Below are 1,028,414 nucleotides of genomic sequence, written 5' to 3'. Positions count from 1 at the left end.
GGAACCATTATCCCAAGGTAAAATTACCTCTTGCACTAGCCAGATTTCTTTGTTTATTGGAGCCACACACTCTGAAAAATTGTCCTTTTGTGTGACTGTCTGTACTTTTGCCCCATTGGTGTTGGGGTTACCCTGGTTAAGGGCCCACAATCCTCAATTTGACTGGGTCTCTGGGGAGATTCTTAGTTGGGGTACTGATTGTTTCAGGAGTTGCTTGAGCCTTCCAGTCAGGCTCTCGCAGCTAAGTTTGCCAGGATTGCCAGGGTGTTATGCAGATTTTGCGGACGTGTTCTCCAAAAAAGTTGCAGAGGTACTACCTCCCCATCGCCCCTATGACTGTGCCATTGATTTGTTGCCAAATGCTAAGCTTCCCAAGAGCAGGTTGTACTCCCTGTCACGTCCTGAGACTCAGGCTATGGCAGAGTACATTCAGGAGAACTTGGCTAAGGGATTTATCAGACCTTCACAGTCTCCAGTTGGGTCGGGGTTCTTCTTCGTGGGTAAAAAGGACGGTTCGTTGCGACCCTGCATCGACTTCAGGGAATTGAACCGTATCACGATTAAAAACTCATACCCACTGCCTCTCATTTCGGTCTTGTTTGACCAGCTTCGTACTGCCACAATTTTTTCTAAGATTGACCTACGCGGTGCGTACAATCTAATCCGAATAAGAGAGGGGGATGAATGGAAGACTGCCTTTAATACCCACTCAGGGCATTATGAATATTTGGTGATGCCTTTTGGGCTCTGTAATGCCCCGGCAGTCTTCCAGGATTTCATGAATGATGTGCTCAGGGAATATTTGGATAGATTCTTAGTTGTATACTTAGATGACATCCTAATCTTCTCCCATTCCCTGGAGGAACATCGGAAGCATGTACGCTTAGTCCTCCAGAAACTCAGAGACCACCGGCTTGGGGCGAAGCTGGAGAAGTGCGAATTTGAAGTTCAGCAAATCGCATTTCTAGGATATATTATCTCCCCAGAAGGTTTCCAAATGGAGGGTTCCAAGGTACAGGCAGTCCTGGATTGGGTGCAGCCCACTAGTTTGAAGGCGCTTCAGCGTTTCCTGGGCTTTGCGAATTTTTATAGACGATTTATCGCTGGATTTTCGTCTATAGTGGCGCCCTTGGTGGCACTCACTAAGAAAGGGGCGGATGTTGCTCACTGGTCTTGTGAGGCTAAAGCGGCTTTTGCCCGTCTCAAAAGGGCATTTGTTTCGGCCAAGGTGCTGCGACACCCAGATCCAGAGCGTCCTTTTGTGGTGGAGGTGGATGCCTCTGAGATGGGTATTGGGGCAGTGCTTTCTCAGATGGGAGTGTCTGATAATCGCCTTCATCCCTGTGCTTACTTTTCCCGTAAATTTTCGCCTGCCGAGATGAATTATGACGTGGGTAACCGGGAATTGTTGGCTATTAAGGATGCACTCGAGGAGTGGAGACACTGGCTTGAGGGGGCTAAGTTTGTGGTCTCAATTCTCACTGACCATAAGAATCTGGCATATTTAGAGTCAGCGAAGCGTCTCAATGCCAGGCAGGCACGATGGGCTTTGTTTTTTGCTCGCTTTAACTTTTTGATAACATATCGCCCTGGGTCAAAAAACATCAAGGCTGATGCGCTCTCGCGGAGTTTTGCTCCAATCCAGGAGACCACCGAGGAGCCGTTGCCCATTGTTTCCCCATCATGTATTAAAGTGGGCATTACCCAGGACCTCTTATCATTAGTCCTTAGAGCACAGGAGCAGGCTCCTCCAGACCTTCCGGTAGGTCTTTTGTTTGTGCCTCCTAGGTTAAGACAGCGAGTGTTCCTGGAATTCCATGCCAAGAAGTCGGCAGGTCACCCGGGTATTGCCAGAACTCGGGAGTTGCTATCTAGGGCGGTGTGGTGGCCCTCGGTGGCTAAGGATGTGGATCAGTGGGTTCGGGCATGTGACATCTGTGCCCGAAATAAGACTCCTAGAGGGGTTCCTGTTGGCCCATTACATCCACTCTCTATCCCATCTAAGCCATGGACCCACATTTCAATGGATTTTGTGGTGGACTTGCCCAAATCCTCGGGGATGACAGCCATCTGGGTTGTCGTTGACAGGTTTTCGAAGATGGCGCACTTCGTTCCACTGGTTGGGCTGCCATCAGCCAGACGCCTGTCTGAATTATTTATGCTGCATGTTGTGCGTCTCCACGGGTTGCCACTTGATGTGGTCTCTGACCGCGGATCCCAGTTTGTGGCCAAATTCTGGAGGGCATTTTGTTCCGATCTCCAGATTTCTGTCAGCTTGTCGTCAGGCTACCATCCGCAGTCTAATGGGCAGACTGAAAGGGTGAACCAGTCCTTGGAGCAGTTCCTCAGGTGTTATGTCTCCAAGTGTCAGACTGACTGGGTTGCTCATCTGTCCATGGCGGAGTTTGCCTATAACAACGCGGCTCACTCTGCTACAGGGATCTCTCCCTTCCTTTGTGTGTATGGGCATCATCCTAAGGCCAATTCTTTTGACCCCCTGGACTCCACGCCTGGTGGTTCCTCTGTGGTTTCGGTCCTTAGAGGTATTTGGCGGAAAGTGAAGAAAGCCCTTGTGTCTGTGTCATTAGTGACCAAAAGGGTTTTTGATAAGCGGAAAAGACCCTGCAGCTTCAAATTAGAAGACTTCGTCTGGTTGTCTACCAAGAATTTGAAGTTGAGACAGCCATCTCATAAGTTAGGGCCCCGGTTCATCGGCCCTTATAAGATCACCAGGGTTATCAATCCGGTGGCATTTCAGTTAGATCTGCCCCGTTCTTTGGGTATCAATAAAACATTTCATTGTTCCCTTTTAAAACGGGCGATTAGTAATCCTTCTTCCAGTGGAAGACCTTCCCCTCTTCTGATACGTGGCCAGAGGGAGTTTGTTGTTGAAAGGATTCTTGACTCCAAGGTGGTTCGGGGTCGGCTGTCATTTTTGGTGCACTGGAAGGGGTATGGCCCGGAGGAGCGGTCGTGGGTGCGCAGTTGTGATCTTCATGCCCCCAGACTGATACGCTCTTTCTTCTCGCAGTTCCCCGATAAACCCGGTGGTAGGGGTTCTTTGACCCCTCGTCAGAGGGGGGGTACTGTTAGGGTCTCCTGCCCTGTGCTGCCACGTCGTCATGGCAACCGGGAGACAAGTGCTAGTGGAGTAACCTGAGCGCAGCTGATACTCCGGTTCGGGTCTTTTGCTGTGCAGTGGTTATAGGCTCTGTGCACGGCAGGGGATCCGGTGCTGGTTTTTGTGCTCACAGTCTGTGAGGTCTGAGTGGGGCGTGGACAGCACCTGCTTTATAAGGCCTCTTTTCAGGGTAAGCAGATGCTGCTGAATCTCTGTTGGTTAGTCAGTTCATGAAAGTTAGCCAGTACTGTGTAGCTTTGTATTTGTTTGTTGCTTACTGCAAATAGGCCTGGGGATTTGGTATTACACTCTGCCAATCCAGACCTAGCAGTAAGACTGGAGTCAGTCGTTTAGCTTGCTGGGGTTCTGTTATTACTCTGTGAACTTAGCAAGTTTGCGGCTGTATTCGAACACTTGCCTGTCTAATCCTGTCTCACTGTGCTAGGTGTCAGGGGTCAGTTTAGTGGCAGTAAGCTTAAACCTGTGCACTGCAAGTGAGAATCAGGATTGTGGAGGCTCTCCTTGTGTCTATCATTCCATCTCTGACCAAGGAGTTTACTGCCACACCCGTTGGTAACCCTTTAGGGTTTTGCTGTTGCCCTTAGCAACAGCATTTCGGGTTCTCTACGTATTAAAACACAACATCTTGCTTTTTACATCTGAGCAGTTCTAATACAAGGGAGATACCCAGTTCCTTAGCCTCTGGGCTTCTCTGTTCACTGTGTGTGTATTTTGTTACCCTATCACCTTCTGTGTACGTTATGTCATATTCCCCAGTTTGTCTGTGAGTCCATTTGTTTTGCATAACAGTTCAAACACCAGTACATTCCTGCAGACACTGGAGTGCATAACAGTTCTGACACTAGTACTTTCCTGCAGGCACTGGTGTGCATAACAGTGCATGGGATGTAGTGACCAGGGTAGAGGAGAGGAGCTGGCTGTTGGCCGACCGGACAGGGCGGGAGGGAGTATATAGGGAGAGGAGGTTAGAGATGTAGGGAGCAGTGGAGTTAAAGAGGGTCTTGTATGTGAGAGTGATGGATGGGGGAAAGGTGATGAGTTTGAAAGATGAAGATTTGTACCAATGCATTACGAACAATGTGACTCCAAGTTATTGGTTTCACTGCAAAGTCACTTGCTCTGTCAATACTTTATAAAATTTAATTAAAGTATAATATTCATCCCAAATGTATATGACATGTAATACTTGAGATATAGAAGTATAATAATGACCTCTGAGTTATAATAAACACAATACTAACCCCTGAGCTAAGTTAAATACTGATCACTGAAACATAATTTTGATACATGGGGTATAAACACGTATAATACGGATACCTGTGGTTTCTTTTGTAGCTGTTCTTCCAGAGCTGCTGACATCTGTGTCTGCCAGTTCATCACACATTGCTCAAGTCTTTCCACAGCAGCTTCATCAGCTGCTAGAACAGCAGGTTCAACATCAAGATTGACCTCTGGCATCTCTAACTTAATTTCTCCTAAAGTTGAAATGCAAACAGAGAGAATATACAAGTATAAGAATCCTTTGACCAGGTATGCAGAATAGATACTCTATAAAGGTTTTTTTGTATTAGTAAATGGTTAGAACAGTGGTTCTCAAACTGTGTGCCATGAGGCTCCACAGGGGTGCCTTGGGTTGGTGGTCCAGGACCAAATCAAATTATTTATAGTCAAACTGATCGGCAAAACCAGTGCTAGCGGATGCCAATCATAGCACATGTGGATAGTCAGAAGCAAAATGTTTTTTTTCAAATTTATCAATAAAAAACTATTATCCTAGGGGTGCCATGAAAAAAAATTCTGACACTCTAGGGCGCAGTTATTGAAGAAAGTTTGGGAACCACTGGGCTAGAACCATCCCCAGGGGTGAGATAGTTTATGTGAAGCTGAATCAGTTACAAGGAAAGCCCTGGTATTTATTGTCTATTTGTAGCTGCGGTTTATTGTAAGTCATGGTCACCTAACCTAGCAAAGGCTCACTTCTTATCATTGTATTTACTGAAAAAAAATATCAGAAAGCATAGCCTACAGTAACCATAATCGATAGTAAGTGCTTTGTCTCGTATATGTTGTGGCATCTTTGTGAAGAGGTCCATTTTTCACATGTCTCTTTGAATGGAGTTATCATACTGTATGTAATACAATTAATTAAACTGTCCCTCTATAAAGTGATCTACATTTTCTCTGTTTCATTTAAAATATAAAATATATAATAGAAAGATTTACCATTTAATCTACTCAGTAAAACTTTTACATTTATAACGTAATGATAAAAAATATATATGTCCACATTAAATGGAAAAGAATTTTAAAAATACTTTACGGTCTGCTCATTTTACATAGTGATTTGTAAATGCTGTAAAAAGCAGGATGGAATTCTGTACATACCCTACAAAATGATATACAAAAAAAAAATTAAATGAAAGAAATACATATAGCAAAAAATAACTCTTAATAGGGGTGTAGCAGTCCCACAGCTCCATTTTTATAACACCTGTCAAAAATACTTCAATGAAAATGTGAATCACCAAGCAGCTGTGTCACACCATGAAAAAAATGTAATGACCGCCCACTATTGGAATCGAAGAGCACGAACAACACTTCTGACCTAAAACCAATGCCAAGTGTTTAAAAAGGATGACAACTTCACTTAACATTTAAATCTGCCAAATGCCATAAAGGGTATATAGGTGAGCAATTATACTGAACATGCTGCTACTTAATTAAACCTTTTGAAAAACTTACCCTCTAGCTGCTGAATTGTTTGCTGAATATGGTTCAAGAACTTCTGCATATTCATTAGGAATTCATCTCTAATTAGTTGAATGCTTATCCGTTCTGCAGCTGGTTGTTCCAACTTTGTGGAGTCTTTTTCAGTTGAATCTTCAGAAGAACCTGGTGGCCGACCAGGATCCTCTTGAAGGGAACCATCTCCGCTTTTGTGGTGATTGTAAGACAACAGAGGCATAAAAACCTAACAAAAACAAACAATGTATAACCAGAAATATATATATTTTTTTAAATCACCCTCTGCCCCCCTTGGTTTTCGCGGTTGCGATAGAACCTCTGCTGAATACATTAGAACCAATTCTGAGATAACAGGCCCAATTCTATTTGAACATCCTTACAAAATCTGCCTCTTCGCAGATGATGTACTGCTGACTCTCACGAATCCTGTTTCTTTCCTCCAGAAACTGCATGATTTGGTAAAGAATACTCTTCCGTATCATTTTAAAAAGTTGAATTGCTCTAAGACGGAAGTACTCCCCATCAATTTCCATCCAGTTTACTTGACTCACTGAAATCCGGTTATAATTATGCCTGGCAAGATAGAAGCCTTAAATATCTGGGAATCTAGCTCTCCCCAAAAGTTTCGGGTTTAATCTCCTGCAATTATCCCCCCTTATTAAACAAGTTTTCTTGTTTGATGAATGATTGTATGATGCAAAATGTCTCATGGTTAGGCCGTATAGCAGCCCTGAAAATGGTTCTACTCCTCAAATTGTTATATTTATTTAGAGCCATCCCTATTTTATGACCTAACTCTCTACTTGCTAAATTTTATAAGGTGCTGGTGAGATATATTTGTTAGGGGAAGAAACCAAGACTAGCACGTCATACATTAGCTCTTCCCAAATTGCAAGGGGGCTTATCTTTTCCAGATCTACCGTTTGGATGGAGACAGATAACCCTAAAGCATGGGTCCAACTTGAGCGCGGACTTACAGTATCTCCCCTTTCCCCCTGTTAGATATTCTATGGTTACCCTTTACGGAAGGAAAACACGTGGAGGCCCTATCCATTTCAATGCAGGCATCCCGTAAGGCTTGGTCAGTCCTGGTGCACAAAACCGAGGAGTTCTCCCTCCCTTCTGTGAAGCTCTCACTAAAAAGGTTTGGCGTGCTTGATTCCAAATTTAACCTTTGATTCTTGGTTACCCCAGGGCATCGTGAAGTTTCATGATATAATAGATTTGGGTACCCTGTTGTCATATACTCAAATTCAATCTAAGTTCTTCATTTCACACAGAGATTTCTATAAATATCTCCAGTTAAGACACTGGTTAAGGAGTGTATCACCACCCTCTCATAAATTGTCCTTTATCCCTAGATATTTATTTGATCTGATTGCTAAAGCAAAAAGTAGAGGTGCTATATTTAGATGGTACTCTCTTTTTTGATTACCTCAAAAACAACTACAAAATTCTCCTTGCTTTGCAAATGGGAAATTTACCTGGCCTGGACCATATCAGAGAACGAATGGCGGCCAGTATTCCATACTTGTTTCACTCTGTCTAAATGCATATCCCATAAAGAACAATTTTATAAAATTCTGCATAGACAAAATTTAACACCCGCTCTCCTTCACTGCATGTGGCCCTAATGAATGTTAGCGTAATTGTGGAAGGGTGGGCACCCTCTATCATATATTTTGGTCTTGTCTTCTGATTAAAAATTTTTGGAACCAGATTTTCTTGCTCATTTCAACGGTACTGGAACTTCCGCTACCTCCTAACCCAAAATAAGCATTGATACACTTGCTACCAGAAATTATTTCTCCCTCGGTCAGATATGTAATGGGTCATATATTAGCCTCTGCAAAGCTTCTCCTGGCACGAAACTGGCGTACACATTTAATTCCTGCATTTATCAAAGTTGAAATCGCTTTGCAAGTTGAAACGGCAGGTACCCCTTACTCTAGATCCTTTGCAAGGGCTTCCCCCCTAACAAAATGGTCTGCTTGGAGCAATTACAAAATACAACAATCCCTCTAAATATTAGCTACAGGGGGGGCTCAATGTCCGTGTAAATTTGTTGGCTTGTATAAGGTACTTCATTTACAATTTTTAAAGACCCCCCACAGGCTGAATCTTATCTTCTTTCTAATCAAAGAATACTGTGTTTTCTTCAATATTGTCATAACGGTTCATTCTCTTTTCGATGCATTGAATGTACCTGCTCCATTACCCTTCCCTTTTCCCTCCCCCATTTTTTTCTGCATTCTTTTCCCCATCCTATGTTTGTGTAACCATTGACAAATACTAATAAAAATTGTAATTTAAAAAAAAAAAATCTCACTATTTATACGTCAAACATAACTGTAAAGTCTTAAATAACAATCTGCTACCATTCATGAATCAAAAGGCAGCTGGCATGTTGAAGAGACTATATAGTAAGCATATATATGGACGTTACACTCACTTTTTTTAAACCTAATCATTTTAGCCATAGGATATTGTGGGTGGTGCCAATAATTTGATAAAACGGCGTACAAAAAGTCCAATGAAAATTTAAAAAAAAGAAATATTTTATTTAATCAACAATGACAACATTTCACCACCCCCATAGGGAACGATGGGAAAATGTTACTTTAATGAATGCATTTGACACCGTCCTTACCAAAAGGACTTTCTTTCTAATAGACACCTATCCAACTCCCCATTGTGAAGCCCCCTTGTGCAAATAGAAACAAGGGTAACATAATGAGGTCAAGCAACCTTGGATCAGTAAAGCTGGCATTATTAACACGTCCAGATCTTTATAAAGCTTCAGAATCCAACTCAATAATTTACAATGATTTCTAGACCTGTATGACACATGTATCAGTGTTCATTGTATTTCTACTCTACCTGGGAAAAGACTTGTTTAAGCATTAACAGCGGATGTCCATTCAAGATTCCATACTCCAAGAACATCGGCATAACATCACAGGCCTCCTGCGTATCACTGGGTTCTAGAATAGTTTCTACACAGAAAAGAACATCATTAACATCTGACCACAGATACAATAATATTAATAAAATGACTAGTTTCAGCAAAGTTGAAATCATATCCCCGATTCATAAACATGACCATATACTGATTAGCGTCTGTCTATTTTTCTGCCTGGAGCAGCAAGTGAAATAGCGTCATCCTACTGTATATACCAGAGGTTCTCAAACTATTGTGCTCTACGGCCCCCTGTGACAATATAATTTTTTTACAGAACATCAGCAGTTACCGTAGAATAGTTCCCTTGGGAAAATCACCACAATATAAAAAATAAGAATTTACTTACCGATAATTCTATTTCTCGGAGTCCGTAGTGGATGCTGGGGTTCCTGAAAGGACCATGGGGAATAGCGGCTCCGCAGGAGACAGGGCACAAAAGTAAAGCTTTCCGATCAGGTGGTGTGCACTGGCTCCTCCCCCTATGACCCTCCTCCAAGCCAGTTAGGTACTGTGCCCGGACGAGCGTACACAATAAGGGAGGAATTTTGAATCCCGGGTAAGACTCATACCAGCCACACCAATCACACCGTACAACTTGTGATCTAAACCCAGTTAACAGTATGATAACAGCGGAGCCTCTGAAAAGATGGCTCACAACAATAATAACCCGATTTTTGTAACTATGTACAAGTATTGCAGATAATCCGCACTTGGGATGGGCGCCCAGCATCCACTACGGACTCCGAGAAATAGAATTATCGGTAAGTAAATTCTTATTTTCTCTATCGTCCTAGTGGATGCTGGGGTTCCTGAAAGGACCATGGGGATTATACCAAAGCTCCCAAACGGGCGGGAGAGTGCGGATGACTCTGCAGCACCGAATGAGAGAACTCCAGGTCCTCCTTAGCCAGGGTATCAAATTTGTAGAATTTAGCAAACGTGTTTGCCCCTGACCAAGTAGCTGCTCGGCAAAGTTGTAAAGCCGAGACCCCTCGGGCAGCCGCCCAAGATGAGCCCACCTTCCTTGTGGAATGGGCATTTACATATTTTGGCTGTGGCAGGCCTGCCACAGAATGTGCAAGCTGAATTGTATTACACATCCAACTAGCAATAGTCTGCTTAGAAGCAAGAGCACCCAGTTTGTTGGGTGCATACAGGATAACAGCAAGTCAGTTTTCCTGACTCCAGCCGTCCTGGAACATATTGTCAGGGCCCTGACAACATCTAGCAACTTGGAGTCCTCCAAGTCCCTAGTAGGTGCAAGGCACCACAATAAGCTGGTTCAGGTAAAACACTGACACCACCTTAGGGAGAGAACTGGGGACGAGTCCGCAGCTCTGCCCTGTCCGAATGGACAAACAGATATGGGCTTTTTTGAGAAAAAACCACCAATTTGACACTCGCCTGGTCCAGGCCAGGGCCAAGAGCATGGTCACTTTTCCTGTGAGATGCTTCAAATCCACAGATTTGACTGGTTTTAAACCAATGTGATTTGAGGAATCCCAGAACTACGTTGAGATCCCACAGTGACACTGGAGGCACAAAAGGGGGTTGTATATGCAATACTCCCTTGACAACTTCTGGACTTCAGGAACTGAAGCCAATTCTTTCTGGAAGAAAATCGACAGGGCCGAAATTTGAACCTTAATGGACCCCAATTTGAGGCCCATAGACACTCCTGTTTGCAGGAAATGCAGGAAACGACCGAGTTGAAATTTCTTTGTGGGGCCTTCCTGGCCTCACACCACGCAACATATTTTCGCCACATGTGGTGATAATGTTGTGCGGTCACCTCCTTTCTGGCTTTGACCAGGGTAGGAATGACCTCTTCCGGAATGCCTTTTTCCCTTAGGATCCGGCTTTCCACCGCCATGCCGACAAACGCAGCTGCGGTAAGTCTTGGAACAGACATGGTACTTGCTGAAGCAAGTCCCTTCTTAGCGGCAGAGGCCATAAGACCTCTGTAAGCATCTCTTGAAGTTCCGGGTACCAAGTCCTTCTTGGCCAATCCGGAGCCATGAGTATAGTTCTTACTCCTCTACGTCTTATAATTCTCAGCACCTTAGGTATGAGAAGCAGAGGAGGGAACACATACACCGACTGGTACACCCACGGTGTTACCAGAACGTCCACAGCTATTGCCTGAGGGTCTCTTGACCTGGCGCAATACCTGTCCCGTTTTTTGTTCAGACGGGACGCCATCATGTCCACCTTTGGTATTTCCCAACGGTTTACAATCATGTGGAAAAAACTTCCCGATGAAGTTTCCACTCTCCCGGGTGGAGGTCGTGCCTGCTGAGGAAGTCTGCTTCCCAGTTTCCATTCCCGGGATGAAACACTGCTGACAGTGCTATCACATGATTTTCCGCCCAGCGAAAAGTCCTTGCAGTTTTTGCCATTGCCCTCCTGCTTCTTGTGTCGCCCTGTCTGTTTACGTGGGCGACTGCCGTGATGTTTTTCCCACTGGATAAATACCGGCTGACCCTGAAGCAGAGGTCTTGCTAAGCTTAGAGCATTATAAATTTACCCTTAGCTCCAGTATATTTATGTGGAGAAAAGTCTCCAGACTTGATCACACTCCCTGGAAATTTTTTCCCTGTGTGACTGCTCCCCAGCCTCTCGGGCTGGGCTCCGTGGTCACCAGCATCCAATCCTGAATGCCGAATCTGCGGCCCTCTAGAAGATGAGCACTCTATAACCACCACAGGAGAGACACCCTTGTCCTTGGATATAGGGTTATCCGCTGATGCATCTGAAGATGCGATCCGGGCCATTTGTCCAGCAGATCCCACTGAAAAGTTCTTGCGTGAAATCTGCCGAATGGAATTGCTTCGTAGGAAGCCACCATTTTTACCAGGACCCTTGTGCAATGATGCACTGTTTTTAGGAGGTTCCTGACTAACTCGGATAACTCCCTGGCTTTCTCTTCCGGGAGAAACACCTTTTTCTGGACTGTGTCCAGAATCATCCCTAGGCACAGCAGACGTGTCGTCGGATCAGCTGCGATTTTGGAATATTTAGAATCCACCCGTGCTGTTGTAGCAGTATCCGAGATAGTGCTACTCCGACCTCCAACTGTTCCCTGGACTATGCCCTTATCAGGAAATCGTCCAAGTAAGGGATACTTAAGACGCCTTTTCTTCGAAGAAGAATCATCATTTCGGCCATTACCTTGGTAAAGACCCGGGGTGCCGTGGACAATCCAAACGGCAGCGTCTGAAACTGACAGTGACAGTTCTGCACCACGAACCTGAGGTACCCTTAGTGAGAAGGGCAAATTTGGGACATAGAGGTAAGCATCCCTGATGTCCCGGGACACTATATAGTCCTCTTCTTCCTGGTTCGTTATCACTGCTCTGAGTGACTCCATCTTGATTTGAACCTTTGTAAGTGTTCAAAAAAATTTTTTAGAATAAGTCTCACCTAGCCTTCTGGCTTCAGTACCACAATATAGTGTGGAATAATACCCCTTTTCTTGTAGTAGGAGGGGTAATTTAGTTATCACCTGCTGGGAATACAGCTTGTGAATTTTTTTCCATACTGCCTCCTTGTCGGAGGGAGACCTTGGTAAAGCAGACTTCAGGAGCCTGCGAAGGGGAAACGTCTCGACCTTCCAATCTGTACCCCTGGGATACTACTTGTAGGATCCCGGGGTCCTGTACGGTCTCAGCGCCATGCTGAGAACTTGTCAGAAGCGGTGGAACGCTTCTGTTCCTGGGAATGGGCTGCCTGCTGCAGTCTTCTTCCCTTTCCTCTATCCCTGGGCAGATATGATCTTATAGGGACGAGAGGACTGAGGCTGAAAAGACGGTGTCTTTTTCTGCAGAGATGTGACTTAGGGTAAAAAACGGTGGATTTTCCAGCAGTTGCCGTGGCCACCAGGTCCGATGGACCGACCCCAAATAACTCCTCTTCCTTTATACGGCAATACACCTTTGTGCCGTTTGGAATCTGCATCACCTGACCACTGTCGTGTCCATAACATCTTTTGGCAGTTATGGACATCGCATTTACTCATGATGCCAGAGTGCAAATATCCCTCTGTGCATCTCGCATATATAGAAATGCATCCTTTAAATGCTCTATAGTCAATAAAATACTGTCCCTGTCAAGGGTATCAATATTTTTAGTCAGGGAATCCGACCAAGCCACCCCAGCTCTGCACATCCAGGCTGAGGCGATCGCTGGTCGCAGTATAACACCAGTATGTGTGTATATACTTTTTATGATATTTTTCCAGCCTCCTGTCAGCTGGTCCTTGAGGACGGCCCTATCTATAGACGGTACCGCCACTTGTTTTGATAAGCGTGTGAGCGCCTTATCCACCTTAAGGGGTGTTTCCCAACGCGCCCTAACTTCTGGCGGGAAAGGGTATACCGCCCATAATTTTCTATCGGGGGGAACCCACGCATCATCACACACTTTATTTAATTTATCTGATTCAGGAAAAACTATGGTAGTTTTTTCACATCCCACATAATACCCTCTTTTGTGGTACTTGTAGTATCAGAAATATGTAACACCTCCTTCATTGCCTTTAACATGTGGCCCTAATAAGGAATACGTTTGTTTATTCACCGTCGACACTGGATTCAGTGTCCCTGTCTGTGTCTGTGTCGACCGACTAAAGTAAACGGGCGTTTTAAAACCCCTGACGGTGTTTTTGAGACGTCTGGACCGGTACTAATTGTTTGTCGGCCGTCTCATGTCGTCAACCGACCTTGCAGCGTGTTGACATTATCACGTAATTTCCTAAATAAGCCATCCATTCCGGTGTCGACTCCCTAGAGAGTGACATCACCATTACAGGCAATTGCTCCGCCTCCTCACCAACATCGTCCTCCTACATGTCGACACAACGTACCGACACACAGCACACACACAGGGAATGCTCTGATAGAGGACAGGACCCACTAGCCCTTTGGAGAGACAGAGGGAGAGTTTGCCAGCACACACCAAAAACGCTATAATTATATAGGGACAACCTTATATAAGTGTTTTCCCTTATAGCATCTTAATATATAAGCATATCGCCAAATTAGTGCCCCCCCTCTCTGTTTTAACCCTGTTTCTGTAGTGCAGTGCAGGGGAGAGCCTGGGAGCCTTCCCTCCAGCCTTTCTGTGAGGGAAAATGGCGCTGTGTGCTGAGGAGATAGGCCCCGCCCCTTTTTCGGCGGCCTCGTCTCCCGCTCTTAACGGATTCTGGCAGGGGTTAAATATCTCCATATAGCCTCCGGAGGCTATATGTGAGGTATTTTTAGCCAAAATAGGTATTCATTTGCCTCCCAGGGCGCCCCCCTCCCAGCGCCCTGCACCCTCAGTGACTGCCGTGTGAAGTGTGATGAGAGGAAAATGGCGCACAGCTGCAGTGCTGTGCGCTACCTTTAGAAGACTGAGGAGTCTTCTGCCGCCGATTCTGGACCTCTTCTTACTTCAGCATCTGCAAGGGGGCCGGCGGCAAGGCTCCGGTGACCATCCAGGCTGTACCTGTGATCGTCCCTCTGGAGCTGATGTCCAGTAGCCAAGAAGCCAATCCATCCTGCACGCAGGTGAGTTCACTTCTTCTCCCCTCTGTCCCTCGTTGCAGTGATCCTGTTGCCAGCAGGACTCACTGTAAAGTAAAAAACCTAAGCTAAACTTTCTCTAAGCAGCTCTTTAGGAGAGCCACCTAGAATTGCACCCTTCTCCGCCGGGCACAAAAATCTAACTGGCTTGGAGGAGGGTCATAGGGGGAGGAGCCAGTGCACACCACCTGATCGGAAAGCTTTACTTTTGTGCCCTGTCTCCTGCGGAGCCGCTATTCCCCATGGTCCTTTCAGGAACCCCAGCATCCACTAGGACGATAGAGAAATAGCTATTTATCAACACTGATCTAGGACATCTAGTAAGGTTGATAAGTAGCTCGCTTTTATTTTGATGGTATTATCACTTTTCTCACTGAATGACTGGACAAATGGCAATTATATACCAGCAGACCCCACCATTTGCCACTTTGATACCATCAGATATCCTCACATGCCACGTACATGCCTTAACACATCTGCCACATACCCCTTACCTACCATCAGACATCCCCCACACGTCTCTTATATTCCTTCACACATCACATGTCTCTTACATACAATCACACATTGTACATGCCATTAGACTTCCTCCTTATATATCATCACACATCCTTTATGCGACTTTGATATGGCAGCAGATCCTCGCACATGCCATCATATGCACATCAGACCACTCCAACATTCACCTTACATGCCATTACACCCCAGCCCAACACATGACATCAGATCTTAAAAAACAGTATATACGGGGGGCGTGGCCTGGAGGCTGAACCGAGAGGAAGCACGGACAGTGAGCTCCACTGTCTCTGAGGGAATAAAACCCCTATATTCTTCCCCCTGTTCCGTAGGAGCCCTCTGAATTCAGCCCCTGTGACTGTGAGAACCCCCCACTGCGGTGGACTAGAGCTGCGGAATCGGGGAGCCGGTATACTGGCTCCCGCGGATTGCGGCCTATCCACCACTCTGAAGCCAGGGCCTAAATTTTGAACTTAACGCTGCCGGCCGTGCGGAGCATCAATCCCGGAGGCGTCTCCAGAATACCCTTGCTTGGGTCCCCTGGGACCGGACCCCCTCTTCGGGCTGCTGAGACCGGCTACGTTGCGGGAGAGAGGAGAAACGGACGGGGCGCGAACACTGAAAGCCCGGAGCTCCGGAGGCGGCGGCCACCTTAGGTCTCGGGACCCACGGAGCGACGCGAAGGACGTGAGGCCCGGCGACTCTTACATCTGAAGAGGTGAGCTGCTCCCCTGGCCTAATCCCCTCCACTGAAGCCCGCAATAACCATCGGCGGACGGCCGCCGCCAGCAGCCCTGAGCTAGACGCCGGGGGGGGGACAGTAATATCATATTGGCAGCCTTACCCTGGGGCTGGTCCTCAGTCCCCCTTCAGTTCTGCACGGTATTTACTGACTCCACCTGGATCGCTTATCTGAGTCTCCCTGAGCCACTGATATCCGTAGGCAGTGTGGGGGCCCTAGAGTCACTGATATCTGGAGACCACTGCTGAGAACCTGCTAATTAAGCCACCTGCAGTCGTGCTCTCAGGGATAGCTCCGCATTACACTGAATATCTGCCCACCTGAGACTAAGGGGCTGATCTTTGCGACTGATAACCTCGGATAGGGGCGAAAATTGCTGTTAGATCCCGTGCAAATGATCTGCCCGTGCTGTGCTGAGATGTGATCTTTTCACTCATAATGTCCTTTTAATACCTCCCCGCAACCATTTTAGCTGATACATACCTACACCGTGTCGTTACCCTGCTGGATTGAAGCAAGCTGTACCCCCCTTATACTGTATTAGGCACTTCTCTGTGAAATCAGAAGTCATGCCTCCAAAGAAGCATAAAGCCTCCAAACCGGTCAATCAAGTCGCCTTTTTTAAGCCTTCTCCTTTCCGTAACAAACCTCCAGAAGCTGGAACCCCTGTAGTAGGCTCCTCTCCTCAGACCATGCGGTCCTCTCCTTTGACCTCCGAGCCCCCTTCCAGTGACGCACCCTCTCCAACGCGTCTTGAGGATTCTGAAGCTTTAACAGTAGGCAGTATGAAGCTTTTGCTGCATCAGTTTAAAGACGACGTGACATCTGAGTTTAGAGCCATGTTGAAATCCTGCCAGAGCTCCATTGATGACTTAGGTGAGAGGACAGGCCAGCTGGAAACGAAGATGAGTGAAGTAGTCGGCTCACATAACTCACTGATAGACTCCCATGATACCTTGGAGGGTGAAGTGAATTTACTGCGCGATAAAGTGGCGGATTTGGAAGATCGCTCGCGCAGAAACAAACAATCTTAAACTCAGAGGGGTCCCCGACTCGATCTCTAATAGCAGTCTCCACGATTATACTATGGAGATCTTCAAAAAACTGCTGCCTTCCGCCAGCTCCTCAGATCTTCTATTGGATCGAATTCACCAAATCCCGAAGGCCCGGGGTGCCCCAGAGGGATCGTCTAGAGATGTTCTGATGCGGGTTCACTTTTTCCATATTAAAGAGTCCTTGCTCAAAGCGGCTAGACCCTCCTCTGACACAGCAGAAGCCTTGGGTAATCTTCAATTATATGGAGACTTGTCGCAGTACACTCTCAACAAAAGACGTTCTTTCCACCCGGTTACTACGGTTCTTCGGAAGGCTGGCATTCTTTATAGATGGGGCTTCCCCACTCGTCTGTTGATCTCCAGAGACGGTTCCACTATAGCCATCTCGTCAGCAGGTGAGGGTATGAAGCTTCTACGTAAATGGAATCTGGGGGGAGACCGCGGGCCCAGTTCCCCTGACCACCGACTCCAGCAGGACTGGTCGACGGTTGAGAAGTAGAGGTATACCGCTCACATTTACTTGCCATGAGTGCCCTTACCTGGAATACCGTCCCAGGTCCTGGACGTTAACTGCAGAGACTGTTACATTTAGTGTTTAAGTCGGCTACTGCCATTGTGATTGCTTTCCCTTGTTTTTGTTAGCTATTACATTCTAGTGTGCGCTTACTTATGTGAAGTACAGAGTTCATTTTATGTATTTTTCTTACTGACTGTCTGGTTCGTTAATCTACTTGCACTAGATCTCAAATATTTGACCAGCATTGTGTGTCTCTGCGGTTCTGTGCCTCCAGGCTATGAGTGTTGTATGCCGTGTGGGTGTACATACGCCGAGATATACAATCCTCGGCTGTTTGGTTGCGGGGAGGTTGGCACCAACCTCTCTATTCCATAGTGTGAGGCGCTGGATGTTTTGGCGCCTTACTATGGCCCCATATCTTTATGGGGTCTGTTTCCTTTCTCTCTTTCATAATTCTCTCTTGTCTATCCCTGTTTGTCTCCCCTATGTGTCTTGTCCCGCCAGGGTTCTGTTCCTAGCTATTGGCTTCAGCGGTTGCTATGTTCCCTTAATAATCAGTTATGGTCAGGTTAGTTTCACTAAATGTTAAAGGATTAAATTCCCCACAGAAACGTAAACTAGCGTTGTCCTCCTTCTATAAAATGAAGGCGAATGTGGTTGCGGTTCAAGAAACCCATTTTAGAAAATTGGATCCCCCTAAATTTCACGATAATCGTTTTCCTACTTGCTATATGGCCAATGGTCCTACAAAAAAGGCTGGGGTAGCGATACTCTTTTCCCTGAACTGCACTTTCACACTAGAATCCCAAATAGTAGACCCTGAGGGTCGATATCTCATATTAATAGGGCTATTGGAAAACACTATGGTCACCTTAGTCTCATGCTATGCCCCGAATTCTGGTCAGCTCACTTTCTGTATGAAGCTCTGTTCCTTGATACAAAAGCACACTAATGGGCGGTTATGATCTTGGGGGATTTTAATCTAGTTGTGGACCCTTTACTAGATAGATCTAGTACTACTAGGAGCACCCTGTCGCGAAATCGGAATGCTCGGGACGGGAGGCCTAACCTCCGCCAGTTACTGGGGGAATTCGATCTAAATGATGCATGGAGAACTAAACACCCCACAGAGCGAGATTATTCCTTCTACTCGCATGTTCACTGCTCATACTCCAGGATAGACCTTGCCCTGACGAATAAGGAGACCCTGACGGCCATCCGAGAAATTAACATATTGCCTATGACTTGGTCTGACCATTCCCCGGTATTGGTAGTTTGGGAGCTGGAAGCATGTGGGATCCCCTCAGGGCCCTGGAGACTGGGGAGGTTCTTACTCAATCACCCTGATGCCCTTCTCACTATTCGACGATCTATACAGTTATACCTTGATACTAACAAATCGGAAGATACCTCGATCTTTAATAATTGGTGCTCTCTTAAAGCGGTGATTCGAGGCTCTGCCATCCAGACTGCTGCCAGACTTAAACGCTCTCAACAGGCTGAACGCCTGCTTGCTGATAGGGAGGCTGCCAGACTGGAATTGTTGCATAAAGCGAATCCTCTCAATAAATCTACCCACAAGCTCTTATTGGCCGCCCCGGGAAAGGGTAAACGTTTTCTCACTTAGAGATGTGCAACGCAATATTGCTCTATTAAACCAGAGGTTTTATGCACTCGGTAATAAGGCGGGACGCCTCTTGGCTCGGAAGCTACAGAGTAAACGAGCTAGGGCTAGGATACACTATGTCTGTTCCTCTACGGGATCTAGAGTATCTGACCCCTATGATATTGCAAACACCTTTGCAGAGTATTACTCCCAACTCTACGATTTAAGATCTGACCCGACTACCCCCCAACCCAGAGAGGTGGATATTCAGTCTTTTCTGAAAGAGATTTCCCTCCCGGCGTTGGACTCCGCGGCCTGCCTGTCCCTTAGCTCCCCTTGGACATTAGAAGAACTAGATGCAGCTATCTCTGCTCTCCCGAGAGACAAGGCCCCTGGCCCCGATGGCTTCCCTTCCAATTTCTATAAATCATATAAGAATGACCTGGCCCCCTTACTGCTGTCTGTTTTCAATGAGGCATCGGGCGTGGGGAAGTTTCCCAGAGAAATGCTTGAGGCACAGATAGTTGCCATTCCAAAACCTGGCAAGCCCCCCACGGCAGTCCAAAATTATCGTCCCATAGCTTTGTTGAACACAGACGTCAAGCTTTTTGCAAAGCTAATCGCTAATCGCCTTTCCCCTCTGCTTCCTTCCCTCATAGCTGCTGACCAGGTGGGCTTTGTCCCGGGCAGGCAGGCCCCGGACAACACCCGAAGAGTGTTTAACTTATTAGAACATTGTGATGCACATAAAACGCCCCTTCTTATACTCTCACTCGATGCCGAAAAGGCATTTGATAGACTCCACTGGGGATATCTGAGAGCTGTTCTAGATAAATTTGGGTTTGTTGGGAGGTTCTTGGATTCCATTTTTGCTCTGTACTCTGCCCCCTCTGCAAGGGTGTTTGTCAACGGTTGTTTGTCAGGGGATTTTAATATCTCCAATGGAACTAGACAGGGCTGCCCCCTGTCACCCCTCATATTCGCCTTAGCTATTGAGCCGCTGGCTGAGACCATTAGGTCTGAGCCAACAATTACAGGCCCAGAAATAGGTGGTTTGACTCACAAGATCAGCATATTTGCCGACGACATCTTGCTCTGCTTAACTCGCCCAGATGCCTCACTTACTGCGCTCCATACTATCCTGGACCGATATTCCAGAATTTCATATTACAAGTTAAACACATCCAAAACGGAAGCCCTACCGCTTCACATATCGCCACGTACTGTGACCCTACTTAAGGACCGATACCGATATGCCTGGCAGGTCAGATCCATTAAGTACTTAGGAATTCATGTGGGAGGGATGGGGTGGCCCCCGTCACCCTTCCGGCCTCCCTACGCCTCAGACTGTCCTCCCCGGACCATGGCGGTGGGATATCTAAATGGTATCAGTATATAATTCTCCTCTCTAAACAGGGTAAGATTCCCTCGCAGCTGAAGTGGGAGAGGGATCTCTCCATTGACCTGCGGGAGGAGGAGTGGGACTCCATTTCCTCGAGGTGCTTTGGGATCTCGAGATGCCTTCAGCATTCTGAGATGTACTTTAAATTGTGCCAAAGGGCGTACTTTACTCCACAGCGGCTCCATACCATTTGGCCCTCGGTTTCCCGGCTTTGCTGGAGGAATTGTGGTCACGTGGGTAATATTTTACACATCTTTTGGGAATGCCCCGCTCTGAGGTCGCTGTGGACCGAAGTATTCTCTCTTCTCCGGGAGGTGTTGGGGGTGGAGGTCCCGATGAATCCTATGTTTGCTTTATTTCATTACACATCACCTGACCTATTACGTTGTGATAGATATATTGCTGGCCATATCCTCATATCCACCAAGGCTGCAATTGGACAGCTTTGGAAAACACCAAATGTACCCACTATCCAAGCCATTGTTAACAGCACACATAAACATTTCCTATTTGAAACGGCTGGAGGTATTTATTCTACCTCACCACCGTCAATACTGAACTCTTGGTTGAAATGGAAAGAATTTCGGGAGCGGAGGGGGCTGCCTATGGTTAATACTGGCTCTATAGAATTGTCACAATTACATTCTCCACAACCTGATGCTGCCTGAGTATTATTGCTATATATCAGATATATCATTTGTATTTTATATCTATACTTTATTAGTTGTATTGGGAACATTCCCATTAGTGGAACATGACCCGTATCTATATGATCCCCTGTGTGTGTCACTGTGTTGTCTCTCTTCTTGTCTTACTTTATTTCTTTCTCTATCTGTTGGTATGTTAGTTCTATATTTGTTTATCGCCGGATTTGGCAGTACATGATTAGGACATTGTATACACTGTTGTACTGTCATTGTATCGTTGTATTTCTGCTTGAAATTCAATTCAGTCAACTCCTATTCATGTTGGACTTCACATGTGCTGTTGTATCTGTCCTTGTTTGTTTGTGATCAAATAATAAAAACCATTGTTTAAAAAAAAAAACAGTATATACTGTATGTTAATCAGAATTCTTGCCCATGGTGTTGGAAAGTATTTAAACATCTATTGGGGGAATTCAACTGATATCACCGCAGGATCTCCCGTCTAAAGTGACATTCAACTGATGCTGTTTATTGTGCCCATTAGTGTTGGATTTAGCAGAGTAAAGCAGCTAAACCCAATTAAACTAATGGGAGCAATCGCAAAAAAAAAAAGCGCACTTTGGGGGTAATTCCAAGTTGATCGCAGCAGGAAATTTTTTAGCAGTTGGGCAAAACCATGTGCACTGCAGGGGAGGCAGATATAACATGTTGCAGAGACAGTTAGATTTGGGTGTGGTGTGTTCAATCTGCAATCTAAATTGCAGTGTAAAAATAAAGCAGCCAGTATTTACCCTGCACAGAAACAAAATAACCCACCCAAATCTAACTCTCTCTGCACCTCTGCACATGTTATATCTGCCTCCCCTGCAGTGCACATGGTTTTTCCCAACTGCTAAAAAATTTCCTGCCGCGATCAACTTGGAATTACCCCCTTTTGTGCACCCAAACAGGTCATTTTTTACACATTTCAGGGGAGCTGCAATGTCTCCCTACGGCTCAGTGTGGCCGAACTAAGTAACAATTGAATTGCTCCGTTGGTCAACATCTAGTGGCGGCTGCATGGAGAAAATATTTAATGTACGAGTTGCATGAATTTCAAAAGGCAAATACCGTAATTTCTAAGAATGGCTAGAGCTACTAAAAAGGTAAATACAATCAAAATGTATGTATCAAGAAACTGATAAATAATACAGTTTAAATTAATTTAGTTTATTTTGCTGGCAACACCTCAATGTAGGCACAACCCTGCAACTTGCATACATTTAGAAAAACAGATGCATTACCTTGGGTATTTCGCAGGAAAAATAAAGCACTGAAATCTGCAAACTCTTCAGGGATGCAATTGAATGAAACATAAAGAACAGTGCAGTACACCTTCTGTTTGATTGTTTTCTGAAAATAAAATACAATTTTTAAATAATTCATTAGATAATTGTTGCAAAATTCTGACTTCCTTGCTGTTTCTAGAGAGTAACTTTGTCAATTTTTGTATATTTTTCATTGTTTTATTATTATCTATTATATTAAATATTGTGTGTGAGAAACGTATATATGTTGAATACATGTTTGTATACATTGTAATGTACTGTATTTTGATGGTTTTTTTTATATATTGGTTCAAGCCATGTTAAATAATCCAATGTCAATGACCTTACTATTTACGTTTACTCTCTGTATGCATTTAATACTATATGAGTGTCTCAAATTAACCTTTATATGTCCTTTTTGAGTCAGAAGGGTTTGAAAACATCAAAAATCCTCAAATTTTGGAAAGTGAGCATATAAACACCTGAGCATATAAACACCTAAGGGTGTATTATATTATAATTTGAAAATAGTTTTCCCTGATATAAAAAATAAAATAAAAACCTGATAAATTATTTGGGCAATATTATAAATCGTCAGAGTGAATTATTTTAACAAATATAAGGGCAGGAAGATCCAGGGTTCTAGTGTTGGTAGAGACTTGGCCTAGCATGCATTGACCACAGTAGGTTCTAGTTATCATTTATCTAGTATGGTGAGATACAAACAATGCAATTAATGCTTTGTCCACCAGTCATTCCATTGCCAGTTTTCTGACTGCATAGAAGGCTGCAAGAGCAATAAAACATCCAGTAAAAACTAAAAAGTGCAAAGCAATTTACAACCATCAGCGGGATGTAATGATGTCTGAGATCGCCAGAGGTGTGAGATGCTGCCCGATATTTGACTTTTTCAAAAGGGGCAATCACTATAAAGCATGGTTTTGCCTTGTAAGTAATTGCCCCTTTAAAAAAACATCCAAGATCGGACAGCAATCTGCATCTCCGGTGATCTTGGACACCATTACATCCCGCCACATGTATGTGAAATGAAAAGCTCCATTTAGTTACATTATATCATTTCAAATGTTGCTTACAGTGTGAGAATTGGGGGCAACAGATGTTCCATGAGTTCTTTCTTCAATTGAATCTGAAACACTTTCTGTCTCCAAAATAGTGGAATCCTCTGATTTTCCATTTACTTCTGTAGGTAGAGACCCAATATCTCTGACAGCTGTGCTACCATTGTCTGAATATTGGAAAAAGCACAATATTAGCATTGACAATTTATCAACTTACAAATCAAAGATAACCATCGTGGATTAGTACCTGCATAGAAATGTACCAGGAAACAAAAGACAGAAGGAAGGTAGATTGGCTTTAATAAAAAAATAAATATGTCATAAACCATTGCCAAAGAAAGTCACAGAAAATGAGTGTGTGTGTGTGTGTGTGTGTGTGTGTGTGTGTGTGTGTGTGTGTGTGTGTGTGTGTGTGTGTGTGTGTGTGTGTGTGTGTGTGTGTGTGTGTGTGTGTGTGTGTGTGTGTGTGTGAAGCGGACACTCAAAAATGGCATTGAACAGTGGACCAAAGTGTCATCCCAAATTAATTAAAATGCTCCAACATAAAGGCGGCACTCTTGTAGATATATAATCAGTAATCCATACTTAAATCAATCTCATGTTTTGGTTTAATTTCAACCTGCATCAAGGATACTTTTTATATCCCTGACAAAGGTTGAAATTAAACCGAAACGTAGGATTGACTTAAGTATGGATTATTGATTATATATCTACAAGACTGCTCTCGTTGGAGTGTGTTTATATACCTTGTGTATATATACACGGAGTGGAGTGGTGTAACCCCTGTTTTTTATTTTTTGTGTTTTTGTTGGAATTGTTTTATGGAATAAATTCATTTTTATGGCGATCCAGTATTTGAGAATTCCTTGATACTGTCTGAAGATTCCGCTGGTGCAGTTAAAAAAAGAAACCTTTTGATGAACATAGGGCTCATAATAATGGTGAGTGAATTTTCATATGACCTTATGATGACCACTAAGATGACATAGGAAAAGATACCGTTACATGGGTGAATCTTACTGACCGTCGTTGAGTAAGGTACATCCAACGAGTGGAAATCTGATTCAGTTTACATTTTCCTGTGATGGTTAATTGATTGTCAAGTCTTCAATCAATGGTCTAGATATATCTTTTAAGAGTGATATACAATCAGCGCTGGTGGACCTTTACCGAACTCGGTAACGGCAATCCTGCCGTGGAATAAGCGTGCTGAATGGTACCTCTGATCCAGCGCGCAATATTCTGCTTAGAAGCAGGACCCCCAATCTTGTTGGGGTCATAGAGGACAAACAAAGATTCTGTTTTCCTTATCCAAGCCGTTCTTGCAACATAAGTCCTCAACGCTCTGACGACATCCAAGGACTTTGAAACGGTTGAGGTGTCAGAAGCCACTGGAACCACCACAGGTTGGTTGATACGGAAGGAAGACACAACCTTTGGAAGAAAATGCTGACGCGTCCGCAGTTCAGCTCTATCTTCCTGAAAAATCAAATAAGGACTCTTGTATGACAGAGTCCCTTATTCAGACACTCGTCTGCCTGAGTCCAAGGCCAACAGCATGACCACTTTCCAAGTGAGAAACTTCAACTCTACCTCTTGTAGAGGCTCAAACCAGTCCGATTTAAGGAACTGCAACACCACATTAAGATCCCATGGTGCCGCAGGAGGCACAAAGGGAGGTTGGATGCGCAGAACCCCCTTCACGAACGTCTGGACCTCAGGAAGGGAAGCCAACTGTTTCTGAAAGAAAATAGACAAGGCCGAAATTTGGACCTTGATAGACCCTAATCTCAAGCAAGCATCCATGCCCGCCTGTAGAAATAGGAGAAGACGTCCTAATTTAAACTCCACCGCAGGAGACTTCTTGGATTCACACCAAGATACATATTTTCTCCAAATACGATGGTAATGTTTGGACGTTACCCCTTTCCTGGCCAGAATAAGTGTGGGAATGACTTCATTGGGAATACACTTACGGGCTAGGATCTGGCGCTCAACAGCCATGCCGTCAAACGCAGCCGCGGTAAGTCTTGATAAACAAACGGCCCCTGCTGTAGCAGGTCCTCGCGAAGAGGAAGAGGCTGAGGATCTTCCAGTAATAACTCCTGACGATCTGGATACCAAGCTCTCCTTGGACAGTCTGGAGCAATGAGAATTGCTCGAACCCTTTTTCTTCTGATGATCTTGAGATCTTTTGGTATTAGTGGAAGTGGAGGGAACAGATACACCGACTGAAACACCCACTGGGTCACCAGTGCATCCATTGCTATTGCTTGTGGGTCTCTCGACCTGGAACAATATTTCTGAAGCTTCTTGTTGAGACGTGATGCTATCATATCTACTTGAGGAACGCCCCAACGGTCTGCTACCTCTGCAAAGACTTCTGGGTGGAGGCCCCATTCTCCTGGATGGAGATTGTGTCTGCTGAGGAAGTCTGCTTCCCAGTTGTCCACTCCCGGAATGAAAATTGCCGACACAGCTTTTGCATGTCTTTCTGCCCAGAGGAGTATCTTTGTCACATCTGCCATTGTCGCTCTGTTTTTTTGTTGTTGTTGTTCCGCCCTGGCGGTTTATGTAAGCTACTGCCGTTACATTGTCTGACTGGATCTGTATGGGACGACCTTGAAGAAGGTGTGCCGCTTGATGAAGGCTGTACACAGCTCTCAATTCCAGAATGTTTATGTGGAGGAGTAGTTCTTGACCTGACCATCGTCCTTGGAAGCTTTCCCCTTGCATGACTGCTCCCCAACCTCGGAGGCTTGCATCTGTGGTCACCAGGATCCAAGTCTGAATCCCGAACCTGCGTCCCTCCAGGAGGTGAGAACTTTGAAGCCACCACAAGAGTGAAATACTGGCTTTTGTTTACAGGATTATCCTCCGGTGCATGTGTAGGTGCGATCCGGACCACTTGTTCAGTAGGTTCCACCCTGGCGTGGAATCGGCCAAATTGTAGAGCCTTGTAGGCCACTACCATCTTCCCCAGCATGCGGATGCGCTGATGAATCGATACGCGTGCTGGTTTTTTTTTTTTTTTTAATTCTTTATTTTTCATTTTATAATATAAAACATTTTCCAAATGTGTCAACATATGTATCCAAAATAGAACGCATATAACAGTCATATGATTTATCAGCTGTAGTTATATATATCAGTAAATGTTTGCAGCAAAAAGAAATCAGCAGATTCATTTATATTATCTTAAACCGTGTAACGTTCAATAGAATTTACAAAATCTAAAATCAAAGGCAGCCCCATGATGGTATCGCTTAATAACATAGCATTTATATAGGGTATGAGGCATTCGACATTTGGAACAGATAGATAGAGAAGAGGACAAGGGGAAGAAGGGAGAGAGGGGGGAAGAAGAGTGGGGAGGAAAGTAAGTGGGCCACACACGTAGAATATCTCAAAGCTAGAGCGGAGGCCCTAAGAACCTCCGTCCGCAGTGTATAGTCAGGGATGCATAATCAGCATAGGTCTTATTAGTCTTGAATTCAATCCAAGGAAGCCAAGTAGCCATATAGTCTGAGTATTTGTCTAAGGCGGCAGAATAAACATCCTCCATATGCATGTAAAAATCAATGCGTTGGAACCACTCCCATAGTGTCGGTGGGTTTGTGGATCTCCAGTGCACCGGGATTACAGCTCTTGCTGCGTTGTTTAAGTGTTTAATGAGGGATTTCTTGTAGCGAGAGAGGGGTATATCCGAATGTGATAATAGCCAGAAATCTGGGCCCAGTGGGACTGGGCCACCCAAAATCTTTGTGGATATATCCATGATCGTTTTCCAGAATGGGGCAATCGACGGGCAGTCCCACCATATATGGATCAGTGTGCCTGTACCCGTACCACATCGCCAACACAGAGGGGAGACCAAGGGGTAAAATTTATGTAAAAGAGACGGGCATCTATACCATCTCGTCAGTAATTTGTATTGCGTTTCCACAACGTCCAGACTAGTGGAGCATTGTGCCATAACCTTGCAGTGTGTGTCCCAGTGGATCTTGATTCCCCGGTGTATTAAATCTTTATCCCATGCGTCACAGAAAGAGGGGACAGTAGGAAAGAAACTCTGTTGAAGAATCTTGTAGATACCGGACACTACGTGTGAGGGGTTTATCTCCTGATCACACATGGATTCAAAGGGAGTGAGAGCTTTATAAAAGTCTATCGCCTCTCGTTGTGAAGTAACAAAATGGTGTACCTGAAGGTAGAACCAATAATCTTTAGCGAGAATATCGCCTGCGCTCTGTATTTCAGAGAACGTTTTGATTTTACCATGTGTAAGCAAGTGACCCACCCTAGTCACACCCGCCCCTTCCCATCTAGAAGCAATCTTATTGGACTCTCCCGGGGGGAACAACGGGTTGTCGAAAATAGGCCTAAGGGATGTTCGTCTAGATGAAATTCCCATCTTGTAGCGAAGCGTCCGCCATAAGGCTAAAGTGGGCCCCACTGTGGGATGTGATGAGCGGCTAAATCTAGGAAGCCAGGGCACTGTCTGTAGGTTAAGATTGGTAGAAGACGATTCCAGTTCAACCCACTGCTTTCTATGTGGCATGGGACGGGACCAATCCACCACTCTATGCAGTAACGTGGCATGGTAGTATGCGGAAATCATAGGCAGTTGTTGTCCGCCTTGAGATTTCAGTCTAGATAAATGGCTATGCTTGAACCTAGGTTTCCGGCCCCCCCAAATAAAGTGGCTTATCGCCTTGTGTGCTTCAGCTAAAAATTGAGAGGAAAGTTTCAAAGGAATGGTTTGAAAAAGGTATAGCAACCTGGGAAGAATGTTCATCTTTATTATATTTATACGGCCTAGCCATGAGAACCTCTGTGTGAGCCAGTGCCTCATCTCCTGTCTCAGTTTACGGAGTAGAGGGGTATGATTAATAGCAGTCATAGTGGTAAGTGTCGCTGGAATCTGAATTCCTAGATATGTAATATGGGATTTTTGCCATGTGAATTGGAATGATTGCGATAAGAGGGATGCCGTGGCAGATGGAAGTGTGACATTCATTGCCATGGATTTCGAATAATTGATTTTAAAATTCGACATATCTCCGAACCGTGCGAATTCTTTCACAAGGTTGGGTAGTGAGATCAGGGGGTTCGTTATGACTGCCAATAAGTCATCAGCAAAGAGGGCCAGGCGATGGTCAGCTTTACCCACCCGCAGTCCCGCAATGTCAGGGTTGCGTCTAATCGCACGTGCCAGGGCCTCCATGCATAAAACAAAGATTAAGGGTGACAGCGGGCAACCCTGGCGTGTGCCGTTAGAGATTGATATGGATTCAGAAAGGACGCCATTCACCCTGACCCGAGCAGATGGGGCCCTATATAGTGAGAGGATCTTTTGTAGAAAAGCATCCCCCAGACCCAATCGCCGAAGTACTGCCTCCATAAAATCCCAATCCACCCGATCAAAGGCCTTTTCTGCGTCTGTGGAAAGGAGCATGAGAGGCGTATCAGTCATCTGCGCGTGAGCTATCAGATCGATGACTCTAATAGTATTATCTCTGGCCTCTCTGCCCATAACAAAGCCGACTTGATCAGGGTGGATTATATCTGGTAGCAGTGGCTTAAGGCGATTAGCCATGAGCTTTGCAAATAACTTAACATCTACATTTAATAGCGAAATCGGCCTATAGCTAGAAGGGAGCGTCGGGTCTTTAGAGTCTTTTGGAATGACAGTAATATGGGCGCTTAAGGACTGGCTTGAAAAAGGAGCCATTGATGATATGGCATTGCAGGCTTGCAGGAGAAGGGGGCTGAGTTTATCGTGGAAGGCCTTATAATATGTGACTGGGAAACCATCCGGCCCCGGGCTTTTACCATTGGGAGACGCTTTTAGGGCAGCCATCAGTTCATCCCCAGTAAAGGGGTCATCTAGTGCCCGAGTAATGTCCGATGGAAGAGTCGGGAAAGAGATCTCATCCAAAAATTCCTGTATTTTATGTTTGTGGTCAGCGCGTGCGGTTGTCGTCTGCTCAGAGGTCAAGTTGTATAAGGCTGAGTAATAAGTATGGAAGATCGCCGCTATCTCCGTATCAGAGGCCCGGGTTATCCCGTCAGCACCTGTGAGCTTGGGTATGTATGTCAAAGATCTCTGAGCTCTAAGAGCACGTGCTAGAAGTTTACCGGGTTTATTTCCCCATCTATGATATTTATGTCTACATTTACGGAACGCCCTACGGGTACCGTCACTAAGTAAGTTATTAAGGGCTTGTCTCGCTGTTTGGAGTTCAACATAAGTATCCGACGTCAACGTGGATTTATGAGTCAATTCTAGTATTTTGATTTTCTCTAATAAGGCATTTCTACATTCAGCTTTCTGTTTTTTCAGACGTGAGCCCATTTGTATGCACTGGCCTCTAATCACACATTTGTGTGCTTCCCATAATACAACCGGAGATATATCTCCAGTCGCGTTCAAAGAGACATAGTCGTCTATTGCTGTCTCAATTTGGCCTCGATAAACAGGATCTCGAAGGAGTTGTTCATTGAATCGCCAGCGCCAGTGTTTGGGGGGGGGATGACGGAGAACGAGGGTTAGCGTAATCGGTGCATGGTCTGACATCGTTATTTGGCCGATAGTTGCATCGACCAATAAATCTAGATGGGCATGGCTCACACAGAGGTAGTCTATTCGAGAATATGAGTTATGTGGGGGTGAGTAAAAGGTAAAATCCTTATCTACAGGGTGCAGAAGACGCCAGGCGTCAACCAATTGAAAATCATGTAAAACAGTCCTAAATCTCCTGGACTCTCTAAGAGTATTTCGTGGAGACCCAGAGGAAGAATCCAAGCGAGGTTCCAGGACCCAATTAAGATCCCCACCCACTACCAGAGTACCTAGTATGTTTTGCTCGATTAGTTCCAAAGATTCTCTAAGGAACCGGGTTTGGCCCTGGTTGGGAAGGTAGAGGTTTACGAAGGTGAATGTCTGATGGGCTATGGAAGCTCTAACCAGGATCCCTCTCCCGTCACCGATCAGTGTCACGGAGACATCCAGCAATCTCAAATGCTTGGCAAAAAGAATGGCAACCCCCCTAGCCTTCGCCCCCGAGTAGTCGTTAAAATAACCAGTGGGAAAATGACGAGAGCAAAGGCCGGGGGAGACCCCCTGCTTGAAATGTGTTTCCTGCAGGAAAACAACTTCCGCCCCATCAATATGTAAGGTATGTAGTAGGCCTGATCTCTTTTCAGGGATATTTAAACCCTTTACATTGTACGAAACAATTTTTAAGCTAGCCATATAGAAATGAAAGCAGGGATCGGCTTATTGAATGATACATCTCGACTATGACTCTGACACATTGTTGCATCATGAGATAGCTGAAAGTGGTAGTGGCACAGGGGGGGGGGGGAGGGCGGGTGGACACATGAGGAAGGAAAGGGAGACATAGGAATTGTAGCATATAGAAAGAGATGGGAAAAACCCAAAAAACAAAAAAGAAAAAGGAAACATATACAACAACATATAGTAGCTGTCTCTGCATTGATAGCCACGGGTATAGATTAAGCTTCCCATGGTCTAAAAAATATACAGCAGAGGAAGGGGGGTTTAAAGGGTGATATCGGGCTCAACAATTTTTAGTAAGTAAGTAAGGTAACAATCCCAAGGGATATATCCTGGTCGGTAAGGAAGTGGGTAGAAGGAAACAAAACAACCTCCTCCCCCCACTCTGTCACCTAATCCCGCACCACCTACAAGCAATCGCCCTGGTTAATTACGTAAATAATTTCTAACATTAAGAAAGAAGCATGTGCTCACAGGGCAGTTGAAGCTCACACATTAAACAACCAATAACAATATCAATGTGATCATGCAGTGGGGTAACCAGGAAAAAAAGAAGAAGATAACACAATTTAGGCTGGTCGACGGAATCAAGAAATTCCCGATGCTTCGTCAGGTTTCCCAGTCCGATTGCGTCGTCTGGAGGTGCCCACTGTTTTCCAAGGCTCCCTGCGGGCCTGTGTCGGAGTGGGAAGCTGCAGGGGGTCCATCCAATTTGGCAGTGAGATCAGCGGCAGACCCAGTGCGGTACAAAATGATGGGACACCATCATAGTCCTCCAGAACATGTCTGTTCCCATCTCGGGTGACTTGTATGCTCAAAGGGAAGCCCCAGCGGAATCTGATATCCTTCTTCCGAAGAGCTTCCGTGAGGGGATGGAGGAGTCGCCTTTGCTGTAGGGTCATCCAAGAGAGGTCCTGGAAAATCTGTATGTGGTGGCCATTAAAATCTATGGTCGGGGTCTGTCTTGATTTCTGTAGTATAGTCTCTTTCACTTGAAAGTAGTGCAACCGGCAGATGACATCTCTAGGCCGCTCCGTGGGTGCTCCTCTCGGCCGTAGTGCCCGATGTGCTCTATCAAACTCTATCTGAGAGCTGGGATCGACGCCAATGAGGTTGTTAAATATTGTAGTCAGTGTCGTCACTAGAGCCTGGGGCTGTACATCTTCAGGTAAACCTTTGACTCTTAAATTGTTCCGTCTACCTCTGTTGTCTATATCATCCAGCCTACGTCTCATTTCAGTTGTGGTACGTGAGTATCGAGATACTAGATCGTGGAGGTCAGCGAGTTTAGAGTCCGTTGCATCTCTGTGATCCTCCAGGTCGACCACTCTGTTTGCTACTTGCGTGAGATCAGATTGGATGGTGGATAGGCTCGCTTGTAAGGAATCATGGATTCTTTTTTCCATATTAGACAAATCTTGTTGGATGTCTTGGCGAGTCGGAAGAGAGCGTAGTTGTATGAGGACTGCCGTCATATCCGCAGTGTCCCTGCTCACAGGCCCGGCTTGTCGGTGTTTCGGAGAGGGCGGGGCCTCGGTCTCCTCCATTATGTTTGACGGCCAGGAGTCAGGGAGAGGTGTAGAGATGGCGGGGTCAGGAACAGGGGCGCCAAATAGAGTATGAAAGGCTGCAGCTTGTGTAGTCGCGGGTTTAGCTTTTGACGCGTTGCCAGATCGGCGCCGTCTTGTCATTTGTCTGAGTGAAGAGAGCAGAGTCCAGAGCGGTGCCCCGAGGAAGAAAACGTTTAGGACATATCCCAATCTGAAGTAGAGCCCGTTATCCCCTCTGCGTGGTTTGGTCTTGTTATAGCATAATATACATCAGGCGTGCTCCTGCAAGCGCCGTGGACTGCAGCATGGCATCATATAGAACACGGTGATTCATGTTCCGTTGTTGGTATTCACATAGCTCCGGTGGGAAGGCCGCACCGGCATCCGCGGTTATCCGGAGAATGGTTATCGCGGGGCCACAAGGGCTGCAGGTCAGGCACTGTGCCTTAGTTAGGCTTTGTAAATAAATCCCGGTTCGGAGGGGACTACAGCAGACTATAGGAGGGTCAAGGTGGCAGGTAGTCAACAGGAGGCCGCAGTGGTCTGTAGGCGGATAGAGGACGCCCAGGTCCCAGCCCAGTTTAGTCTCACTAGGCCTAGCGAGAGGTCACGAGTAGCTGTGTGGCCGCCCCTCTATCCTGAGATTGTGTGGGGCACTAGGCTCCTCACCGCCCGCGGCGTGCCCGAGCGGCACTGCCGTCCGGAGGCCTTACTCGTTCCGCCCTGATTCCGCGGGATCCCCCCAGAACACTCCAAGCCGGCTTGTATATAGTAAGGTAGAAGGGTAGGAGCTGGTAGGTGATTTTAAACGCACCAAAACGGGGTTTTAGTAAGGTGTCCTGCAGGAGCTCTCAGGCTGCACTTCTTTCCCCTTCAGCAGCCTAGCCACGCCTCCCCATTAATCTTTTAAAACAGTGAAAGGGGTCTACAGGAGAGCGTCCTGATTCACAACCCACTGTTCTGTGGGTAGGTGAAAAGTAGTGTAAGAAATAAATAAATAACAGCAGCTGCAGGGTTGGGATTCAGATTTGGTTCCCTGCTGAGATAGGGAGCTCGTTTCCTCACGAGTCCAGCAGGGGCAGCACAGAGCAGAGAAGAGAAGCTGATCCTGCCACCTCCAAGATGGCCGCCGCCAGCAGAGTTTAAGGTGCTCTTCCAAGGGCCTTCACAGCTATGCTATTAGGGGTCTAGAGCTCCACCTGTCCCCCCAGCGTTATCAGCCTGCCCCCCTCAGCGATATATCGTTGCCAGCGGGCTGCTCTGAGCGGTGCAGCGCCTATGTTCCTCCCGACGCCACATCCAATATGGCCGCCGCCACCGGACCTCCGCCGCTCGGCTTAGCCCCGGCCCTGCAACTCCAGGGGCACTTGTATTCTTCTCGGCTCCCCGTCCGGGTCTCCCTAGGTAAGGAGGATGTAGCGGGGCAAGCCGTGCAGCAGCGCGCGGCGTCCCGGAATTCGTCTGATCTCGGGCGGGGGTGACGTCAAATTTAGGCCCCGGCTTCACTACTGGGGGAAGGCCGCAACCCGCAAGCACAGGACAGGCCTGTGCTCCGGCTCTGCAGCTCACTCCCTCTATGCACAAGTTAGTAAGGGCTGCTGTGGGAAGGTATAGGGGAGAGACAGGTAGGATTAGGGCTGTGGAAAGGGGTCAAAAGGGTTTAATCTGGCAGGAGCTCTCCAGGGACACGTCCTCCCAGTCAGGCCACAAGCCACGCCCCCCACGCGTGCTGGTTTTAAAACTTGTTTGACCATCCTCTGGATCTCCAGAGCCTTTTCCACCGGTAGGAATACATTCTGTGCTTCCGTGTCCAATATCATTCCCAGAAATGATAACCTCATTGTGGGTTCCAATTGTGATTTTGGAAGGTTTATGATCCAACCGTGCTGTTGAAGCACTGTCAGGGAAAGTGCAAAGTTCTGCACTAGTTTCTCCCTGGATCTCACTTTTATGAGGAGATCGTCCAAGTATGGGATGACTTTGACTCCTTTCTTGTGAAGAAGAACCATCATCTCCGCCATCACCCTGGTGAATATTCTCGGAGCCATGGAGAGCCCGAAAGGCAATGTTTGGAACTGGTAGTGGCAGTCCTGCACAGCAAACCTCAGGTATGCCTGATGCGGCTGGTAGATGGGAACATGTAAATAAGCAACTTTGATGTCCATCGATACCAGAAAATTCCTTTTCCTCCAAGCTGGAGATCGCCGCTCTCAGGGATTCCATCTTGAATTTGAACCTTTTCAAATAAAGGTTCAGAGTCTTTAGGTTTAAAATCGGTCTGACCGAGCCATCCGGTTCCGGCACTACAAACAGGCTTGAATAAAACCCTTTTTCCTGTTGTGACACAGGAACTAAGGAAATTACGTTGTCTTGACAATTTCTGTATTGCGTTCAGCACTTTTGCTCTGTCCTGAACAGAAGATGGTAAGGCTGATTTGAAAAAATAAGAATTTACTTACCGATAATTCTATTTCTCGGAGTCCGTAGTGGATGCTGGGGTTCCTGAAAGGACCATGGGGAATAGCGGCTCCGCAGGAGACAGGGCACAAAAGTAAAGCTTTTACAGGTCAGGTGGTGTGTACTGGCTCCTCCCCCTATGACCCTCCTCCAGACTCCAGTTAGGTACTGTGCCCGGACGAGCGTACACAATAAGGGAGGATTTTGAATCCCGGGTAAGACTCATACCAGCCACACCAATCACACCGTACAACTTGTGATCTAAACCCAGTTAACAGTATGATAACAGAGGAGCCTCTGAAAGATGGCTTCCTAAACAATAACCCGAATTAGTTAACAATAACTATGTACAAGTATTGCAGATAATCCGCACTTGGGATGGGCGCCCAGCATCCACTACGGACTCCGAGAAATAGAATTATCGGTAAGTAAATTCTTATTTTCTCTATCGTCCTAAGTGGATGCTGGGGTTCCTGAAAGGACCATGGGGATTATACCAAAGCTCCCAAACGGGCGGGAGAGTGCGGATGACTCTGCAGCACCGAATGAGAGAACTCCAGGTCCTCCTTTGTAAATTTTTACAAATTTGATACCCTGGCAAACGTGTTCTCCCCTGACCACGTAGCTGCTCGGCAGAGTTGTAATGCCGAGACCCCTCGGGCAGCCGCCCAAGATGAGCCCACCTTCCTTGCGGAATGGGCCTTAACAGATTTAGGCTGTGGCAGGCCTGCCACAGAATGTACAAGTTGAATTTTGTTACAAATCCAACGAGCAATCGACTGCTTAGAAGCAGGTGCACCCAACTTGTTGGGTGCATACAGTATAAACAGCGAGTCAGATTTTCTGACTCCAGCCGTCCTTTAAATGTATATTTTTAAGGCTCTGACAACGTCCAACAACTTGGAGTCCTTCAAGTCGTCTGTAGCCGCAGGCACTACAATAGGCTGGTTCAGGTGAAACGCTGATACCACCTTAGGGAGAAAATGCGGACGCGTCCGCAGCTCTGCCCTATGTCGAATGGAAAATTAAATAAGGGCTTTTATAAAACAAAGCCGCCAGTTCAGATACTCTCCCGGCCGAAGCCAGGGCCAGTAACATAGTCACTTTCCATGTGAGATATTTCAAATCCACATTCTTTAGTGGTTCAAACCAATTGGATTTGAGGAAATCTAAAACTACATTTAGATCCCACGGTGCCACCTTAGGCACCACAGGAGGCTGTATATGCAGTACTCCTTTGATAAAAATCTGGACCTCAGGGACTGAGGCCAATTCTTTTTGGAAGAATATTGATAGGGCCGAAATTTGAACCTTAATAGATCCCAATTTGAGACCCATAGACAATCCTGATTGCAGGAAATGTAGGAAAACGACCCAGTTGAAATTCCTCCATCGGAGCACTCCGCTGCTCGCACCACGCAACATATTTTCGCCAAATACGGCGATAATGCTTCGCGGTGACTTCCTTCCTTGCCTTTATCAAGGTAGGAATGACTTCTTCTGGAATGCCTTTTCCTTTTAGGATCTGGCATTCAAACGCCATGCCGTCAAACGCAGCCGCGGTAAGTCTTGAAAAAGACAAGGACCCTGCTGAAGCAGGTCCCTTCTCAGAAGTAGAGGCCACGGATCGTCCGTGACCATCTCTTGAAGTTCCGGGTACCAAGTCCTTCTTGGCCAATCCGGAGCCACTAGTCTTACTCCTCTTTGCCGTATACTCCTCAATACCTTTGGTATGAGAGGCAGAGGAGGAAACACATATACCGACTGGTACACCCAAGGTGTTACCAGCGCGTCCACAGCTATTGCCTGCGGATCTCTTGACCTGGCGCAATACCTGTCCAGTGTTTTGTTGAGGCGAGACGCCATCATGTCCACCATTGGTTTTACCCAACGGTTTAATAGCATGTGGAAAACTTCTGGATGAAGTCTCCACTCTCCCGGGTGAAGGTCGTGTCTGCTGAGGAAGTCTGCTTCCCAGTTGTCCACGCCCGGGATGAATACTGCTGACAGTGCTATCACGTGATTCTCCGCCCAGCGAAGGATCCTGGCAGCTTCTGCCATTGCCCTCCTGCTTCTTGTGCCGCCCTGTCTGTTTACATGGGCGACTGCCGTGATGTTGTCCGACTGGATCAACACCGGTCTTCCTTGAAGCAGAGGTTCCGCCTGGCTTAGAGCATTGTAGATTGCTCTTAGTTCCAGAATGCTTATGTGAAGAGACTTTTTCAGGCTCGACCACACTCCCTGGAAATTTCTTCCCTGTGTGACTGCTCCCCAGCCTCTCAGGCTGGCATCCGTGGTCACCAGGATCCAATCCTGCATGCCGAATCTGCGGCCCTCCAATAGATGAGCCTCCTGCAACCACCACAGAAGGGATACCCTTGTCCTCGGCGACAGGGTTATCCGCAGGTGCATCTGAAGATGCGACCCTGACCATTTTTCCAACAGATCCCTTTGCATGGAATCTGCCGAAAGGGATTGCTTCGTAAGAAGCTACCATTTTTTCCCAGGACTCTTGTGCATTGATGTACAGACACCTTTCCTGGTTTTAGGAGGTTCCTGACCAGGTCAGATAACTCCTTGGCTTTTTCTTCGGGAAGAAAAACCTTTTTCTGAACTGTGTCCAGAATCATCCCCAGGAACAGCAGACGAGTTGTCGGCATTAATTGGGATTTTGGAATATTCAGAATCCATCCGTGCTGCTTTAGCACCTCTTGAGATAGTGCTAAACCCATCTCTAGCTGTTCTCTGGACCTTGCCCTTATTAGGAGATCGTCCAAGTATGGGATAATTAATACGCCTTTTCTTCGAAGAAGAAATATTATCTCGGCCATTACCTTTGTAAAGACCCGAGGTGCCGTGGACAAACCAAACGGCAGCGTCTGAAACTGATAGTGACAGTTTTGTACAACGAACCTGAGGTACCCCTGGTGTGAGGGGTAATTGGAACGTGGAGATACGCATCCTTGATGTCCAAGGATACCATAAAGTCCCCTTCTTCCAGGTTCGCTATCACTGCTCTGAGTGACTCCATCTTGAACTTGAACTTCTTTATGTACAGGTTCAAGGACTTCAGATTTAGAATAGGCCTTACCGAGCCATCCGGCTTCGGTACCACAAAAAGAGTGGAATAATACCCCTTCCCTTGTTGTAGAAGAGGTACCTTAACTATCACCTGCTGAGAATACAGCTTGTGAATGGCTTCCAAAACCGTCTCCCTTTCTGAGGGGGACGTTGGTAAAGCAGACTTCAGGAAACGGCGAGGTGGCTCTGTCTCTAATTTCAACCTGTACCCCTGAGATATTATCTGCAGGATCCAGGGATTTACCTGCGAGTGAGCCCACTGCGCGCTGTAATTCTTGAGACGACCGCCTACCGCCCCCGAGTCCGCTTGCGAAGCCCCAGCGTCATGCTGAGGCTTTTGTAGAAGCCGGGGAGGGCTTCTGTTCCTGGGAAGGAGCTGCCTGTTGCTGTCTCTTCCCTCGTCCTCTGCCTCGTGGCAGATATGAATAGCCCTTTGCTCTCTTATTTTTAAAGGAACGAAAGGGCTGCGGTTGAAAGGTCGGTGCCTTTTTCTGTTGGGGAGTGACTTGAGGTAGAAAGGTGGATTTCCCGGCCGTAGCCGTGGCCACCAAATCCGATAGACCGACCCCAAATAACTCCTCTACGCATCGCCTGTCCACTGTCGTGTCCATAAAGCTTTTCTGGCCGAAATGGACATAGCACTTACCCGTGATGCCAGTGTGCAGATATCTCTCTGTGCATCACGCATATAAAGAAATGCATCCTTTATTTGTTCTAACGACAGTAAAATATTGTCCCTGTCCAGGGTATCAATATTTTCGATCAGGGACTCTGACCAAACTACCCCAGCACTGCACATCCAGGCAGTCGCAATAGCTGGTCGTAGTATAACACCTGCATGTGTGTATATACCTTTTTGGATATTTTCCATCCTCCTATCTGATGGATCTTTAAGTGCGGCCGTCTCAGGAGAGGGTAACGCCACTTGTTTTGATAAGCGTGTTAGCGCTTTGTCCACCCTAGGAGGTGTTTCCCAGCGCTCCCTAACCTCTGGCGGGAAAGGGTATAAAGCCAATAACTTCTTTGAAATTAGCAGTTTTTTATCGGGGCACCCCACGCTTCATCACACACGTCATTTAATTCTTCTGATTTGGTAAAAACTACTGGTAGTTTTTTCACACCCCACATAATACCCTGTTTAGTGGTACCTGTAGTATCAGCTAAATGTAACATCTCCTTTATTGCCAAAATCATATAACGTGTGGCCCTACTGGAAAATACGGTTGATTCGTCACCTTCACCACCGGAATCAGTGCCTGTGTCTGGGTCTGTGTCGACCGACTGAGGCAAGGGGCGTTTTACAGCCCCTGACGGTGTTTGAGGCGCCTGGACAGGCACTAATTGAGTGTCCGGCCGCCTCATGTCGGCAAACGACTGCTTAAGCGAGTTGACGCTATCCCGTAATTCCACAAATAAAGGCATCCATTCTGGTGTCGACCCCCTAGGAGGTGACATCCTCATATTTGGCAATTGCTCCGCCTCCACACCAATAACGTCCTCATACATGTCGACACACACGTACCGACACACAGCAGACACACAGGGAATGCTCTATACGAAGACAGGACCCACTAGCCCTTTGGGGAGACAGAGGGAGAGTCTGCCAGCACACACCAAAAAACGCTATATATGACAGGGATAGCCTTATGATTAAGTGCTCCCTTATAGCTGCTTTTATATTAATATATTGCCATTTATTTTGCCCCCCCTCTCTGTTATACCCTGTTTCTGTAGTGCAGTGCAGGGGAGAGACCTGGGAGCCTTCCTGACCAGCGGAGCTGTGACAGAAAATGGCGCCGTGTGCTGAGGAGATAGGCCCCGCCCCTTTTTCGGCGGGCTCGTCTCCCGCTATTTAGTACATTTAGGCAGGGGTAAATATCTCCATATAGCCTCTGGGGCTATATGTGAGGTATTTTTAGCCTTTATAGGTATTCATTTGCCTCCCAGGGCGCCCCCCCCCCAGCGCCCTGCACCCTCAGTGACTGCCGTGTGAAGTGTGCTGAGAGGAAAATGGCGCACAGCTGCAGTGCTGTGCGCTACCTTAAGAAGACTGCAGGAGTCTTCAGCCGCCGATTCTGGACCTTCTTGCTTCAGCATCTGTGAGGGGGCCGGCGGCGTGGCTCCGGTGACCATCCAGGCTGTACCTGTGATCGTCCCTCTGGAGCTTCATGTCCAGTAGCCAAGAAGCCAATCCATCCTGCACGCAGGTGAGTTCACTTCTTCTCCCCTCTGTCCCTCGTTGCAGTGATCCTGTTGCCAGCAGGAATCACTGTAAAATAAAAAACCTAAGCTAAACTCTCTAAGCAGCTCTTTATGAGAGCCACCTAGAATTGCACCCTTCTCGGCCGGGCACAAAAATCTAACTGGAGTCTGGAGGAGGGTCATAGGGGGAGGAGCCAGTACACACCACCTGACCTGTAAAAGCTTTACTTTTGTGCCCTGTCTCCTGCGGAGCCGCTATTCCCCATGGTCCTTTCAGGAACCCCAGCATCCACTTAGGACGATAGAGAAATCGGCATGGGGGAAGGTCCTGAAATTCCAATTTGTACCCTTGGGATACTATCTGCAATACCCAAGGATCCAGATCTCAGTGAACCCAGACCTGGCTGAATGACAGTAGACGTGCCCCCACCTGATCGTACTCCCGCAGGGGAGCCCCAGCGTCATGCTGAGGTTTTAGCAGAAGTAGCTGTTGACTTCTGCTCCTGCGAGCCTGATGGTGTTGTAGATTTTTTACCTCTTCCTGCGAAGAAGGGGGTACCTTTTTGGACTTGTTGGGCCGAAAGGATTGCATTGTATGAGAATGAAATCCTTTCCTAGGTGGAGCAGCTGCGGAAGGCAGAAATGCTGACTTGCCTGATGTAGTTGTTGAAATCATGGCATCCAGCTTGTCTCCAAAGAGGGCTTCTCCATTGTGAGGAAGCGCCTCAATATTCTTTTTTGATTCCGCATCAGCATTCCATTGGCGGATCCACAGCACCTGCGGACTGAAATTGCCATAGCGGAGGATCTTGAACTCAGCAACCCAATATCCTTCCTAGCTTCAACTAAGTAACCTGCAGCATCTTTGATATGGCCGAGAGTTAGGACTATTTCATCCCTGTCAACTGTGTCTATGTTAACAAGCAAGTTGTCAGACCATTTTTCCACAGCGTTACCTACCCACGCACAAGCAATGGTGGGCCTGAGCACTGTTCTGTTAGCTGTATATATGGATTTTAGGGTTGTTTCTAATTTACGGTCAGCTGGATCTTTTAAAGAGGCAGAACCAGGGGCAGGCAAAACTATTTTCTTAGACAGCCGAGAAACTGAGGTGTCTATCATTGGGGTTGTCTCCCATTTGTGCCTGTCTTCCTCAGGGAAAGGGTACGCTACATGTATCCTTCTGGGAAGGGTACATTTATTCTCAGGGTTAGCCCAGGATTCTTCAAAGAACGCATTCAAATCCTTTGAAGGAGGAAAAGTCACAACCTGCTTTTTATTTAATTTAAAATAATCCTTTTCCTCTGGGACCAGTGTTGTTTCAGGAAACTCCAACACTTCCTTTATAGCAACTATCATAAATTGTATGCTTTTGGCTAATTTGGGGTCTACCCCTCTCAAATCCCCAGTGTTGACATCAGAGTCGGAATCTGTGCCTGTGTCCCCTTGCATTATCTGGGCCAGAGACCTTTTCTGGGAACTGGATGGGACCCGAGTGGATGATATGGAGGGGTCAGTAAACAGTGCATCCTCCACAGACTGCCTCCAATATTTAGTCTGTTGTTCAGACTCAGAGAATTTCTTTGCAAGCATTGACATATTCTTTTGCAACATTATCACCCACTCCGACTCCTTCTGAGAGGAAAGGGCTTAATTACCCTCTTGTGCATCTAAAATGGGTACTTCCTGGGAGGAACCCTCCTCAATGTCTGACATGTTACACACTTGTACACACTTGTACACACACACACACACACCTCTATCACACAGGGGAGCTATTTGGGGACAGACCCACAATAAAGTCTGTCAGAGAGACACAGAGGGATTTGCCAATCCACACACTGCGCCTTATTGTGAATTGTTAGAATATTACCCACTTACAGCGCATATACCAATAATAGGCTCACAGACCTAATTATAATGAACACTCTCTGCCCCTTCTATAACACCCTGTACTTGTATCAGCATTGCCATGAGGAGAAAGAGAGTTCAGGAGCTTCACACTGGAGTTTCTACAGGAGAAAATGGCACCCAGTGAGTGTTCTGGCAAGTCTGAGGAGAAGCCCCGCCCTTCAGCCTCAGCAATGTAATATTTATACTGGCTGGGGATGGCACATCAGTGGCTGTACATGTATGTACCCTTTTTGCCAGTGAGAGTAAGGTTTTAAAACATGCCCTCAGATCGCGCCCCCCCCCCCCCCCCCCACACGCGCTCTGCACCCTTGTGCTGAGAGACATGGCGCGCGCTGCGCGTGTACCTGTATGCCGCCAACGATGACTGGAGGATCCCCTCTCTGCAGGACTCCAGTAATATACTCACCAGCCTTCTGACTTCTGGCTCTGTTAGGGGGTGGCGGCAGTGCTGTGGGAGTGAACGCTGGCCAGGCTTGGGCTGTGTTCAGTACCCTTCAGGAGCTAATGGTGTCCTGTCAGCGGAAGCAGAACCATTAACTAATTGAGAAGTTGGTTCCTACTCCCCCCCCTAAGTCCCACGAAGCAGGGAAGCTGTTGCCAGCAGCTTCCCTGTAAAATAAAGAACATAAGAAAGTCTTTTTCCAGCAAAGCTCTGTAGAGCTCCACTAGTGTGCATCCAGTCTCCTGGGCACATTTTCTAAACTGAGGTCTGGAGGAGGGGCATAGAGGGAGGAGCCAATTCACACGGTTGAACAGTCTATACCCTATGGTACTAAAATGGACCCCAGCATCCTCTAGGACGTAAGAGAAACACAGCAATACGGGCAGTATGTATCGTACCTCACCCAGCCAGCATTATTTATAGACTTCCGAATACTGGCTGCTGCAGAGTTAGTGGGAGACGGAGGACCGGAGACAGTCACTGCCTCACTGGTTCAGCCTCCACTTCACCGCTACCCCGCCGCAGCGCGCCTCACCTAGATCAGTCTTGCAGCTTCAAGTTCACACGAGAAGTGCCTGAGAGGAGCTGCGCACTGCCACTGTGGCTCTCCCTACTTGCGGGCAGCGGCAGTCTCTCAGTGCAGCCACATTATAGATAGTGCCTGCCTCTCTCCTCCACATAAAAAATAAATAAATCGTTCAGCAGCGCTGAGTGATCGGCGGCCATGGGGGGGTTTCTTGGTACTCAGAAAGCCCCCCTGCGTGCACGTGTGACGTTCAGTGTACCCGCCCTGGAATATTTTGCTAGCCGGGTGGCATGAAGAACTTGCCAGGTGGGGGGCCTTTGTGCAAAACATGGAAGGGGTGTGTCCACATAATAGTACTAATTCCTATTATGCCCACACAGTATGGCCCCTTATTGCACATTATGGGCCTAATTCAGATCTGATCACAGCAGCAAATTTGTTAGCAGTTGGGCAAAACCATGTGCACTTCAGGGGGGGGGGGGGGGGGGCAGATATAACATGTGCAGAGAGAGTCAGTGTGAAATATGTGGCTGTGACAGAGGTGCTGACAGTGGGCTCCATAGTAATCAACCCACACCCAGCTCTTCTTGAATATGGCATCCCGGAGCCACTCCAGGCACTCCCGTAGGGTGACCTTATGATGGAAGGAGAAGGCCACGTGCAGAGATGCCATGGGGAAGTTCAGCAGCAATTCCTCCCCAGTCTACAGTCCTGCTCCAGGCCCCAAACAGTCACTCTATGCCCACGGCAGACAGCAGCAGGAGGCGGTACAGACACCCGGCAACTTCAAAGTTCTCACAGCTGAGAAACGCCAGGTAGACAATTGCTTGGACCTGGAGATCGAGTCATGAGGGTCCCCCCAGTAGCTGCTGCAGGTCGGACCCCCGTTCCTCACCCAGTCCATTGCCTCTTGTCTCATGCTCCAGCAGGTAGTGGCAGTCCTTACGGGTCATGTTCTCCAGGCAGGAGCCCAGGAAGCGCAATTAGCTCCATAGGGTTACACAGATCTTGCTTGTGATTGGATTCCTGTTCGCGAGCCAATCACGGCTCAAGAAGAAGCAGCCGATCACAAGCCGGATATGTGTAAACTGCTGGAGATGTGCTTCTTATGTTCCTGCCTGCAGGCCAGCTCGGCAGGGTAGTTTTGCCGGGCAGACCGCCCAAGAAAAATAAAGCATGGGGAGAACACTGCATGTTGTTTCATGATTTGCTACCATCATTGAAATGTCTCTTTTTAAATACATTTTTTTAATTTTTATTAAATATTTGAATTATTGATAATATCAGCTGACAATTGCTTGAATTCATTAAAACTGCATTAGAACCCAAACAATATATTTAAGTATATGGGGGGTTTACAACCTCTAGTGATGCGTCCAGCAGGCAGAATTGAATTCCCCCCTTTGACAGTAATAATACTTACTGTCACTAGATGGTTCTAGTGAGCCTGTATCTTCAGATTTTTTACTCAGGTCCTCGATTTCATTTCTTAGTAGAGGAATGTTAGCCTCCTCTTCTTGTGATACGTTTATTTTTAAAGAAAGTTCTTCAGGTTCTAAGAGAAAAAGAAGAAAACAAACTAGTCTGTGTACTGAAGCTTCTCAGCATAGCAAGGGCAATTTGTGCTATTTTCACCAAGTATAGGGAAATGGTAATTTTTGTTCTTACCTGTTAAATCTTTTCTGAGTCCAATAAGGACCCTGGAACCATGAGTATAATGGAGCTGCAGGAGTCCTGGGTACCAAATAGTTAACCTCATTTAGGACAGTAGCATACCTCCCAACATGATCCTCTCCAGGAGGGACACAATGCTCTGCTCCTAGACTTCCCTCTTAATTTATGATTGCAGTCACCTGTGCTTTCTTAGCCTTAACTTGTTCAAAACAGTTGCCGGCAATCATAAATTGAGGAAAAGTCCAGAAGCAGAGCATTGTGTCCCTCCTGGAGAGGGTCATGTTGGGAGGTATGCAGTAGCACAGGCTCCTACTCCCCTATACAGCGCCCCCAGCCCAGGGAAGCCAGTTATACGTAACAAGCCCAAGAGCCAGGAAATGGAGTAGAGAAGACCGGCACACATACACAACCAGGCACACCAGCTGCCGCAAAACTGGATGCTGGAACCAAGAAACCCCAGCCAAGCAGTGGTCGTCCAGTGTGCCCCATGAACTAAGAAAAAAGGATTTTAAAGGTAAGAACAAAAATTCCCTTTTTTTCTTTCATTAATGGGAGACACTGGCACAAGGGGATGTCCCAAAGCTGTCCCAAACCTGGCATCAGCAGAGGAAAAGGGTCAAAGCTGTAGAATTTGATGTAAGCGTGCAGAGGACCACGTAGCTGCCTTACAAAATTGTGGAATTTGTACAAAGTGCGGGCAGAGGACAACATGGCCGTCTTACAGAGCTTCTCCACATAGGCACCACAGTGAGTCACCAAAGAAGCCCCCACAGACATGGTGAAAATGAGCCCACAAAAGGTCTGGATCAGTTGATTTGCCAAAAATATAGGCTTGACGAATAGTAACTCACAACCAGCGAGGTCAAGGTCTATTTGGAAGATGGTCAGCCACGCTTGTTGAAGTCATAAAGGATGAAAAATTAATCTGACTCTGGTCGACGTAAGTATGGAGAGCACAGACCTCGTCCAGAGTGAGCAGAGATGGACCAGAGTCAATATCATCCGAAACCGGAAGATAAGGTACGTACCACAATTTCCTAATTGATATGGGAACAGGAGACAACCCTAGGATGATAGTTCAGTAGGGTACGTAGGACAGCATGATTAGGGTGGAAAATTAAGCAGGGGGAGTGGTGAAACAAAGCACCCAAGTCCGAAACCCTGCGTGACATTGCAATGGCCAATAAGAGTTTTCCACATTAGCCAATACAGGTCAATGGTTCAAAGGGGGAATCTTGAAGAGCCTGTAACACTAAGTTTAGACCCCATGGAGCTACCAGGGGAACAAAAAGAGGCTGAATGTGGAGGACCCCCTGCAGAAAAGTTTGTACTGCTGGCAAACAGGCCACCTTGCACTGGAAAAGAACCAAACGGGCCAACAGCTGCACTTTTAAAGAAAGAAACGAAGACCCAGATCCAAGGCAGCCTGCAAGAATGACAAAACTCTGGAAAGGTGAGAAACCAAAGGATTCCCTACCATGAGCAAAATACCGTTCAAAATAGGCACGCCAAACGAGGTAATAGATCTTTGTGGAGGAAGGCTTCCTGGAACAGAGCATGGTCTAAATAATTGAATCCAAAAATCCTCTAGCCCTTATGATCGAGGACTCAATAGTCACCCTGTTAAAGCCACATGGGCTAGGTCGGGGTAAAGGCATGGACACGGAGTGAGAAGATCCAGCTTGACAGGTAGGTACCATAGGGGTTTGATGGACAGACTGTATGGATCTGCAAACCATTTGTCTGATATTTCAGATGGAGGCGACAGTGGTTCTAGGAGTTCCAGTTGCAGAGGACTGGACAGGAAGTTTCAGCTATGTTGAAGGTTGAGACCAGAACACACATACTCAAGTGAATCGAGACTCTGCGCTATTAGAGAAAAGACCGGATCAGAGACTGGAGGGAAACCAGCTTGTTCTTTGGAAGAAACCCCCTCTGAGCATTGGAGTCCAGGTGAGCCCCCAGATGGAGCATTTCCTGAGATGGATAAAGCCAGCCATGGGATTGCAGCAAGGTCAGTGTGAGGTGCAGATGCTCCTGAAGAGTGTCCTGAGACTGGGCCAGCAGGAGGTCGTCCAGGTATGGCAGACTTTGGATCCCCCTGCGGCTAAGATGAGCTGCCATCAAGAGGTGACCTTCGTGAACATGAGGTGCCATAGAAAGTCCAAAAGGCAAAGCTCGAAACTGGAAGTGTTCCTTCTATACCGCAAACCAAAGGAACCGTTGATGATCCTCCTGTATGGGAATATGAAAGTAGGTATCCTGGATGTCCAAGGAGGCCATAAAATCACCTGGTTCCATGGTCTGCATGATGGAGCATAGCAATTCCATCCTGAACTTGGGAACCTGGAAAAACAGGTTGAATATTTGAACGAGAAACAGGTTGGAATAAAACCCTGTTCCTATCTGGGGAGGAAGATCTTGGACCATCAGTTTGGATGCCAGAAGGCTCTTCATGAAAGACAAAAAGACAGAATATCTCTGGTATATATGTGCGCCTAAACTACAAAAATAAATGAGAGAAAGAAAAAATGTACTCCCCTGACTTGTGTAGTTCTTTAAGATGTTCCACTTGTCTCTTTAAATGATGTATGACATACAGGTAGAAGAGAGAAAAAACACACAAATCTTCGTGTAATACTGTTGGGTAGATTTGCACATCAAAATGGGGAAACAACACCTTTGAATTGGTGATAAAAAATTTCAATTGTGATGTTATACCCCTGAGCCCATACGCTCAGAAATGATGGAATAAAAATGAGTTTTCTTATATATTGGAAAGCCGTCACCATATAAATTTCAGGGTATACCCCCTTTACTATACAACTCACAAATAAAGACTTGTATGTAGGCACGTAGAATAACTTAATCACATCAAATGCGGAATGTAGATTTTCTTATATATTGGAAAGCCGTCACCATATAAATTTCAGGGTATACCACCTTTACTATACAACTCACAAACAAAGACTTGTATGTAGGCACGTAGAATAACTTAATCACATCAAATGCGGAATGTAGATTTTCTTATATATTGGAAAGCTGTCACCATATAAATTTCAGGGTATACCACCTTTACTATACAACTCACAAACAAAGACTTGTATGTAGGCACGTAGAATAACTTAATCACATCAAATGCGGAATGTAGATTTTCTTATATATTGGAAAGCCGTCACCATATAAATTTCAGGGGATGCCCCTTTACTATACAACTCACAAGTAAAGACTTGTGGAAATATACACAAACACTTTTTCACAGCCGATTACATGTCACCTATAGAAACCATTGTAATTCGAAATCGCTGTTGAGCCCTAATGGTAACAAAGTTTTATATTTGTATATGTAAGTCATTTCCATTTTAGCAAGAATGCCCAGAAGGTCCTTAGATCTCTCGGTAGACTTAACTAATTTTATGCCATAAAAGTTTCTAATTTCATATAGAGCACATTTATGTTTATTTTTAAAATGACATGATAACGCATGGCTATCTAGGCCTTTTTTTATATTTCTACAGTGTTCGGATATTCGTATTTTTAAAGGTCTTGTCGTCCGGCCAATATAGAATTTATTGCATTTACATTCCACGGCATAAATAACATTAGCTGTATTACATGTTAGAAACTCTTCTATTTTGTGTTCAAACCCATTGATGACAATTTTGTCCACTTTAGAAGTGGTTAAGCCATTAATGTTCCTGCAACCAATACAGGAATTACATCTGTAGAAACCTTTCGACCTATTATAACTAAAACGTTCTTCTTTTTTCGGATATACACTTCTTACTAGCTGATTCTTGATATTTTGAGCCTTTCTGTATATGTGTATAGGTTTGTCAGGTAATAACTTTCCTAATACTGGGTCTCTTTGCAGAATGCACCAGTTTTTTCTAAAAACCCTCTCTATGTCCTTATGTTGAGAATTAAAATTAGTGGTAAATGCCCATTGAAACCTGTTATCATCCCTTTTATTCTCTTTACTCTGTAATAAATCCTTTCGATCAGTCCCTTGTGCTTTTATTAAACTATTTTCTACTTTACCCTAATCGTATCCACAAGCCAAAAAGGAATGTTTCATTTGTTCGGCTTGTTCTTTAAAGACAGAAACTTTTGTGCAATTACGCCCCCAGATTTTTGTTCTGCCAAACATATAACTCCTCCCAGAGTCCCATGAACATGTTTGCATAACTGGGGGCAAACCTGGTACCCATGGCGGTACCCATGTTCTGGATGAAGAAGTCAACCTTAAAAAGGAAGTAATTATGTTCCAAAATGAACACTATCCCTTCAATAAGAAAATTCTGTAGAGTCTGTTCCATTCCTGATCTAGATAAGAAGGTATTAACTGTCTCCATACCATGTGTGTGTGAGATAATAAGAATTTACTCACCGGTAATTCTATTTCTCGTAGTCCGTAGTGGATGCTGGGTACTCCGTAAGGACCATGGGGAATAGACGGGCTCCGCAGGAGACTGGGCACTCTTAAAGAAAGATTAGGTACTACATCTGGTGTGCACTGGCTCCTCCCTCTATGCCCCTCCTCCAGACCTCAGTTAGGGAAAGTGTGCCCGGAAGAGCTGACATTACTAGGAAAGGATTTGGAATCCAGGGTAAGACTCATACCAGCCACACCAATCACACCGTACAACTTGTGATAACTATACCCAGTTAACAGTATGAACAACAACTGAGCCTCATTCAACAGATGGCTCAGAACAATAACCCTTTAGTTAAGCAATAACTATATACAAGTATTGCAGAAAGTCCGCACTTGGGACGGGCTCCCAGCATCCACTACGGACTACGAGAAATAGAATTACCGGTGAGTAAATTCTTATTTTCTCTGACGTCCTAGTGGATGCTGGGAACTCGGTAAAGAGTAGACCATGGGGATTATACCAAAGCTCCCAAACGGGCGGGAGAGTGCGGATGACTCTGCAGCACCGAATGAGCAAACTCAAGGTCCTCCTCAGCCAGGGTATCAAACTTGTAGAATTTTGCAAAAGTGTTTGATCCCGACCAAGTAGCAGCTCTGCAAAGTTGTAAAGCCGAGACCCCTCGGGCAGCCGCCCAGGAAGAGCCCACCTTCCTCGTGGAATGGGCTTTTACCGATTTAGGATGCGGCAGTCCAGCCGCAGAATGTGCAAGTTGAATCGTGCTACAGATCCAGCGAGCAATAGTCTGCTTAGAAGCAGGAGCACCCAGCTTGTTGGGTGCATGCAGGATAAACAGCGAGTCAGTTTTTCTGACTCTAGCCGTCCTGGAAACATAGATTTTCAGGGCCCGGACTACGTCCAGCAACTTGGAATCCTCCAAGTCCCGAGTAGCCGCAGGCACCACAATAGGTTGGTTCAAATGAAACGCTGATACCACCTTTGGGAGAAATTGGGGACGAGTCCTCAATTCTGCCCTGTCCATATGGAAGATCAGATAAGGACTTTTACATGACAAAGCCGCCAATTCTGACACACGCCTAGCCGAAGCCAAGGCCAAAAGCATGACCACTTTCCACGTGAGATACTTCAACTCCACGGTCTGAAGTGGCTCAAACCAATGTGATTTTAGGAAATCCAACACTACGTTGAGATCCCAAGGTGCCACTGGAGGCACAAAAGGGGGCTGAATATGCAGCACTCCCTTAACAAACGTCTGAACTTCAGGCAGTGAAGCCAGTTCTTTTTGAAAGAAAATAGACAGGGCCGAAATCTGGACCTTAATGGATCCCAATTTTAGGCCCATAGTCACTCCTGACTGTAGGAAGTGCAGAAATCAACCCAGCTGAAATTCCTCTGTTGGGGCCTTCATGGCCTCACACCAAGCAACATATTTTCGCCATATGTGGTGATAATGTTTTGCTGTCACATCCTTCCTAGCTTTTATCAGCGTAGGAATGACTTCAACCGGAATGCCCTTTTCTATTAGGATCCGGCGTTCAACCGCCATGCCGTCAAACGCAGCCGTGGTAAGTCTTGGAACAGACAGGGCCCCTGCTGTAGCAGGTCCTGTCGGAGCGGCAGAGGCCAAGGGTCCTCTGAGATCATTTCTTGTAGTTCCGGGTACCAAGTTCTTCTTGGCCAATCCGGAACGATGAGTATAGTTCTTACTCCTCTCTTTCTTATTATCCTCAGTACCTTTGGTATGAGAGGAAGAGGAGGGAACACATAAACCGACTGGTACACCCACGGTGTCACTAGAGCGTCCACAGCTATCGCCTGAGGGTCCCTTGACCTGGCGCAATATCTTTTTAGCTTTTTGTTGAGGCGGGACGCCATCATGTCCACCTGTGGCCTTTCCCAACGATTTACAATCAGCAGGAACACTTCTGGATGAAGTCCCCACTCTCCCGGGTGGAGGTCGTGCCTGCTGAGGAAGTCTGCTTCCCAGTTGTCCACTCCCGGAATGAACACTGCTGACAGTGCTATCACGTGATTCTCCGCCCATCGGAGAATCCTTGTGGCTTCTGCCATCGCCATCCTGCTTCTTGTGCCGCCCTGTCGGTTTACGTGGGCGACCGCCGTGATGTTGTCTGACTGAATCAGCACCAGCTGGTTTTGAAGCAGAGGTTCTGCTTGACTTAGGGCATTGTAAATGGCCCTTAGTTCCAGAATATTTATGTGTAGGGAAGTCTCCTGACTCGACCATTGTCCTTGGAAGTTTCTTCCCTGAGTGACTGCCCCCCAACCTCGGAGGCTTGCATCCGTGGTCACCAGGACCCAATCCTGAATGCCGAATCTGCGGCCCTCGAGAAGATGAGCACTCTGCAGCCACCACAGCAGAGACACCCTGGCCCTCGGGGACAGGGTGATCAACCGATGCATCTGAAGATGCGATCCGGACCACTTGTCTAACAGATCCCACTGAAAGATCCTTGCATGGAACCTGCCGAAGGGAATTGCTTCGTAAGAAGCTACCATCTTTCCCAGGACTCGCGTGCAGTGATGCACTGACACCTGTTTTGGTTTCAGGAGGTCTCTGACCACAGATGACAACTCCTTGGCCTTCTCCTCCGGGAGAAACACCTTCTTCTGTTCTGTGTCCAGAATCATGCCCAAGAACAGCAGACGCGTCGTAGGAACCAGCTGCGACTTTGGGATATTCAGAATCCAGCCGTGCTGTTGTAGCACTTCCTGAGATAGTGCTACTCCGACCAACAACTGCTCCTTAGACCTTGCCTTTATCAGGAGATCGTCCAAGTACGGGATAATTATAACTCCCTTCTTTCGAAGGAGTATCATCATTTCGGCCATTACCTTGGTAAATACCCTCGGTGCCGTGGACAGACCAAACGGCAACGTCTGGAATTGGTAATGGCAGTCCTGTACCACAAACCGGAGGTACTCCTGGTGAGGTGGGTAAATGGGGACATGTAGGTAAGCATCCTTGATGTCCAGTGATACCATAAAATCCCCCTCTTCCAGGCTTGCAATAACCGCCCTGAGCGAATCCATTTTGAACTTGAACTTCCTTATATAAGTGTTCAAGGATTTCAAATTTAGAATGGGTCTTACCGAACCGTCTGGTTTCGGTACCACAAACATTGTGGAATAGTAACCCCGTCCCTGTTGAAGGAGGGGAACTTTGATTATCCCCTGCTGGAGGTACAGCTTGTGAATTGCCGCCAGTACTACCTCCCTTTCCTTGGGAGTAGCTGGCAAGGCTGATTTGAGGTAACGGCGAGGGGGAGACGTCTCGAACTCCAGCTTGTATCCCTGAGATACCACTTGTAGAACCCAGAGATCCACCTGTGAGCGAACCCACTGGTCGCTGAAGTTCCAGAGACGGGCCCCCACTGCACCTGGCTCCACCTGTGGAGCCCCAGCGTCATGCGGTGGACTTAGTGGAAGCAGGGGAGGATTTTTGTTCCTGGGAACTGGCTGTCTGGTGAAGCTTTTTCCCTCTACCCCTGCCTCTGGGCAGAAAGGACGCGCCTCTGACCCGCTTGCCTTTCTGGGGCCGAAAGGACTGTACTTGATAATACGGTGCTTTCTTAGGCTGTGAGGGAACCTGAGGTAAAAAAGTCGACTTCCCAGCTGTTGCTGTGGATACGAGGTCCGAGAGACCGTCCCCAAACAATTCCTCACCCTTATAAGGCAAAACTTCCATGTGCCTTTTAGAATCAGCATCACCTGTCCACTGCCGAGTCCATAATACTCTCCTGGCAGAAATGGACATTGCATTAATTCTAGATGCTAGCCGGCAAATGTCCCTCTGTGCATCCCTCATATATAAGACTACGTCTTTAATATGCTCTATGGTTAGCAAAATAGTATCCCTGTCAAGGGAATCAATGTTATCTGACAGGGAATCAGACCATGCTGCTGCAGCACTACACATCCATGCTGAAGCAATAGCAGGTCTCAGTATAGTACCTGAGTGTGTATACACAGACTTCAGGATAGCCTCCTGCTTTCTATCTGCAGGCTCCTTTAAGGCGGCCGTATCCTGAGACGGCAGTGCCACCTTTTTTGATAAGCGTGTGAGCGCCATGTCCACCCTAGGGGATGTTTCCCAACGCAACCTGTACGTTGGCGGGAAAGGGTACGCCATTAGTAACCGCTTAGAAATCACAAAATTCTTATCTGGGGAACACCACGCTTCTTCACACAATTCATTTAACTCATCAGATGGGGGAAAAGTCACTGGCTGCTTTTTCTCCCCAAACATAATACCCTTTTTAGTGGTAACCGGGTTAATGTCAGAAATGTGCAACACATTTTTCATTGCCGTAATCATGCATCGGATGGCCCTTGTGGATTGTACATTTGTCTCATCCTCGTCGACACTGGAGTCAGACTCCGTGTCGACATCTGTGTCTGCCATCTGAGGTAGCGGGCGTTTTTGAGCCCCTGATGGCCTCTGAGACGCTTGGGCAGGCGCGGGCTGAGATGCCGGCTGTCCCAAAGCTGTTACGTCATCGAACCTTTTATGCAAGGAGTTGACACTGTCGGTTAATACCTTCCACATATCCATCCACTCTGGTGTCGGCCCCGCAGGGGGCGACATCACACTTATCGGCTCCTGCTCTGCCTCCACGTAAGCATCCTCATCAAACATGTTGACACAGCCGTACCGACACACCGCACACACACACAGGGAATGCTCTGACTGAGGACAGGACCCCACAAAGTCCTTTGGGGAGACAGAGAGAGAGTATGCCAGCACACACCAGAGCGCTATATAACAGAGGGATTTACACTAATACAAAGTGAATTTTCCTCCCAATAGCTGCTTATATAACCTTTTGCGCCTAAATTTATGTGCCCCCCCTCTCTTTTTTACCCTTTCCGTAGTGTATACTGCAGGGGAGAGCCTGGGGAGCGTCCTTCCAGCGGAGCTGTGAAGAGAAAATGGCGCTGGCTGTGCTGAGGAAGATAGCCCCGCCCCTTCAGCGGCGGGCTTCTCCCGCTTTTTTTTAAATAATATTTATGGCGGGGGATTAGGCACATATACAGTTTATAACTGTATTATGTGCATTTTGCCAACTAAGGTATACATATTGCAGCCCAGGGCGCCCCCCCCCCAGCGCCCTGCACCCACCAGTGACCGGAGCGTGTGGTGTGCTGTGGGAGCAATGGCGCACAGCTGCAGTGCTGTGCGCTACCTTATTGAAGACCGGAGTCTTCAGCCGCCGATTTTCTCCTGGAATCTTCCGTCTTCTGGCTCTGCAAGGGGGACGGCGGCGCGGCTCCGGGAACGGACGATCGAGGTCGGGCCCTGTGTTCGATCCCTCTGGAGCTAATGGTGTCCAGTAGCCTTAGAAGCACAAGCTAGCTGCAAGCAGGTAGGTTTGCTTCTCTCCCCTCAGTCCCTCGTAGCAGTGAGTCTGTTGCCAGCAGATCTCACTGAAAATAAAAACCCTAACAAATACTTTCTTTTTTAGTGAACTCAGGAGAGCCCACTAAGTGCATCCAGCTCTGGCCGGGCACAGATTTTAACTGAGGTCTGGAGGAGGGGCATAGAGGGAGGAGCCAGTGCACACCAGATGTAGTACCTAATCTTTCTTGAAGAGTGCCCAGTCTCCTGCGGAGCCCGTCTATTCCCCATGGTCCTTACGGAGTACCCAGCATCCACTAGGACGTCAGAGAAAATAGTGTAGAGCGAGCTAACGTCCGCACTCACTAGTAGTGGGGGCAAACCTGGTATCATGGTCACGGTATATAGACAATATCTTGTTCATTTGGAAGGGAAATAGAGAGAGCTTAGAGACCTTTTGCTCTCATCTAAATAACAACACTCAAAATATCAAACTCACCTTCGATATTAGTGAATCTAGCTTGAATTTCTTGGATATCACCATATACATCAAGGAAGGCAGATTAGAAACGAAAACGTTTCAAAAACCAACTGACTCTGCAGCGTATATCCATATTGATAGTTGCCATCACAGGAACTGGCTTGATGCAATTCCGGGGGGTCAGTTTAAGCGACTCAAACGTATTTGTTTAATAAAAGCACAAGGGACTGATCGAAAGGATTTATTACAGAGTAAAGAGAATAAAAGGGATGATAACAGGTTTCAATGGGCATTTACCACTAATTTTAATTCTCAACATAAGGACATAGAGAGGGTTTTTAGAAAAAACTGGTGCATTCTGCAAAGAGACCCAGTATTAGGAAAGTTATTACCTGACAAACCTATACACATATACAGAAAGGCTCAAAATATCAAGAATCAGCTAGTAATTAGTGTATATCCGAAAAAAGAAGAACATTTTAGTTATAATAGGTCGAAAGGTTTCTACAGATGTAATTCCTGTATTGGTTGCAGGAACATTAATGGCTTAACCACTTCTAAAGTGGACAAAATTGTCATCAATGGGTTTGAACACAAAATAGAAGAGTTTATAACATGTAATACAGCTAATGTTATTTATGCCGTGGAATGTAAATGCAATAAATTCTATATTGGCCGGACGACAAGACCTTTAAAAATACGAATATCCGAACACTGTAGAAATATTAAAAAAGGCCTAGATAGCCATGCGTTATCATGTCATTTTAAAAATAAACATAAATGTGCTCTATATGAAATTAGAAACTTTTATGGTCTAAAATTAGTTAAGTCTACCGAGAGATCTAAGGACCTTCTGGGCATTCTTGCTAAAATGGAAATGACTTATATATACAAATATAAAACCTTGTTACCATTAGGGCTCAACAGCGATTTCGAATTACAATGGTTTCTATAGGTGACATGTAATCGGCTGTGAAAAAGTGTTTGTGTATATTTCCATAAGTGTATATTGATGGTAGCAGGATCTACAAGGATTATACACACGCTTTTTTTTTTTTTTTTCTCTCAAAGATTCCCTTTAGGTACTTGAAAATTACCATTACAACATCAAATAGGAAGTCAATGGGAATATACATATAAGATGGAACGATTGTGGGAGGATCGAAGTAGGAGAGGAATGAATTCCCGGGACACACTTCAGGCGGAAGTGTGGTAGCTCCGAGAGATCGAGGGAAGAAGATTGCGGGACAAACTTCCGGCGGAAGTGGGGCGGATGGCGCATCTTCCGGGGATGAAAGTCAGCGGCCGTGTTGGAGACTAGACCATTGCCGGAAGTGGGGAACACGACAGATTGCGTCTGGACGGAAGTTCATTGGCGGTCATATTGGGAGAGGCGTGCGTCGCTTCTCGGCCGGGACTATGGTTAATGTAGATAGGAGCCATGCATTTAAGAGAAGTTCATACTTGGTATACAGAGGGAGGGGTTGCTCTATCAATTGTACACACCTGTATTATATTGATAATTATTTTGGGTATTTATTGCACAGATCACAGGTTACCCCCTACACCTTGACAAAGATCCGTGAATGATTGAACCGCGTAGGTGGGGGTACCTGTGCCACGGAAAAGGACGCTATCCGGTGAGGAGAGATTTCTGGGACTTTGTTTAAACGGGGCCCCGTTTTTGCATAATTACCATCGTCTTCCTGCGATACCTCAAATCTGGGTATGCTCCTTAAAGTTTTTTTAAGAGAGTTGTTTTTAATAAATACATGTTTTTTTATGAGTGAAAAACGGCATATTGTCCCACTTTTTCTGAGGATTTACTTTGGGAGATGAGTGTGGAGTAAAACAACTATAAGGAAGAGAAAAGACCCACCTACTTTGCATTGATACAAGGTTTTGTGTGTGAGTGTCTCGTTGAAGGGGGCATCCCCTGATTTCTCATCTAACACTGGAGTTGGGTTATATGTTCACATACAAGTCTTTTCCTGTGAGTCCTTTGTTGAAGGGAGCATCCCCTGATTCCTACATTCTGCACTGATGTGATTAAGTCATTCTATGTGCCCACATACAAGTCTTTACTTGTGAGTTGTATAGTAAAGGGGGCATCCCCTGAAATTTATATGGTGACGGCTTTCCAATATATAAGAAAATCTACATTCCGCATTTGATGTGATTAAGTTATTCTACGTGCCTACATACAAGTCTTTGTTTGTGAGTTGTATAGTAAAGGTGGTATACCCTGAAATTTATATGGTGACGGCTTTCCAATATATAAGAAAACTCATTTTTATTCCATCATTTCTGAGCGTATGGGCTCAGGGGTATAACATCACGATTGAAATTTTTTATCACCAATTCAAAGGTGTTGTTTCCCCATTTTGATGTACAAATCTACCCAACAGTATTACACGAGGATTTGTGTGTTTTTTCTCTCTTCTATGTCATACATCATTTAAAGAGACAAGTGGAACATCTTAAAGAACTACACAAATCAGGGGAGTACATTTTTTCTTTCTCTCATTTATTTTTGTAGTTTAGGCGCACATATATACCAGAGATATTCTGTCTTTTTGTGTATCATTGTTCGGGATCTAGGGTGTGATCCCTTATCTCATGGTTATTTAGAGCTGCCTAATTGTGCGCACTAAGACATTATCATTGTATTTTCTTTTAGTTCTTCATGAAAGACGTTGAATGGCAAGCTGGTGGTAACTAACTGAACTGGAGGGAGTTCCTAGAAAATTAAGGAATGAACATGGACATGATGCGCCTTACCCAAGCATTGGAAGTTGTTTCCAGCCACACACTGGTGAAGAGCAGGAGACGGATGCCCACAGTGGAAAGTCCCAAATGGGGACCAGTCCCCTCTTGCTGCTGGTTTACCGCCCAGTTTGGAAGCATGATGTCCCATGGACTTTAGACTTTTAGAGGATAAGCCTTGAGATCCAAAGGAAGGCTGACCTATCACCTTTCCCTGTGGGTGTATGGAACCAAAGGGGGAGAAGATAAAATGTCAAGATCCTTTTTGAAACCAAGAATTTCTTGTTCAGATGTGACCAGGCCTCCGCCAGGAGATCCTCTAGCTGAGCAAAGGGCGAAAAAAACGCTCGTTCTTTTTTTTAAGAGGTTGGTGAGACATGGAATACTCTAGGTCCAAGAAGTTGTCTGAAATAGTCGTAGCCTGAATGGAGAGGCGTGGATCTATCTCAACTGCAGGGTTTGCACGTAGCCAATGGCTCCAGCATTTACAGTAAAGAGCTAGAGACCTGAAACAGACCCTGGATGGATTGGGACAAGCTCTGAACCCAGGCTGCCTCCTAGGTGTGGGGGTTGTACTGGAGTGGGCTGTGCTGTGGCTGCATGAACTCCACCTGTAACCGCTACCAATGGCGGAGGAGGCCAGGAGGCTGCAAGGAGAGATGGCAGCTCCAGCATAGCGAGTTTCATGATCCATCTTGTCTGGATCCGTGGAAGCTTGTATTTATCTGTGGACACAGGAAGGGGAAACCACTGGGTTATATTGATGAAGCTCTGAGATTAGCTAAGTACTTTAATGATGCAAGGCACAAGCAGACTGGAGGCTGGACTGGAACCAGATGACGGACTGGAACCGGATGACAGCATGGAACCAACTAGCTGGTTACCAGGCTGAAACCAGTTACACAGGATACCAGGCTGGGATTGACTACACAGGATGCTGGGTTGGGACTGAGAAGCTGGATACCAAGCTGGAGCTGGCAAAGCAGGATACCGGGCTGAGACCGGCTACTCATGACACCAGGCTGGAACAGAGAAGCTGGAACTTGCTATGCAAGATACTGGACTGGGACTGACTATGCAGAACACCAGGCTGGGATGAGCTACGCAGGATACCGGGCTGGGACTGGCTGGTGCTACTGGCTGGAACTAGTAATGCTGCAGAGCAACTGGGCTGGAGCTGCAACTGGAGTTTACTGGCTGGGACCAGTAGTGCTGCAGAGTAAGCTGGCTGCTTAACAGATATGGGATGAACTCTGCATTGTTTGACATCAGCAGACAAGATTCACCGAATTAACTCCAGAGTATCGGTTAGGCGCCGGGGTCCGCTCGTCTGCGCGGCCCGGCGCCTAGCAACTAGGGACGCCGTGCGCGTACAGCCGCCGGCTCCCTAGCAACGCTAGACGCCGGGCGCGCTGAGCCGCACGGACCCTAGCAACGGGGACGCCACTGGCGGACCGCGTTCCCCGTTGCTGGGTCCTGTTCAATTAATAGGTGCACCTGATCTCTGGCCGTGCAGCAAGGCAGCTGCACGGCATTCATTCTAATCAGCTCAGTCAGCAGCTGATTGGAGGACTCCTGTTTAAATACACTCTCAGGGCTTCTCACAGACGCTGGTAATAGCTTCCTGCATGCGGTCTTTGTTTGCTGAGAGTCTGTTTCCAGTCTTGCTGTATCCGGTCGTTCCAGTCCTCTGAAGTCCTGTACTCGGGAGTTATCATCTCGTCCCTGGAGTCCTGACCGATTACCGTTTAACATCCAGTGGTGTTCGTGAGTCGCGGCTCTGCCGTGTGTAGCGGCTCGGCCGCTTTACCCTTTATTATTTGTGTTTGGAGCATTTTGCGGAGGGTTCCGCTTCCACAGGTCCACTCTGGTATCCGGCGGTGCCGGGTAGGAGTATTGGACAAGTGGATTTTGGTTGTCCTTTTCCCTGGCGGTTTTTCCGCACATACTTTAGGTTTTTTTAGTTAGCTTGTAGCCCCTGGCCTGTTGTTAGCTAGAGGTCCTCTTGTTATCATCCTGCCTCGGATTTCCCTTTGTCTCTCATTAAGACCGGGGGGCATCGGAGTTGGGCAGACATAATCCGCCCTTCAAACGCGGCTGCCAAGGGCTCAAGAAACCATAGTCTCGCAAGGGATTTCCGATAGCACGGGTGAGACAACAGAGTTAGGGCGCCAGGGGCTATTATTCTTTCCTGCTCCCGTTCCCAGCATTCCATTCCAGTGCTCCGGTCATAGTCATAAGATCTCCTCTGGCCAGGAGTGCTGGAATCATAACATTATTACCGGCCATACCAAAACTTAAAATTAAACAGGGTTTAATTTTTTCTTATTGAGTTTTGTGAGAGTTTATCGGCCTCATGAATCCTACAGGTTTAGGGCCAAATCCTGGTCAGCTCTTAGTCAGCCAGATTCAAGAACTTACTCAGATGGTTCAGGATCTCTCTCTTCGGGTGAAGTCGCAGGAAGATCTTTTGCGAGCTTCCCCGAAGGTAGTTCCTGAACCAAAGATGCATTTGCCTGACCGTTTTTCTGGTGATAGGAAAGAGTTTTTTAATTTTAAAGAATCCTGTAAACTTTATTTTCGTTTAAGACCGATTTCCTCGGGTACTGAATCTCAGCGGGTCGGGATTATTATTTCTTTGCTCCAGGGGGATCCTCAGACCTGGGCATTTGGTTTAAAAGCAGAGGATCCGGCATTGTTGTCAGTGGACGCTTTTTTTGGGTCTTTAGGGCTCTTGTATGATGACCCTGATAGAGAGGCGTCCGCTGAAAGTCAGTTGCGCGCTCTCAGACAGGGTAGAAATCCTGCGGAGGTTTATTGTACGGAGTTTCGCCGTTGGTCGAACGACTGTGGCTGGAATGACCCAGCCCTGCGCAGTCAGTTTCGCCTCGGCTTATCAGAGTCTATAAAAGACAGTCTCCTTCAGTACCCCGCTCCTGAGACTCTCGATAAGCTCATGGAGCTTTCTATTAAGATAGATCGTCGTCTCAGAGAGCGGAGGGCTGAAAAAGGAGCACCTGTAAGGTCAAGTCCGTGTGTATATTCCATTCCTGAGGACGTAGAGGAGCCCATGCAGATGGGTCTCTCCCGGCTGTCTCCTGAAGAAAGAGCCAGAAGGCAAAATTCTGGTCTTTGCCTGTACTGTGGGGGTAAGGGACATTTTTCTCGTAATTGTCCGAACAAGTCGGGAAACGCTTTGACCAGGTGAATTGTGAGGGGGTTCACCTAGGTCTGCAGCTTATCTCCTCGAATAACTCCCTTTTAGTCCCAGTTAAAGTTTCCTTTGGCAGCCTCAGTTCTTCGGTGTCGGCTTTTGTTGACAGTGGAGCTGCAGGAAACTTTATGGATTTAACTTGGGCTAAGGCCTTAGGCATTCCTCAGTTACCTTTGGGTAGGTGTGTCACCATGCATGGCTTAGATGGGAGTCCACTGTCCAATGGGGTTATTTCTCTCCGTACACCCCCTGTATTACTTACAGTAGGAGCTCTACATTCTGAAAAAATCGAGTTCTTCCTTACTCATTGCCCAGCAGTTCCAGTAGTTCTGGGTCACCCTTGGCTGGCCTTTCATAATCCCACCATTGATTGGCGGTCGGGGGAGATTTCACAATGGGGTACCTTTTGTGATAGGGAATGTATTACGTTTCCAGTCAGAGTAGCAGCTGCCATTCCTGAACTCATTCCTGTGGAATACCAGGAATTTGCTGATGTGTTCTCCAAAGGCAATGCGGACATTCTGCCTCCTCATCGGCCGTATGATTGTGCTATTGAGCTTATTCCTGGTGCCGCATTACCAAAGGGAAGATTATATGCTTTATCCGGGCCAGAAACTGCGGCCATGAATGATTATGTTAAGGAGAGCCTAGGGAAAGGATTTATTAGACCATCAAAATCTCCTTTAAGTGCAGGTTTCTTCTTTGTGGAGAAAAAGGATGGCTCGCTTAGACCTTGCATTGACTTTAGAGCCCTGAATAAGATCTCAGTTAAAAATACTTATCCTTTGCCGCTGATATCTGTACTCTTTGATCAGCTACGTTCGGCTGTGATTTTTTCTAAAATTGACCTTAGAGGAGCGTACAACCTCATCCGAATCAAATCTGGAGATGAGTGGAAGACGGCCTTCAGTACTCAGTCAGGTCACTACGAGTACCTGGTGATGCCGTTCGGCTTGTCCAATGCTCCAGCAGTTTTTCAAGACCTCGTTAATGATGTGCTCCGTGACTTCCTAGGGAAATTCGGGGTCGTTTACTTAGACAACATCCTGATTTATTCTGAATCAATGGAACAACATGTTACCCAGGTGCGTCTGGTTCTTCAGAAGTTACGTGAGAATCATTTATATGCCAAGCTGGAGAAGTGTGAGTTTCATGTCACGGAGGTATCTTTTTTAGGGTACATTATTTCCCCTCAGGGATTTTCCATGGAACCAAAGAAGCTCCAGGCCATCCTTAGTTGGGCGCAACCCACCAATTTAAAAGCAATTCAGCGCTTTTTAGGGTTTGCGAATTATTATAGGAGGTTCATTTATTCTTTTTCTGACCTGGTTGCTCCCATTGTAGCTCTGACAAAGAAAGGAGCGGATCCTACCAACTGGTCGCGTGAAGCAGAGTTGTCCTTTCGGGCCTTGAAACAAGCCTTTGTCTCGGCTCCAGTCCTCAGACATCCCAATCCGGAATTGCCCTTTGTTGTGGAGGTTGATGCCTCGGAGGTTGGAGTGGGGGCTATCCTTTCTCAAAAGGATCCGGAGTCTCTGGAGTTACATCCTTGTGCCTTTATGTCCAGGAAATTCTCCTCCGCTGAATCCAACTATGACGTTGGTAATCGGGAGCTACTGGCGATAAAGTGGGCTTTCGAGGAGTGGAGGCATTGGCTGGAGGGAGCAAAACATACCATTTCAGTATTGACTGACCATAAAAACCTGCAATACATCGAATCAGCTAAGCGACTTAATGCCCGGCAGGCACGTTGGGCTTTATTTTTTACTCGTTTCAAATTCATAATCACTTTCAGGCCTGGTTCCAGGAATACCAAGGCTGATGCCCTGTCACGCAGTTTTCTTCCGGTTCACAATAACAGTCCTGTTACTCCCATACTTCCATCTTCGGTCATTTGGGCAGGCCTCACACAAGATTTATTTACCCAGTTAAAACAGCTTCAAAACCAAGCTCCTGGAAATACTCCTGCTGGTCGTCTTTACGTCCCTGAGTTTTTGAGAGCTACTGTTTTGACTGAATTCCATGATAACAAAGTTTCCGGGCATCCGGGAATCTCTAAGACTTTGGAGTTAGTCTCCCGCTCAGTATGGTGGCCTGGTCTTTCTAAAGACGTTAAGGAGTTTGTTTTTTCATGTCAGGTTTGTGCACAGCATAAGGTTCCCCGTTCCTTGCCTATCGGGGAACTTATGCCCTTAAATGTCCCTCTCAGGCCATGGTCTCATATTTCCATGGATTTTGTGGTAGACCTTCCCCTTTCAGCCGGATTCCGAGTCATATGGGTGGTAGTGGACCGTTTTAGCAAGATGGCTCATTTCATTGCTCTTCCCCGACTGCCATCTGCCCAAGGGTTGGCAGTTTTGTTTCTCCGCCATGTTTTCAGACTTCATGGGTTGCCTACTGATATTGTTTCTGATCGGGGTCCACAATTCATCGCACAATTCTGGAAGTGTTTTTGTGCTTCATTAAAGATGAAATTGTCGTTAACATCCGGTTACCACCCACAATCCAACGGGCAAACCGAGCGAGTTAACCAATCATTGAAACAGTATTTGCTTTGTATTCAGCCAAACTCCAGAATGATTGGTCCGAGTTTCTTCCGTTGGCGGAGTTTGCTTACAATAATTCCTGTCATTCCTCCACTAAAGTGTCTCCATTCTTTTCAGTTTTTGGTTTTCACCCCAGAGCTAATTCTTTTTTTCATCATTCCTCAGTCTCCCCGCTAACCTTAACCTCCCATCTCAGAGCCATTTGGAAAAAAGTGCACCTTGCTCTCAGAAAAGCGGCCTTTCGAGAGAAGAAATTTTCTGACAGGCTCCGACGTCCTTGCACTTTTAAGGTGGGAGATAGGGTATGGTTGTCGACTCGTAACATCAGGCTTCGACAATCCTCGGCTAGATTGGGACCCAAATTTATTGGGCCATTTCTTATTATTAAAAGAGTCAACCCAGTTGCCTTCCGGTTACGTTTACCAAGATCTCTTAGGATTGGAAATACGTTTCATTGCTCCCTGTTGAAACTATACGTTTCTTCCAGTAGATTTCCAAGGAGGATCTCTCAGGGTAGATCTCCGGTGGATGTACAGGGACAACAGGAGTTCTTGGTGGAGAAGGTTCTCGATTCCAAATTGTCCCGGGGCCGGCTTTATTTTCTGGTGCACTGGAGAGGCTATGGTCCAGAGGAAAGGTCTTGGGTCTTGGATAAGGATCTTCATGCCCCGAGGCTCAAGAGGGCATTTTTTCGGGAATTTCCTCGGAAACCTGGCTTTAGGGGTTCTTTGACCCCTCCTCAAGGGGGGGGGTACTGTTAGGCGCCGGGGTCCGCTCGTCTGCGCGGCCCGGCGCCTAGCAACTAGGGACGCCGTGCGCGTACAGCCGCCGGCTCCCTAGCAACGCTAGACGCCGGGCGCGCTGAGCCGCACGGACCCTAGCAACAGGGACGCCACTGGCGGACCGCGTTCCCCGTTGCTGGGTCCTGTTCAATTAATAGGTGCACCTGATCTCTGGCCGTGCAGCAAGGCAGCTGCACGGCATTCATTCTAATCAGCTCTGTCAGCAGCTGATTGGAGGACTCCTGTTTAAATACACTCTCAGGGCTTCTCACAGACGCCGGTAATAGCTTCCTGCATGCTGTCTTTGTTTGCTGAGAGTCTGTTTCCAGTCTTGCTGTATCCGGTCGTTCCAGTCCTCTGAAGTCCTGTACTCGGGAGTTATCATCTCGTCCCTGGAGTCCTGACCGATTACCGTTTAACATCCAGTGGTGTTCGTGAGTCGCGGCTCTGCCGTGTGTAGCGGCTCGGCCGCTTTACCCTTTATTATTTGTGTTTGGAGCATTTTGCGGAGGGTTCCGCTTCCACAGGTCCACTCTGGTATCCGGCGGTGCCGGGTAGGAGTATTGGACAAGTGGATTTTGGTTGTCCTTTTCCCTGGCGGTTTTTCCGCACATACTTTAGGTTTTTTTAGTTAGCTCGTAGCCCCTGGCCTGTTGTTAGCTAGAGGTCCTCTTGTTATCATCCTGCCTCGGATTTTCCTTTGTCTCTCATTAAGACCGGGGGGCATCGGAGTTGGGCAGACATAATCCGCCCTTCAAACGCGGCTGCCAAGGGCTCAAGAAACCATAGTCTCGCAAGGGATTTCCGATAGCACGGGTGAGACAACAGAGTTAGGGCGCCAGGGGCTATTATTCTTTCCTGCTCCCGTTCCCAGCATTCCATTCCAGTGCTCCGGTCATAGTCATAAGATCTCCTCTGGCCAGGAGTGCTGGAATCATAACAGTATCTTGTCTCTCCTTTGCTGTATACCTGTCCTGCAGGTCCGGTTTTCTAACTGTACTTGCTCTGTGAGCTTATGCATGGACATCAGCTGACTGCATCTCCTCCAGCCTGAATGCTTCTTTCCCTCAGCTGACTCTGGCAGCCAATCTGTGACCTGTAACTCCTATATAATCCCTTCATGTTCTCCATCTTAGGTATCCTGCACCGGAATGGGTAATTAATATAAGAAATATGTAACTAGTCTATCTGATGGTTCGTATGGCTATCAGCCCAGAAGGTAGATATAACTGGAGGTTCCCCAAGGATAGGAATAACAAGTACTCAAAAAATAATGGCAGGAGGCCCTATGAGGGCACTCTTTTTAGCTGTAATGCTAAATATTTTTATTTTTAAAATGTAACTTTTAATAAATGTTCCTCTATAAAAGGTAGGTATGAGTATATCAAGAAAGGCTGAGAAGGAATAAATAATAATCTCCTAACTGCCTGATAAATTCAAACATGTATTCACATGAATACATCAAAAAAAGGCATAAACAACCTCAATGATGAAAATATATTCAGCATCTAAATGTCCAAATGACAACAGCCATGGAAAGCATATATATAATTATTTTTTGCAACCACAAAAATAGCATAAAACACAGCTCGCTGCACTCGCAACGCTGCAGGCACGGTGGCTCACCACAGGTTATATATTCTCCCTCTATGGGTGTAGTGGATCCCGACTAGCGGTATTTTAACTGTTTCCCAGAATGGGAGGGAGAGCGCGGAGGCTCCTGCAGAACCAATTGACCAAACTTTAGGTCCTCAGAGGCCAAAGTATCGAACTTGTAGAACTTTTGCGAACGTGTTCGACCCCGACCAGGTAGCTGCTCGGCAAAGTTGCAATGCCGAGACACCCCGGGCAGCCACCCAGGAAGAACCCCCCTTGCGAGTAGAGTGGGCCTTAACAGATGTAGGACACGGCAATCCTGCCGTAGAATACACATGCTGGATAGTGAGCCTGATCCAGCGAAAGATCGTCTGCTTAGAAGCAGGACACCCAATTTTCTTGGGATCATATAGGACAGAGAGTCCGATTTTCTGTGACGAGCAGTCCTCCTCAAATAGATTTTTAGAGCCCTCACAACATCCAAAGACCTTGCTGAAATTGAGGAGTCAGTCGCAACTGGCACCACAATAGGTTGGTTGATATGAAATGCCGACCCAACCTTCGAAAGAAATTGCTGACGTATCCGAAGCTCAGCTCTATCTTCACGGAAGGTCAAGTATGGGCTTTTACATGACAAAGCCCCCAACTCTGACACATGTCTAGCAGAAGCTAAGGCCAACAAAGTGACAGCCTTCCACGTGAGAAACTTGACCTTAACCTCCCGTACAGGTTCAAACCAGTCCAACTGGAGGAACTGCAACACCAGGTTAAGATCCCAGGGCGCCATAGGCGGTACAAAGGGAGGTTGGATGTGCAGAGATCCCTTCAAAAAAGTCTGAACCTCAGGGAGGGCAGCCAACTGTTTCTGGAAGAAAATGGATAGAGCCAAAATCTGGACCTTTATGGATCCTAACCTCAGACCCATATCCACACCTGCTTGCAGGAAGAGGAAAAAACATCCCAGTTGAAACTCCACCGTAGGAAACCTCTTGGACTCACACCAAGACACATATTTTTTCCAAATACGATGGTAATGTTTAGACGTTACTCTTTCCTAGCCTGTATCAGGGTAGGAATGACCTTGTTCGGAATGCCCTTCCGAGCTAGTATCTGGCGTTCAACCTCCATGCCGTCAAACGTAGCTGTGGTAAGTCTGGATAGGCGAACGGCCCCTGCTGCAGCAGGTCCTCCCGAAGAGGAAGAGGCCTCTGCTCTTCTAGCAGTAGATCCAAAAGATCCGCGTACCAAGCCCTTCTTGGCCAGTCCGGAGCAATGAGTATTGCCTGAACTCCTGTTCTCTTTATGAGTTTGAGAACCCTTGGAATGAGTGGAAGTGGAGGAAACACGTACACCGACTGGAACACCCACGGAGTCACTAGGGCGTCCACTGCTTGCAGGTCCCTCGACCTGGAACAATACCGCCGAAGCTTCTTGTTCAGACGAGAGGCCATCATGTCGATTTGGGGTATGCCCCAAAGATCGGTTACCTCCTTGAACACCTCCGGATGGAGACCCCACTCCCCTGGATGGAGATCGCGTCTGCTGAGGAAGTCTGCTTCCCAGTTGACTACTCCCGGAATGAAGATTGCTGACAGCACCAACGCGTGTTTTTCTGCCCAGAGGATGATTCTTGTTACCTCTGACATTGCAGTTCTGCCCTTTGTTCCGCCTTGTCAGTTTATGTAATCCACTGTCGTTACATTGTCCGACTGTACTTGAATGGCCTGATTTCTCAGAAGATGGGCCGCTTGGAGAAGACCGTTGTAGACGGCTTAGTTCTAGAATGTTTATCGGCAAGCCGGCTTCCAGACTTGACCACCTTCCTTGGAAGGTTTCCCCTTGAGTGACTGCGCCCCAGCCCCGGAGACTTGCACCCGTGGTTAGAAGGATCCAGTCCTGAATCCCGAACCCTCGCCCCTCCAGAAGATTAGGTAATTGCAGCCGCCAGAGGAGTGAAATCCTTGTTTGCATCACCAACGCTTTTTCTTCTGGAAGAAACACCCTCTACACCTCCGTGTCGAGGATCATTTCCAGACAGGACAACCTCCTGGTTGGTTCCCATGAGATATTGGGATATTCAGGGTCCAACCCTGTTCCTTGAGAAGCAGGGTCATGAGAGCTATTAACTGAAAAAAGCTTCTCCTTGGACGATGCCTGTACCAGCAGATCGTCCAGATATGGAATTATCTTCACCCCCTGCCTGCGAATGAGAACCCTCATTTCCGCCATCACCTTGGTAAAAACCCTTGGTGCTGTGGAGAGGCCGAATGGTAGGGCCAGGAACTGAAAATGACAGTCCAACAGAGCCAATCGGAGATAAGCTTGATGCGGCAGCCAAATCGGAATGTGGAGGTACGCATCCTTGATATCCAGGGATACCAGGAATTCCCCCTCTTCCAGTTCTGATATCACTGCCCTTAGAGACTCCCTTTTGAACTTGAACTCCCTCAGAAAGGGGTTTAGTGTTTTTAAGTTCAGAATGGGCCTGACCAAACCATCCGGTTTCGGTACCACGAAAAGATTCTAATAGTAACCTGTGTTCTGCCTTTGAGGAGGGACTGGTACAATGACCTGTGCCTCCATCAACTTCTGGATGGCTCCCTGCAGGGTAGCCCACTCTGCCGGCAAAGCTGGCAAGCCCGATGTGAAGAACCTATGAGGAGGGAGATCTTGAAATTCCAGCCGGTACCCCTGGGACACAATATCTAGTACCCATGGGTCCAGGCTGGACGACACCCAGACGTGACTGGAACTTCTGTGTCTCGCCCCCACCGGCCCTACTTCCAGGATGTGCTGTCCACGGTCATGCGGAGGACTTAGGCGCACCTGAAACAGGCTTCTGTTCTTGGGAACCTGCCGCAACAGGTTTCCTGGATTTTGGTCGGCCCCCTCTAACGAAGGTGTTGGCCGGTTTGGTCTTTCTTGATTTAGAAACCCAAAAGGACTGAGATGCAGGTGAAGAAAAAGGTTTCCTCATAGCAGGTGCAGCTGAGGGAAGAAAAGGGGACTTACCCGCTGTAGCCGTGGCGATCCACGCATCCAATGCTTCCCCAAAGAGAGCCTGACCTGAGTAAGGGAGGGTCTCCACACCTCTCCTGGATTCCGCATCGGCAAACCACTGGCGCAGCCACAGTCCTCGATGAGCTGAGACGGACATGGAAGAAATTCCTGCAGCCGTCGAACCCAGGTCTTTCATGGATTCCACCGTAAATCTCGCAGAATCCTGTATGTTACATAAGAACAATTCAACATCACTTTCATCCATTGTAATCAATTACTCACGTGTCAGCTTTACTATAGCTTTAGAAATTCATACACAGGCAATGGTAGGTCGCAGTATCGCCCCCGAAGCCGTGTATATGGATTTGAGCATAGCGTCAATCCCGCGATCAGCCGATTCTTTCAACGCGGCAGAGCCCGGGACTGGTAAAACCACTATCCTTGACAGTCTGGACATAGATGTCCCAATTCATTCTATCCTCCTCTCAGGATATTACAACAGCGTTTAATACATTAGACGCAGGGAAGATCAGCGAGGCTTTCTTATTGTCAGTGAAGTAAGCCCCTCAGCAATATTTATCATATATAGCTAATGGCCTCCCACATGAGCTGCACCCCCTGCAAGGGGTGCCATCAACCTCTCAGCACGTCCCCATCACCGTTCGCAGTCTGTGCAATGTGGAGCTGCAGACGGAAAATGGAGCTGAACTCTGCTGGGTTCGCACTGAGAAGAAGCTCCACCCACCGAAGATGGCGCATCTTCCCACGCAACTTCTATATACTGGCCTGAGGATTCCGTCGCTAGCTGGGGGATTCAGTCCCCGGCCAGCGTCTGTGTACTGAGGATTCCGTCGCTAGCCTGGGGATTCAGTCCCCAGCTAGCGCCCGTGTACTGAGGATTCAGTCGCTAGTCTGGGGATTCAGTCTCCGGCTAGCGACTGTGACCAGTTTAGGGTATTTAGACACTGGTTTAGCAACGTGATTACATTTCTGTGTACATTAAATGGATTCCTCCTGAGAGGAAACCACTTCAGCAGCATATGACACCGAGTCCCTAGACATGGCTATGAAAGGTATTGAACACCCACATACACACATACATGGAATTGTCAGTCACAGCTTCCCCCCACCAAGTATGGCAGAGAGAGACACAGAGATTGGAGCCAACCCACACACAGCACTCCCTGAGGTAGAACAAATAAAACTACCAGCGCTATCTGCGTACCTTAATAGACTACACAGATTTTACACAGCCTCCCCCCCCCCCCCTTTCTACAACCCCCTGGTACCGCTAAGGATAGCTGGAGTGGAGGGACAGCCTCCTTGTACAGGAACTGCAGCCAGGAAAATGGCGCTGAACACTGCAGGGTCCGCTCTGAGGAGGTGCTCCGCCTCCTGAAGATGGCCTGTCTTCCCACACAATTCTTTATACTGGCCTGAGGATTCCGTCGCTAGCCGGGGCCAGTTAGCGTCTGTGTACTGCGGATTCTGTCGCTAGCATGGGGATTCAGTCTCCGGTTAGCGTCTGTGACCAGTGTAGGGTATTAAGTCGCTGGCTCAGGATGCCCCTCATAGCGCCAACATTGTGTGCCACTGAGTCTTCCCGGAGCGCAGCCGCTCAGCGTTGCACTCCTACCCTTGTGCCGCCATATCTCGCCATCTTCTGGCTCTGTAAGGGGGTGGTAAACTCTAAAAAAATAAGAATTTACTTACCGATAATTTTATTTCTCGGAGTCCGTAGTGGATGCTGGGGTTCCTGAAAGGACCATGGGGAATAGCGGCTCCGCAGGAGACAGGGCACAAAAAGTAAAGCTTTAGGATCAGGTGGTGTGCACTGGCTCCTCCCCCTATGACCCTCCTCCAAGCCTCAGTTAGGTACTGTGCCCGGACGAGCGTACACAATAAGGAAGGATTTATGAATCCCGGGTAAGACTCATACCAGCCACACCAATCACACTGTACAACCTGTGATCTGAACCCAGTTAACAGTATAATAACAGCGGAGCCTCTGAAAAGATGGCTCACAACAATAATAACCCGATTTTTGTAACTATGTACAAGTAATGCAGATAATCCGCACTTGGGATGGGCGCCCAGCATCCACTACGGACTCCGAGAAATAGAATTATCGGTAAGTAAATTCTTATTTTCTCTATCGTCCTAGTGGATGCTGGGGTTCCTGAAAGGACCATGGGGATTATACCAAAGCTCCCAAACGGGCGGGAGAGTGCGGATGACTCTGCAGCACCGAATGAGAGAACTCCAGGTCCTCCTTAGCCAGGGTATCAAATTTGTAGGATTTTACAAACGTGTTTGCCCCTGACTAAATAGCCGCTTGGCAAAGTTGTAAAGCCGAGACCCCTCGGGCAGCCGCCCAAGATGAGCCCACCTTCCTTGTGGAATGGGCATTTACATATTTTGGCTGTGGCAGGCCTGCCACAGAATGTGCAAGCTGAATTGTATTACACATCCAACTAGCAAAAGTCTGCTTAAAAGCAAGAGCACCCAGTTTGTTTGGTGCATACAGGATAACAGCAAGTCAGTTTTCCTGACTCCAGCCGTCCTGGAACCTATATTTTCAGGGCCCTGACCTCATCTAGCAACTTGGAGTCCTCCAAGTCCCTAGTAGGCGCAAGACACCACAATAAGCTGGTTCAGGTGAAACACTGACACCACCTTAGGGAGAGAACTGGGGACGAGTCCGCAGCTCTGCCCTGTCCGAATGGACAAACAGATATGGGCTTTTTTGAGAAAAAAACCACCAATTTGACACTCGCCTGGTCCAGGCCAGGTCCAAGAGCATGTTCACTTTTCATGTGAGATGCTTCAAATCCACAGATTTGACTGGTTTTAAACCAATGTGTTTTGAGGAATCCCAGAACTACGTTGAGATCCCACAGTGCCACTGGAGGCACAAAAGGGGGTTGTATATGCAATACTCCCTTGACAAACTTCTGGACTTCAGGAACTGAAGCCAATTCTTTCTGGAAGAAAAATCGACAGGGCCAAAATTTGAACCTTAATGGACCCCAATTTGAGGCCCATAGACACTCCTGTTTGCAAGAAATGCAGGAATCGACCGAGTTGAAATTTCTTCGTGGGGCCTTCCTGGCCTCACACCACGCAACATATTTTCGCCACATGTGGTGATAATGTTGTGCGGTCACCTCCTTTCTGGCTTTGACCAGGGTAGGAATGACCTCTTCCTGAATGCCTTTTCCCTTAGGATCCGGCGTTCCACCGCCATGCCGTCAAACGCAGCTGCGGTAAGTCTTGGAACAGACATGGTACTTGCTGAAACAAGTCCCTTCTTAGCGGCAGAGGCCATAAGTCCTCTGTGAGCATCTCTTGAAGTTCCGGGTACCAAGTCCTTCTTGGCCAATCCGGAGCCATGAGTATAGTTCTTACTCCTCTACGTCTTATAATTCTCAGTACCGTAGGTATGAAAAGCAGAGGATGGAACACATACACCGACTGGTACACCCACGGTGTTACCAGAACGTCCACAGCTATTGCCTGAGGGTCTCTTAACCTGGCGCAATACCTGTCCCGTTTTTTGTTCAGACGGGACGCCATCATGTCCACCTTTGGTAATTCCCAACGGTTTACAATTATGTGGAAAACTTCCCCATGAAGTTCCCACTCTGCCGGGTGGAGGTCGTGCCTACTGAGGAAGTCTGCTTCCCAGTTTCCATTCCCGGAATGAAACACTGCTGACAGTGCTATCACATGATTTTCCGCCCAGCGAAAAGTCCTTGCAGTTTTTGCCACTGCCCTCCTGCTTCTTGTGCCGCCCTGTCTATTTACGTGGGCGACTGCCGTGATGTTTTATCCCACTGGATCAATACCGGCTCACCTTGAAGCAGAGGTCTTGCTAAGCTTAGAGCATTATAAATTTACCCTTAGCTATATTTATGTGGAGAAAAATCTCCAGACTTGATCACACTCCCTGGAAATTTTTTCCTTGTGTGACTGCTCCCCAGCCTCTCGGGCTGGCCTCCGTGGTCACCAACATCCAAAACTGAATGCCGAATCTGCGGCCCTCTAGAAGATGAGCACTCTGTAACCACCACAGGAGAGACACCCTTGTCCTTGGATATAGGGTTATCCGCTGATGCATCTGAAGATGCGATCCGGACCATTTGTCCAGCAGATCCCACTGAAAAGTTCTTGCATGAAATCTGCCGACTGGAATTGCTTCGAAGGAAGTCACCATTTTTTTACCATGGCCCTTGTGCAATGATGCACTGATTTTAGGAGGTTCCTGACTAGCTCGGATAACTCCCTGGCTTTCTCTTCCGGGAGAAACACCTTTTTCTGGACTGTGTCCAGAATCATCCCTAAGCACAGGAGACTTGTTGTCGGGATCAGCTGCGATTTTGGAATATTTAGAATCCACTCCTGCTGTTGTAACAGTATCCGAGATAGTGCTACTCCGACCTCCAACTGTTCCCTGGACTTTGCCCTTATCAGGAGATCGTCCAAGTAAGGGATAATTAAGACGCCTTTTCTTCGAAGAAGAACCATCATTTCGGCCATTACCTTGGTAAAGACCCGGGGTGCCGTAGACAATCCAAACGGCAGCGTCTGAAACTGATAGTGACAGTTCTGTACCACGAACCTGAGGTACCCTTAGTGATAAGGGCAAATTTTGGACATGGAGGTAAGCATCCCTGATGTCTCGGGACACCAGATAGTCCCCTTCTTCCCGGTTCGTTATCACTGCTCTGAGTGACTCCATCTTGATTTGAACCTTTGTAAGTGTTCAAATTTTTTTAGATTTAGAATAGGTCTCACCTAGCCTTCTGGCTTCAGTACCACAATATAGTGTGGAATAATACCCCCTTTTCTTGTTGTAGGAGGGGTAATTTAATTATCACCTGCTGGGAATACAGCTCGTGAATTTTTTCCCATACTGCCTCCTTGTCGGAGGGAGACCTTGGTAAAGCAGACTTCAGGAGCCTGCGCAGGGGAAACGTCTCGACATTCCAAACTGTACCCCTGGGATACTACTTGTAGGATCCAGGGGTCCTGTACGGTCTCAGCGTCATGCTGAGAGCTTGTCAGAAGCGGTGGAACGCTTCTGTTCCTGGGAATGGGCTGCCTGCTGCAGTCTTCTTCCCTTTCCTCTATCCCTGGGCAGATATGACTCTTATAGGGACGAAAGGACTGAAGCTGAAAAGACGGTGTCTTTTTCTGCAGAGATGTGACTTAGGGTAAAAACTGTGGATTTTCCAGCAGTTGCCGTGGCCACCAGGTCCGATGGACCGACCCCAAATAACTCCTCTTCCTTTATACGGCAATACACCTTTGTGCCGTTTGGAATCTGCATCACCTGACCACTGTCGTGTCCATAAACATCTTCTGGCAGATATGGACATCGCACTTACTCTTGATGCCAGAGTGCAAATATCCCTCTGTGCATCTCGCATATATAGAAATACATCCTTTAAATGCTCTATAGTCAATAAAATACTGTCCCTGTCAAGGGTATCAATATTTTTAGTCAGGGAATCCGACCAAGCCACCCCAGCTCTGCACATCCAGGCTGAGGCGATCGCTGGTCGCAGTATAACACCAGTATGTGTGTATATACTTTTTATGATATTTTTCCAGCCTCCTGTCAGCTGGCTCCTTGAGGACGGCCCTATCTATAGACGGTACCGCCACTTGTTCTGATAAGCGTGTGAGCGCCTTATCCACCCTAAGGGGTGTTTCCCAACGCGCCCTAACTTCTGGCGGGAAAGGGTATACCGCCCATATTTTCTATCGGGGGGAACCCACGCATCATCACACACTTCATTTAATTTATCTGATTCAGGAAACACTACGGTAGTTTTTTCACATCCCACATAATACCCTCTTTTGTGGTACTTGTAGTATCAGAAATATGTAACACCTCCTTCATTGCCCTTAACGTGTGGCCCTAATAAGGAATACGTTTGTTTATTCACCGTCGACACTGGATTCAGTGTCCCTGTCTGTGTCTGTGTCGACCGACTAAAGTAAACGGGCGTTTTAAAAACCCCTGACGGTGTTTTTGAGACGTCTGGACCGGTACTAATTGTTTGTCGGCCGTCTCATGTCGTCAACCGACCTTGGCGCGTGTTGACATTATCACGTAATTCCCTAAATAAGCCATCCATTCCGGTGTCGACTCCCTAGAGAGTGACATCACCATTACAGGCAATTGCTCCGCCTCCTCACCAACATCGTCCTCATACATGTCGACACACACGTACCGACACACAGCACACACACAGGGAATGCTCTGATAGAGGACAGGACCCACTAGCCCTTTGGAGAGACAGAGGGAGAGTTTGCCAGCACACACCAAAAACGCTATAATTATATAGGGACAACCTTATATAAGTGTTTTCCCTTATAGCATCTTTTTTATATATTTCTAACGCCAAATTAGTGCCCCCCCTCTCTGTTTTAACCCTGTTTCTGTAGTGCAGTGCAGGGGAGAGCCTGAGAGCCTTCCCTCCAGCCTTTCTGTGAGGGAAAATGGCGCTGTGTGCTGAGGAGATAGGCCCCGCCCCTTTTTCGGCGGCCTCGTCTCCCGCTCTTAACGGATTCTGGCAGGGGTTAAATATCTCCATATAGCCCCCGGAGGCTATATGTGAGGTATTTTTAGCCAAAAAAGGTTTTCATTTGCCTCCCAGGGCGCCCCCCTCCCAGCGCCCTGCACCCTCAGTGACTGCCGTGTGAAGTGTGCTGAGAGGAAAATGGCGCACAGCTGCAGTGCTGTGCGCTACCTTAAGAAGACTGAGGAGTCTTCTGCCGCCGATTCTGGACCTCTTCTCGTTTCAGCATCTGCAAGGGGGCCGGCGGCGAGGCTCCGGTGACCATCCAGGCTGTACCTGTGATCGTCCCTCTGGAGCTAATGTCCAGTAGCCAAGAAGCCAATCCATCCTGCACGCAGGTGAGTTCACTTCTTCTCCCCTAAGTCCCTCGTTGCAGTGATCCTGTTGCCAGCAGGACTCACTGTAAAATAAAAAACCTAAGCTAAACTTTTCTAAGCAGCTCTTTAGGAGAGCCACCTAGATTGCACCCTTCTCGGCCGGGCACAAAAATCTAACTGAGGCTTGGAGGAGGGTCATAGGGGGAGGAGCCAGTGCACACCACCTGATCCTAAAGCTTTACTTTTTGTGCCCTGTCTCCTGCGGAGCCGCTATTCCCCATGGTCCTTTCAGGAACCCCAGCATCCACTAGGACGATAGAGAAATAACTTTACTAAAGAAACTCTGGAGAGCTCCCCTAGCTGTGACCGGTTCCTCCGGGCACATTTTCTAAACTGAGTCTGGTAGGAGGGGCATAGAGGGAGGAGCCTGCCCACACTCTCAAACTCTTAAAGTGCCAATGGCTCCTAGTGGACCCGTCTATACCCCATGGTACTAATGTGGACCTCAGCATCCTCTAGGACGTAAGAGAAAGGCTGAATATGGTGAAACCATCATTCTAAGAGTTACAGACAGATTACACACAGGGTCGGACTGGCCCACGGGGTACAGGAGCAACCCCCGGTAGGCCCCAATGCCTGTGGGCCCAATCATTCCTCTAGGGATTAGCTTCCAGACTGTGTACTTGAATTATACATTATGCAAATGTTACTGTACATTATACTGCACAGAAATATGGTGTATTTTCTACAGTGCATTGCTGTTATTAATCTGGTACATTACCATGCATGCACTAGCAGTATTTAATATATATTTATCAAGACATCCAGACCATGCACTCACTAATAGTTAGCCAAGCCTCTAAGCATGAGCCCCTACTACTGCATTACCTTGGTGGGCCCTTCATGCCCTTGTCTGACACTGACTATACGGCATTGTGACTACCAGTGGTGAATTTACCATTAGGCATGAGAGGCACGTACCTAGGGGCAGCACTTGTTAGGGGGTGGCACTTGGACACTTGTGTTGGTACTGTCAGCCTGAAATGTACCAGTAACTGCAAAATATTACCTCTGTACTGTACCATGGGCCTAATTCAGGTTGGATCACAATAAGCGATCCAACCGCAATTTCTGGAGGAAAAGATGCGGGCGGATGTGCAGCTCCCGACCTGCGCATGCACCCGAATTTTCTGCAGGGGGGACGCAGAAAATGCGATCGCCGGTGGTCACGGGGCGGGCAATGCTCAGCTTCCATGGAGAACACAAAGCGTGGCAGGGGCGGAGGTGGACGATCCAAGGCGTGATCACGAAGGCTGCTTGACGTCACACGTAGCCGCCACGATCAGGAAGATGGCGGCGAGTCTCCTGCGGCCGCAGCTAACCTGCTCCGGCAGGAGGCTTCCACAGTTTCTGCTAACAAGCAGAAATTGTGAACGCTTCACAATTTCTGCTTGTTGAACTGGGGGAGGCTCCGGTCAGCATGCTGGGCGGCCTTGCCCTGCGATGGGTGGCCCCCAGCATGCGATCCAAAGGATAGCAAATTCTGCTAATTAGCAGAATTTGCTATCCATACTGAATTAGGCTGCATATGCCATCTGGATTGAAGTGTAAATGGGTAGGACATGCCCCTGTAAGCTGTCTTACTTAGTACATATGTACACATACAGTAATTAACAATAAAAAAAAATGTCATAGTGGCTTTTTTATTATTCTGGCTATCATCAAATGAGAGCTTATAACCATTGAAATAAATTAAAATAATACATTCAGGGTGGCAGCCGTTGCTGTTGTGCCTAGGGGCGCCCTCACCCCTAAATCTGCATCTGGTCGCTACCACTTCGCCTCATTCTCAGGTACTTTCCCGATGCGGCGGACATCCCCTCCTGTGGCGCATTTGATCTCTGCAATGCTAGCAGTACTAACTACCATCTAACACAGAGGGCCTGATTCATTAAGGATTGTATTTTCAGTCCATCGCAATGCAAATGCAGGAGGAGGTGCATACCACCTCCTCCCTGCATTGCGATGCAATCGCATCTCAGATGAACAGCACGACCATTGGTCGCGATGTTTATCTGCGACCGCAGGCTAAGTAAGCTCCAGCTTACTCAGGCTTGCCATCGCAGGGTGTCTTGCGAGGCCAAGGAAACTGCGAGTTGTGACGCAGACCTTGGCGTCGCCACTCCCAGAAAACAGGGGTGACACACACCTATTTTCCCGTATATGTCGGCCATCCCTGACGCTCCCTGCGAACGCCTCTACCTGTCAATTCACATGCCTGAGCCGTGATTGCAGGACCCGCTAAGGATGCGCGGGTCCTACACACTGGCCGACCCGCCGCCGAGCTGCCCGACGGCGGATACAGCCGACGAGCGACCCGGCGGCAGGGGGGCAGTGACGGAGGGAGTGAAGTTTCTTCACTCCCCCCGTCACGCGGCTCCATTGAAGTGCAGGCAAATATGGACGAGATCGTCCATATTGGCCTGCATGCACAGCCGACGGGGGACCAGCGATGAACGAGCGCGGGGCCGCGCATCGTTCATCGCTGGAGCCTCCACACTGAAAGATATGAACGAGATCGTTCATATCTTTCAAAAAATCGGCATGTGTGTAGGGCCTAAAGGCCCATACACATTAGACGATGTCGCTCTGTGAGCGACATCGTCTAACGTTTCCCCCTCCCGGGCCGGCCGGTCGGCGGCCGCCTGTACGCACTGAGCGATATGACCGCTCATATCGCTCAGTGACGTCACGCCCCCGCCAGCCCTGCATGAAGGTCGTGGACGACAGTCCACATCCTTCATGCATGCCCTACCGACAGCGACGATCGTTGCCGACCCGCGGGGCCGCGCATCGGTCGTCGCTGGCGGCATACACACTTGATGATAAAATGAGCGATGTCGCTCAAGGAGGGGGAAAATGAGCGACGTCGCTCATTTTATCGTTAAGTGTGTATGGACCTTAAGACTGGGTAATTGCAGTAAGGATCGCTTATGAAGACATTGGACATCAGAAGGCAGCGGTGCTTAACATTGCTATACTTTTATGTATATCCATTTTCACGTTGGTTACTATTATAGAACTGATATACACAGTATTCATACACTCGGCACTACAACTACTTTGTACAGTATCATACCCTCCAACTGTACCTTTTTAATAGGTACAGTACCTTTTTTTAATGGTCTGTACCGATTTTTGGCTCTCCAAACTTCCATTGAAAGTATAGGAAAAGGGGCGTGGCCACGCCCCTTTACCCGTGACCACGCCCCTTTTTCGGATTTGTGCCGATTTTTCTGTGTAAAATGTTGGAGGGTATGTAGTATATCAATGTGTGGTATAAATGTGCGGGGAGAACGGGTGATGTATCTGATGGTCTGGATGCGCAAAGTTGGGCTTGGGTTACCACACTGATCACCCGTCCCCACCACACAGCACCGGATCACTTACCGACTGCTATTTGCACGTCCACTTCCTCCTCTCTGATACTTTGGAAGAAGAACAGCGCGGAGGGGGCCTCTTCGGTGGAGCTCTCGTTAAGAAAACGGAGCAGTTTGACTTCATGTTCTCCGTCGTTCCGGTTGAGGAGTTCTTCGAAGCAACTCGGGTCAGTCAGACTGAAGCCGCAGTACACTCGGTCCCGGATCCACTCCAAGCGTGGATCGTCCAGAGCCATGATATCTGCAGCAGGGGCCGGCTGTCAGTTTGTGGTAACTATGGCAATGCCGCCACGCTGCCGGCACTACAACCTGCTCACCAGCGACACACGCAACCTTCCATATGCTAGTTCACTATATCCATCCGCCCGTTCACCGCTGTACTGTAGCGTAGGAAGCTAACATCAGAGAAATAAACAATGCATCAACACCTGCAGTGACGCCGCAGGTGTTGTTTTATGAAGTCCTTAGATGTTACATTGCATATATACATTGTATTAAAAACTTATGATTAGGTATTCACTATTTAATGTTGAACGTTACAAAAAGTAAGTTCAATGAGGAAGTTCTCTAACTCGTTATGTTCATTAGGTCAGGTACACTTTTTGGTGAGTGTAACACGGCTGAGATTTGCTTTCTTTGCAAATACTTTTTAAATTACTGTAGCATAACTTTTCATGTCAAAAGAAATATCTCTAAATTTGAAGGAAAATAGGGTTAAGAAGCATGATGTAGCAAAAATTTCTATATATATTTTCTCTTGCTCTGTAGTTAGCATGTTTATTTTATTATTTATTATTTCTTTATTAACAGTTGTGCTTTACAATTAGAACAACAGTAATAGAACTGAGTAAAACCAAAGAGACATAAAGGGCTCGATTCAGCCTGATCGCTGTGCTGCAAATTTGCAGAGGTCTGTGTTCAGATAGTCGCCGCCCAGGGATAGTGAAAACCCGCCCCATACAAGTGTGTGAATGCATGCATATGCCTTGCGAAAATTCTGCCAGACTTAAGGTGCATACACACGGAGAGATTTTGACTATGAGAGATTTTGACTGAGAGATTTCCCTTGAACTGGCAGTAGGAGATTTTGACTACCTTTTCCAGCGATTTTGACTAACTTTTCCAGCGATTTTGACTAACTTTTCCAGCGATTTTGGCTATGAGCGATTTTGGCTAACTCATTTAAGCAAAGGGATGCTTTTTCTTTTCCAGCGACCTAGCCAAAATTGACTTGCCTGCACAGTCTATTTTTAGCAGCGATAGCGATCTGGCGGGGACGCGCATCGCTATCGCTGGCTGTGTACACATGGAGAGATATGCACTAACTTTCTGAGCGATTTTGACTATATAGTCAAAATTGCTCAGTTATTCGCTCCGTGTGTATGCACCTTTAGGACAGCTGTAAATCTGTTCGCAACTCACTCACCATCACCATCTAATGTTTTTTATCCAGTCTGTGCAGTCTGTGCGTAGCCCGAGACTTACTCCTAGAGTGCGATACAAACAGGTTGATCGGGGCCGGAGCTGACATCACATACCTGCCCTGAAAACGCTTGGAAACTCCTGCGTTTTTCCTGACACGCCCTGAAAACTGGCAGTTACCACCCATAAATGTCCTCTTCCTGTCAATCACCTTGTGAACTCCTTGCGATCAAAATTTTTGCACCATCCTGTCGCTGTTTAGCGACGCACCTGCGCATTGCGATGCATACACATGCGCAGTCATTCAATAGCGATCAGGTCTGAATCTGGCCCAAAATTAGCACATACACATGCGCAGTCATTCAATAGCGATCAGGTCTGAATCTGGCCCAAAATTAGCAAAGCCCTGCTTGCAAGCTTACAATCTATAGGGAAATAAGCATTGATACACAAGGATAGATGCTACCTATTAGATAATGGTCCACCAGTTTGCAAAGGTTGGCCAGAGCTGCATTAATGCTTGCTATATGTCAGATAGGATGCTTCAATCTGCTGTACAGTCAGCAGAGTGCCTGTCTGGAGTGTCTAAAGGGCTGCAGGGTGCCGGTGAGATAGGAACACCCTTATGGTGAAGTCACCACCTTTGCTCCACTTTTCCTCAAATTCTCAACAATCCCCAGCGTTGGATATAAATAAAAAGAAAGGAATGAGCCAGCGCTATGTTTCTCAGATACATTAGTCTCTTCTCAAATCTGGACAATCTCTGGCTCTCTCAAGAACAGAACTAACATTAAAATTCTGCCTCGAGTTCACATAGCAGTTTCTTTACACACATCAAACAAGGCTTTTCTTCATTTAAAATTAGAATAAAACTTACATTCAATTTCTTTCTAGTGTTCATATAAAGGTATCTTTCATCTGTGCAGAACGACCTTCACTCCAAACAAGGCTTGCATCCCAATAGAGGTTAGAAAAGGATTTATTTAAAATACACAGTCAATTTAAAAAATACCAGTTGGGTATATCACTTGCTTGTGGGGAAACACACAGTTCTTGTATAGTGTAGGTGGTGCAAATGTCCTGTGCTGCAGGATAAAAAGGAGGGTGCTCCTTGAAACGCGTTGAAGTTGCTGGAGAGACCACTTGATGCAGGAGGAAACCGGTAACATCGGCAAACATCGGAAGAAGCAGGTGTAACATAACATCACATCAAGTGACTGCAGCACTGGATGTTTGCACCACCTGCACTATCCAAGAACTGTGTTACCCAACAAGCAAGTGATATACCAAACTGGTATTTTTTAATACCAGTATTTTTTATAATCCAAATCCAAATTTATGCTTCAGAACAATGGAATAAGGAGGCTTTAATTTCGGCCTTTTGGAGTGGCCTGTACGACCGTTTGAAGGATGATTTGGCGACGCGTGACTTACCATCTAAACTGGATGACCTCATTTCATTGTGCAATAAGGTTGACTTACGATTCCGTGAGAGGCAAGCTAAGAAGAACAAGGGTGATCGCTATCGATTTTGACCTGCACCACTGGTACCCATCCCTCCTGCAGTGGATCCTCCTGAGGAACCCATGCAACTCAATTGGGCCTGGCTCACTCCTGAGGAGTGCCTGAAGTGGCTGCGGGAGAACTTTTGCCTATTTTGCGGAGCACTGGGGCATATGGTGGCATCAGGCACTCAGCGTCTGGGAAACTACTTCTCCTAACTGGGCTAGGAGACACCAGGTTAGGAGTATTGTCTCAGTCTCCAAATTCTGTTGAACCTACTCTGCTAGTTTCTCTTGAATTCCCACAAAGTACTAAGTCCGTTCTTTCTCTTCTAGATTCCGGAGCTGCAGAGAACTTCATCACGGCAGCCTTGGTCCAGCAATTTCAAATTCCTGTGCAGGACTTACCTCATTCAATTTCGTTATCTGTGGTTGATGGAAGCCACATTTCCAGTGGAATTATTACTCAATGTACTTTCCCTGTTTCAGTTGGTACTGGTGCCCTTCATAAAGAGAAATTAAAACTATTAGTTATACCCAAGCGTCACATGAAATTGTGCTGGGTTACCCTTGGTTAAGTAAGCACAATCCATATATTGATTGGCAGTCCATGCAAATCTTGTCGTAAGGAAAGACATGCTTTACCTCTTACCTGCCGTGTATTAAGCCGCTCAATAAAGTTCTTGTTACTTCTTCACCGCAGATTCCGTCTCAATACGCTTCCTTCTCTGACGTTTTTTGTAAACAGGGAGCCAATATTTTGCCACCCCATAGAAACTGGGACTGTCCTATAGACCTATTACCAGGGAAAGGTCCACCCAGAGGTCGGACCTACCCCCTATCAATTCCCAAAACAAAGGCTATGTCTGAGTATGTTCAAGAAAACCTGGCAAAGGGTTCCATTCGGCCATCAACCTCACCAGCAGAAGCTGGATTCTTCTTTGTCCAAAAAAAAGATGGAGTTCTAAGACCCTGCATAGATTACCAGAGCCTGAATAACATCACAGTAAAGAATCACTACCTGTTACCTCTCATTACAGATTTGATTGACCGAGTCAAGGGAGCTTCCATCTTCACCAAGCTGGACCTAAAGGGGCCTATAACCTTATCCTAATACAAGCAGGTGACAAGTGGAAAACCGCGTTCAACACCAGGGATGGCCGTTTCGAATATCACGTCATGCCATTTGGTCTGAGTAATGCCCCTACCATATTTAAAAATTTTGTCAACAAGATATTTCGAGATCTATTATATAAATCAGTTGTGGTTTATTTGGACGACATCCTAATTTTCTCCTCCAACCTGGAAGCACATCAGCAACACGTTCAGGAAGTACTACGTAGGCTGCGGGAGAATCGTATGTATTGTAAGTTGGAGAAATGCTTTTTCGAACAAACTTCAGTACCCTTTTTAGGATATATAATTTCAGGCTCTGGGTTGCAGATGGATCCGGAGAAAGTACAAGCTGTATTGAACTGGTCAAGACCCACATCTCTCAAGGCAGTACAGCGTTTTTTAGGGTTCTCCAACTACTACCGAAAGTTTATCATGGGGTTCTCTACTTTGGTAGCTCCCATCACCGCACTTACTCAGAAAGGAGCTGACCCAACTCAATGGTCACCAGAAGCAGAGTCTGCCTACCATCTACTAAAGCAAGTGTTCATATCGGCACCAATATTAAGACAACCAGACATTAACAAACCATTCTTTCTCGAAGTTGATGCCTCTTCGGAAGCCGTTGGTGCGGTGCTATTCCAAAGGTATGAGGACCACAAGCTTCACCCATGCGGTTACTTTTCAAAGAAATTCCTTCCCGCTGGGAAGAACTATACTATCGGGGAACATGAATTATTAGCAGTCAAACTAGCCTTGGAGGAGTGGCGATATCTCCTGGAGGGAGCCAACTTCCCAATCACTATCTATATACACCATCGGAACTTAATCTTCCTGAAGAATCTATAATGCCTTAGTCCTCGTTTGGCTCATTGGGCTATGCTTTGTACCCACTTTACCTTCGTCTTAACCTACCAGCCAGGTTCACAGAATCGAAAAGCAGATGCTCTGTCCTGATCTACTACTTCTCCAGAGTCTGTAATTCCTCCTCAAGCACATTCCGTTTTAGAATCAAAATTATTTGCCTCTACTCATTTGCAACCTCCTGCAGGGAAGACCTTTGTTTCTCCTCAATTACGAAAGAAGCTCATAACTTGGGCTCATGCCTCTCGATTTATGGGATATACTGGAATTCACAAGCAGTAGAATTTCTACAAAGATCTTATTGATGGCCCACATTAAAAGCAGATGTGACAGCTTTCGTTTCCACCTGTGTCAACACAAAATTTCTCGACAACCCCCGGCTGGGAAGTTGATGTCTCTCTCTGTTCCTCATCAACCGTGGTCCCATTTGTCAATGGACTTCATAACAGATCTACCACCTTCTGGGGGCTATATAACAATTTGGGTAGTGATTGACCGGTTTTCCAAAATGGCCCACTTCGTTCCATTGAAGAAGTTACCAACTGCATCAGAATTAGCTCGCCATTTAATCTCCGAAATCTTTAGGCTACATGGTCTTCCTACCGAAACAGTTTCAGATCGAGGGGTACAATTTGTGGCAAAGTTCTGTAGATCTCTTTGTTCAGCATTACAAGTCAATCTACGGTATTCCACAGCCTATCATCCGCAATTCAGTGGTTCTACGGAACGAGGTAACCAAGATTTGGAAACTTTTCTACGCATCCATCTTTCCTCTTCTCAAGATGACTGGGTAGAACACTTGCCTTGGGCAGAATTCGCCCATAACAATACTTATCATTCCTCCGCTGGTCTGACTCCCTTTCTCACTGTTTATGGAACCCATCCTAAAGTTCCTGTATTTCAAAGTTTACCTGCACTCGATCTACCAGCAGTCGAAAGTTCTTTGAAACATTTTTCTAACATCTGGAATCCGGTACATGCTAACCTTCAAAAGTCTTCTCTTCGTTACAAGACGTGGGCTGATAAAAAACGGAGAACGATTCCAAGTCTTAGGGTAGGAGATCAAGTCTGGCTCTCCACGCAGAATTTGCATCTACAATACCTTCTATGAAGTTTGCTTCTCGCTTTATTGGTCCTTTTCCGATTAAAGAGATAATTAATCCAGTGGCATATAGACTCAAACTGCCTCCTTACCTCAGAATACCTTCTTCATTTCATATTTCTTTACTAAAACCTTTAATTTTGAACCGGTTTTGGAAAGTATTGCCACGACCTCCAAAAGTACTCACCAAGAGTGGAGTTGAGTTTGAAGTGAAGATTCTCGAATCCGTTATGGTAGCTTACAGTATTTGTTAGACTGGAAAGGATATGGACCTGAAGAACGGTCCTGGGAGTACGCTGCGGATGTTCATGTTCCTGCATTAATGCGCAAATTAATGGGGGGGGCAGGACTTACCCATCCGGGTGCTTTGGAGGGGGCCATCCGGCAGGGGTGCAGGCTGCTGGTGCCGGGCGGGATATGCAGGCAGGGTGGTCAGGGAAGCTGGACTCCGTGTCCTGTGATGCAGCCTGGGAGCTGTGTCCTCGGTTCCGGGTTCCAACACCGCCATCTTGGTTATGGGCAAAAGCCCTGTCTTGCCCATACCTCTTCCAAATAGAGTGTTTCTTGCAGCCAATAGTGTTTGAGCGGCTGGTATAAGACTGGAAGGTCTGTAGAAGGGAGTTTGCCAGTGCAACGTCTCTCACAGTTTACTGTGACTCTAGTTCTCTGTGCTCCTCCACAGTATTTCCAGTATCTGGCTCCTATTAGCCGCATCGTCAGTCGCAGATGGCTCACGAACCCTGTCACTGTCACGTCTAGCAAGGTTTGAGGATCCAGCAGCTGAGACTTGCCCAAGGAGGTAGTTGTCTGTGGATGAACAAGACGAGGGGGTTGGATATAGTTCCTTCTCATGGGACAAGGGGCAATGAAGAACGTAGGCGGGGCTAAGAGTCAGTGGGTTGTAGTTCTTGTGGACAGGACTGAGGTAGAGAACTGTGGCTGGTGAATGATGATTTAAAGACGTAGTTGTAGACAAAGAACTGCGGTTTGTGGCTTGAAAGACGAGGTTGTAAATAATGAACTGCGGAACTGTGAATGGTGGTTAAAGACGTGGCTGGAGACGAAGAACTGTGGACTGTGATTTGAAAGACGAGGCTGTAGATAATGAACTGCGGAACTGTGAATGGTGGTTAAAGACGTGGCTGGAGACAAAGAACTGTGGACTGTGGTTTTAAAGATGAGGCTGGAGATATTGAGCTGCGGACTGTGGACGGTGGTACAAAGACGTGGCTGGAGACAAAGATCTGCGGACTGTGGCTTGAAAGACGAGGCAGGAGACCCCGGTCCGACCGTGCCCAAAGGGTCTTACTGGATCGGGTTTTCCAGGAGCGCTTCCACAGGCAGCAGCAGGTTAGGAACGGCAGGGATGCAGCAGCAACTGAGAACCGGCCAAGCAGGGTCAGGAGTAACCAGAATACGGCAAGAATCCTGGGAGCACAGGCTAAAGCACCTACAACAGGGTTGTAACTTGAAGCACTGGCGTCCCTGTCCTAAACCAGCCCCCTTTTATAGGGAGAACTTCCCCTGGATTGGCTGGAAGGAACAGGAAACAGGAATTATGCCTCAAACTTGGTCTCCAACATGGCGGCGCCCAGTAATGCATAGCCACACAGCTCACTACCCCAGGTCTCCTAGCAATGGCTCAGCAAGAGCGACCCGCTGCAGCGGCGTCCCGCCACCACGAGCGGACCCCCTCACCACCGCTACTGCTGCCCTCGGACCCGGCGCAGAAGCCCACCTCCGCCGCTGCCCCGCACGCCGCCTGAGAAGCCAGCCCCGCGGACCCAGCGGACCACTAAGACTCCGGACGCTGACAGTCACAGCTTCATACCGCTCTACTCAGCCAGCTGCCACAACTCCAGCTACCAATCTGGCTACCTGCTCTCAGATGCAACAGTAACAGAGACGCCGGGAGGGTAACCGGTGCCTTCCAGCCTCCTTCCGGACTAAAGTTTCCATAAACTTCAAGCAAACGCCATTGGCAAACTCGGTTGGTCATTTCCTATGTCACTGCAGCAATAAATCCATGCGCAAAACCTTCATCTGCCCCACTCGTTTGTTATTTAAAGATCCAAGTGCTCCCAAGCCTCCTGTACCAAAACAGGATCCACAGAATTCCTCAAATGTGACACGCTGGATTATGCACAAACACCAGGTAGCAGACATCATGGAGAACAAAGCTGTGACAGCTAGCAGCAGTAGTGGACACAATATAGTGCCGCTCACAGAGACTGCAGCAGCTGCAGAGACTTCACCTCAGAACTGCAGTGCACCCCTGCTTGAACAGGGAGCAATGCATGGAAGCGGAACGATCAGCCTTTGCGCCAATCAGGACAGACATCACAGAAACTTTTAGTACTCCGGAGTGTGTCAACACCCCCACCCCTTACGGGTGGCTCTAGGACATCTTTTTGGCTTTTGTGGAAACTTATTTGTAGCATCTGTCCAAGAACGCTCTTTTGAACCGTTGCCCTTCCAATTGAGCAGATATTGTAGTTTCCCAAAATGAATTTGAGAGTCCAGAATTTTGGAAACCTCATATTCAATGTCACGTTGGGTTTGAAAGTCAGGGGCTCTTGGCATCTTGGGATGAAACTGGTTAAGAATGGGAGGTTTGAGTAACGAGATGTGCAGCATGATGTAATGCTGCCCAAGTTTATTAGCAGTGCGGGATGCTGACCAAACTCCGACTTTTTTTAAAGGGGCAAACACTTACAAGGCATTGTTTTGCCTTGTAAGTGATTACCCCTTTAAAAAAACGTCCGAGTTCGGCCGGCATTCCCGCACAGCCGCCGGACTCGGGCGGCAATACATCTCGCCGATGGAATGTATTGGAAATCTTTAGAAATGGAGGCAACTTGAGCTTGTATGAGACTGGCTTGATGACTCGTTGAAGAGGAAAAGGCCCAATATAACGAGGTGCAAACTTCATCAATGGACCTGTAAGCCTTAAATTCTGTATAGATAGCCATACTCGATCACCAGCCTTGAGACTAGGGCTTGCTCGTCTCTTCCTGTCAGCAATTTTTTTGTACCTGACAGAAGCATTGAAAAGGGAAGAACGAACATCTGTCCAGATTTTTATAAACTGCTGCAATGTTTGATCAGCCGTTGGAATTTGAGATGCAGGAAGAGACTGGAAATATGGAACTCTGGTATGATGCCCATAATTGGCAAAAAAGGGTGTAGTTCCTGAAGATTAATGATATTGATTGTTGTGGCAGAATTCTGCCAAATTCAGCCCAGTTGTCTTATGAAGAAGATACATACAGTAATTATTCCAACTCCAGCTTAATTCTTTCTGTTTGACCTTTGGTTTGAGGATGATATGCAGCAGAAAATTTGAGCTGGATTTCTAAAGCAGTACATAAAGAGCGCCAGAACTTGGCAACAAATTGGACTCTCCGGTCAGAGACAATTTCCACTGGAAGACCATGAAGATGAAATATTTCTTGAATAAAAATTTGAGCAAGTTTGGATGCTGAAGGAAGGCCAGTGAGAGAAGCAAAGTGGGACATCTTGGTGAACCGGTCAACAAACACCAAGATGGTGTTGAATTTGTTTGAAAGAGGTAAGTCTATGATAAAGGGCCTCATTCAGACTGGATTGCTGCAGCTATCGCAGTCTGAAGCCCTTTGGGGAATGCGCACCCCGGGAGGCCCAGTGAGATGCTAAAAGCATCTCAGGGCTGCGATTGCCTAGACAGAGGCGGTCGTGGGGCGGGAGGGCGTTAGAACACCGTTGGTGGGGCGCGGTCTGGATGTGCCTGTTGCGGGTACGGGCCGCGGTGGCTGTGTGATATCACACGCAGCGGCTGCGACCCGGGACGTGGCAGGTAACCACCTTTCAGCGCAGCTAGGCTGCGTAGACAGGGAACTACTTGGCAGGTGCAAAAGCATCGCCGCTGTGCAATGCTTTCGCACCTGTGTTGGGGGGGGGGGGGGCCTGACATGCAGGGCGGACTAGCCCTGTGCTGGGCATCCCCCCGCATGTATGAGTAACTGATCATAGATGTGCTAGATTTAGCACATTTACGATCAGTTCTGAATGACCCCCAAAGTCCATTGATAAATGGTTGATATGGTATGAACAATGTTATTACCCACCCAGCAGGAGTTGGATGATTAATCTTGTGATGGGCACACTTGGAACATGAAGAAACAAAGCTTTGGATGTCCTTTTTTAAAAACGGCCACCAGTAGGACCTGGCAGTGAACTCAGTAGTCTTCTGCACTCCTGCATGACCTGAAAAATGGAAAGAGTGAGCCTATGGTAACTATTTTTTTGCATAACACAGGCTTGGCAAAAATTTCCCTTGCAGGAAGAGTGAGAAACTACTCCAACTGCAGAAAACATCACAGGATCAATGATTAAGTGTTTTTCAGTAGAAGTGACCTAATTTTCCTGCTCCATGCAATGAGAGAGAGCATCAGCTGTCCGATTCTGTACTCTAAGAGCAAAGACAACTTGCAATAAAAAAATGTGAGAAGAAAAGGGCCCATCTGGCTTGCCTTGGATTTTAACAGTGGGCTGACTTCAGGTTTAACAGATTCTTATGATCAGTCAGAATGGAAATACAGGGTTGAGTATCCCTTATCCAAAATCACACATTTTTGGTTCCCAAACTGAGCTAATGACACAAATATATAATATATCTATATATATACACATAATATATAATTTATATGTCATTATCTCAGTAGGGGACCCAAAAATATGGGATTTTGAATTTTGGATTAGGGATACTCAACCTGTAGGGTGAATAGCTCCATTTAGTAAATAGCGCCATTCTTCCAGAGCCAACTTTATAGCAAGCAATTCCTGATCTCAGATAGCATAGTTATACACTGCTGGTAGAAGCTTGGGGGAGAAGAAACCACAAGGGTAGAGATGACCATCGTGAGTTCACTGGGAGAGTACTGCACCAACACCTACAGAGGAAGCGTCTACTTCCAGAATGAATGGTTGAGAGTCATCAGTTTGGCATAATGCAAGAGCAGTGATGAACTTTTGTTTAAGTATGTGAAACGCTTTTTTGCCTCATCTAACCAGTGAGATTGATTAGCACCCTTCCGAGTTAGAGCAGTAATGGGTGCTGTGATGGTAGAAAAGTCTCTTATAAACTTCCGATAATAGTGAGCAAACCCGAGGAAGCATTGTAGTGCTTTACGGCTTGTTAGACAAGGTCACACTTGAATTGCTTGGAGCTTTTCAAAATCCATTTGTAGGCCTGAACCTGACATGATATATCCCAGGAAGGAAATTGACTTGACTTCAAAATACACTTTTTTCGAGCTTGCAGTATAGACAATTAATTCTGAGACGCGTGAGTACCTCTTTGACTCTCCGATGATGGTCAACCAGATTGTTGACAAATATCACAGTGTTGTCTAGGTATACTACTACATTCTTGTACAGTAAGTCACAGAAAATCTCATTGACATAATTCTGGAACATAGCAGGAGCGTTGCTGAGACCAAATTGCATGACACTCATTATCATCTCAAATGCGTATTACGTAAGTTTTAAGAACCAGGAAGGTCTAATTTGGTAAGATGGTAGCACCAGTGACTTGATCAAAAAGTTATGTAATTAGAGGTAAAAGATAACAATTCTTGACAGTAATATTGTTGAAATCTCTATAGTCAATGCAAGGACTTAATCCACCATCTTTCTTTTTCACAAGAAGAACCCCACGCCAGTGGGTGAGTTAGAAGATTTACCTGGATATATTCTGACTTGTGTCTCTGGTATAGAGAGTGGATAAGTGCGGCCTAGAGGTTAAGATTTTCCTGGGACTAGATCAATTGGACAATCCCATTCACGATGGGTAGGAAGAAGGTTTGCACTTGCTTTGCTGAACACATCTGTGAATTCTTCATATGGATGAAGAATGGATAATCCGGATGAGACGGAATAGTTGAACATGCTGGAAGCGGGACTTGAAAAAGGAGGGCCCCCAGGCAGTGATTTCAGAGGTTATCTAATCAATTTGAGGGTTATGCTGGCGGAGCCAGGGCAGGCCCAGGACTATGGAATGCGATGCCCTGGGTATAACAAGAAAATGTAAAAGTTCAGAATGCAAGACCCCAGTTTTGACTTGTAAAGGTTGAGTCTGGTGGGTAATGATGCCACCTGGAATACGACTCAAATCAACAGCGGTTAAGAATACTGAGCTAGGCAGTCTCTTGCTGTACTACAGCTGAGGTGATGAAATTTCCTGCAGCCCCAGAATCTAAAATACCAGGAACCTTTCTGAATCGCTTGGTGACTTGTAAACAAATTATAAGAATACAATCAGATTTTTGAGGATAAGAACTGAATACGCCTAATCTGATTTCTCCTTGCCGTACTATTAACTGGTGTTTCCCAAGCGCTTTGGACAAGAGTTGGTGGGAAGTAGCAGCTCAGCAGAGGCAAACATTCTCAGAGCATTGTCTTTGGCATCCTTGCTGTGACAAATGAGGATGGTTAAATTGCATTGGTTCTTCCTTAGGAGGAGAGACGTGACGAGGTACCAATTCTGCTTGAACTCTTAGATAAGAAGATTTTCCGCTTTTCAATAGTTTGCTCCCGGAAACATAATTCCACCTTGGTGCATAAGGAAACTAAGGGGTATATTCAATCAGTGTCAAATTTCTTTTTTTGTTGAAAAACGGGGCTTTTTCGACAAAAAACCATGTCGAATTTGATTCGACAATTCAATACGGCACTTATCGACAAAAAACCTGTTGGATCAGTTTAAACTTTTGACTATTCGACAGTCGAATGTCTGTAATGTTAAAAAGCCGGCATTTCGACAAAAGTATATTCAATTGAAGATTGTCGAATTGGTATCAGTGCTTTTTGACATTACTTTCGACATTTGAATTGTGCCAAGTTTTTCTGGCGTTAGCTGACAATTTTTTTTAAATACGTTCGTATTTTGGTGTTTTTTTTATTTCTAATAGCATATATATTTATATGTGAAGTAATTATCTAATTTGTTTTTGTATTTATGACCTGCATTATTATATTTTGATTTTTTTCCCCAAATATTTTTTTCTGTACTGGGCTGAGGGAAGAAATTTACCCATTTAAAAAAAAAAAAAAATTAATATTACCCCCCATTTTTCTTTTTTCCATAGGCGATGCGGGTTATCCGAACAAACCTTGGCTCTTGACCCCATTGTCTAATCCTGTAGGTGAAGCCCAAGAATGGTACCAAGAAACACACATTACATCGAGTAATTGAGCCTGCCTTCGGTATACTTAAAAGCCGGTTTTGAAGTTAAGACTCTTCTGGTGGTGCTCTTTTATACTCACCGGCGAAATGTTTGCGGCATAGTAAATGCATGTTGTTGTTATGATTCCAGCACTCTGGTCTGAGGAGATCTTATTGCAAGGACCGGAGCACTGGAACGTAATGCTGGGAAAGGGGAATGGAAAGGGAATAGCCCCTGGCGCCTATCTCCGTTGTCTCGCCCCTGCTGTCAGTACACTCTTGCGAGACTATGGTTGCTTGAGCCCATGGCAGCCGCGTTTGAAGGGCGGATTACGTCTGCCCAGCTTCGATGCCCCCTCAGGTCTTAATGAGAGACAAAGAGTGTACCGAGAAAGGGTGATAACAAGGGGCCCTCTTACTGAAACAACCAAAGCCAGGGGCTACTAACTAGCCTAAAACTAAGTGTATGTGCAGCTTGCCGCCAAAGGAAAAGAACAACAAAGGAAATGCTGACCACACGCCCACACAATACTTTTGTGTACCGGCGGTGACAGCATAAGCAGAACCCTCTGCAAAACACCAGTGACAGAAATAATAATGGAATACAGCGGCCTAGGCCGACGGACGCGGCAGACTGCTACTCACGGAACCGGTACGAATACTGGCAAATGGACAGGAACTCCCAATGCTGCTGACACAGACTCTTAGAACTGGAGGACAGGCAGAATCCCAAACGAAAAGACCGGTGGACACCAAGAAGCCAGAAACTTGACCAGGCACAGGCAAAGGCACTGGACCTCAGGACAGGAACGCCTCACGGCAGGACACGGGATCAGACATAGGAATCGACACAGGGACTGACTCAGGAATCGACACAGGAAGCTCAGGAACTAGCAGGAACCAAGCTCAGAACTCAAGCAGACCGGATACCCAGAAATATCATCAGCGTCTGTGAATTGCAGTCAGCCAGCATATAACAGAGAGGCCTAATTAATAATCTAATGCAGCTGCCCTGTTGCATGACTCCAAACTGACAAGATGCAATTAGCAGCCAGGTGAGGCTGAACACATGGGAACAAGCTGCAATTACACAGACTCACCAGCGGCAGCAGACAAGAGTATTCTAAAACAGAGCAACAGGAAATCCTGGCATGCAAGACAACTTTATAAACATAAAATAGGAATGAACCACTACCTGTGGTTCATAACAGTATCCCCTCCTTAAGGGTGAGCTCCGAGCACCCCATGACACCCACGGGGAACATGAACAGAAGTATAACATAAAATACATAACCAAAATGCAAAAATGGAAATGAGCCACAGCCGTGGCTCATAACATTACCCCCCCCCCTGAGGAGGGGTCAAAGGACCCCAAAATACAGACTATCCAAAACAAGGGATACACAAAAAAAAAAGCCTGACACACTGGTCTAACAGACACGAAAACAGAAACAAGCTGCAACCACAGCTTGTAACAGTGCCCTCCCCCTGACGGTGGCCACTGGACACAAGATAAGGAAGAAAAAAATTATTATTTTTTTTTTAATATCAAGGCAAGAGTCAAAAATTATTTCTTTTTCTTCTTCTTCTTTTTACAAAGCTCTTTAGGTCTGACCAAGGTAATTCCCCAAACATTGTCTGAACTGATGGTACCACCCAGCAAGGCTGCGTTCAAATCAGAGACAGGTTTCTTACCCTTGGGAGCTGAACTTTCTGGCAAAGTACTATTATTAGAAGAAGAAGAAGTCAGAAAAGCACATCCTGCAGTCAAAACAACGGGCTGGGACTCTTGTGCCGAGTTTACAGTATTTGGTGGACTCTCAGCAGACAAGACGGGTGACTTAGAGGAACCTGAACCAATTTCTTTGGAACCATATCTTTTAATAATTGCATCACTGAATGCTGGGGGATCCTGAAGAATGGGATCTTCAGCTTTCATTAGGCTGGTCGCCCACTCAAAAGGCTCTCCTCTAAAAGAATAAATCAGATAAAGCACAAGGTTCTCTGAAGTGATGCCCAGAAATAGTCTAGACAACATAATAATGTAATAGTGTTTGTAAAGCGCCAGAAAATGGGCTAAGTCCCCATCAAAGATTATGGATGTTGATATATCAGAGTCAGGATCTGTTTCCTTCCCATCTGACTGACTGGAGTGCTTTGCTAGGACCTGGTCACTATTGACCTTACTCGAGGCTGAGACTCTCTGAACCCCACCCGGGGCAGTGACTTTCTGAACCCCACCCGGGGCAGTGACTTTCTGAACCCCACCCGGGGCAGTGGCCTCCAGGAACCCCGCTGGGGCAGTGGCCTCCGGGAACCCCGCTGGGGCAGTGGCCTCCGGGAACCCCGCTGGGGCAGTGGCCTCCGGGAACCCCGCTGGGGCAGTGGCCTCCGGGAACCCCGCTGGGGCAGTGGCCTCCGATTCTTTTACTGGGACCGAGCCGTCGGCCTCCCCCACTGAGACCGAGCCATCGGCCTCCCTCTCTGAGTCGATAATTATCGAAACTTCTCCCGGGACTATGACTTCCGGAACTTTTGCTGAAGCTATAACCTTCAGCACCTCCACTAATGCTATACCTCTTAAGTTCTTTCCTGGGGAAGCGACCTCTAGACCCTTCTTAGAGGTTGCGTCTCTCGAGACCCCACTTGGGATATTACTTCAAAGATCCCTTCTGGGGTTTTGCTTCTCGAGTTCCCTTCTAGAACTATGGTTTCAGATACCCTTTCTGGGGTTGCGCTCTTCAAGTCCCTACCTGGAGTAACAGCTTCTGAGACCCCTTCTGGTATGGAAACCTGAGCTAAAATATTTGATGTCCCTCTATAAGCTAGAGCATCGGGTACCGCTCCAGCACTCTGGGCATCGGGTACCGCTCCAGCACTCTGGGCATCGGATACCGCTCCAGCACTCTGGGCATCGGATACCGCTCCAGCACTCTGGGCATCGGGTACCGCACCAAGATCCTGAGCATCGGGCACCTCTCCAGGACCCTGGGCAACGGGCACCACTCCAGGAACCTGGGCAACGGGCACCACTCCAGAAACCTGGGCAACTGGCACCACTCCAGAAACCTGGGCAACGGGCACCACTCCAGAAACCTGGGCAATGGGCACCACTCCAGGACCCTGGGCATCGGGCACCACTCCAGGACCCTGGGCATCGGGCACCACTCCAGGACCCTGGGCATCGGGCACCACTCCAGGGGCTTGCAACTCTGCTTCAACAGGAACCTCAAGAGAGGAGAGAAACATTCTCTTTTGATTCCTAAATCTATAATGGGGCTCCCTTGCCCAAGGACCCCAATTATAGGACAGAGAGCTTTTTAGTGTGGGTTGTGTGACAAGTACCTCTGCCACAGTAGAGACAGGAGTAGGTCTTGTATCCTGACTCAACTTGGCCAGAGGTCAAGACTCGTCACCACACTTTGGCTTGCGCAACTCACAGGTCTGCAGATAGTGGCCTAAACCCCCACAATGTAGGCATAAGTTTAAGTTTCTGCGACGCAGACGCTCCTCTTCTGAGAGCCTGGGCCGCAGAAAACTTTTAAACCTTTTCTCTTCAATTAAACCAGAGGATTCTCTTGTCACCATACTGTGAACAAGAGTCTCTTTAGAGATAGATGTACTCTCAACGACTTCTGGCAAGATGAGCAAGATTTTAGTCAGAAGGTTTTGCAGTTGCTTTAGGGATTGCTGCAAAACTTCTAGTCGCTCTAGTCTCAAAGCACTGAAAACAGAGTTCAGGGCTGCGAGAGATGCCTGCAGGGCTTGCATAGTAGACATAGGAGGATTTAAAACTAGACAAGACTAGACAAGGCAGGACTAGACAAGGCAGGACTAGACAAGGCAGGACTAAATTTTTGCTAAACAAAACAAGACTTTTTTTTTTTTTTTAAACACCGGACTGGATTTTTTTTTTTGTAAACACTGGACTGGATTCTAACACCGGACTGGATTCTAAACACCGGACTGGATTCTAGACTAGACACTGGGCCAAAAAAGAAAAAAAGTTTTATTTCTTTTTTGTGGTATGGCTGGTGATAATGTTATGATTCCAGCACTCTGGTCTGAGGAGATCTTATTGCAAGGACCGGAGCACTGGAACGTAATGCTGGGAAAGGGGAATGGAAAGGGAATAGCCCCTGGCGCCCTATCTCCGTTGTCTCGCCCGTGCTGTCAGTACACTCTTGCGAGACTATGGTTGCTTGAGCCCATGGCAGCCGCGTTTGAAGGGCAGATTACGTCTGCCCAACTTCGATGCCCCCTCAGGTCTTAATGAGAGACAAAGAGTGTACCAAGACAGGGTGATAACAAGGGGCCCTCTTACTGAAACAACCAAAGCCAGGGGCTACTAACTAGCCTAAAACTAAATGTATGTGCAGCTTGCCGCCAAAGGAAAAGAACAACAAAGGAAATGCTGACCACACGCCCACACAATACTTTTGTGTACCGGCGGTGACAGCATAAGCAGAACCCTCTGCAAAACACCAGTGACAGAAATAATAATGGAATACAGCGGCCTAGGCCGACGGACGCGGCAGAGCTGCTACTCACGGAACCGGTACGAATACTGGCAAACGGACAGGAACTCCCAATGCTGCTGACACAGACTCTTAGAACTGGAGGACAGGCAGAATCCCAAACGAAAAGACCGGTGGACACCAAGAAGCCAGAAACTTGACCAGGCACAGGCAAAGGCACTGGACCTCAGGACAGGAACGCCTCACGGCAGGACACGGGATCAGACATAGGAATCGACACAGGGACTGACTCAGGAATCGACACAGGAAGCTCAGGAACTAGCAGGAACCAAGCTCAGAACTCAAGCAGACCGGATACCCAGAAATATCATCAGCGTCTGTGAATTGCAGTCAGCCAGCATATAACAGAGAGGCCTAATTAATAATCTCATGCAGCTGCCCTGTTGCATGACTCCAAACTGACAAGATGCAATTAGCAGCCAGGTGAGGCTGAACACATGGGAACAAGCTGCAATTACACAGACTCACCAGCGGCAGCAGACAAGAGTATTCTAAAACAGAGTAACAGGAAATCCTGGCATGCAAGACAACTTTATAAACATAAAATAGGAATGAACCACTACCTGTGGTTCATAACAGTATCCCCTCCTTAAGGGTGAGCTCCGAGCACCCCATGACACCCACGGGGAACATGAACAGAAGTATAACATAAAATACATAACCAAAATGCAAAAATGGAAATAAGCCACAGCCGTGGCTCATAACATTTGTATTCTACACAACATTTGTGTTGCAAACCGTTTTCCGGTGACTATTTGTAGCAGGGCTTTGCTCCATCTGTGGGTATGGACGAAGGAGATGAAGCTAGAAGTCATTTAATCCAGACTTATTTTTCCTCAGCCTGTGAGTATACTTGTAAAATTTGTATTTTCATGTAAAATCAGTGTGTCATATTTTCCATTAAATCAATGTCTTTTATTTTTTTTTTTTATTCCAGAGTTTTGTCCTGTTGACAGTTTTATCCTCAAGTTGCATCCTGTTGATGGGTTGTCATTGATTTGTCAGTTTGGTTTGTTTACCCCTTTTTTGATTCCTGTTTACGGATTTCTTTTTGGATTCCTGTTCCTGTTGACGGCTTACTTGTGATGTGGACCTCCCCCACTGCCATGTTACAAAGATACCCTTCAGGTGAGATACAGGGACCCAACATCCGTCTTGTCGGTGGAATCTGTTGCTGGTACCTGTTGTTGCTTTTCAGGAGGGATGACACGATTCCAAGTACCTTGAAATTAATCCTATTTGTCTTCCACAGGTGTCATGGAGTAGACCTCCCAAGGTCAAAGTACCCTCTCCGGTGTAAAGTGATGCTACAGTCCCCCCTCTACCATGACGGCCTACTTGTGATGTGGACCTCCCCCACCGCCATGTTACAAAAAGACCCTTCAGGTGAGATGTATTGGCCCAATCTCCCTCTTGTCGGTGTAACCTGTGTGTTTGTGCATTGTTGCTGGTACCTGCTGTTCTTCTTTTACCGGATGGATAACACGCTTTCACATACCTTGAAATTAATCCTTTTTCTCTTCTGCAGGTTTCATGGAGTAGCCCTCCCAAAGTTAAAAGTACCCTCTCCGGATGTAAAGTGACGCTACAGTCCCCCCTCTACCATGACGGCCTACTTGTGATGTGGACCTCCCCCACCACCATGTTACAAAGAGACCCTTCAGGTGAGATGCAGGGACCCAACCTCCCTCTTGTCGGTGGAACCTGTGATTGTGTAATGTTGCTGGTACCTGTTGTTGTTTTTCTGGAGGGATGACACGTTTCCAAGTACCTTGAAATTAATCCTTTTTGTCTTCCACAGGTTTCATGGAGTAGCCCTCCCAAGGCCAAAGTACCCTCTCCTGTGTAAAGTGATGCTATAGTCCCCCCTCTACCATGGACGGCCTACTTGTGATGTGGACCTCCCCCACCGCCATGTTACAAAGAGACCCTTCAGGTGAAATGTATTGGCCCAACCTCCCTCTTGTCGGTGTAACCTGTGTGTTTGTGCAATGTTGCTGGTACCTGTTGTTCTTCTTTTCCAGGATGGATGACACGCTTTCAAATACCTTGAAATTAATTCTTTTTCTCTTCCGCAGGTTTCACGGAGTAGCCATCCCAAAGTTAAAAGTACCCTCTCAGGAAGTCAAGTGATGCTACAGTACCCCCCCCTCTACCATGGACGGCCTACTTGTGATGTGGACCTCCCCCACCACCATGTTACAAAGAGACCCTTCAGGTGAGCTGTATTGGCCCAACCTCCCTCTTGTAGGTGTAACCTGTTTGTTTGTGCAATGTTGCTGGTACCTGCTGTTATTCTTTTCCAGGATGGATGACACGCTTTCAAATACCTTGAAATGAATCCTTTATCTCTTCCGCAGGTTTCACGGAGTAGCCCTCCCAAAGATAAAAGTGCCCTCTCCAGTGTAAAGTGACGCTAAAGTACCCCCTCTACCATGACGGCCTACCTCAAGACCTTCAATACCACCGTATCCCTTAAATGCCCTATTGTAAATTACATTTACTATATTTTAAAGAAAAAACACAAAACTTCTAAAAATTGATAATTTTATTGAAGAAAATTAAACAGTTGTATTTTGTATTGTTCAGAAAAAAAAAATTGTAATAAAACAAAAAAAAAGTGTTTGTTCTTCATACATTCCTTGTTCTTGTGTAGATATCTAGAAAAAAAACAGAAATTCAGACTTAAGTAAAGGGCACTGTAATGATGTCACATTCACATTCTTTTTCCAAGAACATTTGTGGAACCACACAGTCCAGCAATGGGTTTTGCTGGACTGTGTGGTTCCCCAAGGGCAGGCGGGCCAAAGTGGAAGAGTCACGGTGTCAGTAGTCTGCACTTTGCCACGCCTGCACTTGTGGAACCACACAGTCCAGCAATGGGTTTTGCTGGACTGTGTGGTTCCCCAAGGGCAGGCGGGCCAAAGTGGAAGAGTCGTGGTGTCAGTAGTCTGCACTTTTACATGCCTGCACCTGTGCAACCACGCAGCCCAGAAAAACCCATTGCTGGACTGTGTGGTTCCCCAAGTGCAGGCGGGACAAGGTTTGTGTAAGTGTGTGTATAGTGAAACATGGCATTACTCACCTTTGCAAGCACAACACGAACAACGCTGTCCACGCCTCTTTGTCAACCATTCCTATAAAGAATTTAAAAAAATACTAGTGAATGCTCAAGCAACACAAAAATGTGTCACTGACCTGGGTTGGGGATGTTGTGGACTCGGGGGTTCTTTCGATGGTCGGGAATAGGAACCACAGGTGGGTCGGAGCAGGGATGGTCGGATATAGGATTTCCTCATACAAGACTCTAATAGTTAGGTTTGGTAAAAGAATGCTGAGGAACTTTATTAAAGAAAGGGAGCAATACAGCGGCACATGAAAGAGCGTGAACTTGTAGGCAATGTCAAAAAGTTACTGAAGAATTCATGAGCAAAGAAGAACACTGAAGAATTTGTGAGCGATGTTTAAAGACACAGATGAATGAAGAACTTGTGAGCGATGGTAAATGACACTGAAGAATTGGTGAGCGGTGTTTAAAGACACTGATGAATGAAGAACTTGTGAGCGATGATAAATGACACTGAAGAATTGGTGAGCGGTGTTTAAGGACTCTGATGAATGAAGAACTTGTGAGCGATGGTAATTGACACTGAACGCTGGAAGCACTAAGGTTGGTTTGGCCCGCAGGCCTTGCTGAATCCAGGGAGCGCTGGCAACTGCACTGCAGAGGAACACACTAGTTGCTCGGATCACTGGAGACTGTGCTGCAGGAAGTCACCCTGAATGCTAGGTGCAAAGGAGTATAGCTGCTGGGAAACACACTGCGTACGGGAGCCCTGGCATCCACTTCGGAAAAGAGACGATACTCAGGCACCGAGGCTCTGCCCGGCGTCTGACTTTGAATCTCCCGCCTCCGCTGGATTGGCGGAACAGTCTGATGATGTCACCTGCTCCCCGCCCACGTGATGCCGGGTGTCATGGCGGCTCTCCTGCCCCGGAGAACCGCCGGGAGCCGTGCCAGCCAGACGCCGGAGCCCGTGGACCACCGAAGGCGGAGGCCGCAACACAGACCAGCAAGCACGCAGGGGTAAGCGTGGCGTGTGACAGTACCCGCTCCTCCAGGAGTGGCCCCCGGACACTTCCCAGGTTTTGTTGGATGTCTGGAATGGAAGATCCGCACCAGTCGGGGAGCCATAACTTCCGTAGCCTTGACCCAGCTCCTCTCCTCGGGGCCAAAACCTTTCCACTCCACCAAATACTGTAGATTCTTGTGAAGATAACGAGAGTCAAGAATAGCTTTGATTTCAAAGTCCGTTCCAGCTTCAGTCTCTGCAGAGGTTGGCCTCGGGGACTTTGAATGGAACCGGTTTAAAATAAGGGGGCGAAGGAGAGACACATGGAAGGAATTTGGTATCCGGAGGTGGGAAGGCAATCCCAATTTGCAGACAACCGGGTTCAGGACTTGTAACACGGGATAAGGACCAATAAAACTCGGAGCGAACTTCATAGTGGGCACCCTTAACCGAAGATTGCGGGTAGAGAGCCATACCCCGTCACCAACCTTATATTGGGGAGCTGCTAGTCGCTTCCTATCCGCAAATAACTTATAACGGCTGGAGACTCTCTTGAGGTTAGCATGGACTCGACTCCAAATTTGACTGAAGTGCCGGAGAGTAGAGGCTGCAGCAGGAACATCCACCGGAGGACAAATGGGTAATTCTGGAACTTGGGGATGAAATCCATAATTAATGAAAAATTGGGACTCACCGGTCGAAGAGTGGTACAGATGATTATGGGCAAACTCGGCCCATGGCAACAGTTCCACCCAATCATCTTGCGAGGGAGATAGGTAAACATGGAGAAAAGTCTCTAAATCTTGATTGACGCGTTCAGTTTGCCCATTGGTTTGTGGATGGTAAGCGGATGAAAACTTGAGTTTTATTTGTAAGACTGTACAGAGGGCTCTCCAGAATCTTGCAGTGAACTGTACCCCCCGATCAGAGACGATTTCCTGTGGTAACCCGTGCAGGCGGAAATGTTCCCGGATAAATAACAAAGCCAACTTGGGAGCTGATGGTAACCCAGTCAAAGGTACAAAATGTGCCATCTTAGAGAAACGGTCAATAATTACCCAGACGGTATTGTGACCCTTGGAGAGGGGCAATTCAGTAACAAAGTCCATAGAGATATGGGTCCAAGGCCTCTTAGGAATGAACAGTGGATGCAACAACCCCGCAGGAGGCAAATGAAGAGTTTTGTGCTGAGCACACTGAGGACATGAGTTGACATAACTTTGAATATCCTTCTTCATAGTGTCCCACCAGTAAGATCTTCGTAGAAACTCCCACATCTTTTGAACTCCAGGATGACGGAAAACTTGGAAATATGAGCCCACTGCAACAACCTTGATCGGAATTTAGCTGGCACAGACATTCTCCCAGGAGGAGGACCCAGAGCGGTGGGAGCTGCTGAAATAGAAACTGGACTGAGAATCAAAGTCTTTCCAACGGGGTTCTCCTCATCTGAAGCAGTCAAGGAGCGAGATAAAGCATCAGCTTTGGTGTTAAGCATCCCGGACCGGTACTTAATGACAAATGAGAATCGAGTGAAGAAGAGTGCCCATCTAGCTTGACAGGGATTCAAGCACTGGGCTGTCTTGAGATACAGCAAGTTCTTGTGATCTGTATAAATCGTAATTAGGTGTTTAGCACCTTCCAATAGATATCTCCATTCTTCCAGGGCAGATTTTATTGCCAAGAGTTCCTGATCTCCGATGGTGTAGTTTCGTTCAGCAGGAGAGAACTTGCGAGAATGGAAACCACATGGATGCAACTTCCTGTCAGAGGAGTACTGTGAAAGCACGGCACCGATGCCGACCGAGGAAGTATCGACCTCCAAGAAGAATGGTTTTGAAAAATTCGGTTGCTGGAGTACCGGAGCGGACATAAAGGCTGCTGTCAACTGAGCGAACGCTGCGACAGCTTCAGAAGACCAGTGACTTGGGTCAGACCCCTTTTTGGTTAGAGCAGTAATAGGTGCCACAATGGTAGAGAATCCCTTTATGAATTTCCAGTAGTAATTTGCAAAACCCAGAAACCTTTGTACCGCTTTCAAAGAAAGAGGCTGAGTCAAGTCCCGAATAGCAGCGAGTTTTTCCGGATCCATGCGAAGCTCCGTACCTGAGATGACGTAACCAAGAAATGGAATTGAAGGAACCTCAAAGGTACATTTGGAGATCTTACCGTAGAGATGATTCCTTTGTAGATGAAGTACCTCCTTGACCTGAATTCTATGCTCCGTGAGATTCTTAGAAAATATCAGAATGTCATCCAAGTATACCACTACACTTAGGTATATCATATCTCGGAAGATTTCATTCACAAAACCTTGGAAGACGGCAGGGGCATTACTGAGCCCAAACGGCATTACCAGATATTCGTAATGCCCATCCCTGGTATTGAAGGCCGTCTTCCATTCGTCCCCCTGTCGAATACGAATCAAATTATAAGCTCCCCTTAAGTCGAGCTTCGTGAAGACATGGGCTCCGCGAACCCTATCAAATAGTTCTGTGATGAGCGGCAAAGGATATTTGTTCTTAATGGTGATCTCATTTAAGCCGTGGTAGTCAATGCATGGCCTCAACCCTCCGTCCTTCACAAGAAAGAAGCCTGCTCCCGCCGGGGAAGTAGAGGGGCGAATGAATCCTTTCTGCAGATTAGACTTGATATAGTCCGATATGGCTTGGGTCTCGGGCAATGACAAAGGATAAATGCGCCCCCGGGGTGGCATCTTACCTGGGATTAGCTCAATGGGACAGTCCCAGGGTCTATGGGGTGGTAACTGATCGGCCGCCTGTTCTGAAAACACGTCTGCGAACTCACGATAGGCCTCCGGAATGAGCTCCTCATCCGACTTGGAAGATACACGGAGCGGATAAACAGGAGTGAGACAATTAGAATGACAGAATGAACTCCAAGATACTATTTGTGACGACTTCCAGTCGACGTGGGGGTTGTGTACTTTAAGCCAAGGAAGACCAAGAACCAGATCGTGAGGCATCTCCCGAATCACTAGGAACTCCAGATGTTCTTGATGTAGAACTCCAACCTGCAGTTTGATTGGCACTGTGCGACTTGAAATAAGACCATTAGAAATTTGGGTACCATTGATGGCAGTCAGCGTAATAGGTCGTTCAACGGATTGTAACTGTAAACCCAGTTTTTGAACGCAAGAAAGAGAAACAAAATTTCCTGCAGCCCTGGAGTCCAGCAGGGCCTTAACAGGTTTGGCTATAGACCCAGAAAACAAGGACACGGAGAGTAAACAGTCCACTGTCGGAGAAGGTTTAGATGTAACCCCTAACTCGACTCCTCCGGAACAAGCTAGGACTGCCCGTTTTCCAGGATGGGACTTACAAAACTTGAGAAAGTGATCTGCAGCTCCACAGTAGAGGCAGAGTCTACCCTCACGACGGCGCTGTCGTTCTTCCGGGGACAGCCGAGATCGATTAATTTGCATAGGTTCGTCTGGACTTGGAGTAATCGTTTGCTTAGTCGGGAGAGACCGGAATCTGGATCGTTCAGTCCGACTACGTTCACCACCTCGTTCCTGCATACGAAGATTTACCTTTACACAGAGTGAGATCAACTCTTCTAAGGAATCTGGCAAGTCCCTAGTGATCAGTTCGTCCTTTAGACGGTCAGAGAGCCCATTCCAGAAAGCGGCCCAGAGAGCATCATTATTCCAGCGCAGTTCCGAAGCTATGGTTTGGAAATGAATCACATACTGTCCCACTGAACGGGAGCCTTGTCGGACTCGGAGCAAATCCGAAGAAGCAGCGGTCGTTCTGCCGGGCTCATCGAAGATCCTACGGAATGACGTGATAAAGCTGGTGTAACTGGACACCAACGGGTCAGAACACTCCCATAACGGAGACACCCAATCCAACGCTGAACCTTCAAGCAAGGAAATAATGTATGCCACCTTGGACCGATCTGTGGGGAAGTTGTGTGAGAGAAGTTCAAAATGTACCTCGCATTGGTTGAGAAAACCACGGCAATTCTTTGGATTCCCGTTATAGCGAGAAGGAGTGAGGAGCTGAAGGCGTGACCTGGTTCCGGGCAAGGATTGAACATTACCAGGGACAACTACGGGAGCGGGTACTGGAGCTGGAGCCGGGACTACTGAAGCCAGAGAAGCCTGAATTTGATCCAGCCGACCAGATAACTCCTGGAGATACTGCATCACTTGGCATTGTGCCGTCTCCTGACTTTGAACTCAGGAAACCAGATCCTGGATGGTACTTGCCTCTGGGTTCCGATCCCCCGGGTCCATGGGGCCTGAGTTTACTACTGTCACTGACCTGGGTTGGGGATGTTGTGGACTCGGGGGTTCTTCCGATGGTCGGGAATAGGAACCACAGGTGGGTCGGAGCAGGGATGGTCGGATATAGGATTTCCTCATACAAGACTCTAATAGTTAGGTTTGGTAAAAGAATGCCGAGGAACTTTATTAAAGAAAGGGAGCAATACAGCGGCACATGAAAGAGCGTGTACTTGTAGGCAATGTCAAAAAGTAACTGAAGAATTCATGAGCAAAGAAGAAGAACACTGAAGAATTTGTGAGCGATGTTTAAAGACACAGATCAATGAAGAACTTGTGAGCGATGGTAAATGACACTGAAGAATTGGTGAACAATGTTTTAAAGACACTGATGAAGGAAGAACTTGTGAGCGATGGTAAATGACATTGAAGAATTGGTGAGCGGTGTTTAAAGACACTGATGAATGAAGAACTTGTGAGTGATGATAAATGACACTGAAGAATTGGTGAGCGGTGTTTAAGGACTCTGATGAATGAAGAACTTGTGAGCGATGGTAATTGACACTGAACGCTGGAAGCACTAAGGTTGGTTTGGCCCGCAGGCCTTGCTGAATCCAGGGAGCGCTGGCAACTGCACTGCAGAGGAACACACTAGTTGCTCGGATCACTGGAGACTGTGCTGCAGGAAGTCACCCTGAATGCTAGGTGCAAAGGAGTATAGCTGCTGGGAAACACACTGCGTACGGGAGCTCTGGCATCCACTTCGGAAAAGAGACGATACTCAGGCACCGAGGCTCTGCCCGGCGTCTGACTTTGAATCTCCCGCCTCCGCTGGATTGGCGGAACAGTCTAATGACGTCACCTGCTCCCCGCCTACGTGATGCCGGGTGTCATGGCGGCGCCCCTACCCCGGAGAACCGCCGGGAGCCGCGCCAGCCAGACGCCGGAGCCTGTGGACCACCGAAGGCGGAGGCCGCAACACAGACCAGCAAGCACGCAGGGGTAAGCGCGGCGAACGCGCCTCTGGCGTGTGACAAAGTGAATGCTTAATTTACACAACTTTTCACCTAAGGGGTTTAAAAAAAAAAAAACATTTGGTATCAGATTTGCTCTTTGGCCCATCATATCTGTAACCACAAGGAGCTTTCATCAGTTACCACACTCATAAAATGCCCACGCATGTATGTCTAGACATAGCTCCTTGGTAGTACCTGGTCAGGGGTGGGGGGAATACATATTAAATTAAAACAATACAAAGAAAAAAAAAAACAAATTAGTGGGATGGAGAAAAGGGGAAGCAGGAAAAATAACATTTCAAATAATGAAATAATACAACCGTGCTATCGTGTGTGGGGGCTGTCCTGATCCTCTTCCTCCTGATGTGGTGACGGTGTCCTTGCGGCTGTTGCGTACATTGTACTGGCCTTGGTGGCCGCACTGGTGTAGATGTTGAGGTCGGTGTTAGTGGTGGAGGCATCTGGTAGATGGGGTGCATCCCTGTATACCCTTGGTACTGCTGTGACTGTCCATACCAGGGTTGTGGTGGAGCAAGGGCAGGAGGCGTCAGTGTGGCTTGTGGTGGCGGATGTGGTGGTTGACCAGCATGTTGTTGAGCTGGCTCTGGGAGTTTGTCGTAGATCATCTGGAGTGTTGTTGCAATGATCTGTGTGCTGGCTGCGGAATGTTGCTGGGTCTCCGACATGTTGTGAATACTCTGTGACTGGCATGCCGTGTTCTCCACCAGTCGGTTGATGGAAGTGACCAGAACGTGAAGGATGTCTATAGTCTCCCTGTGATCTGCCTGCCTGGTCTCTCATTTCTGCCGTGCTGTCGGCCATGGCCTTTTGCATTTCAACCTGATGTAGGGACCAATTCATGACGCCTATCCACTGCTGGTCCGTGGTACCTCTGTTTGCATAAGTACACCAAAAAAAGCGAAGGTCTTTGACATGATGGGGAAAGGGAGAGAAGACTCTTGGGTGGGTGCACTCTTTGTTTGTTTAATTAAGATAGATATGAAAAGTATATTATATAGTTTCAAACTTAAACTTTTATTATTTTTGATTATAACATGCTTACTGTATCCCATTGGCGGTAGACAAACATACACAAATTGTCTAAACAGAAAAATAAAGAGAATTTAATTAAAAATATTTGATGTATTCTGGTTTATCTATATCCATAGATTGGCAGGAGGATGTGTACACTGACAGTACTACATCCGTGTTCTGCCACACCAGTACAAGCTTGGCCTGTATTTTAATTGAGATCTAAATTGATCTTATAGATATATGTTATAATTTACTGTCTTGTATGTCCAGTTCATACTAGAGATGAGCGGGTTCGGTTCTCCGAGATCCGAACCCCCCCCCGTCCCCGAACTTCACCCATTTTACACGGTTCCGAGGCAGCCTTGGATCTTCCCGCCTTGCTTGGTTAACCCGAACGTCATCATCCCGCTGTCGGATTCTCGCGAGATTCGTATTCTATATAAAGAGCCGCGCGTCGCCGCCATTTTTACTCGTGCATTGGAGATTGAACGGCGAGGATGTGGCTGCGTTCTCTCCCTGAAAAGCTCCGTAATCTGTGCTCAGTGTGCTGCAAATATCTGTGCTCAGTGTGCTGCAAATATATGTGCTCAGTGTGCTGCAAATATCTACGTTCTCTGCCTGAAAACGCTCCATATCTGTCCTCAGTGTGCTGCAAATATCTGTGCTCAGTGTGCTTTATTGTGGGGACTGGGGACCACCAGTATAATAGTAGTACAGTACAGTAGCCCATTGCTGTATCTTGCAGCTCTGTGTCACTGCAAGTATCCATTCCATATCTGTGCAGCATTTTTGTGAGCAGTATATATAGTATTACAGTGCAGCATTTTGGTGACCCAACAGTATATAGTTGTGTACAGTAGGCCATTGCTGTATCTTGCAGCTCTGTGTCACTGCAAGTATCCATTCCATATCTGTGCTGCATTTTTGTGAGCAGTATATATAGTATTACAGTGCAGCATTTTGGTAAACCAACAGTATATAGTTGTGTACAGTAGGCCATTGCTTTATCTTACAGCTCTGTGTCACTGCAAGTATCCATTCCATATCTGTGCTGCATTTTTGTGAGCAGTATATATAGTATTACTTTGCAGCATTTTGGTGACCAACAGTATACATATATAGTACAGTACAGTAGGCCATTGCTATTGATATATTACTGGCATATAATTCCACACATTAAAAAATGGAGAACAAAAATGTGGAGGGTAAAACAGGGAAAGATCAAGATCCACTTCCACCTCGTGCTGAAGTTCCTGCCACTAGTCATGGCCGAGATGATGAAATGCCATCAACGTCGTCTGCCAAGGCCGATGCCCAATGTCATAGTAGAGAGCATGTAAAATCCAAAAAACGAAAGTTCAGTAAAATGACCCAAAACTCTTAATTAAAAGCGTCGGTGTGGAATTATTTTAACAGAAATGCAGACAACAGGTGTCAAGCCATGTGTTGCCTTTGTCAAGCTGTAATAAGAAGGGGTAAGGACGTTAACCACCTAGGAACATCCTCCCTTATACGTCACCTGGAGCGCATTCATCAGAAGTCATTGACAAGTTCAAAAACTTTGGGTGACAGCGGAAGCAGTCCACTGACAACTAAATCCCTTGCTCTTGTACCCAAGCTCCTGCAAACCACACCACCAACTCCCTCAGTGTCAATTTCCTCCTTAGACAGGAACGCCAATAGTCCTGCAGGCCATGTCACTGGCAAGTCTGACGAGTCCTCTCCTAACTGGGATTCCTCCGATGGATACTTGTGTAACGCCTACTGCTGCTGGTGCTGCTGCTGGGAGTCGATCGTCATCCCAGAGGGGAAGTCGGAGGACCACTTGTACTACTTCCAGTAAGCAATTGACTGTCCAACAGTCCTTTGCGAGGAAGATGAAATATCACAGCAGTTATCCTGCTGCAAAGTGGATTACTCAGGTCTTGGCAGCTGTGTTGGTGTTAAACGTGTGTCCGGTATCCACCGTTAATTCACAGGGAATTAGAGAATTGCTTGAGGTACTGTGTCCCCGGTACCAAATACCATCTAGGTTCCACTTCTCTAGGCAGGCGATACCGAGAATGTACACAGACGTCAGAAAAAGAGTCACCAGTGTCCTAAAAAAATGCAGTTGTACCCAATGTCCACTTAACCACGGACATGTGGACAAGTGGAGCAGGGAAGACTCAGGACTATATGACTGTAACAGCCCACTGGGTAGATGTATTGCCTCCCGCAGCAAGAACAGCAGTGGCGGCACCAGTAGCAGCATCTCGCAAACGCCAACTCGTTCCTAGGCAGGCTACGCTTTGTATCACTGTTTTCCATAAGAGGCACACAGCTGACAACCTCTTATGGAAACTGAGGAACATCATCGCAGAATAGCTTATCCCAATTGGACTCTCCTGGGGATTTGTGACATCGGTCAATGCCACCAATATTGTGCGTGCATTACATGTGGGAAAATTCCAGCATGTCCCATGTTTTGCACATACATTGAATTTGGTGGTGCAGAATTTTTAAAAAGAAGATGGGCGTGCAAGAGATGCTGTCGGTGGCCCAAAGAATTGCGGGCCACTTTCTGCATTCAGCCACCGCGTGCCGAAGACTGGAGCACCAGCAAACACTCCTGAACCTGTCCCGCCATCATCTGAAGCAAGAAGTGGTAACGAGGTGGAATTCAACCCTCTATATGCTTCAGAGGATGGAGGAACAGCAAAAGGCCATTCAAGCCTATACATCTGCCTACGATATAGGCAAAGGAGGGGGAATGCACCTGACTCAAGCGCAATGGAGAATGATTTCAACGTTGTGCAAGGTTCTGCAACCCGTGAAGTCAGTTCAGACACTGCCAGCCTGAGTCAGGTCATTCCCCTCATCAGGCTTTTGCAGAAGCAGCTGGAGAGATTGAAGGAGGAGCTAAAACGGAGCGATTCCGCTAGGCATGTGGATGGAGCCCTTAATTCGCTTAACCAGGATTCACAGGTGGTCAATCTGTTGTAATCAGAGCACTACATTTTGGCCACCGTGCTCGATCCTAGGTTTAAAGCCTACGTTGTATCTCTCTTTCCGGCAGACACAAGTCTGCACATGTTCAAAGACCTGCTGGTGAGACACTTGTCAAGTCAAGCGGAACGTGACCCGTCAACAGCTCCTCCTTCACATTCTCCCACAACTGGGGCTGCGAGGAAAAGGCTAAGAATTCCAAGCCCACCCGCTGGCGGTGATGCAGGGCAGTCTGGAGCGAGTGCCGACATCTGGTCCGGACTGAAGGACCTGCCAACGATTAATGACATGTCGTCTACTGTCACTGCATATGATTCTGTCACCATTGAAAGAATGGTGGAGGATTATATGAGTGACCGCATCCAAGTAGGCACGTCAGACAGTCCGTATGTATACTGGCAGGAAAAAGAGGCAATTTGGATGCCCTTGCACAAACTTGCTTTATTTTACCCAAGTTGCCCCCCCCCCCCCCCTCCAGTGTGTACTCCGAAAGAGTGTTTAGTGCAGCCGGTCACCTTGTCAGCAATCGGCGTACGAGGTTACTTCCAGAAAATGTGGAGAAGATGATGTTCATCAAAATGAATTATAATCAATTCCTCCGTGGAGACATTCAACAGCAATTGCCTCCAGAAAGTACACAGGGACCTGAGATGGTGGATTCCGGTGGGGACGAAGTAATAATACTCTGAGGAGGGGGATGTACACAGTGAAAGGGGTGATGAATCGGACGATGAGTAGGAGGTGGACATCTTGCCTCTGTAGAGCCAGTTTGTGCAAGGAGAGATTTAATGCTTCTTTTTTGGTGGGGGCCCAAACCAACCAGTCATTTCAGCCACAGTCGTGTGGCGACCCTGTGGCTAAAATGATGGGTTTGTTAAAGCGTGCATGTCCTGTTTATACAACATAAGGGTGGGTGGGAGGGCCCAAGGACAATTCCATCTTGCACCTCTTTGTTTTTTTAATTTATCTCTGCATCATGTGATGTTTGGGGCTAATTTTTTTAAGTGCCATCCTGTCTGACACTGCAGTGCCACTCCTAGATGGGCCAGGTGTTTGTGCCGCCCACTTGGGTCGCTTAGCTTAGTCATCTAGCGACCTTGGTGTAAATTTTAGGACTAAAAATAATATTGTGAGGTGTGAGGTGTTCAGAATAGACTGGAAATGAGTGTAAATTATGGTTATTGAGGTTGATAATACTATGGGATCAAAATGACCCCCAAATTCTATGATATAAGCTGTTTTTGAGGGTTTAAAAAAAAAAAAAAAACACCCGAATCCAAAACACACCCTAATCCGACAAAAAAATTTCAGGGAGGTTTTGCCAAAACGCGTCCGAATCCAAAAAACGGACGCGGAACCGAATCCAAAACCAAAACACAAAACCCGAAAAATTTCCGGTGCACATCTCTAGTTCATACATATGAGAGAGAGCCTAGTCAATTAACGTTGTCCTATATCAGAGGTTCTCAAACTCGGTCCTCGGGGGCCCACACAGTGCATGTTTTGCAGGTCTCCTCACAGAATCGCAAGTGAAATAATTAGCTCCACCTGTGGACCTTTTAAAATGTGTCAGTGAGTAATTAATACACTTGCTGGGTTACCTGCAAAACATGCACTGTGTGGGCTCCCGAGGACCGAGTTTGAGAACCTCTGTCCTATATTATTGCCGGACTACAATATATTGAAGGAAGATAGATTTTGGTGATCCTGCTGTTAGTGATTCCTCGGAATTTACCGATTGCCGTACTACTTAAACTTTGTATTCCCTGGGGGTCCCCTCTCCAGGTACTGACCTAGCCCACCACTGTTTAGCTTCCAAGATCGAACGAGGTAGGGCATAGGCGGTGAGGTATGGTCGTAGATCAATTGGCATAAGTTGTGTCTCCGATACACTAATGAGAGTGCACCTGGTAGGAAAAGGGGGATTGGACTGATAGAGGTGGATCTGATGTCCGTGTTAGATTGGGATTTCCCGGAATCACGGATGAGAGTCCGTAAATATAGAAAAAATTAGAAATTTAAATAGAATAGAATGAGTCACGGCAGGACAAAAACAGGATTTTGATACCTACCGGTAAATCCTTTTCTCCTAGTCCGTAGAGGATGCTGGGGTCCACTTCATGACCATGGGGTATAGACGGTTCCACAGGAGCCATGGGCACTCTTAAGACATTTCATTGGGTGTGAACAGGCTCCTCCCTCTATGCCCCTCCTCCAGACCTCAGTTATAGGAACTGTGCCCAGGGAGACGGACATTTCGAGGAAAGGATTTACTTTAAACTAGTGGTGAGATACATACCAGCTCACACCTCAACCATGCCGCACAACATGGCATTCAACAGAACACACGCCAACAGGCATGAACCAATTACAGCAACATGCTGAAACTAATATAACACAACTTGTGTAACTCTAATAACAAAACTGCAGGTAAAGTACGCACTGGGACGGGCGCCCAGCATCCTCTACGGACTAGGAGAAAAGGAGTTACCGGTAGGTATTAAAATCCTGTTTTCTCATACGTCCTAGAGGATGCTGGGGTCCACTTCATGACCATGGGGTTTATACCAAAGCTCCAGTACGGGCGGGAGAGTGCGGATGACCCTGCAGCACCGATTGACCGAACTTGAGGTCTTCATCGGCCAAGGTATCAAACTTGTAGAATTTAGCAAATGTGTTTGACCCCGACCAAGTAGCTGCTCGGCAAAGTTGCAATGCCGAAACCCCCCGGGCAGCCACCTAGGATGAGCCCACCTTCCTAGTGGAATGGGCCTTCACCGACGTTGGTAACGGAAATCCAGCCGTAGTATGAGCGTGCTGAATCGTACTTCTGATCCAACGCGCAATAGTCTGCTTGGAAGCAGGACACCCAATCTTGTTGGTAGCATACAGGACAAACAAAGACTCTGTTTTCCGTATTCGAGCTGTTCTAGCGACATAAATCTTCAAAGCCCTAACCACAGCTAGAGACTTTGACTCAGTGAACGTGTCAGTAACTACTGGCACCTCAATAGGTTAGTTTATGTGGAAAGATGAAACCACCTTCGGAAGAAAATGTTGACGAGTCCTCAACTCTGCCCTATCTTCATGGAAGATCAAGTAAGGGCTGTTGTGAGACAAGGCCCCCAATTCAGACACCCGCCGCGCGAATGCCAATGCCAAAAGCATCACCACTTTCCAAGTGAGAAACTTCAACTCTATGTCTTTTAGAGGCTCAAACCAATCTGATTGAAGGAACCGCAACACCACGTTAAGGTCCCATGGTGCCACTGGAGGCACAAATGGAGGCTGGATGTGCAGAACCCCTTTCACGATGGTCTGAACCCCTGGAAGAGAGGCCAATTGTTTTTGGAAGAACACTGATAAGGCCAAAATCTGGACCTTGATTGATCCCAATCGTAGGCCTGCCTCCACACCAGTCTGCAGAAAATGGAGAAAATGTCCCAACTCAAACTCTTCCGTAGGAGCCTTCTTGGATTCACACCAAGACACATATTTTCTCCAAATACGGTGGTAATTTTTCGACGTTACTCCTTTCCTGGCCTGAATAAGGGTGGGGATGACTTCCTTAGGAACACCCTTTTGGGCTAGGATCCGGCGCTCAGCCATGCAGTCAAACGTAGCCACGGTAAGTCTTGATACACGCACGGCCCCTGCTGCAGCAGGTCCTCGCGAAGAGGAAGAGGCCCAGGATCTTCTATGAGCAACTCCTGAAGATCTGGGTGCCAAGCCCTCCTTGGCCAGTCTGGGGCAATGAAGATTGCTCGAACTCTTGTTCTTCTTATGATCCTGAGCACTTTTGGGATCAGCGGAAGTGGAGGGAAGACATACACCGACTGGAACACCCACTGGGCCACCAGCGCATCCACTGCTATTGCTTGAGGGTCTCTCGACCTGGAACAATATTTCTGAAGCTTCTTGTTGAGACGAGATGCCATCATGTCTACTTGAGGAACTCCCCAAAGACTTGTAACCTCTGTGAAGACTTCTTGGTGGAGGCCCCACGCTCCTGGATGGAGATCGTTTCTGCTGAGGAAGGCTGCTTCCCAGTTGTCTACACCCGAAATGAAAATTGCTGACAGAGACTTTACATGTCTTTCTGCCCAGAGGAGGATCTTCGTCACCTCTGCCATTGCCGCTCTGCTTTTCGTTCCGCCCTGCCTGTTTATGTACGCGACTGCTGTTACATTGTCCGACTGGATCTGCACGGGATGATCTTGAAGAAGATGTACCGCTTGTTGAAGGCCGTCGTAAATGGCTCTCAATTCCAGCACATTTATGTGAAGGCAGGCTTCCTGACTTGACCATTTTCCCTGGAAGCTTTCTCCCTGAGTGACAGCTCCCCAGACTCTGAGACTTGCATCCGTGGTTACCAGGAGCCAGTCCTGAATCCCGAACCTGCGTCCCTCTAGTAGGTGAGAACTGTGTAGCCACCACAGTAGCGAAATCCTGGCTTTTGACAACAGGATTATTTTCCGGTGCATGTGTAGGTGGGATCCGGACCACTTGTCCAACAGGTCCCACTGGAATACCCTGGCATGGAACCTACCAAACTGTATGGCCTTGTAGGCCGCCACCATCTTCCCCAACAACCGAATGCACTGATGGATCGACACACTCGATGGTTTCAATATCTGTTTTACCAATTTCTGGATTTCCAGAGCCTTTTCCACTGGAAGAAATACTCTCTGAACTTCTGTGTCCAGAATCATCCCGAGAAAAGACAATCTTGTCGTCGGTTCCAACTGTGACTTTGGATAATTTATGATCCAACCGTGTTGTTGTATAGACAGGGAGTATAGACAGGGAGAGTGTGATGATTTGTAACAACTGCTCCCTGGATCTCGCCTTTATCAGGAGATCGTCTAGATAAGGAATTATATTGACTCCTTTTTGACGCAGGAGAACCATCATCTCCGCCATCAGCTTGGTGAATACCCTCGGCGCCGTGGATAGACCGAAAGGTAACGTCTGGAATTGGTAATGGCAATCCTGAACCGCAAATCTCAGATATGCCTGGTGAGAAGGATAAATGGGAAGATGCAGGTAAGCATCTTTTATGTCTATAGACACCATGTAGTCCCCCTCCTCCAGACTGGAAATCACTGCCCTCAGTGATTCAATTTTGTACTTGAATCGTTTCAAGTAGAGATTCAGATTTTTCAGGTTTAGGATCGGTCTGACCGAGCCGTTCGGCTTCGGAACTACAAAAAGGCTTGAATAAAACCCCTCCCCTTGTTGCGACAAAGGTTCCAGGACTATGACCTGATCCTGACAATTTTTGGATTGCTGCTGTTACTGCTTCCCTTTCTGGAAGAGAAGCTGGCAAGGTCGATTTGAAAAATCGACATGGGGGAACGTCTTGAAACTCCAGCTTGTATCCCTGGGACACTATTTGCAACACCCAGGGATCCAGGCCAGACAGAATCCAACCTTGGCTGAACAGTTTGAGATGTGGCCCCACCCGAGCGGCCTCCCGCAAAGGAGCCCAAGCGTCATGCTGAAGATTTGGCAGAAGTAGGGGTAGACTTCTGCTCCTGGGAACCTGAAGCTGCTGTGGACTTCTTTCCCTTTCCTCTTCCCCTACCCGCAAAGAAGGGGGAACCTCTCGCTTTTTTGTATTTAATGGGCCGAAAGGACTGCAGGTGCGGGTGATATGTCATTTTTGCCAATGCAGGCGCAGAGGGCAAAAATGTCGACTTACCTGCGGTAGCCGCCGAGACTAACGCATCCAGTCCATCGCCAAATAAGGCCTCACCTTTATATGGGAGAGCCTCCATATTTCTTTTGGAATCTGCATCCGCGTTCCACTGAAAAATCCACAACGCCCGCCGAGACGATACTGCCATGGTAGCGGCTTGTGAACTCAAGAGTCCAATATCTTTCATCGCTTCTAGCATGTATGCGGCAGCGTCTTTGATATTCCCTAACTTAAGGAGCATCTCATCTTTATCAATCGTGTCAATTTCTGATGACACGCTTTCTGACCATTTTTCAATAGCGCGACTCACCCACGCGCAAGCAATTGTGGGCCTGAGCAACGTACCATTGGCAACATAAATGGATTTCAATGTAGTTTCCATCTTTCGGTCTGCCGATTCTTTTAGTGAAGCCGTGCCAGGTGCAGGGAGAATTACCTTCTTTGTCAACCTGGACAGTGCACTGTCTAACACAGGGGGTGACTCCCATTTTTTCCTGTCCTCCACCGGGAAAGGATAAGCTATCTGAATTCTCTTGGGAATACGAAATTTCTTTTCGGGATTCACCCACATCCCTTCAAAGAGTGTATTAAGCTCGTGGGAAGGAGGGAAAGTGACCTTAGATTTCTTTTCTTTAAAGAAATAAGCCTTCTCCTGAGGTACAGGAGCGGCTTCCGTGACTTCCAGAACTTCCCTTATAGCCACAATCATATATTGTATATTTCTGCTGCGGGGTACACTGGGCTCCACAATGAATGGACAATGGGGTGTAGAGTAGGATCTTGATCCGAGGCACCAACAGGCTCAAAGCTTTGACTGTTCCCAGAATGCATAGTGCCGCCTCCTATATCACCCCGCCTCCCTGCACAGGATCTCAGTTTTGTAGTTGGTGCTGCAGTAGTAGGCACTTAACAGAGGGGCTGCTCCGGGCAGCCCTAAGAAGAGATTTTTTTCTGAGGAAAAAAGTAAAGACTTCAAGGGGAGCAGCAGTGTTACACGTCAGTGGACATTCACGGCTGCAGCTCCGGCTCTCCCCAGCGGCGCTGTACACTCCCGAGCCCTGGTTGCCGGGTAACTACAGCAGGAGGCTCCGGTTTTCTTCTTGTCAGGCACACACGACGGGGGCTCTCTGGGATCGCGTGTCCGCGCTTCGGGAGGTGGTAAGTGGGTCCCGCTTGCGGGACCCGGTCTTTATCGCGATCCGGCGCGGTCAGTGGGAGGCGGGCCGTGCGCGCTGGCGGTGGACACTGTGGCAGTACAGGCGATCCCACTAGATCACCAGGGCATGGGACAGGTCAGGTTTTCTCTATAAACCGTTTTATTAGAGCCTGCAGTACCCGGTGGTTTTGCCAGCAGGGGGATAGAGCTTGGACCTGAAGCCCCTCCCCCAGCCCCAGGACGCCATTTTCTGCAAATGTTCCCGCCCTGGAGCTGCATATCTGTCTCTCCCTCACTCCCTGGCAGTGTCTGCGGCGCCATTTTCCCTCAGCTCACTGTTCCTGGGAATGCTTGGGCAAATCCTCCTATGTAAAGCCGCCTGGTTGTCAGTGCTGTGACTTTACAAGACACTTAAGTATTCTACCTGCCTTTTTTGGTCAGTGTTCGTAAGAAAGTGCACTTAGTCAGGGTTTCCTAGTACAATTACCCTGTGATATACATCCAGTTCTTACTGTGTACTGTTATATCTATTGTTATATAGCTGTGTAAGCTAGTCCAGTGCAGTATTATTGTTAGTAATAACCTCTGCATTGTACAGACTGACTATTTGTGTGTGCATTTGATAGCTGAGTGTTGTCCATTTCGTGTCTTTCACTCAACCTGCTATCCCTATATTCTATAACCTGAGGGGGCTTGGTGCGTCAGGTTTTATCTAATATAGGATTTTCACAAAGATATACTGTATTACGTATTTTTCTCTGTGATTTAGTCACCATATCTCTCCTTTATCTCTGCTGGTGCTGACTACACTGCGCAGGGGTTTGGGCTAGGGGTATTGTGCTGCTGACAAATTGTACTGTGTTACCTGATACTGCAAGTTATATCATGTCTGCTTATAAGGGTAACGGTTCTGGGGCTGAACACACTGCCGCTGCTGCTGAAGCCGCAGATACCTATGGAGGAGAATATAGCAGCTGTGGGCTCTGGTTCTGGGGACTACTTGCCCCCCAGTGGGACGGTGGCAACGGGGGCAAATAATGACCCGCCGTGGGCCGCTTTTTCCACGCTTCTGCATACGCTAGTTCATAAACTAACACCCCCTATGGGACCCCCAATGCCGGTGCAACCGTTTGTGGTCCCTGCAGCTAACCCGCCGTGGGCGGACGATTTATCTGCTCAAATAAAGTTGAACCAGTCCCTGACTACTAAAAAGTCTGACCGTCGCTCGCCTACGTCCAAGGGGTCCTTTAAGCGAGCGCTTGTCTCCTCACAATCCACTGCTGTCACTGACACCTCGTCGGATGAAGACGGCACTTACACTGACCCCACAGGTTCTGACTCAGATACGGCTGATGGGGAGGGTGGTTCACATGTGGATGTTACTGATCTTTTGGAGGCTATTAAGTTAATTTTACAGATTACGGATGATCCCGAGCCATCCGTTCCTCCTAAGAAACCAGATAGGTTCAAGCGTCAAAAGGTGATTAAACAAGTTTTACCTCACTCTGACCACCTAATTGATATACGTCAGGAACCCTGGGTTTAAACCGGGTACGAAGTTTATGCCTCAAAAGAAGATGCTGGCTCGCTATCCCCTCGCGCCGGAGCTGTCTAAGAATTGGGAAACGCCTCCTCCAGTGGACTCACATGTAGCTAGGATGGTGGTTTCCTCAGCTCTATCGGTCACCACCGTCACGTCTCTGAAAGAGCCTACGGATAAACGCGTGGAGGGTTGTCTGAAAGCGATTTACACCCTCACGGGTGCTGCACAAAGGCCCACTATTGCAGCTACTTGGGCTGCAGAGGCCATTGAAGCATGGGCCTTGGAGTTAGATGCTGAAATCTCCTCTGACCATGCTAGACAATGCTTGTCTTATATTGTCACAGCTTCTCATTATATTAAAGAGGCGGCTTCTGATGCCAGTATCCTGGCAGCCAAGGCCTCTACTACGTCAGTCCTGGATCGCCGGATATTGTGGCTGAGATCCTGGTCTGTGGATCTGGACTCTAGAAAAACCCTGGAGGTACTCCCTTTTAAGGGAGATATTCTGTTTGGGGAGGATTTAAATAAGATTGTGGCTGACTTGGCTACTGCCAAAACTGCCTGTCTGCCAAGTACTGCTCCTTCTGTGTCGAAGGCTAAAGGTACTTCCTTTCGCCCCTTTCGTCCTTCAGGTAAAGCAAAAGGTCAGGCGTACAACAAGCAGGCCCGCACTTCCAAACCTGGTAAGCCTAAGCCCAAAAAAGCCTGGGCGGCCCGTCAGCCAGCTTCCAAGACAGATAAGCCTGCCGCATGACGGGGCGGGCCTCCCTCTGGGGGATCCCAGGGTGGGGGGCCGGCTTCTAGGGTATACCCAGGAATGGTTGAAGACCACTTCAGATGCCTGGGTACGGGAAGTCGTCACTCGAGGTTACGCCATAGCCTTCAAAAACCGACCCCTCATCGATTTTGCCAGACAGATGTCCTGTTGGACAAGACAAAGGCAAACACTCTACATTCGGTGGTACAAACCCTCCTGGATACAGGAGTCGTAGTACATGTGCCTCTTGCGCAGAGGGGCCGGGGGTACTATTCTCCGCTGTTTCTAGTCCCGAAACCGAATGGGTCCTCCCGGTCCATTCTCAACCTCAAGGCATTGAACAGGTTTGTGAAGGTTTCCAAGTTCCGGATGGAAACCCTTCGCTCTATAGTTCTGGCCTTGGAACCTGGGGACTTCATGGTCTCCCTGGATATACAGGATGCTTACCTGCATATTCCTATAGCAGTGTCTCATCAGCAATACCTGAGATTTGCGATTGTCAACTGCCATTACCAGTTTCGGGCATTACCTTTTGGTTTAACAACGGCTCCGCAAGTCTTTACAAAAGTCATGGCGGTGATGACGGTGGTACTCCGCCGTCAAGGGGTCAGGATACTGCCGTATTTGGACGACTTGTTAATCCTGGCAAATTCCCCAGAACTTCTCCTGCGTCATCTAGATGTGACGGTCCGGTTTCTGCAAGCCCACGGGTGGCTCCTCATCTGGAAGAAGTCATCCCTGATCCCTGCTCAGAGCATGGTGCATCTGGGAGCACTATTGGACACTCACAACCATCGGTTGTTCCTGTCTCAGGAGAAAGTCCTGAAACTTCAGGACAGGATTCGTTGCTTCCTATCTCATCCGCAAGTGTCGATACATTCGGCGATGCAGGTGCTGGGCCTCATGGTGTCAGCATTCGACATGGTGGAGTACACTCAATTTCACTCTCGCCCTCTCCAGAGGCTGATTCTAGCCAAATGGGACGGCCTGCCTCACCGGATCAGGCTCAAATGATCTCATTGACTCCGGAGGTCCGTCTGTCGCTGCTCTGGTGGCTCCGGGACCAACAACTGTGCAGGGGCCGTCCATTCTGGATATCCAACTGGGTCCTGTTGACGACAGATGCCAGTCTAAGAGGTTGGGGCGCGGTGCTGGAGCAACACTTCCTTCAGGGGCGGTGGACCAAGGAGGAGTCCCTCCTCTCGATCAATATTCTGGAGATGCGGGCGGTCTTAAACGCCTTGAACCTAGCCCAGCATTTAATTCAGAACCGTCCTGTTCAACAGTCGGACAACGCCACCACAGTGGCTTACATAAATCATCAAGGCGGAACTTGAAGCCGCCTAGCACTGAAGGAAGTCTCATGGATTCTACAGTGGGCAGAACGCCATCTACCGGCCATATCGGCAATATTCATTCCGGGAGTCCTGAATTGGGAAGCGGACTTTCTCAGTCGTCAGGACGTGCATGCCGGCGAGTGGGGCCTCCATCCAGAAGTGTTTCAACTGATAGTGGAAAGGTGGGGCCTTCCAAATGTAGATCTGATGGCGTCTCGACACAATCACAAGGTTCCGGTCTTCGGAGCAAGGACAAGGGATCCTCAAGCAGCATTCGTGGATGCGCTGGCGGTACCGTGGAGGTTTTTCGGCTGCCGTACGTGTTCCCTCCGGTGTCACTCCTGCCCAGGGTAATTCGTAAGTTCAAGCAAGAAAAAGGAATTCTGCTTCTCATAGCTCCAGCGTGGCCCAGACGGTACTGGTTCTCAGACCTGCAAGGCTTATCGTCAGAGCGTCCAATTCTACTTCCACAACGCCCAGACCTCCTCGTTCAGGGCCCCTGTGTCTACCAGGACCTAGCCCGGCTGTCTTTGACGGCGTGGCTCTTGAAGCTTCCGTCTTAAGGGCTAAAGTGTTTTCTGAGGCGGTCATTCAAACTATGTTGCGGGCCCGGAAACCGGCTTCGGCTCGGATTTACTATAGGGTCTGGCATTCTTACTTTGTTTGGTGCGCATCTAACGATTATGACGCTTCCAAGTTTAGTATAGCCCAGTTGTTGGCTTTTCTTCTGCAGGGCCTGGACTTAGGCCTGCGTCTGGCCTCCCTCAAGGTTCAAATATCTGCCTTGTCGGTGTGGTTTCAGAGAAAAATTGCGACCTTACCTGATGTGCATACCTTTACTCAGGGCGTGTTGCGTATCCAACCTCCCTATGTCCCGCCTGTGGCTCCTTGGGACTTGTCTGTGGTTTTGGAGGCGTTACAAGAGTCTCCGTTTGAACCTCTTGGTTCAGCTGACCTTAAGTGGCTTTCCCTTAAGGTGGTGTTTCTGCTGGCTATTGCTTCAGCTAGAAGAGTGTCGGATTTGGGTGCCTTGTCCTGTAGTTCCTCATATCTGATATTTCACCGTGACCGGGCGGTTCTTAGGACTCATCCCGGCTATCTACCTAAGGTGGTTTCTTCGTTCCACCTTAATCAGGAGATTGTAGTTCCGGCACTTGTTTCTCCTGATCTGTCTCCCAAAGAGCGGTCTTTGGATGTGATATGGGCTCTCCATATCTATGTGAAGAGAACTGCTCCTATTAGGAAATCTGATTCTCTCTTTGTACTGTTTGGATTTCACAAACGTGGCTGGCCTGCTCACAAGCAAACTTTGGCCAGATGGATTAGAATGGTGATTGCACATGCTTATGTAAAGGCTGGTCTCTCTGCTCCTGATCACATTAAGGCCCATTCTACTCGGTCTGTTGGACCTTCTTGGGCGGCCCAACGTGGTGCGACCCTTGAACAATTGTGCAAGGCGGCTACGTGGTCCTCTCTGAACACGTTCATAAGGTTCTATGCCTTCGATACTGCCGCTTCCCAGGATGCTTCCTTTGGACGCCGGGTTCTTGTGCCCGCTACAGTGCGTCCCCTCCCATAAGGAACTGCTTTAGGACATCCCCATTGTCCATTCCTTATGGAGCCCAGTGTACCCCGCAGCAGAAAACAAGTTTTATGGTAAGTACTTACCTTTGTTAAAACTCTTTCTGCGAGGTACACTGGGCTCCACAAGTCGCTCACCCTGACGCACTTAGCTTCTTTGGGTTGGTATGGCATTAGCCGCTGACACGTCTCCTGTCGTGTGAATGCGGTGTTGTGGCTACTAACCGTTGTTGTCTCTTTTCCTGCTACTGCATTGGACTGGTTAACTAAAAACTGAGATCCTGTGCAGGCAGGCGGGGTGATATAGGAGGCGGCGCTATGCATTCTGGGAACAGTCAAAGCTTTGAGCCTGTTGGTGCCTCGGATCAAGATCCTACTCTACACCCCATTGTCCATTCCTTGTGGAGCCCAGTGTACCTCGCAGAAAGAGTTTTAACAAAGGTAAGTTCTTACCATAAAACTCATTTTTTTGCCAATTTATGATCTATTTCTCTGGAGTCACTATCGTCGACACAAGAATCAGTGTCCGTGTCGGTATCAGTATTCACAATATTCGCAAATGGTCTCTTATGTGACCCAGAGGGGTCGCCTGCGGATGGAAGAACAGAGCCCTGAAAAATCACATCCTCCACCAATTTTCTCCAGCACTCAGCATGAGATTCAGACTTATCTAATCTCCTATTGATATGATGCATACTATCACGTATTTCTTTCACCCATGCAGGCTCTTGGTGTGCCGGCAGCGCCACCACATTACACTTCTGTGTCCCTAAAATGGTTTCCTCCGGGGAGGAACTCCCTGCCTCTGACATGTCTTACACACGTGTACAACACACACACAGACACACTAGGACTTATAGGGGACAGACCCACAGTAAAATCTGTCAGAGGGACACAGTTTAGGAGCAGCCAGTTCACAACCCCAGCGCCAGTATCTAATGCCTGTGAACACAGAATGCCCACTGACATGCAGCGCTTTTTACACAGTAAAACACACTTGTAAAGCACCAAATTCGCTTGTGCCCCCCCTGTTTTGCACCCTGATACTTGTAGTCAGAAGTGAAGGAGGACCAGCGATGTCTCTGCAGCCTGAGGAGAGAGAACATGGCACTGAGCAGTGTGCTGGCTGCCTGAGGAAGAAGCTCTGCCCTTTTTACCTCAGAAACTTTTCATAATATTTTACTGGCGGGGTAGGGCTGTGCCTGGGCATCTTATGCCCCCCTTTTTGCCAGTTTATAGAGGTGTTTTTGCTGCCCAGGGCACCCCCCCGCGTCCTGCACCCTGCAGTGCCTGTGTGTGTGGGCAGCAATGGCGCGCTGCGCTCTCGCCAGCCGCGCTGTACCTCAGCCATCACTTTTCTTGATAGAAGATCTGTCTTCTTCTACTCCCCTGTCTTCTGACTTCTGGCTCTGTGAGGGGGGTGACAGCGTGCTGTGGGAGTGAGCATCTAGGCACGGCTAGCGTTCAGTTCCCTTCAGGAGCTAATGGTGTCCTGTCAGCCAGAAGCAGAGCCATGAAACTCTTCAGGAAGTTGGTTCCTACTTCTGCCCCCTCCGTCCCATGAAGCAGGGAGTCTGTTGCCAGCAGTTGTCCCTGAAAATAAAAAACCTAACATAAGTCTTTTCAGAGAAACTCAGTAGAGCTCCTCAGAGTGCATCCAGTCTGCCTGGGCACATTTCTAAAACTGAGGTCTGGAGGAGGGGCATAGAGGGAGGTGCCAGTTCACACCCAATGAAAAGTCTTAAGAGTGCCCATGGCTCCTGCGGAACAGTCTATACCCCATGGTCATGAAGTGGACCCCAGCATCCTCTAGGACGTATGAGAAATGTACTTATGCCATATCTATAATGCCCCAATTGGGGTGTATCTGAAGACAACCATACTTAACTGTAATGATTTATCCAGAAAATCTCTTTTTCAAAACATATTAAAGGATATGCAGTTGATAGCCCAATTGTATCCTCTATACAAGTATCAGGATAGACCTGATCAGAATAGGTGCTGACAATAGTTATAATATCATTCTTTATAAGCAAGCTTGAATCATAGTGTTAACATACGCATGGTTCCATTCATTATAAGATCACATATGTTATGCCACAATGAGCCTATGTACTGGTACTAACAGACATAAATTGTCCTCACATAGCGGTATATAGTGGTCTATTTAATTTGATAAAAGATACAAAATACCGATAGCTGCCCAGGTCCCTGGGCAGACTTGTGATCAAGATTGGAATCCTGCTGTGGTTATGATGCATCCAGAAATGAAAAAGGAAGAAGCGTTTCCCCCGTCTAAAACGGGCTTGTTCACTTCCAAATGTAATCAGGCTGGTGCCCGGAAACTGTTTAAAAACTCTTGTGTCCCAAGGGCTAGCCAACCATTGCGGTGTCTGGTGCTAATTGTATGCGGACGGAAGTGGTAATGCACTGTGTAGCCCGATATAATCATGTACAGATATCCCGTGAATAAGCGTTCCCTTTGCTGCACCCGGCGGAAGTGAATCATCACCTCCGGTCGTTGCCAAGCAATGAGTAATGCTATCATCGCTGCCATGGCAACGCGGCACCACAGTAGAGCCCACCGGGAGTCCAGCGCATCGCTTGGAATGCGTTGCTAGGTTACCGACCACAACTGTGGTCATGTCCAATCAGTGGTATATTAGGCGTGTGCTGTACATATTTCTGTCAGTCTCTGGGCAGGAGACAAACTGTTGTGATGTTGCCCACAGCAACCAATCAGATGCTATAATTTCTCTATTGCAGTGGTTCTCAAACTCGGTCCTCAGGACCCCACGCAGTGCATGTTTTGCAGGTAACCTAGCAAGTGCACAGGTGTATTAATTACTCACTGGCACATTTTAAAAGGTCCACAGGTGGAGCTAATTATTTCACTTACAATTCTGTGAGGTGACCTGCAAAACATGTACTGTGTGGGGTCCTGAGGACCGAGTTTGAGAACCTGTGCTCTATTGTATCCTAGAACACAGGTTCTCAAACTCAGTCCTCAGGACCTCACACAGTGCATGTTTTGCAGCTTTCCACACAGAATCATAATAATAATAATAATAATTAGCTCCACCTCTGGATCTTTTAAAATGTCAGTGAGTAATAATTACACCTGTGCACCTGCTGGGTTACCTGGAAAATGCTTTTTGGGGTTCTGAAAACTGAGTTTGAGAACCCATGCCCTAGAAAATGATAGATGCATACCTACCAACTTTTAATTTTATAGGACACAAAAAGGCGTGGCCTCTGGTGGGATGGGCTTGGCGTCGGCCGAGTAAGCGTGGCAGCGCGTCATGGACCCGTTTTTCGTCACTTTGGGGGCGTGCCCAGCGCTCCCCTCCCAGCTCTGACTAGATGCCGTGCACGTGCAGAGCAGCAGGTGATCAAAGCCTCCCCCCCCTCGCCCGCAGGACAATGATGCCCGTGGGTGGGACAGCATCCGAATAGCGGGACTGCCCCACTGGAATCAGGACAGGTGGGAGGTATGTAGACAGAATCTGATTGATTGCTATGGGCAAAATCACCACTTTTCATTTTTAGGGGTGTATTTAATTAATCTGACAAGTCGGAAAAACTGCATTTTCTGACTTTTTTAGGTCGATTCTGGATTCGACCTATTCAAGTCTGTTGCCGTTTTTCCGACTTGTCGGAAAACACGTGGATTAGCGGATTAGCCGCGGATCCACGTATTTTGTCGAATTTGCGGGCGTTTCCAACAGGGTTTAAGCTCGTTTTTGACAATGCCGATTCGACTTTGAAAAAAGTCAGATCGGCATTGTCAAAAACGGGCAAAAACCTGTTGGAAATGCCAGCGAATTGAATACTGAAGTGGATCTGACACTAATCGAATACTGCTCTTAGAAGCTTTAGTAAATTTACCCCTTTGGCTCAGCAGGGACATTGGGATGGAAAGCCGTTTGCTTTGCTTAGTAGAGCAACAATGACAGAGTGTTTTGCGGTTGCGATCGCGCTGCTCGTACTGATCGCAGGGATGGACTCTAATCAGTTCTGGGCAATTCAGCAATCATATATTTAGGCGAATATGGGTTCCTTATTGCCACGAACTGCAGCAATAAGGAATTCTTATTATTGGGGGCTGGCCACAACAATTATTTAATATATATGCACTATAATCATACTTGCCTACCTGACCCTCTCCATGAGGGAGAAAATGCTCTGTTCCTGGACTTTCCTGGTAATGTATGATTGCCGTCACCTGTGGTGAGCTAGTTAATTGATAAGAAAATAAGAATTTACTCACCGGTAATTCTATTTCTCGTAGTCCGTAGTGGATGCTGGGAACTCCGTAAGGACCATGGGGAATAGCGGGCTCCGAAGGAGGCTGGGCACTCTAGAAAGATCTTAGACTACCTGGTGTGCACTGGCTCCTCCCACTATGACCCTCCTCCAAGCCTCAGTTAGGACACCGTGCCCGGACGAGCGTACACAATAAGGAAGGATTTTGAATCCCGGGTAAGACTCGTACCAGCCATACCAATCACACCGTATAACTCGTGATATGAAACCCAGTTAACAGTATGAAACAACTGAGCCTCTCAACAGATGGCTCAACAATAACCCGATTTAGTTAACAATAACTATGTACAAGTATTGCAGATACACCGCACTTGGGACGGGCGCGCAGCATCCACTACGGACTACGAGAAATAGAATTACCGGTGAGTAAATTCTTATTTCTCTAATGTCCTAGTGGATGCTGGGGACTCCGAAAGGACCATGGGAATAGCGGCTCCGCAGGAGACTGGGCACAAAAGTAAAAAGCTTTAGGACTACCTGGTGTGCACTGGCTCCTCCCCCTATGACCCTCCTCCAAGCCTCAGTTAGTTAGATTTTTGTGCCCGAACGAGACGGGTGCAGGCTAAGGGGCTCTCCTGAGCTGCTTAGTGTAAAAGTTTAAAGTAGGTTTTTTATTTTCAGTGAGACCTGCTGGCAACAGGCTCACTGCACCGAGGGACTAAGGGGAGAAGAAGCGAACTCACCTGCGTGCAGAGTGGATTGGGCTTCTTAGGCTACTGGACATTAGCTCCAGAGGGACGATCACAGGCCCAGCCATGGATGGGTCCCGGAGCCGCGCCGCCGTCCCCCTTACAGAGCCAGAAGAGTGAAGAGGTCCGGAAAATCGGCGGCAGAAGACGTCCTGTCTTCAATAAGGTAGCGCACAGCACCGCAGCTGTGCGCCATTGCTCTCAGCACACTTCACACTCCGGTCACTGAGGGTGCAGGGCGCTGGGGGGAGCGCCCTGAGACGCAATAAAAAACCTTTGTTTGGCAAAAAAAATACATCACATATAGCTCCTGGGCTATATGGATGCATTTAACCCCTGCCATTTTTCCATTAAAAAGCGGGAGAAAGGCCGCCGATAAGGGGGCGGAGCCTATCTCCTCAGCACACTGGCGTCATTTTTTCCTCACAGCTCCGTTGGAGGAAGGCTCCCTGACTCTCCCCTGCAGTCCTGCACTACAGAAACAGGGTAAAACAAGAGAGGGGGGGCACTAAATTGGCATAGTAATATATACAGCAGCTATATTAGGGAAAAACACTTATATAAGGTTATCCCTATATATATATATAGCGCTCTGGTGTGTGCTGGCAAACTCTCCCTCTGTCTCCCCAAAGGGCTAGTGGGGTCCTGTCCTCTATCAGAGCATTCCCTGTGTGTGTGCTGTGTGTCGGTACGCTGTGTCGACATGTATGAGGAGGAAAATGATGTGGAGGCGGAGCAATTGCCTGTGTTAGTGATGTCACCCCCTAGGGAGTCGACACCTGACTGGATGGTCTTATGGAAAGAATTACGTGATAGTGTCGGCACTTTACAAAAGACTGTTGACGACATGAGACAGCCGGCAAATCAGTTAATACCTGTACAGGCGTCTCAAACACCGTCAGGGGCTATAAAACGCCCGTTACCTCAGGTCGATACAGACACTGACACGGACACTGACTCCAGTGTCGACGGTGAGGAAACAAACGTATTTTCCAGTAGGGCCACACGTTACATGATCACGGCAATGAAGGAGGTTTTGAACATTTCTGATACTACAAATACCACAAAGAAGGGTATTACTGTATGTGGGGTGTGAAAAAACTACCCGTAGTTTTTCCTGAATCAGATGAATTAAATGAGGTGTGTGATGAAGCGTGGGTTTCCCCCGATAAAAAACTGCTAATTTCTAAAAAATTATTGGCATTATACCCTTTCCCGCCAGAGGTTAGGGCGCGTTGGGAAACACCCCCTAGAGTGGATAAGGCGCTCACACGCTTATCAAAACAAGTGGCGTTACCGTCTCCAGATACGGCCGCCCTCAAGGAACCAGCTGATAGGAAGCTGGAAAATATCCTAAAAAGTATATACACACATACTGGTATTATACTGCGACCAGCAATCGTCTCAGCCTGGATGTGCAGTGCTGGGGTGGCTTGGTCGGATTCCCTGACTGAAAATATTGATACCCTGGACAGGGACAATATATTATTGACTATAGAGCATTTAAAGGATGCATTTCTATATATGCGTGATGCACAGAGGGATATTTGCACTCTGGCATCAAGAGTAAGTGCGATGTCCATTTCTGCCAGAAGAGGGTTATGGACGCGACAGTGGTCAGGTGATGCGGATTCCAAACGGCATATGGAAGTATTGCCGTATAAAGGGGAGGAGTTATTTGGGGTCGGTCTATCGGACCTGGTGGCCACGGCAACGGCTGGGAAATCCACCTTTTTACCCCAAGTCACCTCGCAGCAGAAAAAGATACCGTCTTTTCAGGCTCAGTCCTTTCGTCCCCATAAGGGCAAGCGGGCAAAAGGCCACTCATATCTGCCCCGGGAAAAAGACTGCAGCAGACAGCCTCTTCCCACGAACAGAAGCCCTCCCCCGCTTCTGCCAAGTCCTCAGCATGATGCTGGGGCCTTACAAGCGGACTCAGGCACGGTGGGGGCCCGTCTCAAGTATTTCAGCGCGCAGTGGGCTCACTCGCAAGTGGACCCCTGGATCCTGCAGGTAGTATCTCAGGGGTACAAATTGGAATTCGAGACGTCTCCCCGTCGACGGTTCCTGAAGTCTGCTTTACCAACGTCTCTCCCCGACAGGGAGGCGGTATTGGAAGCCCTTCACAAGCTGTATTCCCAGCAAGTGATAATCAAGGTACCCCTCCTTCACCAGGGAAAGGGGTATTATTCCACGCTGTTTGTGGTACCGAAGCCGGACGGCTCGGTGAGACCCATTTTAAATCTGAAATCCTTGAACACTTACATAAAAAGGTTCAAGTTCAAGATGGAGTCACTCAGAGCAGTGATAGCGAACCTGGAAGAAGGGGACTATATGGTGTCTCTGGACATCAAGGATGCTTACCTCCATGTCCCAATTTGCCCTTCTCACCAAGGGTACCTCAGGTTTGTGGTACAGAACTGTCACTATCAGTTTCAGACGCTGCCGTTTGGATTGTCCACGGCACCCCGGGTCTTTACCAAGGTAATGGCCGAAATGATGATTCTTCTTCGAAGAAAAGGCGTCTTAATTATCCCTTACTTGGACGATCTCCTGATAAGGGCAAGGTCCAGGGAACAGTTAGAGGTCGGAGTAGCACTATCTCAAGTAGTACTACGACAGCACGGATGGATTCTAAAATCGCAGCTGATTCCGACGACACGTCTGCTGTTCCTAGGAATGATTCTGGACACAGTACAGAAAATAAGAATTTACTTACCGATAATTCTATTTCTCGTAGTCCGTAGTGGATGCTGGGGACTCCGTAAGGACCATGGGGAATAGCGGCTCCGCAGGAGACTGGGCACAAAAGTAAAGCTTTAGAACTACCTGGTGTGCACTGGCTCCTCCCCCTATGACCCTCCTCCAAGCCTCAGTTAGGATACTGTGCCCGGACGAGCGTACACAATAAGGAAGGATTTTGAATCCCGGGTAAGACTCATACCAGCCACACCAATCACACCATATAACTTGTGATCTAAACCCAGTTAACAGCATGATAACAGAGGAGCCTCTAGAAAAGATGGCTCACTACAGCAATAACCCGATTTTTTTGGTAACAATAAATATGTACCAGTATTGCAGACAATCCGCACTTGGGATGGGCGCCCAGCATCCACTACGGACTACGAGAAATAGAATTATCGGTAAGTAAATTCTTATTTTCTCTAACGTCCTAAGTAGATGCTGGGGACTCCGTAAGGACCATGGGGATTATACCAAAGCTCCCAAACGGGCGGGAGAGTGCGGATGACTCTGCAGCACCAAATGAGAGAACTCCAGGTCCTCCTCAGCCAGGGTATCAAATTTGTAGAATTTTACAAACGTATTTGCTCCTGACCAAGTAGCTGCTCGGCAAAGTTGTAAAGCCGAGACCCCTCGGGCAGCCGCCCAAGATGAGCCCACCTTCCTTGTGGAATGGGCTTTTACAGATTTTGGCTGTGGCAGGCCTGCCACAGAATGTGCAAGCTGAATTGTACTACAAATCCAACGAGCAATAGTCTGCTTAGAAGCAGGAGCACCCAGCTTGTTGGGTGCATACAGAATAAACAACGAGTCAGATTTTCTGACTCCAGCCGTCCTGGAAACCTATATTTCCAGGGCTCTGACAACGTCTAGCAACTTGGAGTCCTCCAAGTCCCTAGTAGCCGCAGGCACCACAATAGGTTGATTCAGGTGAAACGCTGAAAACCACCTTAGGGAGAAACTGAGGACAAGTCCTCAATTCCCCCTGTCCGAATGGAAAATCAGATGAGGGCTTTTACAGGATAAAGCCGCCAATTCTGACACGCACCTGGCCCAGGCCAGGGCCAACAGCATGACCACTTTCCATGTGAGATATTTTAACTCCACATATTTAAGTGGTTCAAACCAATGTGACTTTTGGAACCCAAAAACTACATTTAGATCCCAAGGTGCCACTGGAGGCACAAAAGGAGGCTGTATATACAGTACCCCTTTCACAAACGTCTGAACTTCAGGGACTGAAGCTAGTTCTTTTTGGAAGAAAATTGACAGGGCCGAAATTTGAACCTTAATGGACCCCCATTTCAGGCCCATAGACACTCCTGTTTGCAGGAAATGTAGGAATCGACCTGGTTGAAAATTCCTCCGTCGGGGCTTTACTGTCCTCGCACCACGCAACATATTTTCGCCAAATGCGGTGATAATGTTTTGCGGTTATATCTTTCCTGGCTTTGATCAGGATAGGGATGACTTCATCCGGAATGCCTTTTTCTCTATCGTCCTAGTGGATGCTGGGGTTCCTGAAAGGACCATGGGGAATAGCGGCTCCGCAGGAGACAGGGCACAAAAAGTAAAGCTTTTCCAGATCAGGTGGTGTGCACTGGCTCCTCCCCCTATGACCCTCCTCCAGACTCCAGTTAGATTTTTGTGCCCGGCCGAGAAGGGTGCAATCTAGGTGGCTCTCCTAAAGAGCTGCTTAGAAAAGGTTTAGCTAGGTTTTTTATTTTACAGTGATTCCTGCTGGCAACAGGATCACTGCAGCGAGGGACTGAGGGGAGAAGGAGTCAACTCACCTGCGTGCAGGATGGATTGGCTTCTTGGCTACTGGACATCAAGCTCCAGAGGGACGATCACAGGTACAGCCTGGATGGTCACCGGAGCCGCGCCGCCGGCCCCCTTGCAGATGCTGAAGTCAGAAGAGGTCCAGAATCGGCGGCTGAAGACTCCTGCAGTCTTCTAAAGGTAGCGCACAGCACTGCAGCTGTGCGCCATTTTCCTCTCAGCACACTTCACACGCGGTCACTGAGGGTGCAGGGCGCTGGGGGGGGCGCCCTGGGAGGCAAATGTAACCTATATAAAGGCTAAAAATACCTCACATATAGCCCCTAGAGGCTATATGGAGATATTTAACCCCTGCCTGATTTCTCTAAATAGCGGGAGACGAGCCCGCCAGAAAAGGGGCGGGGCCTATCTCCTCAGCACACGGCGCCATTTCCTCTCACAGCTCCGCTGGTCAGGACGGCTCCCAAGTCTCTCCCCTGCACTGCACTACAGAAACAGGGTAAAACAGAGAGGGGGGGGGCAAATTTATGGCGATATTTTGATATAACAAAGCAGCTATAAGGGAGCACTTATTATAAGGCTATCCCTGATATATATATAGCGCTTTTGGTGTGTGCTGGCAAACTCTCCCTCTGTCTCCCCAAAGGGCTAGTGGGTCCTGTCTTCGTTAGGAGCATTCCCTGTGTGTCTGCTGTGTGTCGGTACGTGTGTGTCGACATGTATGAGGACGATATTGGTGTGGAGGCGGAGCAATTGCCAAATATGAGGATGTCACCCCCTAGGGAGTCGACACCAGAATGGATGCCTTTATTTATGGAACTACGGGATAGTGTCAACACGCTAAAGCAGTCGTTTGACGACATGAGGCGGCCGGACAATCAATTAGTGCCTGTCCAGGCGACTCAAACACCGTCAGGGGCTGTGAAACGCCCTTTGCCTCAGTCGGTCGACACAGACCCAGACACAGGCACTGACTCCAGTGGTGACGGTGACGAATCAACCGTATTTTCCAGTAGGGCCACACGTTATATGATTTTGGCAATGAAGGAGGCGTTACATTTAGCTGATACTACAGGTACCACTAAACAGGGTATTATGTGGGGTGTGAAAAAACTACCTATAGTTTTTCCTGAATCAGAAGAATTAAATGACGTGTGTAATGAAGCGTGGGTTGCCCCTGATAAAAAGCTGATAATTTCAAAGAAATTATTGGCATTATACCCTTTCCCGCCAGAGGTTAGGGAGCGCTGGGAAACACCTCCTAGGGTGGACAAGGCGCTAACACGCTTATCTAAACAAGTGGCGTTACCCTCTCCTGAGACGGCCGCACTTAAAGATCCATCAGATAGGAGGATGGAAAATATCCAAAAAAGTATATACACACATGCAGGTGTTATACTACGACCAGCTGTAGCGACTGCCTGGATGTGCAGTGCTGGGGTAGTTTGGTCAGAGTCCCTGATTGAAAATATTGATACCCTGGACAGGGACAATATTTTACTGTCGTTAGAACAAATAAAGGATGCATTTCTTTATATGCGTGATGCACAGAGGGATATCTGCACACTGGCATCACGGGTAAGTGCTATGTCCATTTCGGCCAGAAGAGCTTTATGGACGCGACAGTGGACAGGCGATGCGGATTCAAAACGGCATATGGAAGTTTTGCCGTATAAAGGGGAGGAGTTATTTGGAGTCGGTCTATCAGATTTGGTGGCCACGGCTACAGCCGGGAAATCCACCTTTCTACCTCAAGTCACTCCCCAACAGAAAAAGGCACCGACTTTTCAACCGCAGCCCTTTCGTTCCTTTAAAAATAAGAGAGCAAAGGGCTATTCATATCTGCCACGAGGCAGAGGTCGAGGGAAGAGACAGCAACACGCAGCTCCTTCCCAGGAACAGAAGCCCTCCCCGGCTTCTACAAAAGCCTCAGCATGACGCTGGGGCTTCTCAAGCGGACTCGGGGACGGTGGGCGGTCGTCTCAAAAATTACAGCGTGCAGTGGGCTCACTCGCAGGTAGATCCCTGGATCCTGCAGATAATATCTCAAGGGTACAGGTTGGAATTAGAGACAGATCCACCTCGCCGTTTCCTGAAGTCTGCTTTACCAACGTCCCCCTCCGAAAGGGAGACGGTTTTGGAAGCCATTCACAAGCTGTACTCTCAGCAGGTGATAGTCAAGGTACCTCTTCTACAACAAGGGAAGGGGTATTATTCCACTCTTTTTGTGGTACCGAAGCCGGATGGCTCGGTAAGGCCTATTCTAAATCTGAAGTCCTTGAACCTGTACATAAAGAAGTTCAAGTTCAAGATGGAGTCACTCAGAGCAGTGATAGCGAACCTGGAAGAGGGGGACTTTATGGTATCCTTGGACATCAAGGATGCGTATCTCCACGTTCCAATTTACCCCTCACACCAGGGGTACCTCAGGTTCGTTGTACAAAACTGTCACTATCAGTTTCAGACGCTGCCGTTCGGATTGTCCACGGCACCTCGGATCTTTACAAAGGTAATGGCCGAGATGATGATTCTTCTTCGAAGAAAAGGCATATTAATTATCCCATACTTGGACGATCTCCTAATAAGGGCAAGGTCCAGAGAACAGCTAGAGATGGGATTAGCACTGTCTCAAGAAGTGCTAAAACAGCACGGGTGGATTCTGAATATTCCAAAATCCCAGTTAATGCCGACAACTCGGCTGCTGTTCCTAGGGATGATTCTGGACACGGTTCAGAAAAAGGTTTTTCTCCCGGAGGAAAAAGCCAAGGAGTTATCCGAGCTTGTCAGGAACCTCCTAAAACCAGGAAAGGTGTCTGTACATCAATGCACAAGAGTCCTGGGAAAAATGGTGGCTTCTTACGAAGCAATTCCATTCGGCAGATTCCACGCAAGAATTTTCCAAAGGGATCTGTTGGACAAATGGTCAGGGTCGCATCTTCAGATGCACCTACGGATAACCCTGTCTCCAAGGACAAGGGTGTCTCTTCTGTGGTGGTTGCAGAGTCCTCATCTATTAGAGGGCCGCAGATTCGGCATACAGGATTGGATCCTGGTGACCACGGACGCCAGCCTGAGAGGCTGGGGAGCAGTCACACAAGGAAGAAACTTCCAGGGAGTATGGACGAGTCTGGAAACGTCTCTTCACATAAACATTCTGGAACTAAGAGCAATATACAATGCTCTAAGCCAGGCAGAACCTCTGCTTCAGGGAAAACCGGTGTTGATCCAGTCGGACAACATCACGGCAGTCGCCCATGTGAACAGACAGGGCGGCACAAGAAGCAGGAGTGCAATGGCAGAAGCTGCAAGGATTCTTCGCTGGGCAGAGAATCATGTGATAGCACTGTCAGCAGTGTTCATCCCGGGAGTGGACAACTGGGAAGCAGACTTCCTCAGCAGACACGATCTTCACCCGGGAGAGTGGGGACTTCATCCAGAAGTCTTCCACATGCTGGTAACCCGTTGGGAAAGACCAATGGTGGACATGATGGCGTCTCGCCTCAACAAAAAACTGGACAGGTATTGCGCCAGGTCAAGAGATCCGCAGGCAATAGCTGTGGACGCGCTGGTAACGCCTTGGGTGTACCAGTCGGTGTATGTGTTTCCTCCTCTGCCTCTCATACCAAAAGTATTGAGAATTATACGGCAAAGAGGCGTAAGAACGATACTAGTGGTTCCGGATTGGCCAAGAAGGACTTGGTACCCGGAACTTCAAGAGATGATCACGGAGGATCCGTGGCCTCTACCTCTAAGGAGGGACTTGCTTCAGCAGGGTCCCTGTCTGTTTCAAGACTTACCGCGGCTGCGTTTGACGGCATGGCGGTTGAACGCCGGATCCTAAAGGAAAAAGGCATGCCGGAAGAAGTCATTCCTACTTTGATTAAAGCAAGGAAGGAAGTAACCGTGCAACATTATCACCGAATTTGGCGAAAATATGTTGCGTGGTGCGAAGATCGGAGTGCTCCGACGGAGGAATTTCAACTGGGTCGATTCCTACATTTCCTGCAATCAGGATTGTCTATGGGTCTCAAATTGGGATCTATTAAGGTTCAAATTTCGGCCCTGTCGATTTTCTTTCAAAAAGAATTGGCTTCAGTCCCTGAAGTCCAGACCTTTGTTAAGGGAGTGCTGCATATACAGCCTCCTGTGGTGCCTCCAGTGGCACCGTGGGATCTCAATGTGGTTTTGGACTTTCTAAAATCTCATTGGTTTGAACCACTAAAAAAGGTGGATTTGAAATATCTCACTTGGAAAGTGACCATGCTTCTAGCCCTGGCTTCTGCCAGGAGAGTATCAGAATTGGCAGCTTTATCTTACAAAAGCCCATATCTGATTTTCCATTCGGACAGGGCAGAACTGCGGACTCGTCCGCATTTTCTCCCTAAGGTGGTGTCAGCATTTCATCTGAACCAGCCTATTGTAGTGCCTGCGGCTACAAGTGACTTGGAGGACTCCAAGTTACTGGACGTTGTCAGAGCATTAAAAATATATATTGCAAGGACAGCTGGAGTCAGAAAATCTGACTCGTTGTTTATATTGTATGCACCCAACAAGATGGGTGCTCCTGCGTCTAAGCAGACGATTGCTCGTTGGATCTGTAGCACAATCCAACTTGCACATTCTGTGGCAGGCCTGCCACAGCCTAAATCTGTAAAGGCCCACTCCACAAGGAAGGTGGGCTCATCTTGGGCGGCTGCCCGAGGGGTCTCGGCATTACAACTTTGCCGAGCAGCTACGTGGTCAGGGGAGAACACGTTTGTAAAATTTTACAAATTTGATACTCTGGCTAAGGAGGACCTGGAGTTCTCTCATTCGGTGCTGCAGAGTCATCCGCACTCTCCCGCCCGTTTGGGAGCTTTGGTATAATCCCCATGGTCCTTTCAGGAACCCCAGCATCCACTAGGACGATAGAGAAAATAAGATTTTACTTACCGATAAATCTATTTCTCGGAGTCCGTAGTGGATGCTGGGCGCCCATCCCAAGTGCGGATTATCTGCATAAATTGTACATAGTTATTGTTAACTAATTCGGGTTATTGTTGAAGGAAGCCATCTTTCAGAGGCTCCGCTGTTATCATACTGTTAACTGGGTTTAGATCACAGGTTGTACGGTGTGATTGGTGTGGCTGGTATGAGTCTTACCCGGGATTCAAAATCCTCCCTTATTGTGTACGCTCGTCCGGGCACAGTACCTAACTGGAGTCTGGAGGAGGGTCATAGGGGGAGGAGCCAGTGCACACCACCTGATCTGGAAAAGCTTTACTTTTTGTGCCCTGTCTCCTGCGGAGCCGCTATTCCCCATGGTCCTTTCAGGAACCCCAGCATCCACTACGGACTCCGAGAAATAGATTTATCGGTAAGTAAAATCTTATTTTCTTTCAGGATCCGGCGTTCAACCGCCCTGCCGTTAAACGCAGCTGCGGTAAGTCTTGGAACAGACAGGGTCCTTGCTGGAGCAGGTCCCTTCTTAGAGGTAGAGGCCACGGATCCTCCGTGAGCATCTCTTGAAGTTCCGGTTACCAAGTCCTTCTTGGCCAATCCGGAGCCACGAATATAGTGCTTACTCCTCTCCATCTTATAATTCTCAGTACCTTGGTTATGAGAGGCAGAGGAGGGAACACATACACTGACTGGTACACCCACTGTGTTACCAGAGCGTCTACAGCTATTGCCTGAGGGTCCCTTGACCTGGCGCAATACTTGTCGAGTTTTATAAACATGTGGAAGACTTCTGGGTGAAGTCCCCACTCTCCCGGGTGGAGGTCGTGCCACTCCCGGAATGAATACTGCTGACAGTGCTATCACATGATTTTCCGCCCAGCGAAGAATCCTTGCAGCTTCTGCCATTGCCCTTCTGCTTCTTGTGTCACCCTGTCTGTTTACGTGGGTGACTGCCGTGATGTTGTCCGAATGGATCAACTCCGGGTGACCTTGAAGCAGAGGTCTTGCTGAGCTTAGAGCATTGTAAATGGCCCTTAGCTTCAGGATATTTATGTGAAGTGATGTCTCCAGGCTTGACCATAAGCTCTGGAAAATTCCTTCCCTGTGTGACTGCTCCCCAGCCTCGCAGGCTGGCATCCGTGGTCACCAGGACCCAGTCCTGAATGTGCGGCCCTCTAGAAGATGAGCACTCTGCAACCACCACAGGAGAGACACCCTTGTGCTTGGTGACAGGGTTATCCGCTGATGCATCTGAAGATGCGACCCAGACCATTTGTCCAGCAGGTCCCACTGGAAAGTTCTTGCGTGGAATCTGCCGCATGGGATTGCTTCATAGGAAGCCACCATTTTTCCCAGAACCATTTCATTGATGTACTGAGACTTGGCTCGGTTTTAGGAGGTTCCTGACTAGCTCGGATAACTCCCTGACTTTCTCCTCCGGGAGAAACACCTTTTTCTGGACAGTGTCCAGGATCATCCCTAAGAACAGAAGACGAGTCGTCGGAACCAGCTGCGATTTTGGAATATTGAGAATCCAATCGTGCTGCCGCAACACTACCTGAGATAGTGCTACACCGACCTCCAACTGTTCCCTGGATCTTACCCTTATCAGGGAATCGTCCAAGTAAGGGATAACTAAAATTCCCTTCCTTCGAAGGAGTATCATCATTTCGGCCATTACCTTGGTAAAGACCCGGGGTGCCGTGGACCATCCATACGGCAGCGTCTGAACTGATAGTGACAGTTCTGTACCATAAACCTGAGGTACCCTTGGTGAGAAGGGTAAATTGGGACATGAAGGTAAGCATCCTTGATGTCCCGAGACATCATGTAGTCCCCTTCTTCCAGGTTCGCAATCACTGCTCTGAGTGACTCAATCTTGAATTTGAACCTCTGTATGTAAGTGTTCAAAGATTTTAGATTTAGAATCGGTCTCACCGAGCCGTCCGGCTTCGGTACCACAACAGTGTGGAATAATACCCCGTTCCCTGTTGCAGGAGGGGTACCTTGATTATCACCTGCTGGGAATACAGCTTGTGAATGGCTTCCAAAACTGTCTCCCTGTCAGAAGGAGACATCGGTAAAGCCGACTTTAGGAAACGGCGAGGGGGAGACGTCTCGAATTCCAATTTGTACCCCTGAGATATCACCTGAAGGATCCAGGGGTCTACTTGCGAGTGAGCCCACTGCGCGCTGAAATTCATTGAGACGGGCCCCCACCGTGCCTGATTCTGCTTGTAAAGCCCCAGCGTCATACTGAGGGCTTGGCAGAGGCGGGAGAGGGTTTCTGTTCCCGGGAACGGCTGATTTCTGCAGCCTTTTTCCTCTCCCTCTGTTACGGGGCAGAAATGAGGAACCTTTCACCCGCTTGCCCACGAAAAGACTGCGCCTGATAATACGGCGTCTTCTCATGTTGAGAGGCGACCTGGGGTACAAACGTGGATTTCCCAGCTGTTGCCGTGGCCACCAGGTCTGAAAGACCGACCCCAAATAACTCCTCCCCTTAATAAGGCAATACTTCCAAATGCCGTTTGGAATCCGCATCACCTGACCACTGTCGTGTCCATAACCCTCTACTGGTAGAAATGGACAACGCACTTAGACTTGATGCCAGTCGGCAAATATTCCGCTGTGCATCACGCATATATAGAAATGCATCTTTCAAATGCTCTATAGGCAATAATATACTGTCCCTATCTAGGGTATCAATATTTTCAGTCAGGGAATCCGACCACGCCAACCCAGCACTGCACATCCAGGCTGAGGCGATTGCTGGTCGCAGAATAACACCAGTATGTGTGTAAATACATTTTAGGATACCCTCCTGCTTTCTATCAGCAGGATCCTTAAGGGCGGCCATCTCAGGAGAGGGTAGAGCCCTTGTTCTTACAAGCGTGTGAGCGCTTTATCCACCCTAGGGGGTGTTTCCCAACGCACCCTAACCTCTGGCGGGAAAGGATATAATGCCAATAACATTTTAGAAATTATCAGTTGTTATCGGGGGAAACCCACGCATCATCACACACCTCATTTAATTTCTCAGATTCAGGAAAACTACAGGTAGTTTTTCCTCACCGAACATAATACCCCTTTTTGGTGGTACTCGTATTATCAGAAATGTGTAAAACATTTTTCATTGCCTCAATCATGTAACGTGTGGCCCTACTGGAAGTCACATTTGTCTCTTCACCGTCGACACTGGAGTCAGTATCCGTGTCGGCGTCTATATCTGCCATCTGAGGTAACGGGCGCTTTAGAGCCCCTGACAGCCTATGAGACGTCTGGACAGGCACAAGCTGAGTAGCCGGCTGTCTCATGTCAACCACTGTCTTTTATACAGAGCTGACACTGTCACGTAATTCCTTCCAACAGTTCATCCACTCAGGTGTCGACCCCCTAGGGGGTGACATCACTATTACAGGCAATCTGCTCCGTCTCCACATCATTTTTCTCCTCATACATGTCGACACACAGCACACACACAGGGAATGCTCTGATAGAGGACAGGACCCCACTAGCCCTTTGGAGAGACAGAGGGAGAGTTTGCCAGCACACACCAGAGCGCTATATATATACAGGGATAACCTTATATAAGTGTTTTTCCCCTTATAGCTGCTGTATTGTTAATACTGCGCCTAATTAGTGCCCCCCTCTCTTTTTTAACCCTTTCTGTAGTGTAGTGACTGCAGGGGAGAGCCAAGGGAGCTTCCCTCCAACTGAGCTGTGAGGGAAAATGGCGCCAGTGTGCTGAGGAGATAGGCTCCGCCCCTTTTTCGCGGACTTTTCTCCTGCTTTTTTATGGATTCTGGCAGGGGTTAAAATTCATCCATATAGACCTGGGGGCTATATGTGATGTATTTTCGCCAGCCAAGGTGTTTTTATTGCTGCTCAGGGCGCCCCCCCCTAGCGCCCTGCACCCTCAGTGACCGAAGTGTGAAGTGTGCTGAGGAGCAATGGCGCACAGCTGCAGTGCTGTGCGCTACCTTGGTGAAGACAGGACGTCTTCTGCCGCCGATTTTCCGGACCTCTTCTGTCTTCTGGCTCTGTAAGGGGGCCGGCGGCGCGGCTCTGGGACCCATCCATGGCTGGGCCTGTGATCATCCCTCTGGAGCTAAAATCCAGTAGCCTAAGAAGCCCAATCCACTCTGCACGCAGGTGAGTTCGCTTCTTCTCCCCTTAGTCCCTCGATGCAGTGAGCCTGTTGCCAGCAGGTCTCACTGAAAATAAAAAACCTAAAACTAAACTTTTCACTAAGCAGCTCAGGAGAGCCACCTAGTGTGCACCCTTCTCGTTCGGGCACAAAAATCTAACTGAGGCTTGGAGGAGGGTCATAGGGGGAGGAGCCAGTGCACACCAGGTAGTTCTAAAGCTTTACTTTTGTGCCCAGTCTCCTGCGGAGCCGCTATTCCCCATGGTCCTTACGGAGTCCCCAGCATCCACTTAGGACGTTAGAGAAAAAGGTGTTTCTCCCGGAAGAGAAAGCCAGGGAGTTATCCGACCTAGTCAGGAACCTCCTAAGACCAGGCCAAGTGTCAGTACATCAACAAATGGTCCGGATCGCATCTTTAAATGCATCAGTGGATAACCCTGTCTCCAAGAACAAGGGTGTCTCTCCTGTGGTGGTTACAGAGTGCTCATCTCCTAGAGGGCCGCAGATTCGGCATTCAGGATTGGGTCCTGGTGACCACGGATGCCAGCCTGAGAGGCTGGGGAGCAGTCACACAGGGAAAAACTTTCCAGGGCTTGTGGTCAAGCATGGAAACGTCACTTCACATAAATATCCTGGAACTAAGGGCCATTTACAATGCCCTAAGTCAGGCGAGACCTCTGCTTCAGGGTCAGCCGGTGTTGATCCAGTCGGACAACATCACGGCAGTCGCCCACGTAAACAGACAGGGCGGCACAAGAAGCAGGGGGGCAATGACGGAAGTGGCAAGGATTCTTCGCTGGGCAGAAAATCATGTGATAGCACTGTCAGCAGTGTTCATTCCGGGAGTGGACAACTGGGAAGCAGACTTCCTCAGCAGGCACGATCTTCACCCGGGGGAGTGGGGACTTCACCCAGAAGTCTTCCACATGATTGTGAACCGTTGGGAAAAACCAAAGGTGGACATGATGGCGTCCCGCCTCAACAAAAAACTGGACAGGTATTGCGCCAGGTCAAGGGACCCTCAGGCAATAGCTGTGGACGCTCTGGTAACACCGTGGGTATACCAGTCAGTGTATGTGTTCCCTCCTCTTCCTCTCATACCAAAAGTACTGAGAATCATAAGAAGGAGAGGAGTAAAGACTATACTCGTGGCTCCGGATTGGCCAAGAAGGACTTGGTACCCGGAAATTCAAGAGATGCTCACGGAAGACCCGTGGCCTCTACCTCTAAGAAAGGACCTGCTCCAGCAGGGACCATGTCTGTTCCAAGACTTACCGCGGCTGCGTTTGACGGCATGGCGGTTGAACGCCGGATCCTGAAGGAAAAAGGCATTCCAGATGAAGTCATCCCTACCCTGATCAAAGCCAGGAAGGATGTGACCGTACAACATTATCACCGTATTTGGCGAAAATATGTTGCGTGGTGCGAGGCCAGGAAGGCCCCTACAGAAGAATTTCATCTGGGTCGATTCCTGCATTTCCTGCAAACAGGACTGTCTATGGGCCTCAAATTAGGGTCCATTAAGGTTCAAATTTTGGCCCTGTCAATATTCTTCCAAAAAGAACTAGCTTCTGTTCCTGAAGTTCAGACGTTTGTCAAGGGAGTACTGCATATACAGCCTCCTTTTGTGCCTCCAGTGGCACCTTGGGATCTCAATGTAGTGTTGGGATTCCTAAAATCACATTGGTTTGAACCACTCACCACTGTGGACTTAAAATATCTCACATGGAAAGTGGTAATGCTGTTAGCCCTGGCTTCAGCCAGGCGTGTTTCAGAATTGGCGGCTTTATCCTATAAAAGCCCTTACCTAATTTTTCATACGGACAGGGCAGAATTGAGGACTCGTCCTCAATTTCTCCCTAAGGTGGTTTCAGCTTTTCACTTAAACCAGCCTATTGTGTATCCTGCGGCTACTAGGGACTTGGAGGATTCCAAGTTGCTGGACGTAGTCAGGGCCCTGAAAATATATGTTTCCAGGACGGCTGGAGTCAGAAAATCTGACTCGCTGTTTATCCTGTATGCACCCAACAAGCTGGGTGCTCCTGCTTCTAAGCAGACGATTGCTCGTTGGATTTGTAGTACAATTCAGCTTGCACATTCTGTGGCAGGCCTGCCACAGCCAAAATCTGTAAAAGCCCATTCCACACGGAAAGTGGGCTCATCTTGGGTGGCTGCCCGAGGGGTCTCGGCTTTACAACTTTGCCGAGCAGCTACTTGGTCAGGGGCAAACACGTTTGCTAAATTCTACAAATTTGATACCCTGGCTGAGGAGGACCTGGAGTTCTCTCATTCGGTGCTGCAGAGTCATCCGCACTCTCCCGCCCGTTTGGGAGCTTTGGTATAATCCCCATGGTCCTTTCGGAGTCCCCAGCATCCACTAGGACGTTAGAGAAAATAAGAATTTACTTACCGATAATTCTATTTCTCATAGTCCGTAGTAGATGCTGGGCGCCCATCCCAAGTGCGGATTGTCTGCATTACTTGTACATAGTTATTGTTACAAAAATCGGGTTGTTGTTGTGAGCCATCTTTTCAGAGGCTCCTTCTGTTATCATGCTGTTAACTGGGTTCAGATCACAAGTTGTATGGTGTGATTGGTGTGGCTGGTATGAGTCTTACCCGGGATTCAAAATCCTTCCTTATTGTGTACGCTCGTCCGGGCACAGTATCCTAACTGAGGCTTGGAGGAGGGTCATAGGGGGAGGAGCCAGTGCACACCAGGTAGTCCTAAAGCTTTTTACTTTTGTGCCCAGTCTCCTGCGGAGCCGCTATTCCCATGGTCCTTTCGGAGTCCCCAGCATCCACTACGGACTATGAGAAATAGAATTATCGGTAAGTAAATTCTTATTTTTCTCTGACGTCCTAGTGGATGCTGGGAACTCCGTAAGGACCATGGGGATTATACCAAAGCTCCCAAACGGGCGGGAGAGTGCGGATGACTCTGCAACACCGAATGAGAGAACTCCAGGTCCTCCTCAGCCAGGGTATCAAATTCATAGAATTTTGCAACCGTGTTTGCCCCTGACCAAGTAGCAGCTCGGCAAAGTTGTAAAGCCGAGACCCCTCGGGCAGCCGCCCAAGATGAGCCCACCTTCCTTGTGGAATGGGCATTGACAGATTTTGTCTGTGGCAGGCCTGCCACAGAATGTGCAAGCTGAATTGTACTACAAATCCAACGAGCAATAGTCTGCTTAGAAGCAGGAGCACCCAGCTTGTTGGGTGCATATAGAATAAACAGCGAGTCAGATTTTCTGACTCCAGCCGTCCTGGAAACATATATTTTCAGGGCCCTGACCACGTCTAACAACTTGGAGTCCTCCAAGTCCCTAGTAGCCGCAGGCACCACAATAGGCTGGTTCAGGTGAAACGCTGACACCACCTTAGGGAGAAACTGGGGACGAGTCCTCAATTCTGCCCTATCCATATGGAAAATCAGATAAGGGCTTTTCCAGGACAAAGCCGCCAATTCTGATACTCGCCTGGCCGAAGCCAAGGCCAATAACATGACCACCTTCCACGTGAGATATTTCAGATCCACGGTTTTTAATGGTTCAAACCAATGTGATTTTAAGAAACTCAACACCACGTTGAGATCCCAAGGTGCCCCAGGGGGCACAAACGGGGGCTGAATATGCAGCACTCCCTTTACAAATGTCTGAACTTCAGGTACTGAAGCTAGTTCTTTTTGAAAGAAAATCGACAGAGCCGAGATCTGTACCTTAATGGAGCCCAGTTTTAGGCCCATATTCACTCCTGCTTGCAGGAAATGCAGAAATCGACCTAGTTGAAATTCCTCTGTTGGGGCCTTTTCGGCCTCACACCATGCAACATACTTCCGCCATATGCGGTGATAATGATTTGCTGTAACCTCTTTCCTAGCTTTAATAAGCGTAGGAATGTCCGGAATGCCCTTTTCCTTCAGGATCCGGCGTTCAACCGCCATGCCGTCAAACGCAGCCGCGGTAAGTTTTGGAACAGACAGGGCCCCTGCTGCCGCAGGTCCTGTCTGAGCGGCAGAGGCCATGGGTCCTCTGATATAATTTCTCGAAGTTCAGGGTACCAAGCTCTTCTTGGCCAAACCGGAACCACGAGTATCGTTCTTACTCCTCGCCTTCTTATTATTATTCTCAATACCTTTGGTATGAGGGGCAGAGGAGGGAACACATAACCGACTGGTACACCCACGGTGTTACCAGAGCGTCCACAACTATCGCCTGAGGGTCCCTTGACCTGGCGCAATATCTTTTATAGCTTTTTGTTGAGGCGGGACGCCATCATGTCCACCTGTGGCCTTTCCCAAAGGTGTACAATCCTTTGGAAGACTTCTGGATGAAGTCCCCACTCTCCCGGTTGGAGGTCGTGTCTGCTGAGAAGATCTGCTTCCCAGTTGTCCACTCCGGGAATGAACACTGCTGACAGTGCTAACACATGATTTTCCGCCCATCGGAGAATCCTTGTGGCTTCTGCCATCGCCATCCTGCTTCTTGTGTCGCCCTGTTGGTTTACATGGGCGACCGCCGTAATGTTGTCTGATTGGATCAGTACCGGCTGGTTTTGAAGCAGAGGCCTTGCCTGACCCAGGGCATTGTAACTGGCCCTCAGTTCCAGAATATTTTGTGTAGAGAAGTCACCTGACTTGACCAAAGTCCTTGGATTCTTGCATGGAACCTGCCGAATGGGATTGCTTCGTAGGAAGCTACCATTTTGTCTCAGGATTCGCGTGCAATGATGCACCGATACCTGTTTTGGCCTCTTGAGGTCTCTGACTAGAGACGACAGCTCCTTGGTTTCTCCTCCCGGAGAAACACTTATTTCTGGTCTGTGTCCAGAACCATCCCCAGGAACAGTAGATGTGTCATAGGAACCAGCTGTGACTTTGGACTGTTTAGAATCCAACCCTGCTGTTGTAGCACCTTCCAAAATAGTGCTACCCCGACTAGCAACTGCTCCTTGGACCTCGCCCTTATAAGGAGATTGTCCAAGTACGGGATAATTAAAACTCCTTTTTTTCGAAGGAGTATCATCATTTCGGCCATTACCCCGGTAAACACCCTCGGTGCCTTGTACAGTCCTGTCTGGACTTGGTAATGGTAATCCTGTACCACAAATCTGAGGTACTCCTGGCGAGGATGGTAAATGGGGACATGCAGGTAAGCATCCTTGATGTCCCGGGATACCATGTAATCCCCCTCGTCCAGGCTTGCAATAACCGCCCAGAGCGATTCCATCTTGAACTTGAATTTTTTTATGTATGTGTTCAAGGATTTTAATATAAATGGGTCACACCGAACCATGCGGTTTCGGTACCCCAACCCGTGTAGAATAGTAACCCCGTCCTTGTTGAAGTAGGGGCACTTGAGTATTACCTGTTGGGAATACTGCTTATTAATTGCCTCTAGTACAGCCTCCCTGCCTGAGGGAGTTGTCGGCAAGCCATAATCTAGGAAACGGCTGGGGGGAGATATCTCGAATTCCAGCTTGTACCCCTGACATACTTCTTGAAAGAAACAGGGATCCACCTGTGAGCGAGCCCACTGATCGCTGAAATTTTTGAGACGGCCCCCCACCGTACCTGGCTACACCTGTGGAGCCCCCGCGTCATGCTGTGGGCTCAGAGGAAGCGAGAGAAGAATTTTGATTCTGGGAACAGGCTGACTGGTGCAGCTTTTTCCCTCTTCCCTTGTCTCTGTACAGAAGGGAAACGCCTTTGACCCGCTTGCTTTTCTGAAGCCGAAAGGACTGTACCTGATAATACAGTGCTTTCTTAGTCTGTGAGGAAACCTGAGGTAACAATATTTCTTCCCAGCTGTGGCTGTGGATACGAGGTCCCAGAGACCATCCCCAAATAATTCCTCACCCTTATAAGGTAGAATCTTTTTAAAGTCAGTATCACCTGTCCCGTGACAGGTCTCTAATACCCTCCTGACAGAATGGACATTACATTCATTTTGGATGCCAGCCGGCAAAATATCCCTCTGTGCATCCCTCATATATAAGACGACGTCTTTAATATGTTCTCATGTTTGACAGGGTCACCGACCACGCTGCAGCAGCACGATCTGCAGGTCTCCGTCTAGTACCTGAGTGTGTAAATACAGACTTCAGGATAGCCTCCTGCTTTTTATCAACAGGTACCTTCAAAGTGGCCGTTCCTAAAACGGCAGTGCCACCTTTTTTGACAACCGTGTGAGCGCCTTATCCACCCTAGGGGATATCTCCCAGCGTAACTTATCCTCCTGGGTACGCCATCAGTAACTTTTTAGAAATTACCAGTTTCTAAACGGGGGAACACACGCTTTTCACACACTTCATTTATTCATCTGATGGGGGAACAAAACACTGCCTGTTTTTTCTCCCCAAACCTAAAAACCCATTTTTAGAGGTGCTTGGGTTAATGTCAGAAATGTGTAACACATTTTTTATTGCCGGGATCAAGTCACGGATGTTCCTAGTGGATTGTGTATATGTCTCAACCTTGTCGACACTGGAGTCAGACTCCGTGTCGACATCTGTGTCTGCCATCTGAGAGAGCGGGCGTTTTTGAGCCCCTGATGGCCTTTGAGACGCCTGGGCAGGCGCAGGCTGAGAAGCCGGCTGTCCCACAGCTGTTACGTCATCCACCCTTTTATGTAAGGAGTTGACACTGTCGGTTAATACCTTTCACCTATCCATCCACTCTGGTGTCGGCCCCACAGGGGGCTACATCACATATATCGGCCTCTGCTCCATCACCATATAAGTCTCCTCATTCAACATGTCGACACAGCCGTACCGACACACCGCAGACACACAGGGAATGCTCTAAACGAGGACAGGACCCACAAAAGCCCTTTGGGGGGACAGAGTGAGAGTATGCCAGCACACACCAGAGCGCTATATAATGCAGGGACTAACTGAGTTATGTCCCTAATAGCTGCTTTTCATATAATATATGTATATATACTGCCAAATTTAATGCCCCCCCTCTCTTTTCCCTCTTACTGGTACTGTAGAATGCAGGGAAGAGCCAGGGAGCTTCCCTCCAGCCGAGCTGTGAGGGAAAAATGGCGCCAGTGTGCTGAGGAGATAGGCTCCGCCCCTTTTTCGCGGCCTATTCTCCCGCTTTTTATGGAATTCTGGCAGGGGTATTTTCCTCATATATAGCCCCTGGGGCTATATATTGAGGTATTTTAGCCAGCCAAGGTGTTTTTATTGCTGCCTCAGGGCGCCCCCCCCCAGCGCCCTGCACCCTCAGTGACCGGAGTGTGAAGTGTGTGAGAGGAGCAATGGCGCACAGCTGCAGTGCTGTGCGCTACCTTGGTGAAGACAGAGTCCTCATGCCGCCGATTTTCCGGACCATCTTCTTGCTTCTGGCTCTGTAAGGGGGACGGCGGCGCGGCTCCGGGACCGAACACCAAGGACTGGGCCTGCGGTCGATCCCTCTGGAGCTAATGGTGTCCAGTAGCCTAAGAAGCCCAATCCGGCTGCAAGCAGGGGAGTTCGCTTCTTCTCCCCTTAGTCCCTCACTGCAGTGAGCCTGTTGCCAGCAGGTCTCACTGAAAATAAAAAAACCTAAGTCTATTCTTTCTAAGAGCTCAGGAGAGCCCCTAGTGTGCATCCAACCTCGGCCGGGCACGAAATCTAACTGAGGCTTGGAGGAGGGTCATAGTGGGAGGAGCCAGTGCACACCAAGGTAGTCTAAGATCTTTCTAGAGTGCCCAGCCTCCTTCGGAGCCCGCTATTCCCCATGGTCCTTACGGAGTTCCCAGCATCCACTAGGACGTCAGAGAAAGATGTTTCACCACAGGTGATGGGAATCATACATTACCAGGAAAGTCCAGGAACAGAGCATTTTCTCCCTCATGGAGAGGGTCAGGTAGGCAAGTATGACTATAATGTTGGGATAGATGGTCACAAACAGCTGTGATAAGTGGTTACGGCTTGTTATTAACTAGAGTCCTCAGTAAAGTCAAATGATAAAAACACAAAAAAAATCCCAGACTTAAATGACGCTGAAGATGACCATATGATTTAATCTCAGACAAAAGGGTGTAGCAAGATGGCGCCTGTGACATGGCGGAAGTAGGATCACATGCCGATGACAGCTGCCATTAGGCGACGGAAGTCCTGCAGGCGCAGCAGCAGAGAGTAGCAGAGCGATCGGCGATTTCCACGCGTTGGGGACGGAGCTATATTCTGCTGTTGCTGCATGTGACCGGGACACCAGCGGCTGAGAGCACAGTGGCGCCCGGCTGCCTGGGTAATGGAGGGCGGATGCTGTGTGAAAGGATCCCCCTGTTAGAGGGATGGGGGTGTGCGCACGGTGTGTGCTGGGGCTGATGGTGCCTGTGGCGCCAGCATATGACTCATACCGAGACCGGCTAATGTGCACACTCCTGGTGTAGAACAGTCTTCAGGCCAATTATTAGCCGGACTGTCACACCCTGCTGTCACACACTCATTATCCAGGACGCTGCTGCTGTCAGGATAACGGGCACCGTGTGGCTGTCCCCCCTACTGCACCACTCCCCCTGCTCTGCAAGTTAGCCACACTGTAGTTACTGTAGCCTAATTGGGCTAACAAAGTATAAAACAGACTATTAGGTAATCTAGTTAATTACTTGGACTTTATAGTACTGTTTGCCATTGAGTGGAACAGTTCTGTTGTGTATCTTATTGCAAGACTACTAATGACATTATCGGGGCTGGTTTATCACTGGCTGCGTTTTTTCACCTGATAAGCATGGTTTATTGCATCAATAAGAAATTATTTATAGGAGTATGTATCAAAAATCTTTTGCAGAGCCCATGTCCGTAAAGAGAAAAAAAGTTAAGTGATTCGATACCGGACCTTATTTTGCAATGTGGTGTTATTAGACATCCCATGTGTGAGTTTTAGTTAATGGGGTGGGATCCTTCGGAACCCTCTCCATAAAGATGTCCTGAAAATGTAAAGGTTACAGTCTTTAATGCCATGAAAAGCTTTATCTTTTGATTGTCAAGGTAAGCTTTCCAGAGCATGATACACTTGGCATTCACGTGGTTCAAATAGAACCTATGTGGACTACCTATGCAATCGATAACCAAGGGAAGGCAGCATATATTACTAATATCTGCTGTGGTACCCTTTCAATACATATCCCTATTACGTAATGTGTTCATATAGCTGTTTTCAGAGGATTTAATAAACACTGCACATCCACATGTATGTAAAGTAGCCTTATTTATTTTATTTTTTAATTATTATTAACTACTGTACTTCAGCTTTAAGGGTTCGATGCAATGGTTTTGGGCTCCCGTCTAAAGTGACCAGAAGCTATTCAAATCGTTCAGGTGCCCAGCCCTGAGGCTGCACGTATTGTGGATTTCTGCTCCTACTCCTGAGGTGCAAGCAGAAATCCGTGTAAAGTTGGGCTTTGGGGCTTGGCACTAGTATCACGCACACCTTTACTGCAGCACACCTGGCACTTAGCATGGGAGAAGCTACTTTATGCTGTTCATACTGTGTGTTTTGGGTGCAAGAATGTGGCCGCCAGGGCGAGTGAGGGGCTGGTTGCGCAAACAATTGAATAGCTCCTGTCACTTTAGATTGGAGCTATGGGCTCCCAGAACTGCTGAATCTCCACCAAAGATCTGAAATACTGTGGTGTGTACTTATTGTTATTATTAATGTTGACCTTCCAGTAGGCAGAGAGATGCTTAATTTGTAATGTTTTTGATTTAAAGAAATTAGCAAGTTTTCTTTGTAACAATATATTTTTTTTTAACTATTATAAAAAGTAATGTGAAAACATTTTTTGTTTTTTTTTGTTTTAATTATTACGTGTGTGTTGTGTTAATTTTAAATTAATTACTTTAGATCTCGGAGATGGCTAGTACAGCAACTGAGAATTTAGAGTCAATACCTGATTGTAAACCAGAAGTGAGAATCCCCAGGTTGGATGCTGATTATCCACTAAAAGTCCTTTACTGTGGAGGTAATTCAAAACATTTGTTTTATTTCCATGTTGCAAATTATACATCATATTTTTTTTATTAATTTGTATTTCTTTCTGAGGTCACTTATGTTTTTAGTGTGTACTTACTGCTTTAATATGGAAAACGCAAGTGTTGGTTAAATGAACATAATGGTGTGCTGTTCCATTCCAGTTTTTTCTTTACATTTAGAGGCAGATTCAGATAGCTGCAGCTCCAGGGTTTAAATCCCAGAGCTATACAATTATTTGGAATTTTTCACGTGTGGTAAGTTTACGGCTGACACACTTTAACTTATAGCTCCCAGGTTAAGTTCTCAGACCTGTGCAGTTAAAACGGTGCCCTTAACTCTGATTTCTCAGCGAGGAAAAATCAGAGTTCGAGATGTGTCCTCATAAATCTTTGCTGCAGTCGCGCCAAATAGCCCCTTCTTGGCACGCCAGGTTGCATGAGAATCTCTACTGATGGCATCTTTTTTTTGCTTCTTTTTTTTTTTGTGGAAAATGCATGTTAGTCTCAACACAATGTGACTAGGACGCACAAGGAGACTGCTGATTAATCTGATATGACACCTGTATATCTGTGTGCAACGGAGTCTCTGAATCTGTATGTGAAGTGCTACAGTGTAGCAGCTGCAGTTTTTTGTCAATACAAGTTCTGTTCTGCTCCATATACAGACTCTGTTATACAATAGACAAGTGTCGGATATTAAATTAATCAGCACAGTCTCCTCATGCGTCCTAGTCACATTGTGTTGCAACTAAGACGCATTTTCGGCAAAAAAGACACACGGCGTGGGCAGAGTTGCTCGGGACCTGCTGGCTCTCGCGCCAGGCATCTTGCGCTGCATGACGTATTGAGGCTGCATGTATGAGGACACGATCTGTAAGTGCACCCTCGGGACGTAGCATGCAGCTGTGTGGTAAATCTTGTGGCTGCCCCTTAGGTGGGTACCCACCTGCACGCCCGGCAATTGTGCCGATGGTCGAGACAATTTCCCTTCACCCCTGACCGTAGCAGATTGCTGGTACACATAACCTATTGTAATGAACGATCTCTCGTTCTGTCCTTCATTACAATGGACCGGGTCGCACATGGAATCTTTTGGTTTTTCGCATGCGACCCATGGTAACACGCATACACACCAGGTGATATTAAAAATTTGTTGTTCGGACACAGCAAGTCCTGCTGCTATCGCGCTAGTGTGTACCTGGCCTTTTGTTTTGAGCATTATTGTTTTGAGGATTACAATGCAGGAGCACCTTCATAAATATGAGATCAGTTTAGGGATGCTCCAGTGATCAATTTGCAGTGGTAGCTAAATGGCGTAGCCATCATTCTTTTCTCTCTGCATATTTGTTAGTAAAATGCCCTCAGTTTAAAAGTAGTAAATTACTACATATACTGATATTAAACATTTGTTTGTTCAAAAATGTATTTAAAATGTATTTACAACATGCAGATGCATTCAGACACCGTCTGTCTACTTCTGTGGCATCACAAGTTGGAGAGAAGTTGAATGGTCTGAAGAAAAAGTTGGTTAGGTGTGTGGAGCACTGTTTTAGTTGGACAGAATAAGTTGAATGGTTGGCATAAAGTTGGTGCAGCATTTTTTTTTTTTTTTTTTGTGCTTGCATTTAGGTGAAAAAAGTACAAATGTACAGTAATCCATAGCAAACAATACACGTCTAATGCTGGGCATATACGTGCATACAAAATGCCTGTCAGAGTGACAGGCCTTTTATCTCCGCCACAGACCTTGGGGAGAAGGTATTTCCCCGTTCCTTCTCACGTGAAGGAACAGGGGAAATGTCTGTTGGTTGGCCGTGGTTGGGCATACACTGCCCGATGCAGCTGACTTTCTCCTTAGAAAATATTGCATTTTACGGACATGCTGGATGATCTGGCATGCCCGACAGATTGCTATTTTCGGAACAGTCGCCCGCATACACTCTGCAATTATCTGGACAATCTGCTGATATTGGGCGAATCGGCCAGATAATTGTAGTGTGTGGCATACACACTACAATTATCTGGCCGATTCGCCCAATATCAGCAGATTGTCCAGCATAACTGATACAGATCATGTTGGATAATAAATGCAAATGTTGTAAACTTTGTAATTGCGTATTATTACTATTATTTTCTATTACGTCCTAGAGGATGCTGGGGACTCCGTAAGGACCATGGGGAATAGACGGGCTCCGCAGGAGACATGGGCACTAAAAAGAACTTTAGGTATGGGTGTGCACTGGCTCCTCCCTCTATGCCCCTCCTCCAGACCTCAGTTTAATACTGTGCCCAGAGGAGACTGGGTGCACTACAGGGAGCTCTCCTGAGCTTCCTGGAATAAAAGTATTTTGTTAGTTTTTTTTTATGTTCAGGGAGACCTGCTGGCAACAGGCTCCCTGCATCGTGGGACTGAGGAGAGAGAAGCAGACCTACTTAATTGTTAGGCTCTGCTTCTTAGGCTACTGGACACCATTGGCTCCAGAGGGAGTCAGAACGCAGGTCTCCCCTCGCGGTTCGTCCCGGAGCTGCGCCTCCGTCCTCCTCGCAGAGCCGGAAGATAGAAGCCAGGTGAGTATAAGAAGATAGAAGACTTAAGAGGCGGCAGAAGACTTCAGAGCTTCACTGAGGTAACGCGTAGCGGTAACGCTGCGCGCCATTGCTCCCACACAGAACACACACAGCGCACACTGTTGGGTGCAGGGCGCAGGGGGGGGTGCCCTGGGCAGCAATGTTAAAACCTCTAGGTCTGGCTAAATACTGTATATACACTTGGTTGTGGTATATTTAAGAGATCCCCGCCAGTTTGTTTAAAATAGAGCGGGACCGAAGCCTGCTGCTGAGGGGGCGGAGCTTGTACCTCAGCACTCACCAGCGCCATATTCCTCCACAGCACACGCTGAGAAGCTGGCTCCCCGGACTCTCCCCTGCTGATCACCGGTGACAGAGGGTTTTAAAGAAGGGGGGGGGGCACTTATTTGGCGCAGTGTATGTATATATATGTATGTGTGTGTGTGTATGTATATGTATATGTATGTATATATATATATATATATATATATATATATATATAATATTAGAAGGGGAAATCAGCGGCACTCAGCAGTCGAGATTATGCAGTATGAAGAACTTTTATTGTAGTCCTACGGCGTTTCGGGGAACAAGCCCCGTCTTCAGGGACAAACCATACATGAATACATATACACGTACAAGACATTTATACCCAGTGTAACAGGTAATCATTGACAGGATTACACTCACCTGTCCGATACCGCCGCAGACGCCGCGTCCGTCCGTGCTGTCCACGGATCGCAGGGCACTGACGTCAGCAGACGGCGCCGGGCAGGGAGCCGATCCCGGAAGTCACGTCTGTGTTGCCCAGCAACTACAAACAAACCAGATACAATACTGTGTCATTAAAGACATGGAAACAACAGTGCAAATACAGACAATAATACATAAAAAGACATACAAAGTGCGGTATAAAAATGAATACACTGATCATGTCAGTGCTGATCAAAGAGAAAATCCCTAATGGTTTTAGTCATATTGTAAATGAAACCAGTAAACATGTAGTGCGCTACCATTACGTGGTTGAATAAACATATGAGATGTCTTATAACAATAACTGGCAAACTGTGCAGTAGGAGACATATTAGCCGCAGGCTCTAATAGATATAATGCTACTATAGGCATGATAAGCTGAAGTATACAATCGCAATAATCATAAAAAGCATTGGAGACCTAAGGTCTCATTCAAACCACGTGGTGAGAGTGTGTTTAGAACAAAAATCCACCTGCTTTCACGTTGCAGTAGGATTTTGTTCCGATCCCCACCACGGTGTGATGCTGGCACCTGATCTATAATAATAGCTCGCATACTGGCTACCGTATGTCGAGCTAGTACACAATGTCGCGCAACTGGTTGCTCACTCGTGCCTTTCTCAATGGCCAATTTTATATATATATATATGTGTGTGTGCTTTATCTGGGTATTTTTTACCAGGGTTATTGGCGCTGGGTGTGTGCTGGCAGACTCTCTGTCTCTCCATAGGGCCTGGTGGGGGAACTGTCTCCAGATTAGAGATTTCCCGGAGTGTGTGGAGTGTCGGTACGTACGTGTCGGCATGTCTAAAGCAGAAGGCTCTTCTAAGGATGAGGTGGAGCGCATGAGTGTGGTGTCCCCGTCGGCAACGCCAACACCTGACTGGTTGGATATGTGGAATGTTTTAAATGCAAATGTGAATTTATTGCACAAACGGTTGGACAAAGCAGAGTCCAGGGAAGGTACAGGGGGTCATGCCCTGCCTTTCCCTATATCACAGGGGCCGTCTGGGTCTCAAAAACGTCCACTTTCTCCAGTAGTAGACATGGATACCGACACGGATTCTGACTCCAGTGTCGACTATGATGATGCGAGGTTGCAGCCAAAATTGGCTAAAAGTATTCATTATATGATTATGGCTATAAGGGATGTGCTACATATCACAGATGACCCCTCTGTACCTAACACGAGGCTCCACATGTTTAAAGAAAAGAAGCCTGAGGTTACTTTTCCATCTTCATATGAACTAAATGAGTTATTTGAGAGTGCTTGGGAAACTCCAGACAAGAAACTGCAGATTCCCAAAAGGATTCTTATGGCGTATCCTTTCCCTATAAAGGACAGGATACGGTGGGAATCCTCCCCAAGGGTGGACAAAGCGTTGACACGCCTTTCCAAAAAGGTAGCGCTGCCGTCTCAGGATACCGCAACCCTTGGGGATCCTGCTGATCGCAAGCAGGAGACTACCTTGAAGTCAATTTACACACATACTGGTACATTACTCAGACCGGCAATAGCGTCGGCTTGGGTTTGTAGTGCTGTAATAGCGTGGACTGATACCTTATCTGCTGATATGGATACGATGGATAAGGAAACTATTTTATTGACCCTGGGTCATATTAAGGATGCGGTCCTTTATATGAGAGATGCTCAGAGGGATGTGGGCATACTGGATTCCAGAGCGAACGCTATGGCGATTTCCACCAGGCGAGCCCTGTGGACCCGACAGTGGACGGGTGATGCTGACTCGAAACGGCATATGGAGGTTTTGCCTTACAAGGGTGAGGAATTGTTTGGGGAAGGTCTCACGGACCTAGTTTCCACGGCTACTGCAGGTAAATCAAATTTTTTGCCTTATGTTTCCTCACAGCCGAAGAAAGCGCCACATTATCAGATGCAGTCCTTTCGGTCGCATAAATCCAAGAGAGCTCGGGGATCTTCCTTTCTTGCCAGAGGTAAGGGCAAGGGGAAAAAAGCTGCCAGTTCCCAGGAACAGAAGTCCTCCCCGGCTTCTACTAAATCCACCGCATGACGCTGGGGCTCCGTTGAGGGAACCCGCCCCAGTGGGGGCACGTCTTCGACTTTTCAGCCATGTCTGGGTTCACTCTCAGGTGGATCCCTGGTCAATAGACATTGTTTCTCAGGGATACAGGCTGGAATTCGAATAGGTGCCTCCTCGCCGGTTTTTCAAATCGGTACTGCCGGCTTCTTCACCGGAGAGGGAGGTAGTTTTGGCGGCAATTCAAAAATTGTGCCTTCAGCAAGTGGTGGTCAAAGTTCCCCTGCTTCAGCAAGGGATGGGCTATTATTTAACCCTGTTTGTGGTCCCGAAGCCGGACAGTTCGGTCAGACCCATTCTGAATTTAAAATCCTTAAACCTATACTTAAAGAGGTTCAAGATGGAATCGCTCAGAGCGGTCATCGCCAGCCTGGAAGGGGGGGGATTATATGGTGTCCCTAGACATAAAGGATGCATACCTTCATGTCCCCATATATCCACCTCATCAGGCGTTCCTGAGGTTTGTGGTGCAGGATTGTCATTACTAATTTCAGACGTTGCCGTTTGGGCTTTCCACGGCCCCGAGGATTTTTACCAAATTAATGGCAGAAATGATGGTGCTCCTGCGCAAGCAGGGTGTCACAATTATCCCATACTTGGACGATCTCCTGATAAAAGCGAGATCGAGAGAACAGTTGCTGGACAGTGTATCACTCTCCCTGAGGGTGTTGCAACAGCACGGCTGGATTCTCAATCTCCTGAAGTCACAGTTAGTCCCAACGACCCGATTGCCTTTCTTAAGCATGATTCTGGACATGGAACAAAAGAGGGTCTTTCTCCCGATGGAAAAGGCCCAGGAACTTCAGGGCTTGGTCAGGGACCCGTTGAAGCCAGAAAGGGTGTCGGTGCATCACTGCACTCGAGTTCTGGGACAAATGGTGGCGTCTTACGAGGCCATTCCTTTCGGCAGGTTCCATGCGAGGACTTTTCAATGGGACCTTCTGGACAAGTGGTCCGGATCACATCTACAGATTCATCAAATGATCAGCCTGTCCCCCAGGGCCAGGGTATCTCTCCTGTGGTGGTTGTAGAGGGTCGCAGGTTCGGCATTCAGGACTGGGTTCTGGTAACCACGGACGCGAGCCTCCGAGGCTGGGGATCAGTCACCCAGGGAAGAAACTTCCAGGGTCTGTGGTCAAGCCAGGAAGCTTGTCTGCACATAAATGTGCTGGAATTAAGGGCCATATACAATGGCCTTCGGCAAGCAGAGACCTTACTTCGAGGTCTACCGGTTCTGATTCAGTCAGACAACATCACAGCAGTGGCTCATGTAAACCGCCAAGGCGGCACAAGGAGCAGAGTCGCAATGGCAGAAGCCTCAAAGATTCTTCGATGGGCGGAGAGTCATGTCAGCGCTCTGACAGCAGTCTTCATTCCAGGAGTGGACAACTGGGAAGCAGACTTCCTAAGCAGACACTATCTGCATCCCGAAGAGTGGGGACTTCATCAGGAAGTCTTCGCAGAAATTGTAAGTCAGTGGGGTCTGCCTCAAATAGACATGATGGCATCACGCCTCAACAAGAAACTTCCGAGATATTGCGCCAGGTCAAGGGACCCTCAGGCGGTTGCAGTGGACGCACTGGTGACACCGTGGGTGTTTCATTCGGTCTATGTGTTCCCTCGTCTTCCTCTCATCTCAAAAATACTGAGAATCATAAGACGAAGAGGTGTACAGACAATTCTCATTGCTACAGATTGGCCTCGAAGGGCCTGGTATCCGGATCTGCAGGAAATGCTCACAGAGGATCCGTGGCCTCTTCCTCTCAGGGAAGACCTGTTACAAGAAGGGCCTTGTCTGTTCCAGGACTTACCGCGTCTGCGTTTGACGGCATGGCGTTTGAACGCAGGATCCTAGCGGAGAAGAGCATTCCGGATGAGGTCATTCCTACTCTGATAAAGGCTAGGAAGGAGGTGACAGCGAAACATTATCACCGTATATGGAGGAAGTATGTGTCTAGGTGCGAAGCCAGGACTGCTCCTCCGGAAGAGTTCCATCTGGGCCGTTTTCTTCACTTCCTGCAAACTGGAGTGAATTTGGGCCTAAAATTAGGCTCCATTAAGGTTCAGATTTCGGCCCTATCCATTTTATTACAAAAGGAATTGGCTTCTCTTCCGGAAGTCCAGACTTTTGTGAAAGGGGTGCTGCATATACAGCCTCCTTTTGTGCCTCCGGTGGCACCATGGGACCTTAACGTGGTGTTACGTTTTCTTAAGTCTCACTGGTTTGAACCTTTTCAAACAGTTGAATTGAAGTATCTCACTTGGAAAGTGGTCATGTTGTTGGCCTTGGCCTCGGCACGGCGAGTGTCTGAGTTGGCGGCTTTGTCTCACAAAAGCCCTGATCTGATTTTCCATGTAGATAGAGCTGAGTTGCGGACTCGTCCTCAATTTTTGCGTAAGGTGGTTTCTTCTTTTCATATGAACCAACCTATTGTGGTGCCTGTGGCTACAAGGGACGTGAAGGATTCCGCGTCCCTGGATGTGGTCAGGGCATTGAAAATTTATGTGGCCAGAACCGCTCGGGTTAGGAAAACAGAGGCCCTGTTTGTCCTGTATGCAGCCAACAAGGTTGGCGCTCCTGCTTCTAAGCAGACTATTGCTCGCTGGATCTGTAACACGATTCAGCAGGCTCATGCTACGGCTGGATTGCCATTGCCAAATTCGGTAAAGGCCCATTCCACTAGGAAGGTGGGCTCTTCTTGGTCGGCTGCCCGAGGAGTCTCGGCATTACAGCTTTGCCGAGCAGCTACTTGGTCAGGTTCAAACACTTTTGCTAAGTTGTACAAGTTTGATACCTTGGCTGATGAGGACCTCATGTTTGCTCAATCGGTGCTGCAGAGTCATCCGCACTCTCCCGCCGGGCTGGAGCTTTGGTATAATCCCCATGGTCCTTACGGAGTCCCCAGCATCCTCTAGGACGTAACAGAAAATAAGATTTTAAACCTACCGGTAAATCTTTTTCTCCTAGTCCGTAGAGGATGCTGGGCGCCCGTCCCAGTGCGGACTTCATTCTGCAAGACTTGTATATGGTTATTGCTTGCACAAGGGTTTTTTGTTGCAGTTCTGATCGGTCTTTGACTGATGATGTTTTGTTTCATACTGTTGACTGGTTCGTATAGTCCAAGTTATACGGTGTGGCTGGTATGAATCTTGCCCTTAGATTTCCAAAATCCTTTACTCGTACTGTCCATCTCCTCTGGGCACAGTTTCTCTAACTGAGGTCTGGAGGAGGGGCATAGAGGGAGGAGCCAGTGCACACCCATACCTAAAGTTCTTTTTAGTGCCCATGTCTCCTGCGGAGCCCGTCTATTCCCCATGGTCCTTACGGAGTCCCCAGCATTCTCTACGGACTAGGAGAAAAAGATTTACCGGTAGGTTTAAAATCTTATTTTATTTTTGTTGTATGTATTTATTTATTTATTTAATGCTTCTGGCAGCCTTACTGGTAGTGACGTCTTTCTAGTATTATTTTGAAGTATTCATAGCATATGTGATATTGGATAGCTTTCGCAATGATGCGTCTAAACGCCTAAAGGTCCGTACACACTTTACGATAAAATGACCGACGTCGCTCATTTTCCCCCTCCTTGAGCGACGTCGCTCATTTTATCGTCAAGTGTGTATGCCGCCAGCGACGACCGATGCGCGGCCCCGCGGGTCGGCAACGATCGTCGCTGTCGGTATGGCATGCATGAAGGATGTGGACTGTCGTCCACGACCTTCATGCAGGGCTGGCGGGGGCGTGACGTCACTGAGCGATATGAGCAGTCCTATCGCTCAGTGTGTATAGTCGGCCGCCGGCCCGGGAGGGGGAAACATTAGACGATGTCGCTCACAGAGCGACATCGTCTAATGTGTATGGACCTTAACTCTGTTCCCACACTTGTTTTCCCTTCTAATTGTTTTCTTATTTGCTTTGAGTAAATATTACACCTTGGGGAAGATTGACTAAACTTCTAAAAAAGAAATGAAAGTTATTACCCATGTCAACCAATCGGTTTTTAGCTAACATTTTCTATGTAGTAGATAAAATGTTAGCTAGCATCTGGTTGCTATGGGAAACACCTTTACTTTTTAATTATAGAATCTTTAGTAAAGCTATTTCCTTGTGTGAAATACATTGCTTGGACTCTCATTTATACCTTTCCGCTTTTTTTCTGTCTTGCTCATCATATTTTGCGTAGTTTAATAATAATAATATATTTTCTTTATAGATTTGATGAATCTACATTCTTATCTGCATATTTATCTCTGTATATTATTTTTTTTTCCTCTATAGTGTGTTCATTGCCAACAGAGGTAAGAATTTTTTCCCTTAATAAATACTACATTCAGCAGTGGGTGTGACCTCTCAATTCATTTGTCGATATAACACCCCTTTCACACCAGCACCTCTGACCACAGGTTTTCGGCACATGAACGCGCATAACCCGTGTTCATGTGCGGTGTGAAAGGTACCAGGGTTGAAGTACCGGGTCGATTAACCTGGTATTTCAACCCTGCTCTTGAGCAGGGTTGTACTCGTGTTCAACCCAGCTCGCTGTGCGGTGTGAACGGGAGCCGGGTTGATGCGACCCGTTTCCCGTTCACTGTTTGAGTACGAGCGGCGCTTGGAGATCATGTAATCTCCAAGCGCCGTCACCACTGACGTCAGCAACATGCCGGTATGCTAACTGTGGTGTGAAAGGCACCTGAGGCGGGTCGCACCCTGGGAGCTCCCGTGTCAGGCTCCCGGGTGCGACCCGCCTCAGGCGGTGTGAAAGGGGTCTTAACACTTGTAATGTCACCCCCCGTCCTCCAGTTTTCTCAGGCCATTGATATGCAAGGCTACACCTTTTTGAGTTTTAATTGAAGAGCGATTAAACAGCTATTTGGGTGTATTGACAGTCCACACCCAGATTTTACGTAAGGGCTCAAAATAGGGGCATACACAGATAGGTGCCAGTAGCGGTTAGGAAAGGCCAACCCAACCTGTGGCTCTCCAGCTATTGTGAAACTACAAGTCCCAGCATGCCCTGCTACACTTTTGCTGTTACATAATGCTAAAACTGTGGCAGAGCATGCTGGGATGTGTAGTTTCGCGAGAGCTGGAGAGCCACAGGTCAGCCAGGCCTGGGCTAAGCTGTCCTAAAGAGCAGTATTCACTTCTGATAATAGGACACCGTTTTCCTGCCCAAAACAATAATACATTGATAATTAATGTTCTTTTTGACGATCTATAGGAAGATTGATATGTTTCTGAACCGGTTTACAGCATCAGAGGCTCTTAAACGTGGTCCTCAAACAGCCCAACGGTCCAGGTTTTAGGTATAGCCATAGCTCAGCACAGATGGCATGGAGGTTTGGCAGACCAGCTTTGTAAGGCCACAACTTGTTCCTCTGTTCACACAGTTTATTTACCTGATTCTATGATTTCATGTGTTTGAATCCAGGAAAGCCAGTTTTGGAAAGAATTTTTAGATTGGTCATATTCTTACAGTTCATTGGGGGACAATGGACGCCTGTTCTTTTCGCCACTGTCTATTGTTGTATTTATGATTTGATATTTCAGCATTGTCCATTTCTCCTCCTCATTCATTCTTCTCTATCCTCTCCTGTGGGGCTTGGTTAAATTTAACTGAGGGCTCCAGCTTGTACTCCTGCCCCCACCATACCCCAATATAATTAGTGTCCCCACACTAATTATAATAGAATTAAAGAGAGGATCTTGAACCAATCTTTTACAGTTGGGAGGCTCTCCAATTCCATTGAGCGCTGTAAATATTATTTTTTTGTATTTCTATGCTTCTGTAGTTAAATGACGCTGGTCACTTAGGAGTATATTTCTGTTTCAGTACTGTGAATATATGCCTGATGTCACAAAGTGCAGACAGTGGCTAGAGAAGAATTTCCCCAAAGAATTTGCTAAACTTACATTAGGTAAGAAAACATTGCATTGTATTATGTTCATTTTCTGCTACTTTCAATAACTTTTTTTTTTTTTTTTTTAATTATGAAAATCTGATACCAAGTTTGTATTATTTAAAGTATACTGTTATTTGATGTATGTGTCAGACTCTAAACTGTAATGGCAATTGCTGACCAGGTCTGCTCTGAAACTTTCTTGATTTGTACTTCACTATTTCTTACTAAAGACTGATGAGTGCATATTATGTCTAGAGCAATGGTTCCCAAACTCAGTCCTCAAGGACCCCCAAGAGTTCATGTTTTCCAGGTCACCTAGTAGGTGTACTCGTTACTCACTGACACATTTGAAAGATCAGGTTTGTGGAAAAAAGAGAAGAATCTGTTTTGTTGACGCACACAAAGAGAAATATTTGGAACATCTATAAATTATCCTTTATTATCTCAATATTAAAATGGGATGATGATTTATTTTCCCAGACTACATTTTAAAGATCCACAGATAAGAGATAATTATTTCACTTGTGAGGAGACCTGGAAAACATGAACAGTTGGGGCTCTTGAGGACCGAGTTTGGGAACCACTGCTCTAGAGATGAGAAAAGCTGCCTTTCGAAGACCACGCTAAACAGCCCTTGAAGTCGCACCATGCAGTGGCGGGAGTCGATAGCGCAGAACATTTTTTTTCTTTTTTTCTACAAAAATGTGTCTTGTAATAGGACGCACAAGCAGCTTCTGCCTATATTCTGTGTGTAATTGTGGGTCTATCTGCATCTGAAATGCCACAATAAAGCGTTTTCCATGAAAACACTGCAGTATAGCATTTTGTATGCAAATACAGTCGCAGTCACACACCAGAATATAGGCCTGCTGCATATCATTTTAATCAACAGAAGCTGCTTGTGCGTCACAATACTTTGCGGAAAAGAGCACAAAAAGATCCTTGGCGCTAAGGGGTATATTCAATTGAAGTCGGATCCATTCCGACCTGGGCTATTCAATGCAATCTCAATTCGACTTTAAAAAAAGTCGAATTGAGATGCGGGAGCTGAGACGTAGGAGAGCCGCGGGAAGACGGGGGAGAGCAGCGCTATAGCAGCGTAGCCGGAGGATGTCACAGCCGCCGCTCACAGCAGCATCCACCCGGCTCCAGCAAGCGAGGTCTCGCTGCTCTTGCGCGTCTCCCTCCTCCCCCCGTCTCCTCCTCTCCCCCGTCTCTGCTCCCGCAAGTCACCCGCCACTCACGGCAGCGTCCACCCGGCTCCAGCAAGCGGGGTCTCACTTGCTGGAGCCGGGTGGACGCTGCTGTGAGCAGCGGCTGTGACACATCCTCCGGCGCTGCTCTCCACCGTCTGCCCGCAGCTCTCCTCATCTCTGCTCCCGCATCTCACTTCTACTTTTTTTTTTTTTTTTTTAAAGTTGAATTGAGATGGTCGAAAAGGGGGCCAAAATCACACAAGCACGCAGATCGGCAGCTATTCCGCCGATCCACGTGCTTTTCGACAAGTCGAATTCCTCGACTTGTCGAATAATTTGGGGTTCGATTGAATAGGTCAGAACCCCTTCTGACCTAAAAAAGTTGAAAACTGCCGTCTTTTCGGCAGACTGCAGATTTCGGCTTCAATGGCATATACCCCTAAGTGTAGGGCCCATAACAATATGTACTACTATATCACACATTTTAAAACTACGTTGGATATGCCAAACCAAATTTTATTGTTTATATATGAGTACAGAATGCTAACCATACAGAAATGTAGGGTTGATTCAGAGGTGGATGTTAATGGCAGAGCCACTGGGGGTATACCATTCCAAGTTGATCACAGCAGGAAATTTTTTAGCAGTTGGGCAAAACCATGTGCACTGCAGGGGAGGCAAATATAACATGTGCAGAGAGAGATAGATTTGGGTGTGGTGTGTTCAATCTGCAATCTAAATTGCAGTTTAAAAATAAAGCAGCCAGTATTTACCCTGCACAGAAACAAAATAACCCACCCAAATCTTACTCTCTCTGCACATGTTATATCTGCCTCCCCTGCACTGCACATGGTTTTGTCCAACTGCTAAAAAATTTCCTGCTGCGATCAACTTGGAATGACCCCCACTGTGTCTTTGTACACGGCAGCTGTGCAAAATTATGCAAAAGTAGGAAGCTTCTTAAGTAAAAAGACACCCACTGCTGGATTCTCTGATTCGCTGCTGGTTTGAAGACGTAGCCCTTAGGTTACTCAAGATCTCCAGCAAAATCAAGCTACCTGGCCCAGTGCAGCGGCGTCCAAGGACACAGCCACTGGCTTCAGCACACCCAGAAAATGGGTCTGAAATGCCCCCAGTTTCTAGAACACTCCCTATTCCTGTCAACCAGTCTACGGCTTTTGGGGCACTGTGAGCGACATTGCAGTACCAGATCTGCACATGTGCAGTGCAACTCCTGTGCAGTGCACAGATCAATGTGTTAATCTCTGGATCAGGCCCTGTATCTCCTCATCTGATAATGTTGACAATTAATGGTAAAGGTGGTCAGTCCTATTCAAATCCATATGTGTATTGTTACTCTATTCCCTCCTATGGGTGTTATTTGCACAGATATTTGCAAGTTAACCAAGTATCATTTATACTAATACAGAGACCTTTAATCATTTGTGTTACTAACACTAAAGGTCCATACACACGTAGTGATATAGCTGAGAGATTTTGACTATATAGTCAAAATCGCTCAGAAAGTCATTGCATATCGCTCCGTGTGTACACAGCCAGCGATAGCGATGCGCGTCCCCGCCAGGTCACTATCGCTGCTAAAAATAGACTGTGCAGGCAAGTAAATTTTGGCTAGGTCGCTGGAAAAGAATAAGCATCCCCTTGCTTAAATGAGTTAGCCAAAATCGCCCATAGCCAAAATCGCTGGAAAAGTTAGTCAAAATCTCCTACTGCCAGTTCAAGGGAAAACGCTCCGTCAGAATCTCTCATAGTTAAAATCTCTCCGTGTGTATGCACCTTTAGACTTAAAGGACAAAAGGTTTTGCAAAATCACAGCAGCCTATGAACTTTCAATACGATCATCGTTCAGTTGATATTGCATGTTGGTTTACATATACTGAATCCCTGATTATCCTAGAGCGCCCATCTGATTCGTTAATACCTTGGTATTTATAAGGCTAGGACTCCTCATTTGATAGTGGCTGCTAAGACTAACCTCTTCATGAAACCTATTGAGCGCTGTACTACACTGCTTAGCTTCCTAGGTGTCATTTTTCTTAGCTTATTGAAAGCTATTCCAAACTACTTTATCAATTACAGATGTGCCCTCATACGTCTCAATACACCATGCAGTGGAGATGCCTGGCGTGAGTGAGCGGCCTGGTCATGTGCAACTCTGCTAACATCAGCTGTATTTTTTATTTTTTTTATTTTGAAGAAATTGCTTCTTAGTCGCAACACGATGTGACTAGGATACACCAGGAGATTGTGCTGAATACACTTGTGTATATACGGAGCATTACAAAACTTGCATTGTAAAAAAGCTGTGGCTGCTACATTGTAGCACTTCGTATACAGATTCAGAGACTCTGTTGCACACAGATATACAGGTGTCATATCACATTAATCAGCACAGTCTCCTGGTGCGTCCTATCCACATCGCATTGCGACAGACACATTTTCGGCAATAAAATAAAATAGGAATTTAATACCTACCGGTAATTCCTTTTCTCCTAGTCCATAGTGGATACTGGGGTCTTGTACTTTAGTACCATGGGGTATAGATCGGGTCCACTGGAGTCTGGCACTTTAAAACTTTTAGGGTACTGGCTCCTCCCCTCTATGCCCCTCCTACCAAACTCAGTCTAGGAAAACTGTGCCCGAGGAGACGGACATAACATGAGAGAAGAAATACAACCGTGATGAGGCAACAAGCCAACACACAACCAGAAATAAAAGGAGGGCACTAACCAGAACAGAGGATAGCAACACCAACCTAACCCGGATAGCATGGCTATCCCAACAACAGAATGGGACCGCAACGTTGGTCCAACCAAACACGTACACAGGTAAGCAGGAACGAAGCACTGAGGCGGGTGCCCACTATGGACTAGGAGAAAAGGAATTACCAGTAGGTATTAAATTCCTATTTACTTTTACGTGCTAGTGAATACTGGGGTCTTGTACTTTAGTACCATGGGGAAGTCACAAAGCTCCCAAACGGGCGGGAGAGTGTTGAGACCCCTGTAAAACCGCCTGACCAAACTGAAGGTCATCCCTGGCCAGAGTATTGAACCAATAGAATTTCTCTTACGTCCTAGAGGATGCTGGGGACTCAGTAAGGACCATGGGGAATAGACGGGCTCCGCAGGAGACATGGGCACTAAAAAAGAACTTTAGGTATGGGTGTGCACTGGCTCCTCCCTCTATGCCCCTCCTCCAGACCTCAGTGTAAGACTGTGCCCAGAGGAGACTGGGTGCACTACAGGGAGCTCTCCTGAGCTTCCTGAAAGTATTTTGTTAGGTTTTTTATTTTCAGGGAGACCTGCTGGCAACAGGCTCCCTGCATCGTGGGACTGAGGAGAGAGAAGCAGACCTATTTAATTGTTAGGCTCTGCTTCTTAGGCTACTGGACACCATTAGCTCCAGAGGGAGTCAGAACGCAAGTATCCCCTAGCGGTTCGTCCCGAAGCCGCGCCGCCGTCCTCCTCGCAGAGCCGGAAGATAGAAGCCGGGTGAGTATAGGAAGATGGAAGACTTCAAAGGCGGCAGAAGACTGCAGAGCTTCACTGAGGTAACGCACGGCGGTAACGCTGCGCGCCATTGCTCCCACACTGAACACACACAGCGCGCACTGTTGGGTGAGGAGGGGGTGGGGGCGGGGCGCCCTGGGCAGCAATGTATACCTCTAAAACTGGCTATACATATATAGATACACTTTTTTGTGGTATTTACAGTGAATCCCCGCCAGTTGTTTTAAAAGAGCGGGACCGAAGCCCGCCACTGAGGGGGCGGGTCTTCTCCCTCAGCACTCACCAGCGCCATTTTCTCCACAGCACACGCTGAGAAGCTGGCTCCACGGACTCTCCCCTGCTGATCACCGGTGACAGAGGGTTTTAAAGAAGGGGTGGCACATAATTTGGCGTAGTACATATATAGAGAAGCGCTGTATCTGGGTAATTTTTTCCAGGGTATTGGCGCTGGGTGTGTGCTGGCATACTCTCTCTGTCTCTCCAAAGGGCCTTGTGGGGGAACTGTCTCCAGATTAGAGCTTTCCCTGAGTGTGTGGTGTCGGTACGTGCGTGTCGGCGTGTCTGGAGCGGAAGGCTCTCCTAGGGATGAGGTGGAGCGCATGAGTGTGGTGTCTCCGTCGGCAACGCCAACACATGACTGGATGGATATGTGGAATATTTTAAATGCAAATGTGAATTTATTGCACAAACGTTTGGACAAAGCAGAGTTCAGGGATGGTACAGGGGGTCATGCCCTGCCTTTCCCTATGTCACAGGGGCCTTCTGGGTCTCAAAAACGCCCACTTTATCAGGTAGTCGACACAGATACCGACACGGATTCTGAATACAGTGTCGATTATGATGATGCAAGGTTGCAGCCAAAATTGGCAAAGAGTATTCATTATATGATTATTGCTATAAAGGATGTGCTGCATATTATAGATGACCCCGCTGTACCTGATCCAAAGATCCACATGTTCAAAGAAAAGAAGCCTGAGGTTACTTTTCCACCTTCTTTTGAATTAAATGAGTTATTTGAAAGTGCTTGGGAAACTCCAGACAAGAAATTGCAGATTCCCAAAAGGATTCTTATGGCGTATACTTTCCCAATAAAGGACAGGATACGGTGGGAATCCTCCCCAAGGGTGGACAAAGCGTTGACGCTCCTTTCCAAAAAGGTGGCGCTGCCGTCTCAGGATACCGCTGCTCTCAGGGATCCTGCTGATCGCAAGCAGGAAACTACCTTGAAGTCTATTTACACACATACCGGTACATTACTCAGACCGGCAATAGCGTCGGATAAGGAAACTATTTTTTCTCTGACGTCCTAGTGGATGCTGGGAACTCCGTAAGGACCATGGGGAATAGACGGGCTCCGCAGGAGACTGGGCACTCTAAAGAAAAGATTAGGTACTATCTGGTGTGCACTGGCTCCTCCCTCTATGCCCCTCCTCCAGACCTCAGTTAGAATCTGTGCCCGGCCAGAGCTGGGTGCTCCTAGTGGGCTCTCCTGAGCTTCCTAGTAAAGAAAGTATTTATTAGGTTTTTTATTTTCAGTGAGCTTCTGCTGGCAACAGACTCACTGCTACGTGGGACTAAGGGGAGAGAAGCAAACCTACCTGCTTGCAGCTAGCTTGTGCTTCTTAGGCTACTGGGCACCTTTAGCTCCAGAGGGTTCGAACACAGGCACCTGTCCTCGATCGTCCGTTCCCGGAGCCGCGCCGCCGTCCCCCTCGCAGAGCCAGAAGAACAGAAGCTGTGGAAGACGACGAAATCGGCGGCAGAAGACTCCTGTCTTCATTTAAGGTAGCGCACAGCACCGCAGCTGTGCGCCATTGCTCCCAGCACACTTACACACTCCGGTCACTGTAGGGTGCAGGGCGCTGGGGGGGGCGCCCTGGGCAGCAATTGAAGTACCTTTTGGCAATAAAAATACATATATACAGTCTGGCACTGTATATATGTAAAAAACCCCGCCATTTTTTTACACAGAAAGCGGGACAGAAGCCCGCCATTGAGGGGGCGGGGCCTTCTTCCTCAGCACTCCAGCGCCATTTTCTCTTCACAGCTCCGCTGGAAGCAGCTCCCCAGGCTCTCCCCGGCAGTGTCCAGGTACAAGAAGGGTAAAAAAGAGAGGGGGGGCACATAAATTTAGACGCAAATAAAACATATAAGGCAGCTATTGGGTAATCACTTATAAGTGAAAATCCCTGTGTTATATAGCGCTGTGGTGTGTGCTGGCATACTCTCTCTGTCTCCCCAAAGGACTTTGTGGGGTCCTGTCCTCAGTCTGAGCATTCCCTGTGTGTGTGCGGTGTGTCGGTACGGCTGTGTCGACATGTTTGATGAGGAGGGTTACGTGGAGGCGGAGCAAGGGCAGATAAGTGTGGTGTCGCCCCCGTTGGGGCCGACACCTGATTGGATGGATATGTGGAAGGTCTTAAACGACAATGTAAGCTCCTTACATAAAAGGTTTGATGACGCTGCAGCCTTGGGACAGCCGGGGTCTCAGCCCGCGCCTGCCCAGGCGACTCAGAAACCGTCAGGGGCTCATAAACGCCCTCTATCTCAGATGGTTGACACAGATGTCATCACGGAGTCCGACTCCAGTGTCGACGATGATGAGGCACATTTACAGTCTAAAATGACCAAGGCCATCCGATACATGATTATTGCAATGAAAGATGTATTACACATTTCTGAGATTAACCCTGTTAATACCAAGAGGGTTTATATGTTTGGGGAGAAAAAGCAGCCAGTGACTTTTCCCCCATCTGATGAATTAAATGAATTATGTGAAGAAGCGTGGAGTTCCCCTGATAAGAAACTAGTGATTTCTAAGAGGTTACTGATGGCGTACCCTTTCCCGCCGACGGACAGGTTACGTTGGGAAACATCCCCTAGGGTGGACAAGGCGCTGACACGCTTATCTAAAAAGGTGGCCCTGCCGTCTCAGGATACGGCCGCCCTAAAGGAGCCTGCGGATAGAAAGCAGGAAGCTATCCTGAAGTCAGTGTATACACACTCTGGTACTCTACTGAGACCTGCTATTGCTTCAGCCTGGATGTGTAGTGCTGTAGCAGCATGGACAGATACTCTGTCAGACGACATAGATTCCCTCGACAGGGATACTGTTTTGCTAACCCTGGGCCATATAAAAGACGTCGTCTTATATATGCGGGATGCTCAGAGGGACATTTGCCTGCTGGGCTCTAGAATGAATGCTATGTCCATTTCTGCCAGGAGGGTCTTATGGACTCGGCAATGGACAGGAGATGCTGATTCTAAAAAACACATGGAGGTTTTGCCTTATAAGGGTGAGGAATTGTTTGGGGACGGTCTATCGGACATCGTGTCCACAGCGACAGCTGGAAAGTCGACTTTCTTGCCTCAGGTTTCCTCACAGCCTAAGAAAGCGCCGTATTATCAAATGCAGTCCTTTCGTTCTCAGAAAGGCAAGAGGCTCAGGGGCGCATCCTTTCTTACCAGAGGCAGGGGTAGAGGTAAGAAGCTGCACCATGGAGCCAGTTCCCAGGAACAAAAGTCCTCCCCTGCTTCCACTAAGTCCACCGCATGACGTTGGGGCTCCACAGGCGGAGCCAGGTGCGGTGGGGGCGCGTCTCCGAAACTTCAGCAACCAGTGGGTTCGCTCACAGGTGGATCTCTGGGCTGTACAAATTGTATCTCGGGGATACAAGCTGGAATTCGAAGCGACTCCCCCCTGCCGTTACCTCAAATCAGCCTTGCCAGCTTCCCCCATGGAAAGGGAGGTAGTACTGGCGGCAATTCACAAGCTGTACCTCCAGCAAGTGATTATCAGGGTCCCCCTCCTTCAACAGGGACGGGGTTACTATTCCACAATGTTTGTGGTACCGAAAGCAGACTGTTCGGTGAGACCCATTCTAAATTTGAAATCCTTGAACACATATAAGGAAGTTCAAGTTCAAAATGGAATCGCTCAGGGCAGTTATTGCAAGCCTGGAAAAGGGGGATTTTATGGTGTCGCTGGACATCAAGGATGCTTACTTGCATGTCCCCGTTTACCCACCTCACCAGGAGTACCTCAGGTTTGTGGTACAGGATTGTCATTACCAATTCCAGACGTTGCCGTTTGGTCTGTCCACGGCACCGAGAGTATTTACCAAGGTAATGGCCGAAATGATGATACTCCTTCGGAAAAAGGGAGTTATAATTATCCCGTACTTGGACGATCTCCTCATAAAGGTGAGGTCCAGAGAGCAGTTGTTGATCAGCGTAGCACTCTCTCAGGAAGTGTTGCAACAGCACGGCTGGATTCTGAATGTTCCAAAGTCGCAGCTGATTCCTACGACGCGTCTGCTTTTCCTGGGCATGATTCTGGACACAGAACAGAAGGTGTTTCTCCCGCTGGAGTAGGCCCAGGAATTAGCATCTCTGGTCAGGGACCTCCTGAAACCAAAACAGGTATCGGTGCATCACTGCACGCGAGTCCTGGGAAAGATGGTGGCTTCATACGAAGCCATTCCCTTCGGCAGGTTCCATGCAAGGATCTTTCAGTGGGATCTGTTGGACAAGTGGTCCGGATCGCATCTCCAGATGCATCGGCTGATCACCCTGTCCCCAAGGGCCAGGGTGTCTCTTCTGTGGTGGCTGCAGAGTGCTCACCTTCTCGAGGGCCGCAGGTTCGGCATACAGGACTGGGTCCTGGTGACAACGGATGCAAGCCTCCGAGGATGGGGGGGCAGTCACTCAGGGAAGAAACTTCCAAAGGCTGTGGTCAAGTCTGGAGACTTCTCTACACATAAATATATTGGAACTAAGGGCCATTTACAACGCCCTGAGTCAAGCAGAGCCCCTGCTTCGAAACCGGCCAGTGCTGATTCAGTCAGACAACATTACGGCGGTCGCCCATGTAAACCGCCAGGGCGGCACAAGAAGCAGGATGGCAATGGCGGAAGCCACAAAGATTCTTCGGTGGGCGGAGAATCACGTGCAAGCACTGTCAGCAGTGTTCATTCCGGGAGTGGACAACTGGGAAGCAGACTTCCTCAGCAGACACGACCTCCACCCGGGAGAGTGGGGACTTCATCAAGAAGTCTTCACACAAATTGCAAAGCGATGGGAACTGCCACAGGTGGACATGATGGCGTCCCGCCTCAACAAAAAGCTAAAAAGATATTGCGCCAGGTCACGGGACCCTCAGGCGATAGCTGTGGACGCCCTAGTGACACCGTGGGTGTACCAGTCGGTATATGTGTTTCCTCCTCTTCCTCTCATACCCAAGGTACTGAGAATAGTAAGAAAGAGAGGAATAAGAACAATACTCATTGTTCCGGATTGGCCAAGAAGGACTTGGTACCCGGAACTGCAAGAAATGCGCACAGAGGACCCATGGCCTCTGCCTCTCAGACAGGACCTGCTGCAACAAGGGCCCTGTCTGTTCCAAGACTTACCGCGGCTGCGTTTGACGGCATGGCGGTTGAACGCCGGATCCTAGCGGAAAAAGGCATTCCGGATGAAGTTATTCCTACGCTGATAAAGGCTAGAAAGGACGTGACAGCAAAGCATTATCACCGTATATGGCGAAAATATGTTGCTTGGTGTGAGGCCAGGATGGCCCCTACAGAGGAATTCCAGCTGGGTCGATTCCTGCACTTCCTACAGTCAGGGGTGACTATGGGCCTAAAATTGGGGTCCATAAAGGTCCAGATTTCGGCCCTATCCATTTTCTTTAAAAAAGAACTGGCTTCACTGCCTGAGGTTCAGACGTTTGTTAAGGGGGTGCTGCATATTCAGCCCCCTTTTGTGCCACCAGTGGCACCCTGGGATCTTAACGTTGTGTTGGATTTCCTGAAATCCCACTGGTTTGAGCCACTTAAGACCGTGGAACTAAAGTATCTCACGTGGAAAGTGGTCATGCTGTTGGCCTTAGCATCGGCTAGGCGTGTGTCGGAATTGGCGGCTTTGTCATGTAAAAGCCCATATCTGATCTTCCGTATGGACAGGGCAGAATTGAGGACTCGTCCCCAATTTCTCCCAAAGGTGATATCATCGTTTCATTTGAACCAACCTATTGTGGTGCCTGCGGCTACTCGGGACTTGGAGGACTCCAAGTTGCTGGACGTAGTCAGGGCTTTGAAAATATATGTTTCCAGAACGGCTGGAGTCAGGAAGACTGACTCGCTGTTTATTCTGCATGCACCCAACAAGCTGGGTGCTCCTGCTTCAAAGCAAACTATTGCTCGCTGGATCTGTAGCACGATTCAGCTGGCTCATTCTGCGGCTGGATTGCCGCATCCAAAATCAGTAAAAGCCCATTCCACAAGGAAGGTGGGCTCTTCTTGGGCGGCTGCCCGAGGGGTCTCGGCTTTACAGCTTTGCAGAGCGGCTACTTGGTCGGGTTCAAACACCTTTGCAAAGTTCTAAAAGTTTGATACCCTGGCTGAGGAGGACCTTGTGTTTGCTCATTCGGTGCTGCAGAGTCATCCGCACTCTCCCGCCCGTTTGGGAGCTTTGGTATAATCCCCATGGTCCTCACGGAGTTCCCAGCATCCACTAGGACGTCAGAGAAAATAAGAATTTACTCACCGGTAATTCTATTTCTCGTAGTCCGTAGTGGATGCTGGGCGCCCGTCCCAAGTGCTTTCTGCAATACGTGTATATAGTTATTGCTTAAATAAGGGTTATTGTTATGAGCCATCCGTTGAGTGAGGCTCAGTTGTTGTTCATACTGTTAACTGGGTAAGGTTATCACAAGTTGTACGGTGTGATTGGTGTGGCTGGTATGAGTCTTACCCTGGATTCCAAAAATCCTTTCCTTGTAATGTCAGCTCTTCCGGGCACAGTTTCCCTAACTGAGGTCTGGAGGAGGGGCATAGAGGGAGGAGCCAGTGCACACCAGATAGTACCTAATCTTTTCTTTAGCGTGCCCAGTCTCCTGCGGAGCCCGTCTATTCCCCATGGTCCTTACGGAGTTCCCAGCATCCACTACGGACTACGAGAAATAGAATTATCGGTGAGTAAATTCTTATTATTGACCCTGGGCCATATTAAGGATGCGGTCCTTTTATATGAGGGAGGCTCAGAGGGATGTGGGCATACTGGGGTCCAGAGCGAACGCTATGGCGACTTCTGCCAGGCGAGCACTGTGGACCCGACAGTGGTCGGGTGATGCCGACTCGAAAAGGCATATGAAAGTTTTGCCTTACAAGGGTGAGGAATTGTTAGGGGAAGGTCTCGCGGACCTAGTTTCCACGGCTACTGCAGGTAAATCAACCTTTTTACCTTATGTTTCCTCACAGCCTAAGAAAGCGCCACATTATCAGATGCAGTCCTTTCGGTCGCATAAATCCAAGAGAGCTCTGGGATCTTCCTTTCTTGCCAGAGGTAAGGGCAAAGGGAAAAAGCTGCCAGCTACAGCCAGTTCCCAAGAACAAAAGTCCTCCCCGGCTTCTACTAAATCCACCGCATGACGCTGGGGCTCCGTGGGGGGAGTCCGCTCCTGTGGGGGCACGTCTTCGTCTTTTCAGCCAAGTCTGGGTTCCTTCTCAGGTGGATCCCTGGGCAATAGACATTGTTTCCCAGGGGTACAAGCTGGAATTGGAAGAGGTGCCTCCTCGCCGGTTTTTCAAATCGGCACTGCCAACTTCTTCCCCAGAGAGGGAGGTAGTTTTGGCAGCAATTCAAAAGTTGTGCCTTCAACAAGTGGTGGTCAAAGTTCCCCCGCTACAGCAGGGGATGGGCTATTACTCAACCGTGTTTGTGGTCCCGAAACCGTACGGTTCGGTCAGACCCATTCTGAATTTAAAATCCTTAAACCTATACTTAGAGGTTCAAGATGGAATCGCTCAGAGCGGTCATCGCAAGTCTGGAAGGGGGAGATTATATGGTGTCCCTAGACATAAAGGATGCATACCTTCATGTCCCCATATTAACCTCATCAGTCGTTCCTGAGATTTGTGGTGCAGGATTGTCATTACCAATTTCAGACGTTGCCGTTTGGGCTTTCCACGGCCCCGAGGATTTTTACCAAATTAATGGCAGAGATGATGGTGCTCCTGCGCAAGCAGGGTGTCACAATTATCCCATACTTGGACGATCTCCTGATAAAGGTGAGATCAAGAGAACAGTTGCTGGACAGCGTAACCCTCTCCCTGAGGGTGTTGCAACAACACGGTTGGATTCTCAATCTACCGAAGTCACAGTTACTTCCAACGACCCAATTGATTTCTTAGGCATGATTCTGGACACAGAACAAAAGAGGGTCTTTCTTCCGATGGAAAAGGCCCAGGAACTTCAGAGCTTGGTCAGGGACCTGTTAAAGCCAGACAGGGTGTCGGTACATCACTGCACTCGAGTTCTGGGAAAGACGGTGGCGTCTTACGAGGCCATTCCATTCGGCAGGTTCCATGCCAGGACTTTTCAGTGGGACTTTCTGGACAATTGGTCCGGGTCACATCTACAGATTCATCAGATGATCCGCCTGTCCCCCAGGGCCAGGGTATCTCTTGTGGTAGCTGCAGAGTGCTCACCTTCTAGAGTGTCGCAGGTTCGGCATTCAGGACTGGGTTCTGGTGACCACGGATGCGAGCCTCCGAGGATGGGGGGCAGTCACACAAGGAAGAAACTTCCAAGGTCTGTGGTGAAGCCAGGAAACTTGTCTACACATCAACGTACTGGAATTAAGGGCCATATACAACGGCCTTCGTCAAGCGGAGACTTTACTTCAAGGTCTACCGGTTCTGATTCAGTCAGACAACATCACAGCAGTGGCTCATGTAAACCGCCAAGGCGGCACAAGGAGCAGAGTGGCAATGGCAGAAGCCTCAAAGATTCTTCGATGGGCGGAGAGTCATGTAAGCGCGCTGTCAGCAGTCTTCATTCCGGGAGTGGACAACTGGGAGGCAGACTTCCTAAGCAGACACGATCTGCATCCAGGAGAGTGGGGACTTCATCAGGAAGTCTTCGCAGAGATTGCGAGTCAGTTGTGGCTGCCTCAAATAGACATGATGGCTTCACGCCTCAACAAGAAACTTCCGAGATATTGCGCCAGGTCAAGGGACCCTCAGGCTGTAGCAGTGGACACCCTGGTGACACCGTGGGTGTTCCAGTCGGTCTATGTGTTTCCGCCTCTTCCTCTCATCTCAAAGATACTGAGAATCATAAGACGAAGAGGGATTCAGACAATTCTCATTGTTCCAGATTCGCCTCGAAGGGCCTGGTATCCGGATCTGCAGGAAATGCTCACAGAAGATCCGTGGCCTCTTCCTCTCAGGGAAGACCTGTTACAACAAGGGCCCTGTCTGTTCCAGGACTTACCGCGACTACGTTTGACGGCATGGCGGTTGAACGCAGGATCCTAGCGAAGGGCATTCCGGATGAGGTCATTCCTACTCTGATAAAGGCTAGGAAGGAGGTGACATCGAAACACTATCACCGCATCTGGAGGAGGTATGTATCTTGGTGCGAAGCCAGGAATGCTCCTCCGGAAGAATTCCATCTGGGCCGTTTTCTCCACTTCCTGCAAACGGGAGTGAATTTGGGCCTAAAGTTAGGCTCCATTAAGGTTCAGATTTTGGCCCTATCCATTTTCTTTCAAAAGGAATTGGCTTCTCTTCCAGAAGTCCAGACTTTCGTGAAAGGGGTGCTGCATATCCAGCCTCCTTTTGTACCTCCGGTGGCACAATGGGACCTTAGAGTGGTGTTACGTTTTCTTAAGTCTCACTGGTTTGAACCTCTTCAAACTGTTGAATTGAAGTATCTCACTTGGAGGATTCCCTGGATGTGGTCAGGGCATTGAAAATTTATGTTGCCAGAACGGCTCGGGTTAGGAAAACAGAGGCCCTGTTTATCCTGTATGCAGCCAACAAAGTTGGCGCTCCTGCGTCTAAGCAGACTATTGCTCACTGGATCTGTAACACGATTCAGCAGGCTCATTCTACGGCTGGATTGCCGTTACCGAATTCGGTAAAGGCCCATTCCACTAGGAAGGTGGGCTCTTTTTGGGCGGCTGCCCGAGGCGTCTCGGCTTTACAACCTTGCCGAGCGGCGACTTGGTCGGGTTCAAACACTTTTGCAAAATTCTACAAGTTTGATACCCTGGCTGATGAGGACCTAATGTTTGCTCATTTGGTGCTGCAGAGTCATCCGCACACTCCCGCCCGTTTTGTAGCTTTGGTATAATACCCATGGTCCTTACGGAGTCCCCAGCATCCTCTAGGACGTAAGAGAAAATAAGATTTTAAAACTACCGGTAAATCTTTTTACCTAGTCCGCAGAGGATGTTGGGCGCCCGTCCCAGTGCGGACAACATCCTGCAAGACTTGTATATAGTTGTTGCTTACATAAGGGTTATGTTTTCAGTTTGGATCAGTTTTGGACTGATACTGGTTTTGTTTCATACTGTTGACTGGTTCGTGTATCCCATGTTATACGATGTGAATGGTGTGGGCTGGTATGAATCTTGCCCTTGGATTTCCAAAATCCTTTCCTCGTACTGTCCGTCTCTTCTGGGCACAGTTTCTCTAACTGAGGTCTGGAGGAGGGGCATAGAGGGAGGAGCCAGTGCACACCCATACCTAAAGTTCTTTTTAGTGCCCATGTCTCCTGCGGAGCCCGTCTATTCCTCATGGTCCTTACGGAGTCCCCAGCATCCTCTACGGACTAGGAGAAAAAGATTTACCGGTAGGTTTAAAATCTTATTTTTACAAATGTGTTCGACCCAGACCAAGTTGCAGCTCGGCACAACTGTAGGGCCGATACACCCCGGGCAGCCGCCCAGGGAGACCCCACCGACCTCGTCGAGTGTGCCTGAATAGATGTCGGCAAGGGCAGAGCCGCCGAAGTATAAGCCTGTTGAATAAACCAAAGGTTAAAGCCTGAAACTGGAAGTGGTCTCCCAATATGGCGAACCTGAGGTAAGCCTGATGTGTTGGCCACATGGGAATGTGTAGGTAAGCATCCTTTTTTTTTTTAATAAAGTAATTTTTATTAAGTAGTCTGGAGATTAAAGGTACAGACATTGCAGGACATAATCATATCTCAAACATTACATACATTCACATGAGTCAGAGCCATGTTTTACTCATATTTTACATCAATGAGATATCAGAATATTTTCAATAAAGATGTATACAAGGATTTCCTAATGTTCAGAGTCTCATGGTCTACAAAATCCGCACCCAACTATATTAGTCCTCATTATTTTTTATATTTAAACCCGTATTCTAAACTTATAAAAAACTAACAAACAACCAAAGAGAAGGGCAAGGAAGGCAATTTAAAAAGGAGTAATCTGATTCAGAGCTCCACTAGTCATACACGTGTGTAAGTATTTGGGCTCGCAGGGCCCAACCGTCACATCTCAGTACGCTTTCAGGCATAGTAATTTATTGACATGCTTGCACTTCAGTGTCTACTGTATCTGGGGAACAGGATGAGAGTGGGGAGAATCTAGCCATGGAGACCAGACTTTTTCAAACTTAGCTGTTGCGTTTTGCTTCATGTAGACATATCTTTCCTTAGTTATGGTGTCATTAATTAAGGCCCTAAGTGCAGATATTAATGGTCCTTTGGGGGCCATCCACAGTCTTGCAATGCAAACCTTAGCCAAGGCACATACATTTAGAGCATAGAGACCCATTGAAACAGACTCAGGAGCAAGGCACCCCATTCCCAATATACAGAATTGTGGGGTAAGCAGTTCGCCAGGCACTCCCGTACTCTCCAGAATTGACCCGACCCCCGACCAGAACACCCTCAACCTCGGGCAGTCCCATACTAGATGCCAGTATGTTCCCACCGCCCCCCCACACTTAGGACAGAGATTAGATCTACCCGTCCCGAATGTAGCCAGCCTAGCTGGAGTCATATATGTTCTGTGTAAAATGAAGAATTGAATCTGCTGATATCTAAGGGATTTGGTAACCTTAGCAGGGTATTCTAAAGCGAGGACCCAGTCCTCCTCATCTATTGGACCCAAATCCTCCTCCCATTTTCCACGGAGACGTGTCAAAGGGTCCTCATGGAGCTTGGTAAGAAGATATCCATACGCAAGTGAGACCATCTTAGCCTGACCCAAAGTGGTCACAAATGTCTTGATGGGGAATGGGAGGATTCGCGGGGGTGATTCAGTAAATTGGGTCTGGAGGGCATGACGAAGCTGGAGGTATCTGAAGAAGTAGGAGTTGGGCAGGTCAAACTCATCCCTCAGTTGTTGAAAGGATTTTAGTGTATTATCTAGATATAGTTGAGAGACAGAGATCACCGATCTAGGGGCCCACACCTCCCGCCCCTCAAGTGCATGCAGTTCAGGGAGCCAGTCAGAGTACCACAAGGGGGTATCCGGGTCTAGGTCGTCATATCTCAAGAGGTCTCTCAGGGCCCGCCAAATCTTTAGGGCCTGAAAAATGATAGGGGGAAGAAACCTAGCTATGCTCCCACTCAGTAACACCTGCATAGGAGAGAGGTGGGGAAAATAACAGCGGATAAACTCACAATGCAAAGAGTCAGTCTCCGAGTTCTGTGCCCATATAGTGATATGAGTCAGCTGAGCAGCGAAGTAATATACCTGAAAGTTAGGTAGAGCCAGGCCGCCGTCAGATCTCTGTCTGGTAAGGGTATTTAGCTGTATCCTAGGTCTTTTATTAGCCCAGATCAGTGAGGACAGAACGCTGTTCAATTTTCTAAAAAATATTGGATAGATATATACCGGGGATTGGAGAATGATATATAGGAGTTTGGCCAGTATAATCATTTTAATGAGATTAACCCTGCCAGAGACCGTTAGTGGAAGCTTACACCAAGTCTTGGATTTGCCCATGACCCACTGCATGGTCGGTTCCAGATTCAGGGGGACAAAATCAGAAGGGTCGTTAGTTATTTGGATTCCAAGGTACTTAAACTGTACCGTCCATCTCAATGGTAGGGGGATTCTGGAAACAGCAGGAGGGGGGCCTATGACTGGCATAATGTAAGATTTAGGCCAGTTAATTCTAAGGCCCGAATAATCTCCAAAGCTTTCTATCACACGCAGCAGGATGGGCATTGACTTGGCGTAATCCTGCAAAAACATGTCATCGGCATAGAGAGCTATCCTATCCTCACGCGATCCTGTACATATTCCCACAATATCTGGGTGCGATCTAATCAAGCATGCCAGGGGCTCAATGGCCAAGGCAAACAGCGTAGGGGACAGAGGGCAACCCTGTCTAGTACCTCGGGTCAATTGAAAAGATGGGGATACATAGCCATTCACCAAGATCCTGGCACTCGGATGTTGATACAATAGTTTAATCCATTTTATATAGTTGGGTCCAAATCCCATACGAGCCAAGACCTCCCACAAATAAGCCCACTCAATACTGTCAAAGGCCTTGGCCGCGTCCAGCGAGACCACAGCCGAGTCAGAAGGGGATTCGTGTGGGAGCTGTAAAATGGTATGTAATCTACGTAAATTGATAGACGTGGACTTTCCTGGCATGAAGCCAGTCTGGTCCGGGTGAATGAGGGAGGATATCACTGTGTTGAGCCGTATTGCCAATATCTTTGCCAGGATCTTGGCATCGGTGGGAATCAGGGAAATCGGTCTATAGGAGTCTAGAGATTTAGGGTCTTTACCGGGTTTTGGGATCACTATTATAACTGCCTCTGACATGGAGGGGGGGAGATCGTTACTGGCAAATATATCTAAGTACAGGGCATGTAGCCTGGGGCCAAAAAAATCAATATGATTCTTGTACACCTCGGAGGGAATTCCGTCACATCCCGGAGCCTTGCCATTAGGGGACATACCGATGGCCGCAGTCACCTCCTCAAGCGCCAAAGGTGCCTCCAGCATCTCGCAGGCCTCGGAGGAGAGCGCAGGCAGCGGAACGCCCCCCATGTAGCACGAAAGATCAGAAGTAGAGCGCTGCAACTGTGAATTATAAACCTCAGAAAAGTATGATCGGAATAACAGCGCAATGTCCGGAGTGGTGTCAACAAAGGAGCCATCCGCTCCGGACATTTGAGTGATCGTGGTCCCAGGCCGATCGTAATGTACAAGGCGGGCCAGGAGGCCCCCCGTCCTATCAGCCTGCATATATACATTTGTAGCTTTGAAAAGAAGGGAGCGAGAGTTTCTATCAGACAGGTGGGCCAACCAAACTGACTGAGCCACCAGCCATCGTGTCTTTGTCTCGGGGGCGCTGTCAGACAAATATTGGGACTCTAGGTCTCTAGCATCTTTTTCAAGGGCCTGTTCTCTTTCCCTAGAGGCCATTTTATGAGCCGCTATTCGTCCAATATATGAGCCTCTCAAGAACGCCTTAAACGAGTCCCAAACTACTGTACCCGGGGCAGACCCTACATTGTCGCCAAAGTACCCCTCCCATTGAGTCTCCAAGTCATCGCAGTTTCCGAGCTGGGTCAGCCAAGAGGGGTGCAGTTTCCAATAGGAGTGCCCCCTCTGACTGTCCACAGCGATAGTCATCATCAGAGGGGAGTGGTCAGAGACCCCTCGAGCCTCGTAGTGGACGTCAATTATCCTAGGGACGAGGGTGGGGGACACCAGCATCAGGTCAATTCTGGAGAAGGAGCCATGAGTGCTGGAGAAGCAGGAGAACTGACGAACCGCAGGGTGACGAAGTCGCCACACATCTACCCATTGCAAACTATTGAGAAAATCCGCAAACTTGGTAGGACCACCTCCCACCATCGCAGCCTGTGGGGAATGCCATCGGTCCATAGACAGATCCAGGACGTTATTAAAATCTCCCACGCAAATCACTGGGGTATTAGGGGAGGGGGCTATGAAGGACGCAGCTTGTTGCAGTACATTATATGAGAAAGGAGGGGGGACATACACTGCTAAGATGTAATAGGGCTGGGAGTTCAGCTTACACTCTATAAATACATATCTTCCATACGGGTCAGTTTTAATCGATATCAACTCGAATTGCACTGTCTTCTTAATCAGAACAGAGACACCCCTAGAAAAGGAGGAGTGGGAGGCATGATATGCCCAGCCCACCCAGGCCCGCCGTAAGGACAGTAACCTATGTCCCTCCAAGTGGGTCTCACTGAGGCATGCAATATCCGGGTCATATTTCTTAATCATATTTAGTATCAAAGAACGTTTGATATTATTATTCAGACCTCGAACATTCCATGCTAGAATTTTCAGATCAATCATGACCCCCTACAAGCTCTATACACCTCCCGGATGGACCTCTCAAAAAATACATTTTGAGTATAAGCATTATCAATACCCATAAAACATGACATATATGAGCCCTGCGTTGTAAGCCATAGCATCTGAATATGAAACATCCTTGCCTCAGTAAATACTTGAATAAGAAAAATAACAAACTAAAGAAAAAAATAAAACCCCAAAAACAGCAAAAGGAAGCGCAACTATCAGCTTCCCAATTAACCATTCCCTCCCCGTATACCACCCCAAACTTCGGCATACTTATATCCCGAACAATCAGCTAACTACCAAGCGCTAGGAAGGCTAGATTCTAAACTGAACCTCCAACCTCTCTAACCAACTCCGCTTGGCCGTACAAGTCTTGAGCCACCAATGCAAAGAGCAAAGAGAGGGGGCTCCCCGAACCGTGATCAAGCCTCCGGTAGACCAGGCACCGGACTGTCTTCATAGGAGATCACTCCGGAGCCAGTTGCCGAGCTCCCGGTGCATATCTGTCCAGCCATTGGGCCGCCTCTCTAGGGGAGTTGAAAAACTTGGTCTCCCCATCCGCCACGACTCGGAGCCTTGAGGGAAACAGCATAGAGTATGAAATGTTGAGGTCTCGCAGCCGTCTTTTAATGGGCATAAACTGGGCACGGTCCTTCTGGACGTCTGCGGCAAAGTCCGGGAAGGCCGAAACCCTGACTCCATTGCGGACCAGCGGGCCCTTCGTGCGACCTAAGCGGAGAACCGAGTCACGGTCTTTATAGTGCAGGAATTTAGCGATGAAGGTGCGAGGAGGGGCACCTGGGGGTAAAGGCCGAGATGGTATCCTATGTGCACGCTCCACCGTAAAATGGGCCGTAAAGGACTCAGCGCCATACAGTTCTTTGAGCCAGGATTCGAGGAATTCCTCCGGCTGTGAACCCTCTTCTTTTTCAGGCAGGCCTACGAATCTAACGTTGTTCCTACGCAGCCGTCCCTCCATGTCTAGGAGCTTGGTTTGAAGTGAGGAGACCTGCTGGGTCACCCCAGATACAGACTGCTTAAGGGGGCCACATAGATCTTCCAGGTTGGAGACCCTTGTCTCCGCCTCACCCACTCGCTCTCGGATACGCTGTACATCTTGGCGGAGCAGGGAGAGATCGCACTGCACCTTTTCCATCTTATCGGAGAGACGTTGTTCACTGCCGGCTATAGCCTCCAGCACCTGTTGAATAGACGGCGCCCCCACTGCTTCCGGGGGAATCAACCGCTGTCTCAGGCGGGGAGGTCGAGTGCGTTGGAGAGGCTTCATGAGAAGGAGCCGGTGCAGCCCTAGGGTTGGGTTGTCTGGTAAATTTTTCAAGTTTGGCCGCGGCCGCACTCCGGCCGCCCCCCACCATGCTGAGCGGGAGCAGTCACACTCTTCCCAGAGTAAGGTTATAATGTAGGATTTTGGCTAGATGACGGACGTAGCCAGGCCGCGTATGATCAGTGGCGGGAATCGACCGCGTCCAGTCAATATGTCAGAGTATTAAAGTAGGATGATGGTGCGTAATACACTGTGGGTAATTGATGCAGCACAGCAGTGTAGGCAGATCTGAACTATATGCAGTTCCTGTATATTATACTGGAAGGGCCGTGCAATGTAGATAGCTGATTTTGTCTCCAATCTCAGATAGGTATTAGCATAGTTATTAGGAGGGTAGTATTAGGAGAGATCAGTATACAGTATAGGATCCTGTGAGCTAAATAAATCACTGGGCAGCACAGATGAAAGCAGCCCTTCCAAGCATGGAGATCAATTTCCCTTCTCTCAAGATGGCCGCATGTCTCTTCCCCTTCCACAGAAGTACCTGTTATTTCTCCCCTCTTCTCCGGGTGTTAGGGCTCCGGGCCGCAGATCATGAGGGAGAGGAGAGGCAGCCTCAACCCCCCAGTCCTCCTAGGGTGTCCGTGGGCGACGTCACCCCGTCGCTCGAGCTCCGGTCGTTCCGCGGCCGAGGGCGCCGAAATCGAGGCCGGGGATCCAGAGGAGGCCTATGCCGCAGGGCCGGAAGTCAGCCGGCGCCGTCCCTCGAGTCCCGGAGGCCGCAGTAAACGGTGTCCCGCAGCGCACAGCAGCACAGGGGAGGTATGCAGCCCGGGCAGGCTCACCAGGAGGGTCAGGATGGGTGTTAGGATCTGTTTGTTCGGGGAGCTCCCGAGATCCGCTCCCTACTCCGTTGCTGCCGTGGCCACGCCCCCTGTAGGTAAGCATCCTTGACGTCCAAAGACACCAGGAACTCCCCCCTCCTCCAGAGCAGACACCACTACCCGCAGGGATTCCATCTTGAATTTGAACACACGCAGATGGGTATAGAGACTTCAGGTTCAAGATGAGACGCACGGAACCGTCTGATTTGGGAACGACAAAAAGACTGGAGTAAAAACCCCTGTTGCGTAACGGAGGAAGTACAGGAACTACCACACCTGTCTGCAAAAGCTTTTGAATAGCCTCGTGCAAGGTAACTTTTGCTTTGGGTAAAGCTGGGAAGCCCGACTTGAAAAAACCTGTGAGGAGGGAGTGCTTAAAATTCTAGCCGATATCCCTGGGAAATGAGGTCCCTCCCCAAAGGATCCCGGCAGGACTCCGCCCACACGCGGGCAAAGTGTTGATGGCGAGCACCTACCTGAAAGTTGCCTTGTCGCTGGGACCAACCGTCACGCGGAAGGCTTTGCGGCAGGGGATCCGGTGGTCTGGTCCAGGGAGATAGCAGGTGCAGGTTTACGTTCCACAACATCCTCTGGAAGTTGTGGAGAATAATCAGCCCTTGCCTGTGAACATTGTCACTTGAAAGGACTGCAAGGAGGGTCCTGTGTAAGGACGTCTAGCGGCGTAGCCGACGGCAGATAACTGGACTTACCCGCCGTTGCTTGGGAGATCCATTTATTTAGTCGCCAAACAAAGCATCACCTGTAAAGGGAATATTTTCTACACCCTTTTTGAAATCAGCGTCTGACGACCACTGACGCAACCACAGAGCTCTGCGCGCCGGAACGGCCATAGCAGTAGTGCGGCCATTAATCTTACACAACTTCTTAATAGCCTCGCTCATAAAACTTGTATCATCCTGTATATGTTGCAGCAGAGTAACCACCTCATCTCGGGGCAAAGAGTCCAAACCGTTGATAACATTATCAGACAACTTGACTATTGCCCTGGAAATCCACCCACAAACGATTGTGGGGCGTTGAGCAGCGCCTGTCGCCATATATACTGCCTTGAGCGTGGTCTCAATTTTACGGTCAGCTGTCTTTTAGGGATCTAGCCCCTGGCATCGGCAGTACCAATCTCTAATAACCCTTTCACACAGCCCAAAATTTCCCGGGTTAAAACACATGAACGCACATCAACCCGGGAAATTTCTCTGGGTGAAAGGGTACAGGGACAGAAACCCGGGATATCTGTCCCTGCATTTCAACCCTGCAATCGACCAGGGTTGGTCCCGGGATGATCCCTGGACCCTGGACAGTGTGAATGGTGCAGGGACATGTCCCACCTTCCCGGGTTGCCTATACTAATGCGGATTGGCTCTTCAGGGCACTTCCTGGTCTTGTGTCTTTTCTGAGACGCCCATTTTCAGAAAATGCAGGGCCATCCCGGGTTCAGTATGAAAGGTGCAGATCCGGGATGTCTCGGCTCCAAATGCTGGTAGGAAAGGTGCGAACCCGGTAATGTCCCTGCATGAGCCCGTGGCAGAATTCCTGGGTTTTGTCCCTGCATTTCTGGTGTGAAAGGGGTATAAGACAAGTCTGGACACATACGTATCGACTGACGGGGGTTTTTCACATACCTTCCCGTCCTCATCGGGAAAGGCAAAATTAGTTAAAAACCTCTGGGTTTAACCATGCCTCTCTGGCCAGGGAGTTCAACTCTTTAGACACAGGAAAAGTCGCTGAGGCCTTCGGTTTAACATTAAAATACAACTCCTCATCTGACTCTAACTCTTGATCCGGTATGTGAAGGGCCTCTCTCACAGCGAAGATGAGTGCCTCCGCCCCTGGGGACAGAGAGCTGTCCTCATCCATATCATCGTCATTATCTACATAAGGCTGATCAGAATCAGACTGGAGCACCTGTGGCAGTGAGTGTTTTTGTGAAACCACTAGATGAAGCTGAGAAGCCTTCTTTGTATCTGCTGCCTTGGCCACAGAATCAATAGAATGCTTCAACACCTGTCTCTCCCTTTAGCCGCAGCTAGTTCAGAATTGACATGCTGGATCATGCTAGTAAAGCTGTCCAGCCAGCCAGGCAGGTGCTTGTGAACTGTGTCCCTGTGGAGACGAGGAACATTGTTCACACATGAGTGTCCCCGCTGAAGACGGGGATGAATTATAGGCAGTACACATAACCATGTCTACAGACATCCTTTCACCCCGTAAAACAGCACAGCCCACAGACCAAACACCTCCACACAGAGAGCCCCAGGAGGGACACTTGAGGAGCGACACCAGCAACCAGAAACACAGCAGTACAAGAGTAACTAAGTGTATGACCTGATTAGGAGTGCATCGGTGCTGTCGCTAGTGTGCTCCCCCTGTCTAAGACCCCCTGGTACCAGTACAGAGTACCTGAAGCAGCGTGGGTCTCTGGAGGAGCAGCATTGTGTGCAGCTTGATCCGCAGCAGCAGGAAAATGGCTCCTTCCCGCCTCAGGTCCCGCTTCGGGAAGCCCCACCCCCTGTAATGGCGAGCGGTCCCTGTTAATAGATTATACTGGCTATGTCAAAAATAAATATATGCAGTACTCCCAAAGCCTTTCTGTGACAGTGAGCACCGCGGGGCGTCTGCCCGTCGCTAGTTCGTCTGCGGCTGGCACCGCAGCTCAGTGCCCGTGACCTGCCGTCAAAACTGCACCGGGGACCCGCTAACCGGGACCCCGGTGTAACACTCACCACACCTGTGTCTTCGGCATTTGTTAGAGGGTGGCGGCTAGCTTCTGGAGTGGGCACACATACTAACGATGTGATCAGTACCTCAGGAGCTCAGTGTCCTGTCAGCTGAGATTACGAACCATTAACCCTCAGGGGGTTGGTTCAGTCCCCCCTCTAAGTCCCACGAAGCAGGTCGTCTGTCTGCCAAGCAGAGCTACCTGAAAATAATAAACTAAATTAAACTTGAAGAAAAAATCTCTGAAGCTCCAGAAAAGTGCACCCGGCTCCTCAGGCATATTTTTCTAAACGGAGTCTGGTAGGAGGGGCATAGAGGGGAGGAGCCAGCACACACATTCACACACTAAAAGTTTTAAAGTGCCAGGCTCCAGTGGACCCGATCTATACCCCATGGTACTAAAGTACAAGACCCCAGTATCCACTAGGACGTAAGAGAAAAAGCAAATAAGATGCCCGATGCTAGAAGATTCTCACGTGATCTAGTGTGCCAAGAGGGGCTGTTTAGCGTGACTGCAGCAACTATGTATAAGGACATACCTGTACACCTGTTATGATGGAGGCTTTCTCCTCACTATGGGCCTGACTTAGAGATGCATGCCAGTGCATTTGCAGCTGGGATCCCATATACAGTGATGGTGGGAAAATATGCCAGTGCTGTAGCCAGCTGGAAATAGATTAAGAAGCTCACTGGCGGCCTCGCAAATCCAAGCAACTACGTTCTAATGTGCAGCGGTATTCGCATTTTGATCATCTACTCCCTGAGCAACCTGTGGTCATGCAGAATGGCTGTTGGATATGGCACCATGTTATCTGCGTATGGACTCAGTTATAGGTTGATACACACCTCGAACATGGTTGCGTCACGCCTTTGTTTGTCTCCACGCCCTGTTACCTCCCTGAAATGCTCCATGATCTCACAAACTGGCAATACTCAATAATTCAGCTTTAAATGTAATATTGGTCATTAGCTCTCAAAAACAAATTGCTTAATAGCTGATTTGTAAAATTGACCCTGATGTTTCACCCTTTGGGGTGTAGCTGTAATCTAGGCTAAAGTGTTGCTGGTTACAAGCAGTTATACATTTAATATGGTCATACATTCCCCAATATTGATGTGGTATTTTACCCTTGCTACAAATGTTAATTAATATGTGAAGGATATGGAGTTATTATTCTGTATCAGCAGTAATTCATCCTACTTATGCTTTAGACGTCTGAGCTGCTTTAAATCTAATGAATCCTCTCCTCGTTTTAATGTGTCTATAAATAGATAAATAATTGTCAGTCTGATGTACTCTTGTCATATGAAATTGATATACAGACACTTATACATAAATATTATCACAGTATGTATGTAAGCCACCATTTCTTGTGTTGGTGAAATAGAATTGCAAAAACCTAAAAGCTGCACATAGAAAAATTGGAAATGTTAGGAGGTCCTGCACTTTTTATATATAATAGGTGAATGCCCAAGATGTAAAGTGATTCTACGTCTTGGGCATTGGGCACTGTGGTAGAATTACTTTACGTCTTGGGCATTGGACACTGTGGTAAAGTAATTCCACTGCAGTGTCCAGTGCCCAAGACGTGAAGTAATTCTACCGCAGTGTCAACACCCATTTTACTTGTCAGATTTTGTTTAGTGAATATTTAATGCGTGCTATGTATTACCTTTCATTTACCAATAACATGCATGTGTCTGGTGCTTTCAGGGAATTCTCCCAAACTAGAAACTGTTGGAGGTGATGGGCCAGGTACAGCTGGTGAAGAGGAGGAGAAGAAAAAACAGAAAAGGGGTAAAGTACTGTGGGGTGTTTTTTTTTTGTTTGTTTTTTCTGTAGTATTTAGGTGACAGATAGTTTGTTGTAGTTGTGAACCTGTTTTCATATCCATGTGTAACGTCCAGTCAGACTATAACTATGTTCAGAACTGCTTCACAGATCAATGTTCCACATATCTGGAGTTGCATTTTTTTTAATGAAGAATTAAATGGGCTTGTTAAAACTATATGAATCGCACTACTGCCATTAAAACAAAATACAGTTAAGTGTGTTAATGTATATATGTACATAAAATATATGTAACTGTTTTTACTAGGTCATTACAATTTTAGTAATGATTCATACCCATTTGGTTGAATCTAACCTTCAGCTTCTCTAAGATTGAAGTAGATGCAGTATTAGATGTTTTTAATAGTTTGAATCAGAGCTTTGTAATTTTACAGGAGGAAGAGGTCAGATTAAGCAGAAGAAGAAGACTGTACCTCAGAAGGTTACAATAGCCAAAATCCCCAGAGCAAAGAAGAAATACGTAACACGGGTATGCGGGCTAGCAACATTCGGTAAGTGCGGCAAAACTACAACACATTATTTCAGCGTCTCAGTCATGTTTTTGTATTTGATACAGATGGTGTTGCACTTTTTTGTCTTGCAGAAATAGATCTCAAGGAAGCACAAAGATTCTTTGCTCAGAAATTTTCCTGTGGTGCATCCGTGACAGGGGAGGATGAAATAATTATTCAGGGAGACTTCACAGATGATATTATTGATGTCATCCAGGAAAAGTGGCCAGAGGTAATGTGTAATGAAAACATAAAACTCTTGTTACATTGGGGCAGATGTATTAAGCCGGGAAAAGGGATAAAGCAGTGATAAGTGCAAGGTGATAACGCACCAGCCAGTCAGCTCCTGTCATTTTTCCGTCCCGTAATGATTGGCTGGTGCGTTATCACCTTGCGCTTATGACTGGATTATCGCTTCTTTAGTTTGCTCCAAGTTAATACATCTGCCCCATTGTATGTTGTGCACCAGTAGAGTGACCAGCATGTCCATTTAACATTGATTTGTGATTCCAAAGTTTAAGCCAAACGTCACTACCTGCAGATGTAATTTATTTGGAAATAATTATCGGAACTTATTTTCGACATTTGTATATTTTGATTTACAACTAATGAGCAAGGGCACTTCCTTATTAGAGTGGACGCATGTGGCTTTTCTCCCTACTTAGATATTAACTATACAAAGTCCTGGCTGTAAATGTCCACATGCTGCTTAATCCTGTTTTTACAAGGGTGATATAAATCCTACAGTAGCATCATGACCTAAAACCATGTTCAGAATGTTTTATCATTCTGTTACACTTGTGATTAAACACTAACAAGTGTAGTGGTATAATGTGTTTGTTGATAGGAGCAGGATTGTTCTGCTTTGAGGGTTTTTGTTGTTTTCTTCTTTGAGCATGGGATTATAATACATCTAATGCGGTTTAGCTTGTTTTGTGTATTGAACATGGTCATCTTCTACCCTTACTGGATAGTTACATTCATTCCCGTTTATATTACTACAGCTGCATTCTGTCTACTGGTTGGCCATCTCATCCTTACTGTATGTATTTTAGTGAGGGAGTTAAAACCTTTGCATTGTATTGTAGCATTGGTCTAACTGTTGATTTGATGATCCCCATTGACTCTTTGTATTTATGTATGGTTCTGGATGCAATGTTTTATACTTAAATTGACATTCAAAATATTTCCATTTTTATATGTTTTAAATATCTGGTTAGTCTTCATTTTTATCTTTGTTACTTAGTGAGGGAATTCCACTGAGTGGTGCATCCCAAATTCCTGTAACTAGAAAGGTGTAGAGGAGATCGTGGGCAGAGTAGAGAGATCGAGTTGGGGGAAAAAAATGTATGTTGATGTGGTTTTCATAATTTCTTTGATTATTAATGGGGGGTATTCAATCGGTCGCAGAAATTTTTTGCCTGGGAAAAACGGGTGGGGGGGGGGGGGGGGGGCTTTTCCAAAAGGTTTCTTTTTGGCTATCCCAATTAACCCCCGGTTTATTCATCCAAATTTTCCGTTTTTAGGCAAAAACACATAGGATCTGCAGAAAGTTGTGGACCTATGTATTTCCACGCCTGCGATCAGGGGGGGAAAAGCCTGCTTATCATGGATATTGTTTCGCTTGCCAAAATCCCTGATAAGTGCTTGCATCGGGGCTAATTGGATGCTGGCCAAAGTCTTGAGTATACCTGAAGTCGTATAGGTACGAAGTGTCAGACAGCGAGGAGAATGAGAGCTGTGAATGTACAGTGTAGCCCAAACTTTTATATCTAATTCATTTTATATTTTAGCAGGAAGTAACTTAGAGAGGGTGGACCAGATACATATTGCTATTGATAGTCTCCAGAAAGATGTGTTAATAACGGTTACAATAAGGCCTCCTACTACTTTTGTTAACATTTTATTTTATTTTTTCTTTCCTTTTCAAAATAGTTTGCAAACTACAATTTCACAAGAGACAAATAATATATTAATCAATAGTAGCAACAAATGTTAAGCATATCTGCCAGTGTGGCTATTCGTGAGCAGCTAAGGGAAAAAAATCATGAAATAACGAGATTTCAAATTGGTTGCAATCCCCATAAACTATATTAACGAACAGTCTCCCAAAATATAAGCATATTAGAATGGCTTTAAAGAATGTTTGCAAAAAAGCCCCCCAAAAAACAAGACTTCATTCTCAGCCAAACCATTTCAATTACATAGTTAGTAAGGTTGAAAAGAGGCAAAATGCCCATCTGGTTCAACCTGTATTCTGCGTTAAGATGTGCATATTATAATGCACCTGCTGAAGTAATGGTTTAGTATCAATTAACAACTATGGCTCTTACTACTCCCAGATACACTTAAGATGTTCTATACAGACAATTCAGGTCTGCCCAGTCTAGAGCTACACTACCCGTCCCATTTCTCCTAGAATCTAGAAATGGAGCCACGCATTTTAGACATATGTCGCTCATGCCTGGCCACATCATTAACCAGCGCCCTCCACCGACATATGTTAGGGGAGTCGGCTGAAAACCAAGTTCTTGCTATAATGACTTCAGCTAGAGTAGTGAGACAGTGAACATATCTATACACTACGACCGAGTGAGTCTCCTCAAGGTCCAGGCCAAACATGCATATAGTAGGGTTCAAAGCAGGAAGGGAGGGAGTAGTTAATGTAATATCCCGCCACACACACACTCCCAAAAAAACAGAAATCACAGGACAATCCCAGAGCAAGTGCCAAAATCCAGCATCAGTAGCTTGACATTTAGGATAGAAGGAATTATCTCTGAGACCAGCCCTCTGCCGAGACACAGGAGTACGGTAGATCCTATGCAAAACATAGAAAAACACCTGTCTCTAATACAGGGTGTGGTATATTTGATAGATCCAAGTATTTGGAGCCATTGTTCATTAGATAAGGATCCCAGATCTAATTCCCACTTTGAACAGAGTGCATTTAATTGGTCTGGGTTGAATCTGTCATTTAGAGCAGTGTACGTGATGGATATTCGCCCTTTCTGGCTTAGAGTAGACAATAGCGTTTTAACAGGTGAATCTGAGATTACCAGGGAACCTTGAGGAAATTGGGCCTGTAGTCGTAACTGGAAGTATCTGAACATAGCAGTGTTAGGAATACTAAATTCCTTCTTTAATTGCTGAAATGATTTAAATATTCCCTCATGGAATAATTGACCCACTTATAGTACTCCTTTAATGATCCATATTTCTCTATCGTCCTAGTGGATGCTGGGGTTCCTGAAAGGACCATGGGGAATAGCGGCTCCGCAGGAGACAGGGCACAAAAAGTAAAGCTTTTCCGATCAGGTGGTGTGCACTGGCTCCTCCCCCTATGACCCTCCTCCAGACTCCAGTTAGATTTTTGTGCCCGGCCGAGAAGGGTGCAATCTAGGTGGCTCTCCTAAAGAGCTGCTTAGAGAAAGTTTAGCTAGGTTTTTTATGTTACAGTGATTCCTGCTGGCAACAGGATCACTGCAGCGAGGGACTGAGGGGAGAAGGAGTCAACTCACCTGCGTGCAGGATGGATTGGCTTCTTGGCTACTGGACATCAAGCTCCAGAGGGACGATCACAGGTACAGCCTGGATGGTCACCGGAGCCGCGCCGCCGGCCCCCTTGCAGATGCTGAAGACAGAAGAGGTCCAGAATCGGCGGCTGAAGACTCCTGCAGTCTTCTAAAGGTAGCGCACAGCACTGCAGCTGTGCGCCATTTTCCTCTCAGCACACTTCACACGGCAGTCACTGAGGGTGCAGGGCGCTGGGAGGGGGGCGCCCTGGGAGGCAAAATGAGTACCTATAAAGGCTAAAAATACCTCACATATAGCCCTAGAGGCTATATGGAGATATTTAACCCCTGCCTGATTTCTCAAAATAGCGGGAGACGAGCCCGCCGGAAAAGGGGCGGGGCCTATCTCCTCAGCACACGGCGCCATTTCCTCTCACAGCTCCGCTGGTCAGGACGGCTCCCAGGTCTCTCCCCTGCACTGCACTACAGAAACAGGGTAAAACAGAGAGGGGGGGCAAATTTATGGCGATATTTTTATATAACAAAGCAGCTATAGGGGAGCACTTATTATAAGGCTATCCCTGATATATATATAGCGCTTTTGGTGTGTGCTGGCAAACTCTCCCTCTGTCTCCCCAAAGGGCTAGTGGGTCCTGTCTTCATTAGGAGCATTCCCTGTGTGTCTGCTGTGTGTCGGTACGTGTGTGTCGACATGTATGAGGACGATATTGGTGTGGAGGCGGAGCAATTGCCAAATATGGGGATGTCACCTCCTAGGGGGTCGACACCAGAATGGATGCCTTTATTTATGGAACTACGGGATAGTGTCAACACGCTAAAGCAGTCGTTTGACGACATGAGACGGCCGGACAATCAATTAGTGCCTGTCCAGGCGACTCAAACACCGTCAGGGGCTGTGAAACGCCCTTTGCCTCAGTCGGTCGACACAGACCCAGACACAGGCGATGACTCCAGTGGTGACGGTGACGAATCAACCGTATTTTCCAGTAGGGCCACACGTTATATGATTTTGGCAATGAAGGAGGCGTTACATTTAGCTGATACTACAGGTACCACTAAACAGGGTATTATGTGGGGTATGAAAAAACTACCTATAGTTTTTCCTGAATCAGAAGAACTAAATGACGTGTGTAATGAAGCGTGGGTTGCCCCTGATAAAAAGCTGATAATTTCAAAGAAATTATTGGCATTATACCCTTTCCCGCCAGAGGTTAGGGAGCGCTGGGAAACACCTCCTAGGGTGGACAAGGCGCTAACACGCTTATCTAAACAAGTGGCGTTACCCTCTCCTGAGACGGCCGCACTTAAAGATCCATCAGATAGGAGGATGGAAAATATCCAAAAAAGTATATACACACATGCAGGTGTTATACTACGACCAGCTGTAGCAACTGCCTGGATGGGCAGTGCGGGGGTAGTTTGGTCAGAATCCCTGATTGAAAATATTGATACCCTGGACAGGGACAATATTCTACTGTCGTTAGAACAAATAAAGGATGCATTTCTTTATATGCGTGATGCACAGAGGGATATATGCACACTGGCATCACGGGTAAGTGCTATGTCCATTTCGGCCAGAAGAGCTTTATGGACGCGACAGTGGACAGGCGATGCGGATTCAAAACGGCATATGGAAGTTTTGCCGTATAAGGGGGAGGAGTTATTTGGAGTCGGTCTATCAGATTTGGTGGCCACGGCTACAGCCGGGAAATCCACCTTTCTACCTCAAGTCACTCCCCAACAGAAAAAGGCACCGACTTTTCAACCGCAGCCCTTTCGTTCCTTTAAAAATAAGAGAGCAAAGGGCTATTCATATTTGCCACGAGGCAAAGGTCGAGGGAAGAGACAGCAACACGCAGCTCCTTCCCAGGATCAGAAGCCCTCCCCGGCTTCTACAAAAGCCTCAGCATGACGCTGGGGCTTCTCAAGCGGACTCGGGGACGGTGGGCGGTCGTCTCAAAAATTACAGCGCGCAGTGGGCTCACTCGCAAGTAGATCCCTGGATCCTGCAGATAATATCTCAGGGATACAGGTTGGAATTAGAGACAGATCCACCTCGCCGTTTCCTGAGGTCTGCTTTACCAACGTCCCCCTCCGAAAGGGAGACGGTGTTGGAAGCCATTCACAAGCTGTACTCTCAGCAGGTGATAGTCAAGGTACCTCTTCTGCAACAAGGGAAGGGGTATTATTCCACTCTTTTTGTGGTACCGAAGCCGGATGGCTCGGTAAGGCCTATTCTAAATCTGAAGTCCTTGAACCTGTACATAAAGAAGTTCAAGTTCAAAATGGAGTCACTCAGAGCAGTGATAGCGAACCTGGAAGAGGGGAACTTTATGGTATCCTTGGACATCAAGGATGCGTATCTCCACGTTCCAATTTACCCCTCACACCAGGGGTACCTCAGGTTCGTTGTACAAAACTGTCACTATCAGTTTCAGACGCTGCCGTTCGGATTGTCCACGGCACCTCGGATCTTTACAAAGGTAATGGCCGAGATGATGATTCTTCTTCGAAGAAAAGGCGTATTAATTATCCCATACTTGGACGATCTCCTAATAAGGGCGAGGTCCAGAGAACAGCTAGAGATGGGATTAGCACTGTCTCAAGAAGTGCTAAAACAGCACGGGTGGATTCTGAATATTCCAAAATCCCAGTTAATGCCGACAACTCGTCTGCTGTTCCTAGGGATGATTCTGGACACGGTTCAGAAAAAGGTTTTTCTCCCGGAGGAAAAAGCCAAGGAGTTATCCGAGCTTGTCAGGAACCTCCTAAAACCAGGAAAGGTGTCTGTACATCAATGCACAAGAGTCCTGGGAAAAATGGTGGCTTCTTACGAAGCGATTCCATTCGGCAGATTCCACGCAAGAATTTTCCAAAGGGATCTGTTGGACAAATGGTCAGGGTCGCATCTTCAGATGCACCTACGGATAACCCTGTCTCCAAGGACAAGGGTGTCTCTTCTGTGGTGGTTGCAGAGTGCTCATCTATTGGAGGGCCGCAGATTCGGCATACAGGATTGGATCCTGGTGACCACGGACGCCAGCCTGAGAGGCTGGGGAGCAGTCACACAAGGAAGAAACTTCCAGGGAGTATGGACGAGCCTGGAAACGTCTCTTCACATAAACATTCTGGAACTAAGAGCAATATACAATGCTCTAAACCAGGCAGAACCTCTGCTTCAGGGAAAACCGGTATTGATCCAGTCGGACAACATCACGGCAGTCGCCCATGTGAACAGACAGGGCGGCACAAGAAGCAGGAGGGCAATGGCAGAAGCTGCAAGGATTCTTCGCTGGGCAGAGAATCATGTGATAGCACTGTCAGCAGTGTTCATCCCGGGAGTGGACAACTGGGAAGCAGACTTCCTCAGCAGACACGATCTTCACCCGGGAGAGTGGGGACTTCATCCAGAAGTCTTCCACATGCTGGTAACCCGTTGGGAAAGACCAATGGTGGACATGATGGCGTCTCGCCTCAACAAAAAACTGGACAGGTATTGCGCCAGGTCAAGAGATCCGCAGGCAATAGCTGTGGACGCGCTGGTAACGCCTTGGGTGTACCAGTCGGTGTATGTGTTTCCTCCTCTGCCTCTCATACCAAAAGTATTGAGAATTATACGGCAAAGAGGCGTAAGAACGATACTAGTGGTTCCGGATTGGCCAAGGAGGACTTGGTACCCGGAACTTCAAGAGATGATCACGGAAGATCCGTGGCCTCTACCTCTAAGGAGGGACTTGCTTCAGCAGGGTCCCTGTCTGTTTCAAGACTTACCGCGGCTGCGTTTGACGGCATGGCGGTTGAACGCCGGATCCTAAAGGAAAGAGGCATGCCGGAAGAAGTCATTCCTACTTTGATTAAAGCAAGGAAGGAAGTAACCGTGCAACATTATCACCGAATTTGGCGAAAATATGTTGCGTGGTGCGAAGATCGGAGTGCTCCGACGGAGGAATTTCAACTGGGTCGATTCCTACATTTCCTGCAATCAGGATTGTCAATGGGTCTCAAATTGGGATCTATTAAGGTTCAAATTTCGGCCCTGTCGATTTTCTTTCAAAAAGAATTGGCTTCAGTCCCTGAAGTCCAGACCTTTGTTAAGGGAGTGCTGCATATACAGCCTCCTGTGGTGCCTCCAGTGGCACCGTGGGATCTAAATGTGGTTTTGGACTTCCTAAAATCTCATTGGTTTGAACCACTAAAAAAGGTGGATTTGAAATATCTCACATGGAAAGTGACCATGCTTCTAGCCCTGGCTTCTGCCAGGAGAGTGTCAGAATTGGCAGCTTTATCTTACAAAAGCCCATATCTGATTTTCCATTCGGACAGGGCAGAACTGCGAACTCGTCCGCATTTTCTCCCTAAGGTGGTGTCAGCATTTCATCTGAACCAGCCTATTGTAGTGCCTGCGGCTACAAGTGACTTGGAGGACTCCAAGTTACTGGACGTTGTCAGAGCATTAAAAATATATATTGCAAGGACAGCTGGAGTCAGAAAATCTGACTCGTTGTTTATATTGTATGCACCCAACAAGATGGGTGCTCCTGCGTCTAAGCAGACGATTGCTCGTTGGATCTGTAGCACAATCCAACTTGCACATTCTGTGGCAGGCTTGCCACAGCCTAAATCTGTAAAGGCCCACTCCACAAGGAAGGTGGGCTCATCTTGGGCGGCTGCCCGAGGGGTCTCGGCATTACAACTTTGCCGAGCAGCTACGTGGTCAGGGGAGAACACGTTTGTAAAATTTTACAAATTTGATACTCTGGCTAAGGAGGACCTGGAGTTCTCTCATTCGGTGCTGCAGAGTCATCCGCACTCTCCCGCCCGTTTGGGAGCTTTGGTATAATCCCCATGGTCCTTTCAGGAACCCCAGCATCCACTAGGACGATAGAGAAAATAAGATTTTACTTACCGATAAATCTATTTCTCGGAGTCCGTAGTGGATGCTGGGCGCCCATCCCAAGTGCGGATTATCTGCATAAGTTGTACATAGTTATTGTTAACTAATTCGGGTTATTGTTAAAGGAAGCCATCTTTCAGAGGCTCCGCTGTTATCATACTGTTAACTGGGTTTAGATCACAAGTTGTACGGTGTGATTGGTGTGGCTGGTATGAGTCTTACCCGGGATTCAAAATCCTCCCTTATTGTGTACGCTCGTCCGGGCACAGTACCTAACTGGAGTCTGGAGGAGGGTCATAGGGGGAGGAGCCAGTGCACACCACCTGATCGGAAAAGCTTTACTTTTTGTGCCCTGTCTCCTGCGGAGCCGCTATTCCCCATGGTCCTTTCAGGAACCCCAGCATCCACTACGGACTCCGAGAAATAGATTTATCGGTAAGTAAAATCTTATTATTATCTAGTGATAGCTTATACAACTCAAAATATGAGTTATTAATCCATAATGGAGCGCAACTATCCTGGTCGGACCAATCATAAAGAGTATGCGCAAAGCGCCAGACCAGTAAGGCCTGACGCAGCAGAGGAGGCAAACTAGTAGCTGATAGGCCAGAGAGAAGGAGAAAGTAGAAGAGCACTCCACCCGCTCGGCAAGGAATCTCATCATAGATCCCCCGAGTCTCTAGTCCAACTGGATAAATGTGACAGTTGTGCAGCAATATAATAAAAAATTAAATTAGGAAGACCCATTCCCCCTAAATACTGGGGTTTATAAAGTGTTTTAATGGAGACTCGTGCTGGCTTGTTGCCCCAAATAAAGGATGACAAAACGCCCTCAATCACACTAAATATCTTTTTTGGAATATAGATTGGGGATTGGTGCAAAACATATAAAAATTTGGGTTGTATCACCATTTTAAATTGATGCGGCCCAGTACAGATAGAGGTAATTTTCTCCAGGCATGAGCTCTCTCATTAAAGGTCAGCGTAATGGGGTCAATATTTTGGGTCACATAATCAGAGGCTTTGGGTCTGATCCAGATACCAAGGTATTTAAACTGCAATGTCCATTGCAAGGGGTGAGCCTCCTGCATATCTTCAGGAAATAGACCCGAGATGGGGAGAATATGCGATTTATCCCAATTAATCAACCGACCCGAAAAGGTACCAAACTTGCCAACTATTTGAAACATAGTCTGCAATGAGTCTTTAGAATCCTGTAGGAAGAGGAGCATATCTTCCGCGTAAAGAGCTACTACAGCTACATTGTCCCTAATTTTTTTTTTTTTTTTTTAACATCAATAGTTTTTATTGAATTTTATATTGAATGCAAAAAGGGAATAAAGAAAGGAGGGGGTACAGAAAAAAAAAGCCAGGGTGGGGAGGGATGCACACGTCAATAAAATGCAACTGACATATAGAACAGATAGCATAACACTAAGTAGGTATACAGGTATCCTAGACATGTTAACAGTTTGAAATGCACATAGGTAGTTCAATATAGATTATCTACTCCATCTCTAGAAACCGGTGGGAATCGGTTGATAACATAATAAATGTAATGTCTAGTAAAAAGGACCATAGTGGAAAGTATGGGAGATAGAGCACTCAGGAAGTAGAGGGTTCCTCATTCAGACTGAATTGTATAGGGGACAGCCCCGGGTGTGATATGTGGGTGGAGCCCTCCCCCTCCGTGACGTATTCATGCCAATGGAACCATTTCACCATGGGAGAGGAGGCAGAGGAGGAATAAGGCATACATTCGGTTTCCATAGTATAATGAAAATTAACTTTATGAAACGCCTTTAGAACAGGTGGGACCGCCACCTGCTTCCAGGCTTGAGCCAGGGTTGCCCTTGCTGCTATACAGATGTGTCCCAACAAGTACCTCTGGGAGGATGATACCTCCAGGGGATACATATGTAGGAGAGCCAGATCTGGGGATGGGCTTAAAGATAGGCCTAGAACTTTATTTATTAGCGTAAATACCTCTGCCCAGAAAGTTTGGAGAAGGGGACACGACCAGAAAATATGGTATACATGCCCTATCTCTCCGCAATTTCTCCAGCATAGTGGTGAACAGGAGGGCCAGAAGGTGTGCAGTCTGTCTGGGGTCAGATATAATCTATTCAGTAGTTTAACATGCATTTCTGAATGATTTAAACAGCGAGACATGCGAAATGTTAAACGGTATAATTTCTCCCATTGTGCCTCTGCTATGGGAATACCCAAGTCTCCCTCCCAGCGCCTCTGAGCATTAGACTTTTGGTATGGGACTAATGAGATGAGTGTGTTGTACCAATAAGTTATATCTTTAGTTGATGAAGATAATACTATGCGGGATCGGATAGACTGAGCCAGAGAGCTGGGGGGAGTTTGTACTGTGGGTAGGCTTTGGAACCAGTGTCTGATCTGGAAGTAGTGAAACAGTTCAGCACTTGGGAGGGAGAATTTATCGTGTAATTGGGCGAATGTAAGGAAGGTAGTTCCGTCCAATAAGTCTCCAAGGGTATGAATATTACAAGCAGTCCACGTAGAGATGTGTAAGTTGGGAATTAGCTTACTCACTGCTTTAAGTGAAAGGGTCGTGTGGGGGGTAGTAATGCTAGGAAGTTTACTCATCAAATTATCCCATATTCGTAAGGAAGAAGCCGTAGAGGGAAGAACATTCAAACCATTTGGACGGAGGACCTTAGGAGTCCAAAGCAAATCTGCTAAGGGGTATCCTATGCACCCGACCTCCTCAATGTGAGCCCAGAGGGGAGCGGGATTGGATATGTTCCAAGATTTCAATTGGGCAAGCACACATGCTTCCTGGTACATACTTAGGTCAGGCAATGCGAGGCCTCCTCTATGTCGGGGAAGAATCATTCTAGCGTGTGCTAGTTTTGGGGGGTGTGATTTCCATAGGTATTTCGTCAGAACTACTTTGCATTTATCGAGGTACGGTTTGGGAAAAGAATAGGGTATAGTGCGAAATAAATACATGAGTTTGGGTAGTAAGGACATTTTAAAGGCCGATAAACGTCCCAGCCAGGATATCTCATACAGCAACCACGAGGATGTCAGGGTCTGGAGAGTGAGTATCGGGGGGGAGATTTAAATCGAACACAGCCGAGGAGGTAGGGGGGATATGTATCCCGAGGTATGTAAGTGAGTTGAGTTTCCAGTTGTATGGATATTGAGAACGTAAAGCGGCCGTGAGTGTATCGGGTAATTGGATCGGCAAGGCTTCGGTTTTCGTTGTATTCAGTTTGTAGTATGATGCCTCACTGAAGTCGTGTAATATGGAATGTAGTTTCGGGAGAGAGGAGGAGGGTTGAGATACAAAGAGGAGAACGTCGTCGGCAAAGAGACACAATTTATGGGCGAGTCCGCCATGGGTCAGGCCTGGGAATGCAGCATCTGCTCTAATTTTAGCTGCCAGGGGTTCAATACCAAGAGCATATATCAAAGGTGAGAGAGGGCAGCCTTGGCGGGTACCATTAGTGATTGGGAAGGCGTCCGACAGAAATCCATTACTAAAAACTCTAGCTGACGGTAGGGTATATAATGCTAAGATTGACGCCAGAATCTGGGCCGAGAAACCAAATTTAATCAAAACAGTGCGCATATATAGCCAATTCAATCTGTCGAACGCCTTCTCAGCATCCAATGAGAGTAATAAGAATCCCTCTGTGCCAGGGGCCCTATCTATCAGGTTAAAAACTCTGCGGGTATTGTCAGAGGCCTGTCTGCCAGGCATAAACCCAGCTTGATCAGGATGAATCAATAGCGGTAGATAAACACTAAGTCGGGATGCTATCAATTTAGCATATATCTTGACATCACTATTAAGTAATGCGATTGGTCTGTAGTTTTGACAGTGGGCAGGGTCTTTCCCAGGCTTGGGGATAGCTACTACCTGAGCCTCCAGCATTTCTTTAGGGAAGGTAGCAGTATTAGTTATCTCATTAAACAGAGCGGTCAAGGTGGGGGATAGGCGGTCAGCAAAGGAAGCGTAGAAGTCGTTAATAAACCCATCGGGGCCTGGGGCTTTATTCTTAGGTAGAGCTTTAATAGTGGATTCGACCTCTGTTACGGTCCAAGGAGCATTTAAGGCGTCTAGTTGGTCGTGAGTTAGGGTATGGAGATTAATAGAAGAAAGGAACGTTTGAATAGTGTCGGGGGTAGGTTGGGATGTAAGGGGGTCAGAATGTAAGTTATACAGTTTAGTATAATAGTCTGCGAATTGGTTAGCAATATCTAATGGGTTAGCAAGCTTAGAGCCTGTAGGGGAAAGGATGAATTTAATTCTGTTACGAGCTTGTTGGGCACGGAGTCTGCGAGCTCATTGTCCCTAATTTTAAGCCCCATAATCCTCTCATCAGTGCGCAACAGGCTAGCCAGTGGTTCTATAGCAAGTGCAAATAGCGCAGGGGACAGAGGGCAGCCCTGTCGGTTGCCCCTCTCAAGTGGGAAGGTGTCTGAAGTAAATTCGTTCACAGTCACGCGGGCCATAGGGGAGGAAAACAATATTCGGAGAAAACTAATAAATCTTGGACCAAAAGCAAATTTCTGGAGTACTGCCCACAAGTATACCCATTCCACCGAGTCGAAGGCCTTGGCCGCATCAAGAGATACCACCACTGCCTCCGACTCTATTACATCATGTCTCTGAAGGTGGCAGAACAGCCTACGCAAATTTTGGATGGTGGATTTACCCGGCATTACCCTTTACATATTTAAAGATATTAATAATGTCTCCTCTTAGTCGCCTCTTTTCTAATGTATACATATTTAACCTAGTAAGCCTTTCCTCATACTCCAGTATCTCTAATCCTTTAATCAGTTTAGTAGCTCGCCTTTGAACTCTTTCTAGCTCCCTTATATCTTTTTTTTTTTTTTTTTTTTTATAATATGGTGCCCAAAAATGAACACACTATTGCAGGTGGGGACACATCAAAGATTTGTACAGCAGCAGGACTACATCCTTGTCCCTCGTCTCAATGCCCCGTTTTATGCACGCAAGCACTTTAGATGCCTTCTTTGCTGCATTTTGACATTGTGTACTGTTGTTAAGCATATTATCTATGAGCACACCCAAATCTTGAGTGTAAGATGCAAATGTGTTTTTTATCCCAAAATGCATAACTTTGCATTTCTCTATATTGAACTTCATTTTCCATTTAGACGCCCAGGTTTCAAGTTTAAATAAGTCCTTTTATTATTATTATTATTATTATTATTATTATTATTATTATTTTCTCTAACGTCCTTGAGGATGCTGGGACTCCGTAAGGACCATGGGGAATAGACGGGCTCCGCAGGAGATAGGGCACCTTAAGGAAGCTTTGGACTCTGGGTGTGCACTGACTCCTCCCTCTATGCCCCTCCTCCAGACCTCAGTTTTACACTGTGCCCAGAGCAGGATGGGTGCACTGCAGAGAGCTCTCCTGAGTTCTCTGCCTAAAAGCATTTTTGTTTGGATTTTTTCTCTACTTTTTCTACTTTTTCACAGGGAGCACTTCTGGCAACAGGCTCCCTGCATCGAGGGGCTGAGGAGAGAGGAGCAGACCTTCTTGTCTAAGATAGGCTCTGCTTCCTCGGCTACTGGACACCATTAGCTCCAGAGGGGGTGAACGCAGGTTCTTACTGGGCGTCCACCCCCGGAGCCGCGCCACCGTTCTCCTCACAGAGCTAGAAGAACAGAAGACAGAAGTCGTCAGGCGGCAGAAGCCTTCAGCTTCACGGAGGTAACGCACAGCACTGCAGCTGTGCGTCATTGCTCCCATACACCTCACACACTCCGGTCACTGTAAGGGTGCAGGGCGCAGGGGGGGGCGCCCTGGGCAGCAATATAAACACCTCTTATGGCAAAAGACAATATACATGTACAGGTGGGCACTGTACATGTATATAAAAGAGCCCCCGCCATATTTTTGTAAGTTTGAGCGGGACAGAAGCCTGCCGCCGAGGGGGCGGGGCTTCTCCCTCAGCACTCACCAACGCCATTTTCTCTCCACAGCACCGCTGAGAGGAAGCTCCCCGGACTCTCCCCTGCTTACACACGGTGAAGGGGTGTTTAAAAGAGAGGGTGAGGGGCACATAATTGGCGGATAACCTATTATACAGCGCTGCTGGGGAAAAAACATTTTGTGTTGGTCTCCAGGATCATTGCGCTGGGGTGTGTGCTGGCATACTCTCTCTCTGTCTCTCCAAAGGGCCTTGACAGGGATACTGTCTTCAGAAAGGGGTTCCCTGTGTGTGTGAAGTGTGTCGGTATGCGTGTGTCGACATGTTTGACGAGGAAGGCTCGCTTAATGTGGAGGGGGAGTGCTTGAATGTCATGTCGCCGTCAGCAACGCCGACACCGGAATGGGTGGATATGCTGAATGTCTTGAATGCAAATGTTAATCTATTGCATAAAAGGTTAGACAAGGCAGAAGCTAGGGATCAGTCAGGTAGCCAGTCCATGCCTGTCCCTGTGGCGCCAGGCCCTTCGGGGTCTCAGAAGCGCACCATATCCCAGATCGATGACACAGATACTGACTCTAGTGTCGACTATGAAGATGCAAAATTACAGCCGAAGGTGGCAAAAGGTATTCGGTATATGATTATTGCCATTAAAGAGGTTTTGCATATTACTGAAGAGCCCCCGGTCCCTGACACGAGGGTACACATGTATAAGGGGAAAAAGCCTGAAGTCACCTTTCCATCCTCATTTGAACTAAGCGAATTGTGCGAAAAGGCTTGGGAATCTCCGGATAGGAGACCACAAGTTCCCAAAAGGATTCTTATGGCGTATCCTTTTCCACAAACTGATAGGATACGCTGGGAATCTTCACCTAAAGTAGACAAGGCGCGGACACGCTTGTCCAAAAAGGTGGTACTGCCTTCTCAGGATACGGCTTCCCTCCAGGAACCTGCTGACCGCAGGCAGGAAATTATCTTGAAGCACATTTACACTCATTCAGGTACTATTGCTATGGCTATGGCGTCGGCCTGGGTTTGTAGTGCGGTTGTGGCATGGGCAGATTACTTATCTACGGAAATTGACACCTTAGATAGGGATGCTATTCAAATGACCATAGAGCATATCAGAGATGCTGCCTTGTATATGAGAGATGCTCAGAGACATTTGTTTATTAAGCTCCAGAATAAATGCTATGTCTATTTCTGCTAGGCGGCTCTTGTGGACCCGACAGTGGACGGAAGATGCCGATTCAAAGCGGCATATGGAGTCCTTGCCTTACAAAGGGGAGGAGTTGTTTGGAGACGGCCTCTCGGACCTTGTCTCTACGGCTACGGCTGGTAAGTCGAATTTCTTACCTTATGTCCCCCCGCAGCATACAAAAAAGGCACCTCATTATCAAATGCAGTCCTTTCGTTCCAATAAAAACAAAAAGGTACGAGGATCGTCCTTTGTTGCCAGAGGGAAAGGTAGGGGAAAGAAGCTGCACACAGCTAGTTCCCAAGAGCAAAAGTCCTTCCCTGCCTCTGCAAAGTCCACCGCATGACGCTGGGGCTTCCCGGGGGGAGGCAGATCTAGTGGGGGCTCGTCTTCGGTTTTTCAGCCACGTCTGGGTTCACTCGCAGGTGGATCCCTGGGCATTAGAGATTGTTTCTCAGGGATACAGGATGGAATTCGAAGACTTGCCTCCTCGCCGGTTTTTCAAATCGGCTCTGCCGGCTTCCCCGTCGGAGAGGGAGCTAGTGTTGGCGGCAATCCAAAAATTGTATGTTCAACAGGTGATTGTCACAGTTCCTCATCTCCAGCGGGATATTACTCGACCCTGTTTGTGGTTCCGAAACCGGACGGTTCGGTCAGACCCATTTTAAACCTAAAATCTCTGAACCTGTACTTGAAGAGGTTCAAGATGGAATCACTCAGGGCGGTCATCGCCAGCCTGGAGGGGGGGGATTGGATGGTGTCCCTGGACATAAAGGATGCATACCTTCATGTTCCGATATTCCCCCCTCATCAGGCGTTCCTGAGATTTGCAGTGCAGGACTGTCACTACCAATTTCAGACGTTGCCGTTTGGGCTTTCCACGGCCCCGAGGATTTTCACCAAGGTGATGGCGGAAATGATGGTGCTCCTGCGCAGGCAGGGGGTCACAATTATCCCATACTTGGACGATCTCCTCATAAAGGCGAGATCTCGGGAGAAGTTGCTGGACAGCGTGTCTCTGTCCATGAAGACGTTGCAGATACACGGCTGGATTCTCAATATACCGAAGTCCCAGCTAGTCCCTACAACGCGTCTGACCTTTTTGGGCCTGATTCTAGACACAGACCAGAAAAAGGTTTTTCTTCCGATCGAAAAGGTTCAGGAGCTCATAGCCATGGTCAGGAACCTATTAAAACAAAAAAAGGTTTCAGTGCATCATTGCACGCGGGTCCTGGGGAAGATGGTGGCTTCATACGAGGCCATCCCTTTCGGCAGGTTCCATGCGAGGACCTTTCAATGGGACCTCTTGGACAAGTGGTCCGGGTCCCATTTACGAATGCATCAAAGGATCACCCTGTCTCCCAGGACCAGGGTATCTCTCATGCGGTGGCTGAACAGTGCTCACCTGCTAGAGGGTCGCAGGTTCGGCATTCAGGACTGGGTCCTGGTGACCACGGACGCAAGCCTCCGAGGCTGGGGAGCAGTAACACTGGGAAGAAATTTCCAAGGTCTCTGGTCAAACCTAGAGACTTGTCTCCACATCAACGTCCTGGAGTTGAGGGCCATATACAACGCCCTGTGTCAAGCGGAGGAATTGCTTCGGAGAAAACCGGTTCTGATTCAGTCGGACAACGTCACGGCAGTGGCTCGTATAAACCGGCAAGGCGGAACAAGGAGCAGAGTGGCCATGACAGAAGCAACCAGGATTTTACGCTGGGCGGAAGGCCATGTAAGCGCACTATCAGCAGTGTGCATCCCGGGGGTGGACAACTGGGAAGCGGACTTCCTCAGCAGGCACGACCTGCATCCGGGAGAGTGGGGACTTCATCAAGAAGTCTTCGCACAGATCACGGATTGATGGGGACTGCCTCAAATCGACATGATGGCATCCCGTCTCAACAAAAAGCTAAAGCGGTATTGCGCCAGGTCAAGGGACCCTCAGGCGGTAGCGGTAGACGCTCTGGTGACACCTTGGGTGTTCAGATCAGTCGATGTGTTTCCTCCTCTTCCTCTCATACCCAAAGTGTTGAGAATAATAAGAATGAGCAGGGTCAGAACAATCCTCATTGTTCCAGATTGGCCACGGAGGACTTGGTATCCGGAGCTGCAAGAGTTGCTCACAGAAGATCCCTGGCCTCTTCCTCTAAGGCAGGACCTGCTGCGGCAGGGGCCCTGTCTGTTCCAAGACTTACCGCGGCTGCGTTTGACGGCATGGCGGTTGAACGCCGGATCCTAGCGGGAAAAAAGGAATTCCGGAGGAAGTCATTCCTACCCTGATCAAGGCTAGGAAAGACGTGACGTTAAAACATTATGTACGTATATGGCGGAAATATGTTTCTTGGTGTGAGGCCAGAGCTGCTCCTACGGAGGAGTTCCATTTGGACCGTCTGCTTCACTTCCTTCAAACAGGAGTGACTTTGGGCCTAAAATTAGGGTCCATTCACATTAGTCCCTGCCCCAGTGGAGCTTACAATCTATATTCACTATCACATGTACACACACACACACATTCACACTAGTGTTAATTTCTCTAACGTCCTAGTGGATGCTGGGGACTCCGTAAGGACCATGGGGAATAGACGGGCTCCGCAGGAGACTGGGCACTCTAAAGAAAGATTAGGTACTATCTGGTGTGCACTGGCTCCTCCCTCTATGCCCCTCCTCCAGACCTCAGTTAGAATCTGTGCCCGGCCAGAGCTGGGTGCTCCTAGTGGGCTCTCCTGAGCTTACTAGTAAAGAAAGTATTTTGTTAGGTTTTTTATTTTCAAAGAGCTTCTGCTGGCAACAGACTCTCTGCTACGTGGGACTGAGGGGAGAGAAGCAAACCTACTAACTGTGGCTAGGTTGCGCTTCTTAGGCTACTGGACACCATTAGCTCCAGAGGGATCGAACTCAGGACCCTAACCTTGATCGTCCGTTCCCGGAGCCGCGCCGCCGTCCCCCTCGCAGAGCCAGAAGTACAGAAGCAAAGAAGACTTTGAAATCGGCGGCAGAAGACTCCTGTCTTCACTAAAGGTAGCGCACAGCACTGCAGCTGTGCGCCATTGCTCCCACAGCACACCCACACACTCCGGTCACTGTAGGGTGCAGGGCGCAGGGGGGGGCGCCCTGGGCAGCAATTAAGATACCTGATGGCAAAATACACATATATACAGTCAGGCACTGTATATAGGTGCGAGCCCCCGCCATTTTTACACATGAGACGCGGGACAGAAGCCCGCCGCTGAGGGGGCGGGGCCTTCTTCCTCAGCACACCAGCGCCATTTTCTCTTCACAGCTCCGCTGGAAGGACGCTCCCCAGGCTCTCCCCTGCAGTATACAGGTGCATTAGATAAAAAGGAGAGGGGGGGCACATAAATTTAGGCGCATACATATATAATATAAAAACGGCAGCTACCGGGTAAACACTACAATACTGTGTAATTCCTGGGTTATATAGCGCTGGGGTGTGTGCTGGCATACTCTTTCTCTCTGTCTCCCCAAAAAGCCTTTGTGGGGTCCTGTCCTCAGTCTGAGCATTCCCTGTGTGTGTGCGGTGTGTCGGTACGCCTGTGTCGACATGTTTGATGAGGAAGGATACGTGGAGGCAGAGCAAGTGCAAACAGATGTGGTGTCGCCCCCGACGGTGCCGACACGGGATTGGATGGATATGTGGAAGGTGTTACATGATAATGTAAGCTCCTTACATAACAGATTGGATACAGCTGTAGCCTTGGGACAGTCGGGGTCTCCACCCATGCCTGAGCGCAGAGGCCGTCAGGGTCTCAAAAGCGCCCAATATCCCAGTTAGTTGACACAGATGTCGACACGGACTCTGATTCCAGTGTCGACGACGATGAGGCAAAATTGCAGCCTAAAATGATTAAGGCTATCCGCTACATGATTGTGGCAATGAAGGATGTATTACACATTTCTGAGGAAAATCCTGTCCCTGACAAAAGGATTTATATGTATGGGGAGAAAAAGCAAGAAGTGACTTTTCCCCCGTCACATGAATTAAATGAATTATGTGAAAAAGCGTGGGATTCCCCGGATAGGAAGCAAGTGATTTCCAAAAGATTGCTGATGGCGTATCCTTTCCCGCCAACGGACAGGTTACGCTGGGAATCCTCGCCTAGGGTAGACAAGGCGTTAACGCGCTTGTCTAAAAGGGTGGCCCTGCCGTCTCAGGATACGGCTACCCTTAAGGATCCTGAAGATAGAAAGCAGGAAGCTATCCTGAAGTCTATTTACTCACATTCTGGTACACTGCTGAGGTCTGCCATTGCTTCGGCGTGGATGTGTAGTGCGGTAGCGGCATGGACGGATACTCTGTCTGAGGAGATAGATACCCTGGACAGAGATTCTGTTTTGCTGAACCTGGCACATATCAAGGACACGGTCCTATATATGCGGGATGCCCAGAGGGATATTTGCCTGCTGGGCTCTAGAGTAAATGCAATGTCCATCTCTGCCAGAAGGGTCTTATGGACTCGGCAATGGACGGGGGATGCCGACTCAAAAAAGCACATGGAGGTTTTACCTTATAAGGGTGAGGAATTGTTTGGGGACGGTCTCTCGGACCTAGTTTCCACAGCTACGGCTGGGAAGTCAAATTTCTTGCCTTATGTACCTCCACAGCCTAAGAAAGCACCGTATTACCAAATGCAGTCCTTTCGCTCGCAAAAGAGCAAGAAAGTCAGAGGTGCATCCTTTCTTGCCAGGGGCAGGGGTAGAGGAAAAAAGCTGCAGCACGCAGCCAGTTCCCAGGAACAAAAGTCCTCCCCGGCTTCCACTAAATCCACCGCATGACGCTGGGGCTCCACAGGCGGAGCCAGGAGCGGTGGGGGCGCGTCTCCGAAATTTCAGCAACCAGTGGGTTCGCTCACAGGTAGATCCTTGGGCTATTCAAATTGTATCTCAGGGATACAAGCTGGAATTCGAAGTGACCCCCCCTCACCGTTACCTAAAATCGGCCTTGCCAGCTTCCCCCAGGGAAAGGGAGGTAGTGCTTCACAAACTTTCTCCAGCAGGTGGTGGTAGAGGTTCTCCCCCTTCAAAGGGGAAGGGGCTACTATTCCACTATGTTTGTGGTACCGAAACCGGACGGTTCGGTCAGACCCATTCTGAATTTAAAATCCCTGAACATCTATCTGAAGAAATTCAAATTCAAAATGGAATCGCTCAGAGCGGTTATTGCAAGCCTGGAAGAGGGGGATTTTATGGTATCTCTGGACATCAAGGATGCTTACTTGCATGTCCCCATTTATCCGCCTCATCAGGAGTACCTCAGGTTTGTGGTACAGGACTGTCATTACCAATTCCAGACGTTGCCGTTTGGCCTGTCCACGGCACCGAGAATTTTTACCAAGGTGATGGCAGAGATGATGGTGCTCCTTCGGAAGCAAGGGGTCAAAATTATCCCATACTTGGACGATCTCCTCATAAAGGCGAGGTCCAGGGAGCAGTTGCTGATCAGCGTAGCACACTCTCAGGAAGTGTTGCGTCGACACGGTTGGATTCTGAACATCCCAAAGTCGCAGCTGATTCCTACGACACGTCTGCCCTTCCTGGGCATGATTCTGGACACAGTCCAGATGAAGGTGTTTCTCCCGGAGGAGAAGGCACAGGAGCTCGTGACTCTGGTCAGAGACCTCCTAAAGCCAAAATAGGTATCGGTGCATCACTGCACGCGAGTCCTGGGAAAGATGGTGGCGTCATACGAAGCCATTCCATTCGGCAGATTCCATGCGAGGGTCTTTCAGTGGGATCTGCTGGACAAGTGGTCCGGGTCGCATCTTCAGATGCATCGTCTGATCACCCTGTCCCCCAGGGCCAGGGTGTCTCTTCTGTGGTGGCTGCAAAGTGCCCACCTCCTCGAGGGCCGCAGGTTCGGCATACAGGACTGGGTCCTGGTGACCACGGATGCAAGCCTCCGAGGGTGGGGAGCAGTCATTCAGGGAAGAAACTTCCAAGGGTTGTGGTCAAGTCAGGAGACTTGTCTGCACATAAATCTGCTGGAACTAAGGCCATATACAACACCCTGAGTCAAGCGGAGCCTCTGCTTCGAGACCAACCAGTGCTGATTCAGTCAGACAACATCACGGCGGTCGCCCATGTAAACCGCCAGGGCAGCACAAGAAGCAGGGTGGCAATGGCGGAAGCCACAAAGATTCTTCGTTGGGCGGAGAATCATGTGCTAGCACTGTCAGCAGTGTTCATTCCGGGAGTGGACAACTGGGAAGCAGACTTCCTCAGCAGACATGACCTCCACCCGGGAGAGTGGGGACTTCATCAGGAAGTCTTCACGCAGATCGATGGGAACTGCCACAGGTGGACATGATGGCGTCCCACCTCAACAAAAAGCTAAAAAGATATTGCGCCAGGTCAAGGGACCCTCAGGCGATAGGTGTGGACGCACTAGCAACACCGTGGGTGTTCCAGTCGGTCTATGTGTTTCCTCCTCTTCCTCTCATACCCAAGGTGCTGAGAATAATAAGAAAAAGAGGAGTGAGAATAATACTCATTGTTCTGGATTGGCCAAGAAGGACTTGGTACCCAGAACTACTAGAGATGATCACAGAGGACCCCTGGCCTCTGCCTCTCAGACAGGACCTGTTGCAACAAGGGCCCTGTCTGTTCCAAGACTTACCGCGGCTGCGTTTGACGGCATGGCGGTTGAACGCCGGATCCTAGCAGAAAAGGGCATTCCGTATGAAGTTATTCCTACGCTGATAAAGGCTAGGAAGGACGTGACAGCAAAACATTATCACCGTATATGGCGAGAATATGTTGCTTGGTGTGAGGCCAGGAAGGCCCCTACAGAGGAATTCCAGCTGGGTCGATTCCTGCACTTCCTACGGTCAGGGGTGACTTTGGGCCTAAAATTAGGGTCCATAAAGGTCCAGATTTCGGCCCTATCCATTTTCTTTCAAAAAGAACTGGCTTCACTGCCTGAGGTTCAGACGTTTGTTAAGGGAGTGCTGCATATTCAGCCCCCTTTTTGTGCCACCAGTGGCACCATGGGATCTTAATGTGGTGTTGTATTTCCTGAAATCCCACTGGTTTGAGCTACTTAAAACTGTGGAACTAAAGTATCTCACGTGGAAAGTGGTCATGCTGTTGGCCTTGGCTTCGGCTAGGCGGGTGTCAGAATTGGCGGCTTTGTCATGTTAAAGCCCCTATCTGGTTTTCCATATGGACAGGGCAGAATTGCGGACTCGTCCACAATTTCTGCCAAAGGTGGTGTCATCTTTTCATTTAAACCAACCTATTGTGGTGCCTGCGGCTACTCGTGACTTGGAGGACTCCAAGTTGCTGGACGTAGTCCGGGCTTTGAAGATTTATGTCACCAGAACAGCTGGAGTCGGGAAGACGGACTCGCTGTTTATCCTGTATGCATCCAACAAGCTGGGTGCTCCTGCTTCAAAGCAAACTATTGCTCACTGGATCTGTAACACGATTCGGCAGGTTCATTCGGCGGCTGGATTGCCGCATCCATAATCAGTGAAAGCCCATTCCACAAGGAAGGTGGGCTCTTCTTGGGTTGCTGCCCGAGGGGTCTCGGCTTTACAGCTTTGCCGAGCTGCTACTTGGTCAGGTTCAAACACATTTGCAAAGTTCTACAAGTTTGATACCCTGGCTGAGGAGGACCTTGTGTTTGCCCATTCGGTGCTGCAGAGTCATCCGCACTCTCCCGCCCGTTTGGGAGCTTTGGTATAATCCCCATGGTCCTTACGGAGTCCCCAGCATCCACTAGGACGTTAGAGAAAATAAGAATTTACTCACCGGTAATTCTATTTCTCGTAGTCCGTAGTGGATGCTGGGCGCCCGTCCCAAGTGCGGACTTTCTGCAATACGTGTATATAGTTATTGCTTAATAAAGGGTTATTGTTGTTGTTCATACTGTTAACTGGGTAAAAAGTTATCACAAGTTGTACGGTGTGATTGGTGTGGCTGGTATGAGTCTTACCCTGGATTCCAAAATCCTTTCCTTGTAATGTCAGCTCTTCCGGGCACAGTTTCCTTAACTGAGGTCTGGAGGAGGGGCATAGAGGGAGGAGCCAGTGCACACCAGATAGTACCTAATCTTTCTTTAGAGTGCCCAGTCTCCTGCGGAGCCCGTCTATTCCCCATGGTCCTTACGGAGTCCCCAGCATCCACTACGGACTACGAGAAATAGAATTACCGGTGAGTAAATTCTTATTTTTTGTTGGAAGCTAATTAACCTACCAGTATATTTTTGGGTTGTGGGAGGAAACTGGAGTATCCAGAGAAAACCCACGCAAGTACGGGAGAATATACAAACTCCACACAGTTTGGGCCATGGTGGGAATCGAACCCATGACCTCAGTGCTGTGAGACAGTAATGCTAACCATTACACCATCCGTACTGCCCCGCATCCACATCACTTTCTGAATTAAGTACCTTACACAGTTCAGTATCATCTGCAAAGATTGACACTGTGCTTTCCAGGCCTATTCCTAGATCATTGATAAATATATTGAACAGTGGCGGGCCAAGTACGGACCTTTGCGGTATTCTGCTGACTACTGGTGCCCAGCTAGAGAACATCCCATTGACCACTACTGTTATCCAGCCAATTACTTATTCATGAACAAATGATATTTCTGCAGCGGGGTACACTGGTATTCCACAGGGAATAACATCGGGGTGTAGAGTTGGATCTTGATCCGAGGCACCAACAGGCTAAAGCTTTGACTGTTCCTAGGATGTACTGCCTCCTCTATAGCCCCGCCTCCAGGCAGAGCTACCTCAGAATTTTTCTGACACTGCCAGACAATATCTGTCCTATATTACCACAGCCTCCCACTATATTCAGGAGGCGGCCTCTGATGCAGGCGTTATGGCGGCCAATGCATCTACCACATCTATCCTGGTTCACTGGACTCGAAGAAGACCTTGGAGGTACTCCCTTTTAAGGGAGATATACTATTTGGAGATGATCTGAACAAGATTGTGACCGACATGGCGTCGGCCAAGACTGTGTTTCTCCCAAGTACTAATCCTTCGGTTCCGAAGGCTAAGAGTACTACTTTTTGTTCCTTTCGACCTCCAGGTAAAGCAAAGGGTCAGGCGTATCCGAGACAAGCTCGCACTTCCAAGTCCTTTAAGCCCAAACCTAAACGTCTTGGGCCGCCCATCAGCCTGCTTCCAAACCAGACGAACCTGCTGCATGACGGGGCGGGCCTCCCCCCTGGGGGACCTCAGGGTGGGAGGCCAACTTCTGCAGTTCACCCAGGTATGGTTAAAGACCACTTCGGACGCGATCTCTTTCAAGAGACGTCCCCCTTGCCAGTTTTGCTCAACGGTTATCCCTTCGGATCCGTTAAAAGCACAAACTCTACATTTGGTTGTCCAATCCCTCCTGGATACAGGAGTGATAGTGCTGGTGCCTCTGTCTCAGAGACGCAGGGTATACTATTCGATGCGGTTTCTAGTTCCGAAGCCGAATGGATCCTCCCGGCCTATACTCTATCTCAAATCTTTGAACAAATTTGTGAGGGTGTCCAAATTCCGCATGGAAACTCTGCGCTCTATTGTCCTGGCTTTAGAACCCAAGGGCTATATGGTATCCCTGGATATACATGATGCTTACCTACACATACCTATTGCTATGTCGCATCAGCAATATCTACGGTTTGCTATTGGCAACCTTCATTATCAGTTCCAAGCCTTACCTTTCGGACTGACCACGGCTCCTCGGATCTTCCCCAAGGTCATAGCGGTCATGACGGCCTTCTCCGCCATCAGGGTTGAACCTCTTGAGTCTGTGGACCTTAAATGCCTTATGCATTTTTCTGTTGGCTATTGCCTCTGCTAAGACGGTGTCAGACTTAGGTGCTTTGTCCTGTCGTCCACCCTTTCTGATTTTTCACCGTGACCGGGCCGTTCTTAGAACTCGCCTGGTTATCTACTTAAGGTGGTGTGATCTTTCCACCTTAACCAAGAGATAGTGGTTCCGGCCTTTATCTCTCTGGTTTGTCCTCCAAAGAGCGGTCTTTGGATGTGGTATGGGCTCTCCGCATATATGTAGAAAGGACTGCCTCTATCAGGAGATCAGATTCTCTTTCTATACTTTTTTGGTTTTCACAAACGTGGCTGGCCTGCGAATAAGCGGACCTTGGCCAGATGGATTAGAATGGTGCTGCTGCTATCAAAGCCTATTCTGCTTGGTCTGTTGTACCTCCTTGGGTGGCCTGCCATGGCGCGTCCGCTGAACAATTGTGCAAGGCAGCTACGTGGTCCTCAGTGAACAGGTTCAGCTCCCAGGATGCTTCCTTTGGACGTCAGGTTCTTGTACCCGCTACAGTGCGTCCCCTCCCATGAGTAACTGCTTTAGGACATCCCTGATGTTATGCCCTGTGGAATACCACTGTACCCCGCTGCAGAAAAGGAGATTTATGGTAGACTTACCATAGTTAAATCTCTTTCTGCGAGGCACACTGGATTCCACAGGGCGCCCACCCTGACGCACTTGGCTTCTTTGGGTTTGTATGGCATTAGCTGCTAGTCCCTTCTCCTGTCGTGAGAATGTGGTTCTATGTGACTAACATCTACCGTCTCTTTTGCCTGCTACTGCATTGGACTGGTTAACGAAACTGAGCTCCAGTGCCTGTAGGCGGGGCTATAAAGGAGGCGGTGCAATGCATCCTGGGAACAGTCAAAGCTTTAGCCTGTTAGTGCCTCGGATCAAGATCCAACTCTACACCCCAATGTTATTCCCTGTGGAATCCAGTGTACCTCGCAGAAAGAGATTTAACTGTGGTAAGTCTACCATAAATCTCCTTATCCTAGGCCAAGTTCCCTTAATTTGATGATCAGTCTCCCGTGAGACACTGTGTCGAAGGCTTTTGCAAAATCTAAATAGACCACATCCACTGCTTTTCCCTGGTCAAGATTCTTGCTCACTTCCTCGTAGAAGCTAATTAACTTAGTTTGATATGATCTGCCCCTTACAAACCCATGCTAACTTTTGCTAATAATTTTAGTAGTATGCAGAGAATTCTCTGCTATCCCTCAAAATTTCTTCCAATGTTTTACCCACTATAGAGGTTTAACTAACTGGTTTATAGTCACCCGGATTATCTTTAGTTCTCTTTTTAAATTAGTGCACTACCTCAGCTATGCGCCAATCCTTTGTTACCATGCCTGATCTAATAGATCTGTAGAAAATAAAGTATAGGGGTTTTGCTAGCTGTGACCTAAGCTCCATAATAACCCTCAGATGAATGCCATCAGGGCCTGGTGATTTATTAATCTTTATTTCTCATACGTCCTAGAGGATGCTGGGGTCACCATTAGAACCATGGGGTATAGACGGGATCCGCAGGAGACATGGGCACTTTAAGACTTTCAAAGGGTGTGAACTGGCTCCTCCCTCTATGCCCCTCCTCCAGACTCCAGTTTTAGAATTGTGCTCAGTGAGACTGGACACACTACAGGGGAGCTCTACTGAGTTTCTCTGAAAAAAACTTATGTTAGGTTTTTATTTTCAGGGAGGCTGCTGGCAACAGTCTCCCTGCTTCGCAGGACTTAGGGGAGAGAAGTATGACCAACTTCTAGTGCGTTCAATGGCTCTGCTTCTGGCTGACAGGACACCATTAGCTCCTGAGGGTGCTGATCGCTGGGTACGCCTAGATGCTCACTCCCACAGCCTGCCGTCACCCCCTTACAGAGTCAGAAGACAGGTGAGTAGCAGAAGAAAAGAAGACTGCAGTGATGGCATTCTGAGGTACCGCGCAGCGAACGGAACGCTGCGTGCCATGCTCCCACACACACACACAGCACTGCGGGGGGGGGGGGCCTGGGTAGCAAAAATCCTCAATTTCCACTGGCAAGAGGGGACATTAGTGCCAAGGCACTGTCCTAACCCCCCGCCAGTATAATTATTTAGTAAAATAAGCTGGACAGAAGCGCGCCATTAAGGGGGCGGAGCTTCTCCCTCAGAGCTCAGCTCGGCGCCATTTCCTTTCCACAGGGCTGCAGAGACGCTGGTCCTTCCTCACACTGCTGACAAGTATCGGGGTGCAAAACGGGGTGGGGTTGGGGACAGTATAATTTGGTGCAATATATTTGATATTTAAAGCGCTACAGGTCTGGGGCATTTTTTTGTGTTTTCAGACCCATTAATTTGGCGCTGGGTTGTGAGCTGGCAAATCCCCTCTGTGTCTCTCTGACAGACTTTACTGTGGGTCTGTCCCCTATATTCCCGGTGTGTCTGTGGGTGTTTGGTACACGTGTGTCGACATGTCTGAGGCTGAGTGCTCTTCCCAGGAGGAGGCTGTATTAGGGACACAAACGGCTGTGGGGGTGACCCTGTCGGCCCCGCCGACTCCTGATTGGGTAAATGTTTTGAATGCTAATGTGGCTCTTATTAGTAATAGATTAGATAAGTCTGAGTCTCAGACCCAGGCATGGAAGAAATCTGTGGAGGATGTGTTATTACAAGTCCAGGACCCCTCGGGGTCACAAAAACGTACTTTTGCCCAGTTGGCAGACACTGGTACCGACACGGACACTGATTCCAGTGTCGACTATAGTGATTCCAGATTAGATCCAAAATTGGCAAAGAGTATTCAGTACGATTGTGGCAGTTAAAGATGTATTGCATATCACTGTGGACCCTGCTGTTCCTGATAAAAGGGTCTGTATGTATAAGGAAAAGAAACCTGAGATAACGTTTCCTCCCTCTCATGAACTGAACACTCTATTTGAAAAAGTCTGGGAAAGCCCTGACAGAAAATTTCAGATTCCCAAAAGGATTCCGGTGTCTTATCCGTTTCCCTCTGAGGATATGGAAATGTGGGTGCCACCCCCCATTGTAGACAAGGCCCTATCACGTTTGTCTAAAAAGGTGGCTCTCCCATCACCTGGTACAGCAGCCCTTAAGGACCCTGCGGATCGTAAGCAAGAAACTACGTTGAAATCAATTTATGCGACAACAGGTACGCTACTCAGACCTGTCATTGCATCTGCGGGGGTGACTAGTGCATTCGAAAAGTGGGCAGATAACTTGTCATCTGATATAGATACCCTAGATAGGGATAGCATCCTCTTGACGCTGGGTTATTTCAAGGACGCTGCAGCGTACCTAAAGGAAACTGCGAGAGATATTTGCCTTTTGGGATCAAAAGCCAATGCCGTGGCAGTCTCAGCTAGGCGAGCATTGTGGATTCACCAATGGAATGCTGATGCTGACTCCAAGAAAAATCTGGAATCTCTACCATATAAAGGTGGTGCCTTGTTTGGTGACTGCCTCGCTGATTTGGTATCTACGGCTACCGTAGGTAAGTCATCCTTTTTGCCTGATGTTCCTCCACAACAAAAGAAAACACACCACTATCAAATGTAGTCCTTTCGGCCCAATAAATACAGGAAAGGGCGAGGTCCTTCCTTCCTTCCTTCCTTCCTTCAGGTAAAAGATCACCAGCCTTGTCGGATTCCCAGGAGCAGTAGTCCTACCCGGCTTCTGCCAAATCCACCGCATGACGCTGGGGCTCCTCTGCGGGAGTCCGCATCGGTGGGGGCACGTCTCAAACTCTTCAGTCAGTTCTGGTTTCGTTAGGACCTGGACCCATGGGTTTTACAAATAGTATCCCAAGGGTACAAACTGGAGTTTCAAGACGTTCCCCCTCGCCGATTTTTCAAATCAGCCTTACCAGCTTCTCTTCCGGACAGGGAGGTAGTATGCGATGCAATACAAAAGTTGTGTCAAAATCAGGTCATTGTGATGGTTCCCCCGTCACAACAGGGAGAAGGCTTTTATTCAAGCCTGTTTGTGGTCCCGAAGCCGGACGGCTCGGTCAGACCGATCCTAAACCTGAAATCCCTCAATTTCTACCTAAAAAAAATTCAAATTCAAGATGGAATCTCTCCGAGCAGTGATCTCCAGTCTGGAGGAAGGGGATTTTATGGTGTCAGTGGACATAAAGGATGCCTACTTACATATTCCCATTTATCCTCCGCATCAGGCTTACCTAAGGTTTGCAATTCAGGATTGTCATTACCAATTTCAGACTTTGCCGTTTGGTCTGTCCACGGCTCCGAGGATTTTCACCAAAGTGATGGGGGAAATGATGGTTCTCCTTCGCAAGCAAGGAGTCACGATTATCCCGTACTTGGACGATCTCCTGATAAAGGCGAGATCCAGGGACCAGTTGGTGCAAAACATTGCACTCTCCCTGACAGTTCTTCAACAACATGGTTGGCTCCAAAACTTGCCAAAATCACAGTTGATTCCGACGACGCGGTTGTCGTTTTTGGGAATGATACTGGACACAGAACTACAGAGTTTTTCTTCCAGTGGAAAAGGCTCTGGAACTTCAGAGTCTGGTCAAACAGATTCTGAAACCAGGAAGAGTGTCAATCCATCAATGCACTCGGTTGCTGGGGAAGATGATTGCGGCCTACGAGGCCATTCAGTTTGGCAGAGTCCATGCCAGAGTGTTTCAGTGGGACCTGTTGGACAAGTGGAGTCATTGACTCCAACAATTTTGGATTCATTTTGACAATCCAGCGGACAATGTAACAGCAGTAGCGTGCATAAACCGCCAGGGCGGAACAAAAAGCAGAGCGGCAATGGCAAAAGCCACAAATGTTCTCCGCTGGGCGGAAAAGCATACAAGCGCTCTGTCGGCGATCTTCATTCCAACAAGTCATTGGGGAATTCCTCAAATATACATGATGGCATCTCGTCTCAACAAGAAGCTTCAGAGATATTGTTCCAGGTCGAGGGACCCTCAAGCAATAGCAGTGGATGCACTGGTGATACCATGGGTGTTTCAGTCGGTGTATGCATTCCCTCCACTTCCTCTCATTCCAAAAGTTCTAAAGATCATAAGAAGAACAAAGATTCAAGCGATCCTCGTTGTCCCACTGGCCAAGGAGGGCTTGGTATCCAGATCTTCAGGAATTACTCATAGGAGATCCCTGGCCTCTTCCTCTACACGAGGACCTGTTACAGCAGGGGCCGTGTGTGTATCAAGACTTACCGCGGCTACGTTTGACGGCATGGCGGTTGAACGCTAAATCCTAGTCCAAAGGGTATTCCCAGTGAAGTCATTCCCACACTTATTCAGGCCAGGAAAGGAGTAACGTCTAAACATTACCACTGTATTTGGAGAAAATATGTTTCTTGGTGTGAATCCAAGAAGGCTCCTACGGAAGAATTTCAGCTAGGATGTTGTCTCCATTTTCTACAAACAGGTGTGGATGCGGGCCTAAAGTTGAGCTCAATTAAGGTACAGATTTCAGCCTTATCGGTTTTCTTTCAAAAACAATTGGCCTCCCTTCCAGAAGTTCAGACTTTCGTGAAAGGTGTGTTGCACATCCAACCTCCATTTGTGCCCCCAGTAGCACCATGGGATCTTAACGTGGTGTTGCAGTTCCTTCAATCACATTGGTTTGAACCTTTACAGAAGGTGGGGTTGAAATTTCTCACTTGGAAAGTGGTCATTCTGTTGGCCTTGGCATCCGCAAGGCGGGTGTCTGAGTTAGCGGCCTTGTCTCACAAGAGCCCTTATTTGATCTTCCATGAAGATAGAGCAGAGTTGAGGACTCGTCCACAATTTCTGCCGAAGGTGGTTTCATCTTTCCACATGAACCAACCTATTGTGGTGCCAGTGGCTACTGACGCCTTAATTGAGTCAAAGTCTCTGGATGTGGTCAGAGCTTTGAAAATTTATGTCGCCAGAACGGCTCAGGTTAGGAAAACGGAGGCTCTCTTTGTCCTGTATGCTCCCAACAAGATTGGGTGTCCTGCTTCCAAGCAGACCATTGCACGCTGGATCTGTAATACGATTCAGCATGCTCATTCCACGGCTGGATTGCAGTTACTGAAACCGGTGAAGGCCTATTCTACTAGAAAGGTGGGCTCGTCCTGGGCGGCTGCTCGGGGGAATCTCGGCATTGTAACTTTGCTGAGCAGCTACTTGGTCGGGTTCAAACACTTTTGCAAAGTTTTACAAGTTTGATACCCTGGCCGATGATTAACTCAAGTTTGGTCAATCGGTGCTGCAGAGTCATCCGCGCTCTCCCACCTGTTTTAGAGCTTTGGTATAACCCCATGGTTCTACTGGTGACTCCAGCATCCTCTAGGACATATGAGAAAATGGGATTTTAATACCTACCGGTAAATCCTTTTCTCTTAGTCCGTAGAGGATGCTGGGCACCCGTTCCAGTGCGTACTGTATCTGCAGTTATTAGTAGTTGTTACACATATGTTGTGTTACGTTTAGAGTCAGCCTGTTGCTGAAATTGTTCATGCCGTTGGCTTGTGTTCTGTTGAATGCCACGTTGTGCCGCATGCTTGAGGTGTGAGCTGGTCTGAATCTCACCTTAGTTTAACAATAAATCCTTTCCTCGAAATGTCCGTCTCCCTGGGCACAGTTCCTATAACTGGAGTCTGGAGGAGGGGCATAGAGGGAGGAGCCAGTTCACACCCTTTGAAAGTCTTAAAGTGCCCATGTCTCCTGCGGATCCCGTCTATACCCCATGGTTCTAATGGTGACCCCAGCATCCTCTGCGGACTAAGAGAAAAGGATTTACCGGTAGGTATTAAAATCCCATTTTTGCTTAGTCTCTCCAGGACTACTTCCTTACTTAAGCGTATCAAGCCAAGTGTCATTATCTTCACTATCGTTATGGACTAGTCTCACTGTCTGATCCTCCCTGGTGAATACTGAGGGGAAAAAAATTGTTCATTATTTCTGCTTTTATTATGTCATCGTTTAACAAAGCTCCCAGTTCATTTTTTAATGGGCCTACACTCTCCTTCTTAAACCTTTTTACTGTATATGTACTTATAAAAAATTTTAGGGTTGGTTTTACTCTCTATAGCGATTTGCTTTTCGTTTACAATTTTAGCTGCTCTTATTACTTTTCTGCATTTTTGTTGCATTCCTTATACAGGTTGAGTATCCCATATCCATATATTCCGAAATACGGAATATTCCGAAATACGGACTTTTTTGAGTGAGATAGTGAAATCTTTGTTTTTTGATGGATCATTGTACACAAACTTTGTTTAATACACAAAGTTATTAATAATATTGTATTAAATGACCTTCAGGCTGTGTATACAAGGTGTATATGAAACATAAATGAACTCTGTGAATGTACACACACTTTGTTTAATGCACAAAGTTATAAAAAATATTGGCTAAAATTACCTTCAGGCTGTGTGTATAAGGTGCATATGAAACATAAATACATTCTGTGCTTAGATTTAGGTCCCATCACCATGAAATCTCATTATGGTATCTAATTATTCCAAAATACGGAAAAATCAGTTATCCAAAATACCTCTGGTCCCAAGCATTTTGGATAAGGGATACTCAACCTGTAATACAGGAATGACTCCTCCCCTCCATTGGATTTAAATTCTTTGAAAGCACGCCTCTCTTTAGCCATTGCTACTTTAACCTCCTTATTAAGCCACGTTGGTTTGTGTTTAGTACTCCTGCGTTTACTGCTCATGGGAATGAATTTGTGAATATTGTTATCAAGCAACCCTTTTAAAGGCATCCCACATTTTCCATTTTGTGTCTTTACCTTGAAACAAAACTTCCCAGTCAATGTCGTTTAGTGCCCGTCTTAGCATATTGAAGTTAGTTTTTTTTAAAGTTAAATGTTTTGGTTGATCCCTTATAGGTATGTTTCTTGAAACTGATGTCGAATGTGATCATATAGTGATCACGGTTTCCCAAGGTCTCCCCAACATTTAATGTTTGATATAATGTTCACATTATTGGTAATAACTAGATCCAGAATAGTTTTTACCTCTAGTTGGATCCTCTACTAATTGAGTTAAGTATTGATCCTTTAATGTATTTAAGAATCTGCTGCTCCTAGTTTTTTACACATGAATCGTTAATCCAATTTATATCCGGATAGTTCAAATCCCCTAACACTAGGATGTCTCCCATTCACGCAGCTTTTTCAATTTGCTGTAAGAGTTGTTCCTCCTCATGTACGTTAAAATCCGGTTGCTTATAGCACGTGCCAATGACTAGTTTCTTTGCATCAGTGCCCCCACTAGTGATCTCAACCCATAACGACTCCACATTATCTCCAGTCCCCTCGTAAATTACATCTATTAACTTTGGTTTAAGAGATGCTTTAACAAAGAGACATACCCCTCCTCCCCTTTTGGTAGCCTCCTGAAAAGAGAATATCCCTCAAAATACGCAGCCCAGTCGTGAGAGTCGTCCCATTCTGTTTCCGTAATACCTTTAATATCATATTGATACTTTGATGCAAGCCATTCCAATTCCCCCATTTTACCTGATAGGCTTCTTGCGTTCGCAAGCATACATTTTAGCTTAGTATTTCCCCTGCCCATTTGTTTTAATGGTATCTTATCTATATGTATGAGTGTCTTTCTAGAATTACCCTTACCGACTGTTATTCTCATCCCTCCCTTTCCACCCCCATCATAATTAATACCGCCTTCCTCATTACTATCTCTTTGACCTAACATTATCTATAAAACTTATTGTTGAAACATAATCATCATTAAGTAATAAATTGGGAATATCGTGGGCAATACCTGTGTCAGTAAATCCTGTGCCAGTACCCATGCAAATACTTTTGCCCTTGCCGGCTGATCTTGCGCTCCCCCAAATTGATCACTACCCCCATCTTTACTCTTCACACTGTTTGACCCGTAGCTTCTAGCTAAACCCTCCCCCCAGGCTCCTAGTTTAAAAGCTCCTCCAACCTTCTAACCATCCTGACCCCCAGCACCGCAGCCCCCTCCTCATTCAGGTGCAATCCATCGCGACCAAAGATGGCGCCTGACTGAGAAGTCCGCCCAGTGTTCAAAGAACACAAACCCCTCCTTCCTACACCAGTCTCTAAGCTACACATTTACCTCCCTCTGCCTCCCTGGGCTAGCGCATGGCACTGGTAATATTTTGGAGAATATTACCCTAGATGTCCTTGCCTTAAGTTTCTTGCCTAATTCCCTATAGTCTTTCTTAAGGACATCCCACCTACCATAGATTGTAAGCTTGCGAGCAGGGCCTTCCTACCTCTATGACTGTTATCACCCAGTTTGTTATTGTTATTTCAAATTGTAAAGCGCAACGGAATTTGCTGCGCTATATAAGAAACTGTTAATAAATAAATACCACTAACTGTCATTGGTGCCAACCGGGTCTTTACCAGCCCCTCACAACAATCTACCTGGTCCGCGATGTGCCATACCCGAGCACCTGGAAGACAACAGACTGTACGGCGATCACGGTCCCGGTAGCAGATTGCCCTGTCTTCCTGATAATAGAATCCCCTAACACCACCACAATCTGACTAAGTGCCTCACTATCTTTTTTCCCATCTACATCGAGGGTACCGCTCCTCTGGTTGCTAGAGGGAACAGTCTCCTACGGTTCCGTCATTTTCTCACTCTTCTGCCCAGAATCTTCGTTCAATCGGGTGAATTTGTTGGGGTTTGGCAGATCAGAGATGTCCCGTCTCCCCCTCCCCTTCTTCTTCCTTCTAACTGTGACCCAGCTGTCTACCTGATCCTCCTCATCTACCAGTGTTCCTCCCTGCAACTCCTCCACCGTTCTATCTAAACTTTGCTTGAGATTGTGAATACTCCTTAGTCGCGTAACGGTCGGCTCTAGTTCACTAACCTGGGCTTCCAGGGCAGCCGTTCGCTCACATCTCGCACAGATGTGCCTGCACTTGGACTGTTCCAGGTGCGCATACATCATGCACGACACGCACTGAGTGAGATCCTCTATCGCGGCACCACCCATTTTTAATAAGTGCTAACTCCCTGTTACCTTCAGGATAAAAACAAGAGAGGGACAATATATAGGGATAATATAAAAGAGACAATAAATAAATAAGGACAAATATGGGATAAATTAAGTAAGGACAATATATAGGGACAATAAAGTACAATAAATAAAGGACAGATAGAGGATTAATTAAGTACAATACAATACCCTAATAGACAAAGGGAGACAATCGATTATACAACAAAAAAGGAAAGGTTAATACTTATCTGGCCGCTGCTCCTCCGATCAGTGCTCAGGAGCTGTGGCTCAGTCTTCGGCTGGGACACACGCACACACACTCACACTTTGATAAGCAGCAGCAGCACTCTCTCTCACAGACACACACTCCTTTTGTGCTCCTGCTCCCGGTCTCTGTGCACCGCACCGCTGAGCTCCCTCCGGCTCCTACTCCTTCTGCGCCCTCCGCTCCTTGCTCACTCACCCCCGCATTGGCTTACGGCACCCGTCCCGCTAGAGCCTAACAGCCTCACAGCCGTCGTGCTTGCCATCCGCTACGCTGTCACTTCCGGTTACAGCAGTTCCGTCCTCACAGCAGACTTCCGCCCTCACAGCAGACTACGTAATATACTGTAATAGACTTCTGGGTATACAGATGTGGCATGAACCTTAGACTGTCTGATTTATTAACACAAAACTATACTTACAAGGCAAAATGTGTTACGTAGTTAATCCCACCTGTTCCTGATAACAAGCCATGTCCAATTTAGATAGAGACCTTTGGCCATATTGGAAAGTGAAGTGGTTCGCCTGTGTGTTGCTATAATTAAGTTGAATTGTAATACACTGTTTCAAATGATATTGTCACTAAACACTACTTTCTGCTCAACAGGTTGATGATGAGAGCATTGATGATCTCGGGGAGGTGAAAAAGTGACACAACATCGTGCCTGTAATGTTCTAGACTATATAGCCAAAGTGAGAGAGGATTATCAGAGCTTTGTGTGTCCTCTGTCTTGTACCACCTTGGTCCATGGCATTTACACCACTGTAGAATGCTATGTTTGTTTTTAAATACTAAACTTAAAAGTAACCAATGCAAGTGCGTATGTGTTTAGAGTAATAAAAATGTTTTTGGTCATTACCTACTGTGTCCTCATCCTTTGCCTGTAGAAAGTTATAAAATAAAAAAGAAAAATCGAAGGTTTTTTGTACTTCTGTTTATAGTCTTTTCTTTAAATCCATTGGGTAAACTGGGATCACATTGGGATATAGTGGGCACAGGATTAGTGTGGCCACTTTAAACTGTGATGGTTCTCCAGCCCTACAAAGATGCTTAGCAAATACTGAGTGACTCTGCCCTGGAGGCACTTGCTGATATAATAGAATGTCTCCTGGGATTTTTAGGAACAGGATGATTAGTCCCACTTTAAACCCAACTAATTGTGGAAGCAATCCAGCTAGCAAATGGCTTACTCTGTTGCCAGCCAACCCCTTTACTGAGCATCTTGGAGGATAAAGAGAGAATCCATCTTATTTGTCACTTGTCTGCAAAGCCCTAACCACATCCAAGAAATGAAGAGAGCCCATTTATTCTGTAGAGCTAAGATTGTCCAAAGCCAAAATCACAATATCCTAATCTTGCACCCCTCTAGCCTCCCCTGGTGCACTGAATACCCCCAATTCGCTGATGAGAAGGTAGGTTACATGGTTGAGACATCAGATGTCCTTTAGCCCGCTCGGATCTAGTATCTACTCTCTTTCCAATTCTAACAGAAAATAGGAAACGTAGACCTACAAGAGTTATCAGCTCTGAAACTTTGATCTGTTATATTCTGTAGAATAAAAGACAGGATGCTGTAGTGCATTCAAGATCAGATTAAGGGGCATATTTAATAACGAGTGATATTCTTATCACTCATTACTAATCTTAAATGGTGATCCAACCAATCAGCTCCTAACTCATTTTACAAACACATGACAATTAAGCACCATTTAAGATTAGTAACAAGAATATTACTCGTTAATTAAGCATGCGCCTGAAATCCCATTGTTCCGGAAGAAGGAGGCAAAAATGGAGGCTGCACATGCTGTAAAGCAGTACACCTGTCAAAACTTTTCTTTGAATCTAAACTGAAAGCACTGAGACCTTTAACCTTCAGGACGCTAAGAGGTAAATTTACTAAATGGTTCTTTTCAAAGAATTGTATCTTTGGTGATTTCAGTAGCAGGATTTAAAGGGGCAGGAATAGTAAACACAAAACAGGCGTGTTTTGTATTTAATATTCTTGCCCCTTTAATTACAGCATCCAAAGACAAGACAGCCTTAAAAAGTGCTGCCTAGTAAATTTATACTGTACCGAAGTCTTCACCCCCTTTAACAGCAGTAAGAGCCTACAAAGCTGTGAAAACAAGGGCAGCGCCAGACGTCTCACTGCCAATGAAATCATTCCAACCTTTTCTCTCTGAAAAGAGAAAGTAAACCTTTGCAACAGACCACAAAAGCCAGGATATTGACTCTCTACGTCAGGACATCAGACCATCAGCTACTAGCCACCTCCTTTCCCTTACAACCCCTTCCCATCCCTCTTACCAACTCTGACATCTTTCTCCCGTGTATCTGGTGAGGAAGTTATGACCCTCATCCGTTACCACCCCCCACCTTCCCAACTGATCCTATACCCTTTAGCCTCCTCTACTAGTTCTCTCCTTCTGCCTGTCCCCCCTACCTTCAAGCATGCACTCGTCTCCCCTAGTCTTAAAAAAACTACCCTTGATCCACACATTCGATTCAACTTCCGACCCAACACTAAACTTCTTTTCTCTTGCATCCATGGCAAACACTGGGGAATGCTTATTACAATATGGTATAGCTGGAGCCGGTGCACTTTAAGAACTCTTCAACTGACTGTGCTAGAAAAATGTTTCCTCAGAGCCAGTCATCTCTGGAGGGCTCCAGAGGATTTTTTTTTTTCATATTTATTTTAAACTTTTTTTATTTTCAGACAGGGTAGCTGGCAACTACATGTCTGCTTCGTGGGACTTAGGGTGCGACCTGTCCAGACGTAATAGAGCGGTATGGCCCCAGGTCCCCGGCTGACAGGACATGTGTCCTGAGGGTACTTGCACTGCAGTCAATTTGAGGACTAGCACTGGGACCCACAGCCTGCCGCCACCGCTGACAGAGCTGAAGAGAAGATTGGTGAGTAAAACCGGGGCCCCTGAGTAGCGGGGTTCCCGGTTTAAATGGCGGCACAGACGCACACCGGTCACACTGCTCTGCATAAAGAGAGCTACTGTGACCAGCAAAGTGCAAAACTGGCTATTTCAGGCTGTTAGAGTGAGGGAGCACTGCTTTCAGCAATCTATATATCAGCACTGCTAGTATAAATAATAAATGAGCAGAGGACAGCACACAGGGCGCCATCTTACCAGATAGGCAATGTGGCTGCATTAACACCACAGCCTGAGCGTACCTCACAAATCCAAGACTGTCATAACAGTGGGGGATAATGTGGGGAAGCGGTTAACATTAAAACTGGATCATTGCTAGTGGATTCCGGAATAATTCTCCCTAGCTAAGGTCTTCATTAACAAAACAGTGTGCTGTTTCTTCCTTCTCTGTGCCTTCTTATGTTACTATTTGGGTAAACTAGTGTGTGAGACTTGTTTTATTCCAGTGTGGGTGGGTGTAATTTTGCTGTGAGAAAATGCTGCATTAGCAGGATCACTATTTTGTGAGCAGTGTATAAGTCTGCATCACAATTTAGTAACAAAGACACTAGTTTGGCTGTCCAGACTGACAGCATACACCGTTGGTTACCCGTGTCTGAATGATATATTCCTTGTCATCATATACTGTTATTATAAGGACTGTGTCTGATATACATATGTGCTCTAATAGCATACACGGTTATTGACCTGTGTCTGGCTAACACTACCATTCATACACTTTTATAAGAACTGTGTCTGATATATATCTACATATCTTCTCCCTAGGGAATTTTCGTCATCATTCCCATCTCCTATAGATTATTTAGGAAGCTATAGGAAGATCCACTAACAGTGAATCCATTGGTTTCACGCCTATCAAACAAATATTGGCTTCCGGTCCCAGGGGCTACCTCACCAAAGGAGTCCTTAGACCGTAGTATACAAACCACCCTAATATCTATAATCTACAGCTGCAGTAGTGGCCCTGCGACCTGTAAAGGTTGGATGCTGGGTTAAAAAACACTTAGAGCTTGAACTAGATCCAGACACAATGGGTCAATCTAGCAGAACACAAAAGCAATCAGCAACCTATTGTGAGGTCACTCTGTAGATAGGACTGATTAACTCTCAAATTACATCAATGGCGGTCTCCGCCCACAGAGCCTTGTGGTTTCGTCAGTGGACAGCGGATGCGGAGTCCAAATGAGAGGTGAAAACGCTTCCATATATAGGAGTTTTTGTTTGGAGTGGATTTATAGAAGTGGTTCACAAGTTACTGCTGACAAATCCACTTATTACCCTTCAGCTCAGCAGCGTCCTTTCATTCCTTTCATGTGGCAAGATTAGAGACACAGCCATATGTGCTCTGTGGCTCATCTCACAAGAGCACAATACCAGTAAGCTCAAGAATCTTAGTTTGAGTTCCAGGGTGGAATTAAGGAGCCTCAAATGTGGCCCGTAGCCCCAAAAGGCAGGGGACGGATATCGGCTGTAACAGGCAGGGCCTACAGCAGGATGCTCTCCCACCGCGCCTAGAGGATCTCTGCGTAGGAGCACGCCTAAGACATTTTAGTCACATGGGAAAAGCTCCTACCAAGATGCCTGGTTAACACCCAAGGATACAAAATAGAGTACCCGCCTCATAGGTTTTCACTTCAGGTTTACCAGTTTTCTTCGAAAGACAGGTATCCCTACAGGAGGCCATACACAGAATCCTGCAAACACAGGTATTTGTCTTAGTTCCAACTCGTCAGGGAACAAGGGATTCTATTCCAGCCTGTTTGGTAGTTCTGAGACTGAATGAGTCGGTCAGACCCTTCCTGAATGAAGTCCCTGAACCCTAAGGGTCTTCAACTTTAACAAGGAATTTGCTAGGGCAGTCATAACAGGACTGGAACAAGGGGAGTTCTTGGTATCTTTGGATATCAAAAAGGCCTGCCTTCACATTATAATATGGCCGTTCACAAAGGTCATTGTGGAGATCATCTAGTATTCCTACAATTTTAAATAAGAAATATCCACTACCAATTCTAGGCCTCACCTTTTGGTCCTTGATCAGCTCCGAAGGTATTCAAAAGGTACGTGTGGGGAGAAGGCTACAACTCCTAATTCAAAAAAACATAGTTTAGTATCTAGACACTTCCTCATAAGGGCGCTATCCTGCAAACAGCTATTGCACAGCATCATTCTCAACAAAAGGTCTATTAAGATTCTCAATATACAGGAATTCCACTTTAAGCCTATTCAGAGATTTCAGTTTCTGTGTATGATTTTGGACACAGTATCTTAGAGAGTTTTCTTCCCCTGGAAAGAGCCTGAGGAAGCCAGTCGTTAGTTGTTAGTCCTGAAATCACATTAAGTCTCCATACATTTTTCTTGGAACTGACTGCAATTTACAATGCTCTACATCAGGCCTTCCATCTACTACAGTCAGGACATTCATGTACTGTCCGACAACGCCACATCAGTGGCATACAGAACAAGGTGGAAGAGCAGCAATGAGAGAGGTTTCCAAGATACTTCTCGAGGCAGGAAGAGATGCCACGGCCATCTCCGCCATCTTTATACCGGTAGAACGGGAAAGCGGATTCTGAGCAGACACGACCTACGCCCAGAAGAGTGAGGTCTTCATCCTCAGGTCTTCCAACTGATAGTATATTGGTGGGGATGCCTATAGGTAGACATGATAGTTTCTCGGAACAAGAGACTTCAGAGCTATTGTTCAAGAACAAGAGATCCACAGGCGACAGCAGTGGATGCGCTAACGACGCCTTGGAATTAGCAAACAGTATATTTTCCCTCCATTTCCTTTACGAGAATAGGAGAGAGTTCAGGCAATTCTAATTGCCCGAGACTGGCCACACAGAGCTTGGTACGCAGATCTCATTTACCTGTTGGTAGAAGAACCCTGGCCTGTGACGCTCCGGGAAGATCTTCCTTAAGGCCCGGTCATCTATCCAGACTTACACCGGCTACGTTTAACAGCATGGAAGTTGAAAAGGCATATTCTAGCCTGGAAGGGCTTTCCAGGTGCTGTAATACTAAAATACGCTTCAAGCCAGAAAGGCAGTCACTTCACGACATTCCCATTGTATATATGGAAGAGGTATGTCTCCTGGTGTGAAGGACGACAATATCTGCCAGCGGATTTATAACTGGGTCGCCTTTTACGCTTCCTACAGTCAGGAGTGTATGTGGGCCTAAGTTTGGCTCACTAAACGTTCAGATTTCAGCTCTATCAATCCTTTTCCGGAAACAACTGGCCATGCTGCCAGAGGTTCAGACATTCCTCCAAGGTGTGCTTCACCTACCATCACCTTTTGTACCACCTCCGACACCTTGGGATTTAAACCTGGCTTAAGATTTCCCACAATCTTCTTGGTTTGAACCACTACAAACGGTAGATGAAAGATATCTTACATGGAAGACACTAATGCTGTTAGCCTTGGATTCAGCTAGCAGTCTCTCAGAGTTCGAGGCATTGGGGGTGATTCAGAGTTGATCGTAGCTGTGCTAAATTTAGCACAGCTACGAACACGCACAGCACCGATAAGGTCTGAATTAGCCCCATTGTCAGCCGAGAGTCCCTACCTTCTGTTTCATGTTGACAGTGCAGAGCTCAGAACTCGGCAGAAGTTCTTGCTGAAGGTTATCTCAGCTTTTCATATCAACAACCGATATGGTTTCTGGTCATTAATGACGTCTCAGCTACTCCAAGATGACTGGAGGTAGTACGAACACTGAAGATCTATGTCAGAAGAACTGCTCGTATTGGAATGTCAGATTCTCTTTTCATTTTGTACGATGCCAACCAGATAGGTTACCCAGCTTCAAATCAGGCAATAGACCGTTGGATCAGACTTACTCTCCAACAGGCTTATTCGTCATCTGCTTTGCCTCTACCACATTTCATTACAGCCCACTCTTCAAGGTCGGTGGGCTCCTCCTGGGCAGCTGCCCGGGGAGTATCGGCATTACATCTATGCCGAGCGGCCAACTGGTCGGGTACAAACACGTTGTCAAATTCTATTGGTTTGATACCCTGGCGTCAGAGGACAGTCAGCATGGTCGTTCAATATTGCAGGTGTCTCCGCACACTCCCGCCCGTTAAGGGAGCTCTGGGACGTCCCCATTGTAATAAGAATTCCCCAGTATCCCCTATGGATGCAAGAGAAAATTAGATTTTGGTACCTATTGGTAAATCCTTTTCTCATAGTCCATAGGGGATACTGGGCGCCCTCCTCTGTGCTTCGTAAATTTTCCTGAAAAAGTTAAGTTTTTGTGTGACAGATTGTTGGATCAGCTTTGCTATCCGTTTTTTGGATCAGCGTTTTGCTGTCCCTTCTAATTCTTGTTGTTGTGCTGGTTATGTTCTTTCTAATTGTTCTGTTCTGTTTCTTCCTCCTCTCAAAGTATGTTCCGTCTCCTTCGGGCACAGTTTTCCTAGACTGAGCTGTGGGAGGGGGCATAGAGGGGAGGAGCTAGCAGTCAGTTTAAGATTTCTTAAAGTGCACCGGCTATAGCGGACCCATCTATACCCCATTGTAATAAGCATTCCCCAGTATCCCCTATGGACTACGAGAAAAGGATTTACCGGTAGGTACCAAAATCCCATTTTTGTCTCCAAACTTCTTGAACATGTCTAGAACTGCCTTACTGCCTTTTCTTTCCTCACTCACTGCTTGACCCATTCCAGTCTGGTTAACATCTTCTCCACTGAAACTGTCTTCACGAAAGTCTGCAATTACCTTCTTTCTGCTAAATCCAAGGGCCACTACTCTCTGCTTATTCACCTCTCTGCTGCTTTTGACACTCTGGACCACGTTCTCCTGCAAATCCTTCACTCCCTTGGTCTGCGTGATACTAGCCTCTCCTGGCTGTCCTCCTACCTCTGACCGTTCCTTCTCTGTCTCCTCTCATTACTTCACCTCCTCCCCACTTCAACTAACTGTAGGTGTCCCCCCAGGGGCCTACCTACAAATCCCTATAGCACCTACTCATCAGCGATTCCTCCGATTTGCTGTTCTGCAAAAGTATTACCAGTTCCAGGCACTACCTATTGGGCTAGGTTCGGCTCCATGGGTATTTACCAAGCTAATGGCGGCTATGGCAGCTCAACTGTGTCATCAAGGAATCTGGGCGCTCCCATGTTTGGGTGACTTGTTGCTTCTGGCACAATCTCAGGAACTTTTGCGCCACCATCTTCAAATAACCATTACCTTCCTACAAGCCCACGGGTGGCTGATCAGTTGGAAAAAATTCCTCCCTTGTCCCTTCACAACGGATGTTGCATCTAGGGGCTCTTCTGGATTTGCAGGAATAGAGGCTCTTCCTGTCAGTGAACAAAGTTGCCAGACTGCAAGTCAGGGGTCTGCAACTTACTGTGCAATCCCCGGATGTTAATACATTCGGCAGTGTAGTTTCTGGGGTCCATGGTCGCCACCTTCGATATGGTGGAGTATACCCAGTTTCACTCCAGGCCCCTACAACATCTGATCCTTTCCAGGTGGAATGGGCCTGTATGCATTGGGGCCTGGCTTGAAAGTGTTTGACGGCCCGGCTCTTGAGTCATCAGAGCTAAGGGGCACAGTGATACAGACAATGCTGCTGGCTCGTAAGCCATCTTCAGCCCACATCTATTACTGGATGCTATTACTTGCATGTTTATTTTCAGTGGTGTGCGTCTAAGTGCTATGACCCCCGTACCTTTAGGATCTCCCGGGTACTGACCCTCCTACAAGCAGTGTTAGACCTTGGTCTTCGTCTAGCATCCCTGAAAGTACAGGTTTCTACATTATCAATGTGGTTTCAACAAAAGATCGCTGTACTACATGATGTGTGTACCTTTTTTCAAGGGATACTCCATATCCAGCCTCCCTTTGTACATCCAGTGGCCCCCTGGGATTTATCTTTGGTCCTGCAGTATCTTAAGACTTCCCCATCTGAGCCTTTAGAGTTGGTGGACCTTAAGTGGCTGTCAGCAAAGGTGTTTTTTCTCCTGGCTATTGCCTCTGCGAGAAGGGTGTCTGAGTTTGGGATCGCTTCCCTGTCGTGATCTGTTTCTGATCTTCCATCAAGATAAGGCAGATCTCCAGATCAGGGTGGGTCACCTTCCTAAGGTGGTGTGCAAATTTCATCTAAATATGGAGATAGTGGATTGAGGGAGGTGCTTGGAACAGCATGGAGTAACAGCGTGCCGGCTGCAGCTCCCAGCTAACATCCTGACTCACATTCGGATGCCCTGGCGATCTATCTATCAAATAAGCCGTGGAACCGACCAGGTAAACTCCGCTCTATCAGAATGATGAAGGGGGAGTGAAGGAGTCCAGGCGGCCATGGCAGTGACTCTCTGCATCCTGCCTGTGATTGTGCTCGAGGCAGCCGTGACTGAAATCATTCATGCATTGTCTGTGAACTGTGCCCTGTGCAGAAGCCCTGAATCGGGAGAGGCGTCTGGCTGTACACATCAATTCTAGCCCTGCACTTTGCAGATACCTGAGGTGAGGTACACTGTGCGCTGTGTGCCCTGGATAAAAAAAAGGGGGATCGTGGTTGCCAATGTGCTAGACCCATGTGAGTAAACCAGAGGCACTGTAATATATGGTGGAATGTGTGGCAGAGAAGCTGAGATACTGCAGCTGGATCACTAGCCTAGTATGTACTATTGGGTCATTGGGAGCCCTAGATACCAGCAGCTACAATACACTTGTGAGACTGTAGGTATAAATATTGCTGCTCAATTTTGGCTGATATATTATCTGGAAGAAGGTGAGAGTGGCTGTTAGCGCTGTCCTGCATCAGACACTGGGAGCAGCGGCTGTGAGAGAGCCGCATCTACCGCCAATAGCGGAAAACAACCCTACGAGCTGATATTGTATGGGGTCCGGTGCAAGTGTGGGACCCAGTAAGAGGGGAGTCGTGGTCTCTGGAGCATGTAAATAAGCCTTGGGTTGTCCAAAGGAATTGGGGCGCCCCTGTTGAATTACTGGCTTAAAAATAAGTGCCATTGTGATATTGGATGTTTTAAACAACAGCAGCTATATCTGGCAGAATGAATGTATGCATGAACACAAATGTGGAGCATTATACTCGGTAACAAGGTTGCTACACTATTTGGAAGAATTATAACACCAAAAAGTGCTACATCTTAAAAAAGTATCTATTGCTTGACACTAGCCTGATCATAGGCTTAAGGCCCGTACACACTGGTCGATATATCGGCCGTTCTTTTGAACGGCCGATATATCGCGGGACCGTCGGCCAGTGTGTACGGCCGATACATCTGTGAACTCCGTCGTTCACAGACGTATCGCGTCGGCCGCGCAGCACAGCCGACGGCCAATATATCTATCAATATATTGGCGCGTCACTGTGTGTGTACGGGGCGGTCGGCCGACCGCCCGTACACATGCTGCGGCGCCCGGCGGTGATTGACAGCTGAACTGGGCGGGTGTACACGCCCGCCCAGTTCATGACGTCAGTCCCCGACGGATCGGGCAGTGTGTATGCACAGCACACTGCCCGATCCGTCCATAGATATATCTGCAGATCAATTGATCTGCAGATATATCTATTAGTGTGTACCCACCTTTAGTGTGTGCTATTTGGTTATTGAGAGCTCTGAATGCCAGCAGCTACACTTGAGACACTGAATGTTTAAAATTGTTGCTTAACCTTGGCTGATACACTATTTGAAAAGAAACAGAATATTAACAGCAGAGAGATGCCAATTAAGTAGGATATAGTAAGCTTCGATATTGCTACTGCTTTTTGAGGATACTTTAAGTCTTGTTTCTGACCCTTTGTCCCCAGACTGTGTCAACAGACCTGAGTATATTAAGTAATATCAGCTATAGCTCGTTTATATGACTTGATTGACTTTGTGCCAGACTCCAGTTAATGAACTGGAGGCATTTACTTCCTCTGTGCAGGAAGGAGCAGGTGTGATAATCTGCTCAATTGCTGTTAACAGGTCTATTCTGCTATACAAGCCCAGTTCTATATGATCTTGGAAAATAAAACCATCAAGGCTCACTGGTTGTAGTAAAAGACTGTGTGCCTTTCATCCACATAAGAAGAGGGCACCGCGAGGGCCTGTGGCCCGGGGCATAATACTAGCAGCAGTACAAAATTTGTGGTGATTAATAATACCCCTTTCACACTGCCAATGCCGGATCCCACCCGGGAATTGGAAACGGGTCCTTCCCGGGTGGTATCCGGCATTGGCCGCTGCTGCAGGCTTCCCCGACCCCGCAATATGCCAGGCGGGTTGCCATAGCAGCAGAGGGCGGAGCCAGCGGCAGGGGCGGTGCTGGGAGATGAGATCATCTCCGCGCCGCCTCTCCCTGCTGCAGTAAACGGGTCCCGGGACGCATCGACTCGGGAGCCCGTTTACGCAGCCACTGACCAGGAATTCAACCCAGATATAACACTGCTTTATTCCCGGGTTGAATTGCCTGGTCAGATTACCCGCGATTTCGGCTATGCCCCTTTCACACCGCACACTGACCCGTGTCGACCCGGCAATATGCTGGGTTGATACCGAGTTATTTGTGCGGTGTGAAAGGGGTATAAAATGGGGAAGACAGGTGCAGCAGCTAAGCTGCTAAGTATGCAAGAAGATCACAAACAACAAATGCTGCATCATACCCTTCTTCTCCCTCAAAGCCAGAACAGGGGACAGATGGTAGTAACTATGCTGACTTTACTCAGAAATTCTTGAATGCCATAGCAGCCTCAGAACAGAGGGTCACAGAAAAAATTGGGCATGTCCAAGCAGATGTATCTCTGCTTCGTCAAGATCTACAAAACATCAGAGAGAGAGTTGGCAAGATGGAAAATAGAATATCAGACCTGGAGGATAAATCACTATCTCGTAATAATAAAGTTGATGAATTAACAAATCAAGTGGCTGCTATACAGGCTAAACTGTTCGACATGGAGGGACGGCTAAGACGTAATACTATACGACTGGTGAGTCTGCCCGAAAAGGGTGGAAGGGACAGTACCTGAAAAGTTCCTAGAGGAGTGGCTCATTAGATTATTCACCAGGGAGGCTTTTAGCCCCCAATTCTCAGTGGAACGAGCCCATAGGGTACCAACCAGGTCTCCTACTCCAGGGGTCTCTGCCAGGACCTTTATTGCTTGAATTTTGCATTTTAGAGATAGAGATACCATTCTTCGGCTAGCACAGAACTATGGTGTAGTTCAGTTTGCTAACAGTACAGTTTCATTTTATCCAGACTTTGCTCAGGATGTACAGAAAAGTCATTAACAACTCCTACAAATGAAGTGCAAGATGCGAGAGAGGAACATACAATACTCCATGATGTTTCTGGCTCGCTTGAGAGTTGTGTACAATAACTCTACACATTTCTTCACCTCCGCTAAAGAAGCAGAGAATTGGTTGGAAAGGCAACCTAAGGATGCTTGAGGGCGGGAGAGAAAAAAGGAGAGGAGAGGGAAGGGAAGGAGGAAGAAAAAAGAAAAGGGAAAAAATGTTGAATAAGATCGATCTGTAAAGTTTGTAGCGGTGTAGAGTTTATACTTGTTGATGACACAATGGTAGTTTGTATGATGGTTATATGACAAAGTAGTAGTAATCATAAACAATTATATTTGTTGATTAATAATACCAGGGAATATATCCTAGATTAGGGATTTTTTATTCTATGCTGCATATAGCTATAGGATTTGTTTCCTATATCCCCCTGTCGAATGGGTGATTGAGTGAGGAAAGTGGGAAGAGTTTGAGAGGGATGGAATGGGATCTAGGTATTCCGCAAGGGTAGTGGATATATAGGGTAGGTTAGGGAGGGAATGGGAAGATGCTTTTTTAGGATGTTTGTGCTGCTCAGTACATACGTGGTTGTTGGCTTTTTTTCCGTTATTTGTTTATTTGGGGGGGGGGGGGGGTTGTGTTTTGTTTGATCTCTCTCTCCCTCTCTCGCATCCGGGTCTGTCTGGCGAAGTATTGTAGGACCAGAGTGGATATTGACCTTAGCATATTTAAAGGTGAAGGTGGTTGTGTGTATGGCAGTACTGTGTCATGCTATACCTAAATTTGGAAAGGGTGTACTCATGCCCAGGTGCTAATGCTCCATTCTTGTATCAATGATTAGGCAGAGAAAGGAATTAAGAATATTGTGCAGGAATGTTAGGGGAATTAATGATAAAATTAATGTTACGTTCTCTGTTCTTGGAACCCAGGAGATAGGGTGGCAGCAGAAGAGCTCCAAGTACAGATGCGTGAAGCTGCGACAGAAATGGGATACGCAGCAATACCTAACGGGAATCCTGACTCCATTGTTTCTCCCAAGTGGTCGGTCAACGCCTGCGAGACTATGGTTTCTTGGGCCCACAGCAGACGCGTTTCATGGGCGGATTCGGTCTGCCCGACTCCAATGCCCCCTGGTCTTAGTAGGTGACAAGGCGTTAACCGAGACAGAGAGAGAACAAGGGGTAACTAAGACAGACACACAAGAAAATAGGGGGAACCACTAAAAAACAATAAACTAGTATATGTGTGGCGCAGCCGCCAACAAAACTAACCAAGGTAATGCTGCCCGAACACCAAACACGACACAGTCGTAATTCGGCGAGTACAGCAATAGCGGAAACCTCAGCAGAGAAACACAAAAGCCAGAAGGTAAGAATAAATACGCCCACAGCTGTAAGGTGCAGCAGAGCCGCTACTCACGACACCGGTAAAGGTGCACGCAGAAGGAACAGGAACCCCAAGGCTGCAGATACAGGATAACAGGACTGGAAGGCTGGATAAAATTCCAATGATCATGCTCCGGATTCCAGGACTCAAGATACAGGATTAACTGGCTGCACAGGAACAATCCAGGGGTAGGACACAGGTCCACAGGAAGCTATCACCGGCAGGGCTGTCCTAATCTGGCTCCCATAAAAAAAACCCTGTAGCCCAGTCAGCGGGCAGCCCAGCCCCAGATCCTAATTATCCAGCTGTTTGCTGGCGCACAGCGCGCGGCATCCCGGCTGTTACTGCAGTGCTGGGCGGCCACCCAGCATCTTCGGTTGCTAGGCAACCGGCCAGAAGCAGGGAGTTAGCGGCGGAAGTGATGCGCCGGCCCTGTTACCTAGCAACGGCCGGGAGTCGGCGCGACCCACTGCTAGCAATTAAACGGGCATTAGTTATGGCCCAGATTAAAAAATATAAAGCCGATATAATCTGTTTATCTGAGACACATTTGAGTGGCAATAAACAACTATCTCTCAAAAAACCTTGGATAGGACACACATATCATGCAGCCTTTTCAAATCAGTAAGGTTTGATCTGGAATCTAGCTGTATAGATCCTAGGGGAAGGTTTTCTTTTTTTAAGAGCAAAGATTAAGCAAAAATGAATGCATCTATTCGCAATTTATATCCCCCTCCATTCAGTAATGAAGTACTGCGGCAGGCCGCATTATTTATCAATCAATCGCCAGATACCCCAGTAATAAGTATTGGGGACTATAATAATGTTATGGATAACAATCTGGATAGATGGGGGGGAGAGCCGGCCATAGGCACACTATATCCCGCAAAAACCCCATTTGCAAGCCTCATAGAAGACCTAGGTTGGATAGATATCTGGCATATATGTAATCCTACAACCGCTAAGTACTCATGTCAATCTGCAACGCACCATACACTATCTCGTATAGATATGGCCCTGGTTTTTATATGTTTTGGTCCAGTGGTTAGTGAAGTAGGGTATTTGTCTGGAGGTATATCCGATCACTCCCCTGTGTATTTAAACATAGAGCTAGCAAACAATAAGGGGGCATCCTTTTGGAAGATAAATCCATATTGGATGACTCAAATAGGTGAAGGATCGGATTTGTTGATGCAGTGCGAGCGTTTTTAAAGAGAATTTATCTCACCCAGATCCTACTATCCAACACAATGCCTTCAAGGCATATATGCATGGAACTTTCAGCAAAAAGATACCTAGGATCAAGATGGAAAGTAGGAAAGAGGAAAATAGAATGGAGGAAAGATGTCAAAAGCTAGAAACTCAATATGTAACTTCGGCTCTGCCAAGTATTAGGGAGGAGTGGGTGGATGCTCAGAGGGAGTGGTTGGATTGTCTCTATGATAAAGCAAAGCATAGGGTGTTATTTAATAGGGATACACAATATTCTCAAGCTGAAGTAGGAGGAAAATATCTGGCTTTTTTGGCCAGAGAGGAAAGTGATAACGGGGCAATTCAGTGTGTTCGCAACCTCCAGGGGCAGGAGTGTCTCACAAGGCCGGAAATAGCTGCCTTTAAGGAATATTATCGTTCATTATACTCAACTAAGGCTACACATAGGGGGTCATTCTGAGTTGATCGCACGCTGCCGATTTTCGCAGCGCAGCGATCAGGTTACTACTGCGCATGCGTATGCACCGCAATGCGCACGCACGTCGTACGGGTACAAACAGCATCGTTGCTGGGCAATGCTTCTAGCGACGAATCCATTCGCACGGGTGATTGCAAAGAGATTGACAGACAGAGGGTGTTTATGGGTGTCAACTGATCATTTTCTGGGAGTGGTAGGGAAAACGCAGGCGTGTCCAGGCATTTGCAGGGCGGGCGTCTGACGTCAATTCCGGTACTGGACAGGCTGAAGTGATCTCAAGGGCTGAGTAAGTTCAGATCTACTCTGAAACTGCAAAAATCTTTTTTGTCCCGCTCAGCTGCACATGCGATTGCACACTTGCAAAGTAAAAATACACTCCCCCGTGGGCGGCGACTATGCGTTTGCGCGGCTGCAAAAAGTAGATAGCGAGCAATCAACTCGGAATGAGGGCCATAGTCTCGAACAATTATGTGCAGAGGCGGATTGGCCATAGGGTTCACACGGAAGATTCCCGGTGGGCCGACTCACCCATGGGGCCTGTTTTGTTTGAGGACATGTGGTCCTTTTTATAGACATAATGAATAAGATGCTAAATAATTTTCATATATATATAAATGACTTTGCCACTTAGCCTGTGATTGCAGATGATGTAGTGTATGCTCTGTCTGCCGGCTTGGCTGACATATAAGATTGAGTGAATAGTGATTGGGGTACGGTTGGTGTAATAAGCAAGAAAATATATCTTTCTAAAGAATGATATAGTTTCCTAAATTCTGAAGGTGTATCATATAATGTGCTCATAATATTTAATTTTATTTCTTTTTAACTTCCCCCTTGATGCTGGACATGCCCACTATCTGGAAAGTTTTGGGGGGAGGGTGCTGCTGCCATGGCCCATGGCTAGACCTTACACCTCTGGTGCTGCCCATGTGGGGCCACTAGTACAAATTTTTCCAGGGCCGCTTTTTGTTCCCAATCCGCCCCTGATTATGTGGATATTTAGATCAGATAGAGTTGCCCGGATTGTCACAGGAGATGGTCGAAGCTCTTGAGGCTCCTTTTACGTTGGAGGAGATTGAGAATGCAGTCTTTTCTCTTCCATCATCTAGAGCTCTGGGCTCTGACGGAATTCCGGCAGAAGTTTATAAAAAATGTAAGGAATGTTCTTTTCCATATTTATTAGAATTATCTAATTCGCTATATGAATGGGGCTCGATTTCTCCCTCCATGATGTAGACAATTATAGTGGTGCTGCCAAAGCCAGGGAAAAATCCCTTCTGTTTAGAGTCTTATAGACCTATATCGCTTTTGACAACAGATGTAAAAATAATAGCAAAGATGTTAGCTTTGAGATTAAATTCAGCAATAACGTCAAATGTGCACCCAGACCAAACTGGCTTTATATGCCAGGGAAGTCAACAACAGGGGCATATCTACCCATTGGCCAGGATGGCACTCGCCAGGGGTGCCAGCCGAGCAGGGGGCGCCGCCTGATGGTGCCACCCTCGGCCAATGGGTGGAATCCCTTAAGCTGTAGTGTCTGGCAATACCTGCTGTGCTGAGCTGCCCGTGCATTGTCTGGGCTGGAGGGCGGAGGATCGCTCAGCAGGCAGGAGCTGGCGTCCGGCACCGCAATGCACTACAGGGAAGAAACTGAATATAAACTACAACTACCAGCAACCCTTGCTGTCGGGAGCTCCTGGCGGCAAGGGCTGCTGGGAGCTGTAGTTTATATTCAGTTTCTTCCCTGTAGTGCATTACGGTGCCGGACGCCAGCTCCTGCCTGCTGAGCGATCCTCCGCACTCCATCCCAGGCAGCTCGGCACAGCAGGTATTGCCAGACACTACGGCTATCTGCAGGGATGTTGTGGGGTGGGGACTAGGGCTATGTGCTGTGTGGGGAGGCTATATATGTGCTGGGAGTGGGGGAGACTACTATTATGTGCTAAGGGTGGACTACAGCTATATGCTGGGAGGGGGGTGGGGACTATGGCTATGTGCTTGGGGAGGTGAGGGGCTATGTGCAGGGAGGAGGACTATGCCTATCTATGCTGGCAGGAAACTATTGTTATGTGATGGGAAAGGGGTGAGGACTACTGTATGACTGTGTTGGGAGAGGTGGAGACTACGGCTATTGCTTGGGAAGGTGGGAGCTATGGCTATGTACTGGGAGGGGACTATGGCTATGTGCTCGGAGGGGGATGGGGACTATATGACTGTGGGTGCTTATCTGGCACTGTGGGGGCATATGTGTATTTGGCACCATGAGGGCATATCTGGCACCGTGGGGGCATGTGTATCTGGCAATGTGGGGGCATATCTGGCACTGTGGGGGCATATCTGGCACTGTGGGGTCAGATGTGTATCTGGCACCATGGGGGCATATCTAGCACCGTGGGGGGCATATCTGGCATTGTGGGGGCATGTGTGTATCTGGCACTGTAGGGGCATGTATGTATCTGGCACTATTGAGGGCATATGTGTATTTTTGGTAGAGATGAGCGCCGGAAATTTTTCGGGTTTTGTGTTTTGGTTTTGGGTTCGGTTCCGCGGCCGTGTTTTGGGTTCGACCGCGTTTTGGCAAAACCTCACCGAATTTTTTTTGTCGGATTCGGGTGTGTTTTGGATTCGGGTGTTTTTTTAAAAAAACCCTAAAAAACAGCTTAAATCATAGAATTTGGGGGTAATTTTGATCCCAAAGTATTATTAACCTCAAAAAACATAATTTACACTCATTTTCAGCCTATTCTGAACACATCACACCTCACAATATTATTTTTAGTCCTAAAATTTGCACCGAGGTCGCTGTGTGAGTAAGATAAGCGACCCTAGTGGCCGACACAAACACCGGGCCCATCTAGGAGTGGCACTGCAGTGTCACGCAGGATGGCCCTTCCAAAAAACCCTCCCCAAACAGCACATGACGCAAAGAAAAAAAGAGGCGCAATGAGGTAGCTGACTGTGTGAGTAAGATTAGCGACCCTAGTGGCCGACACAAACACCGGGCACATCTAGGAGTGGCACTGCAGTGTCACGCAGGATGTCCCTTCCAAAAAACCCTCCCCAAACAGCACATGACGCAAAGAAAAAAAGAGGCGCAATGAGGTAGCTGTGTGAGTAAGATTAGCGACCCTAGTGGCCGACACAAACACCGGGCCCAACTAGGAGTGGCACTGCAGTGTCACGCAGGATGTCCCTTCCAAAAAACCCTCCCCAATCAGCACATGATGCAAAGAAAAAGAAAAGAAAAAAGAGGTGCAAGATGGAATTATCCTTGGGCCCTCCCACCCACCCTTATGTTGTATAAACAAAACAGGACATGCACACTTTAACCAACCCATCATTTCAGTGACAGGGTCTGCCACACGACTGTGACTGATATGACGGGTTGGTTTGGACCCCCCCCAAAAAAGAAGCAATTAATCTCTCCTTGCACAAACTGGCTCTACAGAGGCAAGATGTCCACCTCATCTTCACCCTCCGATATATCACCGTGTACATCCCCCTCCTCACAGATTATCAATTCGTCCCCACTGGAATCCACCATCTCAGCTCCCTGTGTACTTTGTGGAGGCAATTGCTGCTGGTCAATGTCTCCGCGGAGGAATTGATTATAATTCATTTTAATGAACATCATCTTCTCCACATTTTCTGGATGTAACCTCGTACGCCGATTGCTGACAAGGTGAGCGGCGGCACTAAACACTCTTTCGGAGTACACACTTGTGGGAGGGCAACTTAGGTAGAATAAAGCCAGTTTGTGCAAGGGCCTCCAAATTGCCTCTTTTTCCTGCCAGTATAAGTACGGACTGTGTGACGTGCCTACTTGGATGCGGTCACTCATATAATCCTCCACCATTCTATCAATGTTGAGAGAATCATATGCAGTGACAGTAGACGACATGTCCGTAATCGTTGTCAGGTCCTTCAGTCCGGACCAGATGTCAGCATCAGCAGTCGCTCCAGACTGCCCTGCATCACCGCCAGCGGGTGGGCTCGGAATTCTGAGCCTTTTCCTCGCACCCCCAGTTGCGGGAGAATGTGAAGGAGGAGATGTTGACAGGTCGCGTTCCGCTTGACTTGACAATTTTGTCACCAGCAGGTCTTTCAACCCCAGCAGACCTGTGTCTGCCGGAAAGAGAGATCCAAGGTAGGCTTTAAATCTAGGATCGAGCACGGTGGCCAAAATGTAGTGCTCTGATTTCAACAGATTGACCACCCGTGAATCCTTGTTAAGCGAATTAAGGGCTGCATCCACAAGTCCCACATGCCTAGCGGAATCGCTCCGTGTTAGCTCCTTCTTCAATGCCTCCAGCTTCTTCTGCAAAAGCCTGATGAGGGGAATGACCTGACTCAGGCTGGCAGTGTCTGAACTGACTTCACGTGTGGCAAGTTCAAAGGGCATCAGAACCTTGCACAACGTTGAAATCATTCTCCACTGCACTTGAGACAGGTGCATTCCATCTCCTATATCGTGCTCAATTGTATAGGCTTGAATGGCCTTTTGCTGCTCCTCCAACCTCTGAAGCATATAGAGGGTTGAATTCCACCTCGTTACCACTTCTTGCTTCAGATGATGGCAGGGCAGGTTCAGTAGTTTTTGGTGGTGCTCCAGTCTTCTGTACGTGGTGCCTGTACGCCGAAAGTGTCCCGCAATTTTTCTGGCCACCGACAGCATCTCTTGCACGCCCCTGTCGTTTTTTAAAAAATTCTGCACCACCAAATTCAAGGTATGTGCAAAACATGGGACGTGCTGGAATTTGCCCATATTTAATGCACACACAATATTGCTGGCGTTGTCCGATGCCACAAATCCACAGGAGAGTCCAATTGGGGTAAGCCATTCCGCGATGATCTTCCTCAGTTGCCGTAAGAGGTTTTCAGCTGTGTGCGTATTCTGGAAAGCGGTGATACAAAGCGTAGCCTGCCTAGGAAAGAGTTGGCGTTTGCGAGATGCTGCTACTGGTGCCGCCGCTGCTGTTCTTGCGGCGGGAGTCCATACATCTACCCAGTGGGCTGTCACAGTCATATAGTCCTGACCCTGCCCTGCTCCACTTGTCCACATGTCCGTGGTTAAGTGGACATTGGGTACAACTGCATTTTTTAGGAGACTGGTGAGTCTTTTTCTGACGTCCGTGTACATTCTCGGTATCGCCTGCCTAGAGAAGTGGAACCTAGATGGTATTTGGTAACGGGGGCACACTGCCTCAATAAATTGTCTAGTTCCCTGTGAACTAACGGCGGATACCGGACGCACGTCTAACACCAACATAGTTGTCAAGGACTCAGTTATCCGCTTTGCAGTAGGATGACTGCTGTGATATTTCATCTTCCTCGCAAAGGACTGTTGAACAGTCAATTGCTTACTGGAAGTAGTACAAGTGGGCTTACGACTTCCCCTCTGGGATGACCATCGACTCCCAGCGGCAACAACAGCAGCGCCAGCAGCAGTAGGCGTTACACGCAAGGATGCATCGGAGGAATCCCAGGCAGGAGAGGACTCGTCAGACTTGCCAGTGACATGGCCTGCAGGACTATTGGCATTCCTGGGGAAGGAGGAAATTGACACTGAGGGAGTTGGTGGGGTGGTTTGCGTGAGCTTGGTTACAAGAGGAAGGGATTTACTGGTCAGTGGACTGCTTCCGCTGTCACCCAAAGTTTTTGAACTTGTCACTGACTTATTATGAATGCGCTGCAGGTGACGTATAAGGGAGGATGTTCCGAGGTGGTTAACGTCCTTACCCCTACTTATTACAGCTTGACAAAGGGAACACACGGCTTGACACCTGTTGTCCGCATTTCTGGTGAAATACCTCCACACCGAAGAGCTGATTTTTTTGGTATTTTCACCTGGCATGTCAACGGCCATATTCCTCCCACGGACAACAGGTGTCTCCCCGGGTGCCTGACTTAAACAAACCACCTCACCATCAGAATCCTCCTGGTCAATTTCCTCCCCAGCGCCAGCAACACCCATATCCTCCTCATCCTGGTGTACTTCAACACTGACATCTTCAATCTGACTATCAGGAACTGGACTGCGGGTGCTCCTTCCAGCACTTGCAGGGGGCATGCAAATAGTGGAAGGCGCATGCTCTTCACGTCCAGTGTTGGGAAGGTCAGGCATCGCAAACGACACAATTGGACTCTCCTTGTGGATTTGGGATTTCAAAGAACGCACAGTTCTTTGCGGTGCTTTTGCCAGCTTGAGTCTTTTCAGTTTTCTAGCGAGAGGCTGAGTGCTTCCATCCTCATGTGAAGCTGAACCACTAGCCATGAACATAGGCCAGGGCCTCAGCCGTTCCTTGCCACTCCGTGTGGTAAATGGCATATTGGCAAGTTTACGCTTCTCCTCCGACAATTTTATTTTAGGTTTTGGAGTCCTTTTTTTTCTGATATTTGGTGTTTTGGATTTGACATGCTCTGTACTATGACATTGGGCATCGGCCTTGGCAGACGACGTTGCTGGCATTTCATCGTCTCGGCCATGACTAGTGGCAGCAGCTTCAGCACGAGGTGGAAGTGGATCTTGATCTTTCCCTAATTTTGGAACCTCAACTTTTTTGTTCTCCATATTTTATAGGCAGAACTAAAAGGCACCTCAGGTAAACAATGGAGATGGATGGATTGGATACTAGTATACAATTATGGACGGACTGCCACGGTTAGGTGGTATAAAAAAACCACGGTTAGGTGGTATATATTATAATAATAATACAATTATGGATGGACGGACTGCCTGCCGACTGCCGACACAGAGGTAGCCACAGCCGTGAACTACCGCACTGTACACTGGTTGATAAAGAGATAGTAGTATACTCGTAACAACTAGTATGACACTATGACGACGGTATAAAGAATGAAAAAAAAACCACGGTTAGGTGGTATATATTATAATAATAATACAATTATGGATGGACGGACTGCCTGCCGACTGCCGACACAGAGGTAGCCACAGCCGTGAACTACCGCACTGTACACTGGTTGATAAAGAGATAGTAGTATACTCGTAACAACTAGTATGACACTATGACGACGGTATAAAGAATGAAAAAAAAACCACGGTTAGGTGGTATATATTATAATAATAATACAATTATGGATGGACGGACTGCCTGCCGACTGCCGACACAGAGGTAGCCACAGCCGTGAACTACCGCACTGTACACTGGTTGATAAAGAGATAGTAGTATACTCGTAACAACTAGTATGACACTATGACGACGGTATAAAGAATGAAAAAAAAACCACGGTTAGGTGGTATATATTATAATAATAATACAATTATGGATGGACGGACTGCCTGCCGACTGCCGACACAGAGGTAGCCACAGCCGTGAACTACCGCACTGTACACTGGTTGATAAAGAGATAGTAGTATACTCGTAACAACTAGTATGACACTATGACGACGGTATAAAGAATGAAAAAAAAACCACGGTTAGGTGGTATATATTATAATAATAATACAATTATGGATGGACGGACTGCCTGCCGACTGCCGACACAGAGGTAGCCACAGCCGTGAACTACCGCACTGTACACTGGTTGATAAAGAGATAGTAGTATACTCGTAACAACTAGTATGACACTATGACGACGGTATAAAGAATGCAAAAAAAACCACAGTTAGGTGGTATATATTATAATAATAATACAATTATGGATGGACGGACTGCCTGCCGACTGCCGACACAGAGGTAGCCACAGCCGTGAACTACCGCACTGTACACTGGTTGATAAAGAGATAGTAGTATACTCGTAACAACTAGTATGACACTATGACGGTATAAAGAATGAAAAAAAAACCACGGTTAGATGGTATATATTATAATAATAATACAATTATGGATGGACGGACTGCCTGCCGACTGCCGACACAGAGGTAGCCACAGCCGTGAACTACCGCACTGTACACTGGTTGATAAAGAGATAGTAGTATACTCGTAACAATTAGGATGACACTATGACGGTATAAAGAATGAAAAAAAAACCACGGTTAGGTGGTAGGTATATAATAATAAATAATACAATTCTGGTCGGACGGACTGCCTGCCGTGTGCCGACACAGAGGTAGCCACAGCCGTGAACTACCGCACTGTACACTGGTTGATAAAGAGATAGTAGTATACTCGTAACAATTAGGATGACACTATGACGGTATAAAGAATGAAAAAAAAAACACGGTTAGGTGGTAGGTATATAATAATAAATAATACAATTCTGGTCGGACGGACTGCCTGCCGTGTGCCGACACAGAGGTAGCCACAGCCGTGAACTACCGCACTGTACTGTGTCTGCTGCTAATATAGACTGGTTGATATTTAAAGAGATATTAGTAGTATACAACAATACTATACTGGTGGTCAGGCACTGGTCACCACTCCTGCAGCAAAAGTGTGCACTGTTAATTAATATAATTGTACTCCTGGCTCCTGCTAACAACCTGCAGTGCTCCCCAGTCTCCCCCACAATTAATTATAAGCTTTTAATTTATACATTGATGACTGTGCAGCACACTGGGCTGAGCTGAGTGCACACAGACTGAGTCACACTGTGTGACTGACTGTGCTGTGTATCGTTTTTTTTTTCAGGCAGAGAACGGATATAGCAGAGAGAAGTGAACGGATATATTATATTAAATAAAAGTTAACTAGCAACTGCACTGGTCACTGACTGTGGTAAACTAACTCTGTCTGCGACTCTGCACAATCTCTCTCTATCTAATCTATCTATCTCTATTCTAATGGAGAGGACGCCAGACACGTCCTCTCCCTATCAATCTCAATGCACGAGTGAAAATGGCGGCGACGCGCGGCTCCTTATATAGAATCCGAGTCTCGCGATAGAATCCGAGCCTCGCGAGAATCCGACAGCGTCATGATGACGTTCGGGCGCGCTCGGGTTAACCGAGCAAGGCGGGAAGATCCGAGTCGCTCAGACCCGTGGAAAAAAAAGTGAAGTTCGTGCGGGTTCGGATTCAAAGAAACCGAACCCGCTCATCTCTAATTTTTGGCACTGCAATATTGGGGTCATATGTGTATCATGCTCCCATTTTCATTGGCCATGCCCCATGTGGACATACCCATTTTTTGGCATGCGTGCGCCGAAGGTGCACACACAGTACCAATAAGATTTTTTTCTACTTACACCACTGGGTAGTGCACTGCACTGCACTTCTTTGCACTAATATTTTATTATACTACCTGGCCTTGGGTGGCATTGCCTCCTCAGCCAGGCCAGGCACTCCTGATGTCTCCTCAGTATTATAAGAATTACTATGTGGGCATAATGTGTAAAGGGAACTGCTACTGTGTGGGTATAATGGGGGTGATTCCGAGTTGTTCGCTATTTTTTTCGTTCGCACAACATATACGCAAAACTGCGAACACGTTGCACAATAGCGAATATCCGCCCCCAACGTATTTTTGCTATTTCGTACGCAGTATTACACAAAGTTGGCGTATGCCAAATGACATCGCACTAATGCGAACCCATCGCATTACCACAAACCTCATCGTAAAAATACAAACTTCTCGTAGATTTACACATTGGGGGTAATTCCAAGTTGATCGCAGCAGGATTTTTGATAGCAATTGGGCAAAACCATGTGCACTGCAGGGGAGGCAGATATAACATGTGCAGAAAGAGTTAGATTTGGGTGGGTTATTTTATTTCTGTGCAGGGTAAATACTGGCTGCTTTATTTTTACACTGCAAATTAGATTGCAGATTGAACACACCCCACCCAAATCTAGCTCTCTCTGCACATGTTATATCTGCCTCCCCTGCAGTGCACATGGTTTTGCCCAATTGCTAACAAAAATCCTGCTGCGATCAACTTGGAATTACCCCCATTCTTCTTAAAATTGCACACGCTTTTGCTAAAAAACGCACAGCAATGGGTTTTTTTTTAAGTTTAATTTCAACACCTTTCAGTTCAAACTCAACAAGCCTTACTCAATTACGAGTCCAATTAGTATAATGAATGATAATGGTCATGACCAATTAAATCTTCAAAGAATACCTGCAAAACACTTTGTAGCCATAATTGTCCATTAACATGTTCTAACATGTTCTTTTTAAAATTAGTGAAATAGATGTTGAAATTGTGCCTGCCCTAATGTTAACTTGCTGCTTTTTTGTGTAGTGGTGTAGTGTGTGAATAAATGTGTTTACCCGTTTCTAGAAACAATAAGCTCCTAACTGTCCAAAATTGTTTTTTTTTTTTTTTTGGCTAAAAAAACTATTCTTAATTTAGATGTGTGAAATGTTTAAGGTAACCAATTTCTGCTAGGCAATCTGCTGTTCCTTTATTCAGAGCCGAAACTAGGAGGGGGCTAGGGGGGCATGTGACCTGGGCGCCAGACTGGAGAGGGCGCCGAGACTGTCACTTAATCCCCCCTAACGCCCCCTCCCTATGCGGCAGCGATAGCTTGGAGCCGGCGGAGCTCGAGCTCCAGACTCTGCTAGCTGCGCCTAGCCAGGCAGGCACACGAACTGCATAGCAGAGATGACACTGAAAATAAACTACATCTCCCAGCAGCCCTTGCTGCCGGGAGCTGTACTTTACTTTCAGTTTCATCTCTGCAGCGTGCTGTGATCAGCACTGCAGAGCCACATCAAGAGGGGGCAAAGGGGACAAATTACTAACCCACCCCCCACCCCACTGCTAGTGCCTTTAATCAAGTCTGCAGCCACTGCTGCAGTGAACAAGAAATACAGATTTCCGGAAAGGGGGCGGGGCTAAACGGCACTGTACACACAGTGCCATGCCAGCCAGCAACAGCATGAGAGAGAGGAGGGGAGAAGAGCAGCACAGCCTAAACAGTGAGTACTGTATATAACTCAGGGAAGGAGCACTGTATGTGTGTGACTGCTATATGTGTGTATGAATGTGTGCATGTGTGTGATTGTATGTGAATAGGTGTGTGACTACGTATATGTATGGGTGTGGTATGCGTGACCGGGCATACCGACGCTGGTATCCCGGGAGCGGAATGCCTGTCGGGGGGAAGGGGGGGTTGTGAGCGCAGCAAGTCCCTTTGCGGGCTCGCTGCGCTCGCCACGCTGGGGTGGGAGTGGGCCCTGTTGGTCGGCATGCCGACCGTCGGGATTGTGAGGGGGCGGGATATAGGGGGAGGCACTGTAACCGGCGGTCACATAACTACATCCCATCTGTATGTGTGCTTGTGTGTCACTGTATATATGTGTCACTCAGTATACATGTTTGTACCGGTGTGTGATGATTATATGTATATATTATATGTATGTATGTATGTGAGTGAATGTATGTGTGTGTGACAGTATGTATTTTGTATTGGTGTGTGATTTTATGTATGTATTAATATATGGGTTATTTTATTTCTCCTTCATCCGTAGCCCAAATAAATAAAAAATGAAAATAAAAAATGCAGAGCTATCCCCTTTGCCCTTATGAAGTTGATATATATATGAATGCGAGGGGGGCGCCAAGTTAATGGCTCGCCCCGGGTGCCAAAACTCCTAGTTTCGGCCCTGCTTTATTGCATTAATAAACACAACACCCATTTAACTTGAAACAAAATTGTTTATTTGTGAACAGTAATTTTTTTTTTTTTTAAACAAAACCAATTTTATTTTATTTTTTGTAAAATTTTTCGAGCCGTTCCACGTCGGCCAGCAACGCCCTCAGATTGGCCTTTATACTGGCCAGAATGCCAGGCAGGCTTGTGGGATCTACAATTGCACCATCTGAAATGAAGAGCAAAAATAAACATTACTAACTTACTCACATTACCTATTATACGAGCAAGGCACAAAGCACACTTTAATGGCAAAGTGACTACATCATGGATGTTTGAATGTTAAAACAGTAGCATACCAACACACAAGCATGCTCAGCAATGTTTGCTGTTGTTAAATAAAAAATTAAAAAAGTGTATCACACCATGGGGTACATTTACTAAGATGGGAGTTCTATTTAAGATGGGACGTTGCCCATAGCAACCAATCAGATTCCACATATTATCTTCTAGAAGGTGCTAAATAAATGAGAAGTAGAATCTGATTGGTTGCTATGGGCAACATCCCATCTTAAATAGAATTCCCATCTTAGTAAATGTAACACCATGCTGGGATTCATTCACATCTGGAGTGAAGCAGACTTCTCTTTTTTGGGGTTGGCCCTGCATCATCACACTGCATATCAACATCTTCAGAAGGACAACATATCCTAGCATGCCCACACTCCCTGAAAGCCTGCCTTACTACATAAGGTCAAACAGGTTTTTTAATTTAAAAATATTATTTTATTGAGTGTAACTTTCACAACACAAATCACTGTGTCCTTAGCCTGCCTAACAAAGTGAAGCATGCGAATTGAATGTGCAAATATTGAATACCCAGGCACAAGTGTAAAAGTCCAACAACATACCAAACTCCACTCAGGTCTGTTTTGCTGATAATCTAGCACATATAAACCCTGTTGTCCAGGCAACCCTGTCGACATAATGAGTGTCGACCTAGAGTGGGCAGCCTAAACATTGCAGACGTAGACACTGTACATCTAATGATCCTCACACAAATGTAAATGCAACATCCATACCATGATGAAGAAGACAAACATTTTACCTTGGCACAAGATTGGCCCCAGTACAACACTGCATTTATTTGAATGTGAAGTTAAATTAGGTAACAAATTAAATGTCAATGTGTGTCAACTTACTCTCCTCTGCCACTTGAGCACCTCCCTGAAGTGCCTCCGGGGCCTCTGCTGCCCATTCAGAAGGTGGGGATGGCGGCTGGATGGCGGAAGGAGGCTGGATGGGGGAAGGAGTCTGGATGGGGGAAGGAGTCTGGATGGGGGAAGGAGTCTGGATGGGGGAAGGAGTCTGGATTGGGGAAATAGGATGGAAGGGGGAGCTAGTTACAGAGGGTGGGTTAGATTGAGAGGGGGAGGGTGGCGGAGAGGTGGGTTGGGCCACAGAGAGGGGCGGAGAGGTGGGTTGGGCCACAGAGGGGGAGGGGGCAAAGAGGGGGTTTGGGAAAGAGAGGGGGAGTGGGGCAGAGAAGGGGATTGGGAAAGAGAGGGGGAGGGGGGCGGAGACGGGGATTGGGGCGGAGAAGGGGATTGGTAAAGATAGGGGGAGTGGGGCGGAGAAGGGGATTGGGAAAGAGAGGGGGAGGGGGGCGTAGAGGGGGATTGGGCCACAGAAGGGGAGTGGGGCGGAGAAGGGGATTGGGAAAGAGGGGGGGAGTGGGGCGGAGAAGGGGATTGGGAAAGAGAGGGGGAGTGGGGCGGAGAAGGGTATTGAGAAAGAGAGGGGGAGTGGGACGGAGAAGGGGATTAGGAAAGAGAGGGGGAGGGGGCAGAGAGGGGACTTGGGCCACAGAAGGGGAGGGGGGCGGAGAAGGGGATTGGACTGGGCTTGAATTTGGAGGTCTTCCAGCCGCTGCTTGCCGTTGTGCTTGCCCTAGAATGACATATGTAATAATTAGGTTGTGGCTAAAATAAAACCCCATCAGCATTTCAAAATTACATTGTTCTGTCCCATGTTAAATACCCAGAGCAAGTTATTGTGTTCAGCCGACAGCCTGTGTAGCAACTCAGTACAACAACATTAACTTTTTCACAAGCACTTTGCTACACAGTCAGTACTGCAAGCCATAACCACACACAATGTGGAAACTTGTGTCATGTTTGTGCTACAATAGTGTAATTACACAGTCTGCTAATTATCTCACTATAGCACTTCTTAGTGAAAATGTGCAGTCTTTACATTTAAAGTTTCTGCTACTAATCTCAGTATAATAAACATATTTAATGTAATGTGTTTAACTTACTGCGTCTACGGCGACTGCGAATTTGTTGGCGTAGCTCCGCCAACAGCTCCGGCGTGCGACGGCGGAGGTCACTCCACCGCCGCTCAAGTTGGATTATTGCACGCCGTGTCCGGGTCCGCAGTATGCGGCGGACCTCCGCGTAGGCCTCACGCATAACCCTATTGGGTATAAAGGGACCTACGCGGCGGTCCATTACCGCTATTAAGACGTGCAGCTCCTGGCGTGTAAAGGCAGCTGTGCGCATGGTGCCAATGGCGGTTTCCATACATGGGCATATATTTATGTGTGTGGTGGCATTTGATTGGTTGTAATTTTATGGTGTCATCTGTATTAAACTTTATCTTCTTTTAAAAACTTCCTTATTTATTTATCTGACAATACCATGAATCTGAAATTCACATCCAATAACAGTACGGAACAAATATAGTTACTGGATCTGGTACTGACTCACATAGGAGAAGAGATTGTAACAAGGAACTTCATTAAAGATGTTGATACGAACTGCTACGTCCATTATCAAAGTAACCATCTTAAACGATGGAAGAATAACATCTCTCTCACAGTTCACTAGGATCGCACGGAACTGTAAAAAAGTGGAGGATCGTGACGCACAATTGTCCATTTACACGGAGAGATTCAAAGAAAAAGGATATCCTGAACACATTCTAGAAACAGCTAACACTAAAGCGAAGACTCTAGAGAGAAGAAAACTTTTGGAATATAAATCCAAGGAGAAGAATGAGGATACCATAAGGTTTATTACCACCTACAATAGACATGATAACCTGATTAAACAAGCACTCAAATCACATTGGAATATATTGTTAATGGACCCTATTCTCAAAGATTGCTTACCAACTAAACCCCATGTGGTGTTTAGGAAATCCCAGAATCTGAAGGACCTCCTAGCACCCAGTATGTTAAGAAACCATGAAACACCAAAAGGGACACTACCTAAGTGTGTGGGATGTTTTAAGTGTGGTCATTGCAATATCTGTAAATACGTGAACCCAAATAGAAAGACATTCAAGAATACAGGAGAAACCAAGGAGTACAAGATCAAGCATTTCATCAATTGTAATGTATCCTCAGTAATTTATCTCCTGGAATGTACCTGCAAGATGAAATACATCGGCAAGACAAAGAGGCCACTAAAAATCCACATACAGGAGCACATAAGAAATATTAAGAACAAGGTCCAAACACATGCTGTATCCAGACATTTCCTGCAACATCACGGCTCCAATCCTGAGGAACTCACGTTCAAAGGTATAGAACTGGTAACACTCGGAGAAAGAGGGGTGGACCTCTCCAACCTTCTATCAAGGAGAGAGATGTTCTGGATATACGAAATGAAATCACTCCACCCAGACGGACTCAATGAAAATTACGAAATAGCTCCTTTTCTATGAACGTAAGACTATTATTCTCAGTTTTTTGTTTTTTTCTTAGTTGAAACCGTCAACATGCCTTCTCCTTTCTAACTAGGTCCTTGAAGGTTGGAGCGCCGTGCAGGGCTCCCCAACTTCTGGACAATTCTTCTATCTTTGCTGCCCAATTCCTAATTTACAGTCATACCACACTGGATATGCCCAAATTCGTCCGATCTTGGAAGCCAAGCAGTGTTGGCCCAGCCAGTATAGGGCTAGGAAACTGCCCAGGAAGACTGGGTGCTGTAATATAAATTGGATCAGGGGTGCATTACTTCTAAACTCAATCGAAAAAAAAAAAAATTCCTCCGAATATGACGGTATCAACTTATATATAACACTATTAATGTGACACTGATTGCCATATATATAATAATTTTTCAAGTATATAATTTATATCTAACATTTTCAATCAAAGATGAGTCTCCTGCTACCATATTTGCCTATTATCCTGCAGGGTGTCATTCCCCTCTGGACATAAGGAGACACTGCGTAATATCTCGTGTTGCATATGTTTTTACATAATGAAGCTCATATAATTTATTAAAATATAGAACAAGCTCTCTAATAATATAAGTAATCTGTATATACAATGTAGATTACATATGACTCTCAAGTTATGAACCCCCGATTCTGTAAGCATTGATTCCGTTTTCTTATCTCTTTTCTATGTGCTTTTCCGGCTTGGAGACAATGGAACTGTAAAATACCAATCTATTTGAATGACTAATGTCAGTGAAAACATGGCCGCTGGCAACCGGTTTCACTATACGAGACTGTCTTAAAGTACGGACTTCATAAAGATGGCCGCCGCACCTCCTTTCATACCAGCCGGCGCATGCGCAAAGAGAATTCCCGGACACCGGATGTGGGGCGGAAATGACACGAGTAGCGTCCCGGACCGGAAGTGGACGGTCTTAAACTCATTTGGAGCTATACAATGACTCTCCACCTAGTTTCTAAGCGCAAACATAGCGCTTTGATATATCTACAGTCTCCCTTTATAGTAGTTATAGTTAATATGTATTTTTTGAATCCTGTTCCTTAATGCAAACTAATTACAGGAAGTGAGGTAATCAATCACTTCCTTATCCATAAGGGTATATATAGATGATGTGTCCCACTATGTCTGCTACCCCTTGATGAAGTCAGACCAGACGAAACGCGTTGGGTGTATCCTGCTACTATAAACATCTTAGTGATATTTGGTGGACCCCTTTCTTTGAAAGTAAAGCATTCATAATCATAACCAGAAATAACGACACTGAGACTTGAATTTTGGCAGAAAATTGCTAGCTATTTATTTGTCCCTAACCATTAGGAAACCTGTAATAAAGAGATTAATTTAATATGCCGCTCCAGCTGGCATATGGTGGCGGCCCAAAAGAACGGCTCACTTAATCTAAATTAAACTTAAATAACTCAACCCTATAAATTTACTAAAACTTACCATAAACCGGTAATAGGTGACAACTCAACCCCCACAGTGACTACCCACCGCTCCTGGGTGCCCTGCCGCTGCCTTCCCGGACGGGTGGTCAAGCGGCCATAAGTCGATGGAGGTGAGTGCACCTAAACCACAACCAACTGTAAAACACTACAGTTTTCTCTACAATACGAAACTGCCGTTCTTTTCCGCCAATAAATAGCTAACGAAAACAGCCAACAACTTAGAGCCAAATCACCACGTGCCACAATTTCCAACTACCAGGGCGGGAGGGTGGGAAACCAGATCACCAAGAGACTTAAAATGGCTTCACCTTCCCTATATATATCAAGCCCTCCCCTTAAAGAAGGCTGTACTTTCCTCACAGCTAGGTCCACCCCTCCCCAGATGTTTAACTCTTTCCTCTCCTATGCAGTCAATACTCTCTTCTAAACATCTTAGTGATATTTGGTGGACCCCTTTCTTTGAAAGTAAAGCATTCATAATCATAACCAGAAATAACGACACTGAGACTTGAATTTTGGCAGAAAATTGCTAGCTATTTATTTGTCCCTAACCATTAGGAAACCTGTAATAAAGAGATTAATTTAATATGCCGCTCCAGCTGGCATATGGTGGCGGCCCAAAAGAACGGCTCACTTAATCTAAATTAAACTTAAATAACTCAACCCTATAAATTTACTAAAACTTACCATAAACCGGTAATAGGTGACAACTCAACCCCCACAGTGACTACCCACCGCTCCTGGGTGCCCTGCCGCTGCCTTCCCGGACGGGTGGTCAAGCGGCCATAAGTCGATGGAGGTGAGTGCACCTAAACCACAACCAACTGTAAAACACTACAGTTTTCTCTACAATACGAAACTGCCGTTCTTTTCCGCCAACAGCGAAAGACTCATCCCCACAGTCTTTCGCACCGCCACCATAAACCTACCCTAACTCCTGCAAAGCGAAACCTAGATCCTCCAGAAAAAAACATCATCCCCTCATTGGATAGATGTACTCCATCGCGCCGGAAAAGGTGGCTGTCTTTTAACCGACTCCTCGGGTGGCGAACCACCCTCCCACCGTGGGACAGCACCCACTTTGCCACCGCTCCGTTCACCTTTTTCCGGGCCTCATCAATCTGGCGACCATCCGCCACACCCCTCCAAAACTCCTGCAAAGCGAAACCTAGATCCTCCAGAAAAAACATCATCCCCTCATTGGATAGATGTACTCCATCGCGCCGGAAAAGGTGGCTGTCTTTTAACCGACTCCTCGGGTGGCGAACCACCCTCCCACCGTGGGACAGCACCCACTTTGCCACCGCTCCGTTCACCTTTTTCCGGGCCTCATCAATCTGGCGACCATCCGCCACACCCCTCCAACACAATCTTGGCACCATCATGGAAAAAACCAACACACAATCGGTCCATGCCGCGGTCACACTTGCCAGATCCTGTATCATGGCCCACCGCAGATCCAAGGATGTCCTCTTCCCCAGGTCGTTGCCACCTAGATGGACAACCAAAAACCCTAGGGACTCCATGCTTGCTGGCCTGACTCACTAACCTACTCCTCAGCTCACCCCACATCATTCCTCGCCAGCCAAGCCATCTGACACCCTGTGCTCCAAGCAATGCCTGAGACCCTTCCGAGGCCACAAACCTGGCCGCCCAGTAAATGTAAGAGTGGCCAACCACCCAAATGGGCAAATAGTCTTCGAACCATCCTGAAGGGAAAAAGAGGGGTAGAATTGATTACTAAGAGGCTTATTAATTGTTTATACTGAAGGATCTGCCAAAAAAGAAAACTTTATATCTCGCTATTGCAGCAGTCACGGCCTAGCCGACTGCACCATGTTTCGTAGCCAATTTAAAAGCGCAATTAAAGACACAAAGGGGAAAGATCAAATAAAATAAACGAAATAAAAACAGGGGGGGTGGGGGGGGGGGGGGGAGGCGGGGGTATAAAATGGGAAACACATGTAATAACTCAGCTGGAGGTGAAACGTAAAGACCTGCTGAGGGACTCTGAATTGACCAAATTAGCCGAATTGTAGATTAGAATTCAGTCCGTCAAGTCAGGCAAAAAATCGCAAATAACTCCAGACCCCCGCTGCCGACTCATGCCAGCAACGGCGAGTAGCTAATCCCTGAGTAGGATAAAAAACAAAAAAAAAACAAAAGGGGTAACACCAACAGACGCACAACACCATAAAATCACAGAACTGTAACAACATAATACATTGCAAATTTAAACAAAGCCCAAGCGCAAACCGACCTCTCATGTGACGGGGCGAATATATCGTCTATAACTTGACGACTTCCATCGCCCCACCGCCTGTATTTCAGTTCTGGAGCAACCCGCCGCAGCAGCCAACGTCGCTGCGCCTATGCGAAAGGAATGGGTACCAAAAACAGTGGGTGGGAGGCCCAAGCCCGCCAAACAGCGACTCAGCATCCATCGAAACTGGTATTTCGTGACTGGCAGCCCATCATAATGCAACAGCCAAGACCCCTCCTTAACGGGTCGCACCACCACGTATTGCCTTGCCAGCCCCACCGGGCAAACGCTCTCCTCCAGCGCTGGAACCATTGTAACCCAGCGCCCTCTCCCCCCTTGATCCGTCTTGGAGCGTCGCAACCTGCACAGCAAGGACCTCTCACCCACTACTACGTCTCCGACCAGCATGCGCGAATCTGCTCTCTTGGAAGGCGCTACCAACTCAGAAACTCGAAAGGCCCCGTGGTAAGCCATTGAGAACGCCAAACTAAACAAAAGCGTCTCAAACCTGGACGACGCGACTCGCCCTACTGCCTCGATGACGGCCGGCAACAACGCCGCTTCGAAGGGCCGCCTCCTATCCGGTGGCGACGGCGCGACTCGCGCCCACCCTTTCATTGCCTTCCGCAGAACCTCGCTTTTTGTTACGTCAGGGACGCCTCGCAGCTTGCAGAAAATTGAGATGCCTGCCAAATACCGCGAAACCACTGCTCGTGACCTACCGGAGACGTAAAGCTGCCACATAAAAGAAAGCATCAGCCGATGCCTGCTCTTACCTTGTTGCTGACGACCTTGGACAAACTCGTCCCACTCATTCCAAGCATGTCCGTAAGCCTTGAGCGTGGCTGGCGCGACTGACCGCAACGCTATACCCTCCAGTCCAGCCCGATCACCTGCCAAACCTAACCGGGACAGTGAAAACCCTGCTAGTTGGCCTCAGGTGCCAACAACCAACACCTCTCCCACTGTCCTCGCGACAAAGCGTCGACAATACCATTCTCCAAACCGGGCACATGTTGCGCGCGGAACCACAGGTTCCTACGCAAGCATGTCAAAAGCAATTGCCCTAGCACCCGCATAACCACCAACGACTTTGCCCTTTGGTTATTAATCGCATGCACCACGCCCAGATAATCGCATCTAAACAAAATGCTGCGATTAGCCAGCCGATCGCCCCAGACCTCCAACGCCACCATAATGGGAAAAACTCCAGAAGCAAAAGGTCCTTCGTGAAACCCCCGCGATGCCATTCTGCCGGCCACGCGCACCAAGATCCCTCCAGATGGCAACCGAATCCAGAGGCGCCCGCTGCGTCGGTGAACAGCTGCAACCTAGCGCTGTCCGCCATTGGGGCCTGCCATATACACACCCCGTTGAAGTCCTCGAGGAACGAGGCCCATATTGCCAAATCCCTCTTAATCTCTGAGGACAAACGCACGAAATGGTGCGTTCTGGCACACCCCGCAGTCGCCCTTCACAGCTTCCGGCAGTACACACCTAAAAGCGAACTCAAATGAGCCGGAAGGCGCCTGGAGCCTTCTTAGGAACCACCCCCACTGGAGAGATGACCAAGTCATCCCCCGAAGGAACACGCCGCGTTGTTAAACGCGAAACATTTTCCTTTTTTGTGGTGGCACGCCCCCCCTGCGCGGACTGCCGACCTACCTGACTTGGCCAATCCGCCGTCCGCGCCGACCCCCTGGGAGGACGACCCTGCGTGGTGCCCGTCCGCCCCCGGCTTCCGGGGCTCCTCCGCCTGTAGCGAAGCCCGGGTGACCTTGAGCCCAACCTCAACGTCCTTGAACCCGAAGTCCATGACCTGCAAACCTTCCTGTTGTTCCCTGAATTCCTGATCGTACCTGCGCCACTCCGATCCCGAAGACGTGCGCTGCATGTCATGTATGAGATGCAGGTACCTTATTATATTTGTGTGCTCTGCCGGCCTGTCCTCCAGGTAAGATGCCGCGAAGACCCAGAACCCGGCCAGGCAATTATCGAAGGTACGGAATGCCTCAGCCCCGATGCCCTTCTTTGCGCCGCCACCTTATACTCTTTCTTCGCGACCTTCGTCAATACGAACACGTCCACGAAGTCCCCCCTCCAAATCTTCTTGCGGCAGCTATCTCGCAGCCCCCGCAGTACAGCAGTATAGACGAATCGCACGACACCGGGCAAATTGCGAGCTTCTTGGCCCTACGCGCTTCCTCGCTAAGCCGCTTGCGCCTGTTCCGCTGCCCTCTCGGCGAATTTAGTTGCCCGCTTCTTTGCCCTAGTTGTGCTACTGACTTCGGACGCCTGTGACGACATTGAAGATGAAGAGGAGGAAGAGGAAGAACTACGCGAACTAAAGCTCGTGGAGGAACCCGAATACCGACTGCACCACCTTACCTGATGCCGCCGACTCCCCCGACATGGAATCTTCCGGCGCGTCCAAATCGTTGCCTTCCTCCTTGAAATCTGCCATCGCCTCATCCCCGAGCTCCCTTGAAAAAGAGGAAGAAGCGGAGGACCCCTCCAGTACTCGCGGCACATGCCGCGGCCTCCGTGCTGGGGGCGTTGCGGCCGTGAGCTCCCCCGCGTCCTGCCCTGGACCCTGTTGTAATTCTGCGGCGACCGTCCCGAGCTCACGGCAGGCGCGTGCCACCAGCTGCGCCGCCATAGCCCGCCGGAACGAACAGCCGTTCTAGGGGAGGCAGCCGCGGCTAGCGGCCCTAACACCTTCACCGCTGTGGCCAGGGCCGAGCCAGCGCTCCGGAGGGGTCGTGACTGCCCCAAAGCGCGGTCCTGGGTCCTTCGCCGGGGCCCGCGTGCGACCACGCGCTCGCCGCCCGACATGCGTGTGCCGGGCATCCGACGCACGCTGCCCTTGCGGGAAAGCGGAGGCACCGCTGTCGGCGCCCGCACTGCCCTCGCCTCTGAATTTGTCCCCTCTTCCCGTGTATCGGAACTATCCGATGCCGCAGAGGGGGGGGGGGGGACCGCCGCGAGTTCCTGCGGCGCGTGCAGCAGCCCCGCGGCCACTAACCCATTCTCTGTCCCCCCTCCTCCCCCGCAGGCCGCTAGATTCCGGCCCCGGGGGAGTGATCTGAAAAGACCGGGAACCCCGCGGCGCAGCAGAGCGCGCGCGCACCGCTCCGCTTGCAGTGGACACGGGCTCGCGCACCTCCTGTGCACGCACCCCGTGACCTCTTGCTGCCGCACCCCTTCTCCTTGGTATCGCACTGCCCTGCCAGTGATCATAATTGCCCTGTCTCCCCTCTCCCCCCGGCTCCCGCCGGATTCCGGCTGCCTGGGAGATAGCAGGGGAGACAGCAAGGCCGGCGGCGCTGCTGCGCACACACGTGCGCGGCTAGCGGCGCCAAAGGCGAGCGTGGGCGCGCGCGCACCTCGGGCGCGCGCCCCACTGCTCTCTGTCACCACAAGGCCTCTTGTCTGGGCTCCTGCATTAAGAGCCCCATTAGCTTAACCTGGTTGATCACTGCCTCTCCCCCTCCCTCCCCGCTCCACACCGTGTTCCGGCTGCGGGGGAGAGGGCTGAGGAGACAAGGAGGAAAGCGGCGCCGCCCCCAGGGCCAGCCAGCTCGCCTCCGGAACCAGCCCCCACCGCCAGATGAGCGGTAACGGGCTGGGGTCCCGGCGGACCGTCGTGGGCGAGTGGCAGCCAGAGCACTGATGTGTGACCTAAATGCAGGGGGCCGACAATAGAGATGGCTACTGACTCTCTGTCTCAACACAGTGACTGGAATCATCAGGAAGTGTGAATGACTCGAGTCACTCACTGTTTCATGAGTGGAGACAGCAGCAGCAGCAGCAGCTTCTCTCAGACAGAGGGAGGAAACTCTGTGTCCTGTGTCCTTCAGTCAGTGTGTTCTGCTGTCTTTAGCTGTGATTGGCCAGAGGCTATACCAGGTGACACCCAGTGGGAGGGGGGAGGGAGCAGTCACGACTCACCAGTCAGTGAGTGCTCTGCTGCTGTGCCTGATCCATGTCATGAATCATGATTAATCCTGAGTCTGCCAGTGAGTGAGACAGTTGTACACTGTGGAGACTCAGTGAATGAATCTGATTCATGCAACAGGAGGTGGAGCCCCTGTGGTACAGGGCTCTCAGCTCAGTGCTCACTGATCCTGCTCAGTGTGATTGTGGGTGGCAAACTCCCTGGAGGCTAGATAGTGGATAATATAATAAATCCAAGGCCACCTAAAATCATCCAATTAGCAAAGTATGCAAAATAAAACATTAAAAAAAAATGTTTTTATTTGGTTTAGTTACAGAATGAATGATGTGTTTCATGGCTGTTAAGCTTTCTCTCCTCAGCCAGAAGTAATGTCATATTCTATAACTAGTATGCAATAAGTGGTTATTAATAATATATCAACATAACAGTAAATCTATGTTAACATATTATTAACAATCAGGGCATAAGCAGCTGCCTCCCCCAGATACACTGTACAATCACTGCAGCTGAATAACTCCATGAGTCCAGCACTGATCTGCCAGCACTGGCAACTCACTGATTCATGTGCAGTCTCTGCAACACATTCCACTACAGATGAGTCATGACTCATGTGCCGAGACACTGACTCCAGACACTTCACTGAACTGTAACTGTAACTTGCACAGCAAGAATCCCCTAATAAAACAAAGTTTTGCTTGCACTGCAGCACTCACCTAAACCAGATCACCAAGAGACTTAAAATGGCTTCACCTTCCCTATATATATCAAGCCCTCCCCTTAAAGAAGGCTGTACTTTCCTCACAGCTAGGTCCACCCCTCCCCAGATGTTTAACTCTTTCCTCTCCTATGCAGTCAATACTCTCTTCTTAAATCCTCAGTTAAGCTGCTCTTTTTATGCACTTAATTTTAGATACACAGCTAATTTTAATGTGTTTACTTTTAAGTGCATGAGTTTTTTTACACTATTTTTTCTTGTCTTTTATGGGCCATTTAGGTTATTACCGGTGTTTAAAAACCATCAATACTGTTCTTTTTATGTATATGTCTTTTAAACATTGTCTGTAATAAACCCTGTATTGTTTTTTTTTTTAAAAACACGTAGTCCCTAAAAAATATATGCCACCTGTGGTCGCTTCGATCTTATTCATCTTTCAAGTTTCTACATATCTTGCACACGTACAAGTGCGAGTTTTATTTAAGATCTAGCAGATGCCCTCTATACAAAAGGGGGTGGCACACAGTGACTAGTGGTTCTGGGTTAAGCTTATTACTGACATACTGTGAAAAAAATATTTTTCTACTATTTTTTGGCGCTGTTGGTTCACCCCATACACATATATATATATAAAATATATATATATATATATATATATATATATATATATATCACCAAACAAAAGAGGCGGCACTCGAAGTCAGTGAATAAATGTAGATATATTGTGAAAGAGCATTGACGTTTCGGGGACGTGCTCCCCTTCCTCAGAACAATTTAACACTGTGAAAAAACTGAAATAAATACCCACTTACCCCATGGGCCTCCCCCACCGCGATGCGTCACCTGGCACGATCTCCCGCACACTCCGGTGTGTCTTCCTCGTTTCCGGCGGAGGGGCGGAAGTGACGTCGTCCGGCCTGACATGGCCACCATAGCAACCTGTCGCCATGGTACCATGCTGGACTCTCGCGATGCCTTCTGCACCCTCCCACCTGTCAGAAATGTCACGGCGGGGGGCTCGGCTCGTAACCAGGGTAACACTGTAAACATAAACAATACAAATCCGTTGGATTTTTAAGCTACAGACCATGCGTCCCAGGGGCTTGAATGACACACTGGGCCTCATCCACTGGTTATGAGTCATAGCCGATTACCTGGTTAGATATTACCTTGTGGCAAGATTTGGTAGAGGCTCTCCATTCAGTATATGTTACTCGTTTATATATTTATCTGTTTATGTTTTCATGCATTTGTACATTAGTTTGACCATATGTTGTAGGGCAAACTAGATACATTGCTATATACTAGCTGCAATGCACCAGCCGTTCTATCCACAGCCAATTTTTAAAGAAGATTTTTTTAAAGATGCTTTAATTTTTTAATATTCAATTTTGCTGAGTGTTATATGAGTATTTTACACTGTACCTGTTCCTAAGTTTGGTTTATTAGAACAGCCTAATTGATATTGCACGTATTTTAGTCAACATGTTTTATTAAATGCTTGTATTGTTTATGTTTACAGCGTTACCCTGGTTACGAGCCGAGCCCCCCGCCGTGACATTTCTGACAGGTGGGAGGGTGCAGAAGGCATCGCGAGAGTCCAGCATGGTACCATGGCGACAGGTTGCTATGGTGGCCATGTCAGGCCGGACGACGTCACTTCCGCCCCTCCGCCGGAAACGAGGAAGACACACCGGAGTGTGCGGGAGATCGTGCCAGGTGACGCATCGCGGTGGGGGAGGCCCATGGGGTAAGTGGGTATTTATTTCAGTTTTTTCACAGTGTTAAATTGTTCTGAGGAAGGGGAGCACGTCCCCGAAACGTCAACGCTCTTTCACAATATATCTACATTTATTCACTGACTTCGAGTGCCGCCTCTTTTGTTTGGTGTTATTCTGGGGGAGTCCCCCGGTGGGAAGGCACAGGAGCAAGCATTTTATTTGTGAGCTGTTTCAAGTGGAGTGCCGGAGTTACCATTTCTATATATATATATATATATATATATATATATAGATAGAAGTTCCAGAGTCCGGCACTCCCCGCAGCATAGACAACTTGAGCCGGTGCCCTCACAATCAGAGAATGTATAGCAAACACAGGTGCGGCACTCAGGCCACGGTAAGCAGCAAAAAAATAACAGGCGGAGACTGTAATTCAATCAACGTTTCAATATAAGAGAATATTCTCTTATATTGAAACGTTGATTGAATTACAGTCTCCGCCTGTTATTTTTTTGCTGCTTACCGTGGCCTGAGTGCCGCACCTGTGTTTGCTATATATATATATATATATATATATATATATATAGAGAGAGAGAGAGAGAAACAGAGAGAACACAAAAAACAAAACAAAAAACACACATATATTTTTTTTGCCTATTTTTGGGGTAAGAAAAAACACAACTAAGTGTAAAAATCTGTTTACTCACCACATTTTGCAGGAACAATCAGCTACACAAAGTCACAAAGTTTTTGTTTTTTAGGATCAGATGTTGTGTCATTTTTATGGTAAACAGATGCACAAGCCAAACATAAAATAAAAAAAAAAAAAAACTGCTGTTATTGTTGTTTAATAACACAATTACCCCAAATTAAAAACTAAAATAAAATAAAAATAAAAACAGTAATACCATTGTATACAACAATCTTACACAACAAACATGATAAGGAGAACATTACAGATAAATTCTGTACTGAAACACTATAAAATACTCACAAAACACAAGCAACACACTCTGAGCTTTACCAAGCTACCTAAATGCCATCAGTCCAAAAAAGTAAACACGTACAGACAGTTTGGGGAGACAAAACAAAATAAAACAAAAATAAATACTTGAACTAATCACGCACAATTCGAGCCCTTACAGCATTACCCCGGCTGTTCACACTCCCCCCACGGAATGGCTGGCCAACCCCTGGCTCCTCATCCGGCAATTCCTCTGTATGGGGAAGCTCTACGCGACTCCTTACAGCGATGTTATGGAGGATAGCGCACAGGACCACAATTTTACTTACCATCTCCGGCGAATACATGATGTCGCCACCAGTGCGGTGGAGCACACGAAAACGCCCTTTAAGAACACCAATCATGCGCTCCACCAGCTGTCTAGTGGCAGTAAGCGCGGAGTTAAATGCTGACTGTGGTCCTGGCCTGGGTTTACTGTAAGGAGTCATGAGCCAGGGGGTGCAAGGATATCCACGGTCTCCTGTTTGATAATATGAGAAGAGAAAAAGGATAAAAGCAACATTAAAGAATGTAATTCCAACAATATGACTGTTCCAATAATAAAAAAATAAAAACTCACCCAATAGCCACATGTCTTGGCCTTCCATCGTTTTTAATCTTTGCCATATCCCTGATTGTCTAATGACATGGGCATCATGGGAGTTCCCAGGGAACTTAGCATTCAGGGACAGGATCTGGAGGGATGGGCGACAAACAACCATTACATTCAGAGAATGAAACAGTTTCCTGTTTCTATAGGTTTCTTCATTATGTCTTGGCGCAACAATGGCAACATGTGTCCCATCCACAACCTCAATAACGTGTGGGAAGCGACTACCCCCTTCCTGAAATTGCCGCTTCACCACAGCCAGGGCACCAGCATCCAAAGGCATTGATATCAATTGCTTTACTCGGCTTATAAATACTTGGCTAACACGCCACAGGACCTTACTGAACTGGCCCTGCGACATGCCAACCAAGTCACCAACTACATGTGGGTATGATCCAGTGGCCAAAAAATGTAACACAGCAAGGAATTGTGTCAATGCTGGTATTGCTGTAGGATACCTAATGGATTGTTCTAGATCACTCTCTATTATGGAGAGAGTGTCTAGAATTAGATGAGGTGGCAGTCTGTATCTGCGCAATACAACATCATCAGGCATCCCAAAAAGGGTGACACGGGTACGGAAAATTGGTGGCCTTGCACGCCTCCATTGCCTTGGAGGATGAGGAGCTGATTGGAGTTGGAGGGCTTGCGCAGGTTGGGGTGAGAGTGCTTCCGAAGGTTGGGGTGGGAGGGCTTCCACTGCCACATATATGGACATCACCAACTTCAAATGAAGGTAAGAATCATTAAAACACACAATCAATTAACGACACACATTGCCAAAAAAATAAAAAAAAGTGTATGGGTGTTCAAACACTTACAGCAGGAGCGTACTCCATAGCTTCATGATGAAAATACGTAACAATAATAAAAAAAAAAAAACATTAAGCCACAGTTAGCTACGTAGCTACAACATAGGTTACCATCAAAAAGCAAAATCAAATTCAAAATACAAACATACCCATATAATTACTGCAACAAGATATGAATAACCTACTAAGTATGAAATAATAAAAATAAAAAAAAAATACAAAAGGAGTAAGATAATAGGCCACTTACCTGCTCTGAAAATAAATGCAAACTTGTGTACAAAATGGCAACCAAAAAAGGCCTACTTCAGCAAAGAAAACAATAGAGACACCTACAAGAGAGAGAAAAGGACAATGAGAATAGCAACACACACACTGTCTGCACTCCCACACCATGCCACCCAGGGACAGGCCACTTACCTGCTCTGAAAATAAATGCAAACTTGTGTACAAAATGGCAACCAAAAAAGGCCTACTTCGGCAAAGAAAACAATAGAGACACCTACAAGAGAGAGAAAAGGACAATGAGAATAGCAACACACACACACTGTCAGCACTCCCACACCATACCACCCAGGGACAGGCCACTTACCTGCTCTGAAAATAAATGCAAACTTGTGTTCAAAATGGCAACCAAAAAAGGCCTACATCGGCAAAGAAAACAATAGAGACACCTACAAGAGAGAGAGCAGGACAATGAGAATAGCAACACACACACTGTCAGCACTCCCACACCATGCCACCCAGGGACAGGCCACTTACCTGCTCTGAAAATAAATGCAAACCTGTGTACAAAATGGCAACCAAAAAAGGCCTACTTCGGCAAAGAAAACAATAGACACCTACAAGAGAGAGAAAAGGACAATGAGAATAGCAACACACACACTGTCAGCACTCCCACACCATGCCACCCAGGGACAGGCCACTTACCTGCTCTGAAAATAAATGCAAACTTGTGTACAAAATGGCAACCAAAAAAGGCCTACTTCGGCAAAGAAAACAATAGAGACACCTACAAGAGAGAGAAAAGGACAATGAGAATAGCAACACACACACTGTCAGCACTAGAACGGGCACACTGCAAATTACATGTAACATAACTATTAGATACTACATTTAAACACAGATAATAAATTAAACATAAAACACCATACAAAATGAACACATTATAAACCACTACAAAGGAGCATTGCACACCCATACATACTCTGTTTTGTAATATACTAATTTTTTTTTAAATAAAAAGTTGTGTTAAATACGCCAACTGCAACACAACAGTAAGAAATGTGCAAGCTAACAAAGGCACAGTTTTATGCAATATACTGCAATAAAAACACTCAGAAATGTACAATTACTGGCCCTATTTGCATAATTGACACCTGTGCGAATTACAGCACTGGAAATCACACGCAGCTATAAATCGCAAGACAGCTGTGCAAACACACATGCCACCAGCAACATGGCTACACGTGAGTAGATGGCAGCAGAGATGGACATGGTGCAGCAGCAGATGTCCGCATTGACAGCTAGGCGCCTAGCGCTGCAGAGACAGATGCTGCAAGCTGCCAGTGCGGATGTTGAAATAGCAGGACCCAGTACTGTTGAAACCCCATCTTCTGATACACAGGAGTTCGTTGTGAATCCCCTGCCAGACATAGATACTGGGGAAACTGAGGGCGATTCTGGACTACGATCTCAAACCCAAAGTACACAACCAGCTAGTGAAGAGGAAGATGGTGAGGAGGGACAGGACGATAGCTCACAGGCTACATCCAAAAATGAAGAAAACGGCCCGCCTTCACTAAGAGGGAGTTACGTGTTTTGGTCACACAGGCCATGGAAAAAATTCATAGAGGCAGCAAAAACATGGGTGCTGCAACCAAAGATCGAATCTGGAGGGACATCACTGATTCTGTTAATGAAGTCGGCTCAATTGTCCGCACCTCACAGGAAGTTAGAAGACGGTAAGTGTATATTGACACACCATTTTCTGTCCTAATTATTATTACAAACTTAGCTAGATGTGATGTTGCCTATAGCAACCAAATACATAACATGTGTACTATCAATAAAAACAGGTATTCATAACTTTTATGCCCCTTACCCCTAATTCTACTCACATATGTAGTTGGGCCGACTTCAAATCCCTCGAGGGCAACAGGGGGAGGTCCACTGTGGAATACACAGATCTTGAGGAGCTGGCGATGGACTGTGTGAGCTACGAGGAGGCGGGTGGGGTGTCTCATATGAACACGGACCTGCCTGAAATAGTTAATCTACATGACTTGCCAGGTAAGTTTACACACATATTCCTAAAAATCTAATTTAGTGGTTCCAAAAGTCTAATGTTGATTTTATATTCCCTTTTTCCACTCATTCTTCTATTTACTTTTAACATAACACAGCACAGGTGGGCGAGCAGGTAGAGTCAGAGGAGGGTTATGTGGCTGAGGCTGAGGTGGGGGGACCTAGTGTCTCTGCCAGTGTGGGACCACATATTCCATCAGTCCAGATTCCAACTGGCCCCCCCACCCAACCCTCTGCTATCCCGGACATCCTGTCTCAAATTGCCAGGTATGGTGAGAGCCTGAATGCTTTTGAGGACAGGATGATCCGGGAGGTAAGCCAGATACCTGTCCGGCTTACTGAGCACAGAACCAGTGTGGAGCAAGGTGTAGCTCAACTCTGCCAAGGTCTGGCAGAGATCAGGCAGGGCCAAGAGCAACTCACCTCCTCGTTCCAACAAATTGCCAATTCCATTCTGCAAGGGCTCCAGGACATCGCTGGCTGCCTTGCCCACAGTGGCAGAGAGCCAGACACATCTGCTCCCTCCCCTCCCTCTGCCCAGGAAGAACATCCCACTGGGCAGGGCCCTCGAAGGTCACTTCGCAGACCGAGCCGTGAAGAACAAGATCAGGCGGGGAAAAAGAAGAGAAAGTGATGTCTCTCCAGATGCCCAGCACCCATGTTTGACATGTTGCCTCTATGTTTATTTTTTTGGCTTGTGTGGCCAGAATGTACAACTCCCTCAAGGTGAAAGAGGGTTGTGTTAATTTTGGATTTGTAGCCTGTGAGTTATTTTCCTGTACACTTGAGCCATCTTCCTCTTCCTAGCGTGCTGTGTATGTTAGGGTTGGTGTATTGGGTCCAGAATCGACCTCAGTTCCCCTAAAAGTATCGTCTGGCTGGGGGTTCACAACATATACTTAGTAAATATTATACTTCATATTTTGCCAGTAGATGGGGTTACCATAGTACTGGGTTCTGCTATGTCAAATTTGCCACTGGCAGCTGCTTGTTGCTATGTCCATCTTTGTATGTCATGCTCATTTGTAGCCATGTTGTGTTGCTGCTTTACTTTATTTATTGAAGTAAAAAAAAAAGGAAAACACTTGTTTGTGTGTTTTATTAAAGGTTATGCACTCTTGAAAACTGTGCCCTGTAAACTTTAACATGGCATATTTATATTTGTGGAACAAGGGAACAAACAGAATATTCTTACAAACATTGAATATTATAATGTAAAAAATGTATGCCTTGCACAACACTTAACTGGGCATATAAAACAAAAAAAACTTGGAATTGAACTTGGGTTACTAGGGGCAACATGGCATAGTATTAGATATGGACACATATTCCCCCCCCCCCCCAAAAAAGTGTTAGTAAGTAACATTAAGTGTAGGCTGCATTATGTCGCTCATGTTATTTGGTATGTACAAAGGAATATGTCTATGTCGAGAACATTTAGCTGATGTAGTTTATAAGTTGGTTTATTCACACTTGATTAAATTGCAAAGTATTCAGCAAATGATTTAAACATGCAGTTAACATCAAAGTATTTTACCAAATAATTAAAAGACAGTGCATTATTTGTGAGTGTGTCAGATTTAGACCTGGTAAATGTACATTTGTTATGTGGGCATACAATTGCTGTTTGGAGTCATTTGTAACTGCAGTGTTTGGCAAGTAATTGCTGAACAGGTGAATTAATTTGCTAATTAATTGCTAAATAGGCCAGACACACTTACAATACTTCGCAAGTGCTGAGTAGCTGCAGACTTACTCCTCGGCTGCGTTAAGATAGCGAACATTTGTTGTGTACTTTTTACCATCGGATACGCATTTCTGCTCAAAACACGCCTACTGCCGGTTGCATACTCCCACACTAGCCGCCCACTTTCACGCCCATTTCGTTAGATAGCGAAGCCGAGCCTCTGCCACGCCTCCGTCACTCCCTGTTTTCGGTGATGTAGTATGAGCTGATTTTCAGTTAGTCATTTTGCACAAGCGTCGTATCGCTCCCTTTGCGCACGCGCATTTATGCTTTCGCGCATGCGCAGTTTGCGATTTTTGCCCGTTTGCGATGCGATGAACTGCTGCGATCAACTCGGAATGAGGGCCAATGTGTATAAGGGTTACTACTGTGTAGCGTAATTTGAATTGGGGGAACTATTGTATGGTCATGCCCCTTTTCCACAAGATTATGTCCCTTTTTTGCACATACACCATCCCTATTTCAAATATGGGGGCGCCAGTCCCTTACTTTGCCAGGGGCGCTCGGACCCCTAGATACACCCCTGGTCAACAATACAGAATCTACAAAGATTATTCTGCCAGCTGCAGAGAGGTAGTATGACTGGGCCGGAGGCTGTCGTGGTATCATTGGATGCCGCCAAGGCCTTTGACTCAGTAGAGTGGGAATTCTTGTGGGCAGTCTTGAAAAAATTTGCGCTTGGTTCCCGCTTCATAAGATGGATTCAACTTATGTATGCGGAACCAACCGCGCGTGTATCCGTAAATGGATACGTATCAGATTCATTTCCTTTGTCTAGAGGAACGCACCAAGGCTGCCCACTGTCTCCTGCATTGTTCGCACTGGCTAGTGAGCCTCTTGCTTGCCTCATATGTGCAGATCGTGGAATCCACGGTTTGCAGATGGGGCAGAGGGAAGATGTTATATCGCTCTATGCAGACGACATGTTATTCCTTGACGATCAAGAGACTTCAATAGGTAAAATGCTCAGCGTTGTTGACGTTTTTGGGGGGGTTTCAGGTTTACGTATAAATTGGGAAAAATCATATATTCTCCCAATTTCGGGGCATGTTTCGGAGGGGCTGCAAGTAGCACATTGCCTGCAATGGACACTTAGATTTAAGTATTTGGGAATTTGGATTACACAGCAGGTTACAGATTATGTAACACAAAATACTAATCCAGTAACAGAGAAGTTTTTAAAAAAGGCCCATGTTTGGAAAAAAATGCCTTTTTCTGTACTGGGAAGGATAAATCTTTTTAAAATGAGTATTCTTCACAAATACTTGTACAGTATGTACTGCAGCACTCTCCGACATACATACCTAAAAAGATATTTACATTAATAGAAAGTGTAATCTCATATATATGGGGGGCCAGGCCAGCTAGAGTGGCGATAAAAACACTCTATAAGGATAACAACATGGGAGGTCTGCGTTTAGCCAATTTGAGACTCTATTACAGGGGTTCTCAAACTCGGTCCTCAGGACCCCACACAGTTCATGTTTTGCAGGTAACCCAGCAGGTGCACAGGTGTATTATTTACTCACTGACACATTTTAAAAGGTCCACAGGTGGAGCTAATTATTTCACTTGCAATTCTGTGAGGAGACCTGCAAAACATGCACTGTGTGGGGTCCTGAGGACCGAGTTTGAGAACCTGTGCTCTATTATATAGCAGCACAGTTGGTTCAACTGTCTGGCTGGATAATAAATCCAGTAGGATTTATATTACAAGATCTGATGAATGAGAGGATAGACTCAGATATTTCCCTGATAATGTTTTTACTTTCGGTAACAGCGGGAAAAAATCTGCCTCACATGTTAAGGCAGATATTGTTGGTTTGGAGGTATGCAAATAATATTTATGGGTGGCAGTACATAGATGGAGAGACTCCGATATGCTATAACGATGCCTTCCCAGAGTTAGTAAAAATATCAAGATAATATATGGGCCCTTAAGGGCGTATCCACTTTTGGACAACTATATAGGGACGGCATCTTTAAATAATTTCAACAACTACAGGAGGAATTCAACATCCCTAAAAAATGCCTTCTTTAGATATTTGCAATTACACCACGCCATAATGGCCCAGTTTGAGCAGAATGCGCCAATTATTTCTTCTTCCCCTGTTAAAATTATGCTGACTAAACTCGGCCATAAGGGTCGGATATCATCAGTGTATGCTTTATTGAATGATAGAGTATCCTTAGAACCACTGGAGAACCTTAAACTGAAATGGGAAAGGGACTTACCATACGCCACTATCTATGAATAGAGCGGACCTTCGAGACAACACTTTATGTCCTAGGTGTAAATCAGAAATGGCAGGTTTTTGGCATTTGATATGGTAAGGTCCAATGGTAAACTCCTTTTGGGAGCAAATATGGAGGGACATAGGGTTTACAATTCCAGCATTATGTAAATTAAACCCACGCATTTGTATACTTGGCCTGGGACTAAATGGAATGTACACCAATAAGAAGTATACATAATTAGTATTATCACATTAGCTAAAGTTGTTATTGCTCGTGAATGGATGTCAAGTAACACCCCGGAGGTAATTAGATGGAGGGCATTGGTGAATGATATCATAAGACACAAGGGAGTTATGTATGCCTCCCGAAATGCCTTGGGGAAATTCCATGGGAAATGGGATTGTTGGAGAAGGTCAAGGCTGCGCACAATGCAGGATAGTTATTAGACAAATGGATAATAAATTAGTGGTTAAAGGATTTGGGTGTAATGGGTCAACTCTGATCAGTGCCGTTACTAAGCAACGGCTAAATTAACTAAGGTCAGCGGCTTGTAATGAGTCAAATTGACTCATTACAAGCCACCTGTGCCAGAGGAGGAGAGGAGCAGCGGAGAAAGATAGAGGAGGGAGGCGGAGGGAGCCGCAGCAGCGCTATGTAATTGGTGGTGGCGCTGCTGCAGCTGTCCCTCTCCTTCCACATAGGATGGCCGCCGCTGCTGTGAATGCTGGGATGCACTTCCCTCATCCCAGCATTCACAGTGGCGACCGCCAGCCAATGTGGAAGGAGAGGGACAGCGGCGCTGCTGGCAGTTACACTGCACTGCTGCGGCTCCCTCCTCCCCCCTCTTCCTTCTCCCCTGCCTCTGGAGCTGCCAGCACCAAGGAGCCTAACTGCCTGAGCCAGCGGAGAGATGGTATCATCTGTTCTGTCTGTCTGTCTGTCTGTCTGTCTATCGATTGGTCTGTCTACCTAATGTGTAAAAGGGGGACTCTGTCTGCTGTAATGTGTAAAAAGGGGAATCTGTCTGACATAATGTGTACAAGGTGGACTTTGTCTGCCGTAATGTGTAAAAAGGGGACTCTGTGTGCCGTAATGTGTAAAAAAGGGACGCTGTCTGCCATACTGTGTAAAAAGGGGACGCTGTCTGCCGTATTGTGTAAAAAGGGGAATCTGTCCGCCGTTATGTGTAAAAGGGGCTCTACCTGGTGTAGTGGCGCTACTGTGCGGCGTAATTTGAATAATGGAAACTACTATAATATGTAATATGAATTAGTATTATTTTGTGGCCACACCCCTTCCCCACAAAGCCACGCCCCTATATTTTTTGCACATGCCTATGGCACGCACTGCCCCTATTTTACAAACAGGGGGGTGCCGATGCCCTATCTTGCACACAGCGCTAAAATGTCTGGTTACGGCACTGACTTTGATAATGAGGCAGCTGCTGCGGGGCATGGGGAAGGGGGGGGGAGAGAGAACCCTTTTTTTCTTTTTTGTTTGTGACTCCTCCCCTTTGATCTCTTCCTGACCTATGGTTTAGGAGTAAGGGTATAGTAGAGAAGTATTGTGGTGGCCAATTGATGGGAATGTATGGAAATTATAAATGAATCGATAAGGCCATTACCAAGTCATAAGTATGGAATATAATATATCTCCTTCCAAATGCCACATTTTACTGGTGGGTATGGGTTTTAAAATATTAGACACGTATTATAAAGAGTGAGAGGTGTCACAGAATACACATAATGTGAAAATGATAATAGATAATTTTAAATATAGTTTGGAATATACACTAGATAGTGTCTATCGGATGTGAGCACTGGTTTACAACTATGTATATCTCTTTGTTAGTACATATGTGAGGCATGAGTCTGCACTAAGGCAATTAGCACTTAATATAGATATGAAGTATATTGGTAAAATTCACAGCTTATAAATGTAATGGGTGTGGAATGAATTAAGCATCAGCTTATCTTATTGGAAGCTTATTGTATATAAGTAGGATATCGTTGGGTTTAGGAAGATTAGATTTTGGAAGAAGGTAAAAAAGGTGGGAAGGTCAACGACTTGTGTCCTATTGTTCTTCTAAAATAAGAGGTATGCTTATACCTAGAACGGTAATTGAGTGTGGGAGGAGGTCGGGGGGGGGGGGGGGTTTACAGATTTTAGTGTAATGTAGAGAGTTGCCTTAAATGTATTATGAATCAATATATGGGAGAATGTATGTGTACACTGTAAAGTGTATTGTAAAAAATGGAAAAGTAAATAAAGAAGGACTTAATTGAAAAAAAAAAAAAAAAACGGAGCTAGAGGTTCCAGCCTTTCAGTCCCCGGATCTGTCAGCTTGAGAGGCCTTATTGGGTGTGGTTCATGCAGTAAGGCTTAACATGGAACCAGGGGTTGTTTAAGAGAGGAGGAGGTCCGTGTGCTGCCTCCTCCGATTGGGCCTACTCCTCTCTGCCAGCAGTGCTGGAAAGTCTGAGCACTAGAGTGCTCAGACTCTACTGCGTATGCGTAGATCACCGGGAAAAATGGCGCAGCAGTCGTTTTCCTAGTGATTTCTCTACTGTGCATGCACAGAGCACAATAAAAATGCCCGCTGCGCCATTTTCACGGTGATTCCACAGCGCTGCTGATGTCTGCGTGAGACTCCAGAGGGGTAAATATTTAAACAATGGGTGCATCATGTGCGGTGGGGGCCCCCTCTGGCCTCAGAGGCCATCTGCACCGCATCCATTATAGATACGCCAGTGCGTGGAATGTACCAGCGTGATCAGGAAAATGGATTCTCTATTTCTCCTGTATGGATTCCATAAGCGAGTTTGGCCAGCTAGTAAACAAATGCTGTCCAGGTGGTTGAGCATGACTATTGCAGAGGCTTACATTCGAGTTGATCTTCCTGTTCCGGATACAGTCTCTGCTCATTCTACACGTTCATTAAGTCCCTCATGGGCGGCTCATAGAGGTGCTACGGCTCTGCAAGGCAGCTACGTGGTCTTCTATTAACACATTCCTGAAGTTTTATGCCTTTGATACCTTTGCCTCTCCGGATGCTTCCTTTGGGTGTCGGATTCACCTGTCTATCAAGGAGCATCCCCACCCGTAGGGGAAACTGCCTTAGGACATCCCCGATGTAAGGACTGTGGATCACTATGGACCCTGATGAAGAAAACAAGAGTTAGGGTAGACCATGGTTAACTCTTTTTCTTCAAGGTCCATAGGATCGACAGGGCACCCACCCTGACGCACCTGTCTTGGGGGATGTTTTTTTTTTCTTCCCTTTTTTTTTTTAAATTGTTTATTTTAATTTTCAGGGTATAAACTTTACAGGTTACAAACATTACTGCAGCCTTCCCCCTTACATGGGATGGGCTGTTCTGTCTAACATTACATTACCGATAACAGAAATATAACCTTAAAATAAGGAACATGTGGTTCCCACAATGCAAAGAAACAGCAAAGAGTTATGTCTCAGGGTAGACAGAGACTATTCAGATGGGTGGGAACCGACACAGGTTCGTAATTATGACTGTAGGAGGGTAGAGACTAAAGAGATAGAACCTGAGAGGCGAGAAAAAGAGACAGGGGAGATGGGGAGGGAATAGAGTAGGAGGAGAGGTGGCAGGGTTAGGGAAATGCCGCTGGTACGCCCCCGTTTTGCACTGGTACGCGCATGGCGCTAGTACTAAATGGAAAGTGCTACTCGGGGAACACGAAAAGGATATGTTGAGGATATCCTCTGAGCCACTTGTCAGGCTAGGAGAGTACAGGGGTCATAATAGTAGGGCCGTCGAGCTCCCGGGGGGTCGAGCTCCGTGTGCGGGGGCCTGTGAGTCAAACCAAAGTTCCCATATTTGAAGGAACTGAAAAGATCTGTTATGGAGGTATGCAGTGATTTTTTCCATGCTTGCGAAGTACCATATTTTGTTGATGACCTGTTGTATAGGGGGGGACTCCCTCTTTTTCCAGTTTAGGGCAATTGCGCATCTAGCCGCGTTCAAGATCTGTGTCAGTAATTTACCGGAGTTCGGAGGTGCATTGGCAGTGGGGAGGCCTAGCAGAAAGGACCAAGGATCTTTGTATATCCGGGTCTGGAGCACTGTACTCAACAAGTGGGCGACTGAATCCCAGAATAGCTCTATTTTAGGGCATGTCCACCATATATGGAGGAAAGAGCCGTGTCCGCCGCATCCTCTCCAGCACAATGGCTGGGAGGAGGGAAACATTTTGTGAAGTCTAGAGGGGACTAGATACCACCGATATAAGATTTTATATGCGTTTTCCTTAACTAGGGTTGAAATCGAGGATTTCGCGGCAGCCGCAAAGACATCTGACCAATCATAGTCATCTGGTATCGGGCCAAGGTCCTGTTCCCACTTGAGTATAAAAGCCGGGGTCGTCTCCTTATCCCCTACCTGGAGAAGGGAATACAGTTGGGAGATGATTCCACGAGCGAGCGGTTTGTAATAGCAATAGGACTCCAGGGTGGAGAGAGGTTGGAATGGGGATGTGCTTGTTAAGGACGAGACAAAGTGTCTCACCTGGAGATAGGTAAAAGGATTCGCATCCGGGAAGTCATATTTTGACGCGATTTCCGGTAAGGGTGTACAGGCCCCTTCGGACAATACATCTAGAACAAAGCGGATGTTATGTGTCGACCATGAGTGCGAGCGGGTCATGGAATGGCCTGGGACGAACGAAGGGTTGCCCCACAATGGAGTAAGCGCCGAAGGGGCTGATAGCATGTGGAAATGGCGTGTACAATAGTCCCAGATCTGACAGGTGAATTCCAGAACCGGGTGGAGTTGCAAATGGGGAGGCCTAGATTTAGGAGGGGATAGGAGTAGAGACGATAGAGGAGTGCGGCTAAGTGTCCTCTCTAACTGGAGCCAACGTATGGACTGCGTAGGGGCGAACCATGCAACCGCTTGGCTGAGATGGGTAGCCAGATAGTAAAGACGGATATCTGGGAATCCTCTCCCCCCTTCTTGTACTGCTCTGCGGAGGGTAGAGAACCCTATCCTAGGGGTTTTATTTCTCCACACAAAACGTAGCAACCACGTATGAATTTGTGCCAGTACCGAGTCCGGCACTTTCACTGGTAGCGTTTGAAATAGATAGAGGAGGCGGGGGATAATATTCATTTTCAGAGCTATGATACGGCCTAACCAAGATATGATTAATGATTGCCATTTATGGAGATCGGCCTTAAGATTTTTAAGCAAAGGCGAGAAATTTTCCTTAAACAAGTCTCCATAGCGGCTCGTAATATAGACCCCCAGATATCGGATTTTAGAGGTGCACCAGGTGAATTTGAAGTTGTTTTGCATGTTGGCTATTTGGGGAGGGGAGATGTGGAAGGGGAGAGCTTCCGTCTTGGACCAGTTGACTTTGTAGCCCGATAACTTTCCGTATTCAGACAGGAGAGTAAAAAGGTTCGGCAGAGAGGTGTGAGGTGAGGAAAGTGATAGGAGGACGTCGTCTGCGAACAAGGAAATCTTGTAGACAGAGTCCCCTACTCCTAGCCCCCCGATGTCGGGCGAGGCTCGGATTCGGGCTGCTAATGGTTCTATCACTAAGGCAAAGATCAGGGGTGAGAGTGGGCAGCCCTGTCTGGTACCGTTGGAGATGTCCAAAGGGTCAGATTGTACTCCGTTTATAGATACCCTAGCGGAAGGGGTCGAATATAAGGCTTGTATCCCTGTAAGGAATTCCCCCTGAAAGCCCAGATGTGCAAGAGTTTCAAACATAAAGGGCCACCCTATTCTGTCAAATGCTTTCTCCGCGTCCAGAGAAAGCAAGAGAGCAGGGGTGTGTGTAAGGTTGATATAGTGGGTCAGGCTAATAATTCGTCTCGTGTTGTCTCGTGCTTGACGGCCGGGGATAAATCCTACCTGGTCGTTATGGATAAGGTGGGGTAAGACTCTATTTAGACGGAGAGCTAATATTTTGGCATAGATCTTGATATCTGAGTTAAGTAATGATATAGGCCTGTAGTTAGCGCAAATAGATGTGTCCTTACCCTCCTTAGGGATGACTATTATCTTGGCCTCCAGTGCCGTTTTGGAGAAAGAAGCTCCCTGCAAGACAGCATTGAAAAGGGCTGAGAGGTGAGGTGTAAGTTGGGGGAGAAAGGTCTTGTAATATGCGGCCGTAAAGCCGTCTGGGCCAGGAGCTTTGCTAAGTTTTAGGGATTTGACAACCGTGGCAATTTCTTCTTCGGATATCTCCGAATTCAATTCGGCTGAGACCGATGGGCTTAGACGAGGGAGATGGCATTGGGATAGGAAGGTACGAATAGCCCCAATAAAGTCTAGTTTCGTCTGAGTGGTCTTATGGGCGTTGTATAGTTTCTCGTAGAAGCGAGAGAAAGTTTCAGTGATGCGTTTGGGGTCCCTAGTCTTCACACCAGAGGGATGCTGGATAGACATAACGTTATTCCTTGTAAGTTTAGCCCGGAGCCTAGAGGCTAGCAGCCGATCAGCTTTATCTCCTTTTTCGTAAAAGGATTGGTTGAGCCACTTCAAGCTGGTCTCCACCTTCGTCGTCAGGAGCATGTTTAACTCACCTCTGACCGCAGATAGGGCGGAGAGGTCCGTTTCGGACCCTGTTTTTTTGTGTTTCAGTGAGAGGGAGCCAAGCATGTCCGTGAGTTCCCGGATGCGTTTGGATCTGGCCTTCTTGTTATAAGAGGAGGCACTGATCAGGTATCCGCGTATGACCGCTTTGTGAGCGTCCCAAAGTAACATAGGGGGGACAGACGGGGATGTGTTTGTCTCAAAGTAGTGGGAGATTTCGGCGGCTATGTGGGCTTTCGTTTGGGGATTAAGAAGGAGTCTATCGTTCAATCTCCACACAGGGTGGCGAGCGGGTGGGTGTGGGCCTGCGACATCTACGGTGACCGGACCGTGATCTGACCACGTGTTGGGGTGAATGGAGGTGTCAATTATACTTTGTGCAGGCTCCGAACTCAGGAAAAATAAGAATTTACTTACCGATAATTCTATTTCTCGGAGTCCGTAGTGGATGCTGGGGTTCCTGAAAGGACCATGGGGAATAGCGGCTCCGCAGGAGACAGGGCACAAAAGTAAAGCTTTTACAGGTCAGGTGGTGTGTACTGGCTCCTCCCCCCATGACCCTCCTCCAGACTCCAGTTAGGTACTGTGCCCGGACGAGCGTACACAATAAGGGAGGATTTTGAATCCCGGGTAAGACTCATACCAGCCACACCAATCACACCGTACAACTTGTGATCTAAACCCAGTTAACAGTATGATAACAGAGGAGCCTCTGAAAGATGGCTTCCTAAACAATAACCCGAATTAGTTAACAATAACTATGTACAAGTATTGCAGATAATCCGCACTTGGGATGGGCGCCCAGCATCCACTACGGACTCCGAGAAATAGAATTATCGGTAAGTAAATTCTTATTTTCTCTATCGTCCTAAGTGGATGCTGGGGTTCCTGAAAGGACCATGGGGATTATACCAAAGCTCCCAAACGGGCGGGAGAGTGCGGATGACTCTGCAGCACCGAATGAGAGAACTCCAGGTCCTCCTTTGCCAGGGTATCAAATTTGTAAAAATTTACAAACGTGTTCTCCCCTGACCACGTAGCTGCTCGGCAGAGTTGTAATGCCGAGACCCCTCGGGCAGCCGCCCAAGATGAGCCCACCTTCCTTGCGGAATGGGCCTTAACAGATTTAGGCTGTGGCAGGCCTGCCACAGAATGTACAAGTTGAATTTTGTTACAAATCCAACGAGCAATCGACTGCTTAGAAGCAGGTGCACCCAACTTGGTGGGTGCATACAGTATAAACAGCGAGTCAGATTTTCTGACTCCAGCCGACCTTTAAATGTATATTTTTAAGGCTCTGACAACGTCCAACAACTTGGAGTCCTTCAAGTCGTCTGTAGCCGCAGGCACTACAATAGGCTGGTTCAGGTGAAACGCTGATACCACCTTAGGGAGAAAATGCGGACGCGTCCGCAGCTCTGCCCTATGTCGAATGGAAAATTAAATAAGGGCTTTTATAAAACAAAGCCGCCAGTTCAGATACTCTCCCGGCCGAAGCCAGGGCCAGTAACATAGTCACTTTCCATGTGAGATATTTCAAATCCACATTCTTTAGTGGTTCAAACCAATTGGGTTTGAGGAAATCTAAAACTACATTTAGATCCCACGGTGCCACCTTAGGCACCACAGGAGGCTGTATATGCAGTACTCCTTTGATAAAAATCTGGACCTCAGGGACTGAGGCCAATTCTTTTTGGAAGAATATTGATAGGGCCGAAATTTGAACCTTAATAGATCCCAATTTGAGACCCATAGACAATCCTGATTGCAGGAAATGTAGGAAAACGACCCAGTTGAAATTCCTCCCTCGGAGCACTCCGCTGCTCGCACCACGCAACATATTTTCGCCAAATACGGCGATAATGCTTCGCGGTGACTTCCTTCCTTGCCTTTATCAAGGTAGGAATGACTTCTTCTGGAATGCCTTTTCCTTTTAGGATCTGGCATTCAAACGCCATGCCGTCAAACGCAGCCGCGGTAAGTCTTTAAAAAAAAAACAAGTACCCTGCTGAAGCAGGTCCCTTCTCAGAAGTAGAGGCCACGGATCGTCCGTGACCATCTCTTGAAGTTCCGGGTACCAAGTCCTTCTTGGCCAATCCGGAGCCACTAGTCTTACTCCTCTTTGCCGTATAATCCTCAATACCTTTGGTATGAGAGGCAGAGGAGGAAACACATATACCGACTGGTACACCCAAGGTGTTACCAGCGCGTCCACAGCTATTGCCTGCGGATCTCTTGACCTGGCGCAATACCTGTCCAGTGTTTTGTTGAGGCGAGACGCCATCATGTCCACCATTGGTTTTACCCAACGGTTTAATAGCATGTGGAAAACTTCTGGATGAAGTCCCCACTCTCCCGGGTGAAGGTCGTGTCTGCTGAGGAAGTCTGCTTCCCAGTTGTCCACGCCCGGGATGAATACTGCTGACAGTGCTATCACGTGATTCTCCGCCCAGCGAAGGATCCTGGCAGCTTCTGCCATTGCCCTCCTGCTTCTTGTGCCGCCCTGTCTGTTTACATGGGCGACTGCCGTGATGTTGTCCGACTGGATCAACACCGGTCTTCCTTGAAGCAGAGGTTCCGCCTGGCTTAGAGCATTGTAGATTGCTCTTAGTTCCAGAATGCTTATGTGAAGAGACTTTTTCAGGCTCGACCACACTCCCTGGAAATTTCTTCCCTGTGTGACTGCTCCCCAGCCTCTCAGGCTGGCATCCGTGGTCACCAGGATCCAATCCTGCATGCCGAATCTGCGGCCCTCCAATAGATGAGCCTCCTGCAACCACCACAGAAGGGATACCCTTGTCCTCGGCGACAGGGTTATCCGCAGGTGCATCTGAAGATGCGACCCTGACCATTTGTCCAACAGATCCCTTTGCATGGAATCTGCCGAAAGGGATTGCTTCGTAAGAAGCTACCATTTTTTCCCAGGACTCTTGTGCATTGATGTACAGACACCTTTCCTGGTTTTAGGAGGTTCCTGACCAGGTCAGATAACTCCTTGGCTTTTTCTTCGGGAAGAAAAACCTTTTTCTGAACTGTGTCCAGAATCATCCCCAGGAACAGCAGACGAGTTGTCGGCATTAATTGGGATTTTGGAATATTCAGAATCCATCCGTGCTGCTTTAGCACCTCTTGAGATAGTGCTAAACCCATCTCTAGCTGTTCTCTGGACCTTGCCCTTATTAGGAGATCGTCCAAGCATGGGATAATTAATACGCCTTTTCTTCGAAGAAGAAATATTATCTCGGCCATTACCTTTGTAAAGACCCGAGGTGCCGTGGACAACCCAAACGGCAGCGTCTGAAACTGATAGTGACAGTTTTGTACAACGAACCTGAGGTACCCCTGGTGTGAGGGGTAATTGGTACGTGGAGATACGCATCCTTGATGTCCAAGGATACCATAAAGTCCCCTTCTTCCAGGTTCGCTATCACTGCTCTGAGTGACTCCATCTTGAACTTGAACTTCTTTATGTACAGGTTCAAGGACTTCAGATTTAGAATAGGCCTTACCGAGCCATCCGGCTTCGGTACCACAAAAAGAGTGGAATAATACCCCTTCCCTTGTTGTAGAAGAGGTACCTTGACTATCACCTGCTGAGAATACAGCTTGTGAATGGCTTCCAAAACCGTCTCCCTTTCTGAGGGGGACGTTGGTAAAGCAGACTTCAGGAAACGGCGAGGTGGCTCTGTCTCTAATTTCAACCTGTACCCCTGAGATATTATCTACAGGATCCAGGGATTTACCTGCGAGTGAGCCCACTGCGCGCTGTAATTCTTGAGACGACCGCCTACCGCCCCCGAGTCCGCTTGCGAAGCCCCAGCGTCATGCTGAGGCTTTTGTAGAAGCCGGGGAGGGCTTCTGTTCCTGGGAAGGAGCTGCCTGTTGCTGTCTCTTCCCTCGTCCTCTGCCTCGTGGCAGATATGAATAGCCCTTTGCTCTCTTATTTTTAAAGGAACGAAAGGGCTGCGGTTGAAAGGTCGGTGCCTTTTTCTGTTGGGGAGTGACTTGAGGTAGAAAGGTGGATTTCCCGGCCGTAGCCGTGGCCACCAAATCCGATAGACCGACCCCAAATAACTCCTCTACGCATCGCCTGTCCACTGTCGTGTCCATAAAGCTCTTCTGGCCGAAATGGACATAGCACTTACCCGTGATGCCAGTGTGCAGATATCTCTCTGTGCATCACGCATATAAAGAAATGCATCTTTTATTTGTTCTAACGACAGTAAAATATTGTCCCTGTCCAGGGTATCAATATTTTCGATCAGGGACTCTGACCAAACTACCCCAGCACTGCACATCCAGGCAGTCGCAATAGCTGGTCGTAGTATAACACCTGCATGTGTGTATATACCTTTTTGGATATTTTCCATCCTCCTATCTGATGGATCTTTAAGTGCGGCCGTCTCAGGAGAGGGTAACGCCACTTGTTTTGATAAGCGTGTTAGCGCTTTGTCCACCCTAGGAGGTGTTTCCCAGCGCTCCCTAACCTCTGGCGGGAAAGGGTATAAAGCCAATAACTTCTTTGAAATTAGCAGTTTTTTATCGGGGCACCCCACGCTTCATCACACACGTCATTTAATTCTTCTGATTCGGTAAAAACTACTGGTAGTTTTTTCACACCCCACATAATACCCTGTTTAGTGGTACCTGTAGTATCAGCTAAATGTAACATCTCCTTTATTGCCAAAATCATATAACGTGTGGCCCTACTGGAAAATACGGTTGATTCGTCACCTTCACCACCGGAATCAGTGCCTGTGTCTGGGTCTGTGTCGACCGACTGAGGCAAGGGGCGTTTTACAGCCCCTGACGGTGTTTGAGGCGCCTGGACAGGCACTAATTGAGTGTCCGGCCGCCTCATGTCGGCAAACGACTGCTTAAGCGAGTTGACGCTATCCCGTAATTTCACAAATAAAGGCATCCATTCTGGTGTCGACCCCCTAGAAGGTGACATCCTCATATTTGGCAATTGCTCCGCCTCCACACCAATAACGTCCTCATACATGTCGACACACACGTACCGACACACAGCAGACACACAGGGAATGCTCTATACGAAGACAGGACCCACTAGCCCTTTGGGGAGACAGAGGGAGAGTCTGCCAGCACACACCAAAAAGCGCTATATATGACAGGGATAGCCTTATGATTAAGTGCTCCCTTATAGCTGCTTTTATATTAATATATTGCCATTTATTTTGCCCCCCCTCTCTGTTATACCCTGTTTCTGTAGTGCAGTGCAGGGGAGAGACCTGGGAGCCTTCCTGACCAGCGGAGCTGTGACAGAAAATGGCGCCGTGTGCTGAGGAGATAGGCCCCGCCCCTTTTCCGGCGGGCTCGTCTCCCGCTATTTAGTACATTTAGGCAGGGGTAAATATCTCCATATAGCCTCTGGGGCTATATGTGAGGTATTTTTAGCCTTTTTAAAGGTTTTCATTTGCCTCCCAGGGCGCCCCCCCCCCAGCGCCCTGCACCCTCAGTGACTGCCGTGTGAAGTGTGCTGAGAGGAAAATGGCGCACAGCTGCAGTGCTGTGCGCTACCTTAAGAAGACTGCAGGAGTCTTCAGCCGCCGATTCTGGACCTCTTCTTGCTTCAGCATCTGTGAGGGGGCCGGCGGCGTGGCTCCGGTGACCATCCAGGCTGTACCTGTGATCGTCCCTCTGGAGCTTCATGTCCAGTAGCCAAGAAGCCAATCCATCCTGCACGCAGGTGAGTTCACTTCTTCTCCCCTCTGTCCCTCGTTGCAGTGATCCTGTTGCCAGCAGGAATCACTGTAAAATAAAAAACCTAAGCTAAACTCTCTAAGCAGCTCTTTATGAGAGCCACCTAGAATTGCACCCTTCTCGGCCGGGCACAAAAATCTAACTGGAGTCTGGAGGAGGGTCATGGGGGGAGGAGCCAGTACACACCACCTGACCTGTAAAAGCTTTACTTTTGTGCCCTGTCTCCTGCGGAGCCGCTATTCCCCATGGTCCTTTCAGGAACCCCAGCATCCACTTAGGACGATAGAGAAATCATGTCTAATCTCGTGTAAACATCGTATATGGGGGAATAGTAAGTGTAGTCTTTGGCAGTCGGCTCTTTTACTCTCCATGCATCGAAGAGAAGGTGCCGTGACAGCAGGAGGTTCAAAGCAGTTGCATTGCGCGTGTGTGAGGGGCGCATGGATCTGGGCAGAGGTTTAGATCTGTCCAGAGCGCTGTCTAAAGTCACATTAAAATCCCCTCCTAATACCACATTACCGCGTCTGTGTAGGGCTAAGAGGCTATTTAAAGGAGTGGAAAAAGGGAGCCTGGGTCTGGTTTGGAGCATAGACATTTAGGAATGTATAGGGAGTCCCGTTTAACAACCCTACCAGCAACAAGTATCTGCCTTCAGGGTCGCTCAGTATTTCAGAAGGGATGAAATCTAAATGATTAGCAAAGAGTACAGAGACCCCTTTCTTCTTGTGTATGGGGTCGCAAGCATGGAAAGTGTGCGGGAAGTGTTTGGACTTAAGTGCTGGGTGTGATTTACCTGAGAAGTGGGTCTCCTGTAGGAAAACGATATCGCCTTTAAGTTGCTTAAGGGATTGAAATAAAAGGGAGCGTTTGCGTGGGCTATTTAGACCTTTCGTGTTCAATGTGATTATCCTAAGGACCATGGTTTGAGAGCAGAGCACTTTTCATGTGGAAGCGCGCCAGCAGAGTTCCGAAAGATAGGGGGGAAGGAAAAGGAAAGAGGATCAGGAAGAAGGGAAGAGTGAGGGTAGGAGAACAGATGAAGAACAAGCATATATTAGCATCAGTGGTTAAAGGGCGGAGGGAATCCATTCTCGTCAGTCGGACCCAAGGGAGAGACAGACCCGCAGGTCTAGGTCGTCCGACGTCGACCCTAAAGGTCGAATGGGGGGTGGGTGAACCCAGCTGCTCAGAGAGGAGACCGGGTCCCGTGTGCGATCATACTATATTTAAATGTACGCAGTGCGAACAATAAGCTAGGGGAGCTTAAAGGGGAGGGGGGAAGGGGGGGGGGGAGGGTAACAACATTAGTAGGACTGGGGGTAAACATGGCATGCTGAACGCATATTAACAACAATAATATTAAGACCTGTGTGAGGTAAAAAAGGAGAACAAGAAAAAACAAAACTCACCCTGTACGGGCCTCCCGGGACCGAAGCCCACGCGGCCAGCCACGAAGAACCCCGGCCCCGAGGGCCCGGACAGGTCCCCCCACAACAGGATCAACAAGGCATTAAATGGTAAACATTATCTTAACCCAAGGCTCTACACCGTATGGGGATCTTGGCATAGTGCGGAAAGACCCCCTGTAGTCCGTTGTGGACTCGTGTGGTCACAAGTCCTATCCTGGACATCTATACATGGTAATTCATGTATCTGGGAAGGTGTGTGATGCAGATCCGACGGTGGTCCATTCTGAGGCTGGAGCTGTGAGAGAAGGGGAGGTGTTGACTGGGAGAGAGTGATGAGGGGAGGTCGGAGGGCCGGAGATGTTCAGTTGGTGTAGTAGTTGAAGGGCCTCATCTGGGGATCTAGCGGAGAGGAATTTACCATCTGCTCTGACTTGGAGTGCAAAGGGGAAGCCCCATCTGTATCGGATATTATGATCTCTTAGAGCTTTGGTTATGTCTTTTAATTCCCTCCGTCTGTTCAGCGTGACCGGCGACAAGTCCTGGAAGATCAAGAGATCGGAGCCTTCGAACGGGATCGTCGTCATCCTCCTAGTTTTGGCGTAGACTTGGTCTTTGACCGCGAAATAATGAAAGCGGAGTATTACGTCTCTTGGTGTTTTAGCATCTTGGGATCTAGGACGTAGAGCCCTGTGAGCCCTGTCCAGAAGAAGCATATCGTCTGGGACGGAGGGAGCGAGAGAACGGAAGAGGCGGAGTAGATAGTCCGTGAGGTGGTTTTGTTCTATCGTCTCGGGGACGTTACGAATTCTAAGATTGTTCCGGCGCCCCCTGTTGTCCAAATCTTCTTGTTTGTCCGCTAGGAGCATAACATCCGTACGCATTTGAGATATCTCCTGTTCTGATTCTTGTTGGAAGGCGATAAGCTCTTCCTGTTTTCTTTCGATGGCATCTACTCTGGTGCCCAGGCTATCCACGTCCGATTTTAGACCCGAGATAGCCTCTTGTACTTCTGCACGTATTGATTTTTTAATATTACGCATCTCGGATAGGAGAAGGGCGACATCAGCCTTTGTGGCGGGAGTGGAGGAAGAGTCATCGTCTGAGTCTTTGTCAGATATTGCTGGAGTGGGTGGGGGTGAGGTTGCTCTCCGGGTGGAGGATGGAGCAGGATTCTTGAAGTAGCCCACCAGGTTATGGGCGTTCGGCTTTTTCCCCCCTTTAGGCATAGTGGCGGAGGTGAGGTAGGTTACTTGTCAACACCTGGGAAGGATGAGGGAAGCTCCTATATCATTAGGATCACACACGAGACCAAGTGTAGTACATATCGAGATCACATGCTAGACGCTTTGGAGAGGATGGTCAGACGGGCCCAGTCGGGCGTGCCATGTCCTGTAGGTAATGGTCGAGCCTCAGCGCAGTGAATGTACGCTCTCAGGTTCCAGCAGGTTTGGGGTCCACCGGGGACCGGGATTTCTTTTAGGGATGCCCAAGGCCCTGCCGGCGTAGTGTGTGTGGATGCCAGGGGGGGGTCAACGACTCCGCAGGGTGTTTAGATAGTACCGATATAGTGGTAATGGTGTTCCGAGGTGCTGCCTGGTCTAGTAGTACCGGCTCGTAAGAGCTCCTATAGAACACGATTGGATGTTCAGGGGGTAGAGGTGATAGCAGAGTGAGGTATTCCCTCAGCCACCCGGCAGTGAACTGACCCGCCGTTTTATGTCAGGGGGGTCTCCCAGGGGAGCACTGAGTGAGGCTCAGATGTTGGGATAGGGCCACAGTGGGCCGGCCTTCTGGGGTAAGTACTGCCGTATTTCTTCTGGGTCTGCCGTGCTGTCCCTTCTTTTTTAATTTTTTATTTTTTCCTTTTTGTTTTGGTCTCCGGCCTAGGGGGATTGGTGTGGACAGCAGGGAGCACCCTATAATGTGCCGCACCGGGTGGGGGGGCCGCACGTTTAGGTCGTGTTCAATGTGGGACACGTAGGGCTGGTCGGGTACGCGAGGCCCCGGTCTGAGGGCCGCCGGGAGGCCGCAGCACGCGGGGGCTCAAGGCCTGCTCGCTATACCCTGTAGGCCTCGGCTGGTGTTGCTGCAGAGGTGGGAACCACGGAGTAAGGAGGGGAGCACTTAGTGAGGTCCAAGGGACCAGATGGAGCCGCAGTGAGCCGGTTTAATGGGGTGTGTGCTGCTCCCAAGATGGCCTCCGGGCTACCCCTGAGTCTGCCGGGCTGCCTCTGTTTTGATCCGGACACCGGCCTAGGGGATTGGCATGGGTGGCAGGGAGCCCCTTCCAGAGTGCAGCGACGGGGAGAGAGAGGCCTCACTTCTAAGTAGGCCGACGTGGGATCCTTCGGGCTGGGCGGATGCGCGGGGCCCCGGTCTGAGGGCCGCCGGGAGGTCACGGTACGCGGGAGCCCAGGGCCTGGACGTGATATCCCGCAGAGCCGCTGCAGAGGCGGGAGGCGCGGGGCGAGGAGGTACGGAGCTCCTATGTCCGTCCTGGGTGCGTCAGCACGAGGGGACTCACCCGCCGCGTGGAGCCGTCTCCGTCATCCGCTTCCCCTTCAAGTAAGTAGAGGGTCTCCGGCGTTGGGGGTGACGGTTCTAATCCCTTCTGGTCACCGGACCTGTCCGCCCGTTTTCTTCAGCTCCTCGGTCCGTCCAGCCGCGCTTCTGATAGGGGGGGGAAGGGGGGGGGGGTCGTACCACAGTCCCCGGCTTCTTGGGGAGGGGAAGGCCGCAACCTGCAGGAGCCCTGAGAAGGGCTCCCCGGCTCCGCAACCTGGCCCCTCTGGTGTATCGTGCTTAGGGGAGCAGGAGTACCTGATTGGAGGTGCCTGAGGACCTTTAATTGGTTTTATATATTCGGTTTATAGACGAGGCCAGCAGGAGCTCAGAGAGAACGCTTCCTCTCAGCTTGCAAGCTAGGCCACGCCCCTTTTCTTCCCTTTTTGATGTTTCTCTTCTATGTGGGAAAGTGTGTCTTGTATGTTCAGGTCTTCCTTCTCTCTTGAAATTCTGCTCCTGCCTTGGGCTTGTTAACAAAACTGGCTTCGCTAGGCTGGGGTATATGGGAAGGAGGAACGGAGCATCCTGGGAGCTAAAGGCTGGTGCCCGGTCGAATCCTACCACCTACACCCCGATGTAAGGACTGTGGATCCTATGGACCTCGAAGAAAAAGAGTTAACCATGGTAAATCTACCATAACTCATTTTTTATTTAATTTTTTTTCCAATATTTGTTTCCAAGCAACAGTAGCAGCAAACAGGAAGTCACAATGCTTTGGTTTACATGACCAAAGTCGCAGTAGGATAGGTATAGCGCGGACAGATTGTACAAACAAAATAACTATTTTTTTTTCTATATTTATTTCCAAACAACACTAGCAGCACGGAGTCGCAACACTTTTGGATTACATGAACAAAGTTGCAGTGGGGTACAGTGCACACAGATTGCATAAATAAAATAACTTTTTCAGCATATGTTTACTTTTGGGGGTTTTCACAGTTTTTTTACTAACACAAGCAGCGGGAAGTCACAACACTTTGGTTTACATGAACAAAGTCGCAGTGGGATAGGTACAAATGAAATAACTTTTTCTTTTAGATTTTTTTGTTTTCTATATTTATTTCCAAATAATAACACCAATAGTGGGGAGTCACAATGCTTTGGTTTACATGAACAAAGTCGCAGTGAGATAGGTACAAATGAAATAACCTTTTTTTTTTTCTTTAGATTTTTTTGTTTTCTATATTTAAATTCCAAATAATAACACCAATAGCGGGGAGTCACAATGCTTTGGTTTACATGAAAAAGTCGCTGTGGGGTACAGCGCACACAGATTGTACAAACAAAATAACTTTTTAAACTTTTTGTTAGTGTTTTTTTTCCTCAAACATCCACTAGGGGACACTGGAGGCTGTAGACACTGGGGATAGACGGTTGGCTATCAGGAGTTGGCACATTAAAATTTCTTGTAAGAGTGTGTAAACTCCTCCCCCTATATCCCCCCATCAGCCCCAGTTTTTTTTTAATGTGCCAAAGGAGCCGGTCACATACTGCTGGTGCTCTAGCACTACAAAAGGAAAGAAGAGAGTACCTCAGGGTGGCCCTTTACCACCTATCAAAAGGTGGTGTCCAGGTCCTCGAGCAGCCTGCTACAGAAAGCTCTTGCCAGAGTCCTTGCTGCAAGCCGTGCGCCTGGGGTCTCTAGATTAGGTATTAAGTCTTACTAATCAGAGCTCTGCTTAGCCCCCTGACATCACCTGGGAGAGTGCCTCCCCGCTTCAACAGATGCTGAGCAGCGGAACGAAGTGCAGGCTCAGAGATGGGGGTTGGGGGGGTGAAACATGGGCAGCGCACACAGTAGGAGGGTAAACGAAAACCTCCCGCTTTAACAACGCAGGCTCTGAGAGGGTCTTCAGCGCAGACATGGCAGGACAGCAGCCGCGGTGGTTACCAAAGTGGCTGGGTCTGTTAGTAGTGCTCTCATTATGAAGAAGGGGGGCTGATAGCCGTGTCTATTCAGTCAGCGTCCTGCAAGGCTCTATACACATAGCCTGAAGTACCCAGCCAGGCTTATAATGGCACTGAGCGGGTACAGGGCAACGGGAAAAAGAAGGGGTGGAGCTTGTTCAGCAACACAAGCTCAGGCAGCACAACATGCGCTGTTACTTCTCCCTCTGTTTATTTTGCAGATTTTGGAGACCTGTGATCATACCCTGCATTATCCCGGATCTCTTCAACTCACTGGAGGTTGGAGTTCACAGGGAAAGGGCTTTTGGCTGCAGTGGGGATTTTGACAGTGCAAATTCAATGGGAAAAGAGCTTCTGAGTGTGCTTTGTCTGTTACGTGGGTGCATGTCTGAGTGTTTGTTCTTCTTGGACCTGGACCACAATGTTAGGAAAGGGTACAGCACAAAAGACTTCCCAAAAGTTTTTTGTATGCACTAAAAAGTTACCACAAGCACCAGATGATCCATGCGAGAACCTCTGCAGAGGGATCCAACTCTCCTCGGGCATTGGCCTTGGCACAGGTTATGACGGATCTCCGATCCGAATTGACGGCCTCTTGCAGACATTGAGAATCAGCCAGATTAGGAGATTCGTACTTAGCTTCCTTACCCTTTTCTCTCCCTACAGAATTAGCCTAGGCAATGGGGCTGGCTAAGTCCATAGAGGGTTTAATTAAGCGGAATGATTCCTCCACCAGGCAGGCACTATCGGCACTTGAGCGTCCTAGATAGAAAAGGACTATTCCGCCGATACTTCAGTCGGACGAGGAATAGAGTGAGAGGAGATGAGGAAGAAGGAAAGCTCGATGACTTGTCGAATTGTGAGGATACCATGTCACAGGAAGACGTGCAAGGGGTGGAAGCCATGATAGTGGCAGTCCTTCAAGTATTAAACATTGCGGACGCAGTAAATCCAGACTCCCCAGACACTTCTCTATTTGGGAATAGGCGCAATTTTTTTAGTGACTTTTCCCTTCTCGACAAAACTGGATAAACTTTTGTCTGAGATTTGGGAACACCCAAATGATTTCAAGTCCCGAAACGGTTCCTTTTGACATGCCCTTTTCCGTCCACTATGACAGAAAAATAGGAACAGCCTTCTCCGGTGGACTCTTCACTTTCAAGACTGTCAAAGATCATTCCCGGGGGCCACAGCCTTAAAGTTACCATCGGATCATAATATGGAAACACTAAAAATCTATATACTGTATACAGCCGCAGGAGCATTGCTTCGTCCAGCATTGGTCGGGTCTTGGGTGAACAAGGCAGTGGAGCATTGGGCAATCAAACTGATTAAGGATTTGGAAGCTGGTGTTCTGACTAAGGAGTTAATCGTTCTGGCAGAACAAATTAAAGAATCAGTGGCCTACTTGGGAGATGCTTCCAAGGATATTGGTAAAGTGGGGGCTAGGATCTCGGCCTCCGTGATTGCGGCTCGGCGAGCCCTTTGGTTGCATTCCTGGCAGGCAGACACAGAATCCAAACGAACTGCAGAAACCTTACCATTCACAGGACAAGTTCTCTTTGGAACAGAGCTAGACAAGTTAATCTGTCAAGCTAAGGGGAAGGGGGGGGGGGGGGGGGGAGTCCACTTTCCTAACATCAATAGCCCCACAACCTAAAATTACTTATTCTGGCCCTTCCTTTCGCGCCTCAAATTCCTTTTGGGCAAAATCCAAAAGTTAGGCGGGACAACCCAAGGGTGGAAGAGGCTGAACTCGTCGCCAAAAGACCAAACTTAGTGAGAAAACAGTGGCATGAAGGGTTCCGGTCCTACCCGGGTTCCCCCATGGTCGGAGTTCGTCTCTGGAATTTCCTGGAGGCATGGATACACACGTCCGCGGACGCGTGAGTTCGTACTTTGGTGTCCAGAGGTTACAAAATACATTTCAAAGTTTCACCCACACCACGATTCAGTCACTCTTGGACTCGGCAGTATTAATGCCAGTCCCAGGCCCTCAACGGACAAAGGGTTATTACTGAAATCTTTGTGGTTCCGAAGCTGGACGGCTTGGTGAGACCCATTCTGAATCTGAAATCCTTGAATCAATACCTTACCTATTACCGATTCAAGATAGAGTCCGTCAGTTCTGTAATTGCGGGTCTGGAACCAGCGGAGTTTATAATATCCCTGGACATAAAGGATGTGTACCTACACATCCCCATTTGGGAGCCACATCAAGACTTCCTGAGATTCACAGTACTACAGGATCATTACCAGTTCAGAGGACTACCATTCGGTCTGTTTTCGGCTCCAAGAGTGTTCACCAAGGTCATGGCAGTCATGGTAGCACTGGGGTTGACAATTATCCCGTACCTAGATGACCTTCTCCTCAACGCGTCATCGGAGATCCTTCGGAACCATGCCTTGATCACTCACGTGGTTCTCCTACAACATGGTTGGATACTCAATTTCAAGAAATCCAATCTGTCACCGTCCCAACACATCCAGTTTCTGGGGATGATCATGGATACAAAGGTACAGAAAGTGTTCCTGCCAGAGGACAAGGCTCAGAGTATCCGACTGATGGTTCAGAAAGTTCCCAGGCTGATGGTGTCCTTGCACTTGTGCATTCGTCTCTTAGGGAAGATGGTTGCAGCCTACAAAACGCTACAATTTGGTCGGTTTCATTCCCGACCCTTCCAACTGGACCTCTTGAATCAGCGGTCAGGGTCACATCTACACAGGATGGTGCAACTGTCTCCACGGGCTTGAGTATCTTTCCTTTGGTGGCTTCATCTGAACAACCTTACAGCATGGAAGAGATTTGAACTATGGGATTGGATCCTGGTCACTACCGATGCCAGTCTCATAGGTTGGGGTGCGGTGATCCTAGATTACCACTTCCAAGGAAGATGCTCAGGACAGGAAAAGTTACTGCCAATAAATGTGTTGGAACCGAGAGCAATCTTCAATGCACTTCAGGTAGCTGTTCACCTGCTCCAGTTGAACGCGGTACGGGTACAATCAGACAATGTGACCGCAGTCGCTTACATCAACCGCCAAGGCGGCACACGGAGTCATATGGCCATGCGAGAAGTAGCTTGAATTCTGCGGTGGGCCGAACTTCACGAGGTCTGAGACGTTAAACAAAGTGGATCTCAAGTTCCTTACTTGGAAGACCGTTCTCCTTTTAGCCTTAGCTTCGGCTCGAAGGGTTTCTGAATTTGAGTGCCTTATCGTGCAAGCCACCATATCATTCTTGACGATAGGGCGGAACTTTGGACATGCTCAGGCTTTCTGCCAAAAGTGGTTTCAGTGTTTCATATCAACCAGCTAATTGTGGTTCCAACCTTGAAAGAAGACTCAGGGGAACTTTCTTCGTTAGATGTTGTTCGGGAACTTCGTATCTATGTGGCTTGTACGACACCCTTAAGAAAATCGGATGCCTTGTTTGCATTGTATGATGCTGTCAAGCGTGGTCGGCCTGCTTCAAAACAAACCTTGGCAAGGTGGATTAGAATGGCCATCCGGCAGGCCTACTTAAGCAAAGCACAAAGGCCTCCTACTGTTATTTTGGCGCACTTCACTCGTTCCGTTGGTACGTCCTGGGCTGTGAGCCGTGGTGCCTCTATGGCACAGCTTTGCCATGCGGCTACCTGGTCCATGGCTCATACTTTTGTTCGGTTTTACAAGTTTGGTACATTTGCCGCCTCTGCTTCACGGTTTGGTTGGCTTGTTCTGCAGATTCCTCAGTGCTCTCCCGCCCACAGGGACAGCTTTGGGATGTTCCCAGTGTCTTCAGCCTCCAGTGTCCCCTAGTGGATGTTTGAGAACATGGGGTTTTGTAATTACAGATAAATCCTTTTCTCAGAATCCATAGGAGGCACTGGACGCCCACCCAGCACTGTTTCCTGGCTGCATTGTGGTTCAGGTTCATGAGTGGTTTGTTACTTGTTTTCGTTACTATGTTCCTCTCTGTTCTGCCTCCTCTCGGCTCAGTTCTTAAAACTGGGGCTGATGGGGGATAGAGGCGGAGGAGTCTGCACACTCTTACAAGTAATTTCAAGTGCCAGCTCCCTATAGCCAACTGTCTATCCCCATTGTGTTCAGCCTCCAGTGTCCCCTGTAGAGTCCAAGTAAAGGATTTATTGGTAAGTACCAAAATCCCATTTTCATAGCGGCTCTGGAGGGAGTGGGTAGACCTTTTCCGGAAATACTTCTCCCAGATCTCCTTGAATTCATACTATAGTCAGCCTACCCTACCCACTCCCTGGAATACTTCATTTCACAGACCGCTTAAATTAGTTAACAAAACCGTATGTAAATGAAGGGCTCACACTGAGTGTCAATTACTGTATGAGCGCCAATTACTGTATTATGTGACTTTCACTGTTCGCTGTAATACAGATACATGTGACTTTCACTGTTCGTGGTAATAGAGACATAGTAGCGTGTGACTTTCAGTGCGGTTAGGCAAAAGTGTTCCCACACATGTATTCCTGGGGAGGGCAGTGTATCAAAACAGTAGGTAAATAAAGGGCTCTTGACTGCTTTGGTTGGGGAAAAGAGACCCAGAGAGCACAACTTCTCCATTGAATCCATACTATAGGCAGCCTACCCACCCCTCTGGGAGACATTATTTCACAGACAGGTATGACAGCTTAAATGAGTTATCAAAATATTTTATATAAGTGAAGTTCTCATGCCAGCTTTGGCTTTTGGAAGGGACCCAGAGAGAGGTCCCTTACAATGTTTTTTTGTTTTTGTTTTTTTATTTAAAACTTTGCTGTGTACAGTAATGTAAGGGATTGCGAGTGACCCAGATCCATATACAGTATAAGCAGTAACTGTTTATACACTACTGATATTGTGTCCGAGATGCTCCATCAGTTCCTAATGCAAGCTAATCTTTTTCTGTGTTCATATTTCTATGGAATGTAGGGGTCCTAAATGTGTAAATAAAATAATGTATAAAGAAATAAAAATCACTCTCCTTTTCTAGGAATTGAGGCCGGGACCATGGACATGGCGGCCAGACAAGCTACCGCTCTGCCACAGAACATATACTTTGGTCAGGCCATAACTTCTCCATTGAATTCATACTACAGGCAACCTACCCACCCCCTGGGAGATTTTTTTTTTCACATACAGCTTCAATGAGTAAACAAAACAATATGTAAATGAAGGGCTCACACTTCTTGACTCAATTACCATATGATCGTCAATTACTGTATTATGTGACTTTCACTGTTCGAAGTAATAGAGATACACAGTAGCGTGTGTGATGGGCTCATGCCAGCTTTGGTTGGGGAAGGGACCCAGAGGTCCCTTGCAATTGGGTTTGCGAGCATCCAATCCCCATATACAGTACTAGCTGAATACCTATACTTTGCTATGGAATTTCAAGTATAATCACAAAGAGATGGAAAAAAAATGGTATTTAAACAAATTTAATACTATTTTAATTTTTTTACACACATATATATATATATATATATATATATATATATATATCTTTGTCAGGCCGCATCACGAGGCGGGCCTTCCCCGAATTGATGTGTCAAAAGGCTGGTGCGGAGGAGAATAATCCGCCTCTTTCTCTGCCCCGTCCCACCTCTAATGCTGCGATGCTCAGTGCTGTAAATGCTGGGATGACAGGCCAAGCTCTGCCCGCTGTATGTTAAATATGTAAGGTTTGCAGGGATAGGCTGACTCTATTCCAAAGGACCCTAGGTCTCCTTGCTTAGCTTCTCGCTCTACTTAGGGCTTCTCCTTTGAGATAAAATGGTAAATATTTTTGCACAACATTTAGGGTCACTGGGAGAGCTGTCGGTATCCTTTACACAGCAGATAAACAGTTGATGACTATAAAGCTTTCCTTTAATGAATTTAAGAGTAAAAATATCTATCTCTCTGAGAGGTTTGGCAATGTTTAGTTTAAGTGACAGGTTAACCTCTGAAAACTTAGACACTATACTCTCCTGACTGTAAATAGATTGGTTAAGTACTTATATATGAAATCTATATACAGTGCATCCGGAAAGTATTCAAAGCGATTACATTTTTCCACATTTTGTTATGATACAGCCTTATTCCAAAATGGAATAAATTCATTTTTGTGCTTACAATTCTACACACAATACCCCATAATGACAACGTAAAGAAAGTTTTTTGGAGCGTTTTACAAATTTATTAAAAATAAAAAACTAAGAAACATGTACATATGTATTCACAGCCTTTGCCATGAAGCTCAAAATTGAGCTCAGGTGCATCCTTTTTCCAATGATCATCCTTGAGATGTTCTTACAGCTTAATTGGAGTCCACCAGTGGTAAATTCAGTTTATTGGACATGATTTGCAAAGGCACACACCTGTCTATATAAGTCCCACACTTGACAGTGCATGTCTGAGTACAAACCAAACATGAAGTCAAAGGAATTGTCTGTAGACCTCTGAGACAGGAATGTCTCGAGACACAAATCTGGGGAAGGGTACAGAAAAATATCTGCTGCTTTGATGGTCACAATGAGCACAGTGGCCTCGTTCATCTGTAAATAGAAGATCGGAACCACCAGGACTCTTCCTAGAGCTGGCCAGCCATCTATACTGAGTGATCAGGGGAGAAGGGCCCTAATCAGGGAGGTGACCAAGAACCCGATGGTCACTCTGTCAGAGCTACAGCATTCCTCTGTGGAGAGAGTAGAACCATCTCTGCAGCAGGCCTGTAAGGTAGAGTGGCCAGACGGAAGCCACTCCTTAGTAAAAAGCACATGGCAGCCAGCCTGGAGTTTGCCAAAATGCACCTGAAGGACTCTAAGACCATGAGAAACAAAATTCTCTGGTCTGATGAGACAAAGATTGAACTATTTGGCGTGAATGCCAGGCGTCGTGTTTGGAGGAAACCAGGCACCGCTCATCACCAGGCCAATACCATCCCTATAGTGAAGCATGGTAGTTGCAGCATCATGCTGTGGGGATGTTTTTCAGCGGCAGGAACTGAGAGACTAGTCAGGATAGAGGGAAAGATTAATGCAGCAATGTACAGAGACATCCTGGATGAAAACCTGCTTCTGAGCACTCTTGACCTCAGACTGGGGCAACAGTTCATCTTTCAGCAGGACAACGACCCTACGCACACAGCCAAGATATCAAACGAGTGGCTTCAGGACAACTCTGTGAATGTCCTTGAGTGGCCCATCCAGAGCCCAGACTTGAATCCGATTGAACATCTCTGTAGAGATCTGAAAATGGCTATGCACCGACGCTTCCCATCCAACCTGATGGAGCTTGAGAGGTGCTGCAAAGAGGAATGGGCAAAACTGCTCAAAGATAGGTGTGCCAAGCTTGTGGCATCATACTCAAAAAGACTTGAGGCTGTAATTGCTGCCAAAGGTGCATTAACAAAGTATTGAGCAAAGGCTGTGAATACTTATGTACATGTGATTTCTTAGTTTTTTATTTTTAATAAATTTGCAAAAATCTAAAAAAAATTTTTTTTTCACATTGTCATTATGGGGTATTGTGTGTAGAAATGTAAGGTAAAAAATGTATTTATTCCATTTTGGAAAAGGATGTAACATAACAAAAAAAGGATTTTAATACCTACCGGTAAATCCTTTTCTCTTAGTCCGTAGAGGATGCTGGGGTCTGTCAAAGTCGAAAAATATCGTTATTCTCATCGCCATGTACTAACCCAAATGCACATGCCCGCTGCTCATGCACCCACTCCCCCGTACGTGCGCATCCCCTCAGGTTGCGTAAGGGACGCTCCCACGTCGCCTGCACGTGGGAATGTGCAATTACGGTAGAGTTTGTGTGCGACTAGCGAGCGACTCGATCGCTACATATTTAACCAATATAATGTGTTTTGTAGATATTAATCCCCTTAATAATGTCTGCAAGTATGTTTAGTGTAAATGGTTCAGGGACCTGGGAATTCCTCTTTTCACGATACAAAGGGTCTGACAAAGGTTGAACAGTGGTGTCTGGTACCTAACTGAAGAGTATTTTATTAGAAACAATCCGGTGCTGGTTAGGTAGAGATTAATCGCTCCTGCATATAGTTATGTCTATGAGTAGGTTATGGACATTTACTGTATTTGCGGTTCATTATCCATGCGGCGGGAATCTTGAGGATACCTCCCATCTGAGCAGTTTGAAATAGTCACAGCCCACCTGTTCAAATCCACCTATGACCTTTTGTCATAGTGCAGAGAGACATTCCTGTGTCCAATGAACAATGAGATTGTAGGGCCCATTGTATTGTACAGTATGTTGTGTATATAAAGACCCCCATAGCCAGACCAGCCTCACTTCTCTCCACAAGGTTTTCCCCGTGATGACTGAGAGCTGGTTTCCAGATAGCGCATGCGATTCATTCCCACGTGTGTAAGTTTTTCTCTGTGGCCATTTCGTCACTCTGTATGTATACAATTGTTCTTTTGTAACTAACCTATAAGTGTTTGCCATTTATCCTCTTTCTGTTTATTTGTATTTGCAATCGTTTGCTAGAGTTTGTATTTCGGCTTAGTTATTGTGTTTAGGTATTAATGTCAGGTCTGTAGTGTATGAACTGTATCTGTTTTCCCCTTTTTACGTACTAAATATCGTCAGTAAAGGTGTTGGAACCTTAGCAAGGAGTGTGTGTTTCACTAGTTAGTATAAAGGGTTGTTGAGCGTCTCAGTCGCTCAAACAGCTTTCATATCATAAAGGTTAATCAACGTTACATTGTGATAATATTACAGTACTAAGGTTTACAGTATAAGCATACCCTTATAGCGTGTTGTTACAAGGTTGTCTGTGTGTAAATCAGTGAGCGTCAGCGCCGCTCGTATCCCGCTCTCGCGGTACAGCGTCTGCTACGCTATTAGCGTAGCTTTACGGTACTCGGGCCGCCTATAGCGTGCTCGATACCAAGCGTAAGCCGTGAGCGAACGTGCCGCTCGTGCGTCTCGACCACGGCCTAGCGTCTGCTACGCTAAGTGCGTACCATTACGGCACCTCGTGCGCCTATTGCGTATGTTGTCTTTAATAAGTATATTGCTTAGGTTCAAGATAAATAATTAGCTTTATCAGGTCACATCAAGAACCATGGGGTATAGATGGGATCCGCAGGAGACATGGGCACTTTAAGACTTTCAAAGGGTGTGAACTGGCTCCTCCCTCTATGCCCTTCTTCCGGACTCCAGTTATAGGAACTGTGCACAGGGAGACGGACATTTCGAGGAAAAGGATTTATTGTTAAACTAAGGTGAGATACATACCAGCTCACACCTCAAGCACGCCATACATGGCATTCAACATAACGCAAGTCAACGGCATGAACAACGTCAGCAACAGGCTGACTAAAAACATAACACAACATGTGTTGAACGTATCAAAAAACTGCAGATACAGTACGCACTGGGACGGGCGCCCAGCATCCTCTACGGACTAAGAGAAAAGGATTTACCGGTAGATATTAAAATCCTATTTTCTCATACATCCTAGAGGATGCTGGGGTCACATCAAGAACCATGGGGTTATAGCAAAGCTCTAGAACGGGTGGGAGAGTGCGGATGACTCTGCAGCACCGATTGACCAAACATGAGGTCCTCATCAGCCAGAATATCAAACTTGTAGAACTTCGCAAAGGTGTTTGAACCCGACCAAGTAGCCGCTCGGCAAAGTTGTAATGCCGAGACCCCCCGGGCAGCCGCCCATGACGAGCCCACCTTTCTGGTAGAATGGGCCTTCACCGATTTCGGTAACGGTAATCCAGCCATAGAATGAGCATGCTGAATCGTATGACAGATCCAGCGCGCAATAGTCTGCTTGGAAGCAGGAGCCCCAATCTTGTTGTGAGCATACAGGACAAACAGAGCCTCCGTTTTCCTAAACTGAGCTGTTCTGGCGACATAAATTTTCAAAGCTCTGACTACATCGAGAAACTTAGATTCCAGCAAGGCGTCTGTAGCCACTGGCACCACAATAGGTTGGTTCAAGTGGAACGACGAAACCACTTTCGGCAGAAATTGCTGACGAGTCCTGAACTCTGCTCTATCTTCATGGAAGATCAAATAAGGGCTCGTGAGACAAGACCGCTAATTCAGACACCAGCCTTGCGGATGCCAAGGCCGCCAGCATGACCACTTTCCATGTGAGGAATTTCAACTCTACCTTCTGTAAAGGTTCAAACCAATGAGATTGAAGGAATTGCAACACCCCGTTAAGATCCCACGGTGCCACTGGGGGCACAAAGGGAGGTTGGATGTGCAACACGCCTTTCACGAAGGTCTGAACTTCTGGAAGGGAGGCCAATTGTTTTTGGAAGAAAACCGATAAGGCTGAAATTTGTACTTTAATTGAGCCCAACTTTAGGCCCGCATCCACACCAGCTTGTAGAAAATGGAGAAAACGTCCTAACTGAAATTCTTCCGTAGGAGCCTTCCTGGATTCACACCAAGACACATATTTTCTCCAAATACGGTGGTAATGTCTAGATGTTACTCCGTTCCTGGCCTGAATAAGAGTGGGGATGACTTCCTTGGGAATACCCTTTTGGGCTAGGATCCGGCGTTCAACCGCAAAGCCGTCAAACGAAGTCGCGGTAAGTCTTGGAACACGCACGGCCCCAGCTGTAACAGATCCTCCCTCAGAGGAAGAGGCCAGGGATCTACTATGAGTAATTCCTGAAGATCTGCATACCAAGCCCTCCTTGGCCAGTCTGGAACAATGAGGATTGCTTTTGATCTTTATCACTTTTGGAACGAGTGGAAGCGGAGGAAACACATACACCGACTGAAACACCCACGGTGTCACTAGGGCGTCCACTGCTATTGCTTGAGGGTCGCTCGACCTGGAACAATATCTCTGAAGTTTCTTGTTGAGGCGAGACGCCATCATGTCTATTTGAGGAATTCCCCAAAAACTTGTCTCTTCTGCAAAGATCTCCTGGATGGAGATCGTGTCTGCTGAGGAAGTCTGCTTCCCTGTTGTCCACTCCTGGAATGAAGATCGCTGACAGAGCACTTGTATGCCTTTCCGCCCAGCGGAGAACCTTTGTGGCCTCTGCCATTGCCGCTCTGCTCTTTGTTCCGCCCTGGCGGTTTATGTACGCTACTGCTGTTATGTTGTCCGACTGAATCAAGACGAGCCGATTGCGAAGATATTCCGCTTGCAGAAGGCCGTTGTAAATGGCCCTTAACTCCAGAACGTTTATGTGTAGACAAATTTCCTGGCTTGACCATCTTCCCTGGAAGCTTTCCCCCTGTGTGACTACTCCCCAGCCTCGGAGACTCGCATCTGTGGTCACTAAGATCCAGTCCTGGATCCCGAACCTGCGTCCCTCTAGGAGGTGAGAGCTGTGCAGCCACCACAGGAGTGAGATTCTGGTCTTGGAAGGCAGGATTATCCTTCGGTGCATGTGCAGATGGGACCCGGACCACTTGTCCAACAGGTCCCACTGAAACACTCTGGCATGGAATCTGCCAAACTGAATGGCCTCGTAGGCCGCCACCATCTTCCCCAGCAACCGAGTGCATTGATGGATCGATACTCTTGCTGGTTTCAGAATTTGTTTGACCAGGTTCTGAATTTCCAGAGCCTTTTCCACTGGAAGAAAAACTCTCTATAATTCTGTGTCCAGAATCATTCCCAAAAACGACAGCCGTCTCGTCGGAACCAACTGTGATTTTGGCAAGTTTAGGAGCCAACCATGTTGCTGCAGAATTGTCAGGGAGAGCGTAATGTTCTGCAGTAATTGGTCCCTGGAACTCGCCTTTATCAGGAGATCGTCCAAGTACGGGATAATTGTGACTCCTTGCTTGCGCAGGAGAACCATCATTTTGGCCATTACTTTGGTGAAAACCCTCGGAGCCGTGGACAAACCAAACGGCAACGTCTGAAATTGGTAATGACAATCCTGAACTGCAAACCTCAGGTAAGCCTGATGTGGAGGATAACTGGGAACATGTAAGTAGGCATCCTTTATGGCTACCCACACCATAAAATCCCCCTCCTCCAGACTGGAGATCACTGCCCGGAGAGATTCCATCTTGAATTTGAATTTTCTTAGGTAGAAATTTAGGGATTTGAGGTTCGGGATTGGTCTGACTGAGCCGTCTGGCTTCGGGACCACGAACAGGCTTGAATAAAAGCCTTCTCCCTGTTGCGACGGGGGAACCCTGACAATGACTTGATTGTGACACAATTTTTGTATTGCGGCGCATACCACCTCCCTGTCCGGAAGAGAAGTTGGTAAGGGGGAACGTCTTGAAACTCCAGTTTGTACCCCTGGGACACTATTTCTAAAACCCATGGGTCCAGGGCCGAACGAGCCCAGAACTGACTGAAGAGCTTGAGACGTGCCCCCACCGGCGCAGACTCCCGCAGAGGAGCCCCAGCGTCATGTGGTGGATTTGGCAGAAGCCGGGGAGGACTTCTGCTCCTGGGAACCGGCCACGGCCGGTGATCGTTTACCTTTTCCCTTTCCTCTAGTAGCAAGGAAGGAAGACCCTCAGCCTTTTCTGTATTTATTGGGCCGAAAGTACTGCATCTGATAGTGGTGTGCTTTCTTTTGTGGTGCAGGCACATAAGGTAAAAATGATGACTTACCCGCGGTAGCCATAGATACCAAATCAGTGAGGCCGTCACCAAACAATACACCACCTTTATACGGTAGAGACTCCATAGTTTTCTTAGAGTCAGCATCAGCATTCCATTGATGAATCTACAATGCTCTCCTAGCTGAGACTGCCATGGCATTGGCCCTTGATCCAAAGAGGCCAATATCCCTCGCAGCTTCCTTTAGGTAGACTGCGGCGTCCCTGATATAACCTAGTGTCAAAAGAATGCTATCCCTATCCAGGGTATCTATTTCTGATGACAAGTTATCTGCCCATTTTTCTATAGCGTTACTCACCCACGCAGATGCAATGGCTGGTCTGAGTAGCGTACCCGTGGTGACATAAATGGATTTCAATGTATTTTCCTGCCTACGATCCGCAGGATCCTTTAGGGCTGCCGTGTCAGGGGACAAAAGAGCCACCTTTTTGGACAGCCGTGATAGAGCTTTGTCCACAATGGGGGGTGACTCCCATTTTTCCCTATCCCCAGAGGGAAACGGATATGCCACTGGAATCCTTTTGGGAATCTGAAACTTTTTGTCAGGATTTTCCCAAACCTTTTCACAAAGCGTGTTCAGTTCATGAGAGGGAGGAAACGTTACCTCAGGTTTCTTTCCTTTATACATACAGACCCTAGTATCAGGAACAGTAGGGTCCTCAGTGATATGTAATACATCTTTTATTGCCACAATCATGTACTGAATGCTCTTTGCCAGTTTTGGATCTAATCTGGCATCACTATAGTCGACACTTGAGTCAGTGTCCGTGTCGGTATCCGTGTCTGCCAGCTGGGCAAATGAACGTTTTTGTGACCCAGAGGGGTTCTGGACTTGTAACAACACATCCTCTACGGATTTCTTCCATGCCTGGTTCTGAGTCTCAGATTTATCCAATCTCTTATTTATCAGAGCCACATTAGCATTCAAAGCACCCAAAACATTCACCCAATCAGGTGTCGGCAGTGCCAACAGGGTCACTCCCACAGCCGTTTGTGTCCCTACTGGGAAGAGCACTCAGACTTGCCGACACATGTGCACCCAACACACACAGACACACTGGGCATATAGGGGACAGACCCACAGTAAAGCCTGCCAGAGGGACACAGAGGGAGTTATTGCCAGCTCACACCCCAGCGCTCAATTCCGGTCTGAAACAACACTGAAAATGCCCCAGACCTGCAGTGCTTTTATAATTAACATATAATGCATCAAAATAACTGTGCTCCCCCCCCCCCCCGTTTTTCACCCTGATACTTATGCAGCAGTGTGAGGAAGGACCAGCGTCTCTGCAGCCTTGTGTAGAGAAAATGGCGCTGGGCTGTGTGCTGTGAGGGCTAAGCTCCGCCCCCGTAATGGCGCGCTTCAGACCCGCTCTTTTCAAATAAATTTTTATACTGGCGGGGGTCCGGACAGTGCCCTGGCACTATGTCTGCTCTTGCCAGTTACTTATAGAGGTCATATATGCTGCTTAGGGTTCCCCCCGCACCCTGTAGTGCCGCTGTGTGTGGGAGCATGGCGCAGCGTGCGAGCGCTGCGGTACCTCAGAAGCCGTAACTGAAGTCTTCTTTTTTCTTCTTCTACTCACCTGTCTTCTGACTTCTGGCTCTGCAAGGGGGGTGACGGCGGGCTCTGGGAACGAGCATCTAGGCGTACCTAGCAATCAGACCCTCAGGAGCTAATGGTGTCCTGTAGCCAAAGAAGCAGAGCCTTTAAACTCACAGAAGTAGGTCTGACTTCTCTCCCCTAAGTCCCACGAAGCAGGGAGACTGTTGCCAGCAGTACTCCCTGAAAATAAAAAAACTAACATAAGTCTTTTTCAGAGAAACTCAGTAGAGCTCCTCAGAGTGCATCCAGTCTCACTGGGCACATATTCTAAACTGGAGTCTGGAGGACGGGCATAGAGGGAGGAGCCAGTTCACACCCCTTGAAAGTCTTAAAGTGCCCATGTCTCCTGCGGATCCCGTCTATGTAAATGAGGAAAAAGTGAATCGCTGTGAATACTTTCCAGATGCACTGTATATATATATATATATATATATATATATATATGGCAAATACCACTAACTCATCACAAAATCGAAAATGAAAAACAAGACTTCCGGTGGGCGGGGCATCCAGCATGGCCGCTTTTTAATCTCTCTCTGCACAGGGGCTTGAGTAATCCATAACAATCCTCCTTTCCCTAACTCCTTGGGAATACTTGCCATATGGGAGTGTGTTCCCCATATGCTGAGGAACAATTTGCTACCCTACTCGCCCCTGTGGACCTATTATTCACCGAAGTAGAGCCGTTTATATAAATGGCGTGGATGGCTGCCTGCTTCTGGCGCGAACCTCGAGGGGAACGTGCCTGAAGAATCGGAGCGCCGATCTCCCTGCTCCCTTCTCCCCCCCTACTCCCTCATATTGCTGACCCACTTCATCTAAGGCATTAAAGCAAGGGATGCCTCTCAAGGTACCTCGGGAGGTAACGTCCTCGCCGTGGAAGCCCGACTCGTGACTCGTGGATTCCCACGGCTGATCTCTGGTGGCTCGGACTGCTGGACGGAGGGCATCGCCGCTGGAGCATTGCCGCGGGGTAGACTGACCTTTGCGCAGTTACAGCCCCCCGGGCGGAAAGGTACTTCTGTGCCGCCGAAGGTGCCTGTGAAGACCGCGGCTGAGACCTCTGTAACCTGCCTGGATCAGTGCCGCCGGAGGTACCTGCACGGATCGCCGCGGCTGTATACTCACCCGTGCTTTCCCTACAAAGAGCTTCGAGCTCTTACCTGTGTTTTCGTTTGCGGACGCCGAAGTTGGCGGGACTGTCGATCCATCCCTGCTTGGATATCTGTAGATCATGGTGCTCTATCCCTGTCCCTGCCACTGAGGATTGTTGTTGGAACTGGAGCGGCCGTACACCTGCTTCTGCAGCCGCTAAGACCCTTGGGGACGCGTGGACAGACGCTGTCTGGCGGAATCCCTTTAGTTGTGGTTGTTTGCCAGCTGCGGCCCCTGGGGTTTGCTGTGTATCTGCAGCGACCCTTTACAGTTGTCACGGAATCGCCCCCTGAGGCCTGTCCTGGACCATCCGCTGGGCGCTTGGAGCTTTCCGGGCAGGGAGACCGTTGCAGGATAATTCACCACCTTCCTTAGCAAGCCTGGCTGCTAACACCCCCTGAGGATCTATCTTACTAAATGGGACCTGCTGCCGCCTGAGGACACGAACCAGCTGACATTCCTGGTCCTCCCCCGAACCTACCTTACTCTCAAGTGGTGCTTCTGAGACATACTAACTCCCCCTACACCTGGGTGATACTTGTACTTTTTCATAGTTTACTATTGTTTGACACCATGACATTAACAGTGCATTCTCTTTAATTATATTACGGCTGATTTATAAAGAACCTGATTGCATGTTCATTTAGCTATTGATCTGACTGATTGTCATTGATATCACTTTTATTTACTATTGGAATTTTGTAATATCTTCTCTCACTGCTTCGTAGTTTTATAATATATTATTCTAGTCGAGCCCTTACGATCTGTATTTTATCAGCACCACCTTGTGGTATTTTTACTTGTTACCCATTGTATGTCATTTCATGTTTTACTAGTGAATGCCCGGGCCTATTGTCTCTTAAATGAGGTCATTAGGACATAAAGTCTGTTTTTACTAATCGTGTTTTCACGATGCTACCTGTACACTCCTCTTTGGCAACGGAGCTGGCGGAAGCCATTGCCAAGCTTCTACTGCCTCAGATTGATAGACGGATAGATAACATCACATCACAAATAGATGTTGCTCTTCCCACAGGGGTGTCACCAGCAAATTCTGTAAGTATGCTTGGTCCCGGCTCTCTGTCTGTTGCCATCGTGCCCATGCCCCCCCGTGGAGAGGCTAGTGATATTCTCACAATGACACCTTCCAGCCACTTCACTGCTTCTATATTGCAGATTAGCTCTGCTACTCTCTATTTTGCTGCACAGGGTTTATCTAGCGAGCTGGAGGCTTTCCCAATGCATGTTACAAATCCCTCAACCCGTGATATTGATCTCATGTCGAAATCATTGATTGCCATTTGCAAGTGTTATTTTGTCCCCTGCAGTTTTTGGTTGGGTTCCCCAGTTTATGGAATGCAACCATTACTTTCCCGGCAACTTATCTCCCCCTCCCCCCCCCCCCCCGTTGTGTATGCTCTACCTTTTTTTCAGGATCTCTCGGGGGCTGTTACATGATTGATCCCTTAATTTCTCTCTGCTCTTTTGTTTTACCAAAGTCAGACACATTTATATGATATAGACCATGATACTGGATACCTAAGACGTGACTATCGATCGTCTTCAACAGTTACTTTATTTAGATTACACTAGACATCTAGGATTATTAGTGAACGGTTCACACTATAATTTTTTTTTTTTCATATTTCTCACATTGTTTACTTCAGTTTTCCATATTCTTGCCTCAGTCCCATGCTATATTATATATTTTATTGTTGTACCAGGGCCTTGTGGGTTCTGCAATATGGACACTATGCTACTTTATACAAATACATAGGTTCTTCTGGATATGACTACCTCGGGACACTGTTGTGCAATGGACACGTTTACTCGTGTGTTTTTTTTTGCAAAACATATGTGTCTTGATTACGGTGTTAATCTTTCATGCACAAACCATCTTTGTTATAGTCGTTTGAGCACCCACTAGGTTTTGTGAGTCACACATACTGCTTTATGATCAATAACATATTCCCCTCAAATTAATTATTTCAACTTGTCTAGATTAGTGTGGCTAGTCTTCTAGTAGTTCACCTTCCCTGTCCCTTTCTCTTCCATTCCTGTTTACTTCTGAGCTAATACAGTTCACGTAGGCTGGTTTAGTATTCCCCCCCCCCCCACGCACACACACACATCTACCCCTACATCTACATCTTCTCCCCTATTTTTTCTTTCTTCTTTATTACTTTCAAGTTTTGTTTTGGGTTGAGTTCCCTTTTATTTTCCAGGGACGTAGACTGCTGGCCATCAGCTGCCTCCCAGTTTGTTTGGTTTGGAAAATGTAGAAATAGTAGTGGTGAAGCTGAGCATCAAGCAATACCAACATATTGGGTATTTGATTTTTATTTCTTTCTCTTCTCAAGTAGATTTTGTTTTTCGCTGTTACGCTTTATTCTCACCATCCTTCTGATCAGCTTGTAACAGTAACAATATTGTCTCTGAGATTAATATACTTATGTCAAAATGTTGCAAACTGTTACACTGTACCTACTATTCATCGGCGGCTTCATACACTGATGAAGCCGCCGAGATATTGAAGGTGGGGAAACGCGTCTGTACTTCTCCCAAATACACGGGATACAGCTTTCAGATACTACATCCGCTGGCCAGCGTGTTGCAGACCTCACAAAGCTAAGAGAGAGGGGACGGAGTGCTACAAAGTGAGTGTATATGGACTCCAGATAAGGCTGCTGGGAGGAGCTCCAGCCGAGAGGGACACCATCAACTCCGTGCAATTAACTGAGGTTATTCTAATTTCCATAGTGGCATTTATGGTAAATTAACCTGCTATGAGCATTTGGATGTTTTTACTAACATTGCATGGATATGCATGAACTGTTTGCACTAATCCAGTGAGAGATATCAGCGGAGCCATTAACGCTATTACAGAGCCAAAAGCCGCTTAAAGGTTAAACATTAACTCAATTGCTAATAGCTTTCAGGTGTTTGTTACTAAACATTTTAGGTGGTACTCAGTATCACTGAAATTTATGCAAAGGAGACTTTGTTGCAGATCAATCCTGTAGTGCATTCCAGGTGGTACATAGTATCACTGAAGTATATGCAAAAGAGACTTTGTGTTAGATCAGTTCTGCAGTGCAAATGCCTTGTGTTGGTTTGTTTTATATATAATAATTTTAAGAATATGGAATATATGTATACTTAATATGTGTGAATGGTGCTGGCCAGTATCAAATGTTTTATTATATGTGATATAATAAAAAAAAATGTTTTAAAAAATCTACTACAGAATTCTAGCACTTTCCCATTGTTTTTCATTTTTGCTCTCAATTACAGGGTTTTTTTTCCATTTACCCCAGGGAAAGCAGCTGTTTACTTGTAAAAAGTGGCGCCAGGAGTTTCTGTGTATATTCATCACAAAATCTCCTGAACCATAAGACTGGACTGCCTTATCAGTGTCAGTTGCAGAGCAGTCCATTATTTATATAGGGGAGGCACTCCCAGCGATGTTTGACATTGTTTAGGGGTGGCAGTTGATGTGGCTCCCCTATTTGAATAATGAACTGCTCTGCAACTGCCACTGACAAGGAAGTACAGGTACAAAGAATTGTATCCTCCCCCTCTGTGACTTGGTATCACCAATACCATTAATTCTTTATAGCCACGGCTGGGTGGAGTGTCTTAACTCTCCTTTGCGAGAGGGAAATTCCCAATAATCATCCCACCCCTTTTAACCCCTTTGTAGGTGGAATTTTGAAAAATCCCTTTTTAGTCACAAAAGCAAGCTACTGTCCAAATGTCAAGTTCCTAGTCCTTATGGTTTGGGAGATTTCGTGATGAGTCAGTGGTATTTGTTATATATATATATATATATATATATATATATCTATCTCCTCTAAACTTTAGCAAAGCACATTTTGAAAAGATGAGGGTATTTTTCAGGGATATTGAGTGGGAAGGTTTGTTTTTAGGAAAAAATACTACGGAGAAATGGGAGGTACTAAAATTCCTGCTAGCAAAAAATACACTCAAATTTATTCCTACGAGCAGCAAAAAAAGGAATAAAAATCATAAACCGATGTGGCTTAACAAAAAGATTAAGGAACTTATGGGCAAGAAAAGGCGAGCATTTAAAAAATACAAATCTGACGGGGAAGCAGAGTCATTTCAGCACTATAAGGAATGTAACAAAATATGCAAAAAGGAAATAAGAGCGGCTAAAGTAGAAACTGAAAAACTAGTAGCAAAGGAAAGCAAAGCGAATCCCAAAAAAAATTTAAATACATTAATAGCAAGAGATTAAAGAAGGAGAATATAGGCCCTTTAAAAACAAGTTGGGAGTCTTAAGCAAAAATGATAATGACATAGCGGACACACTAAATGAGTTTTTTTCAACAGTATTTACTAGAGAGGACCCAATTCAGGGACTAACATATAATCTCAATAATGAGAATATCCCACTGATAGGTACTTATTTAAGCGAGGAAGTAGTCTGTGACCGATTAAAACATTTAAAGATTAATAAGTCACCAGGTCCCGATGGTATTCACCCAAGGGTTCTAATGGAGCTTCATTCTGAACTTGCAAAACCGCTATTTTTGATCTTTAAGGATTCAGTAATATCAGGTATGGTTCCCAAAGACTGGCGTATAGCGTGTCAAAGTCGAAAAATATCATAATGCATATGCCTTGTACTAACCCCATGCACATGCCCGCTGCTCGTGCACTCAGTCCGCCGTGCGTGCACATATCCGCAATTTGCGTAAGATCGCTCTGGCGATCGTGCGCATGATATGGGTATTTACGGCGGAGTTTGTGAGCGTGTAGCGTGTTATTAGAACATTACATATTTAACCTAAATAGCGTATATTGTAGATATAGTTCCCCTAGACCATGTCAGCGAGTATTATTAGTTTAAACAGTTCCTGGACAGAGAGATTCGCCTTTGCATGATAGGAAGGGTCAGATAAAGGTTGGAAGGTGATGTCTAGTATCCAGCTGTAGGGTATTTTGAGGGTAACATTCCGGTGTTAGCTAGAGAAAGATCGCTTGTTCCTGCGTATAGTTATGTGCAAAAGTAGATTATGAACATTAACTGTATTTACTGTAAATTACATATGCGGCGGGAATCCAGAGGATACCACCCACAAGAGCAGTGTTAGGTTCCTGGTGCTCAGAACAAGGGAGATGTCATGAAGCGAGTCCAGAGCACCAGGACGGAATGCTGGGAAAGGGGAATGGAAAGGGAATAGCCCCTGGCGCCCTATCTCCGTTGTCTCACCCGTGCTGTCAGTACACTCTTGCGAGACTATGGTTGCTTGAGCCCATGGCAGCCGCGTTTGAAGGGCGGATTACGTCTGCCCAACTTCGATGCCCCCTCAGGTCTTAATGAGAGACAAAGAGTGAACCGAGACAGGGTGATAACAAGGGGCCCTCTGACTAAACAACAAGGCCAGGGGCTACTAACAAACCTAAAAGCAAAGTATGTGCGGCTTGCCGCCAAAGGAAATGAACAACAAAGGAAATGCTGACCACACACCGACACAATACTTTTGTGTACCGGCGGTGACAGCATAAGCAGAACCCTCTGCAAAACACCAGTGACAGAAATAATAAGGGAACACAGCGGCCTAAGCCAACGGACGCGGCCGTGCCGCTACTCACGGAACCGGTACGAATACTGGCAAACGGACAGGAACTCCCAATGCTGCTGACACAGACTCTCAGAACTGGAGGACAGGCAGAATCCCAAACGACAGACCGGTGGACACCAAGAAGCCAGAAACTTGCACAGGCAAAGGTACTGGACCTCAGGACAGGAACGCCTCACGGCAGGACACGGGATCAGACATAGGAATCGACACAGGGACTGACACAGGAATCGACACAGGAAGCTCAGGAACTAGCAGGAACCAAGCTCAGAACTCAAGCAGACTGAAAACCCAGGAATTATCACCAGCATCTGTGAATTGCAAACAGCCAGCATATAACAGAGAGGCCTAATTAGTAATCCCATGCAGCTGCCTTGTTGCATGATTCCAACTGACCAGATGCAATTAGCAGCCAGGTGAGGCTGAACACAAGGGAACAAGCTGCAATTACACAGACTCACCAGCGGCAGCAGACAAGAGGATTCTAAAACAGAGCAACAGGAAATCCTGGCATGCAAGACAACTTTATAAACATAAAATAGGAATGAACCACTACCTGTGGTTCATAACAGTATCCCCTCCTTAAGGGTGAGCTCCGAGCACCCCATGACACCTACGGGGAACATAAACAGAAGTATAACATGAAATACAGAACAAAACTGCAAAACAGGAATGAGCCACAGCCGTGGCTCATAACAAGCAGTTGGGAAAAGACATCGCCTACCTTTTCAAATCCACCTATGACCTTTACTGTAATATGGAGACATATCTCTGTGTCCAATGAACAATGAGATTACAGTGACCATTGTATTGTGTATGCATGTTGTGTATAAAAGGACCATTGTTGCCTGGCCGGTCAGAAGACTCTAAACGCTATCTGTATGACCAGCGGAGGACCGGATTCGGGTTGCGCTTGCGAATATTCTCACGTACGTACATTCTCTGTAGCCATTATTCTGTTTAGATTTACTTGTTAGCCTGTAGTGTATAAATTGTATTGTTTTACCTTTTTGGAATCAATCCACGGAGGCCTTAGAACCCTGTGGTTTCAACTACAAACAGTGTTGTGTTTTCACTTTCCTGCTTGGGCTTTAAAGTAGATTAAACTGTTTAAGGTGTATAAGCATTGTTAAGGTGTACGCACTGCAGATACTTTGTATCGCCAGCGCTACTTAAGGTTTAAAGGTATAACATCATTGCAGTACTTTACTGTTAAAGGTTTAAAGTGTAAGCATATCATTACATTATATCATTAACAAGGTTTAAAGGTTATCAATTGTGTGTGCGCTAGCTGTGTGTACTCCGTACACTCAGCGCAGCGTGCGTATGCCAAGTGCGTACCACGTGCAGGACTCTGTGCGCAAATAGCGTACAAAGTGCGTAGCACGTGCACGTAGTCTAGCGGCCATAGCGGCTCAACGGTAATAGTGTACAAAAGGGTATAGCTTTGCGGTCTAAGATAATATCGACATTATCAAGCGGAAGTAGTGCCTATATTCAAAAAGGGAAGTAAAGCTGAACCAGGTAATTACAGACCTGTTAGTCTTACATCTATAGTGGGGAAAGTATTGGAAGGTATTCTAAGAGATAGTATTCAGAAGTTCCTTGAAGTCAATAAGGTCATTAAAAGGAATCAACATGGGTTTATGAAGGACAGATCCTGTCAAACCAACTTACTTGGCTTTTATGAAACAGTAAGCGCAAACCTAGATCAGGGTAAAGAGGTGGATGTAATCTTTTTAGATTTTGCCAAAGTGTTCGATACTGTACCACACATGAGACTTATCTACAAGCTACAAGAATCAGGGCTAGGAAGCACAATATGCACTTGGGTCAAAAACTGGTTAGATAATAGGGAGCAACGCGTTGTGGTTAATGGATCTTTTTCAACTTGGACTGAAGTGCTAAGTGGTGTGCCGCAAGGCTCAGTATTAGGACCGCTATTGTTCAATATTTTCATTAACGACCTAACAGAAGGTCTAGAGAGCATGGTATCAATTTTTGCAGATGATACCAAATTGTGTAAAGTTATAAATGCGGAGGGGGATGCTGAGTCGCTTCAGAATGACTTAGTTAAATTAGAAGCTTGGGCAGCAAAATGGAGAATGCGCTTCAATACAGACAAGTGTAAGGTAATGCACTGTGGTAACAAGAACAAAAATAACACCTACCTACTAAATGGGGTAAAATTAGGGGATTCTGTACTGGAAAAGGACTTAGGTGTCCTCATAGATAGCAAACCTAAGCAGTAGTAGCCAAAGTAGGACTGCAGCAAAGAAGGCTAATAAGATATTAGCATGCATAAAACGGGGAATTGATGCTAGGGACGAGAGTATTATACTCCCGTTATATAAATCACTTGTGAGGCCACACCTTGAATACTGTGTACAATTCTGGGCACCTTACTACAAAAAGGATATCCTGGAGCTAGAAAAGGTTCAAAGGCGGGCGACCAAACTAATTAAGGGTAAGGAGACGCTGGAATATGAGGAAAGGCTTGCAAGACTAGGCATGTTTACACTGGAAAAGAGGAGATTAAGAGGGGACATGATCAACATTTACAAATATATAAGGGGACAATATACAGATCTTGCGCAGGACCTGTTTTTGGTTAGATCAACACAGAGAACTCGTGGACACTCGCTCAGGTTAGAGGAGATTCCACACAATACGGCGTAAAGGCTTTTTTACGGTAAGGACGATACGTGTTTGGAATTCCCTGCCTGAGGGAGTTGTAATGGCCAACTCAGTCAACACCTTTAAGAATGGGTTAGATAAATTCCTAATGGATAAGGATATCCAGGGTTATGGGGCATAGTCACGCACTATGGTTATTCTAAAAAAGAGGGGTAAATCGGAACGGCAGTCAGCAACTTCAGTCAAAATTTTATACAAGATAATCGTGCATAGGAGACCACAATTAGGTTGGACCCGATGGACAATTGTCTTTTTTCAACCTTAGATACTATGTTACTATGTATATATATATATATATATATATATATACACACACACACACACACACACGCACACACACACACACTATATATATATATTTATACACACACACACACACACACACACACACACACACACACACACACGTATATATATATATATATATATATATATATATATACAGGTAGTGTTCACTCTAGAATTTTTTTAGGGCAGGGTGCTGAGCATTGAAGAGGGCACATTTTTATTTTGAAGGGCACATTTTTGATGTGACGCTTTGCGCACAAAGCATAGCGCATATGTTTATAGTTTTTGTACATACATTTTGCCCTTAGTAAATCATATACCTATGCATAGATATAAGACACTTACTGTACTGAGAAACATACTGTGTATGTCCAGTCTTCTATGTGTTATAAAACAGAAAGGTTTTTAACAATGGGTTAAAATATATAGGAAAAAAATGTTTGTTCTACTAGGGAAATACTGTAAGCAGTACATGCTCACTGCTTACCCTGTTCTTTCCTTCTTTATCAGAGTGCTGTGTTATTTACAGTGCTTCCTCTGTCATCCAGTTGGCTAAAGGATAGAAATTGTGTTCTAATTTCAGAGGTGGGCAAGGAGTAGACGACATCATTGTAACATGCACTCTGACTGTTGCATTCTGTATACAAGGGGGTGATTTATGGTCCTGCAGGGTGCACTGAAAAAGGGCAGGGTGCTTTTACACATTTCAAAAATGGGCAGGGTGCAGCACCCTGCTGAAACAGCCTAGAAGGAACACTATACAGGTTGAGTCTCCCTTATCCAAAATGCTTGGGACCAGAGGTATTTTGGATATGGGATTTTTCCGTATTTTGGAATAATTGCATACTATAATGAGATATCATGGTGATGGGACCTAAATCTAAGCACAGAATGCATTTATGTTACATATACACCTTATACACACAGCCTGAAGGTAATTTTAGCCAATATTTTATATAACTTTGTGCAGTAAACAAAGTGTGTCTACATTCACCCAATTCATTTGTTTCATATACACCTTATACACACAGCCTGAAGGTCATTTAATACAATATTTTTAATAACTTTGTGTATTAAACAAAGTTTGTGTACATTGAGTCATCAGAAAACAAAGATTTCACTATCTCACTCAAAAAAGTCTGTATTTCGGAATATTCCGTATTTCGGAATATTTGGATATGGGATACTCAACCTGTATATACAGTGGGGCAAAAAAGTATTTGGACAGCCACCGATTGTGCAAGTTGACCCACTTAAAAAGATGAGAGAGGTCTGTAATTTCCATCATAGGTACACTTAAACTGTGAGAGACAGAATCTGAAAAAAAAAAACCCCAGGAAATCACATTGTATGATTTTTAAACAATTTACTTGTATATTCTTGTGGAAAATAAATTTTGGACACCTACCAAGCAGCAAGATTTCTGGCTCTCACAGACCTGTTACTTCTTAAGAAACTCTTCTCTCCTCCACTCGTTACCTGTATTAATGGCACCTGTTTGAACTGGTTATCTTACTTTTTGATTATCCAAATATTTATTTTCTGCAAGAATATACAAATAAATTGTTTAAAATTCATACAATGTGATTTCCGTTTTTTTCCCCTTCAGATTCTGTCTCTCACAATTGAAGTGTACCTATGATGGAAATTACAGACCTTTCACATCTTTGTAAGTGGGTCAACTTGCACAATCGGTTGCTGTCCAAATACTTTTTGCCCCACTGTATATACATATATATACGTACACACACATATATATATGTATAGGAAAATTAAGTCCGCGCAATCAGCATATTACTCCAGAAGTATTGCAAATGTTACAAATGATGGAGAGCGCACTCGTGAATAATAGATTAAAACAATACTTTACTTGTGTAACCATTCACATGCATATTGGTGGTCATTCCGAGTTGTTCGCTTGCCAATTTTCTTTGCATCGCAGCGATTTTCCACTATTTGCGCATGCGCAATGTTCGCACTGCGACTGCGCCAAGTAAATTTGCTATGAAGATTGGTATTTTACTCACGGCATTACAAGGTTTTTTCTTCGTTCTGGAGATCGGAGTGTGATAGACAGGAAGTGGGTGTTTCTGGGCGGAAAGTGGCCGTTTTATGGGAGTGTTTGAAAAAACGCTGCCGTTTCTGGGAAAAACGCGGGAGTGGCTGGAGAAACGGAGGAGTGTCTGGGCGAACGCTGGGTGCATTTGTGACGTCAAACCAGGAACGACAAGCACTGAACTGATCGCACTGGAAGAGTAAGTCTCGAGCTACTCAGAAACTGCACAGAGAAGTCTTTTCGCAATATTGCGAATCTTTTGTTCGCAATTTTGATAAGCTAAGATTCACTCCCAGTAGGCGGCGGCTTAGCGTGTGCAAAGCTGCTAAAAGCAGCTTGCGAGCGAACAACTCGGAATGACCACCATTAGTTTAAAAAAGCTCACTCAGCCAGCTCTATAATCGGGACCACCCAAGGACAGCACGTTCACTCGCTGGCGTCTCTCCGAAGGAGCTAATCGCTGACTCTGGACACAGCGAATAACATCCAACCGTCTACGTCAGCAAGCAAGCCACGACCAACGCGTTTCGTCGTTACGGACTTCGTAACGACAAAACGCGTTGGGCGTGGCTTGCTTGCTGACTTAGATGGTTTGTCTTGATAAAAGGGCGGAGGCCCTGAAACGTTGGCATAAGCAACTGTGTCAGCCTTTTTTCTTATCAGTCTCCGAGTGCCAGTCGCATGCTGTCTACATATATATATATATATATATATATATATATGCAGTAACTGCTTATACCAGTGTTTTTCAACCACTGTGCCGTGGCACACTAGTGTGCCCTGAGCAGTCTCCAGGTGTGCCGCCACGGAAGCACAGCCAGGCCCGTCAGTGTTTTGCCGCTACTGAGGCCCTGGAACAATCAATACCGGTGGGTATAGTGGTTGCAGAGCCAATTCTAATTTTGGGCTTGGGCAGTGTTGGGCTCTTCTGGCTTTCTCAGATGTGGCTCAGGCGTTACCTATGGAGAAGCTGCGACATGACATCCTAGGACACGCAACTGCACCATGCCTCACTATTATATTTGAATGTGCCTTGGCAATATTTAAATCTTGTTCAGTATGCCGCGAATTGGCTTATACACTACTGCTTGTGTATGCACACGCAAACTCATGCTCGTAAAAGCAGTGTTTTTTTTATCCTAACACAAAATTTGTATTTTCTACAGCTCCCCTGAAGCCCACCATTCATTTGTAAAGCATGGTATCAATGGTGTGTGCAGACCGCACGTCACTGCTGAAAATCGGATTTTAATTACCTACTGGTAAATCCTTTTCTTAGACGGGTCCCCAAGGAGCCATGGGCACTTTAATAATTTGATAGTGTGGGCTGGCTCCTCCCTCTATGCCCCTCCTACCAGACACAGTCTAGGAAACTGTGCCCTAGGAAACTGTGCCCGAGGAGACGGACATACTTTGAGAGAAGGATAGATAAGGATAGTGGTGAGATTCCGAACCAGCACACACAAGAGGAAAGCCAAGCTAACCAAACTTGAAAACAGGAACAACAACGGCTGAACCAACATTACTTAACCAAGTAAGATTGCAGGAAGAACGAAGCACTGGGCGGGTGCCCAGTATCCTCTACGGACTACGAGAAAAGGATTTACGGGTAGGTAATTAAAATCCTATTTTCTTTTACATCCTAGAGGATACTGGGGTCCATTTAGTACCATGGGGATGTACCAAAGCTCCCAAACTGGGTGGGAGAGTGCTGAGGTTCCTGCAAAACTGATTGACCAAACTGAAGGTCCTCAGAGGCCAAAGTGTCGAACTTGTAGAACTTGGCAAACATGTTCAAACCTGACCAAGTAGCTGCTCGGCAGAGCTGTAAAGCTGAGACACCCCGGGCAGCTGCCCAGGAAGAACACACCGACCTAGTAGAGTGGGCCTGTACAGATTTTGGACATGGCAAACCTGCTGTGGATTAAGCATGCTGGATAGTAAGCCTAACCCAGTGTGCAATAGACTGCTTTGAAGCAGGGCACTCAATCTTATTGGGATCATAAAGAACAAACAGCGAGTCCGTTTTTCTGTGACAAGCTGTTCTCTTCACATCCACCTTCAAAGCCCTCACAACATCCAAAGACTTTTAAGTAGAAGAAGTGTTGGTGACAACCGGAACCACAATAGGTTGGTTGATGTGAAACGCAGAGACCACTTTAGGAAAAAATAAGATTTTACTCACCGGTAAATCTATTTCTCGTAGTCCAAAGTGGATGCTGGGAACTCCGTAAGGACCATGGGGAATAGCGGCTCCGCAGGAGACTGGGCACAACTAAAGAAAGCTTTAGGACTACCTGGTGTGCACTGGCTCCTCCCACTATGACCCTCCTCCAGACCTCAGTTAGGATACTGTGCCCGGAAGAGCTGACACAATAAGGAAGGATTTTGAATCCCGGGTAAGACTCATACCAGCCACACCAATCACACCGTATAACTCGTGATACTATACCCAGTTAACAGTATGAAACATAACTGAGCCTCTCAACAGATGGCTCATAACAATAACCCGTTAGTTAGGCAATAACTATATACAAGTATTGCAGACAATCCGCACTTGGGATGGGCGCCCAGCATCCACTACGGACTACGAGAAATAGATTTACCGGTGAATAAAATCTTATTTTCTCTGACGTCCTAGTGGATGCTGGGAACTCCGTAAGGACCATGGGGATTATACCAAAGCTCCCAAACGGGCAGGAGAGTGCGGATGACTCTGCAGCACCGAATGAGAGAACTCAAGGTCCTCCTCAGCCAGGGTATCAAATTTGTAGAATTTAGAAAACGTGTTTGCCCCTGACCAAGTAGCAGCTCGGCAAAGTTGTAAAGCCGAGACCCCTCGGGCAGCCGCCCAAGATGAGCCCACCTTCCTCGTGGATTGGGCTTTTACTGATTTAGGATGCGGCAGTCCAGCCGCAGAAAGCGCCAGCTGAATTGTGCTACAAATCCAGCGAGCAATAGTCTGCTTAGAAGCTGGAGCACCCAGTTTGTTGGGTGCATACAGGATAAATAGCGAGTCAGTTTTCCTGACTCCAGCCGTCCTGGAAACATATATTTTCAGGGCCCGGACTACGTCCAGTAACTTGGAATCCTCCAAGTCCCTAGTAGCCGCAGGCACTACAATAGGTTGGTTCAAGTGAAAAGCTGATACCACCTTAGGGAGAAACTGAGGACGAGTCCTCAATTCTGCCCTATCCATATGGAAAATCAGATAAGGGCTTTTATATGACAAAGCCGCCAATTCTGATACACGCCTGGCCGAAGCCAAGGCCAATAACATGACCACTTTCCACGTGAGATATTTCAGATCCACGGTTTTTAGTGGCTCAACCAATGTGATTTTAGGAAACTCAACACCACGTTGAGATCCCAAGGTGCCACTGGAGGCACAAAAGGGGGGTAAATATGCAGCACTCCCTTTACAAATGTCTGAACTTCAGGTAGTGAAGCCAGTTCTTTCTGGAAGAAAATGGACAGAGACGAAATCTGGACCTTAATGGAACCCAATTTTAGGCCCATAGTCACTCCTGACTGTAGGAAGTGCAGAAAGCGACCCAGCTGAAATTCTTCTGTTGGGGCCTTCCTGGGTCACACCCCGCAACATATTTTCGCCAAATACGGTGATAATGGTTTGCGGTTACTTCTTTCCTGGCTTTTATCAGCGTAGGAACGACTTCCTCCGGAATGCCCTTTTCCTTTAGGATCCGGTATTCAACCGCCATGCCGTCAAACGCATCCGCGGTAAGTCTTGGAACAGACAGGGCCCCTGCTGTAGCAGATCCTGTCTGAGCGGTAGAGGCCATGGGTCCTCTGATATAATTTCTTGCAGTTCTGGGTACCAAGCTCTTCTTGGCCAATCCGGAACCATGAGTATCGTTCTTACTCCTCGTTTTCTTATTATTCTCAGTACCTTTGGTATGAGAGGCAGAGGAGTGAACACATAAACCGATTGGTACACCCACGGTGTCACTAGAGCGTCCACAGCTATCGCCTGAGGGTCCCTTGACCTGGCGCAATATCTCTCTAGTTTTTTGTTTAGGCGGGACGCCATCATGTCCACCTGTGGCCTTTCCCAACGGTTTACCATCAGTTGGAAGACTTCTGGATGAAGTCCCCACTCTCCCGGGTGTAGGTCGTGTCTGCTGAGGAAGTCTGCTTCCCAGTTGTCCACTCCCGGAATGAACACTGCTGACAGTGCTAAGACGTGATTTTCCACCCATCGGAGAATCCTTGTGGCTTCTGCCATCGACATCCTGCTTCTCGTGCCGCCCTGTCGGTTTACATGGGCGACTGCCGTGATGTTGTCTGATTGGATCAGTACCGGCTGGTTTTGAAGCAGGGGCCTTGCCTGACTTAGGGCATTGTAAATGGCCCTCAGTTCCAGAATATTTATGTGTAGGGACGACTCCTGACTTGACCAAAGTCCTTGGAAGTTTCTTCCCTGTGTGACTGCTCCCCAGCCTCGAAGACTGGCATTCGTTGTCACCAGGACCCAGTCCTGTATGCCGAATCTGCGGCCCTCTTGAAGATGAGCACTCTGCAGCCACCACAATAGAGATACCCTGGTCCTTGGAGACAGGGTTATCAGCCGATGCATCTGAAGATGCGATCCCGACCACTTGTCCAAGAGGTCCCACTGAAAGGTTCTTGCATGGAACCTGCCGAATGGAATTGCTTCGTAGGAAGCTACCATTTTTCCCAGGACTCGTGTGCAGTGATGCACCGATACCTGTTTTGGTTTCAGGAGGTCTCTGACTAGAGATGACAGCTCCTTGGCTTTCTCCAGCGGGAGAAACACTTTTTTCTGTACTGTGTCCAGAACCATCCCCAGGAACAGTAGGCGTGTGGTAGGAACCAGCTGTGACTTTGGAATGTTTAGAATCCATCCGTGCTGTTGTAGCACTTCCCGAGATAGTGCTACCCCGACCAACAACTGCTCCCTGGACCTCGCCTTTATAAGGAGATCGTCCAATTACGGGATAATTAAAACTCCCTTTTTTCGAAGGAGTATCATCATTTCTGCCATTACCTTGGTAAACACCCTCGGTGCTGTGGACAGCCCAAACGGCAGTGTCTGGAATTGGTAATGGCAATCCTGTACCACAAATCTGAGGTACTCCTGGTGAGGATGGTAAATGGGGACATGCAGGTAAGCATCCTTGATGTCCAGGGATACCATGTAATCCCCCTCGTCCAGGCTCGCAATAACCGCCCTGAGCGATTCCATCTTGAACTTGAATCTTTTGATATATGTGTTCAAGGATTTTAAATTTAAGATGGGTCTCACCGAACCGTCCGGTTTCGGTACCACAAACATTGTGGAATAGTAACCCTTTCCTTGTTGAAGGAGGGGTACCTTGACAATCACTTGCTGTGAATACAGTTTTTGGATAGCCACCAACACTGCCTCCCTGGCAGAGGGAGTTGCTGGTAAGGCAGATTTTAGGAAACGGCGGGGGGGAGACGCCTCGAATTCCAGCCTGTACCCCTGAGATACTACTTGAAGGATACAGGGATCCACCTGTGAGAGAGCCCACTGTGCGCTGAAATTTCTGAGACGGGCCCCCACCGTACCCGGGTCCGCCTGTGAAGCCCCAGCGTCATGCTGTGGACTTACCGGACGCTGTGCCTTTTTGAATCGGCATCACCTGACCACTGCCGAGTCCATAACCCCCTTCTGGCGGCAATGGACATTGCGCTTATTTTTGATGCCAGCCGGCAAATATCCCTCTGTGCATCACGCATGTATAAGACAGCGTCTTTTATATGCTCTATTGTCAGCAAAATATTGTCCCTATCCAGAGTATCAATATTATCCGACAGGGAATCTGACCACGCAGCAGCAGCACTGCACATCCATGCCGATGCAATCGCTGGTCGCAATATAATGCCCGTGTGTGTATATATAGCTTTTAGGGTAGCCTCCTGCTTTCTCTCAGCAGGTTCCTTTTGGGGCGGCCGTATACGGAGACGGTAGTGCCACCTTTTTTGATAAACGTGTAAGCGCTTTATCTACCCTAGGGGTTGTTTCCCAACGTGACCTATCCTCTGGCGGGAAAGGGTACGCTGCCAATAACCGTTTAGAAATTATCAATTTCTTATCGGGGGAAGTCCACGCTTCCTCACACACCTCATTTAATTCGTCAGATGCAGGAAAAACTACTGGTAGTTTTTTCTCACCAAACATAATACCCTTTTTTGTGGTACCTGGGGTACTATCAGAAATGTGTAATACATTTTTCATTGCCTCAATCATGTAACGGGTGGCCCTATTGGAAGGTACACTAGTCTCATCGTCGTCGACACTGGAGTCGGTATCCGTGTCAACATCAGTGTCTGCCATCTGAGGTAGCGGGCGTTTTAAAGCCCCTGATGACATTTGAGACGCTTGGACAGGCACAAGCTGAGTAGCCGGCTGTCCTATGTCGTCAAACCTTTTATGTAAGGAGCTGACACTGTCACGTAATTCCTTCCATAAGTCCATCCACACAGGTGTCGACCCCGCAGGGGGTGACATCACATTCACAGGCATTTGCTCTGCCTCCACATCATTATCCTCATCATACATGTCGACACAGCAGTACCGACACACAGCACACACACAGGGAATGCTCTGACATAGGACAGGACCCCACAAAGCCCTTTGGGGAGACAGAGGGAGAGTATGCCAGCACACACCAGAGCGCTATATAACACAGGGATATCACTATACAGAGTGTTTTCCCCTATAGCTGCTTGTATTATACATACTGCGCCTAAATTTATTGCCCCCCCCTCTCTTTTTTACCCTTTCTGTAGTGCAGGACTGCAGGGGAGAGCCAGGGAGCGATCCTTCCAGCGGAGCTGTGAGAGAAAATGGCGCCAGTGTGCTGAGGAAGATGGCTCCGCCCCTTTTTCGGCGGGCTTTCTCCCGCTGTTTGTGTAAATCTGGCAGGGGTAATTTACACCTATATAACCTCTAGGGCTATATATGGTGTCAGTTTTGCCAGCCAAGGTGTTAATATTGCTGCTCAGGGCGCCCCCCCCCCCCCCCCCCCCCCCCCCCCCCCCCAGCGCCCTGCACCCATCAGTGACCGGAGTGTGTGGTGTGCATGAGGAGCAATGGCGCACAGCTGCAGTGCTGAGCGCTACATTGGAGAAGACAGAAGTCTTCAGCCGCCGATTTTCCGGACACTTCTTGCTTCTGGCTCTGTAAGGGGGACGGCGGCGCGGCTCCGGGACCGGACGACGAGGTCGGGTCCTGTGTGCGATCCCTCTGGAGCTAATGGTGTCCAGTAGCCTAAGAAGCCCAAGCTACCACCAGTTAGGTAGGTTCGCTTCTTCTCCCCTTAGTCCCTCGTTGCAGTGAGCCTGTTGCCAGCAGGTCTCACTGTAAAATAAAAAACCTAAAATATACTTTCTTTCTAGGAGCTCAGGAGAGCCTCCTAGTGTGCATCCAGCTCGGCCGGGCACAGAAATCTAACTGAGGTCTGGAGGAGGGTCATAGTGGGAGGAGCCAGTGCACACCAGGTAGTCCTAAAGCTTTCTTTAGTTGTGCCCAGTCTCCTGCGGAGCCGCTATTCCCCATGGTCCTTACGGAGTTCCCAGCATCCACTAGGACGTCAGAGAAAATTGCTTACGAGTTCAGAGTTCAGCTCTGTTCTCAAGGAAAATTAAATAGGGACTATTGAGATAAAGCCCCCAATTCCAACACACGTCTTGCTGAAGCCAAGACCAACAGTGTGACAGTCTTCAATGTAAGATATTTCACGTCCACCTCCTGTAAAGGTTCAAACCAGTCCGATTGGAGGAACTGCAGCACCACGTTGAGATCCCAAGGTGCCGTGGGAGGCACAAAGGGAGGTTGGATGTACAGAACACCTTTCAAGAATGTCTGGACCTCAGGGGGAGAAGCCAATTGTTTTTGAAAGAAAATGGACAAGGCCGAAATCTGGACTTTTATGGAGCCCAGACATAGGCCCAAATCCACACCTGCCTGCAGAAAAAGTCACAGATGAATATCCACTGCAGAACAATCTCTGCTCTCACACCAAGAGACGTATTTCTTCCAAATACGATGGTAATGCTTAGACGTTACCCCCTTCCCGGCTTGGATTATAGTCGGGATTGAGTTTCTTGTTAAGCCGAGAGGCTATCATGTCGATCTGTGGATATTCCCATCGACTTGTCAAACATCTGAACACCTCCGGGTAAAGGCCCCGCTCCCCCGGGTGCAGGTCGTGTCTGCTGAGTAAGTCTGCTTACCAGTTGTCTACACCCGGAATGAAGACCGCTGACAATGCCACAGCGTTTCTTTCTGCCCAGAGGAGAATTCTTGACACCTCTGACCTTGCTGCTCTGTGTCATGACTGTGGTTTTGTGAAGCCGGTGTTAGTGAAGTCTGTGCGGGCAATTGGAGGACTATGTGAATATTAGGCTGGTCTGTAGGAATCAGTGAAAGAAGGAGCAATCCCTGACCGGGGATCGAACCCGGGCCTCGGCAGAGGAAGCCGTATCCTGACCACTGGATCACCAGGGACTTTGATAGCAGGATGAATGTATAGGTGAGACTGTACTGGAAATAGTGTCACAGGAGTAGGTGCTTATGTACTCGAGGTTACTGGCAAGATGGTAAGACGGACTGGTTACTGGTGAGACTGGGATGCAACTGTAATGCGTGCTGGTACCGGATATAGCTGGAAACGCAACTGAAAGTAGGACAATGACTGTGGCTATAACTCTAATACGAGGCTGAAGAACCCTGCGGCTGTGACGGTAGAACACTGCAGCTGTGGTTACCAGTTGAGACTGTGGAACACTGCACCGTGCCTTTAAGATGAAACACTGCAACTGTGCCTTTAAGTGGAGATGGTGGAATACTGTACTGTGCTTTTAAGATGAAACACTGCAACTGTGCCTTTAAGTGGAGATGGTGGAATACTGTATTGTGCCTTTAAGATGAAACACTGCAACTGTGCCTTTAAGTGGAGATGGTGGAATACTGTACTGTGCCTTTAAGTCAAAACTCGTGGAAATACTGGATATCAATGGCAACACAAATGTAATCCAAACTGGGTAACAAAGAAACAGAGTTTTTACAGGAACCAAAGTACAAGGGTTACCTTTAGGGAGCTCAGCTTCAAAGCTCACACAGAGCTGTGTGTGACACGAGGAACTGGCCCAGTTTCCAACTCAGGGGTAAATTTACTAAGCTCCCGATTTTGACCGAGATGCCGTTTTTTCATCAAAGTGTCATCTCGGTAATTTACTAAGCAATAATCACGGCAGTGATGAGGGCATTCGTAATATTTTGAAGTCCAAGAAAAAAATCACGAATGAATACACCATCGGTCAAAACGCGGCTGTTTAAGTATGAATCTCGGTCATTTACTAAGAAGTGCACAGCAAAAAAAAAACAAACACTGCCGTGAAAAATTACAACTCGTAAAAAAGTGCTAAAAAAAAACCAGACCTACTTTTTTTTTCCGTGATTGGATAGGCATGCAGGGATCCATGAGATCCGTGCATGTATATCAGTGGGAAGGGGTGGGAAAGTTGTTATTTTATTAAAAAAAATTGCGTGGGGTCCCCCCTCCTAAGCATAACCAGCCTCGGGCTCTTTGAGCCGATCCTGGTTGCAGAAATATGGTGAAAAAATTGACAGGGGTTCCCCCATATTTAAGCAACCAGCATCGGGCTCTGCGCCTGGTCCTGGTTCCAAAAATACGGGGGACAAAAAGAGTAGGGGTCCCCCGTATTTTTAAAACCAGCACCGGGCTCCACTAGCTGGACAGATAATGCCACAGCCGGGGGTCACTTTTATATAGTGCCCTGCGGCCGTGGCATCAAAAATCCAACTAGTCACTCCTGGCCGGGGTACCCTGGGGGAGTGGGGACCCCTTCAATCAAGGGGTCCCCCCCCCCAGCCACCCAAGGGCCAGGGGTGAAGCCCGAGGCTGTCCCCCCCCATCCAATGGGCTGCGGATGGGGAGGCTGATAGCCTTTGGTGTAAAAGAAAAGATATTGTTTTTAGTAGCAGTACTACAAGGCCCAGCAAGCCTCCCCCGCATGCTGGTACTTGGAGAACCACAAGTACCAGCATGCGACGGAAAAACGGGCCCGCTGGTACCTGTAGTACTACTACTAAAGAAATACCCAAAAAAAGACAAGACACACACACCGTGAAAGTATAATTTTATTACATACATACACACATACATACATACTTACCTTAAGTTCCCACGCAGGTCGGTCCTCTTCTCCAGTAGAATCCAAGGGGTACCTGTTGAAGAAATTATACTCACGAGATCCAGGGGTCCAGGCTCCTCGGGAAATCCAGGGGTAATCCACGTACTTGAAGAAAAAAAAAAAAAAAACGGTGTCCCGACCACGAACTGAAAGGGGACCCATGTTTGCACATGGGTCACCTTTCCACGAATGCCAGAAACCCACTTTGACTTCTGTCTAAGTGGGTTTCTTCAGCCAATCAGGGAGCGCCACGTTGTAGCACTCTCCTGATCAGCTGTGTGCTCCTGTCCTCACTGGCAGGCAGCACACGGCAGTGTTACAATGTAGCGCCTATGCGCTCCATTGTAACCAATGATGGGAACTTTCTTGCTCAGCGGTGACGTCACTTTAGGTCAACCGCAGGGCAGAAAGTTCCCATCATTGGTTACAATGGAGCGCATAGGCGCTACATTGTAACACTGCCGTGTGCTGCCTGTCAGTGAGGACAGGAGCACACAGCTGATCAGGAGAGTGCTACAACGTGGCGCTCCCTGATTGGCTGAAGAAACCCACTTAGACAGAAGTCAAAGTGGGTTTCTGGCATTCGTGGAAAGGTGACCCATGTGCAAACATGGGTCCCCTTTCAGTTCGTGGTCGGGACACCGTTTTTTTTTTTTTTCAAGTACGTGGATTACCCCTGGATTTCCCGAGGAGCCTGGACCCCTGGATCTCGTGAGTATAATTTCTTCAACAGGTACCCCTTGGATTCTACTGGAGAAGAGGACCGACCTGCGTGGGAACTTAAGGTAAGTATGTATGTATGTGTGTATGTATGTAATAAAATTATACTTTCACGGTGTGTGTGTCTTGTCTTTTTTTGGGTATTTTTTTAGTAGTAGTACTACAGGTACCAGCGGGCCCGTTTTTCCGTCGCATGCTGGTACTTGTGGTTCTCCAAGTACCAGCATGCGGGGGAGGCTTGCTGGGCCTTGTAGTACTGCTACTAAAAACAATATCTTTTCTTTTACAACAAAGGCTATCAGCCTCCCCATCCGCAGCCCATTGGATGGGGGGGGGGACAGCCTCGGGCTTCACCCCTGGCCCTTGGGTGGCTGGGGGGGGGGGACCCCTTGATTGAAGGGGTCCCCACTCCCCCAGGGTACCCCGGCCAGGAGTGACTAGTTGGATATTTGATGCCACGGCCGCAGGGCACTATATAAAAGTGACCCCCGGCTGTGGCATTATCTGTCCAGCTAGTGGAGCCCGGTGCTGGTTTTAAAAATACGGGGGACCCCTACTCTTTTTGTCCCCCGTATTTTTGGAACCAGGACCAGGCGCAGAGCCCGATGCTGGTTGCTTAAATATGGGGGAACCCCTGTCAATTTTTTACCCATATTTCGGCAACCAGGATCGGCTCAAAGAGCCCGAGGCTGGTTATGCTTAGGAGGGGGGACCCCACGCAATTTTTTTTTTAAAATTTTAGTGTTTAATTAAAAAAAAAAAAAAATAGAACCCCAGCACGGATCACACAGATCCGGCCGAGATTAATTGTAAAAAAGTCGGCAGTGTTTTGCTAATCACTGCCGTAAAAAACACAAAAAAAACACGAATGACATCGACATCGGAAGAAAAGAAAAACCCGAATACGACAGCTTAGTAAATCCATCGTAACAAATTCAAAAAGTTGCAGTTTTACACTTTCGATGTCATTCGTGATTGAACTTTGACCTGAAACGGGAAAATACGAATCTTAGTAAATTTACCCCTCAGTCTCCCGACTTATACTTCCTGGTCCTTGGTGAGCAATGTCAGGTGATGCAGAGAGTCTCATGCTGGCAGAGGATTGGACAGCTCTGGGTCAGGTGAACAGTCACTGTCATGTGAGTACTCTAGACGAGGCTTGATGTGGAGTGAGGCCTAGCAGGCCGAGAGAACACTGAAGCCTGAACTTCTGCAAACATAGGATGCTGGCTTTTAGGCCTAAACTTCAGATTGCTGAATTCAGACTCACACAGGAGATCACCACAGGTGGAGCTCGTTAACTATTACCTTCCAGGCAGAGAACTCAGGAAACTCATGGTGCTGACAAGCTGTTTATCTCAGTGAGCAAAAAGGCACAGGATCCGGGACAGATGGCAGGGGTAAGTCACCGAATACGAGAACTACAGTCAGGATCGTGACAGTAACCCCTCTTCAAGGGTGGACTCCGTACACCCATCTTTGGTCTTAGAGGAACTTGATGAATAACTTGTACACAAAGATTCAGAAAAGTGGAAACCTGAGGGTTCAGAAACAAAACTTAAGCTGAATTCTTCAGAAGTCCAAGTCTATTGGAAGATACCAGTCTTCTTTGGGAGTAACTACATCCGTTTTGTAAGCTGCATTAACAAGTTCAGAACAACACAAGGAACTTGGAGTGGAATCAATGGAAACATAACCAACTCTTAAATCCACAGGCTGTTGTCCTTGTACTGTTTTCCAATTCTTGGCATCACTGAAATTCTTAAGGTATTGGTTCATCAAGACATTATCTTGCTCAGAAAGCGATGGGTCAAAAAACGGAGCATTGGCTGAATGTTCTGAAGACTGAGTGGAGGATGAAATTGGACTCATGGAAACAGATGCCACTGAAACATTAGACTGAGGTACACATTCAGACATAAGGTCAATAGCCTTGGTATTTTTCTTGACTTTAGATGCTACAGCAGAATTATCCCGACATCGATGAGAAAATATCCTTTCTGAAGTTGCCTTGCTGGAATCCTCAAATGAGACTGAAAAGTCACTTGAAATCTCATTCTGAATGGAGATGCTAGTAATTTTCCCTGAAGCTGCGACACTCGCGTCTGCGACTGAGGCAAATAACTCTGATGACTGGATTGAGGAAGCAACATCAGTATCCTTCTCAGCAATATTAGTCTGAAGTCCTTTATCCGAATCAGCAGATGGAACATTAGGTTGCTCAGACAAGCTTAGGGACAAAGCTGAGAAAACTGTACTCAGATCGGTATCCAGCTCTGTAGCACGTTCAGACTTTAAGTGAGTAGCCTTGGGAGTTTTCTTGACTTTGGTGGCTACAGCAGAATTATTCTGACATTGATGAGAAGAGGTATTAGATTTCCCTGCAGAAGCTGTGGACTCAATGCTGGAAGACGAGGAAACAGAATCAGAGACAGATTGAAGTCTAATTTTAGAACTAGATGGTGGAAGTCCTTTACTGTGACCAACTGTCAAAAGTTCTTTACTCGGGCCAATGCTTGGAATCGGTTTGAGTCCAGATGAGCTTGAACAGACTGAAACTGGAGAAATCTTTGGCTGGACGAGTAGGACTGGATTGGATCCGAGGATACTTGAATTGCCTGGAGCCAAAGGAGACTGACCAGGCTGGTCTTGGAGTATCGCTGGACCGGATGGAACCGGGACGGACTGACCAGGCAGGGCCTGGAGTATTGCTGGACCGGCTGGAACCGGGACGGACTGACCAGGCAGGGCGTGGAGTATTGCTGGACCGGCTGGAACCGGGACGGACTGACCAGGCGGAGCCTGGAGTATTGCTGGACCGGCTGGAACCGGGACGGACTGACCAGGCGGAGCCTGGAATATTGCTGGACCGGCAGGAGCCGTTTCTTCACAGCGCTGAACTAAGGCAGGAGCCCCCTCTTCACGGGGCTGAACTAAGGCTGGAGCCCCCTCTTCACGGGGCTGAACTAAGGCAGGAGCCCCCTCTTCACGGGGCTGAACTAAGGCAGGAGCCCCCTCTTCATGGGGCTGGGCTGAGGCAAGAGCCCCCTCTTCACGGGGCTGGGCTGAGGCAAGAGCCCCCACTTTACGGGGCTGGGCTGGGCTGAGGCAAGAGCCCCCACTTCAAGGGGCTGGGCTGAGGCAAGAGCCCCCACTTCACGGGGCTGGGCTAAGGCAAGAGCCCCCACTTCACGGGGCTGGGCTGAGGCAAGAGCCCTCACTTCACGGGGCTGGGCTGCACTCTGTAGACTCTCTGGCTGGGCTGCACTCTGTAGACTCTCTGGCTGGGCAGCACTCTGAAGACTCTCTGGCTGGGCAGTACTCTGAAGACTCTCTGGCTGGGCAGCACTCTGAAGACTCTCTGGCTGGGCAGCGCTCTGAAGACTGCAGCGCTCTGAAGACTCTCTGGCTGGGCAGCGCTCTGAAGACTCCCTGGGGCTGGATCCTCTGAACCCCTCACTGGGGCTGGACGCTCTGAACCCCTCACTCGGGCTACACGCTCTAAACCCCTCACTGGGGCTGGACACTCTGAAGAACCCCCACCTGGGGCTGGACACTCTGAAGAACCCCCTCCTGGGACTGGACACTCTGAAGAACCCCCTCCTGGGGCTGGACACTCTGAAGAACCCCCTCCTGGGGCTGGACACTCTGAAGAACCCCCTCCTGGGGCTGGACACTCTGAAGAACCCCCTCCTGGGGCTGGACACTCTGAAGAACCCCCTCCTTGGGCTGTAGACACGGACGCCCCTCCTTGGACTGTAGACACGGACGCCCCTCCTTTGGGCTGTAGACACGGACGCCCCTCCTTGGGCTGTAGACACGGACGCCCCTCCTTGGGCTCTAGACACGGATGCCCCTCCTTGGGCTGGACGCTCTGAAGACCCCCCTCCTGGGGCTGGACGCTCTGAAGACGCCCCTCCTGGGGCTGGACACTCTGAATACACCCCTCCTGGGGCTGGACACTCTGAAGAACCCCCTCCTGGGGCTGGACACTCTGAAGAACCCCCTCCTGGGGCTGGACACTCTGAAGAACCCCCTCCTGGGGCTGGACACTCTGAAGAACCCCCTCCTTGGGCTGTAGACACGGACGCCCCTCCTTGGGCTGTAGACACGGACGCCCCTCCTTTGGGCTGTAGACACGGACGCCCCTCCTTGGGCTGTAGACACGGACGCCCCTCCTTGGGCTGGACGCTCTGAAGACCCCCCTCCTGGGGCTGGACGCTCTGAAGACGCCCCTCCTGGGGCTGGACACTCTGAATACACCCCTCCTGGGGCTGGACACTCTGAAGACGCCCCTCCTGGGGCTGGATACACTGACTCCTCTGTGACTCTAAATGGCTTGAACATTCTTCTCTGGACACCCAACTTGGAATAAGGTCTTTTAATCACCGGACCCCAGTCATAAATTTGAGTCTCTTTCAGAGTAGCCTTCTTGATACCCCCGTCAGCAGTAGCAGGATTGGCTACTGTGGATGACTTGTAGACATGAGCACTATGATACTGAGATTTGTCACCATTCCCTGGCTTGCGAAGAATGTAGTCTTTAACAAAATGACCGGAATTTCCACAGTAAAGACAGAGGTGTAGCTCCCTACGCCGCTGACGTTCAGCTTCAGAGAGCTTGGGCCGTGGATAGCTCTGATGAACAACTTTTCCTTGCACAGAGGAAGAGACTTTATTAACTTGATGGGACAAAACAGGATCAACAACGTTGGTAGTATTCCTGAAGAGATCAGGCATCACAGAAAGAATACTAGACAAAAGTTCTTGTAACTGTAATAACATCTGGTAGAAAATCTGCAGTTGGTCAGGAGTCTTAGTGCAGAAGGTCAGAGAATCTCTGGAGAACGAATTCCGCTGCAGATACTGTGCCAATTGATGCTGAGTCGACTCCAAACCCTCCAAGCGTCCTGCAATATTGCTTAGGAGGTCCTGCGTCAGACAAACACTTCCGGCCGGGTCCATGGGGCCAGTTCCTACTGTCATGACTGTGGTTTTGTGAACCCGGTGTTAGTGAAGTCTGTGCGGGCAAATGGAGGACTATGTGAATATTAGGCTGGTCTGTAGGAATCAGTGAAAGAAGGAGCAATCCCTGACCGGGGATCGAACCCGGGCCTCGGCAGAGGAAGCCGTATCCTGACCACTGGATCACCAGGGACTTTGATAGCAGGATGAATGTATAGGTGAGACTGTACTGGAAATAGTGTCACAGGAATAGGTGCTTATGTACTCGAGGTTACTGGCAAGATGGTAAGACGGACTGGTTACTGGTGAGACTGGGATGCAACTGTAATGCGTGCTGGTACCGGATATAGCTGGAAACGCAACTGAAAGTAGGACGATGACTGTGGCTATAACTCTAATACGAGGCTGAAGAACCCTGCGGCTGTGATGGTAGAACACTGCAGCTGTGGTTACCAGTTGAGACTGTGGAACACTGCACCGTGCCTTTAAGATGAAACACTGCAACTGTGCCTTTAAGTGGAGATGGTGGAATACTGTACTGTGCTTTTAAGATGAAACACTGCAACTGTACCTTTAAGTGGAGATGGTGGAATACTGTATTGTGCCTTTAAGATGAAACACTGCAACTGTGCCTTTAAGTGGAGATGGTGGAATACTGTACTGTGCCTTTAAGTCAAAACTCGTGGAAATACTGGATATCAATGGCAACACAAATGTAATCCAAACTGGGTAACAAAGAAACAGAGTTTTTACAGGAACCAAAGTACAAGGGTTACCTTTAGGGAGCTCAGCTTCAAAGCTCACACAGAGCTGTGTGTGACACTAGGAACTGGCCCAGTTTCCAACTCAGTCTCCCGACTTATACTTCCTGGTCCTTGGTGATCAGTGTCAGGTGATGCAGAGAGTCTCAGGCTGGCAGAGGATTGGACAGCTCTGGGTCAGGTGAACAGTCACTGTCATGTGAGTACTCTAGACTAGGCTGTGATGTGGAGTGAGGCCTAGCAGGCCGAGAGAACACTGAAGCCTGAACTTCTGCAAACATAGGATGCTGGCTTTTAGGCCTAAACTTCAGATTGCTGAATTCAGACTCACACAGGAGATCACCACAGGTGGAGCTCGTTAACTATTACCTTCCAGGCAGAGAACTCAGGAAACTCATGGTGCTGACAAGCTGTTTATCTCAGTGAGCAAACAGGCACAGGATCCGGGACAGATGGCAGGGGTAAGTCACCAAATACGAGAACTACAGTCAGGATCGTGACACTCTGCTCTTTGTTCCGCCTAGTCGGTTATGTACATCACTACCGTCACATTGTCCGACTGGACCTGAATGGCCCGATCTTGAAGAAGAAGTAAGGCCTGCAGAAGGGCGTTGTATATGGCCCTGAGTTCCAGAATGTTGATTGGAAGGACAACTTCCTGACTTGACCATCTTCCTTGAAACTGCACCCCCTGAGTGACTGCTCCCAAACCTCTGAGGCTTGCGTCAGTGGTTAACAGAATCCAGTTCTAAATTCCGAACCTCGACGAGGTGAGAAGTCTGTAGCCACCACAGAAGGGAGATCCTGGCTTTTGGCGACAGACGGATCCTCTGGTGCATGTAAAGATGCGATCCGGACTATCTGTCCAACAGATCTAGCTGAAAGGGTCTTGAGTGAAAACTTCCATATTGAAGAGCCTCGTAAGAGGCCACCATGTTCCCCAGAAGGCGAATGCATAGATGCACCGACACCCGGGTTGGCTTCAGGACGTCCCGAACCATTGACTGGATCACCAATGCCTTTTCCAACGGAAGGAACGCTTTCTGCAGCTCCGTGTCCAGTATCATTCCCAGGAATGGGAGCCTCCTCGTTGGCTCTAGGTGAGATTTTGGAAGGTTCAGAATCCACCCGTGATCCTGGAGGAGTTTGGTTGAGAGACCAATGTAGTCCAGCAAACTCTCCCTGGACGGCGCCTTTATCAGAAGATCGTCCAGGTACGGAATTATGTTCACTCCCTGCTTGTGGAGTATAAATATCATCTCTGCCATCACCTTGGTGAACACCCTCGGTGCCGTGGAGAGACCAAAGGGCAGGGCCTGGAACTGGTAGTGACAGTCCTGCAGCGCAAACCGTAGATAGGCCTGATGAGGCGACCAGGTCAGAATGTGAAGGTACCCATCCTTGATATCCAGAGACACTAGGAATTCTCCCGCATCCAGACCTGAGATTACAGCTCTCAGAGACTCCATCTTGAATTTGAACACTCGTAAGTACGAGTTCAAAGACTTGAGGTTCAGAATCGGTCTTACCGAACAGTCTGGTTTCGGTACTATGAACAAGTTGGAATAGTACCCCTTGTTGAGCAGATGAGGTGGAACTGGAACAATGACCAAAGTCTGTACCAGTTTTTAGATGGCATACTGTAAAGGTATACTTGCCTTTTGTGAAACTGGCAAGCATGATTTGAAGAATCTGTGAGGTGGGAGCTTTTCTGTAGCCCTGGGAAATAAGATCTATGACCCAGGGATCCTGTCAAGAACTTGACCAGATCTGACTGAAGAATTGTAGTCGGGCTCCCACCTGACAGCCTTCCAGGCATTACGGTCCACCGTCATGCTGAAGTCTTTGAGGAATCAGAGCCTGGGCTCTGGTCCTGAGCACCTGCAGTTGCTGGCTTGCGTGGTTTACCTCCTGCGCTGCTGGAGGACGTAGAGGCACCTCTGGATTTGCCCTTGAACTTGGCCATCCGAAAGAAATGCAACTTAGAAGCTGAACAAGTCTTCTTGGTTTGGGGTGCTGCTGAAGGAAGATAGGTAGACTTACCCGCAGTAGCTGTGGAGATCCATTTGTCTAGTTCATCTGCAAACAAGGCCTCTCTTGTGAATGGTAGGCCTTCCACGCCTTTCCTGTAGTCTGCGTCAGCTATAGTGTGAGTCTGGTCCACTACCTTTCTGGCCTCTACATCTTACCAGATCTGTTTTATTCCACATTGGTGAAATTACAAGTTTGTGACATACTACACCATATTTTGTTCTTTGTTTTTTTTTGGAGGTATCTTCATCTGAGAACTGGTTTACTGAATTACCCAAAAGGAAACAGAATTGGAGAGAACCATTTCTTCAATTTGAGGCCTTTTCTTATTCAAAGGTCAAATTATTGAAACAAGACTTAGCGCTAGACTATACGCCTTTGTTTTTCAATATGTTCATTAGGATTTGGTGATCCTGTTTGTGTATAGGGCTGCATAAGTCTTGGTTGCGCCTTGGGACTGTTTACTTTCGTTTTTGGGATGGAAAATCAGCCCAGGAAATTTAAGGTAGCAGCCCTAATGGGGGCAGGAGAGTGTGGTCTGTTGAGGGAAGCAGGAGCTCTCCTTATAGGATCCGATTCTGAGTTGGACTCAGTTGCAGCCTTCTTGCATCTTTTGCTGTAGCTGCGTCTGTGACTTTATGCCAATGCCGCTACACAGCCCTTTCCTAGTGTACATCTGTGCACCAAATAAGAAAGGAATGAGATGCCCCATCAGTGCCTAAATACCCTGCAATCATGCTTTGTGCGTCTTTAGGCACCACCATCGGTCGCACCACTGAAACTTGCACCAGCCCTATGCTAAGTGCAGATCATTCGTCTGAGTATGGCCTCCAGTGGGAGCAATTCAGCGTCTCTGTACGCAACCACTGTTAGCAACACGCTATGATACATCTGAGTGTTATTAGCCAACTTGTAACCGCCTAGGAATACCTACACATTTCTAATACAGTTCTTGGTGCATGTGTCTCAATCTATACTGAATAAAATGTGTATTACATCGATTAGCTACATAGCGCCTGCATATGCCACAGTGTTGTACACCAGTCCCTGCCTTACCGGAGTTTACAGTCCATGTTTCTTAATTAATGGGAATATTTATTATTTATTTATTAACAGTTTATTATATAGCGCAGCATATTCCGTTGCGCTTTACAATTAGAACAACAGTAGTAGAACAAAACTGGGTAAAAACAGACAGACATATAGGTAGGAAGGCCCTGCTCGCAAGCTTACAATCTATAGTGAAATAGGCATTGACACACAACGATAGATGGTACCTATTGCATAATGGTCCATCAGATTGCTAGGTTCTTAATGGTTTGTATGGCAAAGGGTCAGGAGAGTGTGAGAGTAAAGAAAGACAAAATATGTGAGGTTATCTGTACTGTACAGAGAGGATGTAATTAGCTAGGGAAGCATTGAAGGTTTATGCTGGTGGATCTGGAATTTGATAGTCTTGTCTGAAGAGGTGAGTTTTCAGGGAACGTTTAAAGGTTTGGAGACTAGAGGTGAGTCTTATTGTGCGTGGGAGGGTATTCCAGAGTGGGTGAATTCCGGATAAAGTCCTGTAATTTTGAGTGTGAACATGTAATGCGTGTGCATAAGAGACGCAGATCTTGTGCAGAGCGGAGAGGTCGGGTAGGGAGATATCTTGAGATGAGTGAAGAGATGTATGTTGGTGCAGTTTGGTTAATAGCCTTGCATGTAAGTAAAAGTATTTTAGATTTAATACGGTGAAATACTGGTAACCAAAGGAGGGACTGATAGAGCAGATCTTCAGATGATGACCGTCTAGCGAGGAAGATTAGCCTTGCAGCTGCATTCAAAATGGATTGTAGTGGTGAGAGCCTATGTTTGGGAAGACCAGTCAGGAGACTATTACAATAATGTCTTGTGTAAGATATGGTCATTTTTTGGATATGTTTCTTAGATGTATGTAACATGATTTTGAGACAGATTGAATGTGGGGAACAAAGGACAGTTCAGAGTATGACACCTAGGCAGCGAGCTTGTGAGGTAGGGATGATTGCCGAGTTATCAACAGTAATAGAGATATCAGGTTGGCAACTACTATTGGCTGGTGGAAATATAATTCATTCTGTTTTGGAAATATTAAGTTTGAGGTGGCGAGATGTCATCCAAGATGAAATGGCAGAAAGGCATTGTCACGATCCGGGTATCTGGACGCCATTATTTACCTTTCAGGTGTCTCCTGAGGCTGGCCCAGCGTCCTAGGCCCGGTTCCCAGCTGTGTTGCTAGCATTCATATGTCATGTCTCATCTCTGCTGATCCGTGGATATTGTCCTTCCAGTGCCCGGGCGACTGGCATGGCGTCACCAGCCGGCGGGGCCTGGGGCATCGTTTTGGTATTCTCAATGCATTGCAGGTTATGTGGCACTCCTCATCTACTGCGGCCGCCCGCGCTGGAGGTCTGAGACGCAAGTCGGCGTTCTCTGTGTTCACCGCCGCCATTACAGAGGAATCTCCATGTGGTGCTACAAACAAGGTTTCCCTCCACTGGCCGGTATGGGCGCAGCCATCTTAGTTCTAGTCACATGATCCTGTCCTCAAATCCATAGCTCCGCTGAAGTCTGCCTAATTGCTCATCCAATCCCTGCATACCTAAGGGTATAAAGGGATTGAGCCTGAACCAGGAAATCGTCAGTGCTTTGGTTGTCAAACCTTGTTTCCAGTCTCTCTCCTGTGGTTGTTTCTATTTCAGGTTCCAGCTCCTGTTTCCAGATTCCACTAAGAGACCCGCACCAGACTACCATCTTGCGGTGCAGCCTGACTCTACAGTCTCCTGTGTTTGCTCCAGTCTCCGGCTCCAGTCTCATCTGCTTCCAGCGGTCAGCTTCCAGCAGTGATCAGCTATCTTAAAGAGCCGGTGCTTTTCCAGCTGTTACCTGCGTACCATCCGTTACCTGCAAACCATCGGTACCTGCAAACCATTGGTTTCTACATCTTCGCTCCCTAGCTTTATTCTACTATCTGGCTGATTCCATCCAGCATCTACTCCATGTCTTAACACCTGGTTGGTTCCATCCAGCGTCCTCAGCAGCTACCTCAACTACAGTGTTACCAGCTTCCAGTGAAACATCTGCTGGTGTGTTCCTTGGCTATATCTCACTCTACGGACGGGTCTGGTAAGGACATTCCATCTCTGGGACATTAAGAACTGTACCTACTGCTACCAGTACCCTGTGGCCGTTGCCAACCCGTAGTTCTCCAGGAACTGTTTTTATCAAATCTGCTGTATATCTTCATTGACTTATTACTGCTGTGATTACATGGAGTTCTGTTAATAAATACTTGTTGACTTTTAATCCTGGTTGTCATGGTCACGCCTTCGGGCAACCTTTCTACATCCTACTCATATGTCCAGGGGGTCTGATAAAACCTGCGAAGTTTAGCTTCACCCCAGCCCCTACAACTGAGGCTTCCCCCTGTCAGCTCAGGCCCTCAGTTGTGACAGGCATTCAGTGACACGGCCCAATACAGATGGTGACAAATCTGGGGAGGATAGGTAGATTTGAGTATCATCTGCATACAGATGATACTGAAATCCGAAAGAGCTGATTAGTTTGCCAAGAGATGTGGTATAGATAGAGAAAAGGAGAGGACCTAAGACTGAGCCTTGCGGTACGCCAACTGAGAGAGGTAGCAAAGAGGAGGTGGAATCAGAAAAACAAACACTGAATTAGTGATTAGATAAGTAGGCTTAGAACCAAGAAAGGGGGGCTGTGTCCTGAAGACCTAGGGATTGTAGTGTTTGTATGAGGAGAGAGTGGTCAACAGTGTCAAAGGCAGTAGAGAGATCAAGGAGAATAAGTAGTGAGTAATGGCCTTTAGATTTAGCATGGGACCAGATCATTCACTACCTTAGTCAGTGCTGTATCTGTGGAGTGTTGAGCACGAAATCCTGACTGAAGTGGGTCCAGTAAGCTGTGTGAGTTAAGAAAGTGTGTGAGGCGAGTGTAGGTAAGCCTCTCACGTAGCTTGGAGGGGCATGGGATCTGAGAGATGGGACGGTAGTTTGAGAGAGTGTTTGGGGCAGAATTTTGTTTTTTTTCAGAATGGGAGTAATCACTGCATGCTTGTACAGAGAAGGAAAGATACCAGTAGGCAGAGAGAGAGAGAGAGTACAGATTTTAGTTAAGGTTGGGATGAGCACAGGAGACAGAGATGTACTAATTTGTGAGGGTATAGAATCAAGAGGGGAGGTAGTAGAGTAGGCAGGTGAAAAGAGTGCAGATACTTAATCTTCATTTGTGGGATCAAATGAAGAGAAGGTGTTAGAGCAGTGTTTCCCAACCACGGTCCTCAAGGCACACTAACAGTCCTGGTATTAGTGATATCCAGGCTTGAACACAGGTGACTTAATTAGTAGCTCAGTTATTTTGATTTAACCATCTGTGCTGAAACCTAGATATCACTAAAACCTGCACTGTTGGTGTGCCTTGAGGACCGCGGTTGGGAATGCCTGTGTTAGAGGGTTCAGGAAGGGAATTGAGCAGGTCACTGGCTGTGGAAGAGCATACCATTTCATTTCAGACCTTATCAATCTTGTCAATCCTTGAAATAGGACGCAAGATCTTGCGCACTGATAGTGGCTGGTGGGTTGGGTGAGGGAGGGACAAGAAGTTATTTAAATGTATTAAAAAGTCGCTTGGGGTTAGAGGCTTGAGCAGAGATGAGAGGTTGGAAATATGTTAGTTTGGCAGTGTCCACAGCACTACGATAGGAGTGGTACATGGTCATATATGTGAGAAAGTCAGTTGAACTACGAGATTTACGCATACAGAGGCCCCAGTTACCCAGACCAGTGTGGCTTAAAGCTTGAACAGACATATAAAGAACATAAAGACTCCACACAGAGTATTCAGCCGCAAACAAACTCATCACACCAAGCACTGTAAAAGGCAGCAATTGGGATGAAGGGATCAGCATCTCCCCAGCCTTCAAACACAGTTGCAGTACTTGATATATGTATTAATATATAATTCCAGTGCATCTAGAGTAGGGGTGGGCAACATACGGCCCGCGGGCTCGCTGCCTCCCACCACTGTACAATGACAAGTGGCCCGAGGGGCTGCTTGTCATTGCGCTACAATAGCTCAATTGCGCTACAATAGCTCCAAGCTCTGCTAGGTCATGTCACTGGTTCAGCCCGGTGTAGCTGCATGGAAGGACGTTGTCAGCATCGGATGCAGTTGGGGGTGGAGCCAAAAGCAGGACACTGAAGCCGGAGGTTTGAATGCAGCTGCTGCACAGACTGCAACTGTAGACTGGACTTGTTACTGGATCATTAATGTACCATGGCTGCGGGGTATCCGCGTTTGAATAGCTGGCGGGTGGCAAAGGGATGAGGGTGTTAGAGCTGCTAAGTGTGCAGAGGGAGGAAGGGGGAGCTGGTATCTGTGCCCAAGGAGGGGAGGGCTGGTAACTGTGCCCAAGGAGGGAGGGAAGGAGGGAGGAAGGAGCTGGTAACTGTGCCCAAGGAGGGAGGGGGGAAGGAGCTGGTAATTGTGCCCAAGGAGGGAGGGAGGAAGGAGCTGGTAACTGCGTCCAAGGAGGGAGGGAGAGGGGAAGCATCTGGAAACTGTGCCCAAGGAGGGAGGGAGGGAGGTAGAGGGTAAGGAGCTGGTAACTGTGCCAAGGGAGGAAAGGAGGGAGAATGGAAGGAGCTGGTAACTGTGCCCAAGGAGGGAGGGAGAGGGGAAGAGCTGGTAACTGTGCGCAGGGAGGGAGACGGGAAGGAGCTGGTAACTGTGCCCAGGGAGGAAAGGAAGGAGAGGGGAAGGAGCTGGTAACTTTGTCCAAGGAGGAAAGGAAGGAGAGGGAAAGGAGCCGGTAACTGTGCCCAGGCAGGGACGGAGGGAGAGGGGAAGGAGCCGGTAACTGTGCCAAGGCAGGGACGGAGGGAGAGGGGAAGGAGCCGGTAACTGTGCCCAGGCAGGGACGGAGGGAGAGGGGAAGGAGCCGGTAACTGTGCCAAGGCAGGGACGGAGGGAGAGGGGAAGGAGCCGGTAACTGTGCCAAGGCAGGGACGGAGGGAGAGGGGAAGGAGCTGGTAACTGTGCCCAGGGAGTATACTGGATGCTGTTTTTTTTTCTTCATTGCTGTTTTTTTTAAATTATTTGCTTATAGTGGTTTCTGTCCTTGAATAAATGTCTCTTCTGTATAATTTATTTAGACATTTCTCTTTATTTTTGCCTTCCCCATTATTAATATATTAATAAATATATAATGCATATTGGGTGCGGTGGGGGGAGGGGGCGACGACACACGTATTTGGGTGAATGAGGGGAGGGGGGTACCTGGAGTTACATCAGAAACAATACATTTGTGTGCGGCCCTTGAATATTCACTGGAAAGTGTTAAGTGGCCCCCCAACTGAAATAATTGCCCACCCCTGATCTAGAGCTATGTAAAAACACACAACATACAGACAAAGCAGGAAACTAACCCTATTTTATAATGTGGTTATAGCTGTGAGAACAGTACAGTGCCTACAGGGCAGGTACCCAGATATCTGGAACAGGGATGACATGCTGAGCCATGTAGTACCACTAGTCCCGTGTTACCTCTCTAGTGGCCCTCTCCCCAGTGTGTCCTGACCAATCCAGGGTATAATAGTGACCCAGCCCTTCATCACCACCATTTCCTCCCCTCACACACATGCACAGACCGGGCTCTCCCCTCTGGTTACCTGCTCCATGGACTTGCCTGCTGCTCTTTTCCCCAGCTTTGAGCAGCGTCCGCTGACGTTCCCTCAGCAGCAGCAGCACCATCGAACACACAAAGATCCCGTGTTGGAAGCACAGTGTGGTGACGGTGAGGAAAGCACCTGACTCTGGTGGCTTGGTTCCTCATTCAGGCATGCTTGACAGTATGCTGACATGGGGGGTAATTCTGAGTTGATCGCAGCAGGAACTTTGTTAGCAATTGGGCAAAACCATGGTGGTCATTCCGAGTTGTTCGCTCGGTAATTTTCTTCGCATCGCAGCGATTTTCCGCTAATTGCGCATGCGCAATGTTCGTACTGCGACTGCGCCAAGTAAATTTGCTAAGAAGTTTGGTATTTTACTCACGCCATTACGAGGTTTTTTCTTCGTTCTGGTGATCGTAATGTGATTGACAGGAAGTGGGTGTTTCTGGGCGGAAACTGGCCTATTTTATGGGTGTGTGGGAAAAAACGCTGCCGTTTCTGGGAAAAACGCGGGAGTGGCTGGAGAAACGGAGAAGTGTCTGGGCGAACGCTGGGTGTGTTTGTGACGTCAAACCAGGAACGAAACTGACTGAACTGATCGCAGTGGCAGAGTAAGTCCCGAGCTACTCAGAAACTGCAAAGAAATTTCTATTCGCAATTTTGAGAATATTTCGTTCGCAATTTTGCTAAGCTAAGATTCACTCCCAGTAGGCGGCGGCTTAGCGTGTGCAATGCTGCTAAAAGCAGCTTGCGAGCGAATAACTCGGAATGAGGGCCCATGTGCACTGCAGGGGAGGCAGATATAACATTTTCAGAGAGAGTTAGATTTGGGTGGGGTGTGTTCAATCTGCAATCTAAATTGCAGTGTAAAAATAAAGCAGCCAGTATTTACCCTGCACAGAAACAAAATAACCCACCCAAATCTAACTCTCTCTGCACATGTTATATCTGCCCCCCCTGCAGTGCACATGGTTTTGCCCAATTGCTAAAAAATGTCCTGCTGCGATCAACTTGGAATTACCCTGATAGTTCTTCAGTCCTCCTTATTGCGTGAAACTACTGGGTTCCAGATTCTCGTGGGATAGCAGGTGGCCACGGCATTGTTCATCTCCGATAGCAGCTGCCGGTCTGGCATTGGGGTGACGGGTGACCATTGTGGGGACATCGGGAACGGCCAAGCAGGGACCGTCCCAGAGTGCCAATCCGCCCTTGTGGATTGCATATTCGTCAGCTGCTATTGTTTTGAGCACTGTAGTTTTGATTAGTAGAGCAATCACCACCCAGTGGTGAAACCGTGTATTGCATGCTGTGGATATACTTGCGCCTTAGTACGCCATACCACCCCATACTATGCCCACTTACGCCAAAGTTATGTATGACTATGATGTGGACACAGCAAAACTACAGCAATGATGAGCGTGGCTACATCTGTAGTTGGTGAATTTTGTAAAATAGGGCCAGAAATGCAATCAAAAGATTTTCTATTTGTAAATATCTCCTGTTCTGTATCCCTTTCCTTCCCAATGATAGCACTATGGTGGCTGTCCTACCAGTCCTGCCCACCATTTGCCTTATTAACCAGAGCCCCTGTAAAAATAAACTGGAGGGACCTCTGTAGCAGGAGAAATCCAAAGCAGCGGCTCTTATTGAAAGCCTTAAAGTGCATATACGCTTAGCGATATTTAAACTATGGGGTCTATTTACTAATCCTTGGATGGTGATAAAGTGCCATGTTACAGGCAGATAGGAGCTGATTGGCTGGGACTTCATCTCCGTCGAAGGCTTAGTAAATAGACTATATATATATATATATATATATATACTATATCGCTCATTTTCCCACTCTTCACCGATATAGTTTACTATATTGCCCAGTGTGTATGCAGCTGATGACGAGTGTTGCACGGCCCTGCGGGTAGTTAGCGACCCTTGGTCTCGGCCGTGCATGCAGCTCACCCAAGACTAATCGTCCAAAGCTGCATGCTCCGGCCGGCTGATATTGCACAGTGTGTACGCCCGCCTCACCGAGCACATTGCCTAGTGTGTACCCACCTTTAGTGCGGGCTACAGAAATATCCAAGCAGTGTTAGAGTTGTGACCCTGCTGCTGTGCAAAGTGAAAGTCTCACCACTACGCATGCTTGCCTACTCTCCCGGAATGGCCGGGAGGCCGAAAATCGGGTGAGCCTCCCGGCCCTCTGGAAGAGTAGACAAGTCTCACGATTTTTCAGTTCCCACCTGCCCGGCCGCCCACTTTGAGATTAAAGTGGGCGGTCCGGACAGTCGATGACGCGATTCTTGTTGAATAGCATCATCATAGTCACGCCCCCTGATGTAAAACGCCGGTTATAGCGGCATTACAGAGCGGGGGTGTGGCTTAAACGTTGTGATGCTATAACCCCACCCTCGTACCGCCCCACCCCTCCCCCTCCTCTCGTCATTGTCCTGCCCAGCCCCTCCACTGAGCCGACCTGGCAGCTCTCTCCCGGAGAGAGCTGCCAGAAACAGGGCCGGTTCTAGCCCTTTTGGTGCCCCTGGCGGGAAATAGGGGGCGTGGCTTCACACAAGGGGCGTGGTCAGTTACGCCCCCTGTACAGTAGAGTAGCGCCGCTGAAAGAGAAAAAATAAATAAAAATGAATACTTACTATCCCCGCTCCTGATTCCCGACCGCTGCAGACCTCCGCCGGCGCCGCTCCTCTCCTCGGATCTGGCATACACAGACACTAGAGGTCAATTATGACCCCTAGCGTCTGTGTCAGTCCCACAATGCTGTGCGGTGCGCAATGATGTCATCGCGCACCGCACAGCAAAGGTCCTCTCCACGAAGGGAAACTAGACGCGTAGCGTCTAGTTCCCTTCACAGCGGGGGACACAGTGGGCAGCACAGCAGTAGCGGATCTTGCCATGGTACGGCGCCCTCCGGAAGGCGGCGCCCCGGGCAAAAGTCCTGCTTGCCCGTGGCAAGATCCGCTACTGGCCAGAAAGTAGGTAAGTATGCCACCACGACTGTAACAAGCGCTGTGAGACCATCTAGGACGATGGTTCCCAAAAGCAGAGATATCCATGCTTAAATACAGGCAACTTCATTAGTATCTCAGTCCGTTTGATTATACCAGCTGTGCTATCCCTAAAATCTGGACTGTTAGGGTGCTTTGAGGACTGTGTTTGGGAACCACTGTCCTAGGGCACAAAGCTGATGGGTGAATGTGTTGCTATGGCTTTTCTGCAGAATTTCCAACATTTGGATTTTTTTTCATGGACAAATTGATGCTGGCTTAACGCCGGTCTATATAAGTTGTAGTTTTTTTTTTTTTAAGCAATCATTAAAAACCTGTACTGTATATAACAATGTTGGTAAACGTTTTACCTATGTTATTAGGCTATAGTATGAGTTAACTTATACTAGTTTAATAGACCTCATGTTCTAAACTATTGCAAGTGAATGTGGTCAGTATAAAGTACAAATCATTACAACGGACTGTTGTAAAACACGACAACTATAACATTCTGATCACATGTATTTCACAGACACTCATCAGCCCTCCCGCAACCTTCACTCCATCAGGGAACCGAAGGTGAGATCCTTGGTCACAGCACGCAACGCAACGATCTACGAGCTGGCCGGCTCCTCACGTACAATGACCATAATCCCTCTCTCCATAGACGCCGGTCACATGACACAGATATACGAACGAGTCGGCGACGGAGGATGATGCTAATAATAATAATAACAACAACAACAACAACAACAGCTGCCCAGATGAGATCTCGCGTGATGTTATACGGCTGACTCGCGATGTTTGGTTTGGAAGTGATGCGGGAACAGTGAGACGGGACGGGGGAGAGGTGTCTTCAGGTTAGAGACTTGTCACAGGACATGACACGCACTCGGCGGGAGGTGACAGCCCGCACTGTGCTGGATCACTATATATATATATATATATATATATATAAATATATATATATATATATATATATATATATATATAAAATTAGCCAGTGACAGCCTAAAGCATTGTGTGTACAGCATTGTTCTGTCACCTGATTGCTAGTAATGGTAGCATGATTGTAAACTGGTGCATCACTTGTAATAGAGCACAGGTTCTCAAACTCGGTTCTCAGGGCCCACACGGTTCATGTTTTGCAGGTCACCTGTAGATTTTTAAAATGTGACAGTTGGTGATCACAGTGCAGCTGCCGGATAACATGGAAAACGTGAACCGTGTGGGGTGCGGAGGACAGAGTTTGAGAACCACTGGTAAACAGAGTTAGGCAATGACAGCTAAGGGGTTCTGCCTCAGTCTCAAGGCCATAATACCTTTAATGTTCATATAGTCAAACTATATTTATATTAGGTGCCACAAGGGTTCCTCAGCGCTGCACTTGGGCTAATATCACTATCCCATGCTCTGCATGTTTTTCTCTTCTTTTCATTCATTTCTAAATACACATTTGTAAAAGGAATATGAATTATGCCTAATGGTTACAGTCTTTTTTTTTGTATTTTTATGAATTACATTAAATTACATTATAATAACTTATGCCAGTTACATGAAATATAGTTACGGTAATTTTGATAATAGAAATGAAGCAAATATGTGTTATAGCACACACTTATTAGTTTGCAGCCCATCCTATGCAGGTATCACAATAACCTTAATTTAAACATACACTGCAGTATAGCTAAATATGGTACTTGTACATAAACTGTATATAAAATCGGGATTGGTATGTTTTACCAGCAGATGGATGCCGGCTGTCAGTATACCGACAGCGGCATCTCGGCAGTGGGGCAGCAAGTCCTCTTGCGGGCTCGCTGCACTCACCACGCTTATATTCCCACTTGGTTGGTGACATGGACCCACCAACTGAGTGGGAATAACCTGTGGAGGTCGGGATTCCATCCGTCGGTATTTCACTTGCTGTCAGGATTCCGGTGTCGATCTCCTGAGCGTTGTGATCCCGACACCTGGTATTTCTCTTATGTCCTAGAGGATGCTGGGGACTCCGTAAGGACCATGGGGTATAGACGGGCTCCACAGGAGATAGGGCACCTAAAAAGAACTTTGACTATGGGTGTGCACTGGCTCCTCCCTCTATGCACCTCCTCCAGACCTCAGTTAGATCTTGTGCCCAGAGGAGAATGGGTGCACTGCAGAGAGCTCTCCAGAGTTTTCTGTGGAAAAAGAATTTTGTTAGGTTTTTTATTTTCAGGGAGTCCTGTTGGCAACAGGCTCCCTGCATCGTGGGACCGAGGAGAGAGAAGCAGAGCTGGCTTGTCAAGTTGGGCACTGCTTCTAAGGCTACTGGACACCATTAGCTCCAGAGGGAGTAGGAACACAGGTCTCACCTGGGGTTCGTCCCAGAGCCGCGCCGCCGTCCTCCTCACAGATGCCGAAGATAGAAGCCGGATAGAGAAGGCAGAAGACATCAGATCTTCATGAGGTAAGGCTCCCAGTCACACACACACAGAGCAGCACTGAAGGGTGCAGGGCGCAGGGGGGGGCGCCCTGGGCAGCAATAAACCTCACATTTTGGCACAAATACAGTTGGATTAGACTGCGGAGGCAGTAAATCTATGATCCCCCGCCATTTTATTGAAAAATCACTGGGACCGAAGCCCGCCGTCGGGTGGGCGGGGCTTGATCCTCAGCACTAACCAGCACCATTTTCTCCACAGAAGCTGCATGAGGAAAACGCTGGCTCCCTGGTCTCTCCCCTGCTGTACTCACAGGCTGGAAAAAAGAGGAGGAGGGCACATTAGCGACGCAGTGAGTGGGAATTGGCATAATATATATAAAAAAGCGCTATCTGGACATATTTTTTCCAGTGTGTTTAAGCGCTGGTGTGTGCTGGCATACTCTTTCTCTGTCTCTCCTTAGGACCTGGTTGGGGTTTTGTCCCCTTATAGGTTAATCCCTGTGTGTGTGGGGTGTCGGTACGTGTGTGTCGACATGTCTGAGGCGGAAGGCTTCACCAAGGAGGAGGTGGAGCAAATGAGTGGTGTGTCCCCGTCGGTTGTGCCGACTCCAGATTGGATGGACATGTAGCATATGTTGAATGCAAGTGTGGCATCTTTACATAAAAGGCTTGATAAGGCTGATTTAGGGGGGACATCAGGGGGTCAATCCTCAGATTGGACCGACTCACAGGGCCCGTCGGGGTCTCAAAAGCGTCCCTTAACACAAGAAACTACTACCGACATGGATTCTGATTCCAGTGTCGACTATGACGAAGTAAAATTGCACCCTAGGGTGACTAATACCATTCAGTGTATGATTGTGGCAATAAGGGATGTGTTGCATATTGTGGATGAACCCTTGGTCCCCGACACAAGGGTACACATGTTTAAGGAAAAGAAACAGATTATTAACTTTCCCACATCTCATGAATTAAATGAATTCTTTGGAAAAGCTTGGGAGACTCCGGATAAGAGACCGCAGATCCCCAAAAGAATTTATATGGCATACCCTTTCCCTAAGCAGGACAGGGAGATTTGGGAATCACCCCCCACTGTGGACAAGGCCCTGACGCGCTTGTCCAAGAAAGTGGCGCTACCGTCTCCTGACACAGCGGCCCTTAAGGACCCTGCAGATCGCAGGCAAGAAACTACCTTAAAGTGTATTTATTCTCATACGGGTGCTGTGCTAAGACCGACAATTGCGTCGGCATGGGTGTGTAGCGCAATTGCAGCTTGGACAGAGGAGCTGACAGATCAATTTGATAATATGGATAAGGATACTATATTCCTAACTCTAGCCCATATTAAAGACGCAGTCTTATTTATGAGGGATGCTCAAAGGGACATTGGATTGCTAGCGTCTAGGGCCAATGCCATGTCTGTCTCAGCGAGAAGATCCTTATGGACTCGCCAATGGACGGGTGATGCGGATTCCAAGAAACATATGGAAGTACTACCCTATAAGGGGGATGTATTGTTTGGGGATGGGCTGATGGACCTGGTTTCCACAGCTACAGCAGGTAAATCAATTTTTTTTACCATATATTCCCCAACAACAAAAGAAAGTAACACCCAGATGCAGTCCTTTCGGTCGCACAAGTCCAAAAGAGGTCGGGGATCCTCTTTCCTCGCCAGAGGTAAGGGCAGAGGCAAGAGAGCACCTGCTGCGGCAGGTGCCCAGGAACAAAAAGTCCTCCCCGGCTGCTCCAAAACCCACAGCATGACGCTGGGGCTCCCCTGAGGGAGTCCGCACCGGTGGGGGCACGTCTTCGACTTTTCAGTCAGGCTTGGGTCAGTTCGGACCTGAATCCCTGGGTGTTGGAAATAGTTTCCCAGGGTTACAAATTGGAATTCGAGGAGGTGCCCCCGCGCCGATTTTTCAAATCGGTCTTACCAGCTTCCACATTGGAAAGGGATGTAGTGTTAGCTGCAATTCAAACGCTGTGTATACAGCAAGTGATAATCAAGGTTCCCCTGCACCAGCAGGGAAGAGGTTACTACTCAACCCTATATGTGGTCCAGAAACCGGACGGTTCGGTCAGACCTATTTTGAATCTGAAATCCCTAAACCTGTACATAAAAATATTCAAATTCAAAATGGAATCTCTCAGAGCGATAATAGCCAACATGGAGGAGGGGGAGTTTATGGTGTCTCTGGACATAAAGGATGCGTACCTTCATGTCCCCATATATGCCCCCCATCAGGAATACCTGAGATTCGCTGTACAGGATTGTCATTACCAATTTCAGACGTTGCCGTTTGGACTCTCCACGGCCCCGAGGATTTTCACAAAGATAATGGCGGAAAGGATGGTGGTCCTGCGCAAGCATGGAGTCACAATTATCCCATACTTGGACGATCTCTTGATAAAAGCGAGATCAAGGGAGAAATTGCTGAGCAGTGTGGCGCTCTCTCTGAGAGTGCTCCAGCAACACGGTTGGATTCTAAATCTACCGAAGTCACAGTTGATTCCGACAACTCGACTACCGTTCCTAGGTATGATACTGGATACGGAACAAATGAAGGTCTTCCTCCCAATAGAGAAAGCCCAAGACATCCAGAACATGGTCAGAGACCTACTAAAACTGAAAAGGGTGTCAGTTCACCAATGCACTCGAGTTCTGGGGAAAATGGTGGCGGCCTACGAGGCAATTCCCTTCGGAAGGTTCCATGCAAGGACTTTTCAATGGGACCTTCTGGACAAGTGGTCCGGGTCCCATCTGCACTTACATCGGAAAATAACTCTGTCCCCAGGGACCAGAGTGTCCCTCCTGTGGTGGTTGCAAAGTGCTCACCTCCTGGAGGGTCGCAGGTTAGGAATTCAGGGTTGGATCCTGGTTACCACGGACGCGAGCCTCCGAGGATGGGGAGCGGTCACACAGGGAAAAAATTTTCAGGGTCTTTGGTCAGACCAGGAGTCCTGTCTACACATCAATGTGTTGGAATTCAGGGCCATTTACAACGGCCTTCGACAAGCGGAGAGTTTTCTTCGAAACCTACCGGTTCTGATTCAATCAGACAATGTCACAGCAGTGGCTCATGTGAACCGCCAAGGCGGGACAAGAAGCAGAGTCGCGATGGCGGAAGCCACAAGGATCCTTCGCTGGGCGGAAAATCATGTAAGCGCTCTGTCGGCTGTCTTCATTCCGGGAGTGGACAACTGGGAAGCAGACTTCCTCAGCAGACACGATCTCCATCCAGGAAAGTGGGGACTTCATCAAGAAGTCTTTGCAGACGTAACACGTCTTTGGGGAACTCCTCAAATAGACATGATGGCGTCACGCCTCAACAAAAAACTTCGGAGGTATTGCGCCAGGTCTCGGGACCCTCAGGCAGTAGCAGTAGACGCTCTGGTAACACCGTGGGTGTTCAAATCGGTCTACGTGTTTCCTCCTCTTCCTCTCATCGCAAAAGTGTTGAGGATCATAAGACGAAGAAGAGTACAGACGATACTCGTTGTCCCAGACTGGCCGCGAAGGGCCTGGTACTCGGATCTACAAGAGATGCTCACAGGAGATCCCTGGCCTCTTCCTCTGAGGGAAGACCTGTTGCAGCAGGGGCCCTGTGTATTTCAAGACTTACCACGGTTACGTTTGACGGCATGGCGGTTGAACGCCGAATCCTAGCGAAAAAGGGGATTCCAGAAGAGGTCATCCCTACTTTAATAAAGACTAGGAAGGAGGTGACGGTAAAACATTATCACCGTATCTGGCGAAAGTATGTGTCTTGGTGTGAGACCAAGAATGCACCTACGGAAGATTTTCATCTGGGTCGTCTTCTCCACTTCCTACAGACAGGAGTGGATATGGGCCTGAAATTAGGCTCTGTTAAGGTACAGATTTCGTCCCTCTCGATTTTCTTTCAGAAGGCATTGGCTTCTCTTCCAGAAGTCTAGACGTTTGTAAAGGGAGTGCTGCACATCCAGCCCCCTTTTGTGCTTCCAGTGGCACCATGGGACCTGAACGTGGTGTTGCAGTTCCTAAAATCACACTGGTTTGAACCGCTTAACAAGGTTGAGTTGAAATTTCTTACCTGGAAGGTGGTCATGTTGTTGGCCTTAGCATCAGCAAGGCGAGTGTCAGAATTGGCGGCTTTGTCACACAAGAGCCCCTACTTGATTTTTCATGTGGATCGAGCTGAATTGAGGACACGTCCGCAATTTTTGCCTAAAGTGGTTTCTTCGTTCCATATGAATCAACCTATTGTGGTGCCTGTGGCTACAAGTGACCTGGAGGATTCCAGATCCCTGGACGTAGTCAGGGCCTTAAAAATTTATATAGCCAGGACGGCTAGAATTAGGAAAACAGAGGCTCTGTTTGTCCTGTATGCGGCCAATAAGATTGGCGCTTCTGCTTCGAAGCAGACTATTGCTCGCTGGATCTGTAATACGATTCAGCAGGCTCACTCTACGGCTGGATTGCCGGTACCAAATTCGGTTAAGGCCCATTCCACTAGGAAGGTGGGCTCTTCTTGGGCGGCTGCCCGAGGCGTCTTGGCTTTACAACTTTGCCGAGCGGCGACTTGGTCGGGGTCAAACACTTTTGCTAAATTCTACAAGTTTGATACCCTGGCTGATGAGGACCTAGCGTTTGCTCAGTCGGTGCTGCAGAGTCATCCGCACTCTCCCGCCCGATTGGATGCTTTGGTATAAACCCCATGGTCCTTACGGAGTCCCCAGCATATTCTAGGACGTAAGAGAAAATAAGATTTTAAACCTACCGGTAAATCTATTTCTCCTAGTCCGTAGAGGATGCTGGGCGCCCGTCCCAGTTCGGAAACTCTGCAAGACTTGTATATAGTTGTTGCTTACATAAGGGTTATGTTACAGTTGACATCGGTCTTGGACCGTTACTGTCGTTTGTTCATACTGTTAACTGGTTATGTATGTTCCAGGTTACATGGTATGATTGGTGTGGGCTGGTATGAATCTTGCCCTTGGATTGCTAAATCCTGCCTTGTATTGTCCATCTCCTCTGGGCACAGTTCTCTAACTGAGGTCTGGAGGAGGGGCATAGAGGGAGGAGCCAGTGCACACCCATAGTCAAAGTTCTTTTTAGGTGCCCTATCTCCTGCGGAGCCCGTCTATACCCCATGGTCCTTACGGAGTCCCCAGCATCCTCTACGGACTAGGAGAAATAGATTTACCGGTAGGTTTAAAATATTATTTTCTCTGACGTCCTAGTGGATGCTGGGAACTCCGTAAGGACCATGGGGAATAGCGGCTCCGCAGGAGACTGGGCACAACTAAGAAAGATTTAGGACTACCTGGTGTGCACTGGCTCCTACCTCTATGCCCCTCCTCCAGACCTCAGTTAGAATTTTGTGCCCGGCCGAGCTGGATGCACACTAGGGGCTCTCCTGAGCTCCTAGAAAAGAAAGTATATTTTAGGTTTTTTATTTTCAGTGAGATCTGCTGGCAACAGACTCACTGCTACGTGGGACTAAGGGGAGAGAAGCGAACCTACCTGCTTGCAGCTAGCTTGGGCTTCTAGGCTACTGGACACCATTAGCTCCAGAGGGATCGAACACAGGCCCAGCCTCGGTCGTCCGGTCCCGGAGCCGCGCCGCCGTCCCCCTTACAGAGCCAGAAGCAAGAAGACGTTCCTGGAAATCGGCGGCAGAAGACTTCGGTCTTCATCAAGGTAGCGCACAGCACTGCAGCTGTGCGCCATTGCTCCCCATGCACACCACACACTCCGGTCACTGATGGGTGCAGGGCGCTGGGGGGGGGCGCCCTGGGCTGCAATAAGAGTACCTTGCTGGCAAATATCACATAATATAGTCATAAAGACTATATATGTGTAAAATACCCCTGCCAAATATACATTTAAAAAGCGGGAGAAGTCCGCCGGAAAAGGGGCGGGGCTATATCCCTCAGCACACTGGTGCCATTTTCCCTCACAGCTCCGCTGGAAAGACGCTCCCAAGGCTCTCCCCTGCAGTTTCCAGACTACATAGGGTAAAAAAGAGAGGGGGGGCACTAAATTTAGGCGCATATAATATATATATAGCTGCTATAGGGAAAAATCACTTGTGTAGTGTGTATCCCTGCATTATATAGCGCTCTGGTGTGTGCTGGCATACTCTCTCTGTCTCCCCAAAGGACTTTGTGGGGTCCTGTCCTCGTTCAGAGCATTCCCTGTGTGTGTGCGGTGTGTCGGTACGGCTGTGTCGACATGTTTGATGAGGAGGCTTATGTGGAGGCGGAGCAGGGGCCGATAAGTGTGATGTCACCCCCTGCGGGGTCGACACCTGAATGGATGGACATGTGGAAGGAATTACGTGACAGTGTCAACTCCTTACATAAAAGGTTTGACGACATAGCAGATGTGGGACAGCCGGCTTCTCAGCTCGTGCCTGCCCAGGCGTCTCAAAAGCCATCAGGGGCTCTAAAACGCCCGCTACCTCAGATGGCAGACACAGATGTCGACACGGATACTGACTCCAGTGTCGACGATGATGAGACTAGTGTACATTCCAATAGAGCCACCCGTTACATGATTACGGCAATGAAAAATGTGTTGCACATTTCTGATATTACCCCAGGTACCACAAAAAAGGGTATTATGTTTGGGGAGAAAAAACTACCAGTGGTTTTTTTCCCTTCTGATAAATTAAATGAAGTATGTGAAGAAGCGTGGGCTTCCCCCGATAAGAAACTGGTAATTTCTAGAAAGTTACTAATGGCGTACCCTTTCCCGCCAGAGGATAGGTCACGTTGGGAGACATCCCCTAGGGTGGATAAAGCGCTCACACGCCTGTCAAAGAAGGTGGCACTACCGTCTCCGGACACGGCCGCCCTAAAGGAACCTGCTGATAGGAAGCAGGAGGCTATCCTGAAGTCTGTATATACACACTCAGGAATTATACTGAGACTGGCTATTGCTTCAGCATGGATGTGCAGTGCTGCAGCTGCGTGGTCAGATTCCCTGTCGGAAAACATTGATACCCTAGACAGGGACACTATGGCCCTCATTCCGAGTTGTTCGCTCGCAAGGCGATTTTAGCAGAGTTACACACGCTAAGCCGCCGCCTACTGGGAGTGAATCTTAGCTTCTTAAAATTGCGAACGATGTATTCGCAATATTGCGATTACAAACTACTTAGCAGTTTCAGAGTAGCTTCAGACTTACTCGGCATCTGCGATCAGTTCAGTGCTTGTCGTTCCTGGTTTGACGTCACAAACACACCCAGCGTTCGCCCAGACACTCCTCCGTTTCTCCAGCCACTCCTGCGTTTTTTCCGGAAACGGTAGCGTTTTCATCCACACGCCCATAAAACGCCGTGTTTCCGCCCAGTAACACCCATTTCCTGTCAATCACATTACGTTCGCCGGAGCGAAGAAAAAGCCGTGAGTAAAAATACAATCTTCATAGCAAAATTACTTGGCGCAGTCGCAGTGCGAACATTGCGCATGCGTACTAAGCAGAAAAACGCTGCGATGCGAAGAAAATTACCGAGCGAACGACTCGGAATGAGGGCCTATATTGCTAACCGTAGAGCATATTAAAGACGCTGTCTTATACATGAGAGATGCACAGAGGGATATTTGCCGGCTGGCATCTAAAATAAACGCAATGTCCATTTCTGCCAGGAGAGGATTGTGGACTCGGCAGTGGACAGGAGATGCGGATTCTAAAAGGCACATGGAAGTTTTGCCTTACAAGGGTGAGGAGTTGTTTGGGGATGGTCTCTCGGACCTCGTTTCCACAGCGACAGCTGGGAAGTCAGCATTTTTACCCCATGTTCCCTCACAGCCAAAGAAAGCACCGTATTATCAGGTACAGTCCTTTCGGCCCCAGAAAGGCAAGCGGGTTAGAGGCGCGTCCTTTCTGCCCAGAGGTAGAGGGAAAAAGCTGCAACATACAGCCAGTTCCCAGGAACAAAAGTCCTCCCCCGCTTCCTCTAAGTCCACCGCATGACGCTGGGGCTCCACAGGCGGAGCCAGGTACGGTGGGGGCCCGTCTCAAGAACTTCAGCAACCAGTGGGCTCGTTCACGGGTGGATCCCTGGATTCTACAGGTAGTATCTCAGGGGTACAAGCTGGAATTCGAGACGTCTCCCCCTCGCCGTTTCCTCAAATCTGCCTTGCCGACAGCTCCCCCGGACAGGGAGGCAGTGCTGGAGGCAATTCACAAGCTGTATTCTCAGCAGGTGATAATCAAGGTACCCCTCCTTCAACAAGGACGGGGTTACTATTCCACAATGTTTGTGGTACCGAAACCGGACGGTTCGGTGAGACCCATTTTAAATTTAAAATCTTTGAACACTTATATAAGAAGGTTCAAGTTCAAGATGGAATCGCTCAGAGCGGTGATTGCAAGCCTGGACGAGGGGGATTACATGGTGTCACTGGACATCAAGGATGCTTACCTGCATGTCCCCATTTACCCTCCTCACCAGGAGTACCTCAGATTTGTGGTACAGGACTGTCATTACCAGTTCCAGACGTTGCCGTTTGGTCTGTTCACGGCACCGAGGGTATTTACCAAGGTAATGGCCGAAATGATGATACTCCTTCGGAAAAAGGGAGTTTTAATTATCCCGTATTTGGACGATCTCCTTATAAAGGCGAGGTCCAGGGAACAGTTGTTGATCGGAGTAGCACTAGCTCGGGAAGTGCTACAACAGCACGGCTGGATCCTGAATATTCCAAAGTCGCAGCTGGTTCCTACAACGCGTCTACTGTTCCTGGGGATGGTTCTGGACACAGAACAGAAAAAAGTGTTTCTCCCGGAGGAGGCGGCCAAGGAGTTATCGTCTCTAGTCAGAGACCTCCTAAAACCAAAACAGGTGTCGGTGCACCACTGCACGCGAGTCCTGGGAAAGATGGTGGCTTCTTACGAAGCAATTCCATTCGGAAGGTTCCATGCAAGGATCTTTCAGTGGGATCTGTTGGACAAGTGGTCCGGGTCGCATCTTCAGATGCATCGGCTGATAACCCTGTCTCCAAGGGCCAGGGTGTCGCTACTGTGGTGGCTGCAGAGTGCTCATCTTCTAGAGGGCCGCAGATTCGGCATACAGGACTGGATCCTGGTGACCACGGATGCCAGCCTTTGAGGTTGGGGGGCAGTCACACAGGGAAGAAACTTCCAAGGACTATGGACAAGTCAGGAGACTTCCCTACACATAAATATTCTGGAACTAAGGGCCATTTACAATGCCCTAAGTCAGGCAAGACCCCTGCTTCAACACCAGCCGGTGCTGATACAGTCAGACTACATCACGGCGGTCGCCCATGTAAATCGTCAGATCGGCACAAGAAGCAGGATGGCAATGGCAGAAGCCACAAGGATTCTCCGATGGGCGGAAAATCATGTGTTAGCACTGTCAGCAGTGTTCATTCCGGGAGTGGACAACTGGGAAGTAGACTTCCTCAGCAGGCACGACCTCCACCCGGGAGAGTGGGGACTTCATCCAGAAGTCTTCCAAATGATTGTACACCGTTGGGAAAGGCCACAGGTGGACATGATGGCGTCCCGCCTCAACAAAAAGCTAAAAAGATATTGCGCCAGGTCAAGGGACCCTCAGGCGATAGCTGTGGACGCTCTAGTGACACCGTGGGTGTACCAGTCGGTTTATGTGTTCCCTCCTCTGCCTCTCTTACCCAAGGTACTGAGAATAATAAGAAGGAGAGGAGTAAGAACTATACTTGTGGTTCCGGATTGGCCAAGAAGAGCTTGGTACCCAGAACTTCAAGAAATGATCTCAGAGGACCCATGGCCTCTGCCGCTCAGACAGGACCTGCTGCAGCAGGGACCCTGTCTGTTCCAAGACTTACCGCGACTGCGTTTGACGGCATGGCGGTTGAACGCCGGATCCTGAAGGAAAAGGGCATTCCGGAGGAAGTCATCCCTACGCTGATTAAATCTAGGAAGGAGGTGACCGCAAACCATTATCACCGCATATGGCAAAAATATGTTGCGTGGTGTGAGGCCAGAAGGGCCCCAACGGAGGAATTTCAGCTGGGTCGATTTCTGCACTTCCTACAGTCAGGGGTGACTATGGGCCTCAAATTAGGTTCCATTAAGGTCCAGATTTCGGCTCTGTCGATTTTCTTCCAAAAAGAACTGGCTTCACTGCCTGAAGTTCAGACGTTTGTTAAAGGAGTGCTGCATATTCAGCCCCCTTTTGTGCCTCCAGTGGCACCTTGGGATCTCAACGTGGTGTTGGATTTCCTTAAGTCACATTGGTTTGAGCCACTTAAAACCGTGGAACTAAAATATCTCACGTGGAAAGTGGTCATGCTGTTGGCCTTGGCTTCGGCCAGGCGTGTGTCAGAATTGGCGGCTTTGTCATGTAAAAGCCCTTATCTGATTTTCCATATGGATAGGGCAGAATTGAGGACTCGTCCCCAATTTCTTCCTAAGGTGGTATCTGCTTTTCATTTGAACCAACCTATTGTGGTGCCTGCGGCTACTAAGGACTTGGAGGATTCCAAGTTGCTGGACGTAGTCAGGGCCCTGAAAATTTATGTTTTCAGGACGGCTGGAGTCAGGAAAACTGACTCGCTATTTATCCTGTATGCGCCCAACAAGCTGGGTGCTCCTGCTTCAAAGCAGTCTATTGCTCGCTGGATCTGTAGTACGATTCAACTTGCACATTCTGCGGCTGGACTGCCGCATCCTAAATCTGTAAAAGCCCATTCCACGAGGAAAGTGGGCTCTTCTTGGGCGGCTGCCCGAGGGGTCTCGGCTTTACAACTTTGCCGAGCTGCTACTTGGTCGGGCTCAAACACGTTTGCTAAGTTCTACAAGTTTGATACCCTGGCTGAGGAGGACCTTGCTTTTGCTCATTCGGTGCTGCAGAGTCATCCGCACTCTCCCGCCCGTTTGGGAGCTTTGGTATAATCCCCATGGTCCTTACGGAGTTCCCAGCATCCACTAGGACGTCAGAGAAAATAAGAATTTACTCACCGGTAATTCTATTTCTCGTAGTCCGTAGTGGATGCTGGGCGCCCATCCCAAGTGCGGATTGTCTGCAATACTTGTTTATAGTTATTGCCTAACTAAAGGGTTATTGTTTAGAGCCATCTGTTGAGAGGCTCAGTTATTTTTCATACTGTTAACTGGGTATAGTATCACGAGTTATACGGTGTGATTGGTGTGGCTGGTATGAGTCTTACCCGGGATTCCAAAATCCTTTCCTTATTGTGTCAGCTCTTCCGGGCACAGTATCCTAACTGAGGTCTGGAGGAGGGGCATAGAGGGAGGAGCCAGTGCACACCAGGTAGTCCTAAATCTTTCTTAGTTGTGCCCAGTCTCCTGCGGAGCCGCTATTCCCCATGGTCCTTACGGAGTTCCCAGCATCCACTACGGACTACGAGAAATAGAATTACCGGTGAGTAAATTCTTATTTTAAACTGCATCCCATAATATCTACTCACCACAGCTTAGTGAGCATCAGGCATAGAAAAGCTTTTATTTTCCTCTCTCCTTTTAAAGATATAACGCTTCTCAAAAAAACAGGGCAATCCTAATATAATGTTGTTGAATGGATTCCACCTTCCAGGTTTTCTTCTTTAAATTAATTTTCCTATGAGACGATTCCAATATACCAGCAGACTTCTCCTTTCAGAGATGTCTTTATATGCATAGAGAAAAAACAAGGAACCTTGTGTTCGTGGAGTGTGCAGCTTGATATAACCTCGGGTAAGACTCAGGGATCTATGTACTAAGCCTTAGAGAGAGAGAAATTACCAGCCAACCACCTCATAGCTGTAATTTTTTAAACACATGGCAGTTAGGAGCAGATTGGTTAGCACTTTATCTCTCTCCAAGGCTTAGTACATACTGTTAACCCCTGAGAGCGGTGTGCGGGAAGCAGTGAAGTTGGCTTTTGCCCCCTCCCATACCATCGGATGTAAGTAATCTTATGCACACTGCCTCAAATTCTGACAGTATGAGCATATTTTCAAAGAGTTGGAGAAAGGTGTTCATGTGATACTAAGTATATACTGTATATAATAACTGTCTTTTTCTCTTACGTCCTAGAGGATGCTGGGGACTCCGTAAGGACCATGGGGATAGACGGGCTCCGCAGGAGACTTGGGCACTTTAAGAAAGAAACTTTAGATATGGGTGTGCACTGGCTCCTCCCTCTATGCCCCTCCTCCAGACCTCAGTTTGATACTGTGCCCAGAGGACACTGGGTGCATTACAGGGAGCTCTCCTGAGTTTCCTGAAAGAAAGTACTTTTGTTAGGTTTTTTATTTTCAGGGAGCCTGCTGGCAACAGACTCCCTGCATCGAAGGACTGAGGGGAGAGAAGCAGACCTACTTAACTGCTAGGCTCTTCTTCTTAGGCTACTGGACACCATTAGCTGCAGAGGGAGTCGGGACGCAGGTCTCTCCTAGCTGTACGTCCCGGAGCCGCGCCGCCGTCCTCCTCACAGAGCCGGAAGATAGAAGCCGGGTGAGTATAAGAAGAAAGAAGACTTCAGATCTTCACGGAGGTAACGCACAGTGGTAACGCTGCGCGCCATTGCTCCCACACAACACACACACGGCAGGCACTGTAAGGGTGCAGAGTGCAGGGGGGGGGCGCCCTGGGCAGCAATTAAACCTCCAATCTGGCAAAATAAGGGCATATATGGGCTCTACAGCATATATAGAGAACCCCCGCCAGTTTTTTGAAACATTCGAGCGGGACCGAAGCCCGCCACTGGGGGGGCGGAGCTTGTTCCTCAGCACTCACCAGCGCCATTTTCTCCACAGTACACCGCTGAGAAGCTGGCTCCCCGGACTCTCCCCTGCTGAACACAGTGACAGAGGGTTTAAAAGAAGGGGGCGGGGCACATAATTTGGCGCAATGTAATATTAAAAGCGCTATCTGGGTAATTTTATTCCCTGGGTCATTGGCGCTGGGTGTGTGCTGGCATACTCTCTCTCTGTCTCTCCAAAGGGCCTTGTGGGGGAACTGTCTCCAGATACAGAATTCCCTGTGTGTGTGAGTGGTGTGTCGGTATGCGTGTGTCGACATGTCTGAAGCGGAAGGCTCTTCTAGGGAGGAGGTGGAGCAAATGTGTGTGGTGTCTCCGTCGGCAACGCCGACACCTGACTGGCTGGATATGTGGAATGTGTTAAATGCAAATGTAAATTTATTACACAAAAGGTTGGACAAAGCTGAGTCCAGGGAGTGTCAAACCCTGCCTCTCACTATGTCGCAGGGACCTTCTGGGTCTCAAAAGCGCCCACTATCCCAAATAGTTGACACTGATACCGACACGGACTCTGACTCCAGTGTCGACTATGATGATGCAAAGTTGCAGCCAAAATTGGCTAAAAGTATTCATTATATGATCATTGCAATAAAAGAGGTGTTGCATATCACAGATGACCCCTCTGTCCCTGACACGAGGGTGCGCATGTGTAAGGAAAAGAAACCTGAGGTAACTTTTCCCCCATCTCACGAGCTGAACGAAATGTTTGAAAAGGCTTGGGAATCTCCAGACAAAAAGCTGCAGATTCCCAAAAGGATTCTTATGGCGTATCCGTTCCCGACTAAGGACAGGATACGATGGGAATCCTCCCCGAGGGTGGATAAGGCGTTGACTCGCTTATCCAAAAAGGTAGTGCTGCCATCTCAAGATACGGCAACCCTCAAGGATCCTGCTGATCGCAGGCAGGAGACTACCTTGAAGTCTATTTACACACATACTGGTACCCTACTCAGACCGGCAATAGCGTCGGCGTGGGTTTGTAGCGCTGTAGCAGCGTGGACAGATACCTTATCTGCTGATATAGATACGCTGGATAAGGAAACCATTTTATTGACCCTGGGTCATATTAAAGATGCTGTCCTGTATATGAGAGATGCTCAGTGAGACATTGGCCTACTGAGTTCCAGAGCCAACGCTATGGCAATTTTGGCTAGACGAGCCTTATGGACCCGACAATGGACGGGCGATGCCGACTCGAAGAGGCATATGGAGGTTTTACCTTACAAGGGTGAGGAATTGTTTGGGGAAGGTCTCACGGACCTTGTTTCCATGGCTACGGCAGGTAAATCATCTTTTTTGCCTTATGTTTCCTCACAGCCTAAGAAAGCACCACATTATCAGATGCAGTCCTTTCGGTCGCATAAACCCAAGAGAGTACGGGGATCTTCCTTTCTTGCCAGAGGTAAGGGAAAAGGGAAAAAGCTGCCAACCACAGCTAGTTCCCAGGAGCAGAAGTCCTCCCCGGCCTCTACAAAATCCACCGCATGACGCTGGGGCTCCACTGAGGGAGTCCGCACCAGTGGGGGCACATCTTCGACTTTTCAGCCACGTCTGGGTTCACTCACAGGTGGATCCCTGGGCAATAGAAATTGTTTCCCAGGGTTACAAGCTGGAATTCGAAGAGGTGCCCCTTCGCCGGTTTTTCAAATCGGCTCTACCGACTTCTCCCCTAGAGAGGGAGATAGTGTTAAATGCAATTCAAAATTTGTGTCTTCAGCAAGTGGTGGTCAAAGTCCCCCTGCTTTCAGCAGGGGATGGTGTATTATTCAACCCTGTTTGTAGTCCCGAAACCGGACGGTTCGGTCAGGCCCATTTTGAATTTAAAATCCTTAAACCTTTACTTAAAAAGGTTCAAGTTCAAGATGGAGTCGCTCAGAGCGGTCATAGCCAGCCTGGAAGGGGGAGATTATATGGTGTCCCTGGACATAAAGGATGCATACCTTCATGTCCCCATATATCCCCCTCATCAAGCGTTCCTGAGATTTGCAGTACAGGATTGTCATTACCAATTTCAGACATTGCCGTTTGGGCTTTCCACGGCCCCAAGAATTTTCACAAAGGTAATGGCGGAAATGATGGTGCTCCTGCGCAAGCAGGGTGTCACAATTATCCCGTACTTGGACGATCTCCTAATAAAAGCGAGATCGAGAGAACAGTTGCTGAACAGCGTATTCATCTCCCTGAGGGTGTTGCAACAGCACGGCTGGATTCTCAATATCCCGAAGTCACAGTTGGTTCCAACGACTCGCTTGCCTTTCTTAGGCATGGTTCTGGATACGGACCAGAAAAGGGTTTATCTTCCGACGGAAAAGGCCCAAGAACTCGTGTCTTTGGTCAAGGAACTATTGAAGCCAAAAAGGGTGTCGGTGCACCACTGCACTCGAGTTCTGGGAAAGATGGTTGCGACTTACGAGGCCATTCCATTCGGCAGGTTCCATGCGAGAACGTTTCAATGGGACCTTCTGGACAAATGGTCTGGGTCTCATCTACAGATTCATCAGATGATCACCCTGTCCGCCAAGGCCAGGGTATCTCTCCTGTGGTGGCTGCAGAGTGCTCACCTTCTGGAGGGTCGCAGGTTCGGCATTCAGGACTTTGTTTTGGTAACCACGGATGCGAGCCTCCGAGGTTGGGGAGCAGTGACACAGGGAAGAAGCTTCCAGGGTCTCTGGTCGAGCCAGGAGGCTTGTCTTCACATCAACGTACTGGAATTGAGGGCCATATACAACGGCCTTCGTCAAGCGGAGTCTTTCCTTCGCGACCTACAGGTTCTGATTCAGTCAGACAACATCACTGCAGTGGCTCATGTAAACCGCCAAGGCGGAATAAAGAGCAGGGTGGCAATGGCAGAAGCCACCAGGATTCTTCGCTGGGCGGAAAATCATGTAAGCGCTCTGACAGCAGTCTTCATTCCGGGAGTGGACAACTGGGAAGCAGACTTCCTCAGCAGACACAATCTACATCCAGGAGAATGGGGACTTCATCAGGAAGTCTTCGCAGAGATTGCAAGTCAGTGGGGACTGCCTCAGATAGACATGATGGCGTCACGCCTCAACAAAAAGCTACCGAGGTTTTGCGCCAGGTCGAGGGACCCTCAGTCGGTAGCAGTGGACGCCCTGGTGACACCATGGGTGTTCCAGTCGGTCTATGTGTTTCCTCCTCTTCCTCTTATCTCCAAGATATTGAGAGTCATAAGACGAAGAGGAGTACAGACAATTCTCATTGTTCCAGATTGGCCTCGAAGGGCCTGGTATCCGGATCTGCAGGAAATGCTCACAGAAGATCCGTGGCTTCTTCCTCTCAGAGAGGACCTGTTGCGACAGGGGCCCTGTCTGTTCCAAGAATTACCGCGGCTGCGTTTGACGGCATGGCGGTTGAACGCCGGATCCTGAAGGAAAAGGGCATTCCGGAGGAAGTCATCCCTACGCTGATTAAATCTAGGAAGGAGGTGACCGCAAACCATTATCACCGCATATGGCAAAAATATGTTGCGTGGTGTGAGGCCAGAAGGGCCCCAACGGAGGAATTTCAGCTGGGTCGATTTCTGCACTTCCTACAGTCAGGGGTGACTATGGGCCTCAAATTAGGTTCCATTAAGGTCCAGATTTCGGCTCTGTCGATTTTCTTCCAAAAAGAACTGGCTTCACTGCCTGAAGTTCAGACGTTTGTTAAAGGAGTGCTGCATATTCAGCCCCCTTTTGTGCCTCCAGTGGCACCTTGGGATCTCAACGTGGTGTTGGATTTCCTTAAGTCACATTGGTTTGAGCCACTTAAAACCGTGGAACTAAAATATCTCACGTGGAAAGTGGTCATGCTGTTGGCCTTGGCTTCGGCCAGGCGTGTGTCAGAATTGGCGGCTTTGTCATGTAAAAGCCCTTATCTGATTTTCCATATGGATAGGGCAGAATTGAGGACTCGTCCCCAATTTCTTCCTAAGGTGGTATCTGCTTTTCATTTGAACCAACCTATTGTGGTGCCTGCGGCTACTAAGGACTTGGAGGATTCCAAGTTGCTGGACGTAGTCAGGGCCCTGAAAATTTATGTTTTCAGGACGGCTGGAGTCAGGAAAACTGACTCGCTATTTATCCTGTATGCGCCCAACAAGCTGGGTGCTCCTGCTTCAAAGCAGTCTATTGCTCGCTGGATCTGTAGTACGATTCAACTTGCACATTCTGCGGCTGGACTGCCGCATCCTAAATCTGTAAAAGCCCATTCCACGAGGAAAGTGGGCTCTTCTTGGGCGGCTGCCCGAGGGGTCTCGGCTTTACAACTTTGCCGAGCTGCTACTTGGTCGGGCTCAAACACGTTTGCTAAGTTCTACAAGTTTGATACCCTGGCTGAGGAGGACCTTGCTTTTGCTCATTCGGTGCTGCAGAGTCATCCGCACTCTCCCGCCCGTTTGGGAGCTTTGGTATAATCCCCATGGTCCTTACGGAGTTCCCAGCATCCACTAGGACGTCAGAGAAAATAAGAATTTACTCACCGGTAATTCTATTTCTCGTAGTCCGTAGTGGATGCTGGGCGCCCATCCCAAGTGCGGATTGTCTGCAATACTTGTATATAGTTATTGCCTAACTAAAGGGTTATTGTTTAGAGCCATCTGTTGAGAGGCTCAGTTATTTTTCATACTGTTAACTGGGTATAGTATCACGAGTTATACGGTGTGATTGGTGTGGCTGGTATGAGTCTTACCCGGGATTCCAAAATCCTATCCTTATTGTGTCAGCTCTTCCGGGCACAGTATCCTAACTGAGGTCTGGAGGAGGGGCATAGAGGGAGGAGCCAGTGCACACCAGGTAGTCCTAAATCTTTCTTAGTTGTGCCCAGTCTCCTGCGGAGCCGCTATTCCCCATGGTCCTTACGGAGTTCCCAGCATCCACTACGGACTACGAGAAATAGAATTACCGGTGAGTAAATTCTTATTTTAAACTGCATCCCATAATATCTACTCACCACAGCTTAGTGAGCATCAGGCATAGAAAAGCTTTTATTTTCCTCTCTCCTTTTAAAGATATAACGCTTCTCAAAAAAACAGGGCAATCCTAATATAATGTTGTTGAATGGATTCCACCTTCCAGGTTTTCTTCTTTAAATTAATTTTCCTATGAGACGATTCCAATATACCAGCAGACTTCTCCTTTCAGAGATGTCTTTATATGCATAGAGAAAAAACAAGGAACCTTGTGTTCGTGGAGTGTGCAGCTTGATATAACCTCGGGTAAGACTCAGGGATCTATGTACTAAGCCTTAGAGAGAGAGAAATTACCAGCCAACCACCTCATAGCTGTAATTTTTTAAACACATGGCAGTTAGGAGCAGATTGGTTAGCACTTTATCTCTCTCCAAGGCTTAGTACATACTGTTAACCCCTGAGAGCGGTGTGCGGGAAGCAGTGAAGTTGGCTATTGCCCCCTCCCATACCATCGGATGTAAGTAATCTTATGCACACTGCCTCAAATTCTGACAGTATGAGCATATTTTCAAAGAGTTGGAGAAAGGTGTTCATGTGATACTAAGTATATACTGTATATAATAACTGTCTTTTTCTCTTACGTCCTAGAGGATGCTGGGGACTCCGTAAGGACCATGGGGATAGACGGGCTCCGCAGGAGACTTGGGCACTTTAAGAAAGAAACTTTAGATATGGGTGTGCACTGGCTCCTCCCTCTATGCCCCTCCTCCAGACCTCAGTTTGATACTGTGCCCAGAGGACACTGGGTGCATTACAGGGAGCTCTCCTGAGTTTCCTGAAAGAAAGTACTTTTGTTAGGTTTTTTATTTTCAGGGAGCCTGCTGGCAACAGACTCCCTGCATCGAAGGACTGAGGGGAGAGAAGCAGACCTACTTAACTGCTAGGCTCTTCTTCTTAGGCTACTGGACACCATTAGCTCCAGAGGGAGTCGGGACGCAGGTCTCTCCTAGCTGTACGTCCCGGAGCCGCGCCGCCGTCCTCCTCACAGAGCCGGAAGATAGAAGCCGGGTGAGTATAAGAAGAAAGAAGACTTCAGATCTTCACTGAGGTAACGCACAGTGGTAACGCTGCGCGCCATTGCTCCCACACAACACACACACGGCAGGCACTGTAAGTGCTGAAACACACTACCCGGCTTTTGCCGGCCGGGAAAAAGCCGGACGGCTTTTTCCCGTGCCGGCATTGTAGTTAACAGTGTGAGGGCTAGGGTCCCTTCACACTGCACGGCCTCGGCCCGGCTGCCGGGTTGCAGCCGGGTCTCACCACTGGAAGGTCCGGCGGCCGCCGGGCCGTCTTTGGAGCCAGTAAACCATGTGTGTGAAGGGGAGCTTTCACACACAACGGTTTTTTCTGAAGCCGTGTCTGATGCTGCGCATGCGCACAGCATCACACACGGCTCAAAGCCGTCCTGTGTGACAGACACTGCCGGTTTCTCCCGGATGGCAAAAAGCCGGACAAAGTTTGTCCGGCTTTTTGCCATCCGGGAAAAACCGGAGTGTGTGTTACAGCCCTAAGGGTGCAGAGTGCAGGGGGGGGCGCCCTGGGCAGCAATTAAACCTCCAATCTGGCAAAATAAGGGCATATATGGGCTCTACAGCATATATAGAGAACCCCCGCCAGTTTTTTTAAACATTCGAGCGGGACCGAAGCCCGCCACTGGGGGGGCGGAGCTTGTTCCTCAGCACTCACCAGCGCCATTTTCTCCACAGTACACCGCTGAGAAGCTGGCTCCCCGGACTCTCCCCTGCTGAACACAGTGACAGAGGGTTTAAAAGAAGGGGGCGGGGCACATAATTTGGCGCAATGTAATATTAAAAGCGCTATCTGGGTAATTTTATTCCCTGGGTCATTGGCGCTGGGTGTGTGCTGGCATACTCTCTCTCTGTCTCTCCAAAGGGCCTTGTGGGGGAACTGTCTCCAGATACAGAATTCCCTGTGTGTGTGAGTGGTGTGTCGGTACGCGTGTGTCGACATGTCTGAAGCGGAAGGCTCTTCTAGGGAGGAGGTGGAGCAAATGTGTGTGGTGTCTCCGTCGGCAACGCCGACACCTGACTGGCTGGATATGTGGAATGTGTTAAATGCAAATGTAAATTTATTACACAAAAGGTTGGACAAAGCTGAGTCCAGGGAGTGTCAAACCCTGCCTCTCACTATGTCGCAGGGACCTTCTGGGTCTCAAAAGCGCCCACTATCGCAAATAGTTGACACTGATACCGACACGGACTCTGACTCCAGTGTCGACTATGATGATGCAAAGTTGCAGCCAAAATTGGCTAAAAGTATTCATTATATGATCATTGCAATAAAAGAGGTGTTGCATATCACAGATGACCCCTCTGTCCCTGACACGAGGGTGCGCATGTGTAAGGAAAAGAAACCTGAGGTAACTTTTCCACCATCTCACGAGCTGAACGAAATGTTTGAAAAGGCTTGGGAATCTCCAGACAAAAAGCTGCAGATTCCCAAAAGGATTCTTATGGCGTATCCGTTCCCGACTAAGGACAGGATACGATGGGAATCCTCCCCGAGGGTGGATAAGGCGTTGACTCGCTTATCCAAAAAGGTAGTGCTGCCATCTCAAGATACGGCAACCCTCAAGGATCCTGCTGATCGCAGGCAGGAGACTACCTTGAAGTCTATTTACACACATACTGGTACCCTACTCAGACCGGCAATAGCGTCGGCGTGGGTTTGTAGCGCTGTAGCAGCGTGGACAGATACCTTATCTGCTGATATAGATACGCTGGATAAGGAAACCATTTTATTGACCCTGGGTCATATTAAAGATGCTGTCCTGTATATGAGAGATGCTCAGTGAGACATTGGCCTACTGAGTTCCAGAGCCAACGCTATGGCAATTTTGGCTAGACGAGCCTTATGGACCCGACAATGGACGGGCGATGCCGACTCGAAGAGGCATATGGAGGTTTTACCTTACAAGGGTGAGGAATTGTTTGGGGAAGGTCTCACGGACCTTGTTTCCACGGCTACGGCAGGTAAATCATCTTTTTTGCCTTATGTTTCCTCACAGCCTAAGAAAGCACCACATTATCAGATGCAGTCCTTTCGGTCGCATAAACCCAAGAGAGTACGGGGATCTTCCTTTCTTGCCAGAGGTAAGGGAAAAGGGAAAAAGCTGCCAACCACAGCTAGTTCCCAGGAGCAGAAGTCCTCCCCGGCCTCTACAAAATCCACCGCATGACGCTGGGGCTCCACTGAGGGAGTCCGCACCAGTGGGGGCACATCTTCGACTTTTCAGCCACGTCTGGGTTCACTCACAGGTGGATCCCTGGGCAATAGAAATTGTTTCCCAGGGTTACAAGCTGGAATTCGAAGAGGTGCCCCTTCGCCGGTTTTTCAAATCGGCTCTACCGACTTCTCCCCTAGAGAGGGAGATAGTGTTAAATGCAATTCAAAATTTGTGTCTTCAGCAAGTGGTGGTCAAAGTCCCCCTGCTTTCAGCAGGGGATGGTGTATTATTCAACCCTGTTTGTAGTCCCGAAACCGGACGGTTCGGTCAGGCCCATTTTGAATTTAAAATCCTTAAACCTTTACTTAAAAAGGTTCAAGTTCAAGATGGAGTCGCTCAGAGCGGTCATAGCCAGCCTGGAAGGGGGAGATTATATGGTGTCCCTGGACATAAAGGATGCATACCTTCATGTCCCCATATATCCCCCTCATCAAGCGTTCCTGAGATTTGCAGTACAGGATTGTCATTACCAATTTCAGACATTGCCGTTTGGGCTTTCCACGGCCCCAAGAATTTTCACAAAGGTAATGGCGGAAATGATGGTGCTCCTGCGCAAGCAGGGTGTCACAATTATCCCGTACTTGGACGATCTCCTAATAAAAGCGAGATCGAGAGAACAGTTGCTGAACAGCGTATTCATCTCCCTGAGGGTGTTGCAACAGCACGGCTGGATTCTCAATATCCCAAAGTCACAGTTGGTTCCAACGACTCGCTTGCCTTTCTTAGGCATGGTTCTGGATACGGACCAGAAAAGGGTTTATCTTCCGACGGAAAAGGCCCAAGAACTCGTGTCTTTGGTCAAGGAACTATTGAAGCCAAAAAGGGTGTCGGTGCACCACTGCACTCGAGTTCTGGGAAAGATGGTTGCGACTTACGAGGCCATTCCATTCGGCAGGTTCCATGCGAGAACGTTCCAATGGGACCTTCTGCACAAATGGTCTGGGTCTCATCTACAGATTCATCAGATGATCACCCTGTCCGCCAAGGCCAGGGTATCTCTCCTGTGGTGGCTGCAGAGTGCTCACCTTCTGGAGGGTCGCAGGTTCGGCATTCAGGACTTTGTTTTGGTAACCACGGATGCGAGCCTCCGAGGTTGGGGAGCAGTGACACAGGGAAGAAGCTTCCAGGGTCTCTGGTCGAGCCAGGAGGCTTGTCTTCACATCAACGTACTGGAATTGAGGGCCATATGCAACGGCCTTCGTCAAGCGGAGTCTTTCCTTCGCGACCTACAGGTTCTGATTCAGTCAGACAACATCACTGCAGTGGCTCATGTAAACCGCCAAGGCGGAATAAAGAGCAGGGTGGCAATGGCAGAAGCCACCAGGATTCTTCGCTGGGCGGAAAATCATGTAAGCGCTCTGACAGCAGTCTTCATTCCGGGAGTGGACAACTGGGAAGCAGACTTCCTCAGCAGACACGATCTACATCCAGGAGAATGGGGACTTCATCAGGAAGTCTTCGCAGAGATTGCAAGTCAGTGGGGACTGCCTCAGATAGACATGATGGCGTCACGCCTCAACAAAAAGCTACCGAGGTTTTGCGCCAGGTCGAGGGACCCTCAGGCGGTAGCAGTGGACGCCCTGGTGACACCGTGGGTGTTCCAGTCGGTCTATGTGTTTCCTCCTCTTCCTCTTATCTCCAAGATATTGAGAGTCATAAGACGAAGAGGAGTACAGACAATTCTCATTGTTCCAGATTGGCCTCGAAGGGCCTGGTATCCGGATCTGCAGGAAATGCTCACAGAAGATCCGTGGCTTCTTCCTCTCAGAGAGGACCTGTTGCGACAGGGGCCCTGTCTGTTCCAAGAATTACCGCGGCTGCGTTTGACGGCATGGCGGTTGAACGCCGGATCCTAGCGGAAAAGGGCATTCCGGATGAAGTTATTACTACTCTGATAAAGGCTAGGAAGGACGTGACAGCAAAAAATTATCACCGTATTTGGAGGAAGTATGTTTCTTGGTGTGAGTCTAGGAATGCTCCTCCGGAGGAATTCCATCTGGGCCGTTTCCTTCACTTCCTACAGACTGGAGTGAATTTGGGCCTAAAGTTAGGCTCCATTAAGGTTCAGATTTCGGCCCTATCCATTTTCTTTCAGAAGGAATTGGCTTCTCTTCCGGAAGTACAGACTTTTGTGAAGGGAGTGCTGCATATCCAGCCTCCTTTTGTGCCTCCAGTGGCACCCTGGGACCTTAACGTGGTGTTACGTTTCCTTAAGTCTCACTGGTTTGAACCTCTGAAAACGGTGGAATTTAAGTATCTCACTTGGAAAGTGGTCATGTTGTTGGCCTTGGCATCGGCAAGGCGGGTGTCAGAATTGGCGGCTTTATCTCACAAAAACCCCTATCTGGTTTTCCATGTGGATAGAGCAGAGTTGCGGACTCGTCCTCAATTTTTGCCCAAGGTGGTTTCATCTTTTCATATGAACCAACCTATTGTGGTGCCTGTGGCTACGCGGGACTGGGAGGATTCCGAGTCCCTTGATGTGGTCAGAGCATTGAAAATTTATGTAGCCAGGACGGCTAGGGTGAGGAAAACAGAGGCACTGCTTGTCCTGTATGCAGCCAACAAAGTTGGCGCTCCTGCTTCTAAGCAGACTATTGCTCGCTGGATCTGTAACACGATTCAGCAGGCTCAATCTACGGCTGGATTGCCGGTACCAAATTCGGTAAAGGCCCATTCCACTAGGAAGGTGGGCTCTTCTTGGGCGGCTGCCCGAGGGGTCTCGGCATTACAGCTTTGCCGAGCAGCGACTTGGTCGGGTTCAAACACCTTTGCAAAGTTCTACAAGTTTGATACCCTGGCTGATGAGGACCTCTTGTTTGCTCAATCGGTGCTGCAGAGTCATCCGCACTCTCCCGCCCCTTTTGGAGCTTTGGTATAATCCCCATGGTCCTTACGGAGTCCCCAGCATCCTCTAGAACGTAAGAGAAAATAAGATTTTAAACCTACCGGTAAATCTTTTTCTCCTAGTCCATAGAGGATGCTGGGCGCCCGTCCCAGTGCGGACTACATTCTGCATGACTTGTATATAGTTATTGCTTACATAAGGGTTATGTTACAGTTTGATCAGTCTCGGGCTGATACTGTTTTGTTTCATACTGTTGACTGGTTCATATTTCCAAGTTTTACGGTGTGATTGGTGTGGCTGGTATGAATCTCGCCCTTAGATTAACAAAAATCCTTTCCTCGTACTGTCCGTCTCCTCTGGGCACAGTTTCTCTAACTGAGGTCTGGAGGAGGGGCATAGAGGGAGGAGCCAGTGCACACCCATATCTAAAGTTCTTTATAGTACCCATGTCTCCTGCGGAGCCCGTCTATCCCCATGGTCCTTACGGAGTCCGGGTTCACTACGGCTGGCCGGCGGTCGGGCTCCCGGCGACCAGCATCCCGGCGCCGGGAGCCCGACCGCCGGCTTACCGACAGCTTGGCGAGCGCAAATGAGCCCCTTGCGGGCTCGCTGCGCTCGCCACGCTACGGGCACGGTGGCGCGCTACGCGCGCCACACTATTTTATTCTCCCTCTATGGGGGTCGTGGACCCCCACGAGTGAAAATAATTGTCGGTATGCCGGCTGTCGGGCTCCCGGCGCCGGTATACTGAGCGCCGGGAGCCCGACCGCCGGCAAACAGAAGACCACCCCGGAGTCCCCAGCATCCTCTACGGACTAGGAGAAAAAGATTTACCGGTAGGTTTAAAATCTTATTTTCTACAACAACATGGATATAGCATATCTAGACTTTAGTAAGGCTTTTGACACTGTTCCACGTCGCAGACAGCTGAATAAACTTGAAAGCTTGGGATTGGATACTAGCGGAGCCGGCCCTTGCCAATTTGATGCCCTAGGCAAGATATTGCTTGGTGCCCCCCAGCACAAGCGCTAGTTCCGCCTCTGATCCAGCACAGTTCCGGGGGCCCCATACCTGAGAGGAAGCGGGGATACAGAAAGACAGGGAATGGCGGTGTTACCTCCTCCACTCTTAACAGCTGCAGCCCTTAGACCCCTATCCCAGTTATTGCTGCCCGTACACCATGCATGTCGCACCGTTTGCATGTAATGCTATCGCAACAGACGACACTTTGTAACCCTGGCTGCTTCCTTCTCCAGTAACGTGTAAATGTGTGCGTGTGTCCAATCAATTTTATTAGTGGGGGCCCCCCACAAGCCTTACTCTGGTCCTGTCCACAGTACAGAGGTGACAGGGAAAGGACAGAGGGGACTGGACAAAAGTTAAAGACACAGAATAAAAGTGACAGGGCCAGGGAAAGGGTGAAAAGGACAGAATAAGGACAATGGGGACAGGACCAGGACAGAGGGGCTAGGATAAAGGTGACACGACCAGGAGGAACTGGGCCAGGTCAGGGGTGACAAGGCCAGTGCTGAGTTGACAGGGACAGTACAGTGGGGCCAGGACAGAGTGACAAGACAGGAAAGAACAGGGATGACGTGGTGAGGGCAGGAGAGATGGGCGATAGGGGTGACGGGGCCAGGATAGAGGCGATAGGACCAGGACAGAAATAACAGGACCATGACAGGGACAGGATAGGGATGACAGGACCAAGACAAAAATTATGTTGCCAGGACAGGGGTGACGTGGCCAGGACAAGGATGGCAGGGGTGACAGGACCAGGACAGAAATTATGTGGCCAGGACAGGGGTGACGTGGCCAGGGCAGGGATGGCAGGGGGGACAGACAGGGCCAGGACAGGGGTGACAGGGCCATGCCAGAACAGAGGGCACGGGAGAGATTGGTATTAGTGACAAAACCGTGGTGACAGACAGATGTGTCTGACTGGAGTCACTGTTGCTGGCAGCTGCTGTCCTACTCTGACCTGGGGGCACCTGATGCTGCTGCTATAGACTCGGCGGGGCTGATTCTTTCAGGCTGGAGTCCTGCTTCCTCCGGCTGCCCGCATTCACCCCTGCCTCATTCAAACACTATGGAGCTCGTGGCTGCAGGGCAATGTGGTCATGGGAGACTGGGAGTGAGCCCCCAGGAGACACTGTGGCCGGAGAGTGGGGGAACTGGTGACATTGCAAATGGCATTAAAGGGAGTATATGTCTTTTTGCAGATGACACAAAGGTATGCAACAGGGTAGGCACACCAGGTGGGGTAAAACTAATGATTGAAGATCTAGGAAGACTAGAGGAATGGTCAAGAGTGTGGCAATTACAGTTTAATGCCAAAAAATGCAAAATCATGCACTTGGGTCTCAAAAATCCAAAGGCTAAATATAGTGTTAATGGCATATACTAGAAACTACTGAGGAGAAAAGGGATATAGGAGTCACTATTTCAGGTGACTTAAAGGCAGGTAAGCAAAGTAACAAAGCAATGAGAAATGCTAGTCAGATGCTTGGCTGCATTGGGAGAGGAATAAGCAGCAGAAAGAAAGAAGTAATAATGCCACTGTATAGGTCATTGGTACGGCCTCATCTAGAATACTGTGTTCAATGCTGGAGGGAATATCTTCAAAAGGATATTAATACATTAGAGACTGTACAAAGAAGGGCAACTAAAATGGTGGATGGCCTACATCACATAACATACACAGAAAGACTAAAAAATCTCAATATGTATAGTTTGGGGCAGAGAAGGGAAAGGGGGGACATGATAGAAACTTAATAAAATATATCAAGGGTTTTAAGAAAGTCCAGGAGGGAAACATTCTCCAAATGAAGAGAAGCAGTAGGACACGAGGACATGCACTGAGGCTGGAGGGGGGGAGGTTCAGGGGAAATTTGCGGAAAAATTATTTCACAGAAAGGGTAGTGGACTAGTGGAATAGCCTCCCATCAGAGGTTGTAGAGGATAAGACCGCAGAGCAATTTAAACATGCATGGGATAGACATAAGGATATCCTTACAAAGAAATAAGGATCAAATAAGGTTAAAAAAAAAAAAAAGGGGCAGACTAGATGGGCCAAGTGGTTCTTATCTGCCGTCAAATTCTATGTTTCTATGGTACAAGTATATAATAAGAGACTGGAGAAATCATGTTACTTTATATAATGCAGTGTGTAACAAAGTGTTTAAAATCAGCTTGCTATGGATACCGTTAATTGTTATATGTGTTTTTAGCAATAATCGTGTTATGCGAGGACAGTTAATGTTCCTTGTTTTCTCTCGTCTTCATACATATAAATACATCTCTGAAAGGAGAAGTCTGCTGGTATATTGGAATTGTCTCAGCAGAAAATTAATTTAAAGAAGAATATCTGAAAGGAGGAATCTGTTTAATAACATCATATCAGGAAATATGGGAATATATTACAGACTTTCCTTATTTTTATATTTATTTAGAAGCACCATATTTATCAATACTGTTTTTTTTATGTGATTTTGATAATGAATGTGTTACTTGCCAAGCTTTTAATTATAAATATTTTATTAAAATTCTCAGTGTTTACCATTGTCTGAAGAAGTTGCTATTCCGTCCACATGAACGCCTCAAATTCGCTTGCCTCACCTAAGGTACAGAAATATGTATGTGGGAATATTTGGCATATGTGTTTGTTTAAATTGGAAATAACCCTACTGAATTCAATGCCATATTACATGGTGAATATGGCATACTTGCCTTTCCCCCAGGGATGTCCAGGAGACTCAGTAATTTTAGAGCGTTCTCTAGGGATCCTGGAAGAGTAGACCGATAAACTTCCTGCGTCGCATCCACTTCTGCAGTGAAGTGTACAGAGCTGTTATAAAGACAATTGCATTATCATGGCTACACCTCCTGCAGCAAATTGTTGCATTTTACCAGGGCCGTAACTAGTGGTGTGCTGGTGGTGCTTGGCACACAGCGTATGTGCACTGTGGGCGCAGGACCATTAGTAATACCCGCCTGGCCGCGCCGTCGCCGTACTGTGGCGTCCACCAGGCCATCTGCCCGCTGTCACAGCTCAGCTGCAGTGCATTGCCCGGCTACCTCTTCTCACATAGGTAGCCATGCAGCGCTGCAGCTCCCCCTCCTCTCCCACCCCCTGTGTTCTGGGAGAGATGACTGCACTGTGAAGAGCCGCAGCGTAGGGTGGGAAGAAAGAGAGGATTGCTGGCTGGTCAAAAGTAAGTATAACTTTCTCTCTCTCACTCCCCCTCCCTTTCTCTCCCTCTTTGTAAAATGACACTGCTGACGTAATGTGTATAAAGGTGGACTCTGCCTACGTAATCTGTAAAAAGCGGATTCTGCCTGCCGTAATGTGTAAAAAGCGGACTCTGCCTGCCGTAATGTGTAAAAGGGGAGCTCTGCCTGCTGTAATGTGTAAAAGAGAAGCTGTCTGCCGTAATGTATAAAAAGGGGGACTCTGCTGCAGCAATGTGTAAAAAGGGGACTGTAATGTATAAAAAGGGGGACTCTGCTGCCGAAATGTGTAAAAAGGGGACTGTAATGTGTCAAAAAGGGGATTCTGCAGCCGTAATGTGTAAAAAGGGGACTCTCCATGGTGTAATGTGTAAAAGGGGGACTCTGCCTGCCATAATGTGTAAAAAGATGGCTCTGTCTGGAGTAATGTGTATAAGGAGCTCTACCTGGTGTAATGTGTATAATACCCCTTTCAGACTGACAGTAGCCAGGTCGCATCGGGAATGTGTATACGGGTGCTTCCCAGGTGCGACCCGGCTTGAGACCCCTTCAGACTTACGGCTCGACCCGGCATATTGCCGGGTTGGTGACGTCACCGCTGACTCTACCGGAGGCTGTGCTTGGAGATAATCATCTCCAAGCACCGCCGCCTCCTATGCAGAGAATGGGTGTCGGGTCGCCTTGACACATTGCACCGCATCCCAGGACAATCCCGGATTCAACCCTGATCGAGACCTGGGATGAAATGCCAGGACGCTCGTCCCGGGATATTCTTACAGGACCCTTTCACACTGAGGAAAATTCCCGGGTTGATGCGCGTTCATGTGCAATAACCCGGGAAATTTTTGTCAGTTTGAAAGGGGTATAAGTGGCACTACTGTGTGGAATAATTTGAATAATGGAGACTACTGTGCAATGTAATATGAATTCTTATTTTGTGACCATGCCCCTTCCCCATGAAGCTACACCCCTACATTTTTTGGGCGCGCTGTCCCGATTTTAAGTATGGGGTGGGCACCAATTCTCTTTCTGGCACAGGGCACCAAAATGTCTAGTTACGGCTCTGCATTTTACAGCAGAGCGCGTTTTGATGATATTTGCATTGCCATGCCACCACAGTTGCCATTAGGACCTACCCCAACGTCTGTGGGGCACAGAACACTTATAGTAGGTTAATTATTCTATAAGATCAGCATTCTCTTCCAGGTTTGTACTGTATCCCCATTTGCAGCCTAGTGTTTGTATGTTCTTGAATCAAAATTACAATATCCACTAAAATAAAAAAGAAATTTTCTCTGACGTCCTAGTGGATGCTGGGAACTCCGTAAGGACCATGGGGAATAGCGGCTCCGCAGGAGACTGGGCACAAAAGAAAAGCTTTAGGACTACCTGGTGTGCACTGGCTCCTCCCCCTATGACCCTCCTCCAAGCCTCAGTTAGATTTTTGTGCCCGACCGAGCTGGGTGCAATCTAGGGGGCTCTCCTGAGCTTCTTAGGAAAAGTTAGTTTTAGGTTTTTTATTTTCAGTGAGACCTGCTGGCAACAGGCTCACTGCATCGAGGGACTAAGGGGAGAAGAAGCAAACCTGCCTGCTTGCAGCCAGCTTGGGCTTCTTAGGCTACTGGACACCATTAGCTCCAGAGGGACCGAACACAGGCCCAGCCTCGGAGTCCGGTCCCAGAGCCGCGCCGCCGGCCCCCTTACAGAGCCAGAAGCAAGAAGAAGTCAGGAAAATCGGCGGCAGAAGACATCAGTCTTCACCAAGGTAGCGCACAGCACTGCAGCTGTGCGCCATTGCTCCTCATGCACACCACACGCTCCGGTCACTGATGGGTGCAGGGCGCTGGGGGGGGGGGGGCGCCCTGAGCAGCAATATAAGCACCTTGGCTGGCTAGAATACATCACATATAACCCCCAGGGCTATATGGATGTATATTAACCCCTGCCAGATTCCTGAAAAAAGCGGGAGAAAAGTCCGCCGAGAAGGGGGCGGAGCCTATCTCCTCAGCACACTGGCGCCATTTTCCCTCACGGCTCCGCTGGAAGGACGTCTCCCTGACTCTCCCCTGCAGTCCTGCACTACAGAAAAGGGTAAAACAAGAGGGGGGGGGGGGCACTAATTAGGCGCAGTATAATATAAACAGCAGCTATAAGGGGAAAAACACTCTGTATAGTGTTATCCCAACATATATATAGCGCTCTGGTGTGTGCTGGCATACTCTCCCTCTGTCTCCCCAAAGGGCTATTGGGGTCCTGTCCTCTATCAGAGCATTCCCTGTGTGTGTGCTGTGTGTCGGTACGACTGTGTCGACATGTATGAGGAGGAAAATGATGTGGAGGCGGAGCAATTGCCTGTAATGGAGATGTCACCCCCTAGGGAGTCGACACCTGAGTGGATGGGCTTATGGAAGGAATTACGTGAAAGTGTCAGCTCTTTACAAAAGATGGTTGATGACATGAGACAGCCGGCTACTCAGCTTGTGCCTGTCCAGGCGTCTCAAAGACCATCAGGGGCTCTAAAACACCCGCTACCTCAGATGGCAGATACAGACGCCGACACGGATACTGACTCCAGTGTCGACGATGAAGAGACGAATGTGACTTCCAGTAGGGCCACACGTTACATGATTGAGGCAATGAAAAATGTTTTACACATTTCTGATAGTACAAGTACCACTAAAAAGGGTATTATGTTTGGTGAGAAAAAACTACCTGTAGTTTTTCCTGCATCTGAGGAATTAAATGAAGTGTGTGATGAAGCGTGGGTTTCTCCCGATAAAAAACTGATAATTCCTAAAAAGTTATTGGCATCATACCCCTTCCCGCCAGAGGATAGGGCACGTTGGGAAACACCCCCTAGGGTGGATAAAGCGCTCACACGCTTGTCTAAACAGGTGGCACTACCGTCTCCTGATACGGCCGCCCTTAAGGAACCTGCTGACAGAAAGCAGGAGAATATCCTAAAATGTATATACACTCACACGGGTGTTATACTGCGACCAGCAATCGCCTCAGCCTGGATGTGCAGTGCTGGGGTGGCTTGGTCGGATTCCCTGACTGAAAATATTGATACCCTGGATAGGGACAGTATATTACTGACTATAGAGCATTTAAAAGATGCATTTTTATATATGCGTGATGCACAGAGGGATATTTGCCGACTGGCATCAAGAGTAAGTGCGCTGTCCATATCTGCCAGAAGAGGGTTATGGACGCGGCAGTGGTCAGGTGATGCTGATTCCAAAAGGCATATGGAAGTATTGCCTTATAAAGGGGAGGAGTTATTTGGGGTAGGTCTATCGGACCTGGTGTCCACGGCAACTGCTGGGAAATCCACATTTTTACCCCAGGTAGCCTCTCAACATAAGAAGACGCCGTATTATCAGGCGCAGTCCTTTCGGCCCCATAAGGGCAAGCGGGCAAAAGGCTCCTCATTTCTGCCCCGTGGCAGAGGGAGAGGAAAAAGGCTGCAGCAAACAGCCAGTTCCCAGGAACAGAAGCCCTCTCCCGCTTCTGCCAAGTCCTCAGCATGACGCTGGGGCTCTACAAGCGGACTCAGGCACGGTGGGGGCCCGTCTCAAGAATTTCAGCGCGCAGTGGGCTCACTCACAAGTGGACCCCTGGATCCTTCAGGTGGTATCTCAGGGGTACAAATTGGAATTCGAGACGTCTCCCCCTCGCCGTTTCCTAAAGTCTGCCTTACCGACGTCTCCCTCCGACAGGGAGGCGGTATTGGAAGCCATTCACAAGCTGTATTCTCAGCAGGTGATAATCAAGGTACCCCTCCTGCAACAGGGAAAGGGGTATTATTCCACGCTGTTTGTGGTACCGAAGCCGGATGGCTCGGTGAGACCTATTTTAAATCTAAAATCTTTGAACACTTACATACAGAGGTTCAAATTCAAGATGGAGTCACTCAGAGCGGTGATCGCGAACCTGGAAGAAGGGGATTATATGGTGTCTCTGGACATCAAGGATGCTTACCTCCATGTCCCAATTTACCCTTCTCACCAAGGGTACCTCAGGTTTGTGGTACAGAACTGCCACTATCAGTTTCAGACGCTGCCGTTTGGATTGTCCACGGCACCCCGGGTCTTTACCAAAGTAATGGCCGAAATGATGATACTCCTTCGAAGGAAAGGAGTTTTAATTATCCCTTACTTGGACGATCTCCTGATAAGGGCAAGATCCAAGGAACAGTTGGTAGTCGGAGTAGCACTATCTCAAGTAGTGCTGCGGCAGCACGGTTGGATTCTCAATATCCCAAAATCGTAGCTGATCCCGACGACACGTCTTCTATTCCTAGGGATGATCCTGGACACAGTCCAGAAAAAGGTGTTTCTCCCGGAAGAGAAAGCCAGAGAGTTATCCGAGCTAGTCAGAAACCTCCTAAAACCAGGCCAAGTATCAGTGCATCAATGCACAAGGGTCCTGGGAAAAATGGTGCCTTCCTACGAAGCAATCCCATTCGGCAGATTCCACGCAAGAACATTCCAGTGGGACCTGCTGGACAAATGGTCCGGATCGCATCTTCAGATGCATCAGCGGATAACCCTGTCCCCAAGGACAAGGGTGTCTCTCCTGTGGTGGTTGCAGAGTGCTCATCTTCTAGAGGGCCGCAGATTCGGCATTCAGGACTGGGTCCTGGTGACCACAGATGCCAGCCTGCGAGGCTGGGGAGCAGTCACACAGGGAAGAAACTTCCAGGGCTTGTGGTCAAGCCTGGAGACATCACTTCACATAAATATCCTGGAGTTAAGAGCCATTTACAATGCTCTAAGCCAAGCAAGACCTCTGCTTCAAGGTCAGCCGGTGCTGATCCAGTTGGACAACATCACGGCAGTCGCCCACGTAAACAGACAGGGCGGCACAAGAAGCAGGAGGGCAATGGCAGAAGCTGCAAGGATTCTTCGCTGGGCGGAAAATCATGTGATAGCACTGTCAGCAGTGTTCATTCCGGGAGTGGACAACTGGGAAGCAGACTTCCTCAGCAGGCACGACCTCCACCCGGGAGAGTGGGGACTTCACCCAGAAGTCTTCCACATGATTGTAAACCGTTGGGAAAAACCAAAGGTGGACATGATGGCGTCCCGCCTCAACAAAAAACTGGACAGGTATTGCGCCAGGTCAAGGGACCCTCAAGCAATAGCTGTGGACGCTCTGGTAACACCGTGGGTGTACCAGTCAGTGTATGTGTTCCCTCCTCTGCCTCTCATACCCAAGGTGCTGAGAATTATACGGCGGGGAGGAGTAAGAACTATTCTCGTGGCTCCGGATTGGCCAAGAAGGACTTGGTACCCGGAACTTCAAGAAAGGCTCACAGAGGACCCGTGGCCTCTACCTCTGAGAAGGGACCTGCTCCAGCAGGGACCCTGTCTGTTCCAAGACTTACCGCGACTGCGTTTGACGGCATGGCGGTTGAACCCCGGATCCTAAAGGAAAAAGGCATTCCAGACGAAGTCATCCCTACTTTGATAAAAGCCAGAAAGGATGTAACCGCAAAGCATTATCACCGCATCTGGCGGAAATATGTTGCGTGGTGCGAGGCCAAAAAGGCCCCGACGGAGGAATTTCAACTGGGTCGATTCCTGCATTTCCTGCAAGCAGGAGTGTCTATGGGCCTAAAATTAGGATCCATTAAGGTCCAGATTTCGGCCCTGTCGATATTTTTTTTTCAGAGAGAACTGGCTTCAGTGCCTGAAGTCCAGACGTTTGTTAAGGGAGTGCTACATATACAGCCTCCTTTTGTGCCTCCAGTGGCACCCTGGGATCTGAATGTTGTTTTGGGTTTCCTAAAATCACATTGGTTTGAACCACTCAGCACTGTGGACTTAAAATATCTCACATGGAAAGTGGTCATGCTGTTGGCCCTGGCTTCAGCCAGGCGTGTGTCAGAATTGGCGGCTTTATCCTGTAAAAGCCCTTACCTGATTTTTCATACGGACAGGGCAGAATTGAGTACTCGTCCTCAATTTCTCCCAAAGGTGGTTTCAGCGTTTCATCTGAACCAGCCTATTGTGGTACCTGCGGCTACTAAGGACTTGGAGGACTCCAAGTTGCTGGACGTTGTCAGGGCCCTGAAAATATATGTTTCCAGGACGGCTGGAGTCAGAAAATCTGACTCGCTATTTATCCTGTACGCACCCAACAAGCTGGGTGCTCCTGCTTCTAAGCAGACTAATGCTCGCTGGATTTGTAGTACAATTCAGCTTGCGCATTCTGTGGCAGGCCTGCCACAGCCAAAATCTGTAAAAGCCCACTCCACAAGGAAGGTGGGCTCATCTTGGGCGGCTGCCCGAGGGGTCTCGGCTTTACAACTTTGCCGAGCTGCTACTTGGTCAGGGTCAAATACTTTTGTGAAATTTTACAAATTTGACACTCTGGCTGAGGAGGACCTGGAGTTTTCTCACTCGGTGCTGCAGAGTCATCCGCACTCTCCCGCCCGTTTGGGAGCTTTGGTATAATCCCCATGGTCCTTACGGAGTTCCCAGCATCCACTAGGACGTCAGAGAAAATAAGAATTTACTTACCGATAATTCTATTTCTCGTAGTCCGTAGTGGATGCTGGGCGCCCATCCCAAGTGCGGATTATCTGCAATACTTGTACATAGTTATTGTTAACAAATCGGGTTATTGTTGTTGTGAGCCATCTATCCAGAGGCTCCTCTGTTATCATGCTGTTAACTGGGTTCATATCACAAGTTGTACGGTGTGATTGGTGTGGCTGGTAGGAGGCTCATCCGGGCACAGTATCCTAACTGAGGCTTGGAGGAGGGTCATAGGGGGAGGAGCCAGTGCACACCAGGTAGTCCTAAAGCTTTTCTTTTGTGCCCAGTCTCCTGCGGAGCCGCTATTCCCCATGGTCCTTACGGAGTTCCCAGCATCCACTACGGACTACGAGAAATAGAATTATCGGTAAGTAAATTCTTATTATCTTGCTTTTGTTTTTTTTTTTTGTTTTTTTTTAAGCTGCTGTATACAGATTTGGAGAATTCTACCATTCAAAAGCAAAGAAAAGAGCTACAGTTATTAATTGCTGAGCTGAAGGACAGAGACAAGGAGCTAAATGACATGGTATCAGTGCATCAGAGGCAGCTGCTTGCGTGGGAGAATGATCGTCAGCGAGTTCTCACACTGGAACAGAAGTGTGCCAGGCTAGAAAGTAGGGTGATTATAAGTTCTAAAACTGTGTCTGTGTACTGCATAGTCAATCAATACACATTGAACTGATTTAAGATAAACGTATTCGTGAAATTCACCACACACTATGATGAAAGTATTAAGGGCCTAATTCAGACCTGATCGCTGTTGTGTGAAATCGCACAGCGTCGATTATCGAACAACTGTGCATGCGTACAGATCGTAATGCGCAGGCCAAACTGCGAAAAAATCCTGCGTCTTTTTTGATCGCTAGGCGAACACAGGCTGACAGGATGCGGGCGTTGGGGGTGGTAACTGGCTGTTTTCTGGGAGTACCTGTAAAAACGCAGGCGTTCCCAAGCATTTTCTGGATAAGGATTGTGACGTCGGCTCTGGCCCGATCAGCCTGTTTCTGGTCTGAATTAGGCCCTAAAACACAGGGGTTTATTGTAGACTAAGGTGCTGTGTTTACTGACTAGATGAACTGCAGAGAAGGAATGAAATAATCAGATCATTAACCAAAAGGATAAAGTTACTGGAAGCTCAGCAGCAGGACCGAAGAACATCCCTGGAGACCACCCAAGAGCAACTGCAGAAAGTGTCTCTCAGGGCATCAGAAGCTAGCAGCCACTGTCAAGACTTGGAGGTAACCAAGTCCAAAGATTCGACCATTGTACCACTGCTACCCTATTGCCCCATGCACCAACCAACACGTTGCTTCATGTAACTTGCTGTGGCAGATGCAATAGATGGAGGAACATTTATAAAGACAAAGTTTGAGGTTACTCAATAGAAAAAAAAATTCAAGTAACTTGCACTCTGTCCTGCTGTCATTTTCTCAGAGGATTTTTTTTTTTTCTAAATAGCTCTTCCTCCAGATTTTGGTTTGGATGTAATGGAGTCCGAGTTTGCCTGACGTGCGAAATGCCAGCCGAACTCAGACTTTTTTTAAAGGGGCAATCATTTACAAGGCATGTTTGTAAATGGCTGCCGCTTTAAAAAAAAAAGGCCATGTTGAGATTGCACCCACACGTTAGGCGAACTTAGACTCCATTACATCCTGCCCTTTGTTGTTTTCTATTTGAATGGGCTTTTATCGTGATTTTTGCCCGATGGTCATTATCTGGCTGTCCAATTAGAGCCTGTTTTTTTCGCTCGAAAAATGACCCGTTTTTACACGAAACCACACAGGATCTGGGATAAGTACCCACACCCATGTGTTTTCGTGGCTGCAATTGTGAAAACTTGTAATTTATCTGGGATTTAATTTCTCCTGCTTTGGGCAGGTGAAAAAAAATCTGCGATAACTGCCGGCTTACGGGGCTAATTGTGTAGCCCTTGGGGGATCAGCGGCTAATTGGATACTGGCCTGTGGGGGTAATTCAGAGTTGATCGCAGCAGCAAATTTGTTAGCAGTTGGGCAAAACCATGGGGGTCATTCTGAGTTTATTGCTCGCTGACGTTTTTTGCAGCACAGCGAACAGGTTACTACTGTGTATGCAGTGCGCAGGCGCGTCGTACGGCTACAAAGCGGATCGTTGCTGAGCGATGGACTTAAGGAAGAATCCATTCGCACAGCCGATCGCAAGGAGATTGACAGGAAGAGGGCGTTTGTGGGTGTCAACTGACCATTTCTGGGAGTGGTGCGGCGAACGCAGTCGTGTCCAGGCGTTTGGAGGGCGAATGTCTGACGTTAATTCCGGGACCTGCAACGCTGGATTGATTGCATAGGGTAAGTAACTCTTACCCTGGTCTTGTTCTACACAAAACTTTTTTTGCATAGCAGGGCTGCACAAGTGATCGCAGCCTTGCTATGCAAAAATACACTCCCCCAATATGCGGCGTCTAGTTGATCGCACAGGCTGCAAAAAGTTGCAGCATGCGATCAACTCGGAATGACGCCCCATGTTCACTGCGGGGGAGGGGGGGGGCAGATAGAGTTAGATTTGGGTGAGTTATTTTGTTTCTGTGCAAGGTAAATACTGGCAGCTTTATTTTTACACTGCAATTTAGATTTCAGTTTGAACACACCCCACCCAAATCTAACTCTCCCTGCGCATGTTATATCTGCCCCCCCCTGCAGTGCACATGGTTTTGCCCAACTGCTAACAAATTTGAGGCTGCGATCAACTCTGAATTAGGCTCTATGTCGTTAAACATTTTTTATTACCCAGAGCAGTGGTAGGTTACGAAATCAGTCCACATACTTGCCACTTTTTTGTTAATTTGTCCAAATAAATAACTGAATTTCCGTAGTTATATCTGTGTGCAACTGTGGTACAGAAATCCTGATCTTATTGTTTTAATCAAGTGCTATGTTAAAAAAATAAAAACCATAGCACAACAATGTTTGCAAATGGTAAAATCCTTAGAATTTAATCTTATTTCAATCCACTTCATGACTAAAGCTTTTGGGTAAAAGTTTACACTGTTAGACAGGCTTAGCAGTTACATAAAAGTGAAGTGGTCCTAGTTAGATTCGATGTAAATACAGCATATCTTGTTGAATTCTGTCTAAAACTAAATGTTTAGCTTCGGCTGAATTATATTTATAATGGTGCGTGAAGTCTTTAATTAAAAAATCTAATTTGAATGACCAGAATGTGGAATTTCTCGTTCTGTTTTTGCAGGAAAAAAATCTAAGTTTGAATGAGTCAGTGTTGGAGCTTTCTGCTCACATTGGACGATTACATGCCCGAGAACAGGAACTTTCCACCTTACTAAGGTTGAAGGTAATACCACAGACTCTATGATCAGTGTCTGCAAACTTAAGGTGGGTACACACTGATAGATATATCTGCAGATATTGATCAATTGATCTACAGATATATCTATGGACGGATTGGGCTGTGTGTTGAGCATACACACTGCCCGATCCGTCGGGGACTGACGTCGTGAACTGGGCGGGCGTGTACACACGCCCGCCCAGTTCAGCTGTCAGTGACTGCCGGCCACCGCAGCATGTGTACGGACGGACAGCTGGTCACCTGCACACACACACACAGTAGATATATTGGCCGTCGGCTGTGCTGCTGGCGCCGACGCGATATGTCTGTGAACGGCGGAGTTCACAGACATATCGCACGTACACACTGGCCGACGGACCCGCAATATATCGGCCGTTCAATAGAACAGCCGATATATCGACCAGTGTGTACCCACCTTTACTGTATTTCTATTGTGGGTAACAAGAGTATGTGAATGTTACACAGTTGTTCTAATCCTGTAAATGAGCGAATGCAGTAAAAGTACTCTAAAATGATAAAGAGAGAGAACAGTGTCAATTCTTTAAGACACACTTGCGTGTGGTGTGTACTGCTAGAAAAGGGGTTAAAACTTGTTATCACCTATATGATGGTCTCTGTTTTTAAAGTATAGTTAAACGATCTATTAATGTTGTGTGGTCCAATCTTTGAACAAGATGCAATCGATCAAATATGTTTTTTTTTCTTACATAAAGAGATGCTGAGCAGAGTATATAGATCAGTGGTTGTCAAATTCGGTCTTCATGGCCCCAATCAGGTCACGTTTTCTAGCATAGCAGGTGCAGAGGTTTATTTATTACCCACTGATACAGTATAAAAGATTCACAGGTGGAACTACTTAATTCACTTGTGATTCTGTGAGGGGTCCTGAGTGTCACAGCACAAACGAACCCGGCTCTCACTTGCAGGGTCCAGCAGTGCTGGGCTCTTGGTCGGTGATGGGAAGTGAGTCACAGCACCCGCTGCTGCGCTCTCTTCGACGGCATCACTGTACAGGTGGCCGCGGCTCCCGAAGGGATGCGCGCGTCGCTCTATGCAAAGATCTAAAGGGCCAAGCACACCGAAAAAGGAGGTACTGATTGATGCAGGGAATAAGTTCCACCTATAAAAGGAAGTTCCTGGGAGCACTCCTGTGCCAAAGTATAGGCTCATACCTTGCTCTAGTGTACCTGACCTTGTGCTATTGTCTGAAAGGAAAATAGAAGCTGCTTATGTTCTATTGTCTTACCTGTTCCTGACCTCGGCTATTCCTAGTGACCTGTCTTTGCTTGATCCCTTGATACTGTGTTTAGTGATTCCTGGTTGGACTTCGGCTTTCCTTGTGACCTGACTTGCCTTCCCCCTGGTACGTCGATGTACGTTTGGTTCTGACTTGGCTACTACGCCTTGTACGCCTGACTACGTACTTCTAGCTACACTCCTGAGCATGCCAGCACCTGTACAAGGGAACCTGTGTGTCTGGCGCAGCTAATACCATACCCCTTTGCGGGGGTCTCTGGTGAATAACACCAGCACATTAGATTCTGTTCTGGGTATTTGCCAATCCCAAGTACGGGAAAGCATTCATTACCCATCCGTGACACTGATGGGCTGAGTTTGAGAACCTATGTTATATAAATTGATCATATAACTGATTACGAGAAAGGTGCCAGTGATCAAGTAATCAAGTGCTGTAAAAGTCCCAAGGAAAGCAAAACAGCACACATACAACGGTTTTTTAACTGTTATTGACAGTATAAACCCTGAAGCAGACCTCCTGCACCAGAGTTGGAACCCATATAGCTCTCTGGCTTCCAATAAATGTTTTCAAAAACATTTGCTCGACTTTCATAAGCTAGATTTAATGTGTATGCTTTGCCTGTTACATATGTCTGTATGTATGAATGAATAGTAGTAAGAACCCTTTCATTTTGCCAGGAATGTCCACTCTTCCCTTTCCTACAGTATACGATAGCCACGCACATAGCAGTTGACTTTTCTGATGGTACTATAACAGAAAAGACAAGTTAATGTAGATGAAATGTTCCAGTATATCCCTGGTATTTCCCTACGACCCTTCACATGCTCATGTTATATAATTCATTTTCCTGTGTCATAATTAGCCACTTTATGTGATGTTTATTTAGAACTTGTGGACAAGCAACCCACCCAGCTGATTTGTAAGGATCTAGGAAATTCCTCCACTTGCATTCGCCCTGCTGAATCATGGAGACAGTTGCTGCTCTTTACAGCAGCGGGATCTTGCACAAAAAGTGTTTGCTACCCCATAGTGTAGCGAGCACTTTTGTGCGAATCGGGCATTAGGCCGTCCTGGCAAAGGGCACAAGATGGGCCGCCGGTGCCGTCATTTGAATGCCACGGCAACAGCAATTCGCCGATACGTTTTTGGCGGGTGAAAACAGCTGGATATTGCAATTAATGACCGATGGTCATTATCGCGGTATCCTATTACAGCCCGTTTTTGTTGGCCAAAAACGGCCCTGCGATCACGCAAAAACACATGGTATTGGAGATAAGTCTCAGAGCACATGTGTTATCACGACTCTTGCCTGAGGCACCCGAAGCATAAACCGCGATAAGTGCTGGCATTTGGGTAAGGAGCCCGCCGCATCAGGGCTAATAGGATAGCCTACTTAGTGAGTTATCAAATACCTGATTATTAACTTTTCTTGTTTGGTTTGTAATGTTTTCTTTTGAAAAATGTAAAATTTGTCAATTAAAACTTCCGATTCAAGAAAACAAACAAAAAAACCTGCACATAGCTCCATTATCCTAAGTATATGTCCACAGTGTATTTCCCCAAAATGGTATCTCATCTGTCATCCATTTTGAACTGTGTCAGCGGCATATACACATGATTTACTTGCTTTCATCATCGTCGTGTACATTCACCTGTCTTTATACTATGTGCAAAGATATACACTAGGTGTCCATACTCTTATATGCTAGTCTGCAAGGGCGCATTTACATGAACACAACCTTACTAAACTTTGGACTTGTGAGACTAAATGTAATCAGAATGTGTTTGACTCCGCAGTCATGTGTTTGCCTGTGCTCAGTTTGTTAGCCTTGCACATTTCTGCAGGATACGATATATAAACGGGCGTAATTTCAACTCTGCATCAGCCGCAAAATGTAAGACTATTTAAAATAACCTCGTGTTGCACTACTGATTCTAGGACAGTGATATTGTGGAAGCGACCAATCACATCACAGAGTTTACATCTCGATTTAAAGATCTAGAAGCAGCACTGCGTGAGGCTAGGCTCAGGGAAGCCTCAGCCATAAAGGAGGTAGATAATCTGAAACCCAGGCTAAGAAGGATGAAGACTGAAATTGATAAACTGAAAGGTATTCTTTCTTTGTTTAATTATTTGAGTCTACCTCTCCTCTTCTTCAACTCCTTCACAAGCTCTCCTTTCCTTACTCACTACAGTTTAAACCCCTTGCATTCAAAGCACTTAAGGGTCTATTCATGAAAAAAACAAAAAATGAATTCTTTTTATCACTATATATATATATATATATATCACATTGCTTCGATGCGATATATAGCTGTAGTAAGTAGCAATTCATGTATACTCACCTATGCGACAATGCTCTGCGTAATCCAGGGATCCAGTGATGAGGTCTCCTCCAGGCTGTCCCTTCTCCGATGCGCGGAGTCAGCCGGCTTGTCCCTTGCGCATGCGCCACTGGTTGACCTCCCGGAAGGTTGTATTGGCTGATGGGATGTCAGGGGGCGGAGCTACCGTCTGGTGCCAGACAGAGAGAGGGGAGCATTGAGCTTCCCTGCAGTTAACGCACCGCTGGGCTTTCCGATCCTTCATGAATTGCACTCACCATACCAAAGTATAGTGATGCGATTCAGCCGCGGAGTAGGGGTGCCGCTGGAGAAGTCAAGAACTTCTCCACGGTAACCTGCTTCATGAATAGCATGAAGCAGAGAAAAGCGGAAACAGGGCTTTTCTCTGCTACATGAATAGACCCCTTAGTTGTTCCTTCCTTCATCTCTGACCACATATTAGTCCAAACTCACCCTCACTTTCTCCATTCTTTCACTGACTGTCACCTTGTGTCAGCATTGATTTCCTTTTTTTTTCTCCTGCATCAAAGATTTCTCGCGCACTGCTTACCTTCTCTGGTACTCACTCCCCGTCTGAATACGACTGTCTACCAGTCTGCACTACTTTAAATGCTCCCTTAATACGAACCTGTTCCTATTCCAGTTGTAAAGCGCAAAGGAATTTGTTGTGCTATATTAGAAACTGTTAATAAATAAAAAAGCTTCTCGGCTCTCTTCACTCTCAGCCCTCCCGCCTAATTCTTCCCAGTTCACCTCCCAGATAGACTCCGTCTCCCTTTTCTGTAAGTTCTAATGAGCAGGGCTCCCCTCTTGTTCACTCCCTGCACTATCCATGTCCCCAGTGCACTCCCACTCATGGTTTTTGTCAACGATCCTTTCTATCTGCCCGCCCCAGAGCCAGAAGGTTTATTGTGACTCACAATGTTGTCTTAATTCGCTGATTAGTCTATCCCCTTATACTATTTTGTAATATTTCAGTGCTGTGTTTTCAATGTATTTCTGAATGGTGCAACAGACATTTAGTGACATCCTATATAGTTGAAGGATAATAATGTGTGCGTATGTAGGGTTAGCTCTGGGTTTAATAAAAATATGCTACTTATGCCTGTTTAACAATTTGTTAAACTGTTGAATTTTTTTATTGATTCCCCATAGTGTCAAAAACATTTTTTATTTTTTCTGTATTATCAATAGTGTATTGATTTATGTTGTTTAAGATGACCTCGGCCAAAAGACTGTGGAGAACAATGAGCAGAGGGAGGAGATTATTCGCCTAAAACAGGAAGGTGAATACTTGAAGGCCGAGCTGGTTTTCACAGGTTAGTAAAGTTCTCTGTTAAGTTTCAACGTGTATTTTGTGTGCATAGCTATTTCTCTTTCATCCACTAGGGGACACTGGAGCATTCTTAGACATTAGGGGTGTGAAGCTTGCAACCGGAGGTGTGGCAGAATGTAAAATTAGTATTGTCTGCACAGCCGGCTCCTCCCCCTTCACATCCCTCCTCCCTCAGTTTGAAATATTGTGCCAAGGAGGTAACAGGCACAGAAGGAGCTCCTGCTCCATTACAAAGAAATAAATTACTAAGGCTGCGTCAACCTAATGTGTAGGGGGACAAAAGTCTTAAGACTAGAGAGACAATGATCCCTACTAAAGGGGATCTGCATCTCTCCTCTGAAAATCCGGAGCACAGAGTCAGCAGTGAGTACTGGTTGTAAAAAGGGCCCTAGTTACAGATAAAATTATCTTAGCTTATTTAGGGATCTAGGAGACAGTTTAACAAACTTTCTCCCGCACACAAGGCTGCTAACTTCTGGCTCTAAGCCCTAAACTTAGCAGCGCATCTTCCCCCGCCGCCCCCCTCCTTCCAGAGGGCTGGGGGAACCGGCACACTGACAGAGTATGTGGCGAGGCTAGCAGCCGCAGCTTCACCTACACGGGGTCCGCGCTAATAGCCCACACACGCTTCCTCCCGCCATCGGCGCTAGTACAAGCATGGCGCGGAGGGCTGGAAAATATGTCGGGCGGGAACAAGCGGCAGCGGCTTCACATACGCTGCTGCCTCCTGGCTTCCTATGACCTAAGCCCTGGCAGCTAACAGCGCAGCTCCCCCGCCGCTCCACGTCTTCTTATGGTAGCGGCCACAAACCTACATCATGCCAGCTCCCCCGCCTGCCCCCCCCCCCTTACAGACGGAGGGATGAGGGAACACAGCGCGGCTATCAGCGGCGGTATCCACATACCACCGCCACTTACACACAGACTGTGACGCTGGGAAAGCGCGTCCCCTCCCGCTTCTCGTGCCTTCCCGCCGCCCGCTCAAACGGTCTCTCGTCCGCTCCCGCCGCCAGCGGAGGGCTGGGGGAGACGGCAAGGGGGGGATGTATAGCAAGTGTCAGAAGTAGCCTGGAGACCTCTTGCAAGCAAGTCAGGGCTGGGGCAGCCATAAAGGGAGCAGAGTAACAAGGGGAGTAAGACACTGCATTAAAACGTTAGGGTCCTTAGAGATTTTATATTTCTCTGACGTCCTAGTGGATGCTGGGAACTCCGTAAGGACCATGGGGAATAGCGGCTCCGCAGGAGACTGGGCACAAAAGTAAAAGCTTTAGGACTACCTGGTGTGCACTGGCTCCTCCCCCTATGACCCTCCTCCAAGCCTCAGTTAGATTTTTGTGCCCGGCCGAGAAGGGTGCACACTAGGGGCTCTCCTGAGCTTCTTAGTGAAAAGTTTAGTTTTAGGTTTTTTATTTTCAGTGAGACCTGCTGGCAACAGGCTCACTGCATCGAGGGACTAAGGGGAGAAGAAGCGAACTCACCTGCGTGCAGAGTGGATTGGGCTTCTTAGGCTACTGGACACCATTAGCTCCAGAGGGACCGAACACAGGCCCAGCCTCTTAGCTCGGTCCCGGAGCCGCGCCGCCGGCCCCCTTACAGAGCCAGAAGCAAGAAAAGGTCCGGAAAAATCGTCGGCAGAAGACATCAGTCTTCAACAAGGTAGCGCACAGCACTGCAGCTGTGCGCCATTGTTACTCAGGCACACTTCACACTCCGGTCACTGAAGGTGCAGGGCGCTAGGGGGGGGCGCCCTGAGCAGCAATGTAAAACACCTTGGCTGGCATAAATACACCACATATAACCCCCAGGGCTATATTGGTGTATTTTAACCTCTGCCAGAATTACCAAAAAAGCGGGAGAAAAGGCCGCCGAGAAGGGGGCGGAGCCTATCTCCTCAGCACACGGGCGCCATTTTCCATCACAGCTCCGCTGGAAGGACGTCTCCCTGACTCTCTCCTGCAGTGCAGAAAAGGGTAAAAAAGAGAGGGGGGGCACTAATTTGGCGCAGTTTTATATTAACAGCAGCTATAAAGGAAAAGCACACTTGATAGTGGTATTCCTGTATATATATAGCGCTCTGGTGTGTGCTGGCATACTCTCCCTCTGTCTCCCCAAAGGGCTAGTGGGGTCCTGTCCTCTATCAGAGCATTCCCTGTGTGTGTGCGGTGTGTCGGTACGATTGTGTCGACATGTTTGAGGAGAAAAATGAGATGGAAGCGGAGCAATTGCCTATTATACAGTTGTCACCCCCTAGGGAGTCGACACCTGAGTGGATGAGCTTGTGGAAGGAACTGCGTGACAGTGTCAGCTCCTTACGACAGACAGTTGACGACATGAGACAGCCGGCTAATCAGCTTGTGCCTGTCCAGGGGTCTCAAACGCCATCAGGGGCTTTAAAACGCCCGTTACCTCAAATGGCAGACACAGACACGGATACTGACTCCAGTGTCGATGATGAGGAGACAAACGTGATTTCCACTAGGGCCACACGTTACATGATTGAAGCAATGAAAAATGTATTGCATATATCTGATAATACAAGTACCACTAAGAAGGGTATTATGTTTGGTGAGAAAAAACTGCCTGTAGTTTTTCCTGTATCCGAGGAATTAAATGAAGTGTGTGATGAGGTGTGGGTTTCCCCCGATAAAAAACGGATAATTCCTAAAAGGTTATTGGCATCGTACCCTTTCCCGCCAGAGGATAGGGCACGTTGGGAAACACCCCCTAGGGTGGATAAAGCGCTCACGCTTGTCTAAACAGGTAGCACTACCCTCTCCTGATACGGCCGCCCTAAAGGAACCTGCCGATAGAAAGCTGGAGAATATCCTAAAATGTATATACTCTCACACGGGTGTTATACTGCGACCAGCAATAGCCTGGCGTGGTCGGATTCCCTGACTGAAAATATTGATACCCTTGATAGGGACAGTATATTATTGACTATAGAGCATTTGAAGGATGCATTTCTATATATGCGTGATGCACAGAGGGATATTTGCCGACTGGCATCAAGAGTTAGCTCGCTGTCCATTTCTGCAAGAAGAGGTTTATGGACGCGGCAGTGGTCAGGTGATGCGGATTCTAAAAGGCACATGGAAGTATTGCCTTATAAGGGGGAGGAGTTATTTGGGGTAGGTCTATCAGACCTGGTAGCCATGGCAACTGCTGGAAAATCCACATTTTTACCCCAGGTAGCTTCTCAACCTAAGAAGACGCCATACTATCAGGCGCAGTCCTTTCGGCCCCATAAGGGCAAGCGGGCAAAAGGCGCCTCATTTCTGCCCCGTGGCATAGGGAGAGGAAAAAGGCTGCAACAAACAGCCAGTTCCCAGGAACAAAAGCCCTCTCCCGCCTCCGCAAAGTCCTCAGCATGACGCTGGGGCTTTACAAGCGGACTCAGGCACGGTGGGGGCCCGTCTCAAGAAGTTCAGTGCGCAGTGGGCCCACTCGCAAGTGGACCCCTGGATCCTTCAGGTGGTATCTCAGGGGTACAAATTGGAATTCGAGACGTCTCCCCCTCGCCGTTTTCTAAAGTCTGCTTTACCGACGTCTCCCTCAGACAGGGAGGCAGTATTGGAAGCCATTCACAAGCTGTATTCCCAGCAGGTGATAATCAAGGTACCCCTCCTACAACAGGGAAAGGGGTACTATTCCACACTATTTGTGGTACCGAAGCCGGACGGCTCGGTGAGACCAATTTTAAACCTGAAATCCTTGAACACTTACATACAAAGGTTCAAATTCAAGATGGAGTCAATCAGAGCAGTGATTGCAAACCTGGAAGAAGGGGACTATATGGTGTCTCTGGACATCAAAGATGCTTACCTACACGTCCCAATTTACCCTTCTCACCAAGGGTACCTCAGGTTTGTGGTACAGAACTGTCACTATCAGTTTCAGACGCTGCCGTTTGGATTGTCCACGGCACCCCGGGTCTTTACCAAGGTAATGGCCGAAATGATGATACTCCTTCGAAGGAAGGGAGTTTTAGTTATCCCTTACTTGGACGATCTCCTGATAAGGGCAAGATCCAGGGAACAGTTGGAAGTCGGGGTAGCACTATCTCAGATAGTGCTGCGCCAGCACGGTTGGATTCTCAATATTCTAAAATAGCAGCTGATCCCGACGACACGACTTCTATTCCTAGGGATGATCCTGGACACAGTCCAGAAAAAGGTGTTTCTCCCGGAGGAGAAAGCCAGGGAGTTATCCGAACTAGTCAGAAAGCTCCTAAAACCAGGCCAAGTCTCAGTGCATCAATGCACAAGGGTTCTGGGAAAAATGGTGGCTTCTTACGAAGCAATCCCATTCGGCAGATTCCACGCAAGAACCTTCCAGTGGGATCTGCTAGACAAATGGTCCGGGTCGCATCTTCAGATGCATCAGCGGATAATCTTGTCTCCAAGGACAAGAGTGTCTCTCCTGTGGTGGTTGCAGAGTGCTCATCTTCTAGAGGGCCGCAGATTCGGCATTCAGGACTGGGTCCTGGTGACCACGGACAACATCACGGCAGTCGCCCACGTAAACAGACAGGGCGGCACAAGAAGCAGGAGGGCAATGACAGAAGTTGCAAGGATTCTTCGCTGGGCAGAAAATCATGTGATAGCACTGTCAGCAGTGTTCATTCCGGGAGTGGACAACTGGGAAGCAGACTTCCTCAGCAGACACGACCTCCACCCGGGGGAGTGGGGACTTCACCCAGAAGTCTTCCACATGATTGTGAACCGTTGGGAAAAACCAAAGGTGGACATGATGGCGTCCAGCCTCAACAAAAAACTAGACAGGTATTGCGCCAGGTCGAGGGACCCTCAGGCAATAGCTGTGGACGCTCTGGTAACACCATGGGTGTACCAGTCAGTGTATGTGTTCCCTCCTCTGCCTCTCATACCCAAGGTACTGAGGATCATAAGAAGGAGAGGAGTAAGGACTATACTCGTGGCTCCGGATTGGCCAAGAAGGACTTGGTACCCGGAACTTCAAGAGATGCTCACAGAGGACCCGTGGCCTCTACCTCTAAGAAAGGACCTGCTCCAGCAGGGACCCTGTCTGTTCCAAGACTTACCGCGGCTGCGTTTGACGGCATGGCGGTTGAACGCCGGATCCTGAAGGAAAAAGGCATTCCGGATGAAGTCATCCCTACCCTGATCAAAGCCAGGAAGGATGTAACCGTACAACATTATCACCGTATTTGGCGTAAATATGTTGCGTGGTGCGAGGCCAGGAAGGCCCCTACAGAGGAATTTCAACTGGGTCGTTACCTGCATTTCCTGCAAACAGGACTGTCTATGGGCCTAAAATTAGGGTCCATTAAGGTTCAAATTTCGGCCCTGTCGATTTTCTTCCAAAAAGAACTGGCTTCAGTTCCTGAAGTACAGACGTTTGTCAAGGGGGTACTGCATATACAACCTCCTTTTGTGCCTCCAGTGGCACCTTGGGATCTCAATGTAGTTTTGGGATTCCTAAAATCACATTGATTTGAACCACTTTCCACTGTGGACTTAAAATATCTCATATGGAAGGTGGTAATGCTGTTTGCCCTGGCTTCAGCCAGGCGTGTCTCAGAATTGGCGGCTTTATCCTATAAAAGCCCTTACCTAATTTTTCATACGGACAGGGCAGAATTGAGGACTCGTCCTCAATTTCTCCCTAAGGTGGTTTCAGCATTTCACTTGAACCAGCCTATTGTGGTGCCTGCGGCTACTAGGGACTTGGAGGACTCCAAGTTGCTGGACGTAGTCAGGGCCCTGAAAATATATGTTTCCAGGACGGCTGGAGTCAGAAAATCTGACTCGCTGTTTATCCTGTATGCACCCAACAAGCTGGGTGCTCCTGCTTCTAAGCAGACTATTGCTCGTTGGATTTGTAGTACAATTCAGCTTGCACATTCTGTGGCAGGCCTGCCACAGCCAAAATCTGTAAAAGCCCATTCCACAAGGAAAGTGGGCTCATCTTGGGCGGCTGCCCGAGGGGTCTCGGCTTTACAACTTTGCCGAGCAGCTACTTGGTCAGGGGCAAACACGTTTGCTAAATTCTACAAATTTGATACCCTGGCTGAGGAGGACCTGGAGTTCTCTCATTCGGTGCTGCAGAGTCATCCGCACTCTCCCGCCCGTTTGGGAGCTTTGGTATAATCCCCATGGTCCTTACGGAGTTCCCAGCATCCACTAGGACGTCAGAGAAAATAAGAATTTACTTACCGATAATTCTATTTCTCGTAGTCCGTAGTGGATGCTGGGCGCCCATCCGAAGTGCGGATTGTCTGCAATACTTGTACATAGTTATTGTTACAAAAATCGGGTTATTATTGTTGTGAGCCATCTTTTCAGAGGCTCCTCTGTTATCATGCTGTTAACTGGGGTCAGATCACAGGTTGTACGGTGTGATTGGTGTGGCTGGTATGAGTCTTACCCGGGATTCAATATCCTTCCTTATTGTGTACGCTCGTCCGGGCACAGTATCCTAACTGAGGCTTGGAGGAGGGTCATGGGGGGAGGGGCCAGTGCACACCAGGTAGTCCTAAAGCTTTTACTTTTGTGCCCAGTCTCCTGCGGAGCCGCTATTCCCCATGGTCCTTACGGAGTTCCCAGCATCCACTACGGACTACGAGAAATAGAATTATCGGTAAGTGACGTCGCCCGGCCCGGCATGGTGACCATGGCAACCTGTTGTCACGGCCCCCCGCTGGACTCCCGCGATGCCTTCTGCTCCCTCCAGCCTGGAGGAAATGACACACCGGGGCTCGGCTCGTAACCAGAGAAACGCTATACAAGTAAAGATAAAAATACAAACAGTTCTTAAAATAACACACATTTGTGCATTAAACGTGAATATAAAAATTAGGCTGTTCTAACAAAACATATTTAAGAACAGGTATAGTGCATCAGAAAAAACTTTAATACACACAGCAATTTTAAGAAAGAAAAAATTAAAAATCTTTAAGAACCTGCTACTGTCGTTCAGTGACTGATGTGCAGGAACATTCCCATGTCCGACCACTGAATGATAGCTAACTATACTACCATCCATAACTGCTCAGACTATAACAATGTTACCAACCAATGTGGCCATGGACCCCTGGTCATGTGGATGTTATCTAAAAGACCAAAATGGCTCTTCACAGCCTAAACGTTATCCAAACAGATCCTGAACATCAATATGGCCAAGGCAACCCCACACATTAGTAAACCCGCCTACGCAAAAACTAGACGAAAAAGCAACTCATAACCAGTGAATAAGGCCTAATGTGTCATTCAGGCCCCTGGGACGCATAGTCTGTAGCTTAAAAATCCACCGGGACTCAAGTTGCAATAGCTTCTTCCCTCTATCTCCCCCTCTATTGGATTCAGGCACATGATCTATAATCCTGTGTCTCAGCATTGCCATGTTATGTTTAAATTCCAGGAAATGTCTGGCTACAGGTTGTTCTGCCACCCCCGTGTTCAGCGCATTACGTATGGCTTGTCGGTGTTGTGCCATGCGAGTTTTGAATTGGCACTCGGTCTTACCAACGTAGTAAGTGCCACACGGGCACATAATTACGTAAATAACAAATTTAGTACTACACGTTAAGGGCCACTTAATTGGAAATTTTTTACCCGAGAAAGGATGCGTGATCGTATTCCCGGGTGACATATATGTGCACGTGGTGCATCCCAGGCATTTATAACACCCATTCTTTCTCGATAGGAAGTGTGTAGCTGATGTTTTCATATTTGAGATATCGGTTTTCACCACAATATCCCGAATATTGCGCCCTCTAGTGTAGCTGGGCATGAGTTTCTTGTGGAATAACTTCGGAAGGTCAGTGTCAGAAGACACAATGGGCCAGTATTTCTTAGCAGCTTTACTCGTTCTAACACTCACGGAGTTAAATTCATTAACCCATGTGACAGCAGTGGTGACTGTGCTGGACTTCTGGTTTGTATTGGACTTGAGGAGCCTGCCTCTATCCTGTACCAGGGCTTTTTTTCTGGCATTTTGCAACAGCAGAGGTGGATATCCCCGCTGTCTAAATTTCTCTTCCATCTCGTCTAGCTGTTTGTCCCTCTCACTCTCGTCACTATTCACCCTACACACCCTTAAAAACTGTGAGTAGGGTAAACCTTTCCGAGTGGGGACCGGATGGAAGCTGTCATGGCATAAGAGTGTATTGCGATCAGTGGGTTTAGAATAAAGTTTGGTCACAATCCGGCCTGCCACTAATCTGATATGGATATCGAGGAAACAAATTTCCTCTCTACTGGTGGTAAGGGTCAGTTTAATCGGACTGGGTGAATTATTGTGCCTACTCACAAGCCCACCCAGCTGTTCTTCCGTGCCACTCCACATGACAAACAGGTCGTCAATGTACCTATAGTACAGGAAAACCTGTTGGGCCACTTCTGTATTTTCAAAAAATAGACACCGTTCTACATCCCACATATAGGAGTTTGCCAACGACGGGGCCACTGAGGACCCCATCGCACAGCCAGTCAGCTGTCTATAATATTTCCCGTCAAATAGAAAATAGTTATGTGTCAACGTAAATTCAAGTAGCAACAGAAAAAAATCAACATCTGGTCCCATATATAATGCATTGCCAACCAGTAACCTCTTAACCGCCTGTATCCCCGCCGCATGGGGAATACAGGTGTATAAGCTTGCCACGTCAAGCGTGGCCAAAACCAAACCCTCAGGCACAGAATCAATGGACAAAAATCTTTTTAACAACATATTAGAATCTCTGAGGTGAGTGAACGTCTGCTGGATGCACGGCTGTAAGTATGCATCCAAATATACAGCCAAGGGTTCACACAGAGACCCCCGTGCCGACACAATGGGTCTGCCCGGAGGTCTCTTGCATCCAGCAGACGTTCACTCACCTCAGAGATTCTAATATGTTGTTAAAAAGATTTTTGTCCATTGATTCTGTGCCTGAGGGTTTGGTTTTGGCCACGCTTGACGTGGCAAGCTTATACACCTGTATTCCCCATGCGGCGGGGATACAGGCGGTTAAGAGGTTACTGGTTGGCAATGCATTATATATGGGACCAGATGTTGATTTTTTTTCTGTTGCTACTTGAATTTACGTTGACACGTAACTATTTTCTATTTGACGGGAAATATTATAGACAGCTGACTGGCTGTGCGATGGGGTCCTCAGTGGCCCCGTCGTTGGCAAACTCCTATATGTGGGATGTAGAACGGTGTCTATTTTTTGAAAATACAGAAGTGGCCCAACAGGTTTTCCTGTACTATAGGTACATTGACGACCTGTTTGTCATGTGGAGTGGCACGGAAGAACAGCTGGGTGGGCTTGTGAGTAGGCACAATAATTCACCCAGTCCGATTAAACTGACCCTTACCACCAGTAGAGAGGAAATTTGTTTCCTCGATATCCATATCAGATTAGTGGCAGGCCGGATTGTGACCAAACTTTATTCTAAACCCACTGATCGCAATACACTCTTACGCCATGACAGCTTCCATCCGGTCCCCACTCGGAAAGGTTTACCCTACTCACAGTTTTTAAGGGTGTGTAGGGTGAATAGTGACGAGAGTGAGAGGGACAAACAGCTAGACGAGATGGAAGAGAAATTTAGACAGCGGGGATATCCATCTCTGCTGTTGCAAAATGCCAGAAAAAAAGCCCTGGTACAGGATAAAAGCAGGCTCCTCAAGTCCAATACAAACCAGAAGTCCAGCACAGTCACCACTGTTGTCACATGGGTTAATGAATTTAACTCCGTGAGTGTTAGAACGAGTAAAGCTGCTAAGAAATACTGGCCCATTGTGTCTTCTGACACTGACCGTCCGAAGTTATTCCACAAGAAACTCATGCCCAGCTACACTAGAGGGCGCAATATTCGGGATATTGTGGTGAAAACCGATATCTCAAATATGAAAACATCAGCTACACACTTCCTATCGAGAAAGAATGGGTGTTATAAATGCCTGGGATGCACCACGTGCACATATATGTCACCCGGGAATACGATCACGCATCCTTTCTCGGGTAAAAAATTTCCAATTAAGTGGCCCTTAACATGTAGTACTAAATTTGTTATTTACGTAATTATGTGCCCGTGTGGCACTTACTACGTTGGTAAGACCGAGTGCCAATTCAAAACTCGCATGGCACAACACCGACAAGCCATACGTAATGCGCTGAACACGGGGGTGGCAGAACAACCTGTAGCCAGACATTTCCTGGAATTTAAACATAACATGGCAATGCTGAGACACAGCATTATAGATCATGTGCCTGAATCCAATAGAGGGGGAGATAGAGGGAAGAAGCTATTGCAACTTGAGTCCCGGTGGATTTTTAAGCTACAGACTATGCGTCCCAGGGGCCTGAATGACACATTAGGCCTTATTCACTGGTTATGAGTTGCTTTTTCGTCAAGTTTTTGCGTAGGCGGGTTTACTAATGTGTGGGGTTGCCTTGGCCATATTGATGTTCAGGATCTGTTTGGATAACGTTTAGGCTGTGAAGAGCCATTTTGGTCTTTTAGATAACATCCACATGACCAGGGGTCCATGGCCACATTGGTTGGTAACATTGTTATAGTCTGAGCAGTTATGGATGGTAGTATGGTTAGATATCATTCAGTGGTCGGACATGGGAATGTTCCTGCACATCAGTCACTGAACGACAGTAGCAGGTTCTTAAAGATTTTTTATTTTTTAATTTCTCTAACGTCCTAGTGGATGCTGGGGACTCCGAAAGGACCATGGGGAATAGCGGCTCCGCAGGAGACTGGGCACAAAAGTAAAAGCTTTAGGACTACCTGGTGTGCACTGGCTCCTCCCCCTATGACCCTCCTCCAAGCCTCAGTTAGATTTTTGTGCCCGAACGAGAAGGGTGCAGTCTAGGTGGCTCTCCTGAGCTGCTTAGAAAAAAGTTTAGTTTTAGGTTTTTTATTTTCAGCGAGACCTGCTGGCAACAGGCTCACTGCATCGAGGGACTAAGGGGAGAAGAAGCGAACTCACCTGCGTGCAGAGTGGATTGGGCTTCTTAGGCTACTGGACATTAGCTCCAGAGGGACGATCACAGGCCCAGCCATGGATGGGTCCCAGAGCAGCGCCGCCGTCCCCCTTACAGAGCCAGAAGAGCAGAAGAGGTCCGGAAAAATCGGCGGCAGAAGACGTCCTGTCTTCAATAAGGTAGCGCACAGCACCGCAGCTGTGCGCCATTGCTCTCAGCACACTTCACACTCCGGTCACTGAGGGTGCAGGGCGCTGGGGGGGGGCGCCCTGAGACGCAATAAAAACACCTTTTTTGGCAAAAAATACATCACATATAGCTCCTGGGCTATATGGATGCATTTAACCCCTGCCAATTTTTCCATAAAAAAGCGGGAGAAAGGCCGCCGAGAAGGGGGCGGAGCCTATCTCCTCAGCACACTGGCGCCATTTTTTCCTCACAGCTCCGTTGGAGGAAGGCTCCCTGACTCTCCCCTGCAGTCCTGAACTACAGAAACAGGGTAAAACAAGAGAGGGGGGGCACTAATTAGCAGATAAATATATACAGCAGCTATATCAGGGAAAAACACTTATATAAGGTTATCCCTATATATATATATAGCGCTCTGGTGTGTGCTGGCAAACTCTCCCTCTGTCTCCCCAAAGGGCTAGTGGGGTCCTGTCCTCTGTCAGAGCATTCCCTGTGTGTGTGCTGTGTGTCGGTACGTTGTGTCGACATGTATGAGGAGGAAAATGGTGTGGAGGCGGAGCAATTGCCTGTGTTAGTGATGTCACCCCCTAGGGAGTCGACACCTGACTGGTGTCAAAGTCAGAAAAATATCACTATGCACACTGCCATATTTGCACCTCATACATGTCCCTGCTGCGCATGCGTGCGCTCTCCCGTGCGTGCGCATACTCGCTGTTGCGGGCACCCGCAGGCGCACGGTATGCGCATTTACGGTAGAGATTGTATGCGTCTAGCGGGCGACTCGTTCGTTACATATTTTCACCATATAATGTATTTTGTAGATTATGGTCCCTTTGATAGAATCTGAAAGTTTGGTTAATGTAGAATGTTCATGGACAGAGAAATCCCTCTTTGTTTGATACGAAGGGTCAGACAGGAGTAATACAGTGGTGTTTAGTATCCATCGGAAGAGTATTTAATTAGCAATATTCCGGTGTTGGTTTGAAGCGAATTAATCGCTCGTGCGAATAGTTATGGACATAAGAAGTTTATGTCCATTTACTATTATTTGCACTTACTTATCCATGCGGCGGGAAACCTAGTTTCCCACCCACCTGAGCAGTTGGAAATTGTCACAGCCCACCTGTATGAATCAACCTATGACCTTTTGTTATAATGCGAGGAGGAATTCCTGTGTCCAATGAACAATGAGATTGTAGGGACCATTGAATTGTATTGTGTGTGGGGCATAAATAGACAAGCCGATCACATCCAGCTCACTCTTCAACGGTTCTCATTGCTGATAATCGGGAGCTGGATGTCCAGAGGCGCATGCGATCGTTCCCCTTTGTGCGTAAGTTTTTCTCCGCAATCATATTGTCTTTCTTGTTATTGTGGGCCATATCTCTCTCTCTCTCTCTCTTTTCTTTCTCTCTCGTTTCTCTTATATAGTTATTGTACTGATATTGTATTTCACGTGTAGTTATCTGGTTAGTTAGTCTATGTTATATTGTAGTGTATGACTTGTATTGTATTAATTCTTTTGCAAGTATAACATTCATAATATATATATAAGGCGTTGGACCCTAAGCCCAGGTATCTGTGAATTTCTTATAGTGTTAAGTATTTTCAGAGCGTCGGTGACGCTCGAACAGCTTTTAAGATTATCAGGCTACACAAGGTTGCATCTACACCCTATCTCTACACTAAGGTTTTACAGCATAATACATTATTTATGGTTTAGATATAAAGGTTTAACATTGTGAGCGTCAGCGCCGCTGGTGATCTCCTCGTGGTCCCGAGCGTCCGCTACGCTATAGCGAATCATTACGTTAGTCGGCAGCCAATAGTGTGCCTGCCTGTGATCTCTTGGCCGTGAGCGAACGTGACGCTTGAGCGTCTCGACTACGGCTAAGCGATTGTTACGCAACGTGCGTACCCTTACGGTACTCCATACGTGAATAGCGTACAGTGTTCTTAGACCTCATAAAGGGTTTTATATAAGATAAATATTTAGCTTTATCAATTGGCGGCTTGTCCTGTCCTTCACATATCTCTGCTAGGTAATTTCAGCAGACATTATCCATCAGCAAAGGGCGGGAGATCATATTCTTCGCAGTGCTGACGGGATAAGCGTCTGCTTCGCTTAGTAGAGGGTGCTGAGGGAATCCGGAACCGGAGGTAAGAACAACACGCTAGTGTCTTTTAAAACTGTTTATTTCTGTCTTGCGTACGCACGCACATATCTGCATTTCTTTTTCATTCGTGTATTTTCATATTTCTCTATCGTCCTAGTGGATGCTGGGGTTCCTGAAAGGACCATGGGGAATAGCGGCTCCGCAGGAGACAGGGCACAAAAAGTAAAGCTTTACGATCAGGTGGTGTGTACTGGCTCCTCCCCCTATGACCCTCCTCCAAGCCTCAGTTAGATTTTTGTGCCCGGCCGAGAAGGGTGCAATCTAGGTGGCTCTCCTAAAGAGCTGCTTAGAAAAGTTTAGCTTAGGTTTTTTATTTTACAGTGAGTCCTGCTGGCAACAGGATCACTGCAACGAGGGACTTAGGGGAGAAGAAGTGAACTCACCTGCGTGCAGGATGGATTGGCTTCTTGGCTACTGGACATTAGCTCCAGAGGGACGATCACAGGTACAGCCTGGATGGTCACCGGAGCCTCGCCGCCGGCCCCCTTGCAGATGCTGAAACGAGAAGAGGTCCAGAATCGGCGGCAGAAGACTCCTCAGTCTTCTTAAGGTAGCGCACAGCACTGCAGCTGTGCGCCATTTTCCTCTCAGCACACTTCACACGGCAGTCACTGAGGGTGCAGGGCGCTGGGAGGGGGGCGCCCTGGGAGGCAAATGAAAACCTTTTTTGGCTAAAAATACCTCACATATAGCCTCCGGGGGCTATATGGAGATATTTAACCCCTGCCAGAATCCACTAAAGAGCGGGAGACGAGCCCGCCGAAAAAGGGGCGGGGCCTATCTCCTCAGCACACAGCGCCATTTTCCTCACACAGCTCCGCTGGTCAGGAAGGCTCCCAGGCTCTCCCCTGCACTGCACTACAGAAACAGGGTAAAACAAGAGAGGGGGGGCAAAATTGTGGCAAAACTATATTATTAAAGCAGCTATACAGGGAGCACTTATTATAAGGCTATCCCTGTCATATATAGCGCTTTTGGTGTGTGCTGGCAAACTCTCCCTCTGTCTCCCCAAAGGGCTAGTGGGGTCCTGTCTTCGTTAAGAGCATTCCCTGTGTGTCTGCTGTGTGTCGGTACGTGTGTGTCGACATGTATGAGGACGATATTGGTGTGGAGGCGGAGCAATTGCCAAATATGGGGATGTCACCTCCTAGGGGGTCGACACCAGAATGGATGCCTTTATTTATGGAATTACGGGATAGTGTCAACACGCTAAAGCAGTCGTTTGACGACATGAGACGGCCGGACAATCAATTAGTGCCTGTCCAGGCGCCTCAAACACCGTCAGGGGCTGTAAAACGCCCTTTGCCTCAGTCGGTCGACACAGACCCAGACACAGGCACTGATTCCAGTGGCGACGGTGACGAATCAACCGTATTTTCTAGTAGGGCCACACGTTATATGATTTTGGCAATGAAGGAGGCGTTACATATTGCTGATACTACAGGTACCACAAAACAGGGTATCATGTGGGGTGTGAAAAAACTACCTATAGTTTTTCCTGAATCAGATGAATTAAATGAGGTGTGTGATGAAGCGTGGGTTGCCCCCGATAAAAAAATGCTAATTTCAAAGAAGTTATTGGCTTTATACCCTTTCCCGCCAGAGGTTAGGGCGCGCTGGGAAACACCTCCTAGGGTGGACAAGGCGCTCACACGCTTATCAAAACAAGTGGCGTTACCCTCTCCTGAGACGGCCGCACTTAAAGATCCATCAGATAGGAGGATGGAAAATATCCAAAAAAGTATATACACACATACAGGTGTTATACTACGACCAGCTATAGCGACAGCCTGGATGTGCAGTGCTGGGGTAGCTTGGTCAGAGTCCCTGATTGAAAATATTGATACCCTGGATAGGGACAATGTTTTACTGTCTTTAGAGCAAATAAAGGATGCATTTCTTTATATGCGTGATGCACAGAGGGATATCTGCACACTGGCATCACGGGTAAGTGCTATGTCCATTTCGGCCAGAAGAAGTTTATGGACGCGACAGTGGTCAGGCGATGCGGACTCAAAACGGCATATGGAAGTTTTGCTGTATAAAGGGGAGGAGTTATTTGGTGTCGGTCTATCGGATTTGGTGGCCACGGCTACAGCCGGGAAATCCACCTTTTTACCTCAAGTCACTCCCCAACAGAAAAAGACACCGACTTTTCAACCGCAGCCCTTTCGTTCCTTTAAAAACAAGAGAGCAAAGGGATATTCATATCTGCCACGAGGCAGAGGAAGGGGGAAGAGACAGCAACAGGCAGCTCCTTCCCAGGAACAGAAGCCCTCCCCCGCTTCTACAAAAGCCTCAGCATGACGCTGGGGCTTCTCAAGCGGACTCGGGGGCGGTGGGGGGTCGTCTCAAGAATTTCAGCGCGCAGTGGGCTCACTCGCAGGTAGATCCCTGGATCCTGCAGATAATATCTCAGGGGTACAGGTTGGAACTAGAGACGGATCCACCTCGCCGTTTCCTGAAGTCTGCTTTACCAACGTCCCCCTCCGACAGGGTGACGGTCTTGGAAGCCATTCACAAGCTGTACTCTCAGCAGGTGATAGTCAAGGTACCCCTTTTACAACAAGGAAAGGGGTATTATTCCACTCTATTTGTGGTACCGAAGCCGGATGGCTCGGTTAGACCTATTCTAAATCTGAAGTCCTTGAACCTGTACATAAAGAAGTTCAAGTTCAAGATGGAGTCACTCAGAGCAGTGATAGCGAACCTGGAAGAAGGGGACTTTATGGTATCCTTGGACATCAAGGATGCGTATCTCCACGTTCCAATTTACCCCTCACACCAGGGGTACCTCAGGTTCGTCGTACAGAACTGTCACTATCAGTTTCAGACGCTGCCGTTCGGATTGTCCACGGCACCTCGGGTCTTTACCAAGGTAATGGTCGAGATGAGGATTCTTCTTCGAAGAAAAGGCGTATTAATTATCCCATACTTGGACGATCTCCTAATAAGGGCAAGGTCCAGAGAACAGCTAGAGATGGGATTAGCACTGTCTCAAGAAGTGCTAAAACAGCACGGGTGGATTCTGAATATTCCAAAATCCCAGTTAATTCCGACAACACGTCTGCTGTTCCTAGGGATGATTCTGGACACGGTTCAGAAAAAGGTTTTTCTCCCGGAGGAAAAAGCCAAGGAGTTATCCGAGCTTGTCAGGAACCTCCTAAAACCAGGAAAGGTGTCTGTACATCAATGCACAAGAGTCCTGGGAAAAATGGTGGCTTCTTACGAAGCAATTCCATTCGGCAGATTCCACGCAAGAATTTTCCAGAGGGATCTGTTGGACAAATGGTCAGGGTCGCATCTTCAGATGCACCAGCGGATAACCCTGTCTCCAAGGACAAGGGTATCTCTTCTGTGGTGGTTGCAGAGTGCTCATCTATTGGAGGGCCGCAGATTCGGCATACAGGATTGGATCCTGGTGACCACGGACGCCAGCCTGAGAGGCTGGGGAGCAGTCACACAAGGAAGAAACTTCCAGGGCGTGTGGTCGAGCCTGGAAACGTCTCTTCACATAAACATTCTGGAACTAAGAGCAATCTACAATGCTCTAAGCCAGGCAGAACCTCTGCTTCAAGGAAAACCGGTGTTGATCCAGTCGGACAACATCACGGCAGTCGCCCATGTGAACAGACAGGGCGGCACAAGAAGCAGGAGTGCAATGGCAGAAGCTGCAAGGATTCTTCGCTGGGCAGAGAATCATGTGATAGCACTGTCAGCAGTGTTCATCCCGGGAGTGGACAACTGGGAAGCAGACTTCCTCAGCAGACACGACCTTCACCCGGGAGAGTGGGGACTTCATCCAGAAGTTTTCCACATGCTGGTAACCCGTTGGGAAAGACCAATGGTGGACATGATGGCGTCTCGCCTCAACAAAAAACTGGACAGGTATTGCGCCAGGTCAAGAGATCCGCAGGCAATAGCTGTGGACGCGCTGGTAACGCCTTGGGTGTACCAGTCGGTGTATGTGTTTCCTCCTCTGCCTCTCATACCAAAAGTATTGAGAATTATAAGGCAAAGAGGCGTAAGAACGATACTAGTGGTTCCGGATTGGCCAAGAAGGACTTGGTACCCGGAACTTCAAGAGATGATCACGGAAGATCCGTGGCCTCTACCTCTGAGAAGGGACTTGCTTCAGCAGGGTCCCTGTCTGTTTCAAGACTTACCGCGGCTGCGTTTGACGGCATGGCGGTTGAACGCCGGATCCTAAAGGAAAAAGGCATGCCGGAAGAAGTCATTCCTACTTTGATTAAAGCAAGGAAGGAAGTAACCGCGCAACATTATCACCGCATTTGGCGAAAATATGTTGCGTGGTGCGAGGATCGGAGTGCTCCGACGGAGGAATTTCAACTGGGTCGATTCCTACATTTCCTGCAATCAGGATTGTCTATGGGTCTCAAATTGGGATCTATTAAGGTTCAAATTTCGGCCCTGTCGATTTTCTTCCAAAAAGAATTGGCTTCAGTTCCTGAAGTCCAGACTTTTGTTAAGGGAGTGCTGCATATACAGCCCCCTGTGGTGCCTCCAGTGGCACCGTGGGATCTCAATGTTGTTTTGGACTTTCTCAAATCTCATTGGTTTGAACCACTAAAAACTGTGGATTTGAAATATCTCACATGGAAAGTGACCATGCTACTAGCCCTGGCTTCGGCCAGGAGAGTGTCAGAACTGGCAGCTTTATCTTACAAAAGCCCATATCTGATTTTCCATTCGGACAGGGCAGAACTGCGGACTCGTCCGCATTTTCTCCCTAAGGTGGTGTCAGCATTTCATCTGAACCAACCTATTGTAGTGCCTGCGGCTACAAGCGACTTGGAGGACTCCAAGTTGTTGGACGTTGTCAGAGCTTTAAAAATATACAGTCAGGAAATCTGACTCGCTGTTTATACTATATGCTCCCAACAAGTTGGGCGCTCCTGCGTCTAAGCAGACTATTGCTCGCTGGATTTGTAGTACGATTCAGCTTGCACATTCTGTGGCAGGCCTGCCACAGCCAAAATCGGTAAAAGCCCACTCCACAAGGAAGGTGGTTTCTTCTTGGGCGGCTGCCCGAGGGGTCTCGGCATTACAACTCTGCCGAGCGGCTACGTGGTCGGGGGAGAACACGTTTGTAAAATTCTACAAATTTGATACCCTGGCTAAGGAGGACCTGGAGTTCTCTCATTCGGTGCTGCAGAGTCATCCGCACTCTCCCGCCCGTTTGGGAGCTTTGGTATAATCCCCATGGTCCTTTCAGGAACCCCAGCATCCACTAGGACGATAGAGAAAATAAGAATTTACTTACCGATAATTCTATTTCTCGGAGTCCGTAGTGGATGCTGGGCGCCCATCCCAAGTGCGGATTATCTGCATTACTTGTACATAGTTACAAAAATCGGGTTATTATTGTTGTGAGCCATCTTTTCAGAGGCTCCGCTGTTATCATACTGTTAACTGGGTTTAGATCACAGGTTGTACGGTGTGATTGGTGTGGCTGGTATGAGTCTTACCCGGGATTCATAAATCCTTCCTTATTGTGTACGCTCGTCCGGGCACAGTACCTAACTGAGGCTTGGAGGAGGGTCATAGGGGGAGGAGCCAGTACACACCACCTGATCGTAAAGCTTTACTTTTTGTGCCCTGTCTCCTGCGGAGCCGCTATTCCCCATGGTCCTTTCAGGAACCCCAGCATCCACTACGGACTCCGAGAAATAGAATTATCGGTAAGTAAATTCTTATTATCACTCTCCTGTTTGCCATTTTATAAATTGATAAACGTGCTAAGAGAGATTTGTCGCTATTTCAATAGTTAAAGTGTAAAAGTAATGCGTTAAGGGATAAAGTGTAAAGCACACACGCAGCTCTACCTAAAGGTACAAGGAGAGATTGGTGTGGGGTTCAGTAGAGGATCGAGGATCATCTACATTGATAAACGTGTTAGTTGTGTTACGGTGGACATTGGTTTTGTGTACACGTGTCTCTAACAAAGGGCTGAGACTCGCGTACGCAAAGGCCGACGCACGCAGCGTAAATTACGCAACGGAGCGTCTGGGTACGCCCACGTAACTCAAGTCACACGATAGTGTTGATTTTACAGGCGATAAGTAGCGCAACAGGCGATAAATAGCGCAACAGGCGATAAATAGCGCAAGTTTATTTTAGTATCCGAAATTTAAATTAACAGTTCCTTCTCCAAATTTACAACACATCTGGTCTAAAGAAAAAATTTCTGCGCAGAAATAGAAATAGAAACAAAAGTGTATATGTGGTGAGTGAGTGTTTGTTTTCACAATTTTGGGGATTGAACCACAGAAATCATCGAGTTCTTGTGAAGGTACATACGTGTAAGTGACATGCACGGTGGCTAGGGAGGCATCTCTGGTTAAACATAAAATTTGAGCATTAGAGTGTAGCGGACCAGGAGGTATAGCAGACCAGGAGGTCAGACCAGGAGGTCGTATAACAGACCAGGAGGTCTAGGTACAAAGAAGTCCGCTATAGAGACAAGGCACAACACCAAGAAGGGTTGGTGCAACACCCATATAGGCCAATAAAGCTCAGGCTGAAGGAATTCGCAGCTGCTGAATGTCGATTCCACTGGTCGCTCCGTACATAAGATTAGTTGCTTATGTGCTGAACGACTGTACCGCACGTAATTGTGTACATTAGTTAGTAATCTGACCTAGTACCATTAGAGTAAAGGGGTCACAAACGCTATTTGTACATTCTAACGTGATTTGTGTAATTTTTTATTTTTTCAAAAAGGGAAGTTCGCTGGTCACTCTAGAACTATCCGACAACCCCACCTTTACTGGAAAGGGTTAATGCTCTTCGGATCATACCTACATGTTCCAGTAAACGAAGGTTAATAGGGGCCCTGGGTCGAGTACGCCAGCACTATATCAGTGTGTGGGCATATTGGTCGGCGTGGGCGAGTGAGTGAGGTGCTCGGTAAACTTCACCGTCAACCTATCTTTGAATATTTTGTTTTTTTTGTAAGGGTTCGCTGAAGACCCTGATATAAAGGTCAGAGGTAGAGCAAGCAACACCTGCAAATTATGGGGGCCAGTTGTTCAGGAAGGGGGCGATCAACCTCGGTTCGGGTTGATTCTGTAAACCGACCAGTCGGGTCGGCAAGGTATGTAATGTGTGAAAAATACGGAAGACACACAGAAATTTTATGTGATGAATGGGAGAGAATGACTGTACATGACGGGGAGAAATTCCCAAGAGTAGGCAGCTTCAGCCCAGAAGTGTTGCAAAATTTAAGGAGGAGGATATGTCTCATTAAATCAGCAAAGAGACGAATCCAACATTATGATTATTTGCAGCTATGGCAACAGGAGGGTGAAATACAGAGAGGATTGGCTCAGGCGGCGGGATCTAATCCTATCAGGAAACTGATAGCCACGGCCCCGCCGCCACCATACATATCAGGAGAGAAATTGGTTGCGGAGAATGACGCATCAGGGGGTAACAAACAGGCACTTAGCAACTGTATAAATGTTAAGGATAATGTTAATAAGTTAACCCATGCAAGTATTAACCCGTGCAAGTTGTACCCTGTTTTGAACTTTCCCCAGGAGTGTGATCAAGAGGACGAATCGGCAACAATATCGGCGCTCTCTCTAGCAGCCACCATATCAGAAACAACAGTAGGCACGGCCCAACCCATAAGATTAGTAACAAAGCCCCCTAGCGGAGGGACAGGTGAGGTCGTATCAACGGGTAAGTACGGCACCATACACTATGCTGAAACTATTTCACCACAGGCTGTAGAATCTACACAGAATGATGTTGCTAGACTTAATCCCGTGAGGGTAATAGCAGTTCCAAATGGGAAAACGGACACTACAGGAGTCACTCCTATCAGGAACATTGCCATGTACAGCCCGTTTTCCCGAATGGAATTAAGGACCATAGTGTCTGAATTCCCTGACCCCAGAAAAGACTTAGTTGCTAGCCAAAAATACATCAGAGACCTAGGAAACACTTTAGAGCCCAATAACAAAGATTGGCAGATATTGCTGAGGGCATGTTTACCCTCCAATGTCGACGCAGCTCAATTTTTAGCTGACTGTGGATTGGATCAGGATGTACCTCTTACAGATGTGTACAACAAAGATAACGTAAAAAGAATAAGTTTACAGTTAAAAGAGTATTTTCCAGCTGTGGCCAAATGGAATAGAATTTTTTCCATTAAACAAAAAGAGACAGAAACAGCTGCTGATTATTTTCACCGGGCACTATTAGAAATGGCAAAGTACACTGGCATAGAGGACATTAGGACCAATGCAAACCATCAAGAGGTAGCAGTATCTGTGCTAATGGATGGTTTAAAAGAGGCATTAAAGACCAGGGTACAGACCACACAACCATGTTGGCGAGGTCTGTCGGTGGCTACTTTGAGAGAGGCTGCTATTGATCACGACCGGAATATCACCAGACACAGGGAGTCACAAGGTGATAAGTTAATGTCAGTAAGTATACAGGCCCTGACCACAAAACAGCCTGTGTTTATATCACCAAACCCTGTGGGTAAGTCAAATGTGGTAACATGTTATTTTTGTCATAAACAGGGATACATAGCACGAGACTGTAGAGCGAAAAATTCGCAAAGATCATACCAACCCCCTAGACAACGACACGACACACGACATTGGGATCAGGGTCCACAGAGACGGAGTTATGAGCCACATACAGGGGAAACAAAAAGATACCCCCCGAACAGAGACTGGCACGCCTCTGGTAGTTCCCAGCTAACTCCCTCACAAGTAGTTGCTGCCAGCGGGATTCAGGGAGGTCACCATACCCAATAGGGGTGTGGCCATACCTGTAATCTCCAGCCAGTAAAATTGATTGCAAATCTTGGAAGCGAACCCGAGATTGCAATAAATGTAGCTGGTAAATCATTAAACTTTCTTGTAGATACAGGGGCGGCCAAATCAGTGATAAATTCGACAGTGGGCATGAGAACCACTGGTAAGACAATTCCAGCCATGGGAGTAACAGGAGTAGTCCAGCACTACCCTGTTAGCAAACCAGCCGAGATTACAATAGGGCCTTTACATACCAAGCATTCCTTTTTGCTGGCTGCATCGGCACCGACTAATCTCCTGGGAAGGGATTTATTGTGCAAAATGGGGTGCGTCATTTATTGTACTCCTGAAGGTGTATTCTTGGACATACCTGAGAATCACGCTCAGGAAGTGCGAGACATGTTAGACTCCCCATCAAAATTAATGTCACATACCATTATGACAAATAGGACTCCATCCCAAGTAGAAGAAATGACATCCCAGATACCAGAGTCACTTTGGACTAAAGATGGACAGGACACTGGATTAATGGCAAACGTAGCTCCGGTAGTTGTACAAGTAAAAGATGGTAGGATAGCTCCAAAAATCCCACAGTACCCTCTGAAGCCAGAGGTGGAGTTAGGAGTGTATCCCGTAATAGAGCGCTTGCTACAACAGGGCATTCTGGTAAGAACGTCCAGCACTGCCAATAGTCCCATCTTCCCTGTGAAAAAGAGTGGGGGGAGGGGTTACCGGCTAGTGCAGGATCTAAGGGGGATTAACAAAATAGTTGAGAGTCAGTTCCCCGTAGTGCCAAATCCAGCTGTCATCCTTATGCAAATCCCTCCCACTGCGAAATTTTTCACTGTTATTGACCTCTGCTCCGCTTTCTTTTCGGTACCCCTGCACCCTGACAGCCAATATTTGTTTGCATTTACATACAGAGGAGTCCAATACACATGGACTCGATTACCACAAGGTTTCATAGACAGTCCAAGTATATTTTCCCAGGCTTTGCATGATTGTTTACAGTCTTTCCAACCAGAGAGTGGATCAGTATTAATACAGTACGTGGATGATCAACTACTGTGTTCTGATTCATTGGAAGCATCCCTGAAGGATACGAAACAGCTCCTGTTTCATCTTTCAGACACAGGACACAAGGTTTCCAAAGACACGTTGCAATTATGCCAAACTAAGGTAAAATATTTGGGACACTGTCTAACACAAGGACTGAGACACCTGACTGCTGATAGAATTCAAGCAATTAGAGACATGACTCTGCCACAAACCCAGCAACAGATCAGAACATTTTTAGGAATGTGTGGGTATTGCCGTAACTGGATCCCAGGGTTTTCCATTCTAGCGTTACCTTTGCAGGAGATGGTCTCCTCAAACAAACCTGATCGGATTTCGCATACAGACGAGTCCGAGATGGCATTTGAGAGACTTAAACAGTGCCTAACGCAGGCACCAGCATTAGGTATGCCAGACTATGGGAAACCCTTTGAGCTGTACGGAACAGAAAGTGCTGGTTGCGCGGCAGGCGTCTTAACCCAAAAGCACGGTGATGCCAGCAGGCCAGTAGCATACTACAGCGCTCAGCTAGATACGGTAGCGCGATCCCTCCCCACATGCTTACGAAGCGTTGCTGCGATAGCATTGCTAGTAACGAAAAGCGAAGATGTAGTGTTAGGTCACAACCTCACAATTCATACACCACATGCAGTGTCAGCCTTGCTAAATTCTGCCCAAACCAGGCACGTCTCATCAGCGCGGTTTACAAGATGGGAATTGGCACTAATGGCCCCCGTAAACATCACCATAAGGAGATGCAGTGCATTAAATCCTGCAACATATCTCCCAGGTGTGCCTGGACAGGCACAAAGGGTGGAGGATGAGAGTGGTGGGGAAGGAGGATTTAATACAAAGGAGGACACACATGATTGTATGGAATATTTGACCCAAAATTTTACCGCAAAGTCTGACATCAGTGACAACCCACTGGAAGATGTAGATCTAACTTTCTACACGGACGGTAGTTGTCACAGACAGTCAGACTCGGGAGACTTGTGTACTGGATACGCAGTCGTAGATGACCAAGGCACCATAGAAGCGGAACCGCTAGGCCCACCTCACTCAGCCCAGGTTGCTGAACTGGTCGCCCTAACCAGAGCATGTGAATTGGCTAAGGGCAAATCAGCCAATATCTACACCGACTCTAGATACGCATTCGGGGTAGTCCATGATTTCGGAGCCCTATGGCGCCTCAGAAATTTCATGACGGCAGCAGGTACACCGGTAGCGCATGCAGCTCACATAAAAAGGCTTCTAACAGCGATACAGGAACCCGACAGAGTGGCTGTTATCAAGTGTAAAGCACACACATATAGCCAAGACCCAGTATCACTTGGTAACAGCCGAGCAGACGAAGCTGCTAAGTTAGCAGCTGGTACCCCCAGACAGACAGACACCACACAACTGATGGTATTTAATACCATCAACACACAGAAGTTGTGTGAGATGCAAAATTTGTGTTCCACACAGGAAAAGGCAGTCTGGAAGGCAAAGGGATATGGCCAGGAGTCCTCAGGACTCTGGACGGATGGACAAGGTAAACCGGTGGCCCCCAGAGCATATCTTCCATGTTTAGCCGAGGCAGCTCACGGGCTGACTCATCTGGGCAAGGAAGGAATGTGCAAGTTGGTAAGAGCATATTGGTGCGCCCCAGGATTTTCATCTCATGCGAGTAAGAGAGCAATGTCATGCCTTACCTGTTTGAGAAAGAACATCGGAAAGGCAATACCAACAGAACCATCTCATATCCCACCTACAGGCGGTCCTTTCCAGGTAATACAGATTGACTTCATTCAATTACCCCCTTGTCGAAATTTGAAATATGTACTTGTTTGTATAGATGTGTTCTCAAATTGGGTCGAAGCATTTCCTGCGGCCACAAATACCGCTATGTTTACTGCTAAGAAAATTGTGCAGGAATTTGTATGTAGATATGGTATCCCTAGAATTATCGAAAGTGATAGGGGTACCCATTTTACAGGTGATGTCTTTCAAGGAATGTGTAAGTTGATGGGAATTGATAGCAAGCTGCACACTCCATACCGTCCACAGGCGAGTGCGAAGGTGGAAAGAGTGAACAGCACTATTAAAAATAAACTGAGCAAAGTTATGGCAGAGACAGGATTGACATGGCCAGAAGCTTTACCCATTGTACTGTACAGCATCAGAACCACTCCCAGGTCCCCTCTTAATCTGTCTCCCTTTGAAATCTTGTTTGGTCGACAACCGCATGTTATGATTAACCCTCAGGATGATTTGAAGTGTAACAATGAAGTGACTGTAAAGTACTTGATTAACATGAGTAAACAGTTAAGGAATCAAAATGATAATTTGAAGTTAGTGATTCCTGATTTACCAGATAGTAATTGTCATGACATTGAACCTGGGGATTATGTAATGATACGGAATTTTCTACGCTCAGGTTGCCTTATTGACAGATGGGAAGGACCATACCAAGTCTTATTGACTAGCACTACAGCATTGAAGGTTGCCGAGAGAGAGACTTGGGTTCATTCGTCCCATTGTAAGAAGGTTGCTGATCCAGAGAGGTCCCGTGATAAGGAACAGACGGTAGAGGAAGTTGTATCACTGGAGTGTCTGTTCCAGGAGGACTGAGGCGGAACCTGAGCATTGAGAATCACAAGATCAAAAGCAGTTGTCGATTCCCTGTTCCCTTTTATTGTTTTTCTCCACTTCCCATCCCCTCTCCCTCAAATTATTTTTTTCCCCCTTCTCATTCTTCTTCGTTTCCTCCTAAGATGGACTTGCCTCAAGAGACTGTGATCTGGATTTTCCTGTTGACCATGATGTTGACCAGAGCAGTCTGTTCCGGCGAGAGTACCATGGAGGTCGAGAGAGGTTCTGGAATGGGTTCTGATGACAAAGATGGAGGCGTAGTTTTCCAAGAACAACTTAATCAACAAGTAAAGGCGAGTATCAGAAAACGATCCGATAGCATTGACAATAGAAGGAATTGTGAAGGATTGTTAGCTGAAGAAAACTGTATCTGTAGGCTCTGTGACAACGTAGTTGAGGATGGGTGCATTAAGAAATGCCAATCCAGTTTTAATATCCACATGGACCGGCATCCCTTGAGTGACTATCACTCTTTAGTGGGTAGTGTGTTAAATCAAACAGATTGTTGGGTATGCTCTCAAGTACCTCAAGGTCATAGCAAATCAGGACTAGTACCATTTCCTTTAACGATAGGTGAGGTACTTGAGCTAAGTGGTGGGAGGCCGGTGGACAGGAGGTTTAATATCTCCAGTCCTCCTAGTTTGAAGCTCCACCAATATCATGTGGATAGATCCCTAATATGTTTTAACATTTCCAATCCCCGAAAGCCGGGAAATTGGGAAGTGTCATGGAGTAACCAAACCATGACCTTTTCGCATAGAGCAGATAGAATGCCTACAGATACAGAGCTTATACGCCACATAGCCAGTAGTGGAAAATATTTCCGATATAGGTATACCCTAGGAAGTAGGATTACGAGAGTTGGAGAGGTATCACCAGGATACTGTGCACATATCGTACAAACTGGTACGTGTACTAGACAGATGGGAGAATTAGGGTTAGGAGATTTCACATGGAAGATGTGTAATATGGTTATGTCCTACTCCGTCCCATATGTTCTCCCCGATGATGCATATTTCATATGCGGGAGGAAGGCGTATAAGTGGCTTGCCCCAAACTCTGAAGGATTGTGTTATATTGGAAAAGTACTGCCTGAAGTAATGACTGTATCACATGCCAAAATGAAAGATATACACCGTGTTGCCCAAGCTCCTTATACTCACACTCATTACGAGCACGTAGTTAAACGGCACCTGATAGAAAGAACAGAGCATCCGGCCTCTGACATGATCCATGAATCCACCGGGATTCAGTTTCTAATCGCGTTAGATTTCACTCGCACCGCCAGAGGAGTGTTGAATTATAAATACATATCTGCGCTCGCAAATTTGTTAGACAATATCACAGAAATGTATGATGACACGTTCAGGTATACTGGAAGAGAACTTCAAGCTTATAAAACAGAACTGGTCCAGCATAGAATGGTTCTCAATTACCTCACAGCAGTGACAGGTGGATATTGTGTCACACTGGCAACGCAGTACGGCGTGAAATGCTGCACATATATAACGAATAGTACCGAGGACCCGGTCGAGGTCATAGACCAAAAGATGGACGATATTCTCCAATTGAAGTGGGAATTTCGCAGGAGACACAATCTCACTCTTGCTGCTGTAGGTAATAAGCTGACTGGTTGGGTGTCATGGTTGAACCCGCGAAATTGGTTCTCTGGTTTAGGAGAATGGGCTCAAGGAGTCATAATGGATGTTGGGAAGTTTCTTCTATGTATCTTAGGTGTTGTCATAGCCATTGGCTTGATATTTAGATGCGGTCAGGCTTTAATGAAGTGCAAACGAAGTACCAGGGTGATGAGTTTAAGGAGTGAGGAAATTGTAATTCCAATGGATTTGATTTATGACCCAAATGTAGAAACAATGATGTGATGAAAATGCGATTTCTACGGTCCGTTTCTTTCACCTGTTTCTCTGACGTCCTAGTGGATGCTGGGAACTCCGTAAGGACCATGGGGAATAGCGGCTCCGCAGGAGACAGGGCACATCTAAAGAAAGCTTTAGGATCACCTGGTGTGCACTGGCTCCTCCCCCTATGACCCTCCTCCAAGCCTCAGTTAGATTTTCTGTGCCCGACGAGAAGGGTGCACACTAGGGGCTCTCCTGAGCTCTTTGTGAAAGTTTTAGTTTAGGTTTATTATTTTCAGTGAGACCTGCTGGCAACAGGCTCACTGTATCGAGGGACTAAGGGGAGAAGAAGCGAACTCACCTGCGTGCAGAGTGGATTGGGCTTCTTAGGCTACTGGACATTAGCTCCAGAGGGACGATCACAGGTTCAGCCTGGATGGGTCACCGGAGCCGCGCCGCCGGCCCCCTTACAGAGCCAGAAGAGCGAAGAGGTCCGGAAAAATCGGCGGCAGAAGACTTTCCTGTCTTCAGATAAAGGTAGGCGCACAGCACCGCAGCTGTGCGCCATTGCTCTCAGCACACTTCACACTCCGGTCACTGAGGGTGCAGGGCGCTGGGGGGGCAGCGCCCTGAGACGCAATAAATCGTTAGAAAACCTTTTATGGCTAAAATAAATGCATCACATATAACTCCTGGGCTATATGGATGCATTTAACCCCTGCCAAAACATACAAGAAAACGGATGATAAGGACGCCGAGAAAGGGGCGGAGCCTATCTCCTCAGCACACTGGCGCCATTTTCCCTCACAGCTCAGTTGGAGGGAAGCTCCCTGGCTCTCCCCTGCAGTCACTACACTACAGAAAGGGGTTAAAAAAGAGAGGGGGGCACAAATTAGGCGCAGTATAAACAATACAGCAGCTATAAAGGGAAAAACACTTATATAAGGTTATCCCTGTATATATATAGCGCTCTGGTGTGTGCTGGCAAACTCTCCCTCTGTCTCCCCAAAGGGCTAGTGGGGTCCTGTCCTCTATCAGAGCATTCCCTGTGTGTGTGCTGTGTGTCGGTACGTTTGTGTCGACATGTATGAGGAGAAAAATGATGAGGAGACGGAGTAGAGTGTCTGTAATAGTGTTGTCACCCCCTGGGGGGTCGACACCTGAGTGGATGTACTGTGGAAATTGCGTGACAGTGTCAGCTTTGTATAAAAGACAGTGGTTGACATGAGACAGCCGGCTACTCAGCTTGTGCATGTCCAGACGTCTCATATAGGGGCTCTAAAGCGCCCGTTACCTCAGATACAGACGCCGACACGGATACTGACTCCTGTGTCGACGGTGAAGAGACAACCGTGATTTCCAAATAGGGCCACACATTGCATGATTGAGGCAATGAAAAAAGTTTACACTTTTCTGATAATATGAATACCACCAAAAAAAAGGGGTATTATGTTGGTGAGGAAAAACTTCCTGTAGTTTTCCGGAATCTGAGAAATAAAATGCGTGGGTTTCCCCCCGATAACAATTGATCATTTCTAAAAAGTTATTGGCAGTATACCTTTTCCCGCCAGAGGTTAGGGTGCGTTGGGAAACACCCCCTAGGAGGGATAAGGCGCTCACACGCTTGTACAAGGGCTCTACCCTCTCTTGAGATGGCCGCCCTTGAGGATCCTGCTGATAGAAAGCAGGAGGGTATCCTAAAATGTATTTACACACATACTGGTGTTATACTGCGACCAGCAATCGCCTCAGCCTGGATGTGCAGTGCTGGGTTGGCGTGGTCGGATTCCCTGACTGGAAATATGATATCCTAGATAAGGACAGTATATTATTGCCTATAGAGCAATTAAAAGATGCATTTCTATATATGCATGATGCACAGCGGAATATTTGCCGACTGGCATCAAGTATAAGTGCGTTGTCCAATTATACCAGTAAAGTGGTCAGGTGATGCGGATTCCAAACGGCATTTGGAAGTATTGCCTTAAAAGAGGGGATGTACCCCAGGTCGCCTCTCAAAATAAGACGCCGTATTATCAGGCGCAGGTCTGGTTGGCAAGCGGACAAAAGGGTTCCTCTTTTCTGCTCGTGACAGAGGGAGAGGAAAATGGCTGCAGAGATCAGCCAGTTCCAAGGAACAGAAACTCTTTTCCGCCTCTGCCAAGCCCTCAGTATGACGCTAGGGCTTTACAAGTTCAGGCACGGTGGGGTCCCGTTCTCAATGAATTTCAGTGCGCAGTGGGCTCACTCGCAAGTAGACCCCTGGATCCTTCTGGTAATATTTCAGGGGTACAAATTGGAATTCGAGACGTATCCCCCTCGCCGTTTCCAAAGGTCTGTTTTACCGACGTCTCCCGCTGACAGGGAGGCAGTTTTGGAAACCATTCACAAGCTGTATTCCCAGCAGGTGATAATCAAGGTACCCCTCCTGCAACAGGGAACGGGGTATTATTCCACACTACTGTGGTACCGAAGCCAGACGGCTCGGTGAGACCGATTTTAAAATCTAAAATCTTTGAACACTTGCATACAGAGGTTCAAATTCAAAATTGAGTCACTCAGAGCAGTGATTGCAAACCTGGAAGAAGGGGACTACATGATGTCTCGGGACATCAAGGATGCTTACCTTCATGTCAAAATTTACCCTTCTCACCAAGGGTATTTCAGGTTATGGTACAGAACTGTCACTATCAGTTCGGACGCTGCCGTAGGGATGGTCCACGGCACCCCGGGTCTTTACTGAAGTAATGACCGTAATGATGATATTCCTTCGAAGGAAGGGAATTTTAGTTATCCGTTACTTGGACGATTCCCTGATAAGGGTAAGATCCAGGGAACAGTTGGAGATCGGTGTAGCACTATATCAGGTAGTGTTGCGGCAGCACGATTGGATTCTCAATATTCCAAAATCGCAGCTGGTTCCGACGACTTGTCTTCTGTTCCTAGGGATGATCCTGGACACAGTCCAGAAAGAAGGTGTTTCTCCCGGAGGAGAAAGCCAGGGAGTTATCCGAGCTAGTCAGGAACCTCCTAAAACCGAACCAAGTCTCAGTGCATCAATGCACAAGGGTTCTGGGTAAAAATGGTGGCTTCCTACGAAGCAATCCCATTCGGCAGATTCCACGCAAGACTTTCCAGTGGAACCTACTGGACAAATGGTCCGGGTCGCATCTTCAGATGCTTCAGCGGATAACCCTGTCACCGGGGACAAGGGTATCCCTTCTGTGGTGGTTGCAGAGTGCTCATCTTCTAGAGGGCCGCAGATTCGGCATTCGGGACTGGGTCCTGGTGGCCACGGATGCCAGCCTGCGAGGCTGGGGAGCAGTCACACAGGGAAGGAATTTCCAGGGCTTATGGTCAAGCCTGGAGACATCTCTTCATATAAACATTCTGGAACTAAGGGCCATTTACAATGCCCTAAGTCAAGCGAAACCCCTGCTTCAGGGTCAGGCGGTATTGATCCAATCGGACAACATCACGTCAGTCGCCCACGTAAACAGACAGGGCGGCACGGGAAGCAGGGGGGCAATGGCAGAAGCTGCAAGGATTCTTCGCTGGGCGGAGAATCATGTGATAGCACTGTCAGCAGTGTTCATTCCGGGAGTGGACAACTGGGAAGCAGACTTCCTCAGCAGACACGACCTTCACCCGGGAGAGTGGGGACTTCACCCAGAAGTCTTCCACCTGATTGTAAACCGTTGGGAAAAACCAAAGGTGGACATAATGGCGTCCCGTCTAAACAAAAAACTAGACAGATATTGCGCCAGGTCAGGGGACCCTCAGGCAATAGCGGTGGACGCTCTGGTAACACTGTGGGTGTACCAGTCAGTGTATGTGTTCCCTCCTCTGCCTCTCATACCAAAAGTACTGAGAATCATAAGAAGGAGAGGAGTAAGAACTATACTCGTGGTTCCGGATTGGCCAAGAAGGACTTGGTATCCGGAACTTCAAGAGATGCTCACGGACGAACCGTGGCCTCTACCTCTAAGAAAGGACCTGCTCCAGCAGGGGCCTTGTCTGTTCCAAGACTTACCGCGGCTGCGTTTGACGGCTTGGCGGTTGAACGCCGGATCCTGAAGGAAAAAGGCATTCCAGATGAAGTCATCCCTACCCTGGTCAAGGCCAGGAAGGACGTAACCGCAAAACATTATCACCGTATTGGCGAAAATATGTTGCGTGGTGGGAGGCCAAGAAGGCCCTACAGAGGAATTTCAACTGGGTCGTTTCCTCCATTTCCTGCAAACAGGACTGTCTATGGGCCTAAAATTAGGGTCCATTAAGGTTCAAATTTCGGCCCTGTCGATTTTCTTCCAAAAGGAACTGGCTTCAGTGCCTGAAGTTCAGACATTTGTAAAAGGGGTACTGCATATACAGCCTCCTTTTGTGCCTCCAGTGGCACCTTGGGATCTCAATGTTGTGTTGAGTTTCCTAAAGTCACATTGGTTTGAACCACTCACCACTGTGGACTTAAAATATCTCACATGGAAGGTGACGATGCTGTTAGCCCTGGCTTCAGCCAGGCGTGTGTCAGAACTGGCGGCTTTATCATATAAAAGCCCTTATTTAATATTTCATTCTGACAGGGCAGAATTGAGGACTTGTCCTCAATTTCTACCTAAGGTGGTTTTCTGCATTTCACATGAAGCAACCTATTGTGGTACCTGCGGCTACTAAGGACTTGGAGGATTCCAAGTTGCTTGACGTGGTCAGGGCCCTGAAAATATATGTTTCCAGGACGGCTGGAGTCAGAAAATCTGACTCGCTGTTTATCCTGTATGCACCCAAAAAACTGGGTGCTCCTGCTTCTAAGCAGACGATTGCTCGTTGGATTTGTAGTACAATTCAGCTTGCACATTCTGTGGCAGGCCTGCCACAGCCAAAAATCTTAAAATGCCCACTCCACAAGGAAGGTGGGCTCATCTTGGGCAGCTGCCCGAGGGGTCTCGGCTTTACAACTTTGCCGAGCAGTTACTTGGTCAGGAGCAAATACGTTTGTAAACTTCTACAAATTTGTTACCCTGGCTGAGGAGGACCTGGAGTTCTCTCATTCGGTGCTGCAGAGTCATCCGCACTCTCCCGCCCGTTTGGGAGCTTTGGTATAATCCCCATGGTCCTTACGGAGTTCCCAGCATCCACTAGGACGTCAGAGAAAATAAGAATTTACTTACCGATAATTCTATTTCTCGTAGTCCGTAGTGGATGCTGGGCGCCCATCCCAAGTGCGGATTGTCTGCAATACTGGTACATAATTATTGTTACCAAAAAATTCGGGTTATTGTTGTAGTGAGCCATCTTTTATAGAGGCTTCTCTATTATCATGCTGTTAACTGGGTTCAGATCACAAGTTGTACGGTGTGATTGGTGTGGCTGGTATGAGTCTTACCCGGGATTCAAGATCCTTCCTTATTGTGTACGCTCGTCCGGGCACAGTATCCTAACTGAGGCTTGGAGGAGGGTCATAGGGGGAGGAGCCAGTGCACACCAGGTGATCCTAAAGCTTTCTTTAGATGTGCCCTGTCTCCTGCGGAGCCGCTATTCCCCATGGTCCTTACGGAGTTCCCAGCATCCACTACGGACTACGAGAAATAGAATTATCGGTAAGTAAATTCTTATTTTTTCCGTTTTCTCCAAGGTAAAAGACCCACGTTGACGAGGAATTTGATGATCCTGTATACAGACAACTGATGGATTAAAGAAGAAGTTTTGACAACCTTATACACAGATATTTGATGAACTTTGCCATAGACCCCCAGTTTCCCTAGAAATTTTAAAATTACGCTAGCCCAACACTTTTGTAAGTCTATGGACATTGACAAAGCTTTTTGCCCACACGCCTTTCGGCAAAAGCACAAAGAAGACTGCATTCAACAGACACCGAACAAGACTTCAACCGACAAATGTTCATTAACCTGACATAGAACACCACTGCATTTACCGTAATTATGTCTTTTCTTCATCTCTACAACCTTCAGGTAATGACACACATAGTCGATAGGGAATACAGGCACAGATATCAGCAATCATATATTCCCCCATTCATGTATCATCAACTAAAATGTGCTCCCCATTTTGTTACAACCACAGCCGAAAAGAGCTCGGTAAAGTTTGACAGCCCATCCACAGACCCGTACCACGGGATAAGAAGGAATTCGAATGTATACTTCGCAATACCTCGAAGCTTGATTTAAAACACGTACGGCACGATGATACATGACCCCCAAACACGGATTCATACACACATACTTCTGCTATCTCACTAGGTCATACCCTTTTCCTACCTTCTCCTCTCCTCCCCTACCCAACCATGTAAATGTATTAACCCCTGACATATATTTTTCTCTTTTTGAAATGTTTTAGGAAGTGGCAGTTATTGTTGACTGCCAAAGGGTGGACTGTCAAAGTCAGAAAAATATCACTATGCACACTGCCATATTTGCACCTCATACATGTCCCTGCTGCGCATGCGTGCGCTTTCCCGTGCGTGCGCATACTCGCTGTTGCGGGCAGGCGCACGATATGCGCATTTACGGTAGAGATTGTATGCGTCTAGCGGGCGACTCGTTCGTTACATATTTTCACCATATAATGTATTTTGTAGATTATGGTCCCTTTGATAGAATCTGAAAGTTTGTGTTAATGTAGAATGTTCATGGACAGAGAAATCCCTCTTTGTTTGATATGAAGGGTCAGACAGGAATAATACAGTGGTGTTTAGTATCCATCGGAAGAGTATTTAATTAGCAATATTCCGGTGTTGGTTTGAAGCGAATTAATCGCTCGTGCGAATAGTTATGGACATAAGAAGTTTATGTCCATTTACTATTATTTGCACTTACTTATCCATGCGGCGGGAAACCTAGTTTCCCACCCACCTGAGCAGTTGGAAATTGTCACAGCCCACCTGTATGAATCAACCTATGACCTTTTGTTATAATGCGAGGAGGAATTCCTGTGTCCAATGAACAATGAGATTGTAGGGACCATTGAATTGTATTGTGTGTGGGGCATAAATAGACAAGCCGATCACATCCAGCTCACTCTTCAACGGTTCTCATTGCTGATAATCGGGAGCTGGATGTCCAGAGGCGCATGCGATCGTTCCCCTTTGTGCGTAAGTTTTTCTCCGCAATCATATTGTCTTTCTTGTTATTGTGGGCCATATCTCTCTCTCTCTCTCTTTTCTTTCTCTCTCGTTTCTCTTATATAGTTATTGTACTGATATTGTATTTCACGTGTAGTTATCTGGTTAGTTAGTCTATGTTATATTGTAGTGTATGACTTGTATTGTATTAATTCTTTTGCAAGTATAACATTCATAATATATATATAAGGCGTTGGACCCTAAGCCCAGGTATCTGTGAATTTCTTATAGTGTTAAGTATTTTCAGAGCGTCGGTGACGCTCGAACAGCTTTTAAGATTATCAGGCTACACAAGGTTGCATCTACACCCTATCTCTACACTAAGGTTTTACAGCATAATACATTATTTATGGTTTAGATATAAAGGTTTAACATTGTGAGCGTCAGCGCCGCTGGTGATCTCCTCGTGGTCCCGAGCGTCCGCTACGCTATAGCGAATCATTACGTTAGTCGGCAGCCAATAGTGTGCCTGCCTGTGATCTCTTGGCCGTGAGCGAACGTGACGCTTGAGCGTCTCGACTACGGCTAAGCGATTGTTACGCAACGTGCGTACCCTTACGGTACTCCATACGTGAATAGCGTACAGTGTTCTTAGACCTCATAAAGGGTTTTATATAAGATAAATATTTAGCTTTATCACTGGATGGTCTTATGGAAAGAATTACGTGATAGTGTCAGCACTTTACAAAAGACTGTTGACGACATGAGACAGCCGGCAAATCAGTTAATACCTGTACAGGCGTCTCAAACACCGTCAGGGGCTCTAAAACGCCCGTTACCTCAGGTCGATACAGACACTGACACGGACACTGACTCCAGTGTCGACGGTGAGGAAACAAACGTATTTTCCAGTAGGGCCACACGTTACATGATCACGGCAATGATGGAGGTTTTGAACATTTCTGATACTACAAGTACCACAAAAAAGGGTATTATGTGGGGTGTGAAAAAACTACCCGTAGTTTTTCCTGAATCAGATGAATTAAATGAGGTGTGTGATGAAGCGTGGGTTTCCCCCGATAAAAAAACTGCTAATTTCTAAAAAATTATTGGCATTATACCCTTTCCCGCCAGAGGTTAGGGCGCGTTGGGAAACACCCCCTAGGGTAGATAAAGCGCTCACACGCTTATCAAAACAAGTGGCGTTACCGTCTCCTGATACGGCCGCCCTCAAGGAACCAGCTGAGAGGAAGCTGGAAAATATCCTAAAAAGTATATACACACATACTGGTATTATACTGCGACCAGCAATCGCCTCAGCCTGGATGTGCAGTGCTGGGGTGGCTTGGTCGGATTCCCTGACTGAAAATATTGATACCCTGGACAGGGACAATATATTATTGACTATAGAGCATTTAAAGGATGCATTTCTATATATGCGAGATGCACAGAGGGATATTTGCACTCTGGCATCAAGAGTAAGTGCGCTGTCCATTTCTGCCAGAAGAGGGTTATGGACGCGACAGTGGTCAGGTGATGCGGATTCCAAACGGCATATGGAAGTATTGCCGTATAAAGGGGAGGAGTTATTTGGGGTCGGTCTATCGGACCTGGTGGCCACGGCAACGGCTGGGAAATCCACCTTTTTACCCCAGGTCACCTCTCAGCAGAAAAAGATACCGTCTTTTCAGGCTCAGTCCTTTCGTCCCCATAAGGGCAAGCGGGCAAAAGGCCACTCATATCTGCCCCGGGGCAGAGGAAGGGGAAAAAGACTGCAGCAGACAGCCTCTTCCCACGAACAGAAGCCCTCCCCCGCTTCTGCCAAGTCCTCAGCATGACGCTGGGGCCTTACAAGCGGACTCGGGCACGGTGGGGGCCCGTCTCAAGAATTTCAGCGCGCAGTGGGCTCACTCGCAAGTGGACTCCTGGATCCTGCAGGTAGTATCTCAGGGGTACAAATTGGAATTCGAGACGTCTCCCCCTCGCCGGTTCCTGAAGTCTGCTTTACCAACGTCTCCCCCCGACAGGGAGGCGGTATTGGAAGCCATTCACAAGCTGTATTCCCAGCAGGTGATAATCAAGGTATTATTCCACGCTGTTTGTGGTACCGAAGCCTGACGGCTCGGTGAGACCCATTTTAAATCTGAAATCCTTGAACACTTACATAAAAAGGTTCAAGTTCAAGATGGAGTCACTCAGAGCAGTGATAGCGAACCTGGAAGAAGGGGACTATATGGTGTCTCTGGACATCAAGGATGCTTACCTCCATGTCCCAATTTGCCCTTCTCACCAAGGGTACCTCAGGTTTGTGGTACAGAACTGTCACTATCAGTTTCAGACGCTGCCGTTTGGATTGTCCACGGCACCCCGGGTCTTTACCAAGGTAATGGCCGAAATGATGATTCTTCTTCGAAGAAAAGGCATCTTAATTATCCCTTACTTGGACGATCTCCTGATAAGGGCAAGGTCCAGAGAACAGTTAGAGGTCGGAGTAGCACTATCTCAAGTAGTACTACGACAGCACGGGTGGATTCTAAATATTCCAAAATCGCAGCTGATTCCGACGACACGTCTGCTGTTCCTAGGGATGATTCTGGACACAGTCCAGAAAAAGGTGTTTCTCCCGGAGGAGAAAGCCAGGGAGTTATCCGACCTAGTCAGGAACCTCCTAAGACCAGGCCAAGTGTCAGTGCATCAATGCACAAGGGTCCTGGGAAAGATGGTGGCTTCTTACGAAGCGATTCCATTCGGCAGATTCCACGCAAGAACTTTTCAGTGGGATCTGCTGGACAAATGGTCCGGATCGCATCTTCAAATGCATCAGCGGATAACCCTGTCTCCAAGGACAAGGGTGTCTCTCCTGTGGTGGTTACAGAGTGCTCATCTCCTAGAGGGCCGCAGATTCGGCATTCAGGATTGGGTCCTGGTGACCACGGATGCCAGCCTGAGAGGCTGGGGAGCAGTCACAGAGGGAAAAAATTTCCAGGGCTTGTGGTCAAGCATGGAAACGTCACTTCACATAAATATCCTGGAACTAAGGGCCATTTACAATGCCCTAAGTCAGGCAAGGCCTCTGCTTCAGGGTCAGCCGGTGTTGATCCAGTCGGACAACATCACGGCAGTCGCCCACGTAAACAGACAGGGCGGCACAAGAAGCAGGAGGGCAATGACGGAAGTTGCAAGGATTCTTCGCTGGGCGGAAAATCATGTGATAGCACTGTCAGCAGTGTTCATTCCGGGAGTGGACAACTGGGAAGCAGACTTCCTCAGCAGACACGATCTTCACCCGGGGGAGTGGGGACTTCACCCAGAAGTCTTCCACATGATTGTGAACCGTTGGGAAAAACCAAAGGTGGACATGATGGCGTCCCGCCTCAACAAAAAACTGGACAGATATTGCGCCAGGTCAAGGGACCCTCAGGCAATAGCTGTGGACGCTCTGGTAACACCGTGGGTGTACCAGTCAGTATATGTGTTCCCTCCTCTGCCTCTCATACCCAAGGTACTGAGAATCATAAGAAGGAGAGGTGTAAAGACTATACTCGTGGCTCCGGATTGGCCAAGAAGGACTTGGTACCCGGAAATTCAAGAGATGCTCACGGAAGACCCGTGGCCTCTACCTCTAAGAAAGGACCTGCTCCAGCAGGGACCATGTCTGTTCCAAGACTTACCGCGGCTGCGTTTGACGGCATGGCGGTTGAACGCCGGATCCTGAAGGAAAAAGGCATTCCGGATGAAGTTATCCCTACCCTGATCAAAGCCAGGAAGGATGTAACTGTGCAACATTATCACCGTATTTGGCGTAAATATGTTGCGTGGTGTGAGGCCAGGAAGGCCCCTACAGAGGAATTTCAACTGGGTCGATTCCTGCATTTCCTGCAAACAGGACTGTCTATGGGCCTCAAATTAGGGTCCATTAAGGTTCAAATTTCGGCCCTGTCAATATTCTTCCAAAAAGAACTAGCTTCAGTTCCTGAAGTTCAGACGTTTGTCAAGGGGGTACTGCATATACAGCCTCCTTTTGTGCCTCCAGTGGCACCTTGGGATCTCAATGTAGTTTTGGGATTCTTAAAATCACTTTGGTTTGAACCACTCACCACTGTGGACTTAAAATATCTCACATGGAAAGTGGTAATGCTGTTAGCCCTGGCTTCAGCCAGGCGTGTATCAGAATTGGCGGCTTTATCCCATAAAAGCCCTTACCTAATTTTTCATACGGACAGGGCAGAATTGAGGACTCGTCCTCAATTTCTCCCTAAGGTGGTTTCAGCATTTCACTTAAACCAGCCTATTGTGGTGCCTGCGGCTACTAGGGACTTGGAGGATTCCAAGTTGCTGGACGTAGTCAGGGCCCTGAAAATATATGTTTCCAGGACGGCTGGAGTCAGAAAATCTGACTCGCTGTTTATCCTGTATGCACCCAACAAGCTGGGTGCCCCTGCTTCTAAGCAGACGATTGCTCGTTGGATTTGTAGTACAATTCAGCTTGCACATTCTGTGGCAGGCCTGCCACAGCCAAAATCTGTAAAAGCCCATTCCACACGGAAAGTGGGCTCATCTTGGGCGGCTGCCCGAGGGGTCTCGGCTTTACAACTTTGCCGAGCAGCTACTTGGTCAGGGGCAAATACGTTTGCAAAATTCTACAAATTTGATACCCTGGCTGAGGAGGACCTGGAGTTCTCTCATTCGGTGCTGCAGAGTCATCCGCACTCTCCCGCCCGTTTGGGAGCTTTGGTATAATCCCCATGGTCCTTTCGGAGTCCCCAGCATCCACTAGGACGTTAGAGAAAATAAGAATTTACTTACCGATAATTCTATTTCTCATAGTCCGTAGTGAATGCTGGGCGCCCATCCCAAGTGCGGATTGTCTGCAATACTTGTACATAGTTATTGTTACAAAAATCGGGTTATTATTGTTGGGAGCCATCTTTTCAGAGGCTCCTCTGTTATCATGCTGTTAACTGGGTTCAAATCACAAGTTGTACGGTGTGATTGGTGTGGCTGGTATGAGTCTTACCCGGGATTCAAAATCCTTCCTTATTGTGTACGCTCGTCCGGGCACGGTATCCTAACTGAGGCTTGGAGGAGGGTCATAGGGGGAGGAGCCAGTGCACACCAGGTAGTCCTAAAGCTTTTACTTTTGTGCCCAGTCTCCTGCGGAGCCGCTATTCCCCATGGTCCTTTCGGAGTCCCCAGCATCCACTACGGACTATGAGAAATAGAATTATCGGTAAGTAAATTCTAATTTTTTTCTTTCTTAAAATTGCTGTGTGTATTAAAGTTTTTTCTGGTGCACTATACCTGTTCTTAAATATGTTTTGTTAGAACAGCCTAATTTTTATATTCACGTTTAATGTACAAATGTGTGTTATTTTAAGAACTGTTTGTATTTTTATCTTTACTTGTATAGCGTTTCCCTGGTTACGAGCCGAGCCCCGGTGTGTCATTTCCGCCAGGCTGGAGGGAGCAGAAGGCATCGCGGGAGTCCAGCGGGGGGCCGTGACAACAGGTTGCCATGGTCACCATGCCGGGCCGGGCGACGTCACTTCCGCCCCGCCGCCGGAAGCTGTGAGTGTACACCGGAGTGTGCGGGAGATCGTGACTGGGGACGCACGACGGTGTGGGAGGTCCACGGGGTAAGTGGGTATTTATTGTTGGTTTTGCACATTGTTAAATTGTTCTGAGGAAGGGGAGCGTGTCCCCGAAACGTCAACACTCTTGTGATAATACATTTCACGTTGTTTGCTGTCTTCGAGTGCCGCCTCTTTTGTTTGCTACTATTCCGGGGTGACCCCCCTGTGGGAAGGCACAGGAGCAAGTATTCTTCATTCTGCCATTTCAGTGGAGTGCCGGAGCCACCACAGCTGTGTGTGTGTATATATATATATATATATATATATTCAATGTAAATGGTGACCATTTTTAAAACTATTAGAGGCTCCAAAAGGACTCTGTATTACCCCCCCCTTCCTGGCCAGTCAGAGCAGAGGAAGGGTTTTTTATAATAGAACTCCCTCTACTGGACATTTGTATATTGGGACTCTGCTGCAATGGATTTTCAATGTAGTCTAACAGACATTTTTATGCTATATATTTTCAAGGGACTTCTACTCAAAAGATCCCGACGAAATGAAGGGAAAGACTGGATCACAACCCCGACCTCGGAACTGAAATACAGTTTCGGTGGGCGAGGGTTACGACGAAGCTGGTGATATTCTTATTGTTCATATTTTATTTATTATTATTTTTATTTAATTTTTAAATGTAATATAAAAATGAAATATCCAGCTAGATAGATCCAGTGTACCTTTAATCCCATCACCCGTTAGTCTTTCTGTTCCCATTGTAAAGGGGGAAAGCACTGTGGGACGCTCTATGGGGTGCAGCTTCAACTGTCAAAAGCACTTACCAAGAACTTATTGTATGCATAATAAGATGAGCGCTAGTTTGGACGACCCTCGAGTATGCGTCTCCTGTTAGGGACGCTCAACTCGGGAGCAAGGCTCCGCCAGGGTCATGGGAGCAAGCCCTGACAAATATTTCAAGGGAAATGTCAGAGGGGCTGAGGGATTCTCAAAGACCGTGGAGGAATTTCTGATTAAAATTAATCCCTCCTGCGCAAGCATTAAGTAATGTGAGCATAATAGAATCCTTCCCATCTTACTCGAAGGAGGCAGTGGGTCTTCTTATAGATAAAAAGGCGAGATATTTGAATCTGCCTTAGATCAGGAGTTTGGATTCCCTTAGAGAAGCGGTTATGGTGATCCTAAGCTTCACGAGGTATGGAGTTAAGGAACCAGTGAGGTTTCCATTTTTTCGTATCAGAAGATGTCTCTTCCTGAAACTCTCCAGACTCAGACAACCTGATCAACGATTTCATGCCACCCATTTGGGAGCAGACAATGTTCCCTATGTCTAGCGTGACCGCCTAAAAGGATAGGTCATGTCACAAGGTTGACGCTGCATTAAGATCAATTTTTGTAGCAGCACATTGTCGCAGGGCTTGGGCGTAAGAACGTAGCCAGGAGGAAGATTCTCAGTAGCGGAGCATATTTGAGAATCAGCGCCTGATATGTGCCAGGTTTCTAAGGATAGCATCCCGCATCTCGGTTTCTGCCATTTCGGCTAGAGGAGTTTTATGGCTCATAAGAGGGCGAGTGGACTCCGATACCAAGAATAGACTATTACAATTGGTTCTGAGTTAGACAAGTGGATTTCGCAGACAACTGCAGTGAAATTTACTTTTCTACCTACTTCTTACTCGAGAGATAGAGGTCATTCACAGTCGACACAGAACGCAGGACGAACCTGTTGACAAACCCTTGGCATGGCGGTCTCCCTGCTCACCTGAGGTTCCCCTTGGTGGACGCAGAGTTGGAAGGTTTTCGGAACGCCTGGGCCATAAAATAAAAATAAAATAAAAAGACCTCACCAGACGTCTAGGTAAACGAGTTATTGCCCAGGGTTACAGGATACTGTTTCAAAGATGTCCGCGCGGTCCGTTTCTTACAGCGCGAGGTCCTAGGTGCCGTTGCGAGCAAGAGTATTACAAACGGCAAATGCAAAGAGGTTTTTGTCACCAGACCCGGATCCTTAAAGAGGAATGGGATTTATTCAAATCTTTTGATAGTACAAAATACCTTCATATCCCGATTTGGTCCTCCCATCAAGCTTACTTAAGAGTTGCACGGGTGACGGTTCATTACCAGTTCAGGGCCCTGCCATTCGGTCTCTCTAGAGCCCCGAGAATTTTTACAAACATCATTCCAATCATGGTGACAAGATTGAGACAGGGGTCACGATCATACCTTATCTGGACTATTTGCTAATCCAGGCCATCATCTCAGGAACAGCTCATACAGGATGCTCAGAGATCTCATCAATCTTTCATTCAACATGGGAGGTTTCTGACCTTCCAAACAAGCAAACCTCATGCCAACTCAAGGGATTATATCCCTAGGTCTCATCTGGGACACTGTACAATTGAGAGTATTCCTACCAGTGAACAAGATCCAGGACCCACTGAGGTTAGTGGCTCCGGTTCTAAGGGCACAGACGGTTTCTCTACACCTCTATAGGTAACTTCTCGGGAAGATAGTGGCGTCATTCAACGCTTTCCAATACGGCAGACTTCATTCCCGGCAATTCCAGATGGCCATCATTGCTCAGAGCAGGTTCGCACTGGTTTCTACATATACGAATCCGACTTCCACCGCAAACCTCCTTGGTCTGGTGGTTGTTACACAAACATCTCAAAGCAGGCAGGACTTAAAGGAACCTGACACGGACGCCAGTCTCAGAGGTTGGGGTGCCGTCCTAGAGGAACAAATTCCTCACGGTTTGCAGAATCAGGATGGAGTAAATCCAGTCAGCTATTACAGGGAGAGTTCATGGTATCCATGGACATAAAAGATGGAGGTCACAGGAGAGCTACCTTACCCATAAACAGGTTCGAACTGAGCGCAGTTTACAATGCGCTTTTCATAGCCAAAGACCTAGTCATGGGTCAACATTAAGGATACAGTCGAACAATGTCACGACGACGGCTTACATAAACCGTCGAGGGGGTTCAAAAGAGAAGGATGGCGTTAGAGGTAGCCACAAAGATCTTGTTGTAGGCAGAAAAGCGAAACATCATCCTCTCGGCAGTGTTTATTCCAGGTGTGGAGAACTGGGAAGCTGATTATCTCAGTCGCCAGGACATGCATCCGGGAGAGTGGTGCCTACATCCGCGGATTTTCAACATGGTGGAGAGGAGATGGGGTCTACCTCAAGTCGACCTAATAGCGTCTTGGTTAAGCCGTCCGCTGCCCAGATATGTGTCCAGGACAATAGATCCAGCAGCAGGAGTGGACGCATTGACACTTCCTTGGTTTACATTTTTCCTTTTTTCTCTGACGTCCTAGTGGATGCTGGGAACTCCGTAAGGACCATGGGGATTAGCGGCTCCGCAGGAGACTGGGCACAAAAGTAAAAGCTTTAGGACTACCTGGTGTGCACTGGCTCCTCCCCCTATGACCCTCCTCCAAGCCTCAGTTAGATTTTTGTGCCCGGCCGAGAAGGGTGCACACTAGGGGCTCTCCTGAGCTTCTTAGTGAAAAGTTTAGTTTTAGGTTTTTTATTTTCAGTGAGACCTGCTGGCAACAGGCTCACTGCATCGAGGGACTAAGGGTAGAAGAAGCGAACTCACCTGCGTGCAGAGTGGATTGGGCTTCTTAGGCTACTGGACACCATTAGCTCCAGAGGGACCGAACACAGGCCCAGCCTCGGAGCTCGGTCCCGGAGCCGCGCCGCCGGCCCCCTTACAGAGCCAGAAGCAAGAAAAGGTCCGGAAAAATCGGCGGCAGAAGACATCAGTCTTCAACAAGGTAGCGCACAGCACTGCAGCTGTGCGCCATTGTTACTCAGGCACACTTCACACTCCGGTCACTGAGGGTGCAGGGCGCTAGGGGGGGGCGCCCTGAGCAGCAATGTAAAACACCTTGGCTGGCATAAATACACCACATATAACCCCCAGGGCTATATGGGTGTATTTTAACCCCTGCCAGATTCCACTGAAAAACGGGAGAAAAGGCCGCCGAGAAGGGGGCGGAGCCTATCTCCTCAGCACACTGGCGCCATTTTCTCTCACAGCTCCGTTGGAGGGAAGCTCCCTGGCTCTCCCCTGCAGTTACTACACTACAGAAAGGGGTTAAAAAAGAGAGGGGGGCACTAATTAGGCGCAGTATAACAATACAGCAGCTATAAGGGGAAAAACACTTATATAAGGTTATCCCTATATATATATATATATACAGCGCTCTGGTGTGTGCTGGCATACTCTCCCTCTGTCTCCCCAAAGGGCTAGTGGGGTCCTGTCCTCTATCAGAGCATTCCCTGTGTGTGTGCTGTGTGTCGGTACGTTGTGTCGACATGTATGAGGAGAAAAATGAGGTGGAGGCGGAGCAATTGCCTGTAACAGAGATGTCACCCCCTAGGGAGTCGACACCTGAGTGGATGAGCTTATGGAAGGAATTATGTGACAGTGTCGGCTCTTTACAAAAGATTGATGACATGAGACAGCCGGCGACTCAGCCTGTGCCTGTCCAGGTGTCTCAAAAGCCATCTGGGGCTCTAAAACGCCCGTTACCGCAGATGGCAGATACAGACGCCGACACGGATACTGACTCCAGTGTCGACGATTAAGAGACGAATGTGACTTCCAGTAGGGCCACACGTTACATGATTGAGGTTATGGAAAATGTTTTTACACATTTCTGATACCAGTACCACTAAAAACGGTATTATGTTGGGTGAGAAAAAACTGCCTGTAGTTTTTCCTGCATCTGAGGAATTAAATGAAGTGTGTGATGATGCGTGGGTTTCCCCCGATAAAAACTGTTAATTCCTAAAAAGTTATAAGCATCATACCCCTTCCCGCCAGAGGATAGGGCACGTTGGGAAACACCCCTTAGGGTGAATAAAGCGCTTACACGCTTGTCTAAACAGGTGGCACTACCGTCCCCGGATACGGCCGCCCTTAAGGAACCTGCTGACAGAAAGCAGTAAAATATCCAAAAATGTATATACACTCACACGGGTGTGATACTGCGACCAGCAATCGCCTCAGCCTGGATGTGCAGTGCTGGGGTGGCTTGGTCGGATTCCCTGACTGACAATATTGATACCCTAGATAGGGACAGTATATTACTAACTATAGAGCATTTAAAAGATGCATTTCTATATATGCGTGATGCACAGAGGGATATTTGCCGACTGGCATCAAGAGTAAGTGCGCTGTCCATTTCTGCCAGAAGAGGGTTATGGACAAGACAGTGGTCAGGTGATGCTGATTCCAAAAGGCATATGGAAGTATCGCCTTATAAAAGGGAGGAGTTATTTGGGGTAGGTCTGACAGACCTGGTGGCCACGGCAACGGCTGGAAAATCCACATTTTTACCCCAGGTAGCTTCTCAACCTAAGAAGACGCCGTATTATCAGGCGCAGTCCTTTCGGCCCCATAAGGGCAAGCGGGCAAAAGGCTCCTCATTTCTGCCCCGTGGCAGAGGGAGAGGAAAAAGGCTGCAGCAAACAGCCAGTTCCCAGGAACAGAAGCCCTCTCCCGCCTCCGCAAAGTCCTCAGCATGACGCTGGGGCTTTACAAGCGGTCTCAGGCACGGTGGGGGCTCGTCTCAAGAAATTCGAGACGTCTCCCCCTCGCCGTTTCATAAAGTCTGCTTTACCGACGTCTCCCTCAGACAGGGAGACAGTATTGCAAGCCATTCACAGGCTGTATTCCCAGCAGGTGATAATCAAGGTACCCCTCCTGCAACAGGGAAAGGGGTACTATTCCACACTATTTGTGGTACCGAAGCCGGACAGCTCGGTGAGACCAATTTTAAATCTAAAATCCTTGAACACTTACATACAAAGGTTCAAATTCAAGATGGAGTCACTCAGAGCAGTGATTGCAAACCTGGAAGAAGGGGACTAGATGGTCTCTCTGGACATCAAAGATGCTTACCTACATGTCCCAATTTACCCTTCTCCAAGGGTACCTCAGGTTTGTGGTACAGAACTGTCACTCTCAGTTTCAGACGCTGCCGTTTGGATTGTCCACGGCACCCCGGGCCTTTACCAAGGTAATGGCCGAAATGATGATACTCCTTCGAAAGAAGGGAGTTTTAGTTATCCCTTACTTGGACGATCTCCTGATAAGGGCAAGATCCAGGGAACAGTTGGAAGTCGGGGTAGCACTATCTCAGATAGTGCTGCGGCAGCACGGTTGGATTCTCAATATTCCAAAATCGCAGCTGATCCCGTCGACACGCCTTCTATTCCTAGGGATGATCCTGGACACAGTCCAGAAAAAGGTGTTTCTCTATCGTCCTAGTGGATGCTGGGGTTCCTGAAAGGACCATGGGGAATAGCGGCTCCGCAGGAGACAGGGCACAAAAAGTAAAGCTTTAGGATCAGGTGGTGTGCACTGGCTCCTCCCCCTATGACCCTCCTCCAAGCCTCAGTTAGATTTTTGTGCCCGGCCGAGAAGGGTGCAATCTAGGTGGCTCTCCTAAAGAGCTGCTTAGAAAAGTTTAGCTTAGGTTTTTTATTTTACAGTGAGTCCTGCTGGCAACAGGATCACTGCAACGAGGGACTTAGGGGAGAAGAAGTGAACTCACCTGCGTGCAGGATGGATTGGCTTCTTGGCTACTGGACATTAGCTCCAGAGGGACGATCACAGGTACAGCCTGGATGGTCACCGGAGCCTCGCCGCCGGCCCCCTTGCAGATGCTGAAACGAGAAGAGGTGCAGAATCGGCGGCAGAAGACTCCTCAGTCTTCTTAAGGTAGCGCACAGCACTGCAGCTGTGCGCCATTTTCCTCTCAGCACACTTCACACGGCAGTCACTGAGGGTGCAGGGCGCTGGGAGGGGGGCGCCCTGGGAGGCAAATGAAAACCTTTTTTGGCTAAAAATACCTCACATATAGCCTCCGGGGGCTATATGGAGATATTTAACCCCTGCCAGAATCCGTTAAGAGCGGGAGACGAGGCCGCCGAAAAAGGGGCGGGGCCTATCTCCTCAGCACACAGCGCCATTTTCCCTCACAGAAAGGCTGGAGGGAAGGCTCCCAGGCTCTCCCCTGCACTGCACTACAGAAACAGGGTTAAAACAGAGAGGGGGGGCACTAATTTGGCGTTAGAAATCTATAAAAAAGATGCTATAAGGGAAAACACTTATATAAGGTTGTCCCTATATAATTATAGCGTTTTTGGTGTGTGCTGGCAAACTCTCCCTCTGTCTCTCCAAAGGGCTAGTGGGTCCTGTCCTCTATCAGAGCATTCCCTGTGTGTGTGCTGTGTGTCGGTACGTTGTGTCGACATGTATGAGGAGAAAAATGAGGTGGAGGCGGAGCAATTGCCTGTAACAGAGATGTCACCCCCTAGGGAGTCGACACCTGAGTGGATGAGCTTATGGAAGGAATTATGTGACAGTGTCGGCTCTTTACAAAAGATTGATGACATGAGACAGCCGGCGACTCAGCCTGTGCCTGTCCAGGTGTCTCAAAAGCCATCTGGGGCTCTAAAACGCCCGTTACCGCAGATGGCAGATACAGACGCCGACACGGATACTGACTCCAGTGTCGACGATTAAGAGACGAATGTGACTTCCAGTAGGGCCACACGTTACATGATTGAGGTTATGGAAAATGTTTTTACACATTTCTGATAATACCAGTACCACTAAAAACGGTATTATGTTGGGTGAGAAAAAACTGCCTGTAGTTTTTCCTGCATCTGAGGAATTAAATGAAGTGTGTGATGATGCGTGGGTTTCCCCCGATAAAAACTGTTAATTCCTAAAAAGTTATAAGCATCATACCCCTTCCCGCCAGAGGATAGGGCACGTTGGGAAACACCCCTTAGGGTGAATAAAGCGCTTACACGCTTGTCTAAACAGGTGGCACTACCGTCCCCGGATACGGCCGCCCTTAAGGAACCTGCTGACAGAAAGCAGTAAAATATCCAAAAATGTATATACACTCACACGGGTGTGATACTGCGACCAGCAATCGCCTCAGCCTGGATGTGCAGTGCTGGGGTGGCTTGGTCGGATTCCCTGACTGACAATATTGATACCCTAGATAGGGACAGTATATTACTAACTATAGAGCATTTAAAAGATGCATTTCTATATATGCGTGATGCACAGAGGGATATTTGCCGACTGGCATCAAGAGTAAGTGCGCTGTCCATTTCTGCCAGAAGAGGGTTATGGACAAGACAGTGGTCAGGTGATGCTGATTCCAAAAGGCATATGGAAGTATCGCCTTATAAAAGGGAGGAGTTATTTGGGGTAGGTCTGACAGACCTGGTGGCCACGGCAACGGCTGGAAAATCCACATTTTTACCCCAGGTAGCTTCTCAACCTAAGAAGACGCCGTATTATCAGGCGCAGTCCTTTCGGCCCCATAAGGGCAAGCGGGCAAAAGGCTCCTCATTTCTGCCCCGTGGCAGAGGGAGAGGAAAAAGGCTGCAGCAAACAGCCAGTTCCCAGGAACAGAAGCCCTCTCCCGCCTCCGCAAAGTCCTCAGCATGACGCTGGGGCTTTACAACATGACTTTTTCGACATGTATGAGGACGATGTTGGTGAGGAGGCGGAGCAATTGCCTGTAATGGTGATGTCACTCTCTAGGGAGTCGACACCAGAATGGATGGCTTATTTAGGGAATTACGTGATAATGTCAACACGAGCCAAGGTCGGTTGACGACATGAGACGGCCGACAAACAATTAGTACCGGTCCAGACGTCTCAAAAACACCGTCAGGGGTTTTAAAACGCCCGTTTACTTTAGTCGGTCGACACAGACACAGACAGGGACACTGAATCCAGTGTCGACGGTGAATAAACAAACGTATTCCTTATTAGGGCCACACGTTAAGGGCAATGAAGGAGGTGTTACATATTTCTGATACTACAAGTACCACAAAAGAGGGTATTATGTGGGATGTGAAAAAACTACCGTAGTTTTTCCTAAATCAGAAAAATTAAATGAAGTGTGTGATGATGCGTGGGTTCCCCCCGATAGAAAATATGGGCGGTATACCCTTTCCCGCCAGAAGTTAGGGCGCGTTGGGAAACACCCCTTAGGGTGGATAAGGCGCTCACACGCTTATCAGAACAAGTGGCGGTACCGTCTATAGATAGGGCCGTCCTCAAGGAGCCAGCTGACAGGAGGCTGGAAAAATATCATAAAAAGTATATACACACATACTGGTGTTATACTGCGACCAGCGATCGCCTCAGCCTGGATGTGCAGAGCTGGGGTGGCTTGGTCGGATTCCCTGACTAAAAATATTGATACCCTTGACAGGGACAGTATTTTATTGACTATAGAGCATTTAAAGGATGTATTTCTATATATGCGAGATGCACAGAGGGATATTTGCACTCTGGCATCAAGAGTAAGTGCGATGTCCATATCTGCCAGAAGATGTTTATGGACACGACAGTGGTCAGGTGATGCAGATTCCAAACGGCACAAAGGTGTATTGCCGTATAAAGGAAGAGGAGTTATTTGGGGTCGGTCCATCGGACCTGGTGGCCACGGCAACTGCTGGAAAATCCACCGTTTTTACCCTAAGTCACATCTCTGCAGAAAAAGACACCGTCTTTTCAGCTTCAGTCCTTTCGTCCCTATAAGAGTCATATCTGCCCAGGGATAGAGGAAAGGGAAGAAGACTGCAGCAGGCAGCCCATTCCCAGGAACAGAAGCGTTCCACCGCTTCTGACAAGCTCTCAGCATGACGCTGAGACCGTACAGGACCCCTGGATCCTACAAGTAGTATCCCAGGGGTACAGTTTGGAATGTCGAGACGTTTCCCCTGCGCAGGCTCCTGAAGGCTGCTTTACCAAGGTCTCCCTCCGACAAGGAGGCAGTATGGGAAAAAATTCACGAGCTGTATTCCCAGCAGGTGATAATTAAAATTACCCCTCCTACAACAAGAAAAGGGGTATTATTCCACACTATATTGTGGTACTGAAGCCAGAAGGCTAGGTGAGACCTATTCTAAATCTAAAAAAATTTGAACACTTACAAAGGTTCAAATCAAGATGGAGTCACTCAGAGCAGTGATAACGAACCGGGAAGAAGGGGACTATCTGGTGTCCCGAGACATCAGGGATGCTTACCTCCATGTCCCAAATTTGCCCTTATCACTAAGGGTACCTCAGGTTCGTGGTATAAAACTGTCACTATCAGTTTCAGACGCTGCCGTTTGGATTGTCTACGGCACCCCGGGTCTTTACCAAGGTAATGGCCGAAATGATGGTTCTTCTTCGAAGAAAAGGCGTCTTAATTATCCCTTACTTGGACGATCTCCTGATAAGGGCAAAGTCCAGGGAACAGTTGGAGGTCGGAGTAGCACTATCTCGGATACTGTTACAACAGCAGGGGTGGATTCTAAAGATTCCAAAATCGCAGCTGATCCCGACAACAAGTCTCCTGTGCTTAGGGATGATTCTGGACACAGTCCAGAAAAAGGTGTTTCTCCCGGAAGAGAAAGCCAGGGAGTTATCCGAGCTAGTCAGGAACCTCCTAAAATCAGTGCATCATTGCACAAGGGCCATGGTAAAAAAAAAAAAAAAAAAATGGTGACTTCCTTCGAAGCAATTCCAGTCGGCAGATTTCATGCAAGAACTTTTCAGTGGGATCTGCTGGACAAATGGTCCGGATCGCATCTTCAGATGCATCAGCGGATAACCCTATATCCAAGGACAAGGGTGTCTCTCCTGTGGTGGTTACAGAGTGCTCATCTTCTAGAGGGCCGCAGATTCGGCATTCAGTTTTGGATGTTGGTGACCACGGAGGCCAGCCCGAGAGGCTGGGGAGCAGTCACACAAGGAAAAAATTTCCAGGGAGTGTGATCAAGTCTGGAGATTTTTCTCCACATAAATATAGCTAAGGGTAAATTTATAATGCTCTAAGCTTAGCAAGACCTCTGCTTCAAGGTCAGCCGGTATTGATCCAGTGGGATAGAACATCACGGCAGTCGCCCACGTAAATAGACAGGGCGGCACAAGAAGCAGGAGGGCAGTGGCAAAAACTGCAAGGACTTTTCGCTGGGCGGAAAATCATGTGATAGCACTGTCAGCAGTTTTTCATTCCGGGAATGGAAACTGGGAAGCAGATTTCCTCAGTAGGCACGTCCTCCACCCGGCAGAGTGGGAACTTCATGGGGAAGTTTTCCACATAATTGTAAACCGTTGGGGATTACCAAAGGTGGACATGATGGCGTCCCGTCTGAACAAAAAACGGGACAGGTATTGCGCCAGGTTAAGAGACCCTCAGGCAATAGCTGTGGACTTTTCTGGTAACACCGTGGGTGTACCAGTCGGTGTATGTGTTCCATCCTCTGCTTTTCATACCTAAGGTACTGAGAATTATAAGACGTAGAGGAGTAAGAACTATACTCATGGCTCCGGATTGGCCAAGAAGGACTTGGTACCCGGAACTTCAAGAGATGCTCACAGAGGACTTATGGCCTCTGCCGCTAAGAAGGGACTTGTTTCAGCAAGTACCTTGTCTGTTCCAAGACTTACCGCAGCTGCGTTTGACGGCATGGCGGTGGAACGCCGGATCCTAAGGGAAAAGGCATTCAGGAAGAGGTCATTCCTACCCTGGTCAAAGCCAGAAAGGAGGTGACCGCACAACATTATCACCACATGTGGCGAAAATATGTTGCGTGGTGTGAGGCCAGGAAGGCTCCACGAAGAAATCTCAACTCGGTCGATTCCTGCATTTCTTGCAAACAGGAGTGTCTATGGGCCTCAAATTGGGGTCCATTAAGGTTCAAATTTCGGCCCTGTCGATTTTTCTTCCAGAAAGAATTGGCTTCAGTTCCTGAAGTCCAGAAGTTTGTCAAGGGAGTATTGCATATACAACCCCCTTTTGTGCCTCCAGTGGCACTGTGGGATCTCAACGTAGTTCTGGGATTCCTCAAAACACATTGGTTTAAAACCAGTCAAATCTGTGGATTTGAAGCATCTCACATGAAAAGTGAACATGCTCTTGGACCTGGCCTGGACCAGGCGAGTGTCAAATTGGTGGTTTTTTTTCTCAAAAAAAGCCCATATCTGTTTGTCCATTCGGACAGGGCAGAGCTGCGGACTCGTCCCCAGTTCTCTCCCTAAGGTGGTGTCAGTGTTTAACCTGAACCAGCTTATTGTGGTGTCTTGCGCCTACTAGGGACTTGGAGGACTCCAAGTTGCTAGATATGGTCAGGGCCCTGAAAATATAGGTTCCAGGACGGCTGAAGTCAGGAGAACTGACTTGCTGTTATCCTGTATGCACCCAACAAACTGGGTGCTCTTGCTTTTAAGCAGACTTTTGCTAGTTGGATGTGTAATACAATTCAGCTTGCACATTCTGTGGCAGGCCTGCCACAGCCAAAATATGTAAATGCCCATTCCACAAGGAAGGTGGGCTCATCTTGGGCGGCTGCCCGAGGGGTCTCGGCTTTACAACTTTGCCGAGCGGCTATTTAATCAGGGGCAAACACGTTTGTAAAATCCTACAAATTTGATACCCTGGCTAAGGAGGACCTGGAGTTCTCTCATTCGGTGCTGCAGAGTCATCCGCACTCTCCCGCCCGTTTGGGAGCTTTGGTATAATCCCCATGGTCCTTTCAGGAACCCCAGCATCCACTAGGACGATAGAGAAAATAAGAATTTACTTACCGATAATTCTATTTCTCGGAGTCCGTAGTGGATGCTGGGCGCCCATCCCAAGTGCGGATTATCTGCATTACTTGTACATAGTTACAAAAATCGGGTTATTATTGTTGTGAGCCATCTTTTCAGAGGCTCCGCTGTTATCATACTGTTAACTGGGTTCAGATCACAGGTTGTACAGTGTGATTGGTGTGGCTGGTATGAGTCTTACCCGGGATTCATAAATCCTTCCTTATTGTGTACGCTCGTCCGGGCACAGTACCTAACTGAGGCTTGGAGGAGGGTCATAGGGGGAGGAGCCAGTGCACACCACCTGATCCTAAAGCTTTACTTTTTGTGCCCTGTCTCCTGCGGAGCCGCTATTCCCCATGGTCCTTTCAGGAACCCCAGCATCCACTACGGACTCCGAGAAATAGAATTATCGGTAAGTAAATTCTTATTTTTCTCCCGGAGGAGAAAGCCAGGGAGTTATCCGAACTAGTCAGAAACCTCCTAAAACCAGGCCAAGTGTCAGTGCATCAGTGCACAAGGGTCCTGGGAAAAATGGTGGCTTCCTACGAAGCAATTCCATTCGGCAGATTCCACGCAAGAACTTTCCAGTGGGACCTGCTGGACAAATGGTCCGGATCGCATCTTCAGATGCATCAGCGGATAACCCTGTCACCAAAGACAAGGGTGTCTCTCCTGTGGTGGTTGCAGAGTGCTCATCTTCTAGAGGGCCGCAGATTCGGCATTCAGGACTGGGTCCTGGTGACCACGGATGCCAGCCTGCGAGGCTGGGGAGCAGTCACACAGGGAAGAAATTTCCAGGGCTTGTGGTCAAGCCTGGAGACATCACTTCACATAAATATCTTGGAGTTAAGGGCCATTTACAATGCCCTAAGCCAAGCAAGACCTCTGCTTCAAGGTCAGCCGGTGCTGATCCAGTCGGACAACATCACGGCAGTCGCCCACGTAATCAGACAGGGCGGCACAAGAAGCAGGAAGGCAATGGCAGAAGCTGCAAGGATTTTTCGCTGGGCGGAAAATCATGTGATAACACTGTCAGCAGTGTTCATTCCGGGAGTGGACAACTGGGAAGCAGACTTCCTCAGCAGGCACGACCTCCACCCGGGAGAGTGGGGACTTCACCCAGAAGCCTTCCACATGATTGTAAACCATTGGGAAAAACCAAAGGTGGACATGATGGCGTCCCACCTAAACAAAAAATTGGACAGGTATTGCGCCAGGTCAAGGGACCCTCAGACAATAGCTGTGGACGCTCTGGTAACACCGTGGGTGTACCAGTCAGTGTATGTGTTCCCTCCTCTTCCTCTCATACCAAAAGTACTGAGAATTATAAGACGGAGGGGAGTAAGAACTATACTCGTGGCTCCGGATTGGCCAAGAAGGACTTGGTACCCGGAACTTCAAGAGATGCTCACGGAGGACCCGTGGCCTCTACCTCTAAGAAGGGACCTGCTCCAGCAAGGACCCTGTCTATTCCAAGACTTACCGCGGCTGCGCTTGACGGCAGGGCGGTTGAACGCCGGATCCTGAAGGAAAAAGGCATTCCGGATGAAGTCATCCCTACCCTGGTCAAGCCAGGAAGGATGTAACCGCAAAGCATTATCACCGCATTTGGCGAAAATATGTTGCGTGGTGCGAGGCCAGTAAGGCCCCGATGGAGGAATTTCAACTAGGTCGATTCCTGAATTTCCTGTAAACAGGAGTGTCTATGGGCCTAAAATTGGGGTCCATTAAGGTTCAAATTTCGGCCCTGTCAATTTTCTTCCAGAAAGAACTAGCTTCACTACCTGAAGTTCAGACGTCTGTAAAAGGGGTACTGCATATACAGCCTCCTTTTGTGCCTCCAGTGGCACCTTGGGATCTCAATGTAGTTTTGGGGTTCCTAAAGTCACATTGGTTTGAACCACTTGAATCTGTGGAGTTAAAATATCTCACATGGAAAGTGGTCATGTTGTTGGCCCTGGCCTCGGCCAGGCACGTGTCAGAATTGGCGGGCTTTATCCTGTAAAAGCCCTTATCTGATCTTCAATTCAGATAGGGCGGAATTGAGGACTCGTCCTCATTTTCTCCCTAAGGTGGTTTCAGTGTTTCATCTGAACCAACCTATTGTGGTACCTGCGGCTACTAGTGACTTGGAGGACTCCAAGTTGTTGGACGTAGTCAGGGCCTTGCAAATATATGTTTCCAGGACGGCTGGAGTCAGGAAATCTGACTCGCTGTTTATCCTGTATGCACCCAACAAGCTGGGTGCTCCTGCTTCTAAGCAGACTATTGCTCGTTGGATTTGTAGTACAATTCAGCTTGCACATTCTGTGGCAGGCCTGCCACAGCCAAAATCTGTAAAAGCCCATTCCACAAGGAAGGTGGGCTCATCTTGGGCGGCTGCCCGAGGGGTCTCGGCGTTACAACTTTGCCGAGCAGCTACTTGGTCAGGGGCAAACACGTTTGCTAAATTCTACAAATTTGATACCCTGGCTGAGGAGGACCTGGAGTTCTCTCATTCGGTGCTGCAGAGTCATCCGCACTCTCCCGCCCGTTTGGGAGCTTTGGTATAATCCCCATGGTCCTTACGGAGTTCCCAGCATCCACTAGGACGTCAGAGAAAATAAGAATTTACTTACCGATAATTCTATTTCTCGTAGTCCGTAGTGGATGCTGGGCGCCCATCCCAAGTGCGGATTGTCTGCAATACTTGTATATAGTTTTTGTTACAAAAATCGGGTTATTATTGTTGTGAGCCATCTTTTCAGAGGCTCCTCTGTTATCATGCTGTTAACTGGGTTCAGATCACAGGTTGTACGGTGTGATTGGTGTGGCTGGTATGAGTCTTACCCGGGATTCAAAATCCTTCCTTATTGTGTACGCTCGTCCGGGCACAGTATCCTAACTGAGGCTTGGAGGAGGGTCATAGGGGGAGGAGCCAGTGCACACCAGGTAGTCCTAAAGCTTTTACTTTTGTGCCCAGTCTCCTGCGGAGCCGCTAATCCCCATGGTCCTTACGGAGTTCCCAGCATCCACTACGGACTACGAGAAATAGAATTACCGGTGAGTAAATTCTTATTTATTTTTTTTCTTTTTCACCCTCATACCCAGGTTTCTGAAATGGTTGAAACGAGGTCGAGTGTTGGCGATTCTAATCGTACCAGATTGGACCTGCAGGAGTTGGTACTCAGACCTGCGAGGGTTACTAGCGGAAGTTTATGGGCGGTACCTTGGAGAGAGAAGAACTGCTATCTCAGAGACCGTTCCACTACCCAGACCTGAACAGGCTGAGTTTAACAGCGTAGCTATTGAAACCCGGTTCTTAAGGAACAGAGGGATACCAAGAACGGCCATTCCAACGATGATTACCGCTAGGGAGCCGGACACAGTCATGCACTATTTCAGGTTTCGGAAGAGGTACAGAGACTGGTGTCAGGAACGTGGGTGGAATTCGACGAACTTCCACTACTACGGTCTTTTACTCTTCTTTCAGGCCGGTCTGGATGTAAGACTGAGGCTGGGCTCTCTGAGGGTTCAAATATCTGCTCTCTATATCCTTTTTCAACAGTGGTTGGCATCCTTGCCAGAGGTTCACTCCTTTTTACAGGGGGTTCTGAGGATACCACCCCCTTTTCACCGTCCTACTGCACCATGGGACTTACATTTGGTGTTGGAGTTTCTGAGATCACCAACTTGTGAGCGTTAGCAAGAACAGACCTGAACTATCTCTCTTGTACAGTCACATTATTGCTTACCTTGGCTTCGGCCAGGCGGACTTCTGAGTTGGGAGCCTTATCGTGTAAGAGTCCCTTTTTAATTTTTCATGAGGATCGGGCAGAACTCCGTATAGGAGCAGATTCTTTCCTAAGGTTGTTTTTGGGTTTCATGTAACCCAGCCAATTGGGGTCCCGTCTTTCCAGGGTCTCGCAGATGGGGACGTGTCCTTGGCTGTTGTCCAAGTTTCACGGGTATACGTATGAATTACGTCGTCCTTCGGATAGTCGGACCTTTTAGGGTTGGCCAACATCTAGGCACTCATTGTCTAGATGGATTAGACTTACCATTCGATAAGCTTATGATTCCTGTGGCAAGCAGGTTCCGGTTCAGACGGGTGCTCATACCACCCGATCAGTGGGTGCCTCCTGGGCGGCTGCCAGAGGTGTTTCCACTACTCAGCTTTGCACAGCGACAACGTGGTCTTCAGCCCACACGTTCGCGAACTTTTCTAAGTTTGACACCTTTGCGTCTGACGACTAAGTTCGGACGTTTAGTTTTGCAAGTCACCGACAACACTCCCTCCCTAGGGGATAACTTTGGGACGTCCCCTAATGTCTAAGAATGCTCCAGTGTCCCCTAGTGGATGAAAGAGAAAAGAGGATTTTGGTACTTACCGATAAATCTATTTCTCTGAATCCTCTAGGGGACACTGGACGCCCACCTCTGTGCTGTCAACCTGCTGTGTTCAAATTTCTTGTTCAAACAGTTCGTACACACGAGTACGAGTTTATTGGATGCTGTTTGATAGGTTGTACGGTTCGGTTCCTCGCCTTGTGCTATTGTCATGTCCTATTCTCTCAGTCAAATTTTTCAAACTGAGGGAGGAGGGATGTGAAGGGGGAGGAGCCGGCTGTGCAGACAATGCTAATTTTACATTATGCCACACCTCCGGTTGCAGGCTTCACACCCCTAATGTCTAAGAATGCTCCAGTGTCCCCTAGAGGATTCAGAGAAATGGATTTATCGGTAAGTACCAAAATCCTCTTTTCTCATTCTGCTATAGTGGAACTACTCCCCTTTACTATAACACCCCTGGGTCTTCTAAATAAATGCTGAATCTGATGTGTTCAGAGCATACGTACAAGGGACTCTGCAGCAGCAGAGCAGCTGAACTAGTTGCACTATAAAAAAAGAAACAAATAATTCCAGCGCGTCACCTTATGTGTTGAAAAAAAGCAGCTCTCAACTGGACAGTACTGACCTGTCCACCAACAAAACAGCACAAGGATGATAATATATTATCAGAAAGCGCATATAGCTGTATATATATCAAATTTATTACATATAAAATAAACACATGTACATAGTATGTACATAGCCGCTAGTCTTCAGTTCTAGTTTTCTAGCTTTTTCCTGGAGCACAGCTCAAGTGAAGTATAATCTATACCCAAGACAAGGTGTGCTAAGCCTCCAATTTTGAGGATAACAAAGTGATAGGGGTCTGTAGAATGGACGAATAAATTATTTGTGCAAAAACTAGGCCCCTGTTCTGCCTGTGTGTCCCAGAGCATCAGACCGCACTCTAGTAGGACCAGTCCTATCACAGTCCTTGGCTTGTTTTTCCTGATACCAATACCATTCAGATGCACAGGGAAGGGCTCAATTACACCATGAGCCAGCTCCTTGATATAAGCCATCTTGGACATTTCTTAGAAAGTGAATGGACTTTGTTATTTCTGGTTACAAAAGTGTAAGCAAACTCTTTCCCTGCTGATTAGTTTGCCTTTATTTGCACTAGGAGGAGATTGAATCAAACATTGTCAAGAGGTTGCAGCCTATTTAGCTGTCCATTAGGAATATGATGAGTCATTTTCAGCAACAGGTGACTTCCTTATCAACTTAATAAACATTAAGGATTCTAGGACCAGAGGGAACCTCCAGGCTCCATGTTTAGTACATGGACTTGCCCATAAGTCCACTGGAATTTCTGAGGAACCTTGTGGCTCAAAAGTGTATTGATCTTAGTGTTTGACTTCTGTTTTTACTACAAGGGTGTCAGAAATAATCTAGACATCCTTCAGACAGATTGCCATAAACGTCTTCCTCTGCAGCAGACTTCCTGTCGCATGGTCCATTTTTTTATTTTTAAAGTAATGTTTATTGAGCAGATCACATTACAATACAGCAGGCAAGAAGCAAAACAATCCAAATAGCAAAGTGTATACACACACACAAATTTCTGCTATAAACAAGCAACGTATAATGATCCATTTTTGTGAAGAAACATTGAGAGAACTTTCTCAATAGCGACTGCTAAAATTACTGTCTGAAAAGAGAAGTAAAGCAAAGGAACAGAAGAATGAAAAAGAAAATTAGGAAGAAAAGAGTTTAGAGCAGTTTGGGAGGACCTCTAGTTATGTTACTATCAGTAAAAATAATTCAGGGGCTCGGCTGCAAAATGGGAACCAGGCGTTTTAAATAGTCTGCCAAGGGCCCCAGATATTATGAAATTACTTAGATGAGTGAGGCAACACATTACACATATATTCCATTCTATTAACATAGGCTTTTTCCATTCTGCAGCAATTTGGCAAGTCACGGCAGAGGCAATGTGACTTATCAACATATTTTGGTGCCTAGAGAGGGTGGGAAGGCTTAAAGGAAGAAGGAGAATTATGGTCAAAAGGTATAGGCGAGCCGAACAGGTGCGACAGGAGTGTGTTCTTGTCATAATGACAAAATCTTACATGTATGTAAGAAGGAGCCCTCTCTCTCCAGCACTGTCTGAGGTGTTAAGGAAACATAGCCTTCAACTGAGAAGGAACACAACACAGAAGTTTATATACGTTTTCTTTCATTTTAACACAAATGGAACTGGAGACAGCATTTTCCCTGATTTCTCACCATTCTTCTTGATCTAGGCTCTTATTCCCCTGCCAGATCGTGAGATTCTCCCATATGACTTACTTCCTCATTAAGCATATATCCTTGAAGTTAAGCCTTGGTTGAGGATCGATTCCAGCATATAGACTCAAAAGTAGAAAGGAGCATCCCAGTTAGCACTGATTTATTCTTAGCGGGATATTCAATTAGCCCTGTCACTGTCAGGTGAAAAGTCTCGCCGGTGGGGGCTATCTAATTGGCCCCGATATGCCGGCGCGTGCCGCAGCTTCTCTGGGATTTTGTTTCACTTGCCTCTAGCAGGTGAAGCAAAATCCCCGATAACAGCCCCGTTTTCATCCGAAAACGGAGCTATTTCATCCAAAAACACACAGGTTTCACTGAACCTGTGTGTGTTCGGGTTGAATATGCACTTTTTAGCGGCCGATTAAATCAAATAGGCCGAACGCAAAACCCGAAGAAACATCGGGAGTTTTTACTCCCGATGTCTCTTTGGGGCAAATTGAATATCCCGGTTCGAGTGGAAGTGACTACCAGCAGAAATTTAAAATATTCTCTAGAAGGGATTGCCACCTACGCCTAAATATAAGAAAATTGAGGGAAATTAACATAATCCGAAATACCATTTAGAAAAAGAATATTCCCTGCCTGCCAAACATTGAAAGATAAATTATACATGCCAAGGGGAAATTCAGTGTTCTGAAACAGTGTAATGACGGAGGATGGTCCCGGAGCTAGATTAAATTAACAAAGTCTCAGACGGAAAGTGAGCGGGAATTTACAGGGTGGGAAGCGATATTCCGGGGACGGCGATTCCTGGGCAGCCACAAGAGGGAAGAAAGCATAAATGAACCCAGCTCCTCAGCCTCAACATCAGCCCAGACCTTACCTGCATCAAAAGCACACCACTGCACACAGTGGGAGAGCTGAGCCGCATAATAATACTTCCAAAAAGTTAGGGATATGTTGGCCGCCATCTCAGAAACAGTGTTGTAGAACTAGTACATAAATATGGGGTCGTTTCTGTGCCCAAACAAATTGAGAAGAGTGAAAATATAAAAATTTGAAAACATAAAGAGGGTTATAAATCAGTAAAGTTTGCAATAAATATAGGAGTTGAGGAAGTACATTCATCTTTAATGAATTTATTCTGCCTATGCAAGATATGAAATGCCCAGACCATGTCTGTAAAATCTAATTTAATGTGATCCAGAATGCAAGGAAAGTTGGGCTGGAATAATTGATGGTGATGGTGCTTTAAATAAATACCCAGGTATTGAATTTTCCGCTTATGGTATGTAAAGGGAAATTAACACTCAAGGGTTTGTTTTGTTGCTGCGGGAATATAAAAATCAAGGACTTCAATTTTGTTGGTATTAATTTTATAATCCGAGTGCTGGAAGTAGAGATCTGTCTTGGAGAGGAGAGGCTGAAGGGATTGTGTAGGGTAAGAGAGAGAGAAATTAAAACAACGTACACGTAGAACGCTATCTTATGCTCTATGGGGCCAGTTTTAATTTCCTATATATTCGTATTACGATGGACCCTTGCCGCCAGGGGTTCCATAACTAGGGCAAATGCTAATGGGATTGTATATACAAAGAGAAAAAAGGTATGACACTAGTTTGGGCGCACTCTTGTTATTATTTTAGATAATGATCAAATGAGATAAAGGCCTAAAGCTTGATATTGACGTCTAGGGCTAGTACTCTGCTGTCCTTTTAAAGAACCTCAAAACAGGATATATTCTGCATGAATAGCCATATTTATATAATGAAAAAATGTGTCTGGGAGGAACACCAATTTATGTTGCAAAATAATGTGTGAAATGTTCAGATCTTAATTATACCTGGATAATTGCATAATGGAAGGTAGCTACATCGCAAACTGCCTCCGTCTGCCAGAGATCTGTACAAACTTTGTTTGTATTAATGCGGCCCTGATTAGGGTTGGATTAGTGGGTGGGAGAGCCCACACACTGTGAAATGATTTTTAGTAACTTGCCACTGTCTTTGATAGGTAAATCATAGGAAGATTAGGAAAGTAGTTGGAATCAGTAAAGTAGTGATACTGCTGTTGGCGTTAATACCATAGGAGGATCTTTCTACTTCACCGGGTATTCCCTAGTAGTCACCCGTCTAGGTACTGACCCAGCCCACCTCCGTTTAGCTTCCAAGATCGGATGAGATTGGGCGTGAAGGGAGGGGTATGGTCGTAGAGAGAACTTGCCCTACATCGCCAATGAGAGTGCACCGAAACGGAAGGATAGATTCCTTCTCGGGAGAGAATATGATGAGATTATAAGATGATTAAATAAATACCGATAGATAATTAGGTGTGAATCTGCTGTCCACGTTAGACTGTCTTGCCAGTCTAACGTGGACAGCAGATTCACACCTAATTATCTATCGGTATTTATTTAATCATCTTATAATCTCATCATATTCTCTCCCGAGAAGGAATCTATCCTTCCGTTTCGGTGCACTCTCATTGGCGATATAGGGCAAGTTCTCTCTACGACCATACCCCTCCCTTCACGCCCAATCTCGTCCGATCTTGGAAGCTAAACGGAGGTGGGCTGGGTCAGTACCTAGACGGGTGACTACTAGGGAATACCCGGTGAAGTAGAAAGATCCTCCTATGGTATTAACGCCAACAGCAGTATCACTACTTTACTGATTCCAACTACTTTCCTAATCTTCCTATGATTTACCTATCAAAGACAGTGGCAAGTTACTAAAAATCATTTCACAGTGTGTGGGCTCTCCCACCCACTAATCCAACCCTAATCAGGGCCGCATTAATACAAACAAAGTTTGTACAGATCTCTGGCAGACGGAGGCAGTTTGCGATGTAGCTACCTTCCATTATGCAATTATCCAGGTATAATTAAGATCTGAACATTTCACACATTATTTTGCAACATAAATTGGTGTTCCTCCCAGACACATTTTTTCATTATATAAATATGGCTATTCATGCAGAATATATCCTGTTTTGAGGTTCTTTAAAAGGACAGCAGAGTACTAGCCCTAGACGTCAATATCAAGCTTTAGGCCTTTATCTCATTTGATCATTATCTAAAATAATAACAAGAGTGCGCCCAAACTAGTGTCATACCTTTTTTCTCTTTGTATATACAATTTTGTTTGCCTTTTATGACCCTGGGCGCACCGCCATACGGACAGATTGGGATTTCCTAAGATTATTGTCCATTTCTGGCTCTTATTTAATTTCCTGTATCTTTGAATCTAGTTCTGTGCAGGATCAACAACCAGTGTTTTTTCAAATGCTAATGGGGAAAGGGGGCAGCCCTGTCTGGTGCCGTTAGCAATTCCAAAGCTATTGAAAGTGACATTATTAACAGAGACCCTTGCCATTGGGGAGTGGTAGAGTGCCGAGATTCAATCATAAAAGTTGTCAGAGAAACCATTTTATGAAGGACTCCAAAAACAAACTGCCACGAGATGCGATCGAATGCTTTCTCTGCGTCTGTGTTTGTGCATAGAGTGGATGAGGTCTATGACTCCGACGTACATGATTTATAATATTGGGCTGTAAATCCGTTGTGGCCCGGGGCGGCAGAGGATTGTCAGCGATCGTCTCCTCCACCGAGATTGACTTATTAATTGCAGCTAACTGTGTTTCTGATATACTTGGCAAGGGAGGGATGGATAGGTAAGAACGTATTTCCTCAGGCGCGGTAGGTGAGGACAGGGAGGGAGTGGGAAGATTATAAAGAGAACTGTAGAAATTCCTGAAGTCATAGGTGAGAGCTAAGTTTGCTAGAATATAGTTTGTTAATCATTCCTTTAACTTGTTTGCATCCCAGTTTATTGGCCAACAATGAGTCAATTTTATCAGCTTTGTCGTAAAAAGGTTGACGAAGTTTCTGCAGTACAAGTGCAGACAGAAGGGTATTTAGTTGACCCTTCAGACAGTCTATCCGATTAAACGGAGTCACAGGGAGACATCTTATGTTGGGCAGTCAGTGTGGAAATTTGCGCTTTGAGAGAGAGGATATCTTGCGTGACTTGCTTTCTAATCGCAGAGCATTTTATCCATGAGAAAGCCCCGTATGGTAACCTTATGGGCCTCCCAGAAAATACTTGAGGAAAATTCAGGATAAGCATTTTCCTCAAAGTACTGTGACACTGCTAGCTTTATGTCTTTCAGCGCAGAGGGATGTTGCATGGACCATTTTCATTGAGGTGTGATGTAGCCGTATTTAACAGCATAATGCTTAAGGCCATGATTCTTAAGAAGGCAGGCCTAGCAGATTTTTTTCAGACTGTGCTGTGGGTTCAGAAGCCTCTTTTGTCTATCTGTATCCCCTCAGTTTTTAATTTTTTCTCCATGACCGCCTGGAAGAAGACCTTTCCCAAAGTTCTTTCATGGTGCTGGTTTTTGCAGAATGTTCCCTTAGTCTTAGTTCTTTTTATTTGCCTTTTTGTGTGTGAAATGTAGGCAACTGTATGTGTCATTGTACAGCAGCCTTTTTATTTTATATTAACTGTTTCTCACTCAAACAATAGATTGGGGGGGTTAACATCAATAACTGAAATGGTCTATAAATCTGCTCTATTTGTTTTAAAGGTGAAAGAGAGAAGCGTAAAGATCAACTCCTTCAGCTAGCAAAATCCAAGCAAGACCGAACTGACACAGAACTGCAGAACCTGCGACAGGTTAGTCTAGAAAGTGGTGCTCTGTAATTTATATTTCTCTTACGTCCTAGAGGATGCTGGGGACTCCGTAAGGACCATGGGGTATAGACGGGCTCTGCAGGAGATAGGGCACCTAAAAAGAACTTTGACTATGGGTGTGCACTGGCTCCTCCCTCTATGCCCCTCCTCCAGACCTCAGTTAGATCTTCTGCCCAGAGGAGAATGGGTGCACTGCAGAGAGCTCTCCAGAGTTTTCTGTGGAAAAAACAATTTTGTTAGGTTTTTTATTTTCAGGGAGTCCTGTTGGGAACAGGCTCCCTGCATCGTGGGACCGAGGAGAGAGAAGCAGAGCTGGCTTGTCAAGTTGGGCACTGCTTCTAAGGCTACTGGACACCATTAGCTCCAGAGGGAGTCGGAACACAGGTCTCACCTGGGGTTCATCCCGGAGCCGCGCCGCCGTCCTCCTCACAGATGCCGAAGATAGATGCCGTATAGAGAAGGCAGAAGACATCTGAGGCGGCAGAAGACATCAGATCTTCATGAGGTAAGCTGCGCGCCATTGCTCCCAGTCTCACACACACAGAGCAGCACTGAAGGGTGCAGGGCGCAGGGGGGGGGCGCCCTGGGCAGCAATAAACCTCACATTTTGGCACAAATACAGTTGGATTAGACTGCTGAGGCAGTAAATCTATGATCCTCTGCCATTTTATTGAAAAATCACTGGGACCGAAGCCCGCCGTCGGGTGGGCGGGGCTTGATCCTCAGCACTAACCAGCGCCATTTTCTCCACAGAAGCTGCATGAGAGAAAACGCTGGCTCCCTGGTCTCTCCCCTGCTGAACACAGGCTGGAAAAAAGAGGAGGGGGGCACATTAGCGACGCAGTGAGTGGGAATTGGCATAATATATATATATATATATATATATATATATATATATATATAAAAAAGCGCTATCTGGACATATTTGTGTGTGCTGGCATACTCTTTCTCTGTCTCTCCTTAGGACCTGGTTGGGGTTTTGTCCCCTTATAGGTTAATCCCTGTGTGTGGGGGGTGTCTGTACGGGTGTGTCGACATGTCTGAGGCGGAAGGCTTCTCCAAGGAGGAGGTGGAGCAAATGAGTGGTGTGTCCCCCGTCGGTTGTGCCGACTCCAGATTGGATGAACATGTGGCATATGTTGAATGCAAGTGTGGCATCTTTACATAAAAGGCTTGATAAGGCTGATTTAGGGGGGACATCAGGGGGTCAATCCTCAGATTGGACCGACTCACAGGGCCCGTCGGGGTCTCAAAAGCGTCCCTTAACACAAGACACTACTACCGACACGGATTCTGATTCCAGTGTCGACTATGACGAAGTAAAATTGCACCCTAAGGTGGCTAAAACCATTCAGTGTATGATTGTGGCAATAAGGGATGTGTTGCATATTGTGGATGAACCCTCGGTCCCCGACACAAGGGTACACATGTTTAAGGAAAAGAAACAGATTATTAATTTTCCCACATCTCATGAATTAAATGAATTCTTTGGAAAAGCTTGGGAGACTCCGGATAAGAGACCGCAGATCCCGAAAAGAATTTATATGGCATACCCTTTCCCTAAGCAGGACAGGGAGATTTGGGAATCACCCCCCACTGTGGACAAGGCCCTGACGCGCTTGTCCAAGAAAGTGGCGCTACCGTCTCCTGACACAGCGGCCCTTAAGAACCCTGCAGATCGCAGGCAAGAAACTAACTTAAAGTGTATTTATTCTCATACGGGTGCTGTGTTAAGACCGACAATTGCGTCGGCATGGGTGTGTAGTGCAATTGCAGCTTGGACAGATGAGCTGACAGATCAATTTGATAATATGGATAAGGATACTATATTCCTAACTCTAGCCCATATTAAAGACGCAGTCTTATTTATGAGGGATGCTCAAAGGGACATTGGATTGCTAGCTTCTAGGGCCAATGCCATGTCTATCTCAGCGAGAAGATCCTTATGGACTCTCCAATGGACGGGTGATGCGGATTCCAAGAAACATATGGAAGTACTACCCTATAAGGGGGATGTATTGTTTGGGGATGGGCTGACGGACCTGGTTTCCACAGCTACAGCAGGTAAATCAAATTTTTTACCATATATTCCCCAACAGCAAAAGCAAAAACACCATATCAGATGCAGTCCTTTCGGTAGCACAAGTCCAAAAGAGGTCGGGGAGCCTCTTTCCTCGCCAGAGGTAAGGGCAGAGGCAAGAGAGCACCTGCTTCGGCAGGTGCCCAGGAACAAAAGTCCTCCCCGGCTGCTCCAAAACCCACAGCTTGACGCTGGGGCTCCCCTGAGGGAGTCCGCACCGGTGGGGGCACGTCTTCGACTTTTCAGTCAGGCCTGGGTCAGTTCGGACCTGAATCCCTGGGTGTTGGAAATAGTTTCCCAGGGTTACAAATTGGAATTCGAGGAGGTGCCCCCGAGCCGATTTTTCAAATCGGCCCTACCAGCTTCCACATCGGAAAGGGATGTAGTGTTAGCTGCAATTCAAACGCTGTGTATACAGCAAGTGATAATCAAGGTTCCCCTGCACCAGCAGGGAAGAGGTTACTATTCAACCCTATTTGTGGTCCCGAAACCGGACGGTTCGGTCAGACCTATTTTGAATCTGAAATCCCTAAACCTGTACATAAAAATATTCAAATTCAAAATGGAATCTCTCAGAGCGATAATAGCCAACATGGAGGAGGGGGAGTTTATGGTGTCTCTGGACATAAAGGATGCGTACCTTCATGTCCCCATATATGCCCCCCATCAGGAATACCTGAGATTCGCTGTACAGGATTGTCATTACCAATTTCAGACGTTGCCGTTTGGACTTTCCACGGCCCCGAGGATTTTCACCAAGATAATGGCGGAAATGATGGTGGTCCTGCGCAAGCATGGAGTCACAATTATCCCATTCTTGGACGATCTCCTGATAAAAGCGAGATCAAGGGAGAAATTGCTGAGCAGTGTGGCGCTCTCTCTGAGAGTGCTCCAGCAACACGGTTGGATTCTAAATCTACCGAAGTCACAGTTGATTCCGACAACTCGACTACCGTTCCTAGGTATGATACTGGATACGGAACACATGAAGGTCTCCCTCCCAATAGAAAAAGCCCAAGACATCCAGAACATGGTCAGAGACCTGCTAAAACCGAAAAGGGTGGCAGTTCACCAATGCACTCGAGTTCTGGGGGAAATGGTGGCGGCCTACGAGGCCATTCCCTTCGGAAGGTTCCATGCAAGGACTTTTCAATGGGACCTTCTGGACAAGTGGTCCGGGTCCCATCTGCACTTACATCGGAAAATAACTCTGTCCCTAGGGACCAGAGTGTCCCTCCTGTGGTGGTTGCAAAGTGCTCACCTCCTGGAGGGTCGCAGGTTCGGAATTCAGGATTGGCTCCTGGTTACCACGGACGCGAGCCTCCGAGGATGGGGAGCGGTCACACAGGCTAAGACTTTTCAGGGGCTTTAGTCAGACCAGGAGTCCTGTCTACACATCAATGTGTTGGAACTCAGGGCCATTTACAACGGCCTTCGACAAGCGGAGAGTCTTCTTCGAAACCTACCGGTTCTGATTCAATCCGACAATGTCACAGAGGTGGCTCATGTGAACCACCAAGGCAGGACCAGAAGCAGAGTCGCGATGGCGGAAGCCACAAGGATCCTTCGCTGGGCGGAAAATCATGTAAGCGCTCTGTCGGCTGTCTTCATTCCGGGAGTGGACAACTGGGAAGCAGACTTCCTCAGCAGACACGATCTCCATCCAGGAGAGTGGGGACTTCATCAAGAAGTCTTTGCAGACGTAACACGTTTTTGGGGAACTCCTCAAATAGACATGATGGCGTCACGCCTCAACAAAAAACTTCGGAGGTATTGCGCCAGGTCTCGTGACCCTCAGGCAGTAGCAGTAGACGCACTGGTAACACCGTGGGTGTTCGAATCGGTCTACGTGTTTCCTCCTCTTCCTCTCATCACGAAAGTGTTGAGGATCATAAGACGAAGAGGAGTACAGACGATACTCGTTGTCCCAGACTGGCCTCGAAGGGCCTGGTACTCGGATCTACAAGAGATGCTCACAGGAGATCCCTGGCCTCTTCCTCTGAGGGAAGACCTGTTGCAGCAGGGGCCCTGTGTATTTCAAGACTTACCGCGGTTACGTTTGACGGCATGGCATGGCGGTTGAACGCCGAATACTAGCGAAAAAGAAGATTCCGGAAGAGGTCATCCCTACTTTGATAAAGGCTAGGAAGGAGGTGACGGTAAAACATTATCACCGTATCTGGCGAAAGTATGTGTCTTGGTGTGAGACCAAGAATGCACCTACGGAAGATTTTCGTCTGGGTCGTCTTCTCCACTTCCTACAGACAGGAGTGGATATGGGCCTGAAATTAGGCTCGGTTAAGGTACAGATTTTGGCCCTCTCGATTTTCTTTCAGAAGGAATTGGCTTCTCTTCCAGAAGTCCAGACGTTTGTAAAGGGAGTGCTGCACATCCAGCCCCCTTTTGTGCCTCCAGTGGCACCATGGGACCTGAACGTGGTGTTGCAGTTCCTAAAATCACACTGGTTTGAACCGCTTAACAAGGTTGAGTTGAAATTTCTTACCTGGAAGGTGGTCATGTTGTTGGCCTTAGCATCAGCAAGGCGAGTGTCAGAATTGGCGGCTTTGTCACACAAGAGCCCCTACTTGATTTTTCATGTGGATCGAGCTGAATTGAGGACACGTCCGCAATTTTTGCCTAAAGTGGTTTCTTCGTTCCATATGAATCAACCTATTGTGGTGCCTGTGGCTACAGGTGACCGGGAGGATTCCAGATCCCTGGACGTAGTCAGGGCCTTAAAAATGTATGTAGCCAGGACAGATAGAATTAGGAAAACAGAGGCTCTGTTTGTCCTGTATGCGGCCAATAAGATTGGCGCTCCTGCTTCGAAGCAGACTATTGCTCGCTGGATCTGTAATACGATTCAGCAGGCTCACTCTACGGCTGGATTGCCGGTACCAAATTCGGTTAAGGCCCATTCCACTAGGAAGGTGGGCTCTTCTTGGGCGGCTGCCCGAGGCGTCTCGGCATTACAACTTTGCCGAGCGGCGACTTGGTCGGGGTCAAACACTTTTGCTAAATTCTACAAGTTTGATACCCTGGCTGATGAGGATCTAGCGTTTGCTCAGTCGGTGCTGCAGAGTCATACGCACTCTCCCGCCCGATTGGATGCTTTGGTATAAACCCCATGGTCCTTACGGAGTCCCCAGCATCCTCTAGGACGTAAGAGAAAATAAGATTTTAAACCTACCGGTAAATCTATTTCTCCTAGTCCGTAGAGGATGCTGGGCGCCCGTCCCAGTGCGGAAACTCTGCAAGACTTGTATATAGTTGTTGCTTACATAAGGGTTATGTTACAGTTGACATCGGTCTTGGACCGTTACTGTCGTTTGTTCATACTGTTAACTGGTTATGTATGTTCCAGGTTACATGGTATGATTGGTGTGGGCTGGTATGAATCTTGCCCTTGGATTGCTAAATCCTGCCTTGTATTGTCCATCTCCTCTGGGCACAGTTCTCTAACTGAGGTCTGGAGGAGGGGCATAGAGGGAGGAGCCAGTGCACACCCATAGTCAAAGTTCTTTTTAGGTGCCCTATCTCCTGCGAAGCCCGTCTATACCCCATGGTCCTTACGGAGTCCCCAGCATCCTCTATGGACTAGGAGAAATAGATTTACCGGTAGGTTTAAAATCTTATTATTCCGAGATATTTTCTTTATCGACACCGGTGGTCAGATAAATTCTTCACTACATTTTATAAACTGATTTATTATTTATGATTATTTAGAGAACTGGCTATAGTTTATTTCTCCGGCAGGGTCTATAGGTTTTCCACAGGATAAGAAAGGGATATGATGAAGCGATAGCGGATCTGCACCAATCAGTCAAAGATTTTCCGGCCTCCCAGTATGCAACAGGCCCGTCCATATATCCCCACCTCCTTGCTCAGGCAAATCAGTTTTTTGTTTGGTGCGGCAGGAGCCAGACCATGGTCAGAGGGCTGCTGGTTTATAGCAGCCCTAAGCTTTCTTTTTTTAATTTTATAGTCTTACTATTTTTACTTGAGTGATCTTTCTAAACAGCGTCTTATACGTACCTTAGAAAGAGTTGCTCCAACAACTCTCCACCGGGTCGCAACAACGCTTACCAACGAGTACAGTGCTGTTTCAGCAGGCGTCTGTGTCGGATATACTAGCAGGTCCAGCAGACGTTACCAGGCTGTGGCCGGAGCACGGGGAGAAGGTACGGCATCGGTTCCGCTTAGTAGGGGAATACGGACACAGCCGCACTGTTTTGGGTGGAGACTACCAAACAGTCGCTGACGCGGCTGCCACCATGGGTGCACCAGCGCTAGGACTTAGGGATCAGAGGCTCCAGGAATAGTATGAGGCCGCAATCCCTAGGGTTGATGTCAGCAGTGGGGAGTCAGACGCTCTCCTGGTCGCCCCTCTCCCCTGTTCATGACCAGTTTGCTCCGAGTCTCCCACCATGAACTGTTTCCCGCTTCTGTCTCAGACGCTGTACACGAAGGGGACCCAGTCGCAGCATAGGCGGCTGTGTGACTGGTGCGTCCGTGTTCACTGAGCGTCTGTGTTCACTATAGGTTAATTGAGCGGCAGTGTACACTAGTAGCGCCTGGATCCACTCAGCGGTTACTAGCATATTGATTGGTCATGGAAGCGAGGCGAGGCTCCCTGTATCGCACTCTACTGAGTACGGGTAATACAGCACTAAGTCTCTATCTACCCTTTTGAGTACAAATAGTTAGATAAGTGCTTATTGCATATGAGTCTGTATACATTTACTGTTTATTTCGCAATTACGTCTGAATACGTTAGATCTGTTTAAACATGATGCAGTAGTATGTTCTCCTACATACTTAAATGTAGTGGTAGTTGATGATATGCTCTTATTGCTTATTATACTAATGTATAATGGCCCTCATTCCAAGTTGTTCGCTCGCTAGCTGCTTTTAGCAGCATTGCACACGCTAGGCCGCCGCCCTCTGGGAGTGTACCTTAGCTTAGCAGAATAGCGAACGAAAGATTAACAGAACTGCTAATAAATAATTCTTTGCAGTTTCTGAGTAGCTCCAGACCTACTCACAGATTGCGATCAGCTCAGTCCGTTTAGTTCCTGGTTTGACGTCACAAACACGCCTAGCGTTCGGCCAGCCACTCCCCCATTTCTCCAGACACTCCCTCGTTTTTCCCTGACACGCCTGCGTTTTTTAGCACACTCCCGGAAAACACTCAGTTACCACCCAGAAATGCCCCTTTCCTGTCAATCACTCACCGATCAGCAGTGCAACTGAAAAGCGCCGCAGAATCCACAGCAAATCTACTAAGTTTTTAGTAAAATAACTAAGCGCATGCGCCCTGCGTGCTTTGCGCATTTTGCAACAAATCGCAGCATAGCGAAAATCGGCAACGAGCGAACAACTCGGAATGACCCCCACTGTGTGACAGACTGCTAGTGTGATTGCTGACTTTACTATATTTCTGTCAGTTTGTTTATTCCGATCCTCAATGCTGGTGCATGGGTAGGGTCGGATGGTATGTCACTTTAAGACGTTTAAAGTGATTACAGTCACAAATTGTGTAGTACACTGTGGAAGTGTTGATTATTTATCATGTCTAAGAGCGGCAAAGGTGAGGAAGGTACACTCACAGCAACACCAACACTCATATCATGTTTGTCTTGCAAAGCTGTGTTATCCTCTCAGGATCTGGTTCAGGATGGTTTGTGTTCAAATTGTTTTAGCTTTCACCAGGGGTTAATGAAAAATACAAGGCAGATTCAGGTGCAGATGGATCCACTTTGGGCTATGTTTGCACAGACTTTATCCAGTATAGCTGAACGGATAGTTCCTCCAACTCCTGTACCAGGGATAGGTTACACTATTAACCCTTACATGCAGCTCCCCACCTATGGTGTATCACTTCCAGCAGCAGCCTCTCAAAAGAAACAAGCTGATAAGACGGTGGTAAGTAAGTCTTCACCCTCACATGCTACACATGATTCAGATGAGGATTCATCGGAAGATGAAAGCTCAATAAATTCTACTTCGGCATACAAAGAGGTGGGGGAAGGTCTCAGCTCAGTGGACATAGCTGAGTTAATTAAAGCAATGAAAGCCATTCTGTCCTTAGAGCAGGGGTGGGGAACCTGCGGGCCGTATAAGGCCTGCAAAGCCGTTTGTTCCGGCCCACCCGCTTGTGTCAGTGAGACACGCCGCCGCTCAGTCCGGCGGCAGCGTGTCTCAGCTGTCAGGGCAGGGAGGAGAGCGCAGCTACATGTCCGGCGGCAGGTAAGATCTCAAGCCAGCCACCGGTTCATGAGCCAATCAGAGCTCGCGCTCCGGCTGCCAATCAGGAGCCGCCGCTGCCGGTCCGCGAGCTCTGATTGGCTCACGAACCGGCGGCTGGTTTGAGGTACTAGCCGCCGCCGCCCAACATAGCCGCGCTCTCCTACCTGTCCTGACCCCCAAGACACGCTGCCGCCGGATGGAACAGCAGCGGGGGCACTGTGGAGGCATTTGTGGATCTGTCACTGTGGGGGCATTTGTATACCTGGCACTGTGGGGGCATTTGTATACCTGGCACTGTGGGGGCATTTGTATACCTGGCACGGTGGGGGGATTTGTATACCTGGCACGGTGGGGGGCATTTGTATACCTGGCACGGTGGGGGGCATTTGTATACCTGGCACGGTGGGGGGCATTTGTATACCTGGCACTGTGGGGGGCATTTGTATACCTGACACTGTGGGGGCTTTTGTATACCTGGCACTGTGGGGGCATTTGTGGATCTGGCGCTGCACTATTGGGGGCATATGTGTATCACGTCCCATTTTAATTGGCCACACCCATTTTTTGGGGCAGTACCTCTAAGGGGCAGACCTACTGGGGGTCAGGGTAATTTTTCAAATTGAGAATTTTTGCATAACCCCCGAAGGATTATATATATATATATATATATATATATATATGAAAAAGGCATGGACCGGCACTCCCACAGCTCCAATCAATTGCCCCGGTGCCCTCTGAGGTAATGTTGAATATACGGAGAAGCTAAGAAGCATTCAGCGGCACTCGAGGTCTTTTTAAATAAGCAACTGTATTAAAAAATCACAGCATAAAGCCAACGTTTCGGGACTGACACGTCCCTTTGTCAAGGTGACCTTGACAAAGGGACGTGTCAGTCCCGAAACGTTGGCTTTATGCTGTGATTTTTTAATACAGTTGCTTATTTAAAAAAACCTTGAGTGCCGCTGAATGCTTCTTAGCTTCTCCGTATATATATATATATATATATATATATATATATGTATGTGTTACAGAGTAACTCCATTATATACATTTTAGGGACATATATTATCATACAAGGAATGAATTGATAATATTGGCTTCTGTAACCTGAAGCCTAATTAACATCCCTACACTGTAGCCTTGGCCAATTAGCATTTAAATAACCAAGCTCACATGGCCAGCTCAGCTCACTGATACAGCTAGCCCACATGCTGTGAAAGACACACCCACAGGTAATATACCTGAACACTTGAAATCAGACCCCCACTCTCCCAAAACCACTGAGGCAGATGTACAGTAGCTGCACACAGCTACAAAGCCTCCAGAAGCATGAATTGCTCATCACCAGGACCGATCTCCTTACTAAGGCTAAGTATTGTATACACATGGCTTAATGGCGTAGAATAGTTAAATATGTGTTTGTGGTAAAGTAGTTGTGAAACGATTGGCATAGAATAGTTAATTTGTAAATACACTTGACTTTAAGGTTAATGGTACTTGTGCAATCATGTGATAGTTGTGTGTTTGTGATAATACTCTATGAAATCTGTAATGAATTGGAACAGTAGACAATCTGTAGCATAGCATTCCTGGTATACATTCATGGTATGGTGATTTATAACAGATTGTAGTGGTTTTGTATGGTGCATCTTGCTGAAGTATAGAAGTCAACACATACTTCCTTTTGTTACTGTAGTCATGTGCTTGTAGCAATGGCATGCTGACACTTGTGGTTACCTGGTGATCTGGTCTTGTGATTGTTCATATAGCATAGCCAGCATACATTATGCTCCGGTTATTGAGATACTGTGTTGGCTTGGAATTGTGAAAGGTGATTAGATGGCTTGGAATTGTAATATCAGCACATATGCATTATATTGAAGCTTATACATTTTGCAATATAGTGGAGTCTTATGGCTTCTGCTATGTGATTATGGTGTAGCAAAGAATGCCATGTGTTTGGACTTGCAAATCTAAAATGGCTGCTGGCATTCCCTTTTGAACCATATGTTACAGACTTTGGAATCATGGGAGTTTTCCCAAAATGGAGTCTAGCTTCTGTCCCATGCGGTCTGTGGACAATGCAGCCACATGCTGCCCCTCCCCCACACACACACAAACACACACATACATAAACCAAAACCAATCCCCTAAGGTATTTCTCTAAGATATATATTGTTTCCAATATATATCAATAAATCTAGGATTTAGCCGAGTGCTTTGAGTGATATCTCCCCAGTAATAAATATATATATACAGTACATACATACATATTCACACTTCTTTCATCCTGTTCTTTTCTTATATATATTTTACATCTGTGAAACTATTATATGGTGACTTGCATTGTATTTGACCAATACTGTTTAATGATAAAAGTGAATTCTATGAGTAGCAATTGTTTGTTGAAATACATTCTTATGATTTACATTCTATATGACTGGTTTGCATTCTTATATGCACAGAATATTCCTAATGATTTAAAGATATATATGTCTAGATGCAACCTCTGCGGGTTTGCTTATAAAAGGTACACAATTAGTGATGAACTATTATAAATCACTAAAGGGTTAAAATTATACATTTGCTTCAAAGATATGAAATATAGTAATATAATACAAGCAATAGAATCAGACAGAGAAAAGGAGGGGAATAGAGAAGGGAAAGGTATACCCCTTACCATGACCCCTTATCAGTATGTATGAAGTCCTCGTGACGAAACGCGTTGGCGTGGTAATTGGACACTGGATGTAACTACATCGCTGCTGACTTGATCCTGTGAGGTCCCGAGAGGGATCGGTTGATGAGCTGTGACCGGCGGCCGCTCCACTGGTGCTATCCGAAGGCGCCGTGTGTGTGATAACATCGTGCTGCTTTTCTCTTTCTGAGATGTATGTATATGTATACTTCTTTTTATTAAATGCTCACAACTTTTACTGATATCCGCGCTCCTCATTTGTTCTTTTACATGTATCTTTATTAAGCCTTAGTACGGCTTTCTTTGGAGGAAGCAGCGGTGGATACAAAGAGTTTGATCAAGATCATACAAATACTGGACGTTCTTAAGTACATTGGACTGATTGGAGTATTGCGCAATTATTCTTTTTTCTGATATATATATATATATATATATATATATATATATATATATATACTTGCAAAGCAGTCGGCACTCCACAGCTCTATCCACAACTTGCTCCGTGCCAGCTCACAAAATATTCACATGAATCCAAGAAAGGATGGCACTGGAGACAGCAATATGCAGAAAATTTGTATTCAAAGGCAACAGCCGTTTCAGGGCATTAGCCCCTTCCTCAGGCCCAATACAAAGTGGTACAAACAAACACACAAAGAACACTTACCCCCCTATATACCTCCGGAGCGCGCCACCTGCCGCATCTCCTCCTCGCGTCCCTGCTTCCGGGTGCCGAGCCACCAGGTCACTTCCGCCCGGCGCGTCACTGTTGCCATGGAGACCCAGCGCTTGCGTGTCAGCCAGGCCCAGCCGCACATCAGTTGGATTTCAAAGGCAGCTCTCCCCGCTGGCAGGCGCTGTATGGAGGCGGACCGCCTAAGCGCCCCCTATGTAATAAAAGACACAAGTGAACATCAAACATAAACAAAATATACACATAACATTGAGACATTGGGACATTTAGATAAAAACACAATACCCATTATGATATCATCAATGAAGTGACCTGGCGGCTCGGCACCCGGAAGCAGAGACGCGAGGAGGAGATGCGACAGCTGGCGCGCTCCGGAGGTATATAGGGGGGTAAGTGTTCTTTGTGTGTTTGTTTGTACCACTTTGTATTGGGCCTGAGGAAGGGGCTAATGCCCTGAAACGGCTGTTGCCTTTGAATACAAATTCTCTGCATATTGCTGTCTCCAGTGCCGTCCTTTCTTGGATTTATATATATATATATATATATATATATATATATATCCAAATGGCCCTTGGTAGAAAAAAGGTTCCCCGCCCCTGCCTTAGAGGATTCAGCAGAGCCTGTGTTAAAAACCAAGACACCTGTGTTTAAACGTCCCAAAACAGTTAAGACTGAGTTTCCAGGGTCAGATCAGCTGACGGAAATTATGGAAGAGGCTTGGGCTACGCCCAGTAAGAAGTTTAAAATTCTTAAGAAATTAAATTCCAATTATCCTCTTCCAACTGGGGATTGTTTAAAAAGGGAGGTGGCTACTAAAGTAGATACGCATGTAATTAGTGCGAAAATCTACATTACCTTTGCCTTCAACATCATTAAATGATGTCACGGATAGGAGAGTGGATGGTTTTCTAAAAACATTTTTTTCCCTGTCTGGGACAGTCATAAGGCCAGCCATGGCTTCAGCTTGGATGGCAAAGGCAGTGGCTGCCTGGGCTGATGCATATAGCTCATATAATACAGGCTGCAATGTTCTTTAAGAAGCAGTATTGGATATGGTACTATTGCCTCCAGGGCATCAGCTTCAACAATTGCTGCTCGCAGAGCAGTTTGGCTACGTACATGGAAAGCTGATTCAGAATCTAAGAAGGTTTTGGAATCTTTGCCTTTTTCTGGAGATATTCTTTTTGGTAAAGAATTGACAGATATTTTGGAGTCAGAAGCAGACTCCAAGAAGGTCAAGTTTCCTTCCACATACAATTTCAAACCTAAAGTTCTAGCTTTTCGGCCCTTTCGGTCTCAAGGAAAAGCTAAAGGAAAAAGTGATGGCAAGCAGCCCCAATACAAGAAGTCTGGTTAGACTGAAAAGCATTGGGCTACCAGAGGACCGGTTGGGAAAACAGATAATAAGCCATCAGCCTGATGGTGCGGGCCTCCACCTGGGGGACCCCAGGGTGGGGGGCCGACTTCTTCAGTTTGCACAGATCTGGCAGCAGTCTACAACAGATGCCTGGGTGCAGGAAGCGGTATCTCTAGGTTATGATTTTGCATTCAAGAAGCACCCTCCTCGAAGGGTTATTGTTCCAGCCCGTCTCGGGTAGAGACGAAGGCCAGGACTTTGTTGGAGGCAGTTCAGAAATTGCTTCACTCAGAGGGGAGCGTGGCTTGACTGGAGAAGAGAGCAGACGTGCCTCTGCTGGCCTCCTCTCTCCAGTGTTCTATAACCTCAAATACTGTGTCCTCACCCCCTGTATTCCCTCCCTGGGAGGCTCCCTTACCTCCCTGTTAGCCTCCTCAGTCCTGTTGTGAGTGCCGCGGAGCCGGGGAGCAGTTTTCACTGCTCTCGCAGGTTGCGGCCTACACACTCCCGGAAGCCGGGGACTCGCGTACTCCCGGCGCCCGCGATTTGAGCTCCACGGCGGAGACGCGGCGCGGACCCCACACAGGAGCGCCGGACCATCCAGAAGCTGTCCCCTGATCCCCAGGGTGGATACCCCCTGAGGTAGCAGGTCGGGGAGACGCCGGGCAGCAGAGGAGTGCAGTGGATCTGAAGCCCAGGGAGACGCGGCGGCCATCTTTAATACTGCTGGAGGAGCTGGATCTGAGGTAGCAGTGTGCCTGGGTAGCTGTGGGGTCTCTGGATTAGGGCTACACCAGGATTGGTGGCCCTTTGGCACTGTTCTCCTCCTGCTCTTACTCTGGGGTCCCTGTTGAGGGATTTGTCCATTCACTTGTGTGGGGAGAAATAGCCTTTTACTTGGCACTATTGTTTTCTACTGCAACTGCCCCATCTAGTGGCCTTTGGTTGTAATAGCATACATTTCTCACACAGTGTGCTGGATTTATAATACATATTGCTCTGCAGAATCCGTGGGACTGCAGATATCCCGGCACCTGCCGAGACGATCGGCCGCGATGTCCTCATGGTTGAATGACCAAGATATTATGAAGTGAACGCTCTGAGATAACTCTGCCTACACCCGAATGCTCCTATGACATGATATGACAACTTGATTTATGCGTGGATCCCTCCTCGATTGATATCTCAGAAGCCTTGTGCCTCCCGTTCCTCTACCTTTGCCATTCAGCGCTGCCATGCCTCCCAAGAAATATAAGGCCGCTAAAACTGTCTCCCAGGTGGCGTTCTTTAAACCTTCTCCTCAGGCCGCTAAAGCAAAGGATACGCGGGGTGGTGCCTCTAAACCTGCTGTCCCGGTGCCCTCGCCATCTAGAGACATGTCCGCCACAGCACACCCCAGCTCCATCAATGATAGTGACTCGCTTACGGTGGGTGCTATGAAACATCTCCTAATACAATTTAAGGATGAAGTCGCTGCAGAATTCTGAGCGACTATGAAGGAATGTCAGAGATCTATTGACGAGATAGGTGGCCGCACCGACCACCTAGAAACGAAAATGGGTGAAGTGGTGTCGTCGCACAACGACCTGATCTTTTCTCATGATCTGCTCCAAAATGAGGTCACGGCGCTCAGGGACAAACTCGGATATTGAGGACAGATCGAGACGCAACAACATAAAGCTACGTGGTGTCCCGGAAGCTGTCGCTAATAGCGCTTTAAAAGATTTTGCAGTTGACCTCTTCAGCAAACTCCTTCCTTCGTTCCGCCCAGTGGACTTTCTACTTGACCGTATCCATAGGCTCCCTAAAGCCAGGAACGCTCCTGATGGTGTCCCCCGGGACGTTCTTATGAGGTTACACTATTTCCACGTGAAGGAGGCGATCTTGAAAGCTGCTAGACCCTCAGATACTGCATCGGAGGCTTTGGGCTCACTTCAGATCTTCGGAGACCTGTCCCCTGCTACTTTAGCGAAACGGCGCTCTCTCTACCCCATCACATCAGTGCTACGTAGAGAGAACATTCTATACAGATGGGGATATCCCACTAAGTTGCTTATTTCTAGAGAAGGTTCTACTGTTGTCATATCGAACGTCGAGGAGGGTAAAAAGACCCTAGCATCATGAAACTCTGCAAGCTCTTCTACACACACCTCTCCCGAGCGTGGCCTTCAGCGGGACTGGGCCTCTTCGGCTGCAGAACTTTGAGTATTGTTTGATTTACTACACTTGCATTGATTTCATGTCCTCTGATCGGTTTGTAGTGTCGTATGTCCCACGTTGCACCAGTTCCTTAGCAATTGTTTGATGAGGGTGTCCATGTGATATCTGAGTGTTATTAGCATGTTTTTCAGTGATGCCTTCTCTTCGCCGATTTACTGTTAGCTGCCTGTCTCTGCTGCCCCGACTGCCGCCCACATTTCTTTGTCGGCTGGGACCTCTACCCGAGTTTCCTTTAATCCCGGTGGCTGTCGGGGGACCAGAAATGGAGGACCGAGGAACTACATTTTGTTTAATTTTGGTTCGGGTGCGGGCAGATTGACCACTACCCCCCACAGTTTAACTCTGAGTCGCCATGGTTAGTCCACATGTGCCCCCGCGAGGGGTTATTGATCTGTTTCTTCTTTCTGTTATCCTTCATCTTTTTTGTCCTTTCTTTCCCTTTCCCTCACTTTTTGTCCGGAAACGTTACACACACTTTCTACTTGCCAGTTGGTTGTCGATAGTTATGCAATCCCCGACAGTTTTACAATATGGTTAACATTGTTTCTATAAATGCAAAGGGTATTCCCCACACAAGAGGAGATTAGCACTTAATTATTTCCATAAACTTAAAGCTCAAATCATAGCCGTCCAAGAGACTCACTTTATTAAATCAGCCCCTCCACGGTTTACTAATGGGAGATTCCCCCATTGCTATCTGGCCAACGGGCCAGCAAAAAAGGCGGGGGTGGCAATCTTGATATCTCAACACTGCGCGTTTTCCCTCACTTCGCAATACTGCTACCCTGAGGGGACAATTCTAATTTTGGTTGGTACCCTTGAAAATAAAGAGGTGACATTAGTTTCTTGCTACGCTCCTAACAACAAGCAACTAGCATTTTGCAGGAAACTTTGCGCTAAGGTGCAACAATTGGCTAGGGGCGCTTTACTCCTAATGGGGGACTTTAACTTGACCCTGGATCCTTTAGTTGATAACTCTAGCAAGTGGCCCTTGCTCTCCAGTCAGCTCCATGGGAATGCAAAGGGCTTTAGCCAGTTACTGGCGGAATATGATCTTTTAGACCTCTGGCGCGTTAAACATCCAATGGACAGAGATTACACGTTTTTCTCCCCAGTGCATGAATCCTATTCTAGAATAGATCTAGCATTAGCAGACAAGTGGACTCTACAGTCCATCCGTAAAATCTCAATTCTCCCCATGTCCTGGTCGGATCACTCCCCACTATACATCGAATGGGACATAAATAATAGAAAGGTTACCCCGGCCCCCTGGCGCTTAGGTAAACTCAGTCTTCTTCAGCCAGAGACCACGCAGGCGATCCAAACCACCTTGGATCATTATCTTTCTGAGAACTCACCTCAGGAGACATCTATCTTCACATTCTGGTGCGCCCTCAAAGCAGTAACACGAGGGACGGCGATTCAAACTGCGGCTAAGCTTAAAAGGGTATATCGTAAGAAATTTGAACAAGCTGAGCTCACAGTCGCTTCCCTGGAGAGTTCTCACAAGGCACATCCACACGATAAAGCCCTCCTTAAGTCATTGAAAGAAGCAAGGGAGGCGGTAAATGTTTTCTATCTAGCGGAGGTCCAACGCAACCTACATAGACTGAACCAAAAATTTTATGTCTATGGCAACAGAGCTGGTAGACTACTGGCGAGGAAGCTGAGGGGTAAGAAGGCGAAAGAAAAAATCCATATTGTCCACTCAGATAGGGGTAAGAGAGTCTACGATCCTGACGAGATTGCAAATGTATTTGCATCCTATTACTCTAAATTATACAACCTGAATGGGGACTCCTCTACTTTTCAACCTACAGGCATAGATGTTCAGAATTTTCTGAGTAACTTCCCTCTCCCCTCGCTGTCGTCGGAGTCTTGTAGCTCACTCAGTGCGCCTTGGACTTTAGCCGAAGTCGAGAAGGCTATTGACTCCCTTCCAGCGGATAGGGCCCCGGGACCCGATGGTTACCCTTCTGGTTTCTATAAATCCTTTAAGGAGAACTTGGCCCCGGTGCTCTTGTCAGTGTTTAATGAAGCCTCAGAGGCTGGCCACTTCCCCAAAGAGATGCTGGAAGCTCAAATCATCACCATTCCCAAACCGGGAAAAAGCCCCACCTCAGTCCAGAATTTTAGACCAATTGCTTTATTAAATACGGATCTAAAAATTTATGCCAAATTAATCGCTAACCGTATCAGTCCCCTTCTCCCTTCCCTTATCAACCCTGATCAAGTGGGCTTCATCTTAAACCGACAGGCCCCGGATAATACGCGTAGGGTGATCAATGTTCTTGAACACTCTGCCTGTAGAGGAGAATCCCCTCCTAGTTTTGTCTCTGGACGCCGAAAAGGCGTTCGATAGATTGAACTGGGATTTTATGAGATTAACTCTGGACAAATTTGGCTTCTCTGGTAGGATCCTAGACTCGATCCTGGCTTTCTATTCCACACCCAGTGCGCTGGTCTTTGTTAACGGCTGCCTTTCTTCACCCTTCAATATTTCTAATGGCACGCGACAGGGCTGTCCGTTATCTCCTCTTATTTTTGCATTGGCGATAGAACCCTTGGCTGCCTGCATTAGATCCCGGGACTCGATTAGAGGCCCGGTTATAGGGGGCATTTCCCACAAAATTAGCTTGTTTGCGGACGATATTCTGCTATGTCTCTCTGACCCCGAGGCTTCCTTGCCAGTTCTTCATGACGTCCTACAAAGTTATTCGGATGTTTCCTTTTATAAATTAAATACAAATAAAACTGAAGCCCTCCCACTCAATATATCTCCGACTGTGGTCTCTAGGTTGAAGGATTCATACAAATATGCCTGGAAGTCCTTCTCGTTGAAATTTCTAGGGATTAATTTAACCAGAGAAGATAATTTGATTGAGTGTAATTATGCCCCGTTATTAAAAGCGTTTACAGAGCTGACTGGGGAGTGGATGCTACAGGAAGTGTCTTGGTTGGGTAGGATTGCTGCTGCCAAAATGGTCCTACTGCCGAAATTAATGTACCTGTTTCGCGCCATACCAAGGCCCCTTCCCAAACTCTTCTATAATAAATTTAATCAGGTCCTGATCAGATATGTGTGGGGAGGCTCTAGACCGAAAATTGCAAAAAAAAACTCTCATTCTGCCCAAACTGTCTGGTGGGGTAGCTTTCCCAGATATAGAAAAATACCATGCGGCATGTCTAATGAGTCAGTCTAGAGACTGGTTCGCCACCTCGAGCCTGAAACCTTGGGTTATCCTGGAGGCTTCATGCTTAGACGCTGTTTCTCTCCCTGATTTGTTTTGGTTACCACTGTCTGCTGCTCGGAGTAGGGCCGGATCCTGCAAGTCTATTAAAACGACCCTAGATTCATGGCATAAACTAGTGCTCTCTTCGGAAGAGATTAATTTACCTGCCCCCTGCCTGTCGTTATCTGCTCTTATGTCATCGATTCCTAATGTCTCCCTAGAGGAGTGGGTTCGGAAGGGGCTTTCCACTGTGGGCGATTTATTTGTGGGAGACGTCTTGATGTCCTTTTCTCAATTGCAAGAGAGATTTGGGATTCGGACTCAAGATTTTTTTAAATACCTGCAGGTGAGAAGTTGGTTACACTCAGTTACTCCCTCACATCTCCACAAACCTTCTCTTCCGGCTTATATTATAAGCCGATTGGAGTCGTCCTCGCATAAATATGGGATTACGTGTGGTACCAATTTCAATTGACTAATGGCCCACAGACAAAATTAAAACCTCAGACTTTATGGGAAAGAGACTTGAATAGGTCCTTTGTTGATGCAGATTGGGACAGTATATTTAGATCTTGTTTCAAAGTCTCCAAATGTGTTAACCACTCCGAAATGTTCTACAAGCTTATACAGAGGGCCTACTTCACCCCTGAAAGACAACACAGGATCTGGCCTTCACAATCTAAATCATGTTGGAGGAAATGCGGCTCTACGGGGGATATCTTTCATATCTTCTGGGCATGCCCTCATATACAACCACTATGGAGAGAAGTTTTAAATATGGCTAGCATTGTGTTAGGGCTCAACATCCCCCTGGACCCTGCTCTAGCGCTATTCCATTTATACGTTGATCGCCTCTCCGCAGGTGATCGCTACGTCTTGGGACATATCCTGATAGCCACTAAAGCTGCTATAGCACAATTGTGGAAGTCTGAGAATATTCCTACCTTAGCGTTTATTAAAAATAAGATTCACAAACATTTCATTTTCGAAACAGCGGAGGCTAAATACTCTTCCTCGGCTAACTCTATCCACCTGAAATGGTTAGGATGGTCCGACTATAGGAGTAGAGAAGGTAGGCTGACTGTTTATAGCTCTCCAATTGATGTGCCTGTGCTTTACCCCACCTAGATTGACCTTTACAAGAATGTTGTGCTATCAGGTATTTTCTAAGTTTAATGTATTTTAGTCCTTATTGTTTTTTTTTTGTTTTTTTCTCTTCTTCCATGTCTTTTCTCAGTGCTTTCTCCTTCTTATGTATCTGAACGCCTAATGTAGCCAATTGTATATTCATCCGACTGTGCGCTGTTTGTATTTTGCATATGGTAACCATTCCGGACTCCACCTGTGTTTCTCCTACCTCTTTTTTCTGTTCCCCATTTCTGTGTGTAAACTCTTCAATAAAAATGTAATGTTTAAAAAAAAAAAGAAATTGCTTCACTCAGGAGTAGTCATTCCAGTTCCTCCTGCACAACGAGGACAGGGTTTTTACTCCAACCTGTTTTTAGTTCAGAAGCCGAATGGGTCATTTTGGCACATTCTCAATCTCAAAGTACTGAACAAAAACATTTGGGTACCTTTTGTTTCACATGGAGACGTTGCGTTCCATCATTTTGGCCATGGAGCCAGGGTATTACCGTATTTGCCGGCGTATAAGACGACATTTTAGCCCTGCAAAACATGCCACCAAGTGGGGGGTCGTCTTATACGCCGGGGGTCGTCTTATACGCCGCAGTGCCTCCCGATGCACTGCGGCCGCGGCGGGTCATCAGCGTGGCTGCGGCGATACAGGGGTGCCAGCCTTTTCGGCGTGACCGGCCCGTTCTGCTCGGGAAGCAGCGTCGCTCCGGCCAGCCCCTTGCGGTCATAATATAGTAATGTCACTTGGTATTAATAGACTGCTGCTAGTGACAGGGAGACAGGGAGGGCAGACAGGGAGCAGGGACCAATCCAATCAGGCTTTGTATACAGCCAACCACAGTACTGCACCATTGTACAGTACAATACAGTACAATACAGCATAGAAAATGTCCAGCAGTCAAACCCCTATCAACCCTATCATGGCAACAGCAAAAAGAAAGAAATATGATGCAAGTTTTAAACTTAAAGTTGTAGTCTGATGTTCTTTTACGTTTTATTTGGTGTGTGGAAGGTGTGCGGAAGAGGGGGTAGTCTTATACGGTGAGTATATAACAAACTCTATATTTTGAGTGGAAATGTTGGGGGTCGTCTTATACACCCAGTCGTCTTATACGCCGGCAAATACGGTATATGTTATCCCTGGATATACAGGATACTTACCTACATGTTCCTATAGCACTGTCCCATCAGTGCTATCTCAGGCTCGCTATCCTCCAACTGCATTTTCAGTTCCAGGCCCTACCTTTTGGATTAGCCACAGCTCCCAGAGTATTTACAAAGATTATGGTGGTAATGGCAGATTATCTCCGCCAGCAGGGGATAAGAATATTTCTATACCTCGACGATCTTTCAATCCTGGCATGGACGCAGGAATTGCTCTTAGGTCATCTGCAACAGACAATAACGTGTCTGCAGAACCACGGGTGGCTCATGAATTGGGCAAAATCGTCTCTGGTTCTGTCACATCGGATGACTCACTTGGGGGCTGTACTGAATTCAAGTCTTCAGAGAGTAATTTTACCTCTGAACAAGATATCCAAGGTTCAGTCAAGGATTCAGGACTCGTTACACAGCCAAAAGGTATCCATTCACGCAGCAATGCGCGTGATTGGTTTGATGGTGTCAACATTCGACATGGTGGAGTATGCACAATTCCACTTGAGGCCTCTGCAGCATCTGATTCTTGCCAAATGGAATGGGTTGCATCAGACGATAAAAACACAGACTATGGTTCTTACGATAGAAGTAAGAAGGTCATTAGCCTGGTGGCTACAGACATCCCATCTGGACAAGGGAAGACCCTTTTGGATATCAGATTGGGAAATACTGATGACAGATGCCAGTCTCCAGGGCTGGGGAGCAGTGTCAGGAAGATTGTGTTTTCAGAGGCAATGGACCAAGGAAGAAAGTTGCTTGCCAATAAATATATTGAAACTTCGGGCAATATACATGGCACTGATTCAGGCAAAGGACATTCTTTGGGGAAAACCAGTCCAGATCCGCTCAGACAATGCGACGGCAGTAGCGTACCTCAACCATCAGGGAGAAACTCGCAGCTGAAAAGCATTGAAGGAGGTAAGTCACATACTAAAGTGGGCAGAACTTCATAATCCAGCCTTGTCCGCAGTGTTCGTTCTGGGAGTCCTAAACTGGGAAGCGGACTTCCTCAGTCGACATGCCATTCAGGAAAGTGAATGGGCTCTATACCCGGAGGTCTTCCAGACTCTAGTAGACAAGTGGGGGTTGCCAAAGATAGATCTCATGGCATCCCGGCTGAACAACAAAGTGCTCGCATACAGGTCAAGAACAAAGGATCCCAGAGAGATCTTTGTGGATGCCTTGTCGGTGAGATGGGATTTTCATCTGTCTTATGTGTTTCCTCCAATCACCCTATTACCCAGGGTGGTGAGAAAGATAAAGCAAGGAACAGGTGCCGTGATACTAATAGCTCCGGCTTGGCCCAGAAGACATTAGTACACAGATCTGCAGAGGATGTCGATGGATGTTCCACTTCTGCTCCCTCAACGTCCAGATCTACTGATGCAGGGTCCTTGTTATCACAGACATCTGGATCGACTGTCCTTGACGGCGTGGCTCTTGAAACCTCTATCCTGAAGTAAAGAGGATTCTCAGAAAAGGTCATTCAAACTATGCTCAGAGCAAGGAAACCTTCCTCAGCTCGCATTTATCACCGAATATGGCAAACCTATATTCACTGGTGCAGTGAACGGAAAATGGACCCTAAGTCTTTCAGAGTTTCCAGGGTCTTAGCATTTCTTCAGGCAGGAATAGATAAAGGTTTGAAGGTTGCTTCCTTGAGAGTGCAAGTGTCGGCATTGACTGTATGGTTACATTTTAGCTAGAAGTACACAGAACATATAGCGCACTCAGAGATAACATGCAACCATATACAAATATTTCACAATAAAGTAAAAAACAGGATTCACCCTTTTTATTAGCTTGAGTGTGTCAACTTGATATATTCCAACATCCAATAACGAATCTAAAAAATAAGTTTTTCTCTTGCCACACAAGATCTCACAACACAGGTGGGTTTAAGAGAAACACATAAATAGACAAATATAGTGTAGTAATTTTTAAACACCATTAATTCAGAATTCCAAATTTACACTAAAATGACAGCATGTATAGAAGTATCCAAACAAGCAAACTGCTCCCGGGTGATTAATTCTTCTTACTTCTTAACCGGTCTTTCAACACCAACCTAAGAGGACAAAACCTCTAATCCCTGGACACTTTGCAGTGTACCCAAGTTAAAGAGGGATAAGAATAATAGTGCAGCAGTTCTTTTAAAAACATAACAACATTTAATACTGATTGCACTTACAAACACACATAGGATAACAGCATGTAAAATACTCCACTAAGGGCAAACTGCAGACAAACAGGGCTTCTGTCACCTTCCCAGATGGAACCGAGATGGGAGAGGAGATGAAGTCCGGAATTCCAGCCCCTCAGACAGCGATTCCTGATGTCCATTTGTTTGCCTGGAGTCACACGTATATAGTCCCGCTTAACGCGTTTCAGATCGTGAAGGTCCTTCCTCAGAAGCGTACAGGACTAGTTTACAGAGCCACTATATATACCCCCAGACAAGGAAACCACAGGTGAAATCACTCGCCGCTAACCGGCTTGTCCAGCAAGCCGTGCATGCGTTCGTCACGGTCTGAAACGCGTTAAGCGGGACTATATACGTGTGACTCCAGGCAAACAAACAGACATCAGGAATCGCTGTCTGAGGGGGCTGGAATTCCGGACTTCATCTCCTTCTCTCCCATCTCTGTTCCATCTGGGAAGGTGACAGAAGCCCTGTTTGTCTGCAGTTTGCACTTAGTGGAGTATTTTACATGCTGTTATCCTATGTGTGTTTGTAAGTGCAATCAGTATTAAATTTTGTTATGTTTTTAAAAGAACTGCTGCACTATTATTCTTATGTCTTATCCCTCTTTAACTTGGGTACACTGCAAAGTGTCCAGGGATTAGAGGTTTTGTCCTCTTAGGTTGGTGTTGAAAGACCGGTTAAGAAGTAAGAAGAATTAATCACCCGGGAGCAGTTTGCTTGTTTGGATACTTCTATACATGCTGTCATTTTACTTACGTTTGTAAGTGTAAATTTGGAATTCTGAATTAATGGTGTTAAAAAATTACTACACTATATTTGTCTATTTATGTGTTTCTCTTAAACCCACCTGTGTTGTGAGATCTTGTGTGGCAAGAGAAACACTTGTTTTTCAGATTCGTTATTGGATGTTGGAATATATCAAGTTGACACATTCAAGCTAATAAAAAGGGTGAATCCTGTTTTTTACTTTATTGTGAAATATTTGTATATGGTTGCATGTTATCTCTGAGTGCGCTATATGTTCTGTGTGCTTCTAGCTAAAATTTAACCTATCCTTTGAGTGGTTGTGGATTACCTCTCTAGCACATAGTCCAGCTGCACTTGGTGGTTTTATTGCGCACATTCTTGAAAATTTTCTTTCTATTATTGACTATATGGTTCCAAAAGAAAATTGGCAATTTACAGGATGTGCATACTTTTCCAGGGAATGCTGCGCATTCAACCTCCTTTTGTTCCTCCTACAGTGTCTTGGGACTTTAGTCTAGTCTTGAAAGCCCTTCAAGTTGCCCCGTTTGAACCATTTAATAAAGTGGATCTTAAATGGTTGACAGCTAAAGTTTTTTTTCTACTGGATATGGCGTCAGCTAGAAGAGTATCAGATTTAGGGGCATTATCATGTCATTCCCCATTTCTGATTTTTTTTTTATCCAGATAAAGCAGTTCTCAGAACTAGATCTGGGTATCTTCCGAAGGTGGTGTCTAAATTCTACCTTAATGAAAAAATTATAGTCCCGGCTTTCCAGGTACCGGGCCTTTCTGCGGGAGATGCATCGCTGGACGTGGTCCGTGCATTAAGGATCTACGTGGATCGTACCAGTGCCATCAGAAAGACAGATTCTCTCTTCATTCTCTACGGATTTCAAAAGAGAGGATGACCTGCTGATAAGCAGACACTGGCAAGATGGCTTCGGATGACGATTTCAGAAGCATATTCTCAGGCTGATCTCCCTGTTCCGGCTAATGTCTCTGCTCACTCTACTCGTAAGGTAGGTCCATCATGGACAGCACAACGTGGTGCTTCAGCAGAACAGATATGTAAGGCAGCCACATGGTCTTCCATTAACACATTCATTAGACATTATGCCTTGGATACCTTTGCCTCTCATGACGCTGAATTCTGGCGAATGAGTCTCCTATCCAATCAGGAGCGTCCCCACCACTAAATTGCTTTGGGAAATCCCATTGTTATCCTGTGGATAACCTGTGGACCCTGCTGGAGAAATATACGTTATGGTAAGAACTTACCGTTGATAACGGTATTTCTCCTAAGTCCACAGGGATCCCACCCTGACGCACCTGATTTGAGGATCCTTTTACTCACTAACCTCTTCCTTCTTGTACGGAAGGGTGTGCATATGTGTTCTTATCGCCTGATTAGTGCTATCTACGATGCTCCTGCCTTGAGCTTTGGAATACAACTGATTTGCCTGAGCAAGGAGGCAGGGATATGTGGACGGGTCCGTTGTATGCTGGGAGGCCGGAAAAGCTTTGACCGATTGGTGCAAATCTGCTTTTGCTTCATCATATCCTATTGTTATCCTGTGGATCCTGTGTACTTAGGAGAAATACCGTTATCAACGGTAAGTTCTTACCATAATTTATATTTTACCAAGCCCCAGTCCTATAATAGCGTTTTGAGCTTGTAGTGAGGTGAAAATAGCAATTTCACAGGGTGTACCATGGCATAGCATGAGGTAGGACGTGAGGTGCGTACTCTCCTGTAAGCCTCCTGTTATATGGAGGATCCCTGTTTGTAATTGGTACCAGGGGACTACACATGAACCAGTCTCGTTCTTCTCTGGCAGTACCCCTGCACCAGTCCTCATGGCTGGCGGCAGGTTCTAGCACCTGTCCTGCGCAGTGCTCTGGCTACTGCAGTGCCTCTAGCTTAACCAAGATTCCCCCTGTGCTCCGTGAGGAGGGTCCAGCTTACTGCCTTCCTCTCTGCTGTGCTTCCCTGACCACTGTAAGTGCCAGGCTGCTCCCAGCTTCTCTGGTGGCGATGGCCATCTTGGATGTCTACCTCCTCAGCGACAACCTGCCTGCTGCACTGCAGGGCGTACAGTCTGTGGTTCTCAATTCTGCATTGCTGTCTAGGGTGCTGGCTGTCTCCTCGACTTGTTCACTGTCCTGGTAAGATTTTTTTTGACTGGTCCTCCTCTTACACTCCTGATAAACGGGTGCCATCTTGGATCCGCTGATGCATGTGTGGTAATCTGATCCCTTCTGTCGTGGTGTGCATCTGTCCTCCTGTCAGTGTGCAAGTTGGTGGCTGTCTCTGTTGTACCTATGTTGCTGTTTCTGCAGTTGCACTTAGGACTTCATGATTTACTATGGGGAAAACCGGTTATATTTCTGGGGCTACTTTGAAATTGGACAGATTTGACCACATTAAGCCCCCAACACCGGCCCTGAGGGTGACCCTTCTCCCTCTGTGACAGAGATTCTTTAGCCCATTTCCGTGTAGGAAAAGACGGTCACCGACATGATTAGTGAGGTACAAGATGACATTTTCCTGATCCGGAATGACCTTAAGAAAATGAGTGAGAGAGTTGGATAGGTCATACACTGTATATCTGCTGTTGAGGATCTCATTTCTCCTATGCAGAGCCAGATTGCAGAATTATCCTCTAAAAATGGCCACCTATAAATCTGAAGGCCCATACACACGGTGAGATTCGGGCTATGCCAGATTCTCACTATGCGACAGGGGCTAGGTCGGCATCGCAAGCACATAATGAGTGTGCTTGCGATACTGACTATGTGCGATTTTTGCTAAGTGTCAATTTTGACTATCTCTTCTATAGAGATAGACTGTGCAGGCAAGTCAATTTTGACTATCTAGGCTTGTGATACCGACCGCGCATCGGGATCACAAGGTGACTTTCACCTTGCAATCTGCACTAACTTTTCTTACGATTTTGACTATATAGTCAAAATCGTAAGAAAATATCTCACCGTGTGTACACACCATAAGTCAGGCATGTCCAAACTGCGTCCCTCCAGCTGTTGAGAAACTACACATCCCAGCATGCCCTGACACAGCTTTAGCATTCACTGACAGCAAAACTGTGTCAGGGCATGCTGGGATATGTAGTTTCACAACAGCTGGAGGGCCACAGTTTGGACATGCCTGCCATAAGTTATCTGATTTGAAAGGCAGTCTTCTGAGAAATAACTTGCAGTTTGTGGGTCTTCTGGAGAGGGCTGATGGGTCAACTCCAGGGAAACTCCTTGAGGACTGGCTGGTGCAATTATTTGGTAGAGACAGTCTCCGTGGAACGGGCTCACCATTTTCCTCTGGACATTCAACAAATAGTTTACAGTTGCAGTGGGACTGTCCACTTTAGCCAACTGTGTGCCCTGGATACACCAAAAAATTTTAAGTGGCAGATCATGAGAGTTCTGTTTACACTAGCTGAAAAGCTTTCCCGAAATCCATCAATTATGGGGTAGGTGCTCTCAGTCTCCCCTTGGTCTTTGGGGGCCTACTAGAGAAACTTCTCAATAGTCCCTTACTACTTCCGTCCTCCCTTCTTTTCATTTGTTTTGATGCCTCCTCACGCTGAGATTATATTTTACCATATTTTATTTTTAGTCTCCTTTTCTGTCTGTGCCCTTTTCAATGTAGATCTACCTACTGTATTTAACAGCAACTGTAAGATTGTATTTGTTTTATTTTCTGTCTGAACTGTAGTAAAAATTATATTTGAAAAAAAATACTGCAATTTCACCCGTCATTTGCTAAACAATATTTATAAGTGCCCTAAAATGGTGCATTTGGATTAAAACAACATTTTTTTTTGTATAATCTGTTTTTGTTCAGAGAAATATAAAGGTTACATCACGTTCAGATACAAAAGTGACAATGTGTAGAATTAGGATCAAGTACGTTTTAGCATACGGTAGCAGAGTAGTGGGTTGCCCCAGCCTCTGGGAGTCAGTATAGGTAAAGGCATCGGTACATCATCCTATAGCATCAATACAGTATCCACTTACTTTCTGTCTATATAATGAATACAATCGTGGTATCTGGGTGAATATAGTGGGATAGTTATAGGGAGAATGAGGAATGAAGTGAAGAAAAGGGGAGGGAAAGAACAAAGAGTGACCAATACTGGGGGACCAGTAAAATAAGAGAGATATATGTAATGCCATCTCTGTAATCGATCAATTGCGATGTCAAGTCACTTGGTTGCATAAATGTAATATTTGTAGTCTTTGGAGGACGTGTATTCTACCCATGGTAGCCACGTGGTCATGAACTCTGAGAGTTTGTCTCTGGAGACCAAAAGAATGTTCTCCATGTTCATGTAGTAGTTAATTCTAGTGAACCATAGTTTTCTTGTGGGCGGAGTTGGGGACCTCCAGAGAGTGGGGATAACTGCCCGTGCTGCGTTAGATAGGTGGCGGAGCAATGATATTCTATGCTGGGCCAGCGAGAGAGAGGAGTGGGAAAGCAACCAGAAGGCCGGGTCGGTGGGGACAGAAGCATGAAGTATATCTTGAGAAATGGAGATGACATCAGCCCAGAAAGGGCGAAGTAGGGGGCAGCTCCACCAAATGTGCATTAGGGAGCCGGTGGCGCTAAGGCATCTCCAACATCTGTCCGTCACTCCAGGATACATGAAGTAGAGGAGGGAGGGGTGTCTGTACCATCTCATTAGTAGTTTATATTGGGTTTCCCTAACTTGTATGCACACTGAACTTTATGGGATTTGAGGAATATCATCCGCCAGTCCCTATCTGTTAATGGAATCCCCAGGTCCCTTTCCCAGGCCACCTGGAAGGATGTAGGTATTTGTGCATCAGTGCTTTGTAACAGTTTGTAAAGTGTCGAGACAGTATGCTGGGGGGAACACCTGGAAGCACACAACCTCTCAAACTGTGTTAGTTCCCTTGAAGCCTGGAGATATCTATGCTTGGAATGCAAAAAATGTCTAAGCTGTAGATATTCCCAGAAGTCATGTTGTGGGATTTCCCATTTTGATCGTACCTCTGAAAACTGCTTAACTCCTGAGGGAGTCGCCAGCTGGCCAACCCTAAAGAGACCTGCGAGGGCCCAGTCGCTAAAGTGGAAGGGCGTTAAGCCGGGTAAGAAGTCGGGGTTGGCTAGAAAAGAGGTCAATGGGCCAAAAGCGGAGGAAAGGGAGGGCCAACTTCGCGCTTTTCTCCAGAAAGAGAGGGTTGCGGTGATAGTTGGGTGGGAGGGTGGAGGCCTAGGCAGGGAGGGAAGCCAAGGGAAGATCTCCGGGAATTGCTGCATATAGAGCCCCTCTAGAACCACCCACTGTTTGGTATCCCGACTCCTCGTCCAATCCAGAACCCTATTTAGCAAAATTGCCCAATAATAGCCTCTAATATCTGGTAATTGGAAACCACCATTTCGGGTGGAACGAATCATAGTGGATCGACTAATTCTGGGTCGTCTCCGAGACCATATGAATTGTTGTATCAAGAGTTGTATGGACTTGAACCAGGAGTCAGGGATCCGTATGGGGAGGGCTTGTAGTTTGTATAGTAGCTTAGGGAGAGTATTCATTTTCACGACATTTACCTTCCCCAGCCATGAGAGTGGTTTAAGATACCATTTGCTATAATCAGCTCTGAGTGTTCGGAGAAGGGGTGCGAAGTTCAAGTTGAACAAACAGGTCAAATCACTCGGCAGCTGTATTCCCAGATAGGATAGGTGAGAGGTGTTCCAAGTGAAGGGGAAGGATCGCTTAAGTTTAGCTACTGTGTCGGGGGGCGTGGAAATGTTCAGAGCGCAGGATTTGGACATGTTTATCTTAAAGTTGGAGAGTAGTCCAAAATGGGACAGCTCTTGCATGAAATGGGGGAAGGAGGAGATCGGATGTGTTATTGTGGCCAGTAGGTCATCAGCAAACAGGGAGAGTTTGTGATCTGTATCTCCAACCCTCAGGCCAGTAATGCAGTCGTTGGTCCTAATAGCTCTTGCGATGGCTTCGATACAGAGGACAAAAAGTAAGGGGGATAAAACAACATTTTACGTAGATTAGGACCCTGCATGCCACCATTACTTGACGTCAGCGGTCTCCTTCCGCCATCATATAAATGAAAGGTGTGTTCTGTTAGTGTGAATGCATATGGTTTTGTATAATTAATGGAAAGTTATTCAAAGTTACTATATAGTGACTATTTACCTGGATGGCCAGTAGGCAGTGCTGTACGCATCTTTGCATCTGGTCCGCCACTGTCCGTACTCTTCATTATCAGTGTGCATTTGTACCAGCACTATCCTGGATGCTAAAAATCTGTGTGAAAATGGGCATATTTATCTGTATGCTTAACTCTGCATAGCCCACAAGTCCATCAACACATCTTCTCTGAAGTTAACCTGCGTAAGAATGCCCAGATACAGCCCAGTTATGCCCCTTTAGTTACAAGTGGACATGCAACTGAGTGGCATATAACTCTGCATTGCCCGTAGCTGGGTACGTTTAGTATCGGGGCATGTGCAATGCGAAAACGCCCCTCAAATTGACTTGCGTTCAGCTCTGCATTTGCCCCTAAATCTGTCATTATGAAGTGCGTGTTAATAATCATAGATACAAAATGAATTCAGTCTTTCTCAGGCATGCTGGAAGAATGTAGTCAGAAGCTCTTTCATTCTAGGCAAATGGACTCTAATATATCCACCTGTAACCGGAAATCATTTTCCTGTTTAGTGTGAGCTGGGGTCTCATGCAGTCTGGTTGCCTACTAGTGCAGCTGAAGTGGGCAGTGTTCCTGACGCTCAGCACTAAGGCCAAGTGGCAGGATCTAACATAACATACATAGTAACATAGTTTCTGAGGTTGAAAAAAGACAATTTGTCCATCGAGTTCAACCTATTGGTGGTCTCCTACACTGTATTATTTTATTAGCACTAATTGTATATGTTGATATGATGAAGAAGATAGCCGTTATTTAATTATTTATTTTAAATATAGTGCGTGATCTACCCACCATAACCCTGTATATCCTTATCCATTAAGAAATTATCTAGCCCATTCTTAAAAGTATTAACAGAGCCGCCATTACCACTCTCTGTCAGGGAGTTCTAAACACGTATTGTCCTTACTGTGAAGAAGCCTTTTTGTCTCATTGTGCGAAATCTCCTCTCCTCTAACCTAAGCGGGTGTCCACGTGTCCTTTGTGTTGATCTTACCAAAAACAGATCCTCCGCAAGTTCTGTGTATTGTCCCCTTATATACTTGTAAATGTTGATCATGTCCCCTCTTAATCGCCTCTTTTCCAATGTGGACATGCCTAGATTAGCAAGCCTTTCTTTGTATTCTAGCTTTTCCATCCCCTTTATCAGTTTGGTCGCCCACCTCTGAACCTTTTCTAGTTCCAGGAAATCCTTTTTGTAGTATGGTGTCCAAAATTGTGCACAATGGGGGTCATTCCGACCCGATCGCACGCTGCAGTTGTTCACAGCGGTCAGGTCGGAACTGTGCATGCCAGATGGCCAAAAGCCGTCGTTACCTAGCGATCGCCTCTGCCTGATTGACAGGCAGAGGCGTTTGCAGGGCAGGAGGGGGGGGGGGTCGCAGCGGCCCGGGGGAGCGACGAGTAACTCCCGGCCAGCTGCAGGAGCTGCGCTGGCCGGGACTTACTCTCCAAGTACAAAAGCATCGCCGCTGTGCGATGCTTTTGTACTTGTGTGGGGGTAAAGGCCGGACTGACATGCAGGGCGAACTAGCCCTGTGCTGAGCGTCCCCCCGCATGTCTGGGAAGATGATCGTAGCTGTGCTAAATTTAGCACAGCTATGATCAACTCGGAATGACCCCCAATATTCTGTCCGTTTGTAGTCAGTTTAACCAATTTGCCGTACCCTGTAATCTAATAGCTGGCATATCCACTACAAAATTTTGCAATAAAGAGCCAATGGAAGAAGAAAAACCCTAAATAGGAGTTTAACAATTTTTGCTGTTGACCCAGTCAGCTGTAAATGAAAGTTGAAAGTTACAGATTGTTAGCGTATACTGCAGCATAAAGCAAATATAGCACGACTGTTGACAAAATATATATATCAATATAAGAAAACATGCACAATAATAATAATAATAATAATAATAATAATAATAATAATAATTAATAATAATAATAAAATAGGCACTCGCCAATTATGTGCAAAAAAGGCAAAATAGATTTAATCACTCACAGACATTCAATAGAGTAGATGTTTTGGTCCCATAAGGACCTTTGTCAAGACATCACAGCTGAATAAAATGCAAATTGCAGCCAAGAGAAGTATAAACACCACCCACAATGAGCCGGCTTCAATAGCAGCAGCTATCAAACAGTTAGCACACCAGGCATTGGCTTGTGTTCAAGCAGTGGAACAGACATCAGATGTGCCCAAAGACAGCGTTTTAACAGCATCTAAATGTGAATCAACAGGCCTGTATAGTAAAATAACACATGGCACCCGGTCATCAAAGTACTTAGTGTGGCAATAAGAAGAAACAGTGTGAACTGTGAGTTTGCTGGAAAACTGGAAGCCGCATGTGTTCCAAATGTGGAATGCTTGAACCGGAAACCTTAAGTGACTTGCACAGGTAATGGGGGAAAATAAGCCAGCAGTGCATTGCAAAAACTCAGGGCACCAGGAACGGAAATGTGCAGCGTTACATGACTGGAACACATAATATTATTATTATTATTATTATTATTATTATTATTTAGGTACCAGCCCATCAAAATGGCGGAACAACATAATAGTAATGTCAGCGCCATACTTAAATTGCTCTGTCAAGAGCCATCTAGCGGCCGCCTGAGCGCAGAGCACTTGAATTCCCCCCAGAGAGGTAAAGAGCTGCGTTAGCCTTTCGTTATATAGGATATTATTGGACCATTTGCTCTTTAATGGAGCCCCCCACCACTGCTGTTAATGCTGTGAGTGTGGACACTCTGGATTGCGCTATAAGAAAATATATACCTATTAAGACCAAGCAAATCTGAAAAACGCCAAAATTCTTTGAATATCTATTTCAAGAGGGGGGCTGGAGGATTCAGTATGATTTACCGGCTGGGATGCTGGACATCAGTATTCCGACAACGGGCATCCCAGCCGCCAGTATGCGCACAGCGGGGTGAAGGCAAAGAGTCCCCTAGTGGGCTCAGTGGCTTACTGCGCTTGCCACAGGTTCTGTTCCCATTCTATGGGTGTTATGGACACCCACGAGTGGGAATAGTCCTGTTTGTCTTTGTAATCTGGCTGCCGACATTGCCAGCTGTCGGGATCCCGGCGTTCGTATCCGGACAGCTGGCAACTTAAACATATACCGGGCTGGAATTTCTGTCAAAAACTTTTTCCTGTTCATCCCAAATCTTACCACAGGCATCTAATTTTTATGTAATTCTGAGAAGTGAATCTTTGTGGACAACAAACTGAGTAAATAGAATAACCTATTCCAATCAAGAATGAATCGCAAACATTAAATTTCACAGGTATTTCAGCAAAGTCATATATATGGGCCAAAATCCAAGACGTTTCTAAGGTAACTAATTATATAATCAATGTAGAACTCTGTTTGGGTTCAGCTAAATTGGTTTTATAGTGTTCTACAATTTCCTTAGAGGGATAATGCATCTAAACTGTCGCCACTATTTGCTGACCCACTACAGTTATAGACTGTGATAATGAAATACTGAATATAGAAATGACCTTAAGTTCATAACAATGGCCTTCATTCCCAGTTGATCACACGTAGCAACTTTTTGCTGCTGGTGCGATCAACTTGACGCCGCCTATGGGGGAGTGTATTTTAGCATAGCAGGGCTGCGATCGCTTGTGCAGCCCTGCTATGCTAAAAAAGTTTTTCCTGCAAAACAAGACCAGGGTCAGACCTACTTACCCTGTGCGACGGCTCCAGCGACGAAGGTCCCGGGATTGATGTCAGACATCCGCCCTCCAAACGCCTAAACACACCTGATTTTGGATCTCCACGCCCGGAAAAAACGGTGAGTATTTGCCCCGGAACGCCTCCCTGCTGTCAATCTTCTTGCAATCACGCTAGCGATCACTGTCCTCTCTCTTCTGGTCGTTGCCGGGCAGCGACGCACGTGCGCATTGAGGGTGCCGCGCATGCGCAGTTCCGACCCCTTCGCACTGCAGCGAAGAACCGCTGCGTGCGAACTGGTTGGAATGGCCCCCAATGTGGTTTTTTACTGTCTGTGAATTTACTTGTAACTCCCACTAGCAATATAGGTTAATACATTTCTACATACTTTATGCTAATTACTTATTATTGCAAACAAGTGAACTATACTAATGCCCATGTCTCACATACTCAGGAGTTCTTAACATCTGCTGTTTTCATTGTAGCCAAAACATAGTTATGTGATTTATGAGAAATTGATTGCAAGTTTGGGAACCTCCGTTGAGAATGAACACAAAATAAAAACACGAAGTGCCAGACCTGAAAAAGCCACTAATGTTTCTCAGGGAAATGACTTGTAGACACTTCTATTTGTATCTGTGAACAAGATGGCTTCCAACTTCCATTTTAAATGAACACTAAACTATCACAACTGCCATTCTGAAGTATACTTTTGTTAGTGGTTTATAGAGCACTTTACAGTAATGGAAATGTGCTTTAAATATAGAAAAAAAGTATAGTATTTGAATGCATGATGCAACCCTTTAGCTCAGCATATAAAGATCATGTGTGTTCTCTTCTCATGACAGATTTACATGAAGCAACAGCATGACCTGCAGTTTTTATACCTGACTTTGGAGAGCTCATATGATAAGACACATGCTCAAGTTGATGTCAGGTAAGCAGCAGTACTCATCTGATACCACTACACAACTTAACCTTGATCTCTATTTATCATAAAATGGCCTGTGATAGACCGCCATCTGCATTTCCACCACTATAGACAAGTGGCTTATTCTGTATGATTGATGTTGTAATTCATCAAAAACTTTAATTCTAAGCTTTGCAATAATGGAGCTGATGCAGATTTGAACACTGGTCAGTTTTGCAGATAGATCTTGCGTGTTTTCATACTGCACATGCTCTGGAGGTGAGCACATGCAACTAACGGCGATTAAGAGTCACACACAAGGTTTGATGGACAGAATGCCGGCGGTCAGAATTCCGATAGCGGCATCCCGGCCATCAGAATCCTGACAGCCCCTCCAAAAGTACCCTAACCCTCCCTTGTGGGTGCCTAACCCTAACTCTCCCCGCTCGGTGCATAACCCTAACCTCCCTTTCCAAGTGCCTAACCCTAACCCTCCTCCCCGGTACCTTACCATAACTTTCCCCCCGCTGCACCCTAACCCCAACCCCCCTACTAGTGCCTAACCACTTGCATCGGGACGTAAGCGCATCCCGCTGGAAGTACGGTTGGAATTTCGGGCGTCGATATTTTGACCCCGGGATACCGATTTCCGTCAGGATTTTGACGCAAGCCTTATGACATCGTTCAGGATTCCAGCGTCGGTATTTCGACCGCTGCGATCCCATCTGGCGGTATTTTAACTACATCCCATACACAACACAGTTGTCTCTACTCACGGCATAACTAGCTGTTAATGAGGAGTTTGTATGTTGGCAAAGTTTAGTGAGCGCCAACAGAATTGTCTTCAGATGGATCTCTTGTACCAGGGATGGTGCTAGGGCAGGTACATACTGCTAATTATTACGGCATTGAAACCAAGTATATGAATTGGGGCAGTCCGGCTACAGAGATGTGTACAACTCAGCAGATGGATGCATGTCTGCATTTCTCTCTACGCGCACAGTATGGGTGTACTGTATGTATGGCTGACATGCAATCATCCCTGCCCGGTCCCAGTGTGATTTCACAATATATACTTTGTATATATGAAAAAGTCCAGTAACTCAATAAATTTAGTTAGCTATTATTTTATAGGCAGAACATTTTCCAAGTTTGCATCCCTTACTGAATATATTCACATAAAGCACATATTCTTTAGAACGTTATGCTCAGCCTACCAGGGACAGTGTAATCATCATTAAATGTAGCACATAGGAATCTATTGATGCATTTGCTTTATCTTTGTAGCAGCGGTCCATTAGACATCAAATCCTTGGACTCTGCTGAAGGAGATGGATTGATAGGTAGCAGACAGAGCCTCCACTCTGACTTTTTGCCAGACCTGAAAATGCCACTAATGCAGTCAGCCCTCAAAGACTCAGGAAATCTCAGATGCCAAGTGAGTGCTGCTACATCACACATGGTATATTGTAGTGCATCCATTAGAAACCTGGGAACATGCAAATATATCTATTTTCCCCCCTCAGCATCAGAATATTCACAAATGTAGAGAAAGAGATGACTGTACATAATTTACAATGCCTTGTACCGTTGCTGCAGCTATTGTCAGATATAGTTACCTGTGAACCCAGTTCTATAATTATTTCTAGCTACAGTTCCTGACAAAATAGGGGTCGTATAAGACCCCTGAGGATGACTTTGTGTACTCTACTTATTTATTATTCCTTGTTTCCCAATGGCAGCCCCTGTTCCTTCAGAAACTTCCAATGCCTTTGTTAGGTGTGTTATCACATTGGTTAGAGTAACATTCCGCATTCGGTCTTCATCGTCAGATCATATGTAGCAGTTTTGTAAGGATAGAAAGTTATGCAACAAAAACAGGGAAACAACCAAACATAAAAATATGCAAATTAAACTTTTCCTATATCTGTTTGATTTGATAAGAAACAGATGGTTACAGGCAGATGTTTTAAATATGCCCTTATTAAAAAAAAACAACAAACAAACATGAATTTGCATATACAGTACGTCCTTTGTTTGGTCATTGTGATAGTAATGATAGGAGTGCATGTCATACTAACGTTTGTGTCAGAGTTATGACTTTATAAAATATATGAAAAGTAGAAAGAATTTGTTTGAGATATCTTCTTTGCATTATTCTAAGCATTTTTATAGCCAAAACACTGGAGTAAAAGGTCTGTGGCAGGTGCCTATCTTTTCCGCACTTCTCTGATCAAAACTCACCAAATTTCCATGAGTTTATAATGCTGCACCTGTGTATAATGCCCAGATGTACCCTTTGGCTCATATATTGCGTGTAAATCTGGCTCTGGTGCTAGCCAGTGCCTCCTGAGCCATTTACCTCACCGCACGTCCCTGGCGCACTCTATAATTCAATAGAGTTGTACTACATAGATTTACATAAGCTTTATAGAGGAAAAATCTCAGTAAAGCTGGCCAGATACTAGATAAACTTTAACCATCCAACTACTTGTTTGGAATGAAAATCTGGTAATGTATTGGCGCAAATGGCAATCAGCAATTTGGTTAAATCTGTTTGATGTTGAAAGTGGCTTATTTACAGTCAGCAGGAGTCTCCATAAAGAGACACAGATTACTCCATATCTAGTCATCTGGAAGGTGGTAATTATAGCAGTGGGGTTCTGGATGCCTTTTTATACTTACTGAGCCAAGAACTTTTATTGTTAAAGCTTCATATAATTTACTTTTGTAGGTGTATCTAGATGGATAGATCTCCTCATATAGATGTGTTTCTAAGCACTGTTAATTTATGCATATTCTGTCTTTAGTCTCCAGACAAATTTCTGTGTTCAACCAATTGGATATTATTATTTTAGAACACATTAATGCTTTTAAAACACTATTTCATGAATTTGGTCATATTTAATAGTGTTAATTGAATGACTGAATACATTTTATTAACTAACATTTGCTTGGGGTTCTGAAAACTCGGCATGATTGATTTTGCATGATTGATTATTGCTGTACATGTAATATACTGTAGATGTACTTTTAAGTGATTTCTATCTATTGCATTTATTTTTGTAATTTAAAGTAACTCTTTTTTTGTAGCTGTTACCAGTCTTGCCTTTTCTGTGTTATTGTTTGTGTTTTCTATTGAGTATAGCGTTTCCCACCCAGGGAGTAATGGTGATTGGTACTTTCATTTTTCATTGTTTAGATTTCAGTTCATTAATTTCATGTTTTTCTTCTGTGGATCTTTGTGCCTGATACATTATTGTTTTATAAAGTTGCTCAGTAAACAAATTAGGAATATTTTTTTCTCATATTATAGCAAATGTCATGCATATTCTATACTAATTACGGTACAATAGGGGTGAATTAGTAGATTGTGATAGTCGGCGATAGGCTGATGGCGCTGTGGCTGGTACATTAGTTATAAAGCCAGTTTAAAGATTAGATATGGTATTATTGCTGGGTCACCTCTTTTCTTTTTTCCTGTGTTTTAGTCCACTGCTCTACAGTTAATTGAAAGTTAATGATTTACCATTTGATTTACACAGTAGCCATATTTTTTAAATGATCACAAGAAATAGAAACCACTGACATATTGCAGACAGTTATTTTTTTTTTAAATACATGTGAACGGATATGTTTTACACATTTGAAATCCAGTTATCTCATTAAGTCCATGTTGATACATTTTTTGGATTAAATAAAGTAGTTTTACTTGGGTTAGATACGTTTTGTGGGAAGTGCTCTTCCATTTCTATAGGAGTACTGCCGAGATCCCTTTTTATGGTCTGTTCTGCAATCCTCTTTTTAGTTGGGATCAGGAGACAAGAGGACTATGGGAATGCCTTCTTCTGAATTTACAGCAGGGTTTCCCAAATTCTGTACTCAAGGCACCCTAACAGTCCAGGTTTTAAGGATATCCATGCTTAAGCTTTGGTGACTTAATTAAACTGATTGAGTTACTATCTGTACACAAGCTTGTATAGTCTTAAAAGCTGGACTGTTAGGGTGACAGGCAGAGGCGTTCGCGGGGAGGGACGGGGGCTGCGGGTAGTGTTGCTGGAAATGGGGAGTGTGTTGCCCTCATTTTCTGGGAGTGGCAAGGCCAAGTACTGCGTCCTGAGACGCAGTTTCCTTGGCCTCGCAGCCTCCCTGCAACGGCAAGTCTGACTAAGCCTGCTGTCGCAGATGAACATCGTAACCTATGGCCAAGATGTTTATCACAGATGCGATCGCATCATAAATGCAGGAAGGAGGTGGTATGCACCTACTCCTGCATTTGCATTCCAAATTTTAAATTGACCGAATTAGGCCCAGAGTTTGGGGAAACCTGACTTACAGGGTAAGGTAACTGGCAACATTTGCAAGGTGCCAGTTCTCTCTGGTTCTGAACCCAAAATTTTAGATGGCAGTAACATTAAATGCAAGACCAGTCAGTTTTTGTAATTAATATTGCATTTAAATTTCAAGGTCAAACCCACAGAGAGTACATTTCTGCTTAGGTGCACAAAACAGAGGGACAGTCTGAGGAGGGTGAATGCTACAGATGGAGCCACGCTAATCGTGGCTCCATCTGTGGCGGGGCCCGCCGGCCTAGGTGTGCCTATCGCAGCGTCTGGGACCAGCGTGCGTGTGAGATGCGCACGCAGCACATTCACTGCAATGGGAGCGTCTCTGCACCTTTGCGATGGAGCCGCATCAGATGAGCGCGGCTCCATCTGTACAACCTTAGAAGATAATTCTAACGTTGAGGCCAAATACGTCCATAATTAAGTCCACAGTCTCGGCTATCAATAAATGATCCGAGTCTGATAGATGCAGTTGTGCACCTTTCCCGCATCTCTGGGGCACCATTTAGTGCTCCGCCTCCTTCCTTAAGTGGCATTCCTCTCTTCAGTCATAGTGAATTTCTTAACTATTCAGCAGAGATTAAGAAAAGTAGCTTTTCATTCTAAGATGTCTAAAAAAAATTATTGCTGGGAAATCTTTAAATCCTTCCCATGTCGCCAGCCTTACTTAGAATGGCTTTGATCAAGAAAAAAGTGCCTGTGATGCTGGACATGTCGATTTGATTATATATGCACTAGTGCACGTTGTTGTGTGCGATTTTTCCCTGCATGTTTGATGCTGTCTTTTTTCCTTGATTTTGTACCGATTTATATCTGTATTTTCTTCAATAAACAGATTACACAAAAAGAAAAAGAAAAAAGTGCTTCCTGATGTGATTAATGCAAGATTTCCCACCTGGTTTCCCCCAAGTCTAGATGCAATACCAGTGCTATCCATCCTGTTTTAAGCTTAGAAATAGAGGAGAATACAATAAAACTCAAACTATTCAGCTTCCAATACTTCCACCTGGATTATCATCTGCCTCTCTCCTACATGAATTCCAATTATGGTTTAAAACCATTATTTTAGAAACCAGGGGCTAAATGTTATAGCCTGTGAGCTGCCAGAGGTGCAGGACTTTCTGCTTGTCTGCCTGTATTTTTAAAGCGGCAGTAATTTACAAGGCAAAATCAACCTGGTTTCATCTTGTAAATAATTACCGCTTTAAAAATACGGGCAGACTCTCACAACACCCCACGCCTCCGGCAGCTCGCAGGCTATTACATTGATCCCCAGATGTCTACTAGTTCAAAGGACTTCAGCTACAACATATGTTCATTAGAGTTGTTGTCTGATAATTGCAGCAGCAATCACAGCCTACTGAAATGATAGTCTTGTGCTCTTCATCTTCTTCCAACAAATGTAAGTGTACTGTATTTCTTTAATGAGAACATAAAACAAGACCACTGCTCCATCGACCGGTACTCCTTGTCCATGACTACTGAAAATTTGAAAATTCTTTGAAGAGATGCTGGCATATCTCAAAACATGAGATCCAAGGGGAACAGAAGCAAAAAATCAGAGCAGTTTCCATGCATAAATACATCATGGACATTCTAGATCAAGAATAGAAGCAACCCAATGTACATGCTCCACCAGGCAAAACATAGTATCACAGCTTTTCATTTTCTAATGAGTATGCAGACTCAACAGATAAACAAGCCACCAGGTAAACAAAGAGAGTTGCATTGAGAACCAGTCAAGGCAGAATGGAACAATAGATGGTCAATAGGTAAATACATGTAGTTTAAAAATACCCCTCCTGGTTGTATATAGTGGTGTTACACCTCTTCCCCTTTGTATTTTCCGGTCTTTAGCTTAGTCAGGAAGGTAATGTATCTTATTTTGTGCTAAGATGCAGGGTTTTACCTTTACGTTATTTTTGGCCTCTGCTGCTGAAACGATGATGGTGTGACTAACCGTGAGATCCAGTGTACCTTAAGGAGCAGGTCTCGACAATAAAATCAAAACTCCATCAGCATGACCCAAGGAGGCTCCTGTGTACACGTGCACTCACGCCATTGTTATACTCCAAGGTCTGGCAGGGAATGTTTAATAGGAACCAGAACTAGTATTCAGAGTTCCACAATCTATTCATGTCCCTAACAAACAAGCTATTTCCAAATGGATAAGAGTCGTAAACACATAGACTTACAAGAAAATGGACATAAGTACCAGATCTACCTAGAGCACTGTACTCAAGTGGTGGTAACCTCTTGGGCGAAGAAGGCTCAATCCTGTGCAAGGCAGTAAACTGGATATATAACCACAAAGTTATCAGTTCATTATCACATATTTTATCTTCACACAACCACTTATATACACTTTTGATTTTGCAGTATATGTGGCATTGTATTTGGCTGAAACCCCACTATTCTGATTTTGCTTGGGTGCTGCCATGTAGTATTTGATGTGAAAATATCAGATTATACTCACCAATAATTTCTTTTTCTTCGTAATACTCCCTGGCAACCCAGTCTTCCCACTCGTGTTGTTTCAGACATTATAGTATCTTGCTTAAAGACAGCTTGGGAAGTCCTTAGAAGACCAAGGAAAATTTGCTTATTATTGTTGTGTATGTTATAGTTGTGCCATAATATATGTATGGTTGGGGTATGGGACTCAGGGTGGACAGTGTCTAGGTCGACACCTATTGCTCGACAGTGAATAGGTCGACATATAAATAGGTCAACATGGCCATTAGGTCGACATGATAAAAGGTTGACCTGAGTTTTTCATGGGTTTTTTTGTGTTGTTTTCTTCATAACGTGACCGGGAACCCCAGTTGGTGCACTGTGGCAAGGTGCCTCTCTACGCTCGGCACAGGTTACCATTCCCAATCGTAGTCCACGTGGAACGTAAAGTATGAAAAAGTAAAAAAATTAGTTTGAAAAACTCATGTCGACCTTTTTACATGTTGACCTAATGGTCATGTCGACCTACTTCTATTGTCGCCCTAATGTGTGTCGACTCAGAGTCCGGATACCGTATGATTGTATTCCATACTAACTTAGTAGTGCATGGCCTAGTTATGTAAGAATATTATTGAAGTTATGTTTTTTTATATGGCAGGAATTGTCTTCTCCAACAACTAAGCTGCAGCGTTTATTAATGGAGTCTCGTCAGATGGTGGCAGATCTTGAACAGGGCTCTCTGCTCTCTGTCCCCTACTGCAGCTCCAGCAAGCTAGTAAGTCACAAAGTAGTAATGGAGACGACTTAGGAAAATTTCTTTTTGGGTTGCTTTTAATGGTTGCAAAAAAAGACAAAAAAAAAGACCCCTAAGTAATATACTTTATGATACTTATATATTTTTTTATAATGCCAGGCCAAGTCTTTATTGTGTTACTAAGTTGTTACTTTTTTGCCCATTTCAGGCACTTTTAAAGAACGACTCCACTTTTATAGAACTATGCCTAAATGGCTTCCGTTTGCACTAAATTATCTATATTTCCTGCCCAGGTTGAATTGTGTTTCAGTTCTCATGGCTCCGCATATGTCATAATATCAATTTCACTGAATTTGAATGTGCCAGCTTGGACACTAATTATATCAGTATAATTTGCTTCTCATTCCAAAACCATGAGCATTAATATGGAGTTGGTCCTTCTTTTGCTGCTATAACAGCCTCCACTCTTGTGGGAAGGCTTTACACTACATTGTGGAACATGACTGCGGGATTAGCAATCATTCAACCACAAGCAATTAGTGAGGTTGGGCAATAAGTCCTGGCTCACAGTCAGTCTTACAATTAATTCTAAAGGTGTTCAGTTGGGTTGGGATCAGGGCTCTTTGTAGGCAAATAATGTTCTTCCACCGCAAACCCTGCTAATTCTTTTTTGACCTTGCTTTGATCGCACGTCCGTTGCCATGCTGCGACATAAGATACATTTGGGCTTGACGTTAAGATTGTCAAATTGGTATGCTTGCTTTTAATTGCATATTTGTTTTTAATTCTACACATGGAGAGTGTGTCTTTTTGGACAAATAATGCACTGTGGTATAAACAGGTATGGCTACTGTATTATTCCTGCTCACTACTACAGTGTTCTTTGAGTGTAGCAGAGCTAATGTCACGTATTGGTTTCTCTATCGAGGACTTCATGATTTTGTTTGTGCAAGTCACTTAAAACATAAGTCCAATCAATTGATTATAGAGAAGATATTATAGTGATCTGTTTTCTATATTACAATTTCTCTTATGTCCTAGAGGATGCTGGGGACTCCAAAAGGACCATGGGGTATAGACGGGATCCGCAGGAGACATGGGCACACTATAAGACTTTGAATGGGTGTGAACTGGCTCCTCCCTCTTTGCCCCTCCTCCGGACCTCAGTTAGATTCTGTGCCCAGAGAGACTGGACACACACTAGGGGAGCTCTCTTGAGTTTCTCTGAAAAGACTTTATGTTAGGTTTTTTATTTTCAGGGAGACCTGCTGGCTACAGGCTCCCTGCTTCGTGGGAGTGAGGGGAGAGAAGTCAGACCTACTTCTTCTGAGTTAAGGGCTCTGCTTCTTAGGCTACTGGACACCATTAGCTCCAGAGGGTTCGATCACTTGGTGCGCCTAGCTGCTTGTTCCCGGAGCCGTGCCGTCACCCCCCTCACAGAAGACAGAAGAAAGAAGCCAGTTGAGTATATAGAAGAAAGAAGACTTCAGTGACGGCAGAAGACTTCAGTAACGAGGTACAGCGCAGCGGTCGCGCTGCGCTCCATGCTCCCACACATACTTCCAACGGCACTTACAGGGCGCAGGGGGGGGGCGCCCTGGGCAGCATGTTACTGAGGCAAAAAACTGGCTAAAGAGATATATTATAAGTGCCTAGGCACTAAATATAAGCCCCCGCCAGTATAAATATTTAAAATTGAGCGGGACTACAGCGCGCCGAGGTGGGGGCATGGCTTAGCCCTCACAGCTTACCAGCACCATTTTCTCTCTTCACAGACTTGCAGAGACGCTGGCCCAGACCTACACTCTCCTGATCAAGTACAGGGAGCAAAACAGGTGGGGGGTGGGGGGGGGGGAGCACAGTAATTTGGTGCTATTATAACAGCGCACACATCATATATTATTTTTCAGTATTATATGGGCGCTGGGGTGTGAGCTGGTATACTCCCTCTGTGTTTCTCTAACAGGCTTCCCTGGGGGTCTGTCCCCTATAGCCAGTGTGTGTGTGTCGGTATGGTGTGTCGACATGTCTGAGGCTGAGTGCTCCTCCCCGGAGGAAGTTACTGGGGACACAGAGAAGTGACTTGGGAGTGACTCTGTCGGCACCGCCGACTGCTGATTGGGTGAATATGTTGAGTACATTGAATGCAAATGTGGCGTTATTGTCTAAAAAGCTGGATAAATCTGATTCTCAGACACACACGTGGAGAAAATCCATGGAGGCCTTGTCCCAGGAACAGGTCCCCTCAGGGTCACAAAAGCGTTCATTTACCCAAATAGCTGATACGGATATTGACACGGACTCTGACTCCAGTGTCGACTATAGTGAGGCCAGTTTACATCCAAAATTGGTTAAGAGTATTCAGTACATGATTGTGGCTATTAAAGATGTTTTACATATTTCTGAAGTGCCTGCTGTTCCTGATACAAGGGTTTGTTTGTATAAGGGAAAGACGCCTGAGGTGACGTTTCCCCCCTCTCATGAACTGAACGCTCTTTGTGAAAAGGCTTGGGAGTCGCCTGATAAAAGGTGGCAGATTCCCAAGAGAATTTTTATGGCATATCCGTTCCCCTCTGACGACAGGGAAAAGTTGGAGTCATCTCGCAATGTGGACAAAGATCTGTCACGGCTATTCAAGAAGGTGGTGCTTCCGTCTCCCGACACTGCTGCCCTCAAGGATCCTGTGGATCGTAAGCAGGAAATGACATTAAAGGCCATTTGTGTCACTACGGGTGCGCTACTCAGACCTGCCGTGGCGTCGGCATGGGTGAGTAGTGCTATTGCTAAGTGGGCTGATAATTTGGCATCTGACATGGATACCCTGGATAGGGATAACATTCTGTTGACTCTCGTTATATCAGGGACGCTGCAGCTTACCTAAAGGATGCGGCGAGAGATATTGGCCTCTTGGGATCAAGGGCCAATGCCATGGCAGTCTCGGCCAGGAGAGCGCTGTGGATTCATCAATGGAATGCTGATGCCGACTCCAAGAAAGCTATGGAAGCTCTCCCATATAAAGGTAGTGTCTTGTTTGGTGACGGCCTCGCTGACCTGGTGTCTACCGCTACAGCGGGTAAGTCATCTTTTCTTCCTTATGTTCCAGCACAACATAAAAAGGCACCCCATTATCAGATGCAGTCCTTTCGGCCAAATAAATACAAAAAAGAAAGAGGCTCGTCCTTCCTTGCTTCAAAAGGTAGAGGAAGGGGAAAAAGGTTGCCTGCTGTGTCAGGCTCCCAGGACCAAAAGTCCTCCCCGGCCTCTGCCAAGTCCACCGCATGACGCTGGGGCTCCCCTACGGGAGTCCGTGCTGGTGGGGGCGCGTCTCAGACACTTCAGTCAGGTCTGGTTTCACCTGGGCCTAGATCCTTGGGTGTTAGACATAGTATCCCAAGGGTACAAACTGGAGTTTCAGGAGGTGCCCCCCCCCACACACCAATTTTTCAAATCAGCCTTGCCAGTTTCTATCCCAGAAAGGGAAGTAGTGAGTGCTGCGATACAAAAGCTGTATCAACAGAGTGTCATTGTCCCGGTACCCCCATCCCAACGGGGAGAAGGGTTTTAGTCGAGCCTCTTTGTCGTACCAAAGCTGGACGGCTTGGTCAGACCGATCCTGAACCTAAAATCCCTCAATCTGTATTTGAAAACTTTCAAGTTCAAGATGGAATCTCTTCGAGCAGTGATCTTCAGTCTAGAAGGGGGGGATTTTATGGCGTCAGTCGACATAAAAGATGCCTACTTACACGTCCCGATATATACTCCACATCAAGCTTTCCTGAGATTTGCGGTGCAGGATTATCCTTACCAATTTCAGACGTTGCCGTTTGGGCTTTCCACGGCCCCGAGGGTCTTCACCAAAGTGATGGCGGAAATGATGGTACTCCTATGGAAACAAGGGGTCACAATTATCCCGTACTTGGACGATCTCCTGATAAAGGCGAGATCGAAGGAGCAGCTGCTAAGAAATGTGGAACTCTCCCTGACAGTTCTGCAACATCATGGTTGGATTCTAAATTTGCCAAAGTCTCAGTTGATTCCGACAACTCGGCTGCCTTTCTTGGGCATGATCCTGGACAGGGAACTGCAAAGAGTGTTTCTTCCAGCGGAAAAAGCTCTGGAAATCCAACGCATGGTCAAGGAGATTCTGAAACCGGCAAGAGTGTCGATTCATCAATGCACTCAAGTGATAGGGAAGATGGTTGCGGCTTACGAAGCCATTCCGTTTGGCAGGTTTCATGCCCGGGTGTTTCAGTGGGACCTGCTGGACAAATGGTCCGGGTCTCACCTGCACATGCACCGGAAAATAGGTCTATCTTCCAGGACCAGAATTTCTCTCCTGTGGTGGCTACAAAGTTATCACCTTCTAGAGGGACGCAGGTTCGGAATCCAGGATTGGGTCCTGCTGACCACGGATGCATGTCTCCGAGGTTGGGGAGCAGTCACACAAGGAAGAAGTTTCCAGGGAAAATGGTCAAGCCAGGAAACTTGTCTCCACATAAACGTTCTGGAGTTAAGAGCCATTAACAACGGCCTTCTTCGAGGTCTACCTGTCCTGATTCAGTCGGACAACGTAACAGCGGTAGCGCACGTAAACCGCCAGGGCGGAACAAAGAGCAGAGCTGCGATGGCTCCGCTGAGCGGAAAAGCACGTCAGCAGTCTTCCTTCCGGGCGTGGACAACTGGGAAGCAGACTTCCTCAGCAGACACGATCTCCATCCAGGAAAGTCGGCTCTTCATCAAGAGGTATTTGCAGAAGTGACAAGGCGTTGGGGAATTCCTCAAATAGACATGATGGCATCTCGCCTCAACAAGAAGCTTCCAAAGTATTGTTGCAGGTCAAGGGACCCCCAAGCCAGTGCAGTGGACGCCCTGGTAACTCTGTGGGTGTTTCAGTCGGTGTATGTGTTCCCTCCACTTCCTCTCATTCCAAAAGTGTTGAGGATCATAAGACGAACAATGGTTCCGGCAGTACTCGTCGTTCCAGATTGGCCACGGAGGGCCTGGTATCCGGATCTTCAGGAATTGCTCATAGAAGATCCTTGGCCACTTTCTCTCAGAGAGGACCTGTTACTGCAGGGGCCATGCGTATTTCAAGACTTACCGCAGCTGCGTTTGACAGCGTGGAGGTTGAAAGCCAAATCCTAGCTCGAAAGGGTATTCCCGGGGGAAGTCATCCCCACTCTCCTTAAGGCTAGAAAAGAGGTCACGCCGAAACATTATCAACGTATTTGGAGAAAATATGTGTCTTGGTGTGAAGCCAAGAAAGCTCCTGCGGAAGAGTTTCAGCTGGGTCGTTTCCTCCATTTTTTGCAGGCAGGCGTGGATGCAGGCCTGAAATTGGGTTCCATCAAAGTGCAGATTTCGGCTTTACCTATTTTCTTTCAAAAAGAATTGGCCGCCCTTCCTAAAGTTCAGACTTTCGTGAAGGGAGTGCTGCATATCCATCCTCCGTTTGTGCCACCCGTGGCACCGTGGGATCTTGACGTGGTGTTGCAGTTTCTTATGTCTCACTGGTTTGAACCTTTGCGAAAGGTTGAGTTGAAATTTCTCACTTGGAAAGTGGTCATGCTTTTGGCCTTGGCGTCCGCCAGACGGGTGTCGGAATTAGCGGCTTTGTCTCACAAGAGCCCATATTTGATTTTCCATGTGGATAGAGCGGAATTGAGGACTCGTCAACAATTTCTGCCGAAGGTGGTTTCTTCGTTTCACATAAATCAACCTATTGTGGTGCCTGTGGCTATGGATGCCGTGGCGGTGCCAAAATCTCTCGATGTCGTAAGGGCTTTGAAAATTTATGTCGCCAGAACGGCTCTTGTTAGGAAAACGGAGGCTCTGTTTGTCCTGTATGCTTCCAACAAGATTGGAAATCCTGCTTCCAAGCAAACTATTGCACGCTGGATTTGTAATACGATTCAGCACGCTCATTCTACAGCTGGATTGCCGTTGTCAGTGAAGGCCCATTCTACCAGGAAGGTGGGCTTATCTTGGGCGGCTGCCCGAGGGGTCTCGGCACTTCAACTTTGCCGAGCAGCTACGTGGTCGTGTTCAAACACTTTTGCTAAGTTCTACAAGTTTGATACCCTGGCTGATGAGGACCTCATGTTTGCTCAATCGGTGCTGCAGAGTCGTCCGCACTCTCCCGCCCGGTCTGGAGCTTTGGTATAGACCCCATGGTCCTTTTGGAGTCCCCAGCATCCTCTAGGACGTAAGAGAAAATAGGATTTTAATACCTACCGGTAAATCCTTTTCTCCTAGTCCGTAGAGGATGCTGGGCGCCCATCCCAGTGCGGACGTTACTTGCAGTTGTATTGTTAGTTGTTGTTTTCAGTTACACGAAGGTTGAGTATCGGTTATGTTCAGCTTGTTGCTGTTTTTCGTTCATACTGTTATCTGGTGTTCCTGGTACTCCAGTTGTACGGTGTGTTGTGGTGTGAGCTGGTATGTATCTCACCCTTAGTTTAACAAAAATCCTTTTCCTCGAAATGTCCGTCTCCCTGGGCACAGTTCCTATAACTGAGGTCTGGAGGAGGGGCATGGAGGGAGGAGCCAGTTCACACCCATTCAAAGTCTTATAGTGTGCCCATGTCTCCTGCGGATCCCGTCTATACCCCATGGTCCTTTTGCAGTCCCCAGCATCCTCTACGGACTAGGAGAAAAGGATTTACCGGTAGGTATTAAAATCCTATTTTTTTTTTTATTCTATAGAACACAACCGCAAGCTCCACGGAAACCAATATGCAACAACTAGAGAACATGCATGGACAAAAAGAGAATTTGGACAGCTCATGGTAACATTTTGGTGCACATCATAGGTTTATATAAAATGTTTATAAAAATATAAACTATATAACAGATTGAGTCTCCCATATCCAAAATTCAAATAATTTTGAGTGCAACTGACATAGTGACACCTTTTCTTTCAGATGGTACAGTGTACACCACATTTGTTTTATTCACAAATTATTAAAAATATTATATACAATTGTTTATAAGGTAAGCATGAAACATAAATGCATTCAGTGTTCGTGCTCAGGACCATCTTAACATATTGAATCACTTGGTAGCTGCCCAGGGGCCCACAATTCTAGGGGCATTTGTGCTGGGCTGTTGCCTTCGTAGCTTCTTGGGAGGCAGGTAGTGAATGCTGCATGGGAGCTCTACTTGTAAATTACACACAGTCAGAGCGGCCTAGCAGCATTCTATACCTGTCTCCTAGGCTGCAGCCAGACAATTACATTTCTCTGACGTCCTAGTGGATGCTGGGTACTCCGTAAGGACCATGGGGTATAGACGGGCTCCGCAGGAGACTGGGCACTCTTAAAAGAAAGATTAGGTACTATATCTGGTGTGCACTGGCTCCTCCCTCTGTGCCCCTCCTCCAGACCTCAGTTAGTATCTGTGCCCGGCCAGAGTTGGATGCACCCTAGGGGCTCTCCTGAGCTTCCTAGAAAAGAAAGTATTTGTTAGGTTTTTTATTTTCAGTGAGATCTGCTGGCAACAGACTCACTGCTACGTGGGACTGAGGGGAGAGAAGCGAACCTACCTGCTTGCAGCTAGCTTGGGCTTCTAAGGCTACTGGACACCATTAGCTCCAGAGGGATCGAACACAGGCCCAGTCCTCGGTCGTCCGGTCCCGGAGCCGCGCCGCCGTCCCCCTTGCAGAGCCAGAAGAACGAAGATAAGTTGAAAATCGGCGGCTGAAGACTCCGGTCTTCATTAAGGTAGCGCACAACACTGCAGCTGTGCACCATTGCTCCCTTAGCACACCACAAACTCCGGTCACTGATGGGTGCAGGGCGCTGGGGGGGGGTGCCCTGGGCAGCAATTAGATTACCTTACTTGGCGAAAAGCACATAATACAGTCTGATAAACTGTATATGTGCATTAACCCCCGCCATTAAAGTACATAAAAGGACAGAAGCCCGCCGCTTCGGGGCCGGGCCTTCTTCCTCAGCACACCGGCGCCATTTTCTCTTCACAGCTCAGCTGGAAGGAAGCTCCCCAGGCTCTCCCCGGCAGTATCCTGGTACACAAAGGGTAAAAAAGAGAGGGGGGGCACATAAATTTAGGCGCAAAACTGTGTATATAAGCTGACATGAGTATACTGGGTCCTAGAGACAAAAGCTATGTCGATTTCTGCTTGACGTGTCCTGTAGAATATACATTGGACAGATGATGCCGACTTAAGAGGCATATGGAAGGCTGAGGATTGTGTGGAGAAAGGTTCTCGGGCCTGGTCTCCACAGTTATAGCTGGTAATTCTGATATTTTGCCTTATATTCCTGCACATCCTAGGAAAGCACGACATTATTAAATGCAGCTTTTTGAATAAAGAAACAAGAAAGTCTGAGGTGCGTCCTTTCTTGTCAGAGCCGGGGGCAGAGGAAAGAAGCTGTACAACACAGCTAGTCCCCAGGAACAGAAGTCCTCCCCGGCCTCTACAAAAATCCACCGCATGTCGCTGGGGCTCCACAGGCGGAGCTAGGCCCGGTGGGGACACGCCTTCGTAAGTTCAGCCACAAGTGGGTACACTCCCTGTTAGATCCCTAGGCAATAGAAATTGTATCGCAGGGATACAGGCTGGACTGTGAGAAGATGCCCCCTCACCGAGGACCCGGCGGGCTTCCCCCCAAGAGAGGAAGCCAGTGTTAACTGCAATTCGTAAATTGTATCTTCAACAAGTGGTGGTCAAGGGTCCCCTCCTTCAACAAGAGGGTGTTATTATTCGACCATGTTATAATCCCGAAACCAGACGGTTCGGTTAGACCCATATTGAATTAAAATCCCTGAACATATACCTGAAACGGTTCAGGTTCAAGATGGAATCGCTAAGAGCGGTCATTGCATGCCTGAAATGAATCGGGACATAAGGGATGCATACCTTCGTGTCCCCATTTATCCACCTCATCAGGCGTACCTCAGAATTGCGGTACGGGATTGTCATTACCAATTTCACCAAGGTAATGGCGGATATGATGGTGTTCCTGCGGAAGCAAGGTGTCACTATTATCACATACTTGGATGATCTCCTCATAAAAGCGAGATCAAGAGAGCAGTTGCTGGACAGCGTATCACCTTCTCTGGAAGTGAAACGGCAACACGACTAGATTCTATATATTCCAAAGTCGCAGTTGGTTCCTACAGCTCATCTGCCTCGCCTAGGCATGATCCTAGACACAGACCAGAAGAGGGTTTATCTCCCGATAGAGAGAGCTCAGGAGCTCATGACACTGGTCAGGAATCCATTGAAAACCAAAACAGGTGTCAGTGCATCACTGCACTCGAGTCCTGGGAAGGATGATGGCATCATACGAGGCCATCCCCTTCGGCTGGTTCCATGCAAGGACAATGGAACTTACTGGACAAGTGGTCCGGATCACATCTTCAGATGCATCGGTTAATCACCCTATCCCCCAGGGCCAGGGTGTCTCTCCTGTGGTGGCTGCGGAGTGCTCACCTTCTCGAGGGCTGCAGATTCGGCATTCAGGACTGGGTCCTGGTGACCACGGATGCAAGCCTCCGAGGGTGGGGGGCAGTTACACAGGGAAGAAAATTCCAAGGTTTGTGGTCAAGCCAACAGACTTGCCTTCACATCAATATCCTGGAACTAAGGGCCATATACAACGCCCTAAGTCAAGCGGAGTTCCTGCTTCGCGACCAACCGGTTCTGATCCAGTCAGACCGCAGGGGCTCATGTAAACCGCCAGGGCGGCACAAGGAGCAGGGTGGCTAGGGTAGAAGCCACCAGAATTCTTAGCTAGGCGGAGAATCAAGTAAGCGCACTGTCAGCAGTGTTCATTCCGGGAGTGGACACGACCTCCACCCGGGAAAGTGGTGACTTCATCAGGAAGTCTTCACGCAGTTTTGCAAATTGATGGAAACTGCCTCAGGTGGACTACATGGCGTCCCACCTCAATAAAAAGATAAAAAGGGTTTAACGCTGGGTCAAGGGACTCTCAGGCGATAGCTGTGGTCGCACTAGTAACACCGTGGGTGTTCCAGTCGGTCTATATATTCCCTCCTCTTCCTCTCAGACCCAAGGGCTGAGAATTGTAATAAACGAAGGAGTGTGAACAATATTTTTTGCTCCGGATTGGCCAAGAAGGACTCGGTACCCGGAACTGCAAGAAATGCTCTCAGAGGACCCATGGCTTCTGCCTCTCAGTCAGGACATGTTGCAACAGGGACCCTGTCTGATCCAAGACTTTACCGCGGCTGCGTTGGACGGCATGGCGGTTGAACGCCGGATCCTAGCGGAAAAGGGCATTCCGGATGCAGTTATTCCTACGCTGCTAAAGGCTAGGAAAGACGTGACAGCAAGACTTTTTCACTGTATATGGCGAAAATAGGTTGCTTGGTGTTTGGCCGGGAAGGCCCTACAGAGGAATTCCAGGGGGGTCGATTCCTGCACTTCCTACAGTCAGGAGTGACTATGGGCCTAAAATTAGGATCCATAAAGGCCAAGATTTCGTCCCTATCCCTTTTTCTCTCAAAAAGAACTGGCTTCACTGCCTGAAGTTCGGACGTTGTCACAGGGGTGCTGCATATTCAGCCCCTTTTGTGCCTCCAGTGGCACCTTGGGATCTTAACGTGTGTTGGATTCCTAAAATCCCACTAGTTTGAGCCACTTAAGAACGTGGACCTAAAATATCTCACGTGGAAAGTGGTCATGCTTTTGGCCTTAGCTTGAACTAGGCGTGTGTCAGAATTGGCGGCTTTGTCATGTAAAAGCCCATATCTGATCTTCCATATGGAAAGGGCAGAATGGAGGACTCGTCCCCAATTTCTCCCTAAGGTGGTATCATCGTTTCATTTGAACCAACCTATTGTGGTGCCTGCGGCTACTAGGGACTTGGAGGATTCCAAGTTGCTGGACGTAGTCCGGGCCCTGAAACTTTATGTTTCCAGGACGGCTGGAGTCAGAAAAACTGACTCGCAATTTATCCTGCATGCACCCAACAAGCTGGGTGCTACTGCTTCAAAGCAGACTATTGCTCGCTGGATCTGTAACACCATTCAGCTTGCACATTCTGCGGCTGGACTGCCGCATCCTAAATCAGTAAAAGCCCATTCCACGAGGAAGGTGGGCTCTTCTTGGGCGGCTGCCCGAGAGGTCTCGGCTTTACAACTTTGCCGAGCTGCTACTTAGTCGGGTTCAAACACTTTTGCAAAATTCTACAAGTTTGATACCCTGGCTGAGGAGGACCTTGAGTTTGCTCATTCGGTGCTGCAGAGTCATCCGCACTCTCCCGCCCGTTTGGGAGCTTTGGTATAATCCCCATGGTCCTTACGGAGTACCCAGCATCCACTAGGACGTCAGAGAAAATAAGAATTTACTCACCGGTAATTCTATTTCTCGTAGTCCGTAGTGGATGCTGGGAGCCCGTCCCAAGTGCGGACTCTCTGCAATACATGTATATAGTTATTGCTTAACTAAAGGGTTATTGTATGAGCCATCTGTTGAGAGAGGCTCAGTTTTTGTTCATACTGTTAACTGGGTATAGTTATCACGAGTTGTACAGTGTGATTGGTGTGGCTGGTATGAGTCTTACCCTGGATTCCAAATCCTTTCCTAGTAAGATCAGCTCTTCCGGGCACAGTTTCCCTAACTGAGGTCTGGAGGAGGGGCATAGAGGGAGGAGCCAGTGCACACCAGATATAGTACCTAATCTTTCTTTTAAGAGTGCCCAGTCTCCTGCGGAGCCCGTCTATTCCCCATGGTCCTTACGGAGTACCCAGCATCCACTACAGACTACGAGAAATAGAATTACCGGTAAGTAAATTCTTATTTTTTTCAGCATGCTGATTGGTGCATAGCTGGAGCTATCCACCAGTCAAAGTGCAGCATTCTCTACCTGCCTCTGAGCCTGCATTTAGACAGGGAATCGCTGTCAGCATGTTGAATGGTGGATAGCTGGAACTATCCACCAATCAGAGTGCTAACAGCCATTCACTGTGTGGAATCATGTGGAGAGATGGCGCAGGAGTGCATGCTATGAATGAGTGTTTATGGGCTCCAGTGCATTGTTTTGCCCAAGGCCCACAATGCTGTTAAGACTGCCCTGCTTGGGTCCATCCCCATGATATCTCATTATGGTATGCAAATATTCCAAAATATGGAAAAATCCAAATGACTTCTGGTCCCAAGCATTTTGGATCGCTGCCCGACGGCACAATTGACGAAACAAGATCTCGGTTGGCCGTAAACACTACACGATATACACGACATGTCTATCCGATCCGCGGGATTTTGCATGTTAGGTCTATGCGGGATGACATCGTCAGGCACTAGAGTTATCATTTGCTCATTGCACATTAGCTGTGCCTGAGCAATAGGTTTAATTGGGTGGTCTTCAGTATGCCGACTGTCGGGATCCCGGCGCACAGTATACCGGCGCCGGAATCCCGACAGCCGGCATACTGACACTTATTCTCCCTCGTGGGGGTCCACGAGCCCCCTGGAGGGAGAATAAAATAGCGCGCCACCGTGCCCGTAGTGTAGCGAGCCCGCAAGGGGCTCATTTGCGCTCGCCACACTGTCGGTAAGCCGGCGGTCGGGCTCCCGGCGCCGGTATGCTGGTCGCCGGGAGCCCGACCGCCGGCATACCATACTGAACCCGTTTAATTGGCATCTGTGTTACTGTTGAATGTCGTTTGGCCGTTATCCCATTGCTGTCTTGGCAATTATCCTGCCCAAGAGCTCCTATCTAAATACTACAGCTGCATCTTGCTGCAATTCTCATCTGCTTAGTAGGGCTAGTGCAGGGGGCTGCAGTTTGTAGTTTCCTGTAATGAAACCCATGACCTCATGCTAGCATCCTTTTGCAAAGACTGGACTTCAGTTTCTGTGCCACAGGGGAGCCAACGGCAAAATGTACCTTTGACAGTTAAGCTGGGAACACACTGGTCGATATATTGCAATTCCATCGACGGGTGTGTACCCTCGATTTGTCTGTGAACTACATCGTTCACAGTCATATCGCGTCAGCGGTGCAGCACAGGCGATGCCCGATATATTTACAGATATATATCGGCGTATCTGGCTGTGTGTATGGTAGGAACCTCTGGTGACTGACATCTCAACTGTGTGGGCACATAGGGTGTATGCATTTAGCAATCGTTAGATAGGATGGCTAGGTATGTACCTAGCTTTAGTGTGTGGCAGTTATGCCGGTCATCTATAAGCCTAATGTTCCATATTGGTTAAAATACCGAGCTATTCTGGAATTGTATTGATTAACCACTATGGATCCATTCATTCATGTGTAGCGATTATTACAATTTCCCAAAACTCTGTTACAACAGAATTCAGGCTTTAAACTATTTAAACCTTCGAAAAATACAGATTTGACATAGCAAAAAATGACACATTTATATACAGAGTATCCATTGAAGCCTTGTTATATTGCAGTAGAGTAAATATTATTTCTTCTGCAGTATGATCATTTGTGTTTTTGTTTTTGCTCAACAGACTATTCTTTTCAATGAAAATAAGTATTAACTACCTTGAAGTGTTGAAGAATTAAGAAACCTGCCAATTCTAGCATTTCACAGACTATCAGTAGATAAAAGTTTTAAACAGCGATTGCCACAAAGACATTGATATTTTTATCAAGTATACGCAGATTTATATATTAACTAATTGCTGTATTTTTGTACACCTGTTTCTTGATGAAAAAAACAAAACATGCTACTTGAGTCTGTAAATTATAAACTGTATCAAATAACACTTTGTGTAAGAACCTGGCAGTGATTTCATCTAAATGAAGATAGAGCAAAGCTTGGTCGTTTTATAGAGTCTATGGCAATGTCCTGTGTTTATCACTCCTGTGTGAGGCTGCTTTCAGCCATCGCATTGAACACACAGCTTCAAACCAATGTTTATAAATCATCCTGTTTCTCAGGAATAAAACACATGCTGCTTAAATGATTAAAAGGATATTTGGATAACTACTTTTTAATTAACAGTAGCCCAACATATAGCAAATAGGAGGTCCAATGTTTTGTATTACAAATAAAGTATGACAACCTTCACATGCTTGTCCTTCAAAGCACTGTTCTGTCCTAATTCACTGACTGCATTACACAATGCTCCTTCAGCGTTTCTACTACTGACATTACCTTCACACCCTCTGCTGAGGTTCCTCAAGGCTTTATTTTTGGTCACTTTCATTCTTTATACCTTATCTGCAAACTAATACAGTATATGCCTGTGGCCTCACCTTGCAACTCCATGCAGGCTACCCAAATAACCTCTCTTTTCATGGCACACGTCCTTATCTTTAATTGCATGTTTCCAGCTACCTCTCCAACATCCCAAGCTGGATGTCCAATGCTACCTTTGCAGGCTGCACACAAATCAACCTCTCCTTTCCTGACACATGTCCTTGTCTTTAACTGTGTGTGTCCAACTAGCTCTCTAACATCCCCACCTGGAAGTCCAATGCTACCTAAAGCTCACTGTACAAAAGGGAGCTCATCTTCCCACCTCCTTGGGAATAATTCAGTTGCACAAAGCAGGTTAATTACACGGTTGAAAGATTCCGTTAATGGGAGTTAACGTGCATTTTAGCTTGCACCTCCAGAGTAGATTAAAAGTATGAAAAACAAAATCTATACTTTAAGGCAGAAATGTCAGAACACAGGGCAAGTACCCCTTTCCTACCTTCTTCATGAATGTTGCTTAGGTCGTACACTATAGAGTTAATGCTTGTCATGGGCACAATCACATCTCTAATTGAATTGCAAGTGAATTGGGTGCGCTCTTCATGAAAATATTGCACAATATGCACGTTGAAGTAATGCGGGACCTTACACTACAGAGCTAGCAGCTAATGTAATCTGCCCCCTAGTGTCCCTCTAGTTTTCTTCACTGTTGACAACATTACATTCTCTCATATTCTCCAAGTGTGCTGCATTGTAGTCATGTTCGACTCCTCCCTCCGTATCATTTCACACATCCAGTGCCATGTGTGGTTTTGTAGCCTTGGCCCACAAAACATTGACACAGTGGGGGTCATTCCGAGATGATCGTAGCTGTGCTAAATTTAGCACAGCTACGATCATTCACACTGACATGCGGGGGGACGCCCAGCACAGGGCTATCCCACCCCGCATGTCAGTGCCAGCCCCCCCGCAGAAAGCTTTTATCGTGCTGGCCGGGAGCTACTCATCGCTCCCCGGCCCGCAGCGGCTGCGTGCGCCGGACCGTGCCCACGAAACGGCGGTCAGCCAGCAATCTTTCATGCTCCATCACCACCTTCCACTATTCCATCTGCATGTACTACCACATCTAGGGGTCTATTCATGAAACACTGAAAAGTATAGAGAAGTGAGCCAGTGGAGAAGTTGCCCATGGCAACCAATCAGCATTGAAGTAACATAATTTGCATACTATACAATTGTATGGAGCAGCTGATTGGTTGCCATGGGCAACTTCTCCACAGGCTCACGTCTCCACTCTTTTCACTGCTTCATGAATAGACCCCTAGTCCTACTAGCTACTATTGCTTTAGCATTGCCCTTTAGACTGTAAGCTTTCATTAGCAGGTTACGCTCTACCATTTGCTTCATATGTGCACCTCCATATGCACATATTCTGCCTTTTTGAGTGATTGTATTTTGTACTTGAGAGAATTGCTTAAACTCACTTTTTTAATTCAAACAACTTATTAGACCCACTTCAGTCAGTCTTTCATTCCCAACACTCCACAGAAACAGCACTGACTAAAGTAGTGAATGATCTAGTTACTGCGAAGTCCAAAGGCCATTACTTACTACTTATTCTTCTAGATCTCTCTGCTGCTTTTGACACTGTTGACCATTCTCTTCTCATACAAACACTACAATTCCTAGGTCTTAATGACACAGCCCTCACTTGATTCCTATCCTACCTATCTAATTGCTCCTTCAGTGTTTGCTTCTCTGAATCCTCCTCCTCTTAACCACCTCTTTCAGTTGGAGTACCACAAGGTATATAGGTGGAGGGTGACCCCTCAGATGATTATGCACTGGACAAGGAATTGAAAGCTGATAGTGTCGTTTTTTTATATTTATTTGTACAAACAATTTTTATTTATCAGAGGGCTGGAGGTGCACCCGAAAGCAAAATACAGTCTACTTATTTCAGGGCGAATGAGCCATAAGAGAGGTTCATTCAAAGAAGGCTTTCTTTTTGGTGCACTCTTTTTTAAATTGTTTGTTAGTTAATTAAAACATAACTTTTATTATTTTAGTTTGGTAAAAAAAAAAAAAGGTATATGCAACACTGATTAAACAAAAAATTCAGTGAATAACAACTTAGACAATACAGAAAAAAAGGAAATATTCTTTCAAATAAAATTATGAGGTCACTATAACTTTAAGTCAAACCTCCGGTGACTAATTTGGTCACGGAATAGATTTGTTTAGTAAATACCAATATTTCATTACATCTAATTCAAATAGAGCAAGTATAGCGAAAATATAGTGGGTATATCCCTATTAAATATAGGCAGTGTATCTTACAGAAAAAATATTGTATTATTCTAATAATAAATTATACCCCAATGGGTTATTGGATCTGTATTTGTAATACACTGATTTGTGGCAGCAGTCAGCTTGGCAAAGGAGACACAGATGTAACAGATTAGCAGTTTTGCAACAAAGATACAATTCTTGTTTGGCTAGACTATGTTTAGCAACAGTTGTAACCAAATAAAATTGGCAGGGTATCAAATACTTAGCATCACCGTTGCATATGTTTACAGAGTAAATTGTTAGTGTTAATAGTACCCAAAATATCAGTATAGGAACAAATTAGATGAATTCCTATACAGAAGGCTGGTAAGATGATTGAAGATTAAATATCCTTTTTATTATTATTATTATTATTATTAATAATAATATTATAATAATACAATATTTTTTCTGTAAGATACACTGCCTATATTTATTAGGGATATACCCACTATATTTTCGCTATACTAGCTCTATTTGAATTAGATGTAATGGAGTACCACAAGGCTCAGTCTTAGGGGCCCTACACACTGGCCGAGCTGCCCGACGGCGGATACGGCCGACGAGCGACCCGGTGGCGGGGGGGGCAGTGACGGAGGGAGTGAAGTTTCTTCACTCCCCCCGTCACGCAGCTCCATAGAACTGCAGGCAAATATGGACGAGATCGTCCATATTGGCCTGCATGCACAGCCGACAGGGGACCAGCGATGAACGAGCGCGGGACTGCGCATCGTTCATCGCTGGAGCCTCCACACTGAAAGATATGAACGAGTTCTCGTTCATTTATGAACGAGATCGTTCATATCTTTAAAAAAATCGGCCAGTGTGTAGGGCCTGTTAGTTCCTCTGCTTTTCTCAATCTATACCTCATCTCTTGGTAAACTAATCAGCTCTTTAGGATTTCAGTATCATCTATACGCAGATTATACTCAAATCTATCTATCCTCCACAGATTTGTCACCATCTGTTAGTTGTATTTCCACCGGCCAATAGTAGTTACCAACCTGATATCTCTATCACTGTTGAGAACTCAACAATCAATCCTACCCCACAAGCTTGCAGCCTAGGTGTCATACTCGACTCAGACTGTCATTTGCTCCCCACATTCAATCTGTCTCAAAATCATGTAACATGCATCGAATATCCAAAATATGACCATACCTTACACAGGGCATGCAAAAACTCTAATCCATGCTCTCATTATCTCCGCATTCATTATTGTAATAGTCTTCTTACTGGTCTTACCAAAAAGAGACTCTCACCACTACAAACCATTCTGAATGCAGCTACGAGGCTAATCTTCCTCGCTAGACATTCATCAGCTGCAGATCCACTCTGTCAGTCCCCCCCATTGGTTACCTGTATTCTAGTGTATTCAATATAAAATACTTCTACTCACACACAAGGCCATTAACCAAACTACACCAATGTACATCTCTACACATATCTCACAACCTGACCTCTCCACTCTTCACAAGATCTATGTCTCATCCACACTCATTACTCGCTCCCACGCACGATTGCAGGACTTTCTGCGGGCTGCACCCACTCTGTGGAATGCCATACCTCGCACAATAAGACTTTCCCCTAGTATCCAAATCTTCAAGCATTCTTTGAAAACTCACCTCTTCAGGCTAGCTTATCACATTCCAGAACGGCTCACTCAACCTTCATAAGGTTTCCTATCCAATTATATCCCCACTGTACAGTCCACACATATCCTCCACATATTTTCTCTTTCTTCACTTTCTCTTCCTTCTGACCCTGGTTCATCATTGCTGTGATGTGATATCATGCAGCCCACCTAGAACCTTTGCAATCCGTTGGACAATTATGTAATAGATAGCACCTATCCTTGTGTATCAATGCCTATTTCTTTATAGATTGTAAGCTTGCGAGCAGGGTCTTCCTACCTCTATGACTGATTGATTGTTATTACCCAGTTTTCTTTTATCATTGTGTCCAATTGTAAAGTGCAACGGAATTTGCTACGCTATATAAGAAACTGATAATAAATAAAATAAATCATTTGTAACTGACTGCCTGGCACTGCAGAGTTTTGTGGCACTGGGCACTTAAACTATGATGATGACAATTTAATGTATACATTGAAACGAAAATTGGATAGCATAGTCCAAGATTTTGTTCCATATTCCACTATATTTTGGGTGCTGCATGGGTTAATTACATTTAAATCTATGTGGTCAATCCTGCATCAAGCAAACTCTCATTAAAAATACCAAATACAAACAGAAGGTTGCTGATGTATACTCTGGATGCTTAAGTCACAAATCTATATAGTGCCTTCATAGTTCTCTATAATATAAATAGAATTGAGGTTGAGTCAATCAGAGATGCGCTGTCACTGGGATATACGCAGAACTATGAACCTTCCCTGAATGAATGAAACACTTTCTTGCAACACATTTTAAGAAATTGTATTAACTGAATGGACTCCTGGAATCTCAGTGGAAAGCACAATTCTTTCTTCACTCAGGCAGTATGGTTCTTATTAATCCAAATGGAACCAGCAATGCCTGTCAACAAATAACAAATTCACTCCTTTCTTTTCTAAAATCTTAGTGGAATTGAGTCTAATGATAAGTTGGAACGCTTGGAACTTGGGATGGTTCTGTCACACTACCTTTACTTCCGCTAAAAGTATGATAAAAGTGTGGGTAGAGTCAGACTAATATTTCAAATTGCATCTGCCCATATGTTTGGTAAGTTGACTATATTACAGTCCATCTCATAGAATAATGGACTGTGGGCCTGATTCAGTGGTAGGCTGAAATTCAATGCTGCATGGAAGCCGCATTAAATTTTTGACCGATCTCTAGGAGGGGCATGCAGGAGGCGTCTCAGTAGAAGAAACGCTTCCTACATGAAGCTGCGATCCCAGCACTGTGACCGATGTCGCAAGCTGGGGTCAGTTGTGATGTTCCCAAAGAAGGCCAGCTGAATAAGCCTCAATTTGCGCAGTTGGCCAACAGAAGCGGGGGGACTACGAGCCCATGAAGTCTGCATGGTGACACGCAAACCCTTGGGCCTCCCCTCTTAGAAAACGGGTGATGTGCCCCGTTTGTAGAAACTCTCACCCTTAATGCTGATTCCAGCCACTCGGCAGCGGCAGAGATGAACTCCATAGAACAGTGCAAGGCACATTCTGCAAAAGCACAGAATGGACCTTGAGCAGCCACAGATTCTCGATAATCGTGAACCTGCATGGGACTCGGTGGCCAATATTCAGTTGTTATTTTGCGCCTGATCTCCCGTCTAAAGTGACGAGATCGCAGTGGCGGTATTCAGTTGTTCCCCGTTATTGCACATATCGCTCCCATAGCAGTCTGGCTTAGCCATGTAAAGCGCCAAAACCCGACTAAACTAATGAGCGCAATCGCGAAAAAGTGCTGTTTGGTCACCCAAACAATTCACTTTTTGTGCATTTCAGCTCACCACCCCTGGGGGATGCGAGCTGAAATGTAATCACCGGCAGTCATCGAGCCCGAACAGAGCTACACTTGAATACCTCCAATTGGGTGCCGTCTACTGGCTGCCGGCGGAAAAACGTCTCAATTCCTGCCCAGTATCTGCATCACACTCTGAATCAGGCCCCGTTTGTGCAACCTTTACTGTTGTGAAAGCCACAGTATTTTGCCGAAGAATGCCGCAGTATTTATTGGCCAATATTCTTACATGTACCATTCTTGGCAAGGTAGTCCAGACTTCTGCTACTCTACTCGAAACCTAAGATGGATGAATGCTCACACATGACTTCACCTTTTAAGTGCCAGAGGTTGAGGTAAAATGTATGACTAAAAGTGTCTGGCTCATTAACAAGATTTTATTCAGTTAGTGACTCATTCTTGTTTATTATCCCTCCTCAAACAATAAAGCCTTTGAACAAAAGGGCAAGAAAAGTAATCACTTGCTTAACAGCTGTCAGTCGGTCTAAAATTATTATGTCATAAATACAGAACTTTTTTAAAGCATAATTGTATTTCTCTATCGTCCTAGTGGATGCTGGGGTTCCTGAAAGGACCATGGGGAATAGCGGCTCCGCAGGAGACAGGGCACAAAAAGTAAAGCTTTAGGATCAGGTGGTGTGCACTGGCTCCTCCCCCTATGACCCTCCTCCAAGCCTCAGTTAGGTTTTTGTGCCCGGCCGAGAAGGGTGCAATCTAGGTGGCTCTCCTAAAGAGCTGCTTAGAAAAAGTTTAGCTAGGTTTTTTATTTTACAGTGAGTCCTGCTGGCAACAGGATCACTGCAGCGAGGGACTTAGGGGAGAAGGAGTCAACTCACCTGCGTGCAGGATGGATTGGCTTCTTGGCTACTGGACATCAAGCTCCAGAGGGACGATCACAGGTACAGCCTGGATGGGTCACCGGAGCCGCGCCGCCGGCCCCCTTGCAGATGCTGAAGACAGAAGATGGTCCAGAATCGGCGGCAGAAGACTCCTCAGTCTTCTTAAGGTAGCGCACAGCACTGCAGCTGTGCGCCATTGCTCTCAGCACACTTCACACGGCAGTCACTGAGGGTGCAGGGCGCTGGGGGGGGGGCGCCCTGGGCAGCAATGAGAAACCTTTTTTAGGCATAAAATACCTCACATATAGCCTCCGGGGGCTATGTGGAGATATTTAACCCCTGCCTGAATCCATTGAAGAGCGGGAGACGAGCCCGCCGAAAAAGGGGCGGGGCCTATCTCCTCAGCACACGGCGCCATTTTCCTCTCACAGCTCCGCTGGTCAGGAAGGCTCCCAGTCTCTCCCCTGCACTGCACTACAGAAACAGGGTAAAACAAGAGAGGGGGGCAGAATTGTGGCATTATTTATATATATTTAAAGCAGCTATATAGGTGTCACGAACCTCGGGCAGCGGCGACCGCGCTTGTCCCTGCGGGTGGCCTGGTCTGCCCGGCGCCTCTCTTCCCCTGTCAGTCTCCGGCTTCAGCGGCGGGTCGGCGCTGCTCTCCGGCGGCTTCCCGGAAGCAAGGGCGCCGCCATCACAAGCGAGGGCAAGGAGGCGGAGCAGGTCTGACGTCACCTGCCTGCTCCGCCAATCAGGCTAGGGCGGGGAATTTAAAATCAGATACCAGGCAGAGATCCGATGCCTGAGTATCTTCGTTTCTCCTGTGGAAGCTATGATCCAGAGCTCCCTCGTCCCTGCAAGCATCCTGTGCTTCCAAGCATCCTGTCCCTGCAAGCATCCTGTGCTTCCAAGCATCCTGTCCCTGCAAGCATCCTGTGCTTCCAAGCATCCTGTGCCTACAAGCAACCTGTGCTTCCAAGCATCCTGTGCCTACAAGCAACCTGTGCTTCCAAGCATCCTGTGCCTACAAGCACCTCCGTGCCTCCAGTTACCTCCGTGTCTCCAAGCACCTCGTGCCTCCAAGCACCTCCGTGCCTCCAAGCACCTCCGTGCCTCCAAGCACCTCCGTGCCTCCAAGCACCTCGTGCCTCCAAGCACCTCGTGCCTCCAAGCACCTCCGCGCCTCAAAGCACCTCCGTGCCTCCAGTTACCTCCGTGTCTCCAAGCACCTCGTGCCTCCAAGCACCTCCGTGCCTCCAAGCACCTCCGTGCCTCCAAGCACCTCCGTGCCTCCAAGCACCTCGTGCCTCCAAGCACCTCCGCGCCTCAAAGCACCTCCGTGCCTCCAGTTACCTCCGTGTCTCCAAGCACCTCGTGCCTCCAAGCACCTCCGTGCCTCCAAGCACCTCCGTGTCTCCAAGCACCTCGTGCCTCCAAGCACCTCGTCCCTCCAAACACCTCGGTGTCTCCAAACACCTCCGTGCCTCCAAGCACCTCCGTGCCTCCAAACACCTCCGTGCCTCCAAGGGTCTCCCAGCACTCCCTGTACTCCCAGTACCTCAGTGCCTCCAATACCACAGTGTCTCCAATATCTCAGTACCCCAGCCTTCATTATTTCTACAAGTCTTGTCTTACAGGAGACCTACAAGAATTCCTCTGGGCCTCCCGCCTGCCGTCTTAGTTCTGCATGAGGAAGACCTACATCCGGCCATCTCTACTACGACCCAGTGGCGGTTCCTCTTCCCGGTCATCGGAAGAAGCCCCGAGTCCACAACACTCCCAAACCAGGTCAGTGATAGTATACTCAGGCCTCATGGACTCGGGGGATCGGAACACGGACTCTAGTGCCATCCAGAACCTGGCTTCTCGAGTGCAAAGTCAGGAAGCAGCACAAGGTCAGGTGATGCAGTACCTCCAGCAGTTGTCCGGGCGTCTGGATCAGATTCAGGCGTCTCTGGCCTCAGTAATTCCGGCTCCTGTTCCAGCAGTCGCACCAGTTGCCGTTGCCAGCAATGTTCAACCATCGGCCGGTGTCACTCCACGCCTTCAGTTGCCTACTCCGTCCCGCTATAATGGGAATCCCAAAAATTGTCGTGGTTTCTTGAACCAGTGCGAGGTACATTTCGAGCTACTTTCACACAACTTTCCTACAGACCGGTCCAAGGTAGCATATATTATTTCTCTGTTGGAAGGTTCTGCTTTGGATTGGGTGTCTCCATTATGGGAACGATCTGATCCCATGGTTTCCAACTACACCAACTTCATCTCGTCCTTTCGAAGGATTTTCGACGAGCCCGGCAGAATGACCACTGCTTCTTCCGATTTGCTCCGTGTTCGGCAGGGCGCCCGTTCCGTGGGCCAGTACGTGGTTCATTTCCAGACCATTGCTTCCGAACTACGCTGGAATAATGATGCCCTGAGAGCTGCCTTCTGGAACGGTCTTTCCGACCGGCTGAAAGACGAGCTGGTTACTAGAGATCTGCCGGATCCATTAGAAGATTTGATTTCCCTTTGCGTCAAGGTGGATCTTCGGATGCAGGAGCGTGGAAGAGAACGTAACCGTTCGGATCGTTCCAGGTTCCGGAATCCTACTCCTAGGCCGGTGGCCTCACCTAGCTCAGATGAGCCCATGCAAATTAACCGCTCCCGACTGTCTCCGGAAGAACGACAGCGTCGTCGTGAGGGTAAACTCTGCCTTTACTGTGGAGCCGCAGATCATTTTCTTAAATCTTGTAAAGTCCGTCCGGGAAACGGGCAGACCTAGCTTGTTCCGGAGGAGTCAAGCTGGGAGTTACGACAAAAGCTTCTCCAACTTCGGACTGCTTGCTTCCAGTAACTCTAGTCTCCAATTCAGTCTCCAGGTCTTGTGAAGCCCTATTGGATTCCGGAGCTGCAGGGAACTTCGTTTCTTCCTTCTGTGCCCAAAGTTTGGGTTTAAAGTTACGGCCTATCGAGCGGCCAATTTCACTGACGGCTATCAACGGGACTAGAATTTCCAAAGGTCTCATAATGTGGCGCACGGGGCCAGTTAAGCTGCGGGTCGGGGCTCTACATCAGGAAGATTTGGAACTCTTGGTAATCCCAGAAATGCCCCATGATCTGGTTCTTGGAATGCCTTGGCTGAAAAGTCATAACCCCCACATCGACTGGAAGTCGTCACAAATTCTGTCCTGGAGTTCCTTTTGTCACACTAATTGTCTTACTCCTGTTTGTCCGCTCCGTGTTACCTCCAAAACGGATGAAGAGCACATTCCGGAGGCATATCAAGGGTACAAGGACGTATTTTCGGAACAAGCTGCTGACCTGTTACCACCTCACAGGCCTTGGGACTGCCCTATTGACCTTGTCCCAGGGAAGACGCCACCTCGTGGTCGCACATATCCTCTGTCTCTTCCCGAGACTCAAGCCATGTCGGAGTATATTAAGTCCAATATGCTCAAGGGATTCATTCGCCCCTCTTCCTCCCCTGCTGGTGCAGGCTTCTTTTTCGTGAAGAAAAAGGACGGGGGGTTGAGACCATGCATCGACTACCGCGGCCTAAACGACATTACTATTAAGAATAAATACCCCTTGCCACTAATCACAGAGTTATTTGATAGGGTTCGTGGTGCCCGCATTTTTTCAAAACTCGACTTGAGAGGAGCTTATAATCTTATACGCATCCGAGAGGGGGATGAATGGAAGACTGCCTTTAATACCCGAGATGGGCATTACGAATACTTGGTGATGCCGTTTGGTCTTAGTAATGCTCCCGCGGTTTTCCAGGGATTCGTCAACGAAATCTTTCGTGATATGCTGTATCAGAGCGTTGTGGTATATCTGGACGACATACTGATTTTTTCCAAGAATCTTGTCGAACACAGGACTCAAGTCAAAGAGGTGCTACACCGTTTACAAGAGAATCATCTCTACGCCAAGCTTTCCAAATGTACCTTTGAAGTAACATCTATTCCGTTCCTCGGTTATGTCATCTCGGGGACGGAGCTTCGCATGGATCCGGAAAAGTTGTCGGCCATTCGTGATTGGACTCAGCCTCTTTCCCTGAAAGCAATACAAAGGTTCCTGGGCTTTGCGAACTACTACAGGAAATTCATTAAAGGTTTCTCCACCATTGTTGCACCCATTACTGCCCTGACGAGAAAGGGTTCTAATCCTAGTTTGTGGCCTCCGGAAGCCATTGTAGCTTTTTCTCGCTTAAAGTTAGCTTTCACGACGGCTCCAGTTCTCCAACAACCAAATTTCAAGGAACCCTTCTTCTTAGAAGTTGATGCATCTTCAGTCGGGGTGGGGGCTGTCCTCTCCCAGCATTCCTCTGATAAGAAATTACATCCGTGTGGCTTCCACTCTCGTAAATTCTCTCCAGCCGAACGAAATTACTCTATTGGAGACCAGGAACTCTTGGCAATCAAATCTGCCTTGGAAGAATGGAGATATCTTCTAGAAGGGGCTAAACATGTGTTTACCATCTACACGGATCACAAGAATTTACTGTACATCAAATCCGCACAATGTTTGAATCCTCGCCAGGCGAGATGGGCACTTTTCTTTTCCCGATTCTCGTTCATTATCAAGTACCGTGCCGGGACTCTCAATATTAAAGCAGATGCGCTTTCCCGTTCACAGGTTCCCACAGACGAGGATGAACCTCCGGAGCGGGGTTTAATTCTGAATCCAGTTTCTGTCTCTGCTGCTTTAACTACTCCAGCTCCTCCTCCTGGAAGAATGTCCGTACCAGCTAGATTCCGCCCAGGAATACTACTGTGGGTCCATAACTCCAAGTTTTCCGGTCATCCCGGCGCTCAGAAGATGTACAAGTTTCTGCAAAGGTCTTACTGGTGGAACACCATGAGGAAGGATGTACAAGATTGCGTTAATTCGTGTCCCCAATGTACACAACATAAATCTCCTCGTCTGCCTCCTGCAGGGTTACTTCGTCCTCTGCCTATCCCTGTGAGACCCTGGACTCACATTTCCATGGACTTCATCACTGACTTGCCCTGTTCCAAGGGTTGCAACACCGTTTGGGTTATCGTTGACCGTTTTTCGAAGATGGCACACTTTGTGCCCTTGACTGGTCTTCCGACAGCACCGAAACTGGCTCTATTGTTTATCCGAGAACATTTTCGTTTGCATGGGTTGCCACAAGAGATTGTTTCTGACCGTGGAGTACAGTTCACCGCCAGGTTTTGGAAAGCCCTTTGTTCAACTCTACACATTAAACTTAAGTTTTCGTCGGCTTATCATCCCCAAACAAATGGACAAACGGAACGAGTCAATCAAGATCTAGAGACTTTTCTTCGGTTGTATCTCTCTCCTTCACAGGACAACTGGGTGGAGTTGTTGCCTTGGGCGGAGTTTGCCCATAACCATTTGTTTCATTCTTCCACTGGGGAATCACCATTTTTCGTCAACTACGGGTTCCATCCCCGTGTTCCGGAATTTCCAAGCCTTCCGATAATAGAGGTTCCTGCTGTAGCGTCCACTCTACGACACTTTGGACAAATTTGGAGAAAGGTTCATGCTAATCTTAAGCAGGTTTCTGTTCGGTACAAGTTCTTTGCAGATAAGAAACGGCAAGCCGCACCTCAATATAAAGTTGGGGACAGGGTATGGCTGTCCACACGGAATCTCCGGTTGAAGGTGCCCACCATGAAATTCGCTCCAAGGTTCATCGGTCCTTACCCTGTGCTACAAGTCTTAAATCCTGTGGTCTGTAAACTGGGTTTGCCTGCCCATCTTCGCATACCTAACGCCTTCCATGTTTCTCTACTCCGTCCCCTCATACTGAATCGATTCCACTCAGCACTCCCAAGGCCAACGTCCGTAGTGGCAGAAGCTGGAGCGGAGTTTGAAATCAAAGCTATTCTGGACTCTCGTTATCTTCATAAAAAATTACAGTACTTGGTGGACTGGAAGGGTTATGGACCTGAGGAGAGAAGTTGGATTGGGGCTACTGAAGTAACGGCTCCTCGTCTGATTCGGATCTTCCACTCCAGACATCCGACTAAGCCCGGGAAGTGTCCAGGGGCCACTCCTGGAGGAGGGGGTACTGTCACGAACCTCGGGCAGCGGCGACCGCGCTTGTCCCTGCGGGTGGCCTGGTCTGCCCGGCGCCTCTCTTCCCCTGTCAGTCTCCGGCTTCAGCGGCGGGTCGGCGCTGCTCTCCGGCGGCTTCCCGGAAGCAAGGGCGCCGCCATCACAAGCGAGGGCAAGGAGGCGGAGCAGGTCTGACGTCACCTGCCTGCTCCGCCAATCAGGCTAGGGCGGGGAATTTAAAATCAGATACCAGGCAGAGATCCGATGCCTGAGTATCTTCGTTTCTCCTGTGGAAGCTATGATCCAGAGCTCCCTCGTCCCTGCAAGCATCCTGTGCTTCCAAGCATCCTGTCCCTGCAAGCATCCTGTGCTTCCAAGCATCCTGTCCCTGCAAGCATCCTGTGCTTCCAAGCATCCTGTGCCTACAAGCAACCTGTGCTTCCAAGCATCCTGTGCCTACAAGCAACCTGTGCTTCCAAGCATCCTGTGCCTACAAGCACCTCCGTGCCTCCAGTTACCTCCGTGTCTCCAAGCACCTCGTGCCTCCAAGCACCTCCGTGCCTCCAAGCACCTCCGTGCCTCCAAGCACCTCCGTGCCTCCAAGCACCTCGTGCCTCCAAGCACCTCGTGCCTCCAAGCACCTCCGCGCCTCAAAGCACCTCCGTGCCTCCAGTTACCTCCGTGTCTCCAAGCACCTCGTGCCTCCAAGCACCTCCGTGCCTCCAAGCACCTCCGTGCCTCCAAGCACCTCCGTGCCTCCAAGCACCTTGTGCCTCCAAGCACCTCGTGCCTCCAAGCACCTCCGCGCCTCAAAGCACCTCCGTGCCTCCAGTTACCTCCGTGTCTCCAAGCACCTCGTGCCTCCAAGCACCTCCGTGCCTCCAAGCACCTCCGTGTCTCCAAGCACCTCGTGCCTCCAAGCACCTCGTCCCTCCAAACACCTCGGTGTCTCCAAACACCTCCGTGCCTCCAAGCACCTCCGTGCCTCCAAACACCTCCGTGCCTCCAAGGGTCTCCCAGCACTCCCTGTACTCCCAGTACCTCAGTGCCTCCAATACCACAGTGTCTCCAATATCTCAGTACCCCAGCCTTCATTATTTCTACAAGTCTTGTCTTACAGGAGACCTACAAGAATTCCTCTGGGCCTCCCGCCTGCCGTCTTAGTTCTGCATGAGGAAGACCTACATCCGGCCATCTCTACTACGACCCAGTGGCGGTTCCTCTTCCCGGTCATCGGAAGAAGCCCCGAGTCCACAACACTCCCAAACCAGGTCAGTGATAATAGGGAGCACTTATTATAAGGCTATCCCTGTCATATATAGCGCTTTTGGTGTGTGCTGGCAAACTCTCCCTCTGTCTCCCCAAAGGGCTAGTGGGGTCCTGTCTTCGTTTAGAGCATTCCCTGTGTGTCTGCTGTGTGTCGGTACGTGTGTGTCGACATGTATGAGGACGATGTTGGTGAGGAGGCGGAGCAATTGCCTGTAATGGTGATGTCACTCTCTAGGGAGTCGACACCGGAATGGATGGCTTATTTAGGGAATTACGTGATAATGTCAACACGCTCCAAGGTCGGTTGACGACATGAGACGGCCGACAAACAGTTAGTACCGGTCCAGACGTCTCAGAAACACCGTCAGGGGTTTTTTAAAACACCCGTTTACTTTAGTCGGTCGACACAGACACAGACACGGACACTGAATCCAGTGTCGACGGTGAATAAACAAACGTATTCCTTATTAGGGCCACATGTTAAGGGCAATGAAGGAGATGTTACATATTTCTGATACTACAAGTACCACAAAAGAGGGTATTATGTGGGATGTGAAAAAACTACCGTAGTTTTTCCTGAATCAGATAAATTAAATGAAGTGCGTGATGATGCGTGGGTTCCCCCCGATAGAAAATTATGGGCGGTATACCTTTTCCCGCCAGAAGTTAAGGCGCGTTGGGAAACACCCCTTAGGGTGAATAAGGCGCTCACACGCTTATCAAAACAAGTGGCGGTACCGTCTATAGATAGGGCCGTCCTCAAGGAGCCAGCTGACAGGAGGCTGGAAAATATCATAAAAAGTATATACACACATACTGGTGTTATACTGCGACCAGCGATCGCCTCAGCCTGGATGTGCAGAGCTGGGGTGGCTTGGTCGGATTCCCTGACTAAAAATATTGATACCCTTGACAGGGACAGTATTTTATTGACTATAGAGCATTTGAAGGATGCATTTTCTATATATGCGAGATGCACAGAGGGATATTTGCACTCTGGCATCAAGAGTAAGTGCGAGGTCCATATCTGCCAGAAGATGTTTATGGACACGACAGTGGTCAGGTGATGCAGATTCCAAACGGCAAAAAGGTGTATTGCCGTATAAAGGAAGAGGAGTTATTTGGGGTCGGTCCATGGGACCTGGTGGCCACGGCAACTGCTGGAAAATCCACCGTTTTTACCCTAAGTCACATCTCTGCAGAAAAAGACACCGTCTTTTCAGCCTCAGTCCTTTCGTCCCTATAAGAGTCATATCTGTCCAGGGATAGAGGAAAGGGAAGAAGACTGCAGCAGGCAGCCCTTCCCCAGGAACAGAAGCGTTTTACCGCTTCTGCCAAGCTCTCAGCATGACGCTGGGACCGTACAGGACCCCTGGATCCTACAAGTAGTATCCCAGGGGTACAGGTTGGAATGTCGAGACGTTTCCCCTTCGCAGGCTCCTGAAGTCTGGTTTACCAAGGTCTCCCTCCGACAAGGAGGCAGTATGGGAAACAATTCACAAGCTGTATTCCCAGCAGGTGATAATCAAATTACCCCTCCTACAACAAGAAAAGGGGTATTATTCCACACTATATTGTGGTACTGTAGCCAGAAGACTAGGTGAGACCTATTCTAAATCTTAAAAAATTTGAACACTTACAAAGGTTCAAATCATGATGGAGTCACTCAGAGCAGTGATAACGAACCAGGAAGAAGAGGACTATATAGTGTCCCGAGACATGAGGGATGCTTACCTCCATGTCCCAAATTTGCCCTTCTCACTAAGGGTACCTCAGGTTCGTGGTACAGAACTGTCACTATCAGTTTCAGACGCTGCCGTTTGGTTTGTCCACGGCACCCCGGGTCTTTACCAAGGTAATGGCCGAAATGATGATTCTTCTTCGAAGAAAAGGCGTCTTAATTATCCCTTACTTGGACGATCTCCTGATAAGGGCAAATGTCCAAGGAACAGTTGGAGGTCGGAGTAGCACTATCTCGGATACTGCTACAACAGCACGGGTTGATTCTAAATATTCCAAAATCGCAGCTGATCCCGACGACAAGTCTGCTGTGCCTAGGGATGATTCTGGACACAGTCCAGAAAAAGGTGTTTCTCCCGGAAGAGAAAGCCAGGGAGTTATCCGAACTAGTCAGGAACCTCCTAAAATCAGTGCATCATTGCACAAGGGTCCTGGTAAAAATGGTGACTTCCTACGAAGCAATTCCATTCGGCAGATTTCACGTAAGAATTTTTCAGTAGGATCTGCTGGACAAATGGTCCGGATCGCATCTTCAGATGCATCAGCGGATAACCCTATATCCAAGGACAAGGGTGTCTCTCTTGTGGTGGTTACAGAGTGATCATCTTCTAGAGGGCCGCAAATTCGGCATTCAGGATTGGATGCTGGTGACCACGGAGGCCAGCCCGAGAGGCTGGGGAGCAGTCACACAAGGAAAAAATTTCCAGGGAGTGTGATCAAGTCTGGAGACTTCTCTCCACATAAATATACTGGAGCTAAGGGTAAATTTATAATACTCTAAGCTTAGCAAGACCTCTGCTTCAAGGTCAGCCGGTATTGATCCAGTGGGAAAAACATCACGGCAGTCGCCCACGTAAATAGACAGGGCGGCACAAGAAGCAGGAGGGCATTCTGGCAAAAACTGCAAGGACTTTTCGCTGGGCGGAAAATCATGTGATAGCACTGTCAGCAGGGTTTCATTCCGGGAATGGAAACTGGGAAGCAGATTTCCTCAGCAGGCACGACCTCCACCCGGCAGAGTGAAAACTTCATCGGGAAGTTTTCCACATGATTGTAAACCGTTGGGAAATACCAAAGGTGGACATGATGGCGTCCCGTCTGAACAAAAAACGGGACAGGTATTGCGCCAGGTTAAGAGACCCTCAGGCAATAGCTGTGGACGTTCTGGTAACACCGTGGATGTACCAGTCGGTGTATGTGTTCCATCCTCTGCTTCTCATACCTAAGGTACTGAGAATTATAAGACGTAGAGGAGTAAGAACTATACTCATGGCTCCGGATTAGCCAAGAAGGACTTGGTACCCGGAACTTCAAGAAATGCTCACAGAGGACTTATGGCCTCTGCCGCTAAGAAGGGACTTGTTTCAGCAAGTACCATGTCTGTTCCAAGACTTACCGCAGATGCGTTTGACGGCATGGCGGTGGAACGCCGGATCCTAAGGGAAAAAGGCATTCCGGAAGAGGTCATTCCTACCCTGGTCAAAGCCAGAAAGGAGGTGACCGCACAACATTATCACCACATGTGGCAAAAATATGTTGCGTGGTGTGAGGCCAGAAAGGCCCCACGAAGAAATTTCAACTCGGTCGATTCCTGCATTTCCTGCAAACAGGAGTGTCTATGGGCCTCAAATTGGGGTCCATTAAGGTTCAAATTTCGGCCCTGTCGATTTTCTTCCAGAAAGAATTGGCTTCAGTTCCTGAAGTCCAGAAGTTTGTCAAGGGAGTATTGCATATACAAACCCCTTTTTGTGCCTCCAGTGGCACTGTGGGATCTCAACGTAGTTCTGGGATTCCTCAAATCACATTGGTTTAAAACCAATCAAATCTGTGGATTTGAAGCATCTCACATGAAAAGTGACCATGCTCTTGGCCCTGGCCTGGACCAGGCGAGTGTCAAATTGGTGGTTTTTTCTCAAAAAAGCCCATATCTGTTTGTCCATTCGGACAGGGCAGAGCTGCGGACTCGTCCCCAGTTCTCTCCCTAAGGTGGTGTCAGTGTTTTACCTGAACCAGCTTATTGTGGTGCCTTGCACCTACTAGGGACTTGGAGGACTCCAAGTTGCTAGACGTTGTCAGGGCCCTGAAATTATGTTTCCAGGACGGCTGGAGTCAGGAAAACTGACTTGCTGTTATCCTGTATGCACCCAACAAACTGGGTGCTCTTGCTTCTAAGCAGACTATTGCTAGTTGGATGTGTAATACAATTCAGCTTGCACATTCTGTGGCAGGCCTGCCACAGCCAAAATATGTAAATGCCCATTCCACAAGGAAGGTGGGCTCATCTTGGGCGGCTGCCCGAGGGGTCTCGGCTTTACAACTTTGCCGAGCGGCTGTTTAGTCAGGGGCAAACACGTTTGTAAAATCCTACAAATTTGATACCCTGGCTAAGGAGGACCTGGAGTTCTTTCATTCGGTGCTGCAGAGTCATCCGCACTCTCCCGCCCGTTTGGGAGCTTTGGTATTATCCCCATGGTCCTTTCAGGAACCCCAGCATCCACTAGGACGATAGAGAAAATAAGAATTTACTTACCGATAATTCTATTTCTCGGAGTCCGTAGTGGATGCTGGGCGCCCATCCCAAGTGCGGATTGTCTGCAATACTTGTACATAGTTACAAAAATCGGGTTATTATTGTTGTGAGCCATCTTTTCAGAGGCTCCGCTGTTATCATACTGTTAACTGGGTTCAGATCACAGGTTGTACAGTGTGATTGGTGTGGCTGGTATGAGTCTTACCCGGGATTCAAAATCCTTCCTTATTGTGTACGCTCGTCCGGGCACAGTATCCTAACTGAGGCTTGGAGGAGGGTCATAGGGGGAGGAGCCAGTGCACACCACCTGACCTAGTAAAGCTTTACTTTTTTGTGCCCTGTCTCCTGCGGAGCCGCTATTCCCCATGGTCCTTTCAGGAACCCCAGCATCCACTACGGACTCCGAGAAATAGAATTATCGGTAAGTAAATTCTTATTATTTAATTGATGCAATTAATGTAATTAAGCAGTTAAAACAAATGTAAATGCATATAGGAAAGACTATATTATGCATTATGCACAAAGCCCATTGGAGAGATTGGGTTATTTATTGTACATTAGCAGCTTGTGCCTGTGGAGGTTAATTAGAGGCGATCAGATAGTCGCTGCCCAGACGGGGAAAAGCCGTCCCATGCAAGTCTGCGTAGGCCTTGCGAAAATGTCTGTCTTCGCTGGTCAGCTGCAAATCCGTTCGCAACTCACCATCGAATGATTTTTCCAGTCTGTGCGTAGCCCAGGACCTACTCCTACAGTGCGATAGAATCAGGTTGATCGGGGCAGAAGTGACGTCACACACCCTGCCTAAAAACACTTGGCTATGCCTGCGTTTTTACTGACACTCCCAGAAAACGGCCAGTTACCACCCCCAAATGCCGACTTCCTGTCAATCAACTTGCATACGGGCTAGCGGTAAAAAAGTTGCAGGATTTTTCACTCTTTGGCCTCGCGCATGTGTACCATGATCTGTACGCATGCGCAGTCGATTGATAATCAGCCGGCTTGCAAATTCGCACAACAGCAATCAGGTCTGAATCGGGCCATGTATTCTGATCACTAGTGTACAGTACAGGAATGGCCTGTGTAGTGGCAGTAGGTGGTCTCTCTTGGGTTTAGTGTGTGTGTGTGTGAGGTCACTGTCGGTTATAGTTTGTGTTTAGGAATTATTAACTATTGCTGGGATGATTGATGTGAATAGTTACGTTATTCCATAAAGTGCTACATATATGGTGCTATATAAAAGAACTAAATAATAATAGAATAGGAAATGAGCTCACTTATACCCCTGTCACCCTGCACAAATAACCAGATATCGACAGACGCTGGTCGCTGTGTGGTGTGAAAGGGGTCAATCCCGAATTCCCGTTTCGCCTGACCCGGTATTTCAACCCAGGAATAAGGAATGGTTATTACCGGGTCAGGTGCAGTGTGATCGGGTTGCCGGGTCTATGCACAGTATAGGCAGAGGCGGCGTGGAGATGATTTTATCTCCCAGCGCCACCTCTGTCCACGCCCCCGATGTCAAACAGATCTGGCATATTGTCATATATAGGGTAGGGAAGCCAGTCTGAAAGGGTCTAATGCCGGGAAGGACCCGTTTCCAATTCCTTGGTGTGACCCGGCATTGCGATTTGAAAGTGGTATTAATGTTGTGGGATGTGGTCAGAATCCTGACTGTTCCCAACAGTAAGTACTAGGGGTTGAAGGTTAGGCATGGGAGGAGACAGTTAGATTTAGTCTGTGGGAGGGGTGGGTTAAAGTTAAAATTCTTACCGGGTTCTGTCAGCATTGTGCGCATCAGGATTCTTCTGTCTGGATTCTGACTGTTGGGATCCCCAGGGCCGGTGCAAGGTTTCTCGGCACCCTAGGCAAAACTTCTGCCTACTGCCCCTTCCCCCTACCCACCCTTCAGATGAAAGGCATGCTGCTCTCCCCCCCTCCCCCCCTATTCTGTTAAATGTCTGCTGTTCTATCCCCACCATCTGTGTGCATGGTGCTGCTGATCCCCCCAGACTGTGTGCATGCCTGCTCTTTATCTCCCCCCCCCACCACCACACTGCTGCTCTCGCCCTCTTTCCTTATCAATGCAGAGAATGCACTGTGCAGCCACCTTACCTGCAGGCTGCGGTGCAGAGTTGGGATAGAGTAGTCTGTGAAAGAGCCTGGAATGAAGAGCAGTGCTGCATGTCACCCCCAGCCAGGACTCCAGGAGCTGTCAAAGTTACTGCCTGTGCCGGGTGGAGGTGGAGCTGAAGGCTGCAATACGGGAGCCTAGCAGTCGTGGCTACTGTAACATACGAGTTCTGGGGGATTGCAGCGGCTGGGAAAGGTAGGACCATTCAACCTGTTTCAGGCAGCTGTAGCAGGCTGCCCCCTCAGGTCCCGGCGCCCCTAGGCAGCTGCCTAGTGGAAGCTCCGGCCCTGGGGATCCCGACTGTCAGTATCCTGATACCATCCCAGTATGGTGGGTATTGGCTCCAACACATTATTTTATAAATATATATTCATATTAACACTTCCCTATTCAAACCTCACATTTCTCATTCAGTATATTTTTATATGGTCTGCTTTGTCCTATAATGGTTTTTATTCACTTGGTCCAATTAAAACTCAATATAAAAAAAAAAAATATTTCTGAAAATACAAATAAGGGTAAATGTGACACACAAGTTATTGTTGATTGAGCCCCTAGATCTAAAACAGCAAAAATATAAAAGTCAAAACAAGGTTGGTTTCACCTTTTAAATTATTGTACTTTAAATACTGCAGTTAAATCACTGAAAATCATGGGTATTATATTTATACCACTGTTATTTTTTCCTCTTGAACTGGGTGACGATTTTCCTTGTGTAAAAGAGACTAGACCGTACAGGCTATACAGTAGGCCCCCTTTTATAGGAAATGTGTTATATCATGCCTGGGACTCTTCTTTCCCAAAGTATATCCCAAATATGGTGCCTCCCCAGCCCGTGGTCAGGCTTTATCATGTGGTTTCCTGTGAAGACTTCAACGAGAAATGATCTTAATGTTAGCAGCTGTATTGATGTTTTCAGCTTCACACAGGGATATGGACTGGGATGAAAAAACAAAGTTAATCGACATTGCACTATGGGCCTAATTCTGAGTTGATCGCAGCAGAAAGTTTGTTAGAAATTGGGCAAAACCATGTGCACTGCAGGGGAGGCAGATATAACATTTGTAGAGAGAGTTAGATTTGGGTGGGTTATTTTGTTTCTGTGCATGGTAAATACTGGCTGCTTTATTTTTACACTGCAATTTAGATTTCAGTTTGAACACACCACACCCAAATCTAACTCTCTCTGCACATGTCATATCTGCCCCCCCTGCAGTGCACATGGTTTTGCCCAACTGCAAAAAAATTTCCTGCTGCGATCAACTTGGAATTACCCCCTATGTTTCTACAAATCGCACGCCACTTGTCTTCTGGATTGCTTTAATAAAAATGTTTGAAAAGTGGGGGCGTGGTTTGGCCAGCTATGGAGTAGGCAGCAGCTTGCTTTAGCTCCCAACATATATCCTGGAAATATCCTGTTTCCCTGGTGCTTTAGTACCTTAATCTTCCCTATTGGTGCGTCTCCTCTCCCTGCTCCCTCCGTAGCTGATGTAGGGTGCCTGGAGACTGCTGTTTGTTTTACCAGCTTCCCGGTGTGTGCAACCTGTCGGCTCTGGGGTCCGGACTAGCTGAAGTTGCAGAGCTCTGTGCTCCGTCTGTCTGTGACTTCCCTGCTGCTGCTTCTTGGCGGTCTGTTTCGCAGCCTCTGCTGTTACCTGCTGTGGGGCCGCTTTAGAAGCTTTGGAAAAACCAGTGCCGCAGCCTGCCTCTGGTTTGTGTCTCTTTCACCTTACTTTCCCCTCCGGCCGCTGCCATTTTTTGATGAGTCCTCTATGATGCGTCCAGGCGCTCCTGTTACAGCCTCAGTGATCTGTTTGTTGGCCTGCATTCCCTGGATGTGCTGAGCTCCTGTGTGCATAGCTCTGCTCCCTTTCCACAAGTAGATCTTCTTCCTGCTCATATATTGCTTTTCCCCCGTGCAGCCATGTTTAATCCTTTTAAAACTTCTGGACATTCGTTCTCAACCATCCTGAAGGCTACTGCGGAATCCGAGAAAAGGGTTCTTAATATGTTCGGAGAAGAGACTGTTGCGGTGACTGTTTCTCCTGTGGGGTCGACCTGCCCGCCGGTGTTGCTACCTTCGGAGCCCTTGGGTGAGCTTGTACCTGTAATACCTGCTGCTTCGCTGCAGTCGGTGCAAGGTGCTGGAGGTTCCTCTGACCAACGCATTATAAACAAACTGGGGGAGTTGCAGATTCCTCCTATGCATATTCACCGTTATTTGCAGTTGGTGATGGCACTTGGAATGTTGATGCCTGCTCCATCTCATTATTGGTGACTCCATTGGAATTTAATTCGAGGCTCCGCATTGTGACTTCCTTGATAATAGGGGAGAACTGTATTGTATCACATCCCAGTTGGTTGTGGTGTTAGGGAGAGGGATGGTTTTCCATTCTACAATTTCCATGAAACTGTGGCCTATCCTCTTATGTACTTGGATAATGCTGGATAATGCTGTGCGAGATGGTTGATGGCTCCATTAATTTACTGGTAACTGCTCGTGTACCGTTGAATGACTTGGTTCCAGAGTGGGCTTATCCCCCGGGCTGATTTTGATTTTTTTCCCAAGTCTGTGTGTCGTCTCACTGGTTACCGGGGTCCCTTGCTGTGTTCTATTGATATAGTTTAGTTATCCAATGGTTCCAAGTTATATTTTAAGAGTTTACATATCCATATACACTGTTATATCTGTAGGGTACAACAAACACTGGGGGTAATTCAGAGTGGATCGCAGCAGCAAATTTGTTAGCAGTTGTGCAAAACCATGTGCACTGCAGGGGCGGGGGGGGGGGGGGGATGTCAGAAATAACATGTGCAGAGAGAGTTAGATTTGGGTGGGATGTGTTCAAACGGAAATCTAAATTGCAGTGTAAAAATAAAGCAGCCAGTATTTTCCCTCTATGCAAATGTTACTCTCTCTGCACGTTACATCTGCAGTGCACATGGTTTTGCCCAATTGCTAAAAAATTTGCTGCTGTTATCAACTCTGAATTACCCCCACTATTCCTTATATTTCAGGGTAATTTATCATATCTCTATATTTGCATATTGTTCTTCTATGAGGGAGAACTACTCTATTTAGATTTTAGCCATATTTCTTTTTTAATTGCCCCAGTCATTTGTTTTTTTATTTATCCCGGTTTTAGGGAAGAGAGGGGGGGGGGGGGGGGTTATGGTGTTAGGTTAAGTAGTTTAATGGGGGGGGGGTGGCTTTTTGGGGATCCAGGAATACCTAGGTTGGGGTTAGGCTATACAGGGTGTGGGGTTTTGTTTTCATTATATATTGCAGGGATTTTTGTTTTGTTTATCTGTATGGCAGATGTTTTAGGATTTTAATTTTTTTTTTTATTTTATTCTACATAACTATGCAAGTGTTTTACTATGGTCTGCAGTGTCAATGTACTTTCTGCAGCAGTACACTGGTATTCCACAGGGAATAACATCGGGGGGGGGGGGGGGTAGAGTTGAATCTTGATCCGAGGCACCAACAGGCTAAAGCTTTGACTGTTCCCAGGATGCACTGCACCGCCTCCTCTATAGCCCCGTTTCCAGGCACTGGAGCTCAGTTTGTAAGTTGGTGCATGCAGTGCAGGTCACTAACAGGTGCGGCTGCGCTAGGCAGCCCTGAAAATAGCTTTTTAGAAGACTTCAAGGGCCGCAGCACTTTCTTTGTCTTTATGATATGCTGTGCTGCGGCTCCATCACCTCCCTCAGCGGTGCTGCATACTCCCACAGCCGGGTTCCCGGGTACTTGCAGTGGCGACACACCGGTTTTCAGACACACCACTGCTGTCATTCTCCAGGATCGCGTGGCTGCACTAAAGGGAGGAGGTAAGAGGGTCCCCCAGGCGGGACCCGCCAGTAAATAGCGATCCAGAAGCAGTCCCAGGAGATGGACAACGCTCCTGGTGTGGACACTGTGTCGCACAGGTACCCCACTATATCCACCAGGGCAAGGAGCACAGGTCGGATGTATTAAAATCCATTTATAAAAGGCTCCACAGTACCCGGTGGTGAAGTCCAGCAGAGGGGATAAGGCGCTGACCTGTAGCCCCTCCCCCAGCTCCGGGCACCATCTACTGCTTGTGTTCCCGCCCTGGAGCTGCATTTATCTCTCTCCCTGAAGAGATTTTGGCGCCATTACATAGCTGGGCTGATCTCCGGGACTGCTGGGCACTGTCTCCTCTGTAAATCCGCCTATTTCATTAGCGCTGTGCATTTACAGACACTTAAGTATTCTACATGTCATTTTAGACAGTCTTAGTTAAGAACAAGTGTACTGCTATCTGAATATTTAGTACAAGTATTTTGTGATATACATACAGTGTTTACTGTGCATTGTTATAGCTGTATACAGACATACTTATATGTAATTACTACTCCAGTGCAGTTTTATTTTTTTTATGTAATAATTTCTGCATTATACCTGTGACTGAGTGTGCATGTAGCTGCTGTGTGGATTCCATTCTTGTGTATCACACGTTTTGCTATCACTATATTCTGTACCCTGGGAAACTAGGTGCATCAGGGTCTCATATTTATATAGTGCTACACATGGTATACTGTTTGTATTTCTCACTGTGTTTTTCAGCTACCTCAGGATTTTTCTGACACTGCCAGACAATACCTGTCGTATATTACCACAGCCTCTCACTATATTCAGGAGGCGGCCTCTGATGCAGGGGTCATGGTGGCCAAGGCATCTACTACGTCTATCCTGGCTCGCCGGATTCTGTGGTTGAGGTCCTGGAAAGTGGACCTGGACTCTAAAAAGACCTCGGAGGTACTTCCTTTCAAGGGAGACATACTTTTTGGGGAGGATATGAACAAGATTGTGACTGACTAGGTGACGGGCAAGACTGCGTTTCTCCCAAGTACTAATCCTTCTGCACAGAAGGCTAAGACTACCACTTTTCGTTCCTTTCGGCCTCCAAGTAAAGCAAAAGATCAGGCGTACCCGAGACAGGCTCATACTACTAAAACCACTAAGCCAAAATCTAAACAATCCTGGGCAGCCCGTCAGTCCGCTTCCAAACAAGACAAGCCTGCTGCATGATGGGGCGGGCCTCCCCGTGGGGGAACCCAGGGTGGGAGGCCGACTTCTGCAGTTCGCCCAGGCCTGGTTAAAGACCACTTTAGATGCCTGGGTGCGGGAAGTTGTCTCTCACTGGTATGCAATCTCTTTCAAGAGACGTCCCCCTTGCCAGTTCTGGTCAACAGTTATCCCCTCTGATCCGTTGAAAGCGCAAGCTATACACCAGGTTGTACAATCCCTCCTGGAACCAGGAGTGGTAGTGCCGGTACTTCTGTCCCAGAGAGACAGGGGATACTATTCGACCCTGTTTCTAGTTACGAAACCGACTGGGTCTTTCCGGCCTATCCTCAACCTCAAATCATTGAACAAGTTTGTACGAGTGTCCAAATTCCGTATGGAAACTCTGCGCTCTATTGTGCTGGCCATGGAACCCGAGGACTATATGGTATCCCTGGACATAGAGGATGCTTACCTGCACATACCTATTGCCATTTTGCATCCGCAATATCTGTGGATTGCTATTGGCAACATTCATTTTCAGTTCCAGGCTCTGCCATTTGGACTGGCCACGGTACCTCAGATTTTCACCAAGGTCATGGCCATGAAGACTGCTTTCCTCCATCGTCAGGGAATTAGGATCCTGCCGTATCTGGACGACTTGCTGATTCTGGCGAACTCTAAGATGTCCTCCTTAGTCAACTGGAGATGTCAGTCCAATTCCTACAAGCCCACGGGTGGCTCATCAATTGGAAGAAGTCCTCGCTGGTCCCTGCTCGGAGCATGGTGCACCTGGGGGGCTGCTGGACACACACAGCCAAAGACTGTTTCTGTCTCTGGAGAAGGTCCTGAGACTTCAGGAAAAGATCAGATGCTTCCTCTCTCGCCAGAGAGTGTCGATACACTCGGCAATGCAAGTACTAGGCCTCATGGTGTCGGCTTTTGACATGGTAGAGCATGCTCAATTTCATTCCCGCCCTCTGCAGAGGTTAATCCTTTCCAAATGGGATGACCTGCCTCATCGGATCAGGTCTCAAATCATCTCCTTGACTCCGGAGGTTCGTCTGTCACTGAGCTGGTGGCTACAGGACCAACAGTTGGGCAGGGGCCGTCTCTTCTGAATCTCCAACTGGGTCCTCCTGACAACGGACGCCAGTCTGCGAGGTTGGGGCATGATGTTGGAGCAACACTCTCTCCAGGGTCGGTGGACCAGGGAGGAATCTCTCCTCCCGATACACATTCTGGAATTGCTGGCAGTGTTCAATGCGTTGATACTGGCCCTGCCTCTGGTACAGAACAGGCCTATTCAAGTACAGTCAGAAAACGCCACCACAGTGGCGTACATAAATCATCAAGGCAGCACTTGAAGCCGCATGGCAATGATGGAAGTGTCAAAAATCCTCCAATGGACGGAACGCCATCTGCCAGCCCTTCCTCAGTCATCAGGATGTGCACGCCGGAGAGTGGAGTCTTCATCCCGAAGTCTTTCAAATCATAGTGGAAAATTGGGGCCTACCAGATTTAGACTTGATGGCATCGCAACACAAGGTTCCGGTCTTCGGAGCAAGGACAAGGGATCCTCAAGCAGTGTTCGTGGATGCACTGGCAATTCCATGGAACTTTCAGTTGCCATACGTGTTCCCTCCAGTGTCACTCCTGCCCAGGGTACTGCGGAAGTTCAAGCAATAAAGGAGGTATACTACTTCTAGTCGCTCCAGCCCAGACGGCATTGGTTCTCAGACCTGCAGGGTCTCTCGATAGAGCGTACTCTTCTACTTTCTCAACGCCCAGACATCATTCAGGGCCCTTGGGTCTACCTGGACCTGGCCAAACTGGCTTTGACGGCGTGGCTGTTGAAGCATCACTCCTGAGAGCAAAAGGATTCCCTAGGCAGTCATTCAAACTATGTTGAAAGCCCGTAAACCAGCTACGGCTCGGATTTATTACAGGGTCTGGAATTCTTACTTCACATAGTGTGCTGCTAAGAATTATGATGCATATATTTTCAAAACTACTAGATTTTTGGCTTTTCTTCAACAAGACCTAGACTTGGGCCTTCGTCCTGCCTCCCTCAAGGTTCATATATCTGCCTTGGTATGGTTTCAGAGAAAAATTGCGTCTCTTCCTGACGTTCACACTTTCACTCAGGGTGTCCTACAGATTCAGCCTCCCTATGTCCCTCCCGTGGCTCCATGGGATCTGTCTGTCGTCTTAAATGCCCTGCAAGAGTCTCCATTTGAATCTCTTGAGTCTGCTAGGAGGTTGTCGAACTTCGGCGCTTTGTCCTGTCGTCCACCCTCTGATTTTTCACCGTGACCGGGCTGTTCTTCAAATTCCCCCTGGTTATTTGCCTAAGGTGGTATCCGGCCTTCATCTCTTCTGGTCTGTCCTCCAAAGAAAGATCTTTGGATGTGGTACGGGCTCTCCGCATTTATGTGGAAAGGAGGTCAGATTCCCTTTTTGTACTTTTTGGTTTTCACAAACGTGGCTGGCCTGCGAATAAGCAAACCTTGGCCAATGGATTAGAATGGTGATTGCACAAGCTTATGCGCAGGCTGGGCTCCCAGCTCCATTCTACTCGGTCGGTTGGACCTTCTTGGGCATCGCAGAACAATTGTGCAAGGTGGCTACGTGGTCCTCTGTGAACACGTTCATCAGGTTCTATGCCTTTGATACTTCCGCCTCCCAGGATGCTTCCTTTGGATGCCGGGTTCTTGTGCCAACTACAGTGGTAGACTTACCATTGTTAAATCTCTTTCTGCAAGGTACACTGGATTCCACAGGGTGCCTTCTTTAGGTTTGTATGGCATTAGCCGCTAGTCCCTTCTCCTGTCGTGAGAACGTGGTTCTATGTGACTAACATCTACCATCTCTTTTACCTGCTACTGCATTGGACTGGTTAACAAAACTGAGCTCCAGTGCCTGGAGGCGGGGCTATATAGGAGGCGGTGCAGTGCATCCTGGGAACAGTCAAAGCTTTAGCCTGTTCGTGCCTCGCTCGGATCAAGATCCAACTCTACACCCCCGATGTTATTCCCTGTGGAATCCAGTGTACCTCACAGAAAGAGATTTAACCATGGTAAGTCTACCATAAATCTTTTTCTATGCCTCATGTGTCGGTCTTTTTTACTTTATCCTTGATATGTGAACTCACATGGCGTCTGTGGGTTCTTACTGCTTATTGCTATACTGTGGGACATATAGTATATAATCCTGTGTCCATTGCCTGACCATACTTCTGGTTGCATACTGCATATATTACTATATCTGCCATTACTGTTTATTATTATTATTTTTTATTGGGGTGTTCATTCAAAATTTTCAATAAAAAGTACCAAATTTAAAAAAAAATGTTTGAAAAGTTTTTGTTCTTATTATGTATCTAATACATAAGGCTATATATGATAGTTCTACATACTGTACTGTACATGCATACTGTTTCTATAAAGCATTTTTGGCTATATACAGTATATTTTACAAACATATTTTGTAAAACCATCATCAGGCTCTTATAATAGAAAACATCTAGAAGAAAGTCTCAGTTGGAGTTTCAGTGATGGTATAAAGGTTTTTTGTTTGTTTTCCACCCTTTTACTAAATACAAAGCTTTTCTTTTTTGCTTGCTAAAAAACTCTGCCTAATGATAATATAAATACACAGTAAAAGGAAAATAATGAAGCTAGTAAGATAAACACATATATTCTGTATTCAGGTCTCCTCCTGCTTGCTTGCACCTCATGTCATCTGTCTGTCGCCTCCCCACTAGATTGTTAGCTCTTCAGAGCAGGGCCCTCTTTCCTCTTGTTGTCTAAGCCCTCTTCTCGACACATTTCACTTAGCGACCATCTTTACCTGCTTTTTCTCCTAATGGTAAAGGCTCCTCTCTCTCTCTCTGTGGCCGCCAGCCCCAAGTAGTACAATGATTACTCCCTCGCTACTTACATCTAAGCAGTATTATGTTTTGAGAATTGTGGTGCTCTTTGTTACCAGCACTCTATTTTTGTTCTTTATTTACTGTTATGCTAAGTTTTGTCTCCCTGTACTGTCCTTTGTACGGCGCCGCGTAACACTTGTGGCGCCCTATAAATAAAAATAAGATTTTAAACCTACCGGTAAATCTTTTTCTCCTAGTCCGTAGAGGATGCTGGGGACTCCGTAAGGACCATGGGGTATAGACGGGCTCCGCAGGAGACATGGGCACTATAAAGAACTTTAGAATGGGTGTGCACTGTCTCCTCCCTCTATGCCCCTCCTCCAGACCTCAGTTAGAGAAACTGTGCCCAGAGGAGACGGACAGTACGAGGAAAGGATTTTTGTTCATCTAAGGGCAAGATTCATACCAGCCCACACCATCCACACCGTATAACATGGAATATACGAACCAGTTAACAGTATGAAACAAAACAGCATCAGCCCGAGACTCCGCAAAACTGTAACATAACCCTTATGTAAGCAAAAACTATATACAAGTCTTGCAGAAGATAGTCCGCACTGGGACAGGCGCTCAGCATCCTCTACGGACTAGGAGAAAATTTTTTACCGGTAGGTTTAAAATCTTATTTTCTCTTCTCTAGAGGATGCTGGGGACTCCGTAAGGACCATGGGGATTATACCAAAGCTCCAGACCGGGCGGGAGAGTGCGGATGACTCTGCAGCACCGATTGAGCAAACAGTAGGTCCTCATCAGCCAGGGTATCAAACTTGTAGAACTTTGCAAAAGTGATTGACCCTGACCAATTCGACGCTCGGCAAAGCTGTAATGCCGAGACGCCTCGGGCAGCCGCCCAAGAAGAGCCCACCTTCCTAGTGGAATGGGCCTTAACCGAATTTGGTAACGGCAATCCAGCAGTAGAATGAGCCTGCTGAATCGTATTACAGATCCAGCGAGCAATAGTCTGCTTAGAAGCAGGAGCGCCAACTGTGTTGGCTGCATACAGGACAAATAGCCTCTGTTTTCCTAACCCGAGCCGTCCTGGCTACATAAATTTTTAAGGCCCTGACTACATCAAGGGACTTGGAATCCTCCAAGACCCCTGTAGCCACAGGCACCACAATAGGTTGGTTCATATGAAACGATGAAACCACCTTAGGCAAAAATTGAGGACGAGTCCGCAATTCTGCTCTATCCACATGGAAAATCAGATAGGGGCTTTTGTGAGACAAAGCCACCAATTGAGACACCCGCCTTGCAGATGCCAAGGCCAATAACATGACCACCTTCCAAGTGAGAAATTTTTATTCCACCGTTTGAAGAGGCTCAAACCAGTGAGATTTCAGGAACTGTAACACCACGTTAAGGTCCCATGGTGCCACTGGAGGCACAAAAGGAGGCTGGATGTGCAGCACTTCCTTTACAAAAGTCTGGACTTCTGGGAGAGAAGCCAATTCCTTCTGGAAGAAAATCGATAGGGTCGAAATCTGTACCTTAATGGAGCCTAATTTTAGGCCCATATCCACTCCTGTCTGTAGAAAGTGGAGAAAACGGCCCAGATGGAAATCTTCCGCAGGAGCATTTTTGGCTTCACACCAAGATACATACATACTTTCTCCAGATACGGTGATAATGCTTCGCCGTCACCTCCTTCTTAGCCCTTATCAGAGTAGGGATGAATTATTTCGGAATGCCTTTACCAGCGTTCAACCGCCATGCCGTCAAACACAACCGCAGTAAGTCTTGGAACAGACAGGGCCCCTGTTGCAACAGGTCCTCTCTGAGAGGAAGAGGCCACGGATCTTCTGTGAGCATTTCCTGAAGCTCTGAATACCAGGCCCTGCGAGGCCAATCTGGAACAATGAGTATTGTTTGCACTCTTTTTCGTCTTATGATTCTCTGTATTTTTGAGATGAGTGGAAGAGGAGGGAACACATAGACCGACTGAAACACCCACGGTGTCACCAGGGCGTCCACCGCTACTGCCTGAGGGTCCCGTGACCTGGCACAATACCTCAGAAGCTTCTTGTTGAGGCGTGACGCCATCATGTCTATTTGAGAAAGTCCCCAAAGACTTGTTATCTCTGCAAAAACTTCTTGATGAAGTCCCCACTCTCCTGGATGGAGATCGTGTCTGCTGAGGAAGTCTGCTTCCCAGATGTCCACTCCCGGGATGAATACCACTGACAGAACGCTTACGTGATTTTCTGCCCAGCGCAGAATCCTGGTGGCTTCCGCCATTGCCACTCTGCTCCTTGTCCCGCCTTGGCGGTTTACATGAGCCACAGCTGTGACGATGTCTGATTGAATCAGAACCGGTAGGTCGCGAAGAAGATTTTCCGCTTGTCGAAGGCCGTTGTATATGGCCCTTAATTCCAGTATGTTGATGTGTAGACAAGCCTCTTGGCTTGACCACAGTCCCTGAAAATTCCTTCCCTGTGTGACTGCTCCCCATCCTCGGAGGCTCGCGTCCGTGGTCACCAGAACCCAGTCTTGAATGCTGAACCTGCGACCCTCTAGAAGGTGAGCACTCTGCAGCCACCACAGGAGAGACACCCTGGCCCTGGGGGACAGGGTTATTTTCTGATGTATTTGAAGATGGGACCCAGACCACTTGTCCAGAAGGTCCACTGAAAAGTCCTCGCATGAAACCTGCCGAAGGGGAAGGCCTCGTAGGCCGCCACCATTTTCCCCAGTACTCGAGTACATTGATGTACTGACACTCTCGTCGGTTTTAACAGGTCTCTGACCATGTTCTGGAGTTCCTGGGCTTTTTTCATCGGGAGAAAAACCCTCTTTTGTCCTGTGTCCAGAATCATGCCTAAGAACGACAGCCAAGTCGTAGGAACCAACTGTGACTTTGGTAGATTTAGAATCCAGCCATGTTGTTGCAGCACTCTCAGGGAGAGCGACACGCTTTTCTGCAACTGTTCCTTTGATCTCGCTTTTATCAGGAGATCATCCAAGTACGGGATAATTATGACTCCTTGCCTGCGCAGGAGCACCATCATTTCCGCCATTACCTTGGTGAAAACCCTTGGGGCTGTGGAAAGTCCAAACGGCAACGTCTGAAACTGGTAATGACAGTCCTGTACAGCGAATCTCAGGTATGCCTGATGAGGAGGATATATGGGAACGTGAAGGTATGCATCCTTTATGTCTAGTGACACCATAAAATCCCCCCCTTCCAGGCTTGAGATTACCGCCCTGAGCGATTCCATCTTGAACTTGAACCTTCTTAAGTACAGGTTTAGGGATTTTAAGTTTAGAATGGGTCTGACCGAGCCATCCGGTTTCGGGACCACAAACAGGGTTGAATAGTACCCCTTTCCCTGTTGATTTAGGGGAACCTTGATAATCACTTGCTGTTGACACAGCTTTTGAATTGCAGCTAAAACTATCTCCCTCTCTGGGGGAGAAGCTGGTAAAGCCGATTTGAAGAATCGGCGAGGAGGCCCGTCTTCGAATTCCAGCTTGTAGTCTTGGGATATAATTTCCATCACCCAAGGATCCACGTCCGACTGAAACCAGACGTGGCTGAAAAGTCGAAGACGTGCCCCCACCGGCGCGGACTCCCTCAGTGGAGCCCCAGCGTCATGCGGTGGATTTTGTAGAAGCCGGGGAGGACTTCTGTTCCTGGGAACTAGCCGTAGCAGGCATTCTTTTCCCTTTACCTTTACCTCTGGCAAGGAAGGAAGATCCCCGACCTCTTCTGGACTTATGCGACCGAAAGGACTGCATTTGATACTGTGGAGTTTTCTTTTGCTGTGGGGGAACATAAGGCAAAAAGGTAGATTTACCCGCGGTAGCTGTGGAAACCAGGTCCGTGAGACCTTACCCAAATAAAACTTCACCCTTGTAAGGCAAAACTTCCATATGCCTTTTTGAGTCGGCATCACCCGTCCATTGGCGGGTCCACAGCGCTCGCCTAGCAGAAATGGCCATGGCGTTGGCTCTCGAACCTAGCAGCCCAACGTCTCTCTGAGCGTCTCTCATATATAAAACTGCTTCTTTAATGTGACCTAAGGTCAATAAAATGGTATCCCTATCTAGGCTATCAAAATCAGCTGACAAGGTATCTGTCCAAGCTCCTACAGCGCTACAAACCCACGCCGATGCTATCGCCGGCCTGAGTAAAGCCCCCGTATGTGTATATATTGATTTTAAAGTAGTTTCCTGTCTACGATCAGCAGGATCCTTGAGGGCTGCCGTATCTGGAGACGGTAGCGCCACCTTCTTGGATAAGCGCGTTAAAGCCTTGTCCACCCTGGGCGAGGGCTCCCACCTTACCCTGTCCTGCGCAGGGAAAGGATACGCCATAAGAATTCTCTTGGGAATCCGCAGTTTCTTGTCTGGAGATTCCCAAGCCTTTTCAAATAACGCATTCAGCTCATGAGATGGTTACCTTAGGCTTCTTTTCCTTAAACATGTGTACCCTCGTGTCAGGGACAGAGGGGTCATCTGTGATATGCAAAACATCTTTTATTGCAATTATCATATAATGAATGCTTTTGACCACACTTGGGTGTAACCTCGTGTCATTGTAGTCGACACTGGAGTCAGAATTCGTGTCGGTATCAGTGTCTGCTATTTGGGATAGGGGACGTTTTTGAGAGCCTGAAGGGCCCTGTGACACCGTCAAAGCCATTGATTGACTCCCTGTATTATCCCTGGACTCTGCTTTGTCTAATATCTTATGTAACAAAGTCACATTTGCATTTAAAACATTCCACATGTCCAACCAATCAGGTGTCGGCATTGCAGACGGAGACACCACAATCATCTGCTCCACCTCCTCCTTAGATGAGCCTTCCGCTTCAGACATGCCGACACACGCGTACCGACACCCCACACACACACAGGGATATATGTATATGGAGACAGTTCCCCAATAAGGCCCTTTGGAGAGACAGAGAGAGAGTATGCCAGCACACACCCAGCGCCAACTGACACTGTAACAAAATTCCCACATAACAGTGCTTTTATGAATATCTGTATATACCTATACACTCACTGGTTAGTGCTGTGGGATCAAGCTCCGCCCCCTCAGCGGCGGGCTTTGGTCCCGCTCAGTTTGTTTAATACTGGCGGGGGATTTAATATATATTGCCACCTCAGCTTATATATGCCTCCAAGTCACGTGTAGCCACAGGCACGACAATAGGTTGGTTCATATAAAAGGATGAGACCACCTTAGGTAGGAATTGAGGACGTGTCCGCAACTCCGCTCTATCCATATGGAAAACCAGATAGGGGCTTTTATGTGATAAAGCCGACAATTCCGAAACTCGCTGAGCCGGAGCCAAGGCTAACAACATGACCACCTTCCAAGTGAGATATTTCAACTCCACGTTTTAAGTGGTTCAAACCAATGTGACTTAAGGAAACTTAACACCACGTTAAGGTCCCAAGGCGCCACCGGAGGTACAAAAGGAGGCTGAATATGCAGAACTCCCTTCACAAAAGTCCGTACTTCAGGTAAAGAGGCCAATTCCTTTTGAAAGAAAATGGATAAGGCCGAAATCTGAACTTTAATGGAGCCTAATTTTAGGCCCAAATTCACTCCAGTTTGTAGGAAGTGAAGAAAACGGCCTAGATGGAATTCTTCCGTAGGAGCATTCCTGGCCTCACACCAAGAAACATATTTTCGCCATATTCGGTGATAATGTTTAGACGTCACGTCCTTCCTAGCCTTTATTAGCGTAGGAATGACCTCATCCGGAATACTTTTTTCCGCTAGGATTCGGCGTTCAACCGCCATGCCGTCAAACGCAGCCGCGGTAAGTCTTGGAACAGACAGGGACCTTGTTGTAACAGGTCCTGCCTTAGAGGAAGAGGCCACGGATCTTCTGTGAGCATTTCTTGCAGATCTGGATACCAGGTCCTTCGTGGCCAATCTGGAACAATGAGAACTGTTGTCACTCCTCTTTTTCTTATTATCCTCAACACCTTGGGTATGAGAGGAAGAGGAGGAAACACATATACCGACTGGAACACCCACGGTGTCACTAGGGCGTCCACAGCTACCGCCTGAGGGTCTCTTGACCTGGCGCAATACCTTTGTAGCTTTTTGTTGAGACGGGATGCCATCATGTCTATTTGGGGTAGTCCCCACCGGCTTGCAATCTGCGCTAAGACTTCCTGATGAAGTCCCCACTCTCCCGGATGCAGATCGTGTCTACTGAGGAAGTCTGCTTCCCAGTTGTCCACTCCCGGAATGAACACTGCTGACAGAGCGCTTACATGATTCTCCGCCCAGCAAAGAATTCTGGTGGCTTCCACCATTGCCACTCTGCTCCTTGTGCTGCCTTGGCGGTTTACATGAGCTACTGCCGTGATGTCTGACTGGATCAGAACTGGTCGATTGCGAAGTGAGATCTCCGCTTGACGTAGGGCGTTGTATATGGCCCTTAGTTCCAGGATGTTGATGTGAAGACAAGTCTCTTGACTTGACCAAAGTCCTTGGAAATTTCTTCCCTGTGTGACTGCTCCCCAACCTCAGAGGCTCGCGTCCGTGGTCACCAGGATCCAGTCCTGAATGCCGAACCTGCAGCCTTCTAGAAGGTGAGCACTGTTTAGCCACCACAGGAGAGATACTCTGGCCCTGGGGGACAGGGTGATCCGCTGATGCAATTGCAGATGCAACCCGGACCATTTGTCCAATAGGTCCCATTGGAAGGTCCTTGCATGGAATCTGCCGTATGGAATGGCTTCGTATGTTGCCACCATCTTTCCCAGAACTTGAGTGCAATGATGTACTGACACTTGTTTTGGTTTCAACAGGTTCATGACTAGAGTCATGAGTTCCTGCGCTTTTTCCGTCGGAAGAAAAACCCTTTTCTGGTCTGTGTCCAGAATCATGCCCAAGAAGGGCAGACGAGTTGTAGGATTCAGCTGCGACTTTGGAATATTGAGAATCCAGCCGTGTCGCTGTAACACATTCAGTGAAAGTGATACGCTGTTCAGCAACTTCTCCCGTGATCTTGCTTTTATGAGGAGATCGTCCAAGTACGGGATAATTGTGACACCCTGCTTGCGCAGGAGCACCATCATTTCCGCCATTACCTTGGTGAAAATTCTCGGGGCCGTGGAAAGCCCAAACGGCAACGTCTGAAATTGGTAATGACAATCCTGTACCGCAAATCTCAGGTACGCCTGATGAGGAGGATATATGGGGACATGCAGGTATGCATCCTTTATGTCCAGAGATACCAAAAAATCTCCCCCTTCTAGGCTGGCGATGACCGCCCTGAGCGATTCCATTTTGAACTTGAACCGTTTTAAGTAAAGGTTCAGGGATTTTAAATTTAAAATGGGTCTGACCGAACCGTCCGGTTTCGGAACCACAAACAGAGTTGAGTAGTACCCCTGCCCTCTTTGAAGCAGGGGAACCTCTACCACCACTTGTTGAAGACACAATATGTGAATCGCATGTAACACTATCTCCCTTTCCAGGGATTGTTTCGGTAGGGCCGATTTGAAAAACCGGCGGGGAGGCACTTCTTCGAATTACAGCTTGTAACCCTGGGAAACTATTTCTATTGCCCATGGATCCACCTGTGAGTGGACCCAGACGTGGCTGAACAGTCGAAGACATGCCCCCACAGGAGCTGACTCCCTCAGGGGAGCCCCAGCGTCATGCGGTGGATTTTGCAGAGGCCGGGGAGGACTTCTGTTCCTGGGAACTAGCTGTGTTATGCAGCTTTTTCCCTCTGCCCTTACCTCTGGCAAGAAAGGACGATCCACGTGCTCTCTTGCTTTTATTGGAACGAAAGGACTGCATTTGATAATGAGGCGCTTTCTTAGATTGTGAGGGAATATATGGCAAAAAATTTGATTTACCTGCCGTAGCTGTGGAGACGAGGTCCGAGAGTCCCTCTCCAAACAATTCCTCACCCTTGTAAGGCAACAACTCCATATGTCTCTTGGAGTCGGCATCACCAGTCCACTGTCGGGTCCATAAGACACGCCTAGCAGAAATAGACATAGCGTTTATCCTGGAACCCAGTAAACTAATGTCTCTTTGAGCATCCCTCATATACAAGGCCGCATCTTTTATATGCCCTAGGGTCAATAAAATGGTATCCTTATCAAGCGTCTCAATATCCGTTGATAATGAATCTGTCCATGCTGCTACAGCACTACAAACCCAGGCCGACGCAATAGCTGGTCTGAGTAACGTACCAGAATGTGTGTAAATGGACTTCAGGGTAACCTCCTGCTTGCGGTCAGCAGGATCCTTGAGGGTAGCCGTATCTTGGGATGGAAGCGCTATCTTTTTTGATAAGCGCGTCAAGGCCTTGTCCACCCTAGGGGAGGATTCCCACCGTATCCTGTCCTGCGACGGGAAAGGATACGCTGTTAGGATCCTTTTGGGAATCTGCAGTTTTTTGTCTGGAGTTTCCCACGCTTTTTCACATACTTCGTTCAGCTCATGTGAGAAGGGAAAGGAGACCTCAGGTTTCTTTCCTTTATACATGTGTACCCTCGTGTCAGGGACAGGGGGTTCCTCAGTGATATGCAACACATCTTTTATTGCGATAATCATATATCGAATACCTTTAGCCACCTTTGGCTGTAATTTTGTATCATCGTAATCGACACTGGAGTCTGAATCCGTGTCGGTATCTGTGTCAACTATTTGGGATAGTCGGTGCTTCTGAGACCACGAAGGTCCCGGCGACATAGGGACAGGCATGGGTTTACTCCCTGACTGTGCCCCAGCTTCTGCTTTGTCTAGCCTTTTGTGCAATAAATTAACATTTGCACTTAAAACATTCCACATATCCATCTAGTCCGGCGTCGGCACCGCAGACGGAGACCTAACATTCATAAACTCCCCCTCCTCCTTAGGTGAGCCCTCAACCTCAGACATGTCGACACACACGTACCGACACACCACACATACACAGGGAAGCTCTTTTCTGAAGTCAGGTTCCCCACCAGGCCCTTTGGAGAGACAGAGAGAGAGTATGCCAGCACACACCCCATCGCTATATGACCCAGGAATAACACAGTAAATTAATGTTTACCCAGCAGCGCTTTTTTATGCATCTGCGCCAATTATGTGCCCCCCTTCTACTTTAAAATCCTCTGTCACTGTGTGTCAAGCAGGAGAGAGTCCGGGGAGCTTCCTCTCAGCGGTGCTGTGGAGAAAAATGGCGCTGGTGAGTGTTGAGGGAGAAGCCCCGCCCCCTCGGCGGCAGGCTTCTGTCCCGATCAATTTTTTCAATACATGGCGGGGGCTCTTTTTATACATGTACAGTGCCCAGCTGTACATGTATATATACATCTGTGCCATAAGAGAGGTTTATATTGCTGCCCAGGGCGCCCCCCCCCCCCCCCCCTGCACCCTTACAGTGACTGGAGTGTGTGAGGTGAAGGGGAGCAATAGCGCACAGCTGCAGTGCTGTGCGTTACCTCAGTGAAGATCCAAGTGTCTTCTGCCGCCTCAGATGGGTCTTTTCCTCACATACTCACCCGGCTTCTTTCTTCCGGCTCTGCGAGGAGGATGGCGGCGCGGCTCTGGGACGGACGGCGAGGGTGAGACCTGCGTACCGATCCCCCTGGAGCTGATAGTGTCCAGTAGCCTAAGAAACAGAGCCCTGAACTCATAGAAGTGGGTCTGTTTCTCTCTCCTCAGTCCCTCGATGCAGGGAGTCTGTTGCCAGCAGGCTCCCTGAAAATAAAAAACCTAACAAAAATGCTTTCTTACAGGAAACTCAGGAGAGCTCCTGAAATGCACCCAGTCTCCACTGGGCACAGTATCAAACTGAGGTCTGGAGGAGGGGCATAAAGGGAGGAGCCAGTGCACACCCAGAGTCAAAGTCTTTCTTAAAGTGCCCATGTCTCCTGCGGAGCCCGTCTATCCCCATGGTCCTTACGGAGTCCCAGCATACTCTAGGACGTTAGAGAAAACAATAATCTGGAAATGACCAGTTTAAATAACTACATTTTCATATTGATCAGAGACAAAAAAAATGAGATTTATGGTAAGAACTTACCTTTGTTAAATCTCTTTCTGCGAGGTACACTGGGTTCCACAAGGATTGGACAATGGGGTGTAGAGTAGGATCTTGATCCGAGGCACCAACAGGCTCAAAGCTTTGACTGTTCCCAGAATGCACAGCGCCGCCTCCTCTATAACCCCGCCTCCCTGCACAAGAGCTCAGTTTTTGGTTAACCAGCCCAATGCAGTAGCAGGAAAAGAGACGACAACGGTTAGTAGCCACATACACCACACTCTCACGACAAGAGAAGTGTCAGCGGCTAATGCCATACCAACCCTAAGAAGCTAAGTGCGTCAGGGTGGGCGCCTTGTGGAGCCCAGTGTACCTCGCAGAAAGAGATTTAACAAAGGTAAGTTCTTACCATAAATCTCGTTTTCTGCTGTGGGGTACACTGGGCTCCACAAGGATTGGACAATGGGGATGTCCTAAAGCAGTTCCTTATGGGAGGGGACGCACTGTAGCGGGCAAAGGAAGCATCCTGGGAAACGGCAGTATCGAAGGCATAGAAACTTATGAACGTGTTCCCGGAGGACCACGTAGCCGCTAAGCACAATTGTTCAAGGGTCGCACCACGTTGGGCCGCCCAAGAAGGTCCAACAGACCGAGTAGAATGGGCCGTAATGTGAGCAGGAGCTGACAGACCAGCCTTCACATAAGCATGTGCAATCACCATTCTAATCCATCTGGCCAGGGTCTGCTTGTGAGCAGGTCAGCCACGTTTGTGAAATCCAATCAAAACAAAGAGAGAATCAGATTTTCGAATAGAAGCAGGTCTCTTCACGTAGATACGGAGAGCCCGTACCACATCCAAAGACCGCTCTTTGGGAGGCAAATCAGGCAAATCAGGAGAGACAAAGGCCGGAACCACAATCTCCTGATTAAGGTGGAACGAAGAAACCACCTTAGGTAAATATCCGGGACGAGTCCTAAGAACCGCCCGGTCACGGTGAAAATTCAGATATGGGGAACTACAAGACAAGGCACCCAGATCTGACACTCTTCTAGCAGAGGCAATAGCCAGCAAAGAATACCACCTTAAGGGAAAGCCACTTAAGATCAGCTGAACCCAGGGGTTCAAACGGAGGCTCCTGCAACGCCTCCAAAACCACCGACAAGTCCCAAGGAGCAACAGGCGGGACATTGGGAGGTTGGATACGCAACACACGTGAGTGAAAGTATGAACATCAGGTAAAGTCGCAATTTTTCTCTGACACCACACCGACAAGGCCGAAATATGAACCTTGAGGGAGGCCAGACGCAGGCCTAAATCTAGGCCCTGCTGAAGAAAAGCGAAAAGTTTGGCTGTACTAAACTTGGAAGCGTCATAATTATTATATGCGCACCAAACAAAGTAGGAATGCCAGACCCTATAGTAAATCCGAGCAGAAGCCGGTTTCCGGGCCCGCAACATAGTTTTAATGACCTCTTTAGAAAAACCCTTAGCCCTCAAGACGGAAGCTTCAAGAGCCACGCCGTCAAAGACAGCCGGGCTAGGTCCTGGTAGACACAGGGGCCCTGAACGAGGAGGTCTGGGCGTTGTGGAAGCAGAAGTGGACGCTCTGACGATAGGCCTTGCAGGTCTGAGAACCAGTGCCGTCTGGGCCACGCCAGAGCTATGAGAAGCAGATTTCCTTTTTCTTGCTTGAACTTCCGAATTACCCTGGGCAGGAGTGACACCGGAGGGAACACGTACGGCAGCCGAAACCTCCACGGCACCGCCAGCGCATCCACGATTGCTGCTTGAGGATCCCTTGTCCTTGCTCCGAAGACCGGAACCTTGTGATTGTGTCAAGACGCCATCAGATCTTCATCTGGAAGACCCCACTTTTCCACTAGGAGTTGAAACACTTCTGGATGGAGGCTTCACTCGCCGGCATGCACGTCCTGACGACTGAGAAAGTCCGCTTCCCAATTCAGGACTCCCGGAATGAATATTGCCGATATAGCCGGTAGAAGGCGTTCCGCCCAACGTAGAATCCGTGAGACTACCTTCATTGCCATACGACTTCGAGTGCCGCCTTGATGATTTATGTAAGCCACTGTGGTGGCGTTGTTCAACTGTATTTGAACAGGACGGTTCTGAATTAAATGCTGGGCCAGGTTCAACGAATTGAAGACCGCCCGCAATTCCAGAATGTTGATCGAGAGGAGAGATTCCTCCTTGGTCCACGGACCCTGAAGGGAGTGTTGCTCCAGCACTGCGCCCCAATCTCTTAGACTGGCATCTGTCGTCAACAGGACCCAGTTGGATATCCAGAAGGGACGGCCCCTGCACAACTGTTGGTCCCGGAGCCACCAAAGTAGCGACAGACGGACCTCCGAAGTCAATGAGATCATATGAGACCTGATCCGGTGAGGCAGGCCGTCCCACTTGGCTAGAATCAGCCTCTGGAGGGGGCGAGAATGGAATTGAGCATACTCCACCATGTCGAATGCTGAGACCATGAGGCCCAGCACCTGCATCGCCGAATGTATCGACACTTGCGGACGAGAAAGGAAGCAACGAATCCTATCCTGAAGCTTCAGGACTTTCTCCTGAGACAAAAACAACCGCTGGTTGTGAGTGTCCGATAGCGCTCCCAGGTGCACCATGCTCTGAGCAGGGACCAGGGAGGATTTCTTCCAGTTGATGAGCCACCCGTGGGCTTGTAGAAACCGGACCGTCATATCCAGATGACACAGGAGAAGTTCTGGGGAATTTGCCAGGATTAACAAGTCGTCCAGGTACGGCAGTATCCTGACCCCTTGACGGCGGAGTACCACCGTCATCACCACCATTACTTTGGTGAAGACTCGCAGAGCCGTTGTTAAACCAAAAGGTAACGCCCGAAACTGGTAATGAAGGTTGCCAATAGCGAACCTCAGGTATTGCTGATGTGACGCTGCTATAGGAATATGCAGGTAAGCATCCTGTATATCCAGGGAGACCATGTAGTCCCCAGGTTCCAAGGCCAGAACTATAGAGCGAAGGGTTTCCATACGGAACTTGGAAACCTTCACAAACCTGTTCAATGCCTTGAGGTTGAGAATGAGCCCGGAGGACCCATTCGGTTTCGGGACTAGAAACAGCGGAGAATAGTACCCCCGGCCCCTCTGAGCAAGAGGCACCTGTACTACAACTCCTGTATCCAGGAGGGTCTGTACCACGGAATGCAGAGTGTTTGCCTTTGTCTGGTCCGACGGGACGTCTGTCTGGCAAAATCGATGAGGGGGGCGGTTTTTGAAGGCTATGGCGTAACCTCGAGTGACGACTTGCCGTACCCAGGCATCTGAAGTGGTCTTCAACCATTCCTGGGTATACCCTAGAAGCCGGCCCCCCACCCTGGGATCCCCCAGGAGGAGGCCCGCCCCGTCATGTGGCAGGCTTATCGGTATTGGAAGCTGGCTGACGGGCAGCCCAGGCTCTTTTGGGCTTCGGCTTACCAGGTTTGGAAGTGCGGGCCTGCTTGTGGTACGCCTGACCTTTTGCTTTACCTGAAGGGCGAAAGGACGTACCTTTAGCCTTCGACACAGAAGGAGCGGTACTTGGCAGACAGGCAGTTTTGGCAGTAGCCAAATCAGCCACAATCTTATTTAAGTCCTCCCCAAACAGAATATCCCCCTTGAAAGGGAGTACCTCCAGGGTTTTTCTAGAGTCCAGATCCACAGACCAGGATCTCAGCCACAATATCCGGCGAGCCAGGACTGACGTAGTAGAGGCCTTGGCTGCTAGGATACCGGCATCCGAAGCCGCCTCTTTAATATAGCGAGAAGCTGTGACAATATATGACAAGCATTGTCTAGCATGATCAGAGGAGATTTCAGTATCTAACTCCAAGGCCCACGCTTCAATAGCCTCGGTAGCCCATGTAGCTGCAATAGTGTGCCTTTGCGCAGCACCCATGAGGGTGTAAATCGCTTTCAGACAACCCTCCACACGCTTATTCGTAGGCTCTTTTAGAGACGTGACGGTAGTGACAGGCAGAGCTGAGGAAACCACCATCCTAGCCACATGTGAGTCCACTGGAGGAGGCGTTTCCCAATTCTTAGACAGCTCTGGCGCGAGGGGATAGCGAGCCAGCATCTTCTTGTAAAGCACAAACTTCGTACCCGGGTTTTCCCAGGGTTCCTGACGTATATCCACTAGGTGGTCAGAGTGAGGTAAAACTTGTTTAACCATCTTCTGACGCTTGAACCTATCTGGTTTCTTAGGAGGGACGGATGGCTCGGGATCATAAGTAATCTGTAGAATTAACTTAATAGCCTCCAAAAGATCAGTAACATCCACATGTGAACCACCCTCCCCATCAGCCGTATCTGAGTCAGAACCTGTGGGGTCAGTATACGTGCCGTCTTCATCAGACGAGGTGTCAGTGACAGCAGTGGATTGTGAGGAGACAAGCACTCGCTTAGAGGACCCCTTGGACTTAGGCGAGCGATGGTCAGACTTTTTAGTAGTCAGGGACTGGTTCAACTTCTTTAACTGAGCAGATAAATCGTCCGCCCACGGCGGGTTAGCTGCAGGGACCACATACGGTTGTACCGGCATTGGGGGTCCCATAGGGGGTGTTAGTTTATGAACTAGCGTATGCAGAAGCGTGGAAAAAGCGGCCCACGGTGGGTCAGTATGTGCGTCCGTTGCCACAGTCCCACTGGGGGGCAAGGAGCCCCCAGAACCAGAGCCCACAGCTGCTATATTCTCCTCATATGGGTCTGTGGCTTCAGCAACAACGGCAGTGTGTTCAGCCCCAGAACCGTTACCCTCAGAAGCAGACATGATATAACTTGCAGTACGAGGTAACAGTACAATTATCAGCAGCAATATACCTCTAAACCCAAACCCCTGCGCAGTGTAGTCAGCACTAGCAGAGATAAAGGAGAGATATGGTGACTAAATCACAGAGAAAAATACGTAATACAGTATATCTTTGTGAAAATCCTATATTAGATAAAACCTGACGCACCAAGCACCCTCAGGTTATAGAATATAGAAATAGCAAGTTGAGTGAAAGACACGAAATGGACAACACTCAGCTATCAAATGCACACACAGAAAGTCACAGTTTGTACAATGCAGAGGTTATTACTGACAATAATACTGCACTGGACTAGCTTACACAGCTATATAACAATGGATATAACAGTACACAGTAAGAACTGGATGTATATCACAGGGTAATTGTACTATAAACCCCTGACTAAATGCACTCTTTCTTACTAACACTGACTAAAAAGGCAGGTAGAATACTTAAGTGTCATGTAAAGGTACAGCGCTGACAACCAGGCGGCTTTACATAGGAGGATTTGCCCAAGCAGTCCCAGGAACAGTGAGCTGAGGGATAGTGGCGCAGCAGACACTGACAGGGAGTGAGGAAAAGACAGAGATGCAGCTCCAGGGCGGGAACACTTGCTAGAAATGGCGCCCTGTGGCCGGGGGAGGGGCTTCAGGTCTAAGCCTTATCCCCCTGCTGGCAAAACCACCGGGTACTGTGGGCGATATAAAAATCGGTTTAGAGAGAAAACCTGACCTGCGCCCATGCCCTGGTGATCTAGTGGGATCGCCTGTACTGCCACAGTGTCCACCGCCAGCGCGCGCGGCCCGCCTCCCACTGACCACACCGGATCGCGATAAAGACCGGGTCCCGCAAACGGGACCCACTTACCACCTCCCGAAGCGCGGCCACGCGATCCTGGAGAGCCCCAGCCGTGTGTGTCTAACGTGAAGAAAACCGGAGCCTTCGCTGTAGGTACCCGGCAACCACAGCTCGGGAGTGTACAGCGCCGCTGGGGAGAGCTGGAGCAGCAGCAGTGAATGTCACAAGACATTTACCACCGCTGCTGCCCTTGAAGTCTTTACTTTTTCTTCACAAAAAAGCTCTGTTTAGGGCTGCCTGGAGCAGCCCCCCTGTTAAGTGCCTGCTTACTGCAGCACCAACTTACAAAACTGAGCTCCTGTGCAGGGAGGCGGGGTTATAGAGGAGGCGGCGCTGTGCATTCTGGGAGCAGTCAAAGCTTTGAGCCTGTTGGTGCCTCGGATCAAGATCCTACTCTACACCCCATTGTCCAATCCTTGTGGAGCCCAGTGTACCCCGCATTAGAAATAGGATTTTAATTACCTACCAGTAAATCCTTTTATCGTAGTCCGTAGAGGATGCTGGGGTCCACATTAGTACCATGGGGTATAGATGGGTCCACTAGGAGCCACTGGCACTTTAAGAGTTTAATAGTGTGGGCTGGCTCCTCCCTCTATGCCACTCCTACCAGACTCAGTCTAGAAACTGTGCCCGAGGAGACTGACAACTTCAAGAGAAGGATTTAACACAGATAGTGGCGAGATTCACACCAGCTTACACAAACCAGGCAAAGCAAGCTAACTAGCTTGAAAACTCAGCAACAGCTGAATAACATTACTGAACCAAGTAATAACGCAGTACTTAACTAAGAACAAAGCAGTACTGACCAAATAACCACAGCAGGATAACGAAGTGCTGGGTGGGCGCCCAGCATCCTCTACGGATTACGAGAAAAGGATCTACCGGTAGGTAATTAAAATCCTATTCTCTCTTACGACCTAGAGGATGCTGGGGTCCACATTAGTAACCATGGGGATGAACCAAAGCTCCCAGAATGGGAGGGAGAGCGCGGAGGCTCCTGCAGAACTGATTGACCAAATGTTATGTCCTTAGAGGCCAAAGTATCAAACCTGTAGAACTTAGCAAACGTGTTCGACCCAGACCAAGTAGCCGCTCGGCAAAGCTGTAAAGCAGAGACACCCTGGGCAGCCGCCCAGGAAGAACCCACTTTACGAGTAGAGTGGGCCTTAACAGATCTTGGACACGGTAATCCTGCCGTAGAATACGCATGCTGGATAGTGAACCTGATCCAGCGAGAGATCGTCTGCTTAGAAGCATGACACCCAATTTTTTGGGGATCATACAGGACAAACAGAGAGTCCGATTTTCTGTGACGAGCAGTTCTCGTCACATAGATTTCCAGAGCCCTTACAACATCCAAGGACTTTGACGGAATTGAGGAGTCCATAGCAACTGGCACCACAATAGGTTGGTTGATATGAAAAGCCGACACAACCTTTGGAAGGAACTGCTGACGTGTCCGGAGCTCAGCCCTATCTTCATGGAAGATCAAGTAGGGACTTTTGAAAGACAAAGCCCTGACACACGTCTAGCAGAAGCTAAGGCCAACAAAGTGACAGCTTTCCATGTGAGAAACTTGATCTCCACCTCCTGTAGAGGCTCAAACCAATCCGATTGGAGGAACTGCAACACCACATTAAGATCCCAGGGCGCCGTAGGTTGTGACACACGTACACCGACTGGAACACCCACGGAGACACCAGAGCGTCCACCGCCACTACTTGCGGGTCTCTCGACCTGGAACAATACCTCCAAAGCTTCTTGTTGAGGCGGGAGGCCATCATGTCTATTTTCGGAACCCCCCAAAGATTTGTCACCTCCATGAACACCTCTGGATGTAGGCCCCACTCTCCTGGATGGAGATCATGTCTGCTGAGGAAGTCCGCTTCCCAGTTGTCCACTCCCGGAATGAAAATTGCTGACAGCGCCAACACTTGTTTTTCTGCCCAGAGGACGATTCTCGTCACCTCTGACATTGCAGCCCTGCTCTTCTTTCCGCCCTGTCGGTTTATGTAGGCTACCATCGTTACATTGTCTGACTGCACTTGAATGGCTCGATCTCGCAGAAGATGAGCCACTTGGAGAAGACCGTTGTAGACGGCTCTTAGTTCCAGAATGCTTATTGGAAGACTGTATTCCAGGCTTGACCACCTTCCTTGGAAGGTTTCCCCTTGAGTGACTGTGCCCCAACCCCGGAGACTGGCTTCTGTGGTTATAAAGAACCAGCCCTGAATCCTGAACCTGCAGCCCTCCAGAAGGTGAGGCATTTGCAGCCACCAGTGGAGTAAAATCCTTGCTTTCGGCGACAAACGTATCCTATGGTGCATGTGTAGGTGAGATCCCGACCACTTGTCTAGGAGATCCAGTTGGAAGGACCGAGCATGAAATCTTCCATACTGTAGAGCCTCGTAGGAGGCAACCATCTTCCCCAGAAGGCGAATGCACTGATGAACCGATACCTGGGCTGGCTTCAGGACATCCCGGACCATTGTTTGAATCACCAACGCTTTCTCCTCCGGTAGAAACACCCTCTGCACCTCCGTGTCAAGGATCATCCTCAGAAAAGACAATCTCCTTGTCGGCTCCAAATGTGACTTTGGAAGGTTCAGGACCCAACCGTGGTTCCTGAGCAGATGAGTCGTGAGAGCAATGGACTGCAACAACGTCTCCCTGGACGATGCCTTTATCAGTAGATCGTCCAGATATGGAATTATGTTCACCCCCTGTCTGCGGAGAACCATCATCTCTGCCATCACCTTCGTGAACAACCTCGGTGCTGTGGATAGGCCAAATGGCAGTGCCTGAAATTGATAGTGACTGTCTAACAGTGCAAATCTGAGATAATCCTGGTGCGGCGGCCAAATCGGAATGTGGAGGTACGCATCCTTGGTATCCAGGGATACCAGAAACTCCCCCTCCTCCAGACCGGAGATCACAGCTCTGAGAGACCCCATTTTGATTTTGAACACCCTCAGATAAGGGTTCAACTATTTCAAGTTCAAAATTGGTCTGACCGAACCATCCGGTTTCGGTACCACGAAAAGGTTTGAATAATAACCCTTGTTTTGCATATGAGGTGGAACTGGGATAATGACCTGTGACTTTTCTAATTTTTGGATGTTTTCCTGTAGGATAGCCCTGTCTGTCAGCAAAGCTGGCAAGCCTGATTTGAAGAATTGGTGAGGCGGAAGTTCTTGAAACTCCAGTCTGTACGCCTGGGACACAACATCCTGTACCCAGGGATCCAGGCCGGATGACAGCCAGGCGTGGCTGAAACGTCTGAGCCTCGCACCCACCAGCTCGTCCTCCAGGCTTCGCGGTCCACCGTCATGCTGAGGATTTTGAGGAACCAGAAGCAGGTTTCTGCTCCTGGGAGCATGCGGGTGCAGGCTCTTTGGATTTTGCACGACCACCTCTAAAGAAGGTGGTAGGAGGCGTGGACTTTTTTGTCTTAGTGGTCTGAAAGGACTGCGATGCTGCTGAAGAAAATGGTTTCTTCGTAGAAGGCGTAGCAGAGGGAAGAAAAGGTGACTTACCCGCGGTTGCCGTGGAAATCCACGCATTCAATGCTTCCCCAAATAGAGCCTGACCTGTGTAGGGTAGGTTCTCCACGCTTCTCCTGGATTCCGCATCTGCAGACCATTGGCGTAGCCAGAGTCCCCTGTGAGCTGAGACCGATATGGAAGATATTCGTGCAGTCAGCGTACCCAGGTCCTTCATGGATTCCACCATGAACCCCGCAGAATCCTGTATGTTACGTAAAAATAATTCAATGTCACTTCTATCCATTGTATCCAAATCCTCAAGTAATGTGCCTGACCACTTTACTATGGCTTTAGAAATCCATGCACAGGCAATAGTGGCCCTTAAGCCACTCCTGAAGCAGTGTATATGGATTTGAGCGTAGTGTCAATCTTACGATCCGCCGATTCTTTTAACGCGGTAGACCCGGGGACAGGTAAAACCACCTATTTTGACAGTCTGGAAACAGATGCGTCAACCATGGGTGGGTTTTCCCATTTTTTCCTATCCTCCTCAGGAAAGGGAAAAGCAACCAGAACCTTCTTTGCGATCTGGAATTTTTTCTCCGGGTTCTCCCAGGATTTTTTAAACAGAGCGTTTAATTCTTTAGACGCAGGGAAGGTTAACGAGGCTTTCTTATTGTCAGTGAAGTAAGCCTCCTCAACCTGCTCAGGTGGCGTGTCAGTAATATTTAACATATCTCTAATGGGCTCAATCATGAGCTGCACCCCCTTTGCAAGGGATGCCGCCCCCTCAGCACGTCCCCATCACCGTCTGCTGTGTCAGAGTCGGTATCCGTGTCATTTTGCATAATCTGAGCAAGTGCATGTTTCTGTGGGAACATGCTAGGGGATTTTGAAGGAATAGGAACAGAACCTGACCAAACTGCCATAGATTTCTTTAACACCTTAGTTTCAATCTAAGTATGAGCTATCCTAGTAGAAATCTGAGCTATCATTCCTTTGATAGAGGTCACCACTCAGGCTCAGTAATAGGGATCTGAGACAAGACATTACATTTCTGTGTACATGGAATGGATTCCGCCTGAGAGGAATTGTCCTCTGCAGCATAAGACACAGAGTCCCTAGACATGGTAATGTGAGAATACAGACACCTACACACACAGGAAAATGTCAGACACAGTTTCCCCCAAGTATGCCACAGAGAAACACAGAGCTTGGAGCCAGCACACACACAGCGCTTCCCTAGGCAGATGCAATATAACTACCTAGCGCTGACTGTGTACCTTAATACAGTGGTTCCCAAACTGTGTGCCGTGGCACCCTGGGGTGCCGCGGGACAGTTGCAGGGGTGCCTCAGGTTGGTGCTCCAGGACCAATTCAAACTATTTATTGTCAATGTAACAGGCAGAACTAGTGCTTGTGGCTGCCAATCATAAAATATGTGAACAAACAGAAGTGAATCTTGTCCCTTGCCACAGAACTGAACCTAAGGATGACATCTAAACATAATTTACGTAATTTAATATTTCTTTCTAAATTTCTCAATAAGAAACGTTTGGCCTAGGGGTGCCGTGAAAAAAAAATCTGTTACTCTAGTGCGCTGGGATTCAAAAAAGTTTGGGAACCACTGCCTTAATAGATGACACAGTAAATTCACAGCCTCCCCCCTGCTTCTACAACCCCCTGGTACCATACAGGATAGCTAGAGTTGCGTGGAGGGACAGCTCTCCCTGTCAGCGTCTCTCTGCAGGCAGGAAAATGGCTATGCACGCTGCTGGGTCCGCTCTGAGAAGCTCCACCCCCTGAACATGGCGCTGCTTCCCGCACTTTGCTTCTTTATACTGGCCTGAGGTATGTTGCTGGCAGCGTTACCGAGGTAAAAACAGGGAAAGACAAGACAAAAGAAATCCTTTTCGGGAGCACTCTTATTGGAAATGGTAATGATAGTTAATCAATATCTAGTGAAATGATATGATGATAAATATTCTAAAACTTAACTTTTATTCTATTCCATTAAAATATCGACCTATATGGTCCAGACGTATTTAAATATCTATTATTCAAAAATAGAAGAGAGAAAGGTGAAATATAGATGAAATGAATAAGAGTGAGCAGATTAGAACTGCCCCACCAGTGTTTTCACATGAAGATATAGGTGATCATCTTAGTGATATCCACAGTGCCTGGTATTCCTAAGCGGTCCCCCTTCAAAGTACTAGCCAGGTCTATCCTATCAGCTTCCGAGATAGAAGATCGGGCTACTCTCAGGATAGTACGACCTTGAATGATAAGGATGACATATGAAGGAAGAGAGAACCCACTTCTGCTGTCTGTACTCTGCCTGCTATACGTCACTGGAGAAATTGGCCCCAGGCTTTTCCAGATGAGAGAGTGTTGGAAGAGAGAACCATCACCAGTTTTAGTTGGGGAAGATCATAAATTAATTGGTCTACTTCCACTCAGAAATAAGGCAGAAGGAAGAAGGGAGCACTTCTGCTTTCTGTTGTGACAGCCAAATGTACGCTGGGGAGGGCAGAACCCTTGCCAGCACAGCTATCAGCCAGATGAGAGAGTGCTGAGAGGAGATAAAGTTCTGATGAGTAATCAGAAATGTATAATTTGTGAAAAATAATTCATTCAAATGACATAATGTAACTAATCTCCTCTTATTCTCCTATGTCATAAATACAGTAATTTACATATACAGGAAGTCCATACTTTCTGATTAAATTATATCCTGAGTCTTAGTCAATCACCATATGCTGGTGATTCAGATGAGGTATTTAGGCAGGGGTGGCATATCGTGGTGATCTCACAAAATCGTGAATATCTAAAGTATCTTTAAATAATAAAATAATTGTTGGCAGGAAGTTCCTAATCTCTCACATAAGGATATAAAAGAATAGTGTTGCAGAAAAATACTCCAGCAGAAAATCTGCAAAATCAGTTAGTTGTCACATAAAGATATAACAGAAACAAAGTTGCAAAAAGGTTTTCCAGCAAACAGTCTACAGATATAATCACTTAGTAAATCAACCTTGTAAGGCTTATAATAATTCTGCAATCAGAGAAAGAACACTGACTTCTAGGCTTGTAACAACAATGATCCCCAATGCACATAATTATATGAAATAAATCATACTGAATGATGTATTTAAACACATGCATGAATGTCAAATATAGCAAAAATAACAAAATAGCAGGAGTAACAAGAGCACCTTGCTAGCACCAGAATATAAGGAGCTCTACTTTGAGATTTCATACGTATATTTGAACTTATATCAGTTCAGTAATGAATGAACCACCTGGATGGAAAAAAGGTGTGCAGCAAATATATCAATTGTGACAGGGTATAGCGTGTTTACGCAAATGCATGAATGTCAAATATAACAAGATAACAAAAATAACAGAAATGACAAGAGCGCCTTGCTAGCACCAGAATACAAGGAACTCTGCTTTGAGATTTCATACGTATATTTGAACTTATATCAGTTCAGTAGTGAATGAACCACCTAGATGAAAAAATGGTGTGCAACAAATATATAAATTGTGACAGGGTATAACATAAGTATGCAACACATATAATTTTGCAACATGTATAATTTTTAAATGAAATAAGTGCACCTTTTTGATGCTTTCATTTTCGTGCATCAAGTGAGGACAACACAAAGTAATATAATGAGGATATCAGAAAAATATATATATCACAAAGAATATATATTTTGTTAGTGCAATTAAGTATTGAATCATGTACAGGGGTGTAGGTATTATAACCCCTAGTAATAATACTCAATTGATAGCATACAATGTGGAGGCAGGGGGGAGGGGGGGGAGAAAGGAAAGCGTAATGAATATAGCCGTGAGTGGAGAATGTGATTTATGGTAATGTTCAATTAATCACCACTCCAGCCAAATTGGAGTACCGGTCTAACACCTTCACTTTCTAATCCGACCCACTCCTGCTTCCCCTAATGCGCCTTCCACCATATATCGAGAATGCATATACGTGAATATCCTTGATAGTTAACCTCAAGTACCGTTGTGTGGTGTGGGGCAGGGAGTGGGGGATAAGCAGGGGGAAAAAGGTTTTGAGATGATACGGCCGTGGAGAAGTTATACAGAGTTTTGCCGTGATATTTACCAATCGCCGCTCCAACAATTTTGGATGCCGGCGTTAGTTTGTCATCTCCGCAAATCGGCTCGGCCCTCTCCTGCTTTCCCCTCGCCTCACATGTGTGACCTCACGATAATGGTGCTGCGGCCGCCCGAAATCCAAAAGGGGCGTGACCGTACGACGTCCGTACGGTCACGCCCCTTTTGGATTTCGGGCGGCCGCAGCACCATTATCGTGAGGTCACACATGTGAGGCGAGGGGAAAGCAGGAGAGGGCCGAGCCGATTTGCGGAGATGACAAACTAACGCCGGCATCCAAAATTGTTGGAGCGGCGATTGGTAAATATCACGGCAAAACTCTGTATAACTTCTCCACGGCCGAATCATCTCAAAACCTTTTTCCCCCTGCTTATCCCCCACTCCCTGCCCCACACCACACAACGGTACTTGAGGTTAACTATCAAGGATATTCACGTATATGCATTCTCGATATATGGTGGAAGGCGCATTAGGGGAAGCAGGAGTGGGTCGGATTAGAAAGTGAAGGTGTTAGACCGGTACTCCAATTTGGCTGGAGTGGTGATTAATTGAACATTACCATAAATCACATTCTCCACTCACGGCTATATTCATTACACTTTCCTTCCCCCCCCCCTCCCCCCTGCCTCCACATTGTATGCTATCAATTGAGTATTATTACTAGGGGTTATAATACCTACACCCCTGTACATGATTCAATACTTAATTGCACTAACAAAATATATATTCTTTGTGATATATATATTTTTCTGATATCCTCATTATATTACTTTGTGTTGTCCTCACTTGATGCACGAAAATGAAAGCATCAAAAAGGTGCACTTATTTCATTTAAAAATTATACATGTTGCAAAATTATATGTGTTGCATACTTATGTTATACCCTGTCACAATTGATATATTTGTTGCACACCATTTTTTCATCTAGGTGGTTCATTCACTACTGAACTGATATAAGTTCAAATATACGTATGAAATCTCAAAGCAGAGTTCCTTGTATTCTGGTGCTAGCAAGGCGCTCTTGTCATTTCTGTTATTTTTGTTATCTTGTTATATTTGACATTCATGCATTTGCATAAACATGCTATACCCTGTCACAATTGATATATTTTCTGCACACCTTTTTTCCATCCAGGTGGTTCATTCATTACTGAACTGATATAAGTTCAAATATACGTATGAAATCTCAAAGTAGAGCTCCTTATATTCTGGTGTTAGCAAGGTGCTCTTGTTACTCCTGCTATTTTGTTATTTTTGCTATATTTGACATTCATGCATGTGTTTAAATACATCATTCAGTATGATTTATTTCATATAATTATGTGCATTGGGGATCATTGTTGTTACAAGCCTAGAAGTCAGTGTTCTTTCTCTGATTGCAGAATTATTATAAGCCTTACAAGGTTGATTTACTAAGTGATTATATCTGTAGACTGTTTGCTGGAAAACCTTTTTGCAACTTTGTTTCTGTTATATCTTTATGTGACAACTAACTGATTTTGCAGATTTTCTGCTGGAGTATTTCTCTGCAACACTGTTCTTTTATATCCTTATGTGAGAGATTAGGAACTTCCTGCCAACAATTATTTTATTATTTAAAGATACTTTAGCTATTCACGATTTTGTGAGATCACCACGATATGCCACCCCTGCCTAAATACCTCATCTGAATCACCAGCATATGGTGATTGACTAAGACTCAGGATATAATTTAATCAGAAAGTATGGACTTCCTGTATATGTAAATTACTGTATTTATGACATAGGAGAATAAGAGGAGATTAGTTACATTATGTCATTTGAATTAATTATTTTTCACAAATTATACATTTCTGATTACTCATCAGAACTTTATCTCCTCTCAGCACTCTCTCATCTGGCTGATAGCTGTGCTGGCAAGGGTTCTGCCCTCCCCACCGTACATTTGGCTGTCACAACAGAAAGCAGAAGTGCTCCCTTCTTCCTTCTGCCTTATTTCTGAGTGGAAGTAAACCAATTAATTTATGATCTTCCCCAACTAAAACTGGTGATGGTTCTCTCTTCCAACACTCTCTCATCTGGAAAAGCCTGGGGCCAATTTCTCCAGTGACGTATAGCAGGCAGAGTACAGACAGCAGAAGTGGGTTCTCTCTTCCTTCATATGTCATCCTTATCATTCAAGGTCGTACTATCCTGAGAGTAGCCCGATCTTCTATCTCGGAAGCTGATAGGATAGACCTGGCTAGTACTTTGAAGGGGGACCGCTTAGGAATACCAGGCACTGTGGATATCACTAAGATGATCACCTATATCTTCATGTGAAAACACTGGTGGGGCAGTTCTAATCTGCTCACTCTTATTCATTTCATCTATATTTCACCTTTCTCTCTTCTATTTTTGAATAATAGATATTTAAATACGTCTGGACCATATAGGTCGATATTTTAATGGAATAGAATAAAAGTTAAGTTTTAGAATATTTATCATCATATCATTTCACTAGATATTGATTAACTATCATTACCATTTCCAATAAGAGTGCTCCCGAAAAGGATTTCTTTTGTCTTGTCTTTCCCTGTTTTTGCTTGTAGTTAATCTACAAAAGTTTTTTGGGAGCACCACCAATAAATAAGGTGCCTTAAAGGATTTGAATATTGGCACCATCTATATTGGTCATTTTCAGATTTCTTTATATTTAAATGTGGCTTTACAGTACACAACTAGTGCGGAACTGACAAACCATTTTTCAAGCGTTACCGAGGTGTCAGTGTAGGGTATAGGCGCTGGCTCAGGGCGCCCCTCACAGCACCGCACAATGTACCGCTGAGCCTCCAGAGTGCAGTTTGTACTGCGCTCCCACCCTGTTGCCGCCATCTTCACACTGGCTCCCTGCTTGCTGAGGGGGCCGTTGACTCACCCACCACTGGAATCTTCTGGCTCTGTTAGGGGGTGGCGGCATGCTGCGGGAGTGAGCAGTCGCCTGGGGCGGCTAACATCACCCTCAGGAGCTAATGTCCTGTCAGCGGAGATAGTGGCTCAAAACCCCTCAGGGCGGACACTACGCCCCCCCCCCCCCCCCTCCTAAGTCCCACAAAGCAGGGAGGCTGTTGCCAGCACCCTTCCTGTGCCTAACTCTAATAAAAACAATAAAACTAGAAAAACTCCTATGGAGCTCACCTAGCTGTGACCGGCTCCTCCAGGCACATTTTCTAAACTGAGTCTGGTAGGAGGGGCATAGAGGGAGGAGCCAGCCCACACTATTAAACTCTTAAAATGCCAGTGGCTCCTAGTGGACCCGTTTATGGCCCTCATTCCGAGTTGTTCGCTCGCTAGCCGCTTTTCGCAGCAGTGCACACGCTAAGCCGCCGCCCTCTGGGAGTGAATCTTAGCTTAGCAGAATTGCGAACGAAAGATTCGCAAAATTGCGAATAGAAATTTCTTTGCAGTTTCTGAGTAGCTCGAGACTTACTCTGCCACTGCGATCAGTTCAGTCAGCTTCGTTCCTGGTTTGACGTCACAAACACACCCAGCGTTCGCCCAGACACTCCCCCGTTTCTTCAGCCACTCCCGCGTTTTTCCCAGAAACGGCAGCGTTTTTTCAAACACACCCATAAAACGTCCAGTTTCCGCCCAGAAACACCCACTTCCTGTCTATCACACTCCGATCACCAGAACGAAGAAAAATCCTCGTAATGCCGTGAGTAAAATACCAAACTTCTTAGTAAATTTACTTGACGCAGTGCGAACATTGCGCATGCGCAGTTAGCGGAAAAACGCACCGATGCGAAGGAAAATAACGAGCGAACAACTCGGAATGAGGGCCTATACCCCATAGTACTAATGTAGACCCCAGCATCCTCTAGGACGTAAGAGAAATAATGTTCATTTTGTTATACTATATAGTTAATGAAACTGTGAGATGACTGATGTATTTGTATGTGTGGTATATACAGAAAAGTAAATGTGGTGTCCCCTCCAGACTACACAAAATGTTTCCCTCCTCTCAGCCATTGTGCTGGAGAGGATGCGGCGGACACGGCTCTTTCCTCCATATATGGTGGACGTGCCCTAAAATCGAGCTATTCTGGGATTCAGTCGCCCACCTGTTGAGTACAGTGCTCCAGACCCGGATATACAAAGATCCTTGGTCCTTCCTGCTAGGCCTCCCCACTGCCAATGCACCTCCGAACTCCGGTAAATTACTGACACAGATCTTGAACGCGGCTAGATGCGCAATTGCCCTAAATTGGAAAAAGAGGGAGTCCCCCCCTATACAACAGATCATCAACAAAGTATGGTACTTCGCAAGCATGGAAAAAATCACTGCATACCTCCATAACAGATCTTTTCAGTTTCTTCAAATATGGGAACTTTGGTTTGACTCACAGGCTCCCGCACACGGAGCTCGACCCCCCAGGAGCTCGACGGCCCTACTATTATGATCCCTGTACTCTCCTAGCCTGACAAGTAGCTCAGAGGATTTCCCCAACATGTCCTTTCCGTGTTCCCCGAGTAGCACTTTCCATTTAGTGATAGCGCCATGCACGTACCAGCGCAAAACGGGGGCGTACCAGCGGCATTTCCCTAACCCTGTCACCTCTCCTCCTACTCTATTCCCTCCCCATCTCCCCTGTCTCTTTTTCTCGCCTCTCAGGTTCTATCTCTCTAGTCTCTACCCTCCTACAGTCATAATTACGAACCTGTGTGTCGGTCCCCACCCATTTGAATAGTCTCTGTACACCCTGAGACATAACTCTTTGCTGTATCTTTGCATTGTGGGAACCACATGTTCCTTATTATAAGGTTATATTTCTGTTATCGGTAATGTAATATTAGACAGAACAGCCCACCCCAAGAAAGGGGGGAGGCTGCAGTAATGTTTGTAACATGTAAAGTTTATACCCTGAAAATTAAAATAAACAATTTAAAAAAAAAAAAGAAAAGTAAATGTGGTAGACTATAGAGGGGCATCCTGGTAGTATCCCAGCAGCCGGAATCCCGATGCTGGAATCCCGATATGGATCGTAGTGCTGGCGCCGGGATCCCGAATGTAAGTATGCTGGGACTGCTGAGAGGTAAGATGGAAGGAGGAAGGGGGGTCGGGTTAGGGTCAGGCTGGGGGTAAGGAGGGTCAGGGAGGTTAGAGATTAGGGGGTAGCATCCTTACCTGAGTGTCAGTATGATGCTGTCTGTATTGTGACTGCCTGCATCCCAAACGCCAGTATCCCAATACCTTCCCTATTGAGGGAACTGGCTGCAGATACTGGAGAAATGAATTTAGATACAGGAAGATATTGGCTACATTTAGCACTGGAAAAAAAAATAAGACTTCTGTAAAATGGTACAAGAACTGTACATGGGTGAGAACTATTCAAGAGACACTACATTGTTTATTAACAATTGGAAACCTCTTTGAGCTTTGTAAATAATGGGGTGGTAATAAGGAGACAAAGGGGTCTGGATTAAGTTAATAGAACAAATAATTAAAGTGGCACCTAAATGATCTAATGAGCATCTGCTTATGTGCTATCTACACTAATAAAAACTGTCAATCATCTCTGCCCTGATGTGGGTCACTTGTTTTGTTGAGATGATTAATAAACCTGCCTGTTAATTATCTGGATAGACACAGATACTTTGGACAAACTATGGCCCTCATTCCGAGTTGATCGGTCGCAAGGCGAATTTAGCAGAGTTACACACGCTAAGCCGCCGCCTACTGGGAGTGAATCTTAGCTTCTTAAAATTGCGACCGATGTATTCGCAATATTGCGATTACTAACTACTTAGCAGTTTCAGAGTAGCTCCAGACTTACTCTGCCTGTGCGATCATTTCAGTGCTTGTCGTTCCTGGTTGACGTCACAAACACACCCAGCGTTCGCCCAGGCACTCCCACCGTTTCCCCGGCCACTCCTGCGTTTTTTCCGGAAACGGTAGCGTTTTCAGCCACACGCCCCTGAAACGCCGTGTTTCCGCCCAGTAACACCCATTTCCTGTCAATCACATTACGATCGCCGGAGCGAAGAAAAAGCCGTGAGTAAAAATACTTTCTTCATAGTAAAGTTACTTGGCGCAGTCGCAGTGCGAACATTGCGCATGCGTACTAAGCGGATTTTCACTGCGATGCGATGAAAAAGAACGAGCGAACAACTCGGAATGAGGGCCAATGTCACAAACAATTGATTTGCTGGTGATCATGGTTGTCTGTGCTTCTTCATTCAGGCTTATTGGATCCGTATGAGTGGGCTTTCTGTTTTATTATGTTATAAATGTAGTTATTTATAAGTCTATAAAATACTGATGTTGTGCATTGTTTTAATATTAAACATTTCATATATTTGAAAATATTGTTCTTGTGTGTGTGGATAATAAGATTTCTCTAACGTCCTAAGTGGATGCTGGGGACTCCGTCAGGACCATAGGGGGAATAGCGGCTCCGCAGGAGACAGGGCACAAAAAGTAAAAGCTTTTGGACCTAGGTGGTGTGCACTGGCTCCTCCCCCTATGATCCTCCTCCAAGCCTCAGTTAGATCTTTGTGCCCGGCCGAGAAGGGTGCAATCTAGGTGGCTCTCCTGAGCTGCTTAGAAGTAAAAGTACTTAGGTTTTTTTTTATTTTCAGTGAGTCCTGCTGGCAACAGGCTCACTGCAGCGTGGGACTAAGGGGAGAAGAAGCGAACTCACCTGCGTGCAGAGTGGAGTGGGCTTCTTGGCTACTGGACATTAGCTCCAGAGGGACGATCACAGGCCCAGCCATGGATGGGTCCCGGAGCCGCGCCGCCGGCCCCCTTACAGATGCTGAAGCAAGAAGAGGTCCATAAATCGGCGGCAGAAGACTTTCCTGTCTTCATAAGGTAGCGCACAGCACTGCAGCTGTGCGCCATTGCTCTCAGCACACTTCACACTTCGGTCACTGAGGGTGCAGGGCGCTGGGGGGGGGCGCCCTGGGAAGCAATGAATTTACCTTATTTGGCAAAAAATACATCACATATAGCTCCTGGGCTATATGGATGTATTTAACCCCTGCCAGTTTTCCAGAAAAAAGCGGGAGAAGAGCCCGCCGTGAAGGGGGCGGGGCCTATCTCCTCAGCACACAGCGCCATTTTTCCCACACAGCTCCGCTGGTAGGAAGGCTCCCAGAATCTCCCCTGCATCCTGCACTACAGAAACAGGGTAAAAAAGAGAGGGGGGCACTTATTTGGCAAAATAACAGATATAAGCAGCTATAAGGGATAGACACTTATTGTAAGGTTGTCCCTATACATATATAGCGCTCTGGTGTGTGCTGGCAAACTCTCCCTCTGTCTCCCCAAAGGGCTAAGTGGGGTCCTGTCCTCTATCAGAGCATTCCCTGTGTGTGTGCTGGGTGTCGGTACGTGTGTGTCGACATGTATGAGGAGGAAAATGATGTGGAGGCGGAGCAATTGCCTATAATGGTGATGTCACCCCCTAGGGAGTCGACACCTGAATGGATGGCCGTAATTAAGGAATTACGTGACAGTGTCGGCACGTTACAGAAAACTGTTGACGACATGAGACAGCCGGCAGCTCAGTTAGTGCCTGTCCAGGCGTCTCAAACACCGTCAGGGGCTATAAAACGCCCGTTACCTTAGTGGGTCGACACGGACCCAGACACAGACACTGACTCCAGTGTCGACGGTGAAGAAACAAACGTATTTTCCAGTAGGGCCACACGTTACATGATCACGGCAATGAAGGAGGTTTTGCACATCTCTGATACTGCAAGTACCACGAAAAGGGGTATTATGTGGGGTGTGAAAAAACTACCCGTAGTTTTTCCTGAATCAGATGAATTGAATGAAGTGTGTGATGAAGCGTGGGTTACCCCCGACAAAAAACTGCTAATTTCTAAAAAATTATTGGCACTATATCCCTTCCCACCAGAGGTTAGGGCTCGTTGGGAAACACCCCCTAGGGTAGATAAGGCGATCACATGCTTATCAAAACAAGTGGCGTTACCGTCTCCAGAAACGGCCGCCCTTAAGGAGCCAGCAGATAGGAGGCTGGAAAATATCCTTAAAAGTATATACACACATACTGGTGTTATACTGCGACCAGCAATCGCCTCAGCCTGGATGTGCAGTGCTGGGGTGGCGTGGTCGGACTCCCTGACTGAGAATATTGATACCCTGGATAGGGAGAGTATTTTATTGACTATTGAGCAATTAAAAGATGCATTTTTATATATGCGAGATGCACAGAGAGATATTTGCACTCTGGCATCAAGAGTAAGTGCGCTGTCCATTTCTGCCAGAAGAGGGTTATGGACGCGACAGTGGTCAGGTGATGCGGATTCAAAACGGCACATGGAGGTATTGCCGTATAAAGGGGAGGAGTTATTTGGGGTCGGTCTATCAGACCTGGTAACCACGGCAACGGCTGGGAAATCCACATTTTTACCTCAAGTCACCTCTCAACAGAAAAAGACACCGTCTTTTCAGCATCAGTCCTTTCGTTCCCATAAAGGCAAGCGGACAAAAGGACAGTCATATCTGCCCCGGGGTAGAGGAAGGGGAAAAAGACTGCAGCAGACAGCTTCTTCCCAAGAACAGAAGCCCTCTTCCGCTTCTGCCAAGTCCTCAGCATGACGCTGGGTCCTTACAAGCAGACTCAGGTACGGTGGGAGGTCGTCTCAGAAATTTCAGCGCGCAGTGGGCTCACTCGCAAGTGAACCCCTGGATCCTGCAAGTAGTATCTCAGGGGTACAAATTGGAATTCGAGACGACTCCCCCTCGCCGGTTCCTGAAGTCTGCTTTACCAATAGCTCCCTCCGACAGGGAGGCGGTATTGGGAGCCATTCACAAGCTGTACTCCCAACAGGTGATAATAAAAGTACCCCTCCTACAACAAGGGAAGGGATATTACTCCACACTGTTTGTGGTACCGAAACCAGACGGTTTGGTGAGACCGATTTTAAATCTAAAATCTTTGAACACTTATATCAAAAGGTTCAAATTCAAGATGGAATCACTCAGAGCAGTGATAGCGAACCTGGAAGAAGGGGACTATATGGTGTCTCTGGACATCAAGGATGCCTATCTCCATGTCCCGATTTGCCCTTCTCACCAAGGGTATCTCAGGTTCGTAATACAGAACTGTCATTATCAGTTTCAGACGCTGCCGTTTGGATTGTCCACGGCACCCCGGGTCTTTACCAAGGTAATGGCCGAAATGATGATTCTTCTTCGAAGAAAAGGCGTATTAATTATCCCTTACTTGGACGATCTCCTAATAAGGGCAAGGTCCAGAGAACAGTTAGAAGTCGGAGTAGCACTATCTCAAGAAGTACTACAACAGCACGGGTGGATTTTAAATATTCCAAAATCGCAGCTGATTCCGACGACACGTCTGCTGTTCCTAGGGATGATTCTGGACACAGTCCAGAAAAAGGTGTTTCTCCCGGAGGAGAAAGCCAGGGAGTTATCCGAGCTAGTCAGGAACCTCCTAAAACCAGGAAAGGTGTCAGTGCATCAATGCACAAGGGTCCTGGGAAAAATGGTGGCTTCTTATGAAGCGATTCCATTCGGCAGATTCCACGCAAGAATTTTTCAGTGGGATCTGCTGGACAAATGGTCCGGATCGCATCTTCAGATGCATCAGAAAATAACCCTGTCTCCAAGGACAAGGGTATCTCTTCTGTGGTGGCTGCAAAGTGCTCATCTCCTAGAGGGCCGCAGATTCGGCATTCAGGACTGGATCCTGGTGACCACGGATGCCAGCCTGAGAGGCTGGGGAGCAGTCACACAAGGAAGAAACTTCCAGGGAGTGTGGTCAAGCCTGGAGACTTCACTTCACATAAATATACTGGAACTAAGGGCAATTTACAATGCTCTAAGCCTAGCAAAGCCTCTGCTTCAGGGTCAGCCGGTGTTGATCCAGTCGGACAACATCACAGCAGTCGCCCACATAAACAGGCAGGGCGGCACAAGAAGCAGGAGGGCAATGACAGAAGCTGCAAGGATTCTGCAATGGGCGGAAAATCATGTGATAGCACTGTCATCAGTGTTCATTCCGGGAGTGGACAACTGGGAAGCAGACTTCCTCAGCAGACACGACCTACACCCGGGAGAGTGGGGACTTCATCCGGAAGTCTTCCTCATGATTGTGAACCGTTGGGAAAAACCAAAGGTGGACATGATGGCGTCACGCCTCAACAAAAAACTAGACAGGTATTGCGCCAGGTCAAGAGACCCGCAGGCAATAGCTGTGGACGCTCTGGTAACACCTTGGGTGTTCCAGTCGGTGTATGTGTTCCCTCCTCTGCCTCTCTTACCCAAGGTACTGAGAATTATAAGACGGAGAGGAGTAAGAACTATACTAGTGGCTCCGGATTGGCCAAGAAGGACTTGGTACCCGGAACTTCAAGAGATGCTCACAGAGGACCCGTGGCCTCTGCCGCTAAGAAGGGACCTGCTTCAGCAGGGACCCTGTCTGTTCCAAGACTTACCGCGGCTGCGTTTGACGGCATGGCGGTTGAACGCCGGATTCTGAAGGAAAAAGGCATTCCAGATGAAGTTATTCCTACCCTGATTAAAGCTAGGAAGGATGTAACCGCACAGCATTATCACCGTATTTGGCGAAAATATGTTGCGTGGTGCGAGACCAAGAAGGCCCCGACAGAGGAATTTCAACTAGGTCGTTTCCTACATTTCCTGCAAACAGGACTGTCCATGGGCCTAAAGTTAGGGTCCATTAAGGTTCAAATTTCGGCCTTGTCGATTTTCTTTCAGAGAGAATTGGCTTCACTTCCTGAAGTTCAGACTTTTGTAAAAGGGGTACTGCATATACAGCCTCCCTTTGTGCCCCCAGTGGCACCTTGGGATCTCAATGTAGTTTTGGGATTCCTAAAATCACATTGGTTTGAGCCACTTGCCACGGTGGAATTAAAATATCTCACATGGAAAGTGGTAATGTTGTTGGCCCTGGCTTCTGCCAGGCGAGTATCTGAATTGGTGGCTTTATCCTATAAAAGCCCTTACCTGATATTTCATTCGGATAGGGCGGAATTGAGGACTCGTCCTCAATTTCTTCCTAAGGTGGTTTCAGCGTTTCACCTAAACCAACCTATTGTGGTGCCTGCGGCTACTAGGGACTTGGAGGACTCCAAGTTGCTGGACGTAGTCAGGGCCCTGAAAATATATGTTTCCAGGACGGCTGGAGTCAGGAAATCTGACTCGCTGTTTATCCTGTATGCACCCAACAAGCTGGGTGCTCCTGCTTCTAAGCAGACTATTGCGCGTTGGATTTGTAGTACAATTCAGCTTGCACATTCTGTGGCAGGCCTGCCACAGCCAAAATCTGTAAAAGCCCATTCCACAAGGAAAGTGGGCTCATCTTGGGCGGCTGCCCGAGGGGTCTCGGCTTTACAACTTTGCCGAGCAGCTACTTGGTCAGGGGCAAACACGTTTGCTAAATTCTACAAATTTGATACCCTGGCTGAGGAGGACCTGGAGTTCTCTCATTCGGTGCTGCAGAGTCATCCGCACTCTCCCGCCCGTTTGGGAGCTTTGGTATAATCCCCATGGTCCTGACGGAGTCCCCAGCATCCACTTAGGACGTTAGAGAAAATAAGATTTTACTCACCGATAAATCTATTTCTCGTAGTCCGTAGTGGATGCTGGGCGCCCATCCCAAGTGCGGATTATCTGCAATACTTGTACATAGTTATTGTTATCAAAATCGGGTTTTTGTTGTAGTGAGCCATCTTTTCAGAGGCTCCTCTGTTATCATGCTGTTAACTGGGTTCAGATCACAAGTTGTACGGTGTGATTGGTGTGGCTGGTATGAGTCTTACCCGGGATTCAAAATCCTTCCTTATTGTGTACGCTCGTCCGGGCACAGTATCCTAACTGAGGCTTGGAGGAGGGTCATAGGGGGAGGAGCCAGTGCACACCACCTAGGTCCAAAAGCTTTTACTTTTTGTGCCCTGTCTCCTGCGGAGCCGCTATTCCCCCTATGGTCCTGACGGAGTCCCCAGCATCCACTACGGACTACGAGAAATAGATTTATCGGTGAGTAAAATCTTATTTTTAAACCTACCGGTAAATCTTTTTCTCCTAGTCCGTAGAGGATGCTGGGGACTCCGTAAGGACCATGGGGTATAGACGGGCTCCGCAGGAGACATGGGCGCTATAAAGAACTTTTAGTATGGGTGTGCACTGGCTCCTCCCTCAATGCCCCTCCTCCAGACCTCAGTTAGAGAACTGTGCCCAGAGGAGATGGACAATATGAGGAAAGGATTTTGTTAATCTAAGGGCAAGATTCATACCAGCCCACACCAATCATACCATATAACCTGGAATACACGCAACCAGTTAACAGTATGAACAAAAAAACAGTATCAGTCAAAGACCGATTCCAAATGTAACATAACCCTTATGAAAGCAACAACTCTATACAGTGGCGGAACAAGCAAGCGGTGGGCCCAGGTGCGACAAAATGCTTTGGGCCCCCCCCCCCCCCATCCAAGTCCACCCCGGGGGCAGTGCGCGCCGTAGGCGCGCGCAAAAATACATAGTGGCGTGGCTTCGTGGGGAAGGGGTGTGGCCACAAAATAATACCAACACAGTAGTCTCCATTATTCAAATTACGCCGCACAGTAGCACCACTACACCAGGTAGAGACCCTTTTACACCTTACAGCGAACAGATTCCTCTTTTTACACATTACAGCAGACAGCGTGCCCTTTTTACACATAACGGCAGACAGCGTGCCCTTTTTACACATAACGGCAGACCGCGTGCCCTTGTTACACATTACGGCAGACAGCGTGCCCTTTTTACACATTACGGTAGACAGCGTGCCCTTTTTACACATTACGGTAGACAGCGTGCCCTTGTTACACATTACGGCAGACAGCGTGCCCTTGTTACACATTACGGCAGACAGCGTCCCCATTTTTACACATTACGGCAGGCAGATTCCTCCTTTTTACACATAGCAGCAGGCAGATTCCCCATTTTTACACATAGCGTCAGGCAGCCCCCCTTTTTTACACATTACGGCAGGCAGATTCCCCATTTTTACACATAGCGTCGGGCAGATTACCCCTTTTTACACATAACGGCAGACCGCGTGCCCTTGTTACACATTACGGCAGACAGCGTGCCCTTTTTACACATTACGGCAGACAGCGTGCCCTTGTTACACATTACGGCAGACAGCGTCCCCATTTTTACACATTACGGCAGGCAGATTCCCCTTTTTACACATAGTGGCAGGCAGTCCCCCCTTTTTACACATTGTGGCAGGTAGTCCCCCCTTTTTACACATTGCGGCAGGCAGTCCCCCCTTTTTACACAGTGCGGCAGGCAGTCCCCCCTTTTTACACATTGCGGCAGGTAGTCCCCCCTTTTTACACATTGCGGCAGGCAGGCACAAGAAAGAAAGAAGGAAAGAAAAAGAAAGAAAGAAAGAAAGAAGAATTATACTTACCCTCAGGCTCCTCGGTGCAGCTGCGTCAGACGACGATTCCCGGGCAGTAGAGAATGAGGAGGAGGGAGCCGGAGGACGGAGCCGCAGCAGCGCTTTGTTACTGGTGGAGGCGCTGCTGCTGCTGCCCCTCTGCTTCCCTATAGGCTGTTCTCGGAAGACAGCCTATAGGGAAGCAGAGGAGCAGCAGCAGCAGCGCCTCCACCAGTAACAAAGCGCTGCTGCGGCTCCGTCCTCCGGCTCCCTCCTCCTTCCCCCGTCTGTACCGCTGCTCAGCTCCTATCTCCGGGCGGCTGTGCGCTGCGGGCAGCGGTTGCCTGCAGCGCACAGCGGCATGTAATGAGTCAGTTTGACTCATTACATGCTTGGGCCCCTGGACAGAGGCGGGCCCCAGTGCAGTGCAGTGCACTGCCTGCACTGCCGGTAGTTCCACCTCTGACTCTATACAAGTCTTGCAGATGCAGTCCGCACTGGGACGGGCGCCCAGCATCCTCTACGGACTAAGAGAAAAAGATTTACTGGTAGGTTTAAAATCTTATTTTCTCTTACGTCCTAGAGGATGCTGGGAACTCCGTAAGGACCATGGGGATTATACCAAAGCTCCCAACCAGGCGGGAGAGTGCGGATGACTCTGCAGCACCGACTGAGCAAACGCAAGGTCCTCATCAGCCAGGGTATCAAACTTGTAGAATTTAGCAAAAGTGTTTGAACCCGACTGTCAGGAATCGACTCACCACTGTCACATCTGTCCGTCGGTGCGGACTCCGTCCGGGGTCCCTACGTTCTGCTGTCACCCGTCTCCCTGTCGCCAGATGTCATCCTGGGCCTGGGAGCGCTCATGTTGTCAGCGGGCGTGTGAGCACGTCGCGTTCCCGCCGGGCCGCGGCATGGGCGCCGCCATGACAGTCCTTCCCAGTCTGAGTACGGCGGCCAATCCGGAGCTTGGCCGCACCCCCTCAAGCTACTCCAGCCAATGCCTGCACATGAAGGGGTATATCAGGAGCTGCAGGATGAGCTTGAGGTTGTGCTGAACTTTGTGTCACTCCTGCGACCCGTGTGTCTGGATCTGGTACCTATTCCTCTGTGTTCCTGGTTACCTACCTGTACCTCCGTGTTCCTGGTTACCTACCTGTGACTTCGTGTTCCTGGTTACCTACCTGTGACTTCGTGTTCCTGGTTATCTTCTTACAGCTCCGTGGAACTACAAGCTTCAGCAACACCTGCATTTGTTTACGGGCTTCACACTAATCTCCAACACAGTGTGCTTCAGCCTCAGCAGTAGAGACTCTCACTCCAGGTGCATTCCATCACCTCACCTGTGATGCAGCTTGCTTGCTGCCTGTGCCTCACCACCTGCACTGTGAACTTTTGCTAGTCTCCTGCCTCTGCTACCAGGTTTGCTGTATATACCATCTCTGCTTGCTCCACGTCTAAAACTACTCTGGTTCCCATACCAGATTATCATTTCATCAGTTATCACTCATCAGTTATTATTCATCAGTTGTCATATTACTATTGCCATAGACTCTCAGCTTTCACGCTGCACCATTTTACATTGCATTCCTTATTGTTTATTTCTGACGGGCTCCGCAGGAGACTGGGCACTCTAAAAGAAAGAGTAGGTACTATCTGGTGTGCACTGGCTCCTCCCTCTATGCCCCTCCTCCAGACCTCAGTTAGGATACTGTGCCCGGAAGAGCTGACACAATAAGGAAGGATTTTGAATGCCGGGTAAGACTCATACCAGCCACACCAATCACACCGTATAACTCGTGATACTATACCCAGTTAACAGTATGAAATATAACTGAGCCTCTCAACAGATGGCTCAACAATAACCCTTTAGTTAGGCAATAACTATATATAAGTATTGCAGACAATCCGCACTTGGGATGGGCGCCCAGCATCCACTACGGACTACGAGAAATAGATTTACCGGTGAGTAAAATCTTATTTTCTCTGACGTCCTAGTGGATGCTGGGGACTCCGTAAGGACCATGGGGAATAGCGGCTCCGCAGGAGACTGGGCACAGCTAAGAAAGAATTAGGACTACCTGGTGTGCACTGGCTCCTCCCACTATGACCCTCCTCCAGACTTCAGTTAGAATCCTGTGCCTGGCCGAGCTGGATGCACACTAGGGGCTCTCCTGAGCTCCTAGAAAGAAAGTATATGTTAGGTTTTTTATTTTACAGTGAGATCTGCTGGCAACAGACTCACTGCAGCGAGGGACTAAGGGGAGAAGAAGCGAACCTACCTAACTGGTGGTAGCTTGGGCTTCTTAGGCTACTGGACACCATTAGCTCCAGAGGGATCGACCGCATGGAACCGGCCATTGGTGTTCGGTCCCGGAGCCGCGCTGCCGGCCCCCCTTACAGAGCCAGAAGCAAGAAGAAATCCGGAAAATCGGCGGCAGAAGACATCAGTCTTCACCAAGGTAGCGCACAGCACTGCAGCTGTGCGCCATTGCTCCTCATACACACTTCACACTCCGGTCACTGAGGGTGCAGGGCGCTGGGGGGGGCGCCCTGAGAAGCAATAAATACACCTTGGCTGGCAAATATATCACAATATATAGCCCCAGAGGCTATATATGTGATAAATACCCCTGCCAGAATCCATAAAAAAACGGGAGAAAAGTCCGCGAAAAAGGGGCGGAGCTATCTCCCTCAGCACAATGGCGCCATTTTCTCTTCACAGTGCAACTGGAAGACAGCTCCCCAGGCTCTCCCCTGTAGTTTTCAGGCTCAAAGGGTTAAAAAGAGAGGGGGGGCACTAAATTTAGGTGCAATATTGTTTATACAAGCAGCTATTGGGGGAAAAATCACTCAGTTATAGTGTTAATCCCTGCATTATATAGCGCTCTGGTGTGTGCTGGCATACTCTCTCTCTGTCTCCCCAAAGGACTTTGTGGGGTCCTGTCCTCAGTCAGAGCATTCCCTGTGTGTGTGCTGTGTGTCGGTACGGCTGTGTCGACATGTGGGATGAGGAATGTTACGTGGAGGTGGAGCAGGGGCCGATAAATGGGATGTCGTCCCCTGTGGGGCCGACACCAGAGTGGATGGATAGGTGGAAGGTATTAAACGACAATGTCAACTCCTTACAAGGCTGGATGATGTAAAACAGCTGTGGGACAGCCGGCTTCTCAGCCCGCGCCTGCCCAGGCGTCTCAAAGGCCATCAGGGGCTCAAGAAAGCGCCCGTTACCTCAGATGGCAGACACAGATGTCGACACGGAGTCTGACTCCAGTGTCGACGAGATTGAGACATATACACAATCCACTAGGAACTTCCGTTACATGATCTCGGCAATAAAAAATTTGTTACGCATTTCTGACATAAACCCAAGTACCACATAAAAGGGGTTTTATTTTTGGGGAGAAAAAGCAGCCAGTGTTTTGTTCCCCCATCAGATGAATGAATGAAGTGTGTAAAGTAGCGTGGGTTCCCCCAATAAGAAACTGGTAATTTCTAAAAAGTTACTGATGGCGTACCCTTTCCCCCCAGAGGATAGGTCACGTTGGGAGATATCCCTTAGGGTGGATAAGGCGCTCACACGTTTGTCAAAAAAGGTGGCACTGCCGTCTTAGGATACGGCCACCTTTAAAGAGCCTGCTGATAAAAAGCAGGAGACTATCCTGAAGTCTGTATATACACACTCAGGTTATATACTGAGACCTGCAATCGCCTCAGCATAAATAGTGCTGCTGCAGCGTGGTCTGATACCCTGTCAGATAATATTAATACTCTAAGACAGGGAAAATAGTTTGCTAACATAGAGCATATTAAAGACGTTGTCTTATATATAAAGGATGCACAGAGGGATATTTGCCGGCTGGCATCCAGAATAAAGGCAATGTCCATTCTGCCAGGAGGGTATTAGAAACCCGGCAGTGGACAGGTGATGCTGCCTATAAAAGGCACATGGAGATTCTGCCTTATAAAGGTGAGGAATTGTTGGGGATGGTCTCTGGGACCTCGTATCCACAGCAACAGCTGGGAAGAAATTTTTTTTTTTTTTTTTTTTTTTTACCTCAGGTTTCCTCACAGCCTAAGAAGGCACCGTATTTTCAGATACAGTCCTTTCGGCTTCAGAAAAGCAAGCGGGTCAAAGGCGCTTCCTTTCTGCACAGAGACAAGGGAAGAAGGAAAAAGCTGCACCAGCAGCCAGTTCCCAGGATCAAAAATCTTCCCCCGCTTCCTCTGAGTCCACCGCTTGACGTTGGGGCTCCACAGGTGGAGACAGGTGCGGTAGGGGCGCGTCTCGGGAACTTCAGAGACCAGTGAGTTTGCCCACAGGTGGATCCCTAGGTTCTGCAAATAGTATCACAGGGATACAGGCTGGAGTTCGAGGCGACTCCCCCTCGCCGTTACCTCACCTCAGCCTTGCCTGCTGCCCTCGGAGAAAGGTAGTACTGGCGGCAATTCACAAGCTGCACTTCCAGCAGGTGAAATCTAGGTACCCCTCCTTCAACAAGGCCGGGGTTACTATTCCAAAATGTTGTGGTACCGAAACCAGACGGTTCGGTGAGACCCATTCTAAAATTGAAAGCCTTGAACACTTATATATACGAAGGTTCAAGTTCGAAATGGAATCGCTCAGGGCGATTATTGCAAGCCTGGATGGTATCACTGGACATCAAGGATGATTACCTGCATGTCCCTATTTACCCTTTTCACCAGGAGTACCTCAAAATTGTGGTACAGGATTGTCATTACCAATTCCAGACGTTGCCGTTGGTCTGTCCCCGACACCGAGGTATTTACCAAGGTAATGGCCGAAATAATTATCCCGTACTTGGACGATCTCCTTATAAAGGCGAGGTCCAGGGAGCAGTTGTTCGGCGGAGTAGCACTATCTCGGGAAGTGCTACAACAGCACGGCTGAATTCTGAATATTCCAAAGTCGCAGCTGGTTCCTACGACGCGTCTACTGTTCCTGAGTATGGTTCTGGACACAGAACAGGATAAAAAGGGTTTCTCCCGGAGGAGAAGTCCAAGGAGTTGTTGTCTCTAGACAGAGACCTCCTTATACGTATACAGGTGTCGGTGCATCAATGCACGCGAGCCCTGGGAAGGATGGTAGCTTCTTACGAAGAAATTCCATTCGCCAGGTCCCATTCAAGGATTTTCCAGAGGGATCTGTTGGACAGGTGGTCCGGGTCGCATCTTCAGATGCATCGGCGGATAACCCTGTCTCCAAGGGCCAGGGTGTCGTTGTTGTGGTGGCTGCAGAGTGCTCATCTTCTAGGGGGCCGCAGATTCGGCATACAGGACTGGGTCCTGGTGACCACGGATGCCAGCCTTCGAGGCTGGGGGGCAGTCACACAGGGAAGAAACTTCCAAGGCTATGGAAAAGTCAGGAGACTTCCCTACACATAAATATTCTGGAACTAAGGGCCATTTACAATGCCCTAAGTCAGGCTAGACCCCTGCTTCAACACCGGCCAGTGCTGATCCAGTCAGACAACATCACGGCGGTCGCTCGTGTACACGACAGGGCGGCACAAGAAGCAGGATGGCGATGGCAGAAGTCACAAGGATTCTCCGATGGGCGGAAAATCATGTGTTAGCACTGTCAGCAGTGTTCATTCCCGGAGTGGACAACTGAGAAGCAGACTTTCTCAGAAGACAAAGATATTGCGCCAGGTCAAGGACCCTCAGGCGATAGCTGTGGACGCTCTGGTAACACTGCGGGTGTACCAGTCGGTGTATGTGTTCCCTTCTCTGCCTCTCTTACCCAGGGTAATGAGAATAATAAGAAGGAGAGGAGTAAGAACTATACTCATTGTTCCGGGTTGGCCAAGAAGAGCTTGGTAACCAGAACTCCAAGAAATGATCTCAGAGGACCTATGGCCTCTGCCGCTCAGACAGGACCTGCTGCAGCAGGGGGCCTGTCTGTTTCAAGACGTACCGTGGCTGCGTTGACGGCATGGCGGTTGAACGCCGGATCCTGAAGGAAAAGGGTATTCCGGAGGAAGTTATCCCTACGCTATTTAAAGCTAGGAAAGAAGTGAACGCTAACCATTATCACCGCATATGGCGGAAATATGTTGCGTACTGTGAGGCCAGGAAGGCCCCAAAGGAGAAGTTTCAGCTGGGTCGATTTCTGCACTTCCTACAGTCAGAGGTGACTATGGGCCTACAATTGGGTTCCATTAAGGTCCAGTTTTCGGCTCTATCGATTTTCTTCCAAAATGGAACTGGCGTCACTGCCTGAAGTTCAGACATTGTCAAGGGAGTACTGCATATTCAGCCTCCTTTTGTGCCTCTAGGGGCATCGTGGGACCTCAACGTGGTGTTGGGTTTCCTAAAGTCACATTGGTTTGAGCCACTCAAAACCGTGGATTTAAAATATCTCACGTGGAAAGTGGTCATGCTTTTGGCCTTGGCTTCGGCAAGGCGGGTGGCAGAATTGGCGGCTTTGTCATGCAAAAGCCCCTATTTGATTTTCCATATGGATAGGGCAGAATTGAGGACTAGTCCCCAGTTTCTTCCTAAGGTGGTATCAGCTTTTCACTTGAACCAACCTATCGTGGTGCCTGCGGCTACTAGGGACTTGGAGGACTCCAAGTTACTGGACGTAGTCAGGGCCTTGAAAATTTATGTTTCCAGGACGGCTGGAGTCAGGAAGAATGACTCGCTATTTATCCTGTATGCACCAAACAAGATGGGTGCTCCTGCTTCAAAGCAGAGTATTGCTCGCTGGAGTTGTAGCACAATTCAGCTTGCGCATTCTGTGGCTGGCCTGACGCAGCCTAAATCTGTAAAAGCCCATTCCACGAGGAAAGTGGGCTCTTCTTGGGCGGCTGCCCGAGGGGTCTCGGCTTTACAACTTTGCCGAGCTGCTACTTGGTCAGGGGCAAACACGTTTGCAAAATTCTACAAATTTGATACCCTGGCTGAGGAGGACCTTGAGTTCTCTCATTCGGTGCTGCAGAGTCATCCGCACTCTCCCGCCCGTTTGGGAGCTTTGGTATAATCCCCATGGTCCTTACGGAGTCCCCAGCATCCACTAGGACGTTAGAGAAAATAAGATTTTACTCACCGGTAAATCTATTTCTCGTAGTCCGTAGTGGATGCTGGGCGCCCGTCCCAAGTGCGGACTGTCTGCAATACTTGTATATAGTTATTGTTAACTAAAAGGGTTATGGTTGAGCCATCTGTTGAGAGGCTCTGTTATGTTCATACTGTTAACTGGGTATAATATCACGAGTTATACGGTGTGATTGGTGTGGCTGGTATGAGTCTTACCCGGGATTCAAAATCCTTTCCTTATTGTGTCAGCTCTTCCGGGCACAGTATCCTTACTGAAGTCTGGAGGAGGGTCATAGTGGGAGGAGCCAGTGCACACCAGGTAGTCCTAATTCTTTCTTAGCTGTGCCCAGTCTCCTGCGGAGCCGCTATTCCCCATGGTCCTTACGGAGTCCCCAGCATCCACTACGGACTACGAGAAATAGATTTACCGGTGAGTAAAATCTTATTTTCTGCTGCCTTTGTGAACTTTCAGTTAATAAAACATCATTGCGCCCATGCGCAGAAACTTAATCCAGCCTCCTCACTTCTTCCCTCCTACCTCCACTGACCCACTAGCGCCCCCTCCGGGGACACAAACAAAACCAAACCTGACAGTAAGTTCAGGACCGATGGACTCGGACGGTGGTCAGAGTGTGGGGTCAGGGGCCTTACAAGATCTGGTCTCCCGCTTGGATGGACAAGAGGCTGTGCAGCAGCAGATGTTCCAGTTCCTGCAAGGAATGTCCTCCCGGATTGATACACTGCAACAAACCCTGCCGGGTTTACTTGTTTCTTCTGTTCCAGTTTCCCCAGCACCTGCAAGTGCTGTGAGTTCTCCTATGTCGGCTGCATCAGCTCCAGTGTCACGCTTGCACCTGCCCGTGCCCAGCAAATATGATGGCAGTCCGAAGCTATGTCGCGGGTTCCTTAACCAATGTGAAATCCAGTTTGAATTATTGTCACATAATTTTCCTACGCCAAGGTCCAAGGTTGCCTACATCATCTCGTTGCTCTCTGGTTCTGCCTTGAGTTGGGTGTCTCCGCTGTGGGAACGTGCTGACCCTCTGATGAACGACTATGCAGAATTCGTGTCTACCTTCAGACGCATCTTTGACGAACCAGGTCGTGCAACATCAGCCTCTGCAGATCTCATTCAGCTTCGTCAAGGTACCCGGAGTATGGGTCAATATGTTATCCAGTTTCAGACGTTAGCCGCAGAGATCCAGTGGAATAACCAAGCCCTGGTAGCAGCCTTCTGGCATGGACTTTCGGATCGGATTAAGGATGAACTGGCAACCCGTGACATTCCTGAGCAATTATCTGATTTAATCTCTCTATGCATCAAGTTGGACTCTCGCATTCGCAAACGTAATAGTGAGCGTGTTCGTAGTGAACTTCGCAAGCCAAGAATGGTACCTTCAGTACAATCTCAGCCTCCACCTTCTGATGAACCTATGCAAATTATTAGGTCCCGCTTAACCCCTGAGGAGCGGTCAAGAAGACTCCGTGAGAGACTGTGTCTTTATTGTGTGGCTACAGGTCACCAAATCAATTCTTGTACAGTGCGTTCGGGAAACGCCAGATCCTGACTTGCAAAGGAGGAGTCAAGTTGGGATCTTCCAGACAAGCTCCTTCATCCCAAGACCTTATTCTCCCTGTGACTCTAGAGACTACGGCTGGACTCCAATCTGCAACTGCGTTAGTAGACTGTGGAGCCGCGGGAAACTTCATCACCCAAGCTGCAGTAGATAAGTTTCGTTTGCCTGTCTGCAAACTCTCATATCCAGTTTACATTACTGCAGTGGATGGAAGTCGAATTTAGAAGGGCCATATCTCTCACCAGACTAAGCCAGTGGTACTGGGAGTTGGGTTCCTGCATTCAGAACTAATTAAACTTCTAGTTATTCCTCAGGCAACCCAAGAGATCGTGTTGGGTATGCCCTGGCTCCAATTACATAATCCGCGGATTGATTGGTCTACGTTACAACTTACTTCCTGGGGTTCACATTGCCGTCAGTCCTGCTTAGCTCAAGTTTGTCCTATAAGGTCTTCTGAAGTCAAGACCCAGTCCAGTCTTCCTGTGGCCTACCAAGATTTCTCTGACGTCTTCAGTGAAAAGGCTGCTGATGTTCTACCGCCCCATAGAGAGTGGGATTGCCCCATTGACCTTATTCCCGGCAAAAAACCACCTTGAGGGCGTACGTATCCATTATCTGTTCCTGAAACTGAGGCGATGAGCGAATACATCAAGGAGAACTTACAGAAGGGATTCATCCGCCCCTCATCTTCATCTGCAGGTGCGTGTTTTTTCTTTGTTAAAAAAAAGGATGGAGGATTACGTCCATGCATTGACTACCGGGGTCTTAATGACATTACCATCAAAAATAGCTATCCATTACCCCTCATCACTGAATTGTTTGATCGCGTCAAGGGAGCCCGCATCTTCACTAGTTAGATCTCCGCGGTGCCTATAATCTCATCAGGATCCGTAGTGGTGATGAATGGAAGACAGCTTTTAATACTCGAGATGGTCACTACGAGTACCTGGTAATGCCATTCGGGTTAAGCAATGCTCCAGCAGTGTTCCAGCACTTCGTCAATGAAATCTTCCGTGATGCTCTGTACAAGTATCTAGTAGTTTACCTGGACGATATCCTCATCTTCTCTCAAGATCTCTCTTCTCATCGTCTACAAGTCCGCGAGGTCCTCCGACGTCTTCGTGAGAACCGTCTCTACGGCAAATTGTCCAAGTGTACCTTCGAAGTTTCTTCCATACCCTTCCTGGGGTATATAATTTCCGGATCGGATCTCCAGATGGACCCGACAAAGTTGGAAGCCATTGCCAATTGGTCCATTCCGAATACTCTTAAGTCTATTCAGCGATTCCTGGGATTCGCCAATTATTATAGGAAGTTTATCCGAGGATTTTCAACTCTCATCGCTCCTATTACCAGCTTAACTCGGAAAGGGGCAGATCATTCCAACTGGTCAGAAGAAGCTCTAGCGGCATTTCAGAAAATCAAGCTGGCCTTTATGTCTGCTCCAGTTTTGTCTCAACCAGATGTAGACAAGCCATTCGAGTTGAAGGTGGATGCCTCCACAGTAGGAGTTGGAGCTGTTCTCTCCCAGAAGGGAACTGATGGGAAGATTCACCCTTGTGGATTTTATTCTCGTAAATTCCTCCCTGCAGAAGCTAACTATTCCATTGGAGATCAAGAACTACTGGCGATCAAGCTGGCCCTTGAGGAATGGAGGTATCTCTTGGAGGGGGCCAAATTTCCGTTCAACATCTATACGGATCATAAAAATCTGCTTTATTTAAAGGCAGCCCAGTGTCTTAATCCTCGCCAGTCCCGGTGGGCTATGTTCTTTTCTCGTTTTAACTTTAAGCTTCATTTCCGCCCAGGTTCTCAGAATATCAAAGCAGACGCTTTGTCCCGATCTATGGAGTCCGAAGAGGAGACGTCTGACTCAGTTCCGCATTCCATCCTGAGTCCAGTGGTATTCGCTTCGTCTCAAGTTTTTCCTGCTCCGCCTCCTGGTAAGACTTTTGTTTCCCCAGAACTCCGTCCCAAGTTGCTGTCTTGGGCTCATCAGTCCAAATTCACCGGACATCCTGGTGTCCTGAAGACCTTCAAATTCCTCTCTGAGACATACTGGTGGCCAAAGATGAAAGTTGACATCAAAGACTTTGTGGCATCCTGTCCTAAATGTGCGCAGCACAAGACTCCTCGTCAGTCTCCAGCAGGTCAGTTACAACCATTATCTGTTCCCAGCCGTCCCTGGTCACACCTGTCCATGGATTTCATCTCCGACCTTCCCTCTTCTCAAGGGTATAATACCATCTGGGTTGTGGTGGACAGATTTACCAAAATGGCCCATTTCGTTCCTCTCCAGGGTCTCCCTTCCGCCCCAAAACTCGCCCAAATCTTCCTACGGGAGATTTTCCGTCTACATGGACTACCCACAGAAATAATATCCGACCGAGGTGTTCAGTTTGTAGCGAGGTTTTGGAGAGCCCTCTGTTCTGCCATGCAAGTTAAACTGAAGTTTTCGTCAGCTTACCACCCTCAGTCGAATGGGCAGACAGAGCGGGTAAACCAGGAATTGGAAACCTTTTTAAGACTTTACGTTTCATCTTCTCAAGATGACTGGTTGGACCTGCTCCCGTGGGCCGAATTTGCCCACAACTTCCGCTATCACACCGCTACTGAGACAACCCCATTCTTCGCTGTGTATGGACAACATCCCCGTGTTCCTGATTTTCAAGATCTCCCTAACCTCGATGTTCCTGCCGCCACTGCTGTATTGGGTCAGTTCTCGTCTACCTGGAGGAAGATTCATGCTTCTCTTAAGAAAGCTTCCAACCGATACAAGTTTTTTGCTGACCGTAAGAGACGTGCAGTTCCTAGCCTGAAACCTGGTGACAGGGTTTGGCTTTCCACTCGGAACCTCCGGCTCAGGGTTCCGTCGATGAAGTTTGCTCCACGCTTCATCGGTCCCTTCACCATCGAAAGAGTCATCAATCCTGTGGTTTACAAGCTCAAATTGCCTTCCTTGTTACGAATTCCTAATGCTTTTCATATCTCTCTCCTCAGACCTCTAGTCCTAAATCGCTTCCAAAGAGCTCTTCCAGTTGGTCCCAGAATACGAACTCAGCGGGGCATAGAGTTTGAAATTGAGAGGATTTTGGATTCTCGTTGCCGGTACGGTCGTCTGCAATACCTCATCGATTGGTCCGGGTATGGTCCTGAGGAGAGAAGCTGGGTAAATTCTTCTGACGCCATGCTCCAAGGTTGGTCCGTGTCTTCCACAAAACTCACCCTTCCAAACCACGTGGGTGTTCGGTGCCCACCCATAAAGGAGGGGGTACTGTCAGGAATCGACTCACCACTGTCACATCTGGCCGTCGGTGCGCTACGTTCTGCTGTCACCCGTCTCCCTGTCGCCAGATGTCATCCTGGGCCTGGGAGCGCTCATATTATCAGCGCGCGTGTGAGCACGCCGCGTCCCCGCCGGGCCGCGGCATGGGCGCCGCCATAACAGTCCTTCCCAGTCTGAGTACGGCGGCCAATCCGGAGCTTGGCCGCACCCCCTCAAGCTACTCCAGCCAATGCCTGCACATGAAAGGGTATATCAGGAGCTGCAGGATGAGCTTGAGGTTGTCCTGAACTTTGTGTCACTCCTGCGACCCATGTGTCTGGATCTGGTACCTATTCCTCTGTGTTCCTGGTTACCTACCTGTACCTCCGTGTTCCTGGTTACCTACCTGTGACTTCGTGTTCCTGGTTATCTTCTTACAGCTCCGTGGAACTACAAGCTTCAGCAACACCTGCATTTGTTTACGGGCTTCACACTAATCTCCAACACAGTGTGCTTCAGCCTCAGCAGTAGAGACTCTCACTCCAGGTGCATTCCATCACCTCACCTGTGATGCAGCTTGCTTGCTGCCTGTGCCTCACCACCTGCACTGTGAACTTTTGCTAGTCTCCTGCCTCTGCTACCAGGTTTGCTGTATATACCATCTATGCTGGCTCCACGTTTAAAACTACTCTGGTACCCATACCAGATTATCATTTCATCAGTTATCACTCATCAGTTATTATTCATCAGTTGTCATATTACTATTGCCATAGACTCTCAGCTTTCACGCTGCACCATTTTACATTGCATTCCTTATTGTTTATTTCTGCTGCCTTTGTGAACTTACAGTTAATAAAACATCATTGCACCCATGCGCAGAAACTTAATCCAGCCTCCTCACTTCTTCCCTCCTACCTCCACTGACCCACTAGCGCCCCCTCCGGGGACACAAACAAAACCAAACCTGACACAGACCAAGTAGCTGCTCGGCAAAGCTGTAATGCCGAGACTCCTCGGGTAGCCGCCCAAGAAGAGCCCACCTTCCTAGTGGAATGGGCCTTTACCGAATTTGGTAACGGCAATCCAGCCGTCGAATGAGCCTGCTGAATCGTGTTACAGATCCAGCGAGCAATAGTCTGCTTAGAAGCAGGAGCGCAAACCTTGTTGGCTGCATACAGGACAAAAGAGCCTCTGTTTTCCTAACCCTAGCCGTCCTGGCTACTTAAAGCTTTAAGGCCCTGACTACCTCTCCAGGGACTTGGAGTCCTCCCAGTCCCTCGTAGCCACAGGCACCACAATAGGTTGGTTCATATGAAATGAAGAAACCACCTTAGGCAAAAACTGAGGACGTGTCCTCAACTCTGCTCTATCCACATAGAAAATCAAATAGGGGCTCTTGTGGGACAAGGCCGCCAATTCGGACACCCGCTTTGCAGATGCCAAGGCCAATAACATGACCACCTTCCACGTGAGAAATTTTAATTCCACTGTTTGAAGAGGTTCAAACCAGTGAGATTTCAGGAAACTTAACACCACCTTAAGGTCCCATGGTGCCACTGGGGGCACAAAGGGGGGCTTGATGTGCAGCACTCCCTTCACAAACGTCTGGACTTCTGAGAGAGAAGCCAATTCCCTCTGAAAGAATATAGATAGGGCCGAAATCTGTACCTTAATGGAGCCTAACTTCAGGCCCATATCCACTCCTGTCTGTAGAAAGTGGAGAAACCGGCCCAGATGGAAATCTTCCGTAGGAGCATTCTTGGCTTCACACCAAGATACATACTTCCTCCAGATACGGTGATAATGCTTTGCCGTCACCTCCTTCCTAGCCTTTATCAGAGTAGGGATAACTTCCTCCGGAATACCTTTCCCAGCTAGGATTCGGTGTTCAACCGCCATGCCGTCAAACGTAACCGCGGTAAGTCTTGGAACACACATGGCCACTGCTGTAACAGGTCCTCCCTGAGAGGAAGAGACCACGGATCTTCTGTGAGCATTTCCTGAAGATCTGAGTACCAGGCCCTTCGAGGACAATCTGGGACAATGAGTATTGTCTGCACTCTTCTTTGTCTTATGATCCTCAATATTTTTGAGATGAGAGGAAGAGGAGAAAATACATAGACCGACTGAAACACCCACGGTGTCACCAGGGCGTCTACTGCTACTGCCTGAGGGTCCCTTGACCTGGCACAATACCTCCGAAGCTTTTTGTTGAGGCGTGACGATATCATGTCTATTTGAGGAATTCCCCAAAGACTTGTTATCTCTGCAAAAACTTCTTGATGAAGTCCCCACTCTCCCGGATGGAGATCGTGTCTGCTGAGGAAGTCTGCTTCCCAGTTGTCCACTCCCGGAATGAAGACAGCTGACAGAGCGCTTACGTGATTTTCCGCCCAGCGAAGAATCCTGGCGGCTTCCGCCATCGCCACTCTGCTCCTTGTCCCGCCCTGGCGGTTTACATGAGCCACGGCTGTGACGTTGTCTGATTGAATCAGAACCGGTAGGTCGCAAAGAAGATTCTCCGCTAGTCGTGGGTCGTTGTATATGGCCCTCAATTCCAGTATGTTGATGTGTAGACAAGCCTCCTGGCTTGACCATAGTCCCTGAAAAGTTCTTCCTTGTGTGACTGCTCCCCATCCTCGGAGGCTCGCGTCCGTTGTCACCAGAACCCAGTCTTGAATTCCGAATCTGCGACCCTCTAGAAGGTGAGCACTCTGCAGCCAACACAGGAGAGACACCCTGGCCCTGGGGGACAGGGTTATTTTCTGATGTATTTGTAGATGGGACCCGGACCACTTGTCCAGAAGGTCCCACTGAAAAGTCCTCGCATGAAACCTGCCGAAGGGGATGGCCTCGTAGGCTGCCACCATTTTCCCCAGAACTCGAGTGCATTGATGAACAGACACTCTTTTTGGTTTTAGCAGGTCTCTGACCATGTTCTGGAGATCCTGGGCTTTTTCCAATGGGAGAAAAATCCTCTTTTGTTCCGTGTCCAGAATCATGCCTAGGAATGATAGCCGAGTCGTTGGAACCAATTGTGACTTTGGCAGATTCAGAATCCAACCGTGCTGTTGCAGCACTTTTAGGGAGAGCGACACGCTCTTCAGCAACTGGTCTCTCGATCTCGCTTTTATCAGGAGATCGTCCACGTATGGGATAATTGTGACTCCCTGCCTGCGCAGGAGCACCATAATTTCTGCCAATACCTTGGTGGAAATCCTCGGGGCCGTGGAAAGCCCAAACGGCAACGTCTGAAACTGGTAATGACAGTCCTGTACAGCGAATCTCAGGTACTCCTGATGAGGGGGGTATATGGGAACATGAAGGTATGCATCCTTTATGTCCAGTGACACCATCAAATCCCCCCCTTCCAGGCTGGATATTACAGTTTAGGGATTTTAGATTTAAAATGGGTCTGACCGAACCATCCGGCTTCGGGACCACAAACAGGGTTGAATAATACCCTTTTCCCTGTTGGACCAGGGAAACCTTGACCACCACTTGCTGTTGACACAGCTTTTGAATTGCAGCTAACACTACTTCCCTCTCCGGGGGTGAAGCTGGCAATGCCGACTTGAAAAATCGGCGAGGGGGCACCTCTTTCTTTTCCTTATACATGCGCACCCTCGTATCAGGGACAGAGGGGTCATCAGTGATATGCAAAACATCTTTTATTGCAATAATCATACACTGAATACTTTTTGCCACCGTTGGGTGTAATTTTGCATCATCGTAGTCGACACTGGAGTCAGAATCCGTGTCGGTACCAGTGTCCACTATTTGGGATAGGGGACGTTTTTGAGACCCAGAAGGGCCCTGTGACCCAGTCGAATCCGTGGATTGACTCCCTGCTTTCTCCCTGGACTCTGCTTTGTCCAGTCTTTTATGTAATGAGGCCACACTCGCATTTAACATATGCCACATGTCCATCCAATCATGAGTCGGCGTTGCCGACGGAGACACACCACACATCTGCTCCACCTCCTCCTTGGACGAGCCTTCCGCTTCAGACATGCCGACACGCACGTACCGACACCCCCACACACACAGGGATATATCTATAAGGGGACAATTCCCCAACAAGGCCCTTTGGGGAGAGAGAGTATGCCAGCACACACCCAGCGCCAAAGTGACACTGGAGTAACCCAGATAGCGCTTTTTATATATATAATCAATGTTATACACTCACTGCGCCTTAAACATGCCCCCCCCCCCCCCTCTTTTCAGCCCTCTGTCACCGAGTTCAGATGGGGAGAGTCTGGGGAGCCAGCTTCTCTGCAGCGTTCTGTGGAGAAAATGGCGCTGTTAGTGCTGAGGGATCAAGCTCCGCCCCCTCCAGCGGCAGGCTTCAGTCCCGCTTCAATATTAAAAAAATGGCGGGGGATCTCTTCATTTACTGCCTCCGCAGCCTAATGTACTCTTTTTTGCCCGACCAGAGGTTTATTGCTACCCAGGGTGCCCCCCTTGCGCCCTGCACCCATCAGTGCCCGTTCTGTGTGTGTGTAGCGTGTGGGAGCAATGGCGCGCAGCGTTACCGCTGCGCGCTTACCTCAGTGAAGATCTGAAGTCTTCTGCCGCCTTGAAGTCTTCTTTTCTTCTTATACTCACCCGGCTTCTATCTTCCGGCTCTGCGAGGAGGACGGCGGCGCTGCTCTGGGACGAACGGCGGGGTGAGACCTGCGTTCCGACTCCCTCTGGAGCTAATAGTGTCCAGTAGCCTAAGAAGCAGAGCCTATCATTTAAGTAGGTCTGCTTCTCTCTCCTCAGTCCCACGATGCAGGGAGCCTGTTGCCATCAGTGCTCCCTGAAAATAAAAAACCTAACAAATTCTTTTTCAGAGAAACTCTGGAGAGCTCCTCTGTAATGCACGCAGTCTCCTCTGGGCACAGGATCTAACTGAGGTCTGGAGGAGGGGCATAGAAGGAGGAGCCAGTGCACACCCATTCTAAAGTCTTTAGAGTGCCCATGTCTCCTGCGGAGCCCGTCTATACCCCATGGTCCTTACGGAGTCCCCAGCATCCTCTAGGACGTAAGAGAGAGATAGATAGATAGATAGATAGATAGATAGATAGATAGATAGATAGCAAGGTAATCTCTCCAACAGAGAGAGTAACACATGGCAATGCAGGATTTGTGAAGTAAAACCTTTGTTACTCGCAAATCCTGCAGTGCCGTGTGTTACTCTCTCTGTTGGGGAGATTACCTTGCTATCTACAAATTTCTACAAAGGCACGCGGGTATTAATATTCTAATTTTTAGAGTGCCGATCCAGCTGTCACTCTCTCTATATATAAAAAATATATATATTTTTATTTTGGTGGATATCACTCTGATGCTAAGTGCTCCTAGTTCTTAATGTGGTGTTATACAGATCCACATTGGCCTATGTTTAGAGCTGTGAGGTTGGATTCTGCTTTGTACCAAAGGAATATAGGCCCAGGGGTACTCAAAACATTTTCTGTGTTGGGAGGGTGGGACAACTAGGTGATTACACGCATGGGGAAAGCAGTGTGCTGGGGTATCACCCAGGGCTTGAAGTGGTCCCTCCCCCTCCCCTCCTCACATTAAGTGCTAGTGTTTTCGGCACCTCCCTGCAATCTATACATTAGTGCCCCAGTTCCCATACCTTTATAAAGGGACACTGATCTCACAAAGAAGCAGTGTGATCACATAATAGTACCCCCCAGTTCAAATTAGTAGTACAATCTTATTCATATTACACTGCATGTAGTGCCCCTGATTTATATTACACCACATAGTAATACCCTTATTCAGGTTACATCACTCAGTAGTGCCCTTTATTCACATTGCACTACACAATAGTACCCTTTATGCACGTTATGCCACACAGTGCTTCTTATATACAATACCCACAGTAGTGCCCCTTATACACAATTTCCACAATAGTAATGACCCTTACACAAAATGCCTCAATCGTACTGCCCCTTACTCATATGACCACAGTAGTGCCTCTTACACATAATGCACACAGTAGTGCCCCTTATACACGTCTCTGCCTGTCCCTCCAGAGGCTTAACACCTTTGTCCTTCCAGCAGCTCAATGCCCTGTATCCCTTCAGCAGCTTCCCTAACTCTCTTGTCCCTCCAGACCCCTCTCATCTTGTCTTCAAGATGCACAAAGCCTTCTCCTCTTCATGGCTCTTCTTCACTTCAGCAGTCGTGGCAGCATGACATCACATACACCATGCCGGAAAAGGAAACCACTGGGACCTGAGGAGGGGATGATTGCTGTCCAACAGACACAGCGTGTGTGAGTACGAGGAGGGATGGGCTGGAAATGGAGGAGGACCGTGGAGCCACCAGGACCTGAGGAAGTTAAAGGTGGCTGCAGCTCATCAGTAACACTAGCGCTGCCTGCATCATATATTATTGATGTAAATGATGGGGCAGGTTTTTTTGTGAGAATTCCTGTACAGGGCAATGGAGATGGCGGAACTACAGTAGTTCCCCTCACCACTAGAGGTGGTGGAACTCAGTTCCACCTCACTTTGACCCCTGGACTATAATATGCATTTCATAGACACACAAGCGAAAAGCAGACTGTTAGCAAAACACACCCCTTATCCTGTAAACAACACACCATAACAAGATGTACAATGTACATGATGCTGATACTGTCGGTGCTGCTGCTGCGCTGGGAGGAAGTTGTGGGGACCGCGGCCAGAGATCATCCTCTGCATCACCAAATGCAGCGCACGCCTGGGCAAATGTCTATATTACAGATACCCCCCATAACGTGCGGGACAGGATCATCACGCAGCTGTGTACATGCTGTCACCATACACGCAGCAGGAAATGCCGCCGCCGCGCGCACAGACTATTTCCCTGTGCAAAAATAAATATTTGCCCAGGTGACAGGCTGCAGCCATTGCGTCATGACGTTACACATTACGTCGGCTGGAGGCTCGCCGGCCCCGCCCACTGCTGCTGTTGCTGCTACTCAGAGATCTTACCCAGCATTCCGCGATACGGCGGCTGCTCAGGTGCTGTGTTTGCGCTGTGTAGTAGTAGAGTGGGGAGACCGGCGGAGCGGTGCGCGGTGTGGCAGTAGTGCGGGGACTGGCTGCGGCAGGTTCTCGGGATGAACAGCATCAAGAATGTGCCCGCCAGGGTGCTGAGCCGGCGCTCCGGACACGGCTTGGAGGTGGAGCGGGAGCAGTTTGACAAGAACCAGGTGAGGGAGGCGGCAGCTGTGTGAAATGGAGTGACCGCTGGGAGTGTGACCGAGCAACTCAGCCATGAACCTTGTAACTCAGCGTAGCCCAGGCAGGTAGGGAGGCGCTCTATACAGTAACATCCCTGTGTAGTGGGTGAGTGGCTGCAGGAGAGAGAGCACAGTGTATGTGGGACGGGGAAAGCCAGAGAGAGCACAGTGTACTGTATGTGGGACGGAGGCAATGATCTAGAGTAGTGGTTCTCAAACTCGGTCCTCAGGACCCCACACAGTGCATGTTTTGCAGGTAACCCAGCAGGTGCACAGGTGTATTAATCACAGACACATTTTAAAAGGTCCACAGGTGGAGTTAATTATGTCACTTATGATTCTGTGAGGAGACCTGCAAAACATGCACCGTGTGGGGTCCTGAGGACCGAGTTTGAGAACCTGTGATCTAGAGAAAGAGCCTGTGTATGTTTGACGGGGGACTGACATAGTAGTGTGTATACTGTAGGTGTGATTGGGGGACCTATAGAGAGAGCGCAGTATATGTGTGACAAGGGGGACCTACAGAGAGAGCGCAGTATGTATATATATATATATATATATATATATATATATATACTGCGCTCTCTCTGTAGGTCCCCCTTGTCACACATATACTGCGCTCTCTGTAGGTCCCCCTTGTCACACATATACTGCGCTCTCTCTGTAGGTCCCCCTTGTCACACATATACTGCGCTCTCTCTGTAGGTCCCCCCTGTCACACATTTATATACTGCGCTCTCACTGTAGGTCCCCCGTCACACAAATATATATAATGTGTGACGGGGGACCTACAGTGAGAGCGCAGTATATATGTGTGACAGGGGGATCTACAGAGAGCGCAGTATATATGTGTGACGGGGGACCTACAGAGAGAGCGCAGGATACATGTGTGACCGGAGGGGGGGGGGGGGGGGTTAACATAGAGCACAGTATGTGTGTGTGTATGTATATATATATATATATATATATATATGTATGTTGTATGTATGTGACGGGGGACCTACAGAGAGTGCAGTGTTGATGTGTGACGGGGGACCTACAGAGAGAGCGCAGTATATGTGCGACTGGGGTGATCTACTGGGAAAGGCAGCGTATGTATCACTGGGATCTACAGAGAGAATAGTATGTGTTACAGGAGGGGATCTATAGAGAACATATCTGATGAGGATCTACAGACACCACAGCATTTGTGGCAAAGGAAAGCTGTAGAGCAGCTGTATATGTGTCAGAGAGGTCTTGTAGGGTTGCAGTGTATGTGACAGAGGGGACTTGTAGCGCTGCAGTATATGTTACAGCGAGACCTATATCTAGGCTTGCCATAATATCCCTTTAATTCGAGACACCTATGATTTACACAGGTCTTGTGGCTGGCTAAATTCAAGCCTACATTTCACCTGGTTTCAATCAGCCACAGAACCTGTGTGAATTATAGGTGTCCTGAATTAAAGGGATATTAAGGCAAGCATACCTATACCCCAGGTTACATAGACCTATGGAAGGTAATAAAGATTATCCATCTCCACTGTTACAAACACATATGCACATGCACCTGAGATAAGTAACAGACAGAAACAGTAATAGATCTGTAGAGCAGGAGTATTTGTGACCAGGGGGACCTGTAGAATAGCAATATGTGACAGGGACCTTATAGAGTGCAGCATATGTGACAGAGGGAGTCTGTAAAGCAGCTGTATATATAGTAGAGGGGACCTATAGAGTAACTATGTAACAGCGGAGGCAAATAAAGTGGCTTGTTATATTGACAGATGAGACTTGTAGAACAGATGTATAATAGCAGAGGGGAAAACAGAACATACATGATACCTACAAGGTGGATCTCCAACTCACATTTGGCCCCAATATGTGACAGACGCGGCTCAATAGAATACAGACTTTTGTTCCTTTGTTTGTTTGTTTTCAATATACAGCTAGACATACACACTTATGAGCGGTGATAAGGTTCAGCCATCTTCACTGTTACACAACAACACATGCACAGAAGATGAATAATAATCCCTTTCCACAAAAGGTATAACCCGGTTTATTGCTGGGGCAACCTGGATCCAAGTTTGGTGGGAAAAGGTCTGAAAAAAAGAACTCTGGTCGCATTACCCGTGAATCCGACTCTGGTAGCTGCCAGGGTCAAACCAAAGTAATATGTTGAAACGCATTGCATCTAATTCTGTGCTTGCATCATTTCTTATGTAGCAACTTATCAAGCCAATCTTCTAGAGTTTTTTTTTTTGTTTGTTTGTTTTATTTGGACTCGGTGTTAAATGGTCAATAAATACACACAAGTTTTATCATCAGCATTTTTGCTGTCTGTAACTGTTATGTATTGTAATTTTTACATTTTTTACATTTTCTAGTTGCCAAAAAATAAATACAAATATAATAGTAGTGAGATGTTACTGGACAAATGCACAGTACAAAGTAATTGTACACTGTATTAGCATACCGGATATTCCAGTCTTCTATGTGGTTTTACATTTGGGGTTTTTAAATGCATACACCATTCACATAATAGCAACTAAGATTGTACTTGCAGCATTCTTTTATCCAAGTCTGCAGACTGGCTGGAAGTGATGTGGGTAATTGCCTTAAAAATACTGAAAATATTCTATTCATATAGTGGAAATGGGAAAATGTACACACGTGAGATGCTAAAGGGGCATACACACGGTGCGATATGAACTACCGATATGGACGGGTTGTGTATTGGTGACCGGCGGTTGGGATACAAGCGGTCACCATACAGATGCCGGGATCTCTGTGTTCAGATTGCTGGTGGAGGGGGCGAGTGGCGAGCGCAACAAAGCCCCTGCGCCTGCCACAGGTTCTATTCCCACTCTATGGGTGTCGTGGACACCCACGAGTGGGAATAGTCCCTGTCAGTCGGCATGCCGACTGTCGGGCTTCCCACCAGGTGGTATTCGGCGTCGTTATAGTGACCGCATATCCGCATCCCTCATGGACTATATATTCCATATCTGTAGAAAACATAGTACATATCGCACCGCATGTAAACAGCTTGCGATTGCAGATGTGTGCTCTCTCGGGGTCAGAATTGCAGGAAAAAAATAGACTGTGCATGCAGCTCAATTTTGACTAGAAAGTTTACAATCTACAATGAGCTATTTCTAGTATAGTCAAAACCAGCCGTAGCCAAAATCGCACAGTGTGCATAGTCAATATCGATGGTTCTGGGCTCCGGGGAGTACAAAGGAAATCGCAGTCATAATCGTCCATAGCCAGAATCGCACCGTGTGTATGCACCTTATTTCCTGAAAGTGAACAATGCTACGTACACACCACTTTGTTAGATTGTAACTAATAAAAATCAGGGGATAGAGTATAGAATTAAATGAAACTATTACAAAGTTTCTGTTTATTTTTAATGAATGAAAGTAGAGCTTGATTTATCTATAGGTATCATTACATTCAAATCTTTTGGTAGTATTGTGTCATAATTAGCTCGTTTTATGGAGAATAATAGCTGCTATTATATAGCAATTCTGGTAATTATGTGATCAGGATAAAAATGATGTACCATAGAAGCGTGTCTTAGCAAGTAGCGTGCTTCTAGCTGTACTGGTGCTGTAAGCGGTACAGCACAGTCTCTGGCTGGGCAAATTAAATAATCCTCCTGGATCACTATTATGGTGAAGCTGCAACATTGAGGGGAATTCAATTCTCGACATCAACACAATGTGCTGTTCCGGAAAGGCATACCTCATAATCGTGCGAGGAGAAACCTGTGGTGTTGGCACTACTGTAATTGGGCGATGTGTATTGTTCATTCTAGCACCCTGCACTTGTCACAACCCATGTAGGTCTTCTTTCCTGCCTGGGGTGTCGCTCTTTTCTCTGCTTCTTCTAGCACACTCTGGTCTGTATCTCAGTGCTATGATACAGAGGAAAGAGGAACTATACGGTTGTGACAGGTGCAGAGCGCTTGCCTTCACTAACAGCACCAGCATAGGAAGGATGCCATTACTTGCCTTCGCTACCAGCACAGTTGGTGTGCTTTTGTTTGTCTTCACATGGTGTATGACAATGCTTGGGATTTTTGAATATGGTCATTATAAGTAGGTCCTCTAGCCTCAAGTGTGGAGACATGTTGAGTACTTTCTGGCATATGTTATGGGAATGTACCCAGGGTACATTACTTCTGGGTAGAGGTGTGGCATTGTGTGTTGGCTGCAGTAATTGATGTCCAGGTTGAAGACTACCTCAATATGTATACATATTTATTTTGATGCTAAAGAAGACCATTATAGTGAGAGCCTGGGTGACCCATGACCTGCACAAGTGGAAAGCCCTTGTGAATGAAACTCTGCATCATGAAAGATACATACTGTATACTGCAGTTGAAATGCCTCTAAAGTACTACAAGATCTGGCCCTGCTGGTATAACTAGCTATGCGCGATCTTCTACACATAGGGGGTCATTCCGACCCTATCGTACGCTGCAGTTTTTTTTGCAGCAGTGCGATCGCGTATGTCCTGCGCATGCATGCGGGCCGCATTTCGCAGGCACGCCGCTGCCATCGCCGAGCAGCGACGAACTGAACGAAGAAAGCATTCGCAGCGGCGAACGCTAGAAGATTGATAGGAAGAGGCCGGCCGGGGGTGTCAACTCACCATTTTGAAGGTGAGTCCGGGCGAACGCAGGCGTGTCCAGTCGTTTCCAGGGAGGGTGCCTGATGCCAGCTCTGGACAAGATCATCGCAGCGGGTGAGTAAGTCCTGAGCTGTGCAGAAACTGCACAAACTTTTGTTTGTGAGGCTCTCTGCACAAGCGAGCGAAGCCCTGCATAGCGAATCCCTCCTCGCTTGTAGGCGGCGACTACCTGATCGCAGCAGTGCTAAAAGTAGCCTGCTAGCGATCAGGTCGGAATGAGGGCCATAGTTATGGTAATGTTGCAGTGCTACATGTTCAAAATCATTTTATGTTTCTTGATTTTATGTGCACAGTCATGTGATTGCATTGGATCACTGCATTTTATTTGTGTGCGTTTGCTTCCATGTCTTCGTTTCAGATGGTTACTAGTGTTGTAAAATTAATAAATGCCAAAGAAAATTCCTGAGCTTAAAAAAAAAAAAAAAAAAAGTCTGCCATGACCCATCTTGCTCCTAGGATGCAGACTGTCATGGTAGGCAGGACAGGCTCCTCTAACTAAACAAACAAGCAGGCAGTGACTGACAGCTGAGCAGTTTTGCTTTGCAGAAATTATAGTGTGGAGTGATTCATACACAGGAAGGCCAGTGATACTATAGCAACTGAACTCTTTGCCCCATATGAGTGTGATACCATTAAAACACTGCCCTAAAGAGGAGTTGCAGCTGTCTGTAATAAAGGTCAGGATGCAGTAATTTTTGGTGTAATGTTAGATTATCACTGAACAATATGATTTTTCATTGTGAATACCTGAAAAGTTGGTCTGTAGTTTTAATGTTGGGATCAATGAACGCTGTGTTCCTTTCATCTTAAATGTTCTTGAGAAATGTATCCGTGAAACAGACCTCACAAAGGCAATACTCTTGTTCTAGCCAGCTGTTTGTCAAATGAAAACTGCTTCTTACAGGAGCATTCATTTTAAATATCGTCCTATATATCACATTAATACAGTCATATGAAGAAAAAAGTACTCCCTCTCTTATATCTCTGGTTTTATACACCACCGAGACATAATTTTGCCCAAGGTTCAGTTTCCTGACGGCCTCACATTTTCTGCCTAGAACACTTTAGTATACTATTTTTGTGAAAAGGGTTGTTCTATTGGATAACGTTACACACAATCCATACGTGGTCATCTTTCTGATGACCGTCACAATCTTGTATGGGTGTTTGAAAGGGAACAAGTGGTAAAGTAGGTTTACTGAAGACATCATAAAATATATGCCACTTCTGCAGGCATGTGATCAGATCAAAGACTAGAAAAAGAGCCACTCAACGACTCAATTAATCTTTATTCTGTATCTATGACTAGGTTTGGGTATCTAGACATCTCCCGCCTCGATGTCTGGAAGTGCAGCATGCCTGTCAAAGTATAAAATCTTTAACATCGGTCTGTCTCTCTATAAAAAGAGGTGATTTGCTAGTCCTCTGGTAGCTAATGTGTATTAACTGTAAGGAGAAGATTGCCTACGTGGAGTTGTAGTGACAAGAGAGTTTGGAAGTTATGAGTTTGTTCCACTCCCAATAGTTGCATCTGCATTAATTCACAGGCCTTATTCATCCTTGACCATATGACTAAATTGGTATTGTGAGCTGAATGCTCTGTTAATAGTTTTGAAATGAACTTCCTGGAGTAATGCGGATTGTAAATGTTTCATGGTTGATTCAAAATTAATACATCATTAGAAGAGAAAATGGAAGAAACATTGCCCGACCAATCCGTAATCGTTCTGTGCCACACCTTAGAAAGATCAATAAAAATTAGGTCTTTGTTAATGTACCTAGGGGTCTATTCATGTAGCAATGAAAAGAGTGGAGAAGTGAGCCAGTGGAGAAGTTGCCTATGGCAACCAATCAGATTTTCTCTGACGTCCTAGTGGATGCTGGGAACTCCGTAAGGACCATGGGGAATAGCGGCTCCGCAGGAGACTGGGCACAAAAGTAAAAGCTTTAGGACTACCTGGTGTGCACTGGCTCCTCCCCCTATGACCCTCCTCCAAGCCTCAGTTAGATTTTTGTGCCCGGCCGAGAAGGGTGCACACTAGGGGCTCTCCTGAGCTTCTTAGTGAAAGTTTTAGTTTTAGGTTTGTTATTTTCAGTGAGACCTGCTGGCAACAGGCTCACTGCATCGAGGGACTAAGGGGAGAAGAAGCGAACTCACCTGAAGTGCAGAGTGGATTGGGCTTCTTAGGCTACTGGACACCATTAGCTCCAGAGGGACCGAACACAGGCCCAGCCTCGGAGCTCGGTCCCAGAGCCGCGCCGCCGGCCCCCTTACAGAGCCAGAAGCAAGAAGAGGTCCGGAAAAATCGGCGGCAGAAGACATCAGTCTTCAACAAGGTAGCGCATAGCACTGCAGCTGTGCGCCATTGTTACTCAGGCACACTTCACACTCCGGTCACTGAGGGTGCAGGGCGCTAGGGGGGGGCGCCCTGAGCAGCAATGTAAAACACCTTGGCTGGCATAAATACACCACATATAACCCCCAGGGCTATATGGATGTATTTTAACCCCTGCCAGAACTTACAAAAAATCGGGAGAAAAGGCAGCCGAGAAGGGGGCGGAGCCTATCTCCTCAGCACACAGGCGCCATTTTCCATCACAGCTCCGCTGGAAGGACGTCTCCCTGACTCTCCCCTGCAGTCCTGCACTACAGAAAAGGGTAAAAAAGAGAGGGGGGGCACTAATTTGGCGCAGTTTTGATACTAACAGCAGCTATAAAGGGAAAAGCACATTTTATAGTGGTATTCCTGTTTATATATAGCGCTCTGGTGTGTGCTGGCATACTCTCCCTCTGTCTCCCCAAAGGGCTAGTGGGGTCCTGTCCTCTATCAGAGCATTCCCTGTGTGTGTGCGGTGTGTCGGTACGATTGTGTCGACATGTTTGAGGAGGAAAATGAGATGGAGGCGGAGCAATTGCCTATTATACAGTTGTCACCCCCTGGGGAGTCGACACCTGAGTGGATGAGCTTATGGAAGGAATTGCGTGACAGTGTCAGCTCGTTACGACAGACAGTTGACGACATGAGACAGCCGGCTACTCAGCTTGTGCCTGTCCAAGGGTCTCAAACGCCATCCGGGGCTTTAAAACGCCCGTTACCTCAAATGGCAGACACAGACACGGATACTGACTCCAGTGTCGACGATGATGAGACAAACGTGACTTCCACTAGGGCCACACGTTACATGATTGAAGCAATTAAAAATGTATTGCATATCTCTGATAATACAAGTACCACTAAAAAGGGTATTATGTTTGGTGAGAAAAAACTGCCTGTAGTTTTTCCTGTATCCGAGGAATTAAATGAAGTGTGTGAGGAGGCGTGGGTTTCCCCCGATAAAAAACTGATAATTCCTAAAAGGTTATTGGCATCGTACCCTTTCCCGCCAGAGGATAGGGCACGTTGGGAAACACCCCCTAGGGTGGATAAAGCGCTCACACGTTTGTCAAAACAGGTAGCACTACCCTCTCCTGATACGGCCGCCCTAAAGGAACCTGCCGATAGAAAGCTGGAGAATATCCTAAAATGTATATACTCTCACACGGGTGTTATACTGCGACCAGCAATCGCCTCAGCCTGGATGTGCAGTGCGGGCCTGGCGTGGTCGGATTCTCTGACTGAAAATATTGATACCCTAGATAGGGACAGTATATTACTGACTATAGAGCATTTGAAGGATGCATTTCTATATATGCGTGATGCACAGAGGGATATTTGCCGACTGGCATCAAGAGTTAGCGCGCTGTCCATTTCTGCTAGAAGAGGTTTATGGACGCGGCAGTGGTCAGGTGATGCGGATTCTAAAAGGCACATGGAAGTATTGCCTTATAAGGGGGAGGAGTTATTTGGGGTAGGTCTATCAGACCCGGTAGCCACGGCAACTGCTGGAAAATCCACATTTTTACCCCAGGTAGCTTCTCAACCTAAGAAGACGCCGTATTATCAGGCGCAGTCCTTTCGGCCCCATAAGGGCAAGCGGGCAAAAGGCGCCTCATTTATGCCCCGTGGCAGAGGGAGAGGAAAAAGGCTGCAACAAACAGCCAGTCCCCAGGAACAAAAGCCCTCTCCCGCCTCCGCAAAGTCCTCAGCATGACGCTGGGGCTTTACAAGCAGACACGGTGGGGGCCCGTCTCAAGAAGTTCAGTGCGCAGTGGGCCCACTCGCAAGTGGACCCCTGGATCCTTCAAGTGGTATCTCAGGGGTACAAATTGGAATTCGAGACGTCTCCCCCTCGCCGTTTTCTAAAGTCTGCTTTACCGACGTCTCCCTCAGACAGGGAGGCAGTATTGGATGCCATTCACAAGCTGTATTCCCAGCAGGTGATTATCAAGGTACCCCTCCTACAACAGGGAAAGGGGTACTATTCCACACTATTTGTGGTACCGAAGCCGGACGGCTCGGTGAGACCAATTTTAAACCTAAAATCCTTGAACACTTACATACAAAGGTTCAAATTCAAGATGGAGTCACTCAGAGCAGTGATTGCAAACCTGGAAGACGGGGACTATATGGTGTCTCTGGACATCAAAGATGCTTACCTACATGTCCCAATTTGCCCTTCTCACCAAGGGTACCTCAGGTTTGTGGTACAGAACTGTCACTATCAGTTTCAGACGCTGCCGTTTGGATTGTCCACGGCACCCCGGGTCTTTACCAAGGTAATGGCCGAAATGATGATACTCCTTCGAAGGAAGGAAGTTTTAGTTATCCCTTACTTGGACGATCTCCTGATAAGGGCAAGATCCAGGGAACAGTTGGAAGTCGGGGTAGCACTATCTCAGATAGTGCTGCGCCAGCACGGTTGGATTCTCAATATTCCAAAATCTCAGCTGATCCCGACTACCCGACTCCTATTCCTAGGGATGATCCTGGACACAGTCCAGAAAAAGGTGTTTCTCCCGGAGGAGAAAGCCAGGGAGTTATCCGAACTAGTCAGAAATCTCCTAAAACCAGGCCAAGTCTCAGTGCATCAATACACAAGGGTCCTGGGAAAGATGGTGGCTTCTTACGAAGCAATCCCATTCGGCAGATTCGACGCAAGAACCTTCCAGTGGGATCTGCTAAACAAATGGTCCGGGTCGCATCTTCAGATGCATCAGCGGATAATCTTGTCACCAAGGACAAGGGTGTCTCTCCTGTGGTGGTTGCAGACTGCTCAGCTTCTAGAGGGCCGCAGATTAGGCATTCAGGACTGGGTCCTGGTGACCACGGATGCCAGCCTGAGAGGCTGGGGAGCAGTCACACAGGGACGAAATTTCCAAGGCTTGTGGTCAAGCCTGGAGACATCACTTCACATAAATATCCTGGAGCTAAGGGCCATCTACAATGCTCTAAGCCTAGCAAGACCTCTGCTTCAAGGTCAGCCGGTGCTGATCCAGTCAGACAACATCACGGCAGTCGCCCACGTAAACAGACAGGGCGGCACAAGAAGCAGGAGGGCAATGACAGAAGTTGCAAGGATTCTTCGCTGGGCGGAAAATCATGTGATAGCACTGTCAGCAGTGTTCATTCCGGGAGTGGACAACTGGGAAGCAGACTTCCTCAGCAGACACGACCTCCATCCGGGGGAGTGGGGACTTCACCCAGAAGTCTTCCACATGATTGTGAACCGTTGGGAAAAACCAAAGGTGGACATGATGGCGTCCCGCCTCAACAAAAAACTGGACAGGTATTGCGCCAGGTCAAGGGACCCTCAGTCAATAGCTGTGGACGCTCTGGTAACACCGTGGGTGTACCAGTCAGTGTATGTGTTCCCTCCTCTGCCTCTCATACCCAAGGTACTGAGGATCATAAGAAGGAGAGGAGTAAGGACTATACTCGTGGCTCCGGATTGGCCAAGAAGGACTTGGTACCCGGAACTTCAAGAGATGCTCACAGAGGACCCGTGGCCTCTACCTCTAAGAAAGGACCTGCTTCAGCAGGGACCCTGTCTGTTCCAAGACTTACCGCGGCTGCGTTTGACGGCATGGCGGTTGAACGCCGGATCCTGAAGGAAAAAGGCATTCCGGATGAAGTCATCCCTACCCTGATCAAAGCCAGGAAGGATGTAACCGTGCAACATTATCACCGGTTTTGGCGTAAATATGTTGCGTGGTGCGAGGCCAGGAAGGCCCCTACAGAGGAATTTCAACTGGGTCGTTTCCTACATTTCCTGCAAACAGGACTGTCTATGGGCCTAAAATTAGGGTCCATTAAGGTTCAAATTTCGGCCCTGTCGATTTTCTTCCAGAAAGAACTGGCTTCAGTTCCTGAAGTTCAGACGTTTGTCAAGGGGGTACTGCATATACAGCCTCCTTTTGTGCCTCCAGTGGCACCTTGGGATCTCAATGTAGTTTTGGGGTTCCTAAAATCACATTGGTTTGAACCACTCTCCACTGTGGACTTAAAATATCTCACTTGGAAAGTGGTAATGTTGTTAGCCCTGGCTTCAGCCAGGCGTGTCTCAGAATTGGCGGCTTTTATCCTATAAAAGCCCTTACCTAATTTTTCATACGGACAGGGCAGAATTGAGGACTCGTCCTCAATTTCTCCCTAAGGTGGTTTCAGCATTTCACTTGAACCAGCCTATTGTGGTGCCTGCGGCTACTAGGGACTTGGAGGACTCCAAGTTGCTGGACGTAGTCAGGGCCCTGAAAATATATGTTTCCAAGACGGCTGGAGTCAGGAAATCTGACTCGCTGTTTATCCTGTATGCACCCAATAAGCTGGGTGCTCCTGCTACTAAGCAGACTATTGCTCGTTGGATTTGTAGTACAATTCAGCTTGCACATTCTGTGGCAGGCCTGCCACAGCCTAAATCTGTAAAAGCCCATTCCACAAGGAAGGTGGGCTCATCTTGGGCGGCTGCCCGAGGGGTCTCTGCTTTACAACTTTGCCGAGCAGCTACTTGGTCAGGGGAAAACACGTTTGCTAAATTCTACAAATTTGATACCCTGGCTGAGGAGGACCTGGAGTTCTCTCATTAGGTGCTGCAGAGTCATCCGCACTCTCCCGCCCGTTTGGGAGCTTTGGTATAATCCCCATGGTCCTTACGGAGTTCCCAGCATCCACTTAGGACGTCAGAGAAAATAAGAATTTACTTACCGATAATTCTATTTCTCATAGTCCGTAGTGGTTGCTGGGCGCCCATCCCAAGTGCGGATTGTCTGCAATACTTGTACATAGTTATTGTTACAAAAATCGGGTTATTATTGTTGTGAGCCATCTTTCAGAGGCTCCTCTGTTATCATGCTGTTAACTGGGTTCAGATCACAGGTTGTACGGTGTGATTGGTGTGACTGGTATGAGTCTTACCCGGGATTCAAAATCCTTCCTTGTTGTGTACGCTCGTCCGGGCACAGTATCCTAACTGAGGCTTGGAGGAGGGTCATAGGGGGAGGAGCCAGTGCACACCAGGTAGTCCTAAAGCTTTAACTTTTGTGCCCAGTCTCCTGCGGAGCTGCTATTCCCCATGGTCCTTACGGAGTTCCCAGCATCCACTACGGACTATGAGAAATAGAATTATCGGTAAGTAAATTCTTATTTTAAGTAACATTTGTCAACTGCATTCTATAAAATTATATGTAGAAGCTGATTGGTTGCCATGGGCAACTTCTCCACTGGCTTACTCTCCACTCTTTTCACTGGTTCATGGAGAGACCGCCTAGTGCGGTACACATTACCTTGAACAAAGGTAAGCAGTGTCATCAACGTATCAAGTGAATGTAGGGATGGCATATCAGGGAGTTAAGGAATTAATAAAACATTGAATCTGATTTTCATGAGGCCTTTGTCCCTCCATGTTATAAATAGAGTTTTGACTACAGTTGGTGGGAAAAGAAGGATTTCCCCCAAATGGATATATGGAGATTTTGGCGCCCATCAGAGCAATTCAGTTGTTGCTTGATTGGGTATCCAATACTTTTTATGCACCCAAATAGACGTGGTTTATCTGTGAATAGTCTAATCCCGTCTAAAGTATTCCCTGCAGTGCGAAAAGGCCCTTTTGGGCGCCCAAACGGACACTTCTGCTCGCCAGCTCAGAAGGCTGTGAGCAGTAATGTTGGTGCAGGCAGTGGTTGTGCCCGAACGGCAGCACATTTGAGTTGCCAATGGGCGCCACCTAGTGGTCGATGCATAAAAAACAATTGAATTGCCCGTTTACAGTTAATTTCTCTGACGTCCTAGTGGATGCTGGGTACTCCGTAAGGACCATGGGGAATAGACGGGCTCCGCAGGAGACTGGGCACTCCAAAAGAAAGATTAGGTCCTATCTGGTGTGCACTGGCTCCTCCCTCTATGCCCCTCCTCCAGACCTCAGTTAGAATCTGTGCCCGGCTCGAGCTGGTTGCACACTAGGGGCTCTCCTGAGCTTCTAGTAAAGAAAGTATTTGTTAGGTTTTTTATTTTCAGTGAGATCTGCTGGCAACAGACTCACTGCTACGAGGGACTTAGGGGAGAGAAGCGAACCTACCTGCTTGCAGCTAGCTTGGGCTTCTAGGCTACTGGACACCATTAGCTCCAGAGGGATCGAACACAGGCCCAGCCTCGGTCGTCCGGTCCCGGAGCCGCGCCGCCGTCCCCCTTGCAGAGCCAGAAGCAAGAAGAACATTCTGGAAATCGGCGGCTGAAGACTCCGGTCTTCATTAAGGTAGCGCACAGCACTGCAGCTGTGCGCCATTGCTCCCTATGCACACCACATACTCCGGTCACTGATGGGTGCAGGGCGCTGGGGGGGGGGGGGGGGGGGCGCCCTGGGCTGCAATTAGAGTACCTTACATTGGCAAACAGCACATAATATAGACTAAAAAACTATATATGTGCAAAAATCCCCTGCCATAATATTAATATAAGAGCGGGAGAAGTCCGCCGAGAAAGGGGCGGGGCTATCTCCCTCAGCACACTGGCGCCATTTCCTCTTCACAGCTCCGCTGGAAGACAGCTCCCCAGGCTCTCCCCTGCAGTTTCCAGGCTCAAAGGGTAAAAAAGAGAGGGGGGGGGCACTAAATTTAGGCGCAAACTGTATATGTAAAGCAGCTATAGGGAAAAATCACTTTGTGTTAGTGTAAATCCCTGATTATATAGCGCTGTGGTGTGTGCTGGCATACTCTCTCTCTCTCTGTCTCCCCAAAGGACTTTGTGGGGTCCTGTCCTCAGTCAGAGCATTCTGTGTGTGTGCGGTGTGTCGGTACGGCTGACTCGACATGTTTGATGAGGAGGCTTATGTGGAGGCGGAGCAGGTGCCGATAAATGTGATGTCACCCCCTGCGGGGTGACACCAGAGTGGATGGTTATGTGGAAGGTTTTACACGACAGTGTCAACTCCTTACATAAAAGGTTCGATGACATAACAGCTGTGGGACAGCCGGCTTCTCAGCCAGTGCCTGCCCAGGCGTCTCAAAGGCCATCAGGGGCTCAAAAACGCCCGCTACCTCAGATGGCAGACACAGATGTCGACACAGAGTCTGACTCCAGTGTCGACGAGGACGAGACTAATGTACATTCCACTAGGGCCATCCGTTGCATGATTACGGCAATGAAAAATGTGTTGCACATTTCTGACATTAACCCAGGTACCACTAAAAAGGGTATTATGTTTGGGGAGAAAAAGCAACCAGTGGTTTTTCCCCCATCAGATGAGTTGAATGAAGTGTGTGAATAAGCGTGGGCTTCCCCCGATAAGAAACTAGTGATTTCTAAAAAGTTACTGATGGCGTACCCTTTCCCGCCAGAGGACAGGTTACGTTGGGAGACATCCCCGAGGGTGGATAAGGCGCTCACACGCTTGTCAAAAAAGGTGGCACTGCCGTCTCAGGATACGGCCGCCTTAAAGGAGCCTGCTGATAGAAAGCAGGAGGCTATCCTGAAGCCTGTATATACATACTCAGGTACTATACTGAGACCTGCAATTGCTTCAGCTTGGATGTGTAGTGCTGCAGCAGCTTGGTCCGATACCCTGTCGGAAAATATTGATACCCTCGACAGGGATACGATTTTGCTAACCATAGAGCATATTAAAGACGTCGTCTTATATATGAGAGATGCACAGAGGGATATTTGCCGGCTGGCATCTAGAATTAATGCAATGTCCATTTCTGCCAGGAGAGTATTATGGACTCGGCAGTGGACAGGTGATGCGGATTCTAAAAGGCACATGGAGGTTTTGCCTTACAAGGGTGAGGAATTGTTTGGGGATGGTCTCTCGGACCTCGTTTCCACAGCAACAGCTGGGAAGTCGACATTTTTACCTCGGGTTCCCTCACAGCCTAAGAAAGCACCGTATTATCAGGTACAGTCCTTTCGGCCCCAGAAAGGCAAGTGGGTTAAAGGCGCGTCCTTTCTGCCCAGAGGCAGGGGTAGAGGGAAAAAGCTGCACCATACAGCCAGTTCCCAAGAACAAAAATCCTCCCCTGCTTCCACTAAGTCCACCGCATGACGCTGGGGCTCCACTGGTGGAGCCAGGTGCGGTGGGGGCCCGTCTCCGGAATTTCAGCGACCAGTGTGTTCGCTCACGGGTGGATCTCTGGGTTCTACAAGTGGTATTTCAGGGATACAAGCTGGAATTCGAGACGTCTCCCCCTCGCCGTTACCTCAAATCAGCCTTGCCAGCTAATCCCCAGGACAGGGAGGTAGTACTGGCGGCAATTCACAAGCTGTACCTCCAGCAGGTGATAATAAAAGTTCCCCTCATTCAACAAGGACGGGGTTACTATTCCACAATGTTTGTGGTACCGAAACCAGACGGTTCGGTGAGACCCATTCTAAATTTGAAATCCTTGAACACTTATATAAGGAAGTTCAAGTTCAAAATGGAATTGCTCAGGGCGGTTATTGCAAGCCTGGAAGAGGGGGATTACATGGTATCACTGGACATCAAGGATGCTTACCTACATGTCCCCATTTACCCACCTCACCAGGTGTACCTCCGTTTTGTGGTACAGGACTGCCATTACCAATTCCAGACGTTGCCGTTTGGTCTGTCCACGGCACCGAGGGTATTTACCAAAGTAATGGCCGAAATGATGATACTCCTTCGAAAGAAGGGAGTTATAATTATCCCGTACTTGGACGATCTCCTTATAAAGGCGAGGTCCAGGGAGCAGTTGTTGGTCGGAGTAGCACTATCTCAGGAAGTGCTACAACAGCACGGCTGGATTCTGAATATCCCGAAGTCGCAGCTGGTTCCTACGACGCGTCTGCTGTTCCTGGGTATGATTCTGGACACAGAACAGAAGAAGGTGTTTCTCCCGGAGGAGAAGGCCAAGGAGTTGTCATCTCTGGTCAGGGACCTCCTAAAACCAAACCAGGTGTCGGTGCATCACTGCACGCGAGTCCTGGGAAAGATGGTAGCTTCTTACGAGGCAATGCCATTCGGCAGATTCCATGCACGGATCTTTCAGTGGGATCTGTTAGACAAGTGGTCCGGATCGCATCTTCAGATGCATCGGCTGATCACCCTGTCCCCGAGGGCCAGGGTGTCTCTGCTGTGGTGGCTGCAGAGTGCTCATCTACTCGAGGGCCGCAGTTTCGGCATACAGGACTGGGTCCTGGTGACCACGGATGCAAGCCTCCGAGGTTGGGGGGCAGTCACTCAGGGAAGAAACTTCCAAAGACAATGGTCGAGTCAGGAAGCTTACCTACACATAAATATTCTGGAACTAAGGGCCATTTACAATGCCCTAAGTCAGGCAAGACCCCTGCTTCAAAACCAGCCGGTGCTGATTCAGTCAGGCAACATCACGGCGGTCGCCCATGTAAACCGACAGGGCGGCACAAGAAGCAGGATGGCGATGGCAGAAGCCACAAGGATTCTCCGATGGGCGGAAAATCACGTGATAGCACTGTCAGCAGTGTTCATTCCGGGAGTGGACAACTGGGAAGCAGACTTCCTCAGCAGGCACGACCTCCACCCGGGAGAGTGGGGACTTCATCCAGAAGTCTTCCAACTGATTGTAAACCGTTGGGAAAGGCCACAGGTGGACATGATGGCGTCCTGCCTAAACAAAAAGCTAGAAAGATATTGCGCCAGGTCAAGGGACCCGCAGGCGATAGCTGTGGACGCTCTAGTGACACCGTGGGTGTACCGGTCAGTTTGTGTTCCCTCCTCTTCCTCTCATACCGAAGGTACTGAGGATAATAAGGAGAAGAGGAGTAAGAACTATACTCATTGTTCCGGATTGGCCAAGAAGAGCTTGGTACCCGGAACTTCAAGAAATGATGTCAGAGGACCCATGGCCTCTGCCGCTCAGACAGGACCTGCTGCAGCAGGGGCCCTGTCTGTTCCAAGACTTACCGCGCTGCGTTTGACGGCATGGCGGTTGAACACCGGATCCTGAAGGAAAAGGGCATTCCGGAGGAAGTCATTCCTACGCTGATTAAAGCTAGGAAAGAAGTAACCGCAAACCATTATCACCGCATATGGCAAAAATATGTTGCTTGGTGTGAGGCCAGGAAGGCCCCAACGGAGGAATTTCAGCTGGGCCGTTTCCTGCACTTCCTACAGTCAGGGGTGACTATGGGCCTAAAATTGGGTTCCATTAAGGTCCAGATATCGGCTCTATCGATTTTCTTCCAGAGAGAACTGGCTTCACTACCTGAAGTTCAAACTTTTGTTAAGGGAGTGCTGCATATTCAGCCCCTTTTTGTGCCTCCAGTGGCACCTTGGGATCTCAACGTGGTGTTGGATTTCCTAAAGTCACATTGGTTTGAGCCACTTAAAACCGTGGAATTGAAGTATCTCACGTGGAAAGTGGTCATGTTGTTGGCTTCGGCCAGGCGTGTATCAGAATTGGCGGCTTTGTCATGTAAAAGCCCTTATCTGATTTTCCATATGGATAGGGCAGAATTGAGGACTCGTCCCCAATTTCTCCCTAAGGTGGTATCAGCCTTTCATCTGAACCAACCTATCGTGGTGCCTGCGGCTACTAAAGACTTGGAGGCTTCCAAGTTGTTGGACGTCGTCAGGGCCCTGAAAATTTATGTTTCCAGGACAGCTGGAGTCAGAAAGACTGACTCGCTATTTATCCTGTATGCGCCCAACAAGTTGGGTGCACCTGCTTCAAAGCAGACTATTGCTCGCTGGATCTGTAGTACGATTCAGCTTGCACATTCTGCGGCTGGACTGCCGCATCCTAAATCAGTGAAAGCCCATTCCACGAGGAAGGTGGGCTCTTCTTGGGCGGCTGCCCGAGGGGTCTCGGCTCTACAACTTTGCCGAGCAGCTACTTGGTCGGGGTCAAACACATTTGCTAAATTCTACAAGTTTGACACCCTGGCTGAGGAGGACCTAGAGTTTGCCCATTCGGTGCTGCAGAGTCATCCGCACTCTCCCGCCCGTTTGGGAGCTTTGGTATAATCCCCATGGTCCTTACGGAGTCCCAGCATCCACTTAGGACGTCAGAGAAAATAAGAATTTACTCACCGGTAATTCTATTTCTCGTAGTCCGTAGTGGATGCTGGGCGCCCATCCCAAGTGCGGATTGTCTGCAATACTTGTATATAGTTATTGTTTAACTAAAGGGTTATTGTTGAGCCATCTGTTGAGAGGCTCAGTTGTTATCATACTGTTAACTGGGTATTGTATCACGAGTTATACGGTGTGATTGGTGTGGCTGGTATGAGTCTTACCCGGGATTCAAAATCCTTCCTTATTGTGTCAGCTCTTCTGGGCACAGTATCCTAACTGAAGTCTGGAGGAGGGTCGTAGTGGGAGGAGCCAGTGCACACCAGTAGTCTAAAGCTTTCTTTTAGTTGTGCCCAGTCTCCTGCAGAGCCGCTATTCCCCATGGTCCTTACGGAGTCCCAGCATCCACTACGGACTACGAGAAATAGAATTACCGGTGAGTAAATTCTTATTTTTCAAATATTTTGTGCACTTGATGCTAGTCTTAATAATCAAGGCATGTGTATATTTGTGTTTTAAATGCATTGAAAGAGTTTAGATGTACAGTATGTCCTACAAATCTAATAGCTTGTAAACAGATGGGCCTTTCTTCGGCTTCTGCAGTAGCAACCATTTGGGCAAGACTACCTGTCTCCAAGGATGTATCGGACCCTACAGGGTGTATACTGTATGTGTCTGCTAAGTGTGGCTATATTTACCATATAGGTAAATCCCTAGCATGCCACAGCTCACAAAAGATCTTGTGTTTATTTTATTGGTCCATTTCTATTTTTGGTACGTATTATTTCTCTTCTACTAGTTTGTATTACTAAAAGCTAATAGAGGAAGTGGGTGTTTGCACACATTTTATCTGCGCAAGTCGTTTATATAGGATAACTAATTTCAGTACGTTTTGTTTACCTTGCCTGTGGCAGTGGCACTTCTGAATATAGCCCTATAGGAAGTTATGCAGTGAAACCCATTAGAACTTTCAAACTTTTTTAAAATTTCTCACTCGCACACAGTATCTAATGCAGCTATGATATTAACATGTTTATATGCCTATATAAGTGTTGCTGGCAGTAACTGGACCTCTGCAACATGAGAGGTGCAGTGGTTCTCAAAATTGGTGGGGGGCGGATTCAATTGTGGGTGCAACAGATTTGGCCAGTTGAAATAGCATGACACCCCCCTGCCGACTTTACGGCGGCAGGATCTTGCTTAAGTGTTCGCTACCACATAGGGTGGCAAGCACTTTTAAGCGAAGAGGGATGTTAATTGGCCGGGCAAACGGTGTGAGTCGGGCTGCCGTTGCCAGTGTTTAAAGCAGTCTGCCCCTGTTCAACCACAGTTAAATTCCTCCCTTAGTCCTTAGGACCCCAGTTAATGTTTTCCAGGTCCCCTAGCAGGTGCACAGGTGTATTAATTACTTACTGATACATTTTAAAAGATCCACAAATGGGACTAATTATTTCCCTTGCAATTCTGTGAGGAGACCTAGAAAACTAACGATTTAGGGTCCTGAGGACCAATTTTTAGAACCTATGAGGTACAGTAGTGTTCTGTATTCGCATGTTGCAACAATTGTATACTGTGCATTGAAACCCTGATATTGAAAGCCCAGGATGGATCGGTGTCCTGCTTCCTGCTGTGCGTTCTCTATGTGCTGAGATACGTTACTTGCTGTTTCATCGTCATCAGTCAGGAAAAATCTAGATCACACAATACATACACACTTTCTATAGAACAAAAAATGTTTTATCTAAAATGTCAGCACTGTGCGTGTTTTCCCTATATATGACCACTAATGTTTAAGAAACGAGCTGTATCACTTTTATAGGAGGAAAAGTAGAATTTACAGAGCCTCCAACATGACCCCTTCCATCAGAAACAAAATGTTCTGCTCCTGGCCTTCCCTCTTAATGTATGATTGCTGTCATGTGTTAAACACATTTCTTATTAATTATCTAGCTCAACAAATGTAAGGGCCATTATAAATTAAGTCCAGGAGCAGAGTATATTGTACCTGATGTTAGAGGGTCTGCATTTATGCGGCAGACTTTCACATGTGTACCTTTTTTGGAGGTGTGTTATCCAGTTGTATTTCAGTTTTTAAGTCTGTCTACATATAAAGAGGTTTTTTTATATAGATCAAATAAAGGCACTTCTTAACCCTAATATATGTAAAAGGCTGCTTATTCAATTCACTAGAATATGACTTTTCCACAGAGGCTCTCTGCAAAATAGCCCCGGTCCAGTTACCCTGGAATTCCACCCAGGTAAAAGGGCAGTGTAAACTGGTGACCCGGGTCATATACCCCAAGTCCCGTTAAAAGCATAGAGAGAGATGGATCACTGGCGCTTGGAGATGACGTCATTACAAAGCAGCAGCAGAACAGTAATGCTGCACGCAGGTGAAGTGTGAAAGGGACTGACCCAGAAATAACCCAGATCGAAGGTGTCAACAGGGTTGGAACAATGTTTAAAAACCCAGGTCGGACCCAGGTTTTTTGTGGACAAGGGGTATAACTATAATCAGTATCCTCTCTTGCTGCTTTACAGTTTCCACTATCAAGTGTTAGGTGTTTCTCTAGTAAAGCAGTACTTTACAATAAAATCGACCGTACAGGTTGTCTCCCATCTCTGAAAATCCAATATCCAAAACATTCCGAAATACAAAATTTTGTGTGTGCGACTAAGATAGTGAGACCTTTTGCTTTCTCATGGTTTAATATAAACTAACTTTTTTTTTTCAAAATTGAATTTTTATTGAAAATCCACAATATACATTCAGATTATCCTACAAAACATATACCAAAGTAAACTAAACAAAAAATAAAGGCAAGAAGGATAAAGGAGGGGGTGTGGGGTACAGTATCAATAATAAGGGTACTCCCAAAACACACGCATACTGTAAGCACACCAGTAACATTCTGCAACTGGTTACAAGTATTTTTTGTAAAACAAAAAACGGTTATAAAACATAAACGGAATTCAGAGTTGAGACCTAAATTCCACGCATATATCTATATTGAGGAAAATGAACATACTTGAAGTTAACTTAAGGTGATTCAAGGTAACTTAGTTTCAGTACCCACTGTGTTTACAACCGCTCTAGAATCTGCTCTATTATCGCTCCACCCAAACCACTTCATTGACGGATTTGTAGCAGATGAAAAGTTTGAACTTTATTTTCTGTAGCTGCAAAATTTGGTAAGAAATATACACAAACTTTGTTTCATGCTCAAAAAAAGTCTTTAAAATATTGTTTCAAAATACCTACAGGCATTGTATGTAAGGTATAGATGACATACACCTGCATTTTTGTGTAGACTTGGGTCCATCCCCAAGATACTTCATTATGGTATGCAAATGCTCCAAAATACTGAAAAATATGAAAGCCACAATACTTCTGTTCCCAAGTGTTTTGGGTATAGGAGACTAAACCTGTATTTACTTTACCTTAATTGCTGTTTTCTGGTCACTAACACGTTATAGCGAGGCCACTCTGGAACCGCTGGCCATTTCAAACACTTCCATAGCGAATAGTTTGTGGACCCGCTATGGAGAAATGCAAGGTGTCAGTGGTGATGTCACAGTAACTATTTCCTAATGCCCAATATATGACGCAGATCTGTACATTGACAGGGTCATTATGCAAGCATATCTCATTCAATGACCAGAAACAGAAGGTGAAGGTGGCCATGCCCAAATTATTAATATAGGAGGTGTGGGAAACGCTTGTTCCATAAAGATAACGTTTCATCTTTCTGTAATGAGTGAGAGCGTAATCCTTTACGTCTTACAGAGCAGCATCTCACTGCCTGTCTAACAGCAGGGGCGGATTTAGTGGTCAGGCCGTCCCTAGGCACATTATTGCTACCTTCCACTCCCCCCCCCCCCCCCCCAATCATGTTACTGCGTCCTTCATGTCGGGACCAGTCCCAATGCTTCTAAACTGGCAAAGCAGCTCTGACTTAACCCTACCACCACCTCCAGCATCACAATTTGTTGCCCATTGCCCACCCCATCAGTTAAGAAATAGAATAAAAAGAGGTTGTAATGTCCCCCAAAAAATAATTATCTGGCCTGGGAAATCAACCTCTGTCTAACAGAACATGGCATTTTACATTAATGGTTCAAATTGCAGTTTTGGGGTTTAGTGGTCCTTTAGGAAGGACTTGCCCATACAGTAGGTTGTTTAAATTGTACAGCACAGAGCATGTGAGACATTTTAGTCTCCTGCATGGTGTGGTTAAAGATTTCCTAACCTCATGCATTGCTCTGTTTTGCACACCCATCTGACTGTGAGTGTATGTAATTACAGCGTGCCTACAGTATTTCTATGCAAGCTTTGCATCAACTTGTGGAACCTGTTTTTATTTGTTCCAATATTGTTATCTATTTTACTGTAATGTAACCTGTCATGTCTTAAATAGACTCTTGATTCAGACTTCAGCATGTGTGCAGTACTACATATAGCTTAGTGATTCATGTGCAAACCTTGGGGTAGATGTATTCAAGTTCCTGCTTAGATCATTAAATCGTTAAAAGAAATCCTATATGTAATTGTACATACATGATTGGCTGAAATAAAATTTAGAAACTTTGATAATGTAAATGCTTGATCCCTGTGAGAATAACTATGGCTGTGCACATTTCCTCTCTTGAGGTATAGGCACAGCTTACAGTATTTGTTTCCCATCTAGAATTTACCCTGTGTAATTCCAAAGTGGGCGTGTGAACTGCCTTTGCTTTCCTTATAAGGACCAATTAACCCTACTTCGATTTTCTTTTGGTTTTATTTTATATGTAGTAATACATAGTTGCCTACCCTTCCGCATTCTGCAGGAGACTCCCTGAAATGGTAGTAATCTCCCTGACTCCCTGAACAGACCATCAATCTCCCTGATTGCACCGTACCCATAATGCAGCTATTACATTCTTGGGGGGGGGGGGGGGGGGGAAATGAGATACACATGCGTTCAATTGGGATCAACAGTGCTTTTTCCTTGCATTGGTTATAAGGCAAATTGGGGCAGATGTATTAACCTGGAGAAAGCATAAGGAAGTGATAAACCAGTGATAAGTGTAAGATGATAAACGCACCAGCCAGTCAGCTCCTAACTGTCAATCTGCATATTGGAACTGATTGGCTTGTGCGTTTATCACCTCGCACTTATCACTGGTTTATCACTTCTTTACACCTTCTCCAGGTTAATACATCTGCCCCAATGATCCCTATGGCTACATGCATTTTAAATACGGTTTCTGGTGTCCACTTACATTATATAGAATCTCTTGTAAAACACAATACATGAACAAATCCTGAAAAATATCAGTGTCTTTTCTTCAACAATAGATCTTACTAACTTTGGGGCTCATTTACATTTGGATGTAAGTCATTTTCATGACACGTCTCTCAGATGTAGCAGTACACGTCCGCACTGATAGGTGTTACTCTCACATCTCCCTGAAATGCTTTTACAGATGTAGGCATGTAGGAGTTTACCTCCATACATGTGCTATTAATATTTTAATAATAGTTAATGTATTACATGAAAGATACTGTGGATTTTGGTTATGACAGAAGGTCATTCAGCTGTGGACGGAGTAGCTATTGCTGCTGCTTCCTAGCTCTGTATGGTGATGCAGGAGGAGGCGTCTATTATGCAACAGTAGTGATCTGACCTGCGTCCTAGAGACATCGGATAACTCCCACACCATCGGACGACTTGTGGCGCCTATGGAGACGCGCAAGCCACTTGTCGTAGAGGCCAGGAAATGTCAGTGCAACAACAGAGATCCCTGGCCTTTTCCCTCCGCCTAAACAGCGGTGACAAGCCTCTATTTTCACAAACTGAGGCAGTTGCCGCACCCTCCCCACCCCCAAAGGCATTAGAATGTCAATCAGTCTGATGCCATTCCTACGTCCTGTGCATGCACAAAGTGCCAAACATCGATACTATGCCCTTCAGGGTTCACATCCTACTGGACCTGAATGAGGTCCAAAATGTACTGTATGACAGTGGTGGCTTATTGAATGGTTTTGGGATATTTTTTTCTGTTGTCATAATACTTCAGAAAATAAGTCAGAACACCTAATGGCTATTTGCTTATTAATGGAGATTATTTTAGAAATGTTGAAGGTTAAGTAAGTATTGCCAGATTTGATCTGGGAACTTTCTGTTTATCCTCTTGGGAGGTAATCTGAGGCCAGTACACTATGTGACTTGCTGCCCTTCCAATGACTTTTATTTTTTGATAATTTCTTTGCTTCTACCAGCTATAAATGTAAATATTTCTTTGTAAGTTTCTCCATGTCCATCCTGAATCAATGCTGTTAAAGAAGTTTTATGAAAAGACCTTCTATAAAACACATTACCATGCTTTGTATCTTATTAGTTAAAATTTTGTAGTGTGTCTGTGTATATATGAGCCCCTGAATTAGTTATTCAGGCACATTTCCCTTTGGTCTACCACCAGTTTTGGATGCAGTCCCTAGAGCCAGCATGTGTTAATATTCTACTTGAGGGAATTTGTCAGGGAGTTACTGTTTGCCATTTAAACTTTTTTCCCCCATAAAGTTATGTACAAACTTAAATTTGTGGCTATGTACTAATAGCATAATGCAGGGGATTCACAGAAATCTTCTGCAGAATGTAATCAGCACTACAGATTGTAGTCCCCATTATTATCAATGGGGGGACTGCGATCTTACCCCTATGTACTAAACCCTGAAAAGTAAAGCCACTTTAATGTACACCATTCTCAGATGGTGTAAACTGTTTTAAGCCTATGGTGGCATAGTAGCAGGAGAGAGAGAGAGATCTTTTGATCCCCTTACCGCAACCTTTGTCTGACGCTGGGGACGATTCCGGAAAGTCAGTGTGAATGTGCAGTGTATGTAATTTTTCACGTTTGAGAAACTCTGGGGGAATTTGACACTGCGCATTCGCACGGTGTCCATTTCCCCCAGAGGAGTGTTTCACAAACATGAAAAATTGTTCCAGATTACCGGGTGTTATTGCTACCGCTGTCCCTGTTAGTTTCCCTACGTACGTAACAGGGATATTGTCGATAAAATGAAAATATCTGCTGCAAGTGTTAACAATTGCTGCAGTTCCATGATAATGAACACATAAGTTCCTAAGTGCCAAAAATGCATAAGAATTTTAATCTTTAAGAACGTACAGAATGTTTTTTTTTTCCAATTATTATTTCTTCTAGTATATTTTCAATTTAGGATTTTTTTTTTGTTTTGTTAGCACACACATTGTGTGACTCACGTAAGGCTTGTAAAGATTAATAAAGATTAAATTGTTGCTAAAGCATTCCAGTAATTTTACATATACTGTCTCAGTTTATTCATAAACCTTTTTATGGTAATGTTGTGTTTAAATGTTCTGATGCATGATGCAGAGTCACACCATTCTTTATTACAATAGAATGTGAGCATCCCACACAGTACTACCATTTTCATGCAGTCCAATTGTATAATTACATATAAGGAACAGAGGGTCAGCTGTATTAAGCCTGAAGAAGTGATAAAGAAATAAGTGGAAGGTGATAACGCACCAGCCAATCGGCTCCTAACTGTCATTTCTCTTACGTCCTAGAGCAGGGGTGGGGAACCTCCGGCCCGCGGGCCGTATAAGGCCCGCGAAGCAGTTTGGTCCGGCCCACCCGCTCCTCTCAGTGAGACACGCCACCGCACAGTCCGGCGGCAGCGTGTCTCAGCTGTCACCACACGGAGGAGAGCGCGGCTATTGTCGGGCGGCGGCGTGTAGGACTTGAAACCAGCCGCCGGTTCGTGAGCCAATCAGAGCTCGCGGACCGGCAGCCAATCAGGAGCCGCGGCTGCCGGTCCGCGAGCTCTGATTGGCTGTCGAACCGGCGGCTGGTTTCAAGTCTTACACGCCGCCGCCCAACATAGCCGCGCTCTCCTCCGTGTCCCGCCGAAAGGAGCGATAAGCGGGACGGGGGGAATCTGTATACCTGGCACTGTGGGGGGGCATCTGCATACCTGGCACTGTGATGGGGCATTTGTATACCTGGCACTGTGGGGGCATCTGTATACCAGGCACTGTGAGGGGCATTTGTATACCTGGCACCGTGGAGGCATTTGTATACCTGGCACTGTGAGGGCATTTGTATACCTGGCACTGTGGGGGCAATTGTGGATCTGGCACTGCACTATTGGGGGCATATGTGTATCACGTCCCATTTTAACTGGCCACACCCATTTTTTTGGCGCACGCTGGGGCAGACTTGTATGGCCCCCGAAGGATTTTATAAATATCCAAATGGACCTCGGTAGAAAAAAGGTTCCCCACCCCTGTCCTAGAGGATACTGGCGTCCACATAAGTAGCATGGGGTATAGATGGGTCCACTAGGAGCCTTGGGCACTTGAAGAAATCAATAGTGTGTACTGGCTCCTCCCTCTATGCCCCTCCTACCAGACTCAGTTTAGAAAATGAGGAGCCGGTCACAGCTAGGGGAGCTCTCCTGAAGAGTTTTCTGCATTTATTTTCTATTTGTTGTTTTCAGGCAGGGCTGATTGGCAGATTTCAGCCTTGTCCATTTTCTTCCAGAAACAATTGGCTTATACCTCTGAGGTTCAGACGTTCTTGAAGGGTGTTCTGCACATCCAACCACCCTTTGTGCCTCACGTAGCACCTTGGGATCTTAACGTGGTGTTGCAGTTTCTGCAGTCGGACTGGTTTGAACCTTTACAGGAGGTTAACGTTAAGTTTCTTACATGGAAGACTGTTACACTGTTGGCCTTGGCTTCCGCAAGGCATGTGTCCGAACTGGGGGCGTTGTCACACAAAAGACCCTATTTGATTTTTCATGAGGATAGAGCTGAACTCAGAACTCGTCAGCAGTTTCTTCCCAAGGTGGTGTCTGCGTTTCATATCAACCAACCTATTGTGGTTCCAGTGCTGACTGACACCTCTGCTACCTCAAAGTCCCTGGATGTTGTGAGGGCTTTGAATATCTACATGAAGAGGACAGCTTGTCACAGAAAATCTGACTTGCTGTTTGTTCTCTATGAGCCCAAGAAAATTGGGTGTCCTGCTTCAAAGCAGTCTATTGCTCGCTGGATCAGACTTATTATCCAGCATGCTTATTCTACGGCAGGATTGCAGGTTCCTAAAGTACAGGCCCACTCTACTGGGTTGGTGGGTTCTTCCTAAGTTCTACAAGTTCGATACTTTGGCCTCTGAGGACCTTCAGTTTGGTCAATCAGTTCTGCAGGAACCACAGCACTCTCCCACCCGGTTTGGGAGCTGTGGTACATCCCCATGGTACTAATGTGGACCCCAGTATCCTCTAGGATGTAAAGGTCCATACACACGGAGCGATATAGCTGAGAGATTTTGACTATATAGTCAAAATCGCTCAGAAAGTCATTGCATATCGCTCCGTGTGTACACAGCCAGCGATAGCGATGCGCGTCCCCGCCAGGTCGCTATCGCTGCTAAAAATAGACTGTGCAGGCAAGTAAATTTTGGCTAGGTCGCTGGAAAAGAAAAAGCATCCCCTTGCTTAAATGAGTTAGCCAAAATCGCCCATAGCCAAATACGCTTGAAAAGTTAGTCAAAATCTCCTACTGCCAGTTCAAGGGAAAACGCTAATACCCCTTTCACATCGCACAAATAACCCAGTATCGACACGGCATATTGCCGTGTCGAAACGGGTCAGTGTGCGATGTGAAAGTGCCTTTCCCGAATTAGCGGGTCGCCTGACCCGGTAATTCAACCCGGTTAAAAAGAAGGGTTATTACCGGGTTGAATACCGGGTCAGGCGCAGTGTGAATGGGAGCCGTTCCGGTGCGACACTGCTCCCATTCACAGCATAGGGAGAGGCGGCGCAGGAGATGAGCTCATCTCCCAGCGCCGCCACCACTGCCGCCCCTGCTGCTGCTGCGCCCCCAGCTGCTATGGCAACCGGCCCGGTATATTGCCGGGTCGGAAAGCCAGCAGAGGAGAGCAAATGCCAGATCCCACCCGGTAAGGACACGTTTCTCTTACCGGGTAGGATCCGGCATTTGCGATCTGAAAGCAGCATCAGTCAAAATCTCTCATAGTTAAAAATCTCTCTGTGTGTATGCACCTTACGAGAAAATAGGAAATTAATTACTTACTGGTAAATCCTTTTCTCGTAGTCCGTAGAGGATACTGGGCACCTGTCTAGTGTTTCGTGTTTCCTGCCCTGTTACTTTAAGTAATATTGTTGGTTCAGCTGTTGCTGTTCCTGTTCAGTTTTGGTTAGCATGGCTTTCCCCTTGTTTGTGTGTATTGGTTCAAATCCCTCCACTGTTCTGTTACATCCTTTCTCAGGATATGTCCGTCTCTTCGGGCACAGTTTCTATACTGAGTCTGGTAGGAGGGGCATAGAGAGAGGAGCCAGTGCACACTATTGATTTCTTAAAGTGCCCAAGGCTCCTAGCGGACCAGTCTATATACCCCATGGTACTAATGTGGACCCCAGTATCCTCTACGGACTGCGAGAAAAGGATTGGCTGGCGCTTTATCACCTTCCACTTATCACTGCTTTATCATTTCTCCAGGCTTAATACATCTTCCCCAGTGTCCTCTCACATTGTACCACTAGCATTTTCTTCAATTCTAAAGGTGCATACATACGGTGCAAAATGTGCTTAAGATTTTGACTATATAGTCAAAATCGTAAGCAAAGTTAGCATATATTGCACCGTGTGTATACAGCTTGCGATACTGATGCGCTTCCGTGGGGTCGGTATCACAAGAAAAAAAGACTCTGCAGGCAGGGCAATTTTGACTATATTGTGTACAATATACTTTTAGTCAGAATTGTATATAGTCAAATTGCACTTTAGTCAAAATTGATGGTTCTGGGCTCCAGGGAGTTCAAGGGAAATCGCATAGTCAAAATCTCACCGTCTGTATGCACCTTAACACTTAAGCTGGGTACACACCTGTATGATTCCCGGCTGATCAGGTTAAATGATCTTGATCAGCAGAAAAATGTGTTACCAGCCATGCCCTCCTGTAAGCCGTTAGCAGCAGGGTGGAGCAGCTCCTCTGTGGGAGATCAGGAGGTTGGCTGTGCAGCACATGAGATGCAACCTCCCGCTCCATTCCATTGCAGGAGCGTTAAAAGCCATTTATCAGCTAAGACTCCTGCATCGGCATGCATACAATCCTATACAATAAACAGACGATATCAGGAGAACGGGCCGATGATTGTATAGGTGTGTACCCAGCTTTGGGGAGGTATTTTTGAAAGCATGTGGAGCAGGCATGTCCAAACTGCGGCCCTCCAGCTGTTGAGCAACAACACAGCCCAGCATGCCCTCACACAGCTTTAGCATTCTCGGACAGCAAAACTGTGTCAGGGTATGCTGGGATATGTAGTTTCACAACAGCTGGAGGGCTGCAGTTTGGACATGCCTGATGTAGAGAGTTAAAGTGGTGAGACATAAAGCATGTCAAATGAGAGTCAGAAGCTGATTGGTTAGTGGTAGGGAGGCCAATCCCGGGCCGTTTTTTCAATCCCAGGATTCGGGATTGAAAAACGGTCAATCCCAAGATTGCAGTAGGGATCAGAGAAAGTTGTAGGGAGCAGCGCTGGAGGGAGGGTGTAGGTAGCGGTGCGGGAGGTAGGGAGGGTGTAGGTAGCTGTGCGGGACTCAGGAGGGAGGGTGTAGGTCGCGGCAGGGAGGGTTGGTAGCTGCGCGGGAGGGAGGAAGGCTGTAGGGAGCACCACTGACTGCACGGAGGGAGAGAGGGTGGGTGTAAGTAATAGTACTTACGATTAGACGGGCGGCAACCATTAACACACTGAACGCGGCGGCATTTCAAATGAAGCGCCGGCCGCCAGCCAACCAGAGCTGGCGGACCGGCAGCCAATCAGGGAAGCGGTTGCAGCAGTCGCTCCTGATTGGCTGCCGCTGCAGCTTCCCTGATTGGCTGCCAATCCGCCAGCTCTGATTGGCTGGCGGCCGGCGCTACATTTGAAGTGCCGCCGCGTTCAACTTGTTCATGGCTGCCGCCCGCCTAATATTGGTAAGTACTATCACTTTACACACCCACCCTCCTGCCGCCGCACATGCGCAGTATAATCCCGTGAATCCCGGGATTGGATGCTCCAATCCCGGGATTCAAATCCCGGCATTTTTGGTCCCAAATCCCGGGATCCCGCCGATCCCGGGATTGGCCTCCCTAGTTAGTGGTTTATCTCAACACTTTTCCTTTCTATGCTTTGATAAATACTCCCTTTGGGGTAAGTTTTATTGTAGGATATGATGAGGACAGTCTTAATTGGTAATTTACGTTTCTCTTACGTCCTAGAGGATGCTGGGGACTCCAAAAGGACCATGGGGTATAGACTGAATCCGCAGGAGCTTGGGCACTCTAAAAAGACTTTGATTGGGTGTGAACTGGCTCCTCCCTCTATGCCCCTCCCCCAGATCTCAGTTAGACTTTGTGCCCAGGAGTGACTGGACACACACTAGGGGAGCTCTACTGAATTTCTCTAGAAAGACTTTTGTTAGGTTTTTTATTTTCAGGGAGACCTGCTGGCTACAGGCTCCCTGCATCGTGGAACTGAGGGGAGAGAAGTCAGACCTACTTCTTCTTAGTTAAAGGCTCTGCTTCTTAGGCTACTGGACGCCATTAGCTCCAGAGGGTTCGATCACTTGGTTCGCCTAGCTGCTTGTTCCCGGAGCCGCGCCGTCACCCCCCCTCACAGAAGCCAGAAGAAAGAAGCCAGGTGAGTATGTGAAGAACAGAAGACTTCAGTAACAGAGGTACAGCACGGCGGTCGCGCTACGCTCCATGCTCCCACACACCAACGGCACTCACAGGGTGCAGGGGAGCGCCCTGGGCAGCAAGTTACTGAGGCTTAAATCCACTGAGGAGATGCACATTAGGTGCCTGGGCACGTGTACGATCCCCCGCCAGTATAAACCAGCGGCCACGCTGCGCGCCATTGCTCACTCACACAGCGGCTTTGCAAGGGTGCAGGGCGCACGGGGGGGGGGGGGGGGTAGCATTATAAAGCTCTTAGTGGGTGCAATAAAAGGTGTATACAGTGCGTGTGCACTGTATACGGACCCCCGCCGGCTTACATAAGTATTTTAATAGAGGGGCTGAAGCACGCCGAGTAGGGGCGGGGCTTAGCCCTCACACAAAGATGAAACACCATTTTCTCCATGTCCCCGCCAAAAGCATCTCTATAGTGCACATGTGGGAGGGGGGGGGGGGGGGGGGGGGCACAGTGTGTTAGTGCCATATAGAAGGATATATGGCACTATGTTAGATAATGGACATGTAATCATATTTTGTGTGTATATCTCTCTGTGTGTTCCCTGTCAGATATACCCACTATAGCTTTTAGTCACCATGTGTCGACATGCGTGAGTGTTCTGTCACAAATGGCTGTAGGGATCACTGTCGGTTTCGCCGACACCTGTTGCTACTTGATTCGGTAGATGCAGTATCAGCAGGTTGGTAGTTGTATGCTTGTTAAAAGTAAACACTGTATGGGAGACACAGTAGTATGGGGGTGGCCCTGTCGGCACTGACTGTTATTACTGGGTGTAAATTAACATCATGTAACTGCCTTATAACTGTATATATATTTATATGTTTGGTACAGGTACATGTGCCTGTACCTCGAACACAGATATGGTAGTGTATGTGGGGAAGTGTTCTGAAAATTATATATGTATACTTCCCTCGGACCTCTCGGGGTTGCAAGAATGTTATTTTGCCTGGTTACTACTCCCTGCTGTCGACGAATACTAGGTTCTGTCGACCATAATGTTTTCTGGTAGATCCACAACTTGGGCATTCAGTACATGGTCATACACATTCGGAACACATTAATGTTAATAGGGACCCAAGGGTTCCGGACAATCCACTTATATGTATTATTTATATATTTCTCTGACGTCCTAGTGGATGCTGGGTACTCCGTAAGGACCATGGGGAATAGACGGGCTCCGCAGGAGATTGGGCACTCTAAAGAAAAGATTAGGTACTACATCTGGTGTGCACTGGCTCCTCCCTCTATGCCCCTCCTCCAGACCTCAGTTAGAATCTGTGCCCGGCCAGAGCTGGATGCACTCTAGGGGCTCTCCTGAGCTTCCTAGAAAGAAAAGTATTTCTTAGGTTTTTTATTTTCAGTGAGATCTGCTGGCAACAGACTCACTGCTACGTGGGACTTAGGGGAGAGAAGCAAACCTACCTGCTTGCAGCTAGCTTGTGCTTCTAGGCTACTGGACACCATTAGCTCCAGAGGGATCGAACACAGGGCCCGACCTCGATCGTCCGTTCCCGGAGCCGCGCCGCCGTCCCCCTTGCAGAGCCAGAAGACGGAAGACACCGGAGGAAATCGGCGGCTGAAGACTTCGGTCTTCATTAAGGTAGCGCACAGCACTGCAGCTGTGCGCCATTGCTCCCTATGCACACCACACACTCCGGTCACTGATGGGTGCAGGGCGCTGGGGGGGGGGGGGGCGCCCTGGGCAGCAATTAGAGTACCTTACATGGCTAATTGACACATAATACAGCTTTTAAGCTGTATATGTGCATAATCCCCCGCCATTATACAGATAAAAAAAGCGGGAGAAGCCCGCCGAGAAGGGGGCGGGGCTATCTTCCTCAGCACACCGGCGCCATTTTCTCTTCACAGCTCCGCTGGAAGACAGCTCCCCAGGCTCTCCCCTGCAGTTTCCAGACATCAAGGGTAAAAAAGAGAGGGGGGGCACTAAATTTAGGCGCAAAACTATATATAAAAGCAGCTATACGGAAAATCGCTTTTGTTAGTGTAAATCCCTGATTATATAGCGCTGTGGTGTGTGCTGGCATACTCTCTCTCTGTCTCCCCAAAGGACTTTGTGGGGTCCTGTCCTCAGTCAGAGCATTCCCTGTGTGTGTGTGCGGTGTGTCGGTACGGCTGTGTCGACATGTTTGATGAGGACGCTTACGTGGAGGCGGAGCAGGTGCCGATAAGTGTGATGTCGCCCCCTGCGGGGCCGACACCTGAGTGGATAGATATGTGGAAGGTATTAACCGACAGTGTCAACTCCTTACATAAAAGGTTCGATGACGCAGCTTTGGGACAGCCGGCATCTCAGCCCGCGCCTGCCCAGGCATCTCAGAGGCCGTCAGGGGCTCAAAAACGCCCGCTACCTCAGATGGCAGACACAGATGTCGACTCGGAGTCTGACTCCAGTGTCGACGAGGATGAGACAAATATACAATCCACTAGGGCCATCCGATGCATGATTACGGCAATGAAAAATGTGTTGCACATTTCTGATATTAACCCGGTTACCACAAAAAAGGGTATTATGTTTGGGGAGAAAAAGCAGCCAGTGACTTTTCCCCCATCTGATGAGTTAAACGAATTGTGTGAAGAAGCGTGGGGTTCCCCAGATAAGAAACTAGTAATTTCTAAGCGGTTACTAATGGCGTACCCTTTCCCGCCAACGGATAGGTTACGCTGGGAGACATCCCCTAAGGTGGACAAGGCGCTCACACGCTTATCAAAAAAGGTGGCACTGCCGTCTCGGGATACGGCCGCCTTAAAGGAGCCTGCAGATAGAAAGCAGGAGGCTATCCTGAAGTCTGTGTATACACACTCAGGTACTATACTGAGACCTGCTATTGCTTCAGCATGGATGTGCAGTGCTGCAGCAGCTTGGTCTGATTCCCTGTCTGATAACATTGATTCCCTTGACAGGGACACTATATTGCTAACCATAGAGCATATTAAAGACGTAGTCTTATATATGAGAGATGCACAGAGGGACATTTGCCGGCTGGCATCTAGAATTAATGCGATGTCCATTTCTGCCAGGAGAGTATTATGGACACGGCAGTGGACGGGTGATGCTGATTCTAAAAGGCACATGGGAATTTTGCCTTATAAGGGTGAAGAATTGTTTGGGGACGGTCTTTCGGACCTCGTATCCACAGCAACAGCTGGGAAGTCGACTTTTTTACCTCAGGTTCCCTCACAGCCTAAGAAAGCACCGTATTATCAAGTACAGTCCTTTCGGCCTCAGAAAGGCAAGCGGGTTAGAGGCGCGTCCTTTCTGCCCAGAGGCAGGGGTAGAGGGAAAAAGCTGCACCATACAGCCAGTTCCCAATAACAAAAATCCTCCCCTGCTTCCACTAAGTCCACCGCATGACGCTGGGGCTCCACATGTGGAGCCAGGTGCGGTGGGGGCCCATCTCTGGAACTTCAGCGACCAGTGGGTTCGCTCACAGGTGGATCTCTGGGTTCTACAAGTGGTATCTCAGGGATACAAGCTGGAATTCGAGACGTCTCCCCCTCGCCGCTACCTCAAATCAGCCTTGCCAGCTACTCCCCAGGACAGGGAGGTAGTACTGGCGGCAATTCACAAGCTGTACCTCCAGCAGGTGATAATAAAAGTTCCCCTCCTTCAACAGGGACGGGGTTACTATTCCACAATGTTTGTGGTACCGAAACCAGACGGTTCGGTGAGACCCATTCTAAATTTGAAATCCTTGAACACTTATATAAGGAAGTTCAAGTTCAAAATGGAATCGCTCAGGGCAGTTATTGCAAGCCTGGAAGAGGGGGATTACATGGTATCACTGGACATCAAGGATGCTTACCTACATGTCCCCATTTACCCACCTCACCAGGTGTACCTCTGTTTTGTGGTACAGGACTGCCATTACCAATTCCAGACGTTGCCGTTTGGTCTGTCCACGGCACCGAGGGTATTTACCAAAGTAATGGCCGAAATGATGATACTCCTTCGAAAGAAGGGAGTTATAATTATCCCGTACTTGGACGATCTCCTTATAAAGGCGAGGTCCAGGGAGCAGTTGTTGGTCGGAGTAGCACTATCTCAGGAAGTACTACAACAGCACGGCTGGATTCTGAATATCCCAAAGTCGCAGCTGGTTCCTACGACGCGTCTGCTGTTCCTGGGTATGATTCTGGACACAGAACAGAAGAAGGTGTTTCTCCCGGAGGAGAAGGCCAAGGAGTTGTCATCTCTGGTCAGAGACCTCCTAAAACCAAAACAGGTGTCGGTGCATCACTGCACGCGAGTCCTGGGAAAGATGGTAGCTTCTTACAAGGCAATTCCATTCGGCAGGTTCCATGCACGGATCTTTCAGTGGGATCTGTTAGACAAGTGGTCCGGATCGCATCTTCAGATGCATCGGCTGATCACCCTGTCCCCGAGGGCCAGGGTGTTTCTGCTGTGGTGGCTGCAGAGTGCTCATCTACTCGAGGGCCGCAGATTCGGCATACAGGACTGGGTCCTGGTGACCACGGATGCAAGCCTCCGAGGTTGGGGGGCAGTCACTCAGGGAAGAAACTTCCAAGGACAATGGTCGAGTCAGGAAGCTTCCCTACACATAAACATTCTGGAACTAAGGGCCATTTACAATGCCCTAAGTCAGGCAAAACCCCTGCTTCAAAACCAGCCGGTGCTGATTCAGTCAGACAACATCACGGCGGTCGCCCATGTAAACCGACAGGGCGGCACAAGAAGCAGGATGGCGATGGCAGAAGCCACAAGGATTCTCCGATGGGCGGAAAATCACGTGATAGCACTGTCAGCAGTGTTCATTCCGGGAGTGGACAACTGGGAAGCAGACTTCCTCAGCAGGCACGACCTCCACCCGGGAGAGTGGGGACTTCATCCAGAAGTCTTCCAGCTGATTGTAAATCGTTGGGAAAGGCCACAGGTGGACATGATGGCGTCCCGCTTCAACAAAAAGCTAAAAAGATATTGCGCCAGGTCAAGGGACCCTCAGGCGATAGCTGTGGACGCTCTAGTGACACCGTGGGTGTACCAGTCGGTTTATGTGTTCCCTCCTCTTCCTCTCATACCAAAGGTACTGAGGATAATACGAAAGAGAGGAGTAAGAACTATACTCATCGTTCCGGATTGGCCAAGAAGGACTTGGTACCCGGAACTACAAGAAATGATCTCAGAGGACCCTTGGCCTCTGCCTCTCAGACAGGACCTGCTACAGCAGGGGCCCTGTCTGTTCCAAGACTTACCGTGGCTGCGTTTGACGGCATGGCGGTTGAACGCCGGATCCTGATGGAAAAGGGCATTCCGGTTGAAGTCATTCCTACGCTGATAAAAGCTAGGAAGGATGTGACAGCAAAACATTATCACCGCATATGGCGAAAATATGTTGCTTGGTGTGAGGCTATGAAGGCCCCAACAGAAGAATTTCAGCTGGGTCGTTTTCTGCACATCCTACAGTCAGGAGTGACTATGGGCCTAAAATTGGGATCCATAAAAGTCCAGATTTCGGCCCTGTCTATTTTCTTTCAAAAAGAACTGGCTTCACTGCCTGAAGTTCAGACGTTTGTTAAGGGAGTGCTGCATATTCAGCCCCCTTTTGTGCCCCCAGTGGCACCTTGGGATCTCAACGTTGTGTTGGATTTCCTAAAATCACATTGGTTTGAGCCACTTCAGACCGTGGAGTTGAAATATCTCACGTGGAAAGTGGTCATGCTTTTGGCCTTGGCTTCGGCTAGGCGTGTGTCAGAATTGGCGGCTTTGTCATGTAAAAGCCCCTATCTGATCTTCCATATGGACAGGGCTGAATTGAGGACTCACCACCTTAGGGAGAAATTGGGGACATCAGCGTTCCATTTGAACCACCCTATTGTGGTTCCTGCGGCTACTCGGGACTTGGAGGCTTCCAAGTTGCTGGATGTAGTCCGGGCCCTGAAAATCTATGTTTCCAGGACGGCTACAGTCAGAAAAACTGACTCGCTGTTTATCCTGCATGCACCCAACAAGCTGGGTGCTCCTGCTTTAAAGCAGATTATTGCTCGCTGGATCTGTTGCACGATTCAACTTGCACATTCTGCGGCTGGACTGCCGCATCCTAAATCAGTCAAAGCCCATTCCACGAGGAAGGTGGGCTCTTCTTGGGCGGCTGCCCGAGGGGTCTCGGCTTTACAACTTTGCCGAGCTGCTACCTGGTCGGGATCAAACACGTTTGCAAAATTCTACAAGTTCTACAAAATTCTACAATTACAAAATTCTACAATTCTACCCTGGCTGAGGAGGACCTTGAGTTTGCTCATTCGGTGCTGCAGAGTCATCCGCACTCTCCCGCCCGTTTGGGAGCTTTGGTATAATCCCCATGGTCCTTACGGAGTACCCAGCATCCACTAGGACGTCAGAGAAAATAAGAATTTACTCACCGGTAATTCTATTTCTCGTAGTCCGTAGTGGATGCTGGGCACCCGTCCCAAGTGCAGAATTCTGCAATACTTGTATATAGTTATTGCTTAACTATAGGGTTTTTTGTTCTGAGCCATCAGTTTAATGAGACTCAGTTGTTGTTCATACTGTTAACTGTGTATAATTATCACAAGTTGTATGGTGTGATTGGTGTGGCTGGTATGAGTCTTACCATGGATTCCAAATCCTTTCCTAGTAATGTAAGCTCTTCCGGGCACAGTTTACCTAACTGAGGTCTTTAGGAGGGGCATAGAGGGAGGAGCCAGTGCACACCAGATGTAGTACTTAATCTTTTCTTTAGAGTGCCCAGTATCCTGCGGAGCCCGTCTATTCCCCATGGTCCTTACGGAGTACCCAGCATCCACTACGGACTACGAGAAATAGAATTACCGGTGAGTAAATTCTTATTTTGTATATATATATATATATATATATATTTATTATGTGCGTAATTGTGTATTACATTATGTATATTCATATGATTTATAATGAATGCTGAAGTAATAGTATTCCTTCTCATGTGCTGGTCGCACTGTTGATAATGCTCTAGATCGGCCGTGTCGAGTTGGTCTCAGATCCTCTCAAGGAGTCCGAATTCTTTTCCCGCCGCTGATAGAATACTGCGAAAGTCAACTCCTGGGGCACGGGGCCCTGTCACAAAGGATCGTATACAGGAAGCTAAGTGATATTTTATTTCTATGCTTTGAGCTTATTTGCATTACATGCACATGAGGGAGTGTTTATATTTGGAAAGGCATCCGATAGAATTAACCTAAAGTGAGTAAGGGTTGTTCCTTCTGTTGGTTCTTCTCTATAACATTGCGGCGGCAGCTGTACGTATGCAGGAGGTGTGGCCGGGCGAATGCTGAGGTTGACTCTGAGAGATACTGGAGTTTTTCCCTGGGACGGTGTACCGCTGTTTGGGGATGCCTCAGTTCAGTCAATCCCGGCGGATACTGCTGGTAAATCTAACTTAGTGAGTTAGTCTCCTTCACAACGGTTGGTGACGCATTCTTTTGTGGGATGCAGTTGTTTTAACCGGTTCCATACCGTTCTTTTTTCCTTTTCTGTGCAGACAGTGGAAGGTGAAAAAGGTAAGAGTTCTGCAGCCTTGTTAGGTTCGCAGAAGCGGATGTCGTTTTCTGTTTCTACCATATACATCACATGTCGCGGAGTCTATCTGGCTGGAGGCCACTCTGGTGGGAACGCGTCTACTACTTTTCAGTCAGTCCGGGAATAGACTAGGACCTGTGAGTTAATTATAGAATCCAAAGGGCATTCTGGCGTAACAGATGTTTCCCCTCAATGATTTTTCTAATAGATCTTGCCGTTTCCCCTCTGAAAGAGGAGGTAGTACGCGACGCCATACCAAAAGTGCGTCAGGTTCAGGACATTGTCCTCCTGTGTCTGTTTAAAAAATAAATAAAGAAACAAAAGGTTTCAATGCGTTGTTCTCCGCATTCAGATTACCTAGGTGGATGTCTAGGATTGTCTTTACTATTTCACTGGAGTGATGGCAGTGGGATGGTATTCTTTCAATAATAAGAGCCATTGTGGATCTGTACTGAGACACTCTCCATATAGGGCGAGGTCAGGTCACAAGGGGTGCAAATCGTTGTTTTCTCTCTGACTGTTCTTCAACACAGGGGAAGGCTGTTGTTCCCAGCGACGCAGGCGTCTGAGGTGGGTATCAGAGTAGATACGGAATGGTAAAAGTTCTGTGGGTTCCTGTGGAAGGAGGTCTGAGGATCTGGAGTCGGATCAGATTTGCAGTGACAATCCATCATTATGTTCCGTTGATGAAGAAGATCGGTGCGGCCTAGGAGGCTTTTTCGGTGAGCAGGTCAAATGCCAGAGTGGTTTCCTCGGGGCCAGTTGGAAAAGTGGTCCGGATCTCGCCTGTGCATGCGACGGAATATTATCCTGATGGCCACGTTTTCGCTCCTGTGCTGTCTGCTCAGTTCTCATCTCCTAGAGGGACCAAGGTTCGGAATCCAGGATGAGATCCTGGTGTCCATGCATGCAGATCTCTGAGACTGGGGAGCAGTCCTTGCAAGGGAAGTATTTCCAGAGAAAAAGGTCGAGCTTGTCAAAGTCAGAAAAATATCTCTATACACACTGCCATATTTGCACCTCACACTGGTCCACGCTGCGCATGCGTGCGCTCTCCCGTGAAGGCGCATACCCGCTGTTGCGTGCACCCGCTGGTGCACGGTATGCGTATTTACGGTAAAGTTTGTGTAGTCGTAGCGTGCGACTCAATCGTTACATATTTTTCACAAATAATGTATTTTATAGATCATGGTCCCTTTGATAGATTCTGAAAGTTTGGTTAATATAGAATGTTTATGAACAGAGGAATCCCTCTTTGTTTGATACGAAGGGTCAGATAGGAGTAATACAGTGGTGTTTAGTATCCATCGGAAGAATATTTAATTAGAAATATTCCGGTGTTGGTTTGAAGCAGATCAATCGCCCGTGCGAATAGTTATGGACATAAGAAGTTTATGAACATTTACTTTATTTGCACTTTATTACCCATGCGGCGGGAAACCCAGTTTCCCTCCCACCTGAGCAGTTGGAAATAGTCACAGCCCACCTGTATGAATCAACCTATGACCTTTTGTTATAATGCGAAGCCGAATTCCTGTGTCCAATGAACAATGAGATTGTAGGGACCATTGAATTGTATTGTGTGTGGGGCATAAATAGCAGGCCGACCATATCCAACTTCACTCTCTTCAACGGTTCTCATTGCTGATAATCGGGAGCTGGATATCGAGGCGCATGCGATCGTTCCCCTTGTGCGTAAGTTCTCTCCGTAATCATATTGTCTTACTGTGAGCCATTTCTCTCTCTCCCTCTCTTCTCTTTCTCTCGTATTTTTCCTTGATTAGACTTGTATTGTATTGTATTGTATTGTATTTCCTGTGTAGTTATCTGGTTAGTTGGTTTATGTTATATTGTAGTGTATGCTTTGTACTGTGATTCCTTTTGCAAGTATAATAGTCATAATACACATAATAGGTTTCGGACCCTAAGCCCAGGTATCTGTGTATTCTTTATAGTGTTAAGTACTCCCTGAGCATCGGTGACACTCAAGCAGTTTTGTAGTTAATCAGGTTACACAAGGTTGCACTTACACTTTGTCTCTACATTAAGGTTTGCTGTGTATTTCATTGCTAAAGGTATAGATATAAAGGTTTAACGTTGTGAGCGTCTGCATCGCTGGTGATCTCCTCGTGGTCCCGAGCGCTGCTACGCTATAGCGAATCATTACGATAAGTCAACAGCCAATAGTCTGCCTGCCTGCGATCACTTGGCCGTGAGTGAACGTGACGCCTGAGCGTCTCGATCACGGCTAAGCGATCGATACGCAACTTGCGTACCCTTACGGTACTTCTTACGTAGATAGCGTACAGTGTTCTTAGACCTCATAAAGGGTTATATACACGATAAATATTTAGCTTTATCAATTGGCGGCTCGTCCTGTCCTTCACATATCTGCACTAGGTAGATCAGCAGACATTATCCCTCAGCAAAGGGCGGGAGGTTGTCTCGTAGTGCTGACGGGATAAGCGTCTGCTTCGCTTAGATAAAAGAGTGCTGAAGGAATCCGGGAACCGGAGGTAAGAACAAAACGCTAGTGTCTTTTAAAACTGTTTATTTTTCTGTCTTGCGTACACACGCACGCACACATATATATCTGCATTTCCGTTTCATTTTCGTATATCATTCTCCTGTCTGCCAGTTTTATAGTTGATAAAAAAAAAAAGTGCCAAAAGAGATTTGCTGTTATTTCATAGTTTAAGAGTAAAGGTAATATAGTTAAAAGATAGACAAACACACAGTTTTGCCTGGGAGATAAGGCGAAGTCAGTGTGTTGTGTGGTAGATGACCAGGGATCATCTACATTGATAAAAATATAAATTGTGTTACGGTGGATCTTTGCTTTGCGTACACGTGTCCCTAACAAAAGACTTGTGTACGCAATCCAAAGGCGGACGCACGCAGCGTACATTACGCAACGGAGCGTCCGGTTACGCCCACGTAGCTCAAGTCACGATAAGTTGATTTTTAACGCAACGCGGTAAGTAACGCAAAGCGGTAAATAGCGCCACAGGCGATAAATAACGCAAGTCTATTTTTGGAAATCCAAAATTTAAATTAACAGATCCTGCTCCTAATTGGTAACACAGCTGGGCTAAAGAAAAATTTCTGCGCAGAAATAGAAATAGAAGCATAAGTGTACATGTGATGAGTGAGTGTTTTTGTATTACATAAGTTTATATAACTTAAAGGTTGAACCACAAGAAAAGTCGAGTACTCGTGAGGTACACGCGTGTAAGTGACGTGCACGGTGGCTAGGGAGGCATCCTTGGTTAAACATAATATTTGAGCATTAGAGTATAGCGGACCAGTATAGAACAAGACCAGGAGGTCAGACCAGGAGGTCGTACAGAACAAGACCAGGAGGTCATAGTAGACCAGCAGGTCCAGGTACAGTAAACGGGGAAGTCCGCTATACAGTTCAGAGGCACAACACCAAAAGAAGGGTTGGTGCAAGACCCATATAGGCCGTACAAGCTCTGGCTGAAGGAATTCGCAGTCGTAAGTTTCGATTCCATTGGTCTTTCCGTACACAAGCTTAGTTGTTTGTGTACTGAACGACTGGACCGCACGTAATTGTGTACAGTAGTTAGTAATCTGACCTAGTACCATTAGAGTAAAGGGGTCACAAACGCTATTTGTACATTCTGACGTGATTTGTGTAATTTTTTATTTTTCAAGAAGGGAAGTTCGCTGGTCACTCAGGAACTATCTGACAAACCTCACCTTTACTGGAAAGAGTAAGTGTTCTGCGGATAACCCTCGCATGTTCCAGTAAACAACGGTTTTTATAGGTGCCCTGGGTCGAGTGCGCCAGCACCATATCGGTGTGATCAGGTCGCATTGGTCGGCGTGGGCGAGTGAGTGGGGTACTCGGTAAACCGCCACCGTCAGCCTATTGTGAACAATCTGGTTTTCTGTAAGGGTTCGCTGAAGACCTTGATATAGAGATCAGAGGTAGAGCAAGCAACGCCTGCAGAGTTATGGGGGCCAGTTGTTCAGGTAGGGGGCGATCAACCTCGGTTCGGGTTGATTCAGTGGTCCGACCAATTGGGTCGGCCAGGTATATCATGTGTGAGAAATATGGAAGTCACACAGAGGTTTTATGTGATGAATGGGAGAGAATGACGTTATTACAAGACCGGGAGAAATTCCCAAGAATAGGTAGCTTCAGCCCAGAGGTGTTACAAAATTTAAGGAGGAGGATATGTCTCATAAAATCAACAAAGAGACGAGTTCAGCATTATGATTATTTACAGTTGTGGCAACAGGAAGGTGAGATACAGAGAGGTTTGGCTCAGGCGGCGGGATCTGGCTCTAACAGAAAACTGATTGCCACGGCCCCGCCGCCACCATATATATCAGGAGAGAAGTTGATTACGGAGAAAGACGCACTAAAGTGGAACACAAAATCACTTAGTAACTGTGTAAATGTTAATGATAATGTTAACCCATTAACCCATGCAAGTATTAACCCGTGCAAGTTGTACCCTGTTTTGAACTTTCCTCAGGAGTGTGATCAAGAGGACGAAGCGACAACGATTTCAGCGCTCTCTCTAGCAGCCACCATAGCAGAGACCACAGTAGGCACAGCAACACCCACGAGATTAGTAAAGGCCCCTAGCGGAGGGATAGGTGAGGTCGTATCAACTGGTAAGTACGGCACCATGCATTATGCTGAGACTATTTCACCACAAGCTGTAGAATCTACACAGAATGAGGTTGTTAGAATTACTCCTGTTAGGGTAATAGCAGTTCCCAATGGGAAAACAGATGTATCAGGAGCCACTCCCATAAGGAACATTGCCATGTACAGCCCATTTTCCCGAATGGAATTAAGGACCATAGTGTCTGAATTCCCTGACCCTAGAAAAGATTTAGTTGCCAGCCAAAAATACATCACACACTTAGGAAACACTTTAGAGCCCAATAATAAAGATTGGCAGATATTGCTAAAAGCTTGTTTACCCTCCAATGTCGACTCAGCTCAATTTTTAGCTGATTGTGGACTAGATCTGGATGTACCTCTTACAGATGTGTACAACAAAGATAACGTAAGAAGGATAAACTTACAGTTAAAGGAGCATTTCCCAGCAGTTGTTAAATGGAACAAAATATTTTCCATTAAACAAAAAGAGTCAGAAACAGCTGCAGAATATTTTCACCGGGCACTATTAGAAATGGCAAAGTACACTGGTATAGAGGACATTAGGACAAATCCAAACCATCGAGAAGTAGCAGTATCTGTACTAATGGATGGTTTGAAGGAAACATTAAAGGCAAGGGTACAGACCACGCAACCATGTTGGCGAGGTCTGTCAGTGTCCACTTTGAGAGAGGCTGCTATTGATCACGACCGAAACATCACCAGACACAGGGAGTCGCAGAGTGATAAGCTAATGTCAGTAAGTATACAGGCTCTGACCACAAAGCAGCCTGCGTATGTACCATCCAACCCTGTGGGTAAGTCAACTATGATAACATGTTATTCTTGTCAAAGACAGGGACACTATGCACGAGACTGTAGAGCGAAAAACTCGCAAAGATCATACCAACCCCCTAGACAACGACACGACACACGACATTGGGAGCAAGGTCCGCAGAAACGGAGTTATGAGCCACATACAGGGGAAACAAAAAGATATCCCCCAAACAGAGACTGGCATGCCTCTGGTAGTTCCCAACTATCTCCCTCACAAATAGTTGCTGCCAGCGGGATTCAGGGAGGTCACCATACCCAATAGGGGTGTGGCCATACCTGTAATCTGCAGCCAGTGAAATTGATTGCCAACCTTGAAAGTGAACCCGAGGTCGCAATTAATGTAGCTGGTAAAACTTTAAACTTTCTTGTAGACACAGGGGCGGCCAAGTCAGTGATAAATTCGACAGTGGGCATGAGAACCACTGGTAGGACAATTCCAGCCATGGGAGTAACAGGAGTAGTCCAGCACTACCCTGTTAGCAAACCAGCCGAGATTACAATAGGGCCTTTGCATACCAAGCATTCCTTTTTGCTGGCTGCATCGGCACCAACCAATCTCCTGGGAAGAGACTTACTGTGTAAAATGGGGTGCGTCATTTATTGTACTCCTGAAGGTGTATTCTTGGACATACCTGAGAAACACGCTCAGGAAGTGCGAGACATGTTAGACTCCCCATCAAAATTAATGTCACATACCATTATGACAAATAGGAATCCATCCCAAGTAGAAGAGATGACATCTCAGATACCAGAGTCACTTTGGACAAAAGACGGACAGGACACTGGATTAATGGCAAACGTAGCTCCAGTAGTTGTACAAGTAAAAGATGGTAGGATAGCTCCAAAAATCCCACAGTATCCTCTGAAGCCAGAGGTGGAGTTAGGAGTTTACCCAGTAATAGAGCGCTTGCTACAACAGGGCATTCTGGTAAGAACGTCCAGCACTGCCAATAGTCCCATCTTCCCTGTTAAGAAGAGTGGGGGGAGGGGTTACAGGCTAGTGCAGGATCTAAGGGGGATTAACAAAATAGTTGAGTCAGTTCCCCGTAGTGCCAAATCCAGCTGTCATCCTAATGCAAATCCCTCCCACTGCCAAATTTTTCACTGTTATTGACCTCTGCTCCGCTTTCTTTTCGGTACCTCTGCACCCTGACAGCCAATATTTGTTTGCATTCACATACAGAGGAGTCCAATACACGTGGACTCGATTGCCCCAAGGTTTCATAGATAGTCCAAGTATATTTTCTCAGGCTTTGCATGATTGTTTACAGTCTTTCCAACCAGACAGTGGATCAGTATTGATACAGTATGTGGACGATTTATTACTGTGTTCAGATTCACTGGAAGCATCTCTGAAGGATACGAAACAGCTCCTGTTTCATCTTTCAGACACCGGACACAAGGTGTCCAAAGACAAGTTGCAATTATGCCAAACTAAGGTAAAATATTTGGGACACTGTCTAACACAAGGACTGAGACACCTGACCGCTGATAGAATCCAAGCAATTAGAGACATGACCCTGCCACAAACCCAGCAACAGATCAGAACGTTTTTAGGAATGTGTGGGTATTGCCGTAATTGGATCCCAGGGTTTTCCATTTTAGCGTTACCTTTGCAGGAAATGGTCTCCTCGAACAAACCTGATAGGATTTCGCATACAGACGAGTCCGAAACAGCATTTGAGAGACTCAAACAGTGCCTAACGCAGGCACCAGCACTAGGTATGCCAGACTATGGGAAACCCTTTGAACTATACGGAACAGAAAGTGCTGGTTGCGCGGCAGGCGTACTAACCCAAAAACACGGTGATGCCAGCAGGCCAGTTGCATACTACAGCGCTCAGCTAGATACGGTAGCGCGATCCCTCCCCACATGCTTGCGAAGCGTTGCTGCGATAGCATTGCTAGTGACAAAAAGCGAAGATGTCGTGCTAGGCCACAACCTCACAATCCATACGCCACATGCGGTATCAGCCTTATTGAATTCTGCCCAAACCAGACACGTCTCATCAGCGAGGTTTACAAGATGGGAATTAGCACTAATGGCCCCCGTAAACATCACCATAAGGAGATGCAGTGCATTAAATCCTGCAACATATCTCCCAGGTGTGCCTGGTCAGGCACAAAGGGTGGAAGGTGAGAGTGCTGGGGAAGGAGGATTTAATACAAAGGAAGATACACATGATTGTATGGAATATTTGACCCAAAATTTTACCGCAAGGCCTGACATCAGTGACAACCCACTGGAAGATGCAGAACTCACGTTGTACACGGACGGTAGTTGTCACAGACAGTCAGACTCGGGAGACTTGTGTACTGGATACGCAGTCGTAGATGACCAAGACACCATAGAAGCGGAACCGCTAGGCCCACCTCACTCAGCCCAGGTTGCTGAACTGGTCGCCCTAACCAGAGCATGTGAATTGGCTAAGGGTAAGTCAGCCAATATCTACACCGATTCTAGATACACATTCGGGGTAGTCCATGATTTCGGAGCCCTATGGCGCCTCAGAAATTTCATGACGGCAGCTGGTACACCGGTAGCGCATGCAGCTCACATAAAAAGGCTTCTAACAGCGATACAGGAACCCGACAGAGTGGCTGTTATCAAATGTAAAGCACACACATATAGCCAAGACCCGGTATCACTTGGTAACAGCCGAGCAGACGAAGCTGCTAAGTTAGCAGCTGCTACCCCCATACAGACACACCACACAACTGATGGTATTCAATACCATCAACACACACAAGTTGTGTAAAATGCAAAATTTGTGTTCCACACAGGAAAGGGCAGTCTGGAAGGCAAAGGGATGTGGCCAAGAGTCCTCAGGACTCTGGACGGATGGACATGGTAAACCAGTGGCCCCCAGAGCATATCTTCCATGTCTGGCTGAAGCAGCTCACGGGCTGACTCATCTAGGCAAGGAGGGAATGTGCAAATTGGTAAGAGCCTATTGGTGCGCCCCAGGATTCTCCTCTCATGCGAGTAAAAGAGCAATGTCATGCCTTACCTGTCTGAGAAAGAATATTGGAAAGGCAATACCTACAGAACCATCCCATATCCCACCTGCCGGCGGCCCTTTCCAGGTAATACAAATTGACTTCATTCAATTACCCCCTTGTCGGAATTTGAAATATGTACTTGTTTGTATAGATGTTTTCTCGAATTGGGTCGAAGCATTTCCTGCAGCTACAAATACCGCTATGTTTACAGCTAAGAAAATTGTGCAGGAATTTGTATGTAGATATGGTATCCCTAGAATAATCGAAAGTGATAGGGGTACCCATTTTACAGGTGATGTCTTTCAAGGAATGTGTAAGTTGATGGGAATTGATAGCAAGCTGCACACTCCGTACCGTCCACAGGCGAGTGCGAAGGTCGAAAGAGTGAACAGCACTATTAAAAATAAATTGAGTAAAGTGATGGCAGAGACAGGATTGACATGGCCAGAAGCTTTACCCATTGTATTGTACAGTATCAGAACCACTCCCAGGTCCCCTCTTAATCTGTCCCCCTTTGAAATCTTATTTGGTCGACAACCGCATGTCATGATTAACCCTCAGGATGATTTGAAATGTAACAATGAAGTAACTGTAAAGTACTTGATTAACATGAGTAAACAGTTAAGGAATCAAAATGATAATCTAAAGTTGGTGATTCCTGATCTACCTGATAGTAATTGTCATGACATTGAACCTGGGGATTATGTAATGATACGAAATTTTCTACGCTCAGGTTGCCTTATTGACAGATGGGAAGGACCATACCAGGTCTTATTGACTAGCACTACAGCATTGAAGGTTGCTGAGAGAGAGACTTGGGTCCATTCATCCCACTGCAAGAAGGTTGCTGATCCAGAGAAGTCCCGTGATAAGGAACAGACGGTAGAGGTTGTATCACTGGAGTGTCTGTTCCAGGAGGACTGAGGCGGCACCTGAGCCTTGAAGACCGAGAGCTGTTGTCGACTCCCCACTCCCTTTTATTGTTTTTTTTTCCACTTCCCATCCCCTCTCCCTCAAATGTATTTTTCCTCCTTCTCATTCTTCTTCGTCTCCTCCTCAAAGATGGACTTGCCCCAAGAGACTGTGATCCGGATTTTCCTGTTGACCATGATGTTGACCAGAGCAGTCTGTTCCGGCGAGAGTACCATGGAGGTCGATAGAGGTTCTGGAATGAGTTCTGATGATAAAGATGGAGGCGTAGTTTTCCAAGATCAACCTAACCAACAAGCAAAGGCGAGTATCAGAAAACGATCCGATAGCATTGACCATAGAAGAAATTGTGACGGATTGTTAGCTGAAGAAAATTGTATCTGTAGGCTCTGTAACAATGTCATTGAAGATGGGTGCATTAAGAAATGCCAATCCAGTTTTAATATCCATATGGACCGGCATCCATTGAGTGATTATCACTCCTTAGTGGGTAATGTATTAAACAAAACAGATTGTTGGGTATGCTCTCAAGTACCTCAGGGTCATAGCAAATCAGGGCTAGTACCATTTCCTTTAACGATAGGGGAGGTACTTGAGTTAAATGGTGGGAGACCGGTGGACCGGAGGTTTAATATCTCCAGCCCTCCTAGTTTGAAGCTCCACCAATACCACGTGGATAGGTCCCTATTATGTTTTAACATCTCCAATCCCAGAAAGCTGGGAAATTGGGAAGTATCATGGAGTAACCACACCATGACCTTTTCACATAGAGCAGATAGAATGCCTACAGATACAGAGCTTGTACGCCACATAGCCAGTAGAGGAAAATCTTTCCGGTATAGATACACCTTAGGAAATAGGATTACTAGAGTTGGAGAAGTATCACCAGGATACTGTGCACATATCGTACAACCTGATACGTGCATTAAGCAGATGGAAGAATTAGGGCTAGGAGATTACACCTGGAAGGTGTGTAATATGGTAATGTCTTTCTCCGTCCCATATGTTCTCCCCGATGATGCATATTTCATATGCGGGAGAAAGGCGTACAAGTGGCTTGCCCCAAACTCTGAAGGATTGTGTTATATTGGAAGAGTATTGCCTGAAGTAATGACTGTAACTCATGATAAAATGAAAGACATACACCGTGGTGCCCAAGCTCCTTATACTCACACTCATTACGAGCACCTCGTTAAAAGACAACTGTCAGAAAGGTTAGAGCATCCGGCCTCTGATCTGATCCATGAATCCACCGGGATTCAGGTTCTGGTGGCGTTAGATTTCACTCGCACCGCTCGAGGAGTGATGAATTATAGATACACTTCCGCACTCGCCAATTTGTTAGATAATATCACTGAAATGTATGATGACACGTTTAGATACACTGGAAGAGAACTTCAAGCTTATAAAACAGAACTGGTACAGCATAGAATGGTTCTTAATTACCTCACAGCAGTGACAGGCGGATATTGTGTTACATTGGCAACACAGTACGGCGTGAAGTGTTGCACGTATATCACAAATAGCACCGAGGATCCGGTAGAGGTCATAGACCAAAAGATGGACGATATTCTCCAATTAAAGTGGGAATTTCGCCGAAAACACAATCTCACTCTTGCTGCTGTAGGTAATGAGCTGACTGGTTGGGTGTCATGGTTGAACCCGCGAAATTGGTTCTCTGGTTTAGGAGACTGGGCTCAAGGAGTCATAATGGATGTTGGGAGGTTTCTACTATGTATCTTAGGTGTCGTTATATCGATTGGATTGATATTTAGATGCGGGCAGGCTTTAATGAGGTGCAAACAAAGTACCAGAGTGATGAGTTTGAGGAGTGAGGAAACTGGAATTAACCTGGATTTGATTTACGACCCAACGATAGAAACAATGATGTGATGAAAATGCGATTTCTACGGTCCGTTTCTTTCACCTGTTTTTCTGGTTTTTCTCCAAGATAACAAGACCCCCTTGGACGAGGAAGTTGATGAGACGCTATACAGACAACGGATAGACCAAAGAAGAAGTTTTGACCACTTGAGATATGGACACTTGATGAACTTTGCCATGGATCCCCAGTTTCCCTAGAATTCTTAAAATTACGCTAGCCCAACATTTTTTTGTAAATCTAATGGCATTGACAAAGCTTATTGCTCACGCTTAATGAGCAAAACAGCGCAAAGAAGACGACTTTCAACTGATACCGAACAAAACTTCAACCGACAGATGTACATTAACCTGACATAGAATACCACCGCATTTACCGTAATTATGTCTTTTCTTCATTTCTACAACCCTCAGGTAATGACACACATAGTATAGGGAATACAGGCACAGATATCAGCAATCACATATTCCCCCATTCATGTATCATCAACTAAAATGTGCTCCCCATTTTGTTCAAAATCCGAAAAGAGCTCGGTAAAGTTTGACAGCCCATCCACAGACCTGTACCACGGGATAAGAAGGAATTCAAATGTATACTTCGCAATACCTCGAAGCTTGATTTACAACACGTACGGCACGATGATACATGACCCCCCAAACATGGACTCATACACACATGCTTCTGCTATCACACTAGGTCATACCCTCTTCACACCTACTCCTCTCTCCTCCCTCACCCAACCATGGAAATGAATTAACCCCTGACATATATTTTTCTCCTTTTGAAATGTTTTAGAAGGTGGCAGTTATTATTGACTGCCAAAGGGTGGACTGTCAAAGTCAGAAAAATATCTCTATACACACTGCCATATTTGCACCTCACACTGGTCCACGCTGCGCATGCGTGCGCTCTCCCGTGAAGGCGCATACCCGCTGTTGCGTGCACCCGCTGGTGCACGGTATGCGTATTTACGGTAAAGTTTGTGTAGTCGTAGCGTGCGACTCAATCGTTACATATTTTTCACAAATAATGTATTTTATAGATCTTTATCATGGTCCCTTTGATAGATTCTGAAAGTTTGGTTAATATAGAATGTTTATGAACAGAGGAATCCCTCTTTGTTTGATACGAAGGGTCAGATAGGAGTAATACAGTGGTGTTTAGTATCCATCGGAAGAATATTTAATTAGAAATATTCCGGTGTTGGTTTGAAGCAGATCAATCGCCCGTGCGAATAGTTATGGACATAAGAAGTTTATGAACATTTACTTTATTTGCACTTTATTACCCATGCGGCGGGAAACCCAGTTTCCCTCCCACCTGAGCAGTTGGAAATAGTCACAGCCCACCTGTATGAATCAACCTATGACCTTTTGTTATAATGCGAAGCCGAATTCCTGTGTCCAATGAACAATGAGATTGTAGGGACCATTGAATTGTATTGTGTGTGGGGCATAAATAGCAGGCCGACCATATCCAACTTCACTCTCTTCAACGGTTCTCATTGCTGATAATCGGGAGCTGGATATCGAGGCGCATGCGATCGTTCCCCTTGTGCGTAAGTTCTCTCCGTAATCATATTGTCTTACTGTGAGCCATTTCTCTCTCTCCCTCTCTTCTCTTTCTCTCGTATTTTTCCTTGATTAGACTTGTATTGTATTGTATTTCCTGTGTAGTTATCTGGTTAGTTGGTTTATGTTATATTGTAGTGTATGCTTTGTACTGTGATTCCTTTTGCAAGTATAATAGTCATAATACACATAATAGGTTTCGGACCCTAAGCCCAGGTATCTGTGTATTCTTTATAGTGTTAAGTACTCCCTGAGCATCGGTGACACTCAAGCAGTTTTGTAGTTAATCAGGTTACACAAGGTTGCACTTACACTTTGTCTCTACATTAAGGTTTGCTGTGTATTTCATTGCTAAAGGTATAGATATAAAGGTTTAACGTTGTGAGCGTCTGCATCGCTGGTGATCTCCTCGTGGTCCCGAGTGCTGCTACGCTATAGCGAATCATTACGATAAGTCAACAGCCAATAGTCTGCCTGCCTGCGATCACTTGGCCGTGAGTGAACGTGACGCCTGAGCGTCTCGATCACGGCTAAGCGATCGATACGCAACTTGCGTACCCTTACGGTACTTCTTACGTAGATAGCGTACAGTGTTCTTAGACCTCATAAAGGGTTATATACACGATAAATATTTAGCTTTATCAAGCTGGAAGGCTTGTCTGCAATAAGCTTTCTTGAATTAAGAGCTATTTTCAAGAAACATATGCTTCGTGATCTGCCCGTGTTAATTCTGTCGGACGACTTGACAGCAGTGGTGTAGGTAAGCCGTTAGGGCAGAACAAAGAGAAAAGAGACAATGGCAGATGCCGAAAAAGTTTTTCGCTGGGTGGGAAGACTGGTGAACGCTGTATTGGCAGTCTTCGTTCCAGGGGTGACCGTCGGAGAAATAGATTCCTCTGCAGATGCGATCTCCATCCAGGAGGAATACGGTCGTCATCGAGACGTTTTTGCTGAAGCGACAAGTCGTTGAGGAATGCCTCAATTGGACATGTTGGCGTCTTGGTCCCGGGAGGCCAGCGTCCCTCGCCGCATCCTTTGGGTGATCTGCGGCGTCCTTGATATAACCAAGAGTCACATGATGGCGTCGCGCCTCAACAAGAAGCTTCCGAGGTATTGTTCCAGGTCAAGGGACCCCCAAGCCAGTGCAGTGGACGCCCTGGTAACTCCGTGGGTGTTTCGGTCGGTGTATGTGTTCCCTCCGCTTCCTCTCATTCCAAAGGTGCTGAGGATCGTACGACGAACAGGGGTTCAGGCAATACTCGTTGTTCCAGATTGGCCACGGAGGGCTTGGTATCCAGATCTTCAGGAATTGCTTGTAGAAGATCCTTGGCCGCTTCCTCTAAGAGAGGACCTGTTACTGCAGGGGTCCTGCGTGTTTCCGGACTTACCGTGGCTGCGTTTGACGGTGTGGAAGTTGAATGCCAAATCCTAGCTCGGAAGGGTATTCCTGGGGAGGTCATCCCCACTCTCCTTAAAGCTAGGAAGGAGGTTACGGCAAAACATTATCACCGTATTTGGAGGAAGTATGTGTCATGGTGTGAAACCAAGACAGCTCCTGCGGAGAAGTTTCATTTGGGTCGTTTCCTCCATTTTTTGCAGGCAGGCGTAGATGCAGGCCTGAAATTGGGTTCCATCAAAGTGCAGATTTTGGCTTTATCTATTTTCTTTCAAAAAGAATTGGCTGTCCTTCCTGAGGTTCAGGCTTTTGTGAAGGGAGAGCTGCATATCCATCCTCCATTTGTGCCACCCGTGGCACCGTGGGATTTTGAAGTGGTGTTACAGTTTCTTATGTCTCACTGGTTTGAACCTTAGCGTAAGGTTGAGTTAAAGTTTCTCACTTGGAAAGTGGTCATGCTTTTGGCTCTGGCATGTGCCAGACGAGTGTCCGAGTTGGCGGATTTGTCTCACAAGAGCCCAGATTTGATCTTTCATTCTGATAGAGCGGAATTGAGGACTCGTCAACAATTTCTGCCGAAGGTGCTTTCTTCGTTTCACGTAAACCAACCTATTGTGGTACCTGTGGCTACGGATGCTGTGGCGGTTCCAAAATCTCTTGATGTTGTAAGAGCCTTGAAGATATGTCGCCAGAACGGCTCTTACTAGGAAAACAGAGGCTCTGTTTGTCCTGTATGCTTCCAACAAGATTGGAAATCCTGCTTCCAAGCAGTCTATTGCACGCTGGATTTGTAATACGATTCAGCAAGCTCATTCTTCGGCTTGGCTACCGTTACCGAGGTCTGTAAAGGCCCATTCTACTATGAAGGTGGGCTCATCTTGGGCGGCTGCCCGAGGGGTCTCGGCACTTCAACTTTGCCGAGCTGCTACATGGTTGGGTTCAAACACCTTTTGCTAAGTTTTACAAGTTTGATACCCTGGCTGATGAGGACCTCATGTGTGCTCAATCGGTGCTGCAGAGTCGTCCGCACTCTCCTGCCCGTTCTGGAGCTTTGTTATGGACCCATGGTCCTTTTGGAGCCCGCAGCATCCTCTAGGACGTAAGAGAAAATAGGATTTTAATACCTACCGGTAAATCCTTTTCTCCTAGTCCGTAGAGGATGCTGGGCGCCCATCCCAGTGCGGACTGTTCCTTGCAGTTGTAGTGTTACTGGTTATTTTTTGGTTACACGTGGGTTGTGGATCTGTTATATTCAGCTTGTTGCTTTTGTTAGTTCATACTGTTATCTGGTTTCCTGCTACTGCGGTTGTACGGTATGTTTGTGGTGTGGGCTGGTATGTGTCTCGACCTTAATTTAACAAAAATCCTTTCCTCGAAATGTCAGTCTCTCTTTGGCACAGTTCCTATAACTGAGGTCTGGGGGAGGGGCATAGAGGGAGGAGCCAGTTCACACCCAGTCAGTCTTTTTAGTGTGCCCAAGCTCCTGTGGATCCCGTCTATACTCCATGGTCCTTTTGGAGTCCCCAGCATCCTCTACGGACTAGGAGAAAAGGTTTTACCGGTAGGTATTAAAATCCTATTTTTTCCCTTGCAGAAATGTTTAAGAGCTGATGTAGGGATATGTTGCTGTCGAACTTCAAATTAAACAAGAATTGCAGTCTACTTTGGATTGTGTTACGTCACTACATTTTGGGTGTGGCCACACATGCAGATTTGGAGCCAGTAGATGTACTCCTCTAAAGTTGTGTAGCATTTCCATAATTCAGTGCCAGTCTTGACAACTAGGTATAGTCTTATCACTTAAGACCTTTATACCACATTGCCATGAATTCATTCCACTTTCTTGTCACCATTGTTAATTCTAATGTATCTTTGAGCAGGATGCCTTAATATTGACAAATATATAATTTTATTGTACATGTAGAATTCTTGCTAATGACAGACTGTTCTGTGTATATATGAACAGACTATTACTAAAGGAGCAATAAGTGATGTAATAAGCAGCTTTAGTTTTTCATGGGTGAGAGGCAAGACATGTACTTCTACAGCTGCTTAAAAAAAAATAATTACAAATAAAACCTGTAAATACTTCCTAGTGAGGGAGCAGAGCATTTATGCCCTGTGGTGCTGCTCGTGCAGGCTGTTTTTTATTTTTTATTTTGGTCATACTGCACTGACTGAAAAGGAGGCCAAGTTGGAGGGGAGTGAGAGTCAGATGACGAGTGAGAACCATGGGTATTATGGTTTCTCACTGGTCCTTCCACTCACTTCTCCATTAATTTTTTAAAGTGGTGTACAAAATGTGTTATTAGAACTTTAATAGTGTAACTGGAAATATTCTAGTTCAGGACAGACTGCCTTTTATACTGCCTATGTTTTGTCGTCAGTCCTTCAGTTGGGAGTGAGGTTTAGCGAGGTGAAAAACCTTGCATAATTTTGGATTACCATGGGTATGCACGCTCCCGATAGCCACAGTACAAATAAAAGGTTAGGGTTCCATAACAAGTGCCAGTGATTCCCCCCTAAAAATGTCAATTTTTGTAAAAAGCAAACTTGCTATGGAGGTGCGAGCAAAAACACACAATTGAATGTACAGTCCTGCAATTGAATAGCAAAACACAGCGGCTTCCTGCCATCAGTAGAACTCCCCCATAAGTGTTGGTTTTGGAATAAAACCTTTGTGGTGGCAGTATTAGATGATTAATAGTGAGTGTGATAATTTTTAGAGCAGGTGATTTTGTTGTTTGACCTCACAACACACTAGCTCAGGAGAGTGCTATATGTGATACTAGCAAACCGTTAAATACGTCTGTGCTTGTTATACATTTTCACAAGCATTGCTATTAGTTTTAAAAGACAAAAACAAATGCCATACCAGTTGGTACTGGAAGTTTATAAAATATATGTATACAGATGCAGATTGCATCCACATAAAATGTAAAACTGAAAGATAAGGGAGCAGTTCATATAGAAAAATAGCTAAATTCTTTCAAATATGTAGTCACAGCTGCCAGCACCAAAAATCGATACAGCAAAGCGGGGTAATAGCACTGCAGCGACTTACAATTTGTGTTCACAGCTGACAAACAATGCTTTTCATGATCTCAGTAGCACAGAGGTGTAATCATAGCTCAGGAAACTGGAATTTGGCCATGGGGATGTGAATGTTGATTTAATGACATGTTAGTAACCTCCCTGTGTGGGGTACCGGTTTTTCTCTATGTTTAGCTCTCTGTTTGTTGACCTATGACTGTGGATAAAATAGAAATAGCATAAAATGCTTATTTTTCCTGAAATACATAAGTGATATATAAACTACAGCTATTTTGCAAACAAAATTTTTATATTTAGTAAATGTTTTATTTTTGACGTTGATCCAGGTTAGTAGTTTGCTATTATTATTTTTTGTTTTGTTTATTTTAAACAAAGTTTTTTGCCTGCAATAGGTTGTTTCTGCTGGAGCTTATTGGTTAGTACAAGACAACACTCAATTACATAATGAGAGATTTGTTTACTTATCAAATGTCCAATAAACATGTTTGATCACTAATGTTATGGTATCATTTAAAAAAAATGTGTAACTTCTGTCCAGCTTTGTGCTTGCAGCTGATCCAATTCAGATTTTCAGGTAAATCATTGAAAATGCCTCATTTTGTGGTGTGTGTGTTTGTTTGTATGTGATAAATGGCCAGCGAAATGATCTGCCAGTAACAGTCATAAAATGTTCACATTTTTTTTGAGTATTTGTCAGAGGAGTATATGCAAAGTTGCATGCACTCAGACCACGTGTTGAAGCAGCCGATGCAAGTATGTCTTCTAAGTGCTGGATAAAGGTCTACACTGTAGCTTCTGGTGACTCAAAACGAATCCCATGCATCTTGCCATTTGATTTGGGGGAACATGAAAGAATTGCAGGGGCCCAGGTCTGGACTGTACGGCAGATGAAGAAGCTCCTGGATGTGTTCATGGGCCAGAAAATCCACCACTTTCCTGGACTTGTGGGGCAGTGCATTGTCATGATGGAGAAGGGTGTCACGATTGTGAGTTCTTGGATGGCACCTGGAAATGGCTTCCAGCACTTGCGGTAGGCACTGGTTAGTCTACCAGTCCCAGTGACTGTGTGAGGGATATGGTAGCTGCATGACCAGTCTTGGCCACAAAAACAGCCACCATCTGCTTGGCCAAGCTGCGCTCACATGAGAACTTCTGTGACAAATTACCTCCAACTTGGGTCCACTAGGTTGACTGTTTGTTCTTGGGGTTGAAACTGTAGATCCAGGATTCTGCGCCACTGAGGATCTCTGAGTTTGAATGACCTCTATCAAACCTGGGATCACCAAGTCACTTGAGCCTCCTTCTGCTCTCTAGTCAACTCATGGGGCACATTTCATGCAGAAACCTTGCTGAGGGCAAGCTTTTTGTGGAGTATCAAGCTGATGGATCCTGATGAGATGCTAGATCTTTGTCTAACTGGGTCCCAGTCACCCTGGTGTCCGCCTCAACTATGCCCCGCACAGCGCAACGTTGTACTCGGTGATGGTGAGCACAGGTCTGCCACAACGCTTCTCATCTTCCAGGGACTGCCTCCTACCCCTTTTACAGACCACTCTTGTAGTCGTAGAAGATCATGACTTTCTAGTAGCTTCTGTTGAGCTCCCTAATGAGTTTTTGAAGGACGTGAACATGCTAACTTCTTGGGTGTGCAAGGCTGCTTATATATGGTTCTGTGTCTTGACATTTCACAAGAATTGTATTCAGAGATTACAATTCACAACCAATTGGCAGATTGTGTCGACCTATGCACTGCACATCCGGACACTTATTACGCACCCCTCATAAAACACACAATTAACCCTCTGCCTCGCCCAGCTGTCTGGAGGTCCGTAAGATAAAGCCTGGTAATGAGAGATCATCAAACTTAAGAGATGGGAGACAAACTGTAATGTTAGCCACATGCTAAGTGATACCATCACTCGGAGAATATGAAGAGACTCAAAAATGATCAGCGTGCCCAAAAATCCCATAGGCAGATGAAAGCCCAATTTGCAAACATAAATTGAGTGCACAAATTGTAAATATATGCATGCAGACTCTCATAACGTTGGCTAAGGTTAAGTGGATGATCTGGTAAACCTTTCCTTCAAGTTACTGTCCTTTATGCTAACCAGGCTGTGAAATTGGGTAATCTGCCTGGTATAGCCACATAAACTTACCCAAAATGACTTTGTAAAGCCACTTGTAGATTGAAAGCATCTGCGTGGCATTTGTATTTCTCTTACATCCATAGGGGATACTGGGATGGTACTTTAGTACGGTGGGGTTTCAGCCCAGTATCCCCTATGGACTATGAGAAAATGATTTACCAGTAGGTATTTAAAATCCTGTTTTTCCCCAGGAGTTGAACGGGCTTCCTCCGGGTGCTTCGGCAGTCCAAAAAAATACTGATAGGTTTTGTTTGTGTGTGTGTGTGGGACAGCAAGGGGGGAAGGGGGGAGGGGAGGAGGAGGGTTGGGCTGCTGAATTCTATCATGGGACAGCCACTATAGAAACCCAGTCAAATAACAATAAGATCCGTATAATTGTCAAGGAGAGTCACAATCCTTAATAGACAAATTCAAAGTTATGCATTCACAGGACTATAGCTATTCTCAAAATGTATTGGGTGTTCTAATTTTTTTCCTCACCCTGAAGCTTTTAAATGTCTGATCAGGTTTTCCTTGTGGGTTTTTTATTGCATGCATTTTTTTTTTTAATCCGGTTTGTTAAATTCTTTTTAGAGTGTTTTTGAAATACCATTTTGTTTCAAATTAACTCCATAAAAGTGTGTGTGGGTGTGTGGACGTCATTGTGTTAAAGTTAAGGTGTCTTTTTACAGGCTTTTTTGTTTTTATTTTTCGAACTTCAAAAAGAAACAAAGTTATCCAAAATGCAGGTGTTTCGTATCTCAGTGGGAGGTACTGTTTCTGTTTAAGCCTACTATTGTGACCGCCATTCCAGATCTGGTTGTATGTCTGCATATTTGTAAACTCCCATTGAATACGTTGTCAGTGTTTGCAGACACCTCCTGTCTACTTGCATATAGTCATTTGTCTCTGGTGTTTTTATTTATAAATGTGACAAAATGTAAAAGCCAAAGAAACCCCTTGTGTGAAATATTGTACACTATGCACTATTTGCAGATGTTTGTATAAATGTTTACAGTATTTAGGCAGAACTTTACAGGCATAATGCCAGCAGTTGCTGCATATGAAACAGCTAATGTTTGGTGTTCTTTTCATTATGCAAGTAGCACACTTCATTGCAAGCAAAGTTTATAGCTTGCATTTTTTTATTCCACTGATGGAATGGTCATTTGTAAATCCAATCAGCAAATGTCATAATGTCAAGAATGCTCTTTGTGGATTTGCACAACTGACACTGATTTTTCTGATCCGCAAATCAGACTGAAGAATCTGACACCAGTTGGGTGGGTAAGGTGTCACAAGAAGTAGGACTCTGACATGCAGACCATAATGACCTCCAGGTTCTTATTGGAGGAGTAGTCAAGCTGAAGATGAGCTTCGTTGCTGTGATGTACAGTAATGTTGCTCTACCACTTCTCACATTCTGAATGCAGTTTCAGTTCAGTATTTTATACAAGCTCGGAACACAAACAAGATATTTGTTGGCTTTATGTGCTTGCATAGAGTACACTGTGTGTGCTGTACATAGAACTGAACATAAAGCTGTTATATCCTCTAACATTCCACATTTTACAATGCAACCCCTGTATTTGCCAAACTTTCCTCACTGACTGACTTGTTTTCATTCACGTAAAATCTTTTCACTACTCATGCTGCCATCCTTAAACTATGTTGTGTCCCTCCCTCTACTCACACAAACTTTGTATTAGAAATTGCCTTCATGGTTACCATACAAACAGCGTGCAGGCTACAGTGTATTGTCCCCCCTGCATTCAAACGTGCTCTGATTTACCCCACTCTTAAAAAGCCTACTCTTGATCCTAACATTCTCTCCAACTACCAACCCATATCTCCCCTCAGCTTTGCCCCCAAACTCCTTGGGCACAATTCAGCGTGGATTGAATAGCTCCAGGAATTGGCTTGTGGTGCTAATCAATTCAGCATGCTGTCATCTTTCCTCTCACTCACTGCTTTACCCATTTCATTCTGGCTTCCGTCCTCCACTCCGCTGAAACTGCCCTTGAAAAAGGTAAGTAATTATCTCCTTGCTGCTACCCTATCTTCCTGCGAATCCTTCACTCACTAGGTCTAAGTAATGCTGCCCTCCTACCTTTCTGACTGTTGGTTCTCTATCACCTTTCATGACTCCACTTCAGTCCCACTTCCACTAACATTTGGTGTCCTCCAAGGTTCTGTTTTTGGACCTCTCCTTTTCTCTTTTTATACATACTCTCTTTAGGTTAGCTCATTATGTGTTTTGACCTAAAATATCTCTATACTGATGATACTCAGACCTGTCTTTATTCCCCTGACCTCTCCCCATCTCTTCTCACTTGTATTTCCAACTGTCTATCTCTTTCTGGATGTCCCAGCACTTTCTTAAACTAAGCATGTCTAAGGCTAATTATCTTTCCACCCTCCCACATAACCTCTCTTCCCACAATTACATTCTCTGTTGACAGCACAACCATCTCCTCTAGCCCCCAATTGCACTGTCTTGGAGTAATCATTGACTCCTCCCTTTCCTTCAAACCACGCTTTCAGTACCTGTTGCAGTCCTGCTCTTTCTATCTCACAAATATCTCCCGGCTCAGACACTAGATTTTACTGAAATCCTCCATCCACTCACTTGTTATCTCCAGTTTGATCTTCTATAACCTCCTCCTGCCTGGCCACCCTGGCGTCTGCCTTAAACCACTCTAATCTGTCTTCTCTCCTCTCCAATCTGCCCTGCTTATTTTCCTTCTCAAACGCACTGTCTGCCTCTCCTCTCTACAAGCCCTACTTTGGTTCCCCTGCCCCTTCAGAACCCAATCCAAGCTTCTCACACTTAATCACAAAGCCCTTACCCATTCCTGTTCCATTTACATCACTGCCTCTTCGTTCCTCAAATCAATGCCCCTCTTCTGCCAAATACTTCCTCCCATTTTTGTCTACAAGAGGTGCTCCCTACCTTTGGAATTCTTTAACTCTTCCTATCAAACTATCCGCTTGTTCATCAATAACAGCAAACTCTCAGTCTAACCCATCTGTCCCTTGCTCACGGTCTACCCCATCTGTGTCACCCCTGTCTGTCTGTCCCTCCTCTCTAGATTGTAAGATCTCAGGAGTAGGACATTCTTCCCTCATGTGCTTTGGCTTCCCTACTAATACTATAATCTACTTTATGCTCCCCTCAATGGCATCTCACCATTGGTTTCTGCAGCATGCTGCTTGAGTGCTAGGACCACTGATGCAGAAATGATTATAAACCATGTACTTCGTTTGCTTTGTCTTGTAATGTAATTCACTGTTTTATTGTATTGTGTTCTCATGTGGTTATATACTTTGTGTTAGGCGCTGCGGAACCTTTGTGGCGACATATAAATAAAGAATCATAATATCAGGTGTGTCCAGACTTTTGGATTTAATGAACTACTCTAAAGGCTGGAATTATTTTGTGATATACCAATGACACTAAGAGAACCTATGAATTTGAAATTCATTAAATAGTCAGCAAGTATCATCAGATTTCCCTATTGTTCACCTTGTTGTAGGTGCAGATGTTTAGCAGGGAGTAGCTGTGTAAGACAGGAGTGCAGCTATGTGCCAGAGTCTCGGTTGCCTATAAAACAGGGGTGCAGCTGGGGGACAAGTTGCTTTGATCTGTTCTTCCGCACCCTGTCCTTACCAACCAGTCCTAGGGGGCGCCCCGCAGCTTCTTTGCTCCCTGGTTCCCGGGTGTTCAGCCACATGGCCTGCAGCTTAACACGGGACCCTGAGGGGAACTTGTGGTTCTACAGGATGTGCTAGAGGTCCCTGAAGTTCCCAGTATGTACACATGCTTGTTGATGACTTCACACACCCCAGGGGGTCATGGTCAGAGACCACAGACTTCTTGAAAACACCCTTTTTTTGGTGGATAGCTTGCAAATATTCAATAATTATGACCCTTAATGTGTAATAGTGTGTGTTAAAAATTTAGACAGGCAGTATGAAATTATAAATTATGCCAAGAGACCTATTTTCAAGAAGTTGTTTGTGCTTATTTGCAGTGTATCTGCATAGATTAGCAATTGTCAAAGTCGAAAAGTATCCTGATACATATGCCTTGAACTAACCCCTCATGCACATGCCCGCTGCACGTGCACACGCTCTGCCGTGCGTGCACATATCCGCAAGTTGCGTAAGATCGCTCTGGCGATCACGCGCGGTGTATGCGCATTTACGGTAAAGTTTGTAAGCGTCTAGCGGGCGACTCGATCATAACATATTTTACCCACATAGTGTGTTTTATAGTGAATATTCCCCTTAACAATGTCAGAAAGTATGTTTAGTGTAAACGGTTCTTGGACAGAGAAATTCCTCTTTGCATGATAGGAAGGGTCAGATAAAGGTAGAACGGCGGTGTCTAGTATCCAGCTGTAGAGTATTTTGTTGGTAACATTTCGGTGTTGGTTAGGAAGAGATTGCTCGCTCCTGCGCATAGTTATGTACAAAAGTAGTTTATAGATATTTACTGTATTTGCTGTTCATTACCCATGCGGCGGGAATCCTAAGGATACCTCCCACTTGAGCAGTTGGAGAAAGGCACAGCTCACCTGTTCGAACCCACCTATGACCTTTTGTTATAATGCAGAGACACATTCCTGTGTCCAATGAACCATGAGATTATAGGGACCATTGTATTGTTACAGTATGTTGTGTATATTAAGACCACCATTGCCTGTCCAGGCACTCACTCTCTGCAAGGTTTTCACATTGAAGGCTGAGGGCTGGATTCAGGACGCGCCTGCGAATCATTCCCACGTGTGTAAGTTCTCTGTAGCTATTTTGTTATCCTCTGTGTTTGCCATTTGTTCTCATTGTGTACTCATTCTGTTTTCTTGTGTTTGCGATCGTTCGCTATTGTTCATATTATTCCTCGTTATTTTGTTAGTTTTGTAGTGTATAAGCTGTACTGTTTTTCCCCTTTTTACTCAAATAGAATTATCCACTGGGTGTTAGAGCCTAAGTGGTTTTTATATCCTAACCAGGTCTTGTGTTTTCACTAGTTACTGTAAAGGGTTTTCTGAGCGTCTCAATCGCTCAAACAGCTTCTCATATTATCAAGGTTAATAGGTATTACATCGCTATAGTATTTCATTGCCAAGGTCTAAAGTGTAAAGCGTACCCTTAAGGTGTGTTGTTACTAAGGGTTACTGTGTAACTTTCAGTGAGCGTGCGTGTCGCTCGTGCGTCGCGCCCACGGCCTAGCGTCTGCTACGCTAGGTGCGTACCCTTACGGTATTCAGTGCGTCAATAGCGTACTTAGTCCATAATAGAATATAGCTTAATGTTTTTAGGTAATAACTGACTTTATCACAATATGTATCTTATTTTGAACGGTTGTATCCAAAAAAAAAGTTTTGGTTCTCTATAAAGTCTGTGTTGACTAAATATGATGGTTGCTTTCGTAGTATGCCTAGTAATGGTACTGTATGTCTTGTGAAATCTGAGAATATTGGACTACACGGCATTCGACAGACCCAAAATCCAAATATTTCAGGGTATAACTTGTCGACCGTTATCATGTTGACAGTCTTCAGGTTGGCATGAGATTGTCTACGTGCAGCATGTTGGCACACACCGCATATCGACAGTGGCTATGTCGACGACATCACAGATTTGAACATAAATTGTACACTTAAGAAAACACATTTTCCTATTTTTCAAGGTCTGCTGGTTAGAGGATGCAGTTAAGTTCCCGACAGTCGGGATCCCAGTGGTCAAAATCCCGACCGCCGCCTGGTATTCCCAGTAGGGTGGTGGTACACGCCACCACCTGAGGGGGAATATAATAGTGTGGCCCGAAACATGGTGAGTGCAGCCTAGATGGGCTAAGTGGTTCTTATCTGCCGTCAAATTCTATGTTACTAAAATTCTGTGAGGGGACACACTGCGCTTGATGTTGGGATTTTGACTGTAGGGATTCTGGTGTCTGTATTTCAGCCGCTGGGATCCCGACTGTCGGTAAATCATACTGAATCCTGGTTAAAGCTGTTGACCACTATAGCTTTCACTAGGGCTCTCTCTCAAAGCTTTCCTCATGCAGAACGTATTACTTATGAACTATGATATTGCCATAGCCAGGATTCAGTGCTAGTAAATTGCTTTATGATTCAAATAAAGCTTTTTATTATATTAAAATAATTGTCTATTGTTTTGGTTTTTTGTGCTTGCTCATTTCAATTATTTTCTGTATAGTGAGAGTGTGCTGGCTTCCAGTTTTACTATGCATGTTTGCACCAGAAAGGCTGGTTGATGCATGGTGTGCAGGCTGGTGAAGTGGTAAGACTCATCTGGTGCCCTGGCAAACTATTCTGGATAAATTGGCAAAAACTACATTTTGTTTAGCTGCAATAAGCAGGGATTTACAATATAGGTTATATCGGGGTATAGTGAATTAATCCAATATTTTTTCAAGTGTACACGATGCCCCAAACTACGTTTGCAAACTTTTGCCATATGGCCACATCTAAAAACCAATCCACCACTATTTTCTGGCATTGTAAAAGCCTTAATAAATCTAATGAACACTTGTATTTTGACGGTAGTGGGTTTAAGGCATTAAGAGCATAATTAGGAGCTGTGAAATGCACCTTTTTTTATGTGAGTAGCACTAACTATACCACAAAGAGAACCTTTTTGTAGGTTGTTTTTTTTTCTCATCTGTCTGATGGTATGGTTGCATGTCAGAGAATTCATTGCCTTCAAACTGGTTACATACCAGAAAGCATAGTATTGTGTCCAGGACAACACTGTCCCTGTTTTGTTGTACAAAGCTGGGCTAATGAAATGATGCACTATAAATGTACCATTCTCTTCATTTATGCTGCTATTCTTGTTCTTTGACCTCTTGTATTGGGTTCCCTTGATATGTAATAACTGTATGCAGTGGCCTCTATATTTCTTTCTGGCACAGATGTGGGCATTGTGCACTGTAGCTTCCTAAATCAGGTGTCTGTTTTCCTGTAGTACATTGAAATGGAACATACACGCATTTAGTGTTATGCAAATTAAGAAAACTGAGAAGGTAGAGGATTTGGGACTACTAGGTAACAGAAAGTGGTGTAGCTGTGCAGAGAGCCAGACAGCCGCTGCAAAGGCAAATTAAATCCTGAGCTGAATAAAATGCACAAGATGCAAACATAATCGTATGATTGAATAAATCAATAGTTAGCCCACAGATGTCATTTGTGGTACGATTTTGGAAACCTTACTGTAAGAAGGTTATATAAAAACTCTAGTGGGTTCAGGGACACCTATTTTATAAAAATAAATAAAAATTATTGAACATTATAAAGAGAAGGTAGATAAACTAGGTTGGATTACTTGTAGGAAAAAGGCACCTTCTAGTTAACCTAATTAGCATCATACTAATGACAAGGTGTTAAAAAAACAAAACGAAAAACTGTTTCACTATCTGCATACGTAGGAAGTGGCCATAGTATACTGTGAAGATGGGCAGCCTATGCAGTTCCTTACCACATAAAGTAATTATGACCAGTTCACCTTAACGGCACTAACAGAGTTTAAAAACAGACTGTATTCCTTCCTTACGTACAAGGTGGGGTATATGAAGCTGTAATTAGTAGAAGTACTGTGGATTTGAGCAGTTTAGAGACTAATAGATATGGAGGTTAGGAAGGATTTTTCTGTTTTTGTGTTTTTTTTTTTTTGTTCCTTTGAAATTTTCTACCTGTCACATGGGACTTGGACTAGCACTCCGGTTGCCCCACCTATAATATGGATATGCGAGTTTTAAATTAAAATTAGTGATGAGCGTGTTCGGATCCTCGGGATCCGAACCCCCCCGAACTTCACCCTTTTTTGCACGGGTCCGAGCAGACTCGGATCCTCCCGCCTTGCTTGGTTAACCCGAGCGCGCCCGAACGTCATCATCCCGTGGTAGTATTCTCGCGAGATTCGTATTCTATATAAGGAGCCGCGCGTCGCCGCCATTTTTCACTCGTGCATTGGAGATGATCGTGAGAGGACGTGGCTGGCGTCCTCTGTTTCTATGTTCAGTGGGCTGCAAATATCTGTGCTCAGTGTGCTGCAAGTGCAAATATCTACGTTCTCTGCCTGAAAAACGCTCCATATCTGTGCTCAGTGTGCTGCAAATATCTGTGCTCAGTGTGCTAATTGCTTTATTGTGGGGACTGGGGACCAGCAGTATTATATAGTAGGACAGTGCAGAGTTTTGCTGACCAGTGACCACCAGTATTATACGTTCTCTGCCTGAAAAACGCTCCATATCTGTGCTGCATTGTAGTATATAGTAGGAGGATAGTGCAGAATTTTGCTGACCACCAGTATAACTATAGATATAGATATAGATATATATAGCAGTACGGTACAGTAGTCCACTGCTCTACCTCTGTGTCGTCAAGTATACTATCCATCCATACCTGTGGTGCATTTCAGTTTTGCACAGTTTGCTGACCACCAGTATATAATATATAGCAGTACGGTACAGTAGGCCACTGCTCTACCTACCTCTGTGTCGTCAAGTATACTATCCATCCATACCTGTGGTGCATTTCAGTTTTGCACAGTTTGCTGACCACCAGTATATATAATATATAGCAGTACGGTACAGTAGGCCACTGCTCTACCTACCTCTGTGTCGTCAAGTATACTATCCATCCATACCTGTTGTGCATTTCAGTTTTTGTGCGCAGTATATATAGTAGTAGGCCATTGCTATCGATAAATATATTACTGGCATATAATTCCACACATAAAAAAATGTAGAACAAAAATGTGGAGGGTAAAATAGGGAAAGATTAAGATCCACTTCCACCTCATGCTGATGCTGCTGCCACTAGTCATGGTCGAGACGATGAAATGCCATCAACGTTGTCTGCCAAGGCCGATGCCCAATGTCATAGTAGAGAGCATGTAAAATCCAAATAACAAAAGTTCAGTAAAATGACCCAAAAATCAAAATTAAAATCGTCTGAGGAGAAGCGTAAACTTGCCAATATGCCATTTACGACACGGAGTGGCAAGGAACGGCTGAGGCCCTCTCCTATGTTCCTCATGACTAGTGGGTCAGCTTCACATGAGGATGGAAGCACTCATCCTCCTGCTAGAAAACTTAAAAGACTTAAGATGGCAAAAGCACAGCAAAGAACTGTGCGTTCTTCTAAATCACAAATCCCCAAGGAGAGTCCAATTGTGTCGGTTGTGATGCCTGACCTTCCCAACACTGGACGGGAAGAGGTGGCGCCTTCCACCATTTGCACGCCCCCTGCAAGTGCTGGAAGGAGCACCCGCAGTCCAGTTCCTGTCAAATTGAAGATGTCACTGTTGAAGTACACCAGGATGAGGATATGGGTGTTGCTGGCGCTTGGGAGGAAATTGACAAGGAGGATTCTGATGGTGAGGTGGTTTGTTTAAGTCAGGCACCCGGGGAGACACCTGTTGTCCGTGAGACGAATATGGCCATTGACATGCCTGGTCAAAATACAAAAAAAATCACCTCTTCGGTGTGGAATTATTTCAACAGAAATGCAGACAACTGGTGTCAAGCCGTGTGTTGCCTTTGTCAAGCTGTAATAAGTAGGGGTAAGGACGTTAACCACCTAGGAACATCCTCCCTTATATGTCACCTGGGGCGCATTCATCAGAAGTCATTGACAAGTTTAAAAACTTTGGGTGACAGCGGAAGCAGTCCACTGCCAACTAAATCCCTTCCTCTTGTAACCAAGCTCCTGCAAACCACACCACCAACTCCCTCAGTATCAATTTCCTCCATAGACAGGAAAGCCAATAGTCCTGCAGGCCATGTCACTGTCAAACTGTCAAGTCTAATGTGTCCTCTCCTGCCTGGGATTCCTCCGATGCATCCTTGAGTGTAACGCCTACTGCTGCTGGCACTGCTGCTGTTGCTGCTGGGAGTCTATCGTCATCCCAGAGGGGAAGTCGGAAGACCACTTGTACTACTTCCAGTAAGCAATTGATTGTCCAACAGTCCTTTGCGAGAAAGATGAAATATCACAGCAGTCATCCTGCTGCAAAGCGGATAACTAAGGCCTTGGCAGCCTGGGTGGTGAGAAACGTGTTTCCGGTATCCACCGTTAATTCACATGGAACTAGAGAATTGGTTGAGGTTCTATGTCCCCGGTACCAAATACCATCTAGGTTCCATTTCTCTAGGCAGGCGATACCGAAAATGTACACAGACGTCAGAAAAAGAGTCACCAGTGTCCCAAAAATGCAGTTGTACCCAATGTCCACTTAACCACGGACAAGTGGAGCAGGGCAGACTCAGGACTATATGACTGTGACAGCCCACTGGGTAGATGTATTGCCTCCCGCAGCAAGAACAGCAGCGGTGGCACCAGTAGCAGCATCTCTCGCAAACGCCAACTCGTTCCTAGGCAGGCTACGCTTTGTATCACCGCTTTCCATAAAAGGCACACAGCTGACAACCTCTTACGGAAACTGAGGAACATCATCGCAGAATGGCTTACCCCAATTGGACTCTCCTGGAGATTTGTGACATCGGACAACGCCACCAATATTGTGCGTGCATTACATCTGGGCAAATTCCAGCACGTCCCATGTTTTGCACATACATTGAATTTGGTGGTGCAGAATTATTTAAAAAACGACAGGGGCGTGCAAGAGATGCTGTCGGTGGCCCGAAGAATTGCGGGCCACTTTCGGCATTCAGCCACCGCATGCCAAAGACTGGAGCACTTAGCTTAGTCACCCAGCGACCTCGGTGCAAATTTTAGGACTAAAAATAATATTGTGAGGTGTTCAGAATAGACTGGGAAATTATGGTTATTGAGGATAATAATACTATGGGATCAAAATGACCCCCAAATTATATGATTTAAGCTGTTTTTGAGGGTTTTTTGTAAAAAAAATAACACCCAAATCCAAAACACACCCGAATCCGACAAAAAAATTTCAGGGAGGTTTTGCCAAAACGCGTCCGAATCCAAAACACGGCCGCGGAACCGAATCCAAAACCAAAACCCGAAAAATTTCCGGTGCACATCACTAATTAAAATACCCATACGAGTTAGTAACAAAGTCTAATTGGTGCAAAGTTACAAGATTTCTGGTATTCAGAGAACAGCTTCCATTTTATACTTCCAATTAATTCAGCCTTGTTTTATTTTATTTCAGAACTGAAGAATGTGACTGGTAACAGCTACAGCCACACTTGACTGTTAATTTGTGAAAAGAAAACTAGTTTAGAACTGCAGTTTGTCAACACTCTAAGGACAGCCTGTAGCAAATTGGAATTGGTATTAGCAGTATTAGTTAATTTACAGCCGTTAATACCAGTATTTACTGTGATCATTGCTATTCTTTTTAGAAGCCTGTAGATACAAAACTGTAATTTAAACATAGCTGTATAGTTCAGCAGTAATTTTTAAGTATTAAAAAGGAATAAAAGAAAGGTGGGGGGGGGTTGCCGATGGGTTACTACTCCATAAGTTCCACCTTGTTATACACTTTTTTTTGTTACACTGATCTAGGGGGAAGGCTGAATCAGACCACCACCAACTATGTACTGTACTGCACCTATACACATACTAGTAGCCCAAACAGCAGGATGGCCATAGGTGGAGTGGGCTACTAGTTTGGGACTTAAACTCCTAATAACTCCTAATAAACTGAATACTAAAGTAACACACTTTTGTGGAAAAGATACAAACTAGTAGCCCCAAAGCGTAATTCCGCAAAGTAACAATTTAATTCTTCAAAGTTAAAAAATAAAATAGCATTCGCTACAATAAAGTGTTGTATTTGTAAGAAGTTGACAATGCAGTACCCGGGTCAAAGTGATCTTACAACTTCAATAAAATAATGTAGCATCCCGGTAACATTACATTATTTTATTGAAATTGTGTATCACTTTGACTTGGCTACTGCATTGTCCACTTCTTGCAAATATACCACTTAATTGTAGCAAATGCTATTTTATTTTTGTTAGAGAGATGTGTGATTGCTGCCTGGCACTGTTAGAGAGATATGTGTGATTGCTGCCTGACACTGTTAGAGAGATATGTGTGATTGCCGCCTGGCACTGTTAGTGAGATATGTGTGATTGCTGCCTGGCACTGTTAGAGAGATATGTGTGATTGCTGCCTGGCACTGTTAGAGAGATATGTGAGATTGCCGCCTGGCACTGTTTGAGAGCTGTGTGTGATTGCCGCCTGGCACTGTTAGTGAGATATGTGTGATTGCTGCCTGGCACTGTTAGAGAGATATGTGTGATTGCTGCCTGGCACTGTTAGAGAGATATGTGTGATTGCCGCCTGGCACTGTTAGTGAGATATGTGTGATTGCTGCCTGGCACTGTTAGAGAGCTGTGTGTGATTGCTGCCTGGCACTGTTAGAGAGATATGTGTGATTGCTGCCTGGCACTGTTAGAGAGATATGTGTGATTGCCGCCTGGCACTGTTAGTGAGATATGTGTGATTGCTGCCTGGCACTGTTAGAGAGAGATGTGTGATTGCTGCCTGGCACTGTTAGAGAGATATGTGTGATTGCCGCCTGGCACTGTTAGAGAGATATGTGTGATTGCCGCCTGGCACTGTTAGTGAGATATGTGTGATTGCTGCCTGGCACTGTTAGCGAGATATGTGTGATTGCTGCCTGGCACTGTTAGAGAGATATGTGTGATTGCTGCCTGGCACTGTTAGAGAGCTGTGTGTGATTGCCGCCTGGCACTGTTAGTGAGATATGTGTGATTGCTGCCTGGCACTGTTAGAGAGCTGTGTGTGATTGCCGCCTGGCACTGTTAGAGAGATATGTGTGATTGCTGCCTGGCACTGTTAGAGAGATATGTGTGATTGCTGCCTGGCACTGTTAGCGAGATATGTGTGATTGCTGCCTGGCACTGTTAGCGAGATATGTGTGATTGCTGCCTGGCACTGTTAGAGAGATATGTGTGATTGCTGCCTGGCACTGTTAGCGAGATATGTGTGATTGCTGCCTGGCACTGTTAGCGAGATATGTGTGATTGCTGCCTGGCACTGTTAGAGAGAGATGTGTGATTGCTGCCTGGCACTGTTAGAGAGCTGTGTGTGATTGCCGCCTGGCACTGTTAGTGAGATATGTGTGATTGCTGCCTGGCACTGTTAGAGAGCTGTGTGTGATTGCCGCCTGGCACTGTTAGAGAGATATGTGTGATTGCTGCCTGGCACTGTTAGAGAGATATGTGTGATTGCTGCCTGGCACTGTTAGAGAGATATGTGTGATTGCTGCCTGGCACTGTTAGAGAGATATGTGTGATTGCTGCCTGGCACTGTTAGCGAGATATGTGTGATTGCTGCCTGGCACTGTTAGAGAGATATGTGTGATTGCTGCCTGGCACTGTTAGCGAGATATGTGTGATTGCTGCCTGGCACTGTTAGCGAGATGTGTGATTGCTGCCTGGCACTGTTAGAGAGATATGTGTGATTGCTGCCTGGCACTGTTAGAGAGAGATGTGTGATTGCTGCCTGGCACTGTTAGAGAGATATGTGTGATTGCTGCCTGGCACTGTTAGAGAGATATGTGCGATTGCTGCCTGGCACTGTTAGAGAGATATGTGCGATTGCTGCCTGGCACTGTTAGAGAGATATATGTGATTGCCGCCTGGCACTGTTAGAGAGCTATGTGTGATTGTTGCCTGGCACTTTTAGGGCTGTTTCATACTACCCAGTTTTCACCGGATGCCAAAAAGCCGGACAAACTTTGTCCGGCTTTTTGCCATCCGGCAGGGTCTTTCACACACAAAGGCTTTGAGCCGTGAGTAATGCTATGCGCATGCGCAGCGGTGGCGGTTAAAAAAAACAGTGTGTGAGAGCTCCCATTCACACACACTGTTCTCTGCTTACAAAGATGGCTCGGCAACCGGACCTTTCAGTGGATATTTCCGGCTGCAACCCGGCAGCCGGGCTGGGGACATGCTGTGTGAAAGACCCTATATGCAGCAATACTCAATAAAAAAACATGCACGGGAAAAAAACGGATGGCTTCGTACTGTCCGGTCAAAACCGCTGCGTGTGAAATAGCCCTTAGAGAGCTGTGTGTGCCTACTGCTTGGCTCTCGGAAAAATACTGCACTACCTGCGCTTAAAGTTGTCTGACCTTTTCAGACATGCATATGCTGTGGGCCGATAGGAGTGTGCGTTATGTGTATGTGCAGGTTAGGCAAACACTTAGGGCAATTAATTTGGTAATGTGTTTTTCAATCTACAATGGTTGTTGCTTGGTTTGCTGTTGAAAATGTTTGGATTCTGAATTAAACTCATAATAAACAGAATGCTAAAGTTAAGGTCCATACACACTTAACGATAAAATGAGCGACGTCGCTCATTTTATCATCAAGTGTGTATGCCACCAACGACGACCGATGCGCGGCCCCGCGGGTCGGCAACGATCGTCGCTGTCGGTAGGGCATGCATGAAGGATGTGGACTGTCGTCCACGACCTTCATGCAGGGCTGGCGGGGGAGTGACGTCACTGAGCGATATGAGCGGTCATATCGCTCAGTGCGTACAGGCGGCCGCCGACCGGCCGGCCCGGGAGGGGGAAACGTTAGACGATGTCGCTCACAGAGCGACATCGTCTAATGTGTATGGGCCTTAACACACTTTGCAGCAGCTTTGCTTAAAAAGTAAAGCGTTATTGTGTGCTTCCCTCGATCTTGATAAATGATAAAAGCCAGATTCTGCATGGTAATTTAACATTTGCCAAAATAAATTAGATGATATACAGGCAAAACTGATATTAAAAAGCATAGCATACTGGTAACCAGGGTTGGAAAAATACCAGTTTAAAAAACAAAGAAAAGAAACAAGAAAAGCCGGTTGTATTGACTTAAACCAGTTTGTTGTTGTTGGGTTTCTCTAACGTCCTAGTGGATGCTGAGGACTCCGTAAGGACCATGGGGAATAGACGGGCTCCGCAGGAGACTGGGCACTCTAAGAAAGATTTAGTACTACTGGTGTCACTGGCTCCTCCCTCTATGCCCCTCCTCCAGACCTCAGTTAGAATCTGTGCCCGGAAGGAGCTGGGTGCATTTTAGTGAGCTCTCCTGAGCTTGCTATTAAGAAAGTATTTTAGTTAGGTTTTTTTATTTTCAGAGAGCTTCTGCTGGCAACAGACTCTCTGCTACGTGGGACTGAGGGGAGAGAAGCAAACCTACTAACTGCGGCTAGGTTGCGCTTCTTAGGCTACTGGACACCATTAGCTCCAGAGGGATCGAACACAGGAACTTAACCTTGGTCGTCCGTTCCCGGAGCCGCGCCGCCGTCCCCCTCGCAGAGCCAGAAGACAGAAGCCGGCGGGTTGAAGCAAGAAGACGTCAAAATCGGCGGCAGAAGACTCCTGTCTTCATATGAGGTAGCGCACAGCACTGCAGCTGTGCGCCATTGCTCCCACACTAACCCACACACTCCGGTCACTGTAGGGTGCAGGGCGCAGGGGGTGCGCCGTGGGCAGCAATTGAGTACCTCCTGGCAAAAAGCAGCATATATACAGCTGGGCACTGTAATATGCATGAGCCCCCGCCATTATTTTTATACAAAATCGCAGGACAGAAGCCCGCCGCTGAGGGGGCGGGGCTTCTTCCTCAGCACTCACCAGCGCCATTTTCTCTCCACAGCTCCGCTGAAAGGAAGCTCCCCAGGCTCTCCCCTGCAGACTCACGGTAGAAAGAGGGTAAAAAAAGAGGGGGGGGCGCATAAATTTAGCGCATTAATCATATATACAGCAGCTACTGGGTAAACACTAAGTTACTGTGTAATTCCTGGGTTATATAGCGCTGGGGTGTGTGCTGGCATACTCTCTCTCTGTCTCTCCAAAAGGCCTTGTGGGGGTCCTGTCCTCATATAGAGCATCCCCTATGTGTGTGGTGTGTCGGTACGCTTGTGTCGACATGTTTGACGTGGAGGGCTATGTGGAGGCAGAGCAGGTGCAGATGAATGACGTGTCTCCGCCGACGGCGCCGACACCTGATTGGATGGATATGTGGCAGGTGTTAAATGATAATGTAAACTCCTTGCATAAAAGGTTGGATAAAGCTGAAACCTTGGGACAGTCGGGGTCTCAGCCCATGCCTGATCCTACAGCGCAAAGGCCGTCAGGGTCTCAGAAGCGCCCACTATCCCAAATTATTGACACAGATATCGACACGGATTCTGACTCCAGTGTCGATGGCGATGATGCAAAATTGCAGCCTAAAATGGCTAAAGCCATCCGCTACATGATTATAGCTATGAAGGATGTATTGCACATATCAGAGGTAAACCCTGTCCCTGACAAGAGGGTTTATATGTTTGGGGAGAAAAAGCAAGAGGTGACTTTTCCCCCTTCACATGAGTTAAATGAGTTATGTGAAAAAGCATGGGATTCCCCTGATAGGAAAGTGCTGATTTCCAAAAGGTTACTTATGGCGTACCCTTTCCCGCCAACGGACAGGATGCGCTGGGAATCCTCCCCTAGGGTAGACAAAGCTCTGACACGCTTATCTAAGAAGGTGGCCCTGCCGTCACAGGATACGGCCTCCCTAAAGGATCCTGCGGATAGGAAGCAGGAGAGTATCCTGAAGTCTGTTTATACACATTCAGGTACTCTATTGAGGCCGGCAATTGCGTCGGCCTGGATGTGTAGTGCAGTAGCAGCATGGACAGATAATCTGTCTGAGGAACTGGATACCTTGGACAAGGATACTATTTTACTGACCCTGGGGCATATAAAAGACGCTGTCCTATATATGAGGGATGCCCAGAGGGACATTTGCCTACTGGGCTCTAGAATAAATGCAATGTCAATTTCTGCCAGAAGGGTGATGCCGACTCCAAAAAGCACATGGAGGTTTTACCTTACAAGGGTGAGGAATTGTTTGGGGACGGTCTCTCGGACCTAGTTTCCACAGCTACGGCTGGGAAGTCAAATCTTTTGCCATATATTCCCTCACAGCCTAAGAAAGCACCGTTTTACCAAATGCAGTCCTTTCGATCACAAAAAAGCAAGAAAGTCAGAGGTGCATCCTTTCTTGCCAGAGGCAGGGGTAGAGGAAAGAAGCTGCACCATACAGCTAGTTCCCAGGAACAGAAGTCCTCCCCGGCTTCCGCTAAATCCACTGCATGACGCTGGGGCTCCACAGGTGGGGGCGCGTCTCCGAAATTTCAGCCACCAGTGGGTTCGCTCACAGGTGGATCCCTGGGCTATACAGATTGTGTCTCAGGGATACAAGCTGGAATTCGAAGTGATGCCCCCTCACCGTTACCTCAAATCGGCCCTGCCAGCTTCCCCCATGGAAAGGGAGGTAGTGTTAGCGGCAATTCACAAGTTATATCTCCAGCAGGTGGTGGTAAAGGTTCCCCTCCTTCAACAGGGAAGGGGATACTATTCCACAATGTTTGTGGTACCGAAACCGGACGGTTCGGTCAGACCCATATTGAATTTAAAGTCCCTGAACATTTATCTGAAAAGATTCAAGTTCAAAATGGAATCGCTCAGAGCGGTCATTGCAAGCCTGGAAGAGGGGGATTTTAAGGATGCTTACTTGCATGTCCCCATTTATCCACCTCATCAGGAGTACCTCAGATTTGTGGTACAGGACTGTCATTACCAATTCCAGACGTTGCCGTTTGGGCTCTCCACGGCACCGAGAATATTTACCAAGGTAATGGCGGAAATGATGGTGCTCCTTCGAAAGCAAGGAGTCACAATTATCCCATACTTGGACGATCTCCTCATAAAGGCGAGGTCCAGAGAGCAGTTTCTGATCAGCGTAGCACACTCTCAGGAAGTGTTGCTACAGCACGGCTGGATTCTGCATATCCCAAAGTCGCAGCTGATTCCTACGACGTGCCTGCCCTTTCTGGGCATGATTCTGGACACAGACCAGAAGAAGGTGTTTCTCCCGGCGGAGAAGGCTCAGGAGCTCGTGACTCTGGTCAGAGACCTCTTAAAACCGAAACAGGTGTCTGTGCATCACTGCACGCGAGTCCTGGGAAAGATGGTGGCATCATACGAAGCCATTCCCTTCGGCGGGTTCCATGCGAGGATCTTTCAGTGGGATCTGTTGGACAAGTGTTCCGGATCGCATCTTCAGATGCATCGGCTGATCACCCTATCCCCCAGGGCCAGGGTGTCTCTTCTGTGGTGGCTGCAGAGTGCTCACCTTCTCGAGGGCCGCAGGTTCGGCATACAGGACTGGGTCCTGGTGACCACGGATGCGAGCCTCCGAGAATGGGGGGCAGTCACTCAGGGAAGAAACTTCCAAGGGTTGTGGTCAAGTCAGGAGGCTTGTCTGCACATATATATCCTGGAACTAAGGGCCATATACAACGCCCTGAGTCAAGCGGAGCCTCTGCTTCGCAACCAACCGGTGCTGATTCAGTCAGACAACATCACCGCAGTGGCTCATGTAAACCGCCAGGCGGCACAAGAAGCAGGGTGGCGATGGCGGAAGCCACCAGGATTCTTCGTTGGGCGGAGAATCACGTGCAAGCACTGTCAGCAGTGTTCATTCCGGGAGTGGACAACTGGGAAGCAGACTTCCTCAGCAGGCACGACCTCCACCCGGGAGAGTGGGGACTTCATCAAGAAGTCTTCACGCAGATTACAAATCGATGGGAACTGCCACAGGTGGACATGATGGCATCCCGCCTCAAAAAAAAAAAGCTAAAAAGGTATTGCGCCAGGTCAAGAGACCCTCAGGCGATAGCTGTGGACGCACTAGTGACACCGTGGGTGTTCCAGTCGGTCTATTTATTTCCTCCTCTTCCTCTCATACCCAAGGTGCTGAGAATCGTAAGAAAAAGAGGAGTGAGAACAATACTCATTGTTCCGGATTGGCCAAGAAGGACTTGGTACCCGGAACTGCAAGAAATGCTCACAGAGGACCCATGGCCTCTGCCTCTCAGACAGGACCTGTTGCAACAGGGGCCCTGTCTGTTCCAAGACTTACCGCGGCTGCTTTTGACGGCATGGCGGTTGAACGCCGGATCCTAGCAGAAAAAGGCATTCCAGATGAAGTTATTCCTACGCTAATAAAGGCTAGGAAGGACGTGACAGCAAAACACTATCACCGTATATGGCGAAAATATGTTGCTTGGTGTGAGGCCAGGATGGCCCCTACAGAGGAATTCCAGCTGGGCCGGTTCCTGCACTTCCTACAGTCTGGAGTGACTATGGGCTTGAAGTTGGGGTCCATAGAGGTCCAGATTTCAGCCCTATCCATTTTCTTTAAAAAAAACCTGGCTTCTCTTCCTGAGGTTCAGACGTTTGTTAAGGGAGTGCTGCATATTCAGCCCCCTTTTGTGCCACCAGTGGCACCTTGGGATCTCAACGTGGTGTTGGGTTTCCTGAAATCCCACTGGTTTGAGCCACTTAAGACCGTGGAGCTAAAGTATCTCACGTGGAAGGTGGTCATGCTATTGGCCTTAGCTTCGGCTAGGCGTGTGTCAGAATTGGCGGCTTTGTCATGTAAAAGCCCCTATCTGGTTTTCCATGCGGACAGGGCAGAATTACGGACTCGTCCACAATTTCTGCCGAAGGTGGTGTCATCTTTTCATTTGAACCAACCTATTGTGGTGCCTACGGCTACTCGTGACTTGGAGGATTCCAAGTTGCTTAATGTAGTCAGGGCTTTGAAGATTTATGTGGCCAGAACGGCTGGAGTCAGGAAAACTGACTCTCTGTTTATCCTGTATGCATCCAACAAGCTGGGTGCTCCTGCTTCAAAGCAAACTATTGCTCGCTGGATCTGTAACACGATTCAGCAGGCTCATTCTGCGGCGGGATTGCCGCATCCAAAATCGATAAAAGCCCATTCCACAAGGAAAGTGGGCTCTTCTTGGGCGGCTGCCCGAGGGGTCTCGGCATTACAGCTTTGCCGAGCAGCTACTTGGTCGGGTTCAAACACCTTTGCAAAATTCTACAAGTTTGATACCCTGGCTGAGGAGGACCTTGTGTTTGCCCGTTCGGTGCTGCAGAGTCATCCGCACTCTCCTGCCCGTTTGGGAGCTTTGGTATAATCCCCATGGTCCTTACGGAGTCCCCAGCATCCACTAGGACTTTAAAGAAAATAAGATTTTACTCACCGGTAAATCTATTTCTCGTAGTCCGTAGTGGATGCTGGGCGCCCGTCCCAAGTGCGGACTTTCTGCAATACGTGTATATAGTTATTGCTTAATAAAGGGTTATGTTATGTTGGCATCCGTGGTTGATGCTTTGTTGTTGTTCATACTGTTAACTGGGTATGTTATCACAAGTTATACGGTGTGATTGGTGTGGCTGGTATGAGTCTTACCCTGGATTCCAAAATCCTTTCCTTGTAATGTCAGCTCTTCCGGGCACAGTTTCCTTAACTGAGGTCTGGAGGAGGGGCATAGAGGGAGGAGCCAGTGCACACCAGTAGTACTAAATCTTTCTTAGAGTGCCCAGTCTCCTGCGGAGCCAGTCTATTCCCCATGGTCCTTACGGAGTCCCCAGCATCCACTACGGACTACGAGAAATAGATTTACCGGTGAGTAAAATCTTATTTTTTTTTTTGTTTAAATCAGACTTTTTGCATTAATGTGTTAATGAAAAATAAATGGAATCCTGCTTATTATATAGTTACAGATGAAACTCAGAAAATTAGAATATTGTGCAAAAGTTCATTTATTTCAGTAATTCAAATTAAAAGGTGATACCAATATATTATATAGACTCATTACATGCAAAGTGAAATATTTCAAGCCTTTATTTGTTATAATTTTGATGATTGTGGTTTACAGCTTAAGATCACCCCAAATCTCAGAAAATTTGAATATTACATAAAATAGGATTTTAAATACAGAAATGATTATACTTTGAAAAGTATAATCATGCATATGTACTCAGTACTTGGTTTGGGTCCATTTTGCATGAATTACTGCCTCAATGTGGCGTGGCATGGATTCTATCAGCCTGTGGCACTGCTGAGGTGTTATGGAAGACCAGGATGCTTCAATAGCGGCCTTCAGCTCTTCTGCGTTGTTCAGTCTCATGTCTCTCATCTTTCTCTTGGCAATGCCCCATAGAGAGCCTGGAGAGGATTGTCAGGAACAGGACATTCAAAAGTGTGGGGGAACTTCACAAGGAGTGGACTGAGGCTGGAGTTAGTACATCGAGAGCCACCACACACAGACTGATCCTGGACGTGGGCTTCAAATGTCATATTCCTCTTGTCAAGCCGCTCCTGAACAACAAACAACGTCAGAAGTGTCTTACCTGGGCTAAAGAAAAAAAGAATTGGTCTGTTGTTGAGTAGTCCAAAGTCCTCTTTTCTGATGAGAGCAAATTTTGTATCTCATTTGGAAACCAAGGTCCTAGAGTATGGAGGAAGAATGGAGAGGCACACAATCCAAGATGCTTTAAGTCCAGTGTGAAGTTTCCACAGTCTGTGTTGATTTGGGGAGCCATGTCATCTGCTGGTGTTGGTTCACTGTACTTTATTAAGTCCACAGTCATCTACCAGGACATTTTAGAGCACTTCATGCTTCCTTCAGCAGACAAGCTTTATGGAGATGCTGACTTCATTTTCCAGCAGGACTTGGCACCTGCCCACACTGCCAAAAGTACCAAAACCTGGTTCAATGACCATGGGATTACTGTGCTGAATTGGCCAGCAAACTCTCCTGACCTGAACCCCATAGAGCATCTATGGCGCATTTCCAAGATAAAGATGAGACATGAGACCGAACAATGCAGAAGAGCTGAAGGCCGCTATTGAAGCATCCTGGTCTAACATAACACCTCAGCAGTGCCACAGGCTGATAGAATCCATTCCAGACCGCATTGAGGTGATAATTCATGCAAAAGGGGCCCAAACCAAGTACTCAGTACATATGCACGATTATACTTTTCAGAGGGCCGACATTTCTGTATTTAAAATCCTTTTTTGATGATTTTATGTGATATTCAAATTTTCTGAGATTTTGGATTTGAGGTTATCTTAAACTGTAAACCACAATCATCAAAATGATAACAAATAAAGGCTTGAAATATCTCACTTTGCAAGTAATGAGTCTATATACTGTAACTTTTGCACGATATTCTAATTTTCTGAGTTTCACCTGTATTAGGCTTTGATATGATTTTTGTATTGAAAGATGTACAATAATTTTTTTTTACTGCCTATTATGCCTATTACATCTGAATATTATAGATAGACTAAACATATTAAAACAAACAAAGTACACTTAGAGATATATGAAATAGAAAATAAGAATGATGCTGGGTACAGACACTAATAATATGGAGGGAGACAGATCGTTACCGCGGTACACATCAGAACGATCTAATGAAGTACGGATCGATTACTGTTCACATACACCATGTTGCTAGCATTATAGCCTGGTTGCCCGTGCAGTTGGGGCTGACCAAGCGATGTTGCTAGTTACCGCGGGCATCCACATATCTGATATACACACTGAACAATATGCCCGATATGTCGTTCCGATTCAGCTTAAGTTAATGTTAAGCATTAGTCCTATTTATTACTTTAGGATGATTTAAATCTGAATAGTAATACAAAGTGGAAAATGCAACAGCACTTTTCAGAGCAACACACGCAGACAAGAAAGGAGGAGTTAAGCATTAGCACTGGGCATGCCACTGCTTAAAGTATTTGGAATAAAAACACTAGTTTAGAGGCCTTTTCAGTTCCCATTATTTCAACCAGGGTTGAATACGGCTTCAACTCGGGTCGCTGTGCAGTTACCGGGTCGATGCAACCCGTTTCCCGTTCACACTGTATGTACGAGCGGCGCTTGGAGATCGCCTGATCTCCAAGCGCTGCTTCTGTACGCGTCACAGTTGATGTCATCAACTCAGCGATATGCCGGGCTGGGAACGTCCGTGTGAAAGGGGCCGAAGCACACGTGTCAGGCTCCTGGTTGCGACCTGCCATTTGTGGTCTGAAAGGGGTTTAAAGGTTCCCTTTTTTTTAAAGAAGTCATGCTGCCATGCCTGTAGTCACAGCATAATAAAAATACCATGGTTTAAAAAAAAACTTAAAAACATTTGTTTGAAACCAGCCAACCCTGCTGGTAACACTCGCTGTGGCATTAGTGGCAGAACCTCTTGGTAACGTCAGAAGTTACAGAATATGTGATAAAATCTTCTGTCTAGAAAATTTCTGTTGTCTCTGTGAGTCTGTCACTCAAACTCTGTCTGTTGCGCAGGTATGATGCAGTCTGCTTTTAAGACGTCTTTTTTCAGCAAAGAGTTATAAAATCATAGCAGGCAAATTCTAACATTTTTAACCACTTACTGGCTAATATTTTTTCTAAAGACCCGTTTATAAATTGTCATTTTGTTATAATTGAATTAGGTTAAGAACATTTATTTAAAACATCCAACATGATTTTATAAATAAAAAAATAAAATCTGAACCACAGATGAACATTGATGATCAATATTATCGGCCCACCGATGATTGGACCATCACGATATTCCAGGTGCTGCTTCTCTCTGTATATTTCCCAAATGTCTGCAGCTGTGGGTTGGGGGGTGCTGCTGGGCTGTCTGATCAACAATAACCGGCAGCACGGCAGGCACTGGGGAAGGGAACTAGGAAGCAGACGGGCCGGGAGTTCCCTCTGAGAGTGGCAGCTACTGTGCGGCTCTTTCCAAATGGTCTCCTCGGATTGCGATCATGTCCGCGAAAGCCCTCCCAGGTGTGGCTGCATCTGATGCGCCAGTTCTTTAAGTATAACCGTTTTATTCACCTATAAATATGTCTAATGTTCTGCTTACTTTCTTTCATGTTTGTACGAGTTAGGCAAATATTGTACTATTGTATATTTCTTTTTCCTTATTTGTTTTTTTTATAATATTTCCTGATAGAAGTTTGAGATCCTGGAGGAATACAAAAAAGTGACTTCTAACTATCTTAAGGAAGACAAAAATGTCATGTTTTCATAGCTATACTATGTATTCATTTTCATAGCTATACTATGTTATACAGTATATATCGATCTCATTATGCATACTTTTTTTAAATTTGAAATGCAAAATAAAAGACAAATATAAATCTAAAGATTGTTATATTTGTTAATTTCACAGAGAACACTTCCATGAACACTATCCTACATATGTAATAAATACTGAACAGGCCACGTTTTTGTGTAATTATTAAATACGTCTGCTGGGATTGAAAGAGGATTATTTAGAAGTCTTCGGGAACATGCCTTTTATAACATTTTTCAGGACTGTGATACCAATTATTTTTACTTGTTTTGAGTAAATAGGGTGGCTGATTCCTTAGAGAAAATGAATTCTCCAACAACTATGTTTGTGCCGTTTATGTGTGAACTTCCTGCATCACTGGTTTTTGCTAATTGGAAAGGCGTGCCAGCTGCTTTTCTTAGCTGTAGCTGCTTGGTTTAATGTTACGTAGGAGACTTAGCAATACCTGTTCTCTAACTCACCATGTCACGTTTTGCATGCCAAGTATAATAATCCACTTTTCCTCTTTCTTGAAGGAAAGGAGTATCTAAAATTCATGATATTTTAAAAAAAACTGGCATATTCTCCGTACACAAATGATTCTTAGGGGGCTATTCAATTGCTGGGGCTATTGTCTACATTAATGGGCGTCTATCGGAGCTATTCAATTGTTGCTCCGATCAGATGCCCATTACCTGAGCCTGTCGCATCTCAGCTGGCACCCCCAGAGGTGGCAAGCTTAAATATGCGAGAAGACTGCTGTTTGGGTGCCCATTAGGTTAGTCCTGTTTAGCCGCTTTACACGTCTAAACACTGACTAATTGGGCGCGATAATTAAGGGGTGCCCAAAACAATTAAATAGCAACAATGGGCGCCCATTAAATATTACGCTTTCGCAAACAATTTAAATTGCCCCCTAGTGTTACCGCTAGTAAGCGGGCAGGGTGCAGAGGTGCCAGGGCAGGTTGAAGGCACAGCCCTGCTGGCGTCACTATTGGGTGGCGGTGCGGCCCCCTTAATGTCACTAGTGGGGGCATGCCCTAGCCGTCACAACCATTAAAGGGGGCGTGGCCAGCACTTACGAAAGTACCGAGCTTCCCCCAAGCTCTTCCTTTAATGTGTATAGATGCCGTATATGGCAATGGATAGGCTGCTTTAGCAGGTGGCCACTAAAGGGGCAGGGCTCTTTTTGCCTTTTAATACAGCCTAGCGTGGAAACTAGATCGTTGATGTTATTTGAAAGAAATCTCCAACCGCTCCTCCACGAAAACCAGTACAAATCATGACATGACCACCACCATTACTTTATTTACAGACCTCAACAATGGTTTTCTGCAAACTGTGTGACTATTGGACCTATATTACGCAGATGTCTTTTAATTGTATCAACTGATTCTGGAGTTTGTCTAGTTTTATTGAGCTCTTCTTTGATGTGTGTCCAGAACATTTTTTTTTTGTCCCGTTTCTGCCTTTTATAATTGATATAAAATATTCAATTAATAAAAATATATTTTACATAAAAATATATTTTTCAAATTAAAATGAATCAACATACGTACTAGCAGTGGCGGAACTAGCGAGCGGTGGGCCCAGGTGCGACAAAATGCTTTGCGCGCCCCCCCCACCTCATCCCATCCAAGTCCACCCCCTCACTCCTGGAGAGGATCTGACGAGGGGGACCTGCTCAGGGCCAGAGAAATGGATACCTAGCAACAGTGCCGTAACTAGACATTTTAGCACTGTGTGAATGTAAGACGGCAGTGCGCGCCGTAGGCGCGTGCAAAAATACATGGGGGCGTGGCTTCGTGGGGAAGGGGTGTGGCCACAAAATAATACCAATTAATAAAACTGTGCACAGAAGTCTCCATTATTCAAATTACGTTGCACAGTAGCACCACTACACCAGGTAGAGACCCTTTTACACCTTACGGCGGACAGATTCCCCTTTTTACACATTAAGGCAGACAGCGTCCCCTTTTTACACATTAAGGCAGACAGCGTCCCGCTTTTTACACATAACGGCAGACAGCATCCCCCTTTTTACACATTATGGCAGACCGCGTGCTCCTGTTACACATAACGGCAGACAGCATTCCCTTTTTACACATAACGGCAGACAGCGTCCCCCTTTTTACACATAACGGCAGACAGCGTCCCCCTTTTTACACATAACGGCAGACAGCGTCCCCCTTTTTACACATAACGGCAGACAGCGTCCCCCTTTTTACACATAACGGCAGACAGCGTCCCCCTTTTTACACATAACGGCAGACAGCGTCCCCCTTTTTACACATAACGGCAGACAGCGTGCCCTTTTTACACATAACGGCAGACAGCGTGCCCTTTTTACACATAACGGCAGACAGCGTCCCCCTTTTTGCGCAGAAAGAAAGAAAGAATGAATTATATTTACTGTCTCCGCTGGCTCAGGCTCCTCTGTGCAGCTTCTGGCAGAGATCCCGATTCCCGGGCAGGAGAGAGGGAGGAGGGAAGGGAGGTGGACGAGGGAGTCGCAGCAGCGCTGTGTAATTGGTGGAGGCGCTACTGCTGTTCCAGTCCTTCACCATAGGCTGTTCGCCGCCGCTGTGAATGCTGGGATGCGCTTCACAGCGTCGGAAGACAGCCTATGGTGAAGCAGAGGGACAGCAGCAGCAGCGCCTCTACCAATAACACAGCGCTGCTGCGGCTCCCTCCTCCACCTCCCTCCTCCTCGTTCCCCCCGTGTCCGCTGCGCTCCTCTCTGGGCGGCTGTGTGCTGCGGGCGGCGGTTGCCCGCAGCACACAGCGGCATGTAATGAGTCAGTTTGACTCATCACATGCTTTGGTACCCTGGACAGTGGCGGGCCCCAGTGCAACGCACTGGTTGCACTGGCGGTAGTTCCGCCTCTGCGTACTAGATTTACTAATAACCAGCTCTAAATTACGTACTTTAACATATCAATAACCTCTTGGGACTGCAATGAAAATGAAATATGCTTGTGTTTACAAATAATATGGTAAATTAAATATAGTACGTGTGAAGTAAAGTCCTAAAGTCTGGTTTCTAATTATGATTTTAAGGAGCACTTTTGCACGTTAGTGTATGTGATTAGGAGAGTTATGTTTATGCTTACATCTTTATTGCTACATAGGTGATGCAACTTTGTTTTACATAGAGTTTGTTGTGCATATTTCTGTGTCAGCTGATCAGCGTCTCTATGAATGGCATTTGAATAGTTGAATGGCATTTGAATAGTGTCATGGCAAAGTGTAAACTTATTTTTGTTTTGTTTTTTACTCCTCTATAGGCCATCAGTATCAGCAAGGCTATCAATGCACAGGAAGCCCCAGTGAAAGAGAAACACGCCCGCCGTATCCTTTTCAGACTGTGCTTTATCCTTACACAATGCTGGAAATGCTGACGTCTGGTGTTTCCTAGATGAATTGGCACATATACCACTTAACATACATGCATCCTCCAACTAACATGGATTCCAAAGATTAGCTCATTCTACTACACAGCAGAATTGCTGTCTGAGGTTGTCTTCATCTGGTGAAGGAGCATATCACAGCTTGCTGACTGCTGTGACTACGTGATGTGGGCCAGTGAACTGTACTAATAGGTGTTTGGTTAGTCACTGGTATCCTATCATAACTAAATGTGTGTTGCCATTAAACATAGTAATCTCTAAAAGGGGAGATGCTTAGCTCAAGCACTTTTTAAAAATCCTGTAGAACTGTTTTATATCTTTTGTTTATTGTTGAAAGTCCATTTATTCTGTGGGGAGTTTTCTTTACATAGGTGTGAGTGGTAAGAGCTGGATGGTTACATAGTGGTGTGAAAAGCAGGTTGCTGACGTACATTACTCTGGCTTCTGTGAGAAGGTGGAATTACTAAAGTATCTTACAAAAGTGAAATGAATACTAATGCTTAATTTCTCTATCGTCCTAGTGGATGCTGGGGTTCCTGAAAGGACCATGGGGAATAGCGGCTCCGCAGGAGACAGGGCACAAAAGTAAAGCTTTCCGATCAGGTGGTGTGCACTGGCTCCTCCCCCTATGACCCTCCTCCAAGCCAGTTAGATTTTTGTGCCCGGCCGAGAAGGGTGCAATCTAGGTGGCTCTCCTAAAGAGCTGCTTAGAGAAAGTTTAGCTTAGGTTTTTTATTTTACAGTGAGTCCTGCTGGCAACAGGATCACTGCAACGAGGGACTTAGGGGAGAAGAAGTGAACTCACCTGCGTGCAGGATGGATTGGCTTCTTGGCTACTGGACATCAGCTCCAGAGGGACGATCACAGGTACAGCCTGGATGGTCACCGGAGCCTCGCCGCCGGCCCCCTTGCAGATGCTGAAACATGAAGAGGTCCAGAATCGGCGGCAGAAGACTCCTCAGTCTTCTAAAGGTAGCGCACAGCACTGCAGCTGTGCGCCATTTTCCTCTCAGCACACTTCACACGGCAGTCACTGAGGGTGCAGGGCGCTGGGAGGGGAGCGCCCTGGGAGGCAAATGAAAACCTATTTGGCTAAAAAAATACCTCACATATAGCCTCCGGGGCTATATGGAGATATTTAACCCCTGCCAGAATACACTAAAGAGCGGGAGACGAGCCCGCCGGAAAAGGGGCGGGGACTATCTCCTCAGCACACAGCGCCATTTTCCTTACACAGCTCCGCTGGTCAGGACGGCTCCCAGGTCTCTCCCCTGCACTGCACTACAGAAACAGGGTAAAACAAGAGAGGGGGGGCAAAATAGTGGCAAAAATTATATTATAAAAGCAGCTATACAGGGAGCACTTATTATAAGGCTATCCCTGTCATATATAGCGCTTTTGGTGTGTGCTGGCAAACTCTCCCTCTGTCTCCCCAAAGGGCTAGTGGGGTCCTGTCTTCGTTAAGAGCATTCCCTGTGTGTCTGCTGTGTGTCGGTACGTGTGTGTCGACATGTATGAGGACGATATTGGTGTGGAGGCCGAGCAATTGCCAAATATGGGGATGTCACCTCCTAGGGGGTCGACACCAGAATGGATGCCTTTATTTATGGAATTACGGGATAGTGTCAACACGCTAAAGCAGTCGTTTGTCGACATGAGACGGCCGGACAATCAGTTAGTGCCTGTCCAGGCGCCTCAAACACCGTCAGGGGCTGTAAAACGCCCTTTGCCTCAGTCGGTCGACACAGACCCAGACACAGGCACTGATTCCAGTGGCGACGGTGACGAATCAACCGTATTTTCCAGTAGGGCCACACGTTATATGATTTTGGCAATGAAGGAGGCGTTACATTTAGCTGATACTACTGGTACCACTAAACAGGGTATTATGTGGGGTGTGAAAAAACTACCTATAGTTTTTCCTGAATCAGAAGAACTAAATGATGTATGTGATGAAGCGTGGGTTGCCCCCGATAAAAAGATGCTAATTTCAAAGAAGTTATTAGCTTTATACCCTTTCCCGTCAGAGGTTAGGGCGCGCTGGGAAACACCTCCTAGGGTGGATAAGGCGCTCACACGCTTATCTAAACAAGTGGCGTTACCCTCTCCTGAGACGGCCGCACTTAAAGATCCAACAGATAGGAGGATGGAAAATATCCAAAAAAGTATATACACACATACAGGTGTTATACTACGACCAGCTATAGCGTCAGCCTGGATGTGCAGTGCTGGAGTAGTTTGGTCAGAGTCCCTGATTGAAAATATTGATACCCTGGATAGGGACAATGTTTTACTGTCTTTAGAGCAAATAAAGGATGCATTTCTTTATATGCGTGATGCACAGAGGGATATCTGCACACTGGCATCACGGGTAAGTGCTATGTCCATTTCGGCCAGAAGAAGTTTATGGACGCGACAGTGGTCAGGCGATGCGGACTCAAAACGGCATATGGAAGTTTTGCCGTATAAAGGGGAGGAGTTATTTGGAGTCGGTCTATCAGATTTGGTGGCCACGGCTACAGCCGGGAAATCCACCTTTTTACCTCAAGCTACTCCCCAACAGAAAAAGACACCGACTTTTCAACCGCAGTCCTTTCGTTCCTTTAAAAACAAGAGAGCAAAGGGATATTCATATCTGCCACGAGGCAGAGGAAGGGGGAAGAGACACCAACAGGCAGCTCCTTCCCAGGAACTGAAGCCCTCCCCCGCTTCTACAAAAGCCTCAGCATGACGCTGGGGCTTCTCAAGCGGACTCGGGGGCGGTGGGCGGTCGTCTCAAGCATTTCAGCGCGCAGTGGGCTCACTCGCAGGTAGATCCCTGGATCCTGCAGATAATATCTCAGGGGTACAGGTTGGAACTAGAGACAGATCCGCCTCGCCGTTTCCTGAAGTCTGCTTTACCAACGTCCCCCTCCGAAAGGGAGACGGTTTTGGAAGCCATTCACAAGCTGTACTCTCAGCAGGTGATAGTCAAGGTACCTCTTCTACAACAGGGAAAGGGGTATTATTCCACTCTATTTGTGGTACCGAAGCCGGACGGCTCGGTAAGACCTATTCTAAATCTGAAGTCCTTGAACCTGTACATAAAGAAGTTCAAGTTCAAAATGGAGTCACTCAGAGCAGTGATAGCGAACCTGGAAGAAGGGGACTTTATGGTGTCCTTGGACATCAAGGATGCGTACCTCCACGTTCCAATTTACCCCTCACACCAGGGGTACCTCAGGTTCGTTGTACAAAACTGTCACTATCAGTTTCAGACGCTGCCGTTCGGATTGTCCACGGCACCTCGGGTCTTTACAAAGGTAATGGCCGAGATGATGATTCTTCTTCGAAGAAAAGGCGTATTAATTATCCCATACTTGGACGATCTCCTAATAAGGGCAAGGTCCAGAGAACAGCTAGAGAGGGGATTAGCACTGTCTCAAGAAGTGCTAAAACAGCACGGCTGGATTCTGAATATTCCAAAATCCCAGTTAATGCCGACAACTCGTCTGCTGTTCCTAGGGATGATTCTGGACACGGTTCAGAAAAAGGTTTTTCTCCCGGAGGAAAAAGCCAAGGAGTTGTCCGAGCTTGTCAGGAACCTCCTAAAACCAGGAAAGGTGTCTGTACATCAATGCACAAGAGTCCTGGGAAAAATGGTGGCTTCTTACGAAGCAATTCCATTGGGCAGATTCCATGCACGAATTTTCCAGAGGGATCTGTTAGACAAATGGTCAGGGTCGCATCTTCAGATGCACCAGCGGATAACCCTGTCTCCAAGGACAAGGGTATCTCTTCTGTGGTGGTTGCAGAGTGCTCATCTATTGGAGGGCCGCAGATTCGGCATACAGGATTGGATCCTGGTGACCACGGACGCCAGCCTGAGAGGCTGGGGAGCAGTCACACAAGGAAGAAACTTCCAGGGAGTGTGGACGAGCCTGGAAACGTCTCTTCACATAAACATTCTGGAACTAAGAGCAATCTACAATGCTCTAAGCCAGGCAGAACCTCTGCTTCAAGGAAAACCGGTGTTGATCCAGTCGGACAACATCACGGCAGTCGCCCATGTGAACAGACAGGGCGGCACAAGAAGCAGGAGTGCAATGGCAGAAGCTGCAAGGATTCTTCGCTGGGCAGAGAATCATGTGATAGCACTGTCAGCAGTGTTCATCCCGGGAGTGGACAACTGGGAAGCAGACTTCCTCAGCAGACACGACCTTCACCCGGGAGAGTGGGGACTTCATCCGGAAGTCTTCCACATGCTGGTAACCCGTTGGGAAAGACCAATGGTGGACATGATGGCATCTCGCCTCAACAAAAAACTGGACAGGTATTGCGCCAGGTCAAGAGATCCGCAGGCAATAGCTGTGGACGCGCTGGTAACGCCTTGGGTGTACCAGTCGGTGTATGTGTTTCCTCCTCTGCCTCTCATACCAAAAGTATTGAGAATTATACGGCAAAGAGGCGTAAGAACGATACTAGTGGTTCCGGATTGGCCAAGAAGGACTTGGTACCCGGAACTTCAAGAGATGATCACGGAAGATCCGTGGCCTCTACCTCTAAGGAGGGACTTGCTTCAGCAGGGTCCCTGTCTGTTTCAAGACTTACCGCGGCTGCGTTTGACGGCATGGCGGTTGAACGCCGGATCCTAAAGGAAAAAGGCATGCCGGAAGAAGTCATTCCTACTTTGATTAAAGCAAGGAAGGAAGTAACCGTGCAACACTATCACCGCATTTGGCGAAGATATGTTGCGTGGTGCGAGGATCGGAGTGCTCCGACGGAGGAATTTCAACTGGGTCGATTCCTACATTTCCTGCAATCAGGATTGTCTATGGGTCTCAAATTGGGATCTATTAAGGTTCAAATTTCGGCCCTGTCGATTTTCTTTCAAAAAGAATTGGCTTCAGTTCCTGAAGTCCAGACTTTTGTTAAGGGAGTGCTGCATATACAGCCTCCTGTGGTGCCTCCAGTGGCACCGTGGGATCTCAATGTGGTTTTGGAATTTCTAAAATCTCATTGGTTTGAACCACTAAAAAAGGTGGATTTAAAATATCTCACATGGAAAGTGACCATGTTACTAGCCCTGGCTTCGGCCAGGAGAGTGTCAGAACTGGCAGCTTTATCTTACAAAAGCCCATATCTGATTTTCCATTCGGACAGGGCAGAACTGCGGACTCGTCCGCATTTTCTCCCTAAGGTGGTGTCAGCATTTCATCTGAACCAGCCTATTGTAGTGCCTGCGGCTACAAGTGACTTGGAGGACTCCAAGTTACTGGACGTTGTCAGAGCATTAAAAATATATATTGCAAGGACAGCTGGAGTCTGAAAATCTGACTCGTTGTTTATATTGTATGCACCCAACAAGATGGGTGCTCCTGCGTCTAAGCAGACGATTGCTCGTTGGATCTGTAGCACAATCCAACTTGCACATTCTGTGGCAGGCCTGCCACAGCCTAAATCTGTAAAGGCCCACTCCACAAGGAAGGTGGGCTCATCTTGGGCGGCTGCCCGAGGGGTCTCGGCATTACAACTTTGCCGAGCAGCTACGTGGTCAGGGGAGAACACGTTTGTAAAATTTTACAAATTTGATACTCTGGCTAAGGAGGACCTGGAGTTCTCTCATTCGGTGCTGCAGAGTCATCCGCACTCTCCCGCCCGTTTGGGAGCTTTGGTATAATCCCCATGGTCCTTTCAGGAACCCCAGCATCCACTAGGACGATAGAGAAAATAAGAATTTACTTACCGATAATTCTATTTCTCGGAGTCCGTAGTGGATGCTGGGCGCCCATCCCAAGTGCGGATTATCTGAAATAATTGTACATAGTTATTGTTAACTAATTCGGGTTATTGTTAGGAAGCCATCTTTCAGAGGCTCCTCTGTTATCATACTGTTAACTGGTTTTGATCACAAGTTGTACAGTGTGATTGGTGTGGCTGGTATGAGTCTTACCCGGGATTCAAAATTCCTCCCTTATTGTGTACGCTCGTCCGGGCACAGTACCTAACTGGCTTGGAGGAGGGTCATAGGGGGAGGAGCCAGTGCACACCACCTGATCGGAAAGCTTTACTTTTGTGCCCTGTCTCCTGCGGAGCCGCTATTCCCCATGGTCCTTTCAGGAACCCCAGCATCCACTACGGACTCCGAGAAATAGAATTATCGGTAAGTAAATTCTTATTTTCTCTAACGTCCTAGAGGATGCTGGGGACTCCGTAAGGACCATGGGGATAGACGGGCTCCGCAGGAGACATGGGCACTTTAAGAAAGACTTTAGGTCTGGGTGTGCACTGGCTCCTCCCTCTATGCCCCTCCTCTAGTTTGATACTGTGCCCAGAGGAGATGGGTGCACTACAGGGAGCTCTCCTGAGCTTCCTGTCAGAAAGTATATTTGTTAGGTTTTTTATTTTCAGGGAGGCTGCTGGCAACAGACTCCTTGCATCGAGGGACTGAGGAGAGAGAAACAGACCCACTTCTGTGAGTTTCAAGGCTCTGTTTCTTAGGCTACTGGACACCATTAGCTCCAGAGGGATTGGTACGCAGGTCTCACCCTCGCCGTCCGTCCCAGAGCCGCGCCGTCGTCCTCCTCGCAGAGCCGGAAGATAGAAGCCAGGTGAGTATGAGAAGAAAAGAAGACTTCAGAGGCGGCAGAAGACTTCATGATCTTCACTGAGGTAACGCACAGCAGTAAAGCTGTGCGCCATTGCTCCCATACACCTCACACACCCCAAAGGGCCTTGTAGAGAAACTATCTTCAGATAAGAGGTTCCCTGTGTGTGTGGTGTCGGTACGCGTGTGTCGACATGTCTGAGGTAGAAGGCTCACCTAGGGAGGAGGGGGAGCGTATGAATGTGAGGTCTCCGTCGGCGGTGCCGACACCTGACTGGATGGATATGTGGAATGTTTTAAGTGCTAGTGTGACCTTATTGCACAAAAGATTAGACAAAGCTGAAGCTAAGGAACAGTCAGGGAGTGAACCCATGTCTGTCCCTATGTCGCCGGGACCTTCAGGGTCTCAGAAGCGCCCACTATCACAGATAGGAGACACAGATACCGACGGCATGGCGGTTGAACGCCGGATCCTAGAGGAAAAGGGAATTCCGGATGAGGTCATTCCTACTCTGATAAAGGCTAGGAAAGACGTGACAGCGAAACATTATCACCGTATATGGCGAAAATATGTTTCTTCGTGTGAGGCCAGGAATGCTCCTACGGAAGAATTCCATCTGGGCCGTTTCCTTCACGTCCTACAGACTGGAGTGAATTTGGGCCTAAAATTAGGCTCCATTAAGGTTCAGATTTCGGCCTTATCCATTTTCTTTCAAAAAGAATTGGCTTCTCTCCCAGAAGTACAGACTTTTGTGAAGGGAGTGCTGCATATTCAGCCTCCTTTTTATACCTCCGGTGGCGCCTTGGGACCTTAACGTGGTGTTGAGTTTCCTTAAGTCACACTGGTTTGAACCACTTCAAACGGTGGAGTTAAAATATCTCACTTGGAAGGTGGTCATGTTATTAGCCTTGGCTTCGGCTAGGCGAGTGTCGGAATTGGCGGCTTTGTCTGATAAAAGCCCCTATCTGGTTTTCTATATGGATAGGGCGGAATTGCGGACCCGTCCTCAATTCTTGCCTAAGGTGGTGTCATCTTTTTATATGAACCAACCTATTGTGGTGCCTGTGGCTACACGAGATTTGGAGGATTCAGAGTCCCTTGATGTAGTCAGGGCTTTGAAAATTTATGTGGCCAGAACGGCTAGAGTCAGGAAAACAGAAGCACTGTTTGTCCTATATGCTGCCAACAAGGTTGGTGCCCCTGCTTCGAAGCAGACTATTGCTCGCTGGATCTGTAACATGATTCAGCAGGCGCATTCTACGGCTGGATTGCCGTTACCAAAATCGGTCAAGGCCCATTCCACTAGGAAGGTGGGCTCGTCTTGGGCGGCTGCCCGAGGGGTCTCGGCACTATAACTATGCCGAGCTGCTACTTGGTCGGGTTCAAACACCTTTGCAAAGTTCTATAAGTTTGATACCCTGGCTGAGGAGGACCTAAGGTTTGCTCATTCGGTGCTGCAGTGTCATCCGCACTCTCCCGCCCGTTTGGGAGATTTGGTATAATCCCCATGGTCCTTACGGAGTCCCCAGCATCCTCTAGGACGTTAGAGAAAATAAGATTTTAAACCTACCGGTAAATCTTTTTCTCGTAGTCCGTAGAGGATGCTGGGCGCCCGTCCCAAGTGCGGACTACTTCTGCGAGACTTGTATATAGTTTTGCTTACATAAGGTTTATGTTATAGTTTCATCAGGTTGGACTGATGCTACGTTGTTTTTTCATGCTGTTAACTGTTTAATAGATACACAAGTTATACGGTGTGATTGGTGTGGCTGGTATGAATCTTGCCCTTGGATTAACAAAAATCCTTTCCTCGTACTGTCCGTCTCCTCTGGGCACTGTTTCTCTAACTGAGGTCTAGAGGAGTGGCATAGAGGGAGGAGCCAGTGCACACCCAGACCTAAAGTCTTTCTTAAAGTGCCCATGTCTCCTGCGGAGCCCGTCTATCCCCATGGTCCTTACAGAGTCCCCAGCATCCTCTACGGACTACGAGAAAAAGATTTACCGGTAGGTTTAAAATCTTATTTTCTGTATTTATGTTTGGCTTGTTGTTTTTTTTATTTGCTTATTATTCTTAACCACTCCATAGGCATTATATTGGGCACTCACCACGAGAAAGGCGCATTTACGTTCTGGTCCTATGCGATTGGTCTGCCCTTACCTAGCAGCTCTATTCTGAGCTGGAAGTTCTGCCATGTCGTCCATAAAGTTCTTCGGGATGGACATCAAAACGTAAGTGGTTCTTGTCTCTCTTACAATAATCAAGCTTTTCATACACATAAATATACTTAAGTTTAGATTTTACTATCCACCTACCTGTGCTACTTACACCAAGGAGCTATTACCACCAGTCCTGAAGTACTACCCAAAAGTCATGTTTTGGGGATTTCTATCCATGTTAACAGGTGGGATAATTATTGACCTATCAAAATAGATGAGAACTCCTGTACATGATAAAACCTGACCTGTTTGTGATACTTGGATGGTTGTTCATAATGTCTGACCTACACTAGTGCACCCTCACAACTGGTCCATACGTCCTCCCATTCCAGCTGTGGCCTCTCCCAATTAAGATGCATGCTCTTTCATGAGCCGAGTCCTCCCTTTGCTTAGTTTTCTTGTCTACCTTGTGTGTCCGTGTTTCCCCACTTTCCACGGCTACAAAACACTGTGGGGCCATACCAGTAATGATGACAGTGTTGATGGTGTTACACATTTTGCATTTCCAGTCAATTGATTTAATAAAGGGAAAATGTTGCTAATGGACAAAAGCTTGTTGCTGTGGTTGATAAAAGAAACCTATTTTAGATACATTTTAATAGGTTGTTCAAAAGTATATTAGACACTTTTTTATTTTTGGGTGGTATTCATGTGACCGCCGGTCAGCTGACCGACAGTCACATGACCTCCTCCGTGAGCCCGATGGCTCACTATCCCGATGGTCGGCATGCCGACCAACAGGGACTATTTCCACTCGTGGGTGTCCACGACACCCATAGAGTGGGAATAGAACCCGTGGCGACCGCAGGTCGCCACCGAGCTCGCAGCGTGGCAAGCGCAGCGAGCCCGCAAGGGGCTTGCTGCACTCGCCCCTCCCCGCCGGGATCCCGGCGTCGGTATGCTGCCGGGATCCCTGCGTCGGTAAGGTGACCAGGAGACCGCCGGTCACCAGTACTACACCCTTTATTTTTATATTGTAGGGATATTATACTGTTTAGCTTTTTAGTTGATCTGTTTTTCAATACCTTTTGGTGCCAGGTTACTTTACTATATAGTTAACTCTGAGTACATGCTCACAATACAATTTTTAATTTTCAGCTAATGTGTTTTTCTGTAACATGAAATACATATTGATAGTCGCCCCATAAAAGTATGGAATTTATTATGTACTTATCTACATTTAGGGGGCTATTCAATTGTTTTCCTCCACGGCAACCCATTGGGGGCAGAAAACAAAGCAATTCAGTTGTTGCTCTGCTTTGACTCCTGTTAGCTACGGTGGAGACGTTTCTTGACGCAGCCTCCTGAGGTGCGAGTAGAAATATGTGCAAAGTCCGTTGTATTTGTGCCCAGATGGCGGTTTGGCGCACTAACCATTTCTTTAGACGGGTTTAGCCACTTTGCACATCTAAACCCAGTGCTGTTTAGGCGCGTCAATAGTGATAGGAACCGTAATGGAATTGCACCATCGGGAACCTATTCGTGTAGACGTCCAGCAGTAGGTGACATAACTTTTGGATGGCTCTCTGCTGCCAGAGACGGTGCTCCTTCTGGAGGGACTTTCCGAGCTCCCTGTATAATCCCAGCAAATCAAAAAATGCTGTTCACTCTTTAGCCCAAAACAGTGCATCTTGTTCCAAGAATATGAGGTAACATTTCTAAGTGATGCATTATTTAAGTAACATTGACTGGAAACCAGTATATTTTTATGTACTGCTATACCAATATGTAGACTGTAGCTGCCTGTCGCCATGAGCTCTCTGTTCTGCAAGTGCTGCCAATCAAATGTATATACAAGTGGAGAGCATACTGATTGGTGCTGGAATTCTAGGCTGGGTAGGCAGAGGTTAAAGCAAAAAAGTTACTGTTTAAAGGACTGTTACAAAATGGTGAAAATGGGACTACTAAACATTTGTCCCCTTCAAGCCAGTAAATCTACATGCCTTCCGAAGGTTATAGTTACAGTACATTTCAAACATTAAAAATATAGGATAGTGATACTAAATAATCTCAAAACTTTAAGCGGGATCCAATTAGCAGTGGTACTTTCCTATAGGCTATCCTATTAGCCCCGATGCCGGCATAGTTTTTTCCCGATGTCAGCACTTATCAGGTCTTTTGTTACAGGTGCCCCAGGCAACACGTGATTGGAGACTTATTCCCAATCCCATGTGTTTTCATGCGATCGTGGATCCAATTTTGGCCGATCAAAACTGCCTCTAATTGGATACAGCGTTAATGACCATCACAATATCCGCCTGTTTTGATCAGCCAAAGTGGCATCGGGGCTAATAGGAAACAGCTCTTTGTCTCCATGCCAAAAAGTGCTGCTAGTATCAGTGATCATGGTGCAGTCATTTAATTTGCATGCCATGATGTACATGTGATTGGACATGGCTGCCCTTATGTACATGTGTTTGCCCTTATGTACATGTGGTTGGACATGGCTGCCCTTATGTACATGTGGTTGGACGTGGCTGCCCTTATGTACATGTGGTTGGACGTGGCTGCCCTTATGTACATGTGGTTGGACGTGGCTGCCCTTATGTACATGTGGTTGGACGTGGCTGCCCTTATGTACATGTGGTTGGACGTGGCTGCCCTTATGTACATGTGGTTGGACCTCTTGCTGTGAATCACACTGTTTCACTCCTTAGTTTCCCTAAACCGTTTCCTAGCAGTAAGAGCTTTTCTGTGTAAATGTCTTTCTCTATCGTCCTAGTGGATGCTGGGGTTCCTGAAAGGACCATGGGGAATAGCGGCTCCGCAGGAGACAGGGCACAAAAAGTAAAGCTTTTCCAGATCAGGTGGTGTGCACTGGCTCCTCCCCCTATGACCCTCCTCCAGACTCCAGTTAGATTTTTGTGCCCGGCCGAGAAGGGTGCAATTCTAGGTGGCTCTCATAAAGAGCTGCTTAGAGAAAGTTTAGCTTAGGTTTTTTATTTTACAGTGATTCCTGCTGGCAACAGGATCACTGCAACGAGGGACAGAGGGGAGAAGAAGTGAACTCACTTGCGTGCAGGATGGATTGGCTTCTTGGCTACTGGACATCAGCTCCAGAGGGACGATCACAGGTACAGCCTGGATGGTCACCGGAGCCGCGCCGCCGGCCCCCTTGCAGATGCTGAAGTAAGAAGAGGTCCAGAATCGGCGGCTGAAGACTCCTGCAGTCTTCTAAAGGTAGCGCACAGCACTGCAGCTGTGCGCCATTTTCCTCTCGGCACACTTCACACGCAGTCACTGAGGGTGCAGGGCGCTGGGGGGGGGGCGCCCTGGGAGGCAAATGTAAACCTATATAAAGGCTAAAAATACCTCACATATAGCCCCCAGAGGCTATATGGAGATATTTAACCCCTGCCTGTATTCACAAAATAGCGGGAGACGAGCCCGCCGAAAAAGGGGCGGGGCCTATCTCCTCTGCACACGGCGCCATTTCCTCTCACAGCTCCGCTGGTCAGGACGGCTCCCAGGTCTCTCCCCTGCACTGCACTACAGAAACAGGGTAAAACAGAGAGGGGGGGCAAATTTAATGGCAATATCTTGATATATATAAAGCAGCTATAAGGGAGCACTTATTATAAGGCTATCCCTGTCATATATAGCGCTTTTTGGTGTGTGCTGGCAGACTCTCCCTCTGTCTCCCCAAAGGGCTAGTGGGTCCTGTCTTCGTTTAGAGCATTCCCTGTGTGTCTGCTGTGTGTCGGTACGTGTGTGTCGACATGTATGAGGACGATATTGGTGTGGAGGCGGAGCAATTGCCAAATATGGGGATGTCACCTCCTAGGGGGTCGACACCAGAATGGATGCCTTTATTTATGGAATTACGGGATAGTGTCAACACGCTAAAGCAGTCGTTTGACGACATGAGGCGGCCGGACAATCAATTAGTGCCTGTCCAGGCGCCTCAAACACCGTCAGGGGCTGTAAAACGCCCTTTGCCTCAGTCGGTCGACACAGACCCAGACACAGGCACTGATTCCAGTGGTGACGAATCAACCGTATTTTCCAGTAGGGCCACACGTTATATGATTTTGGCAATGAAGGAGGCGTTACATTTAGCTGATACTACAGGTACCACTAAACAGGGTATTATGTGGGGTGTGAAAAAACTACCTATAGTTTTTCCTGAATCAGAAGAATTAAATGACGTGTGTGATGAAGCGTGGGTTGCCCCTGATAAAAAGCTGATAATTTCAAAGAAATTATTGGCATTATACCCTTTCCCGCCAGAGGTTAGGGAGCGCTGGGAAACACTTCCTAGGGTGGACAAGGCGCTAACACGCTTATCAAAACAAGTGGCGTTACCTTCTCCTGAGACGGCCGCACTTAAAGATCCATCAGATAGGAGGATGGAAAATATCCAAAAAAGTATATACACACATGCAGGTGTTATACTACGACCAGCTATAGCGACTGCCTGGATGTGCAGTGCTGGGGTAGTTTGGTCAGAGTCCCTGATTGAAAATATTGATACCCTGGACAGGGACAATATTTTACTGTCGTTAGAACAAATAAAGGATGCATTTCTTTATATGCGTGATGCACAGAGGGATATCTGCACACTGGCATCACGGGTAAGTGCTATGTCCATTTCGGCCAGAAGAGCTTTATGGACGCGACAGTGGACAGGCGATGCGGATTCAAAACGGCATATGGAAGTTTTGCCGTATAAAGGGGAGGAGTTATTTGGAGTCGGTCTATCAGATTTGGTGGCCACGGCTACAGCCGGGAAATCCACCTTTCTACCTCAAGTCACTCCCCAACAGAAAAAGGCACCGACTTTTCAACCGCAGCCCTTTCGTTCCTTTAAAAATAAGAGAGCAAAGGGCTATTCATATCTGCCACGAGGCAGAGGTCGAGGGAAGAAACAGCAACAGGCAGCTCCTTCCCAGGAACAGAAGCCCTCCCCGGCTTCTACAAAAGCCTCAGCATGACGCTGGGGCTTCTCAAGCGGACTCGGGGACGGTGGGAGGTCGTCTCAAAAATTACAGCGCGCAGTGGGCTCACTCGCAGGTAGATCCCTGGATCCTGCAGATAATATCTCAGGGGTACAGGTTGGAATTAGAGACAGATCCACCTCGCCGTTTCCTGAAGTCTGCTTTACCAACGTCCCCTTCCGAAAGGGAGACGGTTTTGGAAGCCATTCACAAGCTGTACTCTCAGCAGGTGATAGTCAAGGTACCTCTTCTACAACAAGGGAAGGGGTATTATTCCACTCTATTTGTGGTACCGAAGCCGGATGGCTCGGTAAGGCCTATTCTAAATCTGAAGTCCTTGAACCTGTACATAAAGAAGTTCAAGTTCAAGATGGAGTCACTCAGAGCAGTGATAGCGAACCTGGAAGAAGGGGACTTTATGGTATCCTTGGACATCAAGGATGCGTATCTCCACGTTCCAATTTACCCCTCACACCAGGGGTACCTCAGGTTCGTTGTACAAAACTGTCACTATCAGTTTCAGACGCTGCCGTTTGGTTTGTCCACGGCACCTCGGGTCTTTACAAAGGTAATGGCCGAGATGATGATTCTTCTTCGAAGAAAAGGCGTATTAATTATCCCATACTTGGACGATCTCCTAATAAGGGCAAGGTCCAGAGAACAGCTAGAGATGGGATTAGCAATATCTCAAGAGGTGCTAAAGCAGCACGGATGGATTCTGAATATTCCAAAATCCAAATTAATGCCGACAACTCGTCTGCTGTTCCTAGGGATGATTCTGGACACGGTTCAGAAAAAGGTTTTTCTTCCCGAGGAAAAAGCCAAGGAGTTATCCGACCTGGTCAGGAATCTCCTAAAACCAGGAAAGGTGTCTGTACATCAATGCACGCATCTTCAGATGCACCTGCGGATAACCCCGTCTCCAAGGACAAGGGTATCTCTTCTGTGGTGGTTGCAGAGGGCTCATCTATTGGAAGGCCGCAGATTCGGCATACAGGATTGGATCCTGGTGACCACGGACGCCAGCCTGAGAGGCTGGGGAGCAGTCACACAAGGAAGAAACTTCCAGGGAGTGTGGTCGAGCCTGGAAAAGTCTCTTCACATAAACATTCTGGAACTAAGAGCAATCTACAATGCTCTAAGCCAGGCGGAACCTCTGCTTCAAGGAAGACCGGTGTTGATCCAGTCGGACAACATCACGGCAGTCGCCCATGTAAACAGACAGGGCGGCACAAGAAGCAGGAGTGCAATGGCAGAAGCTGCCAGGATCCTTCGCTGGGCGGAGAATCACGTGATAGCACTGTCAGCAGTGTTCATCCCGGGAGTGGACAACTGGGAAGCAGACTTCCTCAGCAGACACGATCTTCACCCGGGAGAGTGGGGACTTCATCCAGAAGTTTTCCACATGCTAATAAACCGTTGGGAAAGACCAATGGTGGACATGATGGCGTCTCGCCTCAACAAAAAACTGGACAGGTATTGCGCCAGGTCAAGAGATCCGCAGGCAATAGCTGTGGACGCGCTGGTAACACCTTGGGTGTACCAGTCGGTGTATGTGTTTCCTCCTCTGCCTCTCTTACCAAAGGTATTGAGAATCATACGGCAAAGCGGAGTAAGAACGATACTAGTGGCTCCGGATTGGCCAAGAAGGTCTTGGTACCCGGAACTTCAAGAGATGGTCACGGACGATCCGTGGCCTCTACCTCTAAGACAGGACCTGCTTCAGCAGGGACCGTGTCTATTCCAAGACTTACCGCGGCTGCGTTTGACGGCATGGCGGTTGAACGCCAGATCCTAAAAGGAAAAGGCATTCCAGAAGAAGTCATTCCTACCTTGATTAAGGCAAGAAAGGAAGTCACCGCGAAGCATTATCACCGCATTTGGCGAAAATATGTTGCGTGGTGCGAGGATCGGAGTGCTCCGACGGAGGAATTTCAACTGGGTCGTTTCCTACATTTCCTGCAATCAGGATTGTCTATGGGTCTCAAATTGGGATCTATTAAGGTTCAAATTTCGGCCCTGTCAATATTCTTCCAAAAAGAATTGGCCTCAGTTCCTGAGGTCCAGACTTTTGTCAAAGGAGTACTGCATATACAGCCTCCTGTGGTGCCTCCGGTGGCACCGTGGGATCTAAATGTAGTTTTAGATTTCCTCAAATCCCATTGGTTTGAACCACTAAAAAATGTGGATTTGAAATATCTCACATGGAAAGTGACTATGTTACTGGCCCTGGCGTCCGCCAGGAGAGTATCTGAACTGGCGGCTTTATCTTATAAAAGCCCTTATTTAATTTTCCATTCGGATAGGGCAGAGCTGCGGACGCGTCCGCATTTTCTCCCTAAGGTGGTATCAGCGTTTCACCTGAACCAGCCTATTGTAGTGCCTGCGGCTACAAGCGACTTGGAGGACTCCAAGTTGTTGGACGTTGTCAGAGCTTTAAAAATATACATTTCAAGGACGGCTGGAGTCAGAAAATCTGACTCGCTGTTTATACTGTATGCACCCAACAAGTTGGGTGCGCCTGCTTCTAAGCAGTCGATTGCTCGTTGGATTTGTAACACAATTCAACTTGCACATTCTGTGGCAGGCCTGCCACAGCCTAAATCTGTTAAGGCCCATTCCACAAGGAAGGTGGGCTCATCTTGGGCGGCTGCCCGAGGGGTCTCGGCATTACAACTCTGCCGAGCAGCTACGTGGTCAGGGGAGAACACGTTTGTAAAATTCTACAAATTTGATACCCTGGCAAAGGAGGACCTGGAGTTCTCTCATTCGGTGCTGCAGAGTCATCCGCACTCTCCCGCCCGTTTGGGAGCTTTGGTATAATCCCCATGGTCCTTTCAGGAACCCCAGCATCCACTAGGACGATAGAGAAAATAAGAATTTACTTACCGATAATTCTATTTCTCAGAGTCCGTAGTGGATGCTGGGCGCCCATCCCAAGTGCGGATTATCTGCAATACTTGTACATAGTTATTGTTAACTAATTCGGGTTATTGTTTAGGGAGCCATCTTTCAGAGGCTCTTCTGTTATCATACTGTTAACTGGGTTTAGATCACAAGTTGTACGGTGTGATTGGTGTGGCTGGTATGAGCCTTACCCGGGATTCAAAATCCTCCCTTATTGTGTACGCTCGTCCGGGCACAGTACCTAACTGGAGTCTGGAGGAGGGTCATAGGGGGAGGAGCCAGTGCACACCACCTGATCTGGAAAAGCTTTACTTTTTGTGCCCTGTCTCCTGCGGAGCCGCTATTCCCCATGGTCCTTTCAGGAACCCCAGCATCCACTACGGACTCCGAGAAATAGAATTATCGGTAAGTAAATTCTTATTTTTTCTAACATGAGATGTTTTCAAATGTAGGTACTGTCAGATTGTAAACGATACCGTAGCAATATTCGAGAGATTGGAGACTTGTGGGTAAGTGCCAGCCATTTGCTATGAGTCATTTATTTTTTATTGTTATCACATAGAAAGTCATACTGTGCGCTGTTGGTAGTTTATCAAACCTCTTGCTTTCTCAAAACATTTGTACTTTCATGTAAACTTACAATTAATACATGTATTTATTCTTATTGTAACTTTTTATTCCTTCATGTTGATTATTGCAACTTATAATTAATAACTTGTAACATTTGTTCTATAACTTGTTTTATATTTTTTAACCTGTTTCCACTAGGGACATATGCATGATCGATACGGACAGCTTGTGACTATTTATACAAAACTGTTGCTCAATAAGATAAGCTTCCACGCAAAGGTATAAATAAATGGTTTCATTGGTGGTGTATTTTATTTCTTGTAGTCTAATCTGGTTTAAAAAATAAAAATGTATTTTTTATTTTTAAGCATCCTGAATTTCCGCCAAACCTGGAAGTAACGGACGACATTCTTGAAAAAGCAGCCGGTACAGATGTAAACACGACGTATGTTACAATTGTCTGTCTTATACTGAACTCATTCACTCTTATTGTTGTGTATTTTTTAATGTGTTATAAAGATATTACTGTCAAGTTAGGCACACGTACCATTCGTCTGTGACAGATCAGTCACCAAAATGTACACGCGTAACAAAATTAGTGTCATTTGGTTCATTTATTTTTAGTGACTTCATACACCACAATTTCTGGCTGGCAAACTAAGGATTTTTAATGCTATAGAAGTTTACCTTGTACAATAGCAGTGACTTGGTTCAATGATTAATTTCATACTATATGCAAAATTATGATTTAAGGTGCCATGAAAGAAATTTGGAGTTTGCAGAGTCTTAAAATTAGCAGTGAGTCATGCTTGATGCCCACACATGAAACCATATGAAATTGAATTATAGCATGTGTGGCTGGCTCCAGTGAGGGTGTCAGTGAGGAGTGCATGCTGTTATTTGCCTCATTGATCAATTCTTTTCCTCTTAGATTCCAGCTGACAGTGGAAATGTTTGATTATATGGACTGTGAACTAAAACTTGCTGAGGCCGGTAAGTAAAGTATCTGCAAATTGAGGGTCAGGCTGCTGGTGTAGGTGACTTGTAGTGACCACATCCTTCCCATGTTTTACTTATTGGGCAGACTTTAATTCTATTTAGAATAGCATACTTTGGGATAAAATACAGCTATTACTAAGTCGGTTAATATGTTTTTTTTCCTACTATATTTGTTTTTTTATTTATTTTGCTGAGATTTTTTTAGTTTTCTTTCATTGACAGGTCACAATTGCCAAAGTAAAATGACTTTCACAATATGATACTCAAGGGATATAGAATAATGTGTGTGTATATATAGATATAGATAGATATATCGAGAGAGATATATATATATGTATGTATGTATGTATGTATGTAACGGGCAGCAAATCTTAACAATCATGAAATGTAATGCGGTTAAGTTGTCAGAAGCTCCCATTTCTGAGAGTGTTACTGTGATTACTGCCTGTACTGCACTCAAAAACAAATTGTGCAGTAGAACAGAAACCAAGAATTGATCTGAACGATTTCTGTATCTGTCTGTACCATCGCAGAAAGATATGAGTAGGCTTACCATAATATCCCTTTAAACCGGGCCACACATGAATTGCACAGGTTCTGTGGCTGATTAAAAGCAGGTGAAATACAGGCTTGAAGCCAGCCAATAAGCCTGTGTAATTTATTTATTTACCGTTTCTTATATAGCTCAGCATATTCCGTTGTGCTTTACAATTAGAACAACAGTTATAAAACAAAACTGGGTAATAACAGACAGACATAGAGGTAGGAAGGCCCCGCTCGCAAGCTTACAATCTATTCAGGAGTGTCCCGGTTTCAAAGGATAGTATGGTAAGTCTAACTATAATGTTTTGTTTGTTTTTGTAATTTGTTTAACTGCTGTTATACCCTGTGAAACTTTTGTTAATTTCTCTGACGTCCTAGTGGATGCTGGGGACTCCGAAAGGACCACGGGGAATAGCGGCTCCGCAGGAGACTGGGCACAAAAGTAAAAGCTTTAAGACTACCTGGTGTGCACTGGCTCCTCCCCCTATGACCCTCCTCCAAGCCTCAGTTAGATTTTTGTGCCCGAACGAGAAGGGTGCAGTCTAGGTGGCTCTCCTGAGCTGCTTAGAAAAAAGTTTAGTTTTAGGTTTTTTATTTTCAGTGAGACCTGCTGGCAACAGGCTCACTGCATCGAGGGACTAAGGGGAGAAGAAGCGAACTCACCTGCGTGCAGAGTGGATTGGGCTTCTTAGGCTACTGGACATTAGCTCCAGAGGGACGATCACAGGCCCAGCCATGGATGGGTCCCAGAGCCGCGCCGCCGTCCCCCTCACAGAGCCAGAAGAGCAGAAGAGGTCCGGAAAAATCGGCGGCAGAAGACGTCCTGTCTTCAATAAGGTAGCGCACAGCACCGCAGCTGTGCGCCATTGCTCTCAGCACACTTCACACTCCGGTCACTGAGGGTGCAGGGCGCTGGGTGGGGGCGCCCTGAGACGCAATATAAACACCTTAGGGGGCAAAAAAATGCATCACATATAGCTCCTGGGCTATATGGATGCATTTAACTCATGCCTGTTTTTCCATAAAAAAGCGGGAGAACGGCCGCCGAGAAGGGGGCGGAGCCTATCTCATCAGCACACTGGCGCCATTTTTCCTCACAGCTCCGTTGGAGGGAAGCTCCCTGACTCTCCCCTGCAGTCCTGCACTACAGAAACAGGGTAAAACAAGAGAGGGGGGGCACTAATTTGGCAGATAAATCTATACAGCAGCTATATAAGGGAAAAACACTTATATAAGGTTATCCCTGTATATATATATATAGCGCTCTGGTGTGTGCTGGCAAACTCTCCCTCTGTCTCCCCAAAGGGCTAGTGGGGTCCTGTCCTCTATCAGAGCATTCCCTGTGTGTGTGCTGTGTGTCGGTACGTTGTGTCGACATGTATGAGGAGGAAAATGGTATGGAGGCGGAGCAATTGCCTGTATTAGTGATGTCACCCCCTAGGGAGTCGACACCTGACTGGATGGTCTTATGGAAGGAATTACGTGATAGTGTCAGCACTTTACAAAAGACTTTTGACGACATGAGACAGCCGGCAAATCAGTTAATACCTGTACAGGCGTCTCAAACACCGTCAGGGGCTCTAAAGCGCCCGTTACCTCAGGTGGTCGACACAGACCCAGACACGGACTCCAGTGTCGACGGTGAGGAAACAAACGTATTTTCCAGTAGGGCCACACGTTACATGATCACGGCAATGAAGGAGGTTTTGAACATTTCTGATACTACAAGTACCACAAAAAAGGGTATTATGTGGGGTGTGAAAAAACTACCCGTAGTTTTTCCTGAATCAGATGAATTAAATGAGGTGTGTGATGAAGCGTGGGTTTCCCCCGATAAAAAACTGCTAATTTCTAAAAAATTATTGGCATTATACCCTTTCCCGCCAGAGGTTAGGGCGCGTTGGGAAACACCCCCTAGGGTAGATAAGGCGCTCACACGCTTATCAAAACAAGTGGCGTTACCGTCTCCTGATACGGCCGCCCTCAAGGAACCAGCTGATAGGAAGCTGGAAAATATCCTAAAAAGTATATACACACATACTGGTATTATACTGCGACCAGCAATCGCCTCAGCCTGGATGTGCAGTGCTGGGGTGGCTTGGTCGGATTCCCTGACTGAAAATATTGATACCCTGGACAGGGACAATATATTATTGACTATAGAGCATTTAAAGGATGCATTTCTATATATGAGAGATGCACAGAGGGATATTTGCACTCTGGCATCAAGAGTAAGTGCGCTGTCCATTTCTGCCAGAAGAGGGTTATGGACGCGACAGTGGTCAGGTGATGCGGATTCCAAACGGCATATGGAAGTATTGCCGTATAAAGGGGAGGAGTTATTTGGGGTCGGTCTATCGGACCTGGTGGCCACGGCAACGGCTGGGAAATCCACCTTTACCCCAGTTCACCTCTCAGCAGAAAAAGACACCGTCTTTTCAGGCTCAGTCCTTTCGTCCCCATAAGGGCAAGCGGGCAAAAGGCCACTCGTATCTGCCCCGGGGCAGAGGAAGGGGAAAAAGACTGCAGCAGACAGCCTCTTCCCAGGAACAGAAGCCCTCCCCCGCTTCTGCCAAGTCCTCAGCATGACGCTGGGGCCTTACAAGCGGACTCAGGCACGGTGGGGGCCCGTCTAAAGAATTTCAGCGCGCAGTGGGCTCACTCGCAAGTGGACCCCTGGATCCTGCAGGTAGTATCTCAGGGGTACAAATTGGAATTCGAGACGTCTCCCCCTCGCCGGTTCCTGAAGTCTGCTTTACCAACGTCTCCCCCCGACAGGGAGGCGGTATTGGAAGCCATTCACAAGCTGTATTCCCAGCAGGTGATAATCAAGGTACCCCTCCTACAACAGGGAAAGGGGTATTATTCCACGCTGTTTGTGGTACCGAAGCCGGATGGCTCGGTGAGACCTATTTTAAATCTGAAATCCTTGAACACTTACATACAAAGGTTCAAATTCAAGATGGAATCACTCAGAGCAGTGATAGCGAACCTGGAAGAAGGGGACTATATGGTGTCTCTGGACATCAAGGATGCTTACCTCCATGTCCCAATTTGCCCTTCTCACCAAGGGTACCTCAGGTTTGTGGTACAGAACTGTCACTATCAGTTTCAGACGCTGCCGTTTGAATTGTCCACGGCACCCCGGGTCTTTACCAAGGTAATGGCCGAAATGATAATTCTTCTTCGAAGAAAAGGCGTCTTAATTATCCCTTACTTGGACGATCTCCTGATAAGGGCAAGGTCCAGAGAACAGTTAGAGGTCGGAGTAGCACTATCTCAAGTAGTACTACGACAGCACGGATGGATTCTAAATATTCCAAAATCGCAGCTGATTCCGACGACACGTCTGCTGTTCCTAGGGATGATTCTGGACACAGTACAGAAAAAGGTGTTTCTCCCGGAGGAGAAAGCCAGGGAGTTATCCGACCTAGTCAGGAACCTCCTAAAACCAGGCCAAGTGTCAGTGCATCAATGCACAAGGGTCCTGGGAAAAATGGTGGCTTCTTACGAAGCGATTCCATTCGGCAGATTCCACGCAAGAACTTTTCAGTGGGATCTGCTGGACAAATGGTCCGGATCGCATCTTCAAATGCATCAGCGGATAACCCTGTCTCCAAGGACAAGGATGTCTCTCCTGTGGTGGTTGCAGAGTGCTCATCTTCTAGAGGGCCGCAGATTCGGCATTCAGGACTGGGTCCTGGTGACCACGGATGCCAGCCTGAGAGGCTGGGGAGCAGTCACACAGGGAAGAAATTTCCAGGGCTTGTGGTCAAGCATGGAAACGTCACTTCACATAAATATCCTGGAACTAAGGGCCATTTACAATGCCCTAAGTCAGGCAAGGCCTCTGCTTCAGGGTCAGCCGGTGCTGATCCAGTCGGACAACATCACGGCAGTCGCCCACGTAAACAGACAGGGCGGCACAAGAAGCAGGAGGGCAATGACGGAAGTTGCAAGGATTCTTCGCTGGGCGGAAAATCATGTGATAGCACTGTCAGCAGTGTTCATTCCGGGAGTGGACAACTGGGAAGCAGACTTCCTCAGAAGACACGATCTCCACCCGGGGGAGTGGGGACTTCACCCAGAAGTCTTCCACATGATTGTGAACCGTTGGGAAAAACCAAAGGTGGACATGATGGCGTCCCGCCTCAACAAAAAACTGGACAGATATTGCGCCAGGTCAAGGGACCCTCAGGCAATAGCTGTGGACGCTCTGGTAACACCGTGGGTGTACCAGTCAGTGTATGTGTTCCCTCCTCTGCCTCTCATACCCAAGGTACTGAGAATCATAAGAAGGAGAGGAGTAAGGACTATACTCGTGGCTCCGGATTGGCCAAGAAGGACTTGGTACCCAGAACTTCAAGAGATGCTCACGGAAGACCCGTGGCCTCTACCTCTAAGAAAGGACCTGCTCCAGCAGGGACCATGTCTGTTCCAAGACTTACCGCGGCTGCGTTTGACGGCATGGCGGTTGAACGCCGGATCCTGAAGGAAAAAGGCATTCCGGATGAAGTCATCCCTACCCTGATCAAAGCCAGGAAGGATGTAACTGTGCAACATTATCACCGTATTTGGCGTAAATATGTTGCGTGGTGTGAGGCCAGGAAGGCCCCTACAGAGGAATTTCAACTGGGTCGTTTCCTGCATTTCCTGCAAACAGGACTGTCTATGGGCCTAAAATTAGGGTCCATTAAGGTTCAAATTTCGGCCCTGTCAATATTCTTCCAAAAAGAACTAGCTTCAGTTCCTGAAGTTCAGACGTTTGTCAAGGGGGTACTGCATATACAGCCTCCTTTTGTGCCTCCAGTGGCACCTTGGGATCTCAATGTAGTTTTGGGGTTCCTAAAATCACATTGGTTTGAACCACTCACCACTGTGGACTTAAAATATCTCACATGATTAGTGGTAATGCTGTTAGCCCTGGCCTCAGCCAGGCGTGTCTCAGAATTGTCGGCTTTATCCTATAAAAGCCCTTACCTAATTTTTCATACGGACAGGGCAGAATTGAGGACTCGTCCTCAATTTCTCCCTAAGGTGGTTTCAGCATTTTACTTAAACCAGCCTATTGTGGTGCCTGCGGCTACTAGGGACTTGGAGGATTCCAAGTTGCTGGACGTAGTCACGGCCCTGAAAATATGTTTCCAGGACGGCTGGAGTCAGAAAATCTGACTCGCTGTTTATCCTGTATGCACCCAACAAGCTGGGTGCTCCTGCTTCTAAGCAGACTATTGCTAGTTGGATTTGTAGTACAATTCAGCTTGCACATTCTGTGGCAGGCCTGCCACAGCCAAAATCTGTAAAAGCCCATTCCACACGGAAAGTGGGCTCATCTTGGGCGGCTGCCCGAGGGGTCTCGGCTTTACAACTTTGCCGAGCAGCTACTTGGTCAGGGGCAAACACGTTTGCTAAATTCTACAAATTTGATACCCTGGCTGAGGAGGACCTGGAGTTCTCTCATTCGGTGCTGCAGAGTCATCCGCACTCTCCCGCCCGTTTGGGAGCTTTGGTATAATCCCCATGGTCCTTTCGGAGTCCCCAGCATCCACTAGGACGTCCGAGAAAATAAGAATTTACTTACCGATAATTCTATTTCTCATAGTCCGTAGTGGATGCTGGGCGCCCATCCCAAGTGCGGATTGTCTGCAATACTTGTACATAGTTATTGTTACAAAAAATCGGGTTATTATTGTTGTGAGCCATCTTTTCAGAGGCTCCTCTGTTATCATGCTGTTAACTGGGTTCAGATCACAAGTTGTACGGTGTGATTGGTGTGGCTGGTATGAGTCTTACCCGGGATTCAAAATCCTTCCTTATTGTGTACGCTCGTCCGGGCACAGTATCCTAACTGAGGCTTGGAGGAGGGTCATAGGGGGAGGAGCCAGTGCACACCAGGTAGTCTTAAAGCTTTTACTTTTGTGCCCAGTCTCCTGCGGAGCCGCTATTCCCCATGGTCCTTTCGGAGTCCCCAGCATCCACTACGGACTATGAGAAATAGAATTATCGGTAAGTAAATTCTTATTTAAGTTATGGTATAATATGCTACAAATACATGCAGGTTTTTGTGGGTAAATAGGGGTTTAACCAGATTCCACTGATAACATCTGGCGTATGCCTTATTTTCATTAATAAACTGCTCAGGTCTATAAAATTTATTTGAAAATGTTACTCATATATACATTAATTTATGTTTGTTACCTTTTAAGTTGTGTTTTGTACTGAAACAATGCCAAAAGCATCTTCTGCATAATAAATTAGAGACCTTGCAGACATGGATGGGTAATTGGAGTTTTGTTGTTTTTGCACATGCTTGTACAGGTTGAGTATCCCTTATCCAAAATGCTTGGGACCAGAGGTATTTTGGATATGGGATTTTTCTGTATTTTGGAATAATTGCATACCATAATGAGATATTATGGTGATGGCACCTAAATCTAATCACAAAATGCATTTATGTCACATATACACCCTATACACACAGCCTAAAGGTCATTTTAGACCATATTTTTTTATAACTTTGTGCATTAAACAAAGTGTGTGTACATTCACACAATTCATTTATGTTTCATATACACCTTATACACACAGCCTGAAGGTCATTTAATACAATATTTTTAATAACTTTGAGTGTTAAACAAAGTTTGTGTACATTGAGCCATCAGAAAACAAAGGTTTCACTATCTCAGTCTCACTGAAAAAAGTCCGTATTTCGGAATATTCCGTATTTCGGAATATTCCGTATTTCGGAATATTTGGATATGGGATACTCAACCTGTATAGCACTATGAAGTAACGGAGGTTCTAATGATTAGTTTCTAGACAGCTGAACAGTGCCATTGCGGTATCTCAGATGTCAGCAGGACAGTGTAAGCTGGCACCTCTCATTCAGGTGATTCAGGACTGCAGTCATCTGTATCACTACACCGTCAAGTTGATGTTTAAACTACATTCATGTAAGTATATATGTGGTCTGCTACAATCTGTCTTCATGTTGTTCACAAGCTTGCTGAGGTTTTGGAAACTGCTAATTGTGCACTTCTAGCAGAATTTCTGTGGGATGTACGTTTTCTTATTGCTCCTTTAAGAGATCCTGTTTACTCCTAGTTTGTTTGTTTTTTGTTGTTGTTGCTCTTAAATTCTACATTATTTTCTCATTCCCTGTGTTACCATATCTCGGCACTGGAGGTCATCTATTGCCCCATTAATACTGTTTTCTCTGACGTCCTAGTGGATGCTGGGAACTCCGTAAGGACCATGGGGAATAGCGGCTCCGCAGGAGACAGGGCACATCTAAAGAAAGCTTTAGGATCACCTGGTGTGCACTGGCTCCTCCCCCTATGACCCTCCTCCAAGCCTCAGTTAGATTTTCTGTGCCCGACGAGAAGGGTGCACACTAGGGGCTCTCCTGAGCTCTTTGTGAAAGTTTTAGTTTAGGTTTATTATTTTCAGTGAGACCTGCTGGCAACAGGCTCACTGCATCGAGGGACTAAGGGGAGAAGAAGCGAACTCACCTGCGTGCAGAGTGGATTGGGCTTCTTAGGCTACTGGACATTAGCTCCAGAGGGACGATCACAGGTTCAGCCTGGATGGGTCACCGGAGCCGCGCCGCCGGCCCCCTTACAGAGCCAGAAGAGCGAAGAGGTCCGGAAAAATCGGCGGCAGAAGACTTTCCTGTCTTCAGATAAAGGTAGGCGCACAGCACCGCAGCTGTGCGCCATTGCTCTCAGCACACTTCACACTCCGGTCACTGAGGGTGCAGGGCGCTGGGGGGGCAGCGCCCTGAGACGCAATAAATCGATAGAAAACCTTTTATGGCTAAAATAAATGCATCACATATAACTCCTGGGCTATATGGATGCATTTAACCCCTGCCAAAACATACAAGAAAACGGATGATAAGGACGCCGAGAAAGGGGCGGAGCCTATCTCCTCAGCACACTGGCGCCATTTTCCCTCACAGCTCAGTTGGAGGGAACCTCCCTGGCTCTCCCCTGCAGTCACTACACTACAGAAAGGGGTTAAAAAAGAGAGGGGGGCACAAATTAGGCGCAGTATAAACAATACAGCAGCTATAAAGGGAAAAACACTTATATAAGGTTATCCCTGTATATATATAGCGCTCTGGTGTGTGCTGGCAAACTCTCCCTCTGTCTCCCCAAAGGGCTAGTGGGGTCCTGTCCTCTATCAGAGCATTCCCTGTGTGTGTGCTGTGTGTCGGTACGTTTGTGTCGACATGTATGAGGAGGAAAATGATGAGGAGACGGAGTAGAGTGTCTGTAATAGTGTTGTCACCCCCTGGGGGGTCGACACCTGAGTGGATGTACTGTTGAAATTGCGTGACCGTGTCAGCTTTGTATAAAAGACAGTGGTTGACATGAGACAGCCGGCTACTCAACTTGTGCATGTCCAGACGTCTCGTACAGGGGCTCTAAAGCGCCCGTTACCTCAGATACAGACGCCGACACGGATACTGACTCCTGTGTCTACGGTGAAGAGACAACCGTGATTTCCAATAGGGCCACACATTGCATGATTGAGGCAATGGAAAAAGTTTACACTCTTCTGATAATATAAATACCACCAAAAAAAAGGGGTATTATGTTTGGTGAGGAAAAACTTCCTGTAGTTTTCCTGAATCTGAGAAATAAAATGAGGTGTGTGATGATGCGTTGGTTTCCCCCCGATAACAATTGATAATTTCTAAAAAGTTATTGGCAGTATACCTTTTCCCGCCAGAGGTTAGGGTGCGTTGGGAAACACCCCCTAGGGGGGATAAGGCGCTCACACGCTTGTAAGAACACGGGCTCTACCCTCTCTGGAGATGGCCGCCCTTAGGGATCCTGCTGATAGAAAGCAGGAGGGTATCCTAAAATGTATTTACACACATACTGGTGTTATACTGCGACCAGCAATCGCCTCAGCCTGGATGTGCAGTGCTGGGTGGGCGTGGTCGGATTCCCTGACTGGAAATTTGATATCCTAGATAAGGACAGTATATTATTGCCTATAGAGCAATTAAAAGATGCATTTCTATATATGCATGATGCACAGCGGAATATTTGCCGACTGGCATCAAGTATAAGTGCGTTGTCCAATTATACCAGTAAAGTGGTCAGGTGATGCGGATTCCAAACGGCATTTGGAAGTATTGCCTTAAAAAAAAAAAAAAAAAGGGGATGTACCCCAGGTCGCCTCTCAAAATAAGACGCCGTATTATCAGGCGCAGTCCTGGTTGGCAAGCGGACAAAAGGGTTCCTCTTTTCTGCTCGTGACAGAGGGAGAGGAAAATGGCTGCAGAGATCAGCCAGTTCCCAGGAACAGAAACCCTTTTCCGCCTCTGCCAAGCTCTCAGTATGACGCTAGGGCTTTACAAGTTCAGGCACGGTGGGGGCCCGTTCTCAATGAATTTCAGTGCGCAGTGGGCTCACTCGCAAGTAGACCCCTGGATCCTTCAGGTAATATTTCAGGGGTACAAATTGGAATTCGAGACGTATTCCCCTCGCCGTTTCCAAAAGTCTGTTTTACCGACGTCTCCCGCTGACAGGGAGGCAGTTTTGGAAGCCATTCACAAGCTGTATTCCCAGCAGGTGATAATTAAGGTACCCCTCCTGCAACAGGGAACGGGGTATTATTCCACACTATTGTGGTACCGAAGCCAGACGGCTCGGTGAGACCGATTTTAAAATCTAAAATCTAAAATCTTTGAACACTTACATACAGAGGTTCAAATTCAAAATTGAGTCACTCAGAGCAGTGATTGCAAACCTGGAAGAAGGGGACTACATGATGTCTCGGGACATCAAGGATGATTACCTTCATGTCAAAATTTACCCTTCTCACCAAGGGTATCTCAGGTTATGGTACAGAACTGTCACTATCAGTTCAGACGCTGCCGTAGGGATGGTCCACGGCACCCCGGGTCTTTACTGAAGTAATGACCGTAATGATGATATTCCTTCGAAGGAAGGGAATTTTAGTTATCCTTTACTTGGACGATTCCCTGATAAGGGTGAGATCCAGGGAACAGTTGGAGATCGGTGTAGCACTACCTCAGGTAGTGTTGCGGCAGCACGATTGGATTCTCAATATTCCAAAATCGCAGCTGGTTCCGACGACTTGTCCTCTGTTCCTAGGGATGATCCTGGACACCGTCCAGAAAGAAGGTGTTTCTCCCGGAGGAGAAAGCCAGGGAGTTATCCGAGCTAGTCAGGAACCTCCTAAAACCGAACCAAGTCTCAGTGCATCAATGCACAAGGGTTCTGGGTAAAAATGGTGGCTTCCTACGAAGCAATCCCATTCGGCAGATTCCACGCAAGACTTTCCAGTGGAACCTACTGGACAAATGGTCCGGGTCGCATCTTCAGATGCTTCAGCGGATAACCCTGTCACCAGGGACAAGGGTATCCCTCCTGTGGTGGATGCAGAGGGCTCATCTTCTAGAGGGCCGCAGATTCGGCATGCGGGACTGGGTCCTGGTGGCCACGGATGCCAGCCTGCGAGGCTGGGGAGCAGTCACACAGGGAAGGAATATCCAGGGCTTATGGTCAAGCCTGGAGACATCACTTCACATAAATGTCCTGAAGCTAAGGGCCATTTACAATGCTCTAAGCTTAGCAAGACCTCTGCTTCAAGGTCAGCCGGTGTTGATCCAGTCGGACAACATTACGGCAGTCACCCACGTAAACAGACAGGGTGCCACAAGAAGCAGGAGGGCAATGGCAGAAGCTGCAAGGATTCTTCGCGGGGCGAAAAACTATGTGATAGCACTGTCAGCAGTTTTCATTCCGGGAGTGGACAACTGGGAAGCAGTTTTCCTCAGCACGACCTCCATCCGGGAGAGTAAGGACTTCACCCAGAAGTCTTCCACATGATTATAAACCGTTGGGAAAAACTTGACAGGTATTGCGCCACGTCAAGGGACCCTCAGGCAATAGCTGTAGATGCTCTGGTAACACCGTGGGTGTACCAATCAGTGTATGGGTTCCCTCCTCTGCCTCTCATACCCAAGGTACTGAGATTGATAAGATGGAGAGGAGTAAGCACTATATTAGTGGCTCCGGATTGGCCAAGAAGGAATTGGTAACCGGAACTTCAAGAGATGCTCACGGAGGATCCGTAGCCTCTACCTCTAAGAAGGGACCTGCTCCAGCAAGGACCTTGTCTGTTCCAAGACTTACCGCGGCTGCGTTGACGGCATGGCGGTTGAACGCCGGATCCTGAAGGAAAAAGGCTTTCCGGATGAAGTCATCCCTATCCTGTTCAAAGCCAGGAAGGATGTAACCGCAAAACATTATCACCGCATTTGGCGAAAATATGTTGCGTGGTGCGAGGCCAGTAAGGCTCGACGGAGGAAATTCAACTGGGTCGATTCCTACATTTCCTGCAAACAGGGAGTATCTATGGGCCTGAAATTGGGGTCCATTAAGGTTCAAATTTCGGCTCTGTCAATTTTCTTCCAAAAAAGAACTAGCTTCAGTCCCTGAAGTTCAGACATTTGTTAAAGGGGTACTGCATATACAGCCTCCTTTTGGCCTTTAGTGGCACTTTTGGGATCTCCAGGTGGTTTTTGGGTTCCAAAAGTCACATTGGTTTGACACACTTAAATCTGTGGAGTTAAAATATCTCACAGAAAAAGTGGTCATGCTGTTGGCTCTGGCCTGGGCCAGGCGCGTGTCAGAATTGGTGGCTTTATCCTGTAAAAGCCCTTATCTGATTTTCCATTCGGACAGGGCGGAATTGAGGACTCGTCCTCAGTTTCTCCCTAAGGTGGTTTCAGCGTTCACCTGAACCAAACCTATTGTGGTGCCTGCGGCTACTAGGGACTTGGAGGACTCCAAGTTGCTAGACGTTGTCAGGACCCGGAAAATATATGTTTCCAGGACGGCTGGAGTCAGGAAATCTGACTCGCTGTTTATCCTCTATGCACCCAACTAGCTGGGTGCTCCTGCTTCTAAGCAGACTATTGCTCGTTGGATTTGTAGTACAATTCAGCTTGCACATTCTGTGGCAGGCCTGCCACAGCCAAAAATCTGTAAATGCCCACTCCACAAGGAAGGTGGGCTCATCTTGGGCAGCTGCCCGAGGGGTCTCGGCTTTACAACTTTGCCGAGCAGTTACTTGGTCAGGAGCAAATACGTTTGTAAAATTCTACAAAGTTGATACCCTGGCTGAGGAGGACCGGGAGTTCTCTCATTGGGGGCTGCAGAGTCATCCGCACTCTCCCGCCCGTTTGGGAGCTTTGGTATAATCCCCATGGTCCTTACGGAGTTCCCAGCATCCACTAGGACGTCAGAGAAAATAAGAATTTACTTACCGATAATTCTATTTCTCGTAGTCCGTAGTGGATGCTGGGCGCCCATCCCAAGTGCTGATTGTCTGCAATACTGGTACATAATTATTGTTACCAAAAAATTCGGGTTATTGTTGTAGTGAGCCATCTTGTCGAGAGGCTTCTCTATTATCATGCTGTTAACTGGGTTCAGATCACAAGTTGTACAGTGTGATTGGTGTGGCTGGTATGAGTCTTACCCGGGATTCAAAATCCTTCCTTATTGTGTACGCTCGTCCGGGCACAGTATCCTAACTGAGGCTTGGAGGAGGGTCATAGGGGGAGGAGCCAGTGCACACCAGGTGATCCTAAAGCTTTCTTTAGATGTGCCCTGTCTCCTGCGGAGCCGCTATTCCCCATGGTCCTTACGGAGTTCCCAGCATCCACTACGGACTACGAGAAATAGAATTATCGGTAAGTAAATTTTTTTTTTTTTTTTTTTTTTTTTTACCTGTGAGAGGGCCAATAAGAATAAATTATGGCATTGTGACGTGTTGCGCAATATTAAACCATTGCTCATAACCCGTATGTCCTCATTGTATAAAATGCTGTTTCCCTGCTGAATAGCTGATATGTTTTCCAAACCGTCCTGTCCTATTGTCAGGTGAACAAAATCAAATTAGCATTAAATACAGTACACTGTATAAGTGATCCATATGAATGAATGAGGAATAGTAAACTTACTGTAAATGTCTTCTAGTAAACTGTTAAATGTCTTCTATCCTGCCTTTGGGCAGGTAGTGGCCCAGTAATGTGCATACTTAATAGGTGGCAATTAAGAATGAAATCTACAGTAGTTCTGTTTTGTATTCTAGGCCTGCCTGCGGATACATTACAAGGACACAGAGACAGATTTCATGAGCAGTTCCACAGGTGTATATGACATTCCTCCTAGTTGTGTACGCAGTATGCCGCTGGTGTGTTTGCTGCTAATCTTAGCCATACACACCTTGGGCACTATTTGTAGTGTGTGTTGTTGTATTGTTTCATTTTTCCATTTATAAAAGGTCAAAATTTTACATCAAGCATAGTGGTGTACATCTTTGTTTTATATTTATACATTGATTCTCCACAGATTTACTTACTGTCTGCATATGCAAAATGTGTAATCCTATGCTTTGACCTTGCAGATATGCTGCTTTTGTATAACAGAGATGAGCGTTTATCCCAAGCCAGGCATGGTGCAGATTGTTGCACATTCCCCATCATGTTATACCATTGGCTGATTCTGAGGGAATGTAAAAGCACTACGGCTGGGTCATGTTACATAGCACTGAGAAGAACAGGGAACATGTATTTCCACTATAGATTAACTATTGGAATATATATTAAGGACTATGGGGGTCATTCCGAGTTGTTCGCTCGCTAGCAGTTTTTAGCAGTCGTGCAAACGCTAAGCCGCCGCCCTCTGGGAGTGTATCTTAGCTTAGCAGAAGTGCGAACGAAAGGATCGCAGAGCGACTACAAAAAAATTGTGCAGTTTCAGAGTAGCTCCAGACCTACTCAGCGCTTGCGATCACTTCAGACTGTTCAGTTCCGGATTTGACGTCATAAACACGCCCTGCGTTTGCCCAGCCACGCCTTCGTTTTTCCTGGCATGCCTGCGTTTTTTTCAAACACTCCCTGAAAACGGTCACTTGACACCCAGAAACGCCCTCTTCCTGTCAATCACCCTGCGGCCAGCAGTGCGACTGAAAAGCTTCGCTAGACCTTGTGTAAAACTACATCGGCTGTTGTGAAAGTACGTTGCGCGTGCGCACTGCACCGCATGCGCAGAAGTGCTGTCTTTTTGCATCATCGCTGCGCAGCGAACATTTTTATCTAGCGATCAACTCCGAATGACCCCCTATGTGTCTAGTAATGTTGTTATACTGACATTCCTCACAAAATAAGAATTAGAACTATTATTTAAGGTGTTTTTTTTTTCTCAGTATAGTAACTGTGACTGATATACTTTGCCACCCTGTTGGCTATTCTGTTCAGATATATGTTGTCTTTATAGTCAGAAAAACAAATGCAATTTAGTATTGAGCATTGAGGTCAACAGGTACAAATGGTTGACATGGCAATGGTTGGCACACAAATGGTCTACATACGCTTTGGAGGTTTTCACATGTTTTTCCAACAGTTGCTTTTCCCCGTGGACAAAGATTGTAGTATTGCAGAATGGTAACCTGTGGCGAACGTATACATTTCTACTGGTGATAGTCACAGAATATGAAATATAAAGATTTGGCCAAAAAAACGCGTATCTGCATGTCGGCTATTTTTGTTGGCCGTATGCATGTCTGCCAAATGTATGTCGACCATATATGTTGACTGTCTACCTAGACATTGTAGATCTGTTATACCACACCCTTCCTAAATACACACCGTTTTCATTTCTAATCACATCTATAATATTTTGCTTGGGAGGAGATTAGTATGACAGGGTACAGATGGCAGCGTCCTGACACTACCAGGATAGGTTTCAGAGTTGCTGATCTCTGATCCCCGTGTGAAGAATTGGTTTACAGTACTCTGATACCTTTGATTTCTGTTCTTAAGCTTGCTCCTGTATGGATTATGCTGCCTTCTTATGTTCCTGGCACTCATAACAGGAAAGGGAGCCCAAATCATCGTCTGAAGCAAGCTTAGTTCTACTTATTAACATTTCAATATATAACTTGGAAAAGAGTACCTTTCATACATCCAAACAGTGTAAATGCAGTGGTCCTGTAGCTGTGATGTGTTTAGGTGTTGTCCCCCCATCACTGTATTTGTAGTTAAATAAATAGTAATACATCGAGAGCTGCTGTACAGGTCATTGTGATTTTGTTAGACATATTTTTCAGTTCCATTGTGTTTTCTCTGCAGCCTCAAAACTTTTTTCAAACGAGCTTCTGACATGCTGTACTTTAAAAGGCTTATTCAGATACCCCGCCTTCCTGATGTAAGTGTGCTGCATTGCTACATTTGCAATTGTATCAGAGGTTTAAATAAGATTACAGTAAAGTAATATCAAAATATATTTATTTTTATGTATTTATATAATAATGTAACACATTCTATTACAGTGAAATGTGTATTAATTCTGTCTTCTGATCATAGTGAGAATTTTAGTGGGGATCGGCCACCATTTCTTTTACGGCACCCCTAGGCCCAAAAGTTTCCTATGAAAATTAAAAAAATATAAATAAACAAAAAATGTAATGAATAAAAAATATATATATTGTTGTGTATGTATATGTGTGTGTGTGTGTATATATATGTATGTATATATATATATATATATATATATATATATATATATATATATATATATATATATTTTCACTTATGTTGGGAGGGACATGATTCACTTCTGTTTGTCCACATGTTCTATGATTAAAAGCTACAAGCACTGGTTTTGTCTGTTGCATTGACCTTAAATAATTTGGGTTGGTCCTGGACCACCAACCCAGGATACGCCTGCAAGAACCCCAGGGCACCCCCAGAGTGCCTCGGCACACAGTTTGAGAACCACTGAATTAAGTCATACAGTATGTGCTCAAGTATGGATATCCTAAAACCTGATGGCAGCCATTATACTTGGATAGACTGCAGTGTGCTTCAGTGGTTCTACTAACTGATATTTGGTGTACATAGGGAAAATGACTGTTCTTTAGCTTTTATGAGCCTTTAGTATATTTATATACCTAGGGCCCAATTTAATTTTGACACTTCTCTACCAGCTATGTGCTTATACCCAATTCCTCTCCTCTTTTTCTGAAATGTATCTCTTCAGTGTTCCAGTTACCAATAATCATTTTATGTGGTAGAGTACACCAAGCAATATATTGTTACCAATCTAACATTATGTAGACATTCTGTCAATGATTTTATTAATGTTAATAGAATCCACCCAACTTCCTGAGAGCGTCTGCATTAGAGGAACATGTGAAGCCTGTAGTTGTTATGGCCAATGAAACTCCAGAGGAGGAAGAGCAGCCGCCTGAATCTCTGGTTGAGATCAGCAACATTCAGCCTGTGGAGCAGCAGGTAAAGGCAGTCTATGCGTTTTGTGGGTTTGGTCATGTTATAAAAGGCATCTTTAAGAAATTGTCATTGTAGTTAAACCTGTGCGCAAAGCTAGACCTGTTTATTGTACGGTTATCGTGTATATGCAATTATATTTTTATTATGTCCTATTTAAGTTTTTAATCTAACAATTCTTTTAACTAATTGCAATTTATATGCTAAGCCAGTGGTTCCCAAACATTTTTGAATCACGGCACCCTATAGTATTAGAATTTCTTTCATGAAACATCTAGGTCAAATGTTTCTTATTGAAAAATTTAGAAAGAAATATTAAATTAAGTAAATTGTGTTTATACGTCATCTTTAGGCACAATTATGTGGTGAGGGACAAGATTCGCTTCTGTTTGGCCACATATTTTATGATTGGCAGCCACAAGCACTAGTTTTGCCTGTTACATTGGCAATAAATAGTTTGAATTGGTCCTGGACCACCAACCCAGGGCACCCCTGCAAGTGTCCAGTGGCACACAGTTTGAGAACCACTGTGCTAAACCATTGATGCTTTTTACCTTATTTGATCATTGTGTTTGTCATGTCAGATTAAGGGGGAAATGTGCCTGTTACTTTATAGAATTTTATATTCATGTTTATAGATACAGTACTGTGCAAAAGTTTTAGGCAGGTGTGTGAAAAATGCTGCAAAGTAAAAATGCTTTAAAAAATAGAAGTGTTAATAGTTTGCATTTTGTTAATGGATAAAAATAAAGTGAATGAACAAAAGAGAAATCTAAATCAACTCAATATTGTATCAGATTGTAATAGGCATCAGGTGATGTATTACACTAACACGAGCTACTGTTCTGCTGGCTACACATTAGACGACCAGCAAATGATGCAATGTCGTAATGGTTTCCCTTGAACTCCCTGACAAATGATATAGGCCCTCATTCCGAGTTGTTCGCTCGCAAGCTGCTTTTAGCAGCATTGCACACGCTAAGCCGCCGCCTACTGGGAGTGAATCTTATCTTATCAAAATTGCGAACGAAAGGTTCTCAAAATTGCGAATAGAAATTACTTAGCAGTTTCTGAGTAGCTCGAGACTTACTCTTCCAGTGCGATCAGTTCAGTGCTTGTCGTTCCTGGTTTGACGTCACAAACGCACCCAGCGTTCGCCCAGACACTCATCCGTTTCTCCAGCCACTCCCGCGTTTTTCCTAGAAACGGTAGCGTTTTTTCACACACTCCCATAAAACGGCCAGTTTCCGCCCAGAAACACCCACTTCCTGTCAATCACATTACGATCACCAGAACGATGAAAAAACCTCGTAATGCGTGAGTAAAATTCCTAACTGCATAGCAAATTTACTTGGCGCAGTCGCAGTGCGAACATTGCGCATGCGCAATAAGCGGAAAATCGCTGTGATGCGAAAAAAATTACCGAGCGAACAACTCGGAATGACCACCATAGTGCGTACACACTGTGCAGTCTTGCAAAAGATGTCTATGGCCACATGCAGGAGTATGCTGTCGTTGGTGATATCCTCTGAGCTGCATGTAGAGCTAACCAGAAGATGTTGCTGGCGACCGCGGCGGCACACAAATAGAGTGTACACACTGGATGATGTGAACAATTTTTTAGTCCAGATCAGTCTGAATCAGCCACATTATTGAAAAAAAAAACCTGAAATTTAAAGGGAACATGTATCCTATATTTCTCTGACGTCCTAAGTGGATGCTGGGACTCCGTAAGGACCATGGGGAATAGCGGCTCCGCAGGAGACTGGGCACAACTATAAAGAAAGCTTTAGGTCTAACTGGTGTGCACTGGCTCCTCCCACTATGACCCTCCTCCAGACTTCAGTTAGAATCTTGTGCCCGGCTGAGCTGGATGCACACCAGGGGCTCTCCTGAGCTCCTAGAAAGAAAGTATATTTAGGTTTTTATTTTACAGTGAGATCTACTGGCAACAGACTCACTGCAGCGAGGGACTAAGGGAAGAAGAAGCGAACCTACCTAACAGGTGGTAGTTTGGGCTTCTTAGGCTACTGGACACCATTAGCTCCAGAGGGATCGACCGCAGGACCCGACCTTGGTGTTCGTTCCCGGAGCCGCGCCGCCGTCCCCCTTACAGAGCCAGAAGCATGAAGAGGTCCGGAAAATCGGCGGCAGAAGACTTCGGTCTTCACCAAGGTAGCGCACAGCACTGCAGCTGTGCGCCATTGCTCCTCATGTACACCTCACACTCCGGTCACTGATGGGTGCAGGGCGCTGGGGGGGGCGCCCTGAGGGCAATATGACACCTTGGCTGGCAAATCTACATCATATATAGTCCTAGAGGCTATATAGATGTAAAAATACTCCTGCCAGTATTCCAGAAAAAGCGGGAGAAGTCAGCCGGAAAAGGGGCGGGGCCATCTCCCTCAGCACACTGGCGCCATTTTTCCCTCACAGCTCCGCTGGAAGGAAGCTCCCTGGCTCTCCCCTGCAGTCTGAAACCTACAGAAGGGTAAAAAAGAGAGGGGGGGGCACTAAATTTAGGCGCAGGATATATAAATATATATTGATATATAAAAAGCAGCTATAAGGGAAAACACTCATGTATAGTGGGATCCCTGTGTTATATAGCGCTCTGGTGTGTGCTGGCATACTCTCTCTCTGTCTCCCCAAAGGGCTTTGTGGGGTCCTGTCCTCTGTCAGAGCATTCCCTGTGTGTTAGCGGTGTGTCGGTACGGCTGTGTCGACATGTTTGATGAGGAGGCTTATGTGGAGGCGGAGCAGATGCCTGTAAATGTGATGTCACCCCCTGAGTGGATGGTGCTGTGGAAGGAATTACGCGACAGTGTCGACTCCTTGCATAAAAGGTTTGACAACATACCTAATGTGGGACAGCCGGCTTCTCAGCCTGTGCCTGCCCAGGCGTCTCAAAAGCCATCAGGGGCTCTAAAACGCCCGCTACCTCAGATGGCAGACACAGATGTCGACACGGATACTGACTCCAGTGTCGACGACGATGAGACTAATGTAACTTCCAGTAGGGCCACACGTTACATGATTGAGGCAATGAAAAATGTGTTGCACATTTCTGATGTTACCCCCGGTACCACAAAAAAGGGTATTATGTTTGGAGAGAAAAAACTACCAGTAGCTTTTCCTCCATCTGAGGAGTTAAATGAAGTGTGTGAAGAAGCGTGGGCTTCCCCTGATAAGAAACTGGTAATTTCTAAGAGGTTACTAATGGCGTACCCTTTCCCGCCAGAGGATAGGTCACGTTGGGAAACATCCCCTAGGGTGGATAAAGCGCTCACACGCTTGTCAAAGAAGGTGGCACTACCGTCTCCGGATACGGCCGCCCTGAAGGAATCTGCTGATAGAAAGCAGGAGGCTATCCTGAAATCTATATATACACACACAGGTGTTATACTGAGACCAGCTATTGCTTCAGCCTGGATGTGCAGTGCTGCAGCTGTATGGTCAGATTCCCTGTCAGAAAATATAGATACCCTAGACAGGGACACTATATTGCTAACCGTAGAGCATATAAAAGACGCACTTTAAACATGAGGGATGCACAGAGGGATATTTGCCGGCTGGCATCCAAAATTAGTGCAATGTCCATTTCTGCCAGGAGAGGGTTATGGACTCGGCAGTGGACAGGAGATGCAGATTCCAAAAGACACATGGAAGTTCTGCCTTATAAGGGTGAGGAGTTGTTCGGGGATGGTCTCTCGGACCTCGTTTCCACAGCAACAGCTGGGAAGTCTACATTTTTACCCCATGTTCCCTCACAGCCAAAGAAAGCACCGTATTATCAGGTACAGTCCTTTCGGCCCAATAGGGGCAAGCGGGTTAAAGGCGCGTCCTTTCTGCCCAGAGGCAGAGATAGGGGAAAAAAGCTGCAGCATACAGCCAGTTCCCAGGAGCAAAAGTCCTCCCCCGCTTCCTCTAAGTCCACAGCATGACGCTGGGGCTCCACAGGCGGAGCCAGGTACGGTGGGGGCCCGTCTCAAATATTTCAGCAATCAGTGGGCTCGCTCACGGGTGGATCCCTGGATTTTTCAGATAGTATCTCAGGGGTACAAGCTGGAATTCGAGACGTCTCCCCCCCGCCGTTTCCTCAAATCTGCCTTGCCAACCACTCCCTCAGGCAGGGAGGCAGTGTTACAGGCAATTCACAAGCTGTATTCACAACAGGTGATAGTATAGGTACCCCTACTTCAACAAGGACGGGGTTACTATTCCACAATGTTTGTGGTACCGAAACCGGACGGTTCGGTGAGACCCATTTTAAATTTGAAATCCTTGAACACATATATAAAAAAATTCAAGTTCAAGATGGAATCGCTCAGGGCGGTTATTGCAAGCCTGGACGAGGGGGATTACATGGTATCACTGGACATCAAGGATGCTTACCTGCATGTCCCCATTTACCATCCTCACCAGGAGTACCTCAGATTTGTGGTACAGGATTGTCATTACCAATTCCAGAAGTTGCCGTTCGGTCTATCCACGGCTCCGAGGGTCTTTACCAAGGTAATGGCCGAAATGATGATACTCCTTCGAAAGAAGGGAGTTTTAATTATCCCGTACTTGGACGATCTCCTGATAAAGGCGATGTCCAGAGAGCAGTTTTTGGTCGGGGTAGCACTATCTCGGGAGGTGCTACAACAGCACGGCTGGATTCTAAACATTCCAAAGTCACAACTGGTCCCTACGACACGTCTACTGTTCCTGGGGATGGTTCTGGACACAGAACAGAAAAAAGTGTTTCTCCCGGAGGAGAAGGCCAAGGAGCTGTCATCTCTAGTCAGAGGCCTCCTAAAACCAAAACAGGTGTCTGTGCATCACTGCACGCGGATCCTGGGAAAGATGGTAGCTTCCTACGAAGCGATTCCATTCGGCAGGTTTCATGCAAGAACCTTTCAGTGGGACCTGTTGGACAAGTGGTCCGGATCGCATCTTCAGATGCATCGGCTGATAACCCTGTCTCCAAGGACAAGGGGGTGTCTGCTGTGGTGGCTGCAGAGTGCTCATCTTCACAGGGAAGAAACTTCCAAGGACTATGGTCAAGTCAGGAGACTTCCCTGCACATAAATATTCTGGAACTAAGGGCCATTTACAATGCCCTAAGTCAGGCAAAACCCCTGCTTCAAAACCAGCCGGTACTGATCCAGTCAGACAACATCACGGCGGTCGCCCATGTAAACCGACAGGGCGGCACGAGAAGCAGGACGGCAATGGCAGAAGCCACAAGGATTCTCCGATGGGCGGAAAATCACGTGTTAGCACTGTCAGCAGTGTTCATTCCGGGAGTGGACAACTGGGAAGCAGACTTCCTGATCAGGCACGACCTCCACCCGGGAGAGTGGGGACTTCATCCAGAAGTCTTTCAAATGATTGTAAACCGTTGGGAAAGGCCACAGGTGGACATGATGGCGTCCCGCCTAAACAAAAAGCTAGAAAAGTATTGCGCCAGGTCAAGAGACCCGCAGGCGATAGCTGTGGACGCTCTAGTGACACCGTGGGTGTACCGGTCGGTTTATGTGTTCCCTCCTCTTCCTCTCATACCAAGGGTACTGAGGATAATACGGAGAAGAGGAGTAAGAACTATACTCATTGTTCCGGATTGGCCAAGAAGAGCTTGGTACCCGGAACTTCAAGAAATGATCTCAGAGGACCCATGGCCTCTACCGCTCAGACAAGACCTGCTGTAGCAGGGGCCCTGTCTGTTCCAAGACTTACCGCGGCTGCGTTTGACGGCATGGCGGCTGAACACCGGATCCTGAAGGAAAAGGGCATTCCGGAGGAAGTCATTCCTACGCTGATTAAGGCTAGGAAAGAAGTAACCGCAAACCATTATCACCGCATATGGCGAAAATATGTTGCGTGGTGTGAGGCCAGGAAGGCCCCAACGGAGGAATTTCAGCTGGGCCGTTTCCTGCACTTCCTACAGTCAGGGGTGACTATAGGCCTTAAATTGGGTTCCATTAAGGTCCAGATTTCGGCACTATCGATTTTCTTCCAGAGAGAATTGGCTTCACTACCTGAAGTTCAGACTTTTGTTAAGGGAGTGCTGCATATTCAGCCCCCTTTTGTGCCTCCAGTGGCACCTTGGGATCTCAACGTGGTGTTGGATTTCCTAAAGTCACATTTGTTTGAGCCACTGAAAACCGTGGATTTGAAATATCTCACGTGGAAAGTGGTCATGTTGTTGGCCTTGACTTCGGCCAGGCGTGTATCAGAATTGGCAGCTTTGTCATGTAAAAGCCCTTATCTGATTTTCCATATGGATAGGGCAGAATTGAGGACTCGTCCCCAGTTTCTCCCTAAAGTGGTATCAGCTTTTCATCTGAACCAACCTATCGTGGTGCCTGCGGCTACAAAAGACTTGGAGGCTTCCAAGTTGTTGGACGTAGTCAGGGCCCTGAAAATATATGTTTCCAGGACAGCTGGAGTCAGAAAGACTAACTCGCTATTTATCCTGTATGTGCCCAACAAGTTGGGTGCACCTGCTTCAAAGCAGACTATTGCTCGCTGGATCTGTAGTACGATTCAGCTTGCACATTCTGCGGCTGGACTGCCGCATCCTAAATCAGTGAGAGCCCATTCCACGAGGAAGGTGAGCCGCCCGAGGGGTCTCGGCTCTTCAACTTTGCCGAGCAGCTACTTGGTCGGGGTCAAACACGTTTGCTAAATTCTACAAGTTTGACACCCTGGCTGAGGAGGACCTAGAGTTTGCCCATTCGGTGCTGCAGAGTCATCCGCACTCTCCCGCCCGTTTGGGAGCTTTGGTATAATCCCCATGGTCCTTACGGAGTCCCAGCATCCACTTAGGACGTCAGAGAAAATAAGAATTTACTCACCGGTAATTCTATTTCTCGTAGTCTGTAGTGGATGCTGGGCGCCCATCCCAAGTGCGGATTGTTTGCAATACTTGTATATAGTTATTGCTTAACTAAAGGGTTATTGTTGAGCCATCTGTTGAGAGGCTCAGTTGTTATCATACTGTTAACTGGGTATTTTATCACGAGTTATACGGTGTGATTGGTGTGGCTGGTATGAGTCTTACCCGGGATTCAAAATCCTTCCTTATTGTGTCAGCTCTTCCGGGCACAGTATCCTAACTGAAGTCTGGAGGAGGGTCATAGTGGGAGGAGCCAGTGCACACCAGTTAGACCTAAAGCTTTCTTTATAGTTGTGCCCAGTCTCCTGCGGAGCCGCTATTCCCCATGGTCCTTACGGAGTCCCAGCATCCACTACTGACTACGAGAAATAGAATTACCGGTGAGTAAATTCTTATTTTTATGTTCTTTGTTCTTGTCAAGTACAAACATTAAGGCATGATTACTAGACTGCTATCAGAGTTCTCCATTTAAAGGTGCATACACACTAGGCGATTCGTGCCGACTGACGTGTGCCTGGCCGACTGACGTGTGCGTACACACTGCGCGATATCGCACAGGGACATCATGCCACGCCCAACCCAAACATTCAGCATCTGACGATATTGTCAAGATTTATCTGCATGCAAAGCCGACGGAGGGTGTCGTTAACGACCCCCATGACCACACATCGGCCATTGCCTGCAGTATTCACACTGGGCGATTATAGTTAGCGATATCGCTCAGGAGGATAATAATGAGCGATATCGCTTACTATATCGCCTAGTGTGTACAGGCCTTCAAAAAAGTGCTGTTATATGTATTATCTTCCCCATAATCCCTTTATACTTTTGGGGACATTGTGTCAATGTTTGCATAGTCACAATTGTAAACAAGCAAAAATATGAGAGCAAAGTGTGAATAGGTCTAACACTGAGCTTGCTCATAGCTCTGTTATCCTAATATGTGGGCTATGTCTTGTATATACAGTGCGGAGTGAAACTTATTCCATTAACACTCCTACATATAAACGCTCTGTTTGGGTGGAGATGAGACATTACTGCCATCGCTCCTAAACAAAAGCCTTCAAGTTTAGGTTTTATTTGATATTCTCTATTCCCATTAGTCACCCTGTTGCAAAACCATCTGATCTCCGCCTCAAAAACATTTCCAGTATCCCTGTTTAAATTTCTTCATTTAAACAATTAATGTATGTGCTTATTTCATGCCACAGATATTGTTATCCCCTTTAATAGCTGTCTTTCCATTAACTAAGTTTGGGGTATCCAATTGCCCCCTCCCCCCAGGGTCTATCCACCAGGTCCTATCCAATTAGCCCTGACAAGACGGCATTTATCGGGGATTATGGAAAAATTCACGAGAACTAGACCATAGAGACATTGTTTTCATAAAAAAACATAGATCTGAGACCTTATCCCAGATCCCATGTGTTTTCACCTAAAAACAGGATATTTTTAGCCAAAAAAGCGGCCTATACAGTAATTGGATAATGTCAATAAGGCTGAAATCGTAATAATAACCCCTTTTTGTTTTCGGTCGAAAAATGAGCACTCTTAAAAGGATTCCCCTCTTGGTGTCGCATCTATTTGGAATGCGTCTGCCAGACTGGTCTCTCTTTACTAATAGTACCAACGAATGCTGCCAGTCACTGTACTAGACTGCCCTTTTCATCTAGGATGTAATGTTAACAAAAACATTTCCTCATCTGTGCAGCCATCTGCAGTGCAGTGCCCTTTTTTTCCTCTGCTTACCTCCCTACCCATTCTCACCAATCTGCCAACCTTATCACCACTTCACCATCCTGTCTCCAATACTTCTCTTGGGCTGCACCTGTGCTCTGAAATGCACTACCTCAGCTATTCTAACTAATTTCTAGCACTCACTATTTCTGAATATCCCTGTAATTCTGTTAATCATTATATATTCAAGTTGGTCTCCCTGTTTGTACAGCATTGTGGAATATGTTTGTGCTGGAAAAACAACAATAAACTATAGCTACAAGTAAATGATGTGATTATATTTGCCTGGTATATCATCACTGGTACTTAGGGGTGTATTCAATTCATGTCGGATCCGACATGTGAGTGTTCTTTGGTCGGCCAAACCCAACAGGTTTGGCACTTTCCCGACAATGCCAATCCGACTTTCTGCTGCGGGGTACACTGGGCTCCACAGGGAATGACATTGGGGTATAGAGTAGGATCTTGATCCGAGGCACCAACAGGCTAAAAGCTTTGACCTTCTTCCCAGAATGCTTAGCACCGCCTCCTCTATAACCCCGCCTCCGTGCACAGGAGCTCAGTTTTGTAGTTGGTGCCATGCAGTGGAGGCATACAACAGGTGGGCTGCTCCAGCAGCCCTGAGAAGAGCTTTTAAAGTGAAAAATGAAGACTTCAAGGGCTGCAGTAGAGGCACTGTAAGTGTTAGATGTCAGTCAGACATCATCTTCTGCAGCTCCATCACCGAGCCCAGCGGCGCTGTACACTCCTGCGCCCTGGTTGCCGAGTACCTACAGCGGAGGCTCCGGTTTCTCTCAAGTTAGTCACACACACCACCGCTGCTCTCCAGGATCGCGTGGCTGCACTCAGGGAGGACGTAAGTGGGTCCCTCAGACGGGACCCGTTGTAAATTGCGATCCCGCACGGCCAGTGGGAAGCGGGCCGCGCGCGCTGGCGTTGACACTGTGGCAGTACAGGGACCCCACTATACCACCAGGGCAAGGGCACAGGTCAGGATTGATAAAAAAAAAACAACAACAACATTTATTACATAGGCCACAGTACCTGGTGGTGAAGTCCAGCAGGGGGATAAGGCTTTGACCTGTAGCCCCTCCCCCAGCCCCAGGGCACCATTTAGAGTAAATGTTCCCGCCTTAGAGCTGCATATCTCTCTCTCCTTCACTCCCTGTCAGCGTTTGGGCGCCATTAGGTGAAGCTGAGCTGATCCTGGGACTGTTTGGGCAAATCCTCCTCCGTAAAGCCGCCTGCATGTCAGCGCTGTGCATTTTACAGGACACTTAAGTATTCTACATGTCTGCTGACAGTGTTAGTTAAGAAAGAGTGCATTTAGTCAGGGTTATATAGTACAAGTACCCTGTGATATATATCCAGTCTTTACTGTGCATTGTTATATCTATTGAGTTTATAGCTATACTTAGTACTACTTTGTATTGCTAGTCCAGTGCAGTTTTATTGCATGTCATAATTTCTGCTTTGTACAATGTGACCGTGTGTGTGCATATAGCTGCTATGTGACCTCCATTTCGTGTATCTCACTCAGATTGCTATCCCTATATTCTATAACTTGAGGGGGCTAGGTGCGTCAGGTTTATCATTTAATATAGGTGTTTCACAAGATATACTCAGTGTGTATTTTACTCTTTGATTTTTAGTCACCATATACCTCTTGAATTCTCTGTTTGTGCTGATACACTGCACAGGGGGTTCTTGTCAGGTATTGTGCTGCTGATATTGTACTGGGTTGCCCTGCATTGAGCTTTCGGATATGTCGGCTACAAAGGGCAATGGTGCTGGGGCTGATCCCACATTGTGTGGTTGTGCCGCTGCAGACACATTTGAGGAAAATATAGCAGCTGAGGGTTCAGGTTCTGGGGGTTCCTTATCCCCCCAGTGGGATCGTAGCAACGGGGGGATAAGGAACTACTTTCTCCACGCTATTGAATACGCTGGTAACTAGACTAACGCCCCCTATGGGACCTCCTGCGCCGGTACAACCGCTTATGGTCCCTGCGGTTAACCCGCCATGGACAAATAAACTGCTCAGTTACAGCAATTGAACCAATCACTGACTACTCAGAAGTCTAACCCTCGCCCCCCTAAGTCCAAAGGGTTCTCTAAGCGGGCCGTTACTTCCTCACAATCCACCAACGTCCCAGACACCTCGTCTGATGAGGATGGCATTTATACTGACCCCACAGATTCTGATACTGACGCTTCAGATGGGTATTCTGTTTCATAGGTGGATGTTCCTGACTTGTTGGAGGCTATCAGGCTCATTCTTCAAATTACTGATGATCCGGAGCCTGATGCTGCCCCTAAGAAACCGGACAGATGTAAACGTCAGAAAGTGGTTAAACAAGTTTTACCTCATTCTGATCATTGAGTTGACATACGTCAGGAGTCCTGGGAAAATCCAGGAAAGAAATTCACGCCTCACAGGAAGATGCTGGCTCGCTATCCCCTTGCTGCGGAGCGAAGTAAAAATTGCGAAACACCCCCGCCAGTGGATTCGCAGGTGGCGCGGCTGGTGATATCCTCAGCCAGTAACTACCGTCACATCTCTGAAAGAACCGACAGTTAAGCACGTGTAGGGTTGTTTAAAGGCAATTTACACTCTAGCAGGTGCTGCGCATCGGCCCACCATTGCAGCGACATGGGCTGCAGAGGCTATTGAAGCGTGGGCTCAGGAGTTGGAAGCTGAGATGTCTTCCAACGCTTCTGATTATGCTAGACAATGCTTATTGTATATTGTCACAGCTTCTCATTACATTAAAGAGGCGGCTTCTGATGCCGGTATTCTGGCGGCCAAGGCTTCTATTACGTCCATACTGGCTCGCCGGATCCTATGGTTGCGGTCCTAGTCCGTGGAACTGGACTCTAAGAAACCCTGGAGGTACTCCCTTTTAAGGGAGACATCCTTTTTGGAGAAGACCTCAACAAGATAGTGGCTGATTTAGCTTCTGCTAAAATAGCTTGTCTACCTAGTACTGCTCCTTCGGGACCGAAGGCTGAGTACTTCCTTTCGCTCCTTTCATCCTTCAGGGAAAGCAAAGGGTCAGGCGTACCCGAAACAGGCTCGCACTTCCAAACCCAATAAGCCCAAACGGGCCTGGGCTGCCCGCCAGCCTGCTTCTAAGACTGCCGCATGACGGGGCGGGCCTCTCTCTGGGGGATACCAGGGTGGGGGGCAGACTTCTAGGGTATACCCAGGGAATGGTTAAAGACCACTTCCGATGTCTGGGTACGGGAAGTCGTCACTCGAGGTTACGCCGTATCCTTCAAAAATCATCCCCCTCATCGAGATTTCCTGACAGACGTCCCTTCAGATCAGGTGAAGGCAAAAACTCTTCATTCGGTGGTACAGTCCCTCCCGGACACAGGAGTGGTAGCACAGGTGCCTCTGGCTCAGAGAGGCAAGGGGTACTATTCACCGCTGTTCCTAGTCCCGAAACCGAATGAGTCCTCCCGGCCCATTCTCAACCTCAATTCCTTGAACAAATTTGTGAGGTTCTACAAGTTTCGTATGGAAACTCTTCGTTCTATTGTTATGGCATTGGAACCTGGGGATTATATGGTCTCCCTGGACATACAGGATGCTTACCTGCATATTCCCATTGCAATGTCGCATCAGCAATACCTGAGGTTTGCAGTTGGCAACCTCCATTACCAATTTCGGGCGTTACTTTTTGGTTTGACCACGGCTCTGCGAGTCTTCACCAAGGTCATGGCGGTAATGACGGCTGTGCTCCGCCGTCAAGGGGTCAGGATCCTGCCGTACCTGGACGACTTGTTGATCCCGGCAAATTCCCCAGAAATTCTCCTACGCCATCTGGATCTGACTATCCAGTTTCTGCAAGCCCACGGGTGGCTCATCAACTGGAAGAAATCTTCCCTGGTCCCTGCTCAGAGCATGGTGCACCTGGGGGCGTTGTTGGACACTCACAACCAGCGGTTGTTCTTGTCTCAGGAGAAAGTCCTGAAGCTTCAGGACAGGATTCAATGCTTCCTATCTCGTCCGCAAGTGTCGATACATTCGGCGATGCAAGTGCTAGGTCTCATGGTGTCGTCTTTCGACATGGTGGAGTACGCTCAATTCTATTCCTGCCCTCTGCAGAAGCTGATTCTTGCAAAGTGGGACGGCCTGACTCACCGGATCAGGTCTCAAATGATCTCCTTGTCTCCAGAGGTCCGTCTGTCATTGAGCTGGTGGCTTCAGGACCAACGATTGAGCAGGGGTCGTCCCTTCTGGATCTCCAACTGAGTCCTTCTGACGACGGAAGCCAGTCTGAGAGGTTGGGGGGTGGTGTTGGAGCAACATTCACTTCAGGGTCGGTGCACCAAGGAGGAGTCTCTCCTCACGATAAACATTCTGGAATTGCGGGTGATGTTCAACTCATTGAACTTGGCCCAGCATTTAATACAGAACAGACCTGTTCAAGTACAGTCGAACGCCGCCGCCATGGTGGCATACATCAATCATCAAGGCGGCACTCGAAGCAAAGAGGGAAGTATCATGGATTCTTCAGTGGGCGGAACGCCATCTGCCAGCCATATCGGCAGTATTCATTCCGGGGGTCCTAAACTGGGAAGCGGACTTTATTAGTCGTCAGGACGTACACGCCGGAGAGTGGAGTCTCCATCCAGAAGTGTTTCAACTCCTCGTGGACAGGTGGGGCCTTCCAGATGTGGACCTGATGGCGTCTCGACAAAATCACAAGGTTCCGGTCTTCGGAGCAAGGACAAGGGATCCTCTAGCAGCGTTCGTGGACGCACTGGCAATTCCATGGAACTTTCAGCTGCCATACGTGTTCCCTCCGGTGTCACTCCTGCCCAGAGTAATAAGGAAGTTCAAGCAAGAAGGAGGACTTCTACTTCTGATCGCTCCCGCGTGGCCCAGGCGGCATTGGTTCTCAGATCTTCAGGGTCTCTCAATAGAGCGTCCCCTTCTACTTCCACAGCACCCAGATCTCCTCGTTCAGGGCCCCTGTGTATATCAGGATTTAGCCCGGTTGGCTTTGATGGCGTGACTCTTGAAGCTTCCGTCTTGAGGGCCAAGTGATTTTCTGAGGCGGTCATTCAAACCATGTTGATGGCCCGGAAACTGGCTTCTGCTTGTATTTACCATAGGGTCTGGAATTCCTACTTTGCTTGGTGTGCATCTAACAATCATGACGCTTTGAAGTTTAGTACGGCCAAACTTTTGGCCTTTCTACAACAGGGCCTGGACTTGGGCCTTCGTCTGGCCTCCATCAAGGTTCATATTTCTGCCTTGTCGGTTTGGTTCCAGAGAAAAATTACGACTTTACCTGATGTACATACGTTCACTCAGGGTGTGTTGTGGATTCAACCTCCCTAAGTCCCGCCTGTGGCCCCTTGGGACTTGTCGTTGGTTTTGGAGGCGTTGCAAGGGTCTCTGTTTGAGCCTCTTGGATCTGCAGACCTTAAGTGGCTTTCTCTTAAGGTAGTGTTTCTACTGGCTATTGCCTCTGCTAGACGGGGATCTGATTTGGGTGCCTTGTCTTGTAGGTCACACTATCTGATTTTTCACCGTGATCAGTCGGTTCTTAGAACACGTCCCGGGTATTTACCTAAGGTGGTGTCGTCTTTCCACTTTAATCAGGAGATTGTGGTTCCGGTTTTTGCCTCTCCTGAATTGTCTTCCAAAGAGTGGTCTTTGGATGTGGTACAGGCTCTCTGTATCTACGTGAAGAGAACTGCCTCCATCAGGAAGTCTGATTTCTCTTTTTTGTTTTTGGTTTTCACAAACGTGGCTGGCCTGCTCACAAGCAGACCCTGGCCAGATGGATTAGAATGGTGATTGCACATGCTTATGTACAGGCTGGCCTTCCAGCTCCTGCTACCATTAAGGCCCATTCTACTCTGTCGATTGGACCTTCTTGGGCGGCTCAGTGAACACATTCATAAGGTTCTATGCCTTCGATACTTCCGCCTCCCAGGATGCTTCTTTTGGACGCCGGGTTCTTATGCCCGCTACAGTGCATCCCCTCCCATAAGGAGCTGCTTTAGGACATCCCCAATGTTATTCCCTTTGGAGCCCAGTGTACCCCGCAGCAGAAAACAAGATTTATGGTAAGAACTTACCGTTGTTAAATCTTTCTGCGAGGTACAGTGGGCTCCACAGGGCGCCACCCTGACACACTTAGCTTATTTGGGTTGGTAAGGCATTAGACGCTGACACTCTCTCCTGTCGTGCGAGTGTGGTATATGTGGCTTCTGACAGTTGTCGTCTCTTTTGCCTGCTACTGCATTGGACTGGTTAACAAAAAACTGAGCTCCTGTGCACGGAGGCGGGGTTATAGAGGAGGCGGCACTATGCTTTCTGGGAAGAAGGTCAAAGCTTTGAGCCTGTTGGTGCCTCGGATCAAGATCCTACTCTACACCCCAATGTAATTCCCTGTGGAGCCCAGTGTACCTCGCTGAAAGATTTAACAACGGTAAGTTCTTACCATAAATTTAGTGTTTATTTAACTCGGATTGGCATAGTCGAAAAATAAGGCTAAAACCTGTCTGATTTGGCCGCGCTTCCGACAATACACGGGGATCGGCGGATACGCGTGCATTCCGACAGGACGGATTTCCCGACTTGTCGGTAAAAAGGGGGCAGTATTGAATAGGTCGGGGGACCCCTTACGACCTAAACCAGTTGGAAACTGCTGCCTTTCCGACAAGATGGCAGTTTCCGACAATAATTGAATATCCCCCTTAGTGGGAGTTATGGGAATTTTTACAATTGTGTATTGATTACACAATATAAATGACTGACTCATCAGTAATTCTCTTGCTTCCCAATACGTTCGGAAGCTGAAATTTAACACAGGTATTCTGCTGGTGGGAAATAGGAAAACTACGTCATTAGAATTTTAATAAACCTCCCCTAAGGGGATGAAAAGTGGGTTGACATAATGACATCATTACCGATGTGTGGCTTGCTTTGCGTAAACTGTAACGCCCAAATGGACACTCGGATCAAAATTTGGATTGCACCTCCAGTGTGTAGAATTTCTGTAAACTCCAAAAATGCTCCTGTCATTTTTTACCGTATCTGCTACTGGTGCTCCTCAGGTAACACCAAGTACTATGGATTAATATTTACTTACATTAAGACATCTCAAATTTACATCTCTCTAGATTTTCCAGATTTTTAACACTCATTTATATTTACAACCGTGAAAATCAGAAACTCCCGTGCGTAGAACCGGTACAACAGCTAGTCTTTATATAAAAGAAATCTATAAATGAACAGATAATTTTATTGTAATTACTTTTTACTTATATGAACACTGTTGATCACTGCATAATATAATATATACTACTTTATTTGGTTAAGAAAGGTATTCATTCTTTAAGGCAACAGCAAAATTTTTTATAAATGCCAATATACCTGATTTTCTTACTTATTTTTAGGTCGTAGAGGACATCTTTCAACAAACGTTTGGTCCTCCAAATGGTCTTGTGATTGATGACAGGTAGAGATTCTATTTATTAATCTCTTCTAAATTGCCTATTCCAACTACAGATCTATTACTCGTTTTCTGGACATTATTGTAGCAGAGTATAATAATCCTCATCATTTTATTGTTTCAAGGGATCTTCAAATAGAAAACTTGAAAAAAGAAATTGAGATGCTGCGTTCTGAATTGGAGAAAATAAAATTAGAGGTGAGGATATATAGATGAATGGTTGACCGTGATGAAGAACCTTGCTTTCTCTTTTCAGCCACAGGTATCACCTTGGGCATGGAGTGGAGCAGTGGAGCCTGGGCACCAAACAATTAATTTTTTCTTTCCCAACAGTTCAGGCTCCCTCTACTCTATACCCCCACCTTCTCAGCCCATAGGACCAGTTTTAGTCTGGTGCCCAAGGAGTGGACAAGGCTTTGGCTTTGCTGCTAAGCAGCCTCATTCTTTACTTTTGTTTTATTCACTGAGCGGGCAGCAGGTTAGTGTCATAGACTCCCCCACTGCTTCCAACAATTCCTCAGTCCCGGAGGTTGGAGTGCTGGGTTTTAGCATCCCCAGCCAGCTCCAGAGCACACCTCAGGAGCAAAGCTGCAGCTGGCAAAGCAGGGTGCAGGTCTTCCTGCATACAGGGAGCCACACACATCGCGGCTTTCACCACCGGTGTGGGAAGCCATCGGCGGTGCTGGCAAGTGAGGGCCAGGTCTTCTCTGCACCCTCCCCACTAGACCAACAGGGTATCTAGGCAATAGGGCACTGTTTAATCCAGTGGCCATTTCCCTAGGGTTTTTAGCCAGGAGGAAGAGGTTAGCTTTCTCCATTAGCCCCTCTACAGATATTTGCCCTCCCCGCACTAGGCAACCTGCCAAAAGGGCTGCTGCTGCTACTCTTCCTATACTCCTGGAATGCTGAGTGGCCATTTTATAGTGCCGCCTCCTGCATTAAAGAGAGAGGGACACATACTGGCTCCTGCCTCCCTTATGCATCGCACTAGGTACTAAACTACTGTACAGCACCTTCCTTCCCTTATGGGATTGGTTGTTGATCTCAGTGCCCATTTCTATTGGCTTGAATGTAATTCTGTGTGTGCATTATCTTTACTTTTTTTTTTACTAGTTATACTTCTCTCTTCTTTTCATTCTTTTATATTTGAGTTACTGGTTTTTAACTGTCAAATTTCTAGTATATATTGCCCTGACAGTTATTTATACTATAGCTCCACTTGTTTATTTGTGGTGCTTTCTACATTCATTGCCTCCCATATTTTATACACACCAGCCCAATACAGCATGTGGGGGTACCCCCTGGCTTTAGTTGTCATGGCTTCCAAGGGTCATGCCAAGGTCCTCAGGCATGTACCTGATGATGCCACAGTCACAAACTCCCTCACTACTGCTTCCGCACCAGGGATACAGGGGCCCTTCTGGTGGACGCTCTGATGGTTCTGTGGACATTTACGCTTCTTTACATTTTCCTACTGCCTTCATGATCCCTTGGGTCATCCAGATTCTGAAGAAGGAAGGCGACATCATCACTCTTGTTGCTCCGGATTGGCTGCAAAGTGCAAAATTATCCAAGTAGAGAAAATAAGGCTTAAGACTCTTAACTGGTTCAGCAGTAGGTCTCTAGGGAAAGCACCAACGCGTTTCGTCTCTGACTTCTTCATTGACCCCATAAAGAAGTCAGACGAAACGCGTTGGGCCTTTCCCTAGAGACCACCTGCTGAATCAGTTAAGATTCTTAAACCTTATTTTCTCTACTTGGATAATTTTGCAATTTGCACTTTAATAGGAGTTGCATGTAATGCATTGTACGTTGACTTTTATACAGCCATTTCTTTTTATACATTTTTAACAATATTCTTGTCATTTTTTATAGTATTGTAAAAAAAAATATTTTTATTCAAGCACAAATATACTTTGTGTGTTGACAAAATATTTTTTTAAATACCACACCTTTGGTCGCTAGAACCCCTACTCACACACACACTCTCTCTCTCTCTATATTTTTTTTTTATATTATTATTATTATTATTATTTTTTTTTGTATTATAATTTTGTATGTATTGAGCGCCACTGGGATTCTCTCCATACCTCCTGGCAGAAGCCTGGCTACAGTAAGTAGGGACACTCTGGCACTAATGCATACCCATATTTGCCGATTGGTTAAATTCACATCTTTGCCTATCCCAAACACAGCGTCTCTTGCGGACCCTACCTACAGGAAGTTTAAAAACTTATTTATGTCTATTTATGCCACCTCAGGCATCTGCTTGGCTTGTTAAGCTGTTAAACCGCTGGTTGAACACTTTTTGGGAAGGTCTTTAGTAAGGGTACCCATAGATCGGAATTATTGTTCAAGGTGGGTTCAGTGAGTGTCCTGGGTTCAGCGAGTGTTTCTTCCCAATGAAAAGCTACGTGCTTTACGGGACAAGATTCAGACTTTTCTACATCAGGCAGTGTGTCCGTTCCTGCATGCAGATCTTCAGCACTCTAGTCTCCACCTTTGACATGGTAGAATACGGCCAGTTCAATTTCAGGTTTCTTCAGCTGGAGGCCCTCACCCGATGGGACCCACACACATCTATAGATCCTTCTATCTCGGAAGGTGTGTCGCTTCTTCATGTGGTAGCTCCAGTCCTCGCACATGGACAAAGAACATCCCTTCTGGATCCAGGATTCAGTCCATCTTATGACCAATGTGAACCTTCATAGTTTGGGAGCGGTGACTTGTTAGCACCCCATTCAGGATCAGTGGATAGCTTGGGAAGTGATCCATTGTTCTTTGTCACGCCAAGATTCTCCTTCATCACAGGCTGGTCAACGTTCAGTCCAACAATGCAACGGCAGTTGCTTATGTAAATCTTCAGAACAAAAGTGCCATGAAAGAAGTTGGCTTCATTCTTTGGTGGGCCGAACAGCTCTCCTGCCGCTGTCAGCGGTTCACATTCTGGGCATACAAAACTGGGGGATGGACTTTCCTAGCCACCGGGATGTACATTCAGGAGAATGGTCTCTTCACCCTGAAGTTGTTCACATAATGGTGCATCGTGGCATTCGCTCAGACATGTACCTGATGATGCCATAGTCACAAACTCCCTCACTACTGCTTCCGCACCAGGGATACAGGGGCCCTTCTGGGGGAGGGTGGTCTTCAGTATGCCGACTGACGGGATCCCGACAGCCGGCATACCGACACTTATTCTCCCTCATGGGGGTCCACGACCCCCCTGGAGGGAGAATAAAATAGCGTGGCGCGCGTAGCGAGCCCGCAAGGGGCTCATTTGCGCTCGCCACACTGTCGGTAAGCCGGCGGTCGGGCTCCCGGCGCCGGTATGCTGGTCGCCGAATGCCCGACCACCGGCATACCATAGTGAACCCCTGGTGGACGCTCTGATGGTTCTGTGGACATTTACGCTTCTTTACATTTTCCTCCTGCCTTCGTGATCCCTTGGGTCATCCAGAATCTGAAGAAGGAAGGCGACATCATCACTCTTGTTGCTCCGGATTGGCCGTATTGGCCTTTGTATACAAACTATGGGGCCTCTCCATTGACTCCGGATGGCATCTTCTGCTCTGGCCAGACCTGCTTTCTCCGGGTCCCTGTCGAGAGCTTTCAGCTTCTTTTCTCTGGTGATACGTACTTTGCAGACCTTCTTCCGCTACGAATTATTATTAGGTCTGACTTATTTTGTCTGGTGCTCTGTCCTGGGGTTTAATTCCTGTTTTTTTCTTTATCTTGAATTTTGTTGATTCTACAAGCTGAATTGGTGAGTCTTCGCCTTTCGTATTAAGGCCCAGATCTCGGCGCTTTGTCTTTTTCCAGTGGAAGGTAGCTTTACTTCCAGATGTCCAGACCTCCTTACAATGTGTTCTACCCTTCCAGCCTCTGTTTGTCCCTCCGGTGGCTCTGTGACCTCTCATTGGTACTCCAGGGTTTCCAAGCTGCTACCTTTGAAGATGGTGGGCTTTCACCTTGAAAACTGTTTCTTCTCACCATCGCCTCAGCTTGTAGGGTTTCTGACTTGAGCGCATTCTCATTATTCTCCATTTTCTCTAGCATCCATAAGGGATACTTGGGTCACTTAGTACGATGATGTATAGATGGGGTTCAAAGGAGCCGATGCACTTTACATTTCTTCAACTGGGTGTGCTGGCTCCTCCTACAGCCAGTTTAGAAAAATGTGCCCTCAGGAGAGGATGCACACTCTGGAGCTCCAGAGAGCTTTCTTCAGTTTATTTTAAAACTTTGCTATTTTCGGTATGCTGTTTGGGCAACAGTATATCTGCACTGTAAGAGTTGGGGGAGGAAGGGGGGGGAGGGATGGTCACTGGCCTCTGCAAGGCGTCAGTGCCGCTTCCCCACTGCAGGACCACTGTCCTGAGAGGTTGTGTTGCCGCGGGCACAGCTCCTTAGCGAGCACAAATGCAGCACACCGCATATGCCTGAAGGTGAGATGAGTGGTGAGTACATACCGGTGGCCCCGCTAGGGGGGTTCCCCGGTACTTGGTGCGGTGCGATTGCAGGGGCGGCATCCGGACTCCCCCTGAAGGGATCCCATAGCCCCCCTGCGTGAACTGGCCAGCGGTTTGGTGGAAACAAGTATTTATACTCTGTTTGGTACCATATAGGAAACATTGCCAGTATAAAGAAGCACATAGCTCTGGCGCCATTACAGGGGGCGGAGCTAACTAAGCCATTTCACTGCACACTGATTACACAGACACTGCAGGGGACAAATTAACTCCTCCAGGGACACTCCAATGCCACAAATGGCAATGGGGTTTATTGTAGGGTGGGGTGATACTACTGGAGCACAAAAGGTCCTAGTACAGATCTTATTATGTAATATGTAAATATGGAAGTTGGTATGCTGGTTCTTTATAACTATAAACTGGGAAAAAGCATGCTTGTTTCCCATGTATGTCCCCCTACGTATACTCATCTGAGTAAAAACTAGTTCAAATTGGTTTTCCTCGGTGTGGTGTGGTTCTCAGCAGCCATCATGCACACCCTAATGTGGATACAACGTTGTCTACAGGCAGAGGAGGGGAATGATTACATAGACCACAGTGTGCCTGTGTCTTTGTGCTATGTCTGAAGGGTAAACTTGCTAGCTGCTGCCAAAACTTAAGATAGTGCTTCTTAAGAGGTTATAGTAATTCTCTACCTTAGGAGTAGAGCAATTGTTATGCTAGAAGATCTGTGTAAATATACCAGATATTTATGTACACAGAAAAGTGTCCATTAAGGAGTTAACTGGTAACTCATTCAGGGGACCATGGAGTCTGCCTAATATGATAATTCATGTGTCTAAGAAATTCATATACAGCCTTACCTTCCCTCCAGAGGATAGAAAGGTCTGGAAAATCACCTAAACTCAATATCAAAAAATAAACAGGAATACCTTTTCAAAGGGGTTCGTCTGTCGGAGATTGGCATTGCTGCCTCACATCACTGCGGTCGGGGGGTTCTGTGCCCATCACGCAATGGCTGTGTGTAGTTTGTATGTTCTTCCTGTGCCATACCTCCCAACTTCTGTCTCTAACAAGGAGGGACATCTGTGCGAGCGGCTGCCCGAAAAGGGGGCGTGGCTTGTGGAAAAGGGGGGGTGGCTTCGCGGAAGGCACTCGCGAGCCACGCCCTGTTTCCGTCACTGAGGGGGCCCAGGGCTCTGTGAGCTGCTCGCATGCCCCCTCGCCTTCTGTCTCCACTGAATAGACTCTGTGCTCGTGCGCACAGCATCTATTCACCGAGCAGCCTCCCAACTGCCCCCATTCCCCCCCCATATCCCGAAACACTGCGGCTTGCGGGTGGGACAGCAGGGCAGTCACACACAAAAAACGTGACTGCCCCGCGAAAATCGGGACAGTTGGGATTTATGCTGTGCTTTCCCATGAAATGGAAAACTGATGTCTAATACATAACCACAAGGTTAGAGACCCATCTCTGTTGGCTGCTGGATTGTGCAGGCCATAGGTACATAGGCCGGTAACCTTTAGCAGGGTTAAAAAAAGAAAGCATCGCCAGCTGGCTTTGATGCTTATGTGGCTTATGCAGGAGTTTAAAAGCTTCCTATGCGAGGTGGTTTAAAAAAAAGAAATTAGGCATTATAAATGCCTGTGCATCGCCTCTCGGCCTTCTGGCCAAGATCAAGGGTAGTATCTGTTCTCATTAGTTTCATGTCTGATACGCCCCCTATCTGGGAGCCATATATTATATGAAAATTTAGAACCGGGAGATGGGTAAAGAGCTTGCTCTGTCCACTCCGTGCATTAACCGGGTACTGCAGTACTACTATGACATTCTCTGCTCGCAGAGCTTATGATTACGTCAGTGGTTAGTGAATGCTGGGTTCAGGAATCTCACGGATCACTACCGATGGGTCCAAGTACCTACCATCGCAGCTACGCCCACCAGATGTGCTTACCCGAGATCATCATCTTAGGGTTGGAAGTGTTGGGGGCAGTGCCAGTGGTGCCTCAATGCAACAGAGGCACCAGAGGAGAAACAGACATGTTTTACAGGATCACAAAAACAGAGCACCAAGTCTATTCCATAAACACTTCTGAATGAAGGTGGTCCTCCACTCCTAAGGGATTCCAGGGTAGGGGCCCGTCTAAAATATTTCAGCATATTAAGAAAAAGCTCCTGCCAGGATCCCTGGGTAAAAGATCTGTTTACCCTGGCATAAAGAGTGTGTTTAAATAAACTCCACTTTACATTACGAAGAATCGCTGGAGATATTACAAGAGGATGTACTAAGACTGGGTCAGACCCAAGCTATAGTTCCAGGTCCGCCTCATGTAGAAAACAGGGCATACTAATCCAACCTGTTGTGGTACCAACTCCGGACATTTCGGTAAAGCCCATTTTGAATCTAATAGCCTTGAACCCTTACCTAAAGGTCTTCAGGTTCAATATGGGATCCTTGTGAGCAGTGATTGCGGGTTTGGAAGAACAGGAGTTCATGGTTTCACTGGATTTAAAGGATGCTTATCTCCATATCCCGATTTGGCCACCCCACCAGGCTTACCTGCGGGTTGCCCTGTTGAACGACCACTACCCGTTCCAGGCTCTGCACTTTGGCCTGTCCACGGCTCCGAGGGTCTTCACGAAGGTGATGGTGGAAATGATGTTCCAGCTCCGAGTCCAGTGGGTCAACATTGTCCCTTACCTGGACGATCTCTTGATAAAGGCAAGATCCGGAGAGCTTCTATTGCTCAATATCAACCGCACTATTCAGCTTCTGTCACATCATGGGTGGATTCTAATTTTACAGGCGTCTCACCTGGAGCCAACTCAGTGGCTCCTGTTCCTGGGAATATTTCTAGATACAGTGGCTCAGATGGTATTCCTCCCAGAGGACGAGGCAAGGACGCTCCAGGAGAAGGTCCTAGCGGTTCTCAGGCCGAATCGGATATCCATCCATCTTTGCATACGGTTGTTGGGAAAGATGATAGCCTCTTACGAGGCGATCCAGTACGGAAGGTCCCATGCCAGAACGTTTCAATCGGATCTCCTGAGCAAGTGGTCCGGATCACATCTTCAGATGCAATGGATCATACGCCTCTCACCTCAGGTCAGGGTTTCCCTCCTGTGGTGGCTACAGTCCTCAAACCTGCTGGAAGGTCGAAGTTTCGGGATTCAGGATTGTATCCTCCTCACAACGGACGTGGGTCTGCGGGGATGGGGAGCTGTCACCCAATGGGCTCAGTTCCTGGGCAGGTGGTCCTCCCACGAAGCCCTACTTCCGATCAGCATTCTGGAACTTTGGACGATCTACAACGCTCTGCTTCAGGGCTCTTCTCTGCTTCGGAATCGGGCCATCAATCGAGGAACAAAGAGCAGAGCCTGCTTGCAAGAAGTGTCAAGGATACTCCTCTGGGCTGAAAGAAATGCAAGAGCAATGTCAGCCATCTTTATTCCGGGGGTTGACAAGTGGGAAGCGGACTTCCTGAGGGCATCATGACCTCCTCCCACAAGTGTTTCGGCAGATCACCGACCTGTGGGGCTGCCCGCAGATCGACCTCATGGCTTCTCGGCTCAACAAGAAACTTTGCAAGTATTGTTCAAGAACTAGAGACCCTCAGGCGATAGCAGTGGATGCACTGATGACGCCATGGCTTTACCAGTTGGTCTACCTGTTTCCGCCGATTCTGTTGCTCCCAAAGGTGCAAAAGAGAATTAGGCATCAAAGAGTCCAGGCAATTCTAATTGCCCCAGACTGGCCTTGGAGTGCGTGGTACGTGGATCTTCTGGACCTGTCCATCGAAGACCCTTGGCCTCTACCACTGAGAAGAGATCTTCTTCAATAAGGACCGTTCGTCTACCCGGACTTAAGACTGCTTCGTTTGACGGCATGGCGGTTGAGCAGAACATCCTAGCTCACAAAGGCCTTTCCAAAAAGGTTATTACAACCATGGTTCAGGCCAGGAAGCCTGTAACGTCAAAGCATTACCATCATATTCTGGAGGAGATGTGTCTCTTGGTGTGAGGAGCACACGTATCCTTCTGCGGATTTTCACCTAGGATGCTTCTTGTGTTTCCTACAGGCTGGAGTGGATATGGGCCTACGTCTGGGCTCCCTCAAGGTCCAGATTTCGGCCCTCTCTATTTTCTTCCAGAAGACGTTGGCAGTGTTGCCAGAAGTTCAGACTGTCTTACAAGGGATATTTCACATACAACCTCCCTTTGTGCCAACGGCACCCTGGGATTTGAATGTGGTCTTGGAGTTTCTACAGTCCTCCTGGTTTGGACCTTTGATGGCGGTAGAAGATAAGTACCTTACGTGGAAGACGGTTATGTTGCTGGCCCTGGCTTCTGCTAGGCGTGTCTCAGAATTGGGGGCCTTATTGTGTAAAAGTCCATACTTGGTCTTTTACGAAGACAGAGCAGAGCTCAGGACTAGGCAGCAGTTCCTGCTGAAAGTTGTCTCTGCATTCCACTTGAACCGACCTATTATGGTCCCATCTAATTCTGACTCTTCTGCTCCTCCAGAGGCATTGGATGCTGTGCGAGCCTTGAAGATCTATGTCAAAAGCAACGCTCGGATCGGAAAGACGGATTCCCTGTTTGTGCTGTATGATGCGCAGAAAAAGGGTTGCCTTGCTTCTAAGCAGTCCTTTGCTCGTTGGCTTAGGCTTACTATTGAACAGGCCTATGTGTTGGCAGCCTTACCTGTTCTTCAGTCTCTGAAGGCCAACTGTACAAGATCGGTGGGGTCTTCCTGGGTGGCTGCCCGTGGAGTCTCGGCCTTGCAACTATGCCGAGCTGCTACCTGGTCGGGGAAGAACATCTTTGTGAAGTTCTACAGGTTTGATACCCTGGCCAAAGAGGATACCCAGTTTGGGCAGGCGGTGCTGCAGACGTTTCCGCACATTCCCGCCTATTCTAGAAGCTTTGGGACGTCCCCATCATACTAAGCGACCCCAGTATTCCTTATGGACTACGAAAAAAGGATTTACCTGTAGGTAACCAAAATCCTATTTTTGGTCTTCACCCTGATAGGGCAATCCTTCGGATGTGTATCTGGTACCTACTGAGTATCCTGTTTTTAAATCAAGAATTTGTAGTCCTTTTCTTTTCTGCTCCAGAATCTTCCCCTGGACAGGCTTCCTTGGCTGTCGTTTGGGCTCACGTTCCCTCCCTAAGGGGATAGCTTTAGATGTCCCAGGGTGATCCCAAGTGCCCCCCATGGCTGAAAGGAGTAAAGGGGATTTTGTTCTATCCTGTTTAATCTATTCTCTGAAGCCATGGGGGACACTGGGCGCCCACCCTGATGACCGTATCTAGCAGAGGTTGTCTTCTACTCCTGGTTCTTTCCTCAGCTGTGATTAGTATGCTTGATTATGTGTGCCAGTTTTCTTTTCCTCTTCTTCTTGGTCTCCCAGTTTTGTTAACGTAACTGGTCTTATGGGCTGAGGGAGCGGGGTGTAGAGGAGAGAGAGAGCCTGTGCTGCTTGGAAAGAAAAAATAACTGTTTGGTGCCCAGACTCGTCTGCTCCGCTGCATACCCACAGTGTCCTCCATTGCTTCAGATAAAAGGATTTAACAGGTAATAACAAAAATCCCCCTTTTTACTGCATTACTTAGACCTCAATTTATAAGCTGTATATAGAATAATGTATTGTGCTTAAACTTCTTTAGTAGTTACAACAAAATGAAGGACTCATTTATTATTATACAGTATATAGAGCATAACAATACTTTAAAATGTTGAAAACTCCCAACATGCTGCTTTGGTTGCTCTTCAATGGAACTTATCTCCTTCTGCCCAAATTATTAGGAAAAATAAAGAATGTTTATTTTTCTCCATCTATTTGATTGCAGCAGTGGACTTTTGTATTTACCATGTCCAGTGGTGCAAGTAGAATTTTTTTTTTAGTGGTACAGATAGTAATAATGGGCGTGGTCACACAAAACTAGGGGAGTGGCTACATGACAGTAGGCGCATGGCCGCATTATGCCACACACCATAATGCCCCTTACACATTATGCCAAACACTGTAATGCCCCTTACACATTATGCCACACACCGTAATGCTTATTACACATTGTGCCACACACCGTAGTACTTATTAAACATTATGCCACACATCATACTGCCCATTACACATTATGCCAGACACTGTAACACCCATTACACATTATAGCACACACCTTAATTCCCATTACACATTATGCCACACACTGTAATGCCCATTCCATATTATACCACACACTGTGATGCCTATTACATATTATGCCACATACAGTTATGCCACTGACAGTATTTTATGTCCCCCACACAAAAATGTCCCTTATAAGTAATGCCCCAGTGGTGGGCTGGTGGTATTGAGTACCACCACCATATTTCTTAATGGTACTCCGTACAACCCTTCTTTCAGCACTGACCTTGTCAGTCGGAGCAGTTTAACACTTTTGCAAACATTTGATAAATTAGTGTGTACACCAAACCTTCCTGAATGCATGTAAAAAAAAAAATATATACATTTTTTTTTTTTTTGACTGTTGCTATTTCTCATATGCATTCTGTGGACACTTTAAGGCTGTGCCATTGTTTGTGGAGTGTTTGATTCTAATCAATTGTCAAATGTTGCTGATATGGGTTATATATGATGTATGTGGTTTGCTGCATGTATTTATACTGTACTCAACACGACTGTAACAGGCCCAGAAGTACATCATGCAGCTGAAAGGTCAGATTAACACTTTGGAAGCAGAGGTGGAGGAGCAGCGCAAACAGAAACAGAAAGCACTAGTGGATAATGAGCAACTGCGGGACGAGCTGGAGAGGCTACAGAAACAGAAGCAAGAAAATGACAAAACTCAAGTGCTCTACGGAGAAGTGGAAAGTACGTGCTTAAAGTGGTGGTACATCTAAAGCTGTAGTGGTGCCTTAATCCATGTATGATTATTTATTCTGTGTAAAGTACTCTGTACATCTAGCAGCAATTCCTGGAAAGTATACAGAAACGCACAGGATTAATTACAGATGTAACTGGCACTTTCTAGGAAACTTGAAGCGTGCAATGAGATTCAAAAGTACTATATGATACAGGTTGAGTATCCCTTATCCAAAATGCTTGGGACCAGAGGTGTTTTGGATATCGGATTTTTCCGTATTTTGGAATAATTAGATACCATAATGAGCTATCATGGTGATGGGACCTAAATCTAAGCACAGAATGCATTTATGTTACATATACACCTTATACACACAGCCTGAAGGTAATTTTAGCCATTATTTTTTGTAACTTTGTGCATTGAACAAAGTGTATCTACATTCACACACTTCATTTATGTTTCATATACACCTTATACACACAGCCTGAAGGTCATTTAATACAACATTTTTAATAACTGTGTATTAAACAAAGTTTGTGTACATTGAGCCATCAGAAAACAAAGGTTTCACTATTTCACTCTCACTCAAAAAAGTCCGTATTTCGGAATATTCCGTATTTCTGACTATTTGTATATGGGATACGCAACCTGTACTATTTTACTTTATTAATAGTGTATGTGTATGTATGTATGTATGTATATGTGTGTGTGTGTATATATATATATATATATATATATATATATATATATATATATATAATATGTGTATGTGTGTGTGTATATATATATATATATATATATATATATAATAATGTGTGTGTGTGTGTATATGTATGTGTGTGTATGTATATGTATGTGTGTGTATGTATATGTATGTATGTATATATATATATATATATGTGTGTATATGTATGTATATATATATATATATATATATAATATTAATACAGGTTGAGTATCCCGTATCCGAAATACGGAATATTCCGAAATACGGACTTTTTTGAGCGAGACTGAGAAAGTGAAACTTTTGTTTTCTGATGGCTCAATGTACACAAACTTTGTTTAATACACACAGTTATTAAAAATATTGTATTAAATGACCTTCAGACTGTGTATATAAGGTGTATATGAAACATAAATGAATTGTGTGAATATAGACACACTTTGTTTAATGCACAAAGTTATAAAAAATATTGGCTAAAATTACCTTCAGGCTGTGTGTATAAGGTGCATATAAAACATAAATGCATTCTGTGCTTAAATTTAGGTCCCATTGCCATGATATCTCATTATGGTATGCAATTATTCCAAAATACGGAAAAATCCGATATCCAAAATACCTCCGGTCCCAAGCATTTTGGATAAGGGATACTCAACCTGTGTGTGTGTGTGTGTGTGTGTGTGTGTGTATATGTATATATATATATATATATATATATATATATATATATATATATATATATATATATATATATATATATATATATATTATATATATACATAGCAGTGATCGCAAAAACGCGCTATGGCGCGTATTTTACCCAATTATTGATTGTGGGGACTCACAATTAAAAACCCGCAGGGTCCCTCAGGACGCGCTCTGACTTAGCAGCGCTGTCAGTGAATTTTCGTCTCCACGGCAGCAGAGGGAGGAACTTGGAAGGGGAGGAGACCATCGAGGGTGTATTCACTCCCGCCTCCCCTCACTCTGCTCCGCGCGCACACCGCCCCCTCTCCTGCCGGCGCCTCCCAACTTAGCCTCGCCGGCCCTACCCCTTCTGTCTGCACTGTGTCTGTATGTGTTTGTGCAGCGGCGGCGGCGGGACGTTTCCATGGCAACAGGCACTGGCGGCTATCAGCGCTCCTCCCGTGGCAGCCTGGCCTGAGCACCAGCGGGTCCCAGTGTGAGCGGCGTCCGCCCAGTACACCATGGCGCCGTACAGTCAGGGGGATGGAAAGAAGGAGATCTGCTGAAGGTAAGAGGAGAGCACAGCGCAGGGTCAGCACCGGCCAGCGGGAGGCGGCACAGCAGTGTAGTCTCTCAGGCTTCTCCCGTACACCACCGCGCACCCGCTCCTCTACGAGACCCAGCTTCACCTGGCCCGAACCTGCACTACAGGTGACAGATGGAGGATGCTGGAGGATGTGTGATTGTGCCCAGACAAAAGTCCGTAGGCTGATGTCCTGTAATGCAGGGACAGCCGAGCCTCTGCCTGCCACAGGACCCCTCTCTCAGTGCCTTCCTCCAAAGTTTGTGTGCAGGATCCCTGGAGGGGTCTGCACCGTTCATAGCATCCTCCTGGCTGTGCGACTGCTGTGACTGACAGTGTGCTCTGTGGTCATGGCCTCCTCCTTGTTCTGTGGCCTTAGCTAAAGTTGTTCTGAGAGAGCAGAATACGTGTTGTGTGACAAATGAAATCCCTATACATTGTGTTCCTGCAAACATTGCTGTTGTAGTGTCTTTACCGTAACTATCACCGATGTAAAATAGTACTGGTCACCTAGAAATCTAAGTGTATTTTTTAATGTTATTTTAGTCATACTGTATTGATTGATGGCATTAGCATATTATCAATGTACATTACTACCTCATATCTTCTGAAAGATGGATTATTTTGTATAAGTGCTCTACCTGGCACAATCTGTATAATGTGCTCTACCTGGCGCAATGTGTGTAACGTGCTCTACCTGGCGCAATATGTGTAATGTGATCTACCTGGCGCAATGTGTGAAACTTGCTCTACCTGGCGCATTGTGAATAACGTGCTCTACCTGGCGCAGTGTGTATAATGTGCTCTACCTGGCGCAGTGTGTATAATGTGCTCTACCTGGCGCAGTGTGTATAATGTACTCTACCTGGCGCAGTGTGAATAACGTGCTCTACCTGGCGCAGTGTGTATAATGTGCTCTACCTGGCGCAGTGTGTATAATGTGCTCTACCTGGCGCAGTGTGTATAATGTGCTCTACCTGGCGCAGTGTGTATAATGTGCTCTACCTGGCGCAGTGTGTATAACGTGCTCTACCTGGCGCAGTGTGTATAACGTGCTCTACCTGGCGCAGTGTGTGTAACGTGCTCTACCTGGCGCAGTGTGTGTAACGTGCTCTACCTGGCGCAGTGTGTATAATGTGCTCTACCTGGCGCAGTGTGTATAATGTGCTCTACCTGGCGCAGTGTGTATAATGTACTCTACCTGGCGCAGTGTGAATAACGTGCTCTACCTGGCGCAGTGTGTATAATGTGCTCTACCTGGCGCAGTGTGTATAATGTGCTCTACCTGGCGCAGTGTGTATAATGTGCTCTACCTGGCGCAGTGTGTATAATGTGCTCTACCTGGCGCAGTGTGTATAACGTGCTCTACCTGGCGCAGTGTGTGTAACGTGCTCTACCTGGCGCAATGTGTGTAACGTGCTCTACCTGGCGCAATGTGTGTAACGTGCTCTACGTGCTCCTTCACTATCAGTTCCAGGCTCTGCCGTTTGGACTGGCCACGGCCGTTCAGATCTTCACCAAGGTTATGGCCATGATGACGGCTCATCTACGTAGTCGGGGAATCTGGATCCTGCCCTATATGGATGACTTGCTGATCCTGGCGAACTCCCAAGATGTCTACCTCAGTCATTTGCAACTGTCCCTGCTCGGCGCATGGTGCACCTGGGGGCACTGCTGGACACACACAGCCAAAGACTTTCTGTCTCAAGAGAAAGTCCTGAAGCTTCAGGACAGGATCAGATGCTTCCTCTCTCACCCAAGTGTGTCGATACACTCGGCGATGCAAGTACTAGGCCTCATGGTGTCTGCTTTCGACATGGTAGAGTACGCTCAATTTTATTCCTGTTCTCTGCAGAGGTTAATCCTTTCCAAGTAGTACGGCCTGCCTCATCGGCTCAGGTCTCAAATGATCTCCTTGACTCAGAGGTTCGTCTTTCACTGAGCTGCTGGCTACAGGAACAACAGTTGAGCAGGGGCCGTCCCTTATGGGATTCCCAACTGTGTCCTACTGACTACGGACGCCAGTATGAGGGGTTGGGGTGCAGTGCTAGAGCATCACTCTCTCCAGGGTCGTTGGACCAGGGAGGAATCTCTCCTCCCGATAAACATTCTGGAATTGCGGGCAGTGTTAAATGCTTTGACTCTTGCCCTGCCTCTGATACTGAACAGGCCTGTTCAAATACAATCGGACAGCGCCACCACAGTGGTGTACATAAATCATCAAGGCAGCACTTGAAGCCGCATGGCAATGATGGAAGTGTCAAAAATCCTTCGTTGGGCGCAACGCCATCTGCCAGCAATAACGTCTGTGTTCATTCCGGGAGTCCACAACTGGGAAGCGTCAGGACGTGCATGCCGGAGAGTGGAGTCTTCATCATGATTTAGTCTTTCAACTCCTAGTGGACAAGTGGGGTCTACCAGATGTGGACCTGATGGCGTCTCGACACAATCACAAGGTTCCGGTCTTCGGATTAAGAACAAGGGATCGTCAAGCAGTGTTACGTGGACACATTGGCAATTCCATGGAACTTTCGGCTTCCCTACATGTTCCCTCCAGTGTCACTCCTGCCCAGGGTACTGCGGAAGTTCAAACAAGGAGGAATACTACTTCTAGACGCTCCAGCGTGGCCAAGACGGCATTGGTTCTCAGATCTGCAGGGTCTGTCGATAGTGTCCTCTTCTACTTCCTCAACTTCCAGACCTCCTCGTTCAGGCCCTTGTGTCTACATGGACCTGGCCAGGCTGGCTTTGACGGCGTGGCTCTTGAAACTTCACTCCTGAGGGCAAAAGGTTTCTCCGAGTCGGTTATCCAAACTATGCTGAAGGCCGGCAAACCGGCTTCTGTACGGATTTATTATAGGGTCTGGAATTCTTACTTCACCTGGTGTGCTGCTAAGAATTACAATGCGTACAAGTTAGTACTTCCAGACTTCTGGCTGTTTTGCAACAAGGCCTGGATTTACGACTTTGTCTGGCCTCCCTCAAGGGTCACATATCTGCCTTGTCGTTGTGGTTTCAGAGAAAAATTGCGTCTGTACCTGAAGTTCATACATTCACCCAGGGCATACTGCGGATTCAGCCTCACTATGTCCCTCCTGTGGCTCCATGGGATTTGTCTGTTGTCTTGAATGCCCTGCAAGAGTCTCCATTTGAATCTCTTGAGAAGGTGGACCTTAAATAGCTCACAGCCATGTCGTCCACCCGGTTTCATATTTCATCGTGAACGTGCAGTTCTTAGAACTCGCCCTGGTTATTTACCTAAGGTGGTGTCCTCTTTTCACCTTAATCAAGAGATTGTGGTTCCGGCCTTCATCTCCTCTGACTTGTCCTCCAAAGAACCGTCTTTGGATGTGGTACGGGCTCTCCTTATATATGTGGAGAGGACTGCCTCTATCAGGAGGTCAGACACCCTCTTTGTACTGTTTGGTTTATATGTGTGTGTGCAAAAATTTTAGGCAGGTGTGGAATAAATGCTGAAAATTAAGAATGCTTTCAAAAATAGAAGTGTTAGTAGTTTTTTCTTCATCAATTAACAAAATGCAAAGGGAAGAGAAATCTAAATCAAGTTAATATTTGTTGTGGACCGACCTTTGCCTTCAAAATAGCATTAGTTCTTCTGTTCTTCAAGGTACAATTGCACACAATTTTTGAAGGCAGGGAGGTTGTTCCAAACATCTTGGAGAATTTACCACAGATCTCCTGTGGATGTAGGCTTGCTCCTTCTATTTCTTCATGTAACCCCAGACAGACTCTATTATGAGATCAGGGCTCTGTGGGGGCCATATCATCATTCCAGGACTCCTTGTTCTTCTTTACACTGAAGATAGTTCTTAATGACATTGGCTGTATGTTTGGGGTCATTGACCTGCTGCAGAATAAATTTGGAGCCAGTCAGACACCTCCTTGATCTCCTTCTGTAGCTGGCCCTGTTGTCCACCTCAACTATAGCTTACACTGCAGCAATGTTGTCCTCAGTGGTGATGGACATGGGTCGGGCGCAGTAATTTGCATCCATTGCCAGCAACTGAATACCCACCTATATCTCTTCGTATTCATAAGATTATAGGGGGTATTTTCGACTGGCCGAAAAAACTGCACTATTTCGACACAGGGTATTCAATTCCGGACGTTTTTCGCTTATTTTTTAATCCATTTTCGCTTCATTTTTTTCTTTTTTCTTTTTTTTCCCCGAATTTGCATGGGGTGAAAATTGTGCCAAAAACGCCCGTGAATACGCCAAAACACAAGTATTGGCAGTGAATGGTTTTCGCCAGTGCCGGCTTTTTCGAGCAGTCGAAAAACAGCATGGGCATCGAATAGGTTGAATGTAAATTTAACCTAGAAACGGGCATTAAAACGGCACTGATTGAATACCCCCCTATATCTTTGGTATTGTTTGAAAATAAGATTATGGTTGTGATAAATAAGCTACCTAACTACTTCAATCTAGGTCTATGTTGCGAGCTGAGTATATGAGCACTACTCTATTTTCTTTTTTTTCTTATGACCTGATGAGGCAGGAAATACTGTCTTTGGACCATTTGCAGGTCTTTATGATGCCTATTTAATGAAACTATGGTCTGTTCTTTGGAGATTTTTCTGATCGGTTTTTCTTTTTCTTGTTCCATATATTGAACTTTTTTATGTTTTCGCAGATGCCTATCAAGTTGTTTTTATTGAGTTTCACTGTCTAAAGCCTGACAGAGACCTTAGCTCTCTTGGCTTATTGAAAAGCTTTATCCTCTGCTGTATTTCCTGTTCTATTCAGGCTTTCCTTACTAAGGTGGCTTTTATAATCGTCTCATCTAAGACGCTCCTTCTGCAAAGAGATCTAGCGCCTAACCTTTTAGATGCAACTGGAAACAGACAGAGGACTGTTAGGATGACATTCATTATTCTGTGGATCAGGTGAACATCTGGGCATTCCACTTTGTCTTTTTGTTGGTTTCCCTCCTAATAAACTGAAGAGAAAAAAAAAATACTATTATGTGTTGGTCAATGCCCAGCCCTTCTTGAGATGTTTTTTTGATTGGATGGCATTTTGGGCACTGCTCTTGTATTATGGACATGGCTACCTTGCGGTTTTGGCCTTTTTTCTTTCTTCTGTGTTTTTTTTACTGCATTTAAAAGTGTAAAAATAAAACAGACGGTATTTACCAAGCTCAGAAACATCGTAACCCACCCAAATCGATGTTACATCTGCCCCACCTGCACTGCAACATAGTTTTGCCTATTAGTATGCTTTTTTGGTTTGCTAACAAACCTGAATAACACCCAAAGATCACATGCTGTTTAAGATTGCTTGTTCCTAGCATAAGAATTTCAGGGGTTGTAATGCTTTACAGGCCAAAATGGACATATTATGTACATAATGTAATTTGTGCTTAATCAGCAAATAGATTAATTTGTTCCAGAGAGTAGTATTGCTGGTACTATTGCTGTCAGGTTCTTTATTTGTGGTGGGCACAGGATTGAAACTACTGTCAAAACTGTTATAAGATGGATTAATGATAATGGATAGGGAGGAGAACAGAGTAATACTAGGCTACGGGACAGGTGTGCTACCTGACTGTGGCAGCTACACACCTTATGTCTATAACATGAGAGAATGAATGATGCTTGCTGGTTGTCAGGAACAGGGCATATGCAGAACTTTGTGGGCCCCATAGCAATACTTTAAAGGGGCTCCTGTCTCAATGTTTCTCTCGTGTCACAATGAAGAACTGCCGGTACACCATATGCAACACAGGACCCCTAATCTACATTATGACTTAGTGTCCACAGTTCTTATTGTGCCACATGACAGTGCCCCACATTACATTTCCCCCATTTCATATTATGCTGCATTACAGTGCCCCAGTTCATATTATGTAACATTATAATGCCCTCCAGTTCATTTTATACCACATTATATTGAGCAAGTCCAGAGGCATACCCCGATGTACACAGGCCCCAGTGTTCATTCTAGCACCCTGCACCTTTCAAAACTTGTGCAGTTCCTCTTTCCTGCCTGGGGTGTCACTCTCTGCTCTGTTGCTTTTCAGAACACTCTGCTCTGTATCTCAGCACTAAAATACAGAGCAGAGTGTTCTGAGAAGTACCAGAGCAGAGAGCGACACTCCAGGCAGGAAAGACGAACTGCACGTGTTTTGAAAGGTGCATGATGCTAGAATGAACACTAGGCCCTATAGGCCTGTAAGGGCCCCTATGTTCCACCCTAAGGGACCACACAATGGTGAAAAATGTAAAAAAAACATGCAGCTGTGACAGGGAAGGTGGGCCCCTCTCCGCTCTGGGCCCCATAGCAGCTGCACTCCCTGCACCTATGGTAGCTACGCCCTTGGTAAGGAACATATGGAATAGTACAATGTAGGTAACACTAGGGATGTATAGCCTCTGCAGGTGAGATTCTGAATGAATTGCTGGAAACCTGTGGACAGAAATAGGTTCTTGCAAGATGGTACTAAGCAGGCTTGTAGTATGAGCTGGAATACACAGGGTGATTGAGAGTGTACGATGAGGAAGTGAATGCAGGAATATACTGGTGAAGACTGTGCACACAAGTACAGGCAAGTCCGCAGGTAGAAATGTGTGAGGTAAGTCCGCAGGCTATGTAGGCTGAGGCAGAAAAGCACACTGCTGTAATTAGGGAAAGCTGTGCACCAGACTGAAAAGCAGGAACAACACCAGAGCACTAGCACACTTCTAGTATCAGGCTGATAATGATATGCACCTGGTCTAGCTGGAAGCACTGAGCACTATGAGAAATGCTGTAAGCTGGTGGCCAGATAAGTAATTGCACTTAATGTGCACAGGACAGGCAGCAGTGAATAACTGATGATGGACACACTGCTGAGCTGGAGTCGGTATAGACAAGATGATGCACAGCAGTGGTATGTACTGTTTGAAGCCGTAGTCAGAGCTGCAGAGAAGGAACAAGTGGTCAATTTCAACATTACAAGTTGAACTGGCAAAGCACATGGACAAGTTTCAGAACTTCCACACTCCTTCCCCTCAGATGTTCCTTGTTACAACCTTCTGACTTCACTAAGATATTCGTCTGCATTATGTAATTACTTGCTCTTCAGCACAGTCTTGTAGTTGGTTTTTTATGCTTTATAATATTGCATTCTGTATATAAAAAAAAAAGCAGAAATGGCTGGCGCCACAGCATCTAAAGACTGCAGCCAAGGATATAAACAGAAGCTTCCCAAAGGCTTCCAAAGATGTATATGAAGTACGTGATAACCACCAGCACTGACTTTAGTATATATAAATGTGACTTTGCATAAACACCATAAGTATGGATATACTAGTTACCAGGCAGATAAAATGATGGAAACAACATAACCGTAATGTCGGCACCATCGACTGTGTGCCCGAATGGTGCAACACTTGAATTGCTGCCGGCGCACGACACACTTTTTAATTCCCCTCATAGAGGTGAGGAGTAGCGTTGGCCTTTTATTATATCGGATAGTACCCTGTATAGCCAGGACTCCTCCTTTCCTCACTTTACGTGAGCTGTGCATGCAATAAAAGGAGAATTGTCTGCTACATTAGTTTGTGTGAAAGAAATGTATTTTATTTTAAATAATAAAGTATATAAAAAACAAATGTGTCTTGGAACGCATCAGTTCCCAAACAGACATTGACTAATTTAATAAAACAAAATAAAATACATTTAACTAGGCTGTTGGCACTAAAAAATCATATAATAATTACAAAGACTCAAAATTGCGAATTACTTAAAAATATAAAACAAAGTTAGAAAAGCAGAACAAGCCTCCCTTATTTGGAGCCTTGTTTCATGGTTCAAGGAAGCAGTTGAGATGTGAAACATGTTGCAAGGAACGGATGCGTTCCAAGACACATTTGTATTTTATATACTGTATCATTGAAAATAAAATGCATTTCTTTCATACCTAATCAACTGTGGTGTCCAATTCTCCTTTTATTGTGTGCAGAGCTTTACATACAGTGAGGAAAGAAGGAGGTTGTCCATTAGGCAGACAAAGATCTGGTCATACAGGGTACTATTTATTCATATTTTAGGGTTTTATGCAAAGTCGCGTTGTTATATATAAAGTCAGTGCCGGAGGTTATCTTGTATTTTATATTTCTCTAACGTCCTAAGTGGATGCTGGGGACTCCGTCAGGACCATGGGGAATAGCGGCTCCGCAGGAGACAGGGCACAAAAATAAAGCTTTAGGATTAGGTGGTGTGTACTGGCTCCTCCCCCTATGACCCTCCTCCAAGCCTCAGTTAGGTTTTTGTGCCCGTCCGAGCAGGGTGCAATCTAGGTGGCTCTCCTAAAGAGCTGCTTAGAAAAAGTTTTTAGGTTTTTTATTTTCAGTGAGTCCTGCTGGCAACAGGCTCACTGCATCGAGGGACTTAGGGGAGAGAATTTCAACTCACCTGCGTGCAGGATGGATTGGATTCTTAGGCTACTGGACACCATTAGCTCCAGAGGGAGTCGGAACACAGGTCTCACCCTGGGGTTCGTCCCGGAGCCGCGCCGCCGACCCCCCTTACAGATGCTGAAGATTGAAGGTCCGGAAACAGGCGGCAGAAGGCTCTTCAGTCTTCATGAAGGTAGCGCACAGCACTGCAGCTGTGCGCCATTGTTGTCACACACTTCACACCAAGCGGTCACGGAGGGTGCAGGGCGCTGCTGGGGGCGCCCTGGGCAGCAATATTTAATACCTTTATGGCAAAAGAATACATCACATATAGCCATTGAGGCTATATGTATGTATTTAACCCATGCCAGTTATCTAAAACTACGGGAGAAAAGCCCGCCGAAATAGGGGGCGGAGCTTATTCTCCTCAGCACACAGCGCCATTTTCCTGCTCAGCTCCGCTGTGAGGAAGGCTCCCAGGACTCTCCCCTGCACTGCACTACAGAAACAGGGTAAAACAGAGAGGGGGGGCATTTTTTTGGCGATATTTTGATATATTTAAGCTGCTATAAAGAACAACACTTATATAAGGTTGTTCCCATATATATTATAGCGCTTGGGTGTGTGCTGGCAAACTCTCCCTCTGTCTCCCCAAAGGGCTAGTGGGGTCCTGTCTTCGATAAGAGCATTCCCTGTGTGTCTGCTGTGTGTCGGTACGTGTGTGTCGACATGTATGAGGACGATGTTGGTGTGGAGGCAGAGCAATTGCCGATAATGGTGATGTCACCCCCCAGGGAGTCGACACCTGAATGGATGGCTTTGTTTATGGAATTACGTGATAATGTCAGCACATTACAAAAATCAGTTGACGACATGAGACGGCCGGCAAACCAGTTAGTACCTGCCCAGGCGTCTCAGACACCGTCAGGGGCTGTAAAGCGCCCTTTACCTCAGTCGGTCGACACAGACCCAGACACAGACACTGAATCTAGTGTCGACGGTGATGAAACAAACGTATTTTCAAGTAGGGCCACACGTTATATGATCACGGCAATGAAGGAGGCTTTGCATATCTCTGATACTGCAAGTACCACAAAAAGGGGTATTATGTGGGGGGTGAAAAAACTACCTGTAGTTTTTCCTGAATCAGAGGAATTAAATGATGTATGTGATGAAGCGTGGGTTAACCCAGATAGAAAAATGCTAATTTCAAAAAAAGTTATTAGCATTATACCCTTTCCCGCCAGAGGTTAGGGCGCGCTGGGAAACACCCCCTAGGGTGGATAAGGCGCTCACACGCTTATCAAAACAAGTGGCGTTACCGTCTCCTGATACGGCCGCCCTCAGGGATCCAGCTGATAGGAGAATGGAAACTACCCTAAAAAGTATATACACACATACTGGTGTTATACTGCAACCAGCCATCGCCTCAGCCTGGATGTGCAGTGCTGGGGTCGTCTGGTTGGATTCCCTGACTGAAAATATTGATACCCTGGATAGGGACAGTATTTTATTGACTATAGAGCAATTAAAGGATGCTTTCCTTCATATGCGAGATGCTCAGAGAGATATTTGCACTCTGGCATCGAGAGTAAATGCGATGTCCATATCTGCCAGAAGGAGTTTATGGACGCGACAGTGGTCAGGTGATGCGGATTCCAAACGACATATGGAAGTATTGCCGTATAAAGGGGAGGAATTATTTGGCGTCGGTCTATCGGATCTGGTGGCCACGGCAACTGCCGGAAAATCCACCTTTTTACCTCAGACCCCCTCCCAACAGAAAAAGACACCGTCTTTTCAGCCGCAGTCCTTTCGGTCCTATAAGAACAAGCGGACAAAAGGACAGTCATATCTGCCTCGGGGCAGAGGAAGGGGTAAGAGAGGGCAGCAAGCAGCCCCTGCCCAGGAACAGAAGCCCTCCCAGGGTTCTGCAAAGCCCTCAGCATGACGCTGGGGCCTTACAAGCGGACTCAGGAGCGGTGGGGGGTCGACTCAAGAATTTCAGCGCACAGTGGGCTTGCTCACAGGTGGACCCCTGGATTCTGCAGGTAGTATCTCAGGGTTACAGGTTGGAATTCGAGAAGTCTCCCCCTCGCCGGTTCCTAAAGTCTGCTTTGCCAACGTCTCCCTCAGACAGGGCGACGGTATTGGAAGCCATTCACAAGCTGTTTTCTCAGCAGGTGATAGTCAAGGTACCCCTCCTACAACAGGGAAAGGGGTATTACTCCACGCTATTTGTGGTACCGAAGCCGGACGGCTCGGTAAGACCTATTTTAAATCTGAAATCTTTGAACCTGTACATACAAAAATTCAAGTTCAAGATGGAGTCACTCAGAGCAGTGATAGCGAATCTGGAAGAAGGGGACTTTATGGTGTCCCTGGACATAAAGGATGCTTACCTACATGTCCCAATTTGCCCTTCACATCAAGGGTACCTCAGGTTCGTGGTGCAAAACTGTCATTATCAGTTTCAGACGCTGCCGTTTGGATTGTCCACGGCACCTCGGGTCTTTACCAAGGTAATGGCCGAAATGATGATTCTTCTGCGAAGAAGAGGCGTATTAATTATCCCTTACTTGGACGATCTCCTGATAAGGGCAAGGTCCAGAGAACAGCTGGAGGACGGAGTAGCACTAACCCAACTAGTGCTGCAACAACACGGGTGGATTCTGAATTTTCCAAAATCTCAGTTGACCCCGACGACACGTCTGCTGTTCCTGGGAATGATTCTGGACACGGTTCAGAAAAAGGTGTTTCTTCCGGAGGAGAAAGCCAGGGAGTTATCCGAACTTGTCAGGAACCTCCTAAAACCAGGGAAAGTGTCTGTGCATCAATGCACAAGAGTCCTGGGAAAGATGGTGGCTTCTTACGAAGCGATTCCATTCGGCAGATTCCACGCACGAACTTTTCAGTGGGATCTGCTGGACAAATGGTCCGGATTGCATCTGCAGATGCATCAGCGGATAACCTTATCGCCACGGACAAGGGTGTATCTTCTGTGGTGGTTGCAGAGTGCTCATCTGTTAGAGGGCCGCAGATTCGGCATACAGGACTGGGTCCTGGTGACCACGGATGCCAGTCTGAGAGGCTGGGGAGCGGTCACACAGGGAAGAAACTTCCAGGGAGTATGGTCAAGCCTGGAGATGTCTCTTCACATAAATATACTGGAGCTAAGAGCGATTTACAATGCTCTAAGTCTGGCAAAACCCCTGCTTCAGGGTCAGCCGGTGTTGATCCAGTCGGACAACATCACGGCAGTCGCCCACGTAAACAGACAGGGCGGCACAAGAAGCAGGACAGCAATGGCAGAAGCTGCAAGGATTCTTCGCTGGGCGGAAGATCATGTGATAGCACTGTCAGCAGTATTCATTCCGGGAGTGGACAACTGGGAAGCAGACTTCCTCAGCAGACACGATCTACACCCGGGAGAGTGGGGACTTCATCCAGAAGTCTTCCACATGATTGTGAACCGTTGGGAAAAACCAATGGTGGATATGATGGCGTCCCGCCTCAACAAAAAACTGGACAGGTATTGCGCCAGGTCAAGAGACCCTCAGGCAATAGCTGTGGACGCTCTGGTAACACCGTGGGTGTTCCAGTCAGTGTATGTGTTCCCTCCTCTGCCTCTCATACCAAAGGTACTGAGAATTATACGGCAAAAGGGAGTAAGAACGATACTAGTGGCTCCGGATTGGCCAAGAAGAACTTGGTACCCGGAACTTCAAGAGATGCTCACGGAGGATCCGTGGCCTCTACCTCTAAGACCGGACCTGCTTCAGCAGGGACCGTGTCTATTCCAAGACTTACCGCGGCTGCGTTTGACGGCATGGCGGTTGAACGCCGAATTCTAAGGGAAAAAGGCATTCCGGAAGAGGTCATTCCTACACTGGTAAAAGCCAGGAAGGAGGTGACTGCACAACATTATCACCGCATTTGGAGAAAATATGTTGCGTGGTGTGAGGCCAGGAAGGCCCCCACGGAGGAATTTCAACTGGGTCGATTCCTACATTTCCTGCAAACAGGATTGTCTATGGGCCTCAAATGGGGGTCCATTAAGGTTCAAATTTCGGCCCTGTCGATTTTCTTCCAGAAAGAATTGGCTTCAGTTCCTGAAGTCCAGACTTTTGTAAAAGGAGTACTACATATACAGCCCCCGGTTGTGCCCCCAGTGGCACCGTGGGATCTTAATGTAGTCTTGGATTTTCTCAAATCCCATTGGTTTGAGCCGCTCAAATCGGTGGAGTTGAAGTATCTTACATGGAAAGTAACCATGCTACTGGCCCTGGCTTCAGCCAGGAGAGTATCAGAATTGGCGGCTTTATCATATAAGAGCCCATATCTGATTTTCCATACGGACAGGGCAGAACTGCGGACACGTCCTCATTTTCTGCCTAAGGTGGTGTCAGCGTTTCACCTGAACCAGCCTATTGTGGTGCCTGCGGCTACTAACGATTTGGAGGATTCCAAGTTGTTGGACGTGGTCCGGGCATTGAAAATATATATTTCAAGAACGGCGGGAGTCAGAAAGTCTGACTCACTGTTTATATTGTATGCACCCAACAAGATGGGTGCTCCTGCTTCTAAGCAGACGATTGCTCGTTGGATTTGTAGCACAATTCAACTTGCACATTCTGTGGCAGGCTTGCCACAACCTAAATCTATCAAGGCCCATTCCACAAGGAAAGTGGGCTCATCCTGGGCGGCTGCCCGGGGGGTCTCGGCATTACAACTCTGCCGAGCTGCTACTTGGTCAGGGGCAAACACATTTGCAAAATTCTACAAATTTGATACCCTGGCTGAGGAGGACCTTGAGTTCTCTCATTCGGTGCTGCAGAGTCATCCGCACTCTCCCGCCCGTTTGGGAGCTTGGGTATAATCCCCATGGTCCTGACGGAGTCCCCAGCATCCACTTAGGACGTTAGAGAAAATAAGAATTTACTTACCGATAATTCTATTTCTCGTAGTCCGTAGTGGATGCTGGGCGCCCATCCCAAGTGCGGATTGTCTGCAATACTTGTACATAGTTATTGTTACAAACAAATTCGGGTTGTTATTGTTGTGAGCCGTCTGTTCAGAGGCTCCTACGTTGTCATACTGTTAACTGGGTTCAGATCACAAGTTATACGGTGTGATTGGTGTGGCTGGTATGAGTCTTACCCGGGATTCAATATCCTTCCTTATTGTGTACGCTCGTCCGGGCACAGTATCCTAACTGAGGCTTGGAGGAGGGTCATAGGGGGAGGAGCCAGTACACACCACCTAATCCTAAAGCTTTATTTTTGTGCCCTGTCTCCTGCGGAGCCGCTATTCCCCATGGTCCTGACGGAGTCCCCAGCATCCACTACGGACTACGAGAAATAGAATTATCGGTAAGTAAATTCTTATTTTTGTATAACGATGCTTTATTTTTTATTTTTTGTGTAACACCCCGTATTATAATGAATTTATTATTTTGTTTTTTTAAAAACCCATGTCGAACTTTTTCCATGTCGACCTAATGACTGTCGACCTAGATACCGACAAACTTACTATCTCAAACCCCTTCTCCACCATGACAGGAGGAGAGAAAGTAACATGCTATTTGTAACCTGGTCAAACCTAAAAGTACAAACATTTGTTTTAATAAAAATCACGCTGTTCCATATTATCCACCTATACGGCTGTATAAAAAAAAAATTATTCCATTACTCAGGTCCTATGACAATTGAAAACAAGCAAATGTATACACAGGATACAATATACAAAGCATTACTGGATCCAGATTTTCATACTTTACGATCCACGTGGACTATAGTTGGAAATAGTAACCTGTGCCGATCGCAGCGGTAGAGGAGCGAGGCACCTTTCCCGAAGTGAGGGGACACTGTGCACTAATTGGGGTTTACGGTCACTTTACGCAGAAAACGACACCAAAAAAAAAAATCAAATAAAAACTCATGTCGACCTTTTTCCATGTTGACCTAATGACTGTGTCAACCTATTTTAGGTGTCCACCTAGTCACTGTAGACCAATAGTGGTCGACCTAATGACTGTCGACCCTATGATCCACACCCAGTTTGTCACTGTAACAAATCCTAGAGATCACATTCAGTACGTGAGAGCCAAGTCATTTCATTGTCATTGTTGCTCCATGACCTGTGGTAATGACACTGCAACAAGGCTTAAAGCCCTGTTGCCCCATCTACCTATGTAAAATGGGAGAGGAGAAAGATATTGGTAAGCCATTATTGTTTAGATGAACAGAAATACGATTTCAAACTCATTGATCCTTTTTTTTTTTTTTTTTTTTTTTAACCTTTTTATTACCAGAGAAAATTCAAGCAACAGAATTACGCTACAACAAGCTGAAAGATAAGCACAGTGAGCTCATCAATGTTCATGCCGGACTTCTGCGGAAGGTAGGACATTCCTCCATCTGTTCATTTGGAATTTGTGATCCTGAGGCTTGGGGCAGTGTCTGCCTTACTTAGGTGTACTTAGATTGTTGAACTTCGGGTTGGCAGGTACAGAACAACTCAAATATGATTTCCTTCTTTGCTATTACTGATTAGAATTGAACCCTTTGCTTTGCTATATATATATATATATATATATATATATATATATATATATATATATTATTTTCCACTGTGATTCATATACTTTAAAATTGTAAGATACATTTTAAGTCATTAGTGGCTAATACAAATAAATAGGATGGTATCCGGTATTCCAGCGCTTGGGATGCCGGCAGTCAGGAGACCAACAGCGGCATACTGATGCGCAGAATCCCGACACCTGCTAAGTAAGTATTGGAACCCGCCCCCTCTACCCCCCTAACCCTCCCTACCCACAGCCTAACCGTCTCCACTTAGTGCATAACCCTAACCCTCCCTTTTAGAGCCTCCTCCACCCCCCATCCCCGACTGCCAGCAACCCGAACGCTGTTATGCTATCCGGATCACAAAAAAATTCTTGGTTAGTATCGTATGTGCTTTTACTACTGATGAACATGCCTTATCTTGGTGAATATTGATTTACTGTACAACAAGATGTTGTGTTATAAAACATGAGGTACAAAGTTTTTTGCCTCCGCAAAATACAGAAAATCTAAATACATTGACCAAAGGTTACCATCAATGCTTGACTTGCAAAGCTTGTCAAATCAATTACCAAACATCAAAATCTACAACAGTGTTCAAGTGTAAAGTCACTGGAAAAACATACCATATAAAACAATACCTAACTTGTGAAACAGAAGAAGTAATATATCTTCTAGAATGTCCTTGCGGACTCCAGTATATTGGCCAGACAAAAAGAAAGGCCAAAACGCGATTTGGAGAACATGTTTATAACCGCAAAACTACTTACTAACACAAAGTGTATCCAACCATTTTGTAGACGTGCATAACAAAAATCAACAAGGTCTGAAATCAGTGGTGATTCAGAAAGTAGAACGAAACTGGAAAGGAGGTGAAATCACAGAAGATTTAAAGAAAACCGAAACAAAATGGATTTTTTAATTAAAAACCTTAAAACCTAAAGGATTAAATATAGACATTGAATTGAATACATTTTTATAATAAATACAAAATAACACACATTAGGAAACATTTATTTCACAATAATAGAAGTGGTACCTCAGAGAGAAAGTTTGTATGACAAAGAATTTTATTTTATTTTTTAATTCAACAATTTTTATTAGATTTTTTATAGAAATACAAGAACAGGGAAGACCTTCATGATACAGACATACCAAAAACCGGAGAGAAACGGTATAGTTACAATAATCCATCGTAAGGTGCTTTTAAACCACATCAGTGAAACCACAGATACATAGTCGGTACTTGTAGGCTTGAGTAAGAGGTAAAGGACAAACAATCTTAACCTACATGAGGTCTAGGAAATGATGAAAACATTACCGACGTGCGTCTTAGCATAAGAAATCACTATATACCTAAGGCTAAGCATACAATTCTACCTGAGGATTCACAGGACATCAGTATACCCGAGAGGTCAGTAAAGAAGACAGACAGGAGGGGGGGGGGGGAACAAATGGGGAAAACAATACAAGTATAATCATATCATGAATGAGTAGCGGCCAAAGAAGTCCTAAGTAAAAATATTAAAGAAGTAATTCAGGCATGGTTAGCCATTCTAACCAAAGAGAAGGTTCAGTACCCATATGGCATCAGACTAAACATACAGCATGGGTTATTAAAATTAATATAATTGCATTTCCAAAGAAAACAGCAGGGGGTCCCAAAGGAACAGTACATGGGCCTAGGTTGTCAAGAGGCCCTATCGATTTGTCTATATAGATACCACGTTGTGGTTTCAAAAAGTTTATAGATGAACGACTCTACATCCGGGTCTAGAGTATCAATATACCTCTCCCACTTCTTGGCAAACCGCCTGACCCCCAATTCAATATCCGGAAGAGTAGCACGCCTCTCAAAATAAATAATCCGGAGGGTTATGTGTTTCACAGCCATCAAAGAAGGGGTAGACGGTTTGATCCAATTATTAAGAATTTGTTTCTTGGCAATTGTCAGGATAACAGAGAGTACCGGAACAATGTCTCTATCTTCAGGCCCAAGAGACCACTCCCTAAAATCAAGTAGCAAACAAGCCCTCGGGCGTTTTATTAACCGTAAGTTAAATACTGTGTTGCGATAAGCGACCACCTTGTACCAAAACTTAGATATTTTCCGGCAAGACCACATATTGTGGTACAAGGTGGCACTCTGCGCAGTACATTTGATGCAACAGCCAGTGTCGTCTGGGACCATGTGTGCCCTCTGATTAGGTGCTATATATGCCCTTTGGAGCGTCTTCAAGTGAACCTCTTGCAAAGAGGCAGAGTATAAGAACCTAAAAGAGGGTAAAATGTTATCTAACAATTCAGCGCACGATCCCATATTGGGGATATCTCTGGCCCATGAAGACAACGCGGAATCCCAGAGCCGGTCTCTATATGAGACCCTAAAGGTGTTTCTGAAGTAACTAAGATGGTAAGGACAATCTTTAGTAAGCACCATTAAGGTGCGCAGCGGGTCTGTGGTAGCCTCAGAAATCATTGGGTGAGACTGGGATTGCGCAAAGTGTCTAGCCTGCAGGTACATAAAAAATTCCCGGTGGGAAATACCAAATTTTATCTGGATATCAGAGAAAGAAAGCACTGCGTTGCCTCCTGGGTCATATATGTCTCTAATAGCTGCGATCCCCTTTTCTCTCCAACTCAAAAAATGTGCGTTATCAAGGCCAGGAAGGAAACATGGGTTACCCCAAAACGTAGTGTGAAGAGAGGTGTCAGGTTTTCTCTGGGCTTTAGTGTGAGTGGCCTGCCATGCTCGATATGTATGCCAAAATAGAATATTATGTTTTATCTCAGATGGGAGACGGGAGTTTGGAGTGTGTAAGAGTGCAGCAGGGGAGAAAAGATGGAATACAGCCAGTTCAAGTGGCAAGTTCGTAAATACTGATCTGCCCCAAAGCCAGTCTGTGATATACCGGTACATCGCTGCTCTACTAAATAGAACAGGATCCGGGATTCCCATACCTCCCTCTTCACGTAATAGCTGTAACCTAGCGTAGGGGACTCTTGGTCGTTTACCTGCCCATAGAAATCTAGTGAAACACTGTTTAAGAAAAAGGACATCTTTCTCAACAAGGGCAATAGGGAGCATAAGAAGAAAATAAGCAATCTTGGGAAAAACAACAGATTTAATAGCTTCTGCGCGACCCATAAGAGACAAGGGCAGAGACGCCCAGTCTTTAAGGATTTTAGACACCTTGGACAAAATAGGACCAAAATTAACCGCATATAGATCCGGGAGGGAAGTAGGGATCTGAACTCCTAAATATCTAAGACTATCTCGAGCCACTGGGAGTCGGGACAGGACCGGGTGTAATGGAAAGCGGGAAGAGTCTCCTGAAAGGAGGAGAAGCTCGGATTTAGATATATTAATTTTGTATCCCGCAAAGGAACCAAATTGTTCAATCAGGGAGACAATCGCAGGGATGGACGTATCAGGATGAGAAATAAATAGAAGCATGTCGTCAGCATACAGTGATAATTTTACCATGGTGTCCATTATTTTTATGCCTGTAAATCTGGGAGAATTTCTCAGTGAAACAGCTAGGGGTTCTAAAGCTAGGGCAAATAATAAAGGTGACAAGGGGCAGCCCTGACGTGTGCCACTGTGGATAAGAAGGGGATGAGAGGATACCATTCCCCAAAACTTGAGTGGAGGGAGATTCATATAATCGGGAAATAAGAGAGACAAAGTCCTCAGGTGCACCAAAGCGGTGAAGCGTTTCATACAGATGGTCCCAGGTGACCAGGTCGAACGCCTTTCCGGCATCAAGTGACAATAATACATTAGTGTCAGTGGGTTTGGAAAGCTGAAAGGCCTGCATAACAGTCAAGACCTTTCGGATATTGCTCACTGATTGCCGACCCCAGACAAATCCAGTCTGGTCTGTATGAACTATATCAGGGACTATGAATTTGAGTCTATTCGAGAGGATTTTAGTGAACAATTTATAATCCGTGTTTAGAAGGGTAGATCGGACGATAAGAACTGGGAGACTCAGGATCCCGGCCAGGCTTCGGGATAACCTTTATGACCGCGGAATTAAAATATTGGGGCAAGGAAGCACCCTGCATAAAAGAATTAAATAAGACAGAAAGAGGTTCGCACAGTCTAGTAGATAGAATTTTATAGTAGTCATTGGCAAAACCGTCAGGGCCCGGAGTCTTCCCAGTCTTCAGTCCAGCTATTGCTAAAGAAACTTCCTCAGTGGTGATAGGTGCAAGAAGAGAGGTACAGTGCGACTGACATTTGAGGCAGATCAGTAGAAGACCAAAAGCTAGACTTGTGGGTCTGGTTAATAACAGGACGTGCATAAAGAGTGGCATAAAAAGACTGTAGCACCTCAGCAATCTCGGCCGAGGTCCGTACTCTGTCCCCACCTTGGGTGAGCAGAGAGTGAATGACCACTTTAGGGTGTCTGCCTTTTAACAAACGGGATAACAGTTTGCCAGACTTATTGCCATATCTGTAAATGCCACAGTCTCTTGAAAATTAATATTTAGCTTCCATTTGAGAAAGGAGGGTATCAAACAGTGTTTTTTGTGTAAGGTATCGTTCCCTAGTAGAAGGGGAGGGGGAGGATTTAAATTCCTGAAAAGAGTGAGTAAGAGCCGCCTGGGCTTCCATATATTGTGAGTTTAAATCTAAATCCCTTTTTTTACTATAGGACATAATGTGCCCCCGAATAACTGATTTTGACGCCTGCCAGAAAAGAGCAGGATCCTCACTCAGAGTTTCTCCATTGTGCGTATGAAAATCCAGCCACGCTGCATCTAATGAGGAGCGGAATTTCAGAGAGCCACTTAAATGAGAGGGGAAGTGCCAGGAGCGAAAAGGGGATTTTTCTGAGAGGAGCATCAAATTCATCCAGCATAAAGCATGGTCCGAAATACAGATATCCTCAATTTTAGAGTCAGCCACTTTTGAGAAAAAGGAGTAAGATAACAGCAGATAGTCAATCCTCGAGAACGTGTGGTGCGCAGCTGAGAGACATGTAAATTCCCTTTCTAATGGGTAGCATGCGCGCCACACATCCACTAAGGACAACTGCGAGCAAATATAGGGGATACCAATACGTGGTAACGAGGGGGCATCACGAGGGGGGGGGGGTTATCCAAGGTTGGAGAAGAACATAAATTAAAATCTCCACCCAAGATTATAGGAATTTCAGAGTAGCTTAGTAGCTTAGTGACCATGTTCGTATAAAATTGCTTAGAGTACTGATTGGGAGCATAAATATTACAAAGTAGGAACCTGGATGCATACAATGTGACATCTGCCAGTACATACCGACCCTGAGTGTCATCTAAAATCGCATGGACAGATAGGGACCGTGTGCCGTGCTAAAATAATCACTCCCCTAGCCTTAGAAGAGAAGGAGGAAGAGGCTACCACAGACCAACCCATAGTGTTCAGTTTTACCACCTCATTTGGCATAAGGTGAGATTCCTGAATGAAAACAACATCCATCCCCACCTTCCAAAGATAGAGCAAAATCTTTCTGCGTTTAGCTGGGGAGTTGATCCCTCCCACATTCCATGTACCGACCATCAAACTAGCCATGCATCAAATGAACTGGGAAAACCTGATAACCTGCGCAGTAATCATGATATCTACAGCCGCTGAAAAACTGATACAAATCATACCGGGGTGGACACATTAGGAGGAGAAGATGAGGGGGAGAAGAAAAGAGGGACAAAAACATAGAAAACACACAAAATATAACATTAACATTGTGAAAGAAAGTCCTGCTAAGGACAATCATAACTTCAGAAAACGAGAACAACCGGTTCAAGCAAGCACAGAGGCCGTCTTAGACCGCCAATGAGCCAGCCAGAATTATGAAAACCTGAGGAAAAAATGAGAGAGGGGGCGCCCTTACCCACCCTCGGCAACATAATATATGAAAATATACATAGGAAAAATAACAAGAAAATATCAGAGCACACGGAGCATGTCACAGAAAAAGAAAAACGCAGCCTGTCACATAAGAAGTAGGGGGAGATATCTCCGCTAAGCATATATAACCATTCTAGAAAGATTACATAGCCACAAAAAGACAACAGATGAATAAGAAAAATCTAAAACAGAAAACAAGGCAAAAAGGTTCAGCCCGCTGTATAAGACCAAAGTCTCTTTTGGGGGAAAAAACACCTGCAGCAGATTCTACAGCAATAATTAAATTGGCAGACATAACCGGAAACAGAGAAGTCCAGGAGCAATACTCCGCCATCTCGATCCAGGGTGTCATCCGCCTGAGAGGAGTCGTCATCTGCCTTGGATGCCTCAGAAACATAAGCCTCTGCATCTGCAAGATTTGTAAAGTCCTGGAAAGAATTTCCATCAAACAGGCGTAGTCTTGCAGGGAAGAGCAGAGCTAATTTTTTATTCGCCTTTACCAAACGGGAGCAAAGGGGGGTAAATTCCCGACGTGCCCGGGATACCTCCGCGGAGTAGTCCTGGAAAATGGCCAAACGAGCTCCCTCCCATTGTAAATTCCTATGCCTCCTGGATGCCGTCCATATTGCCTCCTTATGGAGAAAGTTCAGACATTTAAATATAACCACACGTGGTCTGCTATTAGGTGAAGAACGTGGGGGACCCAGTCTGTGGGCTCTCTCGAAAACTAAGCCAGTGCATTCATCTTGGATATGCAACAAATCAAGGAGGGACGTTTGTAAAAAAAAAAGGTCAAATCAGGACCTTTCAGTGACTCAGGGAGCCCCAGCACCCGAAGATTCGATCTCCTCGATCTATTTTCAAGATCGTCAACCTTGTTCAGCAGCTGGAAGTGCGATTTCTGGAGCTCATCATATCTGTGCTTAAGATCCCCAACATCCTGAAAAGTCTCCCCCAGCCTTTGTTCATTTGTAAGAACAGTCTTAGATAACTGCTTGATTTGGGATTTTAGGTCTTTTACTGCCTGCTGCATTTTAGCAGCATGTGCATCCATGATAGGCTCCATGGCATCCCTAACCGCTCTCACTACATCAGCATAAGTCACTGGAGAGGCAGGGGAACACTCAGGCTCACCTGAGGGAGAAATGTGTTTTGCAGAAGCCTGTTTAATGCTGCCAGCAGCCTGCAGACTCGTTTGTGAGCTAGGTGCGGCGGCCATCTTGGATTCCCCCGGCCGTTTTTCAGACCTCGATCTCTGGGCTTTAGGGGGCATGGGGGAGGACAGAAACCTTTCCATCCAGTCCCCAGCACTTTCCCACAGGTAGTGTGCGCCAGGTGCTGAGAAAAGCCACGAGCGGGAAGCGCTGTGTGCTCCGGTTACCGAGGGTGCAGGAGAGCTGCAGCAATCAGCTTCTCCTCACATGGGCGCCGGAACCGGAAGTCATCGTTTTTTTTTTTTTTAAGAATTTTAAAAGAAATCAATCTGCTATAAGAAAGAAAAAAAAGTACTTCTAATGCGGAATAAAACGTTGAATGCGGTTCCTGCACCTTTTACTACTTCCGGCCGGAAGTTCAGTTTTTTAACAATAAAGCTTCATAGTATATAAAGAAACTGTTTTAAAGACTTCATGTCCTTGACAAAGTGCACCCCGGACGCATGAAACGCGTCGTACCCACATGGTAACAGGACAAACCAGCCAGCCATGAGTATCAGCATTTGGCCGCTCCAGGAGACGCTACCAGCGATCCCCCAGTGATGTCATCGCCATAGCAACCCTCTGGGCGCAGCGGCATCTGAAACTGCACGCCGCGGTCAGCCCATACCATCGGCTGGAAGAGAACCGCAGGCCAACACAGGGACAGATAGGCAGGGTGAGTAGATGCCGGAGCTGAAATCTAATATACTGGAGCAAAGTGGACTAGTTGTTACCCATAACATCACCCAAAAAGAGGCAGTTAAACATACCTTAACTAATTTTTCTTTTTTACAGGTGCCACTTGATACATAAAACACACTTACAAGCGCTCTCTACCGCACACACACACTATATATGTGTATGTGTGTGTGTGTGTGTGTGTGTGTGTGTGTGTGTGTGTATATATATATATATATATATATATATATATATACACACACACACACACACAAAATGACTGCCCATACCTGTAATCTTTGTTCCTGTTGAAACTATGATCTTAGAATAAATTGCAACACAGTTTATTGTAACTTCTAAAGCTATCATATGAGTCAGTAACCCATTCTAAGAAGTATATTGTAATGTGCTGCATCTCTTTCCATCTTACACAGAATGCTGACACCGCCAAGCAGCTTACAGTATCGCAACAAAACCAAGAAGAAGTGGAACGTATCAAAGAGCAGCTGCAGTTTCAGATGGATCAAGTGAAGCGCGAGTCAGAAATAAAGGTTAATTGAAACACTTGCATTTTTAATAGGTTTAGAGGTTAAATTTACTAAGCGGTGCTTTTCCAAGCAGCCACATTTTCAGCAGTTTCAGGCGCTGGATTTCAAAGGGTGGTAATATGAAATACAAAATGAGACGTGCCTATATATGTCCAGCTGCCAAAATTTCTAAAAGCGCAGTGACTTTGAGATGTACTACCTAGTAACCTAACCCCAGGGGGGTTTCTCAAGTACAAGTGCTAAAGCTCACCCTCGGTAGGCTGACCTAAGAGTGTGTGTAGCAGACATCTCGCTATGCTGCCTTTTCACTCTGCAATACATTGCATCTCACTGATTGCAGAAACATACCTGACTGTGTGCCATGCAGAAGACTGGGTGTTTTCTATCGTTGCAGGTTGGGTGAGCACTGGACTGTGGTATACCTGTAAGAGTGTGCTTTCCACTATGATGAGTTTTGCACAATTAAAGCACAACATTGAATGTATTTATGGCGTCACAGTTGAGCACGCTTAATGATCCTTATCACATATACTTTTTTTATTTAGCACAAGTGTAAGATTGTGTTTTAGATCACAAACTAAAATCTGAAGCATTTGTGTTATAATTCACTTACTGTAATTTCTTCTAACTTTACCAAGATTATTTTTTATTTTACTGAAGCATAAATAAACCTATGTTTACTTCTACGACATATTACTGCTCTACAGTTTATCCTGCGTTCACTTTTTTACATGCCAGCATGACGTGAGCCATTTTCTGGGCAGCTTGTATATTCATAAGGATAAATGAGTGTGAGCAGTCCATGTACGGGCTAAGTGTACTCTTTACAAATATTCTAGAAGCTAATGGAGTTACCAGCTTTCAGTCTATTGTATGAACATGTAAGCTTAGTGTCCTGCGGGATGAGCTCTGGTCTGTCGCAGTCAGACTGGGGACCTCTCCCTATCCAGGTTCCTTTTTGAGTCACCTTATTTGCATAACATGTGACTATTCAGGAATGTCCAACTGATAGAACACCCGAGGACACCTCACAGTTATTCGCTAAGGATGATGAACTTGCCTGTTTCGTACATCTGGTAGGAAGAATACCTAAGGGAGAGATGGTGACCGATACTTAAACTTGGAAGGGACTCGCTATTCTTCCCTAGTGTGCATCAGAAGGTGGATTCCCTTGTTAAAGATTATATACAGTATAATGTGCAACACTATTTTGTTTTTTTTCTCTTTTCATAATATGAGCATTAAGAGAACATATCCTACAACATGTGTGAGACTTGTATCAGCCAGCCACATAACCTGTGCAATACATGTGTGTCCCTTTTTAAAGAGATGATCTGGTAATTCTAGTTAGTTGTCCGAGAGACATTTTGGGCATTTTCAGCAGGTATTTGTGTATCTGCAAGTCTCATCAGGAACCTTCTACAGTGCCTGGCGATCAAGCTGCTTTGTTATATATATTCAATAACATCTCACTATAAGTAGTTTGTATAAAAAAACATATTATAATGTCTTATTAGGGAAATGGTCTTATGTTTTGGAGGTTTTATTGTCCAGATGATATCTAGGGATTGTGCCTGTCAGATTCCCCTCCTCACATTGCTGATATACAGTAGTGCTAGCTTGGAGAAAAACCAAGTTAAATGGCTCTGTGATGCATATATGTGTAGGGCTTCTTGGCAAATCTATAAGGCACATGATAGGGATGATGATGCCTACTTCCTTCCAGACTGTGAAGGGTTAGGTAGGTTTATATAGCAATGACAGGCAGGGAATTTGGAGGCTTTCACTTTTATCTGTTCATTAAGCTATGCTATAATTTGCAGGTGGACATTAGAGGGGCTTGTGCTGTAGATGTTTGTGTCTGTCATCTTTTTCTTAGAGAGGCATGGGCTTTATTATCTTTACGGTAAAGCCAGTCTATTTATGTACTATATATGAGCAACTTGGTTATACAAGGGTATAGTTGGTAACTTCATCCCTCAAAAGTACATTTTTTTTCTTCTTTTTAAACAAAAAAATCTATAGTATAGAACTGCGCTTGTATAGATATATAACAGCAGTAGGTAAGTGAGAGGTCAAGACACACCTAATATGATGAATATAGAATATCAATGTAATAGCAATAGAAGAAAAAAAGCTTATATAAAATAGTAATTCATATAAAATCTAACCACATGGCTATTAAACTTTAAAAATGCTTGTAATACATTCCAATTTTCTGGTATCACTCATAAGCTCCTTTATAGGGATCCAAGTGTTGGTTGTGAAAGTTAACTTGGACACAGTCTTAGATAGTAAGATCACTGTTTGTGGAACTACAAGTCCCAGACTAGTCAATCTTGACAGGTCTGATATATAGCTGGGTGTAAGCTGAGACGATTACCAAACACTCCGGCTTTTGTGAAGTCTCCCAGATTCCACAGACCTGCGGTGTGGCCACCTGGCAGGATGACTGTCCTTAGCCGCTCAAGACCACGGCGCTCCTCTTCCAAACCAGTGTCTGATTCAAGTGCTGTTGCTGTGACAAGTGGCTGCGGGTGAGCACCAAGGGAGTCCGTAGAGTGATCCAAAAGGGTTGCGTGCAGTATTCGTGACCAACAAGGAGTAACTCAGACCTGTTTTGCTCCCTAAATCAGAGGCTAAAGATATAATTATATACTGTTTTTTATTAGCACCAAGGTATTTATTTTCTGTTTCTTATTCTGAAGTTGAAAAGATGAGAGAATAATATTTGAACAGAGATCATTGGCTATATGTAAAATTGTTAGATAATGCAGTACATAGACAGGACTATGCTAGAGCAGGGATGGGAAAATCTAGTGTATTTTTAATGTGTTTTTTAATTTGTTTTAATACAGTATACTGTACTGTGTTTTTTTTCCCTGCCAACTACTGCAGTTTGCACGTTGCAAAGATCGACAGCAGCTTGTTGATTTGATGAATTCAAAGTTTAACAAACTTGTCTTTTTTTTTTTTTTTATTATTCTGCCCAATAATGCCTGCAGTTGGAAGAACAGACTTTTCAGATTGAACAGCTGAAAACAGAGGTTGAAGCAAGAAAGGAAGAGCTGACACGAGTGCAGCAGTCTCTGACCAATACTGAACAGGTACCACATGGCATGACAACTGCAGGAACCTGGGGGTTCCTAACTATAAAAGAACATCTGGTTGTCCAGTATTAGAATCTTTCTCTTTGCTCTCTGTTCTAAACACTGAGGGGCTCATTTGGAGTTGAACAGAATTATCATCTAAATCAGACAGCACAAAATGCACACTGAAACAAATCTTAGTCGTATAGGCAAGATGCATCCTACTCTGCAAGTGCAGCTCGCAGAGAGAACATTAGTATATGGGGGGAATTCAACTGGACACGAGGTAAAAAACCTTGGGTACCTCACGCCCAGTTTTGGATTACCGCTGGTACGTGGCTCTTGATACCTGCGGTATCGAATTAAAAAAAAAATCGGTTGCAATGTTTCCAGCGCTGAAAACTCTGCAACGCAAGCAAAAAGTAAAATTAATACTTACCCGTGCAGTGGTCTCCGTGGCTCCCCCCTCATATCTTACCACTGGGGCTGCTGGGAGTCTCAATGGCTGTATGGAGATGTAGTTCTCCTGGCGATGGGCATCGGGGGAGGATGGGGGGGGGGGGGACACTGCACAGCAAGGTCACACACTCATACACACACAAACTCAAGCTAACTGGAGACTTGCTCTGGAGGTGCATGAAAAAAGACTCTGACTTCTGTAGAAATCACCATGTCCCATTTTCTGTCCCGAAAAAAACCCAGCGGTGCAGAAGTTGTTGTTTTTTTTCCCATTTCCCACCTTCCCTCCATCATGTGTCTGGTACATGCCAGGATAGGTGGCTTCACAATGGTAGTGCTAAATATACAGAACACAAATCAAGTATAGTACGTGACTGCAGTCTTATTAATAAACAGATGCATTAACCATTAAAATTAAAATAAGAACAAGGTCAAAAGATAAAATAAAAGCACTAATGAAATTCAGATCATTACTAAATCTGTCACCTTCCCCTTTTTGAAATAGAAATATGCTTATTTGTTTATTGCAGATTAGTGATTTGTGACCCTGTATTTGGACTTTTTATATTAATATGGACTATTACTAAGCCTGCATTTATATCCCGTTTATGTTTCCTATTTGGTTGTTTTTAATCAATCCTTTCACCATTTGTTTTAATTGGACCCGGCTCAGCGCTGTGTGTCCCGTGGTATTAAAAGTATACGATTAAATGCACCAAAACGCTTATCACATACAGTGTACCTATTGCATTTGTGAAAATAATATCAAAAGAAAAATGAGATTATAGTTTACTTATATTACCTAATTGGAGACAACTGATTCAGAGACTTATGCTATATGCTCAAAAACAACTCACAAGTATTTGTGGCCCACAATTTAGGCATTGAAACATAAAAATCAAAAAGTATTTTTAATTTTCTGAAGTGGAAATTATGTCTCTGTAATTTATCTATTTTAAGTCACGTTTGCCGGTTACTCTTTTATCTGAGTTTTAAATATAATGCTTATGTGCTGAATTTCTGTGCATTTTTAGTCTGAATCCCAGCTGCATTCCAAACTGGCAGCGCTTGAAGCGGAGAAGGACTCGCTGAGAAGTATGGTAAACTCTAGAGAGTCAGAACTGCTTTCGGTCAAAAATGTGGCTCAAGAGACTGAATCTTTATTCAACCAAGAGCAAGAGAAAAGGGCCGGCGAAATACGGGACTTGAATGAAAAACTTGGCAAAAAGGTATCTTATGGAAAATTATGTAATGTCCTAGTATTAATGTAAGCTTTCTAAGCATAAACGGTACATGCCAAAGCACTGTCATTGTGTAAGTGACAGTAGTGACATCATTACCTGTACTAGAAGCAGAGGGAGATGAAACTGCCTAGTACAACAGCATGTCCCTCCGCTCTTTATAGTGGCAAGATAAATGCATGGGGTGAGATCCAACACACAGGAATTATACAGTAAATGTTGACACCATAATGCAATACCATGGGGACTATCAGTAGTGAGTATTGCAGGGCTACAGCAACATATTTAATGGGACAAAGGATTTTAGTTACATCTGTAAAATAGAGGAGGGTTAAATACTTGTACTCTTGATGTGTTACATAAACTAAGGGCCTAAATTCACTCGTCATTTTTTTTTTTTTTTGATGGATTACCCACTTACACACTAACAGCACCTTAAAAAAAAAATTTGAGAAACAAATTGCTTTAAAAGTGCACTGAATAAACATGTGAAAAGTATGATTTCACATTGCCACAATAAAACAAAAGTAGATATGGCCTGATATCACATTGTGTGTCCCAAAACAAACTCTGGGTCCGAGTTGATCAGCTCATCAGAAATGCTGGTAAATGTGCTGTGAAGGTTATTGAAGGTTATCGTTATGCTCCTGTGACCAACATCCAGATTTCATCCAGTTTGACCTCTTCTGTGTCTACAAAGTTGAGTCTGATATTGGCCCTTTGGCAAAACGCAAGATCGTACCATAGATGCAACACTACCAATTTGTACAGAGCATGCATGTTAACTAGGAGACACACATCCACGCACTCACTGTCTGTATATGTGTTTGGTTGAAAACCATATACATAGCAAATATAAACAATTATTGGAATCATATGCTCCAAAATTGGTACATTAATTCATAGTTGAAGACAAAACAACAGATTGGTTGACTTCAAATTACATCCTGGATGAGGTGCATGTCTGAATATTTATATATGAACTATAGTAGGTTCACTTGTTTATACAGTTTATGTAAAAACTAAGTGAGACATAAATGTTGGGGTAAAAACTGAAGGTGTCTTGTGTGTTCTTCAGACTGCAGACGAGCAGAAACTTTGTCAGAAGATGTTAGAAGACCAATTTAACATCATCCAGGCAACTGTAATGAAAGCAGAGAACATCATCCAGGATGCCGTAGCCAAACTCGATGACCCTCTTCATATCCGCTGCACCAGTTCACCAGGTATGGTGGTTAGAAGATAGTCACGTTACTTTGCTTGTTAGTGATAATTATTTGCAGATTTAATGGTTATTTTTTATTGTGCTGCAAGAGAGTAATTTTGTACAATTTGTTAAAGAGCAGTTGTGTTTTAACTTGAGCAATGAGAGACCTTATTCTATATTATTATTATTATTATTATTATTATTCGTTTAGACCGTTTGTGACCATGTTCTTGGATAAATAAGTTCAGTTCTCCATCTTTAAGGGCTATAAATATTTAGTTGTTGCAAACCAAAAGTAATTAATTAAATTCCCAGAAATGTGCATCGCAGCCACCTGACTTTGAAGTTAACAGTGTGGCACCTCGCACCCGACCATATGATATTTTTTTTTTTTTTTTTTTTTTACTGTTTGATAACATTCATGTCTTCAAATGTCGTTTCTGGTCACCAACCCAATTAACTTCTGTTAGCAGGCATCTGACACTAGAGGAGATGGGTTTTCATAGCTGAAGAAATTCAAGGGAACCATTTGAGAAGAACAGCGATAATTTACCATATTGTTGTTTAGCATAATTCACATTACTGCAGCATATAAACATGACAACTGTCTCTCACAATAACCGATAAATACAGAATTACTGACAGTAAAACAAATTAATTTCAATACACCCCTAGATTTGTTGATTTCAGTAAAGGATGAACTTAATATGTAAGAAATGAGGCCACCTGCAGTGACTCATGGGTGCGGCATTCCCCATGAGGACCACTCCTCCTCATTTTGGGCACGCAGCTGCATTGTGTGCAAAGGTCCCTCTTCCTGAGGTAAAGAAGTTAGGAGGTACACGAACAGCCAGATAATGTGTAAAATGTGTGTATCCCTGAAAAGAAACAAGTTACGGCCACAAGGTCCCAAGGTGCTCGTATGGATATCGGATACGTGCCCAATGCTGTTTTGAAACAATTCGTCAATTCATACACAGAGGACGTATTCCAGTGCTCGCCTTGTATTGTGATACTGTGAACACTTGTGAAAAAGTGTAAAGTGGTCTCTAAATGGCTCCCAGGGAAGAGTTAACAATGGAAAAGCGATCTACCATAGTATATTTGAGAAATGCAGGGCATATTTTGCGTGAATTTGCTTGCCTGGGGAAGGTTTCTCTTTTTAGCATGCCATAAACAGTAGTGTACACGATTCCTACAACCTGGACAACCTCAAGTGATCACAAAACAGGAGGACAGATTTCCAGACATAACGGATTCCAAACAGCTCGTCAGATCCGTGCTGCTTTGATGGAAACGAGTAAGAAAAGCGTCAGTCGCGACCATCAAACGATTTTACTTCTGCCCCAGCTGCAGTGCACATGGTTTTGCCAAAATGCAGTTACTTGCTCTATTTTGCCTTTCCAACTCAGAATCAGCCCTTAAGTACATTACACTGCAAAGAAACATTCAGACTCATTAATGAATATGCTTCTAATTGCGCAGATGCACAGTGGCTAGCATTGTTGCCTTACCGCACTGTAGTGATGAGTTTGATCCCAGCTGGGACCCTGTGTGTGTGGAGTTTGGTATCCCTGAATGTTCTGAAAGCACTACAGCATGATTGGACAGGAAATACAGATTTTATTTAGTTACACTGATGTGAATTCAAGACTGACAGATGTTCTGACTGATCAGCAATTTGCATGTGTTCTTTTTGCTTCAGATACACTCTTTACATCTTGTAAAATGTCCTATAATGTTTTATATAACTTAATTCCATTCTCATGTCTACAGATTATCTTGTCAGCAGAGCTCAGTCTGCTATAGACTCCTTAACGCCCCTTGAGAATGGACACTCTAAATATGTACAAAACATGACAGGTGGGTGCGGTCTTATTTTCAGGTACTGTATGGTCTGAGTGGGGGCTAGGGATTTAGATGTGAACTAAACATAGCGTAGCAGACCTAGAACAGCAGTACTAAAGTGCAGCTATAATTGGATCTTTTCTGTACTGCCACACTTTCTGGACTAATTACAGTGGTTTTAATTGATTCATTTTACTCTTGTGTTTTTGCATATCTTGCAGTTTACACTGGGTTTGGTAGGGTATTCTCTCAATTTACAATATACTCCACTCTTTATTTGTATACCATTATTTCTCCTGTTGCCATTATTTCTGCCACTTCCGGTGAGAGAAATCTGCACAAATGTGAACTGCATTGTTCCCAGATACAGGGCCAAAAGTAATGCATGTGGGTTGCAGAAAGTGCTATTATTTTGGCAACTTTACTGCAAGATTTAGAGCAGCAATTTTAAAACAGATTAGCCATTTACATTTTGCGGCTAAATCACAGAAACATTGTCGCTTTCCACACCACGTAGCCTTTACTTTTGGCTCACAGTCTTCAGTGTATCTATGGCTCTACAGCTATCTTGTGCAGTAGAGGTTGATCACATGCAGTTACACTCTAAAGAGTCTCTTAAACTAATACATTGATATAACATGACAGACAAGCGTCTGCTGCATGTGTCCGGTGTATGATGCGTTTGTTGCATTGTACATGAATTTTAATGTAACGGGCATGTTTCTCATTGCATTGAATAAAATAGATGGATTGTGCACTTTGCCTAGAACACTCACTCATTAATTATTGTAAATACTTTCCCTCCCCATAGATGCCTCTGACTTGGTAGGAGCACTTGCTCAGTTTGCCCACTTAACTGCAGATACGATTGTAAACGGTAGCGCAACCTCTCACATGGCTCCAACTGACCATGCGGACCGTAAGTAATCCTTTTTACTCTCTGGCACTAAATGTCTGCTATTTATTGTGTTGATGGTTTCAACTACATGCCAATCTTTCATGTTACAGGACTGACTGACAGCTGCAGGGAGTGTGGGAACCAGAGTTTGCAGTATCTAAATGATCTGAAGAGTAAACAGTCTTTAAAGGGTGCTGATCTGACGGAGGTTAGAAGAACACTGCAGAATATCTTTGGACTGGGAGAGGTACTGATCATTTTCAGTCTGTAGAAGTTGTTTATTCTAAACATGTATGCAGATGTTTTAAGAGCAATTCAGAGCAGTATACATTTGGGAGAAGGGTTTGGTCATAATGGAACTCTTAATTTATGCATGTAAGCACTCATTATGTAGTGTCTTTTATTTTGTGTTTCTCCGGCATCCATAAGGGATACTGGGGTTTACTTAATACGATGGGGTATAGAAGGGGTCCAGTGCAGTTGGTGCACTTCAAAATTCTTCAACTGGGTGTGCTGGCTCCTCCCCTCTATGTCCCATCCCACAGGGAGTTTAGAAAAAATTGCCCTCAGGAGAGGATGCACACTCTGGGAGCTCTAGAGGATTTTTCTTCAGTTTATTTTAAACTTTATAATTTTCGGTATGCTGTCTGGGCAACAGTATACCTGCACCGTGGGAGTTGGGGGAGGGGTTGTTTGTTCCGCGGGGCACTGTGCCTTGGCGGTCGCAATTTGCAGAACGCCGCACACCCGTAACATAGCCTGAAGGTGAGAAGATTGGGGAGTACAAACAGGGGGACCAGCTAGGGTGGTCCCCCGGTTCATGATGCGTTGCATCTCAGGGGCACTATACGGGACCCTCCACGGGGGGACCCGCTATAGCCCTCCTGTGTACACTGGCAGCGGTAGTGCAAACTAACAGCTATTGTGATGTTTGCACAGTGTATGGAGACTTTGTCAGTATAAAGATTTTATGTAGCTCCGGCACCATTATAGGGGGCGGAGCTTACTCAGAGCGGGACCAGCTGCATTTTGGCACCTTCCTCTGCCTACAGCAGCAGCAAGGACACAAGCTAGCTCCTCCAGGCACTCCGGGATACGCAGGAAACTGGTACAAGGGTGTATAACAAGGGGGGAGAGCCACTATTGTACACAATCTAGTTTCCTAATTAAGGACAAGTAATCCATTTTTTACTGTGATATAAATATATTCAGCCTGCATGTTTCCTAAGTCTGACAGGCTGGGGTGTGCTGTCCCCCTCTCACTCTAGGTCTCCATATCACGCGCAGTAAGGGCAGGCTTGTTATTGTACTTGCCTGTGTGTGTGTGAGTGTTACTGTAATTATGGTCAAACACGCGTTATGCAAGGTTTGTCACACCAGATTCTCCTCTCACTGGTTCCCTATCGTGTGACCAATGCAGTCAGTCTTCCCAAGTTAGTGTGGAGACGTGGGGGGGGGGGAGCATAAAGACTATTGCTCGGTGCCATAAAGACTATGATGGCAGACATGTCATCTCAGCTTAATGCTAATAAACAGACAACACAACAACTGCAACAGGCTGTTGCAGATCTGGCTGCTAAGGCTGATGAAAGACAGCCTCCCCTCCCTAGTTCAGGCCACTTAAACGTGGGCTGCCTGCTCTACTCTCAGATTCTGATGAGGATATTCAGGAGGAGGGGGAGGAATTGGACCCACCTGATATAGAAGATTCCACTGCTACACAGAGTATTGAGCCCCTAATTCTTGCAAACAGGGATGTATTAAAAATCTCTTTGGAAGACGCTGCTGCACCGCAGTCATTCTTTCCTGGCACAGAAAAATCTCAGTATTCCCTTCCCTGATTCTCTGGAACTAGATGAGGTTTTTAAACAAGCCTGGAAAAATCCTGATAAGATATCAGGTTACAAGGAGGTTTTTACGCACTTTCCCATTTACACCGAAAGGTAGGAAACATTGGGAAGAACCCCCAGCCGTAGATGTCTCGGTCTCCTGCCTCTCTAAGAAGGTGGTATTGCCGGCCCCTGGGTCCTTTCAACTCAAGGACCCTGGGGATAGGAAAATAGAAACTACACTGAAGTCTATTTACACAGCGGCTGGCATGTCACAAAGACCTGTGATAGGGGGTTGCTGGATGTCTCATGCCACCATACCTGGGCGACTCAAATTCAGGAGGGTCTTGCGGGGGATATGCTACGGTGACCCTCCTCAAACAAGACGCCGCACACGTGCTGTGTGACTCTCTCAAGGAGATATGCACTATTAATGCTAGAAATACTGCCATGGCAGTGTCGGCGCGCAGAGCTTTGTGGCTGCGTCAGTGGATTGCGGGCGCGTATTCCAAACACAGTGTGGAGTCTCTCCCTTTCTCAGGAGATTGTCTCTTCAGGGTTGCGTTAGATACATGGATCTCTAAGGTTACTGCAGGGAAATCCACGTTTCTCCCCTCTGGGGCCCCGCCGGCTAGGCATTCCTACCCGGGGCCATCTAACCAGTCTTTTCGGACCACCAGATTCAGATCAAGAGCCAGAGTTGTCTCCAATGCGGCACAAGGCACCAGAGGTAAGCCAAGAAAATCAACTGCTGCTGTTTCCCAGTAACCAAGCACCAGTTCAGCATTCACAAAAGCCTCAGCATGACGGTGCCTCCCCACCCCAAGGGGATCTCGAGGTGGGAGCTCGTCTGCGTCACTTCAGCCGCATCTGGGACAGCTCCTGCCAGGATACGTGGGTAAGGGACTTCATTTCCCAGGGCTACAAGCTGGAGTTCGACAACGCTCCTCCCCAACGATTTTTCAAATCAGGCTTACCAGCTTTAGAGGATACACGGGTTATGCTGCAACAGGCTATCCTAAAGTTGGTCCAGTCCCAGGTCATTGTTCCAGTACCACTGCTACAACAGGGAAAGGGTTACTACTCCAACCTGTTTGTGGTACCAAAACGGACAGTTTGGTAAGGCCCATTCTGAGTCTAAAATCTTGAACCCTTACCTCAAGGTTTTCAAGTTCAAGATGGAATCCTTGAGAGCAGTGATTGCTAGCCTGGAGGAACGGGGGTTCGTGGTGTCTCTGATTATAAGGGACTCCTATCTACATATCCCAATCTGGCCTCCTCAACAGGCTTACCTGCGGTTTGCCCTGCTGAACGATCACTACCAGTTCCAGGCTCTACCCTTCGGCCTATCCACAGCTCCGAGTGTATTCACCAAGGTGATAGCGGAGATAATGTTCCAACTCCAGTTCCAGGAGGTAAATATTGTCCCTTATCTGAACAATCTATTGATAAAGGCAAGATCCAGGGAACTTTTATTGCTCCATATAGAACACACTATCCAACTTATGTCACACCATGGGTGGATCCTCAATTTACAGAAGTCCCACTTGGAGCCAACTCAGCGGCTCCTGTTCCTGGGAATGTGGCTGGATACTGTGGCCCAGAAAGTGTTCCTCCCAGAGGACAAAGCAAGAACACTTCAGGAGATGGTGCAACTAGTCCTACGGCTTCCTCTGATATCCATTTATCTTTGCATAAAGTTGTTAGGAAAGATGGTGGCCTCCTACGAAGCCATTCAATATGTAAGGTTCCATACCAGAACGTTTCAATTGGATCTCCTGAGCAAGTGGTCCGGATCACATCTTCAGATGCACCGGATAATTCGTCTGTCACCTCAGGCCAGGATGTCCCTCCTGTGGTGGTTGCAGTCCTCCAACCTACTGGAAAGTCGCAGTTTTGGTATTCAGGATTGGATCCTCCTCACGACAGATGCAAGTCTGAGAGGATGGGGAGCTGTCAACCCAAGGGGTTCAGTTCCAGGGCAGGTGGTCAACTTACGAAGTCCTTCTTCCAGTCAGCATTCTAGAACTTCGGGCGATCTACAATGCTCTGCTTCAGGCCTCTCCTCCTCTGCTCAGGGATCAGGCGATCCAAGTTTTGTTGGACACCACCGCTGCAGTTTCTTACATAAATTGACAAGGAGGGACTAAGAGCAGAGCCTTCATGTGAGAGGTGTCAAGAATACTCCTTGGTGCAGAATGAAACGCAAGAGCAATATCTTTTCTCTGACGTCCTAGTGGATGCTGGGAACTCCGTAAGGACCATGGGGATTAGCGGCTCCGCAGGAGACTGGGCACAAAAGTAAAGCTTTAGGACTACCTGGTGTGCACTGGCTCCTCCCCCTATGACCCTCCTCCAAGCCTCAGTTAGATTTTTGTGCCCGACCGAGCAGGGTGCAATCTAGGAGGCTCTCCTGAGCTTCTTAGGAAAAGTTTAGTTTTAGGTTTTTTATTTTCAGTGAGACCTGCTGGCAACAGGCTCACTGCATCGAGGGACTAAGGGGAGAAGAAGCGAACCTGCCTGCTTGCAGCCAGCTTGGGCTTCTTGGCTACTGGACACCATTAGCTCCAGAGGGACCGAACACAGGCCCAGCCTCGGAGTCCGGTCCCAGAGCCGCGCCGCCGAGTCCCTTACAGAGCCAGAAGCAACAAGAGGTCCGGAAAATCGGCGGCAGAAGACATCAGTCTTCACCAAGGTAGCGCACAGCACTGCAGCTGTGCGCCATTGCTCCTCATACACACTTCACACTCCGGTCACTGAGGGTGCAGGGCGCTGGGGGGGGCGCGCCCTGAGAAGCAATAAAAACACCTTTGCTGGCTAAAGTTACATCACATATAGCTCCAGGGCTATATGGATGTATATTAACCCCTGCCAGATTACAGATAAAAGCGGGAGAAAAGTCCGCCGAGAAGGGGGCGGAACCTATCTCCTCAGCACACTGGCGCCATTTTCCCTCACAGCCCCGCTGGAAGGACGTCTCCCTGACTCTCCCCTGCAGTCCTGCACTACAGAAAAGGGTTAAAAAGAGAGGGGGGGGGGGGCACTAATTAGGCGCAGTATAACTATATACAGCAGCTATAAGGAGAAAAACACTCTATATAGTGTTATCCCTACATATATATAGCGCTCTGGTGTGTGCTGGCATACTCTCCCTCTGTCTCCCCAAAGGGCTAGTGGGGTCCTGTCCTCTATCAGAGCATTCCCTGTGTGTGTGCTGTGTGTCGGTACTGCTGTGTCGACATGTATGAAGAGGAAAATGATGTGGAGGCGGAGCAATTGCCTGTAGTGGAGATGTCACCCCCTAGGGGGTCGACACCTGAGTGGATGGGCTTATGGAAGGAATTACGTGAAAGTGTTAACTCTTTACATAAGAAGTTTGATGACATGGGACAGCCGGCTACTCAGCTTGGGCCTGTCCAGGCGTCTCAAAGGCCATCAGGGGCTCTCAAACGCCCGCTACCTCAGATGGCAGATACAGACGTCGACACGGATACTGACTCCAGTGTCGACGACGAGGAGACGAATGTAACTTCCAGTAGGGCCACACGTTACATGATTGAGGCAATAAAAACTGTTTTACATATTACTGATAGTACAACAGGTACCGTTAAAAAGGGTATTATGTTTGGTTAGAAAAAACTACCTGTAGTTTTTCCTGCATCTGAGGAATTAAATGAAGTATGTGATGAAGCGTGGGTTTCTCCCGATAAAAAAACTGATAATTCCTAAAAGGTTATTGGCAACGTACCCTTTCCCGCCAGAGGATAGGGCACGTTGGGAAACACCCCCTAAGGTGGATAAAGCGCTCACACGCTTGTCCAAACAAGTGGCGCTACCGTCCCCGGATACGGCCGCCCTTAAGGATCCTACTGACAGAAAGCAGGAGACTATCCTAAAATGTATATACACACATACTGGTGTTATACTGCGACCAGCGATCGCCTCAGCCTGGATGGGCAGTGCTGGGGTGGCTTGGTCTGACTCCCTGACTGAAAATATCGATACCCTTGATAGGGACAGTATATTACTGACTGTAGAACATTTAAAAGATGCATTTATATACATGCGTGATGCACAGAGGGATATTTGCCGACTGGCATCAAGAGTCAGTGCGCTGTCCATATCCGCCAGAAGAGGTTAATGGACGCGGCAGTGGTCGGGTGAGGCCGATTCTAAAAGGCATATGGAAGTATTGCCTTATAAAGGGGAGGAGTTATTTGGGGTAGGTCTATCAGACCTAGTGTCCACAGCAACTGCTGGGAAATCCACGTTTGTACCCCAGGTAGCCTCTCAGCATAGGAAGACGCCATATCAGGCGCAGTCCATTTCGGCCCCATAAGGGCAAGCGGACAAAAGGCTCCTCAATTCTGCCACGTGGCAGAGGGAGAGGAAAAAGGCTGCAACAAACAGCCAGTTCCCAGGAACAGAAGTCCTCCCCCGCTTCCGCCAAGTCCTCAGCATGACGCTGGGGCTCTACAAGCGGACTCGGGTACGGTGGGGGCCCGTCTCAAAAATTTCAGCGCACAGTGGGCTCGCTCACAGGTGGACTCCTGGATCCTTCAAGTAGTATCTCAGGGGTGCAAATTGGAATTCGGGACGTCTCCCCCTCGCCGTTTCCTAAAGTCTGCCTTACCTCCGACTCCCTCCGACAGGGAGGCGGGATTAGAAGCTATTCACAAGCTGTATTCCCAGCAGGTGATAATCAAGGTACCCCTCCTGCAACAAGGAAAGGGGTATTATTCCACGCTATTTGTGGTACCGAAGCCGGACGGCTTGGTGAGACCCATTTTAAATCTAAAGTCATTGAGCACTTACAATGGTGTCTCTGGACATCAAGGATGCTTACCTCCATGTCCCAATTGACCCTTCTCACCAAGGGTATCTCAGGTTTGTGGTACAGAACTGCCACTATCAGTTTCAAACGCTGCCGTTTGGATTGTCCACGGCACCCCTGGTCTTTACCAAAGTAATGGCCGAAATGATGATACTCCTTCGAAGAAAGGGAGTTTTTATTATCCCTTACTTGGACGATCTCCTGATAAGGGCAAGATCCAGGGAACAGTTGGTGGTCGGGGTGGCACTATCTCAAGTAGTGTTGCAGCAGCACGGTTGGATTCTCAATATTCCAAAATCGCAGCTGATCCCGACGACACGTCTTCTATTCCTGGGGATGATTCTGGACACAGTTCAGAAGAAGGTATTTCTCCCGGAGGAGAAAGCCAGGGAGTTATCCGAGCTAGTCAGAAACCTCCTAAAACCAGGCCAAGTGTCAGTGCATCAATGCACAAGGGTTCTGGGAAAAATGGTGGCTTCTTACGAAGCAATTCCATTCGGCAAATTCCACGCAAGAACTTTCCAGTGGGACCTGCTGGACAAATGGTCCGGATCGCATCTTCAGATGCATCGGCGGATAACCCTGTCACCAAAAGACAAGGGTGTCTCTCCTGTGGTGGTTGCAGGGTGCTCATCTTCTAGAGGGCCGCAGATTCGGCATTCAGGACTGGGTCCTGGTGACCACGGATGCCAGCCTGCGAGGCTGGGGAGCAGTCACACAGGGAAGGAATTTCCAGGGCTTGTGGTCAAGCCTGGAGACTTCACTTCACATAAATATCCTGGAGCTAAGGGCCATTTACAATGCCCTAAGCCAAGCAAGACCTCTGCTTCAAGGTCAGCCGGTGCTGATCCAGTCGGACAACATCACGGCAGTCGCCCACGTAAACAGGCAGGGCGGCACAAGAAGCAGGAGGGCGATGGCAGAAGCTGCAAGGATTCTCCGATGGGCGGAAAATCATGTGATAACACTGTCAGCAGTGTTCATTCCGGGAGTGGACAACTGGGAAGCAGACTTCCTCAACACGACCTCCACCCGGGAGAGTGGGGACTTCACCCAGAAGTCTTCCACATGATTGTAGACCGTTGGGAAAAACCAAAGGTGGACATGATGGCGTCCCGCCTCAACAAAAAACTAGACAGATATTGCGCCAGGTCAAGGGACCCTCAAGCAATAGCTGTGGACGCTCTGGTGACACCATGGGTATACCAGTCGGTGTATGTGTTCCCTCCTCTGCCTCTCATACCCAAGGTGCTGAGAATTATACGGCGGAGAGGAGTAAGAACTATTCTCGTAGCTCCGGATTGGCCAAGAAGGACTTGGTACCCGGAACTTCAAGAAATGCTCACAGAGGACCCGTGGCCTCTACCTCTGAGAAGGGACCTGCTCCAGCAGGGACCCTGTCTGTTCCAAGACTTACCGCTGCTGCGTTTGACGGCATGGCGGTTGAACGCCGGATCCTAAAGGAAAAAGGCATTCAAGACGAAGTCATCCCTACTTTGATAAAAGCCAGAAAGGATGTAACCGCAAAGCATTATCACCGCATCTGGCGGAAATATGTTGCGTGGTGCGAGGCCAAAAAGGCCCCAACGGAGGAATTTCGACTGGGTCGATTCCTGCATTTCCTGCAAGCAGGAGTGTCTATGGGCCTCAAATTGGGATCCATTAAGGTTCAGATTTCGGCCCTGTCGAGTTTCTTTCAAAAAGAACTGGCTTCAGTGCCTGAAGTCCAGACGTTTGTTAAGGGAGTGCTACATATACAGCCTCCTTTTGTGCCTTCAGTGGCACCTTGGGATACAAATGTTGTTTTGAATTTCCAAAAATCACATTGGTCTGAACCACTTAAAACGGTGGATTTAAAATATCTCACGTGGAAAGTGGTCATGCTGTTGGTCCTGGCTTCGGCCAGGCGGGTGTCAGAATTGGAGGCTTTATCCTGTAAAAGCCCTTATCTGATTTTTCATATGGACAGGGCAGAATTGAGGACTCGTCCTCAGTTTCTCCCTAAGGTGTTTTCAGCTTTTCACCTGAACCAGCCTATTGTGGTACCTGCGGCTACTAAAGACTTGGAGGACTCCAAGTTGCTGGACGTTGTCAGGGCCCTGAAAATATATGTTTCCAGGACGGCTGGAGTCAGAAAATCTGACTCGCTATTTATCCTGTACGCACCCAACAAGCTGGGTGCTCCTGTTTCTAAGCAGACTACTGCTCGCTGGATTTGTAGTACAATTCAGTTTGCACATTCTGTGACAGGCATGCCACAGCCAAAATCTGTAAAAGCCCATTCCACAAGGAAGGTGGGCTCATCTTGGGCGGTTGCCCGAGGGGTCTCTGCTCTGCAACTTTGCCGAGCTGCTACTTGGTCAGGGTCAAATACTTTTGTAAAATCTTACAAATTTGACACTCTGGCTGAGGAGGACCTGGAGTTCCCTCATTCGGTGCTGCAGAGTCATCCGCACTCTCCCGCCCGTTTGGGAGCTTTGGTATAATCCCCATGGTCCTTACGGAGTTCCCAGCATCCACTAGGACGTCAGAGAAAATAAGAATTTACTTACCGATAATTCTATTTCTCGTAGTCCGTAGTGGATGCTGGGCGCCCATCCCAAGTGCGGATTGTCTGCAATACTTGTACATAGTTATTGTTAACTAATCGGGTTATTGTTGTGAGCCATCTATCCAGAGGCTCCTTCTGTTATCATGCTGTTAACTGGGTTCATATCACAGGTTGTACGGTGTGATTGGTGTGGCTGGTATGAGTCTTACCCGGGATTCAAAATCCTTCCTTATTGTGTACGCTCGTCCGGGCACAGTATCTAACTGAGGCTTGGAGGAGGGTCATAGGGGGAGGAGCCAGTGCACACCAGGTAGTCCTAAAGCTTTAGTTTTGTGCCCAGTCTCCTGCGGAGCTGCTATTCCCCATGGTCCTTACGGAGTTCCCAGCATCCACTACGGACTACGAGAAATAGAATTATCGGTAAGTAAATTCTTATTTTATTCTGGGGGTGGACAACTGGGAAGCGGACTTCCTGAGTCGCCACGATCATCACCTGGGAAAGTGGGGTCTCCACCACCTGGTGTTTCAACAGATCATCGACTTGAGGGGCTGCCCACAGATAGACTTGATGGCTACTCGACTCAACAAGAAGCTTCCCTGGTATTGCTCAAGAACCAGGGACCCTCAAGCGAGGGCAATAGACACGCTGACGTATCCTTGGCCTTATCGGTTGGTCTACCTTTTTCCTCTGATTCCGTTGCTCCCGAGGGTGCTCAAAAGAATCCGTAATTAGGGAGTCCAGGCAATTCTGATTGCCCCGGATTGGCCTCGGAGGGCATGGTACGCAGATCTTCTGGACATGTCCATGACAGACCCTTGGCCTCTGCCACTGAGAAAAGATCTTCTGCAACAAGGCCCGTTTGTATACCCGGACTTACGGCGACTTCGTTTGACGGCTTGGAGGTTGAGCGGAACATCCTAGCTTGCAAAGGCCTTTCCAAGAATGTTATTGCAACCATGGTTCAGGCCAGAAAACCTGTAACGTCAAAATACTATCATCATATCTGGAGGAGATATGTCTCCTGGTGCGAGGAACGCACATATCCACCTGCAGAGTTCCACTTAGGACGTTTCTTACGTTTCCTGCAGGCTGGTGTGGATAAGGGCTTACGTCAGGGGTCCCTTAAGGTCGAGATTTCAGCACTCACAATTTTCTTCCAGAAGAAGTTGACAGTGTTGCCAAAAGTTCAGACCTCCTTGCAGGGAGTTCTCCACATACAGCCTCCATTTATGCCGCCCACGGCACCCTGGCACTTAAATGTGGTGTTGGAATTTCTACACTCCTCCCAGTTTGAACCTTTGACAACGGTAGAAGACAAGTACCTCCCATGGAAGACGGTGTTGTTGCTGGCCCTGGCTTCTGCTACGCGTGTCTCAGAATTGGGGGCCTTATCGTGTAAAAGTCCCTACTTGGTCTTTTACGAGTTCAGAGCTGAGCTAAGGACTAGACGGCAATTCCTGCCAAAGGTTGTCTCTGCATTCCACTCGAATCAACCGATTTGTAGCCCCGTCAAGTTCTGGTACATCTGCTTCTCCGGAGTCGTTAGATGCTGTGAGAACCTTGAAGATCTATGTCAAGTGAATGGCTCGGATCAGAAAGACTGATTCCTTGTTCGTGCTATATGATGCGCTGGAAAAGGGTTGCCGTGCTTCTAAGCAGTCCATTGCTCGTTGGATTAGGTTGACTATCCAACAGGCCTATGTGTCTGCAGCCTTGCCTGTTCCACAGTCTCTGACGGCCTACTCTACAAGATAAGTGGGGTCTTCCTGGGTGGCTGCCCGTGGAGTCTCGGCCTTGCAACTATGTCGAGCTGCTACCTGGTCGGGGAAGAATACCTTTGTGAAGTTCTACAAGTTTGATACCCAGTTTGGGCAGGCGGTACTGCGGGTGTCTCCGCACATTCCTGTCCGTTCTGGATGCTTTGGGATGTCCCCATCGTATTAAGTAAACCCCAGTATCCCTTATGGATGCCAGAGAAAATGGGATTTTAATACCTACCGGTAAATCCCTTTCTCATAGTCCATAAGGGATACTGGGCGCCTGCCTCAGTGCATTGACTTATCTGCAGGTTTTTTTCTTTTCCAAAAGTTACCTGTTCAGCTGTTACTGTTTTTTTCCAGCCGTTGCTGGTTGTTTTATGTTATGGTGTACTGGTGTGTGAATCTTACCACTCGTTATGTTCCTTCTCTCAAGTATGCCCTATTCTCTCACGTATGCACTATCTTACTTATAACTGCATGTAGGAAAGGGCATAGAGGGGAGGAGCCAGCACACCCAATTTAAAAAAAATCCTTTGGACCCCTTCTATACCCCAACGTATTACATACACCCCAGTATCCCTTATGGACTACGAGAAAGAGATTTACCGGTAGGTATTAAAATCCCGTTTTCTTTTTAATCCTTTTTACTACTACTATACTGGCCCAATGGCCCTTGCTCTGTGATTTCATTATTGGAGCACAGCCACGGAATGGTTGTGTTCTGCGCTCATTTTTGCTCTTAAATTAAATGACAGTTGAACCTGAAATAGAAGTGTTGTTCATGGAAACCTTTGTTTCTATGCTCATCAGACACCCAGTTAGTAGGAATACTCTGTGTGGAGTCTTTCTGGGATAAAAATGGTTGGTATGAGTGCAAATGTTGAAAAATATCTAAAAGGTCCTATGCACAGGCAAAATCTGGCACCTAAACGTGTGTGGTGAAATTGGAAGGTTGGATGCTTGGCTGTTAGACAGAATGATACTGGGGGGCACAGTCAGAGGAATGGGACAGCGCACAATGTCAGATCATGGTTCTTGTTAAACAGAATTTGACACCATTTCTAATTAACATCTGGTTACTGTATGGACCTATACACACACTTTAATTTGTATCCAATTCTGTTTAGAAGCCTAATTGACTGGCACATTTGCACGGTATATGTTCTTTCTCTAACGTCCTAAGTGGATGCTGGGGACTCCGTAAGGACCATGGGGAATAGCGGCTCCGCAGGAGACTGGGCACATCTAAAGAAAGCTTTAGGACTATCTGGTGTGCACTGGCTCCTCCCCCTATGACCCTCCTCCAAGCCTCAGTTAGATCTTTGTGCCCGAACGAGAAGGGTGCACACTAGGGGCTCTCCTGAGCTTCTTAGTGAAAGTTTTAGTTTAGGTTTTTTATTTTCAGTGAGACCTGCTGGCAACAGGCTCACTGCATCGAGGGACTAAGGGGAGAAGAAGCGAACTCACCTGCGTGCAGAGTGGATTGGGCTTCTTAGGCTACTGGACATTCGCTCCAGAGGGACGATCACAGGCCCAGCCTGGATGGGTCCCAGAGCCGCGCCGCCGGCCCCCTTACAGAGCCAGAAGGCAGAAGAGGTCCGGAAAATCGGCGGCAGAAGACGTCCTGTCTTCAACAAGGTAGCGCACAGCACTGCAGCTGTGCGCCATTGCTCTCAGCACACTTCATACTCCGGTCACTGAGGGTGCAGGGCGCTGGGGGGGGGCGCCCTGAGACGCAATAAAAAACACCTTGGATGGCAAAAAATGCATCACATATAGCTCCTGGGCTATATGGATGCATTTAACCCCTGCCAGAATACATAGAAAAACGGGAGATAAGGCCGCCGATAAGGGGGCGGAGCCTATCTCCTCAGCACACTGGCGCCATTTTCCCTCACAGCTCCGTTGGAGGGAAGCTCCCTGTCTCTCCCCTGCAGTCACTACACTACAGAAAGGGTTAAAAAAGAGAGGGGGGGCACTAATTATGCGCAGTATTAAATATACAGCAGCTATAAGGGGAAAAACACTTATATAAGGTTATCCCTGTATATATATAGCGCTCTGGTGTGTGCTGGCAAACTCTCCCTCTGTCTCCCCAAAGGGCTAGTGGGGTCCTGTCCTCTATCAGAGCATTCCCTGTGTGTGTCCTGTATGTCGGTACGTTTGTGTCGACATGTATGAGGAGAAAAATGATGTGGAGACGGAGCAGATTGCCTGTAATAGTGATGTCACCCCCTAGGGGGTCGACACCTGAGTGGATGAACTGTTGGAAGGAATTACGTGACAGTGTCAGCTCTGTATAAAAGACAGTGGTTGACATGAGACAGCCGGCTACTCAGCTTGGGCCTGTCCAGACGTCTCATAGGCCGTCAGGGGCTCTAAAGCGCCCGTTACCTCAGATGGCAGATATAGACGCCGACACGGATACTGACTCCAGTGTCGACGGTGAAGAGACAAATGTGACTTCCAGTAGGGCCACACGTTACATGATTGAGGCAATGAAAAATGTTTTACACATTTCTGATAATACGAGTACCACCAAAAAGGGGTATTATGTTCGGTGAGGAAAAACTACCTGTAGTTTTCCTGAATCTGAGAAATTAAATGAGGTGTGTGATGATGCGTGGTTTTCCCCCGATAACAACTGATAATTTCTAAAATGTTATTGGCATTATATCCTTTCCCGCCAGAGGTTAGGGTGCGTTGGGAAACACCCCCTAGCGTGGATAAAGCGCTCACACGCTTGTAAGGGCTCTACCCTCTCCTGAGATGGCCGCCCTTAAGGATCCTGCTGATAGAAAGCAGGAGGGAATCCTAAAATGTATTTACACACATACTGGTGTTATACTGCGACCAGCAATCGCCTCAGCCTTGATGTGCAGTGCTGGGTTGGCGTGGTCGGATTCCCTGACTAAAAATATTGATACCCTAGATAGGGACAGTATATTTTTGCCTATAGAGCATTTAAAAGATGCATTTCTATATATGCGTGATGCACAGCGGAATATTTGCCGACTGGCATCAAGTCTAAGTGCGTTGTCCATTTCTACCAGTAGAAGGTTATGGACACGTCAGTGGTCAGGTGATGCGTATTCCAAACGGCATTTGGAAGTATTGCCTTATTAAAGGGAGGAGTTATTTGGGGTCGGTCTTTCAAACCTGGTGGCCACGGCAACAGCTGGGAAATCCACGTTTGTACCCCAGGTCGCCTCTCAACATGAGAAGACGCCGTATTATCAGGCGCAGTCTTTTCGTGGACAAGCGGGCAAAAGGTTCCTCATTTCTGCCCCGTGACAGAGGGAGAGGAAAAAGGCTGCAGAAATCAGCCAGTTCCCAGGAACAGAAACCCTCTCCCGCCTCTGCCAAGCCCTCCGTATGACGCTGGGGCTTTACAAGCAGAATCAGGCACGGTGGGGGGCCCGTCTCAATGAATTTCAGCGCGCAGTGGGCTCACTCGCAAGTAGACCCCTGGATCCTTCAGGTGATATCTCAGGGGTACAAATTAGAATTCGAGACGTCTCCCCCTCGCCGTTTCCTAAAGTCTGCTTTACCGATGTCTCCTTCTGACAAGGAGACAGTTTTGGAAGCCATTCACAAGCTGTATTCCCAGCAGGTGATAATCAAGGTACCCCTCCTGCAACAGGGAACGGGGTATTATTCCACACTGTTGTGGTACCGAAGCCGGACGGCTCGGTGAGACCGATTCTAAATCTAAAATCTTTGAACACTTACATACAGAGGTTCAAATTCAAGATTGAGTCACTCAGAGCAGTGATTGCGAACCTGGAAGAAGGGGACTACATGATGTCTCGGGACATCAAGGATGCTTACCTTCATGTCAAAATTTACCCTTCTCATCAAGGGTACCTCAGGTTTATGGTACAGAACTGTCACTATCAGTTCAGACGCTGCCGTAGGGATGGTCCACGGCACCCCGGGTCTTTACCAAGGTAATGGCCGAAATGATGATATTCCTTCGAAGGAAGGGAATTTTAGTTATCCCTTACTTGGACGATTCCCTGATAAGGGTAAGATCCAGGGAACAGTTGGAGGTCGGTGTAGCACTATCTCAGGTAGTGTTGCGGCAGCACGATTGGATTCTCAATATTCCAAAATCGCAGCTGGTTCCGATGACTTGTCTTCTGTTCCTAGGGATGATCCTGGACACAGTCCAGAAAAAGGTGTTTCTCCCGGAGGAGGAAGCCAGGGAGTTATCCGAGCTAGTCAGGAACCTCCTAAAACCGAGCCAAGTCTCAGTGCATCAATGCACAAGGGTTCTGGGTAAAATGGTGGCTTCCTACGAAGCAATCCCATTCGGCAGATTCCACGCAAGAACTTTCCAGTGGGACCTGCTGGACAAATGGTCCGGGTCGCATCTTCAGATGCATCAGCGGATAACCCTGTCACCAAGGACAAGGGTGTCCCTCCTGTGGTGGTTGCAGAGTGCTCATCTTCTAGAGGGCCGCAGATTCGGCATTCAGGACTGGGTCCTGGTGACCACGGATGCCAGCCTGCGAGGCTGGGGAGCAGTCACACAGGGAAGGAATATCCAGGGCTTATGGTCAAGCCTGGAGACATCACTTCACATAAATATCCTGAAGCTAAGGGCCATTTACAATGCTCTAAGCTTAGCAAGACCTCTGCTTCAAGGTCAGCCGGTGTTGATCCAGTCGGACAACATCACGGCAGTCACCCACGTAAACAGACAGGGTGGCACAAGAAGCAGGAGGGCAAATGGCAGAAGCTGCAAGGACTCTTCGCTGGGCGGAAAATCATGTGATAGCACTGTCAGCAGTATTCATTCCGGGAGTGGACAACTGGGAAGCAGACTTCCTCAGCACGACCTCCACCCGGGAGAGTGGGGACTTCACCCAGAAGTCTTCCACATGATTATAAACCGTTGGGAAAAACTCGACAGGTATTGCGCCAGGTCAAGGGACCCTCAGGCAATAGCTGTAGACGCTCTGGTAACACCGTGGGTGTACCAGTCAGTGTATGTGTTCCCTCCTCTGCCTCTCATACCCAAGGTACTGAGATTGATAAGATGGAGAGGAGTAAGCACTATATTCGTGGCTCCGGATTGGCCAAGAAGGACTTGGTAACCGGAACTTCAAGAGATGCTCACGGAGGATCCGTGGCCTCTACCTCTAAGAAGGGACCTGCTCCAGCAAGGACCCTGTCTGTTCCAAGACTTACCGCGGCTGCGTTTGACGGCATGGCGGTTGAACGCCGGATCCTGAAGGAAAAAAGGCATTCCGGATGAAGTCATCCCTATCCTGATCAAAACCAGGAAGGATGTAACCGCAAAACATTATCACCGCATTTGGCGAAAATATGTTGCGTGGTGCGAGGCCAGTAAGGCCCGACGGAGGAAATTCAACTGGGTCGATTCCTGCATTTCCTGCAAACAGGAGTGTCTATGGGCCTGAAATTGGGGTCCATTAAGGTTCAAATTTCGGCCCTGTCAATTTTCTTCCAAAAAGAACTAGCTTCAGTCCCTGAAGTTCAGACGTTTGTAAAAGGGGTACTGCATATACAGCCTCCTTTTGTGCCTCCAGTGGCACTTTGGGATCTCAATGTAGTTTTTGGGTTCCAAAAGTCACATTGGTTTGAACCACTTAAATCTGTGGAGTTAAAATATCTCACATGGAAAGTGGTCATGCTGTTGGCCCTGGCCTGGGCCAGGCGCGTGTCAGAATTGGCGGCTTTATCCTGTAAAAGCCCTTATCTGATTTTCCATTCGGACAGGGCGGAATTGAGGACTCGTCCTCAGTTTCTCCCTAAGGTGGTTTCAGCGTTTCACCTGAACCAACCTATTGTGGTGCCTGCGGCTACTAGGGACTTGGAGGACTCCAAGTTGCTAGACGTTGTCAGGGCCCTGAAAATATATGTTTCCAGGACGGCTGGAGTCAGGAAAACTGACTCGCTGTTTATCCTGTATGCACCCAACAAGCTGGGTGCTCCTGCTTCTAAGCAGACTATTGCTCGTTGGATTTGTGGTACAATTCAGCTTGCACATTCTGTGGCAGGCCTGCCACAGCCAAAAATCTGTAAATGCCCACTCCACAAGGAAGGTGGGCTCATCTTGGGCGGCTGCCCGAGGGGTCTCGGCTTTACAACTTTGCCGAGCAGCTACTTGGTCAGGAGCAAATACGTTTGTAAAATTCTACAAAATTGATACCCTGGCTGAGGAGGACCTGGAGTTCTCTCATTTGGTGCTGCAGAGTCATCCGCACTCTCCCGCCCGTTTGGGAGCTTTGGTATAATCCCCATGGTCCTTACGGAGTCCCCAGCATCCACTTAGGACGTTAGAGAAAATAAGAATTTACTTACCGATAATTCTATTTCTCGTAGTCCGTAGTGGATGCTGGGCGCCCATCCCAAGTGCGGATTGTCTGCAATACTGGTACATAGTTATTGTTACCAAAAAATCGGGTTATTGCTGTAGTGAGCCATCTTTTCTAGAGGCTCCTCTGTTATCATGCTGTTAACTGGGTTCAGATCACAAGTTGTATGGTGTGATTGGTGTGGCTGGTATGAGTCTTACCCGGGATTCAAGATCCTTCCTTATTGTGTACGCTCGTCCGGGCACAGTATCCTAACTGAGGCTTGGAGGAGTGTCATAGGGGGAGGAGCCAGTGCACACCAGATAGTCCTAAAGCTTTCTTTAGATGTGCCCAGTCTCCTGCGGAGCCGCTATTCCCCATGGTCCTTACGGAGTCCCCAGCATCCACTACGGACTACGAGAAATAGAATTATCGGTAAGTAAATTCTTATTTTTACAAGCATATATTCTAAGATTTTTAAATAATTTCCAGGGATATACCTGGGCCCGATGCAAGCGAGGACACGGATGCAAAATGCAGATGTTTGGTACTTTGCGCTTGTGCCGGACCTGTACTACGCATGTGCAGCACAGGTCCTGTGTTGTCAGACGCAGCATGGCTGCAGACGTCAAGTGGTTAACAGTCTGCAGCCATTTGAGGGAAGGTAGGGGGCAGAGATATCTGCCATTTCACAAAATGGTGGAGTGTTGCCTCAGTTTTATGGGAGTGCCAAGGCCAGGGTCTCTGTTTTGCACAGTCATTTCCTGGCCTCTGTAGACCAGGGAGCATACCACAGATGTGCATGCAAGACTGCTAATTATGTTAGTGGATAGTGTCACCCACACTCAAGACAGTTTGTTTGTGATAAAGCGGGGAACCACCACACAATAAACGTACACAGTATAGATGGGAAGCGGTTAAAATACAGCTAGTCGGTGGTCACAATGCCGGCGCCGGAATCCTGACTAGCAGTGAAATGCCGCCTCCGAAATACCCCTGCCACAGGCTATTAATATATAGCAATACATACGCTATATAATCCTATGATTTTTTAAAAAATTATATCTGATAGCTTAATGTTAATGTATTAAATAGAGCATCATTTGTTTTGCAATCTATGTACCCAAAGTTCCTACTTTGCTTTCAGGCATTCTTTTTGTTGCTGTATACATAAACATTTTCAAAAGGTAATGAAGGTCACACAGCTATTTTAATAATGTTGAATTTGGTTTCTTTTGTGTTTCAGGAGTTAAGGCCAAAGAGCTTGGATATTAAGCAGGAAGAGCTGGGGGACATGGTGGATAAGGAGATGGCATCCACCTCTGCAGCTATTGAGGATGCAGTGCGAAGGATTGAGGTGGGCAGGAGACCCTGTATTAGCAGGACTGCAGGGTGGGGCTTACCTACGTTTGTTACATGACAGATGACAACTGACTAGTGACGACAGATTATTTGACCTGTTTAGAGTCTAATGGTTAGCCTTGCTTTTATTGGTACAATTGTAGGCAAATAAGATTATAGCAAATGTAAAGAAACAGCTGTGTTATGACACCTGTAAAAATCAAACTAGTTCATTACGTAAATGGGTTTTAAGGCTATCCATTCTTCAGCACAGGTGATTTAATTAGTAGCCCAGTAATTTTGATGTAACCATCTGCTGAAGCATGGATATCCTTTAACCTGGACTGTAAAGGGGCTTTGAGGACAGAGTTTTGGAAAAGCTACAGTAAGCAAGTATGTACTACTACTCAACATAGTATGTTTCTCTTTAGATTTCATGTTGCATTTTCTAGCAGTACATATGACTTGAATCCACTGCGAAACAGGTGTATTATATATTTAACCCCTCTTCCCTCCAACCAGCAGAGAGGTAGGGTCAGTGGTCTTAGGGCACCTGCGGGCACTTTACGAATGCTGCATTTAATTGTGGCTGGAGAGATTTGATTCTCTGCAGTGTCTTTAGTACTAATTTGGGGGAGAATATCATTTTCGTTACTGTAAATAATTCCTCCTTTTAAGTGATTCTGATGCTAGAAATCTTTTTGATAAGTATTTATCCTTTTCCCCCCCCCTTTAAAATATGATTGAAACGTCAATGTATACATGAAAGACACAAATGCAAATTTATCATGACCTATTCATTATATAAATAATAAAAGAACCGGAATCCAAAATCCAGTAGAGTAACCAATTTTACAATAAGGAAGCAAGGGGGTACGGCATGATGTGGCAAACTGTGAAGAAAGATAGGAAAGAGATGACATGGTGAAAATAATAAAAAGGAGGAGAGAAAGAGCTGACCCGATGGCACTACATCCATTACCTAGGGCAGTTCAAAGCCATGGGCTTCAAGCTTACTACTTCTTCAAATTTCACCCTGTGATGCAGGCAGCCAGTTGACAAGACAAGAATATCATAATAGGGTTGTTATGCATAAACCATTATATGCACTTCAGGTGCTGTAAGCTGGGAGCAGTATAGACAGAGTATATGGGGCTTGTGCTCCAGGCACTAGCCCTACCCACTGGCCTCATAGTAGAGTACCTAACCTGACCAGCACCCCGGCCTCCGGAACAATCCCATGGAGTGAGAGAGGAATCGGGGCAGAGGGAGTACATTCATCTTCACCAAATAGATACGATCTATCCAAGAGAGAAAGTGGACAGACTGTGTTAAGATCCAATTTAATTTGAGTAAAGATGCAACAGGATAATTAGCTTGTTAGAGTTGATGGGTGTGTGTGTGTGTGTGTGTGTGTGTGTGTGTTGTACTCTGGTGTTAAATCTTCTGGGGGTGCCAATGGAAGGGGAAAGCCTCTTCAAGGGAGGTCCTGACTTTGCCAGAGACAAAGTGTTTAAAATAGATCAGTGTGGTGTCTGTAAACTACCCTTTCTTGTTTTACCTGTTGTGCTGCGGAAGCCACTCCTCTTTTAGGGTTAAAGCTCAGTTGCTATAATGGCAGAGGGAGTGGTGGTTTGATTGTGCTTAAAGTGGTTTGTTACCATTTAACTTTCCAAGCAATTCACCAATCTCAATGGCCTTTCAACCCCTGACCCAGTGAAGAAAATGGAAGACTGACTCATCCTCATGTATATACAAAACCATTGTCCCCAAATAGTTTTATTTTTATGTGTATATATATATATGTGTATATGTATGTATATATATATATATATATATATATATATATATATGTGTATATATATATATATATATATATTTTTTTTTTTTTTTTCACAAGGTATAGGCACTCACCACTAAAATCATCAAACTAGCCAAATAGGCTGGTACATAGTCGACGTTTCGGTCCCTTAATGGGCCTTTGTCAAGAAATACAGCAGTGCAACAGAATCATCCTGAGACCCATGGATGTCTCCCATGTCGCTGCGGCGAGCGCTGCCCCGGGTGGAACATGGAAGCTGAGCCGGGTGGAACGCATTGCTGTTCCCATGGTGATCAGCTCCGTCCGCCGGAAGTAGCGCTGGGCGCCGCTGCTCGAACAGGGAGTGCACTGGTCTCAGCTGATATAGGTGAGTATGATCCTATGGGGGGTATTTAAGTGTGTTGCAAAGGTTATTGTGTATGTTGGTGTTGTCCTGAGGAAGGGGCTGTGACCCCGAAAACGTTTGACCATTGTCTACCAATACAAGCTGCTTTACCTATTTATGAAGTCTCTTGAGTGCCTTTTATTTGGAGAAATAATCGTTATTGAGGAATTGCACCTGGAGCCGCTGCCTATTTACTAGAGTGCCGACATAATATGTATGTGTGTGTTTTATACACGTGTGTGTGTGTGTGTGTGTGTGTGTGTGTGTGTATGTATGTATGTATGTATGTATGTATGTATGTATATATATATATATATATATATATATATATAATAAGAATTTACTTACCGATAATTCTATTTCTCGGAGTCCGTAGTGGATGCTGGGGTTCCTGAAAGGACCATGGGGAATAGCGGCTCCGCAGGAGACAGGGCACAAAAAGTAAAGCTTTTCCAGATAAGGTGGTGTGCACTGGCTCCTCCCCCTATGACCCTCCTCCAGACTCCAGTTAGGTACTGTGCCCGGACGAGCGTACACAATAAGGGAGGATTTTGAATCCCGGGTAAGACTCATACCAGCCACACCAATCACACCGTACAACTTGTGATCTAAACCCAGTTAACAGTATGATAACAAAAGGAGCCTCTGAAAGACGGCTTCCTACAACAATAACCCGATTTTTGTAACAATAACTATGTACAAGTATTGCAGAATAATCCGCACTTGGGATGGGCGCCCAGCATCCACTACGGACTCCGAGAAATAGAATTATCGGTAAGTAAATTCTTATTTTCTCTATCGTCCTAGTGGATGCTGGGGTTCCTGAAAGGACCATGGGGATTATACCAAAGCTCCCAAACGGGCGGGAGAGTGCGGATGACTCTGCAGCACCGAATGAGAGAACTCCAGGTCCTCTTTTGCCAGGGTATCAAATTTGTAAAATATTACAAACGTGTTCTCCCCCGACCACGTAGCTGCTCGGCAGAGTTGTAATGCCGAGACCCCTCGGGCAGCCGCCCAAGATGAGCCCACCTTCCTTGTGGAATGGGCATTTACATATTTTTTGCTGTGGCAAGCCTGCCACAGAATGTGCAAGCTGAATTGTACTACAAATCCAACGAGCAATAGTCTGCTTAGAAGCAGGAGCACCCAGCTTGTTGGGTGCATACAGGATAAACAGCAAGTCAGATTTCCTGACTCCAGCCGACCTGGAAACTATATTTTCAGGGCCCTGACAACATCCAGCAACTTGGAGTCCTCCAAGTCCCTAGTAGCCGCAGGCACCACAATAAGCTGGTTCAGGTGAAACGCTGACACCACCTTAGGGAGAAACTGGGGACGAGTCCACAGCTTTGCTCTGTCCGAATGGACAATCAGATATGGCTTTGTGAGATAAAGCCGCCAATTCTGACACTCGCCTGGCCGAGGCCAGGACCAACAGCATGGTCACTTTCCATGTGAGATATATCAAATCCACAGATTTGAGTTGTTTAAAACAATGTGATTTTAGGAATCCCAAACTACGTTGAGATCGCCCAGTGCCACTGGAGACATCAAAAAGGGGTTGTATATGCAGTACTCCCTTAACAACTTCTGGACTTCAGGAACTGAAGCCAATTTCTTTCTGGAAGAAAATCGACCGGTCGAAATTTGAACCTTAATGGACCCCAATTTGAGACCCATATACACTCCTGCTTGCAGGAAATGTAGGAATTAACCTAGTTGAAATTCTTCCGTGGAGCCTTCCTGGCCTCACACCATGGAACATATTTTCACCTAAGCGGTGATAATGTTGTGCGGTCACCTCCTTCCTGGCTCTGACCAGGGTAGGGATGACCTCTTCCGGAATGCCTTTTTCCCTTAGGATCCGGCGTTCACCCGCCCTGGCGTCAACGCAGCTGCGGTAAGTCATGGAACAGACATGATTCTTGCTGAATCAAGATCCTTTCTAGTATCTCTTGAAGTTCCGGGTACCAAGTTCTTCTTGGCCCAAACCGGAACCACGAGTATAGTTCTTACTCCTCTCCTTCCTATCATTCTCCATACACTGGGTATGAAAGGCAGAGGAGGGAACACATACACCGACTGGTACACCCACGGTGTTACCAGAGCGTCCCAGCTATTGCCTGAGGGTCTCTAGACCTGGCGCTTCATGTGGGACGCCATCATAACCACCTTTGGTCTTTCCCAACGGTTTACAAACATGTGGAAACTTCCAGATGAAGTTCCCACTTTTCCGGGTGGAATTCATTTATGCTGAGGAAATCTTCCTAGTTGTCCACTCCCGGAATGAACACTGCTGACAGTGTTATCACATGATCTTTCGCCCAGCGAAGAATCCTTGCTGTCATTGCCCTCCTGCTTCTTGTGCCGCCCCGTCTGTTTACGTGGGCGACTGCCATGATGATGTCCTACTGGATCAGCACCGGTTGACTTTGAAGCAGAGGTCTTCCTAGGCTCAGAGCATCGTAAATTGCCCTTAGCTCCAGTATATTCATGTGGAGAGAAATCTCCAGACTTGACCACACTTCCTTGGAAATTTCTTCCTTGTGTGACTGTTCCCCAGCCTCTCAGGCTGGCATCCGTGGTCACCAGAACACAGTCCTGAATGCTGAATGTGCTGCCCTCTAGAAGATGAGCACTCTGCAGCCCCCACAGAAGAGACACCCTTGTCCTTGGAGACAGGGTTATCCGCTGATGCATCTGAAGATGCGATCCGGACCATTCGTCCAGCAAATCCCCCTGAAAAGTTTTGCGTGAGATCTGCCGAATGGAATCGCTTCGTAAGAAGCCACCATTTTTCCCAGGACTCCTGTGCATTGATGCACTGATACTTGGCCTGGATTTAGGAGGTTTCTGACTAGGTCGGATAACTCCCTGGCTTTCCCCTCCCGGAGAAATACCTCTTTCTGGACTATGCCCAGAATCATTCCTAGGAACAGCAGACGTATCATCGGAAAACAGCTGCGATTTTTGGAATATTTAGAATCCACTCGTGCTGTCGTAGAACTACTTTAGATAGTTCTTTTCCGACCTCCAACTGTTCTCTGGAAACTTGTCCCTTTCAGGATATCGTCCAAGTAAGGGATAATTTAGATGCCTTTCTTCTTTTAAGAATCATCTTTTCGGCCATTACCTTGGTAAAGGCCCGGGGTGCCGTGGATAATTCAACGGCAGCGTCTGAAACTGATATTGACAGTTCTGTATCACGAACCAGAGGTACCCTTGTTGAGAAGGGCAAATTTGGACATGGAGGTAATCCTTGATGTCCAGGGACACCATATAGTCCCCTTTTTTCCGGTTCTCTATCACTGCTCTGAGTGACTCCATCTTGATTTGAACCTTTTTATGTAAGTGTTCAAAGATTTCAGATTTAGACTATGTCTCACCAAGCCGTCTGGCTTCAGTACCACAATATAGTGTGGAGGACTAATACCCTTTTCCTTGTTGTAGGAGGGGTACTTTGATTATCACCTGCTGGAAATACAGCTTGTGAATTTTTTCCCAATACTGCCTCCTTGTCGGAGGGAGCCGTTGGTAAAGCAGGCTTCAGGAACCTGCGAGGAAAAAATGTCTCGACTCTCCAATCTGTACCCCTGGGATAATACTTGTATGATCTAGGGGTCAACTTGCGAGTGATCCCACTGCGCGCTGAGACTCTTGAGACTACCCCCCCACTGGTGGAGGGCTTCTTTTCCTGGGAAGGGGCTGCCTGCTGCAGTCTACTTCCCTTTCCTCTATGTCTGGGCAGATATGACTGGCCTTTTGCCCGCTTGCCCACATGGGAACGGAAGGATTGAGGCTGAAAAGACAGTGTCTTTTTCTGCTGAGATGTAACTTGGGGTAAAAAGGTTGGATTTCCCAGCTGTGGCCGTGGCCCCCAGGTCCGACGGACCGACCCCAAATAACTCCTTCCCTTTATACGGCAATACTTCCATGTGCCGTATGGGATCTGTATCACCTGACCACTGTCGTGTCCATGACATCTTCTGGGAGATATGGACAACGCACTTATCTTGATGCCAGAGTGCAAATCTGTGCATCTCGCATACATATATATAGAATGCATCCTATTAAATGCCCTATATCAATAAAATATTTTTAGTCAGGGAATTCGACCAAGCCAACCCAGCACTGCATCTCCAGGCTGATGGCGATCGCTGGTCGCAGTATAACCACCGTCTGTGTGTATATACTTTTTAGGATATTTTTCCAGCTGCCTATCAGCTGGCTCCTTGATAAGCGTGTGAGCGCCTTATCCACCCTAATGGGTGTTTCCCAACGCGCCCTAACTTCTGGCGGGAAAAGGTATAACGCCAATATTTGCTATCGGGGTAAACCCACGCATCATCACACACTTCATTTTATTTTATCTGATTCAGGAAAAACTACAGGTAGTTTTTTCACTTCCACATAATACCCTTTTTTGTGGTACTTGTAGTATCAGAAATATGTAACAGCTCCTTCATTGCCCTTAACGTGTGGCCCTAATGAGGAATACGTTTGTTTATTCACCGTCGACACTGGATTCAGTGTCCGTGTCTGTGTCTGTGTCGACCGACTGAGGTAAATGGGCGTTTTTTATAAAAAAACCCTGACGGTGTTTCTGAGACGCCTGGACCGTTACTAATTGTTTGTCGGCCGTCTCATGTCGTCAACCGACCTTGCAGCGTGTTGACATTCTCACGTAATTCCCTAAATAAGCCATCCATTCCGGTGTCGACTCCCTAGAGAGTGACATCACCATTACAGGCAATTTCTCCGCCTCCTCCAGCATCGTCCTCATACATGTCGACACACACGTACCGACACACAGCACACACACCTGGAATGCTCTGACAGAGGACAGGACCCCACTAGCCCTTTGGAGAGACAGAGGGAGAGTTTGCCAGCACACACCAAAAAACGCTATAATTACATAGGGACAACCTTATATAAGTGTTTCTCCCTAATAGCATCTTTATATATATATTTATATCGCCAATTTGTGCCCCCCCTCTCTGTTTAAACCCTGTTTCTGTAGTGCAGTGCAGGGGAGAGCCTGGGAGCCTTCTCTCCAGCCTTTCTGTGAGAGAAAAAATGGCGCTGTGTGCTGAGGAGATAGGCCCCGCCCCTTTTACGGCGGGCTCGTCTCCCGCTCTTTAGTGAAGTTTGGCAGGGGTTAAATATCTCCATATAGCCTCTGGGGGCTATATGTGAGGTATTTTTAGCCAGTATATAGGTTTACATTTGCCTCCCAGGGCGCCCCCCCCCAGCGCCCTGCACCCTCAGTGACAGCGTGTGAAGTGTGCTGAGAGGAAAATGGCGCACAGCTGCAGTGCTGTGCGCTACCTTTAGAAGACTGCAAGGGTCTTCAGCCGCCGATTCTGGACCTCTTCTAACTTCAGCATCTGCAAGGGGGCCGGCGGCGCGGCTCCGGTGACCATCCAGGCTGTACCTGTGATCGTCCCTCTGGAGCTAATGTCCAGTAGCCAAGAAGCCAATCCATCCTGCACGCAGGTGAGTTCACTTCTTCTCCCCTCAGTCCCTCGTTGCAGTGATCCTGTTGCCAGCAGGACTCACTGTAAAATAAAAAACCTAAGCTAAACTTTCTCTAAGCAGCTCTTTAGGAGAGCCACCTAGATTGCACCCTTCTCGGCCGGGCACAAAAATCTAACTGGAGTCTGGAGGAGGGTCATAGGGGGAGGAGCCAGTGCACACCACCTGATCTGGAAAAGCTTTACTTTTTGTGCCCTGTCTCCTGCGGAGCCGCTATTCCCCATGGTCCTTTCAGGAACCCCAGCATCCACTAGGACGATAGAGAAATATATATTATGTAGAGAGAGGGAGATAAGAGAGTCAGGGCATTGTCGCTGGTGGTTGAAGTAACTCCTTCTTTAATTCTCTTACAGGAAATGATGAACCAGGCTCGGAAGGACACTTCTGGAGTCAAACTGGAAGTGAACGAGAGGTCTGTTTAACTGTCAAATTGTGTCTTTACAAATACATTATGACATTACAGCAATGGCCACGTACATTCTAGAACTTTTGTTCAGAACATTTCAGAATCCTCTACTTGAAGTTGGTAATTATTCTGATTTCCTACCAAATTTAATACATTCTAAAAAAAAAATGCAGAGACTGAGCTCGCTGCATATAGTACATCTACGAGACATTTGTGGTGCACGGCCAGTCTCAGGAAGCAAGCAGTTTGATATGAAAACACTTTTTTTGTATTCCATCATAGAAAGGAGTAGAACAAATGTATAGTACATAAATAAATAAAAAAGTTGGATTTTTTTTTTTTTGTTTGGTTATATACGTGATTTCACAATTTATGGCAGTTCTTCCACTGAGGCACATCCCACCTAAAATACCAGTGCCTTAGTTGCTGCATGAAACTGGTGTGTGGAATGTCTCCCATTTGTTGCCCTCTGTTATGGTGGAGATCAGCTGCTTGGAGGAATACTTATATGGAAATGGTTCTTTACTGTTTGTGGATATGTGGATTTTAGAACTGGATTTTAATGGATTGCATTCATTTCTTATAAGAGGTGTTATTTCTTTTTCATCCACTAGGGGTCACTGGAGTACTCTTGGGATATGGACGGTGTTAGCAAGGACTGGGCACTGAATATTCAAATTTCAGTAACTCTCCTCCCCTCCATACTCCCAGAATACCTCAGTGTTTTTTCGGTGCTCACATGGACAGGAAGCACAAGTGTGGACCTCCAGAGGGGGACATACATTTTTTACTTTTAAATATTCTTGTTTTTATTTTTTATACATTACAATCCTTTCCCAGCTTACACAAAAGCTCTGGGTACGGGATTATAGAAGCTGCTGCGTGCAGCTCTTGGCGTGTCGGGACTCACAAAGGAGCCCCCTCACAGCCACAAGCAGCTCAGCTAACAACAGCTGAGACTGCAGAAAGGACTGGACGGCGCTTGCTGGAAGAAGCCCCGTCAGAGCCCAAGTACATCAGCTACCTTCAGCTGAGGCTGCAGAACAGAGCTTGCTGTAGAAGCCCGTCAGAGCACAGGAACCCAGGTATTTATTACCGGGGCGGTCAGCTCACGCTGCCGCCCCGCCGTGTGGGGGGACTGCTATGTGCGTCGCCCAAAGCATCCCGCTGCTATCAGCTCCCCACCGCCGCTCCCCTATTCCCGGCCGCCGCTCAGAGGGACGCGCTGGACGGCCGCTGCAAGCGCCGTTCTCAGCGCTCCCTGCCTGTAATGCAATCAGACCGCGGACAGCGTTCAGTGCTGCCGCGGTCTGTCCCTGTAACGGCCGGAGGCTCCGTCGCTTAGGGGAAGATAACTGCTCCCTCAGACCGCGGACAGCGTTCACTGCTGCCGCGGTCTGTCTCAATAACAGCCGGCAGCTCAGCACTGCCAGCGCTCCCTGCACACGCTAAGGGGGTAGCAGGGAGGGGGGATGCCGGCGCCTTTGATCACTCAGACCGCGGACAGTGCACAACTAGTGGGCTCATGCTGGGCAGTCAGGAGTTTCCCTGTCCCTATTACTTGTAGCGCAGCTGCAGGGGGGGGGGGGAGAGATTATGCCACAGCAGCAGCAATAGACAGCCTATGCTAAAGAAGGGGCTGCATTGTGTTATATATGCATTCGTGTAGCACTTGTTATACCATAGAAAATGTATATAAAATATATATAAAATACTGTATGTATGTATATATGGTCATGTAAGGAAATATGCTATATGTTCTTTGACTATAAGCACATGGCTGGAGGCCATTTTAATCATACTTTCTGTTTCTTTTCCAGAACGTTCCTGTCCTACAACACTGCTCCACCGGATGGCGCAGGGGTGTTGGTAGGAATTTTTGGATCAGGTTTCTTATGGTCTGGCCACGTGCACTGCACTTTGACCATATACACATTTTCGCAATTTTACTGAGGTGGAATTGGTCTGTCTTTGTCTATTTATTTGTCTGGTTACATAATAAGTAAGTCACCAGCAAAGACGGAAAAGTTGTTTCACTGCAATATCTGTACCAGTGGGTTCCCGGTGAGTTCTACCACATGCACAGTATATTTTATACTCCCATTTCATCTCCTATTTTGCAAAGATAGTTCTCATTTGCCTTATAAATTCCCAGTTTCTGCTATGTTGCAATCCTGACGATTCTATGCCAGGCCTAACTGCGCAAGATGAATGTGAGAAGGGTGAATAGACCAGCAGTCAGATAGTGTGGGTGCGTCAGTCTCTTAAGTTTACAGGGACTGAAGAGGCTCTGACAATTTATAAGGTGGTCTTTACTAGGCCACAGATCTCCAGCGTGTTTCTTATTTTTTTTTCGGAATCTCTAAATAAAATGTTAATAGGATCCTGATACACAGGTTTCTAAACCTCGCCGATTTCAGTCTAGTTACCCGTTTCCAAAGTCAATGACATCTCCATGGGAGCTATGCTAGAGTCGCTGTATACAGCAGCAGGGGTGTTGCTTCGACCGTGTTTGGTTGGCATTTGGGTAACTACGGCGTTGCTTGTCTGGATAACAGGACTCAGGTCCGCCCTACAAAACGTCCACCTTATGCTTCTCGCTGATCAAATCTGCGAAGCTGCTGATTATCTATGTACAGCTTCTACGGACGTCTGCCTAGTCGCCTTTCAGTGTCACACGCTCTGGCTGCGTCCTTAGCAGGCGGAGGCAAAGGTCGAGAGAAGAATAGAAGCATTACCTTATGCGAAGGTTGTTTGGTCCTGATTTGGACAAAGGTATTTTTCACGGAATACTCTGGACCAGCGTTCGAATCCTTTAGACCTCAGCCCTTTCGAGGCCGTGGTAGACAAACAGCCACGCCTGGTAGGCGAGGTCGAGGACGTGGTTTTCAACAAACCAACACCAGTCGTCCAGACGCTAAGGTCACCGGCAAGACAGTGGCATGACTGGCTCCCAGCCCATCTCGATTCTCCAGTTGTGGGAGCACGCTTTCAGACGTTTCATTTGGCGTGGTTCCAGACATCCACAGATGGGTGGATCCGCAATTTGGTGTTAAAAGATAAGAGTTCGACTGTCTACCGCCTCTGCGGTTTTTCAAGACAGGACTGCCTGTGTCGGACGCCAAGAGGGCGGTTCGGTAAATTGCCATTCACTCTCTGCTGGATTCAGCAGTTTTGATTCCGGTCCCTGTACACCAACAAGGTCAGGGTTATTATTCCAGTCTGTTTGTGGCCAAAGCCGGATGGCTCGGTCAGGCCAATATTGCATACTTACTACAGATTCAAGATGGAATCGCTGCGGACAGTACTTGCAGGTACACATTCCGATTTGGCCACCTCATCAGAGGTTCTTGCGTTTTGTGATACGGCAGATCCATTATCAGTTTCAGGCTCTACCGTTTGCCCTCTCGTCGGCGCTTAGGGTATTCACCAAAGTGATGTCTGTTATGATGGCTCATCTCCTATCCCTGGAAGTGATAATAGTCCCGTACTTAGACGATTTGCTCATCAAAGCTCCGTCTCACCAAATGCGCCTTCAACATGCGTTGCTAACGTACAATGTGCTGGTTCAGCACGGTTGGATTGTCATCTTCAAGAACTCACATCGGATTCCGTCTCAACGACTTCAATTCCTAGGGATGATTCTCGATACGGTAGATCGAAGAATTTGCCTACCGGAACAGAAAGTACAGACTATTCGTCATCTGGTACGATTTAGTGCCTCGGTACGTTTGTGCTTTCGCCTGTTAGGCACAATGGTGGCGGCTTTCAAAGTGCTTTTGTTCGGAAGATTTCACTCACATCCTTTTCAACTGCATGTGCTCGCACAGTGGTCGGCCTCACATCTGCAGATTCACTAGAGGGTGAGGTTGTCTCCACGGGCCAGAGTTTCTGTAGTCTGGTGGCTCCAAGTACACAATCTAACCGCAGGAAATCGGTTCGGCGTCTGGAATTGGATAGTTCTACCCACAGAGACGCGAGTCTCCGAGGTTGGGGAGCTGTAGTTCAAAATTGTCAGCTCCAGGGTCTCTGGGCGGATCACGAAAGATTGCGGTCTATAAATGTCCTAGAACTCCGGCCAATTTACAATGCGCTACGACAAGTAGTGCACATGCTTTGGTCTCAGACTGTCCAAGTGCAGTCAGACAACGCAACGGCGGTCGCGTACATCAACAAACCAGGAGGAACGAGAAGCCACATGGCATGCGGGAAGCAACTCGAATCCTCAGTTGGGCCGGCCATCACCAAGTGATATTGGCGGTAGTGTTCATTCCGAGAATGGACAACTGGGAGGCGGATTATCTCAGTCATCAGGATTTTCATCCAGGAGAATGGGCATTAAATCCAGAAGTGTTTCACATGTTGGTCCAGAGGTGGGGTTACCCTCAAGTGGACCTGATGGCATCTCGCCACAATCACCAAAAGCCCCAGTATGTGTCCAGAACGCGAGATCCAAAGGCAGTGGCAGGGGATGCTCTCACGATTGCGTGGCCGTACAGCCTCGTGTATCTGTTTCCACCGTTTCCGCTGCTCCCTCTGTTGCTAAAACGGATTTCCGCTGCTCCCTCTGTTGCTAAAACGGATCAAACGAGAGTCCGCCACAGTCATACTAGTGGCGCCTCATTGGCCTCGGAGAGCTTGGTTCTCGGATCTTCACGGGCTACTCGCAGACGATCCTTGCCCGCTTCCGCTACGTCCGGACTTGTTACAACAGGGTCCATTCCTTTACCCCGATTTAGCGCGGATGCGTTTGACGGGGTGGCTTTTGAGACCGCCCTCTTAAGAAGAGAGGGCATTCCACTATCGGTTATAGTAACCATGTTACGTGCTAGAAATCCAGTTACGACAGCTCATTATTACAGGATTTGGCGTGCCTATATAGGTTGGTGTGAAACTCGGAAGTTTCCGACATCATCTTTCAAGTTATCCCGTCTTTTGTTATTTCTACAGACGGGCTTAGATGGAGGACTGCGTTTATCTACACTAAAGGTGCAGGTATCTGCTTTGTCAATTTGCTTTCAAAGACGATTGGCTCTATTGCCGCCTGTACACACTTTTCTGCAAGGTGTCCTCAGAGTACAGCCTCCATTCATTCCACCTACAGCGCCATGGGACTTGAATCTGGTTTTAGATTTTGTACAGTCTTCATACTTTGAACCCTTACATGAAGTGGATATTAAGTTTCTCACTTTGAAAACGATTTTTCTCCTAGCCTTAGCTTCGGCAAGGCGTGTTTCAGATTGGGTGCATTGGCATGCAAGCCACTGTTTTTAGTGTTTCATGATGACAGAGCGGAGCTTCGGACGAATCCCGCTTTCTAGCCAAAGGTAGTGTCATCTTTTCACATCAATCAACCAATAGTAGTTCCTGTGTTAACAGGACATTCTGGAACTTAGGATGTGGTACGTGCATTACGCGTTTATGTATCCCGAACGTCTACAGTTTGTAAGACGGATACGTTGTTTGTTCTCTATGATGCTGCCAAAATGGGTTGGCCAGCTTCTAAGCAGACCTTATCCAGATGGATTATACTGACCATACGTCAGGCTTACCTTCATGCTAGGTTACAGCCGCCTACATCAGTAACAGCTCTTTCCACACGTTCTGTGGAAACTTCATGGGCAGCTGGTCGTGGGGCTTCTACGACGCAGCATTGCCGTGCGGCTGCATAGTCATCAGTGCACACGTTTGTGCGCTTTTACAATTTTGATACGTTTGCGGCATCAGCATCTAGCTTTGGCCGCCTAGTGTTACAGGTGCCAAACAGCTCTCCCGCCCACGAGGGAAGCTTTGGTACATCCCAAGAGTACTCCAGTGACCCCTAGTGGATGAAAAAGAAAATAGGATTTTGGTACTTACCAGGTAAATCCTTTTCTTTGAATCCATAGGGGGCACTGGACGCCCACCCAGAGCAGTTTTACCTGGTTGTGGTAAGTTCAGGGGATCTTATGGTAACACATTCTCACCGATTTATCGGTTATGGTGTCAACTGGTTAGTTGTCAGTTACGTTATGTGTCAACTTTATTGTTGTCCGTTATGTTATAATGTTATAGGTAATTCTCCATTGTTCATCCTCTCCATCCTGTTCGCCTCAGGAAAAAGCACTGAGGTATTCTGGGAGTATGGAGGGGAGGAGAGTTACTGAAATTTGAATATTCAGTGCCCAGTCCTTGCTAACACCGTCCATATCCCAAGAGTACTCCAGTGCCCCCTATGGATTCAAAGAAAAGGATTTTCCTGGTAAGTACCAAAATCCTATTTTTGAGTTGTCCCAATCTTGGCGGATATGAATTTCTGATCTGAGTGCACTACAGGAGCAGGAAGGAATTGGTTAGTTTTTAGCCAGTTTATCAGATTATTAGATATGCAATATGTTACAGACCTTGAATACACAGTATTGATCTACTGCTGTGCTAACCACTCCTATATCTGGGGTGCAAGTGGTATGTGACCACGTTGTTTAAATAAAAATGACAGAAGCTTTGCACTCACCATATAGATTATAGACCTTCCAAGCTGAAAATAGAAATCTGCATTAAAATGTACCCTCTGGGGGTTTTCTGTGCTTGAGAAATTGACAATTAATTGATTAACTTTGCTGTTACATGGAGCTTTACCCGCACGGTAAACACTGTGGGTAAATTAATATCCCCCAATGTGTATTTAATACTCTAGAAGGCCCCCATTCACTAGTGCGATATGGGCTGTTTTTATGCGATTGAGATGAATTGCTGAGAAGGATTGCATGAAAGTGTTGCATCGCATTTCCTTTTCGTGCGATGTGAGCCTCGCATCGCAGTCGCAGATCACACGGGCTGACCATTATATTTATCTCAATCGCACAGAAATAGGTTTAATAACATGAGAAAAATCACATGTAAAAAATACACTTAAGTAACAAATCGCAATCGCAGGGCTCCCGGGAAGCTGCCGGCCAGATTGCAGGAAAAAGGATCCAACTCATTGGTGAGATAAATCTCGCTAGTGGATAGGGGCCTTTATGCGTTTGGATTGTCAAATATGTCTATGCCTTAAGGGCTGTACTGACTGGGAGATTTCCCCAGAGATGTGTGCTGACTGGTCTAGCGTGATGTGCTGAGCGAGGGGGAGGACGGACATGTGGGGGGGGCTTATTTCAACCAGCGGTGAAATGATCGACCTGCTAGATTGTGCCTGCATGCATAGCGTGCATCGCTGTCACCGGCACCCCTACAAACGGAGCGATGTTCAGCTAATTTCTAAGCAATCTAGTCAGATTGCTTAGAAATTAGCTGAACATCGCTCCGTGTGTACCCCCCTATAGTCAGAGGAAGTCTGCTTGGAGATTAATGTTCTGATTAAACCCTGTAAGGCCGCATGGTTTGCTTTCAGCAGTAAGCTTATAATTAGAAAATGGTGATTATAGGCACCGTCCACAAAAAAAATTCTGACTTCTGTATTTTCTGGTGTTAATTAATGAGTTGCATCCTCTGTAGTTTTCCCTATCAAATTGTTCAGCTGAAGAAAAACATTAGTATAGAAAATATTACATCTGAGCTGTAGATACAGGTTGAGTATCCCTTATCCAAAATGCTTGGGACCAGAAGTATTTTGGATATGGGATTTTTACGTATTTTGGAATAACTGCATACCATAATGAGATATCATGGTGATGGGACCCAAGTCTAAGCACAGAATACATTTATGTTACATATACACCTTATACACACAGCCTGAAGGTCATTTTAGCCAATATTTTTTATAACTTTGTGCATTAAACAAAGTGTGTCTACATTCACACAATTCATTTATGTTTCATATACACCTTATACACACAGCCTGAAGGTAATTTAATACAATATTTTTAATAACTTTGAGTATTAAACAAAGTTTGTGTACATTGAGCCATCAAAAAACAATGGTTTCACTATCTCACTCTCAAAAAAGTCTGTATTTCGGAATATTCCGTATTTCGGAATATTTGGATATGGGATACTCAACCTGTACTTTTAACTGTTGACTCTGAAATAAATAACAATGACCAATGACATGTGGCAGGCTCATGTGACACTTGAGTACTATTCTGTGCCAAAATCTCTGAGCTGCCAGATACTGTGCATGTGATTAACCTCTTCACGACTGGAGGCGTTTCATGCTTTCATGGCCAGTCCACCTTAGCTGTGTGTGTGTGTGTGTCATCCTGTGGGTCACTGTGCCTATTTTGGAAGTCTAGGCTTCCACATAAAGCTATAAACATTATTTACTTCGAGCAATGAGAAAATTCTAAGTTGAAAAGTTGTGGAAAACAATAGACGTATTGTAATGGCTGACTAATTCCGTAGAAGCATATTACTTTGTCAGATATTACACACCAAACAGTGCAACGCTGGTTTGTATTATATGTATTCTGTATTAAATCTAACATATACCTATATTATATATACTATGTTATATTCCTTTTCACAGGATTCTCAACTCCTGCACAGACCTGATGAAGGTAAACATTTAAATTGTGACTCAGGAAAAAAAATTAGGCAAAAATCTAGCAAATTTCATAATGAGAAAAAATTGTATTTTCTGGGTACTTCATATACAATAATTCCAAAGTTGTGGGAAGTGTGTTGTATGTACATTGCAAGCCTGCAGATGTTCTTGGTTGGCTAGCCACTAGGTGTCACTGTTTCATTGATGTAACATTTATGTTTTGCTGAGCCAAAATTAATGTGGCAGATACCACTGCTATAATTACAGATAGAAAAGTTTCTCCTTACAGAATAACTTGTTTTCTTTAACATGTATAGAAAATAGTGTAATAAAAGATCATTTTAAGTGGGTAATATTTTTTTACTTGAATCTAATAGCCCATATGTAAATGTATCATTTGCATTGCTTCTAAACATCACTACACACAGCAATAGTGCCAGTGACATTTAAACTGTAAAATGGCACTACCCAACATCTCGCCAAAAGGAAGGAGAGGCCCCTGTCTTATTTACCTGTAGGTTGACTGGCTACTTTCTGCCAGGAAATGAAAATAAATCGGTATAATTTTTTTGCAAATAAATACTTCTGCTGAAGCTTAAATACTGTATTTGCATATATATGTAAATAATCTGAAGATTAGAGCGTGTTTGTGATTTGATGTATTATGTTTCATGGATAATATTTCATGGTGTTAATATTACTCTTTCTGCTATAGGCTATTAGACTTCTGGTCATAACCTCTACAGACTTACAGAAGGAGATTGTGGAGGGTGGAAGAGTAAGTGTCACATGTCCGCACACCGTTCTGATGTTGTGGCATATCCAATCTTATATCGCTTTATCTATCCCATACAGTACATGTCACTTGGCTGGAAAAAAATGAAGATTAAAAAGAAATCTACTTTTTATTTTTCATTATTATTCTACAAAAGATGAATAAGGAATCTGTTAATCTTGCTTTATTCAGACTGTTCAGAATCTTTTAAAAGTCCGTCTGGATTGCTAACAAATGTTTTAACTACCAGCTCAAGTTTAAAGAAATTGATATTTTTGTTATGAAAGTTTATTGGATGTATTCACGGGATGCGTTTATGTGACCGGCGGTCAGCTGTGTGTAGATCAGCAAACATAAGTGCACCACCACTGCATACTGTTGGCTTAGGAATGGCGTTGTATTTAATATCTACAGCAGCTGCAAAATATGTTTTAATTAGATTCTCCTTGATGCTAAGCAAACCGTTTAGTTTTAGGTTTGTAAAATAAGAAAAAGGTTAAATACAGCCCCATCTTAACACTCAAGAGTATTCCTTTAGTAGACTGTGTATATCTAATGGCCAGAACTAGAATACATGATATATTTTTATCCTAGATTTTCTGGGTCAACTTTGAACATATACTGGCAAAAACAAAGATTCCACTAGAGTTTATTTAACCTATAATAATGTCCAATTGAAAGGAGTCGCCATGGTCTTATCTGGAACAACACCTTGGGGTAGCTGATGGAAGAGAACAGTGTTTCCATATGGTAGTTTCAGAACCTCTGCTCTGCAGGAAAGATTGTAATCTAAATACAGGATTATGGAATATGGCCTAATTATAACAATCATATTGATACTGTAACTCTCTAACATTTACATGGCGTTCTTGTTGCAGGGAGCAGCGACAACACAAGAATTCTACGCTAAAAACTCCCGCTGGACGGAAGGGCTCATCTCTGCTTCAAAGGCTGTGGGATGGGGAGCCACCCAACTTGTGTAATGACCCTTTCATCTATGTAGATAAAATGTAGCACGTTAAACCTTCTTTATTCTTATGTAATCATTGCTGTTTGCAGGGAATCTGCAGATAAAGTAGTCCTGCATAAAGGCAAATATGAAGAGCTTATAGTTGGATCCCATGAGATTGCTGCCAGCACAGCACAGTTAGTGGCTGCATCCAAGGTAATTCCCACAGTGTATGATGTACTGGGCATTATGAGCAGGTAACGAGGCATTCCACCCTAATGCAATGTTTCACAACTCAAGTTGAACACGTCTTTAGATTACTTGTTTCTGTACATGCACGGCATAGGGGATGGAGTCATATGAATCTCCCCAGTGACCCCGTGACACATAACTGAATCTATTTACATATTACCCTGGTATTTCTTCTACCCTAACTCTAGAGCACTGATCATAGATGCTCAGAGGGTGATATACTGTGTCATTGTAGGTGAAAGCAGATCAGAACAGTAAGAACCTGCCAAAGCTGCAGCAGTGCTCCCGGCATGTAAATGAGATGGCCGCCAATGTCGTTGCCTCCACTAAGTCAGGCCAAGAACAGATTGAAGATAAAGGTATATTTTATGTTATTAGCCTGTGATATCACAAGCAAGCACCAGAAACTGACATTGTTCCTAATGACCTGTTTCCTCCAGATACAATGGATTTCTCTGGAATGTCTCTCATCAAACTAAAGAAAGAAGAGATGGAAAGCCAGGTAATAACTGCACCAGTTGTGTAATAGCTGTGGTGATAGTAACCATCTCTGCTATAGTGATCCAAGCAGTGGGATTGGTTAGATACACCTGCTTGTTAATACCAACATCTAATCAGCCAATTTTGTTTACAATTAATTTAATTAAAGCAAGTATATATGGTGGAAAGGTTCAGTATTAGGTCAGAACAGACACCAGAATGGGGAAGAATTGTTATCTAAGTGACTAGCGTGGATCATTTAGGATTTTCACGCACTACAGTCCTGAGTTTACAATGCCCACCATTCTTTTGATGAAAAGCGCACATCCTCTATAGCTGGTTCCACGCACATGGCAGTGAGCTCAGTGTGGCCCAGATCTGTCATCTTTGGCGTGTGGTGGGATGGGAGTTTTGCAGCATAAATGTGCAGCCAACAAATCTGCTGTAACTGTGTGATGCTGTCATATCCACATGGGCCAGAATCGCTAAGGACATTTACCAGTACCTTGCTAAATCCAAAATGTCAGCTTATTTTTTACTTTTTACAATTATTATAATACATATATGTACGTACATGTATAATTGTGTTTTCACAGTGCATAGACTTGTGTTTTCATAGTACATAGACTTGGTCTATTTGATTTTATACTATTATACTATTTTGCTCATAGGTGAAAGTCCTTGAATTGGAGAACATGTTGCAGAATGAAAGGATGCGCCTTGGAGACCTTAGAAAGCAGCATTATTCTCTGGCAGGAGGGTACGAGGAAGCTAATGAAACAGAAAAACCATTGTCAGCCCAGAAACCTGGAATTTTGAAGAAGCCAAAGCTGGCACAGAAACCCAACATTCCACCCAAGGCAGACTGTAAGGTAATGTATGACTGCACTCCGAGCACTGTAGCTCGCATTCACTCAAGCCATGTAGGAATTATCTGACCACTGAACCCCTAGATTAACATTCATATCTCAACCATGAAGCAAATGATTATATGGTTTAGTACTAGCATTCCAGTACAGTATGTACTCCCTCTGTCATTAAATGCTGCAACTCTAGCCACGTCTGTAAGACTGTGTCATAATGTGACCTGTAAAGGGAAAATCAGGCACTTGATCTGCATTCCTAAATTGGTGGCAAACTTGTCAGACACATTAAGCCTCCCGCTTAACATAAGTGCTGCATGGGAAGAAAACACCATGATGGACATATGTAGTGATGTAGAAGATCATCTGCTATTATTTGATGCATGTTGTACATCACCATCATTCACAGCCTTTCATCTATACTAATCTGATATGCAAAGTGATCTTGCTTCTGTACATGAATGTTAGATTTGTTTGTAAGTTATCCCTAAAGAAGGTATAGCAAGTATTCCTGACAGCCAAAGGAATGTGATTTTGTTGTCAGCACATTCAACTATGTAAAGAACAAAGTATTTAATAAGAATATTTCATTCATTCAGATCTAGGATGTGTTATTTTAGTGTTCCCTTTATTTTTTTGAGCAGTGTAGTATATAGTCTTCGGTCTCTTAACACGTGTAATGTTTTAAAGCCTGTGTTCTTTATAATAATATGCTCTTTTTGTTTCAGATTGATCAAGATGATGGTGTGTATCAAGCTCATTTGATAAACTACTAGCCAGTGACTCTGCGCCCTGTGAGACAGACTGGCCGCGTTCTGTCCCCATACACCGCTACATGTTCCAGGGTGTGCAGGACAACTGGGATTCTGGCGCTGTCGGCAGTTACTGTACGTCTGTGTTCTATACAGACAGTCGCTCTGCTGATACCTTTTAGGTAGTGGGTTTTACCTTCCTCCACTCAGCTGCTTATTTATACGTATACATTTTATTTAGATTTATTTTATTGTGATTTTCTATTTCTTTATAAACGAGGCTGGAGCATACTTCCTTTATGTCCATGTACATGATTCAATTTAAAGTCCATGATGGTTTATGTGTAATGCACCACTGAGGACCTCTCCTTGTACAGAACTCTTATCTGGGCCATATGATGACCATAGGATCCTCCAGCACATTACAGGACCAGGTAACTCTGTCCCAGGTCACTGTAGTGATTGGAGTGTCTAACATATACTGTACTGAAGCTCCTCCAACCATTAAATCAGTGCAGACATTTGTCCCAAAATGACACTAATACCAGCGTTAATATCCCAGAACAGTAGAACTGCTAACAGTAATCTATGATGCCCATCCAGCCATTCTCAATGGCAGAGCTTGCATTGCTGTCAGGACAAATCATTACTGTAAATCATTTTTCCCAACAACAGTCAAGCCCATTAGCTCTACGTAAAAGGTTTTTCTATAAGAAACCATCTTCAAGAAACTAGTTTTTAATTATTTTTTTTAATTTGAGGTGCATTATAGCAGCAGAAGACATATTTTATTTATATATATTATAATATATAATTATAGTATATTTTATTTTGCACATTTGCAGAGGGTGAGATAAAACTAATGATACCAGTAGGGAATGGGAATTACAGGAACTGTAGCATTGCTTTTTCAATGCCTTGTCTTCCACTGCTAATTAATTACATTGCAGTCACTTCTGATGTTTGTAATTGTAGGCAAGGAATATTCAGCTATAGATACAGTACAAACGATATTTGTTGGTCGATGTTCTCTCACACTCTGTCCTGTCTGTGCATTCAGGTAGTTTTATAATCCATTCGGCAGCTTGTGAAAATGAGATGGGGAATGGAATCCTCTAATTCTGTGGACTAACTGTCTTTTATACCGTTGATGTTGAGTACCGGATTATAAAATCACACAAGGGCACTTTTGTCTGCAGGCGGTCTTAACACATGCACCTTCGCTTTTATTTATACTAAACCAAATTGCAGACCGTTCATTTCACACACTGGCTGGAGCATTGTCCCGTTATAGATGTCTGCCTTTTTATATGTCCTTTGGGATACAGGGTTATCAACCTTAACTGTCTTTTCATACCTATGTTCTACTTTTAGGCTGAATGTGTTTTCGGTTTTGTATCTTTGTAAATGTTAAACAAGCAATAAAATGTGAACAGATGAGATTGGTCTGTATTTCATCTTTCTTCGTGCGCTTATTCTTGGCTTTAATGAAAAAATCTATTACTATGGCTTGATTAAGAGTGTAATGTAAAAATGTGAAATTTTAAGATATGTACAACTTAAATTTCAGTGTGTGATTGTGTGTGTATGTGATTGGACATTTGCTGGAAGACATTTCTTGTAGAATCGCTGTACCCTTCTCTCTCTATCAGAAAAGTATCTCTCCGATCAAAGCCAATGAGTTCTAGAACAGTTTGGACTTCCGTAATTAAGGGAGCCGTTTTCGTGATCCACTTTCTGAGAATAACTTTCTTAGCTACTGTAACAATGAGTGGGAATAGGATAAGTAATAATAGCATTTGCCTTCAGTAGCTAGAATGTGCAAATAATAATAATAAACTTAAATAAATATAAATAAATAAAAAAAATAAAAAAAAATAAGTGGTGTAGGATGGAAGGGTAAGTGGAGGTGGAACAATTGGCTAATGAAGGTCACGCAGAGCCATCTGATGCTGCATCTTCAGACACCGAAGCAAGTCACAGGAGGGGGCTATTTACACAGACTCCTGCAGCATTTGCATGTTTTAGTACACCATCTCTGAATCATGCCCACTGTCCATTTACAACTAACACTTGTTGGAAGAGACCTTGTTTGATTTAATAAGATATGCCACATGAAGTGTAGAACTAGTCCAGGCAATCGTGAAACCCCATCCCTTTGGTAACCTGCTTACTTATTCACTGGTTTGAGATACGGCACAAAGCAGATTCTTTGTCCACCAGGTTCCTAGTGTCTCCAGAATTCAAAACAAACACGTTTTCTCTACAGCAACAAAGAAGTGACCCTGAGCCACAATGTGGACAACATAATGGGACAAAGTTAAAAGCCAGCAGGGCAAACACCGATTCTTGAGCTATAAGCAAATTCATTCAGGACATGTTAGGACCAGCAGATGCAGTAGTTTCCTATTTTGGCTAGGCTGTATATGACGGTTCTCTAAGGCTACAGTATCTGCAGCTGTTGAGATATGAATTGACTATGTAGAGATGAGAGGGGTGGGGTGTAGTCTGTGCTGCATCTACGCTGCCAGTAATTTGCACTGCTGCGTTTTACCTTTGTCCCACCACTAGTGTCCACATTGTAGCTCAAGGTCACTCCTTTGTTGTGATAAAGAAATCAGCCAGATATATTAAAATAATTCACCGCATGCGCACAATGATGGATCATATCCTCTTCAACCCATGTAAAAGTCCACTGGTCTTCAGAAAAAGAAAAAATGGCCGTTACTGTACACTCTGTAGAAGGTCATTCCTGGTCACTAATAAGAATGAATGGTGGAAGCAATGATTGGCTGAGAACTCTAGTTCCCACACTCTGTCAATCAGCGCTTCCTGTTTACAGGCGCATTACAGTTGCCAGCAGGCCTCTAATGCCCAGGAATGCTAGCACTAATTGTTCCATAAGTGCCGGCATGCTGGGACCTATATAGATTCACTATAAACATCATTTTCAATTTTTTTACACCAATAACCCTGCACCCACCACCACCAGGGGTACAGAGACTAGCCCCTTGTTCTCAGCCCAGGCCTGGGGGTTCCTTGGTAGGTGGGACCACTTTATTTGCAGTGGGGGAGGATTTCTGAGGAATTCTAGGCTTGGGCTGACCAGTTTGGGCTGGTTTACAGTTTTGCAGGGCACCCTGGCTGGTTCAGTCTGGTGCTGGTTATTGGAAAACCTGGGGTATTCCTTGCCAGTTTTTCCCCATGATTTTCCAGTACTAGACCAGACTGAGAGGTCCGGGGCTGGTTATGGGTTTGGTGGGGGGGAAGACTTTTTTTTCTTTTTGTACTACACAATTGTGTCGTGTCAACAGTAAAGAAGTTACTACTGCTAAAAGCAGCCACATTGCTCCCCTACTGTCATCCACTTCTCTCTTTATTGTAATCCTAATAAAATGTATAATAAACTATAACTAACTACTTTCAATACACTCCCCAGATTCGTCAATTTCTCTGTAAAGGATGAACCTGATATGTGTTTTGCACAGAAGTGAGGCCACTTACTGTGACTTGTGGATCTGTCATTCTCCATAAAGCCATGCCCTCTAATGATGAGACCGTGCCCCCTAATTTCAGGCACGCGGCTGCGTCATGCGCATTGGTACCTCTTCCTGAGGTAAAGAAGTTGTGAGTTACGCTAAGACATATTATGTCTGATCCCTAAAAATAAACAAATTACACCTGCATGGTCATGAGGTGCTCATAGTGATATCAGATACGTGCCCAATGCTTTTTTGAAAACATTCGGCAAAACATTCACAGTAGAAGAATTCCGATGTTCACCTTGTAATGTGATACTGTGAACACTTGTAAAGACGTGTAATGTGTTCTCGTAAATGGCTCCCAGGAAGGAGTTGGCAATCAAAAAGTGATCTACTATAGTCACTTTGATAAACGTGGGGCATAGTTTGTGTGTAATTGCTTAACATGAAGGTTGTTTCTGTTGGTGGTGAGCATTGTACAAGGGGACTGCAGTAACTTTCTGGATGTGCAGTGCATAGGTAGAGTAGACACAATCTGACTAGTCAGAAATTACAGTTCACAACCAAAGCACTTTTGAAATATCAAGACATGTTATTTCCTTCACAAACTCATTATGCAGCTCAACAGAAGCCACTGGAGAGCCATGATCTTCGACGTCTACAAGTGTTATCTGCGACAGCAGGAAACTTTTTACTGACTGTGAGCTCATTTTGGGGAAGAAACACTGTCCCAAATCACTGTGTTTTAAGTGGTTTGCACAATTTTGGGAGACTGTCCCTATAAGATGAAAAGCGCTGCAACCGACCTATTTCGACCATCACAGAGGACAATGTTACTGCAATGCGGTCTATAATTGACATGGACACCAGCGTGACCATGGCCCAGTTACAGAAGGACATAGGCATTTCATCGGGATCCAGCCACTTGCTACGCCACGAAAAGCTTGGCCTGAGCAAGGTTTCTGCAAGCTAGGTACCTCATCAGCTGACTCAAGAGCAGAAGGCGGCTCTGGTGACTTGGTGCTGCAACATGCTAGCTAAGTTTAATGGCAGTCGCTCAAACTCTGGGAGCTCATCCATGGCGATGAATCCTGGATCTACAGTCTCGCCCGAGACCAGTCAGTCCAGTGGAGCCCAGTTGGAGGTGCGCCGCCACAGAAGTTCCAACGTGAGTGCAGCGTGGCCAAGACTGCTCATGTAGCTACCATACAACAGCACACCATTATTGGGGACTAGTACACCAACCAATGCCTGCTGGAAGCTATTTGCAGGTACCGTCCAAGAACTCACGCTCAGGGTGCCCTTCTCTATCACGACAATGTACCTGCCCACAAGTGGTGGATTTTCTGGCCCATAAATGCACCCAGGAGCTTGGTCATCTGCCATACAGTCCAGACATAGCCCCCTGCGACTTCGTTTTCACAAATGAACATGTGGCATGTAGAAAATATACAGTGCATATGGAAAGTATTGACAGTGCTTCACATTTTCCTCATTTTATGTTACAGCCTTATTCCACGCTGGAATAATTAAATTTTTCCCCTCAAAATTCTACACACAATACCCGATAATGACAACGTGTGAAAAATTGAGATTTTTGCAAATTAAATAAAAAAAAAAAAATAAGAAATCACATGTACATAAGTATTCTCAGCCTTTGCTCAATACTTTGTTGATGCACCTTTGGCAGCCATTACAGCCCCAAGTCATTTTGAATATAATGCCGCAAGCTTGGCACACCTATCTTTGGGCAGTTTCGCCCATTCCTCTTTGCAGCACCTCTCAAGCTCCATCAGGTTGGATGGGAAGCGTTGGTGCACAGCCATTTTCAGATCTCTCCAGAGATGTTCAATCAGATTCAAGTCTGGGTTCTGGCTGGGCTGCTCAAGGACATTCACAGAGTTGTCCTGAAGTTACTACTTTGATATTTTGGCTGTGTGCTTAGGGTTGTTGTCCTACTGAAAGATGAACAGTCACCCCAGTCTGAGGAGGTTATCGTCCAGGATGTGTCTGTACATTTCTGCATTCATCTTTCTTCTATCCTGACTAGTCTCCCAATTCCTGCCGCTGAAAACATCCCCACAGCATGATGCTGCCACCACCGTGCTTCACTGTAGGGATAGTACTGGCCTGGTGATGAGCGGTGCCTGGTTTCCCCCAAACATGAAGCCTAGCATTCACACCAAAGAGTTCTATCTTCGTCTCATCGGACCAGAGAGTTTTGTTTCTCATGGTCTGAGAGTACTTCAGGTGCATTTTGGCAAACTCCAGGCAGGCTGCCATGTGATTTTTACTAAGGAGTTGCTTCCGTCTGACTACTCGACCATACAGGCCTGATTGGTGGATTGCTGCAGAGATGGTTGGCCTTCTCTCTCCAGAGGATTGGTGTAGCTCTGACAGAGTGACCATCGGGTCCTTGGTCACCCCCTTGACTAGGGCCCTTCTCCCCTGATCGCTCAGTTTAGACGGCTGGTCAGCTCTAGGTGGTTCCGAACTTCTTCTGCTTACAGATGATGGAGGCCACTGTGCTCATTGAGAACTTCAAAGCAGCAGATATTTTTCTGTACCCTTCCCCAGATTTGTGCCTCAAGACAATCCTGTCTTAGTGGTCTACAGACAATTCCTTTGACTTCATGCTTGGTTTGTACTGAGACATGCACTGTCAAGTGTGGGAATTTATATGGACAGGTTTGTGCCTTTCCAAATCATGTCCAATCAACTGAATTTACCGCTGGCGGACTCAATTAAGCTGTAGGAACATCTCAAGGATGATCAGTGGAAACAGGATGCATCTGAGCTCAATTTTGAGCTTCATGGCAAAGGCTGTGAATACTTATGTACATGTGATTTTAGTTTGAATAAATTTGCAAATATCTCAAACTCATTCTCATTATGGGTTATTGTGTGTAGAATAGAATTTGGAGGGGAAAAAATAATTCATTCCATTTTGGAATAAGGCTGTAACACAACAAAATGTGGAAAGAAGGATTTTGGTACTTACTGATAAATCCCTTTTTTGGAAACCATAGGGGACACTGGCACAACTGCCAGACCATGGGGGTGATGGTGACTTACAGGGAGCTGGCACTTTAAATAATCTAAGAAGTGAAACAGGCTCCTCCCCCTCTATCCCCCATAATCCCTCAGTTATGAACTAGCCGAGAGGAGACTGGAACAAGATAACAGAACTATGAGGGAAGAGGGCACATAATCAAACAGAACAGCGGCAGGCATCTGAAACCGCTTGTCCGGGTGCTTCCAAGTCTTCATCAGCTGAAGTTTCTTGGAAAAAGGATAAGTGACCGATAAACGCTGCTTTCTACCAAATAAAGCAGTATATGGTGAATCCGGTTTCAAAACTTATCTTATAGCTAAAATAAGAGGTTCAACCTGAAGGTTCTTGTGGAACTTCTTCGTCTGGGTCAATAATTTCGTCCAACTCACGATCGGCCTCTTCAACTTCGTCCTGAGAGAGACCTGCCACCCTGGGGGGTGGTTCTGTAGCAATAGAAAGTACATCATTTTGAGGAATCTCCTTAACCGTCTTTCGTAAAGCAGACACCTCATTATGTAATTGTGAGATGGTTTCTTTGAGTGCTACCGCCCAGGGGGGGAAGATTAGCGTCTTGGGACAGATTAACTAACATAACCTCTAAAGCACATGCTTCACACAGGAAGGCATCGTCTGTGTGAGGGTTTGGTTTTTTTTACACTTACCACAGATAATTCGTTTTTGTGATGCCTTATTAGCTGGGCCCTGTCTGCCATTGTGACATCACATACAATTCAGAGAGAGGAATATCAGAAGGATAGAGGGAGGTATAATATTTGTACTACTCCCCTATTCTAACTCCCTCTGCCACCACCCTGTATTTTATGTGCAGGCTTTCAGGCTGGTAATCTGAAGGAATGTGCACCTGTCTCTGCTAACAGTGCTGATTCCTGAGGAGATAAGAAACGTTGTTATTCATGAGCTGCCTAGCTGAGGAAGGTGCCTTTTGCTGTGATTGGCAGTTTGAAAACCTGCCAACTCCGTCCCTTATGCACAGGCATCCATCTCAACCAGGTCCCTAAGCGCCCTTTTGAGTGGGTACCTTACACAATTAAAATCAGCCTTCTGCTGCACCCAACTCGCAAGGTGCTCCAGATGCTATCTGCCTTCTAGTTAAATGCCCTGCACCTTAGCCCCCAGATCCATTGCTTACCGCGGATCCGCTCCACTAACCTCCGCTGTAAACTCCCTCTGTCCTGCACTGAGTGAGCTATGCTGTCTCGCTGTGTACTGTCAGCACGGCAGTGCAGTGGAGAGTACGCCACAACCACTCGCGCACAATGCCCCCACAAGGAGGCTCAGTCACCCACACTGCCGCGCTGTGTACTGTCAGCACGGCAGTGTAGTGGAGACTGCGCCGCTACCGCGGCCAGTCATAGCCAGCGGGGAGGGAATGTGGGGGATGCCGCTGCGCTGGACGAGGTCCCACACAGTACCTCACATAAGGAGGCTCACTCACCCAACCGGAGCCTCAGGATGCGGCTGTCTTGGGGGAACAGTGCTTCTCAGGTTAAACGCTGTTCTCCTTGCTCTCTCGGGAGGAACAGTGCCTCTCAGGTTAAGCGCTGTTCTCCTTGTGCAGCTTGACACTGCTAGTGTGTAACCAGGACCCCACTTCTCTCATATAAGTGGCAAAGGGTTCCTGAGGTTGAAGGAACTAAGTCCCATGAAAAAAAAAAGCTAAATAAATTAAATAAATGAAAGTAAATATAGACTGAGGTGGAACTCAGCAGTGACCGCCTCCCTCGGCACAAATTTAAAACTGAGGGATGATGGGAGATTAGGAGCCTGTTTCACTTCTTAGATTATTTAAAGTGCCAGCTCACTGTAAACCACCATCATCACCCCCACGGGTCTGGAAGTTGTGCCAGTGTCCCCTAGTGGCTGACAGAAAAAAAAAAAAGTGAAGCACTGTGAATAGTTTGTGGATGCACTGTACCTGCTCAGACTTGTCCAGCGGCTTCACCAAGAGGTTTGAGCGCATGCAACTTTGCATAGACTCCTCTGGCAAATACTTTGGGAAGGGAAAAAAATAAAATAAAAATGTAATGTTCACTTTTTTTGTAAATATACTTTATGTGCATCCAGAAACTTATTGCACCTGGACAATCTCAAGTGACCACAAAACAGAAGTATAAATTTATCAGAGTATGTTCCAAATGGGACAGATTACAAACAGCTTGTCAGATCCATTCTGCTCTGATGGAAACAAGGAAAAAAAGAGGGTCAGTCTCAACTGTCAAATGCCGCCTTGTAGTCTGTAGCTTGAAGGGATACGCTGCAGTCTGAAAACCACTGCTTAGGCCTATAAATAAAAAGATATTATTGTGGGCTAAGAAGCACAGGAGGTGGACCACTAGTCAGTAGAAGAAGGTTCTTTTCACAGACTAAACGAAGTTTGGGTTCAAGAGGTGCAAGTTCATGTGACAGGAGAGCGCATGCTCCCTGTTTGCATTCAGGCCATAGTCAAGAATGGAGGAGATTCCATTATGGTCTGAGGGTATTTGAGAGATGGGACAGTTGGTGATTTTGTAAAAATTGAAGCAATCATGGAAATCCAAATGCTACCACATCATGCTACCAGGCCATCCCTTCCAGTACCCACCTTATTGGTGTGGTTTCACACTACAGCAAGATAATAACCCAAAACATACCTCATGCCTTTGCAAAAGGTATGTTCAGTGAAAACAACAACAGGTGCTGAAGAACATGGTTTGGCCACCCCAGAGTCCAGATTGCAGGCCAATTGGACTCCTTTTGTATCCTCTAAACAAGTGTGTTCAAGCTGTGCAAGGGAATACATACAATATAGTGGCTATCGCGATGCCGGCATACCGGTATCAAGGGCCCGGTGGCAATTTAATCGCCACAGGTTATATTCCCACTGCGGTGGTAGCGTGGACCCACCACCCGAGTGGGAAAACGTGGCTGCAGACGGGATTCCGGCATCGTATAGTAACCACATACCTGTGCAACTAACAAGCCAAAATCACCTTTGGGAGTTGATGCAAGACCAGGGAGCTGTACTCAGAGCAGACAGTTTAAACAAGTTTGAACAGAAAAAAATAAGATTTTACACTTACCGGTAAATCTATTTCTCGTAGTCCGTAGAGGATGCTGGGACTCCGTAAGGACCATGGGGAATAGACTGGCTCCGCAGGAGACATGGGCACTTTAAGAAAGACTTTAGACTCTGGGTGTGCACTGGCTCCTCCCTCTATGCCCCTCCTCCAGACCTCAGTTAGAGAAACTGTGCCCAGAGGAGATGGACAGTACGAGGAAAGGATTTTTGTTAATCCAAGGGCAAGATTCATACCAGCCACACCAATCACACCGTATAACTTGTGATAAACTACCCAGTTAACAGTATGAACAAACAACATAGTCTCGGTCCAAACCGATGAACTATAATATAACCCTTATGTAAGCAATAACTATATACAAGTCTTGCAGAAGAAGTCCGCACTTGGGACGGGCGCCTAGCATCCTCTACGGACTACGAGAAATAGATTTACCGGTAAGTGTAAAATCTTATTTTCTCTAACGTCCTAGAGGATGCTGGGACTCCGTAAGGACCATGGGGATTATACCAAAGCTCCCAAACGGGCGGGAGAGTGCAGATGACTCTGCAGCACCGATTGAGCAAACAGGAGGTCCTCCTCAGCCAGGGTATCAAACTTATAGAATTTTGCAAAGGTGTTTGAACCCGACCAAGTAGCAGCTTGGCACAGCTGTAGTGCCGAGACCCCTCGGGCAGCCACCCAAGACGAGCCCACCTTCCTAGTGGTAGGGTCCTTAACCGATTTTGTAACTGCAATCCTGCCGTAGAATGCGCCTGCTGCATTGTGTTACAGATCCAGCGAGCAATAGTCTGCTTTGAAGCAGGGCCGCCAACTTTGTTGGCTGCATACAGGACGACCAGTGCTTTTTTTTACTGATCCTAGCCGTTCGGGCCACGTAAATTTTCAAAGCCCTGACCACATCAAGGGACTCGGAATCCTCCAAGTCACGTGTAGCCACCAGCACGACAATAGGTTGGTTCATATGAAAGGATGAGACCACCTTAGGCAGGAACTGAGGACGGGTCCGCAATTCCGCTCTATCCATATGGAAAACCAGATAAGGGCTTTTATGTGATAAAGCCGCCAATTCCGAAACTCGCCTAGCCGAAGCCAAGGCTAACAACATGACCACCTTCCAGGTGAGATATTTCAACTCCACTGTCTTAAGTGGTTCAAACCAATGTGACTTAAGGAAACTTAACACCACGTTAAGGTCCCAAGGCGCCACCAGAGGTACAAAAGGAGGCTGAATATGCAGTACTCCCTTTACCTGAAGTACAGACTTTTGTGATGAGGCCAATTCCTTTTGAAAGAAAATGGATAAGGCCGAAATCTGAACTTTTAATGGAGCCTAATTTTAGGTCCAAATTCACTCCAGTTTGTAGGAAGTGAAGAAAACGGCCCAGGTGGAATTCTGCCGTAGGAGCATTCCTGGCCTCACACCAAGAAACATATTTTCTCCATATTCGGTGATAATGTTTTGATGTCACGTCCTTCCTAGCCTTTATTAGCGTAGGAATGACCTCATCCGGAATACCTTTTTCCGCTAGGATCCGGCGTTCAACCGTCATGCCGTCAAACGCAGCCACGGTAAGTCTTGGAACAGACAGGGACCTTGTTGTAACAAGTCCTGCCTTAGAGGAAGAGGCCACGGATCTTCTGTGAGCATTTCTTGCAGATCTGGATACCACGTCCTTCATGGCCAATCTGGAACAATGAGAATTGTTCTCACTCCTCTTTTTCTTATTATCCTCAACACCTTGGGTATGAGAGGAAGAGGAGGAAACACATATACCGACTGGAACACCCACGGTGTCACTAGGGCGTCCACCGCTACCGCCTGAGGGTCTCTTGACCTGGCGCAATACCTTTTGTAGCTTTTTGTTGAGACGGGATGCCATCATGTCTATTTGGGGTAGTCCCCACCAACTTGCAAACTGCGCGAAGATTTCCTGATGAAGTCCCCACTCTCCCGAATGCAGAGCGAAGTAAGATCTCCGCTTGACGTAGGGCGTTGTATATGGCCCTTAGTTCCAGGATGTTGATGTGAAGACAAGTCTCTTGACTTGACCAAAGTCCTTGGAAATTTCTTCCCCGTGCGACCGCTCCCCAACCTCGGAGGCTCACGTCCGTGGTCACCAGGATCCAGTCCTGAATGCCCATCCTGCGGCCCTCTAGAAGGTGAGCACTGTTTAGCCACCCCAGGAGAGATACTCTGGCCCTGGGGAACAGGGTGATCCGCTGACGCAATTGCAGATACGACCCGGACCATTTGTCCAATAGGTCCTTGCCGTATGGAATGGCTTCTTATGTTGCCAGCATCTTTCCCAGAACTTGAGTGCAATGATGTACTGACACTTGTTTTGGTTTCAACAAGTTCATGACTAGAGTCATGAGTTCCTGCGCTTTTCCCTTCGGAAGAAAAACCCTTTTCTGGTCTGTGTCCAGAATCATGCCCAAGAAGGGCAGACGAGTTGTAGGATTCAGCTGCGACTTTGGAATATTGAGAATCCAGCTGTGTTTCGCTGTAACACATTCAGTGAAAGCGATACGCTGCTCAGCAATTCTCCCGTGATCTCGCTTTTATGAGGAGATCGTCCAAGTACTGGATAATTGTGACACCCTGCTTGCGCAGGAGCACCATCATTTCCGCCATTACCTTAGTGAAAATTCTTGGGGCCGTGGAAAGCCCAAACGGCAACGTCTGAAATTGGTAATGATAATCCTGTACTGCAAATCTCAGGTACGCCTGATGAGGAGGATATATGGGGACATGCAGGTATGCATCCTTTATGTCCAGAGATACCCCAATAATCTCCCCCTTCTAGGCTGGCGATGACCGCACTGAGTGATTCCATCTTGAACTTGAACCGTTTTAAGTAAAGGTTCAGGGGTTTTAAATTTAAAATGGTCTGAGTAGTACCCCTGCCCTCTTTGAAGCAGGGGAACCCCTACCACCACTTGTTGCAGATACAATTTTTGAATCGCATGTAACACTATCTCCCTTTCCAGGGGTTGTTTCGGTAGGGCCGATTTGAAAAACCGGCGAGGAGGCACTTCTTCGAATTCCAGCTTGTAACCCTGGGAAACAATTTCTATTGCCCATGGATCCACCTGTGAGTGGACCCAGACGTGGCTGAACAGTCGAAGACGTGCCCACACAGGAGCTGACTCCCTCATGGGAGCCCCAATGTCATGCGGTGGATTTAGCAGAGGCCGGGGAGGACTCCTGTTCCTGGGAACTAGCTGTGTTGTGCAGCTTTTTCCCTCTGCCCTTACCTCTGGCAAGAAAGGACGAACCACGTGCTCTCTTGTTTTTATTGGAACGAAAGGACTGCATTTGATAATGAGGCGCTTTCTTAGATTGTGAGGGAATATATGGCAAAAAATTTGATTTACCTGCCGTAGCCGTGGAGACGAGATCCGAGAGGCCCTCTCCGAACAATTCCTCACCCTTGTAAGGCAACAACTCCCTATGCCTCCTTTAGTCGGCATCACCTGTCCATTGCATGTGCCACAGGACACGTCCAGCAGAAATCGACATAGCGTTGACTCTAGAACCCAGTAGACTAACGTCTCTTTGGGCATGTCTTGTCTATATATATATATATATATATATATATATACACACACACACACACTACGGACAATAACCTGGTATCCTTATCTAGGGTTTCAATCTCTGCTGATAAGATATCTGTCTACGCTGTTACAGCGCTATAAACCCATGCCGACACAATCGCCGGTCTGTACCAGAATGTGTGTAAATGGACTTCAAAGTACTTTTACTGCATGCTATCTGCAGGATCCCCGAGGATAGCTGTAAAGTCAGCGCTACCTTTTTGGGTAAACGTGTCAATGCCTTGTACACCCTAGGGGAAGATTCCCATCGTATCCTGGCCCCATTAGGGAAAGGATACTCCCTGAGAATTCTTTTTGGGAAGCTGCTGCTTCTTGTCTGGAGATTCCCACTCTTTTTCTTCATGAGAGGAGGGAAATTTACCTCAGCTTTCTTCCCCTTAAACATGTGTACCCTCGTGTCAGAGACAGATGAGTCATCAGTGATAAGTAAAACATCTTTTATTACAATAACCATATATTGAATACTTTTCTGCCAGTTTGGCTGTACTTTGCATTATCGTAGTCGACACAGGAGTCAGACTCTATGTTGATATCAGTGTCTATGATTTTGGACAGTGAGCGTTGTGAGACTCTGAAAATCTCTGTGACATAGGGACAGACATGGGTAGATTCCCTATCTGTTCTCTAATCTTTTGTGTAATAATTCATCTTAGCCCTTAATTTCACATATCCAATCCGACGGCGACACCACACACACACACACACATTTGTTCCATCTCCTCCATAGGAGAGCCTTTTACCTCAGACATGTCGACACACACGTACAGACACACCACACACTCAGGGAATGCTCTTATGAAGACAGTTCCCCCACAAGGCCCTTTGGAGAGACAGAGAGAGAGTATGCCAGCACACACCCCAGCGCAATATGACCCAGGAAAAACACAGCAATTTAAGGTTTACCCCGTAGCGCTGTTATTATTACCTGCGCCGAATTATGTGCCCCCCCTCTTCTTTAAAACCCTCTCTTCTACCGTGGTATAAGCAAGGGAGAGTCCGGGGAGCTTCCTCTCAGCGGTGCTGTGGAGAAAAACATGGCGCTGGTGAGTGCTGAGGGAGAAACCCCACCCCCTCGGCGGCAGGCTTCAGTCCCGCTAAAAGTGTAAAATTGGCGGGGGCTCATGCATATATACAGTGTCCAGCTGTATGTATGCTCTCTTTTGCCAAATAAGAGGTTTATATTGCTGCCCAGGGCGCCCACCCTGCACCCTTACAGTGACCGGTGTATGTGAGGTGTATGGGAGCAATGGCGCACAGCTGCCGTGCTGTGCGTTACCTCAGTGAAGCTCACAAAGTTTTCTGCCGCCTTTTGAAGTCTTCTTTCTTCTCATACTCGCCCGGCTTCTTTCTTCTGGCTCTGTGAGGAGGACGGCGGCGCGGCTCTGGGACGAACATCCAGGGCGAACCTGTGTTCCGACTCCCTCTGGAGCTAATGGTGTCCAGTAGCCTAAGAAGCAGAGCCTATCATTTAAGTAGGTCTGCTTCTCTCCCCTCAGTCCCTCAATGCAGGGAGTCTGTTGCCAGCAGTGCTCCCTGAAAATAAAAAACCTAACAAATATACTTTCTTAGCAGGAAACTCAGGAGAGCTCCCTGCAGTGCACCCATCTGCCTCTGGGCACAGTCTCAAACTGAGGTCTGGAGGAGGGGCATAGAGGGAGGAGCTAGTGCACACCGAGTCTAAAGTCTTTCTTAAAGTGCCCATGTCTCCTGCGGAGCCCGTCTATTCCCCATGGTCCTTACGGAGTCCCAGCATCCTCTAGGACGTTAGAGAAAGGAAGATGTGAAGCTCCACTGCGCCCTAAGCAGCTGCAAAAGTAAAATTCAAAATAAAGGGTCACTCTACCCCTATGAAATAGATACAACCCTAAATAAAAGGAAATCACTTCTGCGCATACTTATATACCCATGAACTTACGTAGTGATTGTTCCAACCAAACCGTTCTATTGTAAGAAGGTCTTTTCGAAGTGGTTCAATAATGCGGAGTGTTCCTCAACGACGATTCAAGACTCAGTATCTGATCCAACGTCCCTCAAAAAGAACAATAAGAAAAAACGATTGTGTGGTTCATCTTGTCTTTTGTTCATAAGGACAAGTTTCTTACGATTTGCCACAAAATGGTAGCTGTCGTACCGTACTCGCATAAAAACGTGTGTATGCCTTCCCATAAAGGTATCTTTTATTCCACCGTCATTATCTAGGTTCCAAGAGTGTAGACCTAGGTCCGTCAAGTCCTCCGAAAACGACAGAATTGGGGGGGAAACAAGGGTACCACCAATCGTCTAGTGTGTTTTGAACAAGGCACAGATCCCCTTATTCCATAGACTCTCCCCCACTATGCATATGATACTTCAATGCATATCAAGGTTTCTTTTACTTCCGTGTTCTAATTTCCCACCGCCTTCCAAATCCTCAATATTCACCCAAAGAAAACGGAGGTGGTGTGTACCCAACTTACAGTATGATGCATGAGGATGTATCCATAATGGTTTCTTTAATCTTCTCATTGATACGCTCTTCAAAGCGTCCTCTCAGAACTCATACGGGGTGGGTGATATATATATATATATATATATATATTATAATAAAATCTCGTCAGCCTGTTGCTGACATTGTTCATGTCGTTGACTTGAGTTCTGTTTAATGCCACGTTGTACGGCATGTTTGAGGTGTGAGCTGGTATGTATTTCACCTTAGTTTAACAATAAATCTTTTCCTCAAAATGTCTGTCTCCCTGGGCACAGTTCCTATAACTGGAGTCTGGAGGAGGGGCATAGAGGGAGGAGCCAGTTCACACCCTTTCAAAGTCTTAAAGTGCCCATGTCTCCTGCAGATCCCGTCTATACCCCATGGTTCTAATGGTGTCCCCAGCATCCTGTACGGACTAAGAGAATACTGGGGTCCATTTAGTACCATGGGGTATAGACAGGTTCACTAGGAGCCATGGGCACTTTAAGAATTTGATAGTGTGGGCTGGCTCCTTCCTCTATGCCCCTCCTATCAGACTCAGTCTAGGAAACTGCCCAAGGAGACGGACATACTTTGAGAGAAGGATATAAAGGATAGTGGTGAGATTCCAAATCATCACACACAACAAGAGGAAAGCCAAGCTAGCCAAACTTGGAACAGCAACAGCTGAACCAACATTACTGAACCAATTAACTGTGCAGGAAGAACGAAGCACTGGGCGGGCACCTAGTATCCTCTCAAGGACTGCGAGAAAAGGATTTACCGGTAGGTAATTAAAAGGAGATTTATGGTAAGAACTTACCTTTGTTAAATCTCTGAGGTACACTGGATTCCACAGGGAATAACATCTGGGTATAGAGTTGGATCTTGATCCGAGGCACCAACAGGCTAAAGCAAAACTGTTCCCAGGATGCACTGCACCGCCTCTTCTATATCCTCGTCTCCAGTCACTGGAGCTCAGTTCTGTTAACCAGTCCAATGCAGTAGCCGGTAAAAGAGATGATAATAGTTAGCCACATAGAACCACATTCTCACGACACGAGAAGGTACCGGCGGCTAATGCCATACAAACCCAAAGAAGCTAAGTGCGTCAGGGTGGGCGCCCTGTTGAATCAAGTGTACCTCACAGAAAGAGATTTATCAAAAGGTAAGTTATTACCATAAATCTCCTTTTCTGCAGCGGGGTACACTGGTATTCCACAGGTAATAACATCGGGGATGTCCTAAAGCAGTTCCTCATGGGAGGGGACGCACAGTAGCGGGTACAAGAACCCGGCGTCCAAACGAAGCATCCTGGGAGGGGGAAGTATCAAATGCATAGAACCTGATGAACGTGTTCACTGAGGACCACGTTGCACAATTGTTCTAGGGACGCGCCACGGCATGCCACCCAAGTAGGTCCAACAGACCGAGTAGAATGTGTCTTGATAGCAGCAGGAGCTGGAAGTCCAGCCTGCGCATAAGCTTGTGCAATCACCATTCTAATCCAACTGGCCAAAGTTTGCTTATTCGCAGGCCAGCCACGCTTGTGAAAACCAAAAAGTACAGAGAGAATCAGATCTCCTAAGAGAGACGGTTCTCTTCACATAGATACGGAGAACCCGTACCACATCCAAAGACCACTCTTTGGAGGACAACCCAAAAGAGAGAAAGGCCGGAACCACAATCTCCTGTTTAAGGTGGAAAGACAACACCACCTTAAGCAAATAACCAGGGCGAGTTCTAAGAACCGCACGGTCGCGGTGAAAAATCAGAAAGGGTGACGGACAGGATAAGGCACCCAAGTCTGAAACCCATCTAGCAGAGGCAATAGCCAGCAAAAATAAGACCTTAAGCGTAAGCCAGTTAAGGTCCACAGACTCCAGAGGTTCAAATGGAGACTCTTGTAGGGCATTCAGAACAACGGACAAATCCCAAGATGCCACACGAGGGACATAGGGAGGCTGAATCCGTAAAACACCCGAGTGAAAGTATGAACGTCAGGCAGAGACGCAATTTTTCGCTGAAACCACACGGACAAGGCTGAAATATGAACCTTGAGGGAGGCCAGACGAAGGCCTAAGTCCAGGTCCTGTTGCAGAAAAGCCAAAAGTTTGGCAGTACTGAACTTGTATACATCATAATTCTTAGTCGCACACCAGGTGAAGTAAGAATTCCAGAACCTATAATAAATCCGAGCCGAAGCTGGTTTACGGGCTTTTAACATAGTTTGAATGACCGCCTCAGAAAATCGTTTGGCCCCCAGGAGTGAAGCTTCAAGAGCCACGCCGTCAAAGCCAGTCAGGCCAGATCCGGGTAGACACAAGGGCCCTGAACGAGGAGGTCTGGGCATTGCGGGAGTAGAAGAGGACGCTTTATCGAGAGACCCTGTAGGTCTGAGAACCAATGCCGTCTGGGCCACACTGGAGCAATTAGAAGTAGTATTCCTCCTTCTTGCTTGAACTTCCTTATTACCCTGGGCAGGAGTGACCCCGGAGGGAACACATACGGCAGCCAAAAGTTCCACGGAATTGCCAGTGCGTCCACGAACGCTGCTTGAGGATTCCTTGTCCTTGCTCTGAAGACCGAAACCTTGTGATTGTGTCGAGACGCCGTCATGCAGCAGGCTTGTCTGGTTTAGAAGCAGGTTGACGGGCAGCCCAAGAATGTTTAGGTTTGGGCTTAGAGGTTTTGGAAGCGCGAGCCTGTTTCGGGTACGTCTGACCCTTTGCTTCACTTGGAGGTTGAAAAGAACGAAAGGAGGTACTTTTAGCCTTCGGAGCCGAAGGATTAGTACTTGGCAGACTTGCAGTTTTAGCAGATGCTAAGTCAGCAACAATCTTGTTCAAATCTTTCCCAAACAGTGTCTCCCTTAAAAGGGATCACCTCCAAGGTGTTTTTAGAGTCCAGCTCCACCGACCAAAACCGCAACCACAGAATCCGGCGAGCTAGAATGGACGTAGTAGACACTTTAGCCGCCAGAACACCATCAGAGGCCGCCTCCTGAATGTAATGAGAGGCTGTGGTAATATATGAAAGACACTGTCTGGCATTATCAGAAAAATTCAGAGGTAGCTCTGCTTCAACGGCTTGAACCCAGGTTTCAATACCTTTTGCAGCCCAAGCAGCTGCTATAGTGGGTCTATGTACGGCACCTGCAAGAGTGTAAATAGACTTCAAGCATCCCTTCACACGCTTATCCGTCGGTTCCTTCAGAGAGGTGATGGTAGTGACAGGCAGAGTAGAAGACACCACAAGACGAGCTACATGCGAGTCCACCGGTGGTGGTGTTTCCCAATTCTTACTTCACTCTGAAGAGAGGGGATAACGAGCTAGCATCTTTTTAGACAGGCAGAATTTTTTTCCTGGAGACTCCCAGGATTCCTGACGTATGTCAACTAAATGGTCAGAATGTGGCAAAACTAATTTAGTAACCTTCTGACGTTTGAACTTATCAGGTTTCTTAGACTTATCTGGAGGGTCAGTTTCGTCATCAATCTGAAGAATCAGTTTGATAGCCTCCAATAGGTCAGGAACATCAACCTGTGTTGTAGATTCCTCATCAGAAGCATCTGCATCAGTGTCTGATGGATCAGTATATACTCCATCTTCATCGGATGAAGTATCCGAAACATGAGTGGATTGTGACTTTTATGGAGCCCAGACGTAGACCCACATCCACTCCAGCTTATAGAAAAAGCAGGAAACGTACCAGATGGAAGTCCACCGCAGAAAATTTTCTGCTCTCACACCAAGAGACGTATTTCTTCCAAATACGATGGTAATGCTTAGACGTTACCCCTTTTCTGGCTTGGATCATAGTCAGGATAACCTTGTTAGGGATCCCTCTCCTGGCTAGAATCAGCCGTTCAACTTCCATGCTGTCAAACGGAGCCACGGTAAGAACTGATAGACGAACGGGCCCTGTTGCAGAAGATCCTCGCAAAGAGGTAGAGGCCACGGATCTTTGAGGAGCATCTCCAGAAGGTCCACGTACCAGGCCCTTCTTGGCCAGTCCGGAGCAATTAGAATTGCTTGAACCTTTTCGCTTTTTATTCTTTTTAGAATTCTTGGGATCAGAGGAAGTGGAGGAAACATGTACACCATCTGATAGACCCATGGAGTCGTCAGGGCGTCTACTGCCACCGCCTGCGGGTCTCTCGATCTGGAATAATACCGCTTGAGCTTCTTGTTGAGATGAAAGGCCATCATGTCGATCTGTGGATATCCCCATCGACTTGTCAAGTACCTGAACACTTCAGGGTGAAGGCCCCACTCCCCTGGGTGCAGGTCATGTCTGGTGAGAAAGAATGCCAGGTTGGCTTAAGGACATCCCGAACCATCGACTGGATTACTAATGCCTTTTCCAACGGAAGGAACACCCTCTGCGACTCCGTGTCCAATATCATTCCCAGAAATGGAAGCCTCCGTGTTGGCTCTAGGTGAGATTTCAGAAGGTTCAGAATCTACCCACGATCCTGGAGAAGTTTGGTTGAGAGAGCAATGCTGTCCAGCAACCTTTCCCTAGATGGTGCTTTTATCAGGAGATCGTCCAGGTATGTTCACTCCCTGTTTGTGGAGCAGAAACATCATCTCTGCCATCACCTTGGTGAACACTCTTGGTGCAGTGGAGAGACCAAATGGCAGGGCCTGGAACTGGTAATGAGAGCCCTGCAGTGCAAACCGTAGCTAAGCCTGATGAGGTGTCCAGCTCGGAATATGAAGGTACACATCCTTGATATCCAGAGACACTAGGCATTCCCCCTCCTCCAGACCTGAGATCACCGCTCTCAGAGACTCCATCTTGAATTTGAACACTCATAAGTACGGGTTCAAGGACTTGAGGTTCAAAATCGGTCTTACCGAACCGTCCGGTTTCAATAGTTGGTTGGAATAGTGCCCCTTGTTTAACTGATGAAGTGGAACTGGAACAATGACGTGCGTCTGTACCAGTTTTTGGATGGCATGTAATAAAGTTATACTTGTCTCTTGTGAAACTGGCAAGCCAGATTTGAAGAATCTGTGAGGTGGGAGCTCTTGGAACTCCAGTCTGTAGCCCTTGGAAATAAGATTTATGATCCATGGACCCTGGCACGAATTTGACCAGATCTGACTGAAGAATTGTAGGCGTGCTCCCACCTGACAGCCTTCCAGACATTGCGGTCCACCGTCATGCTGAAGTCTTTGAGGAAGCAGAGCCTGAGCTCTGTTCCTGAGCACCTGCTGTTGCTGGTTTGCGTGGTTTACCTCTTGCGCCGCTGGAGGACGTAGAAGCACCTCTGGATTTGTCGTTGAACTTGGCCGTCCGAAAGAACTGTAACTTAGAAGCTGAATAAGTCTTCTTGCTTGGGGGGGCTGCGGAAGGAAGATACGTAGACTTACCCGCAGTAGCTGTGGAGATCCATTTGTCTAATTCATCTCCAAACAAGGCCTCTCCTGTGAATGGTAGGCCTTCCAAGCATTTCCTGGAATCCGCGTCAGCAGTCCACTGGCGTAGCCATAAGCCCCTGCATGTTGATACTGCCATAGCGGTGCTGCGTGCGTTAAGCACTCCTATATCCTTTATGGCTTCCACCATAAAGTTTGCAGGGTCCTGTATATGCTGCAGGAGTAAGAAAACATCCCCCCCTAGATAAGGAATCCAACCCCTCAATTAGGTTACCTGACCATTTAGCAATGGCTTTAGTGATCCACGCACATGCAATAGTGGGACTTTGGGCCACCCCAGCAGCTGTGTACAATGATTTGAGTTTAGTCTCAATTTTACAATCAGCCGTGTCTTTCAGGGAGGCTGCACCAGGAACAGGCAATACAATTTAACTTGACAGCCTAGAGACTGATGCGTCCACTATCGGTGGATTTTCCCATTATTCCTATCCTCCAGAGGAAAAGGGAAAGATGACAGCAACCTTTTAGGGATCTGAAACTTCTTATCAGTATTAACCCATGATTCTTCGAACAGGGTATTCAATTCCTTTGATGCAGGAAAAATGACTGAGGACTTCTTTTTTTACATTAAAATAAGATTCCTCACTCTTCAGACATCTTATCGGGAATATGCAGAACATCTCTGATAAGAGCCTCTATTCCCTGTGACAGGGCTGCATAAGCCCCCCCCCCCCCACACACACTCACTCCCCTCCCCTCTGAGTCCACCTCTCCCTCCTTCATGTCTGATCCGTCAGCGTCAGACTGCAGGATATGGGCCAGAGATCGCTTTTGTGGACAAATGGGAGGTGACTGAGGTGCTGTTTTGGGGACTGAGTCTCTTTTCATAAACTCGTCCACAGTTTAAGTATTGCGTCTTTTTCTCATTGCGAGACAATTTTGTAGAAAGATGAGATCATTCCCTTAAGAGAATTAACCCATTCTGGTTCAGCCCCGCTAGCCTGTGAACCCCGAGTACCCAGTAGTGATCCCCTCGGTGAAGAGGAACACTCTGCGGTACAAGACACGTACTCTCTGCCTGACAATGTAATGTGACAGCACACACACACAGGAAAGGTTAAGCACAATTAACCCACAAAGGGCCCTTCAGGGAGACACAGAGTTGTTTGGAGCCAGCCCCCACCGCGCCCTTATTGCTAATGCCAAGCTTAGCCGGATGGCAGACCAAGTACCCTGATAGGGGACTTAGTATACCAATAATCGCTCCCCCCTTGCTATGACCCCCTGATACCGCTGAGGTAATCTGGAGTCACACTGGAGGAGCTGCGTGTCCCTGTCCTGTCAGCGTCTGTGTACACTGCAGAGGGAAAATGGCGCTGGTGAGCTGCTGGATCCTCTCAGGGTGAAGCCCCGCCCCTTCAATGGCACGCGGTCTTCTCGCTTTTTTTTTATACTGGCTGAGGAATTTGTTGCTTAAAATGGACAGAAACCGTTTTAAGGCTGTGTTGCCAGTATGGGTACCGTGTACCGAGACGCAGTTGTGTACTGTCTGGAGACGCATTCCGCCCCGTTTAGAAGCCGTGCGTCTCCGTACCCTTGTGCCGCTATAATGGCCGGCGCCCCGCTAACCAGGACTCCAGCTCAGTACTCACCACTCTTCATTCTTCTGGCTCGGGTTACGGGTGGCGGCGTGCTGCGGGAATGTACGCTCACCGTGGTGGGGCTTGCGAAGAGTCAGCGGGGAATGGGACCATTAACCCTTCAAGAGGTTGGGCCGTCCCCCTTCCCCTAAGTCCCATAAAGCAGGCAGGCTGGTGGCAACCAGTCCGGCCTGAAAATAACAAACGGATAAAATAAATGCAGAAAACTCTTCAGGAGCTTCCATAAGCGTGACCGGCTCCTCCGGGCACATTTTCTAAACAGTCTGGTAGGAGGTGCATAGAGGGAGGAGCCAGCCCACACTGTGCCCATGGCTCTTAGTGGACCCGTCTATACCCCATGGTACTAAATGGACCCCAGTATCCTCTAGGACGTAAGAGAAATTTAAGGAAATCCAAACTACATTTGTAAATTCTAAGTACTAAACATGCTTATTTGCCAAAGTAAATATATATTAATCATAAACTAGCTTCTTTTGTTCATTACTTTCCGAAAAATAATGGGATTTTAATTACCTACCGGTAAATCCTTTTCTCGTAGTCCATAAGGGATATTGGGGGAATCTAATATGATGGGGTATAGACAGGGTCCAAAGGAGCCAGTGCATTTTAAATTTCTTCAACTGGGTGTGCTGGCTCCTCCCCTCTATGCCCCTTCCCACAGGCAGTTATAGGTAAAACAGTGCCCAAAGGAGAAAGGACACGTGAGAAAAGGAACATAACAAGCAGTGGTGAGATTTATACACCACTAATACCCCTTTCACATCGCACTAAAAACCCGGTATCGACACGGCATATTGCCGTGTCGAAACGGGTAAGTGTGCAATGTGAAAGGTCCTTTGCAGAATTAGCGGGTCGCCTGACCCGGTAATTCAACCCGGTAAAAAAATAAGATTTTACTTACCGGTAAATCTATTTCTCGTAGTCCGTAGTGGATGCTGGGGACTCCGTAAGGACCATGGGGATAGACGGGCTCCGCAGGAGACATGGGTACTTTAAGAAAGAATTTTGGTTCTGGTGTGCACTGGCTCCTCCCTCTATGCCCCTCCCCCAGACCTCAGTTAGAGAAACTGTGCCCAGAAGAGCTGACAGTACAAGGAAAGGATTTTGGTAATCCAGGGCAAGATTCATACCAGCCACACCAATCACACCGTATAACAAGTGAAAACAACCAGTTAACAGTATGATAAACAACAGAGCATCAGGTCCAACCCTGATGCAACCATAACTTAACCCTTATTGAAGCAATAACTATATACAAGTATTGCAGAAGAAGTCCGCACTTGGGACGGGCGCCCAGAATCCACTACGGACTACGAGAAAAAGATTTACCGGTAAGTAAAATCTTATTTTTTCTAACGTCCTAGTGGATGCTGGGGACCATGGGGATTATACCAAAGCTCCCAAACGGGCGGGAGAGTGCGGATGACTCTGCAGCACCGATTGAGCAAACACAAGGTCCTCCTCAGCCAGGGTATCAAACTTGTAGAACTTTGCAAAAGTGTTTGAACCTGACCAAGTAGCCGCTCGGCAAAGCTGTAATGCCGAGAGCCCTCGGGCAGCCGCCCAAGAAGAGCCCACCTTCCTAGTGGAATGGGCCTTAACCGATTTTGGCAGCGGCAATCCAGCCGCAGAATGAGCCTGCTGAATCGTGTTACAGATCCAGCGAGCAATAGTTTGCTTTGAAGCAGGAACACCAAGCTTGTTGGAAGCATACAGGATAAACAAAGATTCTGTTTTCCTGACCCTAGCCGTTCTGGCTACATAAACCTTCAAAGCCCTGACCACATCAAGTAACTCGGAATCCTCCAAGTCAGTAGTAGCCACGGGCACCACAATAGGTTGGTTTATATGAAAGGATGAAACCACTTTTCGGCAGAAATTGTGGACGGGTCCGCAATTCTGCTCTATCCGCATGGAAAACCAGATAGGGGCTTTTATGTGACAAAGCCGCCAACTCTGACACACGCCTAGCCGAAGCCAAGGCTAATAGCATGACCACCTTCCACGTGAGATATTTCAACTCCACCGTTTTGAGTGGTTCAAACCAGTGGGATTTCAGGAAACTCAACACCACGTTAAGATGCCGTCAAACGCAGCCGCGGTAAGTCTTGGAACAGACAGGGCCCCTGTTGCAACAAGTCCTGTCTTAGAGGAAGTGGCCACGGGTCCTCTGTGAGCATTTCTTGCAGATCTGGATACCAAGTCCTTCGTGGCCAATCTGGAACAATGAGTATTGTTTTCACTCCTCTTTTTCTTATTATCCTCAGCACCTTGGGTATGAGAGGAAGAGGAGGAAATACATAGACCGGCTGGAACACCCACGGTGTCACCAGGGCGTCTACAGCTATCGCCTGAGGGTCTCTTGACCTGGCGCAATACCTCTGTAGCTTTTTGTTGAGGCGGGATGCCATCATGTCCACATGTGGCAGTTCCCACCGACTTGTAATCTGTGCGAAGACTTTCTAATGAAGTCCCCACTCTCCCGGGTGGAGGTCGTGTCTGCTGAGGAAGTCTGCTTCCCAGTTGTCCACACCCGGGATGAACACTGCTGACCGTGCGCTTACGTGATTCTCCGCCCAGCGAAGAATTCTGGTGGCTTCCGCCATCGCCACTCTGCTCCTTGTGCCGCCTTGGTGGTTTACATGAGCCACTGCGGTGATGTTGTCTGACTGAATCAGAACCGGTTGGTCGCGAAGCAGGGTCTCCGCTTGACGTAGGGCGTTGTATATGGCCCTTAGTTCCAGGATGTAGATGTGAAGGCAAGTCTCTTGACTTGACCACAGACCTTGGAAATTTCTTCCCTGTGTGACTGCACCCCAACCTCGGAGGCTTGCGTCCGTGGTCACCAGGACCCAGTCCTGAATGCCGAATCTGCGGCCCTCGAGAAGGTGAGCGCTCTGTAGCCACCACAGGAGTCACACCCTGGCCCTGGGGGATAGGGTGATTAACCGATGCATCTGAAGATGCGATCCGGACCACTTGTCCAGTAAGTCCCATTGAAAAGTCCTCGCATGGAACCTGCCGAAGGGAATGGCCTCGTATGATACCACCATCTTACCCAGGACACGAGTGCAGTGATGCACTGACACCTGTTTTGGTTTTAATAGGTTCCTGACCAGTGTCATGAGTTCCTGAGCTTTCTCCATCGGGAGATAAACCCTTTTCTGGTCTGTGTCCAAAATCATGCCCAGGAAAGGCAGACGAGTCGTAGGAACCAATTGCGACTTTGGAATATTTAGAATCCAGCCGTGTTGCCGTAACACTTCCAGAGAAAGTGCTACGCTGATCAGCAACTGCTCTCTTGATCTCGCTTTTATGAGGAGATCGTCCAAGTATGGGATAATTGTGACTCCTTGCTTCCGCAGGAGCACCATCATTTCCGCCATTACCTTGGTAAATATTCTCGGTGCCGTGGAGAGACCAAACGGCAACGTCTGAAATTGGTAATGACAATCCTATACCACAAATCTGAGGTACGCCTGATGAGGTGGATAAATGGGGACATGAAGGTATGCATCCTTTATGTCCAGAGACACCATAAAATCCCCCCCTTCCAGACTTGCGATGACCGCTCTCAGCGATTCCATCTTGAACTTGAACCTTTTCAGGTATATGTTCAGGGATTTTAAATTCAATATGGGTCTGACCGAACCGTCCGGTTTCGGGACTACAAACATGGTCGAATAATAACCCCTTCCTTGTTGAAGGAGGGGAACCTTGACCACCACCTGTTGAAGATACAATTTGTGAATTGCAGTTAACACTATTTCCCTCTCGTGGGGAGAAGCTGGCAGGGCCGATTTGAGGTATCGGTGAGGGGGCATCTCCTCGAATTCCAGCTTGTATCCCTGAGACACAATCTCTATTGCCCAGGGATCCAACTGGAAGTGAACCCACTTGTTGCTGAAATTTCGAAGACGTGCCCCCACCGGTCTTAGCTCCACTTGCTGAGCCCCAGCGTCATGCGGTGGATTTTGTAGAGGCCGGGGAGGACTTCTGTTCCTGGGAACTAGCTGTGTTGTGCAGCTTCTTTCCTCTGCCCATGCCTCTGGTAAGAAAGGACGCACCTCGGACTTTCTTGTTCTTCTGTGATCGAAAGGACTGCATTTGATAATACGGTGCTCTCTTAGGCTGTGAGGAAACAAATGGCAAAAAATTTGACTTTCCAGCAGTAGCTGTGGAGACCAGGTCCGAGAGACCATCCCCAAACAATTCCTCACCCTTGTAAGGTAAAACCTCCATATGCCTTTTTGAGTCGGCATCACCTGTCCATTGCCGAGTCCACAGGACCCTTCTGGCAGAAATTGACATAGCATTTATTCTAGAACCCAGTAGACTAATGTCTCTTTGAGCATCTCTCATATAAAGGACTTTAATATGCCCCAGGGTCAATAAAACAGTATCCCTATCTAGGGTATCCAACTCCTCTGATAAGGTATCAGTCCATGCCGCTACAGCACTACAAACCCAGGCCGACGCGATTGCCGGTCTGAGCAAGGTACCTGAATGTGTATAAATGGACTTCAGGGTACCCTCCTGTTTGCGATCAGCAGCATCCTTGAGGGTAGCCGTATCCTGGGACGGCAGGGCTACCTTTTTGGATAAGCGTGTTAAAGCTTTGTCCACCCTAGGGGAGGATTCCCATCGTAACCTGTCCGTTGGCAGGAAAGGATACGCCATAAGAATCCATTTGGAAATCTGCATTTTTTTATCTGGAGATTCCCAAGCTTTTTCACATAACTCATTCAGTTTGTGTGAGGGGGGAAAAGTTACCTCAGGTTTCTTTCCCTTATACATATAAACCCTTGTGTCAGGGACAGGGGTTTCCTCTGTGATGTGCAAAACATCCTTAATTGCTATAATCATATCGGAGTGATTTAGCCAACTTTGGCTGTAACTTTGCATCATCTTCATCGACACTGGAGTCAGAATCCATGTCGGTATCTGTGTCAACAATTTGGGATAGTGGGCGCTTCTGAGACCCTGACGGCCTCTGCGACATAGGATCAGGCACGGGTTGGGACCCTGACTGTCCTGAGGCTTCAGCTTTTTCTAACCTTTTATGCAAGGAATTAACATTATCATTTAAAACCTTCCAATATCCATCCAATCAGGTGTCGGCGCCGTCGGCGGAGACACCACATTCACTTGCTCCCGCTCTGCTTCCACATAGCCTTCCTCATCAGACATGTCGACACAAGCATACCGACATATCACACACACAGGGAATGCCCTTTTTGAAGACAGTTCCCCCACAAGGCCCTTTGGAGAGACAGAGAGAGAGTATGCCAGCACACACCCCAGCGCTATAACCCAGGAATAACAGAGTAACTTAATGTTAACCCAGTAGCTGCTGTTTTATATTGATTTTTGCGCCTAATTATGTGCCCCTTCCTTTTTACCCTCTTCTACCGTGTATCTGCAGGGGAGAGCCTGGGGAGCTTCCTCTCAGCGGAGCTGTGGAGAAAAAATGGCGCTGGTGAGTGCTGAGGAAGAAGACCCGCCCCCTCGACGGCGGGCTTCTGTCCCGCTTAAATATGCATTTTCTTGGCTGGGGCTCATACATATATACAGTGCCCAACTGTATATATGTTTACTTTTGCCAAAAAGAGGATCCAAATGCTGCCCAGGGCGCGCCCCCCCCCCCCCCCCGCTCCCTGCACCCTTACAGTGACCGGAGTATGTGAGGTGTGTGGGAGCAATGGCGCACAGCTGCAGTGCTGTGCGTTACCCTCAGTGAAGAACGGAGTCTTCTGACGACGATTTGAAGTCTTCTTGCTTCTCATACTCACTCGGCTTCTGTCTTCCGGCTCTGCGAGGGGGACGGCGGCGCGGCTCTGGGATCGGACGGCGAGGGTGAGATCCTGCGTACGATCCCTCTGGAGCTAATGGTGTCCAGTAGCCTAAGAAGCAGGACCTAGCTTCAGAGAGTAGGGCTGCTTCTCTCCCCTCTGTCCCACGATGCAGGGAGTCTGTTGCCAGCAGAGCTCCCTGAAAATAAAAAACCTAACAAAATACTTTCTCTCAGCGAACTCAGGAGAGCTCACTGAAAAGCACCCAGCTCGTCTGGGCACAGTATCAAACTGAGGTCTGGAGGAGGGGCATAGAGGGAGGAGCCAGTGCACACCAGAACCTATATTCTTTCTTAAAGTGCCCATGTCTCCTGCGGAGCCCGTCTATCCCCATGGTCCTTACGGAGTCCCCAGCATCTACTAGGACGTTAGAGAAAGAAGGGTTATTACCGGGTTGAATACCGTGTCAGGCGCAATGTGAATAGGAGCTGTTCCGATGCGACTCGGCTCCCATTCACAGCATAGGGAGAGGCGGTGCAGGAGATGAGCTCATCTCCCGGCGCCGCCTCCACCCCCACCCCTGCTGCGATCCCCGCTGCGATGGCAACCGACCCGGTATATTGCCGGGTCGGAAAGCCAGCAGAGGAGCGCAAATGCCGGATCCCACCCGGTAAGGACACATTTCTCTTACCGGGTAGGATCTGGCATTTGCGATCTGAATGCAGCATAACATAAAACGACCAGCAACAACTGGCAACAGAACAGCAACAGGTGAATAGGTAACCATATAAAAGAGAACCTGCAGAAAAGTCAACGCACTGAGTTGGGCACCCAATATCCCTTATAGACTACGAGAAAAGGATTTACAATACCAGCGAAGCTTCTTGTTGAGTCGAGAAGCCATAATGTTTATCTGTGGGCAGCCCCATCGGTCGATTTGCTGAAACACCTAATGGTGAAGCCTCCACTCTCCCGGGTGGAGATCGTGACGCCTCTTGGATAGGCGAGAGACCGATACGGCCACAGCCGGGAGTTCTTCCCAGAATTTTCTGCCTTCAGAAACAAATGGGAAAGTGTGCAAACCCCGTTTTGACACTTGGTATTTTTTTATCTGGATTTTTCCAGGCTAACTTAAATAGGTCATCTAACTCTGCAGAATCAGGGAAAGTGACACTGGGCTTGTTATGTGTGAAGAAAACATTGTCCTCTAGAGGGAGTTTTAACACGTCCCGTCTGGCTAAAATGAGGGGTTCAATTCCCTGTGCAGAAGGGGAATCCCCAGTAATAGTTTCCAATTCCTCCCCCTCCTCCAGTATTTCCTCATCTGAATCTGAGCGTAAAGCGGGTAACCCACGTTTTTATGGTCCTGAATTAGAGAGGGGGGCTGCCCTGCCCTTGCGGCCAGGTCTGAAACAGCCTGCTGCAATTGTTGAGTTTTTTGAGCATTAGCAGTGAGCTGAGAGGACATATCTGATAATGTTTTTTTATGGCACCTAGCCAGGAAGGCTCTTGACCCTCCTGCCCAGCCTCCTCACTGAGCTGTGAGCACTGACTACACTGTTCACATGATACTGAACCAGACGTAGGAGAGAATCTTGTGTGACATACACTGCATAATTGGGAGTTTTACCACATTTACAGTAAACACTTACATACACACCAGTAGCGGATCTTGCCACGGGCAAGCAGGACTTTTGCCCGGGGCGCCGCCTTCCGGAGGGCGCCGCACCATGGCAAGATCCGCTGCTGCTGTGCCCCCCGCTGCCCGTTGTGAAGGGAAACTAGACGCTACGCGGAGAGGACCTTTACTGTAATGATGTGCGGTGCGCGTTGACGTCATCGTGCACCGCACAGCAAAGGTCCTTAGCGTCTAGTTTTCCTTCGTGGAGAGGACCTTTGCTGTGCTGTGCGCGATGACGTCATCGCGCACCGCACATCCTACGACAGTACAGGGGACGTAACTGACCACGCCCCCTGTATGAAGCCACACACCCTAATGCCGCCCGGGGCGCAAGAAGCCCCGGAACCGGCCCTGATACACACAGACAAGTAATAGTATAGCAAGCCTGCACTTACTGTATGTGAGGTAGACAGAGAAGGGACCAGCACACCCAAGCTAAACAGCCCCATTGAGGCTGCAAGCTGATATACCACGGTGAAACACCAGTGTTTTGTCCTTTCCAGGACACAGATTAGTGTACAATAGTGGCTATCCCCCTTTGCTACACCCCTGTACCAGTTTTCCTGCGTATCCTGAGTGTCTGGAGGAGCTGTGTATGCCTGCAGCTGTAAGCAGAGGAAGGTGCCAAAACGCAGCTGGTCCTGCTCTGTGGAAGCTCCGCCTCCTGTAATGGTGCTGGAGTTTCATCTATTAGTTATATTGGCAAGAGTCTCTCTCTGAGTATAAAACATCACACAAGTGCTAGTTTTACCCACCGCTGCCAGTGTACACAGGGTGCCATAGCGGGTCCCCCCCAGGAGGGTCCCGTATGCTGCCCCCGTGTTCTGCCGCACCATGAACCGGGGCTGAGCCCCCAGTTTGTACTCACCACTGATGTCACCTTCAGGCTATCATTAGGGGTGTTCGGCGTGCTACGATTGTGACCGCAAAGGCGCAGTGCAGCAGGGAAGCGGCTCAGACACCTCAAAAGGCCAGTGACCCCCCCCCCCCCCCCCCGCCCTCCCCCTAAACTCCCACGGTGCAGGTATGCTGTTGCCCAAACAGCATACCAAAAATAATAAAGATTTAAAATAAACTGAAGAAAACTCTCTGGAGCTCCACAGTGTGCATCCTCTCCTGAGGGCACTTTTTTCTAAACTGCCTGTAGGAGGGGGCATAGAGGGGAGGAGCCAGCACACCCAGTTGAAGAAATTTAAAGTGTACTGGCTCCTTTGAACCCCGTCTATACCCATCATATTAGATTCCCCCAATATGGATGCTAGAGAGAGACTATTTGGGTGGTGTATTTAAAATTAATGAGCTGTAGATGTATCTCACCTTAAGTTACAGATACATTTTGTCTCCTCCATTGGTTCTCTTAGGTTGTACAGAAGGCTAACACACTAAAAGCCAATAAAATCTGCAGTAAAACCTGCAACAAATTTGTCCTGGGAGACAGGTAACGGCTACTGTCCAATTTAGCCACATGTGCCATGTGGATTTTATATACATAACTGGTGCAGCACCTTCCTTTGCTGTGCAGTTACAGTACAGGTTGAGTATTCCATATCCAAATATTCCAAAATGCGGAATATTCCAAAATACGGAATTTTGATTGAGATAGTAAAACCTTTGTTTTCTGATGGCTCAATGTACACAAACTTTGTTAAATACACAAAAAAGTTATTAAAAAATATTGGCTAGAATTACCTTCAGGCTGTGTATAAGGTGTATATGTAACATAAATGCATTATGTGCTTAGACTTAGGTCCCATCGTCATGATATCTCATTATGGTATGCAATTATTCCAAAATACGGAAAAATCAGATATCCAAAATACCTCTGGTCCCAAGCATATGGGATACTTGTATTGCAATGTAAAAGCCATCTACATAAAATAGATAGAAAAGGAACGTTCATGTACATCAATCACATCTGGGTTATCATGAACCATCACTACCAGTAGCCTTTAGTTTCATATCAGTTCTGATAAACGTGTGGGAGGATGACCATAAGGGCTGCTCCAACCAGTGGTTCCGGTATAAAAGATAGATAGTGTCTAGTTAGACAGTCAATAGATCGACACCATATGTTAGACAGACATTAGGTCGACATGAAAATGGTAGACACCATGTTTTTTGTATTTTTGTGTTTTGTGTGGATAGTTTTGTCATCTAGGACCCCCAATTGTAGAAAGGCATACGCTCGCCATGCTTCGGGCACGGTGGCTCGCTGCACTCGCCACAAGGTTTATAACCAACTCTATGCCGACATGGATAAAGTATGAAACATGTTACATTAAAAAAAAACATTTGTCTATCTTTTTTATGTCGACCATTTTCATGTCTACCTTTTCACCCCGTCTACCTTTTGTACTGTCTACCTTTTTCATGTCGACCTTTTGACCCTGTCGACCTAATGTCTGGCTAATAATAAGAATTTACTTACCGATAATTCTATTTCTCGTAGTCCGTAGTGGATGCTGGGGACTCCGTAAGGACCATGGGGAATAGCGGCTCCGCAGGAGACTGGGCACAAAAGTAAAGCTTTAGAACTACCTGGTGTGCACTGGCTCCTCCCCCTATGACCCTCCTCCAAGCCTCAGTTAGGATACTGTGCCCGGACGAGCGTACACAATAAGGAAGGATTTTGAATCCCGGGTAAGACTCATACCAGCCACACCAATCACACTGTACAACTTGTGATCTGAACCCAGTTAACAGCATGATAACAGAGGAGCCTCTAGAAAAGATGGCTCACTACAGCAATAACCCGATTTTTTGGTAACAATAACTATGTACCAGTATTGCAGACAATCCGCACTTGGGATGGGCGCCCAGCATCCACTACGGACTACGAGAAATAGAATTATCGGTAAGTAAATTCTTATTTTCTCTAACGTCCTAAGTGGATGCTGGGGACTCCGTAAGGACCATGGGGATTATACCAAAGCTCCCAAACGGGCAGGAGAGTGCGGATGACTCTGCAGCACCAAATGAGAGAACTCCAGGTCCTCCTCAGCCAGGGTATCAAATTTGTAGAATTTTACAAACGTATTTGCTCCTGACCAAGTAGCTGCTCGGCAAAGTTGTAAAGCCGAGACCCCTCGGGCAGCCGCCCAAGATGAGCCCACCTTCCTTGTGGAATGGGCTTTTACAGATTTTGGCTGTGGCAGGCCTGCCACAGAATGTGCAAGCTGAATTGTACTACAAATCCAACGAGCAATAGTCTGCTTAGAAGCAGGAGCACCCAGCTTGTTGGGTGCATACAGAATAAACAACGAGTCAGATTTTCTGACTCCAGCCGTCCTGGAAACCTATATTTCCAGGGCTCTGACAACGTCTAGCAACTTGGAGTCCTCCAAGTGCCTAGTAGCCGCAGGCACCACAATAGGTTGATTCAGGTGAAACGCTGAAAACCACCTTAGGGAGAAACTGAGGACAAGTCCTCAATTCCCCCTGTCCGAATGGAAAATCAGATGAGGGCTTTTACAGGATAAAGCCGCCAATTCTGACACGCACCTGGCCCAGGCCAGGGCCAACAGCATGACCACTTTCCATGTGAGATATTTTAACTCCACATATTTAAGTGGTTCAAACCAATGTGACTTTTGGAACCCAAAAACTACATTTAGATCCCAAGGTGCCACTGGAGGCACAAAAGGAGGCTGTATATACAGTACCCCTTTCACAAACGTCTGAACTTCAGGGACTGAAGCTAGTTCTTTTTGGAAGAAAATTGACAGGGCCGAAATTTGAACCTTAATGGACCCCCATTTCAGGCCCATAGACACTCCTGTTTGCAGGAAATGTAGGAATCGACCTGGTTGAAAATTCCTCCGTCGGGGCCTTACTGTCCTCGCACCACGCAACATATTTTCGCCAAATGCGGTGATAATGTTTTGCGGTTATATCTTTCCTGGCTTTGATCAGGATAGGGATGACTTCATCCGGAATGCCTTTTTCCTTCAGGATCCGGCGTTCAACCGCCCTGCCGTTAAACGCAGCCGCGGTAAGTCTTGGAACAGACAGGGTCCTTGCTGGAGCAGGTCCCTTCTTAGAGGTAGAGGCCACGGATCCTCCGTGAGCATCTCTTGAAGTTCCGGTTACCAAGTCCTTCTTGGCCAATCCGGAGCCACGAATATAGTGCTTACTCCTCTCCATCTTATAATTCTCAGTACCTTGGTTATGAGAGGCAGAGGAGGGAACACATACACTGACTGGTACACCCACTGTGTTACCAGAGCGTCTACAGCTATTGCCTGAGGGTCCCTTGACCTGGCGCAATACTTGTCGAGTTTTATAAACATGTGGAAGACTTCTGGGTGAAGTCCCCACTCTCCCGGGTGGAGGTCGTGCCACTCCCGGAATGAATACTGCTGACAGTGCTATCACATGATTTTCCGCCCAGCGAAGAATCCTTGCAGCTTCTGCCATTGCCCTTCTGCTTCTTGTGTCACCCTGTCTGTTTACGTGGGTGACTGCCGTGATGTTGTCCGAATGGATCAACTCCGGGTGACCTTGAAGCAGAGGTCTTGCTGAGCTTAGAGCATTGTAAATGGCCCTTAGCTTCAGGATATTTATGTGAAGTGATGTCTCCAGGCTTGACCATAAGCTCTGGAAATTCCTTCCCTGTGTGACTGCTCCCCAGCCTCGCAGGCTGGCATCCGTGGTCACCAGGACCCAGTCCTGAATGTGCGGCCCTCTAGAAGATGAGCACTCTGCAACCACCACAGGAGAGACACCCTTGTGCTTGGTGACAGGGTTATCCGCTGATGCATCTGAAGATGCGACCCAGACCATTTGTCCAGCAGGTCCCACTGGAAAGTTCTTGCGTGGAATCTGCCGCATGGGATTGCTTCATAGGAAGCCACCATTTTTCCCAGAACCATTTCATTGATGTACTGAGACTTGGCTCGGTTATAGGAGGTTCCCGACTAGCTCGGATAACTCCCTGACTTTCTCCTCCGGGATAAACACCTTTTTCTGAACTGTGTCCAGGATCATCCCTAAGAACAGAAGACGAGTCGTCGGAATCAGCTGCGATTTTGGAATATTGAGAATCCAATCGTGCTGCCGCAACACTACCTGAGATAGTGCTACACCGACCTCCAACTGTTCCCTGGATCTTACCCTTATCAGGGAATCGTCCAAGTAAGGGATAACTAAAATTCCCTTCCTTCGAAGGAGTATCATCATTTCGGCCATTACCTTGGTAAAGACCCGGGGTGCCGTGGACCATCCATACGGCAGCGTCTGAACTGATAGTGACAGTTCTGTACCATAAACCTGAGGTACCCTTGGTGAGAAGGGTAAATTGGGACATGAAGGTAAGCATCCTTGATGTCCCGAGACATCATGTAGTCCCCTTCTTCCAGGTTCGCAATCACTGCTCTGAGTGACTCAATCTTGAATTTGAACCTCTGTATGTAAGTGTTCAAAGATTTTAGATTTAGAATCGGTCTCACCGAGCCGTCCGGCTTCGGTACCACAACAGTGTGGAATAATACCCCGTTCCCTGTTGCAGGAGGGGTACCTTGATTATCACCTGCTGGGAATACAGCTTGTGAATGGCTTCCAAAACTGTCTCCCTGTCAGAAGGAGACATCGGTAAAGCCGACTTTAGGAAACGGCGAGGGGGAGACGTCTCAAATTCCAATTTGTACCCCTGAGATATCACCTGAAGGATCCAGGGGTCTACTTGCGAGTGAGCCCATTGCGCGCTGAAATTCATTGAGACGGGCCCCCACCGTGCCTGATTCTGCTTGTAAAGCCCCAGCGTCATACTGAGGGCTTGGCAGAGGAGGGAGAGGGTTTCTGTTCCCGGGAACTGGCTGATTTCTGCAGCCTTTTTCCTCTCCCTCTGTTACGGGGCAGAAATGAGGAACCTTTCGCCCGCTTGCCCACGAAAAGACTGCGCCTGATAATACGGCGTCTTCTCATGTTGAGAGGCGACCTGGGGTACAAACGTGGATTTCCCAGCTGTTGCCGTGGCCACCAGGTCTGAAAGACCGACCCCAAATAACTCCTCCCCTTAATAAGGCAATACTTCCAAATGCCGTTTGGAATCCGCATCACCTGACCACTGTCGTGTCCATAACCCTCTACTGGTAGAAATGGACATCGCTCTTAGACTTGATGCCAGTCGGCAAATATTCCGCTGTGCATCACGCATATATAGAAAAGCATCTTTCAAATGCTCTATAGGCAATAATATACTGTCCCTATCTAGGGTATCAATACTTTCAGTCAGGGAATCCGACCACGCCAACCCAGCACTGCACATCCAGGCTGAGGCGATTGCTGGTCGCAGTATAACACCAGTATGTGTGTAAATACATTTTAGGATACCCTTCTGCTTTCTATCAGCAGGATCCTTAAGGGCGGCCATCTCAGGAGAGGGTAGAGCCCTTGTTCTTACAAGCGTGTGAGCGCTTTATCCACCCTAGGGGGTGTTTCCCAACGCACCCTAACCTCTGGCGGGAAAGGATATAATGCCAATAACATTTTAGAAATTATCAGTTGTTATCGGGGGAAACCCACGCATCATCACACACCTCATTTAATTTCTCAGATTCAGGAAAACTACAGGTAGTTTTTCCTCACCGAACATAATACCCCTTTTTGGTGGTACTCGTATTATCAGAAATGTGTAAAACATTTTTCATTGCCTCAATCATGTAACGTGTGGCCCTACTGGAAGTCACATTTGTCTCTTCACCGTCGACACTGGAGTCAGTATCCGTGTCGGCGTCTATATCTGCCATCTGAGGTAACTGGCGCTTTAGAGCCCCTGACGGCCTATGAGACGTCTGGACAGGCACAAGCTGAGTAGCCGGCTGTCTCATGTCAACCACTGTCTTTTATACAGAGCTGACACTGTCACGTAATTCCTTCCAACAGTTCATCCACTCAGGTGTCGACCCCCTAGGGGGTGACATCACTATTACAGGCAATCTGCTCCGTTTCCACATCATTTTTCTCCTCATACATGTCGACACAAACGTACCGACACACAGCACACACACAGGGAATGCTCTGATAGAGGACAGGACCCCACTAGCCCTTTGGGGAGACAGAGGGAGAGTTTGCCAGCACACACCAGAGCGCTATATATATACAGGGATAACCTTATATAAGTGTTTTTCCCCTTATAGCTGCTGTATTGTTAATACTGCGCCTAATTAGTGCCCCCCTCTCTTTTTTAACCCTTTCTGTAGTGTAGTGACTGCAGGGGGGAGCCAGGGGAGCTTCCCTCCAACTGAGCTGTGAGGGAAAATTGCGCCAGTGTGCTGAGGAGATAGGCTCCGCCCCTTTTTCGCGGACTTTTCTCCTGCTTTTTTATGGATTCTGGCAGGGGTTAAAATTCATCCATATAGCCCTGGGGGCTATATGTTTTGTATTTTCGCCAGCCAAGGTGTTTTTATTGCTGCTCAGGGCGCCCCCCCCTAGCGCCCTGCACCCTCAGTGACCGAAGTGTGCTGAGGAGCAATGGCGCACAGCTGCAGTGCTGTGCGCTACCTTGTTGAAGACAGGACGTCTTCTGCCGCCGATTTTCCGGACCTCTTCTGTCTTCTGGCTCTGTAAGGGGGCCGGCGGCGCGGCTCTGGGACCCATCCATGGCTGGGCCTGTGATCGTCCCTCTGGAGCTAATGTCCAGTAGCCTAAGAAGCCCAATCCACTCTGCAAGCAGGTGAGTTCGCTTCTTCTCCCCTTAGTCCCTCGATGCAGTGAGCCTGTTGCCAGCAGGTCTCACTGAAAATAAAAAACCTAAAACTAAACTTTTCACTAAGCAGCTCAGGAGAGCCACCTAGTCTGCACCCTTCTCGTTCGGGCACAAAAATCTAACTGAGGCTTGGAGGAGGGTCATAGGGGGAGGAGCCAGTGCACACCAGGTAGTTCTAAAGCTTTACTTTTGTGCCCAGTCTCCTGCGGAGCCGCTATTCCCCATGGTCCTTATGGAGTCCCCAGCATCCACTTAGGACGTTCGAGAAATATGGTTTCTATCTATTGACTGTCTAACTAGACAATGTCTATCAAACGGATACCCCAACCAGTAAAGATTAGGAGGTAGGTATAGCATGCATTTCTATTACTCAACCATCTGCCTCCTTAATAAATCTATCCCATGGTGTGCAAAAATAAGGTATGTCCGTAGATACAGTATCACTCATATGTTGTTATAGAAGTAAAACTTGATTTTACATGGTGATTTATGGTTTGGCTCCTAACAATAAATGCAAAATTCTGTAACTACAACAAAATCTACCAATATCAGAATCCACGACAAATGAGAACATTTAAAATCAAATCTGTAATTTATTGAAAATATCCAGGTAAATTAACAACTGCAGTATTCGTTATACAACACAAATAAACCTTTACAGTAATTTTACACTATAAACATGAACTAATGTAGTGTCTGCATGGAGTAATGTAAGAGTCTTGTAATAAAACATGCTCTAGTATTCTCCGTTGTGGACACCACAAACCTTTTTGGTCTTCAGGTAGGTAGTGCATAAGTGGTGTAACAGATGTGCCACACAGAATGCCAAATGCCCTAACGCAAGGGATAGTCTGCGTCAGGAATGAGAAACGGGCTAGAGAATGTAAAGTAGTAAGCTTTTTTCATGCTAGTGACCCTAATAATGAAGTGGACAGAAGACATGTCAGTGACAGCTAGAGCACGTTACTTTGCTGCCTGACATATTACAGTATTCATATAGATGATACATTTCCCTGTTTATATTAGACTATAGGTACCTCCTAGGAGTTGAATAATTGTTGTTGCTTCATCTCTAAACAAAATGACTTCAGTAAACCACAAAATAAATGTATATACCCAAACATGTTATTGGTACACTACATATTGTATACTATAAAAGCAAGGAGTTATAAATTGACCAGCAACGCAGGAAAATAACCACAATGCTAAAATACTCTGTAAAATGAAAGCTAACCATTTAATTGACAGTAAATGGGGCACAAGTGGACAGACTGTGCTGCGTCAGTAGTGCAATGGTACACTTCTCTCCTAACAAGCCTCAGCTTTGCCACAAACTATTTTCAGCATTACTGCTTTATTGGATTCTTCAAATATATGGCTTTACCCTACCCCATTATTTAGTGTGGCACTTAAATGAATGGTGTTGCCGATAAATAAAAATATAAAATGCTAGCTCAAAGGTCTTAATGGTGACCATAGTGCATCAATAAACTGGCAGAATGTTTAACGTGATTTAAAAAAGGTAGAAAGTAAATGAGACATTGCTATAAAGCAGATACTACTTGAGGAAATTGTACAACAAATGGAGCTCTTACTTGCCAATCAGAGCGAAGCAATGGGCAATGCAGAACGATATGCAGTCTCTTTCTCAGAAGAGTCCAGGAGTAAGCGTTGATCTAAGGCACATCAGAGCCCCGTGCATAAGTATAACAAAAAAAAAAATTACACTGCGGTCAGGCAAAAATTGCATCCACTAAATCTGCATTTAGTTTGCACATTACAGATTTTTAGTAACATTCTAATCCCTGAATGAGCCTGTTAATGTCCTATGTATCTAAGGTAACATTACTTACTTTGTTTTTTAAATTTTATTAAGTAATTAAACAAACTGAACATCAGGTACAAGGTATACAGTGCAAACCTCACTATTCCGCACTCTGCTCAAACTTCACCTGAGGAGGTCATCGGGAACCTGAGGAGTTTGGCAATAGACAGAGCGCTTGTTATTGTCTTCTCACATCTCATGCACTGGTGGCCGACATTAATGTTACCAATGGCTGTAGCACAACAGAACTATTCATTCCAATGCAGCATTCTGGAGGATACTTCAGCATGGATAAAAAAGCAACAGTGGCACAGTAAGTAGAAATCCAGTCGGAGAAAATGATCTCAGAGTTCTGTCTGCACATTTGCTTCACAACCTAAACCTACAAAATCGGATTCTCTCAAACCACACCCCACAAAAATATTATATTAGAAGCCAAAAAGGTCTGTCATTATCTTCTGAATATGGAAAGTATGGGTGCCCAGTCACTGAAACGAAGCTGTAGACCATATCCAGCTCACAGAAGAATGGAACTGGTGTGAAGTTGGGAGCACCAATGTTTGAGTGAGGCACACTAGTGTTGTATCACTGCATGATAAAGCCAGGGTTGGGCGGGAAGCGTGGAGGTGGTCTTTGTGGAACAGCTGGCGGATACTGAGCTGTGAATGAACTGGGGTATCCAGGATATGACATCTGGGCTTCAGGCTGATACAAAGAGCGAGATGGAACGGGAGGACACGGAGATGCGGCATAAGGGAGCCCAGGAGCAGGCTGCTGCTGCTGTGCAGCCATTAGATAAGGAGTGGGATACATTCCGGCTTGGGCAGGGGGTGGAGGTGGCACAGCTCTTCTAGGCATGACTGCTGGAGACATATTGTAACCTGCCTGGAATTGTCCTGGAGGTACCTGGACGCCCTCAGGTGGCAAAATCGGAGGCTGCATAGGAGCCTGATGGAGCCTTTGTCCTTTCAGCACCAGCTCCTGTAGTTTCTCAATTTTCACACGTCGTAAATGTGATAATTTGCGTTTTGATAAATATTCATCAATGAATGAATCCAGCTGGATATCACCATCCAGAAAGTTTTCTGCCATATTCTGTGTAAAGATAAAACAAATGTTAATATAACTAAACACATTTATTTCAACGAGTAAAGGTGCACACACCAGTGATCAGGGCATATTAATGGAAAGTTACCATTCTGTGTTTGTTAAAAGGGAGGCTGGTGAAGAGGAGAAAATACTGGTTTAGGGTGGCCCTTTATGACAATCACAACATATTGGAATACAAGCATACTGCAAAAGTCAGCTGTATCTTCGTGTATCAGTATTGTAGATAAGCTTGTGAGCTGGGCCATCTAACCTGGCTGTTCTTACACAGTCCGATTTTATTAGTTTGTTCCAAATTGTAAAGCGCAACGGAAAATGCCGGTGCTAAACAAATAACGGATAATAACATTTTGACGATCCTGACACTATCCACAGGTGGCTGAGGCGTGGCCTTCCTTAGGGTTAATAGAATAAAGTCAGACACTATTGCACAAAGGGATATCTGCTGCAAACTCTCGTTTTTGTACATGGAACAGTTGAATGATACCACTCAGTAACCAGCACTCCTATACATGCATCAGCAAGACGGCTGTGTGTTCTACCTGACCAGCTGCATTGTAAGATACTTACTAGATGCCCAGGTTTCTGTTCCCCTTTCATTTTTTCTTTTAATATACCATATGAAACACATATGTATCACATTTGCATATCGCAGTAGTATTTCAAACACGTATACAAGGAGGTCATATAAAATTGTAAAACAAACTAATAATATAGGTCAAACAGTAAAAATATGTATAATAATATAGTGAGTAACCATCAGATGTATACATAGTCAGAGAGTATATCCTGTAGATATATATCTGTGATATATGCCAGAAAATATAACAAATTGCTGAAGTAGAGGTTTAGAGCGGAAGAGAGGCGGCCTGATAACCAATCTATTCCTCATACAGTTCCTTCAAACTATGAAGATATTTTTAAGGGATGCATGGATTTTGCACCTCATGTCTAAATGCAGGGAAGCAATGTAACTTTCCCACGTTTCCAGAAATTTCTTTCTATCACCTTCTAAAGTTGTCTCAATCCATTCCATGTTAAAAACATGGAAGAGTTTTTCTAGAAAAAGTCAATGTAGGGAGAGTAACGTTGATCCACAGTTGTAGGATTGTTTTGCGCGCTACCGCACTTATAATCAGTAACAATCTTTTGCCACTCGCTGTCCTTCCGGAAGCATACCAAATAATCCATGTATCAGTAAGCGGAACATAATTCACCAAATGCTCCAATGTATATTCAGTGATTGCACTGAGCCAAAAAAAAAAAAAAGTGGGTCCCAGGGTCCCCTCACTTTTAAAAATCGGGGTCCTACCTGTCCTTTTCTGGGTCCCATCGGAATGAATGTTCTTATTAATCTTATTAATTATTCAAACATAAAAACAGATTATTGATGTGGACACCACTAAAGTGTTGGAAGGGGGCGACAATGCTGCTGGGCTGTGTAGCATACAGGACACTTGCACAAGAGCTGGAGCCAGGCGTAAAAGAACAGACAGTGTGTGTAGGGGTATGGCCACATAATAGTACCAATTCGCATTGCATCACCCAGTAGTGTCTCTTACACACATTGCGCCAGGTAGAACACTTATACACATTGCGCCAGGTAGAGCATTTACACACACTGCGCCAGGTAGAGCACTTTTACCCTCTGATCGCGGGCGTCAGCAGGTGAAGGGTGTGCACACAGTCATTGCGTATGATGGTGGGGATGCCGAGGGGAGGAGTGACAATGACTGACATGTAGTCAGGGCAGGATTAAGGCTAGTGGGGGCCCCAGGCAACAACGGTATGAGGTCCCCCACCAATAAAACTGACTGTGCACACTGCTGCTGTCACTAGAGAGGGGGAGAGGGCGAAAGATTAAGACTGTGTAAGGGAGAGAAAGAGACAGAAAGGAACAAGGGAGAGAGGGAGCGAGAAAAAGGGTGTCAGAGAGGGAGCGTAAGAGTGAGAGAGAGAGGGGGAGCAAGAGAGGGAGACAATGATAGGCAGTGGGTATGCGCAGGAGAGAGTCAGGGAGGGAGAGAGCGCGAGCGGGGGGAGCAAGAGAGGGAGAGAGAGTCAGGAAGACAGGGAGGGAGAGAGAGGGTGAGAGTCAGGAAGACAGGGAGGGAGAGAGAGGGTGAGAGTCAGGAAGACAGGGAGGGAGAGAGAGGGTGAGAGTCAGGAAGACAGGGAGGGAGAGAGAGGGTGAGAGTCAGGAAGACAGGGAGGGAGAGAGAGGGTGAGAGTCAGGAAGACAGGGAGGGAGAGAGAGGGTGAGAGTCAGGAAGACAGGGAGGGAGAGAGAGGGTGAGAGTCAGGAAGACAGGGAGGGAGAGAGAGGGTGAGAGTCAGGAAGACAGGGAGGGAGAGAGAGGGTGAGAGTCAGGAAGACAGGGAGGGAGAGAGAGGGTGAGAGTCAGGAAGACAGGGAGGGAGAGAGAGGGTGAGAGTCAGGAAGACAGGGAGGGAGAGAGAGGGTGAGAGTCAGGAAGACAGGGAGGGAGAGAGAGGGTGAGAGTCAGGAAGACAGGGAGGGAGAGAGAGGGTGAGAGTCAGGAAGACAGGGAGGGAGAGAGAGGGTGAGAGTCAGGAAGACAGGGAGGGAGAGAGAGGGTGAGAGTCAGGAAGACAGGGAGGGAGAGAGAGGGTGAGAGTCAGGAAGACAGGGAGGGAGAGAGAGGGTGAGAGTCAGGAAGACAGGGAGGGAGAGAGAGGGTGAGAGTCAGGAAGACAGGGAGGGAGAGAGAGGGTGAGAGTCAGGAAGACAGGGAGGGAGAGAGAGGGTGAGAGTCAGGAAGACAGGGAGGGAGGGAGAGAGAGGGTGAGAGTCAGGAAGACAGGGAGGGAGGGAGAGAGAGGGTGAGAGTCAGGAAGACAGGGAGGGAGGGAGAGAGAGGGTGAGAGTCAGGAAGACAGGGAGGGAGGGAGAGAGAGGGTGAGAGTCAGGAAGACAGGGAGGGAGGGAGAGAGAGGGTGAGAGTCAGGAAGACAGGGAGGGAGGGAGAGAGAGGGTGAGAGTCAGGAAGACAGGGAGGGAGGGAGAGAGAGGGTGAGAGTCAGGAAGACAGGGAGGGAGGGTGAGAGAGGGTGAGAGTCAGGAAGACGGAGGGAGGGTGAGAGTCAGGAAGACAGGGAGGGAGAGAGAGGGTGAGAGTCAGGAAGACAGGGAGGGAGAGAGAGGGTGAGAGTCAGGAAGACAGGGAGGGTGAGAGTCAGGAAGACAGGGAGGGTGAGAGTCAGGAAGACAGGGAGGGTGAGAGTCAGGAAGACAGGGAGGGAGAGAGAGGGTGAGAGTCAGGAAGACAGGGAGGGTGAGAGTCAGGAAGACAGGGAGGGAGAGAGAGGGTGAGAGTCAGTCAGGAAGGGGGGGAGAGAGAGAGAAATAAAGCTGGAGAAACAATACCTGTGGGGCTACAGCAGCTCCCCTTCCCCATACACCCGCAAAATCCACGAGGGGGCGGGGCTTACTGTAGAGACAGATACAAAGCTGTCTCCATCTCAAAGACAAACTCCCGCCTGTGCTGCTGGGACTCAGAGCCGGCCAGGGTACAGGGGGCCAGACCGGGTTCAGTGTTTTCCAGCGTGTAGGGGCCACTGGACAACGGCCCTGTCTGCCTTTCCTATAATCCGGCTCTGCACATAGTGCAGCAGCTCCGGTCCCCCTCCTGCTCCTGTGCGCAGCGATGGCCACTGACAGGATCAGTCCGTCTGAGCCCAGTGTGACAGATGTAGGTGCCTGCTCACCTCTAAAATCCCACCCCCCCAGCACATGCACAGGAACTAGCACCCACCCTCTCAGCACATGCACAGTAACCAAATTCTTCTCAATAAGGGACAGCCCCAGAAATAGTGGTATGTATCAGCTATAGAGGAGTGACAGCAAGTGCAAGATGGAGATGTAGACATCCCACCCAAGAATTGTCTGTGCGGTGAGAAAAGTGCTTTGTGAAATATATTAAGGAACATCTCCTGATATTGAATTGCTGGTAATACAGACCTGGACCTATTAAGCGTTTTCATTAGATCACAAGATAAAGGAGGAATAACCCGCACCCAGCCACTCATCCCAGTGCGTCTCTCAGTGTGTTATCTGAGGCCATAAAATAGAGTAATGAGTTGAAATAGAACCCACGACTAAACGGGCTGAGTTTAGAAGGGCATCTAGACTATTTACCCAGTCATCATTCGAGAAACCCCTAATAACACTACCCGTATAACGTTTCGCTTGCAGATAAGCGAAACGGAATTTACGAAATGTGGGAAACTTTTCCGATGCCTGTGAATACTGGAGTGGATTTCTAGTGTCTTTATCAATAAAAGATCCTATATTCCGTAATCCTTCCTCGTGTAACAATTGGAATACAGTTCCCTGCCTGTCCTTACTGAAATTGTGGATTATATAAAAACGGCAAAAATAGAGTTACAGTATGTGCGTTTAAATTCCTTTTATGCCTAAGTAGATGCCACAATTTCCTCACAGACCATAACAAGGGATTATTACGGATATCTTCCGGGACCTCTGCATCATGTAGATGTAGAACACTGGTTAAAGAACAACTGTCTAGAAATCCACTTTCAATGTTGGTATTAACATAAATAACTATCATGTAACCAATACCGTAAAAATCTCAAGATCGTAGCATGATTATAAAATAGAATGAGGAAAATGTATTCCCCCATTAAGTTTTGATTGCTGTAATTTCTATTTATCCGCGGGAATGTTGATTTCAAGATAAATTTACGAAAATTTTTATTCAGCCCCTGTAAATCTTTCTGATGGAGTAAAAGTGGTAATGCTTGTAGCAAATCTAAAAGTTGTGGGAATGTCACCATCTTTATCAGGCTAGCCCTACCCATATATGATAACAAGAGGTGGCTCCACCCATCCAGCTCCCAAGTAATCTCAGTCATCATCCTAGCGATATTCAGATTATAAAATTCCGATATACGTTTAGGCAACCGTATACCCAAATATGTAATTACCTCCTTTGCCCATTTTAAAAGGTAACGTCCTTCCCCACCTTGGAATATTAAGACGTGCATGCAATAGTCAACCCTCAGACTTGGACATGGTCACTCTATAACGCGAGATTTCCCCATACTCATCAAGTTCGTCCACGAATGCAGATATTTTAAGTTCATTAGTGCCTACTGCAATCCCATGAAATACTGGCCAATCCTGCAAAATCCTAAATAGGGGATCGATGCACAATTTAAATAGTAATGGTGATAGAGGTCACCCTTGCCTGGTTCCCCTATACATAGTCAAAGGCTCGCTTCTCAACCCATCAAAAGTCTCGTGGTCAGTTGAGCATAAAAGTATTGGATCAATTTTATAAACGAGGCACCGAAATCAACATGTGGGGCCATGCCACTGTATCAAATGCCTTGTTCGTATATAGGCTGCGTAACATTCCCTCAGTACTGTCATCTTTGGACCCAGCCATCACTACAGCCACTCTTATTGCTCTAACTGAGTGTCTGTCTCTCACAAATCCCATTTGGTGAGATGTGAACAAATCCAGCACTATTAATTGTAATCAATTGGCTATAATTTGGTTAAAATTTTAAAATCCGAATTCAGTAATGAAATCGGACGATCAGATTCCGCCAGAAAAAGGTCCCTGTCTAGTTTAGGTATAAGGGAAGTATAAGCCTCTGTAAAAGAAGGAAAATCTGGTATTCTATTATATAATTCAAGTAAAGTAGGAGTAATTTCTGTTTGTAATAATTTATAATAAATACCAAAAAAAGTGTCTCCCGGAGACTTGTGAGACCGCAGACCTGTAATAACTGTCTGAAGTTAGTCTTCAGTGATATTTTTAGACAATAAATCCCTCTGATCCAGAGTCAAAACCGGAAAGCGGGCATCCGATAATATGCGATCCTGCAGCGCAAAATTCATAGTTTCCTGTTGGTAAAGAGCGCTATAATAATTATGCAAATCCTTAGTAGCGATAAGCGTTTTATTTGTGGCAGGGTCTTTGATAGTTGTTGAAGGACCTTTTCGCTCTTACTTTAGACATGCCCGCCAATAATCTCCTGGACGTTTGCCCCTTATAAAACATTTGTTTAGTATAATCCAATCCAAGGATTCTAGAAACTGTTTATGTTTTAAATAATCCTCCAAATTAGTTGCAGAATTCTGAGACTGATAAATTTGGAATGATCGTGCCACCGCTTTCTGCGGAGACCAGTACTGGTCTGTTTTCTGTTTAAGTCGAGAAATGTACTGCATAATATGGCCACGCATGACCGCCTTCGACGCACCCCCTGTGGTCAACATTATCATCCTGATAATTAGCCCATGAATGAACTAGAAATTTCTTAAAGTCTTCCAAATAGTCCAGGAAGCGCCAAAGGCAATCATTTGCAGCCACTGAAGAATGCCACATCTCCATAGTCACCAAGGCATGGTCAGATATTAATAATGTCTCCAATACTTGTGTCCTTAACTTGCGCTATCAAAGAGTTTGAAATTAAGAAAAAAACGATTCTTGACAGGGACCAATGAGCTCTGGATAAATGCGTATATGTGCGATCCGTACCATGCAAAAGACGCCAAGGGTCGCTTAGTAAATGAGTACTCATCAGATTATGCAGGTTATACCAAGACGAGGTGTAGGCGTTGTTTAGGGGGAGAGATTTATCAATTTCCGAGTTAAGTACCGAATTGAAATCTCCAGCCACAATTAGTTCATAAGTAGTACGCCGAGCCAATATCTGTGTCAACCTGGAAAAGAAGCGGGCTTGGGAATCACTAAGGCGCATAAATATTCACTAGTGTATACCTGCGGCCTTCGATTTCCGCATCAATTAATAAAAATTGACCCTCAGTGTCCACCAATGTGTCTAAAATGTTATAGCAGAGATTCCGGGTGAAAAATATTGTTACCCCCCTGGATTTGGAAGTAAATGAAGCGGTCACACAGTCACCCAACCAACGAGCTTCCAGGATGGAGCCATCCCCTTGTACCCGGTGAGTCTCTTGCAACATAACTATAACTGGCCTGTATCTACGGATATGGGCAACAACTTTTTTCTTTTTACAGGCGTACTATAAGCATTCCATGAGAGTACACTGAAATGTGGCGGCAAAGGTAGCCTATTTTATATATTCATTGAAGTAGACAATGGACATTAGGAACAGACGTAACCAAAGAGATATAATCCCTGAAAAATGCAAAAAGTATGAAAACCAGGACAGCCGCCTCTCTTCCGCTCCCTAGCAAACCCCTCGAGAATCTCAAAAGACATACAACATAACATACAGTCAAAGTCATATACAATAAATCAAACCTGTGTTTAATTTTTTTTTACATTTTAACAAAAACGGTGGTTGTCAACCACCAAAAACCCTTGAGGACCCCATCCCAACTTGGATGGGATGCTCCGATAATCTATTAAAAATCCGGTGTCTACAAACCCTCAATTCGGGGTGAGTACTGTAGGCCTTGTGAACGAACTAGCCCTTTGTAAGCTCAAACACATGTTATGGATTGTAATAGATAGAGAAGAATCAACATGCTGTATATAGTAACCACTGCACACCTTGCCCGATTACTTTACTCCATTTATCATCACAGTACATTCTGGTATCTTTATAGTATAGAGAGTATTACACTCCCATATTACGTATCCTAGAACTAGGAGAGGGGAATGGGGGGGGGGAAAAAACAGCAACAATTAACATTACCACAAATGTCTAGTCTACGTCCTGAGCGCTCACAATCCACAAATTATGCTGTTGGTATGATTACATCTCTAGATCAGGCATTGCCGGAGATCTCGGTTGACCCCTAGTTATACGATTCTTCGCTTGTTTGGGGTCTGTGAAGTAGACAGGTCGGCCATCCTCCAAAATACGTAATTTAGCCGGATATATTAGGGCAAACAGTTTGTTCTGACTACCAACTTTTTACATACTTCAGAAAGTTCTTTCCGTTTCTGCGATACCAGAACCGGAAAGTCCTGAAAAATGAGTATCCTCGCCCCGTCCATCCGTAAGGGTTGATTCATTCAATACACTGCCAATACTTTTTCCTTTGCCCTGTAATCAAGAAATTTGGTTATGGCCGGTCTAGACCTATTTCCTTGATCCTGTCTCTCCGGGTCCAGTCTATGCGCTCTTTCAGTTTCCAGGACATTAGAAGCATCATAAATCCCGAGAGCCCTGGGAATACGATCACTGAAATTCTGACAATTGAGGGACCCTAACCGATTCAGGGATCCCTACAAATCGCAGATTACATATCCGATCCCTATTTTCCAAATCATCTAGTTTTGCAGATAAGGATTGAATAGTCTGATCCCAACGATCAATGATCGCCTGCATGGTCTGAACAGATTCCTCATTGTCACTAAGTTTCTGTTCCAGGGTTACTATTCTCGCTATATTAGAATATATTTTAGTGAGTGATGTTTCTAACTGTGTGTGTAAGTCTCCAAAATTTTTGTCCAGCAAAGGCATTAGCATGCTTATAGTAACTTTTGCGTTTTCTTCAGGGGTGGGAACTGAAGGCAATGGAGAGGGCCTTTCCAAAGTACCATCTGAGGTCTCCTCAGATGCATATACTGGTGGGGTCAAAAGAGAGGCCGGAGCTACCAATTTTTTGCGGTTTCTAACCATATCTTTGTCTAGAAGTGGCTGTGAATTATGAGCTGTGGAGGGCTTTTCTAGGTATCTGTCCATGCCCCAGCCAGGGCAGCAGAAAATGATAAAATAGACTGTGTATTACGAGACAATCCCTTTTGGGAAGTTAGCGGGCTAGAGAACGTTAAAGAAAAATGCAGATATCACATAATTAAGGCCTTGTGCCCCCTACTCACTATTATTCTACATTTGCAACTGTTTTGGGCATGTATACAATTGAATTACCTCGCAAGTGTCAAGACACTTATCAGTATCTCAGTGAACTTTAGTACCAAGTATAAACACAAGGATACTTATGATGAGAGGTGTAAGTGCTCTTTTACACAAAAATAGGGCTGTATACCTGCAACCTATTAGATAACAAATAATACAGCACCTAGAAGAAGCAAGTTAATAGGAACCCCACTAGAGGGTAGTGTAACCTATGGAATCCAAAAAGTAAAATTAATACTTAAGTCATACAAAAAGAGTATGTTACTATATTAATTAGCTGAACTCATGCACATAGATAAGCTCTACGATATATAAGTACGTTAGCAAGAACACACCGTATAAACGATGCTGCAGACAGAATATATTATTGCAGAAAATCAGGAAGAGAGAGTCATCAATTACTCCCAATGTTCCGGTTCACTTTGATATCACCACATTAATAACAGCAGAACAGAACATATTAAAACTGTATGTATGTAATAAAGATGGAAAGGATATTTAGTTCCATACAAAGCACCCACAATGCTTGTTCTGCGGATCCAGGTGAAAGATACAGAGCAATAAATATCCTCTCAAGCCCTAGATGCTGGTAGGAATGTCTCTGCAGAGTGGACTATAGCAATCCCCTCCAAATGCCTGAGCACCCCACCAACAGGCAATAGCGGGATTTATACCCAGGACAGTCCAGCCGAGTCCCCAAACAGTACTGGACACAGATGTTTAAGCACCCAGTTCTCTCAGATTGGTTGTGTGGCACTTATATTTCTAAAGAGAGGAGGAAAAGGTTTGTAGTGAGGGTAAGAGGAATCAGGCAAGCGGAATGTGTAAATCAAGGGGTGGGGGAGTACACAGTAGGGGGAAATGGTAAAAAGCAGAGGATAACAGGAGGGAGGTATCAGAAGTTTGTTAGCAACTGGTGTTATAGAAGACAAACAATGGTAGCGCCTGGGTGTATATCTAAGCAGGAGCAGATCAGTGAGATTCTGCAGCCCAGCTACGATCCATCCACATAGGGTATAGTAAGCATACCAGGGTGTTGAGATGGAAGACAGCGCGGCTCAGCAAAGTTCTCCCGTCACTCCAATGTCCCGTTCCCTCGGGGTGTAAAGAAGGCAGGCAGTCAAACCCTCACTGCAGCCCATCGGAGGTCCCAATATGAGCAGCAGTAGATGAAGTCCTCAAGCGCTCGGCAGGTGTTGAGGCCCTGGGAGCGATGACCAGCAGGAAGAGCCCGACAACAGCCCCAGCCAAGTCAAACCCTGGTGGCAGCAGCAACCAAGGGGACTGAAGTGCAGGCAGCCCCACAGACGGATCCAAATAGATTAGCAGCTGTGGAAGTCAGAGGTAGCCCAGCAGCTCCGGAGAGCCACAAAGTAGCAGCACCCAATCTGCTCCAGCCCAGGACCAGAGTCGCAAGGAAGCGCTCCCCGCCATTCGGACTCCACTCCTCTGTAAATTGCAGCGCTAGAGGAACTTTTACATTTGCCACTGAACTCCGGGTCCCAGCTGACGTCCCCAGTGTACAAGTGGCGGTATGTATACGAGCACAGTCCTGGGATCAGCTTCGGCAGTTAGAAGGGAGCGTCCCAGCTGTCCACGGCCAACCAGCCCCCCGTCACAATAAACAGAAGAGCGGCAATATCCCAATATACCAAGGAATAGTAGGCAGTACACAGTTCAGGAACAAGTTATATAATGGTCCCCGTTTATTGTCTCACCCCACACCAATCTTTGCGCCTTTCCAAGGCGGTCATGCACGCCATCAATACATATGGCTGAGCTACAGTGGATAAAAGGTCAGCAGAGGCAACTTAGGTATCAATCTGCTCCACAGCACCTAGAGCAGGCATTCCCAACCACGGTCCTCAAGGCACACCAACAGTGCAGGTTTTAGTGATATCCAGGCTGCAGCACAGGTGGGTAAATCAAAATAACTGAGCTACTAATTAAGTCACCTGTGCTGAAGCCTGGATATCACAAAAACCTGCACTGTTGGTGTGCCTTGAGGACCGTGGTTGGGAATGCATGACCTAGAGAATACACCAAAGTTGAGTGCTTACCCTCAAAGTGCCTAAATGTAGAAGACTGCAGCAGATTACTTAAGCCTCAGTCCGGACAGAAATTAAAAAGCAGCCATGCTCGATGCTCCGCCCACCGGAAGCCCTTTTCATTTTTTCTAATACGCCCACCCACAGCCCCCTGTCTTTGCTTTTCTCTTTCTCTATATCTACTTTATTTTGCTATCCTTTTCCCTAGCTCCTCTTCTTCTGCTCTATGGATGGATTGACAACTCGTGAATCTCGGGTAGACACTGCTCTTGTCAACATTGGTTTAGCTTTATATTTCTTTATTTTTGGTTGTATTAGTAACCTTGTCAAAGCGGAATCAATCTGATAATTCCTTTATAGTATATTTTCATCTCTTTTCTGTGCTTAAATTCCACTTCACATAGTTATGTTCATACTTGTTAACAAGGTTTTATTTATAAAAAAAACAACAACAAAAAACACATTTTCAAAAATGTTATTAGGGGGTGCCTTCTCTAGACTGCATGTCACAGCTCCTTCCATAGATGTCTGATAGGATTCAGGCCAGGGCTCATAGAAGGCAAATTAAATACAGTGCAAGGTTCTGTTCTTATCCATTCTCGGGTGCTTTTAGCTTTGTGATTTGGGTCATTATCCTGTTGTAGGACCCATAACCTGAAACTGCCAAATGCAGCAAAGCAGCCACAAAACATAACCAATCCACCTCCATGTTTCACAGCAGGTATGTTCTTTTCATTGACTGTTTAATTTTCTGTCTTTGTACATAGACCTAATGTGACTTACCAAAAAGCTCCAGTTTTTACTCATTTGTCAAAAGGACCTTCTTACAGAAGCATTGTGCCAATATGCATTTTAGCAAATTCCAGTCTAGTTTTAGGTTTTCAATAGTGGAGTCCTCCTGTTTCTTTTTCCATGGAACCACTGTTGCTCATAGGGCATCTGATGGTGCAATCAAGAACTGATGTACCTTGACCTTGGGAGTTCAGCTTGTATCTCTTTGGAACATTTCCTTGGCTCTTTTTCAGCTATTCTCACTATCCTTCTGTTTAATATGGGATCGATTTACCTCTTGCGGCCGCTTCCGTGGACTTTAAACTTCTTAATATTTGCAGCTGTAGTCCCAGAAAGATCAAGTAGCTTGGAAATGTTAGCCTTTACCTTTAACGCGATTGTCTATAAATTTCATTCTGATCTCCTCAGACAATTTTCTCTTTTGCTTTCTCTGGTCCATGTTTCATTGTGGTGCACACAATGATACCAAACAGCAAAGTGACAGCTTTTCTCCATTTAAATAAGCTGAATGATTGATTAGAAGATTGAAGGCATATGTGATGCTAACTGAAGAAAGCAATTCATTGCAATATCACTACAGTCAAATATTATTTAAGGTGTACCAAATAATATGTCCAGGCCATTTTAGAATATCTTTGTAGAATAAGCAATAAATTATCTTTTCACAGTTGCTTTGCTTTATTTTAGGACGTACCAAAGGCATGCGGGTATACATGAGATAACGGCTTTTAATTTCATCAGGGAGGAATGAAGCATTGTTTCAATGAGCTGCAAGGTTACCAACAAATTTGAAGTGCTCCAAGTTAGGTCCTGTTTGCGTTTACAGTTGGACACACAAATGCCGGGTGCAGATTATTATCTGGTTAATTTAGAACCAAACACACACCAATATTGGCACATGCATATTGTAAGACTACAATGCACTATGTACATTTCCTTATACAAAAAAGCCACATTCATGTTTTACAGCTGAAAAACCATTTCAGAAATTTGTTTACAGCTCAAGGTATCACTGTCCCTTCATAGACACTTAGGGGGTATATCCAATTAGCAGCAATAATGCAATCGCGGATACATTTATCACACCTATCTCCTGAAAAATCTGCTTATCGCAGACTGCGCTCCCGTTTTTTCGCACCTATTCTATTCCAAAATGGAATTCACGCAATAATTCTAGCCGGCAAAACCAAAGAGAAGAATAGGAGAAAATGGGGAAATCTGGCTGTACCCCCATAAAAGCCAAACTAATACAGGAAAACATTATAGAAGTCTATTAGTGACCATAATACTAACTATTTGGTGTCATTAAATTGGGTCAAATAGCTGCTATATGCAGTTTGTTTGTTTTTGGGGTTTGTTTGTTTTTGGGGGGGGGGGGGGGGGGGTTACATGTGAAAAAATGATAGAAAGCTATTTTTTCAGCAAAATAAGTACGCTCATTATGTTTGGGGTACAAGTATATATTTGAGTCACTTTAGGGGACATTTAAGAAAAGGGGTAAAAAAAACAGACCGATTACTCTCACCTGCAAGTCTAAAAACACTTGACCCACTCAAAGCACCCCAATATACCTGTCCCATACCGTGCACTCCAATTTCCATCACTTTGCATTTTTCCCCCAAATAATGACATGTTTTGTCCAATTAAAAATAATTAAAAACATCTAAGTGCCCAATTTATCATTCAGGGGGTATCTCAGGGGTTCTGAACCAAATCCACACATTTTTACCTTAAAATAGGAATATTGCACTACTTATCACCTGCTCAGAGATGGTAAAGAGAAATTTACGATAGAAACTATGGGGTCTATTCATGAAGCAGTGAAAAGTGTGGAGAAGTGAGCCAGCGGAGAAGTTGCCCATGGCGACCAATCAGCATTGAAATAACATTTATAATTTGCATACTGTAAAATTATACAGAAAAGCGGTTTGGTTGCCATGGGCAATTTCTCCACTGGCTCACTTCTCCACACTTTTCACTGCTTCATGAATAGTCCCGTCAGGAGACTTTTCACAGCTAATTGGATACCAAGTTATCTCAAATACGAGAAAATATCCGCAATATCGCAGCTAATTGGATACCTCCCTTAGCATACCAGTGAACCATAATAAACCCAGGTGCGCTGGATTTTGTATGCCCCAGAAGATGGTATATATTTTGATAGGTTGCCAATAGGAAAGTAAATAAATCGATGTTGAATCAATCAAATCAGTATCCATGGCTCGAACACATATGCTGAACAACTTCAGTCTCCCACCTGATTAGGAAAGAGTTAGTGGTAGACACTTTAGAAACCCTACCATTAAGGCAGTCACCTACATATCTGTTTATTAAATTTTTGGGGAATTGGTAGCCTCTGATGACTGGCACACTATCTCACTTTAGATGTACAGATGTGTCCTCTCTCGTTGCTGCAGTCACGTTAAACAGATTTACTAGTTGCGAGCGCGTTTAGGAACGCCGGGGGGTCTTTTTGTGCATTTTTCCTCCAAAATACGAAATGCTACGTTACAGTGTTCTCCAGGAAAACACAGAATGCAGGCATGCCACATATCGTTTTAATCAGCAGAGTCTGCTTGTGCATCTTATTCACATATTGATGCAAATAAGACACATATGGCAAAAGAGAGACACCCAACGTTAAGGGAGTTGCACGAACACTGGTGGCTCACTCACGCCAGGAATCTAGTGGTGCATGGTGTATTGAGGCTAGATGTATGAGGACACATCTGTAATATAATATATGCACTTGTTCAAACACTATAAACATGAAAATTATTAGTACCTGTTCAAACGAGCTTTGTTCAGGATAATAAATGTTGTATATAGTTTGCAAGATATATATTAATGTCATTCTGATAGAAATTCCCCTATTTTTTTCCCTTCACAGCTTCTGAGCATGTGAAAAGTTTTGGAAAATCCATATTTTAAGGTAAAAATGTCAGGACTTGCTTCAGAACCCCTGGGAAAGCCCACTGAATGATCAATTAGGCACTCAAAGTTTCAATTAGCTTAATTTGGACAAAAACGATTTAATTGTTGGGGGTGAAAATGCAAAGTGACTAAACGGCTACGGTTAACAGACCAGAGCAATAGAAATGGGCAATAAAAGGAGAATTACCTCAGTCTCCTCCTCTATCTTGGCTCCTTCAGCCTGCAAAAGTGCCAATAATGTTTCCAGTGATGCATTCACAGACTGCTGATCTGTAACATAAAAAAAAAAAAAAAAAAAAAAAAAGGACAAATTATACTAGCTATATAAAGCAAATAATCCAGTGCCCTATACACACTAAATGAGTACCGGCGATGCAGATATTGGTGGCGGCGGGTACCTGGTGGGATGCCAGCATCGGCAAGTGTGCCAACGGGGAAGGGAACGACACCCATGCTGCATCTGCAGCTTGGTTGTCGTTAACGAAGACCACCCTCGTCTGTACATGTTCAGACGAGGGAGGGGGTCGTTAACGATGCGCGAAAGCGCGCATTGTTAACGACACTGAGTGTACACACTACACGGGATTGTAAAAGACCTCGCTTAGATTGGCCCTTCTGAGCAATATCTTTTCATTTTCATCTAGTGTGTATGGGCTTTAAAAAAAAAAAAAAAAGCATACTTGCTGAAAAAAAATAAGATTTTACTCACCAGTAAATCTATTTCTCGTAGTCCGTAGTGGATGCTGGGACTCCGTAAGGACCATGGGGAATAGCGGCTCCGCAGGAGACTGGGCACAACTAAAGAAAGCTTTAGGACTACCTGGTGTGCACTGGCTCCTCCCTCTATGCCCCTCCTCCAGACCTGTTAGGATACTGTGCCCGGAAGAGATGACACAATAAGGAAGGATTTTGAATCCCGGGTAAGACTCATACCAGCCACACCAATCACACCGTATAACTCGTGATACTATACCCAGTTAACAGTATGAAATACAACTGAGCCTCTCAACAGATGGCTCAACAATAACCCTTTAGTTAGGCAATAACTATATACAAGTATTGCAGACAATCCGCACTTGGGATGGGCGCCCAGCATCCACTACGGACTACGAGAAATAGATTTACCGGTGAGTAAAATCTTATTTTCTCTGACGTCCTAAGTGGATGCTGGGACTCCGTAAGGACCATGGGGATTATACCAAAGCTCCCAAATGGGCGGGAGAGCGCGGATGACTCTGCAGCACAGAATGAGCAAACTCTAGGTCCTCCTCAGCCAGGGTATCAAACTTGTAGACTCTTGCAAAAGTGTTTGAACCCGACCAAGTAACAGCTCGGCAAATTTGTAAAGCCGAGACCCCTCGGGCAGCCGCCCAAGAAGAGCCCACTTTCCTCGTGGAATGGGCTTTTACAGATTTAGGATGCGGCAGTCCAGCCGCAGAATGTGCAAGTTGAATCGTGCTACAGATCCAGCGAGCAAAAGTCTGCTTAGAAGCAGGAGTACCCAGCTTGTTGGGTGCATACAGGTTAAATAGCGAGTCAGTGTTCCTGACTCCAGCCGTCCTGGAAACATATATTTTTCAGGGCCCTGACTACGTCCAGTAACTTGGAATCCTTCAAGTCCCAAGTAGCCGCAGGCACCACAATAGGTTGGTTCAAATGAAAAACTGATACCACCTTAGGAAGGAATTGGGAACGAGTCCTCAATTCTGCCCTATCCATATAAAAAAAATTAGATAAGGGCTTTTGCATGATAAAGCCGCTAATTCTGATACACGCCTGGCCGACGCCAAGGCCAACAGCATGACCACTTTTCACGTGAGGTATTTTAGCTCCACGGATTTAAGTGGCTCAACCCAATGCGACTTCAGGAAATCCAACACCACGTTGAGATCCCACGGTGCCACTGGAGGCACAAACGGGTGCTGACTATGCAGCACTCCCTTAACAAAATTCTGAACTTCAGGCAGTGAAGTCAGTTCTTTTTTTGAAGAAAATCGATAGAGCCGAAATCTGGACCTTAGTGGAACCCAATTTTAGGCCCATAGTCACCCCTGACTGTAGGAAGTGCAGAAATCGACCTAGCTGAAATTCCTCCGTTGGGGCCTTCCTGGCCTCACAGCACGCAACATACTTCCGCCATATGCGGTGATAATGGTTTGCGTTCACTTCTTTCCTAGCTTTAATTAGCGTAGGAATAACTTCCTCCGGAATGCCCTTTTCCTTCAGGATCCGGCGTTCAACCGCCATGCCGTCAAACGCAGCCGCGGTACGTCTTGGAACAGACAGGGCCCCTGCTGCAGCAGGTACTGTCTGAGCAGCAGAGGCCATGGGTCCTCTGAGATCATTTCTTGGAGGAGTTCTGGGAACCAAGCTCTTCTTGGCCAATCCGGAACAATGAGTATAGTTCTTACTCCTCTCCTTCTTATTATTCTCATTACCCTGGGTATGAGAGGCAGAGAAGGGAACACATACACCGACTGGTACACCCACGGTGTTACTAGAGCGTCCACAGCTATCGCCTGAGGGTTCCTTGACCTGGCGCAATATCTTTTTAGCTTTTTGTTGAGGCGGGACGCCATCATGTCCACCTGTGGCCTTTCCCAACGGTGTACAATCATTTGGAAGACTTCTGGATGAAGTCCCCACTCTCCCGGGTGGAGGTCGTGTTTGCTGAGAAAGTCTGCTTCCCAGTTATCCACTCCGAGAATGAACACTGCTGACAGTGTTAACACATGATTTTCCGCCCATCGGAGAATCCTTGTGGCTTCTGCCATCGCCATCCTGCTTCTTGTGCCGCCCTGTCGGTTTACATGAGCGACCGCCGTGATGTTGTCTGACTGGATCAGCACCGGCCGGTGTAGAAGCAGGGTCTAGCCTGACCTAGGGCATTGTAAATGGCCCTTAGTTCCAGACATTTTTGTGTAGGGAAGTCTCCTGACTTTTCTCCGAGGGCAGCAGGCAAGGCTGATGTGAGGTAACGGCGAGGGGGAGTCGCCTCGAACTCCAGCTTGTATCCCTGTGATACTACTTGCAGAACCTAGGGATCCACCTGTGGGCAAGCCCGCTGGTCCCTGAAGTTCCCGAGACGCGCCCCCACCGCACCTGTCTCCACCTGTGGAGCCCCAGCGTCATGCGGTGGACTCAGAGGAAGCGGGGGAAGATTTTTTTATCCTGGGAACTGGCTGTCTGGTGCAGCTTTTTCCTTCTTCCCTTGTCTCTGTGCAGAAAGGAAGCGCCTTTGACCCGCTTGCTTTTCTGAAGCCGAAAGGACTGTACCTGAAAATACGGTGCTTTCTTAGGCTGTGAGGAAACCGGAGGTAAATTTTTTTCCTTCCCAGCTGTTGCTGTGGATACGAGGTCCCAGAGACCATCCCCAAACAATTCCTCACCCTTATAAGCCGGAATCTCCATGTGCCTTTTAAAGTCAGCATCACCTGTCCACTGCCGGGTCTCTAATACCCTCCTGGCAGGATGGACATTGCATTAATTCTGGACGCCAGCCGGCAAATATCCCTCTGTGCATCCCTCATATATAAGACGACGTCTTTAAAATGCTCTATGTTAGCAAAATATTATCCCTGTCTAGGGTATTAATATGATCTGACAGGGTATCAGACCACGCTGCAGCAGCACTATTCATGCTGAGGCAATTGCAGGTCTCAGTATAGTACCTGAGTGTGTATATACAGACTTCAGGATAGCCTCCTGCTTTTTATCAGCAGGATCCTTCAAGTTGGCCGTATCCTAAGACGGCAGTGCCACCTTTTTTGACAAATGTGTGAGCGCCTTATCCACCCTAGGGGATATCTCCCAACGTGACCTATCCTCTGGCGGGAAAGGGTACGCCAGCAGTAACTTTTTAGAAATTACCAGTTTCTTATCGGGGGAACCCACGCTTCTTTACACACTTCCTTCACTCATCTGATGGGGGAACAAAACACTGGCTGCTTTTTCTCCCCAAACATAAAACCCCTTTTATGTGGTACTTGGGTTAATGTCAGAAATGTGTAACACATTTTTCATTGCCGAGATCATGCAACGGATGTTCCTAGTGGATTGTGTATATGTCTCAACCTTGTCGACACTGGAGTCAGACTCCGTGTCGACATCTGTGTCTGCCATCTGAGGTAACGGGCGTTTTTGAGCCCCTGATGGCCTTTGAGACGCCTGGGCAGGCGCGGGCTGAGAAGCCGGCTGTCCCACAGCTGTTACGTCATCCAGCCTTTTATGTAAGGAGTTGACATTGTCGGTTAATACCTTCCACCTATCCATCCACTCTGGTGTCGGCCCCACAGGGGGCGACATCCCATTTATCAGCCTCTGCTCCGCCTCCACGTAACCTTCCTCATCCAACATGTCGACACAGCCGTACCGACACACCGCACACACACAGGGAATGCTCTGACTGAGGACAGGACCCCACAAAGTCATTTGGGGAGACCGAGGGAGAGTATGCCAGCACACACCAGAGCGCTATATAATGCAGGGATTAACACTATAACTGAGTGATTTTTCCCCCAATAGCTGCTTGTATACACATATTGCGCCTAAATTTGGTGCCCCCCCTCTCTTTTTAACCCTTTGAGCCTGAAAACTACAGGGGAGAGCCTGGGGAGCTGTCTTCCAGCTGCACTGTGAAGAAATAATGGCGCCAGTGTGCTGAGGGAGATAGCCCCGCCCCTTTTTCGGCTGACTTTTCTCCCGCTTTTTTCATGGATTCTGGCAGGGGTAATTTATCACATATATAGCCCTGGGACTATATATTGTGATGATTTGCCAGCCAAGGTGTTTTATATTGCCCTCAGGGCGCCCCCCCCCCCCAGCGCCCTGCACCCATCAGTGACCGGAGTGTGAAGTGTGTATGAGGAGCAATGGCGCACAGCTGCAGTGCTGTGCGCTACCTTGAAGACTGAAGTCTTCTGCCACCGATTTTCCGGAACACTTCTTGCTTCTGGCTCTGTAAGGGGGCCGGCGGCGCGGCTCCGGGAACGAACACCAAGGTCGGGTCCTGCGGTCGATCCCTCTGGAGCTAATAATGTCCAGTAGCCTAAGAAGCCCAAACTACCACCAGTTAGGTAGGTTCGCTTCTTCTCCCCTTAGTCCCTCGCTGCAGTGAGTCTGTTGCCAGCAGATCTCACTGTAAAATAAAAACCTAAAATATACTTTCTTTCTAGGAGCTCAGGAGAGCCCCTAGTGTGCATCCAGCTCAGCCGGGCACAAGATTCTAACTGAGGTCTGGAGGAGGGTCATAGTGGAAGGAGCCAGTGCACACCAGGTAGTCCTAAAGCTTTCTTTAGTTGTGCCCAGTCTCCTGCGGAGCCGCTATTCCCCATGGTCCTTACGGAGTCCCAGCATCCACTTAGGACGTCAGAGAAACCTCTTGCAATAAAATGATCACAGTGAAACATGCAAATATAGAGAAAAGAGAAGTCACAGCTTGCAGTCGTTACACAGTCAGTAAAATACAGGAGCACCACTTAATGCTGGCCAGCCATGACATAAGAAACTTGTTTCCTTTTACATATTTGTTTAACAAGTAAAATCATAATATCTATAAATAGATGTGTCATTGTCCACACCTTGTCACACAAACGGGTAAGTTACATACACCAGATTTCAAGCTGAAGGACAAAAGGTATATTGCACACATAAAGATACTGCATACTTTAATAACAGCACATTAGTGTATAGAATATAACCAATCTGTATTTCCATGCACAGAGCAGTAAGAGAATGGCTGAACCATCCCTTGATACAATCACATTATAGGCATTAGGCACCTAGCACATTACTCTAGAAAATGCACACAAGCAGTGACAAGTCTCTTTAAATAAATGTACCCAGCTTTGTCTTCTTTAACTGATGTGATTCCATGAGAGTCTGCAGCTCCAAGTATTTCTGTGTTAGAGTTGCTTTTAAGTTCTCCATCTTGGGCTGGTAAAGTAGGTTTGCTTCTGCCAAGTTCCTATTTCCAGCAAGGGTCATTTCCTTGTTCAGCTGTACACTCTGGGCCTACAGAAAGAGACAGCATCACTGCATTAATACACCAGTATTGCCACTTTTGTAGTGCTTTGGTTTGACCCTCAGTGAAGTACAAGAAAGCCAGAGGCAGAACTCTGGGAGACAACGGAGTCAGCTGCTGCCGGGCTCCTGCTTTGAAGGGGGGCACCTCTCCTCCTGTTTTGTGTGTTCAGCGACATTAATCAATTGAGTTAATTGACAGCAGCCGGTATCTCTTCCGTAGCCGACTTCCCCACTAGTCACTACACCTTACAAATCACACCCTCTTTATTATAGATATACTGGAAGCAGACACCTTACTGATGAAGCTATTTGCTCCTATAAAGGAAGCATGAGAATTCTAACTATATGACGTTATTTCTCTGACAATTACAAGTAACTTCATATAGTTAGAATTCTCATACTTCCTATGCAAGAGCAGATATCTCCACCAGTAAGATGCATGCTTCCAGTGTAACAGGTTGTGGGTTCTAATCCTGGATATGACACTTGCAAATTAATTGTCAAAGAAATAATCAGCATTGGGAGTGACTGAGCAGATCTATGTAGTGTGTGGCTAGACCAGTGGCAAACGCAGGATTTGCATGGGGGGGTTTCCAGAACTGGGCGGAGCCAATCACGGGGGTGGGGACTGAGGTGACCCAGTATATGCTGGGTCCGTAAAACTAGTGTCTGTGTGTGTGTGTGTGTGTGTGTGTGTGTGTGTGTGTGTGTGTGTGTGTGTGTGTGTGTGTGTGTGTGTGTGTATATATATATATATATATATACATACATACATATACACATATACACACATATATACATACACATACATATACATACACACATACATACATATACACGGGTGGTCTTCAGTATGCCGGCGGTCGGGCTCCCGGCGACCAGCATACCGGCGCCGGGAGCCTGACCGCCGGCATACCGACACTTATTCTACCTCGTGGGGGTCCACGACCCCTCTGGAGGGAGAATAGAATAGTGTGGCGCACGTAGCGTGGCGAGCGCAGCGAGCCCGCAAGGGGCTCATTTGCGCTTGCCACACTGTTGGTAAGCCGGCGGCCGGCCTCCCGGCGCCGGTATGCTGGTCGCCGGGAGGCCGTAGTGAACCCATATACACATATACATAGCATATTAAACATACATTACACATATACATATATATATATATACATATATATACACACATACAGTACACATATATATATATACACACACACATGTATATATATATATATATATATATATATATATCTCTCTCTCTCTCGTGTGCGTGTATGTGTATGTATGTATATACATGTGTATATATGTAGGCACATGGATATATATTATTATTATTACCACCACCAGTTATTTATATAGCGCACACATATTCCGCAGCGCTTTACAGAGAATATTTGGCCATGCACATCAGTCCCTGCTCCAGTAGAGCTTACAATCTATATTCCCTACCACATGTACACACACACATTCACGCTAGGGTTAATTTTTTATTGGGATCCAATTAACCTACCAGTATATTTTTGGATTGTGGGAGGAAACCGGAGTACCCGGAGGAAACCCACGCAAGTACGGGGAGAATATACAAACTCCACACAGTTGGGCCATGGTGGGAATCGAACCCATGACCTCAGTGCTGTGAGGCAGTAATGCTAACCATTACACCATCCGTACTACTATAATTAAAATAAAGTAAACTTTTATTGCACTTGCAAGTGCCACCAGGAAGACAGCAGGCTGCAGAGGATGCTAGACAGTCATTAATAATACTCATGCAGCTAAAAAAAAAAAAAAAACATTTTTTTTTTTTTTTAGTGGAGGGGGGTTTCTGGGTACTCTGAAACCCCCCCTGGGTGCGCCACTGTAGACCCCTACATAGATCTGCCTAGCTTCAACTGTTTTGTAGTAGCTTCATATAGTTAGTAAGTTAGAATCTGTAGGCTTGCTGTGGAGGAAGTGTGTGAGATTATATATATATATATATATATATATATATATATATATATATATATATATATATATATATATATATATATATATGTATATATGTATCTTGGTAATTTTTTCTTTAATTTTGCCTCACTTACACTTCTATTCAAGCATTATGTACAGTACATGTTTTTATTTTACACAAGTCTTGAGCTATATAGACGTTTGTATATTTTAACAGTTGCTCCTAGCAAAGTGCTAGGAGATGTTTTATAGTGCTGCTTCTCACTATTTCTATTTAAATATGTAATATTTCTTATGCTTAAATCATATGCTTATGGGGAGTAATCAATTAGCGCCAAAATTGTGTCAATTACCTATGATTGCCATTTTTGCCGCAAAATAGACTTTTCGTTGGTATGCACGCTCCCATGATTCACCCTATTCAAACGCAAATTAGCGAAAACAGGATTGCTGCAAAAATTGGTGCCGATAGTGAAAAATGGATAAATCTGTCTGTACCCCCCAAATAAACTAAACTAACATTGGACAACAGTATAAATGTTTATTATTGGTTATAACAAACATATTTCTGGTACTTAATTTAGGTCAAATGGCTGTTATATGCATTTTTTTTTACATGTACAAAAATGATAGAAAGCTATTTTTTTTCCCAGCAAAATAAGTGCTAAAATTAAACTTGGGGTACATAAAAATGGGTAAAAGTATATATTTGGGTCATTTTACTCATTACTCCCATCTGCAAGTCTAAAAACACTTGTCCCACTCATAAAGCACCCTAATATACCCATCCCATACCTAGTACCCCAATTTCAATCATTTTGCACTTTTCACCCCAAAAATGACATGTCATTATCGGCCAATTAAAAATAATGAAAAACTTCTAAATGCCTAATTAGTCATTTAGGGGTTGTTCCAGGGGTTCAGAAACAAATCCCCACATTTTCAACCTAAAAATAAGAATTTACTCACCGGTAATTCTATTTCTCGTAGTCCGTAGTGGATGCTGGGAACTCCGTAAGGACCATGGGGAATAGCGGGCTCCGAAGGAGACTGGGCACATCTAAGAAAGAATTAGGACTACCTGGTGTGCATTGGCTCCTCCCTCTATGCCCCTCCTCCAGACCTCAGTTAGGAAACTGTGCCCGGAAGAGCTGACACAATAAGGAAAGGATTTGGAATCCCGGGTAAGACTCGTACCAGCCACACCAATCACACCGTACAACTCGTGATACTATACCCAGTTAACAGTATGAATAACAACTGAGCCTCTCAACAGATGGCTCCAAACAATAACCCTTTAGTTAAGCAATAACTATATCCAGGTATTGCAGACAATCCGCACTTGGGATGGGCGCCCAGCATCCACTGCGGACTACGAGAAATAGAATTACCGGTGAGTAAATTCTTATTTTCTCTGACGTCCTAGTGGATGCTGGGACTCCGTAAGGACCATGGGGATTATACCAAAGCTCCCAAACGGGCGGGAGAGTGCGGATGACTCTGCAGCACCGAATGAGCGAACTCCAGGTCCTCCTCAGCCAGGGTATCAAACTCGTAGAATTTTGCAAATGTGTTTGAACCCGACCAAATAGCAGCTCGGCAAAGTTGGAAAGCCGAGACCCCTCGGGCAGCCACCCAAGAAGAGCCCACCTTCCTCGTGGAATGGGATCTCACTGATTTAGGATGCGGCAGTCCAGCCGCCGAATGTGCAAGCTAAATCGTGCTACAGATCCAGCGAGCAATAGTCTGCTTTGAAGCAGGAGCACCCAGCTTGTTGGGTGCATACAGGATCAATAGCGAGTCAGTTTTCCTGACTCTAGCCCTCCTGGAAACATAGATTTTTAGGGCCCTGACTACGTCCAGCAACTTGGAATCCTCCAAGTCCCGAGTAGCCGCAGGCACCACAATAGGTTGGTTCAAATGAAAAGCGGATACCACCTTAGGAAGGAATTGGGAACGAGTCCTCAATTCCGCCCTATCCATATGAAAAATCAGATAAGGCTTTTACATGACAAAGCCGCCAATTCTGACACACGCCTGGCCGAAGCCAAAGCCAACAGCATGACCACTTTCCACGTGAGATATTTTAGCACCACGGTTTTAAGTGGCTCAAACCAATGCGACTTTAGGAAATCCAACACTACGTTGAGATCCCAAGGTGCCACTGGAGGCACAAAAGGGGGCTGAATATGCAGCACTCCCTTAAACAAAAGTCTGAACTTCAGGCAGTGAAGCCAGTTCTTTTTGGAAGAAAATTGACAGAGCCGAAATCTGGACCTTAATGGAACCCAATTTTAGGCCCATAGTCACCCCTGACTGTAGGAAGTGCAGAAATCGACCCAGCTGAAATTCCTCCGTTGGGGCCTTCCTGGCCTCACACCACGCAACATATTTTCGCCATATGCGGTGATAATGTATTGCGGTCACATCCTTCCTAGCTTTAATCAGCGTAGGGATGACTTCCTCCGGAATGCCCTTTTCCTTCAGGATCCAGTGTTCAACCGCCATGCCGTCAAACGCAGTTGCGGTAAGTCTTGGAACAGACAGGGCCCCTGCTGCAGCAGGTCCTGTCTGAGCGGCAGAGGCCATCGGTCCTCTGAGATAATTTCTTGAAGTTCTGGGTACCAAGCTCTTCTTGGCCAATCCGGAACAATGATTATAGTTCTTACTCTCCTTCTTATTCTCCTCAGTACCTTGGGTACGAGAGGAAGAGGGGGGAACACATAAACAGACTGGTACACCCACGGTGTCACTAGAGCGTCCACAGCTATCGCCTGAGGGTCCCTTGACCTGGCGCAATATCTTTTTAGCTTTTTATTGAGGCGGGACGCCATCATGTCCACCTGCGGTCGTTCCCACCGGTGTACAATCAGCTTGAAGACTTCTGGATGAAGTTCCCACTCTCCCGGGTGGAGGTCGTCTGCGCTGAGGAAGTCTGCTTCCCAGTTTTCCACTCCCGGAATGAACACTGCTGACAGTGCTATCACGTGATTCTCCGCCCATCGAAGAATCCTTGTGGCTTCTGCTATTGTTATCCTGCTTCTTGTGCCGCCCTGTCGATTTACATGGGCGACAGCCGTGATGTTGTCTGACTGAATCAGCACCGGTTGTTTTTGAAGCAGGGATTCTGTTTGACTCAGGGCATTGTAAATGACCCGTAGTTCCAGAATATTTATATGCAGGGAAGTTTTTGTCCTTGGACGTTTTCCTCCCTGAGTGACTGCCCCCCACCCTCGGAGGCTTGCATTCGTGGTCACAGGACCCAGTCCTGTATGCAGAATCTGCGGCCTTCACGAAGATGAGCACTCTGCAGCCACCACAGCAGAGACACCCTGGCCCTTGGTGACAGGGTGATCCACCGATGCATCTGAAGATGCGATTCGGACCACTTGTCCAATAGATCCCACTGGAAGATCCGCGCATGGAACCTGCCAAAGGGAAACGCTTCGTAAGAGCTACCATCTTTCCCAGGATTCGCGTGCAGTGATGCACAGACACCTGTTTTGGTTGCAGGAGGTCCCTGACCAGAGATGATAATTCCTGGGCCTTCTCCTCCGGGAGAAAAACATTCTTCTGTTCTGTGTCCAGAATCATACCCAGGAACAGCAGACGCGTCGCGGGAATCAGCTGCGACTTTGGGATATTCAGGATCCAGCCGTGCTGATGCAGCACTTCCTGAGATAGTGCTACGCTGACTAGCAACTGCTCCTTGGACCTCGCCTTTATCAGGAGGTCGTCCAAGTACGGGATAATTATAACTCCCTTCTTTCTAAGGAGTATCATCATTTTGGCCATTACCTTGGTAAATACCCTCGGTGCCGTGGACAGACCAAACGGCAACGTCTGGCATTGGTAATGACAGTCCTGTACCACAAACCTGAGGTACTCCTGGTGAGGTGGGTACATGGGGACACCCTCTTCCAGGCTTGTATAACCGCCCTGAGCGATTCCATCTTGAACTTGAACTTCCTTATATAAGTGTTCAAGAATTTTACATTTAGGATGGGTCTCACCGAACCATCTGGTTTCGGTACCACAACATTGTGGAATAGTAACCCCGCCCCTGTTGAAGGGGGGGTACCTTGATTATCACCTGCTGAAAGTACAGCTTGCGAATAGCGTCCAGTACTACCTCCCTTTCTTTGGGAGCAGCCGGCAAGGCAGATTTGAGGTAACGGCGAGGGGGAGTGGCCTCTAACTCCAGCTTGTATCCCTGAGATACCACTTGTAGAACCCAGGGATCTACCTGTGAGCGAACCCACTGGTCGCTGAAGTTCCGGAGACGCGCACCCACCGCACCTGGCTCCGCCTGTGGAGCCCCAGCGTCATGCGGTGGACTTTATAGGAAGCGGGGGAGGATTTTGGTTCCAGGGAACTGGCTGTCTGGTGCAGCTTTTTCCCTCTTCCCTTGCCTCTGGGCAGAAAGGAAGCGCCTCTGACCCGCTTGCCTTTTTGTGGCCGAAAGGACTGTACCTGATAATACGGTGCTTTCTTAGACTGTGAGGAAACCTGAGGTAAAAATGTCGACTTCCCAGCTGTTGCTGTGGATACTAGGTCCGAGAGACCCTCCCCAAACAATTCCTCACTCTTATAAGGCAAAACCTCCATGTGCCTTTTAGAATCAGCATCACCTGTCCACTGCCGAGTCCATAATACTCTTCTGGCAGAAATGGACATTGCATTAATTTTAGATGCCAGCCGGCAAATATCCCTCTGTGCATCTCTGATATATAAGACAACGTCTTTAAAATGCTCTATGGTTAGCAAAATAGTATCCCTGTCTAGTATATTATCTGACAGGGTATCGGACCAAGCTGCTGCAGCACTATACACTGAAGCAATTGCAGGTCTCAGTATAATACCTGAGTGTGTATATACAGACTTCAGGATAGCCTCCTGCTTTCTATCAGCAGGCTCCTTTAAGGCGGTCGTATCCTGAGACGGCAGTGCCACCTTTTTTGACAAGTGTGTGAGCGCCTTATCCACCCTAGGGGACGTCTCCCAACGTAACCTATCCTTTGGCGGGACAGGGTACGCCATCAGTAACGTTTTAGAAATTACTATTTTCTTATCGGGGGAACCCCACGCTTCTTCACACACTTTATTCAATTCATCTGATGGGGGAAGAACCACTGGATGCTTTTTCTCCCCAAATATAATACCCTTTTTTGTGGTAACTGGGTTAATGTCAGAAATGTGCAACACATTTTTCATTGCAGTAATCATACAACGGATGGCCCTTGTGGATTTTACATTTGTCTCATCGTCGTCTACACTGGAGTCAGACTCTGTGTCGACATCTGTGTCTGCCATCTGAGGTAGCGGGCGTTTTTGATCCCCTGATGGCCTTTGAGACGCCTGGGCAGGCACGGGCTGAGAAGCCGGCTGTCCCACTGCTGTACGTCATCCAGCCTTTTATGTAAGGAGTTGACACTGTCGGTTAATACCTTCCACATATCCACCCACTCTGGTGTTGACCCCGCAGGGGGTGACATCACACTTATCGGCACCTGCTCCGCCTCCATATAATCTTCCTCATCAATCATGTCGACACAGCCGTACCGACACACGCACACACACAAGGAAATGCTCTGACTGAGGACAGGACCCCACAAAGTCCTTTGGGGAGACAGAGAGAGAGTATGCCAGCACACACCAGAGCGCTATATAATGCAGGGATTCACACTACACACAGTGATTTTTCCCCTATAGCTGCTATAAATATACAGTTTGCGCCTATATTTAGTGCCCCCCCCTCTCTTTTTCACCCTATTGAGCCTGGAAACTGCAGGGGAGAGCCTGGGGAGCATCCCTCCAGCGGAGCTGCGAGAGGAAATGGCGCCAGTGTGCTGAGGGAGATAGCCCCGCCCCCTTCTCGGCGGACTTCTCCCGCTTTAAGGATATTTTTGGCAGGGGATTTTACACATATATAGTCTTACTGACTATATTATGTGTTTTATGCCAATATAAGGTACTCTTATTGCAGCCCAGGGCGCCCCCCCCCCCCCAGCGCCCTGCACCCATCAGTGACTGGAGTGTGTGGTGTGCATGGGGAGCAATGGCGCACAGCTGCAGTGCTGTGCGCTACCTTAATGAAGACCGGAGTCTTCAGCCGCCGATTTCCTGGACGTTCTTCTTGCTTCTGGCTCTGCAAGGGGGACGGCGGCGCGGCTCCAGGACCGGACGACCGAGGCTGGGCCTGTGTTCGATCCCTCTGGAGCTAATGGTGTCCAGTAGCCTAGAAACCCAAGCTAGCTGCAAGCAGGTAGGTTCGCTTCTCTCCCCTAAGTCCCCCGTAGCAGTGAGTCTGTTGCCAGCAGATCTCACTGAAAATAAAAAACCTAAATATATACTTTCTTTTCTAGGAGCTCAGGAGAGCCCCTAGTGTGCAACCAGCTCGGCCGGGCACAGAATTCTAACTGAGGTCTGGAGGAGGAGCCAGTGCACACCAGGTAGTCCTAATTCTTTCTTAGATGTGCCCAGTCTCCTTCGGAGCCCGCTATTCCCCATGGTCCTTACGGAGTTCCCAGCATCCACTAGGACGTCAGAGAAATAGGGATTTTCCCCAAGTTTATCACCTGCTCAGAGTTGGTGATTTGAAATTAGCGGTAAAATTACAGCTAAAATATTTTCGCGGACAACTGAATAGACACTTTGGCGAATTTAAAGTGAAAACACATTTTTGCTGGTAACTGAATTCCCCCCTATGTCTTGCAAAATTGTATAAAGTGCTTTTGCTTCAATAAATAAAAAGATTTTGTAAATAAGTGCTTCCCATGGCAGGCCATAAATTGGCTGTCCACAATGGTAATTATCAAATTACTACATGTGAGGCAGCCGAGAATAGGTTCTAAGCAACTATTGGTTGCTATGGACACGTCTATTGCCAATTAATATCTCTACAAAATACAAATTTTGGCATACAACTTGCTGTCAATTAAAAATATACAATCCCACATTATACAATCCACACTGCTACTCTATAAACCAAGTTTCCTTCTAGCATGACAACGTGCTATACTGGCCTGAAAGAGCACAACTGCCTTACTGCATTATGACATGTAGTTATTTCATGTATATTATTCAGCTGGGTAGCATGCAGCATATATTAGATAGGTAGAAAAAAGGTCATACATAAAAAAGGGACAAAGATAGGAAAAGCTAGGGAGGGCCCTGCTCATCAGAATCAGAATCCGCTTTATTGGCCATGTGTACTTGCGTACACTAGCAATTTATTGTGGTACAATGCATCGCCAAGCAGCAACATGAAGGGGGAATACATAGCATAAGAAGGGGGAAAAACGTAGCATACATTACAAACATTACACGTATGAGTTGATACTGCACATTGCAACTGTACAATAGACTCGACATATTAGACATGTAAAAACGAAGGCTGCTTGGCAAAGCAGCACCGAGGCAGCCATCCACGGCGTCAACTAGAACTCAAACAATGCACATAATACCGAAGATTTAAGTAATACATCAAAAGATAAACCACACAGACAATAAAAAAATGAGAGCAACAACATACTAATTGGAATTGGACATAATAGAGTCTGCATTAGGATGAACAGTATAGGTTGGAGTAGGGTAAGCAGTAATAAAGAGATGAGTTTTTCGTGATACAACAAAACCGATTCATTTGACTGCACCGATTGCTTTGATATAATGCAACACTTGTATATCTACTGTATGTGCGATTGGGTCTGAATCTGTATAGAAAGCAGAACAGAACTTGGCGTGACAAAAAGCTGTGGCTTCTGCATTGCAGCACTTCCTATACAGATTCAGACTCCGTTGCACACCGATATACAAGTGTTGCATATCAAATTAAAATCAGTTTAGTTTTGCAAAGCGGTTTTGTTGCATCACATTTTTCATAACTATTTTATAGTTTTGGATGGCTCTCTTCAGACTTTCCCCAACTCCGTTTTTTGTGCCTTCTTATTTCCTGTTCCTCCCAGCTGGCCTACTTCTATTTGATGTAATAGAGCCTCACCTCAAAGAATCAGAATCAGCTTTATTGGTCAGGTATACTTACGTATACTAGGAATTTGTCTTCGGTTTGCTATACAACAGCCAAGTAGGTAACAGGTGTGTGTGTGTGTGTGTGTGTGTGTGTGTGTGTGTGTGTGTGTGTGTGTGTGTGTGTGTGTGTGTGTGTGTGTGTGTGTGTGGGCAAGTAAGGTTACACAGATAGGTATACCGTAGGGACACAAGTGAGTTACATGTACGTCTAGTCAGTCAATGTTCAGGAGTTCAGCAGGCGGACAGCTTGGGGAAAGAAACTTTTGAGGCTTCTGGTGGATCTGGCGGGGACAGCCCTGTAACGCCTGCCTGAAGGAAGCAAGTTAAACATGCTGTGGCCGGGGTGTAGCTGGTCTTTTACTATCTTCATTGCCCGCTTTTTAGCTCTGGACAAGTACAGGTCCTGGACTGAGGGAAGGTCGGCCCCGATGATCTTCTCTGCGGTTCTGACCACCTTTTGGAGCCTGCATATGTCCCTCGCGCTGGCGGAGCTGTACCATACGAGTATCGAGGAGCACAGTACAGACTCCACAATCGCGGAGTAGAAGAGGAGCAGGAGCTTCTGTGGGATGTTGAACTTCCTTAGTTGCCTGAGGAAGAACAACCTCTGCTGCGCTTTCCCAACAGTGGCGTCAGTGTTGAACCCCCATTTAAGGTCCCTGGAGATTGTGGTCCCTAGAAACTTGGAGTCCACTAGCGATGGAAAGTCTGTCTCCCCAGGGAGGCCCCGTGCAGTGAGAATCACTTGTAGCTAACAGTCCTAGCCAACCACAGATTTCAGCAGAGTTGTCTGCGCTGTGTTTCAGTGCACAGCTGTTATATCACACCGATTAGAATATCTGCATCTGTTATAACCATTTACCTCCTTGCAAAACAGGCAGGTCTCCCCTCACTGTCGTGCAAAATCTATAGACTAAATTAAGCAGCAGTTTTTAAATAAATGTAATTCTACAGAAACTCGCGCAATTCTGCACGAGGCTCCTTCTTACTCTGCATATATTTAATATTCAGTTTTATCATCATCAAATGCATACTACTACTACTACTACTACTACTACTACTGTTGCATGTAATCTCACAGTAAAAAGTGTAAAGGTGCATGCACACTGTGCGGTATTTTAGTCAATATCGCTCATTGTCCCCCTTCTGAGTGATTTTGACTAAAATATCGCACAATGGGGTCGATCCAATTCACTGACAGTTGAATAGCGCCGGGAGTTTGCTCCCGGCGCTATTCAATACAGCGACGAGTGACCCTCAATTGTCGGGAATTCTTCTCTCATCCAACCCGACAAAAGTGCTGCCGCGAGGCTGATTCTGTCGGGAATCAGCCTCGCGCCGGGGAGTTAAGTCGGAGAATGCCCGTTCTCCCGACAATTCAACCTGTTTAGTCGGCGAGAACGGGCCATCGCCGACTTAACTGGAGCTGAATTGAATAGCGTCGGGAGCTAATTCCCGGCGCTATTCAGCTGTCGCTGAATAGAATTGATCCCAGTGTGTAACGACAGCCGATGCACGTTCCCGGGGTCGTTACCGACCCCCTCTGACATCTGTGCATGCAGCTCAATTTTGGCTGTGTCGGCCAAAACTGTATGTATGGGCTGGTCACGGCGTGACGTCACTGAGCGATATCGTTTGCGGAATCGCTCAGTGTGTATGCACTGTGTTGGGTGGCCCGGGAGGGAAGGGAGCACACTGTGTGATATCGCTCATGGAGCGTACCACACAGTGAGTATGCACCTTTAATCTATTTACAGAGGTTACCTTATTAAACAAACCTAACATAAATACAAATGGAACTATTTGCACCATAGTTGCCTACCCTCCCGCATTCTGCAGGAGGCTCCCTGAAATAGTAGTAATCTCCCTGACTCCCTGAATAGACCAGCAATCTCACTGATTGCACCGTACCCATAATGCAGCTGTTAAATTCAATCCACCTGAATAATAAGATTTCACTCACCGGTAAATCTATTTCTCGTAGTCCGTAGTGGATGCTGGGGACTCCGTAAGGACCATGGGGATTAGCGGCTCCGCAGGAGACTGGGCACAACTAAAGAAAGCTTTAGGACTACCTGGTGTGCACTGGCTCCTCCCACTAAGACCCTCCTCCAGACCTTAGTTAGGATACTGTGCCCGGAAGAGCTGACACAATAAGGAAGGATTTTGAATCCCTGGTAAGACTCATACCAGCCACACCAATCACACCGTATAACTCGTGATACTATACCCAGTCAACAGATGGCTCAACAATAACCCTTTAGTTAGGCAATAACTATATACAAGTATTGCAGACAATCCGCACTTGGGATGGGCGCCCAGCATCCACTACGGACTATGAGAAATAGATTTACCGGTGAGTAAAATCTTATTTTCTCTAACGTCCTAAGTGGATGCTGGGGACTCCGTAAGGACCATGGGGATTATACCAAAGCTCCCAAACGGGCGGGAGAGTGCGGATGACTCTGCAGCACCGAATGAGCAAACTCTAGGTCCTCCTCAGCCAGGGTATCAAACTTGTAAACTCTTGCAAGAGTGTTTTAACCCAACCAAGTAACAGCTCGGCAAATTTGTAAAGCAGAGACCCCTCGGGCAGCCGCCCAAGAAGAGCCCACTTTCCTCATGGAATGGGCTTTCACAGATTTAGGGTGCGGCATTCCAGCCGCAGAATGTGCAAGTTGAATCGTGCTACAGATCCAGCGAGCAATAGTCTGCTTAGAAGCAGGAGCACCCAGCTTGTTGGGTGCATACAGGATAAATAGCGAGTCAGTTTTCCTGACTCCAGCTGTCCTGGAAACATATACTTTTCAGGGCCCTGACTACGTCCAGAAACTTGGAATCCTCCAAGTCCCAAGTAGCCGCAGGCACCACAATAGGTTGGTTCACATGAAAAACTGCTACCACCTGAGGAAGGAATTGGGAACGAGTCCTCAATTCCGCCTTATCCATATAAAATACAGATAAGGGCTTTATACAAAGCCGCCAATTCTGATACACGCCTGGCTGACGCCAAGGCCCACAGCATGACCACTTTCCACGTGATGTATTGTAGCTCCACGGATTTAAGTGGCTCAACTCAATGCGACTTCAGGAAATCCAACACTACGTTGAGATCCCACGGTGCCACTGGAGGCACAAACGGGGGGTTGACTATGCAGCACTCCCTTAACATAAGTCTGAACTTCAGGCAGTGAAACCAGTTCTATTTTGGAAGAAAATCGATAGAGCCGAAATCTGGACCTAAATGGAACCCAATTTTAGGCCCATAGTCACCTCTGACTTGTAGGAAGTGCAGAAATCGACCTAGCTGAAATTCCTCCGTTGGGGCCTTACTGGCCTCACAGCACGCAACATATTTCCGCCATATGCGGTGATAATGGTTTGCGTTCACTTCTTTCCTAGCTTTAAATAGCGTAGGGATAACTTCCTCCGGAATGCCCTTTTCCTTCAGGATCCGGCGTTCAACCGCCATGCCGTCAAACGCAGCCGCGGTACGTCTTGGAACAGACAGGCCCCCTGCTGCAGCAGGTCCTGTCTGAGCGGCAGAGGCCATGGGTCCTCTGAGATCATTTCTTGGAGTTCTGTGCACCAAGCTCTTCTTGGCCACCCGGAACAATGAGTATAGTTCTTACTCCTCTCCTTCTTATTATTCTCATTACCCTGGGTATGAGAGGCAGAGAAGGGAACACATACACCGACTGGTACACCCGCGGTGTTACCAGAGCGTCCACAGCTATCGCCTGAGGGTCCCTTGACCTGGCGCAATATCTTTGTAGCTTTTTGTTGAGGCGGGACGCCATCCTGTCCACCTGTGGCCTTTCCCCACGGTGTACAATCATTTGGAAGACTTCTGGATGAAGACCCCACTCTCTCGGGTGGAGGTCGTGTCTGCTGAGAAAGTCTGCTTCTCAGTTGTCCACTCCGGGAATGAACACTGCTGACAGTGCTAACACATGATTTTCCCCCCATCGGAGAATCCTTGTGGCTTCTGCCATCGCCATCCTGCTTCTTGTGCCGTCCTGTCAGTTTACATGAGCGACCGCCGTGATGTTGTCTGACTGGATCAGCACCGGCCGGTGTTGAAGCAGGGGTCTAGCCTGACTTAGGGCATTGTAAATGGCCCTTAGTTCCAGAACATTTATGTGTAGGGAAGTCTCCTGACTTTTCCATAGGCCTTGGAAGTTTCTTCCCTGTGTGACTGCCCCCCAGCCTGGAAGGCTGGCATCCGTGGTCACCAGGACCCAGTCCTGTATGCCGAATCTGCGGCCCCCTAGAAGATGAGCACTCTGCAGTCACCACCACAGCGACACCCTGGCCCTTGGAGACAGGGTTATCCGCCGATGCATCTGAGGATGCGACCCGGACCACTTGTCCAACAGATCCCACTGGAAGATCCTTTCATGGGACCTGGCGAATGGAAATTCTTCGTAAGAAGCTACCATCTTTCCCAAGGCTCGCGTGCATAGATGCACCGATACCTGTATTTGTATTAGGAGGTCTCCGTCTAGAGACGCCAACTCCTTGGACTTCTCCTCCGGGAGAAACCCTTTTTATCCTGTTCTGTGTCCAGAACCATACCCAGGAACAGTAGACGCGTCGTAGGAACCAGCTGCGACTTTGGAATATTCAGAATCCAGCCGTGCTGTTGTAGCACTTCCCGAGATAGTGCTACTCCGACGAACAACTGCTCCCTGGACCTCGCCTTTATAAGGAGATCGTCCAAGTACGGGATAAGTACTTCGGCCATTACCTTGGTAAATACCCTCGGTGCTGGGGACAGACCAACGGCAACGTCTGGAATTGGTAAGGACAATCCTGTACCACAATTTTGAGGTACACCTGGTGACGCGGGTAAATAGGGACATGCAGGTAAGTATCCTTGATGTCCAGTGATACCCTGAAATTTTCCAGGCTTGCAATAATCGCCCTGAGCGATTCCATGTTGAACTTGAACCTTCGTATATAAGTGTTCAAGGATTTCAATTTTAGAATGGGTCTCACCGAACCGTCTGGTTTCGGTACCACAACATTTTGGAATAGTAACCCCGGCCTTGTTGAAGGAGGGGTACCTTGATTTCACCTGCTGGAAGTACAGCTTGTGAATTGCCGCCAGTACTACCTTTCTCCGAGGGCAGCAGGCAAGGCTGATGTGAGGCAACAGCGAGGGGGAGTCGTCTCGAACTCCAGCCTGTATCCCTGTGATACTACTTGCAGAACCTAGGGATCCACCTGTGGGCAAGCCCACTGATCCCTGCAGTTCCCGAGACGCGCCCCCACCGCACCTGTCTCCACCTATGGAGCCCCAGCGTCATGCGGTGGACTCAGAGGAAGCGAGGGAAGATATTTGATCCTGGAACTGGCTGACTGGTGCAGCTTTTTTTTTTTTTCTTCCCTTGTCTCTGTGCAGAAAGGAAGCGCCTTTGACCCGCTTGCTTTTCTGAAGCCGAAAGGACTGTACCTGAAAATACGGTGCTTTCTTAGGCTTTTGTGAGGAAACCTGAGGTAAACAATTTTCTTCCCAGCTGTTGCTGTGGATACGAGGTCCCAGAGACCATCCCCAAACAATTCCTCACCCTTATAAGGCAGAATCTCCATGTGCCTTTTAAATGCAGCATCACCTGTCCACTGCCGGGTTTCTACTACTCTCCTGGCAGAATGGACATTGCATTAATTCTGGATGCCAGCCGGCAAATATCCCTCTGTGCATCCTTTATATATAAGACAACGTCTTAAATATGCTCAATGTTAGCAAAATATTATCCCTGTCTTAGCTTATTAATATTATCTGACAGGGTGTCAGACCACGCTGCAGCAGCACTATTTATGCTGAGGCAATTGCAGGTTTCAGTATATAACCTGAGTGTGTAAATACAGACTTCAGGATCGCCTCCTGCTTTTTATCAGCAGGTTCCTTCAAAGTGGCCGTATCCTAAGACGGCAGTGCCACCTTTTGACAAACGTGTGAGCGCCTTATCCACCCTAAGGGATATCTCCCAACGTGACCTATCCTCTGGCGGGAAAGGGTACGCCATCAGTAACTTTTTAGAAATTACCAGTTTCTTATCGGGGGAAACCACGCTTCTTTACACACTTCATTCATTCATCTGATGGGGGAACAAAACACTGGCTGCTTTTTCTCCCCAAAAATAAAGCCCCTTTTATGTGGTACTTGGGTTCATGTCAGAAAATGCGTAACACATTTTTTTTTTTTTTATTGCCGAGATCATGTAACGGATGTTCCTAGTGGATTGTGTATATGTCTCAACCTCGTCGACACTGGAGTCAGACTCCGTGTCGACATCTGTGTCTGCCATCTGAGGTAACGGGCGTTGTTTGAGCCCCTGATGGCCTTTGAGACGCCTGGGCAGACGCGGCTGAGAAGCCGGCTGTCCCACAGCTGTTACGTCATCCAGCCTTTTATGTAAGGAGTTGACACTGTCGGTTAATACCTTCCACCTATACATCCACTCTGGTGTCGGCCCCACAGGGGGCGACATCCCATTTATCGGCCTCTGCTCCGCCTCCACGTAACCTTCCTCATCCAACATGAGGACACAGCCGTACCGACATACCGCACACACACAGGGAATGCTCTGACTGAGGACAGGACCCCACAAAGTCCTTTGGGGAGACCGAGAGAGAGTATGCCAGCACACACCAGAGCGCTATATGATGCAGGGATTAACACTATAACTGAGTGATTTTTCCCCAAATAGCTGCTTGTATACATATATTGCGCCTAAATTTAGTGCCCCCCCTCTCTTTTTAACCCTTTGAGCCTGAAAACTACAGGGGTGAGCCTGGGGAGCTGTCTTCCAGCTGCACTGTGAAGAGAAAATGGCGCCAGTGTGCTGAGGGAGAAGCCCCGCCCCCTTTTCGGCGGACTTTCTCCCGCTTTTTCTGTAATACTGGCAGGGGTAATTTTACATCTATATAGCCTCTGGGACTATATATGATGTATATTTGCCAGCCAAGGTGTTATTTATTGCCCTCAGGGCGCCGCCCCCCCCAGCGCCCTGCACCCATCAGTGACCGAAGTGTGAGGTGTACATGAGGAGCAATGGCGCACAGCTGCAGTGCTGTGCGCTACCTTGGTGAAGACCGAAGTCTTCTGCCGCCGATTTTCCGGACCTCTTCGTGCTTCTGGCTCTGTAAAGGGGACGGCGGCGCGGCTCCGGGAACGAACACCAAGGTCGGGTCCTGCGGTCGATCCCTCTGGAGCTAATGGTGTCCAGTAGCCTAAGAAGCCCAAACTACCACCTGTTAGGTAGGTTCGCTTCTTCTCCCCTTAGTCCCTCGCTGCAGTGAGTCTGTTGCCAGCAGATCTCACTGAAAATAAAAAACCTAAATATACTTTCTTTCTAGGAGCTCAGGAGAGCCCCTAGTGTGCATCCAGCTCAGCCGGGCACAAGAATCTAACTGAGGTCTGGAGGAGGGTCTTAGTGGGAGGAGCCAGTGCACACCAGGTAGTCCTAAAGCTTTCTTTAGTTGTGCCCAGTCTCCTGCGGAGCCGCTAATCCCCATGGTCCTTACGGAGTCCCCAGCATCCACTTAGGACGTTAGAGAAAAATAAATATGTAGTGTGGTTCCCCAAGCAGTAATAGTACTTGACTTTCCTATAGCCCCATGGCCATAAAGGTCACTTGATGGCTATAGTTTATTCATCTGGCTATATTTGCTCTAGGTGTCGGGGATTGGGGAATTGTGATAATCCATCGGAAATGTTTGGGTCCTTTTACACACAATCCAAAAAGAAAAGCAATTTTTCTTCTTTCCCTTCTATAAAATGATTGGATGGAATGACAGACACCAGACAAAAACATTCCTCTATCTATCTATTTGCATCTTAAAGACAGGAAAGCTGCAGCAGCTTTCTGGCCAATTGCATTGATAACTGTTGATATCACTTACACTTTTTTTCAGGCTCTTATGAAAGAAGAATCATCTGTCACTACAACAGGCTGAGGGACAGCAGGAAGCATTCACGGTTCACTCCCATCATGGCCACTGCAGTATACAAAAGCTGCTCAGTACTAGCTTGCACTGCTCTTTCCTACTTTACGGATTCACAGAGGTGCCAATGCTATAGCTACTGTAGGCAGATCAGCACCATATAGAAACCAGGGTTTCACGAACTTAAAACAGAATTAAACATTACTAAAGATATTTAAGAAGTATGAAAATGGGGCTAAGGGACTTGTATTCAAAATGAGGCATTTACAGGCATTTGCATTGCTAAATAACTGAGCTTAGATGCCTGATTTCACAGATTCTCACCTAACAGCCAGAGAAACACTCTACGAGCAAAGTGCATATTTTGAGTTAAAATGTGTTGTACAACTAATTGAATATTCTGCTGAAACCCAGACTAAAAGATGGCGAGAAGAAACACTTCTGCTGGTCATGTGATGCTACAGTCATGTGAGAGGCCTCATGCAAATTACATTTTTGACAAAACCATGCACACTACATATTTACATTTTGCCATACTTAAATTGTAGATTACGGAAATAAAACTATTTTTAATTATATGCCGCAGTAAGTGTGTATTTTGTAAAACGATGCATGCAAGGTATGTGTTTTAGTCATGCTAAGGATAATCGGGATGTAGTTACTATCCCAGCGGTTGAGATCCCGGCAGTCAGAATACAGACGACGGGATCTTGACCACAAAGAATGCCGGCAGTGGTGCCAGGGCTATTCCCACTCGTGGGTGTCCTTGGTACCCGCAAGGGGCTTTCTAGCAGCCGGGATGCAGTTTCCTTTTTGTTGTAAGGACATGGCAACAAGTGTTTTTAATAACACTTCACACTGCAAACTTAATTTTGGCGTGTGTGATGCACACCATACATTGTTCTAGGGCCATGTTCATTTAGCCGGTGCTAATTTTATCATTTTATTGTCACAGCATGTGATGTTAGAGACATTTTGACAATGTCTTAGTCTGGTGACAAACAGCAAATAATACTACGGTATTCCCTTCCCAATAGATTTATATAGATCATAAATGGGAGGCATTTGATATGCCGGCTGTCGGGATCCCGGCGCCGGTATGCTGGGCGCCGCGATCCCGACAGCCGGCATAACATAGTAGACCCATCATAAATACATACACGCACATTATCAGGACGTGGGGGGGGGGGGGGGGGGGTTAGGACATAATTAACAATTTTCGAAGAGTCTGAAAATGTGATAACTTCATACGAGAAATGCACCAGGAAAGATACTACCTTACTATGATTTATTCAGCTAACAAATGAGTCAACATGAAGAAGCCTCCGCTTAACTGCTTCCATATCAAAGAAGGAAATGAGACCCAGATGCCGCTGATTAAATATTTCATTATATCATCATCACCATCAGGAGGAGGTGCTAGAAACCCTATATGAAAGCAGAATCTTTCGCAGGTCGGGTCTGACGACAGTTGCCAAATCTCCCATGCGTAAGCGTTCCAGAAAATTCAACAAAGCCATACAACAGATTGATATTAGAGATATTAAAGAAACATTAGAGTTCTGGAACAATGGCAACGGCAGACAAGACAGAGGAGAGTCATTTGGCCTTAATGCACAAAGCTGTGGTTGGCAATGCTTAAAAACAGTATATTACTACACGGATTCTTTTACAGCCTGGATACCGCACAGTTCAACTAGTGTTCACTCTAGGCTGTTTTAGCAGGGCGCCGCGCCCTGCCCGTTTTTTAAAAGGCAAAACCCGCCCTGCCCCTTTTGCAGCGCCCTACTAGAACAGCCGCCCGCCTTCTGCCCTCCCAGCATGTAAAGATGCCGTGCGCATGCGCGCGCCATCCATTCACGCATTGGGAGAGAGCTGGGGGAAGCCCAGCACCAACGGAGGTGCTGGGCACGCCCCCAAAAGTGACGTCGCCGGCCACAGACGCCCTCTATAGTAGCGTCTGTGGGCCGCACCACCCACTAAAATGACGGGGGCGTGGTCACACCCCCTAATTTGCATGGCCGCGCCCCTGTTTCAATGTGCCCCCTAACTCCGGCGCCTGCCCCTGTCTCATCCTAGGGGGAACACTAGTTCAACCATTGACTCCTCTTAAATCAGAGTACTCTAAAGCACACGATGTGGAATGGAACTTGCTGGCATCACAAATTTTCCCTCGCACCCTACAGAGGTGTAAGGGCAAACTTGTGATGTTGGCGTGCATCATATGTGCACAGGCGGGCATCAACACCCTGAGGCACATCATGCCCAAACTGAATTTCCCCCAATATGAGGCCATCTATCTGACAACATGGCCAAACCTGGATCATGCAACAAGACAAGGATGCTCAGCACATCAGAATCAATGACTAATGGGCCAGACAGACTGTGTGACTTCGCCGCCGAGCTGCCCGACCACCGATACAGCAGATGGGCGACCCGGCGTAGGGGGGGGGGGGGGAGGTGACGGAGGGAGTGAAGTTTCTTCACTCCCCCCGTCACCCGGCACCATAGCAATGCATGCTAATATGGACATATTGGCTTGTATGCATAAGCGACGGGGTACCAACGATTAACGAGCGCAGGGCCGCGCATCGTTATTCGTTGGTGCCTACACACTGCACGATATGAATGAGTTCTCGTTCATTATCGAACGAGAACGTTCATATCGTGCAGTGTTGTTTGCCAGTGTGTAGGGCCCCTTAGAGTGTCCAAATCCATGCTTCAAACCACTGACATGCTGTAGCAATTCCATTACAGAGCGACGCATAAATGAAAGCCTTCTAACAGCGGTAAACAGAAGTAGAGCTGACAGGCGGAGTGGGCAACAAGACCTCAAATACAATACAAGAGTTATACAGTTATTGGTGACAATGGTAGATCACCAGCTACTGAATCACTGGGTGGCTTATTCATGGTAACTTGTTTTTTGATGGCTAAATAATGATAAAGTAAAATTTGTTACATTATTTGTAACATGAAATTACTACGTTTGAGGTATTGGTGAAAACTAGATGATTGTTAACTGTCCTGTTACATTAAAACACAGATGTGAAGAACGGTATAGAACACCACCAGAGCCTCTTATGAATATGTCACACCGATGATGAAGATGAAGATGAAGGTTCCAATCAGAGATCACAAAAACATTTCAAGACCTTATTGAAGATCTTCCCCAGATCAGTGTCTTGTATCGCTGGGTATCCGTTTAGATGGTCGACAATGTTAAGGTCGACACTCATTAGGTCAACACTGACATGAAAGGCCGACATGAGTGTTTCAATTTGTTTTCCTTTTTTGGAACTTTTTCATACTATACGATCCACGTGGACTACGATTGGGAATGCTAACCTTGCTTGAAGCATGGAGAGCGAAGCGGTACACTAATTGGGGTTCCCAGTCACTTTACGCAGAAAAAAAAACAAAAAAAACCTCATGTCAACCTTTTCAATATCGACCAATAGTGGTCGACCTAATGAGTGCCGACCATTCATACCAGAACCGCATCGCGGTACACATGAGACGAGCAGGGAATAATAACTTTAACAGTAATTCAGAAGCTGCTGCACTGCTAAGGACCACCATGAAGCAGAGAACAGGCACAGGTCCAGACCTGCAGAACAGGCGCAGACTAAACACCTGACCAACAGCTCTGTTAAATGCCAGAGAAGATATTTAAAAAGACAAGTGGACCACAGTCATACATCATTTGGCGAGGGCTCTCTGACCCAGTACAGATGTAGCAGGCTGCATGTTTCCCGAAATATGCAGAGACTGTACAGTCACTGCCTGTGCACGGTACAGATCACAACTGTGGTGGCTGCCACCATAACCATGGAGGATAGTGAAACTGAGGGGCAGGGCTCTGCCTGTTACCAGCATCCTGTGCACAATCGAAGGCTCTTAGGAGTTACTTTTTCTTTACTTTCCATGTTCTCCTGTCTAATCTTTGGCCTGCTAGCGTCTCTGCTTCTCGGTATGTGTCACTTTATAAAGAGTTCTGTCTTATGTTTTAGCAACTGTTCTTCATGTAGACGGCAATCCTTTCTTTTACCATATAAAAGTCAGTGCCTACAATATAGGAAGATCTTCTTTAGGTGTATGCATGCTACTTCTGTTTCAGCTCTACTTTGTGCTCTTTATCTCTGTCCTTATAGCCGTTTGGAGCTTTGTAGGTCTGTTTCCCAGTGACGTCTGCCATGTCTATACTAAAATCTATTGTCCCTCTGTGTAATGGGTACCTCCTGCAGTACTTATACATGCTGTCTGTCTGACTTCCCTCTTAATAGGACCAGGATATCTATCATGATGCCTATATGCTTGTCTTTGCACACCTAGATGTTTGCCCTGCTGTGTATTTGCCCGTTTCTATCTATCTGAGCTGACCTTTTGTCTATTTGGCCTTCTGTGAACCTGTTCTCTGCTTTAGAGATGGTGATTATTATATACACACATCCGTGACGCCTTCTGACACCCTGCCACTCCTCCAGGTCAGTGTCATATGTCACTGTATGCATGACACTGATCATCTGACACTCCAGTGCGCATTGTTACAGAATGCTGGAGTGGGCCTGCTGCATTACTGAGGAGGCTCATAGCCTGTCTCTTACTAGTCTCTACTAATCAATTTACCATTGTGTTGTATTATCAAATTAATGCTATTCACCATATTTGGAGAGAAATACCCCTTAAAAAACTGTTGAGATATTTTACTATATGGAAACAGGTGCAGTGCAATCACTATGTATTAGGGAACATGGACTGATGTAGACCTAGACAGATGTGACTAAGGAGGAAATTACTGCTGTGTATCAAATAGCAAACAGAAAAGCTTATTTATCGATTGAATCACGACGGGTGGGTGATACAAGTGATGAGGTTTCTAGTGACCACACCTAGTCACCGAAGCTAGCATTACAGTGATCCCTGAACCTTGATATTAGAGATCAGGTGAGTAATGAACCACAAAACACGTGTCTATACGTAAGCATAGAAAGAACAGTATAAACAACTGGATATGATAACTATGCCACATAAAGGGCAGCAAGATAAACGGGTCCAACTGTGTACGTATGATTACCAAATCAGGACTTGAAGGAGTTCTCACTTGAAATAATCCCTTTAAAGAAATCCCTTTCCATACAACAATAGTAGTTTTGTAGGGTCTAATGGGCCCTACACACTGAAAGATTTAAGTGAACGATATGAACATTCTCGTTCATTAATGTACAAGAACTCATTCATATTGTTCAGTGTGTAGGCACCAACGATGCGTGGCCCCACGCTCGTTCATCATTGGTGCCCCGTTGCTTATATATGCAGGCCAATATGGACACTTGGGGGGGGGAGTGAAGAAACTTCACTTTCCTCGTCACCTCTCGCCGATATTGGCGGTCGGGCAACTCGGCAGCAGGTCGCCGAATCTGTAAGGCCCATAAGACCTTCACTGTTTGCTATATTTAGCAGTGTAACAGCAAGCACACATTCCGGGACCTTTTGTTAATCACTGTTGCTAAAAAAAAAAAAAAAAAAAAAAAAAAAAAAAAGGGATATTCATTAATAGGCAATGCACCAGAAATCCCCTGCTACAGAAGTGGCCAGGCAGCATACAGGGTGATAAGCAAAGTACCCAACTCAATGAACCTGTTAAATACAGCAAGTGATGGGGATTCTGCGGATGGACCTCCATCAAAGGACTACTTTTAGAAGATAGTAGATTTAGTGTGTTGATTTTCGTGGTGGGGGGGGGGGGGGGGGGGGAGCATTTAAATAAAGTCAGTAAATGTTCTTTCTCTGGGGGTGATTCAGATCTGACCGCTGGGCTGCTAACTTTCCTGTCCTGCATTCAGACAGTCGCTGCCTCCAGGGGGAGTGTAAATTCACCATGAAAGCGTGCGATCCCATGTGTACGCCGAGCTGCAAGAATCCACTGTGTGCAGTCTCTGCGCAGCCCAGAACTTACTCCTACAGTGCGATGAGAACAGGCTGATCAGGGCCGGAGCCGACGTCAGACACCCTTCCTGAAAACGCTTGGGCGCGCCTGCGTTTTTCCGGACACTCCCAATAACCTGTCAGTTACCGCCCATAAATGGCCCCCTCCTGTCAATCACCTTGCAAACATCCATGCGATCGGATTTTTCGCACCATCCTGTTGCTGACCAGCGATGCCCTTAGTTGATGTCCGACACGCGTGCGCATTGCGGTGCATGCGCAGTTAGGACCTAATCGCCCGCTGTATGAAAACGCACAGCAGCAATCAGGAATCAGACCCTTTATTTCTATAAAAGCACTGGACATGTGCTGCTTAGGTATCAATTAATTAAAATAGATGGAGGTTTGGAAAACATTACCAAACTTAGAAGTTAGAGTCAAAATGTTAGAAGCCAACAAATCTGTAAGAACAGACAAAGTGAACCATACTAATGGAAAAAGAGGTGGCCATCCCACATTTACATGTGTGGCTCTATATAAAATGGGATGCACATCTTACTATGTCAACACCATGTCGACCTTTATGATGCCGACATGGAAGATGCCAACATACTCAGAATGCTGACAGATAGATGTAGACTATGGGAGCGGATGTCTAGGATTACGCACTGGGGGAGGGTTAGAGGTTTGCGCTACCGACTGCCCGAACTGCTGCAGGATCAGCTGAAACTCAAGGTCTGCTTACCGCCACAACAGAAGACAAAGCTGGAGCCGCCAGACAAGGTAGATCACATCGCTGGACCACCAGGAATGTGCTGTCTACATTCCATTTGTGTCATAATTTCATGCTTGTTGACCTGTTGCATATAGACATTAAGAGGCCCCTTTAATTGTTTTGGGTGTCTAAAAATCCCATCTAAAATGGAATTTTGTAGATGCCCAAACAATTGTCACAATTATTTACAGTTTCATATAATTCAGTAGTGTTTGGGCGCCCATGCATATCGCACATGTCATGCCCAAACAGACCGGGTTTAGCTGCCTAAAACAACTAAACCTGTCTAAACTCCCTGCTTTGGACGCCCAAAGAAGCGAGTTTCAACACTTTTTCTTGCATCTCAGGAGGCTGCGAGAAAATATGTGAGCTCTACGGCAATTGCTGGCGTTGGAGGCCCTCTACTGGCCCCCAACAAAAGACAACTGAACCGGCCCCTAAGATCATGAATGTCAACAAATTATACCGAACCCCTATAAAATACTGTACAGCCATTGCAAACATAAGTAAACAAAAAAGCACGATCCAAGGAAGGTAGTGATGGCAGATTTATGGACTGGACACTTGTCCTACAACAAAATACTGCATCTGCAGTTATAAATAACTAAATAGCATAACTTGTGATTGATCCTAGAAGTTAATAAAGCTTATTATAAGATATTTTTTCATCTTCTACTCTCCCTATTAATTTGGTTAAGACCGTTAAAAAGACTTGCACACCTCAGCTACAAATCAAAAGAAAAAAAAAAAAAAAAAAAAAAAAAAAGAAGGAGAGAAGGGCGCCCCGTAACCTTCAACCCTAAGAGAACTTCCTAATGCTGCACAATTTGGAAAAAGGGGAGATTGCCAACCCCTAAAAATACAAGTACAAATAGAAAGACCAATCTGTGCGCAAAAGGATCACAATTAAAACATATAGGGGTATATGCAATTCACGGCGAATCGCGGCAATTTTTCGCCGTTTTTTAATTCGACTCAATTCGCCAGGTGAATTCCGGCAGGTGGCTGCCGGAATTCACCATATTCAATGAAAAACGGATTCGCCAGAATCGCGGGCGAAAATCGGCCGATTTGGCCGCGATTTTAAAAAACGGGAAAAAACGGGAAAAACACGAAAAAAAAATGGCCTGGGGTCCCCCCTCCAAAGCATAACCAGCCTCGGGCTCTTCGAGGTGGTCCTGGTTCTAAAAATGCAGGGGAAAAATTGGGCAGGGATCCCCCGTATTTTTAAAACCAGCACCGGGCTCTGCGCCTGGTGCTGGTGCCAAAAATACGGGGGACAAAAAGAGTAGGGGTCCCCCGTATTTTTAACACCAGCATCGGGCTCCACTAGCTGGACAGATAATGCCACAGCCGGGGGTCACTTTTATGCCGTGCCCTGCGGCCGTGGCATTAACTACCCAACTAGTCACCCCTGGCCGGGGTACCCTGGGGGAGTGGGGACCCCTACAATCAAGGGGTCCCCCCCCCCAGCCACCCAAGGGCCAGGGGTGAAGCCCGAGGCTGTCCCCCCCCCATCCAATGGGCTGCGGTTGGGGGGGCTGATAGCCTTTTGTGATAATAAAAAGATATTGTTTTTTCCAGTAGTACTACTACAAGTCCCAGCAAGCCTCCCCCGCAAGCTGGTACTTGGAGAACCACAAGTACCAGCATGCCGGAGAAAAACGGGCCCGCTGGTACCTGTAGTACTACTGGAAAAAAAATACCCAAATAAAAACAGTACACAGACACCTTGATAGTAAAACTTTATTACACACTACCGACACACACATACTTACCTATGTTGACACGCCGACTGCCACGGTCTCCGACGATCCGAGGTACCTGTGAAAAAATTATACTCACCTTCCAGCGTCCAGAGGTAAATCCAGGTCCAGAGATAATCCACGTACTTGGCAAAAAAAAAAAAAACGAACACCGATCCACCGGACTAAGAAAGGGGTCCCATGCTTTCACATCAGACCCCTTTCTCCCGAATGCCGGGACATCACGTGACTCCTGTCACTGAAGTCCCTTCAGCCAATCAGGAAGCGCTACTTCCGTGGCGCTCACCTGATTGGCTGTGCGCTGTCTGTGCTGTGACAGCGCATCGCAAAGCCGCTCCATTAGTTTCAATGGTGGGAACTTAGCGGCTAGCGGGGGGGGTTAACCCGCGGTCAGCGGCTGACCGGCGGGTGACCTCACCGCTAGCCGCTAAGTTCCCACCATTGAATATAATGGACGGGGCTGTGCGATGCGCTGTCTGAGTTCAGACAGCGCACAGCCAATCAGGTGAGTGCGCTTCCTGATTGGCTTTAGAGACCTTTCTGTGACAGCTGTCACTGACAGGTCTCTCTGCATTCGGGGTAAGGGGTCTCATGTGTCAGCATGGGACCCCTTTCAGTCCGTTTGGTCGGGTATTTGCGGTTTGTTTTTTTTCTACAAGTACGTGGATTTATCTCTGGACCCTGGTTGAGGTGAGTATATTGATCTTTTATTTTCAGGTACCCCTGGATTCTACATGGAGAAGAGGACCGATGTCGGCGTGTGAACATAGGTAAGTATGTGTGTGTCGACGTATGAAATAAAGTTTTACTGTCGACGGTGTGTGTGTCCTGTTTTTATTTGGGTATTTTTTTTCCAGTAGTACTACAGGTACCAGCGGGCGCGTTTTTCTCCCGCATGCTGGTACTTGTGGTTCTCCAAGTACCAGCTTGCGGGGGAGGCTTGCTGGGACTTGTAGTACTACTGGAAAATAAGAATTTACTTACCGATAATTCTATTTCTCGGAGTCCGTAGTGGATGCTGGGGTTCCTGAAAGGACCATGGGGAATAGCGGCTCCGCAGGAGACAGGGCACAAAAAGTAAAGCTTTCCGATCAGGTGGTGTGCACTGGCTCCTCCCCCTATGACCCTCCTCCAGACTCCAGTTAGGTACTGTGCCCGGACGAGCGTACACAATAAGGGAGGAATTTTGAATCCCGGGTAAGACTCATACCAGCCACACCAATCACACTGTACAACCTGTGATCTGAACCCAGTTAACAGCATGATAACAGCGGAGCCTCTGAAAAGATGGCTCACAACAACAATAACCCGATTTAGTTAGCAATAACTATGTACAAGTATTGCAGATAATCCGCACTTGGGATGGGCGCCCAGCATCCACTACGGACTCCGAGAAATAGAATTATCGGTAAGTAAATTCTTATTTTCTCTATCGTCCTTGTGGATGCTGGGGTTCCTGAAAGGACCATGGGGATTATACCAAAGCTCCCAAACGGGCGGGAGAGTGCGGATGACTCTGCAGCACCGAATGAGAGAACTCCAGGTCCTCTTTTGCCAGGGTATCAAATTTGTAGAATTTTACAAACGTGTTCTCCCCCGACCACGTAGCTGCTCGGCAAAATTGTAATGCCGAGACCCCTCGGGCAGCCGCCCAAGATGAGCCCACCTTCCTTGTGGAATGGGCCTTAACAGATTTAGACTGTGGCAGGCCTGCCACAGAATGTGCAAGTTGAATTGTGCTACCAATCCCACGAGCAATCGACTGCTTAGAAGCAGAAGCACCCAGCATTGTTGGGTGCATACAGGATAAACAGCAAGTCAGATTTCCTGACTCCAGCCAACCTGGAAACTATATTTTCAGGGCCCTGATAACATCCAGCAACTTGGAGTCCTCCAAGTCCCTAGTAGCCGCAGGTACCACAATAAGCTGGTTCAGGTGAAACGCTGACACCACCTTAAGGAGAAACTGGGGACGAGTCCGCAGCTTTGCTCTGTCCGAATGGACAATCAGATATGGCTTTGTGAGATAAAGCCGCCAATTCTGACACTCGCCTGGCCGAGGCCAGGACCAACAGCATGGTCATTTTCCATGCGAGATATATCAAATCCACAGATTTGAGTTGTTTAAACCAATGTGATTTTTTTAGGAATCCCAAAACTACGTTGAGATCGCCCAGTGCCACTGGAGACATCAAAGGGGCTGTATATGCAGTACTCCCTTAACAACTTCTGGACTTCAGGAACTGAAGCCAATTTCTTTCTGGAAGAAAATCAACAGGCCGAAATTTGAACCTTAATGGACCCAATTTGAGACCCATAGACACTCCTGTTTGCAGGAAATGTAGAAATCAACCTAGTTGAAATTCTTCCGTGGAGCCTTCCTGGACTCACACCCTGGCACATATTTTCACCTAAGTGGTGATAATGTTGTGCGGTCACCTCCTTCCTGGCTCTGACCAGGGTAGGGATGACCTCTTCCGGAATGCCTCTTTCCCTTAGGATCCGGCGTTCACCCGCCTTGGCGTCAACGCAGCTGCGGTAAGTCCCGGAACAGACACGGTTCTTGCCGAATCAAGACCCTTCTTAGTATCTCTTGAAGTTCCGGGAACCAAGTCCTTCTTGGCCAAACCGGAGCCACGAGTATAGTTCTTACTCCTCTCCTTCCTATCATTTTCAATACATTGGGTATGAAAAGCAGAGGATGGAACACATACACCGACTGGTACACCGACGGTGTTACCAGAGCGTCCCAGCTATTGCCTGAGTGTCTCTTGACCTGGCGCTTCAGGTGGGACGCCATCATAACCACCTTTGGTCTTTCCCAACGGTTTACAATCATGTGGAAACTTCCAGATTAAGTTTCCACTTTTCCGGGTGGAATTCATTTATGCTGAGGAAATCTTCCAGTTGCCCACTCCCGGAATGAACACTGCTGACAGTGTTATCACATGATTTTCCGCCCAGCGAAGAATCCTTGCTGTCATTGCCCTCCTGCTTCTTGTGTCGCCCCGTCTGATAACGTGGGCGACCGCCATGATGATGTCCTACTGGATCAGCACCGGTTGACTTTGAAGCAGGAGTCTTCCTAGGCTCAGAGCATTGTAAATTGCCCTTAGCTCCAGTATATTCATGTGGAGAGAAGTCTCCAGACTTGACCACACTTCCTTGGAAATTTTTTTCCCTGTGTGACTACTCCCCAGCCTCTCAGGCTGGTATCCGTGGTCCCCAGAACACAGTCCTGAATGCTGAGTGTGCTGCCCTCTAAAAGATGAGCACTCTGCAGCCCCCACAGAAGAGACACCCTTGTCCTTGGAGACAGGATTATCCGCTGATGCATCTGAAAATGCGATCCGGACCATTCGTCCAGCAAATCCCCTGAGATCTGCCGAATGGAATCGCTTCGTAAGAAGCCACCATTTTTCCCAGGACTCCTGCGCATTGATGCACTGATACTTGGCCTGGTTTTAGGAGGTTTCTGACTAGGTCGAATAACTCCTTGGCTTTTTCCTCCCGGAGGAACACCTTTTTCTGGACTATGCCCAGAATCATTCCTAGGAACAGCAGACGTATCGTCGGAAAACAGCTGCGATTCTTGGAATATTTAGAATCCAGTCGTGCTGTCGTAGAACTACTTTAGATAGTGCTCTTCCGACCTCCAACTGTTCTCTGGAACTTGCCCTTTTCAGGATATCGTCCAAGTAAGGGATAATTTAGATGCCTTTTTTCTTTGAAGAAACATCTTTTCGGCCATTACCTTGGTAAAAGGCCCGGGGTGCCGTGGATAATTCAAACGGCATCGTCTGAAACGGATATTGACAGTTCTGTACCACGAACCAGAGGTACCCTTGTTGAGAAGGGCAAATTTGGACATGGAGGTAATCCTTGATGTCCAGGGACACCATATAGTCCCCTTTTTTCCGGTTCGCTATCACTGCTCTGAGTGACTCCATCTTGATTTGAACCTTTTATGTAAGTGTTCAAAGATTTCAGTTTAGACTATGTCTCACCAAGCCGTCTGGCGTCAGTACCACAATATAGTGTGGAAAAATAATACCCTTTTCCTTGTTGTAGGAGGGGTACTTTGATTATCACCTGCTGGATATACAGCTTGTGAATTGTTTCCAATGCTGCCTCCCTGTCGGAGGGAGCCGTTGGTAAAGCAGACTTCAGAAACCTGCGAGGAGAAGATGTCTCGACTCTCCAATCTGTACCCCTGGGATAATACTTGTACTATCTAGGGGTCAACCTGCGAGTGATCCCACTGCGCGCTGAGACTCTTGAGACTACCCCCCCACCTTGAGTCCGCTTGCATGGCCCCAGCGTCATGCTGAGGACTTGGCAGACGCGGTGGAGGGCTTCTTTTCCTGGGAAGGGACTGCCTGCTGCAGTCTACTTCCCTTACCTCTATGTCTGGGCAGATATGACTGGCCTTTTGCCTGCATGCCCTCATGGGAAAGGAAGGATTGAGGCTGAAAAGACGGTGTCTTTTTCAGCTGAGATGTAACTTGGGGTAAAAAGGTTGGATTTCCCAGCTGTTGCCGTGGTCCCCAGGTCCGATGGACCGACCCCAACTAACTCCTTCCCTTTATACGGCAATACTTCCATGTGCCGTATGGGATCTGTATCACCTGACCACTGTCGTGTCCATGACATCTTCTGGGTGATATGGACAACGTACTTATCTTGATGCCAGAGAGCAAATATCCCTCTGTGCATCTCACGTACATATATATAGAATGCATCCTATTAAATGCTCTATATGAATAAAATATTTTCAGTCAGGGAATCCGACCAAGCCAACCCAGCACTGCATCTCCAGGCTGGTGGCGATCGCTGGTCGCAGTATAACCACCGTATGTGTGTATATACTTTTTAGGATATCTTTCCAGCTTCCTATCAGCTGGCTCCTTGAGGGCGGCCGTATCTGGAGACGGTAACGCCACTTGATAAGCGTGTGAGCGCCTTATCACCCTAAGGGGTGTTTCCCAACGCGCCCTAATTTCTGGCGGGAAAGGGTATAACGCCAATATTTGCTATCGGGGTAACCCCACGCATCATCACACACTTCATTTTATTTTATCTGATTCAGGAAAAACTACAGGTAGTTTTTTCACTCCCACATAATACCCTTTTTTTGTGGTACTTGTAGTATCAGAAATATGCAACACCTCCTTCATTGCCCTTAACGTGTGGCCCTAATGAGAAATACGTTTGTTTATTCACCGTCGACACTGGATTCAGTGTCCGTGTCTGTGTCTGTGTCGACCGACTGAGGTAAATGGGCGTTTTTAACGCCCCTGACGGTGTTTCTGAGACGCCTGGACCGGTACTAATAGTTTGTCGGCCGTCTCACGTCGTCAACCGACCTTGCAGCGTGTTGACATTCTCACGTAATTCCCTAAATAAGCCATCCATTCCGGTGTCGACTCCCTAGAGAGTGACATCACCATTACAGGCAATTTCTCCGCCTCCTCACCAACATCGTCCTCATACATGTCGACACACACGTACCGACACACAGCACACACACCGGGAATGCTCTGACAGAGGACAGGACCCACACTAGCCCTTTGGGGAGACAGAGGGAGAGTTTGCCAGCACACACCAAAACGCTATAATTATATAGGGACAACCTTATATAAGTGTTTTCCCTTATAGCATCTTTATATATATCTCAATATCGCCAAAATCAGTGCCCCCCCTCTCTGTTTTAACCCTGTTTCTGTAGTGCAGTGCAGGGGAGAGCCTGGGAGCCTTCTCTCCAGGCTTTCTGTGAGAGAAAATGGCGCTGTGTGCTGAGGAGATAGGCCCCGCCCCTTTTTCGGCGGGCTCGTCTCCCGCTATTTAGTGAATCTTGGCAGGGGTTAAATATCTCCATATAGCCTCTGGGGGCTATATGTGAGGTATTTTTCGCCAAAAAAGGTTTTCATTTGCCTCCCAGGGCGCCCCCCTCCCAGCGCCCTGCACCCTCAGTGACTGCCGTGTGAAGTGTGCTGAGAGGAAAATGGCGCACAGCTGCAGTGCTGTGCGCTACCTTTAGAAGACTGTCAGAGTCTTCAGCCGCCGATTCTGGACCTCTTCTTACTTCAGCATCTGCAAGGGGGCCGGCGGCGCGGCTCCGGTGACCATCCAGGCTGTACCTGTGATCGTCCCTCTGGAGCTGATGTCCAGTAGCCAAGAAGCCAATCCATCCTGCACGCAGGTGAGTTCACTCCTTCTCCCCTAAGTCCCTCGTTGCAGTGATCCTGTTGCCAGCAGGACTCACTGTAAAATAAAAAACCTAAGCTAAACTTTCTCTAAGCAGCTCTTTAGGAGAGCCACCTAGATTGCACCCTTCTCGGCCGGGCACAAAAATCTAACTTGAGTCTGGAGGAGGGTCATAGGGGGAGGAGCCAGTGCACACCACCTGATCGGAAAGCTTTACTTTTTGTGCCCTGTCTCCTGCGGAGCCGCTATTCCCCATGGTCCTTTCAGGAACCCCAGCATCCACAAGGACGATAGAGAAAAAACAATATCTTTTTATTATCACAAAAGGCTATCAGCCCCCCCCATCCGCAGCCCATTGGATGGGGGGGGGGGGGGGGGGGGGACAGCCTCGGGCTTCACCCCTGGCCCTTGGGTGGCTGGGGGGGGACCCCTTGATTGTAGGGGTCCCCACTCCCCCAGGGTACCCCGGCCAGGGGTGACTAGTTGGATATTTAATGCCACGGCCGCAGGGCGCTGTATAAAAGTGATCCCCGGCTGTGGCATTATCTGTCCAGCTAGTGGAGCCCGATGCTGGTGTTAAAAATACGGGGGACCCCTACTCTTTTTGTCCCCCGTATTTTTGGCACCAGCACCAGGCGCAGAGCCCGGTGCTGGTTTTAAAAATACGGGGGATCCCCTGTCAATTTTTTCCCCGCATTTTTAGAACCAGGACCAGCTCGAAGAGCCCGAGGCTGGTTATGCTTTGGAGGGGGGACCCCACGCCATTTTTTTTAAGGATTTTACCGTTCCAGCAATAAAAAAAAAAAAAAAAATTATATATTATATATATAATATATATATATATATATATATATATATATATATATATATATATATATATATATATATATATATATATATATATATATATATATATATATATATATATATATAATATTTGTGCCTCCCAAAAAAAAAAAAAAAAAGTACCTAATCCCTTCTAATATAAATAGATATGCTATTCCTAAAAAAAACACACCAAAAAAAACATGTTTAAATTTTTTTTTATTGTTTTCACCCTCCAAAGTGTGGCGGATTGAAAATGACGAATTTGCTGTCTAAAAGCACTGCTGTCGAATTTCCAAACTTGAATTGAATATGCTTTGGTCGAATTGCAGCACTTGTATCATTGCAGAAAAGTCGAATTTGCAAAAATTCGAATTTCAAAAAGTCGAATTTTGAAAGTCCGTTTTTTGGTCGGAAAGCACTGAATTGCATAGGCGAATTTTTTTTTTGGTCGAAAATGACCCGAAATTCGACAATTTCGGGAATTCGACCGCAATTGCATATACCCCATAATATTTTATTAATAATCCAATGTTGGATAAAATCGAATAAAATTTCTCTAACGTCCTAGTGGATGCTGGGGACTCCGTAAGGACCATGGGGAATAGACGGGCTCTGCAGGAGACAGGGCACTCTAAGAAAGAATTAGGACTACTGGTGTGCACTGGCTCCTCCCTCTATGTCCCTCCTCCAGACCTCAGTTAGAATCTGTGCCCGGTCAGAGCTGGGTGCACTTTAGTGAGCTCTCCTGAGCTTGCTAATAAGAAAGTATTTTATTAGGACTTTTTTATTTTCAGAGAGATCTGCTGGCAACAGACTCTCTGCTACGTGGGACTGAGGGAAGAGAAGCAAACCTACTAACTGCGGATAGGTTGCGCTTCTTAGGCTACTGGACACCATTAGCTCCAGAGGGATCGAACACAGGAACTCAACCTTGGTCGTCCGTTCCCGGAGCTGCGCCGCCGTCCCCTCGCAGAGCCAGAAGGCAGAAGCCGGCAGGTGAAGCAAGAAGACATCAAAATCGGCGGCAGAAGACTCCTGTCTTCATATGAGGTAGCGCACAGCACTGCAGCTGTGCGCCATTGCTCCCACACTAACCCACACACTCCGGTCACTGTAGGGTGCAGGGCGCAGGGGGGGGGGGCGCCCTGGGCAGCAATTAGGTACCTCTTGGCAAAAGCAGCATATATGCAGTTGGGCACTGTATATATGCATGAGCCCCCGCCATTATTTTACACAAAATCGCGGGACAGAAGCCCGCCGCTGAGGGGGCGGGGCTTCTTCCTCAGCACTCACCAGCGCCATTTTCCCTCCACAGCTCCGCTGAGAGGAAGCTCCCCAGGCTCTACCCTGCAGAAGAAGAGGGTGAAAAGAGAGGGGGGCACATAAATTGGCGTAAAAACAATATATACAGCAGCTACTGGGTTAACACTACGTTACTGTGTGATTCCTGGGTCATATAGCGCTGGGGTGTGTGCTGGCATACTCTCTCTCGGTCTCTCCAAAGGGCCTTGTGGGGGAACGGTCTTCAAATAGAGCATCCCCTGTGTGTATGGTGTGTCGGTACGTGTGTGTCGACATGTCTGAGGTAAAAGGCTCCCCTAAGGAGGAGATAGAGCAAATGTGTGTGTGAGGGTGTCTCCGTCGACAACGCCGACACCTGTTGGATGTGTGTAATTAAGTGCTAAGTGAATTTATTGCACAAAAGATTAGAGAACAGACAGGAAATCTACCCATGTCTGTCACTCTGTCGCAGAGACCTTCAGTGTCTCTCAATGCTCACTATCCAAAATAATAAACACTGATGTCGACACGGAGATTGACTCCAGTGTCGACTACGATAATGCAAAGTAACAGCCAAAATGGCAGAAAAGTATTCAATATATGATTATTGTAATAAAAGATGATTTGCATATCACTGATGACTCATCTGTCTCTGACACAAGGGTACACATGTTTCAAGGGAAGAAAGCTGAGGTAAATTTCCCTCCTCTCATGAGGAAAAAGAGCCGGAATCTCCAGACAAGAGACTGCAGTTTCCCACAAAGAATTCTCAGGCAGTATCCTTTCCCCACTAGGGCCAGGATACGATGGGAATCTTCCCCTAGGGTGTCACGTTTGCCCAAAAGGTAACCTGTCGTAACAGCTATTCTCAGGGATCCTGCAGATAGCGTGCACATTCTGGTACACTACTCAGACCGGCGATTGTGTCGGCATGGGTTTATAGCGCTGGGGCAGCGTGGACAGGTACCTTATCAGCAGAGATTGAGACCTTAGTATAGAGAGAGAGAGAGAGAGAGAGAGAGAGAGAGAGAGAGAGAGAGAGAGAGAGAGAGAGAGAGAGAGAGAGAGAGAGAGATGTTAATGCTGTCTTAAGAGATATATATGCCCAAAGAGACATGAGTATACTGGGTCCTAGAGACAAAGCTGTGTCGATTTCTGCTTGACGTGTCCTGTAGAATATGCAATGGACAGATGATGCCGACTTAAGAGGCATATGGAAGGCTGAGGATTGTGTGGAGAAGGGTTCTCGGACCTGGTCTCCACAGCTATAGCTGGTAATTCTGATGTTTTGCCTTATATTCCTGCACAGCCTAGGAAAGCACGACATTATCAAATGCAGCCTTTAGATGCGTAAGTTCAGCCACAAGTGGGTTAACTCCCTGTTAGATCCCTGGGCAATAGATATTGTGTCTCAGGGATGCAAGCTGGACTTTGAGAAGATGCCCCCTCACCGACGGCCCTGCCGGCTTCCCCCCCACGAGAGGGAAACAGTGTTAACTGCAATTCACAAATTGTATCTTCAGCAGGTGGTGGTCAAGATTCCCCTCCTTCAACAAGGACCATGTTTGTAGTACCGAAACCGGACGGTTCGGTCAGACCCATATTGAATTTAAAATCCCTGAACATATACCTGAAAAGGTTCAAGTTCAAGATGGAATCGCTCAGAGCGGTCATCGCAAGCCTGGAAGGGGGGGATTTTATGGTGTCTCTGGACATAAAGGATGCATACCTTCATGTCCCCATTTATCCACCTCATCAGGCGTACCTCAGATTTGTGGTACAGGATTGTCATTACCCATTCCAGACGATGCCGTGTGGTCTGTCCACGGCACCGAGAATATTAACCAAGGTAATGGCAGAAATGATGGTGCTTCTGCGAAAGCAAGGACTCACAATTATCCCATACTGGGACGATCTCCTCATAAAGGCGAGGTCCAGAGAGCAGTTGCTGATCAGCGTAGCACACTCTCGGGAAGTGTTGCAACAGCACGGCTGGATTCAGAATATTCCAAAGTCGCAGCTGATTCCTACGACGCGTCTGCCCTTCCTGGGCATGATTCTGGACACAGACCAGAAGAAGGTTTTTCTCCCGGCGGAGAAGGCTCAGGGGCTCGTGACTCTGGTTACAGGCCTCTTAAAACCAAAACAGGTGTCGATGCATCAATGCACGCGAGTCCTGGGAAAGATGGTGGCGTCATACGAAGCCATTCCCTTCGGCAGGTTCCATGCGAGGACCTTTTAGCGGGATCTGTTGGACAGGTGGTCCGGATCGCATCTTCAGATGCAGCGGCTGATCACCCTATCCCCCAGGGCCAGGGTGTCTCTTCTGTGGTGGCTGCAGAGTGCTCACCTTATCGAGGGTCGCAGGTTCGGCATTCAGGACTGGGTCCTGGTGACCACGGATGCAAGCCTCCGAGGGTGGTGGGCAGTCACACAGGGAAGAAATTTCCAAGGGCTGGGAAGAAATTTCCAAGGGTTGTGGTCAAGTCAGGAGACTTGTCTGCACATCAATATCCTGGAACTAAGGGCCATATACAACGCCCTAAGTCAAGCGGAGCCTCTGCTTCGCAACCAACCGCTGCTGATTCAGACAGACAACATCACCGCAGTGGCTCATGTAAACCGCCAAGGCGGCACAAGGAGCAGGGTGGCGATGGCGGAAACCACCAGAATTCTTCGCGGGGCGGAGAATCACGTAAAAGCACTGTCAGCAGTGTTCATTCCGGGAGTGGACAACTGGGAAGCAGACTTCCTCAGCAGGCACAACCTCCACCTGGGAGAGTGGGGACTTCATCAAGAAGTCTTCACACAGATTACAAGTCGTTGGGAACTGCCACAGGTGGACATGATGGCATTCCACCTCAACAAAAAGCTACAAATGTATTGCGCCAGGTCAAGAGACCCTCAGGTGATAGCTGTGGACGAACTAGTGACACCGTGGGTGTTCCAGTCGGTTTATGTGTTTACTCCTCTTCCTCTCATACCCAAGGTGCTGAGAATCGTAAGAAAAAGAGGAGTGAGAACAATACTCATTGTTCTGGATTGGCCAAGAAGGACTTGGTACCCGGAACTGCAAGAAATGCTCACAGAGGACCCATGGCCTCTGCCTCTCAGACAGGATCTGTTGCAACAGGGGCCCTGTCTGTTCCAAGACTTACCGCGGCTGCGTTTGACGGCATGACGGTTGAACGCCGGATCCTAACAGAAAAAGGCATTCCGGATGAGGTTATTCCTACGCTAATAAAGGCTAGGAAGGACGTGACGGCTAAGCATTATCACCGTATATGGCGCAAATCTGTTGCTTGGTGTGAGACCAGGAATGCCCCTACAGAGGAATTCCAGCTGGGCCGTTTCCTTCACTTCCTACAGTCGGGAGTGACTTTGGGCTTAAAATTGGGGTCCATTAAGGTCCAGATTTCAGCCCTATCCATTTTCTTTCAAAAGGAACTGGCTTCTCTTCCTGAAGTTCAGACGTTTGTAAAGGGAGTGCTGCATATTCAGCCCCTTTTGTGCCACCAGTGGCACCTTGGGATCTTAACGTTGTGTTGAGTTTCCTGAAATCACACTGGTTTGAGCCACTTAAAACCGTGAAATTAAAATATCTCACGTGGAAGGTGGTCATGCTGTTGGCCTTAGCTTTGGCTAGGAGTGTGTCAGAATTGGCGGCTTTGTCACATAAAAGCCCCTATCTGGTTTTCCATATGGACAGAGCAGAATTACGGACTCGTCCGCAATTTCTGCCAAAAGTGGTGTCATCTTTTCATTTGAACCAACCTATTGCGGTGCCTGCGGCTACTCGTGACTTGGAGGATTCCAAGTTACTAGATATAGTCAGGGTTTTGAAGAATTATGTAGCCAGAACGGCTGGAGTCAGGAAAACTGACTAGCTGTTTATCCTGTATGCATCCAACAAGCTGGGTGCTCCTGCTTCAAAGCAAACTATTGCTCGCTGGATCTGTAACACGATTCAGCAGGCTCATGCTGCGGCTGGATTGCCGCATACAAAATCAGTAAAGGCCCATTCCACTAGGAAGGTGGGCTCTTCTTGGGCGGCTGCCTGAGGGGTCTCGGCATTACAGCTTTGCCGAGCAGCTACTTGGTCGGGTTCAAACGCGTTTGCAAAATTCTACAAGTTTGATATCCTGGCTGAGGAGGACCTTGTGTTTGCTCAATCGGTGCTGCAGAGTCATCCGCACTCTCCCGCCCGTTTGGGAGCTTTGGTATAATCCCCATGGTCCTTACAGAGTCCCCAGCATCCACTAGGACGTTAGCGAAAAATAAGAATTTACTCACCGCTAATTCTATTTCTCGTAGTCCGTAGTGGATGCTGACGACACGTAGGGACCAGCTGTGACTTTGGAATATTTAGAATCCAGCCGTGCTGTTGTAGCACCTCCCGAGATAGTGCTACCCCGACCAACAACTGCTCCCTGGACCTCGCCTTTATCAGGAGATCGTCCAAGTACGGGATAATTAAAACTCCCTTCTTTCGAAGGAGTATCATAATTTCGGCCATTACCTTGGTAAAGACCTTCGGAGCCGTGGATAGACGGAACGGCAATGTCTGGAATTGGTAATGACAATCCTGTACCACAAATCTGAGGTACTCCTGGTGAGGATGGTAAATGGGGACATGCAGATAAGCATCCTTGATGTCCAGTGATACCATGTAATCCCCCTCGTCCAGGCTTGCAATAACCGCCCTGAGCGATTCCATCTTGAACTTGAATTTATATATGTGTTCAAGGATTTCAAATTTAAAATGGGTCTCACCGAACCGTCCGGTTTCGGTACCACAAACATTGTGGAATAGTAACCCCGTCCTTGTTGAAGTAGGGGCACCTTTACTATCACCTGCTGGGAATACAGCTTGTGAATTGCCTCTAACACTGCCTCCCTGGCTGAGGGAGTTGTTGGCAAGGCAGATTTGAGGAAACGGCGGGGGGGGGGGGGGGGGGGGGGGGGAAGACGTCTCGAATTCCAGCTTGTACCCCTGAGATACTACTTGAAAGATCCAGGGATCCACCCGTGAGCGAGCCCACTGAATGCTGAAATTTTTGAGGCGGGCCCCCACCGTACCTGGCTCCGCCTGTGGAGCCCCAGCGTCATGCTGTGGACTTGGAGGAAGCGGGGGAGGACTTTTGCTCCTGGGAACTGGCTGTATGCTGCAGCTTTTTCCCTCTACCTCTGCCTCTGGGCAGAAAGGACGCGCCTTTAACCCGCTTGCCCTTATTGGGCCGAAAGGACTGTACCTGATAATACGTTGCTTTCTTTGGCTGTGAGGGAACATGGGGTAAAAATGTAGACTTCCCAGCTGTTGCTGTGGAAACGAGGTCCGAGAGACCATCCCCGAACAACTCCTCACCCTTATAAGGCAAAACTTCCATGTGCCTTTTAGAATCTGCATCTCCTGTCCACTGCCGAGTCCATAACCCTCTCCTGGCAGAAATGGACATTGCACTTATTTTAGATGCCAGCCGGCAAATATCCCTCTGTGCACCCCTCATGTATAAGAGTGCGTCTTTTATATGCTCTACGTTTAGCAATATAGTGTCCGTCTAGGGTATCAATATTTTCTGACAGGGAATCTGACCACGCAGCTGCAGCACTGCACATCCATGCTGAAGCAATAGCTGGTCTCAGTATAACACCTGTGTGTGTATATATAGACTTCAGGATAGCCTCCTGCTTTCTATCAGCAGATTCCTTCAGGGCGGCCGTATCCGGAGACGGTAGTGCCACCTTCTTTGACAAGCGTCTGAGCGCTTTATCCACCCTAGGGGATGTTTCCCAACGTGACCTATCCTCTGGCAGGAAAGGGTACGCCATTAGTAACCTCTTAGAAATTACCAGTTTCTTATCGGGGGAAGCCCACGCTTCTTCACACACTTCATTTAATTCCTCAGATGGAGGAATAACAACAGGTAGTTTTTTCTCTCCAAACATAATACCCTTTTTTGTGGTACCCGGGGTAACATCAGAAATATGCAACACATTTTTCATTGCCTCAATCATATACCGTGTGGCCCTATTGGAAGATACATTAGTCTCATCGTCGTCGACACTGGAGTCAGTATCCGTGTCGACATCTGTGTCTGCCATCTGAGGTAGCGGGCGTTTTAGAGCCCCTGATGGCTTTTGAGACGCCTGGGCAGGCACAGGCTGAGAAGCCGGCTGTCCCATATTTGGCATGTCATCAAACCTTTTATGTAAGGAGTCGACACTGTCGCGTAATTCCTTCCACAGAACCATCCACTCAGGTGTCGACCCCGCAGGGGGTGACATCACATTTATCGGCATTTGCTCCGCCTCCACATAAGCCTCCTCATCAAACATGTCGACACAGCCGTACCGACACACCGCATACACACAGGGAATGCTCTGACAGAGGACAGGACCCCACAAAGCCCTTTGGGGAGACAGAGAGAGAGTATGCCAGCACACACCAGAGCGCTATATAACACAGGGATCCCACTATAAATGAGTGTTTTCCCTTATAGCTGCTTATATTATATATATACTGCGCCTAAATTCAGTGCCCCCCCCCCCCTCTCTTTTTTACCCTTATGTAGCGTGACACTGCAGCGGAGAGCCAGGGAGCGTCCTTCCAGTGGAGCAGTGAGGGAAAAATGGCGCCAGTGTGCTGAGGGAGATAGCCCCGCCCCTTTTCCGGCGGACTTCTCCCGCTTTTTCTGGAATTCTGGCAGGGGTATTTTTACACCTATATAGCCTTCCTGACTATATATGGTGTAGATTTGCCAGCCAAGGTGTATTATATTGCCCTCAGGGCCGCCACCCCCCCCCCCCCCCCAGCGCCCTGCACCCATCAGTGACCGGAGTGTGAGGTGTGCATGAGGAGCAATGGCGCACAGCTGCAGTGCTGTGCGCTACCTTGTTGAAGACAGAAGTCTTCTGCCGCCGATTTTCCGGAACACTTCTTGCTTCTGGCTCTGTAAGGGGGGCGGCGGCGCGGCTCCGGGACCGAACATCGAGGTCGGGTCCTGTGGTCGATCCCTCTGGAGCTAATGGTGTCCAGTAGCCTAAGAAGCCCAAGCTACCACCAGTTAGGTAGGTTCGCTTCTTCTCCCCTTAGTCCCTCGCTGCAGTGAGTCTGTTGCCAGCAGATCTCACTGTAAAATAAAAAACCTAAAATATACTTTCTTTCTAGGAGCTCAGGAGAGCCCCTAGTGTGCATCCAGCTCAGCCGGGCACAAGATTCTAACTGAAGTCTGGAGGAGGGTCATAGTGGGAGGAGCCAGTGCACACCAGTAGTCTAAAGCTTTATTTTAGTTGTGCCCAGTCTCCTGTGGAGCCGCTATTCCCCATAGTCCTTACGGAGTCCCAGCATCCACTTAGGACGTCAGAGAAATAAGATTTTACTCACCGGTAAATCGATTTCTCGTAGTCCGTAGTGGATGCTGGGCGCCCGTCCCAAGTGCGGACTTCTTCTGCAATACTTGTATATAGTTATTGCTTAACTAAGGGTTATGTTATGGTTGCATCAGGTTGTCTGATGCTCTGTTGTTGTTCATACTGTTAACTGGGTAAGTTATCACAAGTTATACGGTGTGACTGGTATGAGTCTTACCCTGGATTCCAAAATCCTTTCCTTGTACTGTCAGCTCTTCCGGGCACAGTTTCCTTAATTGAGGTCTGGAGGAGGGACATAGAGGGAGGAGCCAGTGCACACCAGTAGTCCTAATTCTTTCTTAGAGTGCCCTGTCTCCTGCGGAGCCAGTCTATTCCCCATGGTCCTTACGGAGTCCCCAGCATCCACTACGGACTACGAGAAATAGATTTACCGGTGAGTAAAATCTTATTATAATCCTTAGGCGTGACCACATAAAAATTGGTATAACAAATATCACTACTTAATTTAAAAAACCAAGACCATCTGTTTTATATACCTAGTAAATTGAAGAACCAACAACAGATATAAAAGTAGCAGTCTCTTGAAGATTGTAACTGTTCCTGAACTGGTATTAATGTAACAATTTAGAATGTAATTCCCACATCACAGTCTCGATTCTGTACAATGAATTGATAATTGTAAATGTCCGCACTGGCTAGCCAGCCTGTATTAACTAGAATGCGTTTTAGCTCTCCAAAATTCATCTGAAAAGCCAGTTAATAATGTGTAAGATACCCGTGACAAAGTTCTGTGAAAATAAATGCTGAAGTGAGAATCACCATGCAGCTGAAAACCGCTTACATACCGTCCCAGTCAGGTAACGTAATGGATCGTTTGTGATATAATAGAGAATGTACCGTACAGCTGAGCGGCTCCTGTCATCACGTGCCGCTAGTGCAGATAGCTGTATATTCAGGATAACAATATAGACAGCCGTCTCGTCCTGCTTATAGCCGATGCCCGTAATAGCTGTCTTGCCGGTATACCACCGGACCTCCGCTGCCTGCGATCCACGCACCGGCGTTTGCTGTGCTTCCCAAATAGCACAGCTGGGTAATCCTTTGAAGCCGAGATCTTAATTTTTAAATTAAGTAGTGATATTTGTTATTCCAATATTTATGTGGTCACTCCTAAGGATCATATTTTATTCGATTTATCCAACATTGGATTATTAATAAAATATTATATGTTTTAATTCTGAACCTCAGCTACAAGTGTGGATTCTAGCACCCTGCACCTATCACAACCTATACAGGTCCTCTTTCCTGCCTGGGGTGTCACTCTCTGCTCTTTTGCTTTAGCATACTCTGGTCTGTATCGCAGCACTGAGATACAGACCAGAGTGTGCTAGAAGCACCACAGCAGAGAGCAACACCCTAGCAGGAAAGAGTACCTGTACGGTTTGTGGCGGCTGCAGGGTGCTAGAATGAAAACTATAAACTATTCTACATTTTACTTCAGACACAGATGCTGAATGTGGCTGGAGAGACTGACTCTGACTTTCCACAGCTTCTTCCTGCATCAGCGTCAGAGCCTCATAAAGTGCACAGACATGGTAACGGGAGCACAAGCATGAGACGCATCCGTAGTCAAAATATACCCTTTGTATACACTGTTCATGCTATCTCCCAGAGAGAAAAGTATTGTTGAACACTAATACCCTTTTCAGACATACTTTAAAATCCTGGGTTTTTGCACATAAACGTGCAACAACCCGGGATTGTTGTAGGTCTGAAAGGCACCAACCCGGGAACACGTTCTCGGGTCGGCGCCCCTGCTATTCACCAGTGTTTTTCCCAGGACTTTCATCCCGGGTATAGTGTGAATGGTGCAACCCGGAATTTGACTGCCAGGTCGCACTCTGATAGGCTGTGCGGGCTGCCTGGAGGGAGCAGCATCCGTGATGCAGGGAAGGGGCATTATATAGGGAAGGGGCAGCACCAGATATACAGGGAAGGGGCAGGTGCCCTGATGCAGAGAGGGAGCTGTGGGCCACGTGTGTGATTGATTGATGATTGTGTACGAGTGTGACATGCATGTATGCAGCCTGGCTTGCAGTGCCAGCTTGTGTATCAAAAGCCGGGCGTTTCCCTGATCTGAGGTGTAGTGTGAAAAGGGGTCCCCAGTAAAAGCTGGGATTTTGCTGAAGTGAGCAGGGAAATTCCTGGGTTGTATGTCTGAAAGTGGTATTATTTTTAAGAAGCACAGGGTTCACAAGGCAACAAGTGAAAACATTCTGTAGTTCCTCCTGAGTTCATATTGGAGAGGTGAAATTGTTAGAGCAAATACAGATGTGTACTCATACATCCAGCTTCAATACACCATGCTACGTGAGATGCTTGGCATGAGTGAGCCACCAGGTCCTGTGCAACTTTGCCACCGTCTGGCATAAGCGTTTCTATAATGGGTGCAGTGTGTGCGGTGCACACGGGCGCCTAGGTGCGGTGGGGCCCACACTGCACCCATGTAGTATACTTACCCCTCCGCGATGGCATCCGTGCAGTTCGGGCACAAATCACTTGAAACATGGGCACAGACTGCCAGAGAGGAGGGGGCCCACAAAGGAGGCTGCATGCGGGTCCCCTACTCCTTTGAATAAATCAAGCTTTTTGGAAAAGGAATACAGCTTGTGCGATCATCTCAAACATATTAACAAGCACCATGGAACGCTTCCAATTTGATCGCACATGTCTATAGTTAACCAAAATAAACAGTGATCCTGTCATTAAGCATTAGAAGTTGTGGCCAGCTTTACATGGTAATAAATGAATATAAGATCCTACACTTTAATCAGACCTTTGCTTGCTGGGTGTCTAAAACAGAGATAAAGTACATTATGCATAGAATGTTATGTGTTCACCTGTGCAAAAAGTTTGTTGGAGATGGTTCATTTATAGGCGGCAGAGCTCCCAGCCCAGGTCTACAGGCGGCAGAGCTCCCAGCCCAGGTCTACAGGCGGCAGAGCTCCCAGCCCAGGTCTACAGGCGGCAGAGCTCCCAGCCCAGGTCTACAGGCGGCAGAGCTCCCAGCCCAGGTCTACAGGCGGCAGAGCTCCCAGCACAGTCCTACAGGCGGCAGAGCTCCCAGCACAGTCCTACAGGCGGCAGAGCTCCCAGCACAGTCCTACAGGCGGCAGAGCTCCCAGCCCAGGTCTACAGGCGGCAGAGCTCCCAGCCCAGGTCTACAGGCGGCAGAGCTCCCAGTCCTACAGGCGGCAGAGCTCCCAGCACAGTCCTACAGGCGGCAGAGCTCCCAGCACAGTCCTACAGGCGGCAGAGCTCCCAGCACAGTCCTACAGGCGGCAGAGCTCCCAGCACAGTCCTACAGGCGGCAGAGCTCCCAGCACAGTCCTACAGGCGGCAGAGCTCCCAGCACAGTCCTACAGGCGGCAGAGCTCCCAGCACAGTCCTACAGGCGGCAGAGCTCCCAGCCCAGTCCTACAGGCGGCAGAGCTCCCAGCACAGTCCTACAGGCGGCAGAGCTCCCAGCACAGTCCTACAGGCGGCAGAGCTCCCAGCCCAGGTCTACAGGCGGCAGAGCTCCCAGTCCTACAGGCGGCAGAGCTCCCAGCACAGTCCTACAGGCGGCAGAGCTCCCAGCACAGTCCTACAGGCGGCAGAGCTCCCAGCACAGTCCTACAGGCGGCAGAGCTCCCAGCACAGTCCTACAGGCGGCAGAGCTCCCAGCACAGTCCTACAGGCGGCAGAGCTCCCAGCACAGTCCTACAGGCGGCAGAGCTCCCAGCACAGTCCTACAGGCGGCAGAGCTCCCAGCACAGTCCTACAGGCGGCAGAGCTCCCAGCACAGTCCTACAGGCGGCAGAGCTCCCAGCACAGTCCTACAGGCGGCAGAGCTCCCAGCACCATTCTGTTTGTACCATTTACCTCCGACCCCCTTTTGCTTTAGACGGAAGACTATGAATGTGATCTAATAAATGAAACTTACAATTGTTACCAAGAACGATGCTTTAAACTACACGTTTAGAAAAGGCAAAAAAACAAATGCATGATTCAATCCTTTAAAAACCACATTGGTCGCAAAGATACAAACCGCACACCCACACTCTGTGGTGCAAGGCAGAGCATTTCTCCCAACATTAACATTTCCTAATTATACAGAAGATTAAAACCATAACATAAACTGAATAGGCCTCCACCTTAATAGAGATGTTTTCACAGTGCATGATTCACAACAAAAAAATAATGTGCTGTCTGATCTTTATTTAATAGAACAGCAGCTTTCTAGAACAGATGCCACCTCAAGTACTACAGATTAACCCAATTCTGTGTGTGTTAATGTTTTGCAATGGAGAGACCCTTGGGAAATACCAGGGATAATAAGCAAGCTCCCAACCATTTACCTTTTACATTCAGTCCTAAACCCACTTGTAGCTTTTGTCTTCATATTATTTGGTATTCTGGGTCCCGAATATCTCCATACAGAGAGACTTTCACCAGGCCAGCAAAAAAAGGTTCCTGAAATACTTGTATACAGTATTATGTCTGTGAATGGTAACTCACATTGGTATAATGGCAAATGCCCTACAACACTTACACGTGTTATGCATGTTAAATAATGGCCACACTGTCACGGTTTTATTTGACTTAGGTCTGATTTAATGTGGGAATAAAATAGAGTGTTGCAGAATAACTTGATTCTCCGGACTCTATACCCTGCTATGTTACTTGTATTATGTGTCCTTAATGTCCCGCTTGTAATGAATAAAGAAATATAATTGATTAAAAATAATAATAATCATTAAATAAATGAGCAGGAACAAGTCTGCTCCAGTAATGGCAAAAGGGATTAAATAGTAACCGGTGTTCATTAGACAGAGTGGCTGCCAGAGTCTGTACAAGCAACTGGTTCTATGCAAACCAGCACAGCATGCGATATTTCCAGAAATGGAGAATCAGCACAAGCAGACGGAAGTCTGTGTTATTACAGTACCTGGCTAACGTCACCACGGAAGGAGGGATCAGTTACACCTAACTTTACATACTGGGGGTGGGGGGGTGGGGAGAAGTGACAGTAAAGTATGAACCCTTTTGTAAAAGATGATTTGACATTTTTGTGATGTCACTATTTCCTAATGAATGGACAAGCTGTATTCTCACTACTAGAATTTGAGGCTATACAGTTATTCCACTGTTAACAGGCTGGTGACACACACGCACATTATATATATCTATATCTATATCTCAAGAAGACTAAACATATATGAGCAGCCTCGCTGAAACAGGTTTCAACACTACAAATTCTTATGATTACAGCAAAACTCACCCAATATACAATGGCTCAAACCAGAATCTAAATCACATAATGCTATCTAAAAATGAAGTTGTGGTCTGTGAGGGACAAGACAAGTTATCTGTATACTGTGGACAGAGTACCTGTCAGTAATCCAACTGAAAGACACTACAGTCACACTCAGAATAGTCCATATTAAAGCTCTGCCTCCAAAGAAAAGCAATCAGAACGTCAGATATCTTCTACATATTGTAACCGATACATACATGTGAATGCTCATAGTAACTTTTCTAAAAATGGAACATATAAATGTAATTGTAGTATATCGGAATGCTACCATGTAATAAAGTACATCAATTGAAGAACATAAGTGAACACATGTCTGTATCAGAGGTTAGTAGCACAAATGTAGAGAATAGACCTACCCAGACCACTGAAGATACCCAAAGCGATATCAAAAGCAATGCCACAGTCCCTCAGGGTTCCCAGAGCAATGCCATACAGACCCTCAGGGTTCCCAAAACACTGCCACACAGACCCTCAGGGTTCCCAAAACACTGCCACACAGTCCCTCAGGGTTCCCAAAACACTGCCACACAGTCCCTCGGGGTTCCCAAAACACTGCCACACAGTCCCTCAGGGTTCCCAAAACACTGCCACACAGTCCCTCAGGGTTCCCAAAACACTGCCACACAGTCCCTCAGGGTTCCCAAAACACTGCCACACAGTCCCTCAGGGTTTCCAAAACACTGCCACACAGTCCCTCAGGGTTCCCAGAGCAATGCCACTCAGTCCCTCAGGGTTCCCAGAGCAATGCCACTCAGTCCCTCAGGGTTCCCAGAGCAATGCCACTCAGTCCCTCAGGGTTCCCAGAGCAATGCCACTCAGTCCCTCAGGGTTCCCAGAGCAATGCCACTCAGTCCCTCAGGGTTCCCAGAGCAATGCCACACAGACCCTCAGGGTTCCCAGAGCAATGCCCCACAGATCCTCAGTGTTACCAGAGCAATGCCACACAACCCTCAGGGTTCCCAGAACAATGCCACACAGTCCCTTTGGGTTCCCAGAGCAATGCCATATAGACCCTCAGGGTTCCCAAAGCAATGCCATACAGTCCCCTAGGGCCCCCAGAATAAGTATCACTGGTATACACAAAGTCAGCAGCCACCCACCTCATCCATTTCTTGGGCCATCTTCCCCAGCTTGGCGTCATTCTCCAAAAGCTCGTTGAGCTCAGTGAGGGTCAGATGATTGAACTTGCTGCTGTCGACCGCCATTGTCGGCCGGCCCTGGATCGCCTCCTGAGTTGGCTGGTGTGTGGCGACGGCGGCGGCCTGGCTGTCCCGGGTCCCGTCACTCAGCTCTGTGTCTGGCCGCCTCGAATGGCGACGTCCTCAGCGACCCTCCCCTATCCCCGCCTACAGGAAGAGCATTGCAAAAGCAGCAGCTGTCAGCTGAGCCACCCACACTGGTCACATGTCTCCCCTGTCACAGCACAGCGCGCGCTCTGGCAGCGGCGTCCTGCTACCCCAAGAGACGTCAGCACGTCGCAGCGCACAGCGCTTCCGGGCTGCCAGCATTGCCAGGAGTGGGGAGCGGCGTGTGGGAGAGATGACACCACGTGGCCTTATCCATACTTTCCTACCTGACCCTCTACATGAGGGAGAAAATGCTCTGTTCCTGGACTTTCCTGGTAATGTATGATTGCCATCACCTGTGGTGAAACACCTTTCTGATCAATTAACTAGCTCACCACAGGTGATGGCAATCATACATTACAAGGAAAGTCCAGGAACAGAGCATTTTCTCCCTCATGGAGAGGGTCAGGTAGGCAAGTATCATACCTCCCAACTGTCCCGATTTTCGCGGGACAGTCCCGTTTTTTGGGAACTGTCCCGCGGGCCGCAGTGTCCCGCGTGGGGGGGGGCTGTTGGGAGGCTCATGCACTCGCTGCCCTGCTTTAGCAGAGCAGCGGTGAATAGACAGCGTCTATTCAGTGGCGACAGGAGGAGAGGGGGCATGCCAGTAGCTCACAGAGTGCAGGGCATGCCCCCTCAGTGAAAAAATGGGGCATGGCTTGCGATTGTGGGTCCTCCCGTGAAGCCACGCCCCGTTTCCCCATAGACCACACCCCTTTTTGGGAACGCATGCGGCTTTCCCGTGCGTGTGTCCCTCTTTGAGCCAGGGCAAAGTTGGGAGGTATGAAGTATGCCTTATACTCCATGCTGGTGGTGAGATTACCCCGCATACTGCACACACGGTAACACAGTGCAAGCATCACTGGTTATTACGAGAAGCGGGTACACGCTTAGCCAGGGAAATGAGGTGTGATAGTTACCAACTATTTCACGGAATGGGACGAATAACATACCATTCAACTGTACCTTTTTAGCAGGTACAGTAACTTTTTTTTATGGTCTGTACCATACTTGCCTACCTGACCCTCTCCATGAGGGAGAAATTGCTCTGTCCTGGACTTTCCTGGTAATGTATGATTGCCATCACCTGTGGTGAAACACCTTTCTTATCAGTTAACTAGCTCACCACAGGTGATGGCAATTATACATTACCAGGAAAGTGCAGGAACAGAGCACCGATTTTTGGCTCTCCAAACATCCATTGAAAGTATAGGAAAAGCCATTTACCCATGACCACGCCCCCTTTTCGAATTTGTACCGATTTTTATGTGTAAAATGTTGGAGGATATGGAATAACCTCTGTGGTGTAAAACCATCTGTAAGGGAACCATCAATGGTTTTACCCATCGATGGTCATCCCTGCATTACTATAAAGTGAACTGTTGGCCAATCACAGCCTGGGGGCGTTGCTTTGTGGGTGTCATAGAGTGGGGCTAAGCTCCGTGCCCTGGCACTTTGAGGGGAAAAAATAAAAAATTTGGTAGCACTGAACCGTTGATGACGGGAAACCATCTGGTTCTCCCCTATCAATAGTAAAAATATTCAACATCGGTCATAGACCATCAATGATTTTGAATCATTGATGTACGATGGCCATCCTTACAGTGTAGACCCAGAGCAAAGCAATGCACTGGGGCCCCTACCCATTCTCCAGAGGTGGGGATGCTATTAGCTTTGATGTCCCGCAGGCGGTAGGGGGGTGTTCTATCTTCCACTCAGCATGTAGGACCTGGAGCAGAATTTTCTGCTAATTACTCCTTTACTGCACAGATTGTGGGAGATGGGGTGGGAGTAGGGTTGCCACCTCATGCATCATCGATTCCTGGAGATCCACCCCCCCCCCCTCCCCCTTCCCTCACCACCACCCTGACACCAAGCAATGTTCATGTAAATAAAATGATGTACCATATTTATAAAATAGTAATTATATATTTTATTAGAAACACACCAAATTTTGAAAAAACGACTTTCATATAGACAAAAAGTCCAGAACAGTTTGGAACGCACCTTGGAATTTTCTATGGTCTTTCTACATGGGTGTTTGACTAATGGAGACATACTATACCATCATTTTCTATTTCTCTGACGTCCTAAGTGGATGCTAGGACTCCGTAAGGACCATGGGGAATAGCGGCTCCGCAGGAGACTGGGCACAACTAAAAGAAAGCTTTTGGTCTAACTGGTGTGCACTGGCTCCTCCCTCTATGACCCTCCTCCAGACTTCAGTTAGAATCTTGTGCCCCGCTGAGCTGGATGCACACTAGGGGCTCTCCTGAGCTCCTAGAAAAGAAAGTATATTTAATTTTTTTATTTTCAGTGAGATCTGCTGGCAGCAGACTCACTGCTACGAGGGACTAAGGGGAGAAGAAGCGAACCTACCTGTTTGCAGCTAGCTTGGGCTTATTAGGCTACTGGACACCATTAGCTCCAGAGGGATCAAACACAGGACCCGACCTCGATCGCCGCCGTCCCCCTTACAGAGCCAGAAGCATGAAGATGGTCCGGAAAATCGGCGGCAGAAGACTTCGGTCTTCAACAAGGTAGCGCACAGCACTGCAGCTGTGCGCCATTGCTCCTCATGCACACCTCACACTCCGGTCACTGATGGGTGCAGGGCGCTGGGGGGGGGGGGCACCCTGAGCAGCAATATTAATACCTTGGCTGGCAAAAAATCACAATATATAGTCCCAGAGGCTATATATGTGATAAGTACCCCTGCCAGAATCCATAAAAAAAGCAGGAGAAAAGTCAGCCGAAAAAGGGGCGGGGCTATCTCCCTCAGCACACTGGCGCCATTTTTCCCTCACAGCGCCGCTGGAAGGATCGCTCCCTGGCTCTCCCCTGCAGTTTCAAGCTACAAAAGGGTAAAAAAGAGAGGGGGGGCACTAAATTTAGGCGCAGCAATATATATATATATAAGCAGCTATAAGGGAAAACACTCAGTTATAGTGTTAATCCCTGTGTTATATAGCGCTCTGGTGTGTGCTGGCATACTCTCTCTCTGTCTCCCCAAAGGGCTTTGTGGGGTCCTGTCCTCTGTCAGAGCATTCCCGGTGTGTGTGCGGTGTGTCGGTACGGCTGTGCCGACATGTTTGATGAGGAGGCTTATGTGGAGGCGGAGCAGATGCCTATAAATGTGATGTCACCCCCTGCGGGGCCGACACCTGAGTGGATGGCTATGTGGAAGGAATTACGTGACAGTGTCGACTCCTTACATAAAAGGTTTGATGACATGCCAAATATGGGACAGCCGGCTTCTCAGCCTGTGCCTGCCCAGGCGTCTCAAAAGCCATCAGGGGCTCTAAAACGCCCGCTACCTCAGATGGCAGACACAGATGTCGACACGGATACTGACTCCAGTGTCGACGACGATGAGACTAATGTAACTTCCAATAGGGCCACACGTTACATGATTGAGGCTATGAAAAATGTGTTGCACATTTCTGATGTTACCCCAGGTACCACAAAAAAGGGTATTATGTTTGGAGAGAAAAAACTACCAGTAGTTTTTCCTCCATCTGAGGAGTTAAATGAAGTGTGTGAAGAAGCGTGGGCTTCCCCCGATAAGAAACTGGTAATTTCTAAAAGGTTACTAATGACGTACCCTTTCCCGCCAGAGGATAGGTCACGTTGGGAAACATCCCCTAGGGTGGATAAAGCGCTCACACGCTTGTCAAAGAAGGTGGCACTACCGTCTCCGGATACGGCCGCCCTAAAGGAGCCTGCTGATAGAAAGCAGGAGGCTATCCTGAAGTCTGTATATACACACACAGGTATTATACTGAGACCAGCTATTGCTTCAGCATGGATGTGCAGTGCTGCAGCTGCGTGGTCAGATTCCCTGTCGGAAAATATTGATACCCTAGACAGGGACACTATATTGCTAACTGTAGAGCATATTAAAGACGCAGTCTTATACATGAGAGATGCACAGAGGGATATTTGCCGGCTGGCATCTAAAATAAGTGCAATGTCCATTTCTGCCAGGAGAGGGTTATGGACTCGGCAGTGGACAGGTGATGCAGATTCTAAAAGGCACATGGAAGTTTTGCCTTATAAGGGTGAGGAGTTGTTCGGGGATGGTCTCTCGGACCTCGTTTCCACAGCGACAGCTGGGAAGTCTGCATTTTTACCCCATGTTCCCTCACAGCCAAAGAAAGCACCGTATTATCAGGTACAGTCCTTTCGGCCCCATAAGGGCAAGCGGGTTAAAGGCGCGTCCTTTCTGCCCAGAGGCAGAGGTAGAGGGAAAAAGCTGCAGCATACAGCCAGTTCCCAGGAGCAAAAGTACTCCCCCGCTTCCTCCAAGTCCACCGCATGACGCTGGGGCTCCACAGGCGGAGCCAGGTACGGTGGGGGCCCGTCTCAAAAATTTCAGCAATCAGTGGGCTCGCTCACGGGTGGATCCCTGGATCCTTCAAGTAGTATCTCAGGGATACAAGCTGGAATTTGAGACGTCTCCCCCCCGCCGTTTCCTCAAATCTGCCTTGCCAACAACTCCCTCAGGCAGGGAGGCAGTGCTAGAGGCAATTCACAAGCTGTATTCCCAGCAGGTGATAGTCAAGGTGCCCCTACTTCAACAAGGACGGGGTTACTATTCCACAATGTTTGTGGTACCGAAACCGGACGGTTCGGTGAGACCCATTTTAAATTTGAAATCCTTGAACACATATATAAAAAAATTCAAGTTCAAGATGGAATCGCTCAGGGCCGTTATTGCAAGCCTGGACGAGGGGGATTACATACCTGCATGTCCCCATTTACCATCCTCACCAGGAGTACCTCAGATTTGTGGTACAGGATTGTCATTACCAATTCCAGACGTTGCCGTTTGGTCTATCCACGGCTCCGAGGGTCTTTACCAAGGTAATGGCCGAAATGATGATACTCCTTCGAAAGAAGGGAGTTTTAATTATCCCGTACTTGGACGATCTCCTGATAAAGGCGAGGTCCAGGGAGCAGTTGTTGGTCGGGGTAGCACTATCTCGGGAGGTGCTACAACAGCACGGCTGGATTCTAAATATTCCGAAGTCACAGCTGGTCCCTACGACACGTCTGCTGTTCCTGGGGATGGTTCTGGACACAGAACAGAAAAAAGTGTTTCTCCCGGAGGAGAAGGCCAAGGAGCTGTCATCTCTAGTCAGAGGCCTCCTAAAACCAAAACAGGTGTCGGTGCATCACTGCACGCGGATCCTGGGAAAGATGGTAGCTTCCTACGAAGCAATTCCATTCGGCAGGTTCCATGCAAGAACTTTTCAGTGGGACCTGTTGGACAAGTGGTCCGGATCGCATCTTCAGATGCATCGGCGGATAACCCTGTCTCCAAGGACCAGGGTGTCTCTGCTGTGGTGGCTGCAAAGTGCGCATCTTCAAGAGGGCCGCAGATTCGGCATACAGGACTGGGTCCTGGTGACCACGGATGCCAGCCTTCGAGGCTGGGGGGCAGTCACACAGGGAAGAAACTTCCAAGGACTATGGTCAAGTCAGGAGACTTCCCTACACATAAATATTCTGGAACTGAGGGCCATTTTCAATGCCCTAAGTCAGGCAAAACCCCTGCTTCAAAACCAGCCGGTACTGATCCAGTCAGACAACATCACGGCAGTCGCCCATGTAAACCGACAGGGCGGCACGAGAAGCAGGACGGCGATGGCAGAAGCCACAAGGATACTCCGATGGGCGGAAAATCACGTGTTAGCACTGTCAGCAGTGTTTATTCCGGGAGTGGACAACTGGGAAGCAGACTTCCTCAGCAGGCACGACCTCCACCCGGGAGAGTGGGGACTTCATCCAGAAGTCTTCCAACTGATTGTAAACCATTGGGAAAGGCCACAGGTGGACATGATGGCGTCCCGCCTAAACAAAAAGCTAGAAAGATATTGCGCCAGGTCAAGAGACCCTCAGGCGATAGCTGTGGACGCTCTAGTGACACCGTGGGTGTACCGGTCGGTTTATGTGTTCCCTCTTCTTCCTCTCATACCAAAGGTACTGAGGATAATAAGGAGAAGAGGAGTAAGAACTATACTCATTGTTCCGGATTGGCCAAGAAGAGCTTGGTACCCGGAACTTCAAGAAATGATCTCAGAGGACCCATGGCCTCTGCCGCTCAGACAGGACCTGCTGCAGCAGGGGCCCTGTCTGTTCCAAGACTTACCGCGGCTGCGTTTGACGGCATGGCGGTTGAACACCGGATCCTGAAGGAAAAGGGCATTCCGGAGGAAGTCATTCCTACGCTGATTAAAGCTAGGAAAGAAGTGACCGCAAACCATTATCACCGCATTTGGCGAAAATATGTTGCGGGGTGTGAGGCCAGGAAGGCCGCAACGGAGGAATTTCAGCTGGGCCGTTTTCTGCACTTCCTACAGTCAGGGGTGACTATGGGCCTAAAATTGGGTTCCATTAAGGTCCAGATTTCGGCTCTATCGATTTTCTTCCAGAGAAAACTGGCTTCACTACCTGAAGTTCAGACTTTTGTTAAAGGAGTGCTGCATATTCAGCCCCCTTTTGTGCCTCCAGTGGCACCTTGGGATCTCAACATGGTGTTGGATTTCCTAAAGTCACATTGGTTTGAGCCACTTAAAACCGTGGAATTGAAATATCTCACGTGGAAAGTGGTCATGTTATTGGCCTTGGCTTCGGCCAGGCGTGTATCAGAATTGGCGGCTTTGTCATGTAAAAGCCCTTATCTGATTTTCCATATGGATAGGGCAGAATTGAGGACTCGTCCCCAATTTCTCCCTAAGGTGGTATCAGCCTTTCATCTGAACCAACCTATCGTGGTGCCTGCGGCTACTAAAGACTTGGAGGCTTCCAAGTTGTTGGACGTAGTCAGGGCCCTGAAAATTTATGTTTCCAGGACAGCTGGAGTCAGAAAGACTGACTCGCTATTTATCCTGTATGCGCCCCACAAGTTGGGTGCACCTGCTTCAAAGCAGACTATTGCTCGCTGGATCTGTAGTACGATTCAGCTTGCACATTCTGCGGCTGGACTGCCGCATCCTAAATCAGTGAAAGCCCATTCCACGAGGAAGGTGGGCTCTTCTTGGGCGGCTGCCCGAGGGGTCTCGGCTCTACAACTTTGCCGAGCAGCTACTTTGTCGGGGTCAAACACATTTGCTAAATTCTACAAGTTTGACACCCTGGCTGAGGAGGACCTAGAGTTTGCCCATTCGGTGCTGCAGAGTCATCCGCACTCTCCCGCCCATTTGGGAGCTTTGGTATAATCCCCATGGTCCTTACGGAGTCCCAGCATCCACTTAGGACGTCAGAGAAAATAAGAATTTACTCACCGGTAATTCTATTTCTCGTAGTCCGTAGTGGATGCTGGGCACCCATCCCAAGTGCGGATTGTCTGCAATACTTGTATATAGTTATTGTTTAACTAAAGGGTTATTGTTGAGCCATCTGTTGAGAGGCTCAGTTGTTGTCATACTGTTAACTGGGTATTGTATCACGAGTTATACGGTGTGATTGGTGTGGCTGGTATGAGTCTTACCCGGGATTCAAAATCCTTCCTTATTGTGTCAGCTCTTCCGGGCACAGTATCCTAACTGAAGTCTGGAGGAGGGTCATAGAGGGAGGAGCCAGTGCACACCAGTTAGACCAAAAGCTTTCTTTTAGTTGTGCCCAGTCTCCTGCGGAGCCGCTATTCCCCATGGTCCTTACGGAGTCCCAGCATCCACTACGGACTACGAGAAATAGAATTACCGGTGAGTAAATTCTTATTTTTTGTTTTTCGTTTATGATTCTCTACCACACAATGGAGTCTTTAAAGAGACATTGCACAGCGTATGAGGAACAAGACCTATACTTATTGCTATGACATAATGACACAGGAGGATGCCACACGTAAATCAGAGGTGCACATGAAATTTGAAGAGAAGAGAAAATAGCTGAATATGGAGCACAAGTGTGTGACAAACTGATGTGATGACTTATAAGCAGCGCATCCAGTGGATGCTAAATTGAGAAGCTCATGAGATGCGGTATATAAGACACATCAAGTAACTTAGGCAAGTGGGAGGGTGGAGCGGGACAATGTAATTAACTTTAGCAAAAATGCCGGCCCCCTGCGGTGCGGCTGAGTATGCCGCCTATGCCAGGCTGTGCTCAGCAGCTACAGAGAGACTGTAACGTGCAGTACCAGTGAGTAAGGGGCACTGCTCAGTCTCAGAGCGTGCCTGCACTGCACATTCTGGGGGCTGACGTGATGTCCGTCCCCTAAGTGCACGCCGGTGACGCCCCCAGCAGTCCCTCCGCAAGCACTGTTTTGTGGGCCGGAGGTGGAGCTCTCCGCGCTAAGACTGACAGGTCTGTATGTTGCCGGTTGTGCTAGTGCTCCACCCCCAGGGTCCCCTTATTCCGGGAGAATCCCAGAATCCGAGTGAGGGGAAAAGCCTCCTGGAGGGTTGCCACCAAATCCTGGAAATCCAGGAGAGGTGGCAACCCTAGGGGGGAGGGAGAACACTAAACAGTAGAAGGGGACATCGCTTGATGGCAGAAATCTCCAGTTGTTGGTAATAGATTTCTTAGTTTTCAATGGTATAAATAACTAGATAGTCCCACCTTTCAGGAGGGGATCAGAGTTCAGAAGCCAGAGCAATCCACCAACGAACATATAGAACTGCAGACAGCTGGAAGGCTGATATTTCTGGTTGTGGGCATAGTAGAGACAAGCTGCCAGTGTCCATCGGAAGGGGAGTGTCCCAGCTTTTGGAGTATACCCTCAGAAAAACTTTAAGTCAGACAGAACCCCGGACAGAGCCGAGAAATCTGGCTGGGAAGAGCAATCAACAGGCTCGGATGGGGACCACTGCTTTGAAGTCGGATATCTCCGCTTCCGCAGGGCCGATTTTCAACAATCTGGAACCCCTGGAAAAAGGGGACCCTCAGCTATCAGCCTAGGGCCTTTATACTCCTGGGTGCCTTGGGCAACTGCCCACTGAGCCCATATGAAAAGATGGCCCTGTCATCAGTCACATTACACCACATGACCTTATGCACATTATGCCATGTTAGAGCCACTTACATGCATTACACTACACTACAGTAGAGCAGAGCCCCTTATACACGTTATGCCAGGTAGGGCCCCTTATACACGTTACGCCAGGTAGAGCCTCTTGGGAGAGAGAGAGTGTGTGTGTGAGTGTGTGTTACCAGCTCTCCAGATGCAGCAGGTCCCAAGCTCCAGACAAAGAAAGCCACCTCCTCTCCTTTGCTGTCCCACAGCCGCATCCTCTCACCACTAGGGGGAGCTGGTTGGCAGACAGCGCTGTGCAGAAACTGGTAGGCAAGAGGCAGACAGGTTGGTGTGGAGTCCTGGAGGCAGACAGCGTGGTGCAGCCAGCAGGGCTGTTGCTGGCTGCTACCCTCCTCTGGCACGTCACATTGGGAAGCAACTTGTCTCCTTCCTGCAGCCACTGCTGTCACACTTCCCGATGCTTAGATGCCAGTGACACTCACAGCCCCTCTACCGCCAGCCCAGCGCTGCCTACGGAGTGGGAAGGCTGGGCTAATGCTGCTGCTGTCACCCGAATCTGTCACCACCCAATCTCCGCTCTGTGGTTGTAAATGGCAATGAGGAGTGCGGGCGCCGGCGGGGTGACTGAGGCTGTGCCCTGACGCCACAGCACCTCAGAAGTTAGCCTTGCTTACCCACACCTAGAACCGTCCCTGGTTATTACTATTGATGTGTGAGGCGCTGCAAGGAACCAAGAGCTGGACAGTGGAAAAAACTGGGACATGATACAAAGTAGACGAAATAGATGTAGACAATGAGGACTCTGCTAATGGAAAACCTTATGGTCTATTGGACTGTGGTAGCACTGCAACAAGAGGGGCGAGTATGGACCCTCATTCCGAGTTGATCGCACCAAGCAAATTTTTGCTGCTGGTTTGATCAAATAATCTCCGCCTATGGGGGAGTGTATTTTAGCATAGCAGGGCTGCGAACGCTTGCTATGCTAAAAATGTTTCCTGCAAAACAAGATCAGCCCTGGACATACTTACCCTGTGCGACGGATCCAGTGATGATGGGCTCGGCTTTGACGTCAGACATCTGCCCTCCGTTCGCCTGGACACGCCTGCTTTTTCCTTACCACTCCCCGAAATCAGCTCCAAACGGTGATTTGCCGCCCCGGAACGCCTTCCTGCAGTCAATCTTCTTGCAGTCACCGCTGCGACCATTTTCTTCGTAGTCAGCGTTGTTGCCAGGCGACGGCCGTTGCCGGGCAATGACGTACATGCGCACTATGGCCCCTGCGCCTGCGCAGTAGTGACCCGGTCGCGAACGAAAGCACGCTGCGATCGGGTCGGAATGGATGGTTCAGAGTGCAGAATGGGACAGTGTCAGGTGCAGAGGCGGATTTAGACCTCATGGGGCTCTAAGCAAGACACTGATTTGGGGACTCCCTTCCTGAAACAATCCCACCCAGTCAGTAAGTGTATGTCAAGTTCCTTATTCAGGTTACACTATACAGTAGTAGCTCTTATACATGTTATGCTACACAGTAGTTCACCTTATACATAATGCTCACAATAGTTGTGCCGCTTACACACAATGCCCACAGTTGTGCCACTTATACACATAATGCCCACAGTAGTTGTGCAAATACCCACAGTAGTTGTGCGCTTACAAACAATGCCCACAGTAGTTGTGCTGCTTACACACAATGCCCAAAGTAGTTGTGCCACTTACACATAATGGCCGCAGTAGTTGTGCAACTTACACATATGGGTGGTCATTCCGAGTTGATCGCTAGCTGCATTTGTTTGCAGTGCAGCGATCAGTCTAAAAAACAGCAGTTCTGCGCATGCGTATGCGGCGCAGTGCGCACGCGTGACGTACGGGCACAATGAACGATGCAGTTTTGCACAGGGTCTAGCAATGTATTTCAGTCGCACTGGTTGCCGCAGAGTGATTGACATGAAGTGGGTTTTTCTGCGTGGCAACTGACCGTTTTCAGGGAGTGTTCAGAAGAACGCAGGAGTGCCAGGGAAAACGCAGGCGTGGCTGGGCGAACGCTGGGCCGGTGTGTGACGTCAAATCCGGAACTGAATAGTCTGAAGTGATCGCAAGCACTGAGTAGGTTTTGAGCTACTCTGAAACTACACAAAAAATATTTGCAGGCGAGCGATCAACTCGGAATGAGGGCCATAATTCCCACAGTAGTTGTGCCGCTTACACACAATTTCTACAGTAGTTGTGCACCTTACATATATAATACCCCCAGTAGTAGTGCCACTCACAATGCCCACAGTAGTTGTGCAACATACACATATAATGCCCACAGTAGTTGTGCCACTTACACACATAATGCCACAGTAGTTGTGCCACTTACACACATAATGCCCACCGTAGTTGTGCAACTTACATATATAATGCCCACAGTAGTTGTGCCGCTTATAAAAGTAATTCCCACAGTAGTAGTGCCGCTTGCACACATAATGCCCACAGTAGTGTCGCTTACCCATATAATGTTACAAAAAAATCTGTGTTTTCTGCGCTGATCTACCTGTGATTTGTAGCAGCAAATACACTTTAAAAGGATTTTCACTAAATCCCTATAAATAACAATGACCCTCATTCCGAGTTGTTCGCTCGCTAGCTGCTTTTAGCAGCATTGCACACGTTAAGCCGCCGCTCTCTGGGAGTGTATCTTAGCATAGCAGAATTGTGAACGAAAGATTAGCAGAATTGCGAATAGAAAATTCTTAGCAGTTTCTGAGTAGCTCCAGACTTACTCAGCCATTGCGATCAGTTCAGTCAGTTTCGTTCCTGGTTTGACGTCACAAACACACCCAGTGTCCAGCCAGACACTCCTGTGATAGCCGGGGAGCAGCCGGTCCATCAGTTATTTTTAAAAAGATTGCACACCAGGCCATGTCATCACATAAGCAAGCAGTTTATTCACAGTTCAGACAGGGTTATCACGACAGTAACATTTAACTCCTTGTTCTCCTCTCCAGCGCAATATTCATATGGGTTACATCAAGTTACATCTCCTTTCATTTGCTTCACGGGCAATAACAGCATTTACAGTGATGTGACATCATTACAGTACAGTACATACCAGCGCAGTCTCTGGGAATCAGTAGTGCGGCTTTTGCAAACTGAAATTAATTTTAGTGTGCTCTCCCCCATTCGCTAGGGGCTCTATCTAAACGGGATCTCATGTACACGTTACTGGGGGCCTTCCGCCAAACGTGGTTCCTACCACTCACCCAGCTCGTCCTATCCCGCAGACTCACACCTCCCGTCCTGCTTCTTGGGTACCCCTGAAGGTCCTTTGTTCCTGGTTCCTTCCACTGTACTCTGCATACTGTGGCTCGCACACTGCACTCTCCATCTCTCGCTGAAGCTGCTGGCTCTCCTGTCACACTGCAGATATGGGCTCTCCCTCTCTTCATAGCAACACCCACACGCTGCTCTTCTTTCCATCATGCCAGGGACTGTGGAGTGCCATTCTTGTTCCACAGTCCCCAGCCTGCGTTTCTCCTGGACACTTAGCCTGTGCCTTCCATCCTCAGTCCTCAGCTCACACTGAACTGTCCTGTGCTTTGTTCCTTCTTCTAAAATCCCCTACACTTCCTGTCCTAACCTCTTACATGTCACAGGGTCTGCAAGTAACTGGTTGGGGCCATAAAACTCCCCCACTCACTGATAAGAATTAAAAGGCTTTTGGAACTTTCCAATATCTCTTGTCTACTAACATTCCAGTATGCCACATACACCCCTGCTAAAATCTTGCGTGTCCCCACGCAATATAACTAATTAACTATGAGCTTGCAAAAAGTCTAGCAAGGAACAGTCTCTTATACTCTACAGCAAGGTCAAAACATAACACACAATAAACAAGCATAATTGAAGTATACATCATACACAATATAACAATCACATGAGCAAAAAACATGGCATGCAAACACACAATATAACAATCACATGAGCTGAAAAACATGGCATGCAAACCATCACATGAAATACAAATCACATATACTGCTGCCTATTTCCTGTGAATTACAGTCCTGGGTCACAGATGATCATGAATGTTCCAACATCTTCTGGCAATTGTGCCAAACACTTAGAACCTGCCCGTGCCGGCCCTTGTCTCCCCCAGTTCGCTGGGTCAAAAGAGATAGGTGGCTTTCATGGGCCCCTCCCAATAAAGTTTTCCCCAAATTGTCAAATAAATCTTCGGTACCGATCCTGTTCGTGACGCCAAGTTGTGATAGCCGGGGAGCAGCCGGTCCATCAGTTATTTTTAAAAAGATTGCACACCAGGCCATGTCATCACATAAGCAAGCAGTTTATTCACAGTTCAGACAGGGTTATCACGACAGTAACATTTAACTCCTTGTTCTCCTCTCCAGCGCAATATTCATATGGGTTACATCAAGTTACATCTCCTTTCATTTGCTTCACGGGCAATAACAGCATTTACAGTGATGTGACATCATTACAGTACAGTACATACCAGCGCAGTCTCTGGGAATCAGTAGTGCGGCTTTCGCAAACTGAAATTCATTTTAGTGTGCTCTCCCCCATTCGCTAGGGGCTCTATCTAAACGGGATCTCATGTACACGTTACTGGGGGCCTTCCGCCAAACGTGGTTCCTACCACTCACCCAGCTCGTCCTATCCCGCAGACTCACACCCCCCGTCCTGCTTCTTGGGTACCCCTGAAGGTCCTTTGTTCCTGGTTCCTTCCACTGTACTCTGCATACTGTGGCTCTCACACTGCACTCTCCATCTCTCGCTGAAGCTGCTGGCTCTCCTGTCACACTGCAGATATGGGCTCTCCCTCTCTTCATAGCAACACCCACACGCTGCTCTTCTTTCCATCATGCCAGGGACTGTGGAGTGCCATTCTTGTTCCACAGTCCCCAGCCTGCGTTTCTCCTGGACACTTAGCCTGTGCCTTCCATCCTCAGTCCTCAGCTCACACTGAACTGTCCTGTGCTTTGTTCCTTCTTCTAAAATCCCCTACACTTCCTGTCCTAACCTCTTACATGTCACAGGGTCTGCAAGTAACTGGTTGGGGCCATAAAACTCCCCCACTCACTGATAAGAATTAAAAGGCTTTTGGAACTTTCCAATATCTCTTGTCTACTAACATTCCAGTATGCCACACTCCCCCGTTTCTCCAGCCACTCCCGCGTTTTTCCCTGAAACGCCTGCGTTTTTCCGCACACTCCCAGAAAACGGTCAGTTTCCGCCCAGAAACACCCACTTCCTGTCAATCACTCACCGATCAGCAGAACGATGAAAAAGCTTCGTTATGCTGTGAGTAAAATACCTAACTTTTGTGTAAAATAACTAAGCGCATGCGCTCTGCGAACATTGCGCATGCGCAGTAAGCGACTAATCGCAGTATAGCGAAAATCGGCAACGAGCGAACAACTCGGAATGACCCCCCATGTACAAGAATAGAATTTTTTTTATAATTGCACTTACATTGATATAATGAATACACAAGCTGAATTCAGTTTTAACCGATTTCTCCCAGAGAATAAAGCCGCTCTCCCTTTTTTTTTGAAGATCACCAAGGATAAGGATATACAGCAGCTTTCATTAAACTTAGAAAGGTTAATGAATAAAAGGAAAACGTTTATGCAACACTCATATAATAAGCTGTAATGACAAAGGAAAGCACAATAGTGCAGACAACCAAGATAAAAAATTGTATTTCTGCTGCGGGGTACACTGGGCTCCACAAGGATTAACATCGGGGTGTAGAGTAGGATCTTAATCCGGGGTACCAACAGGTTCAAAGCTTTGACCTTCTTCCCAAGATACATAGCGCCGCCTCCTATATCACCCGCCTCCATGCACAGGAGCTCAGTTTGTAAGCTGGTGCCATGCAGTATGCAGGCACTTTACAGGTGGCTGCCTTAAGCAGCGTTTTTCAAAGTAATTTTAAAGACTGAACAGAGGATTCTGTTTGAAGACTTCAAGGACTGCTGCTGGTAAAGTCTTAGAGACTTTTCAGCGTGCAGCTCCATTCAGCTGTATACTCCTGCGCCGGGGTTGGCGGGTCACTGCAGCGGAGACGAAGGCTTCTTCCTAACTGTGAGTCACACACACGCCGCCGTCTACGGGATCGCGGGGCTGCGGACAAGGGTGAGGTAAGGGGCTCCTGTACACACTTTAACGCGATCCAGCGTGGCCGTAGGAGGCGTGCTGCACGCGCGCTGGCATGGGCATTGATTACTGGGCAGCTTGCTCCACTAGCCACCAGGGTATTATTTTGGGCACAGGTCAGGGGTGTCACAACTGAGAGCTGGTGTTGACCTGAAACAACCTCAGTTGTAGGGGCTGGTGTAAATATAAATCTGGGCGGTAGAATAGGACTCCTAGACATACAGATGACTTGTACCACCAGTGCCCGAAGGTGTGACCACGACAACAAAGATAAAATGAATGTTTGTTTATTGAACACAGTTCTGATGGTACAGAGAGATCGATGAATTTGAAGAACAGATGACTTGAGCACTGAAGATATTAGGGAAACCGATGGCGGAGCACCGGTGACATCAGGAAGCTGAACACCGCTGGGAGCCAAATGCTGGAAGCCGGTGTTTTAGAGCACTGCCAATAGCAGAAGGCAATGAGGATACTATGGAGTCAGGCAGGCACCACAGGGTGGTGACTGGTGCGGGTCTCTGAAGAACTGAAGACACAGGAGCTGGAATACCTGGAACACAGCTAGTAATCACAGAGAGCAGAGACAGGATACACTGGTAATGACAACCAAAGCACTGACAACTTCCTGATTCAGGATCAGTCCTTTTATACCGTCAGCTGTGCAGGGATTGGGTCAGCAATCAGGCAGAACTCAGTGATGCTGTAGATTGGAGGAAATAGCGTCATGTGATCAGAACCAACATGGCCTGCGCCCATACTGGTCTTTGGAGGGAAACCTGGTTTGTAATCCCATATGGAGATTTTACAGTAATGGCGGCTGCGGCCGCAGGGGACAGTGGACGCCAAGCTGCACAGCAAACCCACAGAGCCGGCGGCAGAGGCCACAGCGGGCGAGAGGCACCGCACAGACCTGTTAGTGCTTTGAACTGTAATAATAGTGGCAAAGGCCGCAGCTGACAGAGGACGCCACACTGATCCATCCAGGCGCTGTGAGCGCAGCAATGGCGGCGGAGGCCGCGATGGGCTAGAAATGCTATTCCACTTATAAGAGTTCCTTGTGACAGCATCTGCGGACTGGCAGAGAGGAGATATGAAGTAAGGATGTTTAGCAGCATGATTGAGACCCGACCCTGGAACGCTGAGCCAGCCTCAGGAGACACCTGAAATGTAAATAATGGTGTCCTGTAACCCGGATCGTGACAGCAGCACCCCCTCTCCCCCCTTTTAGGAGTGGCCCTAGGACACTTCTTTGGCTTCTGAGGGAACTTGGAATGTAAATTCCAAACCAATGTAGGAGCATGGACATCTGAAGCATTGGTCCAGGAGCGTTCCTCAGGGCCATAGCCCTTCCAATCGATCAGGTATTGAAGTTGACCATAACGGAAGCATGAATCCAGAATCTTGGTGACTTCATACTCAACACCACGTTGAGTCTGGACTTTAGGAGCCGAAGGAAGTGCTGAATGGAACCAATTCAGGATCAGCGGTTTCAGAAGGGAAACATGAAACGTCCTGGGAATTTTCAAGAATGGAGGTAGCTGAAGTTTGTGAGCCACTGGGTTGATGACTTGTTCAATTCAAAAAGGGCCGATATATCGAGGAGCAAATTTCATGCTTGGAACTCTTAACCTCAAATTCTTCGTAGATAGCCAAACACGACCACACTCTTTAAGGGCAGGAATTGCCCTACGCTTCTGCAAACTTCTTATATCTAAAAGATGCCCTGAGTAGAGCTGCTCGGACATTCCTCCAGTTATTTGAAAACTGACGAAGAGTGATATCAGCTGCTGGCACTGAAGTTGCTGGAAGCAGTTGAAATTCTGGAACTTTAGGGTGAAATCCATAGTTGGTGAAGAATGACGTAGAAGAGGATGACGAGTGATATTGGTTGTTATGGCAGAACTCGGCCCAGGGAAGACGTTGACCCCAGTTATCTTGGGAGGAGGATACATAAATTCGGAGGAAGGCCTCCAAGTCCTGATTCACCCTCTCAGTTTGACCATTAGTCTGGGGGTGATACGCTGTGGAGAATTTTAATTTGACTTGGAGGGCCAAACATAAGCTTCGCCAAAACTTGGCTACGAACTGTACTCCTCTGTCAGAAATTATCTCCTCAGAGAGGCCATGCAGTCTAAAGATCTCCTGAATGACACTTGAGCCAACTTGGAAGCTGACGGAAGACTGGTAAGAGGAATGAAATGAGCCATCTTGGTGAACCGGTCAACTACCACCCAGATGGTATTAAACTTGTTACATATAGGAAGGTCCGTAATAAAGTCCATTGACAAATGGGTCCACGGAAGATGAGGAACAGATAACGGAACCAGTTGCCCAGCGAGTGACTGGCGAGGCACTTTATGTTGAGCACATTTTGGGCAGGAAGCAATAAACTCAGTAACGTCCTTCTTCAGGGTCGGCCACCAGTAGGACCTGAAGATGAATTCAAGGGTTTTCTGGATGCCCGCATGTCCGGTAAATCGGGAAGCGTGTGCCCAATGCATGACTTCTTTAGAGCCGGCTTTACAAAACTTTTCCCTGATGGGGGCATAGAGTACATCCTTACCGTGGAGAATGCCACTGGATTGATGATAGGATGCTTGTCCGTAGATTCAGACTCATTTTCTTGCTCCCATGAGCGGGAAAGGGCATCAGCCTTGCGATTCTGTGACCCCGGACAGAACTGGAGTTTAAAGTCAAACCTAGAAAAAAAAATGCCCATCTGGCCTGACGGGGGTTGAGACATTGTGCACCTTTCAAATACAGGAGATTTTTGTGGTCTGTAAGAATTGTGATGGTATGGGAAGCTCCTAGCAAATACCTCCACTCTTCCAGAGCGAGCTTGATAGCCAACAATTCCTGATCGCCAATGGCGTAATTGCGCTCAGCAGGGGAAAACTTCTGGGAGAAGAATCCGCAAGGATGCAGATTACCATCTTTGGCTCGTTGAGACAGGACCGCGCCCACTCCAGCAGAGGGGCATCCACCTCAAGGGTGAATGGCGAGTTGGTATCTGGCTGTTTCAACACTGGAGCTGAGATGAATCTTTGCTTTAATAGATGGAAGGCTTGAACAGCTTCTTTGGACCACTTGGAGGGATTAGCACCCTTTTTGGTAAAGGCAGTGATAGGCGCCACAATGGTGGAAAAGTCTCGGATAAATTTTCTGTAATAATTGGCGAATCCTAGAAATCTCCGAACACCCTTGAGGGTTGTAGGTATTGGCCAATCCTGGATAGCTTGTAGTTTCTCAGGGTCCATCTCTAGTCCGGGACTGAACACAATATAGCCTAGAAACGGAATGGACTTGACTTCAAAGACGCATTTTGCAACTTACAATAAAGATGATTGGCACGAAGACGAGACAAGACTTCCTTCACCCAAAAGCGATGTTCCTCCAAATTGTTGGCAAAAATGAGGATCTCATCGAGCTACACCATGACATGACGATAGAGGAAATCTCTAAAGATCTCGTTCACGAAGTGTTGGAAAACAGCTGGAGCGTTACTGAGTCCGAAAGGCATGACGAGGTACTCATAATTACCGTCACGGGTGTTAAATGCGGTCTTCCACTCGTCACCCTTCCGGATCCGAATGAGGTTATAGGCACCCCTCAAATCTAATTTCGTGAAGATGGTTGCTCCGCTAACCCGATCAAAGAGTTCGGTAATCAGAGGCAGAGGATACCGTTTTTTTACAGTGATGTCGTTCAAACCTCTATAGTCGATGCATGGCCGCAGGCCACCGTCTTTCTTCTTAACAAAGAAGAAACCTGCACCAGCTGGAGAAGAAGAAGGTTGGATGAAACCCTTTGCCAAGTACTCTTTAATATATTCTTCCATGGAATGAGTCTCTGGTACAGACAACGGATACGTTCGGCCTCGAGGTGGAACCTTCCCTGGGATGAGGTCAATACCACAAAACCTCTCCCTATGTGGGGGAAGGACATCAGCAGAAGCTTTACTGAAGACATCAGTATAGTCTTGATACTGAAGAGGTGGAACATCAGAAGACTTGGATGAAGAACATACAGGAAGCACTTTGGAAAGGCAGGTCTCGGAGCAGGATGGACCCCACGCCAGGATATGGGTCGTCCTCCAATCAATCAGATGATTATGTAAATGAAGCCATGGGAGGGCCAGAACCACCGGATGAGTGGCCTTCGGAATCACCAAAAAAGAAATTAATTCTGAATGAAGAACTCCTACTTTCAGACGAATTGGTAGAGTCTTGAAAGAAATGACTGCATCAGAAATCTTGCTGCCATCCACGGCAGTCAAAGATATGTAAGACAAAAGTCTCTCGGTGGGTAGAGACCACCGCTTGACGTATTCCTCAGTCATAAAATTCCCAGTCGCTCCTGAGTCTAACAAAGCAATAATGTTCTTAGGCCCTCATTCCGAGTTGTTCGCTCGCTAGCTGCTTTTAGCAGCATTGCACACGCTAGGCCGCCGCCCTCTGGGAGTGAATCATAGCTTAGCAGAATTGCGAACGAAAGATTAGCAGATTTGCGAATAGAAATTTCTTAGCAGTTTCTGAGTAGCTCCAGACTTACTCAGCCATTGCGATCAGTTCAGTCAGTTTGGTTCCTGGTTTGACGTCACAAACACACCCAGCGTTCGCCCAGACACTCCCCCGTTTCTTCAGACACTCCCCGTTTTTCCCAGAAACGCCAGCGTTTTTTCGCACACTCTCATAAAACGTCCAGTTTCCGCCCAGAAACACCCACTTCCTGTCAATCACACTGCGATCACCAGAACGATGAAAAATCCTCGTTATGCCGTGAGTAAAATTCCTAACTTTCGAGTAAAATAACTAAGCGCATGTGCTCTGCGACCCTTGCGCATGCGCAGTAAGCGACTAATCGCAATATAGCGAAACTCGGCAACGAGCGAACAACTTGGAATGAGGGCCTTAGTGCGCTGAGCCACTTGGAGCGAAACTGGGAGATTACAATCACTTGGAGATGGAGAGGAATGCACTGCTCCTAGCCGACCCTCTCCTTGGTGGGCTAGAACTTGGAGTTTCCCGGACGCTTGGGACAGGCATTAATAACATGAGATGGTGCAGCACAATAGAGACAGAGATGCTCAGAGAGACGTCTTCTACGCTCTGCCAGAGATAGGCACGAATGACCTATCTGCATGGGTTCATCCTTGGGCGGAGATGGTTGACGAGGAGGAGGAGTAGACTTGGGAAATAATGACCTCCCTCGCTCGAGTGCCCTTTCTCGAAACCGTAGACTGACTTTGGTACACAGAGATATAAGTTCATTCAACTTTGGAGACAAGTCCCTGGTAGCCAATTCGTCCTTGATACGCTCAGATAGGCCATGCCAGAAGGCTGCATACAAGGCATCATCGTTCCATGCCAGTTCTGATGCTAGAATCTGGAACTGTATAAGATACTGTCCGACAGTTCGTGTCCCCTGGCGTAAACGGAGAATCTCAGAAGAGGCTGAAGAAACACGACCTGGCTCGTCAAAGATACGCCTGAATGTTGCCACAAAATCTGTATAAGAAGACAGCAAAGAATCAGATATCTCCCATAATGGTGATGCCCAATCCAGGGCGGAACCACTGAGGAGGGAAATAATGTAGGCAACCTTTGTGTGATCAGTTGGAAAACTGCCAGGCTGTAGCTCGAAATGAATTTCGCACTGGTTGAGGAATCCCCTGCAGGCTTTTGGGGACCCGTCAAATTTAGCTGGAGTTGGTAAATGAAGACGTGGAACAGAAGTGGGTATGGTGGGTGGGGTTACCACTGTAGGTACTGCCGTTGGTACACCAGACGCCCCGGAACCATGGAGGGTTGTTTAAATTCCATCCAGCAGAGAGGAGAGTTCCTGAAGACAGTGGATAACATGGCCTTGTGCAGCCTCCTGATGTTCTAGTCGGGCTGCCAGTTCTTGAATCAGCCTGGCTGCTTGGTCTTGGTCTCCAGCTGGATTCATTAGGTCAGTGCTTACTGTCACAACTGAGGGCTGGTGTTGACCTGAAACAGCCTCAGTTGTAGGGGCTGGTGTAAATATAAATCTGGGCGGTAGAATAGGACTCCTAGACATACAGATGACTTGTACCACCAGTGCCCCGAAGGTGTGACCACGACAACAAAGATAAAATGAATGTTTGTTTATTGAACACAGTTCTGATGGTACATCGGCAGTTGCAAAGACATGATATGAGAAATTATTAAAAACAGTACACAGTTCCACAAGAAATAGCAAAAGCTGGTATTCCCTTAGGTGTGGTATCCGCACAAGGCTAGCTTGGGAGATTAGGAGATGGAGAGTCCTTTTACCATCACCTAGGTTCTGTATGGTAGATGAAAGCTGGAACTGCTCGGAGCATGTTACATCTGGGAGCGTTATTGGACACTCACAACCAACGGTTGTTCCTGTCTCAGGAGATAGTCCTGAAGCTTCAGGACAGGATTCGATGCTTCCTATCTCGTCCGCAAGTGTCGATACATTCGGCAATGCAAGTGCTGGGTCTCATGGTGTCGGCTTTCGACATGGTGGAGTATGCTCAATTCCACTCTCGCCCTCTGCAGAAGTTAATTCTGACCAAGTGGGACGGCCTGCCTCACCGACTCCGATCTCACATGATCTCATTGTCTCCGGCGATCTGCCTGTCACTGAGCTGGTGGCTTCAGGACCAACATTTGAACAGGGGCTGTCCCTTCTGGATATCCAACTGGGTCCTTCTGACAATGGATGCCAGTCTCAGAGGTTGGGCCGCGGTGTTGGAACAACACTCTCTTCAGGGTCGGTGGACCAAAGAGGAGTCTCTGCTCCCGATCAATATGTTGGATCCACGGGCAGTGTTCAACGTGTTGACAATGGCCCAGCATCTAATACAGACAAGACCAGTTCAAGTACAGTCGGACAACGCCGCCACAGTGGCGTACATAAATCATCAAGGCGGCATTCGTAGCCACATGCCAATGAGGGAAGTATCACGGATTCTTCAGTGGGTGGAGCGCCATCTGCCGGCCATATCCGCAGTGTTCATTCCGGGTGTCCTGGACTGGGAAGCGGACTATCTCAGTCGTCAGGACGTATATGTAGGAGAGTGGAGCCTCCATCTGGAGGTGTTTCAACTTCTCGTGGACACGTGGAGCCTTCCAGATGTGGAACTGATGGCTTCTCGACACATTCACAAGGTTACGGTCTTCGGAGCAAGGACAAGGGATCCTCAAGCTGCGTTCGTGGACGCTCTGGCAATTCCATGGAACTTTCAGCTACCGTACGTGTTCCCTCCTGTGTCACTCCTGCCCAGAGTAATACGGAAGTTCAAGCTAGAAGGAGGAAACCTGCTTCTGGTCGCTCCAGCAGGGCCCAGACGCCACTGGTTCTCCGATCTACTGGGTCTCTCGTGGGCTCGTCCCCTTCTACTTCCACAATGACCAGACCTCCTCGTTCAGGGCCCTTGTGTTTACCAGGATTTGGCCCGTCTGGCTTTGACGGCATGGCCCTTGAGGCTTTCGTCCTGAGGGCCAAGGGTTATTCTGAGGCGGTCGTTCAAACTATGTTGAAGGCCCGTAAGCCGGCTTCTGCTCGGATCTACCATAGGGTCTGAAATGCTTACTTTACTTGGTGTGCATCTCACAATCATGACGTTTTCAAGTTTAGTACGGCCATACTATTGGCCTTTCTACAACAGGGCCTAGACTTAGGCTTGCGTCTGGGCTCCCTCAAGGTTCACATCTCTGCCTTGTCGGTTTGGTTTCAGAGATAAATTGCTACCCTACCTGATATCCATACATTCCCTCAGGGTGTGTTGCGGATTCAGCCTCCTTATGTGCCGCCTGTGGCCCCTTGGGACTTGTCGGTGGTTTTGGAGGCCTTGCAAGTGTCTCCATTTGAGCTTCTTGCCTCTGCTGACCTTAAGTGGCTTTCCCTTAAGGTCCTATTCTTGCTGGCTATTGCTTCAGCTAGAAGGGTATCGGACTTCGGTGCCTTATCCTGTAAGTCTCCCTATTTGATTTTTCACCGTGACCGGGCGGTTCTTAGAACGCGGCCGGGTTATTTACCTAAGGTGGTGTCTTCCTTCCACCTTAACCAGGAGATTGTGGTTCCGGCCTTTAATTCTCCTGAGTTGTCTACCAAGGAGCGGTCTTTGGATGTGGTACGGGCCCTCTGTATCTGCGTGAAGAGAACTTCCTCTATTAGGAAACTGATTCCTCAGTGAACACGTTTATAAGGTTCTATGCCTTCGATACCGCCGCTTCCCAGGATGCTTCCTTTGGACGCCGGGTTCTTGTGCCCGCTACAGTGCGTCCCCTCCCATAAGGAACTGATTTAGGACATCCCCGATGTTAATCCTTGTGGAGCCCAGTGTACCTCCGCAGCAGAAAACAAGATTTATGGTAAGAACTTGCCATTGTTAAATCTCTTTCTGCGAGGTACACTGGGCTCCACAAGGCGCCCACCCTGACGCACTTAGCTTCTTTGGGTTGGTGTGGCATAGCCGCTGACACTCTCTCCCGTGGTGAGTGTGTGGTGTAATTGGCTATGAGCAATTGTCATCTCTGGTACCTGCTACTGCATTGGGCTGGTTAACGAAACTGAGCTCCTGTGCATGGAGGCGGGGTGATATAGGAGGCGGCACTATGCATCTTGGGAAGAAGGTCAAAGCTTTAAGCCTGTTGGTGCCTCGGATCAAGATCCTACTCTACACCCCGATGTTAATCCTTGTGGAGCCCAGTGTACCTCGCAGAGAGAGATTTAACAACGGTTAATTCTTACCATAAATCTCGTTATTTATTCGTGGTTAAATTGTGCACTCACAAACATCTCAGATTTGTCAAGCATGTAGTATAATCCAGCTCTATACAGGTGTATAACGTCTGGTCCCATAAGTTTCTCAATGATATCAGAAGAATACTTCGGTAGAATACTACAAGATGAAAAGATATGCAATAGTGCAGATACCCAATTTATAGGGTTTATTTTTAATTTAAAAAAATGCACTCACAAACAATTCAAATGTAACAAACATATAACAAAGTCACTGATGAAGGAAGGCCCTCATATACTCATCGAGCAGTTTTCAAAAGGATCCCATAGAGTTCTGGATACTAAATGGTTCCTATGGGGTGAGTTCTGATGCAAGTCCTTCAGTCCAATATAAAGTTGATAGCCACTCCGCTTAATGCATTTTCGAACCCTACCCGGGTTCTTCCTCAGGGAGAGCGGCTTTATTCTCTGAAAGAAATCGGTTAAAACTGAATTCAGCTTGTGTATCCATTATATCAGTGTAAGCGCAATTATACATTTTTACTATTCGCTTACACATATAATTGCCACAGTAGTTGTGCACCTTACACATATAATTCCCACGCTAGTTATGCCGCTTACAAACATAATGTCCACAGTAGTTGTGCACCTTACACATATAATGCTCACAGTAGTAGTGCCACTTACACATATAATGCCTACAGTAGTTGTGCTGCTTACACACATAATGCCCACAGTAGTAGTGCCACTTACACATATAATGCCTACAGTAGTTGTGCTGCTTACACACATAATGCCCACAGTAGTAGTGCCACTTACACATATAATGCCCACAGTAGTTGTGCCGCTTATACACATAATGCCCTCAATAGTTGTGTCGCTTAAACATATAATGCCCATAGTAGTTGTGCTGCTTACACATATAATGCCCACAGTAGTTGTGCCTCTTACACATATAATGCCCACAGTAGTTGTGCTGCATATACACATAATACCCACAATAGTTGTCGCTTAAACATATAATGCCCATAGTAGTTGTGCTGCTTACACATATAATGCCGACAGTAGTTGTGCCGCTTATACACATAATACCCACAGTAGTTCTGCTGCTGCAAAACAAACAAACAAAAAAACAGATTATCCCTCCAGATATATCAAATCACCATGTAGTTGGGACAGTTCCCATCAAGACCATCGACACCTGCAAGTCCAAGGAGGTAGTGTCTCTGTGCATTTGATACAATTTCTCATATAACAACGTTTCTCAGTTTCATGTCTTAATTTTCACATGTATTGTGTCCAATATTTCAGGTTATAATTACCAGCATATCACAGTGCAAGGTGTAACATGCCTACAGTATCATATAGGAGACATGTGAATGCATAGTAAGTACAGCTGCAACAAGAGGAGCAGGAGCAAGTATGGCTCAGAGTGCAGTATGGGACAGGTGTAAGGGTAAGGTGTGGTCAGTGTTTGCAGTGGTTGTTCTAATGATGATGGAATTTCTATTTGATGATGGCAGTCCAATGTTCTCTATCATCCAATGGTGTAGCTCCAATAGCGACACAGTGTTTTTTTAATTATTATTTCCTTGGTTTGAGAGACCTTTAAGTAGTTAGACAATAAGGATTGCGATTATTGGTTCTCCCTATCACAGCCTCTCAGGGATGATTACAGAGCAGCAGCTCCCGCCCTACTTGCTAGCTAGTACTGTTGCTTTGCTAATGTTGTTGACTACACAGAGTCAGTAGCCGTGACAGTGACACATGTGACAATCTCAGTCAGTGATACCCAGAAGGCTGCAGCAGGCAGGGACTTGGAAGTGAGCCAAGTGAAAAGCGAGTATGCACTGCAAGTGAAGTCTACTTACTACTGTAAGTGCAAACAGTCAGTACAGCATTTTTGTAATGTCGCCTCCAAAAAGCAGTCACTGAAAGTATTCTGCAATAAACCCTGACAAATTGCAATTGTAGATTTTATGTAGAAGTAATAAAAACCAGTGGAAATGCATCATATTTAAGGAGTAAACATAATAAAGTAGCACTCTCCTTTTCTGTTAAACATGTAGTTTTATATTGATCAAGAGGCCCCTCGCCCTTCAGCTGCCCCTCCTTGTTGATTGCATTATGATTATAAGGTTTAGATACTTTTGGATGATATTAATATATTTTTCTCTGAAAACAAGTTTTATTCAGTTATTTTAATTGCGTTTTCTTCCTTCAAGGACAAAGGTAATGTCAAAGTTGTAGTTTATAAAAAGTTTATGGTGCACTTTACCAGCTTTTTTGCAGTCATAAGGAACACGTATTTTTCTTGCATTAGCGATAATCTAAACTGTGTCCTCCCCTGTAGTTACCCGGATTCAAAACCAGGCCCATTGGAATCTAGGTGCCGCATAGTGCATTAAATGCTAAAACAGTTTTATTTTCACATTCAGCATTATATAAAAGCATAGAAAATATATTCTTAGCTAAAACACATCTGTATGTGCTTAGGCCACAATCCTACTCGTTTTGTCATCCAACTTTGCCAGATAGTTCGCCCAGCACAGTTCACAATTTATCTAAATTAGGTTAGTCAACCTTACATTGAATATTTGGAAACAGACTTTGCCCTACTCTCAACTATTAAGATGTAATTATTCCACACTTGAGGGCAGTGATGCGATCTAGTAACATCGTTTTTGAGGTTGAAAAAAAGACAATTTGTCCATCAAGTTCAACCTGTTAGTTTAAAAAATATTACAGTATAGGAGAGCACTAATTGTAACTTTGGTGAATGTTTAACCATTATGTCAATTCCTCTTATTTAAATTTTTTTTTTTTTTTTTCATTTTTTGTATGACTATAGTGCATGATTTACCCATCATAACCCTGCATATCCTTATCCATTAGGAATTTATCTAGCCCATTCTTAAAAGTAATGATCAAGTCCGCCACTACTAATTTCTCAGGCAGGGAATTCCAAGTACATATTGTCCTTACTGTGAAGAAACCTTTCCATCTCTGTGTGCGAAATCTCTTCTCCTCTAACCTAAGCGGGTGTCCACGTGTCCTTTGTGGTGATCTTACCAAAAACAAATCCTCCGCTAGCTCTGTGTATTGACCCCTTACATATTTGTAAATGTTAATCATATCCCCTCTTAATCTCCTTTTTTCCAGTGCCTATGCCTATCCATCATCATAACATGCCAAGCCTATCCAGCCTTTCCTCATATTCTAGCGTCTCCATCCCCTTAATCAATTTGGTTGCATGACTTTGAACCTTTTCTAGTTCCAGGATATCCTTTTTGTACTTTGAGTGTCAGTTCTCTATTGTCATTATCCCTTTGTTGATCATCCTCTTTTCCCACACACCAGTCCATTTCTGGTTGACTCGCTCTATGGAGCTGCTGCCTTTGGTACCTCTGGCACATTCGCACCTCAACTCCCACTATCTGTTAAGTCACTTACTGTATATCTCTCCTCTTGGTGAACCAATTCACTCATTTGGCTTCTGCATCACCTCTACTATGACAACAGCCAAGTCATCTATTTTGAGTGCTTCACACACATGTAAAATGTGTAAGTAGAAAACATGCAGAGTTTGATACACCCAGGATCAAATAACCTTCTGAACATTTTACATCAAGTGTAACTTGTCAACACAATCTTGGAAACAGATAGATGTACTGAAAATTGTCTATATATCAAGATCATTTGGAGTACAAACTTATTACTAAGCTGATCTTTTTGTTATTGTAATACAGAAGTACCAAGGTCCGATTAATGTTTCAATATTAGAATGGAGTAAGGCAAGGCAGAGCCTTTGGGCATTGCCTGCTCATAATATACAAAAGATTAGGTTTCTGCGCTCCAATTGAAATGCAGCTAGGACTTAGTGCCAACCTGTAAGGCACTTTTAGAAAAAATAACAGATAGTCCAGCGCGATAACTTATCAGGGTATCTCTAAATTCAGTTACTTATTGTTCTATCTGGTGTGGTGTTACCAGGGCCGGCTCCAGGCCCACTAGTACCCTGAGCGAGAACATGTAAAAGCGCTGCCCCCCCCCCCCCCAACCGCGATGCGCGCTCCAGGGAAAGTGGGCATGGCCTCTGGAAAAGTGGGCATGGCCTCATAACGTCATATTATTAGACTATAAGTAAATATATTTTCACACCCCCTCTACGCACACAATTAGCAGCCTTACACATAACAGTCACAGTAGTGTTCCTTACACACAATGTCTCCAGTATAGTGTCAGATACACATAATGTCTCCAGTATAGTGCCAGATACACATAATGTGCAGTGCCAGATAGACATGATATGCCCCCCAGCAGTACCAGCTACACATGACATGCCCCCCAGCAGTGCCAGCTACACACAATATGCCCCCCAGCAGGGCCAGCTACACATGATAGTGTTCACTTTTTAGGGCAGGGTGCTGATCACAGGGAGGGCACATTTTTAAGTTAGGAGGGCAAAATGATGTACATACTGTAATGCTTGGTACTCATCTACCTACATGGCAAAGCATGGGCAGTGCGTGCCGAAGGCGCGTATCAAAAATTTAGGGGCGTCGCTTCGTGGGGAAGGTGCGTGGCCACATAATAGTGGCAATTCACATTACACCACACAGTAGTGCAGTTAATACACATTGCACCAGGTAGAACCTTCTATACACTTTGTGCCAGGCAGAGCACGTTAGACACTTTGCGCCAGGCAGAGCATGTTAGACACTTTGCGCCAGGCACAGCACGTTAGACACTTTGCCTAGCCACAGATGCCTAGCGGGAACACTACATGATATGCTCCCCAGCCGTGCCAGCTACACATGACATGCCCCCCAGCAGTGCCAGCAACACATGACATGCCCCCCAGCAGTGCCAGATACATAAATGGCCACACAGTGCCAGATATGTCCCCACAGTTCCAGATACATAAATGCCCCTACAGTGCCAGATACATAAATGCCCCCACAGTGCCAGATATGCCCCCACAGTGCCAGATAAGTGCCCCCACAGTGCCAGATACATAAATGCCCCCACAGTGCCAGATATGTCACCACAGTTCCAGATACATAAATGCCCCTACAGTGCCAGATACATAAATGCCCCCACAGTGCCAGAAATGCCCCCACAATGCCAGATACATAAATGCCCCCACATTGCCAGATACATAAATGCCCCCACAGTGCCAGATACATAAATTCCCCCACAGTGCTAGATACATAAATGCCCCCACAGTGCCAGATATGCCCCCACAGTGCCAGATACATAAATGCCCCCCAGTGCCAGATATGCTCCCACAGTGGCAGATACATACATGCCCCCACAGTGCCAGATATGCCCCCACAGTGCCAGATAAATGCCCCCACAGTGCCAGATACATAAATGCCCCCACAGTGCCAGATATGTCCCCACAGTTCCAGATACATAAATGCCCCTACAGTGCCAGATACATAAATGCCCCTACAGTGCCAGATACATAAATGCCCCCACAGTGCCAGAAATGCCCCCACAATGCCAGATAAATAAATGCCCCCACAGTGCCAGATACATAAATGCCCCCACAGTGCCAGATACATAAATGCCCCCAGAGTGCTAGATACATAAATGCCCCCATAGTGCCAGATATGCCCCCACAGTGCCAGATACATAAATGCCACCACAGTGCCAGATACATAAATGCCCCCCCCCAGTGCCAGATATGCCCCCACAGTGGCAAATACATAAATGCCCCCACAGTGCCATATACATAAATGCCCCCACAGTGCCAGATACATAAATGCCCCCACAGTGCCAGATACATAAATGCCCCCACAGTGCCAGATATGCCCCCACAGTGCCAGATACATAAATGCCCCCACAGTGCCAGATATGCCCCCACAGTGCCAGATACATAAATGCCCCCACAGTGCCAGATAAATAAATGCCCCCCACAGTGCCAAATACATAAATGCCCCCACAGTGCCAGATACATAAATGCCCCCACAGTGCCAGATAAATGCCCCCACAGTGCCAGATATATGCCCCCACAGTGCAGATATGCCCCCACAGTGCAGATATGACCCCACAAAGTGCCATCCATAAATGCCCCCCCCCCCCAATACCTGCGGCGCTGGGAGGGGAAGGAGTGCTGCTGTCTGCGGGTGCGGGTCCGGGTGCGGGCTGCCTCCAAAGCGGTTATGTGAGCTATACACGTTAGACACCGGCGCCGCTCAGCGCGCACTGGCACACAAGAGCTCAAGGCCGGGTAATGCTGCACAGGGCCGGCTCCAGGTTCGAATATGGCGGCGCCAGCGCGCGGCGCCCATTAAGGGTGGCGCCCTGCGCGGCCGCTCTATTTGAACATGCCTGGAGCCGGCCCTGAGTGTTACCACAATAACATAAAAGATTTTATGTCCTCCAGAAATAAAATAAAATTCACTTTCTTTCTTTTTAGCCCCAAATCCTCCCTCCTTTTTATCCTTGTGATGTACTGTTAATCATAAATCCCACTTTCTTCTGCCTCTACCTTGGTCATTAGTCATCCATCTTGGATGGATGACTAATGCACGATGGAAGTGAACCGGTGGAAGCAGCAGCAACACGTGTCCGTGATCGCGTTGAGAGGGAGAGCTCGGCTCCGGGACACGACCACACAGGAGCCCTGCGGTGGGAGAGGCCAGTCGAGACACCGAGACCAGAGCAGCGGCTAGAGACTGCCGAGCACTGCACTGAGGAGAAGAACCACAGCAGGGGAGACGCGGTGCGGAGGAGATCCTTATCCCAGCAGCGGAGTTTGCTGATCGCAGAGAGCCTGGAACCCTTGTCAAGGAGCAGCTGTGAGTGAGAAACAAAGGAGCTCCCGAAGCAGCGTCAGCTGCAGAGGACGAGACATGGGGTGCCGGCAGCCAGATAAGGCACTGCAACTGCAGGAGACGGAGGTGCTGGAAGCCAGTGACTGAGCAGCAGTAGGGAAACCTGAGCTTCAGGGACTGCAAGACAGCAGACCCACCGATAGGCGGAGGTACAGGGGTGCCGCAGGAGAGGGCCCCCACTTTATTTCTCTTACTTCCTAGAGGATACTGGAGTTCCATTTAGTACCATGGTGTATAGACGGGTCCACTAGGAGCCATGGGCACTTTAAGAATGTGATAGTGTGGGCTGGTTCCTCCCTCTATGCCCCTCCCACCAGAGTCAGTTTAGAAAATGTGCCCGGTGGAGCCGGTCACGCTTATGGAAGCTCCTGAAGAGTTTTCTGCATTTATTTTATGTTTGTTATTTTCAGGCAGGTCTGGTTGGCACCAGCCTGCCTGCTTCGTGGGACTTAGGGGGGGGGGGGCGGCCCAACCTCTTGAAGGGTTAATGGTCCCGTTCCCCGCTGACAGGACACTGAGATCCTGAGGGGACTATTTGCCAGCCCCACAACGGCAAGCGTACATTCCCAACCTTATCACCTGCATGCTCTCCTCCATTACTTCAAACTCAGTGTCCCTGAAGCCTACCAAGCCGCCTCTAACCTGCAGAAATATTAACGCTATTAATTTTCAACAAATATCTACCTCACTGTAACCACTACTCTCACCAATTTCTACATACACCCCTCCTGAGACTGCTATACCACACCTTAACCAAACTCTAGAAACAGCACTCGATGAACTCAACTACCCATCACACTCCACATAGACTTAGATGTAAACCGTGGCACTCTAAATACACTAGACACCTACAAAAACTCTCACATAAAGTAGAACGCCAGTGGCGTAAATCTCGTAGTTCAAGTAACTTTCTCACATATAAGACCGTGTACTACTCTTATTGTAATGCTCTGGACACTGCCAAACAAACATATTTTCAATCTCTCATCTCTGCTCAAGTCTCTAACCCCAAGCGAATTTTTAATACATTTAAATCACTTCTTGTCCCTCCCTCACCCAACCCACCAGCCACTGTCAGTGCGCAAGATCTTGCTTCCTATTTCAAGTACAAGATTGATAAGATGAAATAAAATGGTATGCTCTTCCACAGCAAGTGAGCTGCTCAATTCCCTGCCTGAACCCTCTAACACCTTCTCTTCATTTGATCCTACAAATGAAGGGGATGTATCTGCACTCTTTTCATCTGCCTACTCTAATACCTCTCCCCTTGACTCTATACCCTCACAAATTAGTACATATCTGTCTCCTGTGCTCATCCCAACCTTAACTAAAATCTGTAATCTCTCTCTCTACTGGTGTCTTTCCGTCTCTGTACAAGCATGCAGTGATTACTCCCATTCTGAAAAAAACACAAAACTCTGCCCCTAACTCACTCTCAAGCTACCATCCCATCTCTCAGCGCCCATGCCCCTCCAAGCTACTTGAGAGACTTGCCTACACTCGCCTCACACACTTTCTCAACTCACACAGCTTACTGGACCCATTTCAGTCAGGATTTCATGGCCAACACTCCACAGAGACAGCACTTACTAAGGTAGTGAATGATTTGGTCACTGCTAAATCTAAAGGCCATTACTCACTACTTATTCTCCTTGATTTCTCTGCTGCTTTTGACACTGTTGACCATTCTCATCTCATACAAACACTACCATCCCTAGGTATTCAGGACACAGCCCTTTCTTGGTTCTCATCCTACCTATCTAATTGCTCCTTCAGTGTTCATTTCTCTGATTCCACCTCCTCTTCGCTAACTCTCTCAGCTGGAGTACCAAAAGGCTCAGTTTTAGGTCCTCTGATTTTCTCTATCTATAACACATCTCTTGGCAAACTAATCAACTCTTTCGGATTTCAGTATCATCTGTATGCGGATGATATTCAAATATACCTATCCTCCACAGATTTGTCACCATCTGTATTGGCCCGTGTAACTGAATGCCTTTCTGCCATTTCAACTTGGATGACATCTCGCCACCTCAAACTTAATATTTCCAAAACAAAATTAATTATATTTCCACCAGCCAATAGTAGTTACCAACCTGATATCTTTATCACTGTTGAGAACTTGGCAATCATCCCTACCCCATGTCGAAGTCAAAAAAATATTACATAAAGAGAACATACAAACTACACACATTATAAGGTGCTATATTTGCAAATACGCGCAGCGAGCACAGCAATATATGGTAACACACGCATTTACACGGACATGCCACAGAGATGGATTCGATACTTATCTCATACAGTACATAATTATAATAATATCAAGCGCCAGACATCATGATGGTTTAGAATTGTATATGATGGAGTGGTGTCATGTATGTGTATTATTTGAACGAAACAAGATAGACCGGTCATGTTTACTATTGAAACGACCAGATTAATGTGTGGATTCATTTGATACTTGTTATTAAGTTGTAGGACATTGCAACACGGAATTATGATTAAATGTATAAAAGCTAAAATCACTTTTATTAGAACAATAGATATTCCAAACAGGTAATGAACAGGAAACTCAGGCTAGCCCCTTTGGACATCTCCAAGGCTGAACCTGTTCAGCATATACAAAGGGACTGGTGACTCATCGTGTACCCCTCCCCAGAAACTACATAACACATTGATCACACAGAAGCTCAGTAATTTTTTGGTCTCAGAGGATGATGGACTTGCTGCCAGTTCAGTTCTTGTATTTATTTACAGAGAGAGGGAGACATAAGATGCATTGGAGGGAATGGTAATTGTATCGCTGGCATGTAACTGTATGTAACTTTATGTATTAACTGCTTATTGTGTGAGTTGTAATCATGTAACTATAGGTATACTGTACTTTGTAATATATATTGAATCCATATCCTTTTAATAACAAATATATACATCAATGAGCTTTGGAACTCAGATAATGTGTGGGTGTATTGTTTTCTCTTATGGGATACAGTGTTTTGCGATGTACAGCACACTTTTATATATGGTAATAAGATGCGCCTGGCGTCTGCAATATATATTAGAGCGGGCATTTTAAATATTTGTGAGAAATCAATTTGGCATTCATAGATGAGGGCTCTTACGGGATATCAGGGTCTTAATGATACACTGTACATTACAAACGCGGCTGTAATTGACCGGCTCCGATGGACGCATTGCAAAGCTGATGAAAATAACATCCACGTTAATGTATTGTTGTGTTATCAGTAAGCCAATGATATGAAATTTCAAGGGACAATGGGTTTCTCATAATATTTAAGATGCTAAAATGTATTTTTATTGTTGCAAAACAAGGTTCAAATAAGTCATATTGTGTTTGATTCAGATTGGATTGTTTATCTGTTTAAGTAGGTTTAAAAGTATATTTAAAAGTTGCTGCATAGCCTTGATATAGCTTTTTTAACTCAGGCCTAAAATAACTTCTGGTGCTTGTATGATGTGTGATTTCTTTGTGACAAAGGAAGCCGCATGGTCTGTCCTCCATTTTGGACTAACCACATGGCCTGTCCACCATTTTGTGTAACCCTCATGGATGTGGAAGGGGTAGGAGCAGCGGCCATATTGGGAAGGTCATTTTCTAAATGGCTGATTTTCACTGCTCAGAATAATCAGCTTTCCTTGGTCACATCAAACACCATTTATGAGTTACCAATGCATTTATTTAACCCATGCCATAGTCAATTAGAAATAGTTTCAGCTGGGCCTAGTGAGAGTTAAGAGATGAATACTTGATGTAAGAATTATACACAGATTAAAAAAAAAAAGTTTTTTTTTTTTTTTACCTCTAGGATTTAGTTAAAATCTGCTTGCTAGTTTAGGATAGCCATTGAAATGTTAATTAACCTGTCCCAAAACCCTCTTGAACAGGCATATGAACCTCTGTTGATATGCAAATTAGAGACTTTAAAGGAAATGCATTCATTCAGTAGGTGTGTACTGTGTGGGGGTTCTATGAGAGTAAAGTGATATATATATATTATAAATATATATTATATATAATATTATTATAATTATGTGTATATTTATATCAGTGTATGTTCTGCAAGATAGCTATCCAATCTGAATCATATCATTTAAATTATTGATTATTGCTAGATTCATTATAGATCTGTGTGAAATAGGATACATTTGTTGCTATATACTTAAAACTAAAATAACAGTATTTTTGGAGGGGGCGTGGCCTGTGAGGTGACTGGAAGCTCTTGCACTGGGCTCCCACCTCAGCTGATTAATTAAGGGCTTTATTCCTGCCCTAACCCCTTACTGAGCCACCACAGCTTCATATACTCCCCCCTAGGGCCCCCCTGTACCTAACTTGAGAAGCCGCGGAGCCGGGAGACTTCTCTGCACGTCTCTGCAGGTTGCGGCCTAGCCGGGTCCGGAAGCCGGGGGCTCGAGTGCGCGCCGCACCCGGGATTCGAGCTCCGGAGGCCGCGCGAGTCGCGCACCGGAGGAGAACGGCCGCGGACGCCTCCCAGACTACCTGCAGTGCCTGCAAACACGCCTGGACCCCTGGGCACGGAGCTGGAGGTGGAATATCTGCCTTGCATAAGTCCACACAGGGAGCTTCTAAAGCAGCAGATCTAGCAATAGGAGGCCGTGGCGGCCATCTTGGAAAATCCCTGCTGACCCTGGAGCTGGTATTTACTATCACCTGCACCCTCAACACCCCTGGGCTCAGGGGCTGGGTGAGTGCACCTTTATCACCATCTGCTGCACCCTGGCTCTGCTGCAGGCAGCTTGGTGGGATGCTGCAGTGAATCTTTGATGTGACCCTCTCTTGCCCTCCTCCACCACTCATGCTTAATGTGTCTAACACCTGACGGTCCTCCGTGTCCCGCATCTCTGTGAATAAAGTAACCTACCGCTACGCCTGTCCTGGTCCTTTACAACTACCTCTGTACTCCTCTATCATGGCCCCTAAAAAGGTAAAAGGAGCACTGCCATCTAAAGTGTCTTTTCCTAAGCAGAAATCACCTTTGACCTCATCTTCCCCGCGGGGAGAACGCCCAGCTACTGCCTCGACCCCTCTGAAATCAAGTAATTCACTGGGCACCATGTCGATTGCTGGCATAGATGTGGACTCTGAGGCGCCCCTGACGGTGAAATCTCTATGTCAGATTCTGGTGGCATTTAAATCTGATTTAACTACCGATCTTACAGCGGCTATTAGAGAAGTCAAGACAGACTTAACTGAGGTTGGAAACCGTACAGATCATTTGGAGCATAAGATGGAGGAACTTGTGTCGTCCCACAACGATCTCATCACCGCACATGACCAGCAGAGGGCCGATCTGGACGCGCTACGAGATAAAATGGCGGATATGGAGGACCGTTCCCGCCGGAACAACGTTAAAATAAGAGGCATTCCGGACTCGGTGACTAACTCGGAATTGGAAGGCTACACCATGACCGTTTTTCGCAAGCTGTTGCCGGACGCTGACACTCGTGATTTACTTATCGACCGTATACACCGCTTGCCTCGCCCGCGTACGGTCTCTAACGATCTTCCCAGAGACACTCTACTACGCGTCCACTTCTTTTCTACCAAAGAAAAGATTCTCAAAGCGGCAAGGAATGTAGGAGATTCTGATGTTCTGGGAGGACTCCAAATCTTCCAAGACTTCTCAGCTGTAACAATGGCGAAAAGAAGGAACCTGGCTCCGATAACGACAGCACTCCGTGCTAACGACATACCCTACAGATGGGGTTTTCCGGTGATGCTGATCATCACTAGCGACGGATCCTCGTATGTCGTTTCCTCTCTGGATGCCGGAATCAAGCTACTGTCGGACTGGGACATCTCCGTTAAACAGCCCCAGGGCCTTGGCAGTCGCCCTGGAATACGAGCCGAGTGGTCTGCTCATTGAATCTCTTGATCCCTTCTGTTGGCTAAAATATCTTGATTACACCGGGTTGTTGGTTGTTTCCTGTTCAGGACTATACCTTGCGATTGGGACTATCCCCTGGGACTATGTGAGTTATATGACGACCCAATCGTGCACACCGTAATTTTTGATATGTCACTGTGATTTATGTGTTGAGTTTTTACGTCCTCTCTCTGCCTAAATGTTTTGTTTAATTGCTGTTTAGGTTATGTTACTTATAAATTCTAAGCGCCTCGGTTGATTAGCTGTCCCGAATGTGATAAATCGGAATTATTTTAATAGTATATAAATGAGTGGCATGAGTGGTGGCGTCAGGCCACATCACCCCCTTCCTCTTGTTATTCTACTGCACCTGTTCTTCCCCTTGCAGTAGCTATGCAGGCCCGATATACAGGGCCTTCTTGGTTTATTCCCCTTTTATCTATGCCCAATTTTAGTTTATACCCATGTACCTTTCTTCCCCTGTTTCTTTTCTGTCAGTTATTTTTTTCTGGGAAACATCTACTATTTGGTAATGGGTTAGGCCGGTGGTTCACTGTACGATTGGTGGAGACTGCTGACATGCATTTCATTTATCTAAACCATGGTTCGGATTCTGTCTTTAAATGTTAAGGGGTTAAACTCCCCTAATAAGAGGAGATTGGCCCTTACATACTTTTTTAAACAGAAGGTGGATATTGCTGCGGTACAAGAGACCCACTTCTCATCTTTGAAACCCCCGGTCTTTGGCGACCAAAGATATCCCCAGCGTTTTTTTGCAAATGGCCCGTTTAAGCGTAATGGGGTGGCGATTCTAATCGGTGCAAAGACACCCTTTGTGTTGCAAGCACAAGCGTCTGATAAAAATGGCAGATACCTGATTGTGCAAGGCCTGTTAGCTGATAAATTGGTGACGATAGTATCGGTATATGCCCCTAATGCCAACCAACTTCCCTTTTTGCGCAAATTATTCACCAAAATTCAAGCAATTCGTAAAGGTTCCTTGATGGTTCTGGGAGACTTTAACCTAGTCTTAGATCCAACCTTAGATAGATCTCCGAGAGGTGTTCCACTACGCTCGCCCCCCCCCCCTCTCCAGCTTCCACTGGGTTTAGGACGTTAGTGAACGAATTTGATTTGTACGACATATGGAGAGTCCAGAATCCTTCAGCAAGGGATTACACCTTTTATTCACCGGTACATAACTCATACTCACGCATTGATATTAGAGATGTGCACTTGAAATTTTTCGGGTTTTGTGTTTTGGTTTTGGGTTCGGTTCCGCGGCCGTGTTTTGGGTTCGACCGCGTTTTGGCAAAACCTCACCGAATTTTTTTTGTCGGATTCGGTTGTGTTTTGGATTCGGGTGTTTTTTTCAAAAAACACTAAAAAACAGCTTAAATCATAGAATTTGGGGGTCATTTTGATCCCAAAGTATTATTAACCTCAAAAACCATAATTTCCACTCATTTTCAGTCTATTCTGAACACCTCACACCTCACAATATTATTTTTAGTCCTAAAATTTGCACCGAGGTCGCTGGATGACTAAGCTAAGCGACCCTAGTGGCCGACACAAACACCTGGCCCATCTAGGAGTGGCACTGCAGTGTCACGCAGGATGGCCCTTCCAAAAAACACTCCCCAAACAGCACATGACGCAAAGAAAAAAAGAGGCGCAATGAGGTAGCTGTGTGAGTAAGCTAAGCGACCCTAGTGGCCGACACAAACACCTGGCCCATCTAGGAGTGGCACTGCAGTGTCACGCAGGATGGCCCTTCCAAAAAACACTCCCCAAACAGCACATGACGCAAAGAAAAAAAGAGGCGCAATGAGGTAGCTGTGTGAGTAAGCTAAGCGACCCTAGTGGCCGACACAAACACCTGGCCCATCTAGGATTGGCACTGCAGTGTCACGCAGGATGGCCCTTCCAAAAAACACTCCCCAAACAGCACATGACGCAAAGAAAAAAAGAGGCGCAATGAGGTAGCTGTGTGAGTAAGATAAGCGACCCTAGTGGCCGACACAAACACCTGGCCCATCTAGGAGTGGCACTGCAGTGTCACGCAGGATGGCCCTTCCAAAAAACACTCCCCAAACAGCACATGACGCAAAGAAAAAAAGAGGCGCAATGAGGTAGCTGTGTGAGTAAGCTAAGCGACCCTAGTGGCCGACACAAACACCTGGCCCATCTAGGAGTGGCACTGCAGTGTCACGCAGGATGGCCCTTCCAAAAAACACTCCCCAAACAGCACATGACGCAAAGAAAAAAAGAGGCGCAATGAGGTAGCTGTGTGAGTAAGCTAAGCGACCCTAGTGGCCGACACAAACACCTGGCCCATCTAGGAGTGGCACTGCAGTGTCACGCAGGATGGCCCTTCCAAAAAACACTCCCCAAACAGCACATGACGCAAAGAAAAAAAGAGGCGCAATGAGGTAGCTGTGTGAGTAAGCTAAGCGACCCTAGTGGCCGACACAAACACCTGGCCCATCTAGGAGTGGCACTGCAGTGTCACGCAGGACGGCCCTTCCAAAAAACACTCCCCAAACAGCACATGACGCAAAGAAAAAAAGAGGCGCAATGAGGTAGCTGTGTGAGTAAGATAAGCGACCCTAGTGGCCGACACAAACACCTGGCCCATCTAGGAGTGTCACTGCAGTGTCACGCAGGATGGCCCTTCCAAAAAACACTCCCCAAACAGCATATGACGCAAAGAAAAAAAGAGGCGCAATGAGGTAGCTGTGTGAGTAAGCTAAGCGACCCTAGTGGCCGACACAAACACCTGGCCCATCTAGGAGTGGCACTGCAGTGTCACGCAGGATGGCCCTTCCAAAAAACACTCCCCAAACAGCACATGACGCAAAGAAAAAAAGAGGCGCAATGAGGTAGCTGTGTGAGTAAGCTAAGCGACCCTAGTGGCCGACACAAACACCTGGCCCATCTAGGAGTGGCACTGCAGTGTCACGCAGGATGGCCCTTCAAAAAAATACTCCCCAAACAGCACATGACGCAAAGAAAAATGAAAGAAAAAAGAGGTGCAAGATGGAATTGTCCTTGGGCCCTCCCACCCACCCTTATGTTGTATAAACAGGACATGCACACTTTAACCAACCCATCATTTCAGTGACAGGGTCTGCCACACGACTGTGACTGAAATGACGGGTTGGTTTGGACCCCCACCAAAAAAGAAGCAATTAATCTCTCCTTGCACAAACTGGCTCTACAGAGGCAAGATGTCCACCTCATCATCATCCTCCGATATATCACCGTGTACATCCCCCTCCTCACAGATTATCAATTCGTCCCCACTGGAATCCACCATATCAGCTCCCTGTGTACTTTGTGGAGGCAATTGCTGCTGGTCAATGTCTCCACGGAGGAATTGATTATAATTAATTTTAATGAACATCATCTTCTCCACATTTTCTGGAAGTAACCTCGTACGCCGATTGCTGACAAGGTGAGCGGCGGCACTAAACACTCTTTCGGAGTACACACTTGTGGGAGGGCAACTTAGGTAGAATAAAGCCAGTTTGTGCAAGGGCCTCCAAATTGCCTCTTTTTCCTGCCAGTATAAGTACGGACTGTCTGACGTGCCTACTTGGATGCGGTCACTCATATAATCCTCCACCATTCTTTCAATGGGGAGAGAATCATATGCAGTGACAGTAGACGACATGTCCGTAATCGTTGTCAGGTCCTTCAGTCCGGACCAGATGTCAGCATCAGCAGTCGCTCCAGACTGCCCTGCATCACCGCCAGCGGTTGGGCTCGGAATTCTGAGCCTTTTCCTCGCACCCCCAGTTGCGGGAGAATGTGAAGGAGGAGATGTTGACAGGTCGCGTTCCGCTTGACTTGACAATTTTCTCACCAGCAGGTCTTTGAACCCCAGCAGACTTGTGTGTGCCGGAAAGAGAGATCCAAGGTAGGTTTTAAATCTAGGATCGAGCACGGTGGCCAAAATGTAGTGCTCTGATTTCAACAGATTGACCACCCGTGAATCCTTGTTAAGCGAATTAAGGGCTCCATCCACAAGTCCCACATGCCTAGCGGAATCGCTCTGTGTTAGCTCCTCCTTCAATGTCTCCAGCTTCTTCTGCAAAAGCCTGATGAGGGGAATGACCTGACTCAGGCTGGCAGTGTCTGAACTGACTTCACGTGTGGCAAGTTCAAAAGGTTGCAGAACCTTGCACAACGTTGAAATCATTCTCCACTGCGCTTGAGACAGGTGCATTCCACCTCCTATATCGTGCTCAATTGTATAGGCTTGAATGGCCTTTTGCTGCTCCTCCAACCTCTGAAGCATATATAGGGTTGAATTCCACCTCGTTACCACTTCTTGCTTCAGATGATGGCAGGGCAGGTTCAGGCGTTTTTGGTGGTGCTCCAGTCTTCTGTACGTGGTGCCTGTACGCCGAAAGTGTCCCGCAATTCTTCTGGCCACCGACAGCATCTCTTGCACGCCCCTGTCGTTTTTTAAAAAATTCTGCACCACCAAATTCAAGGTATGTGCAAAACATGGGACGTGCTGGAATTTGCCCATATTTAATGCACACACAATATTGCTGGCGTTGTCCGATGCCACAAATCCACAGGAGAGTCCAATTGGGGTAAGCCATTCCGCGATGATCTTCCTCAGTTGCCGTAAGAGGTTTTCAGCTGTGTGCGTATTCTGGAAACCGGTGATACAAAGCGTAGCCTGCCTAGGAAAGAGTTGGCGTTTGCGAGATGCTGCTACTGGTGCCGCCGCTGCTGTTCTTGCGGCGGGAGTCCATACATCTACCCAGTGGGCTGTCACAGTCATATAGTCCTGACCCTGCCCTGCTCCACTTGTCCACATGTCCGTGGTTAAGTGGACATTGGGTACAACTGCATTTTTTAGGACACTGGTGAGTCTTTTTCTGACGTCCGTGTACATTCTCGGTATCGCCTGCCTAGAGAAGTGGAACCTAGATGGTATTTGGTAACGGGGGCACACTACCTCAAGAAATTGTCTAGTTCCCTGTGAACTAACGGCGGATACCGGACGCACGTCTAACACCAACATAGTTGTCAAGGCCTCAGTTATCCGCTTTGCAACAGGATGACTGCTGTGATATTTCATCTTCCTCGCAAAGGACTGTTGGACAGTCAATTGCTTGGTGGAAGTAGTAAAAGTGGGCTTACGACTTCCCCTCTGGGATGACCATCGACTCCCAGCAGCAACAACAGCAGCGCCAGCAGCAGTAGGCGTTACACGCAAGGATGCATCGGAGGAATCCCAGGCAGGAGAGGACTCGTCAGAATTGCCAGTGACATGGCCTGCAGGACTATTGGCATTCCTGGGGAAGGAGGAAATTGACACTGAGGGAGTTGGTGGGGTGGTTTGTGTGAGCTTGGTTACAAGAGGAAGGGATTTACTGGTCAGTGGACTGCTTCCGCTGTCGCCCAAAGTTTTTGAACTTGTCACTGACTTATTATGAATGCGCTGCAGGTGACGTATAAGGGAGGATGTTCCGAGGTGGTTAACGTCCTTACCCCTACTTATTACAGCTTGACAAAGGCAACACACGGCTTGACAAATGTTGTCCGCATTTCTGGTGAAATACTTCCACACCGAAGAGCTGATTTTTTTGGTATTTTCACCAGGCATGTCAATGGCCATATTCCTCCCACGGACAACAGGTGTCTCCCCGGGTGCCTGACTTAAACAAACCACCTCACCATCAGAATCCTCCTTGTCAATTTCCTCCCCAGCGCCAGCAACACCCATATCCTCCTCATCCTGGTGTACTTCAACACTGACATCTTCAATCTGACTATCAGGAACTGGACTGCGGGTGCTCCTTCCAGCACTTGCAGGGGGCGTGCAAATGGTGGAAGGCGCATGCTCTTCACGTCCAGTGTTGGGAAGGTCAGGCATCGCAACCGACACAATTGGACTCTCCTTGTGGATTTGGGATTTCGAAGAACGCACAGTTCTTTGCTGTGCTTTTGCCAGCTTGAGTCTTTTCATTTTTCTAGCGAGAGGCTGAGTGCTTCCATCCTCATGTGAAGCTGAACCACTAGCCATGAACATAGGCCAGGGCCTCAGCCGTTCCTTGCCACTCCGTGTGGTAAATGGCATATTGGCAAGTTTATGCTTCTCCTCCGACAATTTTATTTTAGATTTTTGAGTCCTTTTTTTACTGATATTTGGTGTTTTGGATTTTACATGCTCTGTACTATGACATTGGGCATCGGCCTTGGCAGACGACGTTGCTGGCATTTCATCGTGTCGGCCATGACTAGTGGCAGCAGCTTCAGCACGAGGTGGAAGTGGATCTTGATCTTTCCCTATTTTTGGAACCTCAACATTTTTGTTCTCCATATTTTAATAGGCAGAACTAAAAGGCACCTCAGGTAAACAATGGAGATGGATGGATACTAGTATACTTATGGATGGACGAGCGACTGCCGACACAGAGGTAGCTACAGCCGTGGACTACCGTACTGTGTCTGCTGCTAATATAGACTGGATGATAATGAGATAAAAATAAAATATATATATATATCACACTAGTACTGCAGCCGGACAGGTATATATATATTATGTAATGACGGACCTGCTGGACACTGTCTGTCAGCACTGCAGACTCCTAAAGTAAGCTACTAGTATCAAGAAGATAGAAAAAAAAAAACCACGGGTAGGTGGTATACAATTATGGATGGACGAGCGACTGCCGACACAGAGGTAGCTACAGCCGTGGACTACCGTACTGTGTCTGCTGCTAATATAGACTGGATGATAATGAGATAAAAGTAAAATATATATATATATCACACTAGTACTGCAGCCGGACAGGTATATATTATGTAATGACGGACCTGCTGGACACTGTCTGTCAGACTCAGCACTGCAGACTCCTAAAGTAAGCTACTAGTATCAAGAAGATAGAAAAAAAAAACCACGGGTAGGTGGTATACAATTATGGATGGACGAGCGACTGCCGACACAGAGGTAACTACAGCCGTGGACTACCATACTGTGTCTGCTGCTAATATAGACTGGATGATAATGAGATAAAATTAAAATATATATATATATCACACTAGTACTGCAGCCGGACAGGTATATATTATGTAATGACGGACCTGCTGGACACTGTCTGTCAGACTCAGCACTGCAGACTCCTAAAGTAAGCTACTAGTATCAAGAAGATAGAAAAAAAAAAACCACGGGTAGGTGGTATACAATTATAAATGGACGAGCGACTGCCGACACAGAGGTAGCTACAGCCGTGGACTACCGTACTGTGTCTGCTGCTAATATAGACTGGATGATAATGAGATAAAATTAAAATATATATATATATCACACTAGTACTGCAGCCGGACAGGTATATATTATGTAATGACGGACCTGCTGGACACTGTCTGTCAGACTCAGCACTGCAGACTCCTAAAGTAAGCTACTAGTATCAAGAAGATAGAAAGAAAAAAAATCCACGGGTAGGTGGTATACAATTATGGATGGACGAGCGACTGCTGACACAGAGGTAGCTACAGCCGTGGACTACCGTACTGTGTCTGCTGCTAATATAGACTGGATGATAATGAGATAAAATTAAAATATATATATATCACACTAGTACTGCAGCCGGACAGGTATATATTATGTAATGACGGACCTGCTGCACACTGTCTGCAGAATGCGTTTATAAAAAAAAACACCACACGACGAGTGTTTAACTTTTTCAGGCAGACAATCACAATATACTGGTGGTCAGCAGACAATCACAATACTGGTGGTCAGTGGTCACTGGTCAGTCACACTGGCAGTGGCACTCTGGCAGCAAAAGTGTGCACTGTACTTAAAATATGTACTCCTGCTATAACTGCTCCCCAGTCTCCCCCACAATTAAGCTGTGTGAGCAGTGAGCACTCAGCACAGTCAGATAATGATATACAGTATTACATATGATGCAGCACACTGGGCTGAGCACAGATATGGTATGTGACTGTGTCACACTGTGTATCGTTTTTTTTCAGGCAGAGAACGGATTCATTAAACTGGTGGTCACTGGTCACACTATCAGCAGCAAGTAGTACTCCTCCTAATAATATGCTCCCCAAAATTTGTGTCTCTCTCTAGTACTCTAGTCTAAACGGAGAGGACGCCAGCCACGTCCTCTCCCTATCAATCTCAATGCACGTGTGAAAATGGCGGCGACGCGCGGCTCCTTATATAGAATCCGAGTCTCGCGATAGAATACGAGCCTCGCGAGAATCCGACAGCGGGATGATGACGTTCGGGCGCGCTCGGGTTAACCGAGCAAGGCGGGAAGATCTGAGTCGCTCGGCCCCGTGTAAAAAAACCTGAAGTTCGGGCGGGTTCGGATTCCGAGGAACCGAACCCGCTCATCTCTAATTGATATCACTTTCTGTGACAAATGGACTCTGCAGCACATCCGCTCAGTGGACATCCTTCCCATAACATGGTCAGACCATGCCCCGATACTTTGCCGGTGGGATCTTGATAGACAGTTCCTACCTCCCCACCCGTGGCGGCTATCCCCCCACCTGCTCTCCAACCATGTATCTAAAAAGATGATTGAGGATAGTATATCAGGCTATTTACTGTCCAATGCCCCCTCTGACACGTCCACATGTAATCACTGGTGTGCCTTAAAAGCTGTAGTTCGGGGAGCGGCTATTCAAGCTGGGGCATTACTAAAGCGTCAATCAGCTCAATTGCAAAGCGATTTGGAAGCTAAATTAAAATGTTTGGAAGACCAAAACAAACAAACCCCGTCTCTGTCTGTTAGAAAGGAGCTTGCCATTGTACGGGGCCAATTGCAGAAACTCTTAATGGCCCGAACGCAACAAGCTTTGAATAGATTGCGCAAGAGATTTTATATAGCGGGTAATAGACCGGACAGATTACTGGCCGGAAAATTACGATCCTAACAAGCTCGGAATAAAATTAAATTCCTGATGTCCCCCTCCGGTTTAAAAGTATCCAATCCCCTGGATATCTCAAATCAATTTGCCCATTATTATGCCCGACTGTATAATCTCTCGTCGGACCCTACCACCCAACAACCTACAGCATCGTCCATTGATAGTTTTTTAAGTTCCTTGCACCTCCCTTCTTTGTCGGAGGCCCAGGTAGAGCTTTTGAATGCTCCCTGGGCCTTGGAGGAAGTTGTGGAGGCAATACGGTCGCTGCCCTCAGGTAAAGCTCCGGGACCGGACGGTTTCATAAACGATTTTTTATAAAATGTATCAGGGACTTCTAACACCTACATTGACCAACGTTTTTAATGACATAACTGAGACGGGTACCCCCCCCAAGGAGATGCTGGAGGCACAGGTGGTGACGTTACCTAAACCAGGGAAGGACCTCTCTTCATGCCAGAATTACCGCCCCATAGCGTTATTGAATGGTGACATTAAATTATTTGCCAAGCTTATTGCCACCCGAGTTAAACTCTTCTTACCTACCTTGATTCACCAGGACCAAGTGGGGTTTATACCGGGAAGGCAGGCGTCGGATAACACCCGCAGAGTCTTTAATCTTCTTGATTCTTTGCCGTCTGATCGGGGTCTTCTCCTGCTATCCCTGGATGCGGAGAAGGCATTTGATCGGTTGGGTTGGCCATATATGAAATCTGTCCTATCTAAATTTGGCTTCAGCGGGCGTATTCTCTCCGGCATGCTTGCATTATACCACTGCCCCTCGGCTCGGGTGTTTAGCAATGGCTTCTTATCAGATGTATTTCCCATTACTAACGGCACGAGACAGGGCTGCCCCCTGTCCCCGCTAATATTTGCGCTCGCTATAGAACCTTTGGCAGCGAAAATCCGCCTCAGCCCCCTGTTCCCTGGTGTTTCCCTTGGGCCCCAGTCGCATAAACTGTGTCTTTTCGCTGATGATGTTTTGCTATTTGTCACGGATCCCATAGAATCCCTACCCCACTTACACTCTTTGCTAGATGATTATAGTAGAGCCTCTTATTATAAGCTCAATACTGCAAAAACGGATGCTCTGCCAATTAACCTCTCTGATTCTCTTGCCACCCTTCAATCAAAATATCCCTATAACTGGCAAACTTCGTCTCTTACCTACTTAGGTGTTTCTATATCCCCTAAAATCTCAAAATCTCAAACCCCTCCTTATCTCACTCACACTTTTAACCAGATCCTGGGCGCTTTATGATATCTCTTGGCTTGGACGCTTAGCTGCGTTCAAAATGTCCCTCCTTCCCAAGTTGATGTATCTTTTCCGAACGATACCTTACTCTTTTCCCAACCGATACCTTGACAAATTTACGGCCATTATGGTAAGGTATATATGGGCAGCCCGGGCCCCTAAAATAGCACGCACTCGAATGGTCCTACCCAAGGCTTTGGGAGGACTGGCGATGCCAGACCTTGTACTTTACCATGAGGCGTGTACATTAGCACATGTAAGGATGTTTGGGGCAGCTGGATTAAACCTGGGATGGGCTAATCTGGAAAGACAAGCTTGTACGGCTTACCCGTTGGGGGACATCCTACATACCCCTAAGAGCCTTCGCCCACCTTCTCTATCAACACTTCCATCTACACGTACTTCACTGCAAACATGGGACAAATTAACTGCGAAACGGACTGCTGCACCACCTACCTTTAAATCTATTTCTCTCCATGCCCTGATAAAACTAATCCCAAATTTGAATATTTCCCGATGGCATTTATGTGGCCTCTCCAAACTGAGTGATTTATTAGACGGGTTAGTAATGATACCCTTCGCTGCCCTGCAATCTCAATTTTCCTTACCTGATTCCTCACGACTGAGCTATTACCAAATTAGTCATTGGGGGAGCTCGCTTCCTATTATTACTAGAGAGGTCCATCCATATACTCACCGGGTTTACGCTAGACTGAATGTGACAGACTCTAAGGGAGATATATCCTTTTGGTACAACGTTCTCGTGGCCCTACTGCCCAACCCTAAGGTCAAAGCACAGATTAAGTGGGAGAGGGACTTGGACCTCAGACTGTCCGATTCCCAATGGAGTACCATCTATCTATCTACACACACTATGTCTAAGTGTCTTAACCACACTGAGATGCACACAAAGTTGCTGAACAGACTTTATCTCACCCCAGATAGACTCCATGTGTTTTGGCCCTCATGTTCAAAATTCTGTTGGCGGCACTGTGGGGAAGTAGGTGATATTTTCCACATTTTTTGGACCTGTCCCTTACTGGCCCCCTTCTGGGCGGCTATATTTGACTTAATTAATAACGTTCTTCATATGTCCCTAAGCCCCTCTCCTAGTATGGCGTTGCTCCATTTGATGCCGAATACTCTATCCTCCCGTCACAAATATGTATTGGGTCACATTCTTATAGCGGCAAGAGCCGCTCTGGCACAAAACTGGAAACAGTCTACATTGCCTCATATTTCGAAAGTTATTCAAAAAATTGAATTTCATTGTGAGATGGAAACACAGTTTGTGGCAATGTCACTTCTCCCTTCTGCGAAACTACCAGATTGGTCATTATGGCGGGAATATGAATCAAGTAGAGCCCGGCCCCAACCCTTACCGATTATTTCCAGTCCTAACCCCAGCCAGTTCCCTTTAAACGAACCGAATGATCCCCCTGACATTAGTCCATAAATACTCCAATCTCTCAGTACTGCTATATGCTTGTGTATTTATATGCAGATGTCATGTTCTAATTGGATGCAAAGTGAATCTGTTATCATAGATGTTTCTCTCCCCCCTAATTGTTTATAAATGTTTATTATTCCCCCCCCCCCTCTTTCTTTTGTACCCTACCCTTTTTGTTGTTGGAAAGAAAAACAATAAAAACTTAATGATGGTAAAAATAACAGTATTTTAAGGAAGTAAGCGTAAAGACACAAACGCAGGTCTGCATAAAAGTTTATACAGAACAAGTTGTGTCTAGTGGGCAATAGTAATTTGTATTGTTCACATTTATACTTAGAGCTGTGTGATTTGTTTTATTGCGGACGCAGGGTTTTGTACATGTGTCTCGGACAAAATAAAGGACTGCGCACGCAGCGTAAGTGACACGCACGGTCGCGTGTTTGCGCAAAGTGCGTGAAAATGCGGGCGCTAAGTACAAATTATACAATAGTGTCGTTTAGTTCAAAGGTGGGATAGTAGACATTTAATACAATAGCACATAACTAGCAGATTTCAAAAGCAGGTTACTCTAAATTTAGTTTAAAAAACTGTATTGCCTCTGGGGTAAAGCTGCCTATCTGAATGAATCCAAATTTTCTGTACAGAAAAGACAAAGTGTACTTGAGTGAGCGAACGTAGGAGTGAGTGAAATTCGAACCCTGAATTCGGGATCCCGTCGTTTGGTACATCAAGTGAGTGGAGGCTTGATGGCGTGAGAAGGCTGACTCACGTTAGTATAAGGTTTAATACGCAAATCGTGAGGTGATTTGTAGAGGAGCGTGATAGTGCATTGTATTGCGAAGTATTGAAGTAAAAAGGTTTTTTTGGTATTACGCTCCGGACTGAGGGTCCCAGTTTGTACAATGACCTGTGGTCGTACGGCAGATAAGTAACAAGTACCTATACGCTGTGCAATTGGGCCGTGCATTTGTGGGTGCGATACATAGCGCAACGTTATATCCTTTTACGAGCTTTTGCGTAAAATCGCGGTATCATTAGCACTATATAGAGCATACGCAAGCGTGATTTGTGTATAATAAAGTGCATAGGGAGTTTTCGCTGGTCTCTCTCAGGAAAATCTCCAACGACCAATACTTTACTGGAAAGGGTAAGTTATTCCTAAAAACTTCCAGTAAATATAGGTCAGATAGGGCCCTAGGTTGGGTACATTGCCTTCGCTATCGACAGTGTATGGTAGTACTGGCCAACGTGGGCGTGAGTGGGTGAAAGCGCTCTGAGAACTTTCACCATCTATTCGTATTGTGCATTGGGGATTGCGTAAAAGGAAAAAGTCCGTGATGGGATCCAATTGCACAAGCGGTGGACGTTTGGTAACCAGGGTTCAGGTTGAAGAGCCACGGCCCAAGGGGTCAGCGAGGTTTGTTATGTGTGGAAAATATGGTTCACACACGGAAGACTTTTTGTCTGAATGGGTACGTATGACTGACAAAGATAGGGTACCATTCCCTAAGGTGTGCAGCTTTAAACCAGAGGTATTGCAGAACTTAAGGATAAGAATATGTCTGATAAAATCCCGAAAACAAAGGGTCAGACATACAAATTGTTTAAACCTGTGACAGCAAGAGGTGTTGGTGAGTTTGATCCTAAGGCAGAGGTTCCCAAACTGTGTGCCGTGGCTCCCTGGGGTGCAGGGGTGCCCTGGGTTGGTGGTCCAGGACCAGTTCAAATTTTTTATGGTCAATATAATAGGCAAAACCACTGCTGGTGGCTGCCAGTCATAAAATATGTGGCCAAACAGAAGCAAATCTTGTCCCTCACCACACAACTGACCCTAAGGATGACTTATAAACGTGATCTACTTAATGTAATATTTCTTTCTAAATTTCTCAATAAGAAATTTTTGGCCTAGGGGTGCCGTGAAAAAAATTCTGATATTCTAGGGCGCCATGATTAAAAAAAGTTTGGAAACCAATGTCCTAAGGTATTGCAGGTGGTATGTTTAACCAAAGTCATATAAGACAAGAATGGAAATATAAGAACTGTTTGAACTTGTAGCAACAATAAATAAGTAGGAAGAAAAAAAGAGAGAATGCAAGTACACCGCCATATGTAGATGTGGAAGCAGTTACGGCCAGCATACAAACTATAGAAAATAATAAAAATATGAAAAATATGACTGTAACCTATATATGTACTAATGAATGTTGAAGTTTTATTTAGGAGGAGAAGGTGACCTGATCGTTTTCAGCCATTTCTCATGCACCCAGAGGAGTATCCAACTGGTAAAAGAAGAGCAGTAGCCTGTGGGGGAAGTGGCTGAGACCAGTGGAACAGGTAAGTATGGTATCATTTGTGTACATATATAGTAAAACACAAAAATAAAATAAAAAAATCAAGAAAGTAACGTCAGAAATGGAGAAAAACCTGTCCGCACAATAGTATTTGCCAGTAGGAAAGCGGACAGAGACAAGGTAACCCCAGGGTATTTCTTTCAGTTACCATATAAGAAGCATTCATTCCTAGTAATGCCCCTAGTAAAGATGAGCTTGGAAATGTTTGTTGGACCATGTACAGACCCTTAATACGGGATGAGAAGGATTGAATGAAATACTTTGCATGACCTAGAAGCTTGTTAATTTTTTTTTTTTTTGTCTCCTGCAGTAATAGAAAACTCTCCATCTGGATAAGACCACTGGTAAACACTAATTCGGCAAATGGGAGGTGGCTGTCTCTGTGCAAATGGACGGGCTCAATAAGGCATTGAGTGTCAGGGTGCAGACTTCTATAATAATATGTTACACTTGTAGGAAGGAAGGGCATTTTGCCAGAGATTGTAGGAGTAGTAGGACACATAGTCAATATAGATCCCCTAGACAGAAAACACAAGCCACATTATTAAACACATAGACGGGACCAAGGGACATATAGTAAGGAATCATAAGCCATATAGTAAACACAGATTCGGTTAATGGGAAGAACAGAATAAATGCAACTTACTAATGTTACATTTCACTGTTCTAGATGCATGTCCATCACAGGTACAGAAAATTAACTCACAGATACCGGGTTCCCTATGAACTTAGGATGGACAGGACACTGGATTGATGGCTGGGATAGTCCCAGTAGAGATAAGACACACAGAATTTTTTTTAAGGGGAGTAGACCAAGTAGAGAATCACTTCCCCATAGTGCCCAATCCAGTTGCCAAATTTTTATAAAATCTTCTTCACCTCTACAAACTCATCTGTCACCAACCTCTATTCTGTTTCTCTACAGTTTCCTCTTCATCTTTTGCGTTCACACAGGCTGGTACAATACATGGACCCAAGTACAGTTCAAACTCCACATGCCTAGGTCATTCAGAGTTCTGCCCAAACCCAGTATATCTCAACAGCACGATGACACCAGTATTACTGCAGTGTGCCTTGTCATGCACAAAGGGTGGAGAATGGGAATACTGGTGAAGGGAAATTTTGTATAGACACTGATATATCTGTTGGTGAATGGCAAACCTGACATTTTCTTTTTCATTTTCTTCTTCTTTCTCTCCTCTAGAGATGTTTCTTTTCTTTTTTCTTTTCTTTTTTTTTTGAGTTATGCTCATGGTACTCTACATTGCAAACACACGATAGTTAAATTAAGATACCAAAATTTGTGTTCCCTGTAGGAAGAGGCAGTCAGGAGGACAAAGGGGTATGGCCAGGAGTCCTCAGGACTGTGGGCAGGTGGACACGGTAAGCCAGTAGCCCCCAGAGCATACCTTCCAAGACTAGCTGAGGTGGCACACGGTCTGACTCATCTAGGCAAAGAGGGTAGGTGCAGGCTGATGAGAGTCTACTGGTGTGCGCCAGGATTCTATTCTCATACAGGTAAGAGAGCAATGACCTGTCTTACTTGCTTGAGGAAGAATATTGGTAAAGCAATACCAACAGAGCCATCCCATATCCCTCCTGCAGACGGATCTTTTCAGGAAATACAAATCGACTTCGTACAGTTAACACCCTTTAGGAATTATTGTTATGTATTGGTGTGCACTGATGTTTTCTCAAACTGGGTAGAGGCATTTCCTGCCGCCACGGATGCTGCTGTGTTTACCGCAAAGGAAAATTGCGCAGAAATTTGTGTGTAGATAATGGTACCCCCAGAAGTAGGAGCAAAGCTTGAAATTGTACTATTGTGATCATAGATACTGCCACTAGTATTATGTAGCTTCGGAACCACTCCCAGATCTTCACTCGACGAATCACCCTCTTCGAAATTTGTTTTTGTTTTGGTATTTGTGTCTTTTTGGGGTGTTTTTGGAAGACAACCTCATGTCATGATTGATCCGCACAAGGGCCCTCATTCCGAGTCGTTCGCTCGTTCTTTTTTTTCGCATCGCAGTGAAAATCAGCTTAGAGCGCATGCGCAATGTTCGCACTGCGACTGCGCTAAGTAATTCTGCTATGAAGAAAGGATTTTTACTCACGGCTTTTTGTTCGCACCGGCGAACGTAGTGTGATTGACAGGAAATGGGTGTTACTGGGCGGAAACACGGCGTTTTATGGGCGTGTGGCTGAAAACGCTACCGTTTCCGGAAAAAACGCAGGAGTGGCCGGAGAAACGGGGGAGTGTCTGGGCGAACGCTGGGAGTGTTTGTGACGTCAAACCAGGAACGACAAGCACTGAACTGATCGCACAGGCAGAGTAAGTCTGGAGCTACTCTAAAACTGCTAAGTTTTTTTTGTTCGCAATATTGCGTAAACTTCGTTCGCACTTTTAAGATGCTAAGATACACTCCCAGTAGGCGTAGACTAAGCGTGTGTAACTCTGCTAAATTCGCCTTGCGACCGATCAACTCGGAATGAGGGCCAATGATCAGAAATACACCAATGAGGTGACAGTACAGTACTTTATTGAGATGAGCCAGCATTTGAGAACTTGACAAAAGAACTTGAAACTGTTGATTGCTGGTATGCCAAATGCTAACTGTCTTGATTGTGAACCAAGAGACTGTGTGATTGTTCTTACGCTCAGGTTGCCTAATAGACAGGTGGGAAGGACCATACCAAGATTTGTTGACAGCACTAAAGGTCGCCGAAAGAGAGATTTGGGTCCACTCGTCCCACTGCAAGAAGGTCACTGACACGGAGAGAACTCGTGACAAAGTAGTTTATTGCTCACATTCATCGAGTTTGTGTGTTCAAAGTGAACTGTGTGTTCCAAGTGAACTGTGTGTTCAAAGAGCAAGGTGGAGAGCAAAGTAAACTGTGTGTTCCAAGTGAACTGTGTGTCCAAAGAGCAAGGCAAAGAGAACCTCGTATCACCAGAGACTCTGTTCCGTGAAGACTGAGAGGCGGCACTGTTGAACACTACCTGAGCGTACTAAAGGACTGCAGAAAGACCAGTCATTGTAATTGATTTGTTATGAACAAGAGTTGTTTTGTTCTATTTCTCTTTTCTCTCTTTCCCACTGACAAACATTTTCTTTCAGGATATTCTATTTTTGCGAGGTTTTTTTCTATGAGGAGTCGAGTGTGGGACTGGAACTGGTTCTGTAGGAAGGAGTGATTTCCTTATAGGATCCCAGGATTAGCCGATCAGTTTGTTAAAGTCAGAGAAAAATCAAAGGTCTAGTAGTTATGGAGTTCAGAGGTAATCAGGAACAGTCAGACAATGGCTATTCACACATTGCAGATAAAGAGCTCATTAATATATGTGGAAGAAAGGTTTATGAGTGGCTCTCCCCGAACTCCGAAGGTTTATGTTATTTAGGAAGGACACTACTTATAACCCTTGTTCAATGATTAAACAGACCTAGCATACGTTCCAAAAATGGAAACAATGTTCAGAAAATGATAGGAATATGTAGATCATGAAAATTTTATATGTCACTTTCACGATTTGTTTGTGTCTTCTTCATCTACCCAGCAGAACCTCAATCGAATCCAAACATCAGTGTACAAGGACGTAGGCACATGTATGTGTGAAATGTTCGTCGCAAATCAGACATTATAGGCCAAAGCACTGTCCCAGCATACTCTATAGGTTGAATGTTGTCCCACACCCAACCAGTGGTCCCGTGACCGCCAAGTGCATATAGAGGATGTCTCGTCCTCCTCCCTGTCTTCCCCAAATATAGTCAAGTGTCTGATTTGCAAAATGAATACATACTTGTGTCTGGGTCACCGATTATTGTATGATTTTTTTTTTCTTATGTAAATAATTGATGGCAGTTATTGTTCACTGCCAAAGGGTGGACTGTCGAGGTCAAAAAAATATTACATAAAGAGAACATACAAACTACAGACATTATAAGTCGCTATATTTGCAAATACGCGCAGCGAGCACAGCAATATATGGTAACACACGCATTTACACGGATTCGACACTTATCGTAACTGTATGTAACTTTATGTATTAACTGCTTATTGTGTGAGTTGTAATCATGTAACTATAGGTATACTGTACTTTGTAATATATATTGAATACATATCCTTTTAATAACAAATATATACATTAATGAGCTTTGGAACTCAGATAATGTGTGGGTGTATTGTTTTCTCTTATGGGATACAGTGTTTTGCGATGTACAGCACACTTTTATCGTATATGTTAATAAGATACGCCTGGCGTCTGCAATATATATTAGAGCGGGCATTTTAAATATTTGTGAGAAATCAATTTGGCATTCATACCAACAAGCTCGCTGCCTAGATGTCATTCTTGACACTGAACTATTCTTTGTTCCCCATATTCAATCTGCCTCAAAATCATGTTACATACATCTAAGAAACATATCCAAAATACGACCATATATTGCACAAGACACAGCAAAAACTCTAATCTATGCTCTCATTATCTCCAGCATTGATTATTGTAATAGTCTCCTGACTGGTCTTCCTAAACATAGGCTCTCATCAATACAATACATTTTGAATGCAGCTGCGAGGCTAATTTTCCTCGCTAGACGTTCATAGTCTGCAGATCCGCTGTCAGTCCCTCCATTGGTTACCAGTATTCTACCGTATTAAATATAAAATACTTTTACTGACATACAAGGCTATTAACCAAACTGCACCAACATACATCTCTTTACTCATCTCAAAATATCTCCCTACCCGACCTCTCTGCTCTGCACAAGGTCTGCGTCTTTCATCCACACGCATTACTTGTTCACACTCAAAATTACAGGACTTTATCCGGGCTTCACCCACTCTGTGGAATGCCCTCCCATGCACAATAAGACTCAACTCTAGTCTTCAAACCTTTAAACGCTCCCTGAAAACTCACCTCTTCAGACAAGCCTATCAAATTCCAGACCCACCCACATAACCTTCAGTGCTTCCCTATCTAATTACATCCTCTCTGTACAGTACACATAACATCACATATCTTTTCTTTCTTTACGCTCACACCCTCCTGACACTTGGCCAACATTCAGGGTGATCATATCATATAACCCATTAAGAACCTAGCAATCTGGTGGACCATTATGCAATAGGTAGCATCTATCCTTGTGTATCAATGCCTATTTCCCTATAGATTGTAAGCTTGTGAGCAGGGCCTTTCTACCTCTATGTCTGTCTGTTTTTACCCAGTTTTGTTCCATTACTGTTGTTCTAATTGTAAAGAGCAATGAAATATGCTGCGCTATATAAGAAACTGTTAATAAATAAATAAATAAAATTCCTGCAGCACGCCGCCACCCCTAACAGAGCCAAAAGAATGAAGAGTGGTGAGTACTAAGCTGGCGTCCCGGCTAGCGGGTCGCTGGACATTATGGCGGCATTAGGGTACGAAGGCGCACGGCTTCTAACCGGGGCTGAATGCGTCTCCAGACACAGTACACAGCTGCGTCTCAGTACACTGTACACAGTACCCACACTGGCAAAAACAGCCTTAAAACGGGTTTCTCTCCATTTTAAGCACAAGATTACTTCAGCCAGTATAAAAAAGCGGGAAGAATGCGCGCCATTGAAGGGGCGGGGCCTTCACTATGAGCAGATCCAGCAGCTCACCAGAGCCATTTTCCCTCTGCAGTTGACACAGACGCTGACAGACAGGGATGCGCAGCTCCTCCAGATAGACTCCAGATTACCTCAGCGGTACCAGGGGGTCATAGCAGGGGGGAGCGATTATTAGTGTACTAAGTCCCCTATCAGGGTATTCAGTCTGCGACCCGGCTAAGCTTGGCATTAGCGATAAGGGCGCTGTGGGGGCTGGCTCCACACAACTCTGTGTCTCCCTGAAGGGCTCTTTGTGGGTTAATTGTGCTTAACCTTTGTGTGTGTGTGTGTGTGTGTGTGTGTGTGTGTGTGTGTGTGTGTGTGTAGTCACATTTACATTATGTCAGGCAAAGAGTGTGTTTCTTGTACAGCGGAGTGTTCCTCTTCACCGGGGAACTCACTACTGGGTACTCCAGGCAGTGCACCTTCCCAGAATAGCGGGGCTGAACCGGAGTGGGTTAATTCCATTAAGGGAATGATCTCAAATATTTCTACAAAACTATCCCGCAATGAGAAAGAGACGCAATACTTAGGACAGACTGTGGATGAGTTTATGAATAGAGACTCAGTCCCCAAACCAGCGTCTCAATACCCTCCCATTTGTCCACAAAAACGATCTCTGGCACATAACCTGCAGTCTGACTCTGACGCTGACGGGTCAGACATGGAAGAGGGTGAGGTGGATTTGGAAGGGGGGGGGGGATGCTACTCTGTCATAGGGAATAGAGGCTCTTACAGAAGCTATCAGAGATGTTCTGCATATTCCTGATAAGGTGTCAGAGGAGTGTGAGGAATCTTATTTTAATGTAAAAAAGAAGTCCTCTCACTTTTCCTGCATCAAAGGAATTGAGTACCCTGTTTGAAGAACCGTGGGTTAATCCTTATAAGAAATTTCAAATCCCTAAAAGGTTGCTCTCATCTTTTCCTCTTCCTCTGGAGGATAGGAAAAAATTGGAAAATCCACCAATAGTGGACGTATCAGTCTCTAGGCTGTCACGAAAAATTGTATTGCCTGCCCCTGGTGCAGCCTCCCTAAAAGATACGGCTGATCGTAAAATTGAGACTACACTCAAATCATTGTACACAGCTGCTGGGGTGGCACAGAGACCTACTATTGCATGTGCGTGGATCACAAAAGCCATTGCTAAATGGTCAGGTAACCTAATTGAGGGGTTAGATTCCTTGTCTAGGGGGGATGTTGTTTTACTCCTGCAGCATATACAGGACTCTGCAAACTTTATGGTGGAAGCCATAAAAGAGATTGGTTTGCTTAATGCATGCACCACCACTATGGCAGTGTCAGCACGCAGGGGTTTGTGGCTACGCCAGTGGACTGCTGATGCGGACTCCAGGAAAGGTGTGGAAGGCCTACCATTCACAGGAGAGGCCTTGTTTGGAGACGAACTAGACAATTGGATCTCCAAAGCTACTGCGGGTAAGTCTATGTATCTTTCGCTGCTCCCCCAGCCAGGAAAGCTTATTCAGCTTCAAATTTACAGTCCTTTCGGACAGCCAAGTTTAAGGGAAAACCCAGAGGTGCTTCTATGTCCTCCAGGGGCGCAAGAGGTAAACCATGCAAACCAGCAACTGCAGGTGCTCAGGAACAGAGCTCAGGCCTCTTACGAGGCGCTTCAATACGGAAGGTTTCATGCAAGACCCTTCCAGCTCGATCTGTTGGACAAATGGTCTGGATCGCAACTTCACATGCACCAGAGGATCCATCTGTCACCAAAAGCCAGGATCTCCCTTCTGTGGTGGCGACAGATTTCTCACCTCGTCGAGGGTCGGAGGTTCAGAATTCAGGACTGAATCCTGTTAACCACGAACACAAGCCTCAGAGGTTGTGGAGCAGTCACCCAGGGGGTGCAGTTTCTAGGAAGACGGTCAAGTCAGGAAGTCATCCTTCCAATCAACACTCTGGAACTCAGGGCCATATACAACGCCCTTCCACAGGCCTCTTATCTTCTTCACGATCAGGCCATTCAGGTCTAGTCAGACAATGTGACAGCAGTGACGTACATAAACCGACAGGGCGGAACGAACAGCAGAGCAGCAATGTCAGAGTTGTCAAGAATTCTCTGGGCAGAAAAAAACCACTGTGGCGTTGTCAGTGATCTTCATTCCGGGAGTAGACAACAAGGAAGCAGACCTCCTCAGCGGACACTACCTGCACCCGGGGGAGTGGGGCCTTCACCCGGAAGTGTTCAGGTGTTTGACACTTCGGTGGGGATATCCACAAATCAACATGATGGCCTCTTGTCTCAACAAGAAGCTCAAGCGGTATTGTTCCAGGTCGAGAGACCCACAGGCAGTGGCGGTAGACACTCTGACGACTCCATGGGTCTATCAGATGGTGTATGTGTTTCCTCCACTTCCTGATCCCAAAAATTCTCAAAAGAATAAAAAGCGAAAAGGTTCAAGCAATACCAATTGCTCCGGACTGGCCAAGAAGGGCCTGGTACGCGGACATTCTGGAGATGCTCCACGAAGATCCGTAGCCCCTACCTCTTCGCGAGGATCTTCTGCAACAGGGCCCGTTTGTCAATCAGAACTTACCGCGGCTACGTTTGAAGGCATGGAAGTTGAATGGCTGATTCTAGCCAGAAGAGGAATCCCTAACAAAGTTATCCCGACTATGATCCAAGCCAGGAAGGGGGTAACGTCTAAACATTACCACCATATTTGGAAGAAATATGTTTCTTGGTGTGAGAGCAGAACTTATTCTGCAGTGGAATTTCACCTGGAACGTTTCCTGCTTTTTCTGCAGGCAGGTGTGGATGTGGTCCTATCTCTGGTCTCCATAAAAGTCCAGATTTCAGCCTTGTCCGTTTTCTTTCAGAAATAATTGGCTTCTCTCCCTGAGGTTCAGTTGTTTTGAAAGGGATTCTGTGCATCCAACCTCCCTTTGTGCCTCCCACGGCACCTTGGGATCTCAATTTGGTTCTGCAGTTCCTCCAATCGGACTGGTTTGAACCATTACAGGAGGTGAACGTAAAATATCTTACATGGAAGACCGTAACACTGTTGGCCTTGGCTTCAGCAAGACGTGTGTCGGAGCTGGGGGCTTTGTCTCACAAGAACCCCTATTTAATTTTCCATGAGGACAGAGCTGAAATCAGAACTTGTCAGCAATTTCTTCCGAAAGTGGTGTCTGCGTTTTACATCAACCAACCTATTGTGGTTCCAGTTATCACCGACACTTCCACTACTTCAAAGTCTTTGGATGTTGTGAGGGCTTTGAAGGTATACGTATAAGAGGACAGCTCGTCACAGGAAATCCGACTCGCTGTTCGTTCTATATGATCCCAATAAGATTGGGTGTCCTGCTTCAGAGCAGACAATTGCACGCTGGTTCAGGCTCACTATCCAGCATGCTTATTCCACAACAGGTTTGCCGGTTCCAAAATCTGTACAGGCCCACTCTACTAGGTCGGCGGGTTCTTCCTGGACGGCTGCTTGGGGTGTCTCGGCTTTACAGCTCTGCCGAGCGGCTACTTGATCTGGTTCAAACACGTTTGCTAAGTTCTACAAGTTCAATACTTTGGCCTCTGAGGACCTTCAGTTTGGTCAATCAGTTCTGCAGGAACCTCAGCACTCTACCACCCAGTTTGGGAGCTTTGGTACATCCCCGTGGTACTAAATGGAACCCCAGTATCCTCTAGGACTCAAGAGGAAATAGGATTTTAAATACCTACCGGTAAATCCTTTTCTCGTAGTCTGTAGAGGATACTGGGCGCCCGCCCGGTGCTTCGTTCTTCCTGCTCAGTTACATGGTTAAGTATTGTTGGTTCAGCTGTTGCTGTTCCTGTTTAAAGTTGGGTTAGCATAGCTTTCCTTTGTTTTGTGTGTGCTTGTTCAGAATCTCACCACTATCTTTATCTATCCTTCTCTCAAAGTATGTCCGTCTCCTAGGGCACAGTTTCTTAGATTGAGTCTGGTGGGAGGGGCATATAGGGAGGAGCCAGCCCACACTATCAAATTCTTAAAGTGTCCATGGCTCCTAGTGGACCCATCTATACCCCATGTTACTAAATGGAACCCCAGTATCCTCTACAACAGCGTTTTTCAACCCCTGTGCCGCGGCACACTAGTGTGCCGCCAGCAGTTGTCGGGTGTGCCGCAGCCTGCCGGTCACCGGCCACCAGAATTGCCCTGCACAGTGCTCCGCCGCCCGCTGACAGTGCTCCTCCGCCGCACACCAGAGATACCTGGGTCCTCCAGCAGTCATGCACGGCAGCACAGTCAGCTCTCCTGCTGCCCGGTCCGTGACCTATGGTGACATGCGCATTTCCGCCCGCACTTGGTGCTGATGTGTGCTACGGACTGCCCTGCACTGCTCATACTACTCCAGCTCGGATATGCAGTACTTCAGGCTGACATTTCAGAGGGGGCTGCGAGTACTATTACATGGGGGGAGGGGGAGGGCAGTGTGTGTGTGTACCATTACTGTGGGGGCTGTTATTACTATTACAGGGGTTAGCAGTGTGTGCCATTTCTGTGGGGGCTGTGAGTGCCATTACAAGGGGGGGGGGCAGTGTGTGTGCAATTACTGTAGGGGCCAGTGCGTTTGATTTATACCTGTGGGGGCCAATGTGCTTCATAACTGTTAGGGTCAATGTGTTTAATTGTGTTTAATTACTGTGGGGACCAATGTGCTTATTTGATATCTGTGGGGGCCAATGTTTGTTTTTTTCCCCCCAGGGGTAACCGATAGTGTGCCTTGGGAATTTTGAAGTCTTGTTAGGCGTGCCGCGAGTCGAGAAAGGTTGAAAATCACTGCTCTACAAACTACAAGAAAAGGATTTACAGGTAGGTATTTAAAATCCTATTATTACTGTTTTGAATTATTGTATATTGTATAGTACATAAGTGTTTTTCTTGTTTTCTCTCTCCCCCTGTCCTTGATTTGAATTACCAATTACTGTTCTATAATTGTACTGTTGTGATTATTGTTTTTCTTCACAGCAAGGCAAGAGTACTGTATTGTCTAGTATAGTTTGTATTGTTTTGTTAAAGGTAATGGAGTTAGTGTTTAATAAAAAAAAAATGGGATTGGGGATCTCATTCAGTACATGTCGTGCAAGATGTATGTGCACCTGGAGCAACCGTCCCAGTGTGACTACATCTATGCGGGCTGTGTGCGAATGGTTGCCCTGGAAGCCCAGGTAACTGATCTAGAGCAAACCGTTACGCATCTTAGGGAGATTCACAATCTCGAGCAAGGCTTAGATAGAATGGTGGAGGAGTTGCAGGAGGGGTCACTGGTAGATGGGAATGACCATGCAGCTAGCTGGTTCACAGTTAGAAGGAAGAAAAAGAGGGGAAGGCACAACATCTCTGACCTGCCAAACCCCAACAAATTCGCCCGATTGGAAGAAGATTTGGTGGATGGTAGTGAGGAAATGACGGTGCCGGAGGAGACTGTGCCCTCTCCCAACCAGAGGAGTAGTCCCTCTGGCGCAGTTGGGATAATAGATAGTGAGGTACCTAGCCAGATTGTGGTGGTAGGGAATTCTATTATCAGGAAGACAGATAGGGCAATCTGCTACCAGGGAACCGTGATCGCCGTACAGTCTGTTTTCTCCCAGGTGCTCGGGTGCGGCACATCGCGGATGGGTAGATTGTTGGGAGCGGCTGGGAATGACCCGGCAGTCTTGGTGCATGCAAGGCAAGAAACTTAAGTCACGGACATCTAAGGTAATATACTCTGAAATATTACCCGTGCCACGCACGAGCAAGCCCAGGGAGGAAGGAGATTAGGGAGGTAAATGTTTGGCTTAGGGACTGGTGTAGGAAAGAGGGGTTTGTGTTCCTGGAACACTGTTTTTTGTTGTGATGGATTGCACCTGAATGAGGAGGGGGAAGCGGTGCTGGGGGTAAGAATGGTTAGAAGGTTGGAGGACATTTTAAACTAGGTGCCTTTGGGGAGGGTTTAGTTAGAAACTACGGGTCATGCAGTGAGAATAGTAAAGATGGTGGTAATGAACCAAATGGGGGTGGAGAAGTGGGGAGGGAAAGAGCAGACTCCATGGCCATTAACATGGGTACTAATGAGGGTATAACCAAGGGTATTGCCAAAACACTGACTAGTGATGATTATGGGTCATCGTTACTGCATACAGAAAATTATGTCCCTTGTGCAAGGGGAAATACTTATCTTAATAGTATGTATGTAAATGCTAGAAGCCTAACAGGTAAAAAGGGGGAATTAGATATCCTTGCCACAAGCAAACAGTACGATATTATAGGCATTATTGAAACCAGGTGGGACGAATCTCATGATTGGTCAGTTAATATGGCGGGTTATACGCTGTTCAGGAGAGACAGATCAAACAAACAGGGTGGAGTGGTATGTCTTTACATAAAGCTGTTTTTAAAACCTGATGTACGGGAAGATATTCATGAGGAAACTGTAAACACTGTTGAGACGTTATGGGTTGAAATTGCATGTGGGGGAAAGGGAAAGAAATAAATAATATTGAGGCTATGCTACAAGCCCCCTGGTATTAATGTGTCTGACAAGGAAATGTTGCTGAAGCAAACTGATAAAGTGGCGGGAGTAGGTGACGTAATAGTGATTTCAACTGTCTGGAGATAAATTGGACAAACGATTCATGTGATACTGCTAGGGGTAATATGTTTTTAAACACACTAAATGATAACTACTTCAACTAATCGAGGAACCAACTAGGTACAATACAATCTTAGACCTGTTATTGACAAACAATGGGGGTTTGATATCAAATATTATAGTAGTGGAACCCATAGGAAACAGCGACCACAATATGGTCACATTCAATGTAAATTTTCATAAGCAGTCCTATATAGGTTCAACTAGGACTCTGAACTTTAGCAAAGCCAACTTTGACATGATGAGGGAAGCTTTAAGGGACACTGAATGGGAAATTTTGTTTCAAGGAAAAAACACTACGGAGAAATGGGAGGTGTTAAAATCGCTGCTCGGTGGGATTACTCGTAAATTTATTCCCATGGGCAGCAAAGGACTAAAAACTCCAAAACTAATGTAGCTTAACAAAAATATTAACTAATTGGCAAAAAAAGGCGAGCATTCAAAAAATACAAATCAGACGGGAAGGCGGAGTCATTCCAGTACTATAAGGTTTGCAACAAAATATGCAAAAAGAAATAAGAGCAGCTAAAGTAGAAACTGAAAAGCTAGTAGCAAAGGAAAGTAAATCAAACCCCAAGATTTTTTTTTAACTATATCAACAGCAAAAGATTAAAGAAGGAGAGTATAGGCCCTTTAAAGGACAAACTGGGAGGCTTAATAAAAAACGATAACGAATAGCGGATAAATTAAACAAGTTTTTCTCATTGGTATTTACAATAGAGGACCAGATGCATGAACTAACACCCAACCTCAATAAGGATAATGTCCCACTGCTAATTGCTTATTTAAGTGAGGAGGAAGTCAGTGACCGATTGAGAAAATTAAGATTAATAAGTCACCTGGTCCAGATGGTATTCACCCACGGGTTCCCATGGAACTACACTCCGAATTAGCAAGACCTCTATTTGTAATCTTTAATGATTCACTTACATCAGTCATGGTTCCCAAAGACTGGCGTATAGCGGAAGTAGTGCCGATCTTCAAAAAGGGAAGTAAAGCTGAACCAGGCAATTATAGACCAGTTAGTCTTACATCTATAGTGGGGAAAGTACTAGAAAGCATTCTAAGGGATAGTGGCCCTCATTCCGAGTTGATCGTTTGCTAGCTACTTTTAGCAGCCATGCAAACGCATAGTCGCCACCCACGGGGGAGTTTATTTTCACTTTGCAGGAGTGCGAACGCCTGTGCAGCAGAGCATCTGCAAACACATTTTGTGCAGAACAAGACCAGACCTGTAGTTACTTATTCTGTGTGATGATTGCTGCGATGAATAAAACGGTAATGATGTCAGATACCCACCCAGCAAACGCCCGGCCATGCCTGCGTTTTTCCAAACACTCCCAGAAAACGGTCAGTTGACACCTAGAAACTCCCACTTCCTGTCAATCTCCTTGCGATCGGCTGTGCGACTGAAAGCATTGCTAGAACCTGTGCAAAACCACAATGCTCTTTGTACCCGTACGCCACGCGTGCGTATTGCGGTGCACACGCATGTGCAGTTTTGCCGTTTTTTTTAACTGATCGCTACGTAGCGAACAACGGCAGCTAGCGATCAACTCGGAATGAGGGTCAGTGTACAGAAGAGCCTTGAAGCCAAAAAGATTATTATTTGGAACCAACATGGATTTGTGAAGGATAGACCATGTCAAACAAACTTACTAGGCTTTTATGAAACGGTTAGTGCGAACCTTGATCAGGGTAAGGTGGTGGATGTAATATTTTTAGACTTTGCTAAAGCTTTTGACACAGTGCCACACATGAGACTTATCTATAAGTTACATGAACTGGGGCTAGGGAGCACAATATGCACTTGGATTAGTAACTGGTTAGATAATAGGGAGCAGCGCGTTGTGGTAAATGGAACTTTTTCAAATTGGACTGAAGTACTAAGTGGTGTGCCACAAGGGTTTGTACTTGGACCACTATTGTTCAACATTTTCATTAACGATCTAGCAGAAGGTCTAGAGAGCATGGTGTCAATTTTTGCAGACGATACCAAACTATGTAAGGTTATAAATTCGGAGGGAGATGCTGAGTCTCTCCAGAACGATTTATTTAAATTGGAATCACGGGCAGCAAAATGGAGAATGAGTTTCAATACAGACAAGTGCAAGGTAATGCACTTGGGGGGCAGATGTATTAACCTGGAGAAAGCATAAGAAAGTGATAAACCAGTGATATGTGCAAGGTGATAAAGGCACCAGCCAATCAGATCTTAACTGTTAATTTACATATTGGAGCTGACTGACTGGTGCCTTTATCACCTTGCACATATCACTGGTTTATCACTTCCTTATGCCTTCTCCAGGTTAATACAGCTGCCCCTTTGTTAGCAAGAACAAAAATAACACCTACATACTAAATGGGGTGATTTTAGGGGACTCCGTACTGGAAAAAGATTTAGGTGTTCACATAGATAACAAACTTAACCCAATGTAGGATAGCAGCAAAAAAGGCAAACAAGGTACTAACATGCATAAAGAGGGGTATTGATGCAAGGGATGAGAGTGTTATACTCCCACTATATAAAGCCCCAAGGCCCCATTTGGAATACTGTGCACAATTTTGGGCCCCTTACTACAAAAAGGATTTCCTGGAACTAGAAAAGGTTCAGAGGCGGGCGACCAAACTAATTAAGGGGATGGAGACGCTGGAATACCAGGAAAGACTTGCACGGCTTGACATGTTCACACTGGAAAAGAGGAGATTAAGGGGTATATTCAATTGACGTCGAAAGCTGCCGTCTGTCGAAAAGACAGCAGTTTTCGACTTCTCTTAGGTCGGAAGGGGTTCCAACCTATTCAATATATTCGACAAGTCGAGGAATTCGACTTGTTGAAAAGCACGTGGATTGGCGGAATAGCTGCCGATCCACGTGCTTGTGTCGAAAACCAGGCCAAAACCGACAGGTTTTGGCCCCCTTTTCGACCATCTCAGTCCGACATAAAAAAATGTTGGACTGAGATGTGGGACCCAGAGGAGGAGAGGGGGGGGGGAGCCGAGGGGAGATGGGGGACAGCCGCAGGCATACAGGGGAGAGAAGTGCTACAGCACAGCGCTGCAGCAGGATGTCTCACAGCCGCTCCGCTCACGGCAGCATCCACCCGGCTCCAGCAAGTGAGGTCACACTTGCTGGAGCCGGGTGGACACTGCCGTGAGGTTGGGCGGCTGTGAGACGTCCTTCTGCAGTGCTACTATAACGCTGCTCTCCTCCGTCTGCCCGCGGCTGTCCCCGCTGGTCTCCCCGCGGCTCCCCCCCCCCCTCCTCCTCTGGGTCCGTCATCTCAATTCGACTTTAAAAGTCGAATTGAGAAGAGATTGAATAGGGGTTGTCGGATCTATTCCGATAAATGCATGTCGGAATGGATCCGACCCTAATTGAATATACCCATAAGAGGGGACATGATCAACATTTATAAATATTTAAGGGGACAATACACAGAGCTTGCGGGGGATCTGTTTTTGGTAAGATCAACACAGAAGACACGTAGACACCCACTAAGGTTAGAGGAGAGGAGATTCCGCACACAGAGGCGAAAAGGTTTTTTCACAGTAAGGACAATACGAGTTTGGAATTCCCTGCCTGAGAGAGTAGTAATGGCAGACTTGGTTAATACTTTTAAGAATAGGCTAGATAAATTCCTAATGGAGAAGGCTATTTATGGTGGATAGATCATGTACTATAGTTATAATAAAATGTGGAAATACAACATAACAGCCAACTTTATCGACAGATAAAATTAGTCCTGAAAATAATAGAGTAGGAGAACACAAATAGGTTGAACTCGATAAACAAATTGTCTTTTTTCAACCTCATAAACTATGTAACTATATAAGGAGGAAGACAAAAAGTGGGCAATAGTGTAACACAGTTTATTTAAAAAGGTTAAAATAAGCACAATAGCTGGCAGTGTACCTCAAAGGCTGTCAAAGGCTCTTAGAAACCAAAACACGTTGGTAAGGGCATGTTGCTGTGACAGCTGACCTAACCTATGACTCAGACGGTGGACTACCGCTCCAGGGAGGTACCATAGACACATCTTGATGAGGTCTGAATTGGTGTGCATTATACACCGCTATTTGAGGTACGATGCCACTGTGTTACACTATTTCCCACTTCTTATATCCGAGATGGATGACTAATGACCAAGGTAGAGGCAGAAGAAAGTGGGATTTATGCGTAACAACAGTGAATAACAAGGATAAAAAGGAGGATTTGGGGCTAAAAACTTAAAGAAAGTGGATTTTATTTTATTTCTGGAGGACGTGAAATCATTACGTTATTGTGTTAACACTACACCAGATGGAACGATAAGTAACTGAATTTAGAGATACCCTGATAAGTGATCGTGCTGCACAATCTATTATTTTTTTCTGAAAATTGCCTGCTCATTGTAACATTTTGCCAGCACTATGCTGAAACACTTGCTTAAGCTTTATTCGTCTATATGCTTTGTGTCAATCTTATTTTGGAGGTGGAAATTTATGTTGTCACTGATTTGTGATTGTGATTTGTGACACACTAAAATGGAGTTGTGATATGTGCAAAGTGCTAGCATACATACTACGTAAAGATTACTTTGGAGCTGGAGACTAGTATACAGCATTGCTACATTTACCCAGGAAAAGAACCAATCAACTATTTGAGGTCCACTGAAGGCTCCATTCCAATTAATTACAGATAAAGCTGTCAATTTTTATTCCCCTTATACTTGGGCTATATGGATTACAAAGAAGTCCTATTTTATTTATGAATTTTAGATAATGATCCATTAGCTTGATGTTGCCCACCTACAGTAAAAACATCTAGTCTCCGATTATCTCATTGAATATGATTTTATTCCTTTTGATGTTATAAATCCATTGATTGTGGACAGAGCTATATTGAAAATTACCCTACACTTACCTTATAGATGTCCTTTGATACCTACAGTACCCCCTGAAGCCCTCAAGGACGAAACACGTAGGGTTTTATCAGTCAAAAGTTCATGGTTAAAATTCAGTGAGGATCCTTCCCCGAGCTCGCACCTGAACAAGGTGGAGGAAGGTTATCATAACACACTCCCCTGCATTGGTTGTTATTTACTGAATCTTGTATGCATGTAAAATCATTATTTTATAAAGATTACTAAATTATTATTATTATTTTTTTCCCAATAAATGTTTATTGATTTATGAGAGAATAACAGGATAAAGCAGACAGCGTACATAGTGTAACTGGTAATATAGGAAAATGCAGTCCAGTAGATATACGCAGTGACAGTTAAACAGTGTCGTTAAGGCCATGTTTGTATAGACTCAGTGTCTAGGTAAATATCTCACAACCTAAGTCAAACTAGGCCTCTCTAAACAAAGCATTTCTTAACACTAAAACATTAAAAGAAAAAAAAAGGGACAGAAAAGAGAGCAGGGTGGAAAAAAGAGAAATCAGAGAAAGGGAAGGGAGGGTAAAGACAGTGTGGACTTTCCTAGGTTCAGTCGGATCAAGGAGCATAAATATCAACACCTAGCTCCAAATAACAGTAAGGCAGTCAGAAATCGGAAATAGGGGTCGTTGTGAAGGGCCCGAGTTAGAGCTGTAATGTCGGGTATGTTTGTGAGGGCTTAAATTCCAACCAAGGGGACTAAGTAGTCATGAATCTCCGTTGAGTCTCCGGTGTCACCCGCAATTCTTCCATGGACATATACCAGTCCACTCTGGCAACCCATTCACTCATAGTAGGGGGTTCTATAGATCGCCAGCGAACCGGAATAACCGCTTTGGCTGCGCTATTGAGAAACTTTAGTAAAGAGTTTTTGTAGGTCGACCGGGGCCATGCAACACAGTTGAGAAGCCAAAAGGCAGGCTCAGAGGGAACCTCCGAACCCACTATCAATTTTGAGACTGCAACGACCTTATCCCAAAAGGGACGAAGTACGGAGCAGTCCCACCAGACATGCATCGGGGAGCCCGTTTCATTGTTACATCTCCAGCACGTGTCTGGTACATCAGGGAACATTTTAGCCAGTGTTAGGGGGCATCTATACCATCGAGATAAAACTTTGAAATGTGTTTCGAGGACTGAATAACTTGAGGAACTTACAAAGGTGGTTTGGAAACTTTTCTCCCAGTCTTCCTCTGATAAATCTATCTGCATGTCATGGCCCCAGTCCCTGGTATACTTAGGGAGATCTGGGAATTTGTTCACAATCAGAAATCTATAACATTTTGAGAGGAAGTGCAACGGGCGAGATGGGTCTGAGCACAAATTCTCAAAAATCTTTAATGGTCTAGTCAGGCTTGGGCGAACATTACTCCCCAGGGCAAAGTGTTTCAGTTGAAGGTATTTCCAAATCTCCGAAGGCGGGAGATTCCACTTTGATTGCTCGAAGGGAAGGGGATTATCTCTCCACGCTCCACCAGCTGGCCAGCACGCGCCACCCCCACCTGTTTCCAGGAGTCAAACCCCCGGCCTGAGACTGCCGGTGGGAAATCTGGGTTATAGAATAGTGGGCTCAAAGGAGAGTGTTCGGAAGAAATATACAGGAGAACCCTAAGTCTATTCCAGCGTGAAAGTGTAGGGCCAATGGTAGGATGGTCTATATGTGGTATCTTTGAGCGCCAAGGGTAGTAAGCAATGGGGGCAGGTAACACTGTTCCCTCGATATGGACCCACTGTTTCGTGTCATGCGGGCGTTACCATTCCAAAATTCTATGGAGAACAACAGCATCGTAATACAGTATCAAATGCGGTAGCTGAAGACTGCCTTTATGGTTAGGGTGAAAAAGTATGGCATGTTGGAAACGAGGCCTTTTGTCCCCCCATACAAAATCCCAAACTAAATTGTGTAGATCTCTGAACCAAGTTTTGGGAATGGAAACTGGGAGCACCTGGAGGAGATAGAGGACTCTCGGCAAAACGTTCATTTTAATAACACTGAGCCTCCCCAACCAGGATAATCTCCTGTTACCCCAGTCCCGGAACTCGGAGCGAAGTGAGGCGAGTAATTTTTTGAAATTTTCATCAAAAGGCGTGATAAATCTTTGTGTAAAGTGATCCCCAGGTGTTTAAAGCTAGAGGGGTGCCAATGGAAGGGGAAAGATTGTTTAAGGTCGTCAAGAGCTTGGGAGGGCACTGATACAGTCACTGCCACTGACTTAGAGAGGTTGATCTTAAAATTTGACAGGGAGCCATATCTATCTAGTTCGGACATCAGGTTAGGGACAGATACCACCGGGTTCGATATAATAGCTAGCAAGTCATCTGCGAACAGCACGAGTTTGTATTATCTGCCCCCCACCGTGAGTCCCGAAATGTTTGGATTCAATCTAATAAAGCCTGCCAAGGCTTCCATACAAAGGACGAAGATTAGGGGCAAAAGAGGACACCCTTGGCTAGTACCGTTCCTAATCAGGACTGGGCGGGACAGGCCCCCATTAATTTTGATCCTTGCGGTTGGGAAATCATATAGTGCCAAAATGCGGCCCAAGCTCACCGGTCCCAACCCTAAGTGTCGCAGAACCCCCTCCATAAATATCCAGTCAACTCTATCGAAAGCCTTCTCGGCATCAGTAGAGAGCACCACTATTGGGTTATGGCTATGCGAAGCTAAATGCATCAGATCGATGATTTTGGTCATATTGTCACGAGCTTCCCTCCCAGGTATGAAACCCACTTGGTCTGAATGCACGATATTGGGGAGAAGTAGCTTCAACCTGTTTGCTATAATTTTAGCAAACAGCTTGATGTCTGTGTTAAGGAGGGATATCGGGCGGTAACTGGCACATTGAGCCGGATCCTTCCCTTCTTTTGGTATAAGGCAAAAGAGAGTCTTTAAAAAGCTTATAATAAGAGATGGTATAGCCATCGGGACCCGGACTCTTCCCAGAAGGAGCCTCCTTAAGAGCTTGTTCCAATTCCGGGAGAGAGAAAGGGGAGTCTAGCCAGGCGCTATCGTCCTCCGATATTCTAGGGAGCCCCGCGTCACAGAGGTACCCCTCCACCGCAGCCACTGTGGTCGCTTGGAGGTGCGCAGGGCTGCGGGGGCGCTGCAGCCACCACTGATTGAGTCTGTTTTGGGAAGGAGGACATGGAGAGCACAGCGCGCGCCTCTCCTGTGTGTCCCTCCTGCGTCTCCAGCGGCAGCGGCGTGTCTGTCAAATGAAGTGCCGGTTTGTGAGCCAATCAGAGCTCACGAACGGGCACTTCATTTAACAGACACGCCGCTGCCGCCGGAGACCCAAAAGGGACACACAGGAGAGGCGCACGCTGTGCTCTCCATGTCCTCCTTCCCAAAACAGACTCAATCAGTGGTGGCTGCAGCGCCCCCGCAGCCCTGCGCACCTCCAAGCGACCACAGTGGCTGCGGCCCCCTAGTTACGTCACTGCCGCACTGTCTCTGTTTCATATTGCTATCTGCTTTTGTGAGGGCACAGGGCGCAGCTATTGTCAGTTTTATGTGAGTGCCGAATACTTTTTCAAAATACATGTCAAGCCAGTCGTCACCCTCAAGGTGATCATAATGACTCTGTAGCAACAGCAAGGTTCTATGGTTGCTAATGTTCCATCATGCTATGCCGATGCGGTTAAATACATTACTTTTACTTGTGGTTTTGGTTTTTATGCTCATTTTTCAGTAACTGAGACAGGCCCACAGAGTAGAAAAAGAACATGGTTTATAACATAAAAATGCTATTGCAGTCTATTTTTTCTCATCTCAATAACTTTGCCATCACATGTTCTGTATGATGTCAGGCTCGCCCCTCTTTCCCCTGTTCCTTCTTTCCCTTACTAAGTTCCCTGCCTCTTCTACCTCCTTTACTGTTGCCAATCCCATTTCTGGGTATTACCCACGATTAGAGAATCCTCTTTTATTTTAATCTTTCCACGGTTGTTGCTACTCATTTCTGTCGCATTGCTTTGTTATTGCCTCAACTGTTACATCATTATTTTGGGGCATATTCAATTACAGGCAAATGTTTTTTTGTAATCTTACACCACAGGGTTTTTCCCGCAGACGTGAGATTTTTGGTAATCAATTGGGTACGGGTTTTTTATTTTTTCACAAGGTACTCAATTTCTTTTTTGATTGCCTCCAGACAAAGTACAATTTTTCCTAAAATCAATATTTTAAGGAAAATTTGTCTGATTTGCTTTAGATCCCCCTAATGACTAATTAAGAAACTGGAAGTTTCCACTTAGCTTAATTAGACCATAATTACCTTCTACAGCGCTGTCCTCCTCATATATCTTCTCCAGTGTTGCTGCAGGCAACAGCTTCCAATGACTGGCCACAGGTACTACTGTAACGCTCACTCTGCACTCTATCCCCGCACACGGGATGCAGTCAATTCACCTCCAATCAAAATCCCAATGGTTGAAATCCCGACAGCAATTGACCGACGGTCAAAATCCCGACAAGGTCAAAATACCGACATGTAAAATGCCGACCGGTCAAAATGCTGACATGAGTTTTTCATAATTTTTTCAATGAAACCGACTTGTTCATACTTTACCAACCCAGTGGACCTGGAGGGGGAATATAATAGTGTGCCGAGCGCAGTGAGGCACCGGTCACGAAGCATGGCGAGTGCAGCAAGCCATGCTAGGGGGCGCGGTACACTTATATGGTGTCCATGTCTACCTACATACACACAAAAAACAATGAAAAACGCACGTCAGTATTTTGACCTGTCGGCATTTTACATGTTGGTATTTTGACCTTGTCGGTATTTTAAATGTCGGTATTTTGTCCATGTCGGTCAATTGCTGTCGGGATTTCGACCGTCTCGATTTTGATTGGAGGTATTTCATACCGATCCTCCGCACACACTGCACTGCATTACACTCCTAACCCTACACCCCCACAACACTCACACTACACTGCACTACCCCTAACCCTGCACCAGAGCTGGCCCTAACCAATATAATGCCATAGGCAAGATTTTGGCCGGTGCCCCCTAACACCGCCGCTATTTCCACCTCTGACCCAGCGCCCCTTTCCCAGCAGCATCATCCCTAATTCCGGGGGCCTTTTTTTTTTTAGCTTTAAATGCATTTTATTAGTGTTGCTATGTGACTAGGATGCACAAGCAGCTTCTGCTAATTAAAATGATATGCAGCATGCCTATATTCTGTATGTGACTGTGGCTGTATCTGCATACGAAATGCTACGTTACAGTGATTTCCAGGAATACACTGTAACATAGTATTTCATATGCACATACAGCTGCAGTCGCACACAGCATATAGGCATTCTGCATATCATTTTAATCAGCAGAAGCTGTTTGTGCCCCTAGACATTGCAAATGTCCTAGGCATTTGCCTAGTTTGCCTATGCCTAGGGCCGGCTCTGCCCTGCAACTGCTCCTCGCACACACTGCATTACACATGGGGCCTAATTAAGATGTGGTTGTTGATGCAATTGCTGTTCATATCTTTTGCGGTTCGCAATTGCGACTATATTATAATATGGGCAGAAGCTATCCTGAGCAAAGGAACCCCCACTGCTGTCTCTTCATTTCCATCTGACAACTGCTAAAACATTGGTAATATCGTCGCAATCAGGTCATCACACAGATTCAAAGCGGCTCTGAAGACGCACAGGCTGAGAAGATCTCCTGGAACACATGGGGCTCTCCAGTAGCACGTAAGAATGCAACTAGTAACGCTCATCACTAGTCTGAATGGCCATGAAATGTCTGCGTTTACCCGACCACTCCCCGTTCCTACCCCCAAACTCTGTCTTCCTATTACTCACTTTTCTGCTATATATATATATATATATATATATATATCTCTCCTTCCTCCCACACACCCACAGTCTGTCTCTCCCCAATAACTCCATGCTGCATTCCCAGTTCCCCCACCCCATCCCAAAGCCCTGTATCCCCTCACCAAGCCCTGGGGAGAGACTCACCTGAGCTGCACTCCCCAGTACCCAGACACTGCACAGCAGACCCCACCAGAAGAGGCCGGTGCAGGGAGCAGAGTTGCTGTCATGTCTCGTAACTGCCTGCAACAGAGCTGGAACTAGAAGAGCTAGTGTACACTCATACTGCACAGTCACTGTATGTGAAAGGCTCTTGTCACTCTAAGGCTGTGCCCACACCTCCTACAGCTCACTGCCCTATTTGGACAAGACGGCTCACATTCCTGCCGGGAACTAAGTGGCTTATCCTTGGGGCCCGGTACAGGTGTCCCCTTTGACCCCCCCGTCGCCGGCCCTGTATATATATATTTATATATATATACATCCAACACCTTAGCACTCATCTCATATACAACGGCTGGGTTCTCTCCAAAAGATAATATACAGTTCGAACAGCGGCGGCACTCACAGAATAAATAAACACATTCTGTGTGTTCTATATAAAATTATATCATTAGCTTGGTATATACCAGGGGTGGCCAACCAGTCAGGCAGAAAAGATCTATAGTCAAGAGCAAGAGCCACTATCATGCGCGCGTCATATGGGGGCGGGGCCTAGTTGCCACAAAGCCAGTTTGTAGAAGTTTGACCTCATGTCATAACCCCGTTTTTCGTCATGTTGTACAGTGACACATACATATAATGCCCCAGTACAGTGCCACATACATATAAAAACGCCAAAAAATAGGTGCCTCCAGTGCCAGATACATATATGCCCCCAGTGCCAGATACATATATGCCCCCACAGTGCCAGATACACATGTCCCCACAGTGCCAGCTATGCCCCCAGTGCCAGATACACATGTCCCCTTAGTGCCTGCTATGCCCCCAGTGCCAGATACATATGCCACCACAGTGCCAGCTATGCCCCCAGTGCCAGATACACATGTCCCCACAGTGCCTGCTATTCCCCAAATGCCAGATATGCCCCCAGTGCCTGCTATGCCCCCAGTGCAGATACACATGTCCCCACAGTGCCTGCTATGCCCCCAGTGCCAGATATGCCCCCAGTGCCTGCTATGCCCCCAGTGCCAGATACACATGTCCCCACAGTGCCTGCTATGCCCCCAGTGCCAGATATGCCCCCAGTGCCTGCTATGCCCCCAGTGCAGATACACATGTCCCCACAGTGCCTGCTATGCTCCCCAGTGCCTGCTATGCTCCCCAGTGCCAGATACACATGTCCCCACAGTGCCAGATATGCCCCCAGTGCCAGATATGCCCCCAGTGCCTGCTATGCCCCCAGTGCCAGATACACATGTCCCCACAGTGCCTGCTATGCCCCCAGTACCAGATATGCCCCCAGTGCCAGATATGCCCCCAGTGCAGGATACACATGTCCCCACAGTGCCTGCTATGCCCCCAGTGCCAGATATGCTCCCAGTGCCTGCTATGCCCCCAGTGCCAGATATGCCCCCAGTGCCTGCTATGCCCCCAGTGCCAGATATGCTCCCAGTGCAAGATACACGTGTCCCACAGTGCCTGCTATGCCCCCAGTGCCTGCTATGCCCCCAGTACCAGATATGCTCCCAGTGCCAGATACACATGTCCCGACAGTGCCTGCTATGCCCCCAGTGCCAGATATGCCCCCAGTGCCTGCAATGCCCCCAGTGCAGATACACATGTCCCCACAGTGCCTGCTATGCTCCCCAGTGCCAGATATGCCCCCAGTGCCAGATACACATGTCCCCACAGTGCCAGATATGCCCCCAGTGCCAGATACACATGTCCCCACAGTGCCTGCTATGCCCCCAGTGCCCGATACAGATATGCCTCCAGTGCCAGATACATGATGCCCCCAGTGCCAGATATGCCCCCAGTGCCAGATACACATGTCCCCACAGTGCCAGATATACCCCCAGTGCCAGATACACATATCCCCACAGTGCCTGCTATGCCCCCAGTGCCAGATATGCCCCCAATGCAGATACACATGTCCTCACAGTGCCTGCTATGCCCCCAGTGCCAGATACACATGTCCCCACAGTGCCTGCTATGCCCCCAATTCCAGATATGCCCCAGTGCCTGCTATGCCCCCAGTGCCAGATACAAATGTCCCCACAGTGCTCACCAGTCCCCACCCCACACCTGCGACCCGCTCATCGCGCTGCTGCTGCTCACTCTCCGGCGGCGGTGTCTCTCTTCAATTAGGTGCCGGTCCGTGAGCCAATCAAAGCTCGCGGTCCGGCAGCCAATCAGGAGCCTTAGCTGCTGGTCCGCGAGCTCTGATTGCTTCACAGGCCGGTGCCAAATTGAAGAGAGACACTGCCACCGGAGAGGAGTGCGTGTGTCTGGGGCTGGGGGCAGCGTTGGCCAGGAGCAGACCGAGCCATTTGTTTAATAGCTATTCCACCATTGTGATTTATAATTGTTCGTAATTGTTCTTTGTTGGATAATTATAATAACGAGTTTAAGACTAAAAGCAGCATAGTGATTGTGTGGGTTCCAACAAATTTTTGCGCTTGCCCTTTATTATAAATAATTTTTTAGAATTATATTAGCTATAGTGAATATAACCACAGACTATTAAATGTACAGAGGACTTTGACAAAACAGGTTATATACCATGTGGGACTATATATTCCAACCCGTTCTTGGAACTGGGAAGAGTTAATTTCGGACTTAATGTGATTGATACCTGCTTGGGATAAATAACAGTTCAAGACGACGGGGCAGCCACTTCTGGGGAAAAGGACGCTTTGCACCAATAGGCTGAGAAACGCGTCAAGGCCTCTATCACCCCCAAGTGTGATGAGTATGGAAGTTGCGGACAAGCTCCACTGGTTCTCTATACCACCGGGACTGCAAGCTGCCATGATCCCAGTGTATATAGCAGCCCTATGAGCAGAGGTGTAGCTAAGTGCCATGGTGCCCGGAGAAAGGTAATGTTTTGGCGCCCCCCTTCCCTGTACTGAATTAGGGGTCTAGCCAACATGTGGTGGCATGTTACATTTAAAAAGAAAAAATATTTTAAAATCCTAAATTGGTGACAGGGCCAGTTTAAGACCTTGTGGAGCTCAGTGTGAAAGTTTCCTTTGGGTGCACCAGATGTTTAAGATATGGACAGTGCGCGCCAAACGTGCGCAACTAAAATATAGGGGTGTGGCTTCATGGGGAAGGGGTGTGATCACAGAATAGTACTAATTCACAATACACCGCACAGTAGAGCTGCTTATACACTTCACGCCACACAGTAAATCTGCTTATACACGTTTCGCCACAGTAGAGCTGCTTACACACGTTACACCACATAGTACAGCCACTTATACACGTTACAACACAGTAGAACTGCTTATACAGTAGGGCAAAAAAGTATTTGGACAACCACCGATTGTGCAAGTTGACCCACTTAAAAAGATGAGAGAGGTCTGTAATTTCCATCATAGGTACACTTCAACTGTGAGAGACAGAATCTGAAAAAAAAACCTAGGAAATCACATTGTATGATTTTTAAACAATTTATTTGTATATTGCGGAAAATAAATATTTGGACACCTACCAAGCAGCAAGATTTCTGGCTCTCACAGACCTGTTACTTCTTTAAGAAGCTCTTCTATCCCCCACTCATTACCTCTATTAATGGCACCTGTTTTAACTGGTTTGTCTGTATAAAAGACACCTGTCCACACCCTCAAACAGTCAGACTGCTACCTCTCCACCAAGGCCAAGACCAGAGAGCTGTCTAAGGATACCAGGGACAAAATTGTAGAGCTGCACAAGGCTGGGATGAGCTACTCGACAATAGGCAAGCAGCTTGGTGAGAAGAGATCAACTGTTGGCGCAATTATAAAAAAAATGGAAGAAATACAAGATCACTGACAATCTCCCTCGACCTGGGGCTCCATGCAAGATCTCACCTCGTGGGGTATCAATGATCTTGAGAATGGTGAGGAATCAGCACAGGACTACACGGGGGGATCTGGTCAATGACCTCAAGAGAGCTGGGACCACATTCACAAAGGTTACCATTACTAACACACTACGTCGTTATGGATTGAAATCCTGCAGCGCCTGAAATGTCCCCCTGCTTAAGCCAGCACATGTCCAGGCCTGCCTAAAGTTTGCCAGTGACCATCTGGATGATCCAGAGGAGGATTGGGAGAATGTAATGTGGTCAGATGAGAGCAAAATCGAACTTTTTGGGATAAACTCCACTCGCCGTGTTTGGAGGGAGAATGAGTGGCATTTCAAGAACACCATACCCACTGTGAAGCATGGGGGTGGAAACATCATGCTTTGAGGCTGCTTTCTTGCAAAGGGCACAGGACTACTGATCTGTATTAAGGAGAGGATGAATGGGGCCATGTATTGTGAGATTTTGGGCAAAAACCTCCTTCCCTCAGTAAGAGCATTGAAGATGGAACGTGGCTGGGTCTTCCAGCATGACAATGACCCCAAACACACCGCCCGGGCAACTAAGGATTGGCTCCGTAAGAAGCATTTCAAGGTCCTGGAGTGGCCTACCCAGTCTCCAGACCTCAACCCAATAGAAAATCTGTGTAGGGAGTTGAAAGTCCGTGTTGCCAGGCGACAGCCCCAAAACATGACAGATCTAGAGAAGATCTGCAAGGAAGAGTGGGACAAAATACCTGCTACAGTGTGTGTGAGTTTTTAACCTCTGTAATTGCCAACCGAGGTTATATTACAAAGTATTGAGTTAAAATTTTTGATTGTCCAAATATTTATTTTCCACAAGAATATACAAATAAATTGTTTATAAATCATACAATGTGATTTCCTAGTTTTTTTTCCAGATTCTGTCTCTCACAGTTGAAGTGTACCTATGATGAAATTACAGACTTCTCTCATCTTTTTAAGTGGGTCAACTTACACAATCGGTGTCTGTCCAACTATTTTTTTGCCCCACTGTACATGTTACGCCACACAGTAGACCTGCTTATATACGTTATGCCACAGTAGAGCTGCTTATATATGTTACGCCACAGTAGCGCTGCTTACACACGTTACGTCACAGTAGAGTCACTTAGAAACATTACGCCATAGTAGATCCCCATATACACGTTGCACCATGATAGAGCACCTTATACATGTTACGACATGGTAGAGCCGCAATAATAGTAGTTAACTATTTACATGTTTAATTCAAATAAATAAATAAAAACTATGTATGCCCCAACTGACCTGACCTCACACATGCCCAATCTCTTAATAAAAATTATGCTCCAAATGTGACCTCCCACAGACCTGATAACCCCCCAATCTCTCAATGAAAATAATGCCCCAAAACATAACACCCCCCACCCCCACCCTGAGAATCTCCCTATGCCACAATGAAAATAATGCCCTAAAACAGCCCCCCCCCCCCAACTTAAAATCCCGGCAATAGCTCAATGAAAATACTACCCTAGAACTGTCATCCCAGAACTGATGATCCACTATGCCTCAATGCAAATAATGTCCCAGAATTGCCTGAGGGGCAGAGAGAGGTGCTGCAGCTGCCTGAGAGGCAGAGTGAGGTACTACAGCAGCAGCTGGAGCAGAGAGGTGCTGCAACATCGATGTAGAGAGAGGTGCTGCAGCATCCGGGGCAGAGAGAGGTGCTTCAGCATCTGAAGTAGAGACATGTGCTGCAGCTTCCAGGAAAAGGAGATTTATGGTAAGAACCAGAGGGAGGCCCGCCTCGTCATGCCGCAGGCTTCTCAGATTTGGAAGCCGACTGACGGGCAGCCCAGGCACGTTTAGGCTTGGGCTTGGTGGTTTTGGAAGTGCGAGACTGTTTCGGGTACGCCTGACCCTTTGCTTTACCCGGAGGGTGAAAGGAATGAAAGGAAGTACTCTTAGCCTTCGGGGCCAAAGGAGAAGTACTAGGAAGACATGCAGTCTTAGCAGACGCCAAGTCAGCGACAAACTTGTTGCGACCCTCACCAAAGAGGATGTTTCCTTTAAACGGGAGCACCTCCAGGGTTTTTATAGAGTCCAAGTCCACCGACCAGGACCGTAACCAGAGAATACGGCGAGCCAAAATGGATATCGTAGCAGCCTTGGCCGCCAGAACACCTGCATCTGAAACTGCTTCTTTAATGTAATGAGATGTCATGACAATATAAGAGAAACATTGTCTGGCATGTTCAGAAAAATTGGACGGAAACTCAGCATCCATTTCCTGAGCCCACACCTAAATAGCTTCTACGGCCCCAGTGGCCGCAATGGTGGGCCTATGTGCAGCCCCTGCAACGGTATAACAAGATTTATGGTAAGAACTTACCTTTGTTAAATCTCTTTCTGCGAGGTAAACTGGATTACACAGGGAATAATATCGGGGTGCAGAGTAGGATCTTGATCCGAGGCACCAACCGACTAAAAGCTTTGACTGTTCCCAAGATGCACAGCGCCGCCTCCTCTATAACCCTGCCTCCATGCCAGTGAGCTCAGTTTCATTAACCAGCCCAATGCACTGTAGCGGGCACAAGAACCCGGCGTCCAAAGGAAGCATCCTGGGAAGCGGCAGTGTCAAAGGCATAGAACCTAATGAACGTGTTCCTTGAGGACCATGTAGCCGCCTTGCACAATTGTTCAAGGGTCGCACCATGGTGGGCCGCCCAAGAAGGTCCAACCGACCGAGTAGAATGGGCTTTGATGGTAGCAGGAACCGGACGACCAGCCTGTACATAAGCATGTGCAATCACCATTCTAATCCATCTGGCCAAAGTCTGCTTGGAAGCAGGCCAGCCACGTTTGTGAAAACCAAACAACACAAAAAGAGAATCGGATTTCCTAACGGAGGAAGTTCTCTTTACATAGATGCGAAGAGACCGTACCACATCCAAAGACTGCTCTTTGGAAGACAACTCAGGAGAATTAAAGGCCGGAACCACAATCTCCTGGTTAAGGTGGAAGGAAGACACCACCTTGGGTAAATAACCTGGCCGTGTTCTAAGAAATGCCCAGTCACGGTAAAAAATCAAATAGGGAGACTTACAGGATAAGGCACCCAAGTCCGAGACCCTTCTAGCTAAAGCAATAGCCAGCAAGAAAAACACCTTAAGGGAAAGCCACTTAAGGTCAGTAGAGGTAAGAGGCTCAAACGGAGAAAACCACCGACAGATCCCAGGGGGCCACAGCTGGCACATAAGGAGGTTGAATCTACAACACACCCTGAGTGAATGTATGAACATCAGGCAGGGTAGCAATCTTTCTCTGAAACCAAACAGACAAGGCAGAGATATGAACCTTGAGGGAAGCCAGACGCAGGCCCAAGTCCAGGCCTTGTTGTAGAAAAGCCAATAGTTTGGCCGTACTAAACCTGAAAAAGTCATGATTGTGAGACGCACACCAAGTAAAGTAAGCATTCCTGTCCCTATGGTATATTCGAGCAGAATCCGGCTTACGGGCCTTCAACATAGTTTGAACGACCGCCTCAGAAAAACCCTTAGCCCTCAGGACGGAAGCTTCAAGAGCCATGCCGTCAAAGCCAGACGGGGCAAATCCTGGTAAACACAAGGGCCCTGAACGAGGAGGTCTGGTCGTTGTGGAAGTAGAAGGGGCCGATCCAACGAGAGGCCCTGTAGATTGGAGAACCAGTGCCACCTGGGCCACGCTGGAGCGACTAGACGTAGGTTTCCTCCTTCTTGCTTGAACTTCCGTATTACTCTTGGCAGGAGTGACACCGGAGGGAACACATACGGCAGCCGAAAGTTCCCCGGGATTGATATGGCATCCACGAACGCCACTTGAGGATCCCTTGTTCTTGCTCCGAAGACCGGAACCTTGTTATTGTGTCGAGATGCCATCAGGTCCACATCTGGGAGACCCCACTTGTCCACGAGAAGTTTAAACACCTCTGGATGTACGTGCACGTCCTGACGACTGAGATAGTCCGCCTCCCAGTTCAGAACGCCCCGGAATGAAAACTGCTGATATGGCCGGGAGATGCCATTCTGCCCACTGAAGAATTCTTGATACTTCCCTCATTGCCATGCGGCTTCGAGTGCCGCCCTGATGAATGATATACGCCACCGTGGTGGCATTGTCCGATTGTACTTGAACAGGTCTGTTCTGTATTAGATGCTGGGCCATTGTCAACGCACTGAACACTGCCGCAGTTCCAGAATGTTTATCGGGAGTAGCGACTCCTCCTTGGTCCACTGACCCTGAAGAGAGTGTTGTTCCAACACCGCGCCCCAACCTCTCAGACTGGCATCCGTCGTCAGCAGGACCCAGTTGGATATCCAGAAGGGACGACCCCTGCTCAATTGTTGGTCCTGCAGCCACCAGCACAGTGACAGGCGGACCTCCGGAGATAGGGAGATCATGTGAGATCTGATCCGGTGAGGCAGGACATCACACTTGGACAGAATCAACTTCTGCAGGGGGCGAGAATGGAATTGAGCACACTCCACAATGTCGAAAGCCGACACCATGAGACCTAGCACTTGCATCGCCGAATGAATCGAGACTTGCGGACAGGATAGGAAGCAATGGATCTTGTCCTGAAGTTTCAGGACTTTCTCCCGAGACAAGAACAACCGCTGGTTGTGGGTGTCCAATAACGCTCCCAGGTGTACCATGCTCCGAGCCGGAACCAGGGAGGATTTCTTCCAGTTGATCAGCCACCCGTGGACTTTCATGCACTGGACCGTCAAATCGAGATGACACAGGAGAAGTTCTGGGGAACCTGCCAGGATCAACAAATCATCTAGGTATGGTAGTATCCTGACCCCTTGACGGCGGAGTGTAGCCGTCATGACCGCCATAACTTTGGTGAAAACTCGCGGAACCGTTGTCAAACCAAAGGGTAACACCCGAAATTGGTAATGAAGATTGCCCACCGCAAACCGCAGGTACTGCTGATGAGATACGCAATAGGAATATGTAGGTAGGCATCCTGTATGTCCAGGGAGACCATATAGTCACCAGGCTCCATAGCCAGAACAATAGAGTGCAGCGTTTCCATGTGGAACTTGGAGACCTGCACAAGGACTTCAGATTGAGAATGGGCCTCAAGGACCCGTTCGGTTTCGGGACTAGAAACAGCGGTGAATAGAACCCCTTGCCCCTCTGGGTCAGAGGCACCTGTACCACCACTCCTGTGGACAGGAGGGAATGTACCATCAAGTGCAACGTGTTTGCTTTTGCCGGATCCAGAGGCACATCTGTCAGGCAAAATCGATGAGGGTGGCAATTTCTGGAAGGTATGGCGTAACCTCGAGCGGTGACTTCCCTCACCCAGGTATCTGAAGTGGTCTTCAACCATTCCTGGGCAAAACCTAGAAGGAGGCCCGTCCCGTCATGTGGCAGGCTTGTCAGTTTTGGAAGCTGGATGACGGGCGGCACAGGAACGCTTCGGTCTGGGCTTGGCAGGTCTGGAAGCACGAGCTTGCTTTGGGTACGCCTGACCTTTTGTTTTACCTGGAGTACAAAAGGGCAGAGGGAAAGTACTTTTATCCTTCTGTGCGGAAGGAGCCGTACTAGGTAGGCAAGCTGTTTTAGCAGTAGCCAGATCAGCCACAATCTTATTGAGGTCTTCTCCAAAGAGAATGTCTTCCTTGATAGGAAGCACCTCCAGGCTTTTCTTGGAATCCAAATCCACCGACCAGGATCTCAACCAAAGGATACGTCTGGCCAAAACGGATACAGTAGCAGCCTTGGCCGCGAGCATCCCGGCATCGAAGGCCGGTACAGAGAGACATTGTCGAGCATGCTCAGATGCATCAGAAGGCAGTTACGCCTCAAGTTCCTGAGCCCACGCCTCAAAAGCTTCAGCAGCCCAAGTCACTGCAATAGTTGGCCTTTGCAGAGCCCCCAAAAGGGTATAAATCGCTTTTAAACAGCCCTCCACGCGACGATCCGTCGGTTCCTTCAGAGAAGTGACGGTAGTTACTGGCAGAGCTGAGGAAACAACCATACGCGCCACATGAGAATCTACAGGCGGAGGAGTTTTCCAATTTTTACACACCTCCGCAGAGAGAGGATAGCGAGCCAACAGTCTCTTATTCGGTGTAAATTTTGTCCTCGGATTTTCTCAGGATTCCTGACGTATGTCAACCAGGTGTTTAGAATAGGGTAAAACTTGTTTAACCACCTTCTTACGCTTAAACCTATCCGGTTTCTTGGATACAGTTTCAGGCTCAGAATCATCAGACACTTGAAGAATGAGCCGTATCGCCTCAATCAAATCCGAGACATCCACATATGATTTCCCCTCCCCATCTGAAACATCAGCGTCAGTGTCTGGGGGGGTCAGTATATGCACCGTCCTCCTCAGAGGACGTGTTGGTTAAAGCCGTGGATTGGGAGGAGGTAATGGCCCTTTTAGAAGACAACTTAGTCTTATGCGGGCGAGAGTGACCCTTAGATTTAGACATGGATCTGCTCAAATGCTGTAACTGAGTGGAAAGCTGGTCCGCCCATGGCGGGTTCACAGCAGGGACCATAAACTGTGGTAGTGGCAGAGGTGGATCCACAGGGGGCGTCAATTTAGTCACAAGTGTGTTTAACAATGTGGAGAATGTAGTCCAAGGTGGGTCCTGTGATGCCCCAAGCGCTACCGACCCACTGGGGGGTAAGGAACCCTGAACTTGAACTCTCAGCTGCCAAATTATCCTCCATTACGTCTGCGGCCTCACTACCATGCAGTGTGGGAGAGGCCCCAACGTCGTTGCCACGTCTAGCAGACATAACTATGTGCACAATAATGGGCAACCCAGTACAAAGTGTAGCAGCGCTATACTTAGCAAGAACTCTCAGAAAAGAAGCCTAAGATGGCACAGACCGGGAGTTCAATAGATATAGAATATATGGGGACTATAAATCACAAGTAAAAATACCCCGTCAGTATATCTTGTGATAGAAATCCTATATTATTTATGGAAAAAACCCTGAAACACTTGGCCCCCACAGGTATAGTAATATAGGAATAGCACGCTGAGTGAAATACCCTGCAATAAGGCAACCATGCAGCAGCTACATGCACACACACAAATATAGTCACAAGTGTACCATGCAGAAATTATGTACCATAAACTGCACTGGACTGGCAATACAAAGTAATACTCAGTATGGCTATATGTGATAACTATAGATATAACAAACACAGTAAGCACTGGATGTATATCACAGGGTGTATGTACCACACAACCCTGAATGTATGCACTCTTTCTTAACTAACACAGTCCCAGTGACAGGTAGAATACTCAAGTGTCCTGTAGGAAGCACAGCACTGGCAGTCAGGCGGTTCCACAGAGGAGGATTTGCCCCAGCAATCCCAGGAACAGCAAGGCTTTATCTGTAATGGCCGCTGACCAGGAGTGAAGGAGAAGGAAGCAGCTACAGGGCGGGAACATTGTATAAATGGCGCCCTGGGGCTGGGGGGAGGGGCCTCAGGTCCAGCCTGCTCCCCCTGTTGGCATCCCCACCGGGTGTGCGGGCAGAACAACAAAACGGGGGAACTGGTACTAAATCCCCCTGACCTGTGCCCAAAATAATACCTGGTGGCTAGTGGAGCAGCTGCCCAGTACTCAGTGTCGATGCCAGCGCACGTGCGGCCTGCCTCCTACGGCTGCGCTGGATCGCGGTAAAGTGCGGCACAAGAGCCCCTTACCTCCCCTTGTCTGCGGCCCCGCGATCCGGGAGACAGTGGCGTGTGTGTGACTCACATTTAGGAAGAAGCCTGCGTCTCCGCTGCAGTGACCCGGCAACCCCGGCGTGGGAGTTTCCAGCGCTGCTGGGGGTGATGGAGCTGCAAGCTGGAAAGTCTCTGAGACTTTGCCAGCAGCAGCCCTTGAAGTCTTCATACAGATTCCTCTGTTCAGTCTTAGTAAAATAAACTCTGAAAAGGCTGCTTAAGGCAGCCACCTGTAAAGTGCCTACACATACTGCAAGGCACCAACTTACAAACTGAGCTCACTGGCATGGAGGCAGGGTTATAGAGGAGGCGGCACTGTGCATCTTGGGAACAGTCAAAAACTTTGAGCCTGTTGCTGCCTCGGATCAAGATCCTACTCTACACCCCGGTGTTAATCCTTGTGGAGCCCAGTGTACCCCACAGCAGAAAGACAGCTTTTCAGCAGCCCTCCACACGCTTATCCGTCGGCTCCTTGAGAGAAGTGACGGTAGTGACAGGCAGAGCAGATGACACCACCAGCCAAGCGATTTGCGAGTCCACCGGCGGTGGTGTTTCCCAATTTTTACTCAATTCTGCCGGAAGGGGATAGCGGGCTAGCATCTTCTTGTGCAGGGGTGAATTTCTTTCCCGGGTTCTCCCAGGATTCCTGACGTATGTGAACCAAGTGGTCAGAATGAGGTAAAACCAATTTAGTAACCTTCTGACGTTTGAACCTGTCCAGTTTCTTAGATGTAGTAGCAGACTCAGGATCATCATCAATCTGAAGAATGAGCCTGACAGCCTCCAAGAGATCAGGAACATCCACCTGTGAAACAGATTCCCCATCAGAAACGTCATGATCAGAGTCTGTGGGGTCAGTATACACGCCATCTTCATCGGAAGAGGTATCCGGAACATGCGTGGATTGAGAGGTAGTAACAGCCCACTTAGAGAACTTCTTAGGTGTAGTCTTAGGCGGGCGAGGGTCAGGAATATGTTTATCCAAAGAGTTATTCAAGTGCTGTAACTGAGTGGATTAACCGCAGGGACCATATAAGGCTGATAATGCACATGAGGTCCCATTGGGGGCGCAAGTCTAGTTACCAGCGTAGTCAGTAAATTAGAAAAGGCAGCCCAAGGCGGGCCCTGATGTGCACCCGTTGTTACAAACTGACTGGGGGGTACAGAACCCCCAAAACCTGAACCCTCCACAGCCATGTTACCCTCATATGCATCTGGGACATCATAACCGCGCACGGCGGAATCAGCCCCAGACTTATCGCTCCCTGTAGCTGACATAATATGAAAGCATACCTCCCAACTTTGTGTTTCTCCAAAGAGGGACACACGCGCGTTCCCGGAAAAGGGGCGTGGTCTAAAAAGGGGGCGTATCTTCGTGGGAAGACCACGTTCGCGAGCCACGCCCCGTTTTCGTCACTGAGGGGGCATGCCTAGCGCTCTGTGAGCCGCTGGCATGCCCCCTCTCCCTCTGACTCCCCTGAATAGACGCTGTGCGCATGCGCACAGCGTCTATTCAACGCTGCTCTGCTAAGCAGGGCAGCGACAGACAGAGACTCCCAACTGCCCCCCCCGACCGCGGGACACTGCAGCCCGCGGGTGGGACAGCGGGACAGTCCCCAAAAAACGGGACTGTCCCGCGAAAATCGGGACAGTTGGGAGGTATGTGAAAGCGTAAACCACGGGCGACACAGTACAATATCAGGAGATAGAATACCTAACACAAACCCCCCATGCAGTGTGACAGCACAAACAGAGGATTTCGGAGGTAAAATGTGACTGAAAAACACAGAGAAAAATACAAATGATGTATATCATGTGAAATACCTGTATTATCTAATAACTCTGACACACTGAGCCCCCTCAGGTTACAGAATATAGAGATAGCAGTAGGAGTGAGATACACGGAGTAGAAATCACCCAGCAGCTATATGCACACACACACAGTCACATGTACAATGCAGGAATTATGACAAACAATAAAACTGCACTGGACTAGCAATACTATCCACTGAGTAAAGCTATTTATTAGAGATGAGCGGGTTCGGTTTCTCTGAAACCGAACCCGCACGAACTTCATGTTTTTTTCACGGGTCCGAGCAGACTCGGATCCTCCCGCCTTGCTCGGTTAACCCGAGCGCGCCCGAACGTCATCATGACGCTGTCGGATTCTCGCGAGACTCGGATTCTATATAAGGAGCCGCGCGTCGCCGCCATTTTCACACGTGCATTGAGATTGATAGGGAGAGGACGTGGCTGGCGTCCTCTCCATTAGAAATTAGATTAGAAGAGAGAGAGAGATTGTGCAGAGTCAGACAGAGTTTACCACAGTGACCAGTGCAGTTGTTGTTAGTTAACTTTTATTTATTTTAATATAATATATCCGTTCTCTGCTATATCCGTTCTCTGCCTGAAAAAAAACGATACACAGCAGCAGCCAGTCACACAGTGTGACTCAGTCTGTGTGCACTCAGCTCAGCCCAGTGTGCTGCACATCAATGTATAAAAGGCAAAGCTTATAATAATTGTGGGGGAGACTGGGGAGCACTGCAGGTTGTTATAGCAGGAGCCCCCAGGAGTACATAATATTATATTAATTTAAAATTAAACAGTGCACACTTTTGCTGCAGGAGTGCCACTGCCAGTGTGACTAGTGGTGACCAGTGCCTGACCACCAGTATAGTAGTATATTGTTGTATGTATTGTATACTATCTCTTTATCAACCAGTCTATATTAGCAGCAGACACAGTACAGTGCGGTAGTTCACGGCTGTGGCTACCTCTGTGTCGGCAGTCGGAACTCGGCAGGCAGTCCGTCCATCCATAATTGTATTACAATATATACCACCTAACCGTGGTATTTTTTTTTCTTTCTTTATACCGTCGTCATAGTGTCATACTAGTTGTTACGAGTATACTACTATCTCTTTATCAACCAGTGTACAGTGCGGTAGTTCACGGCTGTGGCTACCTCTGTGTCGGCAGTCGGCAGGCAGTCCGTCCATCCATAATTGTATTATTATTATAATATATACCACCTAACCGTGGTTTTTTTTTCATTCTTTATACCGTCATAGTGTCATACTAGTTGTTACGAGTATACTACTATCTCTTTATCAACCAGTGTACAGTGCGGTAGTTCACGGCTGTGGCTACCTCTGTGTCGGCAGTCGGCAGGCAGTCCGTCCATCCATAATTGTATTATTATTATAATATATACCACCTAACCGTGGTTTTTTTTTCATTCTTTATACCGTCGTCATAGTGTCATACTAGTTGTTACGAGTATACTACTATCTCTTTATCAACCAGTGTACAGTGCGGTAGTTCACGGCTGTGGCTACCTCTGTGTCGGCAGTCGGCAGGCAGTCCGTCCATCCATAATTGTATTATTATTATAATATATACCACCTAACCGTGGTTTTTTTTTCATTCTTTATACCGTCGTCATAGTGTCATACTAGTTGTTACGAGTATACTACTATCTCTTTATCAACCAGTGTACAGTGCGGTAGTTCACGGCTGTGGCTACCTCTGTGTCGGCAGTCGGCAGGCAGTCCGTCCATCCATAATTATATTATTATTATAATATATACCACCTAACCGTGTTTTTTTTTCCATTCTTTATACCGTCGTCATAGTGTCATACTAGTTGTTACGAGTATACTACTATCTCTTTATCAACCAGTGTACAGTGCGGTAGTTCACGGCTGTGGCTACCTCTGTGTCGGCAGTCGGCAGGCAGTCCGTCCATCCATAATTGTATTATTATTATAATATATACCACCTAACTGTGGTATTTTTTTTTCTTTCTTTATACCGTCGTCATAGTGTCATACTAGTTGTTACGAGTATACTACTATCTCTTTATCAACCAGTGTACAGTGCGGTAGTTCACGGCTGTGGCTACCTCTGTGTCGGCAGTCGGCAGGCAGTCCGTCCATCCATAATTGTATTATTATTATAATATATACCACCTAACCGTGGTTTTTTTTTCATTCTTTATACCGTCGTCATAGTGTCATACTAGTTGTTACGAGTATACTACTATCTCTTTATCAACCAGTGTACAGTGCGGTAGTTCACGGCTGTGGCTACCTCTGTGTCGGCAGTCGGCAGGCAGTCCGTCCATCCATAATTGTATTATTATTATAATATATACCACCTAACCGTGGTTTTTTTTTCATTCTTTATACCGTCGTCATAGTGTCATACTAGTTGTTACGAGTATACTACTATCTCTTTATCAACCAGTGTACAGTGCGGTAGTTCACGGCTGTGGCTACCTCTGTGTCGGCAGTCGGCAGGCAGTCCGTCCATCCATAATTGTATTATTATTATAATATATACCACCTAACCGTGGTTTTTTTTTCATTCTTTATACCGTCGTCATAGTGTCATACTAGTTGTTACGAGTATACTACTATCTCTTTATCAACCAGTGTACAGTGCGGTAGTTCACGGCTGTGGCTACCTCTGTGTCGGCAGTCGGCAGGCAGTCCGTCCATCCATAATTGTATTATTATTATAATATATACCACCTAACCGTGGTTTTTTTATACCACCTAACCGTGGCAGTCCGTCCATAATTGTATACTAGTATCCAATCCATCCATCTCCATTGTTTACCTGAGGTGCCTTTTAGTTCTGCCTATAAAATATGGAGAACAAAAAAGTTGAGGTTCCAAAATTAGGGAAAGATCAAGATCCACTTCCACCTCGTGCTGAAGCTGCTGCCACTAGTCATGGCCGAGACGATGAAATGCCAGCAACGTCGTCTGCCAAGGCCGATGCCCAATGTCATAGTACAGAGCATGTCAAATCCAAAACACCAAATATCAGAAAAAAAAGGACTCCAAAACCTAAAATAAAATTGTCGGAGGAGAAGCGTAAACTTGCCAATATGCCATTTACCACACGGAGTGGCAAGGAACGGCTGAGGCCCTGGCCTATGTTCATGGCTAGTGGTTCAGCTTCACATGAGGATGGAAGCACTCAGCCTCTCGCTAGAAAACTGAAAAGACTCAAGCTGGCAAAAGCACCGCAAAGAACTGTGCGTTCTTTGAAATCCCAAATCCACAAGGAGAGTCCAATTGTGTCGTTTGCGATGCCTGACCTTCCCAACACTGGACGTGAAGAGCATGCGCCTTCCACTATTTGCATGCCCCCTGCAAGTGCTGGAAGGAGCACCCGCAGTCCAGTTCCTGATAGTCAGATTGAAGATGTCAGTGTTGAAGTACACCAGGATGAGGAGGATATGGGTGTTGCTGGCGCTGGGGAGGAAATTGACCAGGAGGATTCTGATGGTGAGGTGGTTTGTTTAAGTCAGGCACCCGGGGAGACACCTGTTGTCCGTGGGAGGAATATGGCCGTTGACATGCCAGGTGAAAATACCAAAAAAATCAGCTCTTCGGTGTGGAGGTATTTCACCAGAAATGCGGACAACAGGTGTCAAGCCGTGTGTTCCCTTTGTCAAGCTGTAATAAGTAGGGGTAAGGACGTTAACCACCTCGGAACATCCTCCCTTATACGTCACCTGCAGCGCATTCATAATAAGTCAGTGACAAGTTCAAAAACTTTGGGTGACAGCGGAAGCAGTCCACTGACCAGTAAATCCCTTCCTCTTGTAACCAAGCTCACGCAAACCACCCCACCAACTCCCTCAGTGTCAATTTCCTCCTTCCCCAGGAATGCCAATAGTCCTGCAGGCCATGTCACTGGCAAGTCTGACGAGTCCTCTCCTGCCTGGGATTCCTCCGATGCATCCTTGCGTGTAACGCCTACTGCTGCTGGCGCTGCTGTTGTTGCCGCTGGGAGTCGATGGTCATCCCAGAGGGGAAGTCGTAAGCCCACTTGTACTACTTCCAGTAAGCAATTGACTGTTCAACAGTCCTTTGCGAGGAAGATGAAATATCACAGCAGTCATCCTACTGCAAAGCGGATAACTGAGTCCTTGACAACTATGTTGGTGTTAGACGTGCGTCCGGTATCCGCCGTTAGTTCACAGGGAACTAGACAATTTATTGAGGCAGTGTGCCCCCGTTACCAAATACCATCTAGGTTCCACTTCTCTAGGCAGGCGATACCGAGAATGTACACGGACGTCAGAAAAAGACTCACCAGTGTCCTAAAAAATGCAGTTGTACCCAATGTCCACTTAACCACGGACATGTGGACAAGTGGAGCAGGGCAGGGTCAGGACTATATGACTGTGACAGCCCACTGGGTAGATGTATGGACTCCCGCCGCAAGAACAGCAGCGGCGGCACCAGTAGCAGCATCTCGCAAACGCCAACTCTTTCCTAGGCAGGCTACGTTTTGTATCACCGCTTTCCAGAATACGCACACAGCTGAAAACCTCTTACGGCAACTGAGGAAGATCATCGCGGAATGGCTTACCCCAATTGGACTCTCCTGTGGATTTGTGGCATCGGACAACGCCAGCAATATTGTGTGTGCATTAAATATGGGCAAATTCCAGCACGTCCCATGTTTTGCACATACCTTGAATTTGGTGGTGCAGAATTTTTTAAAAAACGACAGGGGCGTGCAAGAGATGCTGTCGGTGGCCAGAAAAATTGTGGGACACTTTCGGCGTACAGGCACCACGTACAGAAGACTGGAGCACCACCAAAAACTACTGAACCTGCCCTGCCATCATCTGAAGCAAGAAGTGGTAACGAGGTGGAATTCAACCCTCTATATGCTTCAGAGGTTGGAGGAGCAGCAAAAGGCCATTCAAGCCTATACAATTGAGCACGATATAGGAGATGGAATGCACCTGTCTCAAGTGCAGTGGAGAATGATTTCAACGTTGTGCAAGGTTCTGATGCCCTTTGAACTTGCCACACGTGAAGTCAGTTCAGACACTGCCAGCCTGAGTCAGGTCATTCCCCTCATCAGGCTTTTGCAGAAGAAGCTGGAGGCATTGAAGAAGGAGCTAACACGGAGCGATTCCGCTAGGCATGTGGGACTTGTGGATGCAGCCCTTAATTCGCTTAACAAGGATTCACGGGTGGTCAATCTGTTGAAATCAGAGCACTACATTTTGGCCACCGTGCTCGATCCTAGATTTAAAGCCTACCTTGGATCTCTCTTTCCGGCAGACACAGGTCTGCTGGGGTTGAAAGACCTGCTGGTGACAAAATTGTCAAGTCAAGCGGAACGCGACCTGTCAACATCTCCTCCTTCACATTCTCCCGCAACTGGGGGTGCGAGGAAAAGGCTCAGAATTCCGAGCCCACCCGCTGGCGGTGATGCAGGGCAGTCTGGAGCGACTGCTGATGCTGACATCTGGTCCGGACTGAAGGACCTGACAACGATTACGGACATGTCGTCTACTGTCACTGCATATGATTCTCTCAACATTGATAGAATGGTGGAGGATTATATGAGTGACCGCATCCAAGTAGGCACGTCACACAGTCCGTACTTATACTGGCAGGAAAAAGAGGCAATTTGGAGGCCCTTGCACAAACTGGCTTTATTCTACCTAAGTTGCCCTCCCACAAGTGTGTACTCCGAAAGAGTGTTTAGTGCCGCCGCTCACCTTGTCAGCAATCGGCGTACGAGGTTACATCCAGAAAATGTGGAGAAGATGATGTTCATTAAAATGAATTATAATCAATTCCTCCGCGGAGACATTGACCAGCAGCAATTGCCTCCACAAAGTACACAGGGAGCTGAGATGGTGGATTCCAGTGGGGACGAATTGATAATCTGTGAGGAGGGGGATGTACACGGTGATATATCGGAGGGTGAAGATGAGGTGGACATCTTGCCTCTGTAGAGCCAGTTTGTGCAAGGAGAGATTAATTGCTTCTTTTTTGGGGGGGGTCCAAACCAACCCGTCATATCAGTCACAGTCGTGTGGCAGACCCTGTCACTGAAATGATGGGTTGGTTAAAGTGTGCATGTCCTGTTTTGTTTATACAACATAAGGGTGGGTGGGAGGGCCCAAGGATAATTCCATCTTGCACCTCTTTTTTCTTTTCTTTTTCTTTGCATCATGTGCTGATTGGGGAGGGTTTTTTGGAAGGGACATCCTGCGTGACACTGCAGTGCCACTCCTAGATGGGCCCGGTGTTTGTGTCGGCCACTAGGGTCGCTAATCTTACTCACACAGCTACCTCATTGCGCCTCTTTTTTTCTTTGCGTCATGTGCTGTTTGGGGAGGGTTTTTTGGAAGGGACATCCTGCGTGACACTGCAGTGCCACTCCTAGATGTGCCCGGTGTTTGTGTCGGCCACTAGGGTCGCTAATCTTACTCACACAGTCAGCTACCTCATTGCGCCTCTTTTTTTCTTTGCGTCATGTGCTGTTTGGGGAGGGTTTTTTGGAAGGGCCATCCTGCGTGACACTGCAGTGCCACTCCTAGATGGGCCCGGTGTTTGTGTCGGCCACTAGGGTCGCTAATCTTACTCACACAGCTACCTCATTGCGCCTCTTTTTTTCTTTGCGTCATGTGCTGTTTGGGGAGGGTTTTTTGGAAGGGACATCCTGCGTGACACTGCAGTGCCACTCCTAGATGGGCCCGGTGTTTGTGTCGGCCACTAGGGTCGCTTATCTTTCTCACACAGCTACCTCATTGCGCCTCTTTTTTTCTTTGCGTCATGTGCTGTTTGGGGAGGGTTTTTTGGAAGGGACATCCTGCGTGACACTGCAGTGCCACTCCTAGATGGGCCCGGTGTTTGTGTCGGCCACTAGGGTCGCTTATCTTTCTCACACAGTCAGCTACCTCATTGCGCCTCTTTTTTTCTTTGCGTCATGTGCTGTTTGGGGAGGGTTTTTTGGAAGGGACATCCTGCGTGACACTGCAGTGCCACTCCTAGATGGGCCCGGTGTTTGTGTCGGCCACTAGGGTCGCTTATCTTTCTCACACAGTCAGCTACCTCATTGCGCCTCTTTTTTTCTTTGCGTCATGTGCTGTTTGGGGAGGGTTTTTTGGAAGGGACATCCTGCGTGACACTGCAGTGCCACTCCTAGATGGGCCCGGTGTTTGTGTCGGCCACTAGGGTCGCTTATCTTTCTCACACAGTCAGCTACCTCATTGCGCCTCTTTTTTTCTTTGCGTCATGTGCTGTTTGGGGAGGGTTTTTTGGAAGGGACATCCTGCGTGACACTGCAGTGCCACTCCTAGATGGGCCCGGTGTTTGTGTCGGCCACTAGGGTCGCTAATCTTACTCACACAGCTACCTCATTGCGCCTCTTTTTTTCTTTGCGTCATGTGCTGTTTGGGGAGGGTTTTTTGGAAGGGACATCCTGCGTGACACTGCAGTGCCACTCCTAGATGGGCCCGGTGTTTGTGTCGGCCACTAGGGTCGCTTATCTTACTCACACAGCGACCTCGGTGCAAATTTTAGGACTAAAAATAATATTGTGAGGTGTGATGTGTTCAGAATAGGCTGAAAATGAGTGTAAATTATGTTTTTTGAGGTTAATAATACTTTGGGATCAAAATTACCCCCAAATTCTATGATTTAAGCTGTTTTTTAGGGTTTTTTGAAAAAAACACCCGAATCCAAAACACACCCGAATCCGACAAAAAAAATTCGGTGAGGTTTTGCCAAAACGCGGTCGAACCCAAAACACGGCCGCGGAACCGAACCCAAAACCAAAACACAAAACCCGAAAAATTTCCGGCGCTCATCTCTACTATTTATATAAACAGATATATCAATGCACAGTAAAAACTGGATGAATATCACAGGGTACTAGTACTAAATAACCCTGAAGTATGCACTTGTTCTTAACTAACACTGTCTAAACGACATGTAGAATACTTCAGTGTCCTGTAAATGCACAGCACTGATGATGCAGGCGGCTTTTACAGAGGAGGCATCACCCAGCAGTCCCAGAATCAGCGCAGCTGTGAGTAATGGCGCCCAAGCGCTGACAGGGAGTGAGGGAAACCGAGAGATGCAGCTCCAGGGCGGGAACATTTACTCTAAATGGCGCCCAGGGGCTGGGGGAGGGGCTACAGGCCAGAGCATTATCCCCTTGCTGGACTTCACCACCGGGTGCTGCGGGCCTTAATAAAATGGATTGTAGCCTAATTCGACCTGTGCCCTTGCCCTGTTGGTCTAGTGGGGTCCCTGTACGGCCACAGTGCCCACGCCAGGGCATGCGGCCCGCCTCCTAATGGCCGTGCCGGATCGCGATTTCCAGCGGGTCCCGCCTGGGCGACCCTCTTATCTCCTCCCTGAGTGCGGCCACGCGATCCCGGAGAACTTCGGTTAGTGTGTGTGCCCTGGGTGAAGAACCAGAGCCTCCGCTGTAAGTACCCGGCAACCAGGGACGCGGGAGTATACAGCGCCGCTGGGGGAGGTGATGGAGCTGCAGCAGTAGATATCAGAATGATATCTAGCACTAGAGTGCCTCTGCTGCAGCCCTTGAAGTCAGGGCCGTCTTAACAGCAGTGTAGGCCCCTGGGCACAGCAGTGCACTGGGCCCCCTACCCATCCTCCAGCGATACATCGGTAGGGGTGGGGGTGCTATCAGCGACAGCTTTGATGTCCCGCTGGCGGTAGGGCTTGTTCTGTCTTCAGCTCAGCATGTAGGACCTGGAGCAGTAATTTCTGCTAATTACTCCTTTACTGCACAGATGGGGCTAAACTGTAGAAGGGGGCATTGGGCTGAATGAAATGGCCCTGGTACATGAATTCCAGGGTGATAGGAGGTGTTTAATACGTAGGGGAGGAGAGGATAGTGGAGTGGGCTTAATATTTATCATTTTCCTGTGGGATGGCAGCTTGCTTGACTGCAGATATCTCAAGTTCCTGAAAATATATTTCTTAGCTTTGAATGGGATAAAAAACTAGAGAGTTCCGCCTTTCAGAAGGTTCTGGGGACTTGGAAATCAGAGTTCAGGAGCCAGAGAAATTCACCAACGAAAATCTAAAACTGCATATTAGACGTGTGGAGCTGGAGCAGGGACCAGCTGCTTGAAGTCTGAGATCTCTGGTTCTGGGCATAGTAGAGACAACCTGCCAATGTCTTCTAAAAGGGGAGAGTCTCAGCTTTTGGGTTATATCCTCATAAAAACTCTAAGTCAGACAGAACCCGAGATATGTGGCTGGGAAGAGCAATTAACTGGCTTGGATGGGGACCACTGCTTTCCAGTTGGATATCTCCGGTTCCCCAAGGCCGATTTTAAAAAATCTGGTACCCCTGGAAAGAGGGGACCCTCAGCTATCAGTCTAGGGCCCTTATACTCTTGGGGCCCTTGGGAAAGAGCCCATTGAGCCCATATGAAAAGACGGCCCTGCTTGAAGTCTTCTATCTTCTTTAAAATAGCTCTTCTTAGGGCTGCTGGAGCAGCCCTGCCTGCACTGCAGGCACCAACTTACAAACTGAGCTCCTGTGCACGGAGGTAGGGTTATAAAGGAGGCAGCGCTGAGCATCTTGGGAACAGTCAAAGCTTTTAGCCTGTTGGTGTCTCGGATCAAGATCCTACTCTACACCCCGATGTTATTCCCTGTGGAATACCAGTGTACCCTGCTGCAAAGAGAGAGATGTTGCAAAAGCTGGGGCAGAGAGAGATTATGCAGCAACTGGGGCAGAGAGGGGTGCTGCAGCAGCTGGGCTAGACAGAGAGAGGTGCTGCAGCAGGGGATGAAGAGAGTGGTGCTGCAGGACAGAAGTAACCCTGTTGCACAGCAATAAGTACACAGTGAACCATATAAAAAGGACATGTGCCGGCTTTCAGTATATCCTGCTGTCGCCTCTGGCCTAGTCTCACAGTGCACGTCAGTGTGTGTCCCCTCTGCTCCTCCTGCTCTGCGACTGGCTGTACAGTGGTCTGCGGTATAGCAGGGCGAGGGGAAGGGGAGAGGGGCGCTGGGGTGGAGCGCGCCCTCTATCTTTTCTGGCAAGCCACCCTCGCTAAACCTCTGCCTTTGAGACAGCAAAGCACTGCAACAGCCTGGATTTAACATCAGCACTGCTAAGAGAACATCACGGTCCACCCAGCTAGACAACAACCTCCTGGCAGATCCGTGAGCCGCAGTGCCGGTAACCTGTATAATAATGTATTAATAAAGCCCTTGGAGAGGGACTGTATCAAATCCCTCTGGTTACGGCTAAAAGCCGTGTGGTAAGAAGTAGAGATGAGCGGGTTCGGTTTCTCTGAATCCGAACCCGCACGAACTTCATGTTTTTTTTCACGGGTCCGAGCGACTCGGATCTTCCCGCCTTGCTCGGTTAACCCGAGCGCGCCCGAACGTCATCATGACGCTGTCGGATTCTCGCGAGACTCGGATTCTATATAAGGAGCCGTGCGTCGCCGCCATTTTCACACGTGCATTGAGATTGATAGGGAGAGGACGTGGCTGGCGTCCTCTCCATTTAGATTAGAAGAGAGAGAGAGAGATTGACCTGATTTACTGGAGCTTAGGAGTACTGTAGAACTGTAGAGAGTGCAGAGTTTACTAGTGACTGACCACAGTGACCACCAGACAGTGCAGTTTTATTTAATATATCCGTTCTCTGCCTGAAAAAAATGATACACAGTGACTCAGTCACATACCATATCTGTGTGCACTGCTCAGCCCAGTGTGCTGCATCATCTATGTATATATCTGACTGTGCTCAGCTCACACATCTTATAATTGTGGGGGAGACTGGGGAGCACTGCAGTGCCAGTTATAGGTTATAGCAGGAGCCAGGAGTACATATTATTATTAAAATTAAACAGTGCACACTTTTGCTGCAGGAGTGCCACTGCCAGTGTGACTGACCAGTGACCTGACCACACTGACCTCCAGTATAGTTAGTAGTATAGTATACTATATTGTGATTGCCTGAAAAAGTTAAACACTCGTATCTGACTGTGCTCAGCTCACACATCTTATAATTGTGGGGGAGACTGGGGAGCACTGCAGTGCCAGTTATAGGTTATAGCAGGAGCCAGGAGTACATATTATTATTAAAATTAAACAGTGCACACTTTTGCTGCAGGAGTGCCACTGCCAGTGTGACTGACCAGTGACCACCTGAACACACTGACCACCAGTATAGTTAGTAGTATAGTATACTATATTGTGATTGCCTGAAAAAGTTAAACACTCGTCGTGTGACTTCACTTGTGTGGTGTTTTTTTTTTTATTCTATAAAAAACTCATTCTGCTGACAGACAGTGTCCAGCAGGTCCGTCATTATATAATATATACCTGTCCGGCTGCAGTAGTGATATATATATATTTTTTATATCATTATTTATCATCCAGTCGCAGCAGACACAGTACGGTAGTTCACGGCTGTAGCTACCTCTGTGTCGGCACTCGGCAGTCCGTCCATAATTGTATACCACCTACCCGTGGTTTTTTTTTCTTTCTTCTTTATACATACATACTACTACTACTACATCTCTTTATCAACCAGTCTATATTAGCAGCAGACACAGTACAGTACGGTAGTCCACGGCTGTAGCTACCTCTGTGTCGGCACTGGGCAGTCCGTCCATAATTGTATACCACCTACCCGTGGTTTTTTTTTCTTTCTTCTTTATACATACATACTACTACTACATCTCTTTATCAACCAGTCTATATTAGCAGCAGACACAGTACAGTACGGTAGTCCACGGCTGTAGCTACCTCTGTGTCGGCACTCGGCAGTCCGTCCATAATTGTATACCACCTACCCGTGGTTTTTTTTTCTTTCTTCTTTATACATACATACATACTACTACTACATCTCTTTATCAACCAGTCTATATTAGCAGCAGACACAGTACAGTACGGTAGTCCACGGCTGTAGCTACCTCTGTGTCGGCACTCGGCAGTCCATCCATAATTGTATACTAGTATCCATCCATCTCCATTGTTTACCTGAGGTGCCTTTTAGTTGTGCCTATTAAAATATGGAGAACAAAAATGTTGAGGTTCCAAAATTAGGGAAAGATCAAGATCCACTTCCACCTCGTGCTGAAGCTGCTGC

The 1,028,414-nt window shown here is 46.9% G+C and overlaps 6 protein-coding genes, 3 long non-coding RNA genes, 1 other non-coding gene and 2 pseudogenes across 14 annotated transcripts in view; 7 read left to right on the top strand and 5 right to left on the bottom strand.

Annotated features, from left to right (window-relative positions):
• The window catches only part of DNAH10 (dynein axonemal heavy chain 10), a 712,041-nt gene extending 632,790 nt beyond the window's left edge, over positions 1–79,251 (bottom strand). The window contains exons 1-7 of the mRNA XM_063964569.1: positions 78,929–79,251; positions 44,183–44,314; positions 23,300–23,451; positions 22,182–22,290; positions 8,768–8,883; positions 5,885–6,113; positions 4,460–4,617 (exon numbers count right to left, since the gene is read on the bottom strand). Of these exons, the coding sequence (XP_063820639.1) occupies positions 4,460–4,617; positions 5,885–6,113; positions 8,768–8,883; positions 22,182–22,290; positions 23,300–23,451; positions 44,183–44,314; positions 78,929–79,154 (1,122 nt within the window). The 5' untranslated portion in view covers positions 79,155–79,251. The remainder of the gene's footprint in view (positions 1–4,459; positions 4,618–5,884; positions 6,114–8,767; positions 8,884–22,181; positions 22,291–23,299; positions 23,452–44,182; positions 44,315–78,928) is intronic.
• LOC135068216 (uncharacterized) lies at positions 79,101–82,554 on the top strand. 2 transcript variants are annotated; one of them, XR_010254426.1, is made up of 4 exons: positions 79,101–79,188; positions 81,235–81,306; positions 81,688–82,080; positions 82,179–82,554. It is a non-coding gene; the product is annotated as an uncharacterized LOC135068216 (long non-coding RNA). The 2 variants fall into 2 exon arrangements; XR_010254432.1 differs by having other exon boundaries at positions 79,145–79,363.
• A 12,942-nt stretch (positions 82,555–95,496) lies between these two features.
• Positions 95,497–99,224, top strand: LOC135062492 (uncharacterized). Its single transcript, XR_010248891.1, has 6 exons — positions 95,497–97,791; positions 97,916–98,049; positions 98,192–98,327; positions 98,465–98,599; positions 98,742–98,881; positions 99,024–99,224. It is a non-coding gene; the product is annotated as an uncharacterized LOC135062492 (long non-coding RNA).
• A 49,566-nt stretch (positions 99,225–148,790) lies between these two features.
• On the top strand, positions 148,791–225,569 carry DENR (density regulated re-initiation and release factor). Its single transcript, XM_063964568.1, has 8 exons — positions 148,791–148,971; positions 150,571–150,688; positions 160,359–160,378; positions 161,914–161,998; positions 188,468–188,551; positions 188,980–189,096; positions 189,189–189,328; positions 225,318–225,569. Exons 2-8 carry the CDS (start codon positions 150,580–150,582, stop codon positions 225,360–225,362), a joined length of 600 nt encoding a protein of 199 aa, XP_063820638.1. The 5' UTR covers positions 148,791–148,971; positions 150,571–150,579; the 3' UTR covers positions 225,363–225,569.
• A 25,973-nt stretch (positions 225,570–251,542) lies between these two features.
• On the bottom strand, positions 251,543–268,292 carry LOC135068075 (putative nuclease HARBI1). 2 transcript variants are annotated; one of them, XR_010254298.1, is made up of 7 exons: positions 268,199–268,292; positions 268,029–268,110; positions 266,940–267,054; positions 266,650–266,840; positions 266,064–266,085; positions 252,700–253,447; positions 251,543–251,726 (listed from the first exon to the last, which is right to left on the bottom strand). XR_010254298.1 is itself a non-coding variant. In XM_063964566.1 (5 exons), the coding sequence occupies exons 1-4, from the start codon at positions 267,685–267,687 to the stop codon at positions 252,915–252,917; spliced, it is 1,494 nt and encodes a 497-aa protein (XP_063820636.1). In that variant the 5' UTR covers positions 267,688–267,731; the 3' UTR covers positions 251,543–251,726; positions 252,700–252,914. The 2 variants fall into 2 exon arrangements, 1 of the variants encoding a protein (XP_063820636.1); XM_063964566.1 differs by lacking the exons at positions 268,029–268,110; positions 268,199–268,292 and having other exon boundaries at positions 266,940–267,731.
• Positions 268,293–268,368: 76 nt separating this feature from the next.
• On the bottom strand, positions 268,369–347,296 carry LOC135068112 (uncharacterized). Of its 2 annotated transcripts, XR_010254330.1 has the most exons (5): positions 347,220–347,296; positions 313,767–313,823; positions 268,709–268,790; positions 268,541–268,620; positions 268,369–268,452 (listed from the first exon to the last, which is right to left on the bottom strand). It is a non-coding gene; the product is annotated as an uncharacterized LOC135068112 (long non-coding RNA). The 2 variants fall into 2 exon arrangements; XR_010254324.1 differs by lacking the exon at positions 313,767–313,823 and having other exon boundaries at positions 347,220–347,295.
• Positions 347,297–347,434: 138 nt separating this feature from the next.
• Positions 347,435–496,313, top strand: CCDC62 (coiled-coil domain containing 62). The gene is made up of 11 exons (XM_063964567.1): positions 347,435–347,524; positions 376,473–376,543; positions 384,120–384,312; positions 384,770–384,936; positions 386,921–387,022; positions 390,235–390,406; positions 391,859–391,960; positions 456,160–456,248; positions 490,776–490,864; positions 492,125–492,275; positions 496,019–496,313. The coding sequence occupies exons 2-11, from the start codon at positions 376,511–376,513 to the stop codon at positions 496,052–496,054; spliced, it is 1,134 nt and encodes a 377-aa protein (XP_063820637.1). The 5' UTR covers positions 347,435–347,524; positions 376,473–376,510; the 3' UTR covers positions 496,055–496,313.
• LOC134949423 (5S ribosomal RNA) lies at positions 453,665–453,783 on the bottom strand (annotated as a pseudogene).
• LOC134950322 (5S ribosomal RNA) lies at positions 454,076–454,194 on the top strand (annotated as a pseudogene).
• Positions 496,314–505,102: 8,789 nt separating the features above from the next.
• On the top strand, positions 505,103–820,269 carry HIP1R (huntingtin interacting protein 1 related). 2 transcript variants are annotated; one of them, XM_063964565.1, is made up of 32 exons: positions 505,103–505,179; positions 682,791–682,854; positions 691,587–691,729; positions 700,014–700,070; positions 700,330–700,410; positions 700,500–700,576; positions 701,063–701,124; positions 708,486–708,626; positions 714,817–714,874; positions 716,858–716,933; positions 717,878–718,021; positions 734,064–734,125; positions 734,245–734,317; positions 745,290–745,473; positions 762,173–762,261; positions 770,648–770,764; positions 773,767–773,868; positions 775,344–775,538; positions 776,629–776,776; positions 778,534–778,620; positions 779,417–779,524; positions 779,614–779,750; positions 798,051–798,161; positions 806,244–806,302; positions 814,743–814,773; positions 815,476–815,538; positions 816,414–816,514; positions 816,595–816,700; positions 816,972–817,095; positions 817,177–817,238; positions 817,888–818,088; positions 818,808–820,269. In XM_063964565.1, the coding sequence occupies exons 1-32, from the start codon at positions 505,177–505,179 to the stop codon at positions 818,853–818,855; spliced, it is 3,114 nt and encodes a 1,037-aa protein (XP_063820635.1). In that variant the 5' UTR covers positions 505,103–505,176; the 3' UTR covers positions 818,856–820,269. The 2 variants fall into 2 exon arrangements, with proteins under 2 accessions (XP_063820635.1, XP_063820633.1); XM_063964563.1 differs by lacking the exon at positions 505,103–505,179 and adding an exon at positions 597,336–597,648.
• LOC134960223 (U2 spliceosomal RNA) lies at positions 740,243–740,431 on the top strand. Its single transcript, XR_010187722.1, has one exon. It is a non-coding gene; the product is annotated as a U2 spliceosomal RNA (small nuclear RNA).
• A 37,046-nt stretch (positions 820,270–857,315) lies between the features above and the next one.
• Positions 857,316–929,270, bottom strand: VPS37B (VPS37B subunit of ESCRT-I). The gene is made up of 4 exons (XM_063964562.1): positions 928,867–929,270; positions 880,140–880,311; positions 874,487–874,569; positions 857,316–859,662 (listed from the first exon to the last, which is right to left on the bottom strand). The coding sequence occupies exons 1-4, from the start codon at positions 928,969–928,971 to the stop codon at positions 859,153–859,155; spliced, it is 870 nt and encodes a 289-aa protein (XP_063820632.1). The 5' UTR covers positions 928,972–929,270; the 3' UTR covers positions 857,316–859,152.
• Positions 929,271–1,028,414: the final 99,144 nt, after the last annotated feature.

The sequence above is a fragment of the Pseudophryne corroboree genome, chromosome 1 (assembly GCF_028390025.1).
Source record: "Pseudophryne corroboree isolate aPseCor3 chromosome 1, aPseCor3.hap2, whole genome shotgun sequence".
Lineage (NCBI taxonomy): Eukaryota > Metazoa > Chordata > Amphibia > Anura > Myobatrachidae > Pseudophryne > Pseudophryne corroboree.
The sequence above is the reverse complement of the archived record's forward strand: the minus strand, read 5'-3'. Positions and strand labels throughout refer to the sequence as shown.

What these genes read in the sequence shown, in the direction of transcription:
- DENR (XM_063964568.1), top strand. Translation starts at nt 150,580, where the DNA reads ATGGCTAGTACAGCAACTGAGAATTTAGAGTCAATACCTGATTGTAAA. An exon ending in TGTGTTCATTGCCAACAGAG is followed by an intron (nt 160,379 to 161,913) that starts GTAAGAATTTTT and finishes TTTCTGTTTCAG; the next exon opens with TACTGTGAATATATGCCTGA. An exon ending in TCCAGGAAAAGTGGCCAGAG is followed by an intron (nt 189,329 to 225,317) that starts GTAATGTGTAAT and finishes TCTGCTCAACAG; the next exon opens with GTTGATGATGAGAGCATTGA.
- LOC135068075 (XM_063964566.1), bottom strand. Translation starts at nt 267,687, where the DNA reads ATGTCCATATATGTGGCAGTGGAAGCCCTCCCACCCCAACCTTCGGAA. An exon ending in TCATGTATTCGCCGGAGATG is followed by an intron (nt 266,086 to 266,649) that starts GTAAGTAAAATT and finishes GACTTTGTGTAG; the next exon opens with CTGATTGTTCCTGCAAAATG. An exon ending in GATTGTTCCTGCAAAATGTG is followed by an intron (nt 253,448 to 266,063) that starts GTGAGTAAACAG and finishes ATGTCATTCTAG; the next exon opens with GGCAAGCACAACGGCAAGCA.
- CCDC62 (XM_063964567.1), top strand. Translation starts at nt 376,511, where the DNA reads ATGAACGCCTCAAATTCGCTTGCCTCACCTAAG. An exon ending in ATTCGCTTGCCTCACCTAAG is followed by an intron (nt 376,544 to 384,119) that starts GTACAGAAATAT and finishes TTTTTTTTTAAG; the next exon opens with CTGCTGTATACAGATTTGGA. An exon ending in GAAGTGTGCCAGGCTAGAAA is followed by an intron (nt 384,313 to 384,769) that starts GTAGGGTGATTA and finishes TTTACTGACTAG; the next exon opens with ATGAACTGCAGAGAAGGAAT.
- HIP1R (XM_063964563.1), top strand. Translation starts at nt 597,556, where the DNA reads ATGAACAGCATCAAGAATGTGCCCGCCAGGGTGCTGAGCCGGCGCTCC. An exon ending in GATGTTTAAACTACATTCAT is followed by an intron (nt 708,627 to 714,816) that starts GTAAGTATATAT and finishes TTTGTATTCTAG; the next exon opens with GCCTGCCTGCGGATACATTA. An exon ending in AAACTGGAAGTGAACGAGAG is followed by an intron (nt 806,303 to 814,742) that starts GTCTGTTTAACT and finishes TCCTTTTCACAG; the next exon opens with GATTCTCAACTCCTGCACAG.
- VPS37B (XM_063964562.1), bottom strand. Translation starts at nt 928,971, where the DNA reads ATGGCGGTCGACAGCAGCAAGTTCAATCATCTGACCCTCACTGAGCTC. An exon ending in GTTAAAGAAGACAAAGCTGG is followed by an intron (nt 874,570 to 880,139) that starts GTACATTTATTT and finishes TTTATGTTACAG; the next exon opens with ATCAGCAGTCTGTGAATGCA. An exon ending in AGATAGAGGAGGAGACTGAG is followed by an intron (nt 859,663 to 874,486) that starts GTAATTCTCCTT and finishes ATCTTTACACAG; the next exon opens with AATATGGCAGAAAACTTTCT.